The sequence below is a fragment of the Triturus cristatus genome, chromosome 1_1 (assembly GCF_964204655.1).
Source record: "Triturus cristatus chromosome 1_1, aTriCri1.1, whole genome shotgun sequence".
NCBI lineage: Eukaryota > Metazoa > Chordata > Amphibia > Caudata > Salamandridae > Triturus > Triturus cristatus.
The window spans coordinates 144,211,586-145,365,018 of NC_140579.1; the positions used below are offsets into that span (position 1 = coordinate 144,211,586).

General features: G+C 47.0%; 2 protein-coding genes across 7 annotated transcripts; one reads left to right on the forward strand and one right to left on the reverse strand.

The window, feature by feature from the left end:
* The first annotated feature begins 15,364 nt into the window (after nt 1-15,364).
* On the forward strand, nt 15,365-974,873 carry PHF1 (PHD finger protein 1). 2 transcript variants are annotated; one of them, XM_085623702.1, is made up of 15 exons: nt 15,365-16,355; nt 116,132-116,317; nt 183,177-183,258; nt 193,181-193,276; nt 193,362-193,462; nt 207,427-207,575; nt 297,217-297,312; nt 376,013-376,081; nt 464,188-464,311; nt 634,322-634,389; nt 697,626-697,787; nt 731,200-731,329; nt 819,189-819,283; nt 943,384-943,464; nt 973,435-974,873. In XM_085623702.1, the coding sequence occupies exons 2-15, from the start codon at nt 116,147-116,149 to the stop codon at nt 973,754-973,756; spliced, it is 1,746 nt and encodes a 581-aa protein (XP_085479828.1). In that variant the 5' UTR covers nt 15,365-16,355; nt 116,132-116,146; the 3' UTR covers nt 973,757-974,873. The 2 variants fall into 2 exon arrangements, with proteins under 2 accessions (XP_085479828.1, XP_085479834.1); XM_085623708.1 differs by having other exon boundaries at nt 943,387-943,464.
* A 58,910-nt stretch (nt 974,874-1,033,783) lies between these two features.
* On the reverse strand, nt 1,033,784-1,091,768 carry CUTA (cutA divalent cation tolerance homolog). Of its 5 annotated transcripts, none has more exons than XM_085623726.1 (7): nt 1,091,633-1,091,659; nt 1,048,423-1,048,516; nt 1,041,764-1,041,912; nt 1,037,666-1,037,725; nt 1,034,736-1,034,781; nt 1,034,562-1,034,611; nt 1,033,784-1,034,001 (listed from the first exon to the last, which is right to left on the reverse strand). In XM_085623726.1, exons 2-7 carry the CDS (start codon nt 1,048,483-1,048,485, stop codon nt 1,033,902-1,033,904), a joined length of 468 nt encoding a protein of 155 aa, XP_085479852.1. In that variant the 5' UTR covers nt 1,048,486-1,048,516; nt 1,091,633-1,091,659; the 3' UTR covers nt 1,033,784-1,033,901. The 5 variants fall into 5 exon arrangements, with proteins under 5 accessions (XP_085479852.1, XP_085479846.1, XP_085479838.1 ...); XM_085623720.1 differs by lacking the exon at nt 1,091,633-1,091,659 and adding an exon at nt 1,091,607-1,091,628; XM_085623712.1 differs by lacking the exon at nt 1,048,423-1,048,516 and having other exon boundaries at nt 1,091,633-1,091,768.
* Nucleotides 1,091,769-1,153,433: the final 61,665 nt, after the last annotated feature.

Consider the following 1,153,433-nt stretch of genomic DNA (forward strand, 5'->3'; position numbering starts at 1 on the left):
GTTTCCCTCCCTCTCTGTCTCCCCCTCTCTGTCTCCCCCTCTCTGTCTCCCTCCCCCCTCTGTCTCCCTCCCTCCCTCTCTCCCCCTCTCTCTCTCCCTCTCCCTCCCTCTCCGTCTCCCTCTCTCCCTCCCCCTCTCCCCTTCTTCCCCTCTCTCCCTCCCTCTCCGTCTCCCTCTCTCTCCCCGTCTCCCTCCCTCCCTCTCAGTCTCCCTCCCTCCTCCGTCTCCCTTTCTCTCTTTGTCTCTCTCCCTCCCTCTCTGTCTCTCTCCCTCCCTCTCCGTCTCCCTCCCTCTCCGTCTCCCTCCCTCTCTGTCTCCCTGTCTCCCCCTCCCTGTCTCCCTCCCTCTCTCTCTCCCTCTCTCCCCCTCTCTCTCTCTTTCTCCCTCTCCGTCTCCCTCCCTCTCTGTCTCCCTCCCTCCCTCCCCCTCTTCCCCTCTCTCCCTCCCTCTCCGTCTCCCTCCCTCTCCCCGTCTCCCTCCCTCTCAGTCTCCCTCCCTCTCAGTCTCCCTCCCTCTCCGTCTCCCTCCCTCTCCGTCTCCCTCTCTCTCTGTCACCCTCTCTATCTGTCGCCCTCCCTCTCCGTCTCCTTCTCCGTCTGTCTCTTTGCCTCTCTGTCTGTCTCTGCCTCTATCTGTCTGTCCCTGTCTCTGCCTGTCTGTCCCTGTCTCTGTTAGTCTCTATCTCTATCTGTCTGTCTCTCCCTAGTGCCCTCTGTCACCCTCTGTCCCCTTACCAGACTCTCACACCCTGCTGTTCTCTTGTCATTCTTTGTCACCTCTCACCCCCCCACCCCCCACACCTCCGCTTGTGTGGCAGCTGAGGCAGCTTCCCTTCCAGTGCACACACACAGCCCCACCCAAGTACTTCACAGGTCTTTAAGAGACCATTTGCATGATAACGAAGCTTTGTTGTATTTTACCTCTTAGCGCCCCAGCAGCTCCACTCGGACTATCGCTTGAATCCCCGGGCCCCCACAGAGCAGAGTCTGAGTTTGCTGACACTGAAAAAAAAATTAAAAAACACCGGTACGATGTCTCCAAGGTCCGCGGGCCGCCAAGAAAGGCTTGCTGGGCCGCTGGCGGCCCGCGGGCCGTACTAGGAGTACCCCTGCTCTAGCGGGTCACGGGACTCACCCTGCGTGCCGAGTCACCAGCGCACCTCTTGCAGCAATCCACAGCGCACCAGGTCTCAAGCAGGAGGTCCGCCAAGAAGAGACCCCGCACACCACAGCCTCCGCACTCCAGCAAACGGTGGAAAATCACCACGTAGGCACGCCGCGCGCCTTTGAAATTATTTTGGGCCAGAACTCCGGATGTGTCAGGGCGAATCGTCTTGCGGGCACAGTGGTGGGATCAGCGGTTGAAGGGCTTCATATGCCCGGTATCTCCGACCAGGAACAACATGAGAGAAGATACGATTGATGACTGGCGGAGCACAATCACGGAACGGCCATCTTCAAGCCAGGCAAGCTCTGCCCCCGGATCAGGTCTACTTTGTGTGAAACCAGAAGTATTAGGAAAACGTAGTTGACATGCATAGGAACTTATGGGCCATAACAACCATCCCAAAGGGTCGACATCAGAAACATTTATACTAACATTTCTGAACAGGGCAAGCAATACATCAATAGTATGATTGGTGTGTTTACGCCATGTATCGTACTCAGCCAACGACGGAATGGAAGGAACATTCATATTTTTGGCCGCAGCCAAACCAAAACAAGTAGTCTGCTGCACTGTGTCATTTAAAAACAAAATTTGAGTGGGAATTAGACACGCACGATGCACAGCTTCAGTACCTTGGACCTGCCAATCTTTAGTGCCCCAAATGGATTTCAAATCAATGTTATCTTTCCACTGTTCGAAACCATGTAAGGCTAAATCAGTCCTAAAGGAATTTGAATAAATCAATTTGGTGTGAGTTAACATAAATTTAGATTGAGATGGCAATTTTAACTTGTAGAAATAGGACTCTATCTTGGACGCATTTGTAATCCGAAAAGTATGGAGAGTAGCAGAACTCCCCAGTAAGGAAGTCGGACAATGCTCCCACTGGGTAATATTAAAAATCGGCCTTAACGTGTTTGCTTTATGCAAAAAATGATGGCCATGATGTTGGTAACAGAATAAATCCGCATAATTTGCCGAATTCAAATACAATTCTTCAGCATCAAAAGCAGCATAATATTTGTAATCAGAAAACAAAGAATAAACTGCCTGAACATCCCAGTTATCTGAATGTATGTCCTGTGATACCACATCTCCTAGCAAAATGCGGAACACGTATGGAATGTTCAGGACCTCCGTCGGACCATGAATATCGAATGCAACTTTATCCCAAACGATGCCATCAGCGACAGGGAAAGCCAAAATGTTCACGAGGGCTTGATCACGTTTCATGATATGGGACAATGTATGGGGAGCCAGAACTCCATAAACCAACTTTACTGCAGAGCGTTCAGGCAAATATTGACCACTGATCAACAAGAAGGAGACTGTCACAAACCCAAACCACACGAAAAGGAAGATAAGTGTGAGCATTATCCAGATGTATGTCCAGAGAGGGACCAGGTAAGTCTTTTTGAACCAGGTGATAAAAAGACTGGTTTGCGTCGGTTGAGCTCTCACAGATAAGGACAAAGATGAGAAGTCGTATAAGAAACTTGTACGATTCATGTAATAACCGCTAGCTCCCAAGAGCAGCATTTGCAGCTGGGAAGCATCAGATAGAGGATGGACAGTACTGTCAGGAACGTCAACGAAGACCTAAATAGGGGGAGAATCATACTCAACATCTGCATTGGTGGAAGTTGAAGGGACAACGGGCAAGAAGTCGCTAGAAGTTTCCATCTCCCCATCCACAATGCGGGTACTAGTCGAAGAAGTTGGAGCCATCAGATTCAGCTAAACAGCTCGGCTTGGAATACTGGGAGTCACACTATTCAGTATTGGTCATATGGTGTAGCTTAACATTGTCAATTGAAATTAATCTGTTTTCCTTGCGACCAGGCGAAGGAGGTAAAAATTGCTGTACGGGTACCCTTCAATCCAAGGACTGGGAAGGGTGCATGATAAGAGGGACCAAATTCATTTTTGTTCTCCAACATCTATCGTACTAGATCAACAACTTTAAGAAGCCAGCCAGCAACAGGAATCAACATTGCTGCTTCGGTGGATGAGGGTGAATGATCTTTAGCCTATGTGTCACGGGTATTTTATAGTTCCTGCTACGTAGAAGAATGGTTATCCACGTCAAATGCAGCGGCAGCCGCCGAAATAGCCAACCTTGTGATGGACTGTTTTGAGACGAACTACATTTTTCATGAGACCACCCCCTTTAAAGCGCACATCATTGAATGGGTGCGCTTTATTGATGATATCTTTCTGATATGGAAGGAGAACCAGGAAGAGTTGGAACGGTTCCACATGTGTCTCAATTCTTGTACCCCTAATTTGAAATTCACCAAATCATCTAGTAACGTGAAAATCAACTTTTTAGATGTCTGGATAATGGAGAATGATGGCAAACTTGAGGTTAGCCCATATATTAAGCCAACTGAGCGGAACACCTTATTAGAGAACACCTCAGGACACCCTAGGAATCTCAAAGACAACTTACCATACGGACAGTTTTTGAGAGTACGTCGAAATTGTTCCAATAAAAATGACTACCTTAACAATGTAGAAATGTTGCAAAACAAACTATGCGAGAGAGGGTATCCAAAGATGTTGGTATGAGGGGCATTGAAAAGGGCGTGGTTTTCTCCACATGAGTGCCTCCTCACACCAAAAATAAAACAGGACTCGGAACAGTTGACCTGTGTTCTCACTTTTAACCCAAAAGTGAATAAGGTGAAACTAATTATTACCCGTAATTGGCGACTAGTAGAACATCTGAACATTCCTAAACCCATGTTCGCTTTTAGACGTGGCAAAAATTTAAGGCAACATCTTGTGAGAGCTGCACGCTGCCCCCCAGAAAAAAAGGACCTGAGAGTTCTATTGGGCCTTCCAGCTATAATAGGACATTAAAGATGTAACAACTGTTCGGTATACCCACAGACCTGTGACTCGAAATCCATCATGATTAACAACAAAAAACACACACAACTAGGTCACTCTAATTGCAATACTAAAAATGTGGTTCACTATGTAATATGCCCCTGCGGAAAAGCATACATTGGCCAGACAACTCCGGTGATTAAAATGAGAATAATGCAACATAAATCACGCATACAATGTAAAACACAGGGAGCCCCACTGGTCCAGCATTATGAGCAACACGGACATAGTGAGAATGACTTAAGTTGGTCAGTATTGCTAGTTGTGAAATCTGTAAATAAAACAATGCTTCAAATGAGTCTAAATCGCCTTGAAGCTCGGATGATTGAAGGGTATCATACCGCGACAGAAGGTCTAAATGACCGGGATGAAATCTTGGCACTAATCTAATTTCTTATATGGATGTAGGGACTATTGTGTATTGACTATGGTGCGCTGTTGAGAGGATTTAGATACCCAGAACTATGTGTATATATATCTGTATATTTCTTGTTCTGTTTTTAACCACTCTGTACAGTCAATCACAGTGTATTGATGTTTAGATATATATTGTTTTGTTTGTGTATATTCATGTGACAATTGAATTACACCATATGTCTAGGACATAGACATTTAGATGAGAGACATGTTTATATATCTGTGTAGATATTATTTTGTCACCGGTGTCCTAGAATGTAAGCCTCGATTTGTATTAAGCATGCAAAGACCGAAGAATCATGGTATGTTCCGGAAGCCAGCTGGCAGACGAAAAAGAGGGTTGTATCAACGCAAATGGCGGTTTGATACGCTGGGCATAATCAGGAACGTAGGTCCTCCCGAGATTCAAAAATCCCAGCAAAGATTGTAATTTTTTCAATGAAGAAAGAGGCTGCAAATATGCACATTTCTAAGTAAAAGTCCTCTGCACACATTACACATTGCATATACAAGTTCGTAAACAAATCATAATTTGTCTTTCTTGTGTATCTCAAGGTGATTTATTTCAGTCCTTCTGTGAGTGAAGTCCGTTCTGCACTTCACCTAGCTCTGTTTCTTAGCCACCACGTGTTTTGTCGCTGTTACATGGGATTACCCTGCGACTTCTTCAGGGCTATGATCATTAACTTGATGATTCTTGATTTCGGTGATATTTCCAACTGGAAAGGATTTCTGTTAATCTTTGTATATTTAGAGTAGTTTTCTGAGATGTCGTCACTCATTGTGATAGCTCCTGCTTTGTGATTAGTGTAAACGGTATTACAGTCTGCTGCCCCATCCGGCAAGCTTTTATGACTCGAGTGAGAATCTCCCTTCAATTGCGTGTGCGCAGAGTCCAGTCGTTGTGACCTCTCCATTATGCAAATTTCTCCAGAAAGTGGGGGGCCAACCCCTACCTTCATTCTTGAGCTCATAGCCCAAAAAGAGAACAGCTAAACAAGCGATGTGTGACTTAGCAAAATTAAATTTGTAACCCAAGTCAGCAAAAGAAAGAATGACACGATCCACTCGCACAAGATGCGGGATTCGTCGTCTGTCAAACAAATATCATCGATGTATGAGAACGCATCAGGGTCAATGTCATGTAACAGACCCAACACGTGCAGCAAAAGCGCTGGGACTGTTCTTATAGCCCATTGGCAAACGCGTAAAGCGCTTCTGATTGCTGACCGCGGTAAATGCTATCAAGTCAAGACTACCAGGAGCCAAATTGTGGCTATAAAAACCATTGGAAATATCCAGAGTTGTTTTGTATTTTTTGCGAACAATATTATTCACTAACGCAGAGCTGTGTGTGTTTTGTATTGCAAATGTACGGACGTGACTGTTTAAATGTCTTCAATTCAAAACAATACAGTAGGAACCATCCGGTTTCGATATCGGAAAAAGAGGATTATTCATGGATGAAACACAAGGTTCAATGACACCCTGATATTCCAATTGGGTCAAAATTTCACTTTGGGAAGCCTTCGCTTCATGCCTGATCGGATATAGAGTCTGCAGCTGTGGCATAAACCGTAAAGGTATTTCATGTGCCGGCGAATCATTATCCTAGCCCACCTGATTACGATACACAGCTGGCGCTAACGCCAAAGCCCATTCGGCAGCATATGCAAGTTTAGTCTCTTCAGGGACATAACGGGAAAAACTCGGGAGTATCACGTCTTTCCTCGGGAAGAAGACAAAACAAATGGAGGAGGCCAATCTGTCTCCGCAAACAAAATGTCATATGAGGACGTAAGGTTGTCCTAAAAGACTCCCTTAATGGTACGTTTAATATCACCCTCAATTTGGAGGTCTATCCTATAAAGCCTATCGGGGGTGCAACTCGTGTATCAGCTGTTTCCACTGTAATGAAAGCATCAGTTGCTCCAGCCTCCAGACAAGGATCAAGTGCCTCCCGCACTAAGGTAACTTCCGCCGCGCTGTTGAGGAGTGTCACTGCCCATCTCAAATCGAGGAGCAGGGTTCTCACCATCTGAGGCATACTTTGCTGGCAAAGCGGCAACCTTCTTCTTTTGAAACGGGGCTCGAAAAGGAGGTAGTCCCTCCGGTTTGGCCTTAACGTCAAACTGGCGTGGTGGATCACATCTCTGCTGAGCGGTCTCGCCTCGTCTGCGATCCTGGCGTTCTCCATCACCGAACTGTGAATCTGATGAGTCCTGTAAAGAATGCGGAGAGCGCGGATCAGGAACCTGAAACCTCTCCGGTGTCTTAATTTTAGAGCGGTCACGTAAATCATATCTACTCTCAGAAGCTTCAGGTGTCCATGAACCAGCACGCAACCCTTGCTTCTGTTGTTGCTGCCGCTGATTTCTATTTCACGTCTTCTCAGACTGGGTCTTTTGTTGCGTCTGTGTAAAACGCTTTATCCCTAGATTGTTGCGCCCTAAGGATTTATATACTTTAGTAATAATCTTCAGCAACCCACGTTGCTTATCGACGTCTCCATTTACATTAGCAAGTGTCATATCGGAAACAATTGGGAACACCCCCACCAATCTCATGCCCAACTCCGGGGCAGCCTCTGCCCCATGTTCATCGTGAACCTTTTTAAGTACTGATGGAAGAACGGTAATGGAGGGGATGCCAAAGCACAGCAAATATACTGCTGCAAAACTTTCCCCTAGGTGGTGCAATCAGCCAGGTTAGGAATAAGTCTTTTAGATAAACTCATGGTAAGGATCCTGTGTTTCTCCATAGGAGACGTACGTGGAAAGACAGCTTCGAATTCCTCAAATTTTTCTGCAAGCCAGTAAGGGAAATCATCCCTATTCTTGGGACATTTACCCATCACAGAATTAATCATGATGGAACTAATAACAAGACCACCACCACGTCCGGTGGTTGAGCAACAGCTCAGGCAGAGCCACATGAATATTACGTGACATAAACTGTATTACAGCTCTATGTATATGTATCAATGATGTATGCAATTGTCTCAGCTCTGCGATAGGAACATTATGGTAATTTGGATATGGTGTAACCCCAGCCAAAACGGGCCACGTGGCCCCATCGACTGATAAGGGGCCTAAACGGACCACAGAAACAGGGTGAGGAAGGGCACCATTAAACCAGATTGTATGCTGCCAAGCTTTTAAAGGAACTTCAAGTACTCAATACGGGCGATATTACCACGGAACCGTGGAGGCAGTATATTCGTGAAACAAATAGTCGTTCCCATACAGTGCCCGAAAGGTAACCCAAGAATAGAAAACTTCGAAGCAGTAAGCTGCATCCACTTCTACCACAAAAATTAATGCAGCCCCTCCATTAGGGACTCCATGCTGTAACAAATAAGCTGTGACCGCAGAGCAGTTCCATACCGTAATACTGACTGCCATTAGAAGAAAAGTATCAAAGGAACGGTAGTGCACAAGTGGGTCAAAATAGAAAGAAGAACCTTTTAAAATTCTAGCTTGAAAAACCTATAAATATCAAATATAGGAGGCTAAGCCCTCACACCACGGACGTCTCCTGAAACTGGTGAGAGGGTATTGTGGACAAGCACAAGTACTACTCAGAGGTCTCACGAATAAGTACCAGACCAAATGTGAGTGGCGCCATGTTGCAGGGATTCTGCACATACACAGAACCATGTGAAGGAAAATGGAACCACGGTGTATAGGGGCTAAGCCTTCCCACCGCCTTAGTGCCCACAATCCCAGGAACGACTAGCTATAGTGTCTCACTCGCTCTCCTACACACTCATGAAGAAGCAAATGATTAGACACCCCAGACCACAACTCTCTTGGATCTCTCAGGAATCGCAGTAACAATTTGCTCACACTCTCATACCAGTCAACAATAAGAACTTACTGAAACACAAATATCGTTTTAAATGTTTATTTCAACTATAGTGCTCTAAAGCGCAGTATTCGAGCCACAACCAGCAGCAAAATGCATAAAATCAATACAGTTAGCATTGCAGCACAGCCATATATCATAAAGGGAGATGTCATCATATAAAGACAGTGGATGAAGGACTATAAGGCCTAACCACCCTCCCCTTGGCAAGAAGAAGTATTATTATATAATAGAAGATCTCTGGCTTTGTCTGCAGACCCCATACCTTAGTGTCTGGATGGTATATCTACATCATAGGAACTGCATGGCTCTTCTCCCAGGAAAGCTCCCTCTCCAAGTGTGTGTTACCTAAACATGCATGCCCATAATATCAAAGCACGAGTTTTAGCATGTTTTGTCTAGGTGCTAGGGACTGACCAGAACAGAATAACAAGGGGCATTGTTTATCGACCTTGCTCACAGTGCTCAGACTAAACTCCAGGAATAAGCATAAAACGAACCAAGCAGACGGTTCTCATGTGAGAGGCATAAACAGAGTCTTGCAAAAACAAAGCCATGTAGTCACGTGTGCAAAAGCCACATCATGGCTGCTGGGCTCATGCTAACTTAGCGATGTCGACAATGTCCCTATCGGCCACGTGACAAAAGATTAGTGAATCAAGTCCTTGCTGGGTTGGAAGGCTTTAGTGCAGCTTTTCTTGATCATATTGCTGTATTCATTTCTTCCTGGCAGGATCTCCTGGTCCACCTGGGGGAGAATTTACAGGCCTTGCAAACTGCAGGCCTAACTATCAAGGCATCTAAATGCCAGATAGGGCAGGGAACTGTGCTATACTTGGACCACCTTGTAGGTGGAGGCCAAGTTCAACCACTACAGCCCAAAATCCAGACAATTCTGGATTCGAAAGCTCCAACCACCCAGACCCAAGTCAGGGAATTCCATGGCTTGACTGGGTATTACAAGATGTTTGTGAAGGGGTATGGATCCATTGTGACACTTCTCACAGAACTTGCCTCCAACAAGATTCCCAAGAAAGTGAACTTGCCAGTAGGCTGCCAAAAGGCCTTTGACGCCCTAAAAAAGGCAATGTGCTCAGGGCCTATTCTCAAGGCTCCAGATTACTCCATGTAGTTCATTGTGCAGACTAATGCCTCTGAGCTAGGGATAGGAGCAGTCCTATCCCAGACCGATGATGATGGACAAGACCAACCTGTTACTTTCATTAGCAGAAGGCTACTCCCCAGGGAGCAGCATTGGAGTACCATTGAGAGGAATGCCTTTGCAGTGGTCTGGTCCCTGAAGAAGCTGAGACCATACTTGTTTGATACTCACTTCCTAGTTCAAACTGACCACAGACCTCTCAGATGGCTAAGAAAGATGATTGGGTTCAGAGCGTAAATGAAAGGGGAGAGAGTTCCAGAGTTTTGAGGAGTTATAGGAGAACAATCGTCCGCACGCTCTGGTTTTCTTAATTTTAGGGACTGTGGTCAAGAACAAGGATGCTGACCTGAGATGTCTGGTAGGAATGTAGGGGGAAATCAGTGAGTGGTTTATGGTGGCGCCAGTCTTCCAGAAAGCGCGATGAGCAATGCATAGGCTTTTAAAGAAGATTCTTTCTCTAATTGGGAGCCAGTGCAGTTTCTTTAAACCAGATTTTATTGAGACGAAGCGAGGGGCTTGCAGGAGCATTCGTGCAGCACAATTTTGGATGACCTGAAGTTTATTGGTGGTAGACTGAGGGGCCCCCCGATAGAGGGCGTTTCCATAGTCCAGGCGAGAGAGAACCAAGCCTTGTGTCAATCTGTCTGGCTTTAAAGGGAAGTCGAGAAACTCTGTCAAAGACTTATTGACATGTTTCTCCAAAATCTTACTGATCCAAGGCAGAAGAGAAATAGGGCAATAGTTAGCTGGATTGTTACTATCTACGTTTTTTTTTTTAGCAGGGCTTTTACCATGGCCTGTTTCCAAGGAAGCAGAACTATACCAGTGGTTAAGGAGGCATTAAGCGTATCCATGATAGTCGGCAGAATGAGAGGGCTAACCGAGATCAGAGATTGCGGGGGCGCGGGGTCATTGGGCGAGCCCGACTTGATCTGGAGCATCAGAGATTGTAGGATGAACAGATGGGGGGGAGCTTTTCCAGAGTAGCACAAGGCGGCACCTCTGGCCGAGTATCTTCAATAAGTGTTGAAACAATCTGGGTGGTAGAGAAAGTGGTATAAATCGCTTGGATTTTTTCATGGAAAAACTCCGCCAGATCGTTGCACGAAGTTGTGCGTTGGCAGGGTTGGGAATTGTTTCTGGTAGTTTAAGGAGAGATTTTGCAATGTTATAAATTTCTTTGGGCTTGGAGGCAGCTGCGTTAATTTTAGTTTCATAGAAGGCAGCTTGCGCTGCTATAATTTTTTCCTTATAGGATTTTATGGCAGCTCTATAAGCCTTTTTCCTAGAGGGTGAGAAATCTAGACTCCATTTCCTCTCCAGTTTTTTGCAGTAGTGCTTATTTTCTTGAAAGTCTTGGGAATACCAAGGGGCAGTTTTTGTGCCACGTTTAGGCTTGGTGCTTTCTAAAGGAAGTATAGCGTCTAGGGAGTTCCGAATCCAGTTGTTAAAATTAAAATTGGCCAGGGTGGGGTTAGAGGTAAAGGGGGGCCTAGATGACTCAAGGGCCAGGGCCCAGTCTGCTCGGGATAGTTTAGACCAATTCCGTTCTATCCGAATTGCGGTAGCTGGGGAGGGGGGACTGTGTACAATAGATAGCTTAAAAGGGACCAGGAGGTGATCTGTTCAGGGTAATGGTACGGGGTTTTCCACCAGAAGATCAGAGCAATTACTGAAAATAGGATCCAACAAATGCCCTTTACAGTGAGTAGGTTTTGTTACTAACTGTAGAAGTTGTAATGCAGCAAGGTTCTCTGACAGATCTAGGGCATTATGGTCATTAGGATTATCAAAATGAATGTTGAAATCTCCTAGAAGAGTATAATTTGCCGAATTACATACTGAGTTGGCTAACAAGGGGGGGGAAGGCGTTGAGAAATTGTCCTATGGGTCCCGGTGGGCGGTAAATGAGTGTCCCTGAGAAGGTGTTAGTGGCAGAAAGATCTAGAGCGAAGGTTAAGCTTTCACAATTAGGTAGAGAGTTGGGCAGGCTCCGACAGTTATAGCAATCCTTGAAGATAATAGCCAGTCAGCCTCCTCTCCTGGTGGGACGATCTACCCGCAAGATCAAATAGCCCTCGGGAAGGGCATTAATAACATCAGGGTCGGACTCAGAGTGGAGCCAAGTTTCCGTCAAAAATAAAACATCAGGTTTACTTGCCTCTAGGAATATTGAAATATCAGTGCAGTGTTTAGAGAGTGATCTGCAGTTCAGTACGTACATACGGACCAAAGTGGTTGTGTCAGTGGGAGCACTAAGGAATTGAAAGCCGCAGTATGTACAAGTTGTTCCCTGATCAATAGGATTGCAAGAGGGAACGCACAAAGGAGAGACCTTCCCTCTGAGTGAGAAGAGGGTCTGGGAACTGTACCTCCGTATAGTTGGGGATGAAGGAGCAGGGTACCTGGCCCCGTGCCCCGGTCGGCCGCGGACGGGCGCAGACGGGCTTGCCTTTGGCGTGCCTTCGGCGCGCTCGCACCATGCCCCTCTTTGTAGTGTGAAGAGAGCAGATGCTAGACTGCTCCCTGCACTACCTTCAAGATGGCGGCCGGGCATGTGATAGAAGTAAATGTGCCTGGGGAGCGAGGAACTAGGATGCCACGAGAGGTGGGTACCGGATACAATGCCAGTGACAATGTTTTTTAAAAGAATAATTCTTTAAAAGCAGCAAAAGTGCTTAAAACGTGACATAAAAATCAGGGTTTAAAAGCTACCTTAAAACGGTATAGGTTTCGCTCCAGCCCCTCACGCAACACTTAGACACTCAGAACGCTAAAGCGACTGTCTCCCGGCTCAAGCCTAAGGAGTTTACGCCGCTGCGCGCTCGCACCATGCCCCTCTTTGTAGTGTGAAGGGAGCAGACGCTAGACTGCTCCCTGCACTACCTTCAAGATGGCGGCCGGGCGTGTGATAGAAGTAAATGTGCCTGGGGAGCGAGGAACTAGGATGCCACGAGAGGTGGGTACCGGATACAATGCCAGTGACAATGTTTTTTAAAAGAATAATTCTTTAAAAGCAGCAAAAGCGCTTAAAACGTGACATAAAAATCAGGGTTTAAAAGCTACCTGTTTAAAAGCTACCTTAAAACGGTATAGGTTTAGCTCCAGCCCCTCACGCAACACTTAGACACTCAGAACGCTAAAGCGACTGTCTCCCGGCTCAAGCCTCAGGAGTTTACGCCGCTGCGCGCTCGCACCATGCCCCTCTTTGTAGTGTGAAGGGAGCAAACGCTAGACTGCTCCCTGCACTACCTTCAAGACGGCGGCCGGGCGTGTGATAGAAGTAAATGTGCCTGGGGAGCGAGGAACTAGGATGCCACGAGAGGTGGGTACCGGATACAATGCCAGTGACAATGTTTTTTAAAAGAATAATTCTTTAAAAGCAGCAAAAGCGCTTAAAACGTGACATAAAAATCAGGGTTTAAAAGCTACCTTAAAACAGTATAGGTTGAAACTAGTAGACCTAATATTAAAGGGATACCGAGGTACATACTATACCTCATACAGATCCCGATGTTGTTTTTACATATGTCCTTGGACCCTTTCATTAAAACTTTTATAAGGGTTATTCCTAGAGACATTTTTAACTCATAACTGCACTTCACATATCACTTCACTTCCCTTCACAAACAACCTGCTCCGCTGTAACTCAGGCGTTGAAGCACAGCTGGATTGCATTAGATGATCCAGCTGGGCCCCGACGATGAAGCATGCCACCTACCAGGTAGGTGGGTGAGGGGTTTCCTAAAAACTACATACAGTTGTTTGCACTCCTTTCTTTTGAAGGTAGTGGCAAGGATCTTTTGACCCCAGTTACCTCATAAAAGGACTTGTCCATTTTGTTTATTCATATGCTACTCAGGGAAAAGGACAAGTTAACTTGTTCCTTTCTCTCTAGTTGTTTACATATGTCTCTCATCTCCCTCTGGTACTCTTGCTCCCTCAGACTCTCTCCTATTCCCTTCTGGTACTCTTGCTCCCTAAGGCTGTCTCCCACCTCCCTCTGGTACTCTTCCTCCCTCAGGCTGTCTCCCACCTCCCTCTGGTAGTCCCTATCCCACAGGCTGTTTTCCACCACCTTCTGGTACCCTTGCTCCCTCAGGCTGTCTCCCACCTCCCTCTGGTAGTCCCTATCCCTCAGGCTGTTTTCCACCACCTTCTGGTACCCTTGCTCCCTCAGGCTGTCTCCTTCTCCCTCTGGTACGCTTCCTCAGGCTGTGTCCCACCTGCCCCTGGTACTCTCCCTTCCTCAGGCTGTCTCCCACCTCTCTTGTGTGCTCTCCCTATCTCAAGCTGTCTCCCACCTCTCTTGGGTGCTCTCCCTATCTCTGGCTGTCTCCCCCCCCCCCCGGTACTCTCCCTCCCTCCAGCTGCCTCCCACCTCCCTATGGTACTCTTCCTCCCTCAGACTCTCTCCCACCTCCCTCTGGTACTCTCCCTCCCTTGGGTTGCCTCCCTCCTCCCTCTGGTACTCCCCCTCCCTCAGGTTGTCTCCCAATTCTCTCAGGTGCTCTCCCTCCCTCTGGCTGTCTCCCACCTACCAATGGTACTCTCCCTCCCCCAGGCTGTCTCCCACCGGTACTCTTCTTCCCTCAGGTTGTCTACCACCTCCCTCTGGGACTCTTCTTCCCTCAGGTTGTCTCCCACCTCCCCCTGGTACTATCCCTCCCTCAGGCTGTCTCCCATCTCCCTCTGATACTCTCCCTCTCTCAGGCTGTCTCCCTCCTCCCCTGGTACTAATCCTCCCTCAGGCTCTCTCTCACCTCCCTCTGGTACTCTCCCTCCCTGAGGTTGTCTCCAACCTCCCCCTGGTACTCTCCCTCTCTGAGGCTGTCTCCCACCTCCCTCTGGAACTCTCCCTCCTTCAGGTTTTCTCCCGCCTCTCTCGGGTGATCTCCCTCCCTCTGGCTGTCTCCCACCTCCCTCTGCTACTCTCCCTCTCTGAGGTTGTCTCCAACTTCCCCCTGTTACTCTCCCTCTATGAGGCTCCCTTCCACCTCCCTCTGGTATTCTCCCTCCCTCAGGTTGTCTCCCACCTTTCTTGGGTGCTCTCCCTCCCTCTGGCTGTCTCCCACCTCCCTCTGGTACTCTTCCTCCCTCAGGCTCTCTCCCACCTCCCTCTGGTACTCTTCCTTTCCTGAGGTTGTCCCCCACCTCCCCCTTGTACTCTCCCTATCTGAGGCTGCCTCCCACCTCCCTCTGGTACTCTCCCTCCCTCAGGTTGTATCACACCTCTCTCGGGTGCTCTCCCTCCCTCTGGCTGTCTCCCACCTCCCTCTGGAACTTTTCCTCCCTCAGGCTGTCTCCCATCTCCCTCGGATACTCTCCCTCCCTCAGGCTGTCTTCCACCTCCTCCTGGTACTCTCCCTCCATCCGGCTGTCTCCCACCTCCCTCTCGTACTCTCCCTCCCTCCAGCTGTCTCCCACCTCCCTCTGGTACTCTCCCTCTCTGAGGCTGTCTTCCACCTCCCTCTGATACTCTTCCTCCCTCAGGCTCTCTCCCACCTCCCTCTGGTACTCTCCCTCCCTCAGGTTGTCTCCCACCTCCCCCTGGTACTCTCCCTCGTGAACTCTCGTCACGCCCCCCTGTGCTCTCTCCCACGTCGCCCCCTCCAGGTTCTCTCTGATCCTGTGGTGTACTCTCCCTCAGGTACTCTCACACCCACCTCCCCTCAGGGCACTCTCCATCCCTCTCCCTCAGGTAGTCTCGCACACACCTCCCCTCAGGGCACTCTCCATCCCTCTCCCTCAGGTAGTCTCGTACACACCTCCCCTCAGGGCACTCTCTCTCTCCTGACCCGCCCCCCCCTCAGTCTGTTTCTCACTCTTCCCGGGCAGGCCCTCCCCCTCGGCAGTGTGCAGCCCCTGGCCGTCTCCTCAGGCTCCGGCTGTCTCTCGTTCCGTGCCCACGGCTGTCTCCCGGCCAGTTTCCGGCCGTCTGTCCCGTGCCCCCGGCCGTCTCTCGCCTCTCTCCCCGGTGACGATTGGTGCGCCACAGCCGCTCTCGAGCCGCCTCTGCCCCCGGACTCGGTGCTGCGTCACACGGCCCCCGCCGGCCGCTGTCTCCAGGCCGTCAGCGCTCTCGGGGGGGTCGGGCACCGGTGATCCTCCTCGGCCCCCTCCGGCGGGGCTCCGGCCTGCGTCACTCGGGGGCTGCCTCTGGAGCGCGGCCGTGTCAGTCACCGGAGCCCCCCCCAACCTCCAGCGGGAGACACCCCCCCCCCCCGCCTCTGCTGCGTCACACGCCCGGGCCGCGGGAGAGCGCTGACCCCCGGGCCCCAGAGAGAGGGAGAGCCGAGCCTGGGCCCCCCGATTGAAGGAAAGCCGAGCCCGGGGGCCCCAGAAAGCCGAGCCCAAGGACCCCAGAGAGAGGGAGAGCCGAGCCCGGGGACCCCCGAGACAGGAAGAGCCGAGCCCCGGGGTTCAGAATCAGACAGAGACCCCCTGGGCCCCAGGAGATCGGGTAGAGGCTCCCGGAGACAGGTAGAGACGCCGGCCTGTCAGAGAGATTCCCCCGGAGCGCAGAGACCCCAAGGAGAGGCGGCGCGGCCCCACCGAGCCCCCGGTAGGCCTCTCGGAGACCCTGCGCTCGCCAGGGGCGGCTGCGACCCTTGGAGGGTAACACCTCCCCCGCCCCTCCTCCCTACAGACCCGGGGGGCGCAGAGAGGCAGGCGGGTGGACCTCCTAGACCTCAGGCAGAGACTAGTGACCGCGAAGACCAAGTGTGTAAAGGGCAGCCAGAGATCGACCATCGAGCGAAAGGATGCCTTCCTAGCCCCCAACAGCCCGAGGGAGCCAGGACCTGTGACCCGATCCCCGGAGACAACCAGCCTCGGACCCCTGCAGGTAAGAGGGCCGGGGTGAGGGACTGCGGCCGCCTCTCTCAGGTGCCATGGGTCCCGCTGACTGGGTCAGACCACACCAGGCCTTTCTGCTTTGCACTCAGACTTGTGGAGTTTGTTGCCTTCATAACATTAGTCACAAGTCTCAGCAATGAAAGGCGTATAAAACCATGGGGGGAGACAGCTCCAAGACAGCAGGTAGACGGAGGGAAACACTAGCTAGGCAGACAGCTCCAAGAGAGCAGGCAGATCGAGAGAAACACTGGATTGAGAGGTGGGGAGAGTCAGCTCCAAGGGAGCAATCAGACCGAGAGAAACATTAGGTAGGGAGATGGGGGAGATAGCTGCCACAGAGCTGGCCGACTGAGAGAAACACTGTGTAGGAGAGTAGGGTCTGCTATCCTATGGTCACCCCAAATTTTTGCTTTTTGCTTCACTGGTTTTTGACATACTGAGGCTGTGGGCCTGCTAATCAGACCCCCAGCCTGCTGTTCTCTCTACTAAATTGACACTATGCACTTTAGGTGCATAACCAATTGGAATTGGATCACCCTGTGAGCCCCTGTACCAGTGTACACTAGGTACCCAGGGCATTGGTGTATCTAAGGCCTACCAGGGGCTGAAGCATGTATTGTGCCACCCCTGGCCTGGCCTAACAATTTGACACAACTGGCTGATCACTCAGCTGGGGTAAGTTGGTGTATCCACCTCTTACTTAGGTGTAGTATACCTATACCTAACCTTAAATGGGACACATGTTAACCTATAAGTCACTCCTATGGCAGGCCTTAACAATCCTGAAGGCAGAGTGCTTGGTTTCATGTGAGATGGTGCTCTGGCATGAGCTGGGCCTGTCTGCAGTGGTCGGAACAACTTCCTTCTACTGTTTCCAGATATCGCCATACCATATACTCTTAAGTGCATTATGAACCTCGCGGTTAAATGCTATCTTTGGTTTGGCTTTATCAAAACATGTCGAGTAAGGTGTCATACAAATTGGAATACTAACCCCTCGCCAATTCTGGCGACGGGGTTAGCATTCCACCCTTCTAGAGGGACACGACATGTACAGAACCTGAAACCCGGGTAAAATCAGACATAGCCTCAGCTCCACAAAATGGACGCTGCCACCACCGACACAAGTCTGCCCTCCTGCTGCTGGGAGTCCTTCCAGCTTGGGAGACGTAGACAAAGGGTTTCCTGCCAGGGGAGGTGCGAGCACCACCCCAGACAGGATTTTGTGTATTGGTCAGGTAGGGCTTGAATAGAATCAGACATGCCTGAGGCTCACAAGGAGCCTCGGTGCATATGCCAGTTCAAACAGGTCCTGGGGCACACCAGCCCCGGACCTGGGGCGAGCTGGACAAAGGATTGGGGGTGTAATCACCCCCCTTCCTGGTCCCACCCTTAGGGAGGGACCTAGCAGGTAGTCCGGCCCCTAGAATCCGCTTAAAGGTAGGAGCTGTGTCCTAAGACTTCAGACATCCTGAAATCAACTTAACACTAAGAAGAAGACGGGAACTTCGACGTTCTGCTGCACAGAAGACTGAAGGAATTCTCCCCTATGGTCAGGGAGTGACCATCTTGCTAACGCAAGCACCAACCAGCGAATCGACGTCTGCTTTGCCGCCGCCTCCTGCCGGAGCCCGAGCCCAGAGACCGACAAGAACTGGACCTCCAGACCTCTCACAGCCCGATCCACAGTCCCTGCAGAGAAGGAACCCGTGGAGGCACCGAGACACGTGGAGCCAGCCAATTTGGAAGACACTCGACAAGCTGCAAGTGCGACAACAGAGGCTCCCTCCAAGTTGTGCTTTGGGTCCTGAGAAGCCCAACACCCGAGCAGCATCTGCACCAAAGGTGAGCCCTCCAGCATCTCCACGATCTGCGTGGGGCCCCTCTGCACTTTGCAACTCGACGTGCCTGGCCCGTTGGCTAGTGGCCATTTTGGCGAACTATCTTGAAAACTACGACGCTGGTCTGGTTGCCCCAGACTGGCCCCATCTGCCCTCCAAAGGAGCAGCCCCTCTGACCTTGCTGGTTAGAACCACCAGCTTTCTTCATTTCCTGCGACTCCTGCTTTTGCCAAGGCTTGTTTGCTTCCTTTGAGTCGCCGACACCGCCGACAGCGAGAGCCTGCGTGGGACAGCTCGTGAACCGACTCCTGGACGTCGTCGACCTTCAGGGACCACGTGGCTGCAGAGACAAGCTACACCTCTTCACCTGTTTGCACCCGACATCGCCTGGTACCTACCTGGTGCCACGCCGGTCACTGGCTAGTGACTGTGAACACTGTCCCCTCTGCTTACAGGTCTTCTACAACTCGGATCCATCCTTGGATCCACCGCATCTCTTCTGGACCGACCGCCTGCAGCATCTTTGTCATCGGGCTCCATTGAACAGATAGACGAAACCCGACGCACTTCGAGACCTATGCACCCGCTTCCTGTGGGTGAGGTAAAGCTGGCACTCCGGTGCACAAGTGTAGAGTAACATCTCTAGTGTCTAGGTTTGAAGTCTTGAATTTGTAGTCCAACCAGAAGACCCTTCTAGCAGTAACTTTTGAACTTTTACGCACCCATTGAAAACCTATGGGAGCCCGCGTGTAACTTTCCTCACTGCACACGCGACCCGTGGACCTCCTGGTCACTAACTGAAGTTAGCTCCTTGTAGGCCCAGCGATTCTAGAGGCCCTAGGCCTTTTCCCTTTCCTAGTCGTGGTACTTATACCACTATTTTAGTATATGGTTCGAGCGGCCACCAGGGCCTATCCATATAAAGTGCAACTTCTGTATATTGTGATACTTTCTTGTTTAACGATTTGTGCTCCTGTGCTCATAAAGAGTCTAGGGGATACTTTGAGTAATAAATACATATATATTTTGAATATATATCTGTGTGGTGTCCTTTCATTGGTATAAAGGGGGGTTACATATGGTAAAACAGCTTGCTTAACACGCTTAAACGAGTTTAGCCTCAAAGACTGCTTAGCCTACGCTACCACTAGGGCAGCTAGTCCGAAAAGGTTGACTTACAACCACACCATAAAGGTTGCTTGGCATGGTACAAGGTGGTCACTTTAACTAGTGAACATCATATACCAGGCCAACTTCTCACATTGGTGAGCAGCGGTTGGATTTGAGCTTGCTGTGTTTTACCGTTGTAATCTCTTTGTTACCAATTGAAAGATCACACAGGTACCTGTAGGTACATATAAAACAAGATTAGTTATATACTTATGTTCTACTGAACTTAGTTGTTGTACAGCAAAGGGAGTAGCACACCCTGACTACAACTACTAGATAGGTTTAGTAGGAAAACCACACTTAAGAGCAATGGCTGGGGCAGAGGGGTCCAATGTACCCATCTCTGTCTAGAGTGACCCCCAGAGGGCACCAACCATCTTTGCTACCCTAAACCAGAATGAGCTCAGGCAGTTGGCAAATATCAGGGGCCTTAAACAGCCCAGGAACCCTACCTCTGCTGAACTCAGAGAACTCTTACAAACTGATGAAGATCAGAGAGCTCTCAAGAAAGCCTCCCAGTTAGACCCCTCAGGGACTGGAACAGGAGGCCCTCCTTCTGAAGATGCTACTGAAGTACCCCTTTCTAACAGTCGCCCCTTAGTTGAGAATCAGACTACAGATGATGAGGATCAGCATAGGGACAGGGATGACAAAGGGGGTGAGTCTGATAGTAGTAGTAGTTCTGATGGGAGAAATAGCCCAGTGCCAGGTGCTATACCTGGCACAGCTAACTTAAGACTACTTGGGACTGACAATGGGTTCCCCCCCATTGAATCTCCCTATTGGTCTTAACCAGGGGTTTGGGAGACAGAGGAATCACTCAGGTGACTCTAATGCCTCTCATGCCTCTAGAGGCTCTCAGGGTCACTCCAGAAGAAGGATGACCAGCCCTCAGAGGAGGGAGCATGAGGCCAGAATGCAGGAAGCCCAGCTGAGGATCAGGAAGCAGGAGCTAGAAGTAGCCCTGATGGAAGAGAAACTGAGCAAGGCTAGGCAACCTAGAGAGGGTGGGTCTATACCCACTGGTGGCAGCATTGTCCCTAGGGACAAAGATAGGGTCTTTGATAATAGGAACCTGTTGATATTAGGTATATCACCACATGTCCTTGCTGTGACCAGGTCACAGGCCAAAAAGTGCCTTACTGAACCACAGGTCTTGGATCCTGGAACAATGGACCAAGCACCTACCAAGAAGAAGAACAGGAGGGTTAAGGCTGTGCCTTCCCCCCTGCCTCCAAGTGATGATCAGTCTTCCCAGGAGGATGATCTAGAGGACCCTGAAGGAACTGTCCCTGAAGAGCTTGAACCTGACCAGGTTGAGTTTCTGGGGACAGGGGGACCTTCCAGGGCTGACTTGGGGCAGGCTCAGTTATCCTGTCCATCTCTTGAACCCCTCAGACAGCTGGCTGCTGCTGAGGCTGCTGGGAATGCTCAAGGTACCCATAAAGTGTATTGGGATGATGGGCTTCTTTATTCAGAGGCTAGAGACCCAAAACCTGGTGCAGCCAGGAGGTTGGTTATACCTCTGCAATTTAGGGGCTTCCTTCTTACCTTGGCCCATGATATTCCTCTAGCAGGACACTTAGGCCAGAACAAGACTTGGGACAGGCTTGTCCCTCACTTTCACTGGCCTCACATGAATGAAGATACCAAGGAGTTTTGTCGCTCCTGTGTGACCTGCCAAGCCAGTGGCAAATCAGGTGGCACAACAAAGGCCCCCCTAATACCACTACCTGTGGTGGGGGTTCCCTTTGAAAGAGTGGGAATAGATATAGTGGGTCCCATGGATCCCCCCACTGCATCTGGGCACAGATTTAAACTGGTGGTAGTGGATCATGCCACCAGGTATCCAGAGGCAATTCCCCTTAGGACCACAACAGCTCCTGTGGTGGCCAGGGCCCTGCTGGGAGTATTCTCCAGAGTGGGGTTTCCTAAGGAGGTGGTTTCTGACAGAGGTACCAACTTCATGTCAGCATACTTGACAGCTATGTGGAAGGAATGTGGTGTCAACTACAAGTTCACCACCCCTTATCACCCACAATGCAATGGGCTTGTTGAGAGACTCAACAAAACCCTAAAGGGTATGATCAAAGGATTACCTGAAAAGCTCAGGCGAAGATGGGACATCCTTCTACCCTGCCTTCTGTTTGCTTACAGAGAGGTCCCACAAAAAGGAGTTGGCTACAGCCCCTTTGAATTGTTGTTTGGGCACCCTGTAAGAGGCCCCCTATGTCTGGTGAGGGAAGGATGGGAGTTACCTCTCAAAAAGCCTAAACAAGACATAGTGGACTATGTACGTGGTCTCCGCTCCAGGATGGCTGAGTATATGGAGAAGGCATCCACAAACCTTGAGGCAAGCCAGGCCTTACAGAAAGCTTGGCATGACCAAAAGGCTGTCTTGGTTGAGTTTCAGCCAGGACAGAAGGTATGGGTGTTGGAGCCAGTGGCCCCAGCAGCACTCCAAGACAAATGGTCTGGACCCCATACAATCCTGGAAAAGAAGGGAGAGGTTACCTACTTGGTGGACCTAGGCACTCCCAGGAATCCCCACAGGGTACTCCATGTTAACAGGTTAAAAGCATATGTTGAAAGGGCAGACATGGACTTGCTCATGGCTACAGATGAGGGACAGGAGGAAGAGAGTGACCCTCTCCCAGACCTGTACTCTCAGAACCCTGAAGATGGTTCAGTTGAAGGAGTGACCCTTGGAGGCAACCTCACTGAACATCAGCAGATTGAATGTAGACAGGTTCTACAATCATTTCAGCATATGATCTCACTGATACCTAGTCAAACTGATTGGTGTACCCATGTGGTGGACACCGGTGACAGTCTCCCTGTAAAGAATAAACTTTACAGACAACCTGACCATGTCAAGGACTGTATAAAGGCTGAGGTACACAAAATGCTGCAACTGGGTGTCATTGAGCCCTCAGAGAGCCCCTGGGCTAGCCCAGTGGTTCTGGTCCCCAAACCTCACACCAAAGATGGCAAGAGAGAGATGAGGTTCTGTGTGGATTACAGAGGACTCAATGCTGTCACTAGGACAGATGCACATCCTATTCCAAGGGCAGATGAGCTCATAGATAAACTGGCTTCTGCTAAGTTTTTGAGCACATTTGATTTGACAGCTGGCTATTGGCAAATCAGGTTAGCTGAGGAGTCTAAGGCCAAAACAGCATTTTCAACCCCCAGGAGGACACTACCAATTTTTGGTGATGCCCTTTGGTCTGAAGAATGCACCTGCCACCTTCCAAAGGTTGGTGAATCAAGTCCTTACTGGGTTGGATGACTTTTGTGCAGCATATCTTGATGACATTGCTGTCTTTAGCTCCACCTGGGAGGATCACCTGATCCACCTGAAGAAGGAACTTGAGGCTCTGCAAAAGGCAGGCCTCACTATCAAGGCTACTAAGTGCCAGATAGGGCAGAGTAAGGTTGTGTATTTGGGCCACCTTGTAGGTGGAGGCCAAGTTCAACCACTGGAGAGTAAGATACAATCCATCAAGGACTGGTCTCCTCCAACCACCCAGACTCAAGTTCGAGCTTTCTTGGGCTTGACTGGGTACTACAGGAAGTTTGTTAAGAACTATGGGTCCATTGTGACTCCTCTTAATGATCTGACATCCAAGAAGATGCCCAAAAAGGTTCAGTGGACAGTAAGCTGTCAAAAGGCATTTGATGACCTGAAGAAGGCCATGTGCGCTGCACCTATCCTGAAAAGTCCTGACTACTCCAAAGAGTTTATTGTCCAAACAGATGCGTCTGAGTTGGGTGTGGGAGCTGTGCTGTCACAACTTAATGTAGATGGTCAAGACCAACCCATTGCTTTTATTAGCAGAAGGTTGACCCCCAGAGAGAAGAATTGGTCAGCTATTGAGAGGGAGGCCTTTGCTGTGGTGTGGGCCCTGAAGAAGCTGAGGCCATACTTGTTTGGCACTCACTTCAAGATTCAGACCGACCATAAGCCCCTCTTGTGGCTAAATCAGATGAAGGGTGAAAACCCCAAACTGCTTAGGTGGTCCATTTCCCTACAGGGGATGGACTTTACAGTGGAGCACCGGCCAGGTACAGACCATGGGAATGCAGATGGTCTCTCCAGGTACTACCACTTAGGACATGAAGACGAGACTGGTCAAGGCTAGTTTAATGTCCCTGCGTTTGGGGGGGGGTTGTGTAGGAGAGTAGGGTCTGCTATCCTATGGTCACCCCAAATTTTTGCTTTTTGCTTCACTGGTTTTTGACATACTGAGGCTGTGCGCCTGCTGTTCTCTCTACTAAATTGACACTATGCAATTTAGGTGCATAACCAATTGGAATTGGATCACCCTGTGAGCCCCTGTACCATTGTACACTAGGTACCCAGGGCATTGGTGTATCTAAGGCCTACCAGGGGCTGAAGCATGTATTGTACCACCCCTGGCCTGGCCTAACAATTTGACACAACTGGCTGATCACTCAGCTGGGGTAAGTTGGTGTATCCACCTCTTACTTAGGTGTAGTATACCTATACCTAACCTTAAATGGGACACATGTTAACCTATAAGTCACTCCTATGGCAGGCCTTAACAATCCTGAAGGCAGAGTGCTTGGTTTCATGTGAGATGGTGCTCTGGCATGAGCTGAGCCTGTCTGCAGTGGTCGGAACAACTTCCTTCTACTGTTTCCAGATATCGTCATACCATATACTCCTAAGTGCATTATGAACCTCGCGGTTAAATGCTATCTTTGGTTTGGCTTTATCAAAACATGTCGAGTAAGGTGTCATACGAATTGGAATACTAACCCCTCGCCAATTCTGGCGACGGGATTAGCATTCCACCCTTCTAGAGGGACACAACATGTACAGAACCTGAAACCCGGGTAAAATCAGACATAGCCTCAGCTCCACAAAATGGACGCTGCCACCACCGACACAAGTCTGCCCTCCTGCTGCTGGGAGTCCTCCCAGCTTGGGAGACGTGGACAAAGAGTTTCCTGCCAGTGGAGGTGCGAGCACCACCCCAGACAGGATTTTGTGTATTGGTCAGGTAGGGCTTGAATAGAATCAGACATGCCTGAGGCTCACAAGGAGCCTCGGTGCATATGCCAGTTCAAACCGGTCCTGGGGCACACCAGCCCCGGACCTGGGGCGAGCTGGACAAAGGATTGGGGGTGTAACCACCCCCCTTCCTGGTCCCACCCTTAGGGAGGGACCTAGCAGGTAGTCCGGCCCCTAGAATCCGCTTAAAGGTAGGAGCTGTGTCCTAAGACTTCAGACATCCTGGAATCAACTTAACACAAAGAAGAAGACGGGAACTTCGACGTTCTGCTGCACAGAAGACTGAAGGAATTCTCCCCTATGGTCAGGGAGTGACCATCTTGCTAACGCAAGCACCAACCAGCGAATCGACGTCTGCTTTGCCGCCGCCTCCTGCCAGAGCCCGAGCCCAGAGACCGACAAGAACTGGACCTCCAGACCTCTCACAGCCCGATCCACAGTCCCTGCAAAGAAGGAACCCGTGGAGGCACCGAGACACGTGGAGCCAGCCATTTTGGAAGACACTCGACAAGCTGCAAGCGCGACAACAGAGGCTCCCTCCAAGTTGTGCTTTGGGTCCTGAGAAGCCCAACACCCGAGCAGCATCTGCACCAAAGGTGAGCCCTCCAGCATCTCCACGATCTGCGTGGGGCCCCTCTGCACTTTGCAACTCGACGTGCCTGGCCCGTTGGCTAGTGGCCATTTTGGCGAACTATCTTGAAAACTACGACGCTGGTCTGGTTGCCCCAGACTGGCCCCTGCTGCCCTCCAAAGGAGCAGCCCCTCTGACCTTGCTGGTCAGAACCACCAGCTTTCTTCATTTCCTGCGACTCCTGCTTTTGCCAAGGCTTGTTTGCTTCCTTTGAGTCGCCGACACCGAGAGCCTGCGTGGGACAGCTCGTGAACCGACTCCTGGACGTCGTCGACCTTCAGGGACCACGTGGCTGCAGAGACAAGCTACACCTCTTCACCTGTTTGCACCCGACATCGCGTGGTACCTACCTGGTGCCACGCCGGTCACTGGCTAGTGACTGTGAACACTGTCCCCTCTGCTTACAGGTCTTCTACAACTCCGATCCATCCTTGGATCCACCGCATCTCTTCTGGACCGACCGCCTGCAGCATCTTTGTCATCGGGCTCCATTGAACAGATAGACGAAACCCGACGCACTTCGAGACCTATGCACCCGCTTCCTGTGGGTGAGGTAAAGCTGGCACTCCGGTGCACAAGTGTAGAGTAACATCTCTAGTGTCTAGGTTTGAAGTCTTGAATTTGTAGTCCAACCAGAAGACCCTTCTAGCAGTAACTTTTGAACTTTTACGCACCCATTGAAAACCTATGGGAGCCCGCGTGTAACTTTCCTCACTGCACACGCGACCCGTGGACCTCCTGGTCACTAACTGAAGTTAGCTCCTTGTAGGCCCAGCGATTCTAGAGGCCCTAGGCCTTTTCCTAGTCGTGGTACTTATACCACTATTTTAGTATATGGTTCGAGCGGCCACCAGGGCCTATCCATATAAAGTGCAACTTCTGTATATTGTGATACTTTCTTGTTTAACGATTTGTGCTCCTGTGCTCATAAAGAGTCTAGGGGATACTTTGAGTAATAAATACATATATATTTTGAATATATATCTGTGTGGTGTCCTTTCATTGGTATAAAGGGGGGTTACATATGGTAAAACAGCTTGCTTAACACGCTTAAACGAGTTTAGCCTCAAAGACTGCTTAGCCTACGCTACCACTAGGGCAGCTAGTCCGAAAAGGTTGACTTACAACCACACCATAAGGGTTGCTTGGCATGGTACAAGGTGGTCACTTTAACTAGTGAACATCATATACCAGGCCAACTTCTCACACACTGGATAGGGAGAAAAGGAGGAGACAGCTCCAAGAGAGCTGGCAGACCGAGAGAAACATTGGATAGGGAGAAAAGGGGGAGACAGCTCCAAGTGAGCAGGCAGACCGAGAGAAACACTGGATAGGGAGACAGCTCCAAGAGAGCAGGCCGACTGAGAGAAACACTGGCTAGGGAGATAGCTCCAAGAGAGCAGCCCACTGAGAGAAACACTGGATAAGGAGATGGGGGAGACAGCTCCAAGAGAGCAGGCACACCGAGAGAAACACTGGATGGGGGAGACAGCTCCAAGAGAGCAGGCACGCCGAGAGAAACACTGGATAGGGAGACAGCTCCAAGAGAGCAGGCCGACTGAGAGAAACACTGGATAGGGAGATGGGGGAGACAGCTCCAAAAGAGCAGGCCCCTGATAGAAACACTGGATAGGGAGTCCGCTCCAAGAGAGCAGGCCCCTGATAGAAACACTGGATAGGGAGATGGGGGAAGACAGCTCCAAGAGAGCAGGCAGACCGAGAGAAACCCTGGATAGGGAGTCAGCTGCCAGAGAGCAGGCAGACCGAGAGAAACCCTGGATAGGGAGATGGGGGAGACAGCTCCAAGAGAGAAGGCATACTGACAGAAACACCAGGATAAGGAGACCGAGTAAGGTAGAGGAAAGGAAGGGGGGCAGCCCCGAGGAGGCAGATATATTGAGACAAACGCAAGGGTATGGCAACAAACTGAAAGTTAGAGGAAGACAATCCCCAGGAAGACGAAGCAGTGAGACTGAAAGAGACAATAGGGTAAGAAAACCGACGCAGAGATAGGAGAGACAGTCCAGTCCATTGGAAGACAGCTGAGGGAGGGACTAAAAGAAACAGCAGGGTAAGATAAAAGCCAGGCAGAGATGGGAGAAACTTTCTATTGGTAGAGACAGAGGTACTACAAGAAACAGCGGGGTAAGAAAACAGCCTGTCAGAGATGGGAGAGACAGTCCACTGGAAGACAACAGAAGGACTAAAAGAAACAGCAAGGTTACAAAACAAATAGTAGGGTGATTAAAAACAACTAAGAAAAGCAAGGGGAACAGAGAGTGGGGGAAACAGCAGGGAGAGGGCACAATAGGAAGGCAGAGAGACTGAAAGAAATAGCAGGGTAAGAAGCTAACCGTCTAGAGGAAGCGGCACAACTCACGTGATTGGGAAGGTAGAGTGAGAAAAACAACAAGGCGATAATTAAAACAAGCATTGAAAATGCAATAGGCCTCGCCCTCGTTTAAGTTAAAGCAATTCTGTTTGTAATTAGGTGGTTTTTTAGCTTTGCTTTTATTAGTGTTTTTTAAACTTTCATGTACATAATATGCATATATATGTGTATATATATTATCTACTGGCGGTCGCCAGTAGATAGTTATAGTTAGGACCGTGTTTCCATAGGAAATCTGAAAATTCTATTTTGAATAACTTTGGCGCCGGTTGACGAATCTTCGCGAAATTTTCAAAACTAATGGGGCGCTCCGCTCAGCTCCTACCCTGAAAGTCTCGGGGTGATTCGTCAAACGGGGGCCGAGAAAAAAGGGGGGTCCCAAAACACGTTTTCCCCATGCATTTTTCCATAGGACCTTTAGTCGAAGGTACAGCCCGAACGGCTGAACAGAATTACTTGAAATTTGGCAAAGAGGTAGTCCTCAGGTCAGGGAAGTGCCTTTTGCATATATGGAGTCAATCTGTTCAGTAGTTCCTGAGAAAATTGCATTTAAAAGCACATACATATCTATAACCGCGCACCGTGCGCGCACCCTAACGTGCGCGAGCGTAATTCTGATTGGTGGTTACATGTCAGTCAACGTTCGTATCGGTCGAAATCAGGAAGTGTCGGCCGCCATTTTGTTTGTTATCAGTGCGAGAGTGGAAAAGGAAGGTGGCGAACGTGAAAAGGGGGCAGGCTAGAGAGTTCCTGACCCCCTAGCCTTTGTCAGGGGGTCCCTGAAGGACCCCGAAGGCAGAATTTTTTTTTAAACATTTTTTTTAAAAAAAAAATCGCGGGGGTGCGCGCACGGTGAAAAACCATTAAAAAAAAACAACATTTTTTATACGTAGTTTATTGTAAAATAAATATATAAAAGAATAATAATACATACATAACTTAGCATTTAAAAAAACGTACAAATTCACTGAAAAAACCATAGGTTTCACACACGTTATAGTTAGGAATTAGCATTTAAAAAACCTAGCAAATTCACTTAAAAAACCATAGGTTTCACACGTGTTATAGTTAGGTGGATATTTTACTCCTAAAAAACCAATGAAATTCCCCCGTTATAGTTACTTCAGATAACTATAACTCGCACGACCGCCACTCTATCACAAGGATGATGTCATCAGTGATGTCAAGAGTGATGTCACTGACCATGTCATGAGTGATGTAATGTGACGTCATGAGCACAGGATTGCGGGCGCGCGAGTTATAGTTATCTGAAGTAACTATAACGGGGGAATTTCATTGGTTTTTTAGGAGTGAAATATCCACCTAACTATAACCTGTGTGAAACCTATGTTTTTTTTAAGTGAATATATATATATATATATATATATATATATATATATATATATACACATATGTGTGCGCGTAGAGAGAGGTAGAGTGGTAGAGAGTGAGTAGTAGAGAGTAGAGAGTAGTAGCAAGTGAGTAGTAGAGAGTAGAGTGAGTAGTAGAGTAGAGTGAGTAGTAGAGAGTAGAGTAGAAAAGAGTAGTAGAGAGTGAGTAGAGAGTGAGTAGTAGAGAGTAGTAGAGTGAGTAGTAGTGAGTGAGTAGTAGAGTAGAGATGTAGTAGAGAGTAGTAGAGAGTAGTAGAGTGTAGTAGTAGTGAGTCGTAGTAGAGAGAGAGTAGTAGAGAGTGAGTAGTAGAAAGTTAGTAGTAGAGAGTAGAGTGAGTAGTAGAGCGTGAGTAGTAGAGCGTGAGTAGGAGAGAGAGAGAGGTAGAAAGTATTAGAGAGTAGTAGAGAGTGAGTAGTAGAGAGTGAGTAGTTATATTGACATTTGCCTGTGTTTTGAAATGAATTATTTTTGTGACCCCGCAATATACAGCTGCAGCTTGTTGTTCTGCCAATTATCCTACCATATAGCTGCATTATGGGACATGGAGTTTCTAGCGCTTTACAGACTCGGAGCTGCAAGCATCCTCTTGGTCTGCAAGCTTAATCCCGCTTTAGACTATAACCATCTGGTCCCGGAGCCCGGTGAACAATAACGTTTGGGCTATTTAAATTTTGGCAGAAAATTAGCTCGATTGTGCAGCTGAAATCTGAGGTGACGCATGCACAGACATGGCATTTACTTGGGCGAACTCCAAACAACATCGGCAGTAACCACTAGACACAAATTTTAACTACTGACATTCCTTTCTTTTTAACAAGTAATTTTTTATCATGTTGAAGGTTCAAAATGATAATACAGGATCAAGAGTTTGGTGATATACCTTTAAATGCCCGCATTAATCCCATCGTGACAAATGTTTCATAACGTTTTCTATGATTGATTTATTCATGATGTCTGTATTTTTTTTTTGTATTTTCAGCAAACGTATATGTAAGAATTGCGTGTAATATTCATTCTTGGTGTTATGCCTTACCTGTGTTAGTGCCGATTTTCGGATGGTGACAGCATTTACTTAAGGAATTTGGGCCGTTAGTGGAACATATACATCACAGTATGTTTTCTCTGTCTATACTTTAGTCAGGTGGGAAGGGCTGTATAAATGAAGCATTACAGAAACACCAAATTAGATTGACAAAGGCCTTTTGAAGGCTGAAACGCGTCTCTCCTGATGCTTGGGATTGAGGGCGACCACAATGAAATAAAGTGATGCCGAATCCTGAAACCACTTGTGTCCGTGCTTCCTTCCATGGTGTCGCCGTGGGAGGTGGATTGTTTTGTTGGTATATATATATATATATATATATATATATATACACACATATGTGTGCGCGTAGAGAGAGGTAGAGTGAGTAGTAGAGGGTAGTAGAGAGTGAGTAGTAGAGAGTGAGTAGTAGAGAGTAGAGTAATAGTATAGAGTAGTAGAGAGTTAATAGTAGAGTGAGTAGAGAGTGAGTAGTAGAGAGTAGAGTAGTAGAGAGTTAGTAGTAGAGTTAGTAGTAGAGAGTGAGTAGTAGAGAGTGAGTAGTAGAGAGTAGTAGAGTGAGTAGTAGTGAGTTAGTAGTAGAGAGTAGAGATGTAGTAGTAGGTAGTAGAGAGTAGTAGAGTGAGTAGCAGAGAGTAGTAGTGAGTAGTAGAGAGTAGTAGAGTGAGTAGTAAGAGTGAGTAGTAGAGTAGTAGTAAGAGAGTAGTAGAGTGTAGTAGTAGTGAGTGGTAGTAGAGAGAGAGTAGTAGAGAGTAGTAGAGTGAGTAGTAGAGAGTGAGTATTAGAAAGTGAGTAGTAGAGAGTAGAGTAGTAGAGTGAGTAGTAGAGCGTGAGTAGTAGAGTATAGAGATTGAGTAGGAGAGAGTGAGAGGTAGAGAGTATTAGCGAGTAGTAGAGAGTGAGTAGTTGAGAGCAGTAGAGAGAGTAGTAGTAGAGAGGAGTAGAGAGAGAGTAGTAGAGAGTTGGTAGTAGAGAGGAGTAGAGAGTAGTAGAAAGTAGAAGGGTGAGTAGTAGAGCAGTAGAGAGTGAGTAGTAGAGAGTGAGTAGTAGAGAGTAGTAGAGAGAGTAATAGAGAGCATTAGAGTGAGTAGTATATAGAGAGTAGTAGAGTGAGTAGAGAGTAGAGTGAGTAGTAGAGCGTAGTAGAGTGAGTAGTAGTGATTAGTAGAGAGTGAGCAGTAGAGTAGTAGAGAGTGAGTAGTAGAGTAGTAGCATGAGTAGTAGAGTAGTAGCGAGAGTAGTAGTGAGTGAGTAGAGTAGAGTGAGTAGTAGCGAGTGAGTAGAGTGAGTAGTAGAGAGAGTAGTAGAGAGTGAGTAGTAGAGAGTAGAGATAGAGAGTAGTAGAGAGTGAGTAGTAGAGAGTGAGTGTAGATTGACAGTTTACCGATGCTATGCGGGTGGTGGAGGATTCTGTCAGACACACAATTGATCTCCCAATGACCACACCATTTAACGGCGAAGATACCCAAGAGGGAAATATAATTATTGTTGGTGAAGTAAATTTGACTCCTTTACTGATAACATCTGACCCTATATCGACGCCTCAAATAAGCGATAATACTTTGGGTACAAGTATTGGAGCAACGTTGAATGGTAGTGATAGTGATAAAGGAGCTGGGAATTGTAGCTTTATGTTTTGGAATATCGCTGGCTTAACATCAAAAGTGACAAATGGAATATGGGTAGAATTCATACTCTTTTCTATTCATTTCAGTTCTGAATATTTTTCAATCGCTGTGACGATCAGGGGATAGAAGGGTTCGAATGTCAGAGCAGCCATCATTCTTAGGTAATGAGTTCAGCATTTGCGGCCAGTTGGCGATCTGGGGAGGAGTGGCCAGGGGATCGATCAGGGCTTCTGCGCGTTTGGCTTTTGATGTGGCTTGCAGAATGTCAGTACATCAGCTGGATTGTTGAAGAATCGGGCTTTGTCCTTCACCATTACTCGCAGTTTAGCCGGATATAGCATGGCATATTTCAAGCCCATCGTGCGTGGCTGTTGCTTGGCCTTTACAAACTTGTGGCATGCTTCTTGCACTGCAGCTGTGTGATCCGGATAAAAGGAGAGCACGGCGCCTTGGTATTGTACCGGTGCGTTCTCCTGTGCCAGCCGAAGAATCGTATCTCGGTCCCTATAGTTGAGCAAGCAGGCAATAATGGGGCGCGGCGGAGTGCCCGGAGGGGTGGTGGCGGAGGTCGAGCGACCTGTGCTCTCTTTCCACGATAAAGGTTTTGGAGAATTTATTGGCCCCAAATATGTCCGCCAGCATTGCTTCAACGAATGGCTCTGGCCGTCCAATCTTCGTGGATTATGCAAGGCCCAAGATTCAGACGTTATTTCTCTGGGACCTTGCCTCTAAGTCCTTATTCTTTATGGCTACAGTCTTAAGTAGGCGCTCCACTCGTTCTAGTTGTCGTGTTGTATCCTTCGCTATGTCTTCATGAGATGAGATACGCTGCTCCGCCTCATCCAGCCTGGTGTTATGGCCATCCAGGCGTTCTCCCATTCTGTCCATCCTGGAGGTCAGGGAGTGAAATCTGGAGTTTGTGGCACGGAATCCGTCGCAGAGTTCTGCCGTTATAGCTGCTGCACCCTCTGGAGCTATAGGCTGTTCAAGTTGCTCTGGTCCTCCATCCCCCTCAGTGCCCTGTTCTGCTCTTTCTGCCACACTCTGCCCACCAAAATTCAGTTTTCGTTGCTTGGGATCTCCTCGACCCATGACTGCAGCGTTGTATTGGGAGCCCACTGAGTGAGGCGATTGAAAGGTCCCCCTGCTGGCAACGGGAGCGGGGGTGTTTAGTTACCCCATCCCGTTTTAGCCAGTCGTGCCAGTTAGTGCCCAAGGTTTTTGTTTCCGCGGGGCGTTTCTCCCCGCCCTCTTAAATATATGCACTTCGGCAGATTAGCCCAGGGGTCCACGTGACCGTCGTCGAGACAGTTTATAAAGGATCAGTAATGTTGGTCAATTAAGATCTAGCTGATGTGCCCAGCCTCAGCGCCAGATGTCTGCTCTTAAGCCCTCTTGAGGGCTCCCCCGGATTCCGGGCGGGTGTGCTGCTTGCTAGTACTTCAGCGGTGGTCTGATCGGCGGTGTCGTTTCTCTCTAATCCCCAGCAATATTTTGTCTATTTTAATGCTGCTCAGGTGCTGGTTCCAAGCCCGTGTGGTGTGATTGGGGGTGCTGCGCAGGTATAAGTATTTACCTTTTTTATGTGGTCTTTGTTTCTTCTACAGGGCGGAAAGGCGTGTGTGCACTGTCGTGGCGCAGAGGATGGTTTATGCAGGCATTATCGGTGTCACATTGTGGCTTCGCCATCGTCACTCGCCAGGAGCCCATGGATGTGCGTTGTCGCTATTTTCAGATAGCCCGCATCAGCTGATTGTCGTTCGCGTTGGGGATTCTCACCCTCGGGCCATCTATACCACAGCGCAGATTGTTTCTGCTACATTTTGAGCAGCGGGGGCGTCCGGATCATGCCATTTCCATCTTCATTAGGGCATAGGGCGCCGGAGCTTCAATGCCGTACGGCCATCTTGGTCGACGGCTTGGCCACTCAAGGAGAGAGAAGCTATTTTAAAGGTTTAAAGTTTAAGTAAAAATTGCGTCAAGAAACAGAAATCTCTAATTGTGTGTATCTGATTGCGCTTGACCCAGACAAAGTCAAAGTTTAGGCCGACCTCGATGGAGTGTAGGCCGGATAGAGGGGCTAGGTTAGTCCTATTCAAAAAGGTGTCATCTTAAAATCTGCCTGCAGCGTTCTAAACCTCAGGATTTAACAGGAGCGCTAAACTGATGCCAGCCAAGGGTCCAGGACCCGGGGAAGTGACCCCTCGGGGATGAGGAACACAATCCAGCAGAGTTCAGCAGGGCTCGGGGAGGTCCATTTGCAGGTCCAGTTTCAGCAGGTTAGCAGAGCAGTTGCAGGGGGGTCTCTGGCGTTTGCTGTGTCTCTGGAGCTCAGAACAGGAGGCCAGCCAGCTCACCATTGAAGTCACTCTGATAGTCTTTGGATCAAGCAGCAAAGCAGGCCTCAAGGAACAGGGCAGTCCTCTCAGGATACAAGGCAGGCTTCAAGCAGCAGGGCAGCCTTCTGGTAGCAGCAGTGCAGTCCAATGAGGCGCAAGGTAGTCCTCCTCCTGTGGGTACTCCGCAGGTCCAGGATTGAAATGATGAGTGGCTCCGCAGCTCCAATATTTATGCCTAGTACCACCCTTTGAAGTGGGGAAAATGTTTAGAGTGGACTGCATCTGGTTCTGAAAAGTTCCTTCTTTCTTCCCCACCAAGGTTCCAAGTGGTCTAGGGTGACAATAAGCTGGTGTCAAGTTCCTTTGTGAATGTGCTTGAGGCAACCCTTTGAAATGTGGGGTAGGAAACAGCTCCGTCCCGCCCATCCTGGTAGGATGGCCCCTACCCAGCTACACCCAGGGCCTTTTGTTTGTAATTGCAATTGGAAGCTATAAATGGTCAGAAATTCAATTTATAACTATTCTGTGTTCCCTTACATTCTCCTGATAAAAATGGCATCCTACTTATGTGGATGGACCTAGTGCCCGCAATAGGAAAGGCCCAAAATCACAGCATGGAGAAATTCAATTTTCGCCATCAAAATTGACCCATTTTGGCGGTGAGTAGCAAAGGCATTTGGGCCCAAGTTCAGTTGTCAATCAGGAAAACCTCCTAAACCTGGATATTTCTGAAAACTTGAGACGCAGTGAATCTAGCGTGGTGTGACTGGGAGTGAATCCCACTGCTTTTTCTTACCCAGAATGCCCTGCAAACCTCAAACTAGATAAATCCAAATATTTTCCGCACACACCTGGATGGAATGTTCTGGAATCTGTGGGTATTTTTACTGTGGGCTGTCAGACTGGCCAGATTAATCTATAGGCCACGCGCAAACTGTCTAACCTGAGTACATGGTACTCTGATACCCAGATATTTCCGGAACCACAATATACTTGATCTGATCTGAAATGTATACACAATCTCTTTCAGTGCATGATGAGTACTGGTAGCGAAAGTGTTCTGCCTGTTCTATCTAGAAACATACATATGGATTCTCAATATGCCTTATATTCAGGGATGATTTATTGACCCGGATAGAAAAAGGTGAGTAGCACTGTGATGAGGTGAAGATTTGATTTAGCATTTTATTAGCCCTTTATTAGCCACACACCAAGACTGCATGGAACAGTTATTTCCACCACAACCCAGGTGACAAGGTTAGAAGGAGCTGTATGTGCAGGCAACAGGAATCCATCCGCTACTACTCTGGAGTTATTCCTTCTGGTAGTTCAGTGGTGGGCATCAAAGTAGGCTTCCTTCTGATCTGTCACAGGCAGCCTATCTGTCTACCTGTAGCAGATACTTCTGTATAGGGTTGGACATGAACATCTTGAAGTGCTTCACACAGATATACTCATTCAGTTGGAAGATATCTGTTGCATAAACTACGATTTTGGCGTAGTTCCACAAGGTGTGCTTTCCCACCCACTGTTAAACACTGTGGGCCGGATTGCGACCTGCGACGTCACTATCTTCCCCGCTGCAGTTCAGCCCGCAGCCCATCCCTCCTTCTCTGGAGCCTGCGGCTCGTCCCTCCACATATCAGGCACACCGTGGATCCATCAGGCGACGGTATGTTGCTGTTCTTTTGATGTGTCGGGGGCGCTCCGGTCCTGATTTCGGAACTGCGCCTCCCTGTGCAGCACTTACCTCACATTTAAGAGATAAAATGTACAAACTTTAGCAGCCATCATTAATTGAAGAGCAATTTTCCTGCAGTCTTCATCCCCATAATCCTGCAGCTTTGTTCCCAGCATTCCTTGGGAATGGTTTTTTTACACCATTCTAAGATGGTGACTTATCTTATCTTTACCATTACCACTTCCCTATCCAAGATGGTGGCTTTTCACTTCCTGTCAAATCATTCCCTGTTTTGGGGTATATAAGGGGCTGAATCTTTCATTACTCTGTGTTGCAACACTTCCTGCTCCTGTTGGTGAGTTCTGTTCTTTTTTGGATTCCATTGGTGCCTTTTTTCTCTTGCCTGGAGTCGCGTGTCTTCTGGTGTGAATCTCCCTTGCTGGTATATTCTGGTCTCATTCGTGGCTTCTTCAATTACCTTCTTTTCATTCCTGGAGTGTCAAGTCTGCAGTAAGAGATTTTTAACCTTTGAGTTTTTTCGTCTTTGGGGCTTCCTCTGGAACGCACAGTCTACTCTAGTGTTACATTGTCGACAGCACCGTGGCTACCGGAAAGGGTCGCCCTTAGCTCGGACAGACTAGAACCTTCAAGAGCCGAAATCAAAAATCATCTTGGCGCACCAAAGTTGGAAAGAGAAGTTTTGATCTTAACAGCTTGCAATGCCCTAAACTCCGTCATGGTTTTGATACCATGGATATTCCCCAAGCATTGTCTCCCTAAGGATCAGCAGAAGCAGCACAAGCCCTAATGCAGACCGTCCAGCAACAAGCTCAGGACTTGCAACAATTTTGAGATGAAAACTCAGCGTAGTGGCAGGTTCTTGCAATCAGGAAATCTGGTATTCCGACGGTCTCAGCCACCATTCCTTATTATTCTGGCGACCCAAACAAACTAAAGGAATTCCCTGGATTCTTTGACAGTTTCTTTTGCCCACCCAGTTTTCAGTTGATAGACACAAGGTCGGATATCTGATAAGTGCCTTGTCTGGTCCACCATTGGCCTGGGCGACACCTTTGATAGCCACAGAAGATCTGCATTTATTAAATTATGACATTTGTCTCTGTTTTCAAACTGTTTGAAAGACCTGGCCTGGAAACCTCGGCAGAAGAAGGTTTATGCGCTATCCAGCAAGGGGCCCAAGATTTCTTACAAAATATAACTTGTTTCAGACAGCTAGCTGTAGAGACCATTTGGATGGAACGCACCTTATTTACCCTCTTTCACAGAGGTCTTGGGACGAAATCGGGCACAAACTGGTGCATTCACCTCAAGCTGATACCATGTCTCGCCTGATGGGCTTGGCCTTATCTGTTGAACACCTTCTCAATGAACACTGGCTAGAGAAGCGAAAAGCTAGTGTCCAGCAATACACAGGAACAGATGCATCTCTGCCTCAAACCTCTCCAACCAGAGAAAAACCTATGCAGATAGGTCTGGCTCGACGACCCTTGCTTGAAGCTGAACAAGAATGTAAGAGGAAAAATGGATTATGTTTCTATTGTGGATCTTCCGACCATCTGATACGTTGCTGCCTTGTTTGTCCACCAAAGCTGTCGAGAAATGCTGGGTCCTTCCCTCTATAAGAAGCAAGAGGGCGGGATCGTTTGATATCCCTTCAATCTGTTATTCAAGAGAAACCTCTAATTCTCTTTTTCTCTTACCTGAGCTCCTGGGGCTACCGAGTGCTACAGAGGAAAGAGTATTATCCTTGTTGGACTGCGGCTCCAGTGGATTATATCCGGACAAGAACTGGGCCACGGAGAAACAAATGCTCTGCATCTCCAAGGAAACACCTGAACAGGTGCATACAGTGGATGGAACCCCTCTTGTCTCTGACCCAGTCAAAGAAATGACACCATCATTACGGCTGACTTTTGAAAGGTATCAAGAATAACGGTCTTTCGACCTTACAGCCTCTTCAAACTATGTAATGATATTGGGGATTCCGTGGCTGATTAGACACTATCCCTATCTCAACTGGGAAACCAGGACCATTTCCTTGTGTTCACATTTTTGCCAACAATTTTGTTACGCTACTGAGGAATATTGGTCACCTAAGGAGATGCCTATATTGAAGGAATATGAGTGTACCTCCATAAATATGGCACACGGAGTCCCTGATAATTATCAAAAATATGCAGACGTGTTCCAGAAACCATGGAGTTTGACATTACCTCCCCATAGAGTTTGACTTTTTCATTTCTCTTGAATCTGGGGCCACCGTACCTTTCGGAAGGGTATATTCTCTCACTGAAACAGAAAAAGAGACAGTTTTGCAATATCTATAAAAAAACAAGCATTGGCATAGCCAATAGGTCTTGCCTTTAGGACCTTATAAGTGTTTAGGCATGCACCAGTTGATGTTGTTGCACCAAGGATATTGTGCTGCGTAACTAAACACTTATAAGGCCCCAAAGGCGAGACCTATTGGCTATGCCAATGCTTGTTACTATAGGGAGTAGGTTTTGTAAAAGGGCATTATTTTTAAAACAACTTTAAAGTGCCTCATTTTTTGATTAGTTTTAAGTTAACTCTAAAATTGCCAATGTGCTTTTAAAATTCGCAACTGGGTGGGGGTGGATAACGGGAGGGAGGGAGGGTGGGGGTGGAGAACGGGTTGGTGGGGGCGGTTAACAGGAGGCACTTACTGTCTGCATACTTTTCACTACCTGTTGCAAAATCCATTCTTGCATGCACTGCTCAAGATCAGGCACTTCCTGTCTGCAGGCTCTACATTGTTCAGGCTCTTTGCTACCTGTTGTGGGGTGCGTTGTAGCCGAAAGGAGAGGGGACTGCATATACACCATTAGCAGGACACTGGTGGAAGCAGCCCTGCTCTAATTCACCCTTTCTAATAGTGAGTGAAGGGTGCCATTTATTGGTTTGTATAGTCAAGCACTAAATACGCCCTTACCTATATAAACAAATTACTGTCTGTGGCATTATGATTTTTGTACTTAATACACATTTACTTAACATTTGATGTAGGAAGAATTCACAATAACCACATTATGTTTCTCCAATAAATACAGCATGTGGTATTTATATTGCACAAACCTAGCTGAAAGGCCTAGGAGCCTAGGACAAGGTAGAAGACAGAGGCCAACAGTGAGTGATAGGTGCTGGGAAGAGGCCTGCGCTATTTACGGCTTCACTTTGTTTATTTCAAAAGGACATACTGCTCTTTTGCTGTTTTGTAAACGTAGTGAATAACGGGGACTGCCACCTAATGTAACAGTGCATCAGTCAAACGGACTTAGTCAGCCGAGCTGGGATTCTAACTTATGTGATGCAGATCACACTATGCAACATTGAGCGATTAACTCGCTCTCAAGCCAGCAGGGTGAGGAACTGGCGAATTCCATAGCATCAGAGAAGCTGTCTAGTTCTCTATGCCACTTCCCTAGTGTCAGCAGAGAAGTGCCTTTCCATAGTTGGGCAATATCCCGTTTGGCAATTGTGAGGGCGAAGATGCTGTTTATAGCGGTTCCCACCTATATCATCCGTGCTGTGGAGTAAAAACAAACGGGGATTGTGAGGCATGTCCCACTACAGCACCTCCTGAAGGCAAGAAGATGTTTTACGCCAAAAGGGCTGTGGGGCCACTCAACTCTACACCGTGTGCAGAAATGTCCCCTCCTCCCTATCGCATCGCAAACATTGTGGGGATGCCACTACTCCCATCCTCCAGAGACGGAGACGAGTATAGTACACACGGTGCACATATTTAAACTGTATGAGACGGAATCTAGAAGCAACCGTGGGGGCTGGCTATCGCCTCTACCTTATCATCGTCCGATAGGTCTGGGATATCATCCTGCCATGCTCTCCTTGTTTTGTGTAATGTCATTTTAGAATGCGTCATCAGCGTTTGGTATATTTGTCTTATTTTGTAGGCTCCTAAATCCTCCATAGGAAGTCAGCCCTCCAGTGGGTGAAATTCAGAGAGGTGGGGAATATCGGTGAGTGAAGGAGTCCGGGCATGACGCAACTGGAGATACCTACAAAATTGGGTTTTGTGAAGATGGAACTCTTTCTGCAATTGCTGAAATGAATGAGCACAGTGCCCCGCACAATATCCCCCAGGGTAGAGATGCCAATCCGATCCTATTGACTGAACCCACTTAGCGCGGCCACCGGACGCTAATAGGTGCCATGCCACAGTGGCGTCGCCTGTGTGAGCCGCATGTCCCAACCCATTCGACTGACTGTGTACTGCCACAACCTGATCGTAGTTTGACTGGCATGTGGCAAATGATCTAGGAGACGAGCACTGTAGAGGAGCTGCAGAAGAGGGGACCGTTCCATAGCCGCATTTTCCAGTGCAAACGCCAGGTCCGTAGGTGAATTGTACCACCAATTGTTGATTATTAGCAGGTGCGCCGCCACATAGGAGTACACGTCGGCTGCTGCTATACCTCCACAGTAGGTAGACTGTGTGCAGGTCTGAAGTCCCACTCGAATCGCCCCCCCCCCATAGGAATTTATTTAGTACAGCGTTAATTTGTGCGAACCAAGCACGTGGGATATGATAAGGGAACTTCTGCAGACGATAAAGGACCCTGGGGAGCGAGACCATCTTGATTATAGCCGACGGCCCGTACAATGAAAGTGGTAGAGATGACCAGATGGCCGACTCCTCGCGGAGCTTCATGAGGAGCGGGTTGATATTGCGTGACCACGAGGTTTTTGGACAGGGGGACACAAACGCTCCCAGATATTTGAACCCATCTGTTGCGTGCCTCAACTGGGAGGCCCAAGTGCCCCTACCCTGGCCGCCATGCACCGGAAACAACACTGATTTAGTGGGGTTTGCATGAAGCCCTGAATTCTGACCAAAAACCCGAAGTGTCTGCAGAATGCAGGGATCCGAGATCCAGGGGTTGGTCATAAAAAACAAAATATCATCTGCATGGAGCGCGATGCGGTCCGATTGGGAATGTGGCCAATCAAAACCCCTAAGCACCGGATCACTAAGGACCCACACCACCAGAGGCTCCACCGCCAAGGCGAAGAGGAGAGGGGATAGGGGGCAACCTTGACGTGCCATGGCCAATTGGGAAAAAGGGGGAGAGATGACCAGCTATCTGCACAGAGGCCATGGGTTCAGTGTAAAGGAGACGCACATATGCCAAAAACCGCAGACCTAAGTTAATCGCTTCCAATAGTTGGAAAATAAACTCCCAACTGAGAGAGTCGAAAGCCTTATCCATATTAGCTAGGTTTAAGGCGGCGGGACGTCCCTGCTCTGAAACCGCCGCCATGGCATAATGTACCCTACGAATATTTTGACAGGTGGCCCGATGTGGCATAAAACCGGACTGGTCCGGGTGGTTCAGGTCCTGAATACATGTCCTCAGTCGATCCGCCAAGACAACAGGTATGATTCGAGGGAATCCCAGATATCTCTCGGTCCGGAGGATGGAGGCATCAGTACAGAATATATTGATAACTGTTGCTGGTAATATATCAGGTCCCTGAGCTAATCTTTATTTATTTATTTATTTATTTATTGATAGATTTATACCGCGCTTGAATCTACTCTTGACAAGAGTATCTCTGCGCACAGAAAAGAGGAGAGAAGAAAAAGAGGACAGCAGCTGCAGGAGGTATATCGTACAGTTCAATTCAGCGTTACATACATGGAACGGCTGACAGGTTTCTAAAATAAAAACGTTTTAAGTTTTTTCCTAAAAACAAGGTGTTCTGAGCATTGCCTGAGCTCGAGAGGAAGTTTATTCCATAAAGTTGGACCGGCCACCGACAAGGCTTTCCCACCTTGTCTAATCTTCTTTGTGGTAGGTACTTTAAGTAGGAGTTGGCTACTAGACCTAAGAGGCCGAGTGGGGTTGTACGGAATAAATTTATGTTTCCAATAAGAGGGTCCAGATCCATGTATGGTCCTATGGATGAGACAGCATGTCTTAAAAGTAATCCTCTTACGGACTGGGAGCCAATGTAATTTGTCAAGGAGGGGTTTGGAAGGTGTTCTGGGGGGGGCATTCAGCACAAGTCTCGCCGCGGTGTTTTGTATCACCTGGAGTTTTGCTAGGACTCCCTCATTAGCTGACAGCAGGAGTCCGTTGCAATATTCCAGGCGACTCAGTACTAGTGCCTGTACCAAGGTTTTTCTGGTGGAATCAGGTAATAGTGGAAAAACTTTACGTAAAAGTCCAATAACATGAAAGCATTGGCCAACCACCCAATTGCCATGTTGTTTGAGAGTGAGCTCCCGATCAAGACGTACCCCTAGGTTTTTTACGACCAGTTTAGGTTCAGGTACTTGACCAAGCTCACATGGCCACCAATCCGGGGTCCACAGAGTTCTAACCTCCCCAAAAAGCATGACTTCGGTCTTATTTACATTACATTGAAGGTAGTTAGATTTCATCCACTTCGCCACCGCCTTCATGCCATCTGAAAAGGCCACCCTCACTTTGTCGGTAAGATGTTTAAAGGGGAATAGGAGCTGAGTATCATCAGCGTAAGAGATAGGGACAAACCCAAAGTCTCTCAATATTCTGGCCAGGGGTGCCACATAGATGTTAAAAAGTCGGGCTTAGACAAGAGCCCTGTGGCACCCCCTTCGTGATGTAAGTTTCAGTCGACCGAAATGAGCCCATGCTAACAGTTTGGGTACGGTCGGATAGAAAACTCTTTAGCCAGGTTAGCGCTGTGCTCTCAATCCCAATTGCGGTCAGACGTTCGATTAGGATTTTATGGGATATCGTATCGAACGCCGCCGATAAATCCAACAGTACCAAGATCACCGAATACCCTCTATCCTGGTACATGTGAAGGTCATCAGTCACAGATAGCAAGGCGGATTCAGTCCTATGTTTTGGTCTAAAGCCAAACTGAGAGCTATCTAGTTTACCAGACTGTTCAATGTAGTGTGATACCTGTTTGTTAACGTGTTTCTCTATAAGTTTGCCCAATAAAGGGAGTAAAGAGATGGGCCTAAGATTAGATATGTCGGTCCAGGGGATGGAGGAGTTTTTTCTGATGGGCCTTACTAGTGCTTTTTTTCCATTCCCCAGGAACTTGCCCCTCTGTCAGTGAAAGATTAATGAGACATTGAATCTGTGGGCTCAGACTCTTTCCTACTACCGGGATGATTCTGGCCGGGATAATGTCTGAAGGGCTCCCGCTTTTGATCTGACCAAGATAGCATTCAGTATCCATCAGGGAGATAAGAGAAAAAGATTCCAAGGACGTAGATCCTGACTCTTTTTCCTTTTCCAAGAGTAATGACGTATCTCCAATGGTAGATAGATTGGATTTAGTAATGTCGTCATGAATCGTATTTATTTTGTTTGTGAAAAACTGAGCAACTTCATCACAAAGTTGTTGTGAAGCTAGTTCAGAGGTTTCACAAGCTGCTGGTTTCACAAATGAGTGTAAGGTTTGATATAGGATCCTGGGAGTATTACCTGCAGCTAAAAGAAGAGCCTGTATATCAGATTTACGGGCGTTACGAATTTCTTTATGATACTTAGTTAGAGCTGCCCAGAAATGATTCTTATCAATTCCATCGTGGGTCGTTCTCCACACCTTTTCTAGTTTCCTCGCCTGTTGTTTAAGAGATCTCAAGTGCTCCGAAAACCATACTTCCTGTTTGCGAGCTAAGCGAGGTTTGTAGGTTTTCATGAGGGCAATCGTATTAACCACCTTAAGAATGGCCCGATTATAGTTGGCTAATGCCTTGTCAACATTCTCTCCAGAGCAGATGGGGGGTGCAGCAAATTGCTCCTGAAATATTTCCGGAGTGATCTTGTGCCATGGCCTACGCCTGGTAGGAAGGGCTTGCACCTGAGGGGGAGCTTTACCTGAGTGGAAGGTGAAGAATTCCAAGACAAAGTGAACTGTCCAATTTACTTGAGCAGGAGGGGCGCATAGCAAGGTGTTAGGTTTATTGGAGAAAATGAGGTCCAGAGTATGTCCTGCTAAATGGGTGGGACCAGTATTCATTAGGGTTAATCCAAACAAAGAGATATCAGTTAGTAAGGATTGTGCCTCAACATTATCTTTCAAATCGCTATGCACATTGAAATCTCCTAGAAGTATAAATTCGTTCTCAGTATCAATGTGTCTGGCAAGTATCTCCAGCAGCAAGATGTTAAAGCTGGTACAAGGGCCAGGAGGGCGATAGACCAATGCCCCTTTATAGCTGATTTTCGTGGAAATGCAGATTTTAAATACCAGAATTTCTAAGTCTGGAGTACTCATTTCCTCTAAGTTGGTAATTGATAAGTTATTCTTATATACAATGGCAATACCTCTCCCTGTCTTGGCAGGACGATCTAACCTGGCTATTTTGTAGCCCTCTGGGATCCCTAATGTAATAGCTGGGACAGAGTGAGGTTTTAACCATGTTTCTGTCAGATACAGAGTTCGGGTTGGACCGAGGCAATCATGTCCCATACTTCGCTGTAATGTTTAGATAGAGATCTGATGTTGCACAGCAGATTTCTGCTCTTACAAGAGTCTTGTGGGGGTGCAGTTATAGAGGGTATTTCATGCGGTAAATTTTGCGAGTGGTCAGAGAGAGCCTGATATTGACATTTCCGGCAAGCAAAAGGACCCTCAGGCGAAAACACTTCCCCTCCCGTATAGCCCTGGAGCAAAGGCTTACGGATATGTAACAACTCTGCTGGAGAGTATCTTACCCGAGGTTTGGTATGGTCAGCAGGGAGAGCACCAATAAGGGCCATGTCCTCTAGCCCCTAGCCTCGTCCAGTCGCGGACGGGCGCAGACGGGCTTCTCTTTGCATTACATTTGGGAATCCTCCCCTGACCCCATCTGCATGCCGCCCTCTGCTTGGCCATGAGCAAACCAATCAATACGTATTGTCCGATTGTGACATCCACCTTTTCCGTATAGCCTAGTAATGCCACAAGAGGGGTTGGCTGCGATTGTGTGCTTGTCATCTGTTAAAGGGCGTTCTCTATTTTCATCCAATATCTGTGACTTCAGAGCAAGCCCATGCTACTATATGTAGAAAATCAGCTCCTTCCGTTCCACACCGGTCGCACTTATCGTCAGGGCGCAATCTGTAGCAGTTGAGTCGGACATGGGTGTAGTACATCCGGTGTATGAATTTATAATGTATGATTCTAAGTCGGCTGCTCCCTGTAAGCTTCCCCATTTGCTGACAGCAATAGGTCCATTGCTGATCGCCAAGTGTAGTGCCTAACTCTGCTTCCTCTCCCGGTCTAACTCCTACCCCCCCCCCCCGGCACTGCATCTTGTCCTGATTGAGTGCATCGGTATAGTAATGCAACTATATGGGTAGGATTTGGTGTCTGCAATAGCGTGTGTAATGGGGTGAGTATCCGGAGCTCTCGGGGGAAATCAGGGGTAGACACTATGACATTATATCTCAGCCTTATGTTTAAAAATATCTCCATTAGGGATTGTGCCCTGCCCTTGAAAAAAAGATTCTCGACTCCAGAAAGTTCCCTCCCTATACATGTCTCCCCATGTATGTATTCTGGCGTTAAGGAGCATCTGCCGGTACCCCGTCTCGTTAGTCACTGAGAGTTGTGGGTGATAAGATAATGGTATGAGAGGGGAATCTAGCGTGTAGGTATTTAGCCTTCCTGCCAGGCCCCGCCAAGCAGCTGTGGTGCGATCTGCTGTGGTGTCATTGGTGCCTTCCTCCTGCGAGCATGTCCCCAAAAAAGACCGCACGGGAGTCCTATATCTCTGCTCTATCGCCAAGTGTGGCATATAGGGGGGGGGATGGAACTAGTACGCTGCGTAATGCACTTGAGCGCAGATAAAGAACAGTACAAAATCAGAGACTTCAAACCTTGGAAAAAGGGTCGCATCAGCACATCCCACCGGATCCTGGGTTGTTTCCATCCTCAGGTTAGTGGGACGAGTTGTGTTTTTAGTAGTTTAAAAAAGATGCGGTTTGGGGAATAGGGAATATTAATAAAGAGATACAGCAGTTTGAGCAAGATGAACATTTTAATCCATGCCAGGCAACCTGCCAGTGACCGTGGCATGGAAATCCACCTAGTAATGGAGTCTGCCAGAGCTTCAAGCGCGGTGCAATAATTAGCTCATATTAGGGCCTCCGTGTCACTAGTGATAACAATTCCTAGATATTTAACCTCTGCATTGCACCACCCCAGTGGGAAATCCGTGTCGTGGACTTTTAGGGGTGAGAGGGAAGAGGCCTTCCACAGGTTATTATATCCGAAAAAGGTCCTCAATGTATATCCCATTTCTGGAAACACTTCTGCAAATCTCTCCACATAGAGGTGGCCCTCTCCTCTGGGTTTCATCCCTAAACCAACGGTCAAACCAAGCACCTTCCATACCCAAGGTCTAGAACAATATCTTTGTTTCTGTAATTCTATCCTAAGTGATTGGACTACCTACTAGCCACTGGCAGAGTTTTCATATAATAATGCTGTTCACAGTGTATCCAAAACGACCCCTTTTTAGGTCTCGCTTGACCCAGCGCATGCGCTGGTCTGGCGAGACTTATTGAGAGGGCTCCAAAAAGTGCTACCAGGCCAGCCTAGAGCTACAGTGCATGTGCGCGGGCGCGCGCGCCGCGTTTTACCGCGATTACTTTCACTGCCCCGCGGCCGCTTTGATGTTTGATCGTGATCACGATCACTTACTTTCGCGGCCACACGGCCGCTTTGCATAGCCAATAGGTCTCGTTTTTGGGACCTTATAAGTATTTAGTTAGGCAACTGTTGCATGGCTAAACACTTGTAAGGTCCCAAAGGCGAGAACTATTGGCTATGCCAATGCTTGTTTCTGTGTGTAAGCTACAATCGCAGAGCCTTTCCCTCTGCTTTACATGATTCTACTTCTATTCCAGCAGGATCCTTCTTTACCCAAAATCGAGCAGTTAGGCAAAATAAAAAAATACTGCTGACACCCTTCGACATCCGTACCCATCATATTAGGTGAATGATAAGATTTGGCTTTCATCAAAATACCCCATCGCTTGTCCCTTAACAAGTTTAGGCCATGCTTTTTTGGTCCCCTCAAGATCACTCAAGTAGTGAACCCAATGTCTTTTCAACTGCAGTTGCCTCGTTCCTGGAAAGTGCACCCTGTGTTCCATACTTCTTCACTTAAACCCTACGTCATAGACCCCAACAAAATGGTATTTTCTTGACCTCTTCCTGTTCTAGTCAACAATGTTCCCGAGTATGAGGTCCAGGAATTATGGGGCTCCCGGTTTTTTAGGAACAATTTACAATTTTGATTCATTGGAAGGGTTATCCAGCCAGTGACGGGTCTTGGGAGAATGTTCATGCTCCAGTTCTTGTCCGGCGATTTATTTGTTTTTTCTCCTTCTGCTTTTCCCTACTAAACGTGGGCCCTTGGGAGGGGGACCTACTGTCCATCGCTAGCCTGACCGCAGCCCCTTTATGCCTCTTTCTTCACTGCTGCGAGCTGCAGTTCAGCCCACGGCCCTCCCTTCTTCCCTTGGGCACGCTGCGGTTCTACCTGGCAGCCTGCTGTTGCTGTTTTCGTGTCACGGGTGCCTCCCGCGACGCCTACACATAATCAGTCGCGGGACGCAATTTAGCCAGCGGCTCGGCTCCCCACATATCGGGCACACTGCAAATCCATGTGGAGACCCGTTGCTATTTCTTTGATGTTTCAGAGGTGTTGTGGTCCTGGATTTGGAGCTGCGGCAGCACTTACCTCACACTAAGAAGATCAAAATTACAAACTCTAGCAACCATCATTTGTTGAGGAGCCATTTTTCCTGCAGTCTTCATCCCATAATCCTGCAGCCTTGTTCCCACCATTCCTTGGGAATGGTTTTCTTGCACCATTCTAAGAGGGCGACTTTTCTTATCTATTTCATTACCACTTCTCTATCCAAGATAGTGGTTGTTCAATTCCTGTCACATCACTTCTTGTTTCTCGGTATATAAGGAGCTGAATCTTTCATCTTTCAGCATTGCAACACTTCCTGCTCCTGCTTGTATGTCCTTATCCTGTTGGCACATCTTGCTCCTGACTGGCATATCCTCGTCCCTGTTGGCTCTTCCTGTCCCTATTTGGATTCCATTGGTGCTTTTTTAGGTCTTGCCTGACCCAGCGCATGCGCTGGTCTGGCAAAACTTTTTGTGACGGTTCAAAAAAATTCTACCATGGCCAGCCTAGAGCTACAGTGCATGTGCGCCGGAGCGCGTTTAGGAGCAGAGGCTGGCAAACCTTGTCATGCTCATTAAGCGCCCGCGATCACTTTCACTTTCGCTCGCGATCACTTTCACAGCGCCCCTTTGATGTTCTTGGTCAAAGAACATCAAACATCAAAGAACATGTTGTTGTGTTAATGCTTTGCTGCGCCCGTTTGACTTACAATGTGCTTTCTCTTTCCACAAACTCGATGTTTGTGTTTCTTTATTTTGAGATGCTTTTAGTATTACTGTTTTGTGACTTAAAGAATATTAAGGAAATGTTACTGTGAAACTGGACAACGTTCACAGTGTTTATTTCTGATCGCAGCGGCTGCTTCATGTCCGTTGCACCATTCAGGGAGTCCTTTCGTTGGCGCTTTCATGAGGACATAATGAGGAAGCTGGAATCTTTTGGCACATTCTCTTTAAAAGCACAGCATGTTGGTGACTGGTTAATCGGTTAGACCTATGTAGCGCTTTAAATCTCAAAGCGCTATGGTGATTGCATCAGTTCCAACTCATGAAATATGGGGTGCAACTCACAAGGAGGGGGCAGGTTTGAGTGCACATTGGCTGCAATCGAACTCTTAAGATGATGGGCTGTGTGTATCCTTTATCAGCACTTAGTCTTCGCTAAGTGATCTTGTTTGTTTTGTTGTTGTGTTAATGCTTTGCTGCGCCCGTTTGACTTACATGCTTTCTCTTTCCACAAACTCGATGTTTGTGTTCCTTTATTTTGTGATTCCTATCACACACACAACCACACACAACCCCTACACACAACCACAACCACACACAACCACACGCACACACATACAACCACACACACAACCACACACACACAACCACACACACAACCCCTAGACACAACCACACACACAACCACACCCACAACCACACACACAGCCACACACACACCCAACCACCCACACCCAACCACACCACCACCCACACCCAACCACACCACCACCCACACCCAACCACACCACCGCCACACACACCGCCACACACACCGCCACACACACCGCCACACACACCGCCACACACACCGCCACACACACCACCACACACACCACCACACACACAACTACACACACAACTACACACACAACCACGCACACAACCACACCCACAACCACAACCACACACACAACCACGCACACACACACACACACCCACACCCACCCACACACAACCACATGCACAACCACAACACCATATAAACACAACCACACACACCCGCAACCACACCCACAACCACACACACAACCACACACACAACCACACCACCACGCCCACAACCACACCCACACCCACCCACACCCCCACACAACCAAACCCACAACCACACCCACAACCACACTCCCACAGCCACACACAACCACAACCACACAACCACAACCACACACACAACCACACACACAACCACACACACAACCACACACACAACCACACACACAACCACACATACAACCACACATACACAACCACACACACAACCCCTAGACACAACCACACCCACAACCACACACACAGCCACACACACACCCAACCACCCACACCCAACCACACCACCACCCACACCCAACCACACCACCACCCACACCCAACCACACCACCACACACACCACCACCACCACACACACCGCCATACACACCGCCATACACACCGCCATACACACCGCCATACACACCGCCATACACACCACCACACACACCACCACACACACCACCACACACACCACCACACACACAACTACACACAACTACACACACAACCACACACACACAACCACATGCACACAACCACATGCACACAACCACACACACAACCACAACCACACACACAACCATGCACACACACACACCCACACACAACCACACCCACCCACACACAACCACATGCACAACCACAACACCATACAAACACAACCACACACACCCACAACCACACACACAACCACACACACAACCACACAACCACACCCACACCCACCCACACCCCCACACAACCAAACCCACAACCAAACCCACAACCACACCCACAACCAAACTCCCACAGCCACACACAACCACAACCACACACACAACCACACACACAACCACACACACAACCACACATACAACCACACATACACAACCACACACAACCACACACACAACCACACACACACACACACACACAACCACACACACACACACAACCACACACACACACAACCACACACAACCACACACACAACCACAACCACACACACAACCACACACAACCACACACAACCACACACACAACCACAACCACAACCAATACCACACACAACCACCCACACACAACCACCCACACACAACCACCCACACACAACCACCCACACACAACCACCCACACACAACCACCCACACACAACCACCCACACACAACCACCCACACACAACCACCCACACACAACCACCCACCCACACACACACACACACACACACACACACACACACCCACACACACACAACCACACACACACAACCACACACACACAACCACACACACACAACCACACACACACACACACACACAACCACACACACAACCACACCAAGCATTGGCATAGCCAATAGGTCTCGCCTTTGGGACCTTATAAGTGTTTAGCCACGCAACAGTTGATGTGGTTGCACCAAGAATATTGTGCTGCAGAACTAAATACTTAGAAGGTCCCAAAAGCGAGACCTATTGGCTATGCCAATGCTTGTTTCTCCTGCCTTCTGGTCGGATTCTCCCTCGCTGGTATATTCTGGTCTCATCCGTGGCTGCTTCTATCGCCTTCTTTTTTTTCCTGGCGTCTCAATCTGCAGTAAGAGGCTTTTGTCCCTTCAGGGTTTTTCCTATTTTGGTATCTCCTTCTGGAAGGCACAGTCTGCTCTGGCCTTACATTATCAGCATTTCCAAACTGGGGCGCCGTGATGCCCCAGTGCCGGACGCACAGCTCGGTTTGATGCATCACAAAACAATGCCACAAATCAACTTCTTTTCTTTGATGTTTTATTATGTTCTTCACTTTTTACCACAGTTTCTCTTTAACCAATGTTTTCCAGTTGTCACATGAGAGACGCTTAGGTTGGTTTTTTAAGGAGGTTGGGAAGGGATCGTTTTGGATATCGGAGTTACGGTAGTGATGTAGCTACATTATTAGTGGGAGGACATTGAATTAAGGGGTGAGTTAGAATCCATGGTATGGAGTCTCAATATGAAGTGCTAAAAGTATTATGTCATGTTATAACTATGGCAATCAATATGAAGTGCTAAAAGTATTATGTCATGTTATAACTATGGTAATGCAAAGTCTAACGTCAATGTTTTAATTTGTAGAGTACCCCTGACGAAGGGCCAGTAAAGGCCCGAAATGCATTGGGTTATTGGAATCAACAGTGGAGGATTACTTATGTATGCTCCATGCTTCAAGATAAGGCCTGGATTGGCATTTTTGTGGCATTAAGGATAAAGCAAAAAGCATAAGCGTCTCTCATGTGACAACTGGAAAACATTGGTTAAAGAGAAACTGTGGTAAAAAGTGAAGAACATAATAAAACATCAAAGAAAAGAAGTTGATTTGTGGCATTGTTTTGTGATGCATCAAACCGAGCTGTGCGTCCGGCACTGGGGCATCATGGCGCCCCAGTTTGGAAATGTCGTAGTAACACGTGGCAAAGAGCAGACCACGATCCGGGCTTGCACGCGCATTGAACATAATTCATTATAAAGGCAAAAAGTTGAAATTGTAGAAACAGGTGTGCACTCTGTCGCCCTCCCCTTTTTTGAATATATTACTTACATTATCAGCAGCACTGTGGCTACCGGAAAGGGTCATCCTTATCTCGGACAAACCAGCATCTTCAAAAGCCGAAATCTAGAATCATCTCAGCGCACCAAAGTTGGTAAGAGAAGTTCCGATCATGAAACCTTAAGGTGACACGGATTAACTTAGTTCAAAGCAACAGTGATGAATATGAAAGATAGGTTATTGCAGCCCTACAGAACACTAATCGTTGTATTGTTGAATTAGGTATGGCTTATGGGTTACTAACAATCTGTATCAGGGACACCATGGTAACAGTAACACACCTATTTCGTTTTTCACAGAATCACACACACTGCACTAAGAAGAATGAACACATTACAGTAAAAGTATTTGTAATTGTAGGAACAACCTGTTTCTCAGTACATCTAAAACATCCACACAGAATATATATAAAAACAGCAAGAAGGCACATTATAAATAATAATAATAAAATGAAAATTTCTAAAATGGTTAAAATGTTATCCAAAACCTAACACCCTAATATCTACTTCAGTGCGCTGCAGCAGGCAAGCATGGAAGGCAGAGAAGCCTTCAGCCTAGAGTTTCTTGGGGAGAAGAGGCACACACACACACACACACACACTCTCTCGCTCACTCTCACACGCTCACTCTCGCCTTCTTCATGGACTCTGCTTTATCGACTTGAGGCATGATTTCTGACAGAATCTCGTGCGATAATCTGGGCGAAGGACCTCTACTGACAAGTGGCAGTTCTTATAGACTAAATCTTATCAGAAATTGAAATTTCTGACATAAGTATAGGAATGTCTTACATAGATTAGGTGCATCCTATCTTTGTATACCTAGGCGTTACATTAGACTCAAAACTTACTTGGAAGTCTCAAATAAATAAGTCAAATAAAATCCTAATGCAGTACTCTAGTCCTATAGTGAAGAAACAGCACTCTACTTTACTTTATCAAAGGCCATCACTCCTGCATTAAATATAAATCCAGAGCTCAATCTGCCTCACTATATGGATCTGAGCTATGGGGAGGAGAACATCTTCAGCCTCTCATCGTTGGGGAAAACAAAATCCTGAGAATGCTCACACGCTTGCCTAAAATACCCCGATGACCCCTCTTACATATGATATTGGGATAATAAGGCTAGAACACCTTGTTGTATGGAGGCTATTGGACAACTGGACAACCGAGCAATTAGAGACTTACAGGCAGACCCTGAGGGAGCTATTGTATCTCGATTTATTTGTCACTCTCCCCTGGTTGGCCCACATTCGAAAATGGCTCACTGATTTAGGCTTGAGTCGCTACTGGTTAATCCTGAGCTTGCTTATCCCTGATTCAAAGAGAGAGATCAGGTCTAAGTATTGGGAATTTATAACGCACAAAGTCCCTTTAAACCCCGAGATACGGAGACTGACTACTCAATTCCTGTCTTTTAAAATGACCCCGAGCTTTGAGCCTTTTTTAGACCAGATCGAACCGCAATTGGCAAAGTCACTCTACATGAAATTCAGGTATGAGATACTACAAGTTAATGTTTTCACAGCCAAATGGGCAAAACCTCAATTGGTGACAAGAGATCCCAAATGCTCGTTGTGTACACTAGGTGTTAATGAGGATATTGCGCATGTTCTATTCTTTTACGCAGCATATGCTACCCCTAGACGTAAGTGGATCAAGCCCTTGTGTAGAAGTTTGAACGTCAGGAGCTACCAGAGTCGCTCAGAATCCTAAAATCTGACAGCTTCCAACTCATCGTATTTGGCGTCAGTAAATGTGTGTTGGCTGTTAATCACATAAGAAACAAGAATGGGCAGAAATTTTTAAAGTTTTAATTTTTTTGAAACTTTTTGAAAATCTTTCTACATTTTTGTATGCTTTTTACAATTTCTATGGTTTTAGATTGAATCATCTAATATTTTCAGCGGCATTGGAGCCCAAATTGGTGCTGCACAGGCTAATTGAATAGTTATCTTTGTACTGTATTGGCAAGAACTCCAATGAAATCATGTTATTAGTGTCAAGACTAAAAGGAGAAAATTCAAATTGTATATATGTCTTGCATTTTAGTTCCTTGCAATTGAAAAACTGTTTTAAATGTCTGTACTAGATGGGCCAATATTGTAATGTGTACATAGATTTGTTTGGTAACGCTTTGATGATTCCTTGAATCGAATAAAGATTTTCTGTTTGATTGATTAGGTGCATCAGCGTGTGCTTCCCAGATGTTTTCTTATGAGCATATGAGGTAAATGGACGTCAATTCAGACAACATTATTTCGGCAATATGTCTGTATTTGTTCTTATTTGACCTTGACACGTCAAAGTAGACACTTTTCCCAGACTAATGTCACATCCGGTGTTATATCTGTCATCAGTTGAATGAGTTAACGTTTCATAGTTCTTAGAAAGATAAGGTCAGTCAACATCTGCGTCAAATGGCAGACATGACAATGATTCTGCAAAATCAGGAAAGATGGCGACCTCCATCATCTAAGATGGAGATGGGGCCTACATAAATTGGAGTCGGACCTTAGGGGCTTTACGTCATCCACTACTTGTATGTCTGAATGTAAATTTATAGGTCCATATCTAACCAGTGGGGATTTAGCTAACATGTAGGGAAATCCATGCTCTCGAGTTACTGGTATCTTAGATAACTCGAATAAGATCTACATTTAGACATAATATGTAATATGCTTGTGGACTAAAACTAAATACCATCAATACATTATACATGTAAATGATAAAAAATGACATGTATAGTATAGCTCAGAATTAATATGTTTAAGCCGTGCATTGTTTCAGATGATGAATAATTATCATAATATAAAGGGTTTTATGTATGTTGATGTACCAGTGATGATATCAAAGAAATGACAGAGTAAGACGTGGCATGTATAAAAAATAAAGCAAAAATGAGAGTATTGAAAAGAGAGGTTTTTTTTCCAGTGCATAGTTCATAAGGCTTTTGTAGTATATGTGATAAATACATATCGTTGGCCGACTCACAATTTGAGGTCATAGCTCATTAGAGGATGCCGACATTGTCGGGTATACACTCAGCATACATGTGATCTTTAAGAAAACCGTGCAAAGCATGTTCATAGTTAATAATCTGCGTAGTCGTTGGAACAGCAATCGGTTGCTCATCTAAGGTACTCGTTGATAATTGTGGCTCCTCTCCAAGGGACTCGAAGACTCGAAAAGTGCCTCTGGTGACACCCCAAGATAACCCACTGGGGGCTGTTCCAGCTAGAATTCCAAAATGATTTTAGTCAGACAGTTAGTGCACCAGAACACAGATTTTTACTTATGTATCATACATTTTTCAAAATGTGAGCATCCACTGTTTGCAGAGTTCAGGTAGCCAAGCATATCCCATATAGCGTGCTAGAGTCTCTCTTCATCCCATTTTAACTGGTTACGTGTACTCCATGCTGTGAATTTCGTTATCCGAACAGGAGAAAGATGATGATACCACAGCCGATTTAAGCAGTATGATGATTACAAGCCTCTAAAAATCATAAAAATATCATTAGACCTGCAGGTCTAGTGACTTAAATAATCTATTCAAACTATTTGTAATGCTCTTGATCCATAAACTGGTTTCATAAGATGTGATCGTGGGCAAATAATTTCATTAATTGAGCCGCCATTTTCTTCATTATCACATGTGAGAGCACCTTCAACTGTGCGAGTTCAGCATGTCTGCTGTACAAAAAACTATTTTATTTGATTTAATGTACTAAACTTTCTTTCCATATCTAATACAAATCTAGCCACATATAGAGGATACATGTGACCCCTGACTTGCCTCTTAGTTAGTCAGGGCGGAGGCAGGAATGTTTCTCAAATCATGTTTAAAAGCTATCACTTTTAATAAATAAATATTTAAAGCATAAAGTGATGGCACACTGTCATTTGTTATCAGCAGATTTTACATTGAAATGGCCACAAACGTTCCCACTGACATGCAACTTATTGGTTACTATATTGGGTACAAACAACAATGTTTGGAAATAGAGTTTCTGCAAATATGTATCATTTGCACATCACCAAGTAAAGTGTTCTGGTTTGTTTTGCTCCGATTTAACTCTTTGTTTGCTTCACACTTCTTAATTACATAAATATGCTTTTATAATTCCTGATATATTTTGTAATATTTGTAGTATTCATTTACAGTTTATTTATTTAAATATTATGTGTTAGAGAAAAATAACTGACATCTTCAGACAGCTCACTTGACAAAAACCTCTAACTCTAGCTCTTGTAAGAGAGAGATAAATACACTTCATTTTCCGAGCATCAATTAGTTAAAAGACAAATTGACATTTGACCTCTTTCCTTGAACAGACAGCAAATGTGTCAAGATAAAAACAAGATTTATGGCATCTTTATTGCGAATGTCTCTTTACTTCGCGAACACATACCACGCAGTAGGTTACAACGCGGACGTTACATCGTACGCGTTGCACTAGATGGCACGCTGGACTTAGGAATAGTATAAATTACTATTACTACTCCAGTTGGCGCAGCAGCAGGGAATGTGTTGGATTTAAAATCCAACACATTCCCTGGTGTTGCGCGACATCTAGCGCAAGTCGTTGAAACGACTTGCGATGTAATGCCATGCGTGGTAACAACGCGGACTATCTAACTTCCGCGTTGTAACCTACCCATGTGGTATCACCCGCGTTGAAACCGCTGTTTCCCCTTTATTGCTCATCCACTTTCTGAATGAACAGAACACCTGTTCCTTTCCAGCCTAAATTTACTTGCCTGATGGGACTAGTAGGTGCTAAAAATAAATCTGACTTATAAAAGTTTACTTGCAATTGTGAGGCGGTGAGTAGATTTTTCAAGGCCTGAATTGGAAATCCTCCAAAATGGCTGGAAAACACAGAATGAAAAAATAATAGAATCAGTCACCAGACCAGATCCAGTGCACATCAGTTGTAAAGTATTGTTTGTCTGATATCGGCAAAATGCGTTGGTTATTGTTGTGTGTAACATCCTCTGAATCTCTTAAGCAGTTTTGGCTGTCTGCAGAGTATAAGTTTCAACCGCAGAGGTCAATGCAACTTCTTTTTGCAATAGAATAGACAATAGCTTGTTTAAATTGTCAAAACACATCTATTTCATGTTTATACTATCCTAAGAGATGTTCCTAAATATATATTTCGAGGTGGTGGGCACAAGGTCGAACCACAACACTTTGTTTCTGAAACTGTTATGGGGTATGGCTGACCGAGTTTCAACCCACATCAAGTAAAATTTGTTAAAAATAAATGAGAACCATTATTCAGAGCTTTAAGATTGATGAGAATGGATGCAATGGGGGAAATGGATAAAACACAACTTAACCTAGCATCAAAGTGCTACACATTCCATGTAATGATATGGTATCACACATAAGGGAGTGCCCAAGGAGATGTTTGGAGTTCGCAGTACTAATATACACAGCGAGTCGTCTTCATTTTCATTTAAACAGATGTGGGGAAAAAAGTAAATTTCCATGAATGGAACAATTGTGCATAGTTTCATACCAGTCAGTGGATTTATATCTCAAGGCTTATTTGGCACAATATGGAGTGCCTGACCCGGGTGCGGAGCTTATATATGTTGTGGAAGCGAACCCAGCTTAACACTTCGAGGTGTTTTATTCTTGGGTCACCTTCCCGGTGGTGGATGGACCGGATGATTTGTTCCATGAATACACTGCGACGACCCTTCCTCACGCTTATCAGCCTTATAGGGCTCTTGAAGTTCCGATTACAGTTTGGCAACACCAACTTTGGTTTAATGGCGCCCTTCCTCACCCAGTATCACCGGTCTGTTTGGGTCCTTTATCGATAGATGGGGCCACTTGGCCCGTTTTAGCTGGGTACACCCCACACCCACGTTATTTAACTCTTGCAATTGTAGACCTTCTCATCTTACATAATACGCGTATATAGGGCTGTTATACAGTACATCACGCGCAACGTCCAGGTGTGACCACCTGGCGTTGCTGCGCAACCTGCGGGACCTGGTGGTGTAACTATCAGTCCCATTATGGTTAATTCAGTAATGGGCAAGTGTCCACAGAATAAGGATGAATTACCTTATTAACATGCTGAAAGATTTGGACAACTAGAGGCTGTTTTTCCAAATACTTCTCCTGTGGAGAAACACAGGATTTTGACTATAAGTTTGCCTAAAGACTTACTTCCTGAGTTCGTTGATTGTAAAACCTGGGGCAAGGTGTTTGCAGCGGTATATTCCCATTTTTTCGGCACTCCCTCCATGACCGTGCTCCCCTCCGTGATTAGGCGTGTACAAGATGAACATGGAGCCGAAGCGGCTGTTGAGCTGGGAATGAGACGGGTGGGGGTGTTCGACATGGTCGCTGATATGATCCTTGCTAACGTCAAGGGCGATGCAGTAAGCTTTCAAGTGGTGAACCGCTTGAAGGCTGTCCCTGATGTGGACAAACCACGGGAATTACCAAAGATTATTGCAAAGGCTTATAAAACCATTGACCGTAATAGTCTGGGAGCTAAGCCTTTTGCTCAAACGCAAACACAAACATAACAAAAGGTCCAGACAGACAAAGATGGGCGTCAGTTCTTTCCTAAAAAAGAACTGGAAAAATAAAAAACAGTTGCAGCGACAACAGAAGCAAGGTTTGCGTGCTAGTTCACCAACACCGAGTCTTCTGAGCGTACTTATGACTTGCACGCTAAAAATAGAGTTCAAGTCCCTTATCAGCGTTCTCCTCGTTCTTCACAGGACACAACTGGCTCTCAAGTCGGTGGTGGGGACCGCTAAGATCGTGGCAAAAGTCCACCTACGCCACAGGGACGTGATCAGCCTCGACAGTTTGAAGTACAGGGAAAACAAGAGGATTTGCCTCGTTTTGGACCACCATTTCAAAAGAAAAAAAGTTGCCGCTTTAACAGTGAGATATGCCTCGGACAGTAAGAACACAGCTCCTGGATTGGACATGGGCAGTGACTGCTTGACAGCATAGCAGAGGTTACCATAGTGCGGGAGGCTCTGCGTCCCTTTCTGGCGGTGACAGCAACTGACACATTCATTACAGTATAAACGGCTGGTACCTGGCTTGCCTATGGGGTATAAGAATAGCCCCGCGGCACGGATTATGTCTTTGTTGAATGACCTAGACCCTGATGCGTTCTCGTACGTAGATGACATTTATCTTACGGACGATGAGCTTATGCCGCACCTTGTCCGGGTCGACAGATTTATTTTGTCATTTGCGGACTATGGATATAAATTCAATTTTGCAAAATCTCACATCGCCCATTTGGCGGTGCTCTTTTTGGGTTACGAGCTCAATAATGAAGGAAAGGGCTTAGCCCCTCACTTTTTGGAGAAATGTGCACAATTGCAACCCCCTTCTACACTGAAGAAACTTCAGTCTTTACTGGGATTTTTGATTTTCGGAAGGACTTACATTCCCGATTATGCCCACCTTATCAAACCGCTTTATGCGTTGATACAACCCACTTTTTCTTCTGCCAGCTAACATGCAGAACTTATTTCGATTTTAAACTCTTTGCAAACTGACTTGCTTGCAACTAACTACTTGTTGACGCGTGATAACACCACAAACCTGGTAACACGTATCGTTTCTGGGACAGTGGGTTTCACTTACTTGATGTAAAGTGAGGGAGACACAATTCCTATTGTATACAAATCACATTTATACACTGCTGCTGAAATGCGCTTTTCGACTGTTGAAAAAATCTTGACGGAAGTACAGATGGCGATTCTGAAAAAACGCTCACTGGCGCAAGGCAAACGTATTCTCATGGTCACGCCCTTCCCTGCTTTGGAAGCCTTGACTAAGGCAAGTGTCCCTAACTCGAAAGCACTACATCCCCGTTGGATACAATGGGCTACTTCATTGACAACGGCTGATGTCACGTTTATCTTTGATCCTTCCTTACAGACAGGAGTTTTTGCAGTATGAACACGTTCATCCTCCTCCCTTGTCTCTGCTACCTTTACATGAGTACACCTGCATTATTAGCGATGGGGGGACAGATGTGCGCCACGCAGCCCGCACATGGACCCTAACTATAAAGCTGTAGACTAGACTCGCCGAACTTAAGCGTTAGCTTCTATGCCTCAGTGAGCTATACCGAAACACTACTGCCACGCTCCGGCAAGCATTGCGAACACGACGCTGACACAGTGCCGCCCGGGGACCCCCACTCTAATGATTAACCACGGCGCTTTGCGCAACTCTCAATAAGGGCTTGGGTGACGACCGCAATGGCCACAATGCTAGCTGGAATACTGCGTTATCTCTGTTACCGACACTCAGAAAAAGGAAAAACATAGACCTGTCATTTATTAAGATAACTACCTAATGACTGTAACAATACCACCATGTACAACGCCGCCGGACCCCCGGGTTACCGGCTGAATGGCTGTGTCATATTATCTGGAAAGCTCTGCTTAATGCCTAATCGATTAGCCACCATGGATGGTGAATGTATACTGTATGATGACACAGCTGTGAACAATAAAGGTCTTCCAAAAAAAAAAAAAAAAATGAGTGCACCTGCATTATTCACACCGATGGCTCGGCTCAACCAGCCGGTTTCCAAACATGCTTATTCGGCGGCTTGCGCAATTTTTGCTGGCTCAATTGTTAATGGAGAGTTTAAGTCTCCCATTGTGCATTCTCGAGCACTTGGAGACTGTACGGCACAATTGGCGGAGTTGCGTGCTCTTATGGTTGCTCTCGAATTTGCCAATCCAAATGTGAATACTCTTATTGTATGCGATTCTTATACTGTGTCTTGTCTTTTAATGACAACTTATTCATTAGGTCTCAGAATGACTACCGTGACTCTAAATGCAGCGCAATTAAGCATAAAACGCCTTGGGTTGGAGTGGCAGATCTTAAACAGCGTCTGCCCCTCACACATGTTATACATACTCTTGGCCATCAGCGTGTGGGAGCACATGCTCTTGGTAATTATTATTCTGATGAAGCGGCCAAGCCTGCAGTAGCCATGTGTTGCATAGCAGCAGTTACAAAATCCATGACTAAAATAGATGAGATTTTGGCAGCAGTGGCTGCAACGCGGGGGGAACTGCTTATCCTCAGGGTTTCCGTTCGAAATACTCTTATCGCATAACTCCCGAACATGTTCCTTACGCTTTGATTCCTTCGGTTGGGGATCGGATGATTCCCAACATGGACTGCAGACCTACCTTGATCAAGGCCGCACACGAAGGCATAGCGTCTGCACATGACATGCTGGTGTGTCGGTGAAAGTCTCTATTTTACAGCAACGTTACTGGTGGCGTGGTATATATAAACAGACCTGTAATTATGTCCTTACTTGTGACATTGGTCAGCAAATCAAGCCGTTTACGGTCACCCGCCCAAGACAAACACAGTTATGTATTTCTAATCAACCTTTTGGCTGTATCTATCTTTATCACTGTGGGCCTCTCTCTTCTGATACTGCGTATAAATATATATTTGTTGTAGTTGATTCGTGCACTAGATTCTTTTGGGTTTGGCTACAACGCAGTGCTGACGCTCGAAATGTCATCAGGGATTTGTGTGTCTTTGTCAGGATGTTTGAACAGTAATAAATAACAAACGCACTCCAATTTGTAAACTGTGTATACTGTTGATCAAGGTCGGTGGTGCTTAAGGGTTAATCCTTCTGAGAGCAAGGATGAATGTAGAACAGTAAAAGCGCTGTCCTCCGCAGAGGGGCGTCCCCCTTTAGCACACAGAAATATAGTTTGCTCATTTCATTGACTTACAAATTAGTATTTGAGATTGTTATAAATAAAGTTTTATTTGTTTCGAACTGAACTTCAGTATTTCCAAAATAAATCGTGCCATTTGACTGTGGTCAATCCATTTAATCCATACTTGTGTTGTTCACACTTCATTAACGTCTTGCACTTTTGAAAGTGTTACAATTTGTCAAGAGCCCAATGCATTTGGGCCATAGCCCTTCTTCAGGGGCGAAAAATCTCTGAAAATAAAAATGTTAGAAATGATGTATCTGTCAGGATGTTTGCCTGTGGCACCTTCCATTCAGACCAAGGTCCGGCATTCGCCTCTAAGGCATACAAGGATGCAATGAAGTCTATGGGGGTGCTGGTGCAGCTTTCGTCACCATACAGGCCTGAGGGCAATTTAATTGTGGAGCAAATGAACCATGACTTAAAGCAATCCTTTACAGCTAGAGTCTTAGGTACTGGCAGGAACTGGCTGGCCCACTTGAATGGGGTTCAACGTGCTCTTAATAACCTCCCTAGACTATCTCTGGGTGGGCGGACCCCATACAAAATGCTCTTTGGCATTAACATGTTTGTGCCAGACCTTGATGGTCTAGACGTTGTGGCGGCTGCTGCAACCTTTGACATAGATGATCATTCTACTGTGTTACAGGATCTACAAAAGACACGTGACAGCTAGGCAATTGAACATTTACACTCTTCCACTGATCCAGCACTACTGATTCCAGTGGCCAGCTGACTTCCAAAAATTGGCGATCTGGTACGAGAAACTGGAGAACAAAAAATAATTTAGTCCCTCTTATCGTGCACTGGTTCCAGTGCTTGGACTGAAGGATACTCGTACAGTTATTTGACCACCTTTACCAGGTCATAAAGACAACATATACATTTCAGTGGACAATGTCAAGCTACACCATGTGGCCGATTCTGAATAGTGTCACACCTGCAGTTTTGTGCATTGGTATTTCATTGGATCTACTGATTTCATCATCTTCCACTGGTCCTCGTAGGGCTAAGAAAGTGATTAACACTATCATTGATCTTTCACCCGGCCGACCTCTATCTTCTACCATGGATGTGGAGTGTATATATATAATCCTGATGAGTCCATGAGTGAGGTGCAGAATAGTCCTGGAGAGCATCAAGTGGACCCAGCACTTCCACCTCTGATCAATCAACCTACGAGTGGGTACTATGGAGATCATGCCAGCCACTATTCCGGCTCGTCTTCCTTGGCACCCAGTTTGGCGGACACACCGACTAAATTAAGTATTTTTTTCTCCTGGTTCAAAAAGACTTACCTGGTCCCTCCTAAGGACCTACATTTGGTTGGTGCTTGTCCTGATTTTCCTCTGCATCTCAATTCGATTTGTGACGGTGTTCTTTTTGCTCATCAGTGGTCGTTACTTACCAGAACGCTCTGCTGTAAACTTGGTCGATGGAATTCTGGCCACTCACACATCATACTGTATGAGGAAATGAGCAGTTCCTAGGGATAGCTGACTAAGAAGGGGGGACGGGGAAGAACAGGTCTTTCTTTAAAATGCCCTCACACACCCCAAGGGATGTCATGCTTCATCATTTGGGCATTTGCCCTTCGTCAGGCCGGCGCTGCAATGCCTGACGGGCTCCCGAAACCGGGGCTCTTTATCGGGGATCTTTTGAAGAAGCCGTAAGGGTGCGTGTAGGTGTGAGGGCTGGGTAGTGCACAAGGTGTGAGGTAAGTAAAAAGGTTTAGAGCCGTCCTACTTAATTCAAGTTTTAATTATTGAGGTAGCTCCAGCCTAATTAAAAATATGTGGAAGCCCTGTATAGGAGTAATGTTCCATAAGGGCTAATCAAGAGTGGATGTGGTCAACATGTTTCGTGCCCCTGCTGCCCCAGAAGGGGTCAATGGCACTTCGTCAGGACCAAATTGAAAGTGTGAGGTGAGTGCACTACCGTTTAGCACTAGTTGCTACAAACGGTAGGGGGTATTAATTAGGAACTGGTACTGGGGTATAGAGAGACCTGTGGGAGAAGGGAGATAAAGGGAATAAAAAACAACAAGGAATGGGGGAAGAGAAACACAACCAACGGTTAGACCAGCCTAGAGGCATACACTACATGCACTGGAGGGTGATAGGGTCAAAAACACCCAGGTGATGTTTAAAGGTGAGTTCACTGTATCGTCTCAAAGGTCCGGCCAGTGGGTGAAGGTAAACTGGGTCGATACGTCGTGGCTATATCAGCGACAAGGTGCCAGGGGTGGTTGTACGGCAGCGGACCCAGTGTAGCGTGATCGTGAATACACCGGAATATAGGCGGTAATGAGCTCTCATGTGGCTAAATAGAAGAACCAATTATATTCATCTTAACAATCGTAATAGTTGGTCCAAGATTCTCTATAAACGACCGTCACTATGCACATATGTATTGACAAAAAAATTATTAAATAAAACGGATCGTGGTAAAACCAGAAATTGACTGACTATTGGTATAAAGGGGCTGAAAAACAGCCAGCCTAAAGGAAAAAGGACTAAAGGTGAATTTTATAACCAACATCAAGGCATGCAATTGAACGCACTAGTGTCAAAGGTATACTGAGAGGGGCACACGGCAAAGACTCACCCCTCGTGACCTAGTCCTGGCTGACGGGGATAAGAGCAGAGCACATTAGTTGCTCCGGTATCTACGAAGACAAAATAGGTAAAAAGGTCAAAATACACCCACACGGTCGCAATTCCTGAGCGGCGACAAAGCTTACCGTCTAGATCCAGACAAGCGATGAGTACTCACAGAAGTTGATGAGCAACTTGCCGATGTCCTACCCTCGCTCTGGGCCCCGTAGGGAATGCTTCCGGGGGATATCCTTAAGTAACGCTGTTAGAAACGTCCTTAAACGTAGCGGCCATTTTGGATAGGGTTACCTTGGCGCTTCTCTCAGATGACATCGGGGAAGAGGTTGCGACCAGAGTTTGATCGTGGCAGCCATGTTGTAACGGGGGGAAGAAATGATTTGGACTGAGGAGTATCGATGTTTATCATGTTTGAAGGGAGAAAAATGTCATCTTTATTACGTGTGGGGTGAAGACAGCTGGCCAAAGATGATGTTTATGTTATTAAGTGGTTTATTAAGTGATTTTTAAGAAATGTTATAAATCGTGAAGTTTCACGATGTGGGTAGTAAAAAACCACATGGGGACAAAACCAAAAATAATCATTAACCAGAAGGCAGCCTATGTCAGCTGTCGAGGGAAAGTGTAAAAAAGTGTAAAAAGGGGACTCTCAGGAGTTAAGGTTAACATCATTCTGAAATGGCATGGGTGGGCTAGGTTTAATGATTCAGTTCAGCCCAAGGTATATCATCATTCAAACCCCTTGAGTGTGACCCCAACTTGAAAACCCAGCATTGTTCCTTCCTAAACAGGGCTTCTTTTGTGATGGTAGGGAAGGCCTCTAGAATGGTCCATTCTAGGTCATTTGGGGTGTGATTATGTTCCACATAATGTGAACACATTTTGGTATTAGTTTTTTTACAACGTACATTACTTCTGTGTTCAGTTAATCTTGTTTTTACTGGACGTGTGGTCATCCCAATGTATTGTAAAGAACAGGGACACGTAATGAGGTAGATGCAGTTACGTGTATTGCAGTTCGTGTGTTTTTTCTGGGTCCAGATCCAGTTGGTAGTGAGTTGAACAGTTTTTGTTGCTCGGGTTAGTGGGCAAACCACGCATTGACCACAGGGTTAGTGTCCGCTAACCGGAGGTAAATTCCATAGGGTAGTGGGACCTGTAGGGGCTGATTTTTTGGGTCTGGTGTTAATGGGGAGATCCTTGATATTAGCTATGCGTTTGAAAGCAAATCTCGTTTTTTTTTAAGGACAGGTCGCCCGAGTCTAGTATTCTCCAGTGTTTGTTGATGACCCTTTTTAACATATTAGACTCTGAGGTAAAAGTGGTCACACATGTAATGAGGTCTGATTCTGGTTTAGTCTGTGATTCAAGAAGAATCGATCTGTTAGTATTGCGCGCTTGTTTTTGTGCATTGCTAATGATACGAGCAGGATATTGTCTCTGAGCTAGATTAATGCTGAGTTCAGATGCTTGTTTTTTGTAGTTTTCTATCTGGCTACAGTTCCTACGAATACGTAAGAACTGTCCGTAAGGGAGATTGTCCTTGAGTGCCTTGGGATGAAAACTATTGTATTGTAAGGGACAATGGCTGTCAGTGGGTTTTTTGTAAGTGATAGTCTCCAAAAATCCCGTGTTTTTAATGATAGTCAGGTCAAGAAATGGTAGTTCCTGTTCAGAACAGTTAGCAGTGAATTTTAGGAAAGGGTTGAGATCATTGATCCATGATAAAAAGTTTGGAATCATGTCCGTACTGCCCTTCCAGAAGATTAAGATGTCATCGATGTAACGTCTCCATAGGAGAACGTTACTCGAGAAGGGATTGGTATCCGTGAGTACATGCCTTGCCTCAAAGTCTGACATGTAAAGGCATGCCAGACTCGGGGCGAAGGTACTGCCCATCGAGGTACCTTGGGTCTGATGGAACAGCTGTTCCTCGAATTGAAAGAAATTCTCAGTGAGAGCGATGTTGGCACACTCCATGATAAAGCTCACGGGGGTTGGTGAGTCCCAGTTGGTATTGAGCAAAATCGTCTCCACCACCTCAAGAGTATTGAGCTGAGGGATATTAGTGTATAGGGCCTCCACATCCAGTGTAAGAAGTACATCTGGTTGTGGGCCCTCCAAGTTAGTTAGTTCAATCAGTTTCAGGACATCTCTGGTGTCTTGGAGGAATGTAGGGGTGGTCCGAACTAGTGGGCGTAAGAAATGATCACAAAATTTGGATAATGGTTCCAAGAGAGACCCTATACCAGAAACAATAGGTCTCCCGGGGAGTGGGGAGACCCCTTTGTGAATTTTTGGCAGTGTGTAAAAGTAGGGTAGTCTTGGGTTAGTATTTACTAAAAACTCTGCTTCGTTTTTAGAGATCCAGCCTTGGTTTAGTGCCGCTGTGACCATTGAACTTATTTTGGTAGAGAGGCGTGGCGTGGGATCTATAGTAAGTGGTGTATAGTAGTTAGTGTTCTGTAATTGGCGTAGACATTCCGTCCGGTAGTCTGTGCTGACCATAATAACTATAGCACCGCCTTTATCTGCTTCCTTGATGGTTATGGAAGCGTCATTGAATAATGTTTTTATGGCTATCGCTTCTGTATTGGTAATGTTGGAGAAATTCGAAGTATGGCGTTTTTCAAATATTTCTTTCAGTACTGCTTTTTCGAAAGTCAGGACTTCTGGTGGTACCATACTGGTTGTTGGTGTGAAGGTTGAAGGATTTCGTAAACCGGTGTCAGTTGGAGGTAAATTCAGTTGGTCGCCAAAGTAAGCCTTACGGCGGATTTTCCTAAAGAGGTTTTGAACTTCAAGGTTCGTACGAAAGGAATCCGCTTTTGGAGTGGGCACAAATCCCAGGTCTCTTTTAAGGATATTGGTTTCTGTGTTAGTGAGAGGACGATCTGATAAATTGACTATTAGTTTCTCTTCTCCTGGTGACTTCGCAGTTCCATGTGCAATGGTTGTTGTTGCGCCTGATCTACCATTGTACTTGTTTCGGTTGGTTCTGTGCGCCTCTTCTTCTTCTGCCTCGCCCCTTGCCCCAGCCTCTGCCTAAAAAAGGTTGTGGTTGGAAGGGGGGAAAAAGGGGTGGTGGTCCTTGTGGGTATTGCCACATCGGTGGTCCATGGAATGGAATTGGTCCTTGGAAAGGAGACGGTCCTTGGAAGGGCAACGGTCCTTGGTAAGGTGGTTGACCGTATCCGTACATGGTATTGGTTGGTCTTCTAGGTTGTTGGTTGTGATGGTACGTGCCTTGCGACTCGGAACTAGAGTTGCTTCCTGAGGAATTTGTTCGCCGGCGTGAATTGGTGCTATCATCGGATAAGTAATCGTCTCCTGAAGGTACAAAATCATCCTTTAAATAAGGGTATATCTTTTCCTTGCTGAACCGCGTGATGTCCTTCTGGAGCTTCGTTACTTTTTGTCTCATCAAATAGTCTTTATTATCATTAATTTCTTTTTCACTCACACATCGTCCCATATCATGAAACATGATCAGTCTCATGTTAACTTTTCAGCATTCCTGGTTGCATATGGCATCGTTTGGGACAAAGTAGTTTACGAAATCCACGGTCCGACCGAGGTCCTTAGAGTACCATACGTGTTTCGCGTCTTTTTAGGAGATGTGGTGACACGGGACATACATTCGGATGATTGGGATGTGCAAGCAATACAATCACTGTTTTCAGATTTAAAATACTATGCTGCTTTTGATGCTGAAGATTTGTGTTTAAATTCTGCCATGGGGATTTATTTTGTTACCAACACTATGGGCATAATTTCTTACACAAAACAAACAGGATGCGACCTGTTGTTAATTATACACAATGGGAACATCGTCCTACTCCCATGGGAGTTCTAAAACTCTTAGAGATAAATTTACATATTTTAAAGATTATGACATATCTAATCCGGATTCTTATTATTTTAAACTTCGGCCATCTTCACAATCCGATTTTATGTTGACACACACTAAATTAATTTACGCCAATCTGTTTAGCAATAAGTTGGCTACGCAGGGTTATGATCATTGGAAAGAGACTGTTGATTTAAAATCAGTCTGGGGCACGAAGCCTTGGCAGGTTCAGGGAACCGAAGCTTTACATCCTGCCTTCCTGATCCCAGCTCAAATTTTAGTTTTAAATAATACTGTGTAACAAACAACTTGTTTTGGGCTGGCAACTGTCAAAAATTTGAATACACCATCCATTCCGCCTTTAGTGGAATATGATGATTGGCGCACTTACACAAATTATACCATTGAGGCATTGCAAGTTTTGCGAAACAACACTTTCAATGTCTCTGAAATTGATTCTTCCGGATGGTTGGTGTGGCAAACAAATACAAATGCATCTGAGAGACCTTCGAGTTACAGGTGGCTATGACTTCTAGTGAGATACAGTCCCTTTTGAACACAAACCTCCCACAACATTTTTGGGAGCTTATACACCAAATATCGAATGCATCTGACACGAAAGGCCTTGAATATTTTTTTTAAACATGTGGGATCTGGCCTTGTGTCTTCTTTTCAGACGATATTCGGAGTAATACCGTCTTTTATTCATTCTATTTTTTCCAGCATCTTTGGAGGATTTACCTTAGTCTTTTTTTTTTGTGTGTCCTCATTCTGTAAATTCTCTTGTTGGTGATGCCCTATTCCCATTTGCTAGAAGCCATAGCCAGGCATAGGGCTATCCAATCCAAGAAAACGCTGTTTCCACTTCCAACCCTTCACTAGTATGCCAATAGCAAAGAAGGGACCAGGACCGACAGCGATTATTTGGCTTGATCATCGGACCCCCTGGGACTTTGACACCAATCAACCAACATTGTCCATACTTTTTCTTTACTACTAGGATCACAGGCTATGTCGAACTGACTTGTAGATATTATATTTTTAATACAATCAGATGGAAGAGGAGGGGGGGACTCCTGATTTCCAGGACCTGCATATCTCCCGTCTCCCCAATAAGATCGTGTAAAAAATGAATCTTGAGATAAGTGTTAGGTCGATTAGAACAGTCCTGACATAGTCCAAAGAATATGAGCATAGGGCTTACCTTGACTTGTATGCCAGTTACTTCCGTCAAAAACTCACAAAACTCGATCCAATAATCGGTAATCCTGGGACATGTCAAAAATATATGCATATCATCTGCCAGTGGTTACATACATCTTAGGCATGCATGCTGAGTTCCTGTGACTCCTGATAATTTTGCTAGGGACCAATATACTCTGTACCTAGTGAAGAGATGATTACGCTTAAGAAAGGTGGTTTTTACCGCTGCTCAGAGCATTGCAAAGGAGTCAAGCCAACCCTCCCTGACGTTTAGATTTACTAAATCTTCTGCCCAATGCTTTAAAATGTCTGTGTCCAATTAGTCATCCGTCTCTAGCAGAGTACAATACTACAAAGAAACTTCCATTTTAATGGGGCCAGTTTTCATCGCCTGATCTAACCAGGAATCCTCCTCTTCCTCCTCCAAAACCTGTCTTACCCACCAGGAAGAAACTTGATAATATTTAAATTGACCCCTAGTGCATTGACACAGGATTTCCCAGCTAGCTAAAGATGACTCAGATTTAAGATCCCCCCCACGGGACATCCCTGCAGCTTTTAAGGGAAGACTAAGCTGATATTTAGACACTCAGGGGTTCCTGGTTGTTAGAATCCGGGGTCTCTGGTTGGCGCAGGTATGCACTTGCGACAAGCAGGGACCCTTTCCTCTAAGTCAGGGCGTAGGATTACCTCTTTAAAAATAACCCCTGCTCACCCTCTAGGTAACGTGGCGCGAGCAGGCAGGCTAGATTTCCAGAGGGCATTAGGTTAAGCGTTCAAGATATCCCACACAATAATCACCACCCCACCACACAGAGACACAAGGCTGTATTTATGAAAATAAAGTTCTTTATATAACTCTCTTATGCAGGCTTCAAATACATTCTTCTCTCTTTAAATAAGGTTCCAGTTACTTTCAATACTTTTAGGCAGTCCACAGATGTAAAAATGGCAATGTTCTACTCAAAACAAGCTTCTTTGGGGTATTGAGCGCTTCCTAGCGCCTCCGGTACGCTTCGTACCGCTGTTTGGTCGTGTCGTGCCGTTCCTCACGCTTCTCGCGTGAGCACGCGTACTCTGGGCGTGAACCGTACGGACCGTACCCTCGTAGGTACGTGTCGTACACGTTCGGTACGCCTATCTCCAAACCTCACGCTTCCCGCGTGAGCACCGGCAATGTATTTGATGCTGGACGGGCCGCACAGAGACGGGGATGCGCCGTACATGGACGACAGCGCAGGTACGGCTCGTACGGAGTGAAGTACGTGTCGCACCAAGGCGGGCAGTTCACAATACCTTTGGTCTTGGGCAAGAGGGTCGCAGCAGCCTCAGGGGTCCTTAGAGGGGCGTCCCACGTCGCGTTGTCGTCCCTCCTGATCAGCGGGCGGCGATGCTTCGTGGGGCGCTTCGGATGGTCCCAGGCACACCACCCAGTTCAGAAGAAGGAGGGGCAGCTCGGGGGCAGTTTCTTCAGCGCGTCGCGCTGTCGGCTTCACTCAGGGGACGAACGGTGCACAGGTCCTTGCAGTGATCTCGGCGGCGCAGGATCGCAGAGGCTCGGCACTTGGAGCCTGGTCAGTTTCTTCTTTACGGTGCGAGCTACGGCTCGGGGGGCAGTTGCTTGCGGTGCTTGGGCCAGGCAGGCAGGCCCTTGCGGTGCTTACAGTAGCCCCGGTGGCAGACGTCGCGGTGCTCAGATGAGGGGCACACAGGTCCTCTGGGGTCAGCGTTACAGAATCGCCTCCAGCAGCTTCTCTTCTTCTTGGGGAAAGGTAGCGCCCACTGTTCCTGGGGCGCAGTTTAGGGGGCAAGTTCACCAGCAAGCCCTTGGAGATTGTTTAAAGCACAAGTTGTTCAAAAGTCTTTTCTTCTCAAGTCTTTTCCTCCTCTCCTTCTTGCAGCAGGGCACCCACCACAGGCGAGTCTCACAGGTCAGAGACAGTAGTCCTCCATGTAGCTTTCCCAGGTCCTTCTCTATGGGCAGAGTTTCTTCTTGGCGCAAACAGGATCTGATTTCTTAGGAGCAGGGCTCCTTCTTTTATAGCACAATTCTTTTGTTCTTTGTCGCCAGGGGGCCTGGGCCTGGCTCAGTCCAGTTTTGGAGCACTTTGTTGTGGTGACTGATCGTTCCTTTCAGCAGCAGGGCAGAGACATCAGCCTCTCCACAGGGGGCGGAGCCGGCATTGTGGTGGCAGAGCACAGGTCTATTCAGAGTCAAAGGTGTACTCCTCCCACCCATCCTGGTGTAATCTCTCTACCCACCACCTGGCAGCCAGCCTGTCTCCTGGAATTCCCCAGCCCTGCTCCTTTACTGTTACTAGGCAGAACACACACACACAGCAGAGGCGGACTGAAATTGCCAGGTCAGTAAATACTAACTTTCTAAAAGTAGTATTTACCAACACAGGATATTAAAATCAACTTTACTAAAAGAAGTATTTTATTATTCTGAGTTCAGGCATACTAAACTTGACTTTCTACCATGCTCTGAGTCCACTGGGATTACAGCGTGTAGTAATTCCAGCAGCCCATTCTGGCCTATGGAGAGCAGGTAGCCTTCAATAGTGAAAAACGAAAATGGCTGTAATTCACTTTTAAGACATGCCACACACATCAGGGCATGTCCTACCTTATTCCTACAATGCACCCTGCCCTTGGGCCTACCAGAGGGGTAACTAATATGTAGTTAAGGGAAGGTTTGGGGACTGGCAAGTAGGTGCACTTGCGCAATCAGCGCGACAGTACCAGACCGCGCGCAGGTTCTGCAGTGGCAGACCCTAGACACATTTTACTAGGCCGCTTCTGTGGGTGGCACAACCAGTGCTGCAAGCCCACCAGCAGCATTTGTATTTACAAGCCCTGGCACACCTGGTGCACTTTACTAGGGGCTGATAGTAAACCAAATAAGCCAAACATGGACACCAATCAATGTATACACTTTTCCAAAGGGAGAGCATATGCACCCTAGCACTGATCAGCAGTGGTAAGGTGCCCAGAGTCATAAAACAGCCAACAACAGGTCAGGAAAAATACAGGAGGAAGGCAAAAAGTTTAGGGATGACCCTGCAAAAAGGGCCAAGTCCAACACAACCCCCTTCCAGCCAAAACGCAGGGTAGACCAATCACCACCGTGATGGTTTTCCCTGGTTGGGGCGATAGAACAAGGACCTGGCCCGCAACTGCAGGGGCAGACTTCAGTTCTATGCCAATCTGAACCTATTGGACTCCCTCTGTCCATACTCTCAGGGCCCACCAAGCCAATCCATGGGGAACCCTTCTCACCTGTGGACACCACCTGTGCAGCACCTAACCTTAACTGGCCCACAGGTGTGTCCCAACAGACAGACCGCAAAATGCTACAGTGGCCACTGACAGTAGTCAGGGATGAGACCCAGGCCGTATGCCTCTCAGGGCTCTCAATCCTCTGTGGCGCCAGGGAGCGGGGGACAGTAGCCCCAGGTGCTTGGCACCCTTTGTCCATTCTCCCCCTTGTCAGGTCAGGTATGACATCCTGGCACTGACCCACCAGCCCCAGGCCTGTACCCGGCGGCTGGACCAAAGACTGGGGTGGCCTTTCCCACACCCGGTCCTCCTCCTTGGGGCTCTGTACCCTCCCACCTGGAGTGGTACCCCCTTCTAGAATTGCCAGGGCACCTGGGGCAGGTGTCCTGCGCAATTCGCCCACCAGTTCAGCGGTTCTATCCTGCAACTGGGCGTCCAGGTCAGGGGGGACTCCCTGAACCTGGCCCTCCAACCTAGGGTCTAAACCCTTCAGTTGAGCCGGGGTCAGAGGTGAGGACTCCCTCCCTCTGCACCCCCTTCCAGATGGCTGTACCCTCCCACCTGGAGTGGTACACCAGGGAGACAGACTGGTAGGGACACTGATTATAGATGTCCCTCCCTCCAGGTCAGACAACACCTAAACCTGGCTCTCCAGCCTAGGGTCTAAACCCTCAGGCAGCACCGGGGTCAGAGGCAAGGACTCCCTTCCTCTGCACCCCCTTCCAGAGTACTGCACACTCCCCACTGGAGTGGTACCCTCAGAAGCAACATGGGTCAGGACAGTTGTCCCACCCTCCAGGTCAGACAACACCTGAACCTGGCTTCCCAACCCTGGGACCAACCCATGCGGTGGAACGCTCGCCTGGCGCACCAGGACTTCCCGGGGAGCACGCATGCCCCCCCTGAGGGTGACTCATAACTTATGTGTCGTGTGACAGTCTGCCTGGCGCTGATCTCCCGACCCCTGTCCATCTGACAGTGCATGAAGATCCCCCAGGACAGAAGTGGTGTCATCATGGTCCTTCACTGGTGACGCAGCACTTCTGGCTGGCCCCTGACCCACTGGTTTTTCCACTGGGGACTCTTTCCCCCTCTCACCCCTCAATCTGGACTTCTGCACCCTCCCAACTGGAGCGTTACTGCCAGACACCAGAACTGAGGGAGGCCTGCTTACAGACACTCCCCGTTCCCCAGACACTAGGGGATCCCGCACAACGGGCAGCCCCTCAGGACAGACTAGGCTCCCCACCTGGTATTCCCTTAAAGAACCATCCAGGCTCTGAGACTGAGATTGGGCACTACCAGGAAATAACCCATTCTCACTCCTTCCCCTTAAAGACAGGACGTGAGGCCCTACACCCCTCTCACTACTACAGAACCTAGCTGGGCTACTCTGAGCCACCTCCACCACCCTGGGTTTGAAGATTCCTGAACCACTCCTCTCGGGATCACTCCCCAATGCCTTTCCAGACCCTCTGGACTCCACCAGAAGGTCTGCCTCCAATGTGAGCTCTCTGCGGTCAGAGAACTCACTCTCCCACAGGTGTTGGCATAGCTCTGGAAAACAGGGACTTACAATATGCTCTCCCACAATTGGATCACACAGCCCCCTAGCAGGGTTAACCAAACTATCCTTCACCTTACCATCCAGTGCCTCACACACGTACTCCACACCACTCTCCTGAGACTGGCAAGACAGTATCTGACTGTCTCTGTCACACAACCCACACTCTTCCGGGCGGTCTTCACACTCACCTACCAGGACTTCAATTTTGGGGGAACCCCTCTCCCTGCGCCTCTCATCTAGAGTCAGTAGAGTTTCCCTCCCGCCACTAGGACCATGAAACCCGGCGCCAGTTACCCTATTCCCTTCAGGGATACTGCGCACTACTGGAGCTACCTCCTGCCCTTGAACCTCCTGGTGTATGTTAACCCCCTGCTTCAAGTCAGGCGCCACATCTCTGGGTGTACGTACTACTCTCTCAGCACTAGAAAATTCAATATGGCTGCCACCATCTGAGCTGGATTCCTCTTCCCACTCAGAAAAGCTCAATCTCTGAGCTACGCACCTTTCTTGCTGCTGGGCTGAGACACTCGTGGCCTCAAGCCTCTCGAGCTCCATATCATATTTCTTCATTATGAAGTCATGCTCCATTTGCATTTTCTTTTCCTCAAGAGCCATTTTCTTGCTCTCTAGCTCCAATTGGCTTTTTACTTCCAGCTCTGCCAACTTAATTTCATGATCCCTGGCGGCCTGTCTGTCTGTCAGCTCCTCTGGCGACAGGCCTCTGCCAAAACTGCGAACGCTTTCCGCTGGTTTCAATGGTGTGACTTCCTTAGTTGCACCCCTTGATTCAATCCAGGCTTTCAGCGCCTTGTAGAGCTCTGTTTTGTTCCTGCATCCTACATGTGGAACCTTTAGCTTCTTGCAGAAGTGCTTGAGTTCTACTTTTGTGTAGTTGTCCAGTTTTGACGCATCCCATTCCATTCCTAGGGTTTCAGAGGTTTCAGGGATTGATTTCTCAATGCTGTTTGGGCCAGGCATGACTCCAAACACAAGGGATCTTCTTTCTTGGCAAGCGAAAAAATATAAAGTTCTGTGGCTTAAGCTACTGGACTGTCCTCACTGTGCAATGGCTAGTAATCACTGCGCAGACACCAAGAACGCAAATCCGTAAATCCTCAGCGCTGCCACCAATGTTAGAATCCAGGGTCTCTGGTTGGCGCAGGTATGCACTTGCGACAAGCAGGGACCCTTTCCTCTAAGTCAGGGCGTAGGATTACCTCTTTAAAAATAACCCCTGCTCACCCTCTAGGTAATGTGACGCGAGCAGTCAGGCTAGATTTCCAGAGGGCATTAGGTTAAGCGTTCAAGATATCCCACACAATAATCACCACCCCACCACACAGAGACACAAGGCTGTATTTATGAAAATAAAGTTCTTTATATAACTCTCTTATGCAGGCTTCAAATACATTCTTCTCTCTTTAAATAAGGTTCCAGTTACTTTCAATACTTTTAGGCAGTCCACAGATGTAAAAATGGCAATGTTCTACTCAAAACAAGCTTCTTTGGGGTATTGTGCGCTTCCTAGCGCCTCCGGTACGCATCGTACCGCTGTTTGGTTGTGTCGTGCCGTTCCTCACGCTTCTCGCGTGAGCACGCGTACTCGGGACGTGAACCGTACGGACCGTACCCTCGTAGGTACGTGTCGTACACGTTCGGTACGCCTCTCTCCAAACCTCACGCATCCCGCGTGAGCACCGGCAATGTATTTGATGCTGGACGGGCCGCACAGAGACAGGGATGCGCCGTACATGGACGACAGCGCATGTACGGCTCGTACGGGGTGAAGTACGTGTCGCACCAAGGCGGGCATTTCACAATACCTTTGGTCTTGGGCAAGAGGGTCGCAGAAGCCACAGGGGTCCTTAGAGGGGCATCCCACGTCGCTTTGTCGTCCCTCCTGATCAGCGGGCGGCGATGCTTCGTGGGGCGCTTCGGATGGTCCCAGGCACACGACCCAGTTCAGAAGGAGGGGCAGCTCGGGGGCAGTTTCTTCAGCGCGTCGCGCTGTCGGCTTCACTCAGGGGACGAACGGTGCACAGGTCCTTGCAGTGATCTCGGCGGCGCAGGGTCGCAGAGGCTCGGCGCTTGGAGCCCGGTCAGTTTCTTCTTTGCGGTGTGAGCTACGGCTCGGGGGGCAGTTGCTTGCGGTGCTTGGGCCAGGCAGGCAAGCCCTTGCGGTGCTTACAGTAGCCCCGGTGGCAGACGTCGCGGTGCTCAGATGAGGGGCACACAGGTCCTCTGGGGTCAGCGTTACAGAATCGCCTCCAGCAGCTTCTCTTCTTCTTGGGGAAAGGTAGCGCCCACTGTTCCTGGGACGCAGTTCAGGGGGCAAGTTCACCAGCAAGCCCTTGGAGATTGTTTAAAGCACAAGTTGATCAAAAGTCTTTTCTTCTCAAGTCTTTTCCTCCTCTCCTTCTTGCAGCAAGGCACCCACCACAGGCCAGTCTCACAGGTCAGAGACAGTAGTCCTCCATGTAGTTTTCCCAGGTCCTTCTCTTCGGGCAGAGTTTCTTCTTGGCGCAAACAGGATCTGATTTCTTAGGAGCAGGGCTCCTTCTTTTATAGCACAATTCTTTTGTTCTTTGTCGCCAGGGGGCCTGGGCCTGGCTCAGTCCAGTTTTGGAGCACTTTGTTGTGGTGACTCTGCTCTTTCCTTTCAGCAGCAGGGCAGAGACATCAGCCGCTCCACAGGGGGCGGAGCCGGCATTGTGGTGGCAGAGCACAGGTCTATTCAGAGTCAAAGGTGTACTCCTCCCACCCATCCTGGTGTAATCTCTCTACCCACCACCTGGCAGATAGCCTGTCTCCTGGAATTCCCCAGCCCTACTCCTTTACTGTTACTAGGCAGAACACACACACACAGCAGAGGCGAACTGAAATGGCCAGGTCAGTAAATACTAAGGGCCATATGTAGGTAGCATACAAGTTACCACTTCTTAAATACCGAACTTTACCAATTCGGTATTTAAGAAGTGGTAACTCGTATGTAGGTAATCATTCGGTAAATATTACCGAATCGGAGAAATTCGGTAATTACCGAATCGGTATTTACCGATTCGGTAATGAGGCATACCTTCCCATTGATTGAATCAATGGGAAGGTATGCCTCATTACCGAATCGGTAAATACCGATTCGGTAATGGGGGGAGCACATTCAAGGGTGGCAGGGTGTCACATTGACACCCTGTTGCACCCCTGATTCCTGCATGTGTGCACATGTGGCGCACATACATGCCCTAAGGGCATGTATGTATACCACATGGCACTGTTAGTCCAGCAAAATATTGCTTTTTGCAATGAATTCGGTATTTAGCACCAACATATATTTGGTGCTAAATACCGAATTATTTTCCCTACACATCACTCATTTGAGTGTCACCTACATCTCATTTCAGGATTCGGTATTTACCGAATCGGTAAAATTACCGATTCGGTAATTTTACCGATTCGGTAAATTACCGAATCCTGAAATGTTCCCCCTACATAGCAAAAGCCTAAATACCGGTCGGTAACGGTATATTTACCAAAAATCGGCCGTTACCGACCGGTATTAGGCTACCTACATATGGCCCTAACTTTCTAAAAGTAGTATTTACAAACACAGGATATTAAAATCAACTTTACTAAAAGAAGTATTTTATTATTCTGAGTTCAGGCATACTAAACTTGACTTTCTACCATGCTCTATGAGTCCACTGGGATTACAGCGTGTAGTAATTCCAGCAGCCCATTCTGGCCTATGGAGAGCAGGTAGCCTTCAATAGTGAAAAACGAAAATGGCTGTAATTCACTATTAAGACATGCCACACACATCAGGGCATGTCCTAAGTTATGCCTACAATGCACCCTGCCCTTGGGCCTACCAGAGGGGTGACTGATATGTAGTTAAGGGAAGGTTTGGGGACTGGCAAGTAGGTGCACTTGCGCAATCAGTGCGACAGTTGCTTCTGTGGGTGGCACAACCAGTGCTGCAAGCCCACCAGCAGCATTTGTATTTACAAGCCCTGACACTCCTGGTGCACTTTACTAGGGGCTGATAGTAAACCAAATAAGCCAAACATGGACACCAATCAATGTATACACTTTTCCAATGGGAGAGCATATGCACCTTAGCACTGATCAGCAGTGGTAAGGTGCCCAGAGTCATAAAACAGCCAACAACAGGTCAGGAAAAATACAGGAGGAAGGCAAAAAGTTTAGGGATGACCCTGCAAAAAGGGCCAAGTCCAACACAACCCCCTTCCAGCCAAAACGCAGGGTAGACCAATCACCACCGTGATGGTTTTCCCTGGTTGGGGCGATAGAACAAGGACCTGGCCCGCAACTGCAGGGGCAGACTCCAGTTCTATGCCAATCTGAACCTCTTGGACTCCCTCTGTCCATACTCTCAGGGCCCACCAAGCCAATCCATGGGGAACCCTTCTCACCTGTGGACACCACCTGTGCAGCACCTAACCTTAACTGGCCCACAGGTGTGTCCCAACAGACAGACAGCAAAATGCTACAGTGGCCACTGACAGTAGTCAGGGATGAGACCCAGGCCGTATGCCTCTCAGGGCTCTCAATCCTCTGTGGCGCCAGGGAGCCGGGGACAGTAGCCCCAGGTGCTTGGCACCCTTTGTCCATTCTCCCCCTTGTCAGGTCAGGTATGACATCCTGGCACTGACCCACCAGCCCCAGGCCTGTACCCGGCGGCTGGACCAAAGCCTGGGGTGGCCTTTCCCACACCCGGTCCTCCTCCTTGGGGCTCTGTACCCTCCCACCTGGAGTGGTACCCCCTTCTAGAATTGCCAGGGCACCTGGGGCAGGTGTCCTGTGCAATTCGCCCACCAGTTCAGCGGTTCTATCCTGCAACTGGGCGTCCAGGTCAGGGGGGACTCCCTGAACCTGGCCCTCCAACCTAGGGTCTAAACCCTTCAGTTGAGCCGGGGTCAGAGGTGAGGACTCCCTCCCTCTGCACCCCCTTCCAGATGGCTGTACCCTCCCACCTGGAGTGGTACACCAGGGAGACAGACTGGTAGGGACACTGATTATAGATGTCCCTCCCTCCAGGTCAGACAACACCTAAACCTGGCTCTCCAGCCTAGGGTCTAAACCCTCAGGCAGCACCGGGGTCAGAGGCAAGGACTCCCTTCCTCTGCACCCCCTTCCAGAGTACTGCACACTCCCCACTGGAGTGGTACCCTCAGAAGCAACATGGGTCAGGACAGTTGTCCCACCCTCCAGGTCAGACAACACCTGAACCTGGCTTCCCAACCCTGGGACCAACCCATGCGGTGGAACGCTCGCCTGGCGCACCAGGACTTCCCGGGGAGCACGCATGCCCCCCCTGAGGGTGACTCATAACTTATGTGTCGTGTGACAGTCTGCCTGGCGCTGATCTCCCGACCCCTGTCCATCTGACAGTGCATGAAGATCCCCCAGGACAGAAGTGGTGTCATCATGGTCCTTCACTGGTGACGCAGCACTTCTGGCTGGCCCCTGACCCACTGGTTTTTCCACTGGGGACTCTTTCCCCCTCTCACCCCTCAATCTGGACTTCTGCACCCTCCCAACTGGAGCGTTACTGCCAGACACCAGAACTGAGGGAGGCCTGCTTACAGACACTCCCCGTTCCCCAGACACTAGGGGATCCCGCACAACGGGCAGCCCCTCAGGACAGACTAGGCTCCCCACCTGGTATTCCCTTAAAGAACCATCCAGGCTCTGAGACTGAGATTGGGCACTACCAGGAAATAACCCATTCTCACTCCTTCCCCTTAAAGACAGGACGTGAGGCCCTACACCCCTCTCACTACTACAGAACCTAGCTGGGCTACTCTGAGCCACCTCCACCACCCTGGGTTTGAAGATTCCTGAACCACTCCTCTTGGGATCACTCCCCAATGCCTTTCCAGACCCTCTGGACTCCACCAGAAGGTCTGCCTCCAATGTGAGCTCTCTGCGGTCAGAGAACTCACTCTCCCACAGGTGTTGGCATAGCTCTGGAAAACAGGGACTTACAATATGCTCTCCCACAATTGGATCACACAGCCCCCTAGCAGGGTTAACCAAACTATCCTTCACCTTACCATCCAGTGCCTCACACACGTACTCCACACCACTCTCCTGAGACTGGCAAGACAGTATCTGACTGTCTCTGTCACACAACCCACACTCTTCCGGGCGGTCTTCACACTCACCTACCAGGACTTCAATTTTGGGGGAACCCCTCTCCCTGCGCCTCTCATCTAGAGTCAGTAGAGTTTCCCTCCCGCCACTAGGACCATGAAACCCGGCGCCAGTTACCCTATTCCCTTCAGGGATACTGCGCACTACTGGAGCTACCTCCTGCCCTTGAACCTCCTGGTGTATGTTAACCCCCTGCTTCAAGTCAGGCGCCACATCTCTGGGTGTACGTACTACTCTCTCAGCACTAGAAAATTCAATATGGCTGCCACCATCTGAGCTGGATTCCTCTTCCCACTCAGAAAAGCTCAATCTCTGAGCTACGCACCTTTCTTGCTGCTGGGCTGAGACACTCGTGGCCTCAAGCCTCTCGAGCTCCATATCATATTTCTTCATTATGAAGTCATGCTCCATTTGCATTTTCTTTTCCTCAAGAACCATTTTCTTGCTCTCTAGCTCCAATTGGCTTTTTACTTCCAGCTCTGCCAACTTAATTTCATGATCCCTGGCGGCCTGTCTGTCTGTCAGCTCCTCTGGCGACAGGCCTCTGCCAAAACTGCGAACGCTTTCCGCTGGTTTCAATGGTGTGACTTCCTTAGTTGCACCCCTTGATTCAATCCAGGCTTTCAGCGCCTTGTAGAGCTCTGTTTTGTTCCTGCATCCTACATGTGGAACCTTTAGCTTCTTGCAGAAGTGCTTGAGTTCTACTTTTGTGTAGTTGTCCAGTTTTGACGCATCCCATTCCATTCCTAGGGTTTCAGAGGTTTCAGGGATTGATTTCTCAATGCTGTTTGGGCCAGGCATGACTCCAAACACAAGGGATCTTCTTTCTTAGCAAGCGAAAAAATATAAAGTTCTGTGGCTTAAGCTACTGGACTGTCCTCACTGTGCAATGGCTAGTAATCACTGCGCAGACACCAAGAACGCAAATCCGTAAATCCTCAGCGCTGCCACCAATGTTAGAATCCGGGGTCTCTGGTTGGCGCAGGTATGCACTTGCGACAAGCAGGGACCCTTTCCTCTAAGTCAGGGCGTAGGATTACCTCTTTAAAAATAACCCCTGCTCACCCTCTAGGTAATGTGACGCGAGCAGTCAGGCTAGATTTCCAGAGGGCATTAGGTTAAGCGTTCAAGATATCCCACACAATAATCACCACCCCACCACACAGAGACACAAGGCTGTATTTATGAAAATAAAGTTCTTTATATAACTCTCTTATGCAGGCTTCAAATACATTCTTCTCTCTTTAAATAAGGTTCCAGTTACTTTCAATACTTTTAGGCAGTCCACAGATGTAAAAATGGCAATGTTCTACTCAAAACAAGCTTCTTTGGGGTATTGTGCGCTTCCTAGCGCCTCCGGTACGCATCGTACCGCTGTTTGGTTGTGTCGTGCCGTTCCTTACGCTTCTCGCGTGAGCACGCGTACTCGGGACGTGAACCGTACGGACCGTACCCTCGTAGGTACGTGTCGTACACGTTCGGTACGCCTCTCTCCAAACCTCACGCATCCCGCGTGAGCACCGGCAATGTATTTGATGCTGGACGGGCCGCACAGAGACAGGGATGCGCCGTACATGGACGACAGCGCATGTACGGCTCGTACGGGGTGAAGTACGTGTCGCACCAAGGCGGGCATTTCACAATACCTTTGGTCTTGGGCAAGAGGGTCGCAGAAGCCACAGGGGTCCTTAGAGGGGCATCCCACGTCGCTTTGTCGTCCCTCCTGATCAGCGGGCGGCGATGCTTCGTGGGGCGCTTCGGATGGTCCCAGGCACACGACCCAGTTCAGAAGGAGGGGCAGCTCGGGGGCAGTTTCTTCAGCGCGTCGCGCTGTCGGCTTCACTCAGGGGACGAACGGTGCACAGGTCCTTGCAGTGATCTCGGCGGCGCAGGGTCGCAGAGGCTCGGCGCTTGGAGCCCGGTCAGTTTCTTCTTTGCGGTGTGAGCTACGGCTCGGGGGGCAGTTGCTTGCGGTGCTTGGGCCAGGCAGGCAGGCCCTTGCGGTGCTTACAGTAGCCCCGGTGGCAGACGTCGCGGTGCTCAGATGAGGGGCACACAGGTCCTCTGGGGTCAGCGTTACAGAATCGCCTCCAGCAGCTTCTCTTCTTCTTGGAGAAAGGTAGCGCCCACTGTTCCTGGGACGCAGTTCAGGGGGCAAGTTCACCAGCAAGCCCTTGGAGATTGTTTAAAGCACAAGTTGATCAAAAGTCTTTTCTTCTCAAGTCTTTTCCTCCTCTCCTTCTTGCAGCAAGGCACCCACCACAGGCCAGTCTCACAGGTCAGAGACAGTAGTCCTCCATGTAGTTTTCCCAGGTCCTTCTCTTCGGGCAGAGTTTCTTCTTGGCGCAAACAGGATCTGATTTCTTAGGAGCAGGGCTCCTTCTTTTATAGCACAATTCTTTTGTTCTTTGTCGCCAGGGGGCCTGGGCCTGGCTCAGTCCAGTTTTGGAGCACTTTGTTGTGGTGACTCTGCTCTTTCCTTTCAGCAGCAGGGCAGAGACATCAGCCGCTCCACAGGGGGCGGAGCCGGCATTGTGGTGGCAGAGCACAGGTCTATTCAGAGTCAAAGGTGTACTCCTCCCACCCATCCTGGTGTAATCTCTCTACCCACCACCTGGCAGATAGCCTGTCTCCTGGAATTCCCCAGCCCTACTCCTTTACTGTTACTAGGCAGAACACACACACACAGCAGAGGCGAACTGAAATGGCCAGGTCAGTAAATACTAAGGGCCATATGTAGGTAGCATACAAGTTACCACTTCTTAAATACCGAACTTTACCAATTCGGTATTTAAGAAGTGGTAACTCGTATGTAGGTAATCATTCGGTAAATATTACCGAATCGGAGAAATTCGGTAATTACCGAATCGGTATTTACCGATTCGGTAATGAGGCATACCTTCCCATTGATTGAATCAATGGGAAGGTATGCCTCATTACCGAATCGGTAAATACCGATTCGGTAATGGGGGGAGCACATTCAAGGGTGGCAGGGTGTCACATTGACACCCTGTTGCACCCCTGATTCCTGCATGTGTGCACATGTGGCGCACATACATGCCCTAAGGGCATGTATGTATACCACATGGCACTGTTAGTCCAGCAAAATATTGCTTTTTGCAATGAATTCGGTATTTAGCACCAACATATATTTGGTGCTAAATACCGAATTATTTTCCCTACACATCACTCATTTGAGTGTCACCTACATCTCATTTCAGGATTCGGTATTTACCGAATTGGTAAAATTACCGATTCGGTAAATTACCGAATCCTGAAATGTTCCCCCTACATAGCAAAAGCCTAAATACCGGTCGGTAACGGTATATTTACCAAAAATCGGCCGTTACCGACCGGTATTAGGCTACCTACATATGGCCCTAACTTTCTAAAAGTAGTATTTACAAACACAGGATATTAAAATCAACTTTACTAAAAGAAGTATTTTATTATTCTGAGTTCAGGCATACTAAACTTGACTTTCTACCATGCTCTATGAGTCCACTGGGATTACAGCGTGTAGTAATTCCAGCAGCCCATTCTGGCCTATGGAGAGCAGGTAGCCTTCAATAGTGAAAAACGAAAATGGCTGTAATTCACTATTAAGACATGCCACACACATCAGGGCATGTCCTAAGTTATGCCTACAATGCACCCTGCCCTTGGGCCTACCAGAGGGGTGACTGATATGTAGTTAAGGGAAGGTTTGGGGGCTGGCAAGTAGGTGCACTTGCGCAATCAGTGCGACAGTTGCTTCTGTGGGTGGCACAACCAGTGCTGCAAGCCCACGAGCAGCATTTGTATTTACAAGCCCTGACACTCCTGGTGCACTTTACTAGGGGCTGATAGTAAACCAAATAAGCCAAACATGGACACCAATCAATGTATACACTTTTCCAATGGGAGAGCATATGCACCTTAGCACTGATCAGCAGTGGTAAGGTGCCCAGAGTCATAAAACAGCCAACAACAGGTCAGGAAAAATACAGGAGGAAGGCAAAAAGTTTAGGGATGACCCTGCAAAAAGGGCAAAGTCCAACACTGGTGAATGCCAGATTGGCGCCTTGGAAGAATAGTACGGGACTCCGAGTTTTCCCGAATAAAGACTCAAATTCTCAACCCCCCCCCCCCCAACAAAATCATCAACCTCACTTTCTTTAAAAACTTCGGGTCTCCGTATTTAAACAAAAACTGAGCCTGTCCATCCCTCAGTCCACTCAGCATAGCCCCAAAGAGTGTTCCTAATGGTGAGCCATCCACTATATTTAACAACATGCGTAAGTTCTTAAAATGAAATGCATACCAATATGTCATAAGATCCGGAAGAGCCAGCCCCCCCTTCTCCAACCTCCTCCTTAGCTTTTTCCAGGATATCCGTGATCCCTTTGAAGACCAGATAAAGCTGCCTATCTTCCCTTGCAATTTGGCTATCTCTCCTTTATCAAAAGGTAGGGGTACAGAGTTAAAAAGAAACGTAATCTTTGGGAGGACAATCATTTTAATGAGGTTAACCCTGCCATATATTTAGGGGTAAATTTGCCCACCCAACCAACAATCTCCCGATCTCCTGACTTATCTTCTTCCAGTTTACACTAGGTACTTCTACTAGCTTCCGCATGACTGATACCCAAATAGCGCATTTGTGACTTAATCCCCATACTTTGTCTAGGCTGGTTCTATTCCATAATTTCCGTCTTTCCTCTGTTTACCTTGTACCCAGATATCTTCCCTAAAAATTCCGCCTTAGCCATTAAATTGGAAATAGCCACCTCAGGGTTAACCATATAGAGTATAAGATCGTCCGCATATAAAGCCAGTTTTGCCACTAAACCTGCGAACTTAAACGGGGCGATGGTATCATCCATTCTAATTAAAGAAGCAAACGGCTCAATATAAAGATTAAATAAAAGCGGGGACAGGGGGCACCACTGCCTAGTTCCCTGAGTTATATTGAACCAACAGATGTTGAACTGCCCTTACTATACTCTCTGGGAACCCAAAGATCTTTAAAACCTCACAGAGATAGGGCCAGTGGACCTGATCAAACGCCTTAGCGGCGTCGACGGCTACGACAGTTACGGGTAAATTATGGGCATCCGCCAGATCGATGACTCCAAGCATCCTAAAAGTAAGCTAATTGAGCTGCCTCCCGGGGATAAATCCTCTCTGATGAATAACCAATTTAATAATCCTGGCGACCCTAGCGGCCAATAGCCCCGAAAAAACCTTATAGTCGGTGTTCAAAAGTGATATTGGCCTATAATAGTCTACTGCCAAAGGGTCTTTATTGGGTTTCAGGATCATTGTTACTGTGGCTTCCGCCCAGGACAACGAGGCCGTTTCCCCTTCCAGCAATATTATATTAAATAAGCATTTCAGCATTGGTTCTATGCTATCAAGAAGGCAAGAATATATCTCAACCTGTAGACCCCTCTGGGCTGGCCGCCTTCCCCCTAGCCATCCTTCTCAGCTGTACCCGGACTTCATCCTCCGTTATCTCTGTCATTAGGGCCCTCCTTTGGTCCTCATTTAATTTAGGGAGTTCGGTCTTCCCCCAGCCAGGCCTCTATGTTCTGCTTTCCGGGCGAAATGTCGTCTTTATATAGCTGACTCGTAAACCTACGGGCTTCCATGCCTATTTTTGTGGTAGTATCTAATAAGGCACCTGTTTCGTCGTCTCTTAGACTACCTATTAAATTTCTAGATTTATCTACTGTGGCTTTCCAGGCTAGAAGCGAACCACTCTTCTCCCCATATGCATAATGTTGTAATTTACTAACCCTCCATTTATCTAAAAGTCTCTTATCGGGAGCTCCTTGATATTCTGCTTGAAATTGTTCTAATTCTTTGCCCAACAAAGAAACTTCACTAGAGCCCTCCAATGATGTCTTTTGGAGCTCCTGTTCCTTATATTTAATCTTTTTGGAGAGTTCCTCCTCTTGCTGTTTCTTACTTCGCCTCTTTCCCACCATTATAGAGGTGCCAATAGCTCTTAAATACACTTTGAACGAATCCCAGATAATTTGAATTTTTGCTGATCCCGTATTAGCTTGAAAGAAAACCAAAACCTTGTTCTTTATATTTCATTCCACTCCTTGATTTAACAGAGTAGTCCTGTCTAAAGTCCACCTTTTTGTGCAAATCTTATTGTAATGCCTCAAGGACAAACACACAGCCGAGTGATCTGAGAGGATAGCAGGCAAATGTTTGACCTCTTCCTCCGCTGTTGGCACCCCCCGATCTACTAGAAAATAGTCAATACAGGAGTGGTGGCCATATTTCTTGTTGTAAAAGGTGAAGTCTTTTATCTCCCCCATTTTGCTTCTCCAAATGTCTACCAAATTTAGCTCCTGAATTATGGTCTTAATTACCGCAGATGTTTTGGGTGGACTAACATATTTAACTTTGGCGGTTCTGTCCGAATCCTTATTCTGTACTATATTGAAATCGCCTCTGACTATCACTGGAGCATTAGCCAGTATTAAACATGCTTCGAGCTTAATTAAAGCGTCTGGGACCTCCTCGTTTGGACCATAATTTATGAGCACAGGCTATTGGCATTCCCTGTATCCTCAGGTTGGCTACCAACCATCTCCCAGAGGAGTCTGTCTGATAGTTTTCTAATTTGATGCGGAGATTACGTCGTATTATAACTGCCACACCTCTTGTGCTATCTCTTTTGTCCGAACACACTACTTCCAGGACCCAGAACGCTCACCCTTTTCTAAGTGAGTTTCCTGGAGCAGAATAACACTAGCCTCGCTATTCTTAAGAAATTCCGAAACCTGAGCCAATTTCTTCCTGGATCTCAAACCGTTCACATTCCAGGATATGAAATAAACCAAGTTTTTACTCATGACTATATTTTGATACCCGCCTCCAAAAAGACCCCCTTAATTTTAGCCTATATTCATAACCCACTCCCTCTCTGAAAAAAGTCAGAAGCCCACTCATTTTGATTAGTGTCACACTACCATATGTCAGAATAAGGACGATTTTTTTCTTTTTTTCCCCTCATGCTCCCACCATCCAGTGCACCCCACCACCCACCCACCTTGGGGAACCCTCCTTCCTATCCCTAGGTGACGACATCGCCTTTCGAGAAACCCCTGAGCTAGGGGAGGGAGAATCCAAGCCAAACGAAAAATACTAAGTGTGAGGGTAACTAATACTAAGATTGATCCTCTAACTCCCTATTTATGCCTTTATTCTGAACCTTCCATCTGCGTCAACAGGGAGTCCACCTCTTCTGGATCTCTGATAGTGTAAATTTTATTCCGCCACATTATCTTCAGCATTACGGGGAACTTCATCTGTACCTTGGACTCCATGGAACGTAGGTCATTCATTTTTGCACCCAGCTCCCACTACCTCTGGGCTGTTCTCTTGCCCATAGCAGATCGACTTTGATAACTGAGTTCTTCAAAGAACGATCCTTCAGGGCGCGCCCCAGCACTAACTTCTTGACTGAGAATGAGAGGAAGTTTATCAGAATCTTCCTTGGGGTTTTCCTCCCAGGGTGTAACCTAAATGGGTCTCTATGGACCCTTTGTATCTCTCTATCCCAGTCAATATCTGATCTATCCTGAAGTAGACCTCCCAACAACCTACACACAAAATGTTTGATGTCCTCTTTTTCAGAATTTTCAGTGATATTCAAGACATGGACATTGTTACGCCTGGCTTGCAATTCAAGTCTCTCCAGGTCCTCCTGTAGCATCTTATTTTGTTTTTTAAGCCCCACAATTTCACTAGTGTTCACAGCCGTCCCCGCTATCAATGACTTCACCTTGCCTTCCAAGGCTGTGGTCCGTTGAGCTATTCTGTCAATTTTTTGTTCAAGTATTCCGCATTTTTCTTGAATATCGTTCTGATTATATTCAGAAGTCTCAAATTTTACCAAGATGTCTTGTCTCAAAGTATAGAGCAGATCCGCCAGTTGATTTTCTAAGGAAGACTTTCCTAGTGGGCTATGATCTGACCCCGAGCTCTCACCGTTACTCTGGCTGGGACTATTACTTTCATTGCGCTTACCCGTTATATCATTCTGAATTACTTGTGTATGGGATATTATTTCTTCCTGGTTTTCTGCCAATGGGGAGAAACGGTTTTCCAGCCGTAGTGGCTCCACCTGTTGTGGTTTTGCCATGGCCTTATTCCCCGCCCCCTCTACAGAACCTGCAACCTTCTTTAACTTAGTCTTGGTGTTCATGCTGCGCAATGGCTGCTCATCTTGTGGTAATGCACAGACTAAGCCAATTGCGGCTGTATCGTGATCGCATTCAACAGGTTTTTGGATGCTTGCCATTAGCAACGCTTGGCATCAGTTATGGATTAACTTTTCGCTTTGCCTACTCTACTTGCGTGCAACCAGTATTCGTGTGCGGCTGCACTCGGAGTATTGGCTGAATGGGATATCTGTGCGGCTGCGCAGAACGTCCTGCAACGGAGTTTCACCGAATATCACGCAAGTTGCCCACTCGTGCTTTTAGAGGCATCTGATGGAGCGCGTTTGTTCCTTCGACTTACTTAATTGGATGGCATCCCTTTTTTCTACCAACGATAGGGATGGTCTTTTGGAGGATATTGCATTCCTCGGTTCATATACCTTGATAGACTTCCCACCTCCTTCATAATAACTCTTGCATCATGACTTTATTATTGCGGAGACAGCTCCTATTTAAATAAGCAATGATGACACTATTGAAACACATTTTTCTTTTGAAAATTTCGTTGTTTCTTTTCCAATTTGGTTTTTTTCAGAAGCTTTGTACTCTGCTTGACTTGTGAACTCTGTTTTGGTTCATTGTCTTTGTCCTATGACCTTAACAAGGAGAGGGTTTTATATGGTTCTTAGGGTGTTATAGGGCCCTTAGGTACATTGTAAACATTGCTAAGGTAGCATGAGCTTTGCTGCTATGTAGCGGCTTTTGCGCACATTACTACATGACTTTGTTTTTGCAAGAATCTGTTTGTGCCTATCACATGAGAACGGGCTGCTTTACGCGTGCTCTGCCTTTCATGGAGTTCAGTCTGAACACAATGTGCAAGGTCGATCAACAGTACCCCTTGTTATTCTGTTCTGGTCAGTCCCTAGTACCTAGACATAACCTGTTACTCACAGCTGCAGTACTGAAGACTTGTGCTTTGATATTACGCTGTTGCATGTTGTTTTACACACTTGGAGAAAGCCGTTCCATGTAGAATAGCTCTGCTGTTCCTATGATGTAAACTTTACATTCAGGTTTTAAGGTATGGGGTCTGCTGTCAAAGCCCAGAGATTGTCCTTTTTATAAAATAAACTCCTTCTAGTCAAGGGGAGGGTGGTGCCCTTATTTCCCCGGTCTTTATATAAAATGGCTTCCCCCTTTGTATTCTATGGAATTGTAATAATGCTAACTGTGCTGAGTTTATGCATTTGCTGCTAGTAGTGGCACGTATACTGTATTGTAGAGCATGATAGTAAATAAACATTTTGAACTATTTCAGTGACTCTGCCCATTCTCATTGTGGACAAGTACGAGTGAGTGAGCGAAAGAGTACGTCTTGCTCCCGCGATTCCTGAGAGAGTCAGGAGTGTTGTGTTCTGGGTTGTCAAATCATTTGTAGCTCTGTGATATTTGGAGGAGAACGAATGAGACACTATAGCTAGTCGGTTTGGGATTTTGGTTACTGATGTGCTAAGCTGGTACACCCCTATTCATTGAGGTCCTGTTTTCCTGCGCATCGTTCTGTGTATGTGCAGAATCCCTGCAAAACTGCTATCATGTGAAAAAGCTTCAGAATCCAAAGTGGTAGATCCGGGGCGTATGGAGCATGATGAATTACCCTTGTGTCAGCCCCCCCTCCTCCACCTGGGAAATCACATAGGATAGCACACCTTCTGCGTGAGAGATTCTCAAATGGGTTTTCTCCCAGGAATTCCCTGGATGCAACCAGGCGACCGTTTGCTGCAAGTGAGTCGCCATATAATAGAGCTCTATGTGTGGGACCTCAATGCCTCTCAGGAACCATGGTTTCTTCAAAATGGAGAGGGTTCTACCCATCAACATCTGTCCACCCATAATAGGTCGGTATTGAGGCAGTCAGTTGTTTTAATGTATCATCTAGGCATAGTATAGAGAGTGTCCTGGAGTACATATAAGCATCTGGGGAGCAATACCTTTTTTGCGATGTGATTTTTCCCATGAGGAAAAGAGGCAAGTCCCTCAAGATTGTATTGCATTTTGGTTCCTTGAGTGCTCATACAAATACATAGAGTTCTTCTTAATCTCAAATCACTATATTTGTTACAAGTTATGATGTGAGTCTGTTTGATTATATCCAAAGTGAATATCACCATAACAGTATCCCCTATTGTAATTTCCCCAGGGACCAGTGTTCTGCGGAATCTCTTAGCTAAATGCTCCATCGCAAGCTCGAAAAGGAGCGGCAAGAGAGGGCAGCCCTGTCTGGTACCTTTGTGTAGTCTAAACCGGTCCAGGACATCTCTACCAGAGTGCTCTCAGTCGCAAGGCTCAGTATACAGTACCTAAACCCACTCAATAAAGTTAGGGATCAACCCCAATTTCCTCATCACGTGCCATAGATACGGCCAGCTCAAAGAATCGAACACCAGTTCAATATCTAAGAGTGCTAATGCAAAGGCGTTGTTGAGATAAGATATTTCGAGGTATGATAGACATGGGAGAGCTGCATTAAGTTACATAAAGTGCTCCTCCCAGGGATAAACCCTAATTAGTCAGTGTGTATAAGACTGGATACACGGGAGAGGCTGGGCCGCCAATATCCCACTAACTAATTTGACATCAACATCTAAAGGGTCATGGGTCTGTACGCCGAGGCTATTGTGGGTCCTTGCCAGATTTGTGGACATTACTATCAGGGCTTCACGTAGCGTGGGGGAAGGCTACCCTACTTGAGGGCCTCCTCAAACATCACCAAGAGCCTATCAAACAAGATATCTGAGAGACTCTCCAAGCCCAAATAACAGCACACCTGAGTTTAAAATGGCGGCGCAAGGGGGGGATTCAAACCTACAGAGAGTGGCAACAGTAATTGGAGGTGTTTTAAAATTGAAGGAGGGAATGTGGTGCCAGGGATAAGAGACCTGCATAGAGGGAGCCCGAGTGGTTGTGCTGAGCTCTGTTACCTGAAGTCTGGGTGGAGCTGTGACCCACAAAGGAGGCCCACACTGCCAACAAGAGGGGCTAGGAGTCCATGGAGACGGGCCAACCACATACCTCCTCACTAGAGGCCACCCTCTACAGCCAAGTTGCTCCGGCGCGGAGAGCGAACCGGACCCCGGATGCTGTGCAATCTGTGACCCCCAACTGGTCTGTGGGCTCATTGCCTTTGAACTTTGGAGGGCCCCCTGATGTTTTTACCTTCCCCATTGCCAGTAGGCCTGTCTTTGACTGTTTGCCAGCTTCTAGCTCAACTCCCCTCCTCCTTCTAGGATCCTTGGGACTTGTTTTTTGTTTTATCTCTTCCCTAAGTAACCGATGTTATTCAATGTTTATTGATGTTATACTATGAATCCGACAGCGGCGCCCTAGCAATATGGCCGACACCTGGTGGAGCTACCTAGGTAGCTATAGATGAGATTGGCTGTTGTTCTCCCCCTACCACTGTGTTCTTGGACTATTGCCCAACACTCACTACTGCTTCGGGGAATGGGGAAGATCTGCAGACTTCGGAGCTGTCTCTTTCACCTCTCCTCTCATGGGGCGAGCTGGGGGGTGAGGCGGACGGCGTTTCCCAGTTACACCGGGACCGTTGCCTTCTATGGAACTATGAGGATGCCCCATGGGCGGAAACTAAAACTGTTTGTACTTACCGCGGAGCTCGAGTACCCTTGGCCGCTGCCCGGTGGAGTTGTCCTATGCAGCTATAGAGGATTCTGGCTCTGGTTCACTTCTTAGGCCGTCACCTCCCCAGCCGGACATCGGATATTGTTTCTCACGGTTCTTCACGGTTTTATCTGTCTTTCTCTTTGACTGCTTTATACCCCCTGATGTTCTTTCCCCCATCCGGTCTACCTGATTCTATCTGCAGTCCTCTCCCCTGTTTACCTTTCCCCCTCTACCTTCCATTCCCCATTAGACGTGTGTCTTGGCAATGCTACGCACTAATAACTTATATGTTTGTGTAATCTCATGTTTTTTTCCTAAGCCCATACTTGTAACTCTAATTCATGTAATTTTCATAACCTGTAACCCGCTGATCCTCATGTAAAGTGCCCTGATGCCTCTGGGTCTAGCCAGCGCTATATAAAACTCTTCAAATAAATAAAGTATCTGTGATAAAACACAGCAGGGTGACTGTTGCTTCCCTGTGTTTTCACCATTTTTAAAGACCGGATTGCCGCAAGAATCTCCTCCTGCTTAGTGGGACTATCTAGGCCAGTGATACTCAAAGTACGACCCGGAGGCCCCATGCGGCCCTCCTAACCTCTACATGCGGCCCCCTTGGCTTCTGTTTACTCGACTCAGCACGAACATGGAATTTTTATTAAAATATACAACTATCACTTATTTAAAGGTTAATTGCAGTTAGGGAAAGGAAGTAGCTAGGCCCTTACCTTTAGGAACAACTTCCTTTTTAAAGACAGCTTCTAGAAATACATGCTTTGCTTCCCCTACACCCACTATACGCCCCTGCTGGCATCAGTGCAGCCCTCGGTCACACCATAGACCAAACTTTGCAGCCCCCTGGAAAATGTTTGCGCGTACCCATGATCTAGACTGTCACAGTCATCCGAAGCGAGGCTGGGGAGCGGGATTCCCATCAGGTAGTCCACTATGTCACATGATTGAGTCAGCGCCCTGCTAGCAAAAGTGTAGCTGCAAGATAGCTAAACGACCGTGCTCCCATTCTGGCTTTTGAATCTTAGGAATCTTGGCCAGAAGGCTTCTGCTTGATCTTAGATTCCGAGTGGGAGTAAAGGCAGATAGCAATTCCACCAAATTCTGTGGCAGTATCACATGGCCTTGAAGATGATCCTCTTCTCTACGGGCAGCCAGTTCAGGGAGGTCAAAGCCTTAGAGGCAGAGGATCTTCTGGGAAGATTGAGAACTAAACGTGCCGCTGCATTCTGAATGCGGTGAAGTTTCGTAAAAGACTGCCTTTGGATGCTCCGAAGTACAGAATATTACTGTAGTCCAATTGTGATGTGACCAAGGCATGGACATTAGTTTTCCTGGCTGTTATAGGTGAGAGGTTGATGAGTGTCCTTAGAACTTTAGGCGTTCCAAAGCACTTGCCAGCTACTTTCCTAATTTGGTTATCGAAAGATAGTTTCGAGTCAAACCATACCCCTAGATTTTTTGCTTCTGTTTGGGGGTAGGGCTTTGCCCCTGGGACTTGAACCATCACACTGAGGACCAGACAGAGAACGTTTTCCCGACTATTAGGACCTCCGTTTTACTGCCGTAAAGTTTAAGGCAGTGGTTGGCCATCCAAGATGCTAGATCTTCTAGACAACCAGAAAAGCGGTGGGTCTCAGTGTCCCGAGAAAGGGTAACAATTCGCTGCGTCGTCAGCATTAGACACTATTGTCACATTTTGTCTTTCCACAATGTCTGCCAGGGTACCAATATGTAGATTGAACAAGGTAGGGCTCAAGATAGAGCCCAGTGTAACCCCTTGCTTTAAGGGCCTGCTGTCTGATAGGAAGGGATTCTGGGAGACCTGGAAGATCCGCTCGTGAAGAAAAGAGTGTAGACATCGCAAAGCACGACCTCTAGCACTGCATTGATTTAGCCTCTGAGGGAGTAATTTGTGTTGTACTGTTTCAAAAGCCGCACTTAAGTCTAGTGAAACTAGTAGAGCAGTCTGTCCGGCATCCGTGCACTTTCTCAGAGTTTCGGTAGCTAGTAGGAGAGCAGATTCCGTGGAGTAGGATGCTCTGAAGCCAGACTGGGTCAGATGGTAAAGTTTGTTTGTGGTTAGTTGTCTATTCACCACTTTCTCAGATATTTTGGCAACCAGAGGTAGTAGTGAGATAGGACGTAGGTTATCCAATGCCCTATGGTCTGCAGAAGGTTTATTCTGGAGTGGGAGGACTATCGCCCGCTTCCACTTCAGGGGCACTTTGCCTTCCTGGAAGGATAATGATAAGCTGTTGGATGTATGGAAGCGTAATATCCTTCCCCTGCATCAGGAACAAATGTGGAGCAGGGTCTGAAGGGAGCCAGACTTGATGCCTGATGCTGTGTTCTTCAGCTCCTTTAGGTTCAGGACAGTAAATTCCTTAAGGACGTACACTCTAACCGGTTCTTCCTGGAGGGTGTAAAGATTAATGTGGCTACTCACTTCTAAAGGAAAGGTATAAATGGTAGCTACTTTGGATGAGAAGAACTGTGCAATTTTATTGCAGTTCTTCACTGATGACGGTGTGGGTGCTGTAGTACAATCTAACGAAGATAGTTATTTAAGAATAGAGAGCATTTCCTTCAATAAATTATTGGCAGTTTCTATTTTTTCTGTATAAAAGTTGCATCTAGTTTTCCTAATAAGTGCATGGTACTTTTTAAGTTCCGATTTATAATTATTTTTGCTGATAGGACAGTATTCTTTCCTCCAAATGCTTTCCAGACGTTTGCAAGCTTTTGTGGCTAGGCTCAGCTCATCATTGAACCAATGAGCAGAGTTCTGCGCCCTGGGAATCTTATTTACCATAGACCATGGTGCAGCTTCATCCAGGGCTTTTGATATCCAACTCTCAATTTGAGAGTTGGCTAGAGTGCCATTTTATCTTAACTGAGGGGTACTGCGTAGCAGAGATCTGGCGAATATATTAGTGGTGACGCAACTTCAGTGGTGGTAAAGTTGGCGAATATGGGGTCTAGGGTATGGCCTAGTTGATGGGTCGAAGTGAAAACTCTGAGTCAAATTCACGCTGCCCAACTCCCTTCATAAAGTTAGTGCTTCGGGATCGGAATCATGATCAAAGTGAAGATTCAGATCACGTAATTGTGTCAGAGCCGGCTGGACAATATTCTAAGCAAGACTCCAGATGAATTGAGTTGCGGGGCCTGGTGGGCGATAAATCAGCATACCCATTAAGGTAACATTTTCTGCTAGAAAAAGAGAGAAGGAAATGGCTTTGCAGTTTTCAATAATGATGGTTTTCCTGGTACATTTTATTACTAATTTATGAATGATTGCTATTCCTCCACCTTTTTTTAGAGGCCAGTCAAGTCTAATAATCCCCGTAGCCTTGTGGGATCGCATCTAGAATGTCCGGGGCAGAGGATTCATTGAGCCAAGTCTCAGTCAGAAACAGGGCATCCAGTTGCTTTTCCGTAATGATGTCAAAAATGTCTTTCTTGTGTTTAACCATAGAACGATAGTTAATCAGTAACTGTCGTCCTTAGGCCTAAGGTGCTCGTTGTATGTGAAACTTAAGTTGTGCTGGAGACATTTCCATTGAGGAGAGTCCAACATGAGACTATGCATGCACCCTGTGGTGGTTTTAGGGGCTAGACTTCTAAGTTGGTCTGAAGAGTACCTTAATTTAGGTTGGGTAGTCTAACGGCCGGACATGGACTGGCATAGACGGACTTTCCTTTGGTGTGCCTGCGGTGCGTCCGCCCTGCGGCCATACACAAATAGTCCGCCTCCAAGGGCGTGGCCCAATCCCCACCAACCTGGATTGAGTAGGGTGGGCGGTGGAAGCACTCATCACTCCCTCCCCTCGTGAGCTGGAACAGGTAAGCAGAGAGCATAAAGCAGAGCCAGGCAACACCAGCACTTAAGTGCTACAAGGAAAGAAAAGATAGCAAATATTTAAGGGAGCCAGGCACCTCCCCGCTTTAATTGCTACAAGGAAAATAAAATCATTAATAACACTATAGTCTTTGCGGTGTGAGCACTTGGATGGGAATGGGATATGAATTTCAAAATAGATCGCTCCTACCGGCGATCATGATCTGCGGAATGCTCTCCCTCTTCCTTTGAGCTCAGTGAAACATCTTCCCTTCTGGAAGCTACTTAAAACCTGGCTTTACCAGAATATTGTACTCTAACCATAACACATTTTTATTGCTGTTCTGTGTGCGACACTGCTAGCGCTGGAATACCTATTGGTAGCCATGCACTTTGTAAGTGTTTCATAATAATAAATCAAGGCACCTGCTTGGGATTGATGGGGTGATGAGGAACAGCAAAATCTCAAACATTCTGCTCCATCAAGTTTGCCCAGCGTCATGGCGGCGACACAGTCAAAGTCCTGTTTAAAAATGATTGTCCTCTCCCACCCATTTGCCTATTGAACAGTTGTTTCTAAGAATTTTATAACCTTGCGGGATGGCCATTGCTAAGGTGAGATTGGAGGACTCATTAAGCCAAGTCTTGATTAAAAACATCAGGCCAGGTTGAGAGTCCTGAAGTAGGTCGAAGACTTGCAAGTCATGTTTCTGCAAAGAGCGAGTATTTAACCGCAATGCTGAGAACTCTCCAGACCTGGATCTGAGATTGCGGAAATGGTTGTTGCTATTCTCAGCTACGGTTGTGGGGGCCCAATGGCAATGCTACAATAGGGCTCGCCCTTCCCCTCCCAAGTGATGTAATATGCCGGGCAGGATACCTCTGGAGCAAATTTCCATGGAGTAGCACCATCATACGCTAACGTATGCTTGATTTCTGGCGGAAAACTGATATAGTGTCTGGCGCTGGCCACTGACGGGCTCAGACAGGCTTGTCTTAAGCACATCCGCGCAGCGCCTCTCTTTAAGTACATGTGACCAGGGATTAGAGCACGCACTGATTAAAAATGGTGTCTCTCCGAGTCCCATTGAAGGCAAAATGGCTGAATGAAAGTGGAACCACAGCGTTTTAGCTACTCCCTCCTCCCTGCGTTCACCTCAGATTCAACAAGATATGCAAAATGCAGGTAATTAGTTAAAAAACAAATCAGTTTTCAGGAATCAATTTTAAAACATGCAAAAAGGGTAGCATTCAGTAAAATAGCAAGAGCGACCTTACGGTGTCTGCGCAGTGCCTCTCTTTAAGTACATGTGGCCAGGGACTAGAGCGTGCACTGGATTGAATAGTGTGATGCTGTCCAATGGGGCTGAAAGTTAGGTCATAGCACGGCAACCACAGGTGGAGTGGTCTCAGTCCGCCCCCCCTGGCACTGGATAAGGTTTGCTCACCGAGGGGGTCCTGCTCCCGACTGGGTTCCTGTGAAAACTGGGGAGCTGGGCACTCCCAGTTAATTTCACTTCGCATTTGGGAGTGTAGCCCTCATAAGTCCACCACCATCTGCTGCAACCTTTAGATGCACCCGTTTAAGTAGCTCTCGGGCTCCTAACTTGGGTATAGGATGGTAACCAGAAGGGTGGTTTCGGTCAGTGGGATCACTGCTTCACACCAGGCATAGGGGGGCCTTTCAGTGGTGGCAGGTGCAGACACAGGAGTAGGCCTCATGGGTCACACCCTGGACCCTGTTGTCCAGGAATATGCAGTTCTGGCTGTATCCCCGGCTGACTGTACTGTGCTGTGGGACCCCTCATCAATGCATGCTAGGTAAAGGGTCTCAATCCACTGTCCCCACTCCCACCAGTGGCACAACCAAACCGCAGGAGCAAAGCCTACCTCTCTGTCCCACCCCATCCACGGGCCGCCTCTGAATTCTACCTCAGCCGCGCAGCCTGGGGCCCCAAAGAATGCAGAGCCCCCCACGCCGCCTTCTGGCACAGCAAACTGAAACCGGGGGCGAGGTAGCAGTCTCGGCCCCCTCTCTCACCTCAGCACCCTGCAGTTCCCCAGGCCTCGGGGAAGGCCTGTCGCAGTATTTCAAAGGGACTCCGCGACCTGGTCTCCGAGCAGGCCGCACCAACTGGCTGTTTCCCTGGTCAGGTTGTAGAGTGCCCGTGCCAGTCTCTCATACCAAGAGGCAACTTAAGGCCCGGCATCCGGGACATTCGGCCAAGGTCGCGCCACAAGTCGCCGTCAACCGGGGTGCATCGCGGGTACTCGCAAGATAAAGGCAGCGGTAGCCGCAATTCTCTCTGCTGTTCTCCTGCCTATCGCAGCATCTGGGGTCCCCAGCAAGCCATACAAGTACAGGGGGCAAATTCTGGAGGGGTTACGGTAGCTTTTAGCAACCCCGCCGGCCCCTGTGACACAGAGCGCGGTATCCTGCCATCTCGGGCATCGAGCAGCTCCACTCCGCCCGGATCATCAGGTGTCTGACTCAGGACATGAGGGCCCGTAGGTGTTCCCCAGTGCCCCCCATTCGTCTGATTGTCAGGAGGTGCAGGGGGGAGAGTATGGCTAGGTGTTTAGCAGGATTACGGCAGGATTTAAAAGAAATAGATGGGAGCTCGGAGAGGAGTGTCTATTCGGCCATCTTGCTTAGGCCACATCCCCCATTGTAGCAATATGTTGTTCATACTGGAGGAAAGCCTGTGTACAAAGAGTGGGATCATGCTGAAAGTTTACATCCAGTGCTCTTAAAGAAGAGGCCAACTGTACCCAATTCGGGTGGAGTGCGCAAACATTAGGAACAATTTCCTTGGTGCCCTCTTCTAGTGCTGGTACGAGAAAATTATGTTTTCCCCGAGCCATAGGGTGCTCCCCTAAAACAGCTGTTTATACAGGTGTAAGTATCTTTTCGATGAAAGCAAAACATGCTTCAGAAAAGGAATACAAGTGAGACTTGTAAGCAATAGGGAAGGTGTGTCCTTTGTTGTAGGTATAGCCATAGTGACTGGGTATGATTCTGGTAATTAGGTTGGTTTTATTAGACCTAGTTTGTAAATATTTTGCTTCAAGCATGTGTGCTTCTAGGGCATGCAAGACATCAGTGTGAGTGCTCAGCCATTATTTAGATAAAAACGTGGGAGAAATTCGGTTATACAAGGGTTTAACTCTCTCAGCCAGTTAGGTAAATAAGTACATGAAAAGTTAAGAAAAATCAACAGGGATTGCAGATTTTTCAGTGTATTGGAAGGCTGCAAGGTAGCGCTTTTCTGAATGAAGTCCTGCACTAGACCCAGAAGGTGATCTTCAGGTTCGCAATCTTCAACTTTTTAAAATTAACTTTGTAACCATGTGATGGTAATATGGTCTCTGCTCTGTCTATCCTGGTTAGGTGTGGATCCATACCATCATCTTTAAAATAGATACCTTCAATGTATGACAATACCTCGGGTCGGGTTGTAAGATCTCCATTATACGTGCAGGAAAGAAGCCAGGACTATTCTTGTATGCCCATGGGCAAACGTCGGAATGTAATCTGCACTCCATTGAAACTCAAAGCAGTTAACTACTCACTTTCAGGTCCTATGTTTCGGTCAGAGAACCCATTGGAAATATCAGAGTCCCTTTGTATATTTTTCCGCACCAGGTTGGTCATTTCACCTGTGCTATGCGCGTTTTGTACCCTGTAGGTTCGCATATGCGCATTGCGATTCCTATAGTCTGAAACTATTCTATAGGAGAATGTTCATTGGTGATGAACAAGACTCTATTAAGCTCTGGTACTGCAACTGATCTAGTATTGCTTTTATACAATGCTTGGCTTCTTGCTTCAAAGGGTATTGTGCTTGTAGTTTGCTGCTTAGGGCAATGACATGTGAACTGGGAAAGTTTGTCCCACCCCGCTTAATTTCTGTATTAGGCTGGAGCCTGTCTCACAGCCCATTCACTGGTCTAGGTTTCCCTGATATCCTCAGGTACTATGGGAGAGAAGTCTACCCTTATGACTTCCTCCCCCTGGGGTGCTTTCCTAATAAAGACTGGAGGGCAGATTTCTTCGGCTGGGCTGATGTCATAATCATCAGACAATTGTGACCAAAAAACTGCTTTGATAATACGTGGTACATCCCCATTAATCTGTATACTTAAATTGTACACACTTGATAAAAACATTTAAATCCTCCGCATGTAGAGCCTCAAACTGTATAAAGTCATCAGTTGGATTTGCATCCAGTAACCTCCTGAGGCGTTTTATGCACTATTGTGACTTCTGCTGTAGTCTAAAAGCGCTCTCGCTGAAGTCCTGTTTCGCAGGAGGACTTGTAGCTGTGTCAGCATTTATTAGAAAGTCCTGTTCCTTCTTCTTTACTGGGGTTTTAGTCCAATCCTTTCTATTCCCTCTTTACGCTGATGTCAGTTTCTTACTGTACTCTACCTTTCTTCGTTACTCAGATCTGCTCTCCCTCACTGTTCTTTTACCATCAGTGTGCTGAAAGGAACGTAAAGATCAGATAATATTCAGGTTTTTTTTAGTTTTTTCGTGGTTTCTTAAGTTATAACCACACCTGCTGAATTCCAGAGAAGTCTTTTCTTTGACTCTCTGTTTCTGCTTCCCTTCTTTTTAGGTCTCGCCTAGCGATGCAGCACGAATGCGCTGCCATCGCTTTGCGAGGCATGCAGTATACGCTGTAGTGGAAGCTCCGCCCACTCTGCCCATTGGCTTTTGTCTGAAATGGGGGCTTACGATTGGTTTGAGGCGTGTTAATCCCTCCTCAGTCATCATTTGTAATCTTCCACGGCTACTGGCCCCTTTACTCCTAACACTGTTTTCTCCCCTGTCTCCCCCCACCCCCAGCCACCTCCCTGCCCCCTCCCTCAGTCTGACTTCTCGCCGCCCACTCCTGTTCGTGTCTTTTTGTGTCTTCAATGCAATAGGACTTGTGTAAATCACGACCTGCTTGGTTTACGTTTAGCGCGCTGTGCGCGCTTTCACTTTCTAAGCAGCTGGAAAATCGAGCCGGTGCTGTTAGTGTCTTCAATTCAATAGGACTCGTGTAAATCACGACGTGCTTTGTTTACGTTTAGCGCGCCGTGCCACTGGTCCGACTCCCTGTCGCTGTCTCAAGCCGTGGGGGAGGCTGGCCAGATATCGTTGATAAAGAAGGAGCCGGAAGGGCAGCCCATTGTTTAGCACCTTTGCCACTGCGCCCCACCATTGCAGTCAAAGGATGCCCCTGCTGAGAGACTGGAGGCAAAAGAGTCGACCTCCGAACAATCAGCCAGTGCCACCTGTCTGCTGAGGCAACCGTGACCCAAAACGCCTGCTCCGAAAATCCTATCATGTTTAGTAACTTGAGGACTGGCTGCGGGAGAGGTTAGAGTGGTGGATTCACTTGGACGCAATCTTGCCCCGCATATTATGCCTCAGAGTAAAGTTGATTGATTGATTGAAACATAGACTAGGAATATGATGGAATTGAGAAATATGCAAGATAAAATACCGGTAACAACATCCATTGGTGCGCTGCGAATTGACTTTTCAATAGCACATCAGCAGCATTTTTGCTCACTGTTATCTTCGATATGCTTCTGATGCTATGGTTGTGCCCTGGGATCTCTCCATATCACCAATACTTTTTACTTCTGGAACCTCAATTTTGTGAATCAACATCTGAATTTTTTTTTCATATGCGGTATTGTCTCCCTGCCTACAGAACACGTTGGCTTCCTTGCAAGGGCAAGGTGTTTTAAAACTGCTAGAGGCCAGATGATTGTAGAGGGCCCCCTTACAGTCCATGGGGGGAAGGGGTGGAGGCTAAGATTTTGTTACCCCACTGACGCATTGGTGTAACTTGGAACAGCATGCATGCTGTGTTCATCGCACATTATTCCTCTGGGTGTCACCCAACACAGAATTGATGGCAGACGATTTACGCGCATGTTTGAGTTGGCACTTATTCTGTGACTTAATAACACACTCAGCAAAGACGTCCACGTGCGATATTTAGCGGTATAAGCTCGCAATTACCCCGTCACTCATAACAAGCTGCTTAGATTTCAGAATGCTTGGGATGCTGTACTGTACAGAGCTACCAGTGCAAGTTTTAATTCTGAAGTTTGTAGAATTGGTTCCATGACCCCACTGTGCAAAATGTTAGAGCGTTGACAGTCTAGAACTTTATTTAAACTGCACAATTTCTTGTATGGCTTGGAGTTCATGCCGCTCATGCATATAGATGACTTAAATCTATCCAAACGGGAAACTCTGGAGGTGTTAAAGCCAGACCTAATGTCGTTGCCAGTGCTTGTTCAACCTTGACATTACAGCGAAGATTAGCCCGATCTCAAACCATAACAAGTTTCGTAGATCATATTTGTTTCGCAGATCATATTTCAAGTTCGGCTCGTGTCTTTCTCGAGTACAGAACACGCTTCTGTTTTAGTCTAGCTATCGCTCATGATCAGTTTCTGTTTCATACCACATTGTTCTTTACTTCCACATTCCTCTGCTGCTCCACGTCCTTGATAAAGCAACACAAGCATTTGCAAAGCTAGCTGGTCCGACTTATGCTGCCAGCCTTTTGACTTTGTCATTGCACTAGCTTTGTCAATGCATATTGGTTTTTGTAAAACTTTGTTTGGGACTAACAGTTACCTTAACCCCTTTCCATGGAGCCCCACTGAGAACAAATGCTCTTTTCATCCGGTTAAAGCAGTTGTGTAAGGCTAAAGGAGAAGAGTTAATATAACACCCAGGATAATGTGCTGCATGGCAAAATACTTTTAAGATCCTAAAGGCGAGACCGTTGCATTGCAAATGCTTGTTGTATATTTATTAACGGGGCTCACAATGTCACTTTTAGGTTTTAAATGTGGGTTAACTGGTTGAGTTCCCAAGGTATCTCTCCCCACAGAGGTATAAATGTCCGCAGTTCTTTTTGGTAGTTCCCGTTTACGATCTTGAACTGGAACTGCTTCCAGTCTCTGATGCATGGTCAGAACTGAAGGCTCTCCCTTAATATTGCTAAGGGTGATGGAGGACATTATAGAGCAGTTCCCTATTAACTTCATTTCTAAGTCCAGAACTAGTGCAACTCCCTGCTTTTTCTGTACCAGTCTAAATACATCAGGGAAAATCGCCAATTAAGGCGTACCATGCATACTAGTTTAAATGCATGCAAAGATGCATCCCTAGGTGTTAGAAGGAGACACACAGTCCTTATTCTACGTTTATTTTGGGGATGTGGGGGTGAGGAAAGTGTATGGATTAACTGCTTTCTACTTATTGGCCTTACGAGCGATCCAGAAAGCCACTTTGTCACGCTTCGTTGGTGCTTTTTCCATGGTAGTGTTACTAGTCGGTCGACTAATAGTTTGTACTTATGTCGGAGCAGCAGGTCACACTGATACAGCAGGTTTTGAGCTCAAAGTACATTGTATGGACTCTCACTCTCTCTCTCTCTCTCTCTCTCTCTCTCTCTCTCTCTCTCTCTCTCCCCCCCCTCTCTCTCCCTCTCTCTCCATCGCACTATTTCTCTCTCACTACTTCTCTCTTGCTCCTGTCTAAAACGTCTACACAGATAATTATATAAACAGCAAGAAGGGCACGTTATAAATAGGGCTCCCAGTTTTATGGTGTTTTTTTTTGCATTTCTGTCTGTATCCATATTTTTTTGGGGCCATCTTATTGGTATTTATCGATATTTATGTTTGTGTTTTGAGAATAGTGTTGTAAAATGGTATAGCTCTACATTTATTTAACTGATGAACATGCACTCATACTTTGATAGCTGACGCGTTTTAGCAAATGAAGCAGCAAAATATAACAAAACATACACCCACGGAAACCTATTACCTTTATACTTAATATATAGGTTAATTTAAGGAAATCTCATGCAGTTCTTTAACTCCCTATACTATCTATCTTCTTAGTTGTTGGCCTGGAATTCACGAAAAACAGCATGGCGAGTAACAAGAAGCAACATTTTCAGTATTTTTCTGCTTTTACAAATAAATCCAGACAAGAAACACGTCGTTTTCTGTCACATTTATCTGTAATAACGAAAAACTGGGACCTTAACTATAAATAAAGAGAATAAAATTAACATTTATAACATTATTCGAATATTATCCAGAACCTAACACCCTAAAATCAACTTTTTAAAATTATTTATTTTAAAAGCATTTTCATTGTATAGCTTGTAATAGCAAGATGCAGAGCCCCGTATGGGCTTGCAAGTCGATGATAATAGATAGACAGAACACTACCCACCTACAAAACAAGCCTTCTAACTACCCCCCACCAAAACCAGGCACTGATTAAGTTACATGAATCTGACTTTGTGTGTGATTCGTAAACCCAGCTCAACCTACTGGAAGGACGCCCAATCCCGCCCCTGTGAATAGGTAGTCAGTCATTTCGCCCGTCTATGACAGATCAGGGTTACTGAGCAGATACCCTGGTAATGGGGCCCCAAAGTCTTTGGGCCTAGAGACCTCGGGCAGTTCCTCCGCATAAGTCCCCTGTTGGTCCCTGCAATACAGCAAGTCCCGGATCTATTTTCTCACTGTAGGGAGAGTTTTAGCCCCCCAACCTTGTGCAATCGCCCGCTTGGCGAAGAGTGGAGATAGCCACTAGTCTCCGATTGCACAGCCTTCGGCCCCGTACCCACCCCAATAGGCAAACATCCAGCTCGCATGCCACATTTTCAAGCACCACATCTGTAAGTACACCTATGACCCGAGCCCAAAAGCCATATATGCCAGCAAAGTACCATGCAAGGTGCATAAAGTCCTCATCTTCTTGCCCACATCGCACACAGCAAGCACTCTCCCTGAGTCCGAAACGACGCAATTAAAGGGGAGTATAGTAGAGCTGATGGAGATACTTAAAATGTATGATGCGGAGATTACAGTTTGCCGTTAGGCGTCCTGTTAGTGTGGAGCTGAACTTCTAAGCTTCCCTGGACAGGGGGCCCTCAGCACCGCGGTCCATTTAAGGTAGGAGGGGTAGAGAGGCATTATATAATTTCGTAATCAGTCCCTTGTGAGTTGCTGACCAGCACTGCCTGCAGCGCCAGTAGCGTTTCTGCTCGACAGGGTAGTAAGGATATATATCATGAATAGCCTTTCTCACTCGCACACACGTGAACCCCAGCATCAGGTCTTGATCCCGCCCTTCCTGTATGTCTGACAGTGATCAGAACTGGCCCTGCTTATAGAGCTCTCCCATCCGAGCAAGCCCCGCATTTCCCAATGTGTGTGTCGCGGCCCGCTCTTGTGTTGTGTAGATGTCCGGATGTGCAGCGAGCAGTAGTGCTGGGGCGTAGAGGTAATCTAGTTGCGCCCTTTTGGCCAGGGACTTCCATGCCCACACAGTGCAACTAAAATCAACTTTTATGTGCTACTCTAAGACACCTTAAAAGGCAGAGCAACTTGCAGTCTAGAGTTTCTTAGGGGCAAAGGGCGCATTGCAAACCTTGTGGGCAGCGAAGGCTGTCTTTATCAGCGGAGGTCTAAAGACAGTGTTCCCCGCGAAGGGCACACACGCTGCGGTAGCGGTCTTCCTTCAGGACTTGGCTTTATCGGCTTCAGGCGAAATGTAGCATCTGCGATGTGTGCTGGCAGTAGGTGAGACTGTCTTGGCAGAATCTTGTGGGATAATCTGGGCGAAGGGCCTTTGCTAACAAGTGGTCAAGTGTCGGTCTTTATATACTTAATCTTATCCGAAGTTGTAATTTCTGATGTAACTTTAAGAATGTTTGACATAGATTTGATGCATCAAGCTGTGTGTCGCATCCAGAACGCCTCTGCACACGTGATCCTCGACATCTTCCGCCACAGCCACATCACACCCCACCTGAGAGACCTGCACTGGCTCCCCGTCAACAAAAGGATAACCTTCAAGCTCCTCACCCACGCACACAAGGCACTCCACAACACCGGACCAGCGTACCTTAACAGACGACTCAGCTTCTACACCCCCACCCGCCAGCTCCGCTCTGCCGACCTCACCATAGTCCCCCGCATCCGAAGAGCGACCTCCGGAGGCAGATCATCCTCCCACCTCGCCGCCAAGACCTGGAACACCATCCCCATCCACCTACGGCAGACCCTAGACCTGTTGACTTTCAGAAGACTCCTCAAGACCTGTCTTTTCGAGCAGTAGCAGCATTCCCCTCTCCCCAGCGCCTTGAGACCCTCACGGGTGAGTAGTGTGCTTTATAAATGCAGTGATTGATTGATTGATTGATTGATTGTGTCCCAAATATTTCCTTCTGAACATATATGATAATGTCTGTATTTGTTCTTGTTTGACCTTGACATGGTGAAAAGTAGACACTTTTCCCAGACTAATGTCTTATCGGTTGTTATAGCTATGTCATTAGTTCAAGGACACGACACTCTAACAGTTCTTGGAAAGATACGGTCAGATGACATCTGCATCAGATGGCAAACATGATAATGATTCTGCATGAATCATTAAAAGATGGTGACTTCTATTGTCTAACATTGAGAACACAGTGACGTCCATTATCTACGATGGTGTCAGGGCCTACATAAAATAAAGTCGGACCTTAAAGGCTTTACATCAAATCTGCGATCATGGAAACCCCATAGGCCACATTTTTTCTTCTTACACCAGCAGTCTGAAATCCTCAACTCCGGAATGTGGAATGATGTCTATTACTTTCAATTGAGAAGCGTCCGAACCTCCGGATCTAGAACTACTCCTGGTAATAGTGGTTACATTTTATTTACCCGTTGCTACCATTCCATAACAATATTATTAATTGGTCCTGCTATCACTGAGCTTAATGGAACACTTTTTTTGTGAATAGAAGGTGTGTAAATTGCTGACTTGATCCTTACAGGATTTGAACTTATGGTCTACAGGGTACCCAGATAAAGGTTGCGAGCACTTAACTTACTGAACCATCTGACCTGCTTGGAATGTGTGATGGACAGGAGTGGAAGAAGATCTAAGCATTAGTCGAAGATTTTGACTCCCATTGACAAGATCCGAGTGTCTTGCAAAACCCAGCTGGTTTTAAAATGTTTATGGTTACTAAGATAAAATAGAAATTCTGATTATTTCTTTTTAAAATATAAATGGGCCACCTACTCTGGGCATTCCATACTAGGACTTAATGATGTGCATGGTTTACTGGAACCCAACGTGATTGTATGATCCTGAAAGGGGGTCTTACCCTTAATAGTTTTCCATGGAATGCTTTTGCCAACTACTCGACCCTTTCCCTTCAAGTTATGACTGTCCATCACCAGGACATCAGATAAGGTATGTTGAAAAATATTGTTAAAGCAGACGCTCAGCTAAGCTTCCTGGTGTAAAATGATCAAGTAACCTCTAATTAGCTGCCCAGGCTGCATATCGAACAGATTATTGCTGTTCAGAAATGGAGCAAGAAAGATTCACAGACGATTGAAAGTGGGAGAGAATTTAATGTTTTTACCACTATAGTGAAAAAACTCCGATCGTCAAAGACCACTGTTCTCGCTCTAGGTAGAGACCTTAAAAACAAATGTGTAGACCTTAAGGATCTCGAACCTTTCATTTGTACATTTTAAGGATCTCGAAATTTGGAGGTCAAAAGGTCCGGAAGACCCTGGTGAACAGACATGTGGTTGATAATCATTGCATTGGAAAGGAATTAACCCATTGCTTATACACAGTCAATGTAGCTGCCTATGTACAATAGAGATCACATTTGTAAGGGCCCTTAATAGGCCAGGCAGCTGCATTTTGTATTAGCTGTTGGTGTGTTAAGATTGTTTCATGAGCAACAAGGTAGAAGGTGTTGCACAATTGTGATTGTATAAGCACTCTGATTACAGGGCCATGAAGACTTTTTTTCTTAAAAGGGAAGAGAGATTGCTGCATCTTCAGTTGGGAAAACATGAATTGACCATCTTAGCTTCCTTAGTATCCAATGGTAGATTAAAATCTAGGTAAATGCACAGATTGCGAACAGATGCTGTAGCCTTAAGAGCGGTCGACCTCAAAGCTGGGGAACCGGGTTCGAGTCTCGGCAACGGTGCTCAACATCCTGTGATTCTGGGCAAATCACTTAATATCTCCTGACACTGCACTTTGTACCTGCTGTTACCGGCCCTGGAGGAGGAAGCAGATGGTGACCGGGTGTCTGGAAACTACATCTCCCAGTGACCCAACCGGTTTTGAGCGCTGTCGCGCAGCCGCCTACGCCCACAGCGTGTCAGCCACCTAGCGCTTTAATTCTCTGAAGGGGCTCCCGTGGCGCGGGACGCGCGCGGGCAAAGCCCGGGCCAAGGGCGGGACCGGCTGCGCCCGTCAGGGGCCGAAAGAGGCTGAGCTGGGCCACCTCCCCTTGTGATTTACTTGTCGGATTGTACGGTATATAATATACAGCCTAGAAAAGAAGGTACTGTTCTGAGCGACTCATCTATACATACTGGGGTCATATATACTGTGGAAATAAACTTGACAGTTTGAACTTGCCTGAGACCTGGTCTGAGGGGGCTGGGTAGGATCTCCGATATCTGGGACGGGTGGTAACCAATTGTATAGTGTTACATCTAAGCTATTGTGGACGGGGGGTAGTGGGAGCGTTAGAGGCGTTTTTAACGAGGGCAGAGACAGCGTTAATCCATGAAATACAGCTAACCGAGCGTAGGCTCACCTGCAACCACAAAATCTCTTAGCCTGCCCTGTAGTAATTCCCCCGGAGTAAATAGCCCTCATAACAGGGGTTCATGTATAACCTCAGCGTCCCAGTCGAGTGTGGCCGACACAGAGGACGCTGTTGGCAGATTATCCAGAGACAAGTAACAAAAGGCCCAGGCCAAACGTGACCACTAGAGGCCAAAAGGCAAAACCCACTGATTGGGAAAGACTTACCCCTCCATCTAAAAAGAGAAAGGGGCAGGGCATAACTAAACAGAGAAAAACTGTAAAAGGTCAGGCTAGCAAGACTAATTCTGTGGGTAAGATGCCACATCAGGAGCAGGTCCCAACCACGAGTGGCCAAGAAAGTCCAGATCTAGGTCTTCAGGCTCTCAATGGGCGGGAGGAATTTTGGTTGAAACTTGAATCTACTGATGGGATTATGCTGGATCCATTAAAACAAATGCTAACACACATTGTCAACAGGCTGACATCATTGGAGAGTTTAATGAATACTAACATTACGGTGTGCAGCTGCAGTATGCAAGCGGTACACCCCAGTTTAAAAAGAGCTAGGTTAGATAGCCATCTTAGTTAACAACGAGAGTGGGGTTGCACACCAGCAGCAGATACAATTAGACCCAACCACTCCGAATTCCTTGATCAGACCAGAGTTGTTGAGAGTAAGCGCACCAAATGCTCCCCAAATTCAAGTGCAGGCAACCAATGTTAGACAAGGCATATCATCAGGGAGAGGGAGAGCGGCAAATAATCTCATGCCGACCGCCGTTATTGCGGCCAGGCAAGCACAATCAGGCAAGGACAAGCCCATAAATATAACAGGAAATGTAACATTGAGGCAGGAATGCTTATTAAAAGCCACAAACTTGCATCTTCCGCCGGAGGCAACCCCATTTACTGTAGTTCTAGCCAACCTTCCCCCACTTCCAACGGGAACAATAGAGCATTGAGAAATAAGTCTCTACACCTCTTGGGGACAAGGACAGGGCTTACTAACACCTTATTTGCTGAATTTAAAATGGCTAGGAGAATTGCTTGGGTAGGAAGGTCTAGCAAATCTATGCCTGGTAATTGTATAGTGCTAACATTTGGTTCACCTAACACGATTCAAACTATACTGGAGAGAGCTGGATCCAGATTTGCCACTACACGGAGGATAAACCTCTTACCTCTGGGTTTCTTTTATCAACATTCCAGGCGCCCGCAGTACCCCATTGAGACAGAGAATTCGCTAGGGGGGTTTCAACAAATATTCCCTATTCCGACCAGTAATCGATTTGAGGCTCTAAGCTCTTTTGGTGACATTGATTGACTGCTGGGGCGTACCATGGGGCCGAGAATAGTGAGTCAGGAAGGATCATCGGTGAGGATTTTCTATCAGCGGGGATAAGCAACAAGGTGTTTGAAGTGAGTAATCAGCAAAGAGAAGGGGGTGAGCCAGTGAGGGGTGTAGAATACAGTAAGGAGGTTCTTTCACCTCCAAACCCCACACCTACCATGCAAACAATAGAGTTGATTAGTTCTGGAGATAGTAACAACTGCAGGCCTGCCAACCGCCACCGTTATCAAAGGGTGATGTGCCCACCAGCGATATCATTTGGAATATTGCGGTGTTGCGGTCAAAAATAGAAAACCCAGTGTGGTGCAAATTCATTCAAGACAGAGACATAATAGGCCTACAGGAAACCTGGGTTAATGACCCATTTCATATTAATGGTTTTAAAACTTTTAACACACCGGCCGTGAAGGGCCTTGGGGGTAGGCTTAAGGGCGGCCTGAGTTTGTATATTTCCAATAAGTTAGCTATTATCAAAACACAGGCATTTTTGAGCAGCAGTTTTTATCAGATAATTATGGTGTCAATAACTACGGTTCAATGTGTAAAAAGAGACAATTTTTAAAACAATGTGATCTCAGAAGAACTCTGTCAAGTTTTAAAAAACTTAAGTGAGGAATTAATGTGATTTGTAATGCTAGCCCCACAAATGCTGTGGTAATTATGATGGGTGATTTTAATTGTGCAACGTGCCCCACTAAGGACAAGAGATTATGTGGCCATATACTTGAAGAAGCTACTCACTTAACTCATTTTTGTCACTCCCCGGCAGGAGAACTGTTTAATTAATTTTTAGCTACTACCGACCTAGGCTTTGTAAATGAGCTTATGGAGCCCCCAGTAATGATGCCCCACGCTTATAATGGAAGAGGTGTCTCTACAATCGATTTACATACTAGTTTCAAATAATGATGCTTTAAGGTTACTTTGAGGTCAACCAGAATTCTTTAAGTGACCATTTCCCGCTACACTTGGTTGTCGCTTTACCCATAAAGAAGGTCCCCAATATAAATAAGGACAGAGAGGAAGCGGGAGAATTGAAATTAGATAAAATCAGTGGGTACACACTTAAATGGTCAAAGGTGGATCCTGCAGAAGTAACAAGATCTCTAGTGGTAAATTGTAAGTCAGCAATTGAAATATGCCTGTGTGAGTCAGCACCCACTGCAAGTATCGTAGCATCCTATGCTGAAATATCGAATGCTCTTAAACTATTACTAGTTCAACAACGCAAGAAAAATAAGGAATCTAGCTGGTTTAATTCAAGATGTACCCAAGCTTATTCCAATTTAAAAACTGAATTACATAGGCAACCTAGATTAGCGGATAGCATCAGACTTGCAAGATTGGAATATAGACAGGCATTAAAAGAAAGGAAAAATACCTTGAGAAATGAAGCATGGAAAGCCCTACACACAGCATCAGTACTAAAGGATAGCGCAGCATTCTGGAGGGCAGTGAAGACACCTTTCCTCACTACACAGGAAGACCCATTAATAGCAATCGCTATTTCAGAGGAGGAATGGATTACCCATTTCACATAGGTATATAATGGTAATGACACTTCTTGTACTAGATCTGATGATGATCTGGAGAGAGTTTATTCAAATATTAATCTAAATTTCACTTTAGATTAAGTGAACAGAGCTCTTAGGAGTAAGACCGGCAAAGCACCTGGCCCGGATGGCATCCCCATAGACCTGTTCAAATTTAATATTGCGCTATGGGGGCCCATTATAACGCAGGTCATAAATGCTAGTTTTCAAACCAAATGACCTGAAACCTGGGGTGAGTCTATAATACTACCTAATTTTAAACAAGCATTGGCATAGCCAATAGGTTTCGCTTTTGGGACCTTATAAGTGTTTAGCCATGTAACAGTTGCATAACTAAATACTTATAAGGTCCCAAAAGCGACACCTATTGGCTATGCCAATGCTTGTTTCTGTTTATTACTGCTCTGTAGTAATGGCGGCACCCGTGCTTTAGCTTAAACATCTTAAGCTAAAGTCGGGTGCCGAGATTGCTTCAAAAGTAAAGAATTGTCTATTTCTTTACTTTTGAAGCAATCTCAGCACCCAACTTTAGCCTAAGATGTTCAAGCTAAAGCATGGGTGCCACCATTACTACATAGAAGTAATAAACAGAAAAGAACTGGCTCATGGAGAACATCAAAAATGAAAGTGATCGCGAACAAGCGCGGCGCGCCCGCGCACATGCACTGTAACTCTAGGCTGGCCATGGTAGCACTTTTTTGAGCCCTCATAAAAGTCTCGCCAGACCAGCGCATGCGCTGGGTCAGGCGAGACCTAAAAAGGGGACCCCCAGAATCCGGGCTGCTATAGACCGATCTCCTTATTAGATTCAATGGTGAAAGTGGCGGGCGTGTGATTTTAGAACGTCTGCAGGAATGGTCAGAAGAAAATAATATTTTAACAGATTTACAAAATGGTTTTCAAAAGGGGCTTGGAACCACGGAGCAGTGTTTAAATCTGGCCCTACTATAGGAAAGTATACGAGGGCAAAAAATAGCAGATTGTACATGGTCTTTGTAGACTTAACTGCGGCTTTCGATTCGGTGATACATGCAAGGCTGTGGGAGGTCCTTGAGGATTTGAAAGTAGACCCTCAAATTATTGTTTTCTTAAGGAACCTTTATAGTAATGCGTCAGCCAGTGTGCGTTTTGGAACAGGGGGGGAACGTACAGCTAACTTTCCCGTAAGAAGGGGGCTGAGGCAGGGCTGCGTGCTGGCCCCCTTCCCTTTTAACTTGTATACCAATGGGTTAGGTGAGGCATTAGTAAGAACGACACATGACCTTCCCCATGTTGCAGGCCGACCCATCCCTGTACTCCTCTATGCGGACGACGCAGTTATTGTTGGCAAGAACCCAAATTGCTCTCCAAAGGGTCCTTAATGGCTTCTATGTTTTTATGAAGGATCTAGGCCTCAATATTAACATCTCAAAGACATACGTAATGAGATGTGGCCGTGGGCCTATGCGGGCAAAGGACATCTTTGTAGAGGGGCAGAAACTAAGTACAACTAAGAGTTTTTCATATTTGGGCGTTTTGTTTAATCAAAACGAATCATGGGCTCAAACTACAATTGCCAAAAAACTGATGCTTATCCGGACCTCGAATGCTTTGGTGGGTTTTTCTAAGAAACTGGGTCGGAAACACCCTGCGGAGATGATACAAATTTACAAAGCAAGGTGTATCACCTCCACAATGTATGGAACCCGGGTTTGGGGATTAGCAAATACCACGCAGCTGCAACAAGTGGAGAATTCTTTTTTAAGATTTATATTATCCGTCCACCCCTAGTACATCATCTTTTGTTGGTTATGAAGATCTGGGTCTTCCATTTTTATCTGATTTAATTAAAATAGAACCGATACTACTGTGGCATAGTATCTGGATTAAGGAACGGACACAGTTAAATCGAGATATTCTCGCTGATTGTCTTAAATTAGATCGAGGCTTAAAAATACCATGAATCAGCTTTGTTCATGATTTTATGAAAGACTTGGGGCACCTAGAATATTTTACAAACCCAAGTTCCTTGAAGATGATTTCACTGGAATCATTGAAAAGGGAGGGGCACTGTATGCTAGAAGAGGCCAGACTGTCTAGCGAATTTACGAAGCCCACCGTTAACCAACACCAAACCATCTTAACTACATTTGGAATGGAACCATACTTGTCATTTGTAACTGTTACCTTTGACAGAATTTTATTGGCTAGATGCAGGTTAAATATATTTCATAGACTGGTGTCGTGGCACAAAACGAATGACTTGTCGAGAAAACTTCCACCTTGTCCTTGCGATAATCACTCATGCCAGTCTACCATCCATTCTGTTCTTTTCTGTCAATTTTATTCCGAATTAAGAAAAACGTGGTTTGTTCCGCTTTTGAAAACTTATGGGCTGAGACAATGTCGTTCTGCTTTTTTAAAACTTCAGTTGTTGGATAATGAACATGCAGTATGGAGGCTTGCTATGTTGTTAAAGAGAGTATTTTATTCAAGGAAAAGTCTAACGCTCACTGATGAATTATAATTATTTGTTGAAATTCTCATGGTATAATTTTTTATCTATGAATGTGTTTTTGCCCAATATGATTGCTGCTACTCCGTAATTTTGCTTGATTGATTGTAAAATGTTTTTTAAAATTGTGCTTTTATGATAGTAAATTTGTAACAATCGAATAAAGCTTTATGAACTGAACTGAACTTAATATCCCCGTGCCTACCAAAAATGAATGTGTCCATCTGTAACAAAACTGGTGCTCATGTAAAGCGACCATTGTAGACCTTCTTGAGCTGCTTGGTCCTGTCCGATGATAATGAGGGTGGGTTAGCCACATTCAAAATCATGACATTTTTAGACATCCACCAGTGGGTCAGCAATCGTTTCTGCCAGAGGCAGAAGAAGTTTGTATGGTGAGGGGCAATCACAATATCATTTGGGTATCATCAGCATACACCGAGTATCTGGCCCAAGTGCGATTGAGGAGATTGTAGATGTTAAAAAAAGAGTTGAGAGAATCGATGCTGAGGACACCAGAATTTGAGAGCTTTGGATTTTGACCTGAATAAAGGTAGCTTGACTGATGGTCTGTCAAGAAAGAGATTGGCCAGTTAAGCTCAGTTCATTTGATGCCTGAATACCTGCATTAGTAAGCTTGATGGCAAGACCGCTATGATTGAAAGTGTAGAAGGCCGCACATAAAGCCAAAACAAATGCAGCCTCAGCTCCACTGCTGTCCACAAGCTTCCAGGGGTCATAAACTACTAATAAGTCCACCAACTCAGTACTTTTGCCTGGACAAAATCCAACCTCAAATGAATTGAGTAGATGTAAAGACTCATGTTAAATGTGATCATGCCACACTTCCTTTTTGATGTTTAATGTGTGGTTTGAGCTTTCTTATGCTACTTGGTGAGGAATTCAAAAAGAAGAATTGATGGACAGAATGCAGAGTACCTTCACCTCAGTACAGAGATCTGGGCCTAAATCCATTGTTTTTTTGCTCCACATGTTTGATTCGCTCTGCATTCTGTCCATCATCCGTGTGTCTTTTGGTTTCTCGCCCTAAGTATGCCGGGTATGCCCAGAGGTGGGTTCTGGGCTCACTGTGCCACTGGATTCTAGCTAGCCTGCCTGATGAGGGGTGATGCCCGGAAACCGTTCCCAGGATGCTTGTTTCCGGTCTAGGGAGGACCTGGCTTGGCAGTTCGGGCTGTTCCCATGAGGCACAGGGTCAAGACTGATTTGCATATGGCTGGGTCTAAACTGGGGTGGCATGGTGAGCAAAAGAGCGATGGATTTAACCCAGATCTCTTGACTGGGGGTGAATGTTTGATTTGCTCTGAATTCCGTCCATCATCTGTGTATCTTCTACTTGGTGAGGAATTGGCGTTGCTGCTCTCCACTGGGCACTGTTCGGTGTTATGGCCTGCCTTGTGCCATACGTCGTCATTGCCAGACTATATTGTTCTCTGTTGATCTATGGTTGTTTTTGATTGGGTATTTTCTATGTTTTTTCAGTGTCCTTTGAATGCCACAGGTTATTCAATCAGTGTTAGGTCTTTGTTTCGTTCCATCTGTGGTAATTTTTATCTTCCATTTGGTTATGTGAGATATCCAATGGTATTTAGCGTATAGCCTGCACAGTAAGTGAGTGTTATCTTCTGTGTGTTTAGGTGTCTGGACGTTTTATTTTTGCATATACCACATTATATACCACATTTCTAATTTTAAGACTTGTGATCAGATTGAGTCACAGCTTTGAATAGCCTCTTTCTGAGTGGTAACAGTACAGTGCCAGAGTTATGACTGATACATCTCCTGTTCTGGTCTTTTATTGTCTGTTGGCATGTTTCTCCTTAGGAGCCACACACTGTGAGTTGTGGGGGACTTGGTTTAACATCCCGTCCCTGGTGCATGATGTACCATTCCTGTGGAAACCGTTCTCTTGCATCTGGTATTCTGCACAACATCCTGAGTGTTATCCATGCAGTCGCAGCTCTGGTTATCCTTGGTGTCTTGGGTGTCCTCTTGTGTGATCCATCCTGTCGGTGTTGGATATTCAGTCCCTCTCTTGTTCAGGTTGTAGTAGGTGTTTTGGTGTGGTTCTGTATTTGAAAGCAATAGGCAGGACCTGTTAGCCCTTCATATGTCTGCTCTGTGTGTGGTTCTATTGGCTGACTCAGGAGAACCTTTCTCTTGACTTCGCTTTTGTGCTGTTTGGATGCTAGGAGTTGCTGCTTTTTTTTGGTGGTGTGATACTTTTCCTATTGCTGTTCCCACTCTCTCCTGTACTGAATTATTTTTTCTGTTCTCCAGGATGGTTACAATGTGATGGAGGACACCTCACCATCCCCCTTGTGCCGTAGCTCACACACCAGCCCCAAGGCATCCTGCAGCCAGGTGAAGCGGCCCCGCTTTCAAACCCTGACGCGCTTCTGGGAGGGGCAAGACGTGCTGGCTCGCTGGACTGATGGCCTGCTATACCTTGGTATCATCAAAAAGGTGAGTTACCCAGTTTCCCTTAACATGGAGGGAAGGACCGAACATGGATTAGCATTCATGTTTTCACTCGTAAAGTAAAGTTACTCACAGTAAACTACTTAACCCTTTATTCCTACAATTGTGAATTTATCCAGATATAAGTGTACCGGCGCTTGAACAGCAGTTTTGACATTGCTTCCGGAAACAAGCAGTCTGGCTTTCTTTAGAAGAGTGAGGTGGTACCTGGTCATCTTTGTTATTTTGCCAGTCTGTTCACTGAGGGAGACGCTGCTATCCTGGGTGAAATCCTGTGAATAAGCATTCAGTGAGAGTTGAGATTCGAAGCAGTCAAGGTTCATGTCATTGAGCCAGGTTTGTCCTGTATCTTGTTTGTTGTTCTTGGCAAATAACAGAAACTCTGCCTTAATGGCTTTAAATTTTAGGTATGCACTGGACATCCAGGTCTGAATGATGTGCAAGTGTTCGAGGCATTGGGTGTTTGAAGCAGAGGAGACTTAAAAGTAGAGTTGTGCAATTCTTCTTTGGGGGGTGGTGTCCAAGATGGCAGACGGCTGAGACGTGTTTTTGGTCTCTCCTTGCCACTGCCACTATAACACCACTTTTTAGCCTGCCAGCCCCACTTAGATGATCCCCGAGGGGCCGTGCAGCTGTCAGAGGTGGGGGGCGTGCATCATGGCTGAGACGCTGGCCGATAACCCTGGATCCCGACTTTGATGCCGGGAGAAGAGCTTGCTGGGGGTCGTCAGCCTGTGCGGCAGTCGACTACTGGGACGCTGATCTACAGTGGGCTGGCTGGGCTCGTGGCGACTCATAAGCGCAGAACAGCGTGAAGCAGAGGATAACCTTCAGGGGACAGACCCAGCCTGCACTGCAAGGAAGCAGCTGCTCCTAGCGGATGCCCTTTGATGAGCGCCGGTGAGGCGGACGACGGCGTGTGCTCTCCTTTGACCCATGCTGCCTCAGGAGAGTGGCCGAGAACGACAGGACCGGTGGGAACCAGAGTCCCCGATATGAGGAGCAGGCCCACGACAGGAGGCCCTGCGGACTGCCGAAGAGCAGGAAGGTGAGGAGGCCGGGCTCTGCACGGGGGAGCGGCTGGATCCGGTCCCCCTCATCCCCACTGATCCTCGCGGCGATTGGGCATGCGGCCCGCGCATGGATCAGGGCCCAGGAGCTTCCCAGTTCCACGTGGGCGATTCACGACTGAGGTCCTGTGAACGCGTTAGGACCCAGCAAGGAGGACGGTTGGCTGGGCCCTACCCCTATTACGACCATCTGCGGGACTGAAATTCTGGTTGCTGACGCAGGGACATAGGACGAGGGGTCCCTTACCGCTCTGTGTTGAGAGTGGGAAGGAGACTGGGGCACTGGTGGGGCCCCTGAAAACTAAGAGCGGCTGGGCAGAGGGGGGACACGGCCACCCCCGGCAGCTGGAAGGCCTGGGAGAAATATCTGTCTTCACCTCCCCTCACAATGACGCAACAAACCCCTTGGGGGAGACGGCAAGGAAGTGAGGAGGTGGACGGTGGGCCAGTGCCTTCTTTCCCTGGCTGAGCCTGTGGCGGCCTCGCAGGACTAGATTGCCCTACAGAGTGTACTGAAAGAGGGGCCCTTGTGGTCTCCCGCATCAACTTCTGGCGGCTCCTGGATCCTGCCACTGTATCTTGCCCCGAAATAGCAGCCTGGGATACTGGGGCCTCCCTGCCTACCGGCCGCTGCGATAGTGCAGTTCTACAATGGGGTTGGTGGGTCTGGGTCCGGTGCCAGAGCGCCCTGCTGTGGGTCATATCCCGGCTCCTGTAAGGAAGGTGGTGACGGGGAACTCATCAAGGCCGCTAGCCCTTTACTCTGCGCTAAAGCGGACCTCTTGGCTGTGCACTTCAGCAGGCCTGCGACATATCCGTGAACCAAGCAAAAAAAGACCACCTCCTTAAAGAAATGTTCATGAAACCGGGGGAAGCAGCGCCAGATGAGAAACAGACAGCGACCGGAAGAGAACACCTGGCAGATTCTGATGGTGGGGAGGGCCCTGTCACCAAGTCCTTCCTGGAATCCCTCTTTGCATCACTTGGAGGAGACCTCCAATCCATGAAGACAGAGTTGGTGGCGGACCTGCGGTAGGTTCGTCCCGATCTTGAAGAAGTAAGAGACCGAGTGGCCACACTAGAAGACTGAGAAAGGAGCCGAGGGGAAGAGATGGAGTGGCTGCAGCAAGAAGACCTGCGTCTTAAGGAGCAATATCTGGACTTGCAGGCACACAGTGAAGATTTACAGAAACGTACCTGCAGGAATAATATTTGCATCAGGGGAGTGCTGACACATGCTTAGGGAGCTAACCTTCGGGATTACGTTGTAGAACTCTTTCAACACATCACTGGTCATTCAGGAGAGACAAAACTGCAGCTTGACCGTGTCCATAGGGAATGGCCCCCCCAGATCAGAAAATAATCACCCGGCTGATATCCTGGTGTGCGTACATGATTTTCAAACAAAGGAGGACATCGTAAAGAGAGCCAGAGAGGCACACCCGCTCCAGTTCCTGGGGCCACTCCCCAGTACTCTACCAGGATCTCTCCCGGATCGCCTTGCAAAAGTGCAGGGAATTTCGCCCAGTCCTTGACGACTTGCGGAAAGCAGCCATAAAATAGTCATGGGGTCATCCCTTCCATATCATCTTTCGCCACGATGGAACTCTGCAGCTACTAAGATCCATTAGGGAAGCCTGTGCCCTGCTCCATATCGAAGACCCTGTAGGAATGCAGTAACGGGCCCGCTCCCCCGATCGTGGAAGACAGAAGCAGCAAGGCTGGAAGCGGGTCAAGGGTGCTCCTGTCAGAATGAAGCCGGACTCAGACACCATGAACAAAAAGCGGCAATCGGTGCTCCAGGCGCTCTCAGGGGACTCCACCCTCTGGGAAGCGACTTGGAACGAAGGGGGAAACAGTTGAAGCGGTTTTCAGTCATGGGGCTGTTGGAAAACAGAGCGGCTGCATCAGGGAGAGCGGTACACTGCAGGACTGCATCTTCTAATGCCCAGCCCTAAATGTGGTCATTTTCTGTTGTTCCAAATGTTACTCAATTGTTTTCCTTGGGGTCATTTCTGTCGTCTTTCATTTTTCGTCCGCACCACTGCTACTCCTTAGACCTATGCAGATGCCCCTCGACAGGCCCACCCATCCACAAATCTGAAGTTCCTACCTTTGGGACTTTGGGGGGGCGGGTGGACTTACATATGCAACTCAGGCCCCAGCCCCATGACCTGCGCATTGCCAGTTTAAATGTCCATGGCCTAAATAGCCTGGTAAAGAGCGCTGCGGTGCTGTCCCTCCTGGAGCAGTCTGGCGGCGATATCTGTTTGCTACCGGAGATGCACTTACTTGCCAGAGATACACCCCCTCCCCCCCCTCGCATGCAATCACGCCGGTTCCCCGACAGTATTGGTCCTCTGGCCCGACAACAAGAAAAGGTATTCTCCTCGCCCAGAAGTTCCATGGCAAGGTAATATCCACATTCATGTAAGTCAAGGGGAGGGTATTAGTGATTAGATTGCAATAGGGTGCTGCCACTTTCAACCTGGCTAACATCTACGCACCTAGCGACAGGAAAGAACCCTTAATCATCAATGCCCTGGCGACGGCCCTTACTTCCCCCCCACTTGGCCATTCTAATAGGGGAGACTTTAACCCAGTGATGGACCCTGACATAGACTGCACTAGTCAGGGTTCCTCCAAGACGAGTGCCTCCTCAGCTGCTGGCCTCCAGTGGCTGACAGATAGCGCACTCTGCTATATCTGGAGATCCCGCCACCCCTCCTCTAGAGACTACACATTTTACTCTGCATCCCATAAGTCATATGCATGAATCGATCACTTTCTCACATCCTCAGCCCTCACAGCCTGTCAGAGAGGCAAGCATAGAGCCCTGATCTCTGTCAGATAATGCCCTGTTCACATTGATGTTACAATTGAACACCGCATAATTCCGCCCCTCACGGTGGCTACTGCGTGATGCTATGCTGCAATCCATTCATATGGTAGCGGCGATCCGCTGGGTCATAGGGGACTACCTCCGTATTAATGATCCTGAAGGGGCCCTTTTCTCATCGGTGTGGGAGGCGCTCAAGCTCGTCCTTCGGGCGAGTTGATCACTACCGTGGGGGCCAATAATAAACTGCGTAGGGAAAGTAACAACAGCTTGAACAAGCGGCCTCAGAGCTCTAGTCGATTCACAAACGTACAGGGGCCCATGGGTCTGGCGGGAACTTGGGAAGCAGAGACTTCTCCTCAAAACGCCTTGATCTTGATCAGGCGCAATACGCTCTCTTACGACTTAAGCATAAATTCTACTAATTGGAGATCGTTGCGGCCGTATGCTGGAGCCTAGATTGCGTGGCAAGGCACTGTCCGGGTCTTTTGACTGTTCACACTCTGAATAGGGTGGAGGTCCATACAGACCCAGAGATATCTGAGGCTTTTAAGACTTTCTATAGCGTCCTGTATGCCGGTCCAGAGGCACCGACCGACCGGCCTACCTGCAAGATGTCCTGCTGAAATACCTCCCACTGTTTCTTGTGTTCCAGCTAGATCAACACATTTGAGTAGTTGAGTTAATGGCGGCGATTACTCGCCTCAAATGCTCCAAGGTGCCGGGCCCGAATGGATTAATCCCCCTCTTTTATAAAACTTTCTGCCGAGAGCTAGCTCCTCTGCTCACCTGGCTGTTTAATTATTTTCTAAACTCTGGCTCCCTTACTGAGCCGTCCATCTCTGTGATTCTGAAGTCTAAGAATGACCCCAGAGACTGTGGGGCCTATAGGCCCATCTCCTTGCTCAATCAACACTGACGCCTTACTTTTTGTAGTCATCCTAGCAGCGCGACTCAACCCTATCATGCCAGGCCTAATCAACCCTGGCCAATCCGGCTTCATACAGGCGCTACAGTGTGGGGACAATACAAAACGCCTCATCCATCTTTCCAACCTTATCCAGCGATCATGGAGGGAGGCCCTCCTCCTCTCGATCGACGCTGAAAAAGCGTTTGCTTGCGTACATTGGCCTTACTTGTTTGCAACTCTCTGCCACTTTGGATTCAAGGACAGATTCATAGCAAGGATATGTAACAAAAGAAGGTACGTTGTTCCTAAAATGGGTCATAGAACAGAAGGGGAATAAAGAGCTATGTACAAGAACCACTATGAATACAGGTAATCACGCTGATGTTATACTGCAGGAAAATTGTTTCCTTTGGAACTAGGGCCCTCACACACCCAGCCAGCAGGTGTCATGCTTCATCATTGGGCCTGCTCCTCGTCGGGTCGGTGCTGCAATACCCAACGGGCACCCAATGAGGGGCTCTTTGGCGGAGATCTTTTGTTCCATGCTGTATGGTGTCGTGGGGGTGAGGGACCTATAAAGTGTAGATGTGATGTGCTAGTGAGTGCAGAGGTTAAAACAGGTCAGGAAGTCCAGTGCGAAATCCTTTTCCGTGTGGGGCTCCCCACCTGATTAAAAAATAGAGAGTGTATGGCAACTATATGACCATAGTGGATCAAAAATGTATGCGCCCTACTCTTGCTATCGAGGTCAACATGTTTCATGCCTAATTGTCAGGGGGATCAGTGGCAATTCTTCAGGACCATGGTGAAAACTATCTACACACTGTGATCAGGTGGAAACACCTACCTATCACAAGAAGAGACTGCGGGAAAAACATTTACCCACAGGTATAGAGGACAATCTAGTCTTTAAAAGATTTATGCCTCAGCAGTTGCCGGCTGATCAAGGACACACATGATGGAGTGTCCTTGTTTGCAGTGGTTTCCGTACAGTGGACCTACCCTCACATCGCCGGAACCGGTCATAGCAAGGATACTCTGCATTTATAGCGCTCCCATGGCCTTTGTCCAGGTCAACGGGACTTTGTCCTCAACGTTTCCAATAGCAGGGGGAACCTGCCAGGGCTGCCTCCTTTCCCCGTGCCTTTTTGCCCTCTGTATGGAGCCCATGAGTGATGAGCAACCCACGTGTCTCAGGGATTCGTCTCAGAGCTGACACACATACAATTAGCCTATATGCTGATGATATTATCCTGTCCCTGACAAACCCGTCAACCTCGCTCCCGTCCCTACTTGAGGAACTGCGGGTGTTTAGCGAAGTATCAGGATTCAACCTCCAAAAATCTCAGATCTTGAACCTTTCAGTCGCTCTGCCCCTTGTAGCCACACTGCAAGCACAGTTCCCCTTTGTGTGGGTGGCGGAAACTATACGCTACCTAGTAATCCTTTTGGCCCCCCATGCTGACGAGGACGAGGACACTGGCAGCTAATTACGGTCCCCGTCTCACCTAGACCAGCAAGACGTTCGTTTTTTATATGGAAACGCAGGGGATTGTCATGGTCCGGACGTATTGTGGCCGTCATAATGACAATACTCGCCATTAACCGGTGCATATGGAATGGCAAGAACCCGCGTCTTCGCCAACAGAAACTTAGCCGATCCAAACCGGCGTGAGGCCTGATGCTTCCCCTTATCCCGCTGTATTTCCAGGCCATACAGTTGCACTTTATTGTGGATTGGAATCGACCGCTATTAGAAAAGCACTGGTCCTTTATGGAACAGGCGATTCCTGGAGCCAACATCTGGAGGGAGATCTGGCTGCCTTGCAAACATAGGACCTGGGGGCTATACTCTTCGCCAGTAACGGCCACGACATTGATAATCTGGGACATGGTGGCTCTCAAACCCAAACTAACAACATGTTTGAGGCATATGAGCTGCAGATCACACACATAGCATAGATCGCCATCTGGTGTTGGACCCGGATGTTTGCACTTGTTTTTGTCCTGGAAAAGTCTTCGGAAGTCACAGGATAGGTGACTCCTCCTTCGGACTATAGTGCGCATGAGCATCGGCTCCATCCTCAGATTGTTTTTTTCCGCCATCGGGCTCGGATGTGTTTGTCGCGCTCCAGCTCGGAACCGTTACCGATTCCACTTTCGACACGCAATCCTTCACCCTTTCGACGGTATTGTCTCGATCGCGAACCCTAATCGTCTCGCATCTCTCCAAATCAAAGTCCTCGATTCCGATAGTCGACAAAGGCCTTCGGGCCTACCTGGGCCTTGCCTTCTGGCTCATGGAAAGGACGCCGTTCAAGAAGTGTCCTCAATGTGGGTCGAAGTTTCCCCACATCGATCTGCATGAGGTATGCAACCTCTGCCTTTCACCAGAGCACGAGGCCAGAGACTGTCCAGCTTGTGTCTCTTTCCGCCCCAAAAAGACCATTCGAGACCGTCGTGCTCGAAGAACCATGGCTCGCTCGTCGACATCAATTCCCGACATCTTCCAAGAGGGCGTCGACGTGCCGGAGCCAGAGCGGGTCGAAGAAAGCCTCGTCAGCGCCTCAGAAGTCGATGACTCCGATGTCAAAGAAATCACTCCGGCGCAGAGGGTCGTAAGTAAGAACGTCGACTCCGACCCCCTCCCTGTGCCATCGAAAAAGGCTTCGGTCACACCTTCGCCTTCAGGCCCAGGTGCACACCGAGAGACTGCTTCCCATGCCCCGCCCTCTGGCCCGGCAAAGAAGCCTACTAATCCTTCAGGCAGCTCGGGCTCGAGTCAGCCTGCCGTCGGTACCGAAACACAATCACCGGCACCGAAAAAGAAACAGCCCTCCTCCTCCATGCCGACAGCTGCTTCCACATCCAAGCACACGGCACCAAAACCCACAAGCACCAATTCGTCGACACCGACAAAACATTCGGAACCGAACAAAAAACCACTCCCGAAGGGTTCGGATTTGGAGCCAAAGAAACCACTACAGAGTCGGTGCCGAAGAAGTCTACGGAACCGAAACGCTCGGCACCAAAAGACCAACCTCCAGCAGAAGAGCTGTTCACACCAAACCCTGCTTAAAAGACTCTAACAAGGGATCCTAAAACTGGTCAATTGACTCTTAGTTCTAGGAAAAGACCACTAGATGCACCTGCACCAGCTCCACCACCTAAAAAGAGGGACTTTGCCACATCTCCTCTACGAGTCCCTTCTCCAACTCCTCCTCCACCACCTCCACCTCCCCCACCACACCGTTCCCCTATACCATCTCCTACACCAGTAGACGATGATGACACCTTGGATGACATAGGGGAGGGTCCGGACGATGTGCCACTAGGGGATCCTAGTCCACCTTCTTCCCCAGACCCCTGGGATGATTATAACACGCCAGATGTCCCTAATGTTCCACAGGATGACATCTACCCTTCCAGGCCTTCCCCTCCAGAGGACACCATGGGCTTTAATCAGCTCGTCCACAGAGATGACCATTACCACAGGATTGACTTGCACACAGACCCCATAGAGCAGGATTTCCTAATGGATACATTTGACACCAGTCAAAGGTCCACCTCAATACTACCTATGCTTAAAGGGCTTATTACGCATGCACCTGAAGTCTTTAAAGATCCTGTTAGGGCTCGAGTTATTAACCCCAGGATCGAGAAAAATTATAAAGCGGCGCCTGCTGACCCATCTTACATTAAAGGTCCAGTATCCTTAGACTCCCTGGTAGTTTCTAATGCTAGGAAGAGGGCCAATTCCCAGACATCAGGTGACGCTCCACCACCCGACAAAAAGTCTAAACTCTTGGAGGCCTCCGGCAAAAGAACAGCCTCACAGGCGGCTAACATATGGCGCATCGCTAACACTCAGGCGCTGTTAGCCAGGTATGATCGGGCACATTATGATGAACTAGAGTCCATAATGCAGCACCTCCCAGATAAATACAAAAACAGGACCAATGAACTCATACAGGAGGGTAAGCTTATTACCAACACTTCCATCCGTTGCGCTCTTGACGTGGCAGACACCGCCTCAAGAGCGGTAAACACAAGTGTCCTTTTGCGTAGGCATGCTTGGCTACGCATTTCCGGTTTTAAACCTGAGGTTCAAAGTTCCATACTCAACCAGCCATTTGATCAGGAGCACCTATTTGGGCCAAATGTAGATTCAACCCTTGAAAAGATGAAAAAGGATACGGACACTGGTAAATCAATGGGAGCCTTGCAGTTGCAAGCTCCCAGATGCTCCTTTCGTCGCTCACCTTACAAGGGCACCCCCAGAGGCTACTCCTCAGACAACCCCTCCACTTTTTACAAGGCTCCCTCCCAGTCTACGGTTACCAGAGAGAAGGCTACATAGGCAACAATAATAAAGGCAGAGGCAAGACCAACAATGCCTGCTCTGCCTCCACCCCTACCCAACGACTTTCCTCCACTTTCCCCAGACCATTCCACTCCGGTCGGGGGAAGACTACAACAGTTCCTGCCTGTCTGGACCAACATCACTACAGACAGGTGGGTGCGACAAATAGTTCAATCAGGTTACTGTCTGGAACTTACTTCTACCCCCCCCCCACACATACCACCCGCACAACGCCCAATGTCGTCAGAACAACTATCTCTTATAAAGCAGGAGGTGATCTCCCTCCTACAAAAGGGTGCAATAAAAGCAGTTGCCATGCACCAACAAAAAACAGGAGTTTACTCCCTGTATTTTCTCATACCAAAGAAGGACGACTCTCTCAGGCCTATTCTAGACCTCAGAACTCTAAACCTGTACATACAATCACACCACTTTCACATGGTTAACATCCAGCAGGTCCTTCCTCTTCTTTCACAAGGCGAATTCCTTGCTACTCTACATCTCAAGGACGCCCATTTCCATATTCCCATTCACGCAGCTCACAGGAAGTATCTAAGATTTGTAGTGGACGGCCAACACTATTAATTCAAAGTACTCCCTTTCGGAGTCACGACAGCACCACGGGTATTCACCAAGTGCCTAGCGGTAGTGGCAGCCCACTTAAGAAGACAACACATTCACGTCTTCCCATATCTGGACGACTGGCTCATAAAAGCCAGCTCATATAGTCAGTGTGTACATCACACTCACACCACTATCCAACTACTCCACATCTTGGGGTTCACAGTAAACTACGCAAAGTCTCATTTACAACCATCCCACATACAACAATACTTTGGTGCCACAATCGACACCTCAAAAGCATTAGCCTATCCCAACCCGGCCAGGATAACAAGGATGCAAGCTCTCATAACCAAATTACAGCCTCAACACTCTCTCCCAGCACGAGTGTTCATGCAGCTAATAGGGATGATGGCTTCTTGCATACTTATAGTACCTCATGCAAGACCCCAAATGCGTCCTCTCCAAGAGTGCTTAGCACGCCAATGGAACCAGGCTCAAGGTCAGCTAACAGATCTGGTGTTGGTAGACGGTCGCACTTATCGATCTCTGCAATGGTGGAACACCAAGAACCTTTCCAAAGGGCGACCGTTCCCAGAGCTAGTTCCACAGATAGTCATGACAGCGAACGCATTGCTCTCCGGCTGGGGAGCGCACCTATTACATCACACCATGCAAGGCAGGTGGACTCCTCAACAAAAGTTACTCCTTATCAACCACCTGGAGCTACTTGTCATTTTCCTAGCTTTCAAGGTTTTCCAATAACAAATATCAGGCAAAGCTGTCTTAGTCCGCACAGACAACATGACAGCCATGTACTACATACAGAAACATGGCGACACACACACTCTGCAGCTCTCTCAACTGGCACAGAGCATATGGAGATGGGCTTTACCCCAGAACATCTTTCTCCTAGCTCAACATGTCCCAGGAGTCCAAAACACCATAGCTGATCGGTTAAGCCGTCAAACACAACAGATTCACGAGTGGGAACTTCATCCACAAGTTCTTCAGCCATTCTTTCAAATGTGGGGGCAACCAGAGATAGACCTCTTCGCCACGCACGAAAACGCCAAATGCCCAAGCTTCGCTGCCAGGTATCCACACCCATTGTCCAAAGGCAATGCAATATGGATGAATTGGTCAGGCAGATTTGCGTACGCCTTTCTACCTCTCCCACTCATTCCAGTGGTCGTGCGCAAACTACAGCAACATGCACTAACTCTCATCCTAGTTGCTCCAACTTGGGCCAGACAGCCGTGGTCCACATTACTTGAACTGTCAATAGTTCCGCACCAAAAACTGCACCTCTCCCCACGCCTCCTAACCCAGAACCATGGAGAGATCCAACACCCGGGCCCAGCTCAGCTCAACCTTGCGATCTGGCTCCTGAGGTCTTAGAATTTGGTTACCTTAACATTCCTCCTGAATGCATGAACGTCATTAAAGAAGCTAGACGTCCCACCACTAGAGCCTGCTATGCAGCCAAGTGGAAGAGATTTGTAATATACTGTCATAACAACATCAATCCCCTAGACGTGTCTATCCAGCACATCATAGGTTACCTACTACATCTCCAAAGGTGCAACTTAGCCTACACATCTATTAGGCTGCACCTCGCTGCCATAGCAGCCTATTTACAAAATCGACAACACCTATCACTTTTCAGAGTGCCTGCCATCAAAGCCTTTATGGAAGTCCTCAAAAGGATAATTCGCCCCAGGGGAATTTAAACATCGTTCTCACAAGACTAATGGGTCCTCCTTTTGAACCTCTACATAAATGTGAGCTCCAGTTTCTAACATGGAAAGTTGCATTCCTAGTAGCTATCATTTCTCTTAGAAGAGTTAGTGAACTGCAAGCGCTAACTATTCAGGAACCGTTCCTACAAATCCATCACAATAAGGTTGTTCTCAGAACCAATCCAAAATTCCTCCCTAAAGTCATTTCTCCTTTCTACCTCAATCAGTCTAGAGTTGCCAGCGTTCTTTTCGCAGCCACAGACAGTGACAGAAAGAGCTCTTCATACCCTAGATGTCAAAAGAGCGTTGCTTTATTACATTGAAAGGACACACACGTTTCGTAAGACCAAACCACTTTTTGTGTCATTCTCACCACCACACAAAGGCAACCCCATATCAAAGTCTGGGATAGCTAGATGGATTGTTAAATGCATACAGATTTGCTATCACAAAGCAAAACGTACTTTATCTGTTCCTCCTAAAGCCCACTCTTCATGAAAGATAGGGGCTTCAATGGCATTTTTAGGGAACATTCCCTTAGATGACATCTGCAAAGCAGCTACATGGTCTACACCGCACACATTCACAAAACACTATTCTGTGGATGTGCAAACAAAACAACAAGCTAGTGTGGGCCAGGCTGTACTCAAAACACTATTTCAAACTACTGCAACAGGTACTGGTGGTCGCCGCTAGGGATGGGTACTGCTATACAATCTATGCTAAGTGTGTGATCTGCAGCTCATATGCCTCAAACGGAAAATGCTACTTACCAGTATGCATCTGTTCTTAGCATGTAGAGCTGCAGATCCACACACGCCCACCCGCCTACCTTTATCTGTTCCAGCACTATCTTATTTAGATACAGCATACATGAGCACCTTTCCTGTTTCTCACAAAACTCCATCATTTCCCTGCTGGCGAAAAACAATCTGAGAATGGAGCCGATGCTCATGCGCACTATAGTCCGAAGGAGGAGTCACCTATCCCGTGACTTCCGAAGACTTTTCCAGGACAAAAACAAGTGCAAACATCCGGGCCCAACACCAGATGGCGATCTATGCTAAGTGTATGGATCTGCAGCTCTACATGCCAAGAACAGATGCATACTGGTAAGGAGCATTTTCCTTCCCCTCTCTGATGACGCTGATTATTGGCAAACCAGACTTCGCCCAAGAATGATCTCAGAGGTTTTCCAGCGCTGGTGCAAGTATGGCTGTAAATGGGTGGGGTATCTCTTTGTCCCCTCTGGGGTCATTCCGCCCACCGCTACTGACTACAGGCAACAGACTTGTTTCACTACGCACAGGTGAGGCACTGGGTAACCTCTCCGAGCTATGAATCGAATCTTCTCGTCCTCTGATTCGCTTTGAAAAACGGCTGGTATGCAAACACAGAGATAAACATCTTGTTTCTGAACTCTTTGCTTTCCTCACTGACGAGGCCAACGCTTTCCAAGACCAAGGGCCAGCTCCGCTGGGAGGAGGTACTGGGGTGCCCGCTTTCTGGCAAAGAATGATGGGAAACATACTATAGGATACACCACAAAGCTCATGACATGTCTGGCACAGAGGTATCTTTTAAACTTGCCACCTACTGGTACTTAACCCCCGTACAAATGCATGGCTGGAATAGAGGGCATTCTGAAAAGTGTAGGCGGGGCTGTGGACAGATGGGCTCCTTCCTACACCTGCTGTGACACTGCCCCAAGCTGGCCAGGTATTGGGATCGGGTCTTGAATGACATCGACCGAGCATTCGAAACGACTGTACCCCACTTCCCTGCATACACGATTCTGGGCCTATCTAACCTCCTGACTTTTATCCTACAGTCAATTAGAGGCAGACAAATGGCGCTTGCTTTAAGTGCCGCACGACAAGTCCTCCTGGCACGATGGGGCACGGAGGAGATCTCAGACCATGTGGCTTTGCTTCATAGATTAGGGGTCTCGCTTGCACTGATGGCGAACAACAGGGCAGCCAAATATCCAGAGTTATGGGCCCCGTTCATTAAAATACTGTTGAAGGAGTTCCGGGAAGTGGCCTGCTAGAAATATTTGCGACTGCTGCAGGGGGATGTTAAGGAGGGTATCCAGACCAATGCCTGAGAGGTCGATTGCTCCAGCCCCTCATTTAGCTTTCATCTTTCATCCTAGTGAATTGTGACAATGGCGCCTTGGTGCGGAGGAGTTGGGTGAAGGGAGGCTGGGCGGGTTTTTTCTATTACTGTCTGTATTTCCCTGGGTCCTTTCCTTTCTTCTTTTATTACATTGTGGCCTTTCTACTTGACTGCCATACAGGACCAGCTGTACTGAACTGCCGATTTCAGCCTTGAAGAAGTCACTAGTGTGACGAAACACTTGTCGGCTGTCTTTTCCTCACTGGCTGAAAATACAAGGGCTGTCTGTCTTCTTCAGGTTACGACAACAGCCCGAGTTTCTCCACCTCTCTTAGTCCGGCTCCAACTTAATAAGAGAGCAGGCAAACATCCTTACGCCAATTTGCAAAGTGCAAAAAGTTCCACTACTGTACCCTAAACCGCTTAAACTCTCATATTCCAGTGGTCCAAAACATCATTTGCTAACTCTTACATTTGCAGACGCCAAGACTAGCCTACATCTCAATATGGCTACACCTAGCTGCCATCACCGCTTGTATGCAGAACAGGGAACACTCCTCACTGTGCAAGATCCCTGTCATTAAAGCCTTCATGGAATGCCTTTTAACGTGTCATCCCATTCAGTGTGCCACCCACCCCAGTTTTGAACCTCAGTGTTGTCTTCACCAGGATTCTGGGCCCTCCTTTAAAACCACTACACTCTTGCCCCTTACAGTTCCTCTCCTGAAAGGCAGCCTTTCTAGGGACCAACTACTTCCCTTAGGTCTATTAGTGCAAGAGCTTTTCATCCAGGTCCACAATGTTACGGTTGTCCTTAAAACTAACCCAAAATTCTTACCCAGTGATGTGCCCCCTTTTCACATTAACAAAACAATTGAGTTCCCTGTCTTGGAAGTCAGTGTTTGCTACAGATATCTTCAACCTACATAATTCTCTATAATTCCTCTACATTAGATGCATCGTCACTATACTAAATACGCTAGTCCATACCTACTCTCACCCCCTTTGCGGAAAACAATATTTGAAGTCACTACCCTTGTAAGTTCATCACAAGACGAGTAGTCACTGATAACTTGTGACTCGAAAGATATCTGCGAAGCAAAAAAGGTTGCAGCAGTATGAGACCAACACTAGGTGGCAGGAGTATGCAGAGCTTGTGAATTTACAGCACTACATGCGATGAACAGGTGCCTACAGAAGTAAGTAACACAATTCATCTGGAACATTAGGAATCATTAAACAAATATAGAAAGCTATCTGCTTAAAGGGGATGTTCTTACTCTATAAACAGTACAAAAAGGGCCTTCCGTATTCTATTCTACTTAAAAAATATATAATTTGCTTAATTCAAGTTGGCCAGTAATATAATGTTCGAGGCATATGAGCTGCAGATCACACACTAGCATAGTAGATCGTCTTCTGGTGTTGGGCTCGGATGCTTGCACCTTGTTGTTGTCTTGGAAGAAGTCTTTGTATTCACGAGGTATGTGACTCCTCCCTTGGACGATAGTGCGCATGGGCATCAACTCCATCCTTAGATTGTTTTTTTCCGCCATTGGGTTCGGATACAACTTTTCCGCTCTGGTTGGAAATCTCAATTTCAAACTTTTCTAAGCGCAAAACTTCCAGAAAAACCATCAAATCACTTTCATCTTCGACATCGATTTTATCTGCTCGATTCCGGACGTCGACGCGGGCTGCTGGGCCTATCCACGCCGTAAGGCCTACGGCTCATGGAAAGGATGCCTTTTAAAAAATGCCCCCAGTGTGGAGCAAAATTTCCGCACAGTGACCATCACAAAGTCTGCAACCTGTGCCTATCACCTGAATACTACGAGTCCAGCTGTCCAGCCTGTGCATCCTTTCGATCGAAAAAGACGATTCGAGATCGAAGTGCAAGACGAGACGTAATGGCACAGAGACCAGCTCCGGAACCAGAGGACATCTTTGATGAGGGCCCCATTGTCCCAGAGGAAGATTCCGAGTATCTCTAAATCATCTCAGAGGCAGAAGACTCAGAGGACCTCATCACTCCTGGGCAATGTGTGAGTACTACTGCCCCTGCCCCAACCCCTCCAAAACCAAAGGCAGTAGTCAAGACTTAGCCTGTTGGCCCCATTCGAGACCGAAAACATCCTTCAGAAGCCCCGCCTCCGGGCTCGGCTCCGAAGAAAAAAGAAACGCCTTCCGGTAGCTCGGGACCGAGCAAACCGCATGTCATTGTCCTGCCGGCCCCTTCGGCACCGAAGCCAAAAGAACACTCGGCGCCGAAATCGGCTCAGACGCCTTCCACCTCCAAATCGGCCCCGGAAACGCCAAGGCCCATAGAGAAGCCGGCTTCGAAGGTTCCCAAGCCTAAAGATCCAGCTTCGGCTCCGAAACTAACATCCTCGGCACCGAAACAAGCGGCTAAGGACTCTGATACGCCTCCTAAGGCCAAAACCTATAAGGATCAACCACAACCTCGCTCGGAACCGAAAAAATTGGCACCGAAAACTGTTACCGAGGAACAAACACTTTTTCACCCAGATCCTATCGATCCAAGGCAGAAAAAGATTTATATAAACCCAAAAAACTGGACACACCATCTGCTCCAGTTCCTGTACACAAGAAGGACTCTGCAATCTCGCCTATGCCCCCTTCTTCTCCTACACTGCCTTCTAACCCACCTCCTCTGCCTACACCACCCTTACCTGTAACTTCTCCACCACATACACCACCTCCAGATGATGATGATGATGACCTTGTGGGGGAATCCTAATGACCCGTTCACGGATCCAGATACCTCACCACTAGATGATTGGGCATTCCCTATCCCAACAGACCTCCCAGACCCACAGCCATATCCCTCAAAACCATCTCTCCCAGATGATCACCTTGGGTTTCGCCAATTATTAAAAGCTGCACTTTATCATGGTGTTACAATGCACTCCGACGCACGAGAGGAAGATTTCCTCTAAGATACTTTTGAAAAATCCCAAAAGTCAGTGCAAATATTACCTATGATCAAAGGAGTCATTAAGCATGCCCCTGAAGTATTTAGAGATCCCGTCCGTGCCAGGGTTCTTAACCCTAGAATAGAAAAGAAATATAGGCCTGCCCCTGAAGATCCTACTTACATCAAAGGACAGTTGCCTTTGGATTCTCAAGTCGTTTCCAATGCTAGAAAACGCGCCAACTCCCAGACCTCCGGAGATGCACCACCCCCGGATAAAGAGTCCAAACTGCTAGAAGCTTCTGGCAAAAGGGTAGCAGCACAAGCAGCTAATCACTGGCGCATTGCCAACACTCAAGCACTACTGGCACGATATGACAAAGCACACTACGACCAGTTAGAAAATCTCTTACAACATCTGCCTGACCAGTATAAAACCCAGGCAAATGACCTTATCCAAGAGGCCAAGCTAATTTCAAATGACGCAGACACTGCCTCTAGATCAATCGACACCAGTGTACTCCTTAGACGACATGCAAGAGGTCCACACTACCATACTCAGTCAGCCATTCAACCAAGAACAGCTATTTGGGCCAGCTGTAGAAACTGCCCTTGAAAAAATAAAAAAAGGACACCGAGACTGCTAAATCCATGGGAGCATTACAGTCTCCACAAACGTGTGGCTCCTTTCGGCGCTCCTTCTACAGAGGAGCCTCCGAAAATATGGACGCAGACACCTCATCTACATTCAAAGCCACTACACAAACATCCCCCAGTAGGGGGTATTTTAGAGGCAGATACAGAGGAAACAACAACAAGGGACGAGGTCGAGGTAATAACAACACTCGCACCTCCCCTGCCACAAAACAGTGACTTTCCTCCGCTCCCCCCGGACCATTCCACTCCAGTCGGGGGCAGACTAACACAGTTCCTACCTGTCTGGAACTCCATCACAGCAGACAGGTGGGTAAGACAAATTAACCAGTATGGTTACTGCCTGGAACTTACAGCTACACCCCCAAACATACCACCCAAACAGCGTCCAATGTCCGCAGACCATCTTACGCTCCTCAAACAAGAGGTTCTCTCACTGCTTCAAAAGCACGCGATAGAGCCAGTTCCCTTAGAGCATCAAGGAACAGGGGTATACTCACTGTACTTCCTAATACCCAAAAAGAACGGGACTCTGAGACCAATACTCGACCTCAGACCCCTAAATCTGAATATACACTCAGATCATTTCCATATGATCACTCTTCAAAAGTGCTCCCACTGCTGCAACAAGGCGATTTCCTTACAGCACTAGATCTCAAGGACGCCTACTTCCACATTCCCATACATCCTGCTCACAGGAAGTACCTAAGGTTTGTGGTGGATGGACAACACTACCAGTTCACAGTCCTTCCATTCGGGGTCACAACCGCACCCAGAGTATTCACAAAATGTCTTGCAGTAGTAGCAGCACATCTCAGAAGACAACAAATTCATGTCTTCCCGTATCTAGATGACTGGCTAATAAAAGCCAAATCATTAGACCAATGTGTTCTACACACTCACCAAACCATCCAAATATTACACAACTTGGGGTTCACGATCAACTACCCCAACTACCTATCGCATCTCCAGCCCTCTCATATACACCAATATCTAGGAGCTACCATAAACACCTCCACAGCCCTAGCATATCCCAGTCCAGCCAGGATAGCCAGTATACAAGCTCTTATCACAAAATTTCAAAACCAACACTCTCTTCCAGCCAGAGTGTTCATACAGCTCATAGGCATGATGGCATCTTGCATCTTCATTGTGCATTATTGAAGACTTCAAATGTGTTCCTTACAGGAATGTCTAGCGCGTCAGTGGAACCAGGCTCAAGAACAACTTACAGATCTGGTGTTGGTGGACAGCTGCACACATCGCTTTCTACAGTGGTGGAACATAACAAACTTGTCCAAAGGACGGCCGTTCCTCGAGTCTCTTCCACAGATAGTGCTAACAACAGACGCATCACTCACAGGATGGGGAGCCCATCTCCTCGGACACACAACTCGGGGCAAATGGACCACTCAACAGAAAGTGCTCCATATCAATCACCTAGAACTGCTAGCAGTATTCCTGGCACTAAAATCCTTCCAAATACATGTACAGAACAAGGCTGTCCTTATCCCGACGGACAACATGACAGCGATGTATTACATACAAAAACAAGGAGGCACACGTTCTCTGCAGCTGTCCCAGCTCGCACAGAACATTTGGAGATGGGCCATTCCTCAGAACATATACCTACTTGCAGAACACCTTCCAGGGGTTCACAATCAGATTGACGATCTGTTAAGTCGACAGACACAGCAGATCTACGAGTGGGAACTACATCCCCAATTTCTACTGCCCTTTTTCCAAACATGGGGCCAACCAGACATAGATTTGTTCGCCACACACAAAAACGCTGAATGCCCAACCTTCGCCACCAAGTTTCCGCACCTGGAGTCAAAAGCCATATGGATGAACTGGTCAGGCAGATTTGCGTACGCTTTTCTGCCTCTCCCACTCATTCCACTAGTGGTACGCAAGCTCAGGCAGCAATCTCTCAAACTGATCCTAGTAGCTCCCACATGGGCACGCCAGCCGTGGTTCACAACACTACTGGCACTCTCACTAGTTCCACACCAAAAACTGCGTCTCTCCCCGTCCTTAATAACCCAGAACAATGGAGAGATCAGACAACAGGTCAACTGAATCTGGCGATCTCGCTCCTGAAGTCCTAGAGTTCGGTTACCTTAACCTTCCACCGGACTGCATGAATATTATCAAAGAAGCCAGAAGACCTACTACTAGAGCTTGCTATGCTGCAAAATGGAAAAGATTTGCCATTTACTGTACTAACAATAATATACACCCACTAGATGCCTCCATCCAGAACATCATTTGCTATTTACTACATTTGCAAAGATGTAATTTAACATACTCATCCATACGTCTGCACCTAGCAGCACTAGCAGCTTACTTACAAAATCGACAGCACTTGTCACTCTTTAGAGTCCCTGCGATCAAAGCCTTCATGGAAGGACTTAAAAGAATTATTCCTCCCAGATTACCACCCTCTCCGGTGTGGAATCTAAACATTGTTCTTACTAGGCTCATGGGACCCCCCTTTGAACCTCTACATAAATGCGAACTACAGTTCCTCACATGGAAAGTAGCTTTCCTTATCGCAATCACATCTCTTAGACGAGTGAGTGAAATCCAGGCTTTAACCATACAAGAACCATTCTTACAATTACATCGTAACAAAGTGGTTCTTAGGACAAATCCAAAATTCCTTCCAAAAGTCATATCTCCTTTTCATCTTAACCAGTCAGTGGAGTTACCAGTGTTTTTTCCAAACCCAGACTCTGTAGCGAAGAGAGCTCTTCACACCTTAGATGTTAAAAGAGCCCTTCTTTATTACATTGACAGAACTAAATCTTTCCGCAAAACAATTGTTTGTAGTTTTCTCTCCACCACATAAGGGTAACGCCATCTCCAAATCTGTGATTGCTAGGTGGATAGTTAAATGTATCCAAATATGCTACCAAAAAGCTAAATGCACATTAACAGTTCCCCCTAGAGCGCATTCCACATGCAAACTAGGGGCTTCCATGGCATTCTTAGGGAACATTCCCTTAGGAGACATTTGTAAGGCAGCCACATGGTCTACATCACACACCTTCACTAAACACTATTGTGTTGACGTACAAGCAAAGCAAAAAGCTTCTGTGGGCCAAGCTATACTTAAAAACTTTATTTCAAACTACTGCAACCGATACAGGGGACCACCGCTAGGGGAGATACTGCTGTATTGTCTATGCTAGTGTGTGATCTGCAGCTCATATGCCTCAAACGTAATATGCTACTTACCAGTATGCATCTGTTCTTGGCATGTAGAGCTGCAGATCCACACACACCCACCCACCTCCCCGGGACCTGTTTCTGTTCCAGTTCTATCTTACTTGGATATCACACATGGACATCTCTTTTTCTTCAACTAGCTCCATTTCCCATTATGGTGAAAAACAATAAGGATGGAGTTGATGCCCAAGCGCACTATCGTCCAAGGGAGGAGTCACATACCTCGTGACTACAAAGACTTCTTCCAAGACAACAACAAGGTGCACGCATCCGAGCCCAACACCAAATGGCGATCTACTATGCTAGTGTGTGGATCTGCAGCTCTACATGCCAAGAACAGATGCATACTGGTAAGTAGCATATTCCTTTATGTCTAGAAACCCCCTCTCACCTTGAAAAATGATCTACACAGATTTGTCCATGCTTACCTGGGTGACTTAGAGACCCAGATCAATTTTGAGGCCTCATTCTGAATTTTTTAGAACAATTTTGGATCAATATGTTGAGGGAGAGTTTGAAAAGGGAAATCAAATCCCCGCAAAATGACCATCCTAACTGTATATCCGGACAGTTTTTTTAATTAGCAGTGAGCATCGGATTGCAAGATGTAGCAATTTTCTCACCCTTAACAGTTGAGATTGCTAGGAATATACTATTACTTTGCATTAGCACATATTTAATGCCCCATGAGTGCACCAGGCTCCTCAAACACTGGAGCAGAGACTGGTAGCATAATCTTGCCATCTATAGTATAAAGTCAAATCCACCACTAACATTTTGATTGTAACTTTAAGACTTAGAAAACAAAGTGGTAAATTATAAACTCTGAATCATGCTGAAGGCTATGTTAGGAAATTTTGGAAAGCGCATTGTTACTCCAGTCGGAGTGTCCCAGCGCTAGACTTCCAGAAAACCTACAGGTCAACCATATCTAGCTCTATTCACACAACTTGTTTAAACAACCCGGTTATATTTTTTTTCGAAAAACGACATCTGAATGTTCCAGTCTCAGCTCCAACGGGATAGAGTTCCAAAGTTTAGTAGTCAATTATCTAAAGGAGCTACCACCCAAGCATTCTGTGTTTCCCTTGGGGACCTCAACCAGTGCTGTCCCAGAGGATCTGAGGCACCTACTGGGAATGTATTGTTTAATGAAGGGATAAAGATAACGCAGAACTTTCTGAATCTGGATTTTCTGGCAAAAGGAAAGCGCTTAGAATGAAACTCTTTCCTTTATAGATAGCCAGTGGAGCTTGGAGAGAGCTGAGCCAGTACATGAGTACCGGGGAATGTTCAAAAGCAGCCGTGCAGCTGCATTCTGAACTCTCTCTGAAGCATTTTCAGTCTACGCTGGGAAAGCCCAAGATGAAGCACATTGCAATAGTCCAGTCTGGACAACTGTCTTTTTCACCGACTAAGATCAGAAACCCAGTATCTTCCTAATCATTTTTAGAATGCCAAAGCAGGTACAGAGCAGGACACAGATCTTGCTATCAAAATATAAGGTGCAGTCAAATGGCGTACCTAAATTTTTGACTTTTGGTTTGGGGGTTGGTGTTGGGCCTAGATCCTCTGGCCACCAGGCTGAAGACCATATTAAGGGCTGTTTCCCCACCACCATGACTTTGTGTTTTTTCAGCATTGAGTCTAAGGCAGCTGAGATGCATCCATTCAGCTCGATCCACCTTGTAGGATAAAAGCTGGCTGCTGCATTGACACCATTTTGACCCCAAGATGCTCAGTCACCTCAACAAGAGGGCACATATAGAGGGTGAATAGGGTTGGGCTCAGGGCCAAACCCTGTGGTAGTCCCTGCTGTAGAGAAAGAATCTCCGAGGTGCATGGCTATTGTAGCACTTAAAAAGTTTGGTTCTGGAGATAATCTGCCAGCCCCTCAATAGCATGACCACGGGTACACGGTATTGAAGGCCGCACTTAGGCTCAACAAGATCAGGGCTGCTGTCCTGCCCTCATCAGCAATACGTCTCAGAGACTCTGAAGCCAACAGAAGTGCGGATTCTGTACTAAATGTGATCTGAATCCTGACTGTTTCAGGCAGGATCTCTATCTCGTCAATATATCATCAGCTGCTGCCTGTCATTTTTTTCTGCAGCTTCAGCAAAAAAAGGTAACCGGGACATAGGTCTAACGTTCTCTGTTTGGAGGCATCTAAGGAGGGCTTCTTCAGGAGAGGAACAACAGTCGCGTGCTTCCAATTAGTAGGGACCTGACTTGTGCTGAAAGACAGGTTGAGCAGATCACAGAGAATAGTAAGCATAGCTTCCAATCCTCATCCTAACATGGCAGGTGAGGCAGGGTCTAGAGGAGAGCCAGATTAGCAAGCTTGCGCGTCTCCGCTACTGATAAAGTAATTATATTCATTTAATCCCTTTGAGGAGTTTGGGTTAAGGGCAACACAGTTGGGGCGAGTAGGTTTAGGCTTCGTCCGTGAACTAAGTGTAGTATTTTAGCAATATTATCTGAGAAAGAATGTGCAATCTTAATGCATTTGTGAATCGAAGGTGTTCTAGAAGCAGACACCCGTTTCAGTGAGGTAAGGGATTTATCAATGTGAATAAGCTCCCTTGAGGAGTTATTTACCAACTCAATCTTCCAAGCATAAACCAATTCAGTGTGCTTCTGTGGTTGGTCTTAAGGGCACAGAGAAGTCATTTTGGCCAAGGGGTTGTATTCCCTGCGCCATAAGATTCCAAATGTTTACATGACTTTTTCAACAGCCGGCGATCGCCATTAAACCACTCTGCTGATGGTTTGGCGTTTGTGGTATTCCAGGTTTTCAGGGGTGCTATATTATCTAAGGTCTCCTTTATCCAGGCTTCTACCTTGAGATTGGCTACCTCGGGGGAGTTAATCAATGATGGAGGGTTTAAGTTAAGAGCAGATGTAAAAGCAGAAGGGGTGAGCAAAGACCTTTTGCGAGTTTTAATGCAATGTGCTCTGGATACTGACAGGGACGCTTGTAGTTACTTGGAAAGGGATAAGAAAACGGTCCGATATACGGCAGGTATGGGAACAGCAAAGCTGACTCAGGGAGAGTTTGCAAAGATGGAGTCAAGAATGTGCCCTCGTATGTGGGTAGGAGCCTGAACCAGCTTATTGAGATATAACAGCACAAGGTCTTTTATAAGAGAGGATGCAGTGCGGCAAGTGGTGTCTTTAAAATGTAGATTGAGATCGCCCAGATTAAAAAAATTAAAATAGCGTTGGGCATAGGCAGGTACTGAATCCATCAGGAAGGTTACAAACTGAGAACCAGGACTGGCGGACGATAAATCAAAAAGCCTTCTAGAGTGAAATTGTTGGATAACACTAAGGAGAAACAGGCAGCTTCACAGCCGACGATTTTTAGTTCCTAAAAGCTGCATCACAGGTGGTGTTTTAAGATGACAGCCCCCTCCCCCCTCACTTTTTGGTTGTATCTATTTAGTCTCCAGATGGCATAGACCTTTGGGCCGACATCCATGGCATTGGTGACTGAATTAGCCGTGAACCAAGTTCCTACAAGGAGGAGAGATTCAGACTGGTAGTCAGACATGTGAGAAGTTGGCCTTATGTATGATGTCACTAGTTCTAGTGTACACCTTATATCAGTCCAAACAACCCTTATGGTGATTGGTTGTAAAGTCAACCTTATAGACCAGCTATCCTAGTGGTAGCATGGACAAGAGCAGTCTTAGGCTAAACTCTGAATGGCATGTGAAGCCAGCTGTGATACCATATATAATCCCTTGAATACCAAATGAAAGGACACCACAACAGATATATATATAAAATAAAGTGTATTTATTCTAGACAAACCCTCAGCACTCTTTATGAGATTAGAGGTAAGTACAACACAGTATTATTTAAGCATACATTAAGTCACACAGGTAAGTAATACAGTTAGGCCCTAGGGGCCACGCAAACCATATACTAAGGAAGTGGTATAAGGACCACTGTCACAGAAATAGGATAGGCCTAGGCCTAGGGAATCGCTGGGGCTACACTACACTAGCAACAGTTAGGAAGTGGGAGGCCCACGGGATTCAGGTGCAGAGTGGAAACACTCACGCGTAATGCGTAAAAGTCGATAGAATTACTAGCAGTTAGAAATTAACAGTTTAAGGACACTTCTGAAGCAGCTAGAGAGTCGAGACTCGGAAACTAGACCCTAGGATAGTCACTACCCTTGTGAGCACCGAAGTACCCAAGTTACCTAGCCCACGGGCTGCGGGTGCATAGGTGTGAACTTGCGTCGGGTTTCGTCGTGGACTTCTATGGATGCCTGAAGGTAAGTTGCTGACAGGCAGTCAGTGCAGAGTGTCCGGTGGATCCCAAGGCTGGGATCAAGAAGAGAGGATACCTGCAAGCAGAAGAGACAGAGTCAAGGTCACTAGCCAGTGACCACGTGGAACCAGGAAGGAACCAGGCGATGTCGTGAAGATTGCAGGTGAAAGGTGAAGCTTGTCGATGCAGCCACGGGTACCAGGAGACGTCGAGGACGACCAGGACCAGGAGGCGAGCTGTCCCACGAAGGCTCTTGCTGTCGGCGGCGTCGAAGTCGAACTAGGACTGACCAAGCCTTGGCAAGAGGAACCCACGAAGAACGGAGGACTTGCTTCTGGTGCAGACCAGGAAGGTCTGGGGTGCTTCTCTTTTGCAAAGAAGCGGGAGCCAGTCTGGAGGAGCCAAACCAGCAGTGAAGATTTCAAGGTGTGTCGTCACAAAGGCCGCTAGCCAACGGGCAAGCAACCGGACAGACGCGGCAAGCAGGAAAATGCAGAAGGGCCCCACGCAGGACTCGTGGAGTGTGGGGGGCTGATCTTCGGTGCAGATGGTGCTTGGGGTTGGGGCTTCTCAATCCCCGGTGCACAACTTTGAGGGTGCCTCAGAAGCTGCGCTGGAAGATACTCGCCACTTTTCCCAGGTAGCCGGTCCCACGTCTCTCGTCGCCTCCACGGATCTCAGCTCGGCTGTGGATGTGGATCAGGGTCGGAGAAGTCTGGAAGTCAAGGCTCTGGTCGGGCTCTGCAGTCGGTCCCTCGTAGAACTTCAGCAAAGCAAAGGGTAGTCTCTTGATGGTGCCTGTTTGCACAGGGTAGCCATTCCTTGGCCACAAGGGAGATTCTTCAGTCTTCTTCTTTCGTCGAATGTCGAAGGTCCAGAGTTTCTGTTCAAGTTGCAGGTTCAGGATAATCTAATCTCCTGGGGCCCAGCTACCACTCTTATACTAATCTGAGGGGCTGGGTTACCTGCTAGGTCACGCCTTATGGGTGGGACCTGGGAGGGGGGTGGTTACACCCCCTTCCCTTTTTCCAGTTTCGCGCCAGGACTGGGGCTGGAGTGCCCCAGCACCGGTTTGAACTGGACTATGCATGGGACACCTTGTGTGCCCCAGGCATGTCTCATTCCTTTCAGCCCTCCCTGCCCCAATACACTAAGGCTTGTCTGGGGTGGTGCTCGCACCTCCCAAGGCAGGAAACCTATTGTCCAAGCCTCCCTTGCCGGGATCACTCCCAGCAGCAGGAGGTCAGACTCGTGTCTGTGGCAGCAGCATCCATTTTGTGATGCTGGGGCTCTGGTTAACTTTAACCGGGTAAGTAGGATACAACATGTCTTCTCCCTCTAGAAGGGAGGGATAATATCCTCATCCCCAGAAATGGGATGGGGGTATTATTCCAAAGTGTTAGACACCTTACACGACATGTTTTGATAAAGCCAAACCATAGTTACCATAACCGTTTAAGATTATAAGGCACTTTAAGAGTATATGGTAGGCTATATCATGGAACAGCTATAAGGACATGGTTCCGAAAGCTGCAGACAGGCTCAGCTCATGCTAGAGCACCATCTCACATGTTACCAAGCACTCTGCCTCCAGGATTGTTAAGGCCTGCCATAGGAGTGGCTGATAGGCACACATGTGTCTATATGTAAGTTAGGTATAGGAATACTACACCTAAGCAAGGAGTGATTACACGACCTTGCCCCAGCTGAGTGATCAGCCAGTTGTGTCATAATGGAAGGCCAGGCCAGGGGTGGCATAATACATGCTGCAGCCCCTGGTAGGCCTAGGGTACACCTATGCCCTGGGTAGCTAAGGTACACTGTACAGGGGCCAATAAGGTGATCCTATCCAAATGGGTTATGCACCTAAAGTACATAGTATCAATTTAGAGAGAGAACAGCAAGGCTGTGGGTCTGATTAGCAGGCCCACAGCCACATCTAAGTCGAAAACCAGTAAAGCAAAAGCAAAAGTGGGGGTGAACATAGAAAGCAGACCCTACTCTCCTACACAGTGCATACAGTACTTGGGAGCCTCCATCGATACGCGGTCAGCAAGCGTGTCTCCTTCGGAGGAGAGACGGTTATCACTCCTTCGGAAGGCTCAGGACCGCTCCATCGACGAGAGTGAGGAAGGTGTCTTCACTGCTGGGATCGATGGCCTCCTGTATCTTCCTCACGCACGGCTGCACATGAGACCACTGCAGGAGTGCTTGGAGGATCAGTGGGATCAGAAGACAGGTTCTTGGGATGACAAGATACGGCTGTCTCTACATGCTCTTCAGTCTCTGAAGTGGTGGTGTTCGGCGGGGAACCTCCTCAGGGGGGTTCCCTTCCACAAGGACATTCCCACGAAGAGTGTCGTGACGGATGCGTCTCTCCAAGGCTGGGGAGCGCATTCCGGGGAATTGCAGATTCAAGGAAAGTGGTCACCGTTGGAGTCGACGTACCACATCAATTTCCTGGAACTCAGAGCTGTCTTCCTGGCGTTGAAGGCCTTCCTTCCGTCCTTCCAGACCAACTCGCTGCTGATACAGACGGACAATACAACCACTATGTATTACCTCAACAAGCAGGGGGGGTCGAGATCGCGCACTCTGTCGCAGGAGGCGCAGGCGATCTGGCACTGGCTTCTGGCCCGAGGACTGACGATTACGGCCACGCATCTGCCAGGGGTGCAGAATATTCAGGCGGACGTACTGAGCAGACTGATTCAGGAAAACCACGAATGGGTCATAAACGACGAAGTACTAGGAGAAGTCTTCGCAAGGTGGGCGACTCCAGACGTAGATCTGTTCGCCACCGCCGAAAACAGCAAATGCCGAGACTTCGCATCCAGGTACTCGGGGGACGCTGGGGAATGCGCTATGGATCGACTGGTCGAACAGCTTTCTGTACGCTTTTCTACCCATTCCCCTGATTCCGGCGGTGCTTATCAAACTGTCCCAGTCAGGGGCTCGGATGATCCTGATTGCTCCAGAATGGCCCAGACAGTGGTTGTTCACGGACCTACTTCACCGGGCGCTCCTTCCTCACATACGGCTGCCGTGCAGGCCGGACCTTCTCATGAAGTTCGGGGGGCAGATGGTGCACCCCAACCTCTCGTCTTTGAGTTTGGCGGCATGGCTCCTGAGATAGTGCAACATGGCCATTTGAATCTACCAGAAGATTGTATGGACATACTGAAGGAGTCTAAACGGCCTTCCACTAGGACGTCCTATGCCTACAAGTGGAAGAGGTTCTGTATCTGGTGCAAGTCCAAGAGCTTTGACCCTACGACATGTAAGGAAGATGTCATCCTTCCATATCTTTTACATTTGGCGCTGTCCGGCCTTCATTTCCATTCCATTAAGGGTCATCTGGCTGCTTTGACTGCTTACAGGAAATGCCCTTCACAGACTTCCTTCTTTCAGATCCCTGTGGTCAAGGATTTTTTGGAAGGCTTGAAGAAAGTGTTTCCTCCTGTCAGACTTCCCTCGCCTTCCTGGGACTTGAATGTGGTGCTGTCCAGACTGATGAAGGAGCCTTTTGAACCCATTCACAAGGCTTCGTTGCAGCACCTATCCTGGCTGGCGGCGTTCCTAGTGGCCATTACATCGGCCCGCAGGGTGAGTGAACTTCAGGCATTATGTTGTCAAGAACCTTATACTGTATTTCACGCTGCTAAGGTTGTTATGCGTACTCACCCTAAATTTCTTCCTAAGGTTATCTCTGATTTTCATGTCAACCAGACCATAACTTTACCTACGTTCTTTCAGAATCCCTCTTCGCCAGCGGAAAGGTCTCTCCATTCCCTGGATGTTCGGAGGGTGTTGAAATTTTATCTTGATAAGACCCAGGATATTCGTAGGTCAGACCAATTGTTTATTAATTATGGATCAGTCAGGACCGGTCTCGCGACCTCTAAGCAGTCCATCTCTCGGTGGATTGTGTCCTGCATACAATTGTGTTATCAAAAGGCTAATAAGACCTTAGGGGGTAAACCTAAGGCTCATTCCACCAGGGGCAAAGCTGCCACGACTGCTTTGCTGCGTAATGTTCTGATTGCAGAAATCTGCAAGGCGGCCACTTGGAAGTCGGTCCATACCTTGCTGCGCATTACTGTCTGGACGCGGATGCCAGGGCAGATGCTCAGGTTGGGCAGGCTTCGCTGCGAAATCTGTTCGCACAGTAGTGGTATTGTTTTGTATCTTCTCCACCGCCGTTTTTGTGTGGGGATGGGCTTGCCATTCTATTCACTAGATTATGACTATACACAGAGATCCCCTACTACAGAAGGAGTAGTTTCTTTTCTGTAACTCCAGTTCTGTAGTAGGGGTATCTCTGTGATAGTCATAAGCGCCCGCCCTCCTCCCCGGTGGAGAGATGATTATTCATGTAAGGAATGCTACAGGTCTGGCGTGCTACGCCTTCAAAAAGAACTGAAAGTAAAAGGGACCTGCTGTGCGTTCTGGGATACTGGGAAAGTTCTGGAAAGTTTTCTTAAAGGCACAGTATCCTGTTCTGAGCCACATAATGGCAGCCTATGGGGCTTGTCTGTCCATTCCTTCCTCTCTATCATTCCAGAGGCTTTTGCTGGTAGAGGCAGGGTTTTTTCCCTTGTGGAGAAAAGCTGGACAGGCAGTGCTGTTTGTGGATGTTGGTGGAATTTTCTAGTTGAAGTACTGGACAGTGTAGCCTGTGGGTATAGGCTGCATTATCTGTCTTTGAATTAAATTCTCTCTTAAAGGTGGATGCAGGTCTGCATGATTTGACACCTTAAGAGATTATTTTTTATTGCTCCGGGGTCCCCGCACATGGGCGGGACTATTCACTAGATTATGACTATCACAGAGATACCCCTACTACAGAACTGGAGTTACAGAAAATAAACTACTCCTTCCTGGCTGGCACCAGGGGTTGTTGCTTGTTTTGAGCAGGACCACTGCTCGTAGGAGTCCCAGTCTTTTTAGAGGAGCAAGGCAGTCAGGTCCTCTGGGGTTTTCGAGGTTGCTGACCACTGGAGACGCCGGGATTTAGCAGGAGCAGGTTAAAGGGTCGATGGGGCTGGGGTCAAGTCAGTTGGTGTCGTCCTCTGGTTAGCCGCTGCATGGCAGGTCTTCTTTCTTCTAGTTCTTCTTCCTGTTTTGGATTCAGGATCTGAGGAAGGAAGGTTCAGGGTGCCCTAAAATTCTAAATTTAGGGGCGTTACAGGTAGGTAAAGGTCAGGGTCCAATGGGTCCCTTCCCTGGGGTGGGTACACCACCTATCCTGCCACTCCAGTGGGAGGGGGGCAGGAGCCTAGTCCTGATTGGGTAGGGCTCCTCATCCTCAAGATGGCGAGAGCCCGGAGTTGTGCTTCACCTGACCTGAGGGGTGGGGTTGGCAGAGGCTGGCACACCCCCTTTCCTCACTTTGGTTTTCCTGTCGATCTTCCCGCCAGAGTGGGGGTCAGAACCGGTGAGGCCAGTTGCTGAGTACAGCAAGTGGCCTGGAGAAGCTCACAAAGGTGGCATGCCTTTGAAGCTTCCCCTGCCCTTCCCTCGGGAAGAGACCTAGCACCTTGCCCAGGATGTGCATTGTTGCAGACCCACGAGAGCGGATGGCTCTCTACCCAGGGGTCCAGCAACATGTCTGCTGTGTGGCAACCTAGACAGCCTCTCAGTCAGGACGCTGGTTGTTGGTTAGTTTCAGGGGGCATGTCTAAGATGCCCTCTGTCGTGCTTTTTACATTAAATCCCAGTCTGGCATCAGTGTGGGTGTAATGTGCTGAGAAGTTTGATACCAAACTTCTCAGTCTTCAGTGCCGCCATCATGGTGCTGTGGAGTTCGTAATGTCGACCTCCCAGCACCATGTACTCTTAATGGCAACACTGCACTTACAGGGCCCAAGAGAGAGAGAGTGTCTCTGTCTATCTGAAAGAAACACGTTAGTTAGATTCCTCACCTTAGAATATCCCCAGGCGTCAGACTGGATCCCCCTTGCGCGTCGCTAGGCGTCGTCTGCCGCTCCACGTCTGTCGTCGGCGTCGTGCGCCGGAATGACGTCGTCGGAGTACTTAGACGCCGCCCTCGCGCGCTGACGTCAGTTCTTCTTTTTTCCGCGCCAGTGAGCGCAGATCCGGGAGAGCTACCCCTTTTAGTCTTTTTTGACTTAGTTTTTTGATCCTTTTTGATCTTGTCTCGACTCCGGTGCCGGTAGGATGCCTGGTTTTAAAGCCAGTGCTGACTGCAACCGCTTGATGTCGGTTACGGATCATCACCGCCGGTGCCTTTACTGTTTGGGCCTCGACCACGACGCGGAGTCGTGTTCGGACCGCAAGGCCCTGACCTCGAAGGCTAGATGGAAGCGGTCCTGTAAGCTTCTCGAGCTTCGCCACTCGGCTCCGCGCCCCTCTCGATCCCGGTCCAGGAGGAGGTCCAAGGATCGGTCGCGGAGCCGCAGCCGACGTCATCATCGATCGTCTGGCTCCAAGTCTTCGGGTAAGTCGAAGCACTCCAAGAAGCGACACCGCTCTTCGGACTCCCCTCGCCGGTCGCGCGACTCGGCCGAGGGTCAGGGTGGTTGCACCCCCGCGGCTCCAGCGGAGCCGCAGGCGCCGCGCAAGTCCCCATACCCGCAGGTCCCTGGGACTGACGCGACGCCGGCGGAAGTCAGTGCCTTCCTCTCGGCCATGAGGAACCTGGCTCCGCCGTCGACGCCCGCAGGCGCGCCTTCGGGCCCCGCGGACCCGACTGGGCAACCTTGCATGCAGGCGGCTCCGGCCCCGGCGCCGTCGACGGCTCCGGCCTCGACGCCGCAAGTACCCGAGGTACTCGTCCCCGAGTCCCCGCCGACGCCAGTCGACCTCGTCACGCCTCCTCCGCCAGCGTCGACACCGGCTCCGCTCGGCGTCGTGCCCCAGTTCAGCCCCGCTCCGGACCCGGCGCCGTTACGGCGTCAATGGACGCAGCGTACGGCGCCGCTGGAGACCCATTATGTCTATCGTCCGGCTCCGATCCTTCCTCCTGTTTACCAGGAATCGGATGACTGGGGTGAATGGGAGGGGTCCGAGGATCCTATGGCCGTTCAGGCTCAGCTCTCACAGGACTGGGCAGATGAACTGGGGGAGGCCAGTGGTCTGGATACCTCACCAGACACTGGATTCATCTCTCCTCCGACTGTGGCTTCGGAGGAGGGTGCTGCTTTCTCTGTGGTGCTGCGCAAGGCGGCCGCAGCCCTTGGGCTCGAGCTGCCTGCCGTGGCTGTGAGAACTAACGTCCTCACTGAGGTGCTTCAGTCTGCAGCAAGCTCCACTGAGCCTCTGCTGCAATTCAATGAGGCCCTCATTGACGTTCTGCAGGGCACCTGGTCCAAGCCCTCCACAGTTCCTCCTGTGGACAGGAACGTCGCCAGGCGCCACCGCCCTGCTCCGGGCGACCCCAGTTTTCTGTCCCAACACCCCACCCCCGAGAGCCTGGTTATCCAGGCTTCTACCTCCCAATCCTCCTTCCCGACCGCTCCCCCGGACCGGGATTCCAAGAGACTGGAACAGTTTTGCAAAAAGCTGTTCTCCTCCCTTAGTTTGGGCCTGCGGTCCTTGAACATCGCCTGTCTATTGGCCTGTTATTCCCACTCTCTGTGGGATATGGTGGAGGACGTGCTGCCCCTGTGTCCGGAGGAGGTCCAGACACGACTTACCCAGGCTCTGGCCGATGGGAGGGATGCAGCGCGACATGCTATCAGATGTGGGCTTGACACTACGGACTCGCTGGGTAGTGCGATTTCTACCACGGTGGCGCTTAGACGTCACGCCTGGCTGCGGTCCACGTCCTTTTCGGGAGATGTCCAGAGCACTCTCATGGACATGCCCTTTGATGGCACTCGCCTTTTTGGTGAGAAAGCGGACAGTGCGCTGAATCGCTTTAAGGACTCCCGGGCTACGGCCAAGTCCTTGGGCCTCTCGGCCCCGCGGTCGCAAACTTCCGCCTTTCGCCCCTTTCGTGGCCAAGGAAGGGGTGCCTCCTCACGTCCGCCTAGCCACCAACCGCAGAACCAACCTGCGCGCGGTCGCAGACGTGGTTCTGGAGGACGACGCGGTCAGCCCACATCCACCCCGGCAGCATCCGCCTCAAAGCCTTCCTAGTCCGAGCTTTCAGGCCGATTCCAAGCCAGTGGGCGGCAGTTCGCCATCACCTGCTCCACTGGCGGTCCATCACATCGGACAGGTGGGTGCTGCAAATCGTCCGAAGGGGCTACTCCCTCCCCTTCGAGACGTCCCCTCCAGCCATGCCACCGCAGCACCACCGTATCTCGGGGGATCATTTGAATCTTCTCCACGAGGAAGTTTCGGCCCTCTTGGCCAAGGGGGCCGTCGAGCGCGTTCCGAGCCCAGAAGTAGGTCGTGGTTGTTATTCCCACTACTTTCTGGTTCCCTAGAAGGGCAAAGGGGGCCTACGCCCTATCTTGGACCTCCGGAACGTCAATGCCTTCCTCCGGAAGGAAAGGTTCAAGATGTTAACTTTGGCTCAGGTTCTAGCTGCCCTAGACCCTGGAGACTGGATGGTAGCGTTGAACTTGCAGGACGCATATTTCCACATCCCTGTCCTGCCGGCCCACCGGCGTTACCTGCGGTTCACGGTGGGTCAAGAGCACTTTCAGTTTACCGTGCTCCCCTTCGGCCTTACCAGTGCCCCTCGGGTGTTCACGAAAGTGATGGCGGTGGTCGCAGCTCATCTGCGCAGATCAGGGGTTCCAGTCTTCCCCTATCTCGACGACTGGTTGTTGAAGGCGGGCTCGCCCCAGGCAGTCGTCTCCCACCTCCCACCTCCAGACTACGGCGGATCTCCTGCATTTGCTGGGGTTTTCCTTCAACGTGCCGAAGTCACACCTGAGTCCCTCTCAGAAGCTCCTCTTCATCGGAGCGGTTCTCGATTCGGCGCAGTTCCGGGTCTATCCACCGGAACAGCGGGTCCGGGATATTCAGGCCCTGATTCCCATCTTTCGGCCTCTATCCTGGGTTTCGGTCAGGCTAGTGTTGCAGCTTCTGGGGCTGATGGCCTCCTGCATCCTACTAGTGCATCACGCCAGGCGTCGCGTGCGGGCTCTGCAGTGGGACCTGAAGTTTCAGTGGGCCCAGCATCACGGCAACCTGTCCGACCATGTCTTGATCTCGGAGGGCACTGCACAGCAGTTGCAGTGGTGGCTCACGGACCGCGATTGGGTCACGGGCAAGAGCCTCTCCCTTCCCCAACCGGAGCATGTCGTAGTGACGGATGCGTCCCTCCTGGGATGGGGTGGCCATATGGGAGAGGCGGAGATCAGAGGCCTCTGGTCTCCGGCGGAGTCTCGTCTCCACATCAACCTGTTGGAGTTGAGAGCGATCCGACTTGCACTGAAAGCCTTCCTTCCCTCTGTCAGGGGAAGTGTCGTGCAGGTGTTTACGGACAACACCACCGTCATGTGGTATTGCAACAAACAAGGCGGGGTGGGGTCGTGGACCCTTTGTCAGGAGGCTCTGCGCTTCTGGACATGGCTGGAACACCAGGGCGTCACCCTAGTGGTTCAACATCTGGCGGGCTCTCTGAACGCCAGAGCAGACGAACTCAGCCGCCGGTGCATGATGGATCACGAATGGCGTCTGAACTCCGAAGTGGCACAAGGTCTCTTTCAGCAGTGGGGAGAGCCTTGGTTAGATCTATTCGCCACCGAAGAGAACGCGCAATGTCAGCAGTTCTGCGCGTTGGAATTTCCAAGGCGGCACTCGCTCGGCGACGCTTTTCGTCACGAGTGGCGTTGCGGTCTGTTGTACGGCTTTCCGCCTATACCACTTCTGCCCAGAGTGCTGAAGAAGATCAGGCACGACCGGGCCCAAGTCATCTTGGTGGCTCCGGATTGGGCACGAAGGTACTGGTATCCCGAGCTACTCAGTATATTGACCGATCCTCCGATACGTCTGCCCCTTCGGGAGGATCTTCTGTCGCAGCAGCAGGGGACGGTCCTCCACCCGAACCTGTCCAGCCTCCACCTCCATGCGTGGAGATTGAGTGGCGGCAGTTGATGCCATTTGACTTGCCTCCTGAAGTCTGTGATATCATTCTGGCAGCCAGGCGTCCCTCCACAAAGACGGTATACGCCTGCCGGTGGAACAAATTTGTGGCATGGTGCACAGCAAAGGCTGTGGATCCCCTTTCCGTCCCTCTTTCTGAGGTTCTCCTCCTTCTTTCTTTGGCGCGGCAGGGCTCTGCCCTGGGCACCTTGAAAGGTTATCTTGCTGCCATCTCTGCCTTCTTAAGGCTTCCTGATCAGCCTTCTCTTTTCAAGTCCCCTGTAGTTACACGCTTTCTAAAAGGCATTACTCGCACGTTCCCTCCTGTCCCTTTTGTAATGCCTCAGTGGGACTTGAATCTTGTTCTCACATTTCTAATGTGCGCTCCCTTTGAGCCTCTTCATAATTGTCCTCTTCGTCTGCTGACGCTTAAGACTGTTTTTCTGGTGGCCATCACCTCGGCTAGACGGGTGAGTGAGCTCCAGGCTTTATCTTCAAAGCCTCCCTTTCTCTCTGTTCATCCGGACAAGGTTGTCCTTCGGCCTCGTCCCTCCTTTCTTCCGAAAGTGGTGACCCCCTTTCATCTTGGGCAGTCTGTCAACTTGCCCACCTTCTTTTCGCCTCCGCATCCTTCCAAAGAGGAAGAGAGGCTCCACCGGCTGGACCCAAAACGTGCGCTCTCCTTTTATCTGGACCGCACGAAGCAGTTCCGGGTGGACGACCAACTTTTCGTTGGATACGTGGGTGCTAAGAAGGGGAAAGCTGTGCACAAACGGACCATCTCTCGGTGGGTCGTTTTGTGCATCAAAATTTGTTATTCCTTGGCAAAAAAGGACCCTCCTGTTGGGCTGCGCGCCCATTCTACTCGGGCCACGGCGGGTACTACTGCTTTGGGACGAGGTGTCCCTTTGCAGGACATCTGTCAGGCGGCAACGTGGGCTTCGCTACACAGGTTTGCCAGGCATTATTGCCTTGACAGCCAAGTCCGGAGGGATGGCTTCTTTGGCCGTTCTGTCCTCCAGGACTTTCTGGTGTGATCTTGGTTCGCAGACCCACCACCGGGGATGGTATTGCTTGGGTATCTATTCTAAGGTGAGGAATCTAACTAACGTGTTTCTTTCAGATGAACAAGTTACTTACCTTCGGTAACGATGTATCTGTAAGAAACATTAGTTAGTTAGATTCCTCACCGACCCACCCATCCTCCCCGTTCTGCGAACTGACATCTAGGGTTAAGGTTATCCTTTTCGGGCCCCTAGATTTTATTTTTGGCACCAGTGTCGGTCTTTGCATGGCTCTGCGTTCCTAGCGCGGAAAGCTATGTACAAGAACTGACGTCAGCGCGCGAGGGCGGCGTCTAAGTACTCCGACGTCATTCCGGCGCACGACGCCGACGACGGACGCGGAGCCGCAGACGACGCCTAGCGACGCACAAGGGGTATTGCTGACGAAAAATCTTCCGGATCCAGTCTGACGCCTGGGGATATTCTAAGGTGAGGAATCTAACTAATGTTTCTTACAGATACATCGTTGCCGAAGGTAAGTAACTTGTTCTTCTAGTCAAACCCTCGGCACTCTTTATGAGATTAGAGGTAAGTACAACACAGTCTTATTCAAGCATACATTAAGTCACACAGGTAAGTAATACAGTTAGGCCCTAGGGGCCACGCAAACCATATACTAAAGAAGTGGTATAAGGACCCCTGTCACGGAAATAGAATAGGCGTAGGCCTAGGGAATCGCTGGGGCTACACTACACTAGCCATAGTTAGGAAGTGGGAGGCCCACGGGATTCAGGTGCAGAGTGGAAACACTCACGCGTAATGCGTAAAAGTCGATAGAATTACTAGCAGTTAGAAATTAACAGTTTAAGGACACTTCTGAAGCAGCTAGAGAGTCGAGACTCGGAAACTAGACCCTAGGATAGTCACTACCCTTGTGAGCACTGAAGTACCCAAGTTACCTAGCCCACGGGCTGCGGGTGCATAGGTGTGAACTTGCGTCGGGTTTCGTCGTGGACTTCTATGGATGCCTGAAGGAAAGTTGCTGACAGGCAGTCAGTGAAGAGTGTCCGGTGGATCCCAAGGCTGGGATCAAGAAGAGAGGATACCTGCAAGCAGAAGGGACAGAGTCAAGGTCACTAGCCAGTGACCACGTGGAACCAGGAAGGAACCAGGCGATGTTGTGAAGATTGCAGGTGAAAAGGTGAAGCTTGTCGCTGCAGCCACGGGTACCAGGAGACGTCGAGGACGACCAGGACCAGGAGGCGAGCTGTCCCACGAAGGCTCTTGCTGTCGGCGGCGTCGAAGTTGAACTAGGACTCACCAAACCTTGGCAAGCGGAACCCACGAAGAACGGAGGACTTGCTTCTGGTGCAGACCAGGAAGGTCTGGGGTGCTTCTCTTTTGCAAAGAAGCAGAAGCCAGTCTGGAGGAGCCAAACCAGCAGTGAAGATTTCAAGGTGTGTCGTCACAAAGGCCGCTAGCCAACGGGCAAGCAACCGGACAGACGCGGCAAGCAGGAAAATGCAGAAGGGCCCCACGCAGGACTCGTGGAGTGTGGGGGGCTGATCTTCGGTGCAGATGGTGCTTGGGGTTGGGGCTTCTCAATCCCCGGTGCACAACTTCGAGGGTGCCTCAGAAGCTGCGCTGGAAGATACTAGCCACTTTTCCCAGGTAGCCGGTCCCACGTCTCTCGTCGCCTCCACGGATCTCAGCTCGGCTGTGGATGTGGATCAGGGTCGGAGAAGTCTGGAAGTCAAGGCTCTGGTCGGGCTCTGCAGTCGGTCCCTCGTAGAACTTCAGCAAAGCAAAGGGTAGTCTCTTGATGGTGCCTGTTTGCACAGGGTAGCCACTCCTTGGCCACAAGGGAGATTCTTCAGTCTTCTTCTTTCGTCGAATGTCGAAGGTCCAGAATTTCTGTTCAGGTTGCAGGTTTAGGATAATCTAATCTCCTGGGGCCCAGCTACCACTCTTATACTAATCTGGGGGGCTGGGTTGCCTGCTAGGTCACGCCTTATGGGTGGGACCTGGGAGGGGGGTGGTTACACCCCCTTCCCTTTGTCCAGTTTCGCGCCAGGACTGGGGCTGGAGTGCCCCAGCACCGGTTTGAACTGGACTATGCACGGGACACCTTGTGTTCCCCAGGCATGTCTCATTCTTTTCATCCCTCCCTGCCCCAATACACTAAGGCCTGTCTGGGGTGGTGCTCGCACCTCCCAAGGCAGGAAACCTATTGTCCAAGCCTCCCTTGCCGGGATCACTCCCAGCAGCAGGAGGTCAGACTCGTGTCTGTGGCAGCAGCATCCATTTTGTGATGCTGGGGCTCTGGTTAACTTTAACCGGGTAAGTAGGTTACAACATGTCTTCTCCCTCTAGAAGGGAGGGATAATATCCTCATCCCCAGAAATGGGATGGGGGTGTTATTCCAAAGTGTTAGACACCTTACATGACATGTTTTGATAAAGCCAAACCATAGTTACCATAACCGTTTAAGATTATAAGGTACTTTAAGAGTATATGGTAGGCTATATCATAGAACAGCTATAAGGACATGGTTCCGAAAGCTGCAGACAGGCTCAGCTCATGCTAGAGCACCATCTCACATGTTACCAAGCACTCTGCCTCCAGGATTGTTAAGGCCTGCCATAGGAGTGGCTGATAGGTACACATGTCTATATGTAAGTTAGGTATAGGACTACTACACCTAAGCAAGGAGTGATTACACGACCTTGCCCCAGCTGAGCGATCAGCCAGTTGTGTCATAATGGAAGGCCAGGCCAGGGGTGGCATAATACATGCTGCAGCCCCTGGTAGGCCTAGGGTACACCTATGCCCTGGGTACCTAAGGTACACTGTACAGGGGCCAATAAGGTGATCCTATCCAAATGGGTTATGCACCTAAAGTACATAGTATCAATTTAGAGAGAGAACAGCAGGGCTGTGGGTCTGATTAGCAGGCCCACAGCCACATCCAAGTCGAAAACCAGTAAAGCAAAAGCAAAAAGTGGGGGTGAACATAGAAAGCAGACCCCACTCTCCTACACTCAGTATTGTCGGACTCTATTCCACTCTCTGGGCCTGTCGGTCAACATACAGAAATCTCAGCTCACGCCAGCTCTGCACAGAACTTTCCTCGGCGCTACCATCAATACCTCCATGGCTTTCGCCTCCGCCGATCGGCAAACACGGATCCTGCAGCTCGCAGCTTCCATCAGATCAAAGCGGTCCGTTTCAGTCCGCATATTGAAGTCTTTTCTGGGGATGGCGTCCTCCTGCATTTCTTTGATCCCACGTTGCAGACTGAAGAGTCGTCCCATTCAAGAGGAACTAGACAAGCAATGGCGTCAGGTCTCCGGTTCTTTCAACGACCGGATCTTCGTGACCGCTCGCATGGCTCAAGCTCTGCACTGGTGGACACATCCTCGCAACATCGCAGGTGGAACTTCTTTTCTGGCAACAGCCCCGGAACTCGTACTTACCACGGATGCCTCCCTGGAAGGGTGGTGCGGGCACCTTCAAGATCTGTCCATCAAGGGCAAATGGACTCTGTCTCAACGTTCTTGGCACATCAACAGATTGGAACTGATGGCAATTTTCCTTGCGCTGCAATCCTTCCGGCTCCAGCTTCAAGGGGAGTCAGTGCTCATTCAGACGGACAACACCACCAGCATGCACTATCTGAACAAGCAGGGTGGGACAAGATCTCCACTGCTTTCCCAGCTGGCTCAGAAGATCTGGGATTGGGCCATACTCCATCTGCAGTCCACCTGCCTGGCATTTCCAACATTCTCCCTATCGCACTCAGTCGGTCAACGTCATCGACCCACGAGTGGGAGCTGTACCAGCCGACTCTAGACTGTGTCTTCAGCCTTTGGGGTTTGCCGAACCTCGATCTCTTTGCAACTCCACAGAACAGCAAATGCCAGTCTTACGCAAGTTGGCTTCCCCACAGAGGGTCGCGCGGAAATGCCCTTTCGATGGACTGGTGCAAGATGTTTGCCTACGCTTTTCCGCCGATCCCTCTGATTCCTCGAGTGTTGTGGAAAATGCGGAGACAACCGTGCCACATTCTCCTAATTGCTCCACGGTGGCCTCGGCAGGCATGGTTTTCGGAGCTGCTGCTCCTCTCTCAGTGCGAGCCCATCCTTCTTCGCCCTCGGCCGGACCTTCTGACAATGAACAACGGTCGGATCTGCCATCCAAATCCCAGTTCACTCAAATTGTCTGCTTGGAACCTGAGCACCTTGAATTTGCTCACTTGAACATTCCACCTGCCTGCAGGGAAGTTCTGGCCAGGGCGCAGGCGCCTTCCACGGTGAAGACCTACAAGCTAAAGTGGAAGCGCTTCTGTCACTGGTGTTCGTCTGTTCACATCCACCCAGTGCACGCCTCCCCGGCACAGATTTTGCCTTTCTTTCTGCAGTTGGCACAGTCAGGACTGTCTCACTCCACCTTAAAAGTCTTTCTAGCGGCAATTTCTCGCTTTCGTCAGGACAGCTCTTCCTCTCTCTATTCATCTAGAGTAATTCAGCATTCTGTTCCGGATGTTCCCGCCCATTCGGCGTCCTCTGCCCACGTGGCGTCTTAACATTGTATTGGCGCAGCTTATGAAGGTGCCCTTTGAGCCAATCCATTCAGCCGATTTCAAATTTTTAACATGGAAGGTCGCTCTCCTGCTTGCACTGACTTACTCGTTACGCGTTTACAATCCAACCTCCTTTTCATCAATTTAAATCAGACTGTGTTATCCTCCGCACTAACCCAGCTTTCATGCCAAAAGTGCCGTTCGATTTTCATCTTAATGAACCCATAATTTTAAAGAAATTTTTTCCTTATCCGCAATCTCCAGCGGAACAGAGTCTACACTCTTTGGACTCTTTGGACTTTTACATCAGCAGAACGGCACCCTTTCGCAAGTCTGATCAACTGTTCGTTGCCTACGGACGAACCTGTAAGGGACATTCTGTTACCAAACCAACAATTGCACGTTGGATTTCTTCAGCGATATCTTTCTGCCATCAGAAGGCTGGCAAGCCTCTTTCTTCTGGAGTGAGGGCGCATTCTATGAGAGCAATGTCCTCCTCCACTGCTTTATTCGCTGGTGTGCCCATCCATCAGATTTGCCAGGCAGCTACATGGTCCAGCAGGCACACTTTCACGAGGCACTAATGCCTGGATGCAATCAATGAGACGGATACGGCTGTGGGCCAAGCAGTTCTTCGGAATCTCTTCAAATAAGGTGAGCCTCTGTTACTTCCCTCCTCCTTGGGTTGTTATCAGTTGCGTATTTTTATCATGCTTTGTCATTGTATTTCATGCAACGTTGATACGGCCTCCTCAGGCTGCAGAGTACTGCTCACTATTCTTTTCAAGCATGTGAATCTATGAAAGACACCTCAATACTGGAGAAGAACAAATGTTACTTACCTGTAAACTGTGGTTCTCCAGTATTGGTGTCTTTCATAGATTCACATGCGACCCACCCTCCTCCCCTCAGAGGCTCTCTTCTCCTCATTAGACTCTTTTGTCACTCTTGTGCTTCGAAAATCTGAGGGCCTGAGCCTCTGAGGAGAAGGTTCTAGAGGGTGCTTGCGCCTGATTGGCTAGAGTTTGGGCTATAAAAACGACATGGATATGTCAGTAAAGTGATTCTTTGTTCTCAATGCTTTCCTATGTGTCAATGTTATCCTATGGTACTTTTGACTTGATATGTTATTTTGAACTATCTAAAGTTTATTTACATATGTATTTTATTCTTATATGGTTTATGTATGTATCTAGATACATGAGACTTATTGCTTTTTATGTACCGTGGGACTCCCACTTCGACGGGGAATATTCAAGTATGTGAATCTATGAAAGACACCAATACTGGAGAACCACAGTTTACAGGTAAGTAACATTTGTTCATATTCGCTGCTGATCTTCTCAACCAAGATATCCACCACCATAGTCAACTTGTCGGCTTGTATTTCCACATACTGTTGCAGGGATTCTGCTCATGCACAGAACTATGTGCAGGAAACCAGGACCTCAGTGAATTGTGGTGTACCAAAAACTCACCTCAGTACCCAGAACCCCTATCCGACCAGCATCAGTGTCCCATTCGTTATCCGTATTATCTCGGAGGTCCCAATGTATAGACAACCCAGAACAAGCGACTTAGAGTATTCTCAGGAATGGTGGGAATCAGAAATACCTGTTCGCTATTATACATATATCAATCCACAGCAAAGTAATCAGAGACACGGTAAAGTTTAAAAGGTTTATTTTATAAACTACGTGTCCTAAGATGCAGTACTTTGGCTAACATAAGCAGACAAATGATTATAATTAAAACCATCAGCATTGTTACAATACCATAGAAAATGAAAGGAGAAATCATAGTATAAATGACAGTGGAATACAGCCACCATCCTTTCGCTAGTAAACTAATATTATTAGACTAGTAGAAGGTCTCTAGGCTTGAATGGGGAACCCCATACCGTAAAGATCAGCTTTATGTGGATCACATCACAGGATCAGCTTTGCTCTGCGCCTGGAAATGTTCTTCTCCAGAATGCGTTTCAAACGCATGCAAACTGTAATATTAAAGGCTCTCGACATTCAGGTATTTGCAGCTGTGTGCATATTATGCCTAGAGAGTGGGCCGATCAACCTGGATTCAAAAACATACATTGTCTGGCTGCTCAAAGTGTTTTGCACACAATGTTCAGACCAAGGTCGCAGTGCACGTCGAGGGAGGTGAACAACAGACAGTTCTCATGTGAAGAAAAGGCAAGCAAGCAGTTCTCAAATATTAACCTGTATCTGCAGTGTCGCGTGCAAAAGCAGCAAAAGTGGCAAGATGACTTTCTAAAAGCTAACGCGCTTATGCTAACATAGCAATGTATGCAGCTACCTTCACTACACCCACCCTTGATCGGACCACGAGCAAGCAGGAATACAAAAGGGAACGCAGAGTTCAAGTTCGACAGAGCAGAACCAAGTGCATGTATTGGATATCCAAAAGAGCAGTGAAAGTTCGAAAAAACCGTAAAAAAACCAAAATGAAGGGGAGAAAAAAAAAGTTTGGTTTGTGCTAGTGAAGCTGGACGATAATCAAGTTAATCCATAAATGTGTAAACACAGTACGTAGCAACAGCTTCCAAAAGGAAGTCATTGGAACGAGATGCAAAAGATTCCGCCATCCAGTTTAGCAAGGTAAACGAACATACATGTTCTTCGACCACTGGAGCCTCTAGCACGTTCAGAGGACAACTGGTGTGTTCTTCTAAATAACTTCGTGCCAAGAAGTCATACGCTGCCGTTCCGATGTCCCAGTTCCCAAGGACTCCATGTGCCGCTCCACAGGCCATAATCCTGACACTAGAACAGTCCAACTCATGAGCCACTAATGGACTCATTAGTCGATCATAATGCGGGGCAGGAGACACCGAGTTTGACAAGCACAGATCCAGAGCCCATTCGAAAGGACAATCTAGGCAATGAAAAACAGGTTGTACGCATGTAAAGTAGGCAAACCGGAAAGATAATCCATAGGCTATGCTCAGGGTTGCCAGTGGTAAAGTTCCATAGTATTCAAGCATCCGGTTACGAAGATGGAGGAGCCGGGCCAGGCTGTTGCGTGACACACAGTGTGCAGCCATTGTGCAGTACGCAGACCAACAGCAGCACGCCAGCCGCGAGAATCAATGGGAGCCCTCCAAAGACGCTGGAAAAAATAGAATGAAAAAAGGCCGGTATCTCACCAAAAATAGTTTGGAAGGAGGTCACGAGGCCGGAGCCCACAATTTTGAAAAAATGCACAAGCCAGTTGTTGACGAGGCGTTGAATATAGTTTGAATCAGGGCCCCAAAATGAAGTGGGAGATCAGTATTTAAAAGAGCCTGCACCTCGGTACGGGTGTTAGCTGCGTGAAGTACAAATGTTTCACAGGACGAAGTCAGAGCGACCTCCTTTTGAGACAATAGAGCCCTTATTCTGCTCATCTTGTTGAACTCTGCTTTCAAGGTTGAAATGGAAGGCCAGAAGGATACATCCAGCCGCCCATGCGGGGGTGGGAAAAGGACATTTTTGCAGCAGTCTACTCTCTGTGATACAGTCACAATGTAGGGAATTCCCACTAGCATTCCGCAGCAAGCCTCGTTATTCAAAAGCAGATAACTACCGTTTGCTAGCAACGTAAAAGAAGGTGTAATAGCTGGCACTGGAATCCCTTTCAGGACGCATGCTAAATTAGACGCTTGCACATTGCACGCGCCATGCAATTGGATGTGCCTACATACTACAGAGTGATCAGGTGTGGAAGTGCATTCCTCACCTTTCAAATAGACCTCTTTACCGTCTCTCATGCACCTGTATGTAAATGGGAGTGACCAGACTTCATGCAGGAAAGCAGTACCCAATGGTTCATATCTGCCTAGGGCATAATGTTTCATGCACGAACTGAACTTAAACAATGGAAATGGCAATGTGATAAACCCATGGATAAGCCACACAGCTGAGTTCAATTCGGCCACTGTGAAAGGTAAAGGTTCTAACTTTTCAATATGCAGTAATGAATATGTTGCATCTTTCATGGACATGAATTGTTGTTTCGCAGTTAAATTAAAAGGAAGGAATAACGGTGAAGTATTCATATAGTCCCAGGGGACTTTCCCAGCTTTTAACGTTTGCAATGTCCATGCAAACTGAATTATAGAACGCAATTGATTCTGACCATGATATAAAACAGACACATCATGCTGCACGATATCTACAACAGATGAAACAATATTATCTAATGTGTAAATTCTGGAAGAAAGGGTGTTCATGCTATTATCTAGAACAGCTAGCACTTTTTCCATATTAGCTTGATCAATAGCTCTCAATCTGGAAGCAGCTTCAATTTGTGATATTTTCCAAACCTCGTTATAAATAGCATACACCCCTCTCTTGGACCTGCCACCCACAGGACCTTTAACGAAATCATCCAAATCTATTTTGTCATGTAATTTAGATAAATGAACTATAACAGATGCCATGGTGGAGTGTTGCAGCCAAGACTGTCAGGTTGTCACTCTGCAGGATCCATTTGCAGTAATAAACTCCACCTCCGGACCTTCCAAACACCCTGAAGTATATATGTATACAAGGTATTCGAACGATACGGCGAGGGGAAAAAACCCCAAAGGGGAAAAAACCTCAGGGAGGGAAAGGAAGGGACGGCAGGGAAGGGAAGCTGTAAAACAAAACACATAGGTTAATACATTGCCTTCATCCTACTCTCAGTAATGTCTCGCTAAAGAATGGTGTGTCACCTGAGCTAACTCTGCTTAGTGGCTTCACAGCGGCGATTCTCTCCTTGCGCCTTCCTTTCCCTACACAACACAAGAAAACCAGTTAGTTGACACTGCACTCATCGCACTCCTGTTCAACGCATGTATTACTAACGTAAGTAACGTACCCCCTAATGTGGAACTACCAAAGTCTATGGAATCATCCGTAGAGTCAAAGTTCTGACTAATATCCTGGTCTTAGTCCACCAAAAGCAATACTATAAATGAAACGTAATGAGAGCCCCAGATATTGTCACAAGGCTACCGGTGCATATTTCGGCATATCCACCGACAGAATCAACAAACACTCCTCCAAGGCTCAAGGGTCAACCAAACACGGTAGGGCGTAGTGCCTATACTACTGCCGTCCGCTTTGTATTTGTAATCCACTACTCAATACATCAGGCCTTAGTGACGGTAATGCGGAGGATTCCCCCAGCACTCCGTCACTTGCATCAAGCAACTAGAATCCCGGAAATAAGGAAACAAACCCGTTTGATTTGATTCGATTTGATTGATTTTATAATTTTATATAGCGCTGAATCACCCCAAGGGGTATCTCTGCGCTAGCAACAGCGAGCTGTCTTAAACTAGAAAAGATATGTCTTCATAAGCTTTTTGAAACGGAAAAGGGGCATTTCCATGTGGAGGTAGAGGGGAAGACTGTTCCAAAACATAGGAGCCAAGTACGAAAAAGGCCTTACCACCAGAACGGGCTTTCTTTATTCTAGGAACAGAGAGAAGTTTTTTAGATCCTGATCTAAGAGAGGATATAGGATGATACATTCCCAGTTTCCTAGTAAGATAGAGAGGACTAAGTTCGTTTAGAGCCTTAAAAATCATGCAGCCTGTTTTGAATTGCTCTCTTTTCCTAATTGACAGCCAATGTAGTTCATGCAATAAAGGCAGCGAGGGGGTCCTAGCGGGAGAATTGGTTACCAGACGAGCAGCCGTATTTTGTATAACCTGCAATTTGTCCAATGAGGTAGCATGAGGAGAAAGAAGTAGAGCATTACAATAATCAATCTTGCTCATGAGCAATGCTTGAATTAGAGTCTTCCTGGTGGAAAGTGGAAGCAATGGAAAAACTCTTCTGAGTAAACTTAAGATGTGATAGCAGGACCCAATAGTGATATTAACATGGGTTTGCATCGTAAGTTTCTTATCAAGCTTAATGCCTAGAAACACAATGGCCAGGAAAGCCGCACTACTCCCCAGCATACCAGCCTGGCTCCCAGGTACATACACGAGCGATCCACTCTTCGAACAACCTAGCGCACTAGGTCAGCAAAAACAAATGACGATACCAGTGCCGGGCGCTGGGAACCTGCAAAACGCTCCTCTGGTTACGCTGCCTCAAGATACTCCAGAACCGAGAGCAGACGCTCCCGCTGAGTCCATCAAAATCACGAACACTCCCCTAACGGCCGTGCCTCGCTATATCCGGTCATTAGCAAGGGCTTCCGGGAAATGTAGTTAAAACCCATTTTTACGTGGGAATTGTAGTCCAGGCAGGCGCCTAGGCTAAATCCTGACAAAGACTGGCATAACTTCCCAACGGAGTAGGTAGTAACAGAATGAGAAGATTCAAAGCGGGGGTCCACACGATCCTGCGTATACCCAGGCTTCAGACCCAAAAAACGACGTTGACAGGAATCTCAACTCGTCTGCCAACTCAACCATCCTTCAGAATCGAACTTAGAAATATTGAAGGATGAATTAGTAACGTACGACTGCAACGCATCAAGGGACAGATCTGTATGATTATCCCAATTCGGGTAAGCACCCAGATCCGGAATAGACGGGGAATTCAGTTTTTAGAAGTAGCCAATCCAAAGCAGGTCTGAAAAATAGTCGAATTCAAAAACATGTGGTTCGGGATGAGGCAGGCACGATGCAAAGCTTCTGTTCCTTGTACCTGCCATGGTTTAGAACCCCAGACAGACTTAAGATCAATAGTATCTTTCCACAGATCATAACCCCTGACCGCTAAATCATCCAAAAAGGATTTGGACTATAATAATTTAGTGTGTGTCAGCCTAACCTTCGAGGCAGACTCTGCTACCATTTTAAAATAAAAGGTGGCAGGTTCGCAAATACTGAAATCAGTAAAATAGGCAAATTTGTTCACCAATGTGCTTGAGCTGCCTAACATTGGTGTTGGACAATGTTCCCATTGTGTATAATTTACAAAATTACGAAATGTATTGGCTTTATGTAGGAAATGATTGCCATAATGTTGATAGCAAAACTGCTCTCCATAATTAGCAGTATCTAAATACAAATCCTCAGCATTAAATGCGGCATAATATTTCAAATCAGAAAACAGTGCCTCTATGGCCTGAACGTCCCAATCATCAGAACGGATGTTTTGTTTAACTACATCACCCATAGAAACACGAAATACATTTGGTACATTGATAACCTCAGTTGGACCATGAATCTGAAATTTAACCGCATCCCACGCAATCCCATCTAACACAGGCCGGGCAGTAATATTCACAAAAGTCTGGTCTCTTTTCATGACGTGTGATGAGAGTGAGGGGCCAAAGTTCCATCAATTAGTCTAATTGTAGATCTTTCTTTTAGGTAGTGTCCGTTCACTAGACGAAAAAATACCACTACAAATCAGATGGACATAAATAAAAAAAAACATATGAGCATCAGCCAAATGTAAGTCCAAGGAGGAATCAAAAAATGTCTTTTAAACCAAATAGCAAAAATAGAAACTTTTGATGGGGCCCTGGTAGTCATAGAGTTAGTATCAAAGGAGTAACGTAACTGTGTAACTGCGGTTGATTGTAAAACAGGTAATGTTACATCTGCAGGATAAGCATGCTCAGTATCTTCAGGTGGACCACCAGTCGGTGGTAGCAATAAAGGATCAGTAACTGTATGCATCTCGATGGCAACATCAGGCATGGTGTCAGGAGCTGGAGCCAACACAGAATTTCTCAGCATCGCAGGGCAAGAGACCGCTGGAGTCATACTAAGAAGAATCGGCCACTCGCTGTAGTTTGACATTGTCAATGGAGATGTACCCGTTATCCTTGCGACCAGGAAGTGGAGGTAAAATGACTGTTCTTGTACCCTGCACGCCGAGCACTGGAACCGGGGCACGATAAGAGGGGCCGAACTCCTTCTTGTTCTCCACCTTCTCACGGACCAGGTCACCAACTCGAGGTAGCCAGCCGACTACCGGAATCTGAAGTGCAGCATCAGATGTGGAGGGCATATGTTCCTTCGCGAGACTGTCTCTGGCTTCTTGTAGAGTCTGCAATACAGCACAGTGATCATCTACGTCAAAGGGTGCGGCAGACGCCGCCATGTCTAGACCATCAAGGTCAGGGACAAACATTTATGCCAAAGAGCATCATGTATGGGGTCCTCCCACCCAGAGACCTTCTAGGGAAATTATTAAGTGCACTTTGGACGTTATACAAATGGGCTAGCCAGTTCCGACCAGTGCCTAAAACCCTAGCTGTCAAGGATTTCTTTAAGACACGGTTCATCCGCTCCACTACACTATTACCCTCAGGTCGGTATGGAGACGAAAATTTGACTTGGACCCCCAAATTTTTCATGTCTTCTTTGTACGCCTTAGAGGCAAACGCAGGGCCCTGATCAGAATGAAAGGTACCACACGCAAAACTTCCCACAAAGACACGCAAATCCCTGATGACAGTACGGGCATCAGCACTCCTTTGTGGCCATACCCACAGAAAACGTGTGCACGAATCCACTGCAACTAAGATATACTTGTATGCAGTATCAGAGGAGGAAGAACCGCAGTGATCCAGATAAACACACCCAAGTGGTTTATTGGATATGTACAACTGAGTTTGTGGTGAACGCGCAGCAGTTGAAGGTTTAATCTGCTGGCAAATGTCGCAATCAAGAACATAAGTGCGAGCCTGTTTATATAACCTGCGCCACCAGTAACGTTGTTGTAACAGAGAAACAGTTGCTGCAACGCCGGCATGGGCAGACGCCAAAGCCTCGTGAGCTGCTGATATCAGAGATGGTCTGCAGTCCGCGTTGGGAATCAATCTGTCACCAACGTCGTTTATTCTCACTAATGGGACTTTATCAGGACTTAAGTGATAATGGTAACGAGAAGGGAACCCTCTCGGGTAATTACCTCCCTTCTCTGTAGCAGCAATAGCTGCCAAGATGTCATCATCGATCTTACATTTGGACCTTGTAACTGCCGTTACTAAATATGTCGCCACTGCTGTTTTCGCTGCTTCGTCAGCTAAGCTGTTTCCGACAGCGTGGACACCAACTCGTTGGTGCCCAAGAGTGTGAATTACATTCACGAGAGGCAGATGTTCTTTAAGTTCTGCCACTCGAACCCAAAGCATTTTATGCTTAATTGTGCTACCTTTGGAATCACGATATTCATTTTGAGACCAAAAGAAAAGATTGTCGTTGAATGACTGAACACAGTAAAATGAGTCACTTACTATAAGAGTAGTGACTCGAGGATCGGCAAACTCCAGTGCAAGCACCAGAGCACGTAGCTCTGCTAACTGTGCGGTACAATCGCCCAATGAATGCGTATGCACGACATCAGATTGGAATTCACCATTTATGAAAGTACCTGCCACAATTGCGCAGGCTGCAGAATAGGCATGCTTCGATCCAGTCACCGGTTGCGCCGAACCGTCAGTATAAATGACACAATGGTAATCTTCGAGCGGGCGCAAAGACAGAGGAGCAGGATGAACAAACTCATACTGTAAATACTCCTGAGTCTGTAATGAGGCATCAAAGATATAGGTGACATCGGGCGATGTCAAGGAAGTGGCCTATTGTATCCAACGGTTGATGCAAAGCTTTAGAATTAGGTACACTTGCTTTCGTCACTGCCTCCAGGGCAGGATATGGTGTGACCACCAACATGCGTTTTTCTTGCGACAGTGCTCTTTCTTTCAGATTTGCCATCTGTACCACCGTCGAAACTTTCTCGACTGAGGAAAAACGCAGTTCAGCCGAAGTGTACAGGTGTGATTTGTATGCAATGGGGACGGTGTCACCCTCATTGAACGTCAAGTACGTGAAACCCACGGCGCCTGGTACAATTTTTATTACCAGGTTAGTGTGGTTATCACGTGTCAGTAAGTATTTTGAAGCAAGAAGATCAGCTTGCAACGATTGCAAAATTGCTGAGTGCTCTGGCAGCCAGCTCTATTTGGAAAAAGTAGGTTGTACCAAGGCATAAAGCGGCTTGATACGCTGGGCATAATCAGGAATGTACGTACGACCGAAATTCAGAAAGCCCAGCAAAGACTGTAATTTTTTCAATGTTGTCGGAGCACGCAAACATGCGCACATTTCCAGAAAGTGAGGAGCCAGTCTTCGACCTTCATTGTTGAGCTCGTAGCCCAAAAATAACACTGTATACTCTGCAATGTGAGACTTCACAAAGTTGAATTTGTAACCGAAGTCTGCAAACATTACAATAATGCGATCAACGCGACACAGATGCGGCCACAACTCGTCGTCTGTGAGATAGATATCATCAACATACGAGTACGCATCTGGGGCAATGCTCTCCAATAGAGAGACTACACTTGCGGCAAAGATGCCAGGGCTGTTTTTATAGCCCATGGCTAATCTTTTAAATTGTTTTTGCTTGCCGCCAGATGTAAATGCTGTCCACTGACTACTAAGTGAGGACAGGTTATGTCTGTAAAAGCCATTGGATATGTCAAGTGTGGTTTTAAACCGTTTAAGCACAAGACTATCCACCAGGGCAGAACTGTGAGTATTCTGTACTGCGCATGTCCGACAATGGGAGTTTAGGTGCCGGTAATCCAAAACTAGGCAGTACGACCCATCAGGCTTCGTTACAGTGAATAAAGGATTATTCATTGGTGACACACATGTTTCAATAACACCCTGATATTCCAATTGATCAAGGATTTCCGTGACGTGAGATCTAGCTTCGCGGCGCATGGGATATTGGGGTTGTGGTTGAGGCATAGACCGCAAGGGAATCTCATGGCTGGGGGACAATTTATCCCAGCCTACCTGAGTACGATACAAAGCCGGTGCAAGCACCTGAGCCCATTCCGCGGCAAACCTTTCAGCATGCTCCTTTGGCACAGTATGCGTAAAGGACGGGAGGATAACCTCCTCCCCTCTAGGAGCATCTAAAATGAAAGTCGGGGCCAGTCCGCCTCCGCCAAGAGAATGTCGTAGGAAGAGGTCAGATTATCCAAAAAAATCCCTTGTATTGTGCGTTGTATGTCCCCTTCTATTAAGAGGACTATGTCATATAGTCTGTCAGGGGGAGCCACTCTAGTATCCGCAGTTTCTACAGTAATGAACGTGTCAGTTGCTGTCGCGTCCAGATATGGACGTAGTGCTTCCCGCACTACTGTAACCTCCGCCGCGCTGTCGAGCAGCGTTATCGCCCATGTCAGGTTCTGAAGCTGCGTCCGTACTATCTGTGGCATACCTTGCTGTTAATGCAGCAACCTTCTTCTTTTGAAACGGGGGACGTTGACGTGCAAACTCATCTTGCTTGCCTCTACCTTCAGCCTGACGGGGTTGCTCACGACCTTGCTGGGCACCCCGACCTTTGCCACATTCTCCTCCACCGGACTGCGAGGCCAATGTTTCCTGTGAAGAACGAGGAGAACGTTCAGTAACCTGAAATCTATCAGGTGACTTAATACTAGTGCGATCGCGCAAATCGTATGTGCGCTCACTAGGTGGCTGAGTGGGAGACGCAGGACGAGACCCCTGCTTCTGCTGCTGCTTTCCCTGTTTCTTTTGTCGCCAATTTTGCTTTGGAAAATTAGGACGATCGTCTTTAGCAGACGAGCTCACCTTAGTTTGTTGTATCAGGTCAGGAATGACTATAGTTGGTTTAACCCCTAAACTACTGCGGCCAATAGTTCTATACGCCTCCGCAATAATTTTAGGCAACTCTTTCGGCTTATCGAGTTCATCGACGCGGGCTTGGCCATTAGCCACTTGGAATTGTACCGCATCTCCTTTGAGGTTTCCAAGGACGAGAGAGGCAACTACGTCGAACACTCCGACAATTTACATTCCCAACTCAACTGCCGCCTCCGGACCGTGATTATCTTGAACACGTTTAATAACGGAGGGGAGCACGGCCATAGACGGAGTGCCAAAACACTTCGAATAGACCGCGGCAAAAACCTTACCCCAGGTGTCACAATCTGACACTTCCGGGACCAAGTCTTTCGGTAAACTTATGGTGAGGATTCTGTGTTTCTCCACCGTCATAGAGTGTGGAAACACTGCTTCCAGTTGGTCAAATTTCTCGGCAAGCCAATAAGACAAATCGTCCTTATTCTGGGGGCGCTTACCCATCACCGAATTAACTATGACTGGGCTAATAACAACCGCAGGATGACCAGCTGGTAGACCCGCAACAGCAGTTGCCCCACCTGCACATTGCGCGAAACGTAAGCAACCAAAGCCCTATATAACCTAATGAGGGCTGTATGGAGTGTACGCAATTCATCCACCGCAATAGTCAAATAGCGGGGGTGAGGCGTAAATCCGGCCAGCACCGGCCATGTGGCTCCTGGAATTGACAAAGGGCCGAGTCTAGCCGGTGCAACCGCATGGGGAAGGGCGCCATTAAACCAAATGCTATGCTGCCAGGCTGAAAGTGGAATCTCCAGTGTCCTATATGGCGTATAATTTGCTGGGACCCGTGTGGGAGTATACGAGTGAAACGTTTTATCATCCGCATTCACTGCCGGGAGCGTCACCCAAAACAACTCATAAGGGTGGGAGCCATCAGCACTCACCACAAAAATAACGGCCATCCCATCGTCCGGTACCCCATACTGCGTCAAATGATGCCTGTGAGAAGTTGGCCTGATGTATGATGTCACTAGTTATAGTGTACACCTTATATCAGTCCAAATACCCTTATGGTGATTGGTTGTAAAGTCAACCTTATAGACCAGCTATCCTAGTGGTAGCATGGACAAGAGCAGTCTTAGGCTAAACTCTGAATGGCATGTGAAGCCAGCTGTGATACCATATATAATCCCTTGAATACCAAATGAAAGGACACCACAACAGATATATATATAAAATAAAGTGTATTTATTCTAAGCAAACCCTCAGCACTCTTTATGAGTTTAGAGGTAAGTACAACACAGTCTTAATAATGCATACAGTAAGTCACACAGGTAAGTAATACAGTTAGGCCCTAGGGGCAACGCAAACCATATACTAAATAAGTGGTATAAGAACCACTGTCACGGAAATAGAATAGGCCTAGGCCTAGGCAATCGCTGGGGCTACACTACACTAGCGTTAGTTAGGAAGTGGGAGGCCCACGGGATTCGTGTGCAGAGTGGAAACACTCACGCGTAATGCGTAAAAGTCAATAGCAATGTTACAGTTTAGAAATAGATAGATTTAGGACACTTCCGGAGTAGCTAGGAAGTTGAGACTTGAAAACTAGACACTAGGATAGTCCCTATCCTGATGAGCACCGGAGTACCCAAGTTACCTAGCCCACAGGCTGCGGGTGCATAGGGGTGAAGATGCGTCGTTTTCGTCGTCGACTCCTATGGATGCCTGAAGAAAGATGCTGACAGGCAGTCAGGGGAGAGTGTCCGGTGGATCCCAAGGCTGGGATCAAGAAGAGAAGAAACCTGCAAGCAGAAGGGACAGAGTCAAGGTCACTAGCCAGTGACCACGTGGAACCAGGAAGGAACCAGGCGATGTCGTGAAGAGTTGCAGGTGAAGGTGAAGCTGGTCGCTGCAGCCAGGAGGACCAGGAAGCGTCGAGGACGACCAGGACCAGGAGGCGAGCTGTCCCACGAAGGCTCTTGCTGTCGGCGGCGTCGAAGTTGGACTAGGACTCACCAAGCCTTGGCAAGCGGAACCCACGAAGAACAAGGGACTTGCTTCTGGTGCAGACCAGGAAGGTCTGGGGTGCTTCTTCTTTGCAGAGAAGCGGGAGCCAGTCTGGAGGAGCCAAACCAGCGCAGAAGATTTCAGGGAGCGTCGTCACAAAGGCCACTAGCCAGCGGGCAAGCAACCGGACAGACGCGGCAAGCAGGAAAATGCTGAAGGGCCCCACGCAGGACTCGTGGAGTGTGGGGGGCTGGTCTTCGGTGCAGTTGGTGCTTGGGGTTGGGGCTTCTCAATCCCCGGTGCACAACTTCGAGGGTACCTCAGAAGCTGCGCTGTAAGTTACTAGCCACTTTTCCCAGGTAGCCGGTCCCACGTCGCTCGTCGCCTCCACGGATCTCAGCTCTGCTGCAGATGTGGATGAGGGTCGGAGAAGTCTGGAAATCAAGGCTCTGGTCGGGCTCTGTAGTCGGTTCCTCGTCGAACGTTTCACAAAGCAAAGGGTAGTCTCTTGATGGTGCCTGTTTGCACAGGGTAGCCACTCCTTGGCTACAAGGGAGATTCTTCAGTCTTCTTCTTTCGTCGAATGTCGAAGGTCCAGAGTTTCTGTTCAGTTTTGCAGGTTCAGGATAATCTAAAGTCTTGAGGCCCAACTCCCACTCTTATACTAATCTGGGGGGCTGGGATACCTGCTAGGTCACGCCTTATGGGTGGGACCTGGGAGGGGGGTGGTTACACCCACTTCCCTTTGTCCAGTTTCGCGCCAGAGCTGGGGCTGGAGTGCCCCAGCGCCGGTTTGAACTGGACTATGCAAGGAACACCTTGTGTGCCCCAGGCATGTCTCATTCCTTTCAGCCCACCCTGCCCCAATACACTAAAGGCTGTCTGGAGAGGTGCTAGCACCTCCCCAAGCAGGAAACCTATTGTCCAGGCCTCCCTGGCTGGGATCACTCCCAGCTGCAGGAGGTCAGACTTGTGTCGTGGCAGCAGCATCCATTTTGTGATGCTGAGGCTTTGGTCAGAGGCTAACAGTTGAAGTATGATTTTAACATGTCTTTCCCTCTAGAAGGGGGGAATAATATTCTCATGTCCAGAAATGGCATGGGGGTATTATTCCCTAGTGTTAGACACCTTACACGACATGTTTTGATAAAGCCAAACCATAGTTACCATAACCGTTTAAGATTATAAGGCACTTTAAGAGTATATGGTAGGCTATATCATAGAACAGCTATAAGGACATGGTTCCGAAAGCTGCAGACAGGCTCAGCTCATGCTAGAGCACCATCTCACATGTTACCAAGCACTCTGCCTCCAGGATTGTTAAGGCCTGCCATAGGAGTGACTGATAGGTACACATGTGTCTATATATAAGGGCAGATATAGGCATACTATATCTAAGCAAGGGGTGATTACACGACCTTGCCCCAGCTGAGTGATCAGCCAGTTGTGTCTGATTGGAAGGCCAGACCAGGGGTGGCATAATACATGCTGCAGCCCCTGGGAGGCCTAGGGTACACCTATGCCCTGGGTACCTAGGGTACACTATACAGGGTCCAATAAGGTGATCCTTACCAATTGGGTATGTACCTAGGGTACATGGAGTCCATTTTACAGAGAGAGCAGACAGCCTGAGACCCTGAATGGCAGGATCTCAGGCCAACTAAGTCGAAAAAACCAGCTAGACACTAGGCATAAAAGTTGGGGGTAACCATAGTCAGATATCCACCTTCCTACAATGCCGCAAAGGCGTACGACTATGCGCTGCAATTTCGACCACCATAAGGACACAGAGAAGAACAACAATGGATTTTACCGTAGCACACGGGTTCAGAAATATAAAAAACCTTTTTAATTTACAAGCTTGTATGAACCTATTATGTTACTAACAGGTAGGTGAAATCCGTCACTCCCGTTATCCGGAAACAAGAGTGAGGGTGTTGTGGACTAATATAAGCGCTACTAAGGCGTTTCACATCAATAGACTAAACGTTAGGTGCGCCATGTTGCAGGGATTCTGCTCATGCACAGAACTATGTGCAGGAAACCAGGACCTCAGTGAATTGTGGTGTACCAAAAACTCACCTCAGTACCCAGAACCCTTATCCGACCAGCATCAGTGTCCCATTCGTTATCCGTATTATCTCGGAGGTCCCAATGTATAGACAACCCAGAACAAGCGACTTAGAGTATTCTCAGGAATGGTGGGAATCAGAAATACCTGTTCGCTATTATACATATATCAATCCACAACAAAGTAATCAGAGACACGGTGAAGTTTAAAAGGTTTATTTTATAAACTACGTGTCCTAAGATGCAGTACTTTGGCTAACATAAGCAGACAAACGATTATAATTAAAACCATCAGCATTGTTACAATACCATAGAAAATGAAATACTTAATTTGAAATATGATGTATCAATCCTTTGCCCGCTGTATCTTCTACTTCTGTTAAACCAAAAACATGATGTTTTTTAACCTGCAACATTTTTAATTGCTGTGTAAGTATTTTTCCTTTTTTGTCCTCATACTCAAACGTTCTAGAAGTATTAGTCCGATAGATGTTGATGACCAGTCAGTCTACTAATTCAGCCAATTCTGACCTCTCTTTCTCTCCCCCTAATCACTACAGAGTTATCATGCACTACTGAGGCACTGAATCCAGGAGACTGGATGTTGGTGTTGGACATGCTGGACTCCCAGGTTCATGTTCCCGTCCTGTAGGCCTCGATTTCAAGGAGGGCCGCAAGCGTTTTCTTTTTTTTAAATATAACTCTTTTTATTGCAAAAATAAACAGAGTAGTTTAGTGACAATACAACATAGGACATAGATTGAAATCCATGGTCCGATCTCAATTAAATAGGACAACAAATACAATCAATATTATTCCTATCCTCTCCCGCCCTCCTCAAGGTCTTCTTCCTCCAGTTGCACATCTCGAGAGCGACCCATAAGACCCCGTTTCTCCACTGGTGCACAGATCATCCCACGGTATGCATTCCATTTCCCCACACCTTAGTCCACTTATAGGGACAGCCTCGGCTCTCATAAACTGCCCCCTCTCTACGCTAGCATGCACAAGTCCATTTCCATTACCCATTTATTAAGTGCAGGGGTCAGTGCATCCCTCCATAGTTTGGCAATGTTTCTCTTAGCAACCATAAATCCTAGTGTTACCCAGAGGCATTCTGCTTTATTTAGATCTATGTCGTCCCATATATTCGGAAGACACTATTTTGGCGATTCGGATATCGTAATGGTTCATACATTCCGAATAATGTACATCACCCTTTTACAGTAGTATTGCAACGCCGGACACTCCCATAACATGTGGAAAAAGGGATGTGAGCCTCTGGCTAACATCCCTTACGGCACATCGCTGATTCAACCTCCTCCATTATGACTAGTGTAGTGCAGGCAAAGTATGTTTTGTGCAGCATTTTGAGTTGTATTACTTTAAAACGGGGTCTAATAGCCACCTCCCTGGGGTAAGCAAGAGCCTGCTGCCATTGGTCGTTATCCAAGTGTTCCGTGTCTCTCTCCCAGTGTTACCCGAGTGTAGTCAGAAGTTCAGGGGAATTATGAGGGATGTTACGGTAGGTGAGGGATATTGTCTTTTGCCATGAGCAATTTTAGTTTTCCGTGCTCCATTTTGGTCTCACCAGTGTCCCTCGGTTGTTCATGAAGGTGATGGTAGTGGTTGCAGCCGGGAATACCAGTCTACCCATACCTCAGCGACTGGCTATTATTAAAGGTTGACTTGCCCCAGTCAGTCCAGACGATGGCCGACCTGTTGACATTGCTGTTCTTTTCTATCAACAAGCCAAAGTGACACCCAACTCCTCACAACGGATCCCCTTCATTGGAACCATTCTGAACACCGTGCTTTTCTGAGCCTTCCCCCTGCCCCAACAAGCTCAGGACATTTGAGCTATGAGCCTTATGTTTCAGCCCTTGACCTGGGTCTCAGTGAGAGCTGCTTCTTGGCCTCTTGTCCTCCAGTATCCTGCACGTGGACCATGGCAGGTGGAACATGCGGGTTCTGCAGTGGTATCTGACGTCTCAATGGCTCAGCACCAAGGGACCAATTTGAGTCCATCCAGGTGTCAGAGGAGTCTGTGAAAGACCTGCTGTCATGGCTGCTCAACCAGTGGCAGTCACCTTTTTCTGCCCCACCCAAAGCTACCTGTCATGACGAATGCATTGTTGCTGGGTTGGGGAATCCACCTGTGAGAGGTGGAGATAAAAGGACTCTGGTGTCGTCATGGACTTGCCTCCTCCTCCTCCACATCAACCTGCTGAAGTTGTGAGTGATTTGCTTTGCACTGTAAGCGTTCCTCTAGACCATCAAGGGGAAATGGGTACAGGTTCTCACAAACAACAAAACCTCCACTTGGCATTGTAACAAACATTGCAGAGTGGGGTCGGGGTTCAGAGCCAGGAAGATCTATGTCTCTGGAGGTGGCTGAATGCTCAAGATCTTTCTTTGGAATGCCCAGCATCTGGTAGGATCTTTAAATGCCAAGGTGGATAAACTCAGTTGACTTTGCATAACGCACCATGAACGGTGGTCACACTTTGAGGTAGCACAGTGAATCTTCCAGCAGTGGGGAGAACCTTGGCTCGATCTAGTAGTTACCGCAGAGAACGCGCAGTGCCTAAGCTTTTGTACCTTGGGGTTCACAAGGCAGTTCTCCCTTAGAGAGGACTTTGATCTGGACTAGTGCTCGGGACTCGTGTATACCTTTCTCCTTCTACCTCTCCTGTCCAGAGTATTTAAAAAGACTGGACCCAAGTCATCTTAGATGTTCTTTACTGGGCAAGGATGGTGTGGAATGTCTGTTCCTGAGCATTTGTTGTGTAGGTCAAATGAGCATGCAGTTCCTGAAGAGATAGTAAAAAAGGAAGGGACGGAATAGGTTGGGGTAAACTGAGACACCAAATCCAGGGATCTAATTGCTTAGGAACTAGAGTCCTCACACACCCAGATGGGTGCCATGCTTCATTATCGGGCAGCTCCTCGTTGGGCTGGCGCTGCAATGCCCAACGGGCCCCGCGAGGGGGCTCTTTGCCGGATTTCTTTTGTTTTGGCAGATGTGAAGAGTGAGGTGCAGTGCCAGGTGTGAGACTGAGTAAACTGGTCTAATGTGTGGTTAAAAATAACTAAGGGATACCCACATTTATTTAATATATAGGTTCTCTTGTTATCATTCAAAAATAATGATTGGCTAGGAATAGATACAATGTCCAAACCAGCTTAAAAAGTGATATTTAAAAGATCGCCATGTTTCTTGCCTATTTATTGTTAAAACTGATCATGGCAATTCATCTGGACCGGGATTCAAATCTACTCCTGATGTGGGTTGCCAAAGCATGCACAATATATTAATCTTACCCAAAGGCATTCACATAAGTATATAGTATACCTTCAGGATTAAAAAACGAAGGAGAAAGTAACAACAAATAAATCAAGTAAAGGTCTTGACAGACAGTAGCATACTGTACAGTATAAGAATGTGCATGCCGGGGTCAGGTCCACCCTGTGAGAAGTTGGCCTGATATATGATGTCACTAATTCTAGTGTGCACCTTGTATCAGTCCAAACAACCCTTATGGGGATTGGTTGTAAAGTCAACCTTATAGACCAGCTATCCTAGTGGTAGCATGGACAAGAGCAGTCTTAGGCTAAACTCTGAATGGCATGTGAAGCCAGCTGTTATACCTTATGTAATCCCTTGAATACCAAAGGAAAGGACACCACAACAGATATATATAAAAATAGAATGTATTTATTCTAGTCAAACCCTCAGCACTCTTTATGAGATTTGAGGTAAGTAAAACACAGTCTTATTTAAGCATACATTAAGTCACACAGGTAAGTAATACAGTTAGGCCCTAGGGGCCACGCAAACCATATACGAAGTAAGTGGTATAAGGACCACTGTCACGAACACAGGATAGGCCTAGGGAATCGCTGGGGCTACACTATACTACCAAAGGTTAGGAAGTGGGAGGCCCACGGGATTCAGGTGCACAGTGGAAACACTCACGCGTAATGCGTAAAAGTCGATAGAATTACTAGCAGTTAGAAATTAACAGTTTAAGGACACTTCTGATGCAGCTAGAGAGTCGAGACTCGGAAACTAGACCCTAGGATAGTCAATACCCTTGTGAGCACCGAAGTACCCAAGTTACCTTGCCCACGGGCTGCGGGTGCATAGGTGTGAACTTGCGTCTGGTTTCGTCGTTGACTTCTATGGATGCCTGAAGGAAAGTTGCTGACAGGCAGTCAGTGAAGAGTGTCCGGTGGATCCCAAGGTGGGGATCAAGAAGGAAGGAACCTGCAAGCAGAAGGGACAGAGTCTAGGTCACCAGCCAGGAGCCGGGAAGGAACCGGGCGATGTCGTGAAGATGCAGGTGAAGAGGTGAAGCTTGTCGCAGCAGCCACGGGTACCAGGAGACGTCGAGGAGGACGACCAGGACCAGGAGGTGAGCTGTCCCACGAAGGCTCTTGCTGTCGGCGTCGTCGAAGTCGAGTCAGGACCCAACAAGCCTTGGCAAGCGGAACCCACGCAGGATGGAGGACTTGCTTCTGGTGCAGATCAGGAAGGTCTGGGGTGCTTCTCTTTCACAGAGGAGCGGGTGCCAGTCTGGAGGAGCCGGACCAGCAAGGTGAAAACAAAGGTTCGTCGTCGCAGAGGTTACTAGCCAACGGGCCAGCAACCGGACAACACGTCGAGCAACTCAGATGCAGAAGGGCCCCACGCAGAACACGTGAAGTGTGGGGGGGCTGGTCTTCTTTGCAGATGGTGCTCGGGAGTGGGGCTTCTCAATTCCCCAAGCACAGCCTCGAGGGAGCCTCGGAAGTCGCGCTAGTCAGTTACTAGCCACTTTTCCCAAGTCGCCGGTCCCATGTCCCTCGTCGCCTCCACGGGTCTCAGCTTCGCTGGAGATGTGGATCTGGTTCAGAGGTGTCTGGAAGTCTCGGCGCTGGTCAGTCTCTGCAGTCGTCCCTCGTAGGATTCAGTCGCAAAGCAAGCAGCGGTCGCTGGATAGTGCCTGGTTGCCCAGGGTGGTCACTCCTTGGCCACAAGGGAGATTTCTTCAGTCTTCTTCCTGAGGTCGAATGTCGAAGGTCCAGAGTTTCTGTTCAAGTTGCAGATTCAGGATAATCTAATTTAGCAGGGCTCAGCTAGCTACTGATATACTGGGCTAGTGGGCTGGGCTACCTGCAAGGTCCCTCCTATGGGTGGGACCAGGAAGGGGAGTGGCTACACCCCCTTTCCTTTGTCCAGTTTCGCGCCAGAGCTGGGGCTGGAGTGCCCCAGCACCGGTTTGAACTCGACTATGCATGGGACACCTTGTGTGCCCCAGGAGGTGTCTAGTTTCTTTCATCCCTCCCTGCCCCAATACACTAACTCCTGTCTGGGGTGGTGCTCGCACCTCCCAAGGCAGGAAACTTATTGTCCAAGCCTCCCTCGCTGGAAGGACTCCCAGCAGCAGGAGGTCAGACTTGTGTCTGTGGCAGCAGCATCCATTTTGTGATGCTGGGGCTCTGGTTAACTTTAACCGGGTAAGTAGGTTTCAACATGTCTTCTCCCTCTAGAAGGGAGGAATAATATCCTCATTGCCAGAAATGGGATGGGGGTATTATTCCAAAGTGTTAGACACCTTACACGACATGTTTCGATAAAGCCAAACCATAGTTACCATAACCGTTTAAGATTATAAGGTACTTTAAGAGTATATGGTAGGCTATATCATAGAACAGCTATAAGGACATGGTTCCGAAAGCTGCAGACAGGCTCAGCTCATGCTAGAGCACCATCTCACATGTTACCAAGCACTCTGCCTCCAGGATTGTTGAGGCCTGCCATAGGAGTGGCTGATAGGTACACATGTGTCTATATATAAGGTAGGTATAGGAATACTACACCTAAGCAAGGGGTGATTACACGACCTTGCCCCAGCTGAGTGATCAGCCAGTTGTGTCATAATGGAAGGCCAGGCCAGGGGTGGCATAATACATGCTGCAGCCCCTGGTAGGCCTAGGGTACACCTATGCCCTGGGTACCTAAGGTACACTGTACAGGGGCCAATAAGGTGCTCCTATCCAATTGGGTTATGCACCTAAAGTACATAGTATCAGTTTAGAGAGAGAACAGCTGGGCTGTGGGTCTGTTTAGCAGGCCCACAGCCACATCTAAGTCGAAAACCAGTGAAGCAAAAGCAAAAAGTGGGAGTGAACATAGAAAGCAGACCCTACTCTCCTACACACCCTAATAGTGCAGGTATGAACTGACCCAATGTCAGGATCTTGCGTAAAGATATAAACACACGTACAGAAAACAGACACACATATTGGTGACTAAACCACAGTGCACATTTCAGGGACAGTAATGCAGGTGAAAGGCCTGTGTCACAAACAGTGAGGCTTACCATATAAGGAGGGTTGCTGTACCACAACAGTAAGTGGCAGGAAAGATGTTCACTGGCGTATAAGCAACCTGAGAGAAAGAGTACACAAAATGGACAGCGACTACTCAAGGGCCGAGTCAGGCTCTTGGCGCATCAAAGGGAGAGTATGCAACTGGTCCAGTACTCATGGTGATCAGGAGCTCACTTTGCAAAAGACCTACCCTGACCTCTGCCATCACGAAGGTAACTGGTAGACAGAGCAGGGCGGCGTTTAGTAGCAAACATGAGAGTGCTTATTAGGGACAGGTGTTAGGATGCTGGAGACTGTGGGACTTCGCAGAAGCAATGGTTCCAGTGCAAGAACCATCATAGAAGTAGCACGTTTCTTAGGAAAAGTGAAAAATAATAAAGAAATGGTGCAGTCCGAGGCTTATAGCAAATAAGTAATCCACGAGTGATTATGGCATCTATAGATTTAATAATCACCTAAAAGGGAGCAAATATTCACAGAGAACAGGTGGGTATTTTCCCATGGCCATCGTAATGCTGCACAATACTAAGACGTGTGACGGTGTGTCCATCTGTCTGTAAGCGACATATTGGAAGCGGAGTCATGGTGCAATATGGTAGCATGAGGAATGGTCTGCCATTAAGGACCAATGAAGTACCACGGCACTGGTCTCTAAAATGCGCACTGCAAACTACAACCATAATACCAACAAAGGTCCTACACAGGGAGAGTGTCCTACGTGACCATGTCTAAGTATATGGTCATCTAGTGACAGTGTCCTAGAAAACTCTGTCTAGGTGTATGTTCATCAGGGGGTAGTGTAAGGGCATACAGAAGAGCTCTTATCAAAGCTCAGTGTCAAATGTGGAGAGAAGTATATGGAGAGTCCTGATTGCATCTTTAAGCAATTGACTCAACTCTGGGGATATCATCGCTGAGCCCTGTTTTATGTGTAGCCAATCGAAAATTCAATTTTTGTTTCCTACGAAAAAGGGTGTTTTTGTTCATCTGAATGTGTGCCTCCAAGGCTGTCCTTCGCAAATCGTCAGGAGCACGCTGTGTGTCAATAAAATGAGTGCTTATTCTGGTAGTAGTCTGTTTACAGCTTATGCCGCTGCGGTGTTCCATGATTCTGAGCCTCACTCCATGGGTGGTCATGCCTACATAGCATTTGTTACAAGGGCAGGTGATAATGTAGATGCAGTTTTTGGAATTGCAATTAGCATGTGACTTCTCTGCCAAAGTATGTGTGCCCGAAGGGCATGTTGTCTCTCAAATGTTTAGGGTGATGGCTGTCATACCGGAACAGACTGTTACAGTCCGTCGGCTTCCTGTAGGGGGTGATATGTAGCCGTCCTTCTTCAAGGCAGATCAGTAGTTCAAGGAAGGGGAGTCTCTCAGCAGAGATATTCTTAGTGAATCTTAGGAAGTAGATTAGGATCCCGGTCCTGATGAGTTGCCATGATCAGATTTGACAATAAATAAGCAAGAAACATGTCGACCTTCTCTTAAATGTCACTTCCTGAGCTAGGTTGGATCTAAATATTAAATAAATTTGGGTATCCCTTAGTTATTTTTTAACCACATATTACTGCAGTTTACTCACAGTCTCACACTTTACACTTCATCTCACTCTTCACATCTGCAAAAATAAAACAAAAGAACTCTGGCAAAGGGCTGTCTCGTGGGGCCTGTTGGACATTGCAGCTCCGGCCCAACGAGTTGCTGTCTGCTGATGAAGCATGACACCCTACTGGGTTTGCGAGGGCTCTTGCTCCTGAGCAATCGTATCCCCGGATCTGGTGTCTCAGGTTACCGCCAACCTATTCAGTTCCTTCCTTTTTTGTTTCTCTTTAGGAACTGCATACTCCTTTGACCCACATAGCCTTATTAGGGTGTGTTTGCTGGACCTTCATGCGCCCCTCTTCCCACTCTTTTGGATTTTTCCTGAGATATTGATCTTCTGATGCGGCTGCTCCTTCAGTGAGATGTCCTATGGTAGCAGTAGGGCCTGGTCCTGCATCTGGCCCTTCACCGCTCCCAAAGTAGTTGGAATCATTTTGGCAGCCTGGGGTCCATCCACCAAAACTCTATACGCAAGATGCTGGGAGAAGTTAGGTGTCTGACGTTCCCAACGTAACACCCAACTGTTAGATACAAAGTTGTCTGACATCTTGTTGTTTTGTTTATCTGCAAGGTCTTGCTGTGGCAACAGTTAACGGTTATCTTGTGGCCCTTTTAGCCTTTTTACATTTGCCAGTTCATCCATCTGTTTTTAAACACATGTAGTAATCCGTTTCTTGAAAGGGCTAATCCACATGTTCTAGCTAACACCTTTTGTGAGGTCTTAGGGGGACCTTAATTTGGTTCTGACCTAATGTGTACTCCTTTTGAACCAATGCACGTTAGTCCTCTACGCCTCACAACAGCAGGTGGCAAATGAGTAAACTCTAGGTCCCGTCAGTCCAACAGCCATACACATCGTTCTACCGTGACAGATTGGTCCTCTGGTCAAAAGCGGCATTCCTGTCGTAGGTGGTTACGCCAATCCTCAGTGGGCAGTCCATCACCTTGCTGGCCTTCTGCGCTCTGCCTCACCCTTCTAAGGAGGAATATTGGCTTCACTGTCTTAATCCTAGGAGCCTCAGTATTTACATTGATTGGACTAGAGACCATCAATTGGACAATAAACCTTTTGAGGCATTCTCTGGAGCAAAGAAGGGGAAAGTGGTACAAAAGAGGTCCATCTCCCAGTGGATTGCTTTACGCTTCAAGATCCGCTATGAACTAGTCCAGAAGCAGCCCTCAGAAGGCTTACACACTCACTGCACCAGAATGAATGCTGTTACCACTGGGCTGGCATGCGGTGTGCCAGTCTTGGATGTCTGCCTGGCTGCTATGTGGGCGATTCTCCACACATTCACGAAGCTCAGTCGCCTGGTTAGCAGGTCTGGCGGGATGGGAACTTAACATGGTCTGTCCTGCAGGATTTCCAGGTCTGAGCCTTTATACAGACCCCCCACCTTGGGAAGTACTGCTTTGGTATCTATTTACATGGTGAGGGAACTATGGTTAGAAGTTCCATCAGAATAATAAGTCTCTTACTTTCGGTAACACCTTTTCTAGTAGAGACTCCATCTAACTTCAGATTCCCTAACTACCCTCAGCTCTATTCTGTGGGATGGACTCAAATGATCTATTCATAAGATCCCTAGCTCATTCTGGTTTCTATGCACTCTACGTCCGACGACGTGGACAGAGGTTAGAAAGAAGACGTCAGCGCATGGAGGTGGCACAGAAATAGTGGCCTTGATGTCAACTTCAAAGCTGGACATTCTGGTAGTCTTTTTACAGCGTTTCCTGTTGTGGTGTCAATGAAAAGTTAAAAGAATAATGGCCTTGATGTGCTGAGAGTTTTGTGGAAAGGGGGGTCCCAAACAGAAAAAGTATGTAAGGCAACCAACCCTAACTAGAGTAGATGTTCTGACATACATTGAGTGACAGTTCTTTGGTAGATGTGGCGTCTGTCAAAGGTTTCCACAAGTGCAGACTATTAAGACTCTGCCATCAAAAACCTAGTGCTTCCCCTAACTAGAATGGTAGAACAGCAAGTCTGGTTTAAAGGGCATCTGTTGCTTTTTGGTGGATGCTCTACATCTTCCAAAATTTATGACCCCGAAAAGCATTTTGCCTCACTGTTATCTCCCCCTAAAAACCACTGCCACCAGTTTATTCTTTAAAAAAAATTATAACTGCAATTCCTACAACCAATCTATAAAGTACTGGAATTTTTGAATTGCTTTTAGAATCGAACCTTGGCAATGTCCTGAAAGCATTTTTCAGATGCTTGAAAGCAGTTACTTGCAGAATTTGCTGTGTTTATTCCATTCGGAGCAATTGTTCTAGACTTTACCATTACTAAACAATCCTGACAAATCCACTCAAAGGACTCTCCTTGCTATACATCAGAGGTCTTCGAGTTCTTGGGAACCAGCTCTTTGGTGTCTTCTTATTGAAGGACTTTCAATTCTTAGGCTGAAGGGATTTGGATTAGTAAAATCCTGCAGTACCTCCCACATAATCACATGATGGCTTGCACAAATCCTTTGCTTGTGTTGGCAGTCTCATCCGAGGGGCTAAGTGCCCCTCTCGGTTCCAAGACAGTGGGAACATGCTTCCACAGCTGTGGAAGACTTGAGTCTCTAGCTTAGTTAGTGCAGCATGTATCACAGCTCTAGTGTCACAGTTCAACCTTGAAATCTAGGACAGCTTTGTTTGTGGTGTGTGCTGCCTGTACAGTGCAATAAAATATGCTCTCAAATGCTCTTGATGTGATGTTGACAAGCACAAAATACTGGGCAAAAACTTGCATGTGTTGCATCTCACTCCAATCCCGTATTGTGCTTTCAAGAGCCCAAGCACCCTTGCCTTTTGAATCAGTTGGTTTTTGCCAGAGCGAATACCTGGCTGCTCACATCTCACACATCTGATCTATTTCTCACCCTGCATGCAGGTGGACAGCGAGCAGGAAACGTGTTTAGTAAGATTCGAAGATAACTCACAGTTCCTTGTTCTCTGGAAGGACATTAACCCTCGTAAGTACACCTATTACTCTTTCATTATGATTTTATGTAAGGTGCAGATTTCTTTTGTGCGGTGCTTGTGAAATTGGTTTGCATTATGTGTGTGGTGTGCTTTCTTATTGATATGGTGTGTTATTTAATGTTTTGCACTTGTGGGGTTCATCTGTATGTGGCTTATTTGTACGTGCAGTGTCAGTAGATAAATGGGGATGAGGAGGAGAAAGAACATAGGTACTGTGGGTGAGCAAGAAGAGTATTTGTTTGGAGGGCAGAGAAGCAGCCTGAGTACGAAAAAACAAGAGATTGTACAGAGAAATAGTGGATGAGGCAGGTTGAGACAGGAGAGTGAGGAACGGGGGTTAAACGGGTAGTGCAGGAGCTGAAGGGGAGATGGCTGGGAATGAAGAAGAGTGAATGGGTTAAGGGGTGGAAGTATGGACATAGAGCAGGAGTGGTTTGAGTAGATTAGTGAGACTACATTGAGGTGGAAGTTATATGTGGACTGAAGGAGTCCAAGGGATGGTTGTGACTGTGTTGTGTGAGGAATAGAGGATATTCTCATAAAACCTTAGCTGCAGATTCGTCACCTTTCAATATCTGAGGCACCATACTGGATCTGGAAACTTTTACACCACTCTGTTGCGCTGTTACGTCAGACAGCTCCATGGTGACGCTGGAAGTACAATTAGTGACATCACTGAAACCATAAAGCGCCTGGCGCATTCTTCCACGCTATTATAAAGGAACAGTGGTCCCATTCAATTCGAGTAAATTAAGGTGCCACAATTAGTACAATGAAAAATTGGGTTTTATGTTGGAAGACAATGCAGAAATAACTAGAAAATTACAGTAAATAGTGAGAAAAGTAAAACAGTGAGTGAGTTGGTGGCAGGGTAATAGGAAATCAGCCGATTTCCGGTACCCAGGCAAGTGATTTAAGAGGTGACTTTTTGGTGCTCAAAGGTAATTGTTAACAAAAAGTCAGTAAAACATTTCATACTCCGACATTTCAATTTGCAATACACTGGAGTTTAGAAATGGTTGTCGACGACGTTTCGATCCCTTAACGAGTGGTGGGATCTCTTCAGGACAAGAGAATGACAATTAATTGCCTGGGAGGTAGCCTAGTGGGGAGGGGGAGAAAAATAACAACATGCAAAGTTAGGAAGAGAGCATAGGAAGAGTAAAAGAAGGCGAAGGGAGAGTGGATTAAATTAGTAATATGCGGGAAGAGAGGAGTGTCAAAAAGGTGGTGCAGAGAATTAATTCATCAAGGTGGAGGAGACTTACAGTGCCCGGAACGGGAAGAAGATGAACCACAATTGGTAGTGTGTGATGCGCAAACGCGTCAAAACCAACACTAGAGAATGTTAGTGTTGAAGTCCGGAATCCGTAGAATTAGGTGTAGGCGGGAAATGGAGCCTGTAGGAGAGAGGGAGAATCAAGGCGGGGGCGGGGGGGGGGGGGGGGGGAGGGGTTGGTTGGGTTAGTTCGAGGAGTGCGGGAGCGCAGGGTGCAAGTAGAAGAGAATCGGGCTGAGGCTTACCAGAATTAAGGTGAGACACTTGAATAGAAAAATTGGCCCGTCAGAAATTGTCTCAGACCGGGGCTCGAAGGATGTTGCAGTTCCGTGTGGGCGGAGAAGTGAGCCTGCAGGGGAAATGGAGGGTTAGGAGGAGGTGAGGAAGTGCCTGAATGCATGGTTAGGGGGAGAAAACGGCGGGCTAGGGCTTACCAAGGTAACGGTGGATCAATGGGAGAAGTAAAAATGGTCCTTCAGATGCGAGCCAGGTCTATGCTGAATTACGAAGGGAGTTCCGAGGCAGCCCGACCGAACGTGTCGAAGCGTTCGGAAAATTACAGCCTGTGGGGAGAAGGGAGGGATAGTGAGCAAGGAGGGGGTGGGGGGTGGAGTGATGGTAACGGGACACGAGGAAATAAACTCACCGTGGGGCGGTAGCCCGGATAATGTAAGCACGGAAGATAGTCGATAGTTCCGTTGCAACCCGTATAATACCGCGATAAACCTGTGGGGTGGAGGGAGGGAATTGAGTGAGGATGGGCGAGTAATATAAGGGAAGAGGAAGGAACCGAGCAAGTGTGTCTCACCTGAGGAGCTTGCGAGGATCCGGCTAAGCGTCAAGGTGCGGGCTGTGTGAACGGAGCCTCAATGGGACGGAAGTGCACTAGGAAATAGAACCGCCCAGTGATCGAAAGTGAAGAGGGCCACGGTGGGGTAGGATATGAAGGCGGCCATGATGGAATGGTCAAGGTCGCCCATGGAGATATGTCAATGGGAAGGAAGAACAGATAGGGAAGATGTAAGGAAGGAAAAAGTTGTACGAAGAGTGGCGCCTCAGGATGAGGGTCGAGGAACAGTTGAGAAAAGGAAGACAGGGGGGATTTGTTAGTATAGTGTTACAATTATTCAGTTATAAAAATTAGGAGTGGAAAGAAAAGGGGTATAGGGCATGGAAAGGCCGGAAACATGCTCAGTTCTTGGTACATAAAATTACAGAGAACATTTCAGTCAAATTGCGCAGGGCTAAATGTACACTTTGGAGATATTCAAGGGTTAGAGTAGATTAGACCAGTCCTCAAGTCGGTTCAGTCCAGAGTGATGGCTATCACAGCGAATTATCCATTTGAGTTCCTCTTTGTTGAGGACAGATGCAATATTCATGTTCGTCGTTTGTCTGATCTATGTGGGACAAACTACGCAGAAAATCAGGATTCGCATTTGTCAACATAGAAGCAGAATCCGCTGCAAGACGGCTAACGCTCCTCTTGTTGAACATTTCACACAACTTAATCATACCGAGGACGACTTGACATGGCAGGTGATCAGCGTTATCACACAGTCCTCAAGGAACATGAATATTGCATCTGTCCTCAACAAAGAGGAACTCAAATGGATAATTCCAGGCACTGTAAGTCTCCTCCACCTTGATGAATTAATTCTCTGCACCACCTTTTTGACACTCCTCTCTTCCCGCATATTACTAATTTAATCCACTCTCCCTTCGCCTTCTTTTACTCTTCCTATGCTCTCTTCCTAACTTTGCATATTGTTATTTTTCTCCCCCTCCCCACTAGGCTACCTCCCAGGCAATTAATTGTCATTCTCTTGTCCTGAAGAGATCCCACCACTCGTTAAGGGATCGAAACGTCGTCGACAACCATTTCTAAACTCCAGTGTATTGCAAATTGAAATGTCGGAGTATGAAATGTTTTACTGACTTTTTGTTAACAATTACCTTTGAGCACCAAAAAGTCACCTCTTAAATCACTTGCCTGGGTACCGGAAATCGGCTGATTTCCTATTACCCTGCCACCAACTCACTCACTGTTTTACTTTTCTCACTATTCACTGTAATTTTCTAGTTATTTCTGCATTGTCTTCCAACATAAAACCCAATTTTTCATTGTACTAATTGTGGCACCTTAATTTACTCGAATTGAATGGGACCACTGTTCCTTTATAATAATGTTTACACCCTTGGTCCCTTCTGACTCCTAGGGTCTCCTTGTTCCTTATAATCGCATTCTTCCACGCTGTCCTTTAAAAGGCAGTGGTTTGATGCTGCCTCTTCATTCGGTCGTTCTCACGAACAGCATCAGTGGAGCCATTGCTTCCTTTTAATGAGGCCCTCTTGGAGGCTGTTAAGGAGCCTTGGCCTATGACATGTCTCACAGTAAGCTGTACATTGGTGAGGCTCTATAGGCTGGTGCTTGTAGATCTGGCCATTCTGTCTGTTCATGTATCACTGGACAGCTTAGAGGTTCGGGCCTCTATGCATTTCCTACTCATCCTGGTGGTATGGAATCTAAAACGCTTCAGGAAATGGGTAAGATTGTGATCTCAGCAGACAATCTGGTATTACGCTTCACTTAATGCTGCTTGACTTGTTGGATGTTACTCCCATGCCCCCTGGGATATAAACGCAATCATCCTCGCTAATTTCCCACAGTACGTGCAGGGCCATTTCTCACGTGCATCTCATCCCAACTAAATACAGGTCAGGATACAGCTTATTGCAAAGCCAGAGCCATGGCACGCCTCATTGAGCTTGTCACGATTTTCTGGCGAGGCCCAGACCGCTTTTATGGATATGCCACTTGATGGCAGAAGGCAGATGCCACATTGGAACGATTCGAGGAGGGTGGCGCCACAGCTACATAATTGGCGATTACAGTCTTCCAGCAAAGGTATAGGGCTTCTTTAAGAGCTTTCATTATAGGTGGCGGCCATTAGTCCCAGCCGCCCAGCAACAACTGCAGAATCCGTTTGTCCACCAATATAAGGGCAGGGGAAAAGGATGTGGTCAACAGAAATAGCTTTCTTCCCTTTCTTACTCTACCCCACCAGTGAAGTCACAGTAGTTTATCCAGAAAGGAGCAAATATAGGTGGTGGGGGAATGGATATACTCCTTTCTGCATGCCGGAAGGCCATAACTTCAGACCAATGGGTCTTACAAATTGTGGAATCGAGTATACTCTACTCTTCGCGCAGCAACCCATCCATTTACCACACCAGCAATCCCTTCCATTTGATGACCATCTCTGGCTACTTCCACATAAGGTGGCAGCATTGCTGCAGAAGGGTGAATTGGAGTTGGGGCAGGGAAATGGACAGGGCTGCTATTCTCTGTACTTCCTGCATCCCAAGAAGGATAGTGGTCTTTGTCTGATCCTGAACCTCAAGCTTCTGAACTTGCATCAGTGCAAGGAAAAGTTCAAGGTGCTGTCCCTGGTTTAGCTCCTTCTGGTGCCAGGTGCAGAAGACTGGATGGTGTCCCTTAACTTGTAGGACGCGTATTTCCATATACTGATCCTGCAGTAATACAGGAAGTCTCTGCAATTCATGGTGGGATCCTCGCGCTTCCAGTTCATGGTTATTTATTTTAGGTTGGCATCAGCACCTCAAGACTTCATGAAGTTTGGCAATCTTGATATATCCGTACCTGGCCGTCTTGTAGTTCGAAGCAAAGGTCTCCGCAGATGGTTTCGCACCACCTTCAAATGACACTGTTCCTGCTGTTTGGCAAGTCAGTCTTGCATGGAGCCCTCGCAGCACCTCCTGTTCATAGGGTTGGTACTGGATACATTACTCTGAAACTTTACTCTTCCAAAGAGGATCCTGTACATCCAGGATACAATTCAGATGTTTCACTTGGGAGCATGGATTCCAGCACCTGCTTAGTATGTTGGCTTCTTGCTTCCTTGTGGTCATGCATGCACACTGGGACATGAAAGCCTTCCAGTGGTGCCTCAGCGGTCAGTGGTCCACACATTAAACTGCCAGACTCCATTGTGATCTCCAGGAACGTTGTAGCAGAATAGCGCTGGTGGGTGCCAGGAGAACCTACCACAGGGGAAGTTCTTCTGTCCCCCTCTGACAGTGACCACGGTGATGACAGATGCCCACCTTTGAGTGGGGCGCATATCTGGGGGACATGGATATCAGAAGCCTCTGGTTGCCAGAGGAGCAGAGATGGCGCTCAAGGCATTCCTCTCTTCCCTTCATTGTAAACTGACAATACTACTGCAATGTGATAAATCATCAATCAAAAGGAGGTGTGAGGTTTTGGGCATGGGCACATTAACAGGGGTTGTGAATGGTGACCAATCATCTGCCTGGTTCGCTGAACACAAGGGTCCATGTATGCATCCCCTTGCCGACCACAAGTTTCTATCTGGAGGTGGACATCTTTTTCCAACTGGTCACCTCCCTGAGCTCTTTTTGCTGCATAAGCCAAAACCCATTGCCAGATGTTTGGTGCCCTCTAGCATCTGTTGTAGTTCAAGTGGAGGATTCAGCTTCACTATGTGGTTTCCTCACATACCCTTGATTTCTCAGGTTCTGACGGAAATTTGCTATGGCTGGGTCATTCTTATTGCCCGGGTTTGGCCGAGAAGGTAATTGTACAGAAATCTTATACACCTCTTTGTGTTTGCTGTGCTCCATTTTCCTCTCAGGGTAGACCTTCTCTCCCAGTTGGGTGGACACATTCTACACCCCGGTGTCTATAGCTTACACCTTCTTGCATGAAGATTGAGTAGGGGCGTCTATGTTCTTAAATCGGTTCAGTCTTAAGAGAGCACAAATTTATGGCAGGCTGTTCTGTAAATCATAACTGCCATTTTGCACTTTTCCTGGTCTGGCAGTGTTTTTCCGTGGCCATGGTCAAGGGGTACAGAGCTTGCTTATTGGCTTTCCTCTTTCTGCTGGATCGGAAGTCTTTATTCAAATAGTTCTGGTATTTGTTAGATTTTTAAAGGTGAGTCAAACATGTTTCTTCCAACACTGTTTATCATGCCCCAATAAGTTTGGAATTTGGTTTTAACCTTTTTGATAGGTGCTCCTTTTGAGCCTCTGCATAGTTGCCAATTGCAGTTGTTGACCACCATGACAGTGTTTTTTGGTTGTTTACATCGGCGTAATATGTAAGCGTCTGCCCTCCATACACAATGCTTCTTTCCTGACAATCTCATCCTACAAACGCAAGCGTTTTTTCCTCCCTGATTTGGGCCTATCCTTTGCTCTGTCCACCTTTTAACCCCCTATTCAGATGTGAGAAATCTGCTGGTAGAGGTATCCATCAGAAGAACTAGGTGCTTATCTTCAGTAACTTTCTTTCCGTTGGATACCTGCAGATTTCAAGTTAGTTGGTGGATAGCACCTATCTCTGCATGAAATTCTTCTTCTCTCGTCTTGAAAGGTACAGCACCAAAATAGATAAGAACTGACGTCACTATGTGGGGGCGAGCACTTTATGGCTTCAGTGATGTCGTTACGAATCCACTTCTGGTGTCGACATGAAGTCAGAGCCCCCTACCGGCGCTGAAAAGCTATGTCATAAGTTTCCAGATCTAGTCATGCCTGGGATATTCATAGGTATCTAATAGACAAGTAGGTAGAATGTCCAAGTAGGTAGACTGTAGAGTGGAGGCGGATGGTATGAGGGATTGGAGTAACTGCAATAAGCAGGTGGAGGGTTGTGTAGCAAGCGGTCTGTGATTAATGCATGTATTGTGAGTGTTGACCAGTGTGTTTATGTCATGGGGCATTTATATGTCCAGTCTTTATTGCATCTGTAAGAGAGTCGGCTAGAGTGATGGGTATGAAAGTAATGGAAAATAGGGGGTGCTCTGGGGAACGTCTAGGAGTTTGAGACGCCCCTTGAGTAGATGTGCTTCTGTTTGTAATCTCATGTATTTGTGTGTTGCATGTTGTTGTACATAGATGCGTTTGAATAGAGGGAATAGTGTATTTCAATTTATCTTGGACTTCGTGAGTGTGAAAAGAGAGGATCACAAAGGTGTGTATTAACTAAATGATGTCTATTGTCTGGGTGGTGATGAATTTCAGCTGATGGGCTAGCCACAGTGACATTAGGAAGGGAGGTTAAAAAGCCAAGTTTTTAATCCTCTCCTGAAAGACAAGCGTTTTTTTGTTGTTCGTAATCTTTGCACATAGTTCCATAGGTAAGCAGACAGGATGGGAGAACCTGTGCCTCTTGTTTGTTTATTTTTTAATGGCGATTTTGTGATTATAAGGGAGCTACTATATCTTAAGACCCATAGAAGCTTGTGTTTGAGAAATTAGACTTTTTAAAGAATTTTGGGGCTGGGCCTTGGAGGCCTCTCGATACATGATGCGGTGTTGCGAACCTCACAAGTTGTTTAGTAGCCAGTTTAGCGTGTGTTGTGCTGGATATGTATGTTCTTTGGGGTTGATGTCTAACAGACTTCAGAGTGTTGCATTTTGTAACCGTAGTAATCTATTTGTCAGGTATGCAGGAAGACCAAGAAAACTGGCTTTGATGTAGTGAAGGTTTCAACGTATTACTGCTATCACTTCCTGCAGCTTTTGGTGGTATGCCCTAATTTGTGGAAGTGGAAGTAGTATATGTGGACGACCTAAGTCAATGAGTACACCTAGATTTTCTAAATATTTTGTGCGTTTGGGGAAATGTTCCATGGTGTTCGGCAAGGGCAGCAGCGTAAGGCCATTGTTTATCTTGCCACCAACTAGTCTGCCACTTATGTACGGGTCTAGTTTGAGGTACTTTCTGAACATTTAGCAGTTAATCTCATGGAGACAGCCATGGAATAAGTGGTTCCTAAATCAAAGTAGGGGCTTGGACACATTATAGGCATAGTTGTAGCGTGACATGATGGAGTGGGTTATGTAGATAAGAGATGCCAGTTAGGCTTGAACAGTGGTGGGGCCAGCATGGAACCCTGAGGGACTCCACTCCAGATTCACCGGACGCAGGTTCATCCTCTTGTGGACTGCAAAAAAAGAATTCTATTCCAGGTAATCAAAAGCCTAATAGCGGTTCCGCTAGATTCCATTGCAGTTTATCTGCCAAAGCATTATGTGGATGTCTTATGTTGTGACATGTGGACCTACCTTGCGAACAACTGCTGTGGTGTACCGTGAATGACTCAATGAGTTAACCCCGAAAAGGCGATGGGAGAGCATCTTTGCAAAGTTCTTGTATTTTGTATCGAAAAGAAAGGACTATAAGACGTCCATTTGTCAGCTGGATGCTTTAGCTTTGACCGTACTTAATTATTCATTTTCTGCAAGTAAACAAACCCAAGGCCTCTAATCTCCCTCGTCCAAGCTAGTATTCTGCATTGCAACCAGATGCAGTGTATTGGCTGTGGAATTTTTCTTAAGAAATTCTATACAAAGCCCATTAAGGACCAGGGATTTTCTTCAATTGCAACTGAAATGTTTATTTCAGCGGGAAAGATTGGATCATAAAGAGTAGCTCTCTCTAGCTACGATGTGTGTGTGCGCGTGTGTATGTGTATATATTTATATATCCCACACAGAGGGTGAATACGGAGAAAAGAACAGCAATAGAAGGAGGCAGAAAACAGTGAGTGCCTCTCCAGTACAAAATAAAATCCTGCACCTGCCAAGAGATTTTCTCTGTCCCCTCTTTATCCTGATTGACTGCAGAGTCCATTAAAGCTCCCTTCTTTCATCACATCTTTTTAAAGTATGCATATAACCTCTGGGAGGTTCAAGCCAGGGCAAGTCCTTACCGAAACAGGTCTCCTTCACTTTTATGAACATCTATGCTGCATTGGCTTGGGCTTCATAGTACCTTCAGTTAACCTTTACATCTCCTTCTCTAAAGTAGTCATCATCAATCATACCATCTTAAAAAAGCAAATAGTATTGATATTGCACTGGTCAATCCCTCTCCTTTAATGTCCACATCAAAAATGTGAGCTCTGGCAACTTCACTCTAAATTATTATTTTAAAAATCAAGCAAATCCTCTCTGTTGCAGACCCATTCGCTAAGCACCCCAATCTTGTCAACTGCACTTCCTTTTGGGGTCTTTGTAATATCCCTCTACTTAAGAAGCCTTAAATCCTACTGAGCATAGCATTGCAGCGCATCTTTAAATCTGGATGCGGAATCACATGCAACTTCCTCTGAAGGCTGTATACTCGATACCTTTGCAAATGTTCTCAGTGTGTTCTGTGGCACTTTGTGCCTGAGAATCAGAACTTGAATAATCCCAAGTCCATTTTAGACCGGCTAAACCCTCTCATTTCAGGTATGTTGCTTACAAAAGAACCTGGTTACACAGAGTTCTTTCAATCTCTTGGTGGCAAACAATTGCAAAATGTTTGTGTTCGGAGGCAGGCTCATAAACCCAAAAGCATGGGCTATCTCTTACAACTTGTCTTTTGTCTTTTGAAAATATGGATTTAGGGCTTCTTAGTCTATATATGTGTTTAATGCCATGGTCATGCTTCACAAATATTTGTTAGCATTTTGTGTCTGCATACTTTCTTGTGTGAAAGCAAACATTTGTGTGCTGTTTGCATTCCTTATTTATCTGCTGCGTGGCTGGATGTATCCCATACGCAAATGCTGATTTCCGTTTGTCATCTCCAGCGGCTGTGCCTGGGAAGGAACAAGTATGCTGCGCCTGTAATGAACAGGCAGTATCCCCTCAGAATAAACTGGTCCACTGTGGAAAGTGCAAGCACGGTGAGTATGATCCATCCCAAAATCTCTTATATGTGTTGCACAATTAATGCCAGCAGCTGACATGCCTTTTTGTCTCTGTGCTCAGCATACCACCAAGAATGTCACCTCCCGAGAATCGCCTGCGAAGCCGAATGGCCGGGAAACTCTTGGATGTGCCGGCAGTGTGTGTTTGCTGTGGCAACAAAGGTAATTCATGCCACACCCTACAATTTCAAGGCTTTGTTTTATATAAATTTAGCGTCTTTTTATACACAGTTTGTGTTCTCTGAGTCAGCATGAAGAAAAAAGCTATGAGGTGGTTAGGTTGGGACTCCAAAGAAGCAAGTTGTCAGTCAGTCACAAAACTTTATTTGGCCAAACATGGCCATAAAAGTACACATGATAAAAACGTTTCATAAATATAGCAGCATTAGACAGTTCAAAATATTTTGGGGGATAAAATGCATGTTTCATGAAAAACACACTACATAGAAGACATGCCAATAATAAAATACATAAATTAACAATTTAAACATTTAAAAATAAAAACTGGATCAAATCATAAAATACTGATATGAAAGGATGGAGATGTTACATTAAGCCATATTTGTTTCTACCCCCCAGTGAAAAGCTGACGTGTCCCACTGCCATGCAATTTTTCTCATTCTTCAGCCTCTGCAGTCTCTCAAAACCCTCCTTATAGGAGTTTTGTTTAAAGAGCAAAAAATGAGGCACAAAAATCTCTTCCTAGCATGAGCATATAGAGCGCAAAATAGAATAAAGTGCAATGTGCTTTGAGTGGCTGTGTTCTTGCACGGGCATCTAGGCAGTGATTCTCCCCAGACTATTTTCAGAGGAAAAGCAACTATCAGGTGCAATAGGATCAATTGCAATCTTGTTAAATAAAGCCTGAGGTTCCATTTGGAAACCAGGAGAGGTAAGGCTCACACCTGTGTCAAGTTGATTGGATTGTAAGAGCGGCTTACAAGCAGATTATCAAAGGCCTCCTTGTGAGCTCTGCCTTTACCGTACTGATAAGCCTCCTTTATCCGGGATATAGCCCTGGAGTCACCACTTGCTGGATTGTTGGTGTAATCCTGCAGACCTAGTTCTAGGAATTCTTTTTTGAATGTTTGAGCCATGGTATGGTGAGAGCATTGTTCAGAGAAAGACAATCCTCCAGTACGTACTTTGAGCGTTGGGCGTCAGGGTTCCCCAAATCCTCAGCAGCAAGAGTAGTGGTACCATCTTTATCTTCTCCCCTACGGGTGTTAGGCCCAGCTCTTAAAGGCACTTAAAAGCAGGGTATAGTAAGGTAGAGGCCAGCAGCCTGCACACAAATTTATTTTCTACCTGCTAAATTGTCCCGGGACCTCTATAGCTCCAGACCCCTGCACTATATGTTGTCACAGAGACACCTTTGCTCCTATAAATCGCCTTTAGTTCTTTGACTGGTTTGTGTCCCAGTCTTTTCGTAAATGAGAACACTGCCTCCACAGCTCTTTGAGTAAGAGCAGCCCTGGATTGATGTAGGCTCTACCAGGTTGTTGTTAGGAGAGAATGCAGACTCCGCTCTACAGCGCTTTAAGGACGGCAGAGCTAGAACCAGGTCTTTTGGCCTTTCCGTGGCCCCTCGCCAACTCCAGTCCGCCTTTGGCCCCTTTGGTAGCGACAGGAGGGGCTTCCAACCGTGTCTTTAAGGCAAACCAGCCAGGCCAAGAAACTACACAATCTTTTCGTGGCTGGGGACGCGGTTCGCACAGACTACGTCGGGCAGACAGCCAGAAGTTGAGCCAGTCAACCACTCCTCGAACACGCTTAGCTATGTATGCAGCGAGAGACCGAAGCCCTGGCAGCTGGGTATGGTGCGCGCAGGATGTGTTCCTACACACGCACATAGCATATCCGAAAACGTTGGGCCCCGGACGTATTTTGTTTTGCAAATTAAGCACTGCTGCAAACCCCTTTAGTATGCCCTCTGTTCTTCATGGGCATCCAGGTGGGTGACAGGATACACTAAAACCTGCACCACTGGAGGTCAATGACATCTGACCGTTAAGTTTTACAGCTCGTCCAAAGGGTCTACTCCCTCCTCTTTGTGGCCAACCCCCACAACTGCCCTATCAGAGTCCTTACCATAAAAACGCCCTTCCTAGTGGCGATAACATCTGCTTGGAGGGACAGTGAGCTGCAAGCACCATCATCTCAGCCTCTGTACCTTACCATCTACCCAGACAAACTGGTCCTTCGTACTAGATCATTCTTCCTACCGAACGTGGTAACTCCCTTTCATGTAGGCCAATCCATCACCCTACCTAGCATTTATGCTCTGCTATTCCTTTCAAAAGACAAGGAGAGACTCCATTGGCTTGACCCAAAAAGAGCATTGTTGTTCTGTTTTTAATTTACCAGTATTTATTAGTTTGTACGGGAGCCTGCAACTAATTTCAGGGGTTGCTGGACCCAGGTTTCACCTATGTGTTACTGCCAAAGTGCTGTCAAGCGCACTATTCACACACCAGCCACGTCCCTTGACATGACGGGATACATTCTCACCACCAAAATGCGTCCGCTCAGTGGTCCCGTCACGGGTGCGCCAAAAGCAAGCCTCGTCTGCACCCGTCTGTGCCTGGACCGCGCCTAGCACATGCCCCCCATGGTCTACCTGAGCAGACTTAACGATGCAAAGACATTTGCGGGATGTTTTGGTTAACTTGCATCCAGGTAAGAACGCGATTGTCCTAAACTTGACGGTCTTGAAATCTCTGCAAATATGAAACCTAGTTGCCTCAGCTGTTGTGACTTACTAATGATACATAACACAGTTATTGATACGTGCGCCAGATCCCTTAGCCTGCATACGAACAGCACCTCTCCCAAGAACACTTTGCTTTGTGTATTGCTTAATGCCAGATCCTTAATTAAGCATAGTTTGGAATTGCATTTTTTTATGGACACTCACTGGTCAGCCCTGACTTTCATTACTGAAATGTGGGCGACCCTTCATGCATTCCAGAACTGTTAGCGGCACTACCCCCAGGCTATACAATTTCTAGACCGGATAGGCTGTACACACAAGGTGGCGACTTAGCGAATGTCCACAAGGCCGAACGTAAAATCACCTGTAACCTGGCGCCTTCACAATATAGTGAAATGCTTTCTTTTAAAATTCTTTTAAAATTGCACTTACTAATACCCATGCTTTTATCGACTGCCTGGCCCCAGACACATTTTCTCACTAGAAATCATTAATATTCTGGAAGGACCAATTTCACAGTTACGGGTAACTTTAATGTTCACCTAGAAGCACTCCATGATACGGATACATCGGCTCTTCTTCAGACCATGTCTAGTCTTGGCATCCCCCATACCGTAGTTGGCCCTACACGTCAGACATACCCTAGATGGGATCTTTGCAAATAATATTTTTCTAACTGTTACTAACACTCTTCCTTTAGCATGGTCTGACTATAGTGCTATCTTTTTCAGTCTTACATACAGCCCCCCTAACCATAGGCCTATAACCAGATCAGGCACTTTCACCTCTCAAGCTTGGCACAATTTTCAGCCGGATCTTTTCTCTGAAAAACTAAATGTCTTGCTTCCTATTCTCTCCAGCAACATTCATACAGCGGCTTCTCAGTACACAACCTGGGCCGATAACGTGGCCCATCTGCTGGCCCCCACCTAAACTGAGTAAACCTAAACGGATTAATCTATCAGCCCCCCTGGTTCACATCTGAGGTGAGGGCACTGAAATAAAGCTGTCGCAGACAGGAGACAATATAGAGGCAAAACTACAGCGAGTCTGAGAAGGCTAATTACAAGCTCTGACTAGCTACCTACAAGTCTCTCATTATCAGAGAAAATAACTCTTATTTCACCAGAATGATAAAGAGTAAGTAAAAACCTCCTCAAAATGACTTTTTCAAACAATGACCAAGGTAACCTCTGACTCCTCCAATAAGATCAGCCCAAGCAGCCAATCTTTCTGCAGCATCTTGGCCAATTTCTTTTTGCATAAAGTGGAAGCAGTCTACAATTTATTCTCCTCCTCTATCACTCACTCGGACAACATTAGTGTCCCCACTGTCTCACATGAAAACAGGCCAACCTTCAATGGGTTCACACTGCGCACTCTAGAACAGGTCACCAAATACGGAAAGCCACATCTCCTGGATCTCCCCACGACACTCGCCCACCAAAGGTGGCCAAACTAGTAGTGGGGACCATTGCCCTTCAGCTTAAAGCTATTTTCCTGCTCATGATTTCGACTGGTAGGTTCCCTTCCATTTGGAAGAAAACTTCCATACTTCCACTAATAAAAAAGCAACTCTAGATCCTGAAGATCTCAGTAGTTATTGCCCTTTTCCCTGTCTTCTCCTGCCATCAAAGATCATTGAAAAAATCATGAATATTCAGCTGGTGTACCATATTTAGTCTAATGATCACCTAGATACCATCCAGTATGGTTTCTGCAGCAGCCACAGCACGGAACCAGCTCTGATCAATGCTTCTGAGGAGATCCGGCAGGTGCGTGATCAGGGCAGAGGGGCATCCTTCATCCTGCTTGATCTCTCAGTGGCTTTTGATACAGTAAATCATGGATTGCTGTTGGAACATCTGACGGTAATCAGTGTCACTGATGCGGTCATGGACTTACTAAAATCTTTCCTTTCGAATAGAGAACAGTTGGTCCGGCTGGATAAGTTTGCCTCTCACCCTTTCTCTTTCCCGTGCGGGGTCCCTCAGGAGCCCTCACTAAGTCCAACTTTATTTAATGTGTACATTACACCTCTGGCCGGTGTAATTAAAAGTTTTGATTTTTCTCTTCCAGGGGTTCCTCATCAATAGTCCTGAGCACTGAATATTCCCGTCCATGCGCGGGGTCCCCGGAAATAATAAAAAAAATATATGAAAACATATATATATATCAACCAAAAACCCACTCTGCATTCGAGCCCACACACGTTGTGAAAACGATTTCTCATCTTGTTGGCAGAAAGAAAGGCTTGCAAGCAGTGTCCTTTCAAGCATATTTATTCAGCATGCCCCATATCCAAACATGTTTCGGGCAGCATTGCCCTTGGTCACTGGCGTAGGCAAATTCACGAAGCAGCAATAGTTCAAAGCGCACTTGCGCCTTCTTAAATACACGCCCCTCTTGGCTTTAGCTCGCTTTGCATTATTGTAGATGTAGTATCTACGATGTAAATTGCATAGTGCATGCTGCCAGATGAATACTCTGTTAATCCCTTAGTGGGTTAGCATGTTAGTCCGCTGCTACTCACCTTCACAATATCCAATTTCCACCAACTGGAAGCACAACGTACCCATCAGCGCTTCAAGTTTCTAGCGCCAGGCACCTGCTCTTCCGCAGTGGGGCCCTCCCGATTTGAGTCAGATCGTCATAAATCAACCAAAAACCCACTCTGCATTCGAGGGCCACACACGTTGTGAAAACGATTTCCCATCTTGTTGGCAGAAAGAAAGGCTTGCAAGCAGCGGACTAACATGCTAACCCACTAAGGGATTAACAGTGTATTCATCTGGCAGCATGCACTATGCAATTTACATCGTGGATACTACATCTACAATGATGCAAAGCGATCGAAAGCCAAGAGGGGCGTGTATTTAAGAAGGTGCAGGTGCGCTTTGAACTATTGCTGCTTCGTGAATTTGCCTACGCCAGTGACCAAGGGCAATGCTGCCCGAAACATGTTTGGATATGAGGCATGCTGAATAAATATGCTTGAAAGGACACTGCTTGCAATCCTTTCTTTCTGCCAACAAGATGGGAAATCGTTTTCACAAAGTGTGTGGCCCTCGAATGCAGAGTGGGTTTTTGGTATATGTATGTGTGTGTATGTATGTATGTATGTATGTATATATGTATATGTATATATGTGTGTGTATATATATATATATATGTATATATGTATATAAAATACTTTTTCACACTTCAATGCAGCCCCTATAAAGGAGGCTAATCAATGTACCAATAAATAACTGCTTTTGCATTCACATACTATATAATATAGACCACAAGAGAGCAAGCATAACTTGAACTGCATTAAAAACCAATAGCATAGAAAATGAAAGCAATTGTAACACAAAAATTGGCACTGTGCCTTTAAGGCAACCATGACCCCTAGCTTCCCATCATGCCTTAGGGGTGACAGCAAGGTCAGTTGTTCTTTCCAGCTCCTTCAGTCAGGACCCTAGAATTCACAGCTCTGACTTTTTTGTCAAATATTCCTTCATTAATTGTGGTTTTCTACTTTTCACTCGACGTCATTTTGGTCTTATAGGGAGGTACAACCATTTTTTTGACAAAGTGTTTTATTTTCTGTCATAATGCTTTCTCTTTTTGACCCTTGCCCCTCTTGTGGCAAGAAAAAGGCCAGATATGACACACATTCTGTTTGCATCCTGTGTCTTCCCGACTCTCAGTCCTCAGAGACCTGCCAGCATTGTTAAAAGCTGTCCTGATGAACTCTCAAGGAGAGAGAAAGAATACTTCTTAATGGGCTCTCTGAGAGGAAGAAATCTACATCCAGAGGTAGGTCTCCAATGAGACAGATAAAAAAGAGGTCTAGATCGACGTTGAGAAGTAAAATCCCAATCTGTTCACCGTCGGCGTTGGGATCGGCGTCGAATTTACCAGCAGTGAAGAAACGAATGCCGTCGTCGAGACCTCTGCAGTCGACGGTGCCGGTGCACCAATTGACAACAAGACCGAAGACGACAGTTTCGACACCAGGTCAACAGGTAATGAACCTTCCGTTGGCATCAACCAGGCGACGCTCAACATCGAGGAACAAGTCTCTGTCAGCGTTGGGTCAACATTCGACGTAGAGGCATAAGACTCCGACGGCGTCCTCTCTCGGGCTTGCGGTGTCGAAACAGAAAACTCCATCGTCATCTTCCCATAGACGATCGACGTCGAGACCCAGGCCTCCGTCGGCGTCGTCCTACAGGCGCTGGATGTCGAGGCACAAGATTCCATCAACGGCATCACACAGTCGTTCGACGTCGAGACAAAAGACTCCGTTGCCGCTACGTCATGGGCGCACGACGTCGAGACTAAGGACTCCGTCGGCGTCAACTCAATGACGCTTGACGCCGAGATGAACACTTCCTTCGTCATCAACCCGGCGACGATCGACGTCGAGGCACAGATCTCTCTCCAGAGGACGGTCGACGTCAGGGACACACAGCTCGACATCGGTCTCCGCCGTCACCACGTCCAGTAAGCATTCCTCCGCCACCTTCACCGACGTTGAGAGTGAAATCACCAGTGGGGGTTCAGGACATAGTCACTCCGCCTTCAACATCGAGGCATTCTCATCGGTCAGCGTCGACCCGTCATACAAGCACGTCTTTATCAACCTCAAGGTCACCGGAGGTGAATATTTTGGCGTCGAGTAGCCTGGTGTCTTAACCTGTACGCTCACACTCTGAGGCCTTTGCACAAGAAGAAAGGCAGAAAACTCCATCAGTACACCTCTCTCCTAGGTGGATGTTACCTCTGCGTCACTGGCAGAAGTCTGAAACATCAGCCAGAGGCCCTCAAGACTATTCAAGTCCTCTACACAGGTCTCCACTGGCCCGGCTGATACAGGCAGTAGATCTCTCTCCTACTACTCCATTGAAGGGTAGAGCTCATACACGTACCCCAGCAGCCTCTCCAAGAAGGACATCTACATCTAGGGTTCATCGGAGAAGGCGCAGGTCACCGACTCGTTCTACCTCTTCTACCCAATCTTCAAAGAGGGACTACTCTCCGACCCTTACAGACAGTCCTCCTTCGAGAATCTCCCCGGTGGACAATGTCAGTACTTTTCAGGACGTCCTGGCCAGAGGGGCGGCGAAGTTGAACATTGTCATGCCTACCCCTCAGAGTTCATCTTCAGCGATTTTTTTTTTTTTTTTTAGACTCTACATCAAAGATCAGCTGCCAGGCCATTGCCACCCTTGGTACCCGGTCTCCTCCAGCCGGTTATGGAAACCTTTCTTACACTGGCAATGCTCAAGACCGCACCAGCGAGGATCTTAAAAAAGTATAGGCCTCCGGAATAGGATCTATTATGTCTTAGATCCGACCCACCTCCTGACTCTGTAATAATTGCAGCTGCGAAAAAGACACACGCAGTAGCAGCATCATCATCAACAATTCCACCTGATAAGGAAAGCAGAGCGCAGGACTCGTGGGGAAGGTGTGTCTGCGGCACGTCTGCCTCCATGTTGAAGGTCTCCAGCGCCTCGGCGTTATTAGGGTGTTATGATAGGTCCTTGTGGGACTCCCTTCAAAGGTTCATAGAAAAACTACCCAAAGAAGACCGCAGGGACTTTGAGGAGGTATTGCAGGAAAGAAGCTTGGTGGCAAATCAAGGTATCAGCGCCACAGCTGATGGAGCGACACTGTCTGTGCATGCTTATGCGTACGAAATCTGTGCCAGACGATCATCCTGACTCCGACTAACTGCCCTAAAACCTGACGCTGAGTCACGAATTCTCAAACTCCCTTTCTCAGGATCCTCCTTGTTTGGCACTCACACAGATGAGGAGATGTCGAGAATGAAGACAGAATTAGATACCCTAAAGATAGTAGGGCTTGAGAAAATGGAGGAGTTCAGGTACCGAGACAGGCCATACGATCGGTGGCCCTTCCATTAGAGGGTTCAAACCCCTCATTGGCAGAGGCACCAACATCAGCAGAGCCGATCAAAATCCCACTATCAGGGATGTCGTGCTCCCAGAGGGAGAGGAGCCCCTCATCAATCTGCGGCCTCAGCTAAAACTCTTTCGAAGCAATGAATGCTCACTTCCCCCCCATCACCGTTTCCCGCTACAGTGGGGGGGAAGTATACCCAACAGTCTGGAAGTGTGGCACGATATCACAAGAGACCAATGGGTATTAACCCGTTCCGTGCTCATGACTGAACCACTCCGTCATGAGCCACGGGCGCCGTGTGCTCATGACGTATCCTCATCAAAGTCATAAGCAACCCACCCGCCTCCCCAGGCAAATGAGATCTATGTTAAGCTATATCTTTGTGCCCTGACCTTCTGGTCTCCGCAAAGAACAACTGACCTAACTGTCCCCCCTGAGGCATGATGGGAAGCTAGGGGTCATGGCTGCCTTAAAGGTACTGTGCCAGTTTTTGTGTTACAATTGCTTTCATTTTCTATGCTATTGGTTTTCAATGCAGCCTGTATTTATATATAGAGCTGTGTGTGTGTGTGTGTATATATATATATATATATATATATTCACTTAAAAAACCATAGGTTTCACACATGTTATAGTTAGCTGGACATTTCACTCATAAAAAACCAATGAAATTCCCCCGTTATAGTTACTGCAGGCAACTATAACTCACGCGACCGTAATCCTCTGCTGATGCTAATACTGTATTTAGACACTTATTTACCCATGTCTTCTTCCATTAATCTTTAGCTATACATATATTACAAATATTTATTTTTCAGAAAGACACATATGTCATCAGTGATGTAATATCTGACGTCATCAGCAGAGGATTGCGGTCGCGTGAGTTATAGTTGCCTGCAGTAACTATAACGGGGGAATTTCATTGGTTTTTTATGAGTGAAATGTCCAGCTAACTATAACATGTGTGAAACCTATGGTTTTTTAAGTGAATTTGCAAGGTTTTTTAAATGCTAATTCCTAACTATAACGTGTGTGAAACCTATGGTTTTTTCAGTGAATTTGTACGGTTTTTTAAATGCTAATTTATTTATGTATTATTTTTTTATATATTTATTTTACAATAAACTACGTATTAAAAATTATTATTTTTTTTTTTTTTGGTTTTCACCCTGCGAATTTTTTTTTTTTTTGTGTTTTTCAGGGTGCGCGCACTGTGCGCGCACCCCCGCGATTTTAAATCCCTCTCTGCCAAATTTCAAGTAATTCTGTTCAGCCGTTCGGGCTGTAGCTGTGTCTAAAGGTCCTATGGAAAAATGCATGGGAAAAACGTGTTTTGGGACCCCCCTTTTATCTCAGCCCCCGCTTGACGAATCCCCCCGAGACTTTCAGGGTAGGAGCGGAGCGTAGCGCCCCACCTATTTTGAAAAATTCGCGAGGATTCGTCGACCGGTGCCAAAGTTATTCAACATAGAATGTTGCAGATTTCCTATGGAAACGTGGTCCTAACTATAACTACCTACTGGCGACCGCCAGTAGGTAATATATATATATATATATATATATATATCTGTATATATATTTATGTTTTCATATGGGTCCTCTGCAAACTCCTGTCACGAATACCCAGACCTTAGGAGTTCTGATCGACAACAAATTTAGCTACACTAATCACATCAGCGCCCTGTCCTCTTCTACTTTCTTCACTCGGAGAATGCTAAAAAAGATTCTCCTGTTTATTCATGTCTACCTCCAGAAAACTCTTTTGTTATATCATTAGTAGAGCTCCCAGTTTTATGTTATTTATTTATTTGGTATTTCCGCCTGTATTTATCCATATTTATTTTTTGTCAACTTAATCTGTATTTGTTTATTATGGGTTTTGTAAAAAAGAAAAAAGAAAGCTAAAACTGCTATATTTACATTTATTTGACCAATAAATATGCAGTCATGCTTGAATGCCTGCCAGGTTTCAGTGATATGAACACCCGCAGAAGATAAATCAATGCACTTATATGAAAATATGCACACTTCAGTATTAGCCTTGTGTATATTTACTGCTGTTTAAGCTTCTTTACTGAAATTCCTTTCTTTTTTTACCCCCTTACCCATCAATCCACACAGTTATTGGCCTGGTAGTAATGGCAAGGTGTATTTAGAATTGCTCAAAAAGCACACAATTTCTGTTTTTATCCACATTTAAAAATAAATACAGACAAGAAAAGAAATGGTTTTCTGCCTGTATTTATCTGTAAAAAACTGTGAAAACGGGGAGCCTTAATCATTAGAAATGGCTAAACTGTATTACTATTGAAAAAATGGGACGACTTCTCACCCCATTGCCGGACGCACTGCGATGATATGTGCATGCCAATGATGCCACAAGTTAGTCCAGATTTCATCAAAATTTATTCCAATTTCATCCCGTCTTTAACAATTTAATAGTTCATCCAATGTCACACGAGAGGCATATTACATTTGACACTGTAACCTTAAAAGCTGCGGAAATGCCAATTCAGGCTCAATTCAGTAGCTCGGAGTGTACATGAAATAATCCTCATCAGTTCATCCCGATAACCCAATGCATTTCGGGCCTGTTTTATGGCCCTTTGTCAGGGGTACTCTACAATTTAAAAAATCATTATTGTAAAACCATACATAATAACCGATTATACTTGTTTGTCTCTGTTTCAAACATTGCGAACCCTTGCCACATGACTCATCAACATAAATTTACATAATTAACGTCGGGTGAGAAGTCGCCCCATTTTTTCAATTGTTTGTACAAGCACGTGGTTTTAAGGCAGACCCCGATTCTGGGCCTGCACGCGAACAATCTAAAAACTGGATAAACGTTGATGAAATAGAGGAAACCTGGTGTGCACTCGGTCACCCTCTGTTGAATTAAACTGGATTACTGTAATGGTCTACTACTCACCGCACACCAGTATATCCTTAACAAACTGCAGAATGCTGCGGCAGGGCTTCTCTTAAAGATTCCAAAACATCACTCAGTAGCCAAAGGCCATCAAACACTTGAATTGGCTCCCTATCAGACTGAGCATCACTTTCAAAGCACTTTGTATCACCAACAAGGCACTCCATGGCTTAGGCCCCGACTTTTTTTCAACAACGTTTTAACTGGTACACCCCTGGCTGTTCTGCCTCGACCAAACATATTGTTGTCCCCAGATTCAAATAACCCATCTGCGGTGGTAGAAGTTTCTTTCTGGGAATGACAAAAACCTGGAATGCTTTACCACTGAACATCAAGAGTGTACCATGTCTCTTGACCTTTAGGAAGCTTTTGAAGACCTGGCTTTTCAACACCTGCTAGCTCTTTACTCCATGTCCCTGCTATTTTTCTCCTGAATCAAAGCCAGCGTCAAGGATCCCTTGGGTAATCAAGCCCTTTGGAAAACTCATTAACATAACAATACACATTGAGTACTGTTCTTTTCTCCCCTCACCTCTCGAAAAAAGAGATCACAAATAGGCTTTTAGATTTTCTATGGACAGTTCTTAGGACCATAGAATGAACGATCAGCTTTTTGTGGGGTTCTCTGGATCAAAGAAAGGGAAGGCATGTAGGATACGACCTTGTTGAAGTAGATAGTCCTCTACATTAAGCTCTGCTATGTATTGGCCAAGAAGCAGGCCCTGAAGGTCTGAGAGTCCATTTCCTCAGGGCTAACGCTGCTACCACTCCTTTGGCATGGGGAGTGCCTATGCTTGACATCTGCTAGGCTGCGACCTGGACGTCCCTGCTTGTTTTCATGAAAGATTATTGCCTTGACATCCAAGGCCATGGGAAGGGACATTTCTCCCGCTTGGTCCTGCAAGACTTTTAGGTATGAGCCCACTCTACAGTATCTTCACCTGGGAAGGTTCTGCTTTGGTATCTATTGTAAGGTGAGGAATCAGCGGTTAGAAGTATCCATCAGAAGAACAAGTTACTTAACTTTGATAATACTCTTGGTTGTGGACACTCGATCTAACCGCACATTCCTAACTGTTGATTCCTATTAAAGATGATTTAAGATAAACTGTACAAGCCTTAATCCTCTCCCATCTGGACAGAGGCAAAGTTCTGCTCATTTGTCTCTCCAATACCGCACTATTAGTCCGGAAGAGAATACAATTGTGTATGGCTCATTAAGGGTTCGAAAAAATTCAGCCACCAACTTTAATAGACATACAGTGGATCACCTTCAAGACGAGCTGCATCGCTTATAAAGTTCTCAGCAACAAGACCCCCGTTTACCTGACAAACTAGTTACACCTGGGGGGCAGCACCATTTTAAGTGCCTGCATATCACCAGATTGGAGACAAAACATTGCAAGAAAGAGACAAAACAGAAGGCAGGCCATTTCTGTTCATGCTCGCAGGATGTGGAACAGAAAACCTATTGACATCACATCAGCACCAACTCCCCTACAATTCAGAAGAAATGCTGAAGTCACACCTCTTCAGAGAACATTACCCCTGACCACACAGTCTACCCTTGACCCTTCCCTAATAACTCGATATTCCGTGGGCCATGCTGACCTGTTGAACGCTTTGTTACTCTTGAGTTAGGTACGTGGTATGCAGATACCACCACATACTGACGAATATATAGTTGTATGCCCATGGACCAGGACCGGTATACTATGTACACAAAAGTATTCTTAAAAACCTGCTGTGCTTTCAGAATGGGACATGCAATGCTGCAGTTCTACATTGGTGTTTTTCAACTACCTAAACTCCCATTCCTTTAAGTACTCCCTAGGATTTTCATGTATCCAATCTAGATCTACTGATTGGCGATCCCTAGTTTACTGCAGCGCCACACTACATGTGGCTAAGAACATTTTGAAATTTGTGAATCATCAAGAGAGCTGTCCATTTATAAATATTTTGCCATTCATGGGTACGAAAATAAATAGCCAACTTGCTCATATGTCAACTTTGGTTTCAAAGACAATTTCAGCTGTGTTATCAAAGTCTTCTTTAAGTGGTTTACAGGTTTTCCAACGTTTTGTTCATTGTCTGAGTGTATGGACAGAGCTAGACATTGGAGCGCAGTGCAAACAATTTCCCCATTATCTGAATACTTTCTTTCTTGGTCTTGCTTTCGCTCGACCTCACTTGCTCATTTTCTCTCTCTGTCACATACACACTCTCTCTTCTGTACCTTTCTATTTTCCCTGTCTTTCCATCTCTCCATCCCTCCCATTCATACAATTTCCCTATCTCTGTATTTTTCTATGTTGCCCCTTGTCTACCAATTCTTTCTCTGCTATTCTCTTTTGTGTCTTTCTCTCCTCTCCATCCCTCATAGCCATCATTTATTCTTCGTGTATCCCTCTTTTCATGTGGTTATGTTTACTCCTGCTCTTCACCCACACTAAAATGTAGTCTTCAGACATTATGGAGCTATCAGTTCTTTGTTATGTTCAACTCTTGCTGTCAATCTGAATTCATGTTAAACCCTGTATTTGTATTTTTGCACAGAGGGGTGGCGCACTGAAGAAAGGACCCTATGCCAGGGCCATGCAGCACATGAAGCTTGTACTACCTTACCAGCTAAAAGCACTAGATTGGGATCCGTTGCATCAGAGCAATCAACAGAAGTGTTACTGCTACTGCGGGGGCCCTGGAGAGTAAGTGCAGTCTGGAAGACAAATTAAGTGTAATGTGGTGTCCTCGACTGTAAAAGGAAGACTAAGTACATAGGTGTTGTAGTTATCCTAAATAATGTTAAGCAGATGGGATCTTAAATGGCTTGAGCTTATGGCAGGTGGTATGGTAAATTGTGTAGTCGGTATGGGTTTAGGACTAGATAATGAAGATGTAGAAGGTATGATCAGGGGACAATGGATCTGTCTTCAATTACGAAGCTGGATGTGTTCTAAATTATAAAGGCAGCACAAGGGTAAAGCTTGAGATTGCCTAAATTCTAAATGTGGCAGGAGATGAAGTGTGGAGGTACTGCTGGTATCCTAAATTATGAAGATGCCAAAATGCAAGCCCTGCAGGTACCTAATATATAGCAAATTATGATTGGGGCACATGCCTAAAAGTGAAGGTACTGTAGGTAACCCAAATTACGAAGGTGGCAGGAGTTAAGAGTTTGTGGTATTGAGTGTACCTAGAGTTTCATTTAACTTTGTGTAAGAAGTCTTAAAATTGCATTTTTATATTTTGCAAATTCATTTTGTGGACAAGAACAAAATTGAAGTACCAGGTAAATAAGGTGCTCTGCAGCATCTGATTAATTTAGTTCTCCCAACTCTGCAGTCAAAACTCAAGCTATAGTAGCAAATTGTATATTTGGAGTCTGAACATGAGCAAACCGATTGCAAGAATGCTTCAGGATTGATCTGAACTGAAAAATCACAGAACGGTTATCAGTTGAAAAATAGCCACAAGGCTCCAAACCTGGAAGTTAAACTTTAAATACTTTGTAGTCTTGGACTTCCTTGCTTCTTTTTCTGATCCATTTGACATTTTCTGCAATAATCTTCCATAAAGGACTTCACTAAAAGCATGGGATGCATACTAAATGCTGAAAGGGCTCCAGATTAGGATTAAAGGTATCATGAAGTGAAATAAGAGCAAACCCTTGCCCTTCGTACTTTAGAAGCAAGAGAAGGAGAGATAGTGTCCTTTACAACTGAATTGAGTAAGGAGAGAAGAAGACGTCTTTGACAGTAACAGTGGATAGACATTGAATTTGGACACATTTTGAAAACGCAATTGGAATGAGATCAGTAGTAGAGACAAATCAGAATAAGATTATACTGTGGCTTTTCCCAGGCACTGAAATATGTGGTATTGGAATACGTCTCTCTTGTTTTATGAGCTAGTACCCGAAATAAACAGTTTTGATGGTGATGACGTGGTATTGGAATACTCCTGATCATCCATCATACATGTGATCATTGTTGGGTGTTTGCTTGCTGGTTTTGTTACCCATCTGAGCGCTGTGCGTCTTATGCACTTTGAATGAGGGGGTTCTCCAGCTTTGTATATTTCATAGATTAACATGCCTCAGTTATTCCCTGTTGACTGCCTGGGAATACTCTGTAGCCATTGTTAGTCGAGTATTGTACGTTAATGGAGACTGTCCACCTTATTATGTTACTCTGGCTTTTGCGGTGGCAAGACAGAGTGACCCACTCCCCCAGAGGCACAAACTATCAGATTTTCTTAGCTCCACCTTTACATAAGAGTCTGAAGCCTCATTTTTTGTTTAAATTAGTTTTTATTCATTTTTCAGTTCAGGCATCCTCTTTTGCTTTTTTCTGTTTTTTGTTTTTTTCCTTTCAATGTAATTCGTCAGGTTTCATTACATCTGGGACATTTGCAAGTCAATATAAGATACATAAAAACTTTATATAAATGACACAATTATGACATTATGTAGTACAGTCAATAATAACCTGTTACAGGTCGAACACATCTGTGAGAGGAGTAATGCTGCAATTGTTAAACATCAGCTATAACCATCGTAACTTGTATATAACATAACAATATTTCACCCATCCCTTCGAGTCGTGTTGCAGAATATCTGCACATTGCCATATGCATCACTCATCACTCTGCCCGACCTTCACTTCGTCACGGTGTCCCAGCCACCCTTCCTCTCTGTGTATGATATGTATTCAGTTTCACATGCCTGCCAGTTTCCGTAGCTTGTAACCTGCATGTGTGTCCCTGGTGTTATGGGAATTGAATGCATAGCGGAGCATGGGGGGGACAGGGCAAAGTGCGAGGGATCACAGGTAGGGGGGAAATTATAAAGACTGGAGAGAAAGAAGGGGATCCACAACTACGCCCAGTAACTACACGCTGAGTGTTGATCTCCACACACCTCTCCATGTATCGCATGGTGTCTCCCATTAATTACCCCTCCTCGCTCTCAGGAGCATCCGTTGTTGCCCCCGAGCGCTCATGCCAGGCCGTGCGGAAGTCCGTTAGTATTGCATCCCATGCTTCTGCTATTGGTTGCTTGCGCAAGCCCACCGCGTCTTCACGATGAAGAGCTATGCTTTTAGCCTACGCCCAGCACACCAGGGACTGATACCAGGCCTGCGCTGTTGGAGGGATAGGAGATTTCCAGCGACGCGTGAGGAGGCGCTTAGCCACGATCAGGCCTATATCTGGAAGTTACCTTGTACTTTTTGGGTCTGCGGTACAGTCCCAGTATACACAGTTCCCAAGACCAATCTAAGCAGTCAGTAACTGTACACCAATATGTCTGAATAGTAGCGCATGACCACAGCATATGGAGTAGGTCTGCATTCGTTTCGCCACACTTTCCACACTTGGCATCCGCGTGGTTTAAGTATTTATACGTTTCGGCGTTTGTGGGTTATGTAGTATTGGATAAATCGGAACCTGGGATTCCGAGGGATTCTTGTGGAACTCCCGAGTATATCATCCCACTCGCGGTCCGTGGTGGGTCTCTGCAAGTCCGCATTCCAATGAGTATGGAGCGAGAGTAATTTCGGTGTAGTGTGTGCTCTAAGGGAGTCTGCAAACCACTTGGTTAGATGGCTGCCAGAGCCCAGTTCATGTAAATACTGTACAGTAAGATGAGTGTCAGGCTCCTGTGCTACATCTCCCCATATTGCGCCTAGTGTACGTGTCACTGCAGGGTGAAGCACGAATTGACCTTTTGGCAGACCTTTGCCCTCTGCCAGTTCCGCGAATGGGATAAGCTGTCCGTCATGGTATAGGTCACCAAATGTTTGTATGCCTGCAACGTCCCACCGGGTAAGTTCTACGCTGGTTACTGCCTTATGTCTCCTGGGCGTGCCCTGTATGGGAAGAAAAAGCGCATATGTTGTCACTCGACGTGTGATGCGAAGGCTGCACCGGTAGCACGGATACGCCACTTTTACCAGGAGTTATGTGGGTGCACTACCATTCCTTTTAGGATGAAACAGTGCTACTATCTGGGGTTGAGTGAGCCTGGGCACCTTCGTCGCTGTATCTTCAAGTTGGCATGTACCCAACCATCTCGCCACTCACTGGAGCTGTGCCGCCAGATAGTATTGCTCCATGTTAGGCAGCGAGAGGCCGCCCCGTATGGTGAATGGGTATATTGTGGTCATGGATACTCTACTACGAGCCTCGTGCTAGATAAACTGCCGCAGATCAGACTCCAGGCTGGTAAAGAACGGTGGTCTAAGATGTAGGGGTAGATTTGTGAAGTAATAAAGGAGGTGCGGCAGGACCACCATTTTTATCAGTGCAATCCTGCTCATGACCGCAAACGGTAAGGTATTCCAAAAGGACAGCTGCGCCAGCGGGCGATATGATCCTGTCAGTTCCACGTCCCTATTGGGCTTGGGCAGAGACACCAAAAGGGACTCACAGAGCGTATCTGGAAGCGTGCCCACTTTCTGCGTATATTGATACATTGCAAGAAGTTGCGGTGCCAAGGCTTGTTAGTAAGCTTTATAGTATTCGGCTGGATACCCATCCGGGCCCGGCGCTTTGCCCGTGGCTAAGAAGCTTATGACCCCCCCGTATTTCCGATATACAGTCTGAAGCCTCATGAAAGGGTAGAAAGATGAGTAACATTTGAATCTGTGAAAGATATTTCGCAGTAACTTTTTTCTTCTAAATTCACTTGGTTGTCTTAAGAGTAACACAGCAGTACTTGACGTGGTAGGCAGGAACTGGCTCACCTTTTGAGCATTGCCATACTCAAGTCACTAGAGTTTATCAACATCTGAGGGTTTCAATTTTAAATCTATAGGGTCAGTCTCACCGCTGAATGATTTCAAATATCTGGTGTCCATCTTCTTCATTGATTGTTTTCATATCCATGGTCAGTGTTCTTTTTTTATTGTTTAATTTCTTTTTTTTGTTTTATTGGGTAGAGATCATTGATAGTTTTTCATTTAATGAATTAATTACTTTATTAATCTATTACCAGTGTCTCCTATCATTAGTGGTTTTCAGGTTTCCGAGATATGCCTTGGTGTTAATTGGCTCTTCATATCTCTTTTTTTTTGGATCCTTTGTTATGATGTTGGTTGGTTCTATGCTCACCTCTCTGGCAGTTTGCTCCTTGCTTGTTACCTCTTTTTGTATTTGTTTTCAGATCTGTGATATTTGTCTGATTCATTGATTGGTTTCAGATCACTGAGCTTAATCTCTTTTGTGGGTGTTACAGTGTAATATTTTTCTACTGTGTTTTTGTTTCCTCCTTTGGTTGGATTCAAATATGGCACCGCTTTTTCCCTCATTGGTTGTTTTCTGACTGATATGTGGCCTTTGGTTCCTACATTGGCTTACAGTGATTGGTTTCAGATCCACTATATTTGTCTTCATTATTAATTGATTTGTTTCCTAAAGATTTTATTAGGTGGTTTCTAGACTGAGTCTCTGTCTCGTTTATCAGATAGGACAAGGTCTCTCAATAGCTTGTCTTGTTATTCATTGACTCACTTAAGATCATTGGTTCCTGTGTAATTCGCTTTTCTGTTGGTTCCCTGACCTGTGTTCTCGGTCTCCTTCATTAGCTCTTAACATGCAGTTTTTGAAACTTTATTGGTTCGTTGTTTCTGCAGATACATGGTCTTTTTTCTCCCCTTTTGTTTTACAGTTATGGTGCTGCCGCATGCATGTAATACCTGCAATATGTTTCTATCATATACCTCTACTACAATACATCGCCCTACAGTTACATTGCACTCATTATCCTTAAAACTACTTTACAAGGTAAGTGCAGATAATGGATGAGTGCAATAGGTTTCTCCATCAACAGGTCGCCATTGATAATCGTAAGCACTGGGGTTCCTGGAGCACTAAACTATTTAATTTTAAGTGTGGCGTAAATATATATATATTATCTACTGGCGGTCGCCAGTAGATAGTTATAGTTAGGACCTATTTTCCATAGGAAAATCTTTTTTGTTTTCCCAATAACTTTAGCGCCGGTTGACGAACCTTCATGAAATTTTCAAAACTCGTGGGGCGCTCCAGTCAGCCCCTATCTTGAAAGTTTCGGGGTGATTCGGTAAGCGGGGGCCAAGAAAAAAGGGGGGTCTTAAAACGTGTTTTCTCCATGTTATTTCCCATAGGAAACTTTAGACATGACTACAGCCCGAACTGTTAAACGGAATTACACCAAATTTGGCAAAAGGTTAGCCCTTGGTTCTGAAAGAGACCTTTTTTTTTAAATGGTGTGAATCTGTTCCGTAGTTCCTGAGAAATAAAAAAAAAATAGAGGTCAAAATATAAATTTCCCATAGGAAACTTTAGACACAGTTACAGCTGAAACTGCTGAACGGAATTACACCACATTTGGCAAAAAGTGTAGCCCTTGGTACAGAAAGAGACCTTTTTTTAAATGGTGTAAATCCGTTCAGTAGTTGCTACAAAAATTTAAAAATAAAAGTTTCGATATATAGGGGCGCGGTGGATCCGCGCACCCTCCCGACGACGAGCTGCATTCTGATTGGCTGTCCACACTTCAAACCAGGAAGTGTTGGCAGCCATCTTGTGCCTCGGTAGAACAGTGGCACAAGAAAAGAGAAAAAGAAACGCGCAAAACAAGAATATATATATGGAGTGCGATATGGCAGAACGAGGGAGATAAAGCCCGCCTCGCGCTCTTTCTGACTGCTGAAAGCCTTTTGAAGAAGGGGAAACCACGAAACGCATCAGGCTGCCGTCAGGTGTCAACATTGACTGAAAAGCTTCACTGTCTGTACCATTAAAAGCTTTGGGGAGAGCAGACCTTGACTCGTGTGCGGCTTAATTCGTTGGACACCCCCCACACGAGCTGAAATGTGAGCAAACCGATGATGGCAGGACCAGGTTCTACTACAAATGTAATTACCGATAGTGATTCTCTGACCAGCGAAGTTTCATCAGAATGTGAAAGCACAACCAGTCTGGAAGTATCGAAACAAACAAAGATCCTGAATTTGGGAGAGGAGATTGATTTTTTAGCTTTCGACAGACGCCAAACGCTAAGGCCTCGGAATCCAAACAACAAGAGACCAGAAAACGTAAAAACATACGAAGAAGGGAGCGGCGCAAAAAGAGGAAAAGCGCCAACAAGAAAAGCATATTGGCGAAGGAAATAAAATCCAACACCATCATCAACCTCTCTCCATTGATTTTATCAAAAGCTGAGGAGCAGCTATTGAGCTTGGGACTTTCTTTTTGTCCGGTAAGCGATTTTAATTATTCCCAGACTAGAGTTGATGTCTTCTGTTTTATCAGAAAATTAAAACTTAAAAAGTTTTTCGCCATCAAGGATGGGTTAAAAGAAATACAGACGGATCAGGATCAAAGGCAGGCTAATGTAATGACGCTTAATAAGGATTTAACTGCCTCCGACGCTGCTCTCTTACGAGATATGCAACATCTCAATAGAGAAGCAACTACGGGGACGGATTTGGAGATAGATCTATGCTCCACACAGGAAGGTCTGCGCATGGAATGTATAGCGCAATTGGGAGCGGGCATTAGCCCGTTTAAAGCAAAATCGAAATTCATTCCCATTATGCCTAAGGATGCGATTGACATCTATCATGAAGTTGTCATAGAGGATATAAAAAAACTTCATTATCGCACTAGGCACAAAAAGCGTCACAAAAGTCAGCATGAAGTTGAATATTCCAAACTAATCAAGAAACTGAGTAACATGCATGAAATCATTATCACCAAATCAGATAAAGGCGGCAATGTGGTGATCTGGCCCCAGAAAGATTATATTTTAGAAGCCAAGAGACATTTGCAAGATGTGGAGTGCTATGAGAAAACTTCCTTGAATAAATATAATGTGGCCAAACAGACTTTAAAGAAGGAGCTGATGTCTTGGAAAAGAGAAGGGGTCATTTCTATGGATGAATTTAAGTTTCTCAATATAGAACATCCAACAATGGCCAAGCTTTATTTTATTCCTAAAGTGCACAAAAAAACAATGCCAGTTCCTGGGAGACCGATCATATCGGCCATTAACAGCATAGGGGAAACAATAACGCAATATGTGGATTATTTCCTACAAGACTATGTTAAAGCACTACCGAGCTACATCAAGGACACTGGGGACTTTCTGTCTAAAATAGAAAATATCATGTTGTCAGAGGATTTGCTTCTTATTACATTAGACATAGAGTCCCTATACACTAGTATTGAGCACTCAACAGGTCTAAGGGCGACCAAATTCTTTCTGGACCAAAGACCAATTGAAATGTATCACCACAATAAGACGCTCTTAAATTTGATTTCCTGGTGCTTACATAATAATTTCTTTATGTTTGGTAACGATTTGTATCTCCAGAAAAGAGGCGTGGCGATGGGGGCCTGCTTCTCTCCTAGCTATGCATGCTTGCATGTTGGCTGGTGGGAGGAGCAGGTCCTCAAACTTAGCCATGCTAAGGTGTTTAAGGAAAATGTTTTATACTGGATGAGATACATCGATGATATTTTTTTAATCTGGAAGGGTAGCGAAATGGAAGCTTCACATTTTATTGAAGAAATGAATACTAACTCTGCAAATCTTAAATTTACAGCTAATATAAACAGCAAAAGTGTTGACTTTTTGGATGTGAAAGTATATGTAAAGGATGGAGTATTAGCAACAACACTATATAGGAAAGAAACAGCAGGCAATCTGACTTTACATGCCAGCAGCTCACATCCTAAACATATGATTGATAATATCCCATATGGGGAATTTTTACGTTTAAAAAGGATTTGCAATAACACTGAAGACTTCGATAGATGTACAAAAGAAGCTTACAGGAGATTCAAAGACAGAGGGTATAGTGATAAGATCTTAAAAACTGCCCTAAATAAAACCAAGGATAGACCTAGGGAATCTCTTTTTAATAAGAAAGCAGACCCGATACCTGATGACAACTCTGCCCCCAGATTAATCACAGCCTTTAACAAACAAGAGAGGAACATCCGTGCCATTATGAAACGTCATTGGCCTATTATTCTTACGGATGGAGTATTATCAACTAGGTTACCACCCCAACCAACTGTCACATATAGGAAGAGTATTTCCATGCGAACCCAAATAGGGAAAGCCTGCCCAGAACTAACCACAGCCAAAATGTGGCTCCAGCCTAAAAATGGGTTTACCAAGTGCTCTACCTGCAGGGCTTGCAAGTTTGGCATTAATACGACACATTATCTTTCCCCCTTCAGTCCTGACAAATAGCTATTAGAGGTAATCTTACTTGTAAAACTGAGTTTGCGGTGTATGTCCTGACATGCACCTGTGGACTTAGGTATGTGGGTAGTACCATGTCAGGATATTACAGCACCTACGTGCCATTGTTAACAACGATACTTCATATCCAGTGGCCCGCCATTTTAAATCAACACATAAAAATGATCTCAGTTGTTTAAACTATTTTGTGGCAGCTGCAATTCCAAAACAACGCCGGGGCGGTGATCGTGAAAAGGCCCTGAGACAGTTGGAATCCAAACTCATTTTGGAATTAGATACTAAGTTTCCTTCCGGCCTGAATAACACTGAGGATTTACATAATTTCCTATGAACCAGTATCTTTGAATGAATTTTTATAGCTCCTTGCATTCGTTTCAGCATTGTATATAGATTGTTTTATATTCTCTTTCACATTTTGTGTATACATATTCAAAATTCCGCTCTATTTGAGAGGAGGGGGAGAGGATTAATACTTGTGTCTATATGTAGTTTGTATATTTACAATTGTCACACATGGTGGATTATGTATATTATGACCCAAGGTGTCTATAACATGGTCCAAGTGTATGTGAAAATTCGATTTTTGCTGCTTTTAGATATACAGGCACATCTATTAATTTTTTTATATATTTTCCTCTTTTTGCACAATCACACCACAGCGTAATTTGCACATATTATTTTGCTTTTAGGTGGCTCCTTGAAATCTAGAAATCAGCTCTATAGTTATGTCAAAAGAATGACCCATTTTCAATCTTTTAAGTCCTATGGTAGAGCATTATTTTTCCTCTATAAGTTCACACCATTTCGGAGCACATCGGTGGACATAGTCAAGGGTTTTTTTACAGATGTAGGTGATAGGCGTGATAGCAAAATTTGTAATAAGAGTTGTATCATTTACATGAAACAGTTCTTTTAATGTTTTTAATATATTTATATATATTTATACATTTTACCATTTGCCTTATTACAGATAGAAATTTGGATTCATGAAATATATCACCGCACTATGTCATGAGATTTAACTCGGGACATTTTTATTGATGTGTCTCCACGGAATGATAGAACATGAAATTACAAGGACAACATACGGGCACAAATATGACATTTTCTATAGACGGATTCAAAAGGAGAGATCAAACAACAAAATAACAAAAAAACTAAGCTAAAAAACAACAAAAAAATGTTTAGCCAATGTTATGATGGATGTTGTGAAATTTGTATATACACCTAAAAACAATCACGTATAGTAACGGTTGATTATATGTATATATTTCTTCTATGTCTATTTTGCATCACTATTTAAAAATTATTGAGTTACCTTGCCTCGTTGATGTGAACAAGGGCGAGTGGCGCCCGAAACGCGTCTTCTAGAGGACTTACAGCTTCAATAAACATCTTGTTGCTTCCAATCGGTGGTTCGTGGTTCCTTGGTGTGGAGGTGGGTGTAACGGACGTTACTCACTAGCTGAGGACCAGGTATGTTTGGATATATATACATATATATATATTTCCACAGTTTTACTCCCTTGCTTGGAGGCGCACTCAGGAATCAAGCAGGACCCCATTCTTTTGGTACAGAGTCCTTTAATTTCAGCCAGTAAATAGCACACCAGCCCGTGAACAAGGTGCAAGCAGCACTGAAACGCGTAGGGCATCTGTATTGGTTTTAAAAGAATGCCGGTTTGCTGAAATTAAAGGACTCTGTACCAAAAGAATGGGGTCCTGCTTGATTCCTGAGTGCGCCTCCAAGCAAGGGAGTAAAACTGTGGAAATACATATTACGGCCAGTTCTCGGTCGTGGAGACTGCACCGCCATTAAAGAGACATGGACTGCTGCGAGGCACCGGAGTCTCAGCATGTAGCAGAGGGTCAAGTTCAAACAGCGTGAATGGAAAACTGGATTCTTCAGAAACAACCCACTGGAGGGAAATAAAAAGGATTGAAATGAAGGACTATTGATGACAGCAATCACTGCAGGGCGTCGGTACACGAAGGAAGACTTCAAGCTCCATAATGCCTCTTAATTGTTTTGCACCGAAGCAAGCCCACCAGGGGGCGGGCAACAGATATTTAAAGGAGCTGACCTGGCGCCCTCGAGAATCTGCCAGTAAATAGCACACCAGCCCGTGAACAAGGTGCAAGCAGCACTGAAACGCGTAGGGCATCTGTATTGGTTTTAAAAGAATGCCGGTTTGCTGAAATTAAAGGACTCTGTACCAAAAGAATGGGGTCCTGCTTGATTCCTGAGTGCGCCTCCAAGCAAGGGAGTAAAACTGTGGAAATACATATTACGGCCAGTTCTCGGTCGTGGAGACTGCACCGCCATTAAAGAGACCTGGACTGCTGCGAGGCACCGGAGTCTCAGCATGTAGCAGAGGGTCAAGTTCAAACAGCGTGAATGAAAACTGGATTCTTCACAAACAACCCACTGGAGGGAAATAAAAAGGATTGAAATGAAGGACTATTGATGACAGCAATCACTGCAGGGCGTCGGTACACGAAGGAAGACTTCAAGCTCCATAATGCCTCTTAATTGTTTTGCACCGAAGCAAGCCCACCAGGGGGCGGGCAACAGATATTTAAAGGAGCTGACCTGGCGCCCTCGAGAATCTGCCAGTAAATAGCACACCAGCCCGTGAACAAGGTGCAAGCAGCACTGAAACGCGTAGGGCATCTGTATTGGTTTTAAAAGAATGCCGGTTTGCTGAAATTAAAGGACTCTGTACCAAAAGAATGGGGTCCTGCTTGATTCCTGAGTGCGCCTCCAAGCAAGGGAGTAAAACTGTGGAAATATATATATATATATATATATCTCTCTATATATTTTTTTTTCATACAAAAAGGTTGCCACACATTGAGGACGCACACAATGAAAGGCGAATCCAGCCTCATAGCAGAATCCTTTTATTTAGCAGAACTGGCAACATCGCTTGAAAATTTCTGTGGCCTTGCCCTACGCGTTTCGGAGCTCCTGCTCCTTGATCACGGGCCAGCGCGTTGATGTGCAGATGCAAAAAGACACAGTCCTGCAATTAGCTGTTATATCGCCCTCTGGTGGGCTGCGTATGTCGTGTTTGCAGACATGTCACTTCAGACCCCGCCCCCTTCCTTCACCATTGTGCAAACGCGCCCTGTGGTGCGTTTTAAGTTGAGGAATTAATTCCTCTTCAATCTTGAGGGTCCCTGGGGGCCAACTAGCCCATCAGGTACCTCCAGTATGAGCCAGGGAGCTGCGTTGCAGAGAGGTGTTCAGTGGCCACGCCCCTTTTTACACCTGTCTGCAACGCAGATCTGTGGCGCTTACTGGAGGAACCTAGTGGGCTAGTTTGACCCTAGGGACCCTCAGGATTCAAGGGGACTTAATCTCCCAACTTAAAACGTGCCATGGGGCGCGTTTACACACTGGTGAAGAGAGGGGACGGGGCCTGAGGTGACGTGTGCAAACACACCCTATGGCACGTTTTAAGTTGGGGAAAAAATGCCTCTTCAATCCTGAGGGACCCTGGGGGCTAAGTAGCCCACCAGGGTCTTCCAGGAAGTGCCACTGCTCTGCGTTGCAGAGAGGTGGTGCAGGCCGTGCGCCTTTTTACATCTCTCTGCTACGCAGCTCTGTGGCGCTTACTGGATGTACCTAATGGGCTAGTTGGACTCTACGGACCCACAGGATTGAAGGGGAATTACTTCCCCAACTTAAAACGCGCCACAGGGCGTGTTTGCACAGTGGTGAAGGGAGGGGATGGTGTAGGAAAGTGGCTCTATATATACTGGACCGAAGTAAAATCAGCCGAACTACGAATTCCGATTTACTCACCTGTTATCAGGAGAGACCTGCTGCTCCTTTTAGCCCAGTACTGATTCTGAAAAGTAATTCTAACCGCACTTACCCGTAACTTGAATTTCCTTCCATAGGATATCATTGCCTCCCACCCCTGTTCCTGTTTAATAGTTTAATAGTACTCCTGTTAGTCATTGAGCTGACGAGCTGGCGGATGAAGCACCTGCATGCCTGTGAGAGGTACCTGACCTGAGAATGATGTTGGCAGCCTACTCAGCAAACTCCAAATTTCAAAGACTGTAATCTCTACTGATGACGGTTAAAGAACCATAAACATGTGTCTAGAGATCAGCACTATCTGCGCCAACTTTGGCGAAACACTCTTGAAGCAAGCAAGTAACCGAAACTGTATTTACCACGATGCCAGGGGCGAACCTTGCTGGGAGGTGAAGCGGTGTGCTCCTACCCCTGTTCCTGTTTAATAGTACTCCCGTGAACATGGATAGACCTCAGTGCTGCATCTTTGAGCCCAGTACTGATCCTGAAAAGTAATTCTAACCGTACTTACCAGTAACTTGAATTTCCTTCCATAGGCTAACATTGACTGGTTTCACATGGAAATTCTTCTAAGTGTGGAGTTATGGAACTTTAAAACATTCCTCTAAAATCAGCCGGACTACAAATTCCGATTTACTCACCTGGTATCAGGAGAGACCTCAGTGCTGCATCTTTGAGCCCAGTACTGATCCTGTAAAGTAATTCTAACACTTATAAATTCACCCAGGCACTCTCCTTGCAGTACTCTAATCATTCAGTCAGTATCCAAGTACTCATACAGTGAGCCAGGCATTAGCACATGGACTGCCTCAAACCCCTATCCACTATGCATGCAGTCCTCTAACTAACCAACACACTTCTAGTTCTGCACTTGTACATTCAACAAAAAAAACAATATTTCAGTTTCAATTTTTTAAAAAACATTTTTATTTCCATTTATATTAAAAATATATAATGTAATTTAAAAAATAAAATATGTTAAAACAAACAGTTAAACTGTAGAAAATCAGTATCAAAAAAATACATATAACTATTATTACATTTAAAAATTATCATTTAAAAAACATTCAAAATTCACTGAAAAAACCATAGGTTTCAGACATGTTATAGTTAGGAATTAGCATTTAAAAAACCTTAGAAATTCACTGAAAAACCGTAGGTTTCAGGGCTGATATAGTTAGCTGGACATTTCATTCGTACAAAACCGTTGAAATGCCTCCGTTCTAGTTAGTTGTACTCACTATAACTCGCGCGCCCGCAATCCACTGCTGATGATGTCACATATTACATCATTCATGACCTGGTCAGTGACATCATTGATGACATCATCCACGTAACAATGAGATACACCTTATCATGCACTAGTATAACCTTTCATCACTCACTGTAAAATACAGAGTACCATATTTGAATCCATTGACACACCAATACAAGTTTCTAAAAACCCACTCAGTGATTCCTAGATCTACACACACATCTAATCATTTACCTATAGATTCACTCATACATGCTGTCAATGATCAATAGAACACTATCAAATATACTTGTACACCTATATCGACATTACACACCAGCACACATCCTATTCACTTGTGCAGTCATTCTACTCATTTATGCAAACAATTAATCTTACTTACATTTACTCAGCTACACACTTATACAAACACCACTTCATTTATTCATATAGATAGTAACTCATACTTAGTGTGTTATAAAATCAGTTTTACAAGTATACAGTTATCCATACAGTCACTCATACAATCACTGAGTCTTATGTATACTTACTTATATACAACAACTGTCACATACACTGCCTTTTATTTTTCTAGTTTGTTGGACATGTACCATTGAGAGATATATTTGCTCATCACCACACCCATAAAGATATTCACTCACCCAAACAACTTTTATAACATGTAGTCTAAACCTCATATACCTACTGAATCAACTTTTCACACATCTTTCGGCAGTCACACACCGAACCACACACACATTCACTCTCCCATACAAATACTCAGTTAACTAATCGATAACTAATATAGACTTTCACATAGCTAGTAACCAACTGGTGCAGCAGTTTACACAACAACTGACAAAGTGATACAGATATTCACACAGTTTAGTCACTATCCAATATATTTAGTGAGACACTTTAAATGAGTCACTAGACAGTCAATCACAGTGCTACTAAATCCTCCATCCAGATATTTATATAATATCCACTCATTATTCAATGCAGATTGCTATATATATAATACATATTTAACTAACGAACCAAACCACATTCACTGGATGATGTCATCAGTGGTGTCATTTGAGATGTCATCAGTGATGTCATCAGTTATGTCACTGACCATGTCATGAATGATGTAATATGTGACATCATTAGCAGTGGATTGCGGGCGCGCGAGTTATAGTGAGTACAACTAACTATAACGGAGGAATTTCAATGGTTTTGTACGAGTGAAATGTCCAGCTAACTATAACAGCCCTGAAACCTATGGTTTTTTCAGTGAATTTCTAAGGTTTTTTTAAATGCCAATTCCTAACTATTAACGCCCCTGAAACCTATGGTTTTTTCAGTGAATTTCAAAGGTTTTCTAAATGACAATTTTGAATGTATTAATTGTTATACTGATTTTTTTTTTATACTGATTTACTACATTTTTTAAACTATTTATTTTTAGATATATTGTTTTTAATTACATTATAATTACATTATACAATACAAAATATACTTTCTCAGAATGAATTTCTTTAGTTTAAATACTTGGCAAATAGGCAACAGACTTTTAAATACAATAGTTACAGTTGTTGCAATGGGCAACACAATTTCAAACACAAAGCAACATTGAGCTCAATGTGAACTTCTAGTTAAATGCAATTAGTTACTTTATGGATTACTTTTCTAACCACAAGACTGGATCCTAGATTCAGTCCTTGGACATCTCCTGTAAACAGTTGAGTAAAAGCGGTTTGGTTACAGTAGTGATTTTTAAGGAATATTATTGTATTTTAAAAGTTGACACTTAGAAACTTTTTCCCATAGAATCACCAATGTTAAGCTATGGCAGAAAATTCACTTAGCAGGTAAGTAGTGTTATCGTTACTTTTTCTTACTCAGTGGTGGATCCTGGATCCAGCACTGGCCAACCTCCTGTAAACAGTTGAAAGAATGTGTTTAAGTCATACAGACTATTTTATAGGAATATTTTTAGTTTGTGAAAATAGACACTTGTGTTGAAAACCACACAATGGATTCCTATGGAAGGAAATACAAGTTACTGATAAGTACGCTTAGAATTACTTTTCAGGGTCAGTGCTGGGCTAAAAGATGCAGCCCTGGGTTCTCTCCTGATAACAGGTGAGTAAATCGGAATTTGTAGTTCGGCTGATTTTAGAGGAATATTTGTACATTTTAAAAATGGACACTTAGAAAATGTTCTGGTGAAAACCACACAATGGATTCCTATGGAAGGAAATACAAGTTACTGGTAAGTACACTTAGAATTACTTTTCAGGGTCAGTGCTGGGCTAAAAGATGCAGCACTGGGTTCTCTCCTGATTACAGGTGAGTAAATCGGAATTCGTAGTTCGGCTGATTTTAGAGGAATATTTGTACAATGGTGAAGGAAGGGGGAGGGGCCTGAGGTGACGTGTGCAAACGCGCCCCTGAGGAATATTTGTACGTTTCAAAAATGGACACTGAAAATTTTCTGGTGAAAACCACACATTGAATTCTTATGGAAGGAAATACAAGTTACTGATAAGTACGCTTAGAATTACTTTTCAGGGTCAGTGCTGGGCTAAAAGATGCAGCCCTGGGTTCTCTCCTGATAACAGGTGAGTAAATCGGAATTTGTAGTTCGGCTGATTTTAGAGGAATATTTGTACATTTTAAAAATGGACACTTAGAAAATGTTCTGGTGAAAACCACACAATGGATTCCTATGGAAGGAAATACAAGTTACTGGTAAGTACACTTAGAATTACTTTTCAGGGTCAGTGCTGGGCTAAAAGATGCAGCACTGGGTTCTCTCCTGATTACAGGTGAGTAAATCGGAATTCGTAGTTCGGCTGATTTTAGAGGAATATTTGTACAATGGTGAAGGAAGGGGGAGGGCCCTGTGGCGCGTTTTAAGTTGGGGAATTAATTCCTCTTCAATCCTGAGGTCCCCTGGGGGCCAACTAGCCCACCAGGTACCTCCAGTATGCGCCAGGGAGCTGCATTGCAGAGAGGTATTCAGAGGCCATGCCCCTTTTTACAACACTCAGTAACACAGCTCCGTGGCGCTTACTGGAGGTGTGGAGGTGGAGGGCTAGTCGGTCCCCAGGGACCCTCAGAATTGAAGAGGAATTAATTCCCCAACTTAAAAAGCGCCATAGTGCGTGTTTGCACAGATCTCACCTCAGGCCCCGCCCCCTACCTTCACCACTGTGCAAACCGACCCCGTGGCGCGTTTTAAGTTGGGAGATTAAGTCCCCTTGATTCCTGAGGTCCCCTGGCGGCCAACTAGCCCACCAGGTACCTCCAGTATGCGCCAGGGAGCTGCCTTGCAGAGAGGTGTTCAGAGGCCACACCCCTTTTTACCACACTCTGCAACGCAGCTCCGTGGCGCTTAGTGGAGGTACCTGATGGGCTAATTGTCCCCTAGGGGACCTGGATTGAAGAGGAATGAATAGCCCAACTTAAAACGCGCCACAGGGCGTGTTTGCACAGTATCACCTCAGGCCCTGCCCCTTACCTTCACCACTGTGCAAACGCGCCCCGTGGCACGTTTTAAGTTGGGAGATTAAGTCCCCTTGAATCCTGAGGTCCCCTGGCGGCCAACTAGCCCACCAGGTACCTCCAGTAAGCGCCAGGGAGCTGCGTTGCAGAGAGGTGTAAGGGGCGTGGCCTCATTACACCTCTCTGCAACGCAGCCCCCTGGCGCATACTGGATGTTCCTGGTGGGCTAGTTGGCTCCCAGGGACCCCCAGTATTGAAGGGGAATTCGTTCCCCCTCCGCAAACGCGCCAGGGGGCGCGTTTGCAGAGTGATGAAAGGAGGGGGCGTGGCCTCCTCCCGAGCCAGTTTTTTTTTTTTTTTTAAGAAGGGGGGCTGTGTAGCCCCCCTTCTTTTTCTTTATTGTTTTGGCCCTGGGGTTTTTTTTTTTTAAACAGGAAGGGGGCCGCGTAGCCCCCCTCCCCAGGCCGTAATTTGCCTCGGGGACCCCATCCCCCGGGGCATGGCCCTTTTAAATTATTATTTTGTTTTTTTATGGATGGCCCTGGGGACCCCATCCCCCGGGGCCTGGCCTCCGTTGGGGGCCGTGGGGGGGTCCCCAATCCCCCCACGGCCCCGCTGGCTCCCCGCGTCCTGCGGGAGCCGGCATTGCTTTTCCACATGGGGAGCAGCTAACATGCTGCTCCCTGTGTGGAAAAGCAATTGTCTTTGGTATTAGGAAGAAAGAGAGCAGGTTTCCTGCTCTCTCTTCCAAATACCAAAGCAGTTTGCTATGGCAGGATGGGAGCCGCGATTAAAAAAAAAAAAAAAAAGTAAATGTTTTTTTCTGCCTTCGGGGTCATTCAGGGACCCCCTGACAAAGGCTAGGAGGTCAGGAACTCTCTACCCTGCCCCCTTTTCACGTTCGCCACCTTCCTTTTTCACTCTCGCACTGAAAACAAACAAAATGGCGGCCGACACTTACTGATTTCGACCGATCAGAATTACGCTCGCGCACGTTAGGGTGCTCGCACGGTGCGCGCACGGTGCGCGGCTATAGATATATATGTGGTTTTAACTGCAATCTTCTCAGGAACTACTGAACAGATTGACTCCATATATGCAAAAGGCACATCCCTGACCTGAGGACTACCTCTCTGCCAAATTTCAAGTAATTCTGTTCAGCCATTCGGGCTGTACCTTCGACTAAAGGTCCTATGGGAAAATGCATGGGGAAAACGCGTTTTGGGACCCCCCTTTTTTCTCGGCCCCCGCTTGACGAATCCCCCCGAGACTTTCAGGGTAGGAGCTGAGCGGAGCGCCCCATTAGTTTTGAAAATTTCGCGAAGATTCGTCAACCGGCGCCAAAGTTATTCAAAATAGAATTTTCTGATTTCCTATGGAAACACGGTCCTAACTATAACTGACCGCCAGTAGATAATATATATATATTGACATTTTTCATGAGGTGGTAGTTGAGGATATCAAAAAACTACACTATCAAACTAAACACAAAAAGCGTCATAAGAGCTATCAGGAAATTAAATATTGTGAGCTTATGAAAAAACTCGAGTCTAATCATGAAATATTGGTAACAAAATCGGATAAAGGAGGCAATGTTGTACTCTGGCCTCAAAAGGACTATAAAATAGAAGCACAAAGGCATCTGGACGACAAAACATGCTATGAAAAAGTTGACCACAGAACATATAATGTAGCAAGAAATGGGTTAAAAGGCAAACTGCTACAATGGAAGAGAGATGGGTGTATCTCTGCTGATGAATTCAATTATTTTATTTGTGGAACACCCAATCCTACCAAGGTTATACTTTATTCCCAAAGTTCATAAACTCACTAATCCAGTGCCAGGAAGACCAATAATATCAGCCATTGGCAGTATGGGAGAACACATTACACAGTATGTGGATTTCTTCCTACAAGATCTGGTCAAAGAACTCCCGACGTACATTAGAGACACCGGTGATTTATTAAATAAACTGACTAACATTCAATGGACAGATGATTTACTGCTCATTTCGTTAGATATTGAATCACTTTATACTAGTATCGAACACAAAACAGGGCTAAATGCCCTGTCACATTTTCTGGGAACAAGACCATTAGAAATGTATAATCACAGTAAGATGTTAGTAGATCTAGTAACATGGTGTCTGTTTAACAACCTTTTTGTGTTTGGAAATGAAGTGTATGTACAGAAGAGAGGCGTAGCTATGGGGGCCTGCTTTTCCCCCAGCTATGCATGCTTGCATGTAGGCTGGTGGGAGGAGCAGGTCCTCAAATGCTCATTTCAAGAGGAATACCGCACCCATGTAATTCAGTGGTGGCGGTATATTGATGATGTTCTCATTATTTGGAGAGGGGATGAATTAAGCGCAAAGAATTTTATTGACAAGATTAACAGTAACAGCTACAATCTCAAATTTACATCTCATTTGAGCACGACGCAAATAGACTTCTTAGACGTTAAAATCTATGTCAAAAACAATCAGCTGGCCACCTCCCTTCATAGAAAAACAACAGCAGGGAATACCACTTTACACGCCAGCAGCGCACATCCCCACCACACCATCAGAAGTATACCCTTAGGTGAGCTAACACGCCTAAAACGCATCTGTAATACAACAGAGGATTACAAAATTTGTAAACAAGAGGCACTAACCAGATTTCGTATCAGAGGTTATAAAGAATCTATCCTCAACGAAGCAATTTCCAAAGTGGATTTAAAATCCAGGACAACACTTTTATCCTCCAACAACCGATTGATAGCCAATGATAATTTGAACAACACTCCTAGACTCATTACGGCGTATAACGGACAAGACAGACAGATTAGGTCGATTGTTAAGCGCAATTGGCCAATCGTTTTGACAGATGGTGTTTTAGCTCCCATGTTACCATCACAACCCACGATTACTCATAGGAAGGGCCCTTCCATGAAAACTCAGATCGTGAAACCTTTTCCAGAGCTAGCGGCTGCAAAACAATGGTTACAACCCAAGCAGGGGTTTGTTAAATGTTCCTCCTGCAGAGCCTGCAAATTCGGAGTGAACACTGACACATACTCTACTCCCTTTAGCCCCTACGCGATCAAAATTCAGGGTAGATTCAACTGCAAAACAGAATTCGCAGTGTATGTTCTGACGTGCACCTGTGGCCTCAGATCTGTGGGAAGCACCAAGCTGCAGGTGCACGTCAGAATTCTGCAACACCTACGTGCCATAGTCAACAATGATTCCTCTTACCCAGTGGCTAGGCACTTTAAGTTGGTGCATAACAATGACTTGAATTGTTTAAAATACTTTGTAGTGGCGAATGTACCTAAATTACGACGTGGGGGGAATAGGGAGAAAAGATTAAGACAACTGGAATCCAAAATGATTGTAGAATTAGATAGTAAGACCCCCAATGGTTTAAATAATACAGTTGAGATGTATCATTTTCTGTAATTAACATAATAACAAACATTTGGTCTAACTCATGTTACAGGATGCCTTGGGAACAACTGTTATTTAATTATCTAATTATTTAATTGTTTGTAGTGTCGGTATATAGCTCTTTTGATCTTTCAACATAGGCAAATGTGATCTCTTTTCCACTTCCTATGCACACATGGAAACATCAGTTGGTTTTAGTCAGATTTTAGCCCGGATTTTAACTTTGTTGAATAAGGGTTTTAACCGTCTTTTACCTTGATGTTTTTAGTTGTGTATATACAAATAATGTATTATTTATTATGTATTTTCTTATTGCACTAGCACTTTATGGCGATCCAAATAAGGATCAAATAATTAGCACGTTTATTCAGGTATGAAACACTGCATAGATTTGTCTGTCAATATAAGATTCGGATGAGTAGCAAAAAAACAGCATTTAGGCTGAGATAGGCAACATGTATTAACGGATATATCATCATAAGAGCAATTTATCTCTGACCAATTGAATCTTTGCATGGATTTTATAAATCTTTTGCTCAGTTAACTATATATACAATAATTAAAAAACGTTTTTTATATATAAATTTTATAAAAATTCTATATTGGTATATTTATAGGCTTTTAGGACAATTTTATTTATGTATTATTAGCATTGTTTGGTCGTGACAGGTAATAAATTGATTACCATTTAAGCAGTTATGAGTAACAACATGTTGAGAAAACAGACTCATCACAACATTAACGTTCTGCAGTGTTTCTTCTATGTCTACGCACCACGTGGTGTCAGCACTCTAATCACTGTGAAGTATTTAAAAATAATGACGAACGTGTTTCAAACTGACTTGTGAGCAAGGGCTTTCGAAGCCCGAAACGCGTCAGGTTCGAGGTTCAAGAAATATAAAGAACTCCATCTAACCTCATTTCGCTGGGTTCGCGTCTCTGTTCGCCATTCCTGTGGAGGTGCAGGGAAATCATCGCCTTTCTATATATATATATATATATATATATATATATCGCAAATTTTTATGAAGATTAGCATTGGGTGTGTATATATAGCCGGTTTTGGTTAATACCGGCATTGGGACACGCCCTCTCGTTCTGGAGCCCCGCGAATATTGGCAAACGTTGGTTGGAGTATGTTGAGTACATCGCGGTGCCCCCCCGAGCAGAGACATTACCATTGGGTGATTATTTTCGCAAGGGGAGAGAGGAGGCAGCAGTGAGCTGCCTGATAAGGGTTTAAACAAAGGTGTGAGCGGGACTATCATATCCAGGAATTCTGTGGTGGTATGCAGTCCAACGCCATATATTTGGGAGCATCATTAATGTTTAGAGTTCCACTTCACTGTAATGAGGAACCACGAAAGACTGCATGTACCATCATGCATTATGCCTGGAGCCTTTAGCGCATTCAACACACCTGTCTATGGGAGTCGAGAAACCATTTTAAAGGGAGTGGTCTTTGCGTTCCAGGACTACGAACCAGCCTGTGAGACCGGCACTGATGACGGCCATTTCCGGCTAGAAACGCGTCTGCCCAAGCATTTCACGGACTGCAAGGACAGCGCTGAATTTGCTCATTAAATCCTTTGTTTTGCCCGGAGCAAGTGTCTCGCTAATTTTTATGAAGATTAGCATTGGGTGTGTATGTATGTATGTATGTATGTATATATATATGTGTATATATTACCTACTGGCGGTCGCCAGTAGGTAGTTATAGTTAGGACCCCTTTTCCATAGGAAATCCGCAACATTCTATTTTGAATAACTTTGGCGCCGGTTGACGAATCCTCGCGAATTTCTCAAAATAGGTGGGGCGCTACGCTCCGCTCCTACCCTGAAAGTCTCGGGGGGGATCCGTCAAGCGGGGGCTGAGATAAAAGGGGGGTCCCAAAACGCGTTTTTCCCATGCATTTTTCCATAGGACCTTTAGAACGAGCTACAGCCCGAACGGCTGAACAGAATTACTCGAAATTTGGCAGAGAGGTAGTCCCTAGGTCAAGGAAGTGCCTTTTGTAGGTTTGGTGTAAATCTGTTCAGTAGATTCTGAGAAAATAGCCTTTAAATCAATATATATATCTGAGCCCGCTTACGGTACGCTTACCGTACGCTTACCGTAAGCGTACGGTGGCGTGCGCGAGCGCGATTCTGATTGGCTCTTAGATCTTAGTAAACATTCGAATCGGCCGAAACCAGGAAGCGGCGGCCGCCATTTTGTGTATTTCACTCTGGAAAAAAAAGAGTGAAAACAAGAAAAGGGGGCAAAGAGGAGAGTTACAGACCCCCTAACATTTGTAAGGGGGTCAAAGAAGCACAGAAAAGTACAAAAAAACATTTAATGATTTTTAAAAAAATCACGGGGTACGCGTACGGTAAGCTTACGGTAAGCGTACGGAAAAAAAATAAAAAAAAATAAATGAAAAGCAGATTTAAGAGTTTAGATATTAGGGAGCTCTAAAAAGAGCTGTTGTGTTTATGAAGTCATTTTTTTAGTGGTACCTACAAGTAAGTACCGATGCAGAGTCTAAGGTTCAAAAGGAAGACTCTGTTCCCTTCATCATTGAAGTGTACACCATCTCCTCTATAAATGTCTTGCATGTCATAACGCAAGTTGTTGTGGTAAATGGCACCCATACCATAGTCACGGAGGAAAGCAGAAACAGATTTGTTGACGTGCTTTCTTGCTTTGTCAATCTGTGGACAGAAATGATTGGACCAGTTCCATTTTTGCCTTTGGCATATGTTGGAAAACACAAAGGCAGTTTTAGGGAAAAGAGAAAACAGTTGTGCAAAGGTGTCCTTCATAAGCATTTCCAGACCTACCCCAGTCAAAGTGCCTAGGTCATTGCCACCACAGTGCACTATTATGAGGTCAGGGTGTTGGATTTGCATGAAGGATTTCACCAATGGCATCAATTGGTGCCACTTTAACCCTCTCTGACCAATCCATTTAATGTCTACATTTGGCAAAGCAAGGTCTCTCACCATATCTGTTTTCTCTGCAAACTTTTCACTCCAGAAGACATAGCTGTGCCCTACAATCCACACTGTGAACATCTTCAAAGGAGATCTGGATGCACTCAGGAGGTGTCTTTCAGTAGAATGGCAATATGAAAAGAAAGACAGTTTGGAAATGGAGGCATACATATTTTTTTCAAAACAAAAAGAACTGATTGGCTGTTTCATACCATTCTAGAATAAAAACTAGGCTGTATGTGTAAATTAATAGAAGCATGTTTTGTATTGGTACAAAAAAATGTGTAACCAAAGAACAGTACTATGGATTTGCTGTTAGGTTTGAAAAGTCAAGCACTCTTGCTCTGTGGAATTGAAACATTGTTTGGCGAACTTCTGACCTAACTCAACACAGCAGTGTTCCATGAGCTGTTGCTATGGTAGCAGGCAGAAGTCAAGTTGGGGGAAGGGTACTAGGCAGAAGTCAAGTTGGGGGAAGGGTACTTTTGGAAAAGGGTTGGTTTTCAACCAATAGAAATGTGTGATTACATTTGAAAAAAAGGGGGAAGCACTGAGATTTGAAACTTACATGTATATGTGTGGAAAAATAGAGGGAAAGTTTGCCATTATCTGGTTCTGCTGAGAGGAGAGAGGTGAACACAACAGAGATCCTGGCTCTGATAATCTGCTGTTTGAGTGTCACATTTCTTTCACAACTAACTAATTTTAAAGGTGAGTTTACAGTTTGAGAGGGGATGTATGTGGTAACTTAAGAAATGAATAATAGAAATGGAAATTGTTTTTGTTGTAGTTGCGTTTATCATTTTCTGTTTTGGGAGAAATTTAAATGTGAGGAACATGTAAAATAATATGGAGTATGTTTTCACAATAAATTAAGGTGTACTGGAAAAAAAAAGAATAGTTTAAGGGTTTGAGGTTGGACTCAGTAATGCAAATACATTCAGCATCACTAAGGCTGGTTGCCCTTGCTGGAGTGTAGGCAGTCACCGAGAATACACATGGTGGTGGTCTGAAAAAACAGTTTGGACATGTGCATTTAAATAAATCAAAAAAAGTGGTTTCATAATGTGTCAGTCTGTAAAAGTGATTTTCACTTGCCCCGAAAAAAAAAGAGCAGTAAGTGTGCTTTCAAATTGGCAAAGAAATTTCGTTTTGGGACTAATGTGAAAACATGACTCTGTGTGCAGAGAGGAATTATAGGCAGAGATTTATTGCGTATTGCTCTGGTGATTTCACAGTTGCATTAGATGGAAAGGGGGAGCGAATTTTTGGGGGAAGAAGCAGACTCTTAGCACACACCCATGTGCTTGCCATGTATAATCATGCACAGTATTTACAAGCGAGTGGGGTTTTCAGGTTTCAGTCTGTAATGCAAATACATTCAGCATCACTAAGGCTGGTTGCCCTTGCTGGAGTGTAGGCAGTCACCGAGAATACACATGGTGGTGGTCTGAAAAAACAGTTTGGACATGTGCATTTAAATAAATCAAAAAAAGTGGTTTCATAATGTGTCAGTCTGTAAAAGTGATTTTCACTTGCCCCGAAAAAAAAAAGAGCAGTAAGTGTGCTTTCAAATTGGCAAAGAAATTTCGTTTTGGGACTAATGTGAAAACATGACTCTGTGTGCAGAGAGGATTTATAGGCAGAGATTTATTGCATATTGCTCTGGTGATTTCACAGTTGCATTAGATGGAAAGGGGGAGCGAATGTTTGGGGGAAGAAGCAGACTCTTAGCACACACCCATGTGCTTGCCATGTATAATCATGCACAGTATTTACAAGCGAGTGGGGTTTTCAGGTTTCAGTCTGTAATGCAAATACATTCAGCATCACTAAGGCTGGTTGCCTTTGCTGGAGTGTAGGCAGTCACCGAGAATACACATGGTGGTGGTCTGAAAAAACAGAGATTTATTGCGTATTGCTCTGGTGATTTCACAGTTGCATTAGATGGAAAGGGGGAGCGAATTTTTGGGGGAAGAAGCAGACTCTTAGCACACACCCATGTGCGCAGAGATTTATTGCGTATTGCTCTGGTGATTTCACAGTTGCATTAGATGGAAAGGGGGAGCGAATTTTTGGGGGAAGAGGCAGACTCTTAGCACACACCCATGTGCTTGCCATGTATAATCATGCACAGTATTTACAAGCGAGTGGGGTTTTCAGGTTTCAGTCTGTAATGCAAATACATTCAGCATCACTAAGGCTGGTTGCCCTTGCTGGAGTGTAGGCAGTCACCGAGAATACACATGGTGGTGGTCTGAAAAAACAGTTTGGACATGTGCATTTAAATAAATCAAAAAAAGTGGTTTCATAATGTGTCAGTCTGTAAAAGTGATTTTCACTTGCCCCGAAAAAAAAAAGAGCAGTAAGTGTGCTTTCAAATTGGCAAAGAAATTTCGTTTTGGGACTAATGTGAAAACATGACTCTGTGTGCAGAGAGGAATTATAGGCAGAGATTTATTGCGTATTGCTCTGGTGATTTCACAGTTGCATTAGATGGAAAGGGGGAGCGAATTTTTGGGGGAAGAAGCAGACTCTTAGCACACACCCATGTGCTTGCCATGTATAATCATGCACAGTATTTACAAGCGAGTGGGGTTTTCAGGTTTCAGTCTGTAATGCAAATACATTCAGCATCACTAAGGCTGGTTGCCCTTGCTGGAGTGTAGGCAGTCACCGAGAATACACATGGTGGTGGTCTGAAAAAACAGTTTGGACATGTGCATTTAAATAAATCAAAAAAAGTGGTTTCATAATGTGTCAGTCTGTAAAAGTGATTTTCACTTGCCCCGAAAAAAAAAAGAGCAGTAAGTGTGCTTTCAAATTGGCAAAGAAATTTCGTTTTGGGACTAATGTGAAAACATGACTCTGTGTGCAGAGAGGAATTATAGGCAGAGATTTATTGCGTATTGCTCTGGTGATTTCACAGTTGCATTAGATGGAAAGGGGGAGCGAATTTTTGGGGGAAGAAGCAGACTCTTAGCACACACCCATGTGCTTGCCATGTATAATCATGCACAGTATTTACAAGCGAGTGGGGTTTTCAGGTTACAGTCTGTAATGCAAATACATTCAGCATCACTAAGGCTGGTTGCCCTTGCTGGAGTGTAGGCAGTCACCGAGAATACATATGGTGGTGGTCTGAAAAAACAGTTTGGACATGTGCATTTAATTAAATCAAAAAAAGTGGTTTCATAATGTGTCAGTCTGTAAAAGTGATTTTCACTTGCCCCGAAAAAAAAAGAGCAGTAAGTGTGCTTTCAAATTGGCAAAGAAATTTCGTTTTGGGACTAATGTGAAAACATGACTCTGTGTGCAGAGAGGAATTATAGGCAGAGATTTATTGCGTATTGCTCTGGTGATTTCACAGTTGCATTAGATGGAAAGGGGGAGCGAATTTTTGGGGGAAGAAGCAGACTCTTAGCACACACCCATGTGCTTGCCATGTATAATCATGCACAGTATTTACAAGCGAGTGGGGTTTTCAGGTTTCAGTCTGTAATGCAAATACATTCAGCATCACTAAGGCTGGTTGCCCTTGCTGTAGTGTAGCAGTCTGGACATGGGCTTTTTAAAAAATCTGAAAAGTGGTTTCATAATGTGACAGTTTGTAAAAGTGATTTTCACTTGCCCAAAAAAAAGAGCAGTTAGTGTGCATTCAAATTGGCATAGAAATTTCGTTTTGTGACTATTGTGAAAAGAAATGTAGTAATATATTTAAATACAATAAAGGAATTTTTTTTTAGTTTTTTTCAGGTATTGCTGAAGAGCAGTGAACAAAATTTAAGATGCCTACAAAATCCAGAGTTCAAAAAACGCTAAAAAAAAACTATATTTGAAGACAACTGGAGGACCAAAGTTAGTAGATGATGCTCATGTTGGGAAAAAGAAAAAATCTTCTGGTAAGCAGAAAAAACAATTTCTTAAAAATATATTCAAAACAAGGAAAAATGTACAAAATGTCTGTACTGGAAAGAATGTTACGAAACGAACAGAACAGGAAAAAATTGAGAATTTAGTTAATGCAAATATACCTTCTGCAACTGAAAAGATTTACATAAACAGAAAAACAGCGTTTAAAGAGATACGTAGAAAAATGTTTCAGAGAAGAGTTATGTCCAATTTGATAAAGGATGTGAAGAAATATAAGCAAAAGGCAAAATATTACAAGAGAAAAAAAGAAATTGAAGCCATTGCAGCAAAGGCATTAGAATTAAAAAGGAAACTATTCATATTAATTTTGAATAGGATGCGTACATTAGACAAAATGGTTAATGTACTGAAATCACATAGCAAAAGGAAAAGAGTAGTGAACAGAACAAACTTTTGTAAAGTGTTTTTAGGAAAGTGGATGCATAGTTCAAGTAGTGAACCTTTTTTTAATGAAGAGAGCTATTTTCAAAGTAATAGTTTGCTGCATGCAGTTGACACCAGAGGTCGTTCATACGAAGTAACAAATGGTTGCATAATGGAGAAGGAGATAATGGTTCCAAGAGATGAGGTACAAGTGATGGCAGATGAGGCAATGGGGAGACGTCCTAAAGCCCCAGTGTACACTTGGAATTGTAGTAGTATTTGCACTGTGCGTCAGGAATCTATTGACAAATTTCGAGAGTTTCTAAGAGAATATAGTAAAAAAAGTGTAAAACAGAAGATTAAGGTGCTTCAAAGTCTGGATCCATGCAGAGTGAGAGAGAATACTGGTTTGCAGGGTCATTCTCTGGCTTGTCTATCTAGAAAAGTGTGCAATAGTGTTTTCCATCATTTTAGGATGCTGGCTGTTCATCATACTGAAATGAGAAAGTTTGTGAGACGGTTGTATTTTGCCAAAAGTCCAGCAATAAAGTTAAATGAATTGAATAGGGCTCTGTTCCGAGGAACAGTATCAGATGTAGAGAAGGTTGTTGATGAAATTCAGTTTTGTTACTTTGGTCCTGAACAAAACAGTGCAGAGAAGGACACAGTAAATGAGGAAGAAGTGGAAGAGAATGTAGAACCCTCTGTAAGTAACACATTTAATGATCACATAACAAAATTTGCAATAGTCTCTAATGAAAGACCAAATTTTACTTGTATTTGTTGCCGCAGAACTCATTATAGAAAACAAACTAGGAATGTTGATCTCTACAGAAAGAGTGAAAATGAAGATAATTATAAGTGGAAGGATTTTGCCACATATATATTTCTAGAAAATTGTTTTGAATTGGGTGAAGATCAGCGTATTTGTAAATACTGTTACAACAAGTTAGAGGAAAATAGAATGCCGACCAGAGCTGTACATAATAATTTAGAATTGGATGCTATTCCTGCTGAACTTTCTGAATTAAATACATATGAGTCTATACTCATTCAATGTGTTCATCCGTTCCAGACCATAGTACGTATGGAGCCCAAAACTGGTAAATTACCTCCTTCAGATTTACTGAGAGGTTTAAAAGGTAGAGTGGTGTATTTGCCCTTGGATTTGAAAAAAAATATGGAAACTATTGATGCGGATACTTTGGAAACTGAACCATTAATTATTCTGGTTAATGGTGTACCTACAAAGAATAAGAAGATTTGGCAGGAGCTGGTAGATGTGCGGAAAGTACAAAGAGCAAATTTGTATTTGAAAAAAAATAACAAATGGTATGAATCAATTTATATAGAAGAAGAAGAAGAAGAAGAAGATTTACAAGAAGACACAGAAATACCAACTGGACAAATTGAAAAAGTGGACAAGTCAAAGGAAGAAGAAATTTATGAACATTTTAGCATACATCCTCTTCATTCGAAAGAAGTTATGGGAGACAATATTGATCTCTTTCAGATGAAGAAAGCAAAAGGAACTCCCGTGAGTGTATGGGAGGAGAGCTTGGAAGCTCGATGTTTTCCCCAGCTGTTTCCTAAAGGAAAAGGAGGACGATACGATGAACGTCCAGAACAGATTCCAGCTTCTGAGTATCGGACTACAAGACTATATGCTGAAGATCCCAGATTTCGACAAAGTATTCCTTATTTGTTCCATCTTTTATTTGAAAGCGACTTGTCTGCACTGTCTTATGCAGTAAATCACATTTTAAAAAGTGGAGTACATTTACAAAATGTGTCTGCTAAGGATTTTATGGAGAAAGTGCAGCACCGAGATGATCATTTGGAAACACAACTGATCAATCTGATGGCTTGTCAGCGTGGGACAAATGAATATTGGTACCGACGCCATGGTGAACTAAAATGCATGTTACGGAATTTAGGAACACCAACATGGTTCCTTACCCTAAGCTGTGCCGAGTACGCTTGGGATGATTTACTGGATTTTCTACGAGAGGCCAATTCAAACATTAAAAACATCGAATACAAGACAGCAGGAGAACTGTGCTCATTGGATCCGGTTAATGTTTGCAGATATTTCAATCATAGATTTAAGGCTATGATGTCCTTCATCTGCAATAAAAAAAATCCACCCCTTGGAGAAGTAGTGGATTTCTTTTGGAGAAAAGAGTACCAGGCAAGAGGTGCTCCTCATATTCATATGCTGTTGTGGATCAAGGATGCCCCAAAGTTTGGAACAGATGCTGATGAAGCAGTGTTATCTTACATTGAAGAATATGCAACATGTGCTATACCAAAAAGCACAGAAGAGAACAAGTTAAAGGAGCAAGTTTTACGTTTCCAAAGTCATCGGTGTGGAAAATACTGTCGACGGAAATACAAGAGCAAAGAAAAATACTACACTAAATGTCGATTTGGATTTCCTAGACCTGTTCTTTCAAATGGAAGAGTCAACAGTTTTATGTCAGCTGTGAGACATACTATCACAAGAAAATCACCTAAGAATACCTACAACCTAAAAAGAAAAGAAGAATCAAAAAATATAAATGACTACAACCCAGTCATTTTATCCATGTGGAACGCTAACATGGATATACAGTATGTAGTTGACAATTCCATTGCTGTTGCTCGATATGTAACGTCTTACATTACGAAATCAGAAAAAACAGAATTGAAAGAAATGTGGGAAGAGATTTCTCACGAGAAGACTGTCAGTAAGAAGCTGTACAGTTTCAGTTTGAAGATGTTATCGCATCGAGAAATTGGATCCTACGAATGTTCAGATAGGTTATCTTCTGCAAGTCTCTACTCGAAGTCAAGAAGAATAATTTGGGCAAGTTTAGGCCTTGCAGCAATGAGAAATCGGGTACTGAAATCTGTAGGAGAAATTGAATATTTGGCCGAGAATGACCCAGAAAGTACAGATATTTTGAAAACAAACATGTTGGACACATATTATCCCAAGAGAAGTCAACATCTGGAGAACATGTGTCTCTATGAAGTGCTGCAGAACTACATTTATTCACGGAAAGCCACAGAAGACATCAATAATGGAAAATATAAAGTCGTTGGTGAGGAAGGATGTTTGGTGAAGCAAACAAAAGGAAGTTTGATAAATCACCGGAAGCTGAGTTGCGACACTACTGACAAGAAGGAATTTTACTACTTGGCTCTTTTACAGTTGTTTAAACCATGGCGTACAGAGGATGAACTACTGGGAGAATTCCAGAGCTATGAAGATTCTTTTAATGCTTGCAAAGACAGCATACAATGCAGTACATTCTCAACTTATCTGCAAATGTTAAATGAAGAAATTGATCAGGAAACTACAATTGCAGCAGAAATCGCTAGAGATAGTTCTCAGGACAGCCAAAGTTCAGGAACACTCAGTCAAGATCCCCTAGGACAACCAATCATTGAAAATGAAGCATCAATAGCCATGAATGAAGTGGAAACGGCTATGAATCAAGCTCAAGAAGAATTTATAGACTTAGAAAATTTGGAAAGACAACTGAATCAAGAGCAGCAACAAATTTATGAAGAGATCAAAAACAAAATTGATCACGGATTTCTACATGAAAAAAAAGAGTGCTCATGCACATCATTTCATCCAATCAGGATGTATGTAAGCGGACAAGCTGGAACTGGAAAAAGTTTCCTAATAAAAGTCATCAGAAGCTACCTAAAGCAAAAAACGGATTCTACTTTGTCTTGTGTGGTTACTGCTCCAACTGGGTTAGCAGCATATAACATAAAAGGAATCACTTTACATCGTTTGCTAATGTTACCAGTGGAGCATGAGAACAAAATACAATTCAACAAGCTAACTGGAGAAGCATCCTTGGAAGTTTCAAGAGTATTGAAGAAGATGCAAGTTCTCATTATTGATGAGGTGAGCATGGTATCAAACTTAATGCTTGCCTTTGTGCATTTAAGAATGCAGCAAATTTTGAAGACAGACTATGACATGTTATTTGGTGGAAAACACGTCATAGTTTTTGGAGATCTTTTGCAACTTACTCCAGTTAAAGGACAACCAGTGTTTAATACTGTCACACATGAAGACACGAAGAAGTCATTGGGAAGCATCGGAAATACAAATATTTGGTCCTTCTTTGAGTACAAGGAACTTACTACTAATATGAGGCAAGCAAACGATGAAGAATATGGAAGTATTCTGAAAGATATCAGGATTGGACTACTCACAGAAGTTGGCAAAAAAACATTACAGAGTCGGCTGCTACATAATTTATTTCCAAAGGAAGAAATAGTTGCAGAGAAGATATACAAGAACATTGCAGAAAACAAAAGTGTCATCTGCTTAATGCCAACTCTACGTGAATGCTCAATATTCAATGAGGAGCTTTTGAAATTGGAAAAGGAAGAGATCAGGAAATTGGAAGCAGTGGACAAAATTGAGGATGGAAGAATTACTGTCACAGTAACAGGCAAACTGAAAAATAAATTGGACTCACTAGAGAAGAACATCTCCAAAACAGCTGTATTAGAAAAAAATCTATATGTTTGCATGAACTGTAGAGTATTTTTAAGGAGAAATTTGGATGTTGAAAAAGGTTTAGTTAATGGAGCGATGGGAAGAGTTGTGGGTTTTATTAATTACCAGAAAAAAGAAGGAGTTGAATGTTTAAAAATAAAATTTGATCAGATAGAAGAAGTTAAAGATATTTGTCGTTGTACAGTACGTTTTATGCTTGTGAAAGACTTATATGTACGTAGGAAGCAGTTTCCGTTTTCTCTAGCATATGCTGTAACTATTCACAAGTCTCAAGGATTGACTGTAGATTGTGCATTTGTGAACATTGGTTCAACTGTGTTCAAAGAAGGTATGGCATATGTAGCTTTGTCACGAGTGAAAACATTATCAGGTTTATTCATGATAGACTTTGATGACTCAAAAGTTAGTGCTGATACAAACTGTGTAAAGGAGTATAATAGATTAAGAAGAAGCTATGCTCCTCATTTAGGTCAGTATCCTGTGTTGGAGAAACGTGTAGTTTCTCGTAAAAGAAAAAATGAGAATATCTGTAATGAAGATGTAGAGAAGAGGAAAAAAAAGAGGAGTGATGTAATTGCAAGCAAAAAGAAAAAGGAAAATGAAGAACAGGTTGTAGGATGTCATTTTGAAAATAGCTCTGGTGTCAACTGCTATGCAAATGTAGTGCTGAATGTTGCATTTTATCTGAAAAGTTTGCAAGAGCAGATAATAGTAAATCAGGGAAAAAGATTCTGTTCAGAGCTGAGTCTCCTTTTTCAAAAGCTGAGTAAAGATAAAACTCAAATAGAAAGTGCTACTGAAATTAGAAAACGTTTAGATGTATGTTCAGGACGAACACAGTTTTCTCAAAATGAACAGCAAGATGCACATGAATTTTTGATGTATTTTCTTCAGGTAGTGGAAGAAGGAGTTCCCATTGACATTTTTTTTGGTCTCTCTTATAAATGGGAACATAGTTGTGATAATTGTTATAATATATGTGGCTCTATTGTTGATAATGAAAGATTTATTTATTTGACATTGCCAGAGAGTAAAACAGTCACTTTTGCAAAATTAGTTAAAGATGCTAATCATAGCATGAAATGTAGTGAGTGTCAATCTGACATGTTTTCTACATTAATTTTAAAGGAATACGGACAGTATGTAATTTTAATGATGCAACGATGTAGAGCTGATGGTTCAAAATTGGATACTTTAATAAAGAAGTTTACAGGACAGCAATTATCAATTTCAGGAAAAACTTTTGTAACTGTTGCAATAATTTTCCATGATGGACCTACTGTTACTTCTGGACATTACACAGTTTATCTTAAATGTGAAAAAGGCTGGACACTGTGTAATGATTCCCAATTGATTTTCAAACAACGTTTGCCTTTTGATTTAGCAAATTCCTATCTAATCTTCCTGAAACCTAAATTTTAGACAGATTTGGCAAGATCTCGACAAAATAATTTTACCATTTTACTGGATTACCATTGCAATTTTGTAGAAAAAAGATTTTTTAAATTATCATTTGGCCTAATGGAAAGATAACCAATTGTAATGTGGACTTTTTAAATTTTTAATGAAACTTTGAAAAACCAATAATTTAGAGATTATCGGTAACTTCTGCACATTTTAAATTTTGGAATGTTATTGGACTGCAATTGGAAATTTTTTCAAAAATGATTTAAAAAATTACTATTTGGCCATGCGGAAAAGTAACCAATTCTATTGTGGACTTAATAAATTATTCAAAAAATTTTCGTGAACCAAAATGTTACAGAGAATCGGTGAGATCTGGACAAATTAAACTTTAGAATTTTATTGGATTACCGTTGGAAATCTATACCAAAAAAAAATTTAAAATTACTATTTGGTCTAAAGGAAATGAAATCAGATGTATTTTGGAGTTATTTGAGATATAATATTGTGATTATACTTCTGAAACAAACATATCAGACGGTATTTTAAAGAAATAAGTATTGGTATTAGATGATATTTTTTTAGAATATTATGCATTTCTATAATGTTAAGTTTAAGTAAAAAAAGAATCAGGGCTTTTTTAATACAATCTTTGTGATTGTTATTTTTTTTTGCCCGCTGTAAAATGATGAATGCAATTGCTTTCACAATTTATAGTGAAATGCAATATATTCTGAAAACAGCAAAAATAAGGCAAAAATATTTTTGGGAAAAAAATGTAAATATGTGTACTGTATTATAAAATGTTTTAAAAATATTAATACTTTTTTCTTTTTTTCCAGATAGATATAGAAAAATTTCGAAAACTAGAACCATTTTTAAAACTATTTTTTTTAAAAACAAATGAATAAATATTTTTTTGAGTGAGTATGGTAAGTCAATAATAATAATTGTAGTCTCTCAAGGACCTTGTAATGTGATAATTGATTTTTAGTGTTTTTAAAAAAAAAAAAAAAAAAAGTACGCGCACCGTACGCGTACGGTAAAAAAAAAAAAAATAGTTTTTAAAAACATATGTAAAAAAAAGATGAAAGATAAGGTTGGCTCTTAAAAGAACCGTTGTGTTCATGCAGGGACAGAGGAAAGGAAGCATGGGAAAATTATTCAAAGCGACAAATGTGCTGATCTATTTTGTTGTTCACTAGGGAAACACTGGTCTCCCTATAGCAAATTAGATCTTGACAAAATGTGCATCGAATATCAACCTTCCGAAATCGAGGGTTGATTTCCAGAGGGCCAGCAAAAGGAGATTCTCCCCCCACAGATGAAGGGCTCACCTGACCTGCAGAAGAAGGAGTCAGCCCTGCAGATGATGGTCCAGGCTGAGCTGCTGTGGATGTACTGGCTTGTCTTTCTGAAGAGTTACCTCCAAAAAGATGACCATGTGTCCTTCTGTGTACATCCTGGAGGTGTCTCTTCATGGTGTGATTCCCAAAGGAATACTTCCTGTTAGGATTACCTCTAGAAAGTACACGCTTACACAGCTTACAAGTCACTAAGGGTGCATTTACCTTTTGCTGGCCTTCAGGAAAAGTAAAATAATCCCATACATAAGAGGGCTTTTGTTTCCTCGATCTCTGCCTCAAGACAGTGCTGCTAGTGCTAGCCTCACTCTCAGAAGAGCTCTGCTGTTCTGCCATCGTATCCCAAAGACAAACCAGCTCCTTCTCCCAAGGGATCACAAGCAGAAATGAGGGGAATGGGTGTGGTGTAGGAGAGTTCTAGAACTGAAAGTAGTTTCAACCAATCAAAAGTTGTGTTTCATGATCACATGACCTACCGTACGCTTACGGTACGCTTACGGTACGCTTACGGCAAAAGTGCGCATGCGCGTAAAAAAGACACGCGCTTGCGCGCATGCGCATAAGTCACTACCCGACACTTCCGCGTAACGTGCGCGTGTAGCGTACACGCGTACGCGTCCCACGCGGAGGACGCGCGGCTACGCAAATTGCGTAACTATACGCAAACAGCGTAGATAAATTACGAACGTTGCGTAAACCGTACGCTTACCGTAAGCTTACGGTACGCGTACTAAAAAAAAATTAAAAAAAAAGGAAAAAATGTATTGCTAATAAATTTTACATGTTTATTTTATAAAATATATTAAAAAAAACATATTATAGAATTTTAAAAATTTAACCATAGTCTTTAAAAAAGGATAGAAAATTAAAATAAAAATGTTTAAAAAAATAGAAGAAAAAAAACAAAATTAGCATTTAAAAAACCTTGCAAATTCACTGAAAAAACCATGGGTTTCACACACGTTATAGTTAGGACTTAGCATTTAAAAAACCTTGCAAATTCACTGAAAAAACCATGGGTTTCACACACGTTATAGTTAGGAATTAGCATTTAAAAAACCTTAGAAATTCAGTGAAAAAACCATAGGTTTCACACACGTTATAGTTAGGAATTAGCATTTAAAAAACCTTAGAAATTCAGTGAAAAAACCATAGGTTTCACACATGTTATAGTTAGCTGGACATTTTACTCGTAAAAAACCAATGAAATTCCCCCGTTATAGTTAGTTCAGCTAACTATAACTCGCGCGCCCGCAATGCACTGCTGATGACGTCACATATTACATCACTCATGACATGGTCAGTGACATCACTCATGACATCACTGATGACATCTCAAATGACATCACTGATGACCTCACTGATGACATCATCCTTGTGATAGAGTGGCAGACCTCCTCTTCCCCTAATAAAACCTTTGATACACACATTCAAAAATAGAGACTAAAATTTACAAAAGAATGGACATACCAATAACAGTTACAACAACCTCTTCAGTAATTCTAAGATCCACATACACATCCACTCATTCACCAACAGTCCAATACAGTCACTCATACATGTACTCACTTATCATATGTACTCATACACCTATACATCCTGTTACACAATGCCACTCATCCATAGAGCTACTCACACACATAGTCACTCATGCTAATAAAGAATCAAACATACATTTACTTGCATATACAGTTATACACACACCACCACACTTACTTCTACGGAAACTTACACATACTTAGTCTTTTGAACAATCACTTATAGCAATACATACTTATTCATACAGGAACTCTTTCAATCTCTCACTCTCACATATACTCACATATATAAACCAATAGTCACATATACTAGTTTTAAACATATGTAGTTACTCATAAAGACACTATTGAGACAGTCATTCACTCACTAACACACCCATACACACACACATCCACCCATGCAGTCCTGCACACATGCTCTGTTCAACACATGCAAACAGTGAGTCACTCATTCATGCACCTATGCACTACGTAATACCCCCCACCAAACCATGCAGACACTCATACTGATACTCAAAAAACCAACTAATAACCTATATAGACACCCATGTAGCTACTCACCAACCCATGCAGCCACTTATACACAAAGTGAAAAAATGATACAGATATTTATATATTTAAACATTACTCACTAAGCCATGTATTCACTATGATACTCTTAATCAGTCAGTTACACAATCAATTTTTCAAAAAGAAATCATCCATTTAGACAGTAATATACCCATTTATTCTTCCATCGACCTTGAGATATACATATATAAAACATATTTAATTTTCAGAAAAACACACATTCACTGGATGATGTCATCAGTGATGTCATTTGAGATGTCATCAGTGATGTCATGAGTGATGTCACTGGCCATGTCATGAGTGATGTAATATGTGACGTCATCAGCAGTGCATTGCGGGCGCGCGAGTTATAGTTAGCTGAACTAACTATAACGGGGGAATTTCATTGGTTTTTTACGAGTAAAATGTCCAGCTAACTATAACATGTGTGAAACCTATGGTTTTTTCACTGAATTTCTAAGGTTTTTTAAATGCGAATTCCTAACTATAACGTGTGTGAAACCTATGGTTTTTTCACTGAATTTCTAAGGTTTTTTAAATGCTAATTCCTAACTATAACGTGTGTGAAACCCATGGTTTTTTCAGTGAATATATATATATTTATGTTCGAGGCATATGAGCTGCAGATTATACACTGTGCATAGATCGCCATCTGGTGTTGGGCCCGGATGCTTGCAGTTTGTTTTTCTTCTTGGACAATGTTTGGAAGTCACGAGTTCGGTGACTCCTCCTTCGGTCCGTACTGCGCATGGGCTTCGGCTCCATCCTCAGATTGTTTTTTTCCGCCATCGGGCTTGGATGTAATACTTCGTGCTCCGACTTCGAACCTTTCCAGTTCGACCTTCGACGAAAAATCCTCGTCCATCGAGATTCTTCAGACAAAATCATCTTCTTTATCTCTCTCTTCGGCACTTCCTCGATTCCAGGCATCGGCAGCGGCCTTCGGGCCTATCTCGACTCCGGTCTCGGCCGATGGAAAGGACTCCCTTTAAGAAGTCCCCAAAATGTGGGTCTAAATTTCCCCACACCGGTGTGCAACCTCTGCCTCTCTCCCGAACACGAGGCCCGAGACTGCCCCGCCTGCAAGTCTTTTCGATCGAAAAAGACTACTCGGGATCGACGAGCTCGACGCACCATGGCGCACTCATCGACCTCGGCTCCACCTGACCTCTTCGGAGAAGACATCGGAGCTTTGGGACAGCAGCACACCGCACAGGAAGACGACCTCGTCAGCGCTTCCTAGGCCAACGACTCCGACGTGGAGGAGATCACACCGGCGCAGAGGGTCGTGAGTACTCTACCCCCTCCCACTCCCGCGCCCATACCGAAAGAGACTCCGGTTACACCTTTGCCTCCGGGCCTAGGCAAAACCAAACATACCGCTTCCATCACACCAGCTTCGGGCCCGGTGAAGAGGCATCATAAGTCTACCGGCGGCTCGGGCTCGAGACAGCCTACTAGTGGCGCCGAAAAACACCCTTCGGCACCAAAGAAAACCACACCAAGCTCCGTTCCGAAGCCATCGGTGTCGAAATCTGGCCTCTCGGTGCCGACCAAACATAAACCCCTCGGCACCGACGCTCCCGTGCCGAAGCCTGCCTCGGCACGTAACAAAAAAATCGGAGGCCCCGAAAAAGCATGGCACAGATAAACCGAAGAAGCCGTCGGCCCCGAACACATCGGCACCGACAGATGAATCGGTGCCGGAGGAGCTATTCACGCCAGATCCTCGACAAAAGACTTTAACAAAGCATCCAAAGACTGGACATTTGACTTTGTCTTCAAAGAAAAGACATTTAGACAAGCCAGCTCCTCCTCCACCGCCAAAACGGAAGGACTCTGCCACATCCCCTTTCAGAGTACCCTCCCCACCGCCTCCACCTCCTCCACCTCCTCCAACTCCCCCATCTCCGCTTCCACCTTCTCCACCCTTGCCTCATCGCTCTCCAACCCCGTCTCCAGACCCTGATGACCAAGGGGATCCATACTATGATCCAACAGATGCCCCACAGGACCCCACTCCTCCGGGAACACCAGACCCATGGGAGGATTATCATAATCCAGATGTCCCAGATGTGCCTCAGGATGATCTTTATCCATCCAGGCCATCTCCACCAGAGGACTCCCTGGGGTTCCACCACTTGTTACAACGGGCGGCACATTATCATGGGGTGGAGTTACACAGTGATCCAGTTGAGGAAGACTTCCTACTTGACACTTTTGACATCGCAGATAAATCTACTGCCATATTACCCATGCTTAAAGGGGTGACCAAACATGCGGCAGAGGTTTTCAAAGACCCAGTCAGGGCTAGGGTCTTAAACCCCAGAATAGAGAAGAAATATAAGGCAGCCCCCACAGATCCTGCCTATATTAAAGGACCTGCGCCCTTAGACTCATTAGTGGTATCCACAGCTAGGAAGCGATCCAATTCACAGTCATCGGGTGAGGCTCCACCACCCGATAAGGAGTCCAAGCTCTTAGATGCGTCAGGCAAACGCACTGCCTCGCAAGCTGCCAATATGTGGCGCATCGCCAACACGCAGGTGCTGCTGGCACGGTACGACAGAGCGCACTATGATGAGCTGGAGACTATCATGCAACATCTCCCAGAAAAATATAAAAATAAGGCTCATGAACTAATTCAAGAGGGAAAGATCATTACCAACACCTCTATTAAATGTGCACTTGACGCAGCAGACACAGCTTCCAGGGCTATAAACACCAGTGTTCTGCTTCGCCGCCACGCCTGGGTCAGAATCTCAGGCTTTAAACCGGAAGTCCAGGCATCTATATTGAACCACCCTTTTGACCAACAACACTTATTTGGCCCAAAAGTAGACGAAGCCCTGGAAAAAATTAAGAAGGATACAGATATGGCAAAGTCTATGGGAGCATTACAATCCCACACTCCTAGACGCTCCTTTCGCCGTTCCTCCTTTCGAGGCACTGGCAGGGGTTACTCTGCCGATAACGCCTCTACGTCCTACAAGTCCCCTCCTCAGACTACCTTCACAAAGAGGTGGATATAGAGGAAACAATAATAAAGGCAGGGGCAAAACCAACACCGCCCGTTATGCCACACCGCCCACACAGTGACTTTCCCCCGCTCCCCCCAGACCATTCCACTCCAGTCGGGGGCAGACTACAAGACTTTTTTCAAACCTGGGAGACCATAACATCAGACAAATGGGTGACCCAAATTATTCGGTCAGGGTACTGTCTCGAACTAACATCTAACCCACCAAATATTCCACCCAGGCACCGTACAATGTCACATGAACATACCACACTGCTGAAACAAGAGGTAATCTCCCTCCTGCAAAAACAAGCTATAGAGCAGGTCCCCATCAATCAACAAAATTTAGGGGTCTACTCTCTGTACTTTCTGATACCAAAAAGAGACGAGACCTCCGTCCTCTAAATGCATACATACATTCAGACCATTTTCACATGGTGACTCTCCAACAAGTTCTCCCACTCCTCTGCCAGAACGACTTTCTCACTACACTGGACTTGAAAGACGCATACTTTCATATTCCAATACACCCTTCTCACAGAAAGTACCTCAGATTTGTAGTAGACGGCCAACATTATCAGTTCAGAGTTCTCCCCTTCGGGGTCACAACCGCACGAAGAGTGTTTACCAAATGCCTAGCAGTAGTGGCGGCACACCTCAGAAGACCACACATTCACATCTTCCCTTACTTGGACGACTGGCTAATAAAAGCCACGTCCTACAACCAGTGTATGCAACATACAAACACTACCATCCAACTACTCCACCAGCTAGGTTTCACGGTGAACCACCCAAAGTCCCAGCTGATACCGTCTCACACAAAGCAATACCTCGGTGCCACTATAGACACCTCAAAAGCTATAGCCTATCCCAATTCAGCCAGAATCGCAAGCATACAAGCCTTGCGGCAAATATTCATTCTTCAGCACTCTCTCGCAGCAAGAGTGCTTATGAAGCTAATAGGGATGATTGCATCTTGAATCTTCATAGTGCCTCATGCAAGACTCCACATGCGTCCACTCCAAGAGTGCCTAGCACGCCAGTGGAACCAGGCCCAGGGGCAACTGATGGATCTGGTGTTGGTGGACGGTCGCACCCATCGCTCTCTGCAGTGGTGGAACACCACAAACCTTTCCAAAGGGCGACCGTTCCTGGACCCGGTTCCTCAGGTAATTCTAACAACGGACGCATCGCTCTCCGGCTGGGGAGCGCACCTATTACACCTCACAGTGCAAGGTATATGGACGCCACAACAAAAGTTACTCCACATCAACCATCTGGAGTTATTGGCGATCTTTCTAGTCCTGAAATCATTTCAGAAACAGATCTCAGCCAAAGCAGTCCTCATTCGCTCAGACAATATGACTGCAATGTACTACATTCAAAAACAGGGGGGCACACACTCTCCACAGCTCTCTCGGTTAGCACAGAGCATATGGAGATTCTTTCATTCTTTCACAAGTGGGGGCATCCTCAGATAGACCTCTTCCACACCCACGAAAATAAAAAATGCCCAAGCTTCGCCGCCAGATACCCACACCCATTGTCCAAAGGCAATGCGATATGGATGAACTGGTCAGGCAAATTTGCATACGCCTTTCCACCTCTCCCGCTAATTCCATTAGTGGTAAGGAAGCTACAACAGCACTCCCTCACACTCATTCTGGTAGCTCCAACATGGGCCAGGCAGCCGTGGTACACCACACTACTACAGCTCTCAGTGGTACTACACCAAAAACTGCACCTGTCCCCATGCCTCCTAACCCAGAACCATGGAGAAATCAGGCACCCGGACCCAGCTCAGCTCAACCTTGCGATCTGGCTCCTGAAATCTTAGAATTTGGATACCTTAACCTTCCCCCTGATTGCATGAACATTATCAGGGAAGCCAGACGTCCTATCACTCGAGCATGCTATGCCGCAAAGTGGAAGAGATTTGTTGTTTACTGCCGTAACAATACAATCAACCCTTTAGATGTATCCATACAGCACATCATATGCTACCTGCTCCATCTACAAAGGTGTAACCTGGCATACTCATCCATCCGTTTACACCTAGCAGCAATTGCTGCTTACCTGCAAAACAGACAGCATTTATCACTTTTCAGAGTGCCTGCTATTAAAGCTTTCATGGAAGGCCTTAAAAGAGTAATTCCGCCCAGGGCACCACCCTCACCTGTGTGGAATCTAAACGTAGTTCTTACAAGGCTGATGGTACCGCCTTTCGAACCAATGCATAAATGTGAGCTGCAGTTCCTTACTTGGAAAACAGCTTTTCTCGTAGCTATCACTTCCCTTAGAAGGGTTAGTGAAATACAAGCGTTCACTATACAAGAACCCTTTCTACAGATACATCACAGTAAGGTGATACTTCGCACAAATCCAACATTTCTGCCTAAGGTCAGTTCCCTCTTCCATCTCAATCAATCGGTGGAGTTACCGTTTTTTTCTCGCAACCTCAATCTGTTGCGGAAAGGGCTCTACATACACTTGATGTTAAAAGGGCTTTACTTTACTACATCCAAAGAACGCAATCTTTCAGAAAGACTAAACAGTTGTTTGTCTCGTTCTCTCCACCACATAAAGGCAACCCCATCTCAAAATCAGGGATAGCTAGGTGGATTGTAAAGTGCATACAAATTTGCTATCATAAAGCAAAAAGAACATTATCTGTTCCACCTAAAGCCCACTCTACAAGAAAGATAGGGGCTTCTATGGCTTTTCTAGGGAATATACCCTTAGATGACATCTGCAAAGCAGCCACATGGTCAACACCGCACACCTTCACAAAACATTACTGTGTAGATGTGCACTCCAAACAACAAGCTAGTGTGGGCCAGGCTGTACTAAAGACACTGTTTCAAACCACTGCAACGGATACCGGTGGTCGCCGCTAGGGTTGGGTACTGCTATATAATCTATGCACATTGTATAATCTGCAGCTCATATGCCTCGAACGGAATATGCTACTTACCAGTATGCATCTGTTATTGGCATGTAGAGCTGCAGATCTATACACGCCCACCCGCCTCCCCGGCTACCTGTATCCGTTCCAGTCTATCTTATTTAGATACAACACACATGGGTTTCTTTACTATTATCACTACGCTCCATCTTTTCCCTGCTGGCGAAAAACAATCTGAGGATGGAGCCGAAGCCCATGCGCAGTACGGACCGAAGGAGGAGTCACCGAACTCGTGACTTCCAAACATTGTCCAAGAAGAAAAACAAACTGCAAACATCCGGGCCCAACACCAGATGGCGATCTATGCAGTGTATAGATCTGCAGCTCTACATGCCAAGAACAGATGCATACTGGTAAGTAGCATATTCCTTTTGGGGCATGTGTAGCTGTAGATACACATGCTGTGCCTCCTCCTGTCTTCTAGTGTCGGGCTTGAACGTGTGCAAGTTGTTTTTCTTCAAAGAAGGCTTTCAAGGCACGTGGTATAGTGACTTCACCAATGATTGGTAATGTGCATGGGCTCCATTGTTAAATTGGTTTATCTCCGACATCTGATTCAAATGTGTTCCTTTGAGCACCAGTTTAACAGCGCATGGTGTTTGTGATGGGCCAGGTTGGATCCCGCTACTTTTTTGGTTTAATAAACAGTGTATCTAATGTTTGTTCCAGCCATCGAGTCGCCTCCGCTTCGGTATCACTGTTGAATGCTTCAACGCTTCATACAGGCCTTCATCCACTCATCACCGGAGAATGCACCCGTAATGGAAAGGACTCCATTCAGTCACTGCTGGAAGTGTGGAACGAAGTACCTGAGGACAGACCTACATCAAGTGGGCAACCTCTGTCTATCCCCAGAACATCAGGAGTCGTTCTGCAAGTGTGCCTCGCCTTCCCAAACAAAAAGATTTGCAAGTACCATCAGAATTGTCGCATCTCATCAGCATAGATGATGCTCCCCCAATTGGAAGATACCTCGGACCTATTCGGTGAACAGGAGACCGATGGCAAGCAGCAACTGAAGGCTTTTGGCTCAGACGCTCGGGTATCTGAGTTGGAGGAGGACTTGGACTTCGATGTGGACGAATCTCCACCCGCACAGTGTTCAGCTACAAAAGCGGCTCCAGTGAGTACCGATACCCCACAGCCCATCCCTCAACATCACCAAGCCTTGCTCTCACAGCTAGCCAGGAGGCCTCCGGTCCGCCACTGCTGCAATGCCATGGGCGACACTGAGGTGGAGCTGATGCTGTACATCATTAGGCGTCAAAGCCTCCCTCCATGCCATGCCCTTCAATTTTGGGAGGCTCTTCAGCTCTGACGTTGAAGACTTCATCGAAGCCTTCAGAGCTGGAGTCAGGCAAGGTACCAGCAGACCAACGGCCGTCCTCTGCTCAGAAAGCCAACTTCCAGAGCAGCATCCTCAATCGCTTCCAAGAAGCAGGATCAACCCATCCTCCAGTGCCCTCCAAGAAGAGCTTGATGCCAGCCAACAAGTCTGGGACTGTACGAATTGTGGCTAAGCATGCCCTTCATGCAAAAGACTGTCCCTCCTAAGAGGAAATCGCCCATAAATCCATCCTTGTCGACGCTTAAAAAGTCTTGGCGCCTTGATAAGAGCACATCTTGAGCACTTCTTGTGCCACATCTGCCTCCACCTCAAATTTCACCCCCTCCTCCTTTGCCTTCTCCATCACCATGACCATCCTCTCCGGAGATGCCGCCAAAGCGGACCACCTCCCGAATCAGAGGACTCAAATTGATCACCGGGTCATTAATGTATGGGCAATATCATCAGCATAGAGGGATATAAGTAGTCCTCGGGACATAAATTCCAACTCCCTGCATGGTGCTGCCGTAGACTTGCTGCCAAAGGCTCCATGGTGATGGCAAAAAGTATGGGCGAAAGTGGGCAGCCCTGCCACGTCCCTCTTGCCACTGGGAAGGGGTCTGATAATAGGCCGTTGAGGTGTATCCGTGCTGTGGACCCTTCTCCAGAATCCCCTATTTCAGGGCTTTCGGGGGGGGGGGGGGGAGACATCCTAGGTCTCCCAGTGACGCACCTTATGACTAACACCCAACCCCACGATAACCCATGGGATGGTTAGAACATGAACCCACCAGGTGACACGCATCCAGACCTATATCCTCCAAAGCCTTCCCCTCTGGACGATACTACTGCATACCATGAGGTACTGCAGGGGGCCACAAAGGTGACATGGACGAGCAGGCTGAGGATGATTTCCTCATGGAGACACTCTCTACCACACAGAGGTCCATGCAGTACTTCCCGATGCCTAAGGTAAATCTCAAACTAGCCTCTGACATCTTCAAGGAGCCATTTAAAGTGCTAGTCATCACACCTAGGGTGGACACAAAGTATAAGGCTTCTCCCTCTGACTATCCTTATATCGGGAAACAACTGACACCTCATTTCCTAGTGATGCATAATGCAGGGAAACGTGCTAATTCACAGGGCACGGGATATGCCCCTCCCTCCGAACCGAGAGAGTAAGAAACTAGACTCAGCAGGGAAGAACGTAGCGGCCCAATCTGCTGCACATTGGCATATTCCTGTTTTGTTGGGTTACTCTCCTGCTACAACCGTGCCCAATGGGACAAGATGGAGGAGTTGCTGCAACACCTCCCAGGCCAGTACAGGAAGAGAGATCAGTAGTTGGTAGCCGAGGAGAAAGTTCGCTCCAGTACCAACATTAGATGTTCCTTGGATGCAACAGACACCACTGCTCGGGGAGTCAATACCATTATCCTTCTTTGTAGGTTTATTAAATTTTATTTAGTTTTACATAACATGGCTTTTTACATGCAATTGTTCAATAATCGACGATCGGTAATAATACAGTGCCAAAGTTCTCCAATGCATTCACATTGTACAATAAAACGGTCTCAAAAGGCATATTCTCCCACCTGACTGTTTACACCTCCCAGTATCCCACCACCTTCCACATCCCGGAAGAATTCTTTCTCTGAACTCGGAAGTCTGCACATTATCATGTGCAGTGGTCAATGTCCGGGTACAGTTGTGTAACCTATGCCTAATTGCGCCAGGGAGTGTTGTATCTATGGGTGTTGTGGCTGGTCCATAGTCACGGCTTCTGTGATAAGTTATAAATGGTTTCCATATATCATGAGGGTGACTACCTTGTGGCTGCAGTTCCCGATATGCAGTCAATTGTTGTTGGCAATATGCAATGTCTGTTAGCCAGTCTTGAGATGTGGGAGCCCGCGATCTTCCCCAGTGCATAGCCACCGGACCTTTTGCTAGAAGGAGCATTATCGCGACCGATTTCCGAACCTCCTGGACCACCTCACCCACATACCCCAGCAGTGGAGTAAATCCGCAGGCATCCCTGTAATCTCTTCTATTATGCGAAAGACCTCGCCCCAGTAGGCCGTAATGGCAGGACAGTGCCATGCAAGTTGGATAAAGTCTGAATGTGGTGCAGAGCAGTGTTGGCACAGGGAATCAGAAATCAACCCCATTCGGCATATCTGCGCCGGTGTACGATATAGTCTGTGTAAAAATGTTAATGAATCAAGCGCAATCAGTGTGAGAAAGTGCCATCTTTCTTGCATGGTATGACCCCACTTTCTGCTGAATTGCTGAATGTACTTTGACTGAGTGTGCCCTGGACTCCTGCCAATCAGGTGCCCAGGGCCTATGTTCCTTCCCTAAAACAAACCAAACCCAAATTGGCAAACCCTGGCCACATGTCAGCCCCTGGTAAATGGTACCCTAGGTACCCAGGGCCTTGTGACCAGGGAAGGCCTCTAAGGGCTGCAGAACTCCTTGTGCCACCCTTAGAGGCCCTGTACCCATACACACACACACACACTGCCTTTGCAGGCTGAGTGTTTGGGTGCAAGACAAAAACAAAGTCGACATGACACACATCCCTGTGTGCCATGCCCATCACCTACACTGCCATGGCATACATGAGCCACCCCTCTAGTTGGGTGCCTTATGCCAATGGTGTGGGCACAGGAGCAGGAGCCCTGTGCCCCTACAGTGCCCAGGTCCATTCCTGAGCACTGTAAGTGCAGTGCTGCCATTTAAGAGTACATGGTGCTGAGAGCTCGTCAAACACGAGCTCCACTGCACCATAATGGCAACACTAAAGACTGAGAAGTTTGGTATCAAACTTCTCAGCACATTAAACCCACACTGATGCCAGTGTGGGATTTAATGTACCCAGCACCCCAGAGGGCATCATAGAGGTGCCCCCTTAAACATAACCTACAATCCACGTCTGCTATGAGGCTGCTTAGGCTGCCACCCAGCAGACATGTGGCTGGACCCCTGGGTAGGAGAGCCCCTGCTCTCCTGGGCCTGCAACAATGCACATCCTGGGAGAGGTGCTAAATCTCCTCCCCCGGATGGGCAGGGGGAAGCTTCCAAGGCATGCCGCCTCTGTGAGCTTCCCCAGACCACTGCAACCCCCCACTCTGGCGGGAAGCTTTGGCCGGAAACCCCAAATAAGGACAGGGGATGTGCCAGCCTGCCAACCCCACCCCTCAGGTCGGGGAGGCGAGGTGAAGCACATCTCCGGGCTCTCGCCATCTTGAAGATGGGGAGCCCTACCCTATCAGAACTAGGCTACTGCCCCCCTCCCACAGGAGAGAGGCAGGATAGGGAGTGTACCCACCCCAGGACAGGGACCCATTGGTCCCTGCCCTTCACCTCCCTGTAACGCCCCTAAATCTAGTATTTAGGGGCACCCTGAACCTACCTTCCCCAGATTCCAGATTCAAAACTACAAAAAAGAGCAAGAAGAAAGAAGACCTGCCCTGCAGCTCCTAAAAAGAGGAAGACACCAACTGCTTTGACCCCAGCCCTACCGGCCTGTCGACCCTCGAACCTGCTCCTGCTCCAACCCGGCATCTCTTGTGGCCAGCAACCTCACCAACCCCGGAGGACCTGGCTACCTTTTGGCTCTAAGCCCCTGGGACTCCCATGAGTAGAGGCTCTACTCAAAACCTACCTCTAATCCCTGGCAGCAGCCCGGAACCGCGAACCCAGCACACTCTGCACCAGCCAAGCCTGGCCAGTGCTGGAGTGAACAAAGACCCCGAGGACGACCCCGCGGCGACTGTGATCCAGAGTCCGGCACCCAAGGACCTCCCTCGACACTCCTGAAGAAGCCTGCAGCCTCAGAACAAGGTGCCCCCCTTACCGCGATCAACAGAGGGTAAGATTTCCCAACACCAAAAGGCACCCCTGCACGCGGCGCCCCGCGGCCCCCTGTGCCCAATCCCGGGGTACCTACCTATCCTCCAACTACCCAACTTACCTCTCGAAGTGGTGGTGGCACCTGAAGTGTCCTCGCCCCGAGCTTGCAGTCTTTTTCTAAACCGGAGATTTCCCATTGAAATCAATTCAGCGCCCGAAGGCTCAAAAGCACCCTGCACCCAGCCGCCCGAGTGGCCCTGGCAGTGAAAACTCTACACCTACCTACTTCCCCACTTGCCCTGAGTAAGTGACCAGGAGCCCAGCTCCCACAGCCGCGTGGCTTGCCAGTCAGCAGCCACCAACCAAGGCCCCCCTATCCCTCATAGGATAACATTGGGCCTAACTCTCTCTGCACCCGGCCGCCCTAGAGTCGCTGACCCTGGGGGACCCCTGAGTCTATGCCCAGAACCTCAACTCTGCCAGTCGAGTACTTACCCTTAAACAGATAACTCTATTTTCCTCATAGGGTAACATTGACTGGCTTTTTCCTGAAATTTCTTCTAAGTGTGGACTTTTCAAATCTTAAAATATTCACCAAAAATCAGCCGAGTAATGAAAACGAAATTACTCACCTGCTCTTAGGTGAGCTCCCAGTGCTGGATCTTGGTGCCCAGCACTGACTCTGAAAAATACTTACCACTGTACTTACCCGTAACCCAATTTTCTTCCATAGGCAATCATTGACTGTTTTGCTGTGAAATTTCTTCTATGTGTCGATTTCTGCAATCTTTAAATATTCTTCAAAAATCGTATAATATCTGAAAACATAATTACTTACCTGTTTTGGATAAAGGTCCCAGCACTGAGTCTAGGTACCCAGTACTGGATTACAAAAGTAACGAGAACATACTGTACCTGCAACTTGAATTTTCTTCCATAAGGAATCATTGACTGTTTTCTTTGAAATATTTTCTGTCAACTTTTAAAATAGCTAAATATTGTTTAAAAATCATTACAGTAATTAAGTCAACTTTCATCACTTGATTCTGAGTACTGACCCAGGACTGAATCTAGGATCGAGTCCTGGAATTCGAAAAGTAATCTAAAAAGTAATCTGTTGCAAATAACTTGAATTTTCCATTGAGCTCCATGCATTGTTGTTTAAAATAGAGTTGCCTATTGCAACCACTTGTTACTGTTTACAAAAGTCAATTGCATATTGCAAAAGTATTTATATGAAACGTCTCATTCTGAGAAAGTATATTTTAAATCCAAGTTTTGGTTCTAAAATAAAACAAGCATATATTTTTTATATATAAACCATTGGCCTAGAGTTCAGTTATTGAGTGTGTGAGACCATTTGCTGACTGAGTGTGTACAACACATGCTTTACACTGTCCTCTGATACTGCCTTACTGCTCGACCAAGCTACCACTTTAGAGAGTAAGGTTATATCTAACTTTAACCTCTGTCAAACCCTGGGGGAATATGGACTCTGTACACCCTGTACCTATTAAGGAACAGTACATACAGAGCCACTTTCTCACAATCAGTAATTGGGAGACATCTCCAGCTGACCACAGCAAAACGACCATTGTTCGTCTGTCAAGATAATTGCTAGGTCTGCGTTCCAGGCCTTGCGTGTCGTCGGAGAGGTCATGGGTACGTTCTGCTGCATGTGTCTGTATATGGACGTTATCAACTTGTGTTGCGAGGAGGGGGTATATCTGTGCTCTAGGGCTTGTAGAGTCTTTGGGGTGCCTGGAAAGGAATTGTGTAGCGCACGGCATGTGGCTCGTAACTGGTAATAGAGAAGAGCATGCAGTGGGGCCAGCTGTTTCCCAGCAAGGTTGACAAAACAGTTGCCTGGATATAAATTTGCAGAGGTGATTATGCCTAATGGTTGTGTGCGGTTAATTGCGCCTTTGTCCTGCAAAGGGGGTAGCGCAGGGTGATTAGCCACAGTGACTGATGGGGCATAGAGATGCTTAATGCTAGCGCGCCTCCCAAGTCCCCTCATGCCCAATGCCTGCATTGTGTAATGTCGATGTCTGGAAGAGGCGATTTATATGGGAGGAACAGCGCTGTGGTAAGAGACCAAGGGGAGGCTCTGTCTCAATCGCGACGTGTGGCTGGAAGGGTGTGCCCAGTAATGTAGGAAATGCGCTTGGGAGCATAATGCGTAGAGATAAAAGTCCGGGGTGCCTAGTCCGCCCTGCGACTGCGGTAATGTTAAAAGTTCATACTTCACCCGTGGCTGCCTACCAGCCCATATTAGTGTAATTAAGTTAGAACAGAGCCGCTTAAAAAAAGCGTTGGAGTGGAACATTCACAAACAGATAGATAAATTTGGTTAACACTACTATTTTAGTAATGGCAATTCGTCCTGCCATAGATAAGAGAAGTTTAGACCAGATTGGAATGTGTTCATCCAGCCAATGCATAGCCCTGCTACGGTTGCACCACCACAACTCCTCGATGTCCCTACTTATCAGTACACCTAGGTATTTAACTGGACGCATAGCCCACTATAATGAGTAAAGGGGTAGTCGTTTCTGTGACTGGAAAGAGTATACATTTTGACCAGTTCAGCTGGTTCTCATCCAGGGGATACTCATCAATAGTCATAATTTATGAATAATCCCCGCCCATGTGCGGGATCCCGGAGCATATAGAAAATACACATATATACATATATATATATATATACATATGTGAAAACATATACATGCAGCCTAAAATGTTTCCAACATGGCAAAAATGCTGAAATCACATAGGTTTGCATTGTAGTACCCCTACCTTCCTAACCCATAAGGAAACAAGGAAGCAGTAAACAATTGTCATACAATAATGCTTTATTGCCATAAAGCAAACTTGTAATTGCAGGCATTTGCCTGTAGGCTGCAGCAGAGTACTAAGAAACAAAGAAAACTGACACCTTGCCTTTAAGGCATTAGAGTAGGGGTACCGTGCCTTTAAGACCTGCAGGAGACCCCTTGCTCCAATGATGCACCACAGGTGGCAGTTAGGTCAGTTCTTTTTTCCAGCTCCTTCTATGAGGATCCTGGAGCTTGAGATCTTCAGGTTTTTCACTGAAAGTGATTTGATTGATATTTTTCTCAGAATACTCGACATTTACTGACTCCTAAAGGCTTATTCTACTGTTTTTTTGGTCTTACCATAATTTTTCCCAGTCAGAATGCCTGCATTATTCAGGAAATGCCCTTCCTGTGAAAGGAAGATGGCACTGGCAGATCCACACTCTGTGTGTATTGTGTGTCTTCCATCCTCACACAATCCTGACCCAGTGTTACCACTGCCAGAAATATTCCAGGCGGACTCTGCGTGACAGAGAACGCATAAAACTTCATGCCCAGCTGGAGAAGGACAGAAGCCATCATGGAGGTGACCATGGAGTCTTCAAACCACCTTCTTAAAGCCAACAACACCGAAAACGGCGACATACCACCTCTCCTGAGTCCAGAAAGAAGAAGGTAACAGGAGATTCGCCGTCGAAAAGACCCAGACACTCTTCAACGTCGATGGACAAATCACCTCAGAGAAGCAAGTCTCCCCTCAGAAGACCAAAATCACCGTCCATGCACCGATCATGGTCCAGGGGTCGTCGCAGCTCTCATCATGACCGTCCCCATAAGAGAAGACGCACGAGATCGCCCACATGGTCTTCCTCCACGAGGTCCTCGGTCCGGGACTATTCTCCGACCTTCTCCTCGACTCCTCCATCGCGGGTGTCTCCCATCGATGACATCGCGACTTTCTCAGATGTCCTGGGTAGGGGTGCAAAGAAACTGAACACCACTTTGCATACCCTTGTAGTTCCCACATCTGTCATCTTCGACACCTTACACCATCGCACAGCTCCTAGACCGCTGCTTCCTTTGGTGCCAGGATTCGTGGAACCAGCTATGGCCACATTCCTTACCCCTGCTACGGTGGGCTCCGTACCATCAAGGATTGCCAAAAAGTATAAGGCCCCAGCCAAGGAACCCTTATTTCTCAGAGCTGATCCACCAGTGGACTCCGTCATTGTGGCGGCAGCCATGAGGTCTCATTCGGCGTCTGCGTCATCTTCTGTCCCCACAGAGAAGGACAGTAAGCAGATGGACTTCGATGGCAGGAAAATGTGCAATACGTCGGCTTCTTCCATGAAGGTCGTAAGTGCCTCAGCCCTTCTCGGGCGATATGACAGGTCTCTTTGGGGACTCCCTGTCAAGGTTCACCGAAAAGCTCCCCAAAGAAGACCGGCAGGACTTGAGCGAAATTCTGCTAGAAGGTGGGCTAGAAGCCAATCAAGTTATAAGTGCGGCAGTGGACGCCTCAGATCTCACCGCTCATGGTTACTCCCATGGCGTCTGTTCATGGCGCTCAACCTGGCTGCGCCTCACAGGCCTCAAGCCTGATGCACAGAAGAAGATTCTGAATCTTCCATTTAACGGCTCTTCCTTGTTCGGGGCTCACGCCGACGAGGAGATGAACAAGATGAAGGCAGAGCTGGACACTGTCAAGGCTGTAGGTCTGGAGAAGCGCAAAGAATACCGGAAGCGCTTTTGTCATGGCGACAAACGTTCCTTCCAGCAGAGGGTTCAAACCCCTCAATGGTCCTCCCAGAACCAGCAGAGGTCTCAATTGCAGCAGAGGGGTCGTGGCAGAGGAAGTGGGAACTCCCAAGCAGCAACAGTCCACCACTAAGCAGCCTTCCAAACAGTGAGGCATTGCCTCCTCCATACCGGTTCACCACTCCGGTAGGAGGGAGTATCGTTTTTCACCTGGAAGAGTCGGAAACCATAACGAGACAAATGGGTGCTGAATATTGTGCAGCATGGTTACTTGCTAAGGTTCAAGTCTCCCCCTCCGCAAGTGCCCCCGCAATTGAAGCGCCTTCCTCATCTTCAAAGTTGGCTTTTACATGACGAAGTATCTATCCTCCTCTCCAAGAGGGCCATAGAGGAGGTCCCACCTCTCCAAAGAAACCAGGGGGTATACTCTCCCTACTTCCTAGTCCAAAAGCAGGGAGTAGCCAAAGAGCACAGAGCTATCCTCGACCTGCGCCTGCTGAACAGGTTTATCACAAAGGAAAAATTCCGAATGCTAGCCCTGCATCAAATCTTTCCGCACCTTCACCAGGGAGACTGGATGTGTGCCATCGACCTGCAGGACGCCTACTTTCACATTCCTGTCTCAGTGAAACATCGCAAATTTCTCAGGTTTCAGGTCTCTCGTCACCACTACCAGTATCGAGTGCTTCCATTCGACCTCAGATCCTCCCCACGGACATTCTCCAAGTGCATGGCGGTGGTGGCTGCCTTCCTCTGCAGGCGGAAGATCTTAGTCTATCCATACCTAGACGACTGGCTCCTGAAAAGCTCCACACCTGTGCTACTCCAGAGCCATCTCTCATACTGCCTGAACCTGCTGCATTCCTTGGGGTTGCAAGTCAACTACAAGAAGTCGGTCCTCAACCCCACTCAACGGATACAGTATCTGGGCGCCTCCCTGGACTCCGCAGAGGCAAGCGTGTGTCCTTCGGAGGAGAGGTTGTCATCAATGCTTCTCAAGTGCCACACTCTTCTCGACACTGCACTTCCCACAGCCAGGCAAGTGTCCTCACTACTGGGATCGATGGACTCGTGCATCTACATTGTGCCCAATGCACGCCTTCACATGCGGCCTCTACAACAGGCACTCGAAGATCAATGGTCTCAGAGGTCAGGTCGCTGGGAAGATTGTATCTCTCTCCACCAAGCTGCCAGGGACTCCCATCAGATGGTGGATGAAACGTTCTCACCTGCTGCAAGGGGTCCCTTATCATCAGACACCTCCAAAACAGACAGTGGTCACAGATGCCTCAATTCAAGGCTGGGGAGCTCATATGGGCCAGCTTCAGGTACAAGGTCTCTGGTCCGAGACAGAAGGAAGTTATCACATCAACTTCTTGGAGCTACGGGCGGTCCATCTGGCGCTCAAATCCCTGTGTCCGTCTCTTCAATCCAGCCAGATTCAGACAGACAACACAACAACGATGTTCTATCTGAACAAGCATGGAGGCACCAGGTCACGAGTCCTGTCTCTGGAAGCCCAATCCATATGGCAGTGGCTACTGGCGAGAGGTCTCTCAATCGTTGCAGTCCACCTTCCAGGAACCCTGAACGTGCAGGCAGACGTCCTCAGCAGAAACTTCGTAGAAGCGCACGACTGGGTGCTCAACAAAGACGTCGCTCAGGAAGTCTTTCGGCAATGGGGAGTGCCGGACATCGATCTGTTCGCAGACGCGGCAAACACAAAATGCCCCGTCTTCGCGTCCAGATTCCCCCAGCAGGGATCACGGGGTAATGCACTTTTGATCAGCTGGTCGCAGACATTGCTGTACGCTTTTCCTCCGCTCCCTCTAATCCCGGCAGTCATACAGAAGTTCTACAGTACCAACACCAGAATGATCCTGATAGCGCCGGAGTGGCCACGCCAGTGGTGGTACCCGGATCTCCTCCAACTGTCAGAGGTTCCACACCGGAGGCTGTCCTACCACCCGGACTTACAGACCAAGAACGAGGGGAGAGTGTTTCATCCCAACCTCCCCTCCCTACGGTTGACTGCATGGCTCCTGAAGTCATCCAGTACGGACATCTAGACCTTTCGGATGACTGTATGGACATTCTTAGAGAAGCAAAGAGGACCTCCACCAGAAAGTCTTATGCTTTCAAGTGGAACAGATTTTACCTTTGGTGTAGGGACAACGCTCTTGATCCGACTCAAGGTCAAGAGCAAGTGATTCTTCCATACTTGTTGCGTTTGGCAAGGTTAGGCCTGAAGTACCCCTCCATCAGGGTCCACTTAGCTGCTATCACATCTTATAGAAAGTCTCCTACCCAGACCTTATTCTTTCAAATGCCTGTAGTCAAGGATTTCCTAGAGGGGCTTAAAGTGTTTCCACCAGTGAGGTCCCCTTCGCCTCCCTGGGAGCTTAACATTGTCCTCACCAAATTGATGGGTGCTCCTTCCGAGCCTATTCATAAGGCATCTTTGCAGCAATTGACCTGGAAGGCTGCTTTCTTAGTAGCCATCATTTCAGCCCGCAGTGTGAGTGAGATTCAAGCCCTGTGCTGCAAGGAGCCTTACACTGTTTTCCACGCCAATAGAGTGGTGCTGCGGACTCATCCGAGTTTCCTGCCCAAGGTGGTCTTGGATTTCCACATCAATCAGATTATCACGTTACCCACTTTCTTTCCTCAGCCAACCACTCCACCGGAGAGAGCTTTAAATTCTCTAGACCTCCGGAGGGTATTGAAGTTTTACCTTGATAAAACCCTTCCACTTAGGAAGTCTGACTGGCTCTTTGTCAAGTATGGTTCAACAAATACCGGGCTGGCTGCTTCCAAAAGATCTATTTCTAGATGGATCGTCTCCTGTATAGCCTTGTCCTACCAACTAGCCAACAAGTTTCTGCAGGGCAGACCACGAGCACACTCTACCAGAGGGAAAGCTTCTACTACAGCTCTCCTTCGCAACATTCCTATATCTGAGATTTACAAGGCGGCTACATGGTGCTCAATACATACCTTTACACGCCATTACTGCTTGGATTCAGATGCACAGGCCGATGCCCAGGTGGGGCAGGCCTCTTTGAGGATTTGTTTGCATAACTGCTGTTTGAATGTGATGTTACTTCATGTTCTATATGCTCTGTCGCTTGTCCGCGAGACTTTGGGTATGGGCTTGCTACTCTATTCATAGATTATGACTATTGATGAGTATCCCCTGGATGAGAAGGATTAGTTACTTACCTGTAATCCTAGTTCTCATCCAGGGGTATACTCATCAAAGTTATAAGCGACCCACCCATCTCCCCGGACAAGCATTCTCTTCAAGTTATTGTTTGCAGATCTACTCAGGTGCATGTGCACCGTCAAAAAGAACGGACCTAACTGCCACCTGTGGTGCATCATGGGAGCAAGGGGTCTCCTGCAGGTCTTAAAGGCACGATACCCCTACTCTAATGCCTTAAAGGCAAGGTGTCAGTTTTCTTTGTTTCTTAGTACTCTGCTGCAGCCTACAGGCAAATGCCTGCAATTACAAGTTTGCTTTATGGCAATAAAGCATTATTGTATGACAATTGTTTACTGCTTCCTTGTTTCCTTATTGATTAGGAAGGTAGGGGTACAACAATGCAAACCTATGTAATTTCAGCATTTTTGCCATGTTGGAAACATTTTAGGCTGCATGTATATGTTTTCACATATGTATGTATGTATGTATATATATATATATATATATATATATATATATATATATATATATATATATATATATATATATATATATATATATATATATATATATATATATATATATATATATATATATATAAATATAATCCAATCCTGGCAGACGAAGAGCAGACAGGCACAGACTCCGTGAAATACTGGCAAAAAGAAGTTTAATCCAACAACAGCAAGACGCGTTTCGACGGCGAACCGCCTTGTTCACTTGTCTGTTAAACATTCCAGTGACACTTACATATGTTAATGTGCAGTTGTCATGGCAACCACCACTCTGTCATCATAGACATAAAGAATCATGACCGAGCTAATCGGCATGACTTGACAAAAACACGAGCAATCTGATAAACGTACATACATGTAGAAATTATAACACATACATATATTATTAAGCATATATATACGAAAACGACAATTAATCAAGCTTAACTAAAATAGAAACTAAAGTGCCTCGTGTGTCTCTCTGTCCTGTGAACATATATGGACATAGAAGACATGAAAAGAAGCCCGCAGGGTAAAATACCAACTTAAAATATTCTAAATACACACAGTGAATGCATGATGCAGCTGTCAGGAAAAATACCCAAATGAAATTACTTGATACATTTTAAAGTCCTAAAGGAAGAAGCTTTCAGTATAACGTGTCTCTCCTGGGTGTCCGTCAGTAAGTGAAGAGTTCAAGTGAACATTCGCAACAGAGACAGGAGCAGCCTGGGAGGAAATAGGATACCTAGACAAAGTGTCGGCCTATTAAAAGCAGAAAGGGTCTTTGGTGGTCCTAATACAGCGACTAGTGGGTAGGGGAATAAAAAGGAGGGTACCGCCCAAGTGGGCCAAGTCTGAGGAAAAAGGTGTAAAGAAGTGTAATTAAATACAAGGGAGTGTGCGGAAGCGTTCCCTGGGGCACAGATGAAATCAGATTAAATAGGACAGATAGAAAAGCAAGGAAAAAATAACTTTTAGTGTACATGTAAAAAGTGGGTTGCTAAGGTGTCAAACACACATAATAAGGAATTTAAAAATGTGAACAGACTGTAGCAAAATATTAGAGAGAGATCGGGAATAGCAGCCAGAGACCCGCTAAACTAAAGGTGAACATTTAGCGCTTCATCTGCGTTCATACCATTAGGAATTTTTGAATTATACAAAATAATGTAACGGGATTCCAATCTCCTAAGAGCTAGAAGTCGGTTACCTCCCCTAGGGTTTTTGGGGATGCTGTCTACCACATAGAAAGTGAGATCTTCCGCTTTGCCGTTGTGGTGAGTGTTTATGTGTCTGGCAACTGGGTATGTGACGTCATTGTGCGTAATGGCTCTCAGGTGCTGTAGAATGCTGTAGAATGCGCACGTGTACGGGGTGTATAGTGCTTCCCACATATTTTTTGTCACATGTGCAGGTCAATACGTAAACAGCAAAGTCTGTTTTGCATGTGAAATGCCTTCTGATTACATAAGGTGATTGTCTAAATGGTAAGACAATATCTTTGGTATTTTTACCATGTTTGCATGCCTTACATTTGGCACATTTAAAGAAACCTGTAGGCAATCTAAGCCAAGAGCCTTCAGCTTTGGTTCTGCTTGGGGCATTATTCACTATTTCTTGTCTCAGAGATTTAGCTTTTCTGAATGTGATTTGGGGTTTGTTGCTAATGGATGTGCCTAGAACTGGATCATTCCTTACTGCATTCCAATGCCTATAGATGATTTTACGGACTTGGGCATGATAGGCATTGAATCCCGTGACCAGTCTCGGGGTGTTGGTAGTGGAACTTTCTTTACTACCTACAGCAGTAGTGGTCTTAGTAGTAAGGAGTTCCTGGCGGGTTTTGGTGGCTACCTTAGATTGAAGGCTATCTCCTTCTACGAAAAGCTCCAGATCCAAAAAGTGGATAGTTTCCCTGCTCATATTGCATGTGAAGCTGAGGTTCAAGGTGTTGTTATTAATTTTTTTAGAGAATTGGGTAGTACTCTCTTCTGAACCCTTCCACAGTATGAATATATCGTCGATGTATCTGACGTATATTCTTACATGTTCTGTGAATGTAGCCTGCTGCTCCACCCTGAGTACCTGCTCCTCCCACCAGCCCATATGCAAATTAGCATAGCTGGGGGCGAAGCAGGTACCCATGGCTGTGCCCTGCAATTGCTTGTACATAAGGCCATCAAATATAAATACATTGTTACCCAAACACATTTCAGCCATTTTCACAAGCATCTCAGTGTGTTGGAACATAGACATAGGTCTTCTGCCCAGATAGTGGTGAAGTGCATTGAGTCCATCTGTGTGCCTAATGCTCGTATACAGTGAATTCACATCGAGCGTCATCATAAGTAAGTCACTCTCCCATTGGACATCATAAATTTTTCTGAGAAAGTCTCCAGTGTCTTTTATGTATGCCGGAAGGTTACACACAAAGGGTTGTAAAAAGTAGTCGATATATCTAGAAGTATTTTCGAACAATCCTCCTATTGCGGCGATGATGGGCCTTCCCGGAGGGTCCGTGGGGTTCTTGTGTATCTTCGGAATTAGGTAGAGCAAGGGTGTTACTGGGTAGTCACATTTCAGGTATTCAAATTCTTGTTTCGAAATGAGTCCGATACTTTTCCAGTTGTAAAGATCTTTGTGGAGTTTTTCTTTTATGCCCACTATGATATTAGGGCTCACTCGAATGTAACACTCCTTGTCGTTAAGTTGTTTGAAAGCCTCTTTGTTGTATTGCTCTAGGGGCCACAGAACAACATTGCCTCCTTTGTCCGACCAGCGTACCACTACATCATTTCTTTGCCTGATTTTGTTGATTAGTTCATCATATTTTTTCATTTTGTTGCGGTTACAGCTTGCAAATGTTTTACTACTTGTAAGCGCCAAATCTTTAAGATCTTTGGTGACGTTTTCAGCAAAGACGTCAATGCCATCCTTCGGCATCATGGGTATGAAAGTGGACTTAGGTTTGAATGGTGTTTTTGTGGTGCTGGATATTGGTAGTCCTGAGGTGGTTGCAAAATCAGTGAGTGATTCTGGGTTTTGTGTATTGTCCATGTGTACTAGGTCTTGTAGTAGAGCCATGTCCTTAACTGTCAAGGTATTGAAGTCAGTGGGAGTTTCATCTGTATTGTTCAGTTGGTTTGATCCTGAAATAAAATATTTCTGAAGTTTTAGTTTTCTTACAAATTGAAACACATCTATTCTGGTTTGGGCATAGTCAAAGTTGTTTTTTGCACAAAAAGTGAGTCCAAGGGAAAGGATATTTTCTTCGTTTTGTGTAAGATCCATATTGGTAAGATTTATCACTGTGTTTTGCGTATATATATATATATATATATATATATATATATATATATATATATATATTTTCTATATGCTCCGGGATCCCGCGGAGATTATTCATAGATTATGACTTTGAGTTACAGGTAAGTAACTAATCCATTCTGGAGATGCCGCCAAAGCGGACCACCTCCCGAATCATAGGACTCAAGTTGGTCACCGGGTCATTAATGTATAGGGCGATATCATCAGCATAGAGGGATACAAGTAGTCCTCGGGACATAAATCCCAACTTCCTATTGGCGTGGTGCTGCTGTAGACGGCTGCCAATGGCTCCATGGTGATGGCAAAAAGTATGAGCGAAAGTGGGCAGCCCTGCCGCGTCCCTCTTGCCACTGGGAAGGGGTCTGATAATAGGCTGTTGAGGCATATCCATGCAGTAGGTAATGTGTATAATAAACGTATTTGTGCTATGTAATAGATAAGTCCATGCTAAAGAATCAAAGGCTTTAGTTGGCGTCTAAAAGTGCGACTGCTGCAGATATATATGTCTGGGTGTAAATAGTGTAAAGCTGCAAATAACATACAGAGATTGTGAGCTGTTGACCTGCCAGGGATAAAGCCGGATTGATCGGTCTGACCATTACAGGCAGCAGTAGTTGGGAGGCGGTTAGCCAATACTTTGGCAAATATTTTATTTTCCGTGTTTATTAATGAGAGTGGCTGGTATGAATCGCATTGGCCTGCTGGTTTACCTGGCTTAAGTATCCTGATTATGACTGCTTCCCTCAAGGAGGGGGGCAGGGCTCTCAAATCTATAGAGTCTTGATACATGTCTAGTAACTTGGCCGCGAGAAGTTGGGAAAATTCTTTATAAAAGCCGACAAGCAGGCCATCGAAGCCAGGGGCCTTATCAGGGGCTAGGCCCGCGATTGCTTGGTGCACTTCTTCTATCGTGATTGGGCAGTTCAAAAATTCCCTATGTGCGTCAGATAGCCAAACCAGCTGCAGCGACTCTAGATACTCCTGGAGATCCGCAGCATCCGCCACGCGAGTGGTGGAGTATAGCTGTTCATAAAAAGTGACCATAGTCAGCAAGATATCAGCAAGAGATGAATGGCATTGACCCTCGGAGTCTGAAAGGGCTGGGATCTAAGTAGAAGCGTGCAGCTTCTGAAGGAGGCGAGCTAGGGTTCTGCCGGGCTTGTCTCTTTACCCATAATTTCCGGCCTGGATGTGCTTATCTAAAAAAATGTGTTTCACAAAGGGCTTCTTCCTGATATGTAGACATTTTTTCCCGGATAATGGCCATCAAGTCCCGATCGTCAGTATGGAAGAAGTCAGATTTCAAGACTGTAATGTCATTTTCTAGTTTTGACAGCATACCCCAAATGGATTTTAATATGCTGTGCTGTTAGCTATGCAGACGCCATGTATGACAGATTTAAATGCGTCCCATAACACGGAGGGAGAGTCTACTGTTCTTATGTTTAGCTCGAAATATTCACATATAGCTGCATGTATTTCTGCTCTGAAGGCTGTATCGCGTAAGGCACCTGTAGGTAGGCGCCACGCAAAGGCGCGTGGTAGGGCAAGTGGGGGCTTTATGGTCAGCAACATGGGGGTGTGATCTGAGAGTGTATGTGAAAGATGTGTGACAGATTGCGTCCATTGTTGTACGTCTTGGGTAGCTAACCAGTAATCTATCCTGGACCAGGTTTTATGTTGTAGAGCTAAGCAGGTGCCCTCCCTGTTCTCCCTGTGTGTTGCCCGCCAGGTGCCAACTAGCTTATTATCCGTGATGATTACTTGTTAAGTGGATGCTGCTGCTGGGTGTGGGCGCCTAGTGCAACCCTGCCTGTCCAACATGTCATCTAGTGGGATATTGAAATCTCCTCCCCAAATCACTGTCCCAGAGCCTGTATCAGTGATCAAGTGCCATACCTTGGTGAAAAACTCGGTGTCTTCTATATTTGGTCCGTAAACTGTGGCCAACGCTATGTGGTGGTTGTGCAATGTGCCTGTTAGATGCCCTCAGTATCGCTGATACATTGAGACGTTTTCCAGGCAATTCCCTTGCGTATGAGGATACAGATCCCTCTTGCGTAGTTGGAATAGGTAGCGGTGTACGTCATCCCCCACCCCGTGTCAACAAGTTAGGGAGACCCGCCCTAGATAAATGTGTTTCTGAAGTACACATATGTCTATGTGGTGCCTGATCAAATATGCATGTGCAAGCCATACCTTCCTGCCGTCGTTTAGCCCGTGTATATTCCACGTGAGGAACTTAACCGTGGTCATTTATTTCAGCTCTGGGTAGTTGAAAGGGTACCACTGCGCTAGTGAGATCATGTTCTAATATATGTGGGTGTTGCATACAATACCGATCTGTAATGGGAGTCAATGTCTAGGCATCTACCTGTTAATATATGCCAACAACAAAAAACAAGCCTATCTACCCCCCACCCACCCCAACAAATTAGCAACAGTATAGACACAATCCCCCCCTCCCACACCGACCCGCTAATCAGGTTGTGATACCCCCATCCCAACAACTTTAACCGGGAATAATTCCTTGGGAGAATGGTGCTGCCAAACTAACTACCCACGGTGATTGCTGGGTGGCCGAGTTTGTGTATATTGGAGCATCTTAATTATGTCAAGAATCAAGAGACGTGGCCACTGTCCTGGGGAGAACGAGAGCCCAGGGGCATGCACTTGCCCGAGCCGATGCATCCAAAAGCCTAAATTTATTCTGCATGAACTTCTTAGAACAGAGCAGTCAGTAAAGCGACATAGCTGTGAAAATATGTTAGCTATTTTTGTATCGGGTACTAGTGGATTCAGAACTTCGATACTAGTCATTGTCACTCAAACGTGTCTCCATTGAGGAGTGTGGTAAGCCTGCCAGAAATCTCGCTGGCTTTATTTTCTGCTTGGCGTACTTGAGGGTCTTTTTTGCGTTTGTGTAATAATGAGTCTTGCCATCGTGCGTAATCTTGAGCTTGGCTGGATAGAGGAGGGCCTATTGCTCACCCGCCCGCTGAAGTAGGCGCTTAGCAGGTAGAAAGTCCCTCCGGGCAGACTGCACAGCCACCGTACAATCAGGATGAAAGGACGGTTTATCACCTCTGTACTGGATCTGACCTCTTTCCATGGCCAGCCTAAGCACCATGTCGCATTACTTAAAGTTCAGCAAGTGAGCCGCAATGGGCCGCAGGGCTGCACCGGGGGGGCCTGGGGCCAAGGGATCTGTGGGTCCTTTCTGCGATGAAGACCGATGACACGTTATCACCAAAGAGATTCTTGTGCATGGAGTCCACGAAATCCTCCATTTTGGCGATCACCGTGCTTTCCTGCACCCCCACGATGCGGACCTTGTTTCGTCACGACCGGGTCTTCATTCTTGAGCTTGATAAGTTCCAGGACCTTCTCCATACGCAGGAGTAGTTCCTTCATTGAACAGAGGATGGGGTTATCGGGGTCCGTCCTTCACTGTTTTTTTTCTTTGTTACATTTTCTTATTATTTATTTTATTATTGCAAAGAAAGAAAAATAAGTCTCAATACAACACAGCCTTTCGCCTACAACCCATAGGGCCGGCAGACCACTAATCCACAATTGTGCACACAGCTTTTCAGCCAACAACTCAAAGGGCAGGCAGCGTAGTGTGATCACAGTGAACTGTAAGACATTCGCTCTTAATAGTCATGGTGCACCAAACCCCTGGTCATAGGTAACTTACACTGTGTACAGAAATCCTCGTAACACAATACTCGCGAGCAGCGCCCTAATGACGAAGGTATGCGCTGATATCCAGTAGATGGAAAACCCTTCAGCTCGTGTGAAGCTAAACCAAGCCTCTCTTCCTGCATTTCCCGCCCAACGCACCAGGTGCGTAGTGTTCCGTTCAGCTGATTGGCCAGGTGAGTGACTCAGTATTTGTCCCAAGTGCAGTAAATTAGGGTCCAGGAGCGTCAGTGTCAGTAGTAGACTGGGTTGTCTCATCCGTGGAGACCTCTTTGGCGAGCAGATAGTGTGAGAAAGTGGCTCTGTATATACTGTCCCTTAATAGGTACAGGGTGTACAGAGTCCACAGTCCCCCAGGGTTTGACAGAGGCTAAAGTTAGATATAACCTTACTCTCTAAAGTGGTAGCTTGGTCGAGCAGTAAGGCAGTATCAGAGGACAGTGTAAAGCATTTGTTGTACACACTCAGTCAGCAAATGGTCTCACACACTCAATAACTGAACTCTAGGCCAATGGTTTATATATAAAAAATATATGCTTGTTTTATTTTAGAACCAACACTTGGATTTAAAATATACTTTCTCAGAATGAGATGTTTCATATAAATAGTTTTGCAATATGCAATTTACTTTTGTAAACAGTTACAAGTGGTTGCAATAGGCAACTCTATTTTAAACACAACAATGCATTGAGCTCAATGGAAAATTCAAGTTATTTGCAACAGATTACTTTTTAGATTACTCTTGGAATTCCAGGACTGGATCCTAGATTCAGTCCTGGGTCAGTACTCAAAATCAAGTGATGAAAGTCGACTTAATAACTGTAATGATTTTTAAACAATATTTAGCTATTTTAAAAGTTGACAGAAAATATTTCAAAGAAAACAGTCAATGATTCCCTATGGAAGAAAATTCAAGTTGCAGGTACAGTATGTTCTCGTTACTTTTGTAATCCAGTACTGGGTGCCTAGACTCAGAACTGGGACCTTTATCCAAAACAGGTAAGTAATTACGTTTTCAGATATACGATTTTTGAAGAATATTTAAAGATTGCAGAAATTGACACTTAGAAGAAATTTCACAGAAAAACAGTCAATGATTTCCTATGGAAGAAAATTGGGTTACAGGCAAGTACAGTTGTAAGTAGTTTTCAGAGTCAGTGCTGGGCACCAACATCCAGCACTGGGAGCTCACCTAAGAGCAGGTGAGTATTTTCGTTTTCGTTACTCGGCTGATTTTTGGTGAATATTTTAAGATTTGAAAAGTTCACACTTAGAAGAAATTTCAAGAAAAAGCCAGTCAATGTTACCCTATGAGGAAAATAGAGTTATCGGTTTAAGGGTAAGTACTCGACTGGCAGAGTTGAGGTTCTGGGCTCAGGGGTCCCCCAGGGTCAGGTAGGTACAGTTGGTTCACCCTCAGCGACTCTAGGGCGGCCGGGTGCAGAGAGAGTTAGGCCCAATGTTATCCTATGAGGGATAGGGGGGCCTTGGTTGGTGGCTGCTGACTGGCAAGCCACGTGGCTGTGGGAGCTGGGCTCCTGGTCACTTACTCAGGGCAAGTGGGGAAGTAGGTAGGTGTAGAGTTTTCACTGCCAGGGCCACTCGGGCGGCTGGGTGCAGGGTGCTTTTGAGCATTCGGGCGCTCAATTGATTTCAATGGGAAATCTCCGGTTTAGAAAAAGACTGCAAGCTCGGGGACGAGGACTCTTCAGGTGCCACCACCACTTCGAGAGGTAAGTTGGGTAGTTGGAGGATAGGTAGGTACCCCGGGATTGGGCACAGGGGGCCGCGGGGAGCCGCGTGCAGGGGTGCCTTTTGGTGTCGGGAAATCTTACCCTCTGTTGGTCGCGGTAGGGGGGGCACCTTGTTCTGAGGCTGCAGGCTTCTTCAGGGGTGTCGAGGGAGGTCCTTGGGTGCCGGACTCGGGGTCACAGTCGCCGTGGGATCGTCCTCGGGGTCTTTGTTCACTCCGGCACTGGCCAGGCTTGGCTGGTGCAGAGTGTGCTGAGTTTGCGGTTCCGGGCTGCTGCCAGGGATTAGAGGTAGGTTTTGAGTAGAGCCTCTACTCATGGGAGTCCCAGGGGCTTAGAGCCAAAAGGTAGCCAGGTCCTCCGGGGTTTGTGAGGTTGCTGGCCACAAGAGATGCCGGCTTGGAGCAGGAGCAGGTTCGAGGGTCGACAGGCTGGTAGGGCTGGGGCCAAAGCAGTTGGTGTCTTCCTCTTTTTAGCAGCTGCAGGGCAGGTCTTCTTTCTTCTTGCTCTTCTTTGTAGTTTTGAATCTGGAATCTGGGGAAGGAAGGTTCAGGGTGCCCCTAAATACTAGATTTAGGGGCGTTACAGGTAGGTGAAGGGCAGGGACCAATGGGTCCCTGTCCTGGGGTGGGTACACCCCCTATCCTGCCTCTCTCCTGTGGGAGGGGGGCAGTAGCCTAGTCCTGATAGGGTAGGGCTCCCCATCTTCAAGATGGCGAGAGCCCGGAGATGTGCTTCACCTCGCCTTCCCCACCTGAGGGGTGGGGTTGGCAGGCTGGCACATCCCCTGTCCTTATTTGGGGTTTCCGGCCAAAGCTTCCCGCCAGAGTGGGGGGTTGCAGTGGCCTGGGGGAGCTCACAGAGGCGGCATGCCTTTGAAGCTTCCCCCTGCCCATTCTGGGGGAGGAGATTTAGCACCTCGCCCAGGATGTGCATTGTTGCAGGCCCTAGAGAGCAGGGGCTCTCCTACCCAGGGGTCCAGCAACATGTCTGCTGGGTGGCAGCCTAGGCAGCCTCAGAGCAGACGTGGATTGTAGGTTAGGTTTAAGGGGGCACCTCTAAGATGCCCTCTGGGGTGCTTGGTACATTAAATCCCACACTGGCATCAGTGTGGGTTTAATGTGCTGAGAAGTTTGATACCAAACTTCTCAGTCTTTAGTGTTGCCATTATGGTGCTGTGGAGCTCGTGTTTGACGAGCTCTCAGCACCATGTACTCTTACATGGCAGCACTGCACTTACAGTGCTCAGGAATGGACCTGGGCACTGTAGGGGCACAGGGCTCCTGCTCCTGTGCCCACACCATTGGCATAAGGCACCCAGCTAGAGGGGTGGCTGATGTATGCCATGGCAGTGTAGGTGATGGGCATGGCACACAGGGATGTGTGTCATGTCAACTTTGTTTTTGTCTTGCACCCAAACACTCAGCCTGCAAAGGCAGTGTGTGTGTGTAAGGGTACAGGACCTCTAAGGGTGGCACAAGGAGGGCTGCAGCCCTTAGAGGCCTTCCCTGGTCACAAGGCCCTGGGTACCTAGGGTACCATTTACCAGGGGCTGACATGTGGCCAGGGTTTGCCAATTTTGGTTTGGTTTGTTTTAGGGAAGGAACATAGGCCCTGGGCACCTGATTGGCAGGAGTCCAGGGCACACTCAGTCAAAGTACATTCAGCAATTCAGCAAAAAGTGGGGGCATACCATGCAAGAAAGTTGGCACTTTCTCACAGATAGGAATTGTATAATCCCCAGAAGTTCTTGGGTCTACTCCTGGGGGGGGGAGCAACTCACTAAAGTTCTCAGTTTGGGTACTGCAGTAAAGCATGTCAAGTGACCATTGGGCCAATGTGGGCACCGGGCCCTTCAGCCAGCATATTGCCACCGTCTCTTCACCACAAGCAGGCCCAAGTCCACCAATCTGCGGACCGCCTTAGGTAGCCGTTTAGAGTACCCCAGGAGAGCCAGGGCCAGGGCCGGGTCCGGTGTGAGTTTCGTGCCCACCACTCTTCCCAGTTCCTGAAAGATCGACTCCCAATATCGATACACCGCAGGGCACTGCCAAGCCAGATGTAGAAAGTTTGCTAGCTGCTCATGGCACCTTTCACAAGATGAGTCCTCTCGTAGGCCATACCTGCATAGTTTCTCTGGGGTGTAATACGTTCTGTTCAAATACTTGAATTGAACAAGTCTATGCCTGCCGTGCAGCGAGATTCGCAGAGTGTTGATACAGCAATAGGACCACATAGAGTCATCAATCTCCAGTTGCAAGTCTCGTTGCCAGGCTAGCCTAGCTTTCGTGTAGCGATGCACTCTGAGACATTGCCAATTTGTAAACGTCGGAAACTACCTTACGCGGCGTTTTAGCTTTAATAATATAAGACAGTTACAGCATCTCAGGCCGTTCTTGTAGGTCAAACCCCCAGTACCTCCTGTAGAGCTCTCTGTACCCTGTGAAACTGGAATCTCTGTAGTAATGTGCAAACCCCGGCTGTACCCTACACATCCTCCCACGACTTTACCGCACCATCACAGAACAAGTCCCCCACAGTTAGGATGTTCAAGGTCTTTCAACGCGTGAATCACCCCTTTATCCCTACAAGGAGCCAGCCAAAGAGCCCATTCTATTGGCATAACCGGAGAGTACAACAGGGCTCCCGCCTGCCAGTTCAGTAAAGTATGCCAGGCACGGCGTGTCGAATTAAGTGAGTTCAGTATACCCATCCTGCGGTCGGGGGGTTCAAAGATCGTGGCTGGGAGGGGTAGCGGATCAGCAAAGTGTCTTTCCATGCGGAGGAACGGGACATCTGGTGAGCCGTGCATCCAATAATAAGCCTGAGCTCCCTGTGCCGCCCTGTAATACAAATTCAAATCCGGCGCACCCAGCCCACCCATGTGATATGGGAGAGTTAGTATCTGCCAGCGCACCCTCGCTTGTTTGCCCGCCCAGGCTAACTTTATCAATAATGTAGTGACCCTCTGAAAAAAGGAAGCTGGTAAAAGAATGGGAAGATTTGTGAATAGAAACAGTAAACTGGGCAGGATCACCATCTTCATGATGGACACCCTTCCAAGTAATGACAGTGGTAACTTAATCCAGGCCTCTACGTCGTCTTCCAGCTTACTGACCGCTACACCATAGTTTTCCCTAAATACAGTCTCTGAATCTGTATGGAGACGTATGCCCAGGTAACGACTCGCATCAGTAGATCAGCGTAACGGGAAATCTGGTTCAAAACGCTCCGTAGCTGAGGTGAGCGGGAAGATTATGGACTTGGACCAATTAACACGTAGTCCCGACAGCGCTCCAAAATGTACTACTTCTCTAAGGATAGAGGACAGATTGTTCTCTGGGTCACGGACGTACAACAACGTATCATCCGTGTACGTGGATACAACTATCTTATATTTCGGAAAACTGATACTCTCGTGGCTATGATATTCTCTCAGCACACATGCCAACGGCTCTGCGACCAGAGCGTACAAGACTGGAAATAACGGACAGCCCTGTCTTGTACCCCGAGTGATGGCGATAGGATCCGTTACCAAATTACCTATTTTTATTCGTGCTCTGGGGGAGCTGTACAGAATTCCGATCAACTGGAGAAAGACGGGACCCAGTCCCATCCTTGTGAGAACGTGACGCAGGAAGGGCCACTAGACCGAATCGAAGACCTTTTCCATGTCGAGGAAGACCGCAACAGCCTTAGTATCCTGCCGAACATGCTGAAGGGTTCCGAACACCGTACGGAGGTTATACGTAAGATTCCCATCAGGGCCAAACCCTGCCTGTTCGGGAGTCACCAGCACCGGCACCATGGGGGAAAGACAGTTAGCTAACACCTTTGCTAAAAGTTTAGTATCAACATTGAGCAAGGAGAGCGGTCGGTAGGACCCACACTCACTAGGCGGCTTATCTGATTTAGGGATGGCGACAATCACCGCCTCCCTCATTGATGGTGGCATTGTGTCTGACACGCACATGTCATCAAAAAGCGTAGCGAGGTTAGGAAGTAGTAAATCAAAAAAGGTCCTATAGAACCGGACGGTTAGGCCATCCAGCCACGGGGCACTAGTTGCTCGCATTCCTGACAGGGCTAATACTATTTTGTTTTTTTCAATTGGCCGCATGAGAACCTCACGGTGCGTATTCGTAAGGTATGGCAATTTGATGTGCTCAAGATATTCTAGTATTTGTTCCTTTGTGCCGGAAGAGCGGGATTTGTATAAGTCCCCATAAAATCTATTAAACCTATCTGCTATTTTCGCTTCTTCAGTTAACAGTTCTCCCTCCTCTGACTCGATCTCTGTGATCAGCACTCTGTTGCACTTGGCTTTAAGAATCTGTGCTAGGACCGACACAGGCTTGTCGCCCTCCCCATAGGTGCGTGCCGTCGCATATTTGCCCATGTTTTTCAGTTCACTGTCTGCTGCCTCATGATATTCTGCCAACCGATCTTTAATGGGCTGCGCGGTGTCTTCATCCTGACTCACTAGCTGACGTTGTTCTAAAGCACCCAGTTCCTTTTGCAGGGCAGATAATCTGCTCCGAATCGAGTGGAGGACCCCCGAATATAAACCTTAAAGGTTTCCCAAACCACTTGAAAACTGTCCACTGAGCCCTCATTAAGGGGGAAAAATGTTTCTATGGTTTCAGCCAGTTCTTTTTAAAAAGAAGGTCGAGCAGTGAATAGGGGGCCCGTCCTTCACTGGTTTACCTCATTCCTCCACAACAGAACCCAAAGAGTCAAGGCCATTCAATCCCTGTCCAAGCCCTCTGCGGTCACAAATGGGGCCCCACAAGGATCAGCTGTCACCCATTCTCTTCAACCTATTCTTGAAGACATCTCCGAACATTCTTTATCACATGTATGCAGACAACACTCAATTTTATGTGAAAATCTTCATGTCCCTCAACTCTGTTATACAAAATACTCAGAAGTGACTTAGTTGCAACCACCTCAAACTCAATGCTGCCAAAATGGAATTCCTCCTCGATACTCCTCTCAACCACAATCTCAAGATCAACCCATGGGTGAAGCATCTAATGGCCATCAACTGCTCTCCTTACATCATAGATTTCAGCGAGATCTCTGGGAATTACCCTAGACAAATACCTGGACATTCAGAATTGCATCAGTTCTGCCACCAAAAGAGTGAATTATCAGATAAGCATTTTAAGGACATTAAAACCCTTCCTTCCCCAGGACAATGTTAAATCTGTGGTCCAAGCTCTTGTCTTGCCTAAACTGGACTACAGAAGTGTTACAGTTGCAGGCTTGCCTAGATATAAGCTGGCCCTTATCAGGGACTCCCTTAATTCTGCTGCCAGACTCCCTACCGGAACAAAAAGAAATGAGCACATCTCCCTGAACTTAAAATCCTTGAACAGGCTCCCTTATGAGGCAAGAATTCAACTACAAATTGCTTGCTTGACTCCTAAATCCTTACATTTCAATACCCCTAGGTATTTGGCACAAAAACTATAGTATCAGCAGATGCAGAACATTGCGCAGTTCCAGCTCCGCTCCCTGCTGCTCAAATCACAGATTTTCTATAAAAAGAAAACATGCGACAGAGCCTTCTTGGGTATCGCCTCAAAAGTTTTGAATTCTCTGCTTCCGGAAATCTGTTTGATTCAGTCTAGCGCCTCCTTCAAAAAAGAAATGAAAACACTTCTTATGATCTTTTTTTGCCTTAAGATCACTCATGTTGCTTTCATGACCTTATTGAGAACTAGGGCTCTTTTGTTGTCCATGACCACTTTATTACTAACTTCTTATGGAGGTCAACCTTATCAACCTGTTAATCTTTGTTTGCACCGTTTTCTTATTTGTTGACCGTTTTCTCTTGTCGCCTACTTATCTTGTTCGTCCCCTAATGTAAAGCTCTCTGATAGCCTCACTGGTCATGATCGCGCTATAGAAACCTTTACAAATAAATGAGATAAATGAATAAAATTATACGTGGATTGCAGTTAGGGCTCCGTATATTTGTTTGGGAGCAACAGAATGCCCATTGAGCTGGTGTTAGCTACTGGTCCAACACTTTATTCCATCTAACTAGTTGTAGGAGGCTGGCTTAGTGGGTGCACAATTATTTAAGTGATGCACCTTGCACTAATCCAGGCAACCCTTTTGGTCATTTTACATCACTAACACATTGGTATGTCTCCTACCTGGAGATGTCAACACAAATACACAACAATACTTCAATTGAAATAAGGTAAGTTTCACAAAATGCATTGGTCTCCAGGGGGAGACCAAACCATATATTAAGAAAGTGGAACGCAAACTACAGGAGATGACAGGACTTGGACCAGAAGACCCAGAGGAGCCGGGGACACAAGGAACCACCCAAGCGAAGTACCTAGGAACCCTATGGAGTCTATGTGCAGAGTTGGAACACAGGCGCATGCCCAGTTGAAGTCAATGGAGAAGTTGGGGTTGCAGCTTTGCAGAAGAAGGACCCTTCTCAGAGGACCCAGAAGAATTCCCTTGGAGGACGGAAGGCTGGAGAGCCACCCCACCCTTGGATGCCCCGGAGACCAGGTTACCTACACCAGTGAAGCCAGATGCATAGGGGTGAAGAGACGTCGGAAACCTCAGTAGACGACAATGGAAGACTTGGAGAAAAGTGCCTCTGGAGAAAACGGTGAAGAAGTCCAGTGGAATCCAGGGGTGGATTCTGGAAGTAAAGAACCTGCAAGCAGAGGGAACAGAGTCTATGCCACTCAGGAGTGACCAAGTGGCATGGAATAGCAATGCTCACCGATGTCGGACGTTGACCTTGTCGCTGCAACTGCGAGCTGTCCCATGTCGGTGACCAGGTGTTTCGGTGTCCCGCGGGAGCACAAACCAGCCTTGGTAGCCGCAACTGGTATGGAGAATGAAAAGGGAGCAACAATGGAACCAACAAGGTCCATGGGACTCACTACAACCAGGAGAGTCAGAACAGGCCTCGAGCAAGCAGGGGAGCCAACTGAAGCAGAAGAAGACCCTCAGAAGGACCCACAGGCCGAAGGCACAGTAGTCGCAACAGGATCTTGAGCATATCACCAAGAAGGAAGGCCCTTGGTGCAGAGGATGTGGTGAGGGTGTTGTACTTGGGAGGAACAGATGCTGGAGGCTGGAGCTTTTTGTAACTGGAAGATCTCAGGAGTGCTGAGCCAACAAGCCTTAGCAACGGCAAGTCCGAGCGGTGCACAGGGGTTTGGTCCCAGAAGTTGCAGAGAGGACAGCTCAGGCCTCGAGCGAGTTGCGAAAATACTTCCTGTGATGCTGAACCTTTCAAGATCCATGGGACGTCGGGAGCAGCAGACTGGTGCGCTTCGTTGCGATGCCTGCAGATGTAGGCGAGTGACTCCTTCACTCCAAGGGAGATTACTTTGGGTGTTCTTGATGCCCACAGGTTTGGTGAAGGTCCAATAAGAAACACAGACACAGGTGACGAAGAAGACTTGCAGAACAGCGAGACCAGGAACAGCAGGAGTCTTCCTTGATGCAGTCTCGGTTCAAGGCGAAGTCCAAGTGTCCAGGCGGTCAAAGAGAGACGTGGGTTGAGGCTTGAGGCTTGTCCATCAATGAATCAGAGGACCCACCCACAGGTAAGCCCTTAAGTACCCCAGGGAAAGGGTTGGAACGACTCGGGGAGGGAGATTGGGGGGAGAAGGGTGGAGTGGGAGGGCCTTCCAGAGGGGGGGCGGACAGAGGGCAGGATACTCCCATGTCCTTCGTTCAGTTTCGTGCTGGAGCGGGAGCTAGGGGCTCTCTGAACTGGCTCAAAGTGGAGAATGCAAGGAGGGCACAAAATGTTCCCTTCAAAGCAGTCCGGTGGTACTGGCACGCACCCCCGCCACAACCCAACACATTAAGTTCTGTCTGGGAGGTGGTCTCACCTCCCTGTGACAGTAAACCTATTATTCTACCTGCACCTGCTCAAGCTTGACTCATCAGGAGGAGGGCATAATCGAGTCTGTGGTCTGCAGCAGCACTAGTTTGCTGTCATACCCTGAAAGGCTGTTACCTGGAGTACCCCAAAGGGAGCCCCCCAGTACATGGGATCATATTTCCAACACTGGAATCAGTGTTGGGGTATGATTCTAAAGTGTTTGATACCATACATGACTGGGTTTGATGCAGCCACTATATAGTCGGGCATCTCGTAATGACTGATGTCCACTATATGTATTAAAATGGCTGACCGCACTTACAAAGCCTGTAAAATCAACTCTGGGGTTTGTAGGGGTGTCCTGCTCATGCAGGGGGCACCCTCACACTTAAAACGAAGCACCCTGCCCTCAGGACTGAAGAGCCTGCCAGAGGGGTGACTTATAGGTTTGAAGTGCAGTGACCTCAGATATAAGGAAACTTGTATCTGTCAGGAGAGGTGCAAGCACCAACTCACACAGGCTGCAATGGCAGGCCTGTAGTCACAGTTTTGGTGGACACATGGGTGGCACAATTATTGCTGTATCCCATGGGAGACCCCTGGTGTACCTCTGCCCTGGGTACCTTAGTAGCATATACTGGGGACTTACAAGGGTACACCAGTAGCCAATTGTAAATCTGCACAAGTAGTTACCATGGACAATTAAGGGAGAAAGCACAGTGACTGGGGTCCTGTGTAGCAGGATCCTAGTCAAACTAGTCATAAAACAGAAGACCACCAGCAAAAAGTGGGGGTAACCATGAAAGCAGTTCCTACTTTCTTACGCTAGTGCTCTGTCCGGAATAGTTGACCTTTCATTCTGCACAGAATTCTATAATTTAGTGATAAATCCTGTCTGTATGGTGGTGGTCAGTAGTGCATGTAGTGCATTCAGAGTTGGGGGTTCATTCGAGAACTGGGTGAATATTTCTCTCACTGCAACGCAGAGTTGGTAGTATGTGAAAGTCAGTAGTGGGATATGTGTTCAGGGTATGTCCTCTAGCACAACAGATTTTCCTCCTGGATGGATGTCTTTCAGCGCTTTTGGTACTTGTGTTACCGATATTGCTGACTAGTATAGTAGAGGGAGTTCTAGGTAGTATTTGGGCTCCTTACTAGCTTGTGCACCCGTTAGGAGCCAGGCCTTCGTGGTGCAATTTATTGTGGTAAATTCTGTCCTCGCAGTGTTCTCTTTTATGCGGTAGGATAGCATTCAGTGGGATTGGGTTAGGGTCATCACTTTTTATTGCTATGTCCTGGAATGTAGGTGTGCGGGAGATACTAGTAGTGTGCAAAGTGTGCTTGTGCACACAGATAATACAGTTCCAGAGCTCCAGAACTGCCCTGCGCATATGCTAGAGTGACCGTTTTCCAATTTATCCTGGGTTGTTTCCCAGCCCATGCTAATTTGATTAGGTGTGTTTTAAGCATTCTAAAAAAACTGTTGTGGCAGAGTAATTGGAATGTTGACAAAGAGGTAGAGGAACTTAGGGAAGATCACCATTTCCATTAAGGCTATTCTATCGGTCATAGACCGTGGCAATCTGGACCATCATTGTACTTGATCCTGTAGTTGTGATATGGCTCTGCTGTAGTTGGTGGTCAGGCTCATTGGGAGGATTATAAATGTATTCCAATTAATATCCGATCGTGGGTATTGCCCACCTCTTACATATTATCATATTTTTTGGTGCTAAATAGGTGGCTGGGTCTTTCACATTGAGGTCCATATCATCTACATAGATCGATATGCCCAGCTGTCCCAGTGTAAAATGCTGAGGCGAGATAGAGTATCGTTGACAAAGTACACCTGCTAGTGGCTTCAGTGTGAGTGCAATGGGGAAAGGGAGCAGCCTTGCCTGGTACCCCATGTATGTGTATTATCGCAAAGGTGGCCCCATTTACTCATAATCGAGTGGTTCGGTTAGTGTATGGCAAGTTGATCCTTTGTGTGAAACTTGTGGCCATTTCCGTTCTTTGCAGGATTGTGAACATATACTCCCATTCTATGGAATCAAATGTTCAGCAGCATCTAGTAATACCGCCATCGCTTCCAAGCTGGGGTTGAGCTGATAAAGAAGTACAAACACAGTGCTCAGGTTATGTGCTGTTGATCATGTTGGCACAAATACAGATTGATCTGGTAAAACCAGGTTGGGAAGAGAGGCTGCAGGCGAGTTGATAATATTTTACGTTTGATCTTTACGTCTGTGTTTATAAGAGATAATGGTCGATATTACTCGCAGTGTTGCGTTTCTTTATCGGGTTTTAATAAGGCAAAAAAGAGTGCCTCCCTGAGAGTTGGAGGTAATATAAGTTTGCTGTATGCTTATTTATATTGTGTGTGCAAGTGTGGGGCGAGTATAGAAGCAAATTCTTTATAAAATTCACCCGTCATGCTGTCCAATCCAGGAGCCTTGCCATTTGGGAGAGTATATGTGTGCTTCTTTGACTATATCTTATCAAGATGGGCTGTGATAGATATTCCAATTGGCCATTTGATAACCATGCTAAGGCAATATATCTAAATATTCTGTGTTCTGTTTGTTAGAGTTGGTGTTATGGGCATTATAGAGCTTAGCAGAGACATCTATGAAGTTCGCTAGTATAGAAGCAGTGTCCTAATGCTCCATGCCATCTCAGGATATTGTTTTTACAATATGTGTTTGAGCACAGGCTGTCTTTAGTTTGTGAGCTAAGTCCCTTCCTGGTCATCCTCTTTCCTCATACGCCCATGCCACTGATTGTTTTGTCATTTGGGGTATGAGTAGAAATTCTCATCTCAAGTCGGACTAGTGCATGATCCGATAAGGTCTTAGGCACGTGTATAATGTTGTGTGCCTGAGCGCTGGCGTCCTGGATTACTAACTAATAGTCTTGACAGTACCAAGAGCTATGTACGGAGGGTCAGAATGTGCCCTCCCGTTTAGTGGGGTTTTTAAGTCTCCAAAGATCTACCATGCTAGTCCTAAGGGCTTTAGTGGATTGTTTACTATGCCATTCTGTTGTCGCCTCTGTCTAGAATTGGATCTAAATACATGTTAAGGCAACCTCTCCATAGTATGGTTGTGGTCGTCAGTGTGGGGCGATTATTGCAGAATAATATGTAATACTTTGGGTTGTCCATTTTCAAGCCACACACGTTGACTAGGGTGACATGGATACCACATAACATGCCCTGTACACTCACATATCACTTCTGTTCATCCGATTGTGTGTGGGTAAGTTGAAGGTGGACACCCTTTTTGATAAGAATCATAACATCCCTTGAGTAGGAGGATGTAGACCTGTTATGGCCCGTCTAGTGTCTATCTTATTCTCGGTACTGCGTGTTAAATGAGTCTCCTGCAAAAAGGTGATATTTTTGTTGTGGCGAGCTAAGAAGGTTATCACCTGTTGTGTTTTCCATGAGTTATTTAGGCCTTGACTGTGAGAAGTTGGCCTGATATATGATGTCACTAATTCTAGTGTACACCTTGTATCAGTCCAAACAACCCTTATGGTGATTGGTTGTAAAGTCAACCTTATAGACCAGCTATCCTAGTGGTAGCATGGACAAGAGCAGTCTTAGGCTAAACTCTGTATGGCATGTGAAGCCAGCTGTTATACCATTTGTAATCCCTTGAATACCAAATGAAAGGACACCACAACAGATATATATAAAAATAGAATTTATTTATTCTAGTCAAACCCTCAGCACTCTTTATGAGATTCGAGGTGAGTACAACACAGTCTTATTTAAGCATACATTAAGTCACACAGGTAAGTAATACAGTTAGGCCCTAGGGGCCACGCAAACCATATACTAAGTAAGTGGTATAAGAACCACTGTCACGAACACAGGATAGGCCTAGGCCTAGGGAATCGCTGGGACTACACTATACTACCAAAGGTTAGGAAGTGGGAGGCCCACGGGATTCAGGTGCAGAGTGGAAACACTCCCGCGTAATGCGTAAAAGTCGATAGAAATAGTAGTTATTAGAATTTAACAGTTTTAGGACACTTCTGGAATACCTAGAAAGTCGAGACTCGGAAACTAGACCCTAGGATAGTCAATACCCTTGTGAGCACCGGAGTACTCAAGTTGCCTAGCCCACGGGCTGCGGGTGCATAGGTGTGAACTTGGGTCGGGTTTCGTCGTTGACTTCTATGGATGCCTGAAGGAAATTTGCTGACAGGCAGTCAGTGAAGAGTGTCCGGTGGATCCCAAGGATGGGATCAAGAAGGAAGGATACCTGCAAGCAGAAGGGTCAGAGTCTAGGTCACCAGCCAGGAGCCGGGAAGGAACCAGGAAGGAACCAGGCGATGTTGTGCAGATGCAGGTGAAGAGGTGAAGCTTGTCGCAGCAGCCACGGGTACCAGGAGGCGTCGAGGATGACCAGGAGACGAGCTGTCCCACGAAGGCTCTTGCTGTCGGCGGCGTCGATGTCGAGTCAAGACCCAACAAGCCTTGGCAAGCGGAACCCATGCAGAATGGAGGACTTGCTTCTGGTGCAGACCAGGAAGGTCTGGGGTGCTTCTCTTTCACAGAGGAGCGGGTGCCAGTCTGGAGGAGCCGGACCAGCAAGATGAAAACAAAGGTTCGTCGTCGCAGAGGCTACTAGCCAACGGGCCAGCAACCGGACAACACGTCGAGCAACTCAGGTGCAGAAGGGCCCCACGCAGAACACGTGAAGTGTGGGGAGCTGATCTTCTTTGCAGATGGTGCTCGGGATTGGGGCTTCTCAAGTCCCCAAGCACAGCCTCGAGGAAGCCTCAGAAGTCACGCTAGTCAGTTACTAGCCACTTTTCCCTCGTCGCCGGTCCCACGTCCCTCGTCGCCTCCACGGGTCTCAGCTTCGCTGCAGATGTGGATCTGGGTCAGAGGTGTCTGGAAGTCTCGGCGCTGGTCAGTCTCTGCAGTCGTCCCTCGTAGGTTCAGTCGCAAAGCAAGCAGCGGTCGCTGGATGGTGCCTGGTTGCCCAGGGTGGTCACTCCTTGGCCACAAGGGAGATTTCTTCAGTCTTCTTCCTGAGGTCGAAAGTCGAAGGTCCAGAGTTTCTGTTCAAGTTGCAGATTCAGGTTAATCTAATTTAGCAGGGCTCAGCTACCTACTGGTATACTGGGCTAGTGGGCTGGGCTACCTGCAAGGTCCCTCCTATGGGTGGGACCAGGAAGGGGAGTGGTTACACCCCCTTTCCTTTGTCCAGTATCGCGCCAGAGCTGGGGCTGGAGTGCGCCAGCGCCGGTTTGAACTGGACTATGCATGGGACACCTTGTGTGCCCCAGGCATGTCTCATTCCTTTCAGCCCTCCCTGCCCCAATACACTAAAGCCTGTCTGGGGAGGTGCTAGCACCTCCCCAAGCAGGAAACCTATTGTCCAGGCCTCCCTGGCTGGGAGGGCTCCCAGCTGCAGGAGGTCAGACTCGTGTCTGTGGCAGCAGCATCCATTTTGTGATGCTGAGGCTTTGGTGAGAGTTAAACAGCAAAGTAGGATTTTAACATGTCTCTCCCTCTAGAAGGGAGGAATAATATCCTCATCACCAGAAATGGTATGGGGGTATTATTCCAAAGTGTTAGACACCTTACACGACATGTTTTGATAAAGCCAAACCATAGTTACCATAACCGTTTAAGATTATAAGGTACTCTAAGAGTATATGGTAGGCTATTTCATAGAACAGCTATAAGGACATGGTTCCGAAAGCTGCAAACAGGCTCAGCTCATGCTAGAGAACCATCTCACATGTTACCAAGCACTCTGCCTCCAGGATTGTTAAGGCCTGCCATAGGAGTGGCTCACAGGTACACATGTGTCTATTTTAAGGGTAGATATAGGTATACTATATCTAAGCAAGGGGTGATTACACAACCTTGCCCCAGCTGAGTGATCAGCCAGTTGTGTCTGATTGGAAGGCCAGACCAGGGTTGGCATAATACATGCTGCAGCCCCTGGGAGGCCTAGGGTACACCTATGCCCTGGGAACCTAGTGTACACTGTACAGGGTCCAATAAGGTGACCCTTACCAATTGGGTATGTACCTAGGGTACATGGAGTCCATTTTAAAGAGAGAGCAGACAGCCTGAGACCCTGAATGGCAGGATCTCAGGCCAACTAAGTCGAAAAACCAGCTAGACACTAGGCAAAAAGTTGGGGGTAACCATAGTCAGATATCCACCTTCCTACATTGACTTTCCAGTCTAGTAGCAATATATTACTCCTGGGTATGTCTATCATCGTACTCTGTCACTACTTGATGTGTGCACTGAGGTGCCTGTGGTCAATCTTCTACAATTACTGTTAAGTGGTCTACAGCAATGCTGTAGTTCAACACACAGCTTTTTCCCTGCCCTCCCACCCTCTCGCATCAGCATCCCAGTCATGACAAGGACAATCCCTTTTCCCAAAAGTACCATATTGGAAGGATACAATGACGTGTTCAGCTCGATCTTTCAATTCCCCAACATGTCATCAATTGTGGTATTCCCATAGAAGGCCACTAGAATCCCAGGGCTGGATGCACGACCTGTTTTTGCATGCGCAAACAGTTTTACGAACCCGTTTGCGCAGGCAAAAACATAATTGGCCATCTACAAAGCCTATTTAGCGAGTTGCAATTTATTTGCAACTTGATAAATAGGTATTTCGACTCGCTATTTGGAAGGGGCGTTCCCTTCCAAATAGCGAGTCACAAAACCAACTAATGTTTTGTGACCGCAATTGCGGTCGCAAAACACTCGCAATTGCCACCTACTTCAAGTAGGTGGTAATGCATTCGGACCACTGCCTTCCCTTAAAAAATGAAATGAAAACGTTTTCTTTTTTTTCTTTTTTAAATGCATCCCATTTTCCTTTAAGAAAGAAAACTGGATGCATTAAAAAAAAAAAAAAAAAAAACTGCTTTATTTCAAAGCAGTCCCAGACATGGTGGTCTGCTGAGCCCAGCAGGCCACCATCCCTGGGAGAGCCTGGCATTCCCAATGGGCTCGCAAATTGCGAGAGGCTTATTAAGATTAATGAGCCTCGCAATTTGCAACCCCATTGGGAATTGCAAACAGTGTTAAACACACTGTTGTACATTTTATTATGCGCCTCGCAATTTTCACCGTGCAATTGGTAGCAAATTGCGAGGCATAAAGTAAAATGGCCGTACATCTGGCCCTATAGTCTCTACCTTCAAATTTGTAGAGGCGGCCAGAGTGTAAGTGACAGTCTGGCCATGTGACTTTAGTGTTAGTTGCAGTTGGGGGTGCAAAAATGATCAAAGTCTGAATTGTAGGTATAGTCGCCCAGGTCATCTTTGGTCCATGAATTGTATGTGCAGCCTAGTATAGTTTCCAAGTGCGGGGCTATTCAGTAGGGTCCACAAGTCGGTGTTTGTCTTCATCTGTTTTGGAGTCCTGCATGTTGTCCTGTCGTTTAAAGAGTGTTTTCAGATAATCTGGCCCAATTTGTAGATCAGTTTGTGTCCTGAGTTGTTTCCTCAGTCTGTAATGCCTGTGATCAGCAGCTACTGTACATCTGGTGCCGGATCTGAATCACAGGCCATTGGTGCCACCGTAGCAGCAGTCTGTCACCGTGCTGACAGGAACGGGTTGTAGCAGTATTCTACAAGCGGCAGGGCCACGGCCAGCTCTCATCTTGGATGCGCTGCAGCCTGCAACTCACCCATTCCAGATCACCGCACTCACAGGAGAGTGCTGCGGCAGGGCTTAAGCGCAGCACCCACCCTAGGTTGGGGTGGCTGGGTGGTATGGGGCGGCACGGTCCTTGTGCCTCGTAGCCTGGTTGGCCTGACAACTAGGAGGAAGAGCAGTAATGGAAACAATCAAGAGTAGGACTCGGAGTAATACAATTACCGGTAAGTAACAGAAGCATTACCTCCTCGTCCCTCGCCCTTATTTTCATTACACAGTGAGACATACCAAGCCAATACAAAAACCAGGACAACTGATCAAGTTTCTGCTCAGCCAGAACCAAACAATTGCACATTTTATTGTAAAACAAACAAGCAAAGATAGCTCAGTTATACTACAGAGGACAGAACTTTCGAGCCAAAAACCTTCCCAATTCCAGACCCTGAACCCCCCCCTACAGTGAAAAATAAAGGGGTTAGGTGTGGCCCCAGTGGCAGCCCTGCAATTCTCAGATAAAGACGCACCCTTAATCTCTGCCATTGAAGCTGACTTCCCTCTGGTGGACTTTGCCTGGATCCCCAGAGGAGACGGGAGACCAAACTGCTTGTTGGCCAAAGTCCATAAAGACTTTATCCATCTAGACAGTGTGCGCAAATAAGGCTTCAAACCCTTTTTAGCTAGACCAAAATCAACAAACCGCGAGAACACCAGCAGGAACTCCCAAACTCTGCACAGATAAAACAGAACAGCGCACCGAACATCCAGTGCATGCCACTCAACCTTCTCTGGAGACTGAGTATTAGGAAAGAACTCTGAGGATGACTTCTTTCTGCAAATGAAAAGTGGAGTGTTCTTAAACCCAGTCTCTGACCACAGAACCACTGGATCCTCAAAAATCTGAAGAAAAGGAGCCTTGCAAGATAAAGAACCCAACTTCCCCAGGCGCCTAGCAAAGGTAAAAAACCTTCAGAGTCAAGATCTGGAGATCCACCGCCTCCAGAGACTCAAAGGGAGCATATTTCAAAGCCTGCAGCACAATGAGGAGATCCTTGGAAGGACAAATCCGTACAGGAGTAACCTGCAAATTCCCAAACCCCTTAAAGAGTTTAACCATCCCCAACGAGTTGGACAGATTTTCCCAGGGACCACGGAAAGCAAGAATGGCAGCCCATTAAACCTTTAAGGTGGAAACACTTAAACCCATCCTGAAGGAACTTTAGAATCTTAGCAAGAGGAGCATGCAAAGGCCTACAATCACGCTCTTCACACCATTTTCCAAACATTGCCCAATGACTAGCAAAGGTTGTCCCGGCAGACAGTTTCTTACAGACTTGAATAGAGATTGTCGCAGAATCCGACAACCTCTGCACTCTCAATTCTTCCCGTTCAAGTGCCAGGCCACCAACTGGAGCCTGCCCAGGGATTCCGTTCAGTGTAGATAGCTGCTCCTCTGGGGTCTTGCAGTCTGCCGATCCTGGAGGTTGAGTCACAGGACAGGTGCGCATATGAGCACACCTCAACAGCGGCCTAGAGCATCGTGCTCTCTGACCGCAATCAGTGGCTTTCGTGCCAGAACTCCAGGAACGCTCAATCTGCTCCAGTTCTTGTGATTTGCAGCAACAGTGGGTTATTCCAAGTTCTGTTGGATTCCACAGTAAATTTCCCTCTTCTGTGACATTGGGCTGTTTTGCATAATATTTTGATGGCTATTGTTCCCTGGCTGGCAGGGCGCTACTAAAGTGAGCCCATCTTGAAGCGGGCTCTCTACCGCCACCTCATTTTTGCTGTCTGGTTCAAGGGAAAGGTGCATCCCTAAAATTCTGCTCAATTTTATGTCCAGACGTTACCAATCAGACACATTGGAGAATCTTTTTATAAACTGGTCGAGAAAGTTTGCCTCGCGTTTCCACCGATACGCTTGACAACAGCTGTCATTATCAAATTAACAAGAGACAAGACTTAGATTAGAGAAGTACCCCCAGAAATGCCATTTCGATGGTAGTTCATCAACTTTCTTAATCTCTAAGAGCATTCATTTAAGAGGCTGCAGTGCAGACGAGATCTACTGTTCAGTTTTAGAGGAATCATCCTGCATACCAGCCTTCCATTACAGAACCACACAGCTTGGATCCTAAACTTGCAATATGGACACTATAATCATCAGCAAGAATGTATAGGCTTCTGGAAGGAGGCCAGTTGTCCATCTATGAGGATGCCCTATGGTTTTAAATGAAAGAGATTCTACATTTGTTGTAGCTGAAAATATCGACCTAATCCAAATGCTAGGAAGCAGTACTCCGATATGGTGAAAGCTGGACAGCAATTTTCTCTTATACAGTCACATCTTGTAGCCATTGCCTTTCGAAAAAGCCCTTCAGAAGCCTCTTTTGTTTATAGAACCATGCCTACAGTGGAACTAACTGAAGTGCTACCAAAACTGATGTGGCCCTGTTTCGAGACAATTCATAGAGCTTCCTTAAGTTCAAGCTATTACGAGAAATCTGAGCTTCCTACTAAAGGGTTTCATGTCAGACGATTTCCAATCAATCGTTTTTCCAAATTCCTCTTCTCCTGCAGAGACGTCTTTACAGTCTTTTGATGTTTAATTTGGTATTGACGTTTTACCTAGATAAAACTAAGTACTTAAGACAACTAGACATTATTTATTTATTTAGTTAGGTATTCGGGCATTTCCTATCGCACACATCTCACTCCTGCCGAAGTATCTTGGCGCTGCTCATAAAAGGATAAAACATTCCAAAACAGCCAAGTCTTCAAATCCTTCTTAAAGGAGGCGAAGTCTGAGCAAGGGCGAAGACTAAGTGGGAGCTTGTTCCAGTCAGTTATGGGTCCCGTGGTACAGGTTTAAGCACTTTGAAGCAATCAGTTTCATATTTTTGTATTTTAATGATTTTTTCATAACAGCAGTGGCATTCCTGATGGTATGCACGTCAATAAATGGTATGTAGAACTGCCAGATGCTATCAAACATATCCCAGAAACCGTCTGTTTCCACATGAATTATTTCATTATTCTGTTATCCTAATGGTAACATAAATTGTGTCTGGTAAGCCCAGAGTCTCTCTGCAACGAGGGAAATTATCTACTCATGCATTACTGAAATGTGTACAGTGGCCACTTGTACATACCTTTACAAGATCTGTCAGTCATTCTTTATTCGATGATTAAAAAACACCATAAAAGCACATATACACAAACAGTTAAAATACAATTAAATCTTTGTCAAGACCCTGACTGCTATTACATACAAAGTTAAAAGAGAGACTAGAAAAATAATTCATTATGATGATGACAATCCGGCTTACTCTCTAGTTGCCGTCAATCGCACCGCAACTTTAATAAAGTTCATAATACAACATAATGTCAAGGGGTCAACCGCTTTTTGCAAAAAAATTAGAGCCTCTTTAGCATGTTTAAATTTAGCTTGCTTTAAAATTCCTACCAAAAATCTGCGCCTAGGCATTGAGTAAAAGGAACATAGGAGTACAAAATGAAGGGTGTCCTGCAGAGATCTTTTGTCGCAGCCGCAGGCGCCCTTCTGCTCAATTGGGAATTTAAAACCTGGGGGATCAGCCAGTAAATAAGGTAAAAGATTGAGCCTAAAACGAGACATTAAAAATCTATCCTGGGCATTATGCATGAGATAAAGATACGGCTCCATTCCCTCGGTATTTTTTACAAAGCTATAGGCACTCACAGTACATTTGATCCCTTCAACCTCTGCTCTGTTTGTGGTTCTCTGGGCCAAAAAGGATCTCTTGATAGACAACTTATCTTGAGATACAATCGTTATAGGATTTGAAAAAAGATCCTTGCGGCCAAGGCTTTCCAAACTGGTCAACACATATTTCAGCCATAGTATGCTCATACTTTTGTCCCTTCCCATGCAGTCACTTAGAATTTGTCTGCTTAAAGTAGCCTCGGGATTTGACCAGATTTTAAGCCATGCCAGAATAGGTCTAAGTTCAACCAAGTCTTTTAAGTATGGCCTCTCTAATTCTCTATGGGCTATTACAGCTGGGGTACTCTGCGGTATTTTCAGGATTGAGCGTAAAAATTAGTTTTCCTCCCGCTGTAATTGCTGGATGTTTACAAAGCCCCATACTTCTGCACCATAGGTGGCCTTGGAACAACAGATAGAGCCATAAAGATTACTTTACAAGATATTTTCTAATGGATACTTCTAACTACAGATTCCTCACCTTTATAATATACCACAGGCACCAGACTGACTCTGGAAATCTTTACACAAGTACTCCTGTGTGTTGTTAGGTACATCTTGCAGCCCAGAAGTGATGGAGCAGAGCTGCATACAGACTTCAAACCTAATCGCTGACATCAGTTCCTTTCTTTTTGTGCCTATGTGTGTGTGGGTCCTTAATGCCACTCCCTTTTCAATGGTTGACAGATTCTTTCTAAAACTCTTCAAATTGTGCTGAGATTGTCGTAAACTGATATCGGTGAAGGACCCGCAGAAGATGTGCCTCTGATATTTGGGCTTGGGGCATGACTCCAAGTTGAGCGAAGAATGTGTCCTCATGCACCTGAAGGCGATATGGGACTGTCAAGCAAAGCTGTATGTTGCTGAACTCTGAAAGAAGGAACAGATCTAAAACAAAATCCTTTTTCAAGCCGAAGGCACCAATTCTTTCCAACTCTCGAGGCCACCCCCCACATCACACCCTCTTTGTCAGGAAGAAGTAGAAACGGAACTTGAACCCACCCTGACACACTCTTCCCAAAGACAAATTTGGAGCACATTAGGCACAACTGATCTTGCTCTCCATGCTCGATCATGGAGCTGATTCCTCAAATGGTCCTTTTGCACCCTAGGGCATCGCAATCATCAAGGATCCACTACCGAGTGGGATCTCACAATGTAGGAATGGTCAGAGGACTAGCAACACCAGTATCATGAGTGTGACAAACACTGTGTGAATTAAAATAACGCTAGCTTAACTTTGGACACTAAGGCATGATCGGTATTACGCACGAATACCACACACATAACTCAATTTTCATACTTGAAGGTTTGCATTGATCAGGTGTAGCATGTACCATGATGTGGCGTGATAACCAATAAAGGTTCATGTGAACCATCAGTACACGAAGGGTGTTTGGTCGTTTGAGAAAATCCATGTTTTCTACAATTGTTTAAACAATGACATTTTGTTTAGGTTTTCAGATATGCACCTGAGGAAGGGACCTTGATGTCCGGAAATGCATCTGGCTTGAAAATGAACAGGACATAAATATTTTGTGTAGTGCATAAAATGTTTTGATTTTTCATTTATGTTGAATTATGTATCAAAGAAATTTATGACATGAAGATTTTTTTGTTTGGAATAAGTATAAAGTACTAGCAATATGGTACTAAACGCAATGAAACAACAGTACTAAATGAATAAGTTAATGACTTAGAATGAAGTAAAAAGTAGACTGTGTTCTATATTGTGATTGAACAAATCCTTATATTTGGTTTACATTGAACAGTGCACACCGCATCTGTAGGAGAGTAGGATCTGCTTCACATGGGTACCCCCACTTTTTGCTGGTGTTTCACTGTTTTTCGACCTTAGTCTGGCTGTGGCCCTGCTAATCAGGTCCACAGCCTAGCTGCTTGCTCTCTAGAATGGTTTCCATGTACATTAGGTACATATCTAATTGGATTCTGGAGTGCCTTATAAGCCCCTAGTATATGGTATACTATGTACCTAGGGCATAGGTACCTCAGAGTCCTACCAGGGGCTGCAGCATATATTATGCCACCCCTGTGAAGCACTCCAAAGTGACACCACAGGTCTGCTACTGCAGCCTGGGTAAGGGTGTGCTTGCACCCCTTACTGTGGTATAGGCTACCTATATCACTACCCTATACAGACACATATAAACCTATAAGCCACTCCTATGGCAGGACTTGACAATCCTGAAGGCAGAGTGCTTGGTTTTAGGTGAGAGGGTGCCCAAGCATGAGCTGAGCCCCTCTGCAGCTTTCGGAAATACTTCCTAATGGCTGTTCTGTTTTACAGCCACACCATATACTCTTAAGTGCATTATAACCTCGCGTTAAATGCTAACTTTGGAATGGGTGCATCAAAACATGTCGTGTTTGGTGTCAAACGCTTTGGAATACTACCCCCCGCCAGTCCTGGCGGCGGGGGTAGCATTCCACCCTTCTAGAGGGAGAGACATGTTCACACTGGCTAAACCCGGGTAATTTTTTCCAGAGCCCTGGCATCACAAAATGGATGCCACTGCCACAGACACGGGTCTGGCCTCCTGCTGCTGAGGGAAACTCCGGTAGGGGAGGCCTGGACAATAGGTTTCCTGTCACAGGGAGGTGTAACCACCTCCCCAGACAGGCAGATGTGTACTGGGTCAGGGTGGGTGCATTCAGACAATGCTTTTGAGACACTGCTTTGGGCACACACGGTGTCCCTGTGCATAGCCCAGTTCAAACAGGTTGCAGGGGCACTCAGCCCCTGCTCTGGCGCGAAACTGGACATAGGGGAAGGGGTGTAACCACCCCCACCCCAGGTCCACCCATAGGTGGGGCCTTGGAGTTAGTCCATCCCCTAAACTTAGTATAAGTATAGGAATCCAATCCCTAGGACTTTAGATTACCCTGGACGAAACTCTTCAACATATATCCTGGACCTTTGACTTACTATCACGACTAGAAGATGGAAGAAATCTCTCTTGGGGTCAAGGAGTGACTCCCCTGCTTAGCAGGCACCAAAGAAGCTACTGACCGATCTGCAATTCTGAAGCTCCCGCCGGACGCCGAAGTCTCTGCATCCCCAGAGGTGGATTTCCAGACTTCCCCAAGGCTACCCTGAGTCCACAGCAAAGCTGAGACCCGTGGCTGACGTGCAACTGTGACCCCTGGACACCTTGAACTTTTGCAGCAACACTATCTTCCTGGTCATCCTCGAAGTTGTGTTTTGGGCTCCGAGTAGCCCCAGCCTTGAGCACCTCCTGCACCGAAGATTGTTGGCCTCCACTCCACGAGTGATCCGTGGGCCAGCTCCAAGTGCGACAGCTCAAGGCTCCTTCGCGATCACTAGCCCATTGGCTAGCAGGTCCCCACGAAGGCAACTCCTTTTCTAATTGGGCGTTCCTGGTTGCTCCAGAAGTGCCCTGACTTACCCTCGCTGGGTGAGTCCCTCAGACCTTGCTGGTCTGCATCGCAGTCCTTTCTCTGCATTCCTGTAACTTGCCGTTGCCAAGGCTTGTTGGGTCCTTTCTGGTCGCCGACACCGCAGCACTCGACAGACTTCGTGGGACAGCTCGAACCCGGCTCGTGGAATTTGTCGACGCCTCCTGGACCTCGTGGCTGAAGAGTCAAGACGCCCATCAACTCACCTGATGCACCCGACATCTGTGGGCATTGGTCCATCCTGCCCTAGGTCACTGGCAAGTGACCCAGTCTCTGTCCCCTCTGCTTTCAGGTTCCTTACATCCTAGATCCAGGCTTGGATCTCTCCGGACACTTCTCCTCTTCACGGCAGCAGCAGTTCTTTGCAGGCTTCCATTGAAATAGACGACGCGACCCGACACCAAAAGACACCTTTGCACCCGGCTTCCCTGGGTGAGGTAACTCGAGTACTCCGGTGCTCTCGTGGGTGCTAGTCCTAGAACTTCTTAAGTCCAAAAGGGTTTTGTCCTGACTCGATTAGAAGTGTCCCTAATATTTAAAATTCCAACCGCGACATTGCCCATAGAAGATAATAGGAACCCGCGGTTGTGTTTCAACACTGCATACAGCTCCCGTGGGTCCCCTGTGTCACCACCTTGGGTGGTTCCTTGGGGTCCCAGCGATTCTAGAGACAATAGGCCTAGTGCCTATTCCAGTCGTGGTTCTTATACCATTTTTTTAGTATATGGTTTGGTACGCCCCTAGGGCCCAAACGTGTATTTGTGCTTTTACTGATGCTTGATCAGTTGTAACTTTAGTACTTCGAACTCCAGTCTCATAAAGAGAAGAGAGGGGTGGGTTTAACCTTAAATACATATATTTTGAACATATACCTGGTGTGGTTGTCTTTTCATTTGATCATTCAAGAGATTATAGACTGGTAAAACAAGCTGCTTTACATTCCTTCAAGACTTAGCCTGAAGGCTGCTCTCCATAGCTACCACAAGGATAGCTTTCAATAAAGGTTGTCTTTAACCATTCACCATAAGGGGTTGTTTGGACTGATACAGGGTGCCCACTAGAACTAGTGGACAGCATATATCAGGCCACCTTCTCACAGCATCCAATTCCCCACACTTGTTATATGTTGCTAGAAACAGAGTTTAGCCTCATAGATCAGCACTGTAAGAATCTTAATCTTTTCGAGTTTCATTACCAGCAAGGTTGTAAGACCCATATAGAAAGCATTAAGGTAATCGGATCTCTTTTGCCTTGAGTTTTTGTTCTTTTGGAATAGTTCTGTTTTAGTTTGGATTTGTTCTCTCTGCACCCTGTATCAAATAGTATTTGCTAGTTGCTCAAATCTAAAGGTTTTGGAACCTCTCTCTCTTTATAATTTTTTTCATCTATCGGTTCTGCTACCACTATACCCTGTGGCTCTAATCCTTCGGGGTGATGATGTTCTCATTGTTGTTTGTTCTTTCACCAGATGGAACATGAAAATGCTGCAGTGCTGCAAATGTAGTCAGTGGTTTCACGAGGCCTGCACCCAGTGTCTGAGTAAACCTCTTCTGTACGGGGACAGGTAATCCTTATTTAGTAATGAACAGACCATCTCCAGCTGTTGTAGCTTTTTAGAAGCGTGGTGTGTTGTTTTGTAGCTATGCAAAGTGAGTATATCTGTTTTATAGCTCCAGTTGATACAATAAGTGCTCTCCATGTTTGGGTTTGTTTTTCACCTTTTTTATGTCAGGTTGGTAAACGGTCTCTTCGGAGGAGTGCTGAAATGTACAGTTCAAATTGCTTGCAGAGGGGATAAAGTGAAAGCTCTACCCATTTTTCCTTTATTTGTCTAACCAAGTAGCACCCATAAAAAGTGCCTGCCGCAACACATATATTAGAAAAATATGGTTAACTTTACCAGGATGACAATCAAATATTCCCAGGGCACTATGTGAATCAATGACAGCAAAGCCAACCTTTGATGGGCATTGACTCTGTCTTTGGAAACATAAGAACCGGATACTACTACGAGCTCACTGAATTGCCAAAGCATTTGACTTATGGGTTAGCGAAGTCCAAATGTCCGGTCTGATCTTGGAAGGTGGTGTGGTTAGAACACATAGGTCAACTAGCACAGCTGCTACTATTAATAAATATATTGTTCAAGAAGTGTAATTGTTTTATAAAAAGATATAAGCATTTATTTTAAGGCCTTGATTTCCATTAACATATTATGCTTGATAGTTTTACAGAGTCTTATTGCCAAAAACTCTTGTTGCAGGTAAGTATCGCAGAGATTATGTAACTTAGTCACGGAGTTCTACTAGCCAGTAGGTTGTCAAGGCAGCATACAATTGTACCTATGTGATAAAAAGGCAGGAGGAAGTGGTTATGGCATCTAGCAAGGAATATCTGGGAGGTGTTAGACTGATTTATTGAAGGAGCCTTCGACAGTGGTTCCTATCAAGGTTAGGGATTCAAAAGGTGGAGACCGGCAGGTCAGAGGCACAGGGGACCGGATGGCATTGTCAGTCTGCTTCAGTACAAAGAAGTGTAGGTAAAGGCTGCAGCATGCAGGGGTGCAGTGGTGTTCTAACTTTAGGTTTATGTTGGCTTTCAGGGTCTTGATTATCCAGTGGCCTCTGTTGGACATTGGTTCGTAAACTTACCGTCCGTTTCACTGGGGGAACCACAGAACCATGTGGTTGTGAAGGCAGTTGGGCCCTGGCACTCTTGTAAGTGCCACTTGTTGCAACAGTCTTATCAGGCAGGCATTGCTGTTGTTCTTCAGCTCCTTTTCTTCCTATAAGGCGCAGCAGCAAGAAGTCTTATCTCAGTCCTGTGGTATATTTCCGACACTGCAAGGCAGACAGCTGAAGATTGTTCCTTTCCACTGATGTGCAAAATGTGTTCGAGTAAAAGCAGTCAGGACTGCCATCAAAGTGGAAGATTGCTCTGGATAAAAATGCATTTTGTTTGGATGACCTTTATGAAAATTCCTCCTTTCTTCAGACTAGATCAGGAAATATTTACAGCAATTCGAGTTCTCTTCTGCAATGCCTCAGACTTTTGATACATCATGCTCCGCGAGCCTCCTGGAGGCACCTAATCAAACCGCTGAAATATTTTGCGAGATGAGAAAACCAGTGTCTACCAAAACCATTGTAATGGCAGCGCCAAGTTTTGAAAAGATCCTGTCAAATTCAATACAACCCATTTGAAAATCAGCTTACCCCAAATCCGCTACCTATTTGCATTCTTACACTCGAGAGACTACAGCACTTTATCAAATATACTACCGGACCTCTGCCCAGAAACACCGTATACAAGAAGGTATAAGCAGATTAGCCCATGACTAGTTGCTTTCTGTTGTTCTCTGCTTCGTCCCTAAAGCTTTGAAAATCCCAGGGAACTTACTAACTACTGGCCAATCTCCATCCTACATAGCACAGTTCTGGAACACTATGGTTCAATTTCGCAAGTTTATGGAAGCTCATGACATCCTGATCAATAATCAGAGGTAAGATGTGGAAGGAACACGTAAACAGTTTATCTTCGTAAAAGTTAGGCGTTTGCTGCATTGACTGAAACAGCCGGGTTTTTTAACTCTGCACTGCAACTCATCCCACCCTTCTTTTCAGATCAAAAAACACTAGAATTATCAGTGCTTCTTTGACCAAGCATGTTGTGCTAAGTTCTTCAAGGTTTAAACCTGTAACTGGTATTGCTTAACATATACACACACCCAGTGACTGAGGTTATCGCGTATAATCCTCTACATTCCCTAATGAACATGGATTACCCACAGATCGACATTGGACTTGAGAACAACCAAGGCCATTGTTCTTAGATTTCACATCGTCTTGAATGCGTAGTTTTAGATGAGACATTATTGCATGGCTAAGTTGCAGCAACACTGAAGTCATGATTATAGAAAATCAGACCGGCAATTTGTTACCATTTGATATGCTATTAACATTGAACTACCCATACATTAGCAGGATGCGTTAGTCAGTAGACTACTACAGTGCAAGGAGCACCAATTGTCAACTCATGATGAACTCTAGTGCTTTCATTCCTGGACCACAGGCAACATAGCCTACAGCAGTGGTCCAAAGAAGGCTATCTTGAAACTTCAGAGTTTACAAACTCAAGCTGCAAGAAAAATGAATATATTATTTCAGGTCTAAAATATATTCTGTTCTGTCTCCTAGTAGAAATTAATTTTACATGCTGTTTTCATTTCCTTTGTTATGATAATATGTTACAATAATACTATTTTCTGAGTGCAGTGACTCTTAGCACTGAAAGATCTGATTGGCTACTGCTGACCAGGAAGCTGGGATTACTAGCTGTTATAGATTCAATAAATGTGTTTTGATGAGTTAACCTATCCAAATACCTCCACACCCTTACTCTTAAGTCATTGGTTGGAAATTCAGATCCAGCATAGTACGTTTGGTCAGCTCAGCCAAATGTAAAAGTAAAAACATGGTGGCAAAACATGTTGGTAATTCCACACCACTCCAGCGATTCCACCTTTTGGAATTTGTTGGATCCTCACCTGAGAAAAATCTTCACATTTACATCATTCACAGAAGTACTTAAAACCAACTTCTGCAGAGAAACATTCAACTGAAGATCAGACTCTGATTGGATCACCTCCGAACCCCCATGTTAAACGGACCATTTCCCTCCAGACATTGAAGATGTACTGAATATTTTCTGATGAAATCTGATTTGATCATCTTTAATCCACACCCTCTTGTGGAATTACCTTGATCCTCTCTCTGTTAACTCAGTGGCTGCAGAGTGTCCTTTGGCGATATGCTTAATATGTTTACTAATTAAATACCTTGACAAAGTGGTTGCATAAAAGTGCCAACCAATACCAGTAGCGTTCATTTCTTTTTCCCCTTCACAGTCACTGGGATTCAGAGATGATTAATTTTAATTTTTTTTCTCAGTGTCTCCTCTGGTGACTTTTGTTATCAAACCCTTTCCTTTTGTTTCACGTAGATGTCTGACTGACTTCCATCCCTGCTCCATGTTGTGCCCAGGAGCTGACAATGAGTAAATCACATGAAAATGATGTCCCATCTTGCACTAGAAGTGTGTTTTAAAAGTTAGGACAAGAGCTTTGTGACTTTGTGCAAAGAGGATTCGAAGTGCATGTGCAGATCACTTTATTGTCCTCCCATTGATGTCAAGACAGAAAGTGACACTGGAACATGGTCAAGGGAGACCATTCGACCTTTCTCTGAACTCTTTAGCACAGGCCACTCCCGTCTGACCCTGCACTTCTATCTGCCCATTTGACTTGGAGAGCCTTTGATCTGAAAGAGACATTTAGTTATGGATTCCTCACCTTAGAATTACCCCCAGGCATCACACTGGATCTGGAGATTGTTTTCCTCAACAGTACCTCTGCGCATCGATCGGTGGCGTTGGTGACTCCGCGTTCGTCTTTGGCGTCGTGGTCACTGGGATGACGTTGCGGTATCTACTAGACGCTGCTGTTGCGCACTGACGTCAGTTTCTTTTACTGTGCCAGCTAGCGCAGATCTGGAGAGAGCGGTACCTCGGGTTACTTTTTGACTCCGTATTTGCAACTTTTGTCGGCAACTTTTTGTCGATCGACTTCTGGTGCACAGAGGTATGTCACATCGGACCGGCTTCAAGGCTTGCCACTCCTGTCGCAAATTGATGTCTGTCACGGACCCGCACCTCGTGCGCCTTTGGTGCCTGGAGCACGGCCATGAGCCGAAGTTGTGCTCCAACTGCTTGGCCATGAACACGTAGTCTTTGCAGGAGCGGTCCCGAAAGCTTCTCGAGGGCTGGCAGTCCGCTCCGCGCCGTTCGAGGTCCCAGTCGAGAAGGGAGGTCGCGGGACCTGTCGTGCAGCCACCACCACCACTCGTCATCGAAGTCTTCGTCTTCGGGTAAGTCAAAGCACAAGAAGAAGCATCATCGCTCTTGGCTTTCTCCCCGTCCGTCGGCCGATGCGACCTGGGATGCGGTAGGTAGTCGTCCGGCTCCGCCCGCGGAGCCTGTTGGGTCGACTCCGGCCCTCCCTCCTTTTCCGAGAGTCAAAGCGACCCTTGCCCAGCTTCGCATATTTAATGAAGCCTTGCATTCCATCTTCGGACAGCCCGACTCAGCCGGCGTGGCCTTGGGCCCTGCTTACTCGGTTGGGGGCTCTAGGCCTTCTATGTCGGCAGCTTCGGCTCCAGCGCCGCAGGGTCCCCAAGGATCCAGGCCTGGATCCGGATCGGCGCGGGTCGAGCTTGTGATTCCTCCTCCGGTGGCACATCCAGTGACGACACCCCTGCCGCTTTCAACGCCGGTTGTGTCCCCAGCCGGCGTAGGCCCCGGCCTCCCCCTCATTGAGGACACAGAGCCGGCCCGATGTTGGGACCGACACCGACCGGTACTTTTGTACCCCTGTTCTCCCCTTATGTTTCCTACCGCCCTGAGTGGCTATCAGGAGAGGGTGAGGAGGACTGCGAGGGGTCTGCGGACCCTCTTGCAGACCAGTTAGAGGAACAGGACTGGAGAGAGGAGTTGGGTGACGCCAGTGGTCTGGACACCTCCCCAGACCTTGGCATGCTTTCTCCCCCTACCGTGACTACGGAGGAGGGTGCATCTTATGCAGTGGTGTTGCGTAGGGCAGCCGAGGCCTTAAACCTCGAGCTTCCTAAGGCGGTCAGGACTAACCTTCTGACTGAGGTGCTTCACCCGGCAGCGGCCTCTTCAGAGCCCTTGCTGCCGTTCAATGAGGCCCTTGCAGACATCCTTTTGGCACTTGGTCCAAGCCAAAACCAGGGTCTCCTGTGGACAGGACGATTGCCCGATTCCACTGCCCAGCCCCGGGCGACCCCATTTTCCTCTCTTCTCATCCCACCCCTGAGAGCTTGGTAGTCCAAGCCTCAATGTCCAAAGGTGCATTCCCTAACGCACCACCTGATAGGGAATCCAAGAAGCTGGACCACATTTGAGAAGATGATGTTTTCTTCCTCCAGCTTGGCACTGCGGTCGGTGAACACCGCATGTCTATTGGCCTGTTATTCACACTCGGTGTGGGACATGGTTGTGCAGGTGCTACCACAGTGCCCGGAGGAGGCCCGGCCCCTGCTTTCCCGTGCAATTGCCGAAGGGCGAGACGCAGCAAAGTTCACCATTCGATGTGGGCTGGACACCGCCGACTCCCTAGGCAGGAAGATTTCCATGTCGGTAGCCCTTAGACGCTACGCCTGGTTGAGGTCTACTGTCTTTTTGGGTGATGTCGAAGCTACGCTTTTGGACATGCCCTTTGATGACCGTCGCTTGGTTGGTGACATGGCGAACAATGCGCTTGAGCGCTTTAAGCACTCCAGGGCTACGGCCAGGTCCTTGGGCCTCGCATCCACCTCCCGCCCAGCGCCGTCTGCCTTTTGTGGCTACGGAAGGGGTGCCCCACCACGTTCTGCCCAGGGCCACAGGCCTGCGCAAGCTGTCCAGCCTCTGCGCGGCAGAGGACGTGGGACTCACCGTCGTGGGTCTGGGGGCCAGCGGGCGGGCCAGTCCACCAGTGCCCCCTCTGCAGCGGCTTCCTAGTCCGACCTTTGAGGGCCACCATTTGCCAGTGGGCGGCAGGATTCGCCATCACCTCCTCCACTGGCTCAACATCACGTCGGACAGGTGGGCTTTGCAGATAGTCTGAAGGGGCTACTCCCTCCCCTTCGAGACTACCCCTCCATCCATGCCACCTAAGAGTCATTGCATGTCGGAGGATCACTTGGCCCTTCTCCAACAGGAAGTTACGGCTCTCTTGGCCATGGGAACCATTGAGCGAGTTCCTGCTACCAGAAGTAGGTTGTGGTTGTTATTCCCACTACTTTCTGGTGCCCAAAAAGGACAAGGGCCTGCTTCCTATCTTGGATCTCCGGAACGTCAACTGCTTCCTCCGGTAGAAGTTCAAAATGTTGACATGGGCTCAGGTCCTGTCTGCTCCTGACTCTGGAGACTGGATGGTAGCGTTGAACTTGCAGGACGCTTATTTTTTACATCCCCGTCCTGCCAGCCCATCGGCGTTAACTACGGTTTACGGTAGGCCACGAGCACTTCCAGTTTACCGTGCTCCCCTTCAGCCTTATCAGCGCCCCTCGGGTGTTCACGAAAGTGATGGCGGTGGTCCCAGCTCAACTGCGTAGATCAGGTGTTCCAGTTTTCCCCTATCTCGACGGCTGGCTGTTAAAGGCGGTTTCGCCCCAGGCTGTCGTCTTTCTCCTCCAGACTATGGCCGACCTCTTGCATTCGCTGGGGTTCACCATCAATGTGCCAAAGTCACACCTGATCCCCTCTCAGAAGCTCCTTTTCATCGGAGCGGTTCTGGACACAGCGCAGTTTCGGTCTTATCCTCCCGAGCAGCAAGTCTGGTATATTTGGGCTATGATTCCGATCTTTCAGCCTCTATCCCGGGTTTCGGTCAGAATGACCCTGAGGCTACTGGGCCTCATGGCCTCCTGCATCCTGCTGGTGGACTATGCCAGGTGCGGGCTCTGCAGTGGGAACTGAAGTTCTAGTGGGCACAGCATATGGGGAATCTTTCCGATTGCGTCCAGATGGAGGGCACTGCACACCAATTGCAGTGGTGGCTAACGAACCGGGATTAGGGCAACGCAGATCCCTCTCCCTTCCCTAACCAGAGTTCACAGTGGTGACAAATGCATCACTGCTGGGGTGGGGCGGCCACATGGGAGAGACGTAGATCAGAGGCCTCTGGTCTCCGGCGGAGTCCGGGCTCCATATCAACCTTCTGGAGCTTTGGGCGATTCGTTTTTGTGAGAAAGTAGGTTTCTGTTGCAGTAAATCCCCCCCCCTTTTTTTAGGTCTCGCCTGACCCAGCGCATGCGCTGGTCTTGCGAGACTTATTGTGAGGGCTCAAAAAAGTGCTACAACTGTTGCATAGAGCCGCACAGCCGCTTTGATGTTTGATCGCGATTGCGATCACTTTCGTGGCCGCACGGCCACTTTGATGTTCTCCGTGAGCCAGTTTTTTTTTCTCCTGTTTATTACTTCTATGTAGTAATGGTGGCACCCGTGCGAAGCCATTACTACAGAGCAGTAGTAAACAGAAACAAGCATTGGCATAGCCAATAGGTCTCACTTTTGGGACCTTATAAGTATTCAGTCATGCAACTGTTGCATGGCTAAACACTTATAAGGTCCCAAAAGCGAGACCTATTGGCTATGCCAATGCTTGTTTTGTTTTGTTGCCAGAATACTGATGCTCTTTGACTTGATGTGCTCTGAGGCCCTGCCAATCAGGACCCCAGGGTCTGTGTTCTTTCGCCAAAACAAAACCCAATTGGCATCTCTGGCCACATGTCAGCCCCTGGTAAATGGTACCATAGGTACCCAGGGCACTGTGACCAGAGAAGGCCCCTAAGGACTGCAGCACTTATTGTGCCACCCTTAAGGGCCCTGTACCCTGACACACACACACTGCCTTTGCAGGCTGGGTGTCTAGGTGCAGAACCAAACAAAGAGTCGACATGGCACACATCCCTTTGTGCCATGCCCACAAACCACTGCCCTGGCATACATCAGTCACCCCTCTAGCTGGGTGCCCTATGCCAGTGGTGAGGGTACAGGTGCATGAGCCCTGTACCCCTACAGTACCCAGGTCCATTCCTGGGCCCTGTAAGTGCAGTGCCATGAAGAGTATATTCTCTTCCAAGGGATCCTCATTAATAGTCATAAGCACATGAATATCCCCACCCATGTGCGGGACCCCGGAAACATACAACATATATGTGGAAACATATATGTAGCTATATATATATATATATATATATATATATATATATATATATATATATATATATATATATATATATATATATATATATAGCCAGTGATCAAGAGCTCGAGGGAGCTCGAAACGCGTATGGCTTAAAACGTGTGCAGTCTGCTACCACTGTTGCCGCCTGCGGAGAGTGTGCGGATATCTCAGGGTGTGTGACCTCCTCTTTTGGGCAACCTTGGCGTTTGATGTTAAGCGGCTAGTCCGGCCGCGAGGAGGTCCCGATGCCGCTGAAGCGTTCCTTGGTGCTTGTATCACAAGCGCCGTTAAGGACCTTGGGAGCCTGAACCGCAGGAAGACTTGGCAGCATGCAAGCGGTGCTGTTATGCATTTTAATTGAATGAAAATTTAACTTTGAGGCTGAAACGACAGGCCACTTGGTGAGAGAACATTCTTTGAGTTCGTTGTGGCAGCATAATTGGACTACCAGGACCACAAGCCATTGCGCCCACTGGGGCGGGACTCTCTACTTAAATAAAGTTCGTTCTTCAACGTCTGTTTCCAGCCTCATTCCTGCCAGTGATCAAGAGCTCGAGGGAGCTCAAAACGCGTATGGCTTAAAACGTGTGCAGCCTGCTACCACTGTTGCCGCCTGCGGAGAGTGTGCGGATATCTCAGGGTGTGTGACCTCCTCTTTTGGGCAACCTTGGCGTTTGATATATATATATATATATATATATATATATATATATATATATATATATACATACACACATATATACATATATATATATATACACCCACATATATACATATATATATATATGGCGGCAGGATGAAGACTTATGGGAAGAGCAATATTGTGCGCTAAGCAGTGGTGTTAATGGCGGGAACGAGGTCGCCACCCACACAGGGAAGGTACTTAATCCATGTCACTCCCACCATGCTGTTTTCGCCTATCGGAGCGAAGCTGGCGCTACAAAGATCTGGACACCGACAACACTAGTTTTAAAAGGCATCCGACGAAGGAACTTACTCCGAAATGCATTATGCCTGTTCATTAAAAATTGCCGTTTCCCTGCAAGCCTGTGTGTGTGCCCGTTCCTTCTGGTTGAGGGGACATGGTCGAGAGATTTTGGTGCATGGCCACTTAGCACCTTGGTACCCCATCCTAAAAGAAGTACAGCAGGTAAAGTGGCAACTTTGGTGACTTTCAACGTTCTTGAAAATGCTGCTGTACCGCCGCCAATCCTGCAATCAGTAACACTAGTTGCGACGGACTTTGATTGCTAATCCATGCCGGGATTTCCCGAGGTGAATGGCGGCAGGATGAAGACTTATGGGAAGAGCAATATTGTGCGCTAAGCAGTGGTGTTAATGGCGGGAACGAGGTCGCCACCCACACAGGGAAGGTACTTAATCCATGTCACTCCCACCATGCTGTTTTCGCCTATCGGAGCGAAGCTGGCGCTACAAAGATCTGGACACCGACAACACTAGTTGTTTTAAAAGGCATCCGACGAAGGAACTTACTCCGACATGCATTATGCCTGTTCATTAAAAATTGCCGTTTCCCTGCAAGCCTGTGTGTGTGCCCGTTCCTTCTGGTTGAGGGGACATGGTCGAGAGATTTTGGTGCATGGCCACTTAGCACCTTGGTACCCCATCCTAAAAGAAGTACAGCAGGTAAAGTGGCAACTTTGGTGACTTTCAACGTTCTTGAAAATGCTGCTGTACCGCCGCCAATCCTGCAATCAGTAACACTAGTTGCGACGGACTTTGATTGCTAATCCATGCCGGGATTTCCCGAGGTGAATGGCGGCAGGATGAAGACTTATGGGAAGAGCAATATTGTGCGCTAAGCAGTGGTGTTAATGGCGGGAACGAGGTCGCCACCCACACAGGGAAGGTACTTAATCCATGTCACTCCCACCATGCTGTTTTCGCCTATCGGAGCGAAGCTGGCGCTACAAAGATCTGGACACCGACAACACTAGTTGTTTTAAAAGGCATCCGACGAAGGAACTTACTCCGAAATGCATTATGCCTGTTCATTAAAAATTGCCGTTTCCCTGCAAGCCTGTGTGTGTGCCCGTTCCTTCTGGTTGAGGGGACATGGTCGAGATATATATATATATACATATATATATATATACACACACAATGCAGCCTTCCATAGCAATGCTGAACAATGTTGTAAGAAATTCCCCTGTATATAAATACACTCCAATAAAAGATGGGAGAAAATGCACATTTGAAAAACTGCTTTAATGAAACAGCAGAAATCACCATCTTACAAGGAAGAATGAGAAAACATTGTCAGCACATAGGATGCATTGCATAAAAACCTTACTGTAGAAAGCTGAAAAGCTAACACACAGATAAACTGGCACCGTGCCTTTAAGGCAGCCATGACCCCTAGCTTCACATCATGCCTCAGGGGTGACAGTTAGGTCAGTTGTTCTTTCCGGCTCCTTCTGTCAGGACCCTGGTTACTTCAGCTCTAACTTTTTTTTGATTTCTTTCAGAAAATACTTCTCTTTTTTTGTCAAAAGCTTTTTACTTCAACGTCTTTTTGTTGTTGGGGTATATCTCTGTTATTTTTTAGAGAGTTGAGCATTATTTTCCAGTCAAAAATGCCCTCTCTATTTGACTCTTGCCCTGCCTGTGGTAAGAAGAAGGCTAAAACAGACTCTCCTCCTGTCTGTATTCTCTGCCTTCCTTCTGATCATAATCCAAAGACCTGTCCGCATTGCCAGCTACTGTGCAAAAGAACTCTTAAGGACAGGGAGGGGCTTCGCCTCTATGGGCTGGCTGAGAAGAAGAAATCTCCTTCAAGAGGCAGGTCTCTGATGAAGAAGAGGAAAGAGAGAGCCACTACTCCATCTACAAGTAAGGTTCCAATCTGCTCTCCATCGGCGTCGGGCTCTGCACCACAAATTCCTTCCTCGGCAACGAAAACGTCGACAAGAAGACCATCGACGTCTGGATCGCCATCGCGAGAACACCGGTCGTTAACGAAGACAACAGGTACGTCAACCTAGCGTCGAGGAGTAGATCTCCGTTGGTGCAGGCTCGCCCAACATCGAGGCATGGTTTTCCGTCGTCGCCGGCGAGGCGGCATTCGACGTCCAGACATGTTCTGCCGTCGCAGGGGTCACCAGCGATCAGCGTCGAAGCAGGCATCTCAGTCGACGTCAACCAGGCGGCGGTCGACGTCGATATATGTTCCGCCGTCGCAGGGTCACCAGCAATTGGCATCGAAGCAAGCGTCTCCATCGACGTCAACCAGGCGACGGTCGACGTCGAGACAGGCCTCCTCACCAGAGGCAAGGCAATCATCACCTTCGACGTCGAAGGCCAGATCTTCGCCGTCGTCGAAGAAACCTTAATCGTCGAGGTCCAAAGTGAAATACAGCAGACGTCGTTCGACGTCGATACGACGGTCTCTGTCGGCTACAAGCAGACGGTCAGCGTCGAGAGAGGGATCGAACAGGCACCAGTAAGAGAAGTCGAGAAGGATTTCTCCGTCCATCCATTCTTCGTTGAGGTCTCCTACACGCTTAATGTCGAAGGTGCAATCTGTATGCTCCAAGGGTTCGCCGTCCCATCATACAACGTCGAAGGTGAGATCGGCGTCGAGGAGACGATATCGATCAAGAGACTCACCAGTGATGGTCTCACAGAGCCGGTCAACGTCGAGGCATTCCCCATCGATGTCACATCGCTCATAAAGACGCTGATCTCGCTCCAGAAGTCACAGAGATTCCTCTCATTCTATCCGGAGCTCATCCCGGACAATTGCGACGTCATGCAATTCTTCTGTTCACTCACCTGAGCCTCCAAGGTCACCTGGAGGCTCCCCAAGAAGACGGCGATCTCCTTCAATTCATCTTTCGCCCAGATGGCTCCAACCTCTCCATCATTGGCAAACAGTACCAACGGGTCACGCCCAACGACCTATGGACTATTCCAGTCCTCTGCACAGATCACCCTTACAACGTCTTGTGCAGGAAGTGGACAGCTCCCTCACTACTCGGACCAGAGAATACAGAGGCAGATCTCCTGAGCGCAGATCGACTCAGTCGGTGCAAGAGGCGGCGAACACCATTGTGGTCCTCCTCTTCGACACACTCATCCAAAAGGGACTACTCACCCACCCTCATGGATAGTCCTCCTTGTAGGGTGTCACCCATCGACGTTGTGAACACTTTTCATGATGTTCTCTCCAGAGGAGCACAAAAGCTGGGAATCATCAGACCACCACGTCTATCATTTTCGAGACCATCCATCAGAGGTCTGCGACTAGACCATTACTACCCTTGGTCCCTGGTATCATTGAGCCGGTAATGGACATTTTCCTTACTCCATCATCGGTGAAAGCAGCTCCTGCACGAATCTTAAAAAAATATAGACCTGCTGCCTCAGATCCTCTTTTCCTCAAATCGGATCCGCCACCGGACTCGGTCATTTTGGCAGCGGCAAAGAAGACACACACAGTTGCTTCTTCCTCCTCAGCTCCTCCGGATAAGGAAAGTAGAGCACAAGACTCTTGGGGGAGGAAGGCTTGCGGCTCTGCAGCGTCTTCTCTTCAAGTTTCTAACACTGCGGCTATGCTGGGCCGTTCTGACAGGTCCTTATGGGATTCACTGGAGCGCTTCAAAGACAAACTCTCGAAGGAGGACCAGCAGGATTTCTCTGAAATTCTCCAGGAGGGTGCGCTGGTGGCCAACCAAATAATCAGCACTGTGGAGGATGGGGTGTCTTTTGTCGGCTCACTCTTATGCACATGGCATGTGTGCACGAAGATCTTCCTGGTTGCGTCTGACTGTTGAAACCAGAGGCGCAACAACGCATCTTAAATCTCCCATTTTCTGGCACCTCACTATTTGGATCACATGCAGATGAGGAAATGGCTAGAATGAAGGCTGAGTTGGACACCTTAAAGGCCGTAGGACTTGAAAAAAAAAAAAGGAATTTAGACGACGCTACAGGTCCTACAATCGTGAAAATTACCAACAGAGGGTTCAAACCCCTCAATGGTCGCGAAACGAACAGAACAAGTCCCAGTTCCAGGGCCGTCGTTTCTCGAGAGGAAGAGGACACCAACAGCAGTCCTCTTCCGCAACAAAAACTCAAGGGAAGCAATGAGTCTCTGCTTCCTCTAGCACCATTGCACACTCCAGTGGGAGGAGGTATCTCAAACTACAGTCAAGAGTGGCGCAACATCACAAAAGACCAGTGGGTGTTGAATATACTAGATAATGGTTACGCACTACGTTTTTGCGCATCCCCAAGACAAGTTCCTCCGGTGAAATCCCGTCAGCTACATCTAGATCTCCTACGTCAAGAAGTGTCGACCCTTCTCAGGAAACTGGCCATAGAATGGGTTTCTCCTGCACAGAGAGGACAAGGGGTCTACTCAAGATACTTCCTTGTTCAGAAAAAGGACCAACCGAACAAGTTCAGACCAATTCTAGACCCACGTTCTCTGAATAAGTTCATCAAAAAAGAAAAGTTTTGAATGTTGGCGCTCCATCAAATATTTCCACATCTGAGAAAAGGCGATTGGATGTGTTCGGTGGATCTCCAAGATGCGGATTTTCACATCCCAATCACACCGCGGCATCGCAAGTTCCTGTGTTTCATGGTGGGCACAAAAGATTACCAGTTCAAAGTCTTACCCTTCGGTCTAAAGTCTGCCCCGAGGGTTTTCACGAAATGCATGGCAGTGGTAGCGGCAGCATTACATCGCCAAGGTTTGTTCGTGTATCCATACCTGGACGACTGGCTGGTGAAGGGATCATCCCCCCACATGGTGCAGGAACACCTTCACATCTGCCTGGACCTCCTGCAACGCTTAGGCCTTCATGTCAACGTGGAAAAATCAGTTCTTCAACCGACCCAATCACTCCACTATCTAGGCGCCACCCTAAACTCCGACCTCGCAAAAGTGTTTCCTTAGGAGGAGAGATCGTCATCAATGAGAGTCAAAAGCAGCGTCATCCTCCAAACTCATCAGCCATCAGTAAGACAAGTGGCTTCTCTGCTGGGGTCGATGGCATCTTGTATTTTTCTCATACCCAACGCCAGATTGAGGATGAGACCGTTACAACAAGATCTGGAGGAGAAGTGGGACCAATCCTCGGGTCAGTGGACCGACCGGATTCTCCTCTCGCCATCCGCGAAGATGTCCATTCTCTGGTGGTTACAACCAAAAAATCTTCTGGTGGGAGTCCCATTCCATCAAACTCTGCCAACACAATCCCTGATCACGGATGCGTCCATTCAGGGATGGAGAGCACATCTGGGTCGTCTGCAAACTCAGGGCAGGTGGACCAGCAGGGAACGGACCTATCATATCAACATGCTGGAACTGCGGGTGGTTCATTTAGCCCTCAAGGCACTTCAACCGTCGATTCAGTCCGAATCGATCCTAATACAAACGGACAATACAACCACCATGTATTACTTGAACAAACCAGGTGGAACACGCTCTCGCCCTCTGTCTCTAGAATCCCAGGCGATCTGGCACTGGCTGCTAGCCAGAATCCTATCTATCACAGCAGTGCACCTAACGGGAGAGCAGAATGTGCGGGCAGACATCCTCAGTCGTCACTTCGACGAACAAGAAGACTGGGTGCTCAACGACGAGGTGATGGCAGAAATTTTTCATCAATGGGGTCATCCCTTCATCGACCTCTTTGCGGACAATCAAATCAAAAAATGCCATGTCTTCGCATCCAGGTTCTACCGACCAGGAACGAGGGGGCATGCTCTTTTGATAGACTGGTCAGGGACGTTTGCATACGCCTTTCCACCCCTCCCTCTCATTCTGAAGGTTGTGGCCAAACTGATCCGATCCAGCATGACAATGATCCTCATCGCACCAGACTGGCCTCGACAATGGTGGTATCCGGACCTGTTGCACCTCTCAGTGTGCCCGCATCGGAGACTCCCATGCAGGCCGGACCTCCTGACCAAAATGGGAGGGAAGATCCTGCACCCCAGCCTTCCCTCGCTCAGCTTGACAGCATGGCTCCTGAAGTCCTGTAGTACGGACATTTGAACCTCCCTCAAGATTGCATGGACATTTTGCGGGAGTCAAAAAGACCATCCACGAGGACCTCATACTCCTTTAAATGGAAAATGTTTTACTTGTGGTGTGTCCGTATTGGGTGGAATCCAATTCACGGTCAAGAAGAGGTAATCTTGCCCTATCTGCTCTACTTGGCCAAATCTGGTTTGAAGTATACATCCATAAAAGTGCATTCGGCTGCCATCACGGCATATAGAAAATCGCCTAACCAGCCTTCTTTTTTTCAACTTCAGGTGGTCAAGGATTTCCTACAGGGGTTGAAGAAGGTTTATCCTCCTGTCCGACCTCCTTCTCCACCTTGGGAGTTGAATCTAGTCTTGTCCAAATTGATGGGTCCTCCTTTAGAACCCATTCATAAGGCCACATTACAACACCTTACATGGAAAGTAACTTTTCTAGTGGCTATTACATCAGCACGCAGAGTGAGTGAAATCCAAGCACTCTGTTCTAAGGAACCGTATACGGTTTTCCATCATAATAGAGTGGTTATGCAAACTCACCTTTCCTTCCTGCCCAAAGTAGTGTCTGATTTCCATGTAAATCAGACGAGTTCTCTTCCCTCTTTCTTTCCCAATCCTGCTACACCAGCAAAAAGGTCTCTTCATTCATTAGACCTCAAGAGGGTTCTCAAATTCTACTTGGAGGGAACAAAGTCCATAAGAAAAGCTGAGCAATTGTTTGTAAACTACGGCTCTGTTAGAACAGGCTTTCCAGCTTCTAAAAGATCCATTTCAAGATGGATAGTGTCTTGTGTAAAGTTGGACTACCAAATAGCGAACAAGCCTCTGTTGGCCTCTCCTAAAGCTCATTCTACTAGGGGTAAGGCTGCTACGGTTGCATTCTTACACAATGTACCGATCGCCGAGATTTGCAAGGCTGCAACTTGGAAATCGGTCCATACATTTACCAGGCATTACTGTCTGGATTCTGACTCCAGAGCGGATACCCAAGTAGGCCAGGCCTCCTTGAGGAATCTGTTCCAATGTTAACTGGTTTTGGAGTCTTTATATGCTTTTCTGTTTACTATGTATCTTGATTGTACTATTGTTTTTGCCCACAGGAAGAGGGGTTGGGCTTGCTATTCTATTCATTTGCTTATGACTATTGATGAGGATCCCCTGGAAGAGAAGGATAAGTTACTTACCTGTAATCCTAGTTCTCTTCCAGGGGTATCCTCATCAAAGTCATAAGCACATGAATATTCCCGCCCATGTGCGGGACCCCGGAAACATACAACATATATGTGGAAACATATATGTAGCTATATATATATATATATATATATATATATATATATATGGGGAAAACGCGTTTTGGGACCCCCCTTTTTTCTCGGCCCCCGCTTGACGAATCACCGTGAAATTTTCAGGATAGGAGCGTACCGGAGCTGGCCAAAAGTTTGGAAAATTTCACGAAGATTCGTCAATCGGCGCCAACGTTATTCCAAATAGAATGTTGCGGATTTCCTATGGAAAATAGGTCCTAACTATAACTACCTACTGGCGACTGCCAGTAGGTAATATATATATATATATCTATATATATATATATATAAAAAACACAATGCAGCCTTCCATAGCAATGCTGAACAATGTTGTAAGAAATTCCCCTGTATATAAATACACTGCAATAAAAGCAGGGAGAAAATGCACATTTGAAAAACTGCTTTAATAAAACAGCAGAAATCACCATCTTACAAGGAAGAATGAGAAAACATTTTCAGCACATAGGCTGCATTGCATACAAACCTTACTGTAGTAGAAAGCTCAAAAGCTAACCCACAGAAACACACAAACTGGCACTGTGCCTTTAAGGCAGCTATGACCCCTAGCTTCCCATCATGCCTTAGGGGTGACAGTTAGGTCAGATGTTCTTTGCGGAGTTCCGCAGACCATAGCACAAAGAGTTGATAGGTATCTTGTTCATTTGCCCGGGGAGGCGGGTGGGTTGATTATTACTTTGATGAGGATACCCCTGGAAGAGAACTAGGATTACAGGTAAGTAACTTATCCTTCTCAGCACATTAAACCCACACTGATGCCAGTGTGGGATTTAATGTAAAATGCACCACAGAGGGCATCTTAGAGATGCCCCCTGAAAAACTACCAACTACCAGTGACCTGACTGAGTGGCTGCGCAGGCTGCCACCACCAGACCTGTTTCTGGACCCCTGGGTCAGGAGCCTGCTGCTCTCTGGGGCCTGAAACAATGCACATCCTGGGACGAGGTGCCAAGCCTCCCACCCCAAGATGGGCAGGGTTCACGAAGGAGAAGCTTCAAAGGCATGCTGCCTTTGTGAGCCTCTCCAGACCATTTGCTGCTTTCAGCAACTTGTCCCCACTGGTTCTACCCCCCACTTTGTGCAGGAGAACTGGCGGGAAAAACAAGTGAGGAAGAGAGGTGTGCCCACCTCTGCCAATTCCACCCCTAAGGTGGGGGAGGCGAGGTGAAGCACAACCATGAGTCCCCGCCATCTTGAGGATGGGGGGACCCAGCCAACCAGGGACAGGCTCCTGCCCCCCTCCCACTGGAGAGTGGCAGAATAGGGGGCTGTACCCACCCCAGGGAAGGGACCCGTTGGTCCCTGCCCTTTACCTACCTGTAACGCCCCTAAATTTTGTATTTAGGGGCACCCTGAACCTTCCTTCCTCAGATTCCCGCAACCTAAGAAGAAAAAGGACGAAAGAAGACGCCCATCAGAGGAGATGGCAGAGAACAACTGACTTGGCCCCAGCCCTACCGGCCCGTCTGCAGTTTCCAGAGATCCTGCGCCAACAATAGTCTTGTCCTGCAGCTAGGGACCTCCAGAACCCCTGGGAGGACTGACTGCCTTCAACAAAGACCGATCTCCTGTGAACAGCAGCCCTGTTCAAAAGAAACTCCGAAAACAGACTCTGAGCCTGCGGAGAACAAAGAAACCCGACGCCTGGAACTTCCACCGCACCCGTCGCCAACGTCCCGAGTTAGAATTGCTCACTGGTCCCAGCGAGGTCCCCCAGTGCTCCAGAGTCCGAGTCCACCGTGGGTTGACCCCTCCAGGACTCCTCGACGTCGCTTGCAGCCTCTGCACAGAGACCCCCCCAAACACGAGTGGACCGGTAAGGTGAAATCCGACCTCAAAAGACACCCCTGCATCCAGCCGCCCTGCGCCCTGGAGAAAAGAACCCGAGGTGCACCTACGTCCCTGAGCCCTCAAACTTACCTGCCCAGCTGTTGGTTCCTCCCGGAAGTCTTCCTGGATCGAGCCTGCAGGTGAAAACCAAAACCGAAAATCTCCTTTGAAATCAACAGGGCACCTGACCTCAAAACAGCACCCTGCACCCGGCTGCCCTAGTGCCGCTGAGGGTGCCCCTTTGGTGCTAACTTGGTCCCCAACTTGCCCTGAGCTTAACCCTAGGAGCTTTGCTCCCACAACCCTGTGGCCTGTTTGCCAGCAGCCACCAACCGGAGTCCCCCTATCTCCCATAGGATAACATTGGGCCTCAACACACTACACCCGACCGCCCGAGTGCTGCTGAAGGTGCAACAACAGTGCATCACTGACACTGGGAGACCCCTGAGTCTAACCCCAGAACCCTAACTCAAAAGACCGATTACTTACCTTGAAACCGATAACTCATTTTTCCTCATAGGATAACATTGACACTTTTTCTCCCAAAAGTGTCTACGTTTCTAAGTGTCGACGTTTGAAAACTAAGAATATTCCTTAAAAATCGCACAAATAACCTAACCAAACTTTCTCAACTGTTTGCAGGAAAGGTCCCAGTGCTGAACCCAGGTGTCCAGCATTGAGTAAGAAAAGTAACTAAAAAGTAACTTAACTGTGAATTGAATTTCCTTCCGTAGGATAACATTGGGAGTTCTTTGTGAAAAAGTTTCTAAGTGTCAACTTTTGAAATACAAGAATATTCTTTAAAAATCGTACAAACTACAAAAACTAATTACTTGCCTGTTTTAAGTAGATGTCCCAGTGCTGAATCTAGGAGTCCAGCACTGGATTACAAAAGTAACTTACCTGCTAAGTGAATTTCCTCCCATAGGATAACATTGGTGATTCTATCTGAAAAAGTTTCTAAGTGTCAACTTTTGAAATGCAATAATATTCTTCACATATTATACCTTTAACCAAAACGCATTTACTCACCTGTTTTCAGGAAATGTCCCAGGGCTGAATCTAGGATCCAGTCCTGTGGTTAGAAAAGTAATCTGAAAAGTAATTAACTGGATTTTACTTAAAAAGCCCATTCAATGAATGTACTATACCTGCAAATGTGTTGCAATCTGCTTTCTTGAACCTGTAATCAAAACCAGTACCAGTTATACTGCAATTTTGAACTGTGTTCAAACAAGACAATCACTACTGCAAAGTATTTATATGCTTACCTGTACCAGGCTTGCTTGGTTCTAGAAATAAAACAACAGTATATTTTTTATACAAAACAATTGGCCTAGAGTTTGGTTCTTGAGTGTGTAAGACCATTTGCTGACTGAGTGTGTACATCAAATGCTTTACACTGTCCTCTGATACTGCCTTACTGCTCGACCAAGCTACCACTTTAGACAGTAAGGTTCTATCTAACTTTAACCTCTGCCAAACCTCTGGGGACTCTTGGACACACTGTACCTCACTTTGGTGCAGTATATGTAGAGCCAGTTTCTTACAGTATTGCACTAAAAGCATTCCTTCCCTCTTTTCATGGAAGAGTGGTGCAGGTGTTCACGGAAAACGCCACTGCCATGTGGTACTGCAACAAACTGGGCGGGGTGGGGTCGTGGACCCTATGTCAAGAGGCTGTCCGCCTTTGGACATGGCTCAAACATCAGGGCGATTCTCTAGTGGTTCAACACCTGGCAAGTCCTCTGAATGCCAGGGCAGACGAACTCAGCCGCTGGTACATGATGCCTACACCACTTCTGCCCAGAGTGCTGAAGAAGATCAAGCGGGGCTGGGCCCAAATCATTCTTGTGGCCCCAGAGTGGACACAGAGAGTCTGGTATCCCAAACTACTACACATGGTCATCGATCCTCCGATTAGACTGCCTCTTCGCGAGGATCTTCTGCCGCAGCAGCAGGGGATGGTCCTCCACCTGAACCTGTCCAGCATCCACCTCCTTGAGATTGAGCAGCGACAGTTGACAGCTTTCGACCTTCCTCCCGAAGTCTGTATTGTTATCTTGGCAGCCAGGCGTCCCTCCACTAAAATGGTATACGCCTGTAGATGGAACAAATTTGTGGCATGGAGCACAGCAAAGGCTGTGGATCCCCCTTCTGCCCCCCTTTCAGAAGTTCTCCTCTTCATTCTTTATTTGGCCCAGCAGGGCTGTGCTCTTGGCACTCTCAAAGGCTATCATTCGGCCATTTCGGCCTTCCTTCGGCTGCCTGACTAGCCTTCTCTTTTCAAGTCCCCTATTGTAAATCGCTTCCTTAAGGGCATTATTCATTTGTTTCCTCCAACTCCTTTTGTGATATCCCAGTGGAACTTGAACCTGGTTCTTACTTATCTGATGTGTGCTCCTTTCGAGCTGCTACATAACTGTCCTCTCAGAATCTCATCACTTAAGCCTGCCTTTCTGGTTGCCATCACCTCTGTGTGAGCAACAGGTCCTTTCTTCTAAGCCTCCTTTGCTGACCGTTCATCCAGAAAAGGTTGTATCCGCACTAGGCCTTCTTCCCTTCTCAAAGTGGTTACCTCTTTCCATGCAGGACAGACCATCACTTTGCCCACCTTCTTTCCGCATCCTTCTAAAGAGGAAGAGAGGCTCCACCGTCTGGATCCAAAACGTACGCTTTCGTTCTATGTGGATCACACAAAACAATTCCGGGTGGATAACTGGCTCTTTGTCAGTAATGTGGGCGCCAAGAAAGGTCGGGCCATGCAAAAACGAACCATCTCTCGATGGGTCGTTCTTTGCATTAAAATCTGCTATTCCTTAGTGTGAGAAAGTGCCATCTTTCTGGCATGGTATGCCCCCACGTTTTGCTGCATTGCTGATGTACTTTGACTGAGTGTGCCCTGGGCTCCTGCTAATCAGGTGCCCAGGGCCTGTGTTCCTTCCCTAAAACTGCATGAAGCCTAAACCCAATTGGCATCTCTGGCCACATGTCCGCCCCTAGTAAATGGTACCCAGGGCCCTGTGACCAGAGAAGGCCCCTAAGGGCTGCAGCACGTATTGTGCCACCCTTAGGGGCCCTGTACCCTGACACACACACACTGCCTTTGCAGGCTGAGTGTCTTGGTGCAGAACAAAACAGAGAGTCGACATGGCACACATCCCTGTGTGCCATGCCCACAAAACACACTGCCCGGGCATACCTCAGTCACCCCTCTAGCTGGGTGCCCTATGCCAATGGTGTGGGTACAGGTGCATGAGCTCTGTGCCCCTACAGTACCCAGGTCCATTCCTGGGCACTATAAGTGCAGTGCTGTCATTTAGACTATATGGTGCTGGGAGGTCGTCATCATGAACTCCACAGCACCATGATGGCTGCACTGAAGACTGAGATGTTTGATATCAAACTTCTCAGCACATTAAACCCACACTGATGCCAGTGTGGGATTTAATGTAAGATGCACGACAGAGGGCAACCTAACCCACAATCCACGTCCTGTCTGAGAGGCTGCCTAGGGCAAGCCGCCTTTGTGAGCTTCTCCAGGCCACTTGCTGTACTCAGCAACTGGCCCCCACCGGTTCTGACCACCACTCTGGCGGGAAGACTGGTGGGAAAGCCCAAGTGTGGAAAGGGGGCGTGCCAGCCTCTGCCCTCAGGTGGGGGAGGCGAAGTGAAGCACATCTCTGGGCTCTCGCCATCTTAGGGATGGGGAGCCCTGCCCAATCAGGGTTAGGCTCCCGCCCCCCTCCCACTGGAGAGTGGCAGGATAGGGAGTGTACCCACCCCAGGGAAGGGACCCATTGGTCCCTGACATCTACCTACCTTGAACGCCCCTAAATTTAGTATATAGGGGTACCGTGAACCTTCCTTCCTCAGATCCCGAATCCGAAAGAAGAACAAGACAAGCATTGGCATAGCCAATAGGTCTCGCTTTTGGGACCTTATAAATATTTAGTTATGCAGCACAATATCCTTGGTGCAATAACATCAACTGTTGCATGGCTAAAAACGTATAAGGTCCCAAAGGCGAGACCTATTGGCTATGCCAATGATTGTTTTTTGAGGCCTGGCATGCAGTTTTAAATGTAGGCTGGTAAGAAAGGTGCCAACCCGAGGGGAAAGGTCTCAAGAGAAATAAGATAGGAAGAGAGGTGAGTTATAATGAGATAGCACAAATAGAAAGGTGAAGCACAGAATAACCGGTCAGGTAAACAAAGTAGAGAGGCCGGTAGAGCCAGTGGGATGAAAAATAGAAATATATGAGAAGTAAAGAGAAAAGAGGTGCAGATGAGGTAGAGAGATGAGGCTAATACAGAGGAAGTGTGAGGGAGAAGTAGAGAATGGTGAAATAGGGAGAGAGAAACAGAGGTAAGACAGATGTATTAAACGAGCGAGACATTGGAAGCAGAGAGAGTGAACGGAAACAGTGAAGGAGATAGAAAGAGAGATGAAGCAATGGGAGTGATAGATGGAGTGGAAGAGGTAGAGAGAGCATTGTAGAGAGAAAGAAATACAATAATGGGAAAGGTGAGGGAAAGAGGACGTCAATAGAAAGAGAGACATAGAAGGCCAATAGGTGAGTTAAATTGAGAGGCTAGATAGTGTATGAGAGGTGGGGAAGAGAGAGAGGTGGCAGTGAGTTGTGAGGCAGAGAGAGAAATGAAAGAGAGAATGGTGAGGTAGAAAGAGGCATGCGAGAGGTAGAGAAAGGTAAGGTATAGATGACAAAAATGATAGAAAGGGTAAGATAAAGAGAGATGAAATTAAGAGGGAGGTGAAGTAAATGGAAGAGAAATGAAGGGGGATGAGATGCAAACAGGGCAGCAAGATGCAGAAAGAAGAGAAAGAGAGAGAGGCACTTGAGGAGAAGAGGGGGGCAGAGAGCTAGAGATCTAGCGGTAGGATCAGAGAAAGGTGGCAATTTGAGGTCATGAGAGGTAAGTGCTGGGGGGCACTGAGGTTTATTGAAAAGAGAGGTGTGACGTACAGAGAGAGTTTAAAGGTAGAGCAATAGTGTGTTAAGTGCATAGCCATGTATAAATAGACAGATAAAAGGGGGGTGTTTAGGTAAAGGAATGAGACCAGGGACAGAAAAGTGTGACAGAGAAAGAAATGTATTGGGTGGTATAGAGAAGTGACAGCTAGTCACAGAGTGTGGTATGTAGAGAAGTAAGTTAGAGAGAAGGGCAGGGATTTAGTCTCTGGTCGGATAAAGAGATTTAACTTACAACAAGAGAGGAAGAGGGAGAGATGAAGGAGGGAAATGTGAGTAGAGGTGGAGGTAAAGAGGCAAAACAAACAGGAGCTAAGAGTAAGTTAATGGGAGGCAGACAGCAAGTAGAGAGGTAAAGAAGGTTTAGCAAAACCGGGAAATGGATGATAGAGCAAGATGTAGGTGAGGTAGAGAAAGAGGTGGATAGAGAGGTTGAGAATTGTGGGATGACAAGGGACCCGTAAGTCAGGAACACACCAGATCCTTGTCCTTAAGCTCGCTACCAGTGCAGTAAACATGGATCAGCCATCTGTAGATAATCATCAGCCATCAACTGCCCGCTTCCTCACTCCAGCCTTCCTTCAGCAACTGTCTACACAACTCATCACATATAATGACGTCTCTGTTACATCAGATGATTCTAACAGAAGACTGTACCATATGAGCAGCTACCACAGAGAGCGATGTTTGTTTAAATTGCTGTTTATTGAGATTTTCATATTCCTGTCCTGTGCACAGAGGGGACACCACGCATATACAAGTTGCAGCACAGCTCCAGGAGACAAACTGTCATTAAAAAACATTCAAGACAGTGTTCTGAGTGTGCTGGGGTGCACAGATTGGGCTTACTTGTTGAACTGAGAATTAGCACACCCTGGTCTCAATTGGATGGAGGGTACTATAGGACGGTCTGGATGCTGTGAGCGAGGAAAGAAGGCCGGGGTCATCTGCTTCATTGCTGATGTATTTGGCAATGTGTAGCACACTAGAATATTCCTACAAGGGTCTTAAAACGCATACGAGATCCACTAAGAGCTACATCTAACCAATTAAATCCATCCAGAGCAACAACCTAATAGTAACTTAAATGCTCTTAAAGAAAGGAAGAAGAGAAAGAAGACAGGAGATGAGAAAAGGAAGACAGAAACAGAGAAAAAGAAGAGACAGAAAGGTGGAGAGGGACAGAAATCAGTAACGAGAGGGAGAGGATTGGAGAACCAAAGGCAATAAGGCCAGGAAATAAGTAATGAAGGAGGGCCAAGAAAAGGAGGAACGAAGGATGGAAGGAAAAAGGGACCGAAAAATAAAAGGAGGAAAGGAAAGAAACACCAGAGAAGAGAAGGAACAAAGGTGATACTGCAGCAATTAAAGGAAATGGAAGAAGGAAGGAAAGAGAGAATGCAAGCAAGAAGGAACAAGTGCGCGCACCTCGCGCTAAAAGTAAAAAAAAAAAAAAGAAAAAACAGGCATGCAGGCTGCCGCGGGGGAGAGAGGCAGAGGGGTGCACCCACGAGTGGTGCGCGCGCTGGGGAGAGCTCTTTTTCAAAGCGTGTTTGTGGCGCGCCGCTGCGCACTCCCGCAAGCTGTATGCCGCCACAAGCACGAGTATGTGCTTTGAAAAACAGCTTAACGACGGCTAAAGGTCCTCCTAAGCGGCGCATGCATGCTGCGTAGGCGAGACCTAAAAGCCGAGCAAAGTGCAAAACACAGAAAAATATGGTTGCATTTTACAAGAAAGTAGTGAGTGCCTCAGTTTCTGTGAAGCGTATGCAAGTTACATAAAGATCTGATTTACAGGGAAGTACAAAGTTATTTGTTTTTGATTAGTTAATTTTAGGTCAATCTCGAAGGTATTGTCAAGCAAATAGAGCATCAGTCAGTCTCTACAAGAGATGTGTGTTTTGGGGGTTGTTCATTTGTAATTGTATTATGTAGTACTTACCATTCTCTTCCAGGGGATCCTCATCAATAGTCATAAGCACTCAATAGTCATAAGCACTGAATATTCCCGCCCATGTGCGGGGACCCCGGAAATAATAAAATTATATATGTAAAAAACATACATATATACAGCTCTGTATATGTATAAACATATATCATTTTTTCCAAGCAAATGCAGCTCCCATAAAAGGCTAGGCAATGTAAATATACACATCCAATAACACACATATATATATATATATAAAGGTATAACAATACACCTAAATCTCTTTTTTTTTTTTTTTTTTTTTTAATGAGGTAAACACTCATGAGAAAGCAAAAAATAAAGAGAACAAACTGTGGAAAAACACAGATGTATAACACATTGCCAGCCTGCAGGCTGCATTGCAATACAATACCATAGAGACTAAAAAGCCCTGTACAGGTAAAAACTGGCACCGTGCCTTTAAGGCAGCCCTGACTTCCATATCCCATCATGCCTCAGGGGTGACAGTTAGGTCAGTTGTTCTTTCCGGCTCCTTCAGTCAGGACCCTGGAATTCAGCTCTCTTCTTTTTTGACTCTTTAGTCAAGAATTATAACAACTTTAAGATTTTTTTTGGACTTCTTCTTACAATTTCTGTGAGGAAGTCAGTATCCTGTGTTTTTCTGACTGATTTTTCAAGCATTTTGTCAGAAAAATGCCTTCTTTATTTGTTCCATGCCCATCTTGTGGAAAAAAGAAGGCTGCGTCAGACACACATGAGGTGTGTATCATCTGTCTGCCGGACTCTCACTCTCCAGCAACATGTCGTCATTGTGAAGACCTTTCCAAAAGGACTTTAAAGGAGAGGGAGAGGATTAGGCTGTATGGCCTAGCAGAACGGTCGACGTCGAAGCAGTTGGTCCCTGTTTGCTCCCCATCGACGTCGGGCTCGGCGTCGAAGACTCCAGCGGCGGGATCGTCGCGGAGAGGTGAGGAGTCAAGGGGAAGTCATGCTGCAAAGAGAAAATCGTCGTCGACTTTAGATTCAGCGTCGAAACGGAGGCGTTCGACGTCGACGGCGTCTAAAAGCTCGGCGTCGAGGTCTCGGCGCCACAGTTCAACGTCGAAAAAGCATCTGTCGACGTCAAGAGAAGATCGATCGACGTCTGCACATAGATATCGTTCGTCGTCGAAAGAAAGACATCGTTCGACGTCGAGGTCGGCGAGACATCTTTCGACGTCGCGAGAAGTACGTAGGCGATCTCCACAGTCGACGTCGAGACCAAGATCGCCGTCAAGATCAAGATCGCCGTCGAGGAAACATCGTTCGACGGCGAAGAGACTTTCGTCGTCGTCGGAGCATTCGACGTCGAGACAAAAGTCTCCGTCAGGAGTGACGTCGAGGCAGACGCCTCCGTCAGGGCCGACGTCGAGGCAGGAGCCTCCGTCGGAGTCGACGTCGAGGCAGAGGCCTCCGTCGGAGTCGACGTCGAGGCAGGTGCCTCCGTCGGAGTCGACGTCGAGGCAGGTGCCTCCGTCCTCACAGGTCTCCAAAGCTTTGGTGAGGTACATGAAGCCTCCGTCGAAGACAATCTCGACGTCGAGACAGGAAGCTCGGAGCCTCGAAGATTCGAGTCAAAGATCTCCGGTGATAGGCCTATCACCGTCGAGGCAGCCCTCTGTTGAGGGTACGCAGGAGGTTTCACATATTCGCCTCACGATTCGACCAGTCTCAAGGCGAAAATCTCCTCATAGACTGATATATACAGCTCCGGAGTCACCGCGTATCATTTCTATCTCGCCTTCAGGATCAGAGGGCTCAGGTTCAAGGTCAGCATCACCAGAGCCTGTACATCAATCTCCAGTTCCTGCAAGAGAAAGTTCGCAGGAGGAGGACAATGCTGTGCCTCAAAGTCCCGTAAGGGAGATGCCTCAGGACCCTGCTATGACAGACACAATAAAGGCATCGCTAACAAGAATAAGGGGCGTGGTATTCCCAGCGACACCGATCAGACCAAGATCTCGAGAAAGAGAATCCCGAAGTCGCTCTCGAGCATCAAGAAGGCGATCCAGGTCTGCCTCCCTCAGAAGAGAGTCGACCAGATCAGAGAGAAGGCGCCGTAGGACCCCTTCTACCTCCCCTTCTTCCAGATCATCCAAAAGGGATTATTCACCGACACTCTCGGAGACGCCACCCACTCGGGTATCTCCGGTAGATGACATTTCTACATTTCAAGAAGTGTTGTGTAGAGGAGCTACAAAATTAAGTATCCCTATGCCGGTTCAGGAGACCACCACATCCATAATTTTTGAAACTCTTCATGAGCGCACAGTGACACGCCCGTTGTTGCCATTAGTCCCCGGTTTGCTACAACCGGTAATGGATATCTTTCTCACGCCAGCAACCACCAAAACGGCGCCGGCGAGAATTCTAAAAAAGTACCGTCCAGCTCCGGAGGATCCGCTATTCTACTTCTCTCCTGACTTATAAAACTACTATTCATAAAACCAAAAGTATGTTTTTTCAGGAGAGAATAGAGAATGCAGGTTGCTCCAGTAAGGAAGCTTACGCCATCCTTAAAGAGCTGTCTAAACCCCAAGGACAAGGATTAAGACCCATTGCCGACCCTGAAGCAGACCTGAAGAAATGCCAGGAACTGGCCAATTTCTTCCACGATAAAATCAGACTTATTCTGGAAACTATCCCCCCCTCCAGCCCCGAGGAAAACATCGTTTGCCCACACACCTCCACCTACCTGTCCACATGGGGCCAGGTCACGGTGGATGAGGTATCAAATGTGCTCAACTCTATGAAGAGCGGCTCCCCTAGTGACCCTGCTCCTATCCGTAACCTTAAAGAGGTAGCCCCCACTATCATCCCTTCCCTGACCCACCTGATTAATACCTCTCTCCAACAAGGAGCTGTACCCCCAAGCTGGAAGAAGGCGGTGGTAAAAGCTCTGCTGAAGAAACCTACGTTGGACCCCGAGAATCTGGCTAACTACCGACCCATCTCCCTATTGCCGGGAGTAAGCAAGGTCGCAGAAAAATTGGTCAATAGGAGACTCTCTCAGTTCCTAGAGGCCAATAATAAATTAAAAAGCTCCCAGACAGGTTTTCGACCTGGACAGGGCACGGATATCGCCCTCCTGGCTGCTGTAGAGGAGGCAAGAGCACTATTGGATGGGGGAGGATCAGTGGCAGTGATCCTCCTCGACCTCAGTGCAGCGTTCGATACAGTTGACCACCAACTTCTTATCGAAAGACTGGCTAGGGTGGGAGTGAAAGGAACAGCCTTATCCTGGCTCTCATCTTTCCTGGCCCAACGCTCTTACCAGATCTGGGAAAAGAACGCCCGCTCCTCCGAAATGCCCCTCCAATGTGGTGTTCCTCAGGGCTCCTCCCTGAGCCCCACTTTATTTAATATCTATATGTCCACATTGGAGGAGGTTATTATCCCTTTCGGAGTGAGCGTCGTCAGCTACGCCGACGACACTCAACTAGTGGTGTCCTTGTCCCACCCCAAACAACAGAAAGCTGATCTGCTCAACTGCCTTACCCAGGTTCATCACTGGATGAACAGATCAGCCCTCAAACTTAACGGGACAAAAACCGAGGTCCTTATACTGGGCCCGAAAGGAGCCTCACTTCCTCTGGACTGCTGGCCAGTCTGTCTGGGCCCGCCCCCTGACCCTAAGAAAGAGGTTAAAAGCCTGGGGGTGTGGATCGATTCCGATCTCTCCTTCATCTCACAAGCCAAGAAGGTGGCGGGGACCTGCTTCGGCCTCTTAAAATCTCTGAGGAAAGTCCTGCCCCTTCTCCCCCCTAAATCCCAAAAACTTTTAGTCCAAGGTCTCATAATATCGAGACTGGACTATAGCAATGTGATTTATCTGGGTGCTCCTGAAGCTACCCTTACTAAACTACAGATGATTCAGAATGCGGCCGCCCGGATCATCACCAACGCCCCGGCCAGATCATCTGCCAAGCCCGCCCTTAAACTCCTCCATTGGCTCCCCATAAGGGAGAGAGTCAAGTTTAAAGCCTTATGTCTCGTTCATAAAACACTACAGAACCAAGGCCCTCCTGTTCTCAGTAAAATGGTCACTCCCTATAGGAACTCTAGGCCCCTCCGCTCCAATGCAGAAAACTTCACGAACATCCCTAGATTCAGAAAAACTCGAGCAGGAGGAAGACGCTTCTCGGTTCAAGCCTCCCGCCTTTGGAACGCACTCCCCCGTAACCTACGTTTTGAACCCCAATACCTGCGCTTCAGGAAACTGTTAAAAACTCATCTTTTTCCCTAATCCTGTACCCCCCCTTCCCCTCCTGTTGCTTCAGTTTCCGCCTTCGTTCCTTGCCCTTCTTAGTCTCTGGCTCCGTTTGACCTGGTGAATTCAGGGTTCTTCAGCGCTGGGATACCTCCGGGTGACTATCGCGCTTTACAAAAATAAATAATAATAATAATAATAATAATATTCCTTAAAACAGATCCTCCACCGGACTCTGTCATCACCGCCGCTGCCAGAAAGACGCATGCAGTAGCTGGCTCTTCAACGGTGCCACCAGATAAGGACAGTAAAACGCAAGACTCCTGGGGGAGGAAAGTTTGCGGCTCAGCATCCTCAAGCTTGAAGGTGGCAAGTGCCTCGGCGCTTCTGGGGCGCTATGATAGGTCACTATGGGACTCTCTTCAGAGGTTCGTTGAAAAAGTTCCATCAGAGGACAGACGGGACTTTGAAGAGATTTTGCATGAGGGGAGTCTGGTTTCTAACCAGATCATAAGTGCAGCGGCGGATGGGGCAACACTGGCAGCGCATGAATATGCACATGGAGTCACAGCCAGAAGATCATCCTGGCTTAGATTGACGGCCCTGAAACCGGAAGCGCAGGCAAGAATTTTAAATCTGCCTTTCTCCGGTAGTTCTCTTTTTGGGTCCCATGCAGACGAGGAAATGGCCCGTATGAAAGCAGAGCTGGAGACCATGAAAGCAGTCGGGCTTGAAAAGAGGAAAGAGTTTCGACGCCGCAAGGGAAATGACAGGCGCAATTACCAACAGAGGGTTCAAACCCCTCATTGGCAAAAGAACCAGGACCAGCAAGGTCAAAAGAAACAGCAATACCAGTCCCGCAAGCCATCCAGGGGACGAGGTAACAACAGGCAGTCTAATGCTGGAAACAAAGCACCGGGGAAGCAATGAGAAACCGCTTCCTCCGATGCTGTCCACCGCTCCGGTGGGAGGAAGTGTTGCGCATCATCTTCCAGAGTGGCAGACAATCACAAAGGACAAGTGGGTACTCAATATACTGCGTCATGGGTACTCGCTTCGTTTCAGAAGTCACCCCCCATCGATTCCTCCTGTCAGGTCATCCCAGCATCTAAAGCAGCTCAGGGAAGAGGTAGCGACGCTACTACTCAAATCTGCAATAGAGAAAGTGCCCATAAACCAGAGAGGAAAGGGAGTTTACTCCAGATATTTTCTCATCCAAAAGAGGAGTGTGAAGGCGGAGTTCAGACCCATTTTAGACCTAAGGATACTGAACAAGCACATAAGAAAGGAAAAATTTCGCATGCTGGCGCTCCACCAAATATATCCTCTTCTCCGGATGGGCGATTGGATGTGTTCACTGGACCTTCAGGATGCATATTTCCATATTCCCATCCTAAGGAATCATCGAAGATTTCTCAGGTTTGTGGTAGGCAACGCTCACTATCAGTTCAAAGTCCTCCCATTTGGCCTGAAGTCAGCTCCTCGAGTATTCACAAAATGCGTGGCAGTAGTAGCGGCTGCTCTGAGGCGCGCAGGAGTCTTCGTCTATCCCTACCTAGACGACTGGCTAATAAAGGGCTCATCGCCACAGAATGTGCGGACACAGCTGTCGCTATGCCTGAACTTATGTCGCAGGTTGGGTCTCAGAGTGAATGTCAAAAAGTCCAATTTTTCACCAACGCAGAGGATCCACTACCTGGGTGCAACTATAGACTCCGTAGTAGGAAAAGTGTTTCCTTCGGAGGAAAGACAGTCATCCATTATGCTAAAAGGCAGACAGATTATGACCAGCAATCTGTCGTCGGCAAGGCAAATCTCATCTCTGCTAGGGGCCATGGCATCCTGCATCTTCCTAGTGCCCAATGCCAGGCTAAGGATGCGTCCTCTCCAGCAAGATCTCGAGGACAAATGGGATCAAAGGAACTCTCTGTGGGAAGAAAAGGTTTGCCTCTCCTCTGCAGCCAAACAGTCAATCAAGTGGTGGCTGAAGCCAAGGAATCTGCAAGTGGGGATTCTTTTCCATCAAGAGCCCCCAACTCAGACCTTAATCACCGACGCATCCCTTCAGGGATGGGGTGCGCATTTTGGGACTCTGCAAACTCAAGGACGGTGGTCCAGCAGCGAACAGTTGTACCACATCAACATGCTGGAGCTCAGGGCGGTCCACCTAGCCCTCAAAGCGTTCCTACCTGCGATAACGACGAGTACCATTCTAGTACAGACGGACAATACCACCACAATGTACTACCTGAACAAGCAGGGGGGTACTCGATCCAGAACGCTCTCGCTGGAGGCTCAGTCCCTGTGGCACTGGATCCTAGCAAGGAACATCTCATTGAAAGCGGTGCACCTACCAGGAGAACTCAACGTGCAAGCAGACTTGCTCAGTCGGCATTTTCAAGAGCCAGAGGACTGGGTAATCAACGACGAAGTGTTAGAAGACATCTTCGGGGAATGGGGGCGCCCGCAAGTGGACCTCTTCGCGGACGAGCAAAACACAAAATGCCGAGGCTTCGCCTCAAGATACCATCGACCAGGATCCCTAGGGAATGCCCTTTTGATCAATTGGTCAATGACATTTGTGTACGCTTTTCCGCCTCTCCCACTAATTCCCAAGGTGGTGACCAAGCTACAGAATTCATCTGCCAAGATGATACTCATAGCACCGGACTGGCCGAGGCAGTGGTGGTACACGGATCTCCTACACATGTCGATCCGCCCCCACAAGCGGCTGCCGTGCAGGCCGGACTTGTTATCCAAGATGCAGGGGAAGATTTACCATCCCAGCCTTCCCTCGCTGAGCTTAACAGCATGGCTCCTGAAGTCCTCCAGTATGGCCATCTGAACCTCCCTCAAGAGTGTATGTCCATACTGAAGGAAGCCAGGAGGCCTTCGACAAGACACTCCTACTTCTGTAAGTGGAAAAGATTTTATATATGGTGTGCTCAGCATCATTATGATCCCACTAAATGCCAGGAGGATGTAATTTTGCCCTATCTTCTATATTTAGCAAGGGCAGGGTTGAAATTTTCATCCATAAAGGTTCACCTAGCAGCCATAACAGCATACAGGCGTTCGCCTTCACAGCAGTCATTTTTTAAAGTGCAGGTAGTGAAGGATTTCTTGCAAGGGCTCAAGAAAGTCTATCCCCCTGTTAGACCTCCCTCTCCTTCCTGGGAGCTAAACTTGGTTCTGTCAAAGCTCATGGGTTCGCCTTTTGAGCCTATTCATAAGGCTACCCTACAGCACCTCACATGGAAGACAGCATTTTTAATAGCCATCACTTCAGCACGGAGGGTCAGTGAGATACAGGCCCTCTGTTCTAAAGAACCCTACACTGTTTTTCATCTAAATAGGGTGGTGATGAGAACTCACCCTTCGTTCCTACCCAAGGTGGTATCGGAGTTTCATGTAAACCAAGCCATCTCCTTACCAACCTTTTTTCCCAACCCCTCCTCTCCGGCAGAGAGGGCGTTGCATTCTCTAGATGTCAGAAGGGTCCTGAAATTCTACCTAGATAGGACTAAGAATATCAGGAAATCTGACCAATTGTTTGTGAACTATGGGATTGTCCGTATGGGCTTTGCTGCATCCAAACGTTCCATTGCTAGGTGGATTGTTTCTAGTATTACTTTGGCCTACCAACTGGCTCAGAAACCATTGGGGGCGCGCCCTAAAGCGCATTCGACAAGAGGAAAAGCGGCTACCGCGGCTTTTCTCAATAATGTCCCACTCTCCGAGATCTGCAAGGCAGCCACTTGGAGATCTGTCCACACTTTTACCAGGCATTATTGTCTGGATTCGGACACCAGGGCAGACACTCAAGTAGGACAAGCCTCCTTGAGGAATCTGTTCCAAACATAATCATTTTCATGATTCTTTTTCTCCATGGGTGATACAACCTTAGTTTCATTTGCCTGCTGGTGGAAGGGGAGCTTGCTACTCTATTCAGTGCTTATGACTATTGATGAGGATCCCCTGGAAGAGAAGGGTAAGTTACTTACCTGTAATCCTAGTTCTCTTCCAGGGGTATCCTCATCAAAGTCATAAGCAACCCACCCACCTCCCCAGGCAAATGAGAAGAGGTGTATTATTCATTATGGAAAGGGTATATCTTTGTGTTTAGGACTACGGTCCCGCAAAGAACAACTGACCTAACTGTCACCCCTGAGGCATGATGGGATATGGAAGTCAGGGCTGCCTTAAAGGCACGGTGCCAGTTTTTACCTGTACAGGGCTTTTTAGTCTCTATGGTATTGTATTGCAATGCAGCCTGCAGGCTGGCAATGTGTTATACATCTGTGTTTTTCCACAGTTTGTTCTCTTTATTTTTTGCTTTCTCATGAGTGTTTACCTCATTAAAAAAAAAAAAAAAAAAAAAAGAGATTTAGGTGTATTGTTATACCTTTATATATATATATATATGTGTGTTATTGGATGTGTATATTTACATTGCCTAGCCTTTTATGGGAGCTGCATTTGCTTGGAAAAAATGATATATGTTTATACATATACAGAGCTGTATATATGTATGTTTTTTACATATATAATTTTATTATTTCCGGGGTCCCCGCACATGGGCGGGAATATTCAGTGCTTATGACTATTGAGTGCTTATGACTTTGATGAGGATACCCCTGGAAGAGAACTAGGATTACAGGTAAGTAACTTACCCTTATTTGCAAGACTGCAAATTATAAAAATGTAGAAAATTATTATGTTCCCTATAGGATTTTTATGAGCTCAACCTCTGTGTGATATACTAGGTAGGTAGGTAGGTAGAGAATAGCGCTGGGATGCCTATTTGGTAACCAGGCGCTATACAAAACTCAGAATAATAATAATAATAATAAAATACTTGTGAGGAGGGCCCTGAAACGATGTAAAGGAACTTTAATCATTACTCCATTTTTTGATAGACAATTGTGAGGGACGTGATTTAGCGGCCTTCTTTCCTGGATGATTATCTGCTAGTAGATATGAGTAGGAAAAGGAGCAGGGGGCATTGTTTGTTAGAATTATATAATTATTTTTAGGCCTGCTAGCTATGTAGATAATAATAGTTACAGTATATTGTTGCATATAATTAACTGTGTGTAGTACTTTTATCAGCCCTTTCAAATGAGGAGAGGACAAATGTAGGTTGTTTTTCTGGCCTTGTGGGTCTGCTCTTCTGGGGTGGTTCTTCAGGTCTTACTGTTGGTAGAGATGGGCTGGGAAAAATCACATGGGATCCAGAAAAGACCTAACTAGCCCAAACAGGGGTGTACCCAACATAAAGTTGGTTTTATTTTAACTCGAATGCTCTTAACAAAAGAACACCCTAGAAAGGGCGGGGTGTCACAAAAGAATTGACGTGGATTAAACTGATGCACCAAAAAATAGGGGTGCAAAAACTAAAGGTGGGGAGATAACTATACAATGGATTAGAAGGTTCACAAAAATAAGGAGTGAAAAACAATACATGGGGGGCCACAAAAACAAGACATGGGTATTAAGCAACATACCACAGAGGGTGAACAGGCACAAACATTTGACATGGAGAAATTGCAAAGCATGCGATACGAGGGAGGGTAGAAAAACCTGTTTTAAAACAAAAGCATTTGGTGTGTGAACACAAAAACGTGAGGTGGGCACAGAAACAAAGCACAGGTGTTCGGGACAGAACAACTTGGGTGAGTTGAAAGAGAAGTATAGAGGAGGGGATACACAAAAGTGAAGGTTGAGCCAAACACAAAGCACACAAGGATACAGGGCAAAACCGACGCATATGGTCTGGGAGATGCAGACACAGGGTTGAGGGAGAACTGTGGTAAAGGAAGTGGAAGAAGGCAAAAACTGTGAGTGAGGGTGGATTATGAGGGCCTAAAAACTGTGAAGGGTGAGGTGGAAACGTACCTAAAGTAAGTGCTTCTCATGAGTAGGTGGATATCAGAAGGGAAAGACAATGGTAAGCGTCACCCAGGAAATTGAGAAGTCTGACCAGCCAGTCACTTTCATCAGAGCCTGTGTCCTTCCTGAATACATGTCAGTATGTGTGCTGTGTGTTTGCATATGTGTGTGTGTCTGTGTTTTGTGTGTGCTTTGTCTGTTCGCATGATTGGTGTGTTTGAGATATGTGCCTAGGTAAGGGTGCATGTGTAGGTGTATGTTCAAATTTCTGTGGGTAAACGTGTATGTGGTCTGTTAACGTCAATGTGCGTGGTGTGTGCATGTGTGTAAGAAGTGGTGTGTGCGGGGTTGCTATGTGTGTAGTCTGTGCATGTGCTAAAGTGTGTGTGTTGGAACATATGTACACGCACTGATGCCTGCAATGTGACTCCTTATGATTGGAAGTGCCTTTAAGTTGCGTATGTTGCAAAGATCTTGTTGTCTTTAATATTACTTATGGGAAGTAACTGGGCAGCAGCTTCGCAAAGGGAGTACTAAGTAACCAAATAACGGACACGTTTAGTTGGGTCGCAGTTTTAAAACGTGTGCAGGGTTGTTGGCTCGATCCTTAAGGAACAGTAATATTTATACACTTTAAACACAGAGCTGGAGATACAAACAGGAAGTGGGGCCTTATGATACATGGAAAACACACATTTGCCAATGTACATTTGCATAAGCAAGGTGACAAGGCAGAGGCAGATTCACTTTAGACAATTGTAGTGCTGGTGGCTAAACCAATAGGAAAAGTATTGCAAAAACAATGCACACATAGGAGGAGTCCCTCTTAGAGACTCACCTAGCAAGCATTGGCCACGCGGCAGTAAAAGTAACGCCGCACGGCCGTAAAAGCGAAAGTCATCGCGATGACGCGCTAAAGCACGAGTTTTCAAAGTGCTGCTGAAGGCTAGCGGTTCGCGTGTGAACGCAAGCGCTAGGCCAGCCAGCAGCACTTTGAAAACTCACCTCCAAAATGTCTCTCCAAGCCAGCGCATGCGCTCGGCTCAGCGAGACCTAAAGAAAGAAGACCTGCCTTGCAGCTGCTAACAAGAGGACGACACCAACTGGCTACAGGCCTGTCGAACCTGCTCCTGCTAAAACCCGGCGTCTCCAGTGGTCAGCAACCTCAAAAACCCCGGAGGACCTGACTGATTTGCTCATCTACAAAGACTGGAACTCCCACGAGCAGTGGTTCTGCTCAAAGCAAGTAACAAACCCCTGGTGCCAAACAGGAACCGCGACTCCTGCACAGTCTGCACCCGCCAAGCCGGCCTGTGCCTGAGTGGACAAAGACCTAGAGGACGTCCCCTAGGCGACTGTGACCAAGAATCCAGCACCCAAGGACCCACCTCGACATTCCTGACGACGCCTGCAGCCTCAGAACCAGGGACCCCTCCAACCGCGACCAGCAGAGGGTAAGATTTCCCAACATGAAAAGACACCCCTGCACCCGGCGCCCTGCGGCCCCCTGTGCCCAGCTCCTGGGTGCCTACCTAACCTACAGCTTCCCAACTTACCTCTCGAAGTGGTGGTCGCACCTGAAGAATCTTCGTACCCGAGATTGCAGCCTTTGTTTGCCTTGTAGCTTCTCCATTGAAATCCATTTATCGCCCGACGTCTCAAAAGCACCCTTCACCCAGCCGCCCGAGTGCCCCTGGGAGTGTAACATCTATCCTAATCTACTTCCCCACTTGCGCTGAGTAAGTAACCAGGAGCCCAGCTCCCACAGCCACGTGACCTGCCTGCTAGCAGCCAACCAACCAAAGGCCCCCTGCCTGCCATAGGCTAACATTGGGCCTAACTCTCTCTGCACCCGGCTGCCCCTGTGCCGCTGAGGGTTTAACAACTGTACCTACCAGACCCTAGGAGGCCCCGGAGACTATGCCCAGAACCTTAACTCTGCCAGTCGAGTACTTACCTGAAAGATGATATCTCATTTTTTCTCCATAGGGTAACATTGACTGGTTTCACTTGAAAATTCTTTTAAGTGTCGAGTTTTTAAACTTTAAAATATTCACTACAAATCAGCCGATCAACAAACGAAATTACTCATTGTTATCAGGAGAGATCCAAGTGCTGGATATTGGTGCCCAGCACTGACCCTGAAAAGTAATTACAACCATACTTACCGATAACTTGATTTTCCTCCATAGGATAACATTGCCTGGTTTTTGCCAGAAATTCTTCTAAGTGTTGATTTTTGAAACTTACAAATATTCCTTAAAAGTCGCCTGTGTAACAAAAACGATATCATTCAATTGTTTACAGGAAATGCACCAGGGTTGAATCCAGGATCCCAACCCTGAGTAAGAAAATCACACGCAAAGTAACTAATATTGCATTTACTTAAAAAGTCCCATTGAGCTCAATGTTATTATGATTGTGCTCGAATTGTGTTGCCTATTGCAACAACTGTAACTATTGCAACAACTGTAACTATTGCATTCAAAAGTCTATTGCCTATTGAAAGTATTTAACTAAAGCATCTCATTCTGAGAAAGTATATTTTGATACCTACTTATGGTTCTTAAATAAAACTATATATTTTTATATACAAAACATTTGCCTAGAGTTCAGTTCTTGAGTGTGTGAGACCATTTGCTGACTGAGTGTGTACAGCAAATGCTTTACACTGTCCTCTGATACTGCCTTGGTGCTCGACCAAGCTACCACTTTAGAGAGTAAGGTTATATCTAACTTTAGCCTCTGCTAAACCTCTGAGGACTGTGGACTCTGTACACACTGAACCTTACTTTGGTGCAGTATATACAGAGCCACTTTCTTACACTTTTCGAAAAACAGAACCTCCAGCTGGGGTTTTGTGCCCATTCCGCCATGGCGATGGCAGCCACTATTGTTTTGGACATGGAGCCCCTCTTCTTGACATCTGCCAGGCAGCTACTGGGGCTTCACTGCACATGTTTACCAAACACTACTGCCTGGACAGCCAAGTCTGGTGGGACGGCTTCTTTTGCCATTCGGTTCTCCAGGACTTTCTGGTATGAACTTAGTTCGCAGACCAACCACCGGGGTTGGTATTGCTGGGGTATCTAAGGTGAGGAATCCATAACTAATTGTCTTTCTCAGATGAACAAGTTACTTACCTTCGATAACGATATATCTGTAAGAGACATAAATTAGTTATGGATTCCTCACCACCCCAGCCATCTTCCCCGTTCTGCTAACTGACTTCCAGGGTAAGGGACTCCCTTTCAGGGCCCTAGTTTTCGTGCACCAGTGGTCAGTGTCTTGAATGTCTCTGTGCTTCTGGCGTGGAATGTAGTGTAAAGAACTGACGTCAGTGCGCGAGGGCATCGTCTAAGTAGATTCCGCAGTCATTCCGGTGACCACGATGCCAACGACGAATGTGGAGTCGACCAACGCCACCTATTGACACGCAGAGGTACTGCTGAGGAAAACATTCTCTGGATCCAGTCTGACGCCTGGGGGTAATTCTAAGGTAAGGAATCCATAACTAATCTGTCTCTTACAGATATATCGTTACCGGAGGTAAGTAACTTGTTCTTCAGGCCCTTCAGCTAAACAGGCCAAATTTGATCTTCTCAAAGAGACCGCATTTCTCATGAACATTGTATGTCAGTTTGCATTACCCTGAAGGTCCTTCTGAAAGGATTTCAAGTTCAGATATTGAATTGAATTAAGATCTTGCCACCATGCAAAAAAAAATGTGGCATACATCAAAAAAGTAATGTGACGAGCAGCTGCAACTTTAGAATTGTTCTGGAGAAAGGGAATTGCTAATTAATCGTTATCCAGTATTAGGGTATCTTTCATAGATTCACATGCCTGAATCATTCCCCGTCGTCGGGAATGGGAGTCGCCGGTAAATAACAAAGTAATGTCCAGAAGACATAAGACAGCCATAGGCCTCAAAGGCCTTAGCTTAGTAAGCTATCCACGTCCTTATGTAAAAAGGACCAAATTTTGGCCAGAGCCAATCAGCTAACACCACCCTCTAGAACCTTCCTGGTAGGAGCTCTAGTCCCTCAGATTTTCTACCGCACGTCGTGCTAAGGGAGTCTCCACTGAGCTCTGCTCATTTCTTTGGATTTGACAGTATTTCTTCACAACTTTCTGGATTTTCAGCATGGCTGATACACCTAAGAAGGGTTTATTCAGGCCCTGCGCCTCTTGCGGAAAGAAGAGGCTACATATCGACGACCAACACAAGGACTGCTTGTATTGCCTCTATCCCAGTCATAGTTCTAAGGACTGCAAGGTATGTCGGACTTTCTCTTCTAAGACCTTGAAAGACCGAGAGGGGCGCCTTTTAATCTGGCTGCAAAGGCTGAAGGACAAGGATGTGGTGTCCTCTGAGGAGAGTGAGAGTTCCTCAGTTGCGTCTCACTCCTCATCTAAAAGACCAAGGGTGGCATCGCCGGGCCCTTCGTCGCAGCCACCTCAAAAGAAGACGCAGAAAAAGTCTTCAGAGGTCCAGGATTCGCCTGTTCCAGGGAGCTTGTCTCCTAAGGTGATGCCCCACACCTTCAAAAAGCCTATTGCCACCTCGTCGACGACAATGTCGACAGTAGCGTCGACGAGAAAGTCTCCTTCGACAGCGATTTCAGTTACATCGTCGACGACGACTCTATCGACGATGACATCCCATTCCATGTCCTCGACGACGACAACTCCATCGTCGACGGCAGGCAAGACAATTCCGTCGACGTTAGCCATAAAAAAGTCGTCGTCGAGTAAGCTGCCGACGGAAGGGTCGACGACGACACCGTCGACGAGAGCTTCATCAACATCATCATCATCATCGTCGACGACAACATCGTCGATGAAGACACCGTCGACGAGGACACCGTCGACGAGGACACCGTCGACGAGAATATCACCGTCGACGTCATCGTCGACGTCATCGTCGACGAGGAGACCGTCTTCATCATCCTCGTCGTTGACGACGACCCCGACGACGATCTCGTCGACTGCATTGATACCTGTAACGTCGGTTACAGCTATACCATCGAGCCCCTTGAGGGGTATGGACACGGACGACCAAGGTACATTTGTGCATGTACAAATAACCAAGCGGGCATTAACTCCGGCCCTCACTTCGCCCAGTAAGGTCTCAACCTTGCCTCCCACTCGCCTCTTTGAAGAGGAGGATTCGGATGACGCTAGTCTCTTTCCTGCGGCGACTAGTCCATCACAGCTTCATGTAAAGTACCAGGATGTCTCGGATTTCGAAGACAATCCCCAGGACTATGAGGAGGTTCCTCATCAAGAATACATGCCGCCTCCACCTTCCATGGTGTGTCTACCGGCAGCCTTGGTCACAGACCTTCAGCTCTTAATAACGGACTATAAGCAGCGTTTTCCGACTCCGGCACCTCCACCGATGCCTGCGGGGCCTTCCACTCCACGGCCACGACCGCCTCCACTGCTTTTGGAGAGGACGGCACCTCCGCCTCGGCCCACCACGGACGACGAGGAGGAGGAGGAGGAACCTGAGGAAGGAGAACTCCAGGACGTCCAATCCCAACAAGATGAATGGGACGATTACATCCTTCCGGCTCCTGTTTCGCCTGTCCCTACCACAGCCGACTCACCGCCCGACGACATCGGCGGTTTCCACAACATCATTGAAAGAGCGGCCCAGCGCTTCCAGATCCCGATGCCTTCGCATCAACAAGACTGTTTCTTATATGACTTTAAGGAACCCTTCAAGAAGTCCGTCCGGGCAATTCCGATAATTGATTATATTTGGGACCAGGGCATAAAGATAATGCAGAACCCTTCATCAGTGCCACCGGTTCTACCACGCCTGGACAAGAAATATAAAGCTCCGGACACGGCTCCGGTTTGTCTTACAGGCCATCCAAAGCCGGACTCGGTTATCACTCCGGCTGCGCAGAGGAGGGCAAACAACCCAGCTGCGCTGTTGACAGCTCCGCCGGATAAAGAAGGGCGACGTATGGATAACATAGGGAAACGTTTCTCCTCTATGTCAGCCTTGACAGTGCGTGCCTCCAACGCTACTGCACTATTGGGACGGTACAACCGACAAATGTGGGCGGACATTGCCCCATATCTAGCGGATTTGCCTTCTGACTTAAAAGAAGAGGCAAGGAAGATTCTGTTGGAGGGTGAACGATCTGCCACGGAACTGATAGACTGTGCAATGGATATTGCTTCCACAGGTTTTAGACAGCTGGCTGGTGCGGCTGTTCTCCGGCGCCAGGGTTGGCTCAAGGCAACTTCTTTCAGACCGGAGGTCCAGACAAAAGTCCTGGACATGCCTTATGATGGCCAGCTTCTATTCGGTCCTCTTATTGACGAGGCATTGCAAGGTATCAAAAAAGATACAGATACTGCCAGAGCCCTGGGGTCTCTGCAATCTCGGAACCCTTCCTTTCGTGGGTCCAGAGGAAGAGGTCAGACTTCCTCCAGAGGAGACTTTCAACAGCGTTCCTCTTTCTCCTCTTCCCAGCAGTACCGTCCACAATCTCAGCAGCGACAACAGTCGTCTTACCACAAAACTTCCTTTCGTAACAGAGGAGGAAGACAAAAGGGTGCCGCGCGGCGGCAATGACTTCCAGATGCAGCCGGTCACAAACTTGTCTCCATCCTACAAGATTGGCGGAAAAATCTCCCATTTTCTCAAAAATTGGCAAACGATAACTACGGACCGATGGGTCCTCCAATTAATACAATTCGGCCATTCCCTGGAATTCATACAAATTCCTCCTCAAACTCCTCCCCGCCAAAGGGCTCACAAAAACCTGCGCCCATTACTCCAAGAAATAAAGATTATGCTTCTAAAGGGAGCTATAGAGAAAGTTCCCCTAAGCCAACGAGGGAGAGGGTTCTACTCCCATTTCTTTCTCATCCGAAAGAAAGAGAAAAAATGGAGACCCATATTGGACCTCAGAAATCTCAACAAATTTCTGAAAAAACAGTCGTTTCGAATGATTACCATACAGGAGGTTTTGCATTTACTCAACGCAAACGACTACATGGTGTCGGTGGACCTTCAGGACGCCTATTTTCATGTCCCAATACACCGCAACCACAAGAAGTTCCTGCGTTTCATGGTGGCGGGCAGGCATTACCAGTTTCGGGTTCTGCCTTTTGGGCTCAAATCGGCGCCACGCATTTTCACCACATGCCTAGCACCAGTGGCGGCGTACCTACGCCGTTCCCACCACCAAGTCTTCCCGTATTTAGACGACTGGCTTATCAAGTCCCCATCACAAGAAGGCGTGATAAGATCTTCCAACGCTTGTCTGACACTCTTCGAGTCACTGGGGCTCACTCTCAACCACGACAAATCTGTCCTGCAACCATCCCAATGCATGCAATTTTTGGGAGCCACACTAGACACCATCCACAGGAAAGCATTCCCGTCACAGGAACGCCAGGACAAACTTCAATCTCTGGCACTCCAGGTAATGACAAGAAAGACACTCTCGGTGCGCCTCTTCAAATCCCTCCTCGGGATGATGTCCTCCTGCATTCTATTAATCCCACATTGCCGCTTACGGATGCGACCCCTACAAGAGGCTCTGTCGAACCAGTGGATCCAGTGTACAGGGTCTTTCGACGACGTCATCCAAGTAACCCCGGCGATCAAACAGGCTCTGCAATGGTGGGTTCGCCCCAAGAACCTTTCGCAAGGCTTGCCTTTCTTGCTTCCTGCTACTCCTCATATAATCACCACGGACGCCTCCTTGGAAGGCTGGGGAGCTTTCCTTCAGGAGCTACAGATAAGCGGAAAGTGGTCCCTTTCGGAGAAAATGCTTCATATCAACCTTTTAGAGCTCCGAGCAGTCTACCTAGCTCTAGTGGCTTTCCTCCCGAGGATAAAGAACTCAGTAGTGCTTGTCCGGACAGACAACACCACGACAATGCACTACCTGAACAAGCAGGGAGGGACTCGTTCACTGACACTTTCGCGCGAATCGCAGAAAATCTGGAACTGGCTGCTCCGCCACAACATCTCTCTCCGAGCAGATTATGTTCCAGGCACCCACAATGTGTTGGCAGATTATCTAAGCAGGAGACAGGCAGCGTGCCACGAGTGGGAACTGGATCAGCAGGTCCTCAACAATATCTTCGCCCAATGGGGCACACCTCAGCTGGACCTATTCGCCACCCAACGCAACGCCAAATGCCAATACTTTGCAAGCTGGCATCCCCAACCAGGATCCCTGGGGAATGCCTTTTCGATAGCATGGTGCAACGTCTTTGCATACGCCTTTCCGCCATTTCCCCTGATCCCCAGGGTACTACGGAAGATGAAGGCGGAACCTTGCACTTTGATATTGATAGCCCCAGCTTGGCCACGCCAACACTGGTTCTCGGAACTTCACCTCCTCTCCCAGGAACCTCCGATCAGGCTGAAAACGTTTCCATCTCTTCTGACGCTCAGCGATCAGCAGATTCAACATCCGGATCTAGCCTCTCTCAGGTTATCAGCTTGGCTCCTGAGTTCAGAGAGTTTCGGGGCCTAGACATTCCTCCAGACTGCAGACGAATTCTAGCTCGGGCTCGAGCAGATAGTACCAACAAGACCTACTCACTCAAGTGGAAAAGATTCTGTATCTGGTGTAAGACGAATAAGTTGCATCCTTTCTCTTCCACCCCAGAACAAGTCTTACCCTACCTTTTACATCTGGCAGAATCTGGTCTTGCTCATGCCTCCATTAAAGTTCACCTAGCTGCAAACTCACGTTTCAGAAGATCTTCTTCCGGCCCCTCTTTATGGTCTCATAGACTCATAAAGCAATTCATGAAAGGACTGTTTCGCACATTCCCTCCAGTAAAGCCTGTTCCACCGGCCTGGCACCTTAACATAGTTCTAGCTCAATTAATGAAGCACCCGTTTGAGCCCATCCACAGAGCTGACCTTAAATTTGTTTCCTGGAAGGTGGCACTTCTACTAGCTCTCACCTCGGCAAGGCGAGTGGGAGAGCTCCAAGCATTCTCTATCCAGGACCCATTCCTGCAATTCAAAAAGGATAGAGTCCTTCTCCGCACAAATCCAGCTTTCATTCCCAAGGTTCCATCTCACTTCCACCTCAACGAACCTATTGTTTTACAATCATTCTTCCCAAATCCACAAACAGTGGCGGAACGAACTCTACATTCACTAGACATTCAGCGTTGCTTGAAATTTTACATTGAGAGAACGAAATCTTTTCGTAAATCAAATCAGCTATTCATAGCCTACAGCAGACCTCGAAGAGGGCTTCCGCTCACAAAACAGAGCATTTCCCGCTGGATTTCTTCGGCCATTTCTTTCTGTCACCAACAGGCAGGACGTCCGTTGAGAACAACGGTCCGTGCCCACTCCACAAGGGCCATGTCTACTTCCATGGCTCTTTTTGCTGGGGTGCCCATTGTGGATATTTGTAGAGCGGCCACATGGAAGACGCCGCATACCTTCACCAAGCATTACTGCCTCGATGCGGAGATCATGAAGGATGCGTCAGTGGGCCAAGCGGTACTACGTCATCTTTTTAAATAGAGGTGAGCCCTTTCTTTCATCCCACCATCCTGAGTTTATGCACATTTCGCACTATAATGTATGCATTACTTATTCATTGCTTTACAGTAGTACTGTTATTTATCTCAGATAGATGTGGTTATCTAATACCTGTATGTTATCCATATCTTTCGAAATGTGCTTTTTCACTGCTTGCTACTCTGATTCAGGCATGTGAATCTATGAAAGATACCCTAATACTGGATAAGGAACGCGTTACTTACCTGTAACTGCGGTTATCCAGTATTGGTATCTTTCATAGATTCACATGCAACCCACCCGCCTCCCCTGGAAGGGCTCTCTCGGATCTCTCAGTATACAGCTGCTTAGCACTGTGCTCACGAAAATCTGAGGGACTAGAGCTCCTACCAGGAAGGTTCTAGAGGGTGGTGTTAGCTGATTGGCTCTGGCCAAAATTTGGTCCTTTTTACATAAGGACGTGGATAGCTTACTAAGCTAAGGCCTCTGAGGCCTATGGCTGTCTTATGTCTTCTGGACATTACTTTGTTATTTACCGGCGACTCCCATTCCCGACGACGGGGAATGATTCAGGCATGTGAATCTATGAAAGATACCAATACTGGATAACCGCAGTTACAGGTAAGTAACGCGTTCCTTATACAGGTACTTGCCGCATCATTCCCTTCCTTTTCAGGTAAGTTCCTCGAAAAGTAACAATTTCCCAAAAAGATATTCACACAAAAATTACCATAGGAAGAAGTCTTTCAGAGTCCTTGCGTTGTTACCTGATGCTGGGGTTTTCCTAGTCTTTGAAACTGACTCCAAAGTTGAAAATGTGCTGGAATTCCTGACTTCATAGACCATTCCTGTGCAAGTCAGGATCTTTCGGCAAGTTTTGCGTAACCTTAACGCCTGGGCCACTTGCCAAGGGTGAGGCAGATCCAGCGGGTTTGGTGATTTCTGTGGCTCCAACCCAGATGCCTCCTGAAGAAGCTTATACCTTCCTTTACCTTCCAAGGGTCGACTGTGTATGTGAGGTGCTGCCTAGGACGCCATTGCCTCTAATGTTGTCACTTCTACTGCAATTGGAATTACCGTCAAAAACTCAAAACAGATAAACCTTTTCTTTTGCCACTCAGATAATGTTTATTTGTTTTGCTGACAAACTCTTTAAACAGCAACCCTGGCCCACATATTTTTCTGTTTGGAGGAACTCTTCAGGTTGGACTCCTTTTTGGCAGCTCTTTCTGACCAAGAGTCTCGGAGACTGGAAGTTATTTGGACAAATTGGATTGCTTCCCGCAGCCTTGCTCTTTGTGCTATGAATGTCATGTGCCTTTTGGCCTGCTATATCCACTCCTTGTGTGAACCACATTTTTATCTGATTTGGTGAATAGTGGTTTTTACACTTCCAAACAGATCCTTAAGTGTGGTCTAGATTCTGCATACATAATGGCTCAATCTGAGGACACAGCCATCATGCTTGCCAGAGGCAGAGGACTGTACCGATATGAAGGAGCTGGGAATTCCAAATTTTGTCAGCGTTGCTCTCGGGCTAGGCCATTCCAGAGAGTCAAATGCTTTTTCTTCGTGAAGTCCTATTTAACACAGAGAAGGCTGTTCTCAGATTAGGAGGTGAATCTGTGTGGGACGAATCCGGATTGTAATGGAGAAATAATTTGGTCCATAAGTACGGAAAGATGCGTGGCCAAGATTTTGGGAAAGATTTTATTATCTAAATTTAGGAGGGAGAGGGGTCTGTATGAGGATCAAAGAATGGAGTCTTTTCCAGGTTTCAAAAGTAATGTAAGGACCGCATCGCTGAGTGTAGGGGGGAGGGAGCCCGTTCTCTGAGCCTCCATGTATAAAGCAAGTAAATAAGGGGCAAGTAGATGTTTGTAGTCTTTGTAAAAAGCTCCAGTAATACCATGCAGGCCGGGGGCTTTGGTGCCATCTATAGTATCTATGGCATGGACGACCTCTTTGCAGGTGATGGGCTCAGCTACAAAATTGCATTGGCCATTGGTAAGCCACACCATGGCTATCTCGGCGAGCTACGTCGCTGTCTCGTTCTTTGCATTAGAGGAACGAGAGGAATACAGATGTAAATAATACCTCTTGAATTCTGAAAGGATACCTTCAGTGTCAGAGACAATGGTGTCATCTGAGGTGCGAATTTCTGCAATAAAGCCGCTGAACTGATTGGGGCGAAGTAGGCACACAAGGGTATGACCTGACCGTTACCCCTTTTTGTATCGTCTGGCTGTGGCGTGTTTCCCCATGTACTTCACTTCCCTGACTGCCAGCTCATAAAATACAGTAGAACCGAATAGGCATGTAGCTGGTGGCGCTGCCCGAGCTAATAGTGTCCTGATAGATGTCACGCAGGGTGGATTCTCTCTGAGGCAGCTGGGCACGGGTGTTGCGGAGGATACCTTCTTACATAGACCTGCAGACACCACGTATGTTGGCCTTAAAGGCCTCCCAAAGGGTGGGCTGAGTGGACACCATACCGGAGTTCAAGGTGAAGCTTTCGGTTATGGCCTGCACAGTTTGGTATGAAAAATGTGGTATGCAGTGCCTCGCCTGGGAACCGCCACGAGTGCACAGGCAGCCCAAACATGCCAGGGAGTTTGAGTGTGAAGAGCACTGAGCAGTGGTCTGACAGAGTGCGTGGTCCAGGGTAAAGCATTCACTGAAACAAACCAATAGTCGAGTCCACCCCATGAGTGGAGGAGTAGAAGGTGTACTCAGGGGCGTTAGGGTGGTGAGCCCGCCAGACGTCCTTAAGAGCATAGGTGTCAATGATGTAATGTAGGAACGCGTTGGACCTGTGTTTTTCACTTAGTTGCGTGCTGGTGGACTCCTTTGGAAGATCTAGAACCATATTGAAATTGCCCCCCATGATCACCGGGTCTGCCTCATATTGACCTATGTAAGTGTATACTGCCTGAAAAAATTAAAGGGAGTCTATATTGGGAGTATTTATGTTTATGAAGAGTATCCGTTTGCCCGCTATCTGTCCAAAAATTAAGATATAGCAGCCCTCTGGGTCTAGAATCACAGAATGGTATGTGAAGGGGACCCTTTTGTGTGGAAGTATACAGACCTCCTCAAATATGTACTATAATGGTAAAAATAACAGTATGCTCCCAATGTGGAGGTGAACATGTGGGAATCCTGAGGTGGAAGATGAGCTTCTTGTAGGAAGGCTATGTTCGAGGTATATGAGCTGTAGATCGTATACTTGTGCATAGATCGCTATCTGGTGTTGGGCTCGGATGTTTGCATTTTGTTTTTGTCTTGGAAGAAGTCTTTGTAGTCACGAGGTAAGTGACTCCTCCATAGGATGATAGTGCGCATGGGCATCGACTCCATCCCCAGATTGTTTTTTTCAGCCATCGGGTTCGGATGTGATTTGCTGCGCTCCAGACGATATCGGTTTCGAATCTTCCTTCGATATGCAATCCCTCTCCACTCGACGGTATTGTCTCGATCGCATTTCCCTTTCGACGTGCATCTTTAAAACAAACTCCTCTATCTTCGACGCAGGCCGTTGGGCCTATCCGCGCCGACCACGCCAGCAGTCAATGGAAAGGACTCCCTTCAAAAAATGCCCCGGGTGTGGTGCTAAGTTCCCACACACGAACTTGCACGAGGTTTGTAATCTCTGCCTCTCCCCGGAGCACGAAGACAAGAACTGCGAGGCCTTTGCATTGTTCAGGTCGAAGAAAACAATCCGTGACCGTCGGGTTCGACGTCATGAAATGTCTCGTGGAAGCAGCTCGATTGCGGACATCTTCGGAGCAGATCCCAATGTCCAGCTGGAACAACAAGGTGATGAAGACATCTCCGTCTCCGAGGCTGATGACTTCGACGTCGAAGAGTAGACAGTCACCCTGGCTCAGCGGTCCCTGAGTACCGAAACCCCTCTCCCATAAACCAAACCTAAGGCTCCAGTAACACCTTCACCCTCGGGCTCAGGTCGACACCGGCAACATGGCTCAGGCGCCCCGCCCTCGGGCCCGGAGATGAAACCTAAAGATAAGCCTTCGTCGTCACCCAAGACAGCCTTGACGCCGAAGCCCTCGGCGTCGAAACACACCAAGGATAAACATTCAGAACCGAAAACGCCTTCGGAGCCGAAAAAACCTTCAGAGCCCAAAAATGTCTCGGAGCCACAAACTCTTATACCAAAACCTAAGGCGTCCAAGACCCAGCAGAAAGCCTCAGAGACTCGGTCTAAAGAACATTCTGACCCTAAATATTTGGCACCGAAAAAGGACATCCTACCCACACAGCCTGAACCAGATTTTTCGGATCCAAAACAAAAAACTCCTTACATTGACCCAGAAACTGGTAAAATTGTCACCAAGCCTCCTAAAAAGAGAAAACTGGACACTTCAGAGGAATATGAAATACCCAAGAAACAAAAGGAAATGTGCACTACTCCTTCTCCTCCTCCAGCTGATCCAAATCTCTTAATTTCTCCAGAACACTCCCCACTTTTTCACCTCAACCACAAGATGATGAGGATGATGATAACAATGGGGGTGGGAATGGAGATCCAGATAGGGATGATGATGCACATACCATCCTACACAACGTAGACCCTTGGGATGACTACAACACAGAGTGAACTTGGCGTTTGCAAAAGTCGATTGCTTCCCTCGGATTGTGGAAGTACTAAGATTTTCCATCAACTTCTCAGCGAAGGCGAGCTGGATAAAGAATGGCAAATTTGAGTCCCAGTTTGCGCAATAGCTGCTTGGCGTCTTCGTACTTCTCCTACCTCCTGAACAGTGGGGGTAAGATCTGGAAAGAACATGAGCATAAAATCCCTGGTATTGCACTGTGCCTTTCTTGCGGGCTAGCCAAAGTACTGCATCTCGATCCTTGTAGTTTAGCAAGCACGCCAGAAGCAGAAGTTGTCATGGGGGGGCACCAACCAACCGACGGGCGAGGACCAAGGGTGAGGTGGGCTAGCTCCACTGCGAAGGTGGACGTAAAGTTAGTGCGGTCAAAGAGATCAATAAGCATATTTTCCAAAAATACATCCGGGCGTCCCATGATGGTCATCTCTGCCACACTAAGTATGCATACATTATTCTGCCGAGAGCGTGCCTCGAGTTCTTAATTTTTAATAGCCACTATTTTAAGGAAGCGCTCCATCTTGTCTAGTCAGTTCATGGCAGAGACAGCGCCTTACTCGAGACCCGAGATCCGCTCTTCAGCAAACTCCAGCCTAGTGTTCTGTCACTCCAGGCTCTCACCCACTCAATCAATGCTGCGACTAAGGGCATCAAGACTGGCATCGTTGGAGCGGAATCTGGTCCGATCTCTTTCATGATAGCTGCTGTGCTCGCTGTGTCCCTGGAGCTCCTGTCACTTCCGGGGGTTCGTCGGTGTCGGAGTGTGACCCTCTTCAGCACATGGGTTTAGAATGCTCAAACAGGAGCTTGCATTGTTTTGGGGCACCCTTGCCCATCCTTAACAATTAGAAGGGGAGATCTGTTGGGGAGGTCAATGCGTATGGGTGGTTGGCACAGTAGGTCTAGAATATCTTCACTATCACTGCCGGTGTCCCCCCAAACATGAAAAGGATGCGCAGTCCACCCATTCACTGGAGAACCAGTGTGGGGAGCTCCAAGATGTTGTATGTGGACCCCACTGGAAGAGAAGGTGGCGGAGCAGACCACCCGGGCGAAATGAGGCATCATAGAGGGACCACAGGCCCCCTCCCAGCAGCCTCCAGCTCCGGCCACTTCAGTCCAGGGCCAGTCCAAGCTCGGACCCAGCAATCCACACTGCCGAGAATGTAGAGGTGACCCAGTCAAGGAGGGGCATACAGAGATGGAAGGGAGGGTAAGAGAGGGCACATCGTGGCCCCTCTGCAGATAGCAGTTAGGAGGGACAAGCCCCCCCCCCCCACCTCCAGGCAGCAGTGCCACATCACCTTCCGCACTGCATGGGCCACCAGCAGCAAGGTCAAAGCGGACCACAGGTACCCAGAAGGTAGGCAGGAAGTAGAGCATGCGGTCAGGAACTGGATCGGGCCCACACCCTCATCTGAGCCCCTGTAGCGTGAAGGAGAAAGGCAAAGCCTGCAACACCAACGAGACTGCAATCCCGGCTTCAGGCTCGCCTTCGACCCCTGCCGCTGTAGGGCCTCTGAGGCGGTGTCGGGATGTGTAGGCCCAGTACCTGCGTTATGAGTAATTTAGCGCAGTTTGAACTCTGAGCAGCAGCCTCAGGCGGCACATCCTTGTTGCGGTGCTCCCCTGGCTGGATTGTTTCAATTAAAGATAGTTCTCGTTGCGATCCATGCAGTTTAGGAGACTGCGATCCCCGGAGCTTCATGAGTGAGTGAGCGGCCATTTTAGTAGCTGCCGTGGCCACGCTATGTGACGCAATTCTTAGTAACTTCTGTGTCGGTGGTATATTGTGGTTGCTATTTTTGGTGATTATTATGATTTACAAACCAACTTAACATCTGCAAACATGCAACCTGTTTGTTCTCCTCCACCTTTTCTGGAAACCCCAGAAAATCCACCAATACAATGGAAGAACTGGTTTGATGCTTTTGAGATTTATTCAGGGGCCATCGGAGCATCATGCTTCTATCCAGAAAGTAAAAAGTCTCTTCTTCATTCTGTAGGATTCTGTAGGATTTGAAGTATGAGCTGTATTAAACATTGACCTCCCCTGATTTTGGATGAAAATGCGGATGCAGATGAACGTGAGAAACAGTTAAGAAACTTGAACTCAGATTCAGTATTTAATCGAGTTTAGTTGTACTAAGAGACAAATTCTTTAAAAGAGAGCAAAGCCTGGAGAAGATGTTGATACATATTCCAGTATTGAGGAGATTAAGTGCTGACTGTCAGTTTGGAGCGTTTTCTGAAGAATTAGTTAGAGATCAGTTTATTTTGAAATGCAAGGATAGGTCAATTAAATAACTATTTGACTATGGGCAAAACCGTCTCTTGAGGAAACCATCAGAACAGTAAAAAGTATAGAGACATCTAAATGATCAGCAAAAGAGCTGGTAGATAAAGCTTCAGAATCTATTTATATGGTCTGGTCTAAACAAGACAAGAGAACTAAAGTTACGTGTAATGAAACAAACATTTGTTTAAACAAATTAATGTATGTTTTACATGTTGTAATAACACATGTGAAGGGTAACAGAATTTGCCTAGCGAAAAACATCACAGGTAGGGTATGTAACAAATTCTGGTCACTTTCCTAAGATTTGCCAAAGTGGGAGACGTAGAGAATGTTTCAGATTTAGAACAAGTAAAAGATATGGACAAGATCCAGGTCGTTCTGAAAGAAATGGATAGGGTTGTCTTTGAAGAAAGTTATTGTGAGTGGTGATTCAGCGGAATGTGTTGACCCTTATATTGACATAGGTGTAGGGGATAAAATAATTAAATTAGTGTTAGATTCAGGATCTAGGGTAGGATTACAATGATCACATAACAACATGTGTTTCCTATAAAGGGCAGAAAATTGAGTTGGCTATATATTTCAGACACACATTAAAGTCCAGAGACAGAAACCTTTTTATTAAAATTTATGTTGCAATGAAAGGACTGTGTATATAGTTCGATGGTTCCACCAAGGGCTTTTTCAAATGGTGTTGGGGAAGGGGACTAAGGACCAGGTCTCTGTTGTGTGTAACAACAATTTTACTGAATATTCAAGTAAAAGAATTCCTTCAGTATTCTCTGGAAAACTGGGTTCTTTTAAAGGGTTTAATCACAATAGAGTTAAGAAAGGAACTATACCAGTAAAACATAAATGAAGGACTTTAAAAGACTTGAGTTTGTGAAACAAGTATATTTGAACCTATAGAATAGTCTTTGTAATTGTCTAGATCTCTGTAGTTTAAAAAAGTGCAAATGGATTGATTCACTTCCCCTTTCTAAGATAAACGAACTGTTGACCATGATATGATGATCAAAATGGTTCTCTAAACTAAATTTAGGTGCAACGTGCCATTAAGTTGTAGAGGATCCTGAGTCTAGACATCTCAAAGTGTTTGTATTTCAAATTGGTACTTTACTATACTGCAGATTGCCATTTGGGTTGGCTTCGGCAGCTGCTGTATTTCAGAGAGATTTATTTCAATTGTTTAGAGGTGTCGAAGGAGTGGAGTTCTTCCAAAACGATTTTCAGGTATACACTGCCTTTAAAGTAGAACATGATGTGCTTAAAAAGGTGTTAAATATCATGCACAGTTCTGAGGAGAGGGGAAAAATATTCACTTCCTCAAAATAGACTGTTGCATTATGACAACTTTATCTCATTCAAAATGTTATAACTATAGGCAATATGGTTGTGAAGCACAAGCCCTCACCCACCAAACGGTGGTATGCTTCATCGTCGTGCTGTGCTCATCGTTGCCTAGCAATGCACTCCCCAGCGGGCCCCACAAGGGGGCCCTTTGCCAGAAATCTTTTTCAAAAAGCCAACAGAAGCCAGAATTATCTAGCCTCAGTATTCTCAAGTAGATTGGCCAATAGAAGTGTGAAGATGAATTTAAAATTAACTAAAGATACCTTAAGAAAACTTATTTTCAGGGCCAGCTAAGCCAAAGAAGAGCAATGCCCTACTATTTGGCACAATTCCGACTATTCAACTGTGCTTATTAAGATGAATCACCACCACTGGGGAAGAGGGGATGGTTGTTCACAATAATGTTGGGGTTGACATTCCTTATGTTTGCTTTATCAAAATGGCCATGACTCGAAGTAAGAGAGGGAGGCACTGGGACTTCGCATAAATCGAAAATGAAAATCTATTAGACGCAAATGTTTGTAACAAAGTCCTATATGTTTTGCCTTTTTGTTTTCTCTCCAAAGTGTATTATGTCAATTGCAAGTCATGTTAAATCAACAGATCTTGGATAAAGAAAACTCTTCTTCAATTTTGGTAATCTTTGTTAAGGTTTAAAACAAAAGGTGGCCTTTATAGATGTCAATGTTCCATAAGGGTATGAAAAGGGTCGACATGTTTCTTGCTTCAAACTATCCCAAAAGGCTCAATGGCAATCCATCATGGCCGAGTAAAAACTGCCTAATCTACAAAAAGGTTGCCTGAATTTAAGATGTGAGGGGACTAAGTAAATAGTGTGTTATGAGTATAAATCACACTAAATACCAGTTGTTTGTCACCCATATTCCGAAGAACACCTATACTGCCATGTGAAACCTATAAGAAAATAAACATATCGATGGAAAATGTCAAATGACAAAACTATGCAAACGCTGAGCGTTGACCGTGATACACAACATGCTGCAGTAGTGCCAGCAGATATCCTCTCATTTATATTGGTATGAAAATCGTCCCTGTGAAACGTAGTGCTCAATAAGATCTATAATTATGAGGTGCAACAATCCTTCCCCTCCAAAACACACTCTGTTTTTCCAAAAAATAATGTCACTCGATTCGGATTTTGGGAAAAAGGCTCATTGGGAACCGGTGGAGTGCCGAATCCAAATTGCTACCCTATACGCAACACAAGTCAAGCTAAAAAGTTAGCATTTTCACTCACTCACTTCATCCCCATTATCATAGCCCAAATCACACTTATTTATAGCATTGAGGCTTCTAGTGTGTTAGCCTACCAAAACATCATGGTTCCTGTGACAGTGGGCTCCAAGCAACACACTGTTTTTATTCGAGCAATCTGAGTCCACGTGCGAGACGCTATGGGAGCAAGAAAAGCTAGACCATGAACCCACTCAATTAGGAGGCGCCACATTCCTGGTATGAGCCTTGAACATTATTTAAAAAAATTCAATGCCATTCTTACTGGAAATAATCAAATTGGGTAAGAAAAAATCTCCACAGTAATTAATTAAATATTTTTTAGAGCAGAAATATCATTATTAAACATCTCAGATATTATTAACCAAAACCCTTAAAGATTCCAGAGGTTTGACAAAAAAGCAGGGGGGAGAGAAAAAGAGTGGGTATGGTGAGACAAGTGTCATTTAATCCGTGACGAGATTCCTGCACTATACGGACTTGCCAGTGCTCCGCCACGGCCATAGTATAGTAATTAAAATTACAAAAGTATGAAGGAATGTATCTAAAAGATAACTTGTCAATCAGATATAAAATTGTTCATTTGTTTTCGTGGAGGGCCCGTGTCAACTCTTCATTTAGTCCGACAGTATGTGCATGCAGTTGAAATACCCATCTCTGTTCCTTCTAAAGAAGCTCTCCTTAATGTGTCACTGCTATTCAAGGACCACCCAAAAGATGTGACCTGGGGACTCCAGGACAGGGACAGTAGTTTACTATCAGGGCACTCTTGGTGCGCCCCTTTAAGTCTCATGACGGATGTGGGACCAGACAGACACGGACAGGGCTAAACCCTCTGAGCACACACTTAGATTAGTGTCACTCCAGAGACAAAATAAAAGTTAGGATACCTGAGATACACGCAGTTGGGCAGTCAGGGCAGGGGGACATGTGTGTATACCTTGCAGCAGACATTTTCTTTCCCAACAGAGGCCCTTAGCATTTCAGTGAGTTTTGCAGTACTATCTGGTTTCTGGATTTGCAGTGACATCCCTTTTTTCCCAGTTACCCTAAACTTTTGCAGGCACCTGAGAACTAGCCAGACACACGTGTAAAACGTATTGTTGTTCATGACAAAATGTTGTCCTTGAGCACACCATTTGTTTCATGTCATGATGGTCAGAAGCTGTTCTTCCTCTCCCTTATAGAATGTAAGTCCCATTGTATTTATTTATAAATGATTGAATTGCCCAAAACATACCAGGTGTATATATGGTTGCTGTCTCATTTCTCCTGCTATAGATGATTGTGTCATTTTTTGTGCAGTGCTGCTTACGTTAACAGGGTGTGATAGTGTGTGTTTGTATGTTTTGTTATTTCTCCATTGACTTGTTTGGTTTGCAGTACACATTCCTGTTTATTGTTCAATCTCTCTCTCTGCTGAACAGATTTCTCAGCGTCTCGCTGTTGTTTGTGTTTTCCCTCTTCTTCAGTATTTAGGGTGTCTTTCATAGATTCACATGCCTGAATCATTCCCCGTCATCGGAGTGGGAGTCTCACGGTACATAAAAAAGCAATAATTATGCATATAATAACCAAAAAACCTTGGTAACATGAAACCAGGAAGTAGAGTAGCCTAAGCTACAAGGAAAAAACTTTCACACTTATGACTATCATAGTCATTATGTACAGTCCAAACTGCAGCCAGTCAGGCGACAGCACCCACCAGAATGTTCTCCACAGAGGCTCAGGCTCTCAGATTTTCTATCGCACGTCGTGTGAAGGGAGTTCCCCTGAGCTCTGCTCAGTACTTCACAGTTTTTTTCTGGTTTTTTGCTTATCTTCAAGATGCCAACTTCTAAGAGGTCTCTCTTTAGGCCTTGTGAATCTTGTGGGAAGCTCCGGCTATTCTCTGAAGGCCCCCACAAGAAGTGTATTTACTGCCTTTATCCGGAACATGAGGTGAGGGATTGTAAGATTTGCAGGACCTTCCCTCAGAAAACTCTCAGGGATAGAGAAGGGCGCCTACTTCTGTGGCTACAGAGGATCAATTTATCTGAGGGGGAAAGTGCAGCCTCTGGGTCGTCTATGTCCTCTAGAAAGAGGATGACTGAGGAAGACTTATCATCTCCTGGGGCTAAGGTGTTGAGAAAAGTTCAGCCTGCTAAAGGCTCTGGCTTGCCTTCTACTTCTTCTTCTTCAAAAAAGGCTTCTCCACCTTCCAAGTCTAGGCCTGCTACGCCCCCGAGAAAGACTGGAAAGTCTCTGACATCTAAAAGACTTTCTGACAAGGAAATACCTCAGCAGAAAATGCCGTAGTTGACGCTACATCTACGTTGACAGTTACATTCTCGTCTCCGAGACCGAAGATGATCATGACATCGGCTTCGTCTCCGTCGACGCTGGTCTCCGTTGCTGTTAGACCCATCTCGTCGACGAAGGAGATTACATCTCTCGTCAGCGCTCCGTCACCGGTAAGGGCAAAGAAGATGTCGACGACTGCTGCACCGACGGCCACCTCGTCGACGAAGACTTCGTCGTCGACGGCTACCTCGTCGTCTTCGACAGCTGCCTCGTCGACGAAAATTGCCTCGTCGACGAAGATTACCTCGTCGTCGACGACCTCCTCGTCGACGACGATTGCCTCGTCGACGGCTAACCTCTCGTCAACGTTGTGAGAAGTTGGCCTGATATATGATGTCACTAATTCTAGTGTACACCTTGTATCAGTCCAAACAACCCTTATGGTGATTGGTTGTAAAGTCAACCTTATAGACCAGCTATCCTAGTGGTAGCATGGACAAGAGCAGTCTTAGGCTAAACTCTGTATGGCATGTGAAGCCAGCTGTTATACCATATGTAATCCCTTGAATACCAAATGAAAGGACACCACAATAAATCTATATAAAAATAGAATGTATTTATTCTAGTCAAACCCTCAGCACTCTTTATGAGATTTGAGGTAAGTACAACACAGTCTTATTTAAGCATACATTAAGTCACACAGGTAAGTAATACAGTTAGGCCCTAGGGGCCACGCAAACCATATACTAAGTAAGTGGTATAAGAACCACTGTCATGAACACAGGATAGGCCTAGGGAATCGCTGGGGCTACACTATACTACCAAAGGTTAGGAAGTGGGAGGCCCACGGGATTCAGGTGCAGAGTGGAAACACTCATTCGTAAAAGTCAATAGAAATAGTAGTTATTAGAAATTAACAGTTTTAGGACACTTTTTATTATTATTATTGTTATTATTTATTTAATTTATATGGCGCAACAGCTACCCAACAAGGGTTTCCCGGCGCCTGGGCACATAAACTGAAAAAGATGAGATTATTGATTAAAAAGCCAAGTCTTCAGTAAACGACGAAACTGGGGGTACAGAGTTTCCCTACGAATGGCAAGAGGAATTGAATTCCAGAGAGAAGGACCCAGAACGGAAAAGGATCGACCTCCCATTCTGGAAAGTCTAAACCTAGGAACATTAAATTTTTCAAGTAAAGCAGAGCGAAGATGGCGGGTCGGAACATAGGGACGGACAAGAGTTAGTAACTAGTCCGGTGCTAGACCCCATTTGATTTTAAACATAAAGGTCAAAGCTTTGAACTCGATCCGTTTTTCAATTCGAAGCCAATGAAGCTCACGAAGATGTTCAGAGATCGATGAGCATCTGGGAACCCCACAAAGGAGTCTGGCAGCAGAGTTTTGTACAAGTTGTAGCCTGCGGGATACAGCCTTATTAACACCCAGGAACAGAACGTTTCCGTAGTCCAGCCTTGATGTAATAAGAGCCTGTACTACGGTTTTTTGAGTGTCTTTCGGCAGCATCCAAAGAATTTTGTGCAACCATTTCAAGATGGTAAAGCAAGTACCTGCAACTTTGACTGCTTGATGATGCATTGTCAAAGAGTCATCGATATGAAAGCCCAAGTTGCGAACATGATCAACAGGCCTAGGAAGAGTACCTAACTCATTCGGCCAATGACAGGAGCCCCAAAGATCTTTCTGCTTGCCATCCAGACAGCAATTTGGCGTAAGCCCGACTAGAGGGCAGAAATGGAACAGGAGTCTGATTTGGAAAGCGAGAAGATGATTTGTGAATAGTCAGCATACGTGAAAAGAGACAGTCCGGCATTGTCAGCAAGAAGTCTGACATACAGATTGAAGAGCAAGGGGCTCAAAATGGAGCCCTGAGGAACTCCAAAAGGTGATGGAAAGACATTAGAACAGTCAGACGTAGAAAAGACTTGAAAAGTGCGATCAGTTAGGAAGGAAGATAACCAATACAGAGCAGAATCGCAGATACCAAAAGATTTCAGTGTGTTAAGTAATATAGGATGGGAGATAGTGTCAAAAGCCGGGCTCAGATCTAAAAGTATGAGCGCGACTGTATCTCCAGCATCCAAGAGAAGTCGTAGTTTTTCTGTAACCCCTAAAAGTGTGGTCTCCGTCGAGAAACCGGTAAGAAAACCAGACTGTGAGGGGTGAAGTATTTTATTTATTTCAACAAACTTGGAAAGGTGGATATGAATATGTCTTTCCAGTAACTTAGAAAAGATGGACAGAAGGGAGATGGGTCGGAAGTTTGCAAGAGCTTTGGGGTCAGCAGCAGGCTTTTTTAACAAAGGAACAACCATAGAGTGTTTCCAAACAGGCGGAACAGTAGACGCCTGTGAGAAGTTGGCCTGATGTATGATGTCACTAGTTCTAGTGTACACCTTACATCAGTCCAAATACCCTTATGGTGATTGGTTGTAAAGTCAACCTTATAGACCAGCTATCCTAGTGGTAGCATGGACAAGAGCAGTCTAAGGCTAAACTCTGAATGGCATGTGAAGCCAGCTGTGATACCATATATAATCCCTTGAATACCAAATGAAAGGACACCACAACAGATATATATATAAAATAAAGTGTATTTATTCTAAGCAAACCCTCAGCACTCTTTATGAGATTAGAGGTAAGTACAACACAGTCTTATTTATGCATACATTAAGTCACACAGGTAAGTAATACAGTTAGGCCCTAGGGGCCACGCAAACCATATACTAAGTAAGTGGTATAAGGACCACTGTCACGGAAATAGAATAGGCCTAGGCCTAGGGAATCGCTGGGGCTACACTACACTAGCGTTAGGAAGTGGGAGGCCCTCGGGATTCGTGTGCAGAGTGGAAACACTCACGCGTAATGCGTAAAAGTCAATAGCAATAGTACAGTTTAGAAAACGGTAGATTTAGGACACTTCCGGAGTAGCTAGGAAGTTGAGACTTGAAAACTAGACACTAGGATAGTCACTATCCTGATGAGCACCGGAGTACCCAAGTTACCTAGCCCACAGGCTGCGGGTGCATAGGGGTGAAGATGCGTCGTTTTCGTCGTCGACTCCTATGGATGCCTGAAGAAAGACGCTGACAGGCAGTCAGTGAAGAGTATCCGGTGGATCCCAAGGCTGGGATCAAGAAGAGAAGAAACCTGCAAGCAGAAGGGACAGAGTCAAGGTCACTAGCCAGTGACCACGTGGAACCAGGAAGGAACCAGGCGATGTCGTGAAGATTTGCAGGTGAAGGTGAAGCTTGTCGCTGCAGCCAGGAGGACCAGGAAGCGTCGAGGACGATCAGGACCAGGAGGCGAGCTGTCCCACGAAGGCTCTTGCTGTCGGCGGCGTCGAAGTTGGACTAGGACTCACCAAGCCTTGGCAAGCGGAACCCACGAAGAACGAAGGACTTGCTTCTGGTGCAGACCAGGAAGGTCTGGGGTGCTTCTTCTTTGCAGAGAAGCGGGAGCCAGTCTGGAGGAGCCAAACCAGCGCAGAAGATTTCAGGGTGCGTCGTCACAAAGGCTACTAGCCAGCGGGCAAGCAACCGGACAGACGCGGCAAGCAGAAAAATGCTGAAGGGCCCGACGCAGGACTCGTGGAGTGTGGGGGGCTGATCTTCGGTGCAGATGGTGCTTGGGGTTGGGGCTTCTCAATCCCCGGTGCACAACTTCGAGGGTACCTCAGAAGCTGCGCTTTAAGTTACTAGCCACTTTTTCCAGGTAGCCGGTCCCACGTCGCTCGTCGCCTCCACGGATCTCAGCTTTGCTGTCGATGTGGATCAGGGTCGGAGAAGTCTGGAAGTCAAGGCTCTGGTCAGGCTCTGCAGTCGGTTCCTCGTAGAACGTGGGCAAAGCAAAGGGTAGTCTCTTGATGGTGCCTGTTTGCACAGGGTAGCCACTCCTTGGCTACAAGGGAGATTCTTCAGTCTTCTTCTTTCGTCGAATGTCGAAGGTCCAGAGTTTCTGTTCAGTTTTGCAGGCTCAGGATAATCTAAAGTCTTGAGGCCCAACTCCCACTCTTATACTAATCTGGGGGGCTGGGATACCTGCTAGGTCACGCCTTATGGGTGGGACCTGGGAGGGGGTGGTTACACCCACTTCCCTTTGTCCAGTTTCGCGCCAGAGCTGGGGCTGGAGTGCCCCAGCGCCGGTTTGAACTGGACTATGCAAGGAACACCTTGTGTGCCCCAGGCATGTCTCATTCCTTTCAGCCCACCCTGCCCCAATACACTAAAGGCTGTCTGGGGAGGTGCTAGCACCTCCCCAAGCAGGAAACCTATTGTCCAGGCCTCCCTGGCTGGGATCACTCCCAGCTGCAGGAGGTCAGACTTGTGTCGTGGCAGCAGCATCCATTTTGTGATGCTGAGGCTTTGGTCAGAGGCTAACAGTTGAAGTATGATTTTAACATGTCTTTCCCTCTAGAAGGGGAGAATAATATTCTCATGTCCAGAAATGGCATGGGGGTATTATTCCACAGTGTTAGACACCTTACACGACATGTTTCGATAAAGCCAAACCATAGTTACCATAACCGTCTAAGATTATAAGGCACTTTAAGAGTATATGGTAGGCTATATCATAGAACAGCTATAAGGACAAGGTTCCGAAAGCTGCAGACAGGCTCAGCTCATGCTAGAGCACCATCTCACATGTTACCAAGCACTCTGCCTCCAGGATTGTCAAGGCCTGCCATAGGAGTGACTGATAGGTACACATGTGTCTATATGTAAGTTAGGTATAGAAATACTACACCTAAGCAAGGGGTGATTACACGACCTTGCCCCAGCTGAGTGATCAGCCACTTGTGTCAAAATGGAAGGCCAGGCCAGGGGTGGCATAATACATGCTGCAGCCCCTGGTAGGCCTAGGGTACACCTATGCCCTGGGTACCTAGGGTACACTGTACAGGGGCCAATAAGGTGATCCTATCCAAATGGGTTATGCACCTAAAGTACATAGTATTAATTTAGAGAGAGAACAGCAGGGCTGTGGGTCTGATTAGCAGGCCCACAGCCACATCTAAGTCGAAAACCAGTAAAGCAAAAGCAAAAAGTGGGGGTGAACATAGAAAGCAGACCCTACTCTCCTACACAACCCCCCCCCCCAAACTTAGGGACATTAAACTAACCTTGACCAGTTGAGTCTTCATGTTCTAAGTGGAAATATCTGGAGAGTCCATCTGCATTGGCATGGTCAGTCCCAGGTCTATGTTCCACTGTGAAGTCCATCCCCTGTAGGGAAATGGACCACCTAAGAAGTTTGGGATTTTCACCCTTCATCTGATTTAGCCACAAGAGGGGCTTATGGTCTGTCTGAATCTTGAAGTGAGTGCCAAACAAGTATGGCCTCAGCTTCTTCAGGGCCCAAACCACAGCAAAGGCCTCCCTCTCAATAGCTGACCAACGTTTCTCTCTAGGGGTCAGCCTTATACAAAGCAATGGGCTGGTCTTGACCATCTACATTCAGTTGTGAAAGAACAGCTCCCACACCTAACTCAGAAGCATCTGTCTGGACAATGAACTCTTTGGAGTAGTCTGGACTTTTCAGAATAGGTGCACTGCACATGGCCTGCTTCAGGTCATCAAATGCTTTTTGACAGCTTACTGTCCACTGAACTTTCTTTGGCATCTTCTTGGAGGTCAAGTCATTAAGTGGTGTCACTATGGACCCATAGTTCTTAACAAACTTTCTGTAGTACCCAGTCAGGCCCAAGAAAGCTCTGACCTGAGTCTGGGTAGTTGGAGGAGCCCAGTCCTTTATGGTCTGGATCTTGCTCTCCAGTGGTTGAACCTGACCCCACCAACTAGGTGGCCCAGGTATACAACCTTGCTCTGCCCTATCTGGCACTTAGTGGCCTTGATAGTGAGGCCTGCCTTTTGCAGGGCCTCTAAAACATTCCTCAGGTGGACCAGGTGATCCTCCCAGGTGGAGCTAAAGACAGCAATATCATCAAGATAAGCTGCACAATAATCATCCAACCCAGTAAGGACTTGATTCACCAACCTTTGGAAAGTGGCAGGTGCATTCTTCAAACCAAAGGGCATTACCACAAATTGATAATGTCCTCCTGGGGTCGAGAAAGCAGTTTTGGCCTTTGCACTCTCAGCTAGTCTGATTTGCCAGTAGCCTGCTGTCAGGTCAAATGTGCTCAAAAACGTAGCAGCTGCCAGTCTGTCAATGAGCTCATCTGCCCTAGGTATTGGGTGGGCATCTGTCCTAGTGACAGCATTGAGACCTCTGTAATCCACGCAAAACCTCATCTCTCTCTTACCATCTTGGGTGTGAGGTTTTGGCACAAGAACTACAGGACTAGCCCAAGGGCTCTCTGAAGGTTCAATGACTCCCAGCTCCAACATCTTTTGTACCTCAACTTTTATGCAGTCCCTGACATGGTCAGGTTGCCTGTAGATTTTACTCTTCACAGGCAGACTGTCACCAGTGTCCTCCTCATGGGTGCACCAGTTTGTCTGACTTGGGGTCAGAGAGAACATATGTCTGTAGGATTGCAGAACTTGTCTGCAGTCCTGTTGCTGATGGACAGTGAGGCTGTCAGAAAAGACCACACCATCAACTGAGCCATCATCAGGGTTCTGAGTCAACAGGTCTGGGAGAGGGTCACTCTCTTCCTCCTGCCCCTCATCTGTAGCCATGAGTAGCCCCATGTCTGCCCTGTCAACATATGCCTTCAATCTGTTGACATGAAGCACCCTGTGGGGGCTTCTGGGAGTCCCAAGGTCCACCAAGTAGGTGACTTCTCCCTTTTTCTCAACAATAGTGTGGGGTCCAGACCATTTGTCTTGGAGTGCTGCTGGGGCCACTGGCTCCAACACCCACACTTTCTGTCCTGGCTGGTAAACAGTCAGTACAGCCTTTTGGTCATGCCAAGCTTTTTGGAGTTCTTGGCTTGCCTCAAGGTTTTTAGAAGCCTTCTTCATATACTCTGCCATCCTGGAGCGGAGACCAAGTACATAATCCACTATGTCTAGTTTGGGTTGTCTGAGAGGTCTCTCCCATCCTTCCTTCACCAAACACAGGGGTCCTCTTACAGGATGCCCAAACAAAAGCTCAAAAGGGCTGTAGCCAACCCCCTTTTGTGGGACCTCTCTGTAAGCAAACAGAAGGCAGGGTAAAAGGATGTCCCATCTTCGCCTAAGCTTGTCTGGTAATCCTTTTATCATTCCCTTTAGGGTCTTGTTGAATCTCTCAACAAGCCCATTGCACTGTGGGTGATAGGGTGTGGTGAACTTATAGTTAACACCACACTCCTTCCACATTGCAGTCAAGTATCCTGACATAAAGTTAGTACCTCTGTCAGAAATGACCTCCTTTGGAAAGCCCACTCTGGAGAATACTCCAAGCAGGGCCCTTGCCACAACAGGAGCTGTTGTGGTCCTCAGGGGAATTGCTTCTGGGTACCTGGTGGCATGGTCCACTATCACCAGTATGAATCTGTGCCCAGATGCTGTTTGTGGGTCCATTGGTCCTACAATATCTATGCCCACTCTTTCAAAGGGGACCCCCACCACAGGTAGTGGTATGAGGGGGGCCTTTGTGGTGCCACCTGATTTGCCACTGGCTTGGCAGGTGACACAGGAGCGACAAAACTCCTTTGTATCTTCTGACATATGGGGCCAGTGAAAGTGAGGGACAAGCCTGTCCCAAGTCTTGTTCTGGCCTAAATGTCCTGCAAGGGGAATATCATGGGCCAAGGTTAGAAGGAAGCCTCTGAACTTCAGTGGTATGACCAACCTCCTGGATGCACCAGGCTTGGGGTCTCTAGCCTCTGAATACAGTAGCCCTTCATCCCAATACACTCTATGGGTACCTTGAGCATCCCCTGCAGCCTCAGCAGCAGCCAGCTGTCTGAGGGGTTCAAGAGAGGGGCAGTCTAATTGAGCCTGCCTCAGATCTGCCCTTGAAGGTCCCCCTGTCCCAAGAAACTCAACCTGATCAGGTTCAAGTTCTTCTAGGACAGTTCCTTCAGGGCTCTCAGAATCATCCTCTTGGGAGGGCTGATCCACCACCTGAGGCAGGGGGGAAGGCACAGCCTTAACCCTACTGCTCTTTCTCTTGGGTTGTGACTGGTCCATAGTTTCAGGATCCAGCACTTGTTCAGTGGTGCACTTTTTGGCCTGTGACCTGGTCACAGCAAGGACATGTGCATCTATCCCCAGCATTTCTGCATGGGTCCTATACTCCACTTCAGACCAAACTGAAGTTTCAAGATCATTGCCCAGTAAACACTCTACAGGAAGGTCTGAACTAACAACAACTTTCTTGAGGCCAGTTACCCCTCCCCAGGAGAAGTTAACAATAGCCACACTATGGGAGGTAGTGGCATTGCTAGCGTTGGTCACTAGGTAATTCTCACCTAGTATGATCTGTCCAGGGTCCACAAAAGCAGGTGTCACCATTGTGACACTAGCTCCAGTGTCCCTGTAGGCCTGAGCCATTCTTTGGTTGATAAAAGGTGTCTGTCTGTACTTGCCCAGGTTACTGGGGCCTACAGTAGAGGACAAAGCTAAGTCCCCATCACAGATCAGAACAGCCTGAGTAGGTACTCTGACTAGGCCAGAATCCTCCTCAGTTCCCAGGGTTAACCCTACTACACCCTTTTGCTGGGAACCACCACTTACAGCTGAACTAGGGGGTACAGTTGCCTTAGGGGCAATGGTGGCTGGGGGCTTATCCTTTTTGGTGCACTCACTAAACCAATGTGAGTTGGACTTACAATAGTTGCACCATGGTTTCTTTTGGCCATCTTTCTTTTTATCCTTTTTGGGACCACCCTCCCCCTGAGCCTTTTGGGGGCCTGGTGAAGACTTCTGGTCTTTTTGTTTCTGCTCATTACCCTTCTGGTCTGCCTTTTTCTGATCACCGCCCTGGTTCTGGTTTTTCTGCTTAACTCTAGTCCTGACCCATCTATCTGCCTTCTTTCCCAATTCTTGGGGAGAAGTCAGATCAGAATCAATCAGGTGTTGATGCAATAGCTGGTTTTGACAGTTGTTAAGTATTTGCTCTCTCATGATCAAATTATACAATCCTGTATAGTCCTTAACCTTACTTCCCATTAGCCAGCCTTCCAGAGCCTTAGTGGCACAATCTACAAAGTCAGTCCAGTCCTGAGTCTGTGTCTTCTGGGTATCCCTGAACAACAACCTGTATTGTTCAGTGGTTAGGCCAAACCCATCAATCAGAGCACTCTTCAGGACAGTGTAATTATCTGCATCCTCATCACTAACTGTGAGGAGCTTGTCTCTTCCTTTCTCAGAGAAGGAGAGCCACAAGATAGCTGCCCACTGACTTTGGGGTACCTGCTGTACTTTGCAAGCTCTCTCCAAAGCAGTTATCCATTTGTGGATGTCATCACCACACTTGTAGGGAGGGACAATCTTGCTCAGGTTTCTATTATCATAGTGCCTGTCTCTATCTCTAGGAATGTTGCTGCCACCAGTGGGTTCTAACCCACTTAACTTTTGTTCTCTAGCCAGAGCAAGCTTCTCTTTGGCAAGGGCAAGTTCTTCCCTCTGAATCCTCAGATTAGCCTCCCTCATTCTGGCTGCATGCTCCTTTCTCTCAGGTGAAGTCATTCCCCTGTGAAAGGAAGCATTAGAGATGTTAGAGACATGGGAGTGGATGGATTCCCTTGAAGGGGATCTGTCCCTCCTGCTTCTCTGTGTAAGCCTACTTGGGGGTCTGTAAGGGGGGACCCCATGCAAACTCCCATGTAAGCTTAGGTTAGCCTGGCTAAGTCTTCCTACTTGGCCCTGGCTGTCTACCTCTTCATCTGAAGTCTCCTCTGACTCCTCTGTGGTGGGTAGACCCTCCTCTGTGCCTAGGGCACCTGCCTGAGATGCCTTAAGAATGTCATACTCCTCTAGGAGTTGTCTTAACTGAAGGAGGGTAGGGTTTGCACCCTGTTTTATTCCTCTGGAGGTACACAAGTGTCTCATCTCCTGGAATGTTAAGGTATCATATCTAGAGGGGGTCTTTTGCAGACCTGATCCTCCTGAGAGAGCATCCACTTGATCTCCTCTCAGAGACATGATCTAGTGAGGGTGTGGTGTGTGCACCTACCTACACTAGTTGTTTCTACTAAACCTCTCTAGTAGTTGTAGTCAGGGTGTGTTACTCCCTTCAACCTACAACTACAAAGTCCAGTAGGACTTAAGTATTATAATCTATGTTATATGTACCTAGACAATATCTGTGTGATCTTTCAATTTAGTATCTCAAGATTACAATGGTATTACAACAGCAAGCTCAGATCCCAACCGCTGCTCACCAATGTGAGAAGTTGGCCTGATGTATGATGTCACTAGTTCTAGTGTACACCTTACATCAGTCCAAATACCCTTATGGTGATTGGTTGTAAAGTCAACCTTATAGACCAGCTATCCTAGTGGTAGCATGGACAAGAGCAGTCTTAGGCTAAACTCTGAATGGCATGTGAAGCCAGCTGTGATACCATATATAATCCCTTGAATACCAAATGAAAGGACACCACAACAGATATATATATAAAATAAAGTGTATTTATTCTAAGCAAACCCTCAGCACTCTTTATGAGATTAGAGGTAAGTACAACACAGTCTTATTTATGCATACATTAAGTCACACAGGTAAGTAATACAGTTAGGCCCTAGGGGCCACGCAAACCATATACTAAGTAAGTGGTATAAGGACCACTGTCACGGAAATAGAATAGGCCTAGGCCTAGGGAATCGCTGGGGCTACACTACACTAGCGTTAGTTAGGAAGTGGGAGGCCCTCGGGATTCGTGTGCAGAGTGGAAACACTCACGCGTAATGCGTAAAAGTCAATAGCAATAGTACAGTTTAGAAAACGGTAGATTTATGACACTTCCGGAGTAGCTAGGAAGTTGAGACTTGAAAACTAGACACTAGGATAGTCACTATCCTGATGAGCACCGGAGTACCCAAGTTACCTAGCCCACAGGCTGCGGGTGCATAGGGGTGAAGATGCGTCGTTTTCGTCGTCGACTCCTATGGATGCCTGAAGAAAGATGCTGACAGGCAGTCAGTGAAGAGTGTCCGGTGGATCCCAAGGCTGGGATCAAGAAGAGAAGAAACCTGCAAGCAGAAGGGACAGAGTCAAGGTCACTAGCCAGTGACCACGTGGAACCAGGAAGGAACCAGGCGATGTCGTGAAGATTTGCAGGTGAAGGTGAAGCTTGTCGCTGCAGCCAGGAGGACCAGGAAGCGTCGAGGACGATCAGGACCAGGAGGCGAGCTGTCCCACGAAGGCTCTTGCTGTCGGCGGCGTCGAAGTTGGACTAGGACTCACCAAGCCTTGGCAAGCGGAACCCACGAAGAACAAAGGACTTGCTTCTGGTGCAGACCAGGAAGGTCTGGGGTGCTTCTTCTTTGCAGAGAAGCGGGAGCCAGTCTGGAGGAGCCAAACCAGCGCAGAAGATTTCAGGGTGCGTCGTCACAAAGGCTACTAGCCAGCGGGCAAGCAACCGGACAGACGCGGCAAGCAGAAAAATGCTGAAGGGCCCCACGCAGGACTCGTGGAGTGTGGGGGGCTGATCTTCGGTGCAGATGGTGCTTGGGGTTGGGGCTTCTCAATCCCCGGTGCACAACTTCGAGGGTACCTCAGAAGCTGCGCTTTAAGTTACTAGCCACTTTTTCCAGGTAGCCGGTCCCACGTCGCTCGTCGCCTCCACGGATCTCAGCTTTGCTGTCGATGTGGATCAGGGTCGGAGAAGTCTGGAAGTCAAGGCTCTGGTCAGGCTCTGCAGTCGGTTCCTCGTAGAACGTGGGCAAAGCAAAGGGTAGTCTCTTGATGGTGCCTGTTTGCACAGGGTAGCCACTCCTTGGCTACAAGGGAGATTCTTCAGTCTTCTTCTTTCGTCGAATGTCGAAGGTCCAGAGTTTCTGTTCAGTTTTGCAGGTTCAGGATAATCTAAAGTCTTGAGGCCCAACTCCCACTCTTATACTAATCTGGGGGGCTGGGATACCTGCTAGGTCACGCCTTATGGGTGGGACCTGGGAGGGGGTGGTTACACCCACTTCCCTTTGTCCAGTTTCGCGCCAGAGCTGGGGCTGGAGTGCCCCAGCGCCGGTTTGAACTGGACTATGCAAGGAACACCTTGTGTGCCCCAGGCATGTCTCATTCCTTTCAGCCCACCCTGCCCCAATACACTAAAGGCTGTCTGGGGAGGTGCTAGCACCTCCCCAAGCAGGAAACCTATTGTCCAGGCCTCCCTGGCTGGGATCACTCCCAGCTGCAGGAGGTCAGACTTGTGTCGTGGCAGCAGCATCCATTTTGTGATGCTGAGGCTTTGGTCAGAGGCTAACAGTTGAAGTATGATTTTAACATGTCTTTCCCTCTAGAAGGGGAGAATAATATTCTCATGTCCAGAAATGGCATGGGGGTATTATTCCACAGTGTTAGACACCTTATACGACATGTTTCGATAAAGCCAAACCATAGTTACCATAACCGTCTAAGATTATAAGGCACTTTAAGAGTATATGGTAGGCTATATCATAGAACAGCTATAAGGACAAGGTTCCGAAAGCTGCAGACAGGCTCAGCTCATGCTAGAGCACCATCTCACATGTTACCAAGCACTCTGCCTCCAGGATTGTCAAGGCCTGCCATAGGAGTGACTGATAGGTACACATGTGTCTATATGTAAGTTAGGTATAGGAATACTACACCTAAGCAAGGGGTGATTACACGACCTTGCCCCAGCTGAGTGATCAGCCACTTGTGTCAAAATGGAAGGCCAGGCCAGGGGTGGCATAATACATGCTGCAGCCCCTGGTAGGCCTAGGGTACACCTATGCCCTGGGTACCTAGGGTACACTGTACAGGGGCCAATAAGGTGATCCTATCCAAATGGGTTATGCACCTAAAGTACATAGTATTAATTTAGAGAGAGAACAGCAGGGCTGTGGGTCTGATTAGCAGGCCCACAGCCACATCTAAGTCGAAAACCAGTAAAGCAAAAGCAAAAAGTGGGGGTGAACATAGAAAGCAGACCCTACTCTCCTACAACGCCTGTAAAGAAGAATTGAGGGCTTCCATGATAACCTGAAGATGAATGGGATCAAGTTGTTTTATAATGGAAATGGGTAGAGGGTCATTAGGTGAGCCAGATTTTATTGAATCAAGAATAGGAACAAAAGATCCCGGTTCCAAGAGAGGCCAAAAGGCCAGTTGAGAAGAGACATTAGGGTATTCCTGAGCACTGCAACCCAAAGTTGGGGGGGGGAATCATATGGGTCAGGGAGGAATTAACAATTTCAAAATGAATATTCTCTATTTTATTTGTGAAAAAAAGGGCAAGGTCCTCACATAAGTTTTTATCAAGTGGCAGGGGCTTAGCAATAGTCTGGGCACCAGCAAGATTTTTTACTAAGCTTAAAAGTGTCTTGGGACGGTTTGTAGCAGTGTTGATGGCTTTACAGGTGTACGCAGCTCGCGTCATTTTGCATAAATCGTGATATGTTTTAAGAGAATTTTTATAAATTATTTTCAAGTCCGGGGCATAAATTCGGCGCCATTTCCTTTCTAATGCTTTGCATTTCGATTTTTCAGCTTTGAGAATATCATTATACCGGAGGAGGGTGATGATAGGTCAATGTATTCTTTATTGGAGGAAGACCTTCATCAACAGCATGGGACAACCAGTTATAGATATTTTTAGCAGAAACATGTACCTGCGAAGTGATGGTGGGAGTATTTCCACCAAGCAGATTGTTCAGAGAAGTGATATCAATTTTTTTCCAGTTCCTATTAAAAAACATAGACTGGGGGAAAGCAGAGGGCAAACTAACAGGAGCTGGAATTGTGAATTTCAATAAAAAGTGATCCGACCAAAGGATAGGTATTGCTGGTTCACATTCAATGGAAGAGACATTGGAAAAGATAGGATCTAAAAATGGCCAGCCTTATGTGTAGGGCCGGAATTACAGAGAGTAACATTCATGGCTAAAAGATCAGCAATGAGATTAGAGCATATGGAATTTGTGGCGTCTTCCAAATGACGGTTCATATCGCCAATTAGAGAGAAGTTAGTAGATTTCAAAAGCAAGGAAGATACAAGACCAGGGAGAGTAGCCGACCATGAAGAGGAGGGACCAGGAGGGCGATGAATCAAAAGCCCCGAAAAGCAAAATTTAGGGGTAAGGGTAAGTTTGAACAAAGCAGCTTCACAGTTTGGAAGGATGACAGAGTCTAATTTACACTGAAAAAGTTGCTTATAATTAATAGCAATTCCCCCACCTATCCCAGTGGCTCTATCCAATCGGGCGATGGCGTAATTAGAAGGAAGGGCAGTAGCTATATCGGGCCCAGAGCTGTCATGAAGCCAGGTCTCAGTAAGGAAAAAAGCATCTGGCGAATCCTCCAGGAGAAGATCAAAAATAAATCTTTTGTGCTGGGGAAGTGAGCGACAGTTTAGACTTAAAAAGCGAAACTTAGGAGTATTATCTAGCAGCGTAGTTTGTGTACAATCATACTCCAAAGGCTGGAATAAGGAGAAAGAGCAATGAGCACCCCTGCAGGTTTGGGAAATGTCGTTGTCCACAGCTAGCGGAATACAATCCGCACAGCATTTCGGCCTCAATGCAAGAAGTTGAGGAATGGTATACACTAAACCAGGAGAAGACGGAATAGCTAGGAGTTCGAGACTTGGAAACTAGACCCTAGGATAGTCAATACCCTTGTGAGCACCGGAGTACTCAAGTTACCTAGCCCACGGGCTGCGGGTGCATAGGTGTGAACTTGCGTCGGGTTTCGTCATTGACTCCTATGGATGCTTGAAGGAAAGTTGCTGACAGGCAGTCAGTGAAGAGTGTCCGGTGGATCCCAAGGATGGAATCAAGAAGGAAGGATACCTGCAAGCAGAAGGGACAGAGTCTAGGTCACCAGCCAGGAGCTGGGAAGGAACCAGGAAGGAACCAGGCGATGTCGTGCAGATGCAGGTGAAGAGGTGAAGCTTGTTGCAGCAGCCACGGGTACCAGGAGGCGTCGAGGACGACCAGGAGGCAAGCTGTCCCACAAAGGCTCTTGCTGTCGGCGGCGTCGATGTCGAGTTAGGACCCAACAAGGCTTGGCAAGCGGAACCCACGCAGAATGGAGGACTTGCTTCTGGTGCAGACCAGGAAGGTCTGGGGTGCTTCTCTTTCACAGAGGAGCAAGTGCCAGTCTGGAGGAGCCGGACTAGCAAGATGAAATCAAAGGTTCTTCGTCGCAGAGGTCACTAGCCAACGGGCCAGCAACCGGACAACACGTCGAGCAACTCCGGTGCAGAAGGGCCCCACGCAGAACACGTGAAGTGTGGGGAGCTGATCTTCTTTGCAGATGGTGCTCGGGATGGGGGCTTCTCAATTCCCCAAGCACAGCCTAGAGGAAGCCTCAGAATTCGCGCTAGTCAGTTACTAGCCACTTTTCCCAGGTCGCCGGTCCCACGTCCCTCGTCGCCTCCACGGGTCTCAGCTTTGCTGCAGATGTGGATCTGGGTCAGAGGTGTCTGGTCAGTCTCTGCAGTCGTCCCTCGTAGGATCAGTCGCAAAGCAAGCAGCGGTCGCTGGATGGTGCCTGGTTGCCCAGGGTGGTCACTCCTTGGCCACAAGGGAGATTCTTCAGTCTTCTTCCTGAGGTCGAATGTCGAAGGTCCAGAGTTTCTGTTCAAGTTGCAGATTCAGGATAATCTAATTCTGCAGGGCTCAGCTACCTACTGATATACTGGGCTAGTGGGCTGGGCTACCTGCAAGGTCCCTCCTATGGGTGGGACCAGGAAGGGGAGTGGTTACACCCCCTTTCCTTTGTCCAGTTTCGCGCCAGAGCTGGGGCTAGAGTGCCCCAGCGCCGGTTTGAACTGGACTATGCATGGGACACCTTGTGTGCCCCAGGCAGTGTCTAGTTTCTTTCATCCCTCCCTGCCCCAATACACTAAGTCCTGTCTGGGGTGGTGCTGGCACCTCCCAAGGCAGGAAACCTATTGTCCAAGCCTCCCTCGCTGGAAGGACTCCCAGCAGCAGGAGGTCAGACTTGTGTCTGTGGCAGCAGCATCCATTTTGTGATGCTGGGGCTCTGGTTAACTTTTACCGGGTAAGTAGGTTTCAACATGTCTTCTCCCTCTAGAAGGGAGGAATAATATCCTCATTGCCAGAAATGGTATGGGGGTATTATTCCAAAGTGTTAGACACCTTACACGACATGTTTTGATACAGCCAAATCATAGTTACCATAACCGTTTCAGGTACTTTGAGTATATGGTAGGCTATATCATAGAACAGCTATAAGGACATGGTTCCGAAAGCTGCAGACAGGCTCAGCTCATGCTAGAGCACCATCTCACATGTTACCAAGCACTCTGCCTCCAGGATTGTTAAGGCCTGCCATAGGAGTGGCTGATAGGTACACATGTGTCTATATACAAGGTAGGTATAGGAATACTACACCTAAGCAAGGGGTGATTACACGACCTTGCCCCAGCTGAGTGATCAGCCAGTTGTGTCATAATGGAAGGCCAGCCAGGGGTGGCATAACACATGCTGCAGCCCCTGGTAGGCCTAGGGCACACCAATGCCCTGGGGACCTAATGGTACACTATACAGGGGCCAATAAGGTGAACCTTACCAATTGGGTTATCCACCTAAAGTACATAGTATGAATTTAGAGAGAGAACAGCTGGGCTGTGGGTCTGATTGGCAGGCCCACAGCCACATCTAAGTCGAAAACCAGTGAAGCAAAAGCAACAAGCATTGGCATAGCCAATAGGTCTCGCCTTTGGGACCTTATAACTGTTTAGCCATGCAACAGTTGCATAACAAAATACTTATAAGGTCCCAAAAGCGAGACCTAGTGGCTATGCAAAGCGGCCGTGCAGCCGCGAAAGTGAAAGTGATCGCGAACGCGATCATGATCAAACATCAAAGCGGCCGTGCAGCCGCGAAAGTGAAAGTAATCGCGGTAAAGTGCGGCGCGCGCGCCCGCACACATGCACTGTAGCTCTAGGCTGGCCTGGTAGCACTTTTTGGAGCCCTCTCAATAAGTCTCGCCAGACCAGCGCATGCGCTGGGTCAGGCGAGACCTAAAAAGTGGGGGTGATCATAGAAAGCAGACCCTACTCTCTTACAAACATAAATTGCCTCGTCGTCGAAAACAGCTTCCTCATCGACGCTCACATTTTTGACACCAACACCAGCGTCGACGATCTCGTCAACGGCACACTTGTCGACGCCTCTTTTGTCTTCCTGCACGGATTTACAAATTTGCTCTGCAACATCGGCTACTGCTTCATCTGCCCTGCCTTCAACGGCGGCTTCTCTACTACAACGTCGTGGCTCCTCATTGGAAGACCTGTCACCATTGAAGCTGCCTGAACAATTATTAGATTCTGAGGAGGAAGAAGAGGAAGAGGAATCTGGAGAGGATGATAGATTCCGCACTGCTAGGAGTCCATCAGAACTGCTTATAAAATACCAAGATGACGACCAGGAGGAAGAACCATGTCCTGAGCCTCAAGCTCCAACTCCTGTCACAGTTCCCTCAGCACAGATGCCTTTGGAATTGAATAACAATTTGCAATATATGTTGCAGGAGTATTATCGTCGTTTTCGTCCATCTGAATCGGCGGAGTCTCTTCCATCTACGCCTATGCCAAGGGTTCCTATAACCTCTTTACAATCTCCCAGACCACCTTCTCCACTGCCATCTCATCATTCCCATGATGCAAATAGAAGCAGATGATGACAGGGAAGAGGGAGAGGTGGATGACCAGTCAGTGCTGTCGGAGTGGGACGAATACCAAATCCAAACTCCATCACCGTCAGCTCTGACCCCCGTGGACTCTCCTCCGGTGGATATCGGAAGTTTTCATCTCCTTATGGAGAGGGCAACGAAGAGGTTTCTCATCCCTATGTAGACAAAGAAAGATGACTGCTTTCTTTATGATTTTAAAGACCAACCGCGAAAGCAGATCACGACAATTCCCATAATAGATTTTATCTGGAAGGAAGGATTAAAAATCATGGCAACACCAAATTCTCTTGCAGCAGTCTTGCCTCGGTTGGACAAAAAATATATGGCGCCAAGTCATTAACCTGCATGCCTCATCGGCCAGCCGAAAGCGGACTCTGTCATCGCCCAAGCGGCGCAGAGACGGGCCAGGAACCCCTCTTCACCTATATCAGCGCCGCCTGACATGGATGGCAGATGGTTGGATTCGATTGGAAAGAAGGTTTCCACTATGGCTGCGAAGACGGTTCGGGCTGCAGATTCCCTAGCCATATTAGGGAGATACTATCGGCAAATGTGGTCCGACATCTCCCCCTATATTAACATGCTGTTGGAACCTTCCAAATCCGAGGCCTTGAAGATTCTATAGGAGGGAGAATATACCTCTGCCGAAATCATCGACGCAGCCGTGGATGTGGCATCCACAGGATTTAGACAATTAGCGGGTGCAGCAGTATTGAGGAGACCAGGTTGGCTGAAATCAGCATCTTTTCACCAAGAGGTCCAAACCAAGATTATCGACATGCCGTTCGATGGGGAGTCACTGTTCGGGCAACATGTTGATGAGGCCCTTTAGGCTATTAAAAAAGATACAGAGACAGCGAGGTCTCTTGGTAGCCTGCAATTTCGTAAGTCGTCCTTTCGTGGTGCCAAAGGACGTGGATCCTTCTCAAACAGGGGAGGTTATAATCAACAACTATCTTATCAAACCTCTCAAACTAATCAAAGGTTCCAACCCTACAGACAGCAATCTTATGGATAGCGAGGTAACTCCTATTCGCAGTCAAGAAGGAAGCAATGCTTTCGTGGACGGGAGTCAAATAAAAAACAATGAGGTCAGCCAACTGCCACCATCTCTGCCATTGCCCCACTCAAAAATTGGAGGAAGAATATCCCACTTTTACTCGAACTGGTCCAGAATTACTACAGACAAGTGGGTTTTGGATATAGTAGCCAGAGGCCATGCTCTGGAGTTCACAAAGATTCCCCCAAACTCTCCTCCCAAAGGACCACCTTCTGCTCATCTCAAGGAGCTTTTTTCCCAAATAAATCTGATGATTCGGAAGGGAGCAATCGAAAAGGCCCCTCCGTTACAAAGAGGAACAGGATTTTATTAGAGATTTTTCCTCATTCGAAAAAAGTCGGGAGGATGGCGCCCCATTCTCGACCTTTGCGCCCTCAACAAATACTTGAAGAAGTTAGCCTTCCGAATGTTAACACTTCAAGAAATTCTACAATTGCTTTCGGCGGGGGATCACATGGCCACCCTCGACCTCCAAGACGATTATTTTCATGTACCGATCCTACCCAGACACAGAAAAGTTCTTCGGTTCAGAGTGGCTGGCAGAGACTTTCAATTCAGAGTCCTCCCGTTTGGTCTTCGTTCAGCACCCCGGGTATTTACAAAGGTCATAGCGCCAGTGACCGCACACCTTCGTCTGCAGGGCATTCATATTTTCCCTTACTTAGACGACTGCCTTATCAAGGCGAATTCTTTTCCAGCCACAACCGCACATGTTCAGAAGTGTCTGCTGCTTTTCCAGTCTCTGGGTCTTTCCATAAATTCCGAAAATCTCACCTGACTCCATCAGAGAGACTTTTCTAGGAGCTACACTGGACACAAAGCTGACCCAGGCCTTTGTCTCAAGAGAAAGACAACTCAAAATCTGCAATCTCGCTCGCTTCTTACTGTCAAAAGAGTGCGTTTTCAGTCCATTTGTACAAGTCCTTCCTAGGGATGATTTCTTCTTGCATCCCTCTGATACCCAACTGCCGTTACAGAATGAGGCCACTGCAAGAGGAACTCAATCTTTAATGGCTCCAGATTTCGGGATCTTTCGAGGACATCGTTCGCATCATTCTTTGGATGCGGGAAACCTTTCATTGGTGGAGCGAAATAAAGAACTTAAGAGAAGGATGTGCATTTCTGGTCGAAATGCCGGATTTCACCATAACCACAGATGCTTCCCTCAAGGGATGAGGGGCGCACCTTCAAGGGATGACAGTCAACGGCAGGTGGACTTTCCAGCGAAAGAGGTGGCATATCAACCTTCTGGAGTTACGAGCCATTTTCTTGGCTCTGAAATCATTTCGAACCATCATCAGAGGAACCGCCGTACTAATACGAACGGACAATACGACAAGTATGCATTACTTGAACAAGCAAGGCAGGATGGTGCAAATTCTCTTTATTCAAATAGTCATTCAGCAATTCTTCAAGGGGTTGTTTCGGATGTACCCCCCTATTCGATGTCCACCTCCATCTTGGCACCTTAATGTAGTGCTTACACAACTAATGCGACACCCCTTCGAACCTATCATAATGTGGACTTAAAGTTCCTTTCTTGGAAGGTTTTGTTGCTATTGGCTCTGACATCAACAAGGAGAGTTAGTGACCTTCAAGCGTTCACTATTCATCCACCTTTTCTGCAATTTACATGGAAATCTGTAGTGGTGCGCACTAACCCAAAGTTCATGCCAAAAGTCCCTGTGGATTTCCATCTTAATGAACCTATAATTTTAAAGACATTTTTCCCAAATCCGCTCACAGCTGCGGAAAGGGCCTGGCATTCCCTTGCCATCAAAAGATGTCTCAAGTTCTACTTACAACGAACAGCAACAATACGCAAATCAGACCAACTGTTTGTGGCATATGGTAGACTGCACCAAGGACATTCTGTCTCCAAACCAACCATAGCTCGTTGGATTTCTGCTGCAATTTGCTTATGCCATGAACAAGCAGGAAGAACATAGCAGGCAACCCCAAGAGCGCACTCTACAAGAGCAATTTCTTCATCTACCGCTCTTTTTGCCGGTGTGCCTCTTCACCAGATCTGTAGAGCGGCAACCTGGTCCAACAGACACACTTTTACCAGGCACTACTGTTTAGAAGCCTCAAGCGACGCAGATGCATCAGTAGGACAAGCTGTTCTACGCAATCGTTTCAAATAAGGTGAGCCTCTGTTCTCCCTCCTCCACTATGCTCTTTTCTATAAGACGCTTACTCCATACTGTTCTATATCTTAAAATTGTTCTGCATATGCTGAACACAGATGTATTTATCTATGATTATACATTTTGATGATGTTTATTTACTATGGTACAAAAGGAGCGTCTTTTGAGCATTATGTTCTGTACTGCTATCTACTCTGATTCAGGCATGCAAATCTATGAAAGACACCCTAAATACTGGAGAAGAACAGTAGTTACTTACCTGTAATCTGTGGTTCTCCAGTATTGGTGTCTTTCATAGATTCACATGCAACCCGCCCACCTCCCCTCAGAGGCTGGTTAGGCTATTTTACATTGGTTCACTCCTGTGCGAGAAAATCTGAGAGCCTGAGCCTCTGAGGAGAACATTCTGGTGGGTGCTGTCGCCTTATTGGCTGCAGTTTGGACTGTACATAATGACTATGATAGTCGTAAGTGTGGAAGTTTTTTCCTTGTAGCTTAGGCTACTTTACTTCTTGATTTCATGTTACCAAGGTTTTTTGGTTATTGTATGCATAATTACTGCTTATTTATGTACCGTGGGACACCCACTCCGACGACGGGGAATGATTCAGGCATGTGAATCTATGAAAGACACCAATACTGGAGAACCACAGATTACAGGTAAGTAACTATTGTTCTTTCTTTGACTGCCATAACTCTAAATTGATTGGATCGCCCCTTTCTTCAATGTTTATGTAGGTATCCTGTCACTCTATTTGTTGCACCCTATTTTCACTGTGGATGATTCTTAGTTGCACTTACTCTTTCCTGCATGTCACAGTCTGATTTATGTCTCCCTTGCTTTTCTCAGCAGTGTGACCCTATAATATTTATCCATACTGTTGTTATATTTGCAGGTTTTACCTGTTTGAATGCTCTGTGTGTACAAGAGGCCCTGAGAGTGTTTGGAGACTTCCAGTGAGATGGTGAGTAAGCTGACAGAAGCATCTCTTATTCATAGATCTATTGGCCTAAAGAAACCGACTTACTGCCTAATAGAAGGGACTGTCTTGTTACTGCACTGTCGACTTTTGCCTTTGTTAGTGAAAGGTAGTTGAAATAAGTGAAATGTGTATGTAGCTGCTTGGCCTGATATTGTTCATATTTGGAAACTTTGTTAATTGGTTGGCAATACTGCTGCAAGACCTTGAACCTCGGTCAGCTCTCTGTTATGCTTTACGTAACCCATCTTTGCAGGTTTCCAGTTTCTCTCATTGTCTGTCTCTTATTCCTCGGGCGGAGATGCAGATGCCTGATATAGAATCCCTCTTCGTGTTCCCCTTTGTGTTCCTGGTCCAGATGTGGGAGCCCTATTCAGATGGTTACTTCAAACCACAGTTTTCACCTTGTGAAACTCCCTAGGTGCCAGATGGAACCAGAAAACTCTTGCAATAGCAACGCGCAACGGCGGTGCCATCGACCTCAGTCGTGACTCGAACCATCTTCCGGACATGATAACAAGGAGCTACACAAAGGCGCCACCTCTTTGGGCTAATGTCAGTTTTTCTTTTTCTTCAACCAGAGGCACAGCAGATTCAGAGCTCCGCTCTTACTGGTTCTGAGTTTTTTTCACCACAGCTATTAAAATCGTATTGTGGAAGAGGGGCATCTCGCCTCTGAAGTCTACAGGATTTAAGCTGTGCTGCGCTTATCAGAAGCAGATTTGGGTTACGGACCTGCAGCTTTGCCCTACCTGGCACCTTCATCCAGTATGTGAAGGCTGAACCGGACTGGAGATTTCAGGCACATATAAAAGTAGGAGCACAAAACACGTATCCAAAACGCTTCACCATCTAGATGCTTCTGGATCAGGGCTGGCTTGGGCATGGGTGCGCTGGGCCCGGGGCACCAATAGTCCGAGGAGCGCAGCAGGGAGCTGCCTGACTTAATGTCATACAAGCAGCCATCGGATCCTGTTAAAGACTGTTTAATCAGCCCTGAATGTACCTCAGCACAGATGTGGGCACTCCATTAACCCCTTCCTTTAAGATTTTCTATAGAATTTAACAGTTCCTCCAACACTCACCTCCACTCCTCAGCACACACTCTTCTCTTCTTCTCTTCCCGCTCTCTCTTTTTCCTTTTCTTTTTCTTCTTTCTTTTCCTTTTCCACTACTTGAGAAATTGATTCTTCTCAAGGTTCTTCCCCCCTCAGTATTATCGGCTCTCTCTGCCACCCACTCAGCAACGTTATAGCTTGTATTGCCCAGATTATTATTGCTATTACTATTATTAATATCCTTATTGTCATCTTCACCACCACTATTACTAACAACCCAGCAGGGGGACGTCCCCTTTTTTCTCTAGTTCCCTTTCTCCCCTCCCCCTCTCCCAAACCTTTCCCCCCTCTGGCACGCCCGCACCCACATGCACGCCATTGCCCGCACAACTATCACCGTGCAGCCAAGATCCACAGGGCCTAATTGTTCTACGGTCACACCAGCAGTGGACCCATATTATGTCAGTCGTAACGACAGGACTTCTCAGCGACCCTCCCCTCATCCCCCCCCCACCCCCCACACGTCTTCCCCCTACTGGTCTTTGGAGTCGTCCTTCTAGAAGAAACAGGACGCCAACAAAGTGAGACACATTGTTCTATAAACAACCTGGGGGGTGAAGGGAGGTAGGGTGCGAACCTGGAGAAGGCACCATTTCCCATCCAACCCAGTAGTGGAGGAGGCAAATAAACGGGCCTATGTGGGTATGCACATACACATACCCCTCCCCTTTCTGTTTTTGTCTTTGTTTGTGGGCTTCCCCCCCATATCCTCCCCTTTACTCCAGTATTGGAGCTTTCATAGATTCACATGCCTGAATCATTCCCCGTCGTCGAAACGGGAGTCTCCGGTACATAACAAAGTATTGCTTAGTAGTATAGCAAACTGAAACAAGCATTTGCAATGCAATAGGTCTCGCATTTATAAGAGTTTGAGCTATTGGCATTGTAAAATTACAATGCCTTTTATTTATGTTTTGGTTTTAAAACAAATAAAAGGCGTTGTAATTTACAATGTCAGTAGCAAAAACTCGCATAAAAGCAGTGTGCGGCGTGCAGCAATGTGAGGCATCCAGCACTGTGGCGTGCAGCAGTGTGCGGTGTGCAGCAGTGTGCTGCGTGCAGCAGTGTGCGGCGTGCAGCAGTGTGCGGCGTGCAGCAGTGTTTCGTGTAGCAGTGTGAGGCATGCAGCACTGTGGCGTGCAGCGGCGTGCAGCAGTGTGTGGCGAGCAGCAGTGTGCTGCGTGCAGCAGTGTGCTGCGTGCAGCAGTGTCGAACAGCATGCAGCAGTGTGCCGGTTGCATCAGTGTGTGGCGTGCAGCAGTGTGTGGCGTGCAGCAATGCTTCGTGCAGCAGTGTGCGGCGTGCAGCAGTGTGCGGCGTGCAGCAGTGTGCGGCGTGCAGCAGTGTGTGGCAGTGTGTGGCATGCAGCAGTGTGAGGCGTGCAGCAGTCTCGTGCAGCATGCAGCAGTGTGCCGTTTGCATCAGTGTGTGGCGTGCAGCAGTGTGTGGCGTGCAGCAATGTTTCGTGTAGCAGTGTGTGGCGTGCAGCAGCGTGTGGCGTGCAGCAGTGTGCGGCATGCAGCAGTGTGCGACGTGCAGCAGTGTGCGGCGTGCAGCAGTGTGTGGCAGTGTGTGGCGTGCAGCAGTGTGAGGCGTGCAGCAGTGTGTGGCGTGCAGCGGCATGCAGCAGTGTGTGGTGTGCAGCAGTGTGAGGCGTGCAGCAGTGTGAGGCGTGCAGCAGTGTGTGGCGTGCAGCAGTGTGAGGCGTGCAGCAGAGACACGTGGAGGGTGAGGAGAGACACGTGGAGGGTGAGGAGAGACGTGTGGAGGGTGAGGAGAGACACGTGTGGAGGGTGAGGAGAGACACGTGTGGAGGGTGAGGAGAGACATGTGGAGCGTGAGGAGGAGACACCTGTGGAGGGTGAGGAGGAGACACGTGGAGGGTGAGGAGGAGACACGTGGAGGGTGAGGAGGAGACACATGTGGAGGGTGAGGAGGAGACACATGTGGAGGGTGAGGCGGAGGGTGAGGAGAGACACGTGTGAAGGGTGAGGAGAGACCCGTGTGAAGGGTGAGGAGAGACACGTGTGGAGGGTGAGGAGACACGTGTGGAGGGTGAGGAGAGACGTGTGGAGGGTGAGGAGAGACACGTGTGGAGGGTGAGGAGAGACACGTGGAGGGTGAGGAGAGACACGTGGAGGGTGAGGAGAGACATGTGGAGGGTGAGGAGAGACATGGAGGGTGAGGAGAGACATGGAGGGTGAGGAGAGACACGTGGAGGGTGAGGAGAGACACGTGGATGGTGAGGAGAGACACGTGGAGGGTGAGGAGAGACACGTGGAGGGTGAGGAGAGACACGTGGAGGGTGAGGAGAGACACGTGGAGGGTGAGGAGAGACACAGAGGGTGAGGAGAGACACGTGTGGACGGTGAGGTGGAGGGTGAGGAGAGAGACGTGTGGAGGGTGAGGTGAAGGGTGAGGAGAGAGACGTGTGGAGGGTGAGGAGAGACGTGTGGAGGGTGAGGAGAGACATGTGGAGGGTGAGGAGAGACATGTGGAGGGTGAGGAGAGACGTGTGGAGGGTGAGGAGAGACGTGTGGAGGGTGAGGAGAGACGTGTGGAGGGACGTGTGGAGGGTGAGGAGAGACATGTGGAGGGTGAGGAGAGACATGTGGAGGGTGAGCAGAAACACGTGTGGAGGGTGAGGAGAGAAACGTGTGGAGGGTGAGGAGAGACACGTATGGAGGGTGAGGAGAGACACGTGTGGAGGGTGAGGAGAGACACGTGTGGAGGGTGAGGAGAGACACGTGTGGAGGGTGAGGAGAGACACGTGTGGAGGGTGAGGAGAGACACGTGGGGAGGGTGAGGAGAGACACGTGGGGAGGGTGAGGAGAGACACGTGGAGGGGGAGGAGAGACACGTGGAGGGTGAGGAGAGACACGTGGAGGGTGAGGAGAGACACGTGGAGGGTGAGGAGAGACACGTGTGGAGGGTGAGGAGAGACACGTGTGGAGGGTGAGGAGAGATGTGGAGGGTGAGGAGAGACCCGTGGAGGGTGAGGTGGGTGAGGAGAAACAGAGTTGGAGGGTGAGGAGATACGGAGGTGGAGGGTGAGGAGAGATGGAGTTGGAGGGTGAGGAGAGACGGAGGTGGAGGGTGAGGAGAGACGGAGGTGGAGGGTGAGGAGAGACGGAGGTGGAGGGTGAGGAGAGACGGAGGTGGAGGGTGAGGAGAGACGGAGGTGGAGGGTGAGGAGAGACGGAGGTGGAGGGTGAGGAGAGACGGAGGTGGAGGGTGAGGAGAGACGGAGGTGGAGGGTGAGGAGAGACGGAGGTGGAGGGTGAGGAGAGACGGAGGTGGAGGGTGAGGAGAGACGGAGGTGGAGGGTGAGGAGAGACGGAGGTGGAGGGTGAGGAGAGACGGAGGTGGAGGGTGAGGAGAGACGGAGGTGGAGGGTAAGGAGAGACGGAGGTGGAGGGTGAGGAGAGACCGAGTTGGAAGGGAATCAGAAGTGGAGGAGAGAGAGAGGTGGAGGGTGAGGAGAGACAGTGGAGGAGTGGGGGGGAGGGGAGGATATCACTTTTACTTCCTCTCCTAGTGTAAGGTAACGCCCCCACCCCACAGGCCCTGCCGGGGCCGAGAGCAGATCACTGTTCGCATCAGCCGTCACCCGAGACCGCTCCGTACTTGTTGGTAAATAGAGGTTCACTATCTGTTGATAATGGGATTCACTTGGGGGGGCTGACTTACCTCCTCCACCCCCACTGAGAAGGCATCAGAGACCTGGTGCTGCCTATGCTGCAGTACTGCGAGAGAGAGGGATGGGGGGGCGGGCAGAGGAAGAGGAGTGGGGTTAGAGAAGGGACAGGTGGGGAGAGAAAGAGGTGAGAAGGGACAGAGACAGAAAAGGAGCAAAAAAAGCATTAGAGCGAGTAAAGAGGAGAGTTGGGGAAAATGAAAACATTACAAGAGAACATGTAGCAAAGAGGTTGAAGATGGCAGAGAGTAAGGACGCAGCCAAGAGATAGGGCAGAGACAGAAAGAATCGAAACAATACAAAAGTATTTTCCAAACTCTTAAATAACCACGGGCCAAAGAACTGATCTGCAATGAAGCATCCGAATCCGGTATATCATGACGTTAACCATGCAATAAAAAATAAATTAATTAAAAAAAAAAAACACGTATACACCATGTTGACCCTTTTCCATGCAACGCCATTCTCATTCATACATTCACAGAAAACCTGTTCACAAGAGTGACAGAAAATGTGGTATTAGTGTTACATTTTTGTTTACATCCATACCCGCTCACTTATTTAATTAAAGGATTCATGACCACACGGTTAAACAAAACGTACTGACACACACTCCCGATCTGTGAAACGTTCACCCCACTTTCTCGAAATTGAAACCAGTGCATGTGTCCGACGAACTTCCTGCCGCTTATCTGAATGCACCAGTGGCAGAAGATGGTCACCATCTTGCAACAACACAATTAAAGGGAGGCATGTCTGTCTCTCCCCACCGCCACATGTCTGAGTCTTACTGTCTCATGTGAGATCTCCCTCTAGGAGACAGCTGACACCGACTCTTCCCCTGAGACAGTACGGGAGATGCGTGTGTGTGCATAGTGTGTGTGTCTATATGTATATATCTGTGTGTGTAGGCATGTGTGTGTGTTTGTATGTGTATATGTTTGTGTATGCATGTGTGTGTTGGTGTGCAAGTATGGGTGTGTCATTGTGTTCATTTGTCTTCATGGATGTGTACACATATGTTTGTGTGTATACCTATGTCTGTGTATGCATGTTTGTGTGTATGTATATGTGTTTGAGTATGTTAGTGTGCGTGCTTGTTTATATGTGTATGTGGGGTTGGTGTGTTGGTGTGCATGTATATGCATATGTTTATGCATGTCTGTGTGTGTATATGTTCATATGTGTGTGTAAATGCATGTGTGTGTTTGTATGTGTGCATAGTTGTGTATGCATGTGATCAGAGGGAAGAGTGCACTTGAGGGCAAAGAGGAAAACATACAGGGAAGAGTATGTGAGGGCAGAGAGAAAGAATACAGAGGTAAAAGCACGTGAGGGCAGAGAGAAAAATACAGAGGGAAGAGTCCATGTGAGGGAGGAGAGAAAAATAGAGAGGGAAGAGCTCATGTGAGAGCAAAGCGAAAAATACAGAGGGTAGGGCGCATGTTAGACTGGAGATAAAAACATAGAGGGAAGAGAGCATGTGAGAGCAGAGAGAAAAATAAAGAGAGAAGAACACATGGCAGGGCAGAGAAAAAAATACAGAGCGAAGAGCACATGTGAGAGCATAGAGAAAAAATGCAGAGGGAAGAGTACATGTGAGGGAAGAGAGACAAATACAGAGGGAATAGCATGTGTGGGGAAAGAAAGAAAAATGGAGAGGGAAAAGCACATGTGAGGGCAGAGTGAAAATACAGAGGGAATAGCACATGTGAGACCAGAGAGAAAAACATAGATGGAAGAGCATATGTGAGGACAAACAGAACAAGTACAGGCTATGCCAAGCGGAAGTGATCGCGTTTGCGATCAAACATCAAAGCGGTGAAAGTAATCGAGCAGAGCATCAAAGGGCTGGGTGAGAAGGGAGGGGGGAATGCAAGGAGCAGAGGAGCAGCTGTGCACGTGCACTCAAGCCTAAAAAAAAAGGCCTAGGCCCATTTTCCTTCTGCAACCCATAACCTTCGTTATGAAAAAAAGGACTAAACTTGTCTCTGAACCAATCAGAGCCTCTCACCCTCCTGAGAGAACTTTTTGCTGCTCAGATTTTCTACCGCACGTTGTGCTAGGGAGTCTCCTTTGAGCTCGTCTCAAATTCTACAGTTTATTTCTACTTCATTCTGAATTGGAGAGTTTCTTCAACTGCTTTTTTCTTCCATGTCTGCCCTTCTGGTTAAGGCGGCGAAAACCCTGGCCATTCTGGACAGGTATGATAGACAAATGTGGTGCCACCTCTCGCCTTACATAGACAGGATTCCAGAATCTGATAGGAAGCCAGAAAGATCCTCCAAGAAGGAGAAAGGACTTCGGCTGAAGTCATAGATTGCGCAGTGGACATTGCGACCACGGCCTTCAGATCTTTGGGAGGAGCGGCAGTCTTACGCCGACAAGGATGGCTGAGAGCAACAGCGTTTAAGCCTGAAGTCCAGAATAAAATCTTGGACCTTCACTTCAATGGAGATGATTTGTTCGGGAAACACATCGACGAGGCTTTGCAGAGTATCAAAAAAGATACCGACACCGCAAAATCACTGGGAACGCTGCAATATAGGAAGGTTCCTTTTCGAGGCTCTAGAGGTAGGGGCCAATCCTCCTATAGAGGAGGTTACCAACAAGGCAGATACACTTCTTACTCCACCTCATCTCAGCCCTACCGTCAACAGTATGCACAATGACAAACAGGAGGTTACACAAAATCTACTCCCAGAGGTCGAGGAGGTCGTCAGGGGAAGGACAATACCCGTCGACAATGACGACTTTCTGACTCCGACTACACCTATTCCTCTTATGTCACATGTTCCCCTGGGTGGAAAAATGTCTTATCTTCAAAATTGGCAGTAAATAACTACGGACCAATGGGTCCTCAACATAATACAATTCGGACACACTCTAGAACTTCTGAAAACGCCCCCTTGTACACCGCCGAAATATCAAGAGGTCAAATACTTACATCAGATGCGTCGGGAGATTCGGACAATGCTCCGAAAGAGAGCAATAGAACCAGTACCGAACTCCCAGAGAGGAAGGGGATTTTATTCCCGTTTTTTACAGTCAAGAAAAACGTTCTCCAGTGGCTTCCTATTTTGGACCTCAGGTCCCTAAACACTTATCTCAAGAAACAATCTTTCAGAATGGTTTTCCTCCAAGATATTCTGCTGCTATTAAACCCAGGAGATCATATGACCAAATTGGACCTACAGGATGCGTACTTTCACATCCCAATCCATCCTTCCCACAGGCAGTACCTTCGGTTCATGGTGGCCGGAGAGCACTACCAATTCAAGGTACTGCCTTTCGGCCTGAAGTCAGCCCCGAGAATTTTTACGAAATGCCTGGCCCCAGTAGCAGCGGTTCTAAGGAAACAGAAACACCAAGTATTTCCTTACCTCGACGACTGGTTAGTCAAAGCGCCATACGCAGCATCGGCCCGGTCGTCAACAATAGCTTTCATGGAATTGTTTGCCAGGTTAGGTCTGACTTTAAACATAGAAAAATCATCTCTTCAGCCGACACGAAACATCACCTTCTTGGGAGCAATACTAGACACAGAGGTAAACAAAGCATTCCCCTCCAAGGAAAGTCAGCTGGGAATAATATCTCTATCCCAGAGTTTTAGAAGAAGAAAGTCTCTTTCAGTACGCAAGTACAAATCATTGCTGGGAACGATGTCCTCTTGCATTCCCCTCGTACCTTTCTGCAGGCTAAGGATGCGTCCGTTGCAAGAGCAACTGGATCTACAATGGCATCAGGCGGAAGGATCCTTCGATGATATACTAAGGGTAACGCCAACCATGGTCCACGCGGCAACATGGTGGACCCAAAAACGGAACATCTCACAGGGTCTTTCTTTCCTTACACTACCAGCCCCACTGGTGATTACAACAGATGCGTCCTTAGAAGGCTGGGGAGCGTTCCTTCAGGACCTCCAAGTCAGCAGTCGCTGGAAGTTGCCCGAACAGCAAATGCACGTCAACCTCTTGGAACTCAGAGCCGTCCGCTTAGCATTGTTAGTGTTCCTACCAAGGATACAGGGATCAGCTGTGTTAATAAGAACAGACAACACAACAGCAATGCACTATTTAAACAAATAGGGAGGTACAAGATCACTCTCCCTGTCTCAAGAAGCCCAAAAGATATGGGAATAGGAACTGCAACACAGGATATTCATAACAGTGGAACACCTCCCAGGGGACCAGAACATCAAGGCGGATACTCTCAGCAGGCTCAAATCCACCTACCACGAATGGGAAATCGACCAAGGGAGTCTAAACAGCATCTTCCAAAGATGGGGAAAACCAACAGTAGACCTCTTCGCAACAGTGGAGAACAATAAATGCCAGTTCTTCGCAAGCTGGCTTCCCCAACGGGGATCTTGGGGGAATGCGTTTTTGATGGCTTGGTCAGGCGTCTTTGCCTACGCCTTTCCTCCAATTCCCCTCCTACCCCGTGTTCTTATGAAGATCAAAAAAGAACCGTGCAAGATAATCCTGATAGCACTATGGTGGCCCAGGCAACACTGGTTCGTGGAGCTTCTACTACTGTCGGAGGAACGTCCGATTCACCTCCAGCCAATACCATCACTTCTGACGATGTTCCAGGGGGAAGTACTTCATCCGGATCCGAAATCACTGCACTTAGCGGCCTGGCTCCTGAATACTGCGAATTTCAGCATCTAAACATCGGCAGCACACGAGATTATTCCATACATTTTGCTTTTGGCAAAGTCTGGTTTGGCTCGTGCATCTATGAAGGTACACCTAGCCGCAATATCACGCTACAGAAGGACTTCCTCTGGACCATCTCTGTGGTCCGCAAGAGTCATCAAACAATTCATGAAGGGATTGTTCCAGGTTTTTCCTCCAGTAAAGCCTCCACCACCTCTCTGGCAATTGAACATTGTTCTTTTCCAGTTAATCAAACAGCCCTTCGAGCCAATACACAGGGCAGATCTTAAATTCCCGTCGTGGAAAGTTGCACTTCTCATCGTGGTCACTTCAGCCAGGAGAGTGGGGGAAATACAGGCTCTCACGGTCCAAGACCCTTTCTTACAATTCAAGGAGGATAGAATGATACTCAGGACTAATCCAAAATTCATTCCAAAAGTACCAACTGATTTTCATTTAAATGAGCCACTAATTCTCAAACGATTCTTTCCTCAACCAACAACTGCGGCGGAAAGAGCTCTCCATTCGCTGGATGTCCAACGCTGTCTAAAGTTCTATTTGCAAAAAACTAAACCTTTCCGCAAGTCTTCAAAACTTTTTGTCGCCTTCAGCGCAACCAGGAAGGGTTTCCCTTTGTCAAAAAGGGGAATTGCCAGATGGATTTCCAGTGCGATAGAGTATTGTCATCAGGCAGCTGGGTGACCTCTGAATGCACGAGTCCGTGCCCATTCGCAAAGAGCAGTGTCCACCTCTACTGCTTTGTTTGCGGGAGTGCCGATCCAGGATATCTGCAGGGCAGCGACCTGAACAAGTACGCACACCTTCACCAGGCATTACTGCTTGGATGCAGCCACAGAAAGAGTTGTGGCGGTGGGAGAAGCGGTGCTGAGGAACCTTATCCAGAAACGGTGAGCCCTCTTTACCATCCCTCCTTCCTTTATTGGTTACATTTGCTCATTTTATTGTGGTTTATTGTATTCGATGCAATTTGCAGAGTATTTTTTATGTGTGTATTTGTATAGGAAGACCGCTTTTATCACACTACCTATGTTCCCTTGTTACAGGTCTTGGGTAACAAAAATGTGCAATGATTTACTGCTAGCTATTCTGATTCAGGCATGTGAATCTATGAAAGCTCCAATACTGGAGTAAGAAAACTAGTTACTTACCTGTAACTGTAGGACTCCAGTATTGGAGCTTTCATAGATTCACATGCAACCCACCCTCCTCCCGAGAGGCTCACCTCGGATTTAGCACAAAAGGTGTTATGGCACAAGTGCACGAAATTCTAGAGGGTGAGAGGCTCAGATTGGTTCAGAGACAAGTTTAGTCCTTTTTTACATAACAAAGGTTATGGGTTGCAAAAGGAAAATGGGCCTAGGCCTTTTTTCAGTTTGCTATACTACTAAGCAATGCTTTTTCATGTACCGGACTGTTATGCGTAAGATTAATGTGCCAAGACTTACTGAAGACAAATCCCATGTTTGTAATGGTTATGGATATATTCCCTGGAACGATGTATGTTCGCCCCTATTTTATTTCTATGTCATAACAGTTGAAATAAAAAAATATTGAAATTAAGTTAAAATAAACAGCCATTTGTGTCTACATTTTCACCTGTAACTTCTATCTATCGTAGATTTTGTAAAGCAATATACGAGTACGTCTGTGAGACCCTTCTTGTTGCGGGGATATATAGGGCTGGTAGGTTTACCAAGAACTTGAGGTACCCAGAGCCAATAACTTGCCTATTCCTTGCAATGGTTTTTCATTTTGTACTGGGTATACAGCAATTCATTTGGTAAAATAAAAAGAGTGAAAAATAGGCACCAAGGAAACCTATATATTTCCAAAATGGGAACAATATATGGAGTTTAGAAGCAAGGGTTATTTGCACATCCCTGAATTTGTGGGTAGCCATACTAGCATGTGAATTGGAGGGCATTTTTGAAAATGTCTTCTTCTTTTACACGTCTTACATTTGGATGGGAGAAATGCATAGAAAGAAAACTGGTAATAACTCTTGTTCTACTATTCTGTGTTCCCTAGGTCTCATGATATAAATGGGGCCTCCAATGTGTGGGTAGACCTAGCGTGCTGCAACAGGAAACGGGCCTAATTACAACATGGACACTGCATTTTTCCACAGAAGACAGACCCCTTTTTTTGCAAAGTGCCTAGCTGTGAATTTTGGGCCCTAGCTCAGTCGGCACCTAGCGAAACCTAGCAAACCTTACATTTTTCAAATCTAGACACCCAGGGAATTCCAGTATGGGGTTACTTGTGTGGCTCTCACCAGGCACTGTTACCCAGAATCACTTGCAAAGCTCAAACTTTAAAAACAAAAAAAACAACAACAAAAAAAAGAAATTTTCTCACATTTCTGTGATGGAAAGTTCTGTAATCTGTGGGGAGGCACTTGTGTGGGTAGGCCTAGTGCCCGCAACCCGAAACAGGCCAATACGCAATGTGGACCCATCACGTTTTTCCACAGAAAACTGACAGTTTTTTTGAAACGTGACTAGCTGTCGATTTTGTGCCCTAGCACAGCAAGCACCTAGGGAAACCTAGCAAACCTGTACATTTTATAAAACTAGACACCCAGTGGAATCCAGGGTGTGGTGACTTGTGTGACTCTCACTAAGTTATGTTATCCAGAATCCCTTTCAGACCTCAAAAGTTGCAAAAAAAACCTTTTCTTCACATTTCTGTGATGGAAAGTTCATGGATAAGCGGGTAGCCACAAACTTCCACCCACTCAGCATTCCCTCAAATCTCCCGATAAAAATGGCTCCTCACTTGTGTGGGTCGGCCTAGTGCCCGTGACAGGAAATGGCCCAAAATGTACTGTGTAGACTTGAAAATTATCGATCACAAAAATACCTGGTAATGCCAGGAAATCACCAGCATTTTTGGTCCGGGGCATGACGGCTATGTAGGAAATCCTACCAAACCCTGACATTCCTGAAAAATTGATATCTGGGAGAGTCCAGGGAGGTGTGGCTTGCATGGATCCACAAACATTTTCTTACCCAGAATCCCCTTCAAAACTTACATTTTGCTAAAACAATTGACCTCTTCCTCACATTTCTGTGTGGCAAAGTTGTGGACTCAAATTTCCTACCAACCAGCGTCCCCCCGATCCCCCCCCGCCCCTCCCCCGCCCAGGTCTCCTAATAAAAATTGTACCTGACTTGTGTGGCTGGGCCAAGTGCCTGCTACAGGGAATGGCCCAAAACATATCCAAGTTATCTATCACAAAACGACCTGGCTTTGCAGGGGGGTCACTTCCGTTTTTGGTCCCGGTCTCGGTGTTCATCCAGGGGAATCTACCAAACCCAGACATTTCTGAAAACTAGACACCTGTGGGTGTCAAAGGATGTGTGGCTTGAGTGGCTCCCCAAACATTTTCCTTTCCAGAATGCCCTTCAAACCTCAAATTTAGCTACATTTTGTTTTATTTTCCTTACATTCCTGTCTGGAATCACTGCGCTGGCACACATTTTCTACCACCCAGCATTCCCCTTGGTCTCTCCCCCAAAAAATAATACCTCACTTGTGTGGGTGTTCAATGCACATCAGCCTTAAAATATATATAAAAATATAGCTCTTAGAGCTCGCTGTGCTATCCCCTTAATCTCTGCTTTTTGGCCTTTCCCAGTCGCAAGCCCTTGGCCCACCCACACAAGTGAGGTATCATTTTACTCGAGAGACTGAGGGGAACCCTGGGTGGTAGGAAGTTTTTGCTGGCACGGTGATCCTAGACAGAAATTTAAGGAAAATGTGAATTGTTTAGCAAAGTGTGAGATTTGCAGGAGATTCTGGGTAAGAAAACGTTGGAGGATCCACGCAAGCCACACCTCCCTGGACTTCCCTGGATGTCTAATCTTCAGAAATGTTTGGGTTTCTTAGGTTTCCCTAGATGGCCAGCGAGCCCGGGACCAAAAACGCAGGTGCCCCGTTTGCAAGAACATGTTGTTTTATGATAGATTAAGGGCACCCGCGATTTAGGTCCTGGCTCGACCACCATCTAGGAAAGTTTACTAATCCCAGAAATTTCTGTAAAGTAGACACCTGGGGGAGTCCACGGATGTGTGGCGTGCCTGGATTTCACAAAGTTTTCGTACCCAGAATCCCCTGCGAACCTCCAATTTAGCTAAAAAGTCACATTTTCCTCACATTTCCGTGTGGCAAGTTTGTGAGATCACCGCTCTGGCACAAATTTCCTCCCACCATCCTCCCCCCCCCCCCCCCCCCATTTTCTAGCTGCGTGTTTTGGTGCAGAACAAAGTGAAGAGTCGACATGGCACACATCCCTCTTTGCCATGCCTACAGCCCACTGCCCTGGCATATATCAGTCACCCCTCTAGCTGGGTACTCTTTACCAGTGGTGAGGGTACAGGTACATGAGCCCTGTACCCCTACAGTGTCTAAGTCCATTGTTAGAAATTGTAAGTGCAGTGCTGCCATTAAGAGAATATGGTGCTGGGAGCTTGTCATTACTACGAACTCCACAGCACCACAATCACTACACTGAAAACTGAGGTATCAAACTTCTCAGCACATTAAACCCACACTGATGCCAGTGTGGGATTTAATTAAAATTGTACACAGAGGGCATCTTAGAGATTCACCGTGAAAATCGACCAGCCTCTGGTTGGTTCCCTGACTGGTACACACCAGCCTGCCACCCCGAGACATGTTTCTGGACCCCTAGAGTGGGAGCCTTCGCTCCCTGAGCCCAGAAACAAAGCCTTACCTGGACGGAGGTGTTCACGCCTCTCTCAGGCCAGGAACAGCCATCTGTGGCAGGGGAGCTCCAAAGGCCTGGCAGCCTTTGTAATGCGACCCCCAGCCTCTCCTGCTAGCTTCGGCGAGAAGACAGGTGCCCAGAAGGTGTGCCCACCTCTGCCAACTCCACCCCTCAGGTGGGGGAGGTGAAGCCCTCTCTTCAGTGCTCGCCACTTCCCAATCAGGATTAGGGATTGTGCTCACTCCCCCACGTGGGGTGATCTCACCAAGGGTGTAGTCACCCTAAGGTCAGTAGCCCATTGGCTACTGACCTCAAGACCCCTAAAACACCCCCTAAATACAGTATTTAGGGGGCAGCCCTGAACCAAGAAAGCAGATTCCCACAACCCAAGAAGAAAAAGGACGAAAGAAGACGCCCAGCAGAGGAGACTGCAGAGAACAACTGACTTGGCTCCAGCCCTACCAGTCTGTGTGCAGTTTCTGGAGATCCTGCACCAAAAATCTTCTCGTCCTGCAGCCAGCGACCTCCAAAACCCCGGGGAGGACTGACTGCCTTCAACAAAGACCGGATCTCCTCTGAATAGCAGCTCTGTTCAAAAGAAATACCAAAACAAGACTCAGGGCCTGCTGAGGAAAAAGTAACCCGATGCCTGGAACCACCACTGCACCACTTGCCTGCGGCCCGAGTTCAAGTGGCCCACCGGTCCCAGCAAGGTCCCCCAGCGCTTAAGAGTCCACTGTGGGTTGACCCCTCCAGGACTCCCTGACGTCGCCTGCAGCCTCTGCACGGAGACCGCCCCCCCCCCCCCCAACAGCAAGTGGCCCGGTAAGGTGAAATCCGACCTCAAAAGGCACCCCTGCAACCAGCCGCCCTGCACCCTGGAGAAAGGAACCCGAGGTGCACCTATGTCCCTGAGCTCTCCAACTTACCTGCTCAGCTGTTGGTTCCTCCCGAAAGTCTTCCTGAACCAAATCTGCAGCTAAAAACCAAAACCGAAAATCCCCATTGAAAACAACAGGACACCCAACACCAAAACAGCACCCTGCCCCCAGTCGTCCCTGCGCCGCTTTGGGTGCACTTTGTGTGCTAAACCGGAGCCCTCTTAGCCCTGAACCTAAAACCAGGAGCTTGGCTCCCACAACCTTGTTGCCTGCTCGCCAGCAGCCACCAACCAGAGGCCCCCTATCCCCCATTGGATAACATTGGGCCTCAGCACCGCTGAGGGTGTAACGAGAGTGCATCCTTGACCCTGGGGGAACCCTTTTTCTAACCCCAGAATCTCAACTCCAAAGACTGATTACTTACCTGTCAACCGTTAACTTAATTTCTCTCCATAGGAATCCAATTAACTGTTTTTCTCTGAAAAATGTTCTGTGTGGAGTTGATTTGTATGGAAATCAGAAAAATAACCATTGTGCAAAACTGATTTTACTTACCTTTTCTCTAGGAAATGTCCCAGTGTGATACCTAGGCATATCACACTGAGTAGAAAAAGTAATCTCAAAAATAACGTAAAAGTAACTTACTTGTAATTTTCATTGCAAAGTCGAGACAAAGTATATGTACAGCATTTCACAGTATTGCATTACCAGTAATTCAAACTGTAAACCATTTCAAAGTACATTTACGAATGCATTTCAAACTGTTTATTTACTGCAAAGTATTTATCAACTTATCTGTACCAGGCTTGCTTGGTTCTAGAAAATAAAATACCTAAAAGAATATTTTTATACAAAACCAACTAGTTTGGAGTTGTCTTTGAGTGTGTAAAATCATTTGCTGATTGAGTGGGTACCACAAATACTTAACACTGTCCTCTTATACTGCCTTACTGCTTGACAACACTACCACAAATAGAGTGTAAGGTTCTATCTAACTTTGCCTCTGCCTACCTTTGGGGTTCCACTGGACTCTGTGCACACTATACCTCACTTTGGTATAGTATATACAGAGTCAGCTTCCTGCCGTGCCCAAAGCAGAGTCAACAAAAAAGCTCATGAAATTAACCTGCCCTTTTGGACTGACTTTGGTTCCCCCTCAGTTTTTCATTTTATACTATTTTTAGGTTCTCTGCTTTGGGCACACACACAAGTGAGGTTTCTCCAGTATTGGGGTGTCTTTCATAGATTCACATGCTTGAATATTCCCCGTCGTCGGAGTGGGAGTCCCACGGTAAATAAAATAGCAATATATATAGTCATAATCTACCTAAATAATCCCATAAATAGAGCTATGTAGGTGTAAAAACACCAAGAATGTACCTATATGAAATCTCCATAGGGATACATGGAGAGAGAAAAAAGACATTTGCAGTCTATTTCTGTCATTATCTTGGTCCAAACTACAGCCAATCAGGCGTCAGCACCTCTCCAGAACCTTCTCCTCAGAGTTCCTGACTTCAGATTTTCTACCGCACGTCGTGTGACAGGGAGTCTCCCTGAGCTCTGCTCGGTTGTTGTCTGTCAGAATGTCTTCAAGTAAGAGATCTCTGTTTAGACCTTGTTCTTCGTGTGGAAAACTGCGTTTATTCTCTGAGGACCCACACAGTAAGTGTATTTACTGTTTGTACCCGGATCATGAGGTGGCAAAATGTAAATTTTGTAGAACCTTTTCTACAAAAACTTTGAAGGACAGGGAAGGCCGTCTCTTATTGTGGCTACAGAGACTTAAAGATAAGGAGGATCCAGTTTCTGATATGGAAAGCCTTATTTCGGGCCGTTCCCAGACAGCCTCAAAGCGCAGTAGTGTGCAGGAGTTGCCATCTCCTTTCCTGAAGAAAAAGAAACTGTCTTTGGCTCTTACTTCTGCCACATCTGCTGTTTCACCTACTGTTTTGTCACCTTCGAGACCTAGTTCTCAGGTTGTTGAGGCGTCTGTGAGAAGTTGGCCTGATGTATGATGTCACTAGTTCTAGTGTACACCTTATATCAGTCCAAATACCCTTATGGTGATTGGTTGTAAAGTCAACCTTATAGACCAGCTATCCTAGTGGTAGCATGGGCAAGAGCAGTCTTAGGCTAAACTCTGAATGGCATGTGAAGCCAGCTGTGATACCATATATAATCCCTTGAATACCAAATGAAAGGACACCACAACAGATATATATATATATAAAATAAAGTGTATTTATTCTAGTCAAACCCTCAGCACTCTTTATGAGATTAGAGGTAAGTACAACACAGTCTTATTTAAGCATACATTAAGTCACACAGGTAAGTAATACAGTTAGGCCCTAGGGGCCACGCAAACCATATACTAAGTAAGTGGTATAAGGACCACTGTCACGGAAATAGAATAGGCCTAGGGAATCGCTGGGGCTACACTACACTAGCTTTAGTTAGGAAGTGGGAGGCCCACGGGATTCGTGTGCAGAGTGGAAACACTCACGCGTAATGCGTAAAAGTCACTAGCAATAGTACAGTTTAGAAAACGATAGATTTAGGACACTTCCGGAGTAGCTAGGAAGTCGAGACTGGAAAACTAGACACTAGGATAGTCACTATCCTGATGAGCACCGGAGTACCCAAGTTACCTAGCCCACAGGCTGCGGGTGCATATGGGTGAAGTTGCGTCGGTTTTCGTCGTCGACTCCTATGGATGCCTGAAGAAAGATGCTGACAGGCAGTCAGTGAAGAGTGTCCGGTGGATCCCAAGGCTGGGATCAAGAAGAGGAGAGACCTGCAAGCAGAAGGGACAGAGTCAAGGTCACTAGCCAGTGACCACGTGGAACCAGGAAGGAACCAGGCGATGTCGTGAAGATTGCAGGTGAAGGTGAAGCTTGTCGCTGCAGCCAGGAGGACCAGGAAGCGTTGAGGACGACCAGGACCAGGAGGCGAGCTGTCCCACGAAGGCTCTTGCTGTCGGCGGCGTCGAAGTTGGACTAGGACTCACCAAGCCTTGGCAAGCGGAACCCACGAAGAACGGAGGACTTGCTTCTGGTGCAGACCAGGAAGGTCTGGGGTGCTTCTTCTTTGCAGAGAAGCGGGAGCCAGTCTGGAGGAGCCAAACCAGCGCAGAAGATTTCAGGATGCGTCGTCACAAAGGCCACTGGCCAGCGGGCAAGCAACCGGACAGACGCGGCAAGCAGGAAAAATGCAGAAGGGCCCCACGCAGGACTCGTGGAGTGTGGGGGGCTGATCTTCGGTGCAGATGATGCTTGGGGTTGGGGCTTCTCAATCCCCGGTGCACAACTTCGAGGGTGCCTCAGAAGCTGCGCTTGAAGTTACTAGCCACTTTTCCCAGGTAGCCGGTCCCACGTCGCTCGTCGCCTCCACGGATCTCAGCTCTGCTGTGGATGTGGATCAGGGTCGGAGAAGTCTGGAAGTCAAGGCTCTGGTCGGGCTCTGCAGTCGGTTCCTCGTAGAACGTGGGCAAAGCAAAGGGTAGTCTCTTGATGGTGCCTGTTTGCACAGGGTAGCCACTCCTTGGCCACAAGGGAGATTCTTCAGTCTTCTTCTTTCGTCGAATGTCTAAGGTCCAGAGTTTCTGTTCAAGTTTGCAGGTTCAGGATAATCTAAAGTCTTGAGGCCCAACTCCCACTCTTATACTAATCTGGGGGGCTGGGATACCTGCTAGGTCACGCCTTATGGGTGGGACCTGGGAGGGGGTGGTTACACCCACTTCCCTTTGTCCAGTTTCGCGCCAGAGCTGGGGCTGGAGTGCCCCAGCGCCAGTTTGAACTGGACTATGCAAGGAACACCTTGTGTGCCCCAGGCATGTCTCATTCCTTTCAGCCCACCCTGCCCCAATACACTAAAGGCTGTCTGGGGAGGTGCTAGCACCTCCCCAAGCAGGAAACCTATTGTCCAGGCCTCCCTGGCTGGGATCACTCCCAGCTGCAGGAGGTCAGACTTGTGTCGTGGCAGCAGCATCCATTTTGTGATGCTGAGGCTTTGGTCAGAGGCTAACAGTGAAGTATGATTTTAACATGTCTTTCCCTCTAGAAGGGGGGAATAATATCCTCATGTCCAGAAATGGTATGGGGGTATTATTCCACAGTGTTAGACACCTTACACGACATGTTTCGATAAAGCCAAACCATAGTTACCATAACCGTCTAAGATTATAAGGCACTTTAAGAGTATATGGTAGGCTATATCCTAGAACAGCTATAAGGACTTGGTTCCGAAAGCTGCAGACAGGCTCAGCTCATGCTAGAGCACCATCTCACATGTTACCAAGCACTCTGCCTCCAGGATTGTTAAGGCCTGCCATAGGAGTGACTGATAGGTACACATGTGTCTATATGTAAGTTAGGTATAGGAATACTACACCTAAGCAAGGGGTGATTACACGACCTTGCCCCAGCTGAGTGATCAGCCAGTTGTGTCAAAATGGAAGGCCAGGCCAGGGGTGGCATAATACATGCTGCAGCCCCTGGTAGGCCTAGGGTACACCTATGCCCTGGGTACCTAGGGTACACTGTACAGGGGCCAATAAGGTGACCCTATCCAAATGGGTTATGCACCTAAAGTACATAGTATTAATTTAGAGAGAGAACAGCAGGGCTGTGGGTCTGATTAGCAGCCCCACAGCCACATCTAAGTCGAAAACCAGTAAAGCAAAAGCAAAAAGTGGGGGTGAACATAGAAAGCAGACCCTTCTCTCCTACAGTGTCTACTTCCAAGTTTTCTGGAAAAATACTGGCAGCCTCGTCGACGATGCTTCCGACGAAATTTGCAGTGACCGGCTCGTCGACGGTGACTCTGACGACGACATCAGCAGCGTCTTCGTCGACGATTGTCCCGTCGACGTTAGCCTCGTCGACGGTAACCATCAGTACCACAAGGCCGGTGACTTCTATATTACCCATTACATCGTCGTCGACGAGGAAAGAAAAGGTTACGTCGACGAAGACTTCGTCGTCGACGAAGGGTGTGAGATCGACTTCGTCGTCGAACTCGTCGACGGCTATTCCGTCGACGAAGAAGAAGAAGATTTCGACGACAGCTCTGTCGACGACAGCTCTGTCGACGACAGCTCTGTCGACGACAGCTCCGTCGACGACGGCTTCGTCGGCGACGTCGACGTCGGCTCCGTCGACGATGGGTTTGTCGACGCAAATTTCGTCGATGATAGTTCCGTCGACCACCGTTCCACCGACGGTAGCTCCGTCGACGAGGCCCTCTCCGAAAACGTCCTCGGTGAATACCATGCAGCCGTCGACGGCAATTTCATCAGTAAGGATAAAGGTGAACAGATTATCATCTGCTCAAAGGTCATTGAGAGAGCAGCTGCCTCCCGCGACTTCAGCGCCGGTTTCATCTTTCGCTGTGGTCCCCTTGATGCCATTGCCACCTAGTACTGGCCTAGATAGGCAAGACGAGATTATTCCTGTAGAGGAGTCGCAGCTTCCGTCACCATTATTTGCGACAGATTCTGAACAAGAGTCCGAGGAAGGTTTACCTCACTCTTTTGGTACGGCGCAAAGCCCATCCGATAATTAAATGCCAGGATGACAGTAGTGAGGATGATGATCCAGTTTACAGGCAGCAGGTTCCTGCGAAACATTCAACGGCAACTCTGCCATTGTCACTCATAGCTAATCTCCAATGCATGTTGGACGATTATACCAACGTTTTCCTCTGTCGCCGCAACATCCTGGGGTTCCGTCAACGCCTGTGGTTCCGACAAATATAACTCCGGTGCCGATTGGAAATCCTTCACCCCTGATGCCGTCAGCACCACCAAGACAGCCTTCAACGAGGTTTTTACCTCATCATGAGTTCGTGGAGGAGGTCCCTCAAGAAAGAGAAGAAGGTGAAATCCCAGATGATGATGGTGATGTTGATAATGATCATGATGATATGGCGGAGTGGGACGAGTACCAAGCACAAACACCATCCCCCTCTCAAGTAGTATCTGGTGACTCACCTCCAGTGGACATAGCGACTTTTCACCAACTAATGGAAAGGGCGGCACAACGTTTTAGGCTGACAACGGAGCACAGAGAGGAAGATTGTTTCCTTTATGATTTCAAGAGTCAACCTTTTAAACAAACGCATACTATTCCCATTGTGGATTTCATTTGGGAAGAAGGCAAGAAGTTGATGAAAACACCTAATACCTTGCCAGCACAGGTGCCTCGATTAGAAAAGAAGTATAAGGCGCCACTAGGAACCCCAGCATGCCTCACGGGTCAGTCAAGACCTGAGTCCGTCATTATGCAGGCAGCGCAACGTAGGGCGAAAAATCCTGCATCTACTGTCACCGCACCACCGGATCGTGACGGACGTCGAATGGATGCCATAGGGCGTAAGTTTTCTTCAATGGCCTCTACTGTGGTTAGAGCGGCTAATGCCTTGGCCATTTTGGGTCGTTATGACCGGCAAGTGTGGGCTGACATTTCGACTTTGGTTCAAGAACTGCCGGAGCCATCTAAGGGCGAAGCAATGAAGTTGCTCCAAGAGGGAGAAGCTACGTCGGCGGAAATGATTGATTGTGCAGTGGACATCGCATGCACGGGTTTCCGTCAGCTTGCTGGAGCGGCTGTTCTGCGCAGGCAGGGGTGGTTATGATCGACATCCTTTCGCCAGGAGGTGCAGTCCATGATTTTAAACATGGCTTATGACGGAGAGGCGTTATTTGGAAATCACGTCGATGAAGCGCTCCAGTCCATAAAGAAGGATACTGAGACGGCTAAATCTCTCGGAAATTTACATTTTCAAAGACCAAATTTTCGTGGTGCACGCGGACGCGGCACCTCCTCAAATTTTCGAAGGGGAAATAATCAATACAGACCCAATAATCAAGGATCCAACCGCTATTCATATAGCCAGCACCAACAATCATCACGACAGCAGGCCTCCAAGTCGTATAGAGGGAAATCCTCATACAGAGGAAAGGCGTCAAAAAGACAATGACTCTTACCAGACAAACAGAGTTGGAGGTCGAATCTCTCTGTTCTTTTCCCAATGGTCCTCAATTACAAAGGACCGTTGGGTTTTGGACATTGTGAAAAAGGAGCACGCTTTAGAGTTCACCAAATTCCCTCCGTCCACACCACCCACCGGACCACCACCAGCTCACTTCAAGGAACTTTTACATCAAGTTCGACTTCTAAGTCAAAAAGGAGCTATTGAGTTGGTACCAATATCTCAAAGGGGGAAAGGATTTTATTCCCGGTTCTTTCTTATCACAAAGAAGAACGGAGAATGGAGGCCCATCCTCGATCTGAGGGCGCTCAACAAATATCTAAAGAGCCAATCCTTTCGTATGATGACGTTAGTAGAGATCTTGCGTTTACTCTCGCAGGAAGATTTCATGGCAACGATAGATCTCCAGGATGCCTATTTTCATATCCCTATATTACAACGTCATCGGAAGTTCCTGCGTTTTCGAGTGGGTCAACACGATTTCCAATTCAAAGTGTTACCATTTGGTCTGCGCTCGGCCCCTCGAGTGTTTACAAAGGTACTAGCTCCAGTGACAGCGTTTTTGCGACTCCAAGGTGTGCAAATATTTCCATACCTAGACGATTGTCTACTAAAATCACAGTCAAGCGCTCGCCTGCGACAACACACGCTTCTATGCCAGGAGATGTTTCGCTCATTAGGTCTCTCCATAAATGCAGCGAAATCCCAGCTTCATCCTTCGCAACAAAAGGACTTTCTGGGAGCCACTCTGGAAACGGTATCAGCAAAAGCGTTTCTATCCCAGGAGCGTCTACAAAAGATACTACGGCTGGTGACTTTGATCAGGTCAAAAAAGTCAGTTTCTGTAAGACTGTTGAAATCATTTCTGGGGATGGCATCATCGTCCATTGCCTTGATTCCTCACTGCAGGCTAAGGACGCGTCCTATCCAGGAAGCACTGGATGTTCAATGGCGTCAAGTGTCGGGATCTTTCAACGACATGGTATGTGTCACAGATCAAATGAGGTCAGCACTCGAATGGTGGACAATACCAGCCAACTTAGCTGAAGGCACTTCATTTCTGTCGGTGACACCGGACAGGACAATCACGACAGACGCCTCATTAGAGGGATGGGGCGCTCATTTGGAAGATCTTTCTGTAAAAGGAAGATGGTCAACACATCAAAGAACTTGGCACATCAACAGGTTGGAGCTTATGGCGATTTTTCTGGCTCTAAAATCATTTCTACCCTTAATCCAAGGAGAATCAGTGCTAATACAGACGGACAACACAACCTGTATGCACTATGTGAACAAACAGGGCGGAACGAAATCCCCGAGTCTGTCCAGGTTAGCTCAATCAATTTGGGACTGGTCTCTCAGTCATCGCATCATGATTACAGCAGTTCATCTACCAGGAATATCCAATGTCCTAGCGGATTCCCTGAGCAGGTCCTCCTCATCGACACACGAATGGGAATTACACCAACCAACTCTAGAGAGGATATTCCAACAATGGGGTCGTCCACGGCTGGATCTCTTTGCTACGCCGGAGAACCGAAAATGCAGAGATTATGCAAGCTGGCATCCCCACAAGGGGTCACAGGGAAATGCCCTTTTGATGAACTGGTGCAATCTATTTGCGTACGCTTTTCCTCCAATTCCCCTCATACCTCGGGTCCTTTGGAAGATGAAGAGACAACCTTGCCACCTGATTCTAATAGCCCCACGCTGGCCCCGACGGGCATGTTTCTCAGAACTGCTCCTGCTGTCCCAATGCCAACCAATCCTCCTGCAGTCTCGGACAGATCTGCTCACGATGAGCGAAGGGAGAATTTGTCATCCGAATCCTTCCTCACTGAGTTTATCGGCATGGAACCTGAACACCATGAGTTCGCCCATCTAGACATCCCGCAGGATTGTATGGACATTTTGGCCCAGGCAAGAGCATCCTCTACAGACGTACAAGTTGAAATGGAAAAGATTCTGCCACTGGTGTGCTTCTAACGGAATCCACCCAATACATTCCACGGCACACCAATTACTACCTTTTTTCTTGCACTTGGCTAGATCCGGACTATCCCATGCAACTTTACGGGTTTTCCTAGCAGCGATTTCCCGTTTCCGACAGGATGGATCAAATTCCCTTTGTTCTTCAAGAATAATCCGCCAATTCTTTAAAGGCTTATTCCGAAAATTTCCGCCAATTCGGCGTCCTCCTCCGTTGTGGCATCTTAACGTTGTGTTAGCGCAATTGATGAGACCACCGTTCGAGCCCATTCACAAGGCCGACTTAAAACATCTAACTTGGAAAGTGGCCCTACTTCTGGCACTAACGTCTTCACGTTGTGTCAGTGACATCCATGCTTTTACCATCAAACCTCCTTTCCTGCAGTTCAAACCGGATACTGTAGTGTTGCGTACCAATCCATCATTCCTACCCAAGGTGCCTTCTGATTTTCATATTAACGAGCCAGTCATATTAAAGACTTTCTTTGCTAATCCTCAGACACCTGCGGAGCAAAGGTTGCATTCTTTGGATGTGAAACGATGTTTGAAGTTCTACATCAGCAGGACAGCTTCGTTTCGAAAATCCGATCAGCTTTTTATAGCGTATGGACGCTGTCATAAGGGACGTCAGGTTACTAAACCGACAATTGCACGCTGGATTTCGATGGCTATTGTCTTCTGCCATCAAAAGGCAAACAAACCACTGCAGTCTTCAGTGAGAGCACACTCCACTAGGGCAGTATCATCATCTACCGCCTTATTTGCTGGAGTACCTTTGCAACACATCTGCAGAGCAGCTACGTGGTCGACCAGACACACGTTTACTAAGCACTACTGCTTGGCGGCTTTAAGCGAGGAGGATGCTGCAGTGGGACAGGCAGTGCTGCGCAATCTTTTTAAATAAGGTGAGCCTCTTCAATACTATTCATTGCATTTAGATACATGCTGTATGTCAACAGATATAGGTATCTATATATATATATATATATTACCTACTGGCGGTCGCCAGTAGGTAGTTATAGTTAGGACCCCTTTTCCATAGGAAATCCGCAACATTCTATTTTGAATAACTTTGGCGCCGGTCGATGAATCCTCGCGAATTTCTCAAAATAGGTGGGGCGCTACGCTACGCTCCTACCCTGAAAGTCTCGGGGGGATTCGTCAAGCGGGGGCTGAGATAAAAGGGGGGTCCCAAAACGCGTTTTTCCCATGCATTTTTCCATAGGACCTTTAGACAGAGCTACAGCCCGAACGGCTGAACAGAATTACTAGAAATTTGGCAGAGAGGTAGTCCCTATGTCAAGGAAGTGCCTTTTGTAGGTTTGGTGTAAATCTGTTCAGTAGATTCTGAGAAAATAGCCTTTAAATCAATATATATATCTGAGCCCGCTTACGGTACGCTTACCGTACGCGTACGGTGGCGTGCGCGAGCGCGATTCTGATTGGCTCTTAGATCTTAGTAAACATTCGAATCGGCCGAAACCAGGAAGCGGCGTCCGCCATTTTGTCTCTCGCACTGAGTGTTATTTATCAAACATGATGCCCAAAAACATGTTACGGGGCTGTTTTGACAACTCCCTCCCACATAGTCATGTTGAGGGAGTCCCCAAACATCCCCCAAGAGCAAAAACGGTTTTATTTTTTTTTCGGCAATTTCGCCGAGTACGCTTACCGTACGCTTACCGTAAGCGTACGGTAAAAAATAGAAATAAAAAAACCACTATCCACACTAACCCCACCCCCTGTGCTTTTGGTGGCCGTTGGCCACCAAATGTACAGGGCTTATTACATCAGTAAAAAAACTATATTTTGGCAACATGAAATTATAAAATCGAAATAAAAAAAACACTATCCACATTGACCCCACCCCCTGTGCTTTTGGTGGCCGAAGGCCACCAAATGTACAGGGCTTATTAAAGTTGATAAAAACCGTGCACGGAACGCACTGCGTTAAGTGGGCGCGCACGCCTCGAATGGCGTAAAGTAACTTAGCATTTAAAAAACCGTACAAATTCACTGAAAAAACCATAGGTTTCACACACGTTATAGTTAGGAATTAGCATTTAAAAAACCTTGCAAATTCACTGAAAAAACCATAGGTTTCACACATGTTATAGTTAGCGGAAATTTTACTGATAAAAAACCAATGAAATTGCCCCGTTATAGTTAGGGCTGGCAACTATAACTCACGCGACCGCAATCTTCTGCTGATGACATATGTGTCTTTATAAAAAAAAATATTTGTAATATATGTATAGCTAAAAATGTATGGAAGAAGACATGGGCAAATAAGTGTCTAAATACAGTATTAGCATCAGCAGAGGATTGCGGTCGCGTGAGTTATAGTTGCCAGCACTAACTATAACGGGGCAATTTCATTGGTTTTTTATCAGTAAAATTTCCGCTAACTATAACATGTGTGAAACCTATGGTTTTTTCAGTGAATATATATATATATATATATATATATATATATATATATATATATGATGTTTTTATAAGAAGGTTATGATCATTGCGATCTCATGTTGATGTCATTATGGAAACAATAATATGGTTACTGCTTTCTATTCATATTCAAGCATGTGAATCTATGAAAGACACCCCAATACTGGAGAAGAACAATTGTTACTTACCTGTAAACAGGTGGTTCTCCAGTATTGGTGTCTTTCATAGATTCACATGCGACCCTCCCTCCTCCCTTCAGAGGCTTTTTCCTCCTCATAAACTATGCATACACTTTGGTGCTACGAAAATCTGAGGTCAGGAACTCTGAGGAGAAGGTTCTGGAGAGGTGCTGACGCCTGATTGGCTGTAGTTTGGACCAAGATAATGACAGAGATAGACTGCAAATGTCTTTTTTCTCTCTCCATGTATCCCTATGGAGATTTCGTATAGGTACATTCTTGGTGTTTTTACACCTACATAGCTCTATTTATGGGATTATTTAGGTATATTATGACTATATATATTGCTATTTTATTTACCGTGGGACTCCCACTCCGACGACGGGGAATATTCAAGCATGTGAATCTATGAAAGACACCAATACTGGAGAACCACCTGTTTACAGGTAAGTAACAATTGTTCATCATTTTTATCACGAGGCCGAGGGGAATGTTGGGTGGTGGGAAATTTGTGCCGGCACGGTGATCCCACAACTTTATCACACAGAAATGTGAGGAAAATGTGACTTTTTTGCAGCGGATTCAGAGTAATAAAATGCTGGCCGATCCACGCAAGCCACACCACCAGCCAAGTGCCATCCATGCACACCACCAGCCAAACACCATCTATGCACACCACCAGCCAAGCGCCATCCATGCACGGACACTGCCAGCCAAGCGACAGTCCACGGACACTGCCAGCCAAGCGACAGTCCACGGACACTGCCAGCCAAGCGACAGTCCACGGACACTGCCAGCCAAGCGACAGTCCACGGACACCGCCAGCCAAGCGACAGTCCACGGACACCGCCAGCCAAGCGACAGTCCACGGACACCGCCAGCCAAGCGACAGTCCACGGACACCGCCAGCCAAGCGACAGTCCACGGACACCGCCAGCCAAGCGACAGTCCACGGACACCGCCAGCCAAGCGACAGTCCACGGACACCGCCAGCCAAGCGACAGTCCACGGACACCGCCAGCCAAGCGACAGTCCACACACGCTGCCAGCCAGGCACTAGTACACACACACTGCCAGCTAAGTGCAAGTCGACACACACACTGCCAGCAAAATGCAAGTTTACACACAGCCAGCCAAACGCCAGTACACAGAGACCATCAGCCGAATTCCAGTTCTCACACACAGAGAAACTTTTGCTAGTGTCTAGTGGTATTCTGTCCCTTTAAGGACAGATGAGCTTAAAAATATCACTAATCTGCCCCAAAGGAGGAAGGGACAGAAGCAGCCAAAATGTGTAAATAAAAACATACGGGGAGCAACCCTTGCCTAAGGGGCTGCTGCCTGACATATCCATAAACATATATCTGGTGCAGAGTGGGCTTTCTGCGCCCCCCCCCCCCCACCAAAAGCCCCCTAGGGGCAGGCAGAAAGACTGGGGCTAATGATTTTGGGGGCAGTGCATTGGCATCGCCCATTATGGGCAACCTACACCCCTCTTTTATAAAAAAAAAAAAAAACCTGGTGTCTAGTGGGCTTTCTGCCCCCCTCCCCCCCCTGTCCAGATCGGTCTACCCCCCCCCCCCCCCCCCCCCCCAGGGAGGGCAGAAAGACTGTCCCTTTTTTGTTTGGGGGGGTTTGAGGGCATTGGCATGCCCATTTTGGGCAGCTTCCACCCCACTCATATTGGAACAAAAGATAATAATTCCTGGTGCCTAGTGGGCTTTCTGGTCCCCTGGTGCGCAGATAGGGGGCTATTGACCCCATATGCGCCCCTGGAGGGGCAGAAATACCCTGCCAATTTTTGGGATGGGTAGGGGCATTATGATGCCCATTTAGGGCAGCACCTCCCCTAAGTTAAAAAAATAAATAAATAAATCCCTGGTGTCTAGTGTGCTTTCTGCCCCCCTGGGGGGTAGGTTGGGGGCATACTGCCCATTCTCCCCCCCCAGGGGGGGGCAGAAAGACTGAATATGGGCAAATGTGTATGGGGGAGCAAAAGCCCTTGCCCAAGAGCCCGCTACCCCCTCCCTGGTGTCTAGTGGGTGGATCCATTCTTGGGTATCACCCTCCTGCAGCACTTCCTAAGCAGGAATACACTAGGGAAGGGTACAGTTGGAAAGAGGTGATTCTTCCCTTTCCAATGATAGACCCAGGGGCACGTAGGCAGTGAAATTAAAATGAGCCAATCAGCTAATTTCTTTTTCACTTTGTATGATGACGTCGGCGAGCCATGCGGGCCTACCGTCACTGCACTGCGAAAAAAAATGCTTCAGGCTCTTCCCCAGCTCCCGAGGCTGAGAAAAAAAAGGAAGTCCATCTGTTGTGTACAGCAGAGGGATTTCTAAATAGTGTGCCTTGGACATAACTGTTACCTCCTTGGCACCGGAGCGCCACAGCATTGGACGTAATTGTTACACCAAAGTATGGAACCAGTTAACCTCCTGCTCTCCTCCTATCTTCCACACACCTCCTGCCGTTACACCGCAACAACCCCCACCTCCTAATCAAACATTACATTTTCTTTCTGCCTAGGCCACTGTCCTGGTCAATCTGATGTAGAGCCGGCCCTGATCCTGATACAGGCAGAGATTACACAGTTGGAGCTTGTCCAACTAACTTGGACCATATGCTGAATCCCTGGGCCTTAGTTGGCTCCACAGCAAATTGATTCTTATAAGAAGACCGGTCTACATATATTCACAAGGATTTCAGGGGCCCTCTTACTCCCTTTTTAGCTCCATCGACCCATCGGGTCCTGGCAGGCCCTTCCCCTGTGCCCACTGTCCCCGGACAGTGTCAGCCTGTGTTCCCACTGGTGCAATACCACTTGATTAACTGTTGGTGCTGAGTCTGGCTTAAGTTGATTCTGGTTGTGGATCCTGCTCCGATCCTGAACCATCCGTGCCAAGGGCTTGTCCAGTGTGAAGAGGCACATTCCCCAAAGTTAATGCTCAAGCTGACCAGGGCTCTTCTCCCGTCTAACTTCCTAGGCAGCAGTATTTCTGAAGGGTGGAATCCAAGGTCTTCATTAAGTTTTTCACGATAAGGATGACTATGCAGAGGCAGGTAGCTTGCTAAACCCTCAGTATTCAAATGCTGCCCTTTATGTTTGAAACCTCTAAGGTACTTCTACCTCCGAGTCCTCCATTTCTGTAAGGCTCGACTGACTCAGCCCTGGCAGCTTATTTAAAACCACTCTTGGCTCTTGAAGTGACATCACCTGATGGCACATACCAACACCAGATGACACTAAGTTCCTGTCATTGCATCGAAACCCAGATAGTCTTATTGCGCAGACCTCCATGGCCAAGGTGTAAACAGATTCTTTCCTGGCCACTCCACTGAATAGGTTATCTAAAAGAAATAGCAACGTGGGCAGAAATGTATTTTCTTCTGCCAGTTTGTATTTGTACTGCTTGCATGCAATTTAGGAGGCTGACTTAGTATATGGTGCAAGGGGTGCACCTTGCACTAATCCGGGCAACCCTTATGGTGATTTTAGTAGTCTATGATAAACATAGAAAGGTCTCTAAGTGGTAGCTGTGGAGAGCAGCCTTCAGGCTTATCTTGAAGGAGTATTGAGCAGGTTGTTTTACCAGTTTATTCTTATACTGTAGCTTAAATGAAAAAGAACCACAGTGTTTACATAAATATTTCCGTTTATTACAAAACACATTGGTATATCTCCTACCTGGAGATATCACCACAATACACAGCAATACTTCAAATGTAGTAAGGTAAGTAAAACGAAATACGGTGGTCTCCAGGGAGAGACCAAACCATATACCAAGAAAGTAGAATGTGAACTGCAAAGGAGGATGGGACTTGGACCAGAAGACCTAGAGGAGCCGTGGACACAAGGAACTACCCAAGGTAAGTACCCAGGAACCCCCACAGAGGCTGTGTACAGAGTGGGAACACAGCCGCGTGCCCAATGAAAGTCAATGGAGAAGTCGCAGTTGCAGTTTTGCAGAAGAAGGACCCTTCCCAGAGGACCCGAAGAATTCCCTTTGAGGACACAAGGTTGGTGCGCCACCCTGCCAGTGGATGCAGCTGGAACCAGGTTACCTAAACCAGGGAAGCCAAGTGCATAGGGGTGAAGAGAAGTCAGAAAACTCCGTAGATGACAATGGAAGACTTGAAAGTAAATGCCTCTTTTCAGAAAGTTCAGGAAGAAGTCCGATGGAATCCAAGGGTGGATTCTGGAAGGGAAGAACCTACAAGCAGAGGGGACAGAGTCTGTGCCACTCAGGAGTGACTAGGAGGCACAAATACACAATGCCCAACGATGTCGGGCGGTTCAGAAGAGTCGACGGTGACCTTGTCGCTGCAGCTGTGAGGACCAGGCGATGCTGAGGAAGACCAGGAATCTGGCACAAGCTGTCCCACGTCGGATGTCGTAGACTAGGGGGGAGGTGTCCGGCATTAGCACCAACAAGTCTTGGTAGCCGCACTTGGAGTGGAGAACTAAGTAGGAGCAACATTGGGACCAGCGAGGTCCAAGGGATTCATCACAAGCAGGAGAATCTGAGCTGGCCCTGAGGAAGCAGGGGAGCCCACTGAAGCAGGAGAAGACCCACAGGCCTAAGGCACAGGAGTCGCAAGAGGACCTCAGCAGCCCACCAAAAAGGAAGGCCCACGGTGCAGAGGATGCGGTGAGGATGCTGTACTTGGTAGGAAGAGATACTGGAGGCCGGAGCTTCTTGTGGCCGGAAGATCTCTGGAGTGCCAAGCCAACAAGCCTTGGGAACGGCTTGTTGGCTTGGGAACGGCAAGTCGGCGTGGTGCACAGGGTTTTGGTCCCAGTGGTCCCAACAAGGGATTCTGGCCTCAAAATTGCAGAGAGGACAGCTCAGGCCTCGAGGGAGTTGCATAAATAGTCCTGCAAAGTTCAAGTGTCCAGATGGTGGAAGAGTGACGTGGTTTCAGGCTTGAGTCTTGTCCCACTACGAATCTAAGGAACCACCCACAGGTAAGCTCTTAAGTACCCCAGAGAAAGAGTTGGAATAACTCATGGGTCCCTCCCAGAGGAGGGGCTGGACAGAGAGGAGGATACTCCCATGTCCCTTGTCCAGTTTCGCACCAGGGATCCCCCAGTATAAGAGATTATACTTCCAACACTGGAATCAGTATTGGCGTATGATTCCAACATGTTTGATACCAAACATGACCAGGTTCGGTGCATCAGCTATATAGTTAGACATCTCACAATGTCTGATGTCCACCATATGTATTAAAATGGCTTACCCCACTTTTAAAGCCTGGAGAATTGACTCTGGCGTTGTGGGGGGTGTTCTACTCATGCAGGGGCACCCTCACACTTATCACCAAGCACCTTGCCCTCAGGGCTGAAGAGCCTGCCATAGGGGTGAATTATAGGTTTTGAGTGCATTGACCTCCAATATCAGGAAACCTATTTCTGTTGTGAGCGGTGCAAGCACCAACTCACACAGGCTGCAGTGGCAGGCCTGTAGTCACAGTTTAAGTGGACTCCCATGGGTGGAACAATACATGCTGGAGCCCATGGGAGACCCCCTGGTACCATATGCTAGGAACTTACAAGGGTACACCAGTAGCCAATTCTGGATGTACAGAAGTATTTATCATGGTGAATATATGGAGAAAGCACAGTGACTTGGGTCCTGATTAGCACGATCCCAGTCAAACTAGTATCAAAACCATACTGACACCAAGCAAAAATGTTGGGGTAACCATGTAAGCAGAACCTACTTTTCTACACAACCCGCCCCCAACGAAAGGCAATGAGACTAACCTTGCCCAGTTGAGTATTCATTTTCTAAGTGGAAATATCTGGAGAGTCCATCTGCGTTAGCATGGTTACACCCAGCTCTGTGGTCCAAAGAAAAGTCTATCCCTTGTAGGGAAATGGACTACCTTTAACGTTTGGGATTTTCTCCCTTCATTTGTGTAAGCCATAAGAGAGGCTTATGGTCTGTCTGAACAATTGAGTGAGTGCCGAACAGATATGGCCTCAACTTCAGGCAAAGGCCTCCCTCTCCATAGGTGACCAATGTTTCTCGCTGGGGGTCAACCTTCTGCTTTTAAAAGCTACTGATTGATCCTGGCCCTCTCTGTTAAGTTGTGCTAATACTGCACCTACCCCTATCTCAGAAGAATCTGTCTGGAAAATGAAGGTTTTTGAGAAATCCAGACTTTGTTGAATCAGAGAAGAGCACATGGCCTGCTTCAGGTCATTACATGCCTTCTAACAGCTAACTGTTCATTGAACTTTCTTAGGCATTCTTTTGGAGGTGTGATAATGAAGGGGTGTCACTATGGATCCATTGCCCTAAACAAACCTCCTGCAGTACCCCAGTCAGGCCCAAGAAAGCCCTGACCTGAGTCTAGGTAGTGAGAGTAACCCAGTCTATGATGAGCTGGATTTTGCTCTCCAGAGGCTGAACTTGACCTCCACCTACAAGTGTCCCAAGTACACAACCTTACTCTGCCCTACTCTGCGCCCTTGAAAGTGAGGCCTGCATTTTGTAGGGCCTCCAGAACATATGTGAGGTGGACCAGGTGATCCTCCCAGGTGGAGCTACAGACAGCAATATCATCTGGATATGCTGCACTGTAGGCTTTCAGACCTGTTAGGACTTTGTTCACCAGCCTCTGACATGTGGCAGATGCATTCTTTAAGTCAAAAAGACATTACAATAAATTGATAATGCACACTAGAGGTTGAAAATGCGGTTTTGGTTTGGCATCCTCAGAGAGTCTGATTTGCCAGTAACCCGCAGTCAGGTCAAATGTACTGAGATACCTGGCAGAGGCCAGAGTATCAATCAGCTCATCTACCTTGGGAATTGGATGGGAATCAGTCCTAGTGACTGCATTGAGACCTCTATAGTCTACAAAAAACCTAATCTTTCTCGTACCATTTTGGGTGTTAGATTTTGGCACAAAGACAACAGAACTAGCCCAATGGCTATTCGAAACGTCAATGACCCTCAACCCCAGCATTTTTTGGTATTTTGTCCTAATGCAATCTCTGACATGATCAGGCTGTCTGTAGATTTTACTCTTCACAGGTAGGCTGTCACCTGTGTCCACTTCATTGGTTCACCATGTGGTTTGACTGGGAGTCAGAGAAAAGGGATTGGGAAACTGATTGACAACCGGTCTACAATCAGCTTGCTGTCTATTAGTGAGGCTGCCTGCCAAGGCTACGCCATCAACTGACCCATCAACAGAGTCCTAAGAGAGGAGATCATGGAGAGGGTCACTCTCTTCCTTCTGTCCCTCATCAATGGCCGTGAGAAAGCTCATGTCGGCCATGGCAATAATAGGCTTTAGGCGGTAGACATGAAGTACCCTGTGGGGACTCCTAGGAGTGCCTATAACAACCAAGTAGGTGACCTCACCTTTTTTCTCAAGGATGATGTGGGATCCACTCCACTTGTCCTGGAGAGCTGCTCAGGCCACAGGCTCCTACACCCACATTTTCTGTCCTGGCTGGTAAACAGTCAGTACAGCCTTTTGGTCATGCCAAGCTTTCTGAAGCTTTTAACTACAAACAGGAAACCTAGGGTCAGAGCTAAAAAAAAGTGATAAAGCAAGTGAATACTTCTACAAGTGAAAATAAATCCCATCAGCCACCTGGGTAGCAACCCACATCATTTGGGATCCAGTAACCCTTACTGTGCCCCCCAGAAGATTCAGGGCAACAGCATTAATGGGCAACAAGAACCTTTCTATCGGTTTAAGATGTAGTATCTGCCGTAGTTCTTAATAATGTGGTTTATTTGTTAATGGTGGTGAGGGAAGCAGTGACCCTAGGTTTCCTGTTTGTAGTTATAATATATCTGGCAAATTCTAGACATATCTAGTTATTTAAGCTTTCTGAAGCTCCTTGCTGGGCTCAAGTTTTTTGCTGGCATTCTTCATGTACTCAGCCATACGAGAACGCAGGCCAAGTACATAGTCTACTATGTGCTGTTTAGGAGGTTTGAGTAGCTGCTCCATCCCTCCTTAACCAGACACAATGGACCCCTAAGTGGATATCCAAACAAAATTCACATGGGCTGTAGCCCACCCTCTTCTGAGAAACCTCTCTGTAGGCAAAGAGAATGTAGGGTATTAAGAGATCCAATTTTTGCCTCAGATTTTCCAGGAGTCTCATGATCATACCCTTGAGGGTCTAGTTGAACCTTTCAACAAGCCCATTGCACTGTGGATGATAGGGTGTGGTATACCTGTAGTTTACACCACGCTCTTTCCACATCGCAGTGATGTAGCTATACATAAAGTTTGTACCTCTGTCTGACAAGACCTCCTTAGGAAACCCCCACTCTGGAAAAGACTCCCATAAGGGCCCTAGCCACCACAGGAGCTGTAGTGGTCCTACTTGGAATAGCTTCTGGATAGCTAGTGGCATGGTTCACCACCACTAAAATGTAACTATGTCCAGAGGCGGTTGGAGGGAGGGTTAAAGGGACTAACAATTTCTATCCCTACCCTCTCAAAGGGAGCCCCAACCTCTGAAAGTGGAATTTAGGGGGCCTTTGTAGTGCTACCTGTCTTACCACTGGCTTGGCAAGTGACACAGGATCGACAAAACTCCTTGGTGTTTTCAGACACGTGGAGCTAGTGAAACTGAGGGACAAGCCTGTCCCACGTCTTGCTTTGCCCAAGATGTCCTGCAAAGGAAATGTCATGTGCTAGGGACAATAGAAACCCCCAGAATTTCTGAGTTCTGACCAACCTCCTGGAAGCCCCAGGTTTGGGGTCGCTACTCTCAGAAAATAGGATACCTTCTTCCCAATAGATCCTATGGGACCCACAGACATTCCCTTACTCCTCAGCAGCAGCTTGCTGTCTGAGCTGTTCAAGAGAGGGGCAGGTTTTCTGCTCCAGACTCAGGCCTCCTCTGGAAGGTCCTCCTGCCCGCAAGAACTCTGCTGTATCAGGCCCAAGTTCCTCTGGGACCGTTCGTTCACAGGGCTTGAGGTCCTCTCCCTCAGGAGGCTGATCCTCACTGGCAGTCTGAGAGGAAGATGCATCTTTACCCTTCCTGCTCCTCTTGGGAGCTGGCTGGTCCATTCTTCCAGGATCCAGAGCTCCCTCAGTGCTGAACTGTTTGGCCTTAGTCCTGGTTACAGCAAAAGCACTGGCAGAGATTCCCATCATCTCTGCATGTGACCAGGCTGACGTTTCTAAGGCATTGCCCAACAAACAGTCCACAGGTAGGTCTGGGGAAACCACAGCTCCTTTATGACAAGTTACCCCTTCTCAACTGAGATTTACAACTGCTAAGGAATGATCAGTTCTGACATTGCTTGCATCGGCCACTTGGTAAATTTGACCAAATATGATCTGTTCAGGAGACACAAGTTTCTCTGTCACCATAGTGACACTGACCCCTGTGTCCCTGTATGCCACAGCTTCCTGACCATTAATCAGGGGCTGCTGTCTGTACTTGCCCAAGTTAATGGAAACTTACAAGTAAAGTGGAAAGTTCCATGCCACTATCACAGACAAGGACAGCCGTAGTGGGTGTTGTGACTAGGCCAGAACCCACTTCAGAACCCAAGGTTAACCCTACCTATCCCTTGGGGGCACTACTACTACTTGTACTGGTGCTAGGGACATTAGTTGCTTTAGGAGCAGTAGTAGTAGTTTCCTTGGTGCCAGATGTAGCGCCATCCTATGGCCTTTTTCCTTACAAAAGTAACACCATGGTTTCTTGCCCGAGAAAGAAAAGGTTTGGGACCCACCCCTAGAGGAAGACATTTGGGGACCTTGTGGAGACTCTTTTGTGTCTTTAACCTTCTCAACCCCCCCCCCCTCCTCTTGATCCTTAGAAGAATCTTGCTTATTCTGGTCACCACCACCATGAGATTTCTGTTCGACTCTGGTGCATATTCATTTGTCTGCCTTCTTTCCCAATTCTTGAGGAGAGGTCAGATTAGAGTCCACCAGGTACTGGTGCAGTTGCTGATTTCGACAATTATTAAGGATACGCTCTCTCAGCAATAAATTGTACAGTCCCTCATAGTCCTGTATAGTACTTCAATGAAGCCAGCCTTCCAGAGCCTTAATAGCACTGTCTACAAAATCAACCCAGTCTTGCCTGTGTGCCTTCTGTGTGTCCTTCAACTTAACCCTGTACTGTTCAGTTGTTAAACCTAACCCATCTCTGATGGCACTCTTCAAGAGTGCGCAATTATGCGCGTCTTACTCCCTAACATTGAGAAGTTAGCACGAGCTGTCCCACGTCGGATGACGGTGACCAGGGGGTCGGTTTCCAGCGGGAGCACCAACAAGCCTTGGTAGCCGCAATTGGCGTGGAGAACGAAGAAACAACGTTGGGACCAGCAAGGTCCAAGGGACTCACCACAAGCAGGTGTGTCAGAGCAGGCCCTGAGCAAGCTGGGGAGCCCACTGAAGCAGGTAAAGACCCTCAGGAGGACCCACAGGCCAAAGCCACAGGAGTCGCAAGGGGACATCAAGCCGCTCACCAAGAAGGAAGGCCCACGGTGCAGAGGATGCAGTGAATACACTGTACTTGGCAGGAAGAGATACTGGAGTCTAGAGCTTCTTGTAGCCCGAAGATCTCTGGAGTGCAGAGTCAACAAGCCTTGGCAACAGCAAGTTGACACGGTGCACAGGGGTTTGGTCCCAGCGTTACCGATGAAGGATACTGGCCTCAAAATTGCAGACAGGACAGGTCAGGCCTCGAGGGAGTTGCAGAACCAACACCTGTGTTGCTTTCGAGGTGTGTGGGATGTCTGGAGCAGCAGACTAGTCATCTTTGTTGCTGTGACTACAGATGCAGTGGAGTCATTCCTTCACTCCAAGGGAGATTACTTCGGGTGTCCTTGATGCCCACAGGTCTCGTGAAGATCCTGGATGAAGCACAGACACAGATGACAAAGAAGGCTTGCAGAACAGCAAGACCAAGAGCAGCAGGAGTCTTCCTTTATGCAGTATCGGTACCAAGCGAAGTCCAAGTATCCAGACGGGCGAAAAGTGACGTGGTTTCAGGCTTAAGTCTTGTCCCATGACAAATCTAAGGAACCACCCACAGGTAAGGCCTTAAGTACTATAGGGAAAGGGTTGGAACGACTGAGGGGTTCCCTCCCTGAGGAGGGGCTGGACAGAGAGGAGAATACTCCATTCTTCTTTGTCCAGTTTTGCGTCAGAGCGGGAGCCAAGGGCTCCCTGAACTGGCTCAAATTGGAGTATGCAAGGAGGGCACCAACTATGCCCCTCAAAGTAGTCTACTGGCGCTTGCAAGCGCCTCCAGCCCAATACAGTAATTCCTTTCTGGGAGGTGGTCACACCTCCCTGTGACAGGAAACCTATTGTTCTGCCTTCTCCTGTTCAAGCTTGGCTCAGCAGCAGGAGGGCAGAAGTGTATCTGTGGTCAGCAGCAGCACTAGCTTGCTGTCAGACCCTGAAAGGCTGTTACTGGTAGTACAGGGGAGGGGGTACCTAAAGGGAGCCCCCTCAGTACATGAGATCATACTTCCAACTCTGGAATCAGTGTTGGGGTATGATTAAAACATGTTTAATACCAAATTCTCCGGGTTCAGTGCAGCCATTATATAGTTATACATCTCGTAATGAGTGATGACCACTATATGTATTAAAATGGCTGACCGCTCTTACAAAGCTTGAAGAATCAACTCTGGGGTTTGTAGAGGTGTCCCGCTCATGCAGGGGTACCCTCTCCCTTATAACCAAGCACCCAGCCCTCAGGACTGAAGAACCTGCCATAGTAGGTGACTTATAGGTTTTAAGTGCAGTGACCTCAGATATAAGTAAACGTATATCTGTTGTGAGAAGTGCTAGCACCATCTCACACAGGCTGCAATGGCAGGGTGACGCAATACATGCTGCAGCCCATGGGGAGACCCCTTGTGTACCTATGCTCTGGGTGGCTCAGTACCATATACTAGTAACTTACAAGGTTACACCAGAAGCCAATTGTGGATGTACTGAAGTACTTATCATGGTCAATTTAGAGAGAAAGCACAGTGACTTGAGTCCTGATTAGCAGGATTCCAGTGAGACTAGTCAAAACCATACTGACACCAAGCAAAAAGTTGGGGTAACCATGAAAGAAGATCCTACTTTCCTACACTCCTGCTGATGATCACATTTCTACAGGCTTTGAGAGAGAAGAGAGCGAAATTAAAGACACCGCTTCACTCCCTAATGAGTGGGATGATTTCTTAGTCCCAACTCCATCCCCTCCATGCCCGGCAGGTGCAGATTGTCCACCAGAAGATATCAGCAGATTCCTCAATTTGATGGAGAGAGCTGCATAAAGATCTGATGTTCCGTTATCATCCAAGGAAGCGGATAGCCCCCAAAAAATCTATTCGATCCATCCCTATGATTATTGAAACCTCCAGCGAGTCTCAGCAGTCATTCCCAAACTGGATACAAAAATATAAAGCCCTTGAAGACTCTCCTGCATGCTTAATCGGCCTGCCAAAACCAGATTTAATTTCTTCACAGGCAGCACAATGCCAATTCAAAAACCCTTTTTACGCCAATCTCGGCACCTCCCAACAAAGATGGCCACAAGTTCGACCCACTTTGGCAAGCGATTTTCATCTATAGCGACCACCACAGTCAAGGCTGCGAACTCTCTTGCAATACTTGACCTCAATGACCGGCAGATGTGGTCAGACCTTTCCACACATATTGACCTGTTACCTGAGGACAGTAAAGTGAAAGCCCTTAAGATCCTACAAGAAGGAGAGAGAACCTTAGCAGGTATCGTAGATTGTGTCATTGATGTCTCAAACACTGGTTTTAGACAGCTTGCAGGAGCAGCGATCTCTGCAGACAAGGATGATTCAAATCTTCCTTTTTCCGCCCAGGGGTACAAACAAAAATTTCAAATTTACCCTTCGACGAAGAATCAGTGTTCAGTTAGCACGTTGACAAAGTGCTTCAGTCCATTAAAGCAGATACTGACACTGCCAGGTCTCTTGGGACTTCGAAGTTTTGAAAGCAGTCCTTTCGAGGAGCCAGGAGCAAGGGCAACTACTCTTTTAGAGGAGGTTTTCAACCTTACAGAAAACAAAATCCGCCATCGCAACATCAGTCTCAACACCAATACCAAAATTAACCACAACAGTCTTACAGGCAGCAATCATCTGCATCACACAATAATTCCAGCAGAGCAAAATGTGCCCACCGTCGAAGAGATTCCAACAGAAAGCAGCGACTCTTTAGTGGTGCTGGCCACACCTCGCCATCCTCCTATTCAATTGGCAGGTCACATTTTCCATCATCTACATCAATGGTCCTGCATTGGTCCCTCATAACTTCGGACAAGTGGGTACTAGATGTCATCTCATGGGTCATACTCTGCAGTTCATCCAAAGGCCTCCAAACACTCCTGCAAAAGGACCACCTCGTCTCATCTCAAACAGCTCCCCAGCGAATTGTCCATCATGTTACAAAAGGGAGCAATAGAGGTAGTTCCCAAATGTCAGAGAGGACTGGGATTTTATTCTTGTTCCTTTCTCATTCGCAAGAAGTTAGGAGACTGGCGCCCAATTTTGTACCTCCGCAAATTAAACAAATTCCTAAAAAAGCAACCTTTCCGCATGGTAACAATCTAGGAAATTCTTTACCTCCTCAATTCTGTAAACCATATGACAAACCTGAATCTTTAGGACGAGTATTTTCATGTACCTTTCCACTTGAAACACCGCAGGTTTCTGAGGTTCAAGGTATTCAGCATACATTATCAGTTCACCATCCTTCCCTTCGGACTAAAATTGTCACCTCAAATCTTTACAAAGCGCCAGTAGCCGCGTATCAAGACTGTGAGAAGTTGGCCTGGTATATGATGTTCACTAGTTAAAGTGACCACCTTGTACCATGCCAAGCAACCCTTATGGTGTGGTTGTAAGTCAACCTTTTCGGACCAGCTGCCCTAGTGGTAGCGTAGGCTAAGCAGTCTTTGAGGCTAAACTCGTGAAACGTGTTAAGCAAGCTGTTTTACCAAATGCAACCCCCTTTTATACCAATGAAAGGACACCACACAGATATATATTCAAAATATATATGTATTTATTTCTCAAAGTAACCCCTAGTCTCTTTATGAGCACAGGAGCACAAATCGTCAAACAAGATTACAGTAGAATACACAGAAGTTGCACTTTATATGGATAGGCCCTGGTGGCCGCTCAAACCATATACTAAAATAGTGGTATAAGTACCACGAACAGAAAAGGGAAAAGGCCTAGGGCCTCTAGAATCGCTGGGCCTACAAGGAGCTAACTTCAGTTAGTGACCAGGAGGTCCACGGGTTGCGTGTGCAGAGCAAATAGTCACACGCGTGCTCCCATAGGTTTTCAATGGGTGCGTAAAAGTTACAAAGTTACTGCAAAGAGGATCTTCCGGGTGGACTATGAACTCAAGATTGGAAACACAGACACTAGAGATGATACTCTACACTTGGGCACCGGAGTGCCAGCTTTACCTCACCCACAGGAAGCGGGTGCATAGGCCTCGAAGTGCGTCGGGTTTCTTCTATCTGTTCAATGGAGCCTGTGGACAAAGATGCTGCAGGCGGTCGGTCCGGAAGGGATGCGGTGGATCCAAGAGTGGATCGGAGTTGTAGAAGACCTGTAAGCAGAGGGGACAGTGTTCACAGTCACTAGCCAGTGACCAGCGTGGCACCAGGTGGGTACCAGGCGATGTCGGGTGCAAACAGGAAGAAAGGTGCAGGTTGTCTCTGCAGCCACGTGGTCCCTGAAGGTCGACGACGTCCAGGAGTCGGTTCACGAGCTGTCCCACGCAGGCTCTCGCTGTCGGCGACTTGGTCGAAGCAAACAAGCCTTGGCAAAAGCAATTGTTGTGGAAAACGAAATAAGCTGATGGTTCTGACCAGCAAGGTCAGAGGGACTGCTCCTTTGGAGGGGAGCAAGGGCCAGTCTGGAGCAACCAGACCAGCGGTGTAGTTCTTGAAGTTCGTCGCCAAGATGGCCACTAGCCAGCGGGCCAGCAACCGGTTAGGCGCGTTGAGTGGCAAAATGCAGAAGGGCCCCACGCAGATCGTGGAGATGCTGGAGGGCTCACCTTTGGTGCAGATGCTGCTCGAGGGTTGGGCTTCTCAGATCCCAAAGCACAACTTGGAGGGAGCCTTGGTTGTTGCACTTGCAGCTTGTCGTGGTCGTTTCAAGATGGCTGGCTCCACGTGTCTCGTTGCCTCCACGGGTCTCCTCTTTTCAGGGACTGTGGATCGGGCGGTGAGAGGTCTGGAGGTCCAGGTCTTGTCAGTCTCTGGGCTCGGGCTCCGGCAGGAGGCGGCGGCAAAGCAGACGTTGATTCGCTGGCTGGTGCTTGCGTTAGCAAGGTGGTCACTCCCTGACCACAGGGGAGATTTCCTTCAGTCTTCTGTGCAGCAGAATATCGAAGTTCCCGTCTTCTTCTTAGTTTCAAGTTGATTCCAGGATGTCTGAAGTCTTAGGACACAGCTCCTACCTTTAAGCGGATTCTAGGGGCCGGACTACCTGCTAGGTCCCTCCCTAAGGGTGGGGCCAGGAAGGGGGGTGGTTACACCCCCAATCCTTTGTCCAGCTCGCCCCAGGCCCGGGACTGGTGTGCCCCAGGACCGGATTGAACTGGCATATGCACCGAGGCTCTTTGTGAGCCACAGGCATGTCTGGTTTCTTTCAAGCCCTACCTGACCAATACACAAAATCCTGTCTGGGGTGGTGCACGCACCTCCCCTGGCAGGAAACCCTTTGTCCACACCTCCCAAGCTGGAAGGACTCCCAGCAGCAGAAGGGCAGACTTGTGTCTGTGGTGGCAGCATCCATTTTGTGGAGCTGAGGCTCTGTCTGATTTTACCCGGGTTTCAGGTACTGTACATGTCGTGTCCCTCTAGAAGGGTGGAATGCTAACCCCGTCGCCGGAATTGGCGAGGGGTTAGTATTCCAATTCGTATGACACCTTACTCGACATGTTTTGATAAAGCCAAACCAAAGATAGCATTTAACCGCGAGGTTCATAATGTACTTAAGAGTATATGGTATGACGATATCTGGAAACAGTAGAAGGAAGTGGTTCCGACCACTGCAGACAGGCTCAGCTCATGCCAGAGCACCATCTCACATGGAACCAAGCACTCTGCCTTCAGGAGTGTTAAGGCCTGCCATAGGAGTGACTTATAGGTTAACATGTGTCCCATTTAAGGTTAGGTATAGGTATACTACACCTAAGTAAGAGGTGGTTACACCAACTTACCCCAGCTGAGTGATCAGCCAGTTGTGTCAAATTTGTTAGGCCAGGCCAGGGGTGGCACAATACATGCTTCAGCCCCTGGTAGGCCTTGGATACACCAATGCCCTGGGTACCTAGTGTACACTGGTACAGGGGCTCACAGGGTGATCCACTTCCAATTGGTTATGCACCTAGGGTGCATAGTGTAAATGTAGTAGAGAGAACAGCAGGCTGGGGGTCTGATTGGCAGGCCCACAGCCTCAATATGTCAAAAACCAGTGAAGCAAAAAGCAAAAATTTGGGGTGACCATAGGATAGCAGACCCTACTCTCCTACACAACCCCCCCCCCCCCCCCCAAACGCAGGGACATTAAACTAGCCTTGACCAGTCTTGTCTTCATGTCCTAAGTGGAAGTACCTGGAGAGACCATCTGCATTCCCATGGTCAGTACCTGGCCGGTGCTCCACTGTAAAGTCCATCCCCTGTAGGGAAATGGACCACCTAATCAGTTTGGGGTTTTCACCCTTCATCTGATTTAGCCACAAGAGGGGCTTATGGTCGGTCTGAATCTTGAAGTGAGTGCCAAACAAGTATGGCCTCAGCTTCTTCAGGGCCCACACCACAGCAAAGGCCTTCCTCTCAATAGCTGACCAATTCTTCTCTCTGGGGGTCAACCTCCTGCTAATAAAAGCAATGGCTTGGTCTTGACCATCTACATTAAGTTGTGACAGCACAGCTCCCACACCCAACTCAGAAGCATCTGTTTGGACAATAAACTCTATGGAGTAGTCAGGACTTTTCAGGATAGGTGCAGAGCACATGGCCTCCTTCAGGTCATCAAATGCCTTTTGACAGCTTACTGTCCACTGAACCTTTTTGGGCATCTTCTTGGATGTCAGATCATTAAGAGGAGTCACAATGGACCCATAGTTCTTAACAAACTTCCTGTAGTACCCAGTCAAGCCCAAGAAAGCTCGAACTTGAGTCTGGGTGGTTGGAGGAGACCAGTCCTTGATGGATTGTATCTTACTCTCCAGTGTTTGAACTTGGCCTCCACCTACAAGGTGGCCCAAATACACAACCTTACTCTGCCCTATCTGGCACTTAGTAGCCTTGATAGTGAGGCCTGCCCTTTGCAGAGCCTCTAGAGCCTTCTTCAGGTGGATCAGGTGATCCTCCCAGGTGGAGCTAAAGACAGCAATGTCATCAAGATATGCTGCACAAAAGTCATCCAACCCAGTAAGTGTTAGGGTCAGCTGTCAGGATCATGCTCAATCCCTTGTACATACTGAACTGTAATCTTGTAAATATTGAACTGTAATACACCTGTAGGTACCTTTTGTTGTTTCTAATTGTATTATATTCATTTCTCTTATATGGCACTAATGGGGGAGTCATATATAGGCTTTTGTCTTTTTACATGGTGTTATGCTGAACTGCTGACAAAAAGACATCGTTATTGCCCTGTTTGCATCGTGCACGTGTAGCTGTTAGTGTTCGTTTCAGTTGAACAATCACGTTGCCGATTAGACCGTTAACACGGGCTGGAGTCAACATGTGCATCCGCTTTCCTGTATTCCACACGTGAAACCCCAGGTGCACGTTCCGGCGCCGGTAACCGCGAGGCACGTGTACGCGGTGTGTTGGGAACCCCACCCGATCTAAAAACTATTTAAACCCCTTGCACGCGTGAGCCGCCGCTTGCGCTCGTTACAATCTACCCGCTTACCTGAAGTCAGAAGTCATCGCGTCTTCCGCTGGAGCTCCCGTCCTGGAATCCTCGTCCTTCGGTTTCTTCCTGCTTCCGTATCCAGGAGGCTGGTTCCGGTCCTCACCTGCTTGTCTTCCCCCTCGGCAGCAAACGAGAACCCAGCTTGCTCGATCCTGCTTCAGTTCTTAAAGGAGCCACGTTCTACAAAGACAGAAAAGAAAAGAGACACAGTGAGTTAGTGAATTTGCGCAAATCCACTCAGACTATTCAAGTAAGTTCACATTCTTTCTTAAACAAAAAAATCAAGACTTATCTTTGTGAGCTTCTTCCTCAGTCAGACAAGAACTTCTTGAAAAAGACCTGAAAAGGAAAATACAGAACTGTAAAGAAAAAAGCCAAGAAACTAGAACATTTAAAGCGTACTATTTATTTTCCTTGGTAATCAGAGTTGAGAGTACATATGTGTAAATATATAGACATTTAAAGGTGTTTTGAGCTGAGTTAAATGTGTTTTGCTTATATTGCAGAGTACAGTATTATTCAGTACACAGAAAGGTTGACTTATTTATCAAGAAAACATTCTGGCAGCTCTAAGACCAGAATTGAGAGGTATATGAATGTTATTTGCGATTATTTGTTACAATGAGATTTTATTTGACATTTCAAGATTTATAATTGTACACTTTGTGTTTTGCTGTTCAGAGGGAAGAGACTTCTGAGGCGACTGAATCCTCACAACGCGGTAGAAGAGTGGCGTGTTTGTCTCTCTCTCTCTCTTTTGTTATTTTGTCCACTTCCCCCTTCCCTTAAGCGTTTGCATTCAGTAATCCGCATTTGTAGTTGGATTGCTGGAGGTAAGCTCTTGGGGGCAGCCGAGAAAAATCTTCACGTCTCTCAAGGTGACACACCCCAGGCTTCAGGTGAGTGAAGGTTTGACAGAAGCGCAAGCCTTTACCAACCTAAGGGGTGTTGAGAGACATGGATTTGGAAGATGAGGGAATAGATAGTCGTGCTATGACTCAGGCCTTAGAAGAAGATGTTAAACAAGATCACACCTTCACGGATATGATGCAGAAAATGCAGTTAGAAATTAATAAGTTAAAACAAGAAAATGTGGAGTTGCGACAAGAAGTAGTACGTTATAAGCCAAGAGAGTCTCTATGGGGAGCACCTTTTACACCTTCTATTCCAAAATTTTTTGAATCAGATAAAAAGGCTCGATCTTTTAGAGGTGGCTTGGATTCAGATTCTAATGCATCTCAGCCGGTACAAGTTACAGTTTCGGTTCCTAATGTAGTTCCACTCTCTGCTCCAGAGCGTTTCTTTGGGGATAGTAATAAGTTTAATGTATTTATTAGTCAATGCCAGTTACATTTTATTTGTAAACCGCAGTTGTTTCCCAATGACGCAACCAAGGTGGCTTTTGTGCTTTCTTATCTAGGAGGTACGGCGGCCAATTGGTCTATCCCTTATATCAATAGGAATGATCCTATTTTGCATAACTGGCCTCAGTTCAAGGACACTATGACTAGATTGTTTGCACGGCACACGTACATTCAGGCCAGTGACAACGAATTGCTAAGCTTAAAACAAGGTAAATCAGATTTGTTAACCTATGTTACAGCTTTTAACAGGTTGCTAACTGAGACTCAGTGGCCAGAGGAAAAGCGCACCTCTTTATTTTATAGGGGCTTGCGAGATGACTTAAAGGATGCCTTGGCACATATTGTAGATCTCCCCGATGATTACTCTGAGTTTGTGGATCTGGTGGTCAAATTAGATCATCGTTTGGGGGAACGAAAGGGGGATAAAACACGGTATGAGCCAAGATTTACAGTTGTGAAACAGGACAAAAAAGAGTTTGAAGCAAAGTCAACAGAAGGTGAACCTATGCAAATAGGTACTATAAAAGGGCCTTTGACCGTAGAGGAAAAGGATAGAAGACGGAAGTTGAATTTGTGCTTATATTGTGCTCAATCCGGACATTTTGCAAAAGAATGTCCAAATAAGCCGAAGGGTTTTAAAAAGGTTAATGCCCTCACACAGAGTACTTCTGAACAGGAAAACTAGGCAACTCGTCAAGGAGGGAGGTCACTTGTTCGAGTAGGAATCCTTTACAGATCTCCAAAATAACTAACATGGTGCCAAAAATACCACGACATTTTGTTATCCAAGTAGTGTTAATCATTAGCACTCATCTGCGCCATTCAATTCCTGTTTTGTTGGATTGTGGGGCAACTGGTAATTTCATAGATATTAAGTTGGCTCAAGACTTACAAATTCCCACAGAGTGGAAAACTCATCCAGAAAAAGTATGTGCAGTGGATGGTTCCGCACTCTCCTCAGGCATGATAACAAAGAAGACAAGTCCACTTGTTATGGTTTGTCAGAATGGTCATACTGAAAAAATATCTTTTGATTTAATTGACACTCCTACTTTTGGTCTTATTTTAGGGGTGCCATGGTTATCTTTACACAACCCTAAAATAAATTGGTCTTCTAGAACGGTGACGTTAGATTCCTCTCACTGTAGGGAATTATGTTATCAGGAAGCATCAAATGATTTTATGACAATCTTACATTGTGCGAATACAGTAACGTCCATTCCTAACATTCCACCTGAATATCAGGATTTTAAGGATGTTTTTGACCCTGTAAAAGCCGCCTTTTTGCCACCACACAGGTCATATGACTGTCGCATAGATCTCATACCTGGAGCACCTCTACCTAGTAGTAGAGTTTATGCAATCACTGAAGAGGAAACCAAATATTTGAGAACATATTTGGATGATCTTTTACTATCTGGATTTATTAGACATTCCACATCACCAGTATCCTCGCCATTATTTTTTATACCAAAACCTGACGGCAGTCTTCGCGCCTGCATTGATTATCGCGGATTAAACAAAGCAACCATAAAAAATAAATATCCATTGCCATTGATCCCTGTCTTGTTAGATCAGTTGCGTAATTCTACCATCTATACGAAGTTAGATTTAAGAGGAGCTTACCATCTTGTTAGAGTGAAAGAAAATGATGAATGGAAAACTGCTTTTAAAACTAAATTTGGTCTATTCGAATACACCGTGATGCCATTTGGCTTGTGTAATGCGCCTGCGGCATTTCAATATTTTATAAATGAAGTGTTGCATGAGTTTCTTGATGTGTGTGTGATTGTCTATATTGATGATATTTTGATTTATTCAAAAGATAAGGAACAGCATATCCACCATGTCAGAGCAGTCTTAAACAAACTACTGGAAAATCATTTGTTCGCAAAATTGGAGAAATGCATCTTTAATGTAGATACAGTTGACTTTCTTGGTTATTGCTTGTCACCTGCAGGAATAATGATGGACCCAAAAAAGGTTAGCGCTATTCGAGAATGGCCTGAACCCACAACTCTTAAAGAAGTGCAGAAAGTTTTGGGATTCGCTAATTTTTATAGGCGTTTTATTCCTCAGTTTGCTGAAACAGTTGTGCCTCTTACCAAGCTTTTACATAAGGGGCAGGTATTTTCTTGGTCTGACCAAGCCGCCCAAGCATTTGAATCTCTTAAACAAAAATTCACCTCTGCTCCTCTGTTAAAACATCCTGACCCAGACTTTCCATTTTTTGTTGAGGCGGATGCCTCACAGGTGGCGGTCGGAGGAGTCCTTTCTCAAAGAGATGTTCAGGACGGACAGTTACATCCTGTAGCTTTCTACTCTAAAAAATTACTTCCTGCGGAGCAGAATTATACTGTGGCTGAAAGGGAGCTTTTGGCTATAAAACTGGCATTCACAGAATGGAGACATCATTTGATGGGGACAAGATTCCCTGTCACTATTTTTAGTGATCACAAAAATTTACAGTTTTTTAGCTCTGTAAAAGCATTAACCCCACGGCAAATGCGTTGGTTGAATTTTTTTAGTGCTTTTGATTTTGTAATCACTTATAGACCAGGTACTCAACAAGTACAATCAGATGTCTTATCCCGATATGGCTATACACAGGAATCGAAAAAAGATCGGGCAGGACCTCCTATTATCCCTCCACAAAAGATAGTAGCACCATTGGTTCAACAAGGGTTTCTTACCGAATTACGTGCTGAACATTTAAAAATAGATGCACAAAGTTGGTTAAAAGATCCTAACCATTCGATACAGGATGGTTTGCTCTACAATAAAACTATGTTGTTGGTGCCTACCAAAGAATTACAAGATATGGTAGTGGCATGGCATCATGATTCTTCATTGGCTGGTCATCCAGGATATCAAAAGACGCTAGATAGTTGTAAGAAACATTTCTGGTGGTCTTCTATGATTTCAGATGTTAAAGACTATGTAAGTGCCTGCGCTATTTGTGCTAGGAATAAATCTTTGCATAAGGCTCCTATGGGTTTATTGCAACCCTTGTCTACTCCACCCTATCCTTGGCACACAATCAGCTTGGATTTTATAACCAGTTTACCTAGATCTAATGGTTATACAGTTATTTTGGTAGTTGTGGACTATTTGTCAAAAATGGCGCATTTTATACCATTGAAAAAACTCCCAACTGCGGTAGAATTAACAGATGTATTTCTTAAGGAAATAGTAAAATTACATGGCTTGCCCACGAAAATTATTTCGGACAGGGGGGGTCAGTTTACTTCTAAATTTTGGGCACATGTGTGTAAAACTTTAAAAATGGAAGTTGCTTTGTCCACTGCCTTTCACCCGGAAACGGATGGCCAAACTGAACGGGTGAATCAAACACTATTGCAAACAATACGATGTTTGATGGCTGATTTCACATCTGCATGGGATAAAGCTGTTCCTGTCGCTGAATTCATTTATAACAACAACATACATTCAGCAACACAATGCACCCCATTTTATTTTTTAAATGGTTATCATCCAAGGATTCTTCCAATAACAATGAGTCCTTCTTCACCTCCAGGAGTTACAGAAAGGCTTACCTCTCTGTTAAACATTCAGGAAAAAGCCATAAAACATTTAAATAACTACAAGAAAGCCATGAAACAACAGGCAGACAAACATAGGAGTGACATTCAGCCATATCAATTAGGTCAGAAGGTATGGTTGTCAACTAGAAATTTAAAAGTGTTAGGTGTCAGAAAACTATTGCCTAGATACATTGGTCCATTTCCCGTAATCAAGTTACTAACCCCTGTGACAGTGCAATTGAAATTACCTCCAGAATATGCTATCCACCCTACCTTTCATGTCTCCTTGTTGAAACCATTCAATCCAAACACTAGATCAGAACCCCCACCTCCTCCACTTCCTATTGATGGTCATTTGGAGTATGAAGTCCGAAAAATACTAGATGTGAAACGCATACAAGGAAAGTTGTATTATTTAATTGCCTAGAAAGGATATGATGCTTCTGAGAATTCATGGGAGCCGGCATCATTTGTGCATGCTCCCAGGTTGTTACGACAATTTCATTTAAAATTCCCACACAAACCACGTCCGGTAGGGAGGCCTTTGAGGGGAGCGACTGTTAGGGTCAGCTGTCAGGATCATGCTCAATCCCTTGTACATACTGAACTGTAATCTTGTAAATATTGAACTGTAATACACCTGTAGGTACCTTTTGTTGTTTCTAATTGTATTATATTCATTTCTCTTATATGGCACTAATGGGGGAGTCATATATAGGCTTTTGTCTTTTTACATGGTGTTATGCTGAACTGCTGACAAAAAGACATCGTTATTGCCCTGTTTGCATCGTGCACGTGTAGCTGTTAGTGTTCGTTTCAGTTGAACAATCACGTTGCCGATTAGACCGTTAACACGGGCTGGAGTCAACATGTGCATCCGCTTTCCTGTATTCCACACGTGAAACCCCAGGTGCACGTTCCGGCGCCGGTAACCGCGAGGCACGTGTACGCGGTGTGTTGGGAACCCCACCCGATCTAAAAACTATTTAAACCCCTTGCACGCGTGAGCCGCCGCTTGCGCTCGTTACAATCTACCCGCTTACCTGAAGTCAGAAGTCATCGCGTCTTCCGCTGGAGCTCCCGTCCTGGAATCCTCGTCCTTCGGTTTCTTCCTGCTTCCGTATCCAGGAGGCTGGTTCCGGTCCTCACCTGCTTGTCTTCCCCCTCGGCAGCAAACGAGAACCCAGCTTGCTCGATCCTGCTTCAGTTCTTAAAGGAGCCACGTTCTACAAAGACAGAAAAGAAAAGAGACACAGTGAGTTAGTGAATTTGCGCAAATCCACTCAGACTATTCAAGTAAGTTCACATTCTTTCTTAAACAAAAAAATCAAGACTTATCTTTGTGAGCTTCTTCCTCAGTCAGACAAGAACTTCTTGAAAAAGACCTGAAAAGGAAAATACAGAACTGTAAAGAAAAAAGCCAAGAAACTAGAACATTTAAAGCGTACTATTTATTTTCCTTGGTAATCAGAGTTGAGAGTACATATGTGTAAATATATAGACATTTAAAGGTGTTTTGAGCTGAGTTAAATGTGTTTTGCTTATATTGCAGAGTACAGTATTATTCAGTACACAGAAAGGTTGACTTATTTATCAAGAAAACATTCTGGCAGCTCTAAGACCAGAATTGAGAGGTATATGAATGTTATTTGCGATTATTTGTTACAATGAGATTTTATTTGACATTTCAAGATTTATAATTGTACACTTTGTGTTTTGCTGTTCAGAGGGAAGAGACTTCTGAGGCGACTGAATCCTCACAACGCGGTAGAAGAGTGGCGTGTTTGTCTCTCTCTCTCTCTTTTGTTATTTTGTCCACTTCCCCCTTCCCTTAAGCGTTTGCATTCAGTAATCCGCATTTGTAGTTGGATTGCTGGAGGTAAGCTCTTGGGGGCAGCCGAGAAAAATCTTCACGTCTCTCAAGGTGACACACCCCAGGCTTCAGGTGAGTGAAGGTTTGACAGTAAGGACGTGATTCACCAACCTTTGGAAGGTGGCAGGTGCATTCTTCAGACCAAAGGGCATCACCACAAATTGGTAGTGCCCACCTGGGGTTGAGAATGCTGTTTTGGCCTTAGACTCCTCAGCTAATCTGATTTGCCAATAGCCAGCTGTCAAGTCAAATGTGCTCAAAAACTTAGCAGAAGCTAGTTTGTCTATGAGCTCATCTGCCCTTGGAATAGGGTGTGCATCTGTCCTGGTGACAGCATTGAGTCCTCTGTAATCCACACAGAACCTCATCTCTCTCTTGCCATCTTTGGTGTGAGGTTTGGGGACCAGAACCACTGGGCTAGCCCAGGGGCTCTCTGAGGGTTCAATGACACCTAATTCCAGCATTTTGTGTACCTCAGCCTTTATACAGTCCCTGACGTGGTCAGGTTGTCTGTAAAGCTTGTTCTTTACAGGCAGACTGTCACCAGTGTCCACCACATGGGTACACCAGTCAGTTTGGCTAGGTATCAAGGAAAACAGATGTTGGAATGATTGTAGAACTTGTCTACATTCAGTCTGCTGATGGGCAGTGAGGTTGCCTCCAAGGGTCACTCCTTCAACTGAGCCATCTTCAGGGTTCTGAGACAACAGGTCTGGGAGAGGGTCACTCTCTTCCTCCTGTCCCTCATCTGTAGCCATGAGCAAGCCCATGTCTGCCCTGTCAACATATGCTTTTAACCTGTTAGCATGGAGTACCCTGTGGGGACTCCTGGGAGTTCCTAGGTCCACCAAGTAGGTAACCTCTCCCTTCTTTTCCAGGATTGTATGGGGTCCAGACCATTTGTCTTGGAGTGCTGCTGGGGCCACTGGCTCCAACACCCACACCTTCTGTCCTGGCTGAAACTCAACCAAGACAGCCTTTTGGTCATGCCAAGCTTTCTGTAAGGCCTGGCTTGCCTCAAGGTTTTTGGATGCCTTCTCCATATACTCAGCCATCCTGGAGCGGAGACCAAGTACATAGTCCACTATGTCTTGCTTAGGCTTTTTGAGAGGTAACTCCCATCCTTCCTTCACCAAACACAGTGGGCCCCTTACAGGGTGCCCAAACAACAATTCAAAGGGGCTGTAGCCAACTCCTTTTTGTGGGACCTCTCTTTAAGCAAACAGAAGGCAGGGTAGAAGGATGTCCCATCTTCGCCTGAGCTTTTCAGGTAATCCTTTGATCATACCCTTTAGGGTCTTGTTGAATCTCTCAACAAGCCCATTGCATTGTGGGTGATAAGGGGTGGTGAACTTGTAGTTGACACCACATTCCTTCCACATAGCTGTCAAGTATCCTGACATGAAGTTGGTACCTCTGTCAGAAACTACCTCCTTAGGAAACCCGGCTCTGGAGAATACTCCCAGCAGGGCCCTGGCCACAACAGGTGCTGTAGTGGTCCTAAGGGGAATTGCCTCTGGATACCTGGTGGCATGATCCACTACCACCAGTATAAATCTGTGCCCAGATGCAGTGGGAGGATCCATGGGACCCACTATATCTATTCCCACTCTTTCAAAGGGGACCCCCACCACAGGTAGTGGTATTAGGGGGGCCTTTGTTGTGCCACCTGATTTGCCACTGGCTTGGCAGGTCACACAGGAGCGACAAAACTCCTTGGTATCTTCATTCATGTGAGGGCAGTGAAAGTGAGGGACAAGCCTGTCCCAAGTCTTGTTCTGGCCTAAGTGTCCTGCTAAAGGAATATCATGGGCCAAGGTAAGAAGGAAGCCCCTAAATTGCAGAGGTATAACCAACCTCCTGGTTGCACCAGGCTTGGGGTCTCTAGCCTCTGAATAAAGGAGCCCTTCATCCCAATACACTTTATGGGTACCTTGAGCATTCCCAGCAGCCTCAGCAGCAGCCAGCTGTCTGAGGGGTTCAAGAGAGGGACAGGATAACTGAGCCTGCCTCAAGTCAGCCCTTGAAGGTCCCCCTGTCCCCAGAAACTCAACTTGATCAGGTTCAAGCTCTTCAGGGACAGTTCCTTCAGGGTCCTCTAGATCAGCTTCCTGGGAAGGTTGATCATCACTCTGGGGCAGGGGGGAAGGCACAGCCTTGACCCTCCTGTTCTTCTTCTTGGTAGGTGCTTGGTCCATTGTTCCAGGATCCAAGACCTGAGGTTCAGTAAGGCACTTTTTGGCCTGTGACCTGGTCACAGCAAGGACATGTGGTGATATACCTAACATCTCTGCATGTGTCCTGTACTCAACTTCACACCATAGAGAACTCTCTAGGTCATTGCCCAACAAACATTCTACTGGGAGGTCTGCACTAACCACAACCCTTTTGAGGCCGGTTACCTCTCCCCATGAGAAGTTAACAACTGCCACACTATGTGAAGTAGTGGCATTGCTGGCATTGGTCACCAGGTAATTCTCACCTGGTATGTACTGTCCAGGGTCCACAAAGCCTGGTGTCACCATAGTGACACTGTCACATGTGTCCCTGTAGGCTTGAGCCACTTTTTCATTAATTAAGGGAGTCTGTCTGTACTTGCCCAGGTTACTGGGGCTCACAGTCAGGGACAAATCAATGTCCCCATCACAGATCAAGACTGCCTGTGTCAGGGTTCTGTCTAAGTCAGAATCTCCTTCAGTTCCCATAGTGATTCCCACTACACACTTTGTCTGGGGACCAACACTGCTAACAGTAGTACTGGGAGCAGGTGCCTTAGGGGCAACAGTGTTGGGGGCTCCACCCTTCTTACAATCACTAGTCCAGTGAGTTGTATTCTTGCAATGATTGCACCAGGGTTTCTTTTGACCTTCTTTCTTCTTTCCCTTGGATTGGTGTTGGGACCCACCCTCCTTAGCAGTAGTTTGGGGCCCTGTTGAAGACTTCTGGTCTTTAGATTTCTGATCTCCACCCTTTTGGTCTGATCACCCCCTTGGCCCTGGTTCTGGTTCTTTTGCTTAACCCTGGTTCTGACCCATTTGTCTGCCTTCTTTCCCAATTCTTGGGGAGAGGTCAGATCAGAGTCAACCAAGTGTTGATGCAGTTGCTGGTTTTGACAGTTATTTAAAATCTGTTCTCTCATCATCAAATTGTACAATCCTGTATAATCAGATACCTTACTTCCCAGCAACCAACCCTCCAAAGCCTTAGTGGCACATTCAATGTATTCAGACCAGTCCTGAGTCTGTGTCTTCTGGGTGTCTCTGAACATTAACCTGTACTGTTCAGTGGTTAAGCCTAACCCATCAACTAGGACACTCTTCAGGGCTCTGTAATTTCTGACATCCTCCTCCCTAACAGTGAGGAGTCTGTCTCTGCCTCTTCCTTCAAAGGAGAGCCAGAGGATTGCTGCCCACTGGTCTTCAGGAACCTGCTGTACTTTGCAGGCTCTCTCAAGAGCAGTCATCCATTTGTGGATGTCATCCCCACTTTTGTAGGGGGGCACAACCTTAGACAGGTTCCTATTATCAAAGACCCTATCTTTGTCCTTAGGGACAGTGCTGCCACCAGTGGGTATAGACCCACTCTCTCTAGGTTGCCTAGCTTTGTTCAGTTTCTCTTCCATCAGGGCTACCTCTAGCTCCTGCTTCCTGATCCTCAGCTGGGCTTCCTGCATTCTGGCCTCATGCTCCCTCCTTTGAGGGGTGGTCATCCTTCTCCTGGAGTGACCTTGAGAGCCTCTAGAGGTATGAGAAGCATTAGATCCACCTGAGTGATTCCTTTGCCTCCCAGACCCCTGGTTAAGCCCACTAGGGAGATCCAATGGGATGATCCCATTGTCAATCCCCAGTAGCCTTAAGTTAGCTGGGCCACGTATAACACTTGGCACTGGGCTAGTTCTCCCTTCATCCTCACTACTTTCTGTATCCTCACCACTTTCCTCCCCTGTAGTATGATTCTCATCTAAGGGATGGCTATTGGAAAGGGGTACTTCCGTAGCATCTTCAGAAGGGGGGCCTCCTGTTCCTGACCCTAAGGGGCCTAACTGGGAGGCTTTCCTGAGAGCTTTCTGATCTTCATCAGCCTGTAAAAGCTCCCTGAGTTCAGCAGAAGTAGGATTATTGGGCTGTTTAAGGCCCCTGATATTTGCCAACTGCCTGAGCTCATTTTGATTAAGGGTAGCAAAGATGGATGGTGCCCTCTGGGGGTCACTCTCAACAGAGATGGGTACAGTGGACCCCTCTGCCCCAGCCATTGCTCTTAAGTGTGGGTGGATGTGTTGCAATCTACCTACACTTGGGTTTACCTACTAAACCTATCTAGTAGTTGTAGTCAGGGTGTGCTACTCCCTTTGCTCTACAACAACTAAGTTCAGTAGAACTTAAGTATATCTAATCTTGTTTTATATGTACCTACAGGTACCTATATGATCTTTCAATTGGTAACCAAGAGATTACAATGGTAAAACACAGCAAGCTCAAATCCAACCGCTGCTCACCAATGTGAGAAGTTGGCCTGGTATATGATGTTCACTAGTTAAAGTGACCACCTTGTACCATGCCAAGCAACCCTTATGGTGTGGTTGTAAGTCAACCTTTTCGGACCAGCTGCCCTAGTGGTAGCGTAGGCTAAGCAGTCTTTGAGGCTAAACTCGTGAAACGTGTTAAGCAAGCTGTTTTACTAAATGCAACCCCCTTTTATACCAATGAAAGGACACCACACAGATATATATTCAAAATATATATGTATTTATTTCTCAAAGTAACCCCTAGTCTCTTTATGAGCACAGGAGCACAAATCGTCAAACAAGATTACAGTAGAATACACAGAAGTTGCACTTTATATGGATAGGCCCTGGTGGCCGCTCAAACCATATACTAAAATAGTGGTATAAGTACCACGAACAGAAAAGGGAAAAGGCCTAGGGCCTCTAGAATCGCTGGGCCTACAAGGAGCTAACTTCAGTTAGTGACCAGGAGGTCCACGGGTTGCGTGTGCAGAGCAAGTAGTCACACGCGTGCTCCCATAGGTTTTCAATGGGTGCGTAAAAGTTACAAAGTTACTGCAAAGAGGATCTTCCGGGTGGACTATGAACTCAAGATTGGAAACACAGACACTAGAGATGATACTCTACACTTGGGCACCGGAGTGCCAGCTTTACCTCACCCACAGGAAGCGGGTGCATAGGCCTCGAAGTGCGTCGGGTTTCTTCTATCTGTTTAATGGAGCCTGTGGACAAAGATGCTGCAGGCGGTCGGTCCGGAAGGGATGCGGTGGATCCAAGAGTGGATCAGAGTTGTAGAAGACCTGTAAGCAGAGGGGACAGTGTTCACAGTCACTAGCCAGTGACCAGCGTGGCACCAGGTGGGTACCAGGCGATGTCGGGTGCAAACAGGAAGAAAGGTGCAGCTTGTCTCTGCAGCCACGTGGTCCCTGAATGTCGACGACGTCCAGGAGTCGGTTCACGAGCTGTCCCACGCAGGCTCTCGCTGTCGGCGGTGTCAGCGACTTGGTCGAAGCAAACAAGCCTTGGCAAAATCAATTGTTGTGGAAAATGAAATAAGCTGATGGTTCTGACCAGCAAGGTCCGAGGGACTGCTCCTTTGGAGGGGAGCAAGGGCCAGCCTGGAGCAACCAGACCAGCGGTGTAGTTCTTGAAGTTCGTCGCCAAGATGGCCACTAGCCAGCGGGCCAGAAACCGGTTAGGCGCGTTGAGTGGCAAAATGCAGAAGGGCCCCACGCAGATCGTGGAGATGCTGGAGGGCTCACCTTTGGTGCAGATGCTGCTCGAGGGTTGGGCTTCTCAGATCCCAAAGCACACCTTGGAGGGAGCCTCGGTTGTTGCACTTGCAGCTTGTCGTGGTCGTTTCAAGATGGCTGGCTCCACGTGTCTCGTTGCCTCCACGGGTCTCCTCTTTTCAGGGACTGTGGATCGGGCGGTGAGAGGTCTGGAGGTCCCGGTCTTGTCAGTCTCTGGGCTCGGGCTCCGGCGGGAGGCGGCGGCAAAGCAGACGTTGATTCGTTGGATGGTGCTTGCGTTAGCAAGGTGGTCACTCCCTGACCACAGGGGAGATTTCCTTCAGTCTTCTGTGCAGCAGAATGTCGAAGTTCCCGTCTTCTTCTTAGTTTCAAGTTGATTCCAGGATGTCTGAAGTCTTAGGACACAGCTCCTACCTTTAAGCGGATTCTAGGGGCCGGACTACCTGCTAGGTCCCTCCCTAAGGGTGGGACCAGGAAGGGGGGTGGTTACACCCCCAATCCTTTGTCCAGCTCGCCCCAGGCCCGGGACTGGTGTGCCCCAGGACCGGATTGAACTGGCATATGCACCGAGGCTCCTTGTGAGCCACAGGCATGTCTGGTTTCTTTCAAGCCCTACCTGACCAATACACAAAATCCTGTCTGGGGTGGTGCACGCACCTCCCCTGGCAGGAAACCCTTTGTCCACACCTCCCAAGCTGGAAGGACTCCCAGCAGCAGGAGGGCAGACTTGTGTCTGTGGTGGCAGCATCCATTTTGTGGAGCTGAGGCTCTGTCTGATTTTACCCGGGTTTCAGGTACTGTACATGTCGTGTCCCTCTAGAAGGGTGGAATGCTAACCCCGTCGCCGGAATTGGCGAGGGGTTAGTATTCCAATTCGTATGACACCTTACTCGACATGTTTTGATAAAGCCAAACCAAAGATAGCATTTAACCGCGAGGTTCATAATGCACTTAAGAGTATATGGTATGACGATATCTGGAAACAGTAGAAGGAAGTGGTTCCGACCACTGCAGACAGGCTCAGCTCATGCCAGAGCACCATCTCACATGGAACCAAGCACTCTGCCTTTAGGAGTGTTAAGGCCTGCCATAGGAGTGACTTATAGGTTAACATGTGTCCCATTTAAGGTTAGGTATAAGTATACTACACCTAAGTAAGAGGTGGTTACACCAACTTACCCCAGCTGAGTGATCAGCCAGTTGTGTCAAATTTGTTAGGCCAGGCCAGGGGTGGCACAATACATGCTTCAGCCCTTGGTAGGCCTTGGATACACCAATGCCCTGGGTACCTAGTGTACACTGGTACAGGGGCTCACAGGGTGATCCACTTCCAATTGGTTATGCACCTAGGGTGCATAGTGTAAATTTAGTAGAGAGAACAGCAGGCTGGGGGTCTGATTGGCAGGCCCACAGCCTCAATATGTCAAAAGCCAGTGAAGCAAAAAGCAAAAATTTGGGGTGACCATAGGATAGCAGACCCTACTCTCCTACAAAGACAATGGAGAATCCAGGTATTTCCATACTTGAATGACTGGCTAATAAAGGCAAGAACAACTCGCCAAGCGCCCGAGGCCACATCAATCTGCCATACGTTCTTCCTCAATCCAGGCCTTACCATCCACTATCAAGAATCTCACTTACATCCAATCCGAACATAAACGTTCTTAGGGGAAGACTTTGACACAAGTCAAAGCAAGGCCTTCGTTTCCAAGACAGGCAACTAAAAATTCAATGTCTAGCAAAAAGATTGGCTGCAAAAAGTCCACTTCTGTCTGGACATACTTTCACCCAGAATGCTTTTTTCATTCATCCACCTCTTTCCAAATTACCATCTGTAAGAAAGTGCCATCTTTCTTGCATGGTATGCCCTCACTTTTTGCTGAATTGCTGATGTACTTTGACTGAGTGTGCCCTGGCATCCTGCCAATCAGCTACCCAGGGCCTATGTTCCTTCCCTAAAACTGTGTTGAAGCCTAAACCCAATTGGCATCTCTGGCCACATGTCAGCCCCTGGTGAATGGTACACTAGGTAGCCAGGGCCTTCTAACCAGAGAAGGCCCTAAGGGCTGCAGCCACCCTTAGAGGCCCTGTACCCTGACACACACACACTGCCCTTGCAGGCTGAGTGTCTGGGTGCAGAACAAAACAGAGAGACGACATGGCACACATCCCTGTGTGCCATGCCCAGAACACACACTGCCCTGGCATACATCAGCCACCCCTCTAGCTGGGTGCCCTATGCCAGTGGTGTGGGTACAGGTGCATGAGCCCTGTGCCCTGTGCCCCTACAGTACCCAGGTTAATTCCTGGGCACTGCTGCCATTAAGAGTATATGGTGCTGGGAGGTCGTCAACACGAACTCCACAGCACCATGATGGCAACACTGAAGACTCGAAGTTTTGTATCAAACTTTTCAGCACATTAAACCTGCACTGATGCCAGTGTGGGATTTAATGTACAATGCACGACAGAGGGCATCTTAGAGATGCCCCCTGAACCTAACCTACAATCCATGTCTTGTCTGAGGGGCTGCCTAGGCTGCCACACAGCAGACATGTTGCTGGACCCCTGGGTAGAGAGCCATCCGCTCTCCTGGGCCTGCAACAAAGCACATCCTGGGCGACGTGCTAGGTCTCCTCCCCCAGGATGGGCAGGCGAAGCTTCAAAGGCATGCCGCCTTTGTGAGCTTCTCCAGCAAACTTGCTGTACTCAGCAACTGGACCCTACCAGTTCTGACCCCCACTCTGGCGGGAAGACTGTCCGGAAACCCCAAGGGAGGAAAGGGGGTGTGCCAGCCTCTGCCAACCCCACCCCTCAGGTGGGGGAGGCAAGGTGAAGCACATCTCCGGGCTCTCGCCATCTTGAAGATGGAAAGCCCTGCCCAATCAGGACTAGGCTACTGCCCCCCTCCCACAGGAGAGTAGCAGGATAGGGGGTGTATGAGGAAACTCTATCTCATAACGGAAGACGACGGTTGCCATTTTCAGCCCAGGCACAAGAAACAGGTAGCAGCGGAATCAGAGAGACCGCTCATCTGTACGTATTTACTGGTTAAACATACCGCAATATAAACGCTCACTTGGAGACACGGGTAGCTATCAGATCATTAAATACGGACAGTTTTTATCTGAAAACAAAAGAAGGCATCACCTTTTATTGTCAATGTCGGTGGTCATCGTACCAGAACACATACGTGCATAAGCTTATCAGATCTATTATTACGTGCAATTATAGATTAGGTGCAGATCGTCAATTTAGAGAACCATATTACTCACAAATTTTGAAAGATCGATAACTGGATCGTTCAGTCCTTCATCCTTAAGAACTGTCCCTACTACATATTTTTTAAAGGTGTGGCTACTCCTGAAGAAGGTGTCGAATACGCCGAAACGCGCGTCGAAAGTTTAAAGATATTGCCACTTTTTAACTTTTTATATTTTGTTTATGTATATGTTATTATAAATTTGTATGTAATGGATATTGTGTAAAATTACGCATTTTTTTTTTACAATATGAAGTTTTTAACAAATAATTATTAAAGAAAGAATATATTTTGTAAATTTTTCTCTTTTTCTGTTTCTCCCTATATTACATTGTTTTGATTATATTGTTTATGTATATTGCTTCAATTATCCTGATTGCCTAGGAGTTATTTTCCTCATGCAGTTTTACCCTGTCCTAGGAATCGTGTTATTCACTGTTCAGGGGGTCCTTGTTTTTTTCATTAGGATAGGGGGTGTACCCACCCCAGGGAAGGGACCCTTTGGTCCCTGCCCTTTACCTACCTGTAACGCCTCTAAATTTAGAATTTAGGGGCACCCTGAACCTTTTTTTTTTTTTTTTTTTTTTAAACTCTGTTTATTAGATTTTACAACCAAAACAGCAACAGCAATCGTGGCATATATTACTGAGGTAGCATTCGTAATAGATATATGTATATAATGCACACAGGTATACATCACAACATTACAGTGGGCATTCTGTTTATCTCCAAGGTAAATGACCGGGACTGCAGTGGCCCATCCACGCATGCATCCTCCCCCCCCCATCCCCCCTCCCCCTGGCTAGTTCATAGCCCCCCAGACAATAGGTCTATCGTGTGCCTTCTCCCAAAGCTAATGCCCATAAATCTCCCCCTCAGTCAGCCCATAAGTATTGACAACCAACCGGACTCGTGCAGTCGAGTCCACGGCCTCGTCCTCCCCGCCTCCCCAGTATACATGTCTGCCGTCTACGGAGCCGCGCCCCCCTGCGGGTGCTCAAGTAAGTAGCATGTTAGCGGTGCCCAAATGTCGCGAGGCCTAGAGGCTCTGGGCAGGAGCTCCAAATATATTATAGCTTGCTCCTGGCAAAACACCAAATCCGTAATCCACTCCTTAAACTTCGGGGCCCGCCCCCTTCCCCACCGAATGGCCACCCTCCTCTTTGCCATCAGGAGCGCCACAGCGACATACCTCCGGTGTGCTTCCTGGATCTTGTGAACACACCCCAACAATGCCATCAGGGGTGCCGGCTCCACAGCTGTATGCGTCATCTGGGACACTGCCTCAAACACCTGCCTCCAGAACAGCTGCACTCCTGGACACTCCCACGCCAGATGCAGAAAATCCGCCGCCGGCGCCGCACACCTGTCGCAACAGTCTGAATCTCGTAAGTGGAATCGGTGCAACTTGGTCGGTGTGTAGTATAATCTGTGTAAGTATTTATAGTGTATCATGCGGAGTCTACTGCTGGCTACAACCCTCTCAGTTTGCTGGCAGCAAAATACCCACTGATCGTCTGGGATTGCCATCCCTAACTCTTGTTCCCATTTCGCTCTGGAGCCCGGATCCCCATACTCCCTCTGCGTGTGAACCGTTCTGTAAATCAGTGAGACAAGTCGTGCGGTCGAGGTGCATTTAAGCATCACCTGCAGCGGGGCCAGCGTGTCCGGCTCCTCCGGGAAAGCTGGTGTGAGTGTACGTATACCTTCTCTCAGCTTGACATAAAGAAATCTATCCAGTGGGGTCTGTGTTATCCCCTGCATCATCTGCTCGGCTGACCGGAATTTCCCTCCCGCATATAGATCCCCCCACGTCCCAATGCGTGCTCGGTCTCGGAACCGATGGAACAGCGTCTCCTGCAGCAGAGGCATAGTCGGATGGTACGTAAGCGGCAGGGCGGGCGCATAGAGCATGGGGGCGCCCATAAGCAGCCCAATCCTGCGCCAGGCATCCGTCGTACAGGTGACTGTTGTAGGGCTCGTGTCTCTGGGTGTCGTAGGTATAAAGATCGCGCCGTCCAATGGTATCGGGTGGGCCAACCAGTGCTCTGCAGCCACCTGTGGCATGTATTTGGGCTGCGCCACCCAGCACCAAGCATAGTGAGCCTGCGCACTGAGATAGTACAACTCTAGATCCGGTATCCCAAACCCACCATGCGCATTTGGTCTCGTAAGGACATGCCACCGCAGTCGTGGCTGCCGGCCCCCCCAGACCAAGCGCGTCAGCTCCGACTTAAGCGTACTAAAAAAATGTTTCCCCGGATAGAAGGGGATGTTAAGAAAAAGGTATAGCAGTTTGGGCAGAATCACCATTTTTATCAGCGACACCTTACCCGCCATTGACAGCGGCAGGTTGATCCATCGTGTTACACAGTCCGTTATCCGCCCCATCGCGGTGCCGTAATTCAGCCGCATCAGTTTGTCCCTATCTCTAGTCACCCGCACCCCAAGATAGCGCAATTCCTCGTCACACCATTCCAGGGGATAGTCAAGCTCGAATTTATGGGTCGCCTCCGTCAGCGGAAACACGCACGACTTGCCCCAGTTGATGCCAATGCCAGATAACTTCTCGAACACAATAAAGTCTCTCAGAACCGGATTCAGGTTCTCCTTCGGGTTCCGAATGTACAACGTAATATCGTCAGCGTATAGCGAGATCAGAATCTGCCGTAGATTACACCTCAGCGCTCTTTCTCGGTGATGCTGCCTCAACTTAGCCGCCAGCGGCTCCGTTACTATTGCGAAAAGCAGTGGAGAAAGCGGACACCCCTGTCTAGTACCTCTCGTGATCGATATGTGGGGCGATGTACGTCCATTAATTATCACTTTGGCTACTGGCCGAGTATATAACAACCGGATCCAGGATAGGAACAGGGGGCGGGAACCCCATGCGCCCCATCACCCCGAAGACGTAATCCCATTCTACCGAATCGAACACCTTTGTGGCATCAAGGAAGACCGCCGCTAGTGGCAAGTCCGGTGAAGCATTATTAAGGATCGCAAATAACGTTCGGAGGTTATGGGCCCGACCTGGCACAAAGCCCGACTGGTCCGGGAGAATCAATTTATCGAGCAGGAGACTCAGGCGATTGGCAATCAACTTAGCCAGAATTTTGGCATCGCAGTTCAGCAGAGAGAGCGGCCTATAAGAGTCGCACGAGCGTGGCGGCTTCCCCGGCTTCAGCAGAGAGATCAGAATCGCCTTCCTCAAGGACGCCGGTAGTGAGCCCTCCTCTAGCGATTCCACATACACCTCCAGCAGTACCGGGGCCATTATGTCAATGTATGTTTTATAAAACTCAATGGGATTACCGTCCGTACCCGCCGCTTTACCCGACTGCATACCCATAATTGCTTCTTGCACTTCGTCCAGTTCAAAAGGCACACACAAGAATTCCCTCTGTCTATCGCTTAGCCAGCCCAACGCGACCTCTCCCAGGAAACCCTCCAAATCCAACTCGTCGTGTCTACGTGAGGAGTATACCTGTTTATAATGCTGTGTAAATACCTTAAGTATAGAAGCCGAGTCTCTGGAGAGTTCCCCCCCCTCATCCTCCACCTCAAGGATACAGTTGGAGCCTCTGGGCGTCCTGATCAGGTTTGCCAATATCTTCCCTGGCCTCTCTCCCTCCCCGTAACTACGGGCCTTCCAGTACTTCCCTCGAAAGCGCATTTCCCTCTCCGCCGTGGATATATACTCCGTAAGCTTATCCCGGAATCGCACCTGCGCCTCGCTAGACTCTGCCATCGCCATCTCAGCTTCCAATCCGCGCAACTCTCCCTCCAGTTGTCCCAGCGTCCGAAGTATATCCCTGAGCACGCCATGCCCCTTGGATATGCAAATCCCTCGGATCGTCACCTTAAAGGCCTCCCATATAATCTCCACACTATCCACCGACCCTTTATTGTGTCTGAAAAGATCCTGCACCCCCTCCCCCAACTCCTCTCGGAACACCTCGTCGAGCAACATAGAGGCTTGCATCCGCCAGCTACTACGCGGTACCTGCAAGTCCGGTGACGACAACGTAAGTTTCACTGGGGTATGATCCGAGTATTTTCTCACCAGGTGTTGTACTTGGGTCATCGCCGGCCCCAAGCTCCTAGATACCAACCAGTAATCTATACGCGACCAAGAGTTCGCGCGGGAGGTGAAATGCGACCCCTCACGCAATGTGGGGTGTAAATGTCGCCAGGCGTCCAACAGTTGGTAAGTTTTCATGGTGTCACCAATTATTCCGGCCGCTCTGGTAAAATGGTACGGAGCAGGGTGGGATCTGTCTGCGCTCGGGCAATATGTGACATTGAAGTCCCCCCCCCCCCCCCCCCCCCCCCCCCATATTATGTGCTGGGAGTCCACTTCCAAAATCTTAGCCCATAAGGAAGAGAAAAAGACGGGGTCATCCACATTAGGCCCATAACAGCATGCCAGAGTCACCGAAGTGGAACCCAATCGTCCCCACACTAGGCAAAAGAGGCCCTGTGGATCCACTAGCTGTCCCCCTATCTGAAAAGGCACTTGTTTCTTTATTAATATGGCTGTGCCTCGCGCATATGAGGAATATGAGGAGAAGACTCTGTGAGCCGCCATGCGTTCCCGAATCGACCCTGACCCAGGGGGGGAGAAATGCGTTTCCTGCAACATAGCAATATGTGTGTGGTGCCTGTCCAAGTAGGCTAGCACTTGCCTCCGCTTTGCGCGCATCTCCCAGGCCCCTAACATTCCATGTAAGTATGTTCAAATTATTAGCACCTCCCTCAGCCATACCTTGCAGCAGTGCATGTTCCCAGTGCAGTCTACCATCCCACTTCTAATTGCGCCGAGCGTCCTGCATACCTTCGAATGCTTCCATCTATAATGCACCCTTTTCGTACCAGTAGCATGCCCCTTCATACCAATAAAAGAGTAAAACCTGCTGAACTTCACAACCCCCGTAACTGACCCTCACCCCACCCACTGGAGCACCCCCAACTTGCCAGCGACTTGTACCCTCCCTGTCCCTCCCATCCTCCCCAACTTAATCAGTGTTAGTGCAGTACTCCCGCGCTACGCGTGGAAGTGTACCCTGGGGTAATGCCCGCTGGGGGCTGCAATAGGTGGCCACACAAATTCCTCTCACCCCTCCAAGTCCCCCGCCCAACGGTAGGACCCCAAGGAGCCAGAGGTTCCCGGAGGGGTCAGATAACGAACCCCAACCCTCCGTCAGACATCCCCGCATCCAATCCCGCCCCAGCCCCAGAACCTTATTGTTTCAGCAATGGTGCAGTGTCCAGTCTACACGGCTGGCCAAGTCCTCAGGATGTAGGTCAGGCCTCGTCGTCGCTGCGCCTGTTTGCCTCTCCTTGCTGCGTGGGGGCCCGACCTTCCCCTCCGCGCCCCGAGGCCTTCACCTTCTTGAGGAAGTCCTCCACCTGAGCAGGCGATGTGAAGAAATGTTGCTTGCCCTGATGAGTGATTCAGAGCTTCGCAGGATACATCAGTGCATAGTCAATTTGCGCTTTCCGAAGCTTGGCCTTAACGTCCATAAACTTGCGTCGTTCCTCCTGCACCATTGGCGTGAAGTCGGGGTAGATTGTAAAGGAGTTGCCTTCATATGACAGGGAGTGCTTCCCCCTCGTTACTCTCAAGGCCGCGTCTCTGTCTCTGTAATTTAGCAGTCTCGCTATGATAGGGCCGGCTGTGGTCTGGGACCCAATGACCGGTGGGCTCTCTCCACTATGATTTGTCTCGACAGCGCGTCTTCTCCTATAGTGGCCAGCAACATCCGTTCAACATATAGTTCCATCTTCCCAGTGTTGGTGGATTTCGGAATACCTAAAATGCGGATATTGTTGCGCCGACTCCGCGCTTCCAAATCCTCATTCTTCGCCGCGATGATGCGCAGGAGGTTGTCCATGCGCGCGAGTTGCGTGTTATGCTTTGCAGTAGTATCTTCCGTCATAGAAATGCGCTGCTCGGCCTCCTGAATTCTGGTCTCGTGCCCCTCCAACTTGGGAACTATGTGATCTATCCTGGACTACATATGTTCCACTTTCTCCACCACAGTGGCAAACCCTTGCCTGATCTCCTGCAGAATGCTCTGAGTATCCGCAGTCGGGATTGCGCCATTCTCTTGCCCCTCCAGCTGACTCCTCGGAGGTTGACCGGACTGACTTGGTGGGCCTCCGCGTTTCGGCACCTCGAAACTCAATTTCGATTGCTTAGTGTCCGTTTTGCCCATATTGCCACTATCAAATCTCTGTGGTTGGGGAGAAACACCTCAACCACTGCTCATCCTGCGTGCTCGACTCAATTGCGCCCTCACCGCGACCACCAAGCACCGCTTTCCTGCTCTCCGTCAGCCTCCACCTCAGTGGACCCCTACTTCTTACTGTATCCACTATCTCCGCGCTACTCCCTGGGGGGTGGCTTACATGCTCAAACTCAGCCGGTCACGGCAGACCCCAGAAGCGATCCGCCTCCTGCTTCTCGGCCGGCAGCGGCTGCATACATCCCACTGCCGTGTAACTCCAACCACTGCGTCCGACGAGATCAGGGGGGTGGAGAGATAGTGCCTTGAACTCCACTTACTGCCTTGGCCGGCGTCCCGGTCAATGCACTGTGGGCCGCCTCCTGATGTCCTCCCTAGTGGGTCTCGGTGGTGTTCCCCCGTGGCAGTTGCTGTTCTTTACATGGCCCGGTGCGTGCGCGCTCCCAGCGCCATACAGATTCTCACCACAATTCCCATCATGAAGGAGTCGCCAGTAGGCTCTACTGTCCAGGCCGATCCCAGGCCACTCAGGGGGGGGGGGCGCAAAGTCTCCTCGCCGCTCCCACGCGCTGCCCCCGACTCACCGTAGACACCCTCAGCTCCTCGTGCACAGCTCACCCCAATGCGCCTCCTTGTTGCCGCCGCCAATGGCCGTCCCGTTGCTGCACAGGCCGTCTCTACACCACACCAGCCGCTGTCCTCTCCGTGCTTGGGGTTCTAGTCAGGCCTCACATGCAGCTGTCCGACGTCCGTTGGGGCCGCTCCCTCCTCCGGTTGTGGCCGCGGTCTATGGCCTGGTGTCTCGCAGCGAGCCGCGCTCTCGCGTAGCCCTGACAGCCGCTTCCGGCTATCGCCCCGATCCGCTGTCTCCTCCCGGTCGCACTTTTCCTGTCGGATTTCTCAGGCACTCGAAATCCGATCCACACCACATCAGCAGCGAGTGTGCCCCATACCACTGTGAGTCCAGGGGCACCAGGGCCGGCGATGTCCTCGGCGTTGGGGGAGGATTAAATCAGGATATTCCCTCCGGGAAACGGGATCCTCGCTACAGCGCGGCCATTCCGTCAGTGCGCCACCTAGCGCCCCCAGGGGCACCCTGAACCTACCTTCCTCAGATCCAGATACCGAAACAAGAAAGAAGAACAAGGAACAAGAAGACCTGCCGTGCAGCTGCTAACAAGAGGAGGACACCAACTGATTTGGCCCCAGCCCTACCGGCCTGTCGATCCTCGAACCTGCTCCTGCTAAACACCGGCATCTCCAGTGGTCAGCAACCTCAAAAACCCCGGAGGACCTGACTGCCTTGTGACTCTAACTACCTGGGACTCCCACGAGCAGTGGTACTGCTCAAAGCAAGTAACTGACCCCTGGCATCAGCAAGGAACCGCGAAACCTGCCCACTCTGCACCCGCCAAGACTGGCCTGTGCTGGAGTGAACATCAAATCATCCCTCTCATGTCATGAACCGTGCACTGGTGATCAGAGGCATCCAATCTTTCCAAGGGTCTTTCCTTTCTGTTGCAGATTCCAGACTATACTTTGAGAACGGATGCGTCCATAGAAGGCTAGGGTGCTCATCTTCAGGACCTTAATTTCAGTGGAAGATGGCAGTCAAAGGAGAAACACCTACACATAAATCTTCTGGAGCTTAGAGCTATTGCTCCGGCATTGAAGGCTTTACTCCCCAAGATTACACACTCCTCAGTCCCCACTCGAATGAACACCACCACCAGCATGGTCTACTTGAATAAACAAGGAGGAACGTGCTTAATAGCACTGTCAATTCAAGCTTAACAAATCTGGACCCGGGCCCTCCAACATCATACATCCCTAAAGGCATAATGTGTTCCTGGAGTATCCAACAGCATCGTGGACTATTTAAGCAGAGCCAGCTTCGATTGCCACAAGTGGGAACTAGATCAACACACTCTAGACAAATTATTCCACCTTTGGGGAAAACCTAGGGTAGACCTCTTCGCCACGTGAGCGAATAAGAAATGCCAGTACTTTGCAAGTTGTCATCACCAAGCGAGATCGAGGGGAAATGCGCTTTCGATGAGATGATCAGGAATCTATGCTTACGCTTTACCCATGATCCCTCCTCAGGGATGTTGAAATATTGTTTTGGTTTCAAGGGAAGCAGGTTTTTATGTCGATTCTGTCCTTGGGACAAGTAGGCCCGACCCCCCCCCCCCCCCCCCCCCCCCCCCCCCACCCCCAGCACAAACCCTTTGGCTGCCAGTTTACAGTACCACATTATGGATCAGAGAAAGTATTTTCCTGCAGTCGAGGTAATATTTGTGTCTATGTGTTAATGCTGTTCAAACTTATATTTATGATTCATTAAAGCAAAACCTTTACTAGGTTTCGCCTAGCGTTTCAGCGCGCATGCGCTGCTCGCCATGTGAGACATATTGTGGATGAGGAGATTTCTGAAGGGGACGTGAAGCCCCGCCAATCATTTTCATTGGCTCGCGTCACCGTTTATGCTAAACAGTGGCCTGCCATTGTAAATGAGGTTTTTTTGTTGCCGCCCTTTCTCCTTTTCGGACGGCCCATCTGGACAGGATCGTTTGCTTTACGGCTGTCGTGAGGCTATTTCTTATCTCAAGGGGGCATGTAGTGACTTATCATGTTTCCGAAGCACAACGCGCATGGCACGCTTTCACTTTCCGAGCATACCGTCACCCGGATCGCGCTGTGAACCTGGCGGGTTGAGCCTCCGTTCACAGAGCCCCCACTGAACTCACTGCCGAACAGAGCCCAAATGAATGAGTCCAGAACTATCGGATCTGCAAGTAACTGATCCATGTCCGCGCAGGGATGGGGTGCGTCCATGGCCGTCTGTACATGCCCGGAGCTCCAGGCTCGCCTTAGCCCAAGGTGCCACTGTCAGCCACGCGATACGCACGTGTAATTTGGGATAATTGGTGTCTCCGCGTTGCAGCAAGGGGTGGGCTCCTGGGGTTTCAGGCGATTTACAATCTGCGGCGGCGCTCCAGGCAGAGAATCCGCCTCAGCGTTCACGGGGGGAGGTTGGGAGCGGGGCCACACTCAGACTGCATGCCAAGGAGCCCGGAGGCTGCACATCGCTGTTGAGCGCTCCTGCTGGAAGGATGGGCCGTCAGAAGCGCGCAGCTACAGACGTACGGTGCGCAAACCAGAGTACTCTTAACTAGGGAGCCCTGGTGAAGGGACGGGAGCGCACATCTGTACCGCCCGCCCCACTACCCCTTTTCTCCAGCTACCAGTACACAATGGGTTTATGCTGCTGTAAGGAAAAGCACCAAAACGGACACCCCCCTTCCCAACAGCACCTGATAAAAGGATGGTGCAGTCAGAAGTGTGAAGGACACAGCTGGGCCAATACCTGGACCCCGCAACCACACTGGGGGTACTGAGATGTACGGTTCTGTAGGGACCTCGCACCTGAACCCCCTAACAGCTCGGGAGCCCCAGTTAAAGGGACGGGACTTCGGTAGTTTTGCGCACCTTCTTAGCACTGTTCATTCGATGCGTAAACCAGCACACCACACCTACAGACCGCGAGTAGCACCCTGTCAGAAGCGTGCAGGAAAGCCATAAACACAATCACACTAGGTGCAGAGTTGAGGTACAGGGCTCCAAGGAGCTCGCAGCAACACACACAGTGGGGAAAAAAACCTAGACCCCTCCTCCCTCAATCCCCACCAAGCGTATGTTGAAGGGATAGCCCACTCTAGCCCCCAAATGAGCGGCACCAGAGACAACATGGGGTGCCTAAACCTATACCACCACTGGAACGCGCAGTGAAGGGATGGCACTGTGAGGAGCTCGCTCGCGAGAGCATGGACTCATGGTGCATCCTCGAGTGCCCAAACCAGCACCCCGGGTGCTCACAGTGCCACACACATGGGTTTGTCAACATGTAAGCCCACAAGCACTCGGGATGCCCGTGGCCCCTGGCACAAGTTGGGTCCAGTAGTGTATACCCCATACCACCACACCGAGATCTCAGCCCCAACACACAAGCAGAAAAAGAAGCGCATGTCCCCGTGCTCTGCGTGGGGAATCACGCTACGGTCACCCCAGTTTTGGTACCAAAGCCGCAACGGAACTGACAAGCGCACCTCCAGAACTTGGATAAGAATTCAGCCGCGGCGTAGGTCACAGGAGTTGCGCATGCGCTCACGGTGCTTAGGGGCCGTTTCACCATATTCCACTTAATCGGAGCACTGACTCTGGTCACAGTACACTCGCAACTGAGTTGTGCGAGTGTGTAGGTAGCGTGGGGATCTGTTAATAATGCTGCTCAGGTACCAAAATAGTAAGAAACGCAGCTGGCCAGTCATTACACATGTTTATGGTACATGCAACAACCTCAATACAAAGTCTGTAAACTCTATAACAAGTAGATTCAGCAAAAAAAAATGTTTTCATTTTTCAAACTCATTTAAAATTTGGAGATTTTCCTATTTTGACAAAACCACCTTGCGTTGCTTAATAAAACATGAGCCTCAATATAGTTCTGTTTTGCATTGGGGCAATTAGGTCATTTAAACCATTTCTGATCAGCTACCAGAAAGCTCCACAACTGGTAGCGGCCTATTCCTTAATTGCAGCTTCATCTCAGAATTATGTAACCGATCCCGAGATCACTGTCCTTGTGTAGATAGGTGTGAGATTAGTATGACTGTAAGTGTAAGGGACTATTACTTTAGATAGTTGTGAGTACACTATGTGTGTGGATTTGGGTGTGATATTACCTTTAATGTGTGATTAGTAATATCCACTCAGAGTCCTTATTCCAAAATAAGTGGGTATTAAACATTTGTATGCATTCAATTTATATAATAAACAAACAATTCATAACTAAAGACAGTACCATTTACAATAGAAAACTCACACTAGTACAAATGCAATGCAATAGATTAGACAATAACAACAAAGTGAGCTATTGCCATATAGCAATACACCATTTGATTAACGCGTCACAAAAGTATAAAAATAAAACAAAAACATTTACAATGCCAACAGCTCAAAATCACGTCAGTGCGAGACCTACTGCATTATAAATGCTTGTTGTTAGAGTGAGCGCTCTATGTTGTAAGCTCGGACTACACTACTGACAGTGGTTCCTGTATAAAAATGTGTACACATGTTTTCAATGTTTAGCGATATGAGGCTATGTATAAAGATCCCTGAATGCTTTCTGATAAGATGCATTATTTGAAGAAGCTTGAAAGCAAGATTGATGATTTTTTGCTTTCAAAATAAAATGTTCACAAAAAAAGTACAAAACCATTTCGCTAAACTACTGTAAAATTTTAGGTACCATTTCTTTGCAGCATCATTTAGTAAAATGTGTTAATGCTGCTAGTATTTCCCAAAAATCTTCATTATGGGAAATCGGTGTAACCGGTTTTATTAGGATTATGGAAAACATAAAAATAAACAAGCATTGGCAAAGCCTGTAGGTCTGACATTTTTGGTCAACCTTTTGTTTGTGTCGGTGCGTGACTTGTTTTGGCATGGCTTTTGTAAAACGTTATGGGTGTGGGAGCTGCCGGACCCTCACCAGTATAACAAACAATGGCAAAAGCAAAGAAAGTTTGGTCTCAAAAAGCACAGATTGTCACAGTAGTTTCTAGCACTGAACAAAAGGACTGTGTCAATAAGCTCCTTGTGAAAGAATAGAATGCTGTCACTCACAGTGAAGCTAGCCGATAGACAGAGATAGAAGCAGAATTTTACTAGGCACAAAAGGTAATGGTTAACGCCAGACCTAATTAGGGGCCCAATTATTAAATAGTCTCAGAAGTGCACCTGTGTCCTTGCATTAAGTGCAGATATACGGCTTTCGTGAATTCACAAGACTTTACAGAAGTAGGCCAAGAAATAGTACTCCTAGAAAATATTTGTGAACTGCATTTTAGCATGAGCAAATATGCAGGTGTACATTTGCTCATGTGAAAATCTGAGTGTTTGCAAGTTCACTTTCCCTCCAACCACTTTTTCCCAACCCTGCAAGACGTTTCATGTCTGCCGTTTTGTCAGGAGTTAATTTCCAACCCTTCTCAGCAGGGGAAAAGATTAGAGAAGAGTTGGTGAAAACCCTTAAAAGATACAAGTTAGTAGGTTTGCACAGACTCAAAAGGGCATTCCAACCCTGGAACTGTTGCTTACAATTAGTTCAGCTCCAGTATGTAGATCCGCGGAAACGTGGCGACAAAAGGGAATTGCTAGTATTCAAACCCTACTATGGAAAGAGCCCTGGCATAATCAGTGAGCCTATATCAGAGCTCTTACATAATGAGATTGCTTCCATAATTGTCGCCGCATTACATGGCAGAAAAGAGACAAGTGAATTTTGTTACAAGACAAGTAGATTTATGAAGCAACCTGTTCCATGTACAAGTAGATATTTTATTAAATACCACACCCCTACCTCTTTTACAACGGATTCTCAGGAAAATGAAATGAGCCATGCCAAATTATCTTCCAGGGGATCCTCATCAATAGTCATAAGTACTGAATATTTCCACCCATGCGCAGGGACCCCGAAATACATTTAGGAGCTTCTTTGACCCAACCATTGCATACGAATCGGGATCATGTGCACCTAGCACTCATAAACTCCCGTTCACTCCCCAAACATAAATACGAAATAGCGGACTTCATATCAGACCAAAATTTAGACATATTATTCATAACAGAAACCTGGGGAGACCCATCATCTAGTCCTGATTTTTGCACCGCAACCCCGGAAGGGTACTGCATATTTAGACATGTCAGAACCATAAAAAAAGGAGGAGGGCTAGCAATTATATACCGCGATAAATACTTAGTAAGGACGGAGACAATCCCCACCACGTCCTGTGAAGCAGTGACGTTTACCATAACGCTCAATCATTCACAAACCTTCAAAGGAACCCTTCTTTATCGTCCCCCAGGCCCTCGAGCTGAATTCCTCTCTGCCTTAGGTAGCTTATTGGAACCTTTAGCAGGAGAACCTGACATTACCTTCTTGGGTGATTTCAATTTCCATTTGGAAACCCTTGACGACAATGACACTTAAACCCTCATTACAGAACTGGAGGCAGTGGATCTGCTCTAGTTGGTGACCAGCCCCACTCACTCAGCCGGTCATACGCTCGGCGGGCTCTTCACCAGCAACACGCAAATATCACTAATAAAAACCATACCCCTGACATGGACTGACCACTGGGCAGTCCTGTTCAATATTCAGGCAAAAAAAAAAAACGCCCTCCGCACATTATCCCCACCCCACCTACTCAATTTAAAGCTTGGAGCTGCCTGGATCAGCAACTCCTCAAAACACATCTGTCATCCACCAACTACGACCCTACACCAGACCCTATACTTGCCTCATCTAATTAGTCCGAATGGCTTAATAATTCCTTCAACCTCCTAGTACCATTAAAAAACGTCTAAAAAAAAAAAGAACCGCCCCATCAGCCCCCTGGTTCATCGAGTCTCTCAGGATGAAAAACAACGTTGCAGGAACCTCGAGAGACGCCGGCGCAGAGACTATAATATCACTGATAAAACCCTTTATAAGGAAGCAATCTCCAAGTATAAGCATCTCATTATCTTGGAGAAAAGCAAATACTACCTCAATCAGATAGAATCGGCCCAAAATTCCACTAAGCAGCTTTTTCAGGTAGTCCCTAAACTCAGGGTGCTGTAACAAACCCTCCAATAGCTCCCACCCAAGACCTTTGCAATGCCCTGGCAAACTCCTTTCTAGAAAAAAGTCAGCAATACATACGTCAACTTCGCTGCCCAACCTAAAACTGACTATTCGACTGTCACTCCTGACAACGAAGAAAACACCCCTTCTTTTTCAACTTTTAGCCAAGTCCACCAAAACAGATCAAGGACCTCATTTTAACCATCAAGTCAGGCTCCCCCACAGACCCTTGCCCTTCTGCTGTTTTAAAACTGATTCCTGATATACTATCCCCAAACCTAACAGACATCTGCAATGCCATGTTTAACACCGGTACCTACCCTGCTACATGAAAAAAAGCTATTATCAAACCGCTGCTGAAGAAGCAGCACCTTGACCCTTCAGAAACAAAAAATTACAGACCTATTGCAAGCCTTCCTTTCCCAGCCAAAATATTTGAGAAATTAATGAACTCGCAATTGGCCCACTACATTGAAGACAATAACCTCCTGGGTGAGACGCAATTCGGCCTTAAGAAAGGCCATGGCACAGAAACTGCCCTCATTAAAGCAGCAGATGAAATTAGAACAATCTTAGACCAAGGTGGTACGGCTGTGCTAGTGCTGCTAGATTTGTCATCAACCTTTGACACGGTCGATCACTCTACACTGATTGATCGTGTCTCAAACATTGGCATCAAACTGAAGGTCAAAGAACTACTGGCCTCCTTTCTTTCTAACCGCACACAACTAGTGAGTCTCGGCGATTACAAGTCATCTCCCTCTGCCCTACCGTGTGGTGTGCCACAAGGTTCATCCTTGAGTCTGACACTTTTCAACATCTATGTTTCGGACAGGCCAGGGTTATCAAAACCCACGGGATAGGTCTTACCTCCTACACCGACGACGCATAATTGGTGCTAGCAAACCACAATGACTGAGGAGCAATTGCGGCCAGATTCCAAAGTGGAATGCTCGCCATCAGTACTTGGATGGCCAACAATTGCCTAAAGTTAAATTCCGACAAAACTGAGGTTTTGATTTTTGGTAAGCTTTATCCTGTTTGGTCCTCCATCTGGTGGCCTAGCGATCTGGGACCACCGCCTCCCACGGTATCGAAACTGGCTTTCACTTCACATGCCAATGCAGTTGTCTTGTCATCCTTCTACACTCTAAGGATGATGAAAAAACTCCTACCCTTCCACCCAATGCTGGAAAAATCCTTATTAGCACCCTAGTAATGTAAAAAATTGATTACTGTAATGGCTTTTTTTATCAACGCTCAGAAAAAGGTCACTAACAGACTGCAGATGGTGCACAACTCGGCCGCTAGAATGATAAACGGTACCCCCAAGTATCAACCAATCTCAACAGTAGTTTGAAAACTTCATTGACTACCTATAATATGCCAAATTAAATTCAAAGCTCTTTGCATTGCCTTCAAGGCCATCCATTAAACTGGACCTGACTTCCTGAAGAATGCCTTGTGTGGGTATACTCAAAATAGAACCTTGCGCTCATCAACGGGCAATCTTTATAAGGTCCCTCGCACAAAAAAAGTTTCCTGGGGTGACAGAAGATTTACTGTCGCCACTGCCAAATTATGGGACACCCTCCCTCTGCATATCAAATCCTGCCCAACTCTATTTGCCTTCAGGAAACTGATACAAACTTGGCTTTTTAATCAATAGGCACCCCACCTCTGACTCCATCTTCTACTCAGTCCGCAGCGGCGAGACCCCCAAGGGTACTTGTGCGCTCTACAAATTGCTTAAATAAATTTTAAAAAAAGAAATTAAAATATATATACACATATATTTAGTGTGTGTGTGCATGTGTGTGTGTCTTTCGTACACGATTACTGCCTATCTCAGCACGGCGGGTGTCGCAACTCACAGGAGCGATACCGTGCAATAAATCGCACCAGCAGTCCAAAAACAACGTTGCGCGCTCAGGCTTAGTAGTTGTTTTAGAAATTTATCTTTCCATGCCACTCAAAAATAAAGAAGCACTGACAAACGCGTTTCAGCCCCCTGGCCTTCGTCTGTGTCAGTAGTAGCCCGCAACTCAGGGCTTTTTAACAAAAATTACATTCATTGGTTCGCGCCCATTAATGGAAACAATAGAAGGACCAAACGTCACTAGTGCGAATATTATTTACATGTCGGCCATCTTAGCATGACTAAAAACATATCCAGTTCATCATTGCTCAATGGCTTTAAATCAAATATAAACAAAGATTTGCAATTATGAACAAATATTTTCCAGAAATTCCGCTGTGGAATAATTTGTACGTTGATGTAAAACAATTAAAAAATATCGTAAATACCACATTTCATTGATATGTCCATGTATACGAGGGAAAGAAAGTGTCAATTCACAATAGAATCATCTAGTATAATACCATAACAGATTATCTTATAATCATGCCCAATTGGGCCTATTATTACACATGTTGGTGCCCTCTTATGAGCCCTGTTAATATCACTTCTTCACCAATTATGCATAAATATCAATCAAGCCCTTAATGGGCTATTTCATAGGACAAAATCATATCGCTTTTTTGCATTCACCATGTTGTACATCCACAATTTAGCGACTTTTCTGTACAGTCTCTGTATTAATCATGCCCGTGATAGGCTTAGTCATCCTTGTTAATCAGTCAGTTATCGTTGGCCGTACCCAAATAAAAAGGTTTTTACCCTACGAAAGACCATAGTTCCTCCTCACTGTTGAGGCCCCAAGGTGTACGTGTTCTTAACTCTACTATATATCTTGCCTCTACCTGTCTTAGGAGGTTTACTTTGTCTCCTCCTCTTTCTATGAGGACTATCTGGTCTAGACAGAAGTATTGTAGTTTGTCACTTCTTGAGTTATGCATCTCAGAGAAGTGCCTCGCTACGTGGTAGGAGGTATCTCAATCGGTGATTGCCCATTTGTGCTCCAATACTCGTTTTTAGGCTGGATGGATGGTACTGCCAATATATTGGAGACCACACAGGCATATCAAGCAGTATACCACAAAGCTGGAATTGCGATTCAACAGCCTGTTGATACAACGCTTAGTCTTTTTTCCAGGAACTGTGTATTGTTTCACCTTCGAACTGTTTCTGCATGCCTTACAACGTGTACATGGAAAGAAACCTGTGATTGGAGTTTTTATTTATCACAGGTTCTTCCACGAAATGACTGTGGACTAGAATGTCTTTTAAAGACGCATTCTTTTTGTAGTAATATCAGGCCCCGATGATAAGAGACGTTCAATGATATTATTGGTTTGCAGAATACCCCAATTTTTTGTACCAGCTCCCTGATCTTTGGGGATTCTGCGGAGAAGCCTAAGATTAGCCTAACAGTGTCTCTTTCTGTTTCTCCATCCGGATTTCTAACTGTTTTCTTGACTAGCAGGTCCTGTCTGCTTCTCAGGTGTACCTTATTCTCACTGGTAATGATGGTGCAGCTCTGTGGGCCTTGCACGAATTACAGAGTTCCCAAACAGAGACAATATCAAGTAATCCGGAGTACAGATCAGAAGTACCAGAATGTCTAGCAATAGAACAATCCAGTGGAAAAGTAAATATAAACCAACATCTAAATTCATTCCGAAGACTCCCTATGATGCAATTGACTGTTTTCATGAGGCTATGATTAACGATCTCGACACCCTAAGAACTGCACCCCTTCAATCAACTGCCAAAAGAAAATATAATCTTTCGAGAGCTCAATGGACAGCAGTCAAGAACTTAAAAGAAGACAACTCAATCGTCATCAAGCAATCAGATAAAGGGGGGAATGTGTTTTTTTTGTCAAGTGAGTTTTATAAAGATGAGGCATTGCGCCTTTTAGGCGACAGTTGTAGCTACCAAAAAATCAGTAGAGCAGAATATAACAGCAGTGTTCTAGATTTTTACAAGTTACTTGACACCTGGAGAGGCGAAGGTATCCTGGAGGAAGATGAGTACAGGTTTATGAAAGTGAACAACCCTGTCCTACCAATGTTTTACCATCTTCCGAAGATACATAAAGATATGAGGATACCTCCAGGTTGACCAATAGTATCTTGCAAAGGGAGCCTACTTGAAAAAGCCTCTGTCTATATATACTCCTTTCTCTTTCCATTAGCGAAGGACTTAAGCTCCTTCCTCCAAGATTCAACTGACTTTATACGGCTGGTTGAAAATATTCGATGGGGGGAGAATTTTCTTTTAATCACTCTTGATATTACCAGTTTATATACCTGTATATCACATTCTCAGGGATTTTCTGCAGTTGAATATTTTCTAAAAAAGAGATCATTAAAATTTGCACGACAGTAAAATGCTACCACAGATTGCAGAATTCTGCCTTAATAACAACAACATCTTATTTGCTGGTCAATTGTACCGGCAGATACAAGGAACTGCCATGGGCACGTGCTTCGCCCCTAGTTATGCAGTTTGGAAGGGTACATCCGCCGAAGCTAAAGAGTATATCCAATATCTGAACCAAAATGATCTAAATTTGAAATTTACAAGTAACATTAACAACAAAGAAATTGCCTTTTTAGATCTTTTGATATTCAGATCGGAGGATAAGATATGCACAAAGCTTTATAGAACCCACCTCAGGTAATACTGTGTTGCATGAACAAAGTCAGCATCCACGAAGCCTCCCCTGGTGTGCCACATCTGTTCTTCAAAGGCAGCTTCACATTTGAAGCCTGCCTTTTGAGGTTAACATCTAAGTGGCCTCCTGTAGGAGGGAAGTGACAACTCCCTGGCCTGCAATCCCTATTTGTTCTCCTTCCGGAGAATCGTTAGCACATCAATCCAGGAGGGCAGAAAGCTGTCTTGTGGAGCAGTCTCCATGTGTGCCTGGGAAGGAATAGGAGTTTTAAAAGCAACAAATTGGCAACTTTGCTAAAGCTGCACACTGTAGCTAGTTACATTAATTGTGACTTGAGATGTAAGTTGGGTTTAATATAACAAGTTGTTTGATACCTTGGAGTGCCCACTTTGGCTGCACCGTTCCCGGAGTTAGCACAGCAGAAGAGTTCAGCGTGTAAGCCTGTACTCGGCAGTTGGTAGATCAAGTCTTTCCACAGTAAAACGGTTGTTTTGTGTGTTCTTGTGTCAGGTCGTGTAAAGTACATGTCCTACCTGTGTCATATGTTGCACCCTCCCTTATGGCTTCGTAGGCCTAAAAGAGGGCTGACTTACACAGTTGTACAGGTACTGGAGAAGTAGTGGCTTTGCCATTGCTTTCAATAGCAAAGTCGGGCTAGCAGTGCACAACTTCTGTACCTGTCTGCAGTGGTGGACTCGAGGACTTGTTTTACTTGGGAAACCTATTGGAGGCACAATCAGTGCTGCAAATCCTAGAGTACCCCTCTAAAGTACATGCTAAGAGTACCATTTACTCAGGACTTTACTGGTAGGTTAGCCATTTCCAATTGGGTACAGCCAATTTGACATACATTTTAGGGCCAGGGCACTGGCACTGAGGTATGATTAGCCGGCTATAGTGCAGTCTGAATCCAAAAAGCAGCAGCATCAGTCAAAAAACTTGTGGGTGACCATACAAAAAGTGCCATTTTATTACAAAGTCTAAGCGGGAGTCCTTCCACGGCCACTTCTGGTCCAGGGAGAGATTAAGACTTCCCGTCAGTCGTCCTTCTCTGACTCCATTCCCCAGCTGGTGCCCTCCTGGGTCATAGCTGACTCCGGAGCAGGGTATGCCTTTACGTAGTCTATGTGGCAGCTTTTTTGGAAATTTCCACATCTCTGAGATTCAGGACTTCACCTAGCTCACTGCTGGCACCAGGTAACACCTCCACATCTTTGCTAAAGGCCAAGCCGATTGTGTGTTGGATTTAGTAGTAATACATGTATTTCCTCACTACTGTGACTGCCATATAAATGCAGGCTTGGCACAGTAAGTTGCAGATACATGTCATGCTATCCTCTCTAATTTCATTACAAGACCGGAGGCTACATTATGCAATAACTTTTATTGCTGCCCAAGATATGCAGCCCTTTAAAGTGTAACCATTACATCATGAATAAAAACATTCCAAATAACATAACAAAGCACCATAGCAACCAAATATCTTCCTCTTTTATGCGCTGCTCTAGACAGTGAAGTACAACTTCTCATGAACTCCTATGACTTTTATCACTTTTAATGTATTTTAAACATTATTTATACTTGATTAATGTAGTTTAATCTTACTTATACATGTTTAACATTAATATACTGAATTGAATGAATATATTTCCTTTTATTCAATAATTTCAGGATCTTTCACATAGAATCCCTTCTGTCACTAATCTGTAAGCGAAGTAACTAATTTAATTGTTTATCTAGTTTCAACCTTAAGCTTCAGCCTTAACAGGTAAGTCTTCGTAAGTTTTTTATCTACCCTTCCAATTTATGGTCAGGTTATTTTCATTGTTTTTTACCAATTGTCTCTAACCTTCTAGACGAAAGAGTAAACCATTTAAACTCTCTCCGTAACCGGTTTGCTTAGCTTTTAACGAAAGCGAGACTTTCCCTAAGACTTTGTATTTCAATCGGAGCGAGCGAAGAGCTCCTTACCCCCGAACGTCTACGGATCCATGAACGGAGCCTTCCGGCATGTACTCCTCATAAATCTTCACGGAGTAACAGTGCCGACTGACACATTAGTTTGTTTATCCGGGTTGTGACCCCTAATGGGACCCGCATGAACAATTTAGCAAAAATGTGACCGGCAGAGCGTAAATTAACACGCTCGGAAGACTATGTGTTCCCATGGGAACGGCTAGCGGAGCCAACGACATTTACTCGGCTCGCCTTCCAGATCAGCTGTTTTTTAATTGTTGTGCATCAAGACAACTGCAATTTCTACCGTATTCTAGTTGTTTATGGTTTTACTACATACTAAAAAGGAATTTAATGAAGATTACTCCATTATTTTCACCAAAAAAAAAACAACAAACCTAACTTAATTAAAAAAAAAAAATGGGGAGAGAGAAGACTTGGCTTAATTTTGAAGTCTAATCTATAGACCTACTTCAATAAACCCTCTAATACCAAGCAAGGTATTTAAACCATGTCTCAAGGTGACTCACAACCAATCAATGAGTCACCACTCACAGAGTCATCATTAATGAACCTCTTTGAGAGGCAATTAAAAAACTCATTGAAGGAAGCTGTGGAAGCAGCATTAGCCAAAAGAAAGAGGAATATTCTTAACGATGATTAATCTTTTTCCTCGGATAAAGACCAAGACTCAGTTCAAAATAAAAGCGGTAAGGCCACCAAAAAAACTAAACACATTGAGCCTCAAAGTAGCCTACGCGTTACTTCCAATGACAGGATTCTATCCATTGGTAGCCTGTGCGCTACAAAAGACCCAGGTGCCCTGAGCGGCACACAAAAATGAGCGACCTGAATGGCGCAAAGAGTATAGGTGTCCCCCGCGGCACAATAAGATCAGGTGCACCTCACGGCACAATAGACCTCATCGAAGATGACGATGATTACCTGTCTCCAAATGATATGATTGACGAGGCCGATGAATACATCTTCGATCCCCATGAAAAATTAGAACATGACCTCGATGAAGATCTTGGGCAATCTAGTAATTATAACATCATTAAAGACCCATCTGGGTCGGAGATGTTTAACCCTTCTAAGATTACCCATCCTAGAGGTTCGGATTGGTGGCCTCTAGATCATTTAGCACAATTTATTAAGGCTTGGATTAGAAAGCCCCTAGAAAGAAACTCTAGGAATTTAATGAGATCGGAGAGCCCCAAACCTTTTCTGGACAACAAAGCCGGATTAACCCCCAACTTAGACCCTGAACTACTCCCCTTCCTTTTTAAGACTGGAAGAGACCCACGCAAGGGCTTGGAACGCTGTCTGAAACAGTGCCAGGATAAACTGCTCGACACCCTTGGTCCCCTTGCTAGAATCCTAGATCTAGTTGAAGAATCCTCGATGAATGGTACCCCCGTAGATACCGAGCTCCTTCGAGGTTGGAGCCAACGTGCAATTTTCCTCCTCGGTAATGCTAACGCTAACCTGACCTCAGAGAGACGTAGAGCCATCCTAATGCGGATGAATCCAAAATTGGGAGATCTGGCTAATAAAGACATCCAAGGAGACCCTAACGGCCTTCTCTTTGGAGAGGCCTTTATTAAAACTCTGGGAAATTACGTGTCTACATCCTCCGCTTTTAACAAAGCACAAACCAATATGAAAAGAATGTTCGGAGGAAGAGTTTTTGGAAGGGCTGACGGGGGAGGACCGTCTGCCAGCCGGGGATTCAATAGGTCCTCATACCACCAAAACCAACACAGTTAGTATCGAGGGAATAACAACTTCTATCCCCAAAGAGGCCACAACATACGAGCACGAGGTGGCAACAGTCGTGGAAGATTCAAAGGACAAGGAAAACAAGGTAAGACCCTCTCTTCTTGGTTCTTCCTTCCCAAGGGTAGGGGGAAGACTTTTAGAGTTCAGCCACAACTGGCCCACCATAACGAACGATTCATGGGTCCTAAAGACTGTGAAAGGTTTCAAAATAGATTTTGTTACTACTCCTTTCCAGACCAAACTTCCAAGGGAACTTACCCTAAACCAGGAACAATCCTCTTTAGTAGACGCAGAAGTGACCCAAATGTTAGGGGCGATTCTCATCGTCTCGGACACAAGTCCAGGCTTTGTCAGCACAATCTTCCTAGTAAAAAAGAAAGAAAAGGGATGGTGCCCCGTTATAAATCTAAATTATTTGAATTCCTTTCTTGTATACAGACACTTCAAAATGGAAGGAATTCATCTCTTGAGAGACCTTCTCCAAGAGAAAGACTTGCTCACAAAATTAGACCTCAAGGACGCGTACTTTACGATCCCTATGGATCCAGACTCTCAGAAATTCCTAAGATTTGTATGGAGAAATGTAACCTATCAATTTCGTTGTCTTCCCTTCGGTCTATACTCAGCTCCTTGGTGTTTCACCAAGATCCTGAGACCAGTGGTCTCATCCCTGAGGAGAAGAGGAGTTCGTCTTATAATCTATCTAGACAACATCTTACAGATGTCCCAAAACAAAGACTAGCTACTTACTCACATGAAATGGACTGTAGATCTACTAGATCTACTAGAGTCTAGGTTTCATTATCAATGTAGAGAAATCCATTATGACCCCTTCTCAGAATCTAGAGTTCCTAGGTTTTCAAGTGAACACTCCCCTTACTCAATTACAACTTCCCCAGAAGAAACTGGCAAAAATAAAGAAAGAAGTTTCTTACGACATATCGAAGAACTCAGTCAGCCTAAGAGAACTAGCAAGAATAGTAGGTCTCTTACCTTCATCCATCCAGGCAATTTCTCCAGGACCCTGGTCTTCCAGAAACTTCAGAAACTTTGGGGTCCTTTCAAGATAGATCTCTTTGCGAGCAGACTTACTTTTCAGATCGGTTCTTCAGTTGGAGACCAGACCCTCTAGCTTTTGCAGTGGACACACTTCTACAACCATGGGACACACCCAATTGTTATGCATTCCCTCCTTTCGCACTAATCCAGAGAGTACTCTTGAGAGTTCGAATGGAGCGTTGCCGCATTGTTCTAATTACTCCTTTTTGGAGTTCTCAAGTATGGTTCCCAACCGTGATGGAGTTGACGATAGAAACTCCACGATTTATCCAAGGGAGTTTAGACCTCCTTCAGGGCCCAGAGGGAGAGGTACACCCTCTTCTCTTAGAAGGAAAAATGAACCTTCTAGCCTGGAAGATTTCAGTGGTTCAAGAAGATACTCAGGCCTTTCAGGAGAAGCTAAAAAACCTTCTGGATGAATCTTGGACTCCAGGAACAAGGAGAAGATACACCGGATCTTGGAAAAGATGGTGTAGTTGGTACCTGGAACGGAATATGGATCCCGTGGATGCACCTGTAGTTGATGTAGCAAACTTCTTAGCAGACTTCTTTAAGTCAGGACTTTGCTATAGAACTGTTAATTGCTATAGATCAGCAATTTCTGCAGGACACTCCTTGTTAAATGACTTTTCTATCGGTACTGACCCCCTAATTCGCAGATGGATGAAAGGAATAAGACTCAAACGTCCACCTAAGGCAAAATATGATTTACTATGGAACGTAAATCTTGTCTTTGAACTTTTTTCATCTTGGCCTGATAATTCTTCTCTTACAAAAAAACAACTTTCCATTAAGTTAGCTACTCTACTCTGCCTTATATCTTTTAGACGAGTGTCAGATGTTAAAGCATTAGAAATATCTAACAGGTTTTACTCTCCTGATGGCGTATTATTTGAAATTTGGAAAAGAACCAAAACAATGTCTGATAATATCTTCTACCCTTTCTTTTTTGACTGCCCCAAACTTTGTGTGGTAAGTTGCATGAAAGTATATGAACAAAAAATGAATGTCTTCAGACCTATGAATGAAATCCAATTACTGATTTCCTTTGTTAAACCCTACAAGGCTGTCTCTTCTGCTACTATCTCTAGATGGGTTAGAACGGTTATGATGGAAGCAGGTATTGACCTATCAAAATTTGGTGCTCATTCTTCACGAGGAGCTATGGCTAGCAAGGTTTTCTGGGGTGGAGGCTCACTTTCAGATATTCTCAAAGCAGCAGATTGGTAAAATGCTTCAACTTTTGTTAAATTCTATCTTATGCCTGTAGAACATGTAAGCAATGTAGCATCGCAAAGCTTTAAACTTGCATAATGAAGCCTCCGGTCTTGTAATGAAATGACGATTCTCCAATTATCATACAGAGAGAATCTTGATTTCATTAAAGACAACGGAGGGTGACATTATCCCTCCCACCACTCCCTGGTGGATGTTTGATTTAACTTTGTTTTATTATCTTTTCTACAAGTATTATATTATTTTCTTTTCCAGACTCAACTTCCTTGTAAATTTAGAACGACGTCTAACGTGGAAGAAGTTGTCTTAATGTTTCGCAGCTCTAAGAAGAAGATATTTGGTTGCTATGGTGCTTTGTTATGTTATTTGGAATGTTTTTATTTATGATGTAATGGTTACACTTTAAAGGGCTGCATATCGTGGGCAGCATTAAAAGTTATTGCATAATGTCAGCCTCTGTTGTCTTTAATGAAATCAAGATTCTCTCTGTATGATAATTGGAGAATCGTCATTCTCTGTCATTGATCTGAAATCCCATCTTAGGTCAATGTTGAATGTCCCCTTAATTGGGGCAGTCCTGGATACAGAGGATTTCAAAGCCTTTTCAATTTGCAGTGATTTCAGGACATTCACTATATCATTCAGATATTTCAGGTTTGCAACTGTGTTTTGGCCAGGACGATTCAGAGGTTTCTTGGTCACCTGGCCTCGTACTTCCTGATGGAGTGTCATCTCATTGGCACTTGCAGGCTCTACAGTGGTACTGCCTCCGTAATTGGGCTCAACACAAGGGTATGTGTCTGAGACGAGGCAGCCTAGAGGGAGCCTTGTGAAGTTGCCTTTGGGCTCCTTCTACGAGAGTCAAGGCTTCCACAATGGCCTGGGCCAGTGGTATTCTGTGAGCTTGCTACACGGGCTCCTGTTCTCACCTTCACCGGGAATTACTGCATTTTTAATTTCAGACCTGCAGGGAGGGCCAAACTGCCCTGCTTGTTACTGCAGATTTCTAGTATGAAGTCCACACCTCAGATCCTTCATCAGGTACTGCATTGGTATCTATTCAAAAGGTGAGAAATCTGCAGTTAATGCTTTATCTGGTGGATATTCTAACTGCAGATTTCTCAAATACCTTCCACCCTCCCTTCCCCTGTTCTGTGGATTAGACTGTTAGATGTTGTAAACAGTCACAGGTTTCAGTCTGTCACAGACACAGCATCTAAGGATGCAGAAATGCTTTTTAGTAACCTGACATCAGTGCACAGGGATATATACAGTTATTGGAAAACGTTCTGAAGCCTGTGGGAATTTAAAAGGTGAGGAATCTGCAGTGAAATAGAGTATACAATAGAAAGAACATTCTCTTCCAGGGGATACTCATCAATAGTCATAAGCACTGAATAAACCCTGCCCACGTGAAGGACCACAGAGCATATATAAAAATACATATATATGTGTATGTTTAGACAAACGAGAACAGAGTACTTCCAAAACATACATATATACATGTATACATACATAAACATGCAGCCTAATATACTTCAGATAGGCTAATATGCTAAAATTACATGGGTCTTTTAGAAAGAGAAAATAATCTGTCATATAAATACTGCAAGAGAGAACATACACTGTAATAGTGTTCCAACACAGCCCTTTAATTTCAGAAAAAAAGGCAAGTAATAGCAGGCAATTAGCTGCATAGAAGAAAAAACATCACAGTATCAAAAAACTGGCACCCTGCCTTTAAGGATTCCAAGAACCTGGACACCGTGTCTTTAAGACCTCCAGGAGCCCCCTGCTCCCATCATGCCCACAGGTGACAGTTAGGTCAGTTCTTTTGGATGGAGTACAAACAAAAAGGAATCATGGCACAAGATGTAGAAACAATACTATACTGTCAATACTCATCCGGGAAGGTGGGAGGGTTGCTTATGACTTTGAGTATACCCCTGGAAGAGAACTAGGATTACAGGTAAGTAACTTATCCTTCTCTTCCAGGGGATACTCATCAATAGTCATAAGCACTGAACAGAATAGCAAGCCCATACCCACTTTCCCCCGAATGAGCAACAGCATAAACGCAGCACAAATAACGTTCAAGGATGACCAAGCAAATTTCTTAACGAGGCTTGCCCAAACTGGGCATCCGCCTGTGTGTCAGAGTCTAAACAGTAATGGTGAGTGAAAGTGTGCACTGATCGCCATGTAGCTGCTTTTCAAATCTCTGCAATAGGTACATTCCTAAGAAGAGCTGTGGTCGATGCTTTCCTCCTCGTAAAATGTACCTTTGGTTTACCCGGGAGGGCTCCGTTAGCTAGTTGATAGGACAATGATATGCAGGACACTAGCCACCTAGAGATCGACCTTTTGGAAGCTGCAGAACCTGTGTTCAAGGAACCATAATTTATAAACAGAAGATCTGACTTTATCAGGGTCTTTGTTTTGTCCAAATATACTTTCAGAACCATTTTGAGGTCCAGAGAATGAAGGGACCTTTCTGGAGGATTTGATGGGTTTAGAAAGAATGTAGGGAGTGTGATTGCCTGATTAATATGAAAATCCGAGACCACTTTATGTAAGAAACTCGGAAGTGCCCTTAAAACAACTCTGTTTGCATGAAAAACAATGTAGGGCTCTTTACAACACAACACCTGGATCTCACTCACTCTGCGAGACGATTGCCACTGGAAAAGCGGCCTTCCATGTCAGTCAGCTCATCAATTATTCAGTGCTTATGACTTTGATGATTATACCCCTGGAAGAGAACTAGGATTACAGGTAAGTAACTTATCCTTACCAAACGTAAGTGACGCTTTAATTTTATTTCACAAAATTGCAACAAAAATATTCAGAATTTTTTGCAATATTAAGTTAGAGATGGAGTATGTATTTAGAAAAGTCAGATTTCTAATCTTTTAGTAAATGGTTTTATATCAAATTAAAGTGTTTCAGGGTCGACGCACACAAGCACGAATATTCTAAAGTTTATAACTTGCACTACCATAAAAGGTCAATCATTACAATAAAGTAGCTTTTTAATTGTGTATATATTTTCATGTTTTCCAGGGTGGATGCCGCTCATCTGGTGGTGTATCACCTCAGTATCTGCTGCAAGAAAAAGTACTTTGATTTTGAAAGGGAAATTCTTGCATTTGCCAATGAGAACTGGGAGAACCTGCTGCTGGGTGAGGTAAAGTATGGGCTTGTGCTTTAGACTGTATATGAACAATGAGGAAGGGGCTTGGATCGCCTAGAGCACCACTGACGGGAGAGGTGCTTCAGGGGTGTAAGTGAGCAATGAAAGTATAGGACAAGCAGTGGGTAAATTGGAAATGTAGCCAATGGTAGAAGGATCGAGTTTTGATAGTACCAGTCAAGAGTGTGAAAAGGAGTAGGCCTGTCCAATAGAGCTGCAGTTCCATGTGTTCGTGAGGGCATAAGGGTAAGGTACTTACCTGCAGTTAATTCGCTATTGTATTCATAACTGACTGGTTCTGAAATCAGAGCAAAGGTGGGTATACCTCCGGGAAGGTGAAACAGCACCAAAGAAGTGTTGCTCCATTGTGGTAGGCCCATATAATCAATATGCTGCTGACACCCATGATGGAGAACTGGGATTACAGGCGTGTCACATTTTCTTGCTGTTAATCTAAACTTTTTAAAATCGAAACAGCGTGTCTCTCGCCCAGCACCAATCCCCCACAATCACACTCAGCGTCATGTATGCCCCACTTACCACCACACGCCCTCAAAATATCAAACACTCAGTCCATAATATGTTCATCACTGCACGCTCTACAGTACTCCATCCGCCAGATATCACAAACCTCATAACTTAGCGATACCTTATTTCACTCTTCATCACAAAGACATAACCAACCCCCTGTCATCGCACCTCCTTAACATTCTTGCTCTCACAGGCCACAGTATCTAGCAAGCATACAGTGCTCATAAGAACAGAGGACATCTCCCTATCACCTTTAAGTCCTCCCAGTCCTGCCCGCAAGCAAGCGACATTCAACTCCAAGAACCCTCTGATGCCTTATAGATGAATTCTCAGAACTCATCACCACCCCATACATCTGATATGCCCTTACCACCATCCTCATTAGCATCAACCTCCAGACAACTCAAGTATGAAACAAATGAGATGCCCTTTTGTTTTGAGACAGATTCAGCATTTCTTTTCTTTAGGGCTCTTCATCCATCTTTCTGTTAAATGTGTCTCTCCGTGTATGTCCTGTGAATTAGTTCATAGCACCAGTAAACCTTTAGTATGCATGTGCTTTATAAAAATGAAATCGGATCAAACCTTGCTGATATGGGAAAGTCCCCTGCATGCCATATGGACATGTTTCATTGTGTCGAGTGCCCAACTGCATGTTTTTCTGATTCATTCATTGAGATTTATAAAGTGCATGGCTACCCAACTGGCCACCTAGCACTGATAATTTGTGCTTGTACCTGCAGATTTCTCATCTCTTGAATATCTCCAGGTGCCAAACTGTATTTGGAAACTTATCCCTAGCTCTCTCGGACCGTTAAGGTGCTCTGGCTCCATTTTGGCACCGGAAGTGATGCCATAGTGTCATCGTTGGAGCCATTAACCATGAGGTCCTGAAGAGAGATCTATAGAATAGTGGAGAATAAAAACAAGATATGACCTCACAACAACACTATTGGGAAACGATGGAATAACATTTTGAGCACTGAATCTAATTCAATTTACGATGATAAGAAGCAGCCAACTTACTGTCATCTGCTTCTTCTGTCTCAGCAATGAAGTGCTGGAGCTGCTGATCCCTACTGGGGAAGCCAGGGCAAACTTCCTGACAGAAGTCCTCCAGTCATCCACATTCGAACATCTGCTGCCTGTCAGTAAGGCACTTATTGATCAAGTAAAGGCTGCCTGGAGTAAGCCCACATCAGCCTCAGCAGTGATCCGCCTCCTAGCTTGGATATACAAGTCAGTGGCAAGGGACCTTTATTGTCTGTGCATCCTTCTGCCACACTAAGCAAAATGCTGGAGTGCTCTTAAAGGATCCTCGTGACAGAGAGCAGAGGAAATGTGAAGTAGTTGGGAAGAAAGTATTCTCAGTTGTAAGCTTAGCCTGACGTTCTTTCATACCCGCCTGCCTACTGGGCAAATACACCCATGCCCTCTAGGATTGGCTGTAATGTTGATGCCGAACTTACCAGACCATCTTGAGGACCACTTTGCTGAGGTGGTCAAGGATGGACAAGACACCTGCAAGCACATCGTTAGGGTTTGTGTAGATACTCTTAACTCAGTTGCCAGGGCCATGGGCTCTTCTGTAACATTATGTAGGCATGCATGGTTGACCGACAGTATGCAAACTGCTCTAAATGACATGATATTTAGTGGGATGAGTGTCTTCGGAGACCGGGCTGACTCTGCCTTGGAGAGATTCAAGGTGGACACACCGTTGGTATGATCTTTGGATTGCAGTTGCCTGCCAGAGGCTATTGAACCTTTTGCAAGGTTTGTGGGTTCTCAAGAGGTTTTAACTTTGGCCAGCGTTAACCTTCCCAACTAGCTCGGCAAAAACAAAACCAGCTGTTTCAACAATGCAAGGGAAGGGGTTGTCAAACCTAGCTGTCTGCTTATCAAGATGCCAGTGGACTGGGCACCTCTCTGGACACTGGGTTGGTTTTCCCCTGGACCAACAACGAAGGAAAGTACATCCTTTGTTACAGTCATCAGGAGAGCTGATGATGTCCTTGACCTCTACCTAAAAACTAAGGTCATCACTGAGGCCCTTCAGGTTAGCCAGGCATGAACCAAACTTCTGCCCTTCATTGAGTCCCTCACTGACATGCTCTTGGGCACTTGGGCTAAACCATGCTCTTGTCTTCTGGTCAATCACCAAGTCACCATAGATGAGCTTCCCCCTTGTTTTTCTAACCTGGAATCCAACCCTTAAGAGTTTGGTGGCGCAGGGGTTTGCCAGCAAAATGAACCCTAACTCCTTTTGGACTACTCTTCCATACAGAGTTCAAGCTTATGGAAAGGTTTGGTAAAAGATTTGTTCGAGGCATATGAGCTGCAGATTATACACTGTGCATAGCTCGCCATCTGGTGTTGGGCCCGGATGTTTGCAGTTTGTTTTTCCTCTTGGAAAGTCTTTGGAAGTCACGAGTTCGGTGACTCCTCCTCTGGTTCGTATTGCGCATGGGCTTCGGCTCCATCCTCAGAATGTTTTTTTCCGCCATCGGGCTCGGATGTAATACTTCGCGCTCCGGTTCTGAACTTCCCAGTTCAACGGTCGACGCAAAAATCCTCGCTCATCGAGCTTCTTCAGATAATAAATCATCTTACTCATCTTCTCTTCGGCACTTCTTCGATTCCGGTCGTCGACGGCGGCCTTCGGGCCTATTCCGGCTCCGGTCTCGGCTGATGGAATGAACTCCCTTCAAGAAGTGCCCTCAATGTGGGTCCAAGTTTCCCCACACCGATCTTCATGAGGTGTGCAACCTCTGCCTCTCCCCAGAACACGAGGCCCGAGACTGTCCCGCCTGCATGTCTTTTCGCTCAAAAAAGACCATTCGAGATCGACGGGCTAGACGCAACATGGCGCACTCCTCGACCTCCGCTCCAGTCGACATCTTCGGGGACAACGTCGAAGTTCCGGGACAGCAGGACGTCGAACAGGAGGACGATGACCTCGTCAGCGCTTCCGAGGCCGACGACTCAGATGTGGAGGACATCACCCCGGCGCAGCGGGTCGGGAGTAAAATACCCCCTCCCACGTCGATACCGAAAAAGGCTTTGGTCACACCTTCGCCTCCGGGCCTAGGCAAGACCAAGGACACTGCTTCTCACACCCCGCCTTCGGGCCCGGTAAAGAAGCCTATTAAGCCTTCCGGCAGCTCGGGCTCGAGCCAGCCGACCACCGGTGCCGAGAAACACCCTTCGGCCCCGAAGAAAAAATCGGTCTCCACCTCCACACCGAACCTGGCACCGAAGTCTTCGGTGTCGAAACCTGCTCCTCTGGTGCCGACCAAACATCACAAGGCCCTCGGCACCGACACTTCCGTGCCGAGGCCTTCTTCAGCACCGACCAAAAAATCGGAGGTTCCAAAGAAGCACGGCTTCGATAAGCCTAAAAAGCCGTCGGCGCCGACCGAACAACCAGTGTCGCAGGAACTTTTCACACCGGATCCTCTGCAAAAAACACTCACCAAGGATCCAAAAACTGGACACTTGACATTGTCTTAAAAAAAGAGACACTTGAACAAACCAGCTCCACCTCCAAAGAGAAAGGACATTGCTACCTCTCCTTTCAGGGTGCCTTCCCCACCTCCTCCACCTCCACCCCCTCCACCTCATCGTTCTCCCACCTTGTCTCCTGTCCCAGAGGATTTGGGAGACCCTTATTATGATCCAGCAGATGTGCCACAAGACCCCATCCCTACTGGATCTCCAGACCCATGGGATGATTATAACAATCCAAACATCCCAGATGTCCCACAGGATGACCTTTACCCATCTAGGCCATCCCCTCCTGAAGATTCCTTGGGTTTTCACCATTTGGTACAATCGGTGGCACACTACCACGGGGTGGAGTTACATACTGACCCAGTGGAGGAGGATTTTCTCCTAGACACCTTTGACGATGCACAGAGGTCTACTGCCATTCTACCTATGTTGAAGGGCGTAATTAAACATGCCCATGAGGTTTTTAAAGACCCAGTCAGGGCCAGGGTCCTAAACCCTCGTATAGAGAAGAAATACAAAGCTGCCCCCACAGACCCTTCTTACATTAAAGGCCCTGCACCATTGGATTCCCTAGTGGTATCTACAGCTAGGAAGCGTTCAAATTCTCAGGCGTCAGGCGAAGAACCCCCACCTGACAAAGAGTCCAAGCTCCTAGACGCGTCAAGGAAGCGCACTGCGTCACAAGCTGCCAATATATGGCGTATCGTCAACACGCAAGCGCTGTTGGCCCGATACGACAGGGCGCATTATGATGAGCTAGAGACCATCATGCACCATCTCCCTGAAAAGTATAAGACTAGGGCTAATGAACTGATTCAAGAGGGAAAAACAATAACTAATACCTCGATACGCTGTGCCCTAGATGCAGCAGATACAGCCTCCAGGGCCATAAACACCAGTGTCCTTCTCCGTCGCCATGCCTGGTTCAGAGTTTCAGGGTTTAAACTGGAGGTACAAGCCTCTATATTAAACCACCCATTCGACCAAGATCATCTATTTGGCCCCAAAGTAGACGAAGCCCTCAAAGATGAAAAAAGATACAGACACGGCGAAATCCATGGGAACCCTGCAGTCACATACTCCCAGGCGCTCTTTTCGCCGCTCTTCCTTTCGGGGCACGAGCAGAGGCTACTCCTCGGATAGTGCATCCACGTCCTATAAATCCCCTCCTCAATCTACCTTCACGAAGGGTTCTCAAAGAGGCGGATACAGAGGCAATAATAATAATAAGGGCAGAGGCAAAACAAATACCGCCCGCTCTGCCACACCTCCTGCCCAATGACTTTCCCCCGCTCCCTCCAGACCATTCCACTCCGGTCGGAGGCAGAATACAACATTTCCTTCACGTCTGGGAGACAATCACCTCAGACAGATGGGTGACACAAATTATTCAGTCAGGGTATTGCCTAGAATTAACATCTACCTCCCCAAACATTCCACCCAGGCACCGCCCTATGTCTCAAGAACATACTGCGCTACTAACACAAGAGGTGGTCTCCCTCCTGCAATAGAGCAGGTCCCCATAAATCAACAAAATTTAGGGGTCTACTCCCTGTACTTTCTGATTCCAAAGACAGACGAGACTCTACGACCTATCCTAGATCTCAGACCTCTAAACACCTACATACATTCAGACCATTTTCACATGGTAACCCTTCAACAGGTTCTTCCACTCCTCTCCCAGAACGATTTTCTCACCACTCTGGATTTGAAAGACACATACTTTCACATCCCAGTACACCAGTCTCACAGAAAGTACCTCAGATTTGTGGTGGACGAACAACACTACCAGTCCAAGGTGCTCCCGTTCGGGGTAACAGCACCAAGGGTTTTTACCAAATGCCTGGCAGTAGTGGCTGCACACCTCAGAAGACAGCACATTCACGTCTTCCCGTATCTGGACGATTGGCTGATAAAAGCCACGTCCTTCAACAATGTGTGCAACATACCGCCGCTACGGTCCAACTACTTCACCAGCTAGGTTTCACGGTGAACCATCAAAAATCCCACCTGGTACCATCACACACAAAACAAGATCTCGGAGCCACCATAGACACCTCAAAAGTCATAGCCTATCCCAATCCTGCCAGGATTGCAAAAATACAGGCTCTGCGTCAAAAATTCCTATGTCATCACTCTCTCCCAGCAAGAGTGTTTATGCAGCTCATAGGGATGATGGCCTCTTGCATCTTTATAGTGCCCCATGCAAGACTCCAAATGCGTCCACTCCAAGAGTGCTTAGTGCACCAGTGGATCCAGGCCCAGGGACAACTGACCGATCTGGTGTTGGTAGACGGTCGCACCCATCGCTCTCTGCAGTGGTGTAACACCACAAACCTTTCCAGAGGTCGACCGTTCCTGGACCCGGTCCCACAAATAATCCTAACAGATGCACCGCTCTCCGGCTGGGGAGCTCATCTGTTACATCTCACAGCACAAGGCACATGGACGCCGCAACAGAAGTTACTCCACATCAACCATCTGGAGTTACTGGCGATCTTCCTCACCCTAAAATCCTTCCAGACGCAGATTTCAGGCAAGGCAGTCCTCATTCGCACAGACAACATGACTGCCATCTACTACATTCAAAAACAGGGGGGCACACACTCTCCACAGCTCTCTCAGTTAGCACAGAGCATATGGAGATGGGCAATTCCACAAAAGATTTTTCTCCTAGCCCAACACGTCCCAGGAGTCCAAAATACCGTGGCAGATCTGCTCAGCAGGCAGACACAGCAGATCCACGAGTGGGAACTTCACCCACAAGTTCTTCACCCGTTCTTTCAGAAGAAAACAAAAAATGCCCAAGCTTTGCCGCCAGATATCCACACCCATCGTCCAAAGGCAATGCGATATGGATGAACTGGTCAAACAAATTTGCATACGCTTTTCTACCTCTCCAACTAATTCCATTAGTGGTGCGAAAGCTACAACAGCATTCCCTAACTCTGATCCTAGTAGCTCCAACATGGGCCAGACAACCGTGGTACACCACACTGCTGGAACTCTCAGTAGTACCACACCAAAAGCTACACCTCTCACCATGCCTCCTAACCCAGAACCATGGAGAGATCAGGCACCCGGACCCAGCTCAGCTCAACCTTGCGATCTGGCTCCTGTGTGTAGGAAGGTGGATATCTGACTATGGTTACCCCCAACTTTTTGCCTAGTGTCTAGCTGGTTTTTCGACTTAGTTGGCCTGAGATCCTGCCATTCAGGGTCTCAGGCTGTCTGCTCTCTCTTTAAAATGGACTCCATGTACCCTAGGTACATTCCCAATTGGTAAGGATCACCTTATTGGACCCTGTACAGTGTACCCTAGGTACCCAGGGCATAGGTGTACCCTAGGCCTCCCAGGGGCTGCAGCATGTATTATGCCACCCCTGGTCTGGCCTTCCAATCAGACACAACTGGCTGATCACTCAGCTGGGGCAAGGTCGTGTAATCACCCCTTGCTTAGATATAGTATGCCTATATCTACCCTTATATATAGACACATGTGTACCTATCAGTCACTCCTATGGCAGGCCTTAACAATCCTGGAGGCAGAGTGCTTGGTAACATGTGAGATGGTGCTCTAGCATGAGCTGAGCCTGTCTGCAGCTTTTGGAACCATGTCCTTATAGCTGTTCTATGATATAGCCTACCATATACTCTTAAAAGTGCCTTATAATCTTAAACGGTTATGGTAACTATGGTTTGGCTGTATCAAAACATGTCGTGTAAGGTGTCTAACACTTTGGAATAATACCCCCATACCATTTCTGGTGATGAGGATATTATTCCTCCCTTCTAGAGGGAGAGACATGTTAAAATCCTACTTTGCTGTTTAACTCTAACCAAAGCCTCAGCATCACAAAATGGATGCTGCTGCCACAGACACAAGTCTGACCTCCTGCTGCTGGGAGTGATCCCGGCCAGGGAGGCTTGGACAATAGGTTTCCTGCTTGGGGAGGTGCTAGCACCTCCCCAGACAGACTTTAGTGTATTGGGGCAGGGAGGGCTGAAAGGAATGAGACATGCCTGGGGCACACAAGGTGTTCCTTGCATAGTCCAGTTCAAACCGGCACTGGGGCACTCCAGTCCCAGCTCTGGCGCGAAACTGGACAAAGGGAAGTGGGTGTAACCACCCCCTCCCAGGTCCCACCCATAAGGCGTGACCTAGCAGGTATCCCAGCCCCCCAGATTAGTATAAGAGTGGGAGTTGGGCCTCAAGACTTTAGATTATCCTGAACCTGCAACTTGAACAGAAACTCTGGACCTTCGACATTCGACGAAAGAAGAAGACTGAAGAATCTCCCTTGTGGCCAAGGAGTGGCTACCCTGTGCAAACAGGCACCATCAAGAGACTACCCTTTGCTTCGCTAAAGTTCTACGAGGGACCGACTGCAGAGCCTGACCAGAGCCTTGACTTCCAGACTTCTCCGACCCTGATCCACATCCACAGCAGAGCTGAGATCCGTGGAGGCGACGAGAGACGTGGGACCGGCTACCTGGGAAAAGTGGCTAGTATCTTCAAGCGCAGCTTCTGAGGCACCCTCGAAGTTGTTCACCGGGGATTGAGAAGCCCCAACCCCAAGCACCATCTGCACCGAAGACCAGCCCCCCACACTCCACGAGTCCTGCGTGGGGCCCTTCTGCATTTTCCTGCTTGCCGCGTCTGTCCGGTTGCTTGCCCGCTGGCTAGTGGCCTTTGTGACGACGCATCCTGAAATCTTCATCGCTGGTTTGGCTCCTCCAGACTGGCTCCTGCTTCTTTGAAAAAGAGAAGCACCCCAGACCTTTCTGGTCTGCACCAGAAGCAAGTCCTCCGTTCTTCGTGGGTTCCGCTTGCCAAGGCTTGGTGAGTCCTAGTCCAACTTCGACGCCGCCGACAGCAAGAGCCTTCGTGGGACAGCTCGCCTCCTGGTCCTGGTCGTCCTCGACATTCCCTGGTCCTCGTGGCTGCAGCGACAAGCTTCACCTTCACCTGCAATCTTCACGACATCGCCTGGTTCCACGTGGTCACTGGCTAGTGACCTTGACTCTGTCCCTTCTGCTTGCAGGTCTCCTCTCTTCTTGATCCCAGCCTTGGGATCCACCGGACACTCTTCACTGACTGCCTGTCAGCATCTTTCTTCAGGCATCCATAGGAGTCGATGACGAAACCCGACGCAACTTCACCCCTATGCACCCGCAGCCTGTGGGCTAGGTAAATTGGGTACTCCGGTGCTCATCAGGATAGTGACTATCCTAGTGTCTAGTTTTCCAGTCTCGACTTCCTAGCTACTCCGGAAGTGTCCTAAATCCATCTATTTCTAAACTGTACTATTGCTAGTGGGCCTCCCACTTCCTAACCTTTGGTAGTATAGTGTAGCCCCAGCGATTCCCTAGGCCTAGGCCTATCCTATTTCCGTGACAGTGGTCCTTATACCACTTACTTAGTATTTGGTTTGCGTGGCCCCTAGGGCCTAACTGTATTACTTACCTGTGTGACTTAATGTATGCATAAATAAGACTGTGTTGTACTTACCTCTAATCTCATAAAGAGTGCTGAGGGTTTGACTAGAATAAATACACTTTATTTTATATATATATCTGTTGTGGTGTCCTTTCATTTGGTATTCAAGGGATTATATATGGTATCACAGCTGGCTTCACATGCCATTCAGAGTTTAGCCTAAGACTGCTCTTGTCCATGCTACCACTAGGATAGCTGGTCTATAAGGTTGACTTTACAACCAATCACCATAAGGGTATTTGGACTGATATAAGGTGTACACTAGAACTAGTGACCTCATACATCAGGCCAACTTCTCACACTGAGGTCCTAGAATTCGGATACCTTAACCTTCCCCCTGATTGCATGAACATTATCAGGGAAGCTAGACGTCCTACTACTAGAGCGTGCTATGCAGCAAAGTGGAAAAGATTTGTTGTTTACTGCCACAACAACACAATCAATTCTTTAAATGTATCCATACAGCACATTATATGTTATTTACTCCATTTACAAAGGTGTAACCTAGCATATACTTCCATTCGGTTACACCTCGCTGCAATTGCTGCTTATTTACAGAACAGGCAGCACCTCTCACTTTTCAAAGTGCCTGCCATCAAAGCCTTTATGGAAGGCCTCAAAAGAGTAATTCCACCCAGAGTACCACCCTCACCTGTCTGGAACTTGAATATAGTCCTCACACGGTTAATGGGACCCCCTTTCGAACCATTACATAAATGTGAGCTGCAATTTCTCACATGGAAAACAGCTTTTCTAGTGGCCATCACTTCCCTCAGAAGGGTTAGTGAAATACAAGCACTCACTATACAGGAACCTTTTCTCCAGATGCATCAGAACAAGGTTGTACTCCGCACCAACCCCAAATTTCTACCCAAAGTCATTTCTCCTTTCCATCTAAACCAGTCGGTAGAATTACCAGTCTTTTTCTCGCAACCCCAAACAGTTGCGGAATGGACCTTACACACACTGGATGTTAAAAGGGCTTTACTTTACTACATCCAAAGGACACAACCTTTCAGGAAAACCAAACAGCTATTTGTCTTCTTCTCCCCACCACACAAAGGCAACCCTATTTCTAAATCAGGGATAGCTAGGTGGATTGTAAAATGCATACAGATTTGCTACCTCAAAGCAAAACGAACGCTATCTGTTCCCCCTAAAGCCCACTCTACAAGGAAGATAGGGGCTTCTATGGCTTTCCTAGGGAACATACCACTAGATGACATCTGCAAAGCAGCGACATGGTCAACACCGCACACCTTCACAAAACATTACTGTGTAGATGTGCAAACCAAGCAACAAGCTAGTGTGGGCCAAGCTGTACTAAAAACACTGTTTCAAATAACTGCAACGGATGCCGGTGGTCGACGCTAGGGTTGGGTACTGCTATATAATCTACGCACAGTGTATAATCTGCAGCTCATATGCCTCGAACGGAATAGTATGCATTTGTTCTTGGCATGTAGAGCTGCAGATCTATACACGCCCACCCGCCTCCCCGGCTACCTGTATCCGTTCCAGTCTTATCTTATTTAGATACAATACACATGGGTTTCTTTACTGTTACTACTACGCTCCATCTTTCCCTGCTGGCGAAAAACAATCTGAGGATGGAGCCGAAGCCCATGCGCAATACGAACCAGAGGAGGAGTCACCGAACTCGTGACTTCCAAAGACTTTCCAAGAGGAAAAACAAACTGCAAACATCCGGGCCCAACACCAGATGGCGAGCTATGCACAGTGTATAGATCTACAGCCCTACATGCCAAGAACAGATGCATACTGGTAAGTAGCATATTCCTTTTAGTCTGCCAACCTCAACTTATGGTTGGTCAATGCCAGTTGCCTCTTAGGACGCTACACCCATGCACTCTGGTTGGTGAGGTCTTACTGGCTGCCCCAGAAGACTTACAGGCCTCCTTTGGCCAAGCCATTCAGTAATGCTGGATTGCAACTAAGTTTGTCATCCGATCAGACCTAGACACAGTGATGGTCTAGAATGGGCTATTTGGACCATGGTGGTGAGGCACCACACTTTGAAGAGGTCCACAGGCTTCTTGGGGATATCCAGGCATCCCTAATAGACATTGCTTTTGACAAATGCCATATGTTTTGCTCAAAACAGACTCATCCCTGCAATATTTTAAGAAGAGCCGATATATGGCGTGATCCTTCGGGCTTTCTGGATCAGTTTGGCCATCTCTCCATCCGTTTTACATTTTTCGGGGATATGCCAGGGTCTTGGTGTATCAACAGCGCCAGGCCATGCTGCCCAAACCGCTGGCCTCCCAGCTCGTTAGTCTGTTTTCTGAGGCCGCAACAGGCAACGTCCAGGCCATAAGGGACAGCATGCGTCTCAGTCACCTGACCTCCGGCACCAACCACAAAACCTCTTTATTGCCCCTTTAGTTGGACAAATTCCCCCTGTAGAAGGATCTTCCACTTCCTCCACGGTTGGCAGAACATTACGTCCTACAGGTGGGTCCTTCAGATCAGCCAACGAGGCTACTCCCTGCACTTCCTTTTTGACCCGCCACACTTAGTTCAGAGCAAAGGGTAGCAACCTCAGTTAATTGTGCTACTTATTTGTGCTGAAGAATGATGGGGCCTTTGTTGTATTTTGGATCTTCTTTTTCTCAGTGCCTTTCCGCGACAGAACGAAGTCATGATGCTCATGCTGGCCAAAGTTCTATCTGCTCTGGATCTCGGATACTGGATGGTAGCATCGGATCTGCAGAATACTTCTATTCATAGCATGTGTTGGCTGTAGATAAATATGCTTAGCATTATCCGGCCATATAGTGCCGGGCTCGGACGATTACAAGTTGTTTTTCTTAAAAGAAGTGTTCGAATCACGATGTAGAGTGACTCTTCCCACGGTGTGTATTGCGCATGTTGCTTGGCTTCTTTGATGTATTGTTGTTTTCTGCCATCTGGTTTAGACATTGATATGGCAGCTCCTGGATCTAAACATAATTCCTCAAGAGGCCGTTGTAGGCGCTCGGATTTTTCTCTGCATTCGAACACCTTTCACATCCGAAGGACATCTGCTTGTGTTATCGATCACTTCACACCGCCCTCCAAGGCTCGGCATTCCAAAACTTCTTCGTCTTCATTCTACAGGACTACGTCCACGAGGGATGGAAAACACGCTCTTCAGTTTTTGCCTTAATCGCTACACAAAGTACTCCAGGCAAGACCAACACGAAGTGTGCAAGCTTGGTCTGTCACCGGAACGCAAAGCGAATTCTGTGAGGCGTGTTTAGCGTTCTGATCAAAGAAAACATGTAGTCAGCGAAGGGGGCTTTGTTGTGCCCACACCACCGTGCAGCAGCGCACAGAAGATGCACTGGATGTCTTCAGTCCAGTTGCCAGTCCCCGACCAAAAAACAGAAGACGCGGAGGCGCCACTAGATGTGCAGATACTGCTGGCTAGCAGTGGGGACAGCTCAGACACCGAGCCAGACTTTAACCAGAGGCACGTGAGTACCTCATCGAAAACCACCCAAGCCCTCACCAAACCACCATAAACGGCTTTCGGAGCCCCACTGCCTTCGGGGCATGGAGGTCTCCATCAACAGGCACACATGAAATAGTATAGCCACCCCATGTTTCCTATCTTTGGCTGGGGAATTATAAACATAACCTACCCATTGTTTTTTAAGGGAGTTGACATCCTTGTCATTAAGGTGCGTTTCTTGTAACATTGCAATCTTACATTGTAATTTGGAAAGATGCGTAAGCACCCTTTGCTTCTTGACAGGATTACTTGGACCCTTTACATTCCAAGAGATAATTCAAACATTATCAGTCATCACAAGGGGAAAGGGCGTTAAACATCACCATGAGTATTATAAAATTGAAAAAAGCTGAAAACTCAATATGCGAAAATTCAACAAGATTAAAAAATGTAAGTAAAAACCGATAAGAGGAAAGGATGTGAAGGAGATGAAAAGTAGGGGTTACAAAAAGGTAGAGAGAAATAGAAGATGGTAAAACCGAGAAAGAAAAAGAAGAAAAGGAGTCAGAAGTCAAAGAAGAAAAGACATAAAAAGGAAAATACAAAAGGAAAGAAGAAAAGGTAAAGAGAATAGATGATAGAAAAAGAGAGGTTGACATGAAGCCGGGGGACTTCAGTCAAGAATAACGGAATACATATCCAGACAAAAAATATTATCATGTGGAGGCAGGGCGCCGCAAAAGAAGGACAGATGGCAGAGCCAGCAAAGACATCGGGAAACAACAGGAACCAATAGATCAAAAAGTATGAAGAACGGGGAGCCTAGTAAGAGATAGCACAAGGGGAGAGACCGACAACATTAAAAAAATAATTAAAAAAACAAAACCTAGATTGATATATGTAAAACAGGCAAACAACAGCAACAAGGATATCTGATTGAAGGATGAACACTTACCAAACATTGGGAGTAACTGTGAACATTAGGAGCGGGATGGGAAGGCAGGAGGTAAGGAAACATCAGGGGAATGAGTCAGTACGGAAAAGGAGACATCTGTAGAGAAAAACCAAAGAAGTAGTGAGAAATGGCCTCCAAAGAAGGTGGACAAACTACAGCAGTCAGCAATAACAACAAGCCTTAACTAACAACAGCAAAAGAAGACGAAGGCCTTCAGAACATTAGAGTGAGAAAAGTTAACTCAGAAAACTTAAGACCAAGCAAGAGGAGACAATTCTCAGGTCCCTCCAAAGTCCATCTCATCTCCTTTATGGCGAGAAATAAATCGTCTTAGATCTTCAGGACGATCAAAAGAGTAGGACCATTCTTTATGGGTAAGTTTAAAAAAGCAAGGATGCACCAGGCTGTATCTGGCATTAATGGAACGAAGAGACTGGCGAAGAGACAGGAATTACTTGCGACGAGCAGCAGTGGCGCGGGCCACATCTTGAGAGAAGAAAACTTTTTGACCAGACCATAACATCTGCTTTCTTAACTTTGCCGCTGGGAGGACCATTAACAACTCGGTGTACTCCAGAAATAGAACGATTGTCCGTCTGGGGCGGTTGACTGACGAGGTAGAAGAAGAACCTCCGGATTTAGGGCCAATGCGATGTACACGTTGCAGATTGAGAGTAGTGCCGTCCTTGAGACCAACAATTTTAGGAATATGTGTTTTTAAAAATGCGAGCATGTCAAATCCTTCCTTTCCCTCAGGAATACCGTAAATTCCAAGGTTGTTGCGCCTGTTGCAATTTTCTAAGTCCTCCGTTTGCATTTTGAGGAGAGCAATCTCTTTAGACATTGCTGCAACTTGAGGGATCACATCCTGGGTATCGCTAATCCTCTGTTCCATCACAGAAACTCTTGAGTCCAAGTTAGACCACTTTTCTTCTAGCCTCTGAATGGTAGCATTAGTGTCAATCACAAAATGTTTAATAAGCTTGATCTCTTCCATGAGGTCATCCAGTTTTATAGGTAGTGGAGACTTGGTAGGAGAGTTGTGTTCCTTCTTATGGCGCTTGGAAGAAGCAGCAGTATTGGAGTCTTTGCGGAGGGACGACATATTTGCTGAGGTACTCTTCTGACCAAGGGAGGAAGAGGGCTCCATATAGTTGAATGTGGAAGAGTATTGAAGTCTCAAGAGACAGGCAGTGTGAAGGAATAAGATGCAAAACCTATAAAAACTGCTATAAGGAAAGATGAGACAATTCTTTTATCCTGTAATCTCGCTTCAACAACATGAAGAACAACCTGAGGTGTCTCCAATAGTCAAATTGGTGCTGAGAGAATTTAGAGTCAGCCCAGAGGGTGCCAAAATCAGTTAAGGAACGTCGAGGAGATATGAATGGCTGGCTGCTAAAAAAGGATTGTGGCGCACCACAAAACAGGCAGTGAAAAGGTCCTCTAATCACCTCGACAGCCCACTAAGAACAGAATGTCTAATGTACCAGCACACAGATGGAGAGAACACTTAATGTGTAACGACCAGACTCCGTCACAGCTGTCTCACAGGAAAGGCAAACTAGTTCAAAGAATGAAGCCTCAATTAAAAAATGGAGCCACCTTGTGATGCGTCAAGCTGTTCCCACAAATGACTTTACTTCAGTCAAATGAAGCGGTACCAAGTTGTATATTATGGCCATAGTAAAAGTTTCTCCCCCAAATAGTTGCAGGTGGGAGAAATTGCCTTAATTGTAGAAGATTTCATCAAAAACACAAACCTCCCAAAAGAAAACTGCAGCGTTGTCCCTAAAAAGCACCTCAAGCAAAATGGCGGGCGCCGCCGAGAATCTTGAGGGGAGCGAGGCGCTGAGGAAACTAGCTGCTTGCATCTTTCTAGCTCTCAAGGTGTTTCAGACTCACTTGAAAGGCAAAGCGGTCTTGGTTCGTACAGACAACATGACAGCTATGTATTACATACGAAAACATGGGGGCACACACACTCTCCAACTGTCACACTTAGCCCAAGACATCTGGAGGTGGGCCATTCACCACAAACTTTACCTCCTAGTGGAACACCTCCCAGGGGTGAATAACCAGATTGCAGATCTCCTTAGCAGACAAAGACAGCAAATACTCGAATGGGAACTCCACCCTCAGGTTCTCCTCCCATACTTTCAAAGTTGGGAAGTCCCTCACATAGACCTGTTTGCTACACACCAAAACGCAAAATGCCGAAGCTTTGCATCCAGGTACCCACAATCCAAGAGCAATGCACTATGGATGAACTGGTCAGGGATATTTGCCTACGCTTTTCTGCCTCTCCCACTCATTCCATTAGTGGTTCAAAAGATCAGGCAAACATCTCTCACACTAATCCTAGTAGCTCCCACATGGGCACGTCAACCATGGTTCACAACCCTGTTGGAGCTATCTCTAGTCCTGCATCAAAAGCTACATTTAACCTCCAGTCTCCTCACACAGAACCATGGAGAAATCAGACACCCAGATCCCAAGCTCCTGAAGTCTTAGAGTTTGGTTACTTAAACCTTCCACCAGAATGTATGAATATTATTAGGGAGGCTAGAAAACCTACTACAAGGGCCTGCTACTCAGCTAAGTGGAAGAGATTTGTTATCTACTGTGGTAACAATCCTATCAATCCTCTTGATGCTTCCATACCGAACATCATATGCTGTCTGTTACACTTGCAACAGTCGGCGTTGGTTTATACCTCTATCAGGCTACACCTAGCAGCAATTGCTGCATATCTACATTCAAATATGCTATGCAAAAGCAAAGAAAACTCTAACTGTACCCCCCAGGGCCCATTCCACTCGTAAGCTAGGGGCCACTATGGCTTTTTTAGCAAACATTCCTATTGTTGACATTTGCAAAGCTGCAACATGGTTTACACCGCACACATTCACTAAACATTATTGTGTAGATGTGTCAGCAAGACAACAAGCCAATGTGGGTCAAGCAGTACTTAAAACACTATTTCAGACAACTCCAACAGCTACAGGTTAGCCACCGCTTTGGGACGGTAATGCTATATAATCTATGCACAGCATGCATTCTATAGCTCACATGCCTCAAACGGATAATGTTACTTACCCAGTAAGCATCTGTTCTTGGCATGTGGAGCTGTAGAGTCACATGCGCCCACCCACCTCTCCAGATACCTGTAGCTGCTGCAGTTCTCTGTTTAATTTACATACATACGCATGGTCATCTCTATTCTTTACTACTACTCCATTCTTACCCAATGCGGCAAACAATCTAACAATGGAGTCAATGCCCATGCACACTATCATCGAAAGGAGGAGTCACCTACCTCGTGACTGGAAAGACTTCTTTGAAGAAAAACAAAGTGCAAACATCCGGACCCAACACTAGATGGCGAGCTGTGCACAGCATGTGACTCTACAGGTCTACATGCAAAGAACAGATGCTTACTGGGTAAGTAACATTTTCCGTTATTAAATTTATGAAGATCAACACAAGATTACTGTACGATACGGGACACATGAATAATGACATTTGTGAGTATACAGAAGTGGCATTCCACTGCATATCCAGCATCGAAGGATGACATACTTTGAATAAAAACAATATCAACAACCGCATCATATGAAGCGAGAACCTGCGCGTATCTTGGTGCCTACGTCTCATGGTAACATGTGCCCCTATTGCGGGTGTAGAGTAGCCCTGAATGGTGACAATATTAGCTATGTGCGCCCGCTTTGGGCAGTGATAAGGGAACTAGGCAGGATCTTTGACTGCCAGTACAAACAAACTCAGACTGCAATGCCTAATGGACTATAAATGTTATCTATCTAGTTTTCAAGAAGGCTTCCTCTCTGTAATCTTAGTGGCTTTGAATAGGGCCAGGAGAGCGTGCCTCTCGGAACTTCAGTGCTTGAGCATCTGACCTCCGATCAGGCTGCCGCTTCAGGACAGACCTCCTATCACAGTAGTAGGGCAGGATTGCACCAGGGTCTCCACTCTGTCAGGCTTCATAAATGACAATGAGAAGACCTCAGAAACCCCCTGACCTGCTCGAGGCCCATTAGCCCCATGGAACCTGCAGACTTCATGCACTCTAAGAACTTGGGAGCCCCCCCTCAGACCCTCGTCCTCACTTTGCCTTTGTCAACGAACCATAAACCATTTGCACTGCCCTCACCCTGTTCCTCAATGACTCCCTCACCACATCCACCTTCCTGGACATTTGGAAACACGCCACCATGTTGCCACTACTGAAAAAAACCTACAGTCGATCCAAACGCACCAACAAACTACAGATGGCTCTCCCTGCTACCCTACCCCACGAAAATCCTGGAAAACATGAGACTGGCTGACCACCTCAATGCCTACTGATTCCTGGACCAGTGCCTTCATCGTTGACAACATTAGTCGAGAGTAAAACCACGCCCCTCATCCTCTTCTGCCTCTCTGCTGCAATCAATACTTTCTTTCATCCGATCCTCATAGAACTCATCCACACAACAGGAATACGCTGATCGGTTCTCAGATGGATCAGCTACTTCCTCACAGGTCACATGCAGACTGTCAGCCTGCCACCCTGTAGGAGAGTAGGGTCTGCTTTCTATGTTCACCCCCACTTTTTGCTCCACTGGTTTTCGACTTAGATGTGGCTGTGGGCCTGCTAATCAGACCCACAGCCCAGCTGTTCTCTCTCTAAACTGACACTATGTACTTAAGGTGCATAACCCAATTGGATAGGATCACCTTATTGGCCCCTGTACAGTGTACCTTAGGTACCCAGGGCATAGGTGTACCCAAGGCCTACCAGGGGCTGCAGCATGTATTATGCCACCCCTGGCCTGGCCTTCCATTATGACACAACTGGCTGATCACTCAGCTGGGGCAAGGTCGTGTAATCACCCCTTGCTTAGGTGTACCTATCAGCCACTCCTATGGCAGGCCTTAACAATCCTGGAGGCAGAATGCTTGGTAACATGTGAGATGGTGCTCTAGCATCAGCTGAGCCTGTCTGCAGCTTTTGGAACCCTGTCCTTATAGCTGTTCTATGATATAGCCTACCATATACTCTTAAAGTACATTATAATCTTAAACGGTTATGGTAACTATGGTTCTCATCCAGGGGATACTCATCAATAGTCATAATCTATGAATAATCCCCGCCCATGTGCGGGATCCCGGAGCATATAGAAAATACATATATATACATATATATATACATATGTGAAAACATATAAATGCAGCCTAATAATGTTCAAAACATGGCAATGCTGTAAATTACATATTTTTGCATAGTAGTGCCCCCGTAACCCGTAAGGAAAAAAGGAAGCATCAGGCAAATTATAACACAGCACTGCTTTATTGCCATAAAGCAACATGTAATTGTAGGCATTCGCCAGTAGGCTGCAGTAGAGTATCAAGAAACCAAGAAAACTGACACCCTGCCTTTAAGGCATTAGAGTAGGGGGACCGTGCCTTTAAGGCCTGCCTGTGACCCCCTGCTCCCATGATGCACTACAGGTGGCAGTTGGGCCAGTTCTTTTTTCCGGCTCCTTCTGTGAGGATCCTGGAGCTTGAGCTCTTCAGTTTTTTGACTGAAATTTTGAATTACAGCTTTTTCAAGCTTTTTTCGACGTTTTCTGGCTTTTAAGGGCTAATTCTGCTGGTTTCCAGTGAATTTTCCAATTTTTTCCAGTCAGAATGTCTCCTTTATTTAGGAAATGCTCTTCTTGTGGCAATAAAATGGCACTGGCGGATCCACACTCGGTGTGTATTGTGTGTTTACCATCAAAACACGATCCTGACCAGTGTCCCCACTGCCAGAAGTTCTCAAAGCGCACTCTGAGGGACAGAGAGCGCATTAAACTGCATGCAAGACTGGAGAAGGAACGAAGCCGTCGTGAAGGCGAGCATTCCTCATCAAGACCACCTTCTTCAGCTACGCAAGTACAGAAACGGCGACATACCAGCTCCCCGGGCTCCAAAAAGACCAGGAGTCCAAGAGGTTCGCCGTCGACGTCGAGGATGCCGGCGAAAAGGCAGAGAACTTCGGCGTCGAGGGATTCATCCCACCATCAAGAGTCTCCGCCGCGCAAAAGTAAGTCGGCGTCGAGAGGCGGTCCTTCGGGCTCGAAGGCTGCTAGTCCGGTGACATCTGGACTGTCTCCGTCGACATCGAGGCTTCCGTTGACGTCGAGACACTCTCCGCCACCCTCGAGGGGGTCGACGTCGAGAGATGCGGCGACGTACATTCCGCCGCGAGTGGGCCGGTCGCCGTCGATGGTTACCCCCACTCGGCGACATAGAAGGTCGACGTCGAGAGGAAGATAGACGTCAAGATCACCACGTCGACGTCGAGAGAGGTCGACGTCGAAGTCGCCCAGTCGACGTCGAGAGAGGTCGACGGCGAAGTCGCCCAGTCGACGTCGAGAGAGGTCGACGCCGAAGTCGCTCGGTCGACGGCAGGAGAGGTCGACGTCAAAGTCGCCCAGTCGACGTCGAGAGAGGTCGACGTCGAAGACACGGCCGACGTCGTGGTCATCTAGCCGACGTCAGGTGCCAGAGAAGAGGAGAACGACGTCGAGGTCTCCGCGATCGGCGTCGAGACCGCCGTCGAGACCAGAACGGCATACCTCACACTTGCCGATGGTGACGCAGACGTCGTCGACGTCAAGGGATTCGACGTCGAGGGCGAAAACTGGAGCGCCCGCGGAGAGGTCCCCAGGAGAACAGACATCATCTCCGGGACTGCACATCGTGCAAATATCTCCGGAAGGATCACCCGAGGCTCCAGAGCGGTTCGGACTGTCACCGCGCTGGTTACGAGATGTGGGCGCAGGCACATGTCGGAGTCCGGGATCGGACTACTCCCGCAGGTATTCCCCACCGCGCAGGAGTAAATCCCCTCCGAGGGATCCAAGGCCAATTTCACCACGCCGGTCTCGTTCCAGGGACCGTCGCACCGTGCCAAAACGTCCAAGATCTCCGTCCAAGCGCAGATCAGGGTCAAAGGCTCACCATAGTGAACGCTCCCACAAGAGGCAACGCACCAGGTCGTCCACTGGGACTTCATCCACAAGATCCTCAGTCCGGGACTACTCTCCTACTTTTTCATCCACGCCTCCATCGCGAGTGTCTCCGGTGGATGACATTATAACTTTCTCGGACGTCCTGGGTAGAGGGGCGCAGAAGTTGAACATCGCACTGCACGTCCCTCAGGCACCCACTTCTGTGATCTTTGACACTTTACACCATCGGTCAGCTCCCAGACCTCTGCTCCCGTTGGTGCCAGGATTGTTAGAACCAGCTATGGCCACGTTCCTTACACCAGCTACAGCGGGCTCGGTTCCTTTGAGAATAGCAAAGAAGTACAAGGCTCCGACCGAGGACCCTTTATTCTTGAGGGCGGACCCGCCAGCGGATTCGGTGATCGTGGCGGCGGCCATGAAGTCTCACTCAGCCTCAGTATCTGCTTCTGTCCCCCCTGAGAAGGACAGCAAACTGATGGACTCCTACGGCAGGAGAATGTGCAACACCTCTGCCTCGCACATGAAGGTCGCTAGCGCTTCAGCCCTGCTGGAGAGGTATGATCGCTCCCTATGGGATTCCCTGGCCAGGTTCGTGGAGAAATTGCCTAGGGAGGACAGGCAGGACTTCACGGAGATCCTCCAAGAAGGCGGACTGGTGGCCAACCAAGTAATAAGCGCAGCGGCGGATGCATCAGACCTAGCCGCGCATGGCTACTCCCATGGCATCTGCTCCCGCTGTTCGGCCTGGCTCAGATTAACGGGCCTCAAACCAGATGCGCAGAAAAGAATTCTTAACCTGCCGTTTAATGGGTCATCGCTATTTGGAGCTCATGCGGACGACCAAATGAGCAAGATGAAAACGGAATTGGACACTGTAAAGGCTGTGGGACTGGAAAAGCGCAAAGAGTTCCGCAAGCGCTTTCGCCAGGGCGACAAACGTGCCTTTCACCAGCGCGTTCAAACGCCCCAATGGTCCTCTCAAAACCAACAGAGGTCCCAGTTTCAGCAAAGGAACCGGGGCAGAGGAAGAGGAAATGCTAAACAGCAGCAGTCCTCTAACAAGCAACCTCCCAAACAGTGAAAACTTACTTCCTCCGCGCTCGTTCGCCACTCCGGTAGGAGGAAGGACCACCGTTCACCTGGCAGAGTGGAATGCAATTCCAAACGACAGATGGGTGCTGAGTATTGTAGAGCGTGGCTACTTGCTGAGGTTCAAATCTCCCCCTCCGCAGGCACCCCCACGGAAACAGCCACTCCCTCCCAGCCAAAACAAGCTTTTAAAGGACGAAGTTGCCACTCTCCTCTCCAAAAACGCCATAGAGGAAGTTCCAAACAGGCAGAGAAATCAGGGAGTGTATTCCCGGTACTTTCTTGTTCAGAAAAGAGGAGCGATCGGGGACTACAGACCCATCCTCGATCTCCGCTTACTTAACAGATTTCTCAGAAGAGAAAAATTCAGGATGCTAGCACTGCACCAGATCTTCCCACATCTACACCAGGGGGACTGGATGTGTGCCATCGACTTACAGGATGCATACTTCCACATTCCTGTCTCAGCGAAACATCGGAAGTTTCTCAGATTTCACATCTTTCGCCAACATTATCAATACAAGGTCCTGCCATTCGGCCTCAAGTCCGCGCCACGAACGTTCTCAAAGTGCATGGCGGTGGTGGCTGCATTTCTCCGCAAACGGAAGATATTCGTCTACCCCTATCTAGACGACTGGCTCTTAAAAAGTTCCACTCCGGCTCGACTCCAGAGTCATCTCTAGTTCTGCCTAAACCTTCTACACTCGTTGGGCCTTCAGGTCAACTACAGGAAGTCGATCCTCAATCCAACTCAGCGGATCCACTACCTGGGCGCCTCTCTAGACTCCTCAAGCGCAAGCGTGTGTCCTTCGGAGGAGAGGTTATCCTCCATGCTGCAAAAAAGCAGCACGCTTCTCAGCACGGAATATCCCACAGCCAGACAAGTGTCCTCTCTCCTGGGATCCATGGCCTCGTGCATCTACATCGTGCCCAACGCACGTCTGCACATGCGTCCTCTGCAACAAGACCTAGAGGATCAGTGGTCGCAGAGGTCCGGCCGCTGGGAGGATCACATTGTAGGAGAGTAGGGTCTGCTTTCTATGTTCACCCCCACTTTTTGCTTTTGCTTTACTGGTTTTCGACTTAGATGTGGCTGTGGGCCTGCTAATCAGACCCACAGCCCTGCTGCTCTCTCTCTAAATTACTACTATGTACTTTAGGTGCATAACCCATTTGGATAGGATCACCTTATTGGCCCCTGTACAGTGTACCCTAGGTACCCAGGGCATAGGTGTACCCTAGGCCTACCAGGGGCTGCAGCATGTATTGTGCCACCCCTGGCCTGGCCTTCCATTTTGACACAACTGGCTGATCACTCAGCTGGGGCAAGGTCGTGTAATCACCCCTTGCTTAGGTGTAGTATTCCTATACCTAACTTACAGATAGACACATGTGTACCTATCAGTCACTCCTATGGCAGGCCTTGACAATCCTGGAGGCAGAGTGCTTGGTAACATGTGAGATGGTGCTCTAGCATGAGCTGAGCCTGTCTGCAGCTTTCGGAACCTTGTCCTTATAGCTGTTCTATGATATAGCCTACCATATACTCTTAAAGTGCCTTATAATCTTAGACGGTTATGGTAACTATGGTTGGGCTTTATCAAAACATGTCGTGTAAGGTGTCTAACACTCGGGAATAATACCCCCATGCCATTTCTGGACATGAGAACATTATTCCCCCCTTCTAGAGGGAAAGATATGTTAAAATCATACTTCAACTGTTAGCCTCTGACCAAAGCCTCAGCATCACAAAATGGATGCTGCTGCCACGACACAAGTCTGACCTCCTGCTGCGGGGAGTGATCCCAGCCAGGGAGGCCTGGACAATAGGTTTCCTGCTTGGGGAGGTGCTAGCACCTCCCCAGACAGCCTTTAGTGTATTGGGGCAGGGTGGGCTGAAAGGAATGAGACATGCCTGGGGCACACAAGGTGTTCCTTGCATAGTCCAGTTCAAACCGGCGCTGGGGCACTCCAGCCCCAGCTCTGGCGCGAAACTGGACAAAGGGAAGTGGGTGTAACCACCCCCTCCCAGGTCCCACCCATAAGGCGTGACCTAGCAGGTATCCCAGCCCCCCAGATTAGTATAAGAGTGGGAGTTGGGCCTCAAGACTTCAGATTATCCTGAACCTGCAAAACTGAACAGAAACTCTGGACCTTCGACATTCGACGAAAGAAGAAGACTGAAGAATCTCCCTTGTAGCCAAGGAGTGGCTACCCTGTGCAAACAGGCACCATCAAGTGACTACCCTTTGCTTTGTGAAACGTTCGACGAGGAACCGACTGCAGAGCCTGACCAGAGCCTTGATTTCCAGACTTCTCCGACCCTCATCCACATCTGCAGCAGAGCTGAGATCCGTGGAGGCGACGAGCGACGTGGGACCGGCTACCTGGGAAAAGTGGCTAGTAACTTACAGCGCAGCTTCTGAGGTACCCTCGAAGTTGTGCACCGGGGATTGAGAAGCCCCAACCCCAAGCACCATCTGCACCGAAGACCAGCCCCCCACACTCCACGAGTCCTGCGTGGGGCCCTTCAGCATTTTTCCTGCTTGCCGCGTCTGTCCGGTTGCTTGCCCGCCGGCTAGTGGCCTCTGTGACGACGCTCCCTGAAACCTTCTGCGCTGGTTTGGCTCCTCCAGACTGGCTCCCGCTTCTCTGCAAAGAAGAAGCACCCCAGACCTTCCTGGTCTGCACCAGAAGCAAGTCCCTTGTTCTTCGTGGGTTCCGCTTGCCAAGGCTTGGTGAGTCCTAGTCCAACTTCGACGCCGCCGACAGCAAGAGCCTTCGTGGGACAGCTCGCCTCCTGGTCCTGGTCGTCCTCGACGCTTCCTGGTCCTCCTGGCTGCAGCGACAAGCTTCACCTTCCCCTGCAACTCTTCACGACATCGCCTGGTTCCTTCCTGGTTCCACGTGGTCACTGGCTAGTGACCTTGACTCTGTCCCCTCTGCTTGCAGGTTTCTTCTCTTCTTGATCCCAGGCTTGGGATCCACCGGACACTCTCTCCTGACTGCCTGTCAGCATCTTTCTTCAGGCATCCATAGGAGTCGACGACGAAAACGACGCATCTTCACCCCTATGCACCCGCAGCCTGTGGGCTAGGTAACTTGGGTACTCCGGTGCTCATCAGGATAGTGACTATCCTAGTGTCTAGTTTTCAAGTCTCAACTTCCTAGCTACTCCGGAAGTGTCCTAAATCTATCTATTTCTAAACTGTAACATTGCTATTGACTTTTACGCATTACGCGTGAGTGTTTCCACTCTGCACACGAATCCCGTGGGCCTCCCACTTCCTAACTAACGCTAGTGTAGTGTAGCCCCAGCGATTCCCTAGGCCTAGGCCTATTCTATTTCCGTGACAGTGGTTCTTATACCACTTATTTAGTATATGGTTTGCGTGGCCCCTAGGGCCTAACTGTATTACTTACCTGTGTGACTTACTGTATGCATTAATAAGACTGTGTTGTACTTACCTCTAAACTCATAAAGAGTGCTGAGGGTTTGCTTAGAATAAATACACTTTATTTTATATATATATCTGTTGTGGTGTCCTTTCATTTGGTATTCAAGGGATTATATATGGTATCACAGCTGGCTTCACATGCCATTCAGAGTTTAGCCTAAGACTGCTCTTGTCCATGCTACCACTAGGATAGCTGGTCTATAAGGTTGACTTTACAACCAATCACCATAAGGGTATTTGGACTGATATAAGGTGTACACTATAACTAGTGACATCATACATCAGGCCAACTTCTCACACACATTACCCTTCATCAAGCCGCCAAAGATTCTATCCGGTGGTGGATGAAGCGCTCCCATCTGCTCCACGGCGTCCCTTTCCATCAGGTGCCTCCGACACAGACAGTGGTCACAGACGCCTCCATGCAGGGCTGGGGGGCTCATATGGGCCGGCTTCAAGTACAAGGTCTCTGGTCCGCTACCGAACAGAGCTATCACATCAACTTCTTGGAGCTACGAGCAGTCCATCTCGCTCTCAAGTCCCTGTACCCATCCCTGCAGACCGACTATGCTCAGGTTCAGACGGACAACACCACAACTATGTTCTATCTGAACAAGCAAGGAGGGACCAGATCACGGGTCCTGTCTCTGGAGGCCCAGTCAATCTGGAAATGGCTTCTGGCAAGAAACCTGACGATCGTCGCTGTTCACCTGCCAGGGACCCTGAACGTGCAGGCGGACGGCCTCAGCAGAGACTTCGTAGAAGCGCACAACTGGGTGCTCAACGAAGACGTCGCTCAAGACATCTTCCGCTTGTGGGGCATACCGGACATCGATCTGTTCGCAGACGCGGACAACAAAAAATGCCCCGTCTTCGCCTCCAGGTTCCCTCAACGGGGGTCGCAGGGGAACGCGCTTTTGATCAGCTGGTCGAGGACATTGCTTTACGCTTTTCCTCCTCTCCCTCTCATCCCGGCTGTGATTCAGAAGTTCTACAGGGCCAGAACTCGGATGATCCTAATAGCACCGGAGTGGCCCCGGCAGTGGTGGTACCCAGATCTACTCCAGCTGTCGGAGGTACCACAGAGGAGGTTGCCATGCCTGCCGAACTTGCTGACCAAGGACAAGGGGAGAGTGTTCCACCCCAATCTCCCCTCCCTCCGCTTGACGGCATGGCTCCTGAATTCATCCAGTACGGACATCTAGATCTTCCACCGGACTGTATGAGCATTCTTCGGGAGGCAAAGAGGCCCTCCACGAGGAAGTCGTATGGCTTTAAATGGAAAAGATTCTGCTTCTGGTGTAGAGATAACACCCTTGATCCGATCCGGGGTCAAGAACAGGTTATTCTCCCCTACTTACTGTACTTGGCGAAGTCTGGGTTAAAGTACTCTTCCATCAGAGTACACTTAGCTGCTATTACAGCCTATAGGAAGTCTCCTACCCAGACCTCATTCTTTCAGATGCCAGTGGTAAAGGATTTCTTAGAAGGGCTTAAGAAAGTTTACCCACCTGTGAGGTCTCCTTCCCCTTCCTGGGAACTGAACATCGTTCTCTCTAAACTGATGGGAGCCCCTTTTGAACCGATTCATAAGGCCTCCTTGCAACATCTGACCTGGAAGGCTGCCTTCTTAGTAGCCATCACTTCGGCCCGTAGGGTTATGAAATTCAGGCCCTCTGCTGCAAGGAACCTTACACTGTGTTTCATGCTAATAGGGTGGTGCTCCGTACCCATCCGAGCTTCCTACCCAAGGTGGTCTCGGACTTCCACATTAACCAGGTGATCACGTTGCCCACCTTCTTTCCTCAACCGACTACTCCCCCGGAGAGAGCCCTACACTCTCTTGACCTCCGGAGGGTTTTGAAATTCTATCTGGCTAAGACCCTTACTCTTAGAAAGTCAGACAGGCTCTTTGTGAACTATGGGCCCACGAATACCGGGCTGGCTGCATCCAAGACATCTATTTCAAGATGGATTGTCTCTTGTATAGCTTTGGCTTACCAACTATCCCACAAAGTTCTGCAGGGTAAACCTAGAGCACACTCTACTCGAGGGAAGGCTTCTACGGTAGCACTCCTTCGCAACGTTCCCATGTCTGAGATCTGTAAAGCGGCTACATGGCGCTCAGTCCATACTTTTACGCGCCATTACTGCCTAGATTCAGACGCGCAGGCCGACGCCCAGGTGGGGCAGGCTTCTCTGAGGAACCTGTTTGCATAACTGTAAATGCAAAATGTGTTTTGCTGTTTGTTTTTTAACTGTTTTTTGCTCGTCCGCGAGACTTTGGGTATGGGCTTGCTACTCTATTCATAGATTATGACTATTGATGAGTATCCCCTGGATGAGAAGGATTAGTTACTTACCTGTAATCCTAGTTCTCATCCAGGGGTATACTCATCAAAGTCATACGCGACCCACCCACCTCCCCGGACGAGCAATGTTTTCTCTTTAAATAAGTGATGTATGGAAGGCAGATCTACTCGGGTGCGGAGGCACCGCCAAAAAGAACTGGCCCAACTGCCACCTGTAGTGCATCATGGGAGCAGGGGGTCACAGGCAGGCCTTAAAGGCACGGTCCCCCTACTCTAATGCCTTAAAGGCAGGGTGTCAGTTTTCTTGGTTTCTTGATACTCTACTGCAGCCTACTGGCGAATGCCTACAATTACATGTTGCTTTATGGCAATAAAGCAGTGCTGTGTTATAATTTGCCTGATGCTTCCTTTTTTCCTTACGGGTTACGGGGGCACTACTATGCAAAAATATGTAATTTACAGCATTGCCATGTTTTGAACATTATTAGGCTGCATTTATATGTTTTCACATATGTATATATATATGTATATATATGTATTTTCTATATGCTCCGGGATCCCGCACATGGGCGGGGATTATTCATAGATTATGACTTTGATGAGTATACCCCTGGATGAGAACTAGGATTACAGGTAAGTAACTAATCCTTTGGCTTTATCGAAACATGTCGTGTAAGGTATCTAACACTTTGGAATAATACCCCCATACCATTTCTGGCAATGAGGATATTATTCCTCCCTCCTAGAGGGAGAAGACATGTTGAAACCTACTTACCCGGTTAAAGTTAACCAGAGCCCCAGCATCACAAAATGGATGCTGCTGCCACAAGTCTGACCTCCTGCTGCTGGGAGTCCTTCCAGCGAGGGAGGGTTGGACAATAGGTTTCCTGCCTCGGGAGGTGCGAGCACCACCCTAGACAGGATTTAGTGTATTGGGGCAGGGAGGGTTGAATGAAACGAGACACTGCCTGGGGCACACAAGGTGTCCCATGCATAGTCCAGTTCAAACCAGTGCTGGGGCACTCCAGCCCCAGCTCTGGCGCAAAACTGGACAAAGGAAAGGGGGTGTAGCCACTCCCCTTCCTGGTCCCACCCATAGGAGGGACCTTGCAGGTAGCCCAGCCCACTAGCCCAGTATATTAGTAGCTAGTTGGGCCCTGCTAAATTAGATTAACCTGAATCTGCAACTTGAACAGAAACTCTGGACCTTCGACATTCGACCTCAGGAAGAAGACTGAAGAAATCTCCGTTGTGGCCAAGGAGTGACCCCCCTGGGCAACCAGGCACCATCCAGCGACCGCTGCTTGCTTTGCGACTGACTCCTACGAGGGACGAATGCAGAGACTGACCAGCGCCGAGACTTACAGACACCTCTGAACCAGATCCACATCTCCAGCGAAGCTGAGACCCGTGGAGGCGACGAGGGACGTGGGACCGGCGACTTGGGAAAAGTGGCTAGTAACAGACTAGCGCGACTTCTGAGGCTTCCTCGAGGCTGTACTTGGGGAATTGAGAAGCCCCACTCCCGAGCACCATCTGCAAAGAAGATCAGCTCCCCACACTTCACGTGTTCTGCGTGGGGCCCTTCTGCACCTGTGTTGCTCGACGTGTTGTCCGGTAGCTGGCCCGTCGGCTAGTAGCCTCCGTGACGACGAAGCTTTACTTTCAACTTGCTGGTCCGGCTCCTCCAGACTGGCACCCGCTCCTCTGTGAAAGAGAAGCACCCCAGACCTTCCTGGTCTGCACCAGAAGCAAGTCCTCCATCCTGCGTGGGTTCCGCTTGCCAAGGCTTGTTGGGTCCTGACTCGACTTCGACGCCGCCGACAGCAAGAGCCTTCGTGGGACAGCTCACCTCCTGGTCCTGGTCGTCCTCGACGTCTCCTGGTACCCGTGGCTGCTGCGACAAGCTTCACCTCTTCACCTGCATCTTCACGACATCGCCTGGTTGCTTCCTGGTTCCTTCCCGGCTCCTGGCTGGTGACCTAGACTCTGTCCTTTCTGCTTGCAGGTTCCTTCCTTCTTGATCCCCACCTTGGGATCCACCGGACACTCTTCACTGACTGCCTGTCAGCAACTTTCCTTCAGGCATCCATAGAAGTCCACGACGAAACCCGACGCAAGTTCACACCTATGCACCCGCAGCCCGTGGGCTAGGTAACTTGGGTACTTCGGTGCTCACAAGGGTATTGACTATCCTAGGGTCTAGTTTCCGAGTCTCGACTTTCTAGCTATACCAGAAGTGTCCTAAAACTGCTTATTTCTAACTGCTAGTGATTCTATCGACTTTTACGCATTACGCATGAGTGTTTCCACTCTGCACCTGAATCCCGTGGGCCTCCCACTTCCTAACTGTTGGTAGTATAGTATAGCCCCAGCGATTCCCTAGGCCTATCCTGTGTTCGTGACAGTGGTCCTTATACCACTTACTTAGTATATGGTTTGCGTGGCCCCTAGGGCCTAACTCTATTACTTACCTGTGTGACTTAATGTATGCTTAAATAACTGTGTTGTACTTACCTCGAATCTCATAAAGAGTGCTGAGGGTTTGACTAGAATAAATACATTCTATTTTTATATATATCTGTTGTGGTGTCCTTTCATTTGGTATTCAAGGGATTACATATGGTATAACAGCTGGCTTCACATGCTATTCAGAGTTTAGCCTAAGACTGCTCTTGTCCATGCTACCACTAGGATAGGCTGGTCTATAAGGTTGACTTTACAACCAATCACCATAAGGGTTGTTTGGACTGATACAAGGTGTACACTAGAATTAGTGACATCATATATCCGGCCAACTTCTCACACACCCTATAACTCAGAAACCCCCAACCTTCTCTGCAGGATTCTACAAGTTTTACTCTCAGCCCCACTCTCTTCAATATGTACAAGGCTGCACTTGCTAACATTTCTGCACCCATGGCCTAAACATGATCTCATACGTCGACAACACGCAGCTTATGCTCTACCTCTTTGTTAATACTCCAAGCTCTAAGGCAGAGTTCAGCAGATGCAGATCAGAAAACGACCTCTGGATGAAGACCAACTGCCTGAAGCTCAACTCATCTCAGAAAAGACCCCTCTCTCTGGCCCTTGACATGGTGCCATTAGAAGTAGGACTCTCCTATCTAACCAAATACGCAACCTAGGGATTGTGATTGATAGCAACATCTTGAATCCCAGCCAGGTTAACTCGATTGCCTCCTCCTGCTTCCACACCCTCAAGCTCCTCAGGAAAATCTTAAAATGACTCCCCCCTCAACACCTGTCGCACTGGCACTCACGATTACTACAATGCATGTTTTGTAGGAATCTCTGCTCAACTTACCAAAAGGCTTCAGGTAATTCAGAATGCAGCAGCCAGATTTAAACTCAGCCTCCTCCCCCACACCCACATTTCCACTCACCTCAAAGACCTCCACTGAAGTGCACCCTTTTCAAACTAATCATGCAAACATGCAAAGTACTGCACGACTTAAGTCCTGTGTACCTTAACATCCGCGTCAGTTTTCACCCTCTACCCCCAAAGACCTCCACTGGCTCCCCATCCACATGTACACCCTCTTTTTTTTTTTTTATTGATTTTCCAACTGAAAAGAAAAAAACGAGGTCAGAACAAGGAAAACAGTACCTACGAAGTAACAAAGCCATACATAGTTATACAGTGCATTCTACCCTAGGTTACATTTGCTTTGCATGCTGGGAGTCCAGCCACTGTGAACGGATTGGGCCGCCCAGGAGCGATAGTCGCCAGCAACCATGACACCTAAGGCCACCTTTGGCAGTGATCTTATTTCTGTCTGACAAGAGTTACAGTGCGGCAACAGCAGATTCTGTGGCGTTAGTGTCTGTACGGGCTTGTCCGGTACGCCATCTGCTCCCCTAGGTAGGTTTCTGAGGTGTATTGCAAAAGGTTCCCAGATGTCCTTGGATCTCGTCCGAAGGGGCATCAGTTCCCAGTAGATTGATAGTTGTTCCTGGCAATATGTGACATCCACCGTCCATGCTTTTTTTGATGGTGCATTGCTACTCTCCGTTTGGTTAGTAGCAGGAGCAGTGCCACCAGTTTACGGTATTGTCTCGGGATGGGCTCCACATATCTCAGCATGCAGGTCAAAGGGTCCCATTGGATTTGCGTCTCCACCATATCATCCAGCACGGTACCAGAATTTTGCTATTTTAGGGCAAGTCCAAGCTAAGTGAAGGAACGTTGCCTCAGGGGCTCGGCAACGCACACATTGTGAACTGTCCTTGGGGCCAATACTGTGCAGATGTGCTGGTGTCCTATACGTCCTGTGTAGGTAGTTGAAGTGCATAAGGCGCAGTCTGTAATTAGGTGGTAGGTTTTCTAGCTGCGCGCAGCAGTATGCCCAATGTTTTTCCGAAGTGTCGCAGTTTACGTCTCTGCCCCAGGCAGGTTTAGCCATTTAGGTGTCCACAGTATGCTCTTTTTGCATTAAGGCATAAAGGCGCATTACAAGCTTGTTTGAAGAAGTAGTAGTGTACATGTGTTCTAATGCCACAAAGGTGATGGGGGAGGATGCGAATGATTCATGTTTTGCGCGGCAAGTGAAGCGGATTGGGTAGTAGAGTAGTTTGTCTAATAGCACCTGTGTGGTTGAGTCAGAGTTTGGGAGGTCAAGGATAAAACTCCCTCCTAGGTATAGCCCAGGAATGTCTTGACGCCACGTGAGCAAGCACTTTTTGCCACGGTCTTGCGATGAGGGGAATGCGGGGGTTAGCCAGGGGAGCAGATGGTGCATATCACAACTCTAGGCCTGCTCTTTGCGAAGGCTGGACCATGCCCAACATAAGCATTCAACAGTGATGATTTCTGTTCCCGGGGGGGCGTGTATTTCTGGAAAATAGCAGTGTTAAGTGACCATGGTTCTGGTCAGTCAAGCTCAGTCACCAAGTGTAGTTGAAAGGGGGTCGGGTGGACCCAGTCATGTATAAACTGTGCTTGCAAGCACAGCGCATAGAGTTGCATGTCAGGGGCCCCAAGGCCGCCCTGTGCTGGTGGCAGTGCGAGTATTTTATATTTCACCCTCGGCTGGCGACTCGCCCAGATGAGTGAAATCAGAGTCGATCTCAATCGCTTAAAAAAGTGTGTAGGATCAGAATATTTACGAAAAGGTATAAGGATTTAGGTAGGAATACCAATTTTTAAATTGGTATGCGGCCAGCAAGGGAAAGGGGCAATTTGGTCCAGAGCGGAATTTGGGCTTCCAGCCAGTCTATGGTACGCCATAGTTTGCCTTTGTGCGCTCATCGGGATCTCTGCTCAGCCATATGCCGAGGTATTTGATTGGGTCGTTTGCCCACTTCAGCTTATATACGCCTGTGTAGGAAGTGGCGGAGTCCGTCAACGGGAAAATGATAGACTTGCACCAGTTTATCTGTATTCCCGAGAGAACGCTGTATCTCATTACTTCGCGTATTACAGGTTCGAGGTTTTCAACAGTTTTTTTAACGTATAGCGCCACATCATCAGCGGACATTGATACAATGAGGCTGAGTGTGGTGAAGCAGATACCTCGATCTGCGTGGTGTTGCAGCAGCCTCGCTGGCAGTGGCTCCATCGCTACAGGGGCAACCTTGTTGGGTGCCGCGGGTAATAGCGATGGGCTCGGACAGTGTATCGTTTAGTCTAATGCGTGCCGTGGGGGCAGCGTACAATAGCTGGATCTTTGTAATGAAATCTCTGCTGAGTCCTAGTCTGGGTAGGTGGGGGAAGAGGAAGTGCCATTCCAGTGTGTCAAAGGCTTTAGTGGCGTCCAGTAGGGCTGCCACTGCCTGGAGATCTGGGTGTTTGTGATGCATAGCTGCGAAAATGGTAAGGAGGTTGTGGGAGGTCGACCGACCAGGAATGAAACCCGACTGGTCCTGTTGCGCTAGCGGTTTGCAAGGACCTTCGCATATTTTTTATTATCTACGTTTATGAGGGAAAGTGGGCGATAGGAGTCACAGAGCTCCGCCGGCTTGTCAGGTTTGAGAATGTCGCGTAACAAGGGAGGGATTTTCCCTATTGCGAGGGACTCGTCATACATTTCAATAAGATGAGGGATCAATATGGGGGCGTATTCCTTGTAGAAAGCGGGCATGAGCCCATCTAGCCCGGGGGCCTTGTCAGCCGGCATGCTAGCTATAACCTGCGCTATCTCCTGTGGCTTAATCAGCTAGTCCAAGTAGTCCCTGTGTCCTTGGCCTAGCCACAGCAGTTAAATGGTGTCAAAGAAGGCATTTAGTGTTTCAGGTTCACACTGCAGTCCCACTGTGTAGAGTCGTGCATAGAAAGTGGACATTAGGCAGTTGCGATGGTGGTGTAATTTTATGGCCATCGGCAACTTGCAATTCCGCTACATATGCAGCAGCTCGTGGCCTAAGGAGCAGACGGGGAAGCGTCTTGCCAGGGTGGTCCCCCTCGCCATATCTCTGTGCCCGGCCTTCATGCTGAGGTATAGTGTTTCACGCTCTAACTCCTCTTTGAAGGAGGAGATTTTTTCCTGATATGTTCCAGTGTGGTCGGGTCGGCGGCACTGTAGTACTCACTCTCAAGCATCTGGATCTCTCCCTCGAGTTTAGTCAGTGTGCCACGAAGAGCTTATAGCACCCCGGCCTGTTTAGCTATGCAGGTGCCGCGGATCACTGCTTTGAACGCCTCCCAGAGCATGGAGGGTGATTCAACTGTTCCGGCATTGTACTCAAAGTATTCAATTATGGCAGTTCGGATCTCTTCTTTAAAGGCCGAGTCTTGCAGCGCGTTCGGGGGAGACGCCATGTAAAGGCTCTGGGAATTTCTTGAGGTAGCTGCATCACCAGAGTCACTGGGGCATGTTCAGAGAGTGTGTGTGGAAAATGTGCAACGCTGGTTGTGTGAGTAAGGGCGTGCCGTGAAACCAACTAATAGTTTAATCGGGACCATGTGTTATGGTAGGAGGAAATACATGTGCCCTCCCGAGTATTAAGATGTAAATGTCGCCACACGTGTGCGAGGTTGTCTGTCATCAGTGTGGCAAGTGCATAGCAGCGCGCGGGTGCTGTTTGTGTGCCCCAGAGCGGTCTAATTCTGCATCCAGCGCTACATTGAAATCACCGTCCCAGAATATCATCCCTGACCCCATGCCAGATACCCGCCTCCACACAGTCATGAAGAAATGTGGGTTCTCAACGTTGGGACCGTAGACGGTCACCACCGTAATGGGTCGCTTATTTAGGGTACCAGTGATAATGGCATATCTGCCGTCATTGTCTGAGTAGGATCCGGTTTTGTGCCATGGCAGCCCTTGCCTGAATGGGATCGAGACCCCTCGGCCATAAGTGGAATAGGTAGCAGAGTGTGACTCGCCCCACCATCGCCCCCGCAATCTGGACTGCATGTCCTTGGTGAGGTGCGTTTCTTGTAATAGGCAGTTCTCTTCCAGAGGATTCTCATCAAAGTCATAAGCACTGAATTTTATATTTTTATTATATTTATTTTTTTAATGGGGGAGGGGGGCCGCGTGGCCCCCCTCCCGGGCCACTACTAGCCCCGGGGACCCCATCCCCCGGGGCCTGGCCTCCGTTGGGGGCCGTGGGGGGGGGGGGTTCCAATCCCCCAACGGTCCCAGCCGGCTCCCGCTTCCTGCGGGAGCCGGCATTGCTTTTCCACATGGGGAGCAGCTAACATGCTGCTCCCCATGTGGAAAAGCAATCTGCTTTGCTTCATTGAAGCGAGAGCAGGTTTCCCTGCTCTCGCTTCAATGAAGCAAAGCAGTTTGCAATGACAGAGCGGGAGCCGTGAGGCTCCCGCCCTGTCATTGTAAGCTACAGTATCCCGGGGGTTGGCACCCCAGGGCCATCATTGGCATATACAAAAAGATATATATATATATATGCGTATGTTTTAGAAAAGGAGTACATAGTACTAAATAAACACACACATATACATGTATAACATAAAAATATGCAGCCCCATACATATCCAATAGGCTAAGAAGCCAAAGTTACATGTATTTCTCTAGTATGAAAATAACACATATACATATAATGTAAGAGAAGGACATGCACAGTAATAGCATTCTGCAATAACCTTTCATTTTCATAAAGGAAAACAGGTAATAGCAGGCAATTAGCCTAAAAAAGGCTGCATAAATAAATAACATCCTTGTACAGAAAAGGAAACTGCCACCTCGCCTTTAAGGCCTCGGAGACCCTGAGCACCTTGCCTTTAAGGCCTCCAGGAGCCCTCTGCTCCCATCATGCACCACAGGTGACAGGTAGGTCAGTTCTTTTTTCCGGCTCCTTCTGTGAGGAACCTGGAGCTTGAGCTTAACTGATTTTGATCTTTTTCAGTCAGAATTGATATTCTAACTACTTTATTCGATATTTCTTGTTACTGGTGGTATTTACTAGTCTTTTTCTGACAAATTGGTCATTCTTTTTAGTCAGAAATGCCACCTTTATTTTATAAATGTCCATCCTGTGGGAAGAAGATGGCCAAATCTGATCCTCATTCGGTCTGCGTTGTGTGCCTACCTTCTTCTCACGACACAGAGATCTGCTACCATTGTCTTCAACTTTCAAGAAGAACATTGAAAGACAGAGAGAAGATCAGACTTCTAGGCTTGATGGAAAGAGGAAAACGTCATAAAAGCGGCCCAGAGAGTCAGCATACCTCTAGAGGGCCCTCCTCTCCGAGAAAACAGCGAAGATCTACATCACCAGAAGCTAGAAGTAAGAAAAAAACATCACAGCGCGTCGTCGACGTCGAGACCAACTGCACAAGTGAGATCGATGTCAAAGACAAGATCACCGTCGAGAAGTAAGTCGACGTCAAGACCAACGACGCAAGTGAGATAGACGTCGAAGACCAGATCACCGTCAAGAAGTAAGTCGACACCGAGACATGCTTCGGGCTCGAAGTATGATAGACCTCAGTCGACGTTGAAGCGCCCGTCGACATCAATTCTGAGGTAGACGTGGGGGGGCGTGGCCAGCACCATGGCCGAGTGAGACGTGTTTCACGTTAGCTCCGGCGGAGCTGCTCAAAATCCGGCAAATTACATATATGACTGGCGATCTGGAGACGCTGGGACTGACCTGCCACGGGATCGGAGGTGACCACGGAGTCGGAGGGAGGTCACGAGACGAGCGCCGACTCCGGGGCATGACAGGAGTGGACTGCGAGGTGAGCGAGGTAGTGCGGCAGCAAGATGGCGGCTGCTCCCGGGACATATAGGACGGCGCTGTGGCTGACTGGAATGCGGCATAGAGGAGTGAGAGACCGCCTGCGACGCACCGGGTGACCGGGCCGGGGCTGCAGACTTCCCCACACACCCCTGGTGAGCGGAGACGGGCTGCCTTGGGGAGGCTGGGATGCGTGTCGCCTCCTCACGCTGTGGCGGCGAGACCCGGAGTGCTGAGGCCCGTGGTGGTGACTGCCTTCCGGGACCCAGGCTGGCCTATGGGGACCAGCCGCTGAGACGCTTGCGGATCGGAGGGGCCGCCTGGAGGCGTCCGTGCAGCTGATTGCCCGGCAACGGGAGGAGCCGGCGATGGCGAGAAGTGGTGGGGCCGCGAGAAGGTGGAGTTGAGCTGATGAGCCCTGGACCTCCCTCTGCACTGGCGGTGGGGACCTCGTTAGACTGGGTGGAATCCATTATCTTGGGAGGCACTGCAAGTCGGCAAGGAGCGGTCTGCCGCAGTAGAGCACTCGGGACTGCGGCGACAGGGTCCCACGGGAACCGGAGACGGACGGCGTACTACGGATTGCTGCACCGCGTAAGCACCGGCGTCGCGACGGGGGATGTGGAAGAAGGCCCCGACGGAGAAACCCACCAGGCAGGGGACCATGGAGGATTATACCCGCACCCGGACGCAGGCGGGGGCGCCGCCGCCTCCCATACCCCCCCCCACCCCCCCGCGGCACGCTCCGACACGGAGCTGTTGATGGAGGCCATACAAGCCTCTAGGACGGATATCCAAGAGTCCAGGGCAGCGCTAGAGGTTAAGATCGGGGAGGTGGGCTCCGAGGTAACGCTGCTGCGCCAGGACTTCCGTAACTTGTCAGAAAGGGTGCAGACGGCAGAAACCCGCATTGGTGAAGCGGAGGATACTATCACCCACCTCCGAAAAGATGTGGCGGAACTGCAGGTATCGCACAGACAGCTGCTCTGGAAGGTGGATGATGCAGAAAATAGGGCGAGACGTAATAACCTGCGCTTCGTGGGCTTTAGAGAAGGAATCGAGGGATCGGACATGGCGCTATACCTCCACAGGTGGTTGAAGAGTACGTTTCCACAGACCCAATTTTCGAACTGTTTTGTGATTGAACGGGCACATAGGGCACTCTTGGCGGAGCCTCCCCCCGGATCTGCGTTTGGCCACGATCGTCCCGATCTTCAAGGAGGGAAAGCCACCGGAGGAGTGCACCTCGTATCGTCCTATATCCCTACTTAATACGGAAGTGAAGTTACTGGCGACGGTACTGGCCCTCCGACTGCGGGCGGTGTTTCCGGGGTTGGTCCACTTGGATCAGACGGGCTTCCTCCCTAATAGGGCGACGAGACTGAATTTGCGGAGATCGCATAACTGGCTTCAGGCGGTGAGCGGCAGGCAGGATCCCCACTGGTTTCTCTCCCTGGACGCAGAGAAGGCGTTCGACGCGGTGCATTGGCCCTTCATGGAGGGGGTTCTGGGGCGCATGGGCTTCGGACCCGTCTTCCGCCAGTGGGTGAGACTACTGTATACGGAACCGAGGGCACGAGTAAGGGTGAATGGGGTCACCTCGGAGGACTTCCCTATTGGTAGGGGCACGCGGCAGGGATGCCCGCTGTCCCCCCTGCTCTTCACGCTGACAATAGAGGTACTGGCGGCGCGGGTCAGACAACACCCGGGGATTAGGGGTTTTCGGAGGGGCCCTTTAGACGAAATGGAGGAAAAAATATCCCTCTATGCGGATGATGTCCTTCTCTACGTTACCGGCCCTGACACGACGATCCCGGTAATTTTTTCAGAGCTCGAGCGGTATGTTACCCGATCGGGCTATAGGGTCAACTGGCACAAGTCGGTGTTGTACGATCCGGAAGGACGGGAGGAATGGCCGTGTCTTCCAGACAGGCTCCAGACAACGACTGAGGGGTTTCAATATCTTGGGGTGTTCGTAACGCTTGACCGAAGTGTCTCTTATGGTAAGAACGTCAGTAGGGTCCTGAATAACTTTGTGGAGGACGCACATAGATGGCGTCGGCTGCCGCTTACACTACTAGGGCGCGCGGCCATGTTTAAAATGATGACGTTGCCCAGGTTTCTTTACGCGTTCCAAAACGAATACTACCCTGTTCCTAGGCGGGTCTTTCGAGAGATTGACTCGGAAGTCCGTGGCTTCCTATGGCTAGGCAGGCAACCCAGGGTGGCGCTGAAGACCCTGCAACGGCACCAGTACAGCGGGGGTATCTCGCTTCCCAACGTTGAGGCTTACTATTGGGCGGAACACCTGGTATCCATTAATGACTGGTTTCATGCTCCGGCCATGCACCCGACATATGCCCTAGAGCGGTCGGTCATGGGCGCCCACTCCTATAATTACTACCTTTATGGTGGCAAGAGGACGGGGCGATTGCTGCCGGCCACCAAAATTACCCTGGCGATCTGGAAAAGGGCGACCCGGGAGATTGGATGGGACAGGAAGCTAAGTAGACAGCCCCCCTGTGGCACTGTTCGTGGTTGCCGGAGCTGAATAAGTTAAAAAGGTTCACACGCTGGGACACCATTGGGATCTCGACGTTGGGGGACGTGCTTGTGCGGGGGGAACCGAAGTCCTTCTCGGTGCTTCGAGGGGAATTTGGCCTACTCCCCACGCAGTTTTACAAATATGCACAGCTGAGGCATGCCTGGAAGGCGGAGGGGCTGCGGGCTGCTTCCCTCCAGGAATATGCGCCACTGGAGGGACGCCTACTGCAGGAACACGTGGTGGACAGGGCGGTGTCCCTCACGTATCGGACCCTCATGAACAACATGCCAGACAATATGGGGGCGCTTAGGGCGACTTGGGAGGCAGACGTGGGTGAGATGGATGATGTAGATTGGGATATAGTTCTCATGCACCCACGAGACGTGGCGATAAAGACCCGGCTGAGGCTGAGGCTGATCCAATTTAATATCCTGCACAGGACATATTTCGACCGACTCAGACTGTACAAAATGGGAAGGGTGGGGGACACGTCGTGTCTACGCTGCGGAAGGGAAGGAGGGAATTTTTATCATACGCTCTGGCTGTGCCCACGGATTCAGGGGTATTGGCAAGGGATCCTGGAGGAATTGGGAAAGGTGCTAGGGGTGCCACTACAGGCAGATCCCAAGTTGGTGCTACTGGGCATGACAAATGACGTGGATCTTGCCCGCCCGCTGCTGACCTTCTTGGTGCTGGCCCTGGTGGTGGCGAAGAGGGACGTAGCGAAATACTGGGGAGCGCCCACGCCGCCCCGACTGGAGGAGTGGAGGAGGGGTCTTGACCTGTATATGGCTGCGGAAAGGGTTACATACAAGGCACGAGGCTGCCCCAGGAAATTCCGCAGGGTATGGTCCCGATGGAGGAAATATCATGGCCTGGAGGGGGGTCTCTAGATGGAGGGATGAGAGGGGGGTCCTGCACGGTTCACGGAAGGTGTGATAAGCCCTGGGGCATGGGCGGTGATGTACACTAAGGCCGAGGGTGCACTCCACGGACCGATTATTGACTGGGCTCCTTGTGTGAAGTGGGAGGGGGGGGGATGGCCGGGGGGCAACGAGGGTGTGTTGACCAGAGATGACCTGTTTGTTTGGTTCTTTTATTTTGTGCTTAGAATAAAACTGAAAATGCCAATAAAAATATTTAAAAAAAAAAAAAAAAAAAAAAATTCTGAGGTAGACGTCGAGATCTCCGCCCCCTTCTCTAAGCTCGGCGTCGAGGAACTCCAGATCACCCTCTCGGACCCGTCAGCAGTCTACGTCGAGGGCATGGTCGACGCCGAAGATGCCGCATGAACACCAGCGGTCGAAGAGACTGACGTCGAGGGCTTCTTCTCATAGATCTCCACCGTCAAGAGTGTCACCGCCACGGTCGTCGTCAATGGTGGCTCACTCCGGTTCGGCATCGAGGCAATCGACGTCGAGAGACAGGCAATTTGTTGCTGCTGAAGACGTAGAAAGACTGACGTTGAGATCACGGCGCTCAACGTCGAGGGAATCTTCTTCCTCGCCTGGTATACCTATTACACAGGTTACACCGGAGGGCTCTCCCACTAGTGGGAACAAGTCTCCTCCTATCAGCATGTCACCAAGATGGTTGGAGGACATTAGGCACTGGAAGATCCAACCCAGACCTTCTGAGACACCTCCTGCCATGGAATGCTCACGGCCTCCCGCTGGTAGGTCCCCGAGGCGTTCCAGATCTCCTTTAAGACGGCGCTCATGCTCAACAGAGCGCGCAAGGTCCCGCCGATCACATACACCAAGGAGTAGACGGAGGTCTCCTACAACAACCCTTTCAACAAGGTCTTCGTATAGAGATTACTCATCGACTTTCTCTTCAACGCCACCATCCAGGGTTTCCCCAGTTGATGATCTTGGGACATTCAACGAGGTGCTCTATAGAGGTGCCGGCAAGTTGAATATAACCATAACTGTTGCGCAGGTGACTACTTCCATCATATTTGAAACCCTACACCATCGAGCTTCGGCAAAGCCCCTTCTTCCTTTGGTGCCAGGATTATTAGAGCCTGCGATGAAAACCTTTTTGACACCTGCCACAGTGGGCTCGGGTCCCGCAAGAATTTCGAAAAACTACAAGGCCCCAGACCAAGATTCTTTGTTTCTGTGGGATGACCCTCCACCGGATTCACTTCTAGTTGCCGCCGCCAGAAAGGCTCATTCCAATGCTTCCATTTCGTCTGCTCCTCCAGAGAAGGACCGCAAAAATATGTATTCTTTGGGACGGAGAATGTGCAGTACTTCTGGGTCTGTCATGAGAGTGGCTAGCGCAGCTGCTCTTCTGGGACGATATGACCGGTCTTTATGGGACTCTTTAACAAGATTTACAGAAAAATTAACCAAAGACGAATAAAGGGGTTTTCTAGAGATTGTACAGGAAGGTGGTCTGGTAGCTAACCAGATCATTAGTACAGTGGCCGATTCTGCAGACATGGTATTTGCACTCGAAGATCAGCATGGTTTCGACTCGCGGGTCTCAAACCCGATGCTCAACGAAAGATAGTCAATCTGCCCTTTTAATAGTTCGTCGTTGTTCATTTCACATGCGGACGACGAAATGACAAAAATGAAAACTGAGTTGGATACCCTCGAGGCTGTGGGCCTCGAAAATAAGAGAGAATTCCGTTGTCGCTTTCGTTCTTATGACAAATGCCCCTTCCAGCAGCGGGGTGAAACCTCTAACTGGTCATCGCAGACCCAAGGTCAGACGCAACAAAGGTCCCAGTTCCAACAACGTAGACCGGGACGTGGCAGAGGTGGAAACAAACAGCAGTCAACAGCACCAAAGCAGCCACAAAAGCAATGAGGTGTGTCTTCCTCCAAAGCGGTTGTCCACTCCGGTGGGAGGAAGTGTTTCGTTACATCTGGAGGAGTGGAAACGTATAACAAAAGACAAATGGGTCATCAATATTGTACAAAATGGCTATCTTCTCAGGTTCAGAACTCCTCCTCCATCTAGACCTCACCGTGACCACCAATTGTTAGAAACGGAGGTAAACATCTTATTGAAGAAGGGAGCTATAGAAAAAGTCCCCGCTCCTCAAAGAAATCAAGGAGTCTACTCTCGCTACTTCTTTGTAAAAAAAAAAAAAAAAAGAGGTCCCACCACAGAATACAGACCTATACTGGACTTGAGACTGTTGAACAAATACATCCGCAATGAGAAATTTCTAATGTTGGCACTCCATCAAATTTTCCCTCCGCTTCATCAAGGGGATTGGATGTGCTCCATTGATTTACAGGACGCATACTTCCACGTACCAATCTCAAAAAAACATCGCAAATTTCTACGGTTTCGAGTGTCATTTCAACATTACCAGTACTCAGTTCTCCCGTTCGGGCTCAAATCAGCCCCCCGGACATTCTCCAAATGTCAGGCTGTGGTGGCCGCTTTTCTCCGCAAGCAGAAAATATTCATATATCCTTACCTGGATGACTGGCTCCTGAAGAGCCCATCTCCAACTCTGCTGCAGGATCATCTCTCGTGCTGCCTTCAGCTTCTCAACAATTTGGGCCTTCATGTCAATTTCAAGAAATCCATACTAAATCCAACACAAAATATCCATTACCTAGGCTCCTTCCTGGACACCGAAAAAGCAAGCGTGTGTTCTTCGGAGGAGAGGTTGTCATCAATCCGAGAGAAATGCCTGAACCTTCTTCACACGCATCTCCCGACAGTTCGACAGGTGTCATCACTACTGGGCTCGATGGCATCATGCATCCTTATAGTACCAAACGCACGATTGCACATGCGTCCATTACAACAATGCTTGGAAGACCAGTGGATGCAAGTATCAGGGCGCTGGGAGGATCAGCCAATCAGCCAAAGACTCCATCCGGTGGTGGATGAAGCGATCGCACCTGATGAAGGGAGTTCCTTTCCACCAGGGCCCTCCAACCCAGACTATAGTCATGGACGCCTCTCTCCAGGGTTGGGGTGCTCATATGGGTCCTCTGCAAGTACAAGGTCTATGGTCCGACTCAGAAAAGAGTTACCACATCAACCTGCTAGACCTGAGAGCCGTACATCTAGCTCTCAAGTCCCTGTTTCCGTCGTTCAAGTCTCAGTTCATTCTTATCCAAATAGACAATACGACGACGATGTATTATTTGAACAAACAGGGCGGTACCCGATCGAGAACACTCTGCATAGAGTCTCAAACGATATGGAACTGGCTTCTAGCGAGAAACCTGTCAATAGTAGCCAATCATCTACCGGGCTCTCTCAACTCCCAGGCGGACTTCCTCAGCAGAGACTTCGTCGAAGCCCACGATTGGGTTCTCAACAACGAGGTCGCTCACAGCATCTTTCGAGAATGGGGAATGCCAGACATAGACCTGTTTGCAGATGCGGTAAACGCAAAATGCCCCGTCTTCGCATCCAGGTTTCCCCAACAAGGATCTCAAGGGAATGCCCTTTTGATCGAATGGTCTCAGAGTTTACTGTACGCTTTTCCACCGATTTCGTTGATCCCAATTGTACAGGACCAACGCCAGGATGATCCTAATAGCCCCGGAGTGGCCTCGCCAGTGGTGGTTTGCGGACCTCCTTCAACTATCGAAAGTGCCACACAGGAGGTTGCCATGCCACCCGGATCACCTATCCAGACAGGGAGAGTATTCCACCCCAATCTGTCCTCCCTCTGGTTGACAGCATGGCTCCTGAAGTCATACAATATGGACACCTACAATTGAATCCAGACTGTATGGCTATTCTCAAAGAAGCGAAAAGACCTTCCACAAGAAGATCGTATGCTTTCAAGTGGAAGCGTTTCTTCCTATGGTGTGTGGACAATGGACATGATCCAATCCGGGGTCAGGAACAGGTGATTTTATCCTACTTGTTGCATTTGGCTAGATCTGGTCTTCAGTTCGCTTCTATCAAAGTCCACCTTGCAGCTATCACAGCCTATAGGAAGTCCCCCACCCAGACTTCTCTGTTTAGGATTCCTGTAGTAAAGGATTTTCTTGAGGGCTTGAGAAACGTGTAGAAGTGCCGGAGACCACATAAACGGCCGTTTACGTCGTCTCCGGCACTTATACACGTTTGTGCTCACGACGTACGCGCGTATTCCAGTAGGTGTTAACCTATCAGAGTTGCCCTACGACATGGTCTTGGTACCATTTACTGAAACCAAACTTACTTAAACTTTGCCCTTTCGAACATATTCAGGCTACGGGGATCGTTCAAAATCTATTTGTCGCTTTTTCCCATTATTAGATGGAATGTCATTATTGGGTTATTCCAGTTTACCTTGGTGTTTTATATTAGCCGTTACTCTGTGAGATCGCACTTGGTGGCTACAGACCAGTGCCACTAACTGTTTTTTCATTTTGTCATAGCTTTGGACCATTGAATTTGGGACTTCTCTTTTCGGACTTCAGTGCTATTCGCATACGGACGTGCTTACCTACGGATTGTTCATTGACTATAGCCCATCTACATTCCCATTCTCGCTTGAAAAAGTCTGTGTAAGACGAAACATGTGTCGGCTATCGTGTGCTGGGAATTTTTAATACATTTTGGACTACAATAAAGCATACAAAGAAAACCTTATTGGATGCTTTGACGTTATTAAATTAATTCATTGACGTATCTCTATTGTCCCTATCTTGTCAAAAGCATTTAAACTGTAATATGGGGTTATACTGACCCATGACCAATACTATTATTTGCATTTACTGGTTCTGATCTTATGGTTGTGCTGTAATAGCCTCAATTTCTCATTGACAGCTAAGTAACTTATCCATGTCGATCTTATGGCACATTAAGTATGAGTGCACTAGACAGGATTTGCGGTAGTCGTTTAGGCCCCAATCGTTCCATGTTAAGCAGTTTACATTTGCCATATTAATCGGTACGCAATGTTTGTATCAGTAGTGTCATTGCAGCGGCGCGCCTGGCCAGTCAACCCACCGCCCTGTCTCCCTCCCAGCAGTCAAGGATGCAACATGAGTCAAAATGAATTTCCAAAAACCATAGCTGTGCATGAATGGCATATCTGAAAGAAACACGTTAGTTAGATTCCTCACCTTAGAATATCCCCAGGCGTCAGACTGGATCCCGAAGATTTTTCGTCAGCAATACCCCTTGCGCGTCGCTAGGCGTCGTCTGCGGCTCCCCGTCCGTCGTCGGCGTCGTGCGCCGGAATGACATCGTCGGAGTACTTAGACGCCCCCCTCGCGCGCTGACGTCAGTTCTTCTTTTTTCCGCGCCGGTAAGCGCCGATCCGGGAGAGCTACCCCTTTAGTCAATTTTTGACTAACTTTTTTTACTCTTTTTGGTCATTTCTCGACTCTGGTGCCGGTAGGATGCCTGGTTTCAAGGCCTGCGACGACTGTCACCGACTGATGTCGGTGACCGATCATCACCGCCGGTGCCTGTACTGCTTGGGCCTCGACCACAACGCGGCGTCGTGCTCCGATTGTATGGCCCTGACCTCGAAAGCTAGGCGGGAGCGGACCCGCAAGCTTCTCAAGCTTCGCCACTCGGCTCCGCGCCGCTCTCGATCCCGGTCCAGGAGGAGGTCCAAGGATCGGTCGCGGAGCCGCACTCGCCATTGTCACTCGTCTGGCTCGAAGTTTTCGGGTAAGTCGAGGCACTCCAAGAAGTCCAAGAGGCGACACCGCTCTTCGGACTCCCCTCGCCGGTCGCGCGACTCGGCCGAGGGTCCGGGTGGTTCCACCCCCGCGGCGCCGCAGGCGCCGCGCAAGTCCCCATACCCGACGGTCCCTGGGAGTGACGCGACACCGGCGGAGGTCAGTGCCTTCCTCTCGGCCATGAGGAGCCTGGCCCCGCCGTCGACGCCAGCTGGCGCGCCTTCGGGCCCCGCGGACTCGACTGGGCGACCTCGCGTGCCGGCGGCTCCGGCCCCGGCGCCGTTGGAGGCTCCGGCCCCGGCGCCGTTGGAGGCTCCGGCCCCGACGCCGCAGGTCCCCGAGGGGCCCAAGCCTGGGCCCCCGTCGACGCCGGTCGACCTCGTTACGCCTCCTCCGCCGGTGCCGACACCGATACCACCCCCGACGCCGGCTCCGGTCGACGTCGATCCCCGGTTCAGCCCCTGTCCGGTCCCGACGCCGATGCAGCGCCGCCAGACGCCGCATCCGACGCCGCTAGAGACACATATTGTATATCGACCGGCTCCGATCATTCCTCCTGTTTACCAGGAATCGGATGACGGGGCGACTGGGAGGGGTCTGACGATCCTATGGCCCTTCAGAGCCAACTTGCACAGGACTGGGCAGATGAACTGGGGGAGGCCAGTGGGTTGGATACCTCACCGGACACTGGATTCATCTCTCCTCCGACTGTGGCTTCGGAGGAGGGTGCAGCTTTTTCTGTGGTGCTGCGCAAGGCGGCCGAAGCCCTTGGGCTTGAGCTGCCTGCCGTGGCTGTGAGGACTAACATCCTCACTGAGGTGCTTCAGTCTGCCGCATGCTCCACTGAGCCTCTGCTGCCATTCAATGAGGCCCTCACTGACATTCTGCAGGGCACCTGGTCCAAGCCCTCCACAGTCCCTCCTGTGGATAGGAACGTTGCCAGGCGCCACTGCCCTGCTCCGGGCGACCCCAGTTTTCTGTCCCAACACCCCACCCCCGAGAGTCTGGTTATCCAGGCCTCTACCTCCCAATCCTCCTTCCCGTCCGCTCCTCCGGACCGGGATTCCAAGAGACTGGAACAGTTTGGTAAGAAGCTGTTCTCCTTGCTCAGTTTGGGCCTGCGGTCTTTGAACACCGCCTGTCTCTTGGACCGTTATTCCCACTCTCTGTGGGATGCGTGTGAGAAGTTGGCCTGATGTATGATGTCACTAGTTCTAGTGTACACCTTATATCAGTCCAAGCAACCCTTATGGTGATTGGTTGTAAAGTCAACCTTATAGACCAGCTATCCTAGTGGTAGCATGGACAAGAGCAGTCTTAGGCTAAACTCTGAATGGCATGTGAAGCCAGCTGTGATACCATATATAATCCCTTGAATACCAAATGAAAGGACACCACAACAGATATATATATATAAAATAAAGTGTATTTATTCTAGACAAACCCTCAGCACTCTTTATGAGATTAGAGGTAAGTACAACACAGTCTTATTTATGCATACATTAAGTCACACAGGTAAGCAATACAGTTAGGCCCTAGGGGCCACGCAAACCATATACTAAAGAAGTGGTATAAGGACCACTGTCACAGAAATAGGATAGGCCTAGGCCTAGGGAATCGCTGGGGCTACACTACACTAGCAACAGTTAGGAAGTGGGAGGCCCACGGGATTCAGGTGCAGAGTGGAAACACTCACGCGTAATGCGTAAAAGTCGATAGAATTACTAGTAGTTAGAAATTAACAGTTTAAGGACACTTCTGAAGCAGCTAGAGAGTCGAGACTCGGAAACTAGACCCTAGGATAGTCACTACCCTTGTGAGCACCGAAGTACCCAAGTTACCTAGCCCACGGGCTGCGGGTGCATAGGTGTGAACTTGCGTCGGGTTTCGTCGTGGACTTCTATGGATGCCTGAAGGAAAGTTGCTGACAGGCAGTCAGTGAAGAGTGTCCGGTGGATCCCAAGGCTGGGATCAAGAAGAGATGAGACCTGCAAGCAGAAGGGACAGAGTCAAGGTCACTAGCCAGTGACCACGTGGAACCAGGAAGGAACCAGGCGATGTCGTGAAGATTGCAGGTGAAGGTGAAGCTTGTCACTGCAGCCACGGGGACCAGGAGACGTCCAGGACGACCAGGACCAGGAGGCAAGCTGTCCCACGAAGGCTCTTGCTGTCGGCGGTGTCAAAGTTGAACTAGGACTCACCAAGCCCTGGCAAGCGGAACCCACGAAGAACGGTGGACTTGCTTCTGGTGCAGACCAGGAAGGTCTGGGGTGCTTCTCCTTTGCAGGGAAGCGGGTGCCAGTCTGGAGGAGCCAAACCAGCAGTGAAGATTTCGGGATGCGTCGTCACAGAGGCCACTAGCCAACGGGCAAGCAACCGGACAGGCGCGGCAAGCAGGAAAATGCAGAAGGGCCCCACGCAGAACTCGTGGAGTGTGGGGGGCTGATCTTCGGTGCAGATGGTGCTTGGGGTTGGGGCTTCTCAATCCCCGGTGCACAACTTCGAGGGTGCCTCAGAAGCTGCGCTGAAAGATACTAGCCACTTTTCCCAGGTAGCCGGTCCCACGTCTCTCGTCGCCTCCATGGATCTCAGCTCGGCTGTGGATGTGGATCAGGGTCGGAGAAGTCTGGAAGTCAAGGCTCTGGTCGGGCTCTGCAGTCGGTCCCTCGTAGAACTTCAGCAAAGCAAAGGGTAGTCTCTTGATGGTGCCTGTTTGCACAGGGAAGCCACTCCTTGGCCACAAGGGAGATTCTTCAGTCTTCTTCTTTCGTCGAATGTCGAAGGTCCAGAGTTTCTGTTCAAGTTGCAGGTTCAGGATAATCTAATCTCCTGGGGCCCAGCTACCACTCTTATACTAATCTGGGGGGCTGGGTTACCTGCTAGGTCACGCCTTATGGGTGTGACCTGGGAGGGGGGTGGTTACACCCCCTTCCCTTTGTCCAGTTTCGCGCCAGGACTGGGGCTGGTGTGCCCCAGCACCGGTTTGAACTGGACTATGCATGGGATACCTTGTGTGCTCCAGGCATGTCTCATTCCTTTCAGCCCTCCCTGCCCCAATACACTAAAGTCTATCTGGGGAGGTGCTAGCACCTCCCCAAGCAGGAAACCTATTGTCCAAGCCTCCCTGGCCGGGATCACTCCCAGCAGCAGGAGGTTAGACTTGTGTCTGTGGCAGCAGCATCCATTTTGTGATGCTGAGGCTTTGGTTAGAGTTAAACAGCAAAGTAGGATTTTAACATGTCTCTCCCTCTAGAAGGGAGGAATAATATCCTCATCACCAGAAATGGTATGGGGGTATTATTCCAAAGTGTTAGACACCTTACACGACATGTTTTGATAAAGCCAAACCATAGTTACCATAACCGTTTAAGATTATAAGGCACTTTAAGAGTATATGGTAGGCTATATCATAGAACAGCTATAAGGACATGATTCCGAAAGCTGCAGACAGGCTCAGCTCATGCTAGAGCACCATCTCACATGTTACCAAGCACTCTGCCTCCAGGATTGTTAAGGCCTGCCATAGGAGTGACTGATAGGTACACATGTGTCTATATATAAGGGTAGATATAGGCATACTATATCTAAGCAAGGGGTGATTACACGACCTTGCCCCAGCTGAGTGATCAGCCAGTTGTGTCTGATTGGAAGGCCAGACCAGGGGTGGCATAATACATGCTGCAGCCCCTGGGAGGCCTAGGGTACACCTATGCCCTGGGTACCTAGGGTACACTGTACAGGGTCCAATAAGGTGATCCTTACCAATTGGGAATGTACCTAGGGTACATGGAGTCCATTTTAAAGAGAGAGCAGACAGCCTGAGACCCTGAATGGCAGGATCTCAGGCCAACTAAGTCGAAAAACCAGCTAGACACTAGGCAAAAAGTTGGGGGTAACCATAGTCAGATATCCACCTTCCTACAATGCGGTGGAGGACGTGCTGCCACTGTGCCCGGAGGAGGCCCGGGCGCGGCTTTCCTCGGCCCTGGCCGATGGGAGAGATGCAGCGCGCCATGCAATCCGATGTGGATTCGACACTACGGACTCGCTGGGTAGGGCGATTTCTACCACGGTGGCGCTTCGACGTCACGCCTGGCTGCGGTCCACGTCCTTTTCAGGGGATGTCCAGAGCACCCTCATGGACATGCCTTTTGATGGCGCTCGCCTTTTTGGTGAGAAAGCGGATAGTGCGCTGGCTCGCTTCAAGGACTCCCGGGCTACGGCCACGTCCTTGGGCCTCTCAGCCCCGCGGCCACAAACTTCCGCTTTTCGCTCCTTTCGTGGCCAAGGAAGGGGCACCTCCTCACGTCTGCCTAGCCACCGGCCGCAGAACCAGCCTGCACGCGGACGTGGTTTCCGCCGAGGCGGTACTGGAGGACGACGCGGTCAGTCCACATCCACCCCGGCAGCATCCGCCTCAAAGCCTTCCTAGTCCGAGCTTTCAGGCCCATTCCACGCCAGTGGGAGGCTGGGTTCGCCATCACCTGCTCCACTGGCGTACCATTACTTCGGACAGGTGGGTGCTGCAAATCGTCCGAAGGGGCTACTCCCTCCCCTTCGAGACGACCCCTCCAGCCATGCCACCGCAGCACCACCGTATCTCGGAGGATCATTTGAATCTTCTGCGAGAGGAAGTTTCGGCCCTCTTGGCCAAAGAGGCCCTCGGGTGTTCACGAAAGTGATGGCGGTGGTCGCAGCTCATCTGCGCAGATCAGGGGTTCCAGTCTTCCCCTATCTCGACGACTGGTTGTTGAAGGCGGGCTCGCCCCAGGCAGTCATCTCCCACCTCCAGACTACAGCGGATCTATTGCATTTGCTGGGGTTTTCCATCAACGTGCCGAAGTCACACCTGAGCCCCTCTCAGAAGCTCCTTTTCATCGGAGCGGTTCTCGATTCGGCGCAGTTCCGGGTTCATCCCCCGGAACAGCGGGTCCGGGATATACAGGCCGTGATTCCCATCTTTCGGCCTCTATCCTGGGTTTCGGTCAGGCTAGTGTTGCGGCTTCTGGGGCTGATGGCCTCCTGCATCCTACTAGTACATCACGCCAGGCGGCGCATGCGGGCTCTGCAGTGGGACCTGAAGTTTCAGTGGGCCCAACATCACGGCAACCTGTCCGACCATGTCTTGATCTCGGAGGGCACTGCACAGCAGTTGCAGTGGTGGCTCACGAACCGCGATTGGGTCACGGGCAAGAGCCTCTCCCTACCCCTTCCAGAGCATGTCGTAGTGACGGATGCGTCCCTCCTGGGATGGGGTGGCCATATGGGAGAGGCGGAGATCAGAGGCCTCTGGTCTCCGGCGGAGTCTCACCTCCACATCAACTTGTTGGAGCTGAGAGCGATCCGACTTGCACTGAAAGCCTTCCTTCCCTCTGTCTGGGGAAGTGTCGTGCAGGTGTTCACAGACAACACCACCGCCATGTGGTATTGCAACAAACAGGGCGGGGTGGGGTCGTGGACCCTTTGTCAGGAGGCTCTGCGCCTCTGGACATGGCTGGAACACCAGGGCATCACCCTGGTGGTTCAACATCTGGTGGGCTCTCTGAACGCCAGAGCAGACGAACTCAGCCGCCGGTGCATGATGGATCACGAATGGCGTCTGAACTCCGATGTGGCGCAAGGTCTCTTTCATCAGTGGGGAGAGCCTTGGTTAGATTTATTCGCCACCGACGAGAACGCGCAATGTCAGCAGTTCTGCACGTTGGAATTTCCAAGGCGGCACTCGCTCGGCGACGCTTTTCGTCACGAGTGGAGTTGCGGTCTGTTGTACGCCTTTCCGCCTATACCACTTCTGCCCAGAGTGCTGAAGAAGATCAGGCGCGACCGGGCCCAAGTCATCTTGGTTGCTCCGGATTGGGCACGAAGGTACTGGTATCCCGAGCTACTCAGTATGTTGACCGATCCTCCGATACGTCTGCCCCTTCGGGAGGATCTTCTGTCGCAGCAGCAGGGGACGGTCCTCCACCAGAACCTGTCCAGCCTCCACCTCCATGCGTGGAGATTGAGCGGCGGCAGTTGATGCCATTTGACTTGCCTCCTGAAGTCTGTGATATCATTCTGGCAGCCAGGCGTCCCTCCACAAAGACGGTATACGCCTGCCGGTGGAACAAATTTGTGGCATGGTGCACAGCAAAGGCTGTGGATCCCCTTTCCTCCCCTCTTTCTGAGGTTCTCCTCTTTCTTCTTTCTTTGGCCCGGCAGGGCTCTGCCCTGGGCACCTTGAAAGGTTATCTTGCTGCCCTCTCTGCCTTCTTACGGCTTCCTGATCAGCCCTCTCTTTTCAAGTCCCCTGTAGTGTGACGCTTTCTTAAAGGCATTACTCACACGTTTCCTCCTGTCCCTTTCGTAATGCCTCAGTGGGACTTGAATCTTGTCATAACATTCCTGATGTGCGCTCTCTTTGAGCCTCTTCACAATTGTCCTCTTCGTCTTCTAACTCTTAAGACTGCTTTCCTGGTAGCCATCACCTCGGCTAGACGGGTGAGTGAGCTCCAGGCTCTATCGTCCAAGCCTCCTTTTCTATCTGTTCATCCGGACAAGGTTGTCCTTCGGCCTCGTCCTTCCTTTCTACCGAAAGTGGTGACCCACTTTCATCTTGGGCAATCTGTCACCTTGCCCACCTTCTTTCCGCCTCCGCATCCTTCCAAAGAGGAAGAGCGGCTCCACCGTCTGGACCCAAAAGTGCGCTCTCCTTTTATTTGGACCGCACAAAACAGTTCTGAGTGGACGACCAGCTTTTCGTTGGCTACGTGGGTGCAAAGAAGGGCAAAGCTGTGCACAAACGGACCATCTCCCGGTGGGTCGTTTTGTGTATAAAAATCTGTTATTCTTTGGCAAAAAAGGACCCGCCTGTTGGGCTGCGCGCCCATTCTACTCGGGCCACAGCGGCTACTACTGCTTTGGGACGGGGAGTCCCTTTGCAGGACATCTGTCAGGCGGCAACGTGGGCTTCGCTGCACACATTTGCCAAGCATTATTGCCTAGACAGCCAAGTCCGGAGAGATGGCTTCTTTGGCCGTTCTGTCCTCCAGGACTTTCTGGTGTGATCTTGGTTCGCAGACCCACCACCGGGGTTGGTATTGCTTGGGTATCTATTCTAAGGTGAGGAATCTAACTAACGTGTTTCTTTCAGATGAACAAGTTACTTACCTTCGGTAACGATGTATCTGTAAGAAACATTAGTTAGTTAGATTCCTCACCGACCCACCCATCCTCCCCGTTCTGCGAACTGACATCTAGGGTTAAGGCTATCCCTTTCAGGGCCCTAGACTTTTTTGGCACCAGTGTCGGTCTCTTGCATGGCTCTGCGTTCCTGGCGCGGAAAGCTATGTACAAGAACTGACGTCAGCGCGCGAGGGCGGCGTCTAAGTACTCCGACGTCATGCACGACGCCGACGACTGACGCGGAGCCGCAGACGACGCCTGTAGGAGAGTAGGGTCTGCCTTCTATGTTCACCCCCACTTTTTGCTTTTGCTCTACTGGTTTTCGACTTAGATGTGGCTGTGGGCCTGCTAATCAGACCCACAGCCCTGCTGTTCTCTCTCTAAATTAATACTATGTACTGTAGGTGCATAACCCATTTGGATAGGATCACCTTATTGGCCCCTGTACAGTGTACCCTAGGTACCCAGGGCATAGGTGTACCCTAGGCCTACCAGGGGCTGCAGCATGTATTATGCCACCCCTGGCCTTCCATTCTGACACAACTGGCTGATCACTCAGCTGGGGCAAGGTCGTGTAATCACCCCTTGCTTAGGTGTAGTATTCCTATACCTAACTTACATATATACACATGTGTACCTATCAGTCACTCCTATGGCAGGCCTTAACAATCCTGGAGGCAGAGTGCTTGGTAACATGTGAGATGGTGCTCTAGCATGAGCTGAGCCTGTCTGCAGCTTTCGGAACCACGTCCTTATAGCTGTTCTATGATATAGCCTACAATATACTCTTAAAGTGCCTTATAATCTTAGACGGTTATGGTAACTATGGTTTGGCTTTATCGAAACATGTCGTGTAAGGTGTCTAACACTGTGGAATAATACCCCCATGCCATTTCTGGACATGAGAATATTATTCCCCCCTTCTAGAGGGAAAGACATGTTAAAATCATACTTAAACTGTTAGCCTCTGACCAAAGCCTCAGCATCACAAAATGGATGCTGCTGCCACGACACAAGTCTGACCTCCTGCAGCTGGGAGTGATCCCAGCCAGGGAGGCCTGGACAATAGGTTTCCTGCTTGGGGAGGTGCTAGCACCTCCCCAGACAGCCTTTAGTGTATTGGGGCAGGGTGGGCTGAAAGGAATGAGACATGCCTGGGGCACACAAGGTGTTCCTTGCATAGTCCAGTTCAAACCGGCGATGGGGCACTCCAGCCCCAGCTCTGGCGCGAAACTGGACAAAGGGAAGTGGGTGTAACCACCCCCTCCCAGGTCCCACCCATAAGGCGTGACCTAGCAGGTATCCCAGCCCCCCAGATTAGTATAAGAGTGGGAGTTGGGCCTCAAGACTTTAGATTATCCTGAACCTGCAAACTTGAACAGAAACTCTGGACATTCGACGAAAGAAGAAGACTGAAGAATCTCCCTTGTAGCCAAGGAGTGGCTACCCTGTGCAAACAGGCACCATCAAGAGACTACCCTTTGCTTTGCCCACGTTCTACGAGGAACCGACTGCAGAGCCCGACCAGAGCCTTGACTTCCAGACTTCTCCAACCCTGATCCACATCGACAGCAAAGCTGAGATCCGTGGAGGCGACGAGCGACGTGGGACCGGCTACCTGGGAAAAGTGGCTAGTAACTTAAAGCGCAGCTTCTGAGGTACCCTCGAAGTTGTGCACCGGGGATTGAGAAGCCCCAACCCCAAGCACCATCTGCACCGAAGATCAGCCCCCCACACTCCACGAGTCCTGCGTGGGGCCCTTCTGCATTTTCCTGCTTGCCGCGTCTGTCCGGTTGCTTGCCCGCTGGCTAGTGGCCTTTGTGACGATGCACCCTGAAATCTTCTGCGCTGGTTTGGCTCCTCCAGACTGGCTCCCGCTTCTCTGCAAAGAAGAAGCACCCCAGACCTTCCTGGTCTGCACCAGAAGCAAGTCCTCCGTTCTTCGTGGGTTCCGCTTGCCAAGGCTGGGTGAGTCCTAGTCCAACTTCGACGCCGCCGACAGCAAGAGCCTTCGTGGGACAGCTCGCCTCCTGGTCCTGGTCGTCCTCGACGCTTCCTGGTCCTCCTGGCTGCAGCGACAAGCTTCACCTTCACCTGCAATCTTCACGACATCGCCTGGTTCCTTCCTGGTTCCACGTGGTCACTGGCTAGTGACCTTGACTCTGTCCCTTCTGCTTGCAGGTTTCCTCTCTTCTTGATCCCAGCCTTGGGATCCACCGGACACTCTTCACTGACTGCCTGTCAGCATCTTTCTTCAGGCATCCATAGGAGTCGACGACGAAAACCAACGCATCTTCACTCCTATGCACCCGCAGCCTGTGGGCTAGGTAACTTGGGTACTCCGGTGCTCATCAGGATAGTGACTATCCTAGTGTCTAGTTTTCAAGTCTCAACTTCCTAGCTACTCCGGAAGTGTCCTAAATCTACCGTTTTCTAAACTGTACTATTGCTATTGACTTTTACGCATTACGCGTGAGTGTTTCCACTCTGCACACGAATCCCGTGGGCCTCCCACTTCCTAACTAACGCTAGTGTAGTGTAGCCCCAGCGATTCCCTAGGCCTAGGCCTATTCTATTTCCGTGATAGTGGTCCTTATACCACTTACTTAGTATATGGTTTGCGTGGCCCCTAGGGCCTAACTGTATTACTTACCTGTGTGACTTAATGTATGCTTAAATAAGACTGTGTTGTACTTACCTCTAATCTCATAAAGAGTGCTGAGGGTTTGACTAGAATAAATACACTTTATTTTATATATATATCTGTTGTGGTGTCCTTTCATTTGGTATTCAAGGGATTATATATGGTATCACAGCTGGCTTCACATGCCATTCAGAGTTTAGCCTAAGACTGCTCTTGTCCATGCTACCACTAGGATAGCTGGTCTATAAGGTTGACTTTACAACCAATCACCATAAGGGTATTTGGACTGATATAAGGTGTACACTAGAACTAGTGACATCATACATCAGGCCAACTTCTCACAACGCCTAGCGACACGCAAGGGGTATTGCTGACGAAAAATCTTCCGGATCCAGTCTGACGCCTGGGGATATTCTAAGGTGAGGAATCTAACTAACTAATGTTTCTTACAGATACATCGTTACCGAAGGTAAGTAACTTGTTCTTCTAAAACAATCCCCGCTCCCATCCCAACATATCACAACTGCGGTAACAAACTTCCGTCTCCCCCCGTGCCCCCCCCTGCCCGCCTCCTACTCCAAACCCCCAATCAGGTTGAGATATCGAACCCAACCACCAGAACTTGCCATTTCAGTCCCACTGCAAAACAGACATGGGATTCATCCCCGTGGGGGCGGAAACACCAGCGAACTACCCTGTTAACTGGACAGGGGGCCGGGAATAATTGTAGGAGAGTGGGGTCTGCTTTCTATGTTCACCCCCACTTTTTGCTTTTGCTTTACTGGTTTTCGACTTAGATGTGGCTGTGGGCCTGCTAATCAGACCCACAGCCCTGCTGTTCTCTCTCTAAATTGATACTATGTACTTTAGGTGCATAACCCATTTGGATGGGGTCACCTTATCAGCCCCTGTACAGTGTACCCTAGGTACCCAGGGCATAGGTGTACCCTAGGCCTACCAGGGGCTGCAGCATGTATTATGCCACCCCTGGCCTGGCCTTCCATTTTGACACAACTGGCTGATCACTCAGCTGGGGCAAGGTCGTGTAATCACCCCTTGCTTAGGTGTAGTATTCCTATACCTAACTTACATATAGACACATGTGTACCTATCAGTCACTCCTATGGCAGGCCTTAACAATCCTGGAGGCAGAGTGCTTGGTAACATGTGAGATGGTGCTCTAGCATGAGCTGAGCCTGTCTGCAGCTTTCGGAACCACGTCCTTATAGCTGTTCTATGATATAGCCTACAATATACTCTTAAAGTGCCTTATAATCTTAAACGGTTATGGTAACTATGGTTTGGCTTTATCGAAACATGTCATGTAAGGTGTCTAACACTGTGGAATAATACCCCCATACCATTTCTGGACATGAGGATATTATTCCCCCCTTCTAGAGGGAAAGACATGTTAAAATCATACTTCACTGTTAGCCTCTGACCAAAGCCTCAGCATCACAAAATGGATGCTGCTGCCACGACACAAGTCTGACCTCCTGCTGCTGGGAGTGATCCCAGCCAGGGAGGCCTGGACAATAGGTTTCCTGCTTGGGGAGGTGCTAGCACCTCCCCAGACAGCCTTTAGTGTATTGGGGCAGGGTGGGCTAAAAGGAATGAGACATGCCTGGGGCACACAAGGTGTTCCTTGCATAGTCCAGTTCAAACCGGCGCTGGGGCACTCCAGCCCCAGCTCTGGCGCGAAACTGGACAAAGGGAAGTGGGTGTAACCACCCCCTCCCAGGTCCCACCCATAAGGCGTGACCTAGCAGGTATCCCAGCCCCCCAGATTAGTATAAGAGTGGGAGTTGGGCCTCAAGACTTTAGATTATCCTGAACCTGCAAACTTGAACAGAAACTCTGGACCTTCGACATTCGACGAAAGAAGAAGACTGAAGAATCTCCCTTGTGGCCAAGGAGTGGCTACCCTGTGCAAACAGGCACCATCAAGAGACTACCCTTTGCTTTGCTAAAGTTCTACGAGGGACCGACTGCAGAGCCCGACCAGAGCCTTGACTTCCAGACTTCTCCGACCCTGATCCACATCCACAGCAGAGCTGAGATCCGTGGAGGCGACGAGAGACGTGGGACCGGCTACCTGGGAAAAGTGGCTAGTATCTTCAAGCGCAGCTTCTGAGGCACCCTCGAAGTTGTGCACCGGGGATTGAGAAGCCCCACCCCCAAGCACCATCGACCAGCCCCCCCACACTCCACGAGTCCTGCGTGGGGCCCTTCTGCATTTTCCTGCTTGCCGCGTCTGTCCGGTTGCTTGCCCGCTGGCTAGTGGCCTTTGTGACGACGCATCCTGAAATCTTCTGCGCTGGTTTGGCTCCTCCAGACTGGCTCCCGCTTCTCTGCAAAGGAGAAGCACCCCAGACCTTCCTGGTCTGCACCAGAAGCAAGTCCTCCGTTCTGCGTGGGTTCCGCTTGCCAAGGCTTGGTGAGTCCTAGTCCAACTTAGACGCCGCCGACAGCAAGAGCCTTCGTGGGACAGCTCGCCTCCTGGTCCTGGTCGTCCTCGACGTTCCCTGGTCCTCGTGGCTGCAGCGACAAGCTTCACCTTCACCTGCAATCTTCACGACATCGCCTGGTTCCTTCCTGGTTCCACGTGGTCACTGGCTAGTGACCTTGACTCTCTCCCTTCTGCTTGCAGGTCTCCTCTCTTCTTGATCCCAGCCTTGGGATCCACCGGACACTCTTCACTGACTGCCTGTCAGCATCTTTCTTCAGGCATCCATAAGAGTCGACGACGAAACCCGACGCAACTTCACCCCTATGCACCCGCAGCCTGTGGGCTAGGTAACTTGGGCACTCCGGTGCTCATCAGGATAGTGACTATCCTAGTGTCTAGTTTTCTAGTCTCGACTTCCTAGCTACTCCGGAAGTGTCCTAAATCTATCTATTTCTAAACTGTACTATTGCTAGTGACTTTTACGCATTACGCGTGAGTGTTTCCACTCTGCACCTGAATCCCGTGGGCCTCCCACTTCCTAACCTTTGGTAGTATAGTGTAGCCCCAGCGATTCCCTAGGCCTAGGCCTATCCTATTTCCGTGACAGTGGTCCTTATACCACTTACTTTTTATATGGTTTGCGTGGCCCCTAGGGCCTAACTGTATTACTTACCTGTGTGACTTACTGTATGCATTATTAAGACTGTGTTGTACTTACCTCTAAACTCATAAAGAGTGCTGAGGGTTTGCTTAGAATAAATACACTTTATTTTATATATATATCTGTTGTGGTGTCCTTTCATTTGGTATTCAAGGGATTATATATGGTATCACAGCTGGCTTCACATGCCATTCAGAGTTTAGCCTAAGACTGCTCTTGTCCATGCTACCACTAGGATAGCTGGTCTATAAGGTTGACTTTACAACCAATCACCATAAGGGTATTTGGACTGATATAAGGTGTACACTAGAACTAGTGACATCATACATCAGGCCAACTTCTCACAGTAATACCGGGGTTTAAGTATTTAAGCAAATGATACTGTTAGCATAAATGTCACCTGGTTCGGCTGTTACAGTTTTTCTGCGCTGGGTCACTGTCTTATTTTAGTAGGTGCAGCAGAGATATCACGACTAAACTAAAGCGCCCCATAGCGTATCGCACTGTAGTTATTGTCGCTCATGCGATCCTCTTCCTCTTGTCGGTTGGTCTTGGTTGTGAGGCGCCTGTTTTTGGAGCGCGACTTAGCTTAATTCAATGCCACAGCGGGGACTGTGAAGACCTTTGTGGTGCCATACAGTGCAACACACAGTTTAGCTGGGCAGAGAAGGCCATATGATATACCCAGTTGTTGTGGTGCCCACTTGGTTGGGAGGAATTCACGTTGAGCAGACTGCACCTCCAGGGTAAAGTCTGGGTAAAAAAAGAGTGTGTTGCCCTGGTACCGCGTCTACCCGCATTCCCAGGCCATGCAGAGTATCTTGTTGCGAGCCTGGGCAATTATGGGTCGAGCCAGGGCTCCCGGAGGCAGACGCTGTCCCAGCGTGCGATGTCCTCGCTCGACTAAGAACACTGACGAGAGCTCAGCCCCAGAGAGCTCTTAGCATTTTCTCCACTATGTCCTCCATCTTGAGGATGTTCGTGGACTCCTGAATTCCAGTGATGCGAAGGTTGTTCCGTCGAGAACAAGATTCCAAGTCCTCGTTTTTGCTTTTATAAGTGCCAGGACTACTACCTACCTGTGCCGCAGTATCGAGCTCTCTGTGTGGGACTTCAGTCTCTTGGGTCGTGGACTGACTCTGCTAGCTTGCCCTTGCCTGCGTCTCCCTCCTGCCGCCGCGTTTCACATCCTCGCGGCCGCGGTCAGGAGGGGAACTGCATATCCCAAGCGCACCTGCTGTTGCGGGCTGAAGTTCCCGGCCACTACCCGCGCCCGGAGGCGCTATATATTCAATCTCATCCTCCGCGCGCGGGCTAAGCCCGGGCAAAGGGCGGGCCCTCTGAGGCCCTCAGAGGCATAAGGAGGCTGGGCTGGGCCACGGCTCTTGGCGCCAGGTTTTTGCTGCTGTCCCCCTATCCCCCGTTTTTTTATTTTTCAAGAGCTTGTGTGGCTATTTTATAGGACAAGGAGCTAAACTTCCCCCTTCCTGATTGCTTTGTTATTAATTGTTTGTTTAGGCATTATATATTGTTCGTCTTTTCAAAAACAAACCTTGTGGTACCGTTGAAAATGATGAAATCCACACCAGGCAAAACACTTCCTGTAGCTGCAACACTAGATAATTATCTGGTGAAAGTTGTAACTAAAATCAATAGTGAAAGACGCAAATCATTGGGTCAGGGTATTAGTCCCTCTTTATTGTCTAGCTCGCCCACTACATTGCTTTCTCCTACTCAGGGTGTTAGCTGTAGCATTGAACAACTTGATCCGGTAAACACGGCAGATTTAGCTCTCCTACCCTCTGAACTAGTGCAGACTCAGGAAAATATGGTTGACCCAAATGATACTAATGATGCTCCACTAGAGGGTTCTTCGGCCCCGGTAACACAGAGAGTGTTGAGATCTCGTAAGCATACACAAATCAAACGGGGGGGTGGCCGAAACTCATAAAAATAGATACGCCACCCACTAGTGGGGATAGTATAAATGAGGTTTTGTCTAACAATGCCACCTTTAAAATTGATTCAGAACAAATAGATTGCCTGATTGGCATTTTGGAGGCCAAAATCACTAAGATAGTTAAACCCCTAATGGTCAAAATTGACATGTTGTCTGCGGAAATTGAGAGACTAGGAAACCTCCTGGGACCCTGTAGTGATATAACAGTAAGTGTTAGAACTGCTGAAAAGGGCCCCAGAGTTAACAACGAGCTTCCTAAGCCCCTTAAGGAAGGACCCAGTTTAATAGAACTAGCAGCCGCTGTACCCCTGACAACTGCGAGTAAAACTCCACCTTCAGTAACATCCCTAGGGAGTAAGAGGGGGCCGGTAGAAGCAAGGTCAGGTCGCACGGTTAGTGCACAACCAGACTTACCTCCTGAATGTGCCCCTTTTGTTGCAGTGTTGACTAATGTTCTTCCTCTAATAGAGGGCCGTTTGCCAAACAAGTTAGAATCCCACGAATCCTTAAGAACAAAACTGTTTCGTGGCTAAATAAAGAGTGTGGGTTTCCAGTAGGGTTATCACATCAGATATTAACCACCAGGAGAGTCTCATGGATAGGACGATCACACAAGAATATTAGGGGGGACTGTGTCATTATCAATTTCAGCAACCCACTTCTAGTTAATAATGCCCTGTTAAGAGCGTCCTCGCTGCCACATACTGATCAGGGCATCACACTTCGCTCACTGGAATATTTTTACAGACATCTAACACAGCAGCCCGCTAATGATTCACGCAGGGGCAGAGAAATAGGCGCTGAAGGTTACATTGCCCACGGGGTTGCCACATTAAATCGTTATCAACCCCTGAGTGACCTAGATTCAAATGATTGACTTGAATATGGCCGGGACCATCTTACACTTGCCATAGAAGCTCCCACATTGATTGTGGAGGAGGAATGTGGGTTAAATGGAAACTCAGTGAGCCCTAGTGAGGGTGGTACCCTAAATGTTATGAATACAATGGGGGATGTCCAAGGTGGCCCCACTGATGGTTTGGTGGTAGTGAGGGCCACACGTCTAGGTACGAGGGTCCTCAGTTGGAACATCGATGGGTTGAACAGTAAAGCAGATGATGTACAGTGGAGGATCTGTTTAACAGACTGTGAAATTATTGGGTTGCAAGAAACCTGGGACACGGCGAATACCTTTTTGCTGGATGGGTAGGCGGCTTTTTGGTCGGCTGCAGTTGCTTCCCCCCTGGGGGAGGTCAAAGGGCGGACTTTTAACCCTCATTTCATTAAAACTTGAAGGGACTTATACTAAAGTGGAGACTGGCACGTCATATTGCCTTGCAGTGGAAATTCAAACTAATTCAACTGGGAATTGGCTCATTGTCAACTTTTATAATTCTTTTGTTAAGAGTACTCCAAATGAACATTTAGTCAGTCTACAGGATTTTCTGGAACTGTATAATGCTAACTGTACGAATCATTATTCGGTTATTGTGCTTGGAGATTTTAATGTTCATTGTTGTAAAGGTAATTGTTTTGTTTGGGACAGCTTAGGCCCAGCAAACCAAGATAATTTTCATTTTGAACACACCCCGCAGGGAATGTATTTAGAAGATTTGGTCGTTGGCAATGACTTGATCTACCCCACTAAATTTACAGGAGACATCCCAACCTACAAGGGGAGAGGTTTGGGGTCTACTATTGATTACATCTTTGTGAGTGCAAACTTAGCAAACCGGGTTAGTCAGTATAATGTCAGCTGGTCTCCCTATGGAGATCATAACCCGGTTAAGGTGATTCTGACAGATGATCTAAGGAAAAAAGCGAATCCCATACTGACTGCTGGAGTACTTGATATAAGGCCCACCGATCAAGCTCGACGCCTGAAATGGTGCCGTGTGGTACCGAAGGATTTCCAGGAAAATTTGCTGGGAAAGGTTGGGGATTACATGACCACTTGCCTGAAAGATGGTATCAGAGGGGAGGAGGTCCTAGTAGCCTACGGCAGAATCTGTTCCCAGGTCGATAGTGAACTTAAAAAAGCAGTTAAGGGGCAACCTAGGAATGGGGAAAAATGATTTGACCATAACTGCTTAATAGCCCAACGGAAGCTGATGGTAGCATTGAAAGCTGACCCGCCTGACAAAGCGGAAATTGCTGCCCTTAGGAATGATTATAAAAAGGCACAAAGAAAGCGAAAAAATGAAATTAGGGCGGAAGCCTGGAATGAGCTTTTATCAATAGATGTCATCAAGAATAGCGCTAAATTTTGGACTGTGGTTAACAAGCCTTTTTTCCAGGATAAAAGTAACAGCGAGCTCGATTGTGGTATCCAGGAAAAAATGTGGCACAGTCATTTTAAACAGGTTTATGATGGGAATGGGATGTTGGAAGGCCCAGTCTTAAACATGGAGAAATATTCTTTGACCTTCACAGAATTAGAAGTTACACATGCCATTATGCAAATGACAAGTAATAAGGCTCCGGGACCCGATGGAGTCCCGGCAGACCTTTTTAAATCAGATGTAAAAACCTGGTCTAAGATTCTATTTAATGTCTTTGTTAACGCTTGTCATTTGGGCCTGCCCTCCACCTGGGCACGATCGGTTATCATACCCATATATAACAAGCATTTACAATGCAATGGTCTCGGCATTGTTAAAGTTAGAGCTATTGGCATTGCTCATGACATTGTTTTTGTTTTTAAAACATTTAAAGAAACAGCATTGTTATTTACAATGTCAATAGCTTAATCTCTCTCAAATGCGAGACCTATTGCATTTGCACCCACACACAGAGCCACACACACAGAGCCACCCACACACACAGAGCCACCCACACACACAGAGCCACCCACACACACAGAGCCACCCACACACACAGAGCCACCTACACAGAGCTATTCACATAGAGCAAACCACACACAAATAGAGCCACCCACGCATAGAGCCACCTACAAAAAAAAGCCAGCCACACACATACACACACATACACACACACACACACACACACACACACATAGAGCCTCACACACACATAGAGCCACCCACAGAGCCGCAATGTGTGGCGCAAGCTGCCCTGGCACTTATATGTTTTTTACTTCTATATATATTTTTTTTCATAAATTAAGCACTGCAGTAACCACAAACTGTTCTGAGCATCAGTATGACGGTTCTTCTTAAATTCCTGAGTCTGGCCACAGATAAAAGGATCGTGACTTCAAAGGGAGGTGCTCAGAGTTCAACCCCGCAGCTAGGAAGAGTGGACAGCAACTGGTAATTGAGGGTAATAGCCCGCGCAGGCAGCCTCGCTTTGAAAGGGAGACCGGCTCTTAGATGGCTGGTCAGCGGTCAGGACTGACATTCCGAAATGGCTGCCGAAGTTGCACTACCGGACAACCACTGCGGATAGTCCTTCCTTTGTGTTTTGGAAGCTGAGAGCGGGCGCAGTGACAGTAAGTGGGCAGAGAGGGGAGGGCAGCCAGGGAGCTGCACACAGTCATGGCGGAGGAGGCAGCGTCTAAGTGCAGGTGTGTGTTCCCTCACCCACAGCACCTGCAGCCCCTCGGGGGCGCATCCTGCCCCAAGCCACCTTCTCCTTGCAGAATATTCTCCAGGAGGAACCATGGAGACCTCAAGAAATCTACACAGAAAGTTCTGGACCCGAAGAAGGACGTCTTGACCCGCCTGAAGCACCTGCGAGCCGTGCTGGGTAAGAGAGAAGGGGGGGGGGTGAGAGGAGACACACACTCGGAAAGAGGGTGCAAGGTAGGCTCTGTTGTCACTCCTGGCAAAGCACATCACCATTGTTAGTATTCCAACCTGAAAATGCACTTTAGCAAGACTAACCTCCCCAGACTTTTCACGGCAGTTCAACACCGCTGTAGAAAAGATGTAGGATGGCTGTATTTGTACGCGAAGCTTCACACAGAAACAACAAGTTAGTTAAATCGGCTCCGGTAAGAAGTTGTGAAATTAAAAAGTACAGTAGAGTTCCTGAAAAACGCTTGCACAATGTAATCAAAACAACGAGTAGCTGCAACACTACTGGAAAACATAGTATGTATGGTCCTTTGAGGTCCATGACTTCCGGGGTCTGTCATGGCTAACCTCCATTGACCGACACAAGGCGGTCTTCCCGGCAGATGGCATACTTCTAGACAAGGCTCGCTCGTTTCACTTCTATGGGGCTGCCCGCGGTACAGACGTCTGTCTCCCTTAAAGACATGGCTCACCTCATCGACTCCTGTGGGTTGGCCTCGTAGCACACAGCACAGACATGTTTTGGCAACACGACCTCAGGGGCTGGAGAGCCTGATACGCCATGAACACCACCGCCTTTCTCCGAGGTCAAGCAGAAATGCCTCGGAGAAACGCAGCGGCGTTTTCGGATTCGGGGGCGTGTTTTTCTTTCTCTCCTCTTGCCATTGGCTGGAATGTTTATATTCCAGAGGAGAGAAAGAAAGTTAAAAACACGCCCCCGAATCCGAAAAAGACGGGGCTTGTTTGGAGAGACAATGCTCTTCTCCAATGGCTGACCAGTATTTCAGAGGCCAGCCAATGGAGAAGAGGTAAAAAAAAAAAAGGGGCGGGTTAAAGCCCCACTCCTAACATTAAATCTCGGAGCGAGACTGCGCAAGCGCAGCCTTCGAGCCGAGACCTAAAAAGTAGGTCATAAAAATATATTCTCACAAATCTGATGATCGTGGTGATTTCAGGCCTTTGGTGGTCATTCCTATCCTCAGGCTTTAGATTTTAATTTGCAACTTGTGACAATGAGTTGCACTGGTGGGCTGAGGGGAAGGAAACACATGAACTTGTTTTTTAAATGAAGCCCGACCAGAGGTTTCTTGGACAGAAAAAAAATTAAGGAAACAGCAGCAAAGATCCCAATCCTTGCTAAACTTCCTGGGGCTGTATCCAAATACACCCAATCAATGAATAGCGATTCCATTATCTTAGCAACAGGCTACATTTCGTATTTTTTTTTTTTTATTTACATTTTGAGGGTGTATTTTTATCTAGTCATAGGTAGAAAATGTTAAACATCTCAATATTAGAAAATTAAAGTATGCTATCTCTGCATATATCACATTAGCTACAGATAACCACTTATTAAGCTTTTGCAATTCATTCGGTCCGAGAATCCCCTACCTCTACACCCCTATAAAATATCGAGATCCCTAGATGCTTTTCACTCTCAATGTACACGCTTGCTAAGGTCAGGCTTTTTTTGCACCAATGTTAGGTAATCTAACTGGTGTGATGATGGAATGGCGGTGAACCAATAAGTTACTACTGATCAGGTGTTCACTGCTTTCTGGCCACTCATGTTCCCTTCACTGCACCAACATTTGCAAATGTGGAAACCTGCAATAGATGAGGATTTCACTCTGCCGTAAAGGAACAACAATTATATCAGATATGGGATTCCACAAATATTCATTTTTGCACAGCTACATGACACTTAGAAGACTTATTTTTGAGAATTGGACCCTAAAAACGTCTGCTATGACAGCGGCCGACCCAAAGCGGAGTGTACTGTACCATATAATTTAATCTAGTCTAACTATTTAATGAAAGAGAAAAAGGAAGGTTGTATCAATTGTATGTGGATTATCTTAACAAATACAGAATACATTGGTATGTAAAGAGCAAAATTAGACTTTATGAATATACATACAAGCAGCACCAACTGGCTGCCCAATAAGTGCCGCACCATTTATCATGAGTGTTCTACACTTCAGTGGTCAATTCTTAAAAGGGTGTATTTTCAAGACTGAAACTTGCTGGCTAAAACCCTCATGCAAACAAAAATGAAATACCCCTTGTGACACTTAAGGCAAACCATCATCTAATGGCTTCCAACGAGACGAATATATCTACCCGAGTTAGAATATTCTGGGACCAGGGTTCTTGCTCTTGAAAGGAGCTCCAATTTTACAATGGATACAAAGCCAGCTTGAAACATAGATAGATGCCATTCCCACCAGCTGTTAGGGGTGTCTTAGTGGGATGTACCCAGCGGCTGAGTCTGGTGTAGTGTCCTGTGCCAACCTTCTCCTTATTTGAACCGTTCTGATAGACTTGGTGCGTTTCCCTAGGGCAAGAGATGCATGTCATGAGTTTCCCGACCAGAGTTCCCCGTCAGCAGATCTTATGCCTAACGAGGGGTTATGTGACTGTTTAGAAAATTAAATAATAATAGTAGATCAATAAAAGTATATATACATAAAAACTAAAACTGCCTAACTGAAAATGTTAAAACCCATCTGTAAATGTGAAGACATTTAAAAATAGAGGCTAAAATGGAGTTGGTATCCTTTGCTTGATTTGTGGGGGAAGTACAGCAAACAGAATCTAGTATGGACGATAGGTGGCCTCAGCTGAAGCACTGGTATGCACGGACAATAAAAGACCATGCATGAAGAGCAAATTAAGACAAAAGGTCTAGCACATCGCTTCGACTTTTACAAATAAAACCACATTTTGAAAAGCTTCAATCTCCCCATTAATACTTCGACTTTTGTTTGTGAAATGAATCAAATATGTCATAACTTGCGCATTTGTTCATGTATACTTGTTTCTGTATCTTTGTGTAGAGGTTTGAGATTCAAATAGAAATTGCTTATGGTGCGGATCGCAAGCAGTCTCATTTTCAATACCTAATCAACTGGCAGTAATGATACTTGTCTCATTTTCAAGCATGTCCTCGAATGTGCCCTTAGCTTTCCCCCTCGCTTTGGAACACACTACAAAGCCAAGAGCACTACCTGGCCTTCAAGAGGCAGTCCAAGGAAAAACATCTGTGCTCTGGCTGCAAGCAGGCCCAACAGGTGAAGGTGAGACCTAAGAGACAACAACTCTAAGACAAAGACTTCGGCCTGCTGGTTTGGCCAAAGAAGACACCAAAGGTTCCCGGAATGGATAAAACATTTTTACTTGCTGAATCTCTGCTCACCCTTGTAGGGAAAAGATCAAACCAGAAATGGAATCCATGAATTCTTCTTTTGAGGGGAAAGGACCAGATCTACAGAACTGGGTAGAAGATCTATTCTGCTGAACATATCTGAAAGAACTAAAAAGACTTCTGCTTAGAAACTGCTCTGTACCATTGACCTCGAGATTCCATGTGCCCCTGCGGTGCTTTGCACAGCTTAGCTTAACTATGACCCGAGATAATACTTAACCGCCCACCATGACCTGAAGTGAACACCCAAGCAGCCTGCTCAAGGAAGAACTGCAGACCCGAGGACAATGAGAGACTACCCTGGGAGCTCTGAACTTTAGCAAGAGACTAAAGACAGCAAGAACACATCGAGATCAGTGCACCATTTGAGATCAACAGAGCAATAAATCAATTCTAGGTTACACATTTGTATAATTGCAATCCGGATTTCCCATGTGCCTCTTCACCCCCTACTCATCACTGAAGGTGGCAGGATTATATTCCTGAAGTACCTTGTGGCACACATTTACTGTATAGAATATAAGTCTCATTCACTTTCATAAAACAATAACACTGCTTGCACAATCCATTAATTGTGAGCAATACTTGTGTTGCTTGAACTGCCCCCACATCAACCCAAACAGTAAGCTTTGATAGATCTACCTTGCAACCTCGTAAAAGTTACAGCCTAAAAAGGAGGCTGCTGGCTTTTTAGCAAGCTTGTAGTAGGATCTGTTTTATGGATTTCTACAGAAACATTACTTCTCACAAGGGTGGTTAATTTGTTCAGAACTGGGAGAGCTGGCCTGACAGGAGGGGAGCCTTGTGTTTGCATGCGTCCTACCAGTGGAAGAAACTGCTGCACACCCATGGAATCTAACAAGAAAACAGGGTGTCAGCACAGCTGCAAAGGTACTGGTTGTGGGGCTCTGCTGTGGCTGCTCAGTTGACATATGTTTGTGCCTGTGAATTTTGACACACATAGAGGCACAGTGCTCAGTGATAAAGGGGCTCGTCTGACACGTACTCTCAGGAAGATTGTAGTTATCCACACTTCTTGGTAGCAGGGAGTAGTACATCCAAGCTTCTAGAGCCCCTCCTCCTTAAGGAGCCCAATACATCCCAGGGAAAACAATTTCACCACCTGTGGGACAAAAACCTGGTACTACGCCAAGAGCCCTCCCTCCCTATGATCATCTATGGGAGACAGAAAAACTACACCCATGCACAGATATTCTGGCCTAAGTGATTCCATGCTGTATGACTGGATACCGGACTTCCAGAAATCTATTGAGTATTACGTGCAAATTCACCCATGTGGAAGGTTCACTGGAAGAGATGAAGGCAAATATATAGACGTCAGAAATGGAGGTGCAACTATTGAATCCAGGAGTAGCCAAAGTCAATTTATTAGCTCAGTCACAAAGTTTAACTTCAACTCTCATTATTTCTTTTAGGTGCTTCTGGATAATGTGGCAAAGGTATCAAAGATCAGAACTGGTGGGGGATGTCCTTGTGTCAGAGGGAGTAGATCAATTCTGTATGTGTTTTTAGTATCAGAAATGTTTGAGGTTACAACCACCATACAACAAACACTCCATATTTTTAGGTTTGTGTGGACGGGTTTCCATGCATTATCTTACACAAGGTTCTGTGCATAAATGCTCAAGTGGCTTAGTGTGGAATATAGAATAAAGCAATCACCAGGCACTGTGTTTCTTTTTGGGCTAATAACAAAGAGTGGAGACATATCATAAATTTAAGAATGATGAATCAGTTTGTGTCTTACATCGCTTCAAGATGAAGGGTATTCATCTTTTGAGGGATATGTTGTTGGAAGGGTATTGGTTGGTCAAGCTAGATCTCAAAGACGCTTATTTTACAGTTGCCCATTCAACCGGAGAATCAGAAGTTGTTACAATTTAGAAGGAAAGGTCAGTTGCACCAGTTTCAGTGCTTACATTTCGGTCTGTCATCGTTTCTAGGGAATATCTGGCCTGGCAGTTCGGGCTGGACTGTTACCATGGGGAGCAGGGTCAACGCTTACATGTTCTTCTGAAAACAGATGCCAGTTTATCCGGCTGGGTAGTAACTTGTTCAGGTCAAGAGACAGGTGCGAACTGTAATCCCTTATAGAGGAACAACCATACAAATGGTCTGGTGATGAAAGCATGGTTGTTTGCCCAGTGCAGTTTAAAACTTTCTGAATCAGCTTCAGGGTTGCTTGATGAAACCGGCTCCTAGGCTTTGGCTTACAGGAAGATTCATTGTTCTCATTCACCTGTTGCAGCGGGTCATTCTTTGATCAATAGTGTTTCAGTAAGTAGAAGCCCTGTAATTTGTGGGGGCATGAAAGGGAAAAGGTTGTAGAGAGGAACAAAGACTAGATAATAATGTCTTCTGGATTTGGTATTAAAATGATTCTAGAACTGGCCTTGTAATAAATACCTAGGTACAAGAGAACGGTCATGGAAGTTAGCAACCTTGTTGTGTTTAAATCTTTCCGTAGGGTGTCAGATGTAGGTATGTTGGAAGTAACTAACAGGTATTATAAACCAATGGAAGTAAGATTTTGAAAAGGACAAAGACAAAGTCTACTTCAATTTTTTTATCCAAGTTTGGATGATTTGCCAAAGTTGTGTGTGATTTGATGTATTAAAGAGTATGAGTGTCGTATGTTAGAGGCAAGAAGTGCTGGAGTAGATGAGTTGCTGATTTTGTATGTTAAACCTTTTCATGCGGCTACGAATACAACCATTGCCAGATGGATCCATTATGAAAGAAGCAGGAATTGATAAGTCTAAATTCACAGTGCATTCGGTAAGGGGTGCCATGACAAGTAAGACATTTATGTCAGGTGGAAAGTTAGGTGACATTATGAATATAGCAGATTGGTCTAATGTAGATACTTTTAGGGAATACTATTTTAGACCAACAGAGAATATTTCACGCTGCACACTGAGAAACTTTGAATATAAAGAACGCTAGTGAATGCAACAGCTAGCTTCTTGTCTGGCCATAAAATGTTGATTCTTATAGGTGTACTGAATAAAGAATCATGATTTTAATAAAGACAAGGAGACTAGCATTATCCCACTGCACCCACCCAGGTAGGTAGAAAGGTGGGGTTGATTTCAGTGCAGATTTTTTTTTTAAACTATTCTTCCTGTGTTACTAGGCTCCGAGGATCCCTACTTACCCAGCACTAGTTTGCGCTTCTGTGCCCCAACCGTGACATCATCCGCATTGCTCCCTCTAGGCAGTTGGCTTTGCGCCTCTCGCCGGCCGGGAAACACACCTCAGGCGACCACACTCCCCCCTTCTCCCACTGCAGTGGCAGCCACTTTAATTCCTGCCGCCTTATATACAGCCTAAGAGGCCATAGTAAATGCGCTCTCATAGCAGTGCAAGCCACCGCTCCCTTTGCTGCCATTTTAACTGCATGACTTGACCTATCGGCACATGTTCCCACAGCACCTATTGAACCTGTTGTCCCTTCTTTGTTCCCTATTCCGGGTATTTTTTGTCATGGAGGGGAGCTAGCGAACATTGCTGTACCTACCCCCTCAGCTGACTTACTTGCATGGAGGTCCCTATGAGGTATCCAAGCATGACCAAGGTTTCCAGGGACTATAAATCGCACCCCCAGCATCACGGAGCACCAGGTGTGCCTCTACAACTTTCCAAGACTGCTCTGAAGGCATTTATTAAAACTTCTCAACTACTCTAATGCCTTACTGCTATACAAATCCCAAAACCTACCAGAAAATCTGACTTTCCACCTACATCTACAGTGAGAAGGTCCTGCCACCTTTAGCTTGAGCATAAATTTCACCTAGCCCCTCCCACTCTTAAACCACAGCTATTCCTTCTTCTGTCTTGTGCTGGTAACCACCTCTTGACCGAACAGCTCGGGAAGACCTCCTATGGTGCCTCCCGATCCCAAGCTCATTAGTACGATGGGCTCAAATCAATCCTATCCTTTACAAAACAATGTGTTAAATCCCAGGACGGGACAACTGGTGTTTCATTGACAGACGTCTGCTCACCTGTGTAGAAGCCAACTTCTTTCCTGTAGCAGTAGAAAACAAAGGAAGTAAGCTGAACACTGTAACAAACCCTGGCATTTGATTTAAAATTTTAGTTTTTGTCCTACATCTTAAAAGATAGTTAACTGATAAAGTAAAACCTCTCAATCTACTCCTGATGGAACTTTCTACAACCAACTTTTGCACATTATACGTTTCTGTAGTACGGCATATGAGAGGATTACTCGAAGACAGGCTGTTCTTTTTGCTTAGGTTAGCCAGCAACACCCCATATCAGTGGAACTAAGAACTGATGACTTAAGAATATATTTGGACAACCACAGGAAGTAAAGATTAAAATGAAAAAAGTATTTGGACCTTACCTTAAAAAGTGAAGGTGACAAGTGCATTGCTACAGGCAGGAGTTTCTCCTGACATCCTAATTAAGACAGCACTAACCACAAGCCAAGGCATGTAAATAAAACAGACCTAAACGCGGGCCTGAGAAATACCAGGCAGGCCAAAGTAACCAGAATGCTTTTCTTTCAGTAGTTAAGGTCTTAGATATGTGGGTTAAGCTTTGTAAACAAGTGTGAATTGAGGACTTTGTGGTTAATTTAGTGTTTTGGCAATAAGCTACACCAAACAATATTTGCTATGGCTCACTAGACAGTCTTTCTGTACCATCAACCTCGGGACTGGGTTTAAGCCAGGGGTAGCCACCCCCCTAAAATAGGTGCAGTAGGAGCACCTAAAACATGTATTTTGGTTGCAGGACTTCAATGATTAACTGCAGCATTCCCCACAGGGTTGGGGGTATTGGAAAGCCATGTATTTTTAAAGGAATTAATCATTCATATAGGTTTACATCTTCTAAAGTACAGAAGTGCATTAAAACATATCATGCATTGGTAGAGAAGAAGTAGAAACAGAATAAGCTATTTTCTTATAAAAATCACTCCAGTCAGGAACCTTCTTCGGTCTCCTCAAGCCTGGCTTCTGCGAGAGGCCATGCTGCACATTGTTTTTGAAAGGAAACCTTAACTGAACACAGCTGCCGGTGAGAGTCTAAGGTAATTTGCCAAAAACACATTCTTAAATTTCCGGTGTTATTGTTTTCCCCTCCTTCTCGAAACATTTTTACAGGACGGTTTCCAATTATGCTGGTGTTCGGTTCAGCCTACTACCTAAAAGTCGCACACTTTCAGTACAATTGTGTTTGTATTGCTTTTTGTAAAATAAAAATTAAAAGTTATTCGGAGACATTCCCAGACTTTGTAAAACTGGGCTCAGAAAAGCTGACTATGTGAATTTAGCTTGCCAATTCTCTTGCAGAAGGGGGTGGTGGAGCTGATTTTACTGAGACCTGTTACCATTACCAACCAACACGTTTCTATAGTTGAGCACTTGCAAAGGAATGCGAAGGCAGCACTTTCATGTAAAGGAACCCCCACTGCGGTCTTGAAAAGTTAGTAACTGCACAATCCAGAATTCGCTTACTTCAATATTCATGTTCTGTTGCGAGAATCCAGTTCTCAGTTAAAGTCTTCCATTATAAACAATTTGCGAAAATTACAAACACGATCTGAAAAGCATTCCACCCTGCGAATTTCATCCGCTTGCAGATTAATTTGTTACCAAAAAATATATATAAAAATTAAATAAGTAAAATAAATGGCGTATCCCAGACCCTCCTATTGTATGATCTGGACTCAGCACTGTGTAACACAGAACTGAATTAACTAATGCATATTTTGCTGGACAATTACACGCTCGCCTCTTTACAGACACACTAATTCAGTAAATTCATTTACATGATAAGCAAATAAGTAGGATTCCAAAATGGTTCCAAATTGACTGTACACAAATGGATTTTGTCTGGACATCGTTGAAAAACGAACCCTCAAATATCCTTTTTTTCACATAAAATCAATATGAGATTGTAGCGGTCATCACAGGGAGGCTACTGGATGCAGGGCCACCAATGCACAAAATCAATTCAATATAGGAAGCGGGGAGCTTCACTTACAGTGCATCTCGGCTGACCGCCTCATAAGCTTAACAGCTACGCTGGGTGCATTTAAAGCAACAAATAACAAAACATAGCACGTTCGTGCCTTGATGCTGTGGTGAAAACTGCAGATGAAGGGGCCTGATGTGAAGAAACACGAGGATATATTTGTATTCTGCTGCCCATCCACCAGAATGGTTTTTCGCTCATTTATTGCTCTAACCCTGCAGTAAACATTGTGCGATATTAACCGCAGCTGCTTGCAACGTCCCGAACAGGACACAACATGTTTTCCTGTCAAATGGTGGCTTTTTGTGGCTGATTAAGGCTAGGGTTACATAGACACTGCCTTAGGTGAGAAACTGCTTAACATTTTTCTCATGGTTATTGGAGCACATGTTTTGCTTACGCCTCGTATATTATCGGGAATGTTTCGTCTCCATTTGTTAAACATGCACGTCACTCTTTCGTGGTAAACGGTGCCTGTTCCTTACAGAACATAACAGAGCCCAAAACTGAAACACTTGGAGTGAGATGTACAAAGAACGAGGTATAAAAGACTTTATTGTATCATTAGATAAAACCTTTGCAAAATGAACAAGCAACGGACGAAGGGGGAGCGGACAAGCACACGACCAAGGCAGCGTCCTTTTCGGATTCGGGGGCGTGTTTTGCTGTTGTCTCCTCCCTGAGACTTTTCGCAAAAAACACGCCCCCCGATCCGAAAAGGACGGGGCAGGATTGGAGTGACGGGACCTCTTCTCCAATGGCTGGCCAGCATTTACGAGGCCAGCCAATGGAGAACAGGGCAGAAGAGGGGCGGGTTCAAGCCCCTCTTCTCCCAAGTCATTAAATCTCCGGACTTCCGGTCTGCCGACCGGATGGTCCCGAGACCTAAAAAGGGTAATAGAGGTGACCCGAGTTGTTACCGCCCGATATCCCTAATAGATTCTTCTGTGAAAGTATTGGGTAGGGTGGTCCTTGGCCAACTCACCGGCTGGCTTGAGGAATCTGGAACACTCTCTATGGCCCAGTACGGATTCAGAAAAGGGATGGGTACCACGGACCAATGCCTGAACTTGCAACTACTAATAGGTAAATATACGGTGGCAAAGAAAGGAGCACTACTGGTAGCTTTTATGGACTTGTCCTTGGCCTTTGATCGAGTAAACAGGTCAAAGCTAACCTGTGGAGTAGACAAAAACATAGTCTATTTCTTAGCCGACCTGCATAGGGATTTATCTGCAACGGTCAGGTATGATCAACAGGGCAACTGTACAGAAGATATACCCATATCAAATGGAGTTAGACAGGGGTGCATTTTGGCGCCCTTGCTCTTTACATTATATATTAATAACTTAGATAATGCCCTAATTGCCTCCTGTAAAGATATTCCCAGTACAGGGAAACGCCTGATTCCTGCACTTTTATATGCGGATGACGCCGCCCTCCTTGCAAGAACGGCAGTGGGTCTTCAATTATTGTTAGACTCTTTTTCCGGTTTCATGAAGGCACTGGACTTAAGTGTAAATTTTTCAAAATCACACGAAATGGCTATTGGACAGAAATCAACAAAGGTTAAAACTTTTTATTGTGAGAGCCATACATTAACTAGGGTGTCGTCATTCCCATACTAGGGCGTACTTTTTGACGACCAAGGATCCTGGGTAACCCAAATTACAGTGAAAAAAATTGTATTAACTAGAGCAACTCTGGCTGTATTGGGTTTTGCCAGAAAGCTAGGAGCCAGGCCAATGAAGGCCCTCATTCAAATATACAGAGCCAAGTGTATTTCTTTAGCCATGTATGGGGCCGAGTTATGGGGCACAAAAAATGTAAAGAATATACAGATTGTTGAAGATAGGTTTTTAAAGAATCTCCTATCTGTCCCAAAAACAACAGCCAACTACAATATCCATCAGGAGCTTGGAATTGGCTTTGTGGAAGATGCTATTGCTGTGGCACCATTACTGAAATGGATAGCTATTTGGTTAAATCCTGACCTATTGCTTAATCACATCATCATGAAAGATTGTATGTCACTTGACCATGGGTTGTGTATACCCTGGCTTAAATATATACAGAGGCTGGCAATAAAGTTAGGCCGCCCAGAATTATATCACTCACCAGAAGCTCTAGTGAAGGGTGACATAAAATGGTGTAAGGAAATGTTTTTGCGTATAGCGACCATGGATAGGGAAGAGAGTGAGCTGTTAAAGGTGACAGTAAGGGCTCACCAGCTATGTAAAACAACACCATCCATGGAACCATATCTAGGATATGTTACAAAGAATAACCATCGCTTTTTACTGACTAGATTCAGATTTAATCAATTGCATCTTCTCATTGGAGAACAGAAAGGATGGAAAAGGGTAGAGGATCTTGGCCCTTGTACCTGTGATAATTTCTCAGAACAAGATATCAATCAATCAAAGCTTTATTTCGACATGTGATGTCATAAAAGCACAAAATACATAAAAAACAATTTCATAACAAATACATTTTAAAACATGTCGTAAGAAGATCTAATTGGCTAATATACAATAAATATCTAAAAATTTATTAAATTTAGCAGCTTTGGAAGTAAAAAAAAAAAAAGGATTTAACTGGGACTAGTAAATCTCTGCCTTATCAACCATGCCCAGCCTAAGAATTTGGCCACCCCACAAACTATAGTGGTATTAGTGGAAGTTTTGAGAATTCTCAAGGCTTCAATGTGATCCCTTGTTCCTAGGAGTAAACAGACAGGCCTAAGCCATTTCATTCTAGGTGGTGAATAGGCTGGGCAGGCAAAAAAGAAGTGGGAGATATTTTCGACATCACCAGAGCAGAATGGACAATCTGGAAGAGTCTTGTGGGGGTGATTCCACTTACTGGTGCGGTCACGGAGGGGGAGGGTCCCGAATCTGAACTGGATAAAAAGAGATCTATCCTTGGGCTTGGTGATGAAGTCCAGGTAAGGTTCTAAAAGAGGAATAGATTTATGCTGGTAAAATACCTCTGTCAACCTTCCAAGATTAGGATCTCTTAGTTCCAGGGCATCCATCCATGCCCAAAAAGCTCGTTTGGCTTCCTCCTTGGATATTGGTGCCCCCAAAGCCCGGTCAGAGGTGAGGCCAGTTGCGACCAAAAGTTTTTTAATGTTTGTGAGCCACTCAATTTTATGGGCTCCTCGCATATTCATAACCTCCCTTAGTCCATCGGCATAGTTGGAAAGCTCAGGGGTACGCCACAACCGCGCCCAGTATAACAGAGGGCGAAGGGTGGCTAAATCTCTAATAGAGCGCCTACCAAAGTCGCTCAAAAGTGGTTTAGTTGGGGTACCCCTAGGGAGTGATGCAAGTTCTCTAAAGAACTTGTTTTCATTGGTCACAAGGGCATCTACACAACTGAAGCCCCATAATTCCGCGCCATAGAGGGCACTACCTACCGCCTTTGCAGCATAAATGTCTAGTACTGGGGCAATAGGTTTGGTGGTAGAGGCACGGAATTCCTTTCCCAGGGCTCCAGTTACCCGTTTGTGGTTGAGGGCCATTTTATCTATGTGGGGCTGCCATTTAAGCCTGTCAGAGATTCTAATCCCCAGGTAATCAAACTCCCTGACACGCTCCAGTGGTTTCCCGTCTAGAGTCAGGGTTGAGCCAGAGGATCTAGTTGGATTAAAATAGAGGAGTTTGGTTTTGGAAGTGTTGATGACAAGACCTCTCAGCTCGCAGAACAAGGAGAAGCGCTGTAAGAGCTTCTTCAGTCCCGTGGGCGTTTTTGAGATTAAAAGCGTGTCATCCGCGAAGAGAAGGGCGGGGACTTTGTCACCCGCCAGTGTGGGGACATCCGCATCAACGTCGAGCAGATAGGAGACTACGCCATTCACAAACAATGTGAAGAGTGTTGGTGCCAGAACACAACCTTGGCGAACCCCTCTATTCACCGGGATTTTGTTGGTTTTTTGACCCTGGGTCCCCCATCTGATGCAAGCGAAATTATCTTCGTGCATCCGAGTAAGAAGTTTCAAAATATAAGATGGGATTCCCAACTCCTCCAGAATCAGCCACAGGCGATCACGAGGGACCAGATCGAAGGCGGTCTTAAGGTCAATGAACGCGAGGTATAGGGCGCCCTTGCCAATGGTGACCACCTTCCAATAGAGAAGCATTAGCCTAAACGCTTGGTCTATTGTGCTGGTGCAGGCCCTAAAGCCTGCCTGGAACTTTGTCATGATCCCTTTTTCGTCCACCAAGGAATGGATCCTCTCTAGGAGGACCCTACCGACCAATTTCTGACCAGAGTCTATAAGGCTAATTGGGCGGTAATTCGCTGGGTCTCCCCTGGAGCCCTTCTTGAAAATGGGGATTACTTCGGCACCTTTCCAAGACTCAGGCACCGATGATCCATTCAATAAGCCGTTGATAAAAATTGTAAAATACGTAGCCCAGCCATCGGTGTTGGCTTTATATAGGTCTCCCGGGATGCCATCTGGTCCTGGGGCCTTGGCAGATATAATCTTGTCAATGGCAATTTGAACCTCTTTCTTCTCAATCCTTTGGAATGGAATAGGGTCAGAGAGTGCGGCTGTGGACCTCAGGCAGGTGGAAAGGTCCTCCACGTGCTCCACCCTAAAATGGTCGAACCATTCCCTGTCCGTGATGTGGTTAGGGATTTGAGCCTGGTCGTGGTTGATGGATCTTCTTAAAATAGACCAAAATAGCTCGCCATTTTTTGCGTGGCTCGCTAGTTTTAAAGAAACCCAACGCTGCTCCTCCCAGTCTTTCTTTGCGGAAATAAGTGCTTGCCTATAAAACAACCTCGCTTGCTTGACCTCACCAGGGTTGTTAGATTTAATCGCAAAGATTAGACTGTTTTTCTTTAGTCTACAGTCTTTGTTAAACCACTCGTTTTCTGGCTTAACTCTTGGATTGGGTTTTTTCCTGTGGTCAAGGAACAGAGTGCCAATCGAGTCCATAGTTTCCTCATAGACTTTGGTATGGCTAGGCATGTCCTTGGGTACTGAAGAAAGCCTAGTAGTATAATCAATGAGGATTTTCTCCAGCGTAGCACGTTTTGTGTTACACAGGACAAATTTAGACCATTTGAGGAATCTGTTGCAGTTAGAGGGCTGGAGCATCTTGGTCATCATTTGCGTTCCATAGTGAGGGGTTGTGTCTTGTCTATGCCAGATATCTCGCATACTGAGGGACAGAGGGTTATGGTCGCTATTGATTGATGGTGTTACAATCATGTCAACGACAAATTTCCATCCCCTCCTGTCGATCAAAATGTAGTTGATTCTGCTTTGACTGGCAACCCTGTTAAAAGTATTGGCACCCGCTAGGTCGGAAGGTGTACGGCCGTTGGCAGCTCTTAAGCCAAATTCTAATGCTAGGGCATTAATTTGAATCACGACCGGGGACCATCTTTTTACGGTGTTGAGAGAGAGTAAGGGAATGCCCCATCTAGTGTCCTCGTCTTGTATGCCCAACATGTCATCTGTGGCGAGCGGTTCAAAAGAACAGTTAAAGTCGCCAGCGACACGAAGATGGGAATTGGAAGGACATGTGGAAAGCATTTCTGAGAGGGCTGTGATGGTGGAGGACTTAGCACCCCCTTGGGTTCCACGGGCATAGACATTAAAAAGTTCCCAAGAGGAACAACTCTGGGTACCTTTGATGGTAAGTCTCATTATGTCTGGCGTGGAGCAGCTATTAATGGTGACCCTAAGGTTAAGATCTGCCCTAATCCAGACCATGAGACCACCAGAAGGACGGCCACGGACGATTGAGATGGCTGATATAAAGAAACAACAAAACCCCGGCTTGTACAGTGGTTCGACACTCCAGGTTTCCTGGAACATACATATGTCGTGTTCCTCAATGAATTCGCTCCAGTCGGGGAGATTTAGCTTGTTACGTAGGCCTGCTACATTCCAGGAGACAAACTTAAAAAGGCTGGAGGGGATCACCCTGGGAGTAGAAGCGCTTGGGGGATGGCTTTGGGGGGGGTCAAGATTAATAGTGGACCTCTGAGGTATGATTAATGAAGTGAGTGGGTCCAGACCCGGGTGGTCAGAAGATGTAATAGACTCTAATGAACGAAGACCTGGGGGAGGCGGAGGGATAGCTGGTATATGTTTGTTACCCTCCAGTCAATCGACAGCCTCTAGGCTGCTGAATCGATTTTCCGTAGGGATGATATCTAGAGGCAATGGGGGTGCAGGCCAGCACCCCAGTGAGAGACCCCTCCCTTTCCGATGTATAAGCGTCCAAGGTTCCGTGAAATGACCAGGGGGATAAAAATAGGTTAAAGGAAGAGCTGTAATACATGTTCCTGGGGTAGTATATCTCCAGTAACAGATGTGCTCAACAGTTTTAGGATCATTAAAATTAATTAAAATGCAGTCCCCCCTTATGTTCTTAACTAGGTGGCCTACCCATGGGACCCTTCTTACCATGAGGATTTTGGAACTATTATGCAACGGTAGTGGTCTGTTTTTATTGAGCCAGTGTACCACCCTATTCCTAAGGGTTGTAGATGACTCGACTTCATTTTTGGCCAATTCGGGGACTCCTGCTAGAATTACAACGTAAGGGGCAGTTTCAGGTGGCAAGTTGGGGATGTTAGCCCTGATAGGGGACCTGGGTGTCGGTGACCTAGCAACCTCTTTCAGCTGGGTTGTACTAGGCGGCTTGGGTTTCCTATGGTTGTAGGCTGAAGTGGGCATGTTAATTACAGTTGTTGATTGACATTCAGAATGGGCTGTTAATGGGGCATGAGGGGCCACCAGATCTTTTTCTGCTCTTAAATTAACCAATGTATTTGGGGCCCCTGGTTGGTGGATGTTGTGTGGAGCGAAGGTCAAGCCCCCTAGGCTGCGTTCAATCCTAACTAGGTGTTGTTCAATTTTAAATAATCTGTCCTCCACAGGACGAAGGGAAGACCTGATTACATCTCTGAGCCCCACCCTCTTCAACGTCTACATGAGCCCCCTCGCGGCCATCGTACGCAAACACAACCTCAGCATAATCTCCTACGCCGACGACACCCAACTGATCCTCTCCCTGACCAACGACCCCGCCGCCGCCAGATCCAACCTGCACGAAGGGATGAAAGAGGTAGCCGAGTGGATGACGACCAGCCGCCTGAAACTGAACTCGGACAAGACGGAGGTCCTCATCCTGGGCTCCTCACCCTCCGCCTGGGACGACTCCTGGTGGCCTCCCGCCCTGGGCACCGCACCCAAACCGACAGACCATGCACGCAACCTGGGCTTCCTCCTGGACTCCTCCCTCTCCATGACCAGGCAAGTCAACAACGTCTCCTCGGCGTGCTTCAACATCCTACGCATGCTACGGAAGATCTTCTGGTGGATCCCCACCGAGACCAGGAAGACCGTCACCCAGGCCCTCGTCACCAGCCGACTGGACTACGGCAACGCCCTCTACGCCGGTACCACCGCCAAGCTCCAGAAGAGACTCCAGCGGATCCAGAACGCCTCAGCCAGACTCATCCTCGACATCCCACGAACCAGCCACATCTCCGGACATCTGAGAGACCTTCACTGGCTCCCCGTCAACAAAAGAATCACCTTCCGCCTCCTCACCCACGCACACAAAGCCCTACACGACCAAGGCCCGAGCTACCTCAACAGCCGAGTCAACTTCCACGCTCCCAAACGCCACCTCCGATCAGCCAACCACGCCCTCGCCGCCGTCCCCCGCATCCGAAGAGCGACTACAGGAGGAAGGTCCTTCTCCTACCTGGCCGCCAAGACCTGGAACTCCCTCCCTACCGACCTGCGCCTGACCCAAGACCACCTCTCCTTCAGGAAGAAGCTGAAGACCTGGCTGTTCGAGCAGTAGCGGCACCCCCCCCCCCCTCTCCCCCCCCCCCCAGCGCCTTGAGACCCTACGGGTATGTAGCGCGCTTTACAAGTGTCACTGATTGATTGATTGATTATGTAGGATAAATCTGGGGTCCCTCCCTGGCCTACTTCGCTATGCCCCCCTACGTCGTCCTGACTTATTATTCTAATTGGTGATAGATGTGGTTGGAGAGCAGCCTTGTCCAATAAGACCACCTGCGAGGGTTGCTCAGGGACATCAGGGGTTTGTTTCGATTTTCCAATTTGGTTTGGCCCTTTTTACTTTCTTTTAGTGCACTTGCCCTTTCTACCGATAATGGGTGGACACCCTTGTTTGCTTTTAGGAATTGCCCCGGGGTTACGTTCACGAAGCTGCCTAGTGCCACACTCTGGGACTGCACTAGGGGCAGTCGGCAACAAGCGAGGGGATGATAACAGGGAATCAAGGGCCATGGACTGGTCCTCCACGGAAACAGCAGCGACTGTTCCACTGGCTGGCAAGTCCTGGGCCGTTAGATCCACATCCGATCCAATAGTGTTTGTAAGAGTTAGAGTTTGTTGTGCAGGAGAGCGTGCATTAGCGAGGTAGCCCAGGGAAGACCTCCTGGCTGCTGCAAGGTCCTGCGAGACACGGCGCTCCAGGAGCATAATTTCTTGGTCAATAACACAGTTGACCTTGGTAACAAATTGATCTATTGAACCAGTAAGGCGTGCATTGGCCACCCTATCTTTGGGGTCTTTTGGTGGCATAATGAGGTCCAAAGAGTAGGTTGAAAAGCAACCTGAAACAACAGAAGCAGTAGCAGTGACTACACAAATATACAGCTTCAAATGGCAGTGTTGCTTACAGAAGATCTGATAGAATAGGGGGTCAACAGTACCTTAACACGTACGATGAATATGTGGCGTTAGAGGGATTGCCCAGCCCAGTCCGCTCCAGGCAGTGACGGGCAAGGACGGGCCCGCCCTTGGCCCGGGCTTTGCCCGGGCGCGGCCCGCGCGCGTCCCGCGCTGCGGTGACACCTGGCGGCCTATGTAGTGGTCCGGCGCTGCCAGGTATAGTCACCGCAAGCGCCGCTCGCCAGGGATGCCGGGAAATGGAGTTCCGGTGTGCCGTTCCCCTCACGGCGGTGGCGGAGGCGTCCGCAAGCAGGGCGAAGACAAAGATGAAGAAGTATCCCCACTGAACCAGCCGTTCCCCTCACGGCAGGTAAGTTATCAGGGCAGCAGGCAGGTCTGAAACAGAACGTCCCGCGCTGCGGTGACACCTGGCGACCTATGTAGTGGTCCGGCGCTGCCAGGTATCGTCACCGCAAGCGCCGCTCGCCAGGTGTTCTGCTTGGGTTTTCGGAACCCGCTCAGCAGAGCCTCTCTAACCCAAACCAGAACGTTACCCCCTCCCTAGGGCCTATTTACACCTAAATAACCACATATATGTACCACCTAAGGACAGGGAATTCCTACTATATATACCAAGACCTACAAGTCACAGCCTCGCGGTCCCAAATGGACCCAGGACTTCCTGCCCAGACGGCAGCCACAGACTTCCTGCCCAGACGGCAGTCACAGCCTCGCGGTCCCAAATGGACCCAGGACTTCCTGCCCAGACGGCAGCCACAGCCTCGCGGTCCCAAATGGACCCAGGACTTCCTGCCCAGACGGCAGCCACAGCCTCGCGGTCCCAAACGGACCCAGGACTTCCTGCCCAGACGGCAGCCACAGCTTCGCGGTCCCAAACCGACCCAGGACTTCCTGCCCAGACGGCAGCCACAGCCTCGCGGTCCCAAACGGACCCAGGACTTCCTGCCCAGACGGCAGCTTTAGACAAGTCACAGCCTCGCGGTCCCAAACGGACCCAGGACTTCCTGCCCAGACGGCAGCCACAGACTTCCTGCCCAGACGGCAGTCACAGGTTCGCGGTCCCAAATGGACCCAGGACTTCCTGCCCAGACGGCAGCCTTAGCACGAGTTCATCCTATAATTACCACGACATCAGTGTTACTATATATCAGATCACACAAAGACAGCTAGTTGAGCACAACTTGTTCCCCAGTTCAAAGGGCTCCTTTCTCCCTTATTCAGTTACCACCTACCTGATCAGGATTAACATCTGTTCATGTTAAGTCACAGCTGACTAGAAGAATAGGTTACCCTCTTACACAAGAACACGTAGCACATATTGCTTTACTACAAACTGAATACTTTATTTAGTTATTACATGCACACTCACGGAACATAATATGTATCACATAACCTGCAAAGAAAAGTGAAAGATTAAGTTGTACACTCTAATAGTAAGGGGTTGACATCACCTTGGTCGTATGTAGCCTGCACTCAATGGTCATCTAGGTTCCCTCCTCGTCTGCGCCTCGGCTTCGCCTGGAAGTCACACCTCCGCAATCACGGGTTTACTCCCGTCTCCCTCTCCGAGTCACTGGGACCTCTTCCTCATCGGCTACTCTCTTCTCTTTGGAATATCTATCTCTCGGTTTTTCTCCACCTCCAAGTTTGTCATCTGTCTTCCCTGGAATAAGTAGCAGCTTTACTACTAACGGCCAGGTGCCGCCCATGGACAAGAAGCAAGTGCCAGTATCTGCCTCAAACTTTTACTAATATAGACGTGCATTTCCTCATGGAAAATTCCAGCCCGTAACCTGCCGCCCACCAAATTCTTGTACCTCCCCGTGCCAAGGACACGTTCCCAGCCGGCCGGCCTGATGTAGTGTCTTCGGCATGAAGAAAAATACAATCCTTCGATAAGGGCCGGCCTGAACCGGTTCTCTCCAAGCGAATAACACCTCCTAACTAAAACACTGCCTATGACCTAGAAACATCCCGAGCTGCCAGAGCAGGAGGAAAGATGGAGTCTCTCCCGTTTAAGGCCTACCAGGCCTGAATTCAGCACGGCTCCATGAAATACCCTCACTACAGAACAGATTACCCCTAATGCTAACGAATCTATCCCCTAGGATATATATATGCAAACCCTGATCTATGGGGAAGAACACAGGATCATGTCGAAGTGCCTAATAAATAGGCTCTATACACTACTCTAACCCTTAGACTTGAATGGAAAGAGACTGAAGTCACCTAAATCACCCTTCAACACAATAAGACCGGAAAGATCGAGCAGTACACCAGGGATGCCGGGAAATGGAGTTCCGGTGTGCCGTTCCCCTCACGGCGGTGGCGGAGGCGTCCGCAAGCAGGGCGAAGACAAAGATGAAGAAGTATCAGGGCAGCAGGCAGGTCTTGCTGGCAACTTAGAAGGGTGGCCCGCCTGACCAATGTTGACCTCTGAGGGCCCGCCCTTTGCCCGGGCTTAGCCGGGCGCTGTCCCGCGTGCAGACCCGCGAGGCGGTGGCTCTGCTGGAATTTGAACGCCTCCAGGCACGAGATTGCGGGAGGCGGCTTCCGGTTCCGCCGCTGAGGGTGCTGGAAAACGTAGTCCCCCTCCGCACAGCGGCCGCGTTTGAATGGCGGCGGCGGGAGTGAGACAGGCAGTGACCGCAGAACTGTGCCCGGGATAAGATGCAGGTAAAGTTTGGCCTCACAGTAAAGTTTGCCTTCTGGGAAATGACTCTCCCGCTCTGCTAGTGGCTCTGCTGGAATTTGAACGCCTCCAGGCGCGAGATTGCGGTAGGCGGCTTCCGGTTCCGCCGCTGAGGGTGCTGGGAAATGTAGTTCCCCTCCGCACAGCGGCCGCGTTTGAATGGCGGCGGCGGGAGGGAGACAGGCAGTGACCGCAGAACTGTGCCCAGGATAAGATGCAGGTAAAGTTTGGCCTCACAACAAAGTTTGCCTTCTGGGAAATGGCTGGGATATCACTCACTTCCTTTTTTTCTGTGAACACCTCAATGCTATTAGGAAACGCTTTATTCTCCCTATCCTAAAAAACAAAGGCTTTGTGCAGGTGAGACCTGCCCTTCTTTACCTCCAAATGCTAACTGACGTCTGGGAATCTTTTAACGTAGCTAATTTTTTATCAGCAGCTATAAGAATTTTGAGGAAATGAACTTATAATTATATCATGTATATCCTCTTTTTATTGTGTAAAAATGAAATTACTTTTATTGGTTTTACTTGAATGTTTTTTATAGGTTCCTATGTGCTAAATGAATTATGTACCTACAACTGTTTTTTATATATCGTGTTTTGTAGTATGCTTTTATGGTTTGCACTTAAACCGAATAAAGATATTTGACTGACTGACTGACTGACTGAAGTGCCAGGACTATGTCCATCTCCAGCAGTTTTTTCTTATCGTCTGACCTGAGGTCTTCGAGGTCAGATATGAGGGTCTCGGAGTGCTCTAGTCGATCATCGTGTGCATCCACTCTGCTTTTGACCCGGTCCAGTCGGGCTGTGAGGAGGTCTAGTTTAGTGTCTATTGTCTTTAGGCTAGACATGACATCTTTTAGCAGTGTGCTTATGTCCTCATCTTGCGGCAGCGTGGACGTCACCTGTGACGGTGGGTCATCCGAGTGCTGAGCTGGATCGTTCTGTTTGACCTGACGGCAGCCCTCAAATGTAAGCTTAGCCTGCTTGGCGTCGGGTTTTCCCATTTTTTTAATGACCGCAGAACTGTGCCCAGGATAAGATGCAGGTAAAGTTTGGCCTCACAACAAAGTTTGCCTTCTGGGAAATGGCTGGGATATCACTCACTTCCTTTTTTTCTGTGAACACCTCAATGCTATTAGGAAACGCTTTATTCTCCCTATCCTAAAAAACAAAGGCTTTGTGCAGGTGAGACCTGCCCTTCTTTACCTCCAAATGCTAACTGACGTCTGGGAATCTTTTAACGTAGCTAATTTTTTATCAGCAGCTATAAGAATTTTGAGGAAATGAACTTATAATTATATCATGTATATCCTCTTTTTATTGTGTAAAAATGAAATTACTTTTATTGGTTTTACTTGAATGTTTTTTATAGGTTCCTATGTGCTAAATGAATTATGTACCTACAACTGTTTTTTATATACCGTGTTTTGTAGTATGCTTTTATGGTTTGCACTTAAACCGAATAAAGATATTTGACTGACTGACTGACTGACTGAAGTGCCAGGACTATGTCCATCTCCAGCAGTTTTTTCTTATCGTCTGACCTGAGGTCTTCGAGGTCAGATATGAGGGTCTCGGAGTGCTCTAGTCGATCATCGTGTGCATCCACTCTGCTTTTGACCCGGTCCAGTCGGGCTGTGAGGAGGTCTAGTTTAGTGTCTATTGTCTTTAGGCTAGACATGACATCTTTTAGCAGTGTGCTTATGTCCTCATCTTGCGGCAGCGTGGACGTCACCTGTGACGGTGGGTCATCCGAGTGCTGAGCTGGATCGTTCTGTTTGACCTGACGGCAGCCCTCAAATGTAAGCTTAGCCTGCTTGGCGTCGGGTTTTCCCATTTTTTTAATTGTGTTTCACCACCTCATGCTGGAGTTTCACCGCCGTTTTTGTCCTGTCAAGTCAGCAGGTAGTTTTGGCGGGCGGCACAAAGTGGGCTTACGTTGGTGCCAGGTGTGAGAAGTTGGCCTGATGTATGATGTCACTAGTTCTAGTGCACACCTTATATCAGTCCAAATACCCTTATGGTGATTGGTTGTAAAGTCAACCTTATAGACCAGCTATCCTAGTGGTAGCATGGACAAGAGCAGTCTTAGGTTAAACTCTGAATGGCATGTGAAGCCAGCTGTGATACCATATATAATCCCTTGAATACCAAATGAAAGGACACCACAACAGATATATATATAAAATAAAGTGTATTTATTCTAGTCAAACCCTCAGCACTCTTTATGAGATTAGAGGTAAGTACAACACAGTCTTATTTAAGCATACATTAAGTCACACAGGTAAGTAATACAGTTAGGCCCTAGGGGCCAGGCAAACCATATACTAAGTAAGTGGTATAAGGACCACTGTCACGGAAATAGAATAGGCCTAGGCCTAGGGAATCGCTGGGGCTACACTACACTAGCTTTAGTTAGGAAGTGGGAGGCCCACGGGATTCGTGTACAGAGTGGAAACACTCACGCGTAATGCGTAAAAGTCACTAGCAATAGTACAGTTTAGAAAACGATAGATTTAGGACACTTCCGGAGTAGCTAGGAAGTCGAGACTGGAAAACTAGACACTAGGATAGTCACTATCCTGATGAGCACCGGAGTACCCAAGTTACCTAGCCCACAGGCTGCGGGTGCATAGGGGTGAAGTTGCATCGGTTTTCGTCGTCGACTCCTATGGATGCCTGAAGAAAGATGCTGACAGGCAGTCAGTGAAGAGTGTCCGGTGGATCCCAAGGCTGGGATCAAGAAGGGAGGAGACCTGCAAGCAGAAGGGACAGAGTCAAGGTCACTAGCCAGTGACCACGTGGAACCAGGAAGGAACCAGGCGATGTCGTGAAGATTGCAGGTGAAGGTGAAGCTTGTCGCTGCAGCCAGGAGGACCAGGAAGCGTCGAGGACGACCAGGACCAGGAGGCGAGCTGTCCCACGAAGGCTCTTGCTGTCGGCGGCGTCGAAGTTGGACTAGGACTCACCAAGCCTTGGCAAGCGGAACCCACGAAGAACGGAGGACTTGCTTCTGGTGCAGACCAGGAAGGTCTGGGGTGCTTCTTCTTTGCAGAGAAGCGGGAGCCAGTCTGGAGGAGCCAAACCAGCGCAGAGGATTTCAGGGTGCGTCGTCACAAAGGCCACTAGCCAGCGAGCAAGCAACCGGACAGACGCGGCAAGCAGGAAAATGCAGAAGGGCCCCACGCAGGACTCGTGGAGTGTGGGGGGCTGATCTTCGGTGCAGATGATGCTTGGGGTTGGGGCTTCTCAATCCCCGGTGCACAACTTCGAGGGTGCCTCAGAAGCTGTGCTTGAAGTTACTAGCCACTTTTCCCAGGTAGCCGGTCCCACGTCGCTCGTCGCCTCCACGGATCTCAGCTCTGCTGTGGATGTGGATCAGGGTCGGAGAAGTCTGGAAGTTAAGGCTCTGGTCGGGCTCTGCAGTCGGTTCCTCGTAGAACGTGGGCAAAGCAAAGGGTAGTCTCTTGATGGTGCCTGTTTGCACAGGGTAGCCACTCCTTGGCCACAAGGGAGATTCTTCAGTCTTCTTCTTTCGTCGAATGTCGAAGGTCCAGAGTTTCTGTTCAAGTTTGCAGGTTCAGGATAATCTAAAGTCTTGAGGCCCAACTCCCACTCTTATACTAATCTGGGGGGCTGGGATACCTGCTAGGTCACGCCTTATGGGTGGGACCTGGGAGGGGGTGGTTACACCCACTTCCCTTTGTCCAGTTCCGCGCCAGAGCTGGGGCTGGAGTGCCCCAGCGCCGGTTTGAACTGGACTATGCAAGGAACACCTTGTGTGCCCCAGGCATGTCTCATTCCTTTCAGCCCACCCTGCCCCAATACACTAAAGGCTGTCTGGGGAGGTGCTAGCACCTCCCCAAGCAGGAAACCTATTGTCCAGGCCTCCCTGGCTGGGATCACTCCCAGCTGCAGGAGGTCAGACTTGTGTCGTGGCAGCAGCATCCATTTTGTGATGCTGAGGCTTTGGTCCGAGGCTAACAGTGAAGTATGATTTTAACATGTCTTTCCCTCTAGAAGGGGGGAATAATATCCTCATGTCCAGAAATGGCATGGGGGTATTATTCCACAGTGTTAGACACCTTACACGACATGTTTCGATAAAGCCAAACCATAGTTACCATAACCGTCTACGATTATAAGGCACTTTAAGAGTATATGGTAGGCTATATCATAGAACAGCTATAAGGACATGGTTCCGAAAGCTGCAGACAGGCTCAGCTCATGCTAGAGCACCATCTCACATGTTACCAAGCACTCTGCCTCCAGGATTGTTAAGGCCTGCCATAGGAGTGACTGATAGGTACACATGTGTCTATATGTAAGTTAGGTATAGGAATACTACACCTAAGCAAGGGGTGATTACACGACCTTGCCCCAGCTGAGTGATCAGCCAGTTGTGTCAAAATGGAAGGCCAGGCCAGGGGTGGCATAATACATGCTGCAGCCCCTGGTAGGCCTAGGGTACACCTATGCCCTGGGTACCTAGGGTACACTGTACAGGGGCCAATAAGGTGATCCTATCCAAATGGGTTATGCACCTAAAGTACATAGTATTAATTTAGAGAGAGAACAGCAGGGCTGTGGGTCTGATTAGCAGGCCCACAGCCACATCTAAGTCGAAAACCAGTAAAGCAAAAGCAAAAAGTGGGGGTGAACATAGAAAGCAGACCCTACTCTCCTACACAACCCCCCCCACCCCCAACTTAGGGACTTTAAACTAACCTTGACCAGTTGAGTCTTCATGTTCTAAGTGGAAATATCTGGAGAGTCCATCTGCATTGGCATGGTCAGTCCCAGGTCTATGTTCCACTGTGAAGTCCATCCCCTGTAGGGAAATGGACCACCTAAGAAGTTTGGGATTTTCACCCTTCATCTGATTTAGCCACAAGAGGGGCTTATGGTCTGTCTGAATCTGGAAGTGAGTGCCAAACAAGTATGGCCTCAGCTTCTTCAGGGCCCAAACCACAGCAAAGGCCTCCCTCTCAATAGCTGACCAACGTTTCTCTCTAGGGGTCAGCCTTCTACTTATAAAAGCAATGGGCTGGTCTTGACCATCTACATTCAGTTGTGAAAGAACAGCTCCCACACCTAACTCAGAAGCATCTGTCTGGACAATGAACTCTTTGGAGTAGTCTGGACTTTTCAGAATAGGTGCACTGCACATGGCCTGCTTCAGGTCATCAAATGCTTTTTGACAGCTTACTGTCCACTGAACTTTCTTTGGCATCTTCTTGGAGGTCAAGTCATTAAGTGGTGTCACTATGGACCCATAGTTCTTAACAAACTTTCTGTAGTACCCAGTCAGGCCCAAGAAAGCTCTGACCTGAGTCTGGGTAGTTGGAGGAGTCCAGTCCTTTATGGTCTGGATCTTGCTCTCCAGTGGTTGAACCTGACCCCCACCAACTAGGTGGCCCAGGCATACAACCTTGCTCTGCCCTATCTGGCACTTAGTGGCCTTGATAGTGAGGCCTGCCTTTTGCAGGGCCTCTAAAACATTCCTCAGGTGGACCAGGTGATCCTCCCAGGTGGAGCTAAAGACAGCAATATCATCAAGATAAGCTGCACAATAATCATCCAACCCAGTAAGGACTTGATTCACCAACCTTTGGAAAGTGGCAGGTGCATTCTTCAAACCAAAGGTCATTACCACAAATTGATAATGTCCTCTTGGGGTCGAGAAAGCAGTTTTGGCCTTTGCACTCTCAGCTAGTCTGATTTGCCAGTAGCCTGCTGTCAGGTCAAATGTGCTCAAAAACTTAGCAGCTGCCAGTCTGTCAATGAGCTCATCTGCCCTAGGTATTGGGTGGGCATCTGTCCTAGTGACAGCATTGAGACCTCTGTAATCCACGCAAAACCTCATCTCTCTCTTACCATCTTGGGTGTGAGGTTTTGGCACAAGAACTACAGGACTAGCCCAAGGGCTCTCTGAAGGTTCAATGACTCCCAGCTCCAATATCTTTTGTACCTCAACTTTTATGCAGTCCCTGACATGGTCAGGTTGCCTGTAGATTTTACTCTTCACAGGCAGACTGTCACCAGTGTCCACCTCATGGGTGCACCAGTTTGTCTGACTTGGGGTCAGAGAGAACATATGTCTGTAGGATTGCAGAACTTGTCTGCAGTCCTGTTGCTGATGGACAGTGAGGCTGTCAGTAAAGACCACACCATCAACTGAGCCATCATCAGGGTTCTGAGTCAACAGGTCTGGGAGAGGGTCACTCTCTTCCTCCTGCCCCTCATCTGTAGCCATGAGTAGCCCCATGTCTGCCCTGTCAACATATGCCTTCAATCTGTTGACATGAAGCACCCTGTGGGGGCTTCTGGGAGTCCCAAGGTCCACCAAGTAGGTGACTTCTCCCTTTTTCTCAACAATAGTGTGGGGCCCAGACCATTTGTCTTGGAGTGCTGCTGGGGCCACTGGCTCCAACACCCACACTTTCTGTCCTGGCTGGTAAACAGTCAGTACAGCCGTTTGGTCATGCCAAGCTTTTTGGAGTTCTTGGCTTGCCACAAGGTTTTTAGAAGCCTTCTTCATATACTCTGCCATCCGGGAGCGGAGACCAAGTACATAATCCACTATGTCTAGTTTGGGTTGTCTGAGAGGTCTCTCCCATCCTTCCCTCACCAAACACAGGGGTCCTCTTAGAGGATGCCCAAACAAAAGCTCAAAAGGGCTGTAGCCAACCCCCTTTTGTGGGACCTCTCTGTAAGCAAACAGAAGGCAGGGTAAAAGGATGTCCCATCTTCGCCTAAGCTTGTCTGGTAATCCTTTTATCATTCCCTTTAGGGTCTTGTTGAATCTCTCAACAAGCCCATTGCACTGTGGGTGATAGGGTGTGGTGAACTTGTAGTTAACACCACACTCCTTCCACATTGCAGTCAAGTATCCTGACATGAAGTTGGCACCTCTGTCAGAAATGACCTCCTTTGGAAAGCCCACTCTGGAGAATACTCCAAGTAGGGCCCTTGCCACAACAGGAGCTGTTGTGGTCCTCAGGGGAATAGCTTCTGGATACCTGGTGGCATGGTCCACTATCACCAGTATGAATCTGTGCCCAGATGCTGTTTGTGGGTCCATTGGTCCTACAATATCTATGCCCACTCTTTCAAAGGGGACCCCCACCACAGGTAGTGGTATGAGGGGGGCCTTTGTGGTGCCACCTGATTTGACACTGGCTTGGCAGGTGACACAGGAGCGACAAAACTCCTTAGTATCTTCTGACATATGGGGCCAGTGAAAGTGAGGGACAAGCCTGTCCCAAGTCTTGTTCTGGCCTAAATGTCCTGCAAGGGGAATATCATGGGCCAAGGTAAGAAGGAAGCCTCTGAACTTCAGTGGTATGACCAACCTCCTGGATGCACCAGGCTTGGGGTCTCTAGCCTCTGAATACAGTAGCCCTTCATCCCAATACACTCTATGGGTACCTTGAGCATTCCCTGCAGCCTCAGCAGCAGCCAGCTGTCTGAGGGGTTCAAGAGAGGGGCAGTCTAATTGAGCCTGCCTCAGATCTGCCCTTGAAGGTCCCCCTGTCCCAAGAAACTCAACCTGATAAGGTTCAAGTTCTTCTAGGACAGTTCCTTCAGGGCTCTCAGAATCATCCTCCTGGGAGGGCTGATCCACCACCTGAGGCAGGGGGGAAGGCACAGCCTTAACCCTACTGCTCTTTCTCTTGGGTTGTGACTGGTCCATAGTTTCAGGATCCAGCACTTGTTCAGTGGTGCACTTTTTGGCCTGTGACCTGGTCACAGCAAGGACATGTGCATCTTTCCCCAGCATTTCTGCATGGGTCCTATACTCCACTTCAGACCAAACTGAAGTTTCAAGATCATTGCCCAGTAAACACTCTACAGGAAGGTCTGAACTAACAACAACTTTCTTGAGGCCAGTTACCCCTCCCCAGGAGAAGTTAACAATAGCCACACTATGGGAGGTAGTGGCATTGCTAGCGTTGGTCACTAGGTAATTCTCACCTAGTATGATCTGTCCAGGGTCCACAAAAGCAGGTGTCACCATTGTGACACTAGCCCCAGTGTCCCTGTAGGCCTGAGCCATTCTTTGGTTGATAAAAGGAGTCTGTCTGTACTTGCCCAGGTCACTGGGGCCTACAGTAGAGGACAAAGCTAAGTCCCCATCACAGATCAGAACAGCCTGAGTAGGTACTCTGACTAGGCCAGAATCCTCCTCAGTTCCCAGGGTTAACCCTACTACACCCTTTTGCTGGGAACCACCACTTACAGCTGAACTAGGGGGTACAGTTGCCTTAGGGGCAATGGTGGCTGGGGGCTTATCCTTTTTGGTGCACTCACTAAACCAATGTGAGTTGGACTTACAATAGTTGCACCATGGTTTCTTTTGGCCATCTTTCTTTTTATCCTTTTTGGGACCACCCTCCCCCTGAGCCTTTTGGGGGCCTGGTGAAGACTTCTGGTCTTTTTGTTTCTGATCATTACCCTTCTGGTCTACCTTTTTCTGATCACCGCCCTGGTTCTGGTTTGTCTGCTTAACTCTAGTCCTGACCCATCTATCTGCCTTCTTTCCCAATTCTTGGGGAGAAGTCAGATCAGAATCAATCAGGTGTTGGTGCAATAGCTGGTTTTGACAGTTGTTAAGTATTTGTTCTCTCATGATCAAATTATACAATCCTGTATAGTCCTTAACCTTACTTCCCATTAGCCAGCCTTCCAGAGCCTTAGTCGCACAATCTACAAAGTCAGTCCAGTCCTGAGTCTGTGTCTTCTGGGTATCCCTGAACAACAACCTGTATTGTTCAGTGGTTAGGCCAAACCCATCAATCAGAGCACTCTTCAGGACAGTGTAATTATCTGCATCCTCATCACTAACTGTGAGGAGCTTGTCTCTACCTTTCTCAGAGAAGGAGAGCCACAAGATAGCTTCCCACTGACTTTGGGGTACCTGCTGTACTTTGCAAGCTCTCTCCAAAGCAGTTATCCATTTGTGGATGTCATCCCCACACTTGTAGGGAGGGACAATCTTGCTCAGGTTTCTATTATCATAGTGCCTGTCTCTATCCTTAGGGATATTGCTGCCACCAGTGGGTTCTGACCCACTTAACTTTTGCTCTCTAGCCAGAGCAAGCTTCTCCTTGGCAATGGCAAGTTCTTCCCTCTGAATCCTCAGATTAGCTTCCCTCATTCTGGCTTCATGTTCCTTTCTCTCAGGGGAAGTCATTCCCCTGTGAGAGGAAACACTAGAGATGCTAGAGACATGGGAGTGGATGGATTCCCTTGAAGGGGATCTGTCCTTCCTGCTTCTCTGTGTAAGCCCACTTGGGGGTCTGTATGGGGGGACCCCATGCAAACTCCCATGTAAGCTTAGGTTAGCCTGGCTAAGTCTTCCTACTTGGCCCTGGCTGTCTACCTCTTCATCTGAAGTCCCATCTGACTCCTCTGTGGTGGGTAGACCCTCCTCTGTACCTAGGGTACCTGCCTGAGAGGCCTTAAGAGCATCATACTCCTCTAGGAGTCGTCTTAACTGAAGGAGGGTAGGGTTTGCACCCTGTTGTATTCCTCTGGAGGTACACAATTGTCTCATCTCCTGGAATGTTAAGGTATCGTATCTAGAGGGGGTCTTCTGCAGACCTGACCCTCCTGAGAGAGCATCTACTTGATCTCCTCTCAGAGACATGATCTAGTGAGGGTGTGGTGTGTGCACCTACGTACACTAGTTGTTTCTACTAAACCTCTCTGGTAGTTGTAGTCAGGGTGTGTTACTCCCTTCAACCTACAACTACTAAGTCCAGTAGGACTTAAGTATTATAATCTATGTTATATGTACCTAGACAATATCTGTGTGATCTTTCAATTTAGTATCTCAAGATTACAATGGTATTACAACAGCAAGCTCAGATCCCAACCGCTGCTCACCAATGTGAGAAGTTGGCCTGATGTATGATGTCACTAGTTCTAGTGCACACCTTATATCAGTCCAAATACCCTTATGGTGATTGGTTGTAAAGTCAACCTTATAGACCAGCTATCCTAGTGGTAGCATGGACAAGAGCAGTCTTAGGTTAAACTCTGAATGGCATGTGAAGCCAGCTGTGATACCATATATAATCCCTTGAATACCAAATGAAAGGACACCACAACAGATATATATATAAAATAAAGTGTATTTATTCTAGTCAAACCCTCAGCACTCTTTGAGATTAGAGGTAAGTACAACACAGTCTTATTTAAGCATACATTAAGTCACACAGGTAAGTAATACAGTTAGGCCCTAGGGGCCACGCAAACCATATACTAAGTAAGTGGTATAAGGACCACTGTCACGGAAATAGAATAGGCCTAGGCCTAGGGAATCGCTGGGGCTACACTACACTAGCTTTAGTTAGGAAGTGGGAGGCCCACGGGATTCGTGTGCAGAGTGGAAACACTCACGCGTAATGCGTAAAAGTCACTAGCAATAGTACAGTTTAGAAAACGATAGATTTAGGACACTTCCGGAGTAGCTAGGAAGTCGAGACTGGAAAACTAGACACTAGGATAGTCACTATCCTGATGAGCACCGGAGTACCCAAGTTACCTAGCCCACAGGCTGCGGGTGCATAGGGGTGAAGTTGCGTCGGTTTTCGTCGTCGACTCCTATGGATGCCTGAAGAAAGATGCTGACAGGCAGTCAGTGAAGAGTGTCCGGTGGATCCCAAGGCTGGGATCAAGAAGGGAGGAGACCTGCAAGCAGAAGGGACAGAGTCAAGGTCACTAGCCAGTGACCACGTGGAACCAGGAAGGAACCAGGCGATGTCGTGAAGATTGCAGGTGAAGGTGAAGCTTGTCGCTGCAGCCAGGAGGACCAGGAAGCGTCGAGGACGACCAGGACCAGGAGGCGAGCTGTCCCACGAAGGCTCTTGCTGTCGGCGGCGTCAAGTTGGACTAGGACTCACCAAGCCTTGGCAAGCGGAACCCACGAAGAACGGAGGACTTGCTTCTGGTGCAGACCAGGAAGGTCTGGGGTGCTTCTCCTTTGCAGAGAAGCGGGAGCCAGTCTGGAGGAGCCAAACCAGCGCAGAAGATTTCAGGGTGCGTCGTCACAAAGGCCACTAGCCAGCGGGCAAGCAACCGGACAGACGCGGCAAGCAGGAAAATGCAGAAGGGCCCCACGCAGGACTCGTGGAGTGTGGGGGGCTGATCTTCGGTGCAGATGATGCTTGGGGTTGGGGCTTCTCAATCCCCGGTGCACAACTTCGAGGGTGCCTCAGAAGCTGCGCTTGAAGTTACTAGCCACTTTTCCCAGGTAGCCGGTCGCTCGTCGCCTCCACGGATCTCAGCTCTGCTGTGGATGTGGATCAGGGTCGGAGAAGTCTGGAAGTCAAGGCTCTGGTCGGGCTCTGCAGTCGGTTCCTCGTAGAACGTGGGCAAAGCAAAGGGTAGTCTCTTGATAGTGCCTGTTTGCACAGGGTAGCCACTCCTTGGCCACAAGGGAGATTCTTCAGTCTTCTTCTTTCGTCGAATGTCGAAGGTCCAGAGTTTCTGTTCAAGTTTGCAGGTTCAGGATAATCTAAAGTCTTGAGGCCCAACTCCCACTCTTATACTAATCTGGGGGGCTGGGATACCTGCTAGGTCACGCCTTATGGGTGGGACCTGGGAGGGGGTGGTTACACCCACTTCCCTTTGTCCAGTTCCGCGCCAGAGCTGGGGCTGGAGTGCCCCAGCGCCGGTTTGAACTGGACTATGCAAGGAACACCTTGTGTGCCCCAGGCATGTCTCATTCCTTTCAGCCCACCCTGCCCCAATACACTAAAGGCTGTCTGGGGAGGTGCTAGCACCTCCCCAAGCAGGAAACCTATTGTCCAGGCCTCCCTGGCTGGGATCACTCCCAGCTGCAGGAGGTCAGACTTGTGTCGTGGCAGCAGCATCCATTTTGTGATGCTGAGGCTTTGGTCCGAGGCTAACAGTGAAGTATGATTTTAACATGTCTTTCCCTCTAGAAGGGGGGAATAATATCCTCATGTCCAGAAATGGCATGGGGGTATTATTCCACAGTGTTAGACACCTTACACGACATGTTTCGATAAAGCCAAACCATAGTTACCATAACCGTCTACGATTATAAGGCACTTTAAGAGTATATGGTAGGCTATATCATAGAACAGCTATAAGGACATGGTTCCGAAAGCTGCAGACAGGCTCAGCTCATGCTAGAGCACCATCTCACATGTTACCAAGCACTCTGCCTCCAGGATTGTTAAGGCCTGCCATAGGAGTGACTGATAGGTACACATGTGTCTATATGTAAGTTAGGTATAGGAATACTACACCTAAGCAAGGGGTGATTACACGACCTTGCCCCAGCTGAGTGATCAGCCAGTTGTGTCAAAATGGAAGGCCAGGCCAGGGGTGGCATAATACATGCTGCAGCCCCTGGTAGGCCTAGGGTACACCTATGCCCTGGGTACCTAGGGTACACTGTACAGGGGCCAATAAGGTGATCCTATCCAAATGGGTTATGCACCTAAAGTACATAGTATTAATTTAGAGAGAGAACAGCAGGGCTGTGGGTCTGATTAGCAGGCCCACAGCCACATCTAAGTCGAAAACCAGTAAAGCAAAAGCAAAAAAGTGGGGGTGAACATAGAAAGCAGACCCTACTCTCCTACACCAGGTCTCCAGTGTATTTGGGGCATCTCGGAGACACAGGCGCGCCAGTACCGCAACTACTCGACTGCCCTCCTCGCGCCTGCCCGCTCAGCCGGCTGTTTGCATCTCTGCCCCAGGCACAGGAGCAGTCCCAGGTCTCTCTGTTGGCTCCGGGGAGGCCCTCGCAGTAGTGCGCTTAGTTATGCAGGGCAGCGCAGGCCAGGGGGTGACAGTCACACCCAAGATGTCAACAACGGTCTTTTGTATAGCGTCTGGGAGAGCCTCCTGCAATTAACAATTCACTCGTCAGCCCCAAAGCCCCTGTTGTGTCCACAGTTCACAGGTGCGTGGCCACACTTACTTGTTGTTGTGGTGGTGGGGCAGGCGGGCGGCGTCCAGTTGTGGGCCTCAGGTGCCAGGTCAGTCCGGCAGCAGTGAGCCTCAGCTCAGTGCCCCCATGCTCTTCCAGCCGTTCGCACGTCCTGGGCAGACGAATCGCCAGGCAGTAGGGTGCCGAATGCCCTGCAGTTGCAGCCCCTAAAGCAGTCAGGCGCCGAGAAGGCCGCCAGCGGCGTACTGCAGTCCGGGCGGCCCCGGCAGACCTCAGTCGCTTCAGTTTCTCGTCGCGGGCACTAGGCGGCCCAGGCAAAGCCACTCCGACTAGGCCCCAACATCACCCCGCAACGCGGGTCTCAGGATCCCTGGCGCCCAATGGTGTGTCACCGCCTCTTTGTCAGCACCTTTCTCCTGGGCAGTCAGCACCGCTCTGCGCCACCTCGTATGGGCGTGTTTTCCCGATCCAGCAGCCCTCTGCTGCTGCAGTTAGGATATTGAGATCGCAGAGGTCGCTGCTCTCCTCACAGCGGCAGTCATACCTGGTGCTCGCTGCAGGCCGCCCCGGTCTCCTCCTACCACTTGCCTCGTAGGCCTTAGTTGCGGGGGTCATCGCGGTGGACCCCTCTGATCATTTCCGCTCTCGCCAGGCCAGGTGCGTGGTTCTTGGCACCCCCATGCAGCTCAGCTCAATCTAGGGTTACCATGCAGCACTCGTCAGTTGAGTGAGTCCCCTGATTGACAGATGTTGTCGGATCTTATCTTCCCGGCCGGCAGAGCCCACTCAAGGTATGGCCATCTTGCTGCCAGGCAAGGCCAAGCCCCCAAGTTCACCCTCTTCAAACTACTCACACAAACACAGAAAGCAATACATAACCTAGGTCCGGTGTACCTTAACATCAGCGTTCGCTTTCCTCACCCCCTGCACCGTTTTGGACTTGGCTCCTAAAGCTTGAAAGGACCTCACCCCTCACATCAAAACCACCAGCACTGTATTGTAATTCCAGAAATAACTAAAAACCTGAGTCTTCCAATAGGCTCCAGATAGGGCAGTTTACCCCCTTCTCTTAGCACCAAGATACCCTTCCACATGCTTTGTCAGTTCTTATCAAGCTCAGTTTGTGGATCACACTTGATCTGTACTTTCTCGTACAGGATTCACTTTAGTTGTGAGCACCTTCTGGAATGTGTCACTAGCTACTTTTATGGTGCTCCTGGCATATGGTAAAACCAATTGTTCGGAAAATGAGTCTGCACTACATCGAAAGATCGTTATAGGTCTGGGACTGCAACCACTCCCCCTTTATCATATGGTAATTTTAGAACGTCCCCCTGAATCCAAGTTTGTTTTCCGCCCCCGTCATTCTGAGCATCTGTGACTGTAGCATTGCACAAAAGTGCCCTATAACTTTATAGGTATATTGATGAATAAATACAGCAGCACCACCATTTTTAGGTTTCGCCTAACAATCTATTGCTTTTAATATAAACCTAAAAGGGCCTCCTCTCTTTCATGGCTTCTCATTGGTTCCTGTGCGTGCCACTTACTTTTCAACCATTTCTATTGGCTATAACATATTTTCCTGCGTTTACCAATGCTTGTTCCTCGTCGGCTTCTGTTATCGGTTTTCCACTACCGAAATACTGTTAACAACTGCCTAGGTGGAACTGTATTTTCATAAAGTTTTGCCTTTTACTCTTGCAGCATATTAATATAATAGTTTATTATCTGGGAGAGATTAAGTGATTTGCAAATAATCACAGGATGGTGCACGGCGCCGCCAAGACGCGAACTGGGATCCCCAGCTCTCGAGTCAGCAGCTCTGGCTGCTGCGCCACATCCTCTCCACTCCTGTGTTATCTGTCATGGAGCTCTTTCCTACATCCTGACAATCATTGATGAAAACAGGTATTCATTCATTACATAGGCGAAACAAATGCATTACCAATGCATGTTATAATGGCAATTCTATCAATAGGCCATAGTTATCAGTGACAACCACCTCTTATTTTGTGAATTTTTACCTGCTGGGTAAGTAAATGAGTTATACATTATCTTAGTGTCTATTCAGTCTACTAGTTCTTTGACAGCATCAACACAAAGAGATCATATTTACCCCTGCCGGTTCTTATTCCAAACTTAGTTCTAAATTGCATACTTGCATAATGTTTACAACTATTGGGGAAAATTGGTGTCGGGTCTCTTGATTAAGAGTATTATACTGTCTGCATACATAGAAATGAGCTGCTGATGAGTTGAGAATGTTATCCCCCTATGAGAATACATTTCCTGCAGCTTACATGATAATGGCTCCATTGCAATGGCAAAGAGTGGAGACATAAGCAGCCCTGTCAGTTACCCCTACCCGTTGCTATTGGGTCTGATAAATAATCATTTAGTCCCATTTTCACAGTTAGTTTTGTATGTGATAGGATTATCGGGTATAAGAATTGGACACACACTCTTGTTTGTAGCACTATTCTCTGAAAAGGATCAGGAGTCAAACGCCTTCTCCGCGCACTACTTCTGTAATGATAGAAAATGGTGTATACAAGTTGCTTGACGTTTCTCTGCCTGGGATGACCCTGGAATGGTTGGCTAACTAACCCCAGTCGTACCGTTAACTGCATCAGCCATGCTTAGGTTTTACTATCGATTGGCATAATTTATCCTTGTCAGCTTTCAGTTTCTCCAATATAGGATCTTTCATAGCTTCACATGCTTGAATCATTCCCCGTTGTCAAAGTGGGAGTTCAACAGTACTAAACTAAAGCAATGTTTATTACTACAATAGATAGAATGGCAATGAACCATATAAAACCACCAGCGGCTGCATATAGACATTCAACCAGAGGAAAGCTATCTGCCAGCGCCTGGGATTCTAGTAGAGAACAGTGACCACAATTTAGTGCTGTCTACCCCTCAGTCTTCACCAACCCGTATTGGCGGTCGAATTTCAAAGAATCTTCACCAGGGGTCCAGGATAACATCCGACAAGTGGGTGTTCGATGTGATCTCACGAGGGAACACCATCAAATTCGTCCAAAAACCCAAACACCAACAGGACCACCTTCCCCCGACTTAAAACAGCTCCTGAGTCAGATATCCATCATGCTGAAAAAGGGAGCGATAAAAGTTGCTCCAAAGCTACAGAAAGGATTGGGCTTCTACTCTTGTGTATTTCTTATTGGGAAAACTTCAGGAGATTGGCGTCCTATCCTCGACCTGGTGAAGTTAAACAAATTTCTAAAGACACCATCTTGACGCTCCAGTATATTGTATTGTATTGTATACGTTTTTGTATAGCGCAACTATCACCCCACGGGTATCCTGGCACTTAGAGACCGTGATGACATAAAGCATGGAGAACGAGCAGCCACTAGTCAGAGGTGTTGCTACCTATTCCTGGCAAATAGCCAGGTCTTAAGGTCTCTTCTAAAGCCCAACAGAGATTCGGCCTGTCTCAAATTTTGGGGAATCTTATTCCAAAGGCATGCTGCCGCCGTGCCAAAGACCCTTCCTCCCATCCTTGCCAGTTTTACTCTGGCAACGGATGCCAGGCTTTGGCTAGTGGACCGAAGGAGTCTTTTTGGTTCATACCAATAGAATCGCTCTCGTATAGGTAGCGGACCTATATTATGTAGGGCTTTATAGACCATGACCAGGGACTTAAAGCTGATTCTGTCTTTAACAGGCAGCCAATGTAGGTCCCTCAGTGCCAGCGTCACTGATGAGCCACGCTGTCTCCAAAGGGCTAGTTTAGCTGCCATAGACTGGACTCTTTGCAATCCCTGCACAATGTATTGGGGAGCACCCAAATACAAGGAATTACAGTAGTCCAGTCTACTCAGAATCACGCTCTGAACCACTAAGGACCTGGTCTCGAACGGAAGTAGCGGAAGAATTTGACGAAGAGCTCTCATCAGGGAAATACAGGTGCTGATTGTTTTGTTGGCCTGAGATTGCATCTGAAGGTCCTCGTCCATCATGAACCCCAGATTGCGAACTGTTTTTGCTGCTGCTATGGGGGCGTCCTCTGGCCTAAGCCTGAACTCGCCCATAAGATGCTTAGACATTTTTGCTGCATAGCAGTGCAATAACTCAGTTTTCCCAGCGTTCAGCTGTAACGAGTTGGCCTTCAACCAGTCTGAGACCCGCCTCATACATGCCTGAAAAGAGCTCATGGAGATTGCGTGCTCTCCTTCAGTGGAGAACAGCAGTTGAATATCGTCCGCATATACTACACCGTCTCGACAAAGGAGATCATATGACGTCCCTGGAACTCCAAGACGCATACTTCTACATCCCGATACACCCAAAACACCACAAATTTGTGCGCATCAAGATAGGTGGCACGCACTACCAATTCATAGTTCTTTCATTCAGACTAAAATCAGCACCGCACATTTTTACCAAGATGCTGTCCCCAGTAGCATCCCATCTCAGACAGAAGGGAGTCCAGATCTTTCCATACTTGAACGATTGGCTCATAAAAGCTCCCACACATCAACAAGCTGCAACAGCCACACCCACATGCCTCTCATTGTTCACCAGAATCTGTCTCGCAGTCAACCATCAGAAATATCACTTAAATCATACAACTAGGTTGACATTCTTGGGAGCATTCCTCAACACTGTACAAATCAAAGTCTTTCCCTTCCCTCGTAAGACAGGCAAATAAAGATTTAACAACTAGCTTACAGATAGTCCACAAACAAATCTGTTTCTGTCTGGATCTACAAATCATTCCTTGGAATGATTTCTACCTGCACCCCTTTTATTCCGAATTGCCAACTACAAATGCGTCCACTTCAAAAGGAATTGGACAAACAATCAATCAATCAATCAATTAATTTATATAGCGCGCTGCTCACCCGCTAGGGTCTCCAGGCGCTGGGGGGCTTGTGGGGGGGGGGGGGGGGGGGGCGCTACTGCTCGAAAAGCCAGGTCTTGAGTTGCTTCCTGAAGGAGATATGGTCCTGGGTCAGCCGTAGGTGGATAGGGAGGGAGTTCCATGTCTTGGCTGCCAGGTAGGAGAAGGATCTTCCTCCGGCGGTGGCTCTGCGAATGCGTGGTACGGTGGCGAGGGCGAGGCTGGTCAATCGCAGCTGGCGGGTGGGCGTGTAGAAAGTGAGGCGGTTGTTGAGGTACTTGGGGCCCAGGTCGTGGAGGGCCTTGTGTGCGTGGGTGAGGAGTCTGAACGTGATCCTCTTGCTGACGGGGAGCCAGTGCAGGTCTCTCAGGTGGGCGGAGATGTGGTTGTGGCGGGGGATGTCCAGGACGAGTCGTGCGGAGGCGTTCTGTATGCGCTGGAGTCTTTTCTGTAGTTTGGCTGTGGTTCCCGCGTAGAGGGTGTTCCCGTAGTCCAGACGGCTGGTGACGAGGGCCTGGGGGACCGTCTTCCTGGTTTCGGTGGGGATCCATCGAAAGATCTTACGGAGCATGCGCAGGGTGTTGAAACAGGATGATGAGACGGCGTTGACTTGTTTGGTCATCGAGAGGGAGGAGTCCAGGATAAAGCCCAGGTTTCGTGCGTGGTCCGTTGGCTTGGGGGTGGTGCCCAGGGCTCCAGTCGAAGGGGTCCTTTGATAACCTCAATCAGTTAAGACCAAACAATAAGGAAAGCCATGACTTGGTGGACACAAATTTCAAACCTGTCTAGAGGTCTATTCTATCTAGCACAAATTCAGAGTATGTCATAAAAAAGGATGCCTCACTGGAAGGTTGGGGTACTCGCCTCCAAGACCTAAAAATAAGCGGCAGATGGAGCCCAGGCAAAACAAAGATGCACATCAATAAACTGGAACTCAAGGCTATTGCGTAAGGACCAAAGTATTTTCTCCCCAAGATCGAGCAGTCATCGGTGCTCATTTGCACAGACCATACCGCCAGCATGTTTTATCTCAGCAAGCAGTGGGGGGTGACACGCTCACTAGGGCCATCTCTCCCAGCGCAAGACATCTGGAACTGGGCTCTTCGACATCAGATAAAGCTCAAAGCAGAACATGTGCCAGGGGTTTACAATATCCTCGCAGACTGGCTAAGCAGGACCATCACATTCTGGACAACCTCTTCCACTGCTGGGGCAAGCTGAACTTAAATCTCTTTGCTACGAAGGAGAAATGCCCATTTTTCGCAAGTAGGCATTCCCAAGAGGTGTCATGGGGGAATGCTTTTTCAATGAGATAGTCCGGAATCTATACTTACCCTCTTCCCCTGTCCTATTGGTCCCAACGGTGCTCAACAAGCTCAAGAGAGAGCCTTGCAGACTTCTCCTCATTCCTCCCAAGTGGCCCAGACAGTTGTGGTTCCCGATGCTCCTGCTTCTGTGGAAACAACCACATGTTCAGCTCAAACCGATATCAACGTGCTGAACAAGAACCAGGTCCGTCATCCCAACCCGACATCGCAGCATTTATCAGCCTGGCTCCTGAATTCAATGAGTTTGCCATGTTAGACATTCCTTCAGTCTGCAGGGAAATCTCTGCCAAAGTAAGGGCGTACACCACAAACATAATTTTATAACTCCAATGGAAAGGCTTCTGCCTTTGGTGTGTTATATCTAAGGTCCACCCTTTCACTTCACTGCCGGAGCAAATCCTCCCATATCTACTTCACCTTGCAAGATCTGTCTTGACGCATTCAGCCATCAAAGTGCACCTGATAAGAATTTCCAAGTTTAGATGATCCAGTAACGCACCATCTCTATGGTCTAGTCGAATTGTAAAACAAATCCTCAAAGGCCTATTCAGGACATTTCTTCTAGTAAGGAGACCTCAGCCATCACGTACTTGAATGTGGTGTTAGGACAGCTTATGAATACACCATTTGAGCCCATTCACAAAGCAGAATTGAAGTAGCCTACTTGGAAAACTACACACACCCCTTGGCTCTCAGATGTGCCAAAAGAGTATGTGACATCCAGACTCAACCATCGATAGGTCGACGGAACAAAGGGAAGAGACTTTAAATTCCGAACAACTGGTTATCAACATCTCTAAGCACAAAATTACCAAGATGGAAACTCGTACACTTCAAAAGGGAACGTCTTTCATACCTACCTATCACACGAACAGATTGGAACTGGACATAAGCTTAAATAAGCTGATGTGCAACCTCTGGTTACGACACTTCTTTGAAAATGTGGTACAACCTCCCAACAAAAACTAAACTCATCTCTTAAAACATCTTCGAACCAAGAGCACCTACCAGACACCCATCTCCCATAAAACTTTAGACTCCTTTGAGAATTTGGTGAAAAACGATATACAATCATTCAATTTCAAAAGACGATCCAAGCTCCAAAATTTAACTAACAAGGAGCAAGCAACATTGGACAAACTAGCTGGCAATCATGACATTACTTGTCAAAAAGCCGACAAGGGCGGTGCCCTAGTGATAATGGACACGGTTTTTTACCAGGGTCAAGTAGACCTACACGTGAGTGACAGAGACACGTATATGATTCTCTCACAGGATCCCGCTGCCACATTTCAAAATCTGCTACAAGGGATAGTGAACAAGGCTGTGGACAATGGTATCATAGATGAGAAGACCAAGAGATTTTTAATTTCTTTGCACCCCAGAACACCCACTCTACACATGCTACCGAAGATTCAGAAGGATCTCAAGAATCCTCCTTTTCGCCCAATAGTCTCCACGAAGGGCAGTATACATGAAACCATCGGCAAATTCCTGGACATTCATCTTCAGGAATTTGTATCGCAAATGAATACATATGTCAAGGACACCACCGATTTTTTTGATTAAGATTAACCAGATTGTACTACCCAAAGATGAAGAAGTATGGCTTTGCACCATTGACGTTAAATCGCTTTACACCTCGATTCCCCATGATTTGGGGATTGAAGCCATTGAAGAAACACTACTTTAGTCTGAATTGGATCACGATTTTCAAGTATTTTTGATGGAACTTCTCACCTTCACACTGTATCAGAGTTACTTCAGATGGAATGACAATTATTATTTGCAGTTAACTGGCACTTCTATGGGCAATTGTGCTGCACCGACCTATGCAAATCTTTTCATGCACGCATTTGAAAGTGAATTCATTTTAAGTTTGGACACTTGGCAGAAACACGCACGTCTTTTTTTACGTTATATTGATGACATTTTTGTATTATGGTTTGGCATTTCAAATTCTCTTAAGTCAGCTTTAGACAATCTGAACTCGATCAACGATCGCATACAATTCACGTTCAACTTTCATGACACTTCCATCACATACAACTCACCACATCCATGTTCAGAAAATCAACTGATCGCAATAATCTTCTACACTACACAAGCTTCCATCAACCATCATTGAAAAATCATTTGCCGTTTTCACAACTGCTTAGGGTCAAAAAGATTGTATCAGATCATTCAGAACTACAAGTACAAACTCAGGAAATGGTACGCCGGTTCACAACCCGCGGTTATCCTCATGAGATCTTACAGAATGCTATCACCAAAGTGGCTAGCACATCACGAGCGGTGCTATTACAACCAACCACACGGAGAGAACAACGTCGCATGGTGGCAGTCTCTCGTTTTTCCACCATGAGTCACAGATTTAAACAATCTATCAAAAAACACTGGCCAGTATTGGCCCTTGAAACAGACTTCAATGGCATCTTCAGCAACCCACCGATGTTTGCACATACTAGGAGCAAAAACATCCAAGAATTGATTCGACCCAACATTGAACCACCTATCACAGAGTTTCGGGGGACAATCCCCTGTCTTAATTGCAGTAACTGTAATAACATCATTAAGGGCAACAAAATCACACATCCCATGAGGGGCACCCCTATTAAACTGCAAGTAAATGCCTCTTGTGATAACACCAATGTGGTTTACTTATTGAAATGCCCATGTGGCCTCGTATACGTGGGCAAGACTGAAAGAAAGATTAAGACACGCATACATGAACACAAGAGCAACATACGCACCAGCAACTTGAAATCGACCATAGCAGCGCACTTTCTTCAGAATCAGCACAACATCGCACAATTGAAATTCATGGTATTGGAGACTGTGGTGAGAAGGGAGGGCAGAGGCAATAACATTTTTCTTTTACAACGTGAAAATCATTGGATTTACAAATTGGAATCTTTGAAACTAAAGGGTCTCAATGACCGCTTGGAATTTGCTTGTTATTTGTGAAAAATGACACTTCTGGTTAATGTGCAGCTGACTCATGTCATCTCCTGTTATTCATTGTCTACCACATATTTTAATTACAGATCATCTCTTTTCTTTAGTCTAATCATCCACCATCCGCATCTTTTCTAAGTTTCAACACGCAGCATGTTCTTCCACCTTACCGATTTGGTTTATCATGTCTATCACCTTTTTACACTTCACACTACTCGCAATATGGCGCCTGTTGTTAGTAATCATTCTAATACACGTTTGCGGTCCAGCATCTTTTTATCACTCCCGCCATCCAGTCTTTACGGATATCCTCCTTTTTAAGAGCACGCCCCTTGAAGCACCAACAAACTCGATACAGAATCGTTGCTTGACACCATGGTACTCAACAGGTATGAAGCGCTTTTGGTTAGCACGACTTAAAACCGGTGATTTTCATTTAATCACTGTTCATCTGAGCAATACGAACCGGAGCATGTTTTTCTTTTTCTTTCTGGGCCTTTCTAGCACTCACCGGCACTTTTTTCTGCTCGGTAATGGTCAAACGTAGTCACGTTTCACAGGCTATATCATAGAACAGCTATAAGGACTTGGTTCCGAAAGCTGCAGACAGGCTCAGCTCATGCTAGAGCACCATCTCACATGTTACCAAGCACTCTGCCTCCAGGATTGTTAAGGCCTGCCATAGGAGTGACTGATAGGTACACATGTGTCTATATGTAAGTTAGGTATAGGAATACTACACCTAAGCAAGGGGGTGATTACACGACCTTGCCCCAGCTAAGTGATCAGCCAGTTGTGTCAAAATGGAAGGCCAGGCCAGGGGTGGCATAATACATGCTGCAGCCCCTGGTAGGCCTAGGGTACACCTATGCCCTGGGTACCTAGGGTACACTGTACAGGGGCCAATAAGGTGATCCTATCCAAATGGGTTATGCACCTAAAGTACATAGTATTAATTTAGAGAGAGAACAGCAGGGCTGTGGGTCTGATTAGCAGGCCCACAGCCACATCTAAGTCGAAAAGCAGTAAAGCAAAAGCAAAAAGTGGGGGTGAACATAGAAAGCAGACCCTACTCTCCTACAACATAGAAAGCAGACCCTACTCTCCTACAATGTCTATCACCTTTTTACACTTCACACTACTCGCAATATGGCGCCTGTTGTTAGTAATCATTCTAATACACGTTTGCGGTCCAGCATCTTTTTATCACTCCCGCCATCCAGTCTTTACGGATATCCTCCTTTTTAAGAGCACGCCCCTTGAAGCACCAACAAACTCGATACAAAATCGTTGCTTGACACCATGGTACTCAACAGGTATGAAGCGCTTTTGGTTAGCACGACTTAAAACCGGTGATTTTCATTTAATCACTGTTCATCTGAGCAATACGAACCGGAGCATGTTTTTCTTTTTCTTTCTGGGCCTTTCTAGCACTCACCGGCACTTTTTTCTGCTCGGTAATGGTCAAACGTAGTCACGTTTCACACACTGCATAGGCGTCCTTTATAGAGTTTGGTTTCAAAGGCACTTTTCTTTTAACAAACAAGTCACTGAGCATGATTAACGGCGTTATTTTCAACGAACCTTTCTTTCCAACGAACCTCGTTTTTCACTAACATGGTATCAACACCCATGTAACATACTTTGGTTCTTTTTCATACTGTAAAGGCGGATAGCATTCTTCTGTGTTTTTACCGTATCTTATGTTTTGGAATTGTTCACCAATACGATGAAGCAGTGACATTCATGCACAAACCAGATCAAGATCTTTAGATCTATCACTTTAACGCACCGTTTCACCACGGGCTTTTACTCTTATTTACCTGCTAGGCATTGTCCTTTTGTCTTTTGTTGAAATGGCATAACCTCTCATTATAATATTTAGTCATACGTATATATATATTCCTTTGTTATCTAGATTCCCCTGATGAAGGGCCTGATGATGCCCGAAATGCATTGGGATCACGTCTAATAGTTAAGACGAAGCTTATACAGCGATATCATTTCATTGGGAAGTCTTCAGCATACAACTATATGGATTACTTATAAAGTCTTGCCAATAAACTTTGAGACCAACAGAGCATCAACCTTTTTTTGTTTCAACACTTTATTACAACTCTTAATTCGCTCTAGCGAAGATTCAACGGAGCGCCCAGAGGGACGTTGTCTGTTGACAGCCGACGCATGAGAATTTTTTGATATCCAGAAATTTACCTTTAAGGAACCTTTCCTACAATTCAAGTCAGACAGTGTAATACTTCAGACCAATCCTAAGTTTATCCCCAAGGTCCCTTCAGGCTTCCCAAATCTTCAAACTGTTTCAGAAAAATCTGTACATTCTCTAGATGTCAAACGATGCCTCAAATTTTATTTACACAAGACCCATCAAATTCGCAAAGCGGATCAGTTGTTTATGGTGGTTTCAGAAAAGGTCTTCCAGTTTACAAGCTGACCATTGCCAGATGGATTGTATGCGCTATCCAATTTTGTGACATGCAAGCAGGAAAGCCATTGAGAGACAAGGTCAAACCCACTTCACCAGAGCTGTCTCCAGCTCTTTTTGCTGGTGTCCCCTTCATATCTGCTGAGCAGCAACATTGTCCACCTTTTACGAAGCATTATTGCCTGGATGAGACCAATAAGACTCATGCGGCTGTGGGACGGGCAGTGTTGTGACATCTGGCTCAAGATGAGCCTTTCATACCTTTCTTTCCCACCGTCTGCTATGTATGATATTATTGTTATTCACTTAGTTTACTGCTTACTATTCTGATTCAAGACACTGATTCTACAAAAGTTCCAATGCAGGGGATGAAAATTATTTACTCACATGCGACCCACCCTTCTCTACTGAGAGGCTCCCCTTGTTATAAAATGTTAAAATATTACACTTGTGCTTGAAAATCTGAGCGATTCAGCCACTCTGGGAGTGTTCTAAAGGGTGCGGTCACCTGATTGGTTAAAGTTCGTAGTTTGGTCCTTTAAAAAAAAGGACATAGAATGCCAATGAACCATAGGTTTTATAGCCTATCTGTTGTAGTTATACACATTGCATTATTATAGTACTGTGGGACTCTCACTTAGGGGAATGATTCAAGCATGTGAATCTATGAAAGATACCAACACTGGAGAACTACTGTTAAGTAACTAATTTTCATCTTTTGACCATTGCCTCCCTTGTAGAGTACAGGAGCATGCAAGTTTCTTTTGCCTCTTTGTATAAATAATGAGTACGGACCTATCTCGGTTTTGTATGTTTTATAAAATTCAGAGGTTATGCCATCAGAGCCAGGGTCCTTCCACTTGTCCAGTCCGTTTGTTGCCAAGTATATCTGGGCTAGCTAAATGGCCTAGTTCAAGGTGTCTCTATTGCCCTCTTAACTCATGCCATTTCTACATCATGTAAACGTTGACTGGTGGACCAGTCCAATGAAAAAAGTGGGGTGTGAAGGGTCTTCATGTAAGAAGCAAAAGCTTCCAAGAAATGCTTGCTTTGATATTTGTTCATTACAATTCTTTATGGTAACTACATTTTCGTGTGTGTGGTTTTCGAAACCAAGCTAATGCTCGGGTGAGCCGCTCCCCTTTTCCCAAATTTCTTCACCAACACATCCATCTGCAAAAACTGGAACTCTGACTCTGCCAACTCTGTAAGTTCTGTCAGTGCTCTATTCAGTTCAGCTTGTATGAAGCTCCCACCAGTGTCCTCATATTGATCCTCTAGCCGGATTCCACTGAATCAGGCCTCATGTGTATGGTTTGAGTATCCCAACCTGTCTGGAGATGCATATCCCCTTGACCCAGCGTTGGTGGTTAAAAATTCCTGTGCCACCTCATATTTCTTAACACCAAATCTTCGGAGGCAGGCCTCCAGAATTTTCCCAACTCCCTGTAGAGTGGAAGAGACATTTTTATAAACATTGGAGGATGGTCAGATAGGGTAAGTGAAAGGTAGGGTACCTCCTCCTCCCATATCTTCAGGGACCTCCAAGGTAACCAATAATCTATTTGCGAGAACACATTGTAGACGAGTAGTAGATCACTCTGTCCCACCAGTGGCACTCCATACATCTTACATGTTCAGGATCGTCATAATCCCCAACAGTGCCTTTGCTGCCATATTTAAATGCAATTCCTTGGTGCATGATTTATTACAATACAAATGCAGCATCAAATTGAAATCTCACCACCACACTATATTGAGTCTTAATCTGACCACATAAATTTAATACCCCACGGAAATGTTGGAAGTATCTCCATCAGGGCTCGAAAAATCCACTTGCGCTGTCGAGCGAGTTCTCTTTCAGGGGATCCTCATCAATAGTCTTAAGCACGGAGTATTCCCGCCCATGTGCGGGGATACCGGAATCTATAAAAAAAATTATATGCGCGAAAACATATATATACAGCTCTATACATGTATCAGTTTTTTCACCAAACAATGCATCCTCATTATCAAAAACCAAAAGCTAATCAATGTACTGAACAACTGTTTACGCAACCCTAGATTGTAGAAAATAGAAAACAGGAGTACAAGAATCACTTGAACTCTTTAATGAGCAGAAGAGACTCAATATGCAAAACAGAAGGCATTGTTCGCTCACAGGCTGCATTGAAAACCCAATAGCATAGAAAATGAAAGTAACTGTTCGAATAAGAAAACTGGCAACGTGCCTTTAAGGCAGCCAAGACCCCCAGCTTCTCATCATGCCTCAGTGCTGACAGTTAATGTAGTTGTTCTTTCTGGTTCCTTCAGTCAGGACCCTGAAGTTTCAGCTCTGACTAGTTTTTGACTTTTTTGTCAACAATCTCATCTATATTTTACTGGTTTACTTTCACTCTATGGTTTTCATCTTATAGAGTAAGGTACTACAATTTTTCTCACAGAAACCGGTTATTTTTCTGTCACAACATGCCTTCTCTTCTTGACTGCTGTCTCTCCTGTGGCAAGAAGAAGGCCAAAACGGACGCACTCTCTGTGTGTAAACTCTGCCTTCCTGAGTCTCACTCCTCGGAGGCTATCCAACGTTTTAAAAAATTCTCTAGGCATATTCTTAAGGAGAGACAAAGAATTTGTTTCTATGGACCATAAGGGAAACAAAAATCTACCTCAAGATGAATATCACCAGTGAGGCAGAGGAAGAGGTCCAGATTGACTTTGAGAAATATGGTCCCGATCTGTTCTCCTTCGGTGTCGGACACGAAAATGCCTCAGATGACGAAGAAACGAGGGTCCCCGTCGGCATCTTAGCACCGCGCAACATTGATGACTACACCGAAAACATCAAGTTCAACTTCGATTCATCGTCGTCATTTACAAGACCAGCCACCCCTGTTGACGTCATCTCGGCGACGTTCAACGTGGAGGAGTTGGTCTCCATTGGCGTTGAGTCAACGTTCAACATCGAAGCACAGGTCTCTGTCTGCATCAGCTCATAGACGTTCAACGTCGAGGTGAACCCCTCCGTTGACGTCAACCCGGCGCCAGTCGATGAGTCAAGGCGTTTTCCCCAGTCATCTACTCATCACTCTAACCGATCAAGGTCAAGATGTACGGCGTTGTCGACTTCAAGGTCGCCAAAGGTTATCGTACCAACGTCAGGCAGCTCAGCCTCATCTCCTGAGCGTTTTCATCCTCAGGTTACAGAGCCTCCAGTGCAACAAGAGACAAGGAGCCAATCATTACCCTCTGTGCATCTGTCTCCTAAAAGGATGTTGCTACTGCATCATTAGCAGAAATCTACAATGGGGCAGGTACGAGATCCACAGGACTACTCTAGCCCCCTACTCAGGTCACCACTGGCTCAGTTGGTGCAAACAGTAGATCTCTCTCCAACCACTCCATCAAGGGGACGAGATCACGCTTGAACAGCGACAACTTCCACAAGAGGAAGGTCCACAACACGTGGTCATTGGAGAAGAGACAGATCACCTACATGGTCATCTTCCTCAACTCAGTCGTCGAAAAAGGACTGTTCTCCTACCTTGACTGACAGTTCACCTTCTAGGGTTTCTCCAGTGGATGACGTTGGTACCTTCCAAAATGTGCTTTCCAGAGGGGCTACAAAATTGAACATAGATATACCTACTCCACAAACCTCATCCTCTGATTTTTTTTTTTTAAACATTGCATCAAAAGATAAGTGGCTAGACCTTTATTGCCTTTGGTACCTGGGCTTTTGCAGCCTGTCATGAATGTGTTTCTCACACCAGCAACACTCAAGACTGCACCAGCAAGAATACTGAAAAAGTACAAGCCTCCAAAGGAAGATCCGCTTTTTCTTGGAGCCTATCCACCTCCGGATACTGTCGTCATCGCTGCGGCTAAAATGACTCACGCAGTGGTCTCCTCCTCAACAGTACCCCCAGATCTGGAAAGCTGCCCAAGGAGGATCGCAGGCCTTTGGAGGAGGTGTTGCAAGAAGGAAGTTTGGTGGCTAATCAGATCATTAGCGCTGCAGCTGATATAGCAACCCTGTCTGCTCATTCCTATGCACATAGGATCTGCACCAGACGTTCATCTTGGCTTCGGCTCAATGCGCTAAAGCCTGAAGAGCAGCAGCAAATCCTGAACCTTCCTTCGTCAGGATCTTCCTTATTTGGTTCACACAAGGACGACGATGCCGAATGAAGACGGAGCTAGACACACTGAAGGCTGTAGGCCTTGAGAAGAAAAAGGAGTTCCGCCGCAGATACAGGCCATATGACTGCCGGCCATTCCGTCAGTGGGTTCAAACTCCTCAGTGGCAGAGGCACCTACAGCAGCAGATGTCGCTCCCCCAGAGGGAGAGGGGCCCCACGCCAGTCTACCACCTCGGCAAAAACTCCATCAAAGCAATGATCACTCACTTCCCCCATCGCTGTTCCCCACTCCAGTGGGGGGGAAGCATAGCCAACCACCTGGAAGAGTGGCGCAACATCTCAAAAGATCATTGGGTGTTAAGTACGCTACAGAATGGGTATTCTCTACATTTTCGTCATCCGCCCCCGGCAAAGCCGGGTGCTACCAGCTGCAGGTATTACAGCAGGAAGTATCCACTCTCCTACCAAAATCAGCCATCGGGGAAGTTCTTTTTTCTCAGCGAGGGCAAGAAGTATACTCAAGATATTTTCTAGCGAGAAAGAAAGCTCAAAAGGCAGTTTTTTCAGACCCATCTTGGATCTGCGCATTCTCAACAGATACATCCAGCAAGGAAAGTTACGCATGTTGGCTCTCCATCAAATATATCCTCCTCTCCAGCAAGGGGACTGGATGTTTTCGAAAGATCTGCAAGATGCATACTTTCACGTTTCAGTCAACCGACATCACCAGAAGTTCCTGCATTTTATAGTAGGATCCAAGCATTACCAGTTCAGAGTTCTTTCCGTTGGGTTGAAGTCAGCTCCCAGTGTGTTTACCAAATGCATGGTAGTAGTAGCGGCTGCTCTACGGCGCCAGGGAATGTTTTTTTATCCTTACCTCGACGACTGGTTTCTAAAGGTTCCATATCCCCAGTATGTGAGGACCCACTACCAACGATGTCTAGCTCCCTGCCAACGGCTTGGCCTTCATGTCAATTTTGAGAAGCCAGTTCAGCATCCTACTAAAAAAATCCACTATCTGGGAGCAACAATAGACTCCGCAATAGGAAGAGTATTTCCTTCGGAGGAGGGACTGTCATCTATCACTCTGAAGTGTAAGCAGATTCTAAGCACCACCTGTCCCTCAGTCTGACAGGTTGCTTCTCTACTAGGGTCAATGACCTCCTGCATCTTTCTTGTCCCCAACGCCAGTCTAAGGATGTGTCCTTTACAGCAGGATCTGGAGGACAAGTGGGATCATTGGACTGCTCGATGGAACAACAAGATTCATCTGTTGCAAGCGGCCAAATCATCCATTCCATGGTGGATGCGACAGAAAGACGTCTTGGTGGGAGTTCCATTCCATCAGTCTCCTCCGACACAATCCTTAATCACAGATGCTTCTCTCCAGGGTTGGGGAGCCCACTTGGGGGTCCTCCAAACTCGTGGTCGGCCAAAGAACAGACGTTTCGCATCAACATCCTGGACCTACAGGCCGTGCATCTAGCCCTCAAGGCTTTTCTTCCATCCATTCAGACCAGCTCCATACTAGTCCAGATGAAAATACGACCACCATGTACTAACTAAGCAAACCGGGAGGGACTCGATTGTGTTCTCTTTCCCTGGAGGCTCAAGCTCTCTGGCATTAGCTCCTAGCAAGGAAACTGTTGATTACAGCAATATACCTGCCAGGGGAGCAGAACTCTCAAGCAAACTCCCTCCGTCGTCACTTCGATGATCAACAAGACTGGGTTCTACACGACAAAGTGGTGGAAGGAATTTTTCAAGAATGGGGTCGTCCAAGCATCGATCGCTTCGTGGCAAATCTAAACAACAAATGCAGCAACTTCGCGTCAACGTTTTACCAGCCAGGGTTGAGAGGGAGTGCTCTTTTGATCAATTGGTATGGGGCCTTTGTGTACGCTTTTCTTCCTCGCCCTCTCATCCTGAAGGTCATCAGCAAGTTCTCCCACTCCAAAGCAAGAACGATTCTGATTGCACCGGACTGGCCATGACAGTTGTGGTACCCTGACCTGCTGCATCTATCGGAGTGCCCACACAGGAGATCGCTGTGCAGGCGGGACCTGCTATCCAAGATGAACGGGAGAGTTAGTCACCCCAACCTTCCTCCGCTGAACTTGGCAGCATGGCTCCTGAGGTCCTCCATTATGGACTCTTAGGACTTCCTCAAGACTGCATGAGCATTTTGAAAGAATCTAGAAGGCCTTCTACATGGCACTGTTATGAATTTAAATGGAAACATTTCTATTTGTGGTGTGTACAGAATGGGTTCCATCCTACCAAAGGGCAACAGGAGGTAGTTCTACCTTATCTCTTCCACTTAGCCAAGTCAGGTCTAAAATTCACTTCCATAAGGGTACACCTTGCAGCCATCACAGCATACAGACGGTCACCTTCTCAACCTTCTGTCTTCCAACTTCAGGTGGTCAAAGATTTCCGGCAAGGGCTAAAGAAGGTTTACCCTCCAATCTGACCTTCACCTCCCTAGGAGCTAAACCTGGTTCTTTCCAAGCTCATGGGTCCCCCTTTGAGCCTATCCACAAAGCACCCCTTTGAGCCTATCCACAAAGCATCCCTCCAACACCGTACGTGGAAGGCTGCTTTTTTAGTAGCGATTGCTTCTGCTCGCAGATTGAGCGAGATCCAAGCGGTCTGCTCTAGTGAACCATACACGGTTTTTCACCACAACAGGATAATCCTAAAGACCCATCCCTCCTTCCTTCCGAAGGTGGTGTTGGATTTTCATGCTTTGTTTCCCAGCCTCTAAGCGTTCCATCTCCAGATGGATGATGTCATGTATCAAGCTGTTTTATCAGTTAGCACATAAGCCACTTTTTTCTACTCCCAAGGCTCATTCCACTAGTGGGAAGGCAGCCACTGTGGCTTTTCTGCACAATGTACCGATTGCTGAGATCTGCAGGGCAGCCACTTGGAAATCGATACATATGTTTACGAAACACTATTGTCTGTACTAGAGGAGACACTCAAGTGGGCCAGGCCTCCTTGAGAACATTTTTTCAATGCTGAAATCGGCTATTATGATTATATTAGTTTCTCATTTTTCTGCAGGTGGAGGATGGGCTTGCTAATCAATTCAGTGCTTATGGCTATTGATGAGGATCCCCTTGAAGAGAAGGAGAAGTTACTTACCTGTAATCCTAGTTCTCTTCCAGGGGTAGCCTCATCAAAGTCATAAGCAATCCAGCTGTCTCCCCGGGAAAATGAGAAATTCATAAGTTATATATTTGTGCCCTGACCTTCGGGTCTTCGCAAAGAACAACTCACCTAACAGTCAACCCTGAGGCAAGATGGGAAGCTGGAGGTCATGACTGCCTTAAATGCACTGTGCCAGTTTTCTTATTCTAACAGTTACTTTCCATTTTCTATGCTATTGGGTTTTCGATGCAGCCTGAGAGCTAACAATGCCTTCTGTTTTGCAGATTGTCTCTTCTGCTCATTAAAGAGAGTTCAAGTGATTTTTGTTCTCCTGTTTTATATTTTCTACAATCTAGGGTTGCATAAACAGATTTTCAGTACATTAATTAGCTTTTGGTGTATGATAATGCTGCATTGTTTGGTGAAAAAATGATATATGTATACATATAGAGCTGTATATATGTGTTTTCATATATCATTTTTATAGATTACGGGGTGCGACACATGGGCAGGAATATTCAGTGCTTATGACTTTGATGAGGATACCCCTGGAAGAGAACTAGGATTACAGGTAAGTAACATCCATTTCATTAGGCTGAGCTATTTTTAGGGACTACCCACCCTTTCTGGTGAGCTAAAAATCCTCTAACTTCAGTAACAGAACAAAAAGTAAATGTAGGAAGACAAACTGACTTTTGACCTCTGTCTCTGAAAGTGGAGCAAATGTGACTAGATAACTAAGATTTAGTTGGTGTTGTTTGGCCCTGTGCCAGCACAGTCTGTCAGAAGTGACATTGTTTTACGTATATATAGTCGCCACCCGACGCGCTGACATCAGTTCCATTAATTCTGCACTATCCGATAGAGCCATCTAGCCGCAGGTTCCTTACTTTTGAACTTCCGGGAGTCCGGCTGGATCCGTAAGATTTTTCTTAGCAGTACCCCTGTGCGTCGGTAGGTGGCATCGGTCGACTCCGCTTGACGTCGTCAGCATTGTGTTCGTCGTCGTAACATCCGCATCAATGTAACCACCACACCAGCGTGCTGACGTCAGTTCTTTTCTCTCCGCGCCATCCAGCACCGATCCATTGAAGAGAGCTACCCCCTGTCAATTTTTGACAGACCTTTTCAAATTCGTTGGTGTGTTTAGGTTATGTCAAGTAAGAAGACTTCAGAGTTCAAGCCGTGTGGTGCCCGTCACTGCGCCATGTCTGTCATGGACCCACAATCTGAAAGAAACACGTTAGTTAGATTCCTCACCTTAGAATATCCCCAGGCGTCAGACTGGATCCGGAAGATTTTTCGTCAGCAATACCCCTTGCGCGTCGCTAGGCGTCGTCTGCGGCTCCGCGTCCGTCGTCGGCGTCGTGCGCCGGGATGACGTCGTCGGAGTACTTAGACGCCGCCCTCGCGCGCTGACGTCAGTTCTTCTTTTTTCCGCGCCAGTAAGCGCAGATCCGGGAGAGCTACCCCTTTTAGTCTTTTTTGACTAAATCTTTTTGATCATTTTTGATCCTTGTCTGTCGACATCTGGTGCCGGTAGGATGCCTGGGTTCAAGGCTTGCGAAGATTGTCATCGACTGATGTCGGTGACCGATCACCACCGCCGGTGCCTCTACTGCTTAGGCCTCGACCACGACGCGGAGTCGTGCAACGACTGTCAGGCCCTGACTTCGAAGGCTAGGCGGGAGCGGTCCCGCAAGCTTCTCGAGCTTCGCCACTCGGCTCCGCGTCGTGCGCGATCCCGGTCCAGGAGGAGGTCCAAGGATCGCTCGCGGAGCCCTAGCCGACGCCACCATCGATCGTCGGGCTCCAAGTCGTCGGGTAAGTCCAAACACTCTAAGAAGTCCAAGCGGCGACATCGCTCTTCGGAATCCCCTCGCCGGTCGCGCGACTCGGCCGAGGGTCCAAGTGGTTCCACCCCCGCGGCTCCGGCGGAGCCGCAGGTGCCGCGTCCGCCCCCATACCTTCCGGTCCCTGGGGCTGACGCGGCGCCGGCGGAGATCAGTGCCTTCCTCTCGGCCATGAGGAGCCTGGCCCCGCCGTCGACGCCCGCTGGCGCGCCTTCGGGCCCCGCGGACTCGACTGGGCGACCTCGCGTGCCGGCGGCTCCGGCCCCGGCGCCGTCGACGACTCCGGTCTCGACGCCGCAGGTCCCCGCGGGGCCCTTGCCTGGGCCCCAGTCGACGCCGGTTGACCTTGTCACTCCTCCACCGGCGCCGACGCCTGAACCACCGACGCCGTCACCGGCGCCACCGACGCCGACGCCTGTGACGCCGACGCCCCGGTTTAGCCCTCATCCGGACCCGACGCCGGCACGGCGTCCGCCGACGCCGCATCCGACGCCGCTTGAGTCCTGCCATCTCTACAGTCCGGTTCCGATCATTCCTCCTGTTTATCAGGAATCGGAAGAAGGGGGCGACTGGGAGGGGTTCGAGGACCCTCTGGCTGTTCAGTCACAGCTTTCTCAGGACTGGGCAGATGAACTGGGGGAGGCCAGCGGGCTGGACACCTCGCCAGACGCTGGATTCACTTCTCCTCCGACCGTGGCTTCGGAGGAGGGTGCAGCATTTTCTGTGGTGCTGCGCAAGGCGGCTGAGGCCCTTGGGCTCTAGTTGCCTACCGTGGCTGTGAGGACCAACATCCTCACTGAGGTGCTTCAAACCTCAGCAAGCTCCACTGAGCCTCTGCTGCCGTTCAACGAGGCCCTCACTGACGTTCTGCAGGGCACCTGGTCCAAGCCCTCCACAGTTCCTCCTGTGGATAGGAACGTTGCCAGGCGCCACCGCCCTGCTCCGGGCGACCCCAGTTTCCTGTCCCAACACCCCACCCCCGAGAGTCTGGTTATCCAGGCCTCTACTTCCCAATCCTCCTTCCCGACCGCTCCGCCGGACCGGGATTCCAAGAGACTCGAGCAGTTTGGCAAGAAACTGTTCTCGTCCCTTAGTTTGGGCCTGCGGTCCTTAAATACCGCCTGTCTCTTGGACCGTTATTCCCATTCCCTGTGGGATACGGTGGAGGACGTGCTGCCCCTGTGTCCGGAGGAGGTCCGGACGCGTCTTACCCAGGCTTTGGCCGATGGGAGGGATGCAGCACGGCACGCCATAAGATGTGGGCTTGACACCACGGACTCGCTAGGTCGGGCGATTTCCACCACGGTGGCGCTCCGCCGCCACGCCTGGATGCGGTCCACGTCATTTTCCGGGGATGTCCAGAACACCCTCATGGACATGCCCTTTGATGGCACTCGCCTGTTTGGTGAGAAGGCGGACAGTGCGCTGAACCGCTTTAAGGACTCCCGGGCTACGGCCAAGTCCTTGGGCCTCTCGGCTCCGCGGGCGCACACCTCCGCTTTTCGCCCCTTTCGTGGCCAAGGAAGGGGCGCCTCCTCACGTCCGCAAAGCCACCAGCCGCAGAACCAACCTGCGCGCGGTCGCGGACGTGGCTTCCGCCGTGGCGGAAATGGAGGCCGACGTGGTCAGCCCACATCCACCCCGGCAGCATCCGCCTCAAAGCCTTCCTAGTCCGAGCTTTCAGGCCCATACCACGCCAGTGGGCGGCAGAGTTCGCCATCACCTGCTCCACTGGCGGTCCATAACATCGGACAGGTGGGTGCTGCAAATCGTCCGAAGGGGCTACTCCCTCCCCTTCGAGACGACCCCTCCAGCCATGCCACCGCAGCACCACCGTATCTCGGGGGATCATTTGGATCTTCTCCGCGAGGAAGTTTCGGCTCTCTTGGCCAAGGGGGCCGTCGAGCGCGTTCCGAGTCCAGAAGTAGGTCGTGGTTGTTATTCCCACTACTTTCTGGTTCCCAAGAAGGGCAAGGGGGGCCTGCGCCCTATCTTGGACCTCCGGAACGTCAATGCCTTCCTCCGAAAGGAAAGGTTCAAGATGCTAACGTTGGCTCAGGTTTTAGCTGCCCTAGACCCTGGAGACTGGATGGTAGCGTTGGACTTGCAGGACGCATATTTCCATATCCCCGTCCTGCCGGCCCACCGGCGTTACCTGCGGTTCACGGTGGGCCAAGAGCACTTTCAGTTTACCGTGCTCCCCTTCGGCCTCACCAGTGCCCCTCGGGTGTTCACGAAAGTGATGGCGGTGGTCGCAGCTCATCTGCGCAGATCAGGGGTCCCAGTCTTCCCCTATCTCGACGACTGGTTGTTGAAGGCGGGCTCGCCCCAGGCAGTCGTCTCCCACCTCCAGACTACGGCGGATCTCCTGCATTTGCTGGGGTTTTCCATCAACGTGCCGAAGTCACACTTGAGTCCCTCTCAGAAGCTCCTCTTCATCGGAGCGGTTCTCGATTCGGCGCAGTTCCGGGTCCATCCACCGGAACAGCGGGTCCGGGATACACAGGCCCTGATTCCCATCTTTCGGCCTCTATCCCGGGTTTCGGTCAGGCTAGTGTTGCGGCTTCTGGGGCTGATGGCCTCCTGCATCCTACTGGTGCATCACGCCAGGCGGCGCATGCGGGCTCTGCAGTGGGACCTGAAGTTTCAGTGGGCCCAGCATCACGGCAACCTGTCCGACCATGTCTTGATCTCGGAGGGTACTGCACAGCAGTTGCAGTAGTGGCTCACGGACCGCGAGTGGGTCAAGGGCAAGAGCCTCTCCCTTCCCCAACCGGAGCATGTCGTAGTGACGGATGCGTCCCTCCTGGGATGGGGTGGCCATATGGGAGAGGCGGAGATCAGAGGCCTCTGGTCTCCGGCGGAGTCTCGTCTCCACATCAACCTGTTGGAGTTGAGAGCGATCCGGCTTGCACTGAAAGCCTTCCTTCCCTCTGTCAGGGGAAGTGTCGTGCAGGTGTTCACGGTCAACACCACCGCCATGTGGTACTGCAACAAACAGGGCGGGGTGGGGTCGTGGACCCTTTGTCAGGAGGCTCTGCGCCTCTGGACATGGCTGGAACACCAGGGCGTCACCCTGGTGGTTCAACATCTGGCGGGCTCTCTGAACGCCAGAGCAGACGAACTCAGCCGCCGGTGCATGATGGATCACGAATGGCGTCTGAACTCCGAAGTGGTGCAAGGCCTCTTTCAGCAGTGGGGAGAGCCTTGGTTAGATCTATTCGCCACCGAAGAGAACGCGCAATGTCAGCAGTTCTGCGCGTTGGAATTTCCAAGGCGGCACTCGCTCGGCGACGCTTTTCGTCACGAGTGGAGTTGCGGTCTGTTGTACGCCTTTCCGCCTATACCACTTCTGCCCAGAGTGCTGAAGAAGATCAGGCGCGACCGGGCCCAAGTCATCTTGGTGGCTCCGGATTGGGCACGAAGATACTGGTATCCCGAGCTACTCAGTCTGTTGACCGATCCCCCGATACGTCTGCCCCTTCGGGAGGATCTTCTGTCGCAGCAGCAGGGGACGGTCCTCCACCCGAACCTGTCCAGCCTCCACCTCCATGCGTGGAGATTGAGCGGCGGCAGTTGATGCCATTTGACTTGCCTCCTGAAGTCTGTGATATCATTCTGGCAGCCAGGCGTCCCTCCACAAAGTCGGTATACGCCTGCCGGTGGAACAAATTTGTGGCATGGTGCACAGCAAAGGCTGTGGATCCCCTTTCGGCCCCTCTTTCTGAGGTTCTCCTCTTCCTTCTTTCTCTGGCCCGGCAGGGCTCTGCCCTGGGCACCCTGAAAGGTTATCTTGCTGCCATCTCCGCCTTCTTGCGGCTTCCTGATCAGCCTTCTCTTTTCAAGTCCCCTGTGGTTACACGCTTTCTCAAAGGCATTACACACACGTTCCCTCCTGTCCCTTTTGTAATGCCTCAGTGGGACTTGAATCTGGTTTTGACATTCCTGATGTGCGCTCCCTTCGAGCCTCTTCACAATTGCCCTCTTCGTCTTCTAACTCTAAAGACTGCTTTTCTGGTAGCCATCACCTCGGCTAGACGGGTGAGTGAGCTCCAGGCTTTATCTTCAAAGCCTCCTTTTCTATCTGTTCATCCGGACAAGGTTGTCCTTCGGCCTCGTCCCTCCTTTCTTCCTAAAGTGGTGACTCCATTTCACCTTGGGCAGTCTGTCACCTTGCCCACCTTCTTTCCGCCTCCGCATCCTTCCAAAGAGGAAGAGAGGCTCCACCGTCTGGACCCAAAACGTGCGCTCTCCTTTTATCTGGACCGCACAAAACAGTTCCGGGTGGACGACCAGCTTTTTGTTGGGTACGTGGGCGCTAAGAAGGGGAGAGCTGTGCACAAACGAACCATCTCTCGGTGGGTCGTTTTGTGTATAAAAATCTGCTATTCCTTGGCTAAAAAGGACCCTCCTGTTGGGCTGCGCGCCCATTCTACTCGGGCCACGGCGGCTACTACTGCCTTGGGACGGGGAGTCCCTTTGCAGGACATCTGTCAGGCGGCGACGTGGGCTTCGCTACACACGTTTGCCAGGCATTATTGCCTTGACAGCCAAGTCCGGAGGGATGGCTTCTTTTGCCGTTCTGTCCTCCAGGACTTTCTGGTGTGATCTTGGTTCGCAGACCCACCACCGGGGATGGTATTGCTTGGGTATCTATTCTAAGGTGAGGAATCTAACTAACGTGTTTCTTTCAGATGAACAAGTTACTAACCTTCGGTAACGATGTATCTGTAAGAAACATTAGTTAGTTAGATTCCTCACCGACCCACCCATCCTCCCCGTTCTGCGAACTGACATCTAGGGTTAAGGTTGTCCTTTCAGGCCCCTAGATTTTATTTTTGGCACCAGTGTCGGTCTTTGCATGGCTCTGCGTTCCCGGCGCGGAAGGCTATGTACAAGAACTGACGTCAGCGCGCGAGGGCGGCGTCTAAGTACTCCGACGACGTCATCCCGGCGCACGACGCCGACGACGGACGCGGAGCCGCAGACGACGCCTAGCGACGCGCAAGGGGTATTGCTGACGAAAAATCTTCCGGATCCAGTCTGACGCCTGGGGATATTCTAAGGTGAGGAATCTAACTAACTAATGTTTCTTACAGATACATCGTTACCGAAGGTTAGTAACTTGTTCTTTAGTGTGCCTCTGGTGCCTGGAGTGCGACCACGATTCAAAGCCATGCTCCGACTGCCTGGCCATGGCACCAAAGCCTTTAAGGGAGTGATCCCTAAAGCTACTCATGGCACCGCGGAGGTCGCCTCGTCGATCTCGGTTGAGAGGAAGGTTCCAGCACCGCTACGGGCTAGCGAAGTCTTCTTCCTCTAAGTCATTGCAGTTCGGTAAGAAGCACCATAAAAAGCACAAGAAGTCAAAGCGCGCTTTGACTTCGCCCCGTCCGTCACGCAACGAGATGGAGGGGCCTTGTTGTTCGAGGTCCTGCTACGCGGAACACGTGCCTGGGTCTGCTCCGCGTTTCCCTCCTTTTCTGGGGCTGAAAGCTACCCTCGCCCAATTAAAAGAATTTAATGATGCCATGTGCACCATATTTGGGTGGCCTGACCCTGCCAGCGCTCTTTCTGGCCCCGCAGGCTCAGCTGAAGGAGATTCTGTGGCTTCTGTGCCTCCGGCTTTGGCTGGTCATACCTCTGTGACCTTTCCTGGTGCCACGTCTGACGCCGAGGCCCTTGGCATTGCGTCCGATGCTGAGGACATTCCAGATGACACAGAGCCGGTCGGGCATCCACTGCGACCGGCGCCGACGGAGCCATGTGGCTCCATGCCGTTCAACCTGCCCTATACTGAAGGGCTATAAATGGAGGATGATGATGATTGGGAGGGGCAGCAGGATCCCTTTAGACATCCCGCAACCCAATCAAGACCTGGACTTGCACGAGGCCTATTTCCATATCTCTGTCCTGCCTGCCCATTGTCGCTACCTGCGGTTTACTTTCAGTTTGCTTTGCTCCCCTTCGGTCTCACCAGTGCCTCTCGGGTGTTCACCAAGGTGATGGCAGTGGTCGCAGCCCATCTGCAGAGATCAGGGGTTCCAGTCTTACCCTATCTCATTGACTGGTTGTTGTAGGCTGGCTCATCCTAAGCAGTCGTCTCCCACCTCCAGACTATGGCAAACATCCTGCATTCGCTGGGGTTCACTATCATTGTGCTGAAGTCACACCTGACTCCCTCTCAGATGCTCCCTTTTATTGGAGTGGTTCTGGACACTCGCGGTTTCAGACCTATCTTCCTGAACGGTGGGTCCAGGATATTCAGGCTAAGATACTGATGCTTCAGACTCTATCCTGGATTTCGGTAAGAATGACTCTGAGGCCTCATGGCCACCTGCATCCTGCTAGTGGACTATGCCAGATGGCACTTGCGGGCTCTGCGGTGGGACTTAAAGTTCCAATGGGCATAGCATTGGGGAAAATCTCATCAACCTTGTTCAGGTATCGGAGGACACCGCGAACGACATGCAGTGGTGGCTGACAAACTGCGATTGGGTCAGAGGCAGACCCCGATCTTTTCCCCACCCAGATCTCACAGTAGTGACAGATGGGTCCCTTCTGGGATGGGGTGGCCATCTGGGAGAGGTGGAGACTATGGTCTCCAGCAGAAGCCAAACTCCATATCAACCTGTTAGAGCTGTGTGCGATCCGATTGGCACTGAAAGCCTTTTCACCATCCCTCAAGAAAGGCTATTTCAGGTGTTCACAGACAACACTTGGCTGGAACAACAGGACATTTCCTTGGTGGTTCAGCAGCTGGCCGGTTCCTGAAGGCTTGAGCAGACAAACTCAGCCGCCGGTGCCTTGTGGATCATGAGTGTCGTCTCCATCTGTAGGTTGTGCAGGATCTCTTTCAACATTGGGTAGAATCTTGGTTAGATCAGTTCGCCTCTGAAGAGAACGTTGTGAGAAAGTGCCATCTTTCTTGCATGGTATGCCCCCACTTTTTGCTGAATTGCTGATGTACTTTGACTGAGTGTGCCCTGGGCTCCTGCCAATCAGGTGCCCAGGGCCTATGTTCCTTCCCTAAAACTATACTGAAACCTAAACCCAATTGGCATCTGTGGCCACAGGTCAGCCCCTGGTAAATGGTACCATAGATACCCAGGGCACTGTGACCAGAGAAGGCCCCTAAGGGCTGCAGCACTTATTGTGCCACCTTTAGGGACCCTGTCCCCTTACACACACACTGCCTCTGCAGGTTGAGTGTCTGGGTGCAGAACCAAACAGAGAATCGACAGGGCACACATCCCTGTGTGCCATGTCTACAACACACACTGCCCTGGCATACATCAGCCACCCCTCTAGCTGGGTGCCCTATGCCAGTGGTGTGGGCACAGGTGCATGAGCCCTGTGCCCCTACAGTACCCAGGTCCATTCCTGGGCACTGTAAGTGCAGTGCTGCCATTAAGAGTATATGGCGCTGGTAGATCGTCAACACGAACTCCACAGCACAATGATGGCTGCACTGAAGACTGAGAAGTTTGATATCAAACTTCTCAGCACGTTAAACCCGCACTGATGCCAGTGTGGGATTTAATGTACAATGCATCTTAGAGATGCCCCCTGAACATAACCTACAATCCAGGTCTGGTCTGAGGGGCTGCCTAGGCTGCCACACAGCAGACATGTTGCTGGACCCCTGGGTAGAGAGCCATCCGCTCTCCTGGGCCTGCAACAATGCACATGCTGGGCGAGGTGCTTGGTCTCCTCCCCCAGGATGGGCAGGGGAAGCCTCAAAGGCATGCCGCCTTTGTGAGCTTCTCGAGGCCACTTGCTGTACCCAGCAACTGGCCCCTACCGGTTCTAAACCCCCACTCTGGCGGGAAGGAAGGAAGGGTGTGCCAGCCTCTGCCAACCCCACCCCTCAGGTGGGGGAGGCGAGGTTAAGCACATCCCCGGGCTCTCGCCATCTTGAAGATGGGGAGCCCTGCCCAATCAGGAATAGGCCACTGCCCCCCTCCCACAGGAGAGTGGCAGGATAGGGGGTGTACCCACCCCAGTGCTGGGACCCAGTGGTCCCTGCCTTTTACCTACCTGTAGCACCCCTAAATCTAGTATTTAGGGGCACCCTGAACCCTCCTTCCTCATATCCAGATTCCGAAACAGCAAAGAAGAGCAAGAAGAAAGAAGACCTGCCGTGCAGCTGCTAAAAAGAGGAAAACACCAACTGCTCTGGCCCCAGCCCCACCGGCCTGTTGACCCTCGAACCTGCTCCTTCTAAATCCCGGCATTTCCCGTGGCCAGCAACCTCACCAACCCCGGTGGACCTGGCTACCTTGTGACTCTGAGCATCTGGGACTCCCACGAGCAGTGGCACGTAAGTAACTGACCCCTGGCATCAGCCAAGAACCGTGAACCCTGCACACTCTGCACCCGCCAAGCCTGGCCTGTGCTGGAGTGGACAAAGACCACAAGGACGTTCCCCCGGTGACTGTGACCCCGAATCCGGCACCCACCCTGACGCTCCTGACTACGCCTGCAGCCTCAGAACCAGGGACCCCCCCCAACCGCGATCAACAAGAGGGTAAGATTTCCCGACACCAAAAGGCACCCCTGCACCCGGCTCCCTGCCGCCCCCGGTGCCCAACTCCTGGGTACCTACCTATCCTCCAACTACCCAACTTACCTCTCGAAGTGGTGGTCGCACCTGAAGAATCTTCGTCCCCGAGCTTGCAGCCTTTGTTCATTCTTGAGCTTCTCTATTGCAATCCATTGAGCGTCCGTGAGGGTGTAACAACTGTACTTACCTGACCCTGGGAGACCCCGGAGTCTATGCCCAGAACCTTAACTCTGCCAGTCGAGTACTTACCCAAAAGCCGATAACTCACTTTTCTTCCATAGGGTAACATTGACTGGCTTCTTTTGAAATTTGAAGTGTGGAGTTTCTAAACTTTGAAATATTCACCTAAAATTAACCGAGTAACGAAAACGGAAATACTCACCTGCTATTAGGAGAGATCTCAGTGCTGGATCTTGGTGCCCAGCACTGACCCTGAAAAGTAATTACAAGCCTTACTTAACGCTAACTCAATTTTCTTCCATAGGAAACCATTGACTGTTTTTCTGTGAAATTTCTTGTCGATTTTTGCAAACTACAAATATTCTTTATAAATCGTACCAACTGTGAAAACGTAATTACTTACCTGTTTTAGATAGATGTCCCAGTACTGAGCCTAGGAGCCCAGCACTGGATTACAAAAGTAACGAGAACATACTTTACCGGTAACTTGAACTTTCTCCCATAGGAAACCATTGACTGTTTTTCTGTGAAATTTCTTCCAAGTGTCGATTTTGCAAACATACAAATATTCGTTAAAAATCGCCTGTATTACGTAAACGCATTCTATCAACTGCTTGCAGGTGGTATACTAGTGCTGGATCCAGGATCCAAAACTGAACCCGAAAAAGAAACCATAACCCCACTTACCTGCTAAGTGAATTTCCTCCCATAGGATAACATTGGTAATTTGGTTAGAGAAGGTTTCTAAGTGTCAACTTTTAAAATAGCAAAATATTGCTTAAATATTACAACAGTAACTAAAACGTATTTACTCGTTTCCAAGAACTGTCCCAGGACTGAATCCAGGATCCAGTCCTGGAGTTAGAAAGTAATCCTGAAAGTAATCAATTGCATATAACTTTAAATTCCCATTTAGCTCAATGTATTATTGTGTTGGAAATTGTGTTGCCTATTGCACCAAACTGTAACTATTGCATTCAAAAGTCAATTGCCTATTGCAAAGTATTTAACTAAAGCATCTCATTCTGAGAAAGTATATTTTGATACCTATTGTTGGTTCTAAAATAAAACAACCATATATTTTTATATACAAACCATTGGCCTAGAGTTCAGTTCTTGAGTGTGTGAGACCATTTGCTAACTGAGTGTGTACAACAAATGCTTTACACTGTCCTCTGATACTGCCTTACTGCTCGACCAAGCTACCACTTTAGAGAGTAAGGTTATATCTAACTTTAGCCTCTGCCAAACCTCTGGGGGCTGTGGACTCTGTACACACTGTACCTATTTGGGAACAGTATATACAGAGCCACTTTCATACAAAGGTGCATTGTCAGCAGTTTTGCACATTGGAGTTTCCAAGGCGGCTCTTGTTCGGGGATGCTTTTCGTCACGGGAGGAGCACAGGCCTCCTGTACGCCTTTCTGCCCATACCACGTCTGCCCAGAGTGCTCCAGAAGATCAGGAGCGACCGGGCCCAAGTCATCCTTGTTGTTCCAGACTGGACACGGAGAGTCTGGTATCGCAAGCTTCTGCATATGAGCATCGATCTTCTGATCAGGCTGCCTCTTTGGGAGGATCTTCTGTCACAGCAGCAGGGGAGGATACTCCACCCGAACCTATCCACTCTCTGTCTCCTTGCGTGGAGATTGAGCGGCAACAAGTCACAGCTTTTGACCTTCCTGCCGAAGTCTGTGAGGTTATTCTGGCTGCCAGGCATCCCTCCACGAAATCGGTGTACGCCTGCCAATGGCAAAAATTTGTAAATACTGTACATATTTATTTATTTATTTATTTTAATGTTTTATAGAGCGCGAACATGACCCGTGAGGGTATCAGAGAGCTTTACATGGTTCACAAAGGAAAACAATAGAAAAAAACCCAGCAAAAACAGTAACGTCTCCAAAACAGGAAAATATAAAAGGGGGGAGGGTTGAGGGGAGCATGGGGGCAAAGGCGACACAAATGTGAGGTTAAAGTTCAAGCTAGGGTTGGCGGAAACTGTGGCCCCCGGGGGTCTCGATGGTGTCCGGTTGTAGAGTTGTGGAAGACGCAATAGTCTTGGAATCAGTCAGCAAGTCATAGTGGCTGAGAAGGGGTCTTAGTTCAGGAATTTACCCATGAGGAAGGTTTTGGCCTCCTTCTTGAAGCGAGCTAGAGAGGGGATTCTTCTGATATCGGGCGGGAAGGAGTTCCAAATTCTTGGTGCTGCCCCGGAGAATGCCCTATTGTAAGTTCTTTTTTTACGAAAGTTGGTGGGTCGGAGCAGGAGACTTGTGGATCGGGAGTTCCTGTTTCCTCCCGATAGCACAAGTTTCTGTGATAGGTATGCAGGGGAGTTTGCGTATAAGGCTTTGTGTGTAATGCACGCCAGTTTCAGCTGTATTCTGGCCTCTAGAGGGAGCCAGTTTAGAGCTTTCAGATGTGGAGAGATGTGGTTGAATTTCCTGGTGCCATTGAGTAGTCTGGCTGCCGTGTTGAGACAGGCTTTTAGAGGTGCCAAGGAGCGCTTGGGTAATCCTGTGAGAGTGGAACATCCAAATTCCAGTCTGGAGATGACTAGAGCTTGGACTGCCATTTTCAAATCCGGAGCATCGATGAAGGGTTTTAGTTTCCAGAGTTAGCTCAGGTGGAATCTGGCTGCCTTGGCCATTGAAGTAATATGGTCTCGCATGTTCAGGTTGCAGCTGAGAAATATGCCCAGTGATTTGGCGGAGTCCTCAATGGTCGGCTGGCAATTTAAGGCTGTGATGGCCTTGATCCACACCTGTAACTCCGGGTTGAATTTAGAGGGGGAGATCAGGAGAAATTCAGTTTTCTTGGCGTTGAGTTTTAGTTGGTTAGTTGCAAGCCACTGGACAGTTAGTTTCAGGGTTTCGTTCAGGGCGAGGACCTCCTTGAGTGATGAGATATTGATGTAAATTTGGGTGTCATCCGCATACATGTGGTAGGAGATATTGGGGGAGCGTAGAACTTCAGTGAGAGGCTCTAAATAAAGATTAAAGAGGGTAGGGGACAGGGGACAGGGTTGAGCCTTGAGGGACTCCTACCGTGACAGGGGTTGGAGCTGATAGGTTGCCGTCAATGAGGAATCTCTGGGATCGGTTATGGAGGAAGGACCTGAACCATTCAAGGACAACGCCGTTCAAACCCATCCTGTGTTTAAGGCGTTCGAGTAGTTTTTTTTCATGATTGAACGTGTCGAAGGCGGAAGATAGATCTAAAAGGATAAGGAGGTATGTTTTGCCTTGGTCAAGGGCTTGGAGTGCGTCGTCCACAATGTGGAGCATAATTGTTTCAGTGCTGTGCCCCGGTATGAATCCCGATTGGAAGTCATCGAGTAGGTGGAAGTTGTTGATGTGTTGACTTAGTTGGTGTTGTACGCATTTCTCTAACACTTTGGCTAATAAGGGTATATTGGAGATGGGTCTGAAATTGTCTGGTGAGGCAGGATCAAGCGTTGGTTTTTTTAGAATCGGGAGGACTTGGCCGGCTTTCAAGGGGTCTGGAATCGATCCCTGCTGGAGAGAGGCGTTGATTATCGCAGTCCATCAAGGAACAATGGCATGGGAGGCAGCAGCAAGGCAGTTGGATGGTAGCGGGTCATTGAAGTGGTTGTTTGGGTTTAAGGAAGAGAGGATTCTAGCAATGGAATCTTCGTCATAGACTTCGAAGTCAGTCCAGCAAGCTCTGTTTTTGGGTAAGGTCAGAGATGTAGGTGCAGAGGGAGGCAGTTGGTCATTAGGGGGTTGAGAGCAAGAGGCGGTACTGAGTTCAATTCCTAGGGAGGCAATTTTTTCGGCGAAGAAGGAGGAGAATTCATCCGAAGAAATGAGATTTCGGGGATTCTTTAGGGGTTTTGGCCAGCTTGTTTGATTGGTGTTTAACCAGTCCATTGACCCTTTGTTGGCCTCCCTATCAGATATCCTTTTTTTCATTCTTTCTCTGGCACATCAGAGCTCTGCTCTGGGCACTCTGAAGGGCTACCTTTCGGCCCTGTCTGGTTTTCTTTAGCTGCCAGATCAGTCATCACTCTTTAAATCACCTCTTGTACAGAGATTCTTTTTTAAAAGTTTTATATAGCGCAAACTAGACCCAAGGATATCGGGTATCAGAGCGCTTTACATGAGCACCAGTTTCGTTACAGATGGACACATTCATTTTTGTTAGGCAGAGGGAGATTAAGTGATTTGCCCAGAATCACAGGATGTTGAGCTTTGTTGCCAAGACTCGAACTCTGTTCCCCAGCTTCGAGGTCGACCGCTCTAGCAGGAAAGCTTATCCTCTCCCCATTTTTGAAGGGTCTAGCCCATCTGTTCCCCCCCCCCCATCTCCTTTTTTTAATGCCCCAGGGAGACCTTAATTTGCTCCTTACCTTTTAAAAGAGTGCACAGTTTGAGCATCTTTCCGGACAAAGTAGTGCTCCGCACTAGGGCTTCTTTTCTGCCTAAGATTGGAACAACTTTCCATCTGGCTCAATCTGTTATTCTGCCCACCTTGTATGCACCTCTGCATCCTTCCAAGGAAGAGGGGCATCTCCACCATATGGATCCAAAAAGAGCGTTATCGTTGCACCTTGACCACACTAAAGAGTTCCAGGTGGACGACCAACTCTTTGTAGGGTGCGTTGGAGCAAAGAATGGGCGAGCTGTTCAGAAGAGTACCAAATCATGCTGGGTCATCCTCTGTATAAAAATGTTACACCTTGGCAAAGAAACAACCTCCTGAAGGCCCTAGAGCCCATTACACCAGTGTGAAGGCAAGTAGCACAGCTCTTCAGCATGTTGTCCCGGTTAGTGACATCTGCCAAGCAGCCACATTGGCATCCTTGCACTCGTTCGCCGGACACTACTGCCTGCATTCTCAGGCCGTCAGGGAGGGCCTCTTTGACTGCTCTGTCTTGCAGGATTTCTTGGTCTGAAGCTTTTCCGCAGTCCCACCTCGGGATGGTATTGCTTGGGTATCTGTTCAAAGGTAAGGAATCTGCAGCTAGATATCTCTATCAGATGGACAAGTTATTTGCCTTCGGTAACGCCTTTTCTGGAAGAGACATGATCTATCCGCAGATTTCCGTACTGACCCACCCATCCTTCCTGCACTGCAAATTAGTTTTAGTGTCAGGGCTGTTTCCCTTCATGGCCTTAGCTGTTTTTCACACACCAAAGCCAGTCATTTCATGACTCTGCACTTCTGGCGTGGAAATTTGTGAAAAGTTCTGACGTCAGCGTGCCCGGGTGGCACCTATATAGATGACACGGACGTCACGATGATGAGAAACCTGACGCCTATGACGTCACATGGATTCGCGCGATGCCACCTATTGGCACGCAGGGGTACTGCTATAAAAAAAACTCTGGATCCAGCCTGACGCCTGGAAGTTCAAAAGTAAGGAATCTGCGGCTAGATCATGCCTCAACCAGATAAGGCGCTACCAGAGGTAAATAGCTTGTCCAACGCCACCACAGGTGCATCAACCCCCCACAACTCCACCCCTTCTTGTGCCCTCCTCTACACTGCTCGACAACGCTGGGGACGTCCAGGCCTCAACATCCCCTAGATTATCCACCCTGTGCCAGACTCTACCCTTCTGAAGGGGGTGATGAGGAGGAGGTGTATGGTCCCCTATAGGACCCTCATGATAACTGGTATGAGAAGCTGGGTGACGATAGTGGCCTGGATGGCCCCCAAGACTCTGCCATGATTTTCCTTTTGGGCCAGCGTTTCAGAGGATGGCACCTCCTTTGGCACCGTGATGCTAAGGGCAGCAGAGGTCCTCGATCTCATATCTGCCAACCGTCAAGACCAAAGTCTTGACAGTGATTCTTCACCCTGAGATGGGCTAGTCTGAACCCATGCTCCCTTTTAACAAAGCCCTCACTGACTTGCTCCTGGAGGCCTAGGTGAAACCTTGCACAGGGGCTCCTGTGAATAGACTGATTGCCTGTCTGAACTGTCCTGCACCAGGAGACAAAGCCTTTCTCTCCAAGCACCCCTTCTCTGAGAGCCTGAGGGTGCAGGCCTCAACAGCGAAGGTTGCCCCAAAAGCATTCCCAACCACACCGTCAAATGGGGAATCCTAGAGGCCAGACACTTTTGGGAAGCACATCCTTTTTTCCACCAGACTTACCCTATGGTCGGTGAAAACTGCATGCCTCTTGGGCCAATATTCCAATGCATTGTGGGATTTGGTTGTAAAACTACCTTCCCATGCTGCCTGAGGATTGCTGCATCATCATTACCAGGCTTTGGTGGACGACAGGTAAGCGGCAAAGTTTGCCATCTGGTACTCTCAGTGCTCCACAGACTCCCTGGGTAGAGCCATGGCTTCTATGGGAGCTCTGCGTCGCCATGCCTGGATTACGATCCACTGGGTTTTTATGGGATGTTTAGTCTTCATTAATTGAGCCTTGGATGGCTCCTACCCGTTTGGGGACAAGGCAAATATGGGAACAAGGCAGATATGGCCCTAAAGTGCTTTTGGACGATCAGACTCACTGCCAGATCACTTGGCCTTTCCCTTTTGACCCAGCATCAACAGCAGTCCTTGTGTCCCTACCTCTTATGTGAATTGGGCAACTTTGGGCATCCACATCATCAGCCATACACACTCCCAACAGCCTGCCCAGTCCTTTTGAGGATGGAGCACCGGAACCCGAAAAGGACGCGGGAGTCCTGCTCATCTGGCTGCCACTGCCTCTAAGCCCCTTTAGCATGCCCTCCATCCAGCACAGATGTACTGTTAGTGGCAGAATAGGAACCACCTGCCTCAATGGCATCTTGGAGAAGTGGAAATCCGAGGACTCTGGTCTACGTTGGAGTCCCAGATCCACCGGAAACCAGACTTCTTGAGCACCGGAGACTAGACTTCTGGAGCGTAGGGTAATTTGCTTGGCAATGAAAGCCTCTTTCATCTATCTAAGGTTCCTGGTTCAGGTGTTCACGGAACACAACAGTTTCCATGTGGTATTGCAAAAAAATATAACAGGGTGGGGATTTTGGAACCGGCGCTAGGAATCCCTTCATCTCTGGATTTGGCTGTAATGTCAGTACATTTTCCTAGTCGTAGAACACCTAGTTAGGTCTCTGAACGCCAGGTTGAACGAACTCAGCTGTCGATGCCTTATGGATCATGAATGCCGTCTCCATCCTAGAAGGACCTTGGTTAGATCTATTTGTGTGCAATTGATTTTCATGATGTCTACTTCCACATTCTGATAATGTAGGAAACTTGCTCTGTCTATACTATACCAATGTAAGGTGAACCCCAGAGCTATGACAGAGACTAAATTAGATAATCACTAACCGCTCTCTTTGTGGTAGTGTGGTCGAGCAATTCGGCTTATCAGGAGGGGTGTATTAAGCATTTATTGTATTCACTTAATCAAGGACTGATTACACACACTCTGAGACAGAATCCAGACCAATTAGGTAAGTATAAAAAAGGTATACTTATGTTTTATTTCTTGAACCAAGTAGGACTTGGCACATATAGGTAAAATATACTTTCAAATGCAGGACTTTGCAAGTAAATGCAGTTGTGGATGAAATTGCAACAGTTTAAAATACATAGAAATTACTTTGGAATACTTTTAGATTACTTTTAGATTACATCGACTACTCTGGGCGATATGCCTAGATACCACACCGTGGATCCTATAATACAAAGGTAAGTTAGACACTTTTTGATTTATAGCACAGTTACTTTTCTTCCATACGAAACAGAGGTCAACACATTTTTAGGAACAAAAACTCATAACATTGGTTCCTATGGGAAAAGAGTGTTAACTGTTTACAGGTAAGTCAAGGACCTGCAAGTATGACATTTGGGGGTTAGGACCAAGGTTTCCCAAAGTCCAGTTAGGCATTCAAATGGCACCACCAGCGGCACTGGGTGTTAGCCAAATAGGGCACCTCGGTTTGGGGCTTATCACGGGCAGGCCACTCGGTCTTAGGTGCCAAACTCCTAGGGTTACGGTCAGGTTAAAGGGGACCCCAAGTCAGCACCAAGTCCACACCACCAGCGGCACAGGGGCAGCCGGGTGCAGAGCGCTTAGGGGGGGTCGGGAGCCCAATGCAATCCTAAGGCGGTTTGGGATTTTGGCGGCAGGCTTGGTCCAGAAAGTCTTTTGGGATGAACCAACACCAGGGCAGGTAAGTTTGAGGGCTCAGGGACATAGGTGCACCTCAGGTCCTCTTCTCCAGGGCACCTGGATGTAGGGGTGCCTTTTGAGGTCGTATTTCATTGAGCGGGCCACCAGCGGTTAGGGGGATCTCTGTACTGAGGCTGCAGGCGACGTCGGGGAGTCCTGGAGGTGTCAGCCCACGGTGGACTTGGACTCTGGAGCGCTGGGGGACCTCGCTGGGAACGGTGGCCACTAGTGCTCGGGCCGTAGGTGATGGGTGCAATGGTGGTTCCCGGCGTGGAGTTTCTTCGTCGTTAGCAGGCTCAGACTCTTTCTTTGGAGTTTCTTTTGAACAGAGCTGCTGTCCACTGGAGATCTGGCTTTGTTGAAGTCAGTTAGTCCTCCCAGGGGTTTTGGAGGTCACTGGCTGTAGGACAAGTCGACTTTTGGCACAGGATCTCTGGAAACTGCAGATGGGCTGGTAGGGCTCCCCACAGTCTCCTCTGCTGTGCGACATCTTCTGCCCTTCTTCTTCGTAGGTTGCAGGAATGATAGGAGGCAAGGTTCAGGGTAGCTCCTAAATACACAATTTAGAGGTGTTATAGGGGTGTGTAGTTTGGGACCAATAGGTCTCTTCTTTGGGGTGAGTACACCCCCTATTATGCCACCCTCCAGATTGAGGGGGCATGAGCCTCTCTCTGATTGGCCTGATCCCCTCATCATCAAGATGGAGGGGACTGAGATGTGTGCTTCACCTCTCCTCCCCCACCTGAGTGGTGGGATTGGCAAAGGTGGGCACACCTTTCTTCCTCACTTGGCTTTCCTCACAATTCTTCTGCCCAAAGGGGGATCAGAACCAGTGTGAGCCAGTTGTTAGGGACAGCAAAAGGCAGGGTTGGCTAACAGAGGTGACACGTCTTTGAAGCTTCCCCTTCAGGGACTCAGCCCATCCTGGGGGAGGAGACATGACACCGCTACCCAGTAAAGGCTTTGTTTCTGGACCTAGAGAGCAGTATCCCTCTACGCATGGGTCTTGAAACCTGTCTGGTGGTGGCGAATGGCGGGTAGCTTTTTCAGGGGGCATCTCTAAGATGCCCCCTTAGTGCATTTTGGATTAAATCCCACACTGGCATCAGTGTGGATTTAATGTGCTGAGAAGTTTGCTACCAAACTTCCCAGGTTTCAGCAAAGCCATTATGAAGAGGGAGGAGTTCGTAATGATCAACTCTCAGACCATATACTCTCTTTATGGCTTTACTGCACTTTCAATGCCTAAGAATGGACTTAGACACTGTAGGGGTCCAGTGCTCATGCAACTGTACCCTCACCTGTGGTTTGGTGCACCCTGCTAGAGGGGTAGCTTACCTAGGCCACAGGCATTGGATTGCAGGAATGGCACACCAGGATGTGTGCCATGTTGACTCTTCACTTTTCTCTGCACCAAAACATGCAGCCTGCAAGGGCAGTGAATGGGGTTAAGGTGCAGAGTCTCTAAGGGTGGCACAATAGGTGCTGCAGCCCATTAGAGGGCTTACCTGACCACAGTGCCCTTGGTATCTATGGTACCTTTTACAAGGGACTTACATGGGGCCAGAGAGGTGCCAATTGGGTTGCAAAGGTACAGTTTTGGGAAAGAACACAGGCCCTGGGAACCTGATTGGAAGGGACCCAGGGCACATCAAGTTGAAGTGCATCAGAAATCTGGCAAAAGTGAAGGGGGGGGGGGGGTTATTGCAACAGAAACCCACTTTCCTACAGAAAATATCAAAGCATCAAAGACACACAGTAGGCTCAAGGAATTTTAACACAAAGTCCTGCCTGTCGGGCTAAAATTGGCTCTTCGAACATTTAAAAAACGTATGGCTGTCCGTTGCAGCACATCTAAGGAAACAAAAGATATGAGTCTATCCTTACCTAGACGACTATTAATAAAAGAAGCAATGTCAAGGAAACACTAACATTTTCAAATGTGCCTTAACACACTGACCAAAAGTAAGCCTTCAGGTAAACCACAGAATATCCACTAACTTCTTAGTCCAAAAAATACATTATCTGGGAGCTAATTTAGTTATACAGTCTGTAAACGTGTATTTGGAGGCCAGCCACATAAATCCAACTGAAATGTTGCCCCCTATTACAAACTCCTCATACAAAGGCTCAACAAATATCTATACTGGTATCAATGCCCTCCTATATTTTTTTGCCCCCCCCCCCCCCATGCCAGACTTCACATGAGGCTTCTATAGCAATGTTTAAAGTATCAGTGGACCCAGTTCTGGGACATTTGGGAAACAAAATCTACAATGTCACACTCAGCCATTCACACACTTCCATGGTGGATCAAATAAAAATTCTTATGAAAGGGACCTCATTCCATTAAGATCTCCCATTACAAACTCTAGTCACAGATAAATCTCTCCAGGAATGGGAAGCACACTTGGGTCACTTAAGAACCCAAGGATTATGGTCACACAAAGACAAAACCTACCACATAAACCTGTTGGAGTTGAGAGCAGTTCATCTTGCTTTCTAATCCTTTCTTCTGGCAATCAAAATGACTTCTGTGCTTGTTCAGACGGACAACACAACAATAATTTACTACCTGATCAAGCAGGGAGGGGTGCATTCAAGACCTCTGTCCCTAGAGTCACAAGCCACATGGAAATGGATCATTACAAGGAACTTGACAATCACAGCTGTCCATCTCCCGAGTGCGCAAAACATGGAGGCGAACACCATCAGTTGAACTTTACAAGAAAATCGCAACTGGGTTTTAAACTACGTAGTCTTGGAAAACAATTTCCAAGAATGGCAATATCCTCAAATAGACTTGTTTGCCAATGCAAAAACAAATAATGCCACAATCTTATCTCCATATTTTACCAGCCTTTGTCATACGGGAATGAGAAATGTCTTTACACATGTACACCAATTCCTCTCTACCCAACAGTTCTGATCAACTTTTACGATCCAAAACCAGAATGATGATGATAGCACCATAATGGCCTCGGCAATGATGGTTCATGGACCGCCTTCACCTATCAGATTACCATGCAGACAGGATCTCCAGTACAAGTTCATGGGCCAGATCCTGCACTCCAACCTTCAATCACTGAGCTTAATGCCATGGTTCCTAAATTCCTGCAGTATGGTCATCTAGGTCTTCCACAAGACTGCATGAAGTTCTACAAGAAGCTAAACAACCTTCCACTAGAGAATAGATTGCCTTTAAGTGGAAAAGATTTTGTATTTGGGGTATTCAGAACAGCTACAATCAGTCTTCCTGACCAGAAAAAGTACTATACCATACTTACTTCATCTGGCAAGGTCTGGTTTACAATTTTCTTTTTTATTAGGGTACACCTTACCACCATAACTCCCTATAGGAAATTTTCATCACAAACCCTCTTTAGAGTGCCTGTGGTTAAATATTTTTAGACGGTATTTAAAAGGGATTTCTCATATTCTCTGTCCCCTTGTGACATTTTACAGCTCCGCGGTTGAGGCGGTACCCACAGGTTTGAGAGCAGATGGTATCTCCTCTGCTGTTGGTAAGATGACCCACTTAGTTCACCCACTGGGCATCACTTTGGTTGGTGTTAGGCACTTAATGTATCTAGCAAGAGCTGTTGTAGGGATTCTGCGTATGCACAGAACTATGCGCAGGAAACCAGAACCTTAGAGAATTGTGGTGTACCAGAAACTCCCCTCAGAACTAAGAACCCCTTATCCGACTAGCTTAGTGTCACATTCGTTATCCCGAGATTTAGCTCGGCGGTCCCAATGTATAGACAACCCAGAACATGCGACTTAGTTATTCTCAGGAATGGTGGGAACCCGAAATACCCGTTTGCACATATATATATATCAGTCCACAACAGAATAACTAAGACACAGTAAAGTTTAAAGAATTTATTCATAAACCTTGAGTCCTGTTATACAGTACTTTGGCTAACGTAAGCAGACAAATGGTTAAGATCATTACCATTAGCATTGTTACAATACCATAGAAAATGAAAGGAGCGATCATATTAATAATGACAGTGGAAAACAACCACCCTCCTTTCTCTAGCAACTAATAAAATATTATTAGACTATTAGAAGGTCTCATAGGCTTGCATAGGGGACCCCATACCGTATAGATCAGCTTAGGTGTATCACATCACAGGATCAGCTCAGTGTTCTCTGCTTCAGCTCTTCTATCGAATGCTCTAACAAAATGCTGCGCTGTAATATTAAAGCCTACGACTTTCTGGTATTTGCAGCTGCGTGCATGTTATGACTAAACAGTGGTACGATCACCCTGAACACAATCAGCCGGCACCGTCTAGTGTCCTAGAACAGTTCTTTACTCGATGTACAGACCAAGGGCACTAGCAACTGTTAAGGATGTATAAATAACATTCACTTGAGACAAGAGCGAGTCTGCATTTCTCAAATGAATAACATGTAACAACAGTGTCGGGTGCAAAGGCAGCAAAAGCGGCAAGATGGTTGTCTAACAGCTAACGTGATTGAGCTAACTTAGCACTGTAAATAGGGAGTGGCCTAAAACCACGTGACATCCCCCTTTGATCGAACCACGGTATAACCAGGGGCGAATATTTCAACAGAACGCAGAGTTCAAGATCAACGATGCAGACTAAAGAGCTTGAAATGTAAGTTCAGAAAATGAGAGGAAAAAAAAATTCGAAGAGAAAAATATGTAAAAAAAAAAGTTTCTCCACTTGACTCACCATCAGACAGTGTGAGCACAATTGTCAATGTATGAAAGTATAAGCAGCATATGCAGCCGCAGCTTCCAGTAGAAAATCATTGGAGTCATCCGCAAAATTGTCTGTCATCCAATTCAGCAAAGAAAAAGAACACACGTGTTCCACAGGGAAATGAGCATCAAGCACTCCACGTGGACAAGAAGCAGGCATCTCGATGTAACTTCGTGCCAGGAAGTCAACTGCTGCCTTCTCGATATCCCATAATCCAAGGACTCCATGCGCCGCACCCAAGGCCAAAAACCCGACTCCAGAACAGTCAAACTCATGAACCACTAAGGGATACATCAGTCGATCAAAATCCAGGTCAGGCGACACCAAGTTTGACAAACACATATCCAGAGCCCATTGGAATGGACATTCGAGACAGTGAAAAACAGGCTGTACACAAGTAAAAAACGGGAACCGGAAGGATAATCCATAAGCGACACTCAAGGTAGCCAGTGGTAAAGTCCCATAGGATTCCCACATCCGGCTACGCAGATGGAACAGGCTGAATCCGTGGTCGAGTAGCGCAAGTCGTGCATCCATAGCGTAGAGCGCAGACCAACAGGAGTATGCCAGCAATTAATGCGAGAATCAGAGGAAACCCTCCGAAAACTCCAGAAAAAATAGAATGAAAAATAGCTGGTATTATACCAAAGATAGACTGGAAAGACGTCACAAGGCCAGAGCCTACAATTTTAAAAAAATGGACCAGACCAGTCGTGGAAGAAGCATTGAAGATAGTGTGTATTAACGTGCCAAAATGCAGGGGGAGGTCAGTATTCAAAAGAGTTTGAACTTCTGTGCGAGTGTTCGCCACCTGAAGGAGAAATGTTTCACGGGACGAAGTCAACGCAACCTCCTTTTGAGACAAAAGAGCCCTTATTCTGCTCATCCTATTGAACTCTGCTTTCAAGGTTGGAATCGTCGGCCAGATGGATATATCCAGTCGGCCTTGCGGGGGCGGGAAAAGCACGTTATTACAGCAAATTACCCTTCGTGAAACTGAAACAATATAGGGAATTCCAGCTAACATCCCACAGCAAGCCTCACTATTTAAAAGCAGATAACTACCATTAGCAAGCAGCGTAAATGACGGCGTTATAACTGGCACAGGAATGCCCTTCAATACGCAAGCTAAATTAGGGGCATTCATATTGCATGATCCATGTAATTGTATATGTCTGCACACTACGGAATGATCAGGAGCAGTCGTACACTCCTCACCCTTCAAATAAACTTCTTTGCCGTCCCTCTCACATCGATATGTAAATGGGAGAGACCAGACTTCATGCAAAAATGCAGAACCAAGTTTTTCATATCTGCCCAAGGCGTAATGTTTCATGCACGAACTAAACCTATACATAGAAATCGGGAGAGTGACCATCCCATGGATGAGCCACACTGCATACTCAGACTCAGCCATTGAAAAAGGCAAAGGCTCTAACTTTTCTATATGTAGTAATGAATACGTAGCATCTTTCATGGACATAAATTGCTGCTTTGCTGTCAGATTAAATGGGCGGAATAAAGAAGAAATATTCATGTAATCCCAAGGTACTTTCCCCGCCTTTAACGTCTGCAAAGTCCAAGCAAACTGCATAATAGATCGTAATTGATTTTGACCATGATATAACACAGACACATCTTCCTGGACAATATCCACAACAGACGAAACAATGTTATCCAATGTATACACTCTCGAAGATAAGGTATTAATACTATTATCTATTACTGCCAATACTTTTTCCATATTGGCCTGGTCAATAGCACGGAGTCTGGAAGCAGCCTCAATCTGCGACAACTTCCAAACCTCGTTGTAAACAGCATACACCCATCTTTTGGATCTTACCAATGCGGGACCTTTAACAAAATCATTCAAATCAATTTTGTCATGCAAACGGGACAAGTGAACTTTAACAGAATCCAACGTGGAATGTTGCAACCATGTCTGGCACAACTTACCTACCGAGTAGGTAGTGACAGTGTGTGAGGACAGAAAACGTGGGTCTACTCTATCCTGTATGTATCCGGGAATTAACCCCAAAAATCTACGTTGACAGGTATCCGAACTCCTCTGCCATACCAACCAACCTTAAGGGTTCAATGCACCAATATTGAAAGTGGAATTGGAAATAAAAGACTGCAACATAGTAATGGACAGATCTGTGTGATTCCCCCAACCAGGATAAGCACACAGATCCGGGATCGAGGGAGAATTTAATTTTTTAGAAATAGCCAATCCAAAAGAGGTTGTCTGAAAAATTGTGGAATTTAAAAATAACATGTGGTTTGGGATGAGGCAGGCACGATGTAAAGCTTCTGTTCCTTGTACTTGCCAAGGCTTAGTGCCCCAAACCGATTTGAGATCAATAGTATCTTTCCAAACGTCATACCCTCCAATTGCCAAATCGTCCATAAAGGACTTTGAAAACAACAATTTAGTGTGCGTCAAACGCACCTTTGTAATAGGTTCGTCCTGAATTTTAAAATAAAAGGATGCATTATTGGACACACTGAAATCAGAAAAATACGAAAACTTGTTGACCAATGTCTTTGAACTACCAACCATCGGGGCAGGGCAATGTTCCCACTGAGTAAAGTTTACTAAACTACGAAATGTGTTAGCCCTATGAAGAAAATGAGTACCATAATGTTGATAACAAAACTGCTCTGCATAGTTTTCAGTATTCAAATACAAATCCTCAGCATCAAATGCGGCATAGTATTTCAAATCAGAAAACAGTGTCTCTATAGTTTTTACATCCCAATCATCAGATCGAATGTTCTGTTTTACCACATCACCCATAGAAACACGATATACAGATGGTACATTAATCACTTCCGTGGGCCCATGAATTTGAAATTTAACAGCATCCCATGCTATTCCATCACGGACAGGCCAGGCGGTGATGTTCACAAAAGTCTGGTCCCTCTTCAGGATGTGTGACGATGAATGTGGGGCCAAAGTTCCATTAATTAATCTAATTGTAGAACGTTCATTCAGGTAGTGTCCATTTATAAGCCTAAAAAACACCACCACAAAACCAATGGACATGAACAAAAAAATGCAAATGAGCACCAGCCAAATGTAAATCCAGGGGGGAACCAAAAATTGTCTCTTGAACCAGGCAAAGAATTTCGAAAATTTGGAAGGGGCAGTGGAAGTCAATGATTCAGTTCCAAAGGAAGAATTAGACTGGATAATGTCATTTGAATGCAAAAGGGACAATGGAACATCAGCAGGATAAGAATACTCAGCATCATCAGGCAAATCACCATCCGCAGGTGACACAGCAGAATCAGAAAGTACTTGCATTTCAATGGCAACCTCAGGCACGATGTCAGATGGTGGCACCACAACAGAACTGCGCATCATTGAAGGGCAAGAAACTGAAGGTGTCAGACTATGGAGTATCGGCCACCCTGTGTAGCTTGACATTGTCAACTGAAATGTACCTGTTGTCTCTGTGACCAGGAAGAGGAGGCAAAACAATTGTACGGGTACCCTCAACTCCAAGCACCGGCACTGGTGCACGATAGGAGGGGCCAAACTCCTTCTTCTTCTCCACCTTCTCACGGACCAGATCACCAACTCTGGGTAGCCAGCCGACTACCGGAATTTGAAGTCCAGCTTCGGATGCAGAGGATATGTGCTCCTTTGCTAGAGTGTCTCTTGCTTCTTGAAGATTCTGTAAGACAGTACAGTGGTCATCTAAGTCAAAAGGCGCGGCTGCTGCCGCCATGTCGAGACCCTCAAGGTCTGGGACAAACATTCGAACCCCGAAGAGCATCATGTACGGGGTCCTCCCACCCAGAGACCTTCTAGGGAGATTATTAAGTGCACGTTGGACGTCATACAAATGAGCTAGCCAGTTTTTGCCAGTACCTAACACCCTGGCTGTCAATGATTGCTTTAGGTCACGGTTCATTCGTTCCACAACACTATTGCCCTCAGGCCGGTATGGAGACGAAAATTTGACTTGGACTCCCAAACTTCCCATAGCTTCTTTGTACGCCTTAGAGGCGAACGCAGGGCCCTGATCAGAATGGAGGGTTCCACATGCAAAACTCCCTATAAAGACACACAATGCTTTGATGACAGTCCTGGCGTCAGCACTCCTGTGTGGCCACACCCAAAGAAAACGTGTGCACGAATCTACTGCAACCAAGATATACTTGTACGCAGTGTCTGAGGAAAAAGGACCGCAGTGATCTAAATAAACACACGCTAGCGGTTGATTAGATATATGCAGCTGCGTTTGTGGTGGACGCGCCACCGTAGATGGCTTTATTTGTTGGCAAATACCACAATTGAGGACATAAGTCCGCGTATGTTTGTACAAACCGTACCACCAATAACGCTTTTGCAACAGTGATACAGTTGCGGACACTCCGGCGTGCGCTGACGCAACACCCTCGTGAGCAGCTTGTACCAAAGCAGGCCTGCAGTCCGAATTGGGAATAACTCTATCCCCAACATCATTAATCCTCACTAACGGGACGTTATCAGGACTTAAGTGATAATGGTATCGAGACGGGAAACCCCTAGGGAAGTTTGTCCCAGTCTCTGAAGCAGCAATGGCTGCCAAGATGTCATCATCGATCTTACTTTTGGATCTTGTAACTGCTGCTACTAAGTATGTTGCCACTGCTGTTTTAGCTGCCTCGTCAGCCAAACTGTTACCGACAGCATGGACGCCAACTCGTTGGTGACCAAGAGTGTGAATAACATTCACAAGGGGTCGACCGCCTTTTAGTTCAGCCACCCTAGCCCAAAGCGTTTTATGCTTCACTGTGCTACCTTTTGAATCACGAAATCCATTCGCGATCCAAAACATCAGATTGTCGTTGTAAGATTGAACACAATAGTAAGAATCACTCACTATAAGAGTTGTGACTCTGTAATCAGCAAACTCCAGTGCAAGCACCAGAGCTCTAAGCTCCGCCAATTGTGCGGTACAATCACCCAAAGTCTGCGTATGCACCGCATCCTGTATGAATTCTCCATTCACGAAAGTACCAACAACAATTGCGCAAGCCGCTGAATAAGCGTGCCTTGATCCAGTTGCGGGCTGCGCGGACCCATCAGTGTAAATGACACAATGGAACTCCTCCAACGGGCGCAATGTAAGTGGAGCCGGATGAACTAATTCATACTCCAAACTCTCCTGAGTCTGTAGCCCTGCGTCAAAGATGTATTCGACGTCAGGCGAGGCTAAGGAGGTCGCCTATTGTATCCACCTTGGATGCAAAGCTTTAGAATTCGGCACACTTGCTTTAGTGACTGCCTCTAGGGCAGGAAATGGTGTCACCACCATCATGCGTTTCCCCTGTGATAGCGCTCGTTCTTTCAGGATTGCCATCTGAACTGCTGTCAAAACTTTCTCGACAGTGGAGAAACGCATTTCAGCCGAAGTATATAAATGAGATTTGTATGCAATGGGGACTGTGTCACCTTCATTGTATGTTAAGTACGTGAGCCCCTCCACACCCGGTACAATTCTTATGACCAGGTTTGTGTGGTTATCACGAGTTTGTAAATATTTCGCAGTAAGAAGGTCAGACTGCAAAGAGTGCAATGCAGCCGAATGCTCTGGCAGCCAGCAAGATTTGGTAAAAGTAGGTTGCACCAAGGCATATAGTGTCTTGATACGCTGGGCATATTCAGGAATGTAGGTACGACCGAAATTCAGAAAGCCCAGCAATGATTGTAGTTGTTTCAGTGTCGCAGGGATACGAAGGCGTGCGCATTTCTCAAGGAACTGCGGAGCCAAGCCGCGGCCCTCATTGTTGAGTTCGTACCCCAAGAATAAAACTGTGTACTCGGCAATGTGGGACTTCTTAAAGTTAAACTTGTAACCAAAGTCCGCAAACATAGTAATTATGTTGTCCACGCGAGCAAGGTGTGGAAGCAACTCGTCGTCTGTTAAGTAGATGTCATCGACGTACGAGTATGCCTCCGGGTCTACCATCTCTAAGAGAGAGACCACACGGGCAGCAAATACCCCAGGACTATTTTTATAGCCCATTGGAAGCCTTTTGAACACTTTTTGTTTACCACCCGAAGTAAAAGCGGTCCACTCATAACTATGAGGGGATATGTTATGGCAATAAAAGCCATTGGACAAGTCGAGTGTGGTTTTGAACCTCTTTCTCACAAGACTATCGACGAGAGCCGAACTATGGGTATTTTGTACCGCACAATTCCGGCAGTGCGAGTTTAAGTGCCGGTAATCCAAAACTAGGCGGTACGACCCGTCAGGCTTCGTTACAGTGAATAAAGGATTATTCATTGGTGACACACGCGTTTCAATTACTCCCTGATATTCCAATTGTTCAAGGATAGACGCGACGTGAGACCTAGCCTCTCGACGCATAGGGTATTGGGGTTGAGGCTGGGGATCGGACCGCAATGGAATTTCGTGGAGGGCAGAACATTTATCCCACCCCACCTGATTACGATACAACGCAGGTGCTAGCACCCGTGCCCACTCCTCGGCTAACTTCCCAGACTCCTCCTTGGGCACCACGTGTCCAAAAGAAGGAAGAATGACTTCTTCCCCCCCTTGGAGCGTTTAGAACGAAAGCCGGGGGCCAATCTTTCTCCGCCAATAGTATATCATAGGTGGTCGTCAGATTATCCCAAAATACCGCGTTAATTTTTCGTTGTATGTCACCCTCAATATTGAGGACTACGTCAAATAATCTCTCAGGGGGGGCTACGCGAGTATCAGCAGTTTCTACTGTTACATAGATTTTAGTTGCTGTCGCCTCCAGAAATGGACGCAGTGCTCCCCGCACTACTGTAACTTCCGCCGCGCTGTCTAGCAGCGTCAGCGCCCATTTCATGTTCAGAAGCTGTGTCCGTACCATCTGAGGCATACTTCGCTGAGATAGCAGCAACTTTCTTTTTCTGAAACGGAGGACGTGGACGTGCAGAATCCTCCTGCTTGCCTCTTCCGTCCGCCTGTCGGGGCTGGTCCCGTCCTTGAGCACCCCGGCCTCTCCCACGGTCTCCTCCACCAAAGTGTGAAGCCGCTGTTTCCTGTGAAGAACGAGGAGAGCGCTGGTCAGGAACCTGAAACCTATCAGGTGACTTAATACGAGAACGATCACGCAAATCATAAGTGCGTTCAACATACGCCTGAACAGGGGATGCAGGACGAGTCTCCTGTTTCTGTTGCTGTTTATCTTGTTTTTTAGCTCGCCAATTTTGTTTTGGAAAGTTGGGTTTATCGTCTTTTGTAGACGAACTCACTTTAGTGTGCTGTACTACATCAGGAATTTTGATGACGGGTTTCACGCCTAGTGCACTACGTCCAACCATCCTATAGGCTTTTGCAATAACTTTTGCAAACTCCCTCGGCTTATCTTCATCCGCAATTAGTGCCATCATGTTTCCCACTTGAAACTGCATGGCATCTCCTTTGAGATTTCCCATAATCATGGAACAAACTATATCGAAGCTGTCGATAAGCCGCATTCCCAACTCAATAGCTGCTTCCGCACCATGATCCTCCTGGACTTTTTTGATAACGGAAGGTAGTACCGACATAGACGTAGTGCCAAAGCACTTCGAATAGGTCGCGGCAAAGACCTTGCCCCAATTGTCACAATCGACAATGTCCGGGACTAGTTCTTTCGGCAAAGTAATAGTGAGTATCCTGTGTTTTTCCACAGGACTAGTGTTAGGAAACACGGCTTCTAGTTGATCGAATTTCTCTGCAAGCCAATAAGGATACTCATCCTTATTCTGGGGGCGCTTGCCAACAGCCGCGTTTACCATTACAGGACTGATCACCACCGCATGATGGTGATCCGCCCCGTGTCCCGCAACTGTAGGTGCCCCCACCTGTACAGTGCGCAACACATACTGCACTAAAGCCCTATGGACCGTAATCAGGGTTGTGTGTAGTATACGTAAGCTATCCACACCCACCGTCAGGTAGCGTGGATGAGGTGTATGTCCGGCCAGCACCGGCCAGGTAGCTCCTTCAATTGACAAAGGACCCAGTCTCGCCGGGGTGACCGTGTGGGGGAGGGCGCCATTAAACCAAATAGTGTGCTGCCAGGTAGAAATAGGAATTTCTAAAGCCATATATGGGGTATAATGAAGAGGCACCTGCGTAGCAGTGTATTTGTGGAACGTTTTATCGACATCTTCCACAGCCTCAAAGGTAACCCAAGAGTAAAACAACTCATAAGGGTAAGTGGCATTTGCACTAACGACAAACACCACTGCCATCCCGTCATCAGGCACCCCATACGTCCTCAAATGAGCACGTAGAGACACCCTACTATGAGCGGGAATTTCTACCGCCATTAGGACGAAAAAGAAGATACAACGAGATCTTTAGTAGCACTTGGGCTTAGATTAGTGTAACCTTTTTTATTATCAAGCTTAAAAGAACCTATAGCCTAAAACCTAGGTAGGTTAAACCGTCACTCCCGTTATCCGGAAACCAGAGTGAGGGCGTTGTGGACTAATAAAAGCACTACTAAGGCATCTCAGATATTAAGACCAAACGTTAGGTGCGCCATGTTGTAGGGATTCTGCGTATGCACAGAACTATGCGCAGGAAACCAGAACCTTAGAGAATTGTGGTGTACCAGAAACTCCCCTCAGAACTAAGAACCCCTTATCCGACTTGCTTAGTGTCGCATTCGTTATCCGAGATTTAGCTCGGCGGTCCCAATGTATAGACAACCCAGAACATGCGACTTAGTTATTCTCAGGAATGGTGGGAACCCGAAATACCCGTTTGCACATATATATATATCAGTCCACAACAGAATAACTAAGACACAGTAAAGTTTAAAGAATTTATTCATAAACCTCGAGTCCTGTTATACAGTACTTTGGCTAACGTAAGCAGACAAATGGTTAAGATCATTACCATTAGCATTGTTACAATACCATAGAAAATGAAAGGAGCGATCATATTAATAATGACAGTGGAAAACAACCACCCTCCTTTCTCTAGCAACTAATAAAATATTATTAGACTATTAGAAGGTCTCATAGGCTTGCATAGGGGACCCCATACCGTATAGATCAGCTTAGGTGTATCACATCACAGGATCAGCTCAGTGTTCTCTGCTTCAGCTCTTCTATCGAATGCTCTAACAAAATGCTGTGCTGTAATATTAAAGCCTACGACTTTCTGGTATTTGCAGCTGCGTGCATGTTATGACTAAACAGTGGTACGATCACCCTGAACACAATCAGCCGGCACCGTCTAGTGTCCTAGAACAGTTCTTTACTCGATGTACAGACCAAGGGCACTAGCAACTGTTAAGGATGTATAAATAACATTCACTTGAGACAAGAGCGAGTCTGCATTTCTCAAATGAATAACATGTAACAACAGTGTCGGGTGCAAAGGCAGCAAAAGCAGCAAGATGGTTGTCTAACAGCTAACGTGATTGAGCTAACTTAGCACTGTAAATAGGGAGTGGCCTAAAACCACGTGACAGAGCAATAATAGAAATTGTGCCTACTTTTTAGGTCAAACTTTGATCGACCTATTATCTCTTCTGTGGGGTTTGGCAAACCCACCGATTGCAATTGGTTACTATCTGTGGCATTCAGAAACGCTGCCTTCTTATTGGTGCATTTCTGTCAAAGTCCCTCCTTTGTGTGTTCAGCTCTCTTTCCGGTGACTTCAATCTGAGAGCAATTTGGTCGGCCATCACACAGTACAGCGAGTTATGGCCTCTCCTCTCTTCTCGCATCTGGCTACATCAGGTCAGCATTGCTCCCCCTCCCTCTCCGCCTTGTTTTATTTACAGCCTAAACTCCAGTCGGTTCCCATAGAGAGTAGCATTACTATCTGCACTTGTGAAACACCTGGCTTTATACTCCCTCTCACTGTGCCCCATTGCTGCGTCAACTCGCTCCCAATAAACCAATCTGCAGCCTTTCCTGGTATTTTGCGCACAGCCTCCTTTAACCTTCTACCCTCCCATTCCCTGTTCCTTTCTCCCCTACCTGCACCAGTTTCTTCTCGTCCGCAAATGCTCCCTCTCAGCCGGGTATTTTCTGTATTTGGGCAATTCAGATGCGGCATTCAATGGACAATGTGTGGGTTATATTTTTTAAAGAAATGAAACTTAAAATAGGAACAAAATCTACCTTTCTCTTCTGTACACACCCTCTGTGGTGTAGAATGTTTGCAGGGGGCAAAATCTGCACGTTTGTAAAAACCCTGGTCATTTTACAAAGCCCTGTGTAAAGTTACCAAAAATACATGCCTCCTTATGTATGTATCTGCACTACCACCTAGAGGAATACAATTATGGTTTGTGCAGCAACCGGGGCGAGTGTTCACTCAGTTCTCCACTTGTCTGCTGCACGTGAGTTGAAATGCTAGATCGCGGGGTGTTTGCCGCTGTGAGCATTGCTTTACCCTTTCTGAGTGTGTTAACGCTCACAAGGGACTATAGGAATAGATGTGACGGTACATACATTCCGCAATCCAACCCCTCCCAGCCAGCAGCCTATCAGTTTGCACTACACGGGCTTCCCGTGAGTACCTTACATGCATGTTCAACAACGTGGGTACACACGTGTTAACTGTGAATAGAAAAGGAACGAGGACTGTGCCAAGCAGTCTTCAGAGAGCAGACAGTCATTTATTGCAACTGTGAAATTATATGCCACAAATTCCAATTGTTCTGCCTAACTGGACAGGGGAACCCCTGACAGCAAAGTCACTGCGATCAAAGATGATGGAATGCACTGACTGATGTTAGGTAAAGTTTCAGCGCATTACTGTTTTTCAGTGACGCACCTCCAGGATAACCAGCTTTTGGGTCCTTTCTTTGAGAGTGCGGTTGAAGTGCAAAATGCACTGCAGTCTCCGATGCAGAGGTTCGATTTTCAGCGGGGGAGGTGCAGAAACATATGCTTAACTATTGAATGTTCATGAAAGTACAGCAAAATGCCGCAATGATACAACGGAGTGCCACAAAACATCATTTTTGCCCCAAAATGTGCTAATACAAGCCACATTATACTGGCGCACCATCAGGTGAATTTCAACTATCGGACAATTGTTCTTCTCTGCGGGAGGACGGCTGTCGACCTCTTTGATGTGGAGCAAATCCTGACTGTAGTGGTAGCTAGCGGTCATCACAGGCTGATTGTGTAATGTGCTGTTTTCACCAAGATAAAACATTTGACAGCCCTAGCAGCATGTGGTTTGTGTTTGCTAGTGCTAGTTAGTGTTCAGTGTCTGTGCGGTTTACTTTTAAACTAGTTTTGCACAGCCCCCTGCTGCTATGACCATTTTGTTTATGCATTTTTAGGGATGGAGCCCTCCTTTCCAGATATCATTTCTGCAGCCAGCAGTTGCTGTTGCTCCACGCCCATCTATTTTTTTTACCTTTACATTGTACTGTTGTGCTTGCCAAGAATTGCAGAATGTAGTCATGTCTTTGTAGAATGCTTAGGACCTTGGGATCAGTTGGAAGAAGGACCTCTGCTTCTGCAGTCACAGTTTCTTATTTTCAAAATAAGAATAAAGTTAGAAAGACAGACTGCGCCTGTCCGTGTTGTGTACAGAACATAACACAATCTCAAAGACCAGAAAACGTAATCTCAACCGACAAAGCGTGCGTCAGATGTACAGATTCCACAACCTGGTTGCTGAAAGTCAAAGACATTCACTACTAAATTTGAGAAACTTCTACATATGCCGCTGCTACCCACACCACATCTTCGTGCCTTCCTTGCCAGGACGTTTGACTACTCAAAACTGCTATCTCTAGGTTCCCACCCGCCCCTACTTTCCCTTCCCTTCCCCTCTCCTTTTGTTCTTTGTCTCCTATCCCCTGCTTCTTCCTCAGTGTCCTGTCATTTTAAGGACTTTTGTGCCCCAGCAAGGTATGTTTTGGGGCCCTCTGTTAGGGAAAATATTTACATTTTTGTCACCCGTTTTCTTATTTTCCAAGCCTGCATGATGCTAAACAATATTGGTTACTCCAGTATTGGAACTTTCATAGATTCCGATGCTTGTATCATTCCCCGTCGTCGGAATGGGAGTCCCTGGTAGACATACAAAAGCAATAGAAACCATCACTAAAACAGAACTCCGGCCTAGGCCCATTCTTGTTTTGCATCCTATCTACCTCTTTTTGTAAAAGAGACCAAAAAAATGAACAACCAATCAGATTGGCCTCACCCCTTGGAACCCTCCTGAGAGAAGCTCAGAACCTCAGATTTTTCTACCGCACGTTGTGCTAGGGAGTCTCCACTGAGCTCTGCTCAGTTTTGTTCTTAGAACTTGGTTCTACAGTTTTTTCAACCACTTTTCCTTCAAATTCTTCAGGATGTCAGATAAAGAGAAGGCGTCCCTCTTTAGAGCTTGTGCTACCTGTGCAAAAAAGAGGTTGTATATTGAAGACAACCACAAAGACTGTATTTACTGTCTGTACCCGGACCACAAGGCTGCAGACTGTAAAATTTGCCGCACTTTTCCGACCAAGACTTTACGTGATCATGAAGGGCGTCTTTTGACCTGGCTCCAGAAACTGAAATCAAGAAAGGAGACAATGTCCAGTGACAGTGAGGATTCATCTTCTGCGACTTCATCTAGAAGGTCTGTGAAAAGGGGAAGGACTTCTTCATCTTCTGAAAATCGCCCTGGTAAAGCCCTGAAAAAGACCTTGGATAGATCTAAGGAGCTTAGTCCTGTCGAATCTCCTCACCGAGGTGTAAAGGAGAGGGAAGGACTATCAAAAGAAACAAGTCTTCAGAAGAAATCCAGTTCTGTTACTCCAAAGTCTCCCCCTTCATCTACAAAAACCTTCAGAAAGCCATCTTCATTGACTTCTGAGGTAAAGTCTTCAAAAAAGTATCGCCTGTCGACGCCGTCTACGATTCCGTTGACAAAAACTTCAAAGGTAAAGTCTTCTTCAGTTCTCACCCCGTCGACGGGCTCATCGACGGTGGTTTACTCGTCGCCTGTTCTGGCACAGGGCTCTGTGTCGACGGGATCTGTATCGTCGACGATGACGGCGCCAACGAGGATGTCGATGACTAGTGCGGCGGCACCAACAACGTGGCGTCGACGAAGGTGATTTCTTCGTCAACGATTCTTTCGTCGTCGACGATACCGTCAACTGTTCCTTCGACGGTCCCGTTAACGAGGTCGTCGACGGGGGGGAAAAATTTCAGTCCTGCTTAAAAAATGGCAGATTACACCAGAGTTGACCTCACCAAGGAGGGTGACTCCGTTACCACCTGCTCTTCTCCTAGAAGAAGAGGAATCGGACGAGGAAGGACGGACCCTGTGGCTATGCGAATAGTCCTTTTCGGCTTCACGTTCAATGCCAGGACACTGATTCTGAAGGGAAGTATGAGAATTATGAGCAGTATAGTACTCCCTTCTGAATTTCAACCAGAATATCATCAGGAGATGGTTCAAATGCCCTCTTCCTTATTATCGGATATACAAGCCATGCTAGTGGATTACAGGAGGAGATTTGCGACACAGCCTCCTATATCAGTAGGACTTCCGAGTAATACTATTCTTCCAGCTCGTCCTGTGACCACGCAAGTACCACAGCCTCAACCAATGGTGGAGGCACAAGATGTGCCACTGGTTGTGCCTGCCGCACAAGATGACACCTCTGACGACGACCAAGGGAATGTTACAATTCCGGATACAGATGTAGAGTGCGATGACTATCATTCCAGATCCAGCTACCCCTGCTCCGACACCTGCTGATTCCCCCCCTGTAGATATACGGGGTTTCCATAATTTAATGGAGAGAGCCACCAAGAGGTTTGCACTACCCATGGCTGAGGTGGAATCGGACTGTTTCCTTTATGACTTTGATCAGGTCAATTCCGATTGTGGACCATGTTTGGGAGGAAGGCTTAAAAGTTATGCAAAATCCAGCCACGGTGATTCCAGTTCTACCTCGTCTGGAGAAAAAATATAAGGCTCCGGAGGGAAGTCCGGCCTGTTTGACCAGCCAACCTAAGCCAGACTCTGTAATCTCACAAGCCGTACAGATGAAATCTAGGAATCCTTCGGCTCCTCTTACCACTCCTCCAGATAAGGGCAGGCGGCGGGATAATGTAGGCAAAAGATTTTCGTCCATGACCAGTCTGCTAGTCAGAGCTGCTAATTCTTTAGCTATTTTTGGACTATATGATCGCCAGATGTGGTGCGACCTTTCCCCCTATCTAGAGCAGCTGCCAGAAGAGGCAAAGAAAGACTAAAAGGATTCTTCAGGAGGGAGAATTAACTACAGCAGAAATCACTGATTGTGCTATGGACATTGCAACAACGGCTTTTCGCTTCCTTAGCTGGAGCGGCAGTTCTGCGGCAACAGGGCTGGTTTCGGGCTACATGGTTCCGCCCAGAAGTCCAGAACAAAATCTTAGATATGGCTTTTGATGGGGAAGCGTTGTTTGGAAAACATATTGATGATGCGCTTCAAGATATCAAAAAACATACGGAAACAGCAAAATCCTTGGGGACTGCAGTACCGCAAGTTCCCTTTCCGAGGAGCGAGAAGAAGAGGTAACTCAACATATAGAGGAGGTTATCAACAACAGCGTTACTCCTCATATGGTGCCCAATCGCCGTCTTACAGGCCTAACTACAGTCAGCGGCAGAACCAATCGTCTTCGTCTTTCTCTAGGTCGAACAACAGAGAACGACAATGTCTCCAGGGCAGAGACAATACCAAGCGCCAATAGCAGCTTGCTGGCTCTGGCTACTGCCCCCTCTCCTCCTGTCTCATCAGTGGGAGGCAGAGTTGCACATTTCTTCCAGAACTGGCAACAAATAACATCGGACCGGTGGGTATTAAACATTTTTCTTTATGGCATTTCCCTGGAGTTCATCCATCCACCACCATCCAAAGCCCCTCGCGCCGTGGTATCGAAACATCTCAGTCTGTTAAGATTAGAGGTTCATCAAATGCTCGTCAAAGGAGCCATAGAACCGGTCCCTATCTCTCAAAGGGGACGGGATTTTTACTCCTGGCTCTTCCTAATCCGGAAGACGTTAGAAAAGTGGCACCCTATACTAGATCTGAGGGAGCTCAACACCTATCTCGTCAAACAATCTTTTCGGATGGTTTCTCTGCAGGACATCCTTCATCTTCTCAACCCAGGGGATTTCAAGCCAACTCTGGGTTTGGAGGACGCTTATTTTCATGTACCCATCCATCCAGCTCACAGGAAGTATCTTCGCTTTACAGTAGCCAAGAGCCATTTTCAATTCAAGGTTCTTCCCTTTGGTTTGCGTTCTGCTCCACGGATCATCACGAAGGTGTTGGCTCCGGTAGCAGCTTTTCTACGAAGACAAAAGCTGCAGGTCTTCCCTTACCTGGACGACTGGTTGATAAAAGCTCTTACCAAGCAGGCAGCAGAAGAATCAGTCGGAACGTGTTTGTCTGTTTGCCAATCTCGGACTAATGCTCAATGAGCAGAAGTCTTCTCTTCTTCCGTCAAGGACAACCAGGTTTCTAGGGGCCATTCTGGACACTTCAGTAAACAAAGCTTTCCCGTCTGTAGAGAGACAACAGAAGATGTTGTCAATGGCTTCCCTATTGTTAAAAAGGTCACTTTCAGTTAGCCTCTACAAGTCCCTGCTGGGTTCCATCTCCTCATGCATACCCGTGATTCAGCATTGCAGACTAAGAATGTGTCCACTTCAGGAGGAGTTGGATTTGCAGTGGCTCCAAATAGACGGATCCTTCGATGACAAGATCTCCGTTACCGAGACCATGAGAGACGCCGCATCTTGGTGGATGACCAAGGAAAACATTTCTCAAGGGCTGTCTTTCGAACTATCCCCGGCTCCTCTCATTATAACTCCAGACGCCTCTCTCGAAGGCTGGGGAGCAGTGTTACAAGACCTTCACGTGCTGCACATAAATCTGGTAGAACTCAGAGCGATTTGTCTGGCGTTACAAGCTTTTTTTCCAAGAGTACAACAGTCTTCAGTCCTTATAGGTACGGACAACACGACGTCTCGTCTGTTGTCACAAGAAGCCCAAACAATCTGGGAATGGGCAATTCAACAGGAGGTATTGCTCCGAGCGGAACATCTTCCAGGTGTCCTCAACAAAGCAGCAGACAAACTCAGCAGACTGAAATCTGTCAGTCACGAGTGGGAACTGGACAACTCTACAGGAAGTGTTTCACAGGTGGGGCACGCCGACAATAGATCTCTTTGCCACTCCACAGAACAAGAAATGCTGGTTCTATGCAAGCAGAGTTCACCATCCGGGATCTTTGTGGAATGCGCTTTTGATGGCCTGGTCAGGCGCATTTGTTTACTCTTTTCCCCCCATTCCTCTAATCCCCAGGATTCTCAGAAAGCTCAAAGCAGAACCGTGCAGGATGATTCTGATTGCTCCAGCATGGCCCAGACAGTTTTCGTTCAAAGAGCTTCACCTTCTCTCACTGGAACTTCCTCTTCCTTTGCAGCTGATTCCAACGCTGCTGACGATGTCCCAGGACCAAGTCTTGCATCCGGATCCTCAGTCTCTTCAGCTCTCGGCATGGCTCCTGAGCAGCGAGAATTTCGAGGGCTGAATCTCTCAGCGGAATGTAGAGAGGTACTATCTCAAGCACGAGCCCCAAGTACAAATAAGACTTACAAATTGAAATGGAAATGGTTCTGTATTTGGGGCCAGCGCAATGGACTTCATCCCTTTAATTCGGAGCCGCATGAAATTCTTCCATACATGCTATCATTAGCAAAAGCGGGACTGGCTTAATCTTCTATCAAGGTTCACCTGGCAGCGATTTCTCGCTTCAGACCCACGTCCGTAGGCCCTTCACTCTGGTCAGCAAGGTTCATTAAACAGTTTCTTAAAGGACTTTTCAGAGTCTTCCCTCCGGTCAAGCCTCCTCCTCCCCTGTGGCATCTGAACTTAGTTCTCAACCAGCTTATGAAACCTCCTTTTGAGCCTATTCACAAGGCAGACCTGAAATTCCTCTCCTGGAAGGTAGCGCTTCTTCTAGCTTTGACTTCAGCTAGACGTGTGGGGGAGTTTCAGGCTCTCACCATTCAGGAACCTTTTCTCCAGTTCAAAAAAGGAACAGTAATTTTAAGGACTAACCCTAAATTCATACCTAAAGTTCCTTCGGACTTTTATTTGAATGAGCCGGTAATTCTCAAGACTTTTTTCCCTCAACCAGCTACTCCGGTATTCCCTGGATGTACAAAGGTGCTTACAATTCTATCTTCAAAGGACTAGAGACTTCAGAAAGTCTTCTCAACTTTTTGTATCTTTCAGCGACCCTCGTAAGGGTTTTCCCCTATCCAAGCAGGGGATCGCACGTTGGATTACTAGTACCATCCAATATTGTCAAAAGGCAGCAGGCAAGCCCCTGGAAGGTCGAGTTTGTGCTCATTCCACGAGGGCGATTTCCTCTTCTACAGCCCTCTTTGCTGGTGTTCCTCTACAAGAGACCTGCCGGGCAGCGACCTGGAGCAGTACACATACGTTTACAAGACATTACTGCCTGGATGCAGTGACGCAGGGGGATGCAGCGGTCGGCCAAGCAGTCCTGAGGAACCTATTTCAGTAGTGGTGAGCTTTCCCTTTCATCCCTCCTTCCATGTTACTGGTTTATTAGCTCTTGCACATTTTGAACCTCATGTGTGGTGTTTTATCAAATGTTCTTAATATATTATTGACTATTGATGATGTCTTTATGGTGAAGATGCTATTGATTTATTCTGCATTTTATAATAATCATGCTTCCAAAAATGTGCTGATAACTGCGAGCTACTCTGATACAAGCATGGGAATCTATGAAAGTTCCAAAACTGGAGTAAGAAAACAAGTTACTTACCTGTAACTTTGGTTCTCCAGTATTGGAAGCTTTCATAGCTTCCCATGCGACCCACTCACCTCCCCTGGGAAAGCTCAGCCTCTGACATATTTAGTGGTTTGGTTACACAACAGCTACGAAAAATCTGAGGTTCTGAGTTTCTCTCAGGAGCGTTCCAAGGGGTGAGGCCAATCTGATTGGTTGTTCATTTTGTTTGGTCTCTTTTACAAAAAGAGGTAGATAGGATGCAAAACAAGAATGGGCCTAGGCCTGAGTTCTGTTTGAGTGATGGTTTCTATTGCTTTTTTATGTATACCGGGGACTCCCATTCCGACGGCGGGGAATGATACAAGCATGGGAATCTATGAAAGTTTCCAATACTGGAGAACCAAAGTTACAGGTAAGTAACTTGTTTTCATTATACTTAAACTTTCACACAAAACAGCGGAAATAGATTTTGCCAAGGCCCAAAAATCTTTGAAATGACAGTGATTTTTTTTTATTCGCCCCGTTAACCAACTCCACCTGTTACCCACCCACACCAGATTGCCAAAACCAATAGCTTGTTGTTCATTCCTCTCCTCTCCCTCCCCTCCAGAAGCTGTACATGATTTCCACCTAGTACTATGCTTGTCTGCTGGATGAGGAGTTCGAACTCTCCCCTTATTGGTATGGGACTAAGGCCAACATGTTTCCTTCTGCTAGAGAAATGTTCCCTATAAACATACATTGTTCAAGCCCCCGCAGAATTCATGAACACAAATATTGCTGGGGGTGGACTCTGCATGTTTTTGTTTTAATGATTGGACAAGTTTTTACATATTATACATTTTGTAAATTTGAGCACAATCAAAGGCTGCCTTTGATTGTAATTATGTTTCATAATTTTCACACTAGGTGAAACACATTCCACACATGCCACATAATTGCAATCAGCATAATTTCACTCAGTGCCACACATTTCCACACCACGTAATTCAGCTGTACACATTTCCATTTCAAACCACATAATTTGACAACAAACCTAATATTTCAACCTAGCAACACACTTACAAAACACACTACATGTATCCAATCCACACCACAGAATTCTACATCATGCCGCACAATTCAACAGCATACCACATACTTAAACGCAACAACATACCACTCCACCACATTAAATGCCATTACACATAATTCCACTGTGACACACAATCCCACTCCACATAATTCAAATACACTCAATGCCAGAAAATTACTATCCACATATTTCCTTTATGCACCATACCACATAATTCCACTACACAAATCCACCACACATCATTCCACAACTAAACATTCCAAACCAAATAATTCCACTCCACAACACATACATACACTCCAATCCAAAACACATTCTAATTTGCAGCACCAATACCTCTAACTCCCACAAATGCTTGTTTAAGGTTGGCATTGAGAACGCTTCTTGTCAACTGATTGTTATTATTTTTACAGCACGCCGGTGGACCCAGAGTATTTTCGAGCCACCCACGTTCCTGCCAGGCGGACCTTTTTGTGACCGGTATTTTGTTTATTTTCACCTCCCTTTAATTTTTTGATATTACCAGAGTACAAGCTATTTAGGTCCTGATTTAGGTTGCCATGTAGAGCTAGTGAAAGACCAGTCCTCTCATACTTTTAATCCTGTCACAGAGGGCATTGAAATAAAGTTTATCCAGCCCTTTTGGAGATAGCTTTACCCCTTAATAACATGGAAGGCCGCTTCTTAATTGCTATTACCTCTGTGCACAGAGTTAGTGAGATTCAGAATCTATGCGCTACTGGATCATTCCATAGTATTGGAATGCTAACGACAACACTCCCCAGTTTTCTTACTAAGGTGGTTTCAGATTTCCACATTAACCAAACTATTTCTTTACCCACATTCTTTCCTAATCCATCGACACCAGCAGAGAAATCTTTCCATTCTCTTGATGCAAGACTAAAGATATACGATCGTTAGATCGTTTTTTCATAAATTATGGTCAAGTAAGAACGGGCTTACCTTTTCAAATTAGTCCATTTTAAGATGTATAGCTTCCTGAATAATTCTTTCATACCAGATAGGTAGGCAGCCCCTATCTGGTCGAACTAAAGTGAGTTCTACACTGGGAAAAGCTGCTACAAATCCTTTCTTAGAAATGTTTCTATTTCACAAATTTGTAAAGCTGCTACTTATCTTTACTAGACAATGCTGACTAAATTCAGCCTCCAGAGCTATACTCAAGTAGGGCAGGCTTCTCTGAAGGACCTCTTTGGATGATTGTTGGAGCTCTTTCTATTTCATGTCCGCGTATTTATGGGATGGGCTTGCTATTCTATTCAGTGCTTATGAATATTGATGAGGATCTCCTGGATGAGAAAGACCAGTTACTCACCTGTAATCCTAGTTGTCTTCCAGGGGAATCCTCATCAAAGTCATAAGCAATCCTCCCACCTCCCTGGACATGAGTTAATTCAGCACTCCACAATTGTTCACCCAGAATTCTCTAAGTTCGGTAAAAAACGACCTGACCTAACTGTCACCTGTAAGGATTGATGGGATGTAGGGTGTATTGGAGGTGGTTCTTAAAGGCACGGTGCTAGTTTTTCTCTCCTATGCATTGCATTGCAGCCTATTGGCTAACAGTGTCACACTTTCCTTTTCCTTTAAAAAAATGTTTGTGAAAGAAGTTCTATGGTAACTTTTCTATCAGTGACTGATTTTTATGTAATTGGTTTTGTATTAAAATTAAAGGAAATCTGGTAATTTATATTCTTTCTTTAGGATCCGAACATATTTATAATGTAGTGTTGTGCTATGTTGAATATACATGTATTTATAATTTTAAAGTACTCCGGGATCCCCACGCATGGGTTGGACTCCAGATTAATGCAGTCACCTACAGTAAATCAGTCAGGATTTATAAAGCGCAGCAAATCACCCATGAGGGTCTCAAGGCACTGGAGTTGCTAGCTACTTTGCAGAGAAAGCAAAACAAATGAGGCAAAAGCATGAAAAAGCACTCAGAATACCAGGTGGAAAGGAAGGAGAAAGCAGAAAAAACAGGGCAAAAGCAGGAGAAAGCACTCATAAAAACGAAGAGGAAGAAGAGCGGTGCAGCAGCAGGGTAGAGCTGGGCCTGGGGCCTGCTCAGGTGGAGTCTCGCTGCGGCCTTCATTATGTAGTTCCTTGGAGGGAGAGGAGTGCTTTGAAAAGGGCGGGGCTAGGCAGGAAGCAGGAAGCAGGAAGCAGGAAACTGGGCAGCAGACGGGAGCTGCAAATCAGGAAAAGAACACTGAGAAGCAGTGAAAAAGAGGGAAAAGTAGAAAAAAAACACACTGAAAAACTGGGGGAAAATAAGGAGAGCAGTAAAAATTAGCTAAAAGCAGGAGAAAGCACTAAAAATGGGAGGAAAGGAAAAGAATAGCAGTAAAAAATGAGGGAAAGTCCGAAGAAAGCACTCAGAAAGATGGGGATGAAGAAGAGTGGTGCAGCATGGGAGAGCTGGGCCTGAGGCTCAGCTCTCAATTAGCTTCCACACCATTTTCATGCTCCAAAAGGTCTTGAGATGGCTCCTTGTCAACACCAAGAAAACTGTCACCAAAGCCCTGGTCACCCTCTATGCAGGAATCACCAACCAACTCCTGATGAGACTCCAGACTATACACAACCCAGCTGCCAGACTCATCCTCAACCTTCCTAAACGAACCCGCATCACCCCCCCACCTCAGGAACCTCCACTGGCTGCCCATCCAGAAGAGATGCCAATTCAAGATGCTGATACATCAGCATGCATCAACCACCAACCTGCCATACACCTCCCTCGCCCACATTCCCCGCATTCATTGAAGCCACAGCAGAGGAGGCTCCTCCTACCTTGCTGCCAAAACGTTGAAAGACCTTCTGTAGTAGGGGATCTCTGTGTATAGTCATAATCTAGTGAATAGTCCCGCCCATGTGCGTGGACCCCGGAGCAATAAAAAATAATCTCTAAAGGTGACAAATCATGCAGACCTGCATACACCTTTAAGAGAGAATTTAATTTAAAGACAGATAATGCAGCCTATACCCACAGGCTACACTGTCCAGTACTTCAACTAGAATTCCACCAACATCCACAAACAGCACTGCCTGTCCAGCTTTTCTCCACATAGGAAAAAACCCTGCCTCTACCAGCAAAAGCCTCTGGAATGATAGAGAGGAAGGAGTGGACAGACAAGCCCCATAGGCTGCCATTATGTGGCTTAGAACAGGATACTGTGCCTTTAAGAAAACGTTCCAGATTTCCAGAACTTTCCCCAGTATCCCAGAATGCCCAGCAGGTCCCATTTACTTTCAGTTCTTTTTTCCGGCTCCTGCTAGCAGGACCCTGGAGCATTGAGCTCTCCCCTTTTCAAGGGTTTATTGTAGTTTTTGGCAATTTTTGTCAATTCTTGTCACTTTTTCAAGTGCTTAGTGGCTGGTACTGTCAACATGCCTGGCTTGTTCGGCAAGTGCCCGGAATGTGGTAGAAAGAAGGCTAAAACAGATCCACACGAGGTGTGTATAGGTTGCCTTCCCCCGTCCCACGTGCCTGAAGACTGTGATATCTGCACTCGTTCTCAGCCAGGACCCTGAGGGAGAGAATGAAGATTAGGCTTCAAGTCCTGGAGGAGAGAAGGCTGAAGGCACCAGGTGGGTCTGGAGGGGCTGATTTGGCCCATACTGAGGCCTCTGGGGGGCTCCCCAGGGGCAGGAAGACCAGTAAGCGTTCCCACTCCCCGTCGAGGGCGTCGACGGCGGCGTCGAGGAGGATGACTACCATCTGTTCGCCGTCTCCCCAGGGCTCTGGGGAGAAACTGCGTCGACGGTCGACGTCGAGGGACCTGAACAGGCCGCCGTCGACTACATCGGCGTCTTCGGCGACGACGCCGTCGACGTCGCTGTCCAGCAGTCGGCGTCGAGTTCGGACCCGGCGTCGGCGCTCGACGTCGAGGAGAGATCGCCGTTCGCCGTCGGCGAAGAGGAGACGGTCGACGTCGCCGTCGAAGAGACGATCGACGTCGAGACGCTCGAGGTCAAGAGGATCGCCGTCGAGGCGCAGATCGCCGTCGAGGCGCAGATCGCCGTCGAGACGAAGATCGCCGTCGAGGCGAAGGTCGCCGTCGAGGCGAAGATCGACGTCGAGGAAGAGAGAGTCATCGGGATCGGTGTACTCTGTGGTGTATACGCCTCCTCGAATGCCTACGTCACCGCCTCCTCCACCCCCGACTCCGCCTCCACCCCCGACTCCGCCTCCACCACCACCGCCAACACCACCACCACCTCCACCGCCACCACCGCCTCCACATCCGCAGCCATGGCCTCCGCCGCCCCCACCTTGGTCGTTACCACGCACTCCATTGGGGCCGCCGGCGGTTCCCCCGCGGTCGGTTTCCCTTCCGAGGTACCCGACTCCACCGCAGGGGACTCTGAAGCCGCGACGCCCGCGGTCGCCGGGACCGGCTAGACCGGCGGGCAGACCGAAGCCGAAGAGGTCTCGCTCCGGCTCTCTCAGGAGGAGAAGATCACGGAGCCATGGACGGTCATCGTCGGACTCAGGACGACGCCGTAGGAGGCACAGGTCCAGGTCGCACACGCGATCCTCGACCAGAGATTTTTCCCCGACGCTGTCGGACTCGCCTGGGACTAGGGTGTCTCCGGTGGACGATTTGGTCTCTTTCCAAGAGGTGCTGTTGAGAGGGGCAGCGAAGTTGGGTATCACGGTGACGGTTCCAACACCCACGACGTCCGTGATATTCGAGACGCTTCATAAGAAACATCTGTCTCGCCCTCTACTGCCCCTTGTACCAGGACTGGTGGAACCCGGGTTGGAGCTGTTCCTCACTCCCGCGGTGACGAAGGCCACCCCCTCCAGGCTCATGAAAAAGTATAGGGCTCCGGAGTCGGACCCTACCTTTTTGAGGGTGGACCCGAAGCCGGATTCGGTCATCGTGGCGGCGGCGAGGAAACAACATGCGACCGCCCCTTCATCGACTGTCCCGCCTGACAAAGAAAGCCGCTGGCTGGATTCTGCGGGCAGGAAGGTGTGTGGGACCGCTGCCACCACCATGAAGGCGGCGAGTGCAGGGGCTTTGTTGGGCCGTTACGACCGGGCCCTGTGGGAGTCCCTGCAGCAGTATGCGGACCTGCTGCCCCGGGACAGGAAGGAGGACTTCTTGGAAACAGTGCGTGAAGGCATGCTGGTTTCTAATCAGGTGATCGGCGCGGGGGCGGATGTCTCCTTGTTGGCCGCCCACGCCTACTGCCATGGTGTCCACCAGAGGCGGCATTCGTGGCTGCGCCTGACGTCCTTCAAACCAGAGGCGCAGCACAGAGTGGCCAACCTGCCCTTCTCGGGGGAAACCCTGTTCGGTAAACATGCGGATGATGAGATGGCCCGCATGAAGGCGGAGGCGGGAACCCTGACGGCCATCGGGTTGGAGAAGGCCGAGAAGAAGAAACGCCCGTTCCAGAGGCGGTTCGGGTCTTCGGGCAGAGGGCGTGGGCAGAGTTCGGGACAGCAGCAGCACCAACAGCAGCAGTTCCGGAAGCCCTTCCAGAAACGCCAGAGGGGTAGAGGATGCCAGCAGGCGACTACCACTACCAAGGGCCCGGCCGGGTCTCGGCCCTGAGCGGCTACTTCCCCCTCAACCGTTACCCACTCCAGTGGGGGGAAGCAGCAGAGTGGAGAAAAATTACTCAGGACAAGTGGGTGCTGAATATTGTTTGCAATGGATACAGTCTTCGGTTTATCAGCCCGCCGCCAGCGATTCCGCCGGTCAGCTCTCGGTTCCAGCTGAGAGAGCTCCAGGTGGAGGCAGACATCTTGTTGATAAAAAAGGCGGTAGAAGAGGTACCTCTGTCTCAAAGGGGAAGAGGTCTGTACTCTCGGTTCCTCCTCGTTCGCAAGAAGGACAAGAACGAGTTCAGGCCCATTCTGGATTTGCGACAGGCAAACAAATGGATTCGCAGAGAGAAGTTTCGCCTGCTGTCGTTGCACCAGATTTACCCTCAGCTGCAACGGGGAGACTGGCTCTGTGCCATAGATCTACAGGATGCGTACTTCCATGTGCCCATAGCACGGAAGCACAGGAAGTTCCTGCGATTCCAAGTCGGCGCCAATCACTATCAATACACAGTACTGCCATTCGGGCTAAAGTCTGCGCCCAGGACCTTCTCGAAGTGCATGGCGGTGGTGGCGGCACATCTGCGAAGGAACAAGGTGTTTGTCTACCCGTATCTGGACGATTGGCTGATCAAGGCTTCATCATTCTCGGAAGCGCAAGATCACTTCCGATGGACGTGCGCTCTCTTGCACAGGCTGGGGTTACACGTCAACATGTCCAAATCGGTCCCGACGCCGGTCCAGTGCATACAGTACCTGGGAGCCTCCATCGATACGCGGTCAGCAAGCGTGTCTCCTTCGGAGGAGAGACGGTTATCACTCCTTCGGAAGGCTCAGGACCTCAGGACTGCTCCATCGACGACAGTGAGGAAGGTGTCTTCTCTACTGGGATCGATGGCCTCCTGTATCTTTCTCACGCCTCACGCACGGCTACACATGAGACCTTTGCAGGAGTGCTTGGAGGATCAGTGGGATCAGAGGACAGGCTCTTGGGACGACAAGATACGACTGTCGCTGCATGCTCTTCAGTCTCTGAAGTGGTGGTGTTCGGCGGAAAACCTCCTCAAGGGGATCCCTTCCACAAGGACATTCCCACGACGAGTGTCGTGACGGATGCGTCTCTCCAGGGCTGGGGTGCGCATTCCGGGGACAGATTCAAGGAAAATGGTCTCCGTTGGAATCGACGGACCACATCAATTTCCTGGAACTCAGATCTGTCTTCCTGGCACTGAAGGCCTTCCTTCCGTCCTTCCGGACCAACTCGCTGCTGATACAGACGGACAATACAACCACGATGTATTACCTCAACAAGCAGGGGGGGTCGAGATCGCGCACTCTGTCACAGGAGGCACAGGCGATCTGGCACTGGCTGCTGGCCCGAGGACTGACGATTACGGCCACGCATCTGCCAGGGGTGCAGAATGCTCAGGCGGACGCCTTGAGCAGGCTGATTCAGAAAAACCACGAATGGGTCATAAACGACGAAGTACTAGGAGAAGTCTTCGCAAGGTGGGGGACTCCAGACGTAGATCTGTTCGCCACCGCCGAAAACAGCAAATGCCGAGACTTCGCATCCAGGTACTACCAGCGGGGGACGCTGGGGAATGCGCTATGGATAGATTGGTCGAACAGCTTTCTGTACGCTTTTCCACCCATTCCCCTGATTCCGGCAGTGCTCATCAAGCTGTCCCAGTCCAGGGCGCGGATGATCCTGATCGCCCCGGAGTGGCCCAGGCAGTGGTGGTTCACGGACCTACTTCACCGATCTCTCCTTCCTCACATGCGGTTGCCGTGCAGGCCAGACCTTCTCACGAAGTTCGGGGGGCGGATGGTGCACCCCAACCTCTCGTCTTTGAGTTTGGCGGCATGGCTCCTGAAATAGTGCAATATGGCCATCTGAATCTACCAGACGATTGTATGGACATACTGAAGGAATCTAAACGACCTTCCACTAGGACATCCTATGCTTACAAGTGGAAGAAGTTCTGTATCTGGTGTAAGTCCAAGAACTTTGATCCGACGACATGTAAGGAAGATGTCATCCTTCCGTACCTTTTACATCTGGCGCAGTCTGGCCTTAATTTCCATTCCATTAAGGTTCATCTGGCTGCTTTGACTGCTTACAGGAAATGCCCTTCACAGACTTCCTTCTTTCAGATTCCTGGGGTCAAGGATTTTTTGGAAGGCTTGAAGAAAGTGTTTCCTCCCGTCAGACTTCCCTCGCCTTCCTGGGACTTGAATGTGGTGCTGTCCAGACTGATAAAGGAGCCTTTTGAACCCATTCACAAGGCTTCATTGCAGCACCTATCCTGGAAGGCGGCGTTCCTAGTGGCCATTACATCAGCCCGCAGGGTGAGTGAACTTCAGGCATTATGTTGTCAAGAACCTTATACTGTGTTTCATGCTGCTAAGGTTGTGATGCGTACTCACCCTAAATTCCTTCCTAAGGTTATCTCTGATTTTCATGTCAACCAGACCATAACTTTACCTACGTTCTTTCAGAATCCCTCTTCGCCAGCGGAAAGGTCTCTCCATTCCCTGGATGTTCGGAGGGTGTTGAAATTTTATCTGGATAAGACCAAGGATATTCGTAGGTCAGACCAATTGTTTGTTAATTATGGATCAGTCAGGACCGGTCTCGCGACCTCTAAGCAGTCCATTTCTCGGTGGATTGTGTCCTGCATACAAATGTGTTATCAAAAGGCTAATAAGACCTTAGGGGGTAAACCTAAGGCTCATTCCACCAGGGGCAAAGCTGCCACGACGGCTTTGCTGCGTAATGTTCCGATTGCGGAAATCTGCAAGGCGGCCACTTGGAAGTCGGTCCATACCTTTGCTGCGCATTACTGTCTGGACACGGATGCCAGGGCAGATGCTCAGGTTGGGCAGGCTTCGCTGCGAAATTTGTTCGCACAGTAGTGGTACTGTCTTGTGTGTTCTCCACCACTGTTGTTGTCTGGGGATGGGCTTGCCATTCTATTCACTAGATTATGACTATACACAGAGATCCCCTACTACAGAAGGAGTAGTTTCTTTTCTGTAACTCCAGTTCTGTAGTAGGGGTATCTCTGTTATAGTCATAAGCGCCCGCCCTCCTCCCCGGTGGAGAGATACTTATTCATATGTAGAATGCTACAGGCCTGGCGTGCTACGCCTTCAAAAAGAACTGAAAGTAAATGGGACCTGCTGGGCATTCTGGGATACTGGGGAAAGTTCTGGCAATCTGAAAGTTTTCTTAAAGGCACAGTATCCTGTTCTAAGCCACATAATGGCAGCCTATGGGGCTTGTCTGTCCACTCCTTCCTCTCTATCATTCCAGAGGCTTTTGCTGGTAGAGGCAGGGTTTTTTCCTATGTGGAGAAAAGCTGGACAGGCAGTGCTGTTTGTGGATGTTGGTGGAATTCTAGTTGAAGTACTGGACAGTGTAGCCAGTGGGTATAGGCTGCATTATCTGTCTTTAAATTAAATTCTCTCTTAAAGGTGTATGCAGGTCTGCATGATTTGTCACCTTTAGAGATTATTTTTTATTGCTCCGGGGTCCACGCACATGGGCGGGACTATTCACTAGATTATGACTATAACAGAGATACCCCTACTACAGAACTGGAGTTACAGAAAAGAAACTACTCCATCCCCTCCACCTCCGAACAGCATCCTCTCTCACGAGATTCAGACTCAAGATCTGGCTCTTTGACTGATCACAGCAAGACCCCAGCACCTTGATACCCTCCCAAGTGATTAGCCTCGCTCCACAAATCCAGATTGATTGATTGATTGACTATTCAGTGCTTAAACCTTTGATGGAGATTGGCCTGGAAGAGAAGGATTACAGATGATGAACTTTTTGTTCTCCAGCATTGGATCATTCATAAATTCACATGCTTGAAATAATCCCTAATGACAGCCAAGGAACCTCAGTAGTTAATGTTAACACAGACACTCGATAATATTGAAAACAGTCCTGGACCGCCTTGAAGCTTCCTTATGAAGCATGGCGTTTAAACTAGGAAGACACCAGATGGCATGATCACTATTAGAGGCATGGATGTCCTCACCATCAGAGATATTCTTCTGGAATAACTGGATATGCATTGTGAATGTAGGAGAATCTCTTCAATACATATTTTCCTTGTTCTGTGACCAGCTCTGCTCTGTGATAATGAACTGTCTTGCTAGGACAAGGTTTACCCAGATCTTTAAGAAACTTAACACACTGAGAAGTGAAATGGTGTCTCTTAATTGTACCTACCTTTGTCAGTCAGTTATCTGTACCGAAGTATATAAATTAATCTTGCTTTCAAAAGTGGGCCCCTCCAGCTACCATGCATTTTGAAAGGTTTGTGGTCGGCTAATTGAAATGTGAAAATAGTAACCCTCTATGACCGATGTAGGAAGAAGATTCCGTTGGAGCTAGATCAAGTCAACAGGCTTGATCTAGTGAACGACAAGCAAACTTCATTCCGCCATCAAAGGACCTTCATTGGTATTCAAAACATAATAACTTACACAGGTTATTTTTTTATAGAACTCTTTTTTTTTTTTTTTTTTTTTTTTTTTTACTTTTTGAATACAAATGCTTATCCAAAGGGATAGGCTCAACCTGCGGTACCAAGAGATAATTTAACCAAGATAATTTATTTCAACATTCAAAAATCGCTAAAATTGTTCATTTTATTGTTTTGTTGTGCCATGAGAGGAGTTCTAGTTTGGTTATTCACATGGACATGTTCTGTAGTTTCTTCCTGTTTTTTCACACTGTGCTTCTCTGTGCTTTCTTGCAGCTTTCAGACACTCCTCGAGTGGAACGTTATAGTCAGCTCCTGAATGTTCTCAACAGCCGCAAGGACAGGTAACGATCATTACCGGCACCCACAATCTTCAGCTCACAGCTGCTCTCGTCCGTAGAAACAAAACTACTCCTTTTAGGGGAAAGCATAGGTTGCTGCAGCCAGTGGACGAGGTACTCGTGTTGCTTTCTGACTCGGAGTTGGCTCCACTGCGACCATAACTGAAGTTGTGCTTGGCTTCCTTTGATGTGCCACCTCTTCCTCTGGACTCGCCACCCCCACAAGGAAGGACACATATTATATTCCTTATTTGGCACGAATTCAGACAATAATAATAATGATGCAGGGGACGAAATTGGGTAACCGTACCACAAGGAGAATTGTTAAGTTCTTCAAGGGCCCAGTGGTCTTGATACGTCCCATGAGACAGGCCTCCTCTGAAACTCCTGGTCCTGCTACTGATGAGAGCATTTCTTATGTAATGGTCATGCAAGGGGTAGCCAAAGTTCTTGACCTCCAGCTCTCCACCTTGGAAGTCAATACAGGTGTTTTGATGAAAGGGTTCTAGCCGGGGCAAACATGCAGTGAGCCCGTCCTGCCCTGCCTTGAGATACCCTTTTGAGTGATTGGGCCAAACCTTGCACAGGCCCTCAGTCAGTTGTCAGATTCCAAGATGCTACTGACCTGCCCGGGGTGACCCTGCATTCTTATCACCACACTCTCCCCTGAAAGCTTGGGTGGTGCAGGTGTTTACAAGTCAGACGAACCCTAAAATTTTAAGAGATTTTTGAAAAGAGTGTATTTTCTTCTGCTAGATTTGCCCTCAGGTCTGTGAATGCCAGCTGCTTCTGGGGATGCTACTCCCACGCTCTTTGAGGTTCAGTGCCTCAATTCCTCCCAGGTGTCCCAAAAAAGCTGTTGTGATGCCAAAGTAGGACTTGAATTTAGATCTGTTTTTTTTTTTGTGCACACCTTTTTTGAGTCACTGCACAGTTTATTAAGTCTTCTAACATTGAAAATATCTGTTCGAGGCATGTGAGCTGTAGATCACATGCTTTGCATACTCCTGCCATCTAGTTTTGGGTCCAGATGTTTGCAATTTGTTTTTCTTCGAAGAAGTCTTTCCAGTCACGAGGTAAGGTGACTCCTCCTTTCGTGATAGTACGCATGGGCATCAACTCCATTGTTAGATTGTTTTTTTCCGCCATCGGGTTCGAATGTGAATTGCTGCGCTCCTGTTCGAAACAGTTCTTCGGTTTCCCCTTGGTGCGCTATCCACTATACCCGCGTCGGTATTGATTTGTCCCTGTATCCCACTTCTCCGCGTATCGCATCGGTCGAAGAAAATTTCAGTTTTGATCGTAAAACTCATGGAAGGCTGTTGGGTCTAACCACGTCGGTCCATCTCGCAGTCGATGGAACGGACTCCATTAAAATTCTGCCCTCGGTACGACGCAAAATATGTGTGCACCGACTCGCACCAAGTCTGCAACTTGTGCTTATCTCCAGAGCACAATGAACGAAATTGCAATACTTGCAGATCCTTCCGATCCAAGAAAACTCTCTGTGATTGTCGGGGTCGACGTCGTGAAATGCAAAGCCAGAACAACGAATACAGGCTGGACATCTTCGGTGAAGGATCCGAGCAAGAAGAATTCGATGCTTAAGGGGCCGAAGAGGAACAGGAAGAGCAGCCCTAATCGATTCCTTGGTCGGACTCCAAGATGGAAGAGGGCATACCACAGGACCAAGGTCCCGTGAGTACCGAACACCCCTTGCCCCGAATCCAACTCAAGTGAAGCACAAGGCTTCGGTTCCGCCTCCGGGACAAGGTCGGCACCGAGACGATGTTTCTGACGCCCCGGCCTCGGCTCAGCACCGAATCTTATTGTCAAGCCTTCCGGCTCGGGATTGAGTTGGCCAAAGTCCGGCACAGAGCCGAAACATTCAAGTTCAAAACCGAAGACTGCTTCGGAGCCGAAGTCCTCAGCGCCGCAACCGAAAAATGCCCCTTCGAAGCCGCAGGATCCGATTCTCAACTTACCAACCCCCAAATCTGATCCGAAACAAAAGTAACTTTACATGAACCCTGAAACAGGACATCTTCTTTCCAAACTGCCTCACAAACGCAAACCTGAGTCAGAGGACATACAGTATAAGATTCCTTTAAAGAGAAAGAATACCTATACTAAACCTTCTCCTCCTCCTCTTCCACCACGTTCCCCTACACCTTAACCTCCTTCTCCAGTATTGGACCATTTACTTATCACGCCACACAATTCTCCACCCTCACAGCATGATGATGATGATGGAGATGATGAAGATAGTCAATTAGCTGTAGATCTTTGGAAAGACTACACTATTGATCCACCTACAGAGACTAACCCAGACCGTTACCCTGCAAAGCCTTCCCCTCCTGACGACAATGTAGGATACTTAGAGCTGCTTGCTAGAGTTGCACAATATCACGGGGTACAACTACACAAAGAATCACTAGAAGAAGATTTCTTGTTTGAAACTTTAAGTAGTGCACACAGATCATACTCTCCCTATGCTCAAAGGCATGATGAGACAAACTGATGACCTCTTCAATGAACCTGTTCGTGCTCGCATTCTGACTCCCAGAGTTGATAAAAAGTATAAGCCTGCTCCATCTGATCCAGTCTTGTTATGGGACAGTTACCCCTTGACTCACTTGTGGTCTCTAATGCCCCTAAACGGGCTAATTCACAAACCTTGGGGGATGCCCCCCCTCAGGACAAGGAGTCAAAATTAATAGATGCCTCTGGCAAACTAATAGCTGCCCTAACGGCTAATCATTGGCGCATTGCCAACACCCAGGCCCTCTTAGCCAGGTATGATAGAGCGCACTGGGACGAAATGAGCAATTGCTCCAGTATCTCCCAAATGAGCACAAAGCTAAAGCGCGCGATTTAGTACAAGAAGGAAAGCTCATCTCCAACTCCTCTATTAGATGTGCCTCAGATGATGCTGACACTGCAGCTCGAGAGATTAACACTAGTGTGTTACTCAGGAATCACACCTGGTTAAGGATTTCCATTTTCAAACCTGAAGTCCAGCAATTCATCTTAAACACTTTATTTGATAAAGAGCATCTTTTCAGGCCTGAAGTTGATCAGGCATTTGAAACAAGACTCTGAAGTAGCTACGTTTATGGGAGCTCTACTGGCTCTACTGACTCCTTCTAACCGGGGTTCCTTTAGTCGCTCCTTTTATCGTGGGGGGGGGGGGGTGTCTAAGACCACATCCTCAGACACCAATGTTTCCCCCTTTAAAGGCAACAATCAACCTTCCTCCACAAGAGGTTTCTTTAGAGGTGGATATAGAGGAAACAACGGCAAGGGTAGAGAAAAGGGTTCCACACCCTGTAACTCCCCTTCCTCTAACAAGTAGTGACTTACCTACACTTCCCCTCGATCATCTAACACCTGTCCGGGGACGTCTTCTACAATTCCTCCCTATTTTGCAATCTATAACAACAGACAAATGGGTGTTAGGAATTATCCAACATGGTTATTGCCTGGAGCTTACCACCAATCCTCCAAACATTCCACCTCATTCTCACAAACTGTCACCAGAACATTTGCACCTCCTCAAACAGGATACTAGTCTCTCCTGCTAAAAGGAGCCATAGAGCCGGTACCATTACAATATCAAGGGTCAGGCATTTACTCCCTGTATTTTCTAATTCGCCAAAAGAGCAGCTCGGTAAATCCTATTTTGAACCTTAGAGAATTGAACCTCTACATACTGTCAGAACATTTTCACATGGTGACACTTCTAAGTGCTCCCACTTTTACAACAGGGTGACTTTGTCTACTCTAGACTTGAAGGACAAATATTTTCACAATCCAATTCACCCCGCTCATCGCAAATATCTCAGAGTCGTGATAGTGGGTCAGCATTACCATTTAAAGTACTACCGTTTGGAGTCTCCACTGCTCCCAGAGTGTTTACCAAATGCCTGGCAGAAGTTGCAGCTCATCTGAAAAGACTGCAGATTCACGTCTTCCCCAATCTAGATGACTGGTTTATCAAAGCCAGCTCTCACCAGAACTGTTTACAACGCACACACATCACAGTAGATCTACTTCATCAACTGGGGTCCAAAATCAATGCTCAAAATACTTCACCTGCATCCGCCACAGATGCAGTCTTACCTAGGAGCCAGTCTAGACACAGTCAAAGCTGTAGCCTCTCCCAATGTAGCCAGAATACGCAATATTCAGGCTATGATTCTACAGTCTCAGCCCAACCAAGCTTTACCAGCTAGAGTGTTAATGCAACTGCTGGGAATGATGGCGTCTTGCATCGCAATTGTCCTCCATGCATGGCTTCACATGTACCCCCTACAAGAGTGTTTAGCATGTCAGTGGAATCAGTCGCAGGCCTGTGGAGCAATGAGCACAAAAGTCTCCACATCAACTATCTACAGCTTTTAGCAGTTTTTCTAGCACTCAAAGCTTTTCAAACTCACCTCATAGCCAAAACTGTCCCTAGTCCAAACAGACAACATGAAAGCAATGTATTATGTGCAGAAACAGGGCGGGACACACTCTCTCCAACTATCAACACTTGCTCAAGTAATTTGGAATTGGGCAATCCATCACAAGATTTATCTTCTGGCAGAACTTCTCCCAGGAGTAAACAATCAAATTTCCGACCTCCTCAGCAGGAGACAGCAAATTCACGAGTGGGAACTTCATCCCAAGTTTTCCTTCTGTTTCCACAGATAGACCTGTTTGCCGCAGCCAAAAACGCAAAATGCCCAAGCTTTGGCTCCAGGTTCCCACACCCGCTCTCAAAGGGCAATGCCCTATGGATAAACTGGTCAGGGATATTTGCCTACGCTTTTCTGCTGCTCCCTCTCATTCCGTGTGTGGTTCGGAAACTCAGGCAAACATCCCTTGCACTAATTCTATTAGCTCCCATATGGGTCCGTCACACAGAACCATGTATAAATCAGATATCCAAATCCCAAAGAACTGAATTTATCGATCTGGCTCCTGAAGTCATAGTGTTTGGTTATTTAAATGTACCACCAGACTGTATGAATATCCCAAAAGAAGCAAGAAGGCCTACCACCATGTGGTAAATATTTCATTACCGGTACTATTTTTTATGCGGTAAAGTCTAGTAAGAATAACTCAGTAAATATAAGAGGCAGAATCCGTGGTATTAGAGGTTTTAAAAGGCTTTATTCCTCTACAAAGGAAATACAATTCGAATTGCAGGCTTCACACTCCATCACCATGAGGGTTCAGGAAGGAAGGCGATACATTATTGACAGGTAATCACTTTTATAAGAATTAGATTATAGTGTAACAGATGCAGGAGGCGTAACAGTTGATAAGAGAGATAAAATATGCATACGTGACCAAAAAAAAAGCGTAAACATGGGTATAACTAAAATACGTCATTAAACATGATGTCACAAATGGGTGGATCCATAAGAGAATCCTGCAATGTCAGCAGAAATATTTGGCAGAGATGCGTGCGCAGCCGCATGACGTGTGATTGACGTGCAACTAGAGGGTGAAGGGGACTTGACATTTAGCTCTACATGTGGAGACAGAAGTCTGAGGGGTCATGTCAACCTAATCCCAAATCATATCTAATATCTTATGTTTAAAGAACTGTTTTATCCAAAAGGAAAGGTCTCTCGGACGGAATCTATTCTATACTGACTGTTAGTGCGTGTACAAGCGCCTAAGTGTCTACATGCGATGAGAGGGGGCAGGAATCTTCCATGGTAACAGGGCTATGAATTACTTGCACGAGGACAGTGAGGCCTGGCCTCTTTGCACGGTAGCTTGGAGGAATGTTTACCTAAACTACTAGACAGGAATGCATCGGATGAGGAGCGAAGCAGATAATCTTGAATGTGAAATACAGTTTTTTGGCAGGCAACAGGCTGGATCAGGCACCGTTAGCCGCGCAGGGAGTAGGACAAAGTTCATGGATACAGATGCAGGCTCGGGCTGGAGCTTCCAGAGGCAGAAAGCAGGAAAGGCTTGATGGCAGAATTCAGGGCCTACTCGCCTGAATCTGTAAAATGTGGAAAGTGAACCACATAAAGTCGGTGGCCTTTCATACTTAGGAATGGAATATCTAACCCATTCATAGCGGATCTGAAAGAGGACATGTTGACGGTGGACGCACATGTATTTGCGTCTTCGAAACTGGAACTGGAGGGAACATACATGTACTTATAGCATGCACATGGAGCCGTTGGGGTCCACGATAGGGGACATAACTGATCACAAAATTCATATTTCCTCATTCCCTCCTTGTCCCCTACGGACCCTCAGGAGATATCGATCTTCATCAATCCATCGATCTGTTCATATAGCATCATTTGTTCTTCCTTCTTCTTCCGAGGTTTTGAACGAAAACTTGGAGGTGGGATACACGATGTGGCACACAGGCCACAAATCGCTGGCCCACATTGTAGACATAAGCAGCAACTGAATAGTATGAGAAAGCCAATACCTAGGAAGGATAGGATTCTCCATCCCCAGGCTGACAACACGCCCCAGAACCAACCGGACCAAGTCCAGGTGCCTGAACTCTGGTGTATCTGGCTTATAATCTTATGAAGGCGGGTAATGGCTTTATATACTGACGGCGAATTTTCTGGTATGAAAATGCAGCAACTTGATCCGATGACTCTACAAGCTCCGCCCCTATCGGCCAGGATGACGTCAAGGACAAGACGATTTTGAAGCACAACAATCCGCATAGCAGACTGCTCTTCTGTTAAATTGCCTAAGGCGGACGTAGTCTCGTTTACTACTGCTTCAAGGGTTCTAGTTAATCTACGTATCAGTTTACTATTAGTGACTGTTCCTATATAGGGAAAGAAACCTTTATTGAAATCTGTGTATTGTTCCCATGCCGTTTCAGTGTAATCAACAATCGGGAGATCTCTCTGCTGTCTATTGTGTACTAAATGGGTATTTCTGTGATAATCAGGAGGAGCTAGGAAAACAGGTGGCAGAAGGAATGCTATGTAACAGGTACCATCCCAATCTAGAGGTAGGCGTATGTATGCGGTCTGGCCACATATGAAGTAGGAATGACGAGAAGCTCTAAATGTAGATTTGCCTTGATCACTGAATTTTATTACAGTGGTGCATTTACTATGGCCCATGTGTATGGAACCATTCTTTCTTACACATAATTCCCCTTTAACTGGGAATACTGACATAGCGGGCAAGATTGGTGTGGCTTCGGATTCAACATTCAGGATCATGAGGTTAAGTGTAAAATTACCTAATCCATATACTTCATTTTCTAGATCAGTTCCTGTTCTTTTGGGAAGTCCCTCCTTGTTAGGGTAGCAGACTTTAAGCAAAACTAGGTTCAGGTTTCCCCATACCCAGTTGTCTTGATAAACTGCGGAATTCGAATCTAGGGAATTAATCAAACTAAACCATGCTCCACAGGAGCCATTGTGTGTGAACGGATATGGAAAGAGGGGCAAAACTCCCTTATAGTTCTGATAGGGAGGGAGTCGGCCACATATCCAACAATTTGTAGCATTGCTTGTCTGATGGGAATGATGTAACATACTAATAAAAGTGTTGTTGCGCAGCGCAAATCTATAGGACAACTCATGCGGAGGTAATTCGCTAAAAGAATGTTCAGCAGTAACATTGTAAGCACGCTTAGAAATAGGGTAATACATATGCAGCAATATACTAAAAATGATGATCAGAAGACTTAGAGAAAATAAAATTAATAATGTTACTGTACAGTGACTACGAAGTGATTTACAATACGCATGCTTTTTAAGCTGCATCTGTTGATTTCTTTCTCTATTCCGGTCTAGAGGATACATGTCAGAGACAAATTCAACCGATTCACCTTGGAGAGGACTTAAACAATCAAATTGTCTGACTTACTAGACCTTAATTTTAGTTTATAAAGTTCAGTTTTCATGGGTTCAACCAAGGGGAGCTTTGAATCAGTCTGTGAGGAAATGCAGGGCTTAGTGTCCACACTGGACGGTAGTCCATAAAATTTCTTGATATGACTCGAGTGCAACCACCCTTTACGTCCCTCGATCTTCACGGCTGTCCTTGTTGCTAGTAGAACAAGCTTTGGCGATCTCCACCTAGGCTCCAGTTGGGTCTTCCGGTCGAAATTCCGCACTAGGACCATATCACCTGGAACCACGTCATGGGGTTTTACCTCAGTGTTATCGGGAAAAGCTGCAGCTACCTGTGAACGACAAGATTGTAGTGCAGACATCAAGGAAGCCAGGTAATCTGTCAGCATATTACAGTCAACATCAGTGATTTTGCGAGGTATAGGCGTCCCCCACATATTTGGTGGTCTACCGAAGATCACCTCGTACGGGGATAGCCCTGTTCGAGAATGTGCTACCATTCTCATGTAAAAGAGTGCAACTGGTAAGGCTACTATCCAATCGACACCTTTTTCTCTACATATTTTGGACAATCTAATTTTCAGAGTTTGATTATGACGTTCCACGAGACCTGCTGCCTCAGGATGTCGGACACAGTGGAATTTCCATTGGTAGCCTAATAAGAGTGAAACGTGTTTCATTAGTTCCGATGAGAATGGCTGGCCGTTATCTGAGTAGACAACACGTGGCAAACCATACCGTGGGAAGAATTCTCGAACTAACTGTTTGGCAGTAGTCGGGGCAGTGTAATCTGAAACCGGGTAGGCTTCTGTCCAACGGGAAAGAGCACAGACAACTACGAGAACATATTTGAATCCTCGACATCGTTCCATCTGGATATAATCCATCTGGAGGACTTCAAAAGCATGATCGGGAGGTTGAAATCCACCCTGTTCTACGGGGATGCTTTTACCTGGATTAAACTGACAACATATCATACAGGTACGAACTTTCTGTTTAGCTGCGGCTCGTAGATGTTTGTTGAACCAAATGTGTTGAATGCTGTCTAGCATAGCTTTTTCTCCTAGGTGCGCTGGACTATGTATTGTATTAATGATGACTTGAACCATGGAATCGGGAAGAAACCATATAGATTTTTCCTTCGTTATCCATCCTTGATCCGTTTGGATCCCTCCTAATTCAGTCCATTTCTTTATTTCTTCTGGTGTAGCATGTGTCTGTATGTCAATTATATCAAGGGCGGGATCCTTAACTGTCATGCAATGTGTTGGTGTCAGAACTATTGTCTTTGTCGCGTCAGTTGTATGAGTCTGGTTCTGAGCAGTCTGTTTAGCTGTTCTGTCAGCTAGGTCATTACCCTGAGAAATGATATCGGTAACTTTTGTATGGGCTTTGCATTTCATAATTGATATCGCAGTAGGTAGATGAATCGCGTCTAATAGGGCTTGAATGAGGGGTCCGTGTTGGATGTGGGCACCGTGAGAAGTTAGATAACCTCTCTCTCGCCACAGCACGCCGAAGTCATGGACGACTCCGAATGCATAACGTGAATCTGTGTATATGTTGACTTTCTTATCTTTTGCTTGAGTACAGGCTTGTGTCAGAGCGATGAGCTCTGCTGCTTGAGCTGACAAAGTGTTAATACAATTTGTTTCAATGACTTCAGTGTCTGTTGTGACTGCGTAAGCGGCCACTAACTCTCCTGTACTTGTTCTCATACATGAACCATCTACATACAATGTCAAGTCTGGATCTGATAAAGGGATATCTGTCAAGTCTTGTCTGGGTTTCGTTGTAATAGTAATGACTTCAATACAATCATGTGCTAATGGATCTGTTCCATTTACGGGCAAAAGTGTGGCAGGATTTAACGTATTACAACGTCTAATTTCTATGTGTGGCTGAAACAATGTCAATTCGTAACCGGTGAGTCTCGCTATAGTCAAGTGTTGTGTTTGTGTGCGGTTCAAGAGAACCTCTACTGCGTGTGGTACTTGTACTGTCAATTGATGTCCTAACACTATGGCATCGCTTTGTCTGATTGCTAAAGCTGTTGCTGCCACTGATTTCAGGCACGCAGGAAGAGCCTGAGCTACTGGATCTAATGTACTAGAGAAATAAGCACATGGTTTGTGTGATCCTGCTTGTTCCTGAGTGAGTACTGACAAGGCAGTACCTTCGCGTTCTGTAACAAATAGTGTAAACAGTTTATTGTAACATGGTGTTGCTAAAACAGGTGCTTGGCATAAAGCTTTCTTTAAGTTTTCAAAAGCATGTGTATGTTCTTGAGTCCAAGGGAGGACAGTCGATGTGGCGGCCTCCTGTGTTGTCAACTGGATGAGTGGTTTTGCTAGAAATGCGTATTGAGGGATCCACTGCCTACAGTATGAAGTGAGGCCTATAAAAGCCTGCACCCCCTTTTGTGTCTTGGGTGGTGGCATGTTAGCAATTAACTGGATGCGGTCGGGTGTAAGCTGTCTTCCCTCCTTGGACAGCGAGTGCCCAAGGTAGACAACTCGCGGGACACAGAATTGCAGCTTAGAAGGGGACACCTTGTGCCCCTTGTCGGCCAGAAATTTTAAAACCGTCAGTGACGCTGTTTCACATTCAGGTTCGCTTCGGGCGGTGATCAGCAGATCATCAACATATTGAAGCAAGGCAGTGTTAACTGGCATGTGGATACTGTCAAGTTCTCGTTTTAGTGCTTGGCTATAGATGCTGGGACTTTCTGTAAATCCTTGAGGTGCGCGTGTTAATTTAAAACTTCGTCCATTTAAACTGAATCCGAACAGATATTGACTTTCCGGATCTATTGGGACGCTAAAGAAAGCATTCTTGAGATCAATTACAGTGAAGAACGTTGCTTCTGAATCAATAGCAGTTAGTAATGAAGAGATGTCTGGGACCACAGGGTATTGTGGTACAATACATTTATTTAATTCACGCAGGTCAATAACTAATCGATATACTGATGGTGCTTTTGGATCCGTTCTTTTAAGAATCGGAATTATCGGGGAATTGCATATATTGGAGTCGGTTTCTACAACCACTCCTTGTGCAATGAGTTCGTCAATGATTTGCAGCAAAGCCGCAACAGCATCTGGTGGTAACCTATATTGTCGCATTCGTGGTAGTACTACTCCTGTTTTTAGTGTGACTCGATATGGTGTAATGTTCATGCAACCAACATCAGTGGGGCCTTGTGCCCATAAATGCGTAGGTAAACTCTGCAGCCGGTGATCCATGTCTCTGGACACGTAGTGACCTTTAAAATCACGTAAAAATAATCGTACTCCTTCCGGGGAACAACATATTATAGCTCCTAGAGCTTTCAATGTTTTTATACCTAACAAGTTTTCCGGACATGATTTAGTAAGCAATAAATCTGTAGTACGTGTCAATGGACCAACCGTAAGTGGAAGAGGCTGCGTAACTTCATTAATGATAGGCTTTCCTGAGAATCCAAGGGAAATATTCTGTGAGCCTGAGAGGGGTGCCCCTGGAACTTCACTGCGTCGTATAGTTGTTCTGCTTGCCCCTGTATCAAGTAAAAACTTTCTGTCTTCCCCTAATAGTTCACTATGTACATAAGGTCCCTCTTGATCTACAGGAACCTCAATAAGGGGTAAGCCAACTTCCCTCTCTAGGCTATTTCATGTGTATCGCTGATAATCGGGATAATCTGCTTGTGCATACTGGTACATCTGTTGCGTTGTCGCTTGTGTGGCAGCAATAGGCTGCGCTGGTGGTGGTGCTATGGTCTGTTGTGGAGGTACCTGTTGCGGAGCTAACCTAGGTTGTGCATGCTGAGGAATTTGTTGTTGATTCTGATCCTGTCTAGGTGGACGTGGTCTTTCTTGAGTTCTACCTGTGGCAATATTATGTTTCAGGACTGGACAATCGTGTATGTAATGACCTTGTTGTTTACAATAGTTACATGTCCCTTTCGTTGGCCCGGCGGAATCACCCTTTTGATGACCATCAGCTGGAACTGACTGAGCAACAAGCATTTTCATTTTTGTATCTTTCATACGTCTTTGTTCATGTTCTTGTTCTTCTCTAATTCTATTGTGGTGATATTGTAACATCTGTAACATCTGTGACGGGGTGTTTCCTTGCCAGGTACTCTCAAATTTCAATACTCTATTCTTAACTTGCGGTAGGGAATTTTCAACTAATTTTGTCACAAACAGATGTGGATATGACTCGCTACTTGCTTTTATGCCACTATTTATACCAAAACATTTTTCAAATCGGGAATAGAAATCACTAGTGTCTTCATCTTGCTTTTGTTTACAGGCTGAGATTGCACCCCAGTCCTCCTTTTTCGTAGTTAATAAACGTGGCAGTACCTGCACTAATAATCCTGGTAATGCTGTAGTCTTTTCCCCAAGCCCTGCTCCTGCAGCTCGGGCCTTTTCTTCGTTTTCTAATGCTGTCCAATCTATCTTTTGGTCTCCCACCTCCCATTCCTTTTCTTTGAGTTTCTCGTAAACACCGGCAGGCATTAACACTTTCAATATTTTCATAATGTCGGGGTAGGTATACTCTCCCATGAGTAGCATGTCCTTTATCTCACGGTGGAAACCTGCTGGATCCTTGTCATGGCTGGGTACTACTTTCTTCATTTCTAATAATTCGATTTTAGTTATAGGCGTGTACACAAACACGCGTGTAAAGTTATTACCTTCACCTCTGATTGGGTGCACTTCGCGTAGCGGATTCAGTCTATCTATGTGATACATTTTTCTTCCCATAGTGGGAACTGGAACGTGTTCTGGGCACACGAAAGTTATATATTGGTTTCGAAATTCTAGAATCTCTTGAATCAAATCAGTACCTGACCCTCTCCATTTATTCGTGAGTAGTTCTATCAATATGTCAGGTAAGGGTCCTGGATCGGAGTGTTGGTTTTTATATAATATAAGGAGGTGTTGAATCATGTATATACCAGCTAAACGCTGTTCGTCTGGGGTAAGATTCAGAAACGTGTGTGCTAGTGCATCATCACTGTATTTGTCGGGACAGTCGGCCCATTGTACTGCTGACCTGGCCAATTCTTGTTCATCCATGGAATCGAGCATATGGTACCCCCTTCGATCTCGGAGTAATTTATCAGCGGCTTGGAATAGGTGTTCAGGGGACCTTGTATTTAACATAGGGGTTTGAAAATGTCTATTACATTCTGGACGTATCGGACATATCGGATCATTGAAGCCTCTAGTATTATTATGGGGTCTTCCTCTACCTACGTAAGCTATCGTTTCTATTTGTTCTGATTATTGCTCCTCCTCTCCCTCTGATTCAATTCTGTCTACTTCTCGTCTTTCTTTATGTATTCGTTCTACTTCCTTGCGGATCTTTCGATACATGGCGATTATACACGCCTGTTTATCATGTTTCTCTTCTGATATGTTCTGACCCCATTTGGCAAGTTTTTGCATGGTATCATGATCTGCCCCAGGCCTGTCTTGGTTCCTGATCACGCAGTTTATGAAAAAACGTAGTAGTTGTCTTTGGACATCCACTTTCTGGTATTCCATAGCTTCGTTAATACTTTCTGGGCCTCGCCCTGTTTGGACAAAGTGATATATATTGTCTAGGTGTTCAACCATTCCTGGTATCGTCATTAAATATAATGTAGCTCGTCGTATACGTAGTGATATTAGCAATCTGTCCTGTTTACCTGGGACTGGATCGTATCTACAATCCACAAGATGTTCTTTAAACATGTCGGATGTCACTAGTTGGGGTGTACGTTGGAGTGCTAAATCTCTAAGGGTCTGTTTATTTCGCGGCGGGGTGGCAAACATGTCTGTCGTACCTCCTGTAGCACCATCTGAGGTGCTAGGCACGAAAGGATTCGTTGGACGTAAGATAGAAATTGTGGATGCGGGAAAAACAGTAGAAACGGACGGACCTGTGGGAACTGGTGTAGGAGTTTGTGATTGCGGGGATACAGACGGATGCTCTTGGTGTTGTGCACCATCGGCAAGCGGTGTGTGTGGTATGGTATTAGCATACTCGGGAGCTACGTCATCTAAATAGGAGGAAAGGAAAACGTCCTTTGCTGTTTTAGGATGTGCTTTTATCGGGAGCAATGGAGGAGTCAAGTCCTTTGGTATTTCCGGGGTAGCCTTAGGTAGTCCTTCGGCCAGAAGAGGATACATACCATTCATAAGAGTGTTTCTTTGTCTATCTACTTGTTCTGTTTTTACCCGGGTACCTTCCTCTATTAATAAATTTTCTCGGGTTTTATTTGAATTCTCCCTACCTTTCTCTTCCTGTCTGAGCGCCTTTTCTGTACGTCTATATGATTCTTTACGCCATAATTCAATGGCATCTTTCTGTGACTGTCTGGCTTTCTTTTTCCATAATTCTTCTTCTACTCTCATGATGCAGTCTGCATCCCAGGTCCCCGCTGCGGGCCATCTCTGACTCTCTGGTAACTCTTTGGTGTAGTCCACCCATAAATCAAGAAATAACACGGCATCTAGGCCATGCTTATGATACATAAAGTACCCTGGAGTGTCCCTAGGTGGGATGGGAACAGCTTCTTCGAGTACCCCTTTTCTGGTTTTGATCTGTCTTAATTTCGAAAAGAGCGGCATTTTTAGATCTTATTATTAGAACACACTTAATACAGTAAACACAATAATGAACAATCATTCACACCACAATATGTAGAACGTATTAACATAAACATTTGACTGTTTAACGAACGATGATAACTAATAAGAAACTCGTGACTGACATAATACTAACACTAAATAATACTTAATTATATGCAAGACATACTAGATATACTGCTAAACAGTACAGATACACTGCTGAAACAGTGCAGACTGGATTTGTGTACCCAAACCCGTCTTGACCGGCACAGACTATGTGCACGTTTAAATGCCTCCCCGGCAATGGTACTCACCGGGTAGCGCGGAACGGAAGGCCTCGGAACTGAACTGAAACTGGACCGGACTGGACTCGACTCGACTGGACTCGGAACTTCGGAACCTGGTGGGCCTCTGTATACCTCGGATCTTGCTCTCTCAGCTAGGCTCTGGTCGGGATACTTCGCACTTCTCACCGCCTCGTCTGGGTGTTGATCGCAGCCTCAGTCACCCCCGCTTGGCCGGAGGGAGATACAGGAAATCCTGCAGATACGCGTTTTTGTCCGTTCAGCTATGGCAGGAGACCGGGCCTGCAACGCACCTCCGGCGCGTGAGATGAGAAAGTGTTCCTGTTCGGGCGCCAATTTCTGTGGTAAATATTTCATTACGGGTACTATTTTTTATGCGGTAAAGTCTAGTAAGAATAACTCAGTAAATATAAGAGGCAGAATCCGTGGTATTAGAGGTTTTAAAAGGCTTTATTCCTCTACAAAGGAAATACAATTCGAATTGCAGGCTTCACACTCCATCACCATGAGGGTTCAGGAAGGAAGGCGATACATTATTGACAGGTAATCACTTTTATAAGAATTAGATTATAGTGTAACAGATGCAGGAGGCGTAACAGTTGATAAGAGAGATAAAATATGCATACGTGACCAAAAAAAAAGCGTAAACATGGGTATAACTAAAATACGTCATTAAACATGATGTCACAAATGGGTGGATCCATAAGAGAATCCTGCAATGTCAGCAGAAATATTTGGCAGAGATGCGTGCGCAGCCGCATGACGTGTGATTGACGTGCAACTAGAGGGTGAAGGGGACTTGACATTTAGCTCTACATGTGGAGACAGAAGTCTGAGGGGTCATGTCAACCTAATCCCAAATCATATCTAATATCTTATGTTTAAAGAACTGTTTTATCCAAAAGGAAAGGTCTCTCGGACGGAATCTATTCTATACTGACTGTTAGTGCGTGTACAAGCGCCTAAGTGTCTACATGCGATGAGAGGGGGCAGGAATCTTCCATGGTAACAGGGCTATGAATTACTTGCACGAGGACAGTGAGGCCTGGCCTCTTTGCACGGTAGCTTGGAGGAATGTTTACCTAAACTACTAGACAGGAATGCATCGGATGAGGAGCGAAGCAGATAATCTTGAATGTGAAATACAGTTTTTTGGCAGGCAACAGGCTGGATCAGGCACCGTTAGCCGCGCAGGGAGTAGGACAAAGTTCATGGATACAGATGCAGGCTCGGGCTGGAGCTTCCAGAGGCAGAAAGCAGGAAAGGCTTGATGGCAGAATTCAGGGCCTACTCGCCTGAATCTGTAAAATGTGGAAAGTGAACCACATAAAGTCGGTGGCCTTTCATACTTAGGAATGGAATATCTAACCCATTCATAGCGGATCTGAAAGAGGACATGTTGACGGTGGACGCACATGTATTTGCGTCTTCGAAACTGGAACTGGAGGGAACATACATGTACTTATAGCATGCACATGGAGCCGTTGGGGTCCACGATAGGGGACATAACTGATCACAAAATTCATATTTCCTCATTCAGAGCTTGCTATGCAGCAAAATGGGAAAATGTGTTGTATACTGCAATAACAACAAAATCAATCCATTAGGTGCTTCCATAGAAAACATCTGTTAACTGTTACATTTACAGCAAACAGTACTGACTTATACGTCCATTTGTTTGCACCTTGCAGTGGTAGCTGCCTACTTACAAAAAAGGCAACATCTGTCACTATTCAGAGTCCCAGTAATTAAAGCTTTCATGGTAGGCTTAAAAAGAGTAATACCACCATGGATTCCTCCTGCCCCTCTCAACCTTGTTCTCACAAGGCTCATGGGTCCACCTTTTGAACCATTGCACAAGTGCCCTTTGCAATTTCTATCATGGAAAGTTGCTTTCCTCATTGCCATCACATCACTGAGGAGAGTTGATGAGCTACAGGCATTAACTTTAGAAGAACCTTTCTTTCAGCTACACAAAGATAGGATAGTTCCCCGCACCAACCCTAAATTCCTTCCTAAAGTAGTTTCTGCTTTTCATGTAAACTAATTGGTTGAGTTACCAGTTTTCTTTCCACAGCGTGATTCTGTAGCAGAACGCGCTCTTCACACGCTTGACGTTAAAAGAACTTTACTGTACTACATAGATAGGACAAAAACACTTTCGCAAAACAAAACAACTGTTTGTTGCATTTGCTCCACCTCACAGAGGCTATCCTATCTCTAAATCTGGTATTGCCAGATGGATTGTTAAATGCATTCAAACATGCTATGCTAAAGCTAAAAGAACTTTAACCATACCTCTTAAAGCGCATTCCACTCGCAAAATAGGGGCTTCTGTGTGTTATTTTTAGGTAACATTCCATTAGCTGACATATGTAAGGCAGCTACATGGTCTACACCACACACATTTACCAAACAGTATTGTGTAGATGTGTAAGCACTTCAACAGGCTAATGTAGGCCAAGCAGTACCTAAAACACTGTTCTAAACAACTGCAAAATCTGCAGGTTAGCCACCGCTTTGGGAGAATACTGCTATATAGTCTATGCAAAGCATGTGTATCTACAGCACACATGCCTCGAACTGATAATGTACCTGTAAGCATCTGTTCTTGGCATGTAGAGCTGTAGATTCACATTCCCCCACCCGCCTCCCCGGGTACCTCTGGTTGTTGCAGTTCTTCATTATATATTAATACGCATGGACATCTATATGCTACACTTACTTACTCCATTCTCACCCTCTTGCGCGAAAACAATCTAACAATTGAGCCGATGCCTATGCGCACTATCACCGAAAGGAGGAGTCACCTTACCTCATCACTAGGAAATACTTCTTCGAAGAAAAACAACTTGCAAACATCCGGACCCAACACTAGATGGCAAGAGTATGCAAAGCATGTGAATCTACACCTCTACATGCCAAGAACAGATGCTTACTGGGTAAGTAATATTATCCATATATATGTATTGTGAGGCAAAATAACGTTTTTAGTACCTCCAAATATACATGTGTATATATGCATGTATGTATGTATGTATGTATATATATGCAGCCTGATAACCATCCAATCGGCTAAGATGCCAAAATTGCATTGGATTAGTCATTTAAAATAAAAATATATATGTATATAGCATTTCCTTAACATAGAAATTGCACTGTTTTGGTGTTTCAACATAACCTTTTATTTTCAAAGAAAAAGGCAAGTAATAGCAGGCAGTTAGCCTATAGGCTGCATAGAAAAAAACACAACAGTAAAAAAATTGGTGCTGTGCCTTTAAGACCTCAAAGACCTCCCTGCTCTCACCATCCCCGCAGGTGACAGGTCAGTTTTTTTCCAGCTCCTTCTGTGATGTTCCTGGAGCATTGAGCTTGTTAGTTTATGGCCTTTTCTGTCACAAATTTGTTTTCTACAGTTTTTTCACTCAACATCTATCACTCCTGGCTATCTTTTCTAGCTGTTTTCTGATAAGTTTGAGAGGATTTTCCTATCAGAAATGCCTGCATTATTCCACAAATGCCCTTCCTGTGGGAAGAAGATGGCTGAGTCTGATCCACACTCTGTTTGTATTGTGTGTATGCCATCATCACACAATCCAGCTAAGTGTTACTATTGTCAGCACTTTTGCAATAGGACACTTTGGGACAGAGAAAGGATCAAGCTACATGCCTTGCAGGAGAGGGGAAAGGGATCAACAAGTGGCTTTGGAGGCAGCCATGCTTTCAAAGAGCCCTCCTCTCATGACAAATCAGAACACAGGGGCAGAACAGAGATCTCGGTACCCGATTGTTCTCCTTTGGCGTCACAATCAACATCTGAAAAGCATAGACCGCATGCAGCGGCGTCGAAGGGCAGATTGTGGTTGAGGCAGTCCGCGCCTCCTTTGACGAAAGACAAGTCGACTTCGAGAACCCTTGCTGTGGCCGGCTGTGAATACGTAAGGCCTGCTAAGTGTAAGTCGACGCCAAAGAGCAGACTTGGGTCGACCTCGAGAAACTCGCCGTATTGCAATTTGGCAAATGCCCTGCAACGGTTGGCGTCCAGAACTCCACCGACTTTGGAGCATAGGTGGTCGGTGTCGAGAGCATCGCCTCTGTACAGCCGCATGTCGACATCGAGAACTTCGCCGACGGATCATAGGTGATCGATGTCGAGAGCATCACCGTCGGTGTCGCTGACTCCAAAACAGCTCTGTGTCGAGAGGACTGATGTTGAGACTTAACCTCTCTGCACCTCTCACCGCTGATGAAGAAACGGCGAATAGTGATGTCAAGGCCGAAAAATCCTGCGATGGCCATCATGACGCCGAGGCTCTCCTCGCCTTCAGTGGAGCCACAGGGAAGAAAGAGATAGACGTTGAAATCCATACCATCGACGTCGAGGGAAACATCCGCCTCCCCAGGCATCAGGATCGTGCAGATCACAGCGGAGGGCTCTCTGGTTCCATAAAAATAGACGCCTTCTTTTAATCTGTCTCCACTGTGGTTGCAGAGGGTCAAACATTGGAGAGTTCCTCGAAGAAGTCCAGGGTCAGACTTCTCACAAACTTACTCTCTTTCCAGAGTTTCTGCTGCCCAACCTACAACGACTGCTGAGAGATCTCCACCCAGGTCTGCTAGAAGAACGAGGCTTCCTTCCACATGAAGATCTCGATCCAGAACACCTCTCAGGCGGTCCAGGTCTCACCACTCTCGCTTCTCCAGATCACAAAGACGCAGATGTAGATCATCCTCATGGTGTACAGCGTCATCTTTTGTTTGTGAATATTCACCAACTCTGTCTGCTTCTTGGTTAGAGTGTTCTCAGTGTACGACATGGTCACCTTCAATGACGTTTTCAGCAGAGCTGCCACTAAGTTGAACATTGAGATGCCTACACCGACTACCTCTGCATCGGTAATATTTGAGACGCTACATCACAGGTCTTCTGCAAGGCCTCTGCTTCCTTTAGTCCCTGGTCTGCTTGAACCAGCTCTACAAACCTTACCACCAACTGCGGTAGGGTCTGTGCCACCACTCATCAGTAAGAAGGACAAAGCGCCAGACCGGGACCCGCTGTTTCTAAGAGCAGATCCCCCACCAAACTCAGTGATAGTGGTGGCGGCTAGAAAGGCACATTCAGAAGCTGCCTCTTCTTCTTCAGTCCCACCTGAGAAGGAGGAGAGTAAACACATGGACTCCCCAGGAAGGTGGTCTTGTAGCTAACTAGTTGATTAGTGTGGCGGCTGACGCCTTGATCTGACTGCACATGGGTACTCCCATGGCATCTGTACTAGGTGCTCGGCCTGGCTACGGCTCACAGGTTTCAAGCCTGAGGCATAACGCAGAATCATGAACCTCCCCTTCAACAGGAACACTCTATTCGGCACACATGCCGATGAAGAAATGTCCAGAATGAAATCCGAATTGGATACCTTGAAGGCAGCCGCCCTCGAAAAGCGCAAAGACTTCCAGTGCAAATACCGACCTTACAATCGCCAGCATTTCCAACAGACGGTTCAAACCCCAGACTCGTCGACACGGAGACAAATGGCCGCAGAGTAGGTGCTCTGGGCTGCAGCTCTCGGGGTTTGGGATCACCTTTTAGGCAAATATCCCTGGTGTACCCCCCAATCTCATGGTGCCTCGGAACGAACTTAAAGCAACGAACTTAAAGCAACATAAATCGTCGTCTACTCTAGACACAGCGGCGAAGCGGATGCGTTCGTCGTCGGCGACTTCGACGTCTAAGAAATCATCGGCGTCGAGGGAACGTCATCATAGTTCGCCGTCAAGGCATCGCTCGACATCAAGACAAAGGCATCGTTCGACGTCGAGAGAGAGACATCGTTCGACGTCAAAAGCGGCAAGAGGAAAGTCGACGTCGACAGAAGTTCGTAGGCGTTCGACTTCAAAGTCTGCTACGACGTCGAGACCTAGATCGTCGTCAAGACCAGGTTCGCCGTCAAGACCAGGTTCGCCGTCGAGACAAGACCGACCGTCGGCGAAGACACTTACGACGTCGAGACCTTCATCGTCGGAACATTCGACGTCGAGGCAGGCGCCTCCGTCTAGACCGGCGTCGAGGCAGGGGCCTCCGACGGGGTCGATGTCGAGGCAGGCGCCTCCGTCGGGATCGACGTCGAGGCAGGTGCCTCCGTCCTCACAAGTCTCCAAGGCTTTGGAGAAAACTGTGACGTCGAGGCGAGATTCCCCGTCGGGGTCTAGGCCTCCGTTCAGACGAAGCCCTCCGTCGACGACAAGGCTGTCGACGTCGAGGCAGGAAGACTCACCAATTATCCACCCGGAGTCAAGGCCCACGTCTCCGGTGATAGGCTTATCACCATTGAGGTGACCCTCTCCAGTGGGTTATCAAGAGCTATCGCACGTTCGTCTGACTATCAAACCAAAATCCAGGCGCAAATCTCCTCATAGACTAGTGTATACTACATCTGAGCATGATTCACCGCGCCCTAGCTCGCCTTCATTATCAGATGGTTCTAGATCAAGATCTGGATCACCGGAGGTTTTGAATCCATCTCCAGTGCCTGCAATGGAGAACAGTTCCCAGGAAGAGGACAATGCTGTGCCTCAAAGTCCTCCGAGAGAGATACCTCAGGACTCTGCTATGTCTCTCGCAGTTAAGGCCTCCCTAGAAAGGTTGAAAAACACAAACCTCCCATTGAGAACAGGAAGATCACGTTCTCGAGAAAGAGATTTTCAACGTCGTTCTCGAACACCAAGGAGACGATCCAGGTCCTCCTCTCACAGAAGGGAGTCAACCAGATCGGGGAGAAGGCGGCGTAGGACTCCCTCATCCTCTCTGTCAAGTCGTTCTTCAAGAAGGGATTATTCACCTACACTCTCGGATACACCACCTTCTAGAGTATCGCCGGTGGATGATATCTCTACGTTCCAAGAAGTGTTGTGCAGAGGGGCTACGAAATTGAACATCCCAATGCCAGTTCAAGAGACCACCTCTTCTATAATTTTTGAAACCCTTCATGAGCGAGCAGTATCGCGCCCACTGTTGCCGTTAGTCCCTGGCTTGTTACAACCAGTAATGGATATTTTACTCACGCCAGCGACTATTAAATCTGCGCCGGCGCGGATTCTTAAGAAGTATCGTCCGGCTCCTGAGGATCCGCTATTTCTAAAATCCGATCCACCACCGGATTCTGTGATCACCGCTGCTGCCAGAAAAACTCATGCAGTGGCTGGGTCTTCCACAGTGCCTCCAGATAAGGACAGCAAATCACAAGACTAGTGGGAGAGAAGAGTTTGTGGCTCGGCATCTTCAAGTCTTAAAGTGGCCAGTGCCTCAGCGCTTCTGGGGCAAAACGATAGATCACTGTGGGACTCTCTCCAGAGGTTTATAGATAAAGTTCCATCAGAAATATAGACGGGACTTTGAAGAGATTTTACAAGAGGGCAGTCTGGTCTCCAACCAAGTGATAAGCGCAGCAGCGGATAGAGCAACCTTAGCAGCACACTCGTATGCACATGGGATTACGGCCAGAAGATCTTCATGGCTGAGGCTGACTGCTCTGAAGCCTGAAGCTCAGGCGAGAATACTGAACCTGCCTTTCTCGGGTAGTTCGCTTTTTGGGTCTCATGTGGATGATGAAATGGCTCGCATGAAGGCAGAGCTCGACACCATGAAAGCCGTGGGGCTTGAAAAGAGAAAAGAGTTTCGTCGCCGCAGGGGGAACGATAGGCGTAACTACCAGCAGAGGGTTCAAACCCCTCACTGGCAGAAAAATCAGGACCAGCAAGGTCAAAAGAAACAGCAATACCAGTCCCACAGACCATCCAGGGGACGTGGTAACAACCGACAATCTAACGCTGGAAATAAGGCTCCAGGGAAACAATGAGGGACCGCTTCCTGCGACGCTGTCCACCGCTCCGGTGGGAGGAAGTATTGCACATCATCTTCCAGAGTGGCAATCCATCACGAAAGACCAGTGGGTTCTAAAGATACTGCGTCATGGATACTCGCTTCGTTTCCGGAGTCACCCTCCCTCGATTCATCCTGTGCATTCCTCTCAGCATCTCAAGAGGCTAAGAGAAGAGGTGGCAACTCTTCTACTCAAGTCCGCAATAGAAAGGGTGCCCAGAATGCAAAGAGGGAAAGGAGTTTACTCCAGATATTTTCTGATTCAAAAAAGGAGCGCAAAGGAGGAGTTCAGACCCATTTTGGACTTGCGAATACTGAACAAACACATCAAAAGAGAAAAATTTCGTATGCTGGCGCTCCACCAAATATATCCTCTCCTCCGGATAGGCGATTGGATGTGTTCGCTGGACCTTCAGGACGCATATTTTCATATTCCCATCCTACAAAGTCATCGAACGTTTCTCAGGTTTGTGGTGGGAACCTCTCACTATCAGTTCAAGGTTCTACCATTTGGCCTGAAGTCAGCTCCTCGAGTGTTTACAAAATGCATGGCAGTAGTAGCGGCGGCACTGAGGCGCGCAGGAGTCTTCGTCTATCCCTATCTAGACGACTGACTGATAAAAGGTCCATCGCCTCAAAGTGTTCAATCACAGCTGACGCTTTGCCTGCAATTATGTCGCAGACTGGGGCTCAGGGTGAATGTCAAGAAGTCCAACTTCTCACCAACACAACGAATTCACTATCTGGGTGCAACCATAGACTCCACAGTAGGAAAAGTGTTTCCTTCGGAGGAGAGACAGTCATCCATTATCCTCAAGGGCAAGCAGATCATATCCAGCAATCTGTCTACGGTAAGACAAATCTCATCTCTGCTAGGGGCCATGGCATCCTGCGTTTTCCTAGTGCCCAATGCCAGATTAAGGATGCCTCGTCTCCAGCAAGATCTCGAGGACAAATGGGACCAAAGGAATTCCCTGTGGGAAGAAAAAGTTTTCCTTTCCTCAGCTGCCAACAGTCAATCAAGTGGTGGTTGAAACCATCCAATCTACAGGTGGGAATTCTCTTCCACCAGGAACCACCAACTCGGACCTTAATCACTGACGCATCCCTTCAAGGCTGGGGTGCGCATCTCGGGTCTCTGCAAATCCAGGGGCGGTGGTCCAGCAGCGAGCAGTTGTACCACATCAACATGCTGGAGCTCAGGGCAGTCCACCTAGCCCTCAAAGCGTTCCTACCCGCGATCAGGACGAGTACCGTTCTAGTACAGACGGACAATACCACCACAATGTACTACCTGAACAAGCAGGGGGGTACTCGATCCAGGACGCTCTCGCTGGAAGCTCAGTCCCTGTGGCACTGGATCCTAGCACGGAACATCTCGTTGAAAGCGGTGCACCTGCCAGGAGAACTCAATATGCAAGCGGACTTACTCAGTCGTCATTTTCAAGAACCAGAGGGCTGGGTACTAAACGACGAGGTGTTAGAAGCCATCTTCGGGGAATGGGGGCGTCCGCAAGTGGACCTCTTCGCGGACGAGCACAACACAAAATGCCGAGGCTTTGCCTCAAGATACCATCGGCCAGGATCCATAGGGAATGCCCTTTTGATCAATTGGTCAATGACATTTGTGTACGCTTTTCCGCCTCTCCCACTAATCCCCAAGGTAGTGAACAAGCTGCAGAATCAATCTACCAAGATGATCCTCATAGCACCGGACTGGCCGAGGCAGTGGTGGTATACGGATCTCCTACACATGTCGATCCGACCTCACAAACGGCTGCCGTGCAGGCCGGACTTGTTATCCAAGATGCAGCTCGCTGAGCTTGACTGCATGGCTCCTGAAGTCCTCCAGTATGGCCATCTGAACCTTCCCCAGGAGTGTATGTCCATACTGAAGGAAGCCAGGAGGCCTTCGACTAGACACTCTTACCTCTGTAAGTGGAAAAGGTTTTACATATGGTGTTGTCAACATCACTATGATCCTACAATATGTCAGGAGGATGTAATTTTGCCCTATCTTCTACACTTAGCGAGGGCGGGGTTGAAATTTTCATCCATCAAAGTTCACCTAGCAGCCATTACAGCATATAGGCGCTCTCCAACGCAGCAGTCATTCTTTAAGCTGCAGGTGGTGAAGGATTTCTTGCAGGGTCTCAAGAAAGTGTATCCCCCTGTTAGGCCTCCCTCACCTTCTTGGGAGCTAAACTTGGTTCTGTCAAGGCTCATGAGTTCGCCTTTTGAGCCTATACATAAGGCTACCTTACAGCACCTTACATGGAAAACAGCCTTTTTAATAGCCATCACTTCAGCACGGAGGGTCAGTGAGATACAGGCCCTTTGTTCTAAAGAACCCTACACTATGTTTCATCTTAATAGGGTAGTGATGAGGACTCATCCATCTTTCTTGCCAAAGGTGGTGTCGGACTTTCATGTCAATCAGACCATCTCCTTGCCTACCTTTTTTCCCAACCCCTCCTCGCCTGCAGAGAGGGCGTTGCATTCTTTAGATGTCAAAAGGGTCCTAAAATTCTACCTAGATAGGACTAAGGCTGTCAGGAAATCTGATCAATTGTTTGTGAACTATGGTGTTGTCCGCATGGGTTTTGCTGCATCCAAACGTTCCATTGCTAGGTGGATTGTTTCATGTATTAAATTGGCCTACCAACTGGCCCAGAAGCCGTTGATGGCGCGCCCTAAGGCGCATTCTACAAGGGGAAAGGCGGCTACCGCTGCTTTTCTCAATCATGTCCCACTCTCCGAGATCTGCAAAGCAGCTACTTGGAGATCTGTCCATACTTTTACCAGACACTATTGTCTGGATTCGGACACCAGAGCAGACACTCAAGTAGGACAAGCCTCCTTGAGGAATCTGTTCAATAATTAAACAGTTTCATGTTTTTTCTTACTCCATGTATAGTACAATTTTTGCATTTGCCTGCAGGTGGAAGGTGGGTTTGCTATTCTATTCAGTGCTTATGACTATTGATGAGGATCCCCTGGAAGAGAAGGATAAGTTACTTACCTGTAATCCTAGTTCTCTTCCAGGGGTATCCTCATCAAAGTCATAAGCAACCCACCCGCCTCCCCAGGCAAATGAGAGGAGTGTATTATTTACCATGGAAAAGATATATCTTTGTGTTTAGGGCTACGGTCCCGCAAAGAACAACTGACCCAACTGTCACCCCTGAGGCATGATGGGATACTACAGTCAGGGCTGCCTTAAAGGCACGGTGCCAGTTTTTACCTGTACAGAGCTTTTCAGTCTCTATGGTATTGTATTGCAATGCAGCCTAACAATGTTTTTGTGATCTGTGTTTCTCACAGTGTTCTCCTTTCTTTCTCATGAGTGTTTTTACCTCATAAAAAAAATAAAAAATAGATTTAGGTGTATTATTATACCTATATGTTTTATTGGATGTTTATATATACATTGTCTAGCCTTTTATGGGGGCTGCATTTGCTTGGAAAAAATTATATATGTTTATACATATACAGAGCTGTATATATGTATGGTTTTTACATATATAATTCTATTATTTCCGGGGTCCCCGCACATGGGCGGGAATATTCAGTGCTTATGACTTTGATGAGGATACCCCTGGAAGAGAACTAGGATTACAGGTAAGTAACGTATCCTTACACGACCTTGCCCCAGCTGAGTGATCAGCCAGTTGTGTCTGATTGGAAGGCCAGGCCAGGGGTGGCATAATACATGCTGCAGCCCCTGGGAGGCCTAGGGTACACCTATGCCCTGGGTACCTAGGGTACACTGTACAGGGTCCAATAAGGTGACCCTTACCAATTGGGTATGTACCTAGGGTACATGGAGTCCATTTTAAAGAGAGAGCAGACAGCCTGAGACCCTGAATGGTAGGATCTCAGGCCAACTAAGTCGAAAAACCAGCTAGTCACTAGGCAAAAATTTGGGGGTAACCATAGTCAGATATCCACCTTCCTACAGTGACTTCAATCTCCACTGTAACAATCCAAATGATCATGGTGTAAGCTGTCTTGAGTCTTTTCTGTCGGATCAGAATCTGTCCCAATTCTGTGACAGTCCAACACACAACAAGGAAAAGACATTAGACCTCATCATAGCAAAAACGCGCACTGTATCACTAGAATCCATGACCCCATGTGACTGGACGGACCACTACAGCATTGTCTTCGCTATCAATATTGAGATAGCTCCAAAGTCGGGCCAACCCACAAAAACAAAACCATGGTAAAGGAATTTACAAAATATTAACCCAAACGACCTCGTAAATCATTGCAACTCCGCCCTAATCCCCACGACAGACATGAGTGACGTCCATGACCTCACAGTCTTTTACACTATGCTTGAAATTCTTGATTCCACAGCACCCCTACAAGAAAAAAACGTTTCCTCAAAAATCTCTAAACCATGGTTCAACGAGAACCTGAATTCTGATAGGCGCAAGCTAAGATCAGCTGAGCGTCTATGGAAATCTGCACCCTCCACTGAGCACCTACAACACCTCAGAGTGCTGAGGAACTCATACAACAGAAAGATCCTAAAGGCCAAGGCAGACTTTTTCAAAACCCAGCTAAACCAAGCCATTAACCGCCCCAAAAAACTATTTGAAATCATCAAACAGCAAGCATGCAACACGCCGAAATCTTTGGAACTAAACGATTCAGCTACACCTAACTGTGATGAGCAGGCCAATTTCTTCCTAGAAAAGAAAAAAAGCCATTGAACTCGACATCCAATCTAAGAAGGCCATTTCACAACCTATTGCTCATGATACTAAGTTTTACTCTCAGATCAAGGCCCATTTTAGTACTCCGAAAGCAACCCCAAAAAACAATGTATGTTGGCACTTCTTCTCGCCCATCCCTGAACAAGAAATCTACAACACTCTAATAGTGATTAACCCCTCCAATCACTTTTCTGACCCCCTACCTCCTTCTTTATTCAAAATGATAAAAACATCTATTCTACCTCTATGGTCAAAGATTGTAAAAGCCTCTCTGAGACAAGGCTCCATACCGGACTGTCTTAAAGTAGGACAGGTCCTCAAGAAATCCGACTCCCTCCCCCCAGATCTTAACAGCTACTGCCCTATATCCAACATCCACACCCTGGCAAAACTGCTGGAAAAATGTGCATACATTCAATTATGTAACCACATTGAGAATTTCAACCTCCTAGACAAACACCAATCCGGCTCCCGTCCAGGTCACAGCACGGAATCTGCACTCACCCACATATTGGATGACATACTAAATATGCTAGACCGCTACGAATCATGTCTATTGATACTTCTTGACTTATCCTCCGCATTCGATACGGTCAAGCATGACCACCTATTATCCTTACTGGAACATAGGATGGGCCTTACTGGCCCCGTGTTACAATGGTTCACCTCCTTCCTAAATAACAGAACACAAAGAATCAAGATGAAACATTCACTCTCTCATCCCTCCATGGTCACCATAGGGGTTCCACAGGGATCAGCACTCTCACCCATTCTTTTTAATCTACTCATGGAGCCCCTGGCAAATGCATTGAACTCTGTGAACATTCTATATCACCTGTACGCGGACGACATCCAACTGTATATGAAAATCTCCTCACCAGATGACTTCATTTCCCTCAATGCTATTCTACAGAATACTCAAAGCTGGCTCACCGGCAATCACCTCATGCTCAACACCAATAAAACTGAATTCCTGCTCATATCTCCACCCAACCACACGCCCAAGATAGACATATGTTTGAAACATCTAACTTCCTTTGACTGTGCTCCCCACATCATCGACTCCGCGAAATCCTTGGGAGTCACCATAGACAAACACCTGAACATGCAGGCGCAAATCACTAATGCCACCAAGGGAGCCAATACCCAGATGAGTATACTAAGGAAACTTAAACCCTTTCTACCACAAACCGACTTAAAAATGGCGGTGCAAGCCCTAGTGTTACCAAGATTGGACTATGAAAGTACCACTCTGTGCGGTCTCCCCAAATAGAATTTGGCCCCAGTGAGGGCATCGCTTAACGCTGAGGCCAGACTGGTCTCAGGAAATAAAAGCAATATCCACATTTCTCCAACCTTGAAAGCTCTGAACTGGCTGCCTTACGAGGCGAGAATACAACTAAAGATCGCCTGCATAACCCACAAAGCCCTGCATAGCAATACCCCCAGTTACTTAGCACTAAAGGTAGAGCGCTCAGGAGGATGCAGGAAATTGCGAAGTGCAAGTTCACAACTACTGAAACCACAATCCTTCCATAAAAAGAGAACTGGTTGCAGAGCTTTCTCAGGGATCGCACCGAAGATTTGGAACTCCCTACTGCCCTCATTTACCTCCTTCAAAAAAGAAGTAAAAATGCTTCTAATAAACAAACTCACCTCCTAAGACTTCAATGCTAAGTTGTCTATCAGTCACTTATGCTACCCATTTATTACTGTCTACCTCTTTTGTATTGATTGACTACCGAATGTACTTGTACTACCTCAATCTCCTAATGTTTAATAGCGGTGTGTGGATCGTTCTTTATTGTCTATCAGTCACCAATGCTATCCATATATTACTATCTATCTCTATTGTATTGAATGGTGAATATTGAATGTATGTAGATTACCTCAACCATATAACGTTTAATAACTGTATATTGTAAAGCGCTCCGATACCCTCGTGGGTCGTGTTCGCGCTATATAAAACTTTATAAATAAATAAACAGCAGTCCAGGTCACATTATTACCAGCGTTGACCAGGACGAGCAAGAGGAGCCTCCAGACCAGCACCCTCCTCAACAAAACAGCTAGCAAAACAATGAGAACTTGCTTCCCCCATCCCTGGAAGTATCATGGCACCTGGAAGAGTGAAAAAAGATCACAAAAGATTTCAGGTAGTGGTAAATACTTTACTACAAAAAAACGCCATAGAGGAAGTTCCTTTACCCCAGCAGAGGCAGGGAATTTACTCCTGTCACTGCCTAGTTTTGAAGGAGGGTCTAACCCAGGAGTACACACCCATACTCTATTTAAGACGCTTAAACAAGTTCTTCCTCAAAGAGCGATTTTGGATGCTAGCGCTGTACCAAACTTTCCCCAACTCTATCAAGGGGACTGGTTGTGCACCATAGACCTTCAGGACGCATATTTTCACGTTCCAATTTCCATAAAACATCGGAAATTCCGGCTGTTTCAGGTAACGTTCGAGCACTTCCAGTACAAAGTCTTCTAGTTTGGGCTAAAATGAGCACCCCTCACATTCTCGAAATTCGTGGCAGTTGTAGCTGCTTTTGAATGCAAATAGAAGATCTTCATCTTTCTGTACTAAGACGACTGGCTGCTGAACAGTTCGTCACCCGCTCTGCTGCAGAAACACCTTCAATGATGTATTCGAGTGCTAGGCCGTCTAGGCCTTTAGATCAATTACAAAAAATCTATTTTCAACCCCACACAAAAGATCTACTATCTGGGGGCTACTCTGGATACTGTAAGCACAATTAGGAGTCCTTCAGAGGAGAGGTTTTTCTCAGTAACCAAGTGCCACAATCTCCTCCGCAAATGCCTTCCCACGGCCAAACAGGTGCCCTCCCTTCTGGGCTTGATGGCTTCCTGCATCTTCATTGTCCCCAATGCCAGACTGCAAATGCGCCATCCCAAGTAGGGTTTGGAGGACCAGTGGTCACAAATTTCGGATCGCTGGGAAGACACAGTAGATCTCCCTTAGGTAGCCAAGTTTTCAAGTCAAGTCAAAAATCAAAAGCGCTTAATTCGATTTCAAAATTTGATAATCATAAAAGCAAGTACAGTTAAAATATATTATTCAAGGATTCACTCAGGTGGGGGATGAACCGTTCTCACCTGCTTAAAAGAATTTCCTTTCCATCAATATGTTCCCAGCCAAACGATTATCACAAACTCCCCCCAACCCCATCCCCCCTCCCCTCCCAGGGTTGGGGGCTTTACATGGGTCCTCTCCAAGTGCAGGGGTTGTGGTCATAAGCGGAGAAGAGATATATCAATATGTTAGAGCTGAGAGCTGTTCCTCTTGCACTCAAGTCATTCCTCCCTTCCATCTAGACACGCTCCCTGTTGATTCAGACAGACAACACCACAACCATGTATTACCTGAACAAACAGGGAGGAACCAAGTCGAGATCCCTCTCTCAGGAGGCACAAGCTATATGGAAGTGGCTGCTTGCAAGGCAGTTGACCATTTCCGCGATTCACCTCCCAGGGTCCCTCAACGTTCATGAAGAAGCACTAAGTCAGAACTTCGTTGAAGCTCACGACTGGGTACTAAACAACAAAGTCACACAGGATATCTTTCAGCGATGGGGAGTTCCAGACATCGTGGATGCAACAAAGGTACCCTGACCCCCTTCATTTATCCGAGACCCACACAGGAGGTTACCGTGCCGTCCGGACTTGTTATCCAAACTCGGGGAGGGGGGGGTTCCATCCCAACCTTCCATCCCTGAGATTGACGGCATGGCTCCTGAGGTTCTCCAGTATGGACATCTAGGTTTGTCTCCGGACCATCTACGAGAAAGCCGTACACTTTGAAATGGAAGCGGTTCTACACATTGTGCGCCAGTAATGAGTATGATCCCACTCTGGAGCAGGTGATGCTACCCTACCTACTGTATTTAGCCAAATCAGGTCTTCAGTTTTCCTCTATAAAGGTTTATTTTGCTGCTATTACAGCATACAGAAAATCTCCCACACAGGTTTCCATTTTCCAGATACCTGTGATTAAGGACTTCCTTGAAGGGTTAAAAAAGGTCTATCCACCGCTTAGATCTCCCTTTCCTCCATGAGAACTTAATGTGGTCCCTTTTAAGTTGATGGGTCCCCCATTCAAACCCATTCATAAAGCGTCCCTGCAGCATTTGTCATGGAAGACCGCTTTCTTAGTGGCCATTAACTCTGCTCGCAGAGTGAACGAGATACAAGCTCTGTGTTGTAAAGAACCTCATCTCATTTTCCATTCAAACAGAGTGATCCTTAGAACTCATCCTAGTTGTTTACCTAAGGTAGTCACTGATTTTCATATTAACCAAGCTATCACTCTCCCTACTTTTTTTCCGAACACTGCAAGATCTCCTGAGAGAACTCTACATTCTTTAGATCTCAAAAGGGTTCTGAAATTTTATCTAGACAGGACCAAGGATCTAAGACAATCAGACCGTTTGTGAACTATGGTTCCATACGTACTGGTTAGGTTGAGCCTAGAGTCAGTGCGCATGCGCTGCTCTGCAAGACTTGTTGTAGTGCAGTAGGGAATAGACGCCCCACCCACTCTCCGCCCATATTTGCCAATGGCTTGTCATTGTCCTTCCTAAATGCTGGCTTATGATTCGTAAATAGGCTTGTTAATCCCTCCTTAGTACCACCTCGTCTTCATTTGTCACCTCACATGGCGACTGGCCCTTTTACTTCGGTTGTTACACAGTACGTGTTAATTAGTCTGTAAGCACTATTTTCTTTATCGTGTTTCCTTTCTGTAGGCACGATGTGCTTTTCTTACATTCAATCCGTGGTGCCTTCTTTACTCCCCACCCTCTGTGCCTTCTTCCCCCCCCCGCCCTCTGTGCCTTCTTTAACCCCACCCTCCCTCTGTGCCTTCTTTACCCCCACCCTCCCTACCGCTGTCCGTGCCTTCTCCCCCCCCCCCCCCCAATGCGCCATCCGGGGAACAGATCTGACATCTTATTCACGACACGTTCTTTATTTCAGAGCGGTAGCGTCGCTAAGAAGGGCATGTGTTCCATTTTGTATGGCATTGATACAGATAGTTGCCAGGTCCATTATAACCGGAAAGGCAGACGTGTATGATGCGCTGTGCTGATTGGCCGTCAATGAAACATTAGAGATTAGGCTTTTTCGATGCTTGTTGCACAAAGTACTGAGAGCAGTGCACCCACTGCCACCCTCTGTACCGAGCAGTGTTTGTCACCTAGTTACAATAGAAAGCAAAATCGTGCAGTGCTCCGAGGGAATTGAGGGGCTTCGGTCAGATGACCCATTTGTTGAAACAGGAAGAACACGGCAGTTGGGCGTGGTACATCAACAAGCTTTAAAGACCAACATTTGCAATGCTATTGGCATTGTAAATAACAATGCGTTTTATATACGTTTTAAAAACCAAAACATAAATAAAAGGCATTGTCATTTACAATGCTAATTTCTCAAACTCGCGTAAATGCGAGACCTATTGCATTGCAAATGCTTGTTTTCCATCTTCCAAGCAGTCCATCTCTAGATGGATAGTTTCATGCATTACATTGTCTTACCAGTTGACTAGTAAACAACTCCCTGGTAAACCTAAGGCTCATCCCACCAGGGGAAAGGCCTCTACTACGGCCCTTCTCAAGAATGTACCGATTCCAGAAATCTGTAAAGCTGCCACATGGAGGTCAGCACGCACATTTGCTCCCACTATTGTTTGGACTCTGACTCTCAGACGGATGCTCAGTTTGGGCAAGCCTCTTTAAGGAACCTGTTTGGATAAATTCTCCTTAGTGTATTTTTTCTCTGACTGTACTGGTGTTCGCCTGCAGGATTGTGTGGATGGGCTTGCTATTCTATACAGTGCTTATAACTACTGATGAGTATCTTCTGGAAGAGAAGGATAAGTTACTTACCTATAAACGCCTTCAAGCTGGTACTAGAAGACCAGTGCAGAGCACAAACCACGGGGGTCAAGCCCACCCTCCTAAGAGAGATCGAAGAGGTGGATAAGAGTCTCAGGTGTCTTAAGGCTGGGTGACCTGACCACCCGGAACTCCAACAGGCAATACTTGAGGCCAAAGAGGAGGTGGCGAGGCAGACTGAGAGGCTCAGGTGCTTTGACTACATCTATCTTGAGCAAACTCACTCGGAAGGGGACAGGTCAGGGTCCCTTCTAGCATGGTTGCCTCACCCAATAGGAAGGGGCGCCCGCTGGTGGAAATAGAGGACGAAGAGGGCACCATACACTATGCACAGGGGAAGATCAATTATGTCTTGGCTAAATACTATGCTGGGCTGTATAAGGGATCAACACATTTTCACAGACCGACAGCCCGGGAAGATTTGTAGGGCCTACAGGTGAGACACCTGGATCCAACAGAGACGGAGAACCTGGGAACTGATATTGAGTTACAGGAAGTGAGGGCTGCCATCAAGTGTATGGCTTGTAACAAGACCCCGGGCACTGATAGCTACTGGTAGAATTTTACGCTGCATATGTAGCAGAACTGGCCCCCGGACTGGTTTCTTTATATCAGGCTGCCCGTTTTTTGGGTTTTTTTTACATTTTACTGGGATACTGACAGAGAGCTCCAGGGAGGCACTCATTGTCCCGGAGCTGAAACCAGGGAAACCGGCACACAACTATACGGCCTACAGGCCACTCTCCATGTAGAACATGGATTATAAAATATTAAGTAAGATATCAGCAACCCGACTTTTGCCACACATGCCGACACTAGTCAACGCGGATCAAGCTGGGTTTACCCCAGGGCGAATTCCTGGCTGTCATGGACCCCCAATGCCTACGACAAGCCAGAGGCAGCGGTGTTTGCTGTGGACTTCGAGAAGGCCTTTAACAGTCTGGAGTGGCCCTTCCTGTATGAGGTGCTGTCTGTGATGGGATTGGGGAGAGGTTTCCTGGTGTGGGTTAAATTGCTCTACGCAAGCCCCGCAGTCTCCCTTAGGCAGGCGGTGGAGAGGGGCGCGAGGCTGGCGTGCCACCTCTCCCCGCTGCTGTTTGCACTTGCCATAGAGCCTTTGGCTTGCAGGGCGAGAAGCGGGCAAGACTGCAGAGGATTGAGGCTTGGGGAAATAAAGCTGTTCCTCCAGAATACATCCACGGAGCTCACAGGAGCACAATCCCTGTTGGCATAGTTAGGTAAACTAGCCGGTCCTAAGGTCAACTGGCAGAAATCAAAACTGTTCCCCATGACGCCCAACAGACCCATGCCACCTGATCTAGGGGACCTACTGAGCTTTTAGAGGGTAATGTGGGTAGAGCAATACGCTCGATCCAATCCTCTATGGATTTTTGGAGGACCTTGCCGCTCTCGGTAGCCGGACGGATAGCTGTCCTAAAGATGATGGCACTTCCACGACCGCTATACTTTTTCGGAGCCCTCCCGGTGTGCATACCGCGGGCGACATTCAGGGACCTTGACTCAATGATTGTGTCCTTCATCTGGGGGGCAGGACGCAGGAGGGAGGTTTAGCAGTTCCGTACTTTTAAGGATACTACATAGCAGCTAAACTGTACTGCATGATCCAATGGCTGGCGGCCAGGAGGAACCCAGATAGAGAGCAGTACCCCTTCGCACAGACCGCCCAAACACTTGTGAAAATATTGCTGAGGAGACTAAGCCGAAACTAGGGTGGCAACGCATTGTTGGGCTTGGTACTTGAGGCGAGTGGGTGCTAGAATACCCTATTCTTCAGACCTACCCATAACTCTGCTTCGCGGCCTCCCACAGGGAGAACACTGGGTGGGGCTGGAGGATTGGAAGAGGCAGGTCTGAAAGTGATGGGGAACCTTTATTGGGACTCTGAAATGCTTCCATTCGAGGAGCTCCGGACAGAATATGACTTGCCTGGAGGCCAGTTCCCAAAACATAGGGCTCTCATGCTGATAACGAAACAAGGGGCCACGGGCAACACAGAACCCCGAGCGCTTGCGGGATGCCTGTACGTTGCACTCTTGGCGGGAACGTTAAAAACAGTTTCCTGCCTTTACAAGGTGATCAAACAGGACATACAGAACCCGCTAGAATGTTTGCGAGTTCAATGGGAGGAGGACCTGGGAAGACAGATTCCTGAGACAGACTGGGAGGCCATAGTAGAGAGAACCCTGAAAGCGTCCAGAAATGTGCGGTTCAAACTAATAAACTACTATGTGCTAAACAGAGCATATCTTACCCCGTCCCAAATAAGGCGATATTTCGGAGTAGAAACTGCAGTATACTCCATGTGTGCGGAGAGAGGAGCCCATATTCTACACATGTTCTGGGACTGCTCTACCTTGCGCACATTTTTGGAGGAGGTACGATGCACAATAAGAGACTTCCTTGACAAGTAACTGCCGCAAACCTCTGATCCATTAACTGCTAGGGTGGTTCCTGCACACAGCCAAAAATAAAACAACCGGGAAATTCCAAGACTTGGCATGTGCCCTGGCCAAAAGAAGATAGCTAGACATTGGAAAACTCCAGAGGGACCACAGGTGGGAACATGGAAAAAGGAACTAGAAAAAGGGGTAGGGGAGACTTTTACTCAGAGAAGTGAGGCAGGTCATAGGTAAAATAGAACGAGCAAGAGCATGGGAGCACCTAGTGGGAGAATTGAGCAGAATCCCCGCAGCCAATATCACCAGTCTGAGAAGAGGGGGAAAGCGAATTGGCAGACAGGGGATAGGTTGACCAGATGATGCTACCATACTGATATGAGCACTATAACATCTAGAATTAAGGCAAGGTCCATAGCACGCGCGCAATGGCTGAGGAGACAACTATTCAGAACTGAATGCAACTCAAGGGAGGGGAGGGGGAGTTTATTAGTGTTAAGGTTAGAGGGCACCAGAAAGTATATGCCTAATTGTGTATGCATAACATTAATGAGACCTAATGCATGGTATGAATGCCTGAAAACCCAATAAAATCTGGTTTAAAAAAAAAAAGTTACTTACCAGTAATACTAGTTTTCTCACAGGGGTATACTCCTCAAAGTTGTAAGCAACTAACCGCCTCCCCTGGCTAATACTTTTGTTATAGTAACAATTTCTTTCTTCATGGATCCTTCACTAGATGATATGCCATAATAAAGAACTGACCTAACTGTCAGCTATAGGCATGCTAGGAGCAGGGAGGTCTTGGAGGTCTTAAAGGCACAGCGCCAGTTTTATTACTGTTGTGTTTTCCCAATGCAGCCTATGGGCTAACTGCCTTCTATTACTTGCATTTTTCTTTGAAAATAAACGGTTATGTTGAAACGCCATAGGAGTGCATTTCCTATGTTACGGAAATGCTCTATAGATATATATGTTTATTTTAAATGAAAAATCCAATGCAATTTTGGCATCTTAGTCTATTGGATGTTTTTTAGGCTGCATATTTATGTTTGAATATATATACATGTTCTCCTTTACAATCAGCAGGTAGGCAGATACCTGTGTGCTTGCCGTCGGTGTCACGATCAGCATCGATGGGGCCTGTGCAACATTCATCAATGTCAAGAGTCCGGCGACGGATGAATCCCCGTCAAGACGATCGCCCACAGCCCCGTCGACCCACAGAAAGTCGACAACGAGGCAGCATTCATTGATGTCACAGCCACCGACGATGAAGATAGCATTGTGCCTCAAGGCGTCAAGGAGATTGACGTTGAAGCAAACATCAAAGTTGCCAGGTTTGACTTTGAGGGACTTGTCAACGGTCCGCCGGTCGACGTGGACACCGGCTTAAGAGACTGCTAGTATGACGTCAAAGGCAGCAAGGCATCTGTCGATGTCGAGACATGTACAGTCGGACAAGTCTCTTTCAAAGTCGAGAGCAAGGGGATTGACATCGAGAAGCCGATCTCCCCTCTTCAGTCGTCAAGATCTTGCAACCCTCATCAAGGGATCATACATCTCTTCCCCCAGAGAAATCTCCTGTAGATGCCATCAATCTCTCTCCATGTTGGTTGCGGAGTGTTAAACACTAGCGTGTTCAGGCGTGTCCAGGTTCAGACTATTCCCAGACATACTCTCCATTCAGGGTCTCAAGGCATACACCTCCTCCGAGACGCACTCCTCCTTCTGCTTTCTCTTTTGATGCTCCATCATCATTGCCTCCAACAAGATCTCCACAAAGATCTCAGTCTCCACGGAGAAGACAATTGCTATCAAGGACCCCACGAAACCAGAGTTCAAGGTCTAGGACCCGCAGAGATGTGCACAGTCCAGATCTCGACAATCTCATCTTTCTAAAGGCAGACACTGGTCCTCTTTATGGTCCTCCACCACCTCTCATTTATCAGTAAGAGATTGCTCACCAATGTTGTCAAATTCGCCTCCCGCAAGGATTTTGCCTGTGGATGACCTTGTCACCTTTAATGATGTCCTAGTCAGAGGGGCAACAAATCTCAATATTGATACACCTGCGAACCGATCACATGTGCGTCAGTGATATTTGAAACTCTTCATCGCAGAGCAGCTGCCCAGACCCAGCATTGTAAACTTTTGTCACTCCTGCGTCTGTAGGTGCTGCACCGTCCCATATCCTGAAAAAGTTCTAGGTGCCTAATCAGGACCCACCCTCCTCCGGTTGGATCCACGACCTGACTCCTTGATCATTGCTGCTGCTATGAAGATGCATTAAGAGGCATCTCCTACAGTACCTCCGAATAAAGATAGCAAGCAAATTGATTCTCTGGGCAAATAGATGTGTAACACCTCTGCATCTTTTATGAAAGTGGCAGCACCTCCTCTCTATTGAGGAGGTACTACAGATCTCTCTGGGGCTTATTAATCAGGTTCACTGACAAGCTTCCTAAAGAGGACAGGCAAGATTTCCAGGATATCCTTCAAGAGGGTGGTCTGGTGGCAAATCAAGTTATTAGTGCAGCTGCTGATACCTCTGATCTTGCAGCCCATGGATACTCTCCTGGTATCTGTGCATGATGATCTTCCTGATTACGCCTTACATGCCTTAACCTGAGGCCCAACACAGAATACTCAACTTGCCATTCACTGGCAATTCATTATTCGGCATGCATGGGGATGATGAAATGGCAAAAAATAAGGCTGGCCTTGATCCCCTCAAAGCAGTGGGCTTTGAGAAGCACAAATAATTCTGCTGCATGTTCTGCCCCTATGACCATTGCTCCTACCAGCAGAGGGTTCAAACCCCTCACTGAGCAGCTCAGCAACAACACCATGCAAGGTTTCATTACCATCCCAGCAGACCTGCTCGAGGAATAGGGCCTCCTCGTCCATCAGCTTAATCCTCCAAAATGCCAGCTAAGCAATGAGCATTCGCTTCCCCCCCTCTCCGTGACCTACTCCGGTGGAGGGGGGAGTATTGTCACACACATGGACAAGCGGCTCAAGATAACAAGCAATAAGTGGGTCTTGAATATTTTGCAAAGTGGTTACTCAGTTAGGTTCAAGTTCACTCCTCCTGTTATTCCACCGAAGAAAACTTCTTGTTATCAAAAAGTCTTACTACAAAATGAAGTTGACACGCTGCTCCAGAAAGAAGCCATTGAGGAAGTTCCAGCCTCAAAACAAAAGCTAGGAATTTATTTACAATATTTTCGGGTGCAGAATAAAAAAGGTCCGAATTGGGAGTACAGACCCATTCTAGACTTTTAGATTTTAGAGCAAGTTAATCTGTAAGGAAAAGTTCAGGAAGCTTACCCTCTACTAGATCTACCCCCAGCTTTATCAGGGGGACTGGATGTGCACAATCAATCTTCAGGATGCCTACTTCCACATTCCGATCGTCTAGAAACACCTCGGATGTTCCTGCGTTTCAAAGTAGCATCCAAGCACTACCAGTACAAGATTCTACCCTTGGGCTCAAGTCAACACCTCGCACGTTCTCCAAGTGCATGGCGGTGGTCGCAGCTTACCTGCCCTGCCGAGAGGAAAATATTCATCTACCCATACTTAGACTACTGGCTAATCAAAAGCTCCTCAACTCTCCTAACTCTAGAGCATTTTCAGATCTGCATCCAAACTATGCTACATCTGGGCTTACAAGTCAATTTCAAGAAGTTGCTAAAAGTCCCGACTCAAAACATACACTACCTGGGAGCAATCCTGGATATAAGAGACACAAGAGTGTATCCTTCAGAGGTTATCCTCAATCAACAAGAAATGTCTCGCTCTCCTCCACACTCCTTATCTATCAGCCAGACAAGTAGCCTCTCTCCTGGGTTCAATGTCATCTTGCATCTACATTGTTCCCAATGCCAGACTACACATGAGGCCGCTACAACAAACACTGGAAGGCTCGTGGTCTAATTTTTCAGTTCTCTGGAAAGACAGAGTTATTGTCTCACAGACGGCCAAGGAATCGCTCCAATGGATGCAAATTCGTCATCTCACAATAGTTCTTTTCACCAGGATCTTCCTACACAGACTCTCATTACGTGTGCTTCTCTCCAGCATTTGGGTGCCCACATGGGTTCTCTACAAACTGAAGGTCTGTAGTCGAACAAGGAGCAACTGTACCACATCAACATGTTGGAGCGGAGAACAGTCAATTTCGCACTCCAGTCCTTGTAAGGTCCCTTTCACCTCCACGGGAGCTCAATGTGGTTCTTTCAAAGCTAATGGGCCCCAATTCAAACCCATACAAAAAGCTTTCTTACAACACCTTACTTGGAAGACATCTTTCCTAGTTGCTACTACTCTAGCACGTATAGTCAGTGAAATCCAGGCTCTATGTGCTAAAGAACCTTGTCTGTTTTTTCATGCAAACAGGGTGGTAATGAGGACACATCCCAGTTTTCTTCCGAAGGTGATCTCTGATTTCCATCTCAATCAAGCCATTTCTCTTCCCACATTTTTTCCCAACCCTTCCACACCACCAGAAAGGGGTGTACACTTCTTAGTTCTACATAGACAAAACAAAAGATATCCAGCAATCTGACCATCTATTTATCAACTATGGTGCAATGAGAACTGGCTTAGCTTCTTCCAAGCAATCTGTCTCTAGGTTGATAGTCCCGCCACCATCGAACACATCACCACGACCATGAAGAAAACACACTCAGGTGCCCCAACGGACCCCTGCCCACCGCACATATTCCACAGGGCCACCGCCCCCGAACTTAGACTGACCATCAACGCATCCTTCATGTCCAGCATCTTCCCAGAAGACTGGAAACGGGCAGAGGTCAAACCACTCCTCAAGAAGCCCACGGCCGACCCTACTGACCTGAAAAACTACTTGCCCATCTCTCTCCTCCCTTTCGCGGCCAAGGTCACCGAGAGACTCGTGAAAGCCCAGCTGACCACCTTCATCGAAGAGCACTCCATCCTCGACGCCTCCCAGTCTGGATTCCGCAGTAACCACAGCACTGAGACCGCCCTTCTCGCCGCCACCGACAACATCCGCATGCTACTCGACCAGGGTCACACCGCGGCCCTCATCCTTCTAGACCTTTCCGCAGCCTTCAACACTGTTTCCCACCACACACTGGCAGCCAGACTTAACGACGCAGGGATACAAGGAGCTGCCCTCAGCTGGATCCAATCCTTTCTCGCCGGCAGAATTCAGAGGATCAGACTCCCTCCCTTCATCTCCAAACACACTGATATCGACTGCGGAGTACCCCAGGTTTCTGCGCTCAGTCCCACGCTCTTCAACATCTGCATGGCCCCCCTCGTCGCCATCGTAAGACAGCATGGGCTCAGCATTGTATCCTACGCCGATGACACCCAGCTCATCCTCTCACTCACGAAGAAACCCGAAAACAACAGACTCCGCTTCCAGGAAGGAATGAAGAATGTAGCAGCCTGGATGAAGGACAGCTGTCTGAAGGTCAACTCAGAGAAGACCGAGGTCCTCATCCTTGGACCCTGCACGTCCGCCTGGGACACCACCTAGTGGCCTTCAGCCCTCGGGAATCCACCCATCCCAACGGACCATGCATGAAACCTCGGCATCATAGTTGACTCCTCCCTCTCCATGAATCGCTAGATCAATGCCGTCGCTTCCACCAGCGTCAACTGCCTGCGCATCCTCCGCAAGACCCTCAAATGGATCCCCCCCGACTGCAGAAAGACCGTCACCCACGCACTCATAACAAGCAGATTGGACTACGGCAACACCTTGTCCGCTGGAATCAACAGAGTCCTACTACACAGACTCCAGACGATCCAGAACGCCACCACCAGACTCATTCTCTGGACTCTGCGCCATGAACACATGACCCAACACCTGCGAGAGCTCCACTGGCTCCCCATTGAGAAGAGGGTCACCTTCAAACTCCTCATCCACGCCTACAAATCCCTCAACATCGTACCCAAATAACTCAACGAGAGTCTCCTTCCACGTACCCAAAAGGAACCTCCGCTCCGCTGACCTCGCCCTGGCAGAAGTCCCACGCAGAACTAGAACAGGCAGGAGAGCCTTCTCCTACATCGCAGCCAAGACCTGGAACGAGCTCCCCTTGCACATCAGACGCTACTCAACCCTGCAAACCTTCAGGAAGGACCTCAAGACCTGGCTCTTCGAATGATCCGGAACTGCCCCCACCCTTAGCGCCTTGAGACCCTCACGGGTGAGTAGTGCACTTCACAAACCCTTGATTGATTGATAGACTCTTGTACACTCCTCGCCTACCAGTTAGCCAATAAGCACCTTCCTTGTAGACCCACAGCCCATTCTACATGGGATAAGGCCGCTACTGCTGCTCTACTCAGAAATGTACCCATAGTAAAGATTTGCAAGGCTGCAACATGGCGATTGTTACATATCTTTGGTCGGCATTATTGTCTTAACTTTCAGGCAGATGCTCAAGTAGGGTAGACTTCGTTAAGAAACCTTTTTGGTTAATTTACTATTTCACTGCTAGTAACCGTTTTCGATTCGTCCGCAAGATTGTACGATGGGCTAACTACTTTTCATTGCTTATGACTATTGACGAGTATCGCCTGGACGAGAAGGATAAATTGCATACCTGAAATCCTAGTTCTCTTCCAGGGGAATACTCCTCAAAGGAATAAGCAACGCGCCCTCCTCCCCGGACGAATACTTAACACGCCAGCTGTAAAAGAGTTCAACCTCTGAATTTCTTCTCACCGTAAAAGAGACCTAACCTAACTGTCGCCTGTGGGGCATGATGGGGTTCAGGAGGTTTTATGGGCATGATGCCAGTTTTCTCTGTTCTGGTTTTCAATGCAGCTTATTGGCTAACAATGCCTTTAACTCCCTTGCTTTTTCGTTTTCAAATAATGGCTATGTTTTACCCTTTAAAATTTAATGTTCGAGGCATATGAGCTGCAGATTACACACTGTGCATAGATCGCCATCTGGTGTTGGGCCCGGATGTTTGCAATTGTTTTTCCTCTTGGAAAGTCTTTGGAAGTCACGAGGTATGCGGCGACTCCTTTGGATTATCCTGCGCATGGGCTTTGGCTCCATCTTCAGATAGTTTTTTTCTGTCATCGTGCTCGGATGTGTTCTTCGCGCTCCAGTTCCGAACCGTTTTCAGTTCTTCTAATCGGCGCGCAATCCTTCCCTTTTCGCTGTATTGTTTCGATCGCGATCTCCACACTCAACGTGACTCATCGTTCGAAGTCCTCGATTCCGGTCGTCGACGAAGACCTTCGGACCTACCTGAGCTCCGGTCCTGGCTGATGGAAAGGACTCCATTTAAGAAGTGTCCTCTGTAGGTCAAAGTTTCCCCACACCGATCTCCATGAGGTGTGCAACCTCTGCCTCTCCCCAGAACACGAGGCACGAAACTGTCCGGCTTGCAAATCCTTCCGGTCGAAAAAGACCATTCGAGACCGAAGGGCGAGGAGAACCATGGCACACTCGTCGACTGCAATCCCCGACGACATCTTCGGAGAAGGCGTCGATGTTCCGGAAGACCAGCACACCGAAGAGGGCCTCGTCAGCGCCTCCGAAGCCGACGACTCCGATGTCGAGGACATCACTCCGGCACAGAGGGTCGTGAGTACAACCACCCTCGACAGCATCGAAAAAGGCTTCGGTCATGCCTTCGCCCTTGGGCCTAGGCACGACGAAAGACACTGCTTCACATACCTCACTTTCGGGCCCGGTAAAGAAGCCCATCAAGCCTTCTGGCAGCTCGGGCCAGGCTGCCGTCGGTGCCGAGAAACACTCCTCCGCACCAGCAGCGAAAAAGAAGATGGCCTCCTCCACGCCGAGCTCCACACCGAAGCACTCGGCGCCGAAGACAAGCACTAGCTTCTCGGTACAGACACCATCCCCGGAGCCGAGCAAAAAATCAAAGCCCTCGACACCCACACCTCGAAGCTGAAAGTCATCTCGGAACCGAGGAAACAACCGGACATTTCTAAGCCACACAGTTCAAAACAACGAACCGATGCCGACTCTAAGACTAAAAAACCTATGGCTCCGACACCTTTGGCACCGACAGATCGGCCCCTCACAGAGGAACTATTTCGGCCCGATCCACTACAAAAAACACATGTCAAAGACCCTAAAACTGGACATTTGATGCTCAGCACAAAAAGAGACCGCTGGAAAACCCTGCCCCAGCTCCACCTCCAAAGAGAAGAGACTTTGCTACCTCCCCTTTGAGACTACCTTCACCCCCTCCTCCACCTCCTCCTCCACCCCCACCTCCTCCCTCTCCTACCTCATCATTCCCCCACACCCTCTCCGGATGTGGATGATGACGATGTCTGCGACGACACAGGGGACGGACCCCATGACCAACCCACAGGGGACCCCACTCCTACAGGCTACCCAGACCCATGGGACGACTACAACATCCCAGACGTCCCTAACGTCCCGCAGGACGACCTTTACCCTTCAAGACCGTCCCCCCGGAAGACACTATGGGGTTTAACCAACTGCTCCATAGGGCTGCACACTACCACGGAGTTGATCTCCATACAGACCCCGTGGAGGAGGACTTCCTCCTAGATACCTTTGACACTACACACAGGGCCACTTCCATCCTGCCCATGCTTAAAGGGGTTATCAAGCACGCACCAGAGGTTTTTAAAGACCCTGTCAAGGCCAGGGTCATCAACCCTCGCATCGAAAAGAAGTATAAGACCGTCGCTACAGACACCTCCAACATCAGAGGGCTCACACTACTAGACTCCCTAGTAGTCTCCACTGCAAGGAAGCGTGCAAACTCCCAGGTATCGGGCGAGGCACCACCACCTGATAAAGAGTCCAAACTCCTAGACGCCTCTGGCAAGTGAACTGCATCCCAGGCTGCCAACATATGGCGCATTGCAAACACCCAAGCGCTTTTGGCAAGATATGACAGGGCACATTATGACGAACTAGAAGCCATAATGCAACACCTCCCTGACAAATAAAAGAGTAGAGCCAACGAGCTAATCCAGGAGGGTAAAACTATCACCAACACCTCCACCACCAACAGCTCCCTATATTTTCTCATACCAAAAAGGGATGACACTCTAAGGCCCATCCTGGACCTCAGACCCCTAAATCACTATATACACTCAGACCATTTCCACATGGTCACACTCCAGCAGGTACTTCCCTTGCTCTCCCAAAACGACTTCCTTGCCACCCTAGACCTCAAGGACGCCTATTTCTACATTCCTGTTCACAAGGCTCACAGGAAGTATCTCAGATTTGTAGTGGACGGTCAACACTATCAATTCAAAGTGCTCCCATTCGGAGTCACCACCACCACATAAAAGCCAACTCATACAACCAGTGTGTACAACACACTCGCGCCACTATCCAACTACTTCACCAACTGGGCTTCACAGTAAACCATACCAAGTCCCATCTGCAACCGTCCCACGTAAAACAATACCTCGGTGCCACCATAGACACCTCAAAAGCGCTATCCTATCTCAGTCCTGCCAGGATAGCAAACATTCAGGCTCTGCGCGCCAAATTTCACCCGGAACACTCTTCCAGCTCGAGTGTTCATGCAACTTATAGGAATGATGGCCTCTTGCATATTCATAGTACCTCACGCAAGACTCCAGATGCATCCTCTCCAAGAGTGCTTAGCGCGCCAATGGAACCAGGCCAAGGGTCAATTAACATATCTGGTGTTGGTAGACGGTCGTGCCCATCGTTCTCTGCAGTGGTGGACCACCAAAAACCTTTCCAAGGGTCGACCGTTCCTGGACCCGGTTCCCCAGGTAGTACTGACAGCGGACGCATAGCTCTCCGGCTGGGGAGCTCACCTACTACATCACACCACGCAGGGAAGGTGGACACCTCAACAAAAGTTACTCCACATCAACCATCTAGAGTTACTAGCCATATTCTTAGCTCTGAAGGCTTTTCAAACCCATGTCTCAGGCAAGGCCGTCCTAATCCGCACGGACAACATGACAGCCATGTACTATATACAAAAACAAGGCGGCATACACACTCCACAGCTCTCTCAGTTAGCACAGAGCATATGGAGATGGGCCATACCCCAAAAAATCTTTCTCCTAGCCCAACATGTCCCAGGAGTCCAGAACAATATGGCCGATCTGCTTAGCAGACAAACACAACAAATCCACGAGTGGGAACTCCATCCACAAGTTATTCACCCGTACTTTCAAATATGGGGCCATCCACAAATAGACCTCTTCGCCACACACGAAAACGCCAAATGCCCAAGCTTCGCCACCAGGTATCCACACCCATTGTTCAAAGGCAATGCAATATGGATGAACTGGTCAGGCAGATTTGCGTACGCTTTTCCGTCTCTCCCACCCATTCCATTAGTCGTGCGCAAACTAAAGCAACACTCCCTCACTCTCATCCTAATCGCTCCAACTTGGGCCAGACAACCGTGGTACACCACACTGCTGGAACTATCTGTAGTACCGCACCAAAAGCTACACCTCTCTCCACGCCACTTAACCCAGAACCATGGAGAGATCAGGCACCCAGACCCAGCTCAGCTCAACCTTGCGATCTGGCTCCTGAAATCCTAGAATTCTGTTACCTTAATCTTCCCCCTGACTGTATGAACGTCATTAGAGAAGCTAGACGGCCTACCACTAGAGCTTGCTAAGCAGCCAAGTGGAAACGTTTCGTGATCTATTGTCACAACAATAACTTCGATCCCCTAGATGTGTCCATTCAACACATCATAGGCTATTTATTACACCTACAAAAATGCAACCTAGCCTACACCTCTATTAGACTGCACCTTGCAGCCATAGCTGCTTATCTGCAAAACAGGCAACATCTCTCACTCTTTCGAGTACCTGCCATAAAAGCCTTCATGGAAGGCCTCAAACGAATAATTCCCCCCAGAGTGCCACCCTCACCTGTGTGGAACCTAAACATCGTTCTCACAAGGCTAATGGGGCCTCCCTTTGAACCTCTACACAAATGTGAACTTCAATTCCTAACATGGAAAACTGCATTTCTTGTAGCCATTACTTCCCTCAGAACGGTCAGTGAGATACAAGCACTCACCATTCAAGAACCCTTTCTGCAAATGCACCATAACAAGATTGTTCTCCGCACTAATCCAAACTGCCTCCCTAAAGTCATCTCTCCCTTTCACCTAAACCTATCTGTCGAACTGCCCGTATTCTTCTCGCAGCCACAGACCATTGCAGAAAGTGCTCTACACACACTAGATGTCAAACGAGCCTTACTCTACTACATCGAAAGGACACAACCCTTTCGTAAGACCAAACAACTGTTTGTGTCTTTCTCACCACCACACAAAGGCAACCCCATCGTCAAATCTGGGATAGCTAGGTGGATTGTTGAAAGCATACAGATTTGCTGCCAAAAAGCAAAACACACGCTATCTTTTCCCCCTAAAGCCCACTCTACACGTAAAATAGGGGCTTCCATGGCATTCTTAGGGAACATCCCCTTAGATGATATCTGCAAAGGAGCTACATGGTCTACACCGCACACTTTCACTAAACACTATTGTGTAGATGTGCAAACTAAACAACAAGCTAGTGTGGGCCAGGCTGTCCTTAAAACACTGTTTCAAACAACTGCAACAGATACTGGTAGTCGCCGCTAGGAGCGAGTACTGCTATATAATCTATGCACAGTGTGTAATCTGCAGCTCATATGCCTCGAACAGAATGTGCTACTTACCAGTATGCATCTGTTCTTGACATGTAGAGCTGCAGATCTACACACGCCCACCCGCCTCCCCGTCTACCTTTATCTGTTCCAGTTTATCTTATTCAGATACAGCACACATGGGCATCTTCACTGCTTATTACTACGCTCCATCATTTCCCTGCTGGCGAAAAACAATCTGAAGATGGAGCCGAAGCCAATGTGCAGCATGATCCAAAGGAGGAATCCCATACCTCCAAGAGGAAAAACAACTGCAAACATCCGGGCCCTGTGAGAAGTTGGCCTGATATATGATGTCACTAGTGCTAGTGTACACCCTGTATCAGTCCAAACAACCCTTATGGTGATTGGTTGTAAAGTCAACCTTATAGGCCAGCTATCCTAGTGGTAGCATGGACAAGAGCAGTCTTAGGCTAAACTCTGTATGGCATGTGAAGCCAGCTGTTATACCATTATAATCCCTTGAATACCAAATGAAAGGACACCACACCAGATATTTATAAAATTAGAATGTATTTATTCTAACATATACCCTCAGTACTCTTTATGAGTACAGAGGTCTAAGCACAAACAATTTCTTAAGTAGAATACGTTAAGTTACACAGGAAAATACAGTTAGGCCCAGGGGCCACGCAAACCATATACTAAGAAAGTGGTATAAGTACCACGTCACGAACAGGGAGTAGGCCTAGGGCCTAGGGAATCGCTGGGGCTACACTACCCTACCAATAGTTAGGAAGTGGGAGGCCCACGGGAGGCGTGTGCAGTGTGGAAACACACACGCGGGTTACATTAAAGTCAATGGGAATGTAGTAGTCAGAAATAGGAGGAATAAGGACGCTTCCGAAGTAACTAGGAGGAAGCAACTAAAGACTTAGACACTTGGATAGTCAATATCCACTGGAGCATCGGAGTACTCGCGTTACCTCACCCACAGGAGACTGGTGCATAGGTGTGAAGATGTGTCGGGTGTCGTCGCTGGATACTATGGATGCCTGAAGAACAGATGCTGGCAGGCGGCCAGGAGGAAGATGTCCGATGGATCCAAGGATGGATCTTGAAGGAAGAACACCTGCAAGCAGAGGGGACAAAGTCTGGGTCACTAGCCAGTGACCGTGTGGAACCAGGAAGGAACCAGGCGATGTCTTGAAGCTTGTCTCTGCAGCTGCGTGGACCAGGAGGCGTCGAGGACGACCAGAACTAGGGTACCAGCTGTCGCACGAAGAATCTTGCTGATGGCAGAGTCGACGTCCCGATTGGAGTCAACAAGCCTTGGCAAAGGCAACCCGCGCGGAAAGGGAAATTCGCTTCAGGTGCAGACTAGGAAGGTCTGTGGTGCTTCTCTTTCACAGGGAAGCAAGGGCCAGTCTGGAGGAGCCAAACCAGCGGTGGAAAGTTAAGGGTTCGTCGTCACTGAGGCTACTAGCCAACGGGCCAGCAACCGGACAGACGCGTCGAGCAGGAAAATGCAGAAGGGCCCCACGCAGAACTCGTGGAGTGTGGAGGGCTGATCTTCAGTGCAGATGGTGCTCGGGGTTGGGGCTTCTCAATCCCCAGAGCACAACTTCGAGGATGCCTCTGAAGCTGCGCTGGAAGCTACTCGCCAATTTTCCCAGGTAGCCAGTCCCACGTCTCTCGTCGCCTCCACGGATCTCAGCTCGGCTGTGGATGTGGATCAGGGTCGGAGAAGTCTGGAGGTCAAGGCACTGGTCGGTGCTCTGCAGTCGGTTCCTCGTAGAACTTGGGCAAAGCAAACGGCAGGTCGCTTGTTGGTGCCTGTTTGCACAGGGTGGCCACTCCTTGGCCACAAGGGAGATTCTTCAGTCTTCTTGTCGTCGAATGTCGAAGGTCCAGAGTTTCGTGTCTAGTTTCAGTTCAGGATAATCCAAAGTCCTAGGGACTCAGCTCCCACTCTTATACTAATCTGGGGGGCTGGGTTACCTGCTAGGTCCCTCCTATGGGTGGGACCAGGGAGGGGGGGTGGTTACACCCCCTTCCCTTTGTCCAGTTTCGCATCAGGGCTGGGGCTGGAGTGCCCCAGCACCGGTTTGAACCGGGCTATGCATGGGACACCTTGTGTGCCCCAGGCAGTGTCTCGTTTCTTTCATCCCTCCTTGCCCCAATACATTAAGTCCTGTCTGGGGTGGTGCTAGCACCTCCCAAGGCAGGAAACCTATTGTCCAAGCCTCCCTCGCTGGAAGGACTCCCAGCAGCAGGAGGTCAGACTTGTGTCCGTGGCAGCAGCATCCATTTTGTGATGCTGGGGCTCTGGTTAACTTTAACCGGGTAAGTAGGATTTTAACATGTCTTCTCCCTCTAGAAGGGGTGAATACTATCCTCAACGCCAGAAATGGCGTGGGGGTAGTATTCCACAGTGTTAGATACCTTACACAACATGTTTTGATAAAGCCAAACCATAGTTACCATAACCGCGAGGATTATAAGGCACTTTAAGAGTATATGGTAGGCGATATCATAGAACAGCTATAAGGACATGGTTCCGAAAGCTGCAAACAGGCTCAGCTCATGCTAGAGCACCATCTCACATGTTACCAAGCACTCTGCCTCCAGGATTGTTAAGGCCTGCCATAGGAGTGGCTTACAGGTTACCCATGTGTCTATATATAATATAAGGTAGGTATAGGAATACTATACCTAAGCAAGGGGTGATTGTGAGAAGTTGGCCAAGTGGGGGTGAACATAGAAAGCAGACCCTACTCTCCTACAGTGATTACACGACTTTGCCCCAGCTGAGTGATCAGCTAGTTGTGTCATGATGGGAGGCCAGCCAGGGGTGGCATAATACATGCTGCAGCCCCTGGTAGGCCTAGGGTACACATATGCCCTGGGTACCTAAGGTACACTGTACAGGGCCCTATAAGGTGATCCTTACCAATTGGGTTATGTACCTAAAGTACATAGTATGAATTTAGAGAGAGAACAGTTGGGCTGTGGGTCTGATTAGCAGGCCCACAGCCACATCTAAGTCGAAAACCAGTGAAGCAAAAGCACAAAGTGGGGGTGACCATAGGAAGCAGACCCTACTCTCCTACAGGCCCAACACCAGATGGCGATCGCTGCACAGTGTGTAGATCTGCAGCTTTACATGCCAAGAACAGATGCATACTGGTAAGTAGCATATTCCTTTTCTGCTTGGCAGAAATGTTGAATGTGTGTGGCTCTATTTAAGTGAAAAACAGAATGTAATTAGGGCATTTCTTTGCCTCTATTTCTTTAGGCTGCATATATATATATATATATATATATATATATATATATATATATATATATATATATATATATATATATATATATATATATATATATATTTTAGGGTACTACATACATTCCTGAGTTTTAATTCTCCAGTATTTAGGGTGTCTTTCATAGATTCACATCCCTGATTCATTCTTCGTCGTCGCAGTGGGAGTCCCACGGTACATAAAAAAGTAATAATTATGCATATAATAACCAAAAACCTTGGTAACATGAAACCGGAAGTAAAGTAGCCTAAGCTACAAGGAAAAAACTTCCACACCTATGACTTTCACAGTCATTATGTACAGTCCAAACAGCAGCCAATCGGGCGACAGCACCCACCAGAATGTTCTCCTCAGAGGCTCAGGCTCTCAGATTTTCTACCGCACGTCGTGTGAAGGGAGTCTCCCCGAGTTCTGCTCAGTACTTCACAGTTTTAACTTCATTTTTGCTTACTTCAGGATCTCAACTTCTAAGAGGTCTCTGTTTAGGCCTTGTGAATCTTGCGGGAAGCTCCGGCTATTCTCTGAAGATCCTCACAAGAAGTGTATCTACTGCCTCTATCCGGAACATGAGGTGAGGGATTGTAAGATCTGCAGGCCCTTCCCTCAGAAAACCCTCAGGGATAGGGAAGGGTGCCTACTTCTGTGGCTACAGAAGATTAAGGAAAAGATTATCTTAGGTGGAAAGTGCAGCCTCTGGGTAGTCTGTATCCTCTAGAAAGAGGATGGCTGAGGAAGACTTATCATCTCCTGGGACAAAGGTGTTGAGGAAGGTTCAGCCTGCTAAGGGCTCTGGCTTGCCTTCTTCTTCTTCAAAAAAGGCTTCTCCACCTTCCAAGTCTAAGCCTGCTACGCCCCCGAGAAAGACAGGAAAGTCTCTGCAATCTAAAAGACTTCCTGACAAGGAATTACCTCAGCAAAAATGCCGTAGTCGACGGCGTCCTTGACGAATCCTTCGTCGACGATTATTGTCCTCGACGCTACAGCTACGTCGACGGTTACATTCTCGTCTCCGAGACCGAAGATGATTATGACATCGGCTTCGTCGACGCTGGTCTCCGTGGCTGTTAGACCCATCTCGTCGACGAAGGAAATTACATCGCTCGTCAGCGCTCCGTCGACAGTAAGGACAAAGAAGATCTCGTCAACGACTGCTGCGTCGACGGCCACCTCATCGACGAAGACTCCCTCGTCGTTGACGGCTGCCTCGTCGAGGAAGACTGATCCGTCGTCGACGAAAATTGCCTCGTCGACAAAGATTACTTCGTCGTCGTCGACCTCCTCGTCGACGAAGATTGCCTCGTCGACGGCTAACCTCTCGTCGACGAAAATTGCCTCGTCGTCGAAGACAGCTTCCTTATCGACGCACATCCTTTTGGCGCCACCACCATCGTCTTCCTGTACGGATTTACAAGTTTGGACTGCAACATCGGCTACTGCTTCATCCACCCTGCCTTTGACGGCGGCTTCTCTACTTCAACGTCGTGGCTCCTCATTGGAAGCCCTGTCACCATTGAAGCTGCCGGAACAGTTATTAGATTCTGAGGAGGAAGATGAGGAGGACGAATCTGGAGAGGATGACAGAGTCCATCAGAACTGTTTATTAAATACCAGGATGACGACCAGGAGGAAGAACCAAGTACTGAGCCTCAAGCTCCACCTCCTGTCACAGTTCCCTCAGCACAAATGCCTTTGGAGTTGCTGAACAATTTGCAATATATGTTGCAGGACTATTATCGGCGTTTTCCTCCATCGGAATCGGCGGAGTCTCTTCCATCCACGCCTATGCCAAGGGTTCCCATACCCTCTTTTCAATCTCCCAGACCACCTTCTCTACTGCCATCTCGTCATTCCCATGATGCAAATACAACAGATGATGACAGGGAAGAGGGAAGAGGTGGATGACCAGTCAGTGCTGTCGGAGTGGGACGAATACCAAATCCAAACTCCGTCACCGTCCACTCCCTTGGACTCTCCTCCGGTGGATATCGGAAGTTTTCATCTCCTTATGGAGAGGGCAACAAAAAGATTTCTCATCCCTATGGAGGCAAAGGAGGATGACTGCTTTCTTTACGATTTTAAGGACCAACCGCGAAAGCAAATCAGGACAATTCCAATAATAGATTTTATCTGGAAGGAAGGATTAAAAATCATGCCTCATCGGCCAGCCAAAAGCTGACTCTGTCATCGCCCAAGCAGGGCAGAGACGGGCCAGGAACCCCTCTTCACCTATATAAGCTCCGCCTGACAGGGATGGCAGACGGTTGGATTCAATTGGAAAGAAGGTCTCCACGGTGGCTGCGACGACGGTTCGGGCTGCAAATTCCCTAGCCATATTAGGAGATACGATCGGCAAATGTGGTCCGACATCTCCCCCTACATTAACATGCTGCCGGAGCCTTCCAAGTCCGAGGCCTTGAAGATTCTACAGGAGGGAGAATATACCTCTGCTGAAATCGACGCAGCCGTGGATGTGGCATCCACTGGATTTAGACAATTGGCAGGTGCAGCAGTATTGAGGAGACAAGGTTGGCTGAAGTCAACGTCTTTCCGTCAAGAGGTCCAAACAAAAATTATCAATATGCCGTTTGATGGACAGTCTCTGTTCGGGCAACATGTTGATGAGGACCTTGAGGCTATTCAAAAAGATACAGAGACAGCGAGGTCTCTTGGTAGCCTGCAGTTTCATAAGTCATTTTTTCGTGGTGCCAAAGGACGTGGATCCTTCTCCAACAGAGGAGGGTATAATCAACAATGTTCTTATCAAACCTCCCAAACTAATCAAAGATTCCAAAACTACAGACAGCAATCTTATGGACAGCGAGGTAACTCTTATTCGCAGTCAAGAAGGAAGCAATCCTTTTGTGGACTGAAGTCCAATAAAAAACAATGAGGTCAGCCAACTGCCACCATCTGTGCCGTTGCCCCACTCAAAAATTGGAGGAAGAATATCCCACTTTACTCGAACTGGTCCAGAATTACTACAGACAAGTGGGTTATGGATATAGTAGCCAGAGGCCATGCTCTGGCGTTCACAAAGATTCCCCAAACTCTCCTCCCAGAGGACCACCTCCTGCTCATCTCAAGGAGCTTTTTTCCCAAATAAATCTGATGATTCTGAAGGGAGCAATCGAAAAAGTCCCTCTGTTACAAAGAACAGGATTTTATTCGAGATGTTTCCTCATTCGAAAAAAGTTGGGAGAATTACTCCCCATTCTCGACCTTCGCGCCCTCAACAAATACCTGAAGAAGTTATCCTACCGAATGTTAACACTTCAAGAAATTCTACAATTGCTTTCGACGGGGGATCACATGGCCACCCTCGACCTCCAAGACGCTTATTTTCATGTACCGATCCTACCCAGACACAGAAAATTTTTACGGTTCAGAGTGGCTGGCAGAGACTTTCAATTCAGAGTCCTTCCCTTTGGGCTTCGTTCAGCACCCCGGGTATTTACAAAGGTCATAGCGCCAGTGACCGCACACCTTTCGCCTGCAGGGCATTCAAATATTCCCTTACTTAGACGACTGCCTTATCAAGGCGAATTCTTTTCAAACCACAACCGCACATGTTCAGAAATGTCTGCTACTTTTCCAGTCTCTGGGTCTTTCCATAAATTTCAAAAAATCTCATCTGACTCCATCACAGAGAAAGACCTTTCTAGGGGCAACACTGGACACAAGACTGACCCAGGCCTTTGTCTCAAAAGAAAGACAACTCAAAATCTGCAATCTCGCTCGCTCCTTGCTGTCAAAAGAGTGCGTTTCAGTCCGTTTGTACAAGTCCTTCCTAGGGATGATTTCTTCTTGCATTCCTCTGATACCCAACTGCCGTTACAGAATGAGGCCACTGCAGGAGGAACTCAACCTTCAATGGCTCCAGATTTCGGGATCGTTCAAGGACATCGTTCGCATCACTCTTCGGATGCGGGAAACTTTTCATTGGTGGAGCCAAATGAAGAACTTTAAGAGACGGATGTGCATTTCTGGTCGAAATGCCGGATTTCACCATAACCACAGATGCTTCCCTCGAGGGATGGGGGGCGCACCTTCAAGGGATGACAGTCAACGGCAGGTGGACTTTCCAACAAAAGAGGTGGCATATCAACCTTCTGGAGTTACGAGCCATTTTCTTGGCCCTGAAATCATTGCAAACCATCATCAGAGGAACCTCCGTACTAATACGGACGGACAATATGACAAGTATGCATTACTTGAACAAGCAAGGCGGGACAAAGTCAGCCCTAGTATCTCAGCAAGCACAAGAGATTTGGGTCTAGGCGATTCGTCACAAGATCAGCCTCACAGCCATTCATGTCCCAGGAGTTACCAATGTTCTGGCGGATTCCCTCAGCAGGTCCACAACATCAAACCACGAGTGGGAACTACATCAACCATTCTTAAACAGAGTCTTTCGACAATGGCGGCACCCCGATCTAGACCTGTTTGCAACCAGCCAGAACCAGAAATGCCCATCCTTTGCAAGTTGGGTTCCCCACAAAGACTCATTCGGAAATGCGCTTTCGATGAATTGGTCGCAGATATATGCCTACGCTTTTCCACCGATTCCGTTGGTTCCACGAGTTCTGCGCAAGATCAAGAAACAACCTTGCCGCATGATACTCCTTGCTCCCAGGTGGCCTCGCCAATACTGGTTTACGGAACTTCTCCTCCTCTCGGAGAGCGAGCCCATCCAGTTTCGACCAATTCCGAACCTTCTGTCCATCCAGAACGGACAAATCTGTCACCCGGACCCAGCATCGCTGAGATTAGCGGCATGGCTCCCCAACACCTTGAATTCGCACACCTAAATATCCCTGCGGACTGTCAGGAAGTTTTGGTCAATGCTCGAGCACCTGCTACTATTAAAACTTACTAACTAAAATAGAATAGGTTTTGCATGTGGTGTCAATCTGTCAATATCCACCCTATTCAGGCAAGACCAGAACAAATTCTACAATTTTTTCTTTATTTAGCAAGATCCGGCCTCTCCCATTCTACTCTAAAGGTGTTCTTGGCGGCAATTTGAAGGTTTCGGCAGGCTGGTGTTAACTCTCTTTATTCGAATAGTCATTCAAAAATTCTTCAAGGGATTGTTTCGGATGTTTCCCCCCTATTCGACGTCCACCTCCTTCTTGGCACCTTAATATAGTGCTTACACAACTAATGCGACACCCCTTCGAACCCATTCACAAAGTGGACTTAAAGTTCCTTTCTTGGAAGGTTTCTTTGTTATTGGCTCTAACATCAACAAGGAGAGTTAGTGTTCAAGCGTTCACTATTCATCCACCTTTTCTGCAATTTGAAATCTGCAGTGCTGCGCACTAACCCAAAGTTCATGCCAAAAGTCCCTGCGGATTTCCATCTTAATGAACCTATATTTTTTTTTTATTTTTTTTTATAACCAACCTTTTATTGATTTTAAAGGTCCTTCCATTACCATTACACAGCTTGTTTGCCTACAACCATAGAGGCCGGTAGCAAAAATCTCAGACTTCCAAAGGCAAAAGCTTAAAAAACAATGAGGTCCTTCTAAAACCCAAAGAACAGGCCCAAGTACAATTTCCAATTAACAGGTTCTCCCGCCCTATAAACACCATGCCCTGCATAATCTACATGCCTTGCAGACGAGTTTAGACAGTTGCAACATTGCCAAATTAGCTATAACATACTTAAAATCACCAATCGTACCCTCAAAGGGCCAAAGTCCCCTTATCTTGCATAGCTCCGGAATGTTATCTTGATTTCTATACCTTTCTCACTATGACTTAGCTGTACCTGAGTTTATTCAGCCCTAGATGAAGTATAGTACAGCCATATCGAGCAATGCGTCCCAACTATCAACGTCTGTCCAAGCGGACAGCGCCGAAATGATCCTTCTACTGTGCCCCTATTGTGTTCTTCAGCGGATACATCCTTAAATGGTTTATACTGGCGAGAGTTTTGTTCCGTGCAGGCACATTAGCGTTCGTCAGTGATGTACAGGGCATTGAGTGACTCAACAACCAGCAGGCAAGACATGTCAATATAAAAACAGGCGGTTGGGCATTCCGGCTTTACTTCGCTATGGCGGTGTTGGATCCATCCGCTACATTTCCTGTATCGAGGGTTGTCAAGAAAGTAACCAACCAACTGGGAGGGGGTCAGGGCGAAAGAAAAGGAAGGGGGGAGTACTAGGGTAGAGGAAACAGGCGTGGCGGGGGGGAGGGATTGCGGGTCCCACTATCGCTATCTGATAATGGCCGTGGGTTTAATGTTCCAGAGTCGGGGTTCCCACTTCGGGGAGGGTGGCTGCGAGTGGCGTGCACTGCAGACCATCCGTAGGTCTCCCAAAACCTCCTGGATCCGTAGGGTATACTACATAGTCGAACAACTTCAAGGCCTGGAGTCGTGGCAGTTGTAATCTAACATGCTCCAGTCGCCCCAGGTGATCCACCAAAGGCTTCCAGAGCTTCCTGAACTTGGTATCTCGGAATTGAAGACGTGCCGCGAGTAACTCCATCGCCACCACATGCCACAAGCGGGTAAACCACACATTTATGGAAGGCGTTTCTGTTTTCTTCCAGTAAAGAGCCACAGTTTGTTTTGCAGCACCCAGCATGTGGAGGCTAAGGTGTCGATCGCGGCCTGTCATGGCTCGCATAGTCGCTGGTCTAAGGCCCAAAATGACTACAAGCGGGTCCTCGGGCAGGGGGTACCCTAGCACCTTTTTAATATGGCTAAGGACCTCTTTCCAATAGGTAGCCAGGAGAGGGCATGTCCACCAAATGTGTATGAAGTCTCCCAGCGCTTGAGTACAACGCCAGCATAGGGGGGATGCCTTAGGAAACATTTTTTTGAAGTCTAGCGGGGGTGTAGTACCATTGGGTCATTACTTTGTAAGCCGACTCCTCTTGGGGAATGCTACGTAAGGTTTTGGGGATGTCTCCCCAGAGTCTTGCCCATTGAGAAGGGGTAACACCTGAGCCGGAGATGCTTTGCCATCGCAGTTGGTATGGGTGAGGGTCTAGACGCTGTGCATGCTGGAGTACCTTATATATGCGAGAACTCAGCCACTTATAAGTGCCGAAGGTGCGTGCCAACCGCTCGAACGGGGTGTAGGGTCGCGTGGCTGTCTGCGTCAGGGAGAAGCCCTGTATCCAGTGACGAAGCTGTATATACTGGAATTTGTCCTTCTCCATTAGCCCAAATTCTTGTTTGCATTGAGCAAAGGTTTTAAGATACTCTCCTAGGAATACGTCCCGTATCGTCCTGCAACCGGTTTCCATCCAGTTCGCAAAGTGGGGGGGGGGCGACACGCCGGAGGGATCTGCGGATTGCGAGCAATTGGAGTGTGAGGGGACGGGAAGGTGGTAAGGCCCCTGCGGACTGCCACCTTGTCCCAAATCTCGAGGGCCGTTTTGGTCGGGACAGCCATATAGGCGCTGCGATGGCGTGCCTCCCGAGGCAACCAGGCATGGTCCCATAGCGGGCGACAAGTGACTGCCCTATCCATGTGAAACCACACTTTTTTACTCTCCCATGCTCCCCACTCCAATACAAAGCGGAGATGCGACGCCCAGTAGTAATCAAGTAGATTAGGGCAGGCGAGTCCGCCCCTATCCCGGGGGAGCTTCAAGATTTTACTAGAGAAGCGTGGTTTCTTTCCACCCCATATAAATGCGACGAGTTCGCGTTGGAGCCCCTGGATTTGGTGCTCCGGAATAGGCGTCGGCAGGGTTTGAAAGAGATAGAGGATCTTCGGTAGTATAGACATTTTCACCGTGTTGAGACGGCCGAGCCAAGAGAGTGGCAAAGCTTTCCATGTGCGTAAGTCGGCCAGGACTGAGAGTTTATATTCCTGCCAGTTGGCCTGCGTCCAGGTGGCTAGATCTGGAGTCAAGTTAAGGCCCAGGTATCGCACCGACCTGCTCGCCCATTGATCAGGAACGCAAGCCTGGAGCGCCGTAAGTTCCTCGTCTGGGATCGTAATATTAAGGGCCCAGGACTTCGCGTGATTGATTTTAAGCCCGGAGGCGCGTTCATAGGTTTGGAGCAACGAGTGTACCTCCGGCAGCGAGCGTAAAGGGTCGGACAGAGTGAGAAGGAGATCGTCCGCGAAGAGGGCCATCTTATGCTCCACACCCCGAAGAGAGATACCACAGATATCGGGGGACCGACGTATCATAATGGCAAGAGGTTCCACCACAAGGGCGAACAGCAAGGGCGACAGGGGGCAACCCTGCCGAGTGCCCCTGCAGATGGGAAGAGGCTGCGTGAGCTGGCCATTTACTTGCACCCTGGCCACCGGTGAGATATAGGGAGCCATAATACGCGCCACCATCATAGGGCCCAGACCCACTCTCCGTAGGACTGCACGGAGGAATGACCAGTCCACCCGATCGAATGCTTTTTCGGCATCGAGCGATAGCAGGCAGGCTGGTATTCCCCAATGCTTAGCCTTCCCAACAATGTGCGCTATTCGGCGCACGTTGTCCGCGCCCGGACGTTGATGGATAAACCCCACCTGGTCCGGTTCAATGAGGTTGGGCAAGTGGACACTAAGCCGTTTAGCAAGAATTTTGGTGTACAGCTTAAGATCCGTATTTAACAGGGCAATGGGCCGATAAGAGGAGCAAAGGGTATGATCCTTCCCGAGTTTCGGGATGAGGGCTATTTCGGCCATTGCCATGTCCGACGAGGGCCCAACCGACTCTGCGAACGAGTTGAAGAGACGCAGGAGATATGGTTGTAATTGCGGCAGGAAGGCGCGATAGAACGATACCGGGAGCCCGTCCGGGCCAGGCGTTTTACCCAACGGAAGGTCTTGCAGGGCGCCAGCTATTTCTGCTAGGGTGATAGATTCTCGCTCAGTGGTTCCCAGTCGCATGCGTCCATGGCAGCTGAGATCAGATCCGCCGCGGGCGGATCACCAGCGTATAGAGTTGCGTAGTAATCACGAAACTTTGGAGCTTCGCCGATTCCGTGGTAGCCCATGACCCATCTGCCTCCTGCAGCTTTGCGATGTGGGCCTTGGCTGCCCGTGTTCGCAAGCGCCGCACTAGGAAAGTGCCTACCTTATCGCCACCTTCATAATAACGCTGCTTGAGCGCAAGCAGAGCATGTTCCGCCTTGTTTGTTCTTTGCGCACGGAGCTGGCCTCTAAGGACGGCTAGGCGTCGTTTGTGTGTCGCCAATGGGCGCGCCTGATCCATCTTCTCAAGCGTCTTAATTTCACGCGTAAGCTTGTTCTCGTAGAGCTGGGCCTCACACGCCCTAGCGACAGCTATAGCTGTGAGAGTACCTTGTATCGTGGCTTTGAAAGCATCCCGCAGAAGAGGGAGGGGAGTCCCCGGTAAATCATTAGCTTCAAAATATGCCAAAATAGCTGCCTGAAGTTCCTCCCTATCCACCGGGTCTCGAAGGACGTGGTCCGGAAATCGCCATCGGCTCGACCGTGTCGAGCGGGTGAGACACTCGCGTAGAAGCAACTCCACATGAGCGTGATCGGAGATCGAAATGCTAGAATGAGACGATGATATGGTATCTTTGAGCAAAGAGTGCGACACAAGAAGAAGGTCTATACGAGAGTATGAGCGGTGTGCATGGGAGTAGTAGGTATAATCTCGCAGCCCCGGGGAGTGGTAGCGCCAGATATCGACCAGGTTTAAAGCAGCTAGGGATTTCTTCACTGCTGCGGACATGGCCGCTACCCCATGAAAGGCGCCCCCACAGCGATCCAGCTCCGCATCCCATACCAAGTTGAAGTCGCCTCCGACTATGAGGTCTGAATTCACCGGCTCAAGGTGTTCCCTAATTAGCCTGCGCAAGTAGCATCCTGACCCTGGTTGGGAGCATATATATTACACAGAGTGAGTGTCCGGTGCCCTCTCCTGACCTCCACCTGCAAGAACCGACCCTCAGCATCTCTAAGTACTTTAGTATCCCCTTGAGGTAGACCCGACCTGCAGAGGATAGCTACCCCCGCTGTCTTAGTGGCTGCCGAGGACCAGAACTGATGAGGGAAGCGTGGGTGGGCCATTCGAGCCACATCAGACTTAAGAATATGGGTCTCCTGGAGGAAGATTATATCGGGGCTCTGTAGTAGCAGATACCGCCATATTTGGCGGCGCTTGTTGGGCGAGTTGAGCCCTTTCACATTAAGGGAAACAATCTTCCAAAAAGGTGTAGTAGTCATTTTCACGGATCAACTAGTGGGGCTGCCCCCTTACGGTTCTTCCACGTGCTAACATGCCCCCCCCGCCAAGAGGGTACAGAGGGATGGGGAAGAAGGGGGGGTGGGTAGGAGCAGGGAAACCAACGAAAGCACTGAAACGGCCAACATGGCCAACAATGCCTATTCCAGTCTAGGGAGTAGCCAGGCACAACGGCACAGGCTGTATGAACCTATAATTTTTAAGACATTTTTCCCAAATCCGCTCACAGCTGTGGAAAGGGCTTTGCATTCCCTTGACATCAAAAGATGTCTCAAGTTCTACTTACAACGAACAGCAACAATACGTAAATCAGACCAACTGTGGCATATGGTAAACCGCGCCAAGGACATTCTGTCTCGAAACAAACCATAGCTCGTTGGATTTCAGCTGCAATTTGCTTATGCCATGATCAAGCGGGAAGACCATTGCAAGCAACCCCAAGAGTGCACTCTACAAGAGCAATTTCTTCATCTACCGCTCTTTTTGCCGGTGTGCCTCTTCACCATATCCGTAGAGCGGCAACCTGGTCCATCAGACACACTTTTACCAGGCACTACTGTTTGGAAGCCTCAAGCGATACAGATGCATCAGTGGGACAAGCTGTTCTCCGCAATCTTTTCAAATAAGGTGAGCCTCTGTTCTCCCTCCTCCACTATGCTCTTTTCTATAAGACGCTTACTGCATACTGTTCTGTCTCTTAAAATTGTTCTGCATATGTTGAACACAGACGTATTTATCTATAATTATACATTTTGATGATGTGTATTTACTATGGTATAAAAGGAGCGTCTTATGAGCATTATGTTATGTACTGCTATCTACTCTGATTCAGGCATGTGAATCTATGAAAGACACCCTAAATACTGGAGAAGAACAATACTTACTTACCTGTAATCTGTGGTTCTCCAGTATTGGTGTCTTTCATAGATTCACATGCAACCCGCCCACCTCCCCTCAGAGGCTTTTAGGCTATTATGCTTTGGGTCACTCCTGTGCGAGAAAATCTGAGAGCCTGAGCCTATGAGGAGAACATTCTGGTGGGTGCTGTCGCCTGATTGGCTGCAGTTTGGACTGTACATAATGACTGTGATAGTCATAGGTGTGGAAGTTTTTTTCCTTGTAGCTTAGGCTACTTTACTTCCTGGTTTCATGTTACCAAGGTTTTTTGGTTATTATATGCATAATTATTACTTTTTTATGTACCGTGGGACTCCCAGTCCGACGACAGGGAATCAATCAGCCATGTGAATCTATGAAAGACACCAATACTGGAGAACCACAGATTACAGGTAAGTAACTATTGTTCATATGCATATATATTATATTTAATATGTACTCTGGGGTCCCTTTGCATGGGTAGGACTATTCAGTGCCTATGACTTTGAAGAGTATTCCCTTGAAAGAGTACTAGGATTACAGGTAAGCAATTTATCGTAACTTGTTTGTGAATGTTTCTGTGCCGAAGGATCAAAAAAGGACGCCATGTCAAACTAGCAAAACTTGTAGCTGGAAACTAACTAAGAAAGCATCTGTGACTAGAGTATAAGTAGAGGCTTACTTGGATGGAGGTGAAACCATCTTGGCAGCTTACTGCACTTTCCACCCTCAACTGAACTGTTGCATCCAGGCAATCAACTGACTGGGGACAGAATGTGTAACTCTTCTCATTCCTCTAAGCCAACTTGACCGTGTTCATCATTCCCTTTTTCCCCTCCTGCACGCTTTACCCAAAGGCTAGCACCTGACTTGCACCGACTGTGTTTGTTGTGTTCAGTTTTGCCCCATAATTAGGAGCTTTGATTTTGAAACAAGGTACTGCAGACCACTGATCTGTACGCAGGCAAGTTGCATTGCCCGCGTACATGCCTGAAGCTGATCGAGCGGTCTTTCAGCCACTGCCACCATCATATATCACTGAAACAGTCTCACATTGCTTCATCAGGTTTCTAGAGTGATGTAAAAGTGTGAGCCCCCCGACCTCCCAATTTGAGAAACTAACAACTCTATCCCCTGCTTCTTGCAGGACCAATTTTGTGTTTGGTATGCATGTTAGACAAAGAATGTTCATTGAAAAAACTAGTCTGCTTTACCGAGTGGTAGTAAAATACACCAGTAAAAGTCCTAGTAATCCTACAAAAAGAGAGCTTTGTGTTATGTGCATTGTGAAGGCAGAAACCAATGCTACATTTTCTTTTAAGAGTGTGCGCCCCAATATTATAAGGTGCTACGCCCCAAACCATACTGTTTTTCTTGACTTTGACTCCTTACCAAGCAGCTTATGTCTAGTCAAGGCTTCCTTGGTTCTTTGAAGATTGATTTGCCTTCTACTGAACTAGTTCTTGATTGTGTGTTAACTTCACATTATCATCACTCTGTAGGTTTATATCTGGCAAGGAGATAAAGAAAAAGAAGTGCCTCTTCGGCTTACACAGTCGTGTTCCGCCGCCAGTCCCACAACACCTACAGGAAGATGCGAGCCCTGAGTCCGTCACTGAGGACGATGAGGACCCGGAGGAATTTGCATCTCCGGCGTGCCGAAGGTTTGCATATATTTTTATTAACAACAAACCGTCCAGAGGTGCAAGTTGTTTAGTGTGTGTGTGTGTGTGTGTGTGTGTGTCTGTGTGCACTTGCGTGTGGGTGTTTGTGTGTCTGTATGCATGAGTGCCTGCACTGATATTTAGCTCAGGGTGTAGTCTGCAGATCGAAAACACAAGGAGATCATGGACGGAGAGCTGAAACTTTTCAGACACTCACCCCTAGTCACAGATCTGGGTTGAATCCATCTTCGTTCATTAGCTCACTTCGCCACCCAAATCTGACCCAGCCATATGCAAACCAATCTTGACCCTGTTCCTCATGGGAACAGTCCAGCTTGAACTGCCAAGCCAGGTTTTCCCTTGACCGAAAACAAGCATCCTGGGACCGGTTTCGGGGTAACACCCCACATCAACCAGGCTAGGTTGAATTCCGTGGCAAAGTGAACAAGGGACACAAGTCTGAGCATAGGCTGCCAACTTAGGGTGAATAAAGCAAACACAAGATGACGATGGGCGGAGCATTGAAACTTTTCAGACACTAACCCCCAGTCACAGATCTGGGTTGAATCCATCATCGTTCTTTAGCTCACTTCGCCACCCCAGTTCTGACCCAGCTGTATGCAAATCAGTCTTGACCCTGTGGCTCATAGGACAAGTCCAGCCCGAACTGCGAAGCCAGGTCTTCCCTGGACCGGAACAAGCTTCCTGGGACCTATGGGATCCACCTGCCTTAAGTGGTACACTGGTTATCTACCGTGCTGAATGTGCTGCTGGATAGGAACGGATTCCAGCAAGATCTATCCTCTGGCAGCTGCTCCAACCCCTCAGAGGCGGAGTTGTGCCAGTGCTCCAAGATGACGTGCCCTCTTTTAGACCCAGCAAGCTTCCTCCCCATAGTATTATAGCTGGAAATTTACAGATTGCGTGTGCAGACCTACATGGGAGGGTTGGTGTGTTTCTGACCCCAGCTATAGAGATGTAGTGTTCTCTTGTTTATTCAAAAACTGTGGAGACCTACACTCTGGAGATATGAGGGTACTTTCTGTTTTGGCTTCTACATACTTCAGCATCAAAGGATTGTCATTGATAATCAAGAATGTTAGAATATCCTCACCTGTATATGTGGATCACAGAGGACATACATTTTACGTACATGAAAGTTGTAAGTTCACATCTGGCACTACCGAATGTAGATGAATACGAAATACCCTATCAGAGGGTAAATGTTCTGACGTTTGTTTTTGTAGTGTTTGGATTTCCGCTAAATTGAAAAAGCTACAGAAATGCACTCTCAGCTTAAACCCTAACCCTGCTGCTTAGAAAAACCAGATAAACATGAAAAAAGAGTAATACACATTGGCAACAAAGTAATCAGGACTGCAACTGTACACTGCTCTTTTAAATAAATAGCAATGTCCACATCCCCGTGTACCTTGTACATAGTCGCCTCAAAGTCATAGCGCCTCATAGAGTCAGGCTGTTATCCTGGCTCATGATAGTATCTCAGAACACAGTGAGGGGTGTTTTTTGTGTCCTAGTCTGAGGGCTTTTCTTTCAGGTCTAGAGTTGTTCACATTTCGCACTTCGTTTGTTAAGTCTGTGATTCTTTTCTGCCTATTTTTATGTTTTTGTTAGATGCAGTTGAATTAGTTCTTTTTTTTTTTTAAGGAAATTAGTATGTCTATTACTATTAAGGACTGTACCATTCAAGAAAGGGAAGGCAGGGTGGTCAATTATAAGTTTTGTGAAGATACCTAGGATGTAAAACTAAAATTATAATTGGTAGCTTCTCCATGTTCATAGGATCAGTATTGATAGTGTAGTCTGAAGCAAAGAGCAGTACAGAAGGCGATCACCTCTCACTGAAGATAGTTTAGATAATGAACAGGCCAGTGAATGTAGAGACGATCCAACTGGTGGTAAGGGAATATTGATAGCGAGATAGTGTCATTAATGTGGGAATTGGAAACTACTTAGGCAAGTAAAAATGGATGTGTTTTCGTCCCTACCCTACTAAAATGTAAAGCCATCTAAAGTTCTTGGGAAGAATGGGCAGTTAGACCGTACACGCAAAAATTAAATGAATTAGGGCAGTCATCTTCAATAGTAAATGCTGCAATACTGCTTTATTTATTGGCTTGAAGGATGGAGCTATCAATTTAGAAAGGACTAGATTAGGTTCTCATGGTAGAGAAGGTTTCTGAAGTGGAGAGAAAAGCTATTGTAAATCCGATAGAACATTGTTAATGACTGTTAGGGCACAGAAAGTTCTGTGAGAAGGACTGTGCCTGTGCTGCCCACTTTGCTGCTCAATAGGTAACAGCGACCTTGCTCAGGCCTTGTTCCACTTTTACGCTCACTTTGAGCTCTGTTTGTCCGACATGGATCAGTCATTGAACAGCTGTGTTTTATCACAATGCACACTCTCTCCTTCAATGTCTTGTATCGCCTCAATGAGGCAGCACACAAATCTCCATCCAACTTTTATTTCTCAACTCCAGACAAGCTTTCATTCCAACTTTCAGCCATCCAACACTGGATACTCAATAAACAATGGGGTGACCCTGTGTCCCTCAGAACCTGGGTATAGTTTTGCAGAAAGTACAATGGTTCTGTTGGGTGTAACCTAAATATTTCTCATACATACAATTCAATTTAGAAACAAGTTATTTTATGCACAGGTTAAATGTGAAAATATTTTCTGGAACACACAATAAAAGCAAAGAATCGGGGTTTCAAGGTATTGGGATGTTTTATATAAATTGCATCATTTATATATACCCACATATCATAAATTTCATATACACAACTGCCAACATGGTGAAAGTCAAGGTGAGTTATGATCAAGTGACATATTGTGCTCAGTGACACATTTGGATGCATGATATGTACAAGGTGATGAAGATATTTACAAGTAGTGGAAGAGGCCAGGGTAAACAGTAATACAAATACAATCGCCCTGCTGCTCTATTTAATTTCAGTATTTTTGCAAGCAGGGCCTTGAGCTGGACCGGGGGTATTGTCGATGTTTCAACCCTATATGCACGATATTGTGTAGTCAAGGCGGGTCTTCATCAGGACTGTGGTGGGGGGAGAGGGATGGCAGCCTAACGATAACCGGATTGATTCCTGGTTAAACTGAAGCCAGTGTTAGAGGGCCCATCATGTTAATTCCGAGGTCGATCTCTTATGTGGCCAGTCACGCTGATCAGGCTTCCGAAGTGAGGTCAGGTTGTGCTTTCTGCAAATCCAACACTGGATGGCATTATGGTTATTCATGCTGAACTACTCCAAAGTTTAAGTCTTCTACTTTCCCTCCGTTACTGCGCTCACCCCTCTTTCCAGCATCATGCTATATCCTACTGGCTCCCAGCTAGAGACCTTTGTGTTTTCTTCAACTCCTTTTTGAGGATAGACGCTTTCATCACCTATATCGCCTCTGCAGTTTGCATTTAGTTACTTAACAAACCCGTATGAACCTCAGACACCATTTATTTAAAAAAATAAAACACTCATTAACTCTCTGGTCTTCCATAGACTTAACACCAGCAGTAGTATTTGATCACCCTCCCAAACTATTCTTTCACACCTCTAGGCAACATTTACCACCCAAAAGGTATTTAAATCAATAAACAAAGTGGTCCCTATCTACTTCTCCAACATTATCATGCTATGCATCGACCTGAAACCTTAGCTCTGCCTATCACAACCTCTGGCAACGACTAAACTACCTTGTGCCATCTTTTGCTTGTAAGGCCCATCCCAGTATGACTCCCTACCACTTGCCATTCATTCTACCTGCTGACACAAAGTTCAAAATCAGTGAAAGGATATGTGGTGGGTACCCACCACACTGATGTAAATATTTACTTAATCTGCCCCTTACATGTGTTTTATGTTTCTTTAGCTAGCAGTAGCCAGTGCCCTTGTGATGTTTTCCATGAGTTATAATATGGGCTTTACTCCTAGGTCAATGCTGTACATCAAAAGCACTATAGGATAGTGATACTGCTTCATGAACTTGATCAGAACGTGACATAGATTCTGGAGCTTTACTGTAGAAAGTGACATTGCTCACAGGAGAAGAGGTCAGACTGTGACACAACTCCTGAACCGGGAAAGACGGTGGCATTATTCAATGTACCTTATTTCAAATTATGACATCACTACATCAAACTGGCATCAGACCTCGCACCCTTCTAGGAAACCGATGTCGCTTTGACATTATTCCGCAAACTTGAGGTCAGTGTGTGGCATCACTCAAGTAACTTGATGGCAGACAGTGACGTTTCTCTGTGAACCTGAAATCAGTTGGTGACTTCACTCCAAGAGCTGTAGGTTGGGCATATCGGACTAAGTGACATCACTCTTGAAGCCTTGCATTAGATTGACAGTCAATAATAATCCATATTTGTAAAGCGCGAACAATCACCCGTAAAGGTCTCTAGGCGCTGGGGGCCGTCGGGAAGATTAAGCAAGCTATTGCCCAGAGTCACATGGTGCTGGGCTAATCTGGCGCCGGGGATCGAACCGTGATCCCCAGATTCTGGAGTCAGTCGCCCTGGCCGTGGCGCCACACCTCTTCAATGAAAAAAAGAAAGTCATTATATCACAAATTCATAGGCCAGCATAGTTAAACGTGCCAGAACCGTTCTCCTACTCCTTACTGCAGACCATACAAAAGAAGCCAAGGAGTAGCATACAAAAGGATCTGCTAGCTATTGGATGAAGTACAAGGCTACCGAACATTGTCTAAAGTTGTATCTACCCAAAACGGGTAAAATGAATCTTTTCCTCTGGACAGTCTACATTACAATGTTATCTATGCAGAACTGGTAAAATGAATATTTTCCTCTGGACAATGTAAAATCTGCAAAAAAAATTAAATATGTATATTTTTTGGGGTTGAAATCCTATAGCTGATTACACACTGCTCGGGTGGTCCTACATCTGTGGAATATAATTTAATCTAAACCTCACTAAAATAAAACGATGCTGGAGGTTAGATACTGTGGCTAAATAGGAGTGCAAATCATGAATTATAGGAGGAGTCATAAAATATGGCATTACTGTGGGCTTTAAATAATTAGCTTCCCTTCTCTGTCTGCCTTTACTAGGAAGATTTTCTTAACTCTGGACTATGAAATCAGAGTGCAGGTGTAAGGTTTCTCATAAAGCTCCAGTAAGTCCAGTGACCTCAACGTGTTTTTAACATATTGTAACCACCTTATTTCATGTGCAAAATCCAGTTTCTGGCAGTCCCTAATAATACGCTGATTCAAATTTACAGACTCTCTTCTGCAAATTGAGTGCCACAGTAAGCTGGGTGCTAAACAGACCTCATCTGTTATGGATGGCACTCTCAAGTTTAGCATGACAATTGTAGCTTTAACAGCTACTAGAGAGAGCTAACAGCCTTTTTTAAACGCCATCCTCTATGCTCTGTAGAGTATCAATTGCCCCCTTGCCACAAACCCCAGCCCCATAGGTGGCTGCAGAAATTGCTTTGGCATTATTTATTTTCTTAATTTCGGGGCTGGGTTTAAACCCCAATTTCTTGATTAATGTTAGATTACCATTATATTTTTTTCCATTAACAGAGCCCTGTTAGCAATCATGTTATTCCAGGTTTGTTTGGCATCAAAAAGAATCCCTAAATAGATAAAGGTATCCACCACCTCAAGCCTTCGATTTTTTAATAAGAAAGGGTGGCAATTTCTTCAGGCGACCGCTAGAGACTAATACATAAGTTTTAGCTTTGTTAACTCGGAGTTCCAAGTTTTCCATATAAATCTAATATATGACGTTCAGAATCGGCAACGCTTTCACAGACCTAGCACTTAGCACAGCGTCACAAGCGTATAATAGTATTGGGAGGGGGTTGAATGAATGTACGGGACGTCAGGGGTAGATTCAATCAAAGCAGCCTCCACCCCATTAGTATAGATTGAAAACAAGAATTGGGTGAGGATGCATCCCTGTCTGACGCCCCTCGTAATTTCAAATGCCCTAGAATATTCCCACTCCCTTCCATACCGCACACAAGCAGATGGCTATGGATACATTTGGTGAATGAAGGCTATTATGGTCTCTCTTATCCCCATTGATTCCATAATTGACCATAATTTTGAGTGAACAACGTCAAAAGTGGCTGAGAGGTCCATAAAGGCCATGCATATTTGTCCCCTCTTGCCGCTGTATATTTATCAATGACCAGGTTCAGTTTTAAACATCGATGTTTGGTCCCTTTCCCCTTTTTAAAGCCATATTGCGATGTTATTAAAATATCCTGTTCCTTCATCCACTCCTCCATCCAATTTATCAGTAGCCTCCCAATTAATTTTGCTGTGCCATCTGTCAGAGATACAGGTCTTTAATTGATAGGCAGGGTCCTATCCCCTTTGTTTATATATAGGGATAATGATGTTTTTTTCATGAATCTGGTGGGCCCACCTTAACTATGAAATTCAGTATATTTATTAATAACGGCGCCCATAGCTTTTGGTGTAATAAAAAGAAGTCTATGGTACCCCGTCTGGCCCAGCGGCCTTAACCAAACTACACTTTGCCATCCCACAGGGAGAGGTGTGGTGCAGCGGCCAGGGAGGCATGACTCCGTAGTGGGCTCGCGGTATGATCTCCGCACCGTCGACAGCTCATCTCAGTACCATGTGACTCTGGGCAATAGCTCACTTAATCTCCCAGTTGGCCCCCAGCACATTGAGACCCCTAGGAGTGAGTAGTTTGTGCTATACAAAAACCGGATTTAAATTTACCTCTGCCAAATTGAATACCAGATTACCCTTTGGGTCAGCTGTCTGCATAGTATTAAGGGGGATCTCCTCATTTTCTGGTGCCCCAAAAATGTTCTTAATGTGTGCTGCTCAGGCTTCTTCTGCCACATATAAGTCTCAAGACTTTTAAAAAGGGGAGCATTTACCACTTTCCAAAAGTCCCTACTATTCTTCCTGACTGCTGCTGATCTCAAACTATCCCATGCTCCCGCCTTCAGAATCCTCAGTCGAGCATGCCTAGCTTTCTTATATTGTATATGCAGCCCCTGCACTAAGTATTTATTTCTGGGGCGCAACCTAAGGGCAGCATGGAGGTTCTTTAAGGACTCCAAACAGACAGAGTTAAAGCATCGCACACTTGATGGCTGAGTCTTTGAACAGAGCCTCACCAGACTGTTTCATATGGCCAAGAAGATCCTCCAAGGCTCCCATTGCTTCTATCGGATCAGGGTTGGATTCTAAACATGTCAAGATTTGTCTGCTTTTGGGCCTAATATCGATGGAAAAACCTTTCCTTATTGACCTTTTAATTTAGAATAAAGCCATTTCTCCTAATGATCAATAGCCTTAGGGGCCTTAATCTGTGTTCGCTTATGTTTATCGTCCCAAATTATAAAACAACAAAGGGCAGCATGGTCACTGAGGCTAAGCAGTTAAACTTTCACTTGTAAAACTTGTTTGGACAAGACATCTGACGCCAACATTTTATCAATTGTGGAACCATTTTCTGAGCACCCAAACGTCTTTGTTAGTTGACCTGTATGTAGGTCTATCTTATTAATTATATTTAAATTCCTAATAGTGAGTAACCTATTAAGCGCATTACCATCAAATGTATTGTTATAACTAATCAGGATCCACTCCCAATCATTAAAGCCTTCGCATAGCAGGGTCTGAAAAAAAGGGAATTTGTTCTGAAATTTTTTAAACTTTATTCTGAGAATGTTGGCCAACATAGTTATTAGACCTCCTCTTGCTTGACCTGCCCTGAAGGGCGTCGCTGGGGTTCGGAAGGAGCGATAGCCATCTAGTAAGATAGGGCCTGTTTCCCACTTCTCCCGAAAACACAAAATATCATAGTTTGCCACTATATTTACCCAGTCAGGGTTGCTCAGTTTCTGCCTCATACCTGCAACATTCCAGGTAATGAAATTTAGCCTAAACATGCCTTCCTCCATCATCCTTGCTTCTTTATGTTCGAGGCATGTGGGCTGCTGAATCCATATCTGTGCATAGATCGCCGCCTAGTGTTGGGTCCGGATGATTGCACATTGTTGTCCTGGAAGAGTCTTCGAAGTATCACGAGATAGGTGACTCCTCCCCTGGACCATAGTGCGCATGGGCATCCTCTCCATCCTTAGATTGTTTTTTTCCGCCATTGGGTTCGGATGTGCTTATCTTAGCTCAAGTTAGGAAAATTCACTTTAAGGCCAAAAGGCCTTTAGTTCTCGACGGTACTGTTCCCGTTCGGTATCGACTAGTTTCTTTAGTGCTTTAGCACCTTCTTCCAGCTTTTCGGCTCCGCTTGGTGTGAGAAGTTGGCCTGATGTATGATGTCACTAGTTATAGTGTACACCTTATATCAGTCCAAATACCCTTATGGTGATTGGTTGTAAAGTCAACCTTATAGACCAGCTATCCTAGTGGTAGCATGGACAAGAGCAGTCTTAGGCTAAACTCTGAATGGCATGTGAAGCCAGCTGTGATACCATATATAATCCCTTGAATACCAAATGAAAGGACACCACAACAGATATATATATAAAATAAAGTGTATTTATTCTAAGCAAACCCTCAGCACTCTTTATGAGATTAGAGGTAAGTACAACACAGTCTTATTAATGCATACAGTAAGTCACACAGGTAAGTAATACAGTTAGGCCCTAGGGGCCACGCAAACCATATACTAAGTAAGTGGTATAAGAACCACTGTCACGGAAATAGAATAGGCCTAGGCCTAGGGAATCGCTGGGGCTGCACTACACTAGCGTTAGTTAGGAAGTGGGAGGCCCACGGGATTCGTGTGCAGAGTGGAAACACTCACGCGTAATGCGTAAAAGTCAATAGCAATAGTACAGTTTAGAAAACGGTAGATTTAGGACACTTCCGGAGTAGCTAGGAAGTTGAGACTTGAAAACTAGACACTAGGATAGTCACTATCCTGATGAGCACCGGAGTACCCAAGTTACCTAGCCCACAGGCTGCGGGTGCATAGGGGTGAAGATGCGTCGTTTTCGTCGTCGACTCCTATGGATGCCTGAAGAAAGATGCTGACAGGCAGTCAGGGGAGAGTGTCCGGTGGATCCCAAGGCTGGGATCAAGAAGAGAAGAAACCTGCAAGCAGAAGGGACAGAGTCAAGGTCACTAGCCAGTGACCACGTGGAACCAGGAAGGAACCAGGCGATGTCGTGAAGAGTTGCAGGTGAAGGTGAAGCTTGTCGCTGCAGCCAGGAGGACCAGGAAGCGTCGAGGACGACCAGGACCAGGAGGCGAGCTGTCCCACGAAGGCTCTTGCTGTCGGCGGCGTCGAAGTTGGACTAGGACTCACCAAGCCTTGGCAAGCGGAACCCACGAAGAACAAAGGACTTGCTTCTGGTGCAGACCAGAAAGGTCTGGGGTGCTTCTTCTTTGCAGAGAAGCGGGAGCCAGTCTGGAGGAGCCAAACCAGCGCATAAGATTTCAGGGTACGTCGTCACAGAGGCCACTAGCCAGCGGGCAAGCAACCGGACAGACGCGGCAAGCAGGAAAATGCTGAAGGGCCCCACGCAGGACTCGTGGAGTGTGGGGGGCTGATCTTCGGTGCAGATGGTGCTTGGGGTTGGGGCTTCTCAATCCCCGGTGCACAACTTCGAGGGTACCTCAGAAGCTGCGCTGTAAGTTACTAGCCACTTTTCCCAGGTAGCCGGTCCCACGTCGCTCGTCGCCTCCACGGATCTCAGCTCTGCTGCAGATGTGGATGAGGGTCGGAGAAGTCTGGAAATCAAGGCTCTGGTCGGGCTCTGCAGTCGGTTCCTCGTAGAACGGTCGCAAAGCAAAGGGTAGTCTCTTGATGGTGCCTGTTTGCACAGGGTAGCCACTCCTTGGCTACAAGGGAGATTCTTCAGTCTTCTTCTTTCGTCGAATGTCGAAGGTCCAGAGTTTCTGTTCAGTTTTGCAGGTTCAGGATAATCTAAAGTCTTGAGGCCCAACTCCCACTCTTATACTAATCTGGGGGGCTGGGATACCTGCTAGGTCACGCCTTATGGGTGGGACCTGGGAGGGGGTGGTTACACCCACTTCCCTTTGTCCAGTTTCGCGCCAGAGCTGGGGCTGGAGTGCCCCAGCGCCGGTTTGAACTGGACTATGCAAGGAACACCTTGTGTGCCCCAGGCATGTCTCATTCCTTTCAGCCCACCCTGCCCCAATACACTAAAGGCTGTCTGGGGAGGTGCTAGCACCTCCCCAAGCAGGAAACCTATTGTCCAGGCCTCCCTGGCTGGGATCACTCCCAGCTGCAGGAGGTCAGACTTGTGTCGTGGCAGCAGCATCCATTTTGTGATGCTGAGGCTTTGGTCAGAGGCTAACAGTTGAAGTATGATTTTAACATGTCTTTCCCTCTAGAAGGGGGGAATAATATTCTCATGTCCAGAAATGGCATGGGGGTATTATTCCAAAGTGTTAGACACCTTACACGACATGTTTTGATAAAGCCAAACCATAGTTACCATAACCGTCTAAGATTATAAGGCACTTTAAGAGTATATGGTAGGCTATATCATAGAACAGCTATAAGGACAAGGTTCCGAAAGCTGCAGACAGGCTCAGCTCATGCTAGAGCACCATCTCACATGTTACCAAGCACTCTGCCTCCAGGATTGTCAAGGCCTGCCATAGGAGTGACTGATAGGTACACATGTGTCTATATGTAAGTTAGGTATAGGAATACTACACCTAAGCAAGGGGTGATTACACGACCTTGCCCCAGCTGAGTGATCAGCCAGTTGTGTCAAAATGGAAGGCCAGGCCAGGGGTGGCATAATACATGCTGCAGCCCCTGGTAGGCCTAGGGTACACCTATGCCCTGGGTACCTAGGGTACACTGTACAGGGGCCAATAAGGTGATCCTATCCAAATGGGTTATGCACCTAAAGTACATAGTATTAATTTAGAGAGAGAACAGCAGGGCTGTGGGTCTGATTAGCAGGCCCACAGCCACATCTAAGTCGAAAACCAGTAAAGCAAAAGCAAAAAGTGGGGGTGAACATAGAAAGCAGACCCTACTCTCCTACACTTGGTCCGAACATCGAACGACGATGGAATCGAGGACTCCATTCAAACGGTGTCCTTTATGCCACGTGAAATACCCACACATCGACGTCCACCCGGTATGCAACAAATGTCTCTCACCGGATCACGATGAGTTGAAATGTATGGCCTGTGCCCGATTCCGCTCGAAGAAGACTCTCCGGAATCGACGGGCGGCGAGATTGGAGGCGCAGCAATCGGCGCCTGCCCCGGCCAACATCTTCAGCACCGAAGACGAGGACGCCGAGAGCGTGGAAGACGTAGACTCCAGCCCCGCTTCCGAACACGACTCCCAATCGGAAGACGACGATGAGGTGATCTTTCAGAGAGAAGAAGTCGTCGAAGAGGTAGGAGACTACTATGAGGCCTTTGGGGCCGAGGAAGATGGCTCCAGCGAGGAGCTAGGCCAACCCGTCGATACGGAGGCCGAAAACATACGTCGTCATAAGGCTCAGGTCGAGGCATCGCCTTCGGGCCTTACCCAAGATCAATCTCACGGTTCTTTGGCCCCGCCTTCAGGCCCGGCCTCGAACATTTCGCAAGAGCCATTATTATCGAAGACGACTGGATTCCCTTCAGCGAAACCGAAACCATCCATCGCACCAGTTCCATCGAAACCGAAAGTGAAACTGGTTGTGATCGGCTCGAAGGCCTCGAAGCCCTCCACTCCTTCGACGCCGGCAAAGGTCATCGGCTCCGACCACGCAAAAAGGGATTTCGGTGCCGAGCTCACCGCAGCGGATACGGGTGACGAGCCAAAGAAGAAGGCCCTCGGTCCCCACAAGGCGCCTCGGCCTCTGGCACCGAAGACATCGGCCCCAACCACCAAAGTCAAGGTGGCCACCCCGTCTGCGTCGACATCGAAGACGGCGGCGCCTGCAAAGTCATCGACTCCAACGAGCGTCGATACCTCCCTTCGGATCGATGACCCCATGGCTGCAGAGAAGTCGGGTGCTGCTTCAACGCCTACCTCCAAGGTGCCGACCGGCTCCAAACAGCCATCTGCGTTCACCGTGCAACAGGTCTCGGCATCGTTGCAACGCATCAGAGAACGGGCAGCCCTCCACTCTACGTCGGGTCCCGACACGCACAAGGCTTCAAAAGCACTCTCGGCGCCGACCAACATCACGTTTGGGTTGCCGCCACCCTCGGCGCCGAAACTGTTCGAGATTCGGACACGTATCCGCCAGACACAGTCCCCATCCGCTGGACAAACAGATTTCGAGCCTTCGCAGCCACGATTTATCGACGCCAACACTGGTAGGTTGATGCTCCGCAAGCGGAAAATCACGCCAGAGAGGGGATTGGACTCCTACAAAATTCCTCTCAAACACAAATTGCCGGCAGGGTCAGAGCCAGTGCTTCATGAACACTGTCAACCCTTCCATCAGGATCCACCGTCCTTTTCTCCTACGCCTTCAGAGGCAGACGCAGTAGAGGACTATGTAGGGGATGATACCACCTACCCTGGGGATGTCGATCCTGATGATCACCTGCAAGACCCAGATCAGGCATGGGATGACCCCACAGACCAGGGTGCCGCACCAGATACCCATGACACGCAGCTTTATAACATAAAAACATCTCCCACAGAGGACACTGCTGCCTTTAATGCCCTCATAGAACGGGCTGCTACCAATCATGGAGTAGAACTCCATTCTGACACTGTCGAAGAAGACTTCTTGGTGGACACTTTCGCCTCTCCCGAAAGAACTGTCAAAACTCTGCCCATGTTAAAAGGAGTTCTTAAACCTGCCAAAGACATTTTTAAAGAAACAACCAGGTTGCTAATGCTCGCAAAAGAGCCCACTCACAAACAACAGGTGATGCTCCTCCCCCAGACAAGGAGTCCAAAGTGCTGGAGACATCAGGCAAACGGATTGCAGCGCAAGCAGCAAACATCTGGCGCATTGCCAACACACAGGCACTCCTGGCCCGTTATGATAGGTCCCACTACGACACACTAGAATCACTACTCCAACATTTGCCAGATGAATATAAAGAGGCTGCGGAGCTCCTCATCAGAGAGGGACAACTCCTTACCAATGCATCCATCAAGTGCGCACTGGATGCAGCCGACACAGCGGCGAGGGCAATCAACACAAGCGTCATGTTGAGAAGGCATGCATGGTTGAGAATCTCAGGCTTCAAGCCGGAGATTCAGAACAATATCTTAAATCAACCGGTCAACCCAGACTATTTATTTAGCCCTGAAGTTGACACTACCCTTGAGAAAATTAAAAAAGACACTGACACTGCGAAATCAATGGGGGCTCTGCAGACGCAGCAGTTTCGTAGTAGCTCCTTACGTCGCCCCGGGAATAGAGGAGCAGCTAGAGGTCAAGGGTCACAGCAGCAGTACTCTTAAGGGGGCACACAAAGTACCTATGATAAAACCAACAGAGGTGGATATCGTGGCTCCAGCACCAAGGGCAGAGGACGTGGTTACGGCAACACCAGGTCCTCCCCCAAAAACAAACCGTGACGCCCTCTCCCTTCCCCCCGACCACATAACACCTGTCGGGGGGAGACTCCAACGGTTCCTGTCAGCGTGGAAAACCATCACCACAGACAGGTGGGTCAGGGACATTATCCAGCACGGTTACTGTCTCGAATTAACGTCCACTCCACCCAACATACCTCCAAAGCACCGTCCTATGTCCGTAGAGCACTTGGCATTATTGCAGCAGGAAGTGCTAAGTATGCTGCAAAAAGGTGCAATAGAGGTCCTGCCCGTCAACCAGCAGGGGACAGGGGTGTACTCTCTGTACTGCTTAATCCCAAAAAAGAACGGGTCGCTCAGACCTATACTAGACCTCAGACCCCTCAACCAATACATTCTCTCAGAGCATTTCCATATGCTCACCCTACAGCAGGTTCTCCCGCTACTCAGTCAGGGAGACTTCCTAGCCACACTGGACCTAAAAGATGCGTATTTCCACATACCCATACACCCATCACACAGGAAATATCTCAGGTTTACTATTCAGGGACATCACTATCAATTCAAAGTTCTCCCCTTCGGAGTAACAACAGCACCCAGGGTCTTTACCAAGTGCCTAGCAACAGTGGCTGCACATCTACGGAGACAACACATTCACGTCTTCCCTTACCTGGACGACTGGCTTGTTCAGGCAAAGTCAGCCCAGCAATGTGCCAGCCACATGTCCCTCACCATTCACCTTCTTCACAGTCTGGGATTCTCACTAAATTACCCGAAATCACATCTCCAACCCGCACACGTACGACAGTACCTGGGCGCAACCATAAACACTCTGGCAGCCACAGCTCAGCCAAATTTAGTGAAGATCAACAGCATGCAACTGCTGATCTCAAAGTTCATACCCCAACACTCCCTTCCTGCGCGAGTGTTCATGCAGTTGATAGGCATGATGGCCTCCTGCATTTTCATAGTCCCGCACGCGAGACTACATATGCGCCCGCTTCAGGAGTGCTTGGCACGTCAATGGAATCAGGCTCACGGGCAATTAAAAGACCTAGTGTTGGTGAGCGGTCGGGCATACAACTCTCTGCATTGGTGGAATCCACAAAACCTTTGCAAGGGCCGACCGTTCCAAGAGCCTGTTCCACAAATAATACTGACAGCGGACGCCTCTCTCCAGGGTTGGGGAGCTCATGTACTCACTTACACAGTGCAGGGACTATGGACAACGCAACAAAAGAAGATGCACATCAACGTTCTGGAACTGATGGCAATCTTCCTAGCCATGAAGGCATTCAAAGTACACTTATACAACAAAGTCGTGTTGATCCGGACGGACAACATGACTGCCATGTACTACATACAGAAGCAGGGAGGAACACACTCTCCACAGTTGTCTCATCTGGCTCAGAGCATGTGGAAGTGGGCCATTCAGAGGAACATATTCCTCATGGCGGAACACCTCCCCGGCAAGGACAACCAGATGGCGGATCTGCTCAGCAGACACAGCCACCAGATGCACAAGTGGGAGCTACATCCGTCAGTTCTCCAACCGTACTTCCAACAGTGGGGTCATCCAGAGATAGACCTATTCGCCACAAACGAAAACGCAAAATGCCAAAGCTTTGCCGCCAGGTTCCCACATCCACAAATCACAGGGCAATACGATATGGATGAACTGGTCCGGCAGATTTGCGTACGCTTTTCCCCCAGCGCCACTAATACCGCTGGTGGCACCCAAACTGCGACAACACTCACTGACACTCATCCTAGTTGCTCCCACATGGGCGCGCCAACCATGGTACACCACCTTTCTACAACTTTCCGTGGTGCCGCATCAAAGGCTGCGGATCAAACCCGCACTTTTAACGCAGAACCATGGCGAAATTCAGCACCCAGATCCGCAACAGCTGAACCTGGCAATCTGGCTCCTGAAGTCTTAGAGTTTGGCTACCTAAACCTGCCACCTGACTGTATGGAGATCATCAAGGAGGCCAGGAGACCCACTACCAGAGCTTGCTATGCGGCTAAATGGAAAAGGTTTGTCATTTACTGCAACAACAATGACATTAACCCGCTGGACGCATCCATTCAGAACATCATCTGTTACCTCCTACACCTATACCGATGCAATCTGGCATACAACTCAATACGTATCCATTTAACCGCGATAGCAGCCTATCTCCAAAACAGGCAGCACCTCTCTTTATTCAGAGTGCCTGCCATCAAAGCTTTCTTGGAGGGACTCAAACGAGTAATCCCCCCACAAGACACCCACCGGCACCGGTGTGGAACCTCAATTTGGTCCTCACCAGATTAATGGGTCCACCCTTTGAACCTCTCCATTCATGTGAGATTCAATTCCTCACCTGGAAAGTAGCCTTCCTAGTGGCAATCACTTCGTTAAGAAGAGTTAGTGAACTCCAGGCACTAACCATTCAAGAGCCATTCATACAGGTTCACGCAAACAGGGTTGTACTACTTACCAACCCCAAATTCATGCCCAAAGTGATATCGCAGTTCCACATGAATCAAACTATTGAACTGCCTGTTTTCTTTCAAAATCCACAGAATGTCGCAGAGAGAATGCCAAATACACTAGATGTAAAGAGGGCCCTCATGTACTATATAGACAGAACTAAGGACTTTAGGAAACCAAACAACTTTTCGTTGCCTTTTCTCCACAACACAAGGGCAACGCCATTTTCAAAGCAGGTATAGCCAGATGGATCGTTAAATGTATTCAAATTTGCTATCAAAAAGCTAAACGCACATTAACTATTCCCCCACGAGCCCACTCAACACGTAAGTTAGGGGCGTCCATGGCTTTCCTAGGAAACATTCCTTTACAGGAAATATGTAGAGCAGCCACATGGTCCACTATACATACATTTACCAAACACTACTGCGTAGATGTACACTCAAAACAGCAGGCAGCTGTAGGACAGGCTGTTCTCAAAACTCTTTTTCAGACTGCTGCAGCTGGCACGGGTAGCCGACGCTAATGGAGGTACTGCTATGTATTCTATGCACAGATATGAATTCAGCAGCCCACATGCCTCGAACTGAATATGCTACTTACCAATATGCATCTGTTCTTGGCATGTAGGGCTGCTGACATTCATATCGTTTGCTTCCTTAAATTCTCCTGACTCCTCTGGTGCCACCGTCCCTCCCTCTTCCCCCCTTTCACTGTCTCTCCCCTTTTGCCATTCAGCATCATTGACGTTCCCCCCACCCCCCCCCCACTACTGGGTAGGCCCTCTCCTGATGAGGTGCGACCACGGAGTGGGGTTTACTAATTCCCCACATTTGATATTAGGAGGTTATTGGGTAGTGGAGTCTCCTTCCCTTCCCTCCCCCTTCAAAAGATCTATCTACTCTGAGCCGATGCTCAGTGATGGGCATTAATGTCCCGTTATCTTCTCTCCATTCGATTTGTGCTGGCATTGCCTATAGTAGGGTGTGCTTCCTGCTCCCCCAGACTCCTGTTTGTCCTTCTTATCTGTGAACCCCCTCATGTGTAATGGACCGTTTTGGCATTGAGTATTTAAACTTTCTTCAATTTTTGCTAATCTGGAGATTAGCGGTTGTATAAATAATGAGAAAGCGCATTTCAATATTTGACATAGTTCATTAATAGGTATAATGTCCTTTGGGACCGCTTCTGAATTTGCTGCATTTGTGTCTTATTCACCCTTAGAGCTGGTTTATTCCGTAGTCCAGTCCGTTTTCATTTTACTGGAGGTTCCCATGGGGGAGGGGAGGGGGTTTATATCGTCATCGCCAGGGTTTAAGTGCTGACTGCTTAATCCTGTCTGTGATCGCTATCTTCCTGTTAACATTAAGGAATGTGATTGTTCTGCTGACTGAACAGTTTCATGAGTATCACCACATGGTCTCACCTCCTCTAGGGATAGACAACGCTATGTTAGTTCTATTACCTTTGTTAGTACGCTGGCAGCCCTTGCCAAGGACGAGTCCAGGGTACTAATTGTGGCTTCGCCATTATCTAGTTGTTTGGGTTTTCTTTTGCCCATGAGCTTGTCACGGTTCCTCTGTACACTGGAACCATCAGCTTAGAGAGTTGGCCTGGTCCAGCCTCCTATGGGCGATGCAGGCATGGATTAGTCCCGTGGGCTCCTGTCCACGCTTAAGAGGGCGTGGTGGGAGGTAAGTGAAGCAGAGGATGCTGGTTGTTGGAGATCCCTCTGTGGTTCAGACCTCTGGGCGTGGGTTCACAGGATCCAGCAGCAGCTACACCAGCCGCGGGCTTGCGTCGTGCTTAAGAGTTCATGGTGGAAGGGAATTGAAGCAGAGGATGCTGGTTGTTGGAGATCCCTCTGTGGTTCAGACCTCGGGCATGGGTTGACAGGAACCAGCAGCGGGCTTGCGTCGTGCTTAAGAGTTCATGGTGGAAGGGAATTGAAGCAGAGGTTGCTGGCTGTTGGAGATCCCTCTGTGGTTCAGACCTCCCGGCGTGGGTTCACAGGATCCAGCAGCAGGCTTGCGTCATGCTTAAGAGAGCGTGGTGGAAGGGAATTGAAGCAGAGGATGCTTGTTGTCGGAGATCCTCTGTGGTTCAGACCTCGGGCGTGGGTTGACAGGATCCAGCAGCGGGCTTGCGTTCTGCTTAAGAGAGCGTGGTGGAACGGAATTGAAGCAGAGGATGCTGGTTGTTGGAGATCCCTCTGTGGTTCAGACCTCACGGCGTGGGTTCACAGGATTCAGCAGAGGCTGTCAGTCAAGCAATCTAGCATGATTCACACATAGAAGTCAGAACGCACATTAAGTTAAAGTGTACAGAAATAAAATGGAAAATGTGTGTACTGGAGACATTTCTACGATATTAAGTATCCCAGGTGCTTTGTTGGTCACCTCATGAAGGGGACAACGTCCTCTGTTGTAGACTCTTTATGGTTTAAAGCTTATAGAACCCTGGCCAAGTAAGGGCTCATACTGAAGTTGAGGAGGAAGTTCTTTCCTCTTTTGAACTGTATTGCCTAGATCGAAGATGGATTGCGAGGGCGGTGCTTCTTTTTCTGTTTAGATTTGTTCTCTGTAAATGTTTAAGCTTCCTTTTCTTGGCCTGAGTATGGTACAGGGGGTGCAGGAGGCACTGTTGGAACCGAAGTAGGCTCAGTAGCTGGTATGACAGGTATTTCCAGCATTGGGTGGAGAGCAGGTGTTGATGTCAGGATACTGAGCATTGAGAGGGCAATGCAGTTTCCTACATGGATGAGACTTCCCGATCCCTGGGTTGCTGAGAGCCATCCTGTGCAATTGGTAAAGTCTAAGGTTGATGGAGGGACATTAATGAATTATCATGTGAAACTCTAACTCTTCCATTGGATGTTGAAGGAGTTAGGTCTTCTCGTTGACTCGGACACCCTTAACTTCAAAACGTTATCTTGATTTTGAGGAATCTGTCAGTGGTGAACAAGTGATTCCAGAAATCCTCAACATCAAATGGCTCGACATCAAACTCCTGTCTCAGAATACCTAGATGTCTAATGCTTGACTATCGAATGAAAGTGAGAACACCAGTGAAACCATGAATGATTGGTGGTGCAAACTAGGTCACACTTGGGGCTATTGAGAAGTCTGACTGCTTTATTGCCCTCTTGAAGTTGATGGATTGCAAGGCAAAGTGAGTAACTGCCCCCTGCTGTGCTTTGCAGCGAACTTTTACTTCTTTATCACATGAAAGGCCGGATGGTAGACAACTCATAATTTGTGCTCTTTCATCAGGGGTTCTTTGCTCCTTGCCCCATGACGAGAAATGACACATAATAGCTCAGAACGCAAGGTGAAAAGTGAACCGCTTCTAGGAAAAGTGGAGAAAGAGCAATTATAAAAATTAGGCAGAATGGTAGTAGACCTCTGTAATATGGATAAAGCTCAATTTGAAGCAAAAATAGCCTTACAAAGGCAGGAGTGTTAAAATGATTTTCTCTTCAGGAGATGGAAAAAACACAAATATCTTGCTGACTCTGTACTGTATGATGTGAAGGCTGGCAGCTTCTGGAATGCTTAATTTTACCATGTCAGTTGGGGCAGAGTGCACAAAGCCTATTAGAGGCCGCATTTCTCCTTTAGAAGTTGGGCAACTTTTTTATTTTTTATTTAATGCATTTTTCATAAGGAAATTGTTAAAAATATTCTAGGCATGCATTTCAAAGAGCTAGAATCGAGTTATTGCCCCAAACGTGAGTTTACCTGGTAGGTGCCCGGAGCTGAATGCTTTTATTGTTTCCTGGTTGGCTTTAGGATAACATCACCACAAGAGTAAACAAATATTTACAATGCAATGGTCTCGGCAATATTATAGGTAGAGCTATTGGTATTGCTCATTCTTTTTTTATCATTATTGTATCCCTAAATAAATGGCATTGTCATTTCTATTGGCATTAGCTTTTTTTTTTGCATATGTGATACCTATTGCATTAGCAGAGAGAGAGTGAGGTAGTGAGAGAGAGAGAGTGTGAGGTATTGAAATAGAGAGTGAGGTAGTGAGATAGAGAGTGAGGTAGAGAGTGAGGTAGTGAGATAGAGAGAGTGAGGTAGTGAAAGAGTGAGGTAGTGAGGGAGAGGGATGTTGTGAGGTAGTGATATACAAGCATAGAGTGATGTTGTGACTGGCCTTTCTTGTGATTGGACTCAATCCTATTTCACGTTGGATATTACATTTTACAACTAACCTATTATTCACTATGAATATATGCCAGCTACTAATTGCTCATCTTATCTTTCAGAATGACTTGAGTGTAGTATGAAGCCCACAGATTTTAATATCAGTTCATGAGTAAGTACATCTGGAGCGATGAGGCTCAGCAGACAGGGTGTACTGGCTGCCCGTGCATAATATGCGTACACCTGGATGCTGTGCTTTGTAGCCATTGCTGCAACCCCAGTACGCATACTTTTGAAATGTATTACGAGTACCTTTTCATACTGTACAGTGCGGTCATATCGCTATTTAATAAAAGTGTTCTAGTGAAATAAGGCAACTGTGGTCATATGTAAAACAGAACGATAGATAACACGGGGTTTTGGAAATACACAAACCTCTCCCATCAGTTGTGCTGCCTCTTTTTCAGTGCATTGAAAAATAAAACCAATACAAAGAGAATAGCTGTGGGAAACAAAAAGCAGCGTGCTAACAGTATAATTTGCCACCCTTCCAAATAATCAGTTCTCACCCCCTCCCACTAACCTTTCCCTGTCAGATTGCGTTGTGACGTCCTTTGTTATTGTAGCTCCACCTCACTCCCATTCGCCCAGCATATCCCACGCCGCACCCAAGAACCGACATGCTTATCTGAGTGTTCTGGTGAGACGGGAGCGCAGTAGCAGGCTGCACTTACTCCTGTCTGGGGGAATGAGACTAACATGCACTTACTCCTCTTCGAGGGGGTGAGGCAGACGTGCAGTTACTCTTTGCTGAGGGATCAAATGTACCAGGAGTGTACTTACTCCTATCTGAGGGGGTAAAACGGGCGTACACTTACCCTTACTTCTCTCTGAGGGGGGATGAGACGGGCATGCACTCCTCTTCAAAGGGGTTTTGGGTTAGGCAGACGTGCACTTACTCCTCTCTGAGGGGGTGAGACGGGCGCGCACTTACTCCTCCTCTGAGGGGATGAGACGGCGTGCACTTGATTTACTCCTGCCTTCCAGATTTAGCAGGGCATGCGCAGGTTAGGGGCGTATTGTATCCTGGGCTTCTTCCCCACATTTGAATGAATGAATGATTTAACACCAGAGGGAAGCTGTGCTGACCTCCGATGTTGTGTCTGCAGGGTGATAGTTTAAAAGCTTTTTTTCCCCAAAGGATAAACTGGTACGTGAAATCCTATCCTGGCGAATCCGGTGCCAATGCTGGGTGCCTGCAAGATCGGCCCGCTATACAAACACACTTCACAAACTGAATGCTACGGACGTGGAGTCATCCACACTGCTGGGGTGGGCACAGTTGGCACGGCGTGGCATCCATCTATTTGTTTATGTGAACATTCCACCGTTATAATGGATTTCCGCAACAGCCAATTGAGTCCAAAGGGTGGGCTCGTCAGCGTCCCTTGATGGTCAGCTGTAAAAGGGCAGTCACCCCTGGAGTACAGCCCCAGCCCACTGGCACCCAGAACGGTGTTTCACGTGAAGATGACACGCACATTCCCGAAAAATGACTATATAACACCGTCAACACAGGCTCTGGAAACCTAGCACTAACGTATAATATACAATCTATATTGAACTCCTGCATATTACATTATCCAGAAACTATACATTGGATCAGGCCTGCGCTTGACACCCTGGGTTGTGCATCCTATATTCCAATAGGATCAGAAGAGCTTCCACCGCATGTGTGATCCGCTGCATGTGTGTGTGGCAAATATTGCAGATCACACACTGCGATACAATGCTCACGGTCTGCAGTACGGCTGTGTAGGAGTCAAGAAGCCACGCGCCTCCTATATATGGAACGCTCACAAACTGAAGGACTCATATGCTCTCAATGGTTTCACCGCGCGCCAGTGCCACACCAACTGTCAAAGATTTATTTTTTTTAACTCAATCACACAAATAGCACGATATCTCGTGACAAATCTGGACCATCATAACATCACCACAATACACAACATCTTTGCAAAAAGCCTGCAGGAAGGCTCGGTGAGCTGAGCGCTCCCTGCTGACAAATGCGGTGTTCTGAAGATCAAGAGTTCGAATCCGGGAAGGCAGACTCAGCCTTTCAACTTTAAATGTATTGCAATACAGAATAGTGACATCTTTCATTTACAGTGCTTAGAAATGGCACTAGTGCTGCTTGTAGCGCCCTATAAAGCGTTGGCTAGGGCGTCCGACCTCGAATCTGGGGAACTGGGTTCGAGTCTTGGCAATGACGCAGAACATCCTGTGATTCTGGGCAAATCACTTAATCTCCCAGAGACAAAAATGAATGTGTCCTCATGTAATGCAACTGGTGCTATGTAAAGCGCTCTGAAACACGATTCGGGTCAAGTTCACGCTATATAAAACTATGTACAAAAAATATATCTGAACGTAACACAATAACAGGTAACACATCCAACCAAAAGGCAGCAGCACAAACAGGCAAGAGATGCAGTGTGTGTGTGGACATGTATACAGGAGATCAGGTTGTGTGATCTTGGGCCTTTAACGATTGTGAGCGCTTAGAATTAGACTAAATGCTTGGTTGCCGTTTGTCCAAAACTGGATTTTTACAATTACAATATATAATGGGTACCTTCATGCCCACTGACAGTTTTGTGACTGAGAACCCTGGTGTCAGGCCCTGTGTTTTTGAAACAGTAATTGTCTGTGTTTAAAATGGACAGCATTTCAATAGGTGCGCCAATTTAAAGCACTACTGTGGGTACATCCAATAATGCCCAGGTCTAACAAATGAACACAAAAAGAAAAGAAATATGAGTGAAGGAGATACAGAGAGTTCTTCTCAATTCACCACCAGCACTGCCGTAGTGACCAAAGCAGAGAAGATGGAGGCGTAAGCCGCGGGCAGCTGCAAAAACATAAAAACACGCTACTATTGCGTGTCGGATCACAAGGTTATTTTTTTTATATGTGAAAAATGCATTCTTTCATTTACTTGAAGTGCCAGCTAAGAAGTATGGATTACATGAAATGGAGAGTCATGGTTGATCAATTAAACACACATTTGTCAACGTTACTCATTTAAAAAAGCTCCCCTTTGGAATGAGGTTTGAGGTATTTAATCCTTAAGAAAACATTTTACTGTCAGTTTCCAAAAGTAAGGAATAAAATCCTCCCCTTTCAAAACCTTATCTGCAGCCTCGCACAGAGGCCTTTAATTCTAGTTTTTAGCTTGGCACAGCATGCGGCGGGAAGGGTGCTTGAAAGCAAGGACTGGAGGCGCTGGACACGGGCCTGCGCACCCCCTCCCCGTGAGTGCATTCTTCCGGGGTTGACGTGGGGTCTCACATAGTGTTTTTCTAACGTGCGCCCGAGGGTTTCTTGGCACAGTATAACAGATGTTTATTACACCTCAAACGTATTCATTTGATCAGCCTCAGGAGGATGAAAGCCCGAGCGGCCCTGCTGTGACAATGGGGTCACACACAGTCCCAGTGTCCGCTGAGCCCATCAGCCCGTTCGGCTGGGGAGGCTTCTCCGGATACATGCAAACAATATATATATATATATATATTTTCTACTTTATCTCGCTTTGCTCAAGTTGTGGTGAAATAAATGGGGTGCCGAGTAGAAAGCTGCGGCGCTTGGCTATACGACCCATCCTTGGGAGGGCCTTGGGGGTGAAGAGAGCCTTTTGCATTACCTTTCCCTGGAAGTGGGGGGGGGGCATGCCTCGGCCTGTGGGCCCACACCTCCCCCATCTGTCATCGTGCCTCCCAGGGCCTCAGCAGCCAGGCCTCTTCACGGGACTTCAAGCTAATCCCGCGGCTCCTGCCTGTGACAGGTCATTGTTTTTTTTTTGTTTAAGAAATTTTTATTGAATTTTCAGAGAAAGAAAAAACATATGATACCATAAAAGAATATTCCAATATGATGCCATACAGAAATAATATATAAACGAAAATGGTTTATAATAACTGGGCAGACAATAAAAGATCAATAATAAGGTAATTAAGGAAAGGGCACTGATAAACAGGATAGGAGGGAAAAGGGAGAGGAAGAGAGGGAAGACAGAAGAAAAGAGAAAGAAAGAGAAAAGAGAAAACCAGAGAGAAGAGAAAATGAATTATCACATGGGAGGGTGCGAGGAAAGATAAGTAGTAAAAGGGAGCCAGAGAAGATCAACTTTGATTTTTTGGGAAACAGAAGAGGAGGAAACGGATGCAATCCTATGTTCGTCACAAATAAAATTCCACCAAGTAATTGACGACAATTTAGAATTATCTTTCCAGGAAGACAGGATCACTTTAAATGCTAATGCAATAAAAAGATCAAATAACCTAGAACTAGGTAAAGTAGTTTCCATATCAGGAGCTAAAGAACCTAAAAAGATATTAACAAAATTTAAGGTAGCATTAAAGTTGAAAATTAACATGCATACATTCCAAATTGAATTCCAAAAAGAAAGAACAGATGCACATTCATATAGTTGATGAACTAATGTACCAGTTTCGCTAGAGCAGGACCAGCAAAGAGGAGAGGATGTAGGGGAAAACTTACAAATAGCAACAGGAGTAACAATAGCTCTATGATACAAAAAAACCAAAGATTGGGTTATCCTCGCTGCAGCCGAAACTTTAAATAATTTCGACCATAGTGTGTCCCAACTATCAACAGAAAGAGAGATGGATAGGTCCATTTCCCATGCATTTTCAATATTGGATTTAGAACGAACATTACCATTAGATAACAATAACTTATAAACAGTGGCAGCTTTAAGTTTATGAGCCGGGAATAGAGAATATAATGGTGAAGAGGGTATTAATGGAGGTGGTTCGGATGGGAGAGAGTAAGTAGCTAACTGGGTTTGTATAGCATTAGTAATGATAATATATTCCTTATAGAAGGAGTCAGGTATCTGATAGCGTGTTTGTAGTTCTTGAAAGGAGATAATAGAAAACTCATTCAAAAGCTGATGTACAAAAATAATCTCCTTTTCCTTCCAGTATTTGTAGTAAAATGATCTACCTTTATATTTAAGAAATGTATTATACCATAGGGTAGAGGATAAAAAGCATTGGATAGGAGATAGGTCTTTAAGAAATGTATTACACAGCAATTCACGGGAGTATTTTAATACAGGGCTTTTAGACAAAAAGGTGCAATTGGACATAAATGCAACATGTTGAAACTGAAACTCTTTTAAAAGCGAACGCTCAAAAATAATCCATCGAGGTATAGGCGTAACCCCAAAATCGAAGGCCAATGAGAAAGACTGTTTAATCAAGAAAGCAGAGTGGTACAATTTAAAATTCGGAAAGCGCACTCCCCCCTCTTCCTTGGGACGAATAAGTTTATTCAAAGCAATGCGGGAGTGTTTATTATTCCATAAAAATTTGATACATATAGAGTTTAATTGGGAAAAAAATGTATTAGGGATTTTGATAGGGAGCATAGATACCGTATATAAAATATGAGGAGTAACCATCATTTTAATAGTATCCAGTCTACCCCACCATGATAAAAATAAGGGGGACCACACAAGGAGAAGAGATTTCAATTTATTCATTAGTGTGTTAAAAGTGAATTTAATAGTATCCGTTATATTGGAGGCAAACCAAATGCCAAGGTATTTAATTTTAGAAGGACACCATGCAAAGGCAGTATCAGAAAACATAAATTGATAACATATCGAATTTAAAGGGAGAACCTCCGTTTTAGATAGGTTAAGTTTGTAGCCAGAAATGGATGAATAAAGGCGGACTTCCTCTAAAAAAGGGGGAAGGGATTCACTCGGATTGGACATGTATACCAATATATCATCCGCATAGGCAGATATTTTAGTTTCGACAGACGCAGAGGCAAAACCTTGAATTTTGGGGTTGGCTCTAATACGCTCCAGAAAGGGTTCCAAGCATAAGATAAAGAGTAACGGGGAAAGTGGACAACCTTGTCTGGTACCTCTAGATAAGGGGAAAAATTGAGAAAATTGGTTATTAACAAAAATACTAGCCCTCGGACATGAGTATAAAAGTTTAATAAAAGAAATAAAGTTAGGGCCAAATACAAACCATTGTAATGTGTGAAACATAAATTGCCAATTTATACGATCGAATGCTTTTTCAGCATCCAGGGACAAAGCAGCCAGAGGATCTTTATAATTTTTACCATAGGAAAGGATGTTCATGAACATTCTAGCGTTATCGGAGGCCAATCTACCTTTGACAAAACCAACCTGATCAGTCTTTATCAGTAGAGGTATGATATTGTCAAGCCGTGACGTAATAATCTTAGCGAAGATCTTGCAGTCATAATTGATTAGTGAGATTGGGCGATAATTTTTACAAAAAGAATGATCCTTATCAGGTTTAGGAATAATGACGATCAAGGCATCCATAAAGGAGCCAGATGCTTTCGCGTCAGTAATGAAGGAGTTAAAAAGCTGCAATAGTTTTGGGGCAAACAAAGATTGGAAAGTACAATAAAACTCCACCGGTAATCCATCCGGACCAGGGGCTTTTGACTTTTTCAAAGCTTGTAAGGCAGTAAGTATCTCTTGTAAAGTAATATCCGCCTCTAAAGCAGAGAACTCAGCATTCAGAGAAGGAGGTGCAGGGAGCCCAGAAAAGAAAGTATCAAGATTTTGAGAAGAGGGAAATGTATCATCAGAATAAAGAGACTGATAGTAATCATGAAAGACCGCTGCAATTTTTTCATCAGAGGACACCAGATTATTGGTGGACTCATCCATGATCGGACCTATGGTCTTACGTTCAGAGCGGATTTTTAAGTAATTCGCTAGCATTCTGCCTGCTTTATTTTGACCTCCGTGAAATTTAGATTTTATTCTAAGTAAAATATTACAGGCATCGACTGTCGCAATCTTGTTAAGGTCGGTTTTAGCTGCAATTAAATTCTTTAGTGCGTCTGAAGTTTTGGAGGAGAAATAAACATGCTCTAATTTTTTAAGCTGTTGTAATTGGTCCTCATACTTTTTCACATTGGCCTTCTTTTTCCGGGACACAAAAGAAATAGTAAAAGCACGGAGAGCCGCCTTAAAAGTATCCCAGTTATTAGGAATAGAAGTGTCTGATGGGTTGTTAAAGGTAAAAAATTCATTAATAAAGGAGGTGACTTCTTTAAGATAAACTGTATCCGATAACAGGTGAGTGTTAAATTTCCAGCGATTAAATTTAGTGGAGGTAAGTGAAAGGTCAAAAACAGCATAAACGGGGGCATGATCCGAAATAAAAATAGAGCCAATCTCAGATTTTTGGATAGACGGGAGTAGGGGTTTGCTAACTAAGATATAATCAATTCTAGATCGGGTGTGATGCATATTAGAAAAAAACGTATATTCCAATAAATCAGGGTTACAAGTTCTCCAGACATCATACATTGGACGAGAGGCAATGGCCGATTGAAAGGATTTATGGGTCTTATCCGGTTGAAATTTGCACTTGGATAAGCGGTCCGAAAAGGGATCTAACCATTGATTAAAGTCGCCTGCAACAATAATGTTAGGACACTCAACAGTGGAGAGGAGAATTTTGATATCATTCCAGAATTTTGGATCCGGTTTCACAGGACCATAAATATTTAACAAGACTAACGTTTTGTTGTGTAAAACAATCTTGGCCATTACCCATCGACCTGCATCATCATTTTGAGAAGATAGTATTTGCACAGACAAAGTTTTATGAAACAGTATGGCAAACAACTTGGCCTACCCACTGCCTTTTTAATTTCAGTGACTCAACATCATTACAATGGGTTTCTTGAAGAAAGGAAATTTGAGAGTTGAGTTTAGATAAATGAGATATTACCTTTTGTCTTTTAACGGGATTTCCAAGACCACGGACGTTCCACGTAACAAAATTACACATACGCGAGGGTCAGGGGTATGAGATACACATGGTGTAGGAATACTTCAAAGACAAGACGACACTGGAAAACAAAATGCACATGGAAATTACAAGAAGAAACAGCATAGCACAAAACCACACTTCTAAGAAAAATCAACAATCCCTTGGCATTAAAATATGTAGAGAGAAGTCTAAAAGCGCCACAAATGAGGAAAAAAGAAGGGGAAAGAACTAAGAGGAAACATGGGAAATCTCGAAAAAAGAAAAGAGTGATGCACCAACCAAAGAGAGACTGAATTAAGAAAATGCGAGAAAGAGCAGGGGAGGGAAAGGAGATAAGTAAACGTAGAAAGTATAGAAAAGTGGAGAAGAAAAACAGGTCAAGGAGGAAAATCCAGACCTGAAAGACACCAATAAAAAAGTGAGGTTGAAGCGTGAAGAGACCGGAGAGAAGACAGCGGTACATAGCACATGGATAAGAGTGAAAGCAGGAATAAACCTGGTATTGTAAGAAAGGAGCAGAGGATGGGCGATATGAAAGAGAGTAGAACGAACTGAGCAAGCAAGAGCCATTAACAAAAAAGAAGAGACGTGATTAACAAACATGCGTGAGCAAGAGAGAGTACGAAGAACTATATATAAGAAATATCTATTATAACCACATAGAAGCTTTTTGAGCACATCACATTAAAGCAGTAATGAGAAGAAGCACTCAATGATTTGTGTCCATATTCCGAGAAGAAATGCTATTAAGGAACAATTTCAATTTTCCCGGATCATCAAAGGACCTTGTCTGGCCATCGTGCGTGATCTTGCAGATGGAGGGATGAAGTATGCCATACTGGACGTTCAAGTGTCTCATTTGTGGACGTAATGCAAGGAATTCTTTGCGTCGGGCGTTGGTCGCATTTGAGACATCTTGCGAGATAAAGATATTATGACCTGACCACGTAAGGTGACGTTTAAGTTTAGCTGCTTTGAGTACAGTCATAAGTTCTGTGAACTCCAGAAAAAGCATGATGATACCACGTGGTTTGGCAGAATTTGGTTGAAGACTACCTAAGCGGTGAGCTCTCTGTATATTCAAGGGTGAGGATGACTGAAGGCCCAAGAGATCATGAAGGAATTTTTGGAGGAAAAGCAAAATATCGGGACCCTCAATATTCTCTGGCAAACCAAAAAGACGGAGGTTATTCCTTCGATTACGATTTTCCAAATCCTCAGTATGGAGCTTTAGCTTATGAATCTCTTGTTCCAAGAACGGTATTTTTGTGGCAACATCTTGAGTGTCACTGACGCGCTGTTCTAACTCACTCACCCTACCTTCCATGACAATCCATCGGTCCTCTATTTGTTGCAACTTTTCATTTGTGGCGACCATAAAGGGTTGAAGACCACGTACTTCTTCTAATATATTATCTAGTACTGGGCTTTGGGAAGAAAGAATAGGTGAAGGCGGGTCATTTTTCTGCCTTTTAGGCTTTGCACCAGAAAAAGACGGCTTATTTGGGGGATGGGAGTCACTAGACATCTTGGTACTTTGACTTAACACCTTCTTAGCAGGAAAGAGTATGCAAAGTTCTCTCATACGTTGTCAAGGTGCACACACCAGAGACAATAGATAAACAACAGTGACTTTGCAATAAACTGGTGTGCTGATAAAACAACAGAGAAAAAAGAAAAAAGAAAAACCACTTCTATAATGTCAGTCAAGGGAAGGGACTTTCATGTTTTAGCTTCACCCCTCAATTGATACTAACATCATATGAGAAGACTAGTAGCACATAACTTTGAATCCCAGCGAGATAATGTAGCCACTAGTTCATATTCTGAGCGAGCGTGACCAACAAAAAAGGCAGTGCAATTATATTCAGGGGACACACTTTCTTGTATAATTTGACAAAGAGTCTCATATAGCCTTACAGCACCACCGTAGAACATATAAAGCTGTTCCATATCCAGCCTGCAGCTCTGTATGTACAGGGACAGAGGGGTTAACCACGGTTTCTGAAGAAAAAAAAATTATTATGAGACCTTCCCCTGTCAAAAAAACGGCACAAAACCAGCATGGTCAGGGGTTAATATCAACTGCAGAACTTAAAACAGACTCCCTCTCGGGTAATAATAAAGCAATTATAGCATGTTTGGACCCTGGAGGTGCGTGCGCGGTAATGCAGGGATGAGATACGGGCGCCGCGTCGCAAAATGGCGGCCGCCCGATATTACCTCAGGAAATCGTACCGCCACGTCTCCGGGTGATAGAAGCGATACAGCTCGCCGTTGATGGGCAGTTCCGAGTCACGGCATGCTCCGCTGACGAATTCTTATAAAAACAGCATTCGCAGCTCGCTGGGAAGCCTTCCACGCAGCTACATAGCACCGCGTCCGAGCGGAGCTATCGGAGATCCGCCATCTTCTCTCGGCGTTCAAGCCACGCCCCCCGTGACAGGTCATTGTTAAACACCCCTTCCCATTTCCACCCCCTCCCCATTGTCATGAAGGTGTGACTGCAAGGAAGCCCTCCCCCTCTCAACGCTGCCAGCAGCAGCTCTTGGGAGCCATGTATGCTGTTTTCTGAGGTTTGGAAGAGTTGCCAACTTGACACCATGCCTTGAGACATCGGCTTTCATGTCATAAATCAGTGCATTCTGGGACTTGTAGTATTCCGTTACTTCACTAAAAGCAGCTGGTCAAAGTGATCTGTTAACAGTGATTTGTGAAACGAGAGCACACGACTGACTTTGGTTGCACATCCTGCGTGGGCCTTTGCTAAGTTTCTGGGGCTTGCAAGTGTGTTATGCGGGTACTCAAACACACATGGCAAGTACGGATCGCTTGTGACCTTCCGTGTCTAGTGTGTGTAATGGCGGGGGTGTCCCTGGCGCTCATAAGAGCTCACTTTATCAGATCGCAGACTCGACAGGTGAACACCGCTGAGAAGGGCACAGGCTAGGGCGAACCACACAAACACGAGACCTGGACCCAAATCTCTACTTCCCCATCATACTGACCAAACTGTGTGCTCTTGGGCACCTTATCCCCGTTTCTCGTGTCAATTATCTGCCAAGGTCAGCAGCTCTTAGAAACAGAACAGAACACACACACACACCGAGCGAAGAAGTGTCACATTTCCATTTATTAAGTGAAGGGGCGATAACTCCCACCCTCACATCCTTGCAACTAGCGAGTGAGGAAACTCAGCGACGCGTTTATTCACTCTAGAGACTGGGTGTCCGGATTTCAATTCTGGCAAAGCAAACTCAGGGTTTCAGTCTCCTGGGACCGCTTTCATTTAGTTGCGATTTTCCTGTGAACGCGCCTGCGGATTAAACGAACTGCAGATTACTCCCCCAAAAAGCTTTTAATAGCTCTAAAATTGTTTTACGTCATTTGGTAATGCCGGTGTTATAAACTTAAAGAAGACACGGAAACAGCACTCGCGGCACAAGACCTAAAATGAAGCAAGGGGGAGAGGACGCCATGAACACCGCCGCCTTTCTCCGAGGCAAAGCAGAAATGCCTCGGAGAAACGCAGCGGCGGTTTCAGATTCGGGGGCGTGTTTCTTTTTCTCTCCTCTTGCCATTGGCTGGAGGAGAGAAAAACACGCCTAAAAAAGGGCGTGGCTAAAAAGTGGAAAGAACAGCACAGAACACGCCCCCGAATCTGAAAAAGACGGAGCCTATTTGGAGTGACGGCTCTCTCCTCCAATGGCTGGCCTCCGTTTAGGAAGCCAGCCAATGGAGGAGAGGCAAAAAGAGAGGCGGGCTAAAGAGCCACTCTCAGAAACATTAAATCTCCGACTTCCGGTTCTGCCTTCGGCAGACCGGACGGTCCTCGACCTAAAAAATCAGCACTGGTCAAATGCAGGCTAAATGTTTCCACTGCTTACTTTGGTATTAGATGGGCCCCTTATCAGAGGTTTTCTCTTGGTTGCTAGGACTGTGAGAATATGTCCTTAGCAGTCGGAATGTGGTGTTGAGGACATGACCTAATCGTCCTTTGTGTTAAAGGTTTCAAAGCCCTTCTTCCGATTAGACTGCAAGAACAATAGATATCCCTGTGGTACATAGCTGCTAATGCTACTGGTCTGGAAACAGATATAAAAAAATGAAGGTAGAAGCTTGAGTAGAGTTCTGTGGAATAGCTTTCCTATTAGGATATTTTTACTCAGTGCAGGGAATAAAATGGCAGCAAGGCACTTATCTGGTGAGCTGTAATGTGATCTCAAAGACCATGATATTTTTCACAAAATCTTCACAGAGGCAGAGTGGTGGCCAGAGTGGGAATTGCATGGAGTTGAGAGACCGCATCCCCACTTTTCTGTTTACCAGACTGAGTTCACTTGAGTTCGCTTGTCTAGGAAATCTGTCAATGCTAATAAACCTAGAGCTTGCTTGCATCAAGTGATGAATGTAGCAGGCCACACAGTTCAAGGGCAGCTTTGTGTTTCACAATTTTTATTTAGACGTTAGCCCTGACATTTTAGGATCCTCAGAAGGTCAGTAAAGAAGATGCCTACTCACAGAACCAGTCTGAATTTCTGTGATGGGCTTTCACCCTGTCTGAATTAGTCACAAAGTAAAAAATCCAGCATACAGGGAGGGACCTGTTGCAAAGGCATTAAGTCATTGATCCCTTTTTCATTATGGGTAATTTTCCAAAATATTTACTGCAATTACAGCAGGTCAGACACGTTTTTCGCAAATGTCCTTTCTCCCTTGTTCTTTGCCTATGATATTATATGGTGTTACAATACTTATGTTTCAACAGAGCCAGGACACTTAAATAGAGGAATATGCAGGCATGAGTGTTAGCAGTCAAAGTGGTATGATGGGGAACAGAGAAAATGGAGTTGTGCTGTTCAAGGGCAAAGCTGTCTGGGCCTGGATGTGTATTGAGTGAGTGAGTGATACATTTAATTAAACAGGATATATCCAGTTAGGCATTCAAGCAGTGACGATGAGCTGCACGAAGGAAGGATTAATGGCTTGTTCACGAAGCTACTGGTTTGAAATGGTGACCAGAACTGGACAGATGTTTATCTTTCTTGAGATAAAGTGATGCACATTGGCTTTATTTACGATGCCAGGTAGTTACCAGAACTTTACAACTGCTGAGGACAATGGCCTTGAGGAGTTAGTATGATCTTTGGCTTTGTGGTTTACTTTGGGTGCGTCCAAGTCCTCAGACCTTGTGAAAAGTCCTACATATTCTTTCTTACTTGAGAAAGGATTCTATTGGGTCCTTCCTTATATCCCCTCTCTAGTCATGCTTACATACATACATTTTCCGCCAGACAGTGTCCTGTGTTGCATTCTTCCCTAGAATCTAAGAAAGGTTTAGCTCCCTTCCCCCCTGAGTGCTGTTCAGATAAAGAGATCTCTTGCAGTTCTTTTTCAGGGCAGGGTGGGGGCAGAGAGCACAAGCGACTGAGGAGCAGGAAGCAGAAACCTACGGCACAAAGTATGGAGCTGAGGAGCAGGAAGGAGAGACTGCAACTGGAGAGAGCTGTTACAAAGGTACCAATGTGTGGGGTGGGTCTGATTTAGTTACAAAGGAGTGCCTAAGAAATGTGTAATCTTTACTGATGCCGTTCAGTTAAGTCTTTTTTACAATGTTTATTGAAAGGTCTCTTAGGAGGTAAAGAGATCAGAATCCTACAGAATGGAACCCATGTTTTGGGGGAGGTTGTGGGTATGAGAATAACTAGATGCAAAGTGTCTACTCTTCAATGGAATAGGTTGATAAAGGTGGGGAAATTATTTGTAGGAGCAGGCGTATAATGAAGATGAGGGGAATTACCAGTTATGTGTGGTGAGTGAGGGTAGTTAACATTTGGATACAGCATACTGAAGAAGAGGAATCATTTCTTGGAGCAGATGATAGTACTATATGATTGCAAAGGAAAGTAATTCTTTGGTGATGATCGAGGGAAAACAGGGAAAATGTCTTCATGAGTAAATTCCTCTTTGTGAGCTGGTTTATTAGCAAAGATATTGCAGTCAAATAATCAATGCAAATATCATTGATTTGTAATGGTAAAATAAATTATAAATTTTAGATGGCTGATAATGGAAACCAGTGTTTGTAGGTGGAAGGCACAACGAAAGCAGTCACATTTTGTGGGATGGGGACACCTATTGTGATTATTACAGACTAAATGTAATGGTTGAACATGGTAGATGCAGGAGGTATTATTCGGGAGGGACTGAATAAAGTGTTTCTGTTCATAAATGTTTGCTGAGGAAAGTCATTTTAAAGAATAGTAAATGGGTGAATCATCGGTTTGGGATATATGAAAAAGGAATTCATTAGTTGGACGCTGTAGATTGTGTAGTCTTTTTAGAAACTTCGTGAGGGAATTCCTTGTTTCGAGGTGGTTAATTTGGAAGTCATTGATAAGAGGTAGTTAATGCTGAAAGTCATTAGAAGAAGAACATTTAAAAATCATTACATGGAGTTGGTTAATGGTGAAATTTATCAGTTGAAGATCTTTGGAGATGGAAGCCATAGTAGAAAGTGAATGATGTGGAAAGTCACAGGTTGTAGATTAATGAATGTGAGTAGAATGTGTTGTTGATCACATACTGTGACTCTCATGCTATCTAGTGTTGGGTTTAGAATAGTTTGCAGCATGTGCAGCTGTATATCAAGTCCTGTTCACATTCTTGCCATCTAGTGTTAGACACGGAACAATACAAGTTGTTTCTCATTGAAAAAGGAAGTTCATTTTGAGGTGATATGTTATCTCACCTTAAACACACAAGGAGCACACTTCTCCTCATATTAATTTGTTGTCATCGGAGTCAGATGTATTTTGACTGCTGTGCTACTATTGTGCATCAGTTCACTGTGAGAAGTTGGCCTGATATATGATGTCACTAGTTCTAGTGTACACCTTGTATCAGTCCAAACAACCCTTATGGTGATTGGTTGTAAAGTCAACCTTATAGACCAGCTATCCTAGTGGTAGCATGGACAAGAGCAGTCTTAGGCTAAACTCTGTATGGCATGTGAAGCCAGCTGTTATACCATTTGCAATCCCTTGAATACCAAATAAAAGGACACCACAACAGATATATTATGTAAATAGAATGTATTTATTCTAGCCAAAATACCCTCAGCACTCTTTATGAGATTCGAGGTAAGTACAACACAGTCTTATTTATGCATACATAAGTCACACAGGTAAGTAATACAGTTAGGCCCTAGGGGCCCTGTAAACCATATACTAAGTAAGTGGTATAAGAACCACTCTCACGAACACAGGCTTGGCCTAGGCCTAGGGAATCGCTGGGGCTACACTATACTACCAGTTACTAGGCAGTGGGAGGCCCAAGGGATTCAGGTGCAGAGTGGAAACACTCACGCGTAATGCGTTGAAGTCGATAGAAATAGTAATGTTTAGAAATTAAGAGTTTTAGGACACTTCGGAAGGAACTAGGAGTTAGAGACTTGGAAACTAGACACTAGGATAGTCAATACCCTTGTGAGCACCGGAGTACTCAAGTTACCTAGCCCACGGGCTGCGGGTGCATAGGTGTGAACTCGCGTCGGGTTTCGTCATCGACTCCTATGGATGCCTGAAGAAAAGATGCTGACAGGCAGTCAGTGAAGAGTGTCCGGTGGATTCCAAGGATGGAATCAAGAAGGAGGCGATACCCTCTGTATTGACTGTTGGATACTATGCCATGTTGTCGAGTCTGTTCAATAAAAAGATTTATAAAAAAAGGAGGATACCTGCCAGCAGAGGGGACAGAGTCTAGGTCACCAGCCTGGAGCCGGGAAGGAACCAGGAAGGCACCAGGCGATGTCGTGAAGATGCAGGTGAAGAGGTGAAGCTTGTCGCAGCAGCCACGGGTACCAGGAGGCGTCGAGGACGACCAGAACCAGGAGGCGAGCTGTCCCACGAGGGCTCTTGCTGTTGGCGGCGTCGATGTCGAGTTTGGACCGAACAAGCCTTGGCAAGCGCAACCCACGCAGAATGAAGGATTTGCTTCTGTTGCACACCAGGAAGGCCTGAGGTGCTTCACTTTCACAGGGAAGCAAGGGCCAGTCTGGAGGAGCCAAACCAGTGGTGAAAAGTCAAGGGTTCGTCGTCACAGAGGTTACTAGCCAACGGGCAAGCAACCGGACAGACGCATCGAGCAGGAAAATGCAGAAGGGCCCCACGCAGAACTCGTGGAGTGTGGAGGGCTGATCTTCGGTGCAGATGGTGCTCGGGGTTGGGGCTTCTCAATCCCCAGAGCACAACTTCGAGGATGCCTCAGAAGCTTCGCTGGAAGCTAGTAGCCAATTTTCCCAGGTAGCCGGTCCCACATCTCTCGTCGCCTCCACGGATCTCAGCTTTGATGTGGATCAGGGTCGGAGAAGTCTGGAAGTCAAGGCGCTGGTCGGGCTCTGCAGTCTGTTCCTCGTAGAACTTGGGCAAAGCAAACGGCAGGTCGCTTGATGGTGCCTGTTTGCACAGGGTGGCCACTCCTTGGTCACAAGGGAGATTCTTCAGTCTTCTTCCGTAGTCGAATGTCGAAGGTCCAGAGTTTCTGTTCAAGTTTAAGTTTTCAGGATAATCCAAAGTCCTAGGGACTCAGCTCCCACTCTTATACTAATCTGGGGGGCTGGGTTACCTGCTAGGTCCCTCCTATGGGTGGGACCAGGGAGGGGGGTGATTACACCCCCTTCCCTTTGTCCAGTTTCGCGCCAGGACTGGGACTGGAGTGCCCCAGCACCGGTTTGAACCGGACTATGCATGGGACACCTTGTGTGCCCCAGGCAGTGTCTCGTTTCTTTCATCCCTCCCTGCCCCAATACACTAAGTCCTGTCTAGGGTGGTGCTAGCACCTCCCAAGGCAGGAAACCTATTGTCCAAGCCTCCCTCGCTGGAAGGACTCCCAGCAGCAGGAGGTCAGACTTGTGTCTGTGGCAGCAGCATCCATTTTGTGATGCTGGGGCTCTGGTTAACTTTAACCGGGTAGTAGGTCTTCAACATGTCTTCTCCCTCTAGGAGGGAGGAATATTATCCTCATCGCCAGAAATGGTGTGGCGGTAGTATTCCAAAGTGTTAGACACCTTACACAACATGTTTCGATAAAGCCAAACCATAGTTACCATAACCGCGAGGATTATAAGGCACTTTAAGAGTATATGGTAGGCGATATCATAGAACAGCTATAAGGACATGGTTCCGAAAGATGCAGACAGGCTCAGCTCATGCTAGAGCACAATCTCACATGTTACCAAGCCTTCAGGATTGTTAAGGCCTGCCATAGGAGTGACTGATAGGTTACCCATGTTTCTATATATAAGGTAGGTATAGGAATACTACACCTAAGCAAGGGGTGATTACACGACCTTGCCCCAGCTGAGTGATCAGCCAGTTGTGTCATAATGGAAGGCCAGCCAGGGGTGGCATAATACATGCTGCAGCCCCTGGTAGGCCTAGGGTACACCTAAGCCCTGGATACCTAAGGTACACTGTACAGGGCCCTAGAATGTGATCCTTACCAATTGGGCTATGTACCTAAAGTACATAGTATGAATTTAGAGAGAGAACAGCTGGGCTGTGGGTCTGATTAGCAGGCCCACAGCCACATCTAAGTCGAAAACCAGTGAAGCAAAAGCAAAAAGTGGGGGTGAACATAGAAAGCAGACCCTACTCTCCTACACAACCCACGCCCCCCCCCCCCCCAACTTGGGGACATTAAACTAACCTTGACCAGTTGAGTCTTCATGTTCTAAGTGGAAATATCTGGCAAGTCCACCTGCATTGGCATGGTCAGTCCCAGGTCTGTGTTCCACTGTGAAGTCCATCCCCTGTAGGGAAATGGACCACCTAAGAAGTTTGGGATTTTCACCCTTCATCTGATTTAGCCACAAGAGGGGATTATGGTCTGTCTGAATCTTGAAGTGAGTGCCAAACAGGTATGGCCTCAGCTTCTTCAGGGCCCAAACCACAGCAAAGGCCTCCCTCTCAATAGCTGACCAACGTTTCTCTCTAGGGGTCAGCCTTCTACTAATAAAAGCAATGGGCTGGTCTTGACCATCTATATTCAGTTGTGAAAGAACAGCTCCCACACCCAACTCAGAAGCATCTGTCTGGACAATGAACTCTTTGGAGTAGTCTGAGCTTTTCAGAATAGGTGCAGTGCACTTGGCCTGCTTCAGGTCATCAAATGCCTTCTGACAGCTTACTGTCCACTGAACATTCTTTGGCATCTTCTTAGAGGTCAAGTCATTAAGTGGTGTCACAATGGACCCATAGTTCTTAACAAACTTTCTGTAGTACCCAGTCAGGCCCAAGAAAGCTCTGACCTGAGTCTGGGTAATTGGAGGAGTCCCGTTCTTTATGGTCTAGATCTTGCTCTCCAGTGGTTGAACCTGACCCCCACCTACTGGGTGGCCCAGGTACACAACCTTGCTCTGCCCTATCTGGCACTTAGTGGCCTTGATAGTGAGGCCTGCCTTTTGCAGGGCCTCTAAAACATTCCTCAGGTGGACCAAGTGATCCTCCCAGGTGGAGCTAAAGACAGCAATATCATCAAGATAAGCTGCACAGTAGTCATCCAGGCCCGTAAGGACTTGATTCACCAACCTGGAAAGTGGCAGGTGCATTCTTCAAGCCAAAGGGCATTACCACAAATTGATAATGTCCTCCTGGGGTTGAGAATGCAGTTTTGGCCTTTGCACTCTCAGCTAGTCTGATTTGCCAGTAGCCTGCTGTCAAGTCAAATGTACTCAAAAACTTGGCAGCTGCCAGTCTGTCAATGAGCTCATCTGCCCTAGGTATTGGGTGGGCATCTGTCCTAGTGACAGCATTGAGACCTCTGTAATCCACGCAAAACCTCATCTCTCTCTTACCATCTTGGGTGTGATGTTTTGGCACAAGAACTACAGGACTAGCCCAGGGGCTCTCTAAAGGTTCAATGACTCCCAGCTCCAACATCTTTTGTACCTCAATCTTTATGCAGTCCCTGACATGGTCAGGTTGCCTGTAGATTTTACTCTTCACAGGCAGACTGCCACCAGTGTCCACCTCATGGGTGCACCAGTTTGTCTGACTTGGGGTCAGAGAGAACATATGTCTGTAGGCCTGTAGAACTTGTCTGCAGTCCTGTTGCTCAGTGAGGCTGTCAGAAAAGACCACACCATCAACTGAACCATCATCAGGGTTCTGAGTCAGCAGGTCTGGGAGAGGGTCACTCTCTTCCTCCTGCCCCTCATCTGTAGCCATGAGTAAGCCCATGTCTGCCCTGTCAACATATGCCTTTAACCTGTTGACATGAAGCACCCTGTGGGGGGCTTCTGGGAGTCCCAAGGTCCACCAAGTAGGTGACTTCTCCCTTCTGTTCAACAATAGTGTGGGGTCCAGACCATTTGTCCTGGAGTGCTGCTGGGGCCACTGGCTCCAACACCCACACTTTCTGTCCTGGCTGGTACACAGTCAGCACAGCCTTTTGGTCATGCCAAGCTTTTTGGAGTTCGTGGCTTGCCTCAAGGTTTTTAGAAGCCTTCTTCATATACTCTGCCATCCTGGAGCGGAGGCCAAGTACATAATCCACTATGTCCAGTTTGGGTTGTCTGAGAGGTCTCTCCCATCCTTCCCTTACTAGACACAGGGGTCCCCTTACAGGATGCCCAAACAAAATCTCAAAAGGGCTGTAGGCAACCCCTTTTGTGGGGCCTCTCTGTAAGCAAACAGAAGGCAGGGTAAAAGGATGTCCCATCTTCGCCTAAGCTTGTCTGGTAAACCTTTTATCATCCCTTTTAGGGTCTTGTTGAATCTTTCCACAAGCCCATTGCATTGTGGGTAATAGGGTGTAGTGAATTTGTAGTTAACACCACACTCCTTCCACATTGCAGTCAAATATCCTGACATGAAGTTGGCACCGCTGTCAGAGACAACCTCCTTTGGAAACCCACTCTGGAGAATACTCCAAGTAGGGCCCTTGCCACAACAGGAGCTGTTGTGGTCCTTAAGGGTATAGCTTCTGGATACCTGGTGGCATGGTCCACTATCACCAGTATGAATCTGTGCCCAGATGCTGTTTGGGGGTCCATTGGTCCAACAATGTCCATCCCCACTCTCTCAAAGGGAACCCCCACCACAGGTAGTGGTATGAGGGGGGCATTTGTGGTGCCACCTGATTTGCCACTGGCTTGGCAGGTGACACAGGAGCGACAAACCTCCTTGGTATCTTCTGACATGTGAGGCCAGTGAAAGTGAGGGACAAGTCTGTCCCAGGTCTTATTGTGGCCTAAGTGTCCTGCAAGGGGAATATCATGGGCCAAGGTAAGAAGGAAGCCTCTGAAACTTAATGGTATGACCAACCTCCTGGACGCACCAGGCTTGGGGTCTCTAGCCTCTGAGCACAGCAGCCCTTCATCCCAATACACTCTATGGGTACCTTGAGCATTCCCTGCAGCCTCAGCAGCAGCCTGCTGTCTGAGGGGTTCAAGAGAAGGACAGTCTAATTGTGCCTGCCTCAGATCTGCCCTTGAAGTTCCCCCTGTCCCAAGAAACTCAACCTAGTCAGGTTCCAGTTCTTCTAGGACAGTTCCTTCAGGGCTCTCAGAATCATCCTCCTGTGAGGGCTGATTCTCTACGTGAGGCAGGGGGGGGAAGTCACAGCCTTAACCCTACTGCTCTTTCTCTTGGGTTGTGTCTGGTCCATTGTCCCAGGATCCAGCACTTGTTCAGTGTTGCACTTTTTGGCCTGTTACCTAGTCACAGCAAGGACATGTGCATCTATTCCCAGCATTTCTGCATGGGTCCTCTACTCCACTTCAGCCCACACTGAAGTTTCAAGGTCATTTCCCAACAGACACTCTACAGGAAAGTCTGAACTCACCACAACTTTCTTGAGGCCAGTTACCCTCCCCAGGAGAAGTTAACAATTGCCACACTATGGGAGGTAGTGGCATTGCTAGCGTTGGTCACTAGGTAATTCTCACCTAGCATGATCTGTCCAGGGTCCACAAAGGCAGGTGTCACCATTGTGACACTAGCACCTGTGTACCTGTAGGCCTGAGCCATTCTCTGGTTGATCAAAGGAGTCTGTCTGTACTTGCCCAGGTTACTGGGACCCACAGTAGAGGACAAAGCTATGTCCCCATCACAGATCAGAACAGCCTGAGTGGGTATTCTGACTAGGCCAGAATCCACTTCAGTTCCCAGGGTTAACCCTATTACACCCTTTCGCTGGGAACCACCACTTACAGCTGGACTAGGGGGTACAGTTGCCTTAGGGGCAATGGTGGTTGGGGGCTTGTCCTTTTTGGTGCATTCACTAAACCAATGGGAATTGGACTTACAATAGTTACACCAAGGTTTCTTTTGGCCACCTTTTTGGGACCCCCCTCCCCCTGAGCCTTTTGGGGGCCTGGTGAAGACTTCTGGTCTTTTGAGTTCTGCTCATTACCCTTCTGGTCTGCCTTTTTCAGATCACCGCCCTGCTTCTGGTTTTTCTGCTTAACTCTAGTCCTGATCAAATTATACAATCCTGTATAGTCCTTAAACTTACTACCCAATAACCAGCCTTCCAAAGCCTTAGTGGCACAATCTACAAAGTCAGTTCAGTCCTGAGTCTGTGTCTTCTGGGTATCTCTGAACAACAACCTGTATTGTTCAGTGGTTAGGCCAAACCCATCAATCAGAGCACTCTTCAGGACAGTGTAATTGTCAGCATCCTCATCACTAACTGTGAGGAGCTTGTCTCTACCTTTCTCAGAGAAGGGGAGCCACAAGATAGCTGCCCACTGACTTTGGGGTATCTGCTGTACTTTGCAAGCCCTCTCCAAAGCAGTTATCCATTTGTGGATGTCATCCCCACACTTGTAGGGAGGGACAATCTTGCTCAGGTTTCTATTGTCATAGGACCGGTCTCTATCTTTAGGGATAGTGCTGCCACCAGTGGGTCCTAACCCACTTAACTTTTGCTCTCTGGCCAGAGCAAGTCTCTCTTTGGCAAGGGCAAGTTCTTCCCTTTCAATCCTCAGATTGACTTCCCTCATTCTGGCCTGATGCTCTTTTCTCTGTGGAGAAGTCATTCCCCTGTGAGAAGAGGCATTGGAGCTATTAGAGACATGGGAGTGGATAGATTCCCTTGAAGGGGATCTTCCTCTCCTGCTTCTCTGGTTAAGTCCACTTGAGGGTCTGAATGGGGGGACCCCATTCTGACTCCCATGTAGGCTTAAGTTAGCCTGGCTAAGTCTCCTAACTTGGACCTGGCTATCTACCTCATCTTCTGAAGTCCCTGCTGACTCATCTAGATCAGTATTGTGAGGGGAGTCTTCTGTAGAGGGTAGACCCTCATTGGTACCTAAGGTACCATCTTGGGAGGCTCTCTGAGCATCATACTCTTCTAAGATCTCCACTAGGTAAATGAGGGTAGGGTTTGAACCCTGTTTTAACTTTCTGGAGGTACACAATTGTCTCCTCTCCTGAAAAGTTAGGGTATCATATCTGGAGGGTATCTTTCTAGGATATACCCCTCCTGAGAGAGAATCATCTTGATCTCCTCTCAGAGACATGATCTAGTGAGGGTGTGGTGTGTGCACCTACCTACACTAGTTGTATCTACTAAAACCGCTCTAGTAGTTGTAGTCAGGGTGTGCTAGGCCCTTCAACCTACAACAACTAAGTTCAGTAGAACTTAAGTATTTATAAGCTATGTTATATGTACCTGACAAATATCCTTGTGATCTTTCAATTTGATATCTCAAGATTGCAATGGTATTACAACAGCAAGCTCAGATCCCAACCGCTGCTCACCAATGTGAGAAGTTGGCCTGATATATGATGTCACTAGTTCTAGTGTACACCTTGTATCAGTCCAAACAACCCTTATGGTGATTGGTTGTAAAGTCAACCTTATAGACCAGCTATCCTAGTGGTAGCATGGACAAGAGCAGTCTTAGGCTAAACTCTGTATGGCATGTGAAGCCAGCTGTTATACCATTTGCAATCCCTTGAATACCAAATGAAAGGACACCACAACAGATATATTATAAAAATAGAATGTATTTATTCTAGTCAAAATACCCTCAGCACTCTTTATGAGATTCGAGGTAAGTACAACACAGTCTTATTTAAGCATACATAAGTCACACAGGTAAGTAATACAGTTAGGCCCTAGGGGCCCCGCAAACCATATACTAAGTAAGTGGTATAAGAACCACTGTCACGCACACAGGTTAGGCCTAGGGAATCGCTGGGGCTACACTATACTACCAGTTACTAGGCAGTGGGAGGCCCACGGGATTCAGGTTCAGAGTGGAAACACTCACGCGTAATGCGTTGAAGTCGATAGAAATAGTAATGTTTAGAAATTAAGAGTTTTAGGACACTTCGGAAGGAACTAGGAGTTAGAGACTTGGAAACTAGACACTAGGATAGTCAATACCCTTGTGAGCACCGGAGTACTCAAGTTACCTAGCCCACGGGCTGCGGGTGCATAGGTGTGAACTCGCGTCGGGTTTCGTCGTCGACTCCTATGGATGCCTGAAGAAAAGATGCTGACAGGCAGTCAGTGAAGAGTGTCCGGTGGATTCCAAGGATGGAATCAAGAAGGAGGATACCTGCAAGCAGAGGGGACAGAGTCTAGGTCACCAGCCAGGAGCCGGGAAGGAACCAGGAAGGAACCAGGCGATGTCGTGAAGATGCAGCTGAAGCTTGTCGCAGCAGCCACGGGTACCAGGAGGCGTCGAGGACGACCAGAACCAGGAGGCGAAGTGTCCCACGAGGGCTCTTGCTGTTGGCGGCGTCGATGTCGAGTTTGGACCCAACAAGCCTTGGCAAGCGCAACCCACGCAGAATGAAGGATACGCTTCTGTTGCAGACCAGGAAGGCCTGAGGTGCTTCTCTTTCACAGGGAAGCAAGGGCCAGTCTGGAGGAGCCAAACCAGCAGTGGAAAGTTAAGGTTTCGTCGTCACTGAGGCTACTAGCCAACGGGCAAGCAACCGGACAGACGCGTCGAGCAGGAAAATGCAGAAGGGCTCCACGCAGAACTCGTGGAGTGTGGAGGGCTGATCTTCGGTGCAGATGGTGCTCGGGGTTGGGGCTTCTCAATCCCCAGAGCACAACTTCGAGGATGCCTGAGAAGCTGCGCTGGAAGCTAGTAGCCAATTTTCCCAGGTAGCCGGTCCCACGTCTCTCGTCGCCTCCACGGATCTCAGCTTTGCTGTGGATGTGGATCAGGGTCGGAGAAGTCTGGAAGTGAAGGCGCTGGTCGGGCTCTGCAGTCGGTTCCTCGTAGAACTTGGGCAAAGCAAACGGCAGGTCGCTTGATGGTGCCTGTTTGCACAGGGTGGTCACTCCTTGGCCACAAGGGAGATTCTTCAGTCTTCTTCCGTAGTCGAATGTCGAAGGTCCAGAGTTTCTGTTCAAGTTTCAGTTTTCAGGAGAATCCAAAGTCCTGGGGACTCAGCTCCCACTCTTATACTAATCTGGGGGGCTGGGTTGCCTGCTAGGTCACGCCTTATGGGTGGGACCTGGGAGGGGGTGGTTACACCCCCTTCCCTTTGTCCAGTTTCGCGCCAGGACTGGGGCTGGAGTGCCCCAGCACCTGTTTGAACCGGACTATGCATGGGACACCTTGTGTGCCCCAGGCAGTGTCTCGTTTCTTTCATCCCTCCCTGCCCCAATACACTAAGTCTTGTCTAGGGTGGTGCTAGCACCTCCCAAGGCAGGAAACCTATTGTTCAAGCCTCCCTCCCTGGAAGGACTCCCAGCAGCAGGAGGTTAGACTTGTGTCTGTGGCAGCAGCATCCATTTTGTGATGCTGGGGCTCTGGTTACATTTAACCGGGTAGTAGGTCTTCAACATGTCTTCTCCCTCTAGAAGGGAGGAATACTATCCTCATCGCCAGAAATGGTGTGGGGGTAGTATTCCACAGTGTTAGACACCTTACACGACATGTTTCGATAAAGCCAAACCATAGTTACCATAACCGCGAGGATTATAAGGCACTTTAAGAGTATATGGTAGGCTATATCATAGAACAGCTATAAGGACATGGTTCCGAAAGCTGCAGACAGGCTCAGCTCATGCTAGAGCACCATCTCACATGTTACCAAGCCTTCAGGATTGTTAAGGCCTGCCATAGGAGTGACTGATAGGTACACATGTGTCTATATGTAAGTTAGGTATAGGAATACTACACCTAAGCAAGGAGTGATTACACAACCTTGCCCCAGCTGAGTGATCAGCCAGTTGTGTCATAATGGAAGGCCAGCCAGGGGTGGCATAATACATGCTGCAGCCCCTGGTAGGCCATGGGTACACCTATGCCCTGGGTACCTAAGGTACACTGTACAGGGCCCTAGAAGGTGATCCTTACCAATTGGGTTATGTACCTAAAGTACATAGTATGAATTTAGAGAGAGAACAGCTGGGCTGTGGGTCTGATTAGCAGGCCCACAGCCACATCTAAGTCGAAAACCAGTGAAGCAAAAGCAAAAAGTGGGGGTGAACATAGAAAGCAGACCCTACTCTCCTACATTCACCACTTTTACTCCCGACAACTGGGAGAAGAGAACTTCTAGCATTGAAAATTACTAATTTTTGATTGCCTAAGAACCAACTGATCTGGAAAGTCGGTGACCATTTCGTATCAGAGTCGAGATTAGTTATATACGTCTTTGCGGACAGTGAAAATGTCTACAACCCAAGCCCTTATCCACAACAGGAGGACACTCCGCGTCATACTCCATTGCAAACTTATGCAGTGCACAGGAACATTTACATTGACCAAATTGCAGGTATTTCTCCATCAAATTCACTTTTGATGAGGCCACATATGAAGTGTTCAGGGCAAAAGCCCTTATCCCACAGAAATGGAAAACAGATGTAATCAAATCTTCAGGTGGACACAGCTAGCTGCAGATTCCTTAATTTTAGAGTAGACCTAGGACCCTGGCTGGATCTGGAGAAATGTACCAGAAATGCACTTGTGAACCAATGCCATCTAGCCCTAAGGTGACTCCATACCACCCCGGAGGTGATGGAACAGAGTCGCATACAGAGCCACACTGGCATGTTGAAGTCAGTTCCTTTCAAAAAGCTCTTCAACACCTCATCAGGGGGAGCAAGCGCTATATAAATGCAAACCTTTTTCCCTCTTCTATCTCTCCACTATCCTTCTCATAGGAAATCTCTGACTAACATATCCACCACTCAAATTATTTTCATATTTCACTATACTAATTCACCACTATTTCTTTATGGGTTCTGAAGTAGCGTGCTACTAGCCAAAAAACCGTTTCAACACCTCATCAGAGATAGCAAATGCAAACCTTTTTCAATCTTATGTCCCTCCACTATTCTTCTCAATCCAAATAACTGACTAACATATCCACCACTCAAATTACTTACATATTTCACTATTCTAATTCACCCCTAATCCTTTATGGGTTCTGAAGTAGTGGACTACTCGCCAAAAAAGTGCTTCAACGCCTGATCAGGGGTAGTAAGCACTATATAAATGCAATTACAAATACCATTTCTTCCCAAGCGCTCTGATGTGGATATGGAGCACTGCTCTCAACTCTGATAGGAAGTACTGACACCTGTCACCAACCCTTGCATCATGCTATGAGATCAGCCAGTTATTAGGCAGACAGACTCTTGCCCTCTGCCTCAACACCAGTATTATCAGAGGCTTGAGGCTCTCTTCGGTTTTAATTCTGATGCTGACATTACTACTTTTCCTTTGAACACTGATGATGAGGAGGGCTAGTAGTTTACTCGTCCTTCATTACACTGATTAATAATGGCTTATATTTGAACCCACAAAATGCCTTTGCGCTATGCATCTTCCCTGATACAGACAGAGACTTGACGCCGTGGTTGCCAATGTAAGAAAGTGTACCTTTCCCAGTTGTGTTATGAAGGGCAGCGAAAGTCTCAGACTTGCAAATGTCTATTATTGAGATGTAAATACAAAACAGAATGGTATATTGTCAGAATAAATTGTCAACAAACACTTTTCCACAGTGATAACCTCAATAAATAACTGGTATGTTAGTTTATTTATAACAAAACATAGTTCATTGATGCCGCATCCAGGGCGACTGACGCTGGAATCTGGGGCCCACAGTTCGATCCCCGGCACCGGCGGCAGGTCGGCCCAGCACCATGTGACTCTGTGCAATAGCTTGCTTAATCTTCCCGACGGCCCCCAGCGCCGGGATGCCTCCGGGTAACTCTTTTCGCTTTACAAATACTGGATTTACATTTACATTTTTATGTACATTCTCCAACACCTGTACTCTTGGTATTCATACCTGGGGAAAAACATATGTATTAACATTTGTTCGAGGCCTGCTTGCTGTAGATACACATGCTTCGCATACTCTTACCATCTAGTGTTAGGTCCGGATGTTTGCAAGTTGTTTTTCTTCAAAGAAGTCTTTTCTAATCACAAGGTAAGAAGCCTCCTCCTTTCGGTGATAGTGCACATGGGCATCAACTCCATTATTAGATTGTTTCCTTTCCGCTATCGGGTTCGGACGTGTATTGCTGCGCCCTGATTCAAAACCGTCAATCGGGATCTCTTTGGTGCGTAATTTACTCTACCCTTGTTGGTATTGTTTCAAATGTGTCTTCTATCATTCGCGTGTTGAAATTCGGAAAACGGTAATTATCAAATCGGGAAACTTTAACTGCGGCATTCGGGCCTCACCCGTTTCCTTTACCTAGCTTACACTCAAAAATACAACATCAAGTCTTCTGCTGATGGACCGGACTCCTTTTCAATTCTGTCCTCGATAACATTCCAAATACCCACACACCGATCTTTATTAGGTTTGTAACCTCTGCTTCTCTCCGGAACATAAAGATGATGATTGCGGCGCTTGTCGGTCGTTCCCATCCAAAAAGACTCAGCGGGATCGTCTGGCTCGAACAAGAGAAATGCAGCTGCAGAGTATCGAGGATACCCCTTATATATTTGGAGAAGATTTAGATCAAGAAGAAATGAAAGCGTCTGCAGCGGAAGAGGAAGAGGCCTTCTCCGTCTAGGACTCCGAACCAGAGTTGTAGATTGAACTAGAGTTCCACAACATTACAGCTAGACAGGGTGCCGTGAGTACCACAGCCCCTTTGCCCGCAAAACCCGTTTCCACCAAACAAAAGGCTTCTGGGCCCTCACTGCCATCAGGCTATTGTAGGCACTGAGACTCTGATTCCAAGGCCCGCCCTTCTTCTCTGCACTGAAACAGCAAGTCAAGACTTCCGTCTCGAGCCGAGATTACAACCCTCTGGTTCCAAAACCTTTCACCACATTCCTCAAACCCTCCACCTTCTTCACCAGTACCTATTATACCAGCTTCATATCTCCTACACATCGCACCACCGGGCTCTCCGGGTACGTATCCTGATATAGGGGATGTGGATGACACTTATTCACAGCCACCACCAGATCCACGGGATGTTTATAATATAGATCCACCTGCAGACACAGATCCATACCCTCCTAAACCTTCCCTTACCAAGGAGTGACTTTACACAAGGAATCTTCAGAAGAAGATTTCCTCTTTGAAACTTTAGGAAACACACATAAAACATCAGCCATTACTTATGTTGAAAGGTATCATGAGGCATGCTGAAGACATTTTTAAAGATCCAGTGAGGGCACGTATAATAACACCTAGGGTGGATAAAAAATATAAAACCCCTACCATCTGAGCTAGTTTTTATTAAGGGCCAGCTTCCTTTGGATTATTTAGTTGTCTATAATGCTCGTTAAAGAGCATAATCTGAAAGAAACACGTTAGTTAGATTCCTCACCTTAGAATATCCGCAGGCGTCAGGATGGATTCGGAAAGATTTTTCGTCAGCAATACCCCTTGCGCGTCGCTAGGCGTCGTCTGCGGCTCCACGTCCGTCGTCGGCGTCGTGCGCCGGAATGACGTCGTCGGAGTACTTGGGCGCCGCCCTCGCTCGCTGACGTCAGTTCTTCTTTTTTTCCGTGCCAGACAGCGCCGATCCGGGAAGAGCTTACTTTTTGCCTCTTTTTGGTCTTCTGTCGACTCGACTTTGGAGCCGGTAGGATGCCTGGTTTTAAGGCCTGTGACGATGTCGGTGACGGACCACCATCGCCGGTGCCTTTACTGCCTGGGGCCCGACCACGATGCGGAGTCGTGCCTCGACTGTCAGGCCTTGACCTCGAAGGCTAGGCGGGAGCGGTCCCGTAAGCTTCTCGAGCTTCGGCACTCTGCTCCGCGCCGTTCACGGTCACGCAGGAGGTACAAGGACCGGTCGCGGAGCCGCAGTCACCATCATCGCTCGTCAGGGTCGAAGTCTTCAGGTAAGTCGAAGCGCTCGAAGAAGTCCAAGAGGCGACACCGCTCTTCGGACTCCCCTCGCCGGTCGCGGGTCAGGGTGGTCCCACCCCCACGGCTCCGTCGGAGCTGCAGGAGCCGCGTCAGTCTCCATACCCGCCGGTCCCTGGGACTGACGCGACTCCGGCGGAGATCAGCGCCTTCCTCTCGGCCATGAGGGGCCTGGCTCCGCCGGCAACGCCTGCCGGCGCGCCTTCGGGCCCCGCGGGCTCGACTGGGCGACCTCGCGAGCCGGTGGCTCCGGCGCTGTCGACGACTTTGGTCCCGACGCCGCAGGTCCCCGAGGGATCCAGGCCTGGATCTCTGCCGGCGCCGTTCGTCCTCACGACGCCTCCTCTGCCGGCGCCGACACCGGTTCCACCCCCGGCACCGTCCCAGGACGACGCCATTCCCCGGTTTAGCTCCGGTCCAGGCCTGGCGCCGGTGTGGCGACGCATCCGACGCCGATGCATGAGCATTTCATCTACTGCCCTGCGCCGGTTATTCCTCCTGTTTATCAGGAATCGGATGACGGGGGCAACTGGGAGGGGTCTGAGGACCCTATGGCCAGACAAGCCGACCTTTCACAGGACTGGTCAGACGAACTGGGGGATGCCAGTGATCTGGACACCTCCGCGGACGCTGGTTTCATCTCTACTCCGACTGTGGCCTCGGAGGAAGGTGACTCTTTTTCAGTTGTGCTGCGCAAGGTGGCAGATGCCCTTGAGCTGGAGTTGCCTGCTGCGGCCGTGAGGACTAACATCCTCACAGAAGTGCTTCAACCGTCAGCAAGCTCCACAGAGCCTCTGCTGCAGTTCAATGAGGCACTCGTAGACGTTCTGCAGGGCACCTGGTCCAAGCTCTCCACAGTACCTCCTGTGGATCGGAACGCGAGAAGGCGGATAGTGCGCTGGCTCGTTTCAAGGACTCCCGGGCTACGGCCAAGTCCTTGGGTCGTTCGGCCCCGCGGCCGCAAACTTCCGCCTTTCGTCCCTTTCGTGGCCAAGGAAGGGGCGCCTCCTCACGTCCGCCTAGCCACCGGCCGCAGAACTAACCTGCACACGGTCGCGGACTCCGCCGAGGCGGTATTGTAGGACAACGTGCCGGTCAGTCCACATCCACCCCGGCAGCATCCGCCTCAAAGCCCCCTAGTCCGAGCTTTCAGGCCCATTCAACGCCAGTGGGCGGCAGAGTTCGCTATCACCTGCTCCACTGGCGTTCCATCACGTCGGACAGGTGGGTGCTGCAAATCGTCTGACGGGGCTACTCCCTCCCCTTCGAGACGACCCCTCCAGCCATGCCACCACAGTACCACCGCATGTCGGGGGATCACTTCTCTGGGAGGAAGTTACGGCCCTCTTGGCCAAAGAGGCCATCGAGCGCGTTCATGGTCCAGAAGTAGGTCGTGGTTGCTATTCCCACTACTTTCTGGTTCCCAAGAAGGGCAAAGGGGGCCTACGCCCTATATTGGACCTCAGGAGCGTCAAGGCCTTCCTCCGGAAGGAGCGGTTCAAGATGCTCACCTTAGCTCAGGTTCTGGCTGCCCTAGACCCAGGAGACTGGATGGTAGTGTTGGACTTGCAGGACACTTATTTTCACATTCCCGTCCTGCCGGCCCAACGGCGTTACCTGCGGATCACGGTGGGTCAGGAGCATTTTGAATTCACCATGCTCCCCTTCGGCCTCACCAGTGCCCCTCGGGTGTTCACGAAAGTGATGGCGGTGGTCGCAGCTCATCTGCGCAGATCGGGGGTTCCAGTCTTCCCCTATCTCGACGACTGGCTGTTGAAGGCGGGCTCGCCCCAGGCAGTCATCTCCCACCTCCAGACTACGGCCAACCTCCTGCATTTGCTGGGGTTCTCCATCAATGTGCCGAAGTCACACCTGAGACCCTTCCAGAAGCTCCTCTTCATCGGAGCGGTTCTAGATTCGGCGCAGTTCCGGGCCTATCCTCCGGAGCAGCGGGGCCCGGATATTCAGGCTCTGATTCCCATCTTTTGGCCTCTATCCTGGGTTTCGGTCAGGTTGGTGCTGCGGCTTCTGGGGCGGATGACCTCCTGCATCTTGTTGGTGCATTACGCTAGGTGGCGAATGCGGGCTCTGCAGTGGGACCTTAAGTTTCAGTGGGCCCAGCATCGTGGCAATCTGTCAGACCATGTCTTGATCTCGGAGGGCACTACGAAGCAGTTGCAGTGGTGGCTCACAAACCGCGATTGGGTCAGCGGCAAATCCCTCTCCCTACCCCAACCGGAGCACGTAGTAGTGACGGATGCTTCCCTCCTGGGATGGGGGGGCCACATGGGGGAGGCAGAGATCAGAGGACTCTGGTCTCCGGCGGAGACTCGGCTCCATATCAACCTTTTGGAGCTGAGAGCGATCCGACTTGCACTGACGGCATTCCTTCCCGTTGTCTGGGGAAGTGTGGTGCAGGTGTTCACAGACAACACCACCGCCATGTGGTATTGCAACAAACAGGGCGGGGTGGGGTCGTAGACCCTTTGTCAGGAGGCTTTGCGCCTCTGGACATGGCTGGAACACCAGGGCATCACCCTGGTGGTTCAACATCTGGCGGGCTCTCTGAACGCCAGAGCAGACGAACTCAGCCGCCGGTGCATGATGGATCACGAATGACATCTAAACTCGGATGTGGTGCAAGGCTTTTTTCGGTAGTGGGGAGAGCCTTGGTTAGATCTATTCGCCACCGAAGAGAACGTGCAATGTCCACAGTTCTGTGCGTTGGAATTTCCAAGGCGGCACTCGCTCGGGGACGCCTTTCGTTACGAGTGGAGTTGCGGTCTGTTGTACGCCTTTCCGCCTATACCACTTCTGCCCAGAGTGCTGAAGAAGATCAGGCGCGACTGGGCCCAAGTCATCTTAGTGGCTCCGGATTGGGCACGAAGGTACTGGTATCCCGAGCTACTCAGTATGTCAATCGATCCTCCGACACGACTGCCTCTCCGGGAGGACCTTCTGTCGCAGCAGCAGGGGACGGTTCTCCACCCGAACCTGTCCAGTCTCCACCTCCATGCGTGGAGATTGAGCGGAGACAGTTGATGCCATTTGACTTGACTCCTGAAGTCTGTGACGTTATTCTGGCAGCCAGGCGTCCCTCCACTAAAACAGTATACACCTGCAGGTGGAACAAATTTGTGGCATGGTGCACAGCAAAGGCTGTGGATCCCCTTTCCGCCCCTCTTTCTGAGGTTCTCCTCTTTCTTCTCTCTCTAGCCCAGCAGGGCTCTGCTCTGGGCACCTTGAAAGGTTATCTATCAGCTATCTCTGCTTTCTTACGACTTCCTGATCAGCCTTCTCTTCTCAAATCCCCTGTTGTTGCTCGTTTCCTTAAGGGCATTACTCACATGTTTCCTCCTGTCCCCTTCGTAATGCCTCAGTGGGATTTGAATTTAGTTTTGACCTTTCTGATGGGCGCTCCCTTTGAGCCTCTTCACAATTGTCCCATTCGTCTTCTGACTCTTAAGACTGCTTTCCTGGTAGCTATCACCTCGGCTAGACGGGTGAGTGAGCTCCAGGCGTTATCGTCTAAGCCTCCTTTTCTTTCTGTTCATCCGGACAAGGTTGTCCTCCGGACTCGTCCTTCCTTTCTTCCAAAAGTGGTAACTCCCTTTCACATCGGGCAATCTGTCACCTTGCCCACCTTCTTTCCGCCTCCGCATCCTTCAAAAGAGGAAGAGAGGCTCCACCGTCTGGACCCAAAACGGGCGCTTTCCTTTTATTTGGACCGCACCAAACAGTTCCGGGTGGACGACCAGCTTTTTGTTGGATACGTGGGTGCTAAGAAGGGAAGGACAGTACACAAGCGGACCATCTCACGGTGGGTCGTATTGTGTATAAAGGCTTTTTACTCCTTCGCTAAAAAGGACCCTCCTGTAGGGCTGAGAGTCCATTCCACCCGGGCCACAGCGGCTACTACTGCCCTGGGATGGGGAGTCCCTTTGCAGGACATCTGTCAGGCAGCAACGTGGTCCTCGCTGCACACGTTTGCCAAGCATTATTGCCTGGACAGTCCAGTCCGGAGAGATGGCTTCTTTGGCCGTTCTGTTCTCCAGGACTTTCTGGTGTGATCTTGGTTCGCAGGCCCACCACCGGGGTTGGTATTGCTGGGGTATCTATTCTAAGGTGAGGAATCTAACTAACGTGTTTCTTTCAGATGAACAAGTTACTTACCTTCGGTAACTATGTATCTGTAAGAAACATTAGTTAGTTAGATCCCTCACCGACCCACCCATCCTCCCCGTTCTGCGAACCGACATCTAGGGTTAAGGCTATCCTTTCTACGGCCCTAGATTTTTTGGCACCAGTGTCCGTCTCTTGCATGGCTCTGCGTTCCTGGCGCGGAAAGCTATGTACAAGAACTGACGTCAGCGCGCGAGGGCGGCGTCTAAGTACGACGACGTCATTCCGGTGCACGACGACGGACGCGAAGCCGCAGACGACGCCTAGCGACGCGCAAGGGGTATTGCTGACGAAAAATCTTTCCGGATCCAGCCTGACGCCTGGGGATATTCTAAGGTGAGGAATCTGACTAACTAATGTTTCTTACAGATACGTTGTTACCGACGGTAAGTAACTTGTTCTTTACAAACCTCAGGGGATGCAACACCTCCAGATAGAGTCAAAGTCAAAGTTAATAGAGTCCTCGGGCAAAAGGGTAGTTGCTCAATCAGCCAATCATTGGCATATAGCCAATAACCAAGGTCTGTTGGCTAGGTACAATGGGGCCCACTGGGACGAAACAGATTATTTATTACAATATCTCCCAGAAGAACACAAGTAAAAGGGCAGGAACAAGTATAGGAAGGGAAACTCCAATATCTCTATTAGATGCGTGTTAAATGTTGCGGATGCTGCAGCCAGAGGAGTCCACACAAGTTTTCTACTCAGAAGACACGCATGGCAAAGAATCTCTGGTTTCAAACCAGAAGTTCAACAAACTGTCCTTAATGCCTCTTTTGACAGAAAACACCTCTTTGGGCATCAAGTGGACTAATCATTTGTAAAAAATGAAAAAGGATACAGAAGTGGCAAAATCTATCGGAGCACGCCAATCTCCTTCTAACAGAGGCTCCTTCGCTGCTCATTTTATAGAGAAGGTTCCAAAAGTAATACCACAGATGCAGCCGCATCTTCATACAAGACCCAGACACAATCTTCCCCCTCTAGAGGATTCTACAAGGGTGGATACAGGGGAAACCATTTTAGAGGAAGAGGTAGAGGCACACCAACACGTACCTCTACATCTCCCATTAGCAGTGACTTCATATCACTTCCCCTCAACCATTCATCACCTTTTGGGGGAAGACTGCAAACGTTTCTTCCCATTTGGCAATCAAATAACATCAGACAAATGAGTGTTGGACATTAGCCAACATGGTTCTTGCCAGGAGCTCACAAGCAACCCTCCCAATATTCCACCTTGCATTCATAAACTCTTGCTAAAGTACCAACATCTGCTCAAACAAGAAGTAAATGTTCTTCTAATAAAAAGAACTATAGAACCTGTTCCACTACAACATCAAGGATCAGGGGTGTACTCACTCTACTTCCTAATTCCCAAAAAGGATGGTTTGTTACGCCCATCTTAGATCTCAGGCCATTAAACCTATACATATTATCAGAGCACTTCCATATGGTCACACTTCAACAGCTGCGTCCGCTTTTACAACAAGGCGACTTTTTGTCAACACTGGACCTAAAGGACACATACTTTCACATTCCCATTCACCCACCACATCGCAAATACCTCAAATTTGTAATAGGATAAAAGCATTACCAGTTCATGGTAGTCCCATTCTGAGTAACAACTACACCCAGAGTGTTCACCAAATGCCTAGCAGTAGTAGCAACTCGTTTACGAAGACAGGAAATGTATGTCTTCCCATATCGAGACGATTGGCTCATAAAAGCCAACACACATTTTAAGTGTTTACAACACACTCAAACTACCATAAACCTTCTGCATTGGTTGGGAGTTACAGTAAATGCACAAAAATCACATTTTTAACCCTCACAACTGCAACCCTATCTAGGAGCTATTCTAAACTCTCAAATGGCTCTAGCATATCCCAATACAGCCAGAATTCACAATTTTCAAAACACGTCTACTACAGTTTCAAAGCAACCAGTATCTCCCAGTCAGGACCTTCATGCAACTACTAGGCTGATGTCGTCATGCATTGCAATAGTGCCTTATGTAAGACTAAATATGTGTCCCCTACAAGAATGCTTAGCACGTCAGTGGAATCAATCAAAGGGTCAGCTAACAGATCCAGTGCTGGTAGATAGCTGCACTCATTGCTCTCTGCAGTGGTGGAACACACAAAATCTATCAAAAGGGCAGCTCTTTATCGACCCTATTCCATAGATCGTGCTCACAACCAACGGATTTCTCACAGGGTGGGGACACACATTTACAGCATTTAATAGTTCAAGGTCTTTGGAACACCAAACAACAGAACCTTCACATCAACTACCTAGAGTTGCAAGCAGTTCAGCTGGCATTTAAAGCATTTCTACCTCACCTGATAGGGAAGGTTGTCCTAGTCCAGACGAACAACATGACAACAATGTGCTATGTACAATAACAGGGGCACACTCCCTACAACTGTCATGCCACACTCAGACCATTTGGCGTTGGACAATTCATCACATGATCCAACTCATAGCAGAACACCTTCTGGGGACAGACAACAACTTTTTCTGACCTACTCAGCAGGACGCAGCAACAAGTCCACGAGTGGGAACTCCACCCCCAAGTTCTCCTTCCATACTTCCAAAATGGGAGTTTCCACAAATGGATCTCTTTGTGACAGCGGAGAACTCAAAATGCCCAGACTTCACATATTCAAATAGAGAAGTTCTTTCAAGCTGAATAGCCTTAAGTAACATTTGGTATATACACTAAAGGAATAGAGGACAAAAGTGTCTTCTGTATATATATCTCTCGAAGGACTACATCAGTTTGTGGACTTTTGGCTCAAGTGCAGAGAAAAACACACATGTGATTGGAAGAATGAAGAGAAGTTGTTAAGCTGCCAATCATTGTTGGTGTGTATTTGTTGCATATATAGTAGTATTTAGATTGAGTATTTTGTGTGTGAATACTATGATGTTTTGTACATGGCTTGTGATATGTTAAAAAAAAATAATAATAATAATTGTTCACGAACGGACTAAACAGCCTCAAGACAAGACTAGATACTCTGAGCCCCCGAAACCCCGCACACTCCCTGTTGTCCACTTTACCCCACTATGATTTATTGTCGCCCTTTTCCCTTATTGCAGCTCAACTCCACATCCCCCTATGCCCAGTTTTCTAAAGAGAGAAATAACAAATCTATACTTCAATAGGAAAGGAACCGTGGAGGGGGGAGGGATTGGGAAAGGGGAATAGACTGACGTTTCAGCTGATCTATTTTGTTATTGTTATCTTTGTTAATTGTTGTATCAGTCGGTAATGTAGATTTGCCGGTAATGCACGAAGAAAGAACTACATGAGAATTTAATAGGATCACCCGACAGAATCTGTACACGGTAATAGATGATTGTTAGCGATATCCAAATGTATAGACAGGATGTATTAACCTGTTTGTTGAATGATGCTTTGTAAAACTCAATAAAAACAAGTTTGACAAAAAAAAATGTTAATACATATGTTTTGCCCAGTTAGGAGTACCGAGAGTACAGGTAGTGGAGCTTGAATATAAAAGAATAATGAACTATGTTTTGGGCTAAATAAGCTAACATACCAGTGATTAATTCACTCTGTAAAAGCATTTGTTGATAATTTATCCCTACATTATGCCATTTTTCTTTGTATTTTCCCTTAAAGGCCCAGGTATAATGGGATCATTTGGGCAAACCCCTATAGTATGTTCTCGTTATTGTGATGAAGGCCAATTTACTAATTGAAGTGCTCCAACCTAGATAGCTTTATCCAAACCACTATTGACATTTGCAAAATCCCTAGCACACGTCAGATTTCAAGAAGTATCGAATTTGACAGCAGTAGCTTAGTAAGTCAACACAAATATATGCACAAGTCAAAAGTTAGAATCTTCAATCTTTTGGTTGATTCTTCTCATATGTGAGTTCTGTGACAGGTCAAAAGCCAACACGTGTTACGTTGCTTCTGTTACATATACATGCAACTTTTTCAATGCTCAATCGTCTTCAATTTGTGTCTATTAACGTGTGGTGATAATTTCCAACCCACACGATCCTCCGGCGTGGGTAAATGACTGTAAAAGGGTCCCAAATATCGATGCTCGCTCGAGCTCTTACTCGAGGAAGCCGGCGTGAGGGCTGTTGGATGATTTCATTGAAAATTAAGACGTTTTTGAAGCGATATACTGGAGAGCGAGCATCAATATTTGACCTTAAAGAGAGACTGTGTCTAATGTTAACTGCACAAAGGATCATTGTGTGAGCGATGTGCTCTTTGCAGGGTTTTACTGAGCACCTAAAGGCAAGGTGGTGTAAAAGAGGACCTTGTCAAGGTGGCTATTCCTTTGCATAAAAATATGTTCCACACTGACCATAAAACAACCTGTTTATACATCAGGCTGCAATGTGGGCATCAATGCATTGTTAACTAAACATGACAGTCCGATCTGGCTGGAAGGTTAATTTGCATTTGTGGTTCTGCAGGACCTTTTGGTCTGAGTACACTTCACAGAGCCTCCACTTTTAGGAGGTACTGCCCTAGTATCTATTCTTAAGGTGATTAATCTGCAATAAAAGTATCGAACAGATAAATAAGTTACCTATTTTTGGTAACTTTTTCTGCTAAATACTCGGAATAACCATGGATTCTACAGTATTGGATTTTTCATAGATTCACATGCTTGAATCATCCCCGTCGTCGTAGTGGGAGTCCCACGGTATACTTATAAAAGCAGTAGATAATACTACCATAGGGTACAATACAATGAACAGCCACTGCAATAGCCTATCCATTTTCTTTTGGAAAGAAGAACCAAACTTAGGTAGCAGCCAATGAGGCAACGGCCCCCTCTAGAACACTCCCAAAAGAGGCTAGGTTCCTCAGATTTTCTACCGGACGTCGTGTGAAAGGGAGTCTCCCTGAGCTCTGCTCAGTTTCTTCTTCAATTTTCCAGATTTCTGTTCAAAATGTCGGATTCTTTAAAGAAAAGTCTATTCAGGTCTTGTGGATCTTTGGTAAGTAGAGGCTGCATGCTGAAGATCCCCATAAGAACTGTATCTACTGTCTCTACCCTCAACATAAGGTAAAGGATTGCAAGATTTGTAAGACCTTTTCAACCAAAACCCTTAAAGATACAGAGGGTAGGTTGTTAATTTGGCTTCAGAGACTGAAAAGTAAATCTGATGTCTCTGAGGATAAGGAGAGCTCTACCTCACAGGCTTCTCAGGAAACATCTAAAAGGAGAGAAAGATCTCATGAATCTCCTGAAGTTTCCAAGAAAAAGGCTTCTAAAAAGTCTTGTCAGGAAGATGCAGGCACTTCACAAAAAAGAAATCATTCATTTCCTACTGAGGCGAAAAGTCATCTAACAGATAAAAATGAAAAACAATCTTCAGAACCATCCATGAAGATTACAGTCTCTAGGAAGCTTATATTGACGACATCGTTATCTTCTGGCTCCCCATCGACACAAAAATGACCATCTGAACGCATTTCACCTACCTCATTGTCGAAGATCTCGTTGTCAAATACGACATAGTCTATGACGGATACGACTGCACTATCACTGACTGTCCTGCCGCAGGCGCTTCCAACGACGACAAAGGCTCCAACTGTGACGATCTCCTCCTCCTCTTATACGACCGAGTCGACGACCGCTACGGCATCCTCGACGATATTTCTCCGTCTGCTCCTATCATATCCTCTTTGACTACACAGACATCACTGACGTTGAGGAAGCTGACGCTGTGTCCCATGCCTGTATCACACTCCTGTATACCCATAGATATCGTTCTCGTCGACAACACCGTCAATGAGGCGTTTTTTTCCACAATCCTGCAGTGGTCTCACCTTTACCACCTTCAACATTTTTGGAGAAATCTGATGATGATGGAATGTTTGGTTCTGCTCACAGTCCCTCTCAGCTCAATGTTAATTATCAGAACGATGATGAGGATGACTATGAAAGTTACTATCAGCAGGAATATCACCTTCCATTTGCAATATTACAATACATGGAGCCTGTTGGTGAGCCCACAGTCCACCTTTGTTCAAGATCTACAAGACCTGCTCCATGACTACGGGACTCGTTTTCCTTCAAACTGCTCCTCCGCTGCCGCCACCGGCTGCACCTTTACCAATGGCGTCTCCTCCACATAGGTCTGAGCCTACTCATACGACGTCCCCTGTGACGCATACTGCTTTACCATCACAACAACATGACACTTATGATGACGGAGAGATTGAGGCGGGTCAACCTCAGAAAGAAGGGCAAATAGGTGATGAATGGGAGGACTGTTATTTCAACGCCTGCTTCTCCATCTCCTCAAACTGCGGATTATCCACCGGAAGATATTGGCGGCTTCCACGCACTAATGGAAAGGGCGGCTTCATTTTTTCGGTCAATGACTGTCAAGCAGTCCGATTGTTTTCTTTGATTTTAAGGATCTGTCTAGGAAGACTGTGAGAGCAATACCCATTATAGATCACATATGTGAGGAAGGTGTGAAGGTAATGAAAACGCCCGCCACGGTTATACCGGTCTTGCCCAGGATTGACAAAAAAAATAGAGCTCCTGATAATGCTCCAGCTTCTCTGGTAGGGCATCCTAAGCCAGATTCTGTTATTTCGCAGGCTGCCCAACAAAGATCAAGGAATCCTTTAGCATCTATTACTGCACCACCTGACAAGGAGGGAAGGTGCCTTGAAAATATTGGCAAGAGATTTACAATCTCTTCAGGTACTACTGTATGCCCGGCTAACGCTCAAGCGATATTGGAAAGATACGACTGCCAAATTTGGTCTGAAATTGCTCCTTACATGGACCTCCTTCCAGAGGATAAAAGACTAGAGGCAAGAAAGAATCTTCTTGAGGGTGAAAGATTTGCTTTGGAAATTATAGATGCTTCTATGGATGTGGCTTCCCTAGCCTTTCGTCAGCTCGCTGGAGCTGCTGTCCTCAGGCGGCAGGGTTGGCTGAAGGCAACAACATTCCACCCTAAGGTGCAAAGCAAAATACTGGACATGCATTTTGATGGTGAGATGCTTTTTGACAAACATATTGATGACTCCTTACAAACCATTAAGATTGACACAGCTAAGACTTTGGGTATGCTCCTATAGAGGAAGACCCCCTTTGGTGGAGCACATGGCAGAGACCAGCCTATTCATTTTGTGGTTACCAGAAATACCAACCTCAGGCTTGCACCTCATTTCGCCCTTCCTACCAACATCAGCAGCAATATCGTACACCTCCACAGGCATTTACTACAGACAGCCCAGAAGGAAGCAACAAGATCAATCCAGGGATGCTGTCAGAAAACCGTGACAGTACCTGCTGCTCTACCCGTGATTACTTCATCCAAGAGAACTCTCTCTCATCATCTAGGTCAATGGCAGAAAATAACCACAGACAAATGGGTCCTGGATATAATAAAATATGGTCATGCCCTAGAGTTTGTAACAGCACCACCTTATCCGCCTCAAAAATCAATACCACCCAATCTTCAATTGCTACAGAATGAAGCATTGATCATGCTCCAGAAAGGAGCAATAGAATATGTGCCACGCTTTTGGAGAGTAGGGGCTTCTGCTCCCGTTTTTTCCTGCTGAAGTCAGGAGAATGGCATCCCATTTTGGCCCTCAGAAAGCTCAACAAATACCTGCAGAAAATCATTTTTCATGGTAACTCTCTAGTAGATATTACAGCTTCTGAACCATTCGGGTTTTCGGGCCAGCCTAGATTTACAGGAAGCATATTTCCATATTCCTATCCATCCCATGCATCGAAATTGTTTCTGTTTTACTGTGGCAGGCGCGCACTATCAAATCAAAGTGCTTCCCTTCGGCCTCCGCTCAGCTCCTCAGGCTTTTACCAAGTGTCTTGCTCCAGTGGCAGCATACCTACGATAAAAAGGCCTACAGATATTCCTATATCTAGATGATTGGTTAGTGATGGCTCCTTCTCGTCATCAAGCCTCGGAGGCCCTCTCTTTCTGCCTACAGCTCTGCCGGTCTCTAGGACTAACCGTCAATTATTAAAAGTTCGTTCTCATACCTTCACAGCCGATAACTTTTCTCGGCGCAACATTGGATACTCTCCAAAACAAAGCATTTTTATCCACCGAAAGACAGAACACCATTCTATCACTGACTCACAATCTCTACAAAAGAGAGTTTGCTTCTGTCCGTCTCCTCAAATCTTTTCTCGGCATGATGTCTTCTGCCATCCTCATGGTGCCTCATGCAAGGATGAGAAATTTTCAGGAGCAACTGGACAAACAATGGCTTCAAACATGATCATTCGAGGATATTATTTGGATCACCCTGATCATGGGAAGTGCACTTCCTTGGTGGCAATCCTCCAACAATCTCTCGGTGGGGCTGTCATTCCTCTCTCCTCTTCCAGAGTTTGTTCTGTCCACATACGCGTCATTGGAAGGTTGGGGAGGGCGCATCTTCAGGACCTCCAAATAAGCGGCAAATGGAGTCTATCTCTGTCAAAAATGTGTCAAAAAAATCAATTTTCTGGAACTAAGAGCAATTTTCCTAGCCCTCCAGTCGTTTCTCCCAAGAATATGAGCATCCTCAGTCCTCATTCGTCCATACAATACCCACCTGCATTATCTCAACAAACAGGAAGGAATGAGATCTCCAATCCTATCTTTGGAAACTCAAAGGAACTGGGAATAGGCACTATGGCATCACATAACCATCAAGGCAGACCATCTCCCAGGAGTAAAGAACAATCTGGCAGACAACTTGAGCAGGTTACGTCAAACAAATCACGAGTGGGAGCTCGATCAGCTGATTCTAGATTCCATCTTCCAGAAATGGGGAACACCCAACTTAGACCTGTTTGCATCTTAAGGGAACCAGAAATGCTGGTTCTTTGCCAGCAGGGAACCTCAGAGAGGGTCATGGGGGAATGCGTTTTCGATAAGATGGTAAGGAATCTTTGCGTATGCTTTTCCCCCATGCTGTCTCATCTCCAGGGTTCTGATGAAAATGAAGAGGGAACCGTGACAGTTCATCCTCGTTGCTCCATGTTGGCCCCGCCAGCATTGGTTCACGGAGCTACTCCTGCTGTCACAATCCAAGCCTTATCGCCTGCTACTAACAACAGCTCTGCTAACCATGAGCAAGGGGCAAATCCTGCATCCCCACCCAGCTTCTCCCCAGTTGCATGCTTAGCACCTGAGTTCAATGAGTTCAAAGATTTAGTCATTCCCCAAGACTGTAGGGATATACTGTCCCGAGCCGAGTTCTTCTCTCATCTCCAGAACAAATGTTGCCTTATCTCCTATCTGGCGAAATCAAGTCTGGCGTATGAGTCAGTAAGGGTCCAACTCGCGGCCCTCTCACGTTATAGATGCACTTCCAACGCTTCTTCGCTTTGCTCTTCTTGCATCATCAAACAGTTCATGAAAGGATTATTCAGGATTTTTCCTCCCATTCGGCCTTCTCCGCCATAACGGCGCCTTAATGTAGTCCTGTCTCAACAAATCAAGTCGCAGTTTGAACCAATTCACAACATTGAACTAAAGTTTTTCACCTGGAAAGTGGCATTGCTTCTCGCGGTTACTTCTGCAAGCAAAGTAAATGAAATTCAAGCCTTCACCAAAAGAGAGCCCTACTTACGCTTTAGAGAGGACTATGTTGTACTGAGAACAAAACCTGTGTTCATCCCCAAGGTTCCATCTCAGTTTCACCTTAATGAACCTGTTATCCTACACACCTTTTTCCCACATCCTTCACTGGCGGAGAAATCTCTCCACTTCTTGAATGTCAAACGGTGCCTTAAGTTCTATTTGCAACAAACCTAGCAACTCAGCTGCTAGTCTCTTATGAGCTTCTAAGACTGGGAACTCCTGTCAAAAAAGGAACTATTGCATGATGGATTGCTGCTACTGTTCTGCTCTCTCATACTAAGGCGGGTAAACCGCTTACAATAAAGGCCAAAGCACATTCTACAAGAGCAATTTCCTCTTCTGCCGCTCTTTTTGCTGTAGTACTGTTGGACAAGATTTGCCGTGCCTCTACATGGAAGAGTGCACATACTTTCACGTGGCATTTTTGTCTGGATGTGACAACTTACAGCGAAGCAGCGGTAGGACAGGCGGTTCTATGTCATCTGTTTCAATAAGGTAAGCCTCTACTCTTAGAGGTATTTTTTCCTTCTGCATTATGTGCCTTTGCCAGCTTATAATAATGATATGCAATTTTCTTTCCTTATCCTACTTGGATTATATACTGATAGTAAATAGCTACATTATATCTTATATATGTTTCAGTATATACATGTATATTGTTACCCACCATCCTCTAAGGGTAGATATGTAAATATTGGATTGTTTCTATACACATTTGTCTATACAACTCCTAGCTACTCCGATTCAAGCATGTGAATCTATGAAAGATCCAATACTGGAGAAGAAAACGAGTTACTTACCTGTAACTATGGGTCTCCAGTATTGGTATCTTTCATAGATTCACATGCGACCCACCCTCCTCCCCTGAGAGGCTTCCCCTTATTTCCTCAAGGTATAAAGTTTCACACTTGTGCTTGAAAATCTGAGGAACCTAGCCTCTTTTGGGAGTGTTTTAGAGGGTGCTGTCGCCTGATTGGCTGCTACTTAAGTTTGGTTCTTTTTTCCAAAAGAAAATGGATAGGCTATTGTAGTGACTGTTCATTTCATTGTAGCCTATGGTAGTATGATCTACTGCTTCTATAAGTATACCGTGGGACTTCCACTACGACGACGGGGATGATTCAGTCTTGTGAATCTATGAAAGATACCAATACTGGAGAACCGTAGTTGGAGGTAAGAAACTAACTTTCTTCCTCACTGCCCTCCTGCCTCAACCTCGCTGTGGAGTGGACACCTGAACATCATAATAAGCTCACAAATTAGGAATCAACTCAATGACAGTGACAATTTGTGAGATGTTCCACGTTGAGGGCATGTAAAGAGAGCGATTGATTAAACTGATATAAGCACGCAGGGGTGGAGCGTATATGGGACTCAGAGGCACCATGAAGCAACATTGCGCTACATATTGGTGCGCCAGAGCAACATACAATAACACTGATAGTTGTAAGTGAAATTAGTATTGTTTCACAGTTCTACTGTTTGAAGTAAAGACATTTCCAAGAGTGATTACAAAATGTCTTCCTGTGGTGGCGGCGATCTTTCATTGATAGTCATGAATGTTAGAATAACTCCCTGAAGTTTGCAGGGACCTGAAACACTTAATCCATAAATTATCTCTAAGGTGGGCACACACAGTTTGTCCAATGGAAATATCTGTCAAGGCCAAATTTTCCTGAATTTAAAGCCCTCCACAAAAATTACCATTAGAATATCACATTTCTGCACACTAATGCTAACCCACTGCTGAAAGGTGTGTTGACTGAGGGAAATAGGATGTCTGATAGGCATTGCAATGTCATCATAAAAACAAAGATTGACTATGCCTTTAAGAAGCGTAGATGCTTCCAATCAGAGATTGGACTGTACTGGTAGCTGTCGCTCAAGGACAGTTCTGTTTTTTCTGGCTCCGGCGAGTGGGATTCAGGAACATTGTGGATGTTATTTTTACCCAATTTCCATAGCTTCTTCAATCAACTTCCATTTCACATTGTTTTTCATCACTAGATCATATTTTCAAGCTTCAACTATTCCAGTTACATTTTTCTTATCACAATGCTTTCACTGTTGTGAAGAGCCCTGCACATGCAGGAAAAAAGCAGTTACAGCCCCCCCCCCATCAAGTCTAAGGGTTAGAACCTCAAGCTCACATTCCACTGCTCAAGGTGAGTTTTGCGTTAACTTTCAAGAAGGACACTTAAATCGTGGGCGTTTCAGACTTTTAGACCAAGGTTGAAACCTTAAAAGCAAGACTTTTAGACTAAGGATTGAAGCCTCAAAGGGAAAGGAGAAGAAAAAATCGAAAAAAGTGCCTCTAGTGGGGATTCTTCCTCTACTCAAGTAAACCCTCAGCCCCAAAGGAATTCCATAGGAGGTGATTAAGGGGCGATAGGATCTAGAAGGTTAGAAAAAAGAAGAGTCCTCCATTTTCACCGGTACAGTTTCCGTTGATCACTCTTTACATTAAAGAGGTCCACATCAGCCAAAGGTTAAGGCGCTGCGAACTGCTATCGGGAGTTGGATCCTTCTCGACGGTGAAGTGCCACCACCATTTGCTTCAATGAGATCTTCAACATCAAACTTCTCTCATCTTTGGACACCACCATCAGAATAATGTAAGTGATACCACATCACAGCAAAACCCCATGACCTCACCTCTAACGTATCAGTGTTGAGACACTCCAGTTCAGATTATTATTCAGGAACCGAGAGGTCTACATTGAGGATTTCAATCCCCTACTCCTGATACGCAGCAGCTCCCCTTGGGCGTTTATCTTTCAAAATTTCTGCTGAGGATCAAGTGCAAATGCCTTTGACATTCTTTAAATCTGCAGCAACCAATGACACCAAAGGTGATGACTTCAAGGCTAACCTTAGTGTCACCAATCAGAAAAAGGCTTTCTTTGTCAAGGAAGTTATCTCAAATATTGCATCAAAGACAATATATTCACCTATGCCACTGCAAGATATTCCTCCACAAGACTTAAATCTCTTCCACAATTGATTGGATGTGAAACAGACACTTCTCTTTCTTATACTCTGACATCCTTTACTGAATCACCACTAGAATGTCTTGCGTGTATGACATTACCCCAATTCAGGACCTCTTAGCCAGAGGTGTTGCAAAAGTGAATAGTCCTCTGTAATCCCCTCACATGGCTGTGTAATTATAGAGACCCTGCAAGCTTGTTTGATACCAAGACTGCTACTTCCTCTCATGCAGGATGCATTGGAGCTTCTGTGACTATTAAGGCTGCAACACTTTGCCTACTGAAAGAATAAAGGCTCCAGAACAGTATATGGCATTTCTTCGGCTTGAAATAAAAACTGACTCAGTCGTCATTTGAAGTGTCAGCAGTCTGAAAAAGCTACTCCTCAGCTCCAGAAACTTCTACTTCCCCCTCCCAATAAAGAAGGCAAGAGAATGAACACTCCAGGAAAGAAAACCTGTGGGACTGTTGTCACTGGTCTTAAGGCCACCAGTGCCACATCCCGCTTATGGGACTACAATTTAGTGCTCCGGGAATCTTTCCAAACTTTCGTAGACGAGTTACCTGTAGAAAGATGACCGGGTTTGCATGAAATAGTCCAAGAACACCTTCTAATTTAAAATCATTGCGCCTCAATATCTGTTGTTCTGGCAGTAGCAGAGTAATGTAATGGGATTACTTTAACATCCTGGTTATGGCAGAAATCTCTGAAACCAAATGTGCCATCAACAATCTATTCTCTGGATGCAGTCTGTTTGGACAGCCAGCAGGAAAGAAGAGGAGATGGTACCCATGAAAATTGAAGCGGAGGCCTTAAAATGTGGCATTGAAGGAAAGGAAGAAGTACTATCAGTGACAGATGGTTCAATTCCCTTTACGAACTCACTGGCTCTATCAGCAGCAACTGCAACATCAGCAAAGATACCCCTCCCATTACAAAAGAGATGCCAAGTCAAGATGATTCACCAGCTGCAGTCTACCAACGCATCTAGATGGCCTGTATTTGATAACAGGCAATGGCTTATCCATCCTTGAAAAAAACCTGTGCAAGATTATATCTGACAACATCTAATAGCGTTATGAAGCATAACAATTGAACATTGTGTCTCCACAGCATGAATACTCCCTTCGATTTAGAGCTCCACCACCCACACCACCAGTGTATACACCAGTATACCACCTAGCCAAAGAAACCGCTATATTTCTGAAAAAGAAAGCAATAGAACCAGCTCACTATCTTCAAAAGGGTAGACAAATCTACATTCATGGTGCGTTGTAATCCAAAATAGAGGCCCAGAGAATGACTTCAGACCCTACAATTGAGACTTACCAACAACTGGATCAGACCGGATTCATTTCTCATGCTACTGTTATGTCAAACTTTTCCTCACCTGAGGATTTGAGACTTGAATGGTTCAGTCCAACTTCAGGATGTAAATGTCCACATCGCAGTCATAAAAAATGCTAGAAAGTTCTTCTTTTTCCGGTAGGGAGGATGCACTTCAAGTACCCAGTGCTTCCTTCAGGCTGAAGTCCGCTTCTCGGATCTTCTTCTCATGCATGGCAGTTGTAGCGGCTCAGTTATGTTGCCAAAGATCTGTGTGCATCCATATCTGGACAATTGGCTTCTCAAAGCCAGCAACCCAAGCAAATTACAGGAAGATATCAAAATCATATTCTTCATCTATTTAGCTTACAAATCAATTACCCAGAAATCAACACAAACTCCAATTCAGACCCTGATTTACCTGGTAAGATACATATCTTGGTCAAGATAGAAACAAAGCAAGGAAAAGTTTTTGCTTCAGTGGACGGGGTATCATCCATCTGGGAAAAGTGTCAGTTTCTCAAGAGGTCACCAAATCTGACATCATGTATGATTTAATCACTACTGCAATCAATGGCTTCATGTATTTTGATTGTGTCAAATGCAAGACTTGAAAAAGGCTACTACAACGATGTTTAAAGGCTTAATAAAATCAGAAAGAGAACAACTGGAATGACCAACTTAAATTTTCTCAAAGAACAATACATCTTAAAGCAATTAGTTCATTTTCAATGGGCTCTTCCTACGCAGAGCTTTGTAATGGATGCTTCGTTACTGAGATGGGGTGCTCACCTGGAGCTCTTATCTGTTGAATGCTTGTGGACTCTGAAAGAGAGTTTATGTCACTTCAGCTTCTTTGAAGCTCAGAATACTCCCACATATCGTACAAGGCTTTCTGGCCGTCACTTACAACAGATCAGCTCTTAGTGCAAACAGTCAATGCCACCACAATGCACTGTGGCCCCATGGTCAAGAGCCCTGTTGCTGAAAGATCAGAAAATCTTTTCATGGTTGCTAGCTAGGAATCGCGCCTTAAAGACAGCTCATCTGGTGAAAGAAAATGTTCTCTGGAGATTCTTCAAAGAAAAGCATAGAGAACATTTTCTCAAGAAGGTATTGCAAGACATCTTCTTGGCTTGATTTTTCCAGAGAGAGAGCTGTTTGCCATGGCTCTATACAAAATGCTGAAGCTTCACATCTAGGACACAGAAAGCAGGGTCACTGGGAATGTTGTTTGTATCAATTGGTCAGAAACATTACTATATACATTTCCTGTCATGCCTCTAATTCTAGCAGTGATCATAATTCTAAGGAGCTGCAAAGCAATGCTGATACTATTTGTCCCTGAAGGGCCCAGGCAGTGGTGGTTCATAAACCTTCTTCGAAAGTACCTACCCCATAAAAGTGACTATAGTACAAACCGAACATGCTGACAGGGCAACAGGGCCAGATATGCCATCCGAATCAGACCTCATTCTGTTTGGCTGCATGGCTCCTGAAATCAGTCAATGGGACATTTGAACTTGCCACAAGGTGACTTGGATATCATGAGTGTAGCAAACGAGAAGCAAAACTACCATACCTATTACTTCTGGCTAAAACGAAACTGCACTTTGCTCCTATCTAGGGTTATAACAGCATGCATGAATGTCTGACTAAATCTTTTTTCGAACTGCCAGTGTGAAAGGACTCTGTTGAAAGCTTTAAGAAAGGGCACCCTCTCCTCCCTGGAAGTTAGATTTAGTTAAATGAAGATAAGAGGTGAATGTGCCAGGTTAGCCCCCCCCCCCTCATTCTTTAATGGGGATAATGTCCTTAATTAATGGGAAGCCCCTAAGCCATTAAGTGAAGTGATACTTTAGGATACGGACAGAGCTGAGATGTTATGCAAGTATACACTGTGTTTCAATAAAGTAGATCCGTTGTCTTCTAAGCGTTTGTGCAAATTTCTTTATTTCCTGAGAAAAAGATTGTTTGAGTATTGTTCTTAAAAATCACATGCGTTGTTGAACACAGGTTGGTATGGTCTTATCCTCATGAACAAGGTTACATGTTAGAAGAAGTCCGCCAACACGTGTTTTGCCCCCTTTTTGGTGCACAGGTCTGGGGCTTTTTGAAAGGCGTTGGTCAGCATCCGGAAAGTTTCAGCTGGTTGTGGGCAAGAGCTGAGCGTAAGTATCGTATGCGGTTCAATATCCATGTGGTTCATGTAAGTCCTGCCACCCTCACAACCCTCAAACATACCACAGTTATCTCCGCTCTTGCCACAATCAGCCGAGACTTTCTGATTGTCGGCCCACGCCTTGAGAAAACACCAGGTCTTTTTTCTTTTCATCCAAAGGTAGCCTCAAAATTTTCTTAGTCAGCCTATAACCCTTTGTGTATTCTTTAACTGTTTAGTTACACCAGCTGAGCACTCCCTAAACCCTCTAGATGTCGGGAAGAGTTTACGCTTTTATTTAGATGATACTAAACCAATAAGAAATTCTAACCAGTTATTTCTCAGTTGTGGTGCAGGAAAAGCAGGCTTTGCTACTTTGTAGCAGTACACTTCCAGGTGATCACATGCACTATTTCTATTCCTGTGTATATTTACTTCTAACGCACAAAAGGCTATGGGAGGAAATGCTTGCGAATTGTCAAACTGAAAAGTAGTCTAACCACTGGTAATGCATCACCAATGCATCTCAGACCATATTCAAATTGGTCTTGGTCTAGGGGCAGTGCAGCTCAAATTCCCAAACCAGGTCCTCCCCTAACCCAAGCTAACCAAGACTGGGTTTGGCCTATTTGAGCCTCTTCAGTCCGGTGTCAGAGGGAGCCAATTCTAGCCATAATTACTACATAGTCTTGCTGATGCATCTGATCCTGAAGCACTTTTTAGAATATAATAAATATATTATATATTTCTCTAGTACTGTATCTTTTATAGATGCACATTCTTGAATCCTCCCCATCGTCATGGTGGGAGTCCCATGGTAACAGTACTAGAAACAGTGCTAAGGCCTTAGCATTAAACTCTACTGTAAAAATGAGGCACCTGATAGCCTTTTCACATCGGTTTAATACACCCAAACTTCAACCAAACAGAGCTCAGATCCAGAAATACTCATCCCCTGCAGAGGCACAATACTTGAGATTTCTTACCGCACGTCGAGAGTTAGGGAGTCTCCCTGAGCTCTGCTCAGTAAGTGTTTCACTGTTAAAACCTTGACCTACGGCTCTTTAGTGAGAAAAGTTGGCCTGGTGTATGATGTCGCTAGTTCTAGTGTACACCTTATATCAGTCCAAACAACCCTTATGGTGATTGGTTGTAAAGTCAACCTTATAGACCAGCTATCCTAGTGGTAGCATGGACAAGAGCAGTCTTAGGCTAAACTCTGAATGGCATGTGAAGCCAGCTGTGATACCATATATAATCCCTTGAATACCAAATGAAAGGACACCACAACAGATATATATATAAAATAAAGTGTATTTATTCTAGTCAAACCCTCAGCACGCTTTATGAGATTAGAGGTAAGTACAACACAGTCTTATTTATGCATACATTAAGTCACACAGGTAAGTAATACAGTTAGGCGCTAGGGGCCACGCAAACCATATACTAAAGAAGTGGTATAAGGACCACTGTCACGGAAATAGGATAGGCCTAGGCCTAGGAAATTGCTGGGGCTACACTACACTAGCAACAGTTAGGAAGTGGGAGGCCCACGGGATTCAGGTGCAGAGTGGAAACACTCACGCGTAATGCGTAAAAGTCGATAGAATTACTAGCAGTTAGAAATTAACAGTTTAAGGACACTTCTGAAGCAGCTAGAGACTCGAGACTCGGAAACTAGACCCTAGGATAGTCACTACCCTTGTGAGCACCGAAGTACCCAAGTTACCTAGCCCACGGGCTGCGGGTGCATAGGTGTGAATTTGCGTCGGGTTTCGTCGTGGACTTCTATGGATGCCTGAAGGAAAGTTGCTGACAGGCAGTCAGTGAAAAGTGTCCGGTGGATCCCAGGGCTATCTACCCGGTTAAAGTTAACCAGAGCCCCAGCATCACAAAATGGATGCTGCTGCTACAGACACGAGTCTGACCTCCTGCTGCTGGGTGAGATCCCGGCAAGGGAGGCTTGGACAATAGGTTTCCTGCCTTGGGAGGTGCGAGCACCACCCCAGACAGGCCTTAGTGTATTGGGGCAGGGAGGGATGAAAAGAATGAGACATGCCTGGGGCACACAAGGTGTCCCGTGCATAGTCCAGTTCAAACCGGTGCTGGGGCACTCCAGCCCCAGTCCTGGCGCGAAACTGGACAAAGGGAAGGGGGTGTAACCACCCCCTCCCAGGTCCCACCCATAAGGCGTGACCTAGCAGATTAGTATAAGAGTGGTAGCTGGGCCCCAGGAGATTAGATTATCCTGAACCTGCAACTTGAACAGAAACTCTGGACCTTCGACATTCGACGAAAGAAGAAGACTGAAGAATCTCCCTTGTGGCCAAGGAGTGGCTACCCTGTGCAAACAGGCACCATCAAGAGACTACCCTTTGCTTTGCTGAAGTTCTACGAGGGACCGACTGCAGAGCCCGACCAGAGCCTCGACTTCCAGACTTCTCCGACCCTGATCCACATCCACAGCCGAGCTGAGATCCGTGGAGGCGACGAGAGACGTGGGACCAGCTACCTGGGAAAAGTGGCTAGTATCTTCCAGCGCAGCTTCTGAGGCAACCTCGAAGTTGTGCACCGGGGATTGAGAAGGCCCAACCCCAAGCACCATCTGCACCGAAGATCAGCCCCCCACACTCTACGAGTCCTGCGTGGGGCCCTTCTGCATTTTCCTGCTTGCCGCGTCTGTCCGGTTGCTTGCCCGTTGACTAGTGGCCTCTGTGACGACGCATCCTGAAATCTTCACTGCTGGTTTGGCTCCTCCAGACTGGCTCCCGCTTCCTTGCAAAAGAGAAGCACCCCAGACCTTCCTGGTCTGCACCAGAAGCAAGTCCTCCGTTCTTCGTGGGTTCCGCTTGCCAAGGCTTGGTGAGTCCTAGTTCAACTTCGACACCGCCGACAGCAAGAGCCTTCGTGGGACAGCTCGCCTCCTGGTCCTGGTCGTCCTTGACGTCTCCTGGTCCCCGTGGCTGCAGCGACAAGCTTCACCTTCACCTGCAATCTTCACGACATCGCCTGGTTCCTTCCTGGTTCCACGTGGTCACTGGCTAGTGACCTTGACTCTGTCCCTTCTGCTTGCAGGTATCCTCTCTTCTTGATCCCAGCCTTGGGATCCACCGGACACTCTTCACTGACTGCCTGTCAGCAACTTTCCTTCAGGCATCCATAGAAGTCCACGACGAAACCCGACGCAAGTTCACACCTATGCACCCGCAGCCCGTGGGCTAGGTAACTTGGGTACTTCGGTGCTCACAAGGGTACTGACTATCCTAGGGTCTAGTTTCCGAGTCTCGACTTTCTAGCTATACCAGAAGTGTCCTAAAACTGCTTATTTCTAACTGCTAGTGATTCTATTGACTTTTACGCATTACGCGTCAGTGTTTCCACTCTGCACCTGAATCCCGTGGGCCTCCCACTTCATAACTGTTGGTAGTGTAGTGTAGCCCCAGCGATTGCCTAGGCCTATTCTATTTCTGTGACAGTGGTCCTTATACCACTTCTTTAGTATATGATTTGCGTGGCCCCTAGGGCCTAACTGTATTACTTACCTGTGTGACTTAATGTATGCTTAAATAAGACTGTGTTGTACTTACCTCGAGTCTCATAAAGAGTGCTGAGGGTTTGACTAGAATAAATACACTTTATTTTATATATATATCTGTTGTGGTGTCCTTTCATTTGGTTTTCAAGGGATTATATATGGTATCACAGCTGGCTTCACATGCCATTCAGAGTTTAGCCTAAGACTGCTCTTGTCCATGCTACCACTAGGATAGCTGGTCTATAAGGTTGACTTTACAACCAATCACCATAAGGGTTGTTTGGACTGATATAAGGTGTACACTAGAACTAGTGACATCATACATCAGGCCAACTTCTCACATTGGTGAGCAGCGGTTGGGATCTGAGCTTGCTGTTGTAATACCATTGTAATCTTGAGATACTAAATTGAAAGATCACACAGATACTGTTTAGGTACATATAACATAGATTATAAATACTTAAGTCCTACTGGACTTAGTTGTTGTAGGTTGAAGGGCCTAACACACCCTGACTACAACTACTAGAGAGGTTTAGTAGATACAACTAGTGTAGGTAGGTGCACACACCACACCCTCACTAGAATCATGTCCCTGAATGGAGATCACACTGATACTCCCTCAGGAGAGGAGGATCCTGGACAGATTCCCTCTAGATATGATGCATTCACTTTCCAGGAGATGAGACAAATGTGTACCTCCAGGAGATTAAAACAGGGTTCCAACCCTACCCTTAGACAGCTAGTGGAGCTTCTGGAGGCCTATGATGCTGAAAGAGCTGCCTAGTATGGTGCCATAGGTGTAGATAAGGGCCTCCCCTCCACAGAAGAGACCCCTGACTTAACTGATACAGATGAGTTAGAAGAGACCTCCGAGGAAGAGGGAGGTAGCAAGACCCCAGTCAGAAGACTTAGTCAGGCTAACTTAAGCTTGCATGGGTGCTTCCCTTACAGGCCCCCAAGTAATCTTAAAAAGAGAGATAGAAGGGGTAGATCTCCCTCAGGGGACTCTCTCCACTCCTATCACTCAAGAAGCTCCAATGCTTCATCCCACAGGGGGATGACTTTTCCCCCAGAGGCGAGAGCATAAGGCCAGAATGAGGGAAGCCAATCTAAGGATTGAAAGGGAAGAACTTGCCCTTGCCAAAGAGAAGCTTGCTCTGGCCAGAGAGCAAAAATTGAGTGGGTCAGAACCCACTGGTGGCAGCAACATTCCTAGAGATAGGGATAGGTCTTATGACCATAGAAACCTAAGCAAGATAGTCCCCCCATATCAGAATGGGGATGACATCCACAAGTGGATGACTGCTTTGGAGAGGGCCTGCAAAGTACAGCAGGTACCCCAGAGTCAGTGGGCAGCTATCTTGTGGCTCTCCTTTTCTGACAAAGGTAGAGACAAGCTCCTGACAGTTAGTGATGAGGATGCTAACAATTACAAAGTCCTGAAGAGTGCTCTGATAGATGGGTTTGGCTTAACCACTGAGCAATATAGGTTGTTGTTCAGAGACACCCAGAAGACACAGACACAGGACTGGTCTGATTTTGTGGATTGTGCCACTAAGGCTTTGGAGGGTTGGTTAACTGGCAGCAAGGTGCAGGACTATACAGGGTTGTACAACTTGATTATGAGGGAGCAGATCCTTAGTAATTGTCAGAACCAGCTTCTCCATCAACAACTGGTAGACTCAGATTTGACCTCTCCCCAAGAATTGGGAAAGAGGGCAGATAAATGGGTCCGGACCAGGATTAGGCCTAAAAATCAGGGTGGTGACCAAAAGAAAGATACCACCAAGCCTCAAGAGAAGGGTGGGGATAAAACCAAAGAGAAATCTTCCTCGGGGCCCCAAAACTCCACACAGGGTGGTGGGTCCCAAGCTCCCTCTTCTACCACAGTTAAAAAGCCTTACTGCCATGAGTGTAAAACTCCTGGGCATTGGAAAACTGACAGCAGTTGCCCAAAGGCTAAAAACAAAACTGTTCCTCCAACTACTCCTGTCACACCACCTATTACTGTCAGCAGTAATCCCCCAGGTGGTAGGAGTGCCCCCAAAACTTTGGTTGGGTTTTCTTGGGGAACACAGGGGGACCCTGGCTTAGCCAATTCCCCTACAGCAGCTACTCTTGTCTGTGATGGTGGCATGGGGTTTGCCAACTTCACTGCCTGTCCCAACACTTTGGGTAGGTACAGACAGGAGCCCTGCATCAATGGTAGAAAAGCTGAGGCCTACAGAGACACTGGAGCTAGCATCACTATGGTGGCCCATAGGCTAGTTCCCTCTGAGCAGCTTTTGCCTGGTTTCTCATACCAGGTAACTAACATTGATGGCAAACAGAACAGTCATCCCATGGCAGAGGTATGTCTCAGCTGGGGAGGTGTCACTGGCCCTAAAAGGGTGGCAGTGTCTCCAACCTTGCCTGTGGACTGCTTACTGGGGAATGACTTAGAACTCTCAGCTTGGGCTGGAGTTGAACAAGACACCCATTCTAAAATGGTAGGCCTTTCACAAAAGGGTGGTGGGGTTGTGCCAGCCACAACCCCTGTCCAAGTAGATTTCCTCCCTGTAAAGGTTGGAAGGGCAGTGGTAGCCACAGCCCAGGCAAAGACAGACTTCCCCGTAGAGACTGGCAGAGCTGTGACAGTCACAGCTCAAACACAAACTGAGTGCCTCCCTGAAAAGGTTGGCAGGACTGTAATGGTCTCAGTCCATACTCAGACTGAAATAGGTGTAGTGAAGCCTGAAACTATGGATCACTCCACACAAACAGAGAGTAGTGGAGAGGAAGAAAAGTCTCCCTCTCCCCAGACATTAGGAAAAGGTCAGCCTCCTCAGGGATCTGACCTCACCCCTTGTGAAGGAACTGCCCCAGAGGTAGCCAGGCCTGGCCTGGCAGAGCCTCTGATGTCAGTGGCCCCTTCCAAGGTGGGACCCAGTCTGGTGCAGGTAGCCTGCCTCTCTCTACCCTGCCTCAGTCAGCCCAGGGCTGCAGAGGTCAGGGAGGCCAGTGGACCCCAAGAGGGCCCCTGTCCACAAGAACCCCCCATCAAAAGAATGAGGATTGCCTGGCTAGTAGCCCTAGCCAGGTGATGGTTAAAAACATTCCTGAGGGATCCCCTTTACAGGTAGTTAGGGACCTCCCCCAGAGGGATTCTGTTGAGCACAGGCAAACATGGGACCTTAGGGCCCCACACCTGGCCTGTCCCTCCAGTAAGCCCACAAAAGGGGCCCAGCCTCCAGCTTTAGGTAGCCAGAGGCTGACCCTGAGAGCACAGTGCAATTCAGTTAAAGAAATAAAGGCATCCATGGTGGAGGGTGATTGGAGAAAGCTGAGGACACTCACTTCAGTACTCCATCTCAAAACCAGCCTTTTACTTTGCAAAGACACACCAAAGGTAGAGATTCCCTATGGTGGAGACCCTATGATACCTTTAGGGTGAGGGATTGCTTAGTGGACCATGAGACAGGGGGTAACCATGCCAGTGCTGGTTCTTCCTTATATGGCCACTTAGACAATATAGGCTTACCTGGTCAAGGACTGCATTATCTCCTTTCGTTTGGGGGGGGGGGGGCTGTGTAGGAAGGTGGATATCTGACTATGGTTACCCCCAGCTTTTTGCCTAGTGTCTAGCTGGTTTTTCGACTTAGTTGGCCTGAGATCCTGCCATTCAGGGTCTCAGGCTGTCTGCTCTCTCTTTAAAATGGACTCCATGTACCCTAGGTACATACACAATTGGTAAGGATCACCCTATTGGACCCTGTACAGTGTACCCTAGGTACCCAGGGCATAAGTGTACCCTAGGCCTCCCAGGGGCTGCAGCATGTATTATGCCACCCCTGGTCTGGCCTTCCAATCAGACACAACTGGCTGATCACTCAGATGGGGCAAGGTCGTGTAATCACCCCTTGCTTAGATATAGTATACCTATATCTACCCTTATATATAGACACATGTGTACATATCAGCCACTCCTATGGCAGACCTTAACAATCCTGGAGGCAGAGTGCTTGGTAACATGTGAGATGGTGCTCTAGCATGAGCTGAGCCTGTCTGCAGCTTTTGGAACCATGTCCTTATAGCTGTTCTATGATATAGCCTACCATATACTCTTAAAGTGCCTTATAATCTTAAACGGTTATGGTAACTATGGTTTGGCTTTATCAAAACATGTCGTGTAAGGTGTCTAACACTTTGGAATAATACCCCCATACCATTTCTGGTGATGAGGATATTATTCCCCCCTTCTAGAGGGAGAGACATGTTAAAATCCTACTTTGCTGTTTAACTCTAACCAAAGCCTCAGCATCACAAAATGGATGCTGCTGCCACAGACACAAGTCTGACCTCCTGCTGCTGGGAGTGATCCCGGCAAGGGAGGCTTGGACAATAGGTTTCCTGCTTGGGGAGGTGCTAGCACCTCTCCAGACAGACTTTAGTGTATTGAGGCAGGGAGGGCTGAAAGGAATGAGACATGCCTGGGGCACACAAGGTGCTCCATGCATAGTCCAGTTCAAACCGGTGCTGGGGCACGCCAGCCCCAGCTCTGGCGCGAAACTGGACAAAGGAAAGGGGCTGTAGCCACTCCCCTTCCTGGTCCCACCCATAGGAGGGACCTGGCAGGTAGCCCAGCCCACTAGCCCAGTATATTAGTAGCTAGTTGGGCCCTGCTAAATTAGATTATCCTGAACCTGCAACTTGAACAGAAACTCTGGACCTTCGACATTCGACGAAAGAAGAAGACTGAAGAATCTCCCTTGTGGCCAAGGAGTGGCTACCCTGTGCCAACAGGCACCATCAAGAGACTTACCCTTTGCTTTGCTGAAGTTCTACGAGGGACCGACTGCAGAGCCCGACCAGAGCCTTGACTTCCAGACTTCTCCGACCCTGATCCACATCCACAGCCGAGCTGAGATCCGTGGAGGCGACGAGAGACGTGGGACCGGCTACCAAAGTGGCGAGTATCTTCCAGCGCAGCTTCTGAGGTACCCTCGAAGTTGTGCACTGGGGATTGAGAAGCCCCAACCCCAAGCACCATCTGCACCGAAGATCAGCCCCCCACACTCCACGAGTCCTGCGTGGGGCCCTTCTACATTTTCCTGCTTGCCGCGTCTGTCCGGTTGCTTGCCCGTTGGCTATCGGCCTTTGCGACGACACACCTTTGAATCTTCACTGCTGGTTTGGCTCCTCCAGACTGGCTCCCGCTCCTCTGCAAAAGAGAAGCACCCCAGACCTTCCTGGTCTGCACCAGAAGTAAGTCCTCCATTCTTCGTGGGTTCCGCTTGCCAAGGCTTGGTGAGTCCTAGTTCGACTTCGACGCCGCCGACAGCAAGAGCCTTCGTGGGACAGCTCGCCTCCTGGTCCTGGTCGTCCTTGACGTCTCCTGGTACCCGTGGCTGCTGCGACAAGCTTCACCTCTTCACCTGCAATCTTCACGACATCGCCTGGTTCCTTCCTGGTTCCACGTGGTCACTGGCTAGTGACCCAGACTCTGTCCCTTCTGCTTGCAGGTATCCTCCCTTCTTGATCCCAGCCTTGGGATCCACCGGACACTCTTCACTGACTGCCTGTCAGCAACTTTCCTTCAGGCATCCATAGAAGTCCACGACGAAACCCGACGCAAGTTCACACCTATGCACCCGCAGCCCGTGGGCTAGGTAACTTGGGTACTTCGGTGGTCACAAGGGTACTGACTATCCTAGGGTCTAGTTTCCGAGTCTCGACTTTCTAGCTATACCAGAAGTGTCCTAAAACTGCTTATTTCTAACTGCTAGTGATTCTATTGACTTTTACGCATTACGCGTGAGTGTTTCCACTCTGCACCAGAATCCCGTGGGCCTCCCACTTCATAACTGTTGGTAGTGTAGTGTAGCCCCAGCGATTCCCTAGGCCTAGGCCTATTCTATTTCCGTGACAGTGGTCCTTATACCACTTCTTTAGTATATGGTTTGCGTGGCCCCTAGGGCCTAACTGTATTACTTACCTGTGTGACTTAATGTATGCTTAAATAAGACTGTTGTACTTACCTCGAATCTCATAAAGAGTGCTGAGGGTTTGACTAGAATAAATACACTTTATTTTATATATATATATGTTGTGGTGTCCTTTCATTTGGTATTCAAGGGATTATATATGGTATCACAGCTGGCTTCACATGCCATTCAGAGTTTAGCCTAAGACTGCTCTTGTCCATGCTACCACTAAGATAGCTGGTCTATAAGGTTGACTTTACAACCAATCACCATAAGGGTTGTTTGGACTGATATAAGGTGTACACTAGAACTAGTGACATCATACATCAGGTCAACTTCTCACACTGTGTTTGCAGAAATAGAAGACTGTCTCTGACTCGGAATCTGAGTGTGGGGAGAAGGCTCTTTCCTCCTCAAGGAAGAGAAAGAAGAGGGTTCTTCATTCTCTGACAGAGACTCCCAAAAATCTAGTTCTCATAACAGGGAGACTAGTATTGAAAGGCAAAGAAGCAAGGAGCTGGCTGGTCCTTCCTCCTCTCATGAAAGGTCTGTTTCACCACCTTCATCTCATCCTCATACTCCATTCAAGGAGCCCTCTTCAAAGAAAATTAAACCATTGACGAAAATCTTAACGTCTACGGCTTAGATGTTGCCTAGAGTGTCCATGCCAACGGCAATGTAGACCTCCGCTTCGATGACCAGAACGACTATGACTGCTTCGTCGTTGACGAAGACGGACGACGACTATGTTGCTGTCAACGTGACCATCTGCGCACGGGGAAGATTTCCTCGACGACGGCATCATTGTCAATGACCGCACCCGCTGCTGTTTCGTCGACGAAGGTTACTGTTGGAACCCATCATCAATGCTCCCGTTGACGGTAGCAAAAGGCACTTTGAATATTTCCAGTAAGGGCAAGAGCTCTTCTATGCCTCAGGACATTTTCAAGATCTCTCTTCTGCCACCAGCACGTCTGCTTTAGTCTCAGGAATCTGGACATTAGGGTCTTTTTAGCCCTACATATTGCCCCTCACAGCTGAATATTAAATGACAGGAGATGGGAGTATGAGGAAGCAGACCAAGACCAGTCAACTTATCTTGAAGGCGAATACTCCTTCTCTGACAGGTGTCATCAATCTGCCCAGGAATATGACACATTCCAGGAACACTATCCGTATGAGGAACAAGAGGATGAGCCACATCAAGGGCAGGAGCCGGCAATCGCTATCCCTGTCACACTAGTCACGTACTTGCACATGATGATGCTGGTTAACTGTTATCTCAGTGCTCCTAGGAAAACAATGTTGGAGATGGTAAGCAATTTGCTCAATAACCTCGAATCGCTTCTCCTGGACTATCCATGCCATGAAATCATAATCGCAGGAGACTTTAATGTCAGAGGCCTGGGGTGCCTCTAGAACGCACCTCCCAGTCAAGAGCAGGGTCTAACATAAAGGACTTTCTGTCTATCCATAAATCGACTATTGAGACTCTGGCGAAAGAGAAGGAACTGGTATATCCTCAAGCTTCCAAGGGCTTGTCGACCAATATTATATTTTTTTATCCAAGGGTCTGGTTGCCCACTTCGAATACTTTGACAATACAGTATACTGAAACTAAGTTCACAATTTTAGGACAAAAACAAGCATGTCAGCACTTCAACGGGGGAGGAGTAACCATGCACAATTTGTTCCGCGTCGGAATCGAGAACCAGGGGGTTGGTGTCTGGTGAGAGCATCACCAAGCCTTGGCAGCAGCAACAGACGTGGTAAGCGATGAAGGAGCAACTTTGGGAACAGCAAAGTCCAAGGGACTCACCAAGTGCTGGAGAGTTGGAGCAGGCCCGAGCAAGCAGGGGAGACCACTGAAGCAAGAGAAGACCCTCAAGAGGACTCATAGGCACAGGAGTTGCAAGAGAACCTCAAGCAGCTCACCAAAGATGAAGGCCCATGGTGCAGAGGATGTGGTGAGGGTGATGATCTTGGCAGGAAGAGATGCTAGAGCTTCCTGTAGCTCGAAGATCTCTGGAGTCGACAGGCCCTGGCAACGGCAAGTCAACATGGTGCACAGGGGTTCGGTCTAAGCGGTTCCGACCAGGGAAATTGGGCTCAAACTTGCTGAGAGTACAGGTTATGCCTATAAGGAGTTGCGGAACCCCCATCTGTGTCACTGAGCCTTTCGAAGTCCATTGGGCGTCCGGAGTAGCAGACCAGTCAGCTTCATTGTGGTTCCTGCAGATGCAGGGGAGTGACTCCTTCACTCCAAGGGAAATTACTTCGGGTGTCGTTGTCTGTTGAAGATCCTGAAAGAAGCACAGACACAGATGACTAAGAAGTCTTGCAGAAAATCTACACCAGGAGCAGCAGGAGTCTTCCTTGATGCAGTCTTGGTTCCATGCGAAGTCCAAGTGTCCAGACAGTCGAAGAGTGATATGGTTTCCCGCATGAGTCTTGTGCCACGATGAATTGTAGGACCCACCCACAGGTAAGCCCTTAAATACCCTAGGAAACGGGTTAGGACGACTCACGGGTCCCTCCCAGAGGAGGGTTGGACTGAGGGGTGGATAATCCCATGCCCTTTGTCCAGTTTCGAGCCAGAGTGGGAGCCAAGAGCGCCCTGATCGGTCACAAACCGGAGAATGCAAGGAGGGCCCGAAATGTGCCCATTGAAGCCGTCTGGTGGCGCTGGCAAGCACCCCTACCCCAGCCCAATGCACTAAGTCCTGTCTGTGAGGTGGTCACACCTCTCTGTGACAGAAAACCTATTGTTCAACCTTCCCCTGCTCGAGCTCAGCTCAGCAGCAGCAGGAGGGCAGAATCGTGTCCAGGGTCGGCAGCATCACTTGCTTGCTGGCAGACCCTGAAAGGCTGTTAGCAGGAGTACTGGGGGCATCCTGGAGGAACCCCCAGTGCATGGAATCATACCTCTAACACTGGTAATGGTGTTGAGGTATAATTCAAACATGTTTGATACCAAACATGCCCAGGTTAGGCACAGCTACTACATAATTAGCCATCGCTTAATGACGGATGGCCACAATATTTATCAAAATGGCTGACTGGTGCCTCTAGAGATAGTGAGGAAATTAAAATATCATGAGGCCTATGTGTTCCCCGTCACTCATGTGTACATACATGTAACCTATGTATTTCCCCTCCATGGCCTGTCTATCATGATGCTTATGCTATAACGTGGCCTGCCATAATCCAGTCTCCCATGAGAGAAACGACAAATCTGCTCTGAGGCCTACACGTTTTGCATCATGTTTTCCCGCATTTCCATTATTGTGGCTCAGCCAGAGCTGAAAAGAGGTTTCAGGCCTCAGAACGCTCTGAAAGCTGCAGCTGCGTATCCTTGGCCTTGCACACTTGGGCCTCAGCCAAAGGGGCCCCGACCGAGGTGCCGAGACAGTATTGAGCACGGTTATCTGCTTACTCCTACCGAAACCACATTCCTGCCTGGAGAAGGAGGGATAAACATGACCCATCTGCAAAGGAGAAAGCCTAGCCTTCCTGTCTTTTTGTGCGATTACAAAGCTCACGTCAGTGAAAAGCCCATAGCCCCCATGTAAGACTTCAGCAGTAAACGAAGAAATAAATGCCACATTGGCTCTTGGTGATGGGCAACCTATGTCACGAATCAGTCCCTGCTCCAGACCTAAGATATCAGATAATACAAGATGTGCTGGTCGCCCTGACACTGAAGGCCTCACTTCCAGACTCCAGACTCCCCGGTTGCATAGCAACCCTTTCACACGTCAGTTACACGTCATGCTCGAGTTGAGCACAAGTAAGGCAAAGTTCCAGTAAAGTTCCAGCTGATCACGCAACCCCCTCCAGGCATCCACCCACCTATGACACTTACCTATTATCATCAAGTGGACGCCCACCTTCACGCCTACTTACACACCCACATGCTCTTATCTCATTCTCTCTTGCTCCGCCTGAAGCACTCCTGCTTACGTATATTATTACAAACATATATATACTGTACTCTGTGAATAACGTTTGAGAATATATTTTGAGAATCCTGGTCCTGATCCCTTGTGGTGATGGAACTATTCTCCCTATAACTCGAGTTATTTGAATAAAGCCCTTTTTGAACCTGATACCACGGACTCAGCCTCTTGCTTCATGCATGATCATATTGATATATAGAAATTCAGAGCGCGTACTATTTTATTTACGACATTAATGGTGCCCGAATAGGGACAAATCTCCTTCCCCATGCGCCGGAGATGAAGGTCCAGTTTTGCCCCCTTCCACAGCCGTGACCGACTTCGAGTGTACACGTCGCGGGTTTTCCCGCCAACTCCCTCAGGCCAACGAAGGAGACGGACTGCGACCAGGCATCCATACGAGGCGGTGAGGATTGCGGATCGTCCCGACCCAGAGCCCACCCTGCGAGAGAGCTGTGTCCGAGGTTTCTAGAGATCCACCTAAGATACGCCATTCCCTGCGCAGCGTCAAGTGTCCGAGGCCTTCAAGTTCAAGTTCTGCTTCCAGGTGAGTTTCTCATGGGGGTTGCAATAATGACGGGTTCATTTAATGAACACGGTAAAGACGTGTCTCACTTGTGAGACCGGTATGTTCAAGAGCATGCATTCAAGAATTAATGTTTCAAGAATTAAAGTCCATGTTTTCAGGTGCACCGATATAACTGTATGAATGTTATTGTCTTAGTAAGGTTCAGTTAGGTTTGAATGTGTCAGGTTTTTTTTGTAAGTCTGTTTCATTGTGATTTTTGGGTTTTTTGTTCATTGTGATTTTGTTTTCGGTTACATTCCAACATGCCGTTATTTTCAAAACTGCGTAAGATATGTACCAGGAAAGGTGTACTAGAGGAACCAGTTAACATTCCGCCTAGAGACACACCTGGACATTTCATGTACTGTAAGCATGGTTTAGATGCCGTGTTGTTTTCAGAACTGTGGGTGGATTATACGAAGGATTTAGAGACAAAGTATAAATGGCCCATTACGGGAACGTGGGATGCGGAATGCATTATGAAGGTAGAGGAAGAGATATGGAAGAGAAAATCTAGACCTGCTCAGAAGGATGCCATTGAGTTATGGCGCAAGGAGTCACATAGAAGAACAGAGAAAGAGTTCCACAAAGCAGAGAGAAGTAGACAGGAGTCCGAAAAAGCCAAAGAAGAGAAATTACGGGAAGAAGGGGAGCGGGTAAAAAGAGAGCAGGCTGAAAGAGAAAGAAATACTGTCGTTGCTGGTATTTATCCCGTCCTTTCAGAGGAACTAGCAAAAGTGGCCTCAATAGAAAGACCAGTTAGAGTGCCACCGCAAGTACCCCGAAAAATAAAACAAACAGCATCCGAAACGTTCATTAACACCTACCTAGAGGAATCCCCACCAGCATACGTGGACGGATTTTTCCCTGCACCCCCAACGCAAGAACAACTCCAGGAGCTCGAGGACGGCGGGGAGGGAGGATCCGGGGCAACATCAGGAGGGGGGCCGACAGTAAAAGTAGACATCCCCGAATGTATATATGACCCAGATCCAGGAAAGGGCAGAATGCTCGTGTTTTCACTACGGCTTAGACGAGCAGTCGCAGATTTGGAAAAATTACCAGATATGGATAAACATCTAAAGAAAATGTACACATTCATAAGAACAGGGGAAGGTCCTGAGTGTATAGCAGAAGCTGTACAAAATAGAAAGGTAATTATTAAGAACTATATCCTTCGCTTCCTAATTAATTGTCTGATCAGGGAAAAAGACGAAGGCGACGGGGACGGGGACGTAGACCGTTGTTCTATTGGTTGGAGTGATCGCATAGATGCCGGTCAGCATGATAAATCAGGCCAGACAGACAACATGTTGACCAAAATCCGAAAGGCAATAATAGCGTCACACGAAGGAGGCCCGAACGAAAAAGCTGAGTTATCATCTGATGACGAAGCAGGGGACAAAGACAGAATACATTATGTGGGCCGTGCCCGGCGATTCGAAAGGCCCAAGGGCCTCAATCACCGTAAACAGGGAACTGCCATAAAAGAAAGATATTCCCTTGAAAGTTTGTTCCAGATCACCGAAAAAGCGGTGAATAAATGGCTAGGTAACGATCAGCCCCTCACCCCGACCGAAAATGAATTAGCACGATCAGCCACCCTGTGGATATCCCAATATGATATATATAATAATGATATCGTAGCCCAAACGTTCTTGAGCCTCCCACCAAACGAACAGCGCATAGCTGGTGTTTACATGGTCCAACATTTGATCACGTTATATGAGAGTCAATATTCTGGTCCTGGTCTATTGTATAAGTTGCTGGACGACATAATACTAGACAGGTGGATGAACATGGGTACTGAACTGATTAATGTCATTCTAGATCAGCGACACAAGTATATAGTATACGTGACTAGATCCCTGCTTCCCGCTCCACCCCAGGTTAAGGGACAGTCCTACGACAAGCTGAACCCCCTACGAGAGGTTCATCCTGTAAAGGATGCAAACAATGAACTGCAACGGGTGTATGTCTACACCCCCTTGTCGAAATTAGAGATACTGGAAATGAAAAAAATGTTACCATCCCATGATAAAGACCCGGGGGGTTTTCACCGAGAACTAAAGGACATTCTTCGCTTAGGAGAATATACATATGCTGACATTCTAAAGTTAATAAAAGTACTATTGCCTGCTGGTATTTACGAGAAGCTGAAAGGACAGGACTGGGAGGTGGGAGAGAAAAGGCTCAGCTGGGATCTGTTGGAAAGAGAGGAAGAGGGAAGAGGCCCGGGGGTTGGTCTGGGTCCCCGAGCTAAAGACCTACCTGAACTCCTTGTACAAGTTTTGCCCAGATTACTAATTACCAAGAAAGAAGACTGGGATGCTATTTCAGCCTGTAAACAGAAACCAGACGAGGACACTAGCGATTTTTACTCTAGGTTTGAGAAATGTTTCACTATCAATAGTGGTCTTAAGCCCGGTAGTGATTCATATCCCCATCTTTTCGTGAGCAAACTAGTAGAAAATTCCCTACCAGAGGTGAAGTATAGGGTACTGAAGGTTGAGAGTACTTGGCAAGCAAACAGCCCTTCACAAATGTTACAGATGTTACAATACCACCAGAACAGAATTAGAGAAGAACACGACCAGGACAAGAGACGCATGAGAGACACAAAGATGAAGATGCTGGTGGCCCAATCGACACCGGCAAACACAAACACGAACAAGAATAGCACGAAACAAAATAATGGGACCTGTAATTATTGCAAGAAGCCAGGCCACTTCGTAAATGAATGTGCGGTCCTGAAACACAATATAGCGATAGGTAAAACAAAGCCACGTCCTTATCCTCCCAAAGAAAATAACACACATCAGACATCAGATACATTTCCACCGCCGCCGCCGCCTGTCCATGCACCTGCACCAGCCCACGCCACAACACAAATGTATGAGCACGCTCAGACTAACTATCCAGAATACCAAGCATATTCGTGAAGAAGCCCAGAGAGGGAATTCGACTTGCCCCTTATTCCAGTTCCTGTGGACCAAGCGGGTCCCTATGTGCATGCACGTTTACTAGGAAAAAATAAAAAGTTTTTGATTGACACTGGGGCAAGTAGAACTACCATCAGTCATTCTGAGGTTCCAGGGGCACCCCTCTCGGGCTCAAAGAGTATGTCCCTGGGCTTTTCAGGAAAGCCTATTATCAATGAGGTTTCAGAACCAGTCTCTTTAGGAGTTGGTCCACTAATACATACAACAGACTTACTGCTTACTAAATCATGTCCAGAAAACTTACTCGGCATAAAAACGTTAAAGGAACTGGGGCAATTATCTGTTGCTCGCCAGAAGGAGTGCGACTGTATTTACGTGATTTCAAGGGACATTTTGTTATGAAAGATATTGACATCAGACTTCAAAATGTACCACAGCACCTATGGGCACAAGGCCCGACTGACGTAGGTTTCATGAACATTACACCATACCAGGTCACCCTCAAGGAAGGAGTGGTGCTGCCACGGATTAGACAATATAAAATTCCACCTGAAGCTGAAGTAGGGTTGCTGAAAATTATCGATGAACTCATCGCACAAGGGGTGGTGATAGAGACAGACTCAAACATATGCAATTCACCTGTTCTTCCTATTCTTAAAAGAGCTGATCCCAATGCATCACCTGTCTATAGATTAGTTGTGGACCTGCGAGAATTAAACAAATGTGTGGTGCCACAGTACCCTGTGGTCCCGGACATTTCTTCATTATTGACGGCCATTGATGCGAAGGCTACATTCTTTACAGTTATCGATCTGAAGAACGCCTTTTTCAGTATCCCAATACATCCGGACAGCCAATATCTTTTTGGTTTCAGTTTAAAAGGCCGCAGCTTCAGATTCACAAGAGCACCACAGGGCTTCACGGAAAGTCCTAGCATCTACAGTCAGGCACTCAAAAGACAACTAGACAGTATTCATATGCCTACCACTACGGCACTGATACAGTATGTAGATGACATTCTCATTACTGCACGATCGGAAACTGACTGTGAAAATGCATCACTCACTGTTTTACATTTCCTAGCTGACAAGGGGCACAAAGTGTCCCCTTCGAAGTTGCAATTCTGTGAACAGCAAGTGGCGTACCTTGGGCACTTGCTATCCAAGGAGGGTAGGCGACTGACACCAGAACGTATTCAATTGATTTCTGGCCTTTCACAGCCCAAGACACAAAAGGAGGTACGTGCATTCATTGGCATCACTTCATATTGCAGGCAGTGGATTCCCCAGTATGCTCACATAGCCAAGCCCCTAATACAGTTGACGACACAGGAGGTAGCTTCTACTAAAGTCCTCCCTTGGACACAAGAACACACTGTGGCATTTGAAGAATTAAAAAGAGCTTTATGTCAAGCACCAGTTTTAGCGATCCCTGATTACAACAAATCTTTTATGCTTTTTGTGACAGAGCGAGATGGAACAGCACTATCTGTCCTAACACAAGATCATGCAGGAAAACACAAGCCCTGTGCTTATTTCTCTAGTACATTGGACCCAGTAGCACAGGCTTTGCCTGCGTGCCTAAAATCTGTTGCAGCAACAGCCTTAGCCATAAGACAAAGTGACTCGATAGTGCTGGGCCACCCCCTGACAGTACAAGTACCACACGCAGTAGAGGTTCTCTTGAACCGAACACAAACACAACACCTGACTGTAGCGAGACTGACAGGTTATGAGCTGACGTTATTTCAACCACACATAGAGATCAGACGATGCAACATATTGAATCCTGCTACTCTTTTGCCCTCCAGTACAGAAAACGTTTCCCCACATGACTGTGTTGAAGTGATACATACCGTGACTAAACCAAGACAAGACTTGACAGATGTTGCACTCCCAGACCCTGACCTAACACTCTATGTTGATGGCTCATGCATGAGGACGGGGGCGGAGAATTAGTGGCAGCATATGCAGTGACCACTGCTACTGAAATCATAGAGACTAAAAGAATAGACATACTGTCAGCACAAGCAGCAGAGCTCATTGCTCTGACACAAGCGTGCATAAGAGCTAAGCACCTGAGAGTAAACATTTACACTGACTCACAATACGCGTATGGGGTAGTTCATGACTTCGGAGTACTATGGAGGGAAAGAGGTTTCTTGACCTCTCACGGGGCCAAGATACAGCATGGCCCCCTTATTCAAGCCCTTCTAGATGCTATACATTTACCAACAGCCATAGCGATCCTGAAATGCAAAGCACATACTAAAGCCACAGATACCATTTCTCAAGGCAATGATCTGGCAGACCGAACAGCTAAACAGACAGCTCAGACCCCACTAGACATGACAAAATCACAGGTACCATCAATGACCAAAGCCATGACAGTCAGGGATCCTTCCAAGGATGTACAAGACATACAGACACATGCTACTCTAGACGAATTAAAGAAATGGTCGGAACAAGGAGGGGTACTGACTGATCAGGGTTGGATGACTAAGGGCAAAGAAACATGGTTTCTTCCTGATTCGATGGTACAAGTGATCATAAATACCGCACATAGTCCTGCACACTTAGGAGAGAAAGCAATGCTAGACAGCTTACAGAATATATGGTTCAACAAGCACCTGCGTGCAGCAGCGAAACAAAATGTCAGAACATGTATGATCTGTTGCCAATACAATCCAGGTAAAGGCATTCCAATGGAACAAGGTGGATTCCATCCACCTGACCATCCTTTTGAAGTCCTCCAAATGGATTATATCCAAATGGACAGATGTAGAGGTTACAAATATGTCCTGGTAGTAGTATGTTCACTATCAAGATGGACAGAGGCCTATCCAGTTCCTGATTATACTGCTGTAACTACCGCCAGACAATTGGTGCGAGAGTTTTTTCCACGTTATGGATTACCGCGTGTCGTATATTCCGACAACGGTCAGCCTTTCTCCTCTGAACTCATGAAACAGGTGTCCCTTCTGTTAGGGTATACCTGGAAGTTCCATTGTGTACGACATCCTGAGGCAGCAGGCCTTGTAGAAAGACATAATCAGACCTTAAAGATAAAACTAGCAAAGATTTGCGCAGACAAAGGTGTAGATTGGATGGTAGCCCTGCCCGTTGCCCTCTTTTACATGCGAATGGTAGCCCATTCTAGAACAGGCTTATCTCCCTATGAAGTGGTCTTTGGTAGACCACCGAATATGTGGGGCCCTCCAATGCCTAAAAAGATCACTGATGTTGATAGTAACATGCTGACAGATTACCTGGCTTCCTTGATGTCTGCACTACTCTCTTGTCGTTCGCAGGTTGCTGCCGCCTTCCCTGACAACACCCAGGTCAAGGAACATTCCCTCGTTCCTGGGGATTACGTAGTCATACGGAACTTTGATAGAACGAGCCCTCTTGAGCCAAGGTGGAAGACGCCCAAGTTGGTATTATTGACCACGAGGACCGCTGTTAAAGTCGAAGGACGGAAAGGATGGGTTCATCTTCATCATTGTAAACGCTACTTTGGAAATAACGATTCGTTTAAAAAGGACATAAACTTTTCAGACTTTGAGCCCCCTTTACTAGAGAAGACTCCCCAGCAGGAGTACAAAGCTAAACTTAGATCTAAAAAGTCAGAACCCGTTTGATCAATTAAGTCCACTAGGTGGTGAAGCGGTTGAACATGTATTCTGGCTTGCATAAGATCTTGGATACTACTGATGAGAAAAAGAGCAAGATGAAAAGCAAATACTGTAAAATATTACGTGGTAGATGTATAGTGACTTTGATTTTTTTATTTCTTCTGTGCATCACGATGATATGTATCAGCTTAATACTACATGCTATTTTTCCTCCTATTGCCTCACTCTTACACTCTTCTACTAATGATACCATAAAGCACACATTTAGTGATCTGCCATCCCATGAGCTATCATATCGACTTGCCTTACGCAACAATACCTTTATTCAGATGCTGCACCATTCACATCAGACTAGCAATGCTACAGACTGCTGGGTCTGTGGCCGACTTCCCCCGTATCAGAAGGTGAAGGGAGTGTTGCCTCTTTTCCCTTTTCCATTCTCCCATAATGGTTCTTGCGGAGCATGGTTTGCCTTAATGACATCCATCAACGGTGATGCCAAAGAATGTCAAGACAAGGAGTGTAGAGGCGACTGGGTATGGGGTAACTTGAATAAAGTCATGAATGAAGCATGTTTTCCAGATTAAGAAGGTCTTCCCCAAAGGAAAGGTACAGATCTAGAAAATGAAGAGTATCTGCAAGGAAATGCGACCCTCGACTTTATAGTGTTGAATGTCAAGCCCATACACAATTTAGGTCCATCCTCAATCACAGTCCTGCCAGTAAAAGGGAACTTGTGTGTCAGAAAAGAAGGCTCTGTACATTTGGGGCACAGCGAGTGTAACACTATACTGGTGTTTAAAGACAAAGGAAAGTCTTACTTCAGAGCATCACGACACACCTACTTTATTTGTGGCCAGACAGCCTATGTACAACTGCCCTTAGACTGGGGTGGAACGTGCTATATATCATTCCTTTTACCACCCGTTTTCTTGGCCCCATCGAACTATCATCAAAATCTCCAACTAGCACTTATCAGACACAGACGAGGGCTCGATGCCTCTGGCATTGACCAGACTGAAACAGCTTGGGAACAATATACAGATTTCAACAAAGGATTCTTTTTCTTCATAGGTCCCGTCCAGAATAGTAAACTTATCCGCAGACTAACAAGGATTCTAGAAACAGTTGCTAATGAGACTGCATTAGCCCTGGGGAACTTGACCCAGGAACAGTCTGCTATGAGAATGGTCGTTCTTCAGAATCGTCTTGTTCTTGACGTCATCCTAGCGGATAGGGGCGGGGCCTGTAGGGTCATCGGTTCCAGCTGTTGCGTTTTCATACCTAATAACGCACCGTCTGTATACAAAGCAATAACAAGACTCCACAAGATTGCCCAAAGCATGCACCAAGACCCAGGCGCGTGGACTTGGTCCAGTTGGCTCTGGGAAATAATATCAGCATGGGGATGGAAAGTGTTGACAGTCTGTGGACTAATACTACTGATGATATTCAGTTGTTGCCTATGTCTGCAGTGTGGCCCGGCCATTTGCGGCCTGTGTGCTACTGCATGTGTTCCACATCCCCATTTACAGAGCATTGAAAATGGTAAAATAATGCTGCAAGAACAGATTGACTGTCTCATGAGAATAGATGTGACATGAGGGTCCACTAGGGGACAAGGAGGGAATGAGGAAATTAAAATATCATGAGGCCTATGTGTCCCCGTGTGTTCCCCGTCACTCGTGTACATACATGTAACCTATGTATTTCCCATCCATGGCCTGTCTATCATGATGCTTATGCTATAACGTGGCCTGCCATAATCCAGTCTCCCATGAGAGAAACGACAAATCTGCTCTGAGGCCTACACGTTTTGCATCATGTTTTCCCGCATTTCCATTATTGTGGCTCAGCCAGAGCCGAAAAGAGGTTTCAGGCCTCAGAACGCTCTGAAAGCTGCAGCTGCGTATCCTTGGCCTTGCACACTTGGGCCTCAGCCAAAGGGGCCCCGACCGAGGTGCCGAGACAGTATTGAGCACGGTTATCTGCTTACTCCTACCGAAACCACATTCCTGCCTGGAGAAGGAGGGATAAACATGACCCATCTGCAAAGGAGAAAGCCTAGCCTTCCTGTCTCTTTTTGTGCGATTACAAAGCTCACGTCAGTGAAAAGCCCATAGCCCCCATGTAAGACTTCAGCAGTAAACGAAGAAATAAATGCCACATTGGCTCTTGGTGATGGGCAACCTATGTCACGAATCAGTCCCTGCTCCAGACCTAAGATATCAGATAATACAAGATGTGCTGGTCGCCCTGACACTGAAGGCCTCACTTCCAGACTCCAGACTCCCCGGTTGCATAGCAACCCTTTCACACGTCAGTTACACGTCATGCTCGAGTTGAGCACAAGTAAGGCAAAGTTCCAGTAAAGTTCCAGCTGATCACGCAACCCCCTCCAGGCATCCACCCACCTATGACACTTACCTATTATCATCAAGTGGACGCCCACCTTCACGCCTACTTACACACCCACATGCTCTTATCTCATTCTCTCTTGCTCCGCCTGAAGCACTCCTGCTTACGTATATTATTACAAACATATATATACTGTACTCTGTGAATAACGTTTGAGAATATATTTTGAGAATCCTGGTCCTGATCCCTTGTGGTGATGGAACTATTCTCCCTATAACTCGAGTTATTTGAATAAAGCCCTTTTTGAACCTGATACCACGGACTCAGCCTCTTGCTTCATGCATGATCATATTGATATATAGAAATTCAGAGGGCGTAATATTTTATTTACGACAATAGGACTCCCTTTTGTCCCCCCTGGGAGGGTGCAGAGAATGTAGGGGAGGTCTAGGTCCTCCTCTGCTAATTCCATTACCTCTAATACCTCCGTAGGGACCTCCATCTCTAGTCTAAGGGAGGACTCCTTAGAGATGGAATACCATTGCTTAAGGCTTGAGAGAGCCATGCTCAGCATTAGTCAAGAGCAGCTGTTCCTTGATAAGGAAACCTTGGAGGTACAGAGGGCGAAGAAGAATTTGGGACTAACGTCCCATGGTGGCAGCACTAGTGTCCCTAGGCTCTGGGAGAAATCTTTTGATGCTAGGAACCTGAGCAGGATAGTCCCATAAATGGATCACTGCCTTAGAGAGGACCTGTAAAGTACAGAAGGTCCCTCAAGGGCAGTGGGCAGCTTTCCTGTGGCTCTCCTTTGCTAGCAAAGGCAGAGAAAAACTCCTTACTGTCAAGGAGGAGGATGCTGACAACTATGCAGTCTTAAAGACTGCCTTCATAGCTAAGTTTGGTTTGACCACTGGACAGTACAGGGTCAAATTCAAGGACATGCAGAATGCACACAGTCAAGACTGGGTTACCTTTGTAGGCAGTGTTATTAAGGCGCTGTAAGGCAGTCTTCGTAGAAATAATGTGCAGGACTATGAGGGATTGTACAATTTATTGATGAGGGAGCACATCTTTAATAACTGTCCAAATCAGCAGCTGCACCAGTACCTGGTTGTCTCTGATCTGACCTCTTCCCAGGAGTTGGGAAAGAAGGCAGACAGATGGGTCTGCACCAGGATGAAGCAGAAAAACAACAGTGGTGGACATGAACCGAAGAAGCAAGATTCTTCTAAGGCCCAAGAGAAGGGTGGGGAGAAAGGTAAAGACAAAAAGGAGTCTCCACAAGGTCCCCAAAAATCTTCCTCTGGGGGTGGGTCCCAAAACTCCTCTTACTCTATCAAGAAACCTTGGTGTTACCTATATAAGAAAAAACGCCACAGAGCAAGGGATGCCTATTGCTCTAAAGCTAGCCCCAAATAAGCTACTACTACTGCACCCCTAGGACCAGGCAACTAGCACCCCTAGCACCAGTACAAGTTGTAGAATAGCTCCCAAGTGATTAGTATCGTTAACCTTAGGTCCTGAAGTGGGTTCTGGCCTAGTCAGAACTCCCACTCTGACTGTCCCGGTCTGTGACAGTGGCATGGAATTTGCCACTTTACTTGTAAGTCCCACTAACTTGTGCAAGTACAGACAACAGCCACTGATTAATTGTCAGGAAATGTGGTATACAGGGACACAGGGGCGAGTGTCACCATGGTGACAGAGAAACTTGTGTCTCCTGACCAAATCATACTTTGTCAACTTTCACAAGTGACCAATGGGAGCAGTGTCAGGACTGATCATTCCTTGGCACTTGTAAATCTCAACCTGGAATGGGTAACAGGCCCTAAAAGAGTTGTGGTTTACCCAGACCTACCTGTGGACTGTCTGTTGGGCAATGATTTAGAAACTTCAGCCTGGTCTGATGATGGAAATCTCTGCCAGTACATTTGCTGTTTCTAGCGCTCTGGCCAAACAGTTAGGGACTGAGGGAGCACTAGATCTTGGAAAGATGGATCAGCTAGCTCCTAAGAGAAGGAAAAGAAAGAGTATGGAATTATCCTCCTCCCAGACTCCCAGTGAGGATCAGTCTCCTGAGGGAGATGATCCTAGCCCCTGTGAAGGAACTGTCCTAGAGGAACTTGGGCCTGACACTGCAGAGTTCTTTGGGCCAGGGGACCCTTCCTCGGCAGACTTGAGTCTGGAGCAGAAATCCTGCCCCTCTCTTGAATTGCTCAGACAGCTAGCTGCTGCTGAGGAGCAGGCTAATATCAGTGGGTCCCATAGGAACTATTGGGAAGATGGGCTTCTGTTTTCTGAGAGTAGAGACCCCAAGCCTGGTGCCACCAGGAGGTTGGTTATACCTCAGAAGTACAGGGGTTTATTATATCCTTAACACCAAGGAGGTCTTGTCAGACACAGGTACAAACTTCATATCTAGCTAAATCACTGCAATGTGGAAAGAGTGCGGTGTAAAGTACTAATTTACCACACCCTACCATCCACAGTGCAATGGGTTTGTTGAAAGGTTCAACAAGACCCTAAAGGATATGATCATGGGAATCCCAGGAAAGTTCAGGTGATAATGGGATGTCTTATTACCATGCCTTCTCTTTACCTATAGAGAGGTTCCTCAGAAGAGGGCGATCTACAGCCCATTTGAACTTCTGTTTGTACATCCAGTTAGGGGTCTATTGTGTTTGATTAAGGAGAGATGGGAGCAACTTCTAAAACCTCCACAACAGGACATTGTGGACTATGTCTGAGTACATGAAGAAGGCCAGCAAAAACTTTGAGACCAGCCAGGACGTTCAGAAAGCTTGGCATGACCAAAGGCTGTACTGACTGTTTAACAGCTAGGACAGAAAGTGTGGGTGTTGGAGCCTGTGGCCCCAGCAGCTCTCCAAGACAAGTGGAGTGACCCGCCACACTATCCTTGAGAAAAAAGGTGCGATCCCGTACTTGGTGGACCTAGGCACTACCAGACGCCCTCACAGAGTTCTTCATGTGAACCGCCTAAACCTTTTGTTGACAGGGCTGACATGAGCATGGCAACTGATGAGGGATGGAAGGAAGAGAGTGATCCTCTCCCTGATCTCTCTCAGGACTCTGTTGAAGGAGTAGCCTTGGCAGGCACCTCACTGACCAACAGCATACTGATTGTATACAAGTCCTTAATCAGTTTTCACACATGTTCACTCTGACTCCAAGTCAAACCACCTGGTGTACCCATGAAGTGGACACAGGTGACAGTCTGCCTGTCAAGAGAGAAAATCTACAGACAGACTGACCATGTCAGACACTGCATCAGAACTGTGGTCCAAAAGATGCTGGATTTGGGGGTCATTGAAGCTTCGGATAGCCCTTGGGCTAGCCCTGTAGTCCTTGTGCCAAAACCTCACACCCAAAATGGTAAGAGAGGGATTAGGTTTTGTGTAGACTATAGAGGTCTCAATGCTGTGGCTGGGACTGATGGCCATCCAAGGACAGATGAGTTGATTGATATTCTGGCATCAGCCAAGTATCTCAGTAAATTTGACCTGACTGCTGGCTACTGGTAAATCAGAATCTCCAAGCCAAAAACAGCATTTTCAACCCCCAGTGGGCATTATCAATTTATTGTGATACCTTTTGGTGTGAAGAATGCATCTGGCACATTGCAGAGGTTGGTGAACACATTTCTCACAGGTCTGGAAGTCTATAGTGCAACATACCTAGATAATATTACTGTCTTTAGCACCGCTTGGGAGGATCACCTGGTCCACCTCGGGGATGTTCTGGAGTGCCTGCAGAAGGCAGACCTCACTATCAAGGCCACCAAGTGCCGGATAGGGCAGAGCAAGGTTGTGTACCTTTGCCACCTTCTGGTGGAGGCTATGTTCAGCCATTGGAGAGCAAAATCCAGGCCCATCATGGACTGGGCTGCTGACATTACCCAGACTTAGGGCAGAGTTTTATTGGGCCTGACTGGGTACTACAGGAGGTTTGTTAAGGGATATGGGTCACTAGTGACTCCCCTTAATGATCTCACCTCCAAAAGAATGCCTAAGAAAGTTCAGTGGACAGTTAGCTGTCAGAGGGCATTTGATGACCTGAAGCACGCTATGTATACTTAACCCAGTCCCATTACTCCAAAACCTTCATTGTCCAGACAGATGCTACTGAGATATGGGTAGGTGCTGTTCTATCACAACTTAGTGCAGATGGCCAGGACCAACCAGTAGCTTTTATCAGCAGAAGGTTGACCCTAGGGAGAAGCCTTGGTCAGCTATTGAAAGGGAGGCCTTTGCTGTGGTCTAGGCCTTGAAGTTGAGGCCTTACCTGTTTAGTATTCACTTCCTTGTTCAGACAGACTATAAGCCCCTCTTATGGTAAAACAAATGAAGGGTGGAAATCCCAAACTTTTGAGGTGGTCCATTTCCCTACAGGGGAGGACTTTTCTGTGGCACATAGACCTGGGAGTAACCATGCCAATGTAGATTGACTCTCCGGATAATTCCACTTAGAAAATGAAGACTCAGGTAAGGTTAGTCTCATCTCCTTTCGTGTTGAGGAAGGAGGGGAGGGTTGTGTAGGAAAGTAGGATCTGCTTTCATGGTTACTCCCTCTTTTCGCTTGATGCAAGTATGTTGTTTGACTAGTCTGGCTGGGGCCTTGATTAGCAGGATCCCAGCCACTGTGCTTCCTCCCTAAATTTGACATGGTAAGTACTTTGGTACCTCCACAGTTGGCTACTGGTGTACACTTGTAAGTCCCTAGTATATGGTACTAAGATACCCAGGGTAGAGCTACACCAGGGGTCTCCCATGGGCTGCAGCATGTATTGTGCTATCCATGCGAGACCACTCAAACCGTGACACCAGGCCTGCCATAGCAGCATGTGTAAGCTGGTACTAGCATCACTTACTACAGTTATAGGTTTCCTAATATTTGAGGTCACTACACGTAAAACCTATAACTCACTCCTAAGTCAAGCCTTTCAATTCTGAAGGCAGTGTTCTGGGTCATAAGTGTGAGGGTGTCCCTGCATGAGCAGAACACCCCTACAAAGCCCGGAGTCCATTCTCCAGGCTTTGTAAGTGCAGTCTGCTATTTTGATACGTATAGTGGCTATACATCATTACGGAATGGCTAACTATATAGTGGTTGTGCCGAAACAGAGCATGTTTGGTATCAAACATGTTGGAATCATATGATTCCATGCACTGGGGAGCTCCTCCGGGAAGCCCCTAGTACTCTCGGTAACAGCCTTTCAGAGTCTGCTAGCAAGCTAGTGCTGCTGCTGACCAGAGACCTGATTCTGCCCGCCTGCTGTTGAGCTGAGCTTGAGCACAGGAAGGTGAAAAAATAGGTTTCCTGTCAGAGGGAGGTGTGACCACCTCCCAGGCGGGGCTTAGTATATTGGGACAGGGTGGGGGCACAGGCCAGCACCACCAGACATCAATATAGGGCATATTTTATGCCCTTCTTGCATACTCCAGTTTGAGCCAGTTAAGGGAGCCCTTGGCTCCCACTTTGGCTCAAAAATAAACAAAGGTCAAGGGAGTATCCTCTCCTCTGTCCAGTATCTCCCCTGGGAGGGATGCCTTAATTGACCTAACCCCTTTCTTAGAGTATACAAGGGCTTACCTTTGGGTTGGTCCTCATATTCGTTGTGGGACAAGCCTCAGGCCGGAAACCACGTCACTCTTCGACCGTCTAGACACTTTGACTTCGCTGGACTTTGCCTTTCACCGAGTCTGAATCAAGGAAGATCCCTGCTGCTCCTGGTCTCGCTGTTAGGCAAGTCTGTGTCTTTGCTTCTTCCAGGATCTTCAACAGACCTGTGGGCATCAAGAACACCCAAAGTAATCTCCCTTGGAGTGAAGGTGTAACTCCCCTGTATCTGCAGCCACAGCAACAAAGTCTCACGGACTTCGAAAGACTCAGCAACACAAGTGGTAGTTCTGCTACTCTCTCGGGGGAAGACCTTTCCTCTCAGCAAGTTTGAGGCCAGTATCCCTCGTCTGAACAGCTGGGACCGAACCCTTGTGCACAGAGTCGACTTGCCGTTGCCAAGGCTGTTAGGCTCTGCACTCCATAGATCTTTGGAAAACAGAAGCTCCAGCATCTCTTCCTGCCATGATCATTGTCCTCACCGCATCCTCTGCACCGTAGGACTTCATCTTTGGGGATCTGCTTAAGGTCCTCCTACGACTCCTGTGTCATTGGCCTGTGGGTCCTCTCGAGGGTCTTCTCTTGCTTCAGTGGGCTCCTATGCTAGCTAGGGGCCCGCTCTGGCTCTCCTGCACTTGGTGAGTCCTTTGGAACTTGCTGGTCCCAACGTTGCTCCTTTATCGTTTGCCACGTCTGTTGTTGCTGCCAAGGCTTAGTGGTGCTCCTGCCGGACACCGACTCCCTGGTTTTAGTCTTCCGACGTGGGACTGCTCATGCACGGCTCCTGGTCTTCATCAGCGTCGCCTGGTCCTCATCAGCGTTGCCTGGTCCTCCCTCCTGCATCTTCCGGCATTGATGGGCATTGCCCTCCCGTGCCTCCTGGTCACCTCCGAGTGGCATAGACTCTGTCCCCTCTGCAGGCTCTTCTCCTCAAGAATCCACCCTTGGATTCCATCGGACTCTTGCACACACTTCGCCAGCTTCATCTTTACTGAAGTCCTCCATTGTGGTCTACGGCGGTTTCCGACATCACTTTGCACCTCTGCACCCGGCTTCCCTGGTGTAGGTATCCTGCTTCTTGGGGCATCCACAGGTGGGGGGACTCCCCAACCTTCTGTCTTCCACTGGGTTTCTTCTGGGTCCACTGGGAAGGGTCCTTCTTCTTCAAAACCTCGACAGCAACTTTCCCGTTGACTTGCATTGAGTGCATGGCTGTGTTTCCACTCTGCACACAGCCTCCGTGAGGTTCCTGGGTACTTACCTTGGGTAGTAGCTTGTGTCTCAATCTCTTCTGAGTCTCTTGGTCTAAGTCCCGACTTTGGTCGCAGTTTGCATTCCACTTTCTTAATATATGGCTTGGTCTCCCCCTGGAGACCACTGTATATTGTGCTTACTTACCTCTTTCAATTGAAGTACATGCAAAATTGACACCAATCGTGGGCCAAAGCAGGGCTGCATTTTGGCCCCTTAGCTGTTCAACCTTTACCCTGCCGATTTAGGGAAATCACTGCTGTTCAGTTGCCTGGTCCTTCCCAAGTTAGGAAACATCAAGCTGCAAATAGTACAAAATGCAGACGATATTGTGATTATGGATCACACAAAATCTGAAATACAATGGGCACTGGGCGCACTGAACAGACTTAATGAGGCCAGTCAACTACAGGTTAACCAGGACAAAACAAAAGTCCTGATCTTTGGAAGATACAGCAGCAAGAATATGGCGATGTGGCGCTTGGTCAACAAAATAATTAGCGCATCAAGGAACTACAATTACCTGGATGTGTGGAGTAGCGAAAATGGTACAGCCGCGGAACAAGTAAGAGAAAAGCTGCCACCATTACTTATAGTATCGACAAACTGAATCGATTGTTAAGCTGCGCTGTGGAAGCCTCTATTTAAGAGTAATGAAGGCGACTCTATTCCAAACATTAAAGTATGGTCAATATGCATACCCAGGAGCACTGGAATCAACCTTGGATAAATTCGAGCCCTCTGATGGATTTGCTCCTGTTGTTTTTAAGAAATTTTAATTCTCCCTTTGACTTTCGGACTTGGACCTTTGTGCTCCCTGCCATTTTATGACTTGCTTCTTTTACTCCCTTTTTCCTGATCCACCATCTTAGCGATATCTGAGCTCTTCCTGTGTCCCAGCCGGGCGACCTATCTATGGTCTCCCCTGTGCCTCTGACCTACTCCTCGCTGTCGAACTTGTTACTATCTGTTTCCCTCTCTTGCTTTGTTACACTCTCACTTTCCTGTCCTTATCTGTCTTCCTCTCCCTCTCTCGTTTTGTCTCTCTCTCACTTTCCTGTCCTTATCTGCCTTCCTTTCCCTTTCTCTCTATCCCCCCCTCTTCCTTCTCCTGCCCCTTAGATTGTTCTGGTCTCCTACTATCTGGAAAAACACATTAATCAACAACTTACGCACTTTGTAGACTCTTCCAGTCTTCTTCATCCTTCTCAGTCCGGCTTTCGAACAGGTTTCTCTACAGAGACTACTTTGCTTGGAGTTTCAGAGATGTTACGGCAGCATTTGGATGCTGTGGACACCGTAGCTCTTATCTTGCTCAATTTGAGCGCCGCATTTGATACGGTGTCCCACACTGTGCTCCTAAAACTCTTGCAGTCCTCTGGCATTACCGGCACAGCCCTTGATTGGCTCGCGTCTTTTCTTACCAAGCGGACCTTTCAAGTTTTTTCTTCTAGAGCTACATCTAAAATGTACCCTTCTTATGGAGTGCCACAGGGCTCTATTTTGAGCCCTATCCTATTCAATCTGTATGTTAAACCCCTGGCAACAATAGCAGAGGAAGCAGGACTGAGCCTGTTTTCGTACGCCGATTATACTCAGATCATCTTCTCCCTTTCTTCGGGACAGCTATGCGGACCTTCGGTGCTCCAGACGGGCTTAAGGAATATTGCATCTTGGATGCAGAGTAATCTCCTTAAGCTCAATGGCGATAAGACCGAACTCCTCATTTTAGGGAAGAATAAAGGTCTTTGGGGTCCTCAGCATTGGCCATGCGAGATGGGGGCTCTTCCTCAGCTTGTGTCCGTAACTTGGGAGTCTTAATTGATGTTAATCTATCCATGAAACAACAGGCTGTAAAAGTAGCTGCCACTTGTTTCACCATCTTAAAATGGTTGAAAAAAATAATTTGGATGCTCCCTGCGTCCACCCAGAAAACCGTAGTCCAGGCACTTGTGACCTCGAGACTGGACTATGGTAACATTCTCTATTTGGGTGTTAACAAGGAGATCACACGGAAATTACAAGTGGTGCAAAATTCGGCTGCCAGGCTGTTATGCCTGCTCCCTAAAAACTCCTCTACTTCAAGTGCTTTGCATAACCTGCACTGGCTTAAGATTGGAAACCGAGTGAAGTTTAAAGCCATGTGTTATATGCACAAAATTTAAATGGGCTCTTCTCCAAAGTATCTACAAACTTTGGTTCACCCCTATTTACCCTCTCGTATGCTTCGTTCAGCTACCCAAGGTAAACTTGTGGTGCCTATTGTTAATCTTAAAAGAATGGGCGGTCGTTCTTTGCCTATCTCGGTCCAGTGCTTTGGAATTCTCTACCAATAGCAATCCGCAATGAATCGTCATTTCTGGTCTTCCGAAAACTTTTAAAAACCTGGTTTTTTGACCAATAGTCTGTATCCGTCACTCCGCATATTGATTGATTGATCTAGTTCTCCGTCAGTCTCAGCGCTGGGAAACCCTAGTTGGGTAGCTGTGCGCTCTACAAAATTACTTTAACATAACATATCTGCCGCTTTTACTGCTATCCCACTGCTTTTCGTTGCCTCACCCAGCGTCTTCTTTTTGCCTTCCTCGAGTATTCTCATTTCCCTACCCCGTTTTTAATGTGTAATTTGTGTGTAATTTATTGTACCGCAGTTGTTATCCTCATTGTGTAACCTATGTAAAATGTGTAACTTGCAACTCCCTGTTCCTAATGTAAAGCGCTCTGATACCTACGGGTCTAGTCAGCGCTATATAAAACTCAAGATAATAATAATAATTACATTCCCCTTGTCCTCCAGCGGTGACATCTGGGGGTTATGCGCCAGCGAAATCGAGGGGGCATACAGAACTGGCTCTTTTACTCCGGCCTTCCCAACTCCACCTCAGCGTCTTGACCTAGTCAATTTCATCCCGGGGACTCTTGTACGGCTGAAACAGCGCAACTGGCAGTAGAATTTGAGCGGTTTTATCTGCCTCGACCGCCACGTGCGGTTGAAAGGGGGTGGGATGTAACCAGTAGTTATATCCACAAAATGAACAGGGGGGGGCGTAAGGGCGCTTTTAGAAAGAGGTCCAGCTATGTGTGCCCTCAGAAGATACAACAACGAAAACAAAGCTGTTCCTAAAAGTGAAATAAGAAAAAGGGGAGGGAAAACTGTGTTCACGGACACTTAAAATATTGGATATTGAGGCCCTCACACAAACTCAGGGCTATCGTAATTTACGTTACCCCTTCGAATGTATTGCATCATCATCGGGCTGCTCCTGCGTCGGGTCGGCTGGTGCAATACCCGACGGGCTCTTGTTTAAGGAGCACTTTTATGGAGATCTTTTAAATCCAATGAAGCCGGTGGATGCGTGCGTGTGTGGGGCTCTAAAGTGATGTAGATGAAAAAATGCGTTGGTATTTAAAAATAGGGGTCGAAGTACTTACTCAACTAATTTATTAGGAAGTCTTCTCCCCTAGTTAAAAGATTCTGAGGTTAAGTGTTATTAACTTAGAGTTATTAACTAAGTTATATACACTGCCTCAGTTAGGTCGACATGTTTCTCGCTCCATTTAGAGAAGTACTCTGGCGATTCTTCAGGACCAAAAAGATGTTTGTCTATCTCCATCTAAAATAATATCAAAATAAACAGTATGCAATCTCTGTCACAAATTTAGTGTTACCTGCAGCTCGGTCTACCCTAACAATTCATAAGGATATTCCACTGCAGTTCCTGGTAGATGAACGCAAGGAGTTCCTCGCGTTTGACACGCCGAGTCCGTGTCTCGTACACACCTACCAGAACGGGGTAGGTGTGTACGAGACACGGACTCGGCGTGTCAAACGCGAGGAACTCCTTGCGTTCATCTACCAGGAACTGCAGTGGAATATCCTTATGAATTGTTAGGGTAGACCGAGCTGCAGGTAACACTAAATTTGTGACAGAGATTGCATACTGTTTATTTTGATATTATTTTAGATGGAGATAGACAAACATCTTTTTGGTCCTGAAGAATCGCCAGAGTACTTCTCTAAATGGAGCGAGAAACATGTCGACCTAACTGAGGCAGTGTATATAACTTAGTTAATAACTCTAAGTTAATAACACTTAACCTCAGAATCTTTTAACTAGGGGAGAAGACTTCCTAATAAATTAGTTGAGTAAGTACTTCGACCCCTATTTTTAAATACCAACGCATTTTTTCATCTACATCACTTTAGAGCCCCACACACGCACGCATCCACCGGCTTCATTGGATTTAAAAGATCTCCATAAAAGTGCTCCTTAAACAAGAGCCCGTCGGGTATTGCACCAGCCGACCCGACGCAGGAGCAGCCCGATGATGATGCAATACATTCGAAGGGGTAACGTAAATTACGATAGCCCTGAGTTTGTGTGAGGGCCTCAATATCCAATATTTTAAGTGTCCGTGAACACAGTTTTCCCTCCCCTTTTTCTTATTTCACTTTTAGGAACAGCTTTGTTTTCGTTGTTGTATGTAACCAGTAGTGTAACATTTAGGTTGTGCACAGTATGCCTATAGCGGGATGTCTGGCGCGCCCAGTCCACCCTGAGCGAAGGGGAGGGTCAGGAGTTCCCATGATACCCTGGCTTGTTTACTTCCCACACCAGGGATACCATCAAAGATCGCATAGTTTTAAAGAAGGCCTTCACGAGTGGAAGGGGGAGATTTATGAATAAATATAAAAACTTGGGGAGGTCAATCATTTTAGCAATGGCTATATGTCCCGCCACAGATAGCCGGAGTCGGGACCAGATCTTAATTTTGTTCTCTAGCCAAGTCACTGCTCTGTCAGAGTTCTTGTGTAGTCTGGCATAGCCAAATACCTAAATAGCATACCGGCCCTGTAGCCCATTGGAGAGGATAATCTGATGGATAGGGCAAGGTGCTTGCAGTTAATGGAAACAGAACTGATTTTGACCAATTGATCTGAATACCAGACAACCCCCCAAATTTTAGGATCTCACATTTCACTGGATTGAGATTATCCGCTAGGATGTTAATGCATAGGGTAATGTCATCATGATACTGCGAGTGGTAAATCCAAGACCTCTTGCTGCGTGATGTTGTCAGAGCGCCTCAGCTCGCGGTTCCATGGCAGTCGCAAAAAGTAAAGGGGATGGGGCAGCCCTGTCTCATACCCTGTGTGATGGACAGTGGAGGTGAGATCAGTCCATTTAGCCTAAGTTTTGTAGTAGGTAAGGAGTAGAGTAATTGTATTTGACATATTAAAGTTGGGCTGAATCCCAGTCTTGTAAGAATAGTGAATAAATACTCCCATTCTAGTGAATCGAAGGCCTTCGTGGCGTCAAGAAGCGCTGCTAATGCTGTGAAGTGAGGATTTAAATAATAAAGTATCGTGCAGAAGGTTAGAAGAATATGTGATGTAGACCTGCCCGGAATAAAGTCGGAATGGTCTGGACTAGCAATCAAGGGCAACAATGGTTGTAACCGGTTGGCCGACAATTTAGCATACATTTTTGTGTCAAGATTTAACAATGATAGGGGGTGATCTGAATCTCTGTCATTGGGGGCTTCCTATTTTTTAACAATGATAGTATTATAGCTTCTCTCATTGTGGGCGGAGGTATCCCCAACTCCTACGCCTCCTCATATAATGCTTGGGCGCTAGCAATTCGGTGTATGTCTTGTAGAATGCTGCTGTTAGCCTGTCAGAGCCCGGCGCCTTGCCTGAGGGACGGTTATTTATTACCTGGGTGATATCCTCCACCGTGAAGGGCTCTTCCAAGTAGGCTCTGTGGCCACTGCTCAACCACAGCAGTTCAAGGGAATCTAAATATGTCTGAAATTCCTCTGGAGTTGTCAGGGAGGAAGATTTGTAAAGCGCGGAGTAATGTTTTGTAAATTGTTCCAATGTTCCCTGGGGACCTCTAACCAAATCACAATTATCGTCTAGGATTTCTGTGATGAACAGTTCGGTGTTGGGTTTGGTTATGGTATTGGCCAATGTTCTGCCTGGCCTATCGCCCTCACCGTATCTGCGTGCTTGAGCGTATTTCCCTAAGAATTTCACTTCCCTATCGGCTTCCTCTTCGTACTCTGATATTTTGGCTGTTATGTCACCCAATCTTTGTGTGCCTCCCTTGCTATAATATTGTAACTCAATATCTCTAATATTTGTATCCAGATTGCTAAGTGTTTGTCTGATGGATTTTAATACTTCTGCCTGCCTCGAGATGCATTTCCCCCGGATTACAGCTTTAAATGCTTCACATAGCGTGGCTTGTGTCTGTACTGAGCCAGCGTTGATGGAAAAATATTCTATTATGTCACCTCTGATCTCTTCTCTAAATAGGGTATCTGTGAATATGTGTGGTGGTAGTCTCCAGCAGGCCGATTTTGGCGGGCTGTCTGGTATACTCAATTTTAACTGGACTGGCGCATGGTCTGATAGTGTCCTTGGTAGGTGTTTTATAGTTGTGATCCAGGCTGCTACATATCTGAGGAGATCAACCAGAAATCTAGTCGCGACCAAGAGTTATTTAGAGCTGTGATGTAAGTTCCTTCATGCAGAGCACAATACCATTTCCTCCATATATCTATCAACCCTCCTTCAGTGATGATGTCATTGATTGCAGCACTGGATCTTGGATGCAGCTTACGGGATCCTCACTTCCTATCCATGGAATCGCCTACCAATGCGTTGAAGTCAACTCCCCATATTGTGGTACCGTAACCTACAGTTTGTACTTTGGCCCAGACGTCTTGGGAGAAATCAGGCTTATCCACATTCGGACTATATATCGCCGCCAGTGTGACGTACACCTCGCCAAGTTTCCATCCTAAGATCACATATCTACCTTCCGGGTCAACATGAGACGTAGTTGTCTTCCAGTTCACGCCACGCCTACTCAATATGGACACCCCTCTGGCCTAATTAGAATAGATGGTGGAATAAATAGCTCCCCAGCGTCTGTTGTGTAACTTGGTGTGCAACTTGCTCTTCAAATGTGTTTCTTGAATGAAACTTATATCAATGTCATGCCTAACTAAATATGATCGAACAAGTCGAACTTTACGAAAGTTATTTAACCCCCTGATGTTCATGTCAGGAAGTTGTAAGCTGTCATCTCAGGGTGACTTTGATATTTTCATATTAGATAAGTGGCTTGGTCTGGGTCTTTCTCTGAGCACATGCAAAATGTTGGAGCTTGCTACACGCTGATGTGACCGTGAACTGACAACATAAGGGTGTCTTTGACTATGACGCAGTTCGCTGCTTCTACTGTGTAGATGACATGGAATAGAACTGTCCTGTCTAACACTATTAACTTCACGTTCGCTCCTCCCGCCCACTCCAACCTCTCAATTAAGTTGAGTATAAAAGCCCACCCCTACAAACAAACTGTAAATTGAGTCCCGAACTTGTGCCAGGGGACTAGAACTGGGAGATCTCCCTGGGGGCATGATTTAACCGGCATTTAGCCCCACCTGGTGGCAGGGTGGCCGCACTTAACAGGCGAGAGCGAGGCGATTGCCCTTCTAATGTATTGTGTAAGAGGCGGTCTGTAACAACAATATTGCATTAAGATCGAATTTTAACGCTAGACTTTGCAACACAGTTAAATTAAATAATACCGGGCAGTACAACACATATCAAATCAGTCATTATCACTGAGTCTAGCTTCAAGGGTATCTTTGGAGGGCGATCTTGCTGCGTTTTTTGGGTTTCCGATGTGTTTAGCGAATTTCAACGCAGATTTGGCGTCCGTGAAGTGGTGAACTGACCCTTCATGATTAATCTTTAATTTGGCCTGGTATAGCTGAGCATATGGTATTTCTGCCTGACCTAACATCCTTTTGACTGGGACAAATTCACGCCTGGCTGCTTGGACTGCTGGGGTAAAGTCTCAGTATGTGGAAATGTTATTGTCATAATCGTTGATATTTCTTCTCACTCTGGCCAGCCTGAGGATGGCATCATGATCCCGATAATTCAATATACGTGCTAATATTGGTCTCGGCATGGATCAGATCTTTCACTTATGTTTCCATCTTCACGATCGTTGTTGTTTCTGGGTTACCCGTGGTGCGTAGACTGTTTCGGCGAGAACGGGCCTCTAAATCTTCATTCTTGGCCTTGATGATGTTAAGCACTCTGTCTATATGAAGCAATTGTCCCTTAGTTTCTACCTGGAATTCGTGGTACTGAGTAGTGCAATTATCCAGTACATCTACGCGTTCCTCTTGGGAATCTACTTGCCACTTAACCTGGTCCAGTCTCGTGTTCAGCATGTCTAATTTATAATCGATGGTCTTTAAACTGGCTTTAATGTCAAGTAGCAGGGCACCTTCTGTTGTGCTAGATTTGTTACCAGTGTCCGCCTCATCATCTTTGTGCCAGGTAAATCTTTTGTGCTCAAAGGTGAGTTTGGCTTGTTTAGCATCGTGTGTACCCATGATAACAATTGCCACACGAGACTCGAGATATGCGCAGCCGGGGATCGCGGGTGCAACCCAGGCTCACTACGAAGCAGCTTGCGCACCCGCGTATGGTGCGCAAGCTCAACAGGGCCCGGCTTCAGCTCAACAGGGCCCGAGGCCGCCGCCCACACCAGCACACTGCTTGGGCCTGCCGGGTGCGGCAGTGCCCCACGTCTCACTCTTCCCGCATCTACTGCACCCCACAGCCTCTCACCTCAGAATTTCAACAGCGGCCTCCTTGACTCGAGCTCTGCAGCCCTCCCAGCATCATGGCCTGTTTGGAAATGGTCAGCAGGCTCAGGCGGGCTTGGCCGCGCTCTCCAGATGGGCACCCGGAGCCATCCGCTGCCCGCGGCCAAATGTGTTGATCAAGCAACGTGTAACCTTCTCCACTGATTCTGGCATCAGCGACACGCCGTCTCAGCCGCGGGCCCAAGTCTCCGCCTCGTATATCCCTGCGTGCATCCCAGCAGCCGTCGCAGGCCTCGCGTTAGGATCCGCTGCGTCTTAGCTTTTCCATCCAAATCTTCTGGCACTGAAGGTTTATAGGCATATATACTCCCCGCTATCGATATCTACCACCTCTCTCCTCTTTCAGCTCGCTGTTCACAGGCGACTACGAACGCTCTTTATGGCATATTGAGGATTGTATCACGACGAGTGGCCATTATGCTGCTCGGCAAGCCACGCCCCCCTGAATGGCACTTTTATCATGTGGGGAAACCACAACCTTATTTTATGGTAGCTATAAATGCAGAAACATGAAGACAGATCTTTTACATGAGATTGCTAGTGCTCCCAGTAGGCGCATCCCGGGGAGTAGGGTTAGGAGGCGCCTAGTTGTCATGCTGTCGACCGAAGCGCACAGCAGTTAACGCCCCTTCCGCCCGTCGCAGGATATATACCGGGTGTAGCAGCTTCCCATGCCCCGAGTGCTGCAGGTTAGATACAGGAAGCAATTCCCTCTGGCAGCCTTCCGTGGCTGAGAATTCCGCAACACTCGAGGCCACCGCAGCACCCTGATAAATGCGGTTGATGATACAAACGATATGCAGCAAAAGAGTGAGTGTTCACTTAATAATCCCTGGTAACGCAAACTGTAATTAATGTACAAGACATTACAAACAGCCTGCGATTCTGGGCAAATCACTTAATCTCGCCATGCCTAACAACAAAAAAGAAAAAAGGTGTCCTTAACTGGTCACGAAGCCCTAAAAAATGTCTAACCAAACGCACAGTTACAAGATATTGTCTGTACCATTAATTTTGGAGACAATAATAATAAATAGCTCTTAAACACAGTGAATTTTCGTCCTCTGGGACCAGGGCGCATATCTCGCCAAATGCTGGCAAGAATTTTAAAACCAAATCGCGTTATATCCCCGTGCCATAAAATAAAGGTGTCCTCTTTGTAAGATAGCATGTGTTCAGAGCAAGCGCTTTAATACCTTCGGGTCGGGCCTACGCTATATAAAAGCGCCAAAAAAAAAAAAAAACGAAGTAAAACGTTTCGCAGACAGGGGTAGCATTGGCATCGCCCACTATTTAAATCATGTGCGGCCAAGTGGTGCACCACCTGGCAGGAAGTAGTAGCTGGATTAAGCATGCGTTTGTTTGCCTATAATCGCTGTGCTTCACAGCCTTCTGGGGCCCGTGACAGAGTGAGGTTTCAGGAGTAGAACTAAGCAGGTGTGTGTTGCCTATCATCGCCGTGCTTACCAGCCCTCTGGCGCCTGTGAAAGTGTGCCTTTCCAGTAGGTATGGATCAAGCACTCAGAAAGGGAGGACTGTGCTGAAGTTACACAGTGCTTTCATGGGAGCGCCAAGCCTGTATCACCAGGTATCACTGGGGCGATACCAGAGCAGCCAAGGTGGGGACTAACCCCTGTGAGCCTACTCTTCTTAGTCGGATCTGGGTCAGGCCACATAAATGATTATCTGTGTGTGTTACGAGAACTACATTGTTGACTTCATAGAAGAGGAGTGGGGCGTTATGAGCGCAGTGGAAACAGAATTACAGGCCCTGTCTTATGAATGAAAACGTGACTTGGCTAATGTGGCTGACGGGCATTTGCCAAGGCAAATATTGAAATGTGATGTTGTTCAACGGAGAATCACTGATCTTTTGGAACACAGTAGTGTAGCCCTTCGGACAGAGATTTATGCAGGGTCACTACATTAACCGTATTGGTCAGTTAGTAAACGCGTCAGGGAGCTCCAGGGCGGCGCGCAGGTTGTTCGCTGCTACGAGGCCCCGGGCTCAAGCCCAGTCCCCCCTACACCAACCCCAATAAAAAGGGGGGTGCGCAAAAAAAATATATATGCCCCAACGCATAGCAGGTATGAGCAGTTCTTGGGCAATGCGGCTGGTGCTAATGTATCGCACTCAGTTACCTTCCAGCAGAGTACGCGCTAGATGAAAGCAGCAGAATACAAACCATGGGGGTTTAAGTACGACTGGTAGTTTCACAGCTGGATGTGTAGGCACCATCCGGGAACAGAGGACTCTAGACGTTAGAAGCCCCAACGACATGTGATCGGAAGTGTTCACCGGGTGCTAACGTGAGGGCCACTGCGAAATTACATCCACTAGAGGGAGCCAGCGTCCATAGAGGAGAATGAGCTTACACACCCATCAAGTGAAGTGCAAAGGGGGACACTAAGTTATTTATATGCTGATATGCTGGGCAGGTATTTGAGAAAGGTGTGCGAGAGATGGAAGGTTGTAGAAAAACCAGGTCACAGGATGATAGATTAGAAGAACATACCTAGGTCGAGGCTTTGCCTTGCCTCAGGACCACTGGTTCTAACCCCTTTTCACCCTGCAAAAAAAAAATAATAATAATTCAACAGGGCAAGGGCACACGAGGGTTGCCCATTCAAGTGCAGGAACAAATTTATAACCTTTGCATATACGCGTGCATGTGCCCCCGGCAGAGCTAACTCACTTTGGGATGCCGCACGGCAGGGTGAGTGCGCCTGACAAAATCGGGGTAGCAAACGGAGACGGCGCTCGCAGCCCAGCCCCCGCCAGAAGGTGGGGCACAAAAGAGACTAACAAGGTAGCAAGTTGGGGCCTAACTCCAGGGAAAAGGCTACCCCCCACACGCAAAGGGGCGTGGTAAACAACAAAAAACAATCTACGAGCTGTCAGGGTGAATTATGATAGCTTGTGACAGAATGATTTATGACATACCGATGAGTTATGACCCATGATTATGGCTGCTGATTTATGGTGATCAGGCAGAGTGATTTATGGCAACAAAATAAGGACCAATTGTGGCAGAATGATTTATGACACACAAGGATTTATCACCCATGATTTATGATGTCCAGCTGACAATGCGTGACATCCAATTTGTAATAATGTGTAACAATGATTTATGACCCCGGCCCCCAAGGGGGAGGGGAGTTGTCCAAGTGTGACGTATATAATAAGTAATAAAAACTGCGGCCAACAATGACCACCAAATACAACGACTGTTGGCTGTGTTTAGTAATGCAGATGCACAAGTATGGTACGGTTCCTGGAATGGGCGCAGTGCGGCCGTTATGGCATCAGCGACACGTCGTCTCAGCCGCGGGCCCAAGTCTCCGCCTCGTATGTCCCTGCGTGCATCCCAGCAGCCGTCGCAGGCCTCGCGTTAGGATCCGCTGCGTCACAGCTTTTCCATCCAAATCTTCTGGCGCTGAAGGCTTATAGGCATATATACTCTCCGCTATCGATATCTACCACCTCTCTCCTCTTTCAGCTCGCTGTTCACAGGCGACTACGAACGCTCTTTATGGCAGGATTATTGAGGATTGTATTGATCCCTCTCAACGAGTGGCCATTATGCTGCTCGGCAAGCCACGCCGCCCTGAATGGCACTTTTATCACGTGGGGAAACCACAACCTTATTTTATGGTAGCTATAGATGCAGAAACATGAAGACAGATCTTTTACATGAGATTACTAGTGCTCCCAGTAAAAGATTTTAAATGAACCTGGGCATGACCGGGAGACAACAGAGACTGTAAGCTGTGCAATTATAAACATGAATCCTGGTTACACTTGTTAGGCAGTTGTTCAGCCCTAGACTATTAAGGAGACTCTTGCTTAAACCACTCTTTTTGGCTAATGGTACGTACACATGTTAGGATGCATCTTCCATCTGCTTTAGATCATGGCTCCCAGGGCGCTGGGGAGATATGCCAAATGTGTCAGAGCACTTAGACAGCTGCTTTGCCAGTCAGTACAGCAACACCCAGCCGCAAACACGGCCAGGACCTGATAACAAAATCTGCCATTTAAGTTGGGGCGGCCGCAAAGCAACTAGTGTTTCCGTTGGGGGCAGTCAAGTAATGTAAAGTAAAGCCATATGATCCGGTGATTGCAACGCCAGTTCAGCTCAGCACAGAAGTCACAGCCATCGTACTTGCACCCTGGTCATGTGCTAACCTTACTATGACTATATCACTGCTCATATTACCTGGTTCTGTAGGGGGCATTTTGTCGATGCAAAGCACCCCAACACGAGTGGGAGACTGCCACGCCTAGCCTAGCTTAGAGTTGCACTGACTTGCCTCTTCAACAGTATTGTGAGCACATTTGGTTGATTTTATTTGGCCCTGCCTGTTGTGATGGTTCAAACCTTTCATACCTTTTACTCGAACGGCTGTGACTGCTTATTTGTTTCTGGCAGAATGCACTTTAATTATTTTAGCCTTTGACTGGATTTTAGCTAACAGGAATGCTTTTATCAACTATTGTAATTACACATTGGTAATTTCCACACAGCACCTTAAATATTTATGACTTTAATTGGATGTTTGCTACTAGAAATGGTTTTCAGTAACTAAACAATACCACTTTATTTTAACTGGTACTGCTAACTAGTCTTGATTTAAGCATGTGAATTTGTAAAAGATACAATACTGGAGAAAAAAACAAGTTACTTACCTGCACATTGTGGTTCTCCAGTATCGATATCTTTTATAGATTCACATGCAACCCTCCCTCCTCACCGTAAATACTCACCATTTCAGACCTCTTTTGCTTGTATAACACTTGTGCTCGAACTCTGAAGTATGGTGGGTCGGAGCTCTGATTGGTTAGAGTTTGGGTGTATTAAAGCAATGTGAATAGGCTATCAGGTGCATTGTTTTTACAGTAGACTTTAATGCCAAGGCCTTAGCACTGCTTTTAGTTCTATTACCATGCGACTCCCGACATGACGGTGTAAGTAATTTGGTATATGTATATATATGTGTATATATATATATATATATATATATATATATATATATATATATATATATATATATATATATATATATATATATATATATATATATATATATATATATATATATGAGAGAGAGAGAGATATTTTCCTTTTGAAAAGGCAGTTTTTTAAACTAACATACTTTTGACGTGGAATTTGCGTAGTCACGCTACGCAAAGCTCTGCGTAACAGTAAAAAATCTCTGCGAGCACGCAAATGTTCCGCGACCATGCAAAATTGCTTATTCCGCCCGTTCACAATGCTTTTTTCTTGTTCGCGAACGCTGTTTGCGTGCTCGGGGAGAAATATCTTGCGAACACGCATTTTGAAAGTGCGAATAAGCAAAAAATTCCACATAGCTGGGGATCGCAGAATTTTTGGCAACTCTGCGTTCTCCACGGAACGCAACAGTGCCCAAATTCCGCGAGCGGAACGCAATTTACCGCCCAGTCCTAATAAAAAGCTATATTGATTAATTTTCACCTATATGTAAATAAAATGGGGAATATTTAGAATAGTGACTGTAAAACTCGTTCACAAATCTTTTTTAGAGGAGAGTTGAGGGCAAATAGGGCCAATGTAGCTTAATAGGTTGCAGCCTATAATGTTTATGAATGTGTTCTCTTGTACTTGTGTCCTATGAATCTTTTTCATGACTATATTTGCAATTGTTTTTCTTGTAAAGTGAATAAAAGTTGGCCAATATAGCTTTTTTATATATATATTTTTTTAAATGCTTAGTTTTCTGAGAAAAATGGCTTTCAATAGGAAATGTGTATGTATATTTTTTTCATCCCACGATCTTTATCATAAAATAAAGCGCTGGCACTCTGACAGTGGGTACAAGTGTGTCTCATTGCTGCTTTTGCAAAGCCTTGGGCACAACAAAATGACCATCTTGTTGTAATGTTATATATTGGTAACCACGTTGTAGTTATAGCTAGGCTTGCTAGAGATAGGAATTCCTCATATTTTTCCCTCTTAATAACTCTGCACCCATTTGACGAATTTCCCTGAAAATGTCCAGAACTATTCCTCGATGTACATTGGATGATAATGCTACGTTTTGCAGAATTTGGTCAAGAGGGGGCAAAGAGGAAACAGGGGGTCTAAAACAGATTTGGACCCCAATTAATTTTATATAGACTTTTTGTGTTGAATGTAGTGCCAAAATGCCAGTTCGGTTTTGAATAACATTTCACAGGAATGTACAGTATACGATGAAGAGGATCCCTTTTCCACTTGGCAGCTATATTTGTTTAGTTGTTGTTAAGTTATAAGGCAAAACAACTTAGTGGTATCTGTCATCGCAGTAGTACCAAAGTACTATCTCTGTACACATCAATGATATTACAAGATATTATTGCCTACTGGCACACAGTTCACTGTGGAAAGGTAGCCATGTTGGATTAGCAAGAAAGGTTTGGCTGCGTGCTGTATATTAATATCAAAAATAGAGAGCACGAGGTAGTACTCTATGTAGGCTTCAGAAAGACCACATAGGGTTGTAGTGGTATGCCATTTAGTGTGTGTATACTTTTTCTAACAAAATTGTATGGCCTACCTCTTAAGTACTGTTAGCTTCTAGACGGTACCACGGTACCAGTAACATTGATGAAAAATGATTTCACTAAATTATATTCTACATAATCTTGGGTTGCTCTTACATGAGCCTTAATTTGTTTGGAAAATAAAATAAATGTAGATATGTAGGACAAGCCAATATTTCAGGTTTGAAAGGTAAACTCCACTCTCTGCCATTCTACTGTACGCTATTCCATTGTGCACCTTGGCACTCCACTCTATGCTCCTGCACTGTGTACTACTCCACTCTACACCATTACAGTGTACGCCATTCCACTGTACAACACTCCACTGTACTCTGCGCAAAAACACTGCTCTCCCCTGAACGACAGTCTACGCCCCGCCACTCTACCACATTATACTCCACTGTACAACTGTCAATGTTAGTCTACAGCACTCTAGTTTATTGTATGGCACTGTACAACACTACATCACTGTATGACACTCTACGCAACTCCCTATATGCCACTCCAACCCACTTTACTGCACTTGATTCTTTGACACACTCCTCCATTCTACTTCACTGTACGACACTATATGCAACTCCCTCTGTCTCCTAACCCCACTGTACTGCACTCAATTTTGATACACCACTCCACTCTACTGCACTTCCCTACTGTACATTACTCCACTCTACGCAACTCTACATCACTTAACTCCACTCTATGCCATTCCACTCTACCACACTCTACTTTATTACACTGTAATTCACTATGTGACACTCCAATTTACTCCATTCTGACATTTTCCAAGACTGTACGACACAGCACTCCTTTCCACTGTACAACACACCACTCCGACACCTTACTCCACTGTATATAACGCCAGCCCACTCTACTCCATGCCACCCTACACTACAACATAACACTCCATGACAATTAACTCCACCCTACGCAACTCCGATCAACTCCAGTTCACTCTACTCCACTGTACGTTTCCCCACTCTACGCCACTGTTCGACACTCCACTCTACACTGCTTCACTCTACTGCATTCTGCTCCACTCTATACAACTCCGCTGTACAAAACTGTAATACTCTGTAAGCCATTGTATGAGACTTGCCAACACGTTACGACACAGCACACCACTGAACACCACTCTACTGAATACTAGAAGACACCACTCCACTGTATGACACTTTAGTCCACTACACGCTACGCAGCTCAACTCTATTCCATGACACTACACTGTACGACCCTGCCCTCCACTGTACTGTATGACACTCCATATAACCGCTCTACACTCAATGACACTTGGCACTACAATTTGAAGCACAATTTTATTAAAAATAAAAAAATTGTAATTCAGTGAAAAAACAAAGGTTCATACTAAGTTATAGTTAGGAAACTTTCATTTATTCTTTCTTTACAAACCAAACAAAGTACCAAAAATGTAAAAGTTAGGTATACCTTAAATTTATAATTTATGCACAACCTTCACATTATTATAACAGGCACTCCTCCATACACACTGTTTTCAGCAGGCTAACCACACAATAACTATAACTACCATGCACTGCTTATACTTTCATATTACATTATTTATACCATCTGAAATCGTAGCATTTATAACAAAACGTATGACATCTTAATTCTCCTCATTTCTGTGAATACGGTGCATAGTAGAGTGGCAAGCTATAGGTATTCTTGGGTATCAAAGGCATCGATGTCCCAGGTTGGAGGATCTTTGTCAAAATTTGTCTTAGTGTCAATTGAAGGCAGCTGCAAATCTAGCACCTTAGGTTAAGTTAGAGATCAACACACTGTCACCAACAATTGTTTTACGTTCCCTATCTGAGGCCGCAAAAAAGGGAAAAGACAGAAATTGATGTCAGCTCACAGGAGTGACATGCTACAATACACAAAAAAGTAATGGATGGAATGCTTGAATTAATCTCAGCCACTGGTAATTACACGGGCTGCATCCCGATCCATTGTTATTTTACACACCATGTCACCTCAGTTTGTACCCAGCTATATGCAAAACAGTCTTGGCCCTGAGTCACATGTATGGCACCTATATGTGCTCGGCGGCTTCTGGGGTGGTATGTAGGCAGTGTGGAGCTTCCTTTTGTTACCTATCGGCCTGTGGAAGCATTGCTGTAAAAAACTTAGGATTTAGTCTGGCACTTGGGGGATTTACGGGAAACCGAGAGTTCCTTTAAAGGAGAATCTGTCTTCTGCCTGCCTGAAATGTGTGATTTTTCATAAGCTAAAGCTTCCAATAGCCAGACAAGCCTCTTCTCTTTTAGGTTCGATAGCAGCCTGCAGTTCTCTGGTTCACAACACCTACATCCACATGAGACCTCTCCAACTATGTCTCAAAGACCAATGATCAAAGTCTCAGGCAAGTGAGTGCAACCGGAAAGCAAGAAAAACCATCTTAAGGACCAGGGGCTGCTGGAAGGTTCGATCACTCCTAGCTCCAGCATCTTAGTGACTTCACTGTGAATGCTGGCCTTCACCTTGTCTCCAGTGGCTAGCTAGTTGTTCTCAGGGTGTTGTAATCCAGACAATCATTACGAGGATGCCCCTTTCTACCAAATGATCCGCCCATGTGAATCATCTCCAAATTCAAGGCACATGGTTTCAGAAAGAAATGTCCTACCACATTCACAACACAGAGCAGGACATCTCATTCTCAAGTTGTTTTTCCTGGATCAACAGACAAACTTACTCCCAAAAACAATGTACTACTTGAACAAATGGTTCTTCTTCTGGAATCCTGCCAATTTCAATTCGATGTTGCGATTTTCCACCTTACGCTTATAGTACAGCTTATGGAAAGTGTCCCTCACAAACCTCTTTTTTGAGAATCCTGCCATAAGGAAAGTCTTTCCCCATATCAGGAGACCCTCCCTTCCCTGGGAATTGAATGTTGTCCTCTGTAAACTAGGGAGGTCTCCATTCAACTAATTAACATATCTTTATTAGTAAAAACAACCATTAATAAATAAATGATGAATTAAAATGCACAAATTGTGATATCAGTGTACCATAAATCATTGTGGTCTTTCCAATTCCATTTATTTACAACTCTAAAAACAGAAAGAGAAAACACTACTGGAAAACAAGAGAAAAACTGGCATTTGATCTACTAAATGACCATAGCTCAACAACTTGTAGAAATGCTGGGAAATGTAGCTAGATATGCTCAGATCTGAAGACTTGGGGAATAACTGGCATTCCCCCTTAAGAATTAAGCAACCTTTCCTTTCCCATCACTCCTTGGCCTGGCAGTGTCTAGAGAGCAACAGTTCTTTTTTCTGGTTCGTTATGGGAGGATCTCAGAACGCTTTTCGGGTTTCTGTGCCTGGATTCTCTTCAGGAAGTTGTGTTTTTTTTTCTGAAACTGTCGGGTTTCACAAAACGTCACTGGCATTAAGTGTTTCCTGTGAGCAAAATTGTTTCTACACTTCTTTTGTGACCCAAAAATTACTTATCTTTTTTTCCAAGTGCCTAGATTTTGGGAGAAAGAAGGCACCAAATGACTCACATGTTTACTGTGTGTGATCTTTCTCCTGTACTCCATCTTCGTGGACAGTTCGGACGACAAAATCAAGAGGCAGAAGAACAGGGTGGCCCACGAGCGCGATACAGTGCTCTGAAGGGGCTCCTTCTACTATATCTGAATCTGCTGTCCCTAGGTAATCTCCAAGGTGGGGATTCAGGGAACAAAGTAGGTACAAGAACCACCACCAGTCCAAACACTGGCATCGAGCTGGTTCAATGTCGAGCTTATAGATGTCAGAATCTGACAAAGTATCATAATGCTCGCCATCGAAGACAAGCTCATGGTCAACCCCGCAGACTAGCACAATATCACCTTGAAGGGCTCCATCAAGAACAGTATCAATGTCAAGACATTCTTCTTCAAGACATTCAACATTGAGGCACTTTTCTCAAGAAGGCAATAATTGGCTTCAAGGCCCTGTTGAGGGATTTATTGTTTACTGTTTTCTAAAAGAAGAGCATCAAGGACAATTTACTCTTCCTCTGAATCACCTGATGAGAACCAGATTCCATCGAATTCCTCCTGAAGATCATGTCCAAATTACGGTGAAGCCTCTATCGCTACCAAAGCCTTTACTCAATCTTAGGTTGCAAAGGAAAGGTTCCTTTGTCGATCAGTAATCTCAAACGTTAAATTACCCCAAGACGTTTAAAAAATGTACACCTCTTAGACAGGATTGCTATTTATGAGATCCAACGCCAAACCAGACTCCATTGTATTCTAGTCTGTGAGCAAATATAATGCGTTTGCCACAGAAACAACTGTGGATAGGGAGATCAACAGACAACACACGTTAGGCAGAAAAATGTACTGTGCAGCTCTCATTCGTTTACAATCTACCTGCTAGGATGCTATAACAGAGCCTTGTGAGTGTCAATGAAAATGTATGCAGAAGACCTTCCACAGGACAAAAGGAAGGACTTCCCAGAAACCCTTTATGAGGGTCTTCTGGTGTCAAACTAGGTGATTAGTTGCGCCTCTAGCACATTTCACCTCAACAGAACATTACTGCCCTGTCAAACTCCCTAGGTCTTCCTGACTATTTCTTGTCTCATTAAAGAATGATGCACAATAAAAAATAAATCCTTATCTTTCCATTCACAGGATCGTTCCTCTTCAATCATCACACTGAGAAAGAAATACAGAGAATGAAAGCAAAGTCATAGACTTTAAACACTGGTTGTTCTGGAGGAAGAGGAAAGTTTTTCAGATCCCATTGCAGACATAGGAGACATCACCCATACCATGAAACCCCTCTGACATTCTCGAGGCCAACAGCCCCAATAAATGGAACCATACCACTAAACAAGGTCATCAAAGGGCTGTGATTTGCAGCTTCAACTCAGTTCAGGCAGGGAATTCCAGCGTAAGTGACAATGATTTCCCTACTTCATACCCCTGCACGCCATTCCAGTCATTAGAAATATTACATATCATCTCGAAGAATGGTGAAGCATAACCAAAGACAATTGGGTGCTGAATATTGAGCAACTTGTTAATGCTCTTCTTTTCAAAGCACCATCTCTTTCCATACCAATGAATAAATCACTGTCTTTTAAATTATATCTACTCAAGATAAAATGAAGCACATATTCTACTAGGAAAGTGGGCCATAGAAAGAGTCTGTGTCCTAAAAAGGAAAATACATATATGCGTCTACTCAAAGTATTTCCTCATTCCTTAAGAAATGTCTTTGAAACAGTTTACAGACTTACTCAGGATCTGAGAGAGGCGAACAAGTTCATAAAAAAGTTTCAAATGATGGCTGTCCGTCAAATCATTCCAGAAGTAAAGGTAGAAGACTAAATGGGTTCATTTGACTTTCAGGTTGCCTACTTTCATATCGTCGCGCAAAAACACAGAACATTTCTGAGGAAATTCCCATAAGGAAATGTCAGTACTGAATGATGTGGTGTTAGAAGGAATATTGGAAGGATAGGGGGGTTCCTCAAAGAGATCTGTTTGCCACAGGAGGATAAAAAATGCAAGGCTTACGCCTCCAGATACCTGGATCCACATTCTGTAGGAAAAGCCATTTTGATGAGCCTGTCAAAATATATACTATAGGAGTTTCCCCTAATTGCACTGATCCCATCTATGATTCTCAAACCCAATCAATCAGTCACCAGGATAATCCTTATTGCCCTGGACCGGCCAAGACAATGGTGGTAAACAGATCTACTGCACCTCTCCGAAGCGGTTCAAAGTAGGCTACCATGAAACCCCAACCTCCTGTTCAAATTCCGGGACAAGTATTTCAACCAAGTCTAAAATCCTTGAATTAAATGTACGGGTCTTGAAGTCATCCAATATGAGTATTTGAAGTTGTCAAAAGACATCATAGACATTTTTAAAGAACAAACACAAGGGAGCTGGCCATTGTTAAATGGAAAAGGTTCTTGTTATGGTTTCAGCAGAAAAATATAGACCCTGTCTCCTGTTTCAGGTAAGTATCAATTTGTGTTATGTCAAACAAAACTGTTGTTCTCCTACAACTGCCACTGCAAGGCATGATGGGATAGGAAAGTTTGCTTGTTTCTTAAATTCCTCAAGTCTGTAGATCTGCTGCCAATCTGGCTACATTTCCCTGCATTTATTCATGCATCCAATAGAATTCTGCAAAGATGTTTTTCTTCCTTTCTAGGATGTTTTTCTCCTTGTTTTAGTGTTGTAAATAAACAATCTGTATGAGGCAAATTCTAATGTTTGACTTCAACAAACACACCTACGATGCAGATCTATGGTTACTAGTAACTTTTTCCGATTTGTAATTATTTATATTTTTTTAGGACCTGCAGTAAAAACATTTTTAGGTTAATTATTTTGCAAATCTCGGGGGCTCCTATTTAGACAGGTTTTATGGAGAGTAATCTGGTGAATATTCAAAGGAGTTATTGGGAAGATTTAATTGGGAATTATACAAAGGATTTTGTGGGTTAGTTGTTGAGAGAAAGTTTAAGTGGGATCATTGAGAATATGAGAGGGTTTGCTACTGAAATGCCTTTATATAGTATTTCTCTTTTAATTTCTAAGACATTTGTAATTACTTTAATAAACAAAATCTCTACTTGTGTCTCCTACAGCATGTAGTACCAAATCCAGTCAGTCCTAGCCAGAGCTATACGGGCTACAGTGGCAGCTACAATTTCCGACGCACAGGATCTCGCTGCCTCCAAAGGTGAGATCATTTGTCCTTCTTCAGCAATGTTTCTTATCTGTGTGTGAAATGAAATGGGGTAGAAGAACTTAGAATTGGCAAAATGCCTTCTGTTTTAAAATCGTAGTGGGAGAAGCCCTAAATGTATAATAAATTATTCACTGAAGGTTATTTTGTTTTGCTCAATACAGTGCTTGAGATGTTTTTTGAAAATAAAAAATATCTTTTGCATTTTCGTACATCATTAGGTTTGGATCTTTGCCATTACAATTGTCTTATCTGTTCTGACCAATACGCCTGGTCAAAGTTCCTTATAAATATTCTACTTTGCTTTTGTTTGAAAAAATCTTTGTGGACTGTCACAAAAAATATAAGCTCACAAATGTATGTGCTCTACAGAACGCTAGATATGTACAGCTTCTTTTAAATGGATGTTATATAAAATGCAAAACCTAATCACTTAAATTCACACAGTTAACTTTAGCTATGCAATCATATACCACTAGTGCAGTACTCATGACCTCAGAGATTATTTATTCCCTGGAGACATCACATGTTACTTCACTAGTGACAACATGCCATCATATTTGCTGCAAACAATTATACTTTCTCAGATCTGTGTGGACGGAAATAGCATATCTTTTTCTGTTTCTAATCAGACATCTGGATGTTGGCAGCGCTAGGGCAGCCTTAAATCTGCATTTAATGTTTGTGATGGTGTGAAGTACTTAATAGTATAACTGTAGGCGCCTTTTTGTGTAAACTTGGCGAGACCTAGTTGTTTACAGATGTGCACAGCCGTGCAAACTGTCACCCATTTAGGGTTAGAGTAATACGTTGCCAAACCTGTCACTGCATTATTGAATGGAAATTGTATGCAGAACGAATATACCTCCTTTATGACTCGGAGTTGCTCCTAATATTCCTGGTTCAGTCAGAAGCCAAGGTTGAGGAATCAAATGGATATTATGGTTATGCTGTGCATACACACGTGTCATGGGCTGGGGCCTGGGCAGGTCTATCATCCTCTCTGCTACACTCCATTTACAATATGCTTTATTGTGACTGCCGACGGGTTGCAATCTGCGTTTAGCACCCAGGGTCTTTCAGTTTTCTAAATAATTATTCTGTTCCCCGACCTGACTCTCTCTCCCCAACAGAAACCCAGAGCGCTGCAGTTTCAGCAGTCTTCGCTGACTGTCCTGACTGAGTTCACAGCTGTGATGGACCCACTGCAGTTTTCCATCTGCAAAAGGCCCGACATATGTGACAAGAAACAGGCATAGTAAAAGTGCAACATACTATAAGTCATTACACTGTGAGGAGTCTGCAGACCGTTGCATACTGGTTGGAGCTCACCATGGAGCTTAGCTGTTTATCCTGCGAGGAGCCTCTCCTCTGAGGGATGCATATGTTAGAGGAAAAGAGAGTACAAGCCTCTCAATGGTTTCAAAAAGTTAAAACAATTAATATACTTTCAACACCTCTGGTTGTGGATGTTTGCTAGAAACCTACTGCAAAGGGTTTAAAAGGGGGCTGCCATGATGATGAGAACCTTCTGTGAAACTCGTTCCAGTTATAATTCTAATTTCTCACACAGAGCATCAGAAAGTCTTAACACATTTACTCCTGGAAAATGACAATCTATGGATACTCCTAACTTCTGATTCATCACCTTAAGAATATACCAAGATGCCAGATTGAATCCAGAGAATTTACTCAGTAATGCTTCTGTGCCCCAGGAGGTGGTGCCTTGTGACTCCGTTACTTCCCGGAAGTGATGGAGGAGAGCCACATATAAGCTCCACCCTTGCGTACTGACAGTTCCCTTCTCTCCACACCCTTTAATTTGGATCCAGAGCTCAGGTCCCAACTTTATATGTTTTCCGACGACTTTTAGAGCAGTACAGAAAGCTTACCAGGTATGATTTCTCCCCTTAAAATGACAGATTTCAAGCTGTGCCTCGACTGCAGTAAGTGGATATTGATCACAAGCCATCACAACATGTGTTTTTAGGTGCTTGGGCTTTGGTCACGACTCAAAGTTATGTGGTAAATAAGCTAACATGCACCGAAGGCAAGTGGCAAGCAAAACCTTTTGTCCCCAAGCATAAGATATTATGGTTGACAAGTCCTGGGTCTATTTGCCATTCCATTGAGGAGTGGGCCCACCCCGAAGTCCCGCAGGGCAGGTCCCTCACTGGCAACACCTAGTTATCCAGTATTAGGGGTGTCTTTGGAGCCTCCGGTACATAGAAAAGTAATGTCCTATAGACATACATAGAGAAAAATAGGCCTAAGGGTCTCCCCTTAGTAGCCTATCCTTGTCCTTATGTAAAAAGGACCAAACTCTTAGAGCCAGCCAATCAGCTGTCACCTCCCTCTAGAACCTTCCTGACAGGAGCCTCAGTCCCTCAGATTTTCTACCGCACGTTGTGCTAGGGAGTCTCCAGCCTGAGTTCTCCTCAGGATTTCTTTAAAATCAGATTGTTCACTTTTTAAAGTGACTTATTTCTTCAAGGACTTGAACAGAGATTGCTTCAGGCCACTTATTACTGCAGTGAGTGATTTATTTCTTCTAAAACTTCTGGCATGTCTGAATCCCAGAAGAAACCCCTTTTCAGGGCCTGCTCTTCATGTGGGAAGAAGAGGCTACATGTGGACGACAAGCATGACCTCTGCCTATATTGCCTTTATCCAGACCACGTGCCTAAGGACTGTAAAATATGTAGGTCTTTCCCTCACAAGACCTTGAGGGACAGAGAAGGTTGTCTGCTTATCTGGCTGGACAGGCTTAAGGACAGGGAGAGTGTGGTATCCTCAGAGGGAAGCTTTTCAAGAACCTCTGAAGTCTCTCCCGAAGAGGCCGAGAGTGACGTCTCCTGGCCCCTCAGACACTCCTCCTATGAAGGCACACAAGAAGTCTTCAGAGGCAAGATCTTCAAAATCTTCAGTGTCTGACAAGGATTCTCAGACTTTTAAGAAGCCTACCCAGTCGGCCAGCAAAATTGCGACAACCTCCTCAGCGCAAAAAAGAGTTGGGGCGCCAAGTTATGTCTCCACAGCGACGACAACTGTGTCAATGATGACAGCGTCGTCAGTCTTCTCGTCGACGACGACCACCCCTTCATCGTCGTCAGCAGGTACACCTATTTCATCTGTTATACTGCTAAAGCCGTCGTCAACGTCCAAGACCTCGTCGACGACGAAGATTGTCCCGTCGACGACGACATCGTCGATGAGGAGCCCCCCGTCGACGGGAGAGTCGATGACGCAGACGTCGACGACGAAGATGTCGACGACGAAGATGTCGACGACGAAGGCGTCGACGACGAGGGCGTCGACGACGTAGGCGTCGACGACAAATGAATCGTCCACGAGCGCATCGTCGACGAAGACATCGTCGTCGAAGAAAACATCGTCGGCGGAGAAATCGTCGTCGTCGTCCATGGCTATTACTGAGCCATGGAAGAAATCCAAACTAGTAGGAACGTCGTCTATGACCCTACCACCGTCGACAACAACACGGACGACGGCAGGGGATGCTGTACAACGTTCTGGATCTGACAAACTGACCAGGAAACAGATTACACCAGAAACAACGTCTCCAAGTAAGGTGCAAACTCATTTGCCTATGGAGATTCTTCAGAGTGAGGAGTCTGAAGAAGAACTTCTGGATCAGGCTACTTCCCCTTCTGAGCTGCACGTCAAATGTCAGAGCACGGACGAAGAACAGGAGGAGATGAGCTGCCAGGAACTCCCTGTCCGGGAGCAGGTTCGCACGGAGGTCACCCCGATGGTATGCCTTCCCCTGTCAATTGTTAATGACCTCAAATACCTTATCCGGGACTACAAGCAACGTTTCCTGGAATCACCGGCACTTGACACAGGGGGCCCGATGCCTACTTCAAATCCACCAAAGACAGCCCCAAAACAAACACGACCAACTACTCAGGTCCGCCAGGAGAAAGTGCCACCTCAGCTGATAGAGTCATCGGATGAGGAGGCGGAAGAGATGGAAGAGGGGGAAGTCCAGGAAGACCAGACGGATCAGGATGAGGAGGAGGAGTATGTGGCATCCTCCCCAGCTTCCCCGCAACCGCGCAAAGCAGATTCACCGCCAGTGGATATTGGCGGTTTCCATAAGATAGTAGAAAGAGCAGCGACGCGGTTTCATATGGTGATGGAATCGACTGAGACTGAGTGCTTCTTACATGACTTCAAGGAGCAGACAAAGAAGACGACGAAGTCAATCCCAATTATTGACTTTCTCTGGGACCAGGGAAAGAAATTTATGCTGACGCCGGCCTCCGTACCTGCGGTTGTTCCACGCCTGGATAAAAAGTACAAGGCTCCATCCACGGCGCCAGCTTGCCTTAATGGGCACCCGAAACCGGATTCGGTCGTAACCCAGGCGGCCCAGAAGAATTCTCGCAACCCTTCCTCTCCTCTGTCAGCCCCACCAGACAAGGAAGGCAGAAAGTTGGACACGATTGGTAAAAGGTTTTCTACCACATCGGCAATGACCATCAAGGTGGCAAACTCCATAGCCCTGTTAGGGCGTTATAACCGCCAACTTTGGGAGGATATAGCCCCATATATTGCGGAGCTGCCAAGCGCAGTTCAGGAGGAGGTCAAGGCACTACTTACTGAGGGCCAAACCTCGGCGGCCGAGATCATTGATTGTGCCATAGACGTGGCCATGACAGGCTTTCGTCAACTGGCTGGGGCTGCAGTCCTGCGCCGTCAGGGATGGCTGAAGGCAACATCGTTCAGGCAGGAAGTGCAGACGAAGGTGCTGGACATGCCCTTCGACGGCCAACACCTTTTCGGGGATAAAATTGACGAGGCGCTCCAAGCAATCAAGAAAGACACTGATACGGCTAGAGCGCTTGGTACTTTGCAGGCAAGGAATCAGTCCTTTCGAGGCAACAAGTCCAGAGGCCAGTCCTCCTACAGGGGATCCTATCAGAATAGGTCCTCGTATTCCTTCCAGAATAAATCCCAGTACCAGCAGAAACAACAACAAGGTCGTCAAACTTCTTATGGGAGATCAAACTTCAGGGGTAAAAACCAGAAGAGGAGCACCGGCGGACGCCAGTGACCAGTTACTCCAGCCAGTCCAGCGACTATCCCCCTCATCAAAGATTGGAGGAAAATTGACCCATTTCCTAGAAAATTGGCATCTCATCACCACAGATCGATGGGTACTTCAATTAATAAGATTCGGCCATTCCCTGGAATTCACCACCATCCCACCTGCAACCCCTCCACGCAGGTTCCTACACAAACATCTGCGACTGCTACTCCGAGAAATATCTGCGATGTTGAAGAAAGGAGCGATCGAGCGAGTTCCATCGTCTCAGAGGGAGAAAGGATTCTATTCCCGCTTCTTTCTTATACGCAAGAAGGAGAAGAAGTGGAGGCCCATTCTAGACCTCAGGGCACTCAACTCTTTCCTGAAGAGTCAGTCGTTCAGGATGGTGACGATCCAAGAAATACTAGGCATTCTAGAACAAGGAGATTTCATGACATCTTTGGATCTTCAGGATGCCTACTATCACATCCCGATACTCAGGGGGCACAGGAAGTTTCTACGTTTCGAGGTGGCAGGACACCACTACCAATTCAAGGTCCTACCGTTTGGCCTCAAATCCGCTCCGCGGATTTTCACCAAGTGCCTTTCACCTGTGGCAGCTTTCCTGCGTCAAATGGGTCACCAAGTCTTCCCCTACCTCGACGACTGGCTGGTAAAGGCACCTTCAGCTGCAGGCGCAACCAAATCCTCCAACGCCTGCATCAATCTTTTTCAACATCTAGGATTGACTCTCAATCACCAGAAATCCTATATGTCCCCAACAAGAAGCATAACCTTCCTCGGGGCGACCTTGAACACGGAATGCGCAAGGGCATTTCCTTCAGAGGAAAGGAAGAACAAGATAATATCTCTGGCCACGGCTGTGGCATCAAGGAAGTCCCTAAGAGTTCGAACCTACAAATCACTCCTAGGAATGATGTCTTCTTGTATACTCCTCATCCCTCACTGCAGACTTCGGATGCGTCCATTGCAAGAAGCCCTCACGAACCAATGGACTCAGAGTACAGGTTCGTTCGAAGACATTGTGAGGATAACACCGCAAATATCCAAGAGCCTGGAATGGTGGAGAGATCACAGGAATTTGTCTATAGGACTGCCATTCCTGCTTCCAGCAGCGCCGCTGGTGATCACCACCGATGCATCGCTGGCAGGCTGGGGAGCCGTCCTACAGGACCTCCGAGTAAGCAGCAAATGGACAGATCAGGAGCAGCATCTCCATATCAATCTTCTGGAATTGAGGGCTGTGTATCTGGCGCTACAAGCCTTTTTTTTTTTTTTTTTTTTTTTTGAAAACCTTTATTGACAGTTCAATAGAGAACAAGTATGGGCCTACAACCCCCCGGGGCCGGCCGCTAAGCAATCAGAGCAAAAAAAAAGGGCAAGTGTAAACACAGGCAGCACATCGGGGAGCAGAGTCGTGATGCTATTACTGTGAACAGCGTAGGTAGGGCACCAGGAGAAAAAGGTTTTCGTTTTATAATGAAACGAGGCAGAAGGATCAGGTGCCAGACAATTTTCAAACAGCAATTACAGGTATGCAGAGTAATAGACGTAAACGATTTACAGCAATCTATTAGGTCAATAGCGCAAACACAAGAACATCAGGATGAGGAAGAGTATCATAAGCAGTTGCGCCTGCAGTCCCCCGCCAGAACTCCCGGAGAGCACCCCGGAAATTGTGGTACACATGGAGCGGCAACGAGTCATAGCAAAGGAGGTGTATCACGCTGATCCCAGAAAAAGAAAAACAAAAAGAATCAGAGAAGAAAAAGGAGGCCATGGAAAAAGAGATAAAAGACGAAAGAATCCCCTCCCCCAACCCCCCACCCTGCACCTCTGCAGATGAGTACGGCCCCCCCCCCAGCAGTGTGCCTGTCGCCCTGGAACCAGACCCGAAATATAGGAGAAGAGGGAAAAAGAAGTAGGAAAAGAACCCCACCAGACGGGGGGGGTGGAGAAAGTATTAATAAACTGGAGGAGGGCCTTCAAAACATACCCCCGGCTTCTCCCTCCCGCACGGTAAGTTTCCCCCAAAGTGAACAATAAACAGCACAAAAGCGATCTTCTCAAAGAAAGATGGGGAGCACTATGCACCTATTATGCTGTTAGCTATGCCAGGAGAGCACGCAACCCCTGAGCCCGCCCGTCCACTAGATGACCACCCCTGAAGGATCAGCCTTATCCCTGACCACTCTTTGGAATTCTGCCCATGCCTACCCCTCGACCCAGCACCATATCCGACGTTACAAGGTAGAGGATTGTCCAAAAACGTCCGAGAAGCGACGCACACAGATGGGGTGGAAGTCTCTGAGCATCAACACAGTCCGCAGCGTGGAGAAACAGGCTTCCCAGTGCTGCCCCAGGATATGCACTGCACTCAAGGTCCAGGAAGGCAGAAGCAGCCAAAGCAGACAATAGTTGCTGGAGTTGTCCCTGGGTCGCAGGAGGGCACGTACGGGACGAGGCTACCACATCCCACTCAGGTCCAATGCCTCCGGGACAGATCAGGCCCTCAGCTGGACGAACACACTGTAGCATACTGGCCTGAGTGTCCAGCCGTGCACTAACCTCAGGGGTGGCCGCCAAAGTGTCCTCCTGTGCGCAGTGTGGGTAGTCCCTATGTACGTGCGGACAGGCGGGCCGCCATTGCCCCAACGCCGACGCCACACCGTCGAGCTTACTCCCCAAGACCCGGACACCATGAATCAAGGAGGAGTGAAGAGCACCAAGGGCCTCGAGGAGGTCGCCGTACCCCAGCACAGCTCTCTGCGATCGCGCCGCCACACTCCCAAAAGTCGCACTCTCACAAGCCCGCTGCGACCCAGCGGACAGGATGGTAGGCTTCATCGCAACAAGATGGCCGCCAAGTATGCCCGACCCTCACCGGGGCCGGGACCCTGGGACAAGCGTCTCGATGGCCACGTCGCTGGTGACCGGGTTCCGGGGGCAGGCGAAAAGTTATCCGTTGCGTGGTCACGGGCAACAGTCGTCCCCACTACGGACCCGCTCCCGTAAAAAGCCGGGGGCGGCCCGCAATGATCAGGGCAGGATACGGGCGGCAGCCGGGCAGCTCACCATCAAAGGCAGGGGCAGCCACCGGAGGATCTGAGAATTGCCCCCACGGGCATGCACTCGGACCGCTACACTTGACAGTAGAAACGACCACGACGAAATGTAGGCCGAGTTTGGCACCGCTCCGGTGGACCGCCTCCGCCCAGTCACAACAGGCCGCTGTTGTTGAACTGCCACCCGGCCACGGCGTCCACTTGAGGTCCCGGCTCCAGGGCAGCACAGGCCGCAAAGTTCAAATGCTCGTTTCTCCGGCCATACCGCAGCCAGAAACCTCGGAGTCACGCAGTCGGGTGCCACTCTCCTTCAGAAACACGACCGCGTAGCACAGGTTAAGGATCTCGTGCAGGATATCCGTGCGGGATGCGGAGGTTCACGGAGCCGGGAGTCTACGCTGCCGTCCCGGTCGCCATCTTGGCTCCTTCCTCGCTACAAGCCTTTTTACCACGCATCCAGAACTCCCAGGTGCTCGTCAGAACGGACAACACCACGACGATGCACTATCTCAACAAACAGGGAGGAACGCGTTCGCTCACTCTATCACGCGAATCGCAAAAGATCTGGAACTGGCTTGTTCTCCATGGGATCACTCTCAGGGCGGACTATGTCCCGGGCAAGGACAACACCATTGCAGACGCCCTAAGCAGACAGAAATCTCTCTCCCACGAATGGGAGCTCGACGAGAATACGCTGGCTCAGATATTCTCGGAATGGGGGGTCCCAGGAATCGACCTCTTTGCCACCAAGGAGAACGCCAAATGCCCACACTACGCAAGTTGGCATCCCCAACCAAGGTCACTCGGAAATGCCTTTTCCATAGGTTGGTTCAGCGTATTTGCGTACGCTTTTCCGCCGTTTCCGATGATTTCCAGGGTCCTCAGGAAGATGAAGGCGGAGCCCTGTACCCTGATCCTAATTGCCCCGTACTGGCCGAGGCAGCACTGGTTCTCGGGTCTTCATCGCCTCTCCATCAGGACACCGATTCGTCTGAAACAGCACCCGAACCTGCTGACAATGTCCAACGGGCAGGTGCAATACCCGAACCTGCAATCGCTCAGGTTATCGGCCTGGCTCCTGAGCACAGAGAGTTCTGTCATTTAAACATCCCGCAGGAATGCAGGGATGTGCTGGCAAAGGCGAGAGCGGACAGTACCAACAAAACCTACTCTCTCAAATGGAAACGATTCTGCGTATGGTGTTTAGAGAAAGGCCTGAGACCACTCCATATCACACCTGAACAGATATTGCCATATCTACTACACTTGGCACAGTCGGGATTGGCGCATGCATCCATAAAGGTGCATCTGGCGGCCATTTCACGTTTCACCAGGACTTACAAAGGCCCGTCTCTCTGGTCCAGTAGGCTTATCAAACAGTTCCTAAAGGGACTATATAGGTCCTTCCCAAGACCTAGACGGGTCCCGCCGACGTGGCACCTCAATTTGGTCCTTAACCAACTCATGAAGCACCCTTTTGAGCCCATTCATCGAGCTTCCATCAAGTACATTTCATGGAAAACGGCTCTGCTGCTCGCTCTAACATCTGCCAGGAGAGTCAGCGAGCTTCAAGCTCTCTCCATTCAGGAACCCTTCATGCAGTTCAAACAGGACAGGGTGGTGCTGAGGACAAATCCCAAATTCATACCGAAAGTGCCTTCAGACTTTCACCTCAATGAACCGGTGGTTCTACGTTCCTTCTTTGCAAACCCTACCACGGCAGCAGAAAGGACGCTCCACTCTCTGGACCTCAAAAGGTGTCTAAAGTTTTACATAGACAAAACTAAGAGCTTCAGGAAGTCATCTCAGCTATTTGTGGCCTACAGTAGGCCAAGGATGGGTATGCCTCTAACGAAACAGAGCATCTCACGGTGGATCTCCTCAGCGATAGCATTCTGCCATGACGGGGCCGGACGGCCTTTGAGAGACAGGGTGGAAGCGCATTCCACCAGAGCGATGTCCACATCAGCAGCACTGTTCGCTGGAGTGCCAATTTTGGACATATGTAGAGCGGCGACGTTGAAGTCACCGCACACCGTCTCCAGACACTACTGCCTGGATGCTGAACTTACGAAGGATGCAGCAGTGGGCCAGGCGGTGCTTCACCATCTATTCCAGTGAGGTGAGCCTTCCAACATCCCGCCATCCTGGTATGCACATCTCTTGCTGATATATTGTATTGATGTATGCCAATGTTTCAAACTCGCATAGTAATATGTGTATTATCTAAAATGGCTATAGGGCATGATTACATCAGAAATGTGCATAATGTATTGCTGACTACTCTGATTCAGGCATGTGAATCTATGAAAGACACCCCTAATACTGGATAAGAAACGCGTTACTTACCTGTAACAGCAGTTATCCAGTATTGGTGTCTTTCATAGATTCACATGCAACCCTCCCGCCTCCCCTGGAAGGACTCACGTCTCTCTCTGACTATATTACGCCTACCTAGCTTGGTGCGTACGAAAATCTGAGGGACTGAGGCTCCTGTCAGGAAGGTTCTAGAGGGAGGTGACAGCTGATTGGCTGGCTCTAAGAGTTTGGTCCTTTTTACATAAGGACAAGGATAGGCTACTAAGGGGAGGCCCTTAGGCCTATTTTTCTCTATGTATGTCTATAGGACATTACTTTTCTATGTACCGGAGGCTCCCGTCTCGACGACGGGGAATGATTCAGGCATGTGAATCTATGAAAGACACCAATACTGGATAACTGCTGTTACAGGTAAGTAACGCGTTTCTTTCTGTTAAACCATTAGCAACAGGTTAAATACCGTGAACCGACCCTTGCGCCGACACTTCCGAGTCGGCACACGAGGGTAGATCGTCCATGGAGCTGGTCCTGACCAAACTGTAAGTACGGCATAGCTGACCATGCATCAGAGAACGGAATACTATTCCTACTCTGAACTAAGTAAGGTCAACTGACCCCAACATTGATTTATTTCTTTCAGCACTCAGAGGGCGCGCTATTGTGCACGACTTGAGGAGTCACGAATTTTACCCGATTGGGGGCGAGTGATTAATTGTGGTTGGCTCTTAATAGTATATGTCATGTGGTGTTTTTATATGTACAGGGATCATAATTTTATCCAACACAGAGCATCCGATTGGTGCAAATAACAAAGCATGCTTTTGGTGTAAAAAATGAGCTTGTGATTCACAAATTTGCGATCTACCAACAATATTGCAAAAAAAATGCAGCTGTTTGATTATATTTTTACTGTTTTTGTGTGTTTTTGACCTACATGTCATCGCCAAATATAGGTTTGAAAATCAATACCAAAACTAAGGTATGTGTGATTGGGAGCAAATCCATGAACTTATATATTAAAACTCCAATCACAAAGTAGATTAGGTAAATATCGGTCTTGGCAAACAGCTACCAGATCATTTTTATTATTACACAAAAGTTAGAAACATGTTGACACATAGCTATCTAAGATAACTAAAGTCTAATAGATAACATCACATATTTTAATATAGGAAGAGAATTTGTTTATTATTGTTTTTCCTGAGAAGTACCTCTTATCCTATTTTTAAACTTCACACTTTTTACACTTTAACATTAATCTACTCCTAAGCCCCCACACCCGCACTTCACCAAATGGCGGACGAGAAGATCTCCGGAAAAGAGCCCCCATTGTGGGTGCCCGTCAGGCAGTGCAGCCCCGGCTCGACGAGGAGCAAAAGCCCTATGATCAAGCATGACACCTATCTAGGTCTTTGAGGGCATTTGTTCCTGCAGAGTCACGCTTCCAGCGTACCCTGCAGAACAGTCATTGACCTACATAAACACACATTTCACTAGGAACTGCATACCATTTATACATTATCTAGATTATTTGGGGCATGTATGCTGGACATTGATGCGCTCTAAGTCCCTCCCTTTTGTTAGACACAACTTTATTGACAAAACGGCCATTGAGGGTCTTATTATCATTGTTCACGAGACCACCATCGATAAAGCCGCTGGGATTGGCCAATTGTTGGCCGTTAATGAAGAGAAAGCTCCTCATGCACTTGGAGTCCTTCATATATGCCATTCACTTTTACAGTAGCAGACATGCAGCTGTTAACAGTGGTCCTGTCGATGAGCACACCGTCAGTGAGGGGCTTTCTACAGCAACATCCATCAGCTGCAATACCACACGTTGGTTTTCTGGTTTCATCAGCATCTGCAACCACTGTCTTCTGTATGACCGCTGCAATCCTCAATGGTTTCGTCTATGCTGCTTCATCCCTCAAAGAGAAGTTTTTAATATGGATGCTGAGGCCATGAAGGAGACAAAAATGACCAGATAGATAATGGGGGAGCTACAAAACCAGCAGACGTAAACATACAAAATGTAGATTCTGAAAATGATGACAACAAGGAAGAAAGGCTGCATTTTGTTAAGCGCACACGGCATGAAACACTTGCAAAAGCTCTTCATTGTGTTCAGGTGATTAGTTTGGACCACCTTTAGTGCCAGTGATACATGTACCGCTTAATATGTTTGTCACTTTGCAGAATATGGTTAAGGACATTTCTCCAGTATTTAGGGTGTCTTTCATAGATTCACATGTCTGAATCATTCCCCGTCGTCGGAGTGGGAGTCCCACAGTACACAGAAAAGCAATAAATCATGCATATAATAACCAAACACCTTGGTAACCTGAAACCAGGAAGTAAAGTAGCCTAAGCTACAAGGAAAAAACTTCCACACCTATGACTATCACAGTCATTATGTCCAGTCCAAACTGCAGCCAATCAGGCGACAGCACCCACCAAAATGTTCTCCTCAGAGGCTCAGGCTCTCAGATTTTCTACCGCACGTCGTGTGAAGGGAGTCTCCCTGAGCTCTGCTCAGTACTTCACAGTTTTTTGCTAGTTTTTGGATTACTTCAAGATGTCAACTTCTAAAAGGTCTCTCTTTAGGCCTTGTGAGTCCTGTGGAAAGCTCCGGCTCTTCTCTGAAGATCCTCACAAGAAGTGTATTTACTGCCTCTATCCGGATCATGAGGTGAGGGATTGTGAGAGCTGCAGGACCTTCCCTCAGAAAACCCTCAGGGATAGAGAAGGGCGCCTACTTCTGTGGCTACAGAAGATTAAGGACAAGGACAACCCTTTATCTGAGGTAGAAAGTGCAGCCTCTGGGTCCTCTATATCCTCCAGAAAAAGGATGGCTGAAGAAGAATTATCTTCTCCTGGGTGTTGAGGAAAATTCAGCCTGCTAAGGGCTCTGGCCAGTCTTCTTCTTCTTCAAAGAAGAAGACTTCTCCACCTTCAAAATCCAAGCCTGCTACGCCCCCGAGGAAATCAGGAAAGTCTCTGGCAACTAAAAGATTTCCTGGCAAAGATTTACCTCAGGTAAAAATGCCGGCGTCGACGGTTATCATCGTCAACGCTACATCAACGTCGACGGTTACATTCTCGAATCCGAGACCTAAAATGACTATGACGTCGGCTTCGTCTCCGTCGACGCTGGTCTCCATGAGTGTCAGACCCATCTCGTCGACGAAGGAAGTGTCACCACTCGTCTCCGCTCCGTCGACGGTAAGGACAAAAAAGATTTCATCGACTGCTGCATCGACGCCCACCTCATCGACGAAGACTTCCTCGTTGGCGGCCACCTCGTCGACGAAGACTACCGTGCCGTCGACGGCCGTTCCGTCGACGAAGACTGACTCGTCGACGGTAAAGATTTCCCCGTCGACGAAGATGGCCTCCTCGTCGTCGTCCTCCTCGTCGACGAAGATAGCCTCGTCGACGGCTAACATCTCGTCGACGAAAATGGCCTCGTCGTCGAAGACTGCTTCCGTGTCAGGCCAGGTATTATTGCTACCACCGTCATCGTCGACGATTCCGTCGACGGCACACTCGTCGACGCCTCTCTTATCTACCTGCACAGATATGCAGGTTTGGACTGCAACTTCGGCGTCTGCCTTATCTAACCAGCCATCGACGGCGACTTCTCTTCTTTAACGCCGTGGATCCTCTTTGGAAACCTTATCACCATTAAAACTGCCGGAACAGCTTTTAGATTCGGAGGAGGAGGATGAGGACGACGAATCTGGGGAGGATGACAGATTTCGGACTGCAAGGAGTCCATCAGAACTGTTTATCAAGTACCAGGATGACGACCAGGAGGAAGATCCAGGTACTGAACCGCAACCTCCACCTCCTGTTTCAGTTCCTTCTGCACAAATGCCGTTAGACCTGCTGAACAACTTACAATATATGTTACAGTACTATTATTGGCGCTTCCCTCCTTCGGAATCGGCAGAGTCTCTTCCATCTACGCCTATGCCAACGGTTCCCATACCCTCTTTCCAATCTCCAAGACCACCTTCTCCATTGCCATCTCGTCATTCACATGACGCAAATACTACTGACGAGGACAGGGAAGAGGGTGAGGTGGATGACCATTCAGTGCTGTCGGAGTGGGACGACTATCAAATACAAACACCGTCACCAACCTCTCCGGCCCCCATGGACTCTCCTCCGGTGGATATCGGAAGTTTTCATCTCCTGATGGAGAGAGCAACTAAGAGATTTCTTATTCCAATGGAAGCAAAAAAGGATGACTGCTTTCTCTACGATTTTAAAGACCAACCAAGGAAACAGATTAGGACAATTCCGATTCTAGATTTTATTTGGAAAGAGGGCTTAAAGATCATGGCTACACCAAATTCTCTCCCAGCAGTCTTACCACGGTTAGACAAAAAATATAAGGCACCAAGCGACTCACCGGCGTGTCTCATCGGCCAGCCTAAAGCTGACTCCGTCATAGCCCAGGCGGCGCAGAGACGGGCCAGGAACCCCTCGTCTCCAATTTCACCTCCACCTGAGAGAGATGGCAGACGATTTGGATGCAATCGGGAAAGACGTCTCCACGATAGCGGCGTCCACGGTTCGGGCTGCAAACTCCCTAGCCATATTAGGGAGATACGATCGACAGATGTGGTCCGACATCTCCCCTTACATTAATTTGCTGCCGGAGCCTTCAAAGTCCGAGGCCTTAAAAATCTTGTAAGAAGGGGAATATACCTCGGCGGAAATTATCGATGCAGCTGTGGATGTGGCATTAACTGGATTCCTGCAATTGGCGGGTGCAGAAGTACTGAGGAGGCAAGGTTGGCTGAAGTCAACATCTTTCCGTCAAGAGGTCCAATCGAAAATCATCGATATGCCGTTTGATGGAGAGTCTCTGTTCGGACAGCATGTTGTTGAAGCCCTTCAGACTATTAAACAAGCATTTACAATGCAATGGTCTCGGCATTGTTAAAGTTAGAGCTATTGGCATTGCTCATGACATTCTTTTTGTTTTTGTTTTTAAAACATTTAAAGAAACGGCATTGTTATTTACAATGTCAATAGCTTAATCACTCTCAAATGCGAGACCTATTGCATTTGCACCCACACACAGAGCCACCCACACAGAGCCACTCACATAGAGCAATCCACACACAAATAGAGCCACCCACAGAGCCACCTACACACACACAGTTACCCACACACAGACAGACCCACCACGCATAGAGCCACCTACAAAAAAAGCCACCCACACACACAGAGCCGCACACAGAGCCACCCACACACACACAGACCCTCCCCCACACACACAGAGCCACCCACACACAGAGCCACCCACACACACACATAGCCACCCCCCACACACACAGAGCCACCCCCACACACACAGAGCTACCCCCACACACAGCCACCCCCACACAGAGCCACCCCCACACACACATAGAGCCACACAGTAACCTCAAAATTTAACACATATCTACTTTTTGCAGGATCAACTGACAAACCCCTCAACAGGCTCTATGAAGATTAAGATTTCATGAGTAATTTTTTTTTTTACAACAGGAAGTGAAGTATAATGTGAAGGGAGCCAGATCCTAAATCTGAGAGCAAAATATATCCTGTTTTTTATTAGAATAACTGGCAGACGCTGCTCTTAGCATGGTTTGGTAAATAGAGTTAACCATATTTGAATTTAAAATTAGAAATACTAATTGCGGCTGCTCCGGCTTTATTACTGCAGTTGCAGAGTGAAGTTCAAAGCACCAACACAATATGTTTTCGTATTGCTACAGGAGCCCTGGTAGACATTGTGACACCAGCAATGCGGATAAATCGAAAAAGATTGCTTTACATAAAGAAACGACACCAACATAGCTCCCTATGAAGGACACGGGTATAGATAAATGTACCTGGCCTATAAACACACGAGTGTCGGTGGGAGCACACGCGTGTGCACGCGATCACACACACGCACACACACAGATGAAGCTCGATGTGTAAATGGATGGCGGCAACAGGAGATGGAGACAGGAAAGTCATCACCCATTCAATCTTTGGCTCCTCACCGAATAAATCATTTTTGCTACACAATGAAATATTCATTCTCCGTGTCCAGCTCTTCACCATCTACTGCAGATTTACACAGAGTAACAGGGATGCGCTATAAAAAGCAGAAATTCACTCGCAAAACATACACATATGTACCCCAATGTACTTATTTTGGGAACACGTGTGCTGCACGGGAGGGGGGGGGGGCGTGGCTGCTTCCATGCACTGCGCCTCTGGGTGTCAGCACTGGTGCTGGCTGACAATTCGTCCTGACAACTTCACCAGATTCTTCTATGCTAACATTAATTATACATAACTTCTCTGTATAAATCCGTATTTTTCCACATAACATATGGAACATGGCTGGGAGGAGGAATCCCTAGGGTTTCAGCCCGCTCTCTTGTGCAGAAGCGAACAGCCCATCACTTCAGAGGCCATCCTGCAGCGTTCTCTCATCTCGCACAATTCCCAGACTGCTCTTCGCCCCCGCACAGCTCACTGCCATTCATATTTCCGCTTCCCAGTCCGAGAATCTTATTAAAGAGCTGCAGTCCTAAACTTTTCAATGAAATCCTTAAAATGTGCATCACAAATGCTGCCGCGTGGCGCGCTGTGTGCAGGAGTAAGTACCGCCCTGCACAGGAGCTCTCTGGAGCAATGACAAAGGAATCACCAATCCCACAAGAACATACGGACATTTCTGATGTGGCGTAACGGCCAGACAGAGAGCTGCGGACTAGTTTGGAGCTGGGGAACCAGGTTCGAGTTTCGGCGTCGGCTCAACGCCCTATGATTCTGGGCAAATCACTTTATCTCCCGCGCCTTCCAAAAATGGATGTGCAACGTAACTGGTGCTCAAGTTAAGCGCTCCAATAGCTTCGGTCGAGTTCGAGATATATAAAATGCAGAAGGTGTACTGAAAGTGGAAGTGTAGATGCGGGGCTTCTCATGAGAGTCCTGGTGCGCAGCGATCAGGGACCCACTGGTATTCACGCCAGTCTCCGGGTTACATGCCTATGAATCTTGGCCTCGTGCTCTGAGCTTAGTGCTCCAATTTACATAGAACGTTATGACTCGAAGTTAAATCCTAAGTCTGCATCAGCTACTTACACCAAAAACATAGACTAATCGATCATTCGGTCAACGTACATTTTCTTGAATTGCCCTCCTTTCTGATCTTGTTTTTTTTTTGCAGATTCCTCAAGTTGTCTCACACTTGTGGTTTTACTCATCTGCGTGGTAATACCAGACAGTTGCGGGCAATGGTATGCCTGGTCCACTGATTCACTAGTGCATAAGCGTAACCGGTCCGTGCATGGGGCTCAGACCAGCATAGACCGCTATTGGAGCAGACTTCCGCCAGACACGCCTGACCAGAAGTTGTATCAACCTCCAATCTGCGTGGCATAGGTGACGGAGTATGTGCCTGCTTTACCACGTTTGGCACAATTATGTGTGTGCCACTCATGTCTGCTTCAAACTCAGTCTGCAGATGGCAAACCATGCTCTTCGAAAGGGGGCCACGCATATGAAATCAGAGAGAGGCGGCGAGGGCCGCCCCTCCCCGTCCTTCTGGTCCACCCCTCCGCGCGCCCTCCCCAGCAGCACCAGCAAAGAATTCAATGCTCTCTGCTAGTGTAGCGGGCACGTCACGCGCGCATCGATTAAGGGGTCAACTATTTGACTTCACAGCTCTGTTCTGCTGCAATTTACTCTGCGCATGAAACAGGGGCACAAACTTACCACCACGCTATCCACTCCCGAAGGTAAATAAGAAAGGAAAACAACATTCACCATCACGGACAATCATTAACAAGCCGTGGGCACCGGAAGACACCACTGCCTCGGAGAAACGCAGCGTCCTTTTCGGATTCGGGGGCGTGTTTTGCTGTTTTCTCCTCCTTGAGACTTCTCGCAAAAAACACGCCCCCCGATCCGAAAAGGACGGGGCCTAATCGGAGTGACTGACCTCTTCTCCAGTGGCTGGCCAGCATTTACGAGGCCAGCCAATGGTGAACAGGGGAGAAGAGGGGCTGGTTCAAGCCCCTCTTCTCCAAGTCATTAAATCTCCGACTTCCGGTTCTGCCTTTCGGCAGACCGGTAGTCCTCGACCTAAAAAGATACAGAGACGGCGAGGTCTCTTGGCAGCCTACAGTTCTGAAAATCTTCCTTCCGTGGTGCCAAAGAACGTGGATCTTTCTCCAACAGGGGAGGTTATAATCAGCAGCGTTCTTATCAATCCTCCCAGACTGGCCAAAAATACCACAACTGCAGGCAGCAAACCTATGGACAGCAAAGTCATTCTTATTCGCAGTCAAGAAAGAAGCAATCCTTTCGTGGACGAGAGTCCAATAAAAAACAATGAGGTCAGCCACCTGCCACCATTTCTGCCGTTGCCCCAGATAAAAATTGGAGGAAGAATATCCCACTTCTATTCGAACTGGTCCAAAATTAATACAGACAAGTGGGTTTTGGATATAGTAGCCAGAGGCCATGCTTTGAAATTCACAAAGATTCCACCAAATTCTCCTCCCAAGGGTCCACCCCCTGCTCATCTCAAAGAGCTTTTTTCCCAAATAAATCTGATGATCTGGAAGGGGGCAATTAAAAAATTCCCTCTGTTGCAAAGAGGAACAGGTATCTATTCAAGATTTTTCCTCATCCGGAAAAAGTCGAGTGAATGGCGCCCTATTCTCGACCTTCGCGCCCTTAACAAATTCTTAAAGAAGCTGTCCTTCCGAATGTTAACACTTCAAGAAATCCTACAGTTACTTTCGGCGGGGGATCACATGGCCACCCTCGACCTCCAGGACGCTTATTTTCATGTGCCTATCCTTCCAAGACACAGAAAATGTCTACGGTTCAGAGTGGCTGGCAGAGACTTTCAATTCAGTGTCCTTCCATTTGGACTCCGTTCAGCACTCCGGGTATTTACAAAGGTCATAGTGCCTGTCACGGCACACCTTCGCCTGCAGGGCATTCAAATTTTCCCGTACTTAGACGACTGCCTTATCAAGACAAATTCTTTCAAAACTTCATCCGAACATGTTCAGAAGTGCCTCCTACTTTTCCAGTCTCTGGGTCTTTCCATAAATTTGGAAAAGTCTCATCTGGCTCCATCGCAGAGAAGAACTTTTCTAGGAGCAACACTGGACACAAAACTGACCCACGCCTTTGTCTCAAAAGAAAGACAAATCAAGATATGCAACCTCGCGCGCTCACTGCTGTCAAAAGAGTGCGTTTCAGTCCGTTTGTACAAATCCTTCCTAGGAATGATTTCGTCCTGCATTCATCTGATTCCCAACTGCCGATACAGAATGAGGCCACTACAGGAAGAGCTAAACCTTCAATGGCTCCAGATTACAGGATCTTTCGAGGATATCATTCGCATCACCCTACGGATGCAGGAAGCCTTTCATTGGTGGAGCCAGATGAAGAACTTGAAAGAAGGTTGTGCATTTCTAGTCGAAATGCCGGATTTCACCATCACCACAAATGTTTCCCTCGAGGGATGGGGGGCGCACCTTCAAGGAATGACTGTCAACGGCTGTGAGAAGTTGGCCTGATGTATGATGTCAATAGTTCTAGTGTACACCTTATATCAGTCCAAATACCCTTATGGTGATTGGTTGTAAAGTCAACCTTATAGACCAGCTATCCTAGTGGTAGCATGGACAAGAGCAGTCTTAGGCTAAACTCTGAATGGCATGTGAAGCCAGCTGTGATACCATATATAATCCCTTGAATACCAAATGAAAGGACACCACAACAGATATATATATAAAATAAAGTGTATTTATTCTAGTCAAACCCTCAGTACTCTTTATGAGATTAGAGGTAAGTACAACACAGTCTTATTTAAGCATACATTAAGTCACACAGGTAAGTAATACAGTTAGGCCCTAGGGGCCACGCAAACCAAATACTAAGTAAGTGGTATAAGGACCACTGTCACGGAAATAGGATAGGCCTAGGGAATCGCTGGGGCTACACTACACTAGCAACAGTTAGGAAGTGGGAGGCCCACGGGATTCAGGTGCAGAGTGGAAACACTCACGCGTAATGCGTAAAAGTCGATAGAAATAGTAGTTGTTAGAAATTAACAGTTTAAGGACACTTCTGAAGCAGCTAGAGAGTCGAGACTCGGAAACTAGACCCTAGGATAGTCACTACCCTTGTGAGCACCGAAGTACCCAAGTTACCTAGCCCACGGGCTGCGGGTGCATAGGTGTGAACTTGCGTCGGGTTTCGTCGTGGACTTCTATGGATGCCTGAAGGAAAGTTGCTGACAGGCAGTCAGTGAAGAGTGTCCGGTGGATCCCAAGGCTGGGATCAAGAAGAGAGGAGACCTGCAAGCAGAAGGGACAGAGTCAAGGTCACTAGCCAGTGACCACGTGGAACCAGGAAGGAACCAGGCGATGTCGTGAAGATTGCAGGTGAAGGTGAAGCTTGTCGCTGCAGCCACGAGGACCAGGAAACGTCGAGGACGACCAGAACCAGGAGGCGAGCTGTCCCACAAAGGCTCTTGCTGTCGGCGGCTTCGAAGTTGGACTAGGACTCACCAAGCCTTGGCAAGCGGAACCCATGAAGAACGGAGGACTTGCTTCTGGTGCAGACCAGGAAGGTCTGGGGTGCTTCTCTTTTGCAGGGAAGCTGGAGCCAGTCTGGAGGAGCCAAACCAGCAGTGAAGATTTCTGGATGCGTCGTCACAAAGGCCACTAGCCAACGGGCAAGCAACCGGACAGACGCGCCAAGCAGGAAAATGCAGAAGGGCCCCACGCAGGACTCGTGGAGTGTGGGAGGCTGATCTTCGGTGCAGATGGTGCTTGGGGTTGGGGCTTCTCAATCCCCGGTGCACAACTTCGAAGGTGCCTCAGAAGCTGCGCTGGAAGATACTAGCCACTTTTCCCAGGTAGCCGGTCCCACGTCTCTCGTCGCCTCCACGGATATCAGCTCGGCTGTGGATGTGGATCAGGGTCGGAGAAGTCTGGAAGTCAAGGCTCTGGTCGGGCTCTGCAGTCGGTTCCTCGTAGAACTTTAGCAAAGCAAAGGGTAGTCTCTTGATGGTGCCTGTTTGCACAGGGTAGCCACTCCTTGGCCACAAGGGAGATTCTTCAGTCTTCTTCTTTCGTCGAATGTCGAAGGTCCAGAGTTTCTGTTCAAGTTGCAGGTTCAGGATAATCTAATCTCCTGGGGCCCAGCTACCACTCTTATACTAATCTGGGGGGCTGGGTTACCTGCTAGGTCACGCCTTATGGGTGGGACCTGGGAGGGGGGTGGTTACACCCCCTTCCCTTTGTCCAGTTTCGCGCCAGGACTGGGGCTGGAGTGCCCCAGCACCGGTTTGAACTGGACTATGCACGGGACACCTTGTGTGCCCCAGGCATGTGTCATTCTTTTCATCCCTCCCTGCCCCAATACACTAAGGCCTGTCTGGGGTGGTGCTCGCACCTCCCAAGGCAGGAAACCTATTGTCCAAGCCTCCCTTGCCGGGATCACTCCCGGCAGCAGGAGGTCAGACTCGTGTCTGTGGCAGCAGCATCCATTTTGTGATGCTGAGGCTTTGGTTAGAGTTAAACAGCAAAGTAGGATTTTAACATGTCTCTCCCTCTAGAAGGGAGGAATAATATCCTCATCACCAGAAATGGTATGGGGGTATTATTCCAAAGTGTTAGAAACCTTACACGACATGTTTTGATAAAGCCAAACCATAGTTACCATAACCGTTTAAGATTATAAGGCACTTTAAGAGTATATGGTAGGCTATATCATAGAACAGCTATAAGGACATGGTTCCGAAAGCTGCAGACAGGCTCAGCTCATGCTAGAGCACCATCTCACATGTTACCAAGCACTCTGCCTCCAGGATTGTTAAGGCCTGCCATAGGAGTGACTGATAGGTACACATGTGTCTATATATAAGGGTAGATATAGGCATACTATATCTAAGCAAGGGGTGATTACACGACCTTGCCCCAGCTGAGTGATCAGCCAGTTGTTTCTGATTGGAAGGCCAGACCAGGGGCTGCATAATACATGCTGCAGCCCCTGGGAGGCCTAGGGTACACCTATGCCCTGGGTACCTAGGGTACACTGTACAGGGTCCAATAAGGTGATCCTTACCAATTGGGTATGTACCTAGGGTACATGGAGTCCATTTTAAAGAGAGAGCAGACAGCCTGAGACCCTGAATGGCAGGATCTCAGGCCAACTAAGTCGAAAAACCAGCTAGACACTAGGCAAAAAGTTGGGGGTATCCATAGTCAGATATCCACCTTCTTACAACGGCAAGTGGACTTTAGAACAAAAAAGGTGGCATATCAACCTCCTAGAGCTGCGAGCCATATTTTTGGCTCTAAAATCCTTTCGAGCCATCATCAGAGGAGCATGCATACTAATACGAACGGACAATGCGACAAGTATGCATTACTTGAACAAGCAAGGCGGGACGAGGTCAGCCCAGTTATCTCAGCAAGCACAAGAGATTTGGGATTGGGCAATTCGTCACAAAATCAGCCTCAAATCCATTCACGTCCTATGAGTCACCAATGTTTTGGCGGATTCCCTCAGAAGATCCACAACATCCAAATCACGAATGGGAACTGCATCAACCATCCCTAGACAGGGTGTTTCAAAAATGGGGGCATCCCGATCTAGACTTCTTTGCAACCAGCCAGAACCGCAAATGCCCATTCTTTGCATGTTGGGTTCCCCACAAAGACTCACTCAGAAATGCATTTTTGATGAATTGGTCACAATTATATGCCTACGCTATTCCACCGATTCCGTTGGTTCCACGAGTTCTGCGCAAAATCAAGAAACAACCTTGCCGCTTGATATTAATTGCTCCCAGGTGGCGCCGCCAGTACTGGTTTACGGAACTTCTCCTCCTCTCTGAGTGCAAGCCCATCCAGTTCCAGCCAATTCCACATCCTCTGACCCTCCAGAACTGATAAATTTATCATCCGGACCCAGCATCGCTGAGATTAGCGGCATGGCTCCTCAACACCTTGAATTTGCTCACCTAGATATTCCTCCAGACTCTCGGGAGGTTTTGGCTAATGCTCGAGCACCTGCAACGATTAAAACTTACAAACTAAAATGGAAGAGATTTTGCATGTGGTGTCAGTCTGCCAATCTCCACCTTATTCATGCAAGACCAGAACACATTTTTCCATTCTTTCTACAGTTGGCAAGGTCCGGCCTCTCCCATTCTACTCTGAAGGTGTTCTTGGCTGCGATTTCAAGGTTTCTGCAAGATGGTGTTAACTCTCTTTATTCCAATAGAGTCATTCAACAATTTTTTAAGGGGTTGTTCCGGATGTTCCCTCCTATCTGACGTCCACCTCCTTCTTGGCACCTTAATATAGTACTTACACAACTAATGTGGCACCCTTTTGAACCCATTCACAAAGTGGATTTAAAGTTCCTTTCTTGGAAGGTTTCCTTATTGCTGGCTTTGACATCAACCAGAAGAGTTAGTGACCTCCAAGCGTTTACTATTCATCCACCTTTTCTACAATTTACATCCAAATCTGTAGTTCTGCGCACTAACCCAAAATTCATGCTAAAGGTCCCAACGGATTTCCATTTTAATGAACCTATAATTTTAAAAACTTTTTTCCCAAATCCCCTTACAGCTGCAGAAAAAGCTTTGCATTCCCTTGACATCAAAAGATGTCTCAAGTTCTACTTACAACGGACAGCAACAATACGCAAATCGGACCAACTCTTTGTGGCATATGGCAAATCACGCCAAGGACATTCGGTCTCAAAACCAACCATTGCTCATTGGATCTCTGCTGCAATTTGCTTATGCCATGATCAAGCGGGAAGACCATTGCAAGCGACCCCAAGAGTGCACTCTACAAGAGCAATCTCTTCATCCACAGCTCTTTTTGCCGGTGTGCCTGTTCACCAGATCTGTAAAGCGGCAACATGGTTCAACAGGCACACTTTTACCAGACACTACTGTTTGGACGCTGCAAGTGATGCAGATGCATCAGTGGGACAAGCTTTTCTGCGCAATCTTTTCAAATAAGGTGAGCCTCTGTTCTCCCTCCTCCACTATGCTTTTCTATAAGACGCTTTTTTCCATACTGTTTCTATATCTTGAAATTGTTCTGCATATGTTGATACACACATGTATTTCTCTACAGATATACCGTTTGATAATGTATATTGGCTATGATACAAAAACAGCGTCTTATGAGCATGAGGTTACGTACTGCTATCTACTCTGATTCAGGTATGTGAATCTATGAAAGACACCCCAAATACTGGAGAACAATAGGTTTGAGGCATATGAGCTGCAGATTACACACTTTTGCATAGATCGCCATCTGGTGTTGGGCCCGGATGTTTGCAGTTTATTTTTCCTCTTAGAAAGTCTTTGGAAGTCACGAGGTCGGTGACTCCTCCTTTGGATCGTATTGCGCATGGGCTTCGGCTCCATCCTCAGATTGTCTTTTTCCCGCCATCGGGCTCGGATGTGATCTTCGCGCTCCGGTTCCGAACAGCTTCCAGTTCGACGATTGACGCGCAATCCTCACCCTAATCGCTGTATTGTTTCGATCACGATCTCTTCAGTCAACCCCCTTTCTCATCGACACCTTCGGTTCCAGTCGTCGACGGCGGCCTTCGGGCCTACCAAGGCTCCGGTACAGGCTCATGGAAAGAACTCCATTCAAAAAGTGCCCTCAATGTGGGTCCAAATTTCCCCACACCGATCTTCATGAGGTATGCAACCTTTGCCTCTCCCCGGAACACGAAGCTCGAGACTGTCCGGCCTGTAAGTCTTTCCGATCCAAAAAGACTATTCGGGACCGAAGAGCCAGAAGGAACATGGCACACTCCTCGACGTCCATTCCAGTCGACATCTTTGGAGACGACATCGACGATCCGGAACATCATCGTACCGAAGAGGACCTCGTCAGCGCTTCCGAGGCCGACGAGTCAGATGTGGAGGACATCACCCCGGCGCAGAGGGTCGTGAGTACCAATCTACCCCCTCCCACACCCGCGCCGACACCCAAAAAGGCTTCAGTCACGCCTTCGCCTCCGGTCCTAGGCAAGACCAGAGACGCTGCTTCACACACCCCACCTTCGGGCCCGGTGAAGAAGCCAAGTAAGCTTTCCGGCGGCTCGGGCTCGAGCCAGCCTGCCAGCGGTGCCGAGAAACACACTTTGGCACCGAAAAAGAAGATGGCCTCCACCTCGACACCGAGCTCCGCACCGAAGCCCTCGGTGTCGAAACCCAGCTCTTCGGCACCGACGCCACTTTCGGTGCCAACCAAACCACACAAGGCCACCGACACTTCCAAGCCGAAGCACATCTCGGCGCCGACCAAGAGACCGGAGGGTCCCAAGCCGGGTTCTAAACAAACCGGCATGGAAAAGCCTAAAAAATCATCGGTTCGACGCCGACGGACCAAATTACCTCACCAGAGTTATTTACACCGGATCCCTTGCAAAAGAATCTTACCAAGGATCCAAAAACTGGACATTTGACGCTCTCTACTAAAAAGAGACATTTGGAGAAGCCGGCTCCGCCTCCACCTCCAAAGAGGAAGGACTCTGCTACCTCTCCATTCAGAATACCTTCTCCTCCTCCTTCCCCACCCCCTCTACCCTCTCCACCCCTACCTTATCGTTCTCCTACTCCATCTCCAGACGATGATGATCATGGGGACCCATATTATGATACAGGGGATGTGCCACAAGACCCCACCCCTACAGGATCTCCAGACCCATGGGACGATTACCATATACCAGATATTCCCAACGTCCCACAAGACGATATTTACCCCTCTAGACCATCTCCACCTGAAGATTCACTAGGGTTTAACCATCTTCTGCAAAGAGCAGCACATTATCATGGGGTGGACATGCATAATGACCCTGTGGAGGAAGATTTCCTCCTAGACACATTCGATACTACACAGAGGTCCACCTCCATACTGCCCATGCTCAAAGGGGTGGTAAAGCATGCGGCAGAAGTTTTTAAAGACCCAGTGAGAGCCAGGGTCCTTAACCCAAGTATCGAGAAGAAGTACAAACCTGCTCCCTCAGATCCCTCTTACATCAGAGGACCAGCGCCACTAGATTCCTTAGTGGTCTCTACGGCACGTAAAAGGGCAAACTCACAAGCGTCAGGTGATGCACCACCACCTGACAAGGAATCAAAATTGCTAGATGTTTCAGGCAAACGCACAGCATCCCAGGCCGCCAACATATGGCGTATAGCAAACACTCAGGCAAATGGCCAGATATGACAGGGCTCATTATGACAAATTAGAGAGCATAATGCAACATCTCCCTGAAAAATATAAAAGTAAAGCCAACGAGTTGATTCAAGAGGGTAAAACAATCACAAACACCTCTATACGTTGTGCCCTAGATGCAGCAGACACAGCCTCCAGGGCCATTAATACCAGCGTCCTTCTCCGTCGTCATGCTTGGTTAAGATTATCTGGTTTTAAACCAGAAGTACAAGCCTCTATCTTTAACCATCCCTTTGACCAGGAACACCTATTTGGGCCAAAGGTGGATGAGGCCTTAGAAAAGATGAAACACTGATACAGCAAAATTCATGGGGGCCTTACAGTCTCACCCGCCCAGACGCTCCTTTCGCCGCTCATCCTTTCAGAGTGCATCCAGAGGCTACTCCTCAGACACAGCGTCCACATCGTACAAGTCCCCTACTCAGACCACCTTTACAAAAGGTTACCAAAGAGGCGGCTACAGGGGTAACAACAACAAGGGCAGAGGCAAAACAAACAACGCCCGTTCTGCCACACCTACTACCCAATGACTTCCCCCCCCTCTCCCCCCAGACCATTCCACTCCAGTCGGGGGCAGACTCACAAATTTCCTTCATGTCTGGGAGACCATCACCTCAGACAAATGGGTGACCCAAATAATTCAGTCAGGATACTGCCTAGAATTAACATCTACCCCCCCAAACATTCCACCCAGGCAACGCCCAATGTCACAAGAACATTCCACATTGCTAAAGCAGGAGGTAATCTCCCTCCTACAAAAACAGGCAATAGAACACGTTCCTGTCAATCAACAAAATTTGGGGGTTTACTCCCTATATTTTCTAATACCAAAAAGGGACGAGACTCTACGACCTATTCTAGATCTCCGGCCCCTAAACACATACATACACTCAGACCATTTTCACATGGTAACGCTTCAGCAGGTACTTCCGCTCCTCTCCCAGAATGACTTTCTCACCACACTGGACTTGAAAGACGCATACTTCCACATTCCAGTTCACCATGCTCACAGAAAATACCTCAGATTTGTAGTGGACGGACAACACTACCAATTCAAAGTGCTCCCGTTCTGAGTCACAACAGCACCACGGGTATTCACCAAGTGCCTAGCAGTGGTGGCGGCACACCTCAGGAGACAGCACATTCACGTCTTCCCATACTTGGACGATTGGCTGATAAAAGCCACTTCATACAACCAATATGTACACCACACCGCCACCACAATCCAACTACTTCACCTACTATGCTTCACGGTGAACCACCAAAAGCCCCAGCTAACACCATCCCACATAAAACAATACCTCGGTGCCACCATAGACACCTCAAAAGCAATAGCCTACCCCAATCCGGCCAGGATTGCAAGCATTCAGGCTTTACGACAAAAATTCGTACTTCAACACTCCCTTCCAGCACGAGTGTTTATGCAACTGACAGGGATGATGGCCTCTTGCATTTTCATAGTGCCTCACGCAAGACTCCAGATGCGTCCACTCCAAGAGTGCTTAGCACGCCAATGGAACCAGGCCCAGGGGCAACGGACAGATCTGGTGTTGGTAGTTGGTCGCACCCATTGCTCTCTGCAGTGGTGGAACACCACAAACCTTTCCAAAGGTCGACCGTTCCTGGACCCGGTTCCCCAAATAATACTAACAACGGACGCATCGCTCTCCGGCTGGGGAGCTCATCTATTACACCTCACAGTGCAGGGCACATGGACGCCGCAACAAAAGTTACTCCATATCAACCATCTGGAGTTACTAGCTATCGTTCTAGCCCTGAAATCCTTTCAACCACGGATTTCAGGCAAGGCAGTCCTCATTCGCACAGACAACATGACAGCCATGTATTATATTCAAAAACAAGGCGGCACAAACTCTCCACAGCTCTCTCAATTAGCACAGAGCATATGGAGATGGGCAATTCCCCACAAAATCTTTCTCCTAGCTCAACATGTCCCAGGAGTTCAAAACACCGTGGCCGATCTGCTCAGCAGACAGACACAACAGATCCACGAGTGGGAACTTCACCCACAGGTTCTTCATCCGTTCTTTCAAATGTGGGGGCATCCACAGATAGACCTCTTTGCCACCCACGAAAACGCAAAATGCCCAAGCTTCGCCGCCAGATACCCACACCCATTGTCCAAAGGAAATGCGATATGGATGAACTGGTCAGGCAAATTTGCTTACGCTTTTACGCCTCTCCCACTCATTCCATTAGTGGTGCGAAAGCTACAACAGCACTCCCTCACAGTGATCCTAGTAGCTCCAACGTGGGCCAGACAACCGTGGTACACCACGCTGCTGGAACTCTCGGTAGTACCACACCAAAAGCTACACCTCTCACCATGCCTCCTAACTCAGATCCATGGAGAGATCAGGCACCCGGACCCAGCGCAGCTCAACCTTGCGATCTGGCTCCTAAAATCCTAGAATTCGGGTACCTAAACCTTCCCCCTGACTGTATGAACGTCATCAAAGAAGCTAGACGCCCTACCACTAGAGCCTGCTACGCTGCCAAGTAGAAAAGATTTGTTGTTTATTGCCATAACAACACAATCAATCCTCTAGACGTGTCTATACAACACATCATATGCTACTTACTCCACCTACAAAGGTGTAATCTAGCCTATACCTCCATTCGGCTACACCTCGCAGCAATTGCAGCTTACTTACAAAACAGGCAGCACCTATCACTTTTCAGAGTACCTGCCATTAAAGCCTTCATGGAAGGCCTCAGAAGAATAATTCCCCCCAGAGTACCACCCTCACCTGTGTGGAACTTAAATATCGTGCTCACAAGGCTGATGGGTCCTCCCTTCGAACCTTTGCATAAATGCGAACTGCAATTCCTCACATGGAAAACAGCTTTCCTTGTAGCCATCACTTCCCTTAGAAGGGTCAGTGAGATACAAGCACTTACCATACAAGAACCTTTTCTTCAAATGCACCAGAACAAGGTTCTCTGTACCAACCCAAAATTCCTACCTAAAGTCATTTCCCCTTTTCACCTAAACCAATCTGTAGAATTACCAGTATTTTTCTGGCAACCTCAGACCGTTGCAGAGAGGGCTCTGCACACGCTAGATGTCAAACGAGCCTTACTTTACTGTATCCAAAGAACACAACCTTCCAGAAAGACCAAACAACTGTTTGTCTCTTTCTCTCCACCACACAAGGGCAACCCCATCTCAAAATCAGGGATAGCTAGGTGGATTGTAAAATGCATCCAGATTTGCTACCACAAAGCAAAACGAACGCTTTCCGTTCCCCCTAAAGCCCATTGTACACGGATGATAGGGGCTTCCATGGCTTTTCTAGGGAACATCCCACTAGATGATATCTGCAAAGCAGCTACATGGTCAACACCGCACACTTTCACTAAACACTATTGTGTAGATATGCAAACCAAGCAACAAGCTAGTGTGGGCCAGGCTGTACTAAAAACACTATTTCAAACCACTGCAACAGATACCGGTGGTCGCCGCTAAGGTTGGGAACTGCTATATAGTCTATGCAAAAGTGTGTAATCTGCAGCTCATATGCCTTCGAACGGAATATGCTTCTTACCAGTATGTCTCTGTTCTTGGCATGTAGAGCTGCAGATCTACACACGCCCACCCGCCTCCCCGGCTACCTGCATCTGTTCCAGTCTATCTTATTTAGATACAGCACACATGGGTTTCTTCACTGTTGTTACTACGCTCCATCTTTCCCTGCTGGCGAAAAACAATCTGAGGATGGAGCCGAAGCCCATGCGCAATACGATCCAAAGGAGGAGTCACCGACCTCGTGACTTCCAAAAACTTTCCAAGAGGAAAAACAAACAGCAAACATCCGGGCCCAACACCAGATGGCGATCTATGCAAAAGTGTGTAGATCTGCAGCTCTACATGCCAAGAACAGATGTATACTGGTAAGTAGCATATTCCTTACTTACCTGTAATCTGTGGTTCTCCAGTATTGGTGTCTTTCATAGATTCACATGCAACCCCCCCACCTCCCCTCAGAGGCTTTTAGGCTATTATGTATTGGTTCACTCCTGTGCGAGAAAATCTGAGAGCCTGAGCCTCTGAGGACAACATTCTGGTGGGTGCTGTCGCTTGATTGGCTGCAGTTTGGACTGGACATAATGACTGTGTTAGTCATAGGTGTGGAAGTTTTTTCCTTGTAGCTTAGGCTACTTTACTTCCTGGTTTCAGGTTCCCAAGGTTTTTGGTTATTATATGCATGATTATTGCTTTTCTATGAACCATGGGACTCCCACTCCGACCACGGGGAATGATTCAGGCATGTGAATCTATGAAAGACACCAATACTGGAGAACCACAGATTACAGGTAAGTAACTATTGTTCTTATCAAAAATGACCTGTTGTTGCCATCTTGCAGCCACATTCGGAAACAATAATGACCCATGTCCCTGGGAGGAGGCTGTTTCAGAAGTGGCTTTGAGATATTCTAATTGTATGATTCTGGGAGATTTTATCTTTCATATGTACATCTCGACAGGCAGGGAGGAACAGCGATTTTGGTAGTCATTTAAAGTCCTTAATCTTAACTCTTCGATTTCAATGACCACTCATCAAGTCAGACATACTTTGGACCTTATTCTATCTTACCTTCCTCTTATGGTTATTTCCCCCCTTGAATTAAGTTGGTCAGATCATTATCTGATACTTTTCAGCTGTGACTATACCTGTGCTGCCCCTAGGGTGGGTGAGAGACGTGGATCCGAAATTCAAGCTTGGAATAAAATCATCCCTTCGGAGCTAGTGGGGGCACTTATTGTAGCATCCTCACCATTGACTGTGATATTAACTTGGACTTGGCTGTGGATTCTTGGATTATGGCAGTCACCAGTGATCTATCCCCTATTAAAGTCTGGTCCGCCATAGGCAGAGGACCCTCTGCATCTTGGTTTTCCCCAGAAATTTTGACCTATAAAAAGGGATGCAAGAAGTATGAGCGGCTTTGGCAAATGACATATGACAAGCCAAATAAATGTATAAAACTGCTCTGAAACAGTTTTATAAAGCTATTAAAATTGCTTACAAGATATATTTTGCTGATCAAATTAATTTTGCAAACTGGCACTTGAAAGTTTTTAAATTGCCATTTTAGCGGTCTCACCTAAATATTGCAATAAGCTACCAGCTTTTTTTGAGGATAAAATACACTGTACCTGGTCTGTGCCCCAGACTGACAGGCAGCTTAGCCCTAAAAGCTGCTATTTGTGCTAAGAGCATGCAATCACAAACACCTCATCTCACAGTCTTTAATCTGTCTCAATTTTGTCCCTTTTCATTGGAGCAAATCTATCTAGCCATCTCTCAATGTAATTCCTTCTCCAGATGGCGGGCAAAGTGATTGTACCAATATTTCAGCAACTCTGTCAGAGCTCAGTGTCTTCAGCTTGCGTTTCATGTGGCTGGAAGAAAGTGCAAGTGGTCCACTTGTTAAAAAATAAATCGCTAATCCCGTAGTTTTAGCCAATTTTCACCTGATACCTCTCTTGCCTGCAGCTTCCAAAATCTTGGAAAAACCTATCAATACTCAACTGACCACCTACTTGGAAGCTAACTCTCTTTTGCATTACACACAATCTGGCTTCCGCCAAGGCCACAGCACAGACGGCTCTTCTTGATCATAGAGATCATCAAACTCTCATTGGATAAAGGAGAAAGTGCTGTTCTTATCCTACTGGATTTTCCTGGGGCATTTGATACGGACTCTCATGCAACCCTATTACATTGTCTCTCTGAGGTCGGTATCTGCGATCAGGTTTGGGGGTGACTCAAATCTTTTCTTGAAGAGAGGGCAACAAGTTTGAATGCCCCCCTACCGTTCATCAGCAAGGAAGTTGACATTTGGAGTACCCCAGGGTTCTGCACTCAACCGCATGTAATTTAACATTTATCTGGCTTCGTTGATTTAATTCTTTGGCCTAGGACCACTTCTTATGCCCATGACTCGCAGCTCCTACTCACAGTAGATGCCTCTGCCCCTTTACAAGTGGCAGCGCTGAAACCTGGCCTCACTGCTACTTTGCATTTGTTGAAAGAGAACCACCTGTTATATAATGCGGACACAACTAAGATTCTCTTGTTTGGCAACTTAAAAGATGAATGCTTGCTTAACTGTTGGCCTCAGGATTTGCTGCCCCCTTCGAAGCCTGCTTCTTCAGCGAGGAATCGAGGGATAAACAGTTATGACAAATAGTAATTTGTTCCACAAACTCACTCTATTGTGGCCTCCTGTTTGTCGCTCATGAGATAGTTTTGCCAATTTCTGGATCTTTAGCCCTGGCCGTAAATCTTTGGTGCGTGCATTAATTACACCAAGGTGGGACTATACTAATGGGCTTTATCTTGGCCTTCCGGATAGACTGATTGTGAGAAGTTGGCCTGATGTATGATGTCACTAGTTCTAGTGTACACCTTATATCAGTCCAAATACCCCTATGGTGATTGGTTGTAAAGTCAACCTTATAGACCAGCTATCCTAGTGGTAGCATGGACAAGAGCAGTCTTAGGCTAAACTCTGAATGGCATGTGAAGCCAGCTGTGATACCATATATAATTCCTTGAATACCAAATGAAAGGACACCACAACAGATATATATATAAAATAAAGTGTATTTATTCTAAGCAAACCCTCAGCACTCTTTATGAGATTAGAGGTAAGTACAACACAGTCTTATTTATGCATACATTAAGTCACACAGGTAAGTAATACAGTTAGGCCCTAGGGGCCACGCAAACCATATACTAAGTAAGTGGTATAAGAACCACTGTCACGGAAATAGGATAGGCCTAGGCCTAGGGAATCGCTGGGGCTACACTACACTAGCGTTAGTTAGGAAGTGGGAGGCCCACGGGATTCGTGTGCAGAGTGGAAACACTCACGCGTAATGCGTAAAAGTCAATAGCAATAGTACAGTTTAGAAAACGGTAGATTTAGGACACTTCCGGAGTAGCTAGGAAGTTGAGACTTGAAAACTAGACACTAGGATAGTCACTATCCTGATGAGCACCGGAGTACCCAAGTTACCTAGCCCACAGGCTGCGGGTGCATAGGGGTGAAGATGCGTCGTTTTCGTCGTCGACTCCTATGGATGCCTGAAGAAAGATGCTGACAGGCAGTCAGTGAAGAGTGTCCGGTGGATCCCAAGGCTGGGATCAAGAAGAGAAGAAACCTGCAAGCAGAAGGGACAGAGTCAAGGTCACCAGCCAGTGACCACGTGGAACCAGGAAGGAACCAGGCGATGTCGTGAAGATTGCAGGTGAAGGTGAAGCTTGTCGCTGCAGCCAGGAGGACCAGGAATCGTCGAGGACGACCAGGACCAGGAGGCGAGCTGTCCCACGAAGGCTCTTGCTGTCGGCGGCGTCGAAGTTGGACTAGGACTCACCAAGCCTTGGCAAGCGGAACCCACGAAGAACGAAGGACTTGCTTCTGGTGCAGACCAGGGAGGTCTGGGGTGCTTCTTCTTTGCAGAGAAGCGGGAGCCAGTCTGGAGGAGCCAAACCAGCGCAGAAGATTTCAGGGTGCGTCGTCACAGAGGCCACTAGCCCGCGGGCAAGCAACCGGACAGACGCGGCAAGCAGGAAAATGCTGAAGGGCCCCACGCAGGACTCGTGGAGTGTGGGGGGCTGATCTTCGGTGCAGATGGTGGTTGGGGTGGGGGCTTCTCAATCCCCGGTGCACAACTTCGAGGGTACCTCAGAAGCTGCGCTGTAAGTTACTAGCCACTTTTTCCAGGTAGCCGGTCCCACGTCGCTCGTCGCCTCCACGGATCTCAGCTCTGCTGCAGATGTGGATGAGGGTCGGAGAAGTCTGGAAGTCAAGGCTCTGGTCGGGCTCTGCAGTCAGTTCCTCGTAGAACGGTCGCAAAGCAAAGGGTAGTCTCTTGATGGTGCCTGTTTGCACAGGGTAGCCACTCCTTGGCTACAAGGGAGATTCTTCAGTCTTCTTCTTTCGTCGAATGTCGAAGGTCCAGAGTTTCTGTTCAGTTTTGCAGGTTCAGGATAATCTAAAGTCTTGAGGCCCAACTCCCACTCTTATACTAATCTGGGGGGCTTGGATACCTGCTAGGTCACGCCTTATGGGTGGGACCTGGGAGGGGGTGGTTACACCCACTTCCCTTTGTCCAGTTTCGCGCCAGAGCTGGGGCTGGAGTGCCCCAGCGCCGGTTTGAACTGGACTATGCAAGGAACTCCTTGTGTGCCCCAGGCATGTCTCATTCCTTTCAGCCCACCCTGCCCCAATACACTAAAGGCTGTCTGGGGAGGTGCTAGCACCTCCCCAAGCAGGAAACCTATTGTCCAGGCCTCCCTGGCTGGGATCACTCCCAGCAGCAGGAGGTCAGACTTGTGTCTGTGGCAGCAGCATCCATTTTGTGATGCTGAGGCTTTGGTTAGAGTTAAACAGCAAAGTAGGATTTTAACATGTCTCTCCCTCTAGAAGGGAGGAATAATATCCTCATCACCAGAAATGGTATGGGGGTATTATTCCAAAGTGTTAGACACCTTACACGACATGTTTTGATAAAGCCAAACCATAGTTACCATAACCGTTTAAGATTATAAGGCACTTTAAGAGTATATGGTAGGCTATATCATAGAACAGCTATAAGGACATGGTTCCGAAAGCTGCAGACAGGCTCAGCTCATGCTAGAGCACCATCTCACATGTTACCAAGCACTCTGCCTCCAGGATTGTTAAGGCCTGCCATAGGAGTGACTGATAGGTACACATGTGTCTATATATAAGGTAGATATAGATATACTATATCTAAGCAAGGGGTGATTACACGACCTTGCCCCAGCTGAGTGATCAGCCAGTTGTGTCTGATTGGAAGGCCAGACCAGGGGTGGCATAATACATGCTGCAGCCCCTGGGAGGCCTAGGGTACACCTATGCCCTGGGTACCTAGGGTACACTGTACAGGGTCCAATAAGGTGATCCTTACCAATTGGTTATGTACCTAGGGTACATGGAGTCCATTTTACAGAGAGAGCAGACAGCCTGAGACTCTGAATGGCAGGATCTCAGGCCAACTAAGTCGAAAAACCAGCTAGACACTAGGCAAAAAGTTGGGGGTGACCATAGTCAGATATCCACCTTCCTACACAACCCCCCCCCCAAACGAAAGGAGATAAGGCTGGCCTTGACAAGGTAAGCCTCTATTGCCTGAGTGGCCATATAAGGAAGAACCAGCACTGGCATGGTTACCCCTGTCTCATGGTCCACTAAGCAATCCCTCATCCTAAAGATATCATAGGGTCTCCACCATAGGGAATCTCTCCCTTTGGTGTGTCTTTGCAAAGTAAAAGGCTGGTGTTGAGATGGAGTACTGAAGTGAGTGTCCTCAAAGTGAGGCCTCAGCTTCCTCCAATCATCCTCCACCATGGATGCCTTTCTTTCTCTAACTGAGTTGTACTGTGCTCTCAGGGTCAGCCTCTGGCTACCTAAAGCTGGAGGCTGGGTCCCTTTTGTGGGCTTACTGGAGGGACAGGTCAGGTTTGGGGCCCTAAGGTCCCATGTTTGCCTGTGCCCAACAGAATCCCTCTGGGGGAGGTCCCTAACTACCTGTGAAGGGGATCCCTCAGGAATGTTTTTACCCATCACCTGGCTAGGGCTACTAGCCAGGCAATCCTCATTCTTTTGATGGGGGGGTTCTTGTGGACAGGGGCCCTCTTGGGGTCCACTGGGCTGACTGAGGCAGGGTAGAGAGAGGCAGGCTACCTGCACCAGACTGGGTCCCACCTTGGAAGGGGCCACTGACATCAGAGGCTCTGCCAGGCCAGGCCTGGCTACCTCTGGGGCAGTTCCTTCACAAGGGGTGAGGTCAGATCCCTGAGGAGGCTGACCTTTTCCTAATGTCTGGGGAGAGGGAGACTTTTCTTCCTCCCCACTACTCTCTGTTTGTGTGGAGTGATCCATAGTTTCAGGCTTCACTACACCTATATCAGTCTGAGTATGGGCGGAGACCATTACAGCCTTGCCAACCTTTTCAGGGAGGCACTCAGTTTGTGTTTGAGCTGTGACTGTCACAGCTCTGCCAGTCTCTACAGGGAAGTCTGTCTGTGCCTGGGCTGTGGCTACCACTGCCCTTCCAACCTTTTCAGGGAGGAAAGCTACTTGGACAGGGGTTGTGACTGGCACAACCCCACTACCCTTTTGGGAAAGGCCTACCATTTTGGAATGGGTGTCTTGTTCAACTCCAGCCCAAGCTGAGAGTTCTAAGTCATTCCCCAGTAAGCAGTCCACAGGCAAGGTTGGAGACACTGCCACCCTTTTAGGGCCAGTGACACCTCCCCAGCTGAGACATACCTCTGCCATGGGATGACTGTTCTGCTTGCCATCAATGTTAGTCACCTGGTATGAGAAACCAGGCAAAAGCTGCTCAGAGGGAACTAGCCTATGAGCCACCATAGTGATGCTAGCTCCAGTGTCTCTGTAGGCCTCAGCTTTTCTACCATTGATGTAGGGTTCCTGTCTGTACCTACCCAAAGTGTTGGGACAGGCAGTGAAGTTGGCAAACCCCATGCCACCATCACAGACAAGAGTAGCTGCTGTAGGGGAATTGGCTAAGCCAGGATCCCCCTGTGTTCCCCAAGAAAACCCAACCAAATTTTTGGGGGCACTCCCACCACCTGGGGGATTACTGCTGACAGTAATAGGTGGTGTGACAGGAGTAGTTGGAGGAACAGTTTTGTTTTTAGCCTGTGGGCAACTGCTGTCAGTTTTCCAATGCCCAGGTGTTTTACACACATGGCAGTAAGGCTTTTTAACTGTGGTAGAGGAGGGAGCTTGGGACCCACCACCCTGTGTGGAGTTTTGGGGCCCTGAGGAAGATTTCTCTTTTGCTTTATCCCCACCCTTCTCTTGAGGCTTGGTGGTATCTTTCTTTTGGTCACCACCCTGATTTTTAGGCCTAATCCTGGTCCTGACCCATTTATCTGCCCTCTTTCCCAATTCTTGGGGAGAGGTCAAATCTGAGTCTACCAGGTGTTGATGGAGAAGCTGGTTCTGACAATTACTAAGGATCTGCTCCCTCATAATCAAGTTGTACAATCCTGTATAGTCCTGCACCTTGCTGCCAGTTAACCAACCTTCCAAAGCCTTAGTGGCACAATCCACAAAATCAGACCAGTCCTGTGTCTGTGTCTTCTGGGTGTCTCTGAACAACAACCTATATTGCTCAGTGGTTAAGCCAAACCCATCTATCAGAGCACTCTTCAGGACTTTGTAATTGTTTGCATCCTCATCACTGACTGTGAGGAGCTTGTCTCTACCTTTGTCAGAAAAGGAGAGCCACAAGATAGCTGCCCACTGACTCTGGGGAACCTGCTGTACTTTGCAGGCCCTCTCCAAAGCAGTCATCCATTTGTGGATGTCATCCCCATTCTGATATGGGGGGACTATCTTGCTTAGGTTTCTATGGTCATAAGACCTATCCCTATCTCTAGGAATGTTGCTGCCACCAGTGGGTTCTAACCCACTTAACTTTTGTTCTCTAGCCAGAGCAAGCTTCTCTTTGGCAAGGGCAAGTTCTTCCCTCTGAATCCTCAGATTAGCTTCCCTCATTCTGGCTTTATGCTCCTTTCTCTCATGGGAAGTCATTCCCCTGTGAGAGGAAGCATTAGAGATGTTAGAGACATGGGAGTGGATGGATTCCCTTGAAGGGGATCTGCCCCTCCTGCTTTTTTGTGTAAGCCTACTTGGGGGTCTGTATGGGGGGACCCCATGCAAACTCCCATGTAAGCTTAGGTTAGCCTGGCTAAGTCTTCCTACTTGGCCCTGGCTGTCTACCTCTTCACCTGAAGTCTCCTCTGACTCCTCTGTGGTGGGTAGACCCTCCTCTGTACCTAGGGTACCTGCCTGAGATGCCCTAATAATGTCATACTCCTCTAGGAGTTGTCTTAACTGAAGGAGGGTAGGGTTTGCACCCTGTTTTATTCCTCTGGAGGTACACAAGTGTCTCATCTCCTGGAATGTTAAGGTATCATATCTAGAGGGGATCTTTTGCAGACCTGATCCTCCTGAGAGAGCATCTACTTGATCTCCTCTCAGAGACATGATCTAGTGAGGGTGTGGTGTGTGCACCTACCTACACTAGTTGTATCTACTAAACCTCTCTAGTAGTTGTAGTCAGGGTGTGTTACTCCCTTCAACCTACAACTACAAAGTCCAGTAGGACTTAAGTATTATAATCTATGTTATATGTACCTAGACAATATCTGTGTGATCTTTCAATTTAGTATCTCAAGATTACAATGGTATTACAACAGCAAGCTCAGATCCCAACCGCTGCTCACCAATGTGAGAAGTTGGCCTGATGTATGATGTCACTAGTTCTAGTGTACACCTTATATCAGTCCAAATACCCCTATGGTGATTGGTTGTAAAGTCAACCTTATAGACCAGCTATCCTAGTGGTAGCATGGACAAGAGCAGTCTTAGGCTAAACTCTGAATGGCATGTGAAGCCAGCTGTGATACCATATATAATTCCTTGAATACCAAATGAAAGGACACCACAACAGATATATATATAAAATAAAGTGTATTTATTCTAAGCAAACCCTCAGCACTCTTTATGAGATTAGAGGTAAGTACAACACAGTCTTATTTATGCATACATTAAGTCACACAGGTAAGTAATACAGTTAGGCCCTAGGGGCCACGCAAACCATATACTAAGTAAGTGGTATAAGAACCACTGTCACGGAAATAGGATAGGCCTAGGCCTAGGGAATCGCTGGGGCTACACTACACTAGCGTTAGTTAGGAAGTGGGAGGCCCACGGGATTCGTGTGCAGAGTGGAAACACTCACGCGTAATGCGTAAAAGTCAATAGCAATAGTACAGTTTAGAAAACGGTAGATTTAGGACACTTCCGGAGTAGCTAGGAAGTTGAGACTTGAAAACTAGACACTAGGATAGTCACTATCCTGATGAGCACCGGAGTACCCAAGTTACCTAGCCCACAGGCTGCGGGTGCATAGGGGTGAAGATGCGTCGTTTTCGTCGTCGACTCCTATGGATGCCTGAAGAAAGATGCTGACAGGCAGTCAGTGAAGAGTGTCCGGTGGATCCCAAGGCTGGGATCAAGAAGAGAAGAAACCTGCAAGCAGAAGGGACAGAGTCAAGGTCACCAGCCAGTGACCACGTGGAACCAGGAAGGAACCAGGCGATGTCGTGAAGATTGCAGGTGAAGGTGAAGCTTGTCGCTGCAGCCAGGAGGACCAGGAAGCGTCGAGGACGACCAGGACCAGGAGGCGAGCTGTCCCACGAAGGCTCTTGCTGTCGGCGGCGTCGAAGTTGGACTAGGACTCACCAAGCCTTGGCAAGCGGAACCCACGAAGAACGAAGGACTTGCTTCTGGTGCAGACCAGGGAGGTCTGGGGTGCTTCTTCTTTGCAGAGAAGCGGGAGCCAGTCTGGAGGAGCCAAACCAGCGCAGAAGATTTCAGGGTGCGTCGTCACAGAGGCCACTAGCCCGCGGGCAAGCAACCGGACAGACGCGGCAAGCAGGAAAATGCTGAAGGGCCCCACGCAGGACTCGTGGAGTGTGGGGGGCTGATCTTCGGTGCAGATGGTGCTTGGGGTGGGGGCTTCTCAATCCCCGGTGCACAACTTCGAGGGTACCTCAGAAGCTGCGCTGTAAGTTACTAGCCACTTTTTCCAGGTAGCCGGTCCCACGTCGCTCGTCGCCTCCACGGATCTCAGCTCTGCTGCAGATGTGGATGAGGGTCGGAGAAGTCTGGAAGTCAAGGCTCTGGTCGGGCTCTGCAGTCGGTTCCTCGTAGAACGGTCGCAAAGCAAAGGGTAGTCTCTTGATGGTGCCTGTTTGCACAGGGTAGCCACTCCTTGGCTACAAGGGAGATTCTTCAGTCTTCTTCTTTCGTCGAATGTCGAAGGTCCAGAGTTTCTGTTCAGTTTTGCAGGTTCAGGATAATCTAAAGTCTTGAGGCCCAACTCCCACTCTTATACTAATCTGGGGGGCTGGGATACCTGCTAGGTCACGCCTTATGGGTGGGACCTGGGAGGGGGTGGTTACACCCACTTCCCTTTGTCCAGTTTCGCGCCAGAGCTGGGGCTGGAGTGCCCCAGCGCCGGTTTGAACTGGACTATGCAAGGAACACCTTGTGTGCCCCAGGCATGTCTCATTCCTTTCAGCCCACCCTGCCCCAATACACTAAAGGCTGTCTGGGGAGGTGCTAGCACCTCCCCAAGCAGGAAACCTATTGTCCAGGCCTCCCTGGCTGGGATCACTCCCAGCAGCAGGAGGTCAGACTTGTGTCTGTGGCAGCAGCATCCATTTTGTGATGCTGAGGCTTTGGTTAGAGTTAAACAGCAAAGTAGGATTTTAACATGTCTCTCCCTCTAGAAGGGAGGAATAATATCCTCATCACCAGAAATGGTATGGGGGTATTATTCCAAAGTGTTAGACACCTTACACGACATGTTTTGATAAAGCCAAACCATAGTTACCATAACCGTTTAAGATTATAAGGCACTTTAAGAGTATATGGTAGGCTATATCATAGAACAGCTATAAGGACATGGTTCCGAAAGCTGCAGACAGGCTCAGCTCATGCTAGAGCACCATCTCACATGTTACCAAGCACTCTGCCTCCAGGATTGTTAAGGCCTGCCATAGGAGTGACTGATAGGTACACATGTGTCTATATATAAGGTAGATATAGATATACTATATCTAAGCAAGGGGTGATTACACGACCTTGCCCCAGCTGAGTGATCAGCCAGTTGTGTCTGATTGGAAGGCCAGACCAGGGGTGGCATAATACATGCTGCAGCCCCTGGGAGGCCTAGGGTACACCTATGCCCTGGGTACCTAGGGTACACTGTACAGGGTCCAATAAGGTGATCCTTACCAATTGGTTATGTACCTAGGGTACATGGAGTCCATTTTACAGAGAGAGCAGACAGCCTGAGACCCTGAATGGCAGGATCTCAGGCCAACTAAGTCGAAAAACCAGCTAGACACTAGGCAAAAAGTTGGGGGTGACCATAGTCAGATATCCACCTTCCTACACAACCCCCCCCCCAAACGAAAGGAGATAAGGCTGGCCTTGACAAGGTAAGCCTCTATTGCCTGAGTGGCCATATAAGGAAGAACCAGCACTGGCATGGTTACCCCTGTCTCATGGTCCACTAAGCAATCCCTCATCCTAAAGATATCATAGGGTCTCCACCATAGGGAATCTCTCCCTTTGGTGTGTCTTTGCAAAGTAAAAGGCTGGTGTTGAGATGGAGTACTGAAGTGAGTGTCCTCAAAGTGAGGTCTCAGCTTCCTCCAATCATCCTCCACCATGGATGCCTTTCTTTCTCTAACTGAGTTGTACTGTGCTCTCAGGGTCAGCCTCTGGCTACCTAAAGCTGGAGGCTGGGTCCCTTTTGTGGGCTTACTGGAGGGACAGGTCAGGTTTGGGGCCCTAAGGTCCCATGTTTGCCTGTGCCCAACAGAATCCCTCTGGGGGAGGTCCCTAACTACCTGTGAAGGGGATCCCTCAGGAATGTTTTTACCCATCACCTGGCTAGGGCTACTAGCCAGGCAATCCTCATTCTTTTGATGGGGGGGTTCTTGTGGACAGGGGCCCTCTTGGGGTCCACTGGGCTGACTGAGGCAGGGTAGAGAGAGGCAGGCTACCTGCACCAGACTGGGTCCCACCTTGGAAGGGGCCACTGACATCAGAGGCTCTGCCAGGCCAGGCCTGGCTACCTCTGGGGCAGTTCCTTCACAAGGGGTGAGGTCAGATCCCTGAGGAGGCTGACCTTTTCCTAATGTCTGGGGAGAGGGAGACTTTTCTTCCTCCCCACTACTCTCTGTTTGTGTGGAGTGATCCATAGTTTCAGGCTTCACTACACCTATATCAGTCTGAGTATGGGCGGAGACCATTACAGCCTTGCCAACCTTTTCAGGGAGGCACTCAGTTTGTGTTTGAGCTGTGACTGTCACAGCTCTGCCAGTCTCTACAGGGAAGTCTGTCTGTGCCTGGGCTGTGGCTACCACTGCCCTTCCAACCTTTTCAGGGAGGAAAGCTACTTGGACAGGGGTTGTGACTGGCACAACCCCACTACCCTTTTGGGAAAGGCCTACCATTTTGGAATGGGTGTCTTGTTCAACTCCAGCCCAAGCTGAGAGTTCTAAGTCATTCCCCAGTAAGCAGTCCACAGGCAAGGTTGGAGACACTGCCACCCTTTTAGGGCCAGTGACACCTCCCCAGCTGAGACATACCTCTGCCATGGGATGACTGTTCTGCTTGCCATCAATGTTAGTCACCTGGTATGAGAAACCAGGCAAAAGCTGCTCAGAGGGAACTAGCCTATGAGCCACCATAGTGATGCTAGCTCCAGTGTCTCTGTAGGCCTCAGCTTTTCTACCATTGATGTAGGGTTCCTGTCTGTACCTACCCAAAGTGTTGGGACAGGCAGTGAAGTTGGCAAACCCCATGCCACCATCACAGACAAGAGTAGCTGCTGTAGGGGAATTGGCTAAGCCAGGATCCCCCTGTGTTCCCCAAGAAAACCCAACCAAATTTTTGGGGGCACTCCCACCACCTGGGGGATTACTGCTGACAGTAATAGGTGGTGTGACAGGAGTAGTTGGAGGAACAGTTTTGTTTTTAGCCTGTGGGCAACTGCTGTCAGTTTTCCAATGCCCAGGTGTTTTACACACATGGCAGTAAGGCTTTTTAACTGTGGTAGAGGAGGGAGCTTGGGACCCACCACCCTGTGTGGAGTTTTGGGGCCCTGAGGAAGATTTCTCTTTTGCTTTATCCCCACCCTTCTCTTGAGGCTTGGTGGTATCTTTCTTTTGGTCACCACCCTGATTTTTAGGCCTAATCCTGGTCCTGACCCATTTATCTGCCCTCTTTCCCAATTCTTGGGGAGAGGTCAAATCTGAGTCTACCAGGTGTTGATGGAGAAGCTGGTTCTGACAATTACTAAGGATCTGCTCCCTCATAATCAAGTTGTACAATCCTGTATAGTCCTGCACCTTGCTGCCAGTTAACCAACCTTCCAAAGCCTTAGTGGCACAATCCACAAAATCAGACCAGTCCTGTGTCTGTGTCTTCTGGGTGTCTCTGAACAACAACCTATATTGCTCAGTGGTTAAGCCAAACCCATCTATCAGAGCACTCTTCAGGACTTTGTAATTGTTTGCATCCTCATCACTGACTGTGAGGAGCTTGTCTCTACCTTTGTCAGAAAAGGAGAGCCACAAGATAGCTGCCCACTGACTCTGGGGAACCTGCTGTACTTTGCAGGCCCTCTCCAAAGCAGTCATCCATTTGTGGATGTCATCCCCATTCTGATATGGGGGGACTATCTTGCTTAGGTTTCTATGGTCATAAGACCTATCCCTATCTCTAGGAATGTTGCTGCCACCAGTGGGTTCTAACCCACTTAACTTTTGTTCTCTAGCCAGAGCAAGCTTCTCTTTGGCAAGGGCAAGTTCTTCCCTCTGAATCCTCAGATTAGCTTCCCTCATTCTGGCTTTATGCTCCTTTCTCTCATGGGAAGTCATTCCCCTGTGAGAGGAAGCATTAGAGATGTTAGAGACATGGGAGTGGATGGATTCCCTTGAAGGGGATCTGCCCCTCCTGCTTTTCTGTGTAAGCCTACTTGGGGGTCTGTATGGGGGGACCCCATGCAAACTCCCATGTAAGCTTAGGTTAGCCTGGCTAAGTCTTCCTACTTGGCCCTGGCTGTCAGTCAGTCAGTCAAAATAGTCTTTATTCGATTCACATCATAAAAGACATTCTACACATATAAAATTTCGACTACAGTACAATTCATATACAATACAAAACAGACTCTAAAACCTTTAAAATATTACATAATAAAATACATTAAAAATAATCACTGCAAGTTAAAAACATCCAATAAAGTGCAAATAGGGACGCGCCTTTTAGCCCAGGGACCAAAGAGAATACTAGTTTATGACAGCTAACAACGCAGTTCACGATTTAAGTTTCCTAGCCCTAAGGATCCATGCCCAACTGATAAATTTTGCAACACCAATTACTATAGGTTTTGAGGTATCTGTTTTCAAGATTCTACTAGCAACCTGTGCAGAGCGGGTACTCATTAATCTGCAGGCAGGTCGAAGCCAGATACGTCTAGGGAGGTGGTAAATTGGGCAACAAAAAAGGAAGTGATCCATAGTTTCCGTCATGTCTGGACAAAAGGGGCATTTGTCACTACCAAGAGGACTCCAACTTTTGGTGAGTCCTCGCAGTGGTAGGGCACCCACTCTGAACTGGTGATACAGTTTGCGATCGAGAAACTTCAGAATAGTATCCCAGTAGTTTTCGTAGACAGGCTCGTCCTTAAAAACTAGGAAAGTAACAGTCATCGTGGGACCTATAGAGGAAGCACATCTCCTGTTCTTAATATAGCTCCAGTACGCATCCTTAAGGACCTTTTTTGCCGGGAAAACTTCAGTATCGGGGTTAGCCCATAGGTTACGCATCCCGAGATCAGACAACAGAGTTTTGATGCTAGACAACCAGGGAATCCTATGCGACCCCTCTAACCCTTTGATCTCCAAGAGGGCTTTTGCATAGTTAGTTAGTTCTGGTGTCGTCCACAGACGGCGCCAAAACGCCAGGGGTCTATACCCTGCCCGGTCCTCTATAGGCTGAATTCCCAGATCATATAGTAGGGGGATACGCGGGGTGGATTGGGGAAGCCCGATAGCTGACCGGAGGAATTTATTCTGGGCGGTCATCAGCTTAGACAAGTTATTGAAACCCCAAATTTCGGCTCCATATAGAATTGCAGGTAAAATCTTGGAGTCATAAATCTTCATGAGAGGAGCTATTGGTTTTGTTAATGAGTGTTTGTGCTCTTTCAGCAAAGCTCCTCCCAATTGAGCATGCTTGAGAGCGAGGAGATCCAGCTGGTGAGACCAGCTGCATGTCTCGCTAAAAGTGACCCCAAGATAAGTAAACACTGCCGTTTGGGATAAGTTGACACCACCCAGACATACCTCCGCCTTAACCCGCCGGGGCCCACGAAACACCATAAACTTGGTCTTCCCAACGTTTATCTCCAGCTCATGCTCACGGCAAAAGGTCTCGAAGCGAGACAGGGCCAGCTGCAGACCCTGTCTCGTCTTCGAGACCAAAAGGGTGTCATCCGCGAACATGAGCAGGGGAATCTTCATTCCTGCCAAGGTAGGTGCATCAGTAGGGCTGTTTAAGAAGTAGTCTACAACCCCATTGATAAATAATGAAAACAAGGTGGGAGCGAGTACGCACCCTTGTCGGACACCTTTGGATACTTTGAATCTATCAGTCAGCTCCCCGGGTTTACCCCAACGGACACGGGCATACGTATTTTTGTGAATGGTGACAAGAAAAGAAACCAGTTCTTTTGGCATGCCCATATCCAAGAGTACTTTCCATAACTTGTCCCTCGGCACCAGGTCAAACGCAGACCTTAGGTCTACGAAAGCCGCATACAGCTTGCCTCCCCCCAGAAAAACAACCTTCCAGTACAGAAGTACTACCCTGAATACTTGGTCCAGGGTCCCAGTGTGTGATCGAAACCCTGCCTGAAGAGGAGACAACACATCCGAATCGGACATCCAGATTTGGATGCGACCCAGAACGAGTCGGGCTATAATTTTTTGTACTGCGTCTATTAAACTAATAGGTCTATAATTGCCCGGGGCAGAGCGATCGCCTTTCTTATAGATCGGCAATATCTCTGCCCCGAGCCACGAATCAGGGACAGCAGCACCACCCGCAAGGGCATTAGCCAGCAGGGTCAGATAAGGGATCCAGGCATCTTGCTCCTGAATAAATAAATCGGCAGGAATACAGTCTGGTCCTGGAGCTTTGGCACTCTTGATTGATCGTAAGACTAGCTTAACTTCACCAGGGGAGAATTTTAATGTGTTTTCAACACCTGGGGGACAGAAGATCTGCTTGTCCAACGAATTACCAACCTTAAACTGTTCCTCAAAATACGCTACCCACTGCTGAGGTTCTACTTGATTAGAGGGGCGGATATCTGAGGGGGAATTACCCCATTTAAGGAGATGCCAAAATTGGACCATGTTACGATTGTGGCATGCTTGATATAAATCCCTCCAACGATCTTCATCCCAGTTTTGCTTGGCCTTAAATTGGGCGGTTTTGTAAGCAAGTCTACATTTTTGGATGGTAGAAAGAGAGCCAGATTTAATGGCCTCTTTCAGAGCACTTTGGGCCAGTCTACAATCCTTGTTGTACCACGTACATGGCCTCAACTCTTTACCCCTGCCAGTGGCAGGAGGACTTTTCACAAAAAAGGCTTTAAGCTCAGCAAGGAGTTTGTTATGGGTGTCCCGGATGTTATCCTTGATCAGATTTTGAGATTCCATTTGATTAAGTGAGGCCAGGGTGCTGTTAATTAATTTTCTAATGGCCGCTCGTGAAAATTCACAAGTGGCAATTTTCGGCCATCTCACCCTTCTGAGATCATTGGTAAGGATGACATCTATAGGGGAACAACCATCCGAGGGGGAGGGGGAGACTGCAAAGCTGTTATCCTTGATACACAGTGCAAGGGGGTTGTGGTCGCTCTCGACTCTACTTACTACCACCATGTCGTCTATGAGCGGCCACAAATCCAAACCGACTAATATGTAGTCAATTCGGCTCCCTGATCTCCCATTGTCAAATGTCATCTTCCCCATCCTATCGGATTTAGTTCGACCATTGACTGCTCTCATACCCTGATTTAAACATAAGCCCTTCATAAAAAGGGCAGCATGAGACCATTTGCTTACTGGTTCCAACTCCAACATGGGAACACCCCAAGTTGAGTCTTCTTCCTCGGTGAAGTCCCCATCGTCGACCCCCAAAGGCTCGAAACAAACATTAAAGTCACCAGCCACAATCTTATTGGTGAGCATAGGAGCGGTCTCTAAATAATTTTCCAATAGATGGCATGTGGGAGAGCATTTGCCTCCCGGGAGACCTCTTACATAGATATTAATAATAAGGAGGTTGAGGCCGCTACGGGATTTAACCCTGATAATCAGAATGTCGGGACTATCAATTGGAATCTCTGTCACGGTGACACCTTCACATTGCCGGACCCAGGTGGTTAAGCCCCCCATGGGTCTGCCTCTGTGACTCTTGCCAGCAGGTTTGTGGAAGTTCAGGAACCCTGTACGAAAGTGGGGAGACAATGCCCAGGTCTCCTGAAATGCCCATATTCCAAACTCATCAACAAAATCGGCCCAATCAGGAATATCAAGCCTTGACCCCAGCCCTGCAATGTTCCAGGAGCCCATTTTTAGTAAAGACTTTTCAGCCCTGGTTCCAGCTGTTTGACCTGGGACAGACTGGGGGACAATCGTTTCAACAGATGGTAACAAATTAAGACCAGATGAATTAATCAAACAGGAGCAATCTTTAGGGGAGGGTGACTTAATGGTAATATCCTGGCTCAGATGACAAATCGAACCCATCAACCCTGGAGCAGGCACTGAGATGTGTAAGGAACCATCCATATGTCAATCATTATCCTCCAATGTAGAAAGAATTTCAAAGCGATTAAAGGACGCAATAGGCTTATCTAACCTAACGGGAAATGTTGGAAAATTACAGTTATCCCGTAAGGGTTGTATAAAGCCTGGCCTATAAAAAAAACCCAGTGGAAGGATCTTAATTGAGTTAGGAGCTGGGGGAAGGTGATGGGCTACTTCCAGTATGTATTTAACTAGAGCAGGAGACTTAAAACTTAACACAACACAATCCCCTGGAAAAGACTTATAGGACTGACCAATCCATTTAATGCGCCTGACCATATTAAATTCGTCAAATAGGGCCTTGCTATTTCCAATTTTGGAGCTCAGATAATGAAGGGATTTGTTCTTAAGGTTGGACCAGTGTTCGTAAGACCCTTCCAAGAGGGGTGGAACGTTTGCCAAGATAATCGTATAAGGGGTGGCTTGGGGGGGAAGATGCAGGCTGATGGACTGTGGGGAGGGTCCTGCTCCCTCCCCCTCAGTGCCATCCTTGTTAACTAGCGAAGGGCGTCTTTGTCGGTCATGATGAGGATTGATACCCCTATCTGTAACAACTTCATGGCCAAGGACGGTATCATTCTCTTCCCCTATAGATGGTAGCAAAGGCACAGCCCCTACAGGCCTTGATAATCTAGTACAAACGCCCGCATTAGGCACCTCCACTGGCGTCACTCCGTTCGACGATATAGGGGGCCCAGGGACTAGAAGCTTGTTGCCTAGGAATCTAGCTTCCAAATGGTCCAACCTATTAGCTACAAGGTCCAATTTTTGATGTACAGGGACAAGGAGACTAGTTAAATGATCTTTGAGGCCAACAAGAAGTAAATCCAGAAGAGGTTGTATCTGTGCCTGGCTGGAGGGAATAGTAATATGGTCCAAGTGGCGCCCTTCCACAATGGGCCCACTAGGCTTGGAGGGAAGCGGCTCTACTGTGGGGTTCCTCTTCCCTTGGCCTCTCTGTGATTTGTTCATAGCTTCCTTTTTATTGCCTTTAGCTTTGTGGGCTAACCTCCCTCTTGTTATAACCCTGGAAGGACTCTGGATGGAGACACAATCCTGAACAGGAACCAAAGGAACCTGGCTGTCTACCTCTTCACCTGAAGTCTCCTCTGACTCCTCTGTGGTGGGTAGACCCTCCTCTGTACCTAGGGTACCTGCCTGAGATGCCCTAATAATGTCATACTCCTCTAGGAGTTGTCTTAACTGAAGGAGGGTAGGGTTTGCACCCTGTTTTATTCCTCTGGAGGTACACAAGTGTCTCATCTCCTGGAATGTTAAGGTATCATATCTAGAGGGGATCTTTTGCAGACCTGATCCTCCTGAGAGAGCATCTACTTGATCTCCTCTCAGAGACATGATCTAGTGAGGGTGTGGTGTGTGCACCTACCTACACTAGTTGTATCTACTAAACCTCTCTAGTAGTTGTAGTCAGGGTGTGTTACTCCCTTCAACCTACAACTACAAAGTCCAGTAGGACTTAAGTATTATAATCTATGTTATATGTACCTAGACAATATCTGTGTGATCTTTCAATTTAGTATCTCAAGATTACAATGGTATTACAACAGCAAGCTCAGATCCCAACCGCTGCTCACCAATGTGAGAAGTTGGCCTGATGTATGATGTCACTAGTTCTAGTGTACACCTTATATCAGTCCAAATACCCCTATGGTGATTGGTTGTAAAGTCAACCTTATAGACCAGCTATCCTAGTGGTAGCATGGACAAGAGCAGTCTTAGGCTAAACTCTGAATGGCATGTGAAGCCAGCTGTGATACCATATATAATTCCTTGAATACCAAATGAAAGGACACCACAACAGATATATATATAAAATAAAGTGTATTTATTCTAAGCAAACCCTCAGCACTCTTTATGAGATTAGAGGTAAGTACAACACAGTCTTATTTATGCATACATTAAGTCACACAGGTAAGTAATACAGTTAGGCCCTAGGGGCCACGCAAACCATATACTAAGTAAGTGGTATAAGAACCACTGTCACGGAAATAGGATAGGCCTAGGCCTAGGGAATCGCTGGGGCTACACTACACTAGCGTTAGTTAGGAAGTGGGAGGCCCACGGGATTCGTGTGCAGAGTGGAAACACTCACGCGTAATGCGTAAAAGTCAATAGCAATAGTACAGTTTAGAAAACGGTAGATTTAGGACACTTCCGGAGTAGCTAGGAAGTTGAGACTTGAAAACTAGACACTAGGATAGTCACTATCCTGATGAGCACCGGAGTACCCAAGTTACCTAGCCCACAGGCTGCGGGTGCATAGGGGTGAAGATGCGTCGTTTTCGTCGTCGACTCCTATGGATGCCTGAAGAAAGATGCTGACAGGCAGTCAGTGAAGAGTGTCCGGTGGATCCCAAGGCTGGGATCAAGAAGAGAAGAAACCTGCAAGCAGAAGGGACAGAGTCAAGGTCACCAGCCAGTGACCACGTGGAACCAGGAAGGAACCAGGCGATGTCGTGAAGATTGCAGGTGAAGGTGAAGCTTGTCGCTGCAGCCAGGAGGACCAGGAAGCGTCGAGCACGACCAGGACCAGGAGGCGAGCTGTCCCACGAAGGCTCTTGCTGTCGGCGGCGTCGAAGTTGGACTAGGACTCACCAAGCCTTGGCAAGCGGAACCCACGAAGAACGAAGGACTTGCTTCTGGTGCAGACCAGGGAGGTCTGGGGTGCTTCTTCTTTGCAGAGAAGCGGGAGCCAGTCTGGAGGAGCCAAACCAGCGCAGAAGATTTCAGGGTGCGTCGTCACAGAGGCCACTAGCCCGCGGGCAAGCAACCGGACAGACGCGGCAAGCAGGAAAATGCTGAAGGGCCCCACGCAGGACTCGTGGAGTGTGGGGGGCTGATCTTCGGTGCAGATGGTGCTTGGGGTGGGGGCTTCTCAATCCCCGGTGCACAACTTCGAGGGTACCTCAGAAGCTGCGCTGTAAGTTACTAGCCACTTTTTCCAGGTAGCCGGTCCCACGTCGCTCGTCGCCTCCACGGATCTCAGCTCTGCTGCAGATGTGGATGAGGGTCGGAGAAGTCTGGAAGTCAAGGCTCTGGTCGGGCTCTGCAGTCGGTTCCTCGTAGAACGGTCGCAAAGCAAAGGGTAGTCTCTTGATGGTGCCTGTTTGCACAGGGTAGCCACTCCTTGGCTACAAGGGAGATTCTTCAGTCTTCTTCTTTCGTCGAATGTCGAAGGTCCAGAGTTTCTGTTCAGTTTTGCAGGTTCAGGATAATCTAAAGTCTTGAGGCCCAACTCCCACTCTTATACTAATCTGGGGGGCTGGGATACCTGCTAGTTCACGCCTTATGCGTGGGACCTGGGACGGGGTGGTTACACCCACTTCCCTTTGTCCAGTTTCGCGCCAGAGCTGGGGCTGGAGTGCCCCAGCGCCGGTTTGAACTGGACTATGCAAGGAACTCCTTGTGTGCCCCAGGCATGTCTCATTCCTTTCAGCCCACCCTGCCCCAATACACTAAAGGCTGTCTGGGGAGGTGCTAGCACCTCCCCAAGCAGGAAACCTATTGTCCAGGCCTCCCTGGCTGGGATCACTCCCAGCAGCAGGAGGTCAGACTTGTGTCTGTGGCAGCAGCATCCATTTTGTGATGCTGAGGCTTTGGTTAGAGTTAAACAGCAAAGTAGGATTTTAACATGTCTCTCCCTCTAGAAGGGAGGAATAATATCCTCATCACCAGAAATGGTATGGGGGTATTATTCCAAAGTGTTAGACACCTTACACGACATGTTTTGATAAAGCCAAACCATAGTTACCATAACCGTTTAAGATTATAAGGCACTTTAAGAGTATATGGTAGGCTATATCATAGAACAGCTATAAGGACATGGTTCCGAAAGCTGCAGACAGGCTCAGCTCATGCTAGAGCACCATCTCACATGTTACCAAGCACTCTGCCTCCAGGATTGTTAAGGCCTGCCATAGGAGTGACTGATAGGTACACATGTGTCTATATATAAGGTAGATATAGATATACTATATCTAAGCAAGGGGTGATTACACGACCTTGCCCCAGCTGAGTGATCAGCCAGTTGTGTCTGATTGGAAGGCCAGACCAGGGGTGGCATAATACATGCTGCAGCCCCTGGGAGGCCTAGGGTACACCTATGCCCTGGGTACCTAGGGTACACTGTACAGGGTCCAATAAGGTGATCCTTACCAATTGGTTATGTACCTAGGGTACATGGAGTCCATTTTACAGAGAGAGCAGACAGCCTGAGACCCTGAATGGCAGGATCTCAGGCCAACTAAGTCGAAAAACCAGCTAGACACTAGGCAAAAAGTTGGGGGTGACCATAGTCAGATATCCACCTTCCTACACTGATTAACAAGCTCCAATTGGTACAACATGCAGCTGCCCATTTGGTTTTGGGCATTCCTCAGAGAGATCATATCTCTCATCATCTGCAAAAATTACATTAGATCCTACTGAGGAACACCATTCCTCTTAAAGCCCTTATCACCTGTCGGGCTTTCCATCAACAGGGCCCACAACATCTTAAGTTCCATATTTCAGCACTTCGTGCCTAGGAGAGACTGCCTCCGCGCCGCTTCTTATCATTTCCAGGTTTTACCACACAAGACATGGAGGCAGTACCTTTTCTGTGTGCTGCATGAAATCGACTACCTCGCTCATTTTGCAGGATCCCCTATGAGTTTGTAAGGCCCTTAAAACTCTGCTTCTTGCATCTTAGTTGTTGTGCTTACTTGTTTAGCTTTATCACTGGGTAACTCTTTCGAGTAGCTGTGCTCTTTATAAATCTCTATCATATCATATCATACATGCAGCACAGCAACGCTTAAAATGCAGCACGTTCCACAGGAACAAGAATAAGCCAACCACTGCTAGGCAACCCTTGCCAGTAATTGCAGACTGATACCAATGATGATGACCAGTTCAGATGATGGCGGTCATGCCAGCAGATGATGTCAGATCAACAGGATTTAATGTTGATGATTATAATGATGATGTGGATACTTTGGTGGAGATCTCTCCAAATGAATTGAGCAAATATTCTTAGTGGAATCTATTTAAAAAAAAAACGCTTGAAGCAAGCCCAGAATCAACTCTGAGAGATTCACCATTGGATGACATTGGTTAATTCAGTACCCTCATAGAAAGGGCTGCCCTGTCTCCCAAAAAGCGTCTATAGAAAAATCCTGCAGTTTAATTCTAAGGAAAAGTCACACCGAAGTGCAAGATCGGTTCCAATTAATTCTTGGTTATGTATTAGGCTTCTAGTGATGTAAAGCCCTTCTACAGCCACGGTGAAACTGAAAAGAAATAGAAAGTACCAGCTCTGCCCCAGCTTCGATTCTGATACAGATTAAAACAGAATCTGTCATCTGTCACTGCTGAGTGCAAATTAAGAAGTTCATTGGTGCCTTGCACGGTACCTCTGGACAAGGAGGGAGGCAAATGGGATTCTACGGGGAAGTTGATGGTGTTAAAATCCCCTGTGCTTTTAAGGTAAGTAGATACGCCCATCAACTGTGGAGCAATACAGCCCCATTCTTGAATAAAGTACCTGAACAGGACAGAGTAAACGCTAAATCTGTCTTAAAAGACGGACAGCAAGTATTGGCCAATTTATTGACCCAACTATGGATGCCTCATTATGGGTTTTTCACTAGATGGGAAACACCGCCGCCATGAGGTGTAATGGATGGCTTAGAATCACATCTTTTTGACCTGAGGCAGAATCAAATATCACTGACATGCCTTTTGACAGCTAAACTTTCATCCAAAACATTTCAAGTCATCAAAATGTACACTGAAACACCAAGATCACTAGGATCCCCAAAGAGCAGGTACAGGAACTACAGATATCAGACTCAAAGGTCTTTTCAACAAACTTTATTTTTTCATCCGAACAGCCAATATAGAAGCTACAGACCGCAGTCTTCAAGTTCACGTCAGTATGGCCAAATCAAAGACGCCAAGGCAGCCAAGTGGCAAAAGTTAACACCAAAGACTTGACCAGGCTCTCATCCTCCCTTTTGAGTCTGCTGATAGAAGTCAGGATTTTTTAAAGTATTGGCAGAAAGTAGCAACACCCAAGGGCAAGTGTGTGTTGGACATAGTCAGACATGGTCATATTCTAGCATTATTGGGGAAACCACCACCTCTTCCTACAGGAAATAAGAAACACAAACATCTAAAAGAACTATGCTTAGAGGTTAACAAGTTATTGTAGAAAGGAGACCTAGAAAGAGTCCATTCTCTGAGAAGGAGAGCAGTAATTGTATTCAAGGTGTGTTCTTATACTGAAACAAATATCTTATGAAAATAATTTCCTTATGATCATCCTTCTAGAAATACTACTGTTCTCAAGAAACAAGAATTCTTAGCATCATTGGATCTGAAAGGTGCCTATTTCAACATCTTGATTCATGCAAAATTCATCTAATTTTTTAATTCATGGTAGCAGGTTGGCATTAACCAATTCACGGTACTACCATTGGGCCTAAAATTGTCGCTGCATGTATTCAACAAATGTATGACTCCAGTTGTAGTGACAGGATGATAAAAGCAGCCATGCAGCAAGAAGTCTTGGGAAGACAAGTATAGTGCTTTCAAGGGTGGGCTTCGCTATCAACATGAAGACATCGATGTTGACCCCATCCAGGGGTTTAGTGTTTCTGGGAGCTATGATTTGCAAAAAAAGAAGGGGTTGTGTTTGCTTTTTAAAAGAGAAGCAACACGCTAATGTTTCTAGTATCTTTCCTGATAACAGAACTGACAGTTACAGTAAGGACTGGCAAGGCACTGCTATGAAATATGTATTTTTGTATTCTTTTGCTGCCTCGATGTAACTTCCGCCTGAGAATGATAGATAAACATGCAGTGGCATTGTGACAATGTAATTATCATAACCCCAGAAAAAAGCAGAGCTTGTAATGATGGATAAAAATAGACTATATCTTCAAAGATCAAATCCTGTTACCTGCCAAACCTTAAGCCTACTTGGAAACAGACACTTCCCTGTCCAGTAGAGGGTGCATATTCAGGACATGCATGCCAGTGGCCAATGATTCAAGAGATAATCGTTGCTCCATATCATCATTGAACTGGGCTGGAAAATGTGTGTATGCAGTCCCAGCTGTTCCTCTATTTCCAAGAGTGTTTTGGAAAATCAAGAGAGAGTGCTGCATGGTGATCTTAGTGGCACCAGTATGGCTGCATAAATGTTGGTATTCTGAATTTTGGAGCATTCTAAACTTGTATACACTTGTGTTCCAAGCCACACATGCAACTGCTTTCAAAGAACAAGTGACAAATATTTCAACACAACCTTCAATCTCTTCAGTTGACATCCCAGATCATCAAGACTTAGAGTTTGAGCTTATGCACATCCCAGAAGACTATAGGAGCTGGAGCCGCATCCACTATAAAGACGTACAATCTAAAATGGAAATGATTTGTTTTGTTGGTAAGAAAGGAAACGCTGAATCTCTTTTGATATGTTGCCTTGCCAGTTTATTCCTTGCCTCCTAAAACTAGCCAATTCATGCCTCACACGTCAAAGTGCACTTTGTGGTGATCTCAAGGTTCCGAAGAACACCCAGCAAGATTGCCCTAGAGATGCTTATGAGAGGTTTATTCTGATGTTTTTCTCCAAAAATTAAATTGTTGCCAGTTTGGCAGCTAAAACCTGTATTGGCAGCGTTAATAAGACCAACCTTTGATCCGTGCCCCCCGGCAAATATGCATCTGGCGGCGGAGAGGATTAGTCAAACACTTACCTCTCTGATTAATCAAGTCCTGGCATCTGGAATTTACCCTACAGCCTGGAAAATGGCCAGTGTCAGGCCGATCCTTAAAAAAGCCACCTTGGAGCCCACTGAATTTAAAAACTATCGGCCAATCTTGGGTCTGCCATTAGTAGCTAAGGTAATTGAAATCTTGGCCTGAACTGCATCCCTAGATATAGACGGGCCAGATGGGGCAGCCTCTCATTTTCTAGCTGCGCAGTCCAACTGTGGAACAAATTACCGGTGGCCCTGCGACTCCAGCCGAATCTTTCTTCTTTCAGGAAAGCCCTGAAATCTCAGCTGTTTAACCCTGAGTAGATATCAATCTATAATTTCGCCGCACCAAGACGCCTCGGCATTCGAGCGCTTAACAAGCATTTTTATACTTGTACTCAAACCAATTCATAGAGCTTCTGTGGGAGCCCTAATAAGACCATACTTCAAACCAATTCATAGAGCATCTATGCAAGCGTTAATAGGACCATTCTTCAAACCAATTCATAGAGTCCACCCCCACCGCCAGGTCGTGGCAGATTTGAGTAATCATCGCCCCAAGGGATAGGCTTACTGGACACCAGGGACTCTATTTATGCAGAATTTGTTTGGGGTGGGTTTGCCGTGCTCTACCCCACCCCGTGGTCCAATGGACTTTGTCTCCACCCCCTTCTCTTTTTTAGATAGGGCCAGGCAGACAGAAGGGTTACACCTGGATGGGGCAAAAAGTCCACTGTATGACAGGAATACATTTATTTTTAGATAAAATATTAGGGTGGGTCTTGGCTATCCTAATAACAAGCCCCACCCTCACCGCTAAAGCAACAGTATTTCTGCTCCTTTTCTGACTGGGTGTTGTTTTTACATATGGTCTAGGATAGTGTGGCTAACTCCCAATATTGTCCCACTTGCACTGGTGAATAGCTTCAGTTTGTGGGCCTGGGCAGACTGCCCCCTGGGAAAAGCTACCAGACCCAGACATTTCTGAAAACTAGACACCCGGGGAGTACAGTTTAGTGTGAGTTGTGCCACACATTTTCTTACCCACAAAGCCCTACCTATGACTAAAAACACATATTTTCCTCCCTTTTCTGTGTGTGAAACATCTGTAATATGTGGGGAGCCAAACGTTTACTGCCGCCCTGAGTTTCCACACGTCTCCCGATAAGGACAGTACCCCACTTGTGTTGTTAGGCCAATAAACCACAACACAAAACACCTTAAAGCACTACGTGGAGGGATCAACGATAGGAGTAGCTGCGGGAGTTGGGGCCGTGCTCAGCCACTATTCATGGAAACCTATCAACCGCAAACATTTTTTTAAACTAGACTGTCTGAGGATTCCAGGGTGGTGTGCTTTTCATGGATTCCACAAGGTTGTCTTACCAACAAAGCCATTCAAACCTCAAACTTTGCCTGAAATCACACATTTCCTTACGTTTCTGTGATGGAAACTTCTGTAACCCGCAGGAATCCACAAAATTCCTACCACTCAGCACTACCCCACTTGTGCTGATAAAAATGTTGGGCCACTTGTGTGGCTCGGCCTAGTGCCTGCGACAGGAACAGATCAAACCAACTTCAATAGGAGTCCCCCGCAAGGAGAAAGCCACGCAAGTCACACACCTGTATACTCGTCTGTTTTTTTTTTTTTTTTTTAAATGTGCATTTTCAGTCATACAACACAGTTTGCACATTATGCACATTTGGTAGAAGAAAACACAGTTCGGATTTATCAGTTATACATACTTGCCCATTGTATCCCACGTAAAAGTCCAATGATATCCAATCAGGCTGTGCATTTCCATCAGTTGTGTCTACATTCTTATCCAGTATCGGGGTATCTTTCATAGATTCACATGCCTGAATCATTCCCCGTCGCCGAGGCGGGAGTCCCACGGTAAATACAAAAGTAGTGCCAAAGGTAAATAATAGTAGTAGGCCCCAAGGAAAAGGCCTGAGGCCTAGATCTTAGTAGCCTATCTACCTCATTATGCTAAAAGAACCAAAAGTTGGCCCCAACCAATCGGCTATCAGCACCCTCTAGTACACACGCAGCAGAGCCAGTTCTCCTCAGATTTTCACTGCACGTCGTTTGGAAGGGAGTCTCTGAGTGCCACTCAGTTTTTCTTCATTTCTTCCATGATGTCTGACAAGAAAGCTTTATTCAAGCCCTGCAGAACCTGCGAGAAGAAGACAGTCCATATTGATGATCAACATAAGGACTACATCTACTGCCTCTACTCTAACCATGAGGCAAAAGATTGCAAAATTTGCCGTACCTTCCCTGCTAAGACTCTTAGGGATAGGGAGGCAAGAGTGCTGTTGTGGTTCAAATCCTCTTCGGCTGAGGAGGATGACAGAGTCTCTACTTCTAGCAAGAGAGCTAGATCCCAGGACAGCTCTTTGATTGAGTGGAGAAAACACCATAGACCTTCTCACTCTACTTCTGACCCTTCACAGAGGTCTCCATTTATCTCCTCTGGGTCTGCGCACTCTCCTCAGTCCTCTGCTCTTAAGGACTCTAAGAAGGCGTCTACAAAAACTGTGAGTAAAACCCTTTCAAAATCTCTGGTTTTACCTCCTTCGTCGACGATTTCTGTCACTTCTTCTGCTCCATTGTCGACAGAGACTGTCTCGACGATGTCCATAACCTCTCCTATATTGTCGACGAGGATTACTATCCTTTCTAAGAAGACCATCGTCGAAGAATCGTCTACGAAGACCTCGTCGACGAAGTTAGCGTCGAAGTCTATGTCGACGACAGTACCATCGACGAAGCCTCCATCGTCGACGAAGACACAGTTGTCAACTGTCCCGTCGATACCATCGACGACATTGACGAAAATCCCCTCGACGAAAAGTCCATCGACGGAGAGCCCGTCGATGACAATTCCTTCGACTGTGGACTTACCTGTTCAGTCTATGGCACCAGCTTTGATTGTTGCTCCTACTCACTCAACGCCTGTCTCATCTAGGAGTTTTCAGCTCAAAACGTTTCAAAGACAACAATATAGCAATATTTCACAGCTTACTCCTTCACATCTCCTTGAAACATATGTGCAGGAAGATGATGATTATGAGGACGAAGCGGATGAAGGACCGTTTGGGATGGCTCATCATCCTTCTGAGCTCCACATCAAATGTCAAGATGATGATGATGAGGAGGAAGATTACCATGAGCAATATTATCAAGAGGACATTGTCGTTCCACACCATAGAGTTTATCATAGACAATCTCGCCAGAGTGAGATGAGCCATCTGCCTCCTACTCTTATACAGGACCTGCAAGCCATGCTAGCAGATTACAGACAGCGGTTTCCCCCGCAGCAGGTTATTCCACCTCTATCTGCAGCTGTTCCGGATTCTTTGCCTCAACCTGACGCTCCCGCTCCAATGCCTCAGCTTCCAGACCCTCCTCAAGAACAACAGCTTCCAGACCCTCATCATGGTCAAGACACATCCTCCGAGGAGGAAGTTGAAGAGAGCGAGCTACAAGATGCCCATACTACAGATCCTTGGGATTCATACATTATTCCGATGCCTTCACCACCGCTTCCTCTACCATCTGATTCACCCCCAGAGGATATAGGGGGATTTCACAATCTAATGCAGCGAGCGGCTGCTAGATTTCAGTTGCCTGTCACGTTTGAAGAAACAGAATGCTTCTTACATGAGTTTAAGGAGGAATCCAGAAAGATTACAAGGGCTGTCCCGATAATTGATTACATCTGGAAAGAAGGGATAAAAATAATGAAAACTCCTGCATCTGTTCCAGCAGTGCTTCCACGTATAGAGAAGAAATATTGTGCTCCTGCTAATCGTCCATCCTGTCTCATTGGCCACCCCCGGCCAGATTCTGTCATTTCTCAGGCTGCCAAACAAAGATCAAAGAACCCGGCAACACCCATTACTACACCGCCTGACCAAGAAGGGCGTCGTCTTGATTTAATCGGCAAAAAATTCTCAACAATGGCAGCTGCCTCGATTAGAGCGGCTAACTCCCTAGCAATAATCGGGCGTTATGACCGCCAAATGTGGTCAGATATGGCCGGCCTTATTGAGCTTATTCCTGAAGACCGTACAAGACGCAAGGAAAATCCTATTAGAGGGAGAACGTGCTGCATCCGAAACCATAGATTGCGCACTTGACATTGTTAATACAAATTTTCGTCAGCTTGCAGGTGCGGCAGTACTCGGACGCCAGGGTTGGCTTAAGGCCACCTCTTTCAGGCCTGAGGTCCAGACGAAGATTTTAGACATGGCCTATGATGGCGAATCGTTGTTCAGAAAACACATCGATGAAGCTCTCCAAGCGATAAAAACGGATACGGATACCGCAAGATCATTGGGCTCATTGCAATACAAACGTGGATCCTTCAGAGGCGCAAGGGGACGTGGTTTTTCCTCAAGAGGAGGATACCAAAACCAGCAGAACAGGTAGTACCAACCCCATTATAGGCAGAATTACAGCCAGTCATCATACCGGCAATCCAACACGGCTGGTTTCTCTCGTCAGCGTGGTCGAAAATCAAGGACGAGATGCCAACAGGAAGCAGTGATCTCCGCAGGGTGGCAATCACACCTATTCCCATTCCCCCGGGCACGGAAATTTCAGCATTTGTGGACAAGTGACAAGAAATTTCCTCAGATCAATGGGTTCTAGACCTGGTGAACAATGGACATACCCTAGAATTTGTCAAAAAGCCACCCACCACTTCGCCCAAGGGACCCCCCTCCCCCTCATCTTCACTTATTATTCAAAGAAGCCTTAACAGTGCTCCTCAAGAATGCAATAGAGAAAGTTCCATCACATCAGAAATGGACAGTTTTCTATTCTCGTTTTTTCCTGATCAAAAAGAGGTCAGGGGAATGCTGACCAATTCTGGACCTTCGCAACCGGAACAGATTCCTCAAAAAACAAGGATTCCGAATTGTCACACTTTCAGAGATTCTAGGTTGTCTAAACGAAGGAGATTTTATGGTTTCTCTGGCTATGGAAGATGCTTACTTCCACATCCCAATCCATCCCAAACATCGCAAATATCTTCGCTTCACTGTAGCTGGTGCCCATTATCAGTTCAAAGTTCTCCCGTTTGGACTAAAATCGGCTCCAAGGATCTTCACAAAGTGCCTAGCTCCTGTAGCAGCAGCGTTAAGATCCAGGGGAATCCAAGTATTCCCGTTTTAGACGATTGGCTGATCAAAGGTCCTTCGGAACGAGCAGTCAAGATTGCCACTACAACGTCTCTTCATCTCTTCAATTCTCTGGGTCTGACTGTCAACAGGAGCAAATCCCAGCTATGCCCGATGCAAGTCCTTCCATTTCTTGGAGCGCTGCTGGACACAGTCCAGTGCAAGGCATTCTTATCTCACGATCAACCGATACGTCTTCAAAAGCTGGCAACTCTGATTTCAAGAAAAAAGTCAGTTTCTGTCTGCATGTTTGCTTCGCTCCTGGGGATGTGCTCTTCGGCAATAAATCTCATCCCTTTGGCAGGACTCAGAATGAGACCTCTACAAGAGGAGCTGCACCTTCAGTGGCAACAAACCATGGGTTCCTTCGACGATACCCTCAGAGTCACACCACGCATGAAATACGCTCTCCAGTGGTGGTCGCAGGTGACCAACTTAGCAGAAGGACTCACTTTCATTCAGGATATTCCAGATTTTGTCTTAACGACAGATGCCTCCATGGAAGGATGGGGAGGTCATCTTCAAGATTTGAAGATACAAGGAAAGTGGTCTCAAGCGTTCAAGAAACCGCATATCAACAGCCTGGAATTACAAGCAATTTTTCTGTCCCTGCAAGATTTCCTTCCAAGGTTTGCAGGTTCATCAGTACTGGTTCGCACCGACAATACCACCAGCATGTTTTAAGTAAACAAGCAAGGAGGGACAAGATCGCCAACTTTGTCACGAGAGGCTCAAGAGTTTTGGGAATGGGTCACACTCCGCAACATAACCCTCAAAGCAGAACACGTCAGGGGCCTCCACAATACCCTGGCGGACACGCTCAGCAGGTCTCAATCGGACTGCCACGAGTGGGAGCTAGAGCAAGGTCAAGTGAACAAGGTGTTCCGAACCTGGGGCAAACCAGCACTGGATTTATTCGCAACGAAGGACAACAAGAAATGCCGATATTACGCCAGCAGGTACCCTCAACATGGATCAAGGGGGAATGGCCTGTCCATGTGATGGTCAGGGATTTGTGCTTACGCTTTTCCCCCCAATACCTCTAATCTCGAGAGTAATATGCAAAATGAAGCTGGAGGGTTGCCGTCTCATCCTGATTGCACCCCGGTGGCCACGGCAGTACTGGTTCCAAGAACTTCTGTTACTATCTCAGGAAGAGCCGATCGGCCTTCTTCCAACACCCATGATGTTGTTGAGGGACAAAGGTCAGGTGGTTCACCCGGACTCTCATTCTCTACATTTACTCGCATGGCTCCTGATTTCTTAGAATTCAAGGATCTTAACATCCCACAGGACTGTCGTGAGATCTTGACACAATCTCGAGCTCAAAGCACGATTAAGACTTATCTTCTAAAATGGAACCGTTTTTGCTGTTGGTGCGAGACTAATAATATTCACCCGGTTGAAGCTCCTGCGGAACAGATCCTCCCTTATTTGCTATATCTAGCGTGGTCTGGACTTACCTTTTCATCAGTCAAGGTCCATCTAGCCGCACTTTCCAGATTCAGCAAAGGTGCTAAACTTCCATCTCTCTGTTCATCCTCATTGATCAAACAATTCATGAAAGGGCTGTTCCGAGCGTTTCCTCCGGTACGGCCTCCCCCGCCGGAGTGGGACCTCAAACTGGACCTCGAGCTTAGACTGCTCGAGGTCCAGTTTGAGGTCTCGACGGATAGAGCGGTGCCTCCTATACCGAGCAATCTGCCGGGTGAGGTGAGGCTTTTCTCCCACAGAACGCTGGGAAAGAAGAAAAGGTGACTATACCTAATCAAAGCATAAACTATGCTAGTCTGGTAGGGTGGCTTTGGCCACATAATATTTTTTCACGAGAATCCTTTGAATTTGATTTACACCATTGTTTACCAAATTGATCCTGCAGTAGCCCTTTTTTTAACATCAATTAATAGGTCCTGAAGAAAGCCGGGTAAAACAACCAGATCGGCTGAAACATGTCGACCTAGACAGACCAAGTCAGGAAGTAGTCATTTATAAGTTTTTTGACTAATTTGGTTTTTTAGACATGACACCTGGTCAATTCACATTAAACATATTTTTTGACCACGTAGTCATTTTTAGTACACTATCAGATTATCGCACTGCACTTTTTTGTATTCTTTGAAATATTGTTGCACACTTTTGGCAGGAGATTTCCTTTGTTAGGGATCATTGGGACGGGTACCCAGTAGAGCCGGGTGGCTCAAGAGAGTAGGGGCCCTGACTCTGATCCCCGAGGGTCGTACATGACGAAGCTCCGCCATTAAGGGTGGCCCGATAGACCCTTTAATCTCCCTGCCTGGTGATGCAGTAATGCTTTAATGTTTTGATGTAAGGGACAGCACATACAGCATCATGCGGCATTTTGTTTATTTTTCGACTTAGGACCTTCATGTAGTGTTTGTAGATATGCTTTGGGGACTGAAGGTAGTATAGTCGGTAAACTGGTCCCCTCCAGACCCTCTTGTAGAGATTTTGTGGAGGCTTCTCAATTCCCCAAGCACAGCCTCGAGGAAGCCTCAGAAGTCGCGCTAGTCAGTTACTAGCCACTTTTCCCAAGTCGCCGGTCCCACGTCCCTCTTTGCCTCCACGGGTCTCAGCTTTGCTGTAGAGGTGGATCTGGTTCAGAGGTGTCGGGAAGTCTCGGCGCTGGTCAGTCTCTGCAGTCGTCCCTCGTAGGATCAGTCGCAAAGCAAGCAGCGGTCGCTGGATGGTGCCTGGTTGCCCAGGGTGGTCACTCCTTGGCCACAAGGGAGATTCTTCAGTCTTCTTCCTGAGGTCGAATGTCCAGAGTTTCTGTTCAAGTTGCAGATTCAGGATAATCTACTTCTGCAGGGCTCAGCTACCTACTGATATACTGGGCTAGTGGGCTGGGCTACCTGCAAGGTCCCTCCTATGGGTGGGACCAGGAAGGGGGGTGGCTACACCCCCTTTCCTTTGTCCAGTTTCGTGCCAGAGCTGGGGCTGGAGTGCCCCAGCACCGGTTTGAACTGGACTATGCATGGAGCACCTTGTGTGCCCCAGGCATGTCTCATTCCTTTCAGCCCTCCCTGCCCCAATACACTAAAGTCTGTCTGGGGAGGTGCTAGCACCTCCCCAAGCAGGAAACCTATTGTCCAGGCCTCCCTGGCTGGGAGGGCTCCCAGCTGCAGGAGGTCAGACTCGTGTCTGTGGCAGCAGCATCCATTTTGTGATGCTGAGGCTTGGTCAGAGTTAAACAGCGAAGTAGGATTTTAACATGTCTCTCCCTCTAGAAGGGAGGAATAATATCCTCATCACCAGAAATGGTATGGGGGTATTATTCCAAAGTGTTAGACACCTTACACGCCATGTTTTGATAAAGCCAAACCATAGTTACCATAACCGTTTAAGATTATAAGGCACTTTAAGAGTATATGGTAGGCTATATCATAGAACAGCTATAAGGACATGGTCCCGAAAGCTGAAGACAGGCTCAGCTCATGCTAGAGCACCATCTCACATGTTACCAAGCACTCTGCCTCCAGGATTGTTAAGGCCTGCCATAGGAGTGGCTCACAGGTACACATGTGTCTATTTTAAGGGTAGATATAGGTATACTATATCTAAGCAAGGGGTGATTACACGACCTTGCCCCAGCTGAGTGATCAGCCAGTTGTCTGATTGGAAGGCCAGGCCAGGAGTGGCATAATACATGCTGCAGCTCCTGGGAGGCCTAGGGTACACCTATGCCCTGGGTACCTAGGGTACATGGAGTCCATTTTAAAGAGAGAGCAGACAGCCTAAGACCCTGAATGGCAGGATCTCAGGCCAACTAAGTCGAAAAACCAGCTAGACACTAGGCAAAAAGTTGGGGGTAAACATAGTCAGATATCCACCTTCCTACACACCTTATTGTCGAAAACAACAACAGAAACTTAAACAATATCCAACAAACCGTCACCATACCCCCTCCTTTTATCTTCCTTCTGTTTCTTATCTTTCAGTCATGCATGTTACTACGTTGGTCCAATGTAAGCTGTCTAGTAATCAGTCCGGCGTCGGGGTGTGTCCGTCTGGGTTCTCTGTAACAACGTCTCCCTGCTCGTCACTGCCAGCTTGAGAGCATGGTATGGAAGGATTCGGATCCTCCTGCAAACCATATATCCTAACCGTCCAGGCCAGTCGATCGTCTTCCGCCTTTTCATCTTTCCTTGTGAAGTTCATCCAAACTAGCTCCGCCGTCGCCCATTCGTTTATGTCACGTACCCAATCGGAGTGCTTCGGGGATCTGGGTTGCATCCAGGCAATGACCACCCATCTTTTGGCCAACACCAAACCCAAATTTACAAATCGTCTGCTTAATGTTTTATTCTTAGGTGTTGGCAGGAACCCCAGTAACACCGTCTTAATATTCTGTGCGATATTCCATCCTGTGGCCCTTTCCAGTCTCCTCCAGTACTTCTTCCCAATACAGCTGTAACGTAGAGCACTTCCAGATCATGTGAATAAATTCTGCTCCCTGTGTTTGGCATCTAGGGCATCTGTCCTCCTTAATAGGATATATTGCATGCAACGTACGCGAGTTAAATATACTTGGTATATAACTTTAAAATGTATTAGCTTAAAACGCACATTTGTGCTAACTTTATGAACCCCCCCCCATGAATTTTCCGCCATTCCGCCTCTGTAAGGGGCTCCTCCAGTGCCTCATCCCATTTCTGCTGTAAACGCAGTGATTCCTGTGGAATATCGTCTCTTAAGGCTTTATACAGAAAGGATACCAATCGAACCCCCTGAACCATTTCCCACATAGTCTTAAGGACATTGGTGATGGGTGGTTCCTGCAGAAAGGTGTGCCATAATTCTTGTGCGACACTTCAATTTTGGCATATTGTAAGAACTGTCCCGGTCCTAGGTCAAAGGTAATTTGTGCCTCTTCACAGGTCAGAAAGTAGCCATTTGTATACATGTCCCCCATCAGTAAACAACCCCCCTCCCTCCAACGGCTGATCGACATAGAGTCCACTATTGCCGCTAATGGACGTACTGTCCATAAAGGTGCGTCCATTGCGTATGGAGCATGTCGAACCACCCTACGTAGTGTCTGCTCCCATACAGTTGCCACATGTTGTACTACGTAGGGGTACCTTTCGGGGACCGTAGTTACCATCATCAGTAATGCAACCAAGCATTCCCCACCATATGTTCCAGCTAACACATTTTTCTCTCAGTTATCCTCAGCATCAAGCCCCTCAACCGCGTATTGCAGTTGGGACGCCATATAGTACAAATTTAGGAGTGGGACCTCCAAGCCGCCTCCGTCTCAGGTCCTCTGCAGGGTCACTAGACAAACTCTTCTTCATTTTTTTCCCACAAGAGCGTACCTATGAGAGTGTCCACGGAACTAAAACACTATCTGGGCAGTATTTAAGAAGAGTGCTGGAAGTGGTATAGACAGCATGGGAGAATAATCATTTTGACGATTGCTATCTGTCCCATAAGGAACAGTGGTAGCTCTTCCCAGAAACTCACAGCGCCTTGCAATCCGTCAAGGACCCGTCCCATATTGGCTCCATAGAAAGCATCCCCTGTGTAGGCCAGTCAGATTCCCAGATATCTTTCCCCCTCAGTGGTCTAAGGGATGCCAACGTCTGGTCACTCTTCTATGGGAACACAGGTCAGCCAACCCAACGGTATCACCCTCGACTTAGCAAGGTCTATGCGTAGTCCAGAGATGTCTCCAAATCACTCTAGTTCATGCAAGAGCAGTGGGATAGATGTTCCGGGTTGTTGCAGATATAATAACGTATCATCTGCGTATTACGATATTACATGATTGTTGCCTAATTTTATCCCCCAATCGTCCAAAACTGCCCGCATGCAGACTGCTAGTGGTTCCAATGCAATCGTGAAAAGTAGGGGCGAAAGCGGGCATCCCTGCCGCTTTCCTCTGCACATTATTATCTGTCTAGACACGGTCCTGCCCATCCGCACTCTGGTCGTTGGGGTCGCGTAGAGCAGTTGTGCCCATTTAATGTATTGCTCTCCAAACCCTATGCTCTTCAGAACCTGCTACATATAAGGCCATTCCACCGAGTTGAATCCCTGCTCGATATCGAGGGACACTGCCACATTATCCGAGTCCGCTAGGCAGGGGGCATGCCACACGTGATAGCTGTCGTAGATTATAGGTAGTATTCTGCTCCGTAATAAACCCGCCTGGTCTGTATGAATCAAACGTCTCATATAGGGAAGGAAACGGTTAGCCATAATACCACTAAGAATCTTGACATCTATATTCAATAGGGAAATGGGCCTATAGGAGCCTGGCAGATCGGGATGTTTATCCTTTTTGAGGACCATAGCCACCTGGGCCTCCCTCATAGTAGGCGGGAATAGGCCCATTTGCAGCACCTCATTAAAAACAGCCAGCAGTCCATCCACTAAGAGCGGTGCAAAGCTCTTGTAAAATTCTGCTGGGAGTTCATCTGATCCCGAGCTTTTCGCCGGCGTAAGTCGCCCGATAACCCCAAGAATTTCTTCTCTAGTGATTGGGGCACCCATCTCCTCCCGCTCGTCATCACTGATTGAGGACGGGGGGGCGTGGCTAGGCGCCGATGTGAGGTGAAGCGGACTTGAGGGCTCCGTCCGTAGCTTCTCCCCGTCCGCAATGAACCTGATAAAATAGGAGGGCCCAATCCCCGAAACTGGTGGCGGAACTACTGGTGCCAATGCAGAGCGGCCATGGAGGGGTGAAGGCACTTTGATGGCGGAAAAAACGCCGATCGTCCTCCCGGCAGCTCCGAGCGCGGAGCAAACAAGATGGCGGCCGGGCGTTGATGCAACTGCCTTCACCGCGCACTGCTGCAGAAACCGAAGGCCCGCAGTGAGTACAGTCTGGCGGCTGGGGCGAGGGCTGACTGGCGCCCGGCCTGGGGGAGAGCAAAGTCCCGCCATATGAAGAGTACAAGTCGCGCTCCTCAGAGTATGGTGGTGTGTCATCCCCGCAAAATTGCAGACGTGAGTGGAGAGATCGGGCCCTGGTGGCGCTCGGAGACTGTTTGTGGGAACATAGCGCGGAGGTGGCGGCTGCCGATACCCCTGCTCCTGACTGTTTGCTTGTTGTGGTCTGGGGCACAAGCCCTGAGGACCACGCTGCGAGATTGAGGAGGTGGAAGGAGGAGCTGTGGTCTGCCTCTTTGGCTTAGGTCCCTGCCTGGGGGCACGACATGACGGAATGCGGCTGGCGATGAGAGGGTGATAGCGCACAGAACCTGACTGCGTCGGTGACACACGGAAGACATCCTTATAGCGGAGAGCTGCCGCTTCACTTGGCATTTCCCCTGCCCTGCTCCGAAGAGACGATAATACCTGCGCGGGGGTGGATTCCCGCACTAGGGCCCGACGCTGATGTCCAGGGTGCATGACAGGGCGCTCTGAAGGTGGGGCGGACGGCCTGGGTACGCGTGCTGGTCCGCTCCACTCCGATCCCGGACTAGACGCCAGCATCTGGGGTACCCGTTTGCCACTGCCCTGGAGATTCTTGTGGACCTGCACCGCCATTGACCATGGGGAGAGTGTCCAGAAAGAAAGGGTTTGCCGCACTGCATGTGGAGGACACGGGCCGCATACTGATGAGGAGGCGGAGGGGGGACACACCGGAGGGCCCCACTCTGGTAGATATCACGCAGGCCATCACTTCTTCACGGGAAGCGCTGGAGTCCAAAATGGATTCAATAGGAGCGAATCTCAATCTGCTGAAGGATGACCATCGCAAGCTCAAGGAACGAGTGAAGATTAATAGGAAGACTCTGGAGGAGGTCCCGGAGGCGATCACCACACTACAGTGCTTCCTGAAAACAGTCAAAGCCAAGGTCAAGGTGCTACAGCTGCGAGCGGAAGACAGTGAAGGGTGCTCACGCAGGAACAACCTGCGTATTGTGGGGGTCCCGGAATGGGCAGAAGGGGATGATGTGGTGCAGTATATGGAAAATTGGCTTAAATCAGAGGTGGCCCCGGAGGGGCTCTCCTCCTTCTTTGCTCTTGAGCGAGCTCATAGGACCCGACTAGACCACCCAAACCTGGGGCCCCTCCTCGACCGATAGTGGTGAGGCTGCTTCACTATCGGGACAGGGATCATATCCTGCAACAAGCCCGTGAGAAAGGAAACTTGCAGATTGAGAATGCTAAGGTGATGATTTTCCCGGACTTCACCAGGGAGGTGCAGCGACAGCGGGCTTCCTTTCTCCCTCTCAAGCGGAAATTGCACCAGTTGCAGCTTGCATATGCAATGTTGTTCCCAGCACGTCTCCGGGTGGTCGACAACACAGAGACTCACTTCTTTACTGCTCCACAAGAAGCCTGGCACTGGCTGGAGATGACAGTCACAGGAGAGGGGTGCGTCCTCGCCGAGCAGAGCCCGAAGAACATCTGGCACCCCACCGCGATCTCCGAGGGCTCCACCGCAGACAGGTCTCCAACTCGAGAGGCACATGGCTGTGCAGGCTGTTGCAGAAATTAGCCGGGGGGGGGGCTAACCCACACTCGACGGCTAGAAATTATGGCATGAACAGGTCTGAAAGCTCCCATCCCAGTAGCACGAACGGAGACTCTGAGATGGAATTACCGGATGTCACACCCCAAACAGCGAATGGGATTGTCTGATGGACTTGTGCCGAGCTGCAAGTAGAATGGTCTCGGTGCTGATGAGGACTGAATGTTGGAGAGGTGGCTGTATGGTCACACCGGAATACTGGCACCAGAGCAACGGCTGGGGTCACCCTTGTTATTGCAGGGAGGAGGGTTAGCTGGGGGGGTTCTGGGTCCCACATGGCCAGCCTGCGCCTTTCCACTTTTTGTGACTTATAGTTCATTTCACTAGTCTGGATGGGAACTGGTTAGTTGGTACCTGTGCTGGGGAGGGGGAGTTGGGGGGGGTTTGAATGTGGAGGGGGATTTGTTTCGGGCCAGACATGTCGCTATGGGGAGGATTGCTGGAGGACTGACACGGTTTGAGGAATGGGATCCCCTGTAGGTGTTAAATGCATCTCCTGGAATGTCCGGAGGATGCACACGATGACGCGTCACCATAAAATACACACGTACCTAGTGCGAAGAGGGGTACAGATTGCTCTGTTGCAGGAAACTCATTTGACGAGGAAGGAAGTGGTCGCATTACAGAAAAGATGGCGTGCCAGATGCACACTGATTTGGGTAAGAGCAGGGGTTCCTTTTCAGAGCCCCAACCAGCTGGTAGACCCGGATGGCAGATATGTGGTAGTTTCGCGGAGGTTGGACGGAAGGGATATAGTTCTAGGGAGTATTTATGCCCCCAACGTGGACCGGTCTACATTCTTTGCGCACCTTTCAGGGGCGCTGGCGACTGTTGACAGGGTCGGTACTGCTGAGGGGGGACTTAAACAGCATTACTGATGTTGACCTGGACCAATCTTACCCACCACTCCCAGACGCACCCATACATAGGCTTGCAGCGATCAGGTGTGACTGGCAACGACACTGGGGACTGATGGATATCCGGAGGGCCCATCACCCGGACGAAAGGGATTACTCCTACTAGCCTGCACTACATGTACTGCACGTTAGGTTGGACTCGATATTATGTTCCCCAGACGTGCATGGTGAGGTCACACTTAGTGAATATCTGACGAGAACGGTTTCTGATCATAACCCGTTGTTGATATCCTTGGCCTGGCTGTGGACCCAGCCTCCTATACCTAGTTGTGGCCTGCGCCCGGAGGCATTGGAAGATCCGGTGTTTCGGGCCACAATAGTCTCCGCTATTGATGATTATTTTTTAAACAATGCCGGAACAGCGACGAGTCCACTTCTTGAATGGGACGCTTTTAAAGTTGTCATAAGGGGTCGCTGCATTGGGGAAGTAGTTGGGGTACGAAGGGTTCTGCTGAGGGAAGTGCAAAAAGCGGAGGGTAGGCTCCGGGAACTGGAGAAAGAGAGACCGGAGGGAGTAGATAGGCAACCTGACCTTCTTGCAGCCCGGGAGGGCCTGGCCACGCAGGTGGAGAAGCTGCGCTGCTTTAACTATATAAGAACTACATCTCCAGAGCCCATGCGGAATGTGACAAGTCTGGGGCATTGTTGGCCAATCCCGCGCGTAGGGGTGGGCCGATTTTGGAATTGAGGGGGCAGAGGTATTCTACACTAAAAAAGATATCAATGCTCAGTTTTTGCAGTATTATACTTCCCTCTACCAGAGTAGACTTGACCCAGGGGCTGAGGACGCGGCAGGTTTCCTAGCTGGAGTGGAACTTCTGACGGTTGATGCTGAGGCGGCGGAGGAAGTAGGCAGGGAAGTGGAGATTGGGGAAGTTCGTAGCGCCATCAAGCATATGGCTAGGAATAAGACACCGGGGACGGATGGGCTCCTGGTGGAGTTTTACGCTGCCTACACTGAGATATTGGCTCCACGACTGGTAACACTGTACAATAAAGCAAAGCAGGAAGGTTGCCTGCCTGCCTCAACGAGGGAAGCGATAATAGTCCCATTATTAAAGCCTGGCATATCACCTGAGGACCGGACTGCGTATCGGCCCCTAGCAATGCTTAACTTGGACTATAAAATATTATGCCAGATATTGGCGAGTCGACTATTAGCCCACATGCCGACACTTATCCATGAAGATCAGGCAGGTTTTATACTTTCAAGGAACACGGTGATGAATGTCCGTAGACTGATGCATGTGCTGGGAGCAGACACCTATAGCAAGGAGGAGGCATGCATTTTTACAGTCGATATTGAGAAGACTTTTGGCAGCCTAGAATGGCCATATCTCTTTGGGGTCCTGCGGGCCTTTAGCCTGGGGGACTGCTTCATAGAGTGGACGGCACTCCTCCACAAAAATTCCACTGCCAGGGTCCGGACCGGGGGGTTGATATCAGCGGCTTGTATGGTGGGCAGAGGGACGAGACAAGGTTGTCCGCTCTCGCCCTTACTGTTCGCACTGGCGATGGAATCCATGGCTGCACATGCCAGGTCAGGCCGTTGTTATCAGGGGCTAATGGTGGAGGGACAACTGCAGCACATTGCATTATATGCGGATGACTTGCTATTGTTTCTGGCTGATTCGGGGGAGGCTTTGCGGGGTGCTAAGGAGCTGCTGGCCGCCCTGGGGAGAGTTGCAGGACTTGGGGTGAATTGGACCAAGTCCTGTCTTTTCCCTATGCTATCTGGTAGCAATGGATACGCGGAGGCAGAAGGTGTCCCTTGGGAAACCAGGTGCCTGCCTTACCTGGGCACTCGGGTATATCATTACCCTACAGATCTACTGGAGGGTAACGTAGGGCGCGCAGTGCGCAACGCGAAGGGCAACTTTGAATTTTGGGGGACCCTTCCCTTATCTGTGGCGGGCAGGGTTGCGCTGGTGAAAATGGTCACTTTACCCAGGCTTCTCTATGTCTTCGGGACGTTGCCAATATGGATCCCACCCAGGATCATTAAGCACCTTAATACACTCCTCACGGGTTTCGTGGAGGCGGAGAGTGGCTCTCGCCACTATGATGAGACCTCGGGCGGAGGGAGGTTTCACGGTACCTGATTTTGAGGCCTACTATCATGCAGCGCAACTGCAGTAGTACACGAAATGGATGGCAGGACGGTTGAAAAACACAGCCTGAGCCTGGCCATCCTTTCTAGGGTGCTGCTACGCCTCCCTATGAGGGTGGGGGAGATCCCCTCAGATTTACAAACGGTACTCCAATGTTGGAACAGGCTAGCTAGACGAGGGAGGATGCGGACCTCGTATGCACCCGAGATCCCGCTGGTTATTTGTGAAGCACTCCCACATGGAGGGGACTGGAGCGGATTACGACTGTTGACTGAGGTTGGGATCTCCACTTTAGGAGATTTATTTAAAGACAATAACCTGCTTCCTTTTAATGATCTCCGGGAGAGATATGACCTCCCCAGAGGTAATTTCCTCCTGCACGCCGCACTGACGCCAGCTATCAGGAGGCACTGGCGAGGGGGGATGGTGGAGCCCCAAAGCTGCCTGGCCTTCCAATATGTGGTGACGGCGGCGGGTACTATCAAGGCAGTTACCTGCCTTTACAGGCGGATCACACAGGGACTGCACCGACCTCTCACAGAATTACATCTCAAATGGGAGGAAGATCTGGGAGAGGCAATCTGTGAAAAACCATGGGAGGAAATCATAGAGAGGGCCTGGAAGAGCTCCAGGAATGCACAATTCCAGCTGATTCACTTCTATGTCCTACACAGGGCGTACCTTACTCCGGGCAAGATTAATGAATACTTCGAGGCTAGTACTGCATGCCTGAGATGCAATCTGGAGGACGCGGGGTTCCTTCACATGTTTTGGGACTGTCCGTCTTTGAGAGAGTTTTGGAGGGAGGTGACTACTAGCCTGACAATTGTGACGGAGAGGGACGTAGCATTGACGCCAGGTTGTTGTTTGCTGCACTGGTTTTCACACAATGCTAGGACTAAAGTTACTAGTAAGTTCATTGATCTGGGGTTCGTGTTGGCTAAGAGGGAACTTACTAGTAATTGGAAAACAAAAAACGGCCCAAATTTTACGCAATGGACTAGGGAGCTCGAGAAGTGGCCGGATTGCGAGGTGACCTTCCGACTGCAGATGGCCAACTGCACTGGTAATGAGAAAACACTAGAGATGGCACGGGATTGGGTGGCACTGGTGGACCTGTTAAAACACCCGACTGATGACGCTGATGATATCCCGGGGGAGGTGGACCCTGTATCAGGAGAATGACCTGGAGCTGCCATGTGGCCTTGTTTGCTGTCCGGAACCGGACAGACAGGTTGACCATCCCATCCACTAGCACCAGTAAGAAGAAGCACGGGAAACAGAGCTACTGGCCATGGATGATTGACTGCATTAGCGACATGCCTGGAGGATGGGCCTGGAGGGGGTGTGGAGGGAGTTGAGGGGGAAGTTGGGAGGGTGGGAAGTGGGGTTATTGATTATCATTCCTGCAGGGACGACCAGTGGGATCTCGAACACATGGAATGCCCTAGCTAGCTCCACAGGTCCTTGAATAGTGGGTGAGCGTTAGATTAAGATGTGTGTTTTTATGTTCCGCCAACAGATGGGCTGATATTTGCAATTGATGGACCAGTTTACACTCTTATATCCCATTATGTTGAAACTTGAGCTGTATAGCTTGTCTACTGCAACGCCCTGCGGGCGGTTCTCACTGTTCTATTACAAATCAGTAAAATTTGTTTGCAAAAAAATTAATTGATTGAGGAAAATTTTTGACCTTGCCCAGATAGTCTGTTATGTGACTCAGTCCCAAGTCACCGCGACTAGTGTAAACTTTCGCCAAGTGCATTGCTAATGTGTCTACTATGGTTGGCTGAGCATAGTGCAATGTTCCATCCTCAGTTCGTATCTGTAGTATCGGAGTCAATGAAGTCTCCTGCCGGAGATTGCTAGGTTTCCTTAGGTGCCAGCTGAGCTAGGGCCTAAACTCCACAGCTACCCTCTTTACAAAAAAAAGGGTTAGTTTTGTGTGGAAAAACGTGAGTATCCATGTTTGGTTTTGGGCCGTTTCCTGTTGCGGGCACTAAGCCTACCCACACAACTGCGGGACCATTTTTATCAGGAGACTTGGGGAATGTCGGGTGGAAGTAAGTTTGTTTCTCCCTGCAGATTCCAGAACCCTCCATCACAGAAATGTGAGAATTTTTTATTTTTTTATTTTTTAAATGTAGGTTTCAGGCCTGCAAGGAATTCTGAGTAAAAACACCTGGTAAGAAATACCCACTCTGGATTCCCCTCGGTGTCTAGTTTTAAAAAATGTGCAAGTTTTCTAGATTTCTCTTAAGTGCTGGCTGAGCAAGGGCCCAAAATCCTCAGCTGCCCACAATGAGGTACTTCTCACAAGACATGTGGGACATTGGAATAATAGAATATTTGTTATTACTAATTGGATTTCGCTGAATATGTGCCTTCCAAGTGTAAGCCAGTGGATAAGAAAGAAGACATTTTGAAAAATGCCCTCTATATCCTATGCTAGTATGGGTACATGTAAATTCAGAGATTTACAAAAAACGACTGTTCCTAAACTCAACATCTTGTGCCCATTTCAGAAATACATAGGTTTCCTTGATACATATTTCAGCATATGGATTGGTCTATACACTGTACACAATGTAAAACAATTGTATGGTACAGTTCAGTTGTTTTCTCTGGCTGCCAGAGGTTCTTGGAGAATCTACAAACCATTTGTATCCCCACAACCAGACGGGTTTAGCGGATGTAATCATATATTGCTTTTGTAAATCAGCCATTGTGACAAAATGTTACAGATGAAAATGTTGTCACTAATGGGCATTTTTTCCTACTCATTTTCAATATTTCTTGATTTCAACAGCTCATTTTTTCAGGAAAACCTTGAGGGGTCTACACATATGATCCCTTACTGAATTCTGAAGTTTATTTACTTTTCAGAAATCTATTGCTCTTCTGGATCACCCATGGGTTTCACAATGGTTTCGACCACAAACCTGAAGTTGGTTGAGAGCAAAAATAAAAATGGGATATCTCTTTGAAAAATTGCAAAACTGTGGTAGAAAAAAGTATTTTTTTTATTCAGTTCTGCATGTTCCTGAAAGATGGGAAGATTATGACTTCAGCACAGCAAACCACTGATGCCATTTTTAGGGGAAAACCAGATACTTTTATCCAGAGCACTTTTTTACTATTTTCCCCCCAAAACACAACATTTAGCTGTATTTTGTCTATATTCTCGGTCCTCTCCTGCGGAATCCACAAACCCTGGGTACCTTTAGAATCCCCAGTATGTTGGGAAATAAAAAGGACCCAAATTTGGAGTGGATACCTCATGTGGAAAAAAGTTATAGAGCCCTAGGCGCAAACCACCCCAAATAGCCAAAAAATTGCTCCGCAACTGGGGTGATCGGGTGAAGGTAATGCAGACATCTGCTACAATTAGTGCAATCATACCACACCATGACAAGAAAGCATAAGGCCCCACAGAGTACCTAGATGTGCTTAGTTGGTCATCCATGGGCACATTTTGTAGTGAGGAAAGAGATTAGATAACCTAGGAAAAACAGTATCTGCCATGGCAGTGATTTATAGGCACTGTGAAGGAACACATTGCCTTCTATAGAAAGTCAAATAATTTCTTCCAGAAAGCGACATCAGGGCTGCCCTCGTACTCCTGCATCTGGAAGGATGGTAATGCCCTACTCCATGGCCTACCAGACACCACATTGTCACCCCTAAGGAGCATCCTACATGCCGCTGCATGTCTCTTCCAGGGCCTGAAGAACTATGATCACATAATCCGCATTCTGATGGAACTGTATTGGCTCTTTTTGCTGGCACACACCATCTACAATGTCAGCTGCATTATTTAAGTCATCGTGTTTCTCGCTCATCTCACCATCTGTGGTAGTTCTCGGCACACCCACAGCCAGAACACCATCAGACTTCATGCTAAGTTTATAAAAGAAAAAACAATGCAACAGAACTTTTCCATCTGCGCGGTGTTATGATGTCAAGGTTGGCTATGCTCAACTTCGTTTAGACCAGACGTACAGTGTTGGATTTCCGATAAGGTTTTATTTGGGCGTCTTTTACTAGAAGACATGTCAGTGACTAAGTTACACAGATACTGGCAAAACACTGAAAGTCTTACAGCAGAAGCTACAGCAGCTTTTCATAGTGCCTATGGAAGATGACTTGTATAGAAGAGAGTACCAACCATATCATGTTCCACAACAGTCTTATCAACAGTTATATCCTCCACAGCAATATAAGCTGCTACCACCAGTGGCCTACCACTAACAAACGGCAAGCTTTAAGGGAGGAGCTCAGTCTAGAAGAGTTCAGTCAAGAGGTCAAGACAGCTCAGGACTGACTGCCATCAGGCACTGCTCTTAATCCTCATCCACCTTCCATTGAAGGGGAGAGCGAGGCTTTGCTACGAGGAATGGAAACTCTTAGAAGTAACTGATAAAGTGAGGTATGGTCATGCTGTAGAATTAATTCAGAATCCACCTCCCAATCCTCCACACGTGATGGTACACCTCAGTCTTACTGCAAGACAAACTTCTTTGCATGATACACCAACTAGCTTGTCACAGAAGGTACTTTTTGTTGATTGATACTTACCTGGAATAGACCTTAAGTGAGCGGGCACTCATAGTTATGAGACGTGTGGTTTATTACATGGTGTAGTTAGGCAACTTCAGTGTGTAATAAAGTCACAAATCAGTATTCGGTCCAGTCAGAGTCAGTTTAATTTGTAAAACCTTAGCTCAGGCCTGAATAGCTGTGGCCCAGTGCAGTCAGTATTGATCAAATGTACAGTTGTAAAGCATTAAGATGCCTGGCCTGTCTGAGAGTACTGCACCTACCAGAACTCGACAACAATTTGGAAAGGTCTCCTGGAGCTAGACCCCAGATGGACTAACCTCACTCTCGTCTAGCTATGAGATTTACACACTGTACATCAAAGATGTCATTGAAGTCAGGCCACCTAGATCATACCTCTCTTATCCCTCTAAGCCCTGGATTTGTTTCCTCCTTTGCTTACCGCCCACCCCCTCTACTTGCCAGTTTAACTCTCACCAGTCACTGGCTGTAGATGAGAATTGTTCTGTTATACTTTTTTAGGACCATTCCATAAAACAAAATTGAACCATAAGAAGTAGCAAAGCAGTTGAATTAGAAGACAACGAAACATAATAAACCGACACTATATTATAGAAATGGTTTGTATTTTTATCTTTAAATAGACAGCTCAATGGCAAAAATGCACCGGTGGGTTCCAGAGATATGAATTTTCTAAGGAACACGTAATAACTGCTTTTCACTAAATTCAATAAATTGTTGTAATCTGCGACTTGTGGTTTAGGATTAACCACAAGAAGTAACTTGAAAACATCTATATGAGCACCCTTGTGGGGACGTACTGTAGCAAGTCAGTCCAATAGAACAGCTACCCTCCACTGAAGTGGTCTCCAGTTAAGTTCAAGGCTCAATGGGGCTACTAACCTTTCCACAGTAACGACAATGTGAGATTTTTACTGCCAGAAGATGTAAAGTTATCAAAACGTCCTTTTTTATATAATACACCCTGCTTTTAGCACTCAGTAGACATGCCTTAGGGGTGACTTATAATTATTAAAAAGGAAGGTTCGGGATTTGCCATTAATTTAATTGGCAAAGACGAGCTAGCACTTTAAAACTACTCTAGCATACTTTGCTATGTCACACTTACTATGTCACACTTGTGATGGGACAATAAGTGCTGCAGTCCACATGGGACATTATAACATACAGGCACGGGCACCATATACTAGGGACTTATTAGTAAGTTAACATGCCAATTGTGAGTAAGCCAATTAGACCTAAACCTTTTAAGGATCAGACACCTTCAATGAGGCCTGTTTTGGAAGACTCCGTGCACTCTCATAGTCGAGAAATCAGCAGCATCAATCCCAACAGTTTGGGGCAATAGAGAGGCTTTGCCTTCTAATAATGTAGGTCTGTAGTGCTTTCTGAAGGCCTTTGTTGCTTACACAATATTACACTTGAGCCCAGGGCCCAGCGAGGTAGCAACCTAGTGGTGAGTATACAGCCCGAATGTAGATTTTAGTCTTCCAATAGGTTACCTGCATGACCCTGGGAGTGGTGTTGCCTAATCTAAAGCTCCTCCTTGAGACCCTAGTTCGGTGCATGGGCATATGAGTGCAGACACCCCTGTTTGTTGGTTCTAGGATTGCAGGAGAAGTAAAAAAAAAAAAAAAACATTTGCCACATATTGTTTTGAACTAAATGCTTTATTGATAATGCTGAGGGTAAATAATGCAAAGTTTTCTCATATAATACATTCTTTTGATATTTGGGACTCCTCTATTGACTTGATAGTTGGAGTGTCCCCATTCATTTCAGTGCTGTTGCAATGGTAAATGAAAACCTCTTGATGCTTGTACTAACCAGGTGACACCCAGGCAGTATGCCTGCCTTATTGAAACTGGCACCCCATGAAATTGTGACATTGCATCTAATATAGGTCGGGGTGTTGTGGTTATAGGGTTCAGAATCCACAAGGATCTAACATGATACAAGTATATCACCAAAGGTGTTGCCATCTAACTGATTGTTCATATTTGTAATTTAATGTGTAGTATTTAGTAGTGTGTTGTAAAAGTACTTTTCCTTTTCAAAAGAAAAAGCACTGACAGGATAACTATTTATTTAGTGGTGGTGTTACTTACCAGCAAGCTGCTGTACTAAACTAAACCATTTCCTGTGAGTAAGCACTGAACTGCTCTGCTTTGCTACAATTGGGTCATTGGTTCCCTCTGTAAAGACTATTTGGACTTTTAACTTATGAAGGAATCACACCCTTAGCAACAAATGCATTTCTTACAGTATTATATGACATTATGTTCTTGCATCTTCCTTGTCAAGAAGTTGTGAGTGGAGGCTTATTTTATATCTACAGCAAATAATCACCTCATAAAACAATAATTGTCAATGGTGTTCCTGCACAATCTCCTTTAATACATGACTTCAATAGATTTTCTGAATGCTTGGTTTCATATCCATATACAGCCTAGATGCAAAATGCATCTGCGCTCTATGGTGACCAGTTGGAATTCACAATTAAAACGTCTGTTTGACCAAAAATCAACTCCTAGAATTTTTTATAAAATGTATGTCCCTGGTGACAGCTTGAGGAGACAAAGCCATCAAATGTTTCCCTACTTCAACGATTAGCTGTTGAAAGGAAACTCCTTCTAATCCACCAAAGAATTAAAGAAGGCTTGCCTCAAGCTCTTCAGCAAGTTGTACTTCTCCCTCAACAAGAAAAAAGTTTGTGGAAAGGTACAGTACAGTCCTGGACTCCATTGCAGAGAAAGGTTTTTCCATCCGAAGAACAAATTTCAAAGAGCCCCAATCTAGCAAGAAAACAACAGATTTTTGTTTAATTTCATTGCTCCTATTCAGATTGCTCTAGAGCTTATATCGTCCTGCATAGCTTTGATCCCGTTCTGTTGACTACATATAAGACAGTTTCAGGGAGAACGCAACAGCCAGTGGGCAGACCGCACTCTTTTTTTTCAATTACAAGATAAAAGTGTGAGTAAGCGATTTGTTAGTTGGGGTAAATTGCTGTCCACCATAAGCAGTAAAGTCAATTACTTGCGAGGTCCAGTCCAAGGTTTCTGTAATTTCAACCTTAGCTCAACCCCTGATACCTGTGGCACAGAACAGACAGGTTTAAGTTAGAGAAAGCAATTTAAAGTGCCAAAACAGATTAAAAAGTCTGAAACACAACAAAATGGAAAAATCCAATCAAATTGATAAAAACTGAGAATAATTGATTCAGCAAAACTACACCAAATCAACAAAAATCCAATAAAAGGGAACCGGAGATATGAATTTTTAAAGATTTAGGTGGAAAAAGCGCCATTGTTAGCCAATAGTGGTGATAGAGCAGGAATTGGGTCTGATTTAAGGCTGGCTGCGATGTAGCAGTGGCCGGATACACTAAGTAGATTGGTCCTGCTAGGGCATGAAAGTAGCAAAGCCCAAAAATGTTTATAAGTTCCAATTTGAAAAGAGTCTTTGTTTTTCGAAGGAAAACTCTTCTCCGTGCAGGTCAAAGCTGAATGTCAGTCAGATGCATGAAACTTCTGGTCTAATACTTTTCGCGGTCGGTACGATTGAAGCTTTGGAGCAAACTTTTTGGAAAATTTCCCAAATTTATTTTAATGCCCAAACAATGTTATGTTATTTATGTTATGTTATTTATTTTGTAAAGCGCTCAAATCACCCTGGGGCATCTCGGCGCTGCATAGTAGACTAACAATCCCAAAAGACAGAGAACCGACGAGAAGGACTCAAAAGGATCAAAATAAGAAGGTTTTCAGTTTTTTTTTTTTAAATAACTCGAAACTGGGAATGGTTCGTAGCTCAGAAGGCAGCTGGTTCCAATATTTTGGAGCCAGATGTGAGAAGGATCTACCTCCCGTTCGTGAAAGGCGGAAACGGGGGACTGACAGTAGACCCTGAGAGCTCGATCTGAGATTCCTTGAGGGGGAATATTTAAACAATTTTTTTTGTAGGTAGAGGGGCCCCCTATTGTTATAAGCATTGTAGGTGAAGCAGCAGATCTTAAAAAAAGACCTCTTTTTCACCGTAAGCCAATGTACCCCTTCCAAGGCATCCAGGACCTCAGGGGTAGTAGTTGGGGACGCTCCAGGTGACAGCCATAGCAAAGTCCAATCTAGGTCCAGTTCCGACTGGTAAGTTGGGATTATTCACAGGAATGTCCTCTTCAGCTTTTTGCTTTTTATGTTCCTAAAACATCCAGATAATGTTATGGTTATGTTTATAGTGCGATAATCTCCCATAAGGTAATTCAGCCGCTTTAGTAGGTGGGAGGTGGCTGATGCCTGGAGGGTTAAACGCAGAGCTTGCAGAAATCAAGAATCAAAGAGGAGGCTCTGATATGGGGAGGGGGGCCTTTAATGCTTGGGGGGAGAAAGGAGAAGGCTCATCCTCCGACTGTGGCTTTGCGGATGCGGTGTATGTCTGCTAGTGAGAGTCCAGCTGAGCAAAGGTGTCTGGGAGATATGTGGAGGTGTGTAGAAGTGGATGCAGTTGTTCAGGTATGCAGGCCGTTTTTTTTAGTATTTTCTAAGTGTGTTATGATCCATGTAGATCTTTCTGTCCTTGGATTTCAAGTGCATGGTCTCAGTCCTTCTCGCAGGTCGCAGATGCCATGTACTACAGGTTCAGTCTTTCACCCAGCAGTGTTTTGAGGAAGCCTGAATGAGTGTCCAGCTTTTTATAGTTCACTGGCCTGTGGTTGGGGAGGTATTCAGACAGAATATCAGGTTAAAAATATCCCCCCTTCAACCTTTATCCTCAACTCCCCTCTCCACCCTCCCCCTGGGTTCCCACCCCTCCTTCATCCCAGCCCTTCCTCCCTGACTAACTTGGAACATACTCTTCTTCCCCCTGACCTCCCAGCCTCCATCCCTTTCTCTCTTATAATCCAGACTCTATTTAACATAGAACACCATCTCTCTACCCTGTCGTCGGAACTCTCTTCACTTTAATATCCCCAGTTGTTCCTTTCCCCAGAAATCGGATCAAACAACCACCGCAGACCCCCAACATCAGAGTACTACCCCCCTCTGCAAACCGACACACAGGCCTTCCCTCTCCTTGAGCCATTTCTCCTCCGCCGACCTCCCTGACCATGATAACTCTTACCCCCCTAATCCCCAGATTACAGACCCTCCTGCAACCATCCCAGTGATCCTTGGTACTAGCAGAATCCCATCCTCCCCAGTCTCACCCAGACCGCCATCAGAACTTACAATTATCCATTCTTGCCCCCCCCCATAGGCAGCCCTAAACCCCTCGCATGCATGTTGGTTAATTGCCGATCCGCTGCTCAACATGCGACTGAAATTGCAGAAACAATCCTTAGTGATGGCATTGACATCGCCTTCTTAACTGAAACTTAGCTCGATGCCCACTCTTCTTCTATTCTGGACCTGCTTTCCCCTCCCGGCTACTCCATCCTCAGGAAAGATAGTTCTGACAGAATTGGAGGGGGGCTAGCCATTATCTATAAAAATGATCTGCAACTCTCACTTATCAAGAACTCTGATCACACTACTTTTGAATACCTTGGAGCGGAACTTAAAGTCCCGGGGTCGCACCCAATCCGTTTACACAATATTTACCACCCACGGGTGACCCTCTTCCGGTTGTAGAGGAACTGTCGGACCTCCTTATCCATTTTTCGCTTCCCATCTCTAAAAACCTCTTCCTAGGAGACTTTAACCACCAGTGGAACAAAAAGGATGACCCCTCTGTTAACTGATCTACTCGACATTAATGACCTGATACAACTTTGCCATTCTCCGACCTACAGCAAAGGGGCCACTCTTAACGCTATCATTAATTGTAATGACTTGGCCTCCCTTTCCAACATCGTCCCCATTGACTGGTCATACCATCACCTCATCCTCTTCTCGGTCGATAACACGAAGCGCCCCCCCCCCCATTAAACACAGGAAACTGAGTAGAAACCTTCACCTTATTCCCCTGGCAGAGTTTGAGTCCATTGTCAAAGCACAACTGCAACTCACTCCCCTCTGACATCACTGATCATTTTAACAAATCAATCATTGAGGTCCTCAACCAAATTGCCCCAGAAAAATTTAAAACACAAAAAAACCTCCTCCAAATCCTGTTTCAATGCTGACCTCAACCGGGATAGACGTTCTCTTAGAATGATTGAACTTACTTGGAGACAACACCCGTCCCCCACAACTCTGACCCTCCTAAGATCTGCTAGGTCTAAGTATAAAAAACACATTCTCAACGAAAAGGCCTCCTTCTTCCGCTCACAACTGGATCGGGCCAAAATTAGACCCAGAGAATTATTCAGCATTGTTATAAACCAAACCGCTTCTGTACCACCCCCCCCCCCCCCTCTCCCAAAGTTACTGGCCTCAGTCGAGAAATGTGAAGAAATTGCTAACTTCTTCTCTGAAAAAAATCAACAAAATTGATCAATCCTTCATCTTAACCACCCTCCCCCACAGTACCTTTCCCCCCTTTGACATGTCCCCCAAAAATGTCCCCCTCTCTCCTCCCCCGCGTCATTTCCCCGCCTGAACTCGACTCCACCTACTCCCTGCTAAAAAATAATGCCTCCTGGCATAACTTTCACCCAGTTACCGAACGTGATGTCCTTAACATCATTACCAGACTTTAACCTTCCTCTCACACCAAGGACCCGCTCCCTGCTAACCTTGTCCAAGATTTAAAACACATCATTGCTTCCTATTGGACCACTATCATCAACTATTCATTGGCTACGGGTTGTGTCCCTGTCTCCCTCCAAGTTGGACAAATCACCCCCATCCTCAAAAATCCTCAAGCAGATCCAAACGACCTTAACAATCTCCGTCCTGTCTCTAACCTCCCGCTTCTCTCTAAAGCCCTTGAAAAATGTGCCCTGCTTCAATTGGACAAACACATTGACACTTTTAATCTGTTGGATTCACTACAGTCAGGCTTTAGAAAGGGCTGCAGTACTGAAACAGCCATGATTAACGTAATTGACGACATTCATCAATCCCTTGACAAGGGTGAGTCCTCCCTTCTCATTCTCCTCGACCTCTCTGCTGCGTTCGATACTGTCAACCATTCTACCCTACATAGCACTCTCAAAGATCGTTTTGGCCTTAATGACTCAGTCCTCAAATGGTTCTCCTCCTTCTTCCAACACAGAACCCAACAAATTAAAATTATTGATTGCCTCGCTAAATCTAGGCCCGTCTCCCTTGGTGTCCCCCAGGGATCTATAATCTCTCCCTCTCTTTTCAAACTCTTCATGGAACCTCTAACCCTCATTCTTAAGCAAGCGGTAATCAATTACCACCTCTACGCCGATGACACCCAAATCTACTGCAAGATTAAATCACATTCTGATATTTTACACCTCAATGACACCCTGATTAAGATTCAATCCTGGTTCCATCTCAACAACCTCAAACTCAACCCTAAAAAAAACGAAATCATCCTCTTCTCGCCAAAAAACAACCCACTTCCCATCCAGGCCTGGATCTCGGACCTTTAAGCTCTCAACTGTTCTCTCACCATTTCCAGCTCAGTTAAATCCCTCGGGATTAACATTGACCAGAACCTTAGTCTTATTTATCACGTAAAAAATGCAGCAAAGGGTGCTCTCTTCACGCGCCATCACCTCAAGAAAATCAAACCCTTCATTCCTGCAGATGACTTTAAATCAGTTGTCCAATCACTGGTCCTATCAGAATTGACTATGGTAACGCCATCCTCGTTGGAACACCTAACATCCACTTAGCCCCAATCAAATCGGTTCTCAACCTTGCTGCTAGGCTTATCACGGATTGCAAACGGTTCGATCACATCTCCCCTGCCGTCAAATCCCTCAGATGGCTCCCCATTGAAGGCAGATCCACCTACAAAACCGCTTGCATCACGCATAAAGCCCTTCATCAAAACACCCTGCGGTCCCTCCACACATCAGACACTGGAAAGCTTCCTTCGTTAACTGGGCATTGGCGGAGAGTGCGGTGCTCTTTCGTGAGGAAACTGTGGGGCTCCGGAAGTTCCCTATCGCCCAGCATTGGGATGACCTCCTCAAAGCATTCCAGATGGCCTGCCGGGATCGAGGGATAAACTGAACCTGCCGCTCCCTTGCTGATTGGCAACGACAGCCCTAAAATTGCGGCGGGGCTAGCTCCCGCCCCCCCCCTGACCGCCCCTGGTGGGCCCTACTCCCGCCCTAAGTGAGACTACTGCCAGGGATTTATTACAGTACGGATATCGCGCGTGCCCAGTGCACGCTGCTGCTGAGATCTGAAGCAACGCGCACCATGCCTGGCTGAGGGCCCCGACGGGAAGAAACGACCATTTCGCCCCACCCTGCCGTTCACACTCCACTGCCGCGGAGCACTTTGCGCACCCATGAAAAAAGGGGGTAGACGTCGGCGCTTTGGGACCCCAACCTGCCTGGAGGCCACCTCCCCTCCCTCCCCCGGCCTGCTGCTCCCCGCGCAGCCCCGCTGTGCCCCACCCACCAGCTGCTAGCCCCCCCGCTCAAGTGCAGGATGATCTCCTCCCCCCCCCCCCTTGACCCCGCCTGAATATATGACCCTAACCCCTATTATCCCTATCGCCGCATAAGCGTAGGGAACAGTTTGTTTACAGGTCAAGTTCCCAGACCGGATCCATACCTAATCGCAGATGACAGACAGTGGATGCGCCGTCCGGCGTCCCCGAAGCGCTACCCTATTTAGCGCGCCCCGCCCACTGACAGCGGAGCGGCGATGACACACACACCTTGCTAGGGACGGGTGCGTCTGGAGCACGCAGCAAGATCTTGCCAAGGGCACACTGTATGGAATGCCAGACGTACCCCGATAATCAACAGCTTGAGGGGCGAAGCGATGGGGGGACGGACACGCGCCACGTAGCCTACACACAGACTCGAATTGCGAAACTGCAGACTGGAGCCGCTGGACTTAAACGTTAGCGCCTATGTTTCAGTGAGCTATACCGAAACATCCTTGCTGCGCTCCGGCCCGCATTGCGGGCACGCCGCTGGTGCTGTGCTGACCGGAGACCCTTACGATTGAGGCTAACTGAGGTGTCCTGCACGACGCCGGATGGGGGCCTGGGCAGCGACCGCGGTGGCCACGGTGCGGGCTGGAATACAGCGCCATTCTCTGTCGCTGATAACACAAATAAGGAACACCACATTAAAAAAAACAAACGACAAACACCAAAAAGCGACAGGGACCTGCCGTTTCACAGAGTACACACCCAATTTCCTGTAAGAATGTCACCATGAGTAACGCCGCCGGACCCCCGGGTTGCCGGCTAAATGGCTGTGTCATACTGATTGGAACAATGTGCTTAATATCTAACTGACTCGACACCCTGGAAGGTGAATGTACACTGTGAGACGATGAAATTGTGAACAATAAAGGTTTTACAAAAAAAAAAAAAAAACACCCTGCGGTACCTATCGGACAAACTCCACAAAGCCGGCGGCTCCAGAGAGTTGAGGAGCACCGACACACTCACTCTCATTCCCCCTCAGTTAAATAAGAAATCCATGCAATCACGCTCCTTCTCTGGAAATGTGCCGACCATCTGGAATTCCCTCCCTATAGAATTACACTGCATCCCCTCCTACTACAGCTTCAAAAAAGCCCTGAAACTGCACCTTCTCAACAACTACTGGGGTCCTTAATCCCTACACCGGGCACATGTCCCAATCCAGCTTCTCACTGTTTTGGTTTTCCCTCATCGATCTCCTGACTTCCTCTCCCCCCCCTTCTCATAACTACCCTATTTTACTACCTTCCCCTCCTATATCACTAAGCCCCCTTATAGTCTCAGCCCGCGTCTCACTGTCTCCCCTTACCGATCGCTTGACTTCCTCTTCCCCCCTCTTCCTATAACTACCCCATTTAACTACCTTTCCCCTCTTATATAACAATAATCCCCTCATAGCCCCAGCCTACACTTACCCAGTTCTTCCTCACCCTTCCCCTTTTAATGTCTCCCGCCATTCCTGCTTCCCCCCCTCCCACTTTAGCCTTCCCAACCACACTTGCTGTTTTACTCATGACTCGCTGTATTCTATTGTAAATCTGGATGTCAGTAGCCCTGGTAATCATTTTGGTCAATTTTTATTGATCTAAGTTGTCTGTACATGCTACCTCATTATACAAATACTATTTAGCCATTCTTGTATTATTACCCATGACTCACTGTATCCTAATGCAAATCTTGATGTAACCATGTAAAGCGATCTGATATACTAGGGTCCAGCCAGCTCTATATAAAACCTTATATATAAATAAATAAACAGACAAGAATATAGTCAGAAATATCGTGACGTGAAAATAACGACATCAAGAATATCAATGTCAAAATTACTTTTTAGGTAAGTAATATTGATTTTTAAAATATAGAAGTTATTATTATTGTTTTAAAAATATTGCCTTTTAATGTGTATTAGTATATATTTTAAACGTTCATGATGTAATTTTTTTGTTTGATTGTTTCTTAATATAATAGTTACATTTTGAGTAGTTATGAAATTTAATGGAAGAAACTTTTGTGTTTTTTAGATCTATAGCAGGTTGTGGGTTTGTGTGGGTATAGGGTGGGAAGTAATTTAATTAAAATGAATGAATATTTTTATTTAATATTTATTTAATTGAGATTAAATTATGTTAATTGTGCTAATAATACTATTATTTAATTGTAAATTAATTATTTTAATGATGTTAATTTTTTTAGTTAAAATTTAGGTGTGAGTTGTGGGGTTTATAGGGGGTAAAGGGTGGGAAGTTAAGTAATGTGAATGAATTGATATTTAGTTTTTAATAAATATTAGAACATTGGAATGTTGGAAGCTCCATTGAAAACAATGGAGTGCTCCGGTCTTATAATGGCTGGTATAAGCCCGGAGCTCCAACATTCCAATGTGTCTTTGTTCACAGCTCTGGCTGTGAACAAAGGCTTCAGGGAGCCCGAGGGGATTTCAATCCCCTCGCGCTCCCTGAAGGCTTTGTTTTATTTTTTAGAACATTCTGCCCTCTAGTGGCAGAATGTTCTAATCGCCTTATAGCCCTTCGTAGCAGGGCTATACCGGCTTTTAAAGTCCCGCTGCTTTGTTAAAGTCCCTCGCCTTCGGCTCGGGCCTTTAACGCTGCAGCGGGCCTTTAATAGCCGATATAGCCCGCTACGGCGGGCTATAAGGCTATAATATTTGTTTAATTAAGTGTGCAATTTTTTTTTTTTTAGATGGTGGTTGTGGGTTTTGTAGGGGTATGGGGTGGGAAGTAAATTAATTTTAAGTAAATTATTTTTTAAGTAATTTGATAATGTAATATGTTAATTGTGTAAAACAAATTCTGTTAACTTTTATGAGTGTGTTGTATGGGGGTATATTGCGGAAAATACATTCATTGAAATTAATTAATATTTAATGATGATTGGTTTGTTGATATTTATATTATTAGTCTATATAACTTTTTGTTTCAGTTAAGTTTTAGGTGCAACTTTGTGGTTATAGGGTGGGAAGTAACTAAATTAAATATATGTAATTTTTTTTGTTAAATACTTTCTGAATAAAAATGTTTTTGTATGAAAATTATTGTTGTATTTTATAATTATCGTAGGTATTTGTGCTATGTATTTAACATTGTAATATGTTTTTATTTTGTACGTTTTTAATAATCAATATATTTGTATTTTTGTATTCATCCTATTTAAATTCGAATTTAATTTAGTTTTTGTTTAATAATTTCATTTTGTCCCAGATATTTGATTTGTTTTTAATGTTGCACTGACTGGAGTGGAAATAGTACATTTTACCCCTCTGCATTCCAACACTTTCCCTGCTGTTGCACTGACTGGAGTGGGAATAGTAAATTTTACCCCACCACAATTCAAAATGTTCGCTACTGTTGAACTGAGTGTAGTGGGAATAGTTAACTTTCTCTACTGTTGTATTTTGTCTAGTGGGACTTGTAAATTTTACACCTCTTGAGTATGACACTTTGTCTAATCTTGTATAAATTGTAGTGGGAATAGTATATGTATTATTCATGCATTTTGTAGTTTACTTTATATTGTTTATATTTATATTAATGTGATTTTGGTTATTTAAAATTATAATATATATTTTTTTTAAACACAATTTTATTGAGTTTTTTAACAGTTCTTATAGTATCTGAGATACACAGTTGACAATAAAAAAAAACGTAGTTTTGGACCAGTAGTCTTGTGATAGAATAATACAGCCAGACTGTAAGCCTATACATGAACAATTTTACATAATAACATTACAGCGGTGTAGCAAGTATAATGAATTGGGGGTACCATTGTAGATAAATAGTCACATGTGTCTATGCGATTAACTATAAACTACTATATCTTAAACTGAAACTACCCCCTTCCCTCCAGTTCGCTGGCGCCCTATGCAATCATGCTCATATGTGAATAAAATTATAATATTTATAATTAGTAATGTTTTTAATATTTTATTTTTAGTAAATTGACATTTTTTTTGTTTCTTTAATTATATTCAAAATGTCTTTTTGTTTTTTAAATTCTTATTGAATATATGTATATATTCATTTTTTCGATAGTTACATCTAAAAACGTTTTAAATCATAATTTTAAATTAAAATATAATTTAAAAATAGTATTTTAGTATTATTGAATTAGATGTAAGCAAATAAATATATGCATATTATTGTTTATTTTTTTTTAATTTATATTTCCCCCAAAAATTATTAAATGCATTTTATTTTTATTATATTAGTTTTGTTATTTTATATAATTAACGTTTACTATTTAAATATATAATGACAAAGATCTTAAAAAAAAAAAATTGTCATTTCAATTAGAAGTATAGGAAGTCGATATTTTTGACATAGATATTTTTGACTCAATATTTTTGTATCTAGATATTTTGGTAATCGATATTTTGTTAATGAACCGGTTGGTAACACCCTAAAACATTCGTAGTTTCTTTCTAGACCGTGTAGTAAAGGTTCCCAGGCCCTGACCTACATACTTTTGCATTATTGCAAACAAGCCTAAAATACATTGGGGTCTATTATGCCACCGGAACGGAATGCAGGACCGTCCGCCAGGGGAGAGGCGGTCTCGCACCTTTAATTAGGATGCCACCGTGGTGGTGGCATCCCCCATTCCCAACATTGTGGCGGGCGAAGCTCACAGCACCGCCCGCCACAATGCTGGGGATGCACATTGGGGTGCCTGCCACCTTGCCCTTGCCAATGTAGGGTACCACAGGTACCCCCAAGTACGACCCCCACCCCCCAACATTAAGGGGCCCGCAACGGACCCCCGCAGGCAGAAACCGCATTTCTCATGGAAAGTCTCATCTCCGCACTCATCACAATATGGATGGCGGTGTCTTGCAGACACCGCCAGCATGTCATGACCTTTTTCCGCCCGGTCAATGAGTCGACCGGTGGAAAAGTGGCGGACGGTCTTTCCGTCCGCCGCGGACCCCCCAGCCATTCTAATATGGCGGGGGGGTCATTCAGGCAAGGATGGCGGGCGGATCGCCCGCGCCGGGCCCGCGGTGGCCACTGCCAGCCCGACAGGGGCGATCCGCCCGCCATACTAATGGGGCCCATTGTGTCAGGGCAAATCCAAGATGGTAAAGGTATTTGGTCACACTAAACCAGGGCTCTGAGAATATGGTAATCCTAGTGTTCTCCCACAACTAACTCTGAGATCCAATTTGAAGCAGGTACTGTACCCAAAATCTGGAAATGTGGTGGGACAAACACAGGTTCATTCAGCCTCTACTCCACAATTCTGGGGAGCTCAGAGGGGTCATTTCCGCCCATTCAGGTCAGCCTCTTTTTTGCTCCAAGGCATATTTCACACCTTTTTCACACTTCTACCAGAACTGAGCGTGCGCTGGGAGAAGCTGGAGAGTTGATTCAAATTAGCGTCTAGGAACTTCAAACAGGGGAAAGATAGCTTTCTAAAAGTTAATTTTCCTTAATGTATATTAAACATCGTTGACTATCATTGAATTGGATTTTTAATCACTATTCAAAATAGTGGTTTCATTATTTTTGTAGCTGGTCCCATTCTCGAGATAAAGTGTTGTATTTTAATCTATTTTCTAAATAGGTCATCTAGGTCCGTCACAGTGAAAATTTATTTTACGGCCTTGTCACTGTAGAGGCATTGTAACATGCACCCTAGATATGGATGACTTACAGCAAGATGAAAAGAAACCCTTCGCGGTTAATTATGGTAGCTGTGTTCTGTCCCAGACAGTTTTGCTACATGGAGTAGCTTTTCCTTTCAGAAGTTCCACGCATCAGCCGATCACCAGTATCAGACCTCCTATGCCTTTGCAAAGGTCAAGTCCTGCATGCCAAGCTATCATCACTGAGGTTGTCAGCCTGGCTTTTAAACATAGTGAGTTCTACTGTCTAAAAAGCTTTCTGTGTATTGTTGCAAAAAAACAAGGTCTACTTCCACTCACAGGTTTGACCCATCAAATTCTTCTGTACCCTCTACATTTGGCACATGCAGGCTTGAAGCACACCTCTATTGAGGTGCATCGGGAAGTCGTCTCACACTTTTGACAGTGAATCAGAAGCTTTTCAGTGCTTTTCCTCCTGTAAGTCTCTTCCCTCTGTTACGGCAACTAAATACTGTTTTATCACAGATAAGTCCATTCAAACTTATCCTTAGAGTAGAATTGAAGTACCTTTCTTGGAAGATTGTTTTATTTGTAGCAATATCATAGGCCAGAGAAGTCAGGCTTCCACAATACAACAAGCATTGGCATAGCCAATAGATCTCGCCTTTAGAACCTTGTAAGTAAAAAAAAAAAAAAAAAATTAAAAAAAACTTAAGTGTAAGACTTCACGTTTACATTTACTTCATATTTACGATGCAGTAAATGTAAACGTGAAGTCTTACACTTCAGATTTTTTTTTTTTTTTTACTTACAAGGTCCTAAAGGCGAGACCTATTGGCTATGACAATGCTTGTTATTGATGTTGTTCAGCATCAACAAAAGAAGGGCAAAAAATGCCATTTGGCAAGGCTGTGCAGCACTGGCAGAAAAAAATGTAACTGCGTACCATGGCCACAATTCCTTTTAATTTACCATTCCAAGGTGGCAGACCCCCGATCTTGGAGGATAAATTCGAAAAAAACAGTAATAAGATGTGTGAAAGTGCAATTTATGTGCAGATGACTTGGTAGCATAGTGCAGCGGCTGGGGCAAAAAACAGGCTGCGAGAGGAGTATGGGAGCAAGGGTAGAGCAGGCAGGGGAAATGGAAACATTGCTGAGCAGCAAGAGCAAATGGGAAAGGAGCAATGGAGGGGCTCAGTGGTTGGAGACAAAAGGAGTTGGGGTGAAACGGGGAGAGGCGGGGAAAGCAAATAAGGGGCTTGGAGCTGGGGGTTAATATTAAAAAAGAAAAAAAACGACTGTGAGGGAAGGATGAAGGAACGTGCCAGTTTGGGAGGAGAAGGGGAGCAACATTGATAGCGCGGGTGTCGGGCATTTAGGGGTAGGGGCAGTACACAAGCAAGAAAGCAAACCTATGTGCTTCCACTGAGTACTGAAAGCAAAAGGAACAAGCATTGGCGGCAGGGGGCGGGGGGGTGGAGGCCAGCAGAGTAACGCGATCTGTGGTGGGGGTGGCAATTGCAAGGCGAAGAGAGGCACGCACGGCTTGATGAGCCTTGACAGAAACCCACATGGCGGCTGCGCACGTGAACGCAAGCTTGAGGCCAGCAAAAGCCTCAGGTAGACCTTTCAAAAAGCCACTTACTAAATTTCTCTCAGTGTAGCGCATGCGCTGGCTCAGCGAGAACTAAAAACGACTTCTATTGTTTTAAAAGGACTGATCTATTTTGGAATGACTCCTTGTTCCATTCCTAAAGTCTCCACAGAATTGAAGATTAATGATCCAAGGACTTTGTAAAATTTGGATGTCAGAAGATGACTTAAGTTGGATGTAGATAAAACAGAGAATTTTACTAAGTCAGTTCATTTTGACGTTAGTAATTCACTTTATATCGAGTACCTATGGAAGTAAGCATGCCAGGTTGTGATCAAGTCACAAGCTAAAATAAGTAGACCTTACTGCTTTACCATGGTGATTGAATACACCTGTATTAGATTTATGATAGTTGGTGTGCCACCTCTTCCATTGTATATATATATATGCACAAACAAAACAACAAAGTAACATTATAGTTAGGCGAATTTCTCATTGACAATGTTTCAACAAAAAAACCACAGAAATTCATCAGTAATAGTTAGCAGCATCGGGACATCTTGATTGGTCGTCCAGAAATGTGTCCGAGACGGTCGGAAACAAGGCTTCCGAATCGGATTCAACCGAATCGAATGCCGTTCGGAGCCTTTCCAGGCGGCATCATAATCAACCCCTAAGTATTGTAAGCACCTTTCAGTTATTAGACAGAAGTGTGTCAGCATGACAATTTCAATGTAACATGGGAGACAGTGTGCACCAGGTATTAAGCTATGTGCAAGTGCAGAGGGGTATCTGTAAAGTTTCACCTCAGCATGAAGGCTGTAGGTAGTATGATTTTTGACAACGTCCGACTTTGGCTAGTTTAAGAGAATAGTCACTCTTTGGACAGATTTGCATAGAGTGTACACCGTTCTTAGTAGATACTTTTAAATACTCCGGTGTATTTCTCATGAGAGTTTCTCTGTCTGCAAACAGTTTGATGCAGAGTAAACTCTTTCCATAGAGTAAACAATGTTAACATCACCTACATTTCTACTTATATCTAATTATTTTCTTAGTATAGGTTCAATCCTAATTCTTCGGTGGGAAAATGCACTGATTCCGCTATAGTACCTTAAACATACATATACATACAGCAAAGCAGTTACAGTTCCTGAAGACGGAATTGCCTATTTAAGTCAAGATTGCAAGACTGTAATAATATTGAAATCATTAAAAGCTATTAAGAAAAGAAATCTTAAGTAACTTTAAACATTTTCGTCGCTTTTATAACCAGGCACCAACATCTCCTCCCCTTTTGCTTAATTTGCCTACTGGATACATCTTTTCCTTTCTTTCAGCCACCCTAGCCTGCCAAACAATATCGCCATCAATTTTCTGGCAGGCTAGATGGCAAAACAATCTCTTCAAATAAAATAACATTTACAAGAAGGAGTTTAGCCTTGAAATAAGAAACAACGAGTATGTTACATCCATTACAGGAATGTAGAAGTATTGTAGATGCAGTCACTCTGAAAGTATAGCTAAGGCAAATTTAGCTCATGCAGCCAAACTGCACACTTCTTCAGCTGCCTAGGATAATACTGTCTTTTGTTTCACAATGATGGTCAGACAGCTCTCTTAATAAAAACCTCTATCTGTAATAAGAGAAAGAAAAGTAAACATTATTTTCTTGGATAAGATAAGCAACAATTAGTAGAAAGAAAAACTGACATTTGACTTCTGTTCTTGAACAGACAGCAAAGATGTCAAGATAAAAACAAGATTTTAAAGGGTCCTTATTGCTAATTCACTTTCTGAAAGTACAGAACATCTGTGTAGGAAGGTGGATATCTGACTATGGTTACCCCCAACTTTTTGCCTAGTGTCTAGCTGGTTTTTCGACTTAGTTGGCCTGAGATCCTGCCATTCAGGGTCTCAGGCTGTCTGCTCTCTCCTTAAAATGGACTCCATGTACCCTAGGTACATTCCCAATTGGTAAGGATCACCTTATTGGACACTGTACAGTGTACCCTAGGTACCCAGGGCATAGGTGTACCCTAGGCCTCCCAGGGGCTGCAGCATGTATTATGCCACCCCTGGTCTGGCCTTCCAATCAGACAAAACTGGCTGATCACTCAGCTGGGGCGAGGTCGTGTAACCACCCCTTGCTTAGATATAGTATGCCTATATCTACCCTTATATATAGACACATGTGTACCTATCAGTCACTCCTATGGCAGGCCTTAACAATCCTGGAGGCAGAGTGCTTGGTAACATGTGAGATGGTGCTCTAGCATGAGCTGAGCCTGTCTGCAGCTTTCGGAACCATGTCCTTATAGCTGTTCTATGATATAGCCTACCATATACTCTTAAAGTGCCTTATAATCTTAAACGGTTATGGTAACTATGGTTTGGCTTTATCGAAACATGTTGTGTAAGGTGTCTAACACTTTGGAATAATACCCCCATACCATTTCTGGTGATGAGGATATTATTCCCCCCTTCTAGAGGGAGAGACATGTTAAAATCCTACTTTGCTGTTTAACTCTAACCAAAGCCTCAGCATCACAAAATGGATGCTGCTGCCACAGACACAAGTCTGACCTCCTGCTCCTGGGAGTGATCCCGGCAAGAGAGGCTTGGACAATAGGTTTCCTGCCTTGGGAGGTGCGAGCACCACCCCAGACAGGCCTTAGTGTATTGGGGCAGGGAGGGATGAATAGAATGAGACGTGCCTGGGGCACACAAGGTGTCCCGTGCATAGTCCAGTTCAAATCGGTGCTGGGGCACTCCAGCCCCAGTCCTGGCGCGAAACTGGACAAAGGGAAGGGGGTGTAACCACCCCCCTCCCAGGTCCCACCCATAAGGCGTGACCTAGCAGGTATCCCAGCCCCCCAGATTAGTATAAGAGTGGGAGTTGGGCCTCAAGACTTTAGATTATCCTGAACCTGCAACTTGAACAGAAACTCTGGACCTTCGACATTCGACGAAAGAAGAAGACTGAAGAATCTTCCTTGTGGCCAAGGAGTGACTACCCTGTGCAAACAGGCACCATCAAGAGACTACCCTTTGCTTTGCTAAAGTTCTACGAGGGACCGACAGCAGAGCCCGACCAGAGCCTTGACTTCCAGACTTCTCCGACCCTGATCCACATCCACAGCCGTGCTGAGATCCGTGGAGGCGACGAGAGACGTGGGACCGGCTACCTGGGAAAAGTGGCTAGTATCTTCAAGCGCAGCTTCTGAGGCACCCTCGAAGTTGTGCACCGGGGATTGAGAAGCCCCAACCCCAAGCACCATCTGCACCGAAGATCAGCCCCCCACACTCCACGAGTCCTGCGTGGGGCCCTTCTGCATTTTCCTGCTTGCCGCGTCTGTCCGGTTGCTTGCCCGCTGGCTAGTGGCCTTTGAGACGACGCACCCTGAAATCTTCAGCGCTGGTTTGGCTCCTCCAGACTGGCTCCCGCTTCTCTGCAAAGGAGAAGCACCCCAGACCTTCCTAGTCTGCACCAGAAGCAAGTCCTCCGTTCTTCGTGGGTTCCGCTTGCCAAGGCTTGGTGAGTCCTAGTCCAACTTCGACGCCGCCGACAGCAAGAGCCTTCGTGGGACAGCTCGCCTCCTGGTCCTGGTCGTCCTCGACGTTCCCTGGTCCTCGTGGCTGCAGCGACAAGCTTCACCTTCACCTGCAATCTTCACGACATCGCCTGGTTCCTTCCTGGTTCCACGTGGTCACTGGCTAGTGACCTTGACTCTGTCCCTTCTGCTTGCAGGTCTCCTCTCTTCTTGATCCCAGCCTTGGGATCCACCGGACACTCTTCGCTGACTGCCTGTCAGCATCTTTCCTTCAGGCATCCATAGAAGTCCACGACGAAACCCGATGCAAGTTCACACCTATGCACCTGCAGCCTGTGGGCTAGGTAACTTGGGTACTTCGGTGCTCACAAGGGTAGTGACTATCCTAGGGTCTAGTTTCCGAGTCTCGACTCTCTAGCTGCTTTAGAAGTGTCCTTAAACTGTTTATTTCTAACTGCTAGTGATTCTATCGACTTTTACGCATTACGCGTGAGTGTTTCCACTCTGCACCTGAATCCCGTGGGCCTCCCACTTCCTAACTGTTGCTAGTGTAGTGTAGCCCCAGCGATTCCCTAGGCCTAGGCCTATCCTATTTCCGTGACAGTGGTCCTTATACCACTTACTTAGTATATGGTTTGCGTGGCCCCTAGGGCCTAACTGTATTACTTACCTGTGTGACTTAATGTATGCATAAATAAGACTGTGTTCTACTTACCTCTAATCTCATAAAGAGTGCTGAGGGTTTGACTAGAATAAATACACTTTATTTTATATATATATCTGTTGTGGTGTCCTTTCATTTGGTATTCAAGGGATTATATATGGTATCACAGCTGGCTTCACATGCCATTCAGAGTTTAGCCTAAGACTGCTCTTGTCCATGCTACCACTAGGATAGCTGGTCTATAAGGTTGACTTTACAACCAATCACCATAAGGGTATTTGGACTGATATAAGGTGTACACTAGAACTAGTGACATCATACATCAGGCCAACTTCTCACAATCTGTTCCTTCCAGCTTAAGTTCACTTGCCAGAACTTATGAGCAGGTTCTAAATATAGCTTGACCTGATAAAATCTGACTTGCCAAAGCGAGTGGGTGAGTAGATTTTTCAAGGCCTGCTTTCCTGTCCTTCAGGATCTGCTGCCTATCCTCTAAGCGGAGCTATTCTTCCAGGAAGCTTTATAGGCAAACTGAGTTTGAAGGCTACTAGCCCCTTACCTCTTCGATCACCATCACCCATTCCCCACCTTTGCCTTCGACATCCGCATCTGCAGTGGACACCCTTAACATTACACATCAGGGGTCTCTACATTCTGACACGAGTGGGTTTGGTAGGGGGTGGACACGTTTGATACTCCTCTATAGGGTGAACGATGGGACTCCTAAGGGCACACAGACCCAGACCTTTACTCTGCCCGCCCATCCCCCCTGATGACTCTGCATCCTTCCAAGAACTGATTAGTAGAGCTGCCTCCTTTCATTATGTGGAACTTCACAAGGAGCCCTTAGCAGAGGAATTTCTTTTCGAAACCCTTTCCTCCACTCATTGTACAACCCAGTATCTCCCAATGCTCAAGGGCATGCTTTGTCACACCCCTGACATTTTTGAAAGATCTCATCAGTGCTAGGGTTAGAACACCTACAGTGGATAAAAAATATACGGTCTCTTCATCCAACCCTATATATATCCATGGTCAGCTCCTGCCTGACTTACTAGTCATCACCACTGCCCGTAAGCAAGCAAGCTCCCAGGCCAGTGGAGATGCCCCGCTCCCAGATAAAGAGAGCAAACGCATAGATGCTGCGGGGAAAAGGGTGGCAGTGCAATCAGCCAACATCTGATAGAGACTACTAGCCGCAGATTCCTTCACGTAGAATTATCCCCAGGCGTGAGACTGGATCCGGAAACTTTTTTGCCACAGCATCCCTGCGCACCGGGGGCGGGGCGACATCACGCGACCCCGCCCAGGCGTCGTCCGCGCACGTGAAGTCAGCGAGGTCACATAAGACCCGCCTATGTCAGTTTTTTCCTTTTCCGTGTGCAACGCGGATCCGATCCTTGCTACGGGCCTGTTAGGCCCCCCTTTTTCTTCCATTTCTTTTGGTGGAACAGTGTGCGAATGCCTTCGGACTTTAAAACTTGCACGTCTTGTGAGCGTCCTATGTCGGCGACGGACCCTCACCTCATTTGTATGTGGTGTTTGGAGGAGGATCACAGCACCACAGATCATACGGCGTGCCAACAGTTGAAGCCGAAGTCGCGGCGGGAGCGCCGGATGAAACTTCTCTCGGGGCGTCTCTCCAGGTCAACGTCCTCCCCTCGGTCTGCTTCGGCGAATGGCTTCAGATACAGCCGTGGTCATTGTCCTCGCCCTTCTCCGAGGTCACGTGAGTGTCGGCCCCCGATGGGTAAGTGTCACAGTTTTGCCCCGGGGGCTGGTTTCAGGCCTACCGGGGACGTGGACTTTCCGTGGGTGATGCAGCCCCGCGTGTCGTCCTATCCACCATTTCCCGGTGTTGGGGCGTCAAGAGTCCAAATGAAGACACACGCGGCGGCTTTGCAGGCCTCGCTGGCATCTCCTCCTCCTTCCCCTCCTGCGGCGCCACCGGTGGCTCCGGCCCCGGCGCCGATTGGTTCGGATCCAGGCTTGGAGGATGTGGTACTGTTGGGGTGCGGCTCCTCTGGGGGCACCTCCTTCAGGCCACGGCGTCTCTGCCTCGCCGCAAACTCCCGCGGGGTCCCTGTGGTGTCGCGGGAGGTCGGGTCGCATCCCCGAGCCCCTGTCGTTCCTTTGACAAGGTGGTCCTGTCTAAGGCTGAGGTGATGCCGCTACGGCGCCGGCAGCAGCTGGACCGTGCGGAGCCACAGGGGTCGATGGACCCTCCTTGTCCCGCTCTGGGTCGAGGCTGAGAGAAGACACCTCGTCCCTCTCCGGGCCCTTCTCGTCCCTCTCCACAGGCGGCTGCCTCGTCGGTTGAATTGTCCCTGGCGCCGCCACATGGGTTGCCGAGCGATCTTCGCCTCATTCTGGCCCGCGGCTGGCAGAGGGCTTCGTGCCACTCCCCAGGCCTGTCTCGTTCCCCCACGCAGGTGGCTGCCTCAGTGGGGGTCGGGTCGGCGTCAGTCCGGCGCCGCCCCAGGGCCGGTGCGGCTCCAGCTCTACTCCGGTGCGGGGTGACTTGGAGGTACCTTGTCCGGTGACGCCGGCTGGTGCCGACGTCCTACCTCAAGCAGCGGACTCTACGGCTCCGCGCAGGGGTCGTACCGCGGACTTGTCTTCGGACGCTCCTTCTTCTCCGGAGGCAGGCTGTATATTGGGGTCGTCCTCCCCGGAGACTGGTCACCGTGTGGTGTCTTTTTCACCGGCATCGAAGGGCGGCTCCCCGCCCTTCCTGAGGCAGAGGTGTTTGTCGGAAGTCCGTATCCTGCTAGGTTTGCGTGATGACTCCTTGAAACGTCAGACTAAGCAAGACAAGGCTATTATGTGGCTGTGTCTATGTGCGGCTAAAGCTGGCAATTGCAGTGGCATGGAAAAAAACAGAGGCACCCTCCCTAACACAGTGGCATATGCGACTATGGCAGGCTATAACTATGGAAAGGATGGCAGATATTTTTTAGAGATGATTTCAAGAATTTTGAATACGAGTGGGGTCCACTGGTGGCATTTCTCTCGAGAGGACTTCCTCTCACTGTTTGATCAACCAGGAGAAGAGCACTACAATTATTCCAAGTTTAAGAGACACAATCACGCTATAGCTGTAAAGATCATTTTCATGAGCAACAGTTGAAAGAGTAGTGCTACTACACAGAAAGGTAGTGTTTACAGCACAATTAGAAGCAGACATTAGGTACCTGAGTACAGTTAGTTTTTATAGAAGTAGCATTCAGATATGGGGAGAGGGGGGTGGGCGAGAGGGTTTTCCTTTTTCTTTACCCCCTTCTCTTCTCCTTGTTTTCTTTTTTCTTCCTCTTCTTTCGTTATTCCTTCTTTATCTAATGACTAAAAGACTTAATCGTTTTTTTTGTTGGAGGGGCCAAGTCTTATGCATATATGAGATCGCAAATGTGTCAGTCTTTCATGTTTTGGACGAAACTGTAAATGTACAATGGCATATTGTTGTTGCTTGAAAGGGAAATGTAAATGCTTTGGACATACCCGTCCTGGCTAGTTTACGCTGGAAAATTTCTCAATAAAAAGAATTTTGATAAAAAATTGATGCCGAAAACATTGAAATAGGTAGCATATGTTTTCATATGTAATTTGTTGCACGGAAGGCCGATCTATGAAAGCTTTATGCCAGTACTTTCGAAACACACTTCCAGTCCCATAGATTTATAGCCTTTGCCACTTTGTCAAAGTGTAATACCTGATGTTCTCAATTGAGCTGCGCCTTAAAAAGATATTTCTTTTTGTCGATCATGCATTAATTCTTTAGGTAAACCCTAATAAATAAAATATGGATGTGGCGAAAGAAATTTAGTTTTTAAATATGTCTAAGAAACTTGAGTTTAGGAATACATGTTATTCGTACCATTCTGAATTTGGGGTTACCCATTATGCCAGGTGATTGAGTCTGTTTACAAAATGTGTTCTCATATGCACACTTACTTTACATTTGGAAGCCAAACATGCGGTGAAAATCAATAGATAATAACAAATGTCCTACTATTCTGCATACAGATAAAAACAGTACCCCACTTGTGTACGTGGGCCTGTGACAGATGAGACTCCAAAATGCACTGTGGAAAAATCAAGATGTCTCCATTAAAATTCAATCATTCTGGGAATGTGGGTAGTTTTGCTGTTTGGGCTGGTGGTAGCTGATTCTCAAGGAAACCTACTAATCACATGCGTTTCTGAAAACTATACACCAGTAATGAGTGGTGTGGCTTGGATGGATCCTGCTGTTTTTTCTTACCTGAAATTTCATGCAAACATCACATTTAGGCTAAAATCACATAATTTCCTCTAATTCTATGAGGAAAAGTTACAGAATCTCATGAAATGACAAGCACCCTACTTTCCAGTGTTCCCATTCTACTCCCCCCAAAAATAGTTCCCTACTTGTAAGGGTGGGCCTATCACCTGCAGGAAAGATCACAAAATTCTCTTCTATTCTGTCTGACTTGTAGAGCACATGGCATTTAGAACGCCTCCCAGCGCTAGAACAGCTTCATGATAACTAATTGCAAAAAAGCCAGGTTTTCAATGAGCTGCGGAAATAAAGCTCGCATGACAGCTGGCGAAGATCGAAAGGAAGGGAATTCCACAACCTGGGAGCCTGATGTGAAAAGGAGCGGGCCCCAACGAGATCTCCTACATTTGGGAACCTGCAGCAGATGAGCTGAGAAAGATCTCAAGGACCTTCCCGAAATATAAGGAAAGGCTACTGACTTCAGGAGAGCAGAGCCTTTCTTGTGAATGGACCTATGCAAAATGCATTTTATTTTTTTTTTTTTATATATCATATGTTTATTGATTTTTCCCACAAACAGCTGGCAGTTATCTTGCATCGTTATTCATGAGCACATTTCCTGAGTCTTTTACATTATACTTTGACTGAACCATCTGTTCATAATTATGGATCTGTATGCGTATCGTCTCTTCATGCATGTACTTCCTTCCAGTGATTAATGTCCATAATATGCAAGTTTGGCTTAGTGGTCCATTCAATTCCAACACTTGTGCCATTATCTCAAATATTCCTTGCATCTGCCCAACTAGCTATTAATCCCTCCCCTATAACCCTCCCCACCCCACTTCACCGGTGTGTCCTTCATTAATACAGTTGGAAAAACATACAATAGTGTGTAATATTTCAATGGGATGTGCCTCTCCTCTGCATCTGAACTGGTTAGTCTGACCTAGGTCAATCCTAGTTCCGCGGCAGCGCCTCCTTGAATTGTTAGGAGCCCCACTATAGCCCCTCAACTTAGGGTGTTCCTATCGGTGTATCCATTGAGTCGCCATCTGACCCCGATTCAGGTAGCAACAGCAGTACAACCATAGCCTCCCACGCTTTTGCGACTTCCAGTGCCTTATCATTATTGTCTCTCCTAGCCTGCCGGAACCGTACCGTACTCTCACTGACTGCCCATTTGGTTAATTCTTCCTTCCAGCGCTCAATGTTGGGTCCCTGCCTGGATTTCCAATGCGTTGTTAATTCCCTTTTGGCTAATAGCAAGCCCAGGTCTAAGAACTTACTCGTAACTTTCGTCCTGGCCGTATGAGGAAACCAGTGCAATATGCACACACCCATGTCTGGCTCTATCTGCCTGTCCGTTACGTCACATAGGACATCAATCACTTCCTCCCAATATGTCCCCAACTGCGGGCAACTCCATACCATATGGATTAATTCCCCCTTTTCTGAATTGCAACGGGGGCACCTGGCTGTGTCCACATTAAAATACTTATTTATCTGTGCCGGGGTTAAATACGCCCTATGTAACACATAGAAATGGATAAGCTGGAACCTAGCGTTGCGCGTGCTCTTCCACGCTCTCTCTACTATCTTGGACCACGTTGTTTTCAGGGATCTCCCTACCCAGGTCTGCCTCCCACTTCCTGTGCAATTGGCTCAATGGCTGCATCCCCTCAGCCACCATTCGTCTGTATAAGCACGTTATAGATTTGTAGGTCCCCGCTGCCATCACTACATATTGGCATGCTAAAGATGTCTGCGGCTCCGATAACCCTCCTCCCCAATGGTGTTGGATTGCGGTCGCAAGGGCTGAATGCAGTAGGAAATCGCCCGTGGGAAGGCCATATCTATCTTGCAGTGTCTGATAAGGCAAGAGGACGCCCTCCTCATATAGGTCCCCCATCACTTGTAACCCCTGTTCCTCCCACATCACCAACGCAGACCAATCCCCCACATGTGGTAGGGCTGTGCACATGCCCAAAGGAATCTCCGTGCGTAAGGCCTAGCAACCCCACCCCTATGTTGGCTTCGGATACAGCATAATCGCAGCGTCTTCTCCTCGTGGGTCAATGATCCAAGCCGCAGCCGCTGACAGAGTACAGCAAATGACAGCACGTGACGTGGAATCCACCGGCCCGTCGGGCCATCCGGGCCCCTAAACTCTCTCGCCACAGCCTGGTAAGCCACTGCAGCTGGGCTGCCAGGTAATATAGTTCGATGTAGGGGACCGCCCATCCTCCCTCGGCTCGGGGTCGCATCATCATGGTCAAAGCCACCCGCCTTCTGCCGCTCCCCCATATGAACCCCCCCCCCCCATCAAGGATCGGAGCGTGTTGAATAATAAGCCTGGTATCCAAATCTACAGCAGCTGAGGTAGTGCCACCATCTTCAATAGTGCCACTTGACCCGCCACCGATAGCGGCAATGTGCTCCAGAATGCCATGTTCCCTTTAATCCCTCGTAGCGCTCTACCGACATTACCCTCCAACCCTTCCGTATGATAAATATTGGTCCCAAGGTATGATAAACAGTGAGGCTCCCATCGTATTCCTCCCACCTGGATAGGGCTCGCCGTCGTCTGATTCACAGGAAACAGGCAAGTCTTAGCCCAGTTCACCCGGAGCCCTGATACTGCGCCGAACTTATGCAATAGCGTCGTCGCCCCCGTCAAAGCCTCTCCTGTAGTGGCCAGGAACATGAGTAAATCAACCGCGTAAAGCAAGATATACTGCGTGTCTCCACGTAGTTCCAGACCAGCATAATACTTCCCCGACCTGGCGTGGGCAGCCAGCAGCTCAATTGCAAGAGCAAACAGCAATGGGGACAGTGAGCACCCCTGTGACGTGTTCCCTGCCCAACCGAACAGGTTAAGGAAACTGTCGCCCCGTTTGCACTCGGGCCGTCGCTGAGCTGTAAAGAATCCCAGTCCACCCGACGAAAGACTCACCCAGGCCCATCACTCACATAACCTGAAATAGGAACGGCCATTCCAGGCTATCAAAAGCCTTTTTAATATCAACCGAAATGACCGTTGCAGAAGGTTCCAAGCTGTGGTCCCCCTCCAATATACGAAGTAGTCGCCGCACGTTACCAGATGTGTTTTGCGTGGGGATGAAGCCTGCCTGGTCCTGGTGGACCAGCTGTGTCATCCATGGGAGGAGCCGTGTGGCAAGGATCCTGCTCAAAATATTATAGTCAGCGGTCAACATTGAGAGTGGGCGATATGCCGTCATATTAGACGGCTCTCTCCCAGGTTTCAGCAGAGAGATAATAATAGCCTCTTGAGTGGTCACCGGTAACTTCACCACTTTCCGGGCCTCTTGATACATGGCCAATAATCGTGGAGCTAAGCGATCAACATACGTGGAATAGAATTCTATTGGCAGGCCATTCACCCCAGGAGATTTGTTACACGCCATATGCTTAATTGCGCACCGAATTTCTCCGAGCGTGATCTCTTGCCCTAAAAGGTCCGCTTGCTCCTTCTAGGCTGGGGCAGTCCAGAGACAAACTCCCCTATAGCATCCTCATCCTGTCGTAATTTGCTGCGGTAGAGTTCAGTATAATAATCCAGAAACAAGCCATTTATCCCCTGCTGCGTGTACACCAATTCTCCCGTCGGGGCCGTCAGCCCCAGTGTAGGTGTCCTCCGGGGAGTTGGGTTAGCCAACCACACCAACAGCGCACCTGTCGTATCCCCTTCTGCATGTGACCTCGCCCGGTATGGCCTATGGTCAAAAGAGCGTAGCCTCTCCACCTGAACCGCCACTGCCTCTCTAGCTTCTAAGACCTCCCTCTGTGCCCCCAAGTCCTCAGGGCGGGCCCTATCAGCCCTACGCAACCGGTGCTCTGCTGCTTCAGTGTAATTTAATAGCGTTTTCCTCACCCTCACCATTTTGGTGATACATAAGCCCCGTACTACTACCTTAAAAGCATCCCACTCCTCTGCCACTGTTGTCGCTGTGCCCAAATGTTCAGCAAAATACTGACTTATACCTGTTCCTAGGTCTTTGCAGAAGGCTGGATCTTCCAGCGCCTCCGGTCGCAGCTGCCAGGTCGGTATCACAGCTCTCTCTCGGACCCATCTTATCTGTACTAGAAGCGGGTTATGATCCGACACTGTCCTAGTAAGGTATTCACTATGGAGAACCTTGGCGTGGATATCAGGGGTATATAGTATTGCATCAAGCCGCACATGCAGCTCATGGAGGCCAGAGTAATAAGAGTAGTCCCGCTCCCCCAGATGATGCTCTCGCCATGTGTTTACTAGCCCCCAGTTATTCTGCCATGCGCATCTAGCCTTGCAGAGTCTATGTATTGGGGCGTCAGGGAGCGGAGGGTGGGACCTATCCATCTCTACATCTGCAATCGAGTTGAAGTCCCCTCCCATCAATATCGAGCCAGTCAGGTATGGTGCCAAGTTCCCTGACAAGTGACCAAAGAAAGAAAGAAACCTGATCCACATTAGGGGCGTAAATGCTACTGAGCGTCACATCTACGCCATTCAAGCGACCCGCCACCACCACAAACCTCCCCTCTGGATCCACCAATTGTTGCGTCGGTTGGAATGGGACTCCCGCTCTGACCCATATCAATGTGCTCCTAGCAAAAGCCGAATAGGTCATGTAAAATAATTGCCCCCTCCATCGACGCTTCAGCGTCAGCCCTTCAGTCCGATTAATATGCGTTTCCTGAAGAAAGGCTATGTGAGTCCCCCGTCTTGCCAAGTAAGCATGCACCTTATGGCGTCGCAACATTGTGTGGAGCCCCCGCACATTCCAGGTAATACATTACAATTCAAGTATTGTTCCCATGCTGAGACCAATTCCTCCTAAACACCTGCCCCCCACGTTGGAACACACCGGTGGATCTAACTACCCCAACTAAACCCCAGAACCGTCCCCAATTCCCCCACCCCGGAACAGACGCTACAACGTTAGTACCCATCCAAACTTTTAGTCTACTTGCTCTTTAAGTAAAAACCAAGGAACCACACCCACACAAAATTAGGGAAGTGGGCCCAGAGCCTCAGAGGGTCGACCTCCTAGTCCTCCATCAGCTTGTTCCGTACCCAACAAGATAGTTAGGCGGCCCCATCTGGGGCAACAATATGGTGGAACCACAATATCGCATGCTCATCTGGCTGTGTTAATCCCTCCAACCGCCAGTGCTCGACCACTAGCTGGGTCAAGGGGAAGGGCCCCAGGACCGGAACCAATCCCCTTCCCCATCTCGCCACCTTTCAAGACAATGCATGGTGTTAGGCATCTACGATCTCATCTGCTGTCCCAGCCGTCACATGTGGCAAGTGTACACTTCCTGTTTCCGACTCTTCAGTGTCCGATCCCATTGAGCCCATCTCCAATTCTGACGCCACCAGCGACTCTGTTCTATTCTCTTGCAAAATGGTCGTAACAACCTGCAAAGCAGCAGAGCGTTCCTTCTCCCTCCGTGTCTCCATTGGTTTTTGAGCTGCAGGGCGGTGTTTTCGTATGCGCTGCGATCGACGCAGACGTGGCCCCTCCGCTAATATACTCGTGTCACACCCCGCTTCCCCGGTGCCTGCTCTATTTGACTCCAGCCAATTCCAGGCTTCCGCAGGGCTGTCGTGGAAGCACGTCTTACCATCCATAGCTATCCTGAGGCGTGCCGCAAACATCAGGGAATACTGGAGGCCCTCATCTCGGAGTGCCCTCTTGACTTCTAAGAACGAAGCTCGACAGTGCTGTACTTCGAGTGTGTAGTCCGGGAACAGCGTCACTTTACCATTGCCCACCTTGTACGGGCCCGTGGTCCGGGCCTTGTGTAACAGGAGGTCCCTGTCTTTGTAGTGAACCAGTCTAGCCACCAGTGGTCTGGGCGGCCTCCCGGGAACCAGCGGTCGAGCTGGAACCCTATGTGCTCTTTCCAGAGTATAGAGCGACGACAGGCCTTCAGGTGCCACCTCCGTTCTCAGCCAGGCTTCCAGGTAATCCACCATGGTGGTCCCTTCCACTCCTTCTGGTAGCCCTACCACTCAGATATTATTCCTTCGGTTCCTCCCTTCGGCGCCTTCCGCCCTCCGCTCCAAGGTTTGCAAGCGGTTCTGGACATCCTTCATCTGAGCTTCCATCGCTTTTTGGGCAGGTTCCAGGGTCTCCAGGGTGACTACTGTCTGCTTCACCCTGTCGACAAGTTTAGCATGATCAGCTCGGAGCAAACCCAGTCCTTGTACCACATGCGCAATGTCCAGCTGAAGAGCGTCCCTGGTGTCGGTAATGGCTTTAAGTATTTGATCCACATTGTTGCAGCATCCCCTCTGGATGTTGTGTGGGCCCTTCCTGCTTGTCTGGTGCGCCCGCATCTTGTTCCAGCTCAGGGGGCGCACCCGCCTGCTTCCCTCTGGGCTTCCCCATTAGTGATTGTGGCGTAAGTTCCAGCACCCAGGCAGTCCCCCCTCCGGTTTCCAATGTTATGCGTGCTCCACGCCTGTGGTGAACTCGTGCCGCTTACAATAGGGGCTGTCCTCACTGACTCAGCACTCCCTTCTCACTTTGTAGGCTTCCGCTCCGCCGGTTCACCCCCTAAGCACCTCCAGCTGCAGTCCGCTCAATGCACCAACTCTTCTGTAGTAGGGGATCTCTGTGTATAGTCATAATCTATGAATAGTCCTGCCCATGTGCGGGGACCCCGGAGCAATCAAAATATCTCTTAAGCTGTCCTGCATTTGCAAACCTGCAAAGACACTTAAGAGACAGACAAAATAATACAGCCTAATAACAATATGGCTGCACTGGCCAGCACTTCATCTGAAGTGAACACAAAAGCCAAAATAAAGTTTAAATGTCATTTTTATTCACATCTGACATGTTCCTTTATTGTATCACACTCCCCTCACCAAAATCCCTTTAAACAATAGAGAGGAAGGGGTGGACAGACAAGCCCTATAGGCTGTCATTATGTGTCTGCTAAAGGGATACCGTGCCTTTAAGGAACTCTCCAGAGACCCTCGGTATCCCAGGATGCACAGCCAAAGCAAGTTACTTTCAGTTCTTTTTTCCGGCTCCTGCTAGCAGGACCCAGGAGCATTGAGCTCTACCCTTTTGGGTGGTTTTTGTGACTAAAATTGTTTTTTTCTTGATAAAAGTTTGTTCATTCGACGTCTAGAGCCTTTCTCTGCTGCATTGGTGCAGTTTGACCCACTCTCTTTTCAGCAGCATGGCTTTATTTGATAAATGCCCTGAGTGTGGGAGGAAAATGGCCAAGACGGACCCACATGATGTCTGCATTCTTTGCTTATCATCTTCACATGTCCCTGCTACATGTGACATCTGCAAGACCTTCTCCAAGAGGACCCTGAGAGACAGAGAGAAGATTCGCCTTCAGGGACAGGAGAAGCAGAGAACAGGTGGGACTTCTGGGCATGGAGGATCTCATTCCCCTTCCTCTGCCCATGCTTCAGCCACTGGAGGGACCTCCGGGCAGATAAAGGAGCAGAAACGACACCTACCGGCTGGTAGATTGCGTTCGACGTCGAAGGCGACGACGTCGACGGCGAGAGGTAAAGCACCGGTGTGTTCGCCGTCGATCCAGGACTCGGGATCTCGGCGTTCTCGACGTTCGACGTCGAGAGAGGGGCCGGCGAGACCTAGGACTAGGTCGCCGTCGAGGATTTCACAGTCGACGTCGACACACCATCGACGTCGTACCGAGCCCCATAGACAGCGCAGCTCGCCGTCGAGGCGAACCCGCTCGTCTCCTTCGCCGTCGGCTCATGGATCGACGCCGACGACATCGACGCCGAGACACCGGTGAATGCCGTCGAGACGAAGGAGATCGCCGTCGAGGCAAAGGAGATCGCCGTCGAGGCGAGGGAGATCGCCGTCGAGGCGAGGGAGATCGCCGTCGAGGCAAAGGAGATCGCCGTTGAGGCGAAGGAGATCGCCGTCGAGGCGACGGAGATCGCCGTCGAGGCGACATCGCTCACCGTCGACGTCGAGAGGCTCTCCGTCGACCCACCGTTCGCCGTCGAGGGGTCACCGGTCGACGTCGAGGGGACGCCGTTTGCGGTCGACGGCAAGGAGAAGCCGTACGAGGTCGACGCTCACTTCGAGGACATCTGCTAACACTTCTTCGGTGATTACGATATCCAGTCGTGGATCTAGGAGAAGAGGACGCTCCCCCTCGTTTACTTCAGCACGGTATAGACCCGCCAAGAAGAGAAGGGTGGACGGAAGTCCGGACAGAGCTAGTCCGGGTTCTCCTGCAAGGAGTAATGGACGGAGAGAGTCTCTAATGCCTCAGCCGCTGCCTCAGAAGCCTCCTACGCCGCCTCCTCCTCCTCCTCCTCCTCCTCGGCGACCTACGCCACCTCCGCTGCCTCCGGTGCCACAGCTCCCGCCGTCTCCTCGGCTACCGGTGGTTCCTAAGACCCCACGCAGACTGAGATCGCGCTCTCGATCTCGCCGGAGGTCACGGAGCAGACACAGATCGTCCACTCACACAAGGCATGGACGACGGAGGTATAGATCTCGTTCCAGAGGCATGGGGTATACGGACTCTTCTGGCAATGGACGGCTTTCCCCCACATTGTCGGAAACACCGCCTACTAGAATCTCGCCAGTGGATGATATTGCCACTTTCCAGGATGTCCTGATGAGGGGGGCGGCAAAATTGGGAATCTCAGTGACAGTACCAGTTCCCACTACCTCTGTGATATTCGAGACATTGCACAAGGCTCACCTATCACGCCCCCTCCTTCCTTTGGTTCCAGGTTTGGAGGAACCAGCCATGGAGGTCTTCTTGACACCAGCCGTGGTGAAGTCTGCTCCCTCAAGGTTGCAGAAAAAGTACAGGGCCCCTGATTCGGACCCGGCGTTCCTCAGGGTGGACCCTCCCCCGGACTCTGTCATTGTGGTTGCGGCTAGGAAACAACACTCCACGACGCCCTCTTCAATGGCTCCTCCGGATAAGGAGAGTCGCAAGATGGACTCCTTGGGGAGGAGGATGTGCTCTACGTCGGCCACGACTATGAAGGCTGCTGGCGCCTCCGCTCTGCTGGGTCGCTATGACCGATCGCTTTGGGACTCCCTGCAACAGTTTGCTGCCTCCCTGCCTAGGGATAAACGGGAAGACTTCTAGGAGGTGTTGAATGAGGGCATGATGGTCTCCAACCAGATCATCAGTGCAGCGGGGGATGTATCATTGCTGGCGGCCCATGGGTACTGTCATGGAGTACACATGAGGAGACATTCCTGGCTGAGACTTACCTCTCTAAAGCCTGAAGCGCAGCAAAAGATTGCTAACTTGCCTTTCTCTGGCACGACGTTGTTCGGGTCTCATGCGGATGACAAAATGGCCCGCATGAAGGCCGAAGCAGAAACCCTGAAGGCCGTAGGGTTGGAGAAACCCAAGGAACAGAAGAGACCATTCCGTTCCTATGGCAGGCGTTATTCTAAACAACGCGGACAAGGGCGTCAGTCTGGTCAACAACAGCAGCACCAGCAACAACAACAGTTCCCGAGGCAGTCCTTTCAAAAGCGCCAGAGGGGCAGAGGGCAGCATCAATCCTCGTCGGGGACCAAGGGTCCGGCCGGGTCGAAGCCCTGAAAGGTCACTTCCCCCTCATCCGTTACCCGCTCCGGTGGGGGGGAAGTATTCAATACTACCTGGCAGAGTGGAGGACAGTTACTCAGGACAAGTGGGTGCTGAATATTGTTTGCAATGGGTACAGTCTTCGTTTCACCAGCACGCCTCCACAGATTCCACCAGTGCGCTCTCCCTACATGGTGCGAGAGCTCCAGTGGGAGGCGGACATTCAGAAGAAGGCGATAGAGACTGTTCCTTTGAGGCAAATAGGAAAAGGTCTGTACTCAAGGTTCTTTCTTGTCAGAAAAAAGGACAAGAACGAGTTCAGACCTATTCTAGATCTGCGTCAAGCAAACAAGTGGATCCGCAGAGAAAAGTTCCGTATGTTGTCCCTGCATCAGATTTACCCTCAGTTGCATCGAGGAGACTGGCTGTGCGCCATAGATCTGCAGGACACTTACTTTCATGTGCCGATCGCACAGAAGCATCGCAAGTTCCTGAGGTTTCTGGTAGGCAACAACCATTACCAGTATACAGTACTCCCGTTTGGTCTGAAGTCTGCGCCAAGGACGTTCTCCAAGTGCATGGCAGTGGAGGCAGCACACTTGCGGAAGAACAAAGTGTTTGTGTATCCCTACCTGGACGATTGGCTGATCAAAGCTTCCACGTACCGGGAAGCCCAGTGTCATTTCAACAGGACAGCTGCCTTGCTTCATCGCCTGGGACTGCACATCAACATGTCGAAGTCAGTGCCGATCCCTGTGCAGTGTCTCCAGTACTTGGGGGCCTCAGTCAATACTTTGAACGCAAGCGTGTGTCCTTCGGAGGAGAGACGCTTATCTATCCGTTGGAAGGCCCTGCACCTCCTCTCAGCCCACTCTCCTACAGTGAGGACGGTGTCCTCTTTACTGGGGTCGATGGCTTCTTGCATCTCTCTCACCCCCAATGCACGTCTGCATATGAGGCCTCTGCAGGAATGTCTGGAGGATCAATGGGACCAGAGGCGGGGGCGTTGGGAGGACAAGATTCATCTGTCCCAACACGCGCTACAGTCTCTGAAATGGTGGTGCTCCTCAGAGAATGTCTACAAGGGGACTCCCTTTCACAAGGATATTCCGGTCCAGACCATAGTGACCGATGCGTCTCTCCAGGGCTGGGGAGCGCATTCGGGCCCTCTTCAGATTCAGGGGATATGGTCACAGACGGAGATGACTTACCACATCAACTTTTTGGAACTCAGAGCAGTACACTTGGCCCTGAAGGCGTTCCATCCCTCCTTCAAGACGAACTCCCTGCTAGTTCAGACGGACAATACTACTACCATGTATTACCTCAACAAGCAGGAGGGCTCCCGTTCACGCACGCTGTCTCGGGAGGCACAGACGATCTGGAATTGGCTGGTGGCCAGGAACCTGACGATCACGGCAACCCATCTGCCGGGAGTGCAGAATGCCCAAGCCGATGCGCTCAGCAGGCTCGTTCAAGAAAATCACGAGTGGGTGCTACACGACGACGTGCTAAGAGACTTCTTCGCAGAGTGGGGCACTCCGGATATCGATCTGTTCGCTACGGCAGAAAACAGCAAATGCCGCGACTTCGCGTCCAGGTACTACCAACAAGGGACGCTGGGGAATGCCCTATGGATCAGCTGGTCGAACAGCTTTCTCTACGCCTTTCCACCCATTCCCCTGATTCCGGCGGTGCTGATCAAGCTGTCGCAATCCAGAGCCAGAATGATCCTGATTGCTCCGGAGTGGCCGAGGCAATGGTGGTTCACCGACCTTCTTCACCAGTCTGTTCTACCACACCGGCGCCTGCCGTGTCGGCCGGACCTTCTCACGAAATTCGGGGGACAGATTGTTCACCCCAATCTCTCGTCCTTGAGTTTGGCAGCATGGCTCCTGAGCTAGTACAGTATGGACACTTGAACCTACCTCAGGACTGTATGGAGATCTTGAAAGAGGCGAAGAGACCGTCTACGAGGACCTCTTACGCCTATAAGTGGAAGAGATTCTGCTTATGGTGCACGGCAAAGGACATTGACCCTACATCCTGTAAAGAAGATGTTATTCTGCCTTATCTGCTGCAGTTAGCTCAATCTGGGCTTAATTTTCAGTCTATTAAAGTTCATCTCGCAGCTTTGACTGTGTATAGAAAGGGCCCTTCCCAAACCTCATTTTTTCAAATCCCTGTGATTAAAGATTTTTTGGAGGGTTTGCGCAAGGTGTTTCTCCCTGTTAGACGACCTTCTCCACCATGGGAATTGAACGTGGTGTTGTCCAGATTAATGACGGAGCCTTTTGAGCCTATTCATAAGGCTTCTTTGCAGCATTTGTCCAGGAAGGCTGCCTTCCTTGTGGCCATTACATCGGCCAGGAGGGTAAGTGAGATTCAGGCTCTGTGTTGTCAAGAGCCGTATACTGTATTCCATGCTTCTAAAGTAGTAATGCGTACTCATCCTAAATTTTTGCCTAAAGTGATATCTGATTTCCATGTAAATCAAATGATAACTTTGCCTACATTTTTTCAGCATCCCTCCTCTCCGGCGGAGAGGTCTCTGCATTCACTAGATGTGCGTAGGGTGTTGAAATTCTATCTAGATAAGACAAAAGACATCCGCAGGTCGGATCAACTGTTTGTGAATTATGGTTCAGTAAGAACTGGTCTAGCTACCTCAAAACAGTCCATCTCCAGATGGATTGTGTCCTGTATTCAGCTTTGTTATCAGAAAGCTAATAAGACGTTAGGGGGTAAGCCTACAGCGCATTCGACTAGGGGCAAAGCAGCGACTACAGCTTTGCTTAGGAATGTTCCAATTGCTGACATTTGTAAGGCTGCCACCTGGAAGTCGGTCCATACGTTTACAAAGCATTACTGCCTGGATTCTGATGCTAGGGCAGATGCGCAGATTGGACAGGCTTCGCTGAGGAATTTGTTTGCACAGTAATTTGTTGGTGTTTGGTTTTTACTCCACCGCTGTTTGTTGGTTGGGATGGGCTTGCCATTCTATTCATAGATTATGACTATACACAGAGATCCCCTACTACAGAAGGAGTAGTTTCTTACCTGTAACTCCAGTTCTGTAGTAGGGGTATCTCTGTTATAGTCATAAGCGACCCTCCCTCCTCCCCGGTGGAGTAAAACTGGCAGTATCAGGCCTGTTGTTATACACCTTCAAAAAGAACTGTTAGTAACTTGCTTTGGCTGTGCATCCTGGGATACCGGGGGTCTCTGGAGAGTTCCTTAAAGGCACGGTATCCCTTTAGCAGACACATAATGACAGCCTATAGGGCTTGTCTGTCCACCCCTTCCTCTCTATTGTTTAAAGGGATTTTGGTGAGGGGAGTGTGATACAATAAAGGAACATGTCAGATGTGAATAAAAATGACATTTAAACTTTATTTTGGCTTTTGTGTTCACTTCAGAGGAAGTGCTGGCCAGTGCAGCCATATTGTTATTAGGCTGTATTATTTTGTCTGTCTCTTAAGTGTCTTTGCAGGTTTGCAAAGGCAGGACAGCTTAAGAGATATTTTGATTGCTCCGGGGTCCCCGCACATGGGTGGGACTATTCATAGATTATGACTATAACAGAGATACCCCTACTACAGAACTGGAGTTACAGGTAAGAAACTACTCCTTCACACAGTTGTCGCCCACCGCCGCAGGTCAGACACAGAGCAGTGCTCCACTGGAGACCCAGGCCTGTCCTGGTCACAGTGTATTCACCCTCAGGGGCTGGGGAGATTCATCAAGAGTCCCGCACAGCCGTTATAGTCCTTTCTAGGGTCTCCCCTATTATGCATGCACCGCTGCACTGCCCCTTCCTCTTTTGTGCAGCTACCCGCCGCTCACTTCCAGGTGCAGAGTCCCAGTAATCAGGCCACCTCTCACTTCCTCATGTGTTTGGTCTCCGTATTACAGCACGCCACACAGCAGCGCAAGAAGGTCTTCTACGTGTCAGGGCCTGTAGCACAGGACTCCCGATTAGTTCAGTTATCGCACCAATCCACTTCTTAGTACTCCAGGGCCCCTCCGCCGCATCTTCTGACGTCCCATAGCCTTCCCATGCTTTCACAAACAATGAGTGGGCGCTTCCCCTCTGTGTCTACACCCGTGCTGTTCTCCCCAATCAATGCCGGTACCTTCAGCCTCTGGAGCCTTCCCCGCAGTCCACCACCACTCGGGAGCCCTCCGGAGGCTCGTCTCTTCCTGCCTGGTCTTGCCCAACTGCACCACTCAGCTTGTTTTGCAGTATTAGCTTTCCTATTGACGCTGGAGCCCAAAATGGCGGCCCGCACCTCCACACAGCAATCCGTCCGCTGCCCCTCTCTCTTAGCGGCGCTTCAATGGCCCAGGCAATGATTCAGGGCTCCACTCAGTGACTGTATGCCCCGTTCCCTCCTGCGGCGTTGCTCCAACATCTGCTGCCAGTCAGGGATGTTTGCCGGCGCCGCCTCCCCTCCTTCTTTCCGCCAGCCCCTGAGCACACTCCCAGCTCCTGCTCACCGGTGCCCAGGAAAGCCCCCCGGAGTCCGCTCCACTTCGCGCTCACTTCCAGTGTTTGTGAACTTACAAGCCCTTCAATACGGGTGTATGCGGCAATGTACAACGTTGCCTATTGTCCAGTGGGCTCCCCGCCTCACCAAACGCCCAGGATGGCGGTCCGACCCTCCGGCTAGCCTGATGCACGGAGCTTGGTCGCTTCAATAGGTTCCCCCGCATCTCGTCCGATGCTGTATTTCAGTGCCCGGATCTCCGCGGGGCGCCCCCTTATGCGGTGTTCGTGTCCTGTGTCGCTCTCGTCCTTTAAGCTGCAGCGATCTGTGGCAGCGGCAAGCTCCTCTATTCCGCGTCTTCAGAGAAGGGCTCCCGTCCTTCAGAACCCCTTCGCTGTTATTGCCGCAGCGGTGTCAGCGGTGGCGCCGACGATCTGGTCCCGCTGACTTCCGCTGCTCCCTCGTCGTTTCTCGAGGCCGCCTCTCAGCACCTCCTCCGAGCCCACATTGCCGCCATCTGGAGCACTCTGCGATCGATCAAGCCGCTTTGTCTGTACCCCGGCTAGTGGGGCATCAAATCTCCCCGTTGATGCTGCGGAAGCCCCCAGCCCCCTGCTGATGCCACTTCAAGCGCTTGGGGGTTCGTTTTGATGTCCCAATTCAGGATAATTATCGGGGTCGGCGCGGAGCTCCAAGCTCACACGTCTTCCCTCATCCGCTCCGTGGCCACGCCCCCATGCAAAATGCATAAGGCTTTAAATTGAACCCGCTGCTCCACTGGGAACCAATGGAGGTCTCTCAGGGTGGATTGATGTCGGGAAGGATTCATCAGGAACTGGGCAACAGCATTCTGAATAGTCTGAAGCCTCTTTGTCACATAATGGGGGAGGCCAGATAAAGCATAATGCAATATGCAAATTAATTTTCAGTTGAATTTCAATCATGCTGTGGATGTGGCTAGCTGCAGTATTTGGCCCCAGGGTCGGCCGTCTCCTAGTTAAACCGACTAACCACATATATTTCTGAAAAACAGAATGCCCAGCAAACATCAGCTTTTGGCTAAAATGCCAGAATGTTTTCAGGTTTCTGTTAGGGAAACTACTGATGTGTGTATGGATTGTCAAAAGACCTACCACCAAACATTCCCACTCTTCTCCCGATAAAAACGGGTACCATACTTGTGTGCATGTGCCTGTTGTCTGCTACAGGAACTGGCAACAACTTGTGTGTTATGAAATCAATGTTGTCTTCAAACTGTAACAGTTTTGATCAATTCCTCTGATGTATATTAGGTTCCCCCACACATTCGAGGTACTCTGGAGATGTGTGAACATACTGGGTACATGACACCTGCAGTTAGCTGGAAATGTTTGTGATTTCTGTCACATAAATATGGGGAAACTTGTGTTTTTTTAGATATAGTTTACCATTCTGGGTAAGAAATTAAGGTAAGAAAATAGGGTGAAATCCACACAAGCCATACCACCCTGTAGTCCTTAGGGTCTCTGGGTTTCATTTATGCCCAGGGTTGCTGAGGTTCCCATTAGTGCTGCTTTTTCCCTTGGTAAGTGAAGAGAAATTGGGATTTCTGTGGGCATAGTTTTGACATAGTCCAGCAGAAAGGGGAGTAAACCACCCATTGTTCTTCCGCTGAGTGTACATGATTCAAATTGCTTATGCTGTAACGTTCAAGGTACCCCTTCCATCTTTCCCATCAAAGAAGATACCCAGGTTCAAGTGTTGAAACTGAAAAAAGAAACATGGATGCACGGCAACAAAAGGATTGGCAAAACTGTATCATCGTTACAGGGAAGTTAAGGAATGTACTCCTGAATTTCAGAAGAGCGAACAAATGGATAAAAAGAGAACATGTCCTGCAAGCTGATTTTGCACCAAATCGTCCAGGAACAGAAATCAGGAGATAGGATTTGTTTAATGGACTTACAAGACCCCTACTTTCATGTTCCCATAGTTCCAAATCACAGGACGTTTCTAATGTTAATGGAAAACTTGCATTAGCAATACAAAGTCATTCCATTCTGAATGAAGAACATTTTCCAGGTGCATGGCTATAGAAGACATTCATGGAGCCATACCTAGATGATTGGCTTATTAAGTCCAAACCCCCTTAAGAAAGTTTTATGAGACTTTGAAACCACTGAGCCTCTTCTATACTTGGCGTTTACAGGTAAACATTGAAAAATCAGTTTATCTTTAGAACAAAGCTTAGACTTACCTGGGGGCACTTTTAAACTTTAAGTAAAGAAGAATATTTCCTTTGTTCGGAGGACAGCCTTTTATAGGTAATTGGAAAACCATATCAACTGCTGAAGAATGAAGTTGCATTGGTGAGACAAGTCTCAGTGGCCTTTTACATATTCATCTTCTGAATGCCAGGCTGCACATGAAACCCCTTCTACAATATATAGGAGGATCAATGGAATCATTCCTGCGGCTGCTGGGAGGACAGAATTCACCTCTTGTTCTAAGCAATGCAATCCCTCCCACGAAGGCATAAAAGTGTCAGTCTATTACATGAGCTCATCTTTTATCTGTATATATCGAAACAGTCTATTGTGACAGATTCATCACTTGCAGGTTGGGGAGCCCATATGGAAGAATTGAAAATCCAGAGAATGTGGTGAGAGAGGGAAACTTTGTACCATATCAAAGTGCTAAAACGCCGGGCATAACAGATGGCCCACAAGGGTTTTGTTTCTGCTCAGGCGAGTGGCGGGAATTTGATCAAAATAGATGATAAAATCCTCATGTGCTACCTGAACGAACGGTGGAATCAGATCAAACACTCTCTCTTAAGAGAGAGAGAGAGAGAAGTATAGAACATCTGGGAATGGTCAATTCCTAGGGGATCGTTCCTCACAATAGTTCTACTTTGAGAAATGCAGAATATCCAGGCAGACACACTCGGCAGAGTTTCCGAGGAAAATCACAAAATGGTTAGGGATGGGAAACACCTCAAATAGGTCTCATTAATACAGCAGAAAACTCAAAACGCTGAGACTGTGCGTTCAGGTAATCATAGGCAAACTCTGCTGCACTGGTCACAAATTATTCTATAGTGCTTTCTCACAATTCCACGCATCCTGATGCTAATGAAAACAAGTAGGACCAGAATGGGCAAGACAATGGTGGTACTAATCTACTTAAACTTTCTGAAAGACCTCACAAGAGACTGCCACACAAAGTGTTTGTTGACAAACTTTAAGGGCCCTGTGTTCTATCATGCTTAATGTTTTTGAACTTGGCTGCATGGCTTTTGAATTTGTTCAGCATCAACACTTCTACTTACCAAGTTGCATGGAAATCCTTAAAAGGCAAAGAAGCCAAGTACAAGGTCAGATTACGCCTTTAAATGGAAAAGAGTCTACTCAAATTGTCAATAGAAAAAAGGTGCTAAGATGATGCTACTGCACCTTATCCACAAGGCCAAAGAGGGACTTCAACAATTTTTAATTAAGGTAGATTAAGCAGCGATTAACTGCCTACAGAAAGAGTCCTTCATAGAAATCCTTTTTTACCATACCAGCCATAAAGAAAGTATTATAAAAGGTTTTGGTTCCTATTCGTAAACCATTCATGTGAGAAAGTGCCCTCTTTTTGCATGGTTGCCCCCACTTTTAGCTGAACTGCTGATTTGCTTTGACTGAGTGTGCCCTGGGCTCCTGATAATCAGGTACCCAGGGCCTATGTTCTTTCCCTAAAACTGCATTGAAACCCTAACCAAATTGGCATCTCTGGCCACAGGTCAGCCCCTAGTAAATAGTACCACAGGTACCCAGGGCACTCTGGCCAGGGAAGGTCTCTAAGGGTTGCTGCACTTCTTGTGCCACCCTTAGAGGTCCTGTACCTTTACACTCACACACTGCCTTTGCCGGCTGCGTGTCTTGGTGCAGAACAAAGTGAAGATTTGACATGGCACACATCCCTGTGTGCCATGCCTACAACTCACTGCCCTGGCATAGATCAGTCACCCCTCTAGCTGGGTGCCCTATACCAGTAGGAAGGTACAGGTGCATGAGCCCTGTACCCCTACAGTGTCTAAGTCCATACTTAGACATTGTAAGTGCAGTGCTGCCATTAAGAATATATGGTGCTGGGGGTTTGCCATTACGAACTCTACAGCACCATAATGGCTACACTGAAAACTGAGAAGTTTGCTATCAAACTTCTCAGCACATTAAACCCACACTGATGCCAGTGTGGGATATAATGAAAAAAGCACACAGAGGGCATCTTAGAGAAGCCTCCTGAAGAACGACCTACCACTAGTGTCCAGGCTGAGTGTCTGCTTTCAGCTGCCACCACCAGACATGTTTCTGGACCCCTGGGTTGAGAGCCTGCTGCTCTCAGGGCCTGAAACAATGCACATCCTGGGACGAGTTGGCAAGCCTCCTCCCCCAGGATAGGCAGGGTCCACGAAGGGGAAGCTTCAAAGGCTTGCTGCCTTTGTGAGCATCCCCAGGCCACTTGCTGCTTTCAGCAACTTGTCCCCACTGGTTCTGACACCCACTTTGAGTGGGAGAAACAAGTGAGGAAGAGAGGTGTGCCCACCTCTGCCAACTCCACCCCTCAGTTGGGGGAGGCGAGGTGAAGCACAACTCTCAGTCCCCGCCTTCTTGCAGATGGGTGGACCCAGCCAACCAGAGTGAGGAATATGCCCCCTCCCACTGGAGGGTGGCATAATAGGGGGTGTACCCACCCCAAGGAAGGTACCCATTGGTCCCAACCTTTACTTACCTGTAACGCCCCTAAACCTAGTATTTAGGGGGCACCCCGAGCCTTGCTTCCCCGGACAAGAAACCAGAAGAAGAAAAGAAGAAGGACTGAACAGCTGTGCCGAAGCTAACAATAGGAGGACGCCCACTGACTTGGCCCCAGCCCTACCGTCTGTCCCCACCTCAAACCTGCAGAAGCGAAACTCCGTTGTTTCCTGCAGCCAGCAGCCTCAAGAAACCCCAGGACCTGACATGCCTTCAAAAGAAAAGACTCTGTCTTCCGTGAACACCGGATTTGTTCACCCACAGACTCCAAGTCTGGCAAAGTCCGCGAGTCTGCACCACTCTGCACCCGACGCCCACGGCCCAAGTTCAAGTGGCCCAACACCAAGAGGAGGTGTCCCCGGCGATCCTGACCTGAGATCCGGTGGCCCCTGACCTGCTTCCAGCCGATGCCTGCAGCCTCAAATCGGAAGGTCACCCCAACTGCGACCAGGAGCTGGTAATTTGATCCGACCCTAAAGGCCCCCCTGCACCCGACGCCCCTGGCCTTAGGTGACCCAACCAACGGTGCCTAACCAACCCCCATCATCCCAACTTACCTCTCCAACTGGTGGGCGCACCCAGAAGACCTTCATCCCCAAGCCTGCAGTGTTTTTGCAAACCTGAGACTCCCCATTGAAAGCTAAAGGGCGCCCAACGCCAAAATAGCACTCTGAACCCGGCCGCCCCTGTGCCGCTGAGAGTGTACCTTTTGTGCTGGCTTGAACCTCCATTTGCCCTGAGCTTAAGTCCAGGAGCTTTGCTCCCACAACCCAGTGGCCTGCTAGTCAGCAGACACCAACCGGCAAACATTGGGCCTCCGCACTCTGCAGCCGGCCGTTCTAGTGCCGCTGAGGGTGTAACAAGAGTGCATCCTTAACCCTGGGGGACCCCTGAGTCTACACCCAAAATACCAACTCCCACAACCGAATACTTACCTTTGAACCGATAACCCTATTTTCCTCCATAGGATAACAATGACTGTTTTTCTGTGAAAAGTTTCTAAGTGTGGAGTTGGAAAATCTAAGAAACGCTTTAAAACTGTAACTAAATAACAAAAACGCTTTTACTTACCTGTTTACAGGAAATGTCCCAGTGCAGTATCCAGGTATACTGTACTGTGTAAGAAAAGTAATCTGGAAAGTAATCTACTTGAAATTCTACTAAAAAAACATACAAAGGATTTTTACAGTATATCAAAAGCATTGCATTACCAGTATCTCTATTGTAATCAAATCAAAGTGCATATACAATTGCAATCTTTCATCATAAGGCCAGTTAATTGAATATTCAACATAAAATGCTTGCCAATTAAAAGAGAAATACCAACGTGTAAGATCATCATTCTTAACTACCACAAACCTACCTCAAAACTTATCAAGAAAACGGGCTAACATCAATAAATGTAAATCACAAGATAGGAGTACTGCTATACGCTTACTGCCCTGAAGGAGTCCGTGTGGACGAAACGCATTGGCTACGGTTTTATCTAAATGTCAAGGAGAATTTAACCCCTTCGCTGCTGCGGACATTCCGCTGCAGCGCTGGGGGGGGCAGGGGGGCAGCGCGGTGGGCCTGTGCTCATGACGGAGCCGCTCCGTCATGAGCCACAGTTGAGCTGTGCTCATGACGGAACGGTTCCGTCATGACTCCGCCCATTTGCGTTGTCCCCTCGCACAGGCGGGGAAACAGCGCCGCGGAGGCGGAGCGGCCGCCAACAGGATTGTCATGACGGAACCGTTCCGTCATGAGCACACGCCAACCGTGGCTCATGACGGAACGGTTCCGTCATGAGCAGGGAAGGGGTTAAGAATAAAGAGACAAACTCACCGGCTGAACAGATGTCGTGTTTTTAATATGAAGAAAACAACACTTTTTTAATTTAACTCAAATACTTTTTTTGTGATATTATATGAAGTGCTGGATCAAATTGTTGAATTTTGCATATAAAATTGCAATTCAAACTGTTTACAAACTGCATTACTACTGTAAAGTATTTATTGCTTACCTGTGCCAGGCTTGCTTGGTTCTAGAAAATAAAATAACTAAAAGAATATTTTTATACAAAACCAATTGGTCTCAAGTTCAGTTTTTGAGTGTGTGATATCATTTGCTGATTGAGTGTGTACAACAAATGCTTAACACTACCCTCTGATACAGCCTTACTGCTCGACCACACTACCACAAATAGAGAGTAAGGTGCTATCTACTTTTACCTCTGCCTACCTTTGGGGTTCCACTGGACTCTGTGCACACTATACCTCACTTTTTATTATTTTATATACAGAGCCGGTTTCCTACAATTCATAAATGTGGTTTTTATCAAAATTGATGACCCCTTCTTCTGAGCTCATAAACAGATCGAAGTGTTAGCAATATTCAAACCTTATCAGTACAAGACCCTTACATGATTTTTCTTTCTGATATGGTTATACTACATGCACACCAGTCCAGTGCCTCTTCGGTATTCTTTAAAAACTGTCGCTCTCTGGTGGATAGATCAATTCATGTGTTAAATGTTGGTAGAGGTCTCTGGGTTTTATATGGAAAAAACTATTGACATAAGGAAAACATTTTGTTTATTTATGAATTGCTAAGGGCAATCCATACATGTGTTAAAAAGAGAGCCTATAACACATTTGGCAAGGGAAAAACAGGCCGCAGTTGTAAGGTTCAGAGGCTGAGAATTGTCTGGTTGGATGATATTTGTAGAACCACAACACTGATGTTCGTTCACACCAATTATTATTGTTAAGACTCGTATGCCAGAACAGATGCAGCTGTTGGCCAAGCTATACTACATTTTGCTTAGCTCTCTTGTGTTTTTAATTTGTGAAGGGGCATGATGTCTGTACTTATTCAAGATAGTCTCTGGTTGAGCTTGCAACTCACCAGTAACCAGCTAACTCATCAGTACCCAGCATGATGGGGAAGGTTGCTGGATTCTTAAAGGAATTCTGCAAGACTTTTACCTGTCTGGCTGCATTTCCCTTCAATTCCGTTATGTAAGCGCAGTTCAGAGGCAGCATCTCAGTATCTTGTATTTTTTTAACCCCAGCAGTTTGAGCATTGAAAAAGTTTTATTTTCAAATTTGCACTTTCTTTTGTGAACTTATCATTTTCAATGCATATTCCACACCTATGGGGTGCGCTCTGATCTTGATCCTGGGGTTCAGATATAACCATCTTGTCCCTTCTTGTTTCGTAATTTTCTCATCAATTTCAGATTGGGCAGAGCCCAGCTTTTGAATCGGTCTCATCTGTGAGCTTTTGTTTCTCTGTTTACAGGCCATTTTATTTCATTTGCCTGGGATTAAAGAATATCCATACACTGCCACATTTCCCTACCTAGATTTGTTTCTCTCAATCGCTCCTCCAAAAATATTCATCTGCACTTTATAACTTTGAATGCATTGACCAATCTGCACCACATTCGAGACAAGGAAACCGGATGTAGATCGTAGATGTAGATTGGCAGGTTGGTGTTGAAATTTCAACAGGTGTGTGCAATTTCCTGTGGACATAAGATCTAAAGCATAGATATGGTGATATTTTCTCTGTCTTTATTCTTTCTTGTACACTACTCCTCTCATGTAGGTTATATCTGTTTTCCTCTTTAAGCAGTACGCCTATCAGGATGTTTGCCTCATTCCACCCATCAGCAAATACATCCAGCTCACTGACAGACTCCTTCCAAAACAGGTGAGACGCTGTTTTAAGAGTGTGGATAATTTGTGGCTCTGTTACGTGAATTGTTCCTGGATGTTTTGTAGTCTTGGTCATAGAGGTGTTGTATTCATTACTCAATCTGCGCTTGGTAAGTTAATGCTTGCTGGTACTCTTGAGCACTGCTTACGGTGTACTGCTTTTCCGGTGTATTTTCTGGTAGCTGTGTTGGCTGAGCTGTTGCCTAATCTCTGATCTTTGTTGTTTTGTTACTCCTAGTTTATTGTTACTCTGAAATATTACGTGGGGTCCACTCAATCGTTCATCCTCTGGAGTCCGATAAATTGGGTATGATTGAGTAGGGTCAAAGCGAACATCTTTTATGATGTGCCAAGAGACCTATTGAGGTCAGGGGGTGATTTACCAATGCATGGTTTGCTTGGTATCTGTATGAAACAGAAAATACAGTCACCAAATCAGTGACTTCACACCACTAACAGAATGCTAATAAGCAAAACAAATCAAAACAAAATATGCCCTTTAACAAGGGTTTGTCGATTGGAGAACACTGAAAACATTGTCAAAATATGGCACAGTACTGTGCACGAAATATTAATTTTTTTACGTGAAAGGTTTTTGCTTTACTAGAGTCACCGTCTAGCCAGCTAGAGAGAGGAAAAAGCTGTTTTTTGCCACTGTATTGCATCTTTGTAAGTAGTGGCCATTGTTGTGTTTCCAGCACCCACATCGTAGCCCTGCAGATATCTAGAAAGGGAACTTCTCTCGTCTGTGCTATTGTAGTTGCCTTGGCTGTGGGGGCTGCTTCTGGACCAGTGCATGACAGGTTTTGATGCAGAAGATTATCCGCCTGAAAAAAGGTCCTCTTTTGCATAGCCTTGCCTTTATTTGCACATGAAAATCCCACAAAGACCGCTCCTCCCTCCTCATTTTGTCCCGGAATGTCCCCACTAGAGCATGTGCCCTTCAGATAAGGGAATGGACTTGCATCTGCTAATTCTCACTTGTCAATTATATTAACAGGCTATTTTACATTTTTGTCTTTCAAAGTTTATGGGACAGTTGAAAGCGGAAATACATTTGCACTCATCACTTAAAGAGGACTTTGCCAACACTAGTTACATCTCCTTCTATTACCTTGCTTTTATTTAAACCATTAGGAACATGAAAAATCTACATGCCACCCCACCACACCGTGTATTCAATGAATCTAATGATAGACACATCACTAGGAGTTCAAGTGAATAAAGAGCATGGGAACTGTCTAAAGAGAGCAACATGTTCTGCACTTATTCTGTGGCCTTTCACCTTCATGTAAAATATAACACACCTTAGATCCGGAGATAGCGGTAACCTTAGTTACTTGTCGACAAAAACTTTATCGACTGTTGTTGAAATCTTTTTCGAGTCGTTTGACTCCTGTTGCAGGTAGGGATGTCCCATAGTCGGACCGGTTTCAAGCCTTGTGACTCCTGTCACAAGCTGATGTATGTCACAGATCTGCACCTCGTGTGTCTCTGGTGCTTGGAGCATGACCACGACCCGAAGTCGTGCTCCGACTGTCGGTCTGTGAACCCGAAGTCTTTACGGGAGCAGTCCTGAAAGCTTCTGGAGGCCTGGCAGTCTGCTCTGCACACTTCGAGGTCCCGGTCAAGAGGAAGGTAGCAGGACTGGTCGCGGAGCCACCACTATCATTCGTCATCGAATCTTTGGCATCAGGTAAGTTGAAGCAAAAGAAGAAGGCAAAGAAGCATCGTCGCTCTTCGCCTTCACCCCATCAGTCGACTGACTGGACACGGAGGGTCATCGTACTCCTGCTCTGCCATCGGAGCCTGCTGGGACGGCTCCTCCCTTCCCTCCCTTCCCTCCCTTCCCGGGAGCCAGAGCGTCCCCTGTCCAGCTTTGTGCATTTTACGAAGTCCTCCATTCTATTTTTGGCCAGCCTGACTCTGCTGGAGAGAGGAGTTGGGTGTTGCCAGTGGTTTGGATACCTCCCATGACCTTGGTAAGCTTTCTCCCCCTACCGTGGCTATGGAGGAGGGAGCTTCCTACACTGTGGTGTTGTGTAGGGCGGCTGAGGCCTTGAGCTTCCTACGGTGGCAGTCAGGACTAACCTCCTGACTGAGGTGCTTCAGCCGGCAACAGCCTCTTCCGAGCCCTTGCTGCCTTTCAGTGAGGCCCTCACTGACGTCCTTCTGGGCTCCTGGTCCAAGCCCAGCACTGGGGCTCCTGTGGATAGGATGATCGCCCGACACCACTGTTCGGCACCGGGCGACCCACTTTTCCTCTCCCAACACCTTACCCCAAGAGCTTGGTGGTCCAAACCTCAGCTTCTAAAGGAAGCGCTTTCCCTGCAGCTCCTCAAGATAGGGTATCCAAGAAGCTGGACCATCTTGGGAAGATGTTTTCTTCTGCCAGCTTAGCACTGCGGTCAGTGACCATTGCATGTCTCTTGGGCCGTGACACACATTCAGTGTGGGACACGGTTGCGCAAGTGCTGCCCCAGTTCATGGAGGAGGCCTGGGCCGTGCTCGACCGCGCTGTTGCTGAGGATCGAGACGCAGCAAAGTTCACCATCCGGTGTGGGCTGGATACCGCCGCCTCGCTGGGTAGGACGATTTCCATGTCAGTAGCCCTGAGGCGCTACACCTGGCTGAGAACATCCAGCTTCTCTGGGGATGTCCAATCTACCCTTTTGGACATGCCCTTTGATGGCCGTCGCCTGTTTGGTGACAAGGCAGACAACCCGCTCGAGCGCTTCAAGGACTCTAGGGCTACAAGGAGGTCCTTGGGCCTTGCAGCAACTTCTCGCCCCATGCAGTCTGCCTTTCGTCCCTTTCGTGGCCACGGAAGGGGTGCCCCACCATGTTCCACCCGGAGCCACAGGGCCGCACAAGCCACCCTGCCTCTGTGCGGCTGGGGACGTGGGACCCAGTGTCGTGGGTCCAGGGGCCAAAGGGCGGGTCAGTCCACCAATGCCCCCCCCCCCCTGCAGCTGCCTCCTAGTCCGACTTTTCAGGGCCACAAGTTGCCACTGGGTGGCAGGATCCGCCAGCACCTCCCCCAACTGGCACATCATCACGTTGGACAGGTGGGTTTTGCAGCTAGTCCGAAGGGGCTACTCCCTCCCCTTCGAAACTACCCCTCCCTCCATGCCACCAACACTCCATCGCATGTCGGAGGATCACTTGGCCCTTCTCCATCAGGAAGTTGCGGCTCTCTTAGCCAAGGGAGCTTTTGAGCGAGTCCCTGTGCCAGAAGTAGGTTGTGGTTGTTATTCCCACTACTTCCTGGTACCCAAGAAGGACAAAGGCTTGCGTCCTATTTTAGATCTCAGGGACGTCAAATGCTTCCTACGGAAGGTGAAGTTTAAAATGTTGACATTAGCTCAGGTCCTGTCTGTCCTCGACCCTGCAGTCTGGATGGTAGTGTTGGACTTGCAGGACGCTTACTTCCACATCCCCGTCCTGCCAGCCCACAGGCGTTACCTACGTGTCACAGTAGGCCACGAGCATTTTCAGGTTACTGTGCTCCCCTTTGGCCTTACCAGCGCCCCTCAGGTGTTCACGAAAGTGATGGTGGTGGTCGCAGCTCATCTGCGCAGATCAGGGGTTCCAGTCTTTCCCTATCTCAACGACTGGTTGTTGAAGGCGAGCTCGCCCCAGGCTGTCGTGTCCCATCTTCAGACTGTGGCGGACCTCCTGCACTCGCAAGGGTTCACTATCAACGTGCCGTACTCACACCTGATTCCCTCTCAGATGCTCCTTTTCATCGGAGCGGTTCTGGATACAGCGCAGTTTCAGACTTCTCCTCCCGAGCAGCGAGTCCAGGATATTCGGGCTATGATGCAGATGTTTCAGCCTCTATCCCGGATTTCGGTTAGAATTACCCTGAGGCTGCTGGGCCTCATGGCCTCCTGCATCCTGCTGGTGGATCATGTTAGGTGGCATATGCAGGCTCTACAGTGGGACCTGAAGTTCGAGTGGGCGCAGCATCAGGGGAATCTTTCTGATTGCGTCAAGATCTCGGCGGGCACTGCACACCAATTGCAGTGGTGGCTAACGTATCAGGATTGGGTCAATGGCAGATCCCTTTCCCTTTTCCAACCAGAGTTCACAGTTGGGACAGATGCATCAATCCTGGGATGTGACGGCCACATGGGAGAGGCAGGGATCTGAGACCTCTAGTCTCCAGGCGGAGTCCGGGCCCCACATCAACCTTCTGGAGCTCTCTGCGATTCGTCTTTCACTGAAGACATTCCTTCCTTCTCTCAGAGGAAGGGTAGTGCAGGTGTTCACGGACAACACCACTGCCATGTGGTACTGCAACAAACAGGGGGGGGGTCTTGGACCCTATGTCAAGAGGCTCTTCGCCTTTGGACGTGGCTGGAACATCAGGGCATGTCCCTGGGGGTTCAACATCTGGCAGGTTCTCTGAACGCCAGGGCGGACAAACTCAGCCAGCGGTGCATGATGGCTCAAATAGCATCTTCACTCGGAGGTGGTGCAAGGTCTCTTTTCAGCAGTGGGGAGAGCCTTGTTTAGATATGTTCGCCACCGAAGAGAACACATAATGTCAGCAGTTCTGCTCGTTGGAATTTCCAAGGCGGCACTCGCTCGACTTTTCGTCACAAGTGGAATTGAGGTCTTCGATGCGCCTTTCTGCCTATACCACTTCTGCCCAAAGTGCTGAAGAAGATCAAGCGCGACCAGGCCCAAGTCATTCTTTTGGCTCTGGACTGGGCACGAAGAGTCTTGTATCCCGAGCTCTTGAACATGGCCATCGATCATCTGAACAGACTGACTCTTCAAGAGGATCTTCTGGCACAGCAGCAGGGGTTGGTCCTCCACCCGAACCTGTCCAGCCTCCACCTCCTTGCGTGGAGATTGAACGGCGACAGTTGACAGCCTTCGACCTTCCTCCCAAAGTCTGTAATGTTATCTTGGCAGCCAGGCGTCCCTCTACTAAAACAGTATATGCCTGTAGATGGAACAAATTTGTGGGATGTTGCGCAGCAAAGGCTGTGGATCCCCTTTCTGCCCCTGTTTCAGAGGTTCTCCTCTTCATTCTATATTTGGCCCAGCAGGGCTCTGTTCTTGGCACCCTTAAATGCTATCTTTCGGCCATTTCGGCCTTTCTTCGCCTTCCTGATCAGCCTTCTCTTTTGAAGTCCCCTATTGTAAATAGGTTTCGTAAGGGCATTACTCACATCTTTCCTCCAATTCCTTTCGTAATGCCCCAGTGGGACTTGAATCTGGTCTTAACTTAACTTGTGTGTGCTACTTTCGAGCCACTACATAATTGTCCTCTAACACTCTTGACCTTAAAGACTGCTTTTCTGGTTGCCATCACCTCTGCTCGCAGGGTGAGTGAGCTTCAGGCTCTATCTTTTAAACCTCCTTTCCTGGCTGTCTATCCGGACAAGGTTGTCCTTCAAACTAGACCTTCTTTTCTACTCAAAGTGGTTACCTCTTTCCGCATAGGACAGACCATCACTTTGCCCACCTTCTTCCCGCGCCCGCATCCTTCCAAGGAGGAGGAGAGACTCCACCGTCTGGATCCAAAACGTGCTTTATCATTTTACCTGGATCGCACAAAATAATTTGGGGTGGACGATCATCCCTTTGTTGGCTTTGTGGGCGCCAAGAAAGGTCAGGCCGTGCAAAAATGGACCATCTCTCGATGGGTCGTCCTTTACATTAAGATCTGTTACTCCTTGGTGAAAATGGAGCCTCCGGGAGGATTGTGCGCCCATTCTACCAGGACGATGGCAGCCACTACTTCTTTGGGACGTGGAGTCGCCCTCGGTGCCATCTGCCAGGCAGCCACGTGGGAATCACTGCACACGTTCACTAAACATTACTGCCGGATAGTCAAGTCCGGAGAGACGGCTTCTTTAGCCGTTCAGTTCTCCAGAACTTTCTGGTGTGAACTTTGTTCGCAGACCCACCTCCGCGGTTGGTATTGCTGGGGTATCTATTCTAAGGTAAGGAATCTATAACTAATAGTCTCTTTCAGATGAACAAGTTACTTACCTTCGGTAACAATATATCTGTAAGAGACATATATTAGTTATAGATTCCTTACCGTCCCACCCCATTCTGCGAACTGACATCTAGAGTAAGGGACTCCCTTTCAGAGTCCTAGTTTTGTGTACCAGTGGTCAGTGTCTTGCATGGCTCTGCGCTTCTGGCGTGGAATGTTGTGTAAAAAAACTTACGTCAGCGTGCAGGCGGGTGTCTAAGTAGATACCGCAACGTTATCCTGGCAATAACGACGCCGACGGCGAACGTGGAGTCGACCGATACCACCTAGCGGTGCGCAGGGTTACTGCTGAGAAAAAATTCTCCAGATCTAGTCTAACGCCTGGGAGTAATTCTAAGGTAAGGAATCTATAACCAATATATGTCTCTTACAGATATATCGTTACTGAAGGTAAGTAACTTGTTCAACATCGCCAAAGGACATTGGAAAAGCCAATAGGTCCTACAAGAGATTATTATTGGCTTTGTCAATGGTTTTAATTTTCTCCAGGTATCTCACTGCTGCTTAAAAAGAACAAATAATAAAAGGAACAGTTTAAATGCGGGTATTCCTACAAGTTTGATTCCATAATTTATTCACTTAATTGCCTCTCTAGCAGACATGTACACAGAAGCAGAATTGTGTCTTGATTATGCAAATAAAAGAAGGATCCTGCACGCTTTTTGTGCGATCTAGGCTTGCCTTGAAGGAGAATCTGCAGGGTTACTTATTGTACCCAATTCTTTAAAAAAAAACTCATAAGGTGGTGGGCTTCTCGGAATGGGATAAATTGTTAAAACAACACTTTTAGCAACTAATAAAGCCAAATATAGAGAGGCGATAAAAACTTATAAAGGCTCTCTACTATGAAGAGAGAATCACATCGGCCTCCAACTCTCCACGCAAAATCTTTCGTATTGCAAAATCACTCCTTACACCCATTACCCCTTCCACTATATTTGAGAACACTTTATCCCGCTGCAATCAAATTGCTGAGTTTTTCTTTAATAAAATACAAAATATTTACATGTCTTTCCCTCAGGCCATAGTCCAACATACTGCATTATCCATGGATATTTGGACCCAAGACAGGAAATGTTTACTGGAGGATATTCCCCCTCTGAATTTGACTTCTCTTCAAGGTATCCACAGTCAACCTAAAATCTGGCTCCCCGACAGATTCCGCCCCTCCCACTATCTTAAATCTTGTTACTGAGACTGTATCCCCAGTTTTTATGGACCTGATCAATGCTTCGCTTCTGACGGAACTTGTCCCCCCCCCCCCACTCCCCCCTCCACACCCCCCCACTTGTCTGGAAACGAGCAATGGTCAAAGCACTTCTGAAAAAAACTAATTTAGACGACCCTGAGGTGTTAGCGAATTACCGCCCCATTTCATTATTGCCTGGTATCAGCAAAATAGCAGAAAAGCATGTGAAATCTGCTCTCTCTTCCTTTTCGGAGAGTAACAACTGTCTCCACCCTTCACAGATGGGATTTAGACCTCAGCAGGGTACAGAGGCTGCTCTTTTGGCAGTTGTAGAGGAATCGAGGAAAATCTTAGATGGTGGAGGCTGTGCTGCTATCATTCTCTTAGACCTCAGCGCAGACTCGGGGATGTGGGAGTAGCCGGGACAGCGCCTTAGTGGTTGCAATCCTTTTTGGAGGACAGATCCTTTGAAGTCTTTAAAAATGAAATGATCTCAAAACGAATGCCTCTTAGATGTGTGGTTCCTCAGGGATCTTCCCTGAGCCCCACTCTATTTAATATATATATATGAGTTCCCTGGCGGAAGAATTACTACCTTTTGGAGTACAGATTGTTACCTATGGTGATGATACTCAGCTGGTTGTCTCTTTCAACCAGCTGGATAGTACAGGGCCTGGTTTAGCCTTATGCCTGGAAAAGGTATCAATTTGGATGGAAAGCTCATATCTTACACTCAATGGAGCAAAGACGGAGTTGATGCTCCTTGGTAACTCTGCCACTCTGAACATAGGTTAGTTTTGGCCCAGTTGTCTTGGTACAGCTCCTTCCCCTAAAGAACAGATTAAGAGCTTAGGCGTCTGGCTGGACCGCAGTCTTGACTTTAAGATGCAAGCACGGAAGGCGGCAGCTAGCTGTTAGGGATTTTGAGGGTGATACGTAAAATCCTTTCTCTGCTGCCATTCCCCACCAGAAGACTGTTGGTTCAAGCGCTGATCCTTTCACGGCTTGACTATGCCAATGCCCTCTCTTTAGGAGCCCCATCCTTTACCATCAAAAAGCTACAGATCGTGCAAAACTGCGCAGCACCCCTTCTCCTGAACATTTCTAATCGGCTAGGCCAGCCCTTGCTACTTTACACTAGCTTCCTATTCAGGAAAGGATCCAGTTTAAGGCTTTATACATCGCACATAAAAGCACTATCAGGCAAGGGATCGCCCATTATTCGTTCCATCATTTTGCCATACTGTCCAAATAGGGCCTTGAGGTCGTACAACAAACAACTGGCGACAGTACCGAAAAAACACGGGTGAGGGCGTCTTTTTTTCATATAATGCTGCCAAGCTATGGAACCGCCTCCCCCTCCACATCCGTCTTGAGCCAAACTATCTTATCTTTCGAAGACAAATAAAAACCTACTTGTTTCCTTAACGCTGCTCGGAGTCTGTGCACCGCTACTAGCGCTGGGATGCCTCCGGGTAACCATGCGCTTTAGAAATTCTGATTCATTCAAAAAGAGAAATAGATTTTAAAAGAAAGCTTTTGAACTTACCCTCCTGATCTATTTAGGCATGGATTTTCATGAGTTACAAGGCCCTAAAAAACTACAAGCTCTGAAGATCTTGGGCAAGTCTAACATAGACCACCATTAGGCAGCAAAAAGCGATTAGGCTTCCGTTGATCCTTCAACTGAAGGACAACATCTGTAACCTGAATTAAACATAAGCACCAACTAATTGGGGGAGGCTAGTACTGAAGCTAGTAATACGCACAAGAGAGCGTGCAGGAGGTTGGGGTCTGGGAAGAGGCGTTGGCTCAGGAGGTTGGAGGTTTGAATGAAGGATGTCCAGCTATGCTTTTGAAGTGTCTTGTTTGAATAACACTGAAAAGACAATTAAAATGTATTGAAACTATAAATACACAAAGTGGGCTTTGGGTTCACCTGGAGGAGTAGTCATCTCTCACTTCATGCTATTTGCTGTTCAATGTATCGTTCCTGCTCCGTTAACATGCCTGCATTGCAATGAAATCTCAAAGGTACTCTGAATCATCACAACTTAAACTCCATATCTCATATTCAGCAGGCTTTTTTTGTATTTTAGTCAGAGCTTAAGATGCAGTCCAAACCTTTTTGTTTTGCAAGTTCTAAACGGTATCACCAGTTTTGAAATTAGCAGACACCTCCTATGAAAAATATATTTTTTTAAATTATGAACTAAGCCATGCAGACTGAGAAGAAAATTGGGGTTTTAGACATAAGACATTTTGCAGCGCATTCTTGGCAATAGATCATACTGGGGTCCAGTAAAACTCTGTCTCCATTCCCTGAAGTCTCTAGCTATTTGAAATGTACATGATTGCTAGGATTTCCTGGACCCCGACCAATCCCGGACCCAAATACGGCAGCCAGCTCCCATTGAAACTGACAAGAAATGTGTGATTTTGAGGCATACGGTTAATGTTTGCAGGGTGAACCCACCTCCCCCTAATTCGGCCTGCCAGGAAGGCAGAAGATCTGACTGTATGCTATGGGTGGGTATATGATACCTGATGCCAGGAAGGGTCAACACACCACATCATTCATTAAGTATCTAACAACAATACTGTGTAGGGAGCTTTGGTACTTGAGACATGAAGATTTTCTCAGTACACTGTGTTGTGGAGAAGTGTGGCTCAATGGTTAGAGCGGCAGACCCTGATACAGAGTTCTGGCCCGGGACCAGAGTTCAATCCCCCGCCTCGGCGGGTATTGGATTCAATTTCCATCCGACCTGATAATTCTCGCCTCGGTGCCTATTCTAATCATGGGTCCCACGCTGCAACTCTGGGCAATAGCTTGCTTAATCTCCACAACAGCCCCCACAGCGCTAAGGATGCCTGGCTTTCACCTTGGGGTGCCCAGGAGTGGACATCTCACAGGAAATACCAGGAAGGGTTCCACTGCGGTATGAGTACAAGCGCTGGGATGCCTCAGGGTAGCTGTGCGCTATAAAAATACTTCACATTTACATTTACATTTATTACACTGCCCTACCTTTACATTCCCTCCGCTACTTCGCCCATACCACTACATGGCCAGACTATTACATCAACCATTTATGTTCAAGAAGGGATAGTGTTGGGGCTATATTAAAGGAGAGTAATGGAGGGATAAAGGGTGACGGGAAGAAAGCAGTCTCTTAGCCTCATTAGGTATGTATGATGTACCGTCCAACTTCTCACTCCTTTAAGGACTTCAGGTTTTTCTCCAGAATGTTAAGGAGCGTCGAGGATAGACAGGACATTAGGCAAGGAGGAAAATTGGAGGACGTGCTCAGCAAGGACAAGGCCTCCAGGAAAGCCTCTGCATCTCCTAAAATGCAGCATGTTACTCTAAAGACCTCCCGCAGTAGGAGAGCCAAGGAGAGCAAATCTAGAAAGGAGAACAGAGGTCACACTGATCGCGAAAACAGTTGAAGGTCTCTGCATCGGTGAAAGGGATGGCCCCACCCTGCTCACCGTCGAAGGAGGGATCGAAGAGAACATCATCGCCACTCAAAAAGATCGACGTTAAAGCATTCTTGATGCTCAACCCTCATCATCGCAGTCGCCTGTTCAGTATACTGGCCGCAGTAGAGGCATTCGATATCAAGACATTCATCCTGGATATAAACATTATCACATTCGACAGCAGAAGTATGTCCAAGGAAGGGGCTACATCTCTCTTTCATCAAACGATCATAGACCAGTGGAGGCATCTCATCCTTGTTCACTTTTGCCTCAGGATACTGATGACAATCGGCCACCTCGCAAGAGAACTCCTCCTTCATCCCCTTACAGATCTTCAGCTGATTGGATTCTGGTTTAACTTACACTCCCACATCAATTACTGGCTGTCCATCTAGAAAGGCTCCAGTCAAGTACATCATCCGTTTTAGCAGTAGGAACATCCACACTGGAAGCACCTCCTGCAGGGGTATCTCTCATGGATATGGCTCAGCCAGAGCGACTCCTAGGCCTTGTCTACCTTTAGTCTCAAATCTGGAGGTCTGAAAATGTCAGTAAAAAGATTTCTCACTCCAACCATAGCAAAGGCAACTGCTCCTATCCTGCTAACGAAATGTAAGCCTCTTAACTAAGATCCAGTCTTCCTATATATCGAAATGAAACTGGACACGATCATTGTGTGTGTGGTTCAAAAGCAGCATCATTCAACACCAGAGACATCTGCACCTCTGGATAGAGAGAGCAAAACGAAAGGACACCAGTGGAAATAAGCACTGTCGAACTCCCACTGCATCACTTAAAGCTACAAGTGCTATTGCTCCCCTAGAAAGATATGACCATTCCCCGTGCAGAAATTTGCTGTTGAGCATCTCAAAGATCAAACAAGATTTTCAGGAGGTTGTACAGTAAGGTTTGTTTTCTATCCAGGTCATCTGTGCATAGCATTCATAGACTCAGCAGAATTGACAGTTTCAGGCTTGTGTCATAGAATTACACTGCAAAGATAATCATTGCTGTGTTTTATATCTCTGAAGCCATTTGCCTAGTTGAAGATTTTGAACTTACCATTCACTGACAATCTTCATTTTACTTTGATCAGCATTTAGAGGTACAGATGCTCCAGATTACGAAAGTAGTGGAGACCCTGACACTGGTGGCTCTGGAAAAGCATAGGAGAGTTTTCAGAACAAGTTACTGCTACAAGGACTGCAGTTATTACAATAGAGGGTTCAATTCCTTCGTTGGCCATCCGATCAGCGCCACCAACAGCAGCAGTAACAACAATATAGGCAGTCATACTATCGGCACCACCAACAGCAGCAGCAGCAATATAGGCAGTCATGCCATCAGCAATGGGACTCCAAGTCTAACTACCACCATCATTCGGCAAATCCATCTGGACTTCCGCCATCCAATTCAAGACCGTTACCTTCTTGTCAACTCTATGCTGCACTCCACTTCGGTGGGGGTGTGTGCTCTTCAGTATCTATGAGTGGCAAAATATTACAAGTGACGGGTAGTGATTGCTGTTGTACGAGGTGGTTACTGTCTTTGTTTCAAAGCCCCATCTCCTTATATTCCACCAGCATCAACACCGCTTTGCCCCAAAAGAAGAGAATCCACACATCTGTACTAGATTCGATTCTGTGAGTGGACCATGTTCCCATACTGCAGCCGCCCTCTATAGAAACTAAGATTGAAATGTTCTTGCTTAGTGTTTTTTTTTTTTTTTTTTTAACTTTTCAAAAACCTTTATTTATTTATAGGGATTATACAGATTAGTCAGCCTACTATCCACAGAGCAGTGGGAGGACTCTGCCGTCCAGCCGGGCAGTTAAGTTACCTCGTACACAGCCGGCAGCGTCTAAATAAAACATCATAGATATGGTTACCCAATCTTGTTCGCAACTTCGGTTAGAGGCTTCACTAGTCCCCAGTCTATGTTTCCACCATACGGTTATGATTTATAAGTATAAAATTATCCACCTGCGACTGTAAACCTGGCTTAGTCCCTGTACGTTCCAATCTTATTACTAACCCCAACCACCCACCCCACCCACGTCACGCTTGCCGTCACATCCTCCCGCCATCTACATGTACACGTGTCCTCAGTCCTTCTTTCTAGTAGCAACCAGGGATAACACCCCCCAACATTCAGTCCGTATACAACCTTGGGTTACACAGTCACCCTCCAAGTGAACCCTGTTATAATGTGACAGTGAGATCTGAAGTTTACCTTACCGCACTCTCTACATGTGTGCATCCTTCCTGACTGACGCCCCAGAATCCCTCACAATCGTGCGCCCCTAGAGCCCTAATCTTGCCCCGTGTCCCCCTCGGCCAAAGTGTGCGTATTGAGTTCCTCACTCTGTGCCTCCCCCTGGTCAGTTGCCTCGGTGACCCCGGCAGTCAAATACGTTCTGTATAACCCCCAGAAGTTCTTGGGGCCGACTTTTCGGAGGTAGCAATTCACTATACGTTTCCGCCTGTGTGCTGCAATACAGCATATCCCTGGCCCATCGTTTCTTAGTGGGAAGTGGCCCCCTCATCCAACATGTCGCCACAACTCGCCTAGCTATTAACAGCGCCATATCAGTCAGACGTCTCAATGCTGGTGGGAGCGGCTTGGAATACCCCAGTAGCGCCAGTGATGGACTGGGCTGTATCTCTGTTTCCAGAATCTGGCTCAGTTCCTGAAACACCTCTGTCCAAAACTTAGCAATTCCCGGGCAGTACCAGGCCATGTGTATGAAGTCCGCCACTAGGTAGTGACAGCGCTCACACTCCGCCGTTTGGCGAAGCCCATACCTATGCAATCTCTCAGGGGTATAATAGACACGCTGCAAGTACTTAAAGTGCACCAATCTGTGTCGACCGCTTAGCGACACCTTCTTAGTGCTAGCGCAACAGTATTTCCACATCTCATCAGTGATAGACATTTGGAGGTCACTCTGACAGTCTAGCCTCGCTTTGGAGTATTGGTGCGCCTTGTGTTGATCCCCAATTTTCTTAAGAGTCGTAACCAGTTTGGACGGCGCCACCGTTTTAATGACATAGGTAAGTTCCGGGATTTCCGTGGGCTCTGCCATGCCCGGTCCCAACAAGTCTGACAGCGCACTGCGCACTCTATGAAATTGAAAGCGTTGTAGTAGCGTGGACTCGGGTCGTGCCGAGCCGATCTGATCCCATGTCTTCATTACCCCATCCAGGAACAGATCCTCCATCCTAGTGATGCCCAGAGCGCCTAATGCCTGTAGCACTCCTTTCTCTCTCAGTGGGGGGAGCCAAACCGCTCACTCCATCTGCATCAGCGGGGAATACAGTAGTACACAGTCCTGTGCTCTCATCAACGCATGCCAAGCATGATTCGTGGCCTTTAGAGAGTCCAATATACCTACGCTACGATCAACCGTCTGGAAGACAGGTGCCGGCAAGGGGAGCGGGTCTGCAAACAATCGCTCTAAAATCACATGCGGAACATCCGAGTTGGCATGAATCCACGTGTGTAGATGAGCCGCCTGCGCTACCCTGTAATATCTTTCCAGGTCCGGGGCTCCCAGTCTCCCCATCTCACACGGTAGCGTTAACACCTTCCACTGAACTCTAGGTTGTTTACCTCCCCAGGCCAGCTTAATAAGGATTTGGGTCAACTGTTTGGAAAAGGCCTTGGACAGTACTATTGGGATGTTATTGAATAGGAACAAGAATCTTGGCAGAACCACCATTTTTATGATGGCTATTCTGCCCAGCAAGGACAGGGGGAGCCGACTCCACACATCCACGTCCTCAACTAGTTTGGCGTATGCCACTCCGTAGTTTTCCCTGAGTAGCACCTCCGGATCCGTGTGGAGCCGAATCCCTAAGTATCTGATTGAGTCAGTTGTCCACTGCAGTGGGTATTCGATGTGAAACGGCAAAGTAACCGGCGTCAACGGGAACGCTACAGACTTGTTCCAGTTCACCTTAAGGCCAGACAGGGTCCCGAATTTAACCACCTCTCTCAATATAGAAGATAGATTCTCCTCCGGGTCCTGGACGTATAGCAGCGTATCATCTGCGTATGTTGAAATACCAATCTTATAAGTGGGAAAGTTAATACCCTCGAATCTATGATATTCTCTTATCGCACACGCCAAGGGTTCCGCTACTAGAGCATATAGTAGGGGAGAAAGGGGACAGCCTTGCCTGGTTCCCCGGCTAACTTCGAAGGCCTCCGTAACCTGATCTATTCTCAGACTGGCCGTGGGTCTGTAATACAATGCTCCAAGCATCTGCAAAAAAGGTTCTCCCAATCCGAATTTCCTCAATACCCTCACCATAAAGGGCCACTCCACGGAGTCGAACGCCTTCTCCATGTACAGAAAAAGAGCTAAGGCCTTGCGCTCTGGGCGCACATGCTGCATGGTTCCCAGTACTGTTCGGATATTGTATGTGAGGTTTCTGGTCGGAATAAACCCCGCCTGTTCCGGTGCCACGAGCTCCGGTACCAGCAACGCCAAGCGCGTAGCTAGGACCTTGGCGTACAACTTGGTGCCCACATTAATCAGGGAGAGCGGTCTGTAGGATCCGCACAAGTTAGGGGGTTTCCCGGGTTTTAATATGGCAACGAGAAGAGCCTCTCTCATAGTACCTGGCATGCTACCTTCCTGGCATATATCATCAAAAAGAGTCATCAGATGCGGAAGGAGCTTATCCTTAAAAGCCTTGTAAAAGGCCACCGTCAGCCCATCAGCCCCAGGGGCACTGCCAGATCTCATTCCCTCCAGTGCCTCCAGAATCTCGTCCTTTTGTATGGGCAGCATCAGAAATTCCCTCTGAGAGTTGGACAAAAAGGGCATTTTAATATAACTGAGGTAGTCCTCAATTTCCTCTTCCATCTGAGAGGACTGTGATTTATAAAGCCCTGCATAGTAATCCCTGAATTCATCGATAATCTCTCTCTCTCCAGTAACCACTGCTCCCGCGGAGGTAACAAGTTTGTCAATTACCAGAGGCCTCCTGTTGTTACGAAGTATCCTCGCTAGTAATGAGCCCGGGCGCTCACCTTCTCCATATGTGCGGGCCGTGGCATACTTGCCCATATGCTGCACTTCCCTATCCGCTTCTCCATTGTATTCCGAAACCAACACTTGGATCCGAGCTACAATGTCGGAATCCGCGGACATCCGATGTTGCTCTTCAAGCTTCGACAGTTGCGTCTCCAGAGCCTTTAGCCGTTGTCTTATGGACTTAAGTACACTAGAGTGCTTGGCCATAGCCATACCACGAATATATGCTTTGAACGAGTCCCACACCGTTTGGAAGCTCTGAACAGAACCCAAGTTATTGTCAAAGAAGGTATCTATGTCCTCCGCCAATTCGCCCCTTAACACTTCATCTAACAGTGAGTAGGGTGGGAGCCGCCATGTAAACGGCGGGATTCTTTTGACCGGAGTATCCAGTATCAAAAGAAGAGGGGAGTGGTCCGAAAGTGTGCGTGGTAAAACCACGCACCCCTTAATCACCGTAAGCATCGACTGCGAGTCCCTGTAGTTCAGCAGCTTTGCTATTATTGGTCTCGCTGGTGCACCTGGCCTTGGGCGGGGCCCCAGCGAACGATGAGCTCTTTCGACTACGAACATTGGAGAGAACACTTCCTCCCCCAATAGCGCAAGCAATAGTTTTTCCACAAAGAGCTCCATCCTGCCAGTTTGTGTTGACTCCGCCACACCCGTTATGCGAATGTTTGATCTCCTCGAGCGGGCTTCCAGGTCCTCCGACTTATCCTGAATGACCTGAAGCAGTCTGCTGAATTGTGTGCGATCTTTATCCCACTCCGTCTGCGCTTCCTCCGCTTGCGTGAGCCTCCTCTCAGTCATGTCCAGTCGCTCCGCATGCTTGTCCACCCGCTCTGACATGTGATCCATGCGGTATGAGAGTGCGTCGATCTTGGTACCGATCGCTGCCAGACTGCCCTGCAGGCCCTTTTCCATTGTCACTAACATTTCTCTAATGTCCGCACACATAGAGCTCTCTGGGGCAGTGCTACGGGGAGACACCTCCGGCACCAGCATCGCAGATCCCTTCGCTTTACGTTGATCGAAAGATATTTTAGGCTGTGTCTTGTCGCCTTTACCCATGGTGAGTCTGTGGGACATCAAGTTCACTAGTCCCGCCGCGCCGTGGCAGAATCAAGCTCCAATCGGCAGGACCGCATGACTCTTGGCCCCCACGTAGTAGCTTAAGCTCCGCACCACTGTACTCCTCCGAGGTTTATAGGTGGGCCCACCGTAGTGTCTGGGTCTTCGAGGTCCCAGCGCCCTCAGCGCTGAGTCGTATACCGTCACCCAGCTCGCCTCACAGCACACGGTCGGAGCCCTTCTTCTGAGCTCCCGATCGGGTCTCTGCCGCTGTCAGTCCTCGCATCCACCACAGGCCTGGGCAGTGTTCATTTCTCACGAGTCAAGTGGCACAATCCCTGCTCTCTACACTGCTGCCAATTCTCCACCGTAGAGAAGGCTACCTTGACAAGTCAATCGTCGATCGCTAAGATCAGGACCTGCTTACGCAAGATGTAAGCTAGTGCTGCCCCCAAGCACGTACAACCATCCCGAGGCTCACCTTCAAGTCACCCGATAAATCCACTGCCAAATCCGATCAACTCGTACCTCTGTGCGCTCACAACAGTCTATGGCCCAGCCACCGTCCCTGTCCCCTCAGCATACTGGGCTGTACTCCATTCAGCCTCGGTGCATAGACTGGCACTTTTCACAAGGAGCCACCGTGCAAAACTGCACCAAAACCAGCGCACACCCAGAGCCCAGGTCTGATAGAAGCGTGTTCCAAATGGGTACTCCTCACGCTGGCCCTGTGTTCCAAAATGGCGACCCCGAGAGGGTGGGGAGGGGCAGTCAACACCGATGAAGCCCGCTTGCCTCGTCGTCACTTAGCTCCAGGGTCGCCCCACCGCAGCCCTTCACGAGCCTGCCCACAGCGCTGACTCCCCTGGCCGCTACGGATCTTAACTCGGGCTATTAGATAAGGACCGTGCCAAGAGTTACTCCCCGGAGGCGCCAAGAGCCTCGCCTCAACCCTGAGCGCCCCGTGCACACTTCACCATATAATCCAGCGTTCTGGACAATGTCCCAGTTCAGAATTGTTCACCGTGTGTGACCTCCCCGCTTGATATGCTTGACATTAGCCAGGGATCCCCGGGTCGTCCAGGGCGGTGTGTCAGCTCAGCCCGGTCTAATCCGCCGATACTGGCAGTCCCACAGTAACGACACCGCCGAATGAGAGGTTCACCTCACTGTGACCGTTCCTTGCCCCCTATGGAGCCGCTTGTGTTTGCCCTCCCTTCCGGAGGCGTCAGCGTCGTGGTATTACCGTCTCACTCCTGATATGTTGCTGAGTACGTGCGACCGGGCTGGTCACAGTTGACCCTGCCGCACGCTGTGCAACGCACGCCGGGGAGCGTCTCAGGACAGTCCGGGGATGTCGGCCTGGTCCGCCGAGGATGTTACTGCTCGCCGTATGTACTCCTCCAGGCCCCGCTGCCGGCTGAAGAGGTCCTCACACAGCCCCGCCAGGTCAAAAAAGAATTCCCCCTTCCTGTTCTCTTTTTAGCTCTGCCGTGCAGGATCAGTTTAAGGATTTTATTAGGGCAATGGTGGAGAGCTCAGTGCTCACACGTCCGCCATAGACGCCGGCAAGCTCCGCCCCCCCATGTTTTTGCTTAGTTATAGTTATGATGTTTGCAGGACATTGTGGTAAGCTAAAACGTTATGCTATCCATTAAACTCATATCACCCTAGATTTCACTAGTTGTCTAATTTGTGAAATGCTTAGGTTCCCAATGTGCCACCTGACCCCAGGTCCAAATACTGCAGCTATCCCGCCTGGAAACAGAGAGCGATTTAGAGCTGGTTAAGAGTAAAAGAGGAAAGACAACTATAGGCTGCCCTGAGGGTATGCGGGGAGTGAGGGGAGTGGTCCTCTGCACACCTTTGGAGAAGTATAGTTTTGAAGCACTTGATTATGCCCCTAGTGGGGCAAAAAGACTATGGATTTCTCTGGGGTGTAGAGGTGTGGCCTGGTAGCAATGCAGACTTGCCCTCACCCCTTACATAGTGTTTTTTTAAAAGCAGTTCCTGTTGTGCTTTCTCTCCAGTTTACTGGCAGCTTGGTGTGTAAATCCCATTCTAGACCCTTGGGAGGAGGGGAGGCGGGAATAAGTACAGAATGACTGTTTATGTCCCTGGACTGCACCGGTCCGGTTGGTGTCTGTACCCTAGTCGACGAAATAGCCCCGTTAGGGCTAACTCCGTTCTGTGACCTGATGGAGCTGCAGCAGCGAGGACGCGTCTGGACCTTAGCTCCAGGGTTACTGCTTACTGAGCTTGATGGCCGCATGTATAGAATCCGGGCCTGCGTCTGGCCTCCTCAGTGGCCCTTGAAACACAAGGCTGGACACAGGCCCCCGCCGGCAGAGGATGGCTCCTGGATACACTTAGGAAGAAAGTGAGAGGCTGAACACTTTACCCAATATACCACCATGGGTACAGGCCTTGGGAAACGTGAACTTAGTGTGCATTTGATTTGTGTGTTAGTTGACCCTGAGCCTGATTTATGATACTGCCCTAACTGCTGGGGTAGACAAACCATTAGGGGTCAACTGGATGTAGCACCACAAAGGAGTATCTTTTTTTTTTAATTATATTTTATTTATATTTTCAAAACATTCAATAATACAACATATTAAGAGAGATAGAGAAATGAATACATCAAATTTTATCCCAGGTGATTCAGTTTAATAAAGCAAAACATCAATAAAAAAAGATTTTGTCTCTCTCCAAGCTCTTGTAAGGCGAACTGTGCACACCCCATGCATTCCTCTATCAGCCTTAAATCATCCATCATGCAGTATCCATAACTTCCACCCAATCAATCACTCTCCTTCTGAGTCACTAACAATATCCATATCCTCAACCTCAGTATCAACTTCCGGTTCTAAGAACCTGGCACACATCTCACTCCACACAGCAATATCCTCCTCTGCCCTTTTGTCCCTCTTGCTAAGTCTTATATGACCTTCCTCTGCGGCTGCCCATTCCATGACGTCCCTGCACCAGCGATCATAAAGGTCTCTGTCCCAACCAGGTGATAGCCACACATCTTCTGGCCAACACCAGAGCAAACTGCAGGAATTTTATAGGACTTGTTTGCTCTTTCGCCTTACAGTATTACCCAGGAGGCAGGAAGCCAGAGTGGAATCAAAGGGGATGTGTATTGCCCTATAAATTCCCAGGACCACCTGTGCCCCGTATCTCTGTACTCCACTGCAGTGCCAGGCTAGGTGTATAAAATCCGCCCCATCCATTCCACACCTGGGGCAAACCGCTGAGAAAGTAGGATTCCATTTCCAACGTCCCCATGGCGTTATGTAAGACCTATGCAAAATGTTGTAATGAGTCAATATAAGGCATGCAATACAGGACAAAGACACCGTTTAACTGAGTTCATTAACTCTATTCCAGTCTCTGTCAGTGATAGGTGTGGCTAGATCTACTTCCCTTTGGGATGGGCCACACTGCGCCCTCCCGCATAGCTTTGTACATTATTTTAATCATATTTTGTCCCCCCTACACATGCAACATAATACCCAAGGCTTGGGTAGATTTAGGGGGCTGCAGGATAAGTGGACCAAGTTACTTTAGCGATGTCCACCAATCCGGCATATGGCAGAAAGTGACCAGGGCCAATCTGAAAAGTGTTGTGAACCTCTTCAAAAGAAATGAAGTGCTCGTCCGGATATAAATCCCGAGCTGTTCACAACCGCCATCACGGCACGCCGGAAAGGACTTATTATCCAGTAATAATCTGTCTGGTTTCAAAATCTATACCAGGAGGTCCCTGTGGGCCTGCTTCAGTACCAACCTGACAAACCCATGACACAGTATGGCATGTCTGACAATGAAAGGAGCGTCAGAAGGAACCTCGCACCATCCAGTATTAATTTCGAAAGGCGCGCGAACTGCACCCTGCCCTGCAAAAACCTTTTCTCATAAGTGTCGGAAGGGTCCAACTTTCTAGCTACAGATTGCAATTGAGCAGCAAAATAGTAAAATTCAAGATGCGGGACTTCAAGTATCATCAGTATACCGCCTAGTCAAATTCAACAACGCTACTCTGCTACGCTTCCCGGCTCACAAAAGAGAGATTAGGATGGTATCTAACAGCTTGAATACTCAAGCTGGAAGCAGACAAAGGGAGTTCTGTAATATGTACAAGCATCTAGACAACAGCACCATCTTAGCAATGGCCATTCTACCCATTAATGAGAGGGGCAAAGTATTCCAGAATGATACCGAAGCTGGAAGTCCTGCAGTGACCCTGCCTATAATATGCTTCAGCAGAAAGTCCTGGGTATTCACTACTTGAATCCCCAGATAGCTAAAGTATTGATGTCTCCCATCGAATGTCCAAATCAGGTAATTCTCCCGTTGGTTTTGAGCCAAGGAAGCAATAGGGAACAATAACGATTTTGCATGATTAAGCAGGAGACCGGAATAGGAGCCAAAATCCTCCAACAAGCCCAACAACACAGGAAACGCCACCCATGGAGATGACAAAACCACGCATTGTCAGCATATAGTTAGAAGACATGCCAGACACCATTCCCCATTCTCGCATCTCTCGTTGTACCCAGATCACCAGTGGTCACAACACTAGAGCAAACAGGAGTAGGGATAGCGGGCAAACCTGTTGCTTCCCCCAACCAATCGCCCAAGCCTCCAATCGATGTTTGCCCACCCTGACTTTGACACGTGGCTCAGTATATAACAGGCGCACCCATTTACCAAACTTCTGCCCTAAACTCATGACTTGGAGCACCTCCAGGAGGTATCCCCAGTCCATCGTGTCAAAAGCTTTTTCTACATCAATAGCCACAAGTGCCAATTCTTCATCCCTGTGTCAGACCTCATGAAGGACATGAGCTAGCCTCCTCAGGTTCATTCCAGTGCTGCAACCAGGAATAAATCCACACTGGTCTTTATGTACTAAACTTGTCATAAAAAGCGCCAAACGTGTAGCGAGCACCTTACAGAGGATCTTCATATCTGTATTTATCATAGTCAGGGGCGTGTAGGCAGCCGTATCAGATCTCTCCCCTCGGCCCCCGGTTTAAGCATTAAATAAACCTCGCCTTCCCTCATTGTGGGTGACAATATACCGGCATCCCAGGCTTCCAAATAAACCTCCAGAAGCTGATTAGCTAGTGTGTCTGGAAAAGCCTGGAAAAGCTCTGAGGGGGAAGCCATCACTTCTAGGGGCTTTCCAATGAGTAAAAACAACAATCACAGCTCTAATCTCTTCTGGTGCAAATGGAGCTTCAAGAGCCTCCACCAATTATGGCACTAAACAACAGAGACCCAGCCCATTCAAATAGTATAACGTTGTTGATCTATGCCAGGATCCACAGTATATACCTTATGGAGATGCATCTGAAAGGTATGTAAAATGTCTGCCCTGGATGTGACCTCCGGTCTTTCCGGTGTCCTCAAGTGTGTCACTGGCGTTGGAGTTTGTTCTCTGCGTATTTTCCAGGACAGCGACCTCCAAGCCTTGTCTACCTTCCTATGCAGGTGCTGTCTATACTGAAGTACAGCATATTTGTCCAGACGATCCCAAATTTCGGCCACCCGTTGTCGAAGGGAGAGTTCCCTGACAGAAACATCAGCACCAGGCGATGGATCCATCAGTAGCTTCGCCATATCAGCCTCGGACTGCTGAAGCTCTGCTCTGAGTTGGCGTCTTACCCCACAAGTAAGTTCTATACATACACCCCTTAAGACTACTTTCAGATCCTCCCACTCCGTAGCTCTATTACACGAGGAAGGTTTGTAACTTTCACAGGTGATCAGCAACAAGTTATATTTATGAATTGTGATTTGTCGGAGAATGACCTTCAATGCAATTATGTATATATAATTTCTTGTAAGAGATTATTTTGCTAAAAGTGTAAATATCTTTAAAAATAGTGCCCCAGTTAATGTCCATATAGTAAATCAGAGTCCATGGCAATATCTCCCGCCCTAGTTGATTGTCCAGTATGTCTGCCGGAAACTTCCATGAACTATCTCCCCGAAGCGATCTCCCCCGTGTATCCGACAAGAGATAAGTAGCGCACAAAGTGTGAAACTAAAATACCTGCCATCATCATTTGCCTGCTAATTAACTCTCTATCTAATCGACTACGTGTGTTATGAGTCAAAGAGGAACAGGTGAATACCCTATGTGTGGGATAAGCCAATCTCCAGGAATCCTGCAAGTCCAAATCTATTTATTATTGTATGTATTAGGCGATCCTGCATCAAATCTAAAAAGCGTGGATTGTCTGTATCACAGGCATATGTATTCAGTATGGACAAATCCCTACCATATAAAGTGCCCTGCAGTAAAACATATCTATTCCCAATATCAGCCTCTGAAAATGAATGTGCAAACGGGACACCCGGAGCCACCCAAACCAATGTGCCTCTTGCGTGAGTTGAGTAGGACAAATGAAACACTTGCCCTCTCCATTTCTTGGCCAAACGGGCAGCTCCAGGATCATCTAAATGTGTCCCTTGCAAACATGCAATATCTATTTTATTCCACTTTAAGAAGGAGTACACACATGTGCCATGTCCCCACACATTCCAGGAGAGGATCCTGAACTCACCATGTGTCATGAAAGGTAAAGGCGGTCCCAATTGTGCCATCTCCCTGCATCACCCCTTCCTCCCCGAAATGCTGCAAAACTCGAACAAAATTTCCAAACAAAAAAAAACCACAATAACCACCCCCACTATCTACCCTCCCTCAGGCATAAACAGCTCAATATACCGGCCACCAGAGCCCACCTATAGTATGCGCCGGGACAAGCACTCCATCCCCAATGTCCAACCAGGACCTAACCACAAACTCCAGCTAACTGCATTTTTGCACACTGTGACAACTCCATCTTACTAAATTCCCAAAAACATTGATCAAGTCCCATTACAAACTCTCCGATCTGATATTTTCACTCCGATTACTACCATTCCAACCCTCCCAAATGTGAATTACAAGACTGAGTTAGACCCCTTACAGGCCCGTTCTTACCAACCTCTGTGTCCACGCTGACCCCACCCAAGTGTAAAACACCATGCTAAAAATCAGCCAGGACCCCCTGTGTATCCTTCCCAGAGTCCGTCCCTGGTGGGGCAATAGTACCAGTTATCATATAAGTTCCAGTGCCCTGTAAGTCATTTTCCTCGCCATGTGAGGACATCTGGGACACAACGTTGCCCTCCACCACTGGGCCCTTCGTAGTAGACCGATGCATTGTGCCATCATCATCAATCCGTACTCAGTGTTCCCACAAAGGAGTTAAGTTTGGGTTAACACTAGGCTGTGCAGAGTGGTAGCGCCTCACGTGATCGACATCCCCAGGATTCTCAATGACTTCCACCCGACTGGGGCACAACAGCAACATCCCTGAGTTCCACCCATTCTCAATCCTCATCTGGTTGGTCCTTATCCTTGAAGTGGACCTTCAATCGTGCCGGATATAGAAGCATGTACCATGTCTGAAGTGACTGCAGCTTCTGTTTAACAGCCATGTAGGATTTGTGCTGTTCTTGTACTTGCTTGGTATAATCCGGATGCATGGCAATCTTGCTATTGTCAAAGTGGGGAATCTCCTGTTCCCTAGCTGCTCTTAGGATACGGTCCCTCTCATGGTAATTAAGAATTTTAGCAATGATGGCCCTGGGAGAAGCCCCCGGCCATGGCACCATAGCTCTATGCTCTCTTCACCACAAAAATGGTAGACCTCGAGGTTTCAGGACAGTGCGCACCCAGTTCTCAAGAAAAAGGGTCACAGACGACCCCTCTGCTCTTTTGGGAATCCACAGGATTCTAATATTGCTGCACTGTGAGCGACCCTCGGAGTGCTCCGCACGCCTTTCCAGCTCCGCTGTTGTTGACATCATGGTGGCCATTTGACGTTTACGAGTAGCAACGTCCCGTCCCCATGCAAAGTCTCTATGTTTGTTTCAGCATTATCCGCTACCTTGCATAGGTCTTCCTGTAGGAGATTGACATAGATGGATAGAGTCCCTATTTATGCTCTTAATGCGAAGCGACACCCCTATATTGCTACTAACAGTTCCACCCTGCTGGGTTCTGGCTCAGAGCCAGGGAGTCCTGACTCGCCGCCGCACCAGTTTGTCGGGTTATCCGCTAAGAGGGCTGCCGCGGAGTAATATATTGCATACTAGTATTTGAGCCATGTGCTCGAGGAAGTTTATCTTTACCCATATTTGCTTAAGAAAAAACAAAAGGGGCCCCTGTTTGACCGGAACCTGATCCTCTATCCCTTCAACTATCTCATCGAGCTATAACTATGATGTTCACTGCGCCAGGTCCGCTCTGATACAAAACGTCCACTGCCCTTGACTTGCCAGGAGTTGAGCCTTAACCAGCCTATGTGGGGCGTTTGGCTCTAGTTACCACCAACTACAGGAAAGTCAGGTCTTTCTCACAGGTACTTCTTGTACCAACACATATCCACCCAGATAACACAGCATAGATTTCACAGCACAGGGACCAAGGGTTAGGGAGCACTACAGTGCCCCAGTATCACTCCAAATATCACCAACAACAATAAACTGCTCCGGGAAGTTCTGCCATAGTCCTCCCAGTGGGGGCCACCTCCGAATGCAGTAGGAGTCTTGGCCCTAGTTAATCTGCTCAGCTCCTCCTAGTAATTGGCTGCCGCCAGGGCACACAAAGACAGACGAAAACACATCTGGAGTTATCAAGCTGGGCCACCCATGGCATTAGTCAAAGAATACATTTCTGTCTGTGTGACACCACAATGTCGCATTTAATAAAAAGGCATCTTCAGCCCATGTACAGGATTCAAGGAGGGGGCCCTCCCCACTGTCTGACAGCGTTTCAAGCAGAAGGGGCTCATCAATAATCACCCCTAAGCGTTTACAGGTTGTGGGCCCCACTCACTACCAAGTAGTGCATGTCTCCTGCCAGGTTTAAGGGGGGAAGGAGGGAGAGAAGTCTAATGGAGCACAATGAAGGGTGCCCATAATCAGGCCCACTGTCCTTTAAAATCAGTCGCAAGGAAGGAAAAGGCCCAAAGTCCCCATGATTCTCCCAGGTGAGTGCCTATGGGCCCATCATAGGTAGATACCACCCCCATTGTCAAGCATGATGTCCTCCGGAGCCACCAGCAGCAGCCAGTTGAGTTCTCACATGCCTCGAGCACGTCTTTAGGCAGCCCAATAATCCTCCAATGGCAGCAGCCTAGGCCATCCAAAAGAATCAGCAATGCCAGACATCGGGCCGGCGTCTCCCACCAGCCCGAGCCTCCAAACGTCGATCCGCCCCTACTACCAGGTCTCACGCTCCCTACCCCATGGGCCGCCCACCTCATCCGGACTCACCCCACGCCAAGCCCCTGGTGTCTCCATAACAAACGAGGTAAGGGCACCCCGGCTCTCCGTAACAAACAAGGTAAGGGCGCCCCAGCAGCACTTAGGCTTTCCTCCACAGACTCAGGCTCGACCGCTAGTCAGGGAAGTAGGGGGAAAGTTGATGAAAAGCCTCAGCACCTCGGGCCTGGGCCACAATGTAGTGCAGGCTAGCCACGATGCCACGTAGGGCAACTTTAGCCTGGGGCTTAGGCCCACACCCGGGCTCTGCTGTCGTGATCATGCTCCTCTACTCCGCAGGGGAATTAGCACGTAGGTACAGCGGGGCAACAAGTGCAGGCCGGTTACCACCGATTCAGTCCCAGGAAAGCAGCAGAACACTATCCCCTCCTTTTTCAGAGTGAGAAGGGAGCCGTCATGCTTCCACTTGGCCAGCCAGGCCACACCGAAGCAGCTGTGCAATTCTTCGGTCCAAACGGGGCAATGTGTTAAATTTACACCATTCATGCTCCAGAATCAAGGCATGATGACACAGGAAGAGCGGGAAGGATATTGTGAGCAGGATTTGGAAGGATTAAGCAGGATTTAGCAGCTTGGCCGGCTGCGAGCGAAAGGGCTCGCGTCCTGTTGGCCATGTTTCCAGGCCACGCCCCACAAAGGAGTATCTTAACTAAGTTCACTCCCTGCGTACTGGATTGAATTGAGTAGTATTTGGTAACTCTGTGTGTTAAAGTGTAGAATTTGAGATGGGTAACGGTGAATAACAGTGATGTATTTCTTATGAGATTTTCAGTGACATCAAATAGCTTGTCAGTGATGTCACATCTGCTATTCATCATTTTACTTTTCTATGATTTCATGTTGTAAATGGCCCGCTAAATTATCTGCCCCTGCTTTCAACTGCTATGCAGGGACAGAGGAGTAATGGGGGGTGAGTCATTTATATGAACAAATATAGACACTTAACCACCTGCTCTATCTCCCTTTGTGCCTTCCCTCCACATCACAACGCTGTGGTCTTCATTGGAGCAGAGTATCATGAGATACATACTTAACAGCCATACGTAACAAAAACTTTCTTTTCCTAAAACGATAACCACTGGGCTGGACATTTAAGTTATTGTGGTCATTGGTTGGTTGAGTTCCGAGCTTGTGCAACCCCCACACTACCTTCTGAGAAGCCGGTGACGGCTCCCCTTTGCTACACTATCAGTTTCGGAAAGGGTTGTACTTGGCCTTGTTGGCAGTTAGAACAGGCCCTCTACCCTCGGTTGTTTGTGCTGGTTGTAGATGCTTTGGCAGCACCCAAGTAGAGGGGATAAGGTGGGCAAATAACCGACACCCAAGACAGAATCTCCCAATACAGAGACAACACACTACCCTATATCCAACAGCCCAGAACCTCTGTCCTGCTCCTTGTGAAAGATAAACGGTGAGGCCTCTGGCCCCAAAGTCAACTGGAGAAATCCATAAGCATCCCCATTGGTGGGAACCCACTGTCCTCATTTGCCCATTCTCCCCTCCTGATGGCGTGTGACCATTTCCAATATTTGGCCATGGAGGTTACAAAAAGTCAACACCGGTGTTGGGAGTTGAATATAACCCTCATTTTGGATAATTTAAAGCAGGCATTTGAATCCTGAGCCGCCCTCCTTCTCATTCTGAAGGGGCAGAGAGCTTGTTTAAAATGATATTCATGCCCGCTTTGTATGTGTACTGCAAAATTACCTATTTCCACTGCCACCATCCTTCTTTGCAGAGTTACCATCCCCGACTGTGGTTTTCACTGCAGACGGAGGCCTCTGAGTGTCTATCACTAAGTGTAAACAGTCCTCTTTTGATTGTGGGTTGGGAGCGGTAGGCCTAAGTTTCTATTTTTGAGCCTTACAGCTCATCCCCATTTAGACTGGATATTTTCCTTTAGGAACGACCCCTCAGAAAGACTGGAAATGGACCTCTGTGATAAATTTGATTTATTCCACTTACTTTATGGTAAGGCAATCCCTATGATGCTCCCAGCAGTCTCCAAACTTCCACTTTCATGTTGGCAAGAAGCATTAAAATATATCATTCATTCATTTCATTTGATAACTTTATTTCGGTCAGAAGACCATAAAAGCGTACAAACATACATCCTCAAATACATATACACAATAAAACAATAAATAACATTTCAAAGTTAAAAATCCTGTTTTTTTTTTTAAAAAAAAGAGATTAAACTTAAAGTCATCAATATGAAAATAGTAAATAGTAAATATGTAAAATATATCCATTGGTAAAATAAGTCCATAGTAATGACTTTTGTGAGGGACTTGGCTTGCCCAGTTGGCCTGACTGTGGTTATCACCAGTGGGACTTGATCGGTGGCTCAACGTGTGACGAGGCGTGTGGTGAGCTGACAGTATTAGATCCTTTGATGATCTGGCCATGGACTTCCATTTACATAAGACTAAATGTTTCCTAAATCTTCAACTGTGCCATGCCTTTGAAAGCTACAGAGGTAGACTATCTGCCCTTCACAATTTAGTCTTCTTGGCATTGAGAAGGAATCTCACATGTATATATAGATCTCTGGTGTCCAGTTCCCCCAATCACCACTAACAATTGGGAGATATGTAGCAGTTTGATATAGGTACACTAGACGACGATGAGTGGGTGAAAGCGATTATTGAGCAGTGAGTACTAGCTAACTCAGAATGACTACCCCTCATCCAGTGTATGTGTGTGTGTGTGTGTGTGTGTGTGTGTGTGTATATATATATATATATATATATATATATATATATATATATATATATATATATATATACCCATCAACTTCAAATAGGACATGCAAGTACTCCTAACTGCCAGGAGCAGATAGTACCACATAATATGGCAATTCCCCAGAGTATCTGATTATTGGTGCAAACTAAGTGACATGCTGGGGAATGTGGTGGGTAGGAGGAAAATCTATGACCCCAAAGACAAGCATTATGGAACACGTGTGGGCCTCTCACCCCCACATACATATAGCCATTGTCCTTTTGATAGCCAAGAGGTATCTGGCCAATCGCTCCCCACACTGGAGGAATGAACCAGGGACATGGACTTCTGTGCTACCACACAGGAAATTGTTCAGAAACCTTGTGGTGTGCAGAAGTACTATACAAAAACATGGAGTCCATGGTGGAAGTACTTTAATAGGGGCTTGTGAAGTCCTAGCTATTTCTCTACCTTACTGCTGCTGTTGTGTTCATGATACTATTGTGATCTGTTGCTCCATTGACTGCTGTAGTTATTGTTGCAATGTCTGTAAGCGACTCATTCCCTTCCTTATCCGTATTGTTCTTGTTGCTGCATATAGTAGAGATTCACAAAAAAGCTGCAGACATTAGGGGGATTAATTACCAAGCAGCCAGTGGTAGGGGCAGGAAAGGGAAGGACTAGAGGGTGTGAATACATGGTAGCATCCACTTCTTCCACACTCTAGAGGTACAGTGCAGGGGTGTTACGTCCCCAGCACCAAAGGAGTCAGCTTAAAATTGGCTTGTTAAAATATGAATAGCTCATCCAGCGTGGTTCGTGGTTTTTTTGAAGAAATGCTTCCAATTGGAAAACGTTTTTGACTTCCACACCTAAGCATGGCCATTGCTAGGGAGTCTCTAATTACAAGCAGCTGTTTAGTAATTACTGTGGATTCACAGATTTTCATTGGCTTTGGAACATAGTGAGTGAATTAAGTAAGGAATAAGTTCCAACTTTATTATTTCAGTGTATTTTTGTATTTCCTGTGCCCTGGTAATTTAAAAGTTTCTGTGTTTTCGTGTCTTGCAGTGAAGAAGGACCTGACTTACGTGATTCTTCCTACCCTGCTCCGTCCTACGAGACTGACATCTCAAAGAGAGAAAAGTGCCGCTCCGTGCCTTCCACACCTTCCTGCAGACGCAGCCATGCCAGTGCAAAGTCTGCAGATGACCCCCCTGCCCAGCCCTCCAGTAGTACCAGTACCAGTACCAGTGCTTCTTCTGCCCCTACCTACTTTGGAGCTGTGGGACGGCTGGCCCGTGGAGAGTCAGTGCGCATTCTGGCTCGGAGAGAGACTGTGGACGGGACCGTACAGTACCTGGTGGAGTGGGGGGATGGAAGTGTCCTGTAAGGAAAGGGATGCATGCCGCAGGCAGCAGAATCAGTTCTCTTAGTGCTTTAACCTGTAACATTGGGGGTTAGGAAGCCCTAGAAAAGCCTTACAGCAGATGCCATTCAGTGTTTTTAGGATTAGGCGGGAAAAGAAGTATCGCTAAAAAGAGAGGGCTCGAGGAAGGTGCATGGAAATCTTTGGGTTGGAGGCGCTGCTGGCTTGCCACAGAGTGACCTGCAGATGCAGCAGGGCCAGTTCAGCTTTCCATAAGTCAAAGTAAAGGGAGGAGAGACTGGCTGATGGGAAACGGAGGAAGGTGAAGAGAGGCTTGTAGTGACGAGGCACTGAAGGGAAAGAGAGGCCAAGAAAGAAAGAGGAAGGAAATATGACACAGTGGAAACTAAGTATCTGAGACCCTTGGGACAAAGCCGAAGGTTAATGGGCACCAAATAATGAGAGATGATGATAGGACAAATTGAGTGAGCAAGAGATATGGGATGAAAACTGGCGAGTTAGATGGTGAATGGAAAGAGCCAACAAGATGCCTACGGATAATATTTTGATGCTAATTTGTAAGAGACAGATTGAGGTTAGAGGTAGGAGAAAGATGAGGCCAATAAGAGTGGTAGTTTGAAGAGCTAGACAGGTGAGTTGAATGGAAGAGCCGGAGGACAGCAATGTAGGCAGTGACCGGTGATGACCAGTAAAGTGAGAGCAGGATGTAGACGAGGAAACAAATAGAGTGAAAGAAAGATTAAAGGACTGAGGTAAAGGAAGATGTATAAAGAGAGGAGGAGATGTTGGTAGACAAGAGGAGTGAATAAGGTTGAAATGGGCAATAGACAGATGCATGTGGAAATTACACGTAAAAGATAGGAAAGAGCTGGATAGGTGAGAAAGATCAATGTTGAGGTGAGAGGTAGTGTTAGTGTGAAGAGCCGAGGGGCCAGAGAGAAGAGTAAGTGTGAGAGAAGAGTTCGAGGAGAGAAAGAGGAGTTAGAGAAATGGTTGAGGGTGAACTGAAAAGGAGAGGGGATGATGCGATGCATGTGGAAGTAATAGGTAAAAAGTAGTAAAGAGCTGGATAGGCGTTGAGGGGTGAGGAAGCAATGGCATGAAGAGATGAGGAGCCAAAGAGTGAGATAAGAAGTTGATGGGAGAAAGAGGCATTACTAATGTGGTTGAGGGTGAGATGAAAAGGAGCGGAGATAAAGCAATGCCTATGTAGCAAATGGAGGTTATTGGGGAGACTAAGTGGGGAACCCAGGAGGCTAGGCATAACACAGTGCGAGAACAGAGACATTTGGGAAACAACCAGGAATGACTGATTGGAACAGTGGGGAAAAAGGAGTGGCACATGGAAGGTAAGAGAGCTGAAGGGCGGGAGTAAAGAAGGTACTGTGAAGCCACTTATGTAGGGAACCGACTCCAAAAGGGCATCATATGTAAGCAGCTGCAGTGCCTTCTTTTCCAACTCTGTTAGTCCTGGGATTGAAAAATTTATTTGCCTACACTTTCAGCTTTTCCTTGAGGGTGTGGCAGGGTGCTTGTGCTTGCCTTGTTTACTCTTGCTTTGATAGAACGGGCTGTCATGAGTATTTGCATGGCTCATAGTGCGGGAAAGGGTGAGGGGTGATGGAACCTGGTTGGTTCTTCCGCAAAGTATGTGTTTACACTTCTCTCTTTCAGGCAGTGGTGTGCCCACATTCTTGACTCTCGGAGTGGAAATTTTACTCACGTTATTGGTTTTCCCAGCAGGGTGGAAGTAGTGTTGTACCCACACTTTACGCTCTTGCGAGTAGATTCTTCTGTCATTCTTGTTTTTTTTATTGTGGGGTGTTGTTTTGTATATACTCAAACTACTTGGTCTTTCTGGAGTTTTTTTAGTTCAAGTTCTTAATTCTTCCTGGAAGGTGCAGATGGTATTGCACTAATATGATTAATTTTTCTGGGGATATGGTGCTTGCTTACTCTAGGATCTTCCTGAGGGGAATGTGTTCTGTGTTAAAAAACGTCTCCTCCTACAGGCATTGGGCAAAACAGCGCCTCTTCTTGCTAGATCTGTGCTCACATTTTCTTTTTTTCTGTGCAGTGATGCTAGTGTGGTATTGTATGCGCACGTATGGCTCTTCCTTTAAAGGCGTATAGTGTATGTGCTCTTACAGCTTTTACTGTGGTTACACCCTGGTTCATTTACAATGTTAGAACATCGTGCTTACCTTACGTTTTTTTACTTCAGTTTTGGAATTGGCTATTTTGTTTCGCTTGGGGTGGGTTGGGAGTATTGGATTTCTTCTTTTAGTTCATACTGGTTACCTTGTGCTTGAAACCTTGGCATGGTATGCATCTTGTTGCCATTATGATAACTGGTAGTGTACCCATTCTCTCCTTACTTGAAAGAAGGGCACACGCATCGTGCTCTATAGGCATTATATTTTTTTTGTGTTTCTTGGTGCAGGCACTCTTGTTTTTTCCTCAAATATGTGAGTGTTAAGCTGACACTTCGGATCTTCCTTTGGGTAAGAAAGGTATCATGTTGGCCTCTTACCTTGTCCTCGCTTGGTGAGTATTATACTGACACAGGTCTCTAAGTTGGGGTATCGTACTAGCTTGAACTCTTGCCTTGTCTTCCACTCTGCGAACATTACGTTTTTCTTGTTGGGTAAGGGGATGTGCTGTCAGCGTTGCTTTGTTTTTAGTATGGCGAGTACTTTACTTACAATCCAGATTAGAAGTATGACATTTGTCAATCTAGCCTCTGCTGACACTCAGCATGTGGGCGGGGGTATTGTACTGACACTCTTACACTGCAATTGACTTGGTTAGAATTATGTTGACAATTCACTCTCTTCGATTGATGGGGCATGTTGTGCTGACTGGCTTGTCCTTCACATCAGCTTTGTTTGGAATTATGTTGCCAGGCTTGTCTCCTTCGTTAATGAAGGATATTTTGCTAGCATGCTTACCATATACATTAGGTTGTGAAAATTATGTAGAAGCTCCGGGTCTTCTGTTGGGTACGTGTATTATACCAGCACTCATCCTTCTCTTGGCAGTTATTTTACTTGCTCTTCCTTGAGTGGGAGAATTGTGCTTTTGCCCTTGGATCTTAGATGGGAGAGAAGTATTGTGTTGCTGTTCATTGCTCCTCATTTAGGTTGGCACATGGTATTGTGTTCACACACTCAACTCCTAACTGGGTGTACGTGTGTGGCTCCTATGGCATATCGTTTGCCAGCAGAATAATTCTCACTTGGAGTCCTCAATCCTCCGTCAAGGAGAGGTAGAGTTCTGCATACACCAGTGGTTCTTTCTAGGTCATGTCTCTAGTTTCTAGGCTGTTCGCTCTTTGTTGGGGGTGTTAACCACATGCTGTTAAATGTTCTTTGGCCTAAGAGGATTATGCTTACTCTTTCTTTGTGTTTTTATGTGGCATATGCATGGTACACCTCCTTTGTATTCTCCCTTTTGTAGGTAGTTTTACACTTGCATGCTTCTGTGATCAGGGACATCATCAAGCCTCCCTAAGCGACTCCACTGGGTGAGGTCTGTGCACCTATTTCATGCTGTGTGTACTAGGTCTTTATGCTGTCTTGAGGTGTCTAGATACTTGGTGCCTCCTTAAGGGATACTGTGACTGGATTCTAAGTGCTTCCTTGGTGGATAATGTGCCTGCACTCTAGTACTTCCTTGTGAACTATGTCCCTGCACAGTGATATTTCCATGGGGCGGGTGGGAGGGGGGCACTGTGCATACTGTGGCTTTAGCACTTCCTGAAGGATACTGGGCCTACATAGTTGGAACTTTCTTGGGGATTCCTACGACTGCGCTCATGGTGCTTCCTTGGGGGCAACTTTGCCTACTTACTTGCCGTTTCATTGAAGGATAGTGTACCAAATATGGTGGTAGCACTTCCTTGAGGGATACTAGGGCTACAGTCTTGGCGTTTCTTTGGGGGATACGATGCCTACACTCTTGTTGCTTCCTTTGCGGTTACTCTTTGATGCTTCCATTGGAGATATTGTGTCTACATTCATCTTTTATGAGCAGAAGCATAGTGTGCATATATATTATACTGTCACTGTTAGCACGTCCTTCTGAAGTACTGTGGCTACTATTCTGCTTTTATTCCTTTGCTTTTTTGGGGCTTTTTGCTTACGCTCTTGGCACTTCCATGGGAATTACTATGCGTACAGTCTTGGCGCTTCCTTGGGAGATAGTGTATCTACACTTTTGGCACATGCTCGGGGGGATATTGCCCATACTCTTGTTTTCTTTAAGAGAGAATGTGCTTATGCTCTTGGCACTGTCTTGGATAATACTGTGCTTAACCTCTTGGTTCTACTTTGAGATAGCATTTTTGTGGTGTGGGTACTTTGCTAAGTCTCTTGCATGTGTAAGAGTAAGACAAGTCCTGTGCTTAAAAATTTAGCTCTCCATTGGGGTGGAAATGTGTGTGTATTGGGTGTACTATGTATGTGTCGGAGTGCGTTTGTGTGTGTGCATTGTATGTGTTTCTAACAGTTGACTTTCTTGAATGGAAGTTTTCCTTTATAACAATTCCTTTCTAGTTCCATTGATCTCTCTCTTGTGGACACTTGACAGCAAGGTGGTGATTCCAGATGTGTGCTTCCTAGAGTCCTCTGTTCATCTGTTCAGGATTGGAAGCGAGTAGCATGAAGAAGCAATGCCAGTTGAATAATCTGAATGTGTGTTTCTCTCTTGATATATGGCTCGACCCTGTTTCCACTTCCCCTTGTTCCCCAGCTTTATTTCAGCATAAGAAGTCTGTTTAAATAGCTGATGGCGCCAAAGTTTCTCTCCTGTGTCGAGGAGGGTTCAGTGCCGCTTGGACCGACTTTGCCAGGTCTAGGCGCGAGCTGTGTAGATAGTTAATGACAAAGGTTTATTTTGGTATTACTTGGTGTTTTATTTTTATTTTTTTAAGATATTTAATAAATGTAAATGCCTGCGGTGAAGAAGCAGATGACCCTTCTTCTCTGGTCTTGAAAAGTTTACTGTTCATTCCCTGAAAACATCAGCAGAGAAGACACACCGGCCACGTAAAAGCACTTTGAAGATGTACAGCAGCGGCAGGGAAGCAGCTATCCTTGGACACTGTCTGGACTGTCTGCAATACTGCAGTCCAGAGATACAGAAGCAGAAATGACGTCGCCAAGGGTCAGCAGGACAGATTTTGCTCCATTACTGGCGGAGATGTGGATGATCCTTTGCACTGTTTTTGGACTGCCTGTAACTTGCAACGTGGACATTGTATTGCAATAATGTTGGGCTATGTTGTGCCTAAGGATTCTCATGTACATTAGTACAGACTCCTGAAGGATGTGAGCACTATCAGTCAGAATCCCAGATGGTATGCTACAGGGAGTCAATCATAAGCAACAGTTCAGAAAAACCGACTGCTGCAGGAAGTCAGTGTCCTGCTAAGATTCAGTAACACTGCAGTAACTCAGTACTGGATGCTCCAGGAACACAAGTCGTACAGCGCACGACAGGAAGTTGGTAACATTGCAGTAAGACACCAGTCTGCTGTTGAAGGTTATTACTGTATTGCTGTAAATCGAGGTAGTGTGCCAGAGGAAATCTGTATTGCAGTAAATACATTTGTGACAGGAAGTGCTGTAGTAAATCACTGCCGTACTGAAACAAGTCACGGTGTACTACAAGAAGTTGTTACACAATGCAATAAATGACACTGCAACAAGGAGGTCTATTGTGCATTAAATCAAATATGCTACAGAAAGTCAATTAGAAACTGCAGTAAATCAAGACGGTCCGCAACAGTAAGTTAATGCTTTAATATAGTAAATCGAAATATTATGGGAAGTTTTAACTATATTGCAGGGAATTACAACAGTGTGACACAGCAGATCATTATCAGTGTGGCAGCTCATGACCGTTTGCTAAAGGGAATTGATAACTGCATTGCAGTAAATCAATAAACTCTCTAAATGAAGTCAGTATTGTCCTGTGGTAAATTCAATAGGAAGTAGATAGGTATTGCAGTAAAGCTCAGCGTGGCACAAGAAATTTGTACTGTATTCCAGTCAGTCACATTAACACAGAAATGTTGCAATTGAGTATAACGGTGTACTACAAGTAACTGCAACTGTAATGCAGTAAGTGTTTAAAAAAGGTACTAAATGGCGTAGTACATCGCAGCACGATTTAATATTCATACTATATTGCAGCAAAAGAAGTCCATCTACTACAAACAAAACTGTACCGGGTAGCAGTAAACTAGAGCACATTACAGGCAATTGATTCCAGAGTCTGGTAAATGAGTGCAGACTATTAGAGGAAGTCGCAGTCCTATTCCAAAATATCAAGACTTTCTGTTCTACAGGAAGTGTGCTCTGGCTGCAGTGTGTGGGGACTATAAAATATGGGAGCCAAGGTTCTCACTTAACCAGCAGTGCTCCTCCATCTCTGATTCACCATCACAGCCTGTATTGTTGGATAGCACGAGCCCCAAGAGCGACTGCTGTTTGGCATAAGAGGACGGATCTGTAGCCAAGCTGCATTGTCAGCAGTATGCCACAGTTTGCCTGGGAGTCTGCAGAGGTTTGATCCAATAGAAATAAAATAGGGCTCATATATGTACCCACTGACCGCATTAAAGAATGCCTAGCTCACTTACATGAGGTGAATGTCACTGCTCAAGTAGTCAACTGTGGGATACAATAGACTTCATCTATGGGTTCCTCGATCACACTTTATTATAATATGAGTCTCATCATTGAAAGGTTTGGCGGGGCCGGCACACACAGGCCTGTAGGCATACACTGAAAAGAGCACACATTTTCAGGTTCTTCCGTTGTCTGCTTCTGATGAGTAGCTGCTGGTGCAGCTTCTGTTGTAGATTTTATTGTGGGTGTGCCGTTACTCCCAAGGGGGTACAGACTGGGGTGAGAATCTGTCAGAATCGGCATTGTTCTCGCCTTCAAACTCTGATAAACTATGTGACACAAAAACTGTGAACTCTTGTGAATGTGTGCTGTGCCGTCTGTTTGTAGGAGACCTTAGAGATTAATCTGGGATAGACAATAAAGGTTCTTGCTGAAAGAAAGTAATTCCTTGAAGCTTTATTCTGAACATTAATGCATTCATATTCTGTCCCACATGGCTTAGGGCAGCAACATTCAGGTGACACTCTTACACCATTGGTTATGGGATATGATGGTAACACTGACTGACTTCTAGCTGTGGGTGTGTATGACAATCATTTGAGTTATTAACAGACTGCGATAGACTGCTGAGTAGAGTTTCATGTGCAATTCATGAGATAATTGTTTACAGATGCAGAGAATAATGACCACTGACCATGGAAATATGGCCATTTGTACAAATGGATGAGGGCACCAACACATTGCTGGGTGTAATACTACCACGAAACTATAGCAATATGCAAATATACTTCAACATATTTCAAGCTATGGAAGCAGAGACAGACCATAACAGACTGCTGATAGATGCATAAAAACAGTATGGCAGAGCACAGATGAAAGAGGGCACTAATAAACTAAATGTCATTGTCACACACCCGTGGCTGTGTTGGAAGCAGAGAAAGACTAAGGACAATTTCCACAACCTTGACAGGAACCCTCTAGAACCCTGCACTGCTAATTGCTTCTTTGATGTCTGAGAAGCAAGGGGGATGGGATAGTCGGAGATCTGTGGTGTCTCTAGTAAAACGAGAATAAATATCTACAGATAGAATATCACCCCTTCAAGTTAAGACCTCTGAAACCTCTATTGTTAGCAGGCCTTGCAGAAATATTCACAGAAGGGCCGGGTGTTCTCCAAGAGGCCTGCAAGTGCAGTCTGTTAAATTGAAGCTACAAACACAAAGGAAAGGGCAGCAGTGATATTGGGAACATGCTAGATGTCGACTATACTGGGAGAAGCTGCAATTCGTCCTTCCTGGATTCCACTTGTTGCAGAACATATTGGGGAATAGTGTTCCCTTGCTCAAAATACAGAACCTAGATCCCAGCTTCCCAGAAAATTGCAGACCAATCTCCAACATTCCTTGGCTTGGGAAGGCCATTGAAAATATGTTGGCCTTCAACTCACTGTATTCATTAGGAAGGAAAACTTACTAGCAGTCCGCCAGTGAGGTTCAAAGCTGGTCACAGGACTGAAATACCCTTGTTAAAAATCCTGGACAACGTCCACCATATACTGGATGAGGGTGGATCATGTCTGCTTGGTTCACTTAACAGCAGCCTTCGGGCACCATTGATTAGTCCAGATTAATCAACCTACTTGAATACTGCTTCAGATTCAAACATTCATTCCTCAAATGGTTTGCCTCCTTCCTTTCCAAGTGCTCTCAAGTTGTAAGAATAATCAACAGTGTTTCTGACCCAGCCCCTATAATTTATGGAGTTCCCAAAGGATCCATTCTATCTCTAAAACTTTTCAACCTTTATGCTAAACCGCAGGCCAAATTCTGCAAAGACTCATATGTCGGCACCCAAATGTACCTCAAACCTTCACCTTTATACAATGTCCTCACCGTAAAAAATCATTTGCTAAATTTTCAAATTTGGATGAAAAAGAACTTCTTACTCTCAACCCTAAAAAGATCAAATTCAATGTTTTCTGTCCCAAATCAAAAAACCTTTTCAACCCAGAACTGCTACAGCACTTTGATCTGCCGAATTTCCCTCTTTGGCACTATCAGTCTGCTCACTGGGACTAATGCTAGACCCTTCCTTAACTTGGGCCAACACATTAATTGCACTGCAGGAAGCCCTAATTTCCAATTTCAAATACTAAAGAAATTAAAAACAATCCTAAAGCATATCACTTGAAAACGGCGGGCCATGCTCTGATACTACCTGAATTAGACTTTGGCAACACAGTTCTCATAGGGGCTTCTCAATCTGACTGCACTTCTCTAAAAGCGGTCCTATATGGAGATTTAAGGCTAATATGGAGATTTAAGGCTACTCTCCTCAACTCACAAATTGTCTCATCTCCCCAATACTCGTGAATATGCACTGCCTACCTTTCGAGGCTAGAGTCAAATTCAAGCTGGGATTAATAGCTTTCAAAGCAATCCATGCAAACGCCCAGTCTTCCTAGACTAATCTTCTCAAGACATCAGGTGGTTCGAGGAACTTAAGAAGCAGAGAAATACTTCTACTAGAAACACTTTTATTGCGAACCTCTCATGCTCTATATCATTCATTCTCTGAAGCAGCCTACTCCTTCAGGAATTCCCTTTTCAAAAAACATAACAGCGCCAACCCTACTGTCAATCTCACATCTTTTAAAGACTCGTCTGTTCTGTCTATACCTGACCAAATAACCCTTGCAGTCCTTGCAAGTTTAATCTTTTTTTTTTTAATGTGTTATTGGAATTTCAGAAAGAGCATATTACAACAAAAAGAGAGGAACACAATAGGCACAAAACATAAAAAGGCGGTCTCTTGTTTACATCGAAGCATATCCTTGTCTTAGCCTGCACCGAGCTGCCCATCCCGAGGAGAGCATTCCTATACAATATGTCCATTGTCATGCTATATCACCCAGATCACATCCATAGCATGCTCTGAGCTTCTATAGTTCGATGTGTGGTCAGCATCGTAGCATATCAGGTGGCCTAGGGCGCCACAGAAAAATACGTATCAGTACGTCCTATGCCCAACCCAGATCAAAGCTAACATGCAGTGGGGAACAGTAAATCACCTCGGCCGAAAATCCAACTGGCAACCCCTCTATGCCCTCCCCCCTCAAACCCTGCACAGGAGTTCCCGTGCACAGGATGATTACCTGTCGCCACGGCTGTGAGAGGCTGGCTTATTATATGATGCTCACCTATGTAAGTGTAGCACCCTGTACCAATCCAGACGACCCTTATAGTGATTTTAGTGGTTTTGATAACCTTAAAAATGCTCTCTAAGTAGTAGCTGTGGAGAGAAACCTTCAGGCTTAGTCCAGGAGGGGTGTAAAGCAGCTCGGTTCACGAGTATCCAATCTTTAGTAAAAGTGAAGAAGAACCACACTGTGTACTTATGAAAAATAGATATTTATTACAGTCACTTACTAACACTATACAATATCTCCTACCCGGATATATATATATATATATATATATTCCAATTGTACTTTGCCATGCAAATGAGGACACCCACACAACGTATGATTTATCCTTGTTTATTCGGGAGGCAGCAGCGGACTCAGAGAGCATCCCACAGCGTAGTAAAGCGCCTCTTGCCTACGCGTTTCGAGAGCTTGTCTCTTCTTCATGGCATGGCGTTGGTGGGAAGGCAAAGACGTGCACATGATTGAACAGGTGATATAATTGTTCTTAGTCCCGCCTTAGTGGGCGTGTTGGTGCAAGGCACCCTGGTTCGTGTAGTCCTGGGCAATAGTAACAGTCCTTAGTGGGTGCTGCTTTGCTTGATCCCTTTGTAGTTTTTACCCAGTGGGTCGCTGGCGATCCTCTTTTGCTTCTGCTGCTTCAGTGATGCCCCGGTCGAAAAGGCACGTTGTTCCGCAAAATGTGTCGACTTGCAACACTCGGACCTGCGAAGAGCAGCGGGGTTGTCCTCGTGACCCTGGCTGGCCACCACATATTCCAATTGTACTTTGCCATGCAAATGAGGACACCCACACAACGTATGATTTATCCTTGTTTATTCGGGAGGCAGCAGCGGACTCAGAGAGCATCCCACAGCGTAGTAAAGCGCCTCTTGCCTACGCGTTTCGAGAGCTTGTCTCTTCTTCATGGCAAGGCGTTGGTGGGAAGGCAAAGACGTGTACATGATTGAACAGGTGATATAATTGTTCTTAGTCCCGCCTTAGTGGGCGTGTTGGTGCAAGGCACCCTGGTTCGTGTAGTCCTGGGCAATAGTAACAGTCCTTAGTGGGTGCTGCTTTGCTTGATCCCTTTGTAGTTTTTACCCAGTGGGTCGCTGGCGATCCTCTTTTGCTTCCGCTGCTTCAGTGATGCCCCGGTCGAAAAGGCACGTTGTTCCGCAAAATGTGTCGACTTGCAACACTCGGACCTGCGAAGAGCAGCGGGGTTGTCCTCGTGACCCTGGCTGGCCACCACATATTCCAATTGTACTTTGCCATGCAAATGAGGACACCCACACAACGTATGATTTATCCTTGTTTATTCGGGAGGCAGCAGCGGACTCAGAGAGCATCCCACAGCGTAGTAAAGCGCCTCTTGCCTACGCGTTTCGAGAGCTTGTCTCTTCTTCATGGCATGGCGTTGGTGGGAAGGCAAAGACGTGCACATGATTGAACAGGTGATATAATTGTTCTTAGTCCTGCCTTAGTGGGCGTGTTGGTGCAAGGCACCCTGGTTCGTGTAGTCCTGGGCAATAGTAACAGTCCTTAGTGGGTGCTGCTTTGCTTGATCCCTTTGTAGTTTTTACCCAGTGGGTCGCTGGCGATCCTCTTTTGCTTCCGCTGCTTCAGTGATGCCCCGGTCGAAAAGGCACGTTGTTCCGCAAAATGTGTCGACTTGCAACACTCGGACCTGCGAAGAGCAGCGGGGTTGTCCTCGTGACCCTGGCTGGCCACCACATATTCCAATTGTACTTTGCCATGCAAATGAGGACACCCACACAACGTATGATTTATCCTTGTTTATTCGGGAGGCAGCAGCGGACTCAGAGAGCATCCCACAGCGTAGTAAAGCGCCTCTTGCCTACGCGTTTCGAGAGCTTGTCTCTTCTTCATGGCAATCATGTGCACGTCTTTGCCTTCCCACCAACGCCATGCCATGAAGAAGAGACAAGCTCTCGAAACGCGTAGGCAAGAGGCGCTTTACTACGCTGTGGGATGCTCTCTGAGTCCGCTGCTGCCTCCCGAATAAACAAGGATAAATCATACGTTGTGTGGGTGTCCTCATTTGCATGGCAAAGTACAATTGGAATATGTGGTGGCCAGCCAGGGTCACGAGGACAACCCCGCTGCTCTTCGCAGGTCCGAGTGTTGCAAGTCGACACATTTTGCGGAACAACGTGCCTTTTCGACCGGGGCATCACTGAAGCAGCGGAAGCAAAAGAGGATCGCCAGCGACCCACTGGGTAAAAACTACAAAGGGATCAAGCAAAGCAGCACCCACTAAGGACTGTTACTATTGCCCAGGACTACACGAACCAGGGTGCCTTGCACCAACACGCCCACTAAGGCGGGACTAAGAACAATTATATCACCTGTTCAATCATGTGCACGTCTTTGCCTTCCCACCAATGCCATGCCATGAAGAAGAGACAAGCTCTCGAAACGCGTAGGCAAGAGGCGCTTTACTACGCTGTGGGATGCTCTCTGAGTCCGCTGCTGCCTCCCGAATAAACAAGGATAAATCATACGTTGTGTGGGTGTCCTCATTTGCATGGCAAAGTACAATTGGAATATGTGGTGGCCAGCCAGGGTCACGAGGACAACCCCGCTGCTCTTCGCAGGTCCGAGTGTTGCAAGTCGACACATTTTGCGGAACAACGTGCCTTTTCGACCGGGGCATCACTGAAGCAGCGGAAGCAAAAGAGGATCGCCAGCGACCCACTGGGTAAAAACTACAAAGGGATCAAGCAAAGCAGCACCCACTAAGGACTGTTACTATTGCCCAGGACTACACGAACCAGGGTGCCTTGCACCAACACGCCCACTAAGGCGGGACTAAGAACAATTATATCACCTGTTCAATCATGTGCACGTCTTTGCCTTCCCACCAACGCCATGCCATGAAGAAGAGACAAGCTCTCGAAACGCGTAGGCAAGAGGCGCTTTACTACGCTGTGGGATGCTCTCTGAGTCCGCTGCTGCCTCCCGAATAAACAAGGATAAATCATACGTTGTGTGGGTGTCCTCATTTGCATGGCAAAGTACAATTGGAATATGTGGTGGCCAGCCAGGGTCACGAGGACAACCCCGCTGCTCTTCGCAGGTCCGAGTGTTGCAAGTCGACACATTTTGCGGAACAACGTGCCTTTTCGACCGGGGCATCACTGAAGCAGCGGAAGCAAAAGAGGATCGCCAGCGACCCACTGGGTAAAAACTACAAAGGGATCAAGCAAAGCAGCACCCACTAAGGACTGTTACTATTGCCCAGGACTACACGAACCAGGGTGCCTTGCACCAACACGCCCACTAAGGCGGGACTAAGAACAATTATATCACCTGTTCAATCATGTGCACGTCTTTGCCTTCCCACCAACGCCATGCCATGAAGAAGAGACAAGCTCTCGAAACGCGTAGGCAAGAGGCGCTTTACTACGCTGTGGGATGCTCTCTGAGTCCGCTGCTGCCTCCCGAATAAACAAGGATAAATCATACGTTGTGTGGGTGTCCTCATTTGCATGGCAAAGTACAATTGGAATATGTGGTGGCCAGCCAGGGTCACGAGGACAACCCCGCTGCTCTTCGCAGGTCCGAGTGTTGCAAGTCGACACATTTTGCGGAACAACGTGCCTTTTCGACCGGGGCATCACTGAAGCAGCGGAAGCAAAAGAGGATCGCCAGCGACCCACTGGGTAAAAACTACAAAGGGATCAAGCAAAGCAGCACCCACTAAGGACTGTTACTATTGCCCAGGACTACACGAACCAGGGTGCCTTGCACCAACACGCCCACTAAGGCGGGACTAAGAACAATTATATCACCTGTTCAATCATGTGCACGTCTTTGCCTTCCCACCAACGCCATGCCATGAAGAAGAGACAAGCTCTCGGAACGCGTAGGCAAGAGGCGCTTTACTACGCTGTGGGATGCTCTCTGAGTCCGCTGCTGCCTCCCGAATAAACAAGGATAAATCATACGTTGTGTGGGTGTCCTCATTTGCATGGCAAAGTACAATTGGAATATATATATATATATATATATATATATCTATATACTGACAATGCACACAATACTTAAAAATAGAACAGTAAGAAGCACCAATACACAGGGGTCCCCAGGAGAGACCAAACCAGATCTAACAATAGTGGATTGTACAACAGTAGATGAGACTGGACCCTGAAGGTGCATAGGAGTCGGGGACCCAAGATACCACCCCAGGTGAGTCTAGGTACCCCACAATAGTCTTATGCCAAGAAGATGCCCGACCGCGTACTCAATACTACTCTGGGTACGTTGCGTTTGCAGTCTTGAAGAGGAAAGGCCATTCCCAGTGTACCCTGAAGATACCCCATGGGGGACAGAAGGTTGAGGAGGCACCCACCTGTGGATACCCTTTGAATTAAGACACCTACAACCACTGTCGAGCACAATCGAGTACTTCAGGATGAGACTGCTGTTGCAGAAGTATGAAAGAGTCTGTTGGGACCCAGGCTCGGGTTTGTGTCGAAAAGTAACTGAAAGCAGAGGGGACAGAGTCTATGCCACTCCGGATCATCCAGGAGGCATGGAAGATAAAGGCCACTCGAGTTCAATGAAAATAGGTCAGTTGATAAGAGGATTCAAGTATGGTTACACCGAATCGTTAGCTCTACCCGAGCCACAGTGATGCTGAAGACAACAGAATCCGTCCGTCCAACCAACTGCATCGGTCCGGGTCAGTTATAGTGAGGACAGACTCATCAACAGAACCTTTCGATGCGTCCGACTTGGTTGACATGAGTCGCTCATGGTAACCGATGAGGTTGCAGGGCATGAAGCGATGCAGCGACGTGGTGTACAGGGGTTCGGTTGCAGAATGTTCTATGAGGGAAGCTGGCCTCCACTCGACGAGAGGACAACTCGGGCCTCGAGGGAATGTAGGACCACCACCTGTGTTGCTGAGCCTATTGGAGTCCGTTGGAGCCCAGGTTCGGCAGACGGGTTGATTGTCTTGCAGTGCCTGCGGATGCAGGGTAGTAACTCATTCACTCCATGGGAGATTTCTTTGGATGTCTTTAGATGTCCACAGTCCCAGGGCAGAACCTGTTTGGAGCACAGACACAGATGGTGCAGCGGGTTTGCAGGACGACTAGGTCAGGAGTAGACAGTCTTCTCAGTTGCAGTCTCGATCCCGAAGCAAAGGACAATGCGATCAGTCTGGCATGGTCATCACGGCTCAGCCAGGATGTCCAGATGGTCAAAGATTATGGAATTGGAGCTGAATCGAATCCCATGATGAATCTAGGGTCCCTCCCACAGGTAAGCCCTTAAGTACCCTCAGCAGAGGGTTGGAATGATTATGGGGTCCTTCCCAGAGGAGAGGCTGGACAGAGGGGAGGATAAAACCATGTCCTTTGTCCAGTTTCACGCCAGAACCAGCGCCAACAGCTCCCTGGCTAGTTTGAACTGGAGTATGCAAGGATGACACCAATGTGCCCTTCTAGCAGACTGTGGCGCTGGCAAGCACCCCCACCCCAGTCTAATACACTAAATCCTGTCTGGGAGGTGGTCACACCTCCCTGTGACAGGAAACCTATTGTCCTACCTTTCCGTGCTTGGGCTTGACCCAGCAGCAGGAGGGCAGAATCATGTCTGTGGTTGGCAGCAGCCCTAGGTTGCTGTCAGGCTCTGTAAGATCGGTCCCGAGAGCATGGAGGGCTTCCCGTAGGGGCCCTCCCGTGGATGGAATCATACCTCCAACACCGGATACAGTGTTGGGGTATGATTCCAAAATGTTTGATACCAAGCGTGCCCAGGTTCGTTCCATTCAGTTTAGAGATGGTAATCGCGTAATGACGCATGGCCTCTCTATATCGTAATGGCTGATTCACTTACAAAGTGTGGAGAATGGACTCTGGGGTTTGTAGGGGTGGCCTGCTCATTCAGGGCCACCCTCACACTCTGAACCGAGCACCCTGCTTTTGGGACTCAAAGGCCTGCTAGAGGGGGGACTTACAGTTTTCAAGTGCAGTGAGGTAAGATATAAGGAAACATCTTTTGTGAGAGGTGCATGCACCAACTCACACAGACTGCAATGGCAGGCCCGTAGTCGAAGTTTGGAGGTCCCCTCAAGGGTGTGGCATAATACATGCTGCAGCCCATTGGGGATCCCTGGAGTACCCATGCACTAGGTAACTTAGTACCATATACTAGGGTGCCCCAGTAGCCAAATAGGAGTGCATCAAGGCACTCACCATATCCAATTTATGGAGGAAGGACAGTGACTGGAGTCCAAATTAGCAGGATCCCAATCAGACTAACCAGAAAAACAGTAGAACACCAGCAAAAAGTGGGGTAACCATTAAAGCAGATCCTACTTTCCTACAACCACCTTGCCCCTGGAGACCAGGCTATCCTCACTCAACATCCTTCCCCCGAGTGTCTGGTGGTGCAGGCCTCAACAGCCAAAACTAACCTGAGTGCATTCGCTACCCTTTCCTCTGGCTAGGGAATCAAAGAGGCTGGATACCTTCGGGAAGAGGATAGTCTCTGCCACCAGCCTGGCATTGAGATCGGTTAACAATGCATATCTCTTGGGCTGATATACCCAGGAATTGTGGGACTCAGTTATGCACCTACTGCCCATGCTTCCCGAAGAGGGCCAGGCCATCTTGAACTAAGCACTGATAGATGACTGGGACGCAGCGAAGTTCACTATTCATTGCAGACTGGACAACAGCGACTCACTAGGCAGGGCCCTTCTATTCAGCGATAAGGCGAACATGGTGCTCAAGCATTTTAAAGAGAGTTGGGCCACCTCCAGAGTACTAGGCCTCTTGTTGGGTTCTCAACTACAGCAGCAGTCTTTATTTTGCCCCTTCCTTGACCAGGAGCGTGGCTCCCAAATACGTCCACAATTCGAACCTTACCCTCCAGGGCAGCAGGTTTCTCAATCCTTTTGCCGATGGGGACATGGATCCCACAGTGGACATGAAAACCACACCCAGCATACTGTCCTCCGGCTGTCACAACCTCCAAACCTCTTTAATGGGGCCTCAACACAGCACACCCATCCCATTGGTGGCAGTATCAGACACCACCTGCCCCAATGGCAAGCGATAACATCTGACAAGTGGGTGCTCTAAATCGAGCTGCAGGGTTATGCCCTTCAATTTCTTGGAACCCCTACTACTTAGCCATCTCTCGCATCGTTGCTCCAACAGGAAGTGCAATCTCAGCTGGCCAAAGAAGCGATTGTGAGAGTGCAAGCATCCAAAGTAGGATGTGGTTGTTATTCCTGCTACTTTCTAGTGCCAAAAAAGGATGGAGGCCTCGACCCTGTACTAGATCTTTGCCCTCTCAATGCCTTTCTACAGAAAGAGAAATTCAAGATGCTCACCTTGGCTCAGGGTCTGTCTTCCCTGGACCCGAGAAACTGAATGGTAGCCGTGGACATGTATTTCCATATTCCTGTCCAGGAGGCCCACAGGCATTACCTCCGGTTTACGGTAGACCATGAACATTTCCAGTTCACTGCACTCCCCTTTGGCCTCGCCAGTGCCTCTTGGGTGTTTATGAAAGTGATGGCGGTAGTTGCTGCACACCTGTTAGAGGGTTAAGGGTCCCAGTCTCCCCCTACCCCAACAACTGGCTTTTGAAGGCAGGTTTGCTCCAGGCAGGCATCACTCACCCGGCCATGAAACTTCTGCTCTCACTGGGGTTCAAACACCTGGTATCACCCTTAAAACTGGCAAAAGATCATGATTCTGTGTTAAAGCCATAGAGGAGGAGAGCACTGTTTGTGATAATAACCATTGTTTGTACTATGAGAACATGACTACAATTCACATGCTCCAAGATCTTCTCCACACTATTTATTATCGAAACAAGCTTTTCCCCGAGTAAGCAGAACATGCCCCACGCCCTCCACAGCCTGGCAATTAGCATATTAATTTAATTCATCAAATTGCTTTTAGACTGCTATTAGGTTACGGACTGGTTGCCAGTTTTTTTTTTGTAATCCCTCACTGTTAGGCATTCCTGATACATCAAACACACAGCCCTGACATTTAAACAACTGTATGGCTTCCCTTTCTTTATGCCAATAGTTAAAACAAAGCTGCTGTCTGTCTTCTTGATATGATAGCAGCAGCTCTGTGCTTCCAACAGCTTGCAAGGGTGTATTCTCTCATATGCAGCGCTGACTTCCAAAAATGACAAAACAGTGCACAAGAACTACATCATTTTGCAGAAAAGACCACACGCTAAACATCAGCCTTTTTGCGCTCAACATCTCAAGAAAAAAGTCTGTGCCGCATTAAACAGATACACTAATGAGACAGCATATTTTATATGCTGTAGTTAGATTGCCACTCGTTTAACACGCTAACTATTGTCAGCTGGGTAAAATGCATTATTGTCACAAACAAAACAATTCCTCTCACTTTGAAGTCGGAGAAAGAAAAGTTAAGAGGCACCCTTGAAAAACAGTGTCTGACATTTGATCTCGTTATTTGAATGCACAGCAAATGTGACGAGATAAGAACAAGATTTACAGGCCTGTTTACAGAAATGGAGCTCTTGGAAGAATACTGAAAGAGGCAACAAACTGGCAACGGATTGAGTGAAAAGACGAGCACTCGTGTGAAGTGCTCAAAAACAAAGAACAAAGTATGTCCTAAAATTTGAGCAGTGGATGGTTACTACTACTTGGTCCATGCTCTTGGGGAGGGCTAAACACAAGAAGAGGCATGACTTATGAATGCCACGGACAAATGAGGAGAAAGAATATGTGAGCGACGATGGAGCAAGCAAATAGGAACAGTCTTTTCAAGAAAATGCATGCGCTGTCTAGCTGAGACCTAAGGTCAAAGTCGCCGACTCAGCACACCTTGAGGTCATCCAAAAAACAAGAAGAAGCGGCGTCATGGGTCCAAGCGTCCCTCTTTGAAGGACAAGTCACTGAAGTAGTGTCCCCGGTCCCACGGCATCATAGGAACGATGACATCTCATCTTCTCCTTCACCGCTGGTGACTCTGGTGTATTTTCCGATGCTGAGAGACTCTGGTGCCCAGGGAAGTGAGTCCTTCACCTCTGACCACACCTCTCCTGGCTCCGGTGTCTCCAGCGCAGCAGCCAGAACCCGCCTTCCGTGCCTGTTTCAGATCAGGCAGTTCCGGATCTGTATCCACCTTTCCTGAATGCAACGTAGGACATGTTTGCCAGGGCGGTTAACCCATCCGGCGTGTCTGGTGGCCTCATGGGACCACTTTCTTTTAATATGAGCTTTCTTCAACATTATGCCCAGGCACCCTTCTTGCTTTTCATGGCAGTGACTGTGTCTTGGCCTCTCCCGACGCCAAGGTTCTCGACGCCGATCGCGTCCCAGGAGGGAAGGATGGACTATTTTTTGGCGCTGTCGGGCTCCGGTCTGGCGCCGTCTTGACTTCGTGCAGTGCCACCAGCTGCTCCTAAGGGGCCTCCATCGACGCCAGCTCCAAGGTCCCTAGTGCTGCATCTGGCACTGCCAATGCCGATTCCGAAGATGCGATCGAGGAGGGAGGCTCAGAGGCTTCTGGAAGAGAAGGAATTCCAGGAGCAAGCTGAGGAAGGAGAGATACTGGATCCTATGGATGATTTTGAAGGGCTTCAAGAAGCCAGTGGTCTGGACAGATCACTATAGTGGGAGCTCTCCTCTCCCAAAGCTCTTCCTAATCAGGAGGTGGTGTCATATCATTCAGTCATTCAGTTAGGCAGCTGACGTTCTGGATTAGCAGTTGCCCACTTTGGAGGTCAAGTCTAACATTCTAACGGAGGTGCTTCACTCCCCTTCATCAGTGGATGAACCTCTAGTTCCGTTCAACAAAGGCTTTACAGAACCGTTATTGGAGGTTTGGCGTAACGCATTGAAATTTTTCTTGCCTGAAGCCAATGTCTGCCCCAGCTGTTTCCAGAAAGGTGGCAAGGCATTACCAGGCTGCGCGTCGGGATCCAGCATTTTTATCATCACACCCTTCACCTGAAAGCTTGATGGTTCAAGCTTCATGTTCCTCAAAACAATATACAGGTTCCTTTCCTTCCACTCTGGGGGATAGAGATTACAAGAAGCTAGAGCAGTCAGACAAAAAGGTTTTTGTGGGCCAGCATGGCTTTAAAATCAACTAATACCACGTGACTATAGGGCGCGTCATCTGAGCATTCATGGATTCAGATAAGGAGGTGATACCTAAGCTGCCAGAAGATGTCCGGGGTCATTTCGCAGAGGTGCTGGCGGACACTCAGGCTGCAGCCAGTCAGGTAATCCAGTCCGGGCTAGATACAGCGGACTCCATTGCCAGAGTAATGTGGTCTTCAGTAGCACTCCTGGTTGAGAGGATCAGGATTCTCTCCAGATGTTCAGGCCACACTGTTGGATCTTCCCATTGATGGCTCTAGACTCTTTGGGACCAAGGCGGACTCAGCTCTGCAATAGTTTAAGGATAGCAGAGCTACCACTAGATCCTGAGGCTTGCAATCCCAACCTAGGGGCTTTGGATACCGAAGATTTTGGGGTTTTGGAAAGGCGGCTCCCTTTCAGGCCCGGAAGCAGCAGCAGCAGCAACAATAGACAAACCCTCTGTACAGATCATACAGAGGGAAGGGCAGAGGTCGTTTGCAGGGAGCTGCTTGCCAACAAGTCTCCTCCTCCTCTCCTGTTCCGCCAACTGGCTCTGTAGGGAAGCAGCTCTAGATCCCCCATCTTAGAGCATGCTGGACTCGTGGGAGGTTGGGTGTTTCCTTTTTCTACAAAATTGGAAATCTGTTATGTCAGCTCTCTGTGTTTTAAATCTTGTAGAAAATGGGTTACGCCCTTCCTTTTCGGGAGTTTCCCCCTCCTTTCCCTCCTCGCCAGGGCTTGTGGTTGGAGGAGCATCTGTTGCTTCTGCAACAGAGGTCCGGTCCTTGTTACAGAAAGGTGCGATAGAGGTTGTTCTGGAGCAGGAAAGGGGTCAGGGATGCTCCTCCCAGTATTTCCTGATCCCCAAAAAGGATAGGCGATTGAGGCCAATCCCAGACCTCAGGATCTTGAATTTTTACCTCAAGCAGGAGAAGTTCAAGATGCTGATCCTAGCTCAGGTTCTTCTGGTGCTGCAGCAGGAAGACTGGATGGTGTCAATCGATTTACAGAATGCGTATTTTCGCATTCCCATCCTAAAGTCACATCGGAAGTATCTTTGTTTTACGGTGGGGTCTCAACATTATCAGTTAGCGGCCCTTCCGTTCGGTCTATCATCCGTGCCACGGGTGTTCACGAAGGTGATGGCGGTGCTGACAGCGCATCTCAGAAGGTTGGGATTCCTGTTTTCCCCTATCTGGACGCCTTGCTGCTCAAGGCAAAGTCACCAGAGATGGTGCTTCATCATCTACAAGTAGCAACTCGACTGTTGTTCGACATGTGTTTTTTGATAAATGTACACAAATCTCACCTGGTGCTCTCTCCGCGCAACCTGTTCATAGGGCCAGTACTGGATACTACTGTGAATCTTTCCTGCCTCCTCAGAGGATTCTAGACATCTAAGCTATGATCCCAATGTTTCAAGATGGAGCGACTGTTCCAGTCCTGAAGGTTTTGCACCTTCTCGGTGTGTTCGCTTCCTGCATACTGTTGGTCAACCATGTACTCTGGCACATGAGGGCACTCCAGTGGTGCCTCTGCAGGCAGTGGTTTCAACACAACAGGGATCTCAGAGAGGTGGTCAGAATCTCCAGGGACACTGGAGCCAATCTGTTATGTTGGAGTGTTTCAGGCAACCTGTCTCAAGGCAAGCTATTTCAACCTCCTTCTCCGGTAACCACATTGATAACGGATGCCTCCACTCTAGAGTGGGGTGCTCATTTGGGTTATCTGCAGAGCAAGGGTGATTTGGTCTCCAGAGGAGAAATTGCTTCACATCAATCTTCTGGAAATGCGGGCAATACTTTTGTCTCTCAAGGCCTTTCTTCCCTCCCTTTGCGGTCAGTAAGTTCTGGTCCTGACGGACAACACTGCAGCGTTGTGGTACATCAACAAACAGGTAGGATTAGGGTTGTATTGTCTCTGCAGAGAGGCTCTGCGACTCTGGCATCAGGGTCTTCAGATTTGTGCAATTGCAAATCATCTGCCCGGCGTGCTGAATGTGTGTGCAGACAGTCTCAGTCGGCAATACTGGGCCTATCATGAGTAGGGTCTTCGTCCGGAGGTGGTTGTGAGAAGTTGGCCTGGTATATGCTGTACACTAGTTATAGTGGGCATCTTGCACCAGTCCAAACGACCTTAATTGATGATTAGGTTAAAGACAACCTTTATTGAAAGCTATACTAGTGGTAGCTATGGAAAGCAGCCTTCAGGCTAAGTCTTGAAGGAATGTAAAGCAGCTTGTTTTACCAGATTATAACCTCCTGAATGACCAAATGGAAAGGAGAACCACACCAGGTATATATAAAATATATGTATTTATTTCTAAACACTCTCTACTAACCTCTTTATGAGATTAGAGAACAAGATACACAATATTAAAGCACTAGAACGACAGTAAATAGCACAATACTCAGTGGGCTCCAGGGGGAGACCAAACCATATACTAAGAAAGTGGTATTAGAACCACGACTTGACTAGACACAGTGCCTAGAGCATGTAGAATCGCTGAGACCACAAGGAACCACCCAAGATAGTGACACAGGGGACCCATGGGGGACGCGTGCAGTGTGAGAACACAGCCACGAGCTCCGTACAATCCTATGGGAAAGTTGCGGTTGGAATTTTAAAGATTGAGGACCCTTAGGAGAGGACTTTGAGCAAACCCTTTCAAACTTAGAAGGTTCTAAGGCCAGCACCCATGTGAGCACCGGAGTACTTGTGTTACCTAACCCAGGGAAGACGGGTGCATAGGTGTCAAATGGTGTCGGGATTCTTCGTCGTTTTCAATGGTGTGATGCTGCAAAATGCTGCTGCCGGGAAGTGGAGAAGTGGCCGGTGTGATCCAAGCCTGGATCGGAGCTGAGAAGAACCTGAAAGCAGAGGGGACAGAGTCTGGGTCACTTCACAGTGACCAGGGGCACAATAGACGAATGCCCACCAATGTCGGGTGTTTCAGCTTGACTCTGCAGCCACGGGGACCAGGAGACGTCGACGATGACCAAAGTCCGCAGGCGAGCTCTCCCACGAAGCATGTTGAGTGCTGGGAGGTCAGTGTCCGGATTGGATACCAACAAGCCTTGGCAACTGCAACCTATGCGGTCAGAGAAAAGATGCTTCGGTGTGGACCAGCAAGGTCCTGCGGACTCCCCAAATGATGGAGAGTCAGGGCACGTCTGGAGAAACCAGTTAAGCCCACTTAAAGTTACAGTTCCCTTCTCAGGGACCCACAGGTTGACGGACCAGGGATCGCGAAGGGACCTCGAGAGGAATCACAAAATACCAGCCCATGGAACACTCGTGGAGTGTAGGCCAGTAATCTTCAGTGGAATCACTGCTCGGGATCTGGACTACAAGTAGCCCAAAACATAGCCTCAGGGGTCGCCAAAAAGCATATGCTGCTGCAAATGTGCATGGTATCCAGGGGTTCTGGTTGCACGGTCCCCACGAGGGCTGCGGGTCTCAGGTTTGCTTAGAGCTCTAGTCGACCTCTGGGAAGCTCGGGAACCCACCTCCTGTGTTGCAAAATCTTCAGAGTCCTTTAGGAGCTGCGTAGATGCAAACCGGTCAGATGCCTTGCAGGGGAGTAACTCCTTTACTCCAAGGGAGATTCTTCGGTCATCCAACGTAGTGTAGATAGTTGAAGTACTTGGTTTCTGTAGCAGAGTTTCGTCCAGGTAAATTTAAAGGCCTATAGCCAGGGGTTCCTACTTTATTTCAAAGGAAAGGGTGGGACAAACTCTTGGGACCCACCTATGGGAGGGTGAGGACAGAGGGGTGGCTACACCCATGTCCTTTGTCCAGTTTCACGCCAGAGCAGGGGCTGATAGCTCCTGCAACCGGTTTGAGCTGGACTTTGCACAGGGACACCAAATGTGCCCCCCGTGCAGACATCAAAGCACTCTGAGTGCTCCCACCCAGCCCCAATACACTTAAGCCTGTCTGGGAGGTGGTCACACCTCCCTGTGACAGGAAACCTATTGTCCATCCTCCCCTGCCTGGAATCAAGCTATCCTGGCTGGAGAGGGGTGAAACCCCGAAACCGGTCCTAAGATTCTTGTTTCCGGTCCAGGGAGGACCTGGCTTGGCAGTTCGGGCTGGACTGTTCCCATGAGGCACAGGGTCAAGACTGATTTGCATATAGCCAGGTCTAAACTGGGGTGGCATGGTGAGCAAAAGAATGATGGATTTAACCCAGATCTCTTGACTGGGAGTGACTGTTTTGAATTGTTCTGCATTCCGTCCATCATAGTTCTTTTTGCATTTGTCACCCCGAGTGGGACGGGTATGCTCAGACGTGAGTCCCGTGCTCTCCATGCCACTGGAATCAAGCTATCCTGGCTGAAGAGGGGTGAAACCCCAAAACCGGTCCTAGGATGCTTGTTTCCGGTCCAGGGAGGACCTGGCTTGGCAGTTGAGGCTGGACTGTTCCCATGAGGCACAGGGTCAAGACTGATTTGCATATGGCCAGGTCTAAACTGGGGTGGCATGGTGAGCAAAAGAATGATGGATTTAACCCAGATCTCTTGACTAGGGGTGAATGTTTTGATTTGTTCTGCATTCCGTCCATCAATAGTTCTTTTTGCATTTGTCACCCGGAGTGGGACGGGTATGCTCAGACATGAGTCCCGTGCTCTCCATGCCACTGGAATCAAGCTATCCTGGCTGAAGAGGGGTGAAACCCCAATACCGGTCCTAGGATGCTTCTTTCCGGTCTAGGGAGGACCGGGCTTGGCAGTTGGGCTGGACTGTTCCCATGAGGCACAGGGTCAAGACTGATTTGCATATGGCCAGGTCTAAACTGGGGTGGCATGGTGAGCAAATGAATGATGGATTTAACCCAGATCTCTTGACTGGGGGTGAATGTTTTGATTTGTTCTGCATTCCATCCATCAATAGTTCTTTTTGGAGTTTCGTCCAGCAGCAGGAGGGCAGACTCGTGTCTGTGGCTGGCAGCATCCATTTTGTGATGCCAGGGTTCTGTGAAGCTGGTACTGGTGTTGTCATATTTCACCCTCTAGTAGGGTGGAATCATACCTCCCACACCAGTTACTGGTGTGGAGGTATGATTCCAAGGTGTTTGACACCAAACACGACATGTTTTCATGCAGCCGTTTTAAAGTTAGCATTCGCTGCGAGGTTATAATGAACTTAAGTATATATGGTTTGGCTGCATCACAAATAACCTCGGAATAGAGGTTCCGAAGGCTGCAGAGGCGCTCTGCTCATGCATGGGCACCCTCTCACATAAAACCCAGCACCCTGCCTTCAGGATTGATAAGGTCTGCCATAGGGGTGACTGATAGGTTTATATGTGCAGTGATAAGGATAGATATAGTGAACCTATATCTAAGTAAGGGGTGCATGCACCACCTTACACAGGCTGCTGTAGCAGACCTGTGGTGTCATTTTGAACGGTCTCCCAGGGGTGGCATAATACATGCTGCAGCCCCTGAGAGGCCTCTGGGGTACCTATGCCCTAGGTACATATACTTGGGACTTATAAGGGTACCCCAGAATCCAATCTGGAGTGTACCTAAAGTACATGTAATCAATTTAGAGAGAAAGCAGATAGACTAGGGTCCTGATTAGAAGGATCCCAGTCAGACTAAGTCGAAAACAGTGAAAAACCAACAAAAAATAAGAAGCACATCCTACTCTCCGACACAACCCCCCCCCCCTCCCAACGGAAGGACATTAAACTAACCTTGACCAGTTGAGTCTTCATGTTCTAAGTGGAAATATCTGGAGAGTCCATCTGCATTTGCATGGTTACTCCCAGGTCTATGTTCCACTGGATAGTCCATCCCCTGTAGGGAAATGGACCACCTCAAAGGTTTGGGGTTTTCACCCTTCATCTGTTTTAGCCATAAGAGGGGCTTATGGTCTGTCTGAACAATGAAGTGAGTGCCAAACATGTATGGCCTCAGCTTCTTCTGAGCCCAAACCACAGCAAAGGCCTCCCTCTCAATAGCTGACCAACGTTTCTCCCTGGGGGTCAGCCTTCTGCTAATAAAAACTACTGGCTGATCCTGACCCTCATCATTCAATTGTGATAACACAGCCCCTATCCCCCAACTCAGATGCATATGTTTGGACAATTAATTGTTTGGAGTATTCTGATGGATACATCTGCCAGTGGATTCCTCACCTTGTGAATATCCCCTGCGCCAGCATTCCATGGAACTTTTCTTCCCCAGCATTCCACGTCGACGTGGGCGACGTCACAATACACCGGCTCCGCACGCGACTCCGATCGACGTCACCGGAGCCATAAGAAGCCCACGTCGGCGTGATGACGTCAGTTCCCTTTTTTCCGCGCCTTCGACGCGCAACGGTTTTTCTCCAGTGCTACTTTGTAGTTTGGTCGTGTATCTCTCTTTTCTTCGACAATGTCTTCGACTAGGAAGTCGGGCTTTAAGCCCTGTAGGGAGTATGGATGCCTGATGTCGATGACGGATCCACACCAGAATTGTTTATGGTGCCTTTCCTCGGAGCATGATATGGAGGAGTGCGGATGCTGTAGGAGCATGAACCCGAAGGCACTTAAGGAAAGGAAGACCAAACTCTTTATGAAGAAGGTTGGTGAAGAGAAAAGAGGGAGGAAGAAGGAGAGATCGAAGAGGGAGTCATCGACTTCGAAGTCGTCGAGGTCGAAGAAACACCATAAGAAGAGTAAACACTCTCGACGTCGATCCTCGAAGTCCAAGAAGTCGAAGTCGAGGTCGAGGTCGGCGTCGTCTCATCGACGTCGGAGCAGAGGTTTGTCTCCTTCTCCTTCGAAGTCGCCGGAAGGTTCTCCTTCGGGAAAGCAGACTCCGACTCAGTCTCCGACGAGGTCTTCGGCTCCGTCTAAGACGTCGACTCCGGTTCGTGTGGAGTGGATGCTTCTATGCATGAGGAGCAGGAAGAGTCGGTTCCAGTACCTGAAGGTTCGGAGGCTCCAGTGGAGGATATTGCGGAGCCGGAGGCCCCACAAGAGGTTCCTTTGCCTCAGTTCCCGGCCCCAGGTATGGATTCGGGCAAATTTCTTGAATGCTATGTATGGCATTTTTAATAGGACGGCCTACCCATCCGGAGCACCAGCTGGTCCCGTGGGTCCGATGGCCTTTACAATGGGGGTGCCACAGCAGTATGCTCAGGCCCCCTTTATGCCCTTTATGCCGATGGCGCCTTCTTGGCAGTTTCCGGCGCCGCCTGTGGATTCGAGTCGACCTCGGAAGGTTCGGCAGGCTTCGGGGCCTCCTTCGACGCCGAGACTGGTTCCATCGACGCCGAAGCCGACTCCATCGACGCCGAAGCAGACTCCATCGACGTCGAGGCTGACTCCATTTGCGCCGTGTCTGGCGCCGTCGACGCCGGTTCCTCTGGTTCCTCCGACGCCGCGTACGGCGTCGCTGACGTCGGTTCCCCGAATCCGGTCGAGGAGGGAAGCCCAGAGTGTGTTGGAGGAAAGAAGATTTCGTGAGGTGGAAGAAGGCGAGGTTGATTCTTCTTCGGACGAGTTCGAGGGCATTGAGGATGCCAGTGGGCTGGATACGACCCCAGAGTGGGAACACGCATCTGCCAGGTCTTCTCCTCCTCATGAGTTGGCTCCCTATCACGTGGTGATTAAGAAAGCAGCAGAGCTTCTGGATTTGCAGCTGCCTTCTGTGGAGTATAAGTCCAACCTACTCACAGAGGTGTTACATTCTTCAACTGCGACATCGGAGCCGTTGCTACCTTTCAATGAGGCCATATTGGAGCCGGTTTTAGAGGTATGGAAGAAGCCCCTTTCTTCTCCTGCAGTGTGTAGGCAGGTGGCAAGGAGGTACAAGGTTGCTCCAGGGGACCCTGACTTTTTATCTTCTCATCCGTCCCCGGACAGTTTGGTTGTGCAGGCTTCTTGCTCCAAGCATGCTTCCGGTGCTTTCCCTCAGTCTCCAGCTGACAGGGAATCCAAAAAAGCTGATCAGGCGGCCAAAAAGACCTTTTCAACAGGAAGCATGGCGTTGAAGTCCACTAATGCTACTTGCCTGCTGGGGCGTTACGTGCATGCTCTTATGGATTCCATTAAGTCCTTGGCCCCAAAGTTGCCTGAAGGGGATAAGTCATCCTTCATGGAGGTTGTAGCTGACACTCAGGCGGCTGCCAGGCAAGTTATCCAGTCAGGATTGGATACTGCGGACTCCGTGGCAAGGATCATGGGGTCGTCTGTTGCAGTAAGAAGGCAGGCTTGGCTCCGTAACTCTGGTTTCTCGGCGGATGTTCAGGCTACTCTGGTCGATCTTCCATTTGATGGTCAGAAGCTGTTTGGGGAGAAGGCGGACTCTGCCCTTCAGTGTTTTAAGGACAGCCGATTGACTGCAAAATCTTTGGGTCTGCAAGTGCCACCAAAGGGTTCGTCCTTTCGGAAATTTAGGGGCTTTGGGCGATCGTCTTTTCGCTCTTACCGGCAGCCTCAGCAGCAGCAGCAGCAGCAGTAGCAGAATCCCCTCTATAAGTCCTATAGAGGGAGACAAAGGGGTCGGAGAGGTTCTGGACGCAACCCCTCTTCTTCCTCCTCCTCTGCTCCCAATGAGGCCTCAGGGAAGCAGCCCTAGATCCCCCATCCCGGATCATGTAACACCTGTAGGGGGTCGGGTGTCCTACTTTCTACGGGGTTGGAAATCTGTTACAACCGACCTTTGGGTTTTGAACCTCGTAGAGACTGGGTACGCCCTTCCCTTTCGGGAGTTTCCTCCCCCTTACCCTCCTTGCCAGGGTTATTGCTCGGAGGACCACCTGCTTTTCCTGCAGAAAGAAGTTCTAGCCTTGTTTCAGAAGGGTGCAATAGAGGTGGTTCCGGAGCAGGAAAGGGGTCAGGGATGCTACTCCCGGTATTTTCTGATTCCCAAAATGGATGGCAGATTGCGTCCAATTCTGGACCTCAGGATCTTGAACTTTTACCTGAAACAGGAGAAGTTCAAGATGCTGACCCTTGCGCAGGTTCTTCAAGCGTTGCAGCAAGGAGACTGGATGGTGTCGCTCGACTTGCAGGACGCGTACTTCCATGTCCCAATCCTGAAGTCGCACAGGAAGTATCTCCGGTTTACGGTTGGGTCGCAACACTACCAATTTGCGGTCCTCCCGTTTGGTCTTTCTACCGCACCTCGAGTCTTCACCAAGGTGATGGCGGTGGTGGCTGCTCATCTCAGGAGGTCAGGTGTCCCGGTTTTCCCTTACCTGGACGACTGGCTTTTGAAGGCAGAGTCCCCAGAGATGGTGCAGTGCCATCTGCAGGTGACAACTCAGCTGTTGTTCGACTTGGGTTTTTCGATCAATGTGCCCAAATCTCACCTGGTGCCCTCACAACGCAACCTGTTTATAGGGGCAGTACTGGACACTACTGTGTGTCGGGCATTCCCTCCTCCTCAAAGGATTCTCGACATTCAGGAGATGGTCCCTTTCTTCCACAATGGAGCGGTTGTTCCAGTTCTGAAGGTCCTTCGCCTGCTCGGTCTGTTCGCCTCCTGCATTCTGTTGGTCAACCATGCACGCTGGCACATGAGGGCGCTCCAGTGGTGCCTCCGCAGGCAGTGGTATCAGCACAACGGGGATCTCGGGGAGTCGATCAAGATCTCCGGAGAAGCTGCGGCGGATCTGTCTTGGTGGAGCGTGGAGGGCAATCTGTCTCAAGGAAAGCCCTTCCATCTACCTCCATCGGTGGCCACGGTGATAACGGATGCATCCACTTTAGGGTGGGGTGCGCATCTGGGGGATCTGGAGATCAAAGGACTTTGGTCTCCAGAGGAAAGGTTGCTTCATATCAACCTTGCGGGCGATTCGTTTGGCACTCAAGGCCTTCCTCCCTTCCCTTCGCGGTCGGTCTGTTCAAGTCCTGACGGACAACACGACAGCGATGTGGTATATAAACAAACAGGGAGGAGTAGGGTCTCTTTGTCTCTGCAGAGAGGCCCTGCGTCTGTGGTCCTGGGCTCAGGACCATCAGATTTGTCTGATGGCAAATCATCTGGCCGGGGTTCTGAACGTGCGTGCGGACAGTCTCAGTCGGCAGTTCTCCGCCGACCACGAGTGGAGGCTCCATCCGGAGGTGGTTTGTCACGTCTTTCGGACGTGGGGGACACCTCGGGTGGATTTGTTTGCCACTTTCGAGAATGCGCACTGCCCGTCATTCTGCAGTCTCCAGTATCCGATGCAGGGGGCGTTGGGGGACGCGTTTCAGTTGAGTTGGAGCTCGCGACTCCTTTACGCGTTTCCTCCTATACCCTTGATTCCTCGGGTTCTGAGGAAGATTCGCCAAGACCGGGCCCAAGTCATATTGGTCACCCCGGATTGGCCAAGAAGGGTGTGGTACACAGATCTTCTCCACCTCTCCTCGTGCCCTCCGCTCCGTCTCCCTCTGAGGGCAGACCTCCTCTCGCAGTCGGAGGGGCAGGTTCTACACCCCCACCTCCAGAGCTTACACCTTCATGCCTGGAGATTGAACGGGGCAACCTGAGTTCTTTCTCTCTCCCGCCTGATGTGGTGGACGTTATTTTATCGGCCAGGCGACACTCCACCAAGTCCATTTACTCCTACAGGTGGTCTAAATTTGTAAAGTGGTGTGGAGAGAGATCCATTGATCCTTTAAAGGCCCGTCTGTCCAATGTGCTCCAGTTTGCTCTTTCCTTGGCTCGGCAGGGTTTTGCTGTGGCCACGGTCAAGGGCTACCTTTCGGCCTTATCGGCATTTCTGTGCCTCCCAGATCAACCTTCGCTATTTAAATCTCCGGTTGTTCTGAGGTTCATCAAGGGCCTTACAAACATGTTTCCTCCTACTCCATTTGTAATGCCTCAGTGGGACCTTAATCTTGTTTTAACCTTTTTAATGGGGTCCCCTTTTGAGCCTCTACATAGTTGTCCTTTGAGGCTGTTGTCATTTAAGGTGGTTTTTCTTGTAGCCATAACCTCGGCAAGGAGGGTGAGTGAGCTTCAAGCTCTTAGTTCCAAACCTCCTTTTATTACCTTACATGCTGAAAGGATGGTTCTCAGGACCAGGGCTGCTTTCCTGCCAAAAGTTGTTACTCCTTTCCATTTGGGGCAGTCTATTACCCTCCCTGTTTTCTATCCACCCCCTCATCCTTCCAAAGAAGAGGAAAGACTCCATCGCCTTGACCCGAAGAGGGCTATGAGTTTTTATCTGGACAGGACCAAGGACTTTCATATTGATGACCAGCTTTTTATTGGCTACGTTGGTCGTTCTAAAGGTAAAGCGGTGCACAAGCGCACGCTGTCAAGATGGATAATACTGACCATCAAGATCTGCTACGCCCTGGCTGGTAAGACTCCTCCTGAGGGTATTCGTGCTCACTCTACTAGAGCTAAGTCTTCGACATCTGCTTTGGCCCGGGGTGTTCCTGAGGCAGATATTTGTAAGGCCGCGACTTGGGCCTCCCTCCATACTTTCGCAAAGTATTATTGCTTGGACTCTGAGATGAGGAGGGAGGGCCATTTCGCGCGCTCTGTTTTGCAAGATTTTCTGGTATAAGAAGGTGGACACCCTCCTCCGGGAGTGGGACTGCTGTGGGAATCTATTCACAAGGTGAGGAATCCACTGGCAGATGTATCCATCAGAAGAACAAGTTACTTACCTTCGGTAACGCTTTTTCTGGTGGATACAGTATCTGCCTGTGGATTCCTCACCTACCCACCCGCCTCCCCGTTGTCCACCTTTGTATACCATGAAATAGGTCTTGTGGTAATGTTTTTATGCTTTGTTGTGCAATTGTAGGAAATGCTTGTTTATTTAGCATTCTTTTCCTTTGTATGCTATGCATATGTGTTGGTGTATTGTATACTGTGTATACTTTGAGTCTGTCGTTAGTCCACCTGTTCGCCTCGAAGGCACGGGGAAAAAATGGGTGGAACTGACGTCATCACGCCGACGTGGGCTTCTAATGGCTCCGGTGACGTCGATTGGAGTCGCGTGCGGAGCCGGTGTATTGTGACGTCGCCCACGTCTACGTGGAATGCTGGGGAAGAAAAGTTCCGTGGAATGCTGGCGCAGGGGATATTCACAAGGTGAGGAATCCACAGGCAGATACTGTATCCACCAGAAAATGCGTTACCGAAGGTAAGTAACTTGTTCGTTAGGACTTTGCTGAATGGGAGCAGTGCACGTGGCCTGCTTCAGGTCATCAAATGCCTTTTGACAGCTTACTTCCCACTGATCTTTCTTTGACATTTTCTTAAAAGTTCAGTCATTCAAAGGGGTCACTATGGATCCATAACCTTTGACAAATCTCCTATAGTACCCATCCAGGCCCAAGAAAGCTCTGACTTGAGTCTGGGTGGTTGGAGCATCCCAGTCCATAATGGTCTGGATTTTGCTCTCCAATGGTTGAACCTGGCCTCCACCCACAAGGTGGCCAAGGTACACAACCTGACTCTACCCTATCTGGCACTTGGTGCCCTTGATAGTTAGGCCTCCTTTATGTAGGGCCTCCAAAACATTTCTCAGGTGGACCAGGTGATCCTCCCAGGTGGAGCTAAAGACAACAATATCATCTAGATAAGCTGCACTATAGGCTTCCAGTCCTGTAAGGACTTTATTCACCAACCTTTGAAAAGTGGCAGGTGCATTCTTCAAACCAAAGGGCATCACCACAAATTGGTAGTGCCCACTAGGGGTAGAAAATGCTGTCTTTGGCTTTGCATCATCAGCTAGTCTGATCAGCCAGTAGCCAGCTGTTAGGTCAAATATGCTCAGAAACTTGGCTGAGGCCAAAGTATATATCAGCTCATCTGCCCTATGGATTGGATGGGCATCAGTCCTAGTGACTGCATTGAGACCTCTGTAGTCAACACAAAACCTCATCTCTCTCTTGCCATCTTTGGTGTGAGGGTTCAATCACACCCAAGTCCAACATCTTCTGGACTTCAGTCCTGATACAGTCTCTGACGTGGTCAGGTTGCCTGTAAATCTTATTTTTAACAGGCAGACTGTCCCCAGTGTCAATGAGTGCACCAGGTAGTCTGACTTGGAGTCAGTGAAAACATATGTCTAAACTTATTGAGAACTTTTCTGCAATCGGTTTGCTGCTGGATAGTGAGGCTGCCTACCAAGGCTACACCATCAACTGAACCATCATCTGGGTTCTGTGAGAGCGGGTCATGGAGTGGATCACTCTCTTCCTCCTGTCCCTCATCAGTAGCCATGAGAAAGCCCATGTCTGCCCTGTCAACATATGGTTTGAGCCTGTTGACATGGAGCACCCTATGGGGGCTCCTGGGAGTTCCAATGTCCTCAAGGTAGGTAACCTCTCCCTTTTGCTCAATTATGGTATGGGGCCACTCAACTTTTCTTGGAGGGCTGCTGGGGCCACAGGCTCCAACACCCATACTTTCTGCCCTGGCTGGTAAACAGGCAGCACAGCCTTTTGGTCATGCCAGGCCTTTTGCAATTCCTGGCTAGCCTCAAGGTTCTTGTTTGCCTTCTTCATGTACTCAGCCATCCTGAAGCGGAGACCAAGTACATAGTCCACAATATCCTGTTTAGGGTGTTTGAAAGGTAACTCCCATCCCTCCTTCACTGGACACAATGGACCCCTAACTGGATGTCCAAACAGAAGTTCAAATGGGCTGTAACCAACCCCATTCTGAGGAACCTCTCTGTAGGCAAAGAGAAGGCAGGGCAAAAGTATGTCCCATCTGCGCCTAAGCTGTTCTGGGAGACCTTTAATCATGCCCTTGAGGGTTTTGTTGAACCTTTCAACGAACCCATTGCATTGTGGGTGATAAGGGGTGGTATATTTGTAATTTACACCACACTCCTTCCACATAGCAGTCAAGTAACTAGACATGAAGTTTGCACCTCTGTCTGCTACTACCTCCTTAGGGAAACCCACCCTGGAAAAGATTCCCAGGAGGGCCCTTGCCACAACAGGTGCTGTGGTGGTCCTAAGGGGAATTGCCTCTGGATACCTAGTGGCATGGTCCACCACCACCAGTATAAATCTGTGCCCAGATGAAGCTTGAGGATCCATGGGACCAACTATATCAATCCCAACCCTCTCAAAGGGAACCCCCACCACAGGTAGTGGCATCAGGGAGGCCTTTGTGGTACCACCTGCTTTACCACTGGCTTGACAGGTGACACAGGAGCGACAAAACTCCTTGGTGTCTTCCGACATATAACGCCAATGAAAGTGCGGGACAATTCTGTCCCAAGTCTTGTTTTGGCCTAGGTGACCTGCTAAAGGGATGTCGTGTGCTAGTGTCAATAGGAAGCCCCTAAACTTCAGAGATATAACCAACCTCCTGGTGGCACCAGGCTTGGGGTTTCTACACTCTGAGTAAAGGAGTCCATCATCCCAGTAGATCCTATGGGACCCACTAGCACCCCCAGCAGCCTCAGCAACAGCTTGCTGTCTGAGGGATTCAAGAGAAGGGCCCCCTGTCCCCAAATACTCAACCTGATCAGGTTCAAGCTCATCTGGTACAGTTACTTCTTCAGGACTAATACCAGCTCCCTCAAGAGACCGATCTGGATTCTGAGTCAGGGGGGAAGACACTGCCTTACCCCTACTGCTCCTTTTCTTGGAAGGCGCCTGGTCCATTCATCCAGGATCCAGGGCCGGTCCAGTGTTAGACATTTTTGCCTGTGACCTGGTCATAGCAAACACATCTGCAGGGATTCCCAACATTTCTGCATGAGTCCTGATCTCCACTTCAGCCCAAGCTGAAGTTTCTCAATCATTGCCCAACAAGCATTCAACAGGGAGGTCTGCACTTACCACAACCTTCTTAGGGCTAGTTACCCCTCCCCAGGAGAAATTAACAACTGCCAAGGAATGGTCTGTCCTGACATTGCTAGCATTGTCACTTGGTACATCTCACCAAGTATGATTTTCTCAGGAGCCACAAGATCTTTTGTCACCATTGTGACACTTGCTCCTGTGTCCCTGAATGCCAAGGTCTCTTTTCCATTTATCTAAGGCTGCTGTCTGTATTTGCCCCGATTACTGGGACTGACAAATAAGGAGGCAATATCCATGCCTCCATTACAGATCAGTACAGCCTGAGTAGGAACTATGACTAGGCCAGAGTCCACCTCAGATCCCAGGGTTAACCCTACTACACCCTTTTTCTAAGGACCACCACTTGGAGCTGCACTAGGGGGGATCAGTTGCCTTAGGGGCAATGGTGGCTGGAGTTGAGTCCTTGGACTTGTTACAATCACTTGTCCAATGGGTCTTCTGTTTACAGATTTGACACCATGGTTTCTTCTTGCCTTTTCCCTTGGGATTGTGACTCCCCACAAGATGCAGATTTCTTGGGCCCTTGAGAAGACTTCTGGTCTTTACCCTTCTCTCCACCCTTATCAGAGTTTTTAGAATCTTGCTTCTTGGAGTCACCACCTTGGTTCTGAAGCTTCTGCCTCACCCTGGTTCTGATCCATTTGGCTGCCTTCTGGCCCAATTCTTGGGGAGAGGTCAGATCAGAGTCCACCAGGTACTGATGCAACAACTGATTTTGACAATTATTAAGGATCTGCTCCCTCATAATTAAATTGTACAATCCTTTAAAATCACACACTTTACTGCCAAGTAACCAGCCTTTCAGAGCCTTATTAGCACAATCTACAAAGTAAACCCAGTCTTGAATCTGTGCCTTTTTGGGTATCTCTGAACTTAATCCTGTATTACTCAGTGGTTAAGCCAAACCCATCAATCAGAGCACTATTCAAGACTGTATAATTATCAGCATCCTCTTCTCTGACAGTAAGGAGCTTGTCTCTAACTTTGTCTGCAAAGGAGAGCCACAAGATTGCTGCCCACTGCTCCTGAGGGACCCTCAGTACTTTACAGGCCCTCTTCAGTGCAGTTATCCATTTGTGGATGTCATCCCCACTCTGGTAGGGAGGGACAATCTTGTTCAGGTTCCTATGGGTCAAAAAAACATATTGTGCAATGTAAGATCCCTTGCTAAACATCCGTTTGAAATATGGGACATGATTGTCTCGCATGACCCTGCATTATGTTTCTTTACCGAAACATGATTGAACCCCTCAAACCACCCCATGATAAACCTGGCCATACCAGAGAATTATAAATTTATTCATCTGGATAGAGAGGAAAAAACAATAGGGGGCATAGCCATCACTTTTAAAAATCATCTGGCCGTGAATTAGGTTTTTACTGTTAGTAATGATTGTTTAGAACTAGGAATTTTCAAGGTCTCTCTGTCTCCTTCCGACAGCTGGTACGGCGCCTTAATTTATCGGCCCCCAGGATCCAGAGCCAAATTTATAGACCTCCTGGTGGAACATCTTGCACTACACGTACTGGCGTCAAACAAATTTCTTCTGCTCGGGGACTTTAATTTTCATGGGAAAAATTTTACCAACCCTGAGGTCACCAAACTCCTCTCTTCCCTCGAACTAATGGGACTTAAAGAGTTGAAGGCTCCACTCATCGAGCTGGCCACCTATCAGACCTGGTCTTTTCTAACACAGACCAGCTGAGATGTGACCCCCCCAGACTCCCTTCCTTGAACGGATCATTCTATGATCACGATCTATATCCAGCAGTCTTGTCAGAAGAGCTCTAAATTATCTATCAGACAAAATCCTGAGCAGCGCAGGACATGGCGCAATCTCTCCTTAGAAGCATTTAATGAGGTATTCTCCCCGGAAGCAGTAACTCGCATCATGGAAGTATCTAAAAAGTTGGAGGTCTTTAATACCGCCTTGGAAACAGATTTTGATGCTGTTATACCAAAAAAACAGGGTTCCTTCCAACGGCGGCCCTCTACCCCCTGGTATACGGAGGAACTAAAAATGGAAAAAGCCATATGTAGGCGTTTGGAAAGAACTTGGCGAACCATTAAGACCTTTCAAAACAGACTTCTCTATAGACAGTCTCTATCTAAATATCTTCTGAACCTAAAAGCAGACAGGTGCTGGTTCATCATTAACCAAATAGAAAACGCCAGCAACACCCCGAAAAACCTGTTTGGGATAGTAAGGGACTTTGTCTCTCCTAAAGTCTGTAGACAGTCGCCAATGGAATCCCAGGAGTTCTGTAACTCCCTGGAGACCTACTTTCATGAGAAGATAGCTTACATCTACGAGAATTTCCTTCCAGTAGTCCCTCCTGACTTGGTATCTGCTACAAAATTAGAGGAGCAGGACAAGATAGCAACTAGCTCCCTATACAGCTTTGAACCGACCTCAAGTGAATAGGTCGCTAAAGGCCTAGCTGCTGCCAAATCCGGGTCGACATCAGACCTCTGTCCGCCAAAAACTATGGTGCTTCTAGCCTCGAGCTGTGCCCCTGTAATCCGAGATCTATTTAACCATTCCATTCAAACCGGTACCATCCATACCATCTGGAAGGAGGCGTTTGTACGCCCAATACTAAAAGAAAACCACTGCAGACCCTTCAATCCTTGGCAACTATCGTCCCATCTCTTTACTACCGCTCCTGGGTAAACAACTGGAAAGTATTATCAACGACAGCGAAGTTCTTACCTGGAAAGTAACCATATCCTGGATCCATCGCAGTCGGACTTCAGGACAGGTTTCAGTACAGAGGCCGCCATTTTGGCGGTGACCGACTCACTCAGGCAGACAATCGACGCAGGAGGCTCAGTAATACTGATCCTCCAAGATCTCTCTGCAGCTTTCGATACTATCTCCCATTTAAAGCTGGCGGAGAGACTGCTTTCCTGTGGTATCCAAGGCACAGCCCTGAAGTGGCTTCATCACTTCTTGTCTGAGAGAACCCAACTGTTATGTTAGGACCATACACCTCGGCAAAAATGCATCTCGACAAGGGCGTCCCGCAGGGCTCCTGTCTAAACCCAACTCTCTTTAATATATACATGGCTCCCTTGGCAAGGATTGTCGAGCAGCTGGGTTTCGAGATCATCTCGTATGCTGATGATACACTGCTTATGTTTACCATCGGATCAAACCCAGTGCTTGACAAAATCCGCTTTGCCACTGGCATGCTTGCCATCTTCAACTGGATGACAGGAAACTGTCTCCAGCTGAACCCAGAACAAACGGAGGATATGTTAATGGGTAAAGCCACGGACATCTGGTCGGACGATTGGTGGCCTGCTCAGTTGGGCACAGCCCCCACTCCCAAACAATCAGTAAAAAACTTAGGTCTAAAATTGGACCGGGCTCTGACCATGAAGGATCACATCGCGGCCACTACCAGTTCATGCTATTATAGCTTACGGCTACTTCGAAAAATCCTTCCCTATCCTTCCTTCCCACCACTGCAGGACCCTAATCCAGGCAATGGTAATTAGTTGTCTGGACTACGGTAATGCTTTGTTGGCGGAAGTGGGAGAGACCCTACTGGCCAAACTCCAAGTAGTACAGAACACCGCAGTTAGAATGATTCCATTTCTCAGGGAACTGCACTGGCTATCAATGAAGAAGAGATCCTTTTTTAAAATCTGTTGTCTCACATATAATGCGGTGAATGAAAGAGGCCCCCTTTACTTGCGAAAGAAACTAGCGAAATATTCTTCCGGTAGGAAACTCAGATCCAGCACCCTGGATCTCCTTCAGGTTCCTCGAATTAGTTTCACCCGCACGGGAGGTAGAGCCTTCTCATATCTCGCGCCTAGATATTGGAATGAGCTCCCCCCAGCTTTGCATAAAATTACAAGCTACAGCATTTTTAGGAAACAGCTGAAAGCGTTCTTGTTCTAACTGACTTATCCTCTCTCTATCTTGGTTTTTCTAATCCTCAGAATACTACTTCCAGGCAGCGCCGAGATGCCCCAGGGTGATTTGAGATCTTTATAAAACACTTAACATAACAAATGGTCATGAGTACATTCTTGCCCCACCTTTTTAGAAGCTCTCTGAAGCTCCAGGGATTCCCCATCTAAGGCCAATTGCTCTCTTTTGATCCTGAGCTTAGCTCTCTCAAACTCAAGCAGTTGGCACTACTTCTCATAAGAGGACTCTCTTTTATGAGAAGAAATCCTATGAGAAACAGAGGTCCCTACAGAAGTACCAGAATGATTAGATTCCTGAGAAGGATATCTTGATCCTCTTGGTAAACTGTTAACCCTTCCAGTTGGGGTAAAGAGAGGGCCACTGAGGCCTTCTCCCTCACCTTCAGGAAGAATTGGATAGTCTTAATACTCTAGATCCCCCTGGTCAGCTTCAGCATCTAGGGCCTGGATGTTTTCACTTCCTTGCCTTTCCTCTTCTGCTGTCCCACCCAACTTGCCTGCCTCATCAGACCCTGGGGTCTTTCTGAAGTCCTCTAACAGCAAAGCCTCTATGAGGCGTTGAGTTCTGGGTTTTTTCCTCTGTCTTCAGTTTCCTAGCAGTACACATACTCCTCAATTCTTGGAATGGGATATGGTCATACTTAGTGGTCAGAACCCCACTGGGTTCTGCCCTGGAAGACATACTAGTGTTATGTGGTGGGGCACCTACCTAACCCAGTGGGAACTACTAAACTGTCTTGAGTTGGAGAAAGGGTGTGCTAGACCCTTGACTTACCCAACTAGAAGTTCAGTAGAACTTACTTTATTCTGGTCTTGAATATATGTACCTAAAGTGGTTCTTAGTTAGTCACTCAGTCAGATTATCTGGTAAAGCAATAGCAAGCTTGAATCCCAACAGCTGCACACCAATGTGAGAAGTTGGCCTGGTATATGATGTCCACTAGTTATAGTGGGCACCTTGCACCAGTCCAAACAACACTTATTGATGTTCAGGTTAAAGACAACCTTTATTGAAAGATATCCTAGTGGTAGCTATGGAGAGCAGCCTTCAGGCTAAGACTTGAAGGAATGTAAAGCAGCTCTGTTTACCAGATTATAACCTCTTGAATGACCAAATGAAAAGAGATCCACAGAAGGTATATATAAAATATATGTATTTATTTCTAAACACTCTCTACTAACCTCTTTATGAGGTTAGAGAACAAGATACACAATATTAAAGCCCTAGAACAACAGTAAATAGCACAATACACAGTGGGCTCCAGGGGGAGACCAAACCATATACTAAGAAAGTGGTATAAGAACCACGACTTGACTAGAGACAGTGCCTAGAGCACGTAGAATCGCTGGGACCCCAAGGAACCACCCAAAGTAGTGACACAGGGGACCCACTGGTGACGCGTGCAGTGTGTGAACACAGCCGCGAGCTCCGTACAATCCTATGGGAAAGTCGCAGTTGGAATTTTAAAGGTTAAGGAAACTTAGGAGAGGATTTTGAGCAAACCCTTTCAAACTTAGAAGGTTCTAAGGCCAGCACCTATGTGAGAACCGGAGTACTCATATTACCTAACCCAGGGAAGCCGCGTGCATATTTGTCAAATGGTGTTGGGATTCTTCGTTGTTTTCAATGATGTGATGCAGCAAAGTGCTGCTGCTGGGAAGAGGAGAAGTGTCTGGTGTGATCCAAGCCAGGATCGTAGCTGAGAAGAACCTGAAAGCATAGGGGACAGAATGTGGGTCACTTCACAGTGACCAGGGGCACGATAGACGAATGCCCACCAATGTCGGGTGTTTCAGGTGCGATGAGGTGAAGCTTGACTCTGCAGCCACAGGGACCAGGAGATGTCTATGATGACCAAAGTCTGCAGGCGAGCTGTCCCACGAAGGATGTCGAGTGCTGGAGGGTCAGTATCCGGATTGGAGACCAACAAGCCTTGGCAACTGCAACCCATGCGGTCAGAGAAAAGATGCTTCGGTGTGGACCAGCAAAGTCCTGGGGACTCCCCAAGCGATGGAGAGTCAGGACACGTCTGGAGCAACCAGGTAAGCCCACTTAAAGTTACAGTTCTCTTCTCCGGGACCCACAGGTCAACGGATCAGGGATTGTGAAGGGACCTCGAGAGGAATCACAAAATACCAGCCCATGGAACACTCGTGGAGTGTAGGCCAGTAATCTTCGGTGGAATCACTGCTCGGGGTCTGGACTATAAAGTAGCCCAAAGCACAGCCTCAGGGGTCACCAAAAAGCATATGCTGCTGCAAATGTGCACGGTGTCCAGGGGTTAGGGTTGCACGGTCCCCACGAGGGCTGCGGGTCTCAGGTTTGCTGAGAGCTCGAGTCGACCTCAGGGAAGCTTGGGAACCCACCTCCTGTGTTGCAAAATCTTTGGAATCCTTCAGGAGCTGCATAGATGCAAACCGGTCGGATGCGTTTTCAGGTGCCTGCCTTGCAGGGGAGTAACTCCTTTACTCCAAGGGAGATTCATCGGTCATCCATCGTAGTGTAGATAGTTGAAGTACTTGGCTTCTGTAGCAGAGTTTCATCCAGGGAAATCTAAAGTCCTGTAGCCAGGGGTTCCTACTTTATACCCAAGGAAGGCGTGAGACAAACTCCGGGGTCCCACCTATGGGAGGGTCAGGACAGAGGGGCGGCTACACCCATGTCCTTTGTCCAGTTTCACGCCAGAGCAGGGGCTGATTGCCCCTGCAACTGGTTTGAGCTGGACTATGCACAGGGACACCAAATGTGCCCCCAGTGCAGACATCAAAGCACTCTGAGTGCACCCACTCAGCCCCAATACACTAAATCCTGTCTGGGAGGTGGTCACACTTCCCTGTGATAGGAAACCTATTGTCCAGCCTCCCCTGCTGGAGTTTTGTCCAGCAGCAGGAGGGCAGACTCATGTCTGTGGCTGGCAGCATCCATTTTGCGATGCCAGGGTTCTGTGAAGCTGGTACCAGGTGTACCGGTGTTGTCATATTTCTCCCTCTAGTAGGGTGGAATTATACCTCCCACACCAGTTACTGGTGTGGAGGTATGATTCCAGGGTGTTTGACACCAAACATGACATGTTTCCATGCAGTTGTTTTAAATTGAGCATTTACCGCGAGGTTATAATGCACTTAAGTATATATGGTTTGGCTGCATCACAAACAACCTCGGAATAGAGGTTCCAAAGGCTGCAGAGGGGCTCTGCTCATGCACGGGCACCATCTCACATAAAACGCAGCACCCTGCCTTTAGGATTGATAAGGCCTGCCATAGGGGTGACTGATAGGTTTATATGTGCAGTGATAAGGATAGATATAGTGAACCTATATCTAAGTAAGGGGTGCATGCACCACCTTACACAGGCTGCTGTTGCAGACCTGTGGTGTCATTTTGAATGGTCTCCCAGGGGTGGCATAATACATGCTGCGGCCCATGAGAGGCCCGTAGGGTACCTATGACCTAGGTACATAGTATACCATATTCTAGGGACTTATAAGGGTACCCCAGAATCCAATCTGGAGTGTACCTAAAGTACATGTGATCAATTTAGAGAGAACGCAGATAGCCTGGGGTCCCGATTAGCAGGATCCCAGTCAGACTAAGTCGAAAACAGTGAAACATCAGCAAAAAGTGGGGGTAACTTTAAGAAGCAGATCCTACTCTCCTACAGTGGTCCTTCACATTTTCAGGATGTAGAGATTGCCTCGGTTGGACCTGTTTGCCACCATAGAGAACGCACCCTGTGCGTCGTTCTGCAGTCTCCAGTATCTGATGTGGGGAGCGTTGGGGGACGTGTTTCAGGTAGATTGGGGCTGTCAGCTTCTTTTTGCACTCCCTCCCATAGCCTTGATTCCTCGGGTTCTGAGGAAGATTTGCCAAGACTGGGCCCAAGTCATATTGATCGCCCCTGATTGACCAAGAAGGGTGTGGTACACAGACCTCCCTGACCTCTCATCGCACCCTCCAACTCCCTCTCAGGGCAGACCTCCTCTCGCAGTCGCAGGGGCAGGTTCTACCCCCTCACCTGCAGAGCCTGCACCTTCATGCCTGGGGATTGAAGAGGAGAACATGAGTTCTTTCTCTCTCCCATCGGATGTGGTGGATGCTATTTTATCGGCCAGAAGACACTCCACCAAATGTGTCTCTTCTGGTAGGTGGGCCAAGTTTGTTAAATGGTGTGGAGACAGATCAATTGATCCCTTGTAGGCCCATTTATCTGATATTCTGAGTTTCGCGCTTACCTTGGCTCAACAGGGTTGTACTGTAGCAACTGTTAAGGGCTACTTGTTTGCCTTTTCTTCACTTACCAGACCAACCCTCTTTGTTTAAGTCTCATGTAGTCAAGGGATTCATTAAGGGTCTCACTAACAGGTTTCCTCCCACTCCATTTATCATGCCTCAGAGGAATCCCAATTTAGTTCTTACCTTCTTGATGGGGCTTCCCTTTGAGCCTCTACATAGTTGTCCGTTGAGGTTCCTGTCATCACAATTTTTCTGGTTGCGATTACATCGACTAGGAGGGTTAGTGAGCTACAGGCTCAGAGTTCTAAGCCTCCTTTCACCTCTATCATGCAGATAAGATTGTTCTTTTGATGAGAGCTGCTTTCCGGCCTAAGGTGGTCACTCCTTTCCACAATCACTTTGGCCATTTTCTATCCTCCCCCCTCACCCTTCTAAGGAAGTGGAGAGACGTCACCCCCTGGACCCTAAGAGGGCAGTCAGCTTCTACCTGGACAGGTCTAAAGACTTCAGATTGGACGACCAACTCTTCATTGGATACGTTGGAAAGATGAAGGGCAAGGCTGTCCACAAGCGAACATCGTCCAGGTGGATCATCCTCTGCATCAAGGTCTGCTATGCCTTGGCCAAAAAGGAGCCTCCTGAAGGTATTTGAGCTCATTCCACCAGAGCGAAGTCTTCTTCAGCTTTGGCTAGAGGTGTCCCTGTTGTAGACATCTGCAAGGCGGCAACTTGGGCATCCTTCCACACTTTTGCAAAGCATTACTGCTTAGACTCGAAGGTGAGGAGGGATGGCCACTTTGCACGTTCTGTGCTGCAAGATTTTTTGGTACAGGTAGGCGGACACCCTCCTTCGGGAGCGGGACTGCTTGGGGATTAAATTCAAAAGGTGAGGAATCCACAGGCAGATATATCCATAAGAACAAGTTGCTTACCTTTGGTAATGCTTTTTCTGGTGGATATAGTATCTACCTGTGGATTCCTCACCTCTCTGTTGTCTGCCTACTTATAGCGAAAATAATTTTTGGGTATGACATTTTTGTATTTCATTGCCATGATAAGATGCTTGTTGCTAGAAAATAGTCTATATTTTATAATTTCCTGTTTCCGAGGTCTTATGGCTCCCATGACGTCACGTGCGGAGTCATACTATTGTGCGGTCCTTGTTGATGTGGGAGAGCTATGAAAAAAGTTTCTGTGGAATGCTGCGCAAGGGGTAATTCAAATGGTGAGGATTCCACAGGTGGATACTGCATCCACCAGAAAAAGTGTTACCGAAGGTAAGTAACTTGTTCTTTAGGGTCTGCAAGCAAGCTAGTACTGCTACCAACCACACACACAATTCTGCCCTCCTGCTGCTGAGACATGCCAAGCAGGGGAAGGTAGAATAATAAGTTTCCTGTAACAGAGAGGTGTGACCACCTCCAAGACAGGACTTAGTGTACTGGGGGTGCTTGCCAGCGTCACCATACTGCTTTGAAGAGCACATTTGGTGCCCTCCTTGCATACGCCAGTTCAGGGAACCCTTGGCTCCCACTCTGCCTCGAAACTGGACAAAGGATGTGGGACTATCCTCCCCTCTGTCCAGCCCCTCTACTGGGAGAGACTCCAGAATTGTTCCAACCCTTTCCTTAGGGTACTTAAGGGCTTACCTGTCGGTGGGTGCTTACATTCATCGTGGGACAAGACTCAACCCTGAAATTACATTGCTCTTCAATCATCTGGACACCTGGACTTTGACTGGAACAGAGCCTGCACCAAGGAAGACTCCTGGTGCTCCTGCTGTTCTTCAAGTCTTCTTTGTCGTCTGTGTTTGTACTTCTTCAACAGACACCTGCATCTTCAGGCACCACAACGAAGCTGACCAGTCTGCTGCTCCTGTTGTCCTACGGACTTCCTAAGGCTCAGCAACACAGGTGGTGGTTCTGCAACTCCCTTGAAGCCTGACCTGTCCGCTGCAATTTTGAGGCCTGTATCCCTCGGCTAAATTGCTGGGACCCCTGTGCACTGTGTCGACTTACCGTTGCCAAGGCTCGTTGTATCTGTACTCCAGAGATCTTCGGGTTACAAGAAACTTCAGCCTCCAGCATCTCTTCCCTCCAAGATCAGCATCCTCTGCACTGTGGCCATCATCTTTGGTGAGCTGCTCGAGGTCCTCTTGCGACTCCTGTGCCTTCGGCCTGTGGGTCCTCCTGAGGGTCTTCTACTGCTTCAGTGGGCTCCCCTGCTTGCTCGGGGCCTGCTCTGACTCTCCTGCTGTTGGTGAGTCCTTTGGACCTTGCTGGTCCCAAGGTTGCTCTTTTTTCGTCTTACACACCAGTTGCGGCTACCAAGGCTTGTTGGTGTTCCTGCCAGACACCGACCACCTAGTCACCGACATCCGTTGTGGGCATCTTGTGCATGACTCCTGGTGTTCCTCAGCATTGTGGGTCCTCACAGCTGCAGTAACAAGGTCACAGTTGATTCTTCAGAACCTTCTGACATCAGTGGGCATTGTGTTGGATTTGCAAATACTGATAGCGTTCCATTTCGGGTATATTAAAATCAGATTTAAAAGCCCTATAGACCTGCGTCCTGCTTCGTCCCAATGCCTAAATGCCTCTCAATCAAGGCCCGGGGAGAAGTCCGGATTTTCCGTGATGGGAAGGTTGTTGCGAGTGGCTGTAGCATCTCAAGCTTTCAGTGTAGCTCGAGCCACAGGAGAGCCATATAGCCCAGGGGACCTAGAGGCTTTGGAAAGGTATCTTCCAGAGAGACTTTTTTGCTAGTGCGTGTTCCATAAAGAGCCAGCACTTCTCAGATTTCAGCTGAGCCCATTCTAATAGAGTCCGCAGCTGTGTCGCCTTATAGTAGCGGTCGGGATTCCCCAACCCCCCTTCCTCATGGGGTCTAAAACTCAGATCCCTCTCTATTCCCGGCCTCTTGTCCACCCAAATGCAATACATTTGAACTGTAGTTGCTATGAAACACCCGGGGGAGATTCTACCGGAAGGGTTTGAAAGAGGTATAGGACTTTGGAGAGTATGCTCATCTTGAGGGCTGCCACTCTGCCCAGCCACGGGAGATTAAACGGCTGCCATCTTTTGAGCTCCTGCCTTGTCTGAGGCAGTAGCCGAGAGTAGTTGATGGATATCGTCTCCAGCAGTGGATAAGGACAGCAGGATACCGAGGTACGGCATAACCTTTAGATCCCAACGAATGGGGCACGCTTGGGCCAGAGCAGTGATGGTGGTCTGCTTCAATGAGAAGCCCAGTGCTTGGTACTTCGCCACGTTGACCTTGAATCCAGAAGCTGCTGCGAATTCTTCTCGCTCAGCAAAGAAAGCCGAAACTGAGGTGTGGGGTGACTCCAGCATGGCGACATAGTCCGCGTAAAAGCTGATAGCATGTCGCTCACCCCCAAAAAGTATCCCCTTAATCTGCTGATTCTCCTGAACCCGCTGGGCCAGAGGCTCCATGTAAAGAGCAAACAAAAGGGGGGAGAGCAGACAGCCCTGTCGCGTCCCTCTGGTGATATTAAAGGGGTTAGAGGTGAAACCGTTTACCCTAACAGTAGCTGAAGGGCGGCTGTAGTCGCTGAACACCCAGTGGTGAAAACGGCACCAATCCCAAACCTCTCCAGGACCGTCTCCAAGAAGGGCCTGTGGACCCTATCAAACACCTTTTCGGCATCTATAGATAGGAAGACGCGCTCCTCTGCCTCACGGTGGGATTTATCCAAGAGGTGTAGTAGCCTTCTAGTATTATCGCTACTCTGCCTAGTTGCAACAAATCCGGCTTGGTCCGGGTCTATTAATCCCGGCATCATAAGTCCCAGTCTAGCTGCGAGGATTCCTGTGAAGATCTTAAAGTCTATGTTCAGGAGAGATATCGGCCTATAGGAGGCGCAATATCTATTGTCTTTCCCGGGTTTGAGCAAAACTGCCACCGACCACTACTGCGTACATTTCATCGTCGACAAACCCAGGGCACCCAAACCAGCCCCACGTCCTCCACGAATGAACTGGAGCAAGGGCACCGATGACCAACTCAACTCTGCCTTCACCCAAAACAATCACACTTCGGCATCCAACGCCAACATCGCAGCCAGAGAACTCCACACCTGGATCTCCAAATGCGCAGACTAGCTCGCCCCGCTATGCAACCTCGACAAACAGCGCCCTAGCAAAGTCGCCTGGTTCACCACCGACCTCCAAGAAGCCAGACGCACCTGCAGACGCCTAGAGAAGAACTGGAGAAACACCAAGACACCCGAAAACCACGCCACCTACAAGGAGGCCATGACGAACTACCACAACCAAATCGGAACCACCAAGAGGACCTTCATCCACACCAAAATCCTCACCAACTCCAAGGAACTTTTCACTGTCATCCAGGAATTCACCAACCCCATAGCCAAGCCACAGACATCACCTCGTCCCAAGACCTCTGCGACAAACTTGGGACATATTTCCACCTCAAGATCAAAAACCTCTATGGCAACTTCATCAACCTTCCATCTGACGCCCACCCCCCAGACGCACCGGCCAGCCCACCATCTCCCCCTGGACGCCGATCACAATGGAAGACACCACCTCAACCATGAAAGGCATCCACTCAGAGGCCCCCACCGACCCCTGCCCCCCCTACATCTACCATAGAGCTGCTACCCCCATCACACCTGAACTGCAACGCACCATCAACACCACCCTCGAAACAGGCATCTTCCCAGACAAATGAAAATGCGCAGAAGTCAGGCCCCTACTCAAGAAGCCGACAGCTGACCCCACCGACCTCAAGAACTACCGGCCCATCCCACTCCTCCCCTTCATGGAAAAGTTGCAGAGAAAACAGTCAACATGGAAATAAAACGATTCATCGAAGACAATATCATCCTCGACCTGTCCAAATGTGGATTCCGAAGCAACCATATCACTGAGACCGCCTTACTCGCCGCCACAGATGACATCCGCACCCTCTTGGACCAAGGCCACTCCGCAGTCCTTATCCTACTCGACCTATCAAGAGCCTTCGACACCGTCTCCCACCACACACTTTTCACCAGACTACACAACGCCGGCATACAGGGAACAGACCTAGACTGGATCCGATCATTCCTCACCGGAAGAAGACAAAGAATTAGACTGCCACCCTTCCTCTCCGATCCCACGGAGATCATTGCTGAGCCCGACCCTCTTCAACATCTACATGGCCCCCCTTGCCGCCATCGCCCGACAACACGGCCTCAACATCATCTCCTACACCGATGCTACCCAGCTCATCCTCTCCTTCACCAAAGACCCCCCCCACCGCCAGACTCAACTTCCAGAAAGGAAAGCAAGTCGCCGCGTGGATGACCAACAGCTGACTCAAGCTCAACGCTGAGAAGTTCTCATACTCTGAACCACCCCCTCAGCAAGGGACAACACCTGGTGGCCGACAGCCCTCAGAAGCCCAACAACCCCCTCGGACCTCCCCAAAAATACTGGTATCGTACTAAATTCATCCCTCACCATGAATCGACAGATCAACGCCGTCACCTCCAGCTTCTTCAACACCCTCCGTGTCCTCCGCAAGACCTTCAAATGGATCCCCCCAGAGTCATTGAAGTTAGTCACCCACGCACTCATCACCAGCAGACTGGATTATGGAAACGCTCTATACGCGGGCATGAACAAGTCCCTACTCCGAAAACTCCAGACGATACAGAGTACCGCCGCCCGACTCGTCCTCGGTATCCCCTGGCACGATCACATCAGCCAACATCTTCGAACGCTCCACTGGCACCCCGTGGAGAAAAGATTCACCTTCAAGATCCTCACCCACGCATACAAATGTCTGCACAACACGGACCCAAATACCTCAATGACAGAATCAACTTCCACGTACCCAAAATAAATCTCCAATCTTCCAAACTCGCACTGGCCGAAACCCCACGCGTCACATCATAACATTCCGGCCAAAACCTGGAACAAGCTCCCATCAGACTCGCCCCCTCCCTGAATACCTTCAGGAAGGCCATCAAGACCTGGCTCTTCGTCTAACGGAGCTATGACCCTCTTCCCTCCCCCAAATCAGTGCCTTGAGAGCCTCATGGGTGAGTAGCGGGCTTAATAAACCGTCTGATTGATTGAAAAGCATTGTAGGCGGCAGCTCCATGGTGTCTTCAATGGCGTTAAAAAGTCGAGTCAATATTGGGGCTAAGATTGAACAAAAGGTTTTGTTAAAAAATGGTGGTAAATCCGTCGGGCCAGGGGATTTAAGAAGTTTAAGTCGAGCTATGGCAGAGATAACTTCTTCAGTTCTGATGGGGCTATCTAGGGTCGCCTCCTGTTCAGCTGTCAACCGAAGTGCCGCGTATTCCCCCCTATCTAGGTCAAGGCTGCCCAGCTGCACCCATGCTGCTTTTAGCTTCCTCCAAATTCGAGGGGACCCTGTCCTCTTATGGATCCCTTCTAGTTCGAGTCATTGTTTGGAAAGTTCATCCATCTTCTCTCTGTGAACCCTGTTATCTGCAGCCGACGTAGCTATGAAGTCGCCCCGGGCTACTAGTTTGAGGGTTTCCCCAAGGGAGACAATTGAGGTGTCCTGGTTGTCATTAGTAGCTAAAAAGTCTTCAATTGTTTTTTGTGAGGCGTGTTAGAACTTCAGGGCGTTGGAGGAGTGTGTCCCTGAGTCTCCAAGAGTATGACGGTCTAGAGGTGGGGGGGGGGGGTCACAGAGTCACAGTCAGGGCTGCATGATCCGAGAGTGCTTGGGGATCGATTACTGGGTTCTGCGCTAATGGGAGGAGGAGAACGGGTCGTTAGGAAGTAATCCAGCCTTGCATACGTCCCCCGGGCTTGGGAGTAGAAAGTGTAGTCAAGTGTGTGAGGGTGAAAATGCCGCCAGTCCCAGGTCGTACAGGTCTGGTTTGTATCAGAGAGCCCCCCGACTGTCCCTGCCTCTGTGCGAAACGGTCAAGCTGACTATCGAACACAATGTTCAGATCACCCCCGATAAGGATTTGTTGATCGGGTGCAGATGTCAAGTCACCTATTGCCTTGTGTAAGAAAGTCTCCTGGCCCTTGTTGGGGGCATATATAGTAGCCAACGTGAGTGTGTGTAACCCTATGGTCACATAATGTGCTAGGAGCCTCCCTTTAATCTCCAATACCATGGCTCCCATCTTCCCAGGAAACGCATTCTATGGGCATCGCTGGACAGCAGGTGGGTCTCTTGTAATAAACAAATATGGGCCCCAGAATTTTCCAGATAAGAGAGGATAGCTCTACGTTTAACTGGGTTGTTAAGCCCTTTAATATTTAACGTTAGGATCGTAACACTCATCTACGTGAAGGGGGGGGGGGGAGGGTGTTATGCACTGTAGCTGCCTAAGAGCCAGTCTAACCATTACTGTCCTGATCCCGGGGTATCCCAGGAAAATTGCAAATAACGTATGGGGTTGCTACCCTGTGCACACGTCTAGAGAGACCCAACTGGGGGGAGGAGACCCCAACATTGAAAAAAACAAAACCCCATAAAGAACGAAAACATTACGTGATACAAGGAACCAAAGTCAATGTCCAGAGCGTCCTGCTCTTAGAAAGGAGAGAGAGAGGTGCCGGTGGCTCCCCGCTCCCACCAGAGAAGGCCCATGAAAGATTGTCAGCACAATCAGCTTGGGGCGAGGGTGCACCTTCAAGATACCAGTATGCAGTTAGTGTAAATTCTGCCTCACGCCAAAGATGCTCCTGCAAGGGATGACCACTGACTGCCGCTCTTTGGCCATAGTGTCCGGATCAGGGTGTCCTGCTTGACTCAGTGGTTTAATGGTGGTCCATCCATGGCCGCTTCGGCGTCTGCGAGGACGTGGGTTCCGTCTGGATTGGTCTGGCGTGGGTTCGTCAATGCCCAAAAGTTTATAGGCCGCTGGAAGTGAACAAATTTGTCTGAGCTCCCCCTTGTAGGAGAAAATCAACCAGAATGGGTGCCCTCAAGAGTATTTTATGCCGGAGTCCCAGAGGGGGAGCGTGATTGGCCGTAAGGACCTACGTTTGAGCATCGTGGAGGCAGCCAGATCCTGGAATGGCGTCGATGCAGCCAGATCCTGGAATGGCGTGGGTTTCTGTCCCTGGTATGTGAAGTCTGGGTTTCGCTGAGACTCGTGGAGGATCCTCTCCTTTAGCTGATAATCATGGACACAGGTCAAGATGTCTGCCGGGGGTGCAGAAACCACTCTTCATGGGCCCACCTTGTGAGTGCGATCCAGCTTGACTGGGAATTTCTGAAGATTCTCCAAGGATGGAGCGGAATAGGCCCGCCACGAGAGCCTCGATATCACCGTCCCCTTCATCGTGCACCATACCTCGGATGCGGATGTTATTCTGTCGGGACCTGTTTTCTAAGTCATCGGTATGGGCCTGTAGATCCAGGTTCTGCTCTTGCAGCCATAGGACTTCTTGTTGGAGGTTCTCAATTTCCTCGTCCCTTCTGGTTCCGTGCTCCTCCAGCATGTGGTCTCGCTCTCCCAGGAAGTCCACATCGCAACGTATGTCCCACATGTCTGCCTGGAGTTCGCGCTTCATTGTGGCTAAGCCATCTCAGAGAGAGTTAAAAAGGGACTCCAAAAAGGATCGGCTGACTGGGGCCTTTTTGGAGTGATGACTTCGCTTCCCTCAGGTTCGTCCGCGTGCCCTGGACCCGGCTGGTTTTCTGGCTGCTGAGTGGATTTGAGCAGTAAATCTTTTACGGACCGGTCCTTCCTGCCCTTGGGGGAAGCCATGGCTCCTGCGCGCACTGGGCTGCTGTCTGAGTGAGGGCAAGGTGTGTAGAGGTCCACCAGTGGAGGAGACCGCGAAGGACAGCTGAAAGGCAGCATCAGTGCCTTGGCCGCACACCCTCCTGCTCGGGTCACTCACGATCCCCTCACCGTGGGCGGGAGCGTGGTGGATGTCAGATGCCTGCTTCTGGGGCCTTGTTGTCGCTCCGCTGTCGTGATGGGACTGTCCTCACAGCTAGCGCACCCGAGAGTGCGCTCTTCTGTCCTGGGGGCCCCACTGCTAACAAGGAGTGCTGGTGTCAGCCACCAAGGCCTTAGGAGTCCCTGGAGCAAGGTCAGTGAGTGGAGGGGCCCTGCAGCGACCCCGGACTGGGACTGCCCATGCCAGAAGGAGTCCGTGTGTCTGGGCCAGTCCGCAAAGCTGTTGCGCCCTCTGGAGCCCTTCGCCTGGTCACCAAACAATCAGCGCCAGCTATTGCCCAGCCAGACTCCAGACGATGCGCCGAGCCAATCAGGGAGCTCCGCCAGGGTAGGAGTCACTGGTGCCGATATTAGGGACTCCGGAATGCCTCCCAGACCGGCCCATGGGCAGAAGGGCTCAGCCTGATGCCTCCGCTGCATGCGCTCATCTCTGGGGTCTCATGAAAGTATGGGCTGGGTTGCAAGGCCTCCTTCAGAAGCCGCACTGATCCGGGCCGGGAGGGCCGTCAGAACAGCAGCTGGGAGCTCTCCAACAAGACCCGCAGGTGAGGGGGTATGGCAGATGATGGGGTGGTAATCGGGCTCCGCGCAGATCACGAGCACTGTGGTTCCTCCCCGGCCAGGCCCTGAGGGTTGAGGCCTTCTGTCATCTAAGGTGCCGGAGCCTCGCGTAATGTTCACAGCCCAGGTCCCCCTTGAGCGGCACCAAGTAGGTTTGTTCTCAGCTCCGCCGGGAGGGACACTGCTTGGGTGGATCTTTGCGGCGGCTCCCTAGGGCACACAGGGGCCGCCGTGAGGCACTGAGTATACGCTGCCCTGTCTGGACCTTCGTAGGCCCCTCCAATCGCCCAGCAGCACCGCAGGGAATCACCGCTTCGGCGGCACTGTCCGCTCCAAGGTGTCGGCCCACCACCTCGCCCTCTCGATAGGGCGGCACTGCTCCGGTGAGGATTTCACTAGTGTCGGCACCCTCACGCTGCCGGATTAGCTGTAGAAAGTCTGGTGGGAGCGGAGAGCTCCGAATAAGTGTCCTACCAAGGCACCATCTCCGGGATTATCATTTTGGGAGGCCACCTGGCACCGACTGTGTTTAAATGCTTATTGACAATATTCAGCAGAGGCTGAGGGGCCAGTAATAAAGTCTCCTTAAGCTGCCAAAATTCAAGCATACCTTGACTACATGATGGTTACAAGGGTCTCACTGAATTCAAAAGTGATAAACTCACCCAACAAGAGGGTTAAACTTTGGTGTCAGAGTTATAATATCACAACCCTACAAAACACACATTTACGGAGACACACCAAGCTCCATTTTAAACACAAGTAGCACACAATAGACCATCAAACAAAACATGATGGGTTAGCTGTCTCATGAATCTCTGGGATTTACACCTGCAGCAAGCAAAACGAATAAAGAAGAGCTATATACTATGGTTGACTGAAAGATACAAGGTAGGGGATTACAGCACCCACAATGTAAGCTCCGGATATTGGCAAGGGCGACTTTGTTGTGTCCATTACTACTTTATCTGACTTCGCTGAGTGTGACAAATTCATGCTGGGAGGTTTTAAAATCGTTTAGGCCAGATGGAGCAACCCCACAACTCAATCAAGTGCTTTTTCCTGGACCCGCAATAACCCAATTGAGTCCTGAGGCCAACGCAACCCCTGAGAGAACATCACAAGGACCATACTTCACATTCTTTTCCCACGTCTATAGGACAAACACAAGAATCGATTATGTGCCTGCAATCAATACTGCAATGCCCCTTGTAAAAATAAGCGCAGTAGAACTCTTGAACCATGCACCAGTTGAGCTATCCCAAATTTGAAGCCTTCAGGTCACGCCTCTTGGAAGGTGAATATTGCACCTCTCAATACTTAAAGATCTAGGGCCTCATTTATAAGAAAGTGCCGCAGCGCTGCAATGCAAGCTCTTAGGCTGCAGCACTTTAAAGCACAGGGATGCAACATAGTTACAAAAATATGTTGCATCGCTGTGCTTTACCCTGCTGTGGCGCACAATTGGCTGCCATGTGCAGATGCAGGCACCCTTGCACCATGGTGCAAGGATGCCTGCGTCACGGGATGATTGTTTATGTGCAGGAAGCTGTCCCTTCCTGCACATAAACAATCTGAAATGGCGTTTCACAACTTCTATATGTGCAGCATTAGCACACATAGAACTTGCAAAACGTCATTTTCCTAAATGATTGTTTATGTGCGGGAAGGGAACCCTTCTTGTACATAAACAAGCACCATAGGTAATTTCCTCGTTCTGTGTGTGCTGCAGAATGCAGCAGGCATACAGAGAGGAAACGATGAGGAGTATTTGAATACATTTCTCCTCGTTGTGCCTCCCTTGGGGAGGCGTAGCATTGCGACGCATTTCCAGGTTTACGATTTCCTGTAACTCTGGAAAGGTGTCAGGTTCCATGGGTGTTGCGTGGGAACACCCACAGCAACACCCATAGAACGCCCCTTTCACGCAAAGTGCTGCATGTAAAGGGGCCGTATTTACAAGGACAGATAAAGCCATGCAGGGTGGCTTTTCCTGTCTTTGTAAATTTGGGCCACAAAAATGCGCCACCGGTGCATCACAGAAAGTGCTGCACCGCCGGTGCAATGGGTTTATAAATAAGCCCCCTAGTCCTGAGAGCTGATTTTCCAGCCCACATCAAGGAGGATTTCCAGCTGAATGTTCCAGGTTGAAGCGGGTGTGTGTGTAACTGAGACCACTTTAATGTGGTGATAGGTTTCCTGGATTTATCTTTAATATGTGCAAAGCAAGGGCCCGTTAGACACTTTGGTATCAAGGACTTAATTAATGTACCAATCCTGAGACAGAGAAACCAGTCGATTCTAACCCAACAAAACTCCTGCACACTCAGTGGAAACTGTGCATTCTGAGTAATGCACAGTCCCGTGAGACAGGAAACAACCATTACAACACAGTCATTACAAAGCACTACCTTTATAAGGCAGTCATTACAAAACAACAAGCCTTTACATCGCATGCCACTACAACGCATTAGAAGGTAAGTAATGGGAAATAGTAATTTTTACCCCTACACTATCCAACACTTACACTACTGTTGCCCTAAACGTATTATGCGTTGTAATAGGATGCGTTGTAAGTGTAGTTTCTAAAAATGCGTTGTGATGGCATGCGTTGTAAACTCATGTGTTGTAATAGATGTTGCGATGTAAAAACCACGTTGTAAAGGCATGCATTGTAAAAATTTGTGTTGTAACGTGTCCAATTCCTGTGAGACTCACGGGAGTTCTTGTTATTAGGCTCCAAACCCTCTTTCACCATGAAGAGACACACTCAAGAATGCGCATTAAGGATACATCTTTATAATTTTTGTGTCCAATAACAAGTTTAAAATCTTTATCTAAAGGAGCCAGGAATAATTATTAGACGGCTTTGTTCCCTCATGCCTAAATGGAACCTTCATCCCATCCCCTGGGAGCTCCACTCTCCCTAAGTCTCATTTGCATGAGGTTTTTATTCCTTTCAGGGCTCTTCTATTGAATGTTATTAAGAATAACAATCAACATATTACCTCTTATCGAATGTTACAGAGACCAGTTCAAATCCAATCAAATTAGCTTTATTTGGTTTTCAGTGGGGGAGGTGGGGGGGGGGGGGAAACATAAAAGTGCGTGATAAAACACTACATCAAATAAAATAAGACTACAATAAATGCAGATAAAATTGGACATCAAATATTAAGCAAACGTAAAAACTCTTCTGAAAGTGCAGAGACCAGTTTATATGACCGATCACCTACTACCTGGCTCCGCGACACACGGTTGTCCGTTGAAACGTAGATATGAATGGTAGCAGGAATGAAAATAAAACAGTTTGAAGCACAAAGTACCAGTAGACACTTCATCTGCACATAGCAAATACCTGATGAACTATAAAATCATACTATAGCAAACATAAAATGAAATATTTGAGCAAACTAAACAGAATGAATACCATAGAAGCCCCTTCTCTCTCTTTAGTCTAAGGTACTGTAAATTAATGCACACCCCCACTATAACTGACAAACTGAATACTGAACTTCACAAAACCATTCACACAACAGAGGTTCTCCATGACATCATGCACCAAGAAGACCCAAAGCCACAAGCATTCCTTTCATGCCTGGTGAGGTCCAGGAGGTCCCAAGCACAGCTTGGGTGAAACAAAACAGTTTAAAGAATACATTCAAATCTTAACTTGATTGCCAGGTTTAAATCAGTCTGAAGAGGAGACGTAGTTCTGGCCTTTGCTGGCACATAGGCTTGCGTGGAGCACAACGCTGAGCTGTACAACACATTTTCTTGTGGATTCTGAAGGTGTGAGGACACCGATTTACAGAACAAGCGGGAACTCAGAGGGCCCGATTCCCAAAGGTAAACTGAGACGAACGTCTAACTTTATGACTTTTGGTATTCACAAAGGACATTTACGAGTAGTAAAGTTAAACTTAACCTAAGTTTTGGTCTTAAATTTAACTGAGACTAGATTTTTGGTCTCAGTTAAACTCAAGACTAAAACTTAAGTTAAACTGAGACAAAAGTCTAACTTTACTACTCGAAAAGGTCCTTTGTGAATGCCAAAAGTCATAAAGTTAGACATTCGTCTCAGTTTACCTTTGTGAATAGGGTCCTGAGCGAGGACCGTGCCATGAAGGATCCGTTAAGACAAGCACTGGCCCAAGATGGCTGCCGATCTCGTGGACATGAGAGGTGCACGTAAAAAATAATTCAAAATTAGCACATTTATTCCCTGGAAAATGCACAGACAAGTGGCTGGTCAAACTGCGCAGAAGATGAAGCCAACAAAACATTGATGTTTAGTCCAAAACAAAATCATTTCATGAGCCACTTGTGTGTAGTCAGTACGTTAGCTGCAAATTAAACTAATGGGCACTCATCAACACAAAGATATAATTGACAGTGCCTGCTGTATGTCTCTCTGGCACAATATTTGAGAGCCCAGTGTGACTGGATCACATGGAGCGGACTTTCATCAGATTGCCTTCCTTCTCCGTTGTGGTCTGTCTTCCTAATTATTCTCAGTGATTGAGATGGAAACACAACATTTATAAATGTCTTGTGGAGCACCCACTGTTTATTACTGTATTATTCATTTCCCAGGTTCCTTCTAATGCTGGGGTACTCTGCCACGTAAAACTTTATATTGTTGACAGGGAACATGCCTCAAGGTGACCTCAATTGACTTTCAGTCGCATGCTTAGCCTCTTGCCCTCCAAGTCCTGAAACTGACCCAATAATATTTTTAGGAGGGTTGAATCGTCAACAATACGGAAAGAGTGGCTAAAGTCAGGCATTTCCAGTTTGCGTCAAGGGCCCCTGATGTTGACGAAGATATACATCTCCATAAGAAGTGCTGAGAGGGAGGAGTCTAAAGATGAGGGTCTTATAAGTTGATTTTGGGGCCATGGAAGGAAAAGAGCTCAACAGTCAAGCCTGCCTATGTTCAGAAAGGATTTTGTGCATTTATCTGTTCCTGAAAGTTTCCTCAGAATGTTTTTCTGTATTTTTTTTTTCATTTGCAGTTTGTGGCTTTTGTCTTGTGTGTTTAAGAAGGGGCGGATAACTTTCCATAGAACTGGGGAGGAGTATGCTCCGAGGAGTTGGCTGTGCACACATGCTTGTGCCAGAGGCCAGGTGTGTGGCACATAGTGCGGTTTGCGGTGTCCTTTCAGTCTCTAGGTTATTCCATGCTTTTCCGTCCAACAGTTAGCGCTCATATGTGTCCTATATGGGCAGAGGAGGCAGGGGTCTCAGGGTTAGGAGCTGTGGAATCCCCTAGAGCAGAACAAGAGCAGAGCCACGGACAGCCAGGAGGTTGCTGCTAATGGGGATTGAAGGGGCCAGTGCTTTAAGTGGGTTGGACCTGCCCGGGCTTAAAAAACTAGTGCCCGCCACCATGAATCGCTAAATTTAAAAAAATTAAAAGATGGCACCCGCATCATCCAGTAGGCATGCAGGCTGAGGCATTCATGCATATACCTCATCATGCAGGCATGTGCTTATAGAATGACACAGCGTCATAATATTTAGCCTCATATGAGTGTCAAGTCATGTCTTTTTTCCTTTTCTGTTTTTGCTGATGCTGCATTTAAAAAAACAAACACTTTTTCCCTCCTGCTAATGCTGCACAGCATCGGCAAAAAGCTTTGGCAAAGCCAATAGGCCACAAACACGAAACTAACTGGATTTGCCAGTGCTTGTTCCTTTTTTCCTTCTCTTGTGGATGCAGATTGTGGCTACAACAGATGCATGTCAGTGACGATGGTCTCAAAAAGGCAATGCCTACCTGAAAACGACCCCACTGGCAGCCTCCAGCACAATCCTTATATCAAAACTCTTGCACAAAACTCTTCTCAAGGCAAAGATGCCAGACAGGAACTGCTTCCAGCAGCCCCCACTAATTACAACCTTGTATAAGACACCGGTTGAGGTTTCCTCTTAAAAAACTATTTTAGCAGCTCTGTAACCGACCCTCTGCAAACTAACTGGAAAGAAAGTCTGGGGCACAGCAGAGAAATCAGCCACAACCGGCGCTAAGACAATGGGCCCTGCGAAGGGAGCAGGTCCCACAGTGGACAGGAGCACAAAGCTTGAGTTGACCTGGGGTACCTGTCTCTGAAGATGGGAGTAGAAATATAAATGAGAATATCTCCCACAAAGAAAAGTAGAATCGAGTCCTTGTTGGATGACAATAGAAGGGAGCTCGATGCGTGAAGTTCCTCCTACCACTGGACCCCTTGGACCGTGTCTACGGTAGGCGTAAATGACAATGTGGACACAGCACAATTCAGCCAGTAGACAGGCTAGATAGGTCCCTTGAGATTCAAGTGGGGTAGGGGGGCTCCGTGTAGGATATCCCTACTCGCAGGGTCCTTGAATGGGTATTGTGGAAGTAGAGAGGCTCCAAGTAGAGCTGAAGAAGGCTCCTTATGATAAAACTCCAACTGAAATGTCATTTTCCTGCAAAACTCTAATACAGACCTTTGCGTTGCAGTGGCAAACTTTGTCAATGTGCCTTGAGAATTCGAAATAGATATGGGGCATTGCAATGTACTTTGTTCAGCGGATTCTGGTTTTATACATGTGGCTGTTGAATCTTATAGGACTTTGTTTTTAACTCTTTTTTTGAAAGTGTGAAGTTTTGCATTTGTGACTTGTTTTTTTATAATGTGCTTTTACAACTTTTAATAAGCCAAATAAAAAGTTCGATAGACTGAAACGTCCTCCCAAGATATCCATTGAACTATCCCTTCGACCCTTGTGTCGAGGAAACCAAAGGTTCCTGAATTTTCAAAATCCTTCTCGGTAATCAGGGGTCAGAAGGCTTGCACCGCGGGTTCCCCTATGGCACAGTCCTTATTCCAATCCGTTAGCAACTCCCTGCCATCCGGCCTTCCTTTCCTCCAAACCCCACCATGCCGGTGTCCGAAGCACTAGAGAGAGATTTCATCTCCAGCCTCCACCATGGATGAAGGAGGTTGTGCAACAGTGGGAAACTCTTAGGTGCAAAAACACAAATGGCCCTGGTAAATGATGGTCAGATCAGGTCCACTATACAACAGAGAGGCAACGGGGGAGGGGCATAACCATTGTCACTGATGTCTACTGAAAAGTTAAGTGGTCGTGCAGTTTCGGGCGAATAATGCTTCTGTGAGGAATAGACAGTCGGCGTTGAGGTGGGGAACTAAGCAGTGCTTTGCATGTTTGTGCTTACTGTTTATATGATGTAGAGAAGGGTACCACACGTTGTGCTTTTATTTTACTTAGCTCCATGCTGGGTACCTTTACGATGTTTACATCGTCATGGTACCAGATGTGAAGTTAAGAATACAATATATTTGCCTTCACAGTATTGAAGTTTTGAATATTATTGTTACACAGTATCTAAAACTCAATAATCTGGTAGTACAGCCAGTAGGAACTCAATTGACTATCTGAGGGTTGTCATGCTTCAAGCGTGCATGGGTAGGTAAGACGATGTGGATGAACTGTGCTGGGAGGGAGGTATAGGCAGTCATTGAAAGATGATGACGATTTCTCTTAAAGGCTAACTTGCCTTCTTCTGCCTGAAGTTGGTGCAACCAGATAAGAGGTTTTGATCAAGGAATAAAGAAGCAGAGTACACCACTACTTAGAAATATATTTTAATTTTACGTCAAAAAACGTTTCGATTCTTAGTGAAAGCGGCGAACATGTTGAGCTGATGGTTTCCGGTGGACGCCATGATGGAGCAGGAGATGTTTGACTCACTCTGGAACGGTGTCGTTCAGCCACTTCAGATAGGGCGGATTTCCCTGGTCAATGCGCAGGCTGATGACTTCAGCCACTTCATAAGGGTGCACCGACCTGGAAGAAGGACACAGGTTTCTCAGTTGTCTCAGCTGCAGGTGGCACAGAATTGCAAAGGAGTGTGAGGGATGGGGCAGATGTCTGCTAATGCTAATCACATGAAGAGAGGCTGTGACCAATAGAAGGTAGACACAAGTTTAACAAATAAGGGCTTCTACTAAAGGGCGGGAGCAGGCACAAGCTCTTGCAATCAGAGAATACAGCAAGCACAGGCAATCGAAGGCAGGGCATGGTGCGAGTACATGTTCAAGCAATTAACGCCTGTGAGAGGTAACAAAAGGCTCAGCCTGCAGCAGACCCATGCTGCAGCACACACAAGGAGCTGGGACAGGCGATTCCAGGAGCAAATACAAAGTTAGTAAAGTGTAACAGGGAAAGGTCACTACAGATGTAGGCAAAGGCTAATGAAGACGTATGAAAGTTGGTAATAGTGTCAGCAGAAACCAAAATACCACAAGAGAAGGTCACAGAAACCACAGAGAACAAGTTTGCCACAGGAGGCACACAGGCATGTAGCGTTGGATGGGATAGAAAGTACCAAACACAGTGATGCTTACCGCACATACTCTGCCAACGCGGAAACTTTGGTGCTGCGAGTTTTTATCATCTAATGAGGTAAATAAAGGAAGTACAGAGACTTTACAAAGTAATCCAGTCCGACTCATTTAACAGACGAAGGGGTGGGACAGCAAAATAATGCATCCCGATAAGTACGCGTATTCAGTACTTACCAGCAGCACCTCACTGTCCTCTTCAATGTTGCCTTTCCACTCATATCTAAAAATCAAAGAGGTGAGCAGCTTGAGTAAAAGAGGAAAGAAGAGAAATAGCTGAAAAATAGTAGAATGGCAAATAAGCCACAGATGCAGAGAAGGAACTGCAACTAACAAAGATAGTTATCACCTGAAAAACAACTAGAACACAAAGCACCACATGGACAAAGAGATTCCAACCACAAGACTCAGACACAGATGAGACCGTAACACTCAGAGACCACAAAAGACAAATTTAGTAGCATCTCACTGAAACACACGGACAGAGAGTAGACAAACACAAAACATACAGAGATTAAACAGAATACACAGGTTCAGCCAACCAACAAACCTGGTTACAGAGAGCGAAATAACACAGACAGGGTACAAACCACAATAGATAGGCACAGGGAGCCAACCACAACAAAGGCATAGAGAATCAACCACACTCAGGCATAGAGAATCAACCACACTCAGGCACACAATGCCAATCACAGAACACATAAATAGGGTCACTCACAACCTAGATACACAGAACCAACAACCAAAAAGGGATTTAGAGATCCAACCACAACACAAAAACCATGAAGATCAAACAGAACTCACAGGCAGAATCATAGAAAAAATGTATAGTGTATACAAAAAACAGACACAGAGAATCAAAGATATACAGACACTCATCGAAAAGGCGGCTGTCTCACGATTTATCAACCAAATAGTGTGAAACGGACAGGATTCACACCTGGAAGCTGCTGCCAGTCAGCACTAACCTCCATCTACTAATCTCTACTACTAATCGACATTATGAGCCTTTAACACTACAGACAGACAACTACCAGCCCAATGATTATATGGCACAGTTCCCGGTGACGGTCTGTAAGTGGATAAACTTCCACCAGAGACCCAGAATCCAAGAAGTCATTTACTCTGTTTACCTTTCATCCCTAAGGTATATGCTGGCATGTCTCCAAAATGACTTCCCCCTCTTTTCAAAGCAGTCTTGTCTTCTCTTTCAGACACAGTCAACTTCTACAAGCTTAACTGCTTCAACCATGCTGACGCCACCCACATCATCCTCCCACTGGACCACAAGGCACCCGGACTACGCAAACACCTCTGGCGGTGTAACAGTGGAGAAAGAATCCTCACACACACACGGCTCATCTAAAACAGACCTTCTCACCTGTGGATCATCTCAAAATTATGATCCTCGATCCACTAGTCTGTGGAGATGGGACTGCTGACAATCACATCAACAAGTGAAAAATCTCAGTGTGACAATAGATCCCGGCCCCTCGCTTTAAACCGTAATCAACAAAATGACAACCACTCATTCTACACAATAAGAACACTGCAATGTACCTCCCCTCCTTGATAAGGCCTTTTCCTCAAGATGCAGGCAACACTAGCCCTCGTGATGTCACGTCTTGATTATGACACTGAGCTGTACATCTGAATAGTTAATATTTAAACAGCAAGCTATAACATATCAGAAAACTCAAGTCCGACACCTGAGCAGTCGGGATCACATTTACCCTTTATCCTTGCCCTCTCAGGCTCTACGCTGGTCACCAGTCCCAAGGAGAACCTCCTTCAATACAACCAAGAGGATGATGAGACGGGACCAATCTTCCTGGAATCTCAACTCAGACTGTTACGAAGGACAAACCTCAGATCAAGTGGCTGCCTCTTGATGGTCCTCCGAGTGAGCCCAAGGACACCGACCGCCACCTAGAACTCAGACATGCAATAAAGACCAAGCTTTTCCAAAAAATCATGACCCAAATGATTCTCAGACTGGTTTGTGTAAACATCATGTAAAACCGTCCATGTAAAGCACGCAGGACAATCCCTCACATTCCCTTGGAGTGCCGATTCAGGCTGCGGCACCATGCCTGAAGCATACACTAGTCTTCGTGCGTAACACCAAAACACACCACTATAGAGGTCTACTTCTGAAAAATGCCACAATACAATTCAAAAGAATATGTAAATAAAACCACAGTTCACAGACACATCCTGGCTCTGCAGCAAGAAGAATAACCCAGCAACCACAGAGAGAGAGGGATCCAACCACAGGGAGCAGATAAAGACGCAGATCAGAAGTCAACACAGAGGGACAAATAGTCCACACTATGGTAAAAGAAAGAGTCGTGTAGGGCAGTTATAGGGCACTCAAACATGAGTGGAGAAAAACCAAGACAGCAGAAAGAGTTTGTGTTTTTGCCGCACACACCACTCAGATGGTGACAGAAGAGACCGAAATGGCCTCACCGACCTCTCCTGGTTTAAGCAGAACCTAAACCAACTTCTGCTCAAACAGCAAATAAAAAGAAGTCTATAAACTCAGGAGCCTCGTCTGCAAGTCTCCGCCATAACCATTCTCTCACCACCTACTTCATATCCTGGCTAACGCCACATTTCTCCCACAAGTTTTTACCTGCCCTCACTCCAAGATTGTCTTATCTTCATTACTTTGGATAATGTGTCTTTTTTATCTTCGCACTTGTTTACTTTATGCTTACAGGCAGTCCGGATCACGCATGCGTGTTGCACATTACAAATAATAAACTATTCAAACAATAACATTTACATTCATCAGTGAACATATGGAGGGCACCCAACCAAACACGGACTCTGGTTCAAAGCCTCATGAAGAAGTATTGAGTTTCAACACAGAGACATAGTTACCAGTCCAAATGGGACTTTAGGGACAGAGACCGAGCCAGGGCACGAGAAGCGAAAGTGCACAAGGGCAGTGAGGCAGCATCTGCAACCAGTGGGGGAAAGACTTTCAACCTCAGCGACAGAAGGCTTTACGGGGAAGAACTAGTCAACATGCAGACAGGCACGCTTATGCGCCAATGCTTATTTATACCACTCACACACTGAAGTCTCACGCCACTTACATGGACGTTATCTGAGGCACAATATTCACACAGGCTGCCAGCTTCTTCTGCACGAGCGCCCTGGAATGTAAAAACAGAAATTGAACCAATGCTCAAGGATAAGAAGTGAGATCCCACATTAAAGGCCACAAGTCAACACCTGACCTATAAGCAAGGGCTTTATCCGGAAGCGAGGAGAGTCAGTGGCATCCACGGAAGACAGACAATAGGACAGACCTATGACATGCGCGCAGTGTCACTGCATTGAAATGGCCTGTTCGTTCGCTGGGGATACGGAGGTACACCAACAGTAGATGCAAGCCGTAGTTGGAGAAAATGCCACATAGGATGGTCATTGGCAGTGATGCCACATGTATTCACCACGGTGCACATATCAAAGATAGCACCCCGTGAAGAGCACGCCACATAGGATGGTCATTGGCAGTGATGCCACATGTATTCACCACAGTGCACATACCAAAGATGGAACCCCGTGGAGAGCACGCCACATAGGATGGTCATTGGCAGTGATGCCACATGTATTCACCATGGTGCACATACCAAAGATGGAACCCCGTGGAGAGCACGCCACATAGGATGGTCATCGGCAGCGATGCCACATGTATTCACCACAGTGCACATACCAAAGATGGAACCCCGTGGAGAGCACGCCACATAGGATGGTCATTGGCAGTGATGCCACATGTATTAACCTCGGTGCACATGCCCGAGGTGGGATCTTTTACGTTGGGTAGGCTAGGACGACACACGTTATTTCCATAAATGACAGTTTGTTTCCAGAACCAATGGTACACAGCCCCACTAAGACGCCAACTCAGCAGAAACTGAGGAAGACCCCACAACTTGCCCCCATGGATGGAAGGAGGCAGTGTAGAGCTGTAACAACAAACCTCAAAGCAACATTCATTATTACATGACATTCATAGACTTAACACATCAAGTCAGTGATAAAAACACAAACAAGACAGCTGACAAAAATAAAACGTACTTAAAATGTTTTCCTGTATATAAAGTATTTCGAAACATAATTGAAATTTCCCTGCGTTATCCGTAAGCACACCTCTCTACTCCTTTGCACAATTCCTGCCCACATTTCACCCACGCCCTTCGACAAACGCCCCCATATTGCATGTGGTGGCTCCTTCCACTGCCCCCATGCATGGCTTCCATCGGAGGTGTGTATATATAACACCTACTGGCGGTTGCCAGTAGGTAGATATAGTTAGGAGATTATATATATATATATATATATATATATATATATATATATATATATATATATATCTCGGGGGAGGGGCCATATTATATGTAGCTCCTAAATTAATCCCTGACCCCTGCAAAGCAGTGGAACTCAGGGGCAGATGAAGGGGGGTTGGAGGGAGGGGGCAAACATAACATAAAAGTATGGATGGATAAGGAGTAAACTGCACAAAGTCTTTACCTCGGGATTCTGCGTGACATCACAGAGAGCTCGAGAGCTGCTCTCAGGGGCTAGCTGCTGCCCCCAAGACACCCTCTGTGAGAAGAAAACCCCCATTACTCACTGTTCCCCACCTGTAAATCCATATTTCTGTTTCCCCCACAGCGTAGCCATCACCTGGCACTTAGGAGAGAGCCCTTTATACCCAGGAGTTTGTCGGCCTGTATCTCTTCCAAGCCCCCCGAAGGATCAGGTCTTTTAGCCCCTCGAGGTGTTTTAACTTGTCTAGCAGCAGGTACAGCCCTGTCTGCTCTTCCTTCCTTGAAAGTGAACAGTGTCCCCGGAATTGTCATCTGACGTATTCTAATCACAAATTGCTCCCTTGCAATCGACTGTGCAAGTCCTGCCGTGTACACATTGCTGCGGGAGTGTGAAAGGAATCCGCACCCTGTTCCACAGCATCACCTGGCAATTGGCATCCTTTCTCCAAAAATGTATCCCTCTAAAAAAAGGTCTTTTTCCTGAAGTTTTTACAATTAAAGTGTATTTGTCCTCGTCCACGTCAGTCTCGGCACTAGTCTCGACCGCGCTCATTTCAAAAGCAGGTACCTTTGTTCGCACCCACCGACCCCAAACTGTTCTAACATTGCTAATCTATGTTTATCCACATGTATGTTGTCACAGCCCCTGCCTAGTACATTTCATACTTCTTCTCATCGCATAGCTGGTTAAAAAGAAAGCTGCGGAAATATTGGTGGTTTGGCTACAGAGAATAAACCAACTGAGCTAAGGATATATTACTTCAATTATAAATAAACATTCCCGCTTACTCTTTCTACATTTATACATGGAATTAATCCAGCATAGTCACCGACCCCCCCCAAAAAACAAAATACATCTAAGTAACAATGTCTAAACCGATACAATCTATGCCATAAACCACCCCACTCGTAGTTCTTTGTCTCATTCATAACAAACTAACACCAGCGCCTTCAGGCCCGAAAGGGTGAGTAGTCGCGCTATACCAGCCATTGACTGATAGAATGATTCATTCATTGAACCGACACACTCCATACACACAGGCCCCAGCACCCCCAAGAGTCCTTAAAACCCCTGTATTGGGTATGTGATGCATATTTCATCGATGTAGCCGCTGTTGTAATTTATAGGTTGTTTTTGGCGGGATAGATAAGTATGATTTATGGGTGTTTAAGAAAAACATGAAGGAAAAATGTTGCATAAAACTGAAATAAATGTGAGTGAAAGTAAAGAAAACTGCACACAAATTGAAAGATATGTAATTGAAAGTAATTTAAGAATAACAGAATAAACATTTCAAAGAATTTTTTTGTCACTGATTGGGTTGGATTATTTCCGTTTATTAATGTACAAAGGGAATGTTTGTTTATAAGTGATATTCTCCCCGCCCCCCCTAAAATAGTATATGTGGGGTTGCCCTGCTTATAGGAAGTCTAAGATTGTATAACACCAGCCCTTGAGGTCACTTCTGAAGTCAGTTCGGTTCTCTGTGGGGAAGGGTGATTCAAATAGGTGCATTTTCTTCTAGATAAAAGGACACATCAACCCCCAGGTCGCCAGAGTGACAGCAGCTGCCAGAGACAACATAGAGAACCGGTTCCATGGGACAGGGTTTCAAGCACAGATATTTGTGTCAGAAAACCCACCAGCAACATACATAACATGCCAGATGCAACAGGAGCCGCTAAGAAATGTAACCCTGATAGCTACCAATACACACGCCACATATGGCAACCACCAAGGGCAATGCTGAAGCTGGTGGTAAGTGGGAACCATGCCATGGGTGGTGGTGAGTAGGAACCATGCCACGGGTCGTGGTGAGTAGTAACCATGCCACGGGTGGTGGTGAGTAGTAACCATGCCACGGGGTGGTGGTGAGCAGGAACCGTGGCACAGGGTGGTGGTGAGCGGGAACCATGCCACGGGTGGTGGTGAGTAGGAACCATGCCACGGGTGGTGGTGAGTAGGAACCATGCCACGAGTGGTGGTGAGTAGGAACCATGCCACGGGTGGTGGTGAGCGGGAACCGTGGCACAGGGTGGTGGTGAGCGGGAACCATGCCACGGGTGGTGGTGAGCGGGAGCCATGCCTTAGGGGGGTGGTGAGTAGGAACCATGGCAGAGCTGGAAACCATAAGGAAAGAAGCCACCATTAACAGCTACTGGGTTCAATGCCAGATGTGGCAGCCAACAGGACCATGCAATAAGTGGCAACTACCACGGACCATGTGGAGAGCTAAAAGCGACAGGCACCGTGAACCAGTCCACAGGTGGTAGTGACCAGGAACCAAGAGATGGTAGTCAAGAGGAACCAGGTAGTTACTGGTACCATCTGGGAAACATGCCACGGGTCCACGCCAAAGAAGATTACCACTGGTGTCCGTACCACAGATGATGACCGTACGAGTCTACAAATCAGATGATTATGTCAGGGGTCCCTGCTGCAGACTGGGAGCAACATGAATCATGGGGGAACTCTTTGGCGATCCACCAGAGCCCCCATCAATGGGGAGTGGGTGGGGTTCGCTCTACCTACCCAGCCCTGGCACACATCAACACGCATAAAGTGGATCTTTTGATGCCAATAAAGGAGCTTCGAGCTCCACTGACGCTGAACAGCAACGACCCCCGGAACCTTACCGCGCAATGTCCTTGGCCACCTTCTCGTTGGGACAGGTGACAAAGGCCGCAGAGTGCGTGCCCGACACGTACGCCTCGCTCGCCATGGAGAACAGACGCAATCCAGCTATCCCGAAGGGCGTGTACATCAACACGGATATCAGCAGCACCTGAGAGGCGAGAGAAAAGCCCAGTGAGAAAAGGCACTTGGAGAGGAAAACGAGGGAAGAAGTGAGGTGGTAAAAGCCAATGAATAAGTCAACAATTTTACAACAGCAGAGAGCAGTATTTCTATACTGATATATATATATATATACATACATGCACTGAGCGTTTGTTACTTTTCAGCATCCAGATCTGCCGATCCTACTTTTAAATCCCTGTAGTCTAATCGTCAAGAGTAATACAGTGGAGATGGCACAGGTCTCAAGTGCTTGAAGACCAGTGTTTAGACCTGTGCCTAGAAAGTGTAAAATCAGCAGACGAAGGCCAGATGGGGAATAACCAAGCTGTGTTCTCTCAAGCAACAATCTGTCCCCAAAGTAGCAACAACTTGAAAGTTATTTGAAAATTAAAGAGCTGTTGGTAACTTTAAGCTCGTCTGTCTCAATGTTTACATTATATGTTGACTCACACTTTATGTTGCACAGGGTACTGTGTGGGTGCCATAACAGGCACTTGTCAGGCAATGCAAGTTTGCAAAACCTTCCCAGTTTTAGAAAGAGAGCAACTTTTTATTTACTTAAGACTTTTCCTGGCCATTACTCAGGACATAAGGAAACAGGCACTGACAAAATGTGTGCATGCCCACACACAAGCGCCCATGTTGTACTGGTTTTACCAATCACTGTTTCAAGATGGCTACCTATGCATGCACATACATGGGTGGCCATCTTTGTATGTTTTTTACTAAAGTATAACAAAACGCATTCAAATATAGCTGCGCTGTCTGCACATGCATGCTCACGCCGGTGTGGCCGTCTTGGTATGGAATGGTTTTACCGCTCATTTAAAGACGGGCGCCTACAGCAGTAACAGCATGGGATGTGGCGCAATGTAACCAGTAGTGAGGGCCAGGTTACCTGCTGGGACCTGGCAAAAGAAAAAAAAGAAATGTTTAAAGAAAATGACACATTAGCTGATGAGTCCATGGCACTGGAAGGGACTGCTTTACAGATTTTAGAGACTTTGTATCCCAAAGGAAACCCTCTTTGTAACGGAAACGTGGGGCTCGGACTCAGCAGGCCCTGATTTGCTAAATGCTCTGCCTGACGGCTACACCATGGTAAGACAGGACAGAGAGGGCCGAAAAGGGGGCGGAATTGGCATTATATATAAGACTGCTTTTACCTGCCGTATGGAGTCTCTTCCCTATCCCCATAATTCTTTTCTGGCCATGTTTTTCTCCCTCAGTTCCTCTCCCTTAGAAAATTTTTCAGGGATTCTTATCTATAGACCCCCAGGCCCCAGATCTTCATTTTGTCTCGATCTTTTAGAAGTTATAGAGCCTTTTCTTAACAGACCCTCCCTTACTATTCCCGGGGATTTTAATTTCCATCTGGAAAACAGTAATTCCAGTGATACGTTATCTCTTGTGGATCCACTGGCCTCTTTCAATCTACTCCAAAAGGTATCTTCTCCCACTCACATTGCCGGTCATACATTAGATGGGGTGTTTACGAATGACTCTAGGTTGGAGGTGGGTCCACTTCTTCCTCTCTCCTGGACTGATCACCATGCAGTCTCCATGGAATTCTCTTACTGTACCTCTCTCGCTCTCAGAAAAGACACAAACTGCTGGGTGCAGAAGAGAAATTTCCGGAGCCTGACTGACCAATCCCTGGGCCCCCTCATTGCTAATTTTGAGCCTCTTCCCTTACAGGATATCGACTCATCAGCACGGGAACTTGCGAACACTATTGCAAAGGCAGTGGACTCCCTGGCCCCCCTTAAATCAATATACTGCGCTAGGAAACGCCCTACGGCCCCTTGGTATTCTGACTCCCTTAGAACTCAGAGGCAGGCATGCAGGAGGCAAGAAAGGCTTTGGAGATCCCAGCCCGATGCCGAAGGCCGGACCAAACATAGAAAGCTTCTTAAGATCTATAAAGCGGCGGTGCTGGATGAAAAGCAATCCTATTTCTCCAACCTTACCTCCTCTCTTACCTCCCCTGGAGACTTGTTTAAATTTGTGGACACCTTATCTCTTATCCATCACCCAGACCCTATAGTTCCTTCACAAGAACTCTGTGATCAGATCTCCTCCTTTTTTCACACAAAAATTTTAAATATTCACACAGCCCTCCAGGCAGATAATCTTACACGGCCTTTCTCCTCGGACTTGGGGAATACTGTTCTCCCTGCGGACACCTATTCCAGTTTTCCTCCCCTTACGGCCTTGGACTTAGAGAGACTTTTGGACTCCCTTAAATCAGGTTCGCCTCTTGACCCCTGCCCGCTTAAAGTCTTAAAAAATTGTAGGGCTACCTTAATGCCCCCCATGCTGGCAGTCATGAATAGGGCCATATCCAGTGGGGTTTTCCCATCCTACTGGAAAACAGCCATTGTGAAGCCCCTTCTGAAGAAGACCACCCTGGACCCTGAGGTCTTAAAAAACTTTCGCCCCATCTCTCTCCTTCCTGCCCCGGCCAAGATGTTGGAGGCTCATCTGAATTTCCATCTTAGCTCCTTTCTTGATAAAACCCGCCTGCTTGACCCTTCCCAGCATGGCTTCAGAAAGGAGCACAGCACTGAGTCAGCCCTTACGGTGGTGGTTAACAACATCCGCGCCAAGGTCGACAGGGGTAAGACTACGCTGCTGATCCTGCTCGACCTCACCGCGGCTTTTGACACCCTGTCCCCCACCATCCTGGCCTCCCGTCTCAGTGAGATGGGGGTGGAAGGTTTGGCCCTCAGTCTGCTTACCTCCTTCCTCAATAACAGGGAGCAAAGGGTCAAATTGGGTGACTTCCTCTCCACTGCCAAGCCCTTGCATTGTGGGGTCCCGCAGGGCTCTTCTCTGAGCCCGACTCTTTTCAACGTTTATGTGGCCCCACTTGCTAGGCTTGTTAGATCTTTTGGTTTGGAAGTACTCTCGTACACCGATGACACCCAAATTATGGTCTCCCTGTCACAATCTATTGGATCTACAGCCCTAAATTTTAGGAACTGTATGGAGGCCGTGGCAGGCTGGATGACATCTAGCTTCCTTAAATTGAATGGGGAAAAGACGGAGATTCTGGTGTTCGGGAGCAACAACGAGGTGTGGTCAGCCGACTGGTGGCCATCGACTCTGGGAGTCTGCCCCCAGCCATCCCTGGCTGCCCGTAATCTGGGAGTACTATTCGACACCTCTCTTACCTTTGACAAGCAGGTGAATAGGACTGTTTCCACCTGCTGTGGGATTCTAAGGGTGTTGAGAAAGCTCACCCATTACCTCACGCCCGACGCCCGGAAACTAGTCTCGGTTGCCCTTTTATCTTCGCGCCTGGACTATTGTAATGCCCTCTACCTCGGGATGAACAACAAATTGGTCCATCGGTTGCAAGTGGTTCAGAACGTGGCAGCAAGGTTCATTGCTAATGCCCCTAGGCGCTCCTCTGGAACCACGATCAGGAAACATCTTCACTGGCTACCGGTGTATGCCAGGATAAAATTTAAAACTCTGATCCTTACTCATCGGGCTCTTCATGACGCAGGGGCCGAGGGCATCAGGTCTCTCTTGTCCTACTACACCCCAGGCAGGGCCCTGCGATCCACTAGTCTGAAGTTGTTAACCGTCCCCCGCGTTGCGAAAGCAAGGTGGGGAGGCAGGGCCTTTTTCGCCCTTGCCCCCAGACTTTGGAATGAGCTTCCCCCTGACCTTAGGAATCAGGAATCTCTTATTTTGTTTCGTCGAGCACTTAAAACTCTGCTCTTCTCTGAGGCCTAACCCTAATGTCTCTTTCCTGCTACTTGGCTGATTGTTTTCCATCTTCTGCGCCTTGACGCCCTTGGGCAAAGTAGCGCAATACAAATCCCAGAGAAAAAAAAATATTGGGGAAAAATTCTCTCACTACAAGTGAGCAGGGCCTAGTGACTTCAGCGGCCTGACCAATTCCATGTTGTGCTGGGCAGAAGCAAAATGTGAATGGCACCGCAACAGACCAATGGGTGAAAAGGGAAGATTGAAAGCCCCGCTAGGTATGTATGTATGTATGTATGCATGCATGCATGCATGCATGCATATATATAAATCTTTATTGAACAATTAATAAAAATCATTACAATCAGCGAATAAAAGCACATTTCTTAAACAGATGTCAAGAAGGAGTTTTGAACAGATGCACTACAAATATTAAGATAATTTAGTGATAACATGCCATACTGGACCATTGAAACCACATAAAACATCATAAAATAAAGATTTCATTAATTTCATGATGTAACAACTCTATAAAATAACAATAAAACATCACATACATTCAATCTTAGCTGCTTTGCCCAGCCCAATCATTAAAGTGCCTTTGTGCAATCCCTCCGAGCAAGCTGTATTTGATACTGACACATGCATATGTACTGTATTATTTTTTAAAGGTTTTGGAAAAATAAAAGATTGAGGCTACTGCTAGACCTAAAAACTCCCACTTTTGGAAAACAATTCTCGATGAAAAAAATATAATCAACATTATGGCCACTCGGGTCTTAACATTCTAAAAATGATAGCATGGACACTTGTATATCCCGTCAGGCTTTGCTATAAACAAGAACCGTAGAAAGAGACATAGAACGTCTGCTCTCGTTCTGTGTGATGTCAAGGAGAAACAAGCATTGACAAAGCCAACAGGTCTCGCCTATGCAAGAGCTATTGGCAAAGCCAATATGTTTTAGTCATGTTGTACACTAGCATGGCTTCTGTCCAGAATGGCTAAAGGTTTGTGGCATAGAGGAGATTGTCAAGGAGTGGAATGTCGCAGAGTGGAGTGGCAAAGAGTGGAGTTTTGTGGCGTAGAGTGGAGTTGAGTGGCGTTGAGTGGAGTACAGTGTCAGAGTGGAGTGGCATACAGTGGAGTGGTGTAGAGTGGAGTAGTGCGTCATAGAGTAGCGTAGAGTGCAGTATTGTGGCGTAGAAATAGAGGAGTAGAGTGTCGTAGAATGGGTGACATGAAGAGTAGTAGGAGTGTTGTGGAGTAGCATAGAGTGAAGTAGATTGTCGTAGAGTGCAGTGGTGTAGAGTGAATTGGCGTAGAGTGGAGTGGCATAGCATAGGAGTAAAGTATCACAGAGTAGAATGGTGTGATGTAAGCAACTGTATATATGGAATGTATGGATGTGATGTGTGATATATAGTGGTTAGTGAGCAAAGTGATCAAATGGTGTATTGTTCAGTATTGTATTGTTTTTGTATTTTGCAATTATTGAAGTACTGTTTGTGGAATTCGAGCACGTTTTTAAAGTATCATATTGGTTAAAAAAGTACATATAAAAATTAAATACATGAAAATAAGAAACGTTGGAAAATAAATCATGTAAATTTAAATAAAAATGTACATGAACTTTATTGGGTCTCTCCAAATTGGAATAATTCCACATATGAAGGTAGATAGGTTAAGCGGGAAGTGCTATTATTGATTGTTATTTCTCCCCCTTTCTTGAACTTAAGATTATATATTTGGGGGTACCCTTTCTTGACAATATGAATGGAGTGGCCTACAGTGAAGTGGCATAGAGTGTCAGAGTGGAGTGGCATAGAGTGGAGTGATGTAGCATAGAGTGGAGTAAAGTGTCGTAGAGTGGAGTGGTGTGGAGTAAAGTGGCATAGTGTGGAGTGTCGTAGAGGGGAGTAAAGGGATTTGGAGTGCCGTAAAGTGGTATTAGTTAAGTGTCGTAGAGTGAAGTGTCACATAGTGGAGGGAGTAGAATGGCCTGGAATGAAGTGGCGTGGTGTGGAATGGCATAGAGTGGAGGGTCGTAGAATGGAGGGTCATTGAGTGGAGTGGGATAGAGAGGACCGTTGTAGAGTGACAGAGTGAATAGAGTCGAGTGGCGTTAAGTGGAGTGTGAATGTTGGGGTAGTGCACTGCTATTACAGACAACACATTTTCAATTGAAATGATCATTACATTTGCTCATACAGATTTACTGATAAAACTATACAGTGCTTAAACAATAATGTGTGGAAATGCCATCACCTAGTGTGCTGATTTGTTTAGATTGTATTAATATATTTGTATACACCACACTCAATATGACAAGATAAGAACAATATTTAAATCCGGTTTACAGAAAGCGAGCACTCTTAGAAGAATACAGTAAATAAGGTATGCTCCACTGGAGGGACAAAGACATGCTGGACAGCCTTAAACAAATAAAGCCAGCATATAGAAAGCAAGCAAATGTGAGTTATAAAGCACTAAGCCAATGATAAGCAATGGGCAAATTGCATTCTCAGGGAAGCGTTTTACCATGTCCCCAAGATGTCTTTGTAAACCAGACAGCTGTGCGGTCTGGTATTCTTTGACCTAAAAACATAAGGATGAGAACAAACTTTTCACCAAAAAGCCCTGCTGAAAGTATTGTATATCACCTTTGACTAGGTCAAAGCAACTTGTGCCTCTCAGCTGATTGACTGAACCACAGCGGTCTCACTGCTCACAGCCCACTGGAGAGAGTTGTCTGATTAATAATATAGATCTACTCACACAGCAGATGCCAGTCAGAGGCCAGGACCGCACAAAGATGGCCAGAGAGTAGAGTCTGGGCATTTGAAGAGCTGCTGGAAGACGGCTATTCAGTCTACAGGGCAGAAGACATTAAAGTGGTGGTGAGCAGGCCACATTCTTCAACATGTCTTATTATCCAAGTGTAATAACTCAATGCACTCCTGGACTTTATTAAATGGTGCCTTAATATGCCTTCCTGGTTTTGGAGCACTGTGTCCACCTGTCTTAGGAGCATGAGAAGTCCCAACATTGTCCTCTCTTGCTTCTGGGGCTTGAAACGTCCATACACTGTGAGAAGGAAAGGACTTACATCTTCACTTGGGGCATGGAAAGCCCCTATACTGTCCACTCCTGCCTTTGGTACATGGAGAGTTTAAATAAGCAGATCCTGCCAGCTAACACGCTTGAGAACCAGATGTATGGGATGCAAAAACCAACTCCAAATTCCATGGGTTGAGCTGGGGAACCAACCTTCCACTCTCCAAACAATGTCAGGGACTACCATGGTAATTCTGAAATGATGCAGCTCTGGTTGAAAAACTTAGTGTTAGTGGACATGATGTCGTCAGTGATGTCACAGGTCATGCTCTTCATGTATTCTGCAGAGGGACATCATAGGTCGAGCCCTGTGCATACTATAAACATTAATTATATCAATGTTGTATTATGCATGTTACATGTGATGACATCAGTGATGCTACTGATCAATCAATCAATATGTATGTGTTGTGAGCTCATGAGCAGTGCATGGTAGTTGTTGTTTAGCTCACCATAAATGTCGAAGTGCAAAGGTGTTTGACATCATCAGGATTTCTATTAAATCCTTCTTTACCCACTTCTCAACTTGTTGAACAGTTTGTATTTTTACACCCTGCCTTTTAGACATGTTTAACTTTGGGGTATCTTTCCCACCAGACTTTAAACAGCTCCTAAGTGTTGTAATATACAGCATGTGGTACAGCATTCGCATGTATACATACCAAAGTACTCAGAATAGTCAGAAGCGAGATCACGCCTGGGGATACTGCTTCGGGGTAGTCGTAATGAGGGCCCAAGACAGGCAGAATCCAGTGCAAATCACAGAAGGCACAAAGTGAAGAGAAGCATTGGTCCCTGCCAAGCCACATCCCCTACACATCCTACTGCTGCAGTCTTTTTGGGTGGACACCCAAACTCCGGAGATGCACCTCACTAAACAGTATGTGACCCTACTGCATGAACTACTTCATGAACGGCAGCATCTCTCCTCAGGGTTCAGTCGTCACTAGAGAATCCCCTAGCCCTACCTCCCTCAGGGGTTCTGAACTGCATGGTAGAAGCGTGGGATTTGTTGAAACCCTCATCCACTCGGCCACGAGTTACTGCACCCCTCCCAGCCGCCTGTGGAGTCAGCAGCAGGAACTGCCTTCGTGCTCATTACGATATTTTTCTGCATCGTCTTCTTGGTTGCTCCAAATATGAACCTGAAGACTAGTGAGAATCTGCAATCCATCGGCTTTGAGTTCTGTTGTAGTTTCATCGTCTCCAATGGAATCCTGGTGCTTCCAGTGCAGCTCCCACACTATCCAGTACAGCTCTGAACTCCGGAGTATCTACACGCCCCACCAGTCCCCCTATCCCAACTGGCACCTCTAACCCCATTTCAGGCACCATCGCAGGTGGGCAATCTCTGCATGAAAACACATTTGAGACCTTTTCCACGCACAAGGGTGCAATTGGAGGAACCAGACTCCACTATACACATCGACCCAGAGACTGAGGACAGTGACCAAGAGGCCTTGAATCCATCAATAACTGTCACTGCCAATAGTTTGGGGGTGCTGCCCTATATTACTTATATTCTCCACCAGTGAATGAGGCCATCTTACCTCTGTAGTTTCAATGGCTCCTCCATCTAGGTGAGAGCTTGCCACAAACTCCAAGTTCTCAAGCAAGCTCAGGACCTTTCAGTGAGCCTCCCATTTAAAAGTACCGGAATAACTGGACTGAATGACAGTCCAGTGTTTGTGTCAAAGAATCTTCCAGCTCAGTGTAAGGTCAAGGTTTTGTCCTCACTGGTGGGAAACCAGGCCAAGTGTCTGGTAACATATGGGAAGATGTCCAGCAAAGATAATACAACAGCTATGTCTTTAGAAAATTGCTTAACATTCTGTAAACCTAGGAGGGGTGCCTATGCAGTGGAACTTGGCAATGGTTAAACTCGTGATATAGCGAGCATCTCTTTCTTTGGATGGTCCCAACAACTTTTGTTTCCTATTCACTGCTGGCGGAAAACCCTGCAGTTACCACGATTTATCATGGCCAATGATATTCAACTCTCTCTTAGGCATGTTTCAGATCTGGCCCCAGCACTGAGTTGTTACCGCAGTCCTAGATGAGTTCTACAGGCTGGGTGACATTAGTAATGTATGAGCATTGGTCCTCTGGGATTTCTCGGTGCCCTTATATCATCCACTGCTCCTTGACGGAATGAAGGAAATAGATCTTAAAGATCTGGCACAACAAATTTGACCAAATTAACCTAGCCTATTTTTTCCAACTATTTAAGTCTTTTCCATAAATATCATATGCAGGATCTCTCGGGGATTCGGGGATCAGTGCTTTTCCCTTTTTTTAAAAAAAAAGTTTTATATAGCGTGAACTAGACCCGAGACATCGGGTATCAGAGTGCTTCACATAGCACCAGCTTCGTTACAGAAGGACACATTCATTTTTGTTAGGCAAAGGGAGATTAAGTGATTTGCCCAGAATCACAGGATGTTGAGCGTCGTTGAAAAGACTCGAACCCGGTGCCCCAGCTTCGAGGTCGACCTCTCTAGCCGTAAGGCTACATCCTCTCCCCTTTACTATTTAACATCTACGTGCCGCAATTACCTCTCTCTTAGACAACATGGAATGCAAGTCTACATGCATGCCAATAATGTATAGCTGATTTCCAAGCTCTCTTCTGCTCAGCCTACTCCCCACCCTTGTTTTCTTCCCCTTTTGTCCAAGACACACTTGCAAATGTTCTATTGTGTGATGATGGATTGCTTTAAATTTTCTTAGCATGACCAGTCAACACTAGAACTTTTAATTATTAGGAACACAACTGAGAAATTGTGACCTTCAAGTTGTCCAGAGATCATGGGCACGTAGCTGTCTCCTTTAAAAGTTGTCAGCAACTGAGGCATCTAGATTGATGTGGGTTCACAGATTCAAAGACGCCAGCAACTGCTTCGAGCAGATCAATCATCAAAGGAAAATCCTGCCCTATATTGCCACCAAATATCATATTCCTCTAGCCATGGCCTATGTGCAGTGTTGGCTCGACTATGGCATTTCCATCAACCATAGCCCTAAAAATAAAATACTCGCAAGGAGGATTCAGCTGGAGCAGAATGCTCACCCTCCAACTTGTCACCAGCACCAGACAACGGGACAATATTCCTCCAGTCCTTAGATACCCTAAACAGGTTCCTCTCAGAAAATTAACTTTGTTACAGGCACTGGTAGTGGTCCAACAGGAAAAACAATAATTCCTCTCTACCCTTCCGGGCCATAAAGTTAAGGTTACAAAGTTACAACTTCCTCAACGCCTCTTGCACTCCTCAGGCCAGTTCCTGAGAGACGTCCCCACATCTTATACCACCTCCTTTGTTGGTAAGGCCTTCACCCTTGCGGCAGCAAGAGAGTCAAACAATCTTCTCTTAGAACTCTGCTACTTGTCCTCTCTACCAACCTTCTTCAAAGACACAAAAACCTGACTTTTTAACCAATAAAGTTGCTTAGTGTGAGTGGAGTATAGATTGCGATGTTTTTCTTCCTTCTTTCAAGAAACTGCAGTAAACGAGTGCTTTAACACAAATAACATAACATAAGCAGGAGCGCACACTGAGACAAACTTTACAAGAGGGTCTTGAGAGACGGGTAAGCGATGTGTCTGCACATAAATGCTTTGGAGCGGAAGGCAATCTCTTGGTGCTGAAAGCGTTCCTACCAATGCGAAGATCAAAGGTGGTGATGGTTCACCCAGACAAAAGCTCTACATCAGAAATCTAGTAAACACCCTCTGCACACAGCTCGGCTGACTGGTTGTAGATCTGAGAAAGTGAGTGTTGCAGCAACATCTTCTCAAAGAAGATAATACAAAAAGTAGTGGTACGTCACTAGAACATTCTTCAGAACGAAACTGTATTGAAATTATTTTATAATTATAATAAAAAACAGGTAATGGTCCATACAAAGAATAAAACCATCAAAAACACACGATTATCAAAGTTGAAAGCAATATAAAAAATTACTCATCACACGCATAATAGATCCTCCAGAAAGTCCTCAAGCTTTCAGGTTCCCATGGCCACTTTTGCGGTCCATCTCAATTTCTTGGATGGGCAGGGCCCCCCTTCCCTGTGAGCTAGCCTGCGATGGAGAGAGGATGTTTCTCTTGTTCTATGATTCTCCAGATCACATCGAGAGCCCCATGTACTCGGTGATCTTGGTGGCTCTCAACCCTGCTGAGACAGTTCTGGTACTCTGATGCACTCCTCCTTTGGCCGAGGCACCACGCCCTCCTACCCCAAAGGAGGAACATCCTGTCTATGGAGGGAGAGTGCTTCACACTTCCCCTACCATCACTCAATAGCTGACTTTCCAACACCTATCCTCAGAAAATGTGGAAGTCCTGATGGCTTACATGAAGTTTTCCACTAAAACCTGTAAAACAGCAACTGTGGGTGCTCTGTCAAGGGTCATCAGTGAAGGCCATAAAATCATTTACCTGCACAGTATATGATGCAATGACTTTTCTGCGCCAGCTAGCTGAAACAGGAGCCAAGGACCTACATGGCAGCCATTGGAGTCTACTGGAATAGGCCATGAAAAGCCTTCATTACAGGTAATACGGCTACCCAGAGACATCCGATAGTCCTAGTGCACTGGTTTGCTCTGGTATTACATCTGACACCCCCTGCTGAGTTCTCAACCAGGTCTTCGCTAGGCTGATGCACAAGACTTTTGTACCACTGGCATTTTGGAACTTATTTCATCTTTTGTGGAAGATATCCTTTTTAATGGCAATAACATCCGCAAAGTACATTAGCCAGTATCATAATACTTGCATCTTAGAGTCGTTCACTGTGTTCTCTAAGGAGAGTTGTTCTTTGGATTCCATCCTTCGTTTATTCAAAGAAAAGCTATCACCCTTCGTTTATCCCAAAATAAAAGCGATCTGAATTTCACCTGGACGAGTATTGCATTCTTCTAACTTTATTCCAACGTTCTGACAGCACCTCGAATGGGTGATCTCACACAATCTATACATTAAAGACACTAGGTGCAAACTGAGGCTCTGTGTTTGTCACAACTAAATATTAGGGGCAATAATGAAGGCCAAAATGCTCCTTAGGTCACTATTGTCAAAAAGGATAAAGTCACACATCACCCTTTGGTACACACTGCATGAGGTTCAACCTCCATCCAGCGTCCGGGAACATTCTGCCGGGGCTATTCTGGCATTTACAGCATCTATCTGTCAGGGATGTATGGCGGAAGGCTTCAATGGCTACCCGAAACGTATTCTTTCAATGCTACTCTCTAGAGCAGTGAAGTCCATAGTCCATAGAGTGGTAAGGTGTCATAATAAGATCTCTGTATGTTAAAATAAAACCTTAGGAATCCATTGAAAAAAACAAAGGTTAAAGTAATGTTATAGTTAGGTGAATATGTCAGTGACCACATTAAGATTTAAACCCAAACAAATACAGAAATTCACCAGTTATATTCAGCATAGCTAACTATAATTTGTTCCTTGCCAATCACTGCTTAAGACCTCACATATTACATCACTCATGACATGTTCTATGACATAATTTATGACATCTCAAATGAGATTAGTGATGACATCATCCAAGCTTCTTTTGAACACATCACTCTATACACTAGTATGGCACTGGATGCCTTAGAGTAAGTGCAAATTAGCTCAGATTAATATGAAGTATCATTAATGCCATCACAGATACAACTCCCTTAAGCATAGCAAGCATGTGTTATGTGCAACACTGATCCTATACCATACACTTCACAGATAGCTTAGTTCACATTACCAGTCAACCACAGATATATGGGAAATCCTCACTGCACATGGTGTTCAATATGTATACTAATCAGACAAAGCCTAGGCCCTCAAAATACTCTATTCCAAAATTAATGATCTACTACAGACCGCTTTTATCGGTATCGAACCCCTTGCAGTCACCGAACCTGCATTGAGAAATGAAGTTGATACGAGTGGAAACGTGGGTAGAGAGTTTACTCTATACCACACTGTTTGCAGACAGTGAAACTCTCATGAGAAATACACCAAAGACTATAAGAAAGTATCTACTAAGAACAGTGTACGCTCTATGCAACACTTGTCAAAAAAGACACTACTCACTTCGATTAACCAAGGTCTCAAGGTGCTAAAGATCATACTACCTGCAGCCTTCATACTGTGGTGAAAACCTTAAAGAAAGTGCATCTTCTGAAGCAAAAGAAGCACATGTACATAGGTTAGTACCCGGTGCACACAGTCTTCTATTTTATGTAGAAATTGTCAGCTGAGACAATTCTGTTTAAAAACTCAAGGTTACTTATAAAACTTAGTATCTACAACATAGAATCCTTGCCCTGCTGGAAACTTTTTTTACAGAGCCAAACACTTGTGTGGAACATACTGGACACAAGTCATCAACTGACATCTGCACACAGAGTTACTCTTCGATACAAAGATTTATGACGTGCTCCATACCTCTATACACCTGTGATGCATTAGGATCGCATGCATTTTGTAAACACTTAGAGCCACTGGCTGAACAAAATTAGGTAGAAACGTAATTTGGTAGTTACTACTACTATGTAAACTATAAAAAACTAACACACTCATCGGATGATGTGATCAATGAAGTCATTTGAGAGCAGTGATTAAATCAGTGATGTTATAAATGAGGTCGTAGAACATGTCATCAGTGATGAAATATGTTAGGGCATAAGCAGTGCATTGCAGGGGCATGAGTTGTAGTTAGCTCTGCTAACTAGAACTGGCGAATTTCTGTGTTTTTTTAAGTTCAAAACATTAATGTTGTCACGGACATATTCACCTTACTGCAACATTACTTTAAGCTTTGTTTTTTTCAGTGAATATGTATATTCATGGATTATGCAGGAGGGGCCAATTAAAAAAAATTGGCCCCTCGGCAGCGCACACCCAATTTTCCTGTAGACAATGGTATAAAATCCATCCGGAGTCCTTTTCATTAGCTTTCATACCCCCGAGGTACCCCCAGACCAATAATATTGAAGACAATCTCACCCTCTTTAACGCTTCTGTTTCAGTGACCATTAATTCTATTGCCCCTGTAAAGATTTGCACTAAAGCACCCAGGAGTTCTCTGGCTGTCTGGTTTACTCCCGAATTACGTACGACTAAAAGCCGCTGCAAAAACTTGGAAAGAAGGTGGCGTCGTACCCACCTAGACACTGATAAAGTGAACTACAGAGCTGCTCGCACCCTTTACCATAATTAAATTAAACAAGCTCGCAAATCATATATAGCCTCTCAGCTAAGGCAGGCAGGCAACGCCCCTAAAATTCTCCATCAAATTCTGCAAGAATTTATTTGTCCTAAAGCATGTGATTTGGACAATAATTACTCCCAGCTTCTCTGCAATAAAATCAGCTCCTTTTTCATTCACAAAATCGATACCATCTATGATACATTTTCTAAAACCAACCACACATCACTGTCTGATGACACTGGTAAATCTCTTGCTGCCAAATACACAACTCTGTTGGCCTTTCCACTCCTCTCACGGGACGAGACCACCACACTATTGTGCAATGTTAAATCTGGCTCCCCCCTAGATGTTATGCCTGCAAAAATCTCGGCGTCTATCGCACCCGTACTTGCAGACTCTGTCAGTTTACTTCTTAACTCCTCTTTAAGAAAGGGGCTGGTTCCCCTTTCTTGGAAAGCAGCACAGGTCATTCCACTGCGAAAAAATAACAAGCTTCCCATGGATGACCTCTCCAACCTGTGTCCTATCTCCCTCCTCCCCTACCTGAGCAAGGTCCTTGAGAAGCACGTGAATAAATATCTTTCGAACCATATCGAGGCAACTGGTTACCTGGACCCTGTCCCAATCAGGGTTCCGCGCAAACTATAGCACTGAGACTGCCTTGGTAGCAGTCACCGATCACATCAGACGGACGCTTGACCAGGGACAATCTGCCATCTTGGTCCTTTTAGATCTTTCCGCCGCTTTCGATACGGTTGACCATCTGACCCTGCTCGGAAGATTAAGAGCGACTGGACTAGGGGGAATGGCGATGAATTGGGTAACCAGCTTCCTCTCCGAACGCACAAAAACTCTTAACCTAGGCCCTTTTCGTTCCACCACCGAAAGTCTGAACAAGGGTGTGCCACAGGGCTCCTGTCTGAGCCCAACGCTATTTAATATCTATGTGGCCCCCCTTGCTTCTCTTCTAAGATCTCTTGGGTTCATCCCTGTATCTTATGCGGATGATATCCAACTCCTATTCCCTTTTGATAAATCCTCACTGACAGCTCAATCATCCTTCTCCCTAGGTATGCTAGCTTTTTCGGAGTGGATGAGTGGCAATTATCTCCAGCTGAATGCCAGCAAAACAGAGATTATCCTCTATGGAGATGACCCCATTATGTGGTCACCCACCTGGTGGCCAACTGATTTGGGCCCCGCTCCCCAGCCTAAACTAACAGTAAAAAACCTCGGTGTTCGCTTCGACCAGGCTATGACTATGAATGATCATGTATCTCATACAGTCAGTGCATGTTTCTTCACACTGAGCCTTTTGAGGAAAGCTCTCCCCTATCTCCCGGACTCTTTCCGCAAGACACTTGTCCAAGCTCTTGTGCTGAATAAATTAGACTACTGCAATGCCCTTCTGGTCGCCGCTAATGAATCTGCCCTCAGTCGCCTGCAAGTGGTGCAAAACACCGCTGCACGACTGGTTACCAATGCACCGTTTAGATCAGCCTCTCTCCCGCTGCTTCAACGTTTGCACTGGTTGCCAGTGAGGAAACGAGTCATGTTTAAGCTCTGTTGCTTGACACAGAAAGCATTGTGGGGCCCCGGCCCGATATATCTGGCTGAAAGGCTCCACCAATACATTCCTAACCACGAACTGAGATCATGTTCTAAATCTCTGTTACTCATTCCGAGGATAAAGAGAGCACGGCTAGGAGGTAGATCCTTCTCCTACCAAGCTCCGCTGGTCTGGAATCAGCTCCCCCTCTCGCTTAGACAATGCTCTGACTACTTTAGGCTCAGGAAGATACTAAAAACCACCATGTTCACAGAATGACATCTCTCCAACGTTCCTGCACAGTTCTGCCAGCGCTGAGACCCCCTCGGGGGTGATTCACGCGCTTTACAAACTATCTAACATAACTATACCATACACTTCACAGCTAGCTTAGTTCACATTACCAGTCAACCACAGATATATGGGAAATCCTCATTGCACATGATGTTCAATATGTATACTAATCAGACAAAGCCTAGGCCCTCAAAATACTCTATTCCAAAATTAATGATCTACTACAGACCGCTTTTATCGGTATCAAACCCCTCGCAGTCACCGAACCTGCATTGAGAAATGAAGTTGATAAGAGTGGAAAAGTGTGTACTGTAAACAGTGTTTTCTCTATGAAGAGAGTTTACTCTATACCACACTGTTTGCAGACAGTGAAACTCTCATGAGAAATACACCAAAGACTATAAGAAAGTATCTACTAAGAACAGTGTACGCTCTATGCAACACTTGTCAAAAAAGACACTACTCACTTCGATTAACCAAGGTCTCAAGGTGCTAAAGATCATACTACCTGCAGCCTTCATACTGTGGTGAAAACCTTAAAGAAAGTGCATCTTCTGAAGCAAAAGAAGCACATGTACATAGGTTAGTACCCGGTGCACACAGTCTTCTATTTTATGTAGAAATTGTCAGGATGAGACAATTCTGTTTAAAAACTCAAGGTTACTTATAAAACTTAGTATCTACAACATAGAATCCTTGCACTGTTGGAAACTTTTTTTACAGAGCCAAACACTTGTGTGGAACATACTGGACACAAGTCATCAACTGACATCTGCACACAGAGTTACTCTTCGATACAAAGATTTATGACGTGCTCCATACCTCTATACACCTGTGATGCATTAGGATCGCATGCATTTTGTAAAACACTTAGAGCCACTGGCTGAACAAAATTAGGTAGAAACGTAATTTGGTAGTTACTACTACTATGTAAACTATAAAATAAACTAACACACTCATCGGATGATGTGATCAATGAAGTCATTTGAGAGCAGTGATTAAATCAGTGATGTTATAAATGATGTCGTAGAACATGTCATCAGTGATGAAATATGTTAGGGCATAAGCAGTGCATTGCAGGGGCATGAGTTGTAGCTAGCTCTGCTAACTAGAACTGGCGAATTTCTGTGTTTTTTTAAGTTCAAAACATTAATGTTGTCACGGACATATTCACCTTACTGCAACATTACTTTAAGCTTTGTTTTTTTCAGTGAATATGTATATTCATGGATTATGCAGGAGGGGCCAATTAAAAAAAAAGTAAAGCAGAATACATACATATATATATATTTTCTGCTTTACTTTTTTTAATTGGGCCCTCCTGCATAATGCGTCTGGTGTGTCCCGACCTATCTCTCCACTCCCGTCACCACCATAATCCATATCTATGTCTCTAACAGCCATTTCATATGCATCTTCCTAAAGAATGTAGAAAAACTAAGGATTAACACTATCTTCTACTTTGAGATTTGTGGTACAAATCAGAGTTTGTCTTGTCTTGCCTTTGATTGTTTTTTTTTTAATTCTGAAGACAAACATAGACGTTTACTTTAAAGAATATATTATTTACTTCAGAACAATCCACCAGAACATGTTAGTCTGCGTCCCTATAATTTTGTCTGATTTTCATTAGAACCAGGACGATCTGTTTGCAGTTTTCAGCTGATGCATCATGTCTTCCAGCGACGACACTCTACACCACAAGCAGGGATGTGACTAGGGCACTGAAGCTTTACAAATTCAGAACTATGCCTTTTACGACTTATCATTTATGTCCCCCAGCAAGATGGCTTTGAGCGTCACCAATGCCGAATGGATATTCCCTTTTATTTTTTAATCAAGCTATAGCACGGTTTACATGTCCAGGGCCGACTTTGCGCTCAGTCCTCAAAATCAGAGGAAACCTCTGTAGGTTTCCAAAGTCATTTCTTCATTGTAAAACATACAGGACAGCCACGTGGGCTGCACCGCAACCTTTAACTAAGGATTATTGTCCAATGAAACGTTCCAGGTTTGATGCTAATCTGGCGTCGAAATTCTTCGAAACCTGTGTGTTTAGATCTTGACCATTCAAGTGCGACCTCTTTTTCCCCAGAACAACTGAACTCTTTAGAATCAATTCCAGAAGTTGTGAAGAACATGAGGGACGGGACACCGTGTGAAATATTCCTGGCATAGTGATTTGTGCACCAAATGCTTTCTCTCCCTCCTTCACATCACTGCCCTGGCAAATGAAAATGGCACGTGGTAAGTAACAAAGTACGATTCTGCTATAAAAATCTTATGCATGTAGGTCCTTGGAGGGGAGAATACATAATAGGACAGAAGGGTGCCATGTGCAGCAGACACCCAGTAGGAGCTGCTTTTGCAAATTTAAAGCTATGTTCAATGTTTATGGGCACTCGGGTCAGGTTTTTGTCTTTCCACACATACGAAACAATAAAATACAACAAGCATTGGCATGGCCAACAGGTCTTGGCTGTGGGACCTTTTAAGTGTTTAGCCACGCAGCACATGATCCTGGGTGCTGCCTGGGACTGAAGAGGTACACAATTCCTACACACTGAGTCATGCAGTCTGATTCAGGAATACAAGCTTGCCTCAGGAAACAATTATAGACATATTCCAAGGCTTTTTAACGCACAAATAGAAAGACAAGTGCCTCGATGCCAGTCAACAGCACTATAACATTCCGTGTGTAACTGCATCTAGAGTATTGAACAGCCTATGAAAAAAAGCAGTGAAGTACTTTCCAATGGCGGACACATAACATATATCTTCCCCAGCCCTCTATTTACCAGGTGCCCTTCTCCAGAGATTTCTCTTCAAAACACTGCTCGCACCATCCGTTTACCAGCAAGCCCCTGGCCCCGCCCATATACCCAGCCCCCTGGGTATAGGAGCACTGGACATAGCAACACCAACAAAATGTTCCCATTTGTCAGGTGGAGGAGAAACAATGAATAAACAGGGACGGCGTCAGCATCACTCAATGTCCACACACCTAAAAACAAAAAATTTACCTGACCTCGTGTAATGTAACTGGTGCTTTTGTGAAGAGCTTCAATACCGTGGTGTCAGTCGAGATTGCGCTCTATAAAAATTTCTCCAAAAAAGAATATGACATTGTGTAATATAACTACCGATCATGTAAAGCTCTCCAACACCTTCGAGTTCACATTATATAAACAAGCGTCAGAGAAAATGCGACAGGAGTTGCCCATGCCTTGCCCTTAACTGTGCTGCATGGTTGGGCCGCTAATGGTGAGATGACCGAGGCTCGCTAAAGCAACAAGCACTGAAGTGGTAGGAGTTTGGGGGAACTCCTCACACTTCAAAGTCAGAGAACATTACAGAGGCGCCCTCGAAAACCGCGTCTAAAGCGTCTGACATTTCATCTCGGTATTTGAACGGCACAGGGACATTAAGTGACGGACTCCTAAGCTGAGCCACTGAAGATGGGCAAACGGTGACACGAACAGAAATCAAAAAAGAAAATAGTCCCCCAAATGAACACAGAAGCAGGATATTAACAGTAATTGGGCGGTGCTCCGTGGGAGGAAACAAAACACAAACAGGAAGGACAAATAGGAAGGATTAACCACTAGCAAGCAAACATTTTTGAAAGACAAGCCTGTAAGCCTGAAGAGACAGTGCATGCGCTGCTTAGGCCCGACCTAAAAACTTCGCATGCCGTCGAAATGCAGCAGTTTTAAGAGCACTGCAAAGTTCCTTGTGTGTACAGCAGTTTTCTGACAACAATTAAAGTGTCAAGATAACTCTGGTGATTAATGTACCTGCTAGAGAGAGATAGGAGTTTTTGTCTAGTGGCAGTTTTCACTTATCTAAGGTAGCGCAGAGGATTATTATGCCTGCAGCAAAGAACGTGTACCATGCATATCAAAGAACAGTATTTTATGTGCATAGCTCAGTGGGTTACTGCTTTTGTCACAGAGATTCTTTTGTTACTGTGCAGTTCATAAATTACAATTGTAATCTAGCACAGTGAGCTATGAACTGCCATCAAAGAGCTGCATTCAAACTGAATGGTACAGGTTAGAACGTTATGTTTGTTTCCCAGTCTTTCATTATCCTGACGTTGACCTCAAGGGGTGTATGCAAGGATCCGTTGGACCACTGTCAGCACCTCTGAATTTCCCAATGTTTCCAGCCTGCAAAAGCTGTCACATGCAGGGAGCTGGCACATGCGCAATGCTTATCTCCTGTCTTCTGAAGGCATTGAATAATCTTTGCTTGGTGACTGTAAAATATTCACAATGCTTTGTGCACACTGTTCACATCGCCAGGGATGGGTATTACTTTTTCCCATGTAAAAAGAGTCCTTTCGCATAATCAAAACTTTAAGGTGTGGTCTCCAGGGACGTCTTTGGTCATCGTAGGGTACAAGTGTGAATGCCGGGGTAAGTTGTGTCATGGTGCGAACACACATATATATTTAGACTCTTTCCCCAGGGCAGTGTATGTACATGTTTGGCTGGGGGATTCATAAACTAACTTTCAGATAATAAAAAACGCTGGCAGTGGCTAAATATACACACAAGGGCACTGTGGACCAGTTCCTGAGCTATGTAGACAAGCAAGAACACGCTGCACTAACTATGAAGGTGAGCACACACTTGTGCAGAGCGGAACATTTCACATGATAAGTGCTACTGATGGAGCAGGGTTTTTACTCTGAAACGGAATACCTGTTTCATTTTCGCATGTTATAACTAAAAGTACTACTGATTAATTATTAAGTATTAAAAGTTTGTCAAATGTTGCCTAATCAACCTTATTAACAAGAGAATTACACGTGGGAATGCTATTGCATGGCTACAATAATAAGTGAACTAAGTTGGTGAGCAAACTGACAGAAATCGATGTTGCTTATGTGATGTTATTGTATTTGCGCTTAGAATTAATATGCATTAATGGCTTTTAATGTCGCAAATGGCTAGATAAATACACACACATAAGGGTATTAGCAGGGGAATAACACTGTATAATCATTTATATGTAGTAATTCTGTTTTATGTCTTTTTTGCTTAAAGTTGTCCATTGTGGCCTGCCACAAAATGGCCACCACCCGCAGCCTGCATTGGAGTTGCTGGAAATTTACAGAAAGGCTTCGCTCTGCCTGTGACCTTGCACCTCCGATGAACTGAAAAGCCATAAGCATGATGACAAGTCTGGGACATCTGCCAAAAGCCCCTGAAAGACGGAAAAGTTGATACGAACTCAATGTGAACCCATTTTTTGAAACAAATTCACCTAGTAGAGACATCCGTAAAAGTAGCGAATTAGTCATGGACGTTCAATTCTGCTATTCATTATTTGGGACAATCTATGTGTGAGAACATCCCGTAGAATATCAAAAAGTACCAAGATGACATTATTTCCGTCATTCATCCGTTCTGAATAAGAAATGTAACTTTTTAGAATGTAAATTTTAGTATAAAAAATAGTAGACTAGAGAGGTCTAGCGCCACTTCTTCCCGAGCTGATGATGCGACGTCCCTATGCTGACGGAGAGGACGATGACTCTACATGACGACAGAAGACTCTAATTCTTCCACAGAGGACCGGTTCTGACTTAGGATCTGACATTTAGACAGAATAGGTAAATATGAGAGAAATGAATTTGCATTTAATTGGCTTTTCTTCAAATTTTAGATAAATGAATAATCTGTTTGAATTACTGTCTCGGGTGATTATTTCTGGTCATGTTTATTGAGTTTATTGTGTATTCTTTGAAATGTATTTGTTAGATCTATAGCAACTAGCTCGTCGCATTGACCTCAAAGTACAGGCAGATTAGATACAGAGCTCATGGGAAATGTGTTTCCCCTTTACAGGGCGCGGATAGAGTGATTTAGGGTGAATGTTGGTGTAATGGGCCCCACCAGCGTGTGATGTGTGTATGCGTGTGTGACTGTGAAATCATTCCGTCCGTGGAAGTAGAGGGGATTCGGAAGCTCTGATCTGCACCAGTTTCTTGGTAGCAGAATGATGGTTAGCTATTGTCTTGATCTGGCGAAATTGCGTGTATATAGGCTTGTTGATTATTGATTGAAATTTGTACTAACACTATATGTTGAAGTCGTGTTGAGTTCTATGTATTGTGAATGGCTTCTGGGATGTAGGGAGTCGGTGACAGTTCCGTAGTAGAGCAGAGGGAGTGTTGCTCTCGGAAAAAGTCGGGATTGTTGGCCCTGTATGCAGACAGGGGAAAACGTGTGACAATTGAAGTTGCGCGTCGCATTGTCTGGGTTTGATAAGGTAGCACCGCCGTGTGTTGCCATTAGAAACGTATTTCTGTGTGAGAGAAGTATATATGATAGCGAAGGTTATCTGTGAAACTCTGGTCTTAAGTCCCTGGGATCCGTAAGGGATTCCGTTAAAGCTTACCGCTGGAGAAGTAATAGGTATTCTCGGAGCTTGTTAGAAGGACAGGGCAGAGGTAAGTGCTGCTTTGTTAACGTATGATATAATTCTGTAGTAGGACAGACTGTTCGCTGTTCTCGGGAAAGACAGAATTCTGTATGAATGTACTACATTTTCTGGTGTGTAAGTGCGTGAATGAGAAGGTATTTTAGTTAATTGTGAGACTCTTAGGATCATTCCGGAGGGAAACAGTTAATTGATGCTTGTTAGAAGGGTAAAGTAGAGGGATGTGCTACTTTATCAACGGAAGTAACGATTCTGTAGTAGGGCAGAGGTAAGCGCTGCTCTCGGGAAAGGCAGAATTCTCGTGGGAAAGGTCTTTTGCTGTTCTGTGGCTAGCGAAGCAGACAATGGAGAGGTTTGTATGTTGTAACTAACAGACTCGTAGAAGTTGAAACAAAGTCTACCGAGTAGTCTTGTAAAGGAGGGGTAGACGAGAAGGACAGGAGACAGGAGCAGAAGCGACTGCAGCAACTGCTGACGTCAGGGAGACCGCGCTGTGATTGGACAGTGGGTTAGAACAGAGGAAGCGAAGAGATTGGTGTGCTAGTGTACGCCGCGCTAGGATTGGGAGACATACAGGGTGACGTGGACGCTCCAGGATTGGTGTGTTAGTGTGAGTCGCGCTGGGATTCGCGGACTGAGTCAGTGACGTAGACGCTCCAGGATTGGTGCATTGGTGTGAGTCGCGCTGCAATTGGACAAAAGATCGTACAGCTGGAGAAAGAGTAAACAGCTAGTGGAAAATAAGAAAGATGTATTACCATGCTGAGGAAAAGAAGAAAAAATCCTTGTTTAGTAAGGTTAAAACCTGGTTTGACAAGGATAAAGACATAGTGACAAGGGAAGGACAGTTATTGCCCCCGATAAGAACCCCGGCATCCTTCATGGTTGCGAAGTATGGGTATCATACCTGTATTTGGTTAGATAACTGGGTGAAATACACTAAAGACGATGAAGTGTTAGCGTTCCCAGAACATGGTTCATTTAATCTGGCCATACTGAGGAATTTACGAGAAAAGATGATGAATCTAGAGCCTCGGCCTAGGCCAACGCAGTTTGAGGCATTAACGGAATGGGAAGATGAAATGCATGAACGAGAAAAGCAGAGGGGTGGGGGTAGCTACAGATATATGTTTGGGCGAAAGTATGATCGCGAAACCCATCATGACAGAATGAGAAGGTGGCGAGATGCCAGTATGACCGAGGGATTATATCCTGTAAGAACGGCAGAGGAATCAGGAGGGAGAAAGTGTACAGAGAAAGAACATAATGTAGAAACCAGAAGATATGGGGCAAATTAGTCTGATGATGATGTCTTAGAGGACATGCTCTACAAAAGACCACCCCCGTATAGACGAGAACCAGAGGTAGGAACAGCAGTTACCCCAATGAGAGACACCCTGCGGATTATAAAGACAGAGGCTACAGCCCCGGAGTTAAAAAGCAGTTCTCTGGGAGAGTGAGAGAGAGAGAGTGAGAGAGAGAGAGTGAGAGAGAGAGAGTGAGAGAGAGAGAGTGAGAGAGAGAGAGTGAGAGAGAGAGAGAGAGAGAGAGAGAGAGAGAGAGAGAGAGAGAGAGTGAGAGAGAGAGAGTGAGAGAGAGAGAGTGAGTGTGAGAGTGTGAGAGTGTGAGAGTGTGAGAGAGAGAGAGAGAGAGAGAGAGAGAATGAATTGGAAAATGAAAAGACCAGAGAACTAGCAAGAACTGCATCTGAACTAACCGAGAAAATCAGGGAGCTGACTAAGAATCTTGAGGCTGTTACAGTGCCTGTGACAATAGGCCCGGTTATGCCGATTTTTGATAAGCAGAGGACGGGTGAAAATGGTTTGACGGTGCCATATGTGGGCAATAGGTTGATTGTACCTCCGGAGCAGGCAGAAATGAGAGCGGGAGAAGCACAGTATAGAGCAGAAGAAAATCAGTGGAGACATATCGTATGTGGAGGGGAAATGAGTGTGCAGACTAACTCAAGTTTGAATACCGGATGTATGGAAGGGAACAGAGGTTCGATTTTGGAACCGCAAAGGGTGACAGAACCAGGGGATGCGGAAAAATCTGTGATAACTGCTGAGGATTTGAATGATTGGCTGAAAACGTTACAGAAAAAGGAGAAAGAGTCCCAGGGAATTGATGTAGCTAGGCTACGTATGGAAATGGAAGAATTGATAGTAGGAACTATACCTACAGAAACACTGAAGAATTATCAGGAAGGGGAGATCCTCTTTTTATGTAAAAGCATCACATGGAGAGCAAAGAACATACACGACAGGGTGAGAGGAATAGCCAGTGAAGTGGGAATTGACATGGATAAGGTGAAAGCTTTACAGAAGTCATACCGAGTGGATTTCTCAGACAAGGATATTGAGAATCTGAACAATGCAGGCCGAACAGGACAGATTAAGGAAATGATTGCCTTGTTGAAGAAATGGGGAGATGTAGAAAGATGGAAAGACAGATGGTATCGAAAGCGAGAGGATGGGGCAGATAGAACTTATTCGGCATTTCCCCTGACAGAAAAAGAGAAGGCAGTGACCGCTTACCCTTTGAGAGAGATTCCAGGAGGTGGGTACGTACATGTCCCATGGACCAGACAGGATATTTTATCATTTACGAATGATTTCCCTCGACTAAGGGAAAAGCCTGTTGAGTGGTACAGACAAGTCGACAGATTCGTGAAGCTGTCAAAAGTACTGTGGATTGACCCGAATAGTCTGTTTGATATAATTGTACCAGCAGACCTGTGGGCAGAATGTAAAATAGTCATAGACTGGCCCACTACGGAATACCCGAGAGATCCAAAAACAGGAGCTCCAGACCCGGAGGTAATGAAGAAGTACGAGCAGGTTATGGCCTTTTTGAAAAATAAAGTACCCCCCAAGGAGACAGACTGGGTTAAAATAGACCGAACACATCAGGAATAGAAAGAATCAGTCCATTCTTACTATGAAAGACTGATACTAGCTTTTAAGCAGTTCAGTGGAGATGAACACCTGGGTGACAAGGATCTGGGTCATTTTGTGTATAGATTTGTGTACGGTTTGCGGCCTGAAATCAGTGAAATGATACGGCAGCACACCATGGACTGGCAGAGTAAGAAGATTGATGAGATTTTGAGACATGCAAAATACTTCAGTGATGAGATTGAGGCAAAGCAGAGAAAATTAAAAGAAAAGGCAATGTGGGCACAGGTGAAAGTTGCAGAAAGACAGGAAGCTCAGCTGGTTGAACAGGCAAATAACCCAGGAAATAAACCCAGGTTTGGTCCAGGAAAAGGAAAAGGGAATATAGAGGAAGCAAAGAAAAAGTTCCCCTGCCACAACTGTGGAAAATTGGGGCACTGGAAATCCGAGTGTAAGAATCCACCGTCCACTAACGATGATAATTCATCATTGAATTCGCAGGTGCAGAGTGAGGGGTGTGGTCAGCATCGGCAACAGCAGAAGGCTGATAAGCAGCAGAATCAGGTGCCAAAACCACCCTTGCCACAGAGAAAAGGATCCCAGAAGTACAGCCAAGAATCGGGGTTCTACGATGAAGAGCAGGTAATCAAACCAAAACGCGCAAGCGCTGTATCTCAGTACTGGCTGAAAAATGAGGGAAGTGACTCTGAGGGAGACTTCCGACGGTGCCGAAGAGAGGAGGAGGAGTGCGTACTTGGCGCAACTCTAGAAATAGACCAGGCAGGACCTTTTGTAGATGGAAAAATTAATGGTGAGGGTATCACTTTCCTAGTTGATACTGGGGCCACGAGATCAACTGTCAGGTCAGCTGATATAAAGAATCTTCCTCTCTCGGATGAAACGATCCAAGTGGTTGGTGTATCCAATACACAGATCAAAACACTACTTACTGAACCAGTAAGGGTTAGAATAGGGAAATTTTCAGACATGCACCGATTCGTGGTGTGTGACACAAGTCCTGTGAACTTGCTAGGCAGGGATCTGCTGTGCAAAATGAATTGCACTATTTTCTGTACTCCAGATGGTATAACCTTTGAGACACCTGATGAGGATGTGTTATACAGAATGACCATGGATAACAGAAAATGTGAGGCTTTGGGAACATATGCAATATTTAATCCTGATGCATTACCCCCAGAGTTGAAACAGACAGTGAAAGCAGCAGTTTGGGATTTTACTGGAGAAGATGTGGGTCTGATGAGAAATGTAGATCCAGTAAAGATTACTGTAAAAGAGGGAGTGGTTTACCCAAACATACTGCAATACAGATTGACACCTGAAATAATTGGAGGAATAACACTCTTAATTAAGAAGATGATCCAGCAAGGGGTGTTGAGAGAAATATTGAGCAGCCCATGTAATTCACCGATAATGGGACTGAAGAAACCAAATGGAAAATTCAGGACAGTACAGGATTTGAGAAAGATTAACAAGATTGTTGTGCCATGTTGTCCTATTGTGCCAAATCCATCAGTGATTTTGTATCAGATTCCCCATGATGCAGAATGGTACACGGTAATTGATTTGTGTCATGCTTTCTTTTCAATCCCATTGCATCATGACAGCCAGCCGATATTTTCTTTTAGATTTGGAGAACGGATTTTGGCATGGTGCCGAATTCCACAGGGGTATACAGAGAGCCCCTCAATATTTAATCAATTGCTAAAGAAATCTCTGGAAAGTCTGACAATGCCTGAAAATTCAGTTTTGGTCCAATATATTGATGACCTACTTGTGGCATCAAAAACACGAGAAGCTTGTGAAGTAGATACCATTGCATTACTGAATCACTTGGCAGATGGAGGGTTAAAGGTATCTCCAGCCAAATTGCAGTTCTGTAAGAAAGAAGTTCAGTATCTAGGACACAATATTGAGAAAGGCCTGAGAAAAGTGACTATTGACAGAATCAAAATCATTAGGGGAATGAGAGCCCCAATGACACAAAGAGAAGTGAGAATGTTCCTGGGAATGGTGGGTTACTGTCGTCAGTGGATAAGTAACTTTTCCCTGATTGCCAAACCATTGATCAAATTGACCAAAAGTGAGGTAAAAGACCCATTAGAACTAAGCCCAGAAGAAATGGCTGCATTCAGAGAGTTAAAAGACAGACTTTGTGAAGCTCCTGCCCTAGGAATGCCTGATTATGAAAAGGAATTTGAGCTGTACTGTAGTGAGAGAAATGAATGTGCACTCTCAGTGTTAATCCAGAAACATGGACGTCTGAGGAGGCCAATTGCCTATTTCTCAGCAACCCTTGGCCCAGTAGCTGTGGGTTTGCCAGGTTGCCTGAAAGCAGTAGCTGCTACCTGCAAAAGTCTGGAACAAAGTGAGGGAATCTTAATGGGATACCCTGTACGGGTATTCGTACCTCATGATGTGGCAATCCTTTTAACAAGGAGTCGGACACAGTTCTTGTCTCATAGTCGGCTGACTAAATAGGAGAAAGTCATTCTTGGTGCAACCAATGTAAGTCTGGAGAGATGTGTAAATGTGAATCCAGCGACACTGTTACCTGATGCTGAATGTGTGGGAGTGAGAAATGATGTTGATCATGATTGCCTGGATGTACTTGATTACTGCGCAAAGCCAAGGCCAGACATAAGAGATCTGCCACTGCCTGAAAGTGATCATGTGTTGTTTGTGGATGGATCTTGTCTGAGAACAGAGGAAGGAGTGTTGAGTGCTGCATATGCTGTGTGCAAAGTCTCGGAAGTTGTGGAAGCATCACCTTTGAAAGGAGTTAAATCCGCTCAGGTGGCAGAATTGGTGGCACTGACAAAAGCATGCAAGATTGGGAGAAGTGTGAGAGTGACTGTGATGACTGACAGTCAGTATGGCTTCGGAGTTGTCCATGAATTTGGCCAGCTATGGCTACAAAGAGGTTTCCTGACCTCAAGTGGAACTCCCATAAAGAATGCTGAGGTGGTTGGAAAACTGCTAGAGGCGATACAGCTGCCTAAAGAACTAGCAGTTGTAAAATGTGCTGCTCATGGTCATGGTGACGATTTTGTAACAGTTGGTAACAAGTTTGCCAATGACATAGCACAATATTGTGCAAGGAACAATCACTCAATTAACAGAAGCAAAGAACGGGAAATGTCTTCTTGTTCATTAATGTTTACTAATGAAGTGGGGACATGGGAAGAAGTAAAACAGCTGCAGGATGAGGCAGAAGATGATGAGATGAGAGATTGGGTGAAGGCAGGTTGTGCACCTAGAGAAAAAGATCATGTGTGGGTCTATAGGGATGGAAGACCAGTCATGCCAAACAGCATGTTGTCAACAATGGCAAGGATGTATCATGGCCAAGGACACCTGGGAAGGGATGCTATGATAAGAGCCTTTAAGCAAACCTGGTACAGTCCAAAGTTTAGACTGATAGCAGAAAGTCTCTGCCAGAGATGTCTGATATGTCAGCAATTCAATCCTGGAAAGAAAACAGTGGTGAGCCTAGGAACAATAGGCAGAGAGGGAGGACCCTTCACAAGAATGCAGATAGACTTCATTGAAATGCCCCCAGTCAACAGATTGAGGTATGTCCTGGTGGTGGTCTGTTTGTTCTCAAGGTGGGTGGAGGCGTACCCAACAAGAAGAAATGATGGGATAACAGTGGCCAAATTACTGTTAAGAAAATTCATCCCAAGGTACGGGTTCCCGGTAACCACTGAATCAGACAGAGGAGGACATTTTTATAATGAAATCATGGGTCTAATTTGTGAAGCATTGAGTGTACAGCAGAAGTTGCATTGTGCCTACCGACCAGAGGCTTCTGGGGTTGTTGAGCAGATGAACGGTACTATCAAAAACAGAATTGGCAAAATGTGCTTAGCCACAGGAATGAAATGGCCCGATGTCTTGCCTCTAGTCTTGATGACCATTAGGTCTACTCCAGACAGAACAACAGGTTTGAGTCCACATGAAATTATCATGGGACGTGCTATGAGGCATGCATATGTACCAGTGAACAAGCTGATGACTATAACTGATGACATGATTTTGGATTACTGCAAAGGCCTGGCTGACGCAGTTCATTCTGTGTTTCACCAGGTTGGAGAAGACGCCACCACACTTGAAAAGAAACCAGCCCATGATCTGAGCCCAGGGGACTGGGTAAGGATAAAAGTCCACAGAAGAAGGAATTGCCTGGTTCCAAGGTGGGGAAGGCCAAGACAAGTCATCTTGACTACAACGACAGCTGTGAAGTGTGCTGGTGTGAAGAATTGGATACATGCAAGCCACACACAGAGTTCCAAATCCAAGAGATGGTACTGGAAAAGAATACTTTGAAGAATCAGACTCCAGTGATGATGCAGACAGTGAGGCAGTAAGAAGGAAAAAGAATCCTGAAAGTGGGGAAAGTGAGTCGAGAGAAATTTTCATCCCACCAGAAGAGGTTCTGAAGAGAACAGTGCAAACTGCAGAAGCAAGTTCAGACTCAGAAGAATTGCCTGAGGTTCAAATTGACAGTGAACAATACAAAAAGAAAGAAAGAAAAGTAAAGAACATTCCAGTAGAAGAGACACCTGAGTCACATGGAGGAATTGGACAAGTTCCACCTGAGATAAATATTGAAGAAAAATGGGACAGACAAAGATAGAGAGGGACAGATTGCGGAAAAACCCCGAGGAGGTGTAGGGAACATCAACAACAAGCTAGGTGAAGGGACAAGTAGACAGCAAGAAGACTGCGTGTCGGAGACCCGAGGAGGGACAGAAGTAGGGAAATCTCAAGTGGTGGAAAAAGAGACTGTTGAAGAAAAGGCAGTTGTTGAAGAAAAGAAAGCTGTTAACGAACCAGAAGCAATTGAAACAGAGTCTGATGAAAGTGACAATGAGATACATGGAGGACGAGTTCTGAGAAAGAGAACTTGGCTTGGAGAAAGAAACAAAAAAGAAGTGAAATAAAAGAGAAATGCTAAAGGAGATCTTTGGCCAAATAAGATAAAGAGACTAAGATACAGACTGACACGAGTTAACTCTTCGAGAGCTGAACAAGTGAACGAAGTGTCAAGTCAGAATCCAACTAAAGAAGAAGAAGAAACAAAGATACCTGAGAGAACTAAAAGAATAAGGAAACCAAACCAGAGGTATAAGTCACCGGAATGGACGTATGTGGCACTGCCTGAACAAGGAGAAGAGGCGGATAGTCAAGGAAGTCCAGAGGAGGCTTTACTGAAGGAGGTTGCTGAAGAAGAAGCTGTGGGAATCCTGAGAGTTATCTTGTCTGACATTGGAGAAGAGACGGATGTTCAGGACCTGATACAGTTCGGTGATGATGAAGAGACAGTGAAAAGTGATGAAAATCCAAATTGAGTGAATCCAAGGAAAACCACTTGAAGAAGAGAAGAAGAAGAAATACTAAAAATTAGTAGATTGTAATAATCTGTTGGGTACAAGCTGCCCTTAAAAGTTCAGTAGAGGAGTAGAAGAGGCTAAGTTAAAAGACATGGTCAAATTAACAAAATGGCTAACACTGAGAATAAAAGTAGATGTACCTTTCTGAAAAGATGGTGCAAAATGTGCTGCTGCTGTACAGGTTTATTAATGCTGCTTTGGAGCGTGCTTGCTCTATTGATTTCATTTAGAGTCACTATAGACACTTTAGAAGGTCATACTGAGAACAAGACTAATATAGGGAAGAGTCCATTAAAGGTAGTTCCAACTAGAACTAGTAATGTACATATACATAAAGATAGGTCAATTAATGATTTTTCTAGCAATGTTTTTTCTAAATTGTTGTATGAGTACGTAAAGACAATGGAAGTAAGGGATTGCTACGTCTGCATGCAATTACCTGCCTCTGTTTCGGAAGGAGTGACTTATCTTCCGGCTACGTATGGAATTTCCTGTAGTGTGTTGATTAGTATATTTTATCAGTTAGGGAAATTAGATTACAATATGTCTAATATAGATAATATTCTTGGGCAGTTGCCTATGAATAAAGCACTGAATCCTGCAAAGGATGCTAACACTTTAGGTGAGATTTTTCTAGAAACCAAAGAATTAACCTTAGAATATGTTTTTAGAAATAATTTAACTTGCAGTTTGAAGGGAGAAGAGAAGAATTTTCTAGACATGGTTGAGAGAAGAAGGTTGAACATGCACAAGAAAACAGAAGGGCATACAATGAGTGATACAATGTGGGATATTGAGAAAGAAAAGGAGTTGAAAAATGGAGCCAGTCCAACTATGGCTATAGATGCCCCACAGAAAGGAAAACTGTGCATTACCAGGAAGAGATCCCAATATGATTATTATTTCATAGGAACTAGTGAGTGCCATGATACATACTTTATTGCAACCGGATGGGGATTTAGAGGAGGAGAAGATCCAGTTTTTCCGGGAGTGTATTATATTTGTGGGAACAAGGCTTATTACCGTTTGCCTGACCATTGGTTTGGTACATGTTATATTGGCCTGGTCTTTCCAAAGATTTTTCACATGGAAAGAGTAGATGATGCTGAACATTCTAACACATTAACACACTATAAAAGAGAAACATGGACAGAAATTGTAGGAGATATTTTTGGAGCTTTAATTCCAGCAGTGGGAATTTCTTTAAATGCATATGGCATTCGGAAACTGTCAACAGTGGTGGATCGCTTGTCAACAAGCACCGCTGGAGGCTTTCTTTTGGTAAATACAGAAATGGTTGCTTTGCGTGCTATGGCGATGCAAAATCGACTTGCCCTTGACATTCTTTTGGCAAAAGAGGGTGGAGTCTGTGGAATGCTGAAAGTTCAACATTGTTGCACTTACATTCCAGACGAAAGTAAAGATCTAAAAGTCTATATCAAAATTATTACTGATTTGCATGAAGAATTAGTACCACTGGAAGCTGAAAGTATCTGGACTAAAATGGCTAATAAGATGATTGCTATTAAGAACTTTGTAGCTAAAATAGGTAGTACCATTTTTGGTAAGATATTATTTCCATTAACTTGTGTAATAGTTGCAGTATTGATTCTTAGATTAGGATGTATGTGTTGTAGATATAGAAGAAATAAAAAGAAAATCTCAAAAGAAAATGTTAAGAAAAGACAAAAGAAATCAGAAAGAGATCCACAAGAAATAGAACTAGAAGAGCTAAGAGAAAGCATGTATATAGAAACTAAAAAGGGAGATGAGATGGAAACTAGGGTCTAAAAACAAGAACAAGAAGATATTTCAAATTCTTCTAAAAGGGGAAACTAAATTGATTTTTGGGGTTTTGATTTTGTGGTGATTATATATCACCAAAGGGGGGATTGATGGAGCAGGGTTTTTACTCTGAAACGGAATACCTGTTTCATTTTCGCATGTTATAACTAAAAGTACTACTGATTAATTATTAAGTATTAAAAGTTTGTCAAATGTTGCCAAATCAACCTTATTAACAAGAGAATTACACGTGGGAATGCTATTGCATGGCTACAATAATAAGTGAACTAAGTTGGTGAGCAAACTGACAGAAATCGATGTTGCTTATGTGATGTTATTGTATTTGCGCCTATAATTAATATGCATTAATGGCTTTTAATGTCGCAAATGGCTAGATAAATACACACACATAAGGGTATTAGCAGGGGAATAACACTGTATAATCATTTATATGTAGTAATTCTGTTTTATGTCTATTTTGCTTAAAGTTGTCCATTGTGGCCTGCCACAAAATGGCCACCACCCGCAGCCTGCATTGGAGTTGCTGGAAATTTACAGAAAGGCTTCGCTCTGCCTGTGACCTTGCACCTCAGATGAACTGAAAAGCCATAAGCATGATGACAAGTCTGGGACATCTGCCAAAAGCCCCTGAAAGACGGAAAAGTTGATACGAACTCAATGTGAACCCATTTTTTGAAACAAATTCACCTAGTAGAGACATCCGTAAAAGTAGCGAATTAGTCATGGACGTTCAATTCTGCTATTCATTATTTGGGACAATCTATGTGTGAGAACATCCCGTAGAATATCAAAAAGTACCAAGATGAAATTATTTCCGTCATTCATCCGTTCTGAATAAGAAATGTAACTTTTTAGAATGTAAATTTTAGTATAAATAATAGTAGACTAGAGAGGTCTAGCGCCACTTCTTCCGGAGCTGATGATGCGAGGTCCCTATGCTGACGGAGAGGACGATGACTCTACATGACGACAGAAGACTCTAATTCTTCCACAGAGGACCGGTTCTGACTTAGGATCTGACATTTAGACAGAATAGGTAAATATGAGAGAAATGAATTTGCATTTAATTGGCTTTTCTTCAAATTTTAGATAAATGAATAATCTGTTTGAATTACTGTCTCGGGTGATTATTTCTGGTCATGTTTATTGAGTTTATTGTGTATTCTTTGAAATGTATTTGTTAGATCTATAGCAACTAGCTGGTCGCATTGACCTCAAAGTACAGGCAGATTAGATACAGAGCTCATGGGAAAGGTGTTTCCCCTTTACAGGGCGCGGATAGAGTGATTTAGGGTGAATGTTGGTGTAATGGGCCCCACCAGCGTGTGATGTGTGTATGCGTGTGTGACTGTGAAATCATTCCGTCCGTGGAAGTAGAGGGGATTCGGAAGCTCTGATCTGCACCACTACTCATACAAGTACAGTTTGGTAACTTAGTTAGCAAAAGACACAGAGTGCAGGGCTTGTAGCTTCCTGAACTAAGAACTATGTCACGAAAGACTCCCTTGAGTACTAGCTCTTCTTACAATTTCGACTATTAGAGATGTTATTGATGAATCTCGATTTGGATTGGGAAAGGAAGTTCCAGGGGTTTACAAAAAGCTTGAAATCTGTTTTCTTCCTGGTAAAATCGTCTCCTCAAGATTACATGTGACAAAATGAATGTACAGTTGATATGCGTAAATATAAACTCTTTGTAGCAAAAATGTATGAGATAAAGTCACAAGGACCGAACATGTTACTTGCGGGTGATGTAGCCACCCTCTTGCACCGAGTACACACCCTGGTGTGTGCACCAGCAGCTCTCTTGGGGCGGCCCCGATTGTATTGTATTCCACTGTATTCAGGGCCCCTGGAATCATTAATGTGGCAAGAATAGACAAATTATGCAACCTAATGGGGCACATTTTGTGATTGTATAACTTCATAACTTTGTAATTTTTGCACGTGTTAACCCTGTCAGGGCCACCTTATGAGTACTAGTTTAGCACCTGAATACAGTGATAAGCAACGGAAAGACTTCCACTGCGCGACAACACAGGTTGCTGAGATTTTGGGAACTTTGATCCGTTTGACCAAGAAATAAATTTATTTTTGATAAAATCTGCAATTTATGCAGCAGTTGATGGATTATGTGACAAATGCAGAAATCGATACAAATGTGGGAAACGCCACAGAATCTCATAACTGCAGTGTCCCTGATTACAATGTGGGTTTAAAGGGTCGTACCAGTGGTGTATTCCAAACTACTGCCAAAGTCGGTCGGGGAGAGACTACCCAGTGTATGGTTGAGTGTGTGTTATAGCATGGTCAATGTGGGAAGTTTTAGCGTCATTCATGAAGTTTGGACGAATGTTTGAGTCTTGTGGCTCAGCGGGGCAGATGACTGTGAGGAAGCTGGATCAATGCTTACCGATACTAACCATTGTCGTTTGCCCGAAGATACGTGTTTGGAGTCGGCTTCTTGTATGAACCTTTGTCGATGAACTTGCATAGATGGCGGTCAACGATATAGGGGTGCGCCAGGTAATGAAGTCCAGTAGCCAATGTGTAGTATAAAAAAAAAAGGCTCTTTATTTCAAATTTACAAATTAGTTCTGTAATACGAAAGGCTCAGCCAACATGTTTCATTCCCTCAAGGGGAACTTCATCAGGGCTTCTATGTCGGTTCAGAAAGCGTAAAAAGGCTCAATCGTTCGATGTGTAGGTACAGTCCAGTGTACTGTTCTAGAAATCTCCAATGCGTTTACCGACTTGGTGTAGCCTGCATATAGACACCTTATATGTCAACAGGAAATGTTCAAGGGTTCAACAGGTCAGTAAGTTCTAGTCCAGTGTATTGCGCTGGGACTCTCTGGATTGTATACAGGCATAATAAGGCCTGCCTAAGGAGACCGTAAAACAGGTCAGTCTGGTCGACACTCCGTAAGTGCATAGCGCAAGTTGCATAGATGGCTGTGTCTGCTGCTTGGAAACAGCCACCTTCTCAAAGCTGGCTGGAACTCTAGGTGTTGTGAAAGTTTCTTTAGAAACTGGGAGAAAGTTGTTGAGACCCGCTGTGTGTACCACAAAGGATACACCATCCATTTAGGGCTTACTGAAGCTTGCGATGATCAGAAGTGACTCCAACGCATCCAGAACGCCTCCGCCCGACTCATTCTGGACATCCCCCGACGCAGCCACATCTCCGGCCACCTGAGGGACCTGCACTGGCTCCCCGTTGACAAGAGGATCACGTTCAGGCTCCTCACCCACGCACACAAGTCTCTCCACGACCTGGGCCCCAAGTACCTCAACGACCGCCTGACCTTCTACACACCCACCCGCCAGCTACGGTCTACCAGCCTCGCCCTCGCAACCGTACCACGCATCCGAAGAGCCACCGCCGGAGGCAGATCCTTCTCCTACCTGGCGGCCAAGACATGGAACTCCCTCCCCATCCACCTCCGGCTGACCCAGGACCACCTCGCCTTCAGGAGACAACTCAAGACCTGGCTGTTCGAGCAGTAGCGGACCCCTTCCCCCAAGCGCCTTGAGACCCTTCCGGGTAAGTAGCGCGCTATACAAATGCTGTGATTGATTGATTGAAGTGGACCAGTCTGGATCCGGGGGGTATTCATGGTGCTGCTGCTGAGTTTGTGTTGAAAGTCTAATCTACCGCAATGGATGGTCCAGCAGGCGACACAGAGTGCCTTGTGGTGGTAATGTGACGTAAAGTGATCATCTGGGTGGAAGGGGGAAGCTTAAGGCCTTGTCCCTGACTACAGTTACATGTAGATGAATGAGCATGGTATCATACATGATGGTATGAAAAGCAGCAGATGGGTCCAGGAATATTTGAGCTGGTCTTCCGTCTCCATCAAGAGACCAGCATCACTGGTCCATCACAGCAAATAAGCAGATTCCGTTCTGTGCAAAGACCTGTAGTCCTGTTGGCAGGGAGAAGAACTGACTTGTAATCCAGAGAGATCACAGCCACTCTGTGAACATCTTTCTCCAATCTCTTGAAAAGAAACTGAAGAACTTAAATCGACCTGTAAATCAGTGCTTTAAATGGGCCGGTACTATCAGGTACTCCAAAGTATGTGGGCTATGCAGAAGCTTTTCTGGGTAGGGGGTAACCGCTGTGTGCTTCATGCTGATGGACCACAGGCATGGAAACTCATCACTTGCATGGAATAGTCATTGGACTGGCGAGCACATAAATGAAACAGATCACGTTAGAAACTCCATTTGACCATATACAGCTGCTGGGCCCCGTGGTGGGATATGGGTTTGGACTTTGACCCCTGTCTGTTCAGCAGAAAAAAAGGAGGAGGGATTCTACTGGTCGAATAAAAATGCGAGAGAAAACCAACAGACCCACCTACACAAACAGCTTTTGACATTTAGGTACCAGTTCCTACCTGCCACTAGAGTTTCCCCCTTCGTACAATGCTGTCTTATGGTAAGCCTGACCTCCTCCTCGTAGCCCTCCAGTCTCACATGGAACCTGCACATCTCGCGTGGGTTGAACACGGCCATATTGTATCAGGATCTCATATCCCGCCAGTATCACACCAACACCCGCCATCATGCAGGCTTCAGTCTGGTGCTTGCACACGCAGTTATGTGTAACAAGGGAGCCGCCATTAACTTCCATTAAGGGTTAATTTACTATTTGAACTCAAGTGGAGAGGGCCTCCTTAAAAGTTGTTAGTCCCTATAGTGATGCTAACACGTCACACACACAGTCATGTCTACATAGCATACGCATACAAACACACTCATGCATGCATCAACACTCATGCCGTCATGCGCACACAGGCTCACTCATGTACGCGCGCACACACAGCTAAATCTGCACAGCATAAAACCCCCCACACATATTCACACACATGTACATGTAACAAATTCACACACGTGCATGCATGTACACATGTGCGCATAAAAGTATACATACACACATGATGCACACACACAAGTGCACACATACACAATACACACAAATGCATGCACTCTGAAGTACATGCACGCACACACAAATACACACATACACCAACGCACGTACATGCACGCCCACACAAGTACACACACACTCTCACACTAAGATTTCTTTATATACTACTTGAGTAACTCACGCATGACAAGCGATGCCGAAAGGGCAATGCATAGGTGGACGAGACACACCTAAAACGAGACTGCTAGAGCCCTCTAAACAGACCTATCAGTCACTCAAGACTAACGTGCGGCCACTAAAGAGAAGTGAATAGACTAGATGAGACATTTACACCTGACATAGGAAAACTAAATATCTCAGTATGTACTATGTGAGACACTTGCATTTGAGTAGTAACCACTAGGGAGCTGTGCAGAGACCGCAAGGTAATCATACCCAACATGGATGGATCTGTTAGAAAGCTGTAAATTGATTGAGAATTCAGCACCTCACACCTTACATAAGGTAACTAGAGAGCTCTGGATGGATGGCGTGAGACATTCAGGCACGACCAAGGATAGACTGGTTGAGACAGTCACACCTGAAATGGGACAGGTAAAAATCTCGGAATATGTAGTGTGAGACACTCATGTCTGACTTGTGACTGATATTTGAACAGACTGAATAAGACATTTACAACGAACTAGAAAACTGCGAAGAGCTCTGGTGAGACACTCGCACTGGACATAAGACAGTTTGCATCGCTGATTAGAAAATGGTAGCCATGCCAACAGGAGAACTGCTAGAGAGTCCAGCATAGGCTAAATGAAACACGCACATATGGCACGAGACAGCCTGAGAAATCCACATAGACAATGGGCTTCAGTGGTACCACTTGTGGGACGTCCTCCATTTAGAGACCTGCCAGCCGATGCCCTATGAGCTTCCTCTGGCATTTCCAGTTGTGGTGGGAACAGAATCCATGCCCTGCATGCCAGGGAACCTCTCGGTCCTAGCAGCAAATAGAGTGGGTATAGCAGCAAATAGAGTGGGTAGAGACAAAGGAGGGACAACGTTGCATACTGGAATAATTGAAATAGAAAAGGGACTGCACCATTGTGAAGCTGTTGTCCCAAATACAAGGTTTTGGTAAGGAATAGTTTGGTATAGTGCTTTATACCCAGCGGTCAAAGTACATTAAAACATGCCAGCTGATTAAAATAAAGCCTCTTGCAGCCTCTCGAAGCGACCACCATGCCGTACAAAGTGAAAGCCATAAGAATTCGAAGTGCATTAAAACACGGCATAAGATTAAGAGAAAGGGGCGTGGCCTCTCAAAGCGGCAGCCATGCAGAGTTGAAGCCACAACAATTAATGCAAATTTCTCTCCCTTCCAAGTCGAGTCTGGGAGCTGCGTTTTGTTAGGGTTTAATGGGAGAGCACATGTACGACAAGTGAGGAGGTGAGAGGGACGAATGCTGCATTTAAATGCAAGTAGCTACAGGCCTGGAGCTGAACATGCACCCAGTGTAACACGAGCAGGGAAAAAATAAAATAGTCCCCCAAACGACAGATAAACAACCAAAGAGTAAAAATATAGTACTTGACCCCTGCTCTGTGGGAGTAAATGAAAGAGCAAAAGGGGGGACAAAGAGGCATAACTGACCAATAGCAAGCAAGGATTTTTAAAGGACACTGAAACAAACAAATGAAAATCAGTAGCCAGGCTGTAAGCCCACAAAGAAGTTTGTACTAAAGTAATATACAAAAGATCTTGAATGCTTGACCTAAAAAAACAAGCATTTGCAATGCAATAGGTCTCATTAGGAAGGTTTGAGCTATTGGTACTGTAAATGTCAAATTTTGTATTTATGTGTTGGTTTTGAAAAAAGCTAAATTATTAGCTTTGTCATTTACAATTCCAATAGTTTTAAACTTTCGCAAAATCTACTGGGCGTGCTGCAAACAAACCTTAGATCCTACCAGATTGTTGTGTCCATCGCTGTTTCGTGTGTTCCTGCTGCCTAGTGGGTCTCTCCCCGCCGCCGCGTCTCTTTGCATCGGCGCGGTCGCAGAGCGGGAGGGACTACCACCCCCAAGATCCCTTGCGGCAGGAAGCCGTAATTGACACCACCTATTTGGCGCCAGGAGGCGTATAAATTTAGCGGACACTCTCGGCAGAGCGGGCGTGCTGCAAACAAACCTTAGATCCTACCAGATTGTTGTGTCCATCGCTGTTTCGTGTGTTCCTGCTGCCTAGTGGGTCTCTCCCCGCCGCCGCGTCTCTTTGCATCGGCGCGGTCGCAGAGCGGGAGGGACTACCACCCCCAAGATCCCTTGCGGCAGGAAGCCGTAATTGACACCACCTATTTGGCGCCAGGAGGCGTATAAATTTAGCGGACACTCCCCGCGTCGCGGGACCGCACGCGGGCTAAGCCCGGGCAAAGGGCGGGCCCTCTGTGGCCCTCAGGGGACCTAAGGAGACGGGACGGGCAATCCCCCTAACAACTTGCATCAGGGGGTCATTGCTGTAAGGTGATATTATTGCGACATTTAAAGGTCCATTGGCAGTTTTGTGTGTCCTGCAAACTCTATTTGGATCAACCCGGTATTTGTATTCTATTGTTTTTGTAAAGACTTGGACAACTAGTCTAAAATGACGAAGCCTAGAAAGACCACTATGGCGACTAGATCAACTATGAGAAATAAGTCTGTGCCAGCAACACCACTACCATCTCTTACAGCCATAGACCTAATGTTGCAAAAAACCATTGGAGTGGTTGCAGATGCAATCCAAAACACGGAGAGACGCCTCTCACTTACTCCTAACCTGTGTTTTCCAAACCTTTCTATGCATACTTCAGTGCAGAATAACACTGTGGAGTCTATTATCAGTGTAGAGGATTCGCTATTACTGCAGTCCTTCTCGGGGTTGCCTATTGGTAATAGCTGTAGAAAAAACACGTCCCCAGTCCCTCTCATTCTACCGATTAGCACTGAAGGCAGTCCCCAATCTGCTGCTACTGGTGGGGTTATCCCATGTTCATTACATCTAGGAAACATGACATCGACTCCCCCAGGGGTCGTACTTGCAGAAAGCTCCCCTTTAATTAATACCATAGATGCAGATAAATCTCTTTCTCAAAAACTAAAGAGACTGCGCTATGGAAGGAAAACAAAATTAAAATCGATTATGAGGAAGACATATAAACCCATAGGCAAACATAAAACTTCAGCTAAAGATGTATGGTTAAACTTTAGATTGGCTAAACCAATAACCAGTACTTCCAATATAATTACAACAGCCATAGAGCAAGCTATAATATTGCCCATTAAAAATTCGTCTAAGAATAGCAAAGCTGTTATAAATGAGACAACACAGACTGAAGAGGTGTGTGTAACTGATAAATCACATTTGATGGAATTGGAACAGATGATCAGATCTCTATTCCAGCCTCTAAATGAGAAAATATCTAGTATAGAACAAATCTTAATGAATCTTGATAAATCTCAACCCAAGGATTTTATTAGTATGTCTAAATGTACTAATACCCTCACCCAGACAGACAACCTAGATATCATGGGCCAAAATTTAAAATCCCCCACGCTATTGAATGCTAAAAATCAGATTAATCCTAATCAACATACAAGTACACGTAATAATGTATTAATCTCCCCGGCTTTGTCTACTATTATGACGGGACCCTCATCCGGTAGTGATGAGAGTGAATGGGCCACGGAAGGTACATCTTCCATACCACTTGATGTTCAGGTTGAGCCTGATAGGCCTACTCCTACAGTACCATCAACCCATAATACACGACTAGCGCAAAAGTATACGCAGCCCCAACAAAATAAGAAACCCATTCATATTAATCTCCCTCCTGAATCCCAATTTTACACCATAGTGATGATAGGTGTACCGCAATTAGAAATGGGTAAGACGGAGAGATATGGGGATTTGAAAAACAAAGTTAGCCATTGGTTAACCAGCCATAGGCCGCTCCCTCGCCACATTAATGGTAAGATCACAAACGTTAGGAGGGTCGATTGGGTGGGCCACAGATTTAAATCAACTGAGGGTGATTGTATTGTTGTTACTTTTGATGACAATCGAGCGGTAAGGCATATTATTAGCTGGAAGGACAATCTGATACACAGTTTAATTCGCACCAAGGATTTAAGCTATTTCTATCCATCAAGAAATTATAGTAATTCATATCCCATCATTGAGGATGAGGCAAACTACGCTATGCATAATTCAAATCATAATGGTGCAACCTTGAGGAATTATGAACATTATACTATAAAGGATCAAAGTCATCTTAGAAGTGATATATTAGGTATGTCTAGAAAAGTTAATTACTCAACATTTCATCCTGAGAGTTGGGAGGACACAAATGGACTATATAATAATCATAATCCTCCCCGACTAACATATCCTAATATCCAATATAATGTTCCTACCTCAAATAGGTTCAACGTCCTCTATGAGCAAAATGGTTTGGAGGGTGTTGATTGACTGTACGATTCATCAGTCACATCTATGTCTATCGATCTTAAACCAAGTAACCTTGTCTATGTTGAGTACTTTCCCCCCTCTTTTACTAAACTAGATAGCAACGACTCTACGGAAAAAGTCTCAGATCTGTTTTTAGCTAGCCCCGAACTAGATGGTCTTGAACATATTAGTACAATGCATTATCAGTTAGAAGCTTTTAATATTCATCCAACCCATGTAGACTCAGAACCCCCTACAGCAGAAACTGTGGGAGCTATTGGTATTGAACAACCGGATCGAACATTAGTTCCCATTGTCATTGAGGCTGTATCCGATAAAGAGAATGTTGCTGTTTGTAATATGAATTTAGTCTCTTGGAACGTAGCAGGCCTGGCTGACAAAATATGTGATCCAACCTGGCTTGCTTTTGTTAAAAAATATGCAATTATATGCCTCCAAGAGACATGGATGGAAGGAAATAATGCCTTCATTGAAGGATATCAAAGCTTCCTTAGGCCAGCAGCCCCCTCAGCTAGTGGCAGAGCAAAGGGGGGTCTTGCTATTTTTGTCAATTTGGCTCTTTTGTGCGATATAACCAGCCATAAAACTGTAAATTGTAATATTCAAATGCTTGTACTGAAGCGAGGTAAACATGCTCTAACTCTAGTTAATTTTTATAATGCTATAATTAATGAAGGGGAGTGTAATATACTGTTATTGAACGAACTGTTGAAAGAAGGACCAGGTACATTGCCGTGTAACGTATTAATTGTAGGAGATTTTAATGTACATCCCTGCGGTAACCCCCGAGACACCCCTATGGGTGTCCTGGGGTGTAACAGCATGGATGGATTCCACTTTCGTCACACTAGGCATGGGTCACATTTAAATGACTTGCTAAACGAAAACAACCTGTTTGTAGCTATGTCACTGGTCCCTGAGACCAAAGTCTATGATGTTCCAACATTTAAAGGCTTCGGTCCTGGCTCATTCATAGATCATATATTATTATCTGCCGACCTTGTCAATCAGGCTTCTAATTTTACAACTCAAACAAACATCTACAGTGATCATAACCCCCTCTCTATTAAATTGAACGGGGGTGTATTTGAACAGCGAAAGCACTGTGATGATGTGGGCATATTAAAATGCATAAATGGAAAACGTCGCTTGAAATGGCATTTGGTAAACCAAGAAAATTTCTATAAAGAAATTAACAAGACATGTGGCAGGGATCTAATGGATTGTGTATCAACATGTATGCCCCCAGAGCAAATTCTAGCTATTTTTGAAGGTATAGTGACAACAGTAGGGTCGTTGTTATCAGTTTCAGTGAAGGGACAGGTTAAAAACAATCCTAAATGGTTTGATAATGCATGTTCCTCGGCAAGTAAAAACTTAAGAAAGGCGTTAAAAAATAAACCCAGAGACCCAGGTCAGATCAAAAATCTCCGTTTGATATATAAAAAAACTCTTGTTAAACGAAAAAAGGAAATAAAAGCTTATACTTGGGAGTCTTTGCTTGATCCCTCAGTCCTGGGTAACAGTAGTAAATTTTGGGAAATTGTAAACAAACCTTTGTTTGACAATCCGAGTGATACTGCATTAGGTACAAACATTCCTGAGGAAGATTGGGTTACTCATTTTAGCGCAATTTTTAAAAGTGATGATCAACAGACAGTATATGATCTTTTAATACCAAACGAGAACTTTTTATATTTTTCAGACAATGAAATAGAAAAGGCTATCCAAGGATTAACTGGCAATAAGGCTCCAGGTCCAGATGGCTTGCCACCGGATCTTTTTAAATCCCGTATCTCGGTATGGGCACCTGTTCTCACAAAGGTGATAAATACAGCTGTAATCTCTGGATGCCCAAAGTCTTGGGGACAATCAACCATAGTCCCTGTGTTCAAGAAGGGCGACCGCAGTAGTCCACTATGCTACAGGCCAATATCGTTAATTAATTCTGTAGCTAAAGTGGTAGGTGGCGTAATTTTGAATAGGCTAACAACATGGGCGTCAGAGAACAAAGTTATATCCTCCATACAATATGGTTTCAGACCTGGTCATTCAACAATAACTCAATGCCTGAACCTATACCTGATTGTAGGCAAATACACTCTGGCCCGGCAGGGAACCATTCACATGGCTTTTATGGACCTATCGTCCGCCTTTGATTGTGTTGATAGAGGTAAACTATGGGACATCATGTTAAAGATGGGCATAGAGCAGAATCTAATTTATGTTTTGGCTGACTTACACTCAGATACAAGAGCTAATGTCCGTTACACTCAAGATCTGAAAGTAACAAGTGACATTAGAATTAACTGGGGAGTCCGCCAAGGGTGTATCCTAGCACCATTTTTGTTCAATTTATATATTAATGAGCTAGAGGATTACCTGATAAAAACAGGAGCTGATTACCCCTACGTCGGCCGAAAAGGCGTCCCGGTCCTGCTCTACGCGGACGATGCCGTCCTTATTTCCAGGACGGCAAACGGCCTTCAGTTACTTTTAAACTCATTCTATGATTTTATGAGCTCCCGAGACTTAAGTATTAACAACTCAAAGTCTTATGTCATGAAAATAGGCCAAGGGTCGCGAAAACCTAATTCGTTCTCCATAAATGGGGAAAAAATTCCAAACTCTAAAACCTTCTCATATCTTGGGGTTCTCCTTGATAATCAATTAACCTGGGGCCCAGCTGTTGTAAAAAAGAAGGGCGAGGTAACACGCACCAATGCAGCCATACTCGGGTTCGCTAGGAAAATGGGTAATAGCCCGGTGGCTGCTTTGCTCAAACTTTATCTAGCTAAGAGCGTTGCCATTGCCTGTTATGGCAGCGAGCTCTGGGGCTATAGTCAAACGCGAGCCCTGGAGATTGCAGAAAATAATTTTTTAAAGAAGGTTTTGAGGCTGCCAAGGGGAACTGGAAACTTCTCGGTGCATGAGGAGCTAGGTGTACCTTTTCTCAGTGACAGATTAGCAGCAAGTCCCCTGTTATGTTGGCTGAACTCCTGGCTAAACAAAGATATACCTCTCACGCATGACATATTAAAAGAAGCCTTAACTTGGGACGGCAGGTTCAAGGTCCCATGGCTGAGGTATATTAATGACCGCCTCACTGAATTGGGACGGCCTGACTTGTTCTCAGCCCCAGAGATTATAACTAGAGCTGATGTTACTTTTGTGAAAAAATCATTTTTGTCCATTAGGTATTTTGCCCGGGAGGAGGGCGAACTGTTGAAAGCTAGCGTTAGGAAACATGCCTTACTCCAAACAAGCCTATGTATGGAACCGTATCTATCATGGCCTATGTCTGGCTTTGAACGCTATTTACTGACACGGTTCCGTTTTGATTTATTTCACCTCCTGTTGGCAACTCCGAAAGGGGCACACCGAGGTCAAGTGCTTCCTGCTTGCGGCTGCGACGGGAAGTCTCCGCAAGATTTGGTGCACTTCTTATTTATTTGTCCTTATTTCACGGTACCGCGGAAGATATATTTAAAGCCTTGTTTAAAAAAGTTAAACTTCACACAGATTAAACCGGCTCTTTATTACCTTCAACTCCTGAATAGCGACTGCACTTTATATATATGCAGCTTCTTGAAATTAGCCATTATTTTCAGGAAAAGTATGGAGGGATAATTATGCTGCTTTTATCATTGTATTTCTCTATCATTTTTAACCTTGTATATTTATTTATATATTTTTTTTAACTTGTTCATTCTGTCTGCTGCTCAGGTTTTATAATAATTCTGTAATTTATCTTGTCTCATAACTTTGCTGTCTAAAAACGGAATTGGATGATTTGTCTTTCTTATTGTTTATTTGTGAAATTTTGATTATGATTGTATGTTTTTGAAATGAACTTTTATGATTGTAAAGAATACAATCGAATAAAGATATTTGATTGATACTGATGCGTTTTAGAAACGCTTTGATCCTGTAACGTTTGTGTTTTTGTTAAAAATTTAGAAAAGGCACCTACTGACATCGTACGAACTAGGGGGCAGTGTATAAGAGGGCAGTGTGTGAGGGGAAATTGTATGAGGGCACAATGTGAGTGTGTAAGGGTGCGGGCTGTGTGTATGTGCGGGGTGTAAGGGTGCAGTGTGTGTGACCTAAAGTACTGTGAGTCGGTAATGTGTGAGAGCAGTGTATGTGGGGGCAGTGTGTCAAGGGGGCAGTGTGTGTGGTTTGTGTGAGAGGGGGGCAGTGTGTGTAGTCTGTGTGAGAGGGGGGCAGTGTGTGTAGTCTGTGTGAGGGGGGCAGAGTGTGTGGTCTGTGTGAGGGGGCAGTGTGTGTGTGGTCTGTGTGAGGGGGCAGTGTGTGTGTGGTCTGTGTGAGGGGGGCAGTGTGTGTGGTCTGTGTGAGGGGGGCAGTGTGTGTGGTCTGTGTGGAGGGGTAAGTGTGAGTGGTATGTGTGAGGGGGGCAGTGTTTGTGGTCTGTGTGAGAGGGGGCAGTGTTTGTGGTCTGTGTGAGAGGGGGGCAGTGTTTGTGGTCTGTGTGAGAGGGGGCAGTGTTTGTGGTCTGTGTGAGAGGGGGCATTGTGTGTGGTCTGTGTGAGAGGGGGGCAGTGTTGGTTAGTGACTTGTCAGTAAACTGTATTTCTATTTCCTTTAAAGGCTGTATTAGTATTGAAAAAAATACACAATCTGACACTGGCTCACGTAAATGACTGCAGTGCCTTGGAAGTAAACTGTATACTTATTTATTTGAGGGTGAAGGGATGCAGAGTGTGAGGGGGCTAATGTGTGTAGGGCAGTGTGTGAGTTGGCATTTTGTGGGGTCTAATGTGTGTAGGGTAGTGCGTGAGGTGGCATTTTGTGTGGTCTAATGTGTGTAGGGCATTGTGTGAGGCAAAACAGAATAAAAGGATAAAAGTGCTGTTTGTAGAGAGAGTGATTTTTTGTTTGTTTTGCATGAGAATGTAAGCCGGAAACTCAGACAAAAGCATACGTGTTTGGATGCGTAAAGCAGAACACAGAGGCTGGAAACTATTGAAGACGAGGGCAGACAGCAAAACACAGAGAGGCGAGACAGGATAAAAGTGCTGTTTGTGGAGAGAGTGATTTTTCGCATAAGAATGCAAGAAGGAAAGGAAACAATGAACGTGTTTGGGTGCGTAAAGTTAAATTAAAAAAAACATTCAAAGTAAATAAATATAATAGACACATGTAAAACTCATAGGCTCAAGGTCAAGTAGTCAGTGGCACAAAGCCGAAAATCAGAAAAAGATGCGAGAAAGAAAAGGCGGAGGGGAACTACATGGAAGAGGAGAGACGCGTGGGAGGTAAAAAAAAAAAAAAACATTCAAAGTAAATAAATATAATAGACGCATGCAAAACTCATAGGCACGAGGTCAAGTAGTCAGTCACACAAAGCCCCAAAAACAAAAAAATGCGAGAAAGAGAAGGCGGGGCGGAACTACACAGAAGGGGAGAGACGCGTGGGCGGAGAGGAGCCTGTGAGAACGCACGGCGGGGATCAAAGAAAAGGCGTGCGACCATATGGAGAGTGAGGGGGTGTGCAGCCTGGTGAGCTGAATGCGTGTGGCAACAGAGGGAGAGCGCGGCACGCGCACACGAAGTGTCTGGTAGAAAATGGAAGCTGTTAAGAATGCGCTTGGTTTTGGCAGTTGTTGACAATGCGCACGATTGTGTTCACATGAACTGTACGCGATCCGCAGCTAGGTAGACTTTTCGGACTGCTTACTATAATCTCGCCTATCCATCCCTGCGGGATAGAATAGGCGAGACCTAGAAATAGAGACACAGATCAGCCATATAAAGGCAAGGAATGGTCGGGTATAGTGAGCAATTTCTTTGCACCGGGTTATAAGACCATTCAAGAATACTTCTTCTTTGCTTGACCTCTTTAACAATTAATAGACTTCTCTTTCCAGTGAGCCTTCTTCATGCGGATAAGTAAGAGACCCTTCAAATCATGTGGCCGTTAAACTTTTAAAATTGCCTATGTGAAGCAGCGTACTGATGCTTATGTAAGGATTTTGGAGGCGTGTTCATGGCAGTCAGTACTTCAAACAGATGGGGAATATGTGAAACAAGGTGGCTCCTGGAGGCCTGGACTTCTTTGGAGCTTTTGGTCCGACAGTTAGTAAGCCTGCTATGAACCTTTCTTCACCTTATCCCATTTTGTACAACTAGAACTGAGCATACAGGCAAAGGTGTAGATGGGTGACCTCACAAACAAGCATGGCAACTTGGATTGCAGGGTGGATACAGAACAGGATGCACACTCATGCAACATAGAGTGGGGTGTGAATGTTATACAGAAAATAAGCACTCCTTGTTTGGTGATACTACTGGGAGGAAAACACTTTGATTTTAGTATTTCAAACCCGCCCAATGTAGCAATGTGGTTCCATAAAGTGCTATTGCAACTAGGCTGCTACTGTATGGCCTGAACGATTTGTAAAGGCAACTCTTGTTCAGTTCCAAAAAGACTACTATCTCCACTGTCCACAATGATACATTCCAGGATCTGTGGTTATTCAAGCCATCCATTGTGACCGCTTGTAGCGTCCAGATATCCTGCGGCTACTTGCACCCTTGCCAGGCTTGGAGTAGAGCCACACACTGCCTATAGTCTTGAGGCATCTCGGAGTTCATGTTATGATGGTTTTTAGACCTTTGCTGTTAAAGCTACACTTTCCCTGGATATTCCGAGTTAGGCTGGTGTTCAATACCATGGGATTAGCATTCTACATACAGTACAAGGACACTGTCAAACACTGAGCCATTATTGCTCTGTATGGGGCAGGTGTGTTCGATATTAATGACTTCTCGCTACAGGGCATAATCTGATGTTCAGATGTTAAAGAACAGCAACACAGCCAAAACTGTTCATGACAGAACGCTGCGCACAAGTCGAGTGCCATGATTAGTGCTGCCACATTACTTTAGTTTTAAGAAAGGTACAGGCTGTAATCACAAAATAAACTCAGTCTTTTTATGGCCAATAACTAAGAATACATCTCTGGCTAAGGCGGAGGTCGCGGACTTGAGGCCACCGGTTATGTAGATATGGAACCTGAGTGTGTGCATTATTTTATCAATGCCCCGCTCTCCGTAGGGTGGCCTGAGAACAATTGTGCACGCCTAGAGTGACGGAACACTAGTGCACGCCTAGAGTGATTAAACACTAGCGCGCCTCTAGAGTGATGAAACTCTAGCGCACCCCTAGAGTGATGGAACTCTAGCGCACCCCTAGAGTGATGGGACACTCGTGCACTCCTACAGTATGGAATGCTAGTGCATCTCTAGATTGAGGGAACAATAGTGTGCCCCTGGAGTGCAGGAACAATAGTGTGCCCATGGAGTGCAGGAACAATAGTGTGCCCCTAGAGTTAGGAAACAGCGCACCCCTAAAGTGAGGGAACACGTGCGCTCTTAGAGAGTGAGGGAACACTAGAGCACCCCTGGAGTGTTCACAAGTGCATCCCTAGAGTTATAGAACTCTAGTGCATCACTAGTGATGGAACACTAGTGTACTCCTAGAGTGTCGAACACTAGCGCACCCCTAGGGTAATGGAATAATAGTGCACCCTAGAGTGATGGAAGCTGTGCACAGCTAAGTGATAAATGCACTTAACTGATGGGTATTTAGGGCTTTTGCACTATCAGGGTATTAAAGGACTTCACTCTGCGCTCTAGTGCACCGTACTCAGGGGAGGCAGCATCCTGCACTGAGGTCTTCCAAAGCACTAAAAACCCAAGTTCTGAAGTCCCCCGCATAGAAAACCGATCCCACCCTCTTATACTCTTACTTCTCCATGCAATGCTCCTTCCTTACCTGCAAGACGTCTCCGCGGACGTCGTCACGCAGGGGCACGTGCCCCAGAAAGCAGTCTGGATCACTAGACATAGAGGGAGTACTCAAGATAAGCCTCCTCTTCATTGGCATCCAAAGAAACCATGGCTGCTGAGAGCGAACACTTCTCTATCCCAGCAAATGCTTTCAAAAATCGTGAATTTTGTTAAAAGTGTAGTTATTAAGCACTAGTTTATAATATGCTTCCTTCCAAATTTGTTTATTTGGAACACATTTTAACATGACCAAAATGCATCAAATTATAGTAGCCTTTTCAACTTTATCGGTATTTAGTAAGAATAGACCCTCTATCCGTCGTGTACTTTTTTAATTACCGTGTACCTCGCGTGGGCTACAGGCATCAAAACGGTCACGGGGACGGTTAAGATGGCCGCTCGGCTCATTCGGGCCCAAAGAGGCAAGAAAAGAGACTACAACATCCAATAGGCGCAGTGGGAAGCCTCCCAAGCTCCACCCACCACTGTCCCTTTGCCCCGCCCCACGGCGCCTGCCTTTATTCAGACGCCCTGGGTAGAACGAAGGGTGTAGTTGCCTGGATTGGAGCGCCCTCTGCTCTCTTCAAGAAATGCTATATTTAGGATATGGGCATAAAGCTCTGAATAGGTCTTGCATTTGTTAAAGTTAGAGCTGTTGGCATTGAAAATGACAATGTTTTTTACTTTTGCTTTTTTATACCATTGGCAATAGTGCTTTGCAAATATTATAACCCCACTGCAAATAAAAAAACTAAAGTAAAAAACATTATTTCCAATGCTAACAGCTCTAACTGTAACAAATGCGAGACCTATTTCATTGCAAATGCTTGTTTTTTTGTGATTTTATATAGCAGAGGGTGACCAGAATTTTAAAGCAAAAAACCGGGACATTTCCAAAAAATAGAAAAAAAGGACTACAATTTTACTTCAACCCAGTGCACAGAATGACAGTGCTTCTCAGCAGAAAATTACAGTAAAGGCAGTAAGAAAATATATAAAAGGCAATTTTTAAAGCCAGTTGCATGCCTGTTAATTAAATTGCTTTTCTATAACAGCTGCTAACTATCCCTGCTTTGCGAAACATCAAAAATACCTCCCACCCTCTCAAACAAGCATTTGCAATGCAATCGGTCTCGCATTTACGCGAGTTAAAGCTACTGGCATTGTAAATGACAATAACTTTTATTTATGTTTTAAAAACAAAAATAAAAAGCATTGTTATTTGTAATGTCAATACCTCAAACTCGCATAAATGCGAGACCTATTGCATTGCAAAAGCTTGTTTGCAACTCCACTCAAAATCCATTTTCCTCTAAAATTCGTCTCGTGCTTATCAAAACTCCGCCTTCAAGCACCTGCATGCAGGCAGCACCCCTTCTGCAGGGGAAAGGATGAGGGCAGGCACTTTTCATGGCTCATCACAGAAAGACTCCCATAGTTCACATGTTTACATATGACTCCACGTTCGAGTGAGGGCAGCGCCTCTCAGCTGCGGCATTTCGTCCAGGTTTGATTTACCCGTTGCATTTTGGTACTTGTGCTGGAGCAGAATTTTCTGTTGAAAATCTATTGGGTTTTTAAAGCTCTGGTTTGTCTATTTGTCGATTAATAAAATATTAATTTTTAACTATCAATTATTTGTTTTGTGTAAATGTTTTGACTAATCAATATAAACTAACAGGAGAAAATTATACGTGGGGATGCTTTTGCGTTGCTATTTAATAAATGTGCATGTTTTATTAATAAATGTTGCTGAGTGCTGTTTATTTAAAGCACGAAAAACGCTTTTTAAATGTTATGTACTAATGCTTTTCTTGTGTTGCAAAGGCTAGATAATTACATACACATAAGGGTATTAGTGGGGTTAACACTGTTTAATCACTATGCTGTGGTAACGTTGTTTTGTCTCTTTTAATTAAGATGGTACATTTTGGCCTGGTGGGAAAATGGCTACCGTTTAAAGCCTACGCTCGAGTGAATTTTTTGATGAGAAGGCCTTGCTGAACATGGTCGAGAGTCATCTGACCACAGTCTTCGCCTGGTAGAAAATCTTCCGTGAGGACAGCAGTTCTGGGAGAATTGCCAGCTGCCCTTGGACAAGGATAAAATACAATGAACACTGTCCAGTCTGCGGTGACTTTGCTGAGATATTGAGGAAGAACATTTTAAAAGATACTTTTGCAAACTTGAGTTTATACTTCCGTCTTTTTTATTTTTGTGATTTTTCCTGAGCGGAGATTTTCCAAATGTAGCGATGCTACATCCTTTCCTGCTCGCTTTGCTCAGCGGTTCAGCGGATATCGAAAACATTTTATGTTGCCTTCTATTGTTAAACACATTATAAATATTGTTAGCCTAGAGAGGGTTTTTGCCACTTTGCCATTTTCTTCCTAAACCTGCGTTGGTGAGGACTTATGCTGTAAGGACGGCGACTCGGGAGACTTCTACTGAGAGACCTGTCCTGACCCATTCTGACATTTAGCTAGAATAGGTAATTATGAGAATAATGATTTACTTTGATTGATTTCCTTTGACTAATTTTAGATAAAGTACCATAATTTTAAATACAGTGTTGGTGGTTATTTCTTGTCAATTATTGAGTACTCTATTTTGATTATTGTTGTATAGATTGTTTAGATCATGACTCAGGACAATCACAATTAGGTCTTATCGACCTCAGTGTAGATGCAGGATGTTTAGGAGTTTTTCTTTTCACAGGTTCAGTGTTGGTAGAGTATTTGAGCGTATGTTAGTAAAATGGGCCCAAGTGTATGATGAGTGTATGTGCGTGTAACTGTGAAATTACTCTATCCGTGGAAGTAGGGAGATTTTGTACACCCCAATCTGCACCAATTTCCTGGTAGCAGAATTTGATGGTTATTGATGATTGTCTTGATCTGATTAGATTGCTTGTACATTGGCTTTTGATTTATTGATTATTGATTGATGTTGGTATATGTACTAATACTATATGTTGAAGTCGTCAGGTTGAGTTTTATGTAGTGCTTCTGGAATTTGAGAGCTGGTAGCAGTTCCGTAGTAGGGCAGAGGGAAGTATATGCTGCTCTCGGGAAAGACGGGATTGTTGGTCCTGTATGTATGCAGGAAAAGAAAACGTGTGACAATTGAAGTTGCGCGTCACATTGTCTGTGTTCGGAATTAGTGACATCGTTGTGTGTTACTATTAGAAATATTTCTGGTATAAAAGGAGTGTGTATGGTAGCGAAGGTTATTTGTGAAACTCTGGTCTTAAGTCCCAGGGATCCGTAAGGTTCACCGTTAAAGCTTATTGCGGGAGGAGTAATAGGTATTCTCTGAGCTTGTTTGAAGGACTAGGCAGAGGTAAACACTGCTTGGTTAACGTATGTTATAATTCTGTAGTGGGGCAGATTGTTCGCTGTTCTCGGGAAAAGCAGGATTCTGTGTGTATGTACTATATTTTCTTGTATGAATGTGCGTGAATGCTCATATATTTAGTTAATTGTAATACTCTTTGGAGCAGTCCTAGAGGAAACAGTTAATGAATGCATGTTACTGTGTCAACGGGATTCTTGTGGAATAGATTTTCTTTACTATTCTTTGGTTAGCGAAGCAGACAATGGAGATGTTTATATGTTGTAACTAATAGATTTTGTAGAATCTGACACGAAGTCTACTGAGAAGTTTTGTAAAGGAGTGGTAGACGACTGACAGGAGACAGGAGCGAGAGACTGCAGCGACTGCTGACGTCAAACAGACCGCGCTCTGATTGGATATTGGATCAGAACAGTGCTCGCGCTGAGATTGGTGCGTTGGTGTGAGCCGCGCAAGGATTGGAAAGAGTCACTCTGTACTCTAGTGACGTAGACGCTCCAGGATTGGTGCGTTAGTGTGAGTCGCGCTGTTATTGGATAAAACATCGTACTATTAAGTTGTATTACAGAAGGGATTAGAAAAGTTTGGTAAAAGCTAAAATGTATTACCAAGAAGAGAAAAAGGAAAAATCTTTGTTCAGAAAGATTAAAAATTGGTTCGACAAGGATAAAGATGTTAAAACGAGAGAGGGTTGTTACCTCCATCGAAAACGCCTGCATCCTTCATGGCTGCGAGATATGGGTATCATACCTGTATATGGTTGGAGAATTGGGTTAGGTATACAAAGGAAGATGGTGTTCTAGCATTTCCAGAACATGGTTCATTTAATTTGGCCGTGTTGAAAAATTTGCAGGAAAAGATGTTATGTCTTGACCCAAGACCAAGGCCGACACAGTTTGAGGCTTTAGTGGAATGGGAAGAGGAAGTACATGAGCGAGAGAAGCAGAGGTCTGGGGGAAACTACAGGTATATGTTTGGGAGGAGACATGGTCGTGAAACTCATCATGATCGAATGACGAGATGGCGAGATGCTAGTATGTCAGAGGGATTATACCCTATGAGAACAGTTGAAGAGAAGGGTACAGAAAGGGTTCCTGAGGCAGAAGTGAGAAGATATGGAGTTAATGAGTATGAGGATGAAGTCTTGAATGACATGATTTACAAAAGACCACCTCCATATAGACCAGAACCAGAAGAGAGCACACCAATTGTTTCTCCGATAAGAGATACATTGCGTATCATTGAGACAGAAAATGTGACACCTGAGTTAAGAAGTGGTAATCCTTTTAGGGAAAGAGAGAATAGAAGTAGTGGCGAAAATACGAGAGAATTAGCCAGAACTACATCGGAGTTGACTGAAAAAATTAAGGAGCTGACAAAGAATCTAGACGCTGTTACGGTGCCTGTAACCATAGGTCCGGTTATGCCTGTTTTTGATAAGCAGAGGACAGGTGAGAATGGTTTGGTGATTCCATATGTTGGGAATAGATTGACAAGTTTGGCTGGTCCTTCAGGAGATTCAGGAAAAAGAACAGAAAAATCCAGACATGAGACATGTAGTGAAGGATTAGAGATACAGTCTAATTCAGGATTGAATGCTGGTGAAGCTAGTTGTTCAGGGATGCCGATTTTAGAACCGCAGAAGAAAGTGGTTCCAGTGAGAAAATCTACTGAAATAACAGCTGAAGATTTGAATGAATGGATGAAAGTTCTTCAAAAGAGGGATAAAGATTCACAGGCAATTGATGTGGCTAGGTTACGTGTAGAATTAGAAGAGCTTGTTGCAGGGACAGTTCCTACAGAAATTCTAAAAAATCATCATGATGGTGAATTGTTATTTATGTGTAAAAACATCACCTGGAGAACTAAAAATACACATGACAGATTAAGAGCAATAGCGAATGAGCAAGGAGTTGATATTGATAAAGTGAAAGCTTTGCAGAAGTCTTACAGGATGGATTTCACAGACAAAGATATTGAAAATCTGAATGGTGCTGGTAGAACAGGACAGATTAAAGAGATGATCGCTTTATTGCGAAAATGGGGTGATGTTGAGAAGTGGAAGGATAGGTGGTACAAGAAGAGAGAAGAATCAGAGGATGGACTTATTCAGCATTTCCTGTGAGAGAAAAAGAGAAAGCATCCACTGTTGCTTATCCTATGAGAGAAATACCTGGAGGAGGATATGTACATGTTCCATGGACCAGACAGGATATTTTATTATTTACGAATGATTTCCCTCGACTGAGAGAAAAGCCCGTCGAGTGGTATAGGCAGGTAGACAGATTTGTGAAATTGTCAAAAGTGCTGTGGATTGACCTGAATAGTCTATTTGATATAATTGTTCCAGCAGATTTGTGGGCTGAGTGTAAAATAGTTGTAATTTGGCCTACTGAGGAATATCCAAGAGATCAGAGAACAGGAGCACCAGATCCAGAAGTAATGAGAAAGTATGAGCAGGTGATCGTATACCTGAAAAATAAAGTACCTCCAAAAGAGACAGACTGGGTTAAAATAGATCGAATACATCAGGAAGCAAAGGAATCAGTTCATGCTTTTTATGAGAGGTTGATACTGGCTTTTAAACAATTCAGTGGGGATGAACACCTGGGTGACAAGGATTTGAATCATTTTTTATACAGATTTGTATATGGCCTGAGACCTGAGATTAGTGAGAGAATTCGTGAGCATACTGTGGATTGGCAGAGTAAAAAAATAGATGAGATTCTGAGACATGCAAAATACTTCAGTGATGAAATTGAAGCAAAACAGAGAAAGCTGAAAGAGAAAGCAATGTGGGCACAAGTGAAAGTTGCGGAAAGACAGGAAGCACAATTAGTGGAACAGGCGAATAATGCAGGAAATAATCAAGGGAATAGACCTAGATATGCAGGGAAAGGAAAGGGGAATCTTGAGGAAGCCAAAAAGAAGTTCCCGTGTTACAACTGTGGCCAACTGGGACATTGGAGATCTGAATGTACCAATCCACCATTAGCGAATAATGAGAATAAAAACTTAAATCAACAGGTGCAGAACGAAGGGAATAATCGACAGCAGCAACAATCTTCTGTTGTGAAACAGCAGAGTCAAGAGCCAAAACCGCCCTTGCCGCAGAATAGAGGGTCACAAAAGTATAATCCGGATTCGGGATTCTACAATGATGAGCAGGTAAACAAACCAAGGCGTTCTAACCAGGTACAGCAGTACTTGTTAAAGAATGAAGGGAGTGAGTCTGAAGGTGATTATTGACGGTGCCGAAGAGAGGAGGAAGAGTGCATACTTGGTGCAACTCTAGAAATAGACCAGGCTGGACCATTTGTGGATGGAAAAATAAATGAAGACGGTGTTACTTTTTTAGTAGACACAGGTGCAACAAGATCAACTGTCAGGTCAACAGATATTAGAAATCTTCCTCTCTCGGATGAAGCAATCCAAGTAGTTGGTGTAGCCAATACACAAATCAAGACACGTCTTACTGAACCAGTAAGAGTACAAATAGGGAAATTTTCAGACATGCACAGATTTATTGTCTGTGACACTAGTCCAGTGAACCTGTTAGGTAGGGATCTACTTTGTAAGATGAACTGTACAATTTTTTGTACACCGGATGGAATAGCTTTTGAAACACCAGATGAGGATGTTTTGTACCGAATGACTCTAGAAAATAGAGAGAGTGAGTTAATTGGTGCATATGCTGTGTTTGATCCGGAAGATTTGCCTCAAGAGTTGAGAGATACAGTGAAAAGGACAGTTTGGGATTTTACTGGAGAAGATGTGGGATTGATGAATAATGTAGATCCTGTGAAAATTGCAGTGAAAGAGGGAATTACTTATCCTAACATTCCTCAGTACAAAATGACACCAGAAATAATTGAGGGAATAACTCCTATAATTGAGAAAATGATTCAGCAAGGAGTTTTGAGAGAACTATTGAGTAGCCCGTGTAACTCACCGATAATGGGGCTAAAGAAACCTAATGGGAAGTTCAGGATTGTACAGGATTTGAGAAAAGTTAATCAAATTGTGGTGGCATGTTGTCCTATTGTGCCAAATCCGTCAGTGATTTTGTATCAGATTCCACATGATGCTGAGTGGTACACAGTGATTGATTTGTGTCATGCTTTCTTTTCAATTCCATTGCATCATGACAGCCAACCGATTTTTGCATTTAGGTTTGGCCAGCGTATTTTAGCATGGTGTCGTATCCCACAGGGGTATACAGAGAGTCCTTCGATATTCAATCAGTTATTGAAAAAGTCATTGGAGAGTTTGATCATGCCTGAAAACTCAGTACTAGTGCAATATATTGATGACCTACTAGTGGCATCAAAAACACGTGAAGCTTGTGAAGTGGATACCATAGCTTTACTGAATCATCTGGCAGATGGAGGGTTAAAGGTATCTCCAGCTAAATTGCAATTTTGCAAGAAAGAGGTGCATTATCTTGGACACAATATTGAAAAAGGTCTGAGAAAAGTGACTGATGACAGGATTAAAATTATCAGAGAAATGAAAGCCCCAAAGACCCAGAGAGAAGTGAGAATGTTTCTGGGAATGGTGGGTTATTGTCGTCAGTGGATAATTAATTTCTCGCTGATAGCAAAGCCACTGATTAAGCTGACAAAAAGTGAGATGATAGATCCATTGGAATTAGATGGAGAACAAATGGCAGCATTTGAGGAACTGAAGAGCAGAATGTGTGAAGCCCCTGCTTTGGGTATGCCAGACTATGAGAAAGAGTTTGAATTGTACTGCAGTGAGAGAAATGGATGTGCACTTTCAGTGTAAATTCAGAAACATTGATTACTGAGAAGGCCTATTGCGTACTTCTCATCGACACTTGACCCTGTAGCTGTGGGTTTACCAGGTTGTCTGAAATCTGTGGCTGCAACATGCAGAAGTCTGGAACAGAGTGAGGGAATTATAATGGGATATCCTGTAAGGGTATTCGTACCTCATAATGTGGCAATTCTTTTGACAAGAAGCAGAACTCAGTACATGTCACATAGTCGGCTGACTAAATATGAAAAAGTCATTCTGGGAGCATCAAATGTGACTCTTGAGAGATGTGTGAATGTGAATCCAGCGACATTGTTGCCGGATATTGAAAATGTGGGTGTGAAGACAGAAGATGATCACAATTGTTTGGATGTGTTGGAGTACTGTACAAAACCGAGACCAGACATAAGGGATCTTCCCTTACTTGAGAGTGATCATGTGCTGTTTGTAGATGGATCATGCCTGAGGAATGATGAGGGTGTGCTGAGTGCAGCATATGCAGTGTGCAAAGTTTCAGAAGTGATGGAAGCATCACCATTGAAAGGAGTGAAATCCGCACAAGTTGCTGAATTGGTGGCATTGACGAAAGCTTGTGAAATTGGGAAAGATCTGAGAGTAACTGTGATGACTGATAGTCAGTATGGATTTGGAGTTGTGCATGATTTTGGCCAACTTTGGCTACAGAGAGGTTTCTTGACGTCGAGTGGGACTCCAATAAAGAATGCTGAAGTGATTGGGAAATTGCTTGAGGCGATACAGCTGCCTAAAGAATTAGCAGTGGTGAAATGTGCTGCTCACGGACAAGGAGATGATTTTGTGACTGTTGGCAATAGATTTGCTAACGACATTGCACAATATTGTGCTAAGAACAATCACCCGATTAATAGGGAACGAGAAGGTGAAATGTCTTTTTGTTCTGTGATGTTTACTAATGTCCTAGAAACGTGGGATGAAGTGAAACAGTTGCAGGATGAGGCAGGAAAGGAAGAAAAGAAAGACTGGATCAAGGCAGGTTGTGCCCCAAGAGAAACAGACCATGTTTGGGTCTATAGAGATGGCAGACCAGTCATGCCAAATTCCATGCTGTCAACAATGGCAAGGATGTATCATGGCCAGGGACATTTGGGAAGGGATGCGATGATCAGGTCTTTTAAACAAACTTGGTACAATGCAAAGTTCAGGACAATTGCAGAAAGCATCTGTCAGAGATGTTTGATTTGCCAGCAATTTAACACTGGGAAAAAGACAGTGGTGAGTCTGGGAACAATAGGTAGAGAAGGTGGTCCTTTCACGAGAATGCAGGTAGATTTCATTGAAATGCCCCAAGTGAACAGACTGAGGTATGTTCTAGTGGTAGTCTGTTTGTTCTCAAGATGGGTGGAGGCCTATCCGACTAGGAGAAATGATGGAATAACAGTGGCAAAGTTACTGTTAAGAGAGTTGATTCCTAGGTACGGGTTTCCAGTAACGATTGAGTCTGATAGAGGTGGACACTTCTATAATGAGCTCATGAGTTTGATTTGTGAAGCATTGGGCATACAGCAAAAGCTACATTGTGCATACAGGCCAGAGGCTTCTGGTGTGGTTGAGCAAATTAATGGCACAATAAAGAACAGGATTGGTAAGATGTGTTTAGCCACTGGAATGAAATGGCCTGATGTCTTGCCTCTAGTGCTAATGACTATTAGATCTACTCCAGATAGAACTACTGGGTTGAGTCCGCACGAAATCTTGATGGGACGCGCAATGCGACATGCATATGTGCCTGTCAATAAGTTGATGACAATAACTGATGACATGATTTTGGATTACTGTAAAGGCCTGGCTGACGCAGTTCATTCTGTGTTTCACCAGATTGGAGAAGAAGCTACCACACTTGAGAAGAAGCAAGCTCATGATCTGAGTCCAGGAGACTGGGTGAGGATTAAAGTACACAGAAGAAGAAATTGCTTGGTTCCAAGGTGGGGAAGACCAAGACAAGTTATTTTGACTACGACAACTGCAGTGAAGTGTGCTGGTGTGAAAAACGGGGTACATGCAAGTCATACTCTGAGAGTTCCAAACCCAAAGGATGGGACTGGTAAGGAGTATTTTGAAGAATCAGATTCCAGTGATGATGAAGACCCAGAACCAGTGAGAAAAAATCAAAGTTCAGGAAAAGAAGCAGAAAAGACTTCAAGAGAACCATTGAGAGTCTCAGAAGGGAGATCAGATTCTGTAAGAGAGCCTGAAGTTCCAAAAAGCAGTGGAGGAAAAAGAAAAGAAAAGAGCAGTTCCACAGAAATTACTCCTAAATCAGAAGAGGAGGAGATTGAAGAACCACTTGAGATTATATCTGAAGAAGTAGGGTCAGAAGAAGATAGAGAGGGACAGATTGCGGAAGACCTCCGAGGAGGTGTAGGGAACATTTCTGATAAGTTAGGTGAAGGGACAAGTAGACAGCAAGAAGATTGCGTGTCGGAGACTCGAGGAGGGAAAGAAGTAGGGAAGTCTCAAACAGTGGTGAAAAAGACTGTGGAGCAAAAGAAAACTGCTGAAGAAGAAGAGGCATTTGAAACAGAATCGGATGAAAGTGAGAATGAAAAATCAGAGGGTCGAGTTCTGAGAAAGAGAACTTGGATTGGAGAAAGAAATAATACAGAAACAAGACCGAAAAAGGTTGTAAGAGGAGATTTTTGGCCTAACAACAGAGTAAAGAGGCTGAGATACAGACTGATAAGAGCAAATACATCGAAAGCTGAACAAGTGAATGAAGTGTTGAGTCAAAACGAAGTAAAAAGGAAGGAGCAAAAGGAGTCAAGAGAACCCGAGGAGATAAAGAGAATTAGAAAACCCAACCAAAAGTACAGATCACCGGAATGGTCTTATGTGGCACTGTCTGAAGGAGGAGAAGAAGAAGAAACAGTGAATCGAGACAATCCGGAGGGGATCTTGAGAAAAGTGGTTGAGGAAAAGGAAAAATCTGTTGGAATCTTAAAAGTTATCCTGACTGACATTGGAGAAGAGTCGGATGCACAGGATGTTGTTGATGATCTGATACAATTTGATGTTGCTGAAGAAGGAGTGAAAAGTGATGAATATCCAAATTGAGTGAACTGAAGAAATCACTTGGAGAAAAGTGAAAAGGAGAAAGTCTGAAATTCAGCTGTTTGAAGTAATCCAGAAATAAAGAGTAATACAGTAGTGGAGTAGTAGAGGCTAAGTCAAAAGACACGGTCAAAGTAGTAAAATGGCTAACATAGAGAATAATCAAAGTAGATGTGCCTTCTTGAAAAGATGGTGTAGAATGTGCTGTTGCTGTACTGCATTATTAATGCTACTATGGGGTGTTTTAGCTTTATTAGTTACATTTAGAATTTCAATAGGTACATTTGAAATACATACTGAGAATGAGACTAATGTAGAGAAAAGTTCGCAAAAAGTAGTTCCAACTAGAATTAGTAATACTTACATGCATAAAGATAGGTCAATTAATGATTTTTCTAGTAATGTTTTTTCAAAATTGTTGTATGAATATGTGAAGACAATGGAAGTGAGGGATTGTTATGTTTGTATGCAATTACCTGCATCCGTTTCAGAGGGTGTTACTTATCACCATTTACCAGCTACGTATGGAATTTCTTGTAGTGTGTTAAGTAGTGTTTTTTATTTGCTAGGGAAAATAGATTATAGGATGTCTAACAAAGATAATATTTTTGGGCAATTGCCTATGAATGAGAAGCTGCATCCAGCTAAAGAAGCTAACATTTTTGGTGAGATTTTTATTGAGAAAGAAGAATTAACATTAGATAACATTTTTAAGAATAATTTAACTTGCAGTTTGAAAGAAGAGGAGAAAGCTTTCCTAAACATGGTGGAGGAAATGAGATTGAGCATGCATGAAAAGGCAGGGAAATATAAAATGAGTGAGACAATTTGGGACCTTGAGATGGGAAAAGAATTGAGAAATGGAGCTAGTCCAACTTTAGCTTTAGATGCACCACAGAAGGGTAAGCTGTGCATTACAAGAAGGAAATCCCAATATGATACATACTTTGTTGGGACTAGTGAGTGTCATGATACATATTTCATTGCAACAGGATGGGGTTTTAGAGGAGGAGAGGATCCAATTTTTCCAGGAGTGTATTATGTTTGTGGGAACAAGGCTTATTACAAGTTGCCTGACCATTGGTATGGCACGTGTTATGTGGGCCTGGTTTTTCCAAAGATCTTTCATGTAGATAGAATAGAAGATGTAGAACATATTAATTTACTAACACGTTTTAAGAGAGAAACTTGGTCAGAAATAGTGGGTGACATTTTTGGAGCTTTAATTCCAGCAGTGGGAATTTCTTTGAATGCATATAAAATTCGGAAACTGTCAACAGTGGTGGATCGCTTATCGACAAACACCGCTGGAGGGTTTGTTTTGGTGAATACGGAATTGATTGCCGTACGTGCCATGTCTATGCAAAATTGACTTGCCCTTGATATTTTATTGGCCAAGGAGGGTGGAGTCTGTGGAATATTGAAAGTTCAACATTGTTGCACTTACATTCCAGACGAAAGCAAAGACCTGAAGGTCTATATCAAAAATATTACTGATTTGCATGAAGAATTAGTACCACTGGAAGCTGAGAGTATCTGGACTAAAATAGCTAATAAAGTAGTTGCTGTTAAGAATTTTATTGCAAAAATAGGTAGTAATATTATAGGTAAGATATTGTTTCCTTTGACTTGTATAATTATTGCTTTATTGATACTAAGATTAGTGTGTTTGTGTTGTAAAAACCGGGGAGGGAAAAAGAAATTGATTAAAAGAAATATTGAAAGGAGAAATAAAAGGAAAAGAGATCCACAAGAAATAGAATTAGAAGAATTAAGGGAGAGTGTTTATTTGGAGACAAAGAGAGATGATGAAAGGGAGTCTGGTGTCTAGTGTTGTGTATAAGAAAAAGACATTTCCAGTTTCTCCTAAAAATTGGGATTAAAATGTTACTAATTTTTTTTTTTTGGGTGTTTATTTGGTGATAATATCACCAAAGGGGGGATTGCTGGAGCAGAATTTTCTGTTGAAAATCTATTGGGTTTTTAAAGCTCTGGTTTGTCTATTTGTCGATTAATAAAATATTAATTTTTAACTATTAATTATTTGTTTTGTGTAAATGTTTTGACTAATCAATATAAACTAACAGGAGAAAATTATACGTGGGGATGCTTTTGCGTTGCTATTTAATAAATGTGCATGTTTTATTAATAAATGTTGCTGAGTGCTGTTTATTTAAAGCACGAAAAACGCTTTTTAAATGTTATGTACTAATGCTTTTCTTGTGTTGCAAAGGCTAGATAATTACATACACATAAGGGTATTAGTGGGGTTAACACTGTTTAATCACTATGCTGTGGTAACGTTGTTTTGTCTCTTTTAATTAAGATGGTACATTTTGGCCTGGTGGGAAAATGGCTACCGTTTAAAGCCTACGCTCGAGTGAATTTTTTGATGAGAAGGCCTTGCTGAACATGGTCGAGAGTCATCTGACCACAGTCTTCGCCTGGTAGAAAATCTTCCGTGAGGACAGCAGTTCTGGGAGAATTGCCAGCTGCCCTTGGACAAGGATAAAATACAATGAACATTGTCCAGTCTGCGGTGACTTTGCTGAGATATTGAGGAAGAACATTTTAAAAGATACTTTTGCAAACTTGAGTTTATACTTCCGTCTTTTTTATTTTTGTGATTTTTCCTGAGCGGAGATTTTCCAAATGTAGCGATGCTACATCCTTTCCTGCTCGCTTTGCTCAGCGGTTCAGCGGATATCGAAAACATTTTATGTTGCCATCTATTGTTAAACACATTATAAATATTGTTAGCCTAGAGAGGGTTTTTGCCACTTTGCCATTTTCTTCCTAAACCTGCGTTGGTGAGGACTTATGCTGTAAGGACGGCGACTCGGGAGACTTCTACTGAGAGACCTGTCCTGACCCATTCTGACATTTAGCTAGAATAGGTAATTATGAGAATAATGATTTACTTTGATTGATTTCCTTTGACTAATTTTAGATAAAGTACCATAATTTTAAATACAGTGTTGGTGGTTATTTCTTGTCAATTATTGAGTACTCTATTTTGATTATTGTTGTATAGATTGTTTAGATCATGACTCAGGACAATCACAATTAGGTCTTATCGACCTCAGTGTAGATGCAGGGTGTTTAGGAGTTTTTCTTTTCACAGGTTCAGTGTTGGTAGAGTATTTGAGCGTATGTTAGTAAAATGGGCCCAAGTGTATGATGAGTGTATGTGCGTGTAACTGTGAAATTACTCTATCCGTGGAAGTAGGGAGATTTTGTACACCCCAATCCGCACCACTTGTAGTCCTGCAGTGTGTAACGGTAGAAACTAAAGAAGGATGGGATAAAGAGCTTTGCTGAGTGGTGCTTGCCCCTGGTATAAAAATGGTCTGCAAAGCAGATGATTGTACGCCCCCGACCCTCCTCCACTCATGTGGCTGCAGATTTATCTATGCCACCGGCTCAATTATGTTTCAGTCCTGGGTGGCGTGCATTTTGCAAATTATTGCAAAGTTGCAAATTTCTGATTGCTCTTCAAATTAAACAATCCTACAGCTGTTAAGAAGTCCCGAGCCTTGCGTGACACTTTCAGCCTGCGCTGACATTTACCTCACACGTCCAATGATAGGATGCAAACTACACAACCCAAAATGCAAAGTTATTGATTTAATAGCCAGAACTAGCTGATGGCATCACCTCCCCCTCCCCCAGAAGGATAAGACTACAGCTCCCAGAATCCAACAGATGGAGACTTGAAATTCCAGGTCTAGGATATAATGTTCCAGTGAAATGGACTCAATCGTCTGGTTACCCCTACCAATAACGACTAGTGAGGTGTTACAATAGTGCAGCCAACACCCTTCTTCTGTGGCCTGGACCCGCAGACATTCACCAATTCCTTGGTCCACCAAAACGTTAATGCCAGTAAACCATACCCTTTTTTCTTAGCTTTGTGTTGGTTTTTGCAACACTCTGAAGCCCTTTGTATGGTAGGTCAACCAGACGTGATGCAGGGACTGAGGAATCCTTTCAACTATAGTGGCATGTCACCCTCAGTGAAGCTGAGATCACTTTAGTCTCTTGACAGTCCCTGTAGAAGCACTTGGCTTAGGCCATCTCTCCCATGCAAGTCCAGAAAGAAGGATTTCCAGGAAATCTCAACAGCTGCTTCTATGGCCTCTGTTAGGCATCCATTATTGCTCATTTCCTGTGCTATGTGTTCTAGCTGTAATGCACTCAGTCATGCCATTTGTGCCACTTGGTTTACATGGTCTTCTACCGTGATGGCATTGTGAAGCATCCTCTGCGCACAAAGATTAGTATGTTATGCTGTCAGACTTTATTTGGGTGTCAACGTGCATATTTAGTAGGGGTTGGGTGATAAACTCAGCTCCATAGGCGGAGTACCCAGAGTTTTGCCCTCTGCACGCTCTGCTTGGAGCGCGGAGTTCATCGAGAACCCCACCAACTGCCACATGGCAGAGTTTTTCTCATGTGCAGCTCGCCAACGTTAAGTTGGTGAGCGTGAATGAGAAAAAACCAGTGCTAAACTGCCTCCTGGTGAATTTCTCAACATAGGCGGTCACAGCAGGTTGCTACCACTCACGTGGAGAAAGTTGTCATTCTTATTGTTGCTCAAGTAGAAAATCTATTTGAAGGGCAGAAAGAAGCAGTGTCTCCCCATAGCTGGTTTTACTCACTACACAGTTGTGGCAGAAAAATGTAATCATTATGTCCGTGCAAATGGTGGCCTGGCAGTTTATGTTGCATTAGCTCTAAATATTAAATCAGAGCAGCTGAATTCTCCAGATCCTAGTATTCAACTTATTAAACTTACGTATCACCGTTTAGGAAAAAGAACATCAGTAATATTGATTAATTACTATACACAACCAACGGTCCAAAAGAAAAAGCACAACGACGCACTCCTAATCAAAACCATTTCGGACTTACGTTGTGCAGAACCAGCTTGGAACATCGTTCTGACTGGAGATTTTAATGCGAACTTGCTCCACACACCTGACGAAGACGAAACCTTGACAGACGAAAATATTTTTGGGAGCGTAAAGCAACAGCTTTTAAACAGGCCGACTTTTCCAGATCATAATGGCCAGCAGCTAGTAACAGCCTTAGAATACCAGGGAATGCGTGTGATCAACGGAAGATCGGAAGAAAATAATCCACCCAAATACACGTGTCACGGTCCAAGGTCTCAATCGACACTTGAGTACATGATCAAACGCTCCCATTAATGCCGTTTCTTGCTCATTTCCATATAGAGTATACCACACTGAGCGACCACTCAATCCAACACATTGTCTTTAATTTCAATTGGTCAAAATTACAAACTACCACATCATAGGAAGGCAACTTAAACAAAATAAACGTAAAACGCCTTACCTGGTCAAGTGGAACTAATCATCAGCAATTTACAACAATGACCGAGCATCTCACTGAGTCTGTACTAGTGTATACCAACAGGATAAAAGCATGGTCTCATTTTCTTTCATAACTTCCAACCGCAAGGACAAAACCTGGGCAAAAGGTAATATGTTCCAATCCATACAAAAGACTAACAAGTGAGGTACAAAAATTAAGAGGGGACCTAAAAAGATCATTGAGGAAATTACACACAAATAACAGTAAAGATGTCACATGGGAAGCAATTTGGCAACAGAGAAAATGTTATAAAAAGAAGCTATGGGAGAACAAAAGATCGTGTGCAGACAATTTCTGGGTCAAATTAATACACAACACAAGACATCACAATTCAAATAAATTCTGGCTAATGATAAACCAGCTGAATCGGCCAAGGCACATCGTAACATCAAATGTGCAGGAACAGGACTGGGCCAACTATATAAACCAGAAATTTAAAACACAGTATCATACTCCTCAATGGACACAGACATCGCAGGACCTCCCATGTCATCCCCACCAACTCGGTGTTAGTGACCATTCCATCCATGCAAAAGCCACAAATGAAAACCTTGACTCAGCAGAAGAATCCAACACAATCAATTCCTCTTACTTAATGGATGTTATAAAAAGTCTAATAAACAAAAGCAAAAGAGATGGTGCCCCAGGGCCCAGCGGTATTCCCCAAGACGTCTTTAAATATGATCTAGTTTTCTGGAGCACCCAGCTAGAGAATCTTTTTGGCGAAGTTGAGTTCCTAAATCAAATCCCTGACAGCTTGCAAGGATCGATTAGAACACCAATATACAAAGGGGGAGAAAGATATAATCCATCTAACTACAGACTTATTGCATTACTGGATGTTGAATCAAAATACCTTGCCTCCTTGATCCTGGAAGATCTGGTCGAATGGTCCGATGAGCTTAACCTGATCCCTACTAACCAGATGGGCTTTCGACAAGGGATTGGGACAATCTCTTACATCTTATCAATCTTCCTAATAGCAGAGAAATGTAAACAAAACATTCAGAGTTTGCATCTCTGTTTTATTGATCTAAAAGCTGCTTTCGATAGTGTGGACGGGAAACTTCTGTGGGACAAACTACGATCATGGAACACCCCAGAAAGAATTTTGAAAGGATTAATCTTATTTTATACTGACACATGGGTAAGAGTGAAACTTCGGGACAGCTCAAGAGTTTCAAGAAAATTGTACACGAATAAGGGCATGAAGCAGGGTTATGTGCTGGCACCACATTTATTTAATCTATTCAATCGATAACTTTATTTTGGTCATAGACCATAAAAGTGCAAGTAAAATACATACAAAAGTGCACAGATCATTAAAACAATAAATAACAACAAATTGATACAGAATTTAAAAAAGATTAAACTGTGAAGTTATCAGATAGTAAATAATAAGAAAGAGGCTGTATTTACTCAAAACTTTTCCTCCTTCGCCACATACCCAGTAAAAAACGGGAGACAGCAAAAACAATAGGGGGATTGGTATCATATGTTAAAACCCTACATGCCTGGGTGCAGTGTCTAATCCCAAGATTCCTGCATAGCGGGATCAACCAGAGCTTTCTTATTGATTGATAGGCGGGGCAGAAGAGCATAACATGGCGTACATCTTCTCGGCTGTAGTTGTATGCCGGGCAAGCAATTTTTTCTGACTGTGCCCATTTGTAGGTAAATGCCCTAAGTGGTAAGGTGCCATGTCTTAGCTGTACATAAAGCTTCCTCGCAAGCGGTGGGTAAATTACGTCTAGAAAGACTTCTGCTTGCGGGTCAGCTTTTACTAGAAGATATTCTTTAGAGAGTCTCCCCAGGGTACTTGATTGATGTAGGGCGAGTCATTTCTGTTCCCTCAGCTGGCTTATAAGTTCCTGTTTCGGTAACCCTAAACATGACACCACCAGAGACTCCCAGAGGTCAATCTGACCAATCTTTATACTGAGGTTCTTAATGTGGTGTAACCACAAAATATTCTTATTTTTTATAAGAGCCCAGACCTCTAGGAATTCCTCTCTGTATACCGCCAATTCAGGCACTGACCAAAGTCTCTTCCAATAGAGCATGGGCCGTACAGCTGCTAGATCTTCAACTGGTTCCAGCCCCAAGTCAAATCGCAAAGGAATGAGTGGTGTACTTTGCGGCAAACCCAGGAGACTTCTCATAAAACCATGCTCCACCTTGGAAAGTTTAGATACATTTTTATGGCCCCAAAGTTCAGCTCCATACAATGAGGCCATTCTGGCTTGTGATCGGTATATCTCTATAGCCGGAGCTGCCGGCTTAAAATCCGAAGTTCGTTGGACTTGGTTAATCCCCCCCATAATCTGGGACAGCCTAAGTGTTGATTTCAGGATTTGGGAGTCCCAATCAAAATTCTCCGTTAGGCTAATCCCAAGATAGATAAAGGTCTTAACTCTCTCAAGTGCAGACTCGTTAAGAGTCGGGTTTGGGCGGGTCTGCTTCGGGGGGTTAAAAATCATGAACTTGGTTTTGCTCAAGTTTATCTCCAAATCTCGAGCAGTGCAGAATGCTGCAGAGCCGTTCAAGATACTCTGTATGCCCGATGATGTTTTGGATAACAACAAAGTGTCATCCGCAAACATCAGAGCGGGCACTCGGCCAGAAGCCAGCCTAGGGGCATCACTATCAGTTACCTCAGCTAAGTGGTCCACCAGACCATTGATATAGAGACTAAACAATGTCGGGGCTAGAACACACCCTTGGCATACACCCTTCCCAACTGGGAAGCGTGCAGACAAATCACCATGCCTCCCGCACCTAACTTGGGCATAATTACCTTTATGAAGTCTCATTAAGATATTCAGTAAATAAGGAGGGATACCCAGATTAGCTAGGACTTTCCACAGCTTTTCCCTTGGTACAAGATCAAAAGCGGTGCGCAGGTCAACAAAAATGAGGTAGAGGCTGCCACCCTCCACACTCACTGTTTTCCAAAATAAGACCTGGAGCCGAAAAATTTGATATATAGTTGAAATACCTGACCTAAAACCAGCCTGTAGTATGGTCAGTATTTCATTTTCTTCCATCCACCCTTGTATTCTATCTAAGATGATTCGACCCATTAGTTTCTGGGAGGTATCTATAAGGCTGATGGGCCGATAATTTGCTGGAGTTAGTGGACAACCTTTCTTAAAAATGGGGACAATCTCTGCACCCAGCCAAGTATCAGGTGGATCTGCCCTCATAAGTACTGAATTAAATAAAACCACCAGATACGGTGCCCATATTTTGGGTTGAGAGCGAAATAAGTCTTCGGGCATCTTATCCAATCCAGGAGCTTTATTGGGGAGCAACCTCACTATTGCCAACTCGACTTCCTTAAGGGTGATGGCCTCGGGCTGGCCCAAACGGGACCCACCCCCATCCACCGGATAATCCTCACTCCGTCCACCGTCGAAAAACCCCAGCGATCGATACTCCTGCTGGGGCTCTGGGACGGTAAACGGAGGATGAGTCATAGATTCACCAGAAGCCAAATCTATCTCACTCACCAATCCATCCTCCAAAAGTTGGTCGGGGTTAGAAAGTAGTACAGAATCTTCACCCGAGTCAGCATAAAGTGCTCCAAAATGGGATTCCCACACTTGGGATGCTATGTTTATATCTGGGGTCAAACCTCCCGCACCAGAACTCACAGTGGTCCAAAACGCCTTAGAATCCCTTCGAGAGAGAGCTAATCTAAGTTCTTCCCATCTATATTCCTCCCAGTCCTTCTTTCCCTTGAGGATTGCCTTTTTGTACTCTAAACGGGATTTCTTAATATTAGCTCGATCTTCATCTTTGATTGCGGAGAGCAAGGCTTTCTTTGCTTTTCTACAGGAGGTATCATACCAAGGATGTGTCCGATCCACCTGGCATTTCGCCTTCCCCACAGGATTTAGCACATCCGTCAGCTTGACAACCAACTGCTTATGGATTTCGACGGGAATGCCCTGGGAATCCACACCCAAATTTCCTATACTAACATCCCCCATATCAGAAATGGTATGGCTATCTGGTATATTTTAGCAAGTTTAGAGGGGGAGTTCTGGAAATGGGGCCACTTAACCCTCCGCCTATTATTAGATATTGACAGAGGAAGCAGCGGACCAGTGGGGTCAGGGGCAGGATTTGTTAGCCCAAAACTTCCCGGTTTAAGAGTTAAGACAAGGGCATTATGGTCACTATCTTGTCTGGGATATATCATAAACTCCAACAACTTGTCCCAGTGTCTAGTTTCCATCAGTATATAGTCGATGATGGAGGTTTGCCCGGGTCTATTGAACGTAGCTGACCCCGGGCGACCTGGGTTCAACCTCTCGTTACAAGCCCTTAAGGACATTACAAGGGAAAAGGACTTGAGTTGAAGAGCCAGAGGAGTCCAGGCTCTAATAAAGGAAATTTGAAGATCGGGAACATGCCAAAACTGATCCTCATCATCTAACTCTCCCTTGTCTAAACTCTCAAGGGGCTCAAATTGGCAATTAAAATCTCCTCCAACTAACAGAGCCACAGAGGGGTCAAGTGTCAATATAAAGCGCTTTAATGTTTCAATAGTACCAGATTCCTGGCCACTCTTGACTGGTCTAGAATAGATGTTTATTATGGCTATCTTTGACATATCTTTGAGTGTTAAAAGTACACATTGGACGTCAAGGGAGCTTGTTGGTATTTGAACTGCCTGTACGCCCAGATGCGTACCCACCCATATTGTCAAACCACCCGAGGGCCCCCCCTACCCTTTGTAGTTGCCAAAATATTAAAGGTAGCAAAACCAGTCCCTACATTCTCCTCAAGTGCCCAAGTTTCCTGTAGCAGGCAAATATCGTGCCTGCGTATAAAATTGCCCCACTCAGGTATTGGTAACTTATTCTTAATCCCAGCCACGTTCCAGGACAAAATCTTTATTTTCCCATCTTCCATCCTATTACTAGCCCAAGGATCACCCTCATTGTGATTTGAACTTATTCTTCGGGTTCGCATATCTGATTCTGATATCTTTATCCTAGCTTCATCACTTCGCAGCACATCTGATGGAAAAAAGGCCCCCAGGTGTTTGGTGGTTTTTCTCACAGAAATCCCTCCCTCCACCGTACTCGAAGAGAGTGATGTTAATATAGATTCGGAGATATTACTCCCATTATTGCCCGGCACTATCATTGCTTGAGTGCTCAAAATGTTATCAATATGCGATACCGGACTCTGTCTCGCATGTAGTCAGTCTACCTCTTCTAACATACTGAACCTATTCTTTTGGGGAAATAGTGAGAGTAGGGGGGTAGTTTGCCGCCAACCCTCCCAGGTTGACTGTCCTTGTTGTGCTCTGGCCTGTAGAGTATTCTTGCCCCCGGCACACCAAGCATCTCTATTCAGCCCTGTTCTTCTTCGGGATACCGGGTAGAAATAAGACAGATGTAATGGAATAATTTGGGTGTTAGACCTAGTTGGTACCCTGCTGCAGATATAATCTACAGCAAGTGTGTGCCTAAAGTTGATAATGACACAATTTCCTGCGATGGATTTAGGTACAGTCCCAATCCAATCTACCCTTCTTACACCCAATATTTCACCAGAGATGTTGGTGGGAAGGGGCCTATTGGAATTAAGCCAGTGTACACATTTATTTTTCAGTTCCCAGTAGTCCTCCTTTTTCCCTTGGTTTATGGGAGGAACACCAGCAAGCACCACAACATAGGGTAAAGACTCTGGTGGGAGATCTATACAGGGCAGAGCTATTTGAGGCCCCTCCCTATCAGTGTTTCTGCTCCCTTGTGGTTGCTTGTCCAAACAGTTTACCCCCTCACCCGTAACCCCTCTCTGTGATGTAGAATTACCAGTGCCTATATCCCTTGGGAGAGACGTTGTTAAGTCTGTGTTAATCTTGGCAGTTTGTTGTGGGGGAGCAGATGGGATATTTTTGCTAGCAGGGGGGATTTCATAATTCGGGGCAGAACTAGTACTGGGGTTCCCTATTGGGCTAGTCAATTGGACTCTCCCTAGTCCTGCGTTATTAATGGCAGATACTAGTCTGTCCAACCGAGATAACAAAGATTTAAAGTGTGAACCAAATACCTGTTCCATGTGTGCCTGAAAATCTAGTAACAGGTGGGTTGCCCAAAGAGGTGGCCCCGTGAAGGACAAAGAAGGGGTGAGACCATCATCATCAGGTATAGGAGCGATTTGGGGCATAGTTTTTTTTTAAGTTACTTTTCTTTTCCCAATCCTAGATTTCCTACTAACAGGGTAGGTTACAGGCACCTTGTTTACTACAAGATGTGGTGGAGTTTTAACAGTCTCTAGAGCGTTAGATTCATTTAAAACTGTCTGGGCACAGGGCAACTCGGCAAATGAACACAAAACAGAAGAATTAAAATCAGGGGTATTAGTAATAGCAATTGAAATATCCTCCACGATGTGGGGGGGTGGATTAGCAGGAGTAATTAATAGTCGCCTCTCCGTATTTTCTATAGCTGTGGCCACCACACCAATAGTTTGCTGGAGCATTTTATCGATGGCTGTAAGACTTGGGAGGGGTTGTGTCATTGCTGTCTGACACCTAGTCTTAGGGCGAGATGAGGTAGCCTTAGGATTTTTACTATTTTTGCCATTTCCTTTCATTTTAAAAAGCAGGGTAGGATACTCAGGCTAATTATGGTATAGCCTCCCTACAGGCACGAAAAGCGCTGGGCGCTTGGGGAATAGGTTAATGTATATGTCAGACCTACAACCAAACACTTATGATTACAGGACCAATATACAATTATCAATCCAGTGATATTATTATATCCATTAGTCCAGTACCTTGCAGCAGTGGCTGGAGTAGATGGGGGGCTGTCAATAGGGTGGCCCAGCCCGGCCTCCTTCGGCCGCTGACGGCCACAGACAGCCCGCCCTTTGCCCGGGCTTCGCCTGGCGCCGCCCGCACTCGTCCCACGCTGCGGGGGCACCTGGCGGCCTAAGTAGTGTTCCGGCGCTACCAGGTGCCATCACCAGCAAGCGCCGAAAGCAGGGAATGCTGGGGGATGTGGTTTCACATTGGCCGTTCCCCTCACGGCGGCGAAGGACGTGGCCCGAGTAGGAATCAGCAGTGTCCCGCTGCGATGGCCGTTCCCCTCACGGCAGGTAGGTGTAGCAAGAACTATGCCCGCAAAACTCTGCAACTCTGAAGCGTGTCCCGTGCTGCGGGGGCACCTGGCGGCCTAAGTAGTGTTCCGGCGCTACCAGGCGCCGTCACCAGCAAGCGCCGAAAGCAGGGAATGCTGGGGGATGTGGTTTCACGTTGGCCGTTCCCCTCAAGGCGGCGAAGGACGTGCGCCGAGTAGGAATCAGCAGTGTCCCGCTGCGATGGCCGTTCCCCTCACGGCAGGTAGGTGTAGCAAGAACTATGCCCGCAAAACTCTGCAACTCTGAAGCGCGTCCCGCGCTGCGGGGGCACCTGGCGGCCTAAGTAGTGTTCCGGCGCTACCAGGCGCCGTCACCAGCAAGCGCCGAAAGCAGGGAATGCTGGGGGATGTGGTTTCACGTTGGCCGTTCCCCTCACGGCGGCGAAGGACGTGGGCCGAGTAGGAATCAGCAGTGTCCCGCTGCGATGGCCGTTCCCCTCACGGCAGGTAGGTGTAGCAAGAACTATGCCCGCAAAACTCTGCAACTCTGAAGCGCGTCACCTAATCTATTCATATCCAACCTGTCAGCAAAACTTAACACAATTAAGTGCCTAACAAAAATGAATGTGTCCTCATGTAACGCAACTGGTGCTATGTAAAGCGCTCTGGTACCCGACACCTTGGGGTCAAGTTCGCGCTATTTAAAACTCCGTAAAATAAATAAATTAATTCCCATTCCCCGCATCTTGGTACCATATCCCTTTAGCACCTTGCCTATGCTGACGACATCGACTTACTCAGTCTAACTAAGATTGGTCAAACCAGTTTACTAACTGAACTTGTAGAATTTCTAACAGTGAATAAGTTAGAAATCAATATAACAAAAACAATGCTTATCAGTAACTGGCCAGCTCATCCGTATAACATCTTGCTCGAAGGCAAACCACTGGAGAATGTGCCTAGCTATAAATACCTGTGTTTTTACATTGATAATAAACAAACTCACCATGAACAGAAAAACTACATGGCTCAGCGGGCAAACGCATTAACTTTTGCTTATAAGTCATTGGCATTAAAACTGGAGGGCCCATCATTCAAGCCACTGATTTCGTTAATAACAGCCAAAACACTTCCAACTTTAACATATGAGAGCACAGCCCTGCAAGGAAAAGTCTCAAGTCTTCTTAATAACCTAACAACCAGCATCTTTAAAAAGGTTTTTCAGCTCCGTCAAACTGCTTCGCCGGCACAAATGCGTCTGGAATTTGGCTAAATGAACGAGACTTTGGGCAGACTCTATTCATCGATAAAGGATTGGTATCGCAGAAAACAAAACACGGAGAACTCTAGCCTGAATAAGACACTGTGGTTAGAACTGGAGAAAGTGAATAAATCATCATATACGCACTTTTTGCACAATACACTTAAAACCACTTGCACTTTGGATCTCTAGAACAAAAATCTGCCCTTTTCAACATTTAAGTTATACACTTAACAAAGCCGCAAAACTCCACTCTCTATTACTAGATAAAAGCATTTTTAGCCAGACATCCCATTCCTGGACAGTACTCAACAACAATAAAGTCCTTAAACCGGCGGCCTACTTAGATCTAACTTTTTCGGTCCATTAAAAAAAAATAGCTAATGGCATTGCGCTTTGGAAAATATCACTCTGTTTCAGGTGCTCCGAGGTGGAAAAGCACTGAGTCAAAAATGTGTCGCCTGTGTTGCAATCAAAAAGAAGATCTTATCCACCTGATGTGTATCCGCCAGAAACTTTATCCAGCACGTGTCACTTTATTAAGGAAAGCCTTCCTGGATAGAGGAGTACGATCCTGCCGGACTGCTGTTATCTAAGGGCTTGATCCATCTTTATCCTCAGATGAACTGCAAACTGGTCAAGTTCCTTCACATGCACGATCAGGCTGTGAAGTTGAAGCCCCAACGAGAGGGTCCACTCACTGAAGGGACAACGCCAGCAGCAACTGATCTATACGATCAATCATCTTAAGGAGGGCACTCTGTGCAGTCCACAGTCACAATTGCCGGGCAGCAAACAAACACGAGCTGCTCAGGGTCGATGACTGCTGAAACCCAGACTTAGAGACTCCTATATCTAATTATAACCAATTTTTGCCGGAAATGTAGCTAATACGTTCGCTACCTGTTAATTGATGGTTTTTCACCTGCCTGTACCTGATCTAAACAGTGGTTTTACATGTTTTAGATACCACTTTATAGGATTTAGAGAGTATTTATTGTCAATTGAAGATTTTATAACTGTGAGATATTACATTGTTGATATATTGGGCTGATGAATTGATTTTAAATTTCTGCTTTTAGTTATAGTTGACATATGCAGTAAAATTGTTATGGTTTTAATTAACTAAACAATAAACTTTACTTACTCACTTACAGTGACCTCTGGCGTGCCAAATGGTACAGTGCGCTGATTTTGCAGCGCAGCATAAGGTCCTGGTGCTGTAAATCAGCATGAGCAGCACAATGGACCAGAATTCCACAGCTCGTGGACCTCCGCAGACTTCACTTAGTTTTTAGGAAACTCTGTGGAATTCCGCAGAGTAAAACTCCACGAGTTATGCCCACCCTTAGTATTTGGGACACTTTGTCATGTTCATGCTCACCCCCAGCGTTAGGTAGCTTGCTGAAGAGCTGAAAATGTCTTCCTCTGCTTAATATAGCAGTAGGCACCCCTTCACCTCTCTTTCAGTCTCTTTGGTGGTTTTATAAAATTTGTTTAAATGAGCAACCCACATGTGTCACTGGGTACCGCAGAAGTAGGGTCAATCAGTTAAATAGTGAGTTAGAGTTGCCACATGCGTGGTATAGTGGTCTAACCAGCATTTTCTGGTCTCGGTCAGCGGAAGGGTGGCTGCAAATGCCATGCCCAGGGACATGCCAGCTGCCATTTCTTCATTCCTGCCAATCCTTTAGCTAATTGGGTCACTTAATCTTTTTGGTGATCGACGGGGTCAAACATATAAGATGGTTAGCATATGTTAAAATGTTTTTGTTTAAACTAGGCCACCCCGAATACTATAAAGATCCACATACCATGTGTAACGTGTCTAGGAAAGATCTAAAAGCTAGCTGTATGCGCTATCTGGGCAAAACAAGGACTATAATAGAATTGAAGAAACCAACGGTCCAAGCACACTACATGGCCCTGGCGACTCCATCCATGCAACCATACATCGCATATTTTTCTTTTTATTTCAAAATTCTTTATTGATTTTATATAGAGCATACAAAGAGACAGTAACAGGGTTTTCATAACTATCTTGAGTTGTAGGAAGGCAAGGTTATACATTTATAATGAATCGTGAGGGAAAAGCATTTCTCGTTGGCCAATAAGGCCACTCCCTGTATACTGTCGAGAAGAGAGATTAGAGAAAAGAGAAGGACAGAGATAGAAGCAGATAAGAGAGCGCGATGAGTAGTCTGGCTGTATTGATCACTTCTGATATACTGAGGATTAGTTGGCAAAAGTGCAGTTACAGCTTGGTGGGTCTGCATGCTGTACCCAAAGTGCCGGCAACCTGGGTGAACCCATTATTACACAAATACAACCCGGGGGGACCTGTTATTGACATTGTGTTAGAAGGTGATTCTGACACTATGGGCCGTCCGTATTTTTCGCTTTTGAGCACCTAATTGTCGAGCTTTTACTGTGGGGGAGCCTCATAAGGGGGGACTCACCCACACTGTACTCAGGATGTCAGAGACTGAGAGATGCCTGAGAATTGACACCAACTAATTTTCAACAACGTCCCCCACTGGTCATATTCAAACGACCTCAGCGGGGAGGGGGCGGGGGGGACCGAAATGGCAATTCAAATTGCTCCTTGCTTCTCCTATTCCTGAGTTGGGTCACTTTTTCAAATTACTTTATAGTGGCCTGCAAATCCTGTACTTCTTCAATATCAAACTTCGTGTCCCCATGGCTGGAACATTATTGCTATGACATATTGATGAACTTTTGTTTGGTGAGGACATATAAGAGTATTCTCTCCACCCTCGGTCATGCTCCATCCAGGCTCGGTGGAGCGTGCTGTTTGCATTGGCTTATTGAACAGCGAGGGCTGTCATTACGCTGCTTTGTCCTGAGGAAGACCCCACTTGATGTATCTACACACACATTTTTCCACAGGGTCGAAACGTCGACGTGATACGGTCTCATGACCAGGCTCACTATAACTATTAATCAAGTAGACAGTGCATGTTATAGTGAAAGACCTGAGAAGGACAGAGAATTTATGTCGTCTTTTTATGTTTAATGTTATTTACCATGCACACCTAAGTTGTGCCACAATTACGCTGTAATCTGGAGATTCAAGGCGTGCTGGGAGGAGTCGTCCCCTAAACCAAGGCGAAAGAATCCTAGAGCTAATTGCACCACTCGACCAAGTGTGGTGTCCCTCCTGTAGCACAGCCTATAAGTCGCGAGTACGTCGCGAATGATTCAATGTATTTCAAAGAAGTAGAATTTGTATTTTTATTTTTATCCACTAGAAGATGATCTTCATTGTATTCATGAGGATCTCAATAGTGTAAACATTCCAATGGTTCAACGTGTTCAAAAACCACAACTGAAGGATTAGCCCCAATGCATTTCGGGTATGAGATACCCTTCGTCAGGAGGAATCTTGAAAAATGTAATAAAATAGGAGTAAATCGAAGCGAAAATAATTGTCAATTTAAAGATGACTGTTGATCATGCTTTACGATCGTGTGTGATTAGAAAAAAGTAAAAAGTCATAAGTGATTAATGGAATTAAGCTGAATAGTGAACAAGAAATTAAAAGATGATGAAAAAAAAGATGATGAAAAAATAGGCGAGCCTCAACCCGTGAGAGAATCCCGATCCGTTGTGGTATCGACTCGGTGACTGTCAGACGTAGTGGTTGTATTAACATCGAAAGTGTGCAAAGTTTAACCCCTGCCGTCCTATAAATTAAACCCCACGTGAGGGAAATAATGTCAGTGATAAAGTTGAAGAAAACGTACCTGCACCAGACCAAAGAGAGCGTCCAGCATGCTCCCGTTGGAGAAAACGATTACGTGACGGACATTGAAGCCGATAGTTATAAACAGTGAAGAAGGAGGTGTGTAAAGAAAAGGGGCGTGTGTAAAGAACCGTTCCTTTGGCGGCCATATTAAAAAGGTGAACGCAATAACAATAACGGTAGAATAGTGAAGACAATCGTATCGATAAACGAAATTGACAAAATAGAACTGTTGTGGTTGAAAAGTGAAAAAAATAATAACGACATTGATTTGTACAGAGAATAGTGAACAAGGAAAAAATCACAATCAGGGTAACGACTGTTATTGAAAAATTACAATAAAGTTGCATTAAAAAATTACAGTAAAAAAGAGATGACAGTAAAAAAAGATTGAAAAAGAGAAGACACAGTGAAGATAAAGATAAAGTGAAAAATAAAAGTAAGGGTGATGAAACCTAATATAGTAAAAACGAGTAGGTCAAGTAAGAGCAGGTAATCATTGTAAAAGTAGGAACAGAATGAAGAGTAAATTTGAAAGGAACCAGATTCAAGTACATAGAACTGAGGTGCTTTACATAAAGCAACTAAATTCAACGCGGTCATTGAATCCGTGAGGTACCAGTGTGTTCATTCGATAAATCCAAGCAGTCTCTCTTTGGAGTAAGAATTTTCGGTTGCCTCTGCCTTCTTTAATTGGTACTATTTCGCATACCAAGAACCTTAATTGGCTGATGTTATGTTTGTAGTCATTGAAATACATTGCTACGGCGGATTTGGCATTTTTGTTGCGGATATTACTCTTGTGTTCGTTCAAACGGATTTTGATTTTTCTTTCGGTTTTACCAATGTATGCCAAGCCGCAAGGACACTTCAGCATGTATACAAGATTTTTCGAATCACACGTTGCTGTTACATAAAGCTTGATGTTAAACCCACGTGTCGGATGCTGAGTGATATGCCCCTTGATGATATTGTTACAATTGCCACAGTTGTGACAAGGCACAGTGCCTTTGTATGCCAATGCTACATCAGGAGATTTCTGTGGCTTGAGTAACTCCATAAGATTTTTGTTTCTTTCATAGGCGAACAGGGGTCTGTCCGATATGTTTGAATTTGACATGTTATTTACTTTCACCCTTTTTGTCACCCCAGTCACTTATTGCATTTGTTTTGAATTGTTATTGTGTTTTTGTGGTTTATGTTAGACAGCCCGTTATTGAAATGAGTTTGCAGTGAATTTTATTTGATCATTATAAAATCAAAAATAGAAATAAATTCATATATATTTTTGATACATTTTTTTGTTGGTGTGCTGTATTTAGTTTCTGTCAATCACGATAAATATATATATGTGATAAAAAATTGTATGTTCAAAGAAATAGTAAAAGATGTGCAGTGCAGTGCTCTGAAATGCAGCGCTGTGATGTGTAGTGCTGTGCTCTAACGTGCAGTTACACTCTCTGACATGCAATGCTGTACTGTGCTATGATCTGACGTGCAGTAACATGCCCTCATGTGCCACAATGGGATGTGCAGTGAAACGCTTTCACTTGCAGTAATGTGCATTGCAGTGCTCTTAAGTGCAGTGACACTCATGTGTAGAGCTGTGCTCTGATGTACAGCACTGTGATGTGCAGTGCTGTACTCTGATGTGCAGCACTGTGATGTGCAGTGCAGTGATCTGATGTGCAGTAACATTTTCATTCATACAGTGTATTGTGCAGGGCTGTGCTCAGCGGACAGTGATATGCTCCTGCATGCAGTGCAGTACTCTGACATGTTGTCACACGCTCTGACGTGCAGTGCTATGCTCTGAACATGCAGTGATCTGATGTTCAGTGCAGTGCTCTGAAGTGCAGCCACATGCTCCCTTGTGCAGTGCAGTGATGTGCAGCGCTGTGCTCTGATGTACAGTCAGATGCTCTTGTGTGCAGTGCCTCTGATATACAATGCAGTGCTCTGACGTATAGTTACACACTCTTGCGTGCATTGCTGTGCTCTGATGTGCGGTGATGTATAGTGTTGTAATGTGCAGTGCTATGCTGTGAGGTGTAGTCACATGCTCTTGCGTGCAGAACTGTGGTGTTCAGCACAGTGTTCAGACGTGCAGTCACACACTCTCATGAGCAGCTCTCTAATGTGCAGTGGAGTTCTCTGATGTGCAGTCACACACTCTTGTGTGCAGTGCTGCCATGTGCAGTGCTGTGCTCTGATGAGAAGTTGCATGCTCTTGCATCCAGCACTGTGATAAGCAGGGCTGTGCTCTGAGGTGCATAGCTGTGATGTGCAGTACTCTGAAATGCAGACACACACTCTTATGTGTAGCACTGTGATGTTCAGTGCTCTGACATGCTGTCACATGCTTTTATATTTAGCACTGTGATGTGCAGTGCTCTGACATATAGAGCTGTGATGTACAGTGCTCTAACGTGCAGTCACATGCTCTTGTGTACAACACTGTGATGTGCAGTTCTGTGCTCTGATGTGCAGAAGTATGATGTGCTGTGTGTAGGAGAGTGGGAGAGTAATACCTTGGAATCATACCCCCACACCAGTAACTGGTGTGGGAGTATGATCCCACCCTTCTAGAGGGAGAGACATGACAGCCCCGGTATACCCGGTACTAGCTTAAAGGAGCCTTGGCATTACAAAATGGATGCTGGAGCCACAGACACAAGTCTGACCTCCTGCTGCTGATCGAACCTCCGGCAGGGGAGGCCTGGACAATAGGTTTCCTGTCACAGGGAGGTATTACCACCTTCCAGGCAGTCCTTAGTGGATTAGGGCTGGGTGGGACCACTCCAGGAGTGCTTTAAAGTCCTGCACTGGGGGCACATTTGGTGTCCCTGTGTATAGTCCAGCTCAAACCGGTTGCAGGTGGCGTGAAACTGGACAAAGGAAACGGGTGTAGCCACCCCTCTTTCCAAACTCTTCCATAGGTGGGTCCCCTTAGTTAGTTGTGAGAAAGTGCCCTCTTTCTTGCATGGTATGCCCCCACTTTTTGCTAAATTGCTGAATGTACTTTGACTGAGTGTACCCTGGACTCCTGCCAATCAGGTGTCCAGGGCCTATGTTCCTTCCTTAAACACACAAACTCCAAATTGGCAAACCCTGGCCACATGTCAGCCCCTAGTAAATGGTACCCTAGGTACCCAGGGCCTTGTGACCAGGGAAGACCCCTAAGGGCTGCAGCACTCATTGTGCCACCCTTAGGGGCCCTGTACCCTTACACACACACACTGCCTTTGCAGGCTGAGTGTCTGGGTGCAGGACAAAATGAAGAGTCGACATGGCCCACATCCCTGTGTGCCATGCCCAACACCCACACTGCCAAGGCATATGTCAGTCACCCCTCTGGCTGGGTGCCTTATGCCCATGGTGTGGGCACAGGAGCAGGAGCCCTGTGCCCCTACAGTACCCAGGTCCATTCCCGGGCACTGTAAGTGCAGTGCTGCCATTTAGGAGTACATGGTCCTCAGAGCTCGTCAAACACGAGCTCCACAGCACCATAATGGCAACACTAAAGACTGGGAAGTTTGGTATCAAACTTCTCAGCACATTAAACCCACACTGATGCCAGTGTGAGATTTAATGTACCAAGCACCCCAGAGGGCATATTAGAGATGCCCTCCTACAACTAACCTACAATCCACGTCTGCTCTGAGGCTGCCCAGGCTGCCACACAGCAGACACGTTGCTGGACCCCTGGGTGGGAGAGCCCCTGCTCTCCCGGGCCTGCAACAATGCACATCCTGGGTGAGGTGATAGATCTCCTCCCCCAGGATGAGCAAAGGGAAGCTTCAAAGGCCTGCCGCCTCTAGGAGTTTCCCCAGGCCACTGCAACCCCCCACTCTGGCGGGAAGCTTGGCCGGAAACCCCATACAAGGACAGGGGATGTGCCAGCCTGCCAACCCCACCCCTCAGGTGGGGGAGGCGAGGTGAAGCACATCTCTGGGTTCTCGCCATCTTGAAGATGGGAGGCCCTACCCTATCAGGATTAGGCTACTGCCCCCCTCCCACAGGAGAGGGGCAGGATAGGGGGTGTACCCACCCCAGGACAAGGACCCATTGGTCCCTGGCCTTCACCTACCTGTAACGCCCCTAAATCTAGTATTTAGGGGCACCCTGAACCTTCCTTCCCCAGATTCCAGATTCCGAAACTACAAGAAGAGCGAGAAGAAAAGAAGACCTGCCCCGCAGCTGCAAAGGAGAGGGAGACACCAACTGCTTTGGCCCCAGCCCTACCGGCCTGTCGACCTCGGACTTGCTCCTGCTCCAAACCCGGCATCTCTTGTGGCCAGCAACCTCAGAAACCCCGGAGGACCTGGCTGCCTTTGAACTCTAATCCCCTGGGACTCTCATGAGTAGAGGCTCTACTCAGAACCTACCTTTCACCCCTGGCAGCACGGAACCGCGATCCCAGCCCACTCTGCACCCGCCAAGCCTGGCCGGAGTGAACTAAACCCACGAGGACGACCCCACGGCGACTGTGACCCCGAGTCCGGCACCCAAGGACCCCCCTCGACTATCCTGAAGAAGCTTGCAGCCTCAGAACAGAGTGCCACCCCAACCGCGATCAACAAGAGGGTAAGATTTCCGACATCAAAAGGCACCCCTGCACCCGGCGCCCCACGGCCCTCTTTGCCCAATCCCGGGGTACCTACCTATCCTCCAACTATCCAACTTACCCCTCGAAGTGGTGGTGGCACCCGAAGAGTCCTCGTCCCCGAGCCTGCAGTCTTTTTCCAAACCGGAGATTTCCCATAGAAATCAATTGAGCGCCCGACGGCTCAAAAGCACCCTGCAGCCAGCCGCCCGAGTGGCCCTGGCAGTGAAAACTCTACTCTAACCCACTTCCCCACTTGCCCTGAGTAAGTGACCAGGAGCCCAGCTCCCACAGCCGCGTGGCTTGCCCGACAGCAGCCACCAACCCAGGCCCCCCTATCCTTCATAGGATAACATTGGGCCTAACTCTCTCTGCACCCGGCCGTCCTGAAACCGCTGAGGGTGAGTACTGACTGTACCTACCTGACACTGGGGGACCCCTGGGTCTATACCCAGAACTTCAACTCTGCCAGTCGAGTACTTACCCTTAAACCGCTAACTTCATTTTCCTCATAGGGTAACATTGACTGGCTTCTTCTTGGAAATTCTTCTAAGTGTGAACTTTTCAAAACTCAAAATATTCACCAAAAATCAGCCGAGTACCAAAAACGAATTTACTCCCCTGCTCTTAGGTGAGCTCCCAGTGCTGGATCTTGGTGCCCAGCACTGACTCTGAAAAGTACCCACAACTATACTTACCTTTAACTCATTTTTCTTCCATAGGAAACCATTGACTGCTTTTCTGTGAAATTTCTTCTAAGTGTTGATTTCTGCAATTTCTAAATATTCCTCAAAAATCGTATAACATCTGAAAACGTAATTACTTACCTGTTTTGGATAAATGTCCCAGTACTGAGTCCAGACACCCAGTACTGGATTACAAAAGTAACGATAACCTACTGTACCTGTAACCTACATTTCCTTCCGTAGGGAATCATTGATTGTTTGCTCTGAAATATTTTCGAAGTGCTCACTTTTGAAATAGCTAAATATTAGTTAAAAATCATTACAGTACCAAAGTCGACTTTTAACAGCTGATTCTGAGAACTGACCCAGGACTGGATCTAGGATCCAAGCCTGGAATTACAAAAGTAATCTACAAAGTAATCTGTAGCATATAATCTGAATTTATCATTGAGCTCAATGTATTGTGTTTAGAAATAGAGTTGCCTACTGCAACTAATTGTAACTGTTTACTAAAAAGTCAATTGCATATACAAAAGTATTTTTATGAAACATCTCCTGTCGAGAAAGTATATTTTAATTCCAAGTGTTGGTTCTAAAATAAAACAAGCATATATTTTTTATATACAAACCATTGGCCCAGAGTTCAGTCATTGAGTGTGTGGAACTATTTGCTGACTGAGTGTGTACAACAAATGCTTTACACGTCCTCTGATACTGCCTTACTGCTCGACCAGGCTACCACTTTGGAGAGTAAGGTTATATCTAACTTTAACCTCTGTTAAACCCTTGGGGTCTGTGGACTCTGTACACCCTGTACCTATTAAGGAACAGTATATACAGAGCCACTTTCTCACATTGGTGGATCAGCGGTGGGATACAAACTTGCATTTGTTGGACTACTTGGTTACCATCTGACCACACGGCAGAACTCCTAAAAATTGCCTTTAGAATTCTGATTGGTCTTTCCAAAATTACTAAAAGTCTTGCTAGGGCCTTGCTTAAGTCCCATTAGAATTTTAGAAAAATAAAAGTCACTATAGTCAGGGTAGAGGGTTAGAACTGTCAGGTTAGAATGTCTCAAACAAACCCAGCTATTAGTCATAATAATAACATGGACCTGGTGGAGGAGCTCGACCTCACACCTTACTTACACTTGTCTTTCAAGGAATTGAGGTCCTTATGCAAACTTAAAAATTTACAAATGGGCCTGCATCCAACCAAACTAGGGCTCCAGGAGCTCTTGGCTGAGTATGCTAAGGACCACCCATCTGAACATGGTGATGGCCAGTCAGATGAGGAAAGGGAAGCAGAGGAAGTTGACAACAACCCCCCCATGCTATTCCCTAGGGAGGAGAGGGCACCCATACCCTCCAATCCAAGGTTTACCATCTGGGAACCTAGAGACTACACAGGTGGCTCTGGTCCCAGAGAGAACACTGGGGAACCCACCAGTGAAGAGGACAGCCTTGTGAGGCTGGCCAAAAGATTAGAGCTAGAGTCCAGGCTCCTGGCTCTAGAAAAAGAAAGGAGAGAGATGGGTTTAGCATCCATCAATGGTGGCAGCAATAATAAAAATAAGGATAGGGAGGAAACTTCTGACCTTAAAATCCCCAAAGGGATTGTCCCTAAATTTGAGGAAGGTGATGATATCACCAAATGGTTCACAGCCTTTGAGAGGGCTTGTGATATCAGAAAAGTGAAGAAACCTCTCTGGGGGGCACTCCTGTGGGAACTGTTCTCTGGTAACTGCAGAGACAGGCTTCTGACCCTTTCTGGACCAGAGGCAGGATCCTATGACCTCATGAAGAAAGCTCTGATTGAGGGATTTGGATTCACCACTGAGGAGTATAGAATTAGATTCAGGGGGGCTCACAAAACCCAGACCCAGTCCTGGATTGATTTTGTAGATTTCCCAGTGAAGACACTGGATGGTTGGTTAGCTGGACATGGTGTGCAGGATTTGAATGGATTGTACAATTTATTCATGAAGGAACATATTTTGAGTAACTGCACAAATGAAAAGTTGCATCAGCATTTGGTAGACCTAGGTCTAATTTCTCCCCAAGAATTGGGAAAGAAGGCAGACCACTGGGTCAAGACTAGGGTGACTAAGACAACCACTGGGGGTGACCAAAAGAAAGTGGTCCCACAATCTTCCCAGGGGAAAGGTGGTGAGAATCCCCAAGATAAAAAGTTTGAGTCTTCCAAAGGGCCCCAAAACCTGTTCAGGTGGGTGGGACCCAAACTACTCCCTATGTGCCCCAACCATATAGGGGGAAGAACTTTGATCCCTTAAAGGCCTGGTGTAATACCTGCAAGAAGCAAGGACACTTAACTGTAGCTTGCCCCCAAAACAAAGCCCCTAAGGCACCCAGTACAGCTACTCCTGGGGCAGCAAGCATACAAATGGGATCAGAGGTGTACCCTGAGCAAATCTGGGAACACACTGAAGTCAGTCTAGTCTCCTTGGGAGAAGTGGAGTTTGCCACTGTAGCTGTGTGGCCACCCAACTTAAAGAAATACTTGCAGTACCCCTGGGTAAATGGAACTAGGGTAGAAGCTCTGAGGGATACAAGTGCCAGTGTCACTATGGTGAAAGACACACTGGTTTCCCCTGAGCAATACTTGATTGGGAAGTCTTACCCAGTCACCAACGCTGACAGTGTCACCACTAGTCATCCCATGGCCATGGTAACATTAGGCTGGGGGGGGGGGGGGTTACTGGCCTGAAGCAGGTAGTGGTCTCTCCAAAGTTGCCAGCTGCCTGTCTGCTTGGAAATTATCTGGAAACCTCAGCCTGGGCTAAAGTTGAACTGAAGGCCCATGCAGCCATGCTGGGCATCCCTGAATTGGTGTGTGTGCAAACCAGAGCACAGAGCAAGAGGAAGGGTGAAAAAGTAGGTCTGGAGCCTGGAATAATGGCCCAGCCAACCAAGAGAAAAGGAAAGAAGACTGGGGAACCAGCTTCTACACAGCAAACCATTCAGGACCCCCCTCCCCAGGGAGAGGATTTGGATACCCCTGAGGGAACTGAGTCCATGGAGCTTGACCCTTACCAGGTTGAACTCTTGGGCCCAGGGGGACCCTCTAGGGAAGAGCTGTGCCAGGGTCAGCGAGACTGTCCCACTCTTGAAAGCCTGAGGCAGCAAGCTGTTTCAGAAGCCAGGGGAGATGTCAGTGGTACCCACAGAGCTTATTGGGAAGAGGGATTACTGTATGCTGAGGCAAGAAACCCCACTCCTGGAGCCACCAGGAGGGTGGTAGTGCCACAGAAGTACAGGGAGTTCCTCCTAACTTTGGCTCATGACATCCCCCTAGCTGGACATCTGGGGCAATCCAAAACTTGGGAAAGGCTAGTGAGTCACTTCTACTGGCCCCAGATGCACCAAAAGGTGAAGGAGTTTGTCAGCTCCTGTGTCACCTGTCAGGCCAGTGGCAAGACAGGTGGCCACCCAAAGGCCCCCCTCATTCCACTACCAGTGGTGGGGGTCCCCTTTGAAAGGGTAGGAGTGGACATTGTGGGTCCACTTGAGCCACCCACAGCCTCAGGGAACACATTTATTCTAGTGGTAGTGGATCATGCCACTAGGTACCTTGAAGCAATTCCCCTTAGGACTACTACAGCTCCTGCAGTAGCCAAGGCCCTCCTGGGTGTTTTCACCAGGGTGGGTTTTCCTAAGGAGGTGGTTTCAGACAGAGGTTCCAACTTCATGTCTGCTTACCTAACACACATGTGGAAGGAGTGTGGGGTGCAGTATAAGTTTACTACCCCCTACCACCCACAAACCAATGGCCTTGTTGAGAGATTCAACAAGACATTGAAAGGTATGATCATGGGGCTCCCTGAAAAACTCAAAAGGAGATGGGATGTACTGTTACCATGCCTGCTTTTCGCTTACAGAGAAGTGCCACAGAAGGGAGTAGGTTTCTCACCCTTTGAACTTCTGTTTGGTCATCCTGTAAGGGGACCACTTTGTCTTGTAAAAGAGGGCTGGGAGAGGCCTCTTCAAGAACCCAAACAAGACATAGTGGACTATGTGCTTGGCCTAAGGTCCAGAATGGCTGAGTACATGGAAAAAGCATCCAAGAACCTTGAGGCCAGCCAGGAGCTCCAGAAGCACTGGTATGACCAAAAAGCTGCACTGGTTGAATTTCAACCTGGGCAACAGGTGTGGGTTTTGGAGCCAGTGGCACCAAGGGCTCTCCAAGATAAATGGAGTGGCCCTTACCCTATCCTAGAAAGAAAGAGTGAGGTCACCTATCTAGTTGACCTGGGCACTAGCAGGACACACAAGAGGGTCATCCATGTGAACCGCCTCTAGCTCTACAATGACAGGGCTGACATCACCATGCTGATGGTGACTGATGAGGAGCAGGAAGCAGAGAGTGAACCTCTCCCTGACCTCCTCTCTTACAGCCCAAAGGATGGGTCAGTGGATGGTGTGATCTTATCAGACACCCTCTCTGCCCAACAGCAAACTGACTGCAAGCAAGTCTTGCAGCAGTATGCTAGCCTCTTCTCCCTGACCCCTGGTCTGACCAACTGGTGTACCCATGATGTGGACACTGGTGACAATGCACCTGTCAAAAACAAAATCTATCGACAGTCAGACCAGGTCAAGGAAAGCATCAAAGCTGAGGTCAGCAAGATGCTGGAGTTAGGGGTCATTGAACCCTCTGAGAGCCCCTGGGCCAGCCCAGTGGTTCTAGTCCCCAAACCTCATCAACAGGGTGAAAAGAGAGAGATGAGGTTCTGTGTGGACTATAGAGGGCTCAACTCTGTCACCAAGACAGATGCTCACCCTATCCCAAGAGCAGATGAACTGATAGATAAATTAGGGGCTGCCCAATTCCTCAGTACCTTTGACTTAACTGCAGGGTATTGGCAGATTGGCATGGCCCCAGGAGCAAAAGAGAAAACAGCATTCTCCACCCCTGATGGACATTATCAGTTTACTGTGATGCCCTTTGGGTTAAAGAATGCCCCTGCCACTTTCCAGTGGCTGGTGAACCATGTCCTGGCTGGTCTGGAGTCCTTTAGTGCAGCTTATCTTGATGATATTGCTGTCTTTAGCTCCACCTGGCAGGATCACCTGATCCACCTTGGAAAAGTTTTAGAGGCCCTGCACAATGCAGGCCTCACTATCAAGGCATCCAAATGCCAGATAGGGCAGGGCACTGTGGTGTACTTGGGCCACCTTGTAGGTGGAGGCCAGGTACAGCCCTTACAACCTAAGATCCAGGCCATCATGGACTGGATAGCTCCAACAACCCAGACCCAAGTCAGGGCATTCCTTGGCTTGACTGGATACTACAGGAGGTTTGTGAAGGGGTATGGGTCCATTGTGACCCCCCTCACAGAACTCACCTCCAAGAAAATGCCCAAGAAAGTGAACTGGACAGTTAGTTGCCAAAAGGCTTTTGACACCCTGAAAGAAGCAATGTGCTCAGCACCAATTCTAAAAGCTCCAGATTATGCCAAGCAGTTCATAGTGCAGACTGATGCCTCTGAGCTAGGGATAGGAGCGGTCCTATCCCAGAACAATGATGAAGGCCAAGACCAACCTGTTGCTTTTATAAGCAGGAGGCTACTCCCCAGAGAGCAGCGTTGGAGTGCCATTGAGAGGGAGGCCTTTGCTGTGGTTTGGTCCCTGAAGAAGTTGAGGCCATACCTGTTTGGTACTCACTTCCTGGTTCAAACTGACCACAGACCTCTCAGATGGCTAATGCAGATGAAAGGGGAAAATCCAAAGCTATTAAGGTGGTCCATCTCCCTACAGGGAATGGACTTTGAAGTGGAACATAGACCAGGGACTGCCCATGCCAATGCAGATGGACTTTCCAGGTTCTTCCACTTAGACAATGAAGACTCCATAGGACAAGGTTAGTCTCATCACCTTTCGTTTGGGGGGGGGGGGGGTTGTGTGAGAAAGTGCCCTCTTTCTTGCATGGTATGCCCCCACTTTTTGCTAAATTGCTGAATGTACTTTGACTGAGTGTACCCTGGACTCCTGCCAATCAGGTGTCCAGGGCCTATGTTCCTTCCTTAAACACACAAACTCCAAATTGGCAAACCCTGGCCACATGTCAGCCCCTAGTAAATGGTACCCTAGGTACCCAGGGCCTTGTGACCAGGGAAGACCCCTAAGGGCTGCAGCACTCATTGTGCCACCCTTAGGGGCCATGTACCCTTACACACACACACTGCCTTTGCAGGCTGAGTGTCTGGGTGCAGGACAAAATGAAGAGTCGACATGGCCCACATCCCTGTGTGCCATGCCCAACACCCAACACCCACACTGCCAAGGCATATGTCAGTCACCCCTCTGGCTGGGTGCCTTATGCCCATGGTGTGGGCACAGGAACAGGAGCCCTGTGCCCCTACAGTACCCAGGTCCATTCCCGGGCACTGTAAGTGCAGTGCTGCCATTTAGGAGTACATGGTCCTCAGAGCTCGTCAAACACGAGCTCTACAGCACCATAATGGCAACACTAAAGACTGGGAAGTTTGGTATCAAACTTCTCAGCACATTAAACCCACACTGATGCCAGTGTGAGATTTAATGTACCAAGCACCCCAGAGGGCATCTTAGAGATGCCCTCCTACAACTAACCTACAATCCACGTCTGCTCTGAGGCTGCCAAGGCTGCCACACAGCTGACATGTTGCTGGACCCCTGGGTGGGAGAGCCCCTACTCTCCCGGGCCTGCAACAATGCACATCCTGGGTGAGGTGATAGATCTCCTCCCCCAGGATGAGCAAAGGGAAGCTTCAAAGGCCTGCCGCCTCTAGGAGTTTCCCCAGGCCACTGCAACCCCCCACTCTGGCGGGAAGCTTGGCCGGAAACCCCATACAAGGACAGGGGATGTGCCAGCCTGCCAACCCCACCCCTCAGGTGGGGGAGGCGAGGTGAAGCAAATCTCTGGGTTCTCGCCATCTTGAAGATGGGAGGCCCTACCCTATCAGGATTAGGCTACTGCCCCCCTCCCACAGGAGAGGGGCAGGATAGGGGGTTTACCCACCCCAGGACAAGGACCCATTGGTCCCTGGCCTTCACCAACCTGTAACGCCCCTAAATCTAGTATTTAGGGGCACCCTGAACCTTCCTTCCCCAGATTCCAGATTCCGAAACTACAAGAAGAGCGAGAAGAAAAGAAGACCTGCCCCGCAGCTGCAAAGGAGAGGGAGACACCAACTGCTTTGGCCCCAGCCCTACCGGCCTGTCGACCTCGGACTTGCTCCTGCTCCAAACCCGGCATCTCTTGTGGCCAGCAACCTCAGAAACCCCGGAGGACCTGGCTGCCTTTGAACTCTAATCCCCTGGGACTCCCATGAGTAGAGGCTCTACTCAGAACCTACCTTTCACCCCTGGCAGCAGCCCGGAACTGCGATCCCAGCCCACTCTGCACCTGCCAAGCCTGGCCGGTGCCGGAGTGAACTAAACCCACGAGGACGACCCCACGGTGACTGTGACCCCGAGTCCGGCACCCAAGGACCCTCCTCGACTATCCTGAAGAAGCTTGCAGCCTCAGAACAGAGTGCCACCCCAACCGCGATCAACAAGAGGGTAAGATTGCCGACATCAAAAGGCACCCCTGCACCCAGCGCCCACGGCCCTCTATGCCTAATCCCGGGGTACCTACCTATCCTCCAACTATCCAACTTACCCCTCGAAGTGGTGGTGGCACCCGAAGAGTCCTCGTCCCCGAGCCTGCAGTCTTTTTCCAAACCGGAGATTTCCCATAGAAATCAATTGAGCGCCCAACGGCTCAAAAGCACCCTGCAGCCAGCCGCCCGAGTGGCCCTGGCAGTGAAAACTCTACTCTAACCCACTTCCCCACTTGCCCTGAGTAAGTGACCAGGAGCCCAGCTCCCACAGCCGCGTGGCTTGCCCGACAGCAGCCACCAACCCAGGCCCCCCTATCCTTCATAGGATAACATTGGGCCTAACTCTCTCTGCACCCGGCCGTCCTGAAACCGCTGAGGGTGAGTACTGACTGTACCTACCTGACACTGGGGGACCCCTGGGTCTATACCCAGAACTTCAACTCTGCCAGTCGAGTACTTACCCTTAAACCGCTAACTTCATTTTCCTCATAGGGTAACATTGACTGGCTTCTTCTTGGAAATTCTTCTAAGTGTGAACTTTTCAAAACTCAAAATATTCACCAAAAATCAGCCGAGTACCAAAAACGAATTTACTCCCCTGCTCTTAGGTGAGCTCCCAGTGCTGGATCTTGGTGCCCAGCACTGACTCTGAAAAGTACCCACAACTATACTTACCTTTAACTCATTTTTCTTCCATAGGAAACCATTGACTGCTTTTCTGTGAAATTTCTTCTAAGTGTTGATTTCTGCAATTTCTAAATATTCCTCAAAAATCGTATAACATCTGAAAACGTAATTACTTACCTGTTTTGGATAAATGTCCCAGTACTGAGTCCAGACACCCAGTACTGGATTACAAAAGTAACGATAACCTACTGTACCTGTAACCTACATTTCCTTCCGTAGGGAATCATTGATTGTTTGCTCTGAAATATTTTCGAAGTGCTCACTTTTGAAATAGCTAAATATTAGTTAAAAATCATTACAGTACCAAAGTCGACTTTTAACAGCTGATTCTGAGAACTGACCCAGGACTGGATCTAGGATCCAAGCCTGGAATTACAAAAGTAATCTACAAAGTAATCTGTAGCATATAATCTGAATTTATCATTGAGCTCAATGTATTGTGTTTAGAAATAGAGTTGCCTACTGCAACTAATTGTAACTGTTTACTAAAAAGTCAATTGCATATACAAAAGTATTTTTATGAAACATCTCCTGTCGAGAAAGTATATTTTAATTCCAAGTGTTGGTTCTAAAATAAAACAAGCATATATTTTTTATATACAAACCATTGGCCCAGAGTTCAGTCATTGAGTGTGTGGAACTATTTGCTGACTGAGTGTGTACAACAAATGCTTTACACGTCCTCTGATACTGCCTTACTGCTCGACCAGGCTACCACTTTGGAGAGTAAGGTTATATCTAACTTTAACCTCTGTTAAACCCTTGGGGTCTGTGGACTCTGTACACCCTGTACCTATTAAGGAACAGTATATACAGAGCCACTTTCTCACATTGGTGGATCAGCGGTGGGATACAAACTTGCATTTGTTGGACTACTTGGTTACCATCTGACCACACGGCAGAACTCCTAAAAATTGCCTTTAGAATTCTGATTGGTCTTTCCAAAATTACTAAAAGTCTTGCTAGGGCCTTGCTTAAGTCCCATTAGAATTTTAGAAAAATAAAAGTCACTATAGTCAGGGTAGAGGGTTAGAACTGTCAGGTTAGAATGTCTCAAACAAACCCAGCTATTAGTCATAATAATAACATGGACCTGGTGGAGGAGCTCGACCTCACACCTTACTTACACTTGTCTTTCAAGGAATTGAGGTCCTTATGCAAACTTAAAAATTTACAAATGGGCCTGCATCCAACCAAACTAGGGCTCCAGGAGCTCTTGGCTGAGTATGCTAAGGACCACCCATCTGAACATGGTGATGGCCAGTCAGATGAGGAAAGGGAAGCTGAGGAGGTTGACAACAACCCCCCCATGCTATTCCCTAGGGAGGAGAGGGCACCCATACCCTCCAATCCAAGGTTTACCATCAGGGAACCTAGAGACTACACAGGTTGCTCTGGTCCCAGAGAGAACACTGGGGAACCCACCAGTGAAGAGGACAGCCTTGTGAGGCAGGCCAAAAGATTAGAGCTAGAGTCCAGGCTCCTGGCTCTAGAAAAAGAAAGGAGAGAGATGGGTTTAGCATCCATCAATGGTGGCAGCAATAATAAAAATAAGGATAGGGAGGAAACTTCTGACCTTAAAATCCCCAAAGGGATTGTCCCTAAATTTGAGGAAGGTGATGATATCACCAAATGGTTCACAGCCTTTGAGAGGGCTTGTGATATCAGAAAAGTGAAGAAACCTCTCTGGGGGGCACTCCTGTGGGAACTGTTCTCTGGTAACTGCAGAGACAGGCTTCTGACCCTTTCTGGGCCAGAGGCAGGATCCTATGACCTCATGAAGAAAGCTCTGATTGAGGGATTTGGATTCACCACTGAGGAGTATAGAATTAGATTCAGGGGGGCTCACAAAACCCAGACCCAGTCCTGGATTGATTTTGTAGATTTCCCAGTGAAGACACTGGATGGTTGGTTAGCTGGACATGGTGTGCAGGATTTGAATGGATTGTACAATTTATTCATGAAGGAACATATTTTGAGTAACTGCACAAATGAAAAGTTGCATCAGCATTTGGTAGACCTAGGTCTAATTTCTCCCCAAGAATTGGGAAAGAAGGCAGACCACTGGGTCAAGACTAGGGTGACTAAGACAACCACTGGGGGTGACCAAAAGAAAGAGGTCCCACAACCTCCCCAGGGGAAAGGTGGTGAGAATCCCCAAGATAAAAAGTTTGAGTCTTCCAAAGGGCCCCAAAACCTGTTCAGGTGGGTGGGACCCAAACTACTCCCTATGTGCCCCAACCATATAGGGGGAAGAACTTTGATCCCTTAAAGGCCTGGTGTAATACCTGCAAGAAGCAAGGACACTTAACTGTAGCTTGCCCCCAAAACAAAGCCCCTAAGGCACCCAGTACAGCTACTCCTGGGGCAGCAAGCATACAAATGGGATCAGAGGTGTACCCTGAGCAAATCTGGGAACACACTAAAGTCAGTCTAGTCTCCTTGGGAGAAGTGGAGTTTGCCACTGTAGCTGTGTGGCCACCCAACTTAAAGAAATACTTGCAGTACCCCTGGGTAAATGGAACTAGGGTAGAAGCTCTAAGGGATACAGGTGCCAGTGTCACTATGGTGAAAGACACACTGGTTTCCCCTGAGCAATACTTGATTGGGAAGTCTTACCCAGTCACCAACGCTGACAGTGTCACCACTAGTCATCCCATGGCCATGGTAACATTAGGCTGGGGGGGGGGGTTACTGGCCTGAAGCAGGTAGTGGTCTCTCCAAAGTTGCCAGCTGCCTGTCTGCTTGGAAATTATCTGGAAACCTCAGCCTGGGCTAAAGTTGAACTGAAGGCCCATGCAGCCATGCTGGGCATCCCTGAATTGGTGTGTGTGCAAACCAGAGCACAGAGCAAGAGGAAGGGTGAAAAAGTAGGTCTGGAGCCTGGAATAATGGCCTAGCCAACCAAGAGAAAAGGAAAGAAGACTGGGGAACCAGCTTCTACACAGCAAACCATTCAGGACCCCTCTCCCCAGGGAGAGGATTTGGATACCCCTGAGGGAACTGAGTCCATGGAGCTTGACCCTTACCAGGTTGAACTCTTGGGCCCAGGGGGACCCTCTAGGGAAGAGCTGTACCAGGGTCAGCGAGACTGTCCCACTCTTGAAAGCCTGAGGCAGCAAGCTGTTTCAGAAGCCAGGGGAGATGTCAGTGGTACCCACAGAGCTTATTGGAAAGAGGGATTACTGTATGCTGAGGCAAGAAACCCCACTCCTGGAGCCACCAGGAGGGTGGTAGTGCCACAGAAGTACAGGGAGTTCCTCCTAACTTTGGCTCATGACATCCCCCTAGCTGGACATCTGGGGCAATCCAAAACTCGGGAAAGGCTAGTGAGTCACTTCTACTGGCCCCAGATGCACCAAAAGGTGAAGGAGTTTGTCAGCTCCTGTGTCACCTGTCAGGCCAGTGGCAAGACAGGTGGCCACCCAAAGGCCCCCCTCATTCCACTACCAGTGGTGGGGGTCCCCTTTGAAAGGGTAGGAGTGGACATTGTGGGTCCACTTGAGCCACCCACAGCCTCAGGGAACACATTTATTCTAGTGGTAGTGGATCATGCCACTAGGTACCTTGAAGCAATTCCCCTTAGGACTACTACAGCTCCTGCAGTAGCCAAGGCCCTCCTGGGTGTTTTCACCAGGGTGGGTTTTCCTAAGGAGGTGGTTTCAGACAGAGGTTCCAACTTCATGTCTGCTTACCTAACACACATGTGGAAGGAGTGTGGGGTGCAGTACTACCACCCACAAACCAATGGCCTTGTTGAGAGATTCAACAAGACATTGAAAGGTATGATCATGGGGCTCCCTGAAAAACTCAAAAGGAGATGGGATGTCCTGTTACCATGCCTGCTTTTCGCTTACAGAGACGTGCCACAGAAGGGAGTAGGTTTCTCACCCTTTGAACTTCTGTTTGGTCATCCTGTAAGGGGACCACTTTGTCTTGTAAAAGAGGGCTGGGAGAGGCCTCTTCAAGAACCCAAACAAGACATAGTGGACTATGTGCTTGGCCTAAGGTCCAGAATGGCTGAGTACATGGAAAAAGCATCCAAGAACCTTGAGGCCAGCCAGGAGCTCCAGAAGCACTGGTATGACCAAAAAGCTGCACTGGTTGAATTTCAACCTGGGCAACAGGTGTGGGTTTTGGAGCCAGTGGCACCAAGGGCTCTCCAAGATAAATGGAGTGGCCCTTACCCTATCCTAGAAAGAAAGAGTGAGGTCACCTATCTAGTTGACCTGGGCACTAGCAGGACACACAAGAGGGTCATCCATGTGAACCGCCTCGAGCTCTACAATGACAGGGCTGACATCACCATGCTGATGGTGACTGATGAGGAGCAGGAAGCAGAAAGTGAACCTCTCCCTGACCTCCTCTCTTACAGCCCAAAGGATGGGTCAGTGGATGGTGTGATCTTATCAGACACCCTCTCTGCCCAACAGCAAACTGACTGCAAGCAAGTCTTGCAGCAGTATGCTAGCCTCTTCTCCCTGACCCCTGGTCTGACCAACTGGTGTACCCATGATGTGGACACTGGTGACAATGCACCTGTCAAAAACAAAATCTATTGACAGTCAGACCAGGTCAAGGAGAGCATCAAAGCTGAGGTCAGCAAGATGCTGGAGTTAGGGGTCATTGAACCCTCTGAGAGCCCCTGGGCCAGCCCAGTGGTTCTAGTCCCCAAACCTCATCAACATGGTGAAAAAAGAGAGAGATGAGGTTCTGTGTGGACTATAGAGGGCTCAACTCTGTCACCAAGACAGATGCTCACCCTATCCCAAGAGCAGATGAACTGATAGATAAATTAGGGGCTGCCCAATTCCTCAGTACCTTTGACTTAACTGCAGGGTATTGGCAGATTGGCATGGCCCCAGGAGCAAAAGAGAAAACAGCATTCTCCACCCCTGATGGACATTATCAGTTTTCTGTGATGCCCTTTGGGTTAAAGAATGCCCCTGCCACTTTCCAGTGGCTGGTGAACCATGTCCTGGCTGGTCTGGAGTCCTTTTAGTGCAGCTTATCTTGATGATATTGCTGTCTTTAGCTCCACCTGGCAGGATCACCTGATCCACCTTGGAAAAGTTTTAGAGGCCCTGCACAATGCAGGCCTCACTATCAAGGCATCCAAATGCCAGATGGGGCAGGGCACTGTGGTGTACTTGGGCCACCTTGTAGGTGGAGGCCAGGTACAGCCCTTACAACCTAAGATCCAGGCCATCATGGACTGGATAGCTCCAACAACCCAGACCCAAGTCAGGGCATTCCTTGGCTTGACTGGATACTACAGGAGGTTTGTGAAGGGGTATGGGTCCATTGTGACCCCCCTCACAGAACTCACCTCCAAGAAAATGCCCAAGAAAGTGAACTGGACAGTTAGTTGCCAAAAGGCTTTTGACACCCTGAAAGAAGCAATGTGCTCAGCACCAATTCTAAAAGCTCCAGATTATGCCAAGCAGTTCATAGTGCAGACTGATGCCTCTGAGCTAGGGATAGGAGCGGTCCTATCCCAGACCAATGATGAAGGCCAAAACCAACCTGTTGCTTTTATAAGCAGGAGGCTACTCCCCAGAGAGCAGCGTTGGAGTGCCATTGAGAGGGAGGCCTTTGCTGTGGTTTGGTCCCTGAAAAAGTTGAGGCCATACCTGTTTGGTACTCACTTCCTGGTTCAAACTGACCACAGACCTCTCAGATGGCTAATGCAGATGAAAGGGGAAAATCCAAAGCTATTAAGGTGGTCCATCTCCCTACAGGGAATAGACTTTGAAGTGGAACATAGACCAGGGACTGCCCATGCCAATGCAGATGGACTTTCCAGGTTCTTCCACTTAGACAATGAAGACTCCATAGGACAAGGTTAGTCTCATCACCTTTCGTTTGGGGGGGGGGGGGTTGTGTGAGAAAGTGCCCTCTTTCTTGCATGGTATGCCCCCACTTTTTGCTAAATTGCTGAATGTACTTTGACTGAGTGTACCCTGGACTCCTGCCAATCAGGTGTCCAGGGCCTATGTTCCTTCCTTAAACACACAAACTCCAAATTGGCAAACCCTGGCCACATGTCAGCCCCTAGTAAATGGTACCCTAGGTACCCAGGGCCTTGTGACCAGGGAAGACCCCTAAGGGCTGCAACACTCATTGTGCCACCCTTAGGGGCCCTGTACCCTTACACACACACACTGCCTTTGCAGGCTGAGTGTCTGGGTGCAGGACAAAATGAAGAGTCGACATGGCCCACATCCCTGTGTGCCATGCCCAACACCCACACTGCCAAGGCATATGTCAGTCACCCCTCTGGCTGGGTGCCTTATGCCCATGGTGTGGGCACAGGAACAGGAGCCCTGTGCCCCTACAGTACCCAGGTCCATTCCCGGGCACTGTAAGTGCAGTGCTGCCATTTAGGATTACATGGTCCTCAGAGCTCGTCAAACACGAGCTCCACAGCACCATAATGGCAACACTAAAGACTGGGAAGTTTGGTATCAAACTTCTCAGCACATTAAACCCACACTGATGCCAGTGTGAGATTTAATGTACCAAGCACCCCAGAGGGCATCTTAGAGATGCCCTCCTACAACTAACCTACAATCCACGTCTGCTCTGAGGCTGCCAAGGCTGCCACACAGCAGACACGTTGCTGGACCCCTGGGTGGGAGAGCCCCTACTCTCCCGGGCCTGCAACAATGCACATCCTGGGTGAGGTGATAGATCTCCTCCCCCAGGATGAGCAAAGGGAAGCTTCAAAGGCCTGCCGCCTCTAGGAGTTTCCCCAGGCCACTGCAACCCCCCACTCTGGCGGGAAGCTTGGCCGGAAACCCCATACAAGGACAGGGGATGTGCCAGCCTGCCAACCCCACCCCTCAGGTGGGGGAGGCGAGGTGAAGCACATCTCTGGGTTCTCGCCATCTTGAAGATGGGAGGCCCTACCCTATCAGGATTAGGCTACTGCCCCCCTCCCACAGGAGAGGGGCAGGATAGGGGGACCCCAGGACAAGGACCCATTGGTCCCTGGCCTTTACCTACCTGTAACGCCCCTAAATCTAGTATTTAGGGGCACCCTGAACCTTCCTTCCCCAGATTCCAGATTCCGAAACTACAAGAAGAGCGAGAAGAAAAGAAGACCTGCCCCGCAGCTGCAAAGGAGAGGGAGACACCAACTGCTTTGGCCCCAGCCCTACCGGCCTGTCGACCTCGGACTTGCTCCTGCTCCAAACCCGGCATCTCTTGTGGCCAGCAACCTCAGAAACCCCGGAGGACCTGGCTGCCTTTGAACTCTAATCCCCTGGGACTCCCATGAGTAGAGGCTCTACTCAGAACCTACCTTTCACCCCTGGCAGCAGCCCGGAACTGCGATCCCAGCCCACTCTGCACCCGCCAAGCCTGGCCGGTGCCGGAGTGAACTAAACCCACGAGGACGACCCCACGGTGACTGTGACCCCGAGTCCGGCACCCAAGGACCCTCCTCGACTATCCTGAAGAAGCTTGCAGCCTCAGAACAGAGTGCCACCCCAACCGCGATCAACAAGAGGGTAAGATTTCCGACATCAAAAGGCACCCCTGCACCCAGCGCCCACGGCCCTCTATGCCTAATCCCGGGGTACCTACCTATCCTCCAACTATCCAACTTACCCCTCGAAGTGGTGGTGGCACCCGAAGAGTCCTCGTCCCCGAGCCTGCAGTCTTTTTCCAAACCGGAGATTTCCCATAGAAATCAATTGAGCGCCCGACGGCTCAAAAGCACCCTGCAGCCAGCCGCCCGAGTGGCCCTGGCAGTGAAAACTCTACTCTAACCCACTTCCCCACTTGCCCTGAGTAAGTGACCAGGAGCCCAGCTCCCACAGCCGCGTGGCTTGCCCGACAGCAGCCACCAACCCAGGCCCCCCTATCCTTCATAGGATAACATTGGGCCTAACTCTCTCTGCACCCGGCCGTCCTGAAACCGCTGAGGGTGAGTACTGACTGTACCTACCTGACACTGGGGGACCCCTGAGTCTATACCCAGAACTTCAACTCTGCCAGTCGAGTACTTACCCTTAAACCGCTAACTTCATTTTCCTCATAGGGTAACATTGACTGGCTTCTTCTTGGAAATTCTTCTAAGTGTGAACTTTTCAAAACTCAAAATATTCACCAAAAATCAGCCGAGTACCAAAAACGAATTTACTCCCCTGCTCTTAGGTGAGCTCCCAGTGCTGGATCTTGGTGCCCAGCACTGACTCTGAAAAGTACCCACAACTATACTTACCTTTAACTCATTTTTCTTCCATAGGAAACCATTGACTGCTTTTCTGTGAAATTTCTTCTAAGTGTTGATTTCTGCAATTTCTAAATATTCCTCAAAAATCGTATAACATCTGAAAACGTAATTACTTACCTGTTTTGGATAAATGTCCCAGTACTGAGTCCAGACACCCAGTACTGGATTACAAAAGTAACGATAACCTACTGTACCTGTAACCTACATTTCCTTCTATAGGGAATCATTGATTGTTTGCTCTGAAATATTTTCTAAGTGCTCACTTTTGAAATAGCTAAATATTAGTTAAAAATCATTACAGTACCAAAGTCGACTTTTAACAGCTGATTCTGAGAACTGACCCAGGACTGGATCTAGGATCCAAGCCTGGAATTACAAAAGTAATCTACAAAGTAATCTGTTGCATATAATCTGAATTTATCATTGAGCTCAATGTATTGTGTTTAGAAATAGAGTTGCCTACTGCAACTATTTGTAACTGTTTACTAAAAAGTCAATTGCATATACAAAAGTATTTTTATGAAACATCTCCTGTCGAGAAAGTATATTTTAATTCCAAGTGTTGGTTCTAAAATAAAACAAGCATATATTTTTTATATACAAACCATTGGCCTAGAGTTCAGTCATTGAGTGTGTGGAACTATTTGCTGACTGAGTGTGTACAACAAATGCTTTACACGTCCTCTGATACTGCCTTACTGCTCGACCAGGCTACCACTTTGGAGAGTAAGGTTATATCTAACTTTAACCTCTGTTAAACCCTTGGGGTCTGTGGACTCTGTACACCCTGTACCTATTAAGGAACAGTATATACAGAGCAACTTTCTCACATTAGTCCAACCCCTTCCTTGGGTATAAAGAAGCTAGCTCTGTAACCAGAACTTTAGATATCCCTGGACGAAACTCTGAAACTGAATCCTGGAACTTCGACGATCTGTTCAACGCCAGATGACTGAAGAATCTCCCTGCTTGCCAGGCACCAAAGACGCATCTGTCCGGTCTGCATCTCCGAAGCTCCCGCCGGACGCCGAAGACTTTGCAACACCAGAGGTAGATTTCCAGACTTCCCAGAGGCCGAACCGAGGCCCCAGCAAAGCTGAGACCCGTAGCCCTCGTGGGTACCGTGGAACCGGAACCCCTGGATACCGTGCAAATTTGCATTGCATCAGCTTCCCGACAACTCTCGAGGCTGTGCATTGGATTACTTTCTAGTCCAGACCCGAGCACCTTTTGCACTGAAGATTGTGGACCTACACTCCACGAGTGTTCCGTGAGCCCGCTCTTTGCATTCCCGCTTGAGGTCCCTTTGCGATCCCTGGTCCGTCGACTGGTGGGTCCCTGAGAAGGCAACTCTGATTTTCTTTGGGCTTCCCTGGTTGCTCCAGATGTACCCTAACTCCTCCTCACTGGGGGAGTCCCTCGGACCTTGCTGGTTCGCACCGAAGCATCTTTCTCCTTTCTGCGTGGGTTGCTGTTGCCAAGGCTTTTTGTGTCCAATCTGGGCACCGGCACTGCAGCACTCAACATGTTATGTTATGTTATGTTACAAAGCATTTATATAGCGCTCGGCTACTCCGATAGAGTGTCCCGGCGCTGTTGCGCATACAGCTCAGCGAAAGTAACATAACTACAAGGAAACAGCACAGACATAAAAGGAACAAGTAGAAGACCTAGAGATTAAAAAGCCAGGTCTTAAGGCTCTTCCTGAACAAAAACAAATTGGACGTGCTGCGTAGAGCCAGAGGCATCGAATTCCAGAGGTGGGGGGCATTCAGGCTAAAAGAACGCCCACCAATACGAGCTTTCTTGACACGTGGCACCAAAGCCAGGTATAATGCCTCTGAACGTAGAGCGCGGGCGGGGCGATAAAAAGTCAACCTCCGCTGCAAGTACTTAGCCCCTGAACCAAACATCCTTTATGGGGCAGCTTGAATCCAGCACCTGCTTGCCCTCGACACCTCCTGGTCCTCGTGGCTGAAGAGTCAAGCTTCACCTTCTTCACCTGAAACACTCAACATCGGTGGGCATTCGTCTATCGTGCCCCTGGTCACTGGCAAGTGACACAGACTTTGTTGCCTCTGCTTTCAGGTTCTTCACATCTCCGATCCAGGCTTGGATCTCTTCGGACACTTCGCATCTTCCCGGCAGCAGCACTTCTTCACCAGCGGCCATTGAAAACGATGACGCGACCCGACACCATTTGACACCTATGCACCCGGCTTCCCTGGGTGAGGTAACTCGAGTACTCCAGTGGTCCCATGGGTGTTGACCCTAAAACTGTCTAAGTCCAAAAGGGTTTGGTCCTAGTCCATTCCTAAGTGTCCTTTAACTCTAAAAATCTAACCGTGACTTTCCCCGTAGAAGCTAACGGGAGCTCGCGGCTGTGTACTCACACTGTACACGGCCCCCGTGGGTCCCCTGTGTTACTACCTTTGGTGGTTCCTTGGAGCCCCAGCGATTCTACAGGCTCTAGACCTTGTGCCTAGTTAAGTCGTAGTTCTTATACCACTATTTTAGTATATGGTGTGGTCCGCCCCTAGTGTATTTGTGCTACTTTACTGTAATATTTGAAGTGTAACTTATGTACTTTTACCTCTAGCCTCATAAAGAGACTAGAGGGGGGTGTTTAGTAATAAGTACATATATTTCATATATATACCTGGTGTGGTCTCCTTTCATTTAGCCACTCAATAGATTATAGACTGGTAAAACAAGCTGCTTTACATTCCTTCAAGACTTAGCCTGAAGGCTGCTCTCCATAGCTACCACTAGGATAGCTTTCAATAAAGGTTGTCTTTAACCTATCATCAATAAGGGGTTGTTTGGACTGGTGCAAGGTGACCACTATAACTAGTGGACAGCATATACCGGGCCAACTTCTCACACTGTGTTCTGACATGCAGTCACGCTCTTCCATGCAGAGCTGTAATGAGCAGTGCAGGTGCTCTGATGTGCAGTCACATGCTTTTGCGTGCAGTACTGTGATGTGCAGTGCTGTGCTCTGACATACAGTCACACGCTCTGACGTGTGGTGCTTTGATGTGCGGTGCTGTGCTCTCACCTGCCGTCACATACTCTTGTGTGTAGTGCTGTGATGTGGAGTGCTTTGACATGCAAAGCTGTGATGTGCATGCTCTAATGTGCAATGACAAACTCTAACATGCAACACTATGATGTGCAATATTCTGACATGCAGAGCTGTGATGTTCAGTGCTCTAACATGTTATGTTGGTATGTTAGGCGTATTTTTATAGCGCACGACTCACCCGGGGGTATCTCGGCGCTTGCATAGAAAAAGAGGAGGCTGAAAGGTAGAACTGGAGTCAAGATTACTGAAGAGTTCAAAACAGGAAGGCTTTTAGTTGTTTGCTAACGATACTGTATGAGGCACATTTTCCCGAGCAATAGGTAGTTAGTTCCAGTAACGTGGAGCAAGGTACGAGAAAGCTTTGCCCCCTGTGCGACTAAGACGTATTCAGGGGACCTTTAAGAGAGCTGGTGAATTAGATCTGAGGTTTCGACAGGATACATATTTAGTGAATTTCTTTTGCAGGGAGTAGGGGCCTTTGCCATTTAAGGCATTATAGGTGAGGCAGCAGTTTTTAAAGTGGGATCGCTTCCTCACAGGTAACCAGTGAAGTTCTCTCAGCAAAGAACCTGAGGGGGAGCCTGCCGTGTTCTGAATCACTTGCAATTTAGCAAGCAAAGTCTCACCCACTTCAGCCAACAATGCGTTTCCATAGTCAAGTCGACTAATCACCATGGCCTGGACCAGGGTTCTATGATGGTTGGTGGGCAGATAAGGCAAAATCTTACGTAGAAGACGTAGGCTATAATAACAGGAGCGAGTTGTTGCCGCAATGCGATCTTTCATAGATAATGTCTGATCAAGCTTTAATCCAAGATTTTTTACACATTGTTTGGGGGTGGGAGCTGCTCCCAGCTGAGACGACCACCAATCATCCGTCCAAATGGTTGATGCTTTCCCCATTAACATGACCTCAGTTTTACTAGGATTCAGCTGAAGACAGTTTTCTGTTATCCAGTTTGAAATAGCAAGCATACCAGCCAAAAATCTGATTTTCTCAGCTTCTGAATTAGGACCAATTGTAAACATAAGCTGAGTATCATCAGCATATGAAAATATCTCGAACCCTAGTTGTTCTACAATTTTCGCCAAAGGGGCCATACAAACATTAAATAATGTCGGGCTTAGGCAAGAGCCCTGGGGTATGCCCTTGTCCAACTGAGTTTTCTCTGAGAAGTAAGGCCCTAGCATAAAAGTTTGTAGTCTATCCAACAAAAAATTCTGCAGCCATTTTAAGGCTGTGCCTTGAATACCACATGAGTATATTCTCTCCACGAGCTTTGAGTGTGAAATGGTATCAAATGCCGCGGAGATATCTAGTAGGATCAGGACTACTGATCCTCCTGCGTTCATTACCTGCCTAAGGGAGTCCGTCACAGCCAGGATAGCGGTCTCGGTGCTAAAGCCTGGACGGAACCATGATTGTGAAGGGCCCAAAATTTTGTTTGACTCGAGATATGAGCTTAGCTGCCTATTTATTACACTTTCCAATTGTTTACCCAACAGGGGTAACAAGGATATAGGCCTATAATTACCAAGTACCTGAGGATCGGCAGTGTTTTTTTTTTAGTATTGGTCGTACGTATGCTTCTTTCCATGTACTGGGGATAATACCTGCTGAATTGCGCAGTTACACATTTTTTGAATTTCCGGAGCATAGCTAGTGGATAGAAGGGCCATTATTTTGGGGGGGCAAGGATCACGAGGCGAGCCGGATTTAGCAGAGGATAATAAGTTGGAAACCTCATCCAGCGTGATTATGTTAAACTGGTCAAGGGTGCAGGGTGTCAGCTGTCCCAATTCTCCGGGTCTAGTGGGGGTTTCAGGATTCTGGGACTTCACAGTTGGAAAGTTAGCATAAATATGTGCAATTTTTTCATGAAAATAGGCCGCTAATGAGTCGCATAGTTCTTGAGATTCCACTGGGGATTGTCTGCAAGCTTGTGGGGACACAAAGGACTTTAGAAGATTTACTGGCCTGGTCAATTTGATTCATAATGAAGGTTCGGCTGGCTGTTTTTATAGTTTGATGAAGGCAGAATTAAAGCCTTCCAACAACCTAGAAACGTCCGCGCCATTCTCAGATGGATTAGGACGCAATATCTCTTTACAAGTTTCCTGAGATAAGTCATGCCATGGCCTACGCAACTAATTTTTCCGTCCTGCATTCCCTGCTAGGCTCGTAGTAAATTGTGATTGAATAGTAAACGTGATCATAGAATGATCAGTCCATGTTAGGGGATTGGGAGGGTTACAGGTCAGGTGATCAATATTTGTAAAAATTTGATCAAGAGATTGGCCAGCCCGATATGTAGGGCCAATAACTCTTTGGGAGAGTGCAATTAGGTTAAGACTGGATATAAGCTTATTCACTTCTGGATTGGAGTAGTCTTCGCCATGAAAGTTAAAATCTCCCAGTAAGATAAATTTACTGGAAGCTAATACATGCATGGCTATTTGCTCAATCAATTGATTGGTAAAATTAGTTCTAGATCCTGGAGGCGGATAGCTCAGCGCTCAATTCCAACTATCAGTTGGAGACATAATTATTTTAAAGATACCCAGTTCCATGCTATCAGTGCTTAATGTGGAAATCCATTTCACGTTAAGATTGTTTTTGAAGGCTATGGCAATGCCACCCCCCATTTTTTCATCCCTGTCTAGATGAGTAAATTTATAGCTATCTGGAATGGCTAGATTGATCAATGGATGGTTTGTGGGGTTTAGCCAAGTTTCTGTGAAGAAACAGAGTTCTGGGGAGTGTGAAGTGATCATATCCCATATTTCAATGGGATGTTTTGCTAGAGATCTTACATTACATAGAATGTTGTTAAGACTGGTTATAGCTTGGTCCATTTAGTTATTTTGGTTCCGTGAACTAGTCATAATCAGATCTCTTTGAAAAAGACAGGACCTGCAAGCTAACGGCCCCTCCAGTACGGTTGGAAACTTACTGGAGCAACATATATGAGCAAGATGTTTAGTTTGTGCCGAGGTTCTAATTTTAAGCAAGGTTTTGGCAGAGTAGGTTAATCGGCTCATAATTGGGGCGCTTACCCTGTTTTGTGTAGCATTTCCTGCCTCTGGGCTGGTTGGGGCGCGGACGGGCGCAGACGGGCTTGCCTTTGGCTGTGCTCTGATGTGCAGTGCTCTGACATGCAATGACATACTCTAATGGGCAGCATTGTGATGTGTAGTATTCTGACGTGCAGCGCTGTGATGTTCAGTGCTCTGACATGCAGTGCCATGGTCTGATGTGCAGAGCTGTGATGTGCAGCACTCTAGCATGCAGTAACACGCTCTCATGTGCAGTGATGTGATGTGCCATGCTTTGCTATGAAGTGCAGCACTGTGATATGCAGTGCTGTGATCTGATGTGTAGTCACAAACCCTCAAAGGCAGTGCTGTAATGTGCAATACTCTGACATGCAGTGCGGTGCTCCGATGTGCAGAGCTGTGATGTGCACTGCTCATATGTGCAGTTACACGTTCTCATGTGCAGTGATGTGATGTGCAATGCTTTGCTCTGTGTAAACAATGATCGACGAACCCAAGTATGTGTGGTACAATTACTACTAGGCAGTGTTTGGGAACCCACTGGGTTAGTTAAAAGACCCCTCACACACCAACCTGGTTGGTGTCATGCTTCATCATTTGGGCCCCAACCGGGTGGCCGAATGCCCCCCGGTTGTGCTACGACGCATGATTACAGCAGAGCTGGTATGGTGCAAAGGTGTGATGTGATGTGGATTAAAAATATCTCTGAGAATCCTTGCCTTTCTAATTTTATTAATGGCGGCTCAGGATATGATTAAAATATTCTTGGTGATGCAACTAAAAAAATAAATGATTATCTTGTAGTTGCCTATGTGATGGGTCTACATGTTTCAGCCCGCAAGGGAATGTAGGTGGGGCTTTCTTCAGGACCGGTGAAAGTGGTGAGTGGCAAAGTGAGTAGTGCCACGTGGAAAGTGAGAACAATCCAAAAAGTTTTTTTGTACCTACACACGCGCTAAGGTGTGTAGACTAGGTGTCTACGTACTTACGGACACCAGAGCAAAAAAACTGTAGGGAAAGAAAGAGACAGCACACAACATGTATATACATATCACGGATATATAACATGAATCTAGTGATATTCAGCCATTATTCAGCAATTATAAAATGCACTCTTAGGTGCTGTGGTCATCTGAATGGATCTGCCAAGTGATGGTACCTAAGGATGCAATGAAGACATACGGTGAGCATGCTGCATGCTGTAGTAGTGCAGCAGCTGGTTTAAAATCTGGTCTTAAGGATGCTATGAGGCTGTGCAATTTACACATGCTTACCTAGTGGCAACCGAGGGTTTTCACGAAGTTGGTTTGGTTCACCGTAAAATAAAGTGCGGGAACGCAAAAGTGTGGAGCCTTGCCACAGTGGAGGCACAAGTGAGAAAGCCGGCAATTGCCGTCATGCGGAGCGCGTGGCTATCTCTATATGCGGTATTAAAAACAAGTGGAGCGGCATCGCCCCAGGAAGCAGCGCTTGGATAAGGAAGTATAATTACACTATGGCTGAGCTTATGTAGCTGATCGGGGCTCAGGAGGAGTGCGCTCCTCTAACAGACTCTGGGGAGAGAGAAAATAATTCGAGTAAGAGGCATGTGAGCTGTGGAGTCGAGAATGCTCACAGGAGGCCTCAATGTGATGTATATCGTGCAACCTTACTTGGTGTCAGAGCGTCACCCGCCGTAAACCTGTGCTGATCTCCCGTCGTCCCGGATGGTGGTGGGGGACGGCGAGTACTCTGTGTATATAGCTGCTGACTCCATGGAGTACATGCCGGTTGTGGGCGAGTGCCGGGCCGGGTAGTGGGCGTGGCAATGCGGAATGAATGTTTGCGCATGTACGGAGGAGCGAGTACTGAAGCTCATGCATGCGCTGGATGGGTGTCCGGAATGGCATAACGCGCATGCGCAGTGTAGGAGAAAACAGCGCGGAGCGTGTACCAATGTTAAATGGGCTCCAAGGTCTGCAATGTGAGGGGGAGTCCTCACCAAAGGGCAATTATTAATGGGATCTGAGTGGGTAATATCGGTAGGTACAAAGGGGTGTGTGGCCACCATAAATGGGTCTGGGGATTAAGACTGAAGTGAATGAGCAGGTGACTCTGAAAGGTATTATCAGGGCTGTCAGCCTAGGACAGGAGGAGTTTTGTCTAGTGGTGGTGAGGCGCGATTGGGAGGTCTAGTATTATAGGGGTCCCAAGATGTGTACGTGCTGGTAGGCGCGATAGGAGGATTTGTTCATGGGGGACCCCTGATAAATGAGCGCTGACTGGTGCAAAGGAGGGTTAGCTCTGACAAATGAAAGGGAAGTACGCTTGATAGTTTAGTAGCAGCTGGAAGTCTATGATCTTCTAGACTGTTCCAGAGTATATTATCATTCAATCCTGATAAATGAGCGCTGACTGGCGCAAAGGAGGGTTTATCTCTGACACATGAAAGGGAGGTACGCTTGACAGTTTAGTAGCAGCTGGAAGTCTATGATCTTCTTAGAATGTTCCAGGATATATTGTCGTTCAATCCTGTAATGTGGCTTGATAGGCGATATATCCATCTCTGTTCTTTTTCAAGAAGGCGGTTCTGGATGTTGGGGGAGTTGGGGTCTAGCGCTTCTATGACCACCCATCTCATGTCGTTGGTTCTGTGACCCGTCTCAAGAAAGTGGTTTGTCATCCTGGTAGTGTTTTTCTTGCATCGTATCGTGCTGTGGTGTTCACAGATCCTAATTTTGATTTTGCGGGTCGTCATGCCGATGTATGTGAGGTTCCAAGGGCAGACGATCTGGTATATAACATGTTCTGTGTTACAATTAGTGTGTTTTCGCAGTTCCCATACTTTTCCAGGTTCCAGGTTAAGGTTTTTAACTGTCTCTGTGATGTGGCAGACACTACAGTTTCCGCATGGGAAATGGCCTGTGATGCTGGGGAGCCCCCAGGCGTTTAAGACCGTGCTTGCAGGTCTTTGTGGTGGTGTTGGTCTGGTAGATACTAAGGCGTCTTTTATGGATCTTGCTCTTTTGTTTGAGAGAAGGGGAGGTTCCCAGTTGAAGTTGCCTGTCTTCAGTATTTTCCAGTGTTTTCTGATGATTTGTGAGACTTTGTTGGTCACGGTGTTGTATGTTGTCACACGTTAGTGGTGGTGTGGTCGGTTCTCACATGTGGGTTTCGATGAGTCCTTCGCGGTTCTGGTGTCTGGCCCTCTTGTTGGCTTTCTTCGTTATGCGTAGCCACGTAGGTGTAATTTGTGACTCAGGTCTATGGCTTGGGTTTTGTATTGTTTTACTTCGCTGCAGTTTCTGCGGAGCCGAAGGTATTGGCCATATGGGAGGTTTTCGCGATGTTATCTAGGGTGGAAACTGGTGAAGTGTAGTAGGGAGTTGCGAGCAGTGGGTTTGAAATGAGTCTTGCTCTTGAGTCCTCCTGCTACCGCTTCAATGTCCAAATCAAAGAATGTCATCTGATGTCTATCAGAATTATGTGTGAAGCGAAGATTAGGATCACATGTGTTAAGCCACTCACAGAATGTGACCAGGGAATCACTGGTTCCTTCCCAAATCAGTAGAATGTCGTCGATGTAACGTTTATAGAATTTGATTTGGGGGATGCGTGGTTGGTTGTTGTCGAGAAGGTATTTGGTCTCGAAGTCGTACGCGTACAAACCCGCTACACTTGGAGCGAAGACACTCCCCATGGAAGTGCCGTACTTCTGGAGGTAAAGTTTTCCCTCATATTCAAAGAAATTTTCTTTGAGTGCAAGTGTTGCACATTCCAGAACGAAGGGTGTAGAGGTGTGGTATTGCCAGTTGGAGTTGTTCAAGGCTTTTTCTAGTACTCTGCGGATGCCATCTTGTGGGAGGCTTGTATATAGTCTCTCCACATCAAGGGATACTAGGAGTGAGGTGTTTGGGTCATAGGATATGGCCGCTAATAGTCCTAGTAGGTCTTTGGTGTCTTTGAGGAAAGTGCTGGTTGATTGTACCAGGGGTTGTAAGAAATGATCGCAGTAGCGTGACAGGGGCTCCAAAAGAGATCCAATGCCCGAGACGATGGGGCGTCCAGGGGATGGTGTTATGTTCTTGTGGATTTTAGGAACAATGTAAAAGTACGGTATTTTGCCTTGCGTGGTGGTTAGGAATTTGGCCTCACTCTTGGAGATCTGACCGGTGTTCTCTGCATTCTCAACTAGGATGTGGATGCGTGTTTTCAGCGCTGTGCTGGGGTCGTGTGTCAGTTTCTCATAGTTTTTGGTGTCATTGAGTAGTCTTAGAAAGATCCCCAGCACACGTCAAGCAGTAAATTACAGATATATTAAATGCATGACATTCAGCAAAAATATCTTCCAACACATGTGAATTTTCTCTTGTTTTTTAATTTCCTTGTGTTCCTTCAGACTGAAAGACTTCTTCAGTCAGGACAAGAGTGTCCGAGTATGGCACATACAAGAGTGTATGCGCTGTACTTGGACACTCTTGGATATCGCCGGGGATCCTTTACTCTGGTTTCTCGTGCTTAAGATTTCACATATTACCTTGACTGTCAATTTTGACCCTCTGATCGTTTATCATTAATCTTGAAACACATAGAATACCTCGTGTGAAGTTCAGTGCTCTGATTTGCAATCACATGCTCTCACGTGCAGAGCTGTGATTTGCAGTGCTCTAACGTGCAGTCACAAGCTCTGACTTGCAGCGCTGTGATGTGCAGTGCTCTGACATGCAATCACACACTCTCATGTGCAACGCTGTGATGTGCAGGGCTCTGGCTTGCAGTGCCGTGCTCTGAAGTGCAGAGATCTCATGTGCAGTGCTCTGATATGCAATGACACACTCTAACATGCAGCGTTGTGATGTGCAGTGCTGACATGCAGCGCTGTGATGTGATGTGCTCTGACATGCATTCACACGCTCTCCTGTACAGCGCTCTTAGTGCCAATATCGGCAACAGTTGTCACAAAACACATAAGTACATAAATAAAACACACGACACTGTAATGTAAGTGGAGAAATATTGCTGCAGGTTTATTAGCATAACCAATATGCAAACATGGTGGGTTATCTTACGGGCGATCCCATGG

Coding starts and splice junctions, on each gene's coding strand:
- PHF1 (XM_085623702.1), top strand. CDS start 116,147: ATGGAGGACACCTCACCATCCCCCTTGTGCCGTAGCTCACACACCAGC. Junction 193,463..207,426: donor TGTTTGCTGTGGCAACAAAG/GTAATTCATGCC, acceptor ATTTTTGCACAG/AGGGGTGGCGCACTGAAGAA. Junction 207,576..297,216: donor TACTGCGGGGGCCCTGGAGA/GTAAGTGCAGTC, acceptor TTCTTTCACCAG/ATGGAACATGAAAATGCTGC.
- CUTA (XM_085623712.1), bottom strand. CDS start 1,091,743: ATGCCAATGAAGAGGAGGCTTATCTTGAGTACTCCCTCTATGTCTAGT. Junction 1,041,913..1,091,632: donor TCCGCGGAGACGTCTTGCAG/GTAAGGAAGGAG, acceptor CTCGCCTCTCAG/GTGCTGCTGATATCCGTGTT. Junction 1,034,002..1,034,561: donor GCGTTGGCAGAGTATGTGCG/GTAAGCATCACT, acceptor TCCTTCTTCCAG/GTCGGTGCACCCTTATGAAG.